This window comes from Heterodontus francisci, chromosome 3 (assembly GCF_036365525.1).
Source record: "Heterodontus francisci isolate sHetFra1 chromosome 3, sHetFra1.hap1, whole genome shotgun sequence".
NCBI lineage: Eukaryota > Metazoa > Chordata > Chondrichthyes > Heterodontiformes > Heterodontidae > Heterodontus > Heterodontus francisci.
In genome coordinates this window covers 100,290,914-101,413,370 of record NC_090373.1, presented here as the reverse complement: position 1 = coordinate 101,413,370, position 1,122,457 = coordinate 100,290,914, and the positions used below count along the sequence as shown (strand labels likewise).

The following is a 1,122,457-nucleotide window of genomic DNA, read 5'->3' as shown; positions in this document are numbered from 1 at the left end:
CTGTTTCCCTTATGTTTTGTGAAACCCACTAGAATGTTTCTCTTTGTTAAAAGCACTATACAATTGGAAACCATTGTTATTGTTTTGTTCCAATGAGTCCTCACTCATGTGACTGACACACTGCACCTATTTTGAAATTGCTGCTGGTTTACTTGCAATATCCACCAATTGACTCCTGACCCAACATTTTTTTTTATTATGAAGAACAGTACAGCACAGGAACAGGCCATTCGGCCCTCCAAGCCTGTGCCGATCTTGATGCCTGCCTAAACTAAAAACTTCTGCACTTCCGGGACCGTATCCCTCTATTCCCATCCTATTCATGTATTTGTCAAGATGCCTCTTAAACATCACTATCGTACCGGCTTCCACCACCTCCCCTGGCAGCAAGTTCCAGGCACTCACCACCCTCTGTGTAAAGAACTTGCCTCACACATCCCCTCTAAACTTTGCCCCTCTCACCTTAAACCGATGTCCCCGAGTAACTGACTCTTCCACCCTGGGAAAAAGTTTCTGACTATCCACTCTGTCCATGCTGCTTACAACTTTGTAAACCTCTATCATGTCGCCCCTCCACCTCCGTCGCTCCAGTGAAAACAATCCAAGTTTATCCAACCTCTCCTCATAGCTAATGCCCTCCAGGCCAGGCAACATCCTGGTAAACCTCTTCTGTACCCTCTCCAAAGCCTCCACGTCCTTCTGGTAGTGTGGTGACCAGAATTGCACGCAATATTCCAAGTGTGGCCTAACTAAGGTTCTGTACAGCTGCAGCATGACTTACCAATTTTTATACTCTATGCCCCACCGATGAAAACAAGCATGCCGTCTGCCTTCTTGACTACCTTATCCACCTGCGTTGCCACTTTCAGTGACCTGTGGACCTGTACACCCAGATCTCTCTGCCTGTCAATACTCCGAAGGGTTCTGCCATTTACTGCATACTTCCCACCTGCATTAGATCTTCCAAAATGCATTACCTCACATTTGTCTGGATTAAACTCCATCTGCCATTTCTCCGCCCAAGTTTCCAACTGATCTATATCCTGCTGTATCCTCTGAGAATCCTCATCACTATCTGCAACTCCACCAACCTTTGTGTCGTCCGCAAACTTACTAATTAGACCAGCTACATTTTCCTCCAAATCATTTATATATACTACAAACAGCAAAGGTCCCAGCAATGATCCCTGCGGAACACCACTAGTCACATCCCTCCTTTCAGAAAAGCACCCTTCCACTGCTACCCTCTGTCTTCTATGACAGGGCCAGTTCTGTATCCATCTTGCCAGCTCACCTCTGATCCCGTGTGACTTCACCTTTTGTACCAGTCTGCCATGAGGGACCTTGTCAAAGGCTTTACTGAAGTCCATATAGATAACATCCACTGCCCTTCCTTTATCAATCATCTTTGTCACTTCCTCAAAAAACACAATCAAATTAGTGAGACACGACCTCCCCTTCACAAAACCATGCTGCCTCTTTCTAATAGGTTCTTTTGTTTCCAAATGGGAGTAAATCCTGTCCCGAACAATCCTCTCCAATAATTTCCCTACCACTGACGTAAGGCTCACCGGCCTATAATTTCATGGATTATCCTTGCTACCCTTCTTAAACAAAGGAACATTGGCTATTCTCCAGTCCTCTGGGACCTCACCTGCAGCCAATGAGAATGTAAAGATTTCTGTCAAGGCCCCAGCAATTTCTTCCCTTACCTCCCTCAGTATTCTAGGGTAGATCCCATCAGGCCCTGGGGACTCATCTACCTTAATGCTTTGCAAGACACCCAACACCTCCTCCTTTTCAATAATGAGATGACCGAGACTATCTACACTCCCTTCCCTAGGCTCATCATCCACCAAGTCCTTCTCTTTGGTGAATACTGATGCAAAGTACTCATTTACTACCTTGCCCATTTCCTCTGGCTCCACACATAGATTCCCTTCTCTGTCCTTGAGTGGGCCAACCCTTTCCCTAGTTACCCTCTTGCTCTTTATATATGTATAAAAAGCCTTGGGATTCTCCTTAATCCTGTTCGCCAATGACTTTTCATGACCCCTTTTAGCCCTCCTGACTCCTTGCTCAAGTTCCTTCCTACTGTCTTTATATTCCTCAAGGGATTCGTCTGTTCCTAGCCTTCCAGCCCTTATGAATGCTTCCTTTTTCTTTTTGACTAGGTTCACAATATCCCGCGTTATCCAAGGTTCCCGAAACTTGCCAAACTTATCCTTCTTCCTCACCGGAACATGCTGGTCCTGGATTCTAATCAACTGACATTTGAAAGACTCCCACATGTCAGATGTTGATTTACCCTCAAACAGCTGCCCCCAATCTAAATTCTACAGTTCCTGCCTAATATTGTTATAATTTAGCCTTCCTCCAATTTAGCACCTTCACCCGAAGACTACTCTTATCCACAAGTACCTTAAAACTTATGGAATTACGGTCACTGTTCCCGAAATGCTCCCTACTGAAACTTCGACCACCTGGCCGGGCTCATTCCCCAATGCCAAGTCCAGTACAGCCCCATCCCTAGGTGGACTATCTATATATTGTTTCAAGAAGCCCTCCTGGATGCTCCTTACAAATTCTGCCCCATCCAAGCGCCTAGCACTGAGTCAGTCCCAGTCAATATAGGGGAAGTTAAAATCACCCACCACTACAACCCTGTTACCTTTACATCTTTCCAAAATCTGTCTACATATTTGCTCCTCTAACTCCCACTGGCTGTTGGGAGGCCTGTAGAAAACCCCCAACATCGTGACTGCACTCTTCCTATTCCTAAGCTTCACCCATATTGCCTCGCTGCACGATCCCTCTGAGGTGTCCTCCCACAGTACAGCTGTGATATTCTCCTTAACAAGTAATGCAACTCCCCCACCCCTTTTACATCCCCCTCTATCCCGCCTGAAGCTTCTAAATCCTGGAACATTTTGCTGCCAATCTTGTCCTTCCCTCAACCAAGTCTCTGTAATAGCAACATCATAGTTCAAAGTACTAATCCAAGCTCTAAGTTCATCTGCCTTACCTGTTATACTTCTCGCATTGAAACAAATGCACTTCAGACCACCAGTCCCGCTGTGCTCCGCAACATCTCCCTGCCTGCTCTTCCTCTTAGTCTTACTGGCCTTATTTACTAGTTCACCCTCATTTATTTCACTTGCTGTCCTACTCCTCTGGTTCCTACCCCCCTGCCACACTAGTTTAAACCCTCCCAAGTGACGCGAGCAAACCTCGCAGCCAGGATATTGGTGCCCCTCCAGTTTAGATGCAACCCGTCCTTCTTGTACAGGTCCCATCTGTCCCTGAAGAGATCCCAATGGTCCAGATATCTGAAACCCTCCCTTCTACACCAGCTGTTCAGCCACGTGTTTAGCTGCACTATCTTCATATTTCTAGCCTCGTGGCTAGATCTGGAGGTCCTGTCTTTTAACTTTCTACCTAACTCCCTCTGCAGGACCTCGTCACTCTTCCTGCCTATGTCATTGGTACCAATGTGTACCACAACCACTGGCTGTTTACCCTCCCCCTTCAGAATGCCCCCTGTCCGTTTAGAGACATCCTTGACCCTGACACCAGGGAGGCAACATACCATCCTGGAGTCTCTTTCACGTCCACAGAAGCGCCTATCTGTGCCCCTGACTACACAGAGTCCCCTATAACTATTGCTCTTCTGCGCTTTGTCCCTCCCTGCTGAACAACTGTGCCAGCCGTGGTGCCACTGCTCTGGCTGCTGCTATTTTCCCCTGATAGGCCATCCCCCCCCCAACAGTATCCAAAACGGTATACCTGTTGGAGAGGGAGATAGCCACAGGGGATTCCTACACTGACTGCCTGCCCCTTCTATCTAGCGGTCACCCATCTATCTGCCTGCACCTTGGGTGTAACCACTTCTCTAAAACTCCTGTCTATGACACTCTCTGCCACCTGCATGCTCCTAAGTACATCCAGTTGCCGCTCCAACCGATCCTGTGAGGAGCTGCAACTGGGTACACTTCCTGCAGATGTAGTAGTCCGGAACGCTGGAAGCGTCACGGACCTCCCACATCTCACAAGTGAAGCACTTCACCCCTCTAACTGAGATTTCTAGCACTAATTAATAAATTAATTTAAGATAAATACTGATTAAATCCTTACTAAATTGTTATAATAACTATATGGTCCCTATAACTGCATGGCAATTCATAATTTCTTTGGAGCACACTAGGATAAATGACGAGTAAACTATAACACTGATTTATAGGATCAGGATATTAGGTTATGGTTCAAACTTTCACTTTGCCACAGTCTGACATCAATTCACAAAAGTCAATTTATTGGACAGTTATTTGCAAGGAATGCTCAATCATATTAAAACACATAACCTGCAACTGGACCCAAAGTAACTTCTTCATAATCCCCTGGCCATGCACATCATACACATAACAATGTGGGCAGCTCCAAGTTTTTGCCAACTGTGCTTTGGGACAGCTTCTCAAAGATGTGAGACAGCAGCCCAGGATTTACCCCTTCCCCACAAGGAAGTGGGTCTACCTCCACCTGGCATCCCCACAGCAGTAATTGGGAACTGTTTTCCCCTTTTCGAATGCTGCAGGTAGTCTACTGCAGATATGTAGCATTTAACTGGCAATTCAAGATTTCGCTGTTATTTGTAACAGGATTAACTGGATTGTGACATGACAAATTTATTTCCATGGAAACTGCAGAAGATCCTGAGCATCATTGCTTGGCAATGTGTGAACTGTTCGCAATTAAAATCCAAGTTAAAAAAAAACACTCCACGTTCAATCTCCAGATCTGCACAAAGTTTATTTGTTTGGTTCGATGAATCAGATAGGGTGCTACATTCGGTCTCGGCATCCTTCAGCCAGGAAGGGAGAAAAGCAAGTGTTCCCACTTGGAAAATGTACGTGTGGATGCCAAGTTAGGCCAACAATAAAATAAAAACAAAGTGCTGGAAAAACTCAGGTCTGGCAGCATCTGTGGAGAGAGAAGCAGAGGTAACCTTTCAGGTCAGTGACCCTTCTTCAGAACTGGCAGATATAAGAAATGGAGAAGATTTCAAGAAATTAAAGTGGGGGTGGAGCAAGAGATAACAAAAGAGGTGTAAATAGGACAAGGTCACAGAATAGGTGACCAGAAGGTCATGGGGCAAAGGCAAACAATATGTTAATGGTGTGCTGAAAGACAAAGCATTAGTACAGATAGGGTGTTAATGGACTGAAAAACTGAACAGCCACAAGCACAAACATGAAAAAACAGTGGGTAGGCACAGTGTAAACAAACAGAACTAAAATAAAATAAACACAAAAAATAACCAAAAATAAAAGTAAAGCTCTGAAATTATTGAACTCAAATGTTCAGTCCGGCAGGCTGCAGAGTGCCTAATCGGTAAATGAGATGCTGTTCCTCGAGCTTGCGTTGATGTTCACTGGAACACTGCAGCAATCCCAGGACAGAGATGTGAGCATGAGAGCAGGGGGTTGGGGGGTGGGGTGGGGGGGGGGGGGGGGGGGAGCGTTGCTGAAGTGGCCAGCAACCAGAAGCTCAAGGTCATGCTTTCGGACTGAGCAGAGGTGTTCCGCAAAACGGCCACCCAATCTGCGTTTGGTCACTCCAATGTAGAGGAGACCACATTGCGAGCAGCAAATACAATATACTACACTGAAAGTACAGGACCCTCTACTGTGTCCAGGCCCATTTCCCACACCTCTACCCTCACCCCTTCCCCTCCTCACTTTCCACCCCATCAGCCTCCATATCCAAAAGGATCATCCTCTGCCATTTCAGCCACCTCCAGCATGATGCCACAAGCAAAGGCATCTTCCCGTCCCTTCCCCCGTCAGCATTCTGAAGGGATCGTTTCCTCCGCGACACCCTGGTCCATTCCTCCATTACCCCCACCACCTCGTCCCCTCCCCATGGCACCTTCTCCTGCAAGCGCAGGAGGTGTAATACCTGCCCATTCACCTCCTCTCTCCTCACTATCCAAGGCCCAAAACACTCCTTTCAGGTGAAGCAGCGATTTATTTGTACTTCTTTCAATGTAGTATACTGTATTCGCTGCTCACAATGTGGTCTCCTCTGCATTGCGGAGACCAAACGGAGACTGGGTGACCGCTTTGCGTAATACCTCTGCTCAGTCCGAAAGCTTGACCCCGAGCTTCCGGTTGCTGGCCACTTCAACACACACACCCCCCGCTCTCATGCTCACATTTCTGTCCTGGGATTGCTGCAGTGTTCCAGTGAACATCAACGCAATCTCGAAGAACAGCATCTCATTTACCGATCAGGCACGCTACAGCCTGCCGGACTGAACATCGAGTTCAATAATTTCAGAGCATGACCGGGCCCCCCATTTTACTTTTATCGTTCATTTTCTTTTGTGTTTATTTTATTTTAGTTTGTTCAGTTTGTTTCTACTGTGCCAACCCACTCTTTTTTTTCATGTTTGTACTTGTGGCTGTTAAGTTTTCAGTCCATTAACACCATATCTGCACTAATGCTTTGTCTTTCAGCACCCATTAGCATATTGTTTGCCTTTGCTCCATGACCTTCTAGTCAGCTACTCTGTGACCTTTTCCCATCAATTCCTTCTTTTGTTATCTCTTGCCCCACCCCCGTTTTACTTGCTTAAAATCTTTTTACAGTTCCAAAATCTGCCAGTTCTAAAGAAGGGTCACTGACCTGAAACGTTAACTCTGCTTCTCTCTCTCTACAGATGTTGCCAGACCTGCTGAGTTTTTCCCCACACTGTTTTTATTTCAGATTTCCAGCATCTGCAGTATTTTGCTTTTATTTTAGGATAACAATGAGTTTTGGTGGTGATGCCCACTGCAGTTGAACAGTCTTCAATTTACAACTGAAATACTAGAGGGCTGCCAGTATCCGTGGAAGTACGCCTAGATTAAAAAGAATCAGCTCCTTCAAAGGGTGTGAAAACTTTTTTTAAAAAACAGGTACAAATATTAGAAGGGGTAGAAAGTCCTAGTACACAGTGTCAGGCAAACCCCACACCCACCATGACTGAGGCACACGATTTCACCACATGAACATTAAAACTTAAAATTGCAAGTCCGACTGGAAAGACATTTGAACAGTAACAGTATTGGAACAATGGGGACCCAGTCATTGCTTCCCCAATACACAGGAGTGGTCAGACCAGTTTTTGTCACATGACTTGACTGACTGTTGGAGGCTTTGAATTTGAACTTCCAACAGAGGTTTCTGAACTCAAAGCGGTGTGCTCCCTGTTGGAACAGAACCTCCTCTCCAGTCCTGCCTGCCTCCATCTCTCTCCCATGGAACTGAATCTTGTGAAGACACGTGAACCTCAAAAAGAGAAAAGTCTCCTATGTGAACAAGGTTTAAGAACAACACTGGGCCCCAACGAACAGCAAGACCACCTACAATCAAGTGAGCTCAAAGCACAATAAAAAACTCTTCTGATATTACCTCAAACCCCTCTCTAATTTCCTCTCCTCTTTTCTGTCCCAATTTGCATGTGTATATCGCGTGTGCATGCTAGTGTGGGCACGTCGTATATCCATAGGCGTCAACCGTATTAGAGTTTCAGTCTAAGTTTTAATAAATTTCACTTTTCTCCTTTAAACCGGAGAAAACCAGGTGTATTGGTTTCTTTGCCTTATAATTGGAAAACTGTGAACAAGGATTCACAAAGGGGGAGCTCAAAACACAGTGTTTAAAAATTAAACCCCATTACAATAAGACCAGGTGAGGACAGCAAAAGACCACTTAGACACCTTTCTGGAAGAAAGTTAAATTTTTGGGGGAAAAAATTCAAAATCAACATGGACAGAGAAGCTTCACTTTGGTATAATGCAAGATAGTAGTGTGCTACTAGAGTTGTAATATATTTAACAAAGTCTGAATAAAGATTTGTTGGTCAATTTTCTCAGATGCAGGGCAAACATTGTTATAGCTCAAGAGAAACTGTACTGAAGTAAACCAGTCATTTTCCTTCCAAAGAAAATCAATTGTGGAATCAGGTTTTTTTCCATTTAGCAGAAACTATTGTCTGATATCGTAACTATGCAATTTAACACAGCACTGCAATTTGCTTGCGTGGCAGCTTATTCTACATCCGTGAATTTACAGCTGCCTGGCATAACTCATCATCTGCATAACTGAACCATTATAATATTTACTGAGGGAACAAAATTATATGTTACTCGAAATTTCTTGAAAGCTCAGTCATGAAAAAAATTAAACTTAAACCTAGTTAACAAATCTCTCAATGGTGTGCTATATACTTAGAAAGAAACCATCTTGCCTTATCACTTCAGGTTTCTCTCGCCTGGCATTGCACATCATATTTTTCCATCTAATTCAATACTGTCTTTCAATACAATAACAAATATCAGCAAAATCAAATATACTGATAAATCACGAAAGATGTTGAAAAAAGAAAATTCTAAATCAAATACTCAAATTAGTTTTAAAATTCTGATGCAACATTGTTATGTTCAATGTAATTTGCAATTATCAAATAAAAAAGGTCACTGTTCCACAGAGAAGAAAAACAACCAAAACTCCTGCACAATAGCAACACCAAAGGCCAAAGCTAGGTTACTGCATTTGCAATTTATTGCATGTTTAACAAATGAAGTACTGAGAGCTTCTTGGCATTGCTAGTTGGAACTTTGAATTTGGGAATTTATGATCGGAATTCCTCAGTGAAGGGTCTCAGGAGTCGAGTAGCATTAGCAATTTTCTTTGAAGCCATTTTCCAATTTACCTAGTTCAAGAAAGCTCTCTGCAAAGACAATGCGATCAGACTGATCCATTTATAAGGATTTTGAAAAGTGACTTTTTTTGCTCTGCATTTGCTGACCTTTTTGAATTTGCTGTTCTCTTATGAATACAATCAGGTTCTGCAATTTAAATATACCTGTGATTAAATTGCAGTGAAAGCAGTTCCCACCACTGCCCTACCCATGCTGACATGAAATACATTCATATACAATCTTCAACATGGAAACATACCCCCCAAAGACACTTCACAGAGTAATAAGGAAATAGACACAGCCACAGAAAGAGAAATTAGATTTTTTTTTTGGGGGGGGGGGGGGGGGGCGCAGCACGGGGTGTGAGGGTGACTACTAAATGTTTACTTAAATTGGTGGCTTTTGAGAACTTAAAATGGAGGAGATAGCTGCAGAGAACAAAGAACAAAGCAGCACAGGAACAGGCCATTCGGCCCTCCAAGCCTACGCCGATCTTGATGCCTGCCTAAACTAACACCTTCTGCACTTCCGGGGCCCATATCCCTTTATTCCCTTCCTATTCATGTATTTGTCAAGATGTCTCTTAAACGTCGCTATCGTATCTGCTTCCGCCACCTCCCCTGGCAGCAAGTTCCAGGCACTCACCACCCTCTGTGTAAAGAACTTGCCTCACACATCCCCTCTAAACTTTGCCCCTCGCACCTTAAACCGATGTTCCCTAGTAACTGACTCTTCCACCCTGGGAAAAAGCTTCTGACTATCCACTCTGTCCATGCCGCTCATAACTTTGTAAACCTCTATCAAGTCGCCCCTCCACCTCCGTCGTTCCAGTGAAAACAATCCAACCTCTCCTCATAGCTAATGCCCTCCAGACCAGGCAACATCCTGGTAAACCTCCTCTGTACCCTCTCCAAAGCCTCCACGTCCTTTTGGTAGTGCGGCGACCAGAATTGCACGCAATATTCTAAGTGTGGCCTAACTAAGGTTCTGTACAGCTGCAACACGACTTGCCAACTTTTATACTCTATGCCCCGACCGATGAAGGCAAGCATGCCATATGCCTTCTTGACTATCTTATCCACCTGCGTTGCCACTTTCAGTGAATTGTGGACCTGTACACCCAGATCTCTCTGCCTGTCAATACTCGTAAGGGTTCTGCCATTTAATGTATACTTCCCACCTGCATTAGACCACCCAAAATGCATTACCTCACATTTGTCCGGATTAAACTCCATCTGCCATTTCTCCAACCGATCTATATCAGAGGGTGACCTAAGACAACTGAAGTGGTGGAGCAAAGGCATATGAGAACTCAGACAGAGGTAGTGGGTTTATCAACAACTTGCGTTTACATAAATTAATTAAAAGTTGACACCAAGCTGAATGCTGATATTTGGAAGGGGCTGGACTAAAAGTTTAGTAAAGATCTGGATTTAAGCAATGTCCTGAGAGGTGGAGAAGTTTATGGAGGGATTCCCACAGTGTACAGCAAGACAAATAAAGGTCACCAATAGTGCAGCAAAGGGAATGGGGTCTACATAAGAGGGCAGAGTAGAGGAATGCAAAATTCTTGGAGGGTTGTAGGGCTGGAGGAGAGTTTAAGAGATAGGAAGAGGAAAGGGCATGGATGGATTTAAACACAAAAATGAGTGTTTTAAATTGAGGTATGGAGAGACCTGAAGTCAAAATATAGCTGTGAGCACATGGGTGTTGATATGGGACTTGATGCAAATTGGGATATGGGCAGCAACGCATGATCTGAATTTTATGGAGGGTAGTGGTTGGTCAGCTCGGAGAACATTAGAATAGTTAAGTCTAGAGGTGACAAAAGGCAAGGATTACAGATGGATAGTTTCACTTGAGGTCAAAGGACATAGCAATACCGAGAATACAGCTTCTTTGGATTGGAAGCTGGCATAGAAAATAGATCAAGTAGAAAGAAAACTTTGGGATTCAGTCAAATGCAATAGATGGAATAATAAGTGCAGTTTAACAATGGCGTGAATCCCTCAGCAGCATTGAACTCAATCAGAAGACCAGAATGAAGCACGTCTGAACTTGCAACAAACCAAGCTATCCTCACTGAATTCACCATTTGACAGGATGCTTGTTGGGACAGCTTCAGGATAACAAAGCAACCCATCTCAGGCAGAACAAAAAATTGAGATCAGCCCTCTGAGCTTGAATAGAAATTCAGCTTTTATTGGACATCTATTAAATAGCTAAATACATTAATACTCTTAGGATCTGAGCACCAAGCAGTTAAGATTAAAGGATTATTTTTATTTTCAGTTTTGATGATGCTTTCTCTTCATCCCAAACCCCATTACAAGTTCAGAATGTGCCTTAGATATTCTCTTGGATAACAGTGCTCGTCCCTCCCATAAGCAGTCTTGGTGTCTTATGGTCAAAGGAGTGTTCAATATTTATCTATATGCTAGCATAACCTCGAAATGAAAACAGTATCCCCGTGATACAAACTGAACATTCATGTCATTCACATGTGCTTCTCCAATCCTGGAAGACAGACCCAGAAAACAATTAAGATCAGACTAGATACAAATCACAGAATCACCGTTATGCATGCTTAACTTCACACATATATCAAATAGGAGAAACAATGCAATATTTAAGCATTTTAATTTTGCTTTCTTTCTGTGCCGCAGTCTTGTTGAATCATTTATGTTGATTGTGTTCCAATTCAGACTGACAACACAAAGAACTCATTATAACAGCAAAGCTCGCTTACAAATGTTGGCTCAGTTACCTACACCAGCAGCTTGTTCAGCTATTACTGCTAAGGAGAATCTAGCTGCAAGGTAAAAATTGATGCCAAACAGTAATTTGCAATTTAACATTACTGTAAGACTGCAACTTCTGACAAAGCATTTTATACGTTTATGATTTCAAAATCCCACGGCGGGTTTTCAATTTCTTCTCCATAGGGGTAGAGATCAGCACATGGAAATTTTTCAACTTGCAGTTGTTCAAGCAGTAAAAATTATTTTCACCCTGCTTCAATAACTATTAATTCATTCACTAATCATAACAGTTAAAATGTGCTAGTTTCTGTAATTAGGAAAGTCAATGTGTTATCAGTTAAACAATGATGACCATCAGCAAAGTCTAATTGAATTCATTGAACTGCTCTGACAAAATGCACAGCTTAAGCAAATAATATTTGCACACCAAGCCCCCCACCACCTCCCACAATGCCCATCATAAAAATGGTTAGCAGTCAATTATTGTACCAAACAGCCAATACTTATGCAGAATAGAACAGGCATAATTTGATCTCAATGAGAATCTCCTGCTGCCTCGAATACATGTCAAAACTTTACTTAAGTATGCCTACTTCGATACAAGATGTTACTTGTACCTTTAAGTTTAAAATTTCTGTATTCAGTTTTTTTTAAAATATCTTTCTTCAACCAAAGACACATCTTTATTTCTGTTATTGTGCTTTTGACTTTAGTTCGTAACCTTCTAAATTGGAGTTAGTTCAGCATGTCTGCATCTTTATATAAAAAGATACTGAATGACACAATAGACCATTTTACCAGGTGTTTGTCCTGAGCCTCTGCAATATATTGTACTTTCCTGCTACACTATTTCAATAATGCCATACCTACTTAACAACTTAATACCAGGTGCTTCACAAACAAGTATTTCAAGAAATGGATACAACCATTGAAAGTTGAGGTGAGAAAAGCTGACCAAATGTTTGGTCAGAAATGTTCGCTTTGAAAAGATTTTTAAAGGAGATACAAGTGGAAAAGTGGAAGGGTTTAGGGAGGAGGTTCTGGAGAATAGGTCTAAGACAGTACCCCCATTTCGGAGAAGCAAGAGATGCACAAAAGGCCAGACTCAGAGAACTTAAACATGTGGGAGGGAATATAAGGCTATAAAGGTAAAGTGGGGCCAAGTCATGCAGGAATTTGAAGACTAGGATGAAAGGTTTGAAATTTAACATTGATGGACTCTGAGCCAATACAGATCACAAGTAGTGTATGGGTGGCTGCGTTTTGGATAGGTCAGCGCTTATGGAGAGTGGCGGTCAGGATGTCAGCAAATATACAACTGGAATAAATCAATTCCAAAAATTACAAGAGATTCAGTGATTGAGATGGAAAATGTTATGAAGGTGGAAGTAAGTGGACTTTGTGATGGATAGGAATTGGGGTTTGGAGCTCAATCTTGGGTTGAACAGATTGCCACAGTTTTGCAAGGTCAGATACAGCTTGAGCAAATGGCTGTGGAGGGAGAATGGAGCCAGTGGAAACGTTTCTGGTGGGGTCCAAAAGTACAACTTTGATCTTCCTGGTGTTCAATTGTTGGAAGTTGTGACTTACCCAGACTTGATGTTGGGCAAAAAACTAGGACAGCATGGAACTGGTTGTGGAGTCAAGAAAAGTGGTTGAAAAGCTAAGTTGAATGCCATCAACAAGCTTGTAAAAATTAACTCATGCATGTTTTAATCAAGTCCTCCAGCCATCATGTCCAAGGTCAGTGGGATTGTGGTATATTTACCTCTGGGACCTCACAGTTCCGTTTCAAACACAGGTGATACTGGTAGTCATATACTATTTTCCTTGGGAAAAGAATGGCCCAATGCTCCATGTCCTCACACTGCTACTCCCTCTCATGTTTTCTTTCACACCACCACCACCCCCCACCACCATTAGCAACCAGACTCCTAGCCTTGGCTCAGATGTCCTCACCCCATATCCACACTGTGTTTGCCACCTAGACCATGAATGGATTGGAAGTACATTTAAGTTTTATTAAGGACAGTTTGCATTTTTCACAGTGGGGAATTTGGGAAGATGGAATTCCGAACAGAATTTTCATAGGAATCGTCTGCTTCAAATATACACTCAACAGTATCTATTTAAATAATAGATGTTTCCCCACATCACTGCAACATAAACCCGTTTCTATATTAATGGGTAATGAAGGAAATTAATTCTCCAGTGAGCCATTAATCGAAGTTGATTTCAGTCTGGTTCCTTGGGTCTTAGGTTGTTAAATCTTTTCAAAATTTGTTTTAAATTTCATTCATGAGATTTTTGAGTGAAGCTAAAGTTTGACACAGGGATTAATTTTGTCTCAAAGCGCTTGATTGAAAAGATTGTTGTACTTTGAACTTCTGTTGTTATCTAAATTCGTGAACCTGGTTAACTGCAGTTATGTAGGCTCAATTCGACACAGGTCACTTTTAGGCTGATGGAGATTTCTCCACAGCATGGCATATGAATCTTTGATTCTGTTGTATTTTCCTTGATAGTATTTTTATCAGTCATGTTGCAACAACAGAATGCACAGAGACCACTGTACTTAAATTTCTTTCATATCTATTCTACGTAGTAACAGTGATGCTGCACACCTGTTTTCATCATACCTGCACTAAGGAAGCAAATGCAGTGTTGACAACAAAATTTTAATAATGTGCAATGGTGAATATGTAGAGTTTTTTTTTTTAACACTGTATCCACTTGAAATCTGGAAAGCATCCTGCAGCACAATTATGATTATAGATTTTGTCTGGAGACAGTACTTTGAGGATTGCAACACAAACCAAGGTGAAGCATTTTTCGTTGGATGTCTACCATTTTGGTGCGGAAAATCTGAAATGCTGAACAGAAAGCATCACACAAGTACAGTAACTTTATAGCGTTTTTCCTAAAATACACAAATAAAATTTGTGACAAAACTGATGGTAGACAACTCCCCACATTAAAAAAATGGAGTCCATTCACTCAAGCACATGGTTTAGCAGAACCAGAATATTTGGATCTCAAGGTAGAATGGCAAACATTAACAATACTGGTCACAACGGAAAGAATCTCTAGACCTGGTATACACTCCTGTTACACCGAAAAGTCACTGTGCTAAACACATTCAATTTATAATATCTAAAGACAAATCCAGTCCCCAACAGCTAATGTAAAAATATCTGAATTAGATAATTGTTCCTACTTGAAATCTCTTTAGTTTGTCCCCAATAATCGGCACACATCAGTTAGCAATTTAAATGAATTCCTCAATTTGTAATAATGTCCCAGCTCCTATAATACTTCAACAATCACCGTCTAATGAAAAGTTTTTTTTTCATAAATATTCGCTGTATTTGGGACACCCAATTTTTCCAAATACGATCAAATACATTACGAGCACAACAGTCATTTTTTTTTCTTTCTACTGCGAATAATGGAAACTGATGACTTACTTGAAGTGCACTCCAGCTCTAGGTGACCAACACTTGGCAACAATTTGTTTCATGGAAATACCATATTATCCAACTGAATGAATAAATTGGAAAATGCCCATTTATAGCAGAACCAAAATCAAATTTTCCCAAATTGTAAGGAACTTAGCCAGTGGCTCCTCATGTTTGGGTGAGCTGTTATAGCCTACAAGCAACAGCAAGGAGAGAGAAAAAGGATCATAGTCTAAAAATCTGAGAGGTTGGAAATGGCAAAAAATTCGAGTTTGTGGATTTTTAAATAAGATTGCACTTCCATTGCAACTTTGATGGGTTGCATGCCCTCTATGTGCTATTTTAACACAGTGCTTAATTACATTTCCATAAAATCCAACTTAAAACATTTTATACCAATCCAGTGGGCAGAGAAACTGAACTTGCTTAAACTGCAGAAAATTTATTCAACTAGTTGCTGGTTCATCAAAAAAGTTAAACACAAAGCAGATTAGAAAGTAGGAAACCAAATCTGTTTATTTTAATCGTGATTAATAGGCTAAGTAGGAGCCCAGTAAAGCCAAAACATTGATCATTTGGGAAAACTTGCGTTGCATTGGAGTAAACATTTTCCAGAGCATTTTCTTTTTACATATTCAGTTATTTGAAATATGTACACTGTATGGTAAATATATGATAAAATTACACCCTTTATTAACTAGTTAAATGGCTTACTGAGCAGTTGAATAAACAATGCCCTTTCAGCCCGACAGTTTCACAGATAGTTCATAATCAGGAGGAGGCATTTAGAGCTTCTCATTGCTGCAGGGAAAGGAAGTTGTCTGTTTCACTGCAATAAAGCAAGCAAATAGCATAGAACATTAACTTGCATTAATTTAATATTTCCATGCCATCATGTGCCCCCAGTTCCTTCATCTCCCAGTCCTCCCCCATGCCTGTCAATTCAGTTATGAAAGAACACTGAAGACCAAAATCAACTTTTCACTATTTGTATTTTCTGCTTGCACCAATGTGGCAGTATTGCGAAGCTCTTCAGAGACTCTAAGGAAAAAGATATGACAATTTTACTAGCTCACCTTTGTGCAGTAGAGCAAGCTGTCATCATGAGAAACAGGAAACATCAATCAAGAAAATAAAATAATGGAGCAATATAGTTGAGCCAATCGTGGCAAAACCAACAGTAGGATCAGTTTTAGCACATCAATAAAGTTTGTGAATAGGTATTCTGACCCCTCCGTTACAAACTCCCTAACCACAGTCCAATTTTGTTCAGTAAAAATATATGCTTGCAGCATACAGTATAGTTTCTATATCAATTAGATCAGAAGATATCTTATTGTTTCTTGCAGATAATTTTACTAGCCAAAAATGCAGTCATGAAGACCCACACCTGCCAAGAATAAGGCATATTAATTTTGTCATGAATATTAATTTTATACTGTTGCTAGAGTGAAGAAATAACTTGGTTAAAGAGATCACCAGACATTTGGCTGGAGGACACCTGCATACGAAGACGATCGCCTAGGAAAAAGGACACTGGGAATGCTCACTGATTCAATTGACAGAGATTGGTCTGGCCAATGGTGATCCACATCTTGTAAGAGACAGCACGACACCTCCCCCCAAGAACTCCGAAATCCACAAACCGCAGGTGCAGTTGTTCCCAAATAAGGGGTTAGTCCTTCTGGCCAACATGGTGTTTTGAAGGCAGACTGCAAATTGCAACTGAATCTGGAACAAGACAGCCTCTCTCCTGGCTGGCGCGCTCTCGCTTTCTGACAAGCCTCCGGACCCCACTGAAGTCACTTAAACCTCAAGAGAGAAAACACTCCTACATCGAAACAAATTAAATCGTGCACTGGGGACCAAAAACGGCAAGACTTACTGGCAACCAAAGACTCTACATTGAACTTAAAGGACTGAAAATATTTACCAGATATTGCCTCAAAATTTTCCCCTTTATTCTTTCTACTTTTTCTGTCTCTATCTCTGTGTGTTTATTGTGTATGCATGCTAGCGTGGTCGCGTCATGTACTCATAGTCGTTAACCGAATTAAAGTTCAAGGTTAATAAACTTCCACCTTTCTTGTTTAAATCTAAAACCTGTCTAATTGATTTCTCTGCCTTACAATTGGAAAGCAGTGAACAATGATTCACCGAGGGTCAGCTAAAACCATGGTGTTTTTAAAATTAAACCCGGTTACGGCTAAACCAGGAAAAGGCTGAGAGGGAACCCCTAGACCCCTTTCTCACCTGGTCATAACAATACAAACTGTAATAGGTTCGACTATTTTTCTTTTACACAAATGAATCTATCACATTTTAAAGAAGTGTTTTAAAGCAAAATGCAATGAAGTCTAAACATATTTAATTTCAGATTTCTGTTTATCAATTAAAATACAAGATTTCAAACTAATACTATTAAATAACAATGGTCAATTATTCCAAGCTGTGACCATCAAAGGAATAGAGGCCCAAATGATGTTCGTTATACTAATCAAACAAGCCCTCAGATGAAGAGGAGCACAGCTTCAGGAATCAATTTCAAAACATCAACTTGCAAAATCCCTCACACAGTGATTCAGTGGTTAGCACCGCAGCCTCACAGCTCCAGTGACCCGGGTTCAATTCTGGGTACTGCCTGTGTGGAGTTTGCAAGTTCTCCTTGTGTCTGCGTGGGTTTCCTCCGGGTGCTCCGGTTTCCTCCCACATGTCAAAGACTTGCAGGTTGATAGGTAAATTGGCCATTAGCAATTGCCCCTAGTGTAGGTAGGTGGTAGGGAAATATAGGGACAGGTGGGGATGTGGTAGGAATATGGGATTAGTGTAGCATTAGTATAAATGGGTGGTTGATGGTCGGCACAGACTCGGTGGGCCGAAGGGCCTGTTTCAATGCTGTATCTCTAAACTAAACTAAAAGTTGTGCAGTGCATTCTTCAAGTTACTGTTTGGCCACTATATTCAAACTTGCTACAGCTTGTAACTACATAGTGTCTTACAACTTTTCTTCTTTAAAATAAAAAAAATTGAAGATTTCAAGCCAATACATTAAACCTTCCTGCTGAAGGTATCAACCCCCTTGGGGGTGCACAACTTAACTGATAATGTTCAATCTTTTGTAATTTATCTAAATGGTAATTGTTCATTTGTGTACAAGCTTCACAGAATCACAGAACAGCACAGCGCAGAAGAGGCCCTTCGGCCCATCGAGTCTGCACCGATGCATTAAAGACACCTGACCTGTCTACCTAATTCCATTTGCCAGCACTTGGCCCATAGCCTTGAATTTATGAGGTGCCAAGAGCTCATCCAGGTACTTTTTAAAAGATGTGAGGCAGCCCGCCTCGACCACCCTGCCAGGCAGTGCATTCCAGACCGTCACCACCCTCTGGGTAAAAAAGCTCTTCCTCAAATCCCCCTTAAACCTCCCGCCCCTCACATTAAACTAGTGTCCCCTCGTAACTGACCCTTCAACTAAGGGGAACAGCTGCTCCCTATCCACCCTGTCCATGCCCCTCATAATCTTGTACACCTCGATCAGGTCACCCCTCAGTCTTCTCTGCTCCAGCGAAAACAACCCAAGCCTATCCAGCCTCTCTTCATAGCTTAAATGGTCCATCCCAGGCAACATCCTTGTGAATCGCCTCTGCACCCCCTCCAGCGCAATCACATCCTTCCTATAATGTGGCGACCAGAATTGCACACAGTACTCCAGCTGTGGCCTTACCAATGTTCGTACAACTCCAACATGACCTCCCTCCTTTTGTAATCTATGCCTCGATTGATAAAGGCAAGTGTCCCATATGCCTTTTTAACCACCCTATTAACCTGCCCTTCTGCCTTCAGGGATCTATGAACAAACACGCCAAGGTCCCTTTGTTCCTCGGAACTTCCCAGTGTCAGGCCATTCATTGAATACTTCAGTGTCACATTACTCCTTCCAAAGTGTATCACCTCTCACTTTTCAGAGTTAAATTCCAACTGCCACTTTTCTGCTCATTTGACCATCCCGTCTATATCTTCCTGTAACCCAAGACACTCCACCTCACTGTTAACCACTCGGCCAATCTTTGTGTCATCCGCAAACTTACTAATCCTACCCCCCCACCCCCAGATAGTCATCTATGTCGTTTATATAAATGACAAACAATAGGGGACCCAGCACAGATCCCTGTGGTACGCCACTGGACACTGGCTTCCAGTCACTAAAACAGCCGTCTGTCATCACTCTGTCTCCTACAGCTAAGCCAATTTTGAATCCACCTCATCAAGTTACCCTGTATCCCATGTGCATTTGCCTTCTTGATAAGTCTCCCATGTGGGACCTTGTCAAAAGTTTTGCTGAAATCCATGTAAACTACATCAACTGCACTACCCTCATCTACACACCTGGTCACATGATCAAAAAATTCAATCAAATTTGTTAGGCATGACCTCCCTCTGACAAAGCTATGCTGACTATTCCTGATCAAATTTTGCCTCTCCAAGTGGAGATAGATTTTCTCTTTCAGAATCTTCTCCAATAGTTTCCCTACCACTGACGTGAGACTCACTGGTCTGTAGTTTCCTGGCTTATCTCGACAACCTTTCTTAAATAGTGGGACCAGATTAGCTGTTCTCCAGTCCTCTGGCACCTCCCCCGTGGCCATAGAGGAATTAAAAATTAGGGTCAGAGCCCCTGCAATCTCCACCCTCGCTTCCCACAGCATCCTGGGACACAAATCGTCCGGACCTGGAGATGTGTCCACTTTTAAGCCTGCCAAAACCTCTAATACCTTGTCACTCCCTATGACAATTTGCTCAAGAAATTCACAGTCTCTCTCTCCGAGTTCCATATATACATCCTCATTCTCTTGGGTGAAGACAGATGTGAAGAATTCATTCAACACCCTACCAATGTCCTCTGGCTCCACCCACAGATTTCCCCCTTGGTCCCTAATGGGTCCTACTCTTTCCCTGGTTATCCTCTTCCCATTGATATACTTATAGAATATCTTGGGATTTTCCCTACTTTTACCAGCCAGAGCTTTCTCATGTCCCCTCTTTGCTCTCCTAATTGCTTTCTTCAGCTCCATCCTACATTTTCTGTACTCCACTAATGCTTCCATTGATTTTCTCTCCTTGTATTTGCTAAAAGCCTCTCTTTTCCTACTCATCATACCCTGAATGTTTCTGGTCATCCATGGTTCTCTGGGCTTGTTGCTCCTACCTAATACCCTGGAGGGAACATGGTGGGCCTGTACCCTCCCCATTTCCTTTTCGAATGCCCCCCACTGCTCTTCTGTAGATTTCCCGACAAGTAACTCTTTCCAGTCTACCTTGGCCAGATCCTGCCTTATTTTACTAAAATTCACTCTCCCCCAATCCAAAACCTTTTTTTGCAACTTGTCTATTTATTTCTCCATAACATGCTTAAATTGTACCATGTTGTGGTCGCTATCACCAAAATGCACCCCCACCAACACATCAACCACCTGTCCGGCTTCATTCCGCAGAATTAGGTCCAGCACTGCACCCTCCCTTGTTGGATCCTCTACATAGAGCTAAAAAGTTCTCCTGTATACATTTTAAGAACTCCACTCCATCTAAGCCCTTAACATGATGACTATCCCAATTAATGTTGGGAAGGTTCAAATCACCCAATATAATTACCCTATTATTATTTTTACACACCTCTGCGAATTGCGCACATATTTGCTCCTCAATTTCCCGCTGACTATCTGGGGGTCTATAATAAACACCTCGCAATGTGGCTGTCCCTTTTTTATTCCTAAACTCTACCCATAAAGCTTCATTTGATGCCCCCTCCAAGATATCATCTCTCCTTACTGGAGTAACTGATTCCTTAACTAATATTGCAATGCCCCCTCCTCTTTTACCCCCTCCTCTGTCTCACCTGAAGATTCTATATCACGGGATTTTGAGCTGCCAACCCTGCACCTCCCTCAACCATGTCTCCGTGATGGCTACTATATCACAATTCCACGTGTCAATCATTGCCCTTAACTCATCCGTTTTACCTGTAATACTCCTGGCATTAAAGTAGAGGCCATCCATTCTGGTTTTACTCCCTTGAAACTTACTTCCACTGTATTCCCTCTGACTTGTTTGCTTTCCTGTGTTCAGCTGTGTCCCTATTCTGCTGGGAGTCTGCGTCCCTCCCCTTGCCAAATTAGTTTCAACTCCTCCCAACAGCACTAGCAAACCCGCTAGCAAGGATGTTAGTCCCCCTCTGGTTCAGATGTAGACCGTCCCCCGCTTGTACAGGTCCCAACTTCCCCAGAAACGGTCCCAGTGATTCAGGAATCTAAAACCCTCCCTTCCTGCACCAACTCTTAAGCCACGCATTCATCTGTGCTATTCTCCTATTTCTATATTTGCTAGCACGTGGCACTGGGAGTAATCCAGAGATTACAACCAGAGAGGTCCTGCTTTTTAGTCTACTGCCTAACTCCCCGAATTCTTGATGCAAGACCGCATCCCTCTTTCTACCTATGTCATTGGTACTAACATGTACCATAACCTCTGCCTTATCCCTCCCCCTTCAGGATGCCCTGCAGCCGTTCAGTGACATCCCGGACTCTGGCACCAGGGAGGCAACACACCATCCTGGAGTCACGTTGTTCCCCTGACTATAGAATCCCCTATTACTATTGCTCTTCCTCTCTTTCCCCCTTCCTGTGCAGACAGGCTGCTTGTGGTGCCAGAAGCTTGGCTCTGTCCGCACTCCCTGGAGGAACCAGCCTCAGTCTCCAAAATGGAATACCGATTTGCAAGCAGGACCCCAGGACACTCCTGAAAGACCTGCCTGGTGGTCACCCATTCCCTTCAGCTGCGGTGTGACCACCTCTCCATACGTGCTATCCACGATGCTCTCAGACCCGCGGATGCTCCAGAGTGTTTCCAGCCGCCGTTCCAGCTCTGAAACCCGAGCTTCCAGGAGCTGCAGCTGGACACACTTCCTGCACACATGCTGGTCCCGGGAACTGGAAATGTTCCCGGATTCCCACATGCAGCAAGAGGAGCAAACCACGGCTTTAAGCTCTCCTGCCATGACTAAACCCTTTAAATTTAAAATTTTAGAAGACGATTATAATTTTTAAAAAATCAACTAAGTCTTGCTAAAACAATGACTTACAATTCAATCCAGTTTGAAAAATATCCACCAGGACTTACTCACCAGTCAGCTGTGCTCTTTGGAAACTCTTGACTCCCCTCATGCTCTTTGAGGACAGGTAGGAAATGAAAGGTGCTCCTTACTCCCTCCTCACCGAACTCTGTCACAAAACTCCCACTTTCGCACTCTAATGCAACCCAAGTCAGCACTCCAGTGCAAGCAAAGCCAGCACTGTAAGATGGCCCACTTTTATACTGTCTGACACGAGCCCCTGAAAACTGGTTTAAGACAATTATCTAATTAAAAAGGTGCAGCTGCAAGCAGAGCCTGAGTGAACTCTGTTTAAAGCTGGTCTAAAACTCACCTTCTCCAATCCAAACAGCAACTGTTAAGTTAATTTGCTACTTAAAAAACTAGACTTTAGATACAACTAACGCTTAATTACCCTCAGTCACAAAACTCACACTTCAGCACTCTAATGCAACAGTGGCACAGTGGTTAGCACTGCAGCCTCACAGCTCCAGGGACCCGGGTTCAATTCTGGGTACTGCCTGTGCGCAGTTTGCAAGTTCGCCCTCTGACCGCGTGGGTTTTCACCGGGTGCTCCGGTTTCCTCCCACCACCAAAGACTTGCAGGTGATAGGTAAATTGGCCATTGTAGATTGCCCCTAGTGTAGGTAGGTGGTAGGGAATATGGGATTACTGTCGGGTTAGTATAAATGGGTGGTTGTTGGTTGGCACAGACTTGGTGGGCCGAAGGGCCTGTTTCAGTGCTGTATCGCTAAATAAAATTTTAAAAACCCATGTCAGTACTCCAGTGCAAACAAAGTCAGCACTTTTGTACTGTCTGACTCGAGCTTGGAAGATGAATGTTAACAAAATTACCAGGAAGGACATACAAGTTGAGCTCAACTCTATCCTCATTCAGCATCAATACATAGACGCTTCCAGTAGGAGTTTTTAAACAATCAGGAGCAGACTTATTTTACTTTTCATAACCCAGGAATCTAAATCCACATGTTGTGCTCCTGTTGTTTCAGCTAATTCAGCACAAATTGGGAACCAAATCTGGGATGTTTCAGTTTTCTAATTCTCATCAGCCATCAGAAGTGTACAGTAGCTCTCAGAATGATCAATGAGATTTCTCATCTTGCTCAAAAAGTACCAGCGATTTTTATTGAAGTTGTAAACAGACATGCACTCCACCTAATGGAGATATTCTCGCTCGGTATGGACATGAAGCAACATGTTTAAAAATCAGTTCAATCACTCTTACTTCGAATCGGCAGCATTAACACTAAACTTTACAATAGCATGCCTTATTTACACTGCCATCTATTAAAATTTCAAAAGCAATACATCTTTTCCCGATTATGTCCCTGGTACAGGGAGGTCACTACTTTTGTAATAGGTTCTAGGTTTTCAGGCTATATTTATTGATAAATTGTAATTGAGGATTGTTTTAATCAATGGATTTTGCCCAAACACAGATGCTTATCATTCTACTCAATGTCACTTTCAACTGCCTCTCCACACATTGAGTGTAATTTAATAAAAATAAAAGCTATACAACCAGAGAGCAAGTGATAAACACAGTAAAGTTTCAGCAGTTCTGTTTCTCCCCCACCAACCCACCCCTTCATTTCAACTTATTTTGATGCAAATCTTTCTGAATGCCAAATTTCTATTTTTTTTTAAACTGGGAAAGCAAAAGAAAAATCTGTAAGTTCCTTGATATGAAATAGAGTGAAAATCTACATTTATAGGTTCCTGATATTAATATGGACGAGCACAATGGTCAGAACACTCCCTGCAAATTTCGAATGCCACAGTCTTACATTTTCAGTAAAGGCACAATTATATCTAAAATGGCCAAATGCATGCATATTCCCATCAGGATACTACTTTTCAAGTTCATTATTCTTGGACTGAACAATATTTCCCTCCTGTAACATACCAGTTAAGTGCATTTTTCAGTCAAATGCTCTTTCACTCCATTCTAATACTAGATTGAAAATATGTAACAAGAGTTGAAGAAAGAAGTAATAATGGAGACTTTGGAACTTTTATTAATCACCACACCTTTTTCAGCAGTCAGTATCCATGGCAACATCATGCACAAGTCCATATGAATTTGCCAAGTAATGGGTGAGACAGGATACAAACAGATTCGTCAAACACTACAAGAATCAGAGAAAGACAAAGAAAATTTAGAGTAAATTAGTATCCAGAGAGGAAATCCAGCATAATTTAGCTGTCAATATCATCTTGATGTCCAGATCTCTGGATAACCCTGAGGGCCACAGGGCAGGAAAGCAGGGGATTATAAAGACCAATGTGAGTAGGACTGATAACAATCCGACAATGAACACCAAAAGTAAAACTGCCATGTGATTTCAAACCTTAAGGTACAGCTGTCCGACACCAAAGAGCAATTTTATAAATCAATTTCACCTGCCCTGGGGAAAAGAATGAAAGTTACACATTTTTTGATTGGAATGATATGTCCACTTCTTCACCCAATTAACAGCCCCGATACAGGGAACATTTCTTTCATGTTCGAAAGGAATTATCAATCATTTACTGATCTAATACAGAAGGGGCAATTTTCTGACTCCTGTGCTTCGGGCAAGGAGCCTCAGTACTTAACTTTCCAATCATTTCAAGTAAAACTGTTGGAAAAAATCTCACAGCACATGCCAGATGTTGTGCTATGCACTTCCAGTAGGAGGACAAAGTTACTAAGTTTTCCAGAGTGCATTCTTCTCCATTATAGTTCCAGCTGTGACTTCCAACCCTCATACACTTAACCATTGGCTCAGGTGGTAGCATTCTTCTCTGGGTCAGAAGGAGGAGGGTTTGAGCCTCACACTTGGTCACTGACCAATTGTCCAGTGTCCTCAGAGGGAAATATGAGTGAGCCATGTCCCAAAGGAATACTATATGCATGGTGATTTTTGCAAGATGAGATGTAAAAACCAGCACAGGTCATTCCCCTCTAATGTAGGATTATAAACTGCCTGAAGTGGCATAACTGTGAAGTGGAGATGGCAAAGGCAGGTTTCTGACACATCCAAATATAGGCCCAAAAGCAGTGACAGGGATAGTGAAGATGCCTTGGGGGTTGCTGCATTTGAACATCTTAGACTCTTCGAACTCATCCTCATCTCAAGTATGCAGCACATTCAGAACCCCCAGAAGTACAATTCCTCATCACATTGCAAGGTACAATGACAAAGCTAGAAAAATAATAATGAAAGAACAGTATTGGCTGGGAGAAGGGAAAAAAACTACCCAGCAAAACTAATTTGCGCATGGAGTAAAATGCAGGGTAATAAAAGGTACACAAACACCATAGACAATATATTCCAAAAAAAAAAACACTTCACTTGATTCACCCTGTGAATCCGCAGGAACAGTCACATCTTATTTTTTTCTAATGAGTGAAGCTCATAGTCTGGGAAATGGCAAGTTAAAACTTTTGTATTGCATCTTGATATTTAAATGGTGCAGCACATTTTCCAAAAAAAAAAAATGTCAAAAGGAACATGGTTAGGTTCTCTCACTGGAGACAGTGATTGAATGGCACTTGTGTGGTGCAAATGTTACTGGCCACTCACCAGCCAGTGCAATTTATATTAGTGAGATTATAGTACCTTCCCAGCTTGTTTGCAGAAAGTTTCCAAACAGTACAGCTGCTCTCAAATTTATAGGAAATAAGGCTAAAAATATTGAAGTCACCAACAAAGATAACACGTGTGCCCAACAGAAAACACAGTTGTAATTCCCCACACCAATTTTCTACTGCATGATGTTCTGTCAGATATAACGCAGTTTTGCTGGAAGCTATGAAACACTCAATCCACATGGCCAGCAGTACTCACTCTTCTTCCAGTTCAAAATGGTCTCCCCAGACACACCCCAAGTCTGCAGGAACAAAATTTATAACTGAGTGCAATACAAAGCTCAAGTGTATATATTTCAGGTTGTCCAGGAGGCTCCAGGAATGGAAAGTTAATTAAGTTAAAGCAAAATACTGCAGATGCTGGAAATCTGAAATAAAAAGAGAAAGTGCTGGAAATACTCAGCAGATCAGGCAGCATCTGTGGAGAGAGAAGCAGAGTTAAGGTTTCAGGTCAGTGACCCTTCTTCAGAACTTGCATGGTAAGTTAATTACCTGGGAAGAGCTGCAAGCAACCTGGGGTAGAGTTTGCAATTCACATCATCATTGGTTGTACTTGTGGTTTGCAGGACTTCTCACATGACTGCTTCAAGTTCTGACTATGACAGCCAGTGTATTGAAGGAGAACTCACAAAAAGCTGTGACTAGCAATGTGCAGTCAATGCCATGGAACTGGCATGAGCAGCACAAGTGGTGCTGTGAAGTTTGGGCAAAATCCAAAGCTTCACAAGAGATGAAGTCACAAAATATATTTAATAAATACAGGACTGGTTTAAACAAATTTTTAAAAACAGAATTAAATGAAACTATATTCATCAATATGCTGTACATCTTCTTTGGCATCCTTATCTCGAGAGACAATGGGTAAGTGCCTGGAGGTGGTCAGTGGTGTGTGGAGCAGCGCCTGGAGTGGCTATAAAGGCCAATTCTAGAGTGACAGGCTCTTCCACAGGTGCTGCAGAAGAAATTGTTTGTCGGGGCTGTTACACAGTTGGCTCCCCCCTTGCGCTTCTGTCTTTTTTCCTGCCAACTGCTAAGTCTCTTCGACTCGCCACACTTTAGCCCCGCCTTTATGGCTGCCCGCCAGCTCTGGCGAACGCTGGCAACTGACTCCCACGACTTGTGATCAATGTCACAGGACTTCATGTCGCGTTTGCAGATGTCTTTAAAGCAGAGACATGGACAGCCGGCGGGTATGGTACCAGTGGCGAGCTCGCTGTACAATGTGTCTTTGGGGATCCTGCCATCTTCCATGCGGCTCACATGGCCAAGCCATCTCAAGCGCCGCTGACTCAGTAGTGTGCATAAGCTGGGGATGTTGGCCGTCTCCAGGACTTCTGTGTTGGAGATACTGTCCTGCCACCTGATGCCAAGTATTTTCCGGAGGCAGCGAAGATGGAATGAATTGAGACGTCGCTCTTGGCTGACATACATTGTCCAGGCCTCGCTGCCTTAGAACAAGGTACTGAGGACACAGGCCTGATACTCTCGGACTTTTGTGTTCCGTGTAAGTGCACCATTTTCCCGCACTCTCTTGGCCGGTCTGGACATAGCAGTGGAAGCCTTTCGCACGTGCTTGTTGATTTCTGCATCTAGAGACAGGTTACTGGTGATAGTTGAGCCTAGGTAGGTGAACTCTTGAACCACTTCCAGAGCGTGGTCGCCAATATTGATGGATGGAGCATTTCTGATGTCCTGCCTCATGATGTTCGTTTTCTTGAGGCTGATGGTTAGGCCAAATTCATTGCAGGCAGCCGCAAGCCTGTCGATGAGACTCTGCAGGCACTCTTCAGTGTGAGATGTTAAAGCAGCATCGTCAGCAAAGAGGAGTTCCCTGATGAGGACTTTCCGTACTTTGGACTTCGCTCTTAGACGGGCAAGGTTGAACAACCTGCCCCCTGATCTTGAGTGGAGGAAAATTCCTTCTTCAGAAGACTTGAACGCATGTGAAAGCAGCAGGGAGAAGAAAATCCCAAAAATTGTGGGTTCGACAACACCGCCCCCTGTTTCACGCCACTCAGGATAGGAAAGGGGTCTGATGAGGTGTCGCCATGTTGAATTGTGCCTTTCATATTGTCATGGAATGAGGTGATGATACTTAGTAGCTTTGGTGGACATCCAATCTTTTCTAGTAGTCTAAAGAGACCACGTCTGCTGACGAGGTCAAAGGCTTTGGTGAGATCAATGAAAGCAATGCAGAGGGGCATCTGTTGTTCGCGGAATTTCTCCTGTATCTGATCTCTCTGCATGAAAGCCACACTGTGCCTCAGGGTAGACGTGCTCGGCCAGCTTCTGGAGCCTGTTTAGAGCGACTCGAGCAAAGACTTTCCCCACTATGCTGAGCAGGGAGATTCCACGGTAGTTGTTGCAGTCAACGCGGTCACCTTTGTTTTTATAGAGGGTGATGATATTGGCATCGCACATGTCCTGAGGTACTGCTCCCTCGTCCCAGCACAGGCATAGCAGTTCATGTAGTGCTGAGTGTATAGCAGGCTTGGCACTCTTGATCATTTCAGGGGTAATGCTGCCCTTCCCAGGGGCTTTTCCGCTGGCTAGAGAATCAATGGCATCACTGAGTTCCGATTTTGTTGGCTGCATGTCCAACTCATCCATGACTGGTAGAGGCTGGACTGCATTGAGGGCAGTCTCAGTGACAACATTCTCCCTGGAGTACAGTTCTAGGTAGTGCTCAACCCAGCAGTCCGTTTGTTTGCATTGGTCGGTGATTATGTCCCCTGATTTAGATTTGAGGGGGGCGATCTTCTTGATGGTTGGCACAAAAGCTTTCTTCATGCCATCATACATTCCTCTGATGTTTCCGGTGTCTAAGGCCAGCTGAATATGACCGCATAGGTGTCGCCAGTAGTCATTTGCGCAGCATCTGGCTGTTCTTTGTGCAGTACTTCTGGCTGCTTTAAGTGCTACGGATATTAACTCGCTGGGGGCTTTCTTGTAGTTCAACAGTGCAATACGCTTAGCGGCTATGACAGGTTCCAGCTCTTCATTATGAGAGTGAAGCCAGTCTGCATTTCTCTTCGCACGTTTGCCGTAGGTGGTCAAAGCTGACTCATAGATGGCGTCTCTGATGTGATGTGGGCCCACTTGGTCTCAGCATCCCCTGTGGGAGTGTTTTGAAGGGCTGTTACAAGTGAATTTAGAAATTTTTGTAACAGCTGTGGATGAGAAGTTCTGCTCGTGTTGATGCGCAGGTGGCCCTTCTGCTTGGAATGATGCAACTTCTTTGGTCTGAGTCTAACCTTGCTGCACACCAGGGAGCGGTCGGTGTCGCAGTCCGCACTGTGGAAGCTGCGTGTGATTTGAACACTGTTTAAGGAGGCTCGCCTTGTGACAATGAGGTCAAGCTGGTGCCAATGACGCGATCTTGGGTGCCTCCATGAAACCTGGTGACAAGGTTTAGTGCGAAAGAACGAGTTGGTGATGCAGAGGTTATGATAGGTACACAACTCAAGCAGTCTCTGCCCGTTCTCATTCATCCTTCCAACGCCATAGCGCCCAAGGCAGGAGGGCCATGCGTCATGGTCGGCCCCAACCCTGGCATTAAAGTCCCCCAGCAGGAACAGGTGTTCGGTGTTGGGGATGCTGCTAATGATGTTATGGAGTTCCTCGTAGAACTGATCTTTAGCTTCAGGTGGGAAGCAGAGTGTTGGAGCATAGATGCTGAGTAGGTGTATTGGACCAGAGGTGGCGAGCAGTCGGATGGACAGCGTGCGTTCCGAGCCATTTGAGGGAGGCTCCATCATGCTGAGCAAGGAGTTTCTGATGGCGAAGCCCACTGCATGCTGTCTTGGTTCTTCAGGATCCCTGCCCTGCCAGAAAAAGGTGTAGACTTGCTCTGCTAGAGATCCACTCGCGGGGAGGCGTGTCTCCTGAAATGCTGCAATGTCTACATTGAGTCTACTGAGCTCGTTGTTAATGATGGCGGTCTTCCGAGAATCGTTGATTTGTGTAAGGTCTTCCGACAGGCCAGGACACATACTTCTGACGTTCCAGCATGCTAAGCGAAGGGCTGGTACCTAGTTTCCTTTTTTCATGTTGTTTGGTGCGGTGTTGCAGTCCACCTTTCCGGCAATGACCCTGAGCTCCAAGCGCCCATTGAAGCAAGTGAACTGTCTCGGGACAGAACCTAATTGACCGGGGGCTGCCCGGTTTGAGGCGGGCAGTAGCTGTCCAGTGAGGTGCGATCACTTCTCCCACCAACAAGGCAACCCGTGGCGCCCAATCTCTCCGCCAATTGAGCTGGACTTATAACCCATAACTGCTGCCTTCCGTGTTGTTTCAGTCGCTGTGAGGCAACTGTGGAGTGACCTCTCCATGGCGCATGCCTGGGCGAATTTCTGGAGGTTGAGAGTTGCCCAATTGTCAAAACCCCCCTCTCGGCCTTTCTGGTGGGGTCCAAAGGAGTGCAGAGCACGACATTTGGCACCGGTATGGCTGCAGGAACTGCCAGAAACATGCCAAAGGTGACACATGACTGCCTACGGGGTTCCGCTCCGGATTTTCTGTTCGGGTTTACTCCCTTAGCCTTGGTCTCTCCCGAGACGCCCACAAGGCAGTGGGGTTGTTAGGGCCCCTACACAGGTGTAGGATGATGCCGGTGGGATGGGGGGGGTGCAGGGGAAGGGGGTGTGAGGTGTGAGGGGGGAGGGGGAAGGGAAGGGGAAGGGTGGGGGGAAAGGGGGTGCAGGTAATAAGCCATTTCCTCAGTTCCCACCATCGACGCCTGGAAATCTCGTCTGCGTCCTTCGGGAGGTGAGCAACATCCTCGGGCGCCGGTACCAGCATTGCCGACAGTGCGCTGCATATGCTCTCCGAGCCATCTCCCGTAGGCGCTTTGAAGTTGCTGCCGAGGAGCCGTTCGTGGCTTTTTGGGTGTTCAGGGCACCTTTTCGCAAGGCTTCCCTAGGGTCCCACTGCTCCTTCTTCTCTTCAATGGACTTACTGCACGCCGTGGCCGCGGACACTCTGGACGGTGAAGACAGCAGGATCGGAGATCAAAGTATCACCAGCTGTACATATATGCTCTACATATACAAAATTAAAGCACTTGTCTGACCACTGCACTGTATTAAATTTTATTTTCTATTTAAAGTGCTTGATAAAACTCGGAATCTTCAACAAATACAAAAGCAAAATACTGTGGATGCTTGAAACCTGAAATATAAACAGAAAATGCTGGAAATAACTCATCAGGTTGTGCAGCATCGCTGGAGAGAAAGATAGAACTAAAGTTTTAGGTTTATGATCTTACATCTTCAACACATATTTGGTTCACAAAAAAAATTCCATGAGACATAAAATTCAGTTGACATCACAGCTCTGTATTTCAATAATACAAGTACAAAAATAAATCCAAAGTGCACAGGAGATAAAGCTGGAAATTAGTTAAGTAATCAGCAATAAAATCTGGAACACAATTTATATCTTCTAAATTTAGGAAAATGACTTGGATTGGTCTAACTAAGTTTTCCAAAATAACCAGCCTTCAGGTACATCTTACAAATCTTGACCATGTATTAGACAGAATATTACAACAAACTGATAGCGGTAATTGTAATTACTGGATTAGAATAAGCAATGAGAGATTTGAAACGTTGAATGTAATATTCTTTGATTCACTAACTGGAGCTGCTTCAAAAGGATGAGGTCAAATATCAAAAGATCTCCCTTGAATGACAGCTCTCTAATTAGAAGCTTCTTAGTTTGAGATATGTTCTATTCGCTATTTCTTATTTTTTCAGTTCCGTTCCAGTAGGAACATTTGCTGTACACAGATGTAAACATCATACGAAGAAATCTTGTAGTTTTTGAGACTGTTTAAGAAACATAATCGGGGAGAAAATACCTCTAAATTCTTGTGCACCGATCCAAAAATATTTCACCAAGCATTGGTACTGCTTGTTTCTTGCTGTTATCTTTTGTTTATGAATATTTAATGTTTGCAATAAATTCAAATCCTACTGTTAGCATAAACAATAAGGTCTGATATGTTTTCCACCGATTGAAGAGAATGGATGTGCATGATGAGCAATTTATCCAATTTCCACTGTTAAATACTCTCACTGATATAGTTAATTGTTGGTCAAGTCACCCTAGTCACAGCAATCCTAATATTGCAGAATCTCGATCATAATAGATTCTAGTCACTTCTGGAAACTGAAATTTGCACTCAATATGAATAAAAAGTAGGGGAAAAAATCCCTGAAAAAACAACTAGCACCAAGGAACCTCTGAAGATGCAAAGGTGATAGGGTAGACAGAGCCAAAGTTGTGGTGACTGCATGGAGACAGGTAGGGATGGAACTGCAAGAGAGCAGTGTCATGGATCAAATGGTGAAGAAAAATGAATGGTCAGCAATGCTGAAGGCAGCAAGTGATTGACCAAGAAAACTGAAATGTGGCTGCAGTTACACGGGATGTCATTAGTCAGTTTGACCAGGGTGGTTTCAGTGTTGTGCATAGTTCAGAAACAAATTCAAGGGACAAAGCAAAAGGTAAGCATGTCGCTGCATGACAATGAGGTATTAAAGCATGCTGAATTTGCAGACAGGAAAGTAATTCAAGACAAGGGTGAGGGTGTATTTCTTTCTCAAAATGGAGGTAATGGAAGTTACGAAAGGCATTGGGGAGAAGTCTGAGGAAAGGGAGCAATTGACAATGTCGGCAAGCATGGACCTGTGGAGGGAAAGCTGGGTGATCAAAATCTGAACTGTAAAAGCTCACTAGTGAAAGAAATTAAATGATTCTTTAGTCATACAAGTGCACAATTCATGTATACGAGACTGTATAGTTCTACATAAAATCTAGTTAAGCATATAGTTATGCAAATTGAATGCGAACTACTGAATAGGTCACAGAGTTTAGTCTTCGAATGTGTAAATTCAAAAGCCACTGGGGTTCTGCTCTAGGCATGGGAAGTGCAACGTAGCCAGAATATTGTACAAACTGTAACAGTACAATTCTCAGAATATTAAAGCAGGTTTAATAAAAAATAAAAACAAATTTAACTGCTGCTGTATGAAAGAACTTGCATTTGATATAGTGATCATAATCTGAGGATGTCCCAAAGTCCTTTACAGCCAATTAAATACTTTCAATGAGTAGACACTGCTGTATTACACAGGGTGGAATTTTATGCTCTCCCCCGCGGTGGGTTTGGAGGCAGGGAAAGCAGAAAATCGGGTGGGATGTTGGCGCGGGGGCCCTGCCACCATTCCGCCTCCACAAAAATTTAGTCCAGGATGGGATGGTCTTTGAACGGCCTTCCTGTCCCACTCCCAATTGAGGCCCTTAACTGAGTAATTAACCCCTAATTTAGGACCTCTTCCCACTGCAGCTGCAATTACCTGTGCCAACCCCCTGCCTTTGCTGCCGATCCCCACCCCCCACCAACCACCGCCGCGAGACACTTCCTGCACTAACCTACCTTAAGCCTGGTTCCAGTGCTGCCTCTCCGTGGTGGCACTGCAGCTGCTGGTCTGATTGTCCAGCAACTCTCCAAATCCGGGACTTCTGGCGGTGGTGTCCTAAATCGTACGGAAGGCCCGCCACTATGCATTTAAGTGCCTGATTGGCACTAAATTCAGCGGGCCTTCCATACAAGAGCCAAAGCAGGGATCTTGGCATCAGTGTCCCCCATCGACAACTCCGCTGCCAGCACAAAATTACTCCCATACAGTCCACAGCGCAGTAACTTGTTATTTGGCCCAAGTGATCTATTCCAGCATTTATGCTCCATATGAACCTCCTGCCACTCCTCTTCATCTAATCCTATCAGAATACATTTCTATTCATTTCTCAATCATGTGCTTATGTATGCTATCTGTCCAAACTGCTCCTTGTGGTAGCGCACTCCACATTCTTACCACTCTTTGGGTAAAGAGGTTTCTCCTGAATTCCCTCTTGACTATCTTATATTTATGCAGTCTAGTTTTAAACTACCCCACAAGTGGAAACATTTTCTCTATGTCTATCTAATTCAACCCTTTTGTTATCTGGAAGACCTCCATGAGGTTACCCCTCAGACTTTGCTTTATTAGAGAAAAAAACCTGATAAGCATACCCTCTCAGTTCTGGTATCATCCTTGTAAATCCTTTTTTTTCAGTGCCTCCATATAGTTTTCAAAATATGGAGACCAGAGGTGTGCACAGTACTGCAAGTACAGTCTAACCAAGATTTGGTACATATTTAACATGACTTCTCTGCTTCTCAATTCTATCCCTTCAGAAAGCAACAGTGCTGAGTTTGTTTTTTTTAAAGGCCTTATTACCTGTGTCGTTACTTAGTGATTTGTGTACCTGTACCTTTGTTCCTCCAGCCCATTTAGACTCCTATTATCCAAGCAGTATGTGGCCTCCTTATTCATCCTACCAAAACGCACATCACATTTACCTGAAGTAAAATTAATTTTTCAATTATACACCCATTCTGCAACTTTCTTCCAGTATTTTGTCGCATTCTTCTTTTGTTTTAAACACATCCCCAAATTTTTTTTTTTTAAAAAACACGGTACATCAGATTCCAAACCATTAATGTAAAATTGCGAACAACAGTGATACCAGCACCAATCCCTGTGGTACACTACTTCCCATCTTTTGTCAAACTTGAGCAGCTACCCTTAACCAATACTCAGTTTTCTGTTTTGTAGTCAGTGTGCTGTCCATTCTGCTACCCACCCCATGACTCCACATCCTGTGATTTTGGTTATGGGTCTATGTGGTACCTTATCCAAGGCCCTTTTAAAATCCAAATATATTACATCTAATGCATTAGCCTTCTCTACTCTTTGTTATTTCTTCAAATAATTCAATTACGTTGGTCAAGCATTACCTTCCCATTTGAAATCTGTGCTGAATACTTTAGATTTTGTTTGGTTTCTTTCTGTTTTTCTATTAGATCTGACTAGAGATTTTATCTCTCCTAGCACCAATGCTGAGCGAACTGGTCTGCAACTCCCTCGACTTGTTGCGTCTCCCTTTTTAAATAAAGTAGTAATGTCAGCTGTCTGCCAGTCCACTGGCACAGTTCCCTTCTAATGACATTTTATACATGTTATAGATGTGTAATCGTGCCGCTGCTATCTCTTCTCGAACTTCATTTAATATGCATAGAAATAATGTAGGGGAAAATGGCAGCCTATTAGCATACAGCCAGGTTCTACAAACAGCAATGAGAAAAGTGACCAGACAATCTCAAACAGTGTTGTCAGATGAGGGAAAAATATTAGCCATGACTGCATTGAGTGCTGCTTAGTGCATAGAGTGTGAAGAAGGGAGTTTGGCAAGTGAGGGAGTTGGAAAGGGGGGGAACTTGAATTTTTTTTTTAAATCATTTTAATTTAATTGAGAGCGAGCACGCAAGTGGGAAAGTTCACCTGGAATCAGCAAGACAGGAGTGGGGCTAGCTCCTGCTGTCACCGGTCTACCAGCGTTCGGATAGATAAATCGAGGTGTGACATCACAGGAAAGCAGGTAGGTGGCTGGCTGGGTGAGACGTCAGAGCTACAAACGACGCAAAAGTGGAGAGAGAGCAGTGAGACAGAGGGAGCTAGTCGATGACTATCTGGTGGTTATTTTCTTACTTATTTTCTTTTTCTGCTGATCTTTATTTTTTTTTCTCTAACATTTACCTCTATGTACTAAGCAGAAGCTAAAATACCAGTAGTCAGTAGGTGGTTTGTCATATGCTTGTTCCATTTATAACTATTTTATTGTGTTTATTTAACTTCCAATTTTAGTGCAGTAAACAAATAATTCGAGGCATGACAGGGCTGCTCACACCCATCAAATGCACATTCTGTCCCATGTGGGGACTCCAGGACCCTACCCATGTCCTGGACAACTACATGTGGAGAAAGTGCCACCAAATGCAAAAACCTGAGTGCCAAATCTTGGAACTCGAGGAGCAGCTGGTGTCACTGAGGTGTATTTGCGAGGATGAGAGATATGTGGATAGCAGGAGGTCGTCACCCCGCAGCTTCAGAGAGTGCAGGCAGATGGGGACCGGGTGGCTGCCAGACAAACAAGGAGGACAAGACAGATAGTGCAGGAAACCCTGGGGAGCATCCCACTTTCTAACCAGTATTCAGTTCTGAGTACCGATGGGAGAGAGGGTTCTTCTGGAGAGTTTTGTTCATTCATTCATGGGATGTGCCCTTCACTGGCTAGGCCAGTATTTATTGTCCATTCCTAATTGCCCTGGAGAAGGTGGTGGTGAGCTGCCTTCTTGAAGCACTGCAGTCCATGTGCAGTGAGAGTCGTGATCAGAGCACCATGCGTGGTTCAGCTGTGCAGGGAGGGAGGAGAAAAGACAGGAGAGCAATAGCAGTCAGGGATTCGATACTTAGGGGAACAGACAGGCATTTCTGTGCTCACAAACATGATTCCACGTTGGTATGCTGCCTCCCTGGTGCAAGGATCATGGATATCACCGAGCAGCTACACAGCATTCTGGAGGGCAAGGGTGCACAGCCAGAGGTCATAGAACATAGAACAGTACAGCACAGTACAGGCTCTTCGGCCCACGATGTTGAGCCCACGATGTTGTACCGAACCTTTAACCTACTCTAAGATCAAACTATCTACATACCCTTCATTCTACTATCATCCATGTACTTACCCAAGAGTCGCTTAAATGTCCCTAATGTATCTGCTTCTACTACCACCGCTGGCAGTGCATTCCACGCACCCACCACTCTCTGTGTAAAGAGCCTACCTCTGACATCTCCCCGAAACCTTCCTCCAATCACCTTAAAATTATGCCCCCTGGTGATAGCCCTTTCTGCCCAGGGAAAAAGTCTCTGGCTATCCACTCTATCTATGCCTCTCATCATCTTGTACCCCTCTATCAAGTCACCTCTCATCCTTCTTCGCTCCAATGAGAAAAGCCCGAGCTCCCTCAATCTTTCTTCCTAAGACATGCCCTCCAGTCCAGGCAGCATCCTGGTAAATCTCCTCTGCACCCTTTCTAAAGCTTCCATATCCTTCCTATAATGAGGCGACCAGAACTGAACACAATATTCCAAGTGTGGTCGAACAAGGGCCTTATAGAGCTGCAGCATAACCTTGCCGCTCTTGAACTCAATCCCCCTGTTAATGAAAGCCAACACGCCTTCTTAACAACCCTATCAACTTGGGTGGCAACTTTGAGCGATCTATGGACATGGACCCCAAGATCCCTCTGTTCCTCCACACTACCAAGAATCCTGTCTTTAAGCCTGTATTCCGCATTCAAATTCGACCTTCCAAAATGAATCACTTCACACTTTTCCAGGTTGAACTCCATCTGCCACTTCTCAGCCCAGCTCTGCATCCTGTCAATGTCCCGTTGCAACCTACAACAGCCTTCAACACTATCCACAACTCCAGCAATCTTCGTGTCATCAGCAAACTTGCTAACCCAGCCTTCCACTTCCTCATCCAAGTCATTATAAAAATCACAAAGAGCAGAGGTCCCAGAACAGATCCCCGCAGAACACCACTGGTCACCGAGCTCCATGCTGAATACTTTCCATCTACTACCACCCTCTGTCTTCTATGGGCCAGCCAATTCTGTATCCAGACAGTCAACATTCCCTGTATCCCATGCCTCCTTACTTTCTGAATGAGCCTACCATGGGGAACCTTATCAAACGCCTTCCTAAAATCCATATACACCACATCCACTGCTCTTCCTTCATCAATGCGTTTTGTCACATCTTCAAAGAATTCAATAAGGCTTGTGAGGCATGACCAGCCGCTCACAAAGCCATGCTGTCTCTAATCAAACTATGCTTTTCCAAATAATCATAAATCTTGTCTCTCAGAATCCTCTCCAATAATTTGCCCACATTGGTACTAACGATAGGTAGAAAGAGAGATGAGGTCCTGCAGGCTGAGTTTAGGTAGTTAGAAACGACATTAGCAAGCAGGTCCTCAAAGGTAGTAATCTCCAGATTACTCGCAAGGCTACATGCTGGTGAGTACAGAAATAGGAGAAGACACCAAATGAATACACAGCTGGAAAGATGGTGCAAGAGAGAGGGCTTCAGATTTCTGGGGCATTGGGCCTGGTTCTGGGGAAGGTGGGACCTACACAAGCCAGACGGTCTACACGAACAGGACAGGGACAAATATCCTTGCAGGAAGGTTTGCTCATGCTGTAGGGCTTGGTTTAAACTAGATTGGCAGGAGGATGGGAGCCTGAAGGCAGTTTCAAATAGGTCAAATTCAGAGCAGGGAACAGGAGGCAGAAAATTAGCGAGTGACTGAAAGACAGTGGAAGCAAAGGTTAATAAGTGTTCAGCACAAGAATTTGCCAGTGTTAAAAGGTATTTATTTAAATGCAGGGAGTAGAGCAAATAAAGGTCGATGAATGGAGGGCACAAATAGACACATGGCAGCATGATATCGTTGCTATAACGGAAACTTGGCTTAAGGAGGGGATGGAATGGCAACTCAATATCCTTGGATATAGAGTTTCAGGCGGGATAGAGGGAGATTTTAAAAAAAAAAGAAGAGGAGCTGTAGCATTATTAGTTAAGGAATCCATAACAGCTTTGAGGAGGGATTTGAATCATCAAATGAGGCCATAAGGGTGGAGCTCAAATAAAAAAAAAGGGGCAGCCACACTACTAGGAGTGTAGTATAGACCCTCAAATAGTGAGAGAGAGAGATAGAAGAACAAATATGCAGGCAAATGTCTGAGTGCAAAAACAATAGGGCAATAATAGCTGTGGATTTCAACTACCCTAATATCAACTGGGATACAAACAGTGTGAAGGGCACAGAGGGGACAAAATTCTTGAACTGTGTTCAAGAGAACCTTTTTTAACCAGCACGTAACAAGCCCAACGAGAGGGGCACAACTCTAGATTTAGTCTTAGGAAATGAAGCTGGGCAAGTGGAGGAAGTAACCGTGGGTGACCATTTTGGAGATAGTGACCATAATATAGTTAGATTTAGCATTATTATGGAAAAGGACAAAGATAAAACAGGAGTAAAGGTTCTAAATTGGGGAGGGGCAAATTTTATAAAGCTGAGGTGTGATTTGGCAAGAGTGGACTGGATACAGCTACTTGAAGAAAAATCAGTGGCAAACCAGTGGGAGGCATTCAAAAGCGAGATTCTACAGGCACAGTGTAGCCACAAAGAAAAAGGGTGGTACTGCCAAATCTAGAGGCCCCGGTTATCAAGAAGCAGAGTAAGATAAAGCAGAAAAAGAAAGCTTATGACAGTCACAAAAAACTTAATACTTTGGAAAGCCTTGAGGAGTACAGAAAGGGCAGGAGTGAAGTAAAAAGGGAAATTAGGAAAGCAAAGAGACGACATGAGAAAATATTGGCAGATAAAAAATCAAGGAAAACCCACAGAATGCGATCAATGATTTGGTTGAGTGGGTGGAAAAATGGTAAATGGAATTCAATCCAGAGAAGTGTGACTTAATGCAAACAAAGCAAGGGACTACACAGAGATACATTACATGCCATTACAGAGATACGGTTGCAAGGTGACCGAAGCAGAGAACAAAACATTCAAGGGTATTCGACATTTCGGAAGGATCGGAAGAAAGGAAAAGGAGGCAAGGTAGCTCTGTTAATAAAAGTTTGAGATCAGTACAACAGTGAAAAATGATCTTGGCTCAGACGATCAAGATGTAGAATCAGTTTCTGATTGAGCCTAGGGAAGGGAGTGCAGATAGTCTCAGTCATCTCATTATCAAAAAGGAGGTGGTGTTGGGTGTCTTGCAACGCATTAAGGTAGATAAGTCCCCAGGGCCTGATGGGATCTACCCGAGAATACTGAGGGAGGCAAGGGAAGAAATTGCTGAGGCCTTGACAGAAATCTTTGCATCCTCATTGGCGACAGGTGAGGTCCCAGAGGACTGGAGAATAGCCAATGTTGTTCCTTTGTTTAAGAAGGGTAGCAAGGATAATCCAGGAAATTATAGGCCGGTGAGCCTTACGTCAGTGGTAGGTAAACTATTAGAGAGGATTCTTTGGGACAGGATTTACTCCCATTTGGAAACAAAACAAACTTATTAGCGAGAGACAGCATGGTTTTGTGACGGGGAGGTCGTGTCTTACTAATTTGATTGAGTTTTTTGATGAAGTGACGAAGATGATTGATGAGGGAAGGGTGGTGGATGTTGTCTATATGGACTTTAGTAAAGCCTTTGACAAGGACCCGCATGGCATACTGGTGCAAAAGGTGAAGTCACACGGGATCAGAGGTGAGCTGGCAAGATGGATACAGAACTGGCTCAGTCACAGAAGACAGAGGGTATCTGTGGATGGGTGTTTTCTGAATGGAGGGATGTGACTAGTGGTGTTCCGCAGGGATCAGGGCTGGGACCTTTGCTGTATGTAGTATATATAAATGATTTGGAGGAAAATGTAGCTGGTCTGATTAGTAAGTTTGCGGACGACACAAAGGTTGATGGAGTTGCGGATAGTGATGAGGATTGTCAGAGGATACAGCAGGATATAGATCGGTTGGAGACTTGGGCAGAGAAATGGCAGATGGAGTTTAATCCAGACAAATGTGAGGTAATGCATTTTGGAAGGTCTAATGCAGGTGGGAAGTATGCAGTAAATGGCAGAACCCTTAAGAGTATTGACAGGCAGAGAGATCTGGGCGCACAGGTCCACAGGTCACTGAAAGTGGCAACGCAGGTGGATAAGGTAGTCAAGAAGGCATACGGCATGCTTGCCTTCATCGGTCGGGGCATAGAGTAGAAAAATTGGCAAGTCATGTTGCAGCTGTACAGAACCTTAGTTAGGCCACACTTAGAATATTGCGTGCAATTCTGGTCGCCACACTACCAGAAGGACGTGGAGGCTTTGGAGAGGGTACAGAGGAGGTTTACCAGGATGTTGCCTGGTCTGGAGGACATTAGCTATGAGGAGAGGTTGGATAAACTTGGATAGTTTTCACTGGAACGACGGAGGTGGAGGGGCGACATGATAGAGGTGAGAAAGTTATGAGCGGCGTGGATAGTCAGAAGCTTTTTCCCAGGGTGGAAGAGTCAGTTACTAGGTGACATAGATTTAAGGTGCGAGGGGCAAAGTTTAGAGGGGATGTGCGAGGCAAGTTTTTTTTTTTTTTACACAGAGGGTGGTGAATGCCTGGAACTTGCTGCAAGGGTAGGTGGTGGAAGCAGATACGATAGCGACGTTTAAGAGACATCTCGACAAATATATGACTGGGAAGGGAATAAAGGGATATGGGCCCCAGAAGTGCAGAAGGTGTTAGTTTCGGCAGGCATCAAGATCAGCGCAGGCTTGGAGGGCCGAATGGCCCGTTCCTGTGCTGTACTGTTCTTTGACAGGTTCCAGCTCTTCATTATGAGATTGAAGCTAGTCTGCATTTCTCTTCACACTTTTGCAGTAGGTGGTCAAAGCTGACTCACAGATGGAGTCTCTGATGTGATGTGGGCCCACTTGGTCTCAGCATCCCCTGTGGGAGTGTTTTGAAGGGCTGTTACAAGTGAATTTAGAAATTTTTGTAACAGCTGTGGGTGAGAAATTCTGCTCGTGTTGATGCGCAGGTGGCCCTTCTGCTTGGAATGATGCAACTTCTTTGGTCGGAGTCTAACCTTGCTGCACACCAGGGAGTGGTCGGTGTCGCAGTCCGCACTGTGGAAGCTGCGTGTGATTTGAACACTGTTTAAGGAGGCTCGCCTTGTGACAATGAGATCTAGCTGGTGCCAACGACGCGATCTTGGGTGCCTCCATGAAACCTGGTGACAAGGTTTAGTGCGAAAGAACGAGTTGGTGATGCAGAGGTTATGATAGGTACACAACTCAAGCAGTCTCTGCCCGTTCTCATTCATCCTTCCAACGCCATAGCGCCCAAGGCAGGAGGGCCATGAGTCATGGTCGGCCCCAACCCTGGCATTAAAGTCCCCCAGCAGGAATAGGTGTTCGGTGTTGGGGATGCTGCTAATGATGTTATGGAGTTCCTCATAGAACTGATCTTTAGCTTCAGGTGTTGTTGCAGAGTGTTGGAGCATAGATGCTGAGTAGGTGTACTGGACCAGAGGTGGTGAGCAGTCGGATGGACAGCGTGCGTTCCGAGCCATTTGAGGGAGGCTCCATCATGCTGAGCAAGGAGTTTCTGATGGCGAAGCCCATTGCATGCTGTCTTGGTTCTTCAGGATCCCTGCCCTGCCAGAAGAAGGTGTAGTCTTGCTCTGCTAGAGATCCACTCGCGGGGAGGCGTGTCTCCTGAAGTGCTGCAATGTCTACATTGAGTCTACTGAGCTCGTTGTTAATGATGGCGGTCTTCAGAGAATCGTTGATTTGTGTAAGGTCTTCGGACAGGCCAGGACACATAGTTCTGACGTTCCAGCTTGCAAAGCGAAGGGCTGGTACCTTCTTTCCTTTTTTCGTGTTGTTTGGTCCGGTGTTTCAGTCCACCTTTCGAGCAATGACCCTGAGCTCCAAGCACCCATTGAAGCAGGTAGGCTGTGGCGGGACAGAACCTTATTGACCGGGGGCTGCCCGATTTGAGGCTGTCCAGTGAGGTGCGATCACCTCTCCCACCAACAAAGGCAACCCGTGGCGCCCAGTTTCTGCGCCAATTTAGCTGGACTTATAACCCGTAACTGCTGCCTTCCGTGTTGTTTCAGTCGCTGTGAGGCAACTATGGAGTGACCTCTCCATGGCGCATGCCTGGGCGAATTTCTGGAGGTTGAGAGTTGCCCAGTCGTCAAAACCCCCCTCTCGGCCTTTCTGGTGGGGTCCAAAGGAGTGCAGAGCACGACATTTGGCACCGGTATGGCTGCAGGAACTGCCGGAAACATGCCAAAGGTGACACATGACTGCCTACGGGGTTCCGCTCCGGATTTTCTGTTCGGGTTTACTCCCTTAGCCTTGGTCTCTCCTGAGACGCCCACAAGGCAGTGGGGTTGTTAGGGTCCCTGCACAGGTGTAGGATGATTTGACAGACAAGAATTTTTAAGTTAGCTGATTTTTTTTATGTTTCTGCATTGGGAGCACATTGGGAACAGTTATTTGAAAACTCATTGCAGTCAATGTTTGTATTTGTTTGGGAGACACACATTGGACCCAAGAGCTGCAGGGTGCCAATCCCAGCACTGGACGGAGACACAACTCTGAGTTGCTTATTGATAGCGCATTGTAAGCCCTCCACTCCTTTGTGATGCTCGCAGGACTAATTTTGTTTCAACTCTGCTCCCACTGTTGGTTATCTGCTGTCTGTGTAGAGTATTTATAGGGCTTTTAGAATTGTCTTTTTTGACAGACATGATTAGGTTATGTCCTGTGCCACCAACTGCATCATTGTCGCTGAGACACCAATGAATGGTGCACAGAAGGCAAGAGGCAAGATGCCTCCTGGCTGTAAGCTCCCTGGGAAGCTCCCTTGCTGTTCAACTCTATCCATGGCCATCTGCTCCCATTCTTAGTGTTTTCTCCCCCAATCTACCCTCTTAAACTGTTTAAACTCTCCTGGCTCTTTAATCAGTTCATTTTAGCCCAAACTACAAGCTAACAGCTAATTTATGTTACCTGGGCCCACTGCCCTTCCCCAGCCATACCTACTCTTTGTTTTCTCAACGAAATTGATCCGGACGAAATTGAAAAGTACAGCTGGTGATACTTTGATCTCCGATCCTGCTGTCTTCACTGTCCAGAGTGTCTGCGGCCACGGCGTGCGGTAAGTCCATTGAAGAGCAGGAGCAGCAGGACCCTCGGGAAGCCTTGCGAAAAGGTGCCCCGAACACCCAAAAATCCACGAACGGCTCCTCGGCCGCAACTTCAAAGCACCCGCAGGAGATGGCTCGGAGAGCATCTGCAGCGCACTGTCGGCAATGCTGTATGCCTTTATATAAACCACATCAAAAAACCCTTAGTGAATATAATCACCTTTGTAAGTCTGCCAAAAGATGCTTCACCTCCCGAAGGACGTGGATGAGCTTTTCGGACGTCGATGGTGGGAATTGAGGAAATGGCTTATTACCTTCACCCGCTTTCCACCCCCCTTCCCCTTCCCTGTTCCACTCTCTCAGCTCACCCCCTCACAAGCCCGTCCCAGCACCCCCCTTGCACCATCTTCCCCCTGTACCCCCCCACCCGCTGACAGCCCCTTTCCCAGCTCCCCCTCGCACCCCCTTCCCTCCACCCCTCCCCCTCGCACCACATCCTCCCACCAGCATCATCCTACACCTGTGTAGGGGCCCGAACAAAAGTTTCTACAAATATATAAAAAGGAAGAGAGTAGCAAAAGTAAGCATTGGTTCCTTAGAAGATGAGACTGGGGAATTACTAATGGGAATCAAGGATATGGCAGAGACTTTGAACTAGTATTTTGTATCTTCTTCACAGTAGAAGACAGAAAAAGCTTCCCAAGAATAGCAGAAAATCAAGAAGCAAAAGGGAGGGAGAAACATAAAACAATCACTATCACTAGAGAAAAAGTACTAGGAAAACGAATGGGACTAATGGCTGACAAGTCCCCAGAACCTAATGGCCTGCATCATAGGTTCTGAAAAGAAACAGCTGCAGAAATAGTGGATGCATTGGTTGTAATCTTCCAAAATTCCCTAGATTCTGGAAAGGTCCCAGCAAATTAGAAAACCACAAATACAACACCTCTGTTCAAGAAAGGAGGGAGATAGAAAGCATGAAACTATAGGCCAGTTAGCCTAACATCGGCCATTGGGAAAATGCCAGAATCCATCATTAAGGAAGTAGTAGCAGGATATTTAGAAAATCATAATACAATCAAGTAGAGTCAACGTGGTTTCATGAAAGGGAAATTGTGTTGGGCAAATTTATTAGAGTTCTTTGAGGATGGAACAAGCAGGGCGAATAAAGGGGAACATGAAGATGTAGTGTATGTGGATTTCCAAAAGGCATTCGATAAGGTGTCATATAAAAGGTAATCACACAAGATAAGACCTCATGGTATTGGGGGTATTAGCATATATCGAGGACTGGCTAACTAACAGGAAACAGAGTAGGGATAAATGGGGCATTTTCAGGTTGGCAAACTGTAACCAGTGGGGTGCCACAGGGATCAGTGCCGGGGCCTCAACTATTTCTGATCTACATTAACGAATTGATGAAGGGACAGAGTTGTATTGTAGCCAAATTTGTGGACGATACAAAGATAGGTAGGAAAGCAAGTTGTGAGGAGGACACTAAGTGTCTGCAATGAAATATAGATTAGGTTAAGTGAATGGGCAAAAATTTGGCAGATGGAGTATGAAGTGGGAAAATGGGAGGTTGTCCACTTTGGCTGAAAGAATAGAAAAGCAGAATATTAACATGGAGAGAGACTGCAATATTCTGCAGTACAGAGGGATCTGGGCATCCTTGAATCTCAAGAAGTTAGCATGCATGTACAGCAAGTAATTAGGAAGGTAAATGGAATGTTAGCCTGTATTGCAAGGAGAATGGAGCATAAAAGTAGTGAAGTCTTGCTACAACTGTACAGGGCATTGGTGAGACCGCACCGAGAGCACTGTGTACAGTTTTGGTCTCCTTATTTGAGGGATATACTTGCATTGGAAGCAGTTCAGAGAAGGTTCACGAGGCTGATTCCTCGTATGAAGGGGTTGTCTTATGAGGAAAGGTCGAGCAGGTTGGGCCCATACTCATTGGAGTTTAGAAGAAAGAGAGGGGATCTTATTGAAACATAAAAGATTCTGAGGGCACCTGACAGGGTAGATGCTGATAGGATGCTTCCCCTCATGGGGGAATCTAGAACTGGAGGGCTCAGTTTCAAAATAAGGGGTCTCTCTTTTAAGATGGAGATGAGGAGGAATTTTGTTGCTCAGAGGGTCATGAATCTTTGAAATTCTCTTCCCAGAGAGAAATGAAGGCTGGGTCATTGAATATATTCAAGGCTGAGTTAGACAGATTTTTGATCTACAAGGGAGCCAAGAGTTATGAGGGGCAGGCATGAAAGTGGAGATGAGGCCAGAATCAGATCAGCCATGATTATATTGAATGGCAGCGCAGGCTCGAGGGGCCGAATGGCATCCACCTGCTCCTATTTCTTATGATCTTATTTTTTCAGTAATTAGAATCACTTGATATATTAAATGCAAACTGTTGAGTCATGTCCATACTTTGTCATCATTGTCCTAAATCACTAGTTAATTTCCCATGGCATTGTCCATGACCAAAAATGATCAAACTTAGAAGGGATGAAGATGGAAGGGGTCGGTGGTAGTGGAATAAGAGAACCTGTGATTAACCTTGCCCTCTGGGATAATTCCAGGATAGTCGGTAATTTTATCAGAGTGTATTGAGGCCTGGTATACCTAATGATGAATAGCTAAGCCAGTTGTAGACCAGGTACATTCAAGTTTGCACCCAGCAGACCTGAGGGAGCAAAAACAGAGGCCATCTGAAGGGAAACAGCAGGGATAGGAGAAAATAAAAGTTTTAATGGGGACAAGGGTAACAGTGGTGGAAACAAGGAAATGGTTCAGTAAATCAACAGCTGTAGAAACATACTGAATGCACAGGAAAAGGCTAGACAGTTAGGAGTTTGACAGTGCTGTTCATAGAATCATAGAAAGTTTAAGGCACAGAAAGAGGCCACTTGGCTCATTGTGTCCGTGCCAGCTGAAAATCGATCCGCATGTTCTAATCCCACCTTCCAGCAATTGGTCCGTAGCTCTGCCACTGAGCCAATTTTGTATCCACCTTGCTGCATTTCCCTGGATCCCATGGGATTTTTTTTTTTTTTTTTAAACCAGTCTGCCATGTGGGACCTTGTCAATAGCCTTGCTAAAATCCATGTAAACTACATCAACTGCACTATCCTCATCTACCTTCCTTGTTACTTCTTCAAAAAATTCGATCAAGTTGGTCAAACAAAATCTTCCCTTAACAAATCCACACTGACTAGCTTTGATTAACCTGTGCCTAAGTGACAGTTTATCCTTTCTCTCCGAATAGATTCCAATATTTTGCCCACTACTGAAGTTAGACTGACTGGCCTCTAATTATTCAGTCTATCCTTAGCTCCCTTTTTAAATAGAGGTACAATGTTAGCAGTCCTCCAAGCTTCCGGCATTACATCTGTATCCAGTGATGACAGGAAAATGATGGTCAGACCCTCTGCTATTTCCTCTCTTGCTTCTTTCAACAGCCTAGGATACATTTCATCTGGCCCTGGTGATTTATCAATTTTCAAGGATGCTAATCCCATTAATACTTCCTCTCTCCCGATGTTTATCACATCCAATATTTCATACTCCTCCTCCTCAACTACAATATCTGCATTGTCCCCCTCTTTTGTGAAGACAGACGCAAAGTATTCATTAAGAACCAGATCAATATCTTCCGCTCCGACACATAGGTTACCTTTTTGGTCTTCTATGGGCCCTACTCTCTCCTTAGTTATCCTCTTACTCTTAATGTATTGATAAAACACCTTTGGGTTCAACTTGATTTTGCTTGCCAATATTTTCATACCCTCTCTGCTTTTCTAATTTCCTTTTTGATTTCAGCCCTCAACTTTCCACACTCCTCTCGGCTTTCTGTAGTATTGAGTTCTTGGTGTCCTGTAATATTGAGGTCTCAGTGTCGGACATAAGTTTGCCGTTTCTGCCTTATCTTACCCTGTAGGCCTCTTGACATCCATGGGGCTCTAGATTTGGCCACCTCACCCTTTTTCTTTGTGGGAACATGTTTACCCTGAACCCCGTGAATCTCCCTCTGCTCTGACACGGATGTACCTTCAAGTAGCTGTTTCCAGTCAACTTTCGTGAAATCAATCCTCGGTTTAGTAAAGTTGGCCTTGCCTCAATTGAGTACTAACTCCTGTTCTATCTCTGTCCTTTTCTATGATTAGGTTAAAACTGATTGAATTATGATCACTACCACTAAAATGCTCTCCCACCGTCACTCCTTTCACCTGCCCATCTTCATTTCCTAAAACTAAGTCTAAAACTGCACCCTCTTTTGTTGGACTTGCTACATACTGGGCAAAAAAAGTTCTCCTGAATGCATCTCAAGAATTCTGCTCCCTCAATTCCTTTCACACTAAAACTATCCCAAATAATATTGGGGTAATAAAATCCCCTATTACTGCCCTATTGTTCTAGCACTTCAGAGATTTGCCTACATATCTGCTCTTCTACCTCCCTCTGACTGTTTGGGGGTCCAAAGTACACTCCCAGCCGTGTGATTGTCCCTTTTTTGTTCCTTAGCTCAATCCATATGGCCTCATTTGATGAACCTTCCAATATATCTTCGCTCCTCACAGCTGTAATAGTTCCCTTGACCAAAAATTCCACTCCCCCTCCTTTCTTATCCTCCTCCCTATCGCATCTGAAAACCCTGTAACCAGGAACGTTGAGCTGCCATTCCTGTCTCTCCTTTAAGCCATTCTTCTGTAATAGCTATATCATATTGCCATGTGTCTGTGCCCTCAGCTCATCTGCTTCATTTTCTATACTCATTGCATTGAACTAGATGCCCTTGAGCACTGCCAAACTCTTTTTTATTTTCTAACCTTTGTTTCCTCTGTCCTCCAGACTCATCCATTAATTTTCCTCCTTTCATTTTAATTTCTGATATTGTGTTAGCTGAGTCTACCCTCAGGTCTCCATCCCCCTGCCAAACTAGTTTAAACCCTCCCCAACACCACTAGCAAAACGTCCCACAGGAACTCAGTCCCTGCTCTGTTCAGGTGCAACCCATCCAGTCTGTAAAGGTCCCATCTCCCCCAAAGCCAGTCCCAACATCCCAGGAATCTGAAGCCCTCCCTCCTGCACCATCTTTCCAACCACACATTCATCTGTCTTATCCTTCTATCCCTATACTCACTTGCACATGGCACTGGGAGTAATCCCGAGATTACTACTTTCGAGGTCCTGCTTGCTAATTTCTTACCTAGCTCCCTAAATTCTGACTGCAAGACCACAGCCCTCTTTCTACCTATGCCGCTAGTTCCGATATGGACCACGACTGCTGGCTGTTCACCCTGCCCCTTCAGGTTGCTCTGCAACTGCTCAACGACATCCTTGACCCTGGCACCAGGAGGCAACACAATCCTGGATTCATGTCTGCGACCACAGAAACGCATGTCTGTTCCCTTGACTATTGAATCATCTATCACTATGGCTCTTCCAATCTTCCCTGTATCCCGCTGTGCAGCTGAGCCACCCGTAGTGCCATGGACTTGGCTCTGGCTGCGCTCCCCAGGTAAAGTATCACTTTCCTCAGTATTCAGAACTAAATACCTGTTGGAGAGTGAGATGCACTCAGGGGTCTTCTGCACTACCTGCCTGATTCTTTTTAACTGTCTGGTGGTCACCCATTCGCTCTCTCCCTGCATACTCTTAAGCTGTGGGGTAACCACATCTATAAACGTGCTATCCACATAGCTCTCATTCTCCTGAATGCACCAGTGTCGCCAGTTGCCGCTCAAGTTCCAAAACCCAGAGCACAAGCTGCTTCAATTGATGACACTTCTTGCACAAATGGTTCTCCAGGATACAGGAAGCATCCTGGAGTTCCCACATAGCACAGGAGGTACACTTTCGAAGTTGAAGTAACCCTGCCATTCCTTTATTCATTAGTTGACCTTTTGCTACTGCTAAAAAAAACCCTTACCAATAATACAACAGCTTAGAATTAATAAAGCCTTGCGAGTACTGATAAATCCTACTAAAAATCAATGCAGTTCACTAGTTGAAATAAACCTTACTCAAAATAAAATACCAGCTACTCACTTGTTCCTTATTAAGCTATTTACACACACACCCTAACTGTAGTGTACTAACCCAGCTATTTAGAATTAGAGTTATTCCCTAACAGCAGCTACTCACCAACCAATCACCTTGCAGCTTTCCTGTGAGGTCACTGCTCACTTGTTTTCAAACTCTGGCGCACCTGGACTCCTCTCCGCTGCTCTCCTGGAAGGCAAGTGCTCTAGGCCGTGATCCTCGGGCTCTATTTATCTACTCCTCGCTCAGTGTTCTTGCCACAGTTCCGCTCCTCTCTGCTGCTCTCCCGGAAGGCAAGTGCAAGGTCTAAGCTGCTTGAGATTTTTCCAGTGGCAGCTGCAGAAGGAGGTGGGGCTGAAAGAGGGTTGTAGGATGTGGGTGTCGAGTGATATAAGGAAGTGGTGAGAGATGGCCTCTTGGTGCTCAAGTTCACGGGGGATAGTGAGGTCAAGGTGATGACCAAGAATATGGGTAGAGGAGTACACAAGGAAGGAGAGGATCAAGGATGTCAGGTGGATAATACAAGTGAAAACCAGGCTGAATACAGAAAGTTCAGAAGGGAAGTGAAAGAAGAAATAAGAGAAGAAAAGAGAAAGTATGAGAAGAGACTGGCAGCTAACATAAAAGGGAATCCAAAAGTCTTCTATAGGCCTATAAATAGTAGACAGGTACTAAGTAGAGGGATGGACCAATTAGGGACCAAAAAGACGACCTGCACACAGAGACAGTGGATGTGGCTGAGGCACTAAATGAGTACCTTGCATCTGTCTTTACCGAGGAAGAAGATGCTGCCAAAGTCACAGTAAAAGATGAGGTAGTTGAAATACTGGATAGGCTAAAAACTGATAAAAGAGGAAGGAATGAAAAGGTTGACTGGACTTAAGGTAGATGAGTCACCAGGTCTGGATGAGATGCAACCTAGGTTGCTGAGAGAAGGAAGGGTAGAAATTCCAGAGCTATTGGACATAATCTTCCAATCCTCCTTAGATACAGTGGTGGTGCCAGAGGACTGAAGAATTGCAAATGTTACACCCTTGTTCAAAAAAAGGGGTGCAGATAAGCCCAGCATCGACAAGCCAGTCAGTTTAACCTTGCTGGTGGGGAAGCTTTTAGAAACAATAATCTGGGAAAAAACATTAAAAGCCATTTGGACAAGTGTGCATTAATTAAGGAAAGCCAGAATGGATTTATTCAAGGTGAATCATGTTAAACTAATCTGATTGAGGTAAGAGAGAGGGTTGATGAGGGCAATGCTTTTGATATGGCGTACATGAACTTCCAAAAGGTGTTTAATAAAGTGCCAAACAGGCTTGCCAGCAAGGCCAGCTTGAAGCTCATGAAATAAAAGGGATAGTGGCAGCATGGATCTGAAGTTGGGTAAGTGACCAGAAACAGAGAGTAATGGTGAACAGTTGTTTTTCAGACTGAAGGAAGGGATACAGTGGTATTCTCCAGGGTCCGCTACTTTTCTTGATCTATATTAATGACCTAGTCTTGGGTGCAAATGGCAAAATTTCAAAATTTGCCAATGATATATAATTTAGAAGCATGGTGGACGGTGAGAGACTTCAAGAGGATACAGACAGGTTGCTGGAATGGGCGGACATGCGGCAAATGAAATTGAATGCAGAGAAATATGAAGTGATACATTTTGGTCGGAAAAATGATGAGAGGCAATATAAAAGAAAGGGTACAATTCTTAAGGAGGTGCAAGAAGAGAGAGACCTGGGCTATATATGCACAAACCGTTGAACATGGCAGGGCAGGTTGAGAAAGCAATTAAAGCATACAGGATCCTGGGCTTTATAAACATGGCCATAGAGTACAAAAGCAAGGAAGTTATGAACATCTATAAAACAAATGTTCTGACACAACTGGAGCACTGTTTCCAATTCTGTGCACTGCACTTTAGAAAGGATGTGAAGGCTTTAGAGAGGGTGCAGAAAAGTTTTATGAGAATGGTTCCAAGGATGAGAGACTTCAGTTACGTGGATAGGTTGGAGAAGATGGGGTTGTTCTCCTTCGAGAAGAGAACGTTGGGGGAGATCTGATAGAGGTGTTCAAAATCATGAGTGGTCTTGAAGAGTAGATAGGGAGAAACTGCCCATTTGCGCAAGAGTGGAGAACGATTGGCAAAAGAACCAACAGCAACATGGTGTAAATCTTTTTACCCAGCGAGTGGTTATGATCTGAAATGCATTGCTTGAGACGATACTGGCGGCAGAATAAATCAGGGCTTAAGGGAATTTGATAATTATCTGAAGAGGGAAAAAAATTGCAAAGCTATGGGGAAAAGGCAGAAGTGGAACTCGCTGGATTGCTCTTGCAAACAGCCAGCACAGGCTCAACAGGCCAAATGATCTCCTTCAGTGCTATCACCATTCTATCATTCTATGCAACATTTATACACGCTTTCACTCAACTACTCCAATGCCCCCTTGCTGGCCTCCCTTTCTTCAACCTCCACAAACTCAAACTTGTTTAAAGCTCTCCAACATGCATTCTGTCCTACACTAAGTCGCATCCACTCATTATCCTTGTCTTTACTGACGTACATTGGCTCCCCATTTCCCAACACAACAAAACTTTAAACCCTAGCCCTCAACTTTAAATCCCTCCATGGTGCTTGCACACTATCTCTGCAATTCTCTCAGGCCCTAGATTTCTCCCCACCCACTGAATACTCCATTTGTTCTTTGGTGTGGTTCTGCCCTCCCTCCACCTGCCATTGGGATGAAGTTTTCAGCCACCTTTATTCTCCTCTCAACAGAATTCCCTCCACCTCATTTTACTTCTTTAAATAACTTCCTCAAAATTCATCTCTTCAGCAATGTTTCAGTCAACCTTTCTAACCTATTTTTTTCCTGGTTCCACATCCATTTTCCTACCACCCATTTGTGAAGTTTGGGAAATTTGTCTCGTTTGTTTATTACATTAAAGACTCTCTATGCAAGCGATTATTTTCGCTTATGGAGCACAATTAAATCGATGAATTTCAAATGGAGCTAATTCTCGGGTAACTAACACAGCAGCCCACCCCAGTCTACAGCAAGACCAGAATAACATCCAGGCTTTGGCGAACAAATGGCCCACTTAACCCAAAATGGACTGTGATCACCAGACATTGAAGGTGAGGAAGCTCACATTCTAGGATGGCTGCTAAGATGGCAGAATCCACAAACAGAAGTGATCAAACCAGCTAGTCGCATGACTAACCTGGTAGGCAACATGTGATTTTTTGAATTGTGCCACGGAGAAAGGCAGAAGGCAGTTTGAACTGGAAGCTGGAACAAGGAAGCCACTCTCTCCCAAGCCACCGGACCCACGGAAGACACATAAACCTCAAGAGCGAAAAGACTTCGACATCGTAACAAGTTGAAGTGTGAACTGGGTCCCAACGAATTGCAAGACTTACCGGCAACCAAAGACTCCGCATTGAACTTAAAAGGACTGTAACTACCAGATATTGCCTCAAACTTTTCCCCTTCATTCCTTCTACTGTTTCTGTCTCTATCTGTGTGTGTTTTTAAATCGCATATGCATGCTAGCGTGGTCGCATCGCATATTCGTAGTCGGTAACAGGATTAGAGTTGAAGATTAATAAACTACCTTTCTTGTTCAAAATCCAAGAAAACCTGTTGAATTGATTTTTTTGCTTTACAATTGGAAAGCGGTGAACAAGGATTCACTAAGAGGGAGCTAAAACACGGTGTTTTTAGTTAAACCAGGCAAAGGCTGAGAGGGAACCCTTCGACCCCACTCACCTGGTCACAACAGCATGCACAAAATTGGAGCTGATCTTTTGACTTACTTTGGAAATTGGTTGGGAGGTTGCCGACAGAGAGTAGGGATAAAGATTACATACTGTGATCCACAGGATGCGACAGCTGCTATCCCCCAGGGATCAGTTCTGGGGCCTCAATTTGTCATATTTATTAATGTCTTGAATGAAAGGAGAAAGAGTTGTATGTCCAACTTTGCAGCTGACACAAAGTTAGGAGGGATAGCAAGTAGTGCAGATGCAAACAGGAAGTTGCAACAAGACAGATGGATTAAACAAGTGAGCAAAACTATGATAAATGGGAGTTCAGTGAGGGCAAGTATGATGTCACCCACTTTAAACTAACTGCAGAGGAGCAGAGAGTTTCCAAGTGCACAAACCATTAATAGCTAGTGGACAGGTACCAAAAGCAAACAAAGGAAAATGAAATGTTTATCTCAAGGGGGCTGAAATACAAAGGGGAGTATTTTAGGCTTCAGTTGTACACAGCCTTAGTCAGACCCAATGTGGAAGTAATGCATACTGTTTTGGACACCAAACCTCAGAAAAAAATATTTTCACCTTGGAGGGGCTGCAGTGCAGATTCACCAGAATAATACCAGGTCTTAAAAGGAATTGTTAAATTATGAGGACAGATTGCATAAATTTGGCTTATATTCCATTGAGTATAGAAAATTGAACAGTGATCTGATTGAGGAGTTTAAAATGTTAGATAGATTCAATACAGTAAATATAGAGAAACTATTTCAGCTGGTGGAAATCAAGAATAAGGGGACATAATCTTAAAATTAGAACTAGGTCATTCAGGAGTGAAACCAGGAAGCACGTTTGTACAAAGTGTAGTAGAAATCTGGAACTCTCTTCCCCCAAAAGGCTGTGGATGTTAGCATAATGGGAGCTTTCAAGAACTGAGGTAGATATATATATATAGGTAAGGGTATCAAGGAGGAGGGATCATAGTTGGGTAAATAGATAGAGACACAGATCAGCCATTGGTGGGGCTGAATGACTTCCTCACATGTTCCCATCTTACACTGCAAAAGTACATTGGCAACTCAAATCCAATGTTACAATACATAAGTACCGAAGATAAGTAAATAATTTACGTTAGGAGTTTAGAAGCTGTAACAACTCTGAACAAAATAAATGTTTAAATTTCTCCAATTAAATGCTTTTAAAAAACATAAATATCTGACAGGATCCAAAACAGAATGAATGAGTCAAGTATATGTAACCCAGTTGATTAAAATCATTACCAATCCACTCTTCAGCTTATTAGATCAGTACATCCTGTACGAGACAGGCAATATGAAAGAGCAATTTACACGTTCCAGGTTACAGTGAAGACAACCATTAACATGAAGGAAGACACATATGAAGCAACAGATACAATAAGCATCTGAAATAGATTAAACAGACTTCAAAATAACTGAAGCCCAGTAATTTGCTTTACAAAAAAGTTACATTCAATCTAATGAAGATAATACTTGTAAAAAAAAATCAAATCAAGTGACTATTAAACACCTTTTAATTCTGTAGAGCAAATGTATAATTTCTAACTATATATAAAATATACCTTGAATCACACAGCCAAGTCTATAATCCAACATCTAATAATTTTCACATCACAGGCAGCCGGGACTAATTATATATTTACAGCATTTACCTGAACTCAAAAATTACTTAAGATTTTTTGCCACTTTAACAAACAAACAAGGAGAGAATACTTTCCAAGTTTTGAGGAAGGGAAGGAAATATATATATCAATGCAGTGTGACTGTGTCTATTAAATCAGACATTAAATTTATATTAAGCACGCATATGAGAAAAAGTCATTCCACCAATCAGACTTACATCCTCCCAACATCACAACCTGTTTATCCAGTGTGTAGGACATCAAGCAGATCAGGAAGGTTCCAGGTTCAATCCCTGATCTATGTTCAATTAGCAGATTTCTGTTCGGATGATAAGGGAAGGACGCTACCAGCAGCCCCAGTGACACAGGCTAGAAAGGGGAAGTGCTATGCTTCCTACTCTGATCAACCTCTGCTTGAAGTGCATGCATAGTCATCAGATGTTCGTCTTAACCCAGAAGACAACGTTTTTTTTAAAAACAATTATATTTACACGCAAGTGAAAATGCCAAAACACTCAAATGAGTAGCTGGACACCAACACTAAGTGCATCTGTAGTTTAATTTAAAACTGCTGTAAAGGTAACAACATAATCACCAGCTACAAGATATGTCTCATTAGCCTTACCTCAAACAGTATTCCACTCTCTGTATGCCATTGCCAGAACCGTTGGAGAGATAGAAAAACTCCAGTAAGATTCTTGCACTGAGACTGTTTATATAATCTATACTTGCAAATTCAAGAATAGTCTAAAATGTTAGAGTGAATAAAAAAATGTAAACATAACATGGAATTGATCTTTCATATTGTGTGCGGTTTGCATAAAATTGCTTTACTATTTAAGGGAAGTAGAGGCTTACAGCAAATGAGTTTGGATTTATGTACTTGAATAATTTGACCTTATTAAGTTTCTTCTTAAAAACGCCATCACAGGCAATTCTGAAAACATGTTTCACTTAACTCGAAGTTGAATTCTACAGGAATATACATTTCTAAATGTTTTAGTCATTCAGCATTTTCACTTGTATATAAATTAGGGAGCTTCTGCTGAGAATAATGTACAATTGGAAGGGACTCATTGGTACAGTGGTGGCTCCCTACTTTTCACCTCAAGAACCTGGGTTCAAGCCAAGCCCAGACTGATGGAATACAAGTCTCCTTTATCAAATGCAATGGTCAGATGTAAAATAAGCTTGAGCAGTATCAATCTGGACTTGCACCTACAGCAAAAAAAAACTGCTAATTCAGCATTGGTTAGCAACTTCACTGAGATGCTAGAAGCGACAAGATGGTTGGTGAGGAATGGGGAAAAAAAAACCATGCTGCTCCAGAGCAGTAAGGGTGCTTTTCACAGTGACAGACAGAAGAGAGATTATCCAGCATCTAGCTGTACAATATCTGATCTGGAGCACTTGATGCTGAAACTGGATGCTTGAAGTGGAAAGGTCCCACTCGTATCCTTTATTGTGATTGGCACAAAAAAAATGTCACAGCTTCTTCAATGGTAACAATAAAAATGAGAAAATAGGTGAATGCATACATAGAAAATAGAAGGCCATTCAGCCCTTTGAGCCTGCTCCGCCATTCAAATGATCATGGTTGATCATCCAACTCAGTAACCTGTTCCCGCTTTCCCCCCTATTCCTTTGATCCCTTTCGCCCCAAGAGCTATATCTAACCGCTTCACGAAAACATACATTTTGGCCTCAACTGCTTTCTGTGGTAGCGAATTCCACAGGCTCACCACTCTCTGGGTAAAGAAATTCCTCCTTATCTCAGGCCTGAAAAGGTTTACCCCGTATCCTTAGACTATGAACCTGGTTCTGGACTCCCCCACCATCGGGAACATCCTTCCTGCATCTACCCTGTCAAGTCCTGTTAGAATTTTATAGGTTTCTAGGAGATGCCCCCTCACTCTTCTGAACTCCAGCGAATATAATCCTAACCGACTCAATCTCTCCTCATGCATCAGCCCCACCATCCCAGGAATCAGTCTGGTAAACCTTCGCTGCATTCTTTCTATAGCAAGAGCATCCTTCCTCAGATAAGGAGACCAAAACTGCACACAATATCCCAAGTGTGGCCCATTCTTTCTATAGCAAGAGCATCCTTCCTCAGATAAGGAGACCAAAACTGCACACAATATCCCAAGTGTGGCCTCACCAAGGCCCTGAATAATTGCAGCAAGACATCCCTGCTCCTGTACTCGAATCCTCTCACTATGAAGGCCAACATACCATTTGCCTTTTTTACCGCCTGTTGCCTCTGCATGCTTAGCTTCAGCGACTGGTGTATGAGAACACCCAGGTCTCGTTGCATATTCCCCCCCACCCTCTCAGTTTATAGCTGTTCCGATAATAATCTGCCTTCTTGTTTTTGCTACCACAGTGGATAACCTCATATTTATCCACATTATACTGCATCTACCATGCATTTGCCCACTCACTCAACTTGTCCAAATCACCCTGAAGCCTCTCTGCATCCTCCTCACAACTCACCCTCCCACCCAGTTTTGTGTCATCTGCAAATTTAGAGATATTACATTTAGTTCCCTCATCTAAAATCATTAATATATATTGTGAATAGCTGGGGTCATAGCACTGATCCCTGTGGTACCCCACTAGTCACTGCCTGCCATTCGGAAAAAGACCCGTTTATTCCTACTCTTTGTTCCCTGTCTACCAACCAATTTTCTATCCATCACAATACACTACCCCCAATCTCATGCGCTTTAATTTTACACGCTAACCTCTTATGTGGGACTTTGTCGAAAGCCTTCTGAAAGTCCAAATAAACCACATCCACTGGCTCCCCCTCATCAACTCTGCTAGGTACATCCTCGAAGAATTCTAGTAGATTTGTCAAGCATGATTTCCCTTTCGTAAATTCATGCTGACCCTGTCTAATTCTACCACTGTTCTCCAAGTGCTCTGCTATAAAATCTTTGATAATGGACTCTAGAATTTTCCCCACTACTGACGTCAGGCTGACTGATCTATAATTCTCTGTTTTCTCTCTACCTCCCTTTTTAAATAGTGGAGTTACATTGGCTACCCTGCAATCTGTAAGAACTGTTCCAGAGTCTATAGAATCTTGAAAGATGACCACCAATGCATCCACTATTTCTACAGTGTTGTAGTATGGTTTATCCTGGTCACATTGTATAAACAATCAGTTGTTCACACATTTTTCCTCTTGGATCAAGAAAATGTATTTTGACAAGAAATGTTTTCCATTTAAAATCTGACATCCTCATACATTGGACCCATGTTACGACAAAATACCTGCAACAAAGATCATAGCACACATTTCTACAATCCATACCTAAAATTTCTCAGTGGCTCACAACAGGCACACATGCAGCAGTAATTAAATGCAACTCAATCAGTACCACTCATTTTCTATCACCGTGGAACTAACGACCGAAGACCTTACACCAGCAGCAATACATTTCTGAAATCAACTTCGAGCAAAGGGATAGAAAGCACATTTCCTTAGGTCAGTTTATGATATACACCCATTTCAGTTTGAAGTACGATCCTTCTAAAGTGTCTCTTTCCTGAAACTTTCAGCTCTTTGGTGGATGAGATGGGTAAAGAGGTCAAAGCACTCCAATACTCCAAGTAGCCATTCTCCACTGCGAGCCTAGAAAATAGTGTCAATGGGCTACTTAACCACAGGTTCATCACCACCAATCTCAATACTGTTCATGTACAATTGCACATTTCCCAATGGGACTCACTGGGCTGTAATTCTATTTCCTAGCCTGGGGATACTGAAATCAATAGTAGCAGCAACACAGCTATTCCAGCTGAGAGTAGGCCATTTAGCCCCTTGAATCTGTCATGCCATTCAATGACATTATGGCCGATTTGTGACAGAACTTCAAACCTTTGCCCCTTATCCCTTAATACTTTTGGCTAACAAAAATCTATCAATCTCAGATTTAAAATTAACTATTGGCCCGGCATCAATTGCCAAACTTCCACCACCCTCCATGTAGAAGTGTTTCCTACTTCACTCCTGAAAAGTCTGGCTCTAATTTTTAGACTATATCCCCTAATCGTAGACTCCGTAACCAGCAGAAATAGTTTTGTTCTATCTACCCTTTCAGCTCCCCTTAATATCTTGAAAACTTTGATCAAATACCCTGAACCTTCTAAATTTCAGGGAATACAACCCTAGTTTGTGTAATCTATTATAATTTAACCCTTGGAGTCCTGCTATCATTCTGCTAAATCGACACTGCACTCCCTCCAAGTCCAATATATTGTTCCTAAGCTGTAGAGCCCAGAACTGCTCACAGAACTCCAGGTATGATCTAATGAGGGCAACGTCAACCCTCTTGTATCTTTTCCTCTTGATAGAAGACCAGCATTCAATTAGCCTTTTTGATTACTTTCTGTACCTGTCCATGATATTTAAATGATCTATATACATGGACCTACGCTGTTTCTAGTCATTCGTCATTTAGAAAGTATGCTGATCTAACCTTTTCAGGTCCAAAGTGATCTCACATTTTCCTACATAAAAGTCCAATTGTTACAAGTTTGACCATTCACTAAACTTAATATCTTTGTAATGTTATGCTTCCATCTACACCACTTTTAACGTCATATACTTTTGTGCCTTCAGCAAACTGGGATATGTGGCTTTCTATCCCATCATCCAAGTCGGGGAATAGTTGAGACACCACAGATCCTTACGAGGCACTAGTCATATTCTGCCAATTAGAGTACCTGCCCATTGTTTAATCATATTTAGGTGGAGGGTGTTAATTAGGGTCTTACTTGAGTATATATAAAAAAGGAGTCACTTACTGAAACTGGGTGAAGCTTTCAGTGTGAAGCTGCACATTTGTAATATTTTTGCTTTGTAAAATAAATGCAAGTCGGAGTAAAGATTGGCTCCAGCATTTTCATGAACAACTGGCTTTCTGGAGTATAACACTCAGCCAATTTCCTAACCATGTCAATAATTGGCCTTCAATTTCACGAGCTTCAACTTGAGCAAACAGTCTCTGATAAGACTAACTCTTAGAGCAGAAGGACAGGTTAGGAGTGTATGGCCCAAGTAAATATTCTTTATACAAACACACACAGCACAAGAAACAAATTTAATGAACTGCATGCACAAATTAAATTTGGAGGGCATGACATGGCTGTCAAATTCCCTCTGGAGGTCCATATGAACATCATCCACAGACATTCCCCTGTCCACAACTTTAGTCACCTCTGCAAAAAATTCAATCCGGCTCGTCATACCTGACCTACTCTTTAAAAATCCCTGCTGACTCTCTCTAATCAGCTGAAACCTTCCAAGGCGTTCAGTCACTGCATCCTTAATCATAGACTAGTAATTTCCCTGACAACAGATACTAGGCTAACTGGACCAAAATTCACTGGTTTCCATCTGCCATCTTTAATAGCAGAGTGATGTGTGCAATTTTCTAATCAAAACAAACTGATCCCAAATTGAGGGAACTTTGGAAGATCAGTTAGGGCATCAACAATGTTTTCACCTACTTCCTTTAAAACTCTGGGATGGAAACCATCTGGTCCTGGAGATTCGTCACCCTTCGGTCCCATTTCATTACTGTTATTTTACTTACATTAATATCAGTAAGTCCCCACCCCTGTTTCAATATTAGTTTCTTCAGGATGGCTGGCAATACCCTATGGTAAATACTGATGCAAAGTATTACTTTCTCATGCCTGCCATTTTCCTATTCATATCACTGTCAGTTTTCAAGGAACCTATCCTTTAAACTAAATGGTAAAAATTGTGTTGATTTTGACATCCCTTGCAAGTTTCATTTCATCCTCTATTTTTGAAGCTCTTACTATCTGTTTTGTCACTTTTTATTGTTTTTGTATCTCTCCCAGTCATCAGGATCTGTGCTAGTATTTGCATTTTTGTATGTTTTTTCTTGTAGTTTTATTTTGTCCCTATCTGTTTAATCATCCATGGCTATTTTGGCATTTTCATCCATCAACAGATTTGCACAGTTTACTGTGCAGTCTCCATCTCATCATATTACAAGTCAGACTTACCCAAATCTAGAATCTTAGTAGCTGTTTCACATTTCTACCATTCAAAAGCTGCAATGAACTTAATCAAATTATGCTCACTGTTAGATAAACACTCATGTATTATTACACTGTTGACCAAATCTATCTCATTACCACATCCAATATGGCCTGCCTCCTTGTTGCAGAAAACGATCCTGAACACACTGAAGAAATTCACTATCTTTCTTACAAAGGCTAATCTGCTTCTCCCAACCTATATGCAAGCTAAAATCCTACATTAAAATCACTCACCTTTTGCTGAACGCCTGGCTAATCTCTGCATTTATACAGCAAGACATACAGTGCAACATTCAGGTTTGGACTGTTAAGTGGCAAGTAACACTCAAGCCACAGGTGCCAGACAATAACAATCTCCAACAAGAGAGAATCTAACCACCTCCCTTGACGTTCAAAGGCATTGCCATTGCTGAATCTCCCATCAACATCCTGGGGGCTACCATTGATCAGAAACTGAACTGGACCAGCCTTGTAAACACTGTGGCTACAAGAGCCAGTCAGAGGCTGGGAATTCTGAGGCGAGTAATTCGCCTCCTGACTCCCCAAAACCTGTCCACCACCTACAAGGCACAAATCATGAATACTCGCCACCTGCTTGGATGGGTGCAGCTCCAACAATACTCTAGAAACTAGACACCATCCAGGACAATGCAGCCAATTTAATTGACACCCCATCCACCACCTTCAACATTCACCCTCTCCACCTATAGTGCACAGAGGTAGCAGTGTGTACCATCTATAATACGCACTGCAGCACATCGTCAAGGCTCCTTTGACATGACCTTCTAAACGAGTGACTTCTACCACCAGAAGGCCAAGGGCAGCAGACATATGAGACCACCACCTGCCAGTTCCCCTGCAAGCCACACAACATCCTAACTTGGAACTATAGCGCCATTCTTTCACTGTCACTGGGACAAAAACCTGGAACTCCCTCCCTAATAACATTGTGTGCATACCGACACCAGATGGACTGCAGTGGTTCAAGAAGGCAACTCACCACTAACTTCTCAAGGGCAATTAGCAATAAAATGCTGGCCTTGCCAGAAATGCTCACATCCCAGGAACAAATAAAAATGTTTTCACATATAGTGAAATACTATTAGGGGCTGTAAAATTCAAGAACTGATGCATTCCAGGAGACACTGAGACTGGGCAATGCTAGGAAAAAATGCACAATCTACCGAATGATGTTTTCATTCTATATTCTACTGTAATTCAAATATTTATATACTTCATTCATTGTTAACAAAACAAACATTGTAACCCGACTCCATTGTTAAGAAAATACTGAAACGCGACACATTTGTTGCATTTTGTTACCATTCACCCATAATCTTGAACACTAATGGACAAAAGAGCTTTTGCACAAACATGCAGAGGACAGAATTCAGCACAATAGTCACTGAATTATACACACACACAAACAAGATAAAAATCTTTATCTCCAACAACAATTTGAGAGTTAAGGTTGTAATAGATTTTTATTGTTTTCATTTAGGAGACAATGCATATCAAGTATTCAACATACAACATATACCTTTTTGTGATTATTCCCCTATTGAAACTGTACTTAAAAATGGTATGTATACAGAAAATATATGAAACATCCCCTCCTCTTGCTTATACCCTGCTGTGCAAATGTGAACACTGTGGCCATTATGATGGTTCCTAAATGTGTCTGCAGTTGAAATCATACACAGGAATTGTCGAGTTATTTGTAATCTGACAGCATTCTGAATGACAATATAAAGCACAATATATCACTGAACAAATGGGAATGTTCATTGTATAGAAATGCAATACATTGCATGTTTGTCAGTTTGTTGGCACAAGTCCTTGATGTGTATGGAGAACGTCATCAATTTCAAAATTTAAAACCTGTTTCACAGTCATTATTTTTAAAATGGTTGTTAAAAGTAGTTGTGATTGGGGCATCCAACACCCCTCTGTGTAAAAGCACTCCGAAAGCAAAATAAATTGTATTACACATACTGTACCATTAATTAACCCACTCAGTAGCAGTAAGGAGGGATTTCGAGCATCACTCTGGATATTGTAAAAAAAAAATTCAAGTACACTTCAAACACGGGTAGTCTTACCTCCCACTCTTCCACCAAAATACTAATTGTTGGTTGCGGCAGTTAGAAACACAAGTTTAGACATTGTGTGCGAACTAGGAGGAGATGGATGCTCCTTTCCCATTGGCTAACTATAAGATTACAATGAAAGCACTATATTATTGCTGGACAGAAACACATCAACTTTCCCTGGGTGTAAAATTACCAGGAAATCAATGAGTACCTTCCTGTACTTTTTCATGACTAAGGTACTCCATTTTAAATTACACACCACTGGGACTTACCTATTGTCCTTAAAGACGCCACCTTCCCCCTGGTTTAAATAGTTTTTTTCAATGCAGATTTACTTTACCAAAGAATTACGATCGGCTAAATTACAATATGATTCGAAAGTAACCAGTTACTTTCTACCCTATTTAACTCTAAATGAAGTTATTTCTGAAAGTGGGAAGCTTATCGGACAAGTTGAGGAAGAATTAAACCTCTATATCGTGCAATCTGGAGACAATACCTGGCCGGCAAACAAAAGAACGGTCAGGACTTGGTGGCCGTTTCTAACACCGAAACCGACCGAGCTAAAACCCGAGTCGAAGTCCCGAGCCACGGCCCATCACCTCTCACAAACTGGCCACTGTTCCCCCACACAAACATCAAATACACAAAGCATTCCTCCACTGCAAAAAACAAACACATACAAATAAATAGCCGTTTAAACAAAAAAAAAGTGTTCCCTCATTCTGCCCGACTGGAAAGAGAATTTTAAAACAAACTTCGAAGCCAATCCACCGACTGCAACTGCTCCTCGCCGAAACACTCATCAAACTGTTTACATGCAACAAGCCGCGCTTCGCACGCTCACCGGCACTTTAAACAAACTACTAGAGCTGTGTAAAGCTTTTCTTTTATAAAAAAAAACAAAAATATTGTTAGTTGGTTAAGGAGTAGCTGCTTCTTTTTTTAAAAAAACTCCAATTTCAAACAGAATTCCAGCAGCAAATGGCCGGGAGCCCGGGGGGGGGGGGCGCGCGCTCACACACACATACACCTTGGGAGAATCAGGGTGAAAAAGTTGCTGCTCCCTGGAACACCGAGACTCACCCGAGGAGAATTCCACAGCTACACTGCCACAAGTTTCATAAAACAGCAGCAAAAGCACAAAGGGTGCTGCATTCATAATGTTGGAGTCGTACTTCTGGTTGTTTTGCTTTTGCCTCGTTACTTCAGCTCGGTGCTCCTTCAGCCTGGGCGATACATTCCCCTCCACATCAATACTTTGTAACACCGATGGGAGTGAACCACCCCCCCGGCCCGTGACGTCACTGAGCCCCCCTCCCTCCCAGTCAGTTAGTGGAGGAGTGCAGTGCGTCCTCTGCTGGTTACTGTGCAGTGAGTGCTCAATGTATTTCCCCTTTCTCCGAGGGCAGAATCTTTCCTCTGTAATGTGTAATGTGCACACGGACGTTGGAAAAATATCCGACTGAATCTTCATACAAGGTGCTGTTATGCATTTTTTTTTAAATAAATACGGCGCGTTATCGTACCAGGATGGTCCTTTATTTAATCCCTGGAGTGTGAAACTATATACAATTTGCATGTGTGGCTGCAATCTTGTCGCCCTCTCTCGAGACTGAAGGAGGAGTTGGAGTTCACCCCAAACTGATGCAATATTCATACTAGCGTCTGGGAAAGGGTATCAAGTCAGCGTTGATGATTTGCTGGCAACTTTTCTGACCCCTATCGCTACAACGTTAACGTTCTCTTCAGTTAATATTTTCTAATTATTGTCAAACGCAAAATTCTATGAAATTTATGAAGTAGGAAATTAGTTGTAATATCAGTATGTTAGTGTATTAGCTATGCACTAAAACTGAAAGAAAATGAATTTGTTGCTATTGCAGGAGATCAGAGAGTAGTGGATTGTTGAGCGTTTTTTGCTAGTTTGATTGACACTCAGGGACACAACTGTCGACTGTACACTAGGCAATGTACGGTGGGTTTGTTGACTTTGAAAATTATTATAAGACTGTTGGTCGAGAATTTAAAGGTGGATCGCAGAGTGCCCAAAATAATTAAATTCCCTTTTACACTTTCTAAAGACCAGAGTCACTTAATTTTTACAAACTAGTCTAATAACACAAATTTTGTAATATTCACAAGCTGCTAATCCCTCAACTAAACCGGGGATGGGTGAAACTCAAAAGTGTTTCAAGACGCTATCAAGTGGGTTTCATGGTAGTTGTGCGCTTGATAATCGGAATTATAATCTTTTAATTCATATTGCCACTTCTGTATCAATGTTCCATCCAAACTGTTTTATGTTACGTCGAAGTGGCAGACAGCCGCACCTCGATTGACATTATACATCACTTTGTCCCATTTGTGCAGCTAACAAGCATAAAGAAAAACTTCCTGTCAATCCACTTTTTACCTTCCCTATTTGCCTTTCTGCATTTCAATTTAAAATGAAAATCTAAAAGAGCATTATTGTATTGAAAATCTATGCATGTGTAGGCTTTTTAAAGCTGCTTTGGGCATTGACTTGAAATATTTCTCACTGGTAGAGAAGCAGTAGAACAGACAGGTAATGGAAAGTGCTGTGCAGTAGCACACAAAGCAAATGAGTAGGGCAAGTGATTTGTTGCAGCAGATAATTTGTAATCATTAAGATCCATTGGGGAACTGCCAACTTCACTTGGGGACAGAAGCACATCGAGGAAGCCCAACGTCAGGTTTTTGCTGTGTTTGAAACCTGACTATTCAACTTACAGTCTGCATCTTTATGATGGGCACTGCACTGCACCAAAGGCCCTGAAAAATAATTATTATTTATAAATAACAAGGCAGTTCCTTGTTTCCCTCAAATATATCACTGGCCTTGATGTAACCTTGGGTGAATGTATGTTGATTCACAAACCCTTGCATCAGCACAGTATTGTATTTAACCATGGTTAAATAGAACACAAGGCAAGATCTGAACATTAAGCTAAAAAGTACCCTTCAGTCTGAACAATTACAATCACATAAAACATACATAATCACTTCTGTGCAATTTAATACACATCAGTAAATATCTCATGAATTATAGTGCAGGAAAACCAAAAAATCAAAGATGGAAAAAAACAATGTTTGAAGCACATGCATTATAATTTTATTTCATGCTAATAAACACAATCAGCTGGAATTTCCTGTTAAACTTGCAGCCTGCTTGACCGCAACATCTTTTGGCTTGTACATAAGAGCTATTGGCAATTCGTCAAATTTGAAACACCAGTATTTCGTAACCATACCAAGTAAAATTTTAAATTCAGAACAGTATGCCTAAATACTCATTGGTGCAATTGTTTTTTTTATCATTTGTGAGATTTAGAATCATCTGTTCATTGAGATATATTAGGCAGGCTGAGTGGGCAACTCCTAAAGGCATACTCAAACCACTAGACTGTATGCAATAATTATTACTGGTGCTTTTCACCTTGGCAAAATATAACTAACTTCTCTCCTATATGAGAAGCAAATGAAAAATTGAACTTGCACTCAGTTCATTTGTGATCCTCCCCCACAAGTAAAGCTACTGGACTAAGGCAGGGTGTTATCTGATATTGAAATGATGTGTGTGCTTGTTGGGGGGTGGGGGGGAGAGGGTGTGGGGGCGGTAGAGAGGTGTTATACACCCATGTTATTTAAATCTTGCTAAAATGTTGCTATTGCTCAGAAAACTAGTCCCTTGAAGATGAAATGAACTAAAACTCAGCAGCACTTCAATTCAAATCATTTGATCATACTTATCCATTGTTCACAATATTTGTCAGTACTACAACAACAACTTATATTTACATAGCACTTTTAAAGCATTAAAACATCCCAAGGTGCTTCACAGGAGCATTATAAAACAAAGTATAACACCAAGCCACATAAGGAGATATTAGGTCAATTGATCAAAAGCCCGGTCAAAGAGGTAGGTTTTAAGGAGTGCCTTAAAGAAGGAAAACAAGATGGAGAGGTGTAGGGAGGGTATTCCAGAGTTTGCAGCTTTGGCAACTGAAGGCATGGCCACCAATGGTGGGGCAATTAAAATCAGGGATGCACAAGAGGCCAGAATTAGAGAAGCGCAGATATTTTGGAGGATTGCGGGGCATGAGGAGATTACAAAGATAGGGATGGAGTTGAAAACAAGGATGAGAATTTTAAAATCAAGATGTTACTTGACTGGAAGCCAATGTAGGTCACCGAGCACAGGGGTGATAGGGAAACGGGACTTAGTGTGAGTTAAGACACGAACAGCAAAGTTTTGGATGACTTCAAGTTCACGTACCATAGAATGGAGGAGACCAGCCAAGATTGGAATAGTCAAATCTAGTGTATTGAATGCATGAATGAGGGTTTCAGCAACAGATGAGCTGAGACAGGGGTGAAGTCAGATGATGCTATGGAGGTGGAAATAGGCGGTCTTAGTGATGGCAAGAATATGAAGTCAGAAGTTCAACTCTGGGTCAAATGTGACACCAAGGATGTGAACAGACTAGCTTAATCTCAGACTGTTGCCAAGGAGAGGGATGGAGTCAGTAGCCAGGGAACAGAGTTTGGGCAGGGACTGAAAACAATGGCTTTACTCTTCCCGATATTTAATTGGAGGAAATTTCTGCTCATCCAATATTGGATGTCAGATAAGCAGTCTGATAATTTAACAACAGTGGAGGAATCGAGGGGTGGTGATGAGGTAGAGCTGAGTGTCGTCAGCATACATGTGAAAACTAATGCTGTGCTTTTGGCTGATGTCGCTGAGGGGCAACATATAGATGAGAAATAGGAGGGAGACAGGGATAGATCCTTGGGAGACATCAGAGGTAACAGTGCAGGAACAGGAAGAGAAGCCATTGCAAGGGATTCTCTGGCTACAATTAGATAAGAATGGAACCAGGTGAGAGCAGTCCCACCCAGCTGGATGACAGCAAAGGAGGATGGTGCGGTCAACCGTGTCATAGGCTGTAGACAGGTTGAGAAGGACAAGCAGGGAATACTTACCTTTGTCATAGTCACATAGGATATCATTTATGACGTTGATAAGAGCTGTTTCGGTACTGTGGCAGGGACAGAAACCTGATTGGAGGGATTCAAACATGGAGTTCCTGGAAAAATGGAAACAGATTTGGAGGGCGACGGCACGTTCAAGGACTTTGGAAAGCCAGGGGTGGTTGGAGATGGGAGAGTAGTTTGCAAGGACGATGGGGGACAAAGGTGGTTTTTTTGAAGAGAGCGGTGATGACGGTGGATTTAAAGGAGAGAGGGACAAAACCCGAAGAGAGAAAACTGTTTACAATATCAGCTAACATGGGGACCAGGAGAGGAAGTTGGATGCTCAGCAGTTTAGTGGGAATAAGATGGAACAGGAAGTGGGTCCCATGGACAAGATAAGCTTGGAGAGGGCATGAGGGGAGATAGGAGTGAAACTAGAGAAAGATGTGAGTTCAGAGCTAGGGTAGGGGGTAGGATTATAGGACGTTTGGCTAGGTGGGATAATGGAAGGGAAGGACGCAGCAGAGGCAGCTGATCGGATGGTCTCGATCTTAGTGACAAAAAAGTCCATGAGCTCCTCACACTTATTGTTGGAAGTGAGGGTGAAGGGGATAGAGATTTAAGAAGATGGTTTGCAATAGAGAAGCTGGGGGTTATCTTTGTATTTCAAGATGATCCTGGAATAGTGGCAGCTTTAGCAGACGAGAGCAGGATGAGAGCAATAGCAAAAAAAAAGTTGATAAAATGAAATAAAACCATTCTCCCCAACAAACAGCAACAGCATATGAATAACCTGGATTTAACTGTGTTAAGCTCAAAGACAACAAAAAGTTGAGATGATAAACCTCTCATGCTTCACTCTCATAGTTTGTCATTTTCCCACCATTTCATTTGTTGCTGTCAAAATCATATGCTTTATTGATGCTTATTATTTTTCATAACATTTCATTTTTAAATGTGTTCAAAGTAGGAATATCCTTGTAATTTCTCAGAATACACTGACTACCTGGATCCTTGTGCTATGAAAGGAACTAAACAAATCAGTTCTGTTTGCAAACATTATGAAACAAGTACAAAAACTTGCATTTATATATCACCTTTAATGCAAAGAAATGTGTAAAGGTGCTTCCCAATAAGCATAAAGAAATGGATGTTGTGTCAAGAAGGGTGCAATTAGGAGGGTTGGCAGAAAGCTTAGAAATTGGCAAGAGAAGTGACCATATTTAGGATAAAGCCTGGCTTGGGTATAAAATTAAAACCTGACCCGGGCCCAACCCGACAACAGCTAACCCGAACCCGACCCAGGCCCGAGTCCTTTAATTTTTTGAAATGCCCGTCCTGACCAGAAAATAACATATTATTGAAACAGAAAAAAATCATAGATTATAATGAAAACAATACGAAACAAAACAGTACAGTCCAGCCCGACCCGAGCCCGAATGCTAGATGCAGAATACAGACTTGATCCGGACCCGACACATGTCGTCGGGTTTGATCGGGTTCAGGTTGGGTAGCCAGGCTTTAATTTAGGAGGCGAGTTGCAGAGACTAGGACCAAGACAACTGAAAATTCTGCCATGAAGGTTGTGCAAAGAATGCAATCGCTTATTATAAGGTTGGTTTTAAAAACGAAATGTCTGTCTGGTCAGCTGTGCTCATAGAAATAGTTCTTTTGCTTAAAAGTTTTTCCAAGTAATTTGTAGAAAAAAAATGAGGACAAATCTCAAAATCTTTAGTCAGGTAAAAATTATGTCAATAGATATATTTTTAAAACAGACTATGTGTGTGTGTGGGAGAGGGTAAGAAAAAGACCACTGATTAGAAACAAGAAAGTGTATTAAACTCAGACAGTATCTTTTCTCTTTGTAACAGACCTAATTTTTTTTTAAATGTTGAATTTTGAAGCAGATAGCCGCTAATTATTACACCTGATGATTACATCTGTTCACATTTAGAACAGAGTGATTATCAGATGTGGGTTGACAGATCAGGAAATCTAAACATTCCCATTGCTGACAGCTGCCAGAGAGAGACAATGACCCTAATATTTACAGGGAGGTCAGGATGGCAAATGTTTGCGGCCGGAAAACCCAGAAATGTAGAGACAGGATCTCATTAGCATTTTTAAAGTCCGTGTGCTGTTCAGCAGCTGGTCAGATTGACAAACTGGGCAGCTGTATTGTGGGAGAGCCTGCAGAAGAAGGCCTGTGCTGGTGTGGCTCGGGCCACGATAGCAAGAGGGGAGGGAGAAATCATGGGACAATACTGCGGGGAGGGGGCGGGGGGTGTCGGAAGATGACAAGGAGGGAGAGATTGCTGCAGGGGTGTTTGTGGTTGGGGAGAGACTTGTTTGAGGGGCCGGGAGAAACCATTGCTGCTCCTCCTAGCTCACATACATTGTTGGATTCGCACTGACATGCTGGATCTGGCAGTACCCCCCTCCTTTTAGTTGCTGGGTTTCCCTAGCCCGCAGCTGGTAAATACAAATAGCTCCCAAAACCTGAGGATCAGAGCCTTATTTAAATATTATAAATACAGACTCGCCTCTCCAGAGCGGGTTACTCAGATGCCCCGAAACTGGCCATGGTAAAACTGTATGTGGGCAAGTTGGGGACGGGTTTCACATTTTGCCGATTTAAACACCCCCCCAGTGATCCTCCCCCTCCTCTCATGAGGGTGGTGATGGGGTGGTTAAAATTTCCCACAATGTCTTTCCTCAACTTAATTTCATTTTTAAAAACACAAATCGAAGCTCTAATTACCTGTGTTTTGTGGTAGCTAATGACCAGAATGTTTATCTTTTCTTAGAGCCAAGAAAGAGACACACACGATCATAAAGGCACACATCAAAAACCAATCACAAAATACTGAATTTATTGTTTATGGTGAAAGTCACAAAGCATTACTGCTACACATGAGATCCGCCCATGTGGCACTGTCAGGTTCATGTTCTGCCCATCCACTCACTGCCATTAAGACACCAGCAACTGCAATCTTCATGGGGGCCTCTACTGATCTCTTGCCTTATCTGCAAAAGAAACCCTGGAGAAACAGCTATTTACACTATTTCTTCAGAGTTTCTGCCAAAGTTCTGGTGGGAGATCAGGAGAACTCCATGGATATTATTCTCTCAAGACTCCATTAGTGAGCCTAATCTCAAATTTAACACTGAGTTGTATCAATCTTCATGTTCACCTTTCAAAGTTCTCCTGAATCCCAGGCTCCCTTTCCACAGTGTTGTCAGATCAAAAGACCCTATCCCGCCCAGCCATGCTGCCAAACTTCAGCAGGTTGCTCCAGTACTGCCAGACCCCAGGACACCCACCCCAGTTCTGCTAAATGATAGCACCATCCCCCAGTGATAACAAAACATAGGATTGTCCAAAGTGCAGCTAAACCCCATCCCACCTCCAAATTACTGCCAGATACTAGGGCAGAATTTTTGCAGGTGTCCCACTACAATTTCAGTGGTAGGTCATCAAAATCATGGAGAAACTACATAAATGGCAACTTACAGTTTTTGTTCTGGATTTCTGCAAATCTACCACCAAAAAGAATCTTTAAAATGAGAAAGAAAGCCAGTCATTGGCTTGAAGCCTGAAATTTACCAACATAGGAACAGGAGTAGAGCATTTAGCCCGTCAAGCCTGTTCTGCCATTCAATGAATTCATGGCTGATATGTCTTTTGTCCCAGATCTCTTAATACTTCTGGTTAACAAAAATCTATCAATCTCAGATTTAAAATCTAGAATCAATTGCTACTTACGGAAGAGAGTTCCAAATTTCTGCTGCCCATTGTCTGGAAGTGTTTCCTAATTTCATTCCCGACGTCTGGCTCTAATTACGAGACTATGTCCCCAAATTCCAGATTCCCCAAAAAGCGGAAATAGTTTGTCTCTAACTAACCCTATGAGTTCCCCTTAATATTTTGGAAACTTTGATTGTATCACCCCTTAACATTCCAAATTCTAGAGAATACAACCAGGGGGTTTGTGTGATCCCTCCTCTAAATTTAACCCTTGGAGTCCAGGTGGCATTCTGGTTAAAGGCCTGCTCAAGTCAGGAAAAAAAAACCTGACCCAAACCCGACAGAACCACATTAGCCCGACCCGGCCTAGGTCCCTCCATTTTTTCCCACACCCAACACAACCCGAGCCCAACCCGACCACCAGAATGTTCACTTTACCTACCTTCCGATTTTGAATCCGTTTCTTTTTAAACAACCTTTCAAGCCCAGTTAATATCGTGTGTGTCCGACCCGGACCCAGCCCGACCCAGACCCAGCCCAACCCGACCCAAGCCCAAAAGCCCACCCGGAAGTGCAACCTGATCCGAACCCAACACATGTTGTCAGGTCCCGTCGGGTTCGGGTCGGGTAGCAGGCCTTTAATTCTGGTAAATTGATGCTGCACTCCCTCTAAGGCTAATATATCCTTCCAAAGGTGTGGTGCCCAGAACTGCTCATAGACTCCAGGTGTAGTCTAACCAGGGCTTTGTATAGCTGAAACATGAAATCTGTTAGCAATTAGAATATGCATAGAATCATAGATGCTATTTAGCTTGGAATTAGGTAGGGGATTAGATTGATGCCTTAAGTGTTGTTTCACTAGAAACAAGTGGAATGCCTAGTTTGATATATGACAATTGCCCCAGATGCAGAGGGAACCAGTAACCCCGGTGATGGGGCATGGCCCAATGATGCCTCTGCAATAGTGGAAAAGTAATTGGGTAGATGTCAAAATAAACAACCATATTATAAAGATGTGTTAGGATTGTCTTTTAACCTTGTTTAACAAAGCTGCTTGATAAAATGTGCAAGTTAACAAGCATGTGAGAATAAAACAGGAGGTGTTTTTGTAAACATAGTTTTTTATTCTTTCATGCAATGTGGGCATCACTGGCACATGAGCATTTGTTGCCCATCCCTAGTTTCTCTTGAACTGAGTGGCTTGCTAGGCCATTTCAAAGGGAAGTTAATTTATTTATTCATTTATAGATACAGCACTGAAACAGGCCCTTCGGCCCACCAAGTCTGTGCCAACCAACAACCACCCATTTATACTAACCCTACAGTAATCCCATATTCCCTACCACCTACCTACACTAGGGGCAATTTACAATGGCCAATTTACCTATCACCTGCAAGTCTTTGGCGGTGGGAGGAAACCGGAGCACCCGGCGAAAACCCACACGGTCACAGGGAGAACTTGCAAACTCCACACAGGCAGTACCCAGAATTGAACCCAGGTCCCTGGTGCTGTGAGGCTGCAGTGCTAACCACTGCGCCACTGTGCCACCCATATTGCTGTGGGTCTGGAGTCACATGTAGGTCAGACTAGGTAAAGATGGCAGATTTTCTTCCCTGAAGGTGGGTTTTTATGATAATTGATCATAGTTTTCATGGTACTATTACTGAAACTAGCTTTTAATTTCAGATTTTTAAAATTAATTAAACTTAAAATTCCACCAACTGCTATGGTGGGATTTGAACCTGTGTTCCAGTATAGCTACAACACTGGCATCTACCCGGCAATGTGGAAAATTGCCCAGTAAAATAAAAGCAAAATACTGCAGATGCTGGAAATCTGAAATAAAAACAAGAAATGCTGGAACCACTCAGCAGGTCTGGCAGCATCTGTGGAAAGAGAAGCAGAGTTAACTAGTTAGTTCCGAAGAAGGGTCACTGACCCGAAACGTTAACTCTGCTTCTCTTTCCACAGATGCTGCCAGACCTGCTGAGTGGTTCCAGTATTTCTTGTTTTTATTATGGAAAATTGCCCAGGTATGTCCTGTTCACAAAAAGCAGGATAAGTCCAACCCGGCCAATTACCGCCCCATCAGTCTACTCTCAATCATCAGTAAAGTGATGGAAGGTGTCATCAACAGTGCCATCAAGCAGCTCTTGCTTAGCAATAACCTGCTCAGTGACGTTCAGTTTAGGTTCTGGCAGGGCCACTCAGCTCCTGACCTCATTACAGCCTTGGTCCAAACATGGACAAAAGAGCTGAACTGAAGAGGTGAGGTGAGACCTCACCTCAAGGCAGCATTTGACCGAGTATGGCATCAAGGAGCCCTAGCAAAACTGGAGTCAATGGGAAACAGAGGGAAAACTCTCCGCTGGTTAGAGTCATACCTATCGCAAAGGAAGATGGCTGTGGTTGTTGGAGGTCAATCATCTCAGCTCCAGGACATCACTGCAGGAGTTCCTCAGACACTATCCTAGGCCCAACCATCTTCAGCTGCTTCATCAATGACCTTCCTTCAATCACAAGGTCAGAAGTGGGGATATTCGCTGATGATTGCACAATGTTCAGCACCGTTCGCGACTCCTCAAATACTGAAGCAGTCCATGTAGAAATGCAGCAAGACCTGGACAATATCCAGGTTTGGGCTGATAAGTGGCAAGTAACATTCGCGCCACACAAGTGCCAGGCAATGACCATCTCCAACAAAAGAGAATCTAACCATCTCCCCTTGACATTCAACGGAATTACCATCGCTGAATCCCCCACTATCAACATCCTAGGGGCTACCATTGACCAGAAACTGAACTGGAGTAGCCACATAAATACCGTGGCTACAAGAGCAGGTCAGAGGCTAGGAATCCTACGATGAGTAACTCACCTCCTGACTCCCCAAAGCCTGTCCACTATCTACAAGGCACAAATCAGGAGTGTGATGGAATACTCTCCACTTGCCTGGATGGTTGCAGCTCCAGCAACACTCGAGAAGCTCGACACCATCCAGGACAAAGCAGACCACTTGATTGGCACACCATCCACAAACATTCACTCCCTCCACCACCGACGCACAGTAGCAGCAGTGTGTACCATCTACAAGATGCACTGCAGCAATGCACCAAGGCTCCTTAGACAGCACCTTCCAAACCCGCGTTCTCCACCACCTCAAAGGACAAGAGCAGCAGATGCATGGGAACATCACCACCTGCAAGTTCCCATCCAAGTCACATGCCATACTGACTTGGAACTATATCGCCGTTTCTTCACTGTCGCTGGGTCAAAATCCTGGAAATTCCCTTCCTAACAGCACTGTGGGTGTACCTACCTCACATGGACTGCAGTGGTTCAAGAAGGCAGTTCACCACCACCTTCTCAAGGGCAATTAGGGATGGGCAATAAATGCTGGCATAACCAGTGATGCCCACATCCCATGAATGAATAATAAAAAAAAAATTAACCTGGGCTTCTGGATTACTAGTCCAGTGACATTACCAGTACACCACCATCTCCCCAACACATAGGGCCTCATACTATATGACAAGCAAGTAGAACAGTCAGACTGATGACTGGTCAATGTGCAGCTCTAAGCATAAACAACTGATAACAGACGGAAAACAAACAATGGGGTTGTTGACTGAATAAATTTGAAGTCTGGTACATCACAAGAGAACTGTGGAACTCATTAGGGAAATGGCACAGAATTGATCATGGGGAGCAAGCCTTGTTTGAACAAAGAACTTGATTTACTATTGAGCACCTTGTATTAAAATGAACCTCTGTAAGCCAATGAGGTCTTGTCATTAATGAACTGCAGGTCCACCCCTGAAAAAAGGGTATAAAGCATACGGTTTGGTAGGTGGTGAAGAGGAGGACTTTCACGAGCGCATCCATGCTCTTGAGTGATTGGGAGGAGTTCGAGAAGAAATAAGGCACCAAGTCGAAAAGAGAAAGGACGAGAAGAGCTGTTCACACATGACAGCCATCCTGCCCAACCTTGTCATGGTCATATGTTTTTACTGTATAACTAATGTGTTATATCCCATCTTAAATTCTGATTAAATTCAACATACCCACCATATTGGTTGCAGTCAATCCTGTGTTTTAAAGAGTTAAACGATAACACGTCTACCTCCTTGTATTTTTGTCCTCTACATATAAAGGTCAGCATTCCATTAGACTTTTTGATTAATTTCTGTACATTTTCATGGCATTTTAATGATCAATGTACCTGGACCCCAAGGTCTCTTTGGATCGCCACTGTTTCTAGCTTTTCGCCATTTAGAAAATACGCTGTCCACTATTTCTGTCACCTCTTTAAAAAAATTCAGTCAGGTTCATCAGGTATGAACGACCTTTTGCAAATCCATGCTGGTTCTCTGATCAGCTGAAAATTTTCAAGGTGTTCAGTCACCCTTTCCTTAATTATAGATTCTAGTAATTTCTCAATAACAGATGACAGGCTAACTGGTCTATAATCCCCTTGTTTCCCTCTGTCACGTTTCTTAAATAGCACAGTGACATGCGCCATTTTCCAACCTAAAGGAACGGTTCCCAAATCAAGAGAATGTTGAAAGATTACAGTTTGGGGCTCTGCAACATTCTCAAGTACTTCTTTTAAAGCCATGGGATGGAGACCATGGGGATTTGTTACTCCTCAGTGCCATTATTTTCTTCATCACTGAATTAGTGTAAGCAAAATAACAGTGAGTCCCTGACCCTGATTCAATATTATTTTCCTTGAGAAGTCCAACAAACTAACCACTTCATCTACTGTAAATACTGACGCAAAATAATTATTCAACATGTTTGCCATTTCTTATTTTCATTGACAATATCGTGTTATCAGTTTTCAAGGGGCTCCCATTGTTCTCGACTACCCTTTTTTGCCAAATGTAAAATTATTTTGTGTTGATTTTGATATCCTTTGCAAGTTTCTTTTCATAGTCCCTTTTTCCAGCTCTTACTATCTGTTTTGTCACCTTGTGCTGTTCAAGCTAGTACAATTAACCTCTGACCTCAGCAGTTTATAACTAGTTACAATTACCTGTATTTGCTGATTGGGGGCAGTTGTCTTAAAGTCACAGTTAGTAGCAAATTATTGCAACCATGTTTGAAGACTGGGATACCAAGAGCTATGCCATGCGTGCCTAAAGCCACACTGAGAGATGTCAAGAATGATTCACTAATGTTTGTGTGCGAGCGTGTTTATGTATATCCAGACACATTAACTGCATCTGTGCATATTCTGCCCAAATGCTTTAGGAGAATTAATGCCCAACATATGTATTTAATAAAATTGTAAATATTGATTCAGTGGGATAGAATTCCATGCCATACATCCAAATAAACTGCTTGTAGTATCACAACATCGTAAATCTAGTTCAATTTTTAGATTAGCAAAGGAAAACATAGCAAAAAATTAATCCTGCCCATGTCAATGTTTATGGTTTTGATGAAATCATTGATTGAAACAATAGAAATCAGCCTGGCAAGCCCTTTTATGGAATTGAATAGCATTATCAAAGACTAAATAAGCAGTTCCAAATCCAAGAATATATTTCTTGAAGTAAAAGGGAAATTTGACTATTAGTTAAGGGCAAAGGAAAATTTTCACGTGTCTGCACCAGGTGCGCTGATTCGACTGGGATAGCAAATGGGGTGTGTTGGAGTGTGCCCCTATTAAGGAACTCGCCTGATTTTTCTCCATTAATTTAAATACGCACTGACTTGCTTGATTTTACAATATTCGCGGTGTCCAAGTAAGCCAGCAGACAGAGCAAGGAAATTTCATCTTCGATATTTTCATATGTTTAGTTTATTAGTTTAGTCACACCCAGCTGTTTCATCTATAACTTAAAATGAAACAACCGATCTTTATTAATTGACAAATATGAAATATATTAGGGGCACAAATATCCTGGCTGTGAGGTTTGCGAGCATCACTCGGGATGGTTTAAACTAGTGTGGCAGAGGGGTGGGAACCAGAGCAGTAGGACAGCAGGTGAAATAAATGAGGGGGAACTAGTAAATAAGGCCAGTAAGACTAAGAGGAAGAGCAGGTAGGGAGATGTTGCGGAGCACAGCGGGACTGGTGGTCTGAAGTGCATTTGTTTCAATGTGAGAAGTATAGCAGGTAAGGCAGATGAACTTAGAGCTTGGATTAGTACTTGGAACTATGATGTTGTTGCTATTACAGAGACTTGGTTGAGGGAAGGACAGGATTGGCAACTAAATGTTCCGGGATTTAGAAGCTTCAGGCGGGATAGAGGGGGATGTAAAAGGGGTGGGGGAGTTGCATTACTTGTTGAGAATATCTCAGCTACACTGCAGTAGGACACCTCGGAGGGGTCATGCAGCGAGGCAATATGGGTGGAGCTCAGGAATAGGAAGGGTGCAGTCACGATGTTGGGGGTTGACTACAGGCCTCCCAACAGCCAGCGGGAGGTAAAGGAGCAGATATGTAGACAGATTTTGGCAAGATGTAAAGGTAACAGAGTTGTAGTGGTGGGTGATTTTAACTTTCCCTATATTGACTGGGACTCACTTAATGCTAGGGGCTTGGATGGGACAGAATTTGTAAGGAGCATCCAGGAGGGCATCTTGAAACAATATGTAGATAGTCCAACTAGGGATGGGGTCATACTGGACCTGGTATTGGGGAATGAGCCCGTCCAGATAGTCGAAGTTTCAGTAGGGGAGCATTTCGGGAACAGTGACCATAATTCCATAAGTTTTAAGGTACCTGTGGATAAGGATAAGAGTAGTCCTCGGGTGAAGGTACTAAATTGGGGGAAGGCTAATCAAAACAATATTAGGCAGGAACTGAAGAATTTAGATTGGGGGCGGCTGTTTGAGGGTAAATCAACATCTGACATGTGGGAGTCTTTCAAACGTCAGTTGATTAGAATCCAGGACCAGCATGTTCCTGTGAGGAAGAAGGATAAGTTTGGCAAGTTTCGGGAACCTTGTGGGAACCACGGGATATAGTGAGCCTAGTCAAAAAGAAAAAGGAAGCATTCATAAGGGCTGGAAGGCTGGGAACAGACAAAACCCTTGAGGAATATAAAGACAGTAGGAAGGAACTTAAGCAAGGAGTCAGGAGGGCTAAAAAGTCATTGGCAAACAGGATTAAGGAAAATCCCAAGGCTTTTTATACGTATATAAAGAGCAAGAGGGTAACCAGGGAAAGGGTTGGCCCACTCAAGGACAGAGGAGGGAATCTATGTGTGGAGCCAGAGGAAATGGGCGAGGTACTAAATGAGTACTTTGCATCAGTATTCACCAAAGAGAAGGACTTGGTGGATGATGAGTCTAGGGAAGGGAGTGTAGATAGTCTCGGTCATGTCATTATCAAAAAGGAGGAGGTGTTGGGCGTCTTGCAAAGCATTAAGGTAGATAAGTCCCCAGGGCCTGATGGGATCTACCCCAGAATACTGAGGGAGGCAAGGGAAGAAATTGCTGGGGCATTGACAGAAATCTTTGCATCCTCATTGGCTACAGGTGAGGTCCCAGAGGACTGGAGAATAGCCAATGTTGTTCCTTTGTTTAAGAAAGGTAGCAAGGATAATCCATGAAATTATAGGCCGGTGAGCCTTACGTCAGTGGTAGGGAAATTATTAGAGAGGATTCTTCAGGACAGGATTTACTCCCACTTAGAAACAAACGAACATATTAGCGAGTGGCAGCATGGTTTTGTGAAGGGGAGGTCGTGTCTCACTAACTTGATTGAGTTTTTTGAGGAAGTGACGAAGATGATTGATGAAGGAAGGGCAGTGGATGTTATCTATATGGACTTTAGTAAAGCCTTTGGCAAGGTCCCTCATGGCAGACTGGTGCAAAAGGTGAAGTCACATGGGATCAGAGGTGATCTGGCAAGATGGATACAGAACTGGCTCAGTCATAGAAGACAGAGGGTAGCAGTGGAAGGGTGCTTTTCTGAATGGAGGGCTGTGACTAGTGGTGTTCCGCAGGGGTCAGTGCTGGGATCTTTGCTGCTTGTAGTATATATAAATGATTTGGAGGAAAATGTAGCTGGTCTGATTAGTAAGTTTGCGGACGACACAAAGGTTGGTGGAGTTGCGGATAGTGATGAGGATTGTCAGAGGATACAGCAGGATATAGATCGGTTGGAGACTTGGGCGGAGAAATGACAGATGGAGTTTAATCCGGATAAATGTGAGGTAATGCACTTTGGAAGGTCTAATGCAGGTGGGAAGTACATGGAAGAACCCTTAGGAATATTGACAGGCAGAGGGATCTGGGCGTACAGGTCCACAGGTCACTGAAAGTGGCAACGCAGGTGGATAAGGTAGTCAAGAAGGCATACGGCATGCTTGCCTTCATCGGTCAGGGCATAGTGTATAAAAATTGGCAAGTCATGCTGCAGCTGTACAGAACCTTAGTTAGGCCACACTTAGAATATTGCGTGCAATTCTGGTCGCCATACTACCAGAAGGACGTGGAGGCTTTGGAGAGGGTACAGAAGAGGTTTACCAGGATGTTGCCTGGTCTGGAGGGCATTAGCTATGCGGAGAGGTTGGATAAACCCGGATTGTTTTCACTGGAACGACGGAGGTGGAGGGGCAACATGATAGAGGTTTACAAAGTTATGAGCGGCATGGACAGAGTGGATAGTCAGAAGCTTTTTCCCAGGGTGGAAGAGTCAGTTACTAGGGGACATAGGTTTAAGATGCGAGGAGCAAAGTTTAGAGGGGATGTGCGAGGCAAGTTCTTTACACAGAGGGTGGTGAGTGCCTGGAACTTGCTGCCGGGGTATGTGGCGGAAGCAGGTACGATAATGACGTTTAAGAGGCATCTTGACAAATACATGAATAGGATGGAAATAGAGGGATACAGTCCCCGGAAGTGCAGAAGGTGTTAGTTTAGGCAGGCATCAAGATCGGCGCACGCTTGGAGGGCCGAATGGCCTGTTCCTGTGCTGTACTGTTCTTTGTTCGTTGACAGGTGTATACAGACAAAATATGTTATGGGATATTAATATGTTATTAGTGATTACATCAAGATGGAGCTTGTTGCTTTTTTCAAAGGCAAGGTAGCATAATTGTTAACCATTGCTTCACATTATGCATACTAATACTTTGAAGGGGATTACAACATTTATGTACCTCAAAAGGAAGAGACATGCAAGAAAACATGCAAGAAGGGGCGGCACAGTGGCGCAGTGGTTAGCACCGCAGCCTCACAGCTCCAGCGACCCGGGTTCAATTCTGGGTACTGCCTGTGTGGAGTTTGCAAGTTCTCCCTGTGTCTGCGTGGGTTTTCTCCGGGTGCTCCGGTTTCCTCCCACAAGCCAAAAGACTTGCAGGTTGGTAGGTAAATTGGCCATTATGAATTGCCACTAGTATAGGTAGGTGGTAGGGAAATATAGGGACAGGTGGGGATGTGGTAGGAATATGGGATTAGTGTAGGATTAGTATATATGGGTGGTTGATGGTCGGCACAGACTCGGTGGGCTGAAGGGCCTGTTTCAGTGCTGTATCTCTAAACTAAAACACTGTCCAAACGACTGCTCTAGGTATTTAAGACTTTTTTTGCATGTTCATAGTTTTTTAAACAATATGTTCAATTTCAGCATTTCAAATTTACAGAAAATCACTTTTCAGCTGTTCAATGACAGTTAATACTTAGGTTTTTCGTCTACAAAATGGTCTTAAATTTAAATAATTCACATTGGTTTCACATTTCTATTTCATACCAAAGCAAAGCATCTAGCAATTCAAAGAACAAAGAACAGTACAGCACAGGAACAGGCCATTCGGCCCTCCAAGCGTGCGCCGATCTTGATGCCTGCCTAAACTAAAACCTTCTGCACTTCCGGGGACCGTACCCCTCTATTCCCATCCTATTCAAGTATTTGTCAAGATGCCTCTTAAACGTTGCTATCGTACCTGCTTCAATATCTGTTCATTCAATATCTGTTACAGAGTATTATTTTAAAAAGCAGATCTCTCATGATGTTGTTGATGGTGAGTCAGAAGTTTTATAAGAACAGGGGTGTTATGATAAGTAAAATTGCCAGGGACACATTTATTGGCACTGGAAGTGGCTATTGGATCGAGGAGGAATTTGAAAGATCTACCAGGACTGTAATGAGGTCTGAATGTGCAGCTGCATTTCAAAGGGATGCCAGTCTGGTTGCAGGGCTGGAGGAACACTGGAGAGTGAGGTTCTAGGAGCACTAGCTCATGACTGCAATGCCAAAAAAATGTTCAATGATTCAGAATGCTAGCTAAGGTAAGCCTCCTAACTCATTTTGCTCTTTACTCTCTGCTTAGTCCTCTGTAGCCCCAACTTTCAAAACCCTTCCTTCACCTGATTACCAGCACTCTCCTCCAGTCACTGCAGCACACTTCACTCCACTTCCTTCTATTCTTACTGGAGCACTCTACTCTTGCCACTGTCCTCACTATTACTTCCCTCATATCTCTTACAGCTTTCACACCTCAGCAACACTACTAAACACTGACACGCATATCCTCAAAACATCTCACTACACTAATATTACTACACTTGCTTCTTTCTTGTAGGGCAATTGGCATGCAGTAACATGAAGCAGCAAGAAATTTCTCGTTGTATATCACGCATACCGGGCCTAAGGCCATCATTTCGGCCCTGAAACATCTACCTCAGATTACCCTGGAAGAGTAGTGTATCCCAAAGAATATGAGCAACAGGTGAAGCTAGCTGTTTCAAGCTGCTACTATGCAGTAGCAACAATGCTCGCCACTAACAGGATGCTATCGTCAAGCCAAAAAGATGGCCTGCCTATCACACAAATGAGTAATATGATATATGAATTTCAATGCCAGTGTGATGCTAGGTATATAGGCAGAACTGTCCCAAGGATGGGCAGATCATCTGATGTGATTCCGTGATTGGACAGCATTTGCTAAATAATCCTCAGTGTACTAAGAATTACACTGACAACCAATCTAAGATTGTCAGTCAAGCTCGCAGTATGGCGCATTTGCACATACTGGAAGCTACATATATTTATACACAGGGCCCTGTTTGTTACAGACAGAAAGAACATATACACACATTGCGCCTGTTTCAGCAAAACGAAATAAGAGACAGCTATTCGCTGATTCATTCCTCAGGGCAATGCCTTGACCAATCAGAGTCAAGCTGCCTAGTTTAAAATTTCAAAGTTTGGCAGTTAACTGTCAGTCACTATAAACTGGTGCATTCTCCATGGCAACACCTCTACCAATCAGAGTCCACTTGCCAACTAATCAGCACTCACTTCTCATACAGTATAAAGTTGTTACTTTTCCTTAGATTGGTATTCTTGCGAATTGTTCTGATGAGTGCAAGACGTAAAGCTTCGACAATAAGTCTCTACTTTTAGCAGTATTCAAGTTGTAAAATTATTGCAGATAGATAAAAAGAGCTATTTGACTGGAAGGAGCATTGAAAGCAAGAGATCACATGATGAGCCTCCAGGAATACATCCAACTAAAGTTGACAATCCTAAGACACACACTGGATAAAACCACCATAAACGTGGCCCGAAAGCACCCAAGAAGTCTAAAATGAGTAATTAGCTACTTACCTTAATAGGTTTGGATCCCTTTAAATTCCTGCTTGTGAAGGCTGCTTGCCAGCTACTTCCACAATAATTTTCTGAGCGGATTTGGGAAGCAACGTTTCAGGTGCGCACAGACACCAATTTCACAAAAAAGCTCCTCATTCAAGCAGCATTTTAATGATACCTACATTTGGCACCTATCCAGTGCCCAAACCATTCTGGCCATGGGTGCGCTTCCAGTGCCATTCCTGCAAAATCCCACTTTATGGAGCCTGGTAACTATGCAAAATAGAAACCCATTTTTATTTCCTTTTCTATTTGCTAACCAATTTATTTCCTTATATAGAAGGTTTGTATCAGTGAAAATTAACAGTTTGCTGTTCAAAATGAGGCATTTAATTTTGAAACAAATGTAAATGAAATTTAAGATTATAAAATTTGTGTTCATACATTGTTAAGGCTTAAAAGTTTAAATTTTCCAAGAACACGCTTGATGCAAGAAACATTGGCTGCTGCCAACGCATCTGGGAAAATCATGGGCAAAGTAGGTGCACAATGTTGCTTCGCAATTTTTCCCAGGACAGAAATTACTGGCCCCAATGCATCTGTCTCAACCTTACCGAGCAAAATTCCACCTGAGACTGTTGCTGTTCCATGGTGCAGGTTCTGAGTTATAACACCTGCTCCATCCACAACTGCAGGGTTCTCTATCATTGCACTTGTCAATTGAAGTCAGAGTAACAACAGCATTGAACTATTCAGCTACTAATTTCTTAAGGCAGCAATTACCCAACATCACAGGGGCGAGTCACTAGCAGTGAACTGCTGCATTCAGGAATTCCTGTTGCCTTTGGTGAAAGGTTCATTACATTCAGCAGGGAACAGGAGCAGAAGCAAACTGCAATTTGTAGAGTTGCCAGAATCCCAATGTGACGAAGGTGATTGATTGTACACACATTGTAACTCATGTTTCCAGTCACAATCTAGATGTGTGTGTGAATTGCAAAGGATTTCATTCCATCAATGTGCAAATTGTGTGTGATAGCTGTTGCAAGATACTACATGTTAATGCATGTTTCCATTGAAATACGGATGTTCTTTCTTTGTGAGGCAATTAAATTTGAGCAGTGCATTTGAGAGGAAGAAAGTATTGAAGAGTGGCTCCTGGGATATATGGGCCATTAGGTTCTAACTTAGCTCTGCTCTGTATAAACTCTGCATTGAGCAGGAACAAGGACAGAGATATGTCTATGGGAGAATCAGAGTGGTCCCAGAATAAACCTTTGGACTTTTAAAGCAATGATTCAAATATTAGGATGAGCAACGAAGAGGAGAGAGATCCTTATTATACTCACCTGTCAAAGTTGGAAAAATTGGACTTGCTTGCTACATTTTATGCAACACCCAATAAATATGTTGGAACTGCTTTAGGAAAACACAAATGACAAAGAAAATGTCAATAAGCAACAGCTACCACTTTCAGCTCTGAAAAGCAGCCAAGGAGATAAGTTCATGTCATTCTAATTGTACTGTGCTTTTAATGAGGCCTATTATCTGCTATAATGACCATATGTATCAAAGGTCCTGGGGGTGCACCAATTTAGATCTAACTGCTACACTGAGATATTACTGTTCAATATATTCTAGAAAATGGTGAAATTATGTATGCAGAATAAATATGTTTCTCACAATCCCTATGCAGAGGGAAGATTTTATTGTTATTTGTTAGATTTATAGTGCAGTTCTAAAGTGCAGGTGATCATTTTTTGCACACACATAACTTACTATTTAAGATGTTTGACTATTGTGTTTACCCCATAAGATTCTCAAACTATGGCATGTGCTATCTCTCTACCTTTCCTCTTCCCTTTCTGAGGGAGAAGGGCTGGTAGTCAATTTTGGTTCAACCCAATAGTGTCCAATGACATGTGATGTTCATTGGTTGCAGAAGTGACTAACCATGATATTTCAGCATCACTGCTAGGATGATTCTTTGCAATAGTTTCTAACATCTCATTTAAATTCACTTGTGTATATCTTTGTGTTGGCACAAAACTGCTCCTGTCTGCACTGTCACTTAGCTCTTCTTGTCTGTTACATCTTGAAGGCTTACTCCAATCTTCAACTTCTGTTCTCCCTTACTGCAGTACAGTGGAGCAATCTTTGACCTTCCACGCAAAATGAGTGCAAAGCTGAAGGAGCAGCTGCATGCTGCCCTGCCGAAAGTCGGCATTTGGAAGCCTGAACCTCGTTTAAATGCTGCAAGAAAGCTACAGGCACTGCAGCTTAGCAGAGGTGGGAGGATAGGAAATCGGCCAGCTCCCACAATGACTTGGAATGTAGGCCAGACCAGGCCTGGGGCTGGGGGCAACGTTTGGGCTAAGCTGCACAGCCACCCAGCAACCTAAATTCACCAGGCAGGCCATGCACAAGTTGGCTCCTTTAAATTACTGCATGTGTGTGGCTGCACATAAATTTTTTTTAAGGAATCTTAACATCATCAAATCACCCGCGCACTCTCAAAAGAATTAGAGGGAATGTGGGTTGGTTGGAGGGAGGGGGTGCTTGTGGAGGCTTTTTGGCTCCAGAACAAAAGAAAAATTAAAAATGGCTTTGCTTTTTGAGAAGCTTCCAGCAGTCCCTTTTTAGCACATTACTCTGCTCAATGCATCGTACGAATGGATGGAATGCAGGTGCTACATATACCGCGCACTTGTCACTGAAATATGCACTCGGGATTCTACCATCAGCACAGAGCCATGATCTGTATATTTAAACACCTTCTTCATGGAAATGGATGAGAATGGCAGTCAGCAGTTGAAAATCACCCCCAGTGGGTTTGAATGAGGACTTGAAATCCCTCCCTGTTGCTTGCCTGTATGTGATCAGCCATGGGTTTCCATCCGAGTATGCCACCATGGAGAGGTAGTACATATAATTATATAAATCGAGCAATTGGGAGCCCAATTTGAAATTGACTGTTGCTGTGCAGGTTTCCCAGGTTTTGGAGAACTCAGCAGTGAAAGGGAGACATGCTTCACAAAATGAGTGCATTTTTCAGCACTCCTTGTGGACCAGGTGGAGCAGGAGCATTCCTCCACCACCCCCACTGACCCCACAAGCAAGTTACCTCTCACCTGGCATTTGCAGTATCTCTCTTCCTGCTTCCCAATCAGCAGCCTCCTACCCTCCATCCCCTGCAATTGCAGCCAGTCTATTCCCTCTCCCAATCACTGACCTCCCCCACCCCTGCCAACCTCAGTCTCTCACTTCAGCCCAGCCTCGTTTGCAGAACTCCCCGTTCCCAACACTACATCGCACGTCCCCCACAACCACCCACCCCCACCCCCCATCCAGCTCTCCCAGCACTGAATGGCGACCTTTCCCCCAATTGCCAGGGACTGTCTCCAAGGGTTTAGCTGCCACTGCCTCCTGCCACTGGATTTCTGTCTCAATTACCGGCCATGCTGTCTATTTGATCAGCTGCTGGGCAGCAAACTGAACAAAAAGAAAAATGAAGTCCTGCCTTTGAGTTTGTCAGAGCTTCCTCACCTTGCAGATTCTTTGGAAGTCTTCAGCCTCACTGCATCCTTCTTGCCTCCCTGTAAATAGCAGGGCATCTGTAATTGAAGGCTGGCATTATTATCCGATTGCGCCACCTCATTACACTATTGTATGTCAATTTTGCCCATGAACAAATTGACCTGCATGAGTTGACAGTTATGCAATCATATCCATTCAGGGTTATGTTATTCTTGTACTCCTTTTGTGGTGTATGAAATGGAATTGGTATGACTTTGCTATTTCTGTTCATGAACAATTTGTCACTCTATCCATAACTAAATCAATGAATCTTAAATGAATTTAGTTACTTGAGAAATGTAAAAGCAGCATAATCTTAGGTTAATCATGATTGGCGAATTTTCTGCCGTTACTAGTATTGAATTTGTGTTTTCTGAATTAATGAGCGGAAACTGGTCAGCATTCATATTTTGACACCCATTAATCAAAATATCACATTCAAATTTCATCCGGCAAGCACAATATTGCAGTGTTGTAGTTTCAATTCAATACAGTAACAGATTGACAGTACGGTCATGAGATCTTTTAGATTTTACTACTATTAAAAAAAATCTCCCCTAGACACATGATAATGTACACTAGTTATTTTGCTTTATGTTTTAAAACATTTCCAGTTTGAATGTTGTATGTAATAACTAGAAACAGTTAAAGAAAAGAAAAAACTGCATATTTACAATATTACTGTCATTCATAGTTGATTCCAATCACTAGCTGCTAAAAAGCTCAATATTCTGTCTCAGAATATACAATCCATTTTTGATAAATGAAAAATACCATCATTATTTGAGGTCAGCAGTGTCGTTCTAAGTTGACAGGTTTACCTGGATACCTTCGCAGCATCCTCAAGATCCGCTAGCAGACCTGCATCACAAACATTGAAATCTTGGAAACAGCCAGCATCGAGGCCATCCTCCTGCAAAGTCAACTGCGTTGCGCGGGTCACACTGCCCAGATGGACGACAGTCGATTGCCCAAGATCGTGTTGTCTGGAGAGCTGACCACGGGTAAACGGAAAAGAGAGGCCCCATGCAAACGTTTCAAAGACTCCCTGAAGAAGTCCCTCTCTGTGTGCCACGTCGACCATCACCAGTGGGAAATGCAGGCCATAGATCGTGATGCCTGGAGATGCTACATCAGGAGTGCTACTGACACCTTTGAGACTGAGCGAAGAACCAGCATGAAAGAGAAAAGGAGGAGACTGATAGATCCAATTGCCCCCACCAGTGACTACACCTCCACTTGCACCCACTGTGGGAGAATCTGCCAGTCACAGATAGGCCTGACTAGCCACCAGTGCACCTGCAACCGATGAGTACAACTTGTCCAAAATCTTTGTCTGCGACGAAATGACGAGAGACCTGGATGTGTATCGGCACAGAATATATATTGCAAAAGGTGCTACCAATTGGAATTGTTTAGAAGTGTTAGCATTATGAGAGTGAATCGCTGCAGAGACTTTCCACGAAAACCCTGGAAAAATGGTGTGAATGCTGATCTGAGCAAGGTAAGAGGGGATTTTGTCTCAGTACGTCTCAAGTATACAGGAGAAAACACAACATGTTTCCTATTCCTGAACGTTAACCAGTGATACTAAAACTAATAACTCCATATTAACTCTCTAATCCATGTTCACAGCCACCCCGTCAACTTTGCCAACTCACGTGCCCCCTCTGTTCCAATCGTCTTGATTATAGACAAGGCCATCTATGACTGCTTCCTTTTATTCCTCAGCACCTATACTCTGCTTCCAACCTCACCTCTTTCAGCATCCATCCCTTATACAGGTGCCCTTTGAAACTCCTAATTGTCTAGCCTTTGGCATTCCATTGGTCATGTTACATTTGGAGCAGTTGATGTACTCAACCTCTCCCTCACCTCCATTTTTGATACCAACATCCCCAGTAAAACCCTTACCCTATCCCGCAAATAGTACCAATCTTCGCTCCCTGTAGTCCAGGTGGCACAGACTGGAACATATTTGGCATACAACGGATTTCGCCAGATGTGTCTGGGCCTCATCAAGCACTATTGTGCCCTGCCATCCTCTGCCAGAACTGCCCACTACTCCAACATCATCCTGGAGCTTCTTTTCTCCACCAGTAAACACCTGCTTACCTCATTTTCCCTGTCCCCTCTACCATCACTTTGAACAAGTACTTAGAACTCATGAACTTATTTTTACAAAATATTGAGACCACCTGTACAGCTACCTCTGTCATATCCTCCAATCCCCTTGGCCTCCAAGTCAAACTTCTCCCAAGGTTTCTATTTGCCCTGAAATTACACCTGCCTGTTGTTTCTCTGTTCTCTCCCCTCATGTACACTTTGTCCATGAAAAATACCTCCTACTCACGACACAATTCCCATTAAACTACTAACCATCCAACTTTTCTTCTGGGCTCTCATGATGTTGTAAATTGTTCCCTTGCTTCGAATTCTGTCCCCCTCCTGACGACTGTTTTCATTACCCTTCTCTTCAAAAAAAAACCACTCTTGACTCCTCTATTCTTTCAAACTCATCCATCTCTAAACTTTTTTTCTCTCCAAAGTCTTTTAATTTGTTGTTCTACAGGCACTAGTTGCTTGCCAGCACTTTAACCAAATATCGACTCCTCATCCATGAGCCTGGAAGGAGAGTGCCAACAGGCTTTTCAACCACAGGGCCATTATGGCCAAACACAATTTGATCCTTGCCCAACACCAGCAGCAGCTACTGGCTAGTAATCAGCTTGTTATCTCTAGTCCATTTTCCCCTTCCTAAACCAGGCCAATCGTGATGCTCCTGCTACCACCTGCTGAGATCAGCTAACTCAAGAATTACCATGATTTAAACTTAGGCAGGGAGACATTGGTCTCATGAGCGCTTTTTTTTTGGGAGCTATGAGTGCCCTTAGAGTTCCAAAAAAGCCATATTTATGCAGGCATTATTTATGCAGTGGATATGCGCCAGACACGTATATAGCAGCACTGATTTTATGCCAGTGTTGCCATTTTGGAGTTCAGTGCTCCAAACAATGCCCTCTCTTAACCGCACGCAGCTGAACATGTGTTCAGCAAAAGGAAGGATTCCCCCACCCCACCCCCACCAACCAGCTCTATTTCAAAGGATCATCAACTACTTACAGGTTAGTTGCTAATTGATTTCCTCTGGCTTTTGCTATGATTCTACAAGTGTGTGGTGCTTTATATAGTTGTTTCAAGTTGCAAAAGTCTACAGGGAATGGTGTGGCAGGTGCTGAAGGAATTTTTGCTGATTTTAAGGCTTCTGCATAAACTTCCAGCTCTCAATTATGGGTGCATTAGTAGACCTTGGAATAGTGCATGGCTTGGAGAAGGAGTTGAGAACAGAGCAAGCTGCTGGAAGTGGGGTGGGGGCAGGAAGAATGGGGAGAAGGTCTCTCAGCAGGAGACCATATCCATCCAGGGTGTTAAGGGAGCAATTCACCTAATTGAAACACAATGAGGAATAATGTGTGAAACGTCTGACCTCAGTAAGGGGTCTTCACTGAAATGTGTTACCTGCCGCAGCTACAATTCCAACCTCAGAATAGGGGGTGGACCTCATTGCCAGTGGCTGTAGAGACCATGGTGATGAACATCTATGCATCTGGCTCCTTCCAGGCTGGAGCTGGCTATATTTGCAACATCTAGCAGTTTGTCATCCACTGTTGCACAAGGGTGGTCACTGAGGCACTGTATTCAAAGAGACCTAATTACATTCATTCTCAGCATATCTGACAGCATCTGTCATCGACCTGAAACATTAGCTCTTTTTCTCTCTCCGCAGATGCTGTCAGATTTGCTGAGCATTTCCAGCATTTTCTGTTTTTATTTCAGATTTCCAGCATCTGCAGCGTTTTACATGTCATTCTCACTTGCCAGAGACAAACATGGGAAGCAAGCGTGCAGCTTCATGAGGATTGCAAGTATCCCCATGATGTAGGGTGCTATTGACAGCACATCACTTTGCGGATGCCTCTTGTTAACTCTGTTGTATACTGGAGTCTGTGACCATATGCAGTAAACCTTGCAAGTCAATGCCCATTATCCTGGAAGTAGTCATCATGCCTTCATCCTATGGCAGTCTGCTGTGACATCTGCATTTGAGCCACCACAGCAAACCAAAGGGTGGCTACTTAATGGCAAGGGCTATTCACTGTCCACAAGGCTCATGACTCTGGTGCACAACCCACACACACATGGGCAGCATGCACAGAACGAAAGCCATACCGCCACCCAAAATGTGATAGAGCAGGCCATTGGTATGCTGAAATAACAATTTGGCTGCCTGGACCACTCTGGAGGAGCTCTGCTGTATTTGGTGGAGCAAGTGTCAAGAAAGCGGGCGGCACAGTGGTTGGCACCGCAACCTCACAGCTCCAGGGACCCGGGTTCAATTCTGGGTACTGTATGTGCGGAGTTTGCAAGTTCTCCCTGTGACCGTGTGGGTTTTTGCCGGGTGCTTCGGTTTCCTCCCACAGCCAAAGACTTGCAGGTGATAGGTAAATTGGCCATTGAAAATTGCCCCTAGTGTAGGTAGGTGGTAGGGAATATGGGATTACTGTAGGGTTAGTATAAATAGGTGGTTGTTGGTCGGCACAGACTCGGTGGGCCGAAGGGCCTGTTTCAGTGCTGTATCTCTAAATAAATAAATTATGGTCCTCTGCTGCACAACCTCACCATTATGAAGGGGCAGCCCTTGCCATCTGCTGTACAGCCACCAGCTGAGGACCATGAGGAGGAAGAGGAAGTGGACGGAAGAAGGCAACCTAGACAGCCTCTTTCTGGCAGGGTTCTCTGTGAAGAACTCAACAGGGTGCGATACCAGTAAACAAAACCCCAATTCTCCATTTACTAACAGTCCCTCATTCTTTACCTTCCTTCTGTCACTGAGGATCACAATGTCTGCTTGGCCACAATATAAAAATAAAAGCCATCATAAAATAAACATTTCAAACCAAACTTATAAATTAAATCATGTCACATTGCATACAAAAGTCAAAAGTCACCTTTCTGCAATCCCTTAGTGCCTGAGTTCTGTGTGCTTTTGCCTGGCCAGGTGCTCCTATGCTGTGCTACCCCAGTGATTGCAGCATGGCTGGTGCAAGGCTGCTGAATTTCGGGGGGTGGGTGGGGGTGAAGACTGCAGATGGCCTTGTAGGATGACCTCTAACAACACTGAGCCCGGAAGGCCTGGCTGTGGATTGCACAATCTCTGCAAGCCATAGAGTCATTTATGGCACAGAAGGAGACCACTCGACCCATCGAGTCCATGCCAGCTCTCCACGGAGTAAACCAGTCAGTCCCTCTCCCCCTCTCAATCGCCGTAACCTTGCAAGTTTATTTCCTTCAAGTGCCCATCCAATTTCCTTTTGAAATCATTGATTGTTTCATTGCCTAACTTATCAAAACCCGTCATAATCTTGTACACCTCTATCAAATCTCCTCTCCTATCTTGACTCTATTTTTCTGCCCTGATCCAGTCTCTTTCTGTCTACATCCATGACTCTTCTGATGCCGTACGTCATTTCGATAATTTCCAGTTTCCTGGCTCTAACTACCTCCTCTTCACTATGGATGTCCAATTTCTCTACACTTCCATCCTCCACCTCTCGTCATGGGCAGCAGCAGTCTGGGGTGGCTGACAGTAACAGCAAGAGCATAGCTGGAGTGGCAGTAGTGGAAGGATGAAAATGTCATCCTGAAAGAGGACAGCAATTTTGCACTCCATGGAGCCACTGTTACTCCACCAGGGCGGCACTTCAATAATCCTAGTCATCCATTGGAGGACAGATTGCTGAATTGCAGTGAGATCCTGCAAGCTCCTTGGCACACTGTAATCCACAGCCATGATGGTAGCAAGCAGAGCTTCCACTGCAGCACTTAGATGTTGGATGGCTTCTGCTTGTGCTGCAATGGAAGCTACAACATCAGCCATCAAAAGCTGCATCATGGTTGAGTGCACAATTGTGTGAACATAGTTGGCCACCACTTCCATGCTGGAAAGGATGATCTCCAAGCTCTGTGTAAATCCCTGTGACAAGTTTGTACTGGATTCTCCATGCTCCTCGACATTGACCACAGGCTTTCTAGCAGGCTGCCCAACGCACCAAGCAATTCATTTTACATACCCATCAGTATCCTTCTGTAGGCTGCCCCATCAATGTCCTCATCTGAGCCTTCTGCAGCAGAGCCCATGTGTTACCTCACCCTCTGACAAGCTAGCACCTGCATTATCCTGGTCCCCTGCCTTGGCTGCAGGTTTTGTACCTGGTGTCCACCACGTGCAGATCCCCTCTCTAATCTATCCTCTAAGATATACTCAGTCTCCGTATCTGAGCTGGTGGCTGTGAGTGTGAAATCAAATGATGGTACTGTATCTTCATCATCACTCTCTTCCTGCTGTTCCTCCAGTGTCTGGCCAGCTTGCACCTCTTGGTTACCTGAAAGGAAAAAGACACAAGGGTAAAGTTGTGGTGGGGGAGGGGGGAAAGTCAGAGGTACATGCTTACACCACCTGCAGCTTGTAAATTAGAAAAGCGTGTGGGATATGGGGGACGTGGAATGCTAGTAGCTGGATTTGGTATGAGCATATTGTCATCTTCGATGATTTCAGTCCCAACACTGGCCATGGCCGTCCTATTAATGGTCAGCACAGTCTCTCTATTAGGGCTTAGGACATGTTGGCATGACTGTGCCCTCCAGTTAGCTTCCGCTGTCTCCAGTTATGCACCACCATGTCCTGCAAGGGATAGGGAAGTGTTTTAGTGAATGTCATGCAGTTAGTTTGGCTGTTGTGGCTGTCATCATTGAATAGCTGGCAGTGTGTGTAACCTGTGAGATGTGAGTGTGAGGCTTGCAGCAGTGTTAAGTCTGTGAAGTGAGGTGAAGCTTATGAACGTTAGGTATGAGGCCTGATTTTTAGAGGTTGTTATAGGTGAGTGATGGGGGTGTGGTGAATTGAGCAGTGTTTGAGGCTAGTGGTTCAGTTGGTAGGAAATGGCATTTGAAGATGCATTCACTGACCTTGACTACTCTTGTGAGCTCATTGAACTTCTTGCAGCACTGCTTCCAGGTCCTCGGGGCTTGACTCCTAACATTGACCTCCATGGCTATCTACTCCCAATACCTTTTGGCCATGTATCTGAAGGGCCTCCTTCCCCCTGTGAATACAGTACTTCTCTCTTTGTTTCCACCTCCACCACCAAGAACTCTCGTGCAGCGTCCAAAAATCTTGGAGCCTGCTCTCTCCCCTGCTGTGTCATTCCTTACTCTTTCCCATGTCAGATTCTCTTTAACCAAAACTCACAACACATGCTCCAGCCACGATGCATCTCTCCTTTAAGCAGTGCAGGCTAGCTTTAAGTGGTGCTAGCCACTCATGAAACTGGCCCTCTGCTGATGCATCCAGCCAATGAACAACATGGTTAGTGCTGGCTGGACACAGAAGTCAGTCAAATGAAAAGGCAGCACAAAGTTTGAGAGTTAATTGCTCATCACAATCTCCACACCCCTTTTCAGGGGCTATCCAGTTTAGCCCCCCGGATCTTCTAAACCAACTGGGCCATCAGCAGAATCAGCAATATTTTTAATCAGATGAACTGCAAAGCACTTTACTAAACTTGAATGGTACATACATGAATGTGTCCTGATAGAAATCTGGCTGCCAGCAATATTCTGGCAAATGAAAATTTTTAAAAACTTACATTTATTCAGCATCGCATTGGATCATCAGGTCATCCCAAAGTGTTTCACAATGAATGAATTATGCTTTTCTGAAGTGCAAATTCAGCAGCAACTTCCCACAAAGAGCAAATCAATTACATAATCAATCTTTAGTGGAAGAAGTTGAACAGAACAGTGCCCTGTCTGTCTTCAAGTACTGCAATGAGATCTTTTATGTCTACCTGAACAGTCAGATAGGTTTTACATCAGATTCAACAACACATCACTCTCTTGGTACAGTGCAGATTATGTACTCAAGTCTGTAATGGGGTTTGAATCCATAAACTTTTAACTCAGAAGCACGGAAGCTTTCAACTGAGCCAAGCTGACACTTTTCAATAAGAGTAAATTATGGTTACTCTTCAAATGCCACAATCAAAAGATGCATAAAAATGGCACACACCAATATAGCACACACAAGCTGCAGTACCTAAACTCATGTAGGAGAAAAGAAGGCAAATGTAGAGCAGATGACAATACACCAGGAATTGTTAGTAAGAAAGTTTACACTCTGATTTCCTGTTGTGGTTACTGTATTTTTTAAATCTTTGCTGAGCTGTTGGGGTTGACAGAAAAGGCAGGTGGAATTTTTTCCCACAATGAGAGAGGGAAAATTGAAGAGTGAAACTCCAGCAACTGATTACACAGCACAATTGGGCTAGACATTGGGATTGGGGAATGGGGCAGGAGTGGTGTAAAAAAGGAGAAATTTCATAAAAACAAGGAAAAAAAAAAGTACCATTTCCATTTTCAAATTTGCATAGCTATTCAGAGTAGATGATTTATATATGCACACACACAATGAAACATGAAATACATCACACAAGCCATTTTTTGTGGCCCAAGCCATTTTGCTGTGTCATGATGCTTGAAAGTGAAAATATCCAAGCTCACATTTGACAATGTAACTGTATTCGCCACTGGAATGAGAATAGGAATCAGTCATTGATCCTTTCATTTGTAACTGTATTGTTAGTACAGCTAAGTCAAGTTGAAAGTTTTGTTGATCTATTAACGATTTAGCTTTTTTCCCTTATTTTGCTTTGATCTTACAGTGGTTAATTCAACTCAAAGCTACTTCCACAGCAAAATCAACAGGAAAAGTGAAAATTGTTTCAGTTCCAAATGTTTTATTTGGTTTGGATTTGCTATATAATACACAAATCTGACATTTTAAATGAATAGAAGTTAGTTTTAGTCTTATCAAATTGGTCAATTCCTATTATCTTGGATTTGCAGTTCAAAGTTATACAAGAGATATCCTGAAAGAAATTGTGACAATTCCCAGCTCATAAAATGCCATAATGTAAAGTGTTGCCTAGCTTAGCAACTGACCTTGTAACAAGAAAGAGAGACAGATTTGTATTTTTCTTTAGTAAACAGACTGCTTGTGAAGGTTTTCTTCTTTGATTCACTCAGTTAAGTAAATGTTGGGTTATAAGTTCAGTGCCTGCTGCCTTTGGTTACCATGGTTACTATAGGTACTGTGAAGAACATTCATTTTAAGGTGTTAAGTTGTTTTAAGGTGCAAGGTTGCCTGGTACAAAAAAAGGAATTTCATTGCCAGAAATTGTTTATCATTCGAAGAAAAGAGAAAAAAATTACTTCTAAGCAGCTGAAGTATTTAATTATTATTTTCCCTCTAACTACATGAGAGAAGGTACATAACATCAAAGGGACTTTGGCTAAATTAAGGTGAAATATACTGTATTAAAAATAAACCTTGAGAGAAGAGCCACATAAAACAAATTCCTTTTTGCTTGACATCTAACCTATCTAATATATTTTTGTACAATATAATAATAGTTGTCACCTTTTGCAAGTATTTTCATCAGGGATTCTGAGGAAATTCATCTGTATCTTGTTAGAATTAATTTATATTCATTTTATGTGAACTGCCAGTTCCTTACACCAAAGAAGGAGTTGATTTGGTCCAATGTGTTTGTGCTGACTTTTTGCTGCAGCAACCAAGTACTACTTCCATTATTCTGAGCTCTCCCCATCAGCCTTCCACTGCTTAAAATATCATAATTAATAAAAGCTGTATTAATTTCAAAACTATGCATCTATGAAGCTGTCTCTGGCAGACAATTGCAAATTTTAGAATTAATTGATTAAAATGTTTATTTTGACAATGCTTGTGCTGTTTAAATTGACTTTTGGTCATCGAGTCAAATGAAGTGTCATCACAAACATGAAGGTATAGCTGTATCAGTGAGTTCATCAAGTCCTCTGAAGTCAGCCACCTTTCATCCACAGAATAAATTGTGAATAAAATGACTAGCAGAGTACAAATGAAATACTGCAAGGGCTAAGAAGAAGAAAGTGGATGACGGCTTACAGTGATGCCACTGTGAAGTATTGAAGGTTACATTACCTTTGAAGACATTACTGACAAATAAAGCTTTGATCTTTTGTCCTAGCCAAAAAGGAGAGCTTCCTGGATTTTATTTACATTTTATTTGATTTTTTGGCTAGGCATCGGCTGTCTTTTACAATAAATTGCACATGAAACCTGCATTATTTCCTCATCAACATTTTCCATCTTGTTACAAAATGTGTGTTATTTGTAATGCAAACTGAAAATGATTGATAATTAGTTTTACAAAGCACAGAACAAATAACTGCAGGGAATTGTGTGGGCAAAGAAAATCTGACACAAAGAATGAGGAACAAGTAAAATAATGTTCAAAACAGAATGAAAGCTGTACTTTAATTTTAAGCTTAAATATGTGAATGCATCTGTGTATAAAATGATTTGATTGTATTACACAGACAGAAAGCATGCAGGCAATGAAGATGAAGATGAACAGAAGATTGTAATCAACTTACGTTTAATATTTCAAAACATACTACTATTCTTAGAAACAAGTGTGCTTTTTTGAAATATTTTTGCATGCATGTGCAATATCTATTGGATATTAGTATCGGTGCAGTTTTAGAAGATAAAATTTGGCACATTTGAAAATTACCTTCAGATATTAAACCAAACGTTTGCATCCTGAGCCATTGTTTGAGTTGAGTTCAACAGTATCAGGAGTTATCTAGTAATTAGCAAGTCTCCCATAGTATTATTCATGGTAAGTGAGTGAGTTCATACAGAGGCCAATTAAGAGGCTGCAGACATTCTCGCTCTGGTATGATGTGTTCTGGGAAGTTCCTTTTTTTAATGTGATAGCTGAAGTATGTGGACATTTAAAATGTGATGCATAGAAAATATGTGAACTTGGAATGTTGTGCGCCTGGCGAGTTCCTTTTGTTTCTTTACACTTTGTTTTGAAGTGTGGTACGGAATTTTGAATGCGACACTTAGAATCATAGAATGATACAGCAAAGAAGGAGGCCATTCGGCCCATCATGCCTGTGTGAGAAAGCAGTATGACAGATAGGAAATTCGCACCATATCTATCATTTCATATTTCATATATCTATATATAAAAATGGTCTATTTTTATAAATTAGCACTGCTACACCTAGCTTTGGGGACAGGATAGCTCAGTTGGTGAGATGGCTTTTGTGTTATTCAGAACAATGTCAACAGTGTGGATTCAATTCCTGTTAAGGTCTGAGAAAGGCAATGGGAAACCACATCATATATCCTCTTCCCTAATCATGCTCATCTCTCCTGGTGGCGAAAAAAATGCAGAGGGGCTGCCTATTGAAAATTTGTACATGGGCATGTACGCCTGCGTCGTGTCAGGGGCTGTCTCTGTCACAGGGCCCTAGCACACAGATGGTTCCCGAGTCGGAAGCGGCGAGAGGCCGAAGGGTGAAGCCGGAGGCCCCTGAGGAGTTTCCACATCATCTGTTGCTAGGACTCTTAGTCCTTTCCTGGTGCCCATGGATGCTGGAAGGAGCTATCGACAGGCATCCACTCTGAGCACCTCTCCGCTATCAGTGACACTGAGCGGTCTACGCTGCAGAGTTTCACTCCTTCTGAGTACATCAGCATGCTGCTCCTGCACCCACTGAGAGTGGTGCTGCATTCGGCTCTCCAAGGTGTTGCCCAGTCTCTCAATGGAGGAGCTCATGCAATCGAAGTCCTGGAAGTCCTGGGTCATAAGGGAGCACAAGAGCTGTATGAACTCCTCTATTGCCTGACCTTGGCTCCCCAAAGCCTCAGGATACTCCAACAAAATATCTGCCTCTGGTTCTCAAGGATGGCCCTCCCTATCTGTGACATCCGAGCCCCAGCATCTTTGCTTACCGGGGCATTGCTGTGTCTATGCTCCATCTTATGAGGGGCTGCCTAACGCAGCACTGGGTCAGGACCCGGAACTGCTTTGGGCGTCAAGTTTCTGGCCCCAAAACAAAAGTCCAGCCCAAAATTTCAGGTTGATGACCACTGCTTTCCCTTTTGTTATTTCCCTGCCTCTTGTTTCCCTGGGTCTGTACTTGCTTAAAAGCTGTTTATCTCTAACATCTTCTAGTTTTGATGAAAGGTCAACAACCTGAAACATGGAGCTGAAATTTACCATGGGTTTTGGACCTTAACGTTGGGATCAAAAGACCCCACTTGCTGACAGTGGGACCGCTCAGCAGTTTTACTGCCGACTTCCTCCTAATTGACTGCCCGTAGTGTTTGAGGCTTTGCATGATGAGAACATGATTGAATGATACTCCTCCACCAATGAGGAGGACGTGGAGGAGGGCGATTAGCAACCAGCACTCGTTACTGAAGCCCTTGCACCGGAGGCCAGGTAGACTGAGCAAAGGGCCAAGGAGGCAAGAGACAATCTCATACTTACCCACTTCCAGACACCATGATCTTTCAGAGTAAAAACAATAAAGACTCACCTCAATGTATACAAAATTTTGAGGGGCCTGGGTAGAGTGGAGGTGAAGGGCTTATTCACCTTAGCTGAGAGGTCAGTGACGAGGGGGCATAGATTTAAAGTGACTGGTAGAAAAATTAGATGGAAGATGAGGAAAAACCTTTTCACCCAGAGAGTGGTGATGGTCTGGAACTCACTACTTGAAAGGGTAGTTGAGGCAGAAACCCTCAACTCATTCAAAAGGAGTCTGGATATGCACCTCAAGTGCCATAATCTGCAGGGCTATAGACCAAATGCTGGAAGGTGGGATTAGAATAGGTGGATCGTTTTTCGGCACAGACACGATGAGCAAAGTGGCTTCTTTCTGTGCATTAAAATTTCTATGATTCTATGATTCTAATCTGTTGCCTCCTTTCTATTTGTCTTCCATGCCTAGTGCCCAGCTGAACCACGTGCTACGACCCATGGGAGATCATATTCAAATGAGGGCTTTACCAACATTGGCATTCACCAAGAGGGAAGGGTGAAATCAGCAGCTCACAATTCATGCATGATAGAATAACCATTTTTACACGATGACGGTTAATTGCAAGAACAAAAGAACTTTATATGATGAAGCCGATGCCAAATTTCAAAGATCCGTCAAACTCCTCTAGGTGACTTTCTTTGTACGAGTGCTTCTACGTGGTGTGATCCCTCTGGGCTGGAGGCAGGCTGCTGATCAGGTTGCCCCTTGGCCTGGGATGACATCGGCGGGCGTCCTCTGGCTGCCTGAGTCCTGGTGCAGGACTCTTCCCACTTGTAGCTGCTACTGGAGCTGGTCTCAATGGTGGAGTAGCTGAGGAGCTGCTGCCCACACTCAGAGTACCCTGAGGGGAGCCCCCAGCTGTGGAGGTCAGCCTCTGCTCCTCCTTTGCAAGGCTCACTTGAAACTCCCTGCTCACCAGAGAAGGACAAGGAGCTGGAGAAGACTCCAGGTGCCTCATCCTTCTCTTGCCTTGCCGCTGCTGCATTGAGGTCATGGCCAAGGCGATGGTGTGCAGGTCTGCGCACACCTACGGGATCTGGCTCTCCATGAGGGCCACCAACCTCTCGATGGAGGAAGCCATGCACTCACATGCCTGAGACAGTTCTCATGGCATAGATGGACCTCTCCATTGTCCGCTCATGGCTGTGCATGGCTTCTGGCATCTCCGCCGGATGTTGTCTTACCTCTCGCTGCAACTCCAGCATGCCCTGTGCTGTTAACACCAGAGGCTCGCCATCAGCCTGGGACTCAGCATGGGCCTGGCCACCCACAGTCCTCCGAATGTCAGTGGCGTTTGCTCTCACCAGCTTGTGACCCTGATTCCACAGCGGAGTGGAAACCCAATGAGGTGGAAGTATCTGCAATGGTGGAGGGTGCAAGAGAGTTATTTGTTGCTGCATCCTCTGACTGCAGTTTCTCCTCAGAGATTGACAGCTGTCCCCTTCAGCTGGACCCTCCTCCGGATGCTAACTTGCATGAAAGAAGACAAACATATGTGGGTTAGGCTGTGCAGATCTTGTCATGCCAACCATACATTATGTAGGTCTCCAGAAATGATGTGTATGTCGATGGAGCACAATGCTCATTCTCTTGCGCAGAGACTTCAGTCTCTCCATCAGCTGTTGAGCGGCCGCCCTGGGTCCCCACTATTTCTAGTGGCTCTTCCTCTGATATGGAGAGAGGCCGACGATCTGGGATGCCTCAGCCAGTCCAGGATGTCTCCCTCCTCTTATAGGCCCTCGTGTCCTGCAAGTGGAAAGAGGGAGAGATCAACTTCACAGAGAGATCAACATGACAGGTCTGCTAGTGGCAGCCCCTTGTCCCCTACTGCGGTATTACATATAACTCATGCTCCCGTCTGCTCTCAGGGGAGTTAATGGGGGTGGGCTGTGAAGGTGGCCTGTGGCTGAGATGCAGTCATGCATCTGTCAGAATGAGGTGATGCCTAACCCTCTCTGCCAGTGTAGTTGTAGTGCCTCCCTCCCCATGTCCCACTGCCGCCTGCATGGCCACTTGCATTCATTAAAAAGGAGGGAGTTATGGAACAGCCACCTTAGCAGAACAAAGGAAGTCATTGATTCTCTTGTGGCACTGTACCCAGTTCCAGCTGGGTGGGGGGTGGGGGTGACCTCATGACTGCTGACCTCCTCAGCGATCTCCATCCAGACTTGCTTAGTCAGGTGGGAGGACCTCCTTGCCATCAATGGGGAAGAGAACTTCACATCTTTCCCTTGCAGCCTGGAGGAGAATCGTGAGGGAGGCATCGCTAAACTGTAGGGCCACCCTGTGTCTTGCCTCTGCCATACTGCGGAGTCTGTCTCTGGGTTGTGGGGGTCCAGGAGTCACTCCAATATCAGTCTTAACAGTGAACAGCAAACAACAAATCAGTCCAAGGCAGCAATGAAAGCAGGGCTGGCAATACTTTAACAATGGCGCCAGCACCAGCTTCGGAGTCATCCGACGCCATATTCAGCATCTTGCATCCCGCCTCCGCCATATGATTGGCTGGGCCCCATGCCTCCATTATGTAAAGAGGCCACCCACTGTGTGATCTTGCTGGGCTGGCTGCCAACATGACTAGTGGGAATGGTGCACATTTCCTGGTCTTCTGCCAAGACCTGCAACGGGCTTACTAAATCCAGCTCACTGTGTGCAGTTTTGGGCTTTACACTGCAGAAGGATGTGAGGCAATGGAGAGGCTACAAGCAAATCTTTGAGTACTGTTACGACCTCAGTGAGACCCTTAATGTTAAAACACGAGAAATGAATTCCCCAGACCAATTTAAAGTAGTACACAACAAGATTTAATGTTTTAAGACATTTACTATTGCAACTAAACTAAAAATATATTAACTAAACAGTACTTTGTGAGCAGTTAATACACTGAATTACAGAGAAAAGCATTTCCTTCGAACTTACTAAAACACTTGAAAACCCTACACCACATTTATACATGATGCAATGTGCTCATTGAAGTGATATCTTTGCGGTTAAAACTCCGAAACTGCTCCCAGTTGCATTGTCGGTTGAATTTCCCAGAAATAAAAACAAGAAATGCTGGAAATACTCAGCAGGTCTAGCAGCATCTGTGGAGAGAGAAGCAGAGTTAATGTTTCAGGTCAGTGACCCTTCTTCAGAACTGGCAAATATTAGAAATGTAAAAGATTTTAAGCAAGTAAAGCGGGGGTTGGGCAAGAAATAACAAAGGAGAAGGTGTAGATAGGACAAGGTCACAGAATAGCTGACCAGAAGGTCATGGAGCAAAGGCAAACAATATGTCAATGCAGTGTTGAAAGACAAAGCATTGGTACAGATAGGGTGTTAACGGACTGAAAATTCAACAGCGGCAAATACAAACATAAAAAAAAAGTGGGTAAGCAAACTGAACAAACTAAGATGAAATAAAATAAAATAAACACAAAAAAAAATTTTTTTTAAAGAAAAAGAAAAAAATAACTAAAAATAAAAGTAAAATAGGGGGCCCGTCATGCACTGAAATTATTTAACTCAATGTTCTGTCCGGCAGGCTGTAGTGTGCCTAATCGGTAAATGAGATGCTGTTCCTCGAGCTTGCGTTGATGTTCACTGGAACACTGCAGCAATCCCAGGACAGAGATGTGAGCATGAGAGCAGGGGGTAGTGTTAAAATGGCAAGCAACCAGAAGCTCGGGATCCTGCTTTCGGACTGAGCGGAGGTGTTCCGCAAAGCGGTCACCCAGTCTGGGTTTGGTCTCCCCAGTGGGGAGGAGACCACATTGTGAGCAGCAAATACAGTATACTACATTGAAAGAAGTACAAGTAAGTCACTGCTTCACCTGAAAGGAGTGTTTGGGGCCTGGGATAGTGAGGAGAGAGGAGGTAAATGGGCAGGTATTACACCTCCTGCGATTGCAGGGGAAGGTGCCATGGAAAGGGGGCGAGGTGGTGGGGGTGATGGAGGAGTGGACCAGGGTGTCACGGAGGGAACGATCTTTTCGGAATGCTGACAGGGGAAGAAAGGGGAAGATGCGTTTGGTAGTGGCATCACACTGGAGGTGGCGGAATGGCGGAGGATGATCCTTTGGATATAGAGGCTGATGGGGTGGAAAGTGAGGACAAGGGGAACCCTGTCGCGGTTCTGGGAGGGAGGGGAAGGGTGAGGGTAGAGGTGCGGGAAATGGGCCCGACACAGTTGAGGGCCCTGTCAACCACAGTGGTGGGGGGGGGGGAGGAATCCTCGGTTGAGGAAAAAGGAAGACATATCAGAAGCGTTGACATGGAAGATAGCATCATCAGAGCAGATGCGTCGGAGATGGAGAAACTGGGAGAATGGAATGGAGTCCTTAAAGGAGGCAGGGTGTGAAGAAGTGTAGTCGAGGTAGCTCTGGGAGTCGGTGGGCTTACCATGAATATTAGTGGACAGCCTATCCCCAGAGATGGAGATAGAGAAGTCGAGGACGGGAAGGGAAGTGTCGGAGATGGACCATGTAAAGGTGAAAGAAGGGTGGAAATTAGAAGCAAAGTTGATAAAGTTTTCCAGTTCGGGGCGGGAGCAGGAAATGGCACCGATACAGTCATCCATGTACTGGCAAAAGAGTTGGGGGAGGGGCCCTGAGTAAGACTGGAACAAGGAATGTTCGACATATCCCACAAAAAGACCCGCATAACTAGGACCCATGCGGGTACTCATAGCAACACCTTTTACTTGAAGGAAGTGAGTAGAGTTGAAGGAGAAGTTGTTCAATGTGAGAACAGGTTAAGCCAGGCAGAGGAGGGTGGTGGTGGATGGGGACTGGTCGGGCCTCTGTACAAGGAAGAAGTGGAGAGCCCTCAAACCATCCAGGTTGGGGATGGAAGTGCAGAGAGATTGGACGTCCATAGTGAAGAGGAGGCAGTTGGAGCCAGGAAACTGGAAATTGTCAAAATGACGTAGGGCATTAGAAGAGTCACAGATGTAGGTGGGAAGAGACTGGACCAGCGGAGAAAAGATAGTCAAGATAGGAATAAATAAGTTCAGTGGGGCAGGAGCAGGCTGACACAATGGGTCTGCCGGGACAGTCCGATTTGTGGATTTTGGGAAGGAGGTAGAAGCGGGCTGTCCGGGGTTGTGGGACTATGAGGTTGGAAGCTGTAGAGGGAAGATCTCCAGAGGAGATGAGGTCAATGACAGTCCTGTGGACAGTAGCTTGATGTTCAGTGGTGGGGTAATGGTCCAGAGGGAGGTAGGAAGAAATGTCTGAGAGTTGGCGCTGAGCCTCTGCAAGGTAGAGGTCAGTATGCCATACAACATCAGCACCACCCTTGTGTGCAGGTTTGATGACCATGTCGGGGTTAGACCTGAGAGAACGGAGTGCCTCGAGTTCAGAGGGGGACAGGTTAGAGTGAGTGAGGGGGGCAGAGAAATTGCGATGACCAATGGCTCGCCGACAGTTTTCAATGAAAAGATCAAGAGTGGGTAAGAGGCCAGGGGGAGGGGTCCAGGTAGAGGGAGAATGCTGGAGGCCGATGAATGGGTCTACTGATCGGGGGAAGGACTCCTGGTCAAAGAAGTGAACCTGGAGGTGGAGGCGACGGAAGAAGAGCTCAACATCATGCTGAGCGCAAAATTCATTGAGGTGGGGGCGTAAGGGGATAAAACTGAGACCTTTGCTGAGTACAGAACGTTCAGCATCAGAGAGGGGGAGGTCAGAGGGTATAGTGAATACACGGCAAGAGGTCAGATCAGAAGGGGTGGGGTCAAAGGGAAGTGAAGGGGAAGAAGGATCTGGAGGGGCATTAGTCCCCACCAGCTGCTGGAGCTTGCGTTCCTTGAAACCTGAAAGGAAGAAAAAACGTTTTTTGTTAATGCGTCGGATGAGACGAGGGAGGAAATGAAACTGCGGAGTAGAACAGCTCTGAGATAAGGTGAGGCGGTGCTGCTGGAGAGAGAGGTTCAGTGTGTGCATGTGGCGACGCATAGCACTGAGTGTGGATCTCAGGATGTGGCGAGAATAGCAGTCCGAGGAATGTTGTATTTCTCGGAGATACCTGTAATCCTGGGTGGATTCAAAACATGATGGGTGAAACTGCAGTTAGAATCCACGTGGAATAAGTCGGAGCCGGAAACAGTCACTAAGGAAGGAGATGTGGCTGTTGAATTTCCAAGTCCTTCTCAAAGTCAATGTCCTTGTTGTTCACTTCTTCTGAGCAATTTTGACCTGGCCTTCCTTGAATAAGGAAATTTCTGGTGACCCTGTTGATTTTTTCCCCCCCTCTGCAAACCTTATCGTTCCCATTGTCTTAGTAGCCTTTCGCTGTATCAGTGTTCTGAGAGCAAGTGTTTTCTCTCTCTCTCTCTTCTGAGGCTGCCACTGATGGTCTCTGTCTTCTGGTCTTCCTTACAGCCTCCAGACATCTGAAAGTCTATTGAATTTATCCATAGGAATATAGGAGCCGGTGTAGGCCATTCAGCCCATCGAGCCTTCCCCACCATTCAATATGATCATGGATGATCTTCCACTTCAATGCCTTTTTCCCACACTATCCTTGTATCCCCTTATGTCATTTATATATAGAAATCTGTCAATCTCTGCTTTAACCATACTCAATGACTGAGCTTCCACAACCCTCTAAAGTAGAGAATTCCAAAGATTCACGACCCCCTGAGTAAAGAAATTTCTCCTCATCTCTGTCCTAGTGATCAAAACTTGATAGTCATTTGCCTTTTCCAATATGCAGAGTCTACAAGTCTGGTCATAGCAGCAACACCCGGGCCTTCCTTTGTTTCCAGGTGTTAAAAAAATTTCAACTCATGTTTGCACCTTCAGACCCATGGCACCCTGTTTATGATCTGAGAATCTGAGAGAGCAAAACCCATTTTTCTTCAAGTGTTAAAACCTTGCCTTCTGCTTTCAAAAGGGTCTTTGATGTCGGTTCCTTGTTCTCATGGTAACCAGGATCTCTGTCTTGTCTCTAAACAGATTTAGTGTGAAGTCACTGCACTAAAGATCACAGTTTTTAAAAACTTTTTATTGAAAAAGTTCTGTCTGTCGGATTACTAAGCTAACAAGTTTTGACTTTTTTTGGGGGGTTTTTCAGTAGATTTGTTGGGAATTTAGAATAGTGGGAATGGAGGTTAAGGCAGTTGTATGTTCCTCCTGCAGAATGTGGGAGGTAAGGGTCGCCAAGAGTGTCCCTGCTGACTGCATCTGCGGGAAGTGCACCCAACTCCAGCTCCTCGTGAACCGCGTTAGGGAACTGGAGCTGGAGCTGGATGAACTTCGGATCATTCGGGAGGCGGAGGGGGTTATTGAGAGGAGTTATGGGGAGGTAGTCACACCTCAGGTAAAAGAAGTAGGTAGATGGGTTACCGTCAGGGGAAGGAGAGGGAACCAGCAGGCAGTGCAGGGATCCCCTGTGGCCGTTTCCCTCAACAACAGGTATACCGTTTTGGATACTGTTGCGGGGGACGACTTACCAGGGGTAAGCAATGGGGTACAGGTCTCTGGCACAGAGTCTGTCCCTGTTGCTCAGAAGGGATGGGGGAAGAGGAGCAGAGCATTAGTCATTGGGGACTCCATAGTTAGGGGAACAGATAGGAGGTTCTGTGGGAACGAGAGAGACTCACGGTTGGTGTGTTGCCTCCCAGGTGCCAGGGTTCGTGATGTCTCGGATCATGTTTTTGGGATCCTTAAGGGGGAGGGGGAGCAGCAACGACATAGGTAGAAAGAGAGATGGGGATTTAAGGCAGAAATTCAGGGAGCTAGGGTGGAAGCTTAGAGCGAGAACAAACAGAGTTGTTATCTCTGGGTTGTTGCCCGTGCCATGTGATAGCGAAACGGGAATAGGGAGAGAGAGGAGTTGAACACGTGGCTGCAAGGATGGTGTTGGAGGGAGGGTTTTGGTTTCCTGGATAATTGGGGCTCTTTCTGGGGTAGGTGGGACCTCTACAAACAGGATGGTCTTCACCTGAACCAGTTGGGTACCAATATCCTGGGGGGGAGATTTGCTAGTGCTCTTCGGGGGGGTTTAAACTAATTCAGCAGGGGAATGGGAACCTAAATTGTAGTTCCAGTGTACAGGATGTTGAGAGTAGTGAGGTCAGGGATAAGGTTACAAGGACGCAAGAGGGCACTGGCAAGCAAGAACTTGGTTTAAAGTGTGTCTACTTCAACGCCAGGAGCATCCGGAATAAGGTGGGTGAGCTTGCAGCATGGGTTGGTACCTGGGATCTCGATGTTGTGGCCATTTCGGAGACATGGGTAGAGCAGGGGCAGGAATGGATGTTGCAGGTTCTGGGATTTAGATGTTTCAGTAAGAACAGAGAAGATGGTAAAAGAGGAGGGGGTGTGGCATTGTTAATCAAGGAGAGTATTACAGCGGTAGAAAGGACGTTTGAGGACTTGTCTACTGAGGTAGTATGGGCCGAGGTTAGAAACAGGAGAGGAGAGGTCACCCTGTTAGGAGTCTTCTATAGACCTCCGAATAGTTCCAGGGATGTAGAGGAAAGGATAGCGAAGATGATTCTCGACAGGGGCGAGAGTAACAGGGTAGTTGTTATGGGGGACTTTAACTTTCCAAATATTGACTGGAAATACTATAGTTCGAGTACTTTAGATGGGTCAGTTTTTGTCCAGTGTGTGCAGGAGGGTTTTCTGACACAGTATGTAGACAGGGGCGATGCCACATTGGATTTGGTACTGGGTAATGAACCCGGCCAGGTGTTAGATTTAGATGTAGGTGAGCACTTTGGTGATAGTGATCACAATTCGGTTAGGTTTACCTTAGCGATGGGCAGGGACAGGTATATAGCGCAGGGCAAGAATTATAGCTGGGGGAAAGGAAATTATGATGCGATTAGGCAAGATTTAGGATGCGTAGGATGGGGAAGGAAACTGCAGGGGATGGGCACAATCGAAATGTGGAGCTTATTCAAGGAGCAGCTACTGCGTGTCCTTGTTAAGTATGTACCTGTCAGGCAGGGAGGAAGTTGTCGAGCGAGGGAGCCGTGGTTTACTAAAGAAGTTGAAGCGCTTGTCAAAAGGAAGAAGAAGGCTTATGTTAGGATGAGACGTGAAGGCTCAGTTAGGGCGCTTGAGAGTTACAAGCTAGTCAGGAAGGATCTAAAGGGAGAGCTAAGAAGAGCAAGGAGAGGACACGAGAAGTCATTGGCGGATAGGATCAGGGATCCTATAGGTATATCAGGAATAAAAGAATGACTAGAGTTAGATTAGGGCCAATCAAGGATAGTAGTGGGAAGTTGTGTGTGGAATCAGAGGAGATAGGGGAAGCGTTAAATGAATATTTTTCGTCAGTATTTACAGTAGAGAAAGAAAATGTTGTCGAGGAGAATACTGAGATTCAGACTACTAGGCTAGATGGGATTGAGGTTCACAAGGAGGAGGTGTTAGCAATTTTGGAAAGTGTGAAAATAGATAAGTCCCCTGGGCCAGATGGGATTTATCCTAGGATTCTCTGGGAAGCCAGGGAGGAGATTGCAGAGCCTTTGTCCTTGATCTTTATGTCGTCATTGTCGACAGGAATAGTGCCGGAAGACTGGAGGATAGCAAATGTTGTCCCCTTGTTCAAGAAGGGGAGTAGAGACAGCCCTGGTAATTATAGACCTATGAGCCTTACTTCGGTTGTGGGTAAAATGTTGGAAAAGATTATAAGAGATAGGATTTATAATCATCTTGAAAAGAATAAGTTCATTAGCGATAGTCAGCACAGTTTTGTGAAGGGTAGGTCGTGCCTCACAAACCTTATTGAGTTTTTCGAGAAGGTGACCAAACAGGTGGATAAGGGTAAAGCAGTGGATGTGGTGTATATGGATTTCAGTAAGGCGTTTGATAAGGTTCCCCACGGTAGGCTATTGCAGAAAATACGGAAGTATGGGGTTGAAGGTGATTTAGAGCTTTGGATCAGAAATTGGCTTGCTGAAAGAAGACAGAGGGTGGTGGTTGATGGCAAATGTTCATCCTGGAGTTTAGTTACTAGTGGTGTACCGCAAGGATCTGTTTTGGGGCCACTGCTGTTTGTCATTTTTATAAATGACCTGGAAGAGGGTGTAGAAGGGTGGGTTAGTAAATTTGCGGATGACACGAAGGTCGGTGGAGTTGTGGATAGTGCCGAAGGATGTTGTAGGGTACAGAGGGACATAGATAGGCTGCAGAGCTGGGCTGAGAGATGGCAAATGGAGTTTAATGCGGAAAAGTGTGAGGTGATTCACTTTGGAAGGAGTAACAGGAATGCAGAGTACTGGGCTAATGGGAAGATTCTTGGTAGTGTCGATGAACAGAGAGATCTTGGTGTCCAGGTACATAAATACCTGAAAGTTGCTACCCAGGTTAATAGGGCTGTTAAGAAGGCATATGGTGTGTTAGCTTTTATTAGTAGGGGGATCGAGTTTCGGAGCCACGAGGTCATTCTGCAGCTGTACAACACTCTGGTGAGACCGCACCTGGAGTATTGCGTGCAGTTCTGGTCACCGTATTATAGGAAGGATGTGGAAGCTTTGGAAAGGGTGCAGAGGAGATTTACTAGGATGTTGCCTGGTATGGAGGGAAGGTCTTACGAGGAAAGGCTGAGGGACTTGAGGTTGTTTTCGTTGGAGAGAAGGAGGAGGAGAGGTGACTTAATAGAGACATATAAGATAATAAGAGGGTTAGATAGGGTGGATAGTGAGAGTCTTTTTCCTCGGATGGTGATGGCAAACACGAGGGGACATAGCTTTAAGTTGAGGGGTGATAGATATAGGACAGATGTCAGAGGTAGTTTCTTTACTCAGAGAGTAGTAGGGGCGTGGAACGCCCTGCCTGCAGCAGTAGTAGACTCGCCAACTTTAAGGGCATTTAAGTGGTCATTGGATAGATGTATGGATGAAAATGGAATAGTGTAGGTCAGATGGTTTCACAGGTCGGCGCAAAATCGAGGGCCGAAGGGCCTGTACTGCGCTGTAATGTTCGATGTTCTATGTTCTATAATCATGCCACAAAGTCCAGCATTCACAATAGTACCCAAAATGCACAAACAGGACTGCCCTGGTAAGCCCATCATTTCAGCCTGTTCCTGCCCCACTGAACTGATGTCTTCCTAGCTTGACTTTTTTTTCTCCCCTTGTCCAGTCTCTTCCCACCTACTTCTGTCACTCTTCCATTGCCCTCTGTCACTTTAACATTCTCCAGCTTCCTGGCCCTAACCATCTCCTTTTCACCACATTGAAGAGACCAAACGCAGAATGGGTGACCGCGATGTAGGACACCTCTGTTCAGTCCGCCAGCGTGACCCTGAGCTTCCAGTTGCCTGTCATTTTAATTATCCACCTTGCTCCCACTCAACCTTTCTGTCCTTGGCCTGCTGCAGTGTTTCAATGAAACTCAACACAAGCTCGTCTTTCGACGGGTCCCTTTACAGCCTTATGGACTCAACATTGAGTTCAACAATTTTAGATTGTAACCTCTGCAACCATTTTGTTTCATTTTTCTTTCCTGGCTTGTTTTTTTCTCTCTTGTTTCTCTCTTATTTCCTTTTACTTTGCTTTCAGACAGCAGCTATTCATGATCCTGCCATTCACACCTCCTCTAGACATTTTTGTCTTTACTTGTCCCATTACCACTCCCTTTGGCCTTGCACCATTAAACCTTTTGTCATTTAATCTCTCCTGCCCTCCACCCTATCACAGACCTTCCCCTTTGTTCTTCCCACTTCGCCCTGCCCATTTCACTTGTTCAAAACTTTATACCTTTCTAACTTTTCCCAGTTCTGAGGAAGTCACTGACCGGAAATGTTAACTCTGTTTCTCTCTCCACAGATGCTGCCAGAGCTGCTGAATATTTCCAGCATTTTCTGTTTTTATGTCAAATTTGTTAAGATGCTGCCTAACATGAAATTATGAAGTGATTTGTCTGAGCTACAAGTTTAAAGCTGCCTCTGCAAAGCCCATGCTTCAACCTTGCCTGTTCTGTATTTTTATTATGCTCTTTTCAAATTTTATTCCATCAGGATCATGCTGCTATGATGGATTACATTATAATACCTGACTGTCATGTTTCTGCTTTGCTTCTCAACCACTTCAAGTTTTAAGGTAACCTTTTCTAGCCTAAAGCCTATCCTACATCTGCTGATGTTACCTGCTGAGTTTCTGACTGTACTTCTATGCACTGCTGATTTCTCAGCTCTACTTTGCTGCTAGTTGGATCCTGGACAGAAATCTACTTTGTCATGGGCCAAAGTCCATTTCTCCATTGGCTTCTGAACCTTATAGTGCCACCCCGGGCTGGATTTTATCTAGCCAGCAGGAGCTGGAGTGGAGGGGTGGGGAGCTGAAAATTTGGGAGTGGAGGCATTCGCCTGGAAACCCGACATTGTGACGTCAGTTCCAGATTTTGTCAGTGGCGGAAAAGGTTTCAGGCGGCGTTGCCGCTATGTCACAGCAGGTCTACAATTATAATTGCTGAAAAGATATTTACCATGTATTTGCATCGGCTTGACTCAGATTTAATGGAGGGGGTTCCTATTTAGTAAAAGGCGTAGATTGATCGCGTGCCTTCAGATCCCTGGCTGTTTAAAGGTGGTCGCACCGAAACAAGGAAGGCAGCCATGGGATTGTTGAATGAATCCAGGAAGTGGAACGGAGGGGGGGTGGGGTGCGGCGACCATTGCCCAACTGTGGCACAGACCTCGAGGCAAGGGTGGGTGCAGGGTGGGTGAAGCCCTCATGGCAAAGGAGCATTAACCAGTGACCAGAGGGGAGTGGCAATGGGAAGGCTCCAAAGGCAAGCTCATCTCTTCAGGGACAGCGCACAGGAGGGGGAGTGACCAGCTGGAATGGGTCTCATACACCCAGTCTTTGTAAATCTCCACGCCGTGCAGCAGAGACTCAGAAGGAGGCAGGGCCAGGCGACAGTTGGGCTACCTGGTGAAGATCAACTAGGAGAGCCACAGCAGCCGGCTGCACTTCGAAGGGCTTATCTGCGGCAGAGAGTGTAACGGACTCGCCTCGGTTATCTCCAGATGTTCAAGTGGCAGTGTCAGCGAAGACTACGGCTCTGCAGGAAGGCCATCACCGACTTATGCAGCATGCTGCGTGATGAGCTGTGACCCATGGGCTTTGGTGGACATCCTATCCCCATGGCCCTCAAGATCACCCTGGCACTCAACTTTTACACCTCCAGCTCTTTCCAAGAATCCACTCGGTCCATGTGTGGGGTCTCCCAGGCAGCAGTCCAACACTGTATCAAGGAGGTGGTCAATGCCCTGTTCAAGAGGACTGGCAACTATGTGTGCTACTGGACCGACCCTGACAGTCAGTCAGAGAGAGCCATCAGATTTGGGGCCTTCGCCGGATTCCCCCAGATGCAAGGTGTCATCGATTATATGCATGTGGCCATCAAGATTCCTACGGTGTTGTACCTCTCCACTGCTGCAGTACGAGGGTTCCTCACAGGCATATATTGCTAAAGGAATAGAGTATAAAAGTAGGGAGGTGTTGCTGCAATTATACAAGGCATTTGTGAAACAGTTTTGGTCCCCTTACTAGAGGAGGGATGTAGTTGCATTGGAGGCAGTTCAGAGGAGGTTCACTAGATTGATTCCAGAGATGAGGAGTTTGTCTTATGAAGAGAGATTGATCAGTTTAGGCCTTTACTCTCTGGAGTTTCGAAGAATGAGAGGAGATCTAATTGAGGTATATAAGATGATTAAAGGGATTGACAAAGTAGACGGAGAGAGGATGTTTCCTCTGGTGGGGCAATCTAGAACGAGAGGTCATAGTTTTAGGATAAGGGATCGCAGATTTAAAACAGAGTTGAGAAGAAATGACTTCTCTCAAAGGGTTGTGAGTCTGTGGAATTCACTACCCCAGAGTGTGGTGGATGCAGGGACATTGAGTAAATTTAAGGAGGAGATAGACAGATTTTTAATTTGTAATGGGTTGAAAGGTTATGGAGAACGGGCAGGAAAGTGGAGTTGAGGCCGAGATAAGATCAGCCATGATCATATTGAATGGCAGAGCAGGCTCGAGGGGCTGAATTGCCTACTCCTGCTCCTAGTTCTTATGTTCTTATGTTACACAGCATGTCGTTTGTGACTTTGATAAGAGGGGTAGAAACCTGTTTGGAAGAATTAAAGCATGGAGTTGCAGGAAAGATATACACAGATTTGGGAGGTGACAACACATTCAAGGACTTGGAAATGAAAGGGAGATGGAGATGGGGCAGTAGTTTGCAAGGCCAGAGGGGTCAAGTGTAGTTTGTTTTGAGGAGATGGATAATGATGCCAGATTTGAAGGACCGGCAGTATCCAGAGAAAGGGAACCTTTACCAATATCATCTAACTTGGGAGCCAGGAAGGAAAGTTGGTCAGCAGTTTGGTGGGAAGAGGGCTGAGGGAGTGGGAGGTGGGTCTCAGGGATAAGGTGGGCTTGGAGAGCGCACAAGGGCAGATAGGACAGAAACTGGAGAAAGATGTGAGTTCAGGGCTCGGGCAGAGGAAATCTTTTGGGGAAGTTTGGCCCAGTGGGATAGGTGAAGGGAGGAAAGTGGCTGATGCAGCTGAACAGATGGTTTCAATCTTATTCACAAAGAAGTCCATGTGCTCCTCGCACCTATTGTTGGAAATGAGGGTGGCAAAGGCGAGGAGAGAGGTTTAAGGAGATAGTTTCTAGTGAAGAGAAAAGCCGTGGTTTATCTTTGCGTTTCAGAATGATGGTACAAATTTGGACAGGGTTTTAGGGAGGCAGTAGATGACCAGTATTTTATGGAGAATCATGAAGGAGGGAAATTGTGGGAGGGGCCAAGGTGATATTTGGCGATTAGGGCCATTCTACCACATGGCAGTTTTCAGCAGGACAGGGTAGCTAGCTAGGAAGGTTTCAGTGAGGGGCAAGGAGTTGCCATCCATCTGACATGTTTTGGTCACAACCAAAATATGAGCATTCACAAGGAAATTGTGCATGGTAAAGGTTTTGTTTGCAATTGAGTAGACATTCTGGAAGGAAATATCAAGGGGTGATGAATGTTGATCTAATGGCAAAGACTGAGGAATGGTAGTGGGTCAATGAATGGGACAGAAAGGAGGTTGGTGAGAGGTAAGAAGATCAATAAGAGTGAAGGAATGGGTCGGTGGGGTTGCTGCCCTTAAGGGGTCAGCAATGGATGCCATAATGTTGGTGTTAGAAAATGTCAAGCCAGGCCTAGACAGTAACTGTGAATTGTTCAAAGGGAATGGCAGCAGGAAGGAAGGTAGGCTGAAGGTGAATATTGGGTGGGTAGGGATCGGGGTTGACGGGGAGACAAAATACCTGTGAGGGGAAGGATGAAAGATGACATAACTCGATGAGGGCAAGAGGAGGAGAGAATGGAGTGATCAAGTGAAGTGCTGAAAAAGGTAGATAGAAATAGTGGGTTTGGGTCTGGAGTCAGCCAAAATATACACACAAATGGACACAACTGAATTCTGGAGCACATTGGCATGGCAAAGATTTGGCTAGACATGTCGTAGTCTACAGGTATCCTTATACCATTCAATTCCATTCTATAAAAAGTATTCATAAATCAAAGTAGCATTAACTGCTTTTTCCCATACTGGGTCTTTCTAGATGCCAGCCTTAGCAAATCTGTCAGATTTACATTAATATTCCAGTAGCTGAACGACACTTGAATTTCAGTAACTGGTGATGCAAACACCTCATTGGCAACAACCTAAAAGCAGCTTTAATGTCTTACTAGTACCCTGTTTCAAATTATGATCAAATACCCTCAAGATAAATCTCAATGCTTGTTTTAGCCTTGTTGCTAAAAGCTTCCCATTGATCCAATTCTTTAAATGAATGCTCAATAATCACATTGTATCTCTTTCCTTTTACTTCCTACGAATAATACTCCGTGTTTCCTTTGAAATGTGCATGACTTTATATTTACTCATATGAAAATACTTCTGTTGTTCCTTTATGTAGCCACTGAATTGGTCTAATTCTCTTTGAATGATAATTCTCGCCCTTTCATTTACAATCAGAGAATCATAGAAAGTTTACGGTACAGAAAGAGGCCACTTGGCCCTTCGTGTCTGTGCCAGCCGAAAAACGAGCCACCCAGTCTAATCCTACCTTCCAGCATTTGGTCTGTAGCCCTGCAGGTGGGTGGCTCGTGTTACAAGGCACTCTCTCTGCATGGCAGAGGCTCCCCCCACCCCTCCCGTTGCCCCAGCGAGGTCCTTAATTGACCCTCAGAGGCCAATTGAGGTCTTTAAGTGGTCTATTGAGGGGGATGGCAATTGTCAGCCTATCCTGCCCCTGGGAAGATTGCTTGGCGATGAGCTCTCTGCCCTTCCACCTCCCCCCACCACCCGTCGTGATACTCTGTGCCTCCCCCGCCTCTGATCCCACCTCAAGGAGCCATACAAAATCCAGCCCAAAGTATTTAATTCTGGCTGGTTGTATGTTTTTGTTTCTGACCTTTTTACTGTGAAGACACACTTGTTGAACTTGCTTTGGTTGATTTTAGACCTAAACAGAATAAATAAGCATGATATTAGATTGAAACAAAGATATTTTCTTTGGCTATCAGGAGATTTTATGTGAAACATATGGAAGTACTTAAATTAGTCTGGCTGTGTTTCCTTTATTGCTTTTGCAAGTCTTGGGAGGCAATTTTCTACAATTCAAGGGGAAATTTCCCACCAGTCTATTTTCAAATAAAGTGTTAATCATTAGAGATCAAAAGAACCTCTTCTTCCTGCTAACTTTATTAGAATTTATTGCTGAGGCAACAGAATAATTGCATGAATATGAAGAAAAATGAATGCATCGAACTAGATAAAGCAGCAAATACCGTTACATTTTGCACAGTATTACTTAACCATTTGTTGCACAGTACCTAGCCTCCATTCTGCACGTAGTCACGTTACTGATATGATTGGTCCAGTTCAGCTTCTGGTCAGTGATGATCCCCAGGATGTAGATGGTGCAGGCCATAGTGACAGTGGTGCTGTTGAAGGTAAAATTCCCTCTGTAGTTTTAATGGGCTATATGCATTGCTTTAGTGTAGCTGGGAACAGGGATCTACCCATTACTACTATCAAAGTTGAATAATTTTGGCCAGATGTTGGTCCGAATCATGAATACACATACAGAAACAATAGCAAAATACTGCAGACATTGGAAATTTGGAATAAAAACAGAAAAAGCTGTAAACACTCAGTAGGTCAGGCTGTAACTGTGGAGAGAGAGAGACAGAGTTAACATTTCAGGTCAAGTTACCTTTCATCAGAATGAGAAGATGTTGACGATAAACAGTTAGAAGCAAGTACACAGCCAGGGAAAAGGAAGGCAGGGAAAGAACAAAAGGGAAAGGTCTGTGATAGGTTCAAGGGCGGGAGTGATTAAGTAACAAAAGTGATAATGGGGCGAGGCAACTGAAGATGATAATAGGAGAAGTATAAAAAAGAAGATGGATCCAGGAGGTGAAAATGAATACAGCAGAATAGCAGAGGGTAGGAAAGAATGGAAAATCTAGCAAAGCGAGATGGTTAGTGAAAGAACAAAGTGATTCCTGACAACGCAGCCTGCCACTGACGTCATCAGGCTGCGCCGCGGTGCGCACATGCGCAGACGGTCTCCTGCTCTCTGCGCATGCACTGCGTTCCGGCTTGCCAGGACTGGTTAGCACATGCGCCGATGACATCATCGCGTGACGTGTGCTTCTTCGGGCAACACGCTTGGTCGGTCTCTGCGCATGCGCTTTATGCAACGCCAACGGGTATTCACGCATGCGTCAACCTTCTGATATTCACGCATGCGTCAAAGCTTCGGCGCAAGTTTCTGAAAGTGGAAGGAGGAGAGGTTTCGTCGGGCATTTTATCACAATTATTTAGTCGTTTTGGAGATTTCATTCTGCTTCATTTTTATTAGAAAGAGGAGATTGCTCCAAGGTAAGTTGCTCTGAAAATATTTCCATTGTTTGGGGCACTGCATGTGCTCCAATCCCTGTTGTAAATTGCTCTGACAATATTTCCATTGTCTGGGGCACTGCATGTGCTCCAGTCCCTGTTGTAAGCTGCTCTGAAAACATTTCCATTGTCTGGGGCACTGCAGGTGCTCCAGTCCCTGTTGTAAATTGCTCTGAAAACATTTCCATTGTCTGGGGCACTGCATGTGCTCCAGTCCACTGCACTGCACTAAAATCCTTTCCATTGTCTGGGGCTGTGTGCAGGCAGTACATGTGCTCCAGTCCCTGTTGTAAGTTGCTCTGTTCCTGCACCCATTAGAGCCATGCACATGGACACACAGCGCCATCTTTAGTCCTGGCAGCTGCCTAAAGTTGCAGTCTGTGACGTTTTAGTGGCACATGCTGCATTTGCGCATGTGCCACAACAGCGCCCCCTAGCGGTAGCGTTGTCAGCAAATGCAGTCGTGAAAGAAAGGTAGGTAGACCCTGAGGGTGTGGACCAGCTCATTGCACCCAAGACTCAAGCCATACCTCCTCCACATCCTCCATTATCTGCAATTGCTGTCTGGGAGTAGTGGTTAACATCAAAATTTGTTCAACTCAATGGTAAGGCTGTAAGTCAGTAAAGTGCCTAGTAGAAAGATGAGGTGCTTTCAGCTTAATTGGAATAGTGCAGGAGTCCAAAGACAGGAGGACAAAACGGGAGTGTGATGAAGATTTATAGTGGCAAGCGACCAGAAGCTCAGGGTCACGCTTGCGCACTAAATGGTGGAGTTAGATTGCCCAATCTGTTTTTGATCTCACCAATGTAGAGAAGACCTCATCTTGAGCAAAAACAGGTTACTAAGTTAGAAGTAGTACAAGTAAATCGCTATTTCACCCAGAATGAGTGTTTGGAGTCCTGGAAGGTGGCAAGGATGTGAATGGGTAGGACTTGCTTCTCCTGAGCTTGTATGGGAAGGTGCCATAGGAAGGGGTGTTGAGGGTGTTTGAGGAATGTAAATGTTGGAAGAGGAGGGGAGGGGAAGATATTTTTGGCAGTTACATTGCATTGGAAATGGCAGAGGATGATCCATTGAATGTGGAGGCTGCTGGAAGGTGAAGACTAGGGGAACCCTAACGTGAATCTAGGAGGGAGCAGAAAGGGTGAGAGTGGAAATACAGGAAATAGGATGGACATAGTCAAGGGCCCTGTCAACCACAGTGGACACAAATCTTTGGCTGAGGAAAAAGGAGGACACTTGTAAGCACTGGTGCAGTAGATGGTATCATTGGAACAGATGTGATGGAGACAGAGAAACTCAGGAATAGCATAGATACTTTCTTATAAGTAAAGTGGAGGATTTATAATTAAGGTATTTGTGAGAGCAGGTGGGCTCGTAGTAGACATTGGTGGATAACCTATCCTCAGAAATGGAGAAAGACAATTTGAGGAAGGAAACGCAAGGCATGGGGATGGACTATATAAAGGCAAGGGAGTGCTGAAAGTTTCAAGCAAAGTTAATGAAATTTTCCAGTTCAGGGTGAGAGCAAGAAATGGCACTAATACAGTCACTTGTGATAAGAATGGAATCCTGCTGACATTCAAGGAAATTATTTTAGAAATGCAAGTGTGTAGTTCTTCAAGAAAGAAGTTTGTGCTATTCCAAAGCAAATTGTTTATTTTTTTAGGGGCACAATTTGGAGTATTATGTAAAATCATTCATCCCTTTGTCTGTAGCAATCTGGTATAATTATGGCATGACCACTCTCTGGAAACAGATTCAGTTGCAATAATAACACGCTGGTACAAAGCCACACTTTTCAAAAGCTAAATGAAATAGATTCTTAGTGTTGTGACAGTTGGACTGCACTTAGCATTGACACAAATAGCAAAATAAAAAACTTGCCTGTAGAAAAAGAATCAATTTTTTGCCTATTCAATACTAAAAGTATTCAATAGCTGGATTGTAAAGGTCAAATCGCAAACTGAATTGTTGTTTTATTGACAATGACTATATGCGAGACAATTCTATTTATAGTATATGTTTAGGTTATTTTCTTTATAGCTCTTAAATTGTTCTCTAATTTGTGTATTTTTTTAATCTCTCTGGCTAGTCCTGGAGAAATTGTGATAAACAAGGAGCAAAGTTGCAAGGTATGACTGAGAGGGTTTTGTGGAATTAGAATTGTGAAATTCTCAATAAAGACTTTGTAAGTCCAAGAGCAGATGAAACCACTAATTGTTAGATGTGATAGGAGAAAGAACTTGCATTTATATAGTGCCTTTTACAACTTCAGGATGTCCAAAAGTACTTTATAGCCAATGAAGTATCTGGTGACAGATGCAACAAAGCGCATTTTTAATATTGGGGTGGAAGAACTGAACTCTATCTGGAATCAATGAGAACAAACTGTTTTGGAGGTGCTTCCATTGTTAATATTTTTTAAATACTGTGGAGAATATTTGAGGAGATGCTGGACTTGTTTTTTTTTTAAAAAAAAGGGGTCACTGGAAGGACACTTGAACTTTGTTTAAAAACACACACTTACTGGAAGTCACATGCCGTAAGCTAAGTAAACAGCAGGAGCCTTGCTGCCTATTGGAGTTGTTTACAGAGATGTGACATGTCTGCATTTATGGTGGGCAAGGATTAGTTTCGTTTTTGGATATTGTTTAGAGTTCAGTTGGGGTGTAAGCCTGCTAAGAGAGTGAGGCTACCAGCTCACCCTGTTCCACTTCTTTGAAAAATCTTGAGAATCCAGCATGAAAACTGGAGAAACTGAAGCAGCATTTCTCCTGAGAAGCTTCTGCAAGACTTTCTCTCGCCATCCTTTGAACGAACTGCTTCCGACAAGATCCCAGTGACCACTGCATGTAACTAGTGACACCCGTCTATGGGTACCTGGATGCCAGACCAATTATCCATTTGGAACAATCCATACCTTATCCTTTTTCTTCAAGAATTAATAAGTATTTGGTCAAAGTACTTTTTTTTTGTAAAGTTAATCTCTGCAGAGAAAGCTTTTTTTTAAACTGGTGTGTGTGCGTTGGGCTATTTAGAAGGGAATATGTTTATACTTCCATATTTCAACCTGTGTGTTAATAAGCTTTACATCGTTATTGAATGAGTCTTATTTTATAATTTAATAATTTTGTTGTTTATTAAAGAAACCTGGTTGGCGGAGTTTTATTCTGAAACTAAAATAAAGTATATAATTGGCTGTATCGGTAACGGGGTAAAACATTTAAATATATGTTGTGACCCGTGGGGAAATGGAATTAGAAAAAGACAGTGTTCTCCATCCTCGGTCATAACAAAACTTTTAGTTCCAAGTTGGAAAGCTGAAAGGGCCTTGTAATGAATGAACTGGAGTATGAATCCACAGGACTAATTCAGTGGAAAGACTTTGTGCCATTAAGGAAAGGTTTGGTGTGAGGTTCCACTCCCACACCCCTCACCCCAACTGGGCGAGTTTTAGTCTGGGCCTTTCTCACCCTTGCTGAGCACAAAGCCAGGTCTGCCCTTTGCCGCCTTCCCCATCCACTTGGCAAACTTTCATCCCCCAAACAAGATTTCCCCCCAACTAGTACAAAACGAGGGGGAAATTTCATCAAAAGTACCTGGTAAACAATAACTGGAAGACAGTGAGCTCAAGTGGTCAGTGATTGTGTTCGATGCTGAAACCCTAAAGGATCAGTGAAGTCTCCAGCATCTGATTGAAACGAGCGACAAAGAAAACCCCCTACTCTTTTTTACCACACCTGCCCCTCAGACCTAGAAACCCTTCTGAGAAGGAATCTTGGATGTCTTCACTTGAATGAGCAATAAGTTGTAGCTTCTATTCAAACCCTTCACTGGCTCAAATTCCTATTTGTTCACTGCTGGCTGCATCTCCCCTACCAACCCCCTTCCTCTCCATTGCTACCCACCTACAGATTACCAATTTCTTTCTCCATAAACCATCTCCCCACAAAACAGGTGCAATTCCACCCACCCTTTTACAGATATCCCCTGACTTTCTGATCAATCGCACCCCAACCCCACTGGTTTTCCCACACCCTTCTCACCAAACTGCACCCCACCTGTTCCCTTCTCCTCCCTCCTGTTCCATCTCCCCTTCTTCCTTACTCATCCCTATTTTCCCTTCACCTCCTGTCCCCTCGTCTTCCATTCTCTTCCTATTACTTTTTTCCTTCTCCTGTTCCCATTCCTCCATTTGCTCTCCCCACCTCTCCCACCCTCTCCTGATCCCTTCCCTCCTCCTTCTCCTTCCCCCTCTGTCCTCACTTTCCTATCCACTCTCTACTCCCTTTCCTCCCTGCCCATTATCCTTATCCTTATCCCCTCTCTGTTTACCCTCCCACCTCATTCCTCCTTCCTTTCCCTTTTTTACTTAATTCCCTCTACCTTCCTCTTTTCCCTACTCTCTCCCCCTTCCCTCCACACTGTCCCATCGACTCCACCAACTTCTTTCTCCTCCCATGGCTCCTATTCCATCTCATCCTTCTTCTTCTATTTGATTTTTCTCCCTCGCTTCCTTTTCCTCCTTCTCCTCCTCCTCATTCATCCATATTATCCCTACCCTCTAACCCTGATTGACCTGATAAATTCAAATTAGCCATGGAAGATTAATTAGCAATCCAAACTTTGGAATCAACAATGCACTGTGCCTGCAAAGGCTTGCTTCTAATACCATATACACAAAATATACATTGGGTTCTTCTTGTATCTACTATTGTTAGATAGCTATTCATAGAAAATATACTGAACATAGCATAATGGCAGAAGTTTAATGTTTGTAACAAAACAAACTACCAAGATTTTAATGAACATATATTCTGCACATATATGTTTGTGCTTTATTACATCACTATAAAATAGTAACATGGTTTTGTCTAAATTCCTGCTCCCAAACATCTAAGTTTGAGTTTTGGAATAATTTAAACATATAAATAATAATAGCAGATAAATTTTCATCTTCAACGGCCAGGCTGTATGCTAGCAGAATGAATTGCCTGCCTGTTGTACCACCCACTCAATTTTCATTCCGTTAAGGATGGATAACGGACAGGTTCTATAACGGGTGGGCAACCTGCTCTGCCAGATTTGCTCCCAAGCAATGAAGATGAAAATATACCCACATGATCTAAATGTATCATAACAAAGAATTATACAAATGTAAGTACCTACTTTTAATGCCAATCTATAACTAGCTCACAAATAACTTTCAATATTATTCAGAATTTCTTATCTTAACTATTATGATGATGCAAGATTTTCACAAAAGTAACATACTGATGTGTTTAACAGTACTCTAAAACAGCAAGACTTTATAGTATGTGGCACCTCTCACTTACTTGCTTGTGGTCCCAACTAAGCTGCTAGGTTAGGGGCTGAGCAAGTGAGAGGTGCTTAACAGCAGAGAGGATCGAACAGTTTCAGGAATGGCAGGTCAAAAGCAAATATGAAGCACAGAAAACAGTATATATAATCAATATAAGCTTTTGCTTCCAATTACTTGTGGTGCAGATGCAGCTTTTAGGAAATTACAAGTAGGATTCAAATCGTGCTTTGTAAGAAATGTTTGGGATTCCAGCCAGTTATGCAGGACAACTTCACCATAACTGGAGAATGCTCACTGATAGAAAATGATAGACTAATGAGAATTAGCTTCTTACGCTCTCCACATCTCAAGTAATGTAAGAGAACAAAGACTGATTTATCTGTATTCATTACCATTAAATCAAAGAATTACTTCAATTCAATGAACATTACATTACACTGCATTTCACAGAGACTACATTGAGAATTTACTATTCAACAACAGAATATTTACTAACCCTTTGCGTGCTGAGTATTATTTAAAACTTGAAAATATTTTATTCCTATTATGTAGTATGTTTAAATATTATTTCCTGTAAGTACATGGGACAGCTGTTTTTTTGAGGAGAAAATGGGAGGAGCGGGAAAGGTATGGTATTCAAAAGAGGCGATCTAACAAATCAAATCAATTTGAGCAGTTTTGGTTAATTTTTGGAAAAGAATAATTTAGTTTGAGGTTGGTAAGTAAAAGGGCATCCTTTCAACTGTAGGGATGTAACTGAACTATAGGGGAAAATGTAACTCCCTCAAACTGGCAGAAACGAGATCCTGCAGCTGTCTTAATGCCGCCCTTTCTTTGTGCTTCTTTGAGTGGTTGAGGCACCTGCCTGCCTCATATCTATATGCAAATCGGACTCCTATCATGATGCAATTTTAACTGCCTGATGAATGGAATGGATACTCTGCTCGTAAAAATTGACATACACCCAGCAGAGGCCCAGTCAGGTGTAGGGTCAGGAAGAGCAGAAGTACTCCTCTAGGCCCCACAAAAGAAAATTTGGCCGCTGCCACCTGTGAATGCCTCCCATCCCACCCATAAAACATTCCCACACTCCCCATCAATGCCGCCACCCCCACCGCAACTTGTATGAATGCAGCTCTCATGGCCTCTGGGCCAATCAATCTCTGGCCTAAAGTTGGCAAGCTCTCTCTGGGTGCTTGTTTAAGGCAGGCAACTGGCTGGCAAGGTGGTAATGAAGTCCAGTCATTAAAATGGACTTTACCTCCCCACTGCACCTTTCAGATATGTGGCCTGTGCATCCCACCCAGGAATTAAAATCTCCCTTATATATATGTTAATAAGAACAAGAAACTATGATAAGGACGTGACCCAGACCGAAGAAGAACAAGTAACACTAATTAAATGCCAGGTTTTGTATTTGTTTACAGAGAATAGATATGCAATTTCAGCAGTCAAAGGGTTGAGAGGCAAATTTAACTTCTTCTGAAAGCATCAACTAGTCCCCTCACTGAACAGAATATCCCAGAAAGACCACAAAGTGATCCTAGGAAGATAATGGAAATGTCCAGGAATCTTTCCAGATTACCTAATTTATACCAGAGCAGCCTCAAGTGAAAAAGTGAAGGAAGAAGAAAAGTCATAACAGCTCCTGTAACACTACCTGTTAACCCCATTAGAAGGGCAAAATGAGGCATAAAGATGGCCATTACGAGGGTTAATATCAATAAACAGCCTCGCAAAACAAGTGCCCAGACTGGAGCCTTCACATCCACTGAGCTTTGATTCAAAATACTGCTTTGTAAAACTTCAGCAGCTGCATAAAAGGGCAGTGGATAGGAAAGGAGAGCCTTGGCCACCAAGCACACATTCACCAACATCCGCAGGGTGATTGGCAGATTATCTGTGATTACTTCCTTCATTTCATTCCCCCAGGTTAAAAATGTGACAAGGACAAAGACTATTTTAAAGATACATGCAGACAAATGAGTCCAGGTCAACATGCACACAAAGTTACCCCTGTTTTTCATGCTGCCTTCCAGAGTTGGCAGGAAAATCTGTGAAGTGTAGCTGAAAATGATAACCCCAACAGAAACCAAAAACTTTTCAAAATCCACTGAAAACCTGACCTTTTTCCATGACCATTTCGGCACTTGTGTCAGACAATAGGTAATCACAATAAATGTCACCACAAGATGGACTACAGAACAAAGAAGACTCAGCTTCGATACAAGTCGAAGATTTTGTATGAAAAGACATGGGACCAACATAACAACTGCTATTACAAACCAGGTTTCCTCTGACATTTGCATATGTGGGAAACTGTGGAACATGAGATTCCCACTTACAACCAGATATAAAATACAGGTCATAATTAGTTCAACCACCTGGGCAAAATTAACAATTTTGCCTCCTAGTTTAGGGAATAGTTGCTTGCAGCAGGCATTGGCAATATCTTCATATGATGTCCTCACTCTGACATGCTGTCCTTCTTCATTTTCTTCATACAAGCAAGCAATGAGAATTTTGCCAGTATAGCAGCAGATAACAGCAGCTAACATGATGAGAAACAACCCAGTATATCCACTGTGCAGAACAGCGTATGGCAAACCCAGGACAAAAATACCCTGAAGAAAATAAAAAAAAAAGCTTTCAGGCAAAATTATCTGTTATAGGAAGGTAATAAGTAAAACCATGTGTTACTATTAACAATATATTCATTTATTGGCGACTATTACATGGAATGAAACAAAAAAGCAATGGACCAAATCTCTGAAAGCTAAGGTGTTTGCTAGTCTTTGCAATGTAAAAGAAATGAGCCTAGCTCTTATTGTTCATAATATTATTGTAAGAATGTCTCTCCCCTGTCCCCTTGACGTTCAATGGCATTACCATCGCTGAATCCCCCACTATCAACATCCTGGGGGGTTACCATTGACCAGAACCTGAACTGGACCAGCAACATAAATGCTGTGGCTACTAGAGCTGGTCAGAGGCTGGGAATTCTGTGGTGAGTAACTCACCTCCTGTCTCCCCAGAGCCTATCCACCATCTACAAGGCACAAGTCAGGAGTGTGATGGAATACTCTCCACTTGCCTGGATGTGTGTAGCTCCAATAACACTCAAGAAACTCAACACCATCCAGATCAAAGCAACCCACTTGATTGGCACCCTATCCACCACCTTCAGCATTCACTCCCTGCACCACTGACGCATAATGGCAGCAGTGTGTGCCATCTACAAGATCCACTGCAGCAACTTACCAAGGCTTCTTCGACAGCAAACGACTCCAAACCTGCAACCTTTACCACCTAGAAGGACAAGGCAGCAGATGCATGGGAACACCACCACCTGCAAGTTCCCCTCCAAGCCACACACCATCCTGACTTGGAACTATATCACTGTTCCTTCACTGTAGCTGGGTTAAAATCCTGGAATTCCCTTCCTAACAGCACTGTGGGTGTACCTACACCCCAAGGACTGCAGCGGTTCAAGAAGGAAGCTCACCACCACCTTCTCAAGGGCAATTAGGGATGGGCAACAAAAGCTGGCCTAGCCAACGATGCCCACATCCCACAAACAAATAAAAAAAAGCTGAAATATTGTGTGGCATTCCTTGATATGCTATTTGTATGGAGTGAATAACCTGTTTCTTTCAAATGGATTAACACTTCCATTAAAACAACAGCTAGGAATGTTGCACAAATACTGAGCATGCTTGTATACTAATATTGCAAACAGAAATTTCCAGGCTATTATTCTATTATATTTATTAGGAGACTGTAAATTTTTCTAAGAAATATTCAAATCCAATGAATTATACAAAATTTTAAATGAAAATGTTCCTTTGTCATTTTGCTTCAACTTATAAATAGTTGTTAATACTGTAATTCAAACCTAATGAGGACAGCCAAAGAAGATGTATGTTCAAGACTCATTCATTAACTTAACTTACACAGTGTTCTTGCATTCATCCTTTATTCATATGCCCACAAAGAAGCTGTGCATTAAATGCATGAAATATTAATAAATCACATCAGTGGTGAAAATAATTATTAAACTTCATACTAAAAGTCTTCCTTTTGAATCTGATATTGAGAAGTTGTTTACATTTCTCCGGATTATTGGAGACCTGAGTATTACTTCTACAATAGCTTTGTAAACCATCTGAAGTCACTGCAACAAAACCATGCACTAATCTTCGAGGTCTCAGTTAGAGGCAAAGACTGAAGAACCATAAAGGGGGAATTTTATGCTGAGGGTGGGGGTCTTGACATCGGGAGAAACCGACAACAAGATCCTCCTGTTGCATCTTTTCCAGAAGGCCTGCCGAATTCAGTGTCAATCAGGCACTTAACTGGAAAGCGGTGAGCCTTCCATAGGATTTAGGATCCCATCGCCATAAGTCCCGGCCTTGCTGAGCTGCCGGCCAATCAGAGGCTGGCAGCTGCAGCACCACGGCGGAGGCAGTGACTGCTGCTGTACCTGCAGTGACCCGACACTGAGGAGCAATGCTGGAACCAGGCTTAAGGTAGGTTGGGGTGGGAGGGGTCTCGCGGGGTGGGGGTCACTGGGCAGGGGTGAAGGGGTCAGCAGCAAGGGCAGGGTTTGGCCCTCAGCGGGCCCTTCCCTTCCCAATGCCGGGACCTTTGTTCAGGCACTAAATGCCTTTGAACGAGTGAACCCGCCCCGTCCCCAGAGCCGGGAAGCAGCGCATATGTGCCGTGCTTCCTGTGCAGCGACAGGGCCGCCTGCTGCAGGGCTAATTGTGGCTATGGCAGGAAGAGGCCCTTAATTGGGGTTAATTGCCCAGATAAGGGCCTCCGTTAGTGGCGGGTGGGAAGGCTGTTCACAGGCCTTTCCGCCCTGGAGTAAATTTTGGCGGTGGCTCACAGACTCACTGCAGCTCCCAGAGTCACTGCCCCACGCAGTGCCCGCCTCCAAAGCCGCTGTGGGGTGAGAGTATAAAATATCACCCGAAAGGAGGGACTTTCAAAGTGAAAATAAAACAAGGGTTCACAGATTCAAGACAAATGTAACAGAATTGCTGAGAATTGATGGCCGGAATTTTACTGGGCCATTTAGTGAGATTGGAGGCATGGGGGGGTGGAGGGGGGCGGTGTGCGGTAAAATGGTGTGAGAAGGTGAGGAGTGGTCTTCCCATTGTCTTCTGACTGCCATGCCATCTTGCCAGTGGTGGGGAAGGAGGCGAATGGCTCTCCTGTCCAGAGCGCAATTGAGCCACTTAAGTGGCCAACTATGGGCCTCTTCCTGCCTCCACTGGCATTTAACCAGCCTCTGCCACGCGAGGAGACCGCCAGGTAAATCTTGGTGGCCTCCTAGTGGGCTCCGGGAGGTGCCCTCCTATTTGGGCACTCTTTGGCCCACAGAGGAGCCCTCTGGCGGCAGTGGCCACGCCTAAGACGACACCGTCACCTGCCCCCATGGCAACAGCGTCACCTGCCCTCACTATGAACACTGTCCCCGGCATGTCCAGCCGCCACTTATTTGGTTGTGAGGACGCACGTCCATTCATGTGTGCTCTTCCTCAAAGTGCAGTCACAGCAGTGGCCACCACATTTGTGTTACCAATACCATGATTGGCTGGCAACTCTTGAGGGCGGGCACGGCAGCTGCTGCTGGCAAGATGCGGCCCTGTGTCCCGCTGACTGCCAAAGCTGGGTCACCCCCACCACTCCCTGCTTTGGGGCCCAGCTGCTAGCGCTAAATTCAGCTCTTTGTTTCTCTATACAATGTGAAAATAAATTGCAGAATCTATATTTAAAATGTTTTTTTGATAAAGTTTTGAATTTAAACTATTTCCAGGTGCTTGTTTTTTTTACTCCAGAGAGAGACAAAGATTCTTTCATTTAGACAGAAATTTAAAAAAAAATTGATGATAGAAAATGTATGTACTGACTACAACTATTTGAGGTAATTTCTCCAAATGATTTGAATGCAAGCTGGTCGATAGCTGTCAGAAGCTTTTTGAGTAAAATGTCATTGCTTCTGAGGGTCTAGTACAGAAGGAAAGACAAAATGGGTGATTACAGAACCAGCACTTTATTTTGTTTATACTTGAGAATTTGAAATTAATAATTGTTTACAGGAGGTTTTAATTAAGCAGCTGTACTAGATATTCCTTTATGCAGTGCAATGGATAAAATAAATACAAATTAAAAACACATGCTTCATCTTCCCTGGGGAGAAATCTTAGATTTCTTCTTTCACTGGAGGTTGGTGGCCCCCTATATCTTGCATTAGTGTTACCAACACCATGTGAGATCTGTTAGGAATATAAGATCTTTCATCTGTGTGCATTTCCAGCTGCCACTGTTCAGATGTTACACTACGGTGTCACAGCTAGAATTCTCCTACCAGTGTTCCAGCAGGGTGGAACTTCTGTCTTTCTCTCCAACACTCCTGGAACACCAACCCTGCTATGTATGATGGACTTCTGGGGGATTTCCACTGCCAAAAGGATAGTTCCTCACTGCCCACCTGAAAATCATGGCAGTGGCTCAGTAAGAAGCCAGAAGAGGCAACTTAAAAGGGCAAAGTACCCAAAAAATTGTAAGTGATGTCTCAATAAAGACCTTGGCCAAGACTGGAAGGTGTAGCAGATATGCACTGAAGTGGAGGCTGCTACAAGCCCCCATTCTTCCATGGGGAGGATCTCGGCTATAACTGAGATTTCCTGGGCCTACTGCCCACCTTCCCCATGTGACCCTGGGAAGTGGCAGTAACAAAGGAAGGTGGGACAGAAATCGCAATCAGACTGAACGTCCCATGCGGTAGTGAGGGAATGAATAATTGGTCGTGATTGTGGCAGGGGCCGGGCAGGAAATACAGGTGACACGGTGAGGAAGCAGTAGATCTTGCCACCTGAAATCGTCTTCATTTTCCACCACATTTTAGGCATGAATGTGGAGGAAACTCAAGGCCCATATTTGATGTGCTGCACTTTATTTATTGGCCTAAAAATAGCAACAAATGAGACCTAAAGAGTGATGAAACATGAATGCAAAATCACACAACACAAAACAACAAAAGTGGCTGCAAAACAACCAGTGAGAAATTACTAAGGACATGGGGAAACAAGCAATCCTGACTGACCAGTAAGGAGAATCTGTATTGAAAAAGGCATCACTTCAATCTCAAAAACTCTCACTAGCCAAGAAGTCTCTTTATAAATGTTGCACTGTCTGAATGACTTGCTGCTTTTTTTGATATGTCTTACCTTAACTATATCTCAGCAATGTAAGGTCAGGAAATGATCCCACCACTTATATAGATTACACTGTAGCTGAAAGAAAAACTTTTTTTCAACCCATGGGTGCTGAGAAAGAAGCTGCAAGTTGCTAAGGAACAAACATGCAGCAATGATACAGACATTTTGTATTTCTTCTGGATTCAGACACAGGTCTATATATTTTGAGATGTGAGGCAATACTTACAATCATTGTTCTTGCAGGCCAGGATTAACATTATGATTGGCAAAATAAATCAAAGGTTCTCTGTTAGCTTATTGTAAACTATTCCAAATCTGCCTTATCAATCATCATTTTAAACCATCTAGAGTGTCAAGAAAATGACAGTCCTATCCTTTTAGGTCTAATTGTAAATTTGTAACCTATCTTGACCAACTTTATTCCAAATAAATTGAACATTCCTGCAAAGTGGAAGCAAGAGCAAATATTCTACTGTCACTAATTTTTTTGATTTAGATTTTAAATCACTTAAATGATTCTGTCCTTGTATTTGTTGTATTAAATAAATAAATATGAGCAGCAATAGTGGCTTATTTTCATGCATAGTTTACCCATGTAAAAGTCAGGTTTGAGTGACTCATGAGGTTATTTCACCGGCAAAACTTATTGAAGTACCACTATTGGTGCCGTCTGTTGATATTTCTGTACATATCAGTCTCACCACATAAAAAGATTGTGTGAGCCAATTTGTGTATTTCTGTTACTTTTTAATTTTGCTACTCTCTGTTTAAGTCTCCCTGAATGATATCCTCTCAGACCTTTGCTACTCTCAAATTGCATCTATTAGTTAATAGCTTTGCAATAGCCTACTTTGCTGACTTGTTCTCCAATTTTCCCACTTCCCGAGGGAAGTAACTCCCGCATGATATGGTCAAGATGGGCTACTCAACATGGAAAAGATTTTCTCTGTGCCATGTTCAGCAAATCATAAAAGAGTTTTTTGTATATATATATATATATATATATATATGTGTATTTATAAATTCTCCAACACAAGGAAATTAGAGGGGTATCTAGTTATGAGATAAGCTTGTAAATCAATTAGGTGAATTATAAAAGGCCAGAGTGGAGTGCTGCATGAGTGTAGGTAGAGGAAGAGCCAGTGTAGGCTAGCAGGAACTGATAGAGGAAGAACACATTAGGCTGGGGAGACAGGATGATAGCAGGTTGTGAAGTACCTCAGAATGAATTACTACATCTGAGTCTATTCTAAAATAACCCGAATATAGCAGACGTTTTTGGTCTTAATGTATTTTTTCATGTGCAGAGGAAGCTTAGATTAAAAGCATAGGCACAACCAATAGCACCATGATAGTAGGGAGGGTGAAGGCTTGCCACATGCATGCCCTTGCTTAAGGCTCATTGAAGCCAACCAGCATTCAATAAATTAGAACAAATTTCTGTGAATCAGTGGTTCTCAAATGTTTTTGGGCTAGACACTGCTAATATATTCTTAGCCTTTCACATTCCTCCAGGAAAATGGTAGTGGTAAATTTGCAAAAAAAATCTGTCATTCGCTACTTCTATTTCTCCCTTTCTCCTCTATGTTTTTCTGCTCTCTTTCTCTTTCTTCATTTCTGTTTCTCTTACCTTCCTGCTTTTTCCCTCTTTATCTTTCTTTCTACTTCCTCACTTCTGTTTGTCTTTCTTTTACTTCTGTCTGTCTCTTTTTTTGCACCTGCACTTCTATTTCTCTCATTCTCCTCCTTTAATTTTGTTACTTTCCTGGAAGCAGCAACTCAGGGTGAGGTCTGGTTTTATGGCCAGTGTCAGCCCACTGGTACCTTGCCCAAGTTGCTTGTGTTCATGTGAGCCTGGCTGGTGTGTATGAGCAGGCTATTTATTTGACTACAGCAGACAGTCATCAAGTTGAAGATCCAAGAAGGATCAATCCCCCTCCTATGTCGTGTTCTGACAGGGCCTACTGCATCACCAGCATGCTCTCCTTGCTGCTCCTGTTGCTGTTCCTCTTGCCCTTCTTTCTCTTCTACTGACAATTTGGTTCCGAGAATCATTCCCATTCCTCCTCTCCTCACTCAACCTTTCTGAAGGCAAAGAATAAATTCAGCCAGGAATTGACCAAAAGCCTCTGTATGATTAGCATATTGTGTTCAATATTGTTGTGCTCAGTCTGCTTAACTTGAAGTCCCTGGGAAAATGGCATTGGCAGCACCATTGACGGGGTGCTAAGTCTTTCCCTGCGATTTTTCGGGTCCTGCCATCCTGTTTCCACTGGGTGGGAGGCTTCAACATTCAACCCAGTGTTTCTATTGCACAGAAAGACTTGAAACCAAGCACAGTCCATTCAACTTTTGGCAAAGGATGACAGAAAGTATAAAGATCCTGCAATATTAAGGAACAAGTTATTGATGTGAAATGCATCAAAGTCTAACACAATAACAGTAGAAGTGTACTGTCTCAAACACATTTTGAAAATTATGAATATTGTTCTATAATGTCTCAGGAGAGTTCTGCACCTGAAAGAATTTTGATGAAGTAACCTCTAAGTTACCTAATTCGTCAGTGTAAAAGATACCTAGAATACCAATTTACTGTGAAACAAAAGCAACTCTTCAGTATGCACAGTTTTATAAAAGTTACAACAATTACTAATTTACATATTTTAAAAAGGTTTGTTAAAAATATTGCAGCTGTCAAAACTTTACACAAAGGTTAATTTGAATTGTTTATTTGGAATTCTGATTAATTTCTCAAGTAAATGCTGCAATTATATATCAAAAAGAAGATTGTTTTCTGTTGATTTGAAAGCTAGTATATTGGGCTATTATGGTCATCTTGTAAAAAGAACACATGATTCTTAATGAATGCTCTAGGCTATGAAATCAATTGCTGAATAAGGCTAACCAAATTCAACATCAATCTTATGCCACTACTCATAAATTGACAATGGCCATTTTTAATGCTATTCAGCCATTATAGTTTACCTCTTCTATATTTAAAAGATGTCCAGCAAGCTCATAATCATTTCCTCTTTTCTTTCTGTTTAACATAGAGGCGCAGATGTAATTTACTATATTCAAGTTTTCATTATTTAAAAGAGTAGTAAATTCTACTGAATTGCCCTATATAAAAGAAAGTATTTTTACTGATGTTCCTTTTGTCACATTGGACCAGATTCTCTAGCAATGGCGAGATTGGTGAATGTAAATCGAGCCATCTATGTTCGATATATTCCTTTGTATTTTCCAGCATTTGGGGTTATAATATGCTCTAGTGAGTGTTGTATGATTGCCTTTAGAAGTGATATCCCTGTAAGATCTTAGTATGCTCATGAGCTAAGTACCAGGATGTAGTCATGTGACTCAAAGCCAGAGTCACTCTGCAACTCTAACACCCAGAGTAAGGTTCTGTAAATAGTTAGCTCTGTACTGTACATAATAGCTCAGCTGTTTGAGATCTTCAACCAACTGGATTCTACACATCTCATTTATGTTGCATCAGATAACATAAAGAACTCATTACAGTGAGCATGGCGTCGAAACAGAAGCAGTGCGCCCGTTTTTTTCCCCAGCATTCTACAAAAACATACACTGGCTGGCATTTTAATTTTTAAAATCATCTTCCAATGCAAATTCCAAATACGGCACTCATACAAAGTTCTACTTCACCAGGCTGATCTCTTCTTGGTGGAACCAGTCAGCCTGCTACCATTTAGAACTCATCATGAGTTTGAGCACAGAGGCTCCACAGATGTACTGAGCCTGTCCTCTAGCCTCAGACTGACCCATTATTATCTGACTTAAAAAAAAATATTGATTAGCTATAAAACACGCTACAATAATAGTAGAAGTGTGGTGTCTCAAACACATTTTGAAAATTATGAATATTGTTCTGTAATATCTCAGGAGAGATCTGCACCTGCAAGAATTTTGATGAAGAATCCTGTAAGTTACCTAATTTGTCAGTGTAAAAGATACCGAACATACAAGCCACCTGCGCCATTAATTTTAACTCTAAGTACAGTGACATGAATAATGCTGAGAATCCATTGTTTTCAGTGGGGGGAGTTGGGCAGAGCTATGAAAATTAGTTGTTATCTTTTTTTGATGTTGGCTAACAGCAAAGTGGCGCAAAAATCTCTGGAAAATATGGAGCACCATAATTGATAAAGTAAGTCACTTAATCCATTATTTCTTCTTTCTTTTGCACTGTTTAGGGATCTCAGTGACATAGATATGCCAATATTACACAGAATTACACAGAATAGACAGCACAGAAACAGGCCATTTGGCCCAATCAGTCCATGCCTGCCCATTTTTCTCCACCTGAGCCTCCTCCCGTCCTTCATCATCTAACACTATCAACATAACCATTTATTCTCTTCTCCCTTATATGCTTATCTAGCTTACCCTTAAACACATCTATACTATTTGCCTCAGTCATTCCCGGTGGCAGTGAGTTCCAAATTCTCACCACTCTTTGAATAAAGAAGTTTCTTCTGAATTTACGATTTGATTTCTTGGTGACTGTCTTATATTGATATCCTACAGTTTTGCTCTTTCTCACAAGTGGAAACACACTCTCTGTATATACTCTATCAAAACCCTTCATAATTTTAAAGACCTCTATTCAGTCACTCCTCAGTTTTTCAAGAGAAAAGAGACCCAGCCTGTTCATCCTTTCCTGATAGATTTAAACTCATAGTTCTGGTACGATCATTGTAAATTTTTATTGCATGCACTTGGGGGATGCCATATCCTTTTTATAATAATATAACAGTATTCCAAGTATGGTCTTACCAAGGTGTGATACAAATCTTGCAGAACTTCTCTATTTTTCAATCCTATCCCTCTAGAAATAAACCCTAGTGTTTAGTTTGTTTTTTATGGCCTTATTAATCCATATCGGTATTTTTAATGATTTATGCATTTGTACTCCCAGATCCCTTTGCCCCTCTACTCCATTTGATTCCTATTTTGCAATTACAAAATTACCTCCTTATTTTTCTTACCAAAATGTACTACCTCTCACTTACCTATGTTGAAATGCATTTGGCGATTATATGCCCATTCTGCAAGTTTATTACTGTCTTCTTAGAAATTGTTGCAGTCCTCTGCATTATTGACTCCCCTCTCAATTTGGCAGTATCAGCATATTTAGAAATGTTTGATTCCAAAGTCTAAATTGTTGATATAAATTGTAAACAACAATGATCCCAGCAGTGACCTTTGTTGAGCACCACTTCCCTCCTTCTGCCACTCTGAATAGTTACCCTTTACCCCTGCTCTCTGCTTTCTGCCTTGCACTCAGGTAGCTATTTGATGGAACTGTATTTTGTTTCTCTTCTGATTAAAAACAGTGTGCCTTTAAAAACTATGAGGCACAGTGTGCTGGCTGCACCTGCTCCTAGGCCACAGCAGGAGAGGTCACATGGTGTACTATAACAATTTGAGTGTAAAAACTGGCTGAAACCAGTTTTTTGAGAAACTCACCAGTGAAGCGTGCTACTGAAGAAAAGAGCTGCTTATTTCTCTCAGCAAAAATTTTACAAGGAGCTATAGGCCTAATTAATTGCCTAAGGAGGAAAAAATCCTTTGAAGAGACCATTTGTATTGCTGAAGTAAAGTTTTGACTAAGAGACTTTTGGTTTTAAAAATTCAAGTTGACCTATTGCTGTGCTCGTCGTTGAAAGAACTGTTTGATGCCTGATGCAGCCGAAGTGTTTTGAATGACTATCTACTAAGAGACTGTTTCATCAAATCTGGTTGAAGACTTCGAGTGGCATTTAATTATTTTTGCATTGGATACCTCACCCATCAGGAACGTAACCCACAAAAACTAACAACTCAGTTATTCATTTCTTCTTAAGAAACAGCTAATTTTTAAAACATAATTTTTTTAAAGAAATCAGTTAACCATAATTTTTGAGTATATGTGTGTGAATGGGGGAGTTAGTTTAAAATAAGAAATTATAAAGTCTTTAGACATAGATTTATCTTAATAGTGTTTAAGATTTAGTTTTAATAAATAGTTAATTTGTTGTTGTCTAAAGATACCTGGTTAGGTCTGTTTTATTCTGTGGGTAACTAGAGTTTTTAATTTGGCTGTTTTCCAGTTGGGTGGGAAAAATGTAATAATATGCTGCGACCTGTGGAGTGATGGGACTGAATTGACAGTGCATTGCTTCCGCCTCAGTCGTAACACTATGCATTCCGCCACTTGTCCCCTGGTTCCTCATGCACTGACCTTATTCATTAGTCTATTTTGTGGTGCCTTATTGAAGGCCTTTTGGAAATCAAGATATATTACATCTACTACATGACCTTTGTCTACTGTCATGATCCTGTTTTTTTTCAGGAAATATGCAGTGTGTCTTTAAGACAGCAAAAGATCAGCACTGCTTTAAGGCAGCCTCAGAAGTTACAAGTGAAAGTGCTTGGCTGCCCCGGATACAGCCATTCAGAGACCAAGGACAGGACATACAATGTTGCGACTGACTTTTGAAAAACTGGCTTTTGCAGAGACACTTGAGAGACAGACACAGACACAGCTGGGCCAGAATGAACTGAAGAAGAGATCTCTGTCAATTCAATCTGAGGAAGCGAATTTAAACAGATTATTGTTATCCCTCAAAATTTTAACAGTTAAGCCAGATTGATTCTTTTGAAAGTGGTTGCGAGTTGTTGATCTGCTGTGATAATCACTGGAAGGAAGAGGAGTTTGAAGATTCGGATGTTATACTGGATTCCCGAATTTCTCATTGGACCCTGGAAGATTACGAGTGGACTTTGAATCAGAGGACTGTTTTGTCAGGAAATGTAAATCTGAAAGGACTTTATTATTATTCCTATTTTATAAACGTTGTTTTATCTCAGTAGTGTTTAAGATTTTAGTTTTTTTCTAATAAACAGTTAATTTGTTGATATCTAAAGATACCTGGTTCAGTTCTCCTCATATGGGGGTTAATAGATTATTCAACTTGGCTGTGGCTTTCTTTGATTTGGGAAAGCTTAAAGTTATGTTATGCGATCTGTGGAGTGACAGGACTGAATTGACAGTGGGTTGCTCCCACCACAATCAGAATCATATATTTTGATTGGGGGCTTTGTCCTGAGTGGCTGTGTCATAACACTACTCTCTCTGTTACCTCTTTAAAAAAAATTCAATGAGGTTGATCAAGCAAAGCTTTCCCTTTTGAAATGCATGGTGACTATTCATTTTTTTGGTTTCTAGACTTTTTTCAATTTCTCCTTTAGAAGAGGTTATACTATCTTCCCTACCACTGAGGTTAAGCTGACTGGTCTACAGTTCATTGGACATGTTCTATTTCCCTTCCTAAATAGGGTGCCGCAAGTCTCTAGGAAAATTTTGGCCCTTATTTCATATATTATTACTGCGCATGAAAGCAGCCATGGAGCAAGCATTTTATATAAATTCCTCTTGAAGTGACATCACAACAGTTCATTCCACACTGAGCACAATTACTGGTTAACACCTTGTTATTTATCAAGAACATCTTGTAGCAAAACTGGAGTCAATGGGAATCAGAGGAAAACTCTCTGCTGGTTGGAGTCATACCTAGCACAAAGGAAGATGGTTGTGGTTGTTGGAGGTCAATCATCTCAATCCCAGGACATTACTGCAGGAGTTCCTCAGGGTAGTGTCCTCGGCCAACCACCTTAGCTGCTTCATCAATGACCTTCCCTCTATCATAAGGTCAGAAATAGGAATGTTTGCTTCTGATCGCACAATGCTCAGCACCATTTGCGACTCTTCAGATACAGAAGCAGCCATGCCCATATGCAGCAAGACCTGGACAACATCCAGGCTTGGTCTGATAAGTGGCAAGTAACATCACGCCGCACAAATGCCAGACAATGACCATCTCAAACAAGAGAGAATCTAATCATTTCCCCTTGACGTTCAATGGCATTACCATCGCTGAATGCTGGAACTCCTGTCCTAACAGCACTGTGGGTGTACCTACCCCACATGGACTGCAGTGGTTTAAGAAGGCAGCTCACCACCACCTTCTCAAGGGCAATTAGGGATGGACAATAAATGGTGGCTTAGCCAAGGACGCCCACATCCCCAAACGAATTTTTTTTTAAAATCAGGTCTAACCTGCTGAACATGCAGCATTTAGGTGATCAGAACACTGATCAAACAGGTTGAAGTCCTAATCACTAATAATTGACATGACAACAAGAAAGTGATATTTAATTTAACAGCCTTTATTACTGATCATCTCATACTATAAAAGTTTTTTTTAATCCTATAACAATCTTCTCAGTTACAAACAATAATTGGTAGAAACAATAATTCAAAGATAAATTAACAATGTTTGAACAGTCTGAAAAAGTAACTGCAGGATCCTCATCATTGACAAATTTAAAGCTTTAAAAAGGGATGCTTTTATTTAAGATCCAACCTAAATGTTGTAAGCGAGTAAGTATCCAAATCATATGCCTTTTCCTTTTCAACCGGAAGTCTCTTTTAGAATTAGCAGCAGTGTGATTAAACAGAAAACTCAGAGTAATGAATGCTGAATCAAAATTTCATGTTCAAATCACAGCCTTGATTGGTATTAATGCTTACATTACTGGATTTTATATTGGAACCCTGACAGTAGGACAAACTGTCAGCTGTAATGTTAATCTATGGAAGTTGTAGGAACAATTTCTTAAGAATTGTTTTAAATGTGTCCTCAGAATGGAATCAGTAATCACACTGAATGCTGGGAAAAGACTAATGCTAATTAAAACACAAAAGCTTATACAAACAAAACATTCCTTATCAGGTTAGAAAACAAGCTATCAAGATCACATGACCATAGATGGCTTGTTAAGAGGGACATAAAAATGCACTGTCTTAGATGGACTTGTGTGCGCAAAAACCTGAGAAACTAAGGAGTGAACAAGTGACCTGGCAGGTCCAGGTGCCGGTGCTTCATTGATGTGAGGATCACCAGGGATAATAACATGACTGTGAGGTGATTGACGCTAGAAGGGCTGAACTCTTCTAACACATGTCACTCAAATCAGACTATAGAATTGGAGAGATTTCTTAGCAAATTAAGGATATGTTGGCAAGATGTAGCTTGGTTGGTGGTGAGAAGGGCCCTCCCCATTCAGATCCTTCATGCACGCCCGAAGTCTCGTCCCCTCCGCACAATGCCCCCACGGTGGCTGTGGTGGGGAAGAGACAGTTGCCCACCTCCTCCTGGAATGTGTCTTTGCAAAGCAGGTGTGGAAACAGATGCAGTGGTTTTTGTCGAGGTTCATCCCAAGCAGCTCCATAACACAGGAGTCTGTGCTCTACGGGCTGTTCCCAGGGACACACACCGAGACAAACATCAACTGCTGCTGGAGGACTATCAATTCGGTGAAAGACGCCCTTTGGTCTGCCCGAAACCTGCTGGTCTTCCAGCGCAAAGAGTTGTCCACCACCGAATGTTGCAGACTGGCACATTCCAAGGTCCAGGACTACGTGCTGAGGGACGCACTAAAGCTTGGGGCAGCTGCTGCAAAGGCTCAATGGGGAAAGACCACAGTGTAAGGTCCCCCCACCAAGCTGAACTGAGGGGCTGGATCCATGGGAAACCCCTTGAACTGTATCGGAAAAATTTTCATTTGCTATAAGATGTAAAAATGTTAATGGCATGACAAATGAAATGGAAGGGTTGTGAGGCAACTCATGATTGTAATGAAGCAAACGGACCGCCTTTGCACTGTTTGTATTTTTGACTTGGTGCTGTTTGAAACTGTTTGGCAATGTATTTTTCACAGATTTTTATGAATAAAGTATATTTTGGAAATAAAAAAAAATTAAGGATATGTTGGGTTGTGTTTTTGACATTAAAACTCAGTCCTCAGTTCTTAGTTCAATTCGAGTCCTTTTAATAGTTCTTGCAGTAATCTTTGTCTAATACATGTAGCCAAGGTGCCTCTATAAAATCAGAAAATGTATTTCCAATAGGGAGAAAGATTAGAGAGGTTAAGATCCCAGTCAGATATAGGCAAATAAAAGTGTATTACTGAGATGCTCAAGTTTCCCTGAGATCAGGTGAGTTAAGATTTAAGCCAGCTCGTTAAAATACAGCTATCCAGGATATATCCAGGAGCAGAGGATCCAGGAGGAATGGATAGCACCTCTACAAATGGAGGTTCATTTCTGTGATATCTGAGAAGGCTAGCACCAACCCTCCTGAGCAACCAGTTCATCCACGCGAGCTCACCAGAATAAGGTTAGTTAAATTTCTGGAAATTCTGTTAATTATAAGAATCTATTCAATAGTCTGGTTCAAGGTGGGGGGAATGGGGAGAAATTTGTTCACTTAATGATATCGTAGTATCCATGGAGAATGCTATGCAAGCTGTGCAGGACTTTCTCCCCCTTGCTCTCTAATTCTGCTAACTTCTCAGTTATCTAAGGAGTCTAATCCTAAACTAACCCCATCAATTTGTATCACACTCAGACACTGATTTCAATTGTAAATTTATAATCAGAAAGTAGTTATTCTGAATTATTGTGTTATAATTGAACTGGTTGATGGAAGATAGTTTTACGAGCCAAATTTACATAATTCATTCCTAGGCATAAACTGGGTGGTAAACCTCAGATGTTTCCTTGACAGGTTAAGGTGAAGAGTTAAAGATTTGTCTGGTATATTTGGTGAATATTCTTGTCAGTTTATTAATCCCAATATTCTTACAAAGTGGATTCTGCTATTTTAAGAAACAGATATTAAGAAGTCAACAGTCCAGCTTTTCCTGATCTTCGGACCTACAGCCTGCAAAGTTCAGCTGGGTAGCACCCGTATTTTGTGCGCTAGGGGTGCTATTTTAAATCCAAAGTGGCATCCGTGCCGTGCACGCACATTTCTGGTGCGGGCCGTGCCAGAAACCATTTTTGGTAGGTTGTTAATGTAGGTGCTGGGAGTGTGTGCAGGAAGTATGCAGAGTAGTCATGACGTCAGTCAGCGTGTAATGCTGATTTGACTCTAGTGGTGCCATTTTCGACCTCTGTGCTCCAGCTAAAGTCCTTTCTTAATCTCGCACAGCCAAACATGTGTTCAGCAGCAGAAAGGACCCCACCCCCAAACCCAACCCACTCTATTTAAAGGGATTATCAACCACTTTCAGATTAAGTTGCTGTGAGGGTGAGGTGAAGCTATGAATGTAAGGTATAAGTTGTAATTGATGGAGATTTTTGGTAGGTGAGTGATGGAAGTATGGAGCTTTGCACAAACTGTGAGATAGTAGTACAGTTGGTGGGATATGACATTTGAAGATACATTCACTGATCTTGACTACTTGTGTGAGGTTGTTGAACTTCTTGCAGCACTGGATCAAGGTCCTCAGGGCTACACTGCTGGCAGTGACCACAATGGCTATTTGCTCTTACTGTGAGTGTGTCTGGAGGGCCCCCGGTCCCCTGTCTATACAGAACCTCTCTCCTCCTGTCCACTTCGTGCAGCAAGGGCTCCAGTGCTGTTCCAGAGAACCTCGAAGCCTGCTCTCTGCCCTGTTGCACCATAGGCACTATTCTAGTAAGTCAGTCTTCCCCTGCCACTTCCAGCACCTGCTGCAGCCAAAATGCACCTTCCCTTTAAAAGGTGCAGGCTGGGTTTAGGAAGTGCAGGCTAGCTTGAACTCGTGCTAGCCTTTCACAATTTTGCACCCACCTGCTCAGGCATGCAACCACTCAACAGCACATTTAGTGCTGGCAGCATGCTGCAATCTTGTAGATGAGTAGGCATCATGAAGTTTGTGTGCTGCTTGCATCAGAAACAATGGCCCTGTTTAATTGCATATCACGATCCCCATGCCTGTTTTGGGTTTTTCACAGCCAATGAATCATAGACCTGGAAAGCTACTGACTGAAACATCAGGGTGAAAAATATACACTATGATATGTTGATATTTCTATTTATTTTCTATGACATGTAATTTTAATTCATCATTGATCTTTCATAATCAATTTGATTGACTGAGGTCTTGTTTCATTTTTGCTATGCAAGCAAAGAAAAAGAAATATGTGCTTGGAACATAATTTTTCTTCAGAATTTCTTTGGAAAGAGCCTAAAATTTCTCCTATCGTCAGTCTCACTGATTGATATGTCAAAATGATACTTTTCATATGTAGTTGAGTAGCCTGCCAGTCTCTGTCATATACTGACAAAAAGGAAATGCTATTTGAGAGTTCCTACTTATTAACTGATAGTTTCTTCAATTTCAGTTTTAAGCATTTAAAGTAATGGTTCTACGAAAATGTGCTCAAAATAGCATGCTAATTGCATTAGAAATTTTCCCCTATTTGACTGGGACAAGTTGAGATTTTATTCATCCCAATCAACCATTTATAGTTAATGTCTGGAAATTGCTGCCAACATAAAACATTGCACTGAAGGCAGTTGATGGAAGGGGACAAGGTGTCAGGAGTATGGTGCAGCACTCACAACCCCAACAAAATTGCTGCAAGATAAAAATCATATGAGAATGCTTACGCACTCAAATAATCAGATAGGCCAATTAAGAGGCCAGATTGATTTGTTCACATTTTCCAGGTTTTTGCCACAACTGGGGTTCCATTCATGGCTCCTGTACACTGGAATTGACACAGAAGGAACAGTCAGTGCAGGGATGGTTTGTCTGTGAAATCAACTGCCATGTATATGGGCTGAAATTTACTGGCCCCAGGGTGACATGATTGGAGGCAGAGGGACTGGTAAACATTGAGTGGGGTGGGGAGGGAAACGTGTTAGAACGGGATCCCGACATGTTCCTGCCACTGGTCAATATTTCTGGAGGCGGCTGGGTGGTGGGGTCGGGAGTGCGCATCGTGGCAGTGGGCCCTCGGCAACATCATCTGAAAACATGTCATGCTCCACATGTATGATGACATCTAATTCGACATTACCACCACTTCTCTTGCTTTCTCCACTGCCTCTCATGCTGCTTGTCTGATACCCTGTAGTGGATGAACAGAAATTTTTTCCAAACAAATGCTGGGAAGATTGAAACCATTGTCATTTGGGCCCCGTGTCACAGTCTGTTCACTAGTCCCTGACATCAACCCTCTCCCTTGCCACTGCCTGAGGCTAAACCAGATTGTTCACAAGCTCAACTGTCATATTTGACACTGAGATGAGCCTCCCACTAAAGGCCTGCTTAGGTCGGGAAAAAGAACCCGACTGATCCACAGTAGACCTGAGCCCGACCTGGCCCGAATCCCTCCAATTTCGCCTTGAGCCCGACCCGACCTGAGCCCGACCCCACTCGACCCGACCCGACCATCCCTTTACTTACTTTCCAACTCGGAACCTCCAGGAAGTTGCAGCGCATGCGTGATGACCTCACAGTGATGTCACTCGCTCACTGCGCAGTCTCAGTTCTGTCCCGGACCCCCAGCTCAGGTAAGTCTTTTATTTTTAATACTTACCGGCATAGCACTTACCATGTGTGTCCGGCCCAACCTGACCTGAGCACGACCTGGACTTGGCCTGACGCAACCCGAGCCCGAAAGCTGGACTTGGAAGAGGGGCCTGACCTGACTTGAACCTGACACATGTCTTTACCTCCCACCCCATATCTTCTCCATCACCAAGACCTCCTACTTCCACATCCATAACAATGCCTGTCTCTGCCTCTGCCTCAGCACATATGCTGCTGAAACCCTCATCCATTCCTTTGTGACTGCTAAACTTGATGATTCGAATGCTCTCCTGGTCAGCTCTCCTACCTTGTACCCTCTGAAAATTTGTGCTGGTCCAAAACTCTGTTGCCCGTATCCTAACTCAAATCAAATGCCATTCACCTATCATCCCAGCCCTTGCTGACCTACATTGGTAAAGGGATGTATCTGTCTTTCACCCTGATTTCTTCTAGAATGGTTTGCAGATCCTGGCCAATTAGGGTGGCTTTTCAAAGTAACTAAGTTATACAGCATTTTATTTACCTCATGTCATCCCAAAGCACTTCATGGGCAATGACGTACTCTTGAAGTGTAATCATGTTGTAATATAGTGAAACATAGCAGTTAATTTACACACCGCAAGATCCTATAAACAGCAATGATATAAATGACCAGATAATCTACTTTAGTGATACTGGTTGAGCTGCTCACTTCTCACAGAAGTCAGCCATTCAGACCCTCATGTATATTCCATCATTCAATTAGATGGAATAACTGTTGTGTACCTCAACTTCATTAATCCACCTTGTTCCAGTTCCCTTGATACCATAATCTAACAAAAATATTATCAATCTCAGTCTTGAAAATTTCAATTGACCCAGCACCCACTGCCTACTGGGGGAGCAAGATCCAGATTTCCACAACCCTTTGAAGGAAAAAAGTGCTTCTTGATTTCACTCCTAAATTACCAAGGCATAATTTTCAAATTATGCCCTCTTATTTTGGATTTGCCATCAGATGAAATAGCTTTTATGTAAGTACCCTATTGAATCCCTTTATTAATTCACATATCTCAATTAGAACACCCATCACTCTTCTAAACAGAAGGGGATACAAGCCACATTTATGCAACCTGCTCTCATAATTTAACCCTTTAAGCCCTGGTATCATTCTGCTGAATTTGTGCTCTGTTTTGCCATCAACTGGCTCAACGTATGGAGTTAAAATCGCCCTGTTTTGTGGACCATAGACTGATAAGGGCAGGGTGAATAAACTCCTTGAAAAATATATTCTAGAAACAGTTCGCCATCCAACACTCACACTTTTGTTGGTAACTGCATTTCTGAAACTCTCCGGCTGAGGTACCTGTTGAAGAAATACTGACCAAAATATATAATATATTTAAGATATTTATATATAAGATAATATATTTTGAAATAAGAACGGAAAATATTGCAGGTCGGTCCGAGATAGAAATGAAGAATGTCCCAGAAATGTGGGTTGAGCAGCGGAATTGAACCTGGTTCCATCCAAACCTCACCCGTCATTCTCTTCTTTTATAACGGCTTTCTGGCAGTTCCTGTTTTGCTTTTCAATTCCACTTATTCTTATTTGCTGGACTGCAGAATTGTTGAATCTACAGGATTAATTGTACTAAATGACATTATAATACAAAATATACACAATTGTGAGGCAGACTGCTTCGCCTCCAGATAATGCGTGAGTTCTCAGTCCCAAGCATTGTGTTTGACCAGTTTATTAGTTACTTTCAGGATGACTTTAGAATTGCCCATTGACCTCCAAAACTGGAGACAATTCTCTGCGACAATCTTGATAATTCTCGCACCTGCTTTTCTTTTCAAACATTTTATGTCATCTCACTTATGAATTTTAAATGAAATTGTTCAGTATTTTCAAGGTGTACTGTTGAAAAAAGCGACTGTGCACGCATGTTTAATGAATATACATTAATAGGCAGAGTGGAACTTGCCTGGATCGCGTTGGTAACATTCCAACCGGCTTCCCATGTGGTGATGTGAGGAGTGTGGCGGGGGCCAGTTTGTAGTTGGGCAGTTTCCGAGCGCTGTGCCCAATTCTCAGCTTCACTCGGGGGCTCCCGTTCTAGTTCTTTCTCCTGATCCGTATTCAGTTCCTCCCGCTTTGCAAAGCTTACGTTTTCTTCGTCCACTTGAAATCCATAACGGTGCTTTTTGAGCAAGTTAATTATCACGCGTTGGAAGTTGATCATAATCTTGGTTTATTCTCTTTTGAAATGAGATGTAACGAAATACTAATATTGGTTCTATCTGAGGAGCAGAACCTTCAAAGGTGTTTAATGGTCACCTCCTCCAAAAAAGCAGTACAAATACATATAAAAGATAAACAATGAGAACTTACTCTTGATTTTTAGTTACATAAATTGCAAAATAAAACCGACTCTGTCCGATTTAGTCCTCAATTTCTAGAACCATCAAGAGAAGTAAGCTCCAGTGAAGGAAAACTAAACAATCTCTATCTACCACTGGACTCCTCAAGAATCTGTGGATCATACACAATCAGTGAGGCTCACAGTATTCAAATAAAAATTTGAAATTATAATTTTTTGAATATCCCTAACAGCAGCTACAATATTTTCACACCATAGCATTGGAGCACCAAGTGCCTAATATATGAATTTTTGAATCCATCCTGCATCAATCATCTGCGTCAAACGAAGTGAGCACTAGCTGGAGCCAAACCTTTTGTCCATATTATTGTGGCCAAACAACAGCATTGTTTTTAAGAATGTGACAGGACACACCTAGTTGCATTATTCCTTCCCCTCTTTGATTTGTATAATGATTCCCTGATCATTCCAGTTTCCTGATGCCTCCTTACTAGGCCATTCTACTAATCAATGTTCCTGCAGTGAGCAGATATTATAACTATTTGAGTTATGATAAATTCTTCGATCTAACTTTGTAGTTAAATTACGAGGACTGAATGCAAATGTTTACAAATCTAGTGAAAGATTGTACTTTTCAACATGTCTCAGCAAACATTAGACAGAACAGTGCCAATGACTAAGTAATAATATCGCCCATCTCCACCCCACCTCTGTCCATCCATGCCTTAGTTACCTCCAGACTCGACTACTCCAATGCCCTCCTGGTCAACATCACATCCTGCAAGCTCCATGAACTTCAGCAAATCCAAAACTCTGCTGCCTGTATCCTAACTCACACCAAGCCCCATTCACCCATCATCCCTCTACTCACTAACCTACATTAGTTCTCAGTGCAGTAATGCATCAAATTTAAAATTCTAATTCTCATGTTCTCATCCCTCGCTGTTCTGGTAACCTTCTCCAGCCAAACAAACCTCTGAGATCTCTGAATTCAATTCTGGCATTTTGTGCATCCTTGATTTCCTTTGCCACACCATTGGTGGCCATGCCTTCAACTAGGCCCTAACCTCTGGAATTTCTTCCCTAAACCTTTTCACCTGTAACACACTCTCATGAATTAAGATGCTCCTTAAAATCAACGACTTTGTTCAAGATTTTGGTCACCTGTCCGAATATCTAACTGGTTATAATATTACAATGTTAAAGTTGCTATATAAATACAAGCTGTTGTTTTTGGGATGTGCAAAATAGGATTGGTATTTTCACAAACAAACATTTACAGCAAAACCAGTTAAGAAAGCTATAACTCTCAACAGCGAGCAAGTGATCATAAACAGGGACATTAAAACTTGATGTACAAATAACATTGCTTCACAAATGCCATTGTTCAATAAACTTGAAATATCTGAACCCGTTTTGGAACAGTGCATTTTTTTGCCATAGGGCATATTTAAGGAAAGTGAAAATTCAATCTAAGGGATACGGACTATGACATAACACATCTGCTGTGTGTATTTGAGGCACATTTTCATTTCCAAAATCTTTATTCACTTTTCCATGTGGGAAAGTAATACAGAATCATCACATTATTTCTGTATATAGACAACTCAGTTTCCTCTTTTGATTAAACATACCCACAAAGAATCATAGAATGGTTACAGCACAGAAATAGGCCATTGGACACATCATGTCCTTGAAGGCTCTCTGTAAGAGCAACTCAGCTAGTCCCATTCCTTGCCCTGTTCCCGTGCAAGTTTTTTCTCTTCACGTGCTTATCCAATTCTCTTTTCAAAGCCATGATTGAATTTGCCTCTACAACACTCTCTGCCAGTGCATTTCAGATCCTAACCACTTGCTGTGCAAAAAAGATTTTCCTCATGTTGTCTTCGCCTCTTTTACCAATCACCTTAAATCGGTGTTCTCTGGTTCTCCACACTTCTGCCAATGGGTACAGCTTCTCTCTATCTACTATAACATAAGAACATAAGAAATAGGAGCAGGAGTAGCCCATGTATCCCGTTGAGCCTGCTCTGCCATTCAATATGATCATGGCTGATCTTCTGCCCCAACTTCATTTTCCCGCCCGCTCCTCATATGCCTTGATTCCCTGAGATAACAAAATTCTGTCTATCTCAACCTTAAATATATTTAATATTGGAGCATTCACAGTCCTCTGGGGTAGAGATTCCAATGACACACAACCCTTTGAGTGAAGAAATTTATCCTCATCTCACTCCTAAATGATCACCCCCTTATCCTGAGACAGTGCACCCGCATTCTAGATTCCCTAGCCAGAGAAACACCCTCTCGGTGTCTACCCTATCAAGCCTCTTCAGAATCTTGTATGTTTCAATGAGATCACCTCTCATTCTTCTAAACTCCAGGGAATATAGGCCCAATTTACTCAACCTCTCATCATAGGTCAATACTCTCAACCCAGGAACCAGCCTAGTGAACCTTGGCTGTGCCGCCTCCAAGGCACATTTATGATCCTTAAATACGGAGAGCAAAATTGCTCACAGTACTCCCACCAAAGTCCTGCATAATTGTAGCATGACTTCCTTATTCTTGTACTCCAATCTTCTTGCAACATGCCATTTGCCTTCTGAATTGCTTGCTGTACTTGCATGCTAACTTTCTTTGTTCCTCGTATGAGTACACTCAATTCCCTCTGAACATCAACATTTAAAAGTTTCACACCTTTGAAAAAATATTCTGCTCTTCTGTTTTCACTGCCAACAGTGAATAACCTCATATTTCCCCACATTATACTCCATCTGCCAGCTTGTTTCCCACTCACTTAACCTGTCTATAAATCTTTGCAGCCTTTGTGTGTCCTCCTCAGAGCTTACATTCCCACCTAGCTTTGTATTGTCAGCAAACTTTGATAGATTACCCTCGGTCTCTTCATCTAAGTCATTAACATAGATTGTAAATGGTTGAGGCCCCAGAGCTGATTTTTGTGGCACTCCTCTAGTTATAGCCTGCCAATTTGAAAATGCCCCGCATATCCCTACTCTTTGCTTCTTGTCCGTTAATCAATCATGTATGCATGCTAATGTATTGCCCCAACTCCATGAGCCCTTATCTTACGTATTAACCTTTGGTGCCTTATTGAATGCCTTTAGGAAATACAAGTTTATTACATCTACTAGTTCCCTTTTATCTACCTACTAGTTACATCCTCAAAAAACTCTAATAAATTTGTCAAAGATGATTTCTCTTTCATAAAACCATATTGACTTTGTCTGATTATACTATGATTTTCTTAGTGCATTGTTAAGACTTCCTTAATAAAGATTCCAGCATTTTTCTGGCAACTGATGACAAGCTAACCATCCTTTCTTGAATAGCAGTGTTACATTTGCTAACTTCTAAACTACTGAGACTCTTCTAGAATCTAGGGAATTTTGGAAAATCATTACTAGCGCATCCAATATCTCAGCAGCTACCACAACTAGAACCTTGGATAAAGGCCATCAGGTCCTAGAGATTAGTCACTCTTTAGTCCCTTAAGTTTCTTCAATACTTTTTCTCTTTTTCTTATTCATTACATGAAGTTACAATCAACAGAGAATGCAGGGAAACAGAAAGCCGGCTGCGTGAGTATACCAGTAATCTTTTAATTTAATCTAAATTAATCAGATATAAAATAAGACTTGATTGATTCATTAGTATAAAAACTAAGGCGTATTTTATAATCTATCATATATATAGAGGGAGAGCGAGACCAGTGGGGAGTTTAAAAGAGCGGTGGCGACAGAGAGTGAGAGAGAGCGCGAAACCAGCAGGGAAATTATGGGTTCAAATTAGGAGCTGGGAAATTAAAAATATTCACTTGGGGTAGTGTAACAGTCAGTGTTGCAATAAGAATATAAGCACAGAGCAGGACTAGAGGTATTAATTAAAATTGATAATTTAAACAGGGTACTAATTAGATTGTTAAAAAATGGAACTCAGAATGGTATTTTTAAGTCATGCATGGGCTGCTGAGACCTTTTGCTTGCAATTCATGTGGGAACTTCATGTGTGTCTTGGCTGACCATGTGTGTAGGAAATACCTCCAGTTGCTTCAGCTCGAGCTCAGGATTTCTGAGTTTCTGGGGCAACTGGAAATACTGTGGAGCATCAAGGAGCAGGAGAGTTTCCTGGATCGTATGTTCCAGGACTGGGACCAATGTCTACGCGGGGAGATTCATTCGTGTGGTTGGGGAGAGTTTAAACTAAATTAGCATGGGGGATGGGCACCAGCATATAGAAGTAGAAAAGTGGAATAAGATGCATAATTTGAGAGTGTTAAACAGTACTAGAGAAGAGAGTAGTTCTGTATTAGATGGGAGCAGTAGGACCAGGAGGAACGCAAAGACAGGATTACAATGCATGTGTGTAAATGCACTGTGTGGTGAATAAGGTTGGTGAGCTACAAGCACAAATAGCAGTTTGGAAATGTGATGTAGTGGCAATAATGGAAACGCGGCTTAAAAATGGCAAGGACTGGGTGCTTAATATGCGAGGATATAATGTGTTCAGAAAAGAAAAAGAAGGAAAAAAGTGAGGTGGGGGGAGGGGGGGTTGCGGGTGGCGGTACTGATTAGGGAAGACATTGCAGTGTTGGAAAGGGAGGATGTCCTTGAGGGGGCAAGGACAGAATCCATTTGGTTAAAGCTGAGAAGCAAAAAGAGTATGATCATGTTAGTAGGGGTATTCTATAGACATCCAAATAGTGAGAGAGAGATCGAGGAGCAAATCTGCAGGGAAATCGCAAAGATGTGCAAGAACTATAGAATGGTGATATTGGGGGGACGTTAATTGCCCAAATATCGATTGGAATAATTTTAGAGTAAAGGGTAAGAAGGGAGAGGAATTTCTGGATTGTGTTCAGGAGAACTTCCTTGATCAGTATGTTCTCTAACCAACTAGAAAGGATCTGGTGGATCTGGTGCTGGGAAATGAAGTGGGCCAAGTGGACCAAGTGTCTGTCAGGGAGCACTTGGGTAAGAGTGATCATTGTATCATAGGTTTAGACTAGAAATGCAGAAAAGCAAGAAACAAAAAAAGGTAGAATGTCTGGATTGGAAGAGGGCTAATTTCAACGCTATGAGAAGGGGTCTAGCAAGGGTACAATGGAACCAAAGAGTGGCAGGAAGAGCTGTTTCAGAACAATGAGTTATCTTTAAGATGTTTCAGATACAGGCTAGGTACATTCCAACAAGGATGAAAGGCAGGGGAACCAATAACAGGGCTCCTTGGATGATGAGGGAGATAGAGATTATGATGAAACAAAAAAAGAGGGTGTATAATGCATGTCAGATGAACTCTTCAAGTAAGAATCAGGCCATATACAACAATTTGAGAGGGGAAATGAAGAGGAAAATAAGACAGGCAAAGACAGAATATGACAATAGAATGGCAGTCAACGTAAAAGTAAACCCAAAAATCATCTACCGGCATGAAAATAGTAAGCGAGTAGTGTAATGAGAGTCCATATGTTTTTGTCAAAACTTGGGAATCTATATTTAAAAAAAATTGAACAGGATTTCAGTAGACATTGAGACAGCTGGAGATAGTTGAACTTTATGGATGCTTTTGGAAGGAAGGCAGGGTCAACGAGAGGTTCCTGGTTTTGACCAGTAAACAAATATTGGAAACCAGGGAATTTCAAGGAAACCAGAAAGGGGTTCGACCTCAGAGCTACTCTTTGAGTGACAAGGGAGAATTTATGACTTGGCATGTGACTTGTTTCTGGAAGGTTTTGGTTTCATTTTGAACTGTTTAAAAGCCAGTGGATTTAGACTAAAGCAGGCAATTGGAATTTGATTTGGACCTGCCAGGAGAGCAGAAGAAAAACCAGATAAGTATTATGTCTCTTTAAAGAATCATTGCTCTTGAAAGGAAAAAGCTTGTATGAAGTGGTACTGTTGCCTCCTGCATTTTTGAAGAAACCCTGAATTTACAGAAACCTTGTATCTTTAAAAGGACTTTTGCATTGAATGTGTGAACTGACACCGTTGCTACACTCCTGATGGAAGACCTATATGAAATCTTCTACAGTTGAATTTCTTTGAACGCTGCCCAATACAGGCTGTTAGTCAGCCTCACCTGGAAAGACTTTGAGTGGCATCCAACTATTTGACTTTGAGACACCTCGCCAAACCAAAGAACTTCCTTCCAGATCATTGCAGTCTAAGTTTTTTAAATTCCTTTTATTCCTTTGAAACAGCTGTAAACTAAAAATCCCCTTTTTTTCCCCAGTTAGCCATTTTTTGGAAGTATGTGTGTGTGCATGAGGGCTAGGGAAAAAATAAGGAGCTTTAATATCTCAATTCATATATATATTTACTTCATTATTGGTTAAGACTTGGTTTTATAATAAAGAGTTCATTTTGTTGTTTATTAAAGAAACCTGGTTGATGTGCTTTATTCTGGGGACAAATAGAGTATCTAATTGGCTGTTTCAGTAAGTGGGAAAATTTATTGATAAGCAGTGGCCTGTGGAGAGGTGGGACTGCATTAACAGTGCACTCCTCCTGCCTCAGTCATAACAGTAGCAAGAGATGGAGTGGGGCCTAATAGGGACAAAGAGGATAATATATGCTTAGAGGTGCAGGGCAAGGCTAATATACTTAATGAGTACTTTGTATCAGTGTTCACTAAGGAAGTGGAATCTGACAAAATATTGGTAGAAGCAGAGAGAGTAGAGGCAATGGATAGGGTAAAAACTGAGAGGGGGAACTACTAAAAAGGCTTGCTATGCTTAGGGTTGGTAAGTCACCTAGTCCGGATGGCTTGCATTCCAGGTTGCTAAAGGAAATAGGGATGGAGATAGCGGAAGGGCTTGCCATACTCTTCCAATCTTCCCTAGATACGGGGGAGGTGCCAGAGGATTGGAGAACAGCAAATGTGACACCCTTATTCAAGAAAGGGGGTACAGACAGTCATAGCACCTACAGGTCAGCTAGTTTAACATCAGTGGTTGGTAAGGCTTTATAAACAATAATGAGGGGGAGAAATCAACAGATACTTGGAGAGGTTCGAGTTAATTAAGGATAGCCAGCACGGATCGGATTTTTAAAAGGCAGATCATGCTTGACTAATTGAATTTTTTGATGAAGTAACAGAGAAGGTTGATGAAAGGAATGCAGTGGATGTTGTTTACATGAATTTTCAGAAAGCATTTGATCAGGTTCTACATAAAAGACTGATTAACAAAATTGAGGATCATGAAATCGGAGGGCCAGTGTCCAAATGGGTAATCAATTGTCTTAAGGACAGAGAATAGCATGTCATAGTTAATAGCTGTTTTTCAGACTGGAGGACAGTAGACTGTAGTGTTCCCAAGGCTCAGTGCTGGGACTACTGCTTTTTTCCTATATATAAATTACTTTGATCTTGGAATACAGAGTAGAATTTCACAATTTGCCAAGGACACCAAACATGGAGGTATGGCAAACAGTGAGGATGATGTGAACTGCCTGCAGCAGGACATAGATAGCCTAGCAGAATGATCAGAGAGGTGGCAGATGGAATTTAATACTGACTAGTGTGAGGTGATGCATTTTGGCAGAAGGAACAGGTAGAGGCAATATATACTTCATGGCACAGCTTCAAAGAGTGTGTCGGAACAGAGAGACCTTGGGTTGCATGGGCATAGATCTTTGAAGGTGGCAGGACATATCAAGAGAGTGGTTGGTAAAACATATGGGATCTTGGGCTCCATACATAGAGGCATTGAGTACAAAAGCAGGAAAGTTATGCTGAACATTCATAAAGGTCTGGTTAGGCCCCAACTATAGTATTGTGTCCTGTTCTGGTCACCACATTTTAGGAAGGATGTGAGGGTCCTTGACAGGGTGTAGAGGAGATTTACCAGAATGGTTCCAGGGAATGGGGGATTTTAGATACAACATTAGGGTGGAAAAGCTGGGGTAGCTCTCCTTAGAACAAAGGAGATTGAGGGAAAATGGGAAGATTTAATAAAAGTGGAAAGATGATGACAGCCTGAGATAACTTAGACAAGGAAAAACTAATTCCATTAACTAATAGTACAAGTACTAGAAGACACAGATTGAAGATTTTGGGCAAGAGATGCAGGGGGAATATGAGGAAGAACTTTTTATGCAGCAGGTATTAATGACCAGGAACTCGCTGCCCACAAGGGTGGGGGAAGTGGAAACAATTAATGACTTTCAAGAGGAAATTGGATGGCCACTTGAAGGAAATAAACTTGCAGGGCTACAGAAATTGAGCAGGGGTGTGGGACTGACTGGATAGCTCAGTGGAGAGTCCGCATGCACATGATGGGCCGACTGGCCTCCTTCTGTGTCGTAAAGGACTCTAAGTGACTCTAAGTTCCTCACTTTTATTAGCCCCTTGGTTACCCTCTACTCCTGATATGTAATTTGTGTTGTCTACTGTGAAGACAGACACAAAGTATTTGTTCAAAATCTCTGTCATTTCCTCAATCCCATGATAATTTCTCCTGTGTTTGCCTCAAGGGACCACATTTACTTGAGCTACTCTCCTTTTTATATACTTGTAAAAGGTCTTACAGTCTGTTTATTTATTCCTGGCTAGTTTACTCTCATTCTATTTTGTCCCTTTTTATCAACTCTTTGGTCACCCTTTGCTGGCTTCCAAAACACTCCCAATCCTCAGGTTTACTACTAATCTTTGCAACATTATAAACCTTTTCCTTTAGTCTAATACTGCCCTTAACTTCCCTAGTCAGCCACGGATGGATCTTTCTTGCTAAACTTTTGTTTTTTTAATGGAATGTGTTTTTGTTGCAGATTTTGAATTGTTTCTTTACCCAATTTACCCAATCAACCTCAGCCAGCTCTCCCCTCATACCTATGTAATTGGCCTTGTTTAAGTTTAATATTCTTGTCTGGGACTGGAGTATGTCGTTTCAAACTTTTGGGAATTCATTTGTATTATGATCACTTTTTCCCAGTGGATGTTTTACTATGAGATTACTAATTAACTATGCCTCATTTCACAATACTAGATCTAAAATAGCTTTATCCCTAGTTGGTTCCACAATGTATTGTTCTGGGAAACTGTCATGAAAGTATTCTACAAACTTACCTTTCAGACTACCTTGGCCAATTTCATTTGTCCAGTCTATATGAAGATTAAAGCCCCTACAATTATTCCATTGCCTTTGGTACAAGCTTCAATTATTTCTTGCTTAATGCTCTGTCCAATTGTATATCTACTGTTAGGGGGCCTATAAATTACTCCCACCAGTGTTTTCTGATCCTTGTCATTCTTAATCTCCACCCATACTGATTCTACTTCCTTGTCTTCTGAGCCAAGATCCTTTCTCTCTACTGTCCTTATGCCATCCTTTACTATGAAAGCTACTCCCCTGCCTTTTCCATTTTGTCTTTCTTTTCAAAATGTTATGAACTCTGGAATATTTATTTCCCAATCTTGGTCGCCTTGTAACCATGTCTCTGTAATGGTGATTAGATCTAAACCATTTATTTCAAATTGTGCCTCTAGTTCCTCGATCTTATTGTGAATGCTTTGTGCACTCAGTTAAAGAACCGCAATTTTATTTTTTTACTACTACTCTGTCTAGACACCTCATGATTTTGAACACCTCTATCAAATCTCCTCTCAGTCTTCTCTTCTCTGAAGAAAACAACCCCAGCTTCTCTAGTCCCTCAACCCCGGAAGCATTCTCATAAATCTTTTCTGCACTGTCTCTATAACTTTTATATCCTTCCTAAAGTACGATGCCAAAAATTGGACACATACTCCAGTTGAGGTAGAACAAGTGTTTTATAAAGGTTCATCATAACATCCTTGCTTTTGTACTTGATGACTCTGTTTATAAAGCCCAGGATCCCGCATCTCTTTTTAACCACTTTCTCAACCTGCCCGGCCACCTTCAACAATTTGTGCACTTATACCCCCACCACAGTCTCACTGTTCCTGCATTGCCTTTAGAATTGTACCCTTTAGTTTACATTGCTTCTCCTCATTCTTTGTACCAAAATGTATCACTTCACATTTTGCTGCATTAAATTTCATCTGCAAGTGTCCGCCCATTCCACCAACCTGTCTATGTCCTCTTGAAGTCTGTCACTATCCTCCTCACAGTTCACAATACTTCCAAGTTTTGTGTCATCTGCAAATTTTAAAATTGTGCCCTGTACACCCAAGTCTAATCAAGAAAAGCAGAGATTCTAGTACTGAGCCCCGGGGAACCACACATTTTCCTTTCCTCCAGTCAGAAAAACAACAGTTCACAACTGCTCTCTGTTTCCTGTCAGTCAGCCAACTTTGTATCCATCCTGCCACTGTCCCTTTTATTCAATGAGCTTGAACTTTGCTGGTAAGCCTATTATGAGACACTTTATCAAATGCCTTTTGGAAGCCCATGGATACCACATCAACTGCATTACCCTCATAAACCCTCTGTTACCTCATCAACAAACTCAAGCAAGTTAGTAAAACACAATTTTCCTTTAATAAATCCATGCTGGCTTTCCTTAATTAATCCACACTTGTCCAAGTAACTGTTAATTTTGTCCCAGATTATCATCTCTAAAAACTTTCCCACCAATGAGATTAAACTCACAGGGCTGTAGTTGCTGGGCTTATCCTTGCACTCTTTTTTGAACAAGGGTATAACATTTGCAATTCTCCAGTCCTCTGGCACCATCCCAGTAGCTAAGGATGATTGGAAAATTATAGCCAGTGCCTCTGCAATTTCCACCCTTACTTCCTTCAGTATTCTCAGATGCATTCCATTTAGTCCTGGTGACTTATCAATTTTAAGTACAGCCAACCTTTCTAATAACTACTCTTTATTTTTAGCCCATCCAGTATCTCAGCTACCTCCTCTTTCACTATGACTTTGGCAGCATCTTCTGCCTTGGTAAAGGCAAATGTAAAGTTAGGGTTAGCTGTGGTTCAGTTGGTAATGTCCCCACCTTTAAATTATAAGCTTTTGGGTTCAAGTCCCACTCCAGGCTTGAGCCCAAAAATCAATGCTGATATTCCAGTGCAGTACTGAGGGAATGCTGCACTGTTGGAAATGCTGTCTTGCAGGTGAGATGTTAAACTGAGGCCCATCTGTTTTCTTGGGTGGATATAAAAGATCTCAAGGCACTATTTCGAAAAAGAACATGGGAGTTATCCCCAGTATCCTGGCAAATATTTATCCCTCAATCAATGCCACAAAAACAGATTATCTAGTCATTATTACATTGCTGTTTGTGGGAGCTTTCTGTGCACAAATTGCCTGATACATTTCCTACATTACAACAGCAACTACATTTCAAAAGAAGTTAATTGGCTATAAAGCACTCTGAGATGTCCTTGAAGTTGTGAAAGACACTGTGTAAATGCAAGTCTTTCATTTTCTTTTTCTGAAATTTGCTGCTCATTCTGTCTGCCAAACTTGTCATCCAGGTTTTATGCTTTCTCCAGTGTTGCTATTGCCCCTTGAATCAGCAGTAGGGTTTATATTGTGCTGCTGCACCAGTTCTCTGCCTCTCCTCCGTGTAATTTCCTGCCAACCACGCCCCTCCTCCCATCCCCTCGAATAGGGAAAATTACTATCAATGGCTGCATGCCTTATTTGTGGTGGGGATCCAGGGAAAATGTGGCCCTCGCATTTACTGTTCCATTTCCTCCTCCAATTGTGCATTCCTTCATCCCAATATGTCCCTGAGCAATTCTCCTTCTTATGACTCCTTCTCCTTCCTACACACTTCACCTCCATCATAGCAACTTGCAGTTATATAGTGCCTTAAATATCATGAAACATCCTAAGGCACTTCATAGGAGCATTATCAGACAAAACCTGGCACTGAGCCACATATGCAAATATTAGGAAAGGTGTCCAAAAGCTTGGTCAAAGAAGTCGGTTTTAAGGAGTTCCGTAAAGAAGGAGAGAGAGGTAGAGAAGCTATGAGATCCAGGGAGGAAATTGCAGAGCTTATGGCCAATTCCTACATCCTCTTTGAACTACCTATTCAACCCGTTCCGCTTGCTCTGTTGTCACTTTTAGCCTTAACCCTCCATGAGTTCCTCACTCACTCAATTCTGCCAAAATAATATTCTTTTTACTCAAATCAAAGCAAAACAGCACTTAATATGTTGTTACGATCAGGTGACAAGGAGGCGAAGGGCTCCTCTCTTTTTTCTCTCTTTGTTTGACTGCAACAGGATTTATTTCTTTTTTTTTAAAGTGGATGTACTTACCTATTCAGTGAGTGTTTAACTATTTACATGCTATGATCATAAAAGAACCAATCGTTTTTCTTGAGTTTAACAAAGAAAGAGGTTAGCTTTATTGTACTTAACTGATCTAAGTAAAATAATAAATTATGCTCCAACACACACACACACACACACACACACAAATAGGTTACAGAGTGGTGAAGGTTGGATTAGATTCCGTAGCAATACAATTGGGTATATAGTTATTCTGGAGGGGACTGGCCAGACATTCAGCTCCATCTTGATACATTGGAATGTAGGGGATTTTGATGCAAATTTCGGTGACCATTTTAGCTGCGAGCAGTCACCCTTTTTAAAATTTTAATTCAGGTTTCCAGCCGATGGCTTAGAAAAATCATCACTCGGCATAGCAAGTGTTCATGACAATGCTTTATACAAGTGAAAAATGTAACAAAATATATACCCTTATCTCACATTGAAATAGTACATATTTTCATGATTGGAGTGTTGCAACCAAAAGAAAATACTGTTAATAATATGAAAAGAAGTGTGCAGTGATGTAGATAAGTGAGCAGCAGTGCTCACAAAGTGCTCCATAATAATGCTGACAACAACAGTTTTGGAAATCAGCCAAAAAATAATGCCGTGATGAGAATAACAATACCGTCATGCAGATTTGATTTGAAACGTGACATTTTGATTTATTGTGCTAAGCTTCATTAATGCATAGTTTTCAGCATCATTCTTTTTGGTGTAAAGGAAAAATGTGTAAACCTAAAGAGGAACAATAAGGATATATGCAGCACTGAATTTACTCTCACTTCGGTTTTGTTTTTGCATTGAGTTTTTTTAATATTATAAAATCTGTTACGGCATTGCTCATTATAAGTTGGAAGATACAATATCAAAAGCATCAAACCATATACTTCACAATCTATTATTATAAAATAATTTGAGGAGTATTTATGCCTTTATAACCTTTTCCTGATTGGCATAAAGAGACTGCCTTGATGGAAACATTTTTCTACTAAGGTGGATCTGTACTTAACTTTGCCAGCTTCTCTGTGGCCACGCAGTCTAGGACCAGAGAAGAAATCTGATCAGCTATCAATTTCCACCCTTCCTTCACCTTCACATGGTCTATCTCTGACTCTTCCCAGCCCTTCCTCAACTTTTCTGTCTCCATTTCTGTGGATAGGCTATCAACTAATATCCACTATAAGACCACCTACTCCCACAGCTACCTTGACTACACTTCCTCCCACCATGCTTCCTGTAAGGACTTTATTCCATTCTCCCAGTTTCTCCATCACCTCTGTTCTGACCATGCCTCTTTGCATACCAACGGTATCGATATGTCTTTCTTTCTCCTCAACCGATGATTCCCCTCTACCATGTTGGCAGGGCTCTCAACTGTGCCCATTCCATTTCCAGCAATTCTGATCTCACCCCTTTCCCTCCCTCCCAGAATCACAATAGGGTTTGCCTTGTCCTCACCTTTCAGCCCAATAATCTTCACATTCAATGGATCCATTTTCACCACCTCCAGTGCGGTGCCACCACCAAATACATCTTCCCATCCCCTTTCCGAAGGGTCTGTTCTCTCTGCGACACCTGATCCATTCCTCAATCACCCCCAACAAACCTTCCCCTTCTCACACATCATCCCTTTATTATGGATTTATTTTTGACTCTCATATTAGTTTTGGACTCCTCCACAACTGAATACTTTTTCTCTATATCTACCCGATCATAACCCTTCTTGGTAAGTTTCCTACCTGTTTGGAAATGTCTTGTTTCTACTAATTGAATGCAAGTGTGACATATAGTTTGCACATGTGACACTTTCAAGTGTGATAAATGTCACACTTTGACAGTGCTGGAGGTAAGATTTTTGTTGCATGTCTTAGCACATCTGCTGTTGTGGCACATGGTGAGCTGGAGGTTATGCTGTTACAAGGAGGGAAGAGGGTCCCCAGACATTTAAGCCTTCGCCTGTGTGAAAAAACTAAATAATATTCCTGAGGGAAGGTGAAGTAAATGATGATGATAATGGAGGAATCTGTCTCTGGAACAGTAAATAGGAATATCAAAACAGGAGTAGGCCATTCAACACTTAGAGTCCGTTCCACCATTGAATTAGATTATGGCTGATCTGTACCTCAATTCCATTTACCTACCTTTGTTTTATTTCCCTTGATGCTCTTATCGAACAAAAATCTAACGATTCGATAACTTGGAATACTTTGTTCCCAGTCATGCTTAAGTCTCTGGAATGGCTACTACATCATACACTTTAAGTTGCTTGATTCCTTTTTAATCCAAAAATAAACTCAATTATAGCTTACTTTCAAAAGACCAAGAATGAATTCTAGGCTTTGTGGTGCCAGTCCTGCTCCATTACTGGACAGAAGGATAGATAGCAGAATTTCACCGAAAGCAAATTCAGGCATGGCTTGACAGACCAGATGAAGTTTTCCTGCTCATCATTTTCACATGTTCGTATGCTTTTATGAATAGCCAGTCTGCTGTCAATCAAAAAAAACTCTGGGAGATGTAGACCCAGATGCGCGTCTTCTTGTAATCTGTTACATGATGATCCTCTGCAAATAACAGTGAACAGTGAAGCTGCTTTAGCACAATAAAATTGAATTATCTAGTCATTTGAATTAGGAAACCTAAAGAATGAAGAAAAGTAGAAGAAAATCAGTGGCAAACCAGTGGGAGGCATTCAAAAGTGAGATACTACAGTGAAGGTATGCCCTGAGTAAGATAAAGGGTGGTACTGCCAAATCTAGAGCCCCCTGGTTATCTAGAAGCTTACAGGGTAAGTTAAAGCAGAAAAAGAAAGCTTATGATGATCACAAAAATCTTAATACTTTCGAAAGCCGAGAGGAGTATCGAAAGTGCAGCAGTGAAATAAAAAAAGAAATTAGAAAAACAAAGAGAGGACATGAAAAATTATTGGCAGGTAAAATCAAGGAAAACCCGAAGATGTTTTATCAGTACATTAACAGCAAGAGGACAACTAAGGAAAGGGTAGGGCCTATCAGAGATGTACAAGGGAACTTATGCATGGATGCAGAAGATGTGGGCAGGGCTCTTAATGAGTTGTTTGCCTCTGTATTCATAAAGGAGATGGATGATGCAGACATTGTAGCAAAAGAGGAGGAGTGTGAAATATTTGATATGATAAGCATAATGAGAGAGGAAGTACTAGACGGTCTGACATCCTTGAAAGTGGATAAATCGCCAGGGCCGGATGGATTGCATCCCAGGTTGTTAAAGGAAGCCAGGGAGGAAATAGTGGATCTGCTGAGATTATCTTCAAGTCCTCACTAGATACAGGAGAGGGACCAGACAATTGGAATGTTGTACCATTGTTTAAAAAGGGTGTGAGGGGTAGGCCAAATAATTCTAGGCTGGTCAGTCTGACCTCGGTGGTGGGTAAATTGTTAGAATCTCTTCTGAGGGTCGGGATAAACTGCCACTTTGAAAGGCACGGATTTATCAGAGATAAATACAGCCCGAGGATCGCGGCCTAGAGCACTTACCTTCTGGGAGAGCAGCGGACCTGCGGGGAGAACACGGAGCGAGGAGCTGATAAATAGAGCCTGAAGATCGCGGCCTAGAGCACTTACCTTCCGGGAGAGCAGTGGAGAGGAGTCCAGGCGCACCGGAGTTTGAAAACAAAGTGAGCAGTGACGTCACAGGAAAGCTGCAAGGTGATTGGTTGGTGAGTAACTGCTATGAGGGAATAACTGTAAATAGCTGGGTTAGGACACTACTGTTATGGTGTGTGTGTAAATAGCTTAATAATAAGGAACAAGTGAGGAGCTGGTATTTTTATTTTGAGTAAGATTTATTTTAACTAGTGAACTGTATTGATCTTTAGTAGGATTTATCAGTACAAGTAAGGTTTTATTAATAATTATAAGCTGTTGTAATATTGGTAAGTTTTTTATAGTAGTAGCAAAGGGTCAACGAATAAATAAAGGAATGACAGGGTTGCTTCAACCTCGAGAGTGCAACTCCTGTGCTATGTGGGAGCTCCAGGATGCTTCCTGTATCCTGGAGAACCATTTGTGTAGGAAGTATCATTAATTGAAGCAGTTGAACTCTGGGCTTTGGAACTTGAGCGGCAGCTGGCAACACTGTGGTGCATTCAGGAGGATGAGAACTACGTGGATAGCATGTTTATAGATGTGGTTACCCCACAGCTTAAGAGTATGCAAGGCAAGAGGGAATGGGTGACCTCCCGGCCAATCAAATAGATTCAGGCCGGTAGCGCAGGAGACCCCTGAGTGCAACTCATTCTCCAACATTCAGTTCTGAATACTGAGGAAAGTGATGCTTCATCTGGGGAGTGCAGCCAGAGCCAAGTCCATGGCACCACGGGTGGCTCAACTACACAGTAGGGTACAGGGAAGACTGGAAAAGCCATAATGATAGGTGATACAATAGTCAGAACAGACAGGCGTTTCTGTGGCTGCAGATGTTAATCCAGGATGGTGTGTTGCCTCCCTGGTGCCAGGGTCAAGGATGTCACTGAGCAGCTGCAGAACATTCTGAAGGGGGAGGGTGAACAACCAGCAGTCGTGGTCCACATCGGAACCAACAACATAGGTAGAAAGAGGGATGTGGTGTTGCAGTCAGAATTTAGGGAGCTAGGTAAGAAATTAGCAAGCAAGACTTCAAGTAGTAATCACTAGATTACTCCCAGTGCCACATGCAAGTGAGTATAAAAATAGAAGGATAAGACAGATGAATGCGTGGCTGGAAAGATGGTGCAGGAGGGAGGGCTTTAGATTTCTGGGACATTGAGACCAGCTCTGGGGGAGATGGGACCTGTATAGGCTGCACAAGTTGCACCTGAACAGAACTGAGACTGAGTTCCTTGAGGGACATTTTGTTAGTGCTGTTGGGGAGGCTTTAAACTAGTTTGGCAGGGGAATGGGGACCTGAAGGTAGACTCAGCTGGGAGAAAATTAGAAATTAAAATGGAAGGAGCAAAATTAATGGATGAGTCTGGAAGACAGAGGAAACAAGGGATGAAAAAAAAGAGTTTGGCAGTGCTCAAGGGTATCAATTTCAATGCAAGGTGTATCGCAAATAAAGCAGATGAGCTGAGGGCACAGATAGACACGTGGCAGTATGATATTATAGCTATTACGGAAGCATGGCTTAAGGAGGGACAGGAATGGCAGCTCAACGTTCCTGCTTATGGGGGTTTCAGACGCGATAGGGAGGGGGATAAGAAAGGAGGGGAAGTGGCAATTTTGGTAAAAGAAACTACTACAGCTCCGAGAAGGGATGATATGTTGGAAGGTTCATCAAATGAGGCCATATGGATCGAGCTAAGGAACAAGAAGGAAGGGGCAATCACACTGCTGGGAGTGTAACATAGACTCCCAGACAGTCAGAGGGAGATATAAGAGCAGATATGTGGGCAAATCTCTGAGAAGTGTAAAAACAATAGGTAAGTAATAGTAGGGGATTTTAAACTATCCCAATATTAACTGGGATAGTTTTAGTGTGAAAGGAATTAAGGGAGCAAAATTCCTGAGGTACATTCAGGAGAACGTTTTTGCCAGTATGTTGCAAGTCCAACAAGAGAGGGTTCAGTTTTAGACTTAGTTTTAGGAAATGAAGATGGGCAGGTGGAAGGGGTGGCAGTGGGAGAGCATTTTGGTGGTAGTGATCTTAATTCAGTCAGTTTTAACATAATTATAGAAAAGGACAGAGATAGAACAGTAGTTAAAGTTCTCAATTGAGGCACAGCCAATTCTATTAAACCAAGGAGTGATTTAGTGAAAGTTGACTGGAAACAGCTACTTGAAGGTAAATCAGTGTCAGAACAGTGGAGGCATTCAAAGGGGAGATTCAACGGGTTAAGGATAAACATGTTCCCAAAAAGAAAATGGTTGAGATGGCCAAATCTAGAGCCCCATGGATGTCAAGGAGCCTACTGAGTAAGATAAGGCAGAAAAGGAAAGCTTATGTCCGACACCGAGAACTAAATATTACGGAAAGCTGAGAAGAGTATAAAAAAGTGGAAGGGTGAAATCAAAAAAGAAATTAGGAAAGCAAAGAGAGGGCATAAAAGAATATTGGCAAGCAAACTCAAGGTGAACCCAAAGATGTTTTATCAATACATTAAGAGTAAGAGGATAACTAAGGAGAGAGTAGGGCCCATAGAAGACCAAAAAGGTAACCTATGTGTAGGAGTGGAAGATGTTGATATGGTTCTTAATGAATACTTTGCATTTGTCTTCACAAAAGAGGGGGATGATGTAGTTAAGGAGGAAGAGTGTGCAGTATTAGATGTGATAAACATAGGGAGAGAGTAAGTATTAATAGGATTAGCATCCTTGAAAATTGATAAATCACCAGGGCCAGATGAAATATATCCTAGGTTGTTGAAAGAAGCAAGAGAGAAAATAGCAGTGGGTCTGACCATCATTTTCCAGTCCTCACTGGATACAGGTGTAATGCCGGAAGATTGGAGAATTGCTAATATTCCACCTCTGTTTAAAAAGGGAGCGAAGGATAGACCGAATAATAACAGACCAGTCAGTCTAACCTCAGTAGTGGGCAAATTATTGGAATCTATTATGAGACACAGGATAAACTGTCACTTAGAAAGGTACAGGTTAATCAAGGATAGCCAGCATGGATTTGTTCAGGGAAGATCTTGTTTGACCAACTTGTTCAAATTTTTTGAAGAAGTTACTAGCAAGATAGATGAGGGTAGTGCAGTTGATGCGGTCTACATGGATTTTAGCAAGGCTTTTGCCCAGGTCCCACATGGTAGACAGGTTAAAAAAATAAAATCCCATGGGATCCAGGGAAATGCAGCAAGTTAGATACAAAATTGGCTCGGTGGCAGGAAACAAAGGGTAATTGTTGATGGCTTTTTAGCGACTGGAGGGCTGTTCCCAGTGGCATTCCGCAGGGCTCAGTACTGGGCCCCCTGCTTTTTGTGGTGTATATTAATGATTTGGACGTAAATATAGGGGGCATGATCAAGACGTTTGCGGACGACACAAAGATTGGCCGTGTGGTAGATAGCGAGGAGGATATCTGTAGGCTGCAGGAAGATATTGATGGTCTGGTCAGATGGGCAGAAAAGTGGTAAATGGAATTCAACTTGAATTCTCACAGGAGAAGTGTGAGGTAATGCATTTGGGGAGAGCAAATAAAGTGAGGGAATACACAATAAACAGGAGGATGTTGAGAGGGGTAGAAGAAACCTTGGAGTTTATGTCCACAGGTCCCTGAAGATGACAGGACAGGTAGATAGAGTGGAGAAGAAGGCCTATGGAATGCTTTCCTTTATTGGCCGAGGTATAGAATTCAAAAGCAGGGATGTAATGCTGGAAGTGTATAAAACGCTGGTTAGGCCACAGCTGGAGTATTGCATACAGTTCTGGTCACCACATTACAGAAAGGACATAATTGCTCTGGAGACAGTACAGAGGAGATTTACAAAAATGTTGCCAGTGCTTGAAAGTTGCAGCTATGAGGAAAGATTGGATCGGCTAGGGTTGTTTTCCTTAAAATAGAGAAGGCTGAGGGGTGACTTAATTGAGGTGTACAAAATTATGAGGGGCCGAGATGGAGTAGACAGAAAGGACCTGTTTCCCCTCGCAGAGAGGCCAATTACCAGGGGACACAGATTTAATGTGATTGGTAGAAGGATTAGAGGGGACATGAGGAAAGACTTTTTCACCCAGAGTGTGGTAGGTGTCTGGAATTCAGTGCAAGGAATGGTGGTGGAGGCAAAAACCTTCAATTCTTTTAAAAGTATCTGGATATGCACCTGAGGTGCTGCAAGGCTATGGACCAGGTGCTTGAAGGTGGGATTAGATTGGACGGCTATTTTTTTCAGCTGGCACAGACATGAGGAGCTGAATGGCCTCCTTCTGTGCCATAATTTTTCTGCAGTTCTTTGGTTCCACCTTGTCTGTTTTGTAGCCCTAGTGCAAAATACTGTGGTGAGGCAAATTGTTCTTTATACACTAATCTTTTAACTGCATCTGTAAATACTCAATTGAGTCAAAAGGGCTTTTTCAATTTAGATGATAAATCTTCTTCTTCTTTGGCTTCCGTGTCTCGAGAGACAATGGGTAAGTGCCTGGAGGTGGTCAGTGGTTTGTGAAGCAGCACCTTGAGTGGCTATAAAGGCCAATTCTAGAGTGACAGGCTCTTCCACTGGTGCTGCAGATAAAATTGGTTGTCGGGGCTGTTACACAGTTGGATCTCCCCTTATGCTTCTGTCTTTTTTCCTGCCAACTGCTAAGTCTCTTCGACTCACCACACTTTAGCCCCGCCTTTATGGCTGCCCACCAGCTCTGGTGATCACTGGCAACTGACTCCCACGACTTGTGATCAATGTCACAGGACTTCATGTCGCGTTTGCAGATGTTTTTAAAACGGAGACATGGACGGCCGGTAGGTCTGATACCAGTGGCGAGCTCGCTGTACGATGTGTCCTTGGGGATCCTGCCTACTTCCATGCAACTCACATGGCCAAGCCATCTCAAGCGCCATTGGCTCAGTAGGATGTATATGCTGGTTATGTTGGCCACTTCGAGGACTTCTGTGTTGGAGGTACGGTCCTGCCACCTGATGCCAAGGATTCTCCAGAGGCAGCGAAGATGGAATGAATTGAGACGTTGCTCTTGGCTGACATACGTTGTCCAGGCCTTGCTGCCGTAGAGCAAGGTACTGAGGACACAGGCTTGATACACTCGGGCTTTTGTGTTCTGTGTCAGTGCGCCATTTTCCCACACTCTCTTGGCCAGTCTGGACATAGCAGTGGAAGCCTTTCACATGCGCTTGTTGATTTCTGCATCGAGAGACAGGTTACTGGTGATAGTTGAGCCTAGGTAGGTGAACACTTGAACCACTTCCAGAGCGTGGTCGCCGATATTGATGGATGGAGCAATTCTGACGTCCTGTCCCATGATGTTAGTTTTCTTGAGGCTGATGGTTAGGCCAAATTCATTGCAGGCAGCCGCAATCCTGTCGATGAGTCTCTGCAGACACTCTTCAGTGTGAGATGTTAATGCAGCATCGTCAGCCAAGAGGAGTTCCCTGATGAGGACTTTCTGTACTTTGGTCTTCGCCCTTAGACGGGCAAGGTTGAACAACCTGCCCCCTGATCTTGTGTGGAGGACTGTCTCTGCCAGTCATCGATGAGCTGGAAACACAGCCAACCAAATCGGAACTAAGTGATGCCATTGATTCTCTAGCCAGTGACAATATGAAAGACACAATTCAGCATAGCGGCACCTCATCACACCCCTTTCCTATCCTGAGTGGCGTGAAACAGGGCTGTGTTCTCTCACCTACACTGTTTGGGATCTTCTTCTCCCATCTGCTCTCACATGCGCTCAAGTCTTCAGAAGAAGGAATTTTCCTCCACATAAGATGATAAATAGATTTGTGTATATCAACTATTCAGCAAATGCCAACTGGAAGTGTCTGAAAAGTGACAACAATCCACCTGTTGTTTCATAAATAAAAACAAGAAATGCTGGAATCACTCAGCAGGTCTGGCAGCATCTGTGGAATGAGAAGCAGAGTTAACGTTTCGGGTCAGTGACCCGATTGGTTTCAGATTGGTATAAATTATTTTCAGTGTTTGATTTATTAGCTCTGAGGTGAGCTATGATTTGCTTTGAGGTCATGGACAGCTACTTTTAGTATTTTTTCCTTCTGGATACAAATTGTTTAAATATTTTGGCAAATTTTGGTTTTGGTTTAAGCTCATGTTTTCAATATGAACTCAAGTTCAGAATCTGTAAGGGTTAATTTTTAAGTGTGCAACCTCCTGACACCTTGACAGAAGAAGACAGGCTGGACTCATTGAAACAAGGGAAAGGATTGGAATGCTAATGAGCTTTCCCAAAAGTTAATAAATGAGCCATTGAAATTGTTACCCTTACAACCTGATGATTGATGGAGTTAGATGAGGAAGGATGGGAGTAGGCTCGAGTGGAGCATAAACAGCAGCATAGACCTTTGACCTAAATGGCCTGATTCTATGAATAATTTGGAACATTTTGTAATCTGGGGTGATCGGTTAATTGCTCCCACTTTTCAGTCACTTCCAGAAATGTCAGGACGGCCTGTATTCAAACACAAGCAGCATAAGAACGTTTGTCTGGGCTTCCCATCCAGGATGCTGGTTTGAGTGGCAGGCCAACAGGCTAATCCACAGGCAAAGAGAGGGTCAGAGTTTAAACTGCCAATTTCCTGTCTAGCAAGAAGACACAATAGGCAGATGTCCAGGTGTTATGGATCAGTTTGAAAATAGACTGCTGACAGAAATCCAGGCTGGAGTTGTCTGGGCCGAAAAACAGTTGCTCAGATTTGATAAGAAGGCTCATCAGCTACAAGTTGTTAGTCTGCAAGCAGGGGTAATGTAGCATGCTATGATTTATCTGTTATAGGAATTGTCATGGAAGAAGTTATAAGTCTGAAATTATTACTCTGGTCAGTTATAATCTACAAAATAAACCAGATTTTTGAGTTTTCACTGGATTCTTAGGAACATAGGAACAGGAGTGGTCCATTCAGTCCCTTGAACCTGTCTGCCATTCCACTAGAACATGGCTGATCTGTATTTCAACTCCATTTACCCACCTTTAAACTATCTTTTGATACCTTTAGCTAACAAAATACTATTAATCCCAGTGTTGAAAATTCAATTTGACCAAGCACCCTCAGCCTTTTCTGGGAGTGAGTTTCTGATTTCCACTACTTAGTGTGAAAAAGTGATTCTTGCTTTCACTCCTAAATGGCCTATCTCTAATTTTAAGATGAAGCCCCTTATTCTCGTTCCAGTAGAGGAAATAGTTTCTTTGTATCTACCCTATCGAATCCTTGAATTGATCGAATTAATAGTTTAGAGATCTCCATTACATCACATCTCAACCTTCTAAACTCAAGGAAGTACAAACCAGGTTTATGCAACCTGTCCTTATAATTTAACCATTTAATGTCTGTTATCATTCAGGTACATCTGCACTGAATCCCCTCCAATGCTAATATATCCTTGTGTTAACTTTTCATCAGAACTTCATCAATCTGAAACATTGGGCCCAATTTTATCTCTGTGCAAGTGGGTGGGTTTTGAATGAGTTAAAATTTCTCCCATTAACCCTCTCTACGGATGCTGCCTGACCTGCTGAGTATTTTCCAGCATTTTCTCTTTTTTAATGTCCTCCTGGAGGTTTGGTTCCCAAAACAGTACATAGTAATCCAGTTGGTGTCTAACCAAGGCTCTCTACAACTGAAACATCACTTCCAACCCTCTTGAGATAAAGGCCAGCATTCCTTTAGGCTTTTTGTACCTCTGCACCAGGCTTTAGTGACTTGTGCACCAAAATCGCTTTGCTCTTTCACAGCTTCTTCTCTGAAGAATGTTGATCAGTTCATGCTTTCAGCAGATTGGAGGTTGACACATGATCGTGCATGTGAATGTGCAATAAACAATTTACATAGTAGGAGTATTCTATTGTCATTCTCCCTTTTTTTTATTTGTTTGTGGGATGTGGACATCATTGGCTAGGCCAGCATTTATTACTCATCCCTAACTGTCCTTGAACTGAACATTGGCAACCACATTGCTGTGGGTCTGGAGTCACATGTAGACCAGACCAGGTAAGGAGAGCAAATTTCCTTCCCTAAAGGGCATTAGTGAACCAGATGGGTTTTTACAACAATCAGTTATGGTTTCATGGTCACCATCAGACTAGCTTTTTAATTCCGGATTTATTAATTGAATTTAAATTTCATCATCTGCCAGAGCATTAGCCTGGGTTTCTGGATTACTAATCCAGTGGCATTACACTGTGCCATCATGCTATCATCGGACGAGATGTTAGGCTGTAAAGGTAAAGTGTTGATTGCAACAGACATTGGACCTAAGAAAGTTAAGATCAGGTGAGGAGGGGTTGAAAGGTTCCCCTCTTGTCATTCTCCTTGTTTGACTACAACAGCCTTTCTTCCTTTTTAAACAGTGGATGTGCTTACCAATTCACAGAATCACAGAATTGTTACGGCGCAGAAGGAGGCCATTCGGCTCATCATGTCCGCACCGGCTCTCTGAAAAAGCAACTCCCTCAGTTCCATTCCCCTGCCTTCTCCCTGTAACTCTGCTCATTCTTCCTTTTCATATAAATGTCTAATTCCCTTTTGAATGCTTCAGTTGAACCTGCCTCCACCATATTCTCAGGCAGCGCATTCCAGACCTTAACCAGTCGCTGCTTGAAAACATTTTTTCTCATGTCACTTTTGCTTCTCTTACCAAATACTTTAAATCTGTGCCCTCGCGTTCTCGACCCTTTTACGTGTAGGAACAGTTTCTCTCTAACTACTCTATCCTCATGATTTTGAATACCTCTATCAAATCACCTGCAGCCTTCTCTTCTCCAAGGAAAACAGTCCTAACTTATCCAATCTACCTTCATAACTGAAATTCCTCATCCCTGGAATCATTCTTATGAATCTTTTCTGTCCTCTCTCCAGTGCCCTCAGGTCTTTCCTCAAGTGCGGCACCCAGAATTGGATGTAATACTCCAGCTGAGGCTGAACTAGTACCTTACACAAGTTCAACATAAATTCCTTGCTCTTGTACTCTATGCCCCTATTAATAAAGCCCAGGATACTGTATGCTTTATTAACCTCTCTCTCAACCTGTCTTGCCACCTTCAATGACTTATGCACATTTACACCTAGGTCCCTCTGCTGCTGCAGCCCCTTTAGAATTGTACCCTTTATTTCATATTGTCTCTCCATGTTCTTCCTATCAAAATGAATCACTTCACATTTCTCTGCATTGAACTTCATCTGCCACCTGTCTGTCCTTTTGAAGTTTTACACTATCCTCCTCACAGTTTACAATGCTGCCAAGTTTCGTATCATCTGCAAACTTTAAAATTGTGCCCTGTACACCAAGGTCTATATATATGTGTGTGTGTGTATATATATATATATATATATATATATATACACACACATAGTGATGGAAACCCCACCTGCCAAGAATGAGGCATATTAATTTTGTCATATGGAACATTAATTTTTAAACTCTTACTGAACTGAAAAATGGCTGTACCTGCATTTTAAAAGGGCAGTGGCTGGAAACATTTGCATTCTAAGAGATAGTTGCCTGGAGAAGACAATGGAATTGCTCCCTGATTCATTTAATCCAAATGGATTTTGATCACCAGACATTGAATGTGTAAAAAGCTAGCATCCCATTTCCCCGCCCCCCCCCCCACTGAGGGTGTCTGCTAAGATGGACAATCCACAAACCGCAGGAGCGGTTGTTCCCAAATAAGGGGTTAGTTACATGACGAACCTGCTGGCCAACTTGGAGTTTTGAATTGTGCTCACAGAACAGTTTGAGTCAGACTGCAACTGAACTTGAAGGACGATAGCATCTCCCTGTCTCGTTCACTCTCCCTCTCATGCAAAGACAGAGACCCACAGAAGGAAACTAAGTCTCAAGACAGAAAACTATCAAAACAGGTTTGAAAGTGCACTGGGCCCCAATGAAACGGCAAGATTGAACTGCAATCAAAGACTTTACATCAAACTCAAAAGACAGTTAATGAACTCCAGCTATTGCTTCAAGCTTTTCCCCTTGATTCTTTCTATTCTTCCATCTTTTCTGCGTGTGTGTTTATCGCATATGCATGCTAGTGGTTGCGTAGCGTATTAGTAGTAGTTATAGCTGAATTAGAGTATTAAGGTTAATAAACTTACACCTTTCTTGTTTATATCTAAGAAAGCCTGCCTAGTTGATTTCTTTGCCACTATAATTGGAGAGCAAGGATTCACTGAGGTTTATTTTAAAATTTAAATCCTGTTACAGTCAAAACAGGAAAAGGCTGAGAGGGAAACCCTAGACCCCTTTTTCACCTGGTCATTGCTCCATCTCTCTCTCTCTCTCTCTCTCTCTATATATATATATAAATAAAGCAAGGGTCCCAACGCTGGTCCCTAGGGAACTCCAGTACAAATCGTCCTCCAGCCTGAAAAACATCCATTAACCATTAGTTTTTGTTTCCTGTCACTCAGCCAATTTTGTATCCATGTTGCTACCATTCCTTTTATTCCATGAGCTACAAGTTTGCTCACAAGTCTGTTGTGTGGCACTGTATCAAATGCCTTTTGAAAGTCCATGTACGCCACATTAACAGCATTGCCCTCATCAACCCTCTCTGTTACCTCCTCAAAAAACTCCAGCAAGTTAGTTAAACATAATTTTCCCTTAAGAAATCCAAGCTGCCTTTCCTTAATTAACTTGCATTTCTGCATGTGACTATTGATTTTGTCCCGAATTATTTCTTCTAGAAGTTTTCCCACCACCAACGTTAAACTGACTGGCCTGTAGTTGCTGGGCTTATTTTACACCCTTTTTTGAACAAGGATGTAACGTTTGCAATTCTCCTGTCTTGTGGCACCACCCCTGAGTCTAAGGAAGACCTCAGCTATGCCCTCTGCCTCCATGTGTAAATCCCCTTTCTGGTCCCTAATCAGCCCCACTCCTCCTTTTACCACCCTTTTATGATTTATATATCTATAGAAAACTTTGGAATTTCCTTTTAATGCTAGCTGCCAGTCTCTTTTCATGCTCTCTCTTGGCTTCTCCTACTTGCTTTTTCACTTCTCATCTGGACCTTCTATATTCAGCTTGTTCTCAATAGTATTTTCTACCTGGCATCTGTCATAAGCACACTTTATCTTAATCTCTATCTCTTTTGTCATCCAGGGAGCTCTAGATTTGTTTGCTGTACCTTTCCCCTTCGAGGGAGCATACCTTGACTGTGCCCAAACCATCTCTTCTTTGAAGGTAGCCCATTGTTCATCTACTGGTTTTCCTGCCAGCTTTTGACTCTAAGTTATTCGTCCCATTTCCATTCTTATCCCATTGAAGATGGCCTTCCCCCAGTCATTGTCCTTTATACTACTACTATCCCAGTCTTTGTTTGGATAATTAAAGTCCCCCATTATAACTACCCTATAAGTTTTGCACCTCTTTGTAATTTCCTTGCAAATGTGTTCCTCCATGTCTTTCCCATTAGCTGGTGGCCTATAGACAACACCGAACAATGTAACTGTACCGTTTTTCTTCCTTAGCTCTAGCCAAATTGATTCTGTCCTTGACCCCTCTGGGACATCCTTTTTCTCCAGCACTGCGATGTAATCCTTAATCAATACTGCCACCCTTCCCCCTTTTTCCCTTTCCTATCTTTCCTGAACACCTTGTGTATAGGAATATTTAACACTCACTCCTGCCCTTCTTTGAGCCAGGTCTCTATTATAGCCACAACATTATATTTCCACATGGCAATCTGTGCCTGTACCTCACCAGTCTTATTAACCACATTCTGTGCATTCACATACATGCATTTTCAGACTTTATTACTTTCTCCCTTACTCTGACCCCACCTAATAACTTACTATTCCCTGCTCTTGTGCTATCCATCTCCCCCAGTATTCTGTGCACCTTGGTATTCCTCTCTATTACTTGCTCCTGGTTCCCACACCTCAGACAATTTACCAGTTTTGTTTCCCCCCCCCAATCTAAGCTCCCTCTCAGGTTCCCATCCCCCTGATAATTTAGTTTAAACCCTCCCCAACAGCACTAGCAAATCTCCCTGCAAGGATATTCGTCCCAGTCCTGCTAAAATACAACCCATCCATCTTGTACAGGTCCCACCTGCCCCAGGACCGGTCCCAATATCTCAGAAATCTGATACCCTTCCTCCTACACCAGTTCTCCAGCCACGTGTTCAATTGCTTAATTCTTCTATTCCTATGCTCACTTGCATGTGGGACTGGGAGTAATTCTGAGATTACTGCTTTTGAGGTCCTGCTTTTTAATCTCCTTCCGAACTCCCTAAAATCTGCTTTCAGGACCTCATTCCCATTCTTACTTATGCCATTGGTACCAATGTGGACTATGACCTCTGGCTGTTCACCTCCCCCCGAAGAATATCCTGCAGCCTCTCTGTGACATCCTTGACCCTGGCACCAGGGAGGCAACACACCATCCTGGAGTCACATTTACTGCCACAGAAACGCCTGTCTGTTCCCCTAACTAACGAATCCCCTATCACTACTGCTCTTCCACTCTTCTTCCTCCCATGCTGTGCAGCTGAGCCACCTGTGGTGCCACTAACTTAGCTCTGACTGCAGTCCTCTGAGGAACCATCACCCTCACCAGTATCCAAAATGGAAAACCTATTAGCGAGTGAGATCATATCAGTGGTCTCCTGCACTACCTGCCTGGTTCTCTTAGGCTGCCCGGTGGTCACCCATTCCCTATCTGCCTGCATGCTCCTAACCTGTGGTGTGATACCTCCCTAAATGTGCTATCCACGTAGTCCTCTGCCTCGAGATGCACAACAGTTACTCCAGCCACTGCACGAGTTCCAAAACCCGGAGTTCAAGCTTCTGCAGCTGGTGACCCTTCCTGCAGACGCGTTTGTCTTGGACACATGGTACGTCCATGACTTCACATATGCCACAGGCTGTACATTCCACTCGGAGTGGAATTCAATGAGTATATAACCCTTTATGTGCTATGATCATAAAAGAACCAATTGGATCAGTTTTCTTGAGTTTAAACAAGAAAGAGGTTATTTTATTGCACTTCAAATCAAAATCCAATTTAAGTAAAAATAATAAACTACGTTCCAACTTTCTCACACACGCACGCACACATATATGAGAACCACACACACGCATACACACATGAGAAACATACACACCCATAGATTACAGTGATGAAGAATTTGGTTGGATTAGAGTCCAGAACAAATAAAAATAATATAAAGTCTGTGGGGTCTGGCAATTCAGTTGTCTTCCGGCTGAATTTGTGATTCTGAAGTTCCTGGCTGGTAGAAGTGCACTTGCAGCTAGTCCACCTGGTTCAGGCTTTTCTTGGAGACAGTAATGTAGGTGGCTTTCTCCCCTCTGGGGTCTCTGTCTGTAGCGATGATAAACTTGGACAGGATTTGAAGCTTGCAGTATAGGTAGAAAGAGAAAGAGAGAGAGAGAGAGAGTGAGACAGCCCCACTGGGTCCTGCGCTGATTAGCTCTCAAAGCTTGTTTTCCGTATGTAAAAGAAACTCCAAGTTTTCACACAGGCTGGGGAGAATATCACATCACTCTCAGTGTATTCTTTTTTTCAACATTAATGAGATGCCATTCTAAGAATCCCAAATCTCTCTCAGGTCTTATTGTTGCAATATTTATCCCCTGAAGGTTCGTCTCCGCTAGTGAATGCTCCAAGATGGCTTTGAATGTCTTGCTAACGAGAGCGATACCAGATAATTTACTCAACTGTTCAAGCCACTGTTCTGGATGATAGCTACTAAGATATGTGCCTCCACTTCAATGGCTTAGAATGTGAGGTATTTCAATACAAATTGTGGTGGTCACCTTAGCTGCCAGTTTTTAAACAGTTGAATATAGGATTCCAGCTTTCCTTTTGAAAAGTTTAATGTAGGTTTCCAATCAATGAATTAAAAATCCTCATTCAGCATAACATGTTTTCCTGACAAAGTATAGAGTAAATTTGACATTTCTAAGAGTAGGAATCAGTTTACTTTATAGTCCAGACCAGTATCATTAGGAGAGGAAGTGAAATGCCACCATTTCAATTATTTTTGTATTCCAGATGCAAGTTAAAAGTTTTGTAATCAAATGAAATCATCCGTATTTATTTTCTTTTACTGTTTAATTTTTACTTTCAATAATCCCAGTTCATGGTTTATAACCTAAGTTGTAATGGTCTGATTGAATTATATTTTTCTGCTATCTAAGGGTTAGAGGAAGGTGGGAGGGCTTGTGCCAATTCCAGTGAGTGAAGTACCGTGAAATAAGTGTTCTGTTTTAGCTACATTACCAGATATCTGTCATTGTGCTACGTTGTCAAAGCCCCTTCCCTCTCTTGCTCCTCTTCTTCTTCCATTATTATGCAGAACAGGGGTCTGCTGATTGGGAGGCCCATTCCAGCTACTTAGTTCTTCTGAATGTGTGTGGAGTTGGGGTGCGGTTGGATGGGCAGGGATCCAATAAATTTCAGTGAATGAGCCTGACAGCACTTCAATATAAATAAATATAGTGCAAGCCTCAACAAGAAAAAATCAGAAACAAATTGCAAAGAAAATTGCTATTAAATACTCGGGGTTGGATTTTCATTACAGAGGCAAGAAACTGAAGCCTGGTCTGGTTTTGAGTCAGAGACCCGACTCAAGTGGGAAACAGATTCAGATTTCAATTTTTAAATGGGTAAGCCCTTAATTGATATGGAGACGGGTTTCCTGTCCACTTACAGCCAGTGGGGTGGGAATGGAGGCCGGTCAGATGAAGTGTGGGACAGAGTTAGACCCCCCCCACAACAGCCATCACTGAGGCTGCTGGTTGTCCTGAGGGAGAGATCTGGGTTTTGTGCCAAAACCTTCCACTGTACTAGAAGGAAGTGAGATATCACAGGGTAACTGGAGGCTTGGCACGAAGGGAAGGGCAGACCCTCGCTTCATCAATGCCAATGCTGGAGGCCGTGAGGGAGAGAAGGGAGGTCCTCTTCCCAGAGGGCGGCAGGAGGAGGCCACTTCGTCGTGCAGCAGGGGTACCTCTCTGTTCAGTGTTATCCCCTTCTGCCTCCTCTTTCTCCTCCTCTCTTACATCCTGCTCCTCCCCTGATGAGCTGTCTCCTTCCAGGGCCTCACTGTCCTCAAGATCCACACCTCTCTGGAAAGATATGTTAAACAGAGTGCAGCAGACCCCCACAATGACAGAGACCCTTACAGGAGGGTATTGGAGGTCAGCAGCCCGATGGCCCGCTCAGTGGTTGGCTTGCTGAGCAGGCGGCATTGGTTGTATCGTCTCTATGCCTCTGTCGGGTTCCCGTATGTGGGTCAGTAGCTATTGCTTCAAAGGATTTCCCTTGTCCCCTTGGATTCACCCACTGGCGGAGTCATGGCACCTGCCAGGAAAGCGAGTGCACACATAGAGAAAGTTCTTGTTGTGGTTGCAGACCAGTTGGACTTAGAGTGAGTGGAAGCCCTTCCTGTTGATGAATTTCACAGGCCGGTTACTGGGTGCCTTGATGGCCACAAGGGCGCAATCGATGATGCCCTGCACCTGGGGGAATCCAGCGATGGTGGCAAAACCCAATGCCCTCTGTGCCTGCGCAGGCCCATCTGCGTCAGAGTAGATGTCGTCCCCACCTTCCGGAATACGGCATCTGTAAACTGTCTGATGGCATGACGAGCTGCCGACTGCGAGATGCCACCTAGGTCCACAGCTGATCTCTGGAATGACCAGTTACATAGAAAGTCAGAGCGACAATGACCTTGATGGCTGCAGGTAAGGGACTGCCTTGGGGGGTGCGAATTCTCAGCTCATTGTGGATCAGAGTGCACAGGTCTGAGACTATCTGCTTGGGTAGGCGCAGCCGCCTATGGCACTGGCGCTCTGTCGCTTGCAGGTGGCTGACTCTTGGGTGGTAGACCCGATGTTTTGGGCAGCGCCTTCTTCCCCTTGCAGCCTCCTGCTGTGCTCCTCCGGCCTCCTGTTGTCCAGGAGGTTGCATCTGCTGAAGCTCATACTGCCTGCTCTGTCCAATGTCAGAGTAATCTGTTCCCATCTGAACTCCCTCACCTGAGCATTTTGCATTCACCAGGCCTTACCCTGCCAACCCCAGCTGCCCCACTGATTGCCAGCAGCCTCACGTCACTCTTTGGATTCCAGCCACTCACCACTGAGAAAAGCAAGTCTTACAGCTCTAGCAATAGCTGCTCTGTGGCACTTTTGTGGCAGCTGAGCTTTATTTTAGGCCTCTGCATTATGTAAATCAGCCCTTCCCATAGCCCTCACGGCCCCCTGCAGTATTCACAACTTCTACACGATGCCATGTTCCAGACATGGCGTTTTACCTGCTCCCTTCCTTTGAAGATTGTAAACAGCTGCTGAAAAGCTTGTTAATGAGCTCCACAATGAGCTCAACAGGCACTAAATTGGAGGCATGTAGGGTTGTTGTTCTCTCCCTCCTGACGTCCCTTTAAAAATGTTTCTCATTCTGGAGGTGGGGGTCTCAGTCCTGAGCTCCGAGATGTGATCTTTAAATCGCATGCACACCCTCTCCCATCCCCCATCAGCATTAAAAATCTGGCACTAGAAATCTCAGTAATGCTGCTATCAACAAACTTCGGATTATGCTGCGTGTAAAGATTTTGGCCAAAGTTCTATGCCAGCTCTTTCTTTGCGTAAATCCAGAAAACTCTTGAGAAGCTTTTTGAATTGGTGATTTTTGAATTGGTGCTTTGTAAATAAGTGGCAGAAGGTTGTGGCATAAATCTTTCAGAAATGGCACAAACGATCAAGCAAATTAGCGTGTAGCAATGTTTGAATGCAAAACTGGTATAAATCAGTTTTGTACAAATTTCCTTGAAAGATGCCAGTGCAATACAGTCCTCACACCATAACTGCATCAAAACTTTCTAGGAAATTACACACCTTTGCACATATATGGTTACATTTTTGTTCATAGGATGCGATGGCTTGCTTATGGACTGATCCTTCATGGCGCAGTATGAAAAAAAACCCTAAAAGTTATAACAATATTTTAAATACCCAAATGCTGGTCTATATGCAATTATGTATTTTTAAATTTTGTGATTTTCAATGTCATAAAGTTATATATAACCTTGCTGAGGGTCTTCCACTTCTGCACTTGCAACTTAAGATAAACACATGAGCAGAAAAGTCCAACACTTATTTCCAGGGTCCTCAGTTTAGTGCAGAAAGCAAGATGGCACGGAAAGGATTTTGAAAAAATATTTGGAATCATTTGGTTGATTTCCCTTCCGTTTTCTTTGTTGGTGAGTTTTGCTGCTTGTACTTGTTTTGGTTTACATTTTTAACAATTTCTTCCACCTGCTTTCCTTATATTTGACTTGCGTGTTTCCTATCTCCTCAGTTAAGATTTGTTGAGGTTTTATGAATACGAATTCTGAGCCAATCTTCTTTCTTTTTTCTTTCTTTTTTTCTTTCTTTTGGGCCTCCTTATCTCGAGAGACAATGGATACGCGCCTGGAGGTGGTCAGTGGTTTGTGAAGCAGCGCCTGGAGTGGCTATAAAGGCCAATTCTGGAGTGACAGGCTCTTCCACAGGTGCTGCAGAGAAATTTGTTTGTTGGGGCTGTTGCACAGTTGGCTCTCCCCTTGCGCCTCTGTCTTTTTTCCTGCCAACTACTAAGTCTCTTCGACTCGCCACAATTTAGCCCTGTCTTTATGGCTGCCCGCCAGCTCTGGCGAATGCTGGCAACTGACTCCCACGACTTGTGATCAATGTCACACGATTTCATGTCGCGTTTGCAGACGTCTTTATAACGGAGACATGGACGGCCGGTGGGTCTGATACCAGTGGCGAGCTCGCTGTACAATGTGTCTTTGGGGATCCTGCCATCTTCCATGCGGCTCACATGGCCAAGCCATCTCAAGCGCCGCTGACTCAGTAGTGTGTATAAGCTGGGGGTGTTGGCCGCTTCAAGGACTTCTGTGTTGGAGATATAGTCCTGCCACCTGATGCCAAGTATTCTCCGAAGGCAGCGAAGATGGAATGAATTGAGACGTCGCTCTTGGCTGGCATACGTTGTCCAGGTCTCGCTGCCGTAGAGCAAGGTACTGAGGACACAGGCCTGATACACTCGGACTTTTGTGTTCCGTGTCAGTGCGCCATTTTCCCACACTCTCTTGGCCAGTCTGGACATAGCAGTGGAAGCCTTACCCATGCGCTTGTTGATTTCTGCATCTAGAGACAGGTTACTGGTGATAGTTGAGCCTAGGTAGGTGAACTCTTGAACCACTTCCAGAGCGTGGTCGCCAATATTGATGGATGGAGCATTTCTGACATCCTGCCCCATGATGTTCGTTTTCTTGAGGCTGATGGTTAGGCCAAATTCATTGCAGGCAGACGCAAACCTGTCGATGAGACTCTGCAGGCATTCTTCAGTGTGAGATGTTAAAGCAGCATCGTCAGCAAAGAGGAGTTCTCTGATGAGGACTTTCCGTACTTTGGACTTCGCTCTTAGACGGGCAAGGTTGAACAACCTGCCCCCTGATCTTGTGTGGAGGAAAATTCCTTCTTCAGAGGATTTGAACGCATGTGAAAGCAGCAGGGAGAAGAAAATCCCAAAAAGTGTGGGTGCGAGAACACAGCCCTGTTTCACACCACTCAGGATAGGAAAGGGCTCTGATGAGGAGCCACCATGTTGAATTGTGCCTTTCATATTGTCATGGAATGAGGTGATGATACTTAGTAGCTTTGGTGGACATCCGATCTTTTCTAGTAGTCTGAAGAGACCACGTCTGCTGACGAGGTCAAAGGCTTTGGTGAGATCAATGAAAGCAATGTAGAGGGGCATCTGTTGTTTCTGCAACAGTTGCAGCAATTTGCATAGACACCTGACATTTGATGAATAAACCGTGCATTTTACACAAGACTTTAATATATGTCCTCGCAGATCTCCTGTTCCTTTGCTCATGACATCTCAGAGGTAACATTCTATTAACGTGAGTGGGCAGGGAAGAATGAACAATTGTGGGAAGGAGTGGATATTGTTACCAAAGATACTTTTGTGAAGACATTTGTGAAAAATGTGTTCAAAAACAGTGCAGTCAGTTTTTTTTTTGCTTTCTGAAGCAAACTGCATAAATAAATTAATTTTGCAGGGAGACAAATAAATTTGTTCTGTTTGCATGCCATAGTTACATAAATAAATAAGTGTATTTATGTAAGGCAGGGAGAGCATTAGCTGGTTAAGAGAGAGGGCAACTTTTTTTTGGGATGTGAGTGCCACTGGCAAGGCCAGAATTTATTGCCCTTCCCTAATTGCTGTGGAGCAGGTCGTGGTGAACCACCTTCTTGAACTGTGCAGACCGTGTGGTGTCGGTACACCAACAGTGCTGTTAAGGAGGGAATTCCGAGATTTTGACCCAGTGACCTTGCAGATGCAGAGTGCTTTTATGCAGTAGAGAGATGCTCAGGATGGAAAAATTGTGATGTGTTAAATTGCTGATCAGGTTTAGAGAGATTGCAGTGTGTTTTGGTTAAACTGAAGTGTGACAACTAAAATCTGATATCACAGTATAATAGAGGAAGTGTGATGACTGAAAATGCATGAGATGCAAGACATATATAAAATCTTCCATGGACGTCTGTTAAGCTTACAGAGTTGTGGAGTGCTGGGGTATGGAAGTAGGGAAGGGGCCCAGAGAGTTTGCAAAATGTTTTTGATAAATCACAGGGAAAATTCATGGTTTGTTTCTGGAAAATTACAGAGTCATATTTCCTTGTTCAGTACAAATAGAATAATAAATACATTTGTTCCCAAACATATCACAATTACATAGGGGGAGAAAATAAAAATAAAATAAATAATAAAAGTTCAGCCTATGGTGTTGAGAGCAATGTCAGAAATGTAAAGCTGGGTGTCAAATGAATACATGATAAACTGCTTTCTTGTTTACATATTGAAGGGAAGAACACAGGAAGACAAAGGCTCTTTGGCATCCATGGAATCTAGTCCCCCCAAAAAAGGATGTGCAGGCCATCTGGAAGGAGATGGTTCTGGTGTTCAGTGCCAAATCTATTACCCAATGAATGACTGTTCAATGCTGGAATAGTTTTAACGACCTCGCTAGATTGTTCAAGGTAGTTTGAAGGCACAAATGACCATTCAGATGCTGAGATACTGCTGGAAACATAGTATACCTTGACATCATTGAGGGTCACATAGTGTAAAACAATAAATACATTCTTAGTAAGCACAACATACATTCACCAGCCCCCTTTCAGGTACATCTCCTCTCCTTTCATTCCACTGTCCAATATCACAGTACCTTCAATGTTTGAATGAGAAGCAAAGAGGCTACTGCATTAACTGCACCTTATAGCATGTTTACCAGGGTATGTCTGCTGACACCCATGGAGAAAAGACATGAAGAGTTTCTTTGAAAAGGAGAAACAAAGGCAAAGGGTGGAAGAATGGAAAACATCAGGAAATTTGGCCCCTCAAAAGGCATGAGGAGGAAGTTCTGCAATTCCTGGGCAGACACACTGGAGAGCCTGTGGGATGGTTTGAGAGCTCTCCACTTCTTCCTTGAACAGAGGCCCAACCAGTCCCCATCCACCACCACCCTCCTCCGCCTGGCTGAACTTGTTCTCACATTGAACAACTTCTCCTTCAACTCCACTCACTTCCTTCAGGAAAAAGGTGTTGCTATGGGTACCCACATGGGTCCTAGTTATGCCTGTCTTTTTGTGGGATATGTCGAACATCCCTTGTTCCAGTCCTACTCAGGCCCCCTCCCCCAACTCTTTTCCGGTACATTGATGACTGTATCGGTGCCGTTTCCTGCTCCCACCCGGAACTAGAAAACTTTATCAACTTTGCTTCTAATTTCCACCCTTCTCTTACCTTCGCATGGTCCATCTCCAGCACTTCCCTTTCGTTCCTCGACTTCTCTATATCCATCTCCGAGGATAGGCTGTCTACTAATATTCATTATAAACCCACCGACTCCCACAGCTACCTCGACTACACTTCTTCACACCCTGCCTCCTGTAAGGACTCCATTCCATTCTCCCAGTTTCTCCGTCTCCAATGCATCTACTCTGATGATGCTACCTTCCATGACAGTGCTTCTGATATGTCTTCCTTTCTCCTCAACAGAGGATTCCCCCTCACTGTGGTTGACAGGGTCCTCAACCGTGTCCGGCTCATTTCCCGCACCTCTACCCTCACCCCTTCCCCTCCCTCCCAGAACTGCGACAGGGTTCCCCTTTCCCTCACCTTCCACCCCACCAGCCTCCAGATCCAAAGGATCATCCTCCGCCACTTACGCCACATCCAGCGTGATGCCACTACCAAACGCATCTTCCCCTCCCTTCCCCTGTCAGCATTCCGAAGAGATCATTCCCTCTATCACACCCTCATCCACTCCTCCATTACCCCCACCACCTCGTCCCCTTCCCACAGCACCTTCCCCTGCAATTGCTGGAGGTGTAATACCTGCCCATTTACCTCCTGTCTCCTCACAATTCAAGGCCCCAAACACTCCTTTCAGGTGAAGCAGCAATTTATTTGTTCTTCTTTCAATGTAGTATACTGTATTCACTGCTCACAATGTGGTCTCCTCTACATTGGGGAGACCAAACGCAGATTGGGTGACCGCTTTGCGGAACACATCTGCTCAGTCCGTAAGCATGACCCTGAGCTTCCAGTTGCTGGCCATTTCAACACCCCTCCTCCCCCTCCCCTGCTTTTCTGCTCACATATCTGTCCTGGGATTGCTGCAGTGTTCCAGCGAACATCAACGCAAGCTCGAGGAACAGCATCTCATTTAACTATTAGGCACGCTACAGCCTGTCAGACTGAGCACTGAATTAAATAATTTCAGAGCATAACGGGCACCCCCTTTTTTATGTTTAGTTATTTTTTCATTTTTTTTTTCTTTGGTTATTTTATTTTATTTTTTTAGTTTGGTTAGTTTGTTTCTACTGTGCCTACCCACTGTTACTGTTTTTTAAAAACATTTTTTAATATTTGGGCTTGGAGTGCTTTGTGCTTTACAGTCAATTCACACCCTCTCTGTACTAATGCCTTGCCTTTCTGCACACCATTAATATACCGTTTGCCCTTGTTCCATGACCTTCTGGTCAGTTATTCGCTGTGACCTTGTCCTGTCAACAGCTCTTTTGTTATCTCTTGCCCTCCCCTCCCCCCCCCGCCCACCCCTTCTTTACTTGCTTAAAACCTTTTAATTTCTAATATTTGTCAGTTCTGAAGAAGGGTCACTGACCTGAAACATTAACTCTGCTTCTCTCTCTGCAGATGCTGCCAGACCTGCTAAGTATTTCCAGCATTTCTTGTTTTTATTTCAGATGTATAGCATGATGTGAGGAACACTTTGGTGACTGTGGTAGTCCACGAGAGCAATTTAGCCTCAAAAGTCAGAAGCAGACCCTAAGGCCAGTTGTTGCTTCTGGAGTGGCATCAATGACAACTTCCATAGATGCTCTGAACAGCACAACAGTTCAGACTTTCTGAACTTATTTGAGACTACTCAGCCTGCTCTGATGTAAACCATTAGTTCAACTGAGCCTGTACCCAGCACTGATGGGCTTAAAGAAGTGGTTATAGATGTTGCTGCTTCTCATGGCCATGGAAATGCCAGCACAGGAAGAAGCTTGTGTTTAGGGTCCCATAGCATTGTATGTACAAGTGACATGATACTGAAAGCAGATCTTTCAAGGACAACAGTGTTATTGAGATGAGTGCCTGAAATCTTTGTCAGTACAGTCCCAGCCACACATGGAAGCATTTGAATGTATAAAAGTTAAATGCTGTTGTCACCTTCACAGCCACAGACCAGGTAACATCTTTGGGTAAAACGCTGTTGGTATGTTCCAACTAGTCCTTCTCTCAAGTGCAGGGAGGTTCAAACATTCCTTGCAAGGGAGGAGTAGAGGATGCATCCACATCTGGGGGTCTCCCCTCAGGGGTTTCGAGTGTGGACATAGGCTCCTCAGCCCTTCCGCCAATGAGTCCAGCTCCAACAGCAACGATGCCTGAGGACAGTTCTGCACCAGTGCAGGAAACCCTCAGGCACCCAGAGAATGATAACCAACGTCATCCTAGGCCAAGGGGCGTCCTGATCAGCAGCCTGTCTCCAGTGAAACTGCTAGTGAAGGGGTTACACTGCGCAGGAGCATCTGCAAATGTATTAAAAAGATACCTACACACACAAGTATTCACAAGTGATACAACTATGTGATGTTTACTTTAATTAAATGTTCTTTAGTGCCAATCATCAGCCTTCATTGTTTGTAAATCACATTCCAACATGCCTTAAATGTGACTCTCACAATGTGAACATGAGCCTTGCAGCACTACCAATGTGACCACTGACATCATTATCATGGCAATGTATGTGAGGTTTTATTGCACAAATGATGTCCCATAGGCACTAGTGCACATTGTTGCTGGCCTTCATTCAGGAGAGACAGATGCTGCGGAAGTGAGAGACTACTTGCATGATGGTCAGTATATTGGGCATTCATATTGAGTTGACATTAGGGTTGTTGAAAACGTGTCATTATGAGGTTGTCTCTTGCCTCCCTTGCATGTTGCTCACATGTCTGGCTTCCATCCCCATGTTGTGATCTTCCACTGCTGCTTGGCCATGTCTGTCCTCCGGGTTCTCTTTGTCAGAGGATGTTTGATGCTCATGCATGTTTTTCTCATGCACAGCCTCCCCCCTCTGCAGTGTAGAACGCAACAGACCACCACAATATGTGCAACCTTCTCTGGGGCATACTTCAGGGCTCCACCAGATCTATTGAGGTATTGGAATTTCATCTACAGCAGCCCAATGGTCTGCCCGATGGTTGCTTGGGAGGAGCCATGGCGAGCATTGTATTTCTCCCCCACATCATTGCGAGTGTTGCTCACTGCGTCAGAAGCCATGTCTTCAAGATGTAGCCCTTGTCCCCGAGAATCAACCCCTGAAGGTGAGCAGGGGAGGTGAAAATCTGTGGTGCCTGGGACTGTCGAAGTATGTAGGAGTCATGGCACCTTCCTGGGAAGTGGGCAGATAGTTGGACAAAACGCATTTGGTGATCGCAAACCAGTTGAATGTTGATTGAATGGAAGCCCTTCCTGTTGATGAAGACAGTTGGTTGGTCTGTGGGAACCTTGATGGCCACACACATAGTCAATTACACCTGTGGAAATCTTGCTATGGCCCCAAATCTGACAGCCCTCTTGGCCTGACTGTCAGGGTCTGTTCAGTAGTGCACATAGTCTTTGGCCCTCTTGTGCAGGGCATTGGTCACATCCTTGATCCAGCAGTGCACTGTGGCTGGGGAGATCCCACACATGTTCCCTGGATCCCTAGAATGATCCTGATGCATGAATGTTTAGGGATATAGTAATACCTGGGCACTGGAAATGACAATGGTAAACCCAGACCTGTCGCCCCTGCAAAGCCCTCCTTACTAACATCTGGGGGCTTGTGCTAAAGTTGGGAGAGCTGTCTCACAGACTAGTCAAGTAGCAGCCTGACATAGTCATACTCATGGAATCATATCTTACAGACAATGACCCAGACACCACCATCACCATCCCTGTGTATGTCCTGCCCTGCTGGCAGGACAGACCCAGCAGAGGTGGCGGCACAGTGGTATACAGTCGGCAGGGAGTTGCTGTGGGAGTCCTCAACATTGACTCCAGACCCCATAAGGTCTCATGGCATCAGGTCAAGCATTGGCAAGGAAACCTCCTGCTGATTACCACCTACCACCCCCCTTCAACTGATGAATCAGTACTCCTCCATGTTGATCACCACTTGGAGGAAGCACTGAGGGTGGCAAGGGTGCACAATGTACTCTAGGGTGGAGGACTTCAATGCCCTTCACCAAGAGTGGCTCTGTAGCACCATTACTGACCGAGCTGGCCGAGTCCTAAAGGACATAGCTGCTAGACTGGGTCTGCGACAGGTGGTGAGGGAACCAACACGAGGGAAAAACATACTTGACCTTGTCGTCACCAATCTGCCTGTTGCAGATGCATCTGTCCATGACAGTATTGGTAGGAGTGACCACCTCGTGGAGATGAAATCCCATCTTCACATTGAGGGTACCCTCCATCGTATTGTGTGGCACTACCACCGTGCTAAATGGAATAGACTTTGGCAATCAGCAGCAGCAGAATTGCACTCAACCACAATCTGTGACCTCATGGCTCAGCATATCCCCCACTCCACCATTACCATCAAGTCAGGGGATCAACACTGATTCAATGAAGAGTGCAGGAGGGCTTGCCAGGAGCAGCACCAGGCATACCTCAAAATGAGGTGTCAACCTGGTGAAGCTACAACACAGGACTGCTTGTGTGCCAAACAGCGTAAGCAGCATGCGATAGACAGAGCTAAGTGATCCCACAACCAATAGATCAGATCTAAGCTCTGCTGTCCTGCCACATCCAGTCGTGAATGGTGGTGGACAATTAAACAACTAACTGGAGGAGGTGGCTCCACAAATATCCCCATCCTCAATGATGGGGGAGCCCAGCACAGCAGTGCAAAACATAAGGCAGAAGCATTTACAACAATCTTCAGCCAAACGTGCCGAGTGGATGTTGCATCTCGGCCTCCTCTTGAAGTCCCCAGCATCACAGATGCCAGTCTTCAGGCAATTCAATTCACTCCACATGATATCAAGAAATGACAGAAAGCAGTGGATACTGCAAAGGCTGTGGGCCCTGACAATATTCTGGCAATAGTACTGAAGAACTGTGCTCAGAACTTGCCACGCCCCTAGCCAAGCTGTTCCTGTACAGCTACAACACTGGCATCTACCCAGCAATGTGTAAAATTGTCCAGGTATGTCCTGTCCACAAAAAGCATGACAAATCTGACCCGGCCAATTACCGCCCCATCAGTCTACTCTCAATCATCAGTAATGTGATGGAAGATGTCGTCAACAGCGCTATCAAGTGGCACTTGTTTAGCAATAACCTGCTCAGTTTGGGATCCGCCAGGGCCAGCTTCTGACCTCATTACAGCCTTGGTTCAAACAGAGACAAAAGAGCTGAACTCAGGAGGTGAGGTGAGAGTGACTGCCCTTGACATCAAGGCAGCATTTGACCGAGTATGGCCTCAAACAGCCCTAGCAAAATTGGAGTCAATGGGAATCAGGGGGAAAACTTTCCACTGGTTGGAGCCATACCTGGTGCAAAGGAAGATAGTTGTGGTTGTTGGAGGTCAATCATCTCAGTTCCAGGACATTTCTGCAGGAGTTACTCAGGGTAGTGTCCTAGGCCCAACCATCTTCAGCTGCTTCATCAAAGACCTTCTTTCAATCATAAGGTCAAAAGTGGGGATGTTCGCTGATGTTTGCACAATGTTCAGCACCATTTGCGACTCCTCAGATACTGAAGCAGTCTGTGTAGAAATGAAGCAAGACCTGGACAATATCCAGGCTTGGGCTGATAAGTGGAAGTAACATTTGCACCACACAAGTGCCAGGCAATGACCATCTCAAACAAGAGAGAATCTAACCATCTCCCCTTGAGATTCAATGGCATTACGATCACTGAATCCCCCACTATCAACATCCTGGGGGTTACCATTGACCAGAAACTGAATTGGAGTAGCCATATAAATACTATGGTTACAAGAGCAGGTCAGAGGCCAGGAATCCTGTGGCGAGTAACTCACCTCCTGTCTTCCCAAAGCCTGTCCACTATCTACAAGGCACAAGTCAGGAGTGTGATGGAATACTCTCCACTTGCCTGGATGGGTGCAGCTCCAATAACACTCATGAAGCTCGACACCATCCAGGACAAAGCAGCCCGCTTGATTGGCACCCCATCCACAAATATTCACTCCCTCCACCACCAACACACAGTAGTAGCTGTGTGTACCATCTATAAGATGCACTGTAGCAACTAACCAAGGCTCCTTAGACAGCACCTTCCAAACCCGCGACCTCTACCACTTAGAAGGACAAGGGCAGCAGATGCATGGGAGCACCACCACCTGTAAGTTCCCCTCCAAGCCACACACTATCCTGACTTGGAACTACACCGCCGTTCCTTCACTGTTGCTGGGTCAAAATCCTGGAACTCCCTTCCTAACAGCACTGTGGGTGTACCTACCCCACATGGACTGCAGCCGTTCAAGAAGGTGGCTCACCACTACCTTCTCAAGGGCAATTATGGATGGGCAATAAATGCTCTCCTAGCCAGCGATGCCCACATCCCATGAATGATTTTTTAAAAATCTTGAGGGCCACAGGCCAAGGGTGACTACCAAATCCCATTGATTGCAATTCATCGTCCAGAACACTGCGTAGGTCAGTGAAGGCTTCCCTGGACAGCGTAACCCTTGCTGGCAGTTTTGTTCCGACATTGGCAGGTAGGTTATGAGAGTCCTGTTGACGCGCTGGACTACTTGGGTTCTTCTTGGCCTTGCCAGCTGCTTCTGTTCGCGTCTAGGAGCTTCTGGCTGAACCACAGCTGCCTTGGGTGGAAGCACCTCAATACGCTAAGGGGATCCAGAAAAACAGTGTGAATCAGACCCATGTCTACTTCTCTGTGACCTTCAGTTTCCTTCCAAAGCAAAAATGAACCTGTCTGGCCAAAAATGTTTGTTAATAGTTGCTCCGCCGGATGCCTGATGTGGCTCTAGAGTTACGATTACTGTTAGTCTCACATCTTTTCCAGAATGGTGAGCCTTCACACCCATAACAACATCATGTAGAGTACCCTCGAATGGCACCCCCTCAACGCACACAATGTATATACTTTCAGAGTTCCCCTATTCACACACAAGCCCCTTGCAGAGTCCACCCCCATTCACAAACAAGCCCCTTGCAGACTCAACATAGCAGTAATGGCCATTGTAAACACCACTGCCCCCATGCCAATGAACCGGCCTCTGACAAGAGAACAAAATTCAGCCCCATATTTATACGTTACAGTTTTATCAGTGTAAATGTATCCTTGCAGTTTAAATTCCCAAACTCCTCCCTGTTGCAGTGGGTTGGATCTCCCAGTGTCCTTCTCTTTGCCAACATCCTCTTCGCTCACTTCTTCCATCTCAATCGACTGGACATCTGTAAAATAAGGCAATCTCTGGTGACCCATTTGGTCTTTTCTCCTCTGCAAACCTTGAGTCTTTGAACTTGATTCAAATCTTAGCAGCCTTTCCCCAGAAAACAGCCCGTTGGTCTCTTGGTCTCTCTCTCTCGACTGCGCAGCTGACTGTTGATCTTCGTTTCTTCCTTTTCAGCCCCCAGACCTAGGAAAGCCTTTTGGATTTATTCAGCTCAAAAGTCATTTGCCTTTGACAATTCTCAAAAGCCATAATTCTGACCCTAGCAAAGCCTGAGCCTTCCTTTGTTTCCAGGTGTAAACAATAGCAACTCAAATCTGCATTTTAGAGCCCCTGGCTCCCAGTTTACAATCTGTGAATCTGGGAGAGCGAAATCCATTGTCCTTCAGGTGTTACAACCTTGCACCCTGCTTTCGAAAGGATCTTTGATCTGGGTTCCTTGTTCTCATGGTAACCAAGGTCCCTGGATTGTCTCTGGGCAGATTTTATTTATGAGGTCACATGTTTTCTCTGAATATCTATTTTACACTGCATTAAAGATCACAGTTTTTAAAAAAAACACAACCATACTCCAAAGTCCAACATTCATAACACCTATTTATACTATGCCCACTGACAATTTAAATTACTTCAGTTAAATCTATTCCAGTGTTTCACACCAAGTCAGTAGAAATCAGGAGACAATCAGGGGTTGATTACATTGTAAATCTTCATGCTTGTCTCTGTGCTCTTCATGTATATTCTTCCCCTCTCACATGGCAGCCGTGCTCCATTCACACCTTGTAAAATGCCACCTCCGACCACCGCTCATTGGCTTGGACCACTTCCTGTTGTTATTCATTATAGTTCACTCTAAAATTAAGTAATCTGAGTTCCTTCCCCACTCAAAGTTTTCAATTCTTGCTTCTCAGAATATTTTCTGGGCCCTCGGGATGGCCTGGCACAGTCGCAATGCAGCTCCAGGCTTGGATGAATAGCTCCCGTGGGCCATTCTCTGTCCATCCCTTGTTTAGCGTTCACGTGCGCAAATACAGGGAGTTTGCGAAAATAAGGTTGGTGAGTTGCAGGCACAATATGGGATTATGATATAGTGGCAATAATGAAGACCTGGCTCACAGAAGAAGAGAAATGGGCAATTAATATTCCTGGCTACAATGTATCCAGGCAAGATAGGGAAGGAGATGTGTGGCAGTATTGATCAAAGATACTGCTCCAGCACTAGAAAGTAATGATGGGGGTTCAAAGACAGAATCTATTTGGTTAAAGTTAAGGAACAAAAGAGAAGCTATTACAGGACTGCATACACTGATGGACACCCAATAGCAGGAGGAAATAGAAGAACAAATTTGCAGGCAAATTACAAAACAATGCAAGAGCTTAAGAGTTGTGCTAATGGGCACTTCAGTTCTCCTAATATAGACTGGTAAAGTAACAGTCTAAAGGGCAAAGAGAGGGAGGAAATACTGAAATGTATACGAGATTTCTTTGTTAATATCTTTCCAGCCCAGTGAGAGAGAAAGCAGTGCTAGATCTAGTTCTGGGGAATGAAGTGGGGCAAATGGAGCATGTTTCAGTGGGAGACCATTTGGGAAACAGCGATCACAAAATCATTAGAGTACTTATAGAAAAGGACAAGGAAAAATCAAATGTGAAAAGACTCAAATAGAGGAGGGCTAGTTTCAGTGAGTTGAAAAGGGATCTGGGCCAGGTGGATTGCAATTGAAGATTAAAGGGAAAAACAGTGAATGAGCAATAGGAGGTCTTCAAAGAGGAAGTAATTTCCAGGGCATGTTTGCACAAAGCTAGAGCTCCATGGAAGATTACAGGTACAGAGGTGAAAACAAAACAGAAAAAGGAAGCTTACGATAAATGCTGTGTTCGTAATTCAGTAGAGAACCAAACTGAATATCAAAATTATAGGTGAGAGCTGATAAAAGAAATAAGAAGAGCAAGGAGAGTTTATGAGAATAGATTGGCAGGTAACATAAAAGGGAACCCAAAAATATTTTATAGACATATAAATTGTAAGAGCATAGGCAAAGGAAAGGTGGAACAGATGAGGGACAAAAAAGATCTTCTGGAGGCAGAGGACATGGGTGAAGTATTGAATGAGTACTTTGCATCTGTCATCTCTAAAGACGTTGCTGCCAATATCACAGTAAAGGAGGAGGTAGTAGAGAAATCAGATTGGACTAAAATAAAGAGGAGGCTGTAAAAAAGATTGGCATCGCTTGAAGTGTGAAGTCACCTGGTCAGGATGGAAGGCATCCTAGGTGCTGAAAGAAGTGAGGGTGAAAATTATGGAGGCTCTGGACACAATCTTCCAATCCTCTTTAGATATCAATGTGGTGCCAGAGGACTGAAGTATTGCAAATGTTGCACTCTTGTTCAAAAAGGGGAGAGATCTAAACCCAACAACTACAGACCAGTCAGCCTGACACCAGTGGTGGGGAAACTTTTAGAGGCATTAATCTGTGAAAAAATAAACTGACACTTGGAAAAATATGGATTAGAAAATGAAAGCCAGAATAGATTTGTTAAAGGTAAATTGTGTTTGGCTATCTTGATTGATAAGGTCCTGCATGGGAGATTGGTTAAGAAGGTAAGAGCCCATGGGATCCAGGGCAATTTGGCAATTTGGATCCAAAATTGGCCTAGTGGCAGAGGGTGATGGTCGAGGGTCGTTTTTGTGAGTGGAAGTCTGTGACCAGTGGTGTGCCACAGGGATCGGTGCTGGGACCCTTGCTGTTTGGAGTGTATATTCATGATTTAGACGTCAATATAGGAGGTATGATCAGTAAGTTCGCAGATGACATGAAAATTGGTGGTGTCGTAAATAATGAGGAGGAAAGCCTTAGATTACAGGGACATATAGATGGGCTGGTAAGATGGGCGGAGCAGTGGCAAATGGAATTTAATCCTGAGAAGTGTGAGGCGATGCATTTTGGGAGGACTAACAAGGCAAGGGAATATACAATGGATGGTAGGACCCTAGGAAGTACAGAGGGTCAGAGGGACCTTGATGTACTTGTCCATAGATCACTGAAGGCAGCAGCACAGGTAGATAAGTTAGTTAGGAAGGCATATGGGATACTTGCCTTTATTAGCCGAGGCATAGAATATAAGAGCAGGGAGGTTATAATGGAGCTGTATAAAATGCTAGTTAGGCCACAGCTGGAGTACTGTGTACAGTGCTGGGCACCACACTATAGGAAGGATGTGATTGCACTGGAGAGGGTGCAGAGGCGATTCATCAGAATGTTAAAATAAAAGCAAAATACTGCAGATGCTGGAAATCTGAAACAAAAACAAGAAATGCTGGAATCACTCAGCAGGTCTGGCAGCATCCGAAGAAGGGTCACTGACCCGAAACGTTAACTCTGCTTCTCTTTCCACAGATGCTGCCAGACCTGCTGAGTGATTCCAGCATTTCTTGTTTTTGTTTCATCAGAATGTTGCCTGGGCTGGAGCATTTCAGCTATGAAGAGAGACTGAAAAGGCTAGGTTTGTTTTCCTTGGAGCAGAGAAGGCTGAGGAGAGATATGATTGAGGTATACAAAATTATGAGGGGCATTGATAGGTTAGATAGGAAGAAACTTTTTCTCTTAGTGGAGGGGTCAATAACCGGGGGCATAGATTTAAGGTAAGGGGCTAGAGGTTTAGAGCGGATTTGAGGAAAAAAAATTACTCCCAGAGGGTGGTTGGAATCTGGATTACACTGCCTAAAGAGGTGGTAGAGACAGGAACCCTCACAACATTTAAGAAGTATTTAGATGAGCGCTTGAAACGCCATAGCATGCAAGGCTACGGGCCAAGTGTTGGAAAATGGGATTAGAATAGTTAGGTGCTTGATGGCTGGCACAGACACGATGGGCTGAAGGGCCTGTTTCTCTGCTGTATAACTCTATGACTCTATGAGTTCATTGATGTCGTAACAGACAGGGTTGATGAGGATAATGTGCTTGATATGTATAGCGAGGGCTATTTTGGTCAAACACAGGTGCTAAATGGATGCTGTTCTAATAAGCAATGCCTGTTTAAAAGTCTGAATTTAGCATGAAAGTTTAGGGCTAACTGATGATTATGATGACTTAAATGTGCCTGCAGGCACTGAAATTGATAATAGTAGATTTAGCACTCAAGCGCTGATTAGATGCAATTTTCAATGAGCTATATATATAGCCTGCACTTAGCCATTTCCTCTGAAGGTGTGGAGTGCATTGGCTGGGAGTGGAAGGGTGTCTCAAGTAGCAAGAAAGAGGGTTACCATGTTCTCTGATGTGTTACTGGAAGTCCTGGTGGAGGAAGAAGAGAATGTCATCTATCCGCAGGGGGAAGGAGGCCACGGAGGCAGATAACATGCCAGATGTGGGACAAAATCAGTTGGGAGGTTACAGCCAGGAGCCAAGGTTCACAGGGCATAGCCCTAGTTCTGCATGAAATTTGATGACTTGATATGAGTGGTCAAGGTAAGATCCTATCTCAAACACACTTCTCAATAACTGTACCATCAGTTGCATCACAACCTCAACACACTCCATTCACCATCTAACTATGTACTGACATTCACACATCCCACACTACTGCATCCATCACAGGCACGATGCACACCTCAGACACATCCCACAGCTCTTCAACCATGTGAGGCATCACACATACGCAAATACACCTGCAAATACACTCACTCACAATTACCACTCTTTCTCTTCCAGAAGAAATTAGCACAGCAGCAGGACCTGATTGGGAAAGGGGAGCAGACTTCATGATATCATATCCCTTGAGCAGGCAGTGCTGGCTGTGATCAGGAGGGGAGTGGGAGCCACTGTGGCCACAGGCAGAATGTGGGTGGTGGGTGGTGGCATCACGCTGAGTTTTGTGGCAGCTGCAGCTTCCTGATCCAAATCACCCAAAACTATCCTCACTCCCAAGCTCCATATAGTTTCATCACACACATTCTCCTATAGTGGCCACTGGACCCTAACCCTTCCAGCTTTATCATTGCAGGCTCCCAGAAGCAAGATGCACCTCTCCCTGTGGAGCATGTTCAGGAAGGGCAATAGCCATTTCACCACTCCTAGAGAAAGAAGAGGAGAAGGAGGAGTGCAAGAGCGAGTACACTGCATCAATGGCTACCATTGTTGCAGACACCAGCTCAGAGATCAGCACCATGTGAAACTTGTAGGCTAGCTTAGTGGTAAGATTGTCACTGTGGGACGCACTGGACACTATTGGGAATTAACCATGCAGGATGGAAGGGGCGTCGCAGGTGCCATGTCATATTGCAAAGGAATCAGGTGAGGACCTCATAGAGCCAAGCTTCAAAAGAAAGTTGATGGGTGGAACAAACCAAATGCTTTGTGCAATGGCGAGCCTTCCTGAAAGCACATGGGCCATGTCTAGAACAATGGAGGAGACCGCCTCCATCTTGGTCTGTGGCTGGATACAGACTCTGGAACCCATCTTCTCCTGTGTGGTGGGACTGGTGGCTTCCAGCCTGTGACCTGTGCAGGCTCAACATCATGCAAAATTTGCTGAATGAGGCCACAGCTGCCACTACAGTCATTGCACTTTGCAATGGTTGCTCAGGCAGCTGCCGTGGTGACTCTGGGCTTTTCAGATGAAAGGGACTTGCAGAATGCCTCCGATGCCCACAGATCTGTCTTTCAGCAGATCATTGGGTGTGCTGAATAGAGATTTTGAAGTAGTGCTATGGGAGTCTTAGAGCAGGAACCTACTGGTCTCTTTCCAGATGCCACCACCGATGCTCCCTCCTCTTGAAGGCAGACAAGTCCCCAGGGCTTGATGGCCTACATCCTAGGGTCTTAAAGGAAGTGGCAGCGGAGATAGTGGATCCACTGGTTATAATATTCCAAAATTGCTTGGGTGCAGGGAAGGTTCCAGTGGATTGGATAAAAGCTAATATAGCGCCCTTATTCAAAAAGGGAGGGGGGAGGCAGAAAGTAGGAAACTACAGACCAGTTAGTCTAACATCTGTCGTTGGGAAATTGTTAGAATCCATTGTTAAGGAAGTAATAACAGGACATTTAGAAAGTCAAAACGCAATCCACCAGTCAGCATGGTTTTATGAAGGGTAAATCGTATTTGACTAATTTGCTAGAGTTCTTCAAAGCTGTAACAAGCAAAGTGGGTAACGGGGATCCTGTAGATGTAGTATATCTGGACTTCCAGAAGGCATTTGATGAGGTGCTGCACAAAAGGTTAATACACAAGATAAGATCACATGGGGTAAGGGGCAATTTATTAGCTTGGGTAGAGGATTGGCTAACCAACAGAAAACAGAGAGTCGGAATAAATGGGTCCTTTTCTGGTTGGCAAGATGTAATTAGTGGGGTGCCACAGGGTTCGGTCCTCGGGCTCCAACTATTTACAATCTATATTAATGACTTGGATGCAGGGATAGAAGGTATTATAGCCAGATTTGCAGATGACACAAAAATAGGTGGGATAGTAAGTTGCAATTAAGAAATTTACAAATGGATATGGATAGGTTAGGTGAATGGGCCAACATTTGGCAAATGGAGTTTAACGTGGATAAGTGTGAAGTTATTCATTTTGATCGGAAGAATAGAAAGGCAAATTATTATCTAAATGGAGAGAAACTTGAGTGCTTCGGTGCAGAGGGATCTGGGTGTCCTCGTGCATGAATCACAGAAAACTAGTATGCAGGTAATAAGGAAGGCAAATGGAATTTTGGCATTTATTGCTAAAGGAATAAAATATAAAAGTAGGGAAGTGTTGCTGCAACTGTGCAAGGCATTAGTGAGACCGCACCTGGAGTATTGAGTACAGTTTTGGCCCCCTTACTTGAGGAGGGTTGTAGTTGCATTGGAGGCAGTTCAGAAGAGGTTCACTAGATTGATTCTAGCGATGAGGGGTTTGTCTTATGAAGAGAGATTGAGCAGTTTAGGCCTTTACTCTCTGGAGTTTAGAAGAATGAGAGGAGATCTAATTGAGGTATATAAGATGATTAAGGGGATTGATAAAATAGACAGAGAGGATGTTTCCTCTTGTGGGGCAATCTAGAACGAGAGGTCATAGTTTTAGGATAAGGGGTAGCAGATTTAAAACAGAGATGAGGAGAAATTACTTCTCTCAAAGGGTTGAGTCTGTGGGATTCACTACCCCAGAGTGCGGTGGATGCTGGGACATTGAGTAAATTTAAGGAGGAGATAGGGTTGAAGGGTTATGGAGAACGAGCAGCAAAGTGGAGTTGAGGCCGAGATGAGATCAGCCATGATTGTATTGAATGGCGGAGCAGGCTCGAGGGGCAGAATTGCCTACTCCTGCTCCTTTTTCTTATGACCTTATGACCTCTGCCACTCCACCCATGCTCTTGCAGTTGCCTGTCATCCAGGTGGTCCAGACTGCTCAAGCTCATGCTCAGAATGTGCAGTCACCTGACTGCTTTCTTCAGATTCTTAGCCACTCAGGTTGTACTTCACAGAAGCACTAGATTACACAAGAGCACTTGTAGATAGCCACTATGAATATTTAATATTTGTAAGTGATGTTGCTTCTGTCATGTTTACATAGTTTGCTTTTGATGTATATAAATAGTGATTTGGGTTGTTGTGGAATTGGTAGTCTTTTTCATTGTGATTTTCATGGGGAGGATGCTGAAAGGATTGAGTACAGATGATGGACTGCCTGATAGATCCTAAGTTTTAGAAGCTACATCATGTGGCAACACTGCTCCAGAGTCTGATGGTGGAGCACGTCTCTCAAAAGCACTGTTTAATTAGAAGGCAGCAAGCGTCCCTCCCAGGCATTGAATAATGAAAGCTGAACATAGCTTTAAGTGGACCTCGAAATACTCAGCAAGGACTTGCTCACTCCTGTGCAGATGGTCACTGTTAGAGAGGTTGTTAAATGAAGTGTTATCCGCCAAAATGCCATGCAGTTTCTTTAATGAGCATTTGCAAGCAATTTAATTGTCAATCAGCCCCTTAAAGGTTCTCCAGGCAACTATTTATATCCTCCTTTATCAAGGTGGCATCTTGTGCTCGATGCAGGCTGAAATGGCGTTGCAACTTAAGACCACATCTTGGCCACCTCTTTATGTCTTTAGCACCTAAAGTGCTCAGCCAAAATCGTTCCCATCCAAGGTGTCTGATAAAGTCCCACATAATAGACTTGTTCGTAAAATTGAAGCCCATGAGATTAAAGGGGAAGTTACTGCATGGCTACGAAATTGGCTAAGGGACATAAAGCAAAGAGGTGTGGCTTTTCAGACTGGAGGGAAGTGTGCTGTGGTGTCCCTCAGGGATCAGTGTTGGGACCACTGCTCTTTTTGATATATATGAATGACCTGAACCTGTTCAGGGCATGATTTCAATGTTTGCAGCTGACATGAAACTCGGAAATGTTATAATGGAGATTCGATTGTCTGGGGTCAGACGGGCAATTCAGCTGCCATTGGCGTGAGACTCTTGTCATATGTTGCTTCCCTGATGCTAGGGTAAGGAACATCACGGACAGGGTTCAGAACATTCTGCTGGGGGTGGGGCGGGGGGTAAAGGAAATGTCAGAAGTTGTGGTCCATGTTGGAACCCACGACATAGGGACGAAGAGGGTTGAGGTCCTGCAGTCAGAGTGTAAGGAGCTAGGGAGGAAGTTTAAAAAGCAGGACCTCAAAGATAGTCATCTCCTGATTACTCCCAGTGCGAGTGAGAGCAGAAATAAGAGGGTATGGCAGGTTAATGTGTGGCTAGAGATATAGTGCAGGAGGGAGAGCTTCAGATTCCTGGGACAGTGAGATCAGTTCTTTGGCAGAAAGGACTTGGGACCTGTTCAAGATGGGATGGGTTGCAGCTGAACAGAGTTGGGACCTATATCCTTGGGGGCAAGTTAAATAATGCTGTGAGGAAGGGTTTAAAAAAATTTGACAGGGGGTTGAGAACCAATGTGTGGTATTAAAAAGTAGAAACAAGATGCAGAGAGGACTGTAGAGACAGTTGAAGTTGGAAATAATGTAGAGTTCGGTGGGTTCATAGAAAATAATAAGAGGTTTAGATTAGGTTTGGAGTGCATGTGTGTGAATGTAAGAATGTAAAGCAGGCAATTCAACCCCTCGAGCCTGCTCCGCCATTCAATACGATCATGGCTGATCTCATCTTGGCCTCAACTCCACTTTCCTGCCCGTTCTCCATAACCCTTCAACCCATTTCTAATTAAAAATCTGTCTATCTCCTCCTCAAATTTACCCAGTGTCCTGGCATCCACTGCACTCTGGGGTAGTGAATTCCACAGATTCATAACCCTTTGAGAGAAGTCATTTCTCCTCATCTCTGTTTTAAATCTGCAGTGTGATTAATAAGGTTGTTGAGCTGCTGGCAAAATTAGCCATGTAGGAATATAATGTAGTGGCAAGAACTGAGACCTGGCTCAAAGAAGGAGAGGATTGGATGCTCCAGGGTACAAGGTTTTCAGAAAAGATAGGGAGGGGAAATTGAGGAGGAGTAGCATCTTTGATTAAGGAGTATGTTAGTGCTAGAAAGAGAGCAGGTTCTGGAGGGGTCAAAGACAGAATCTATTTGGTAGGAGTGAAGAAACAATAAGGGAGTTATTATGCTATTTAATATATTTTATAGGCCACCAAACAATGGGAAGAGGATAAAGGAGCTGATTTGCAAAGAGTAGTGATAATGATCTTGGGAGACTTTATTCCCTCCAATATGGAATAGGACAGTGATTGTGTTAAGGGCAGAGAAGGAGAGGAATTTCTGACTTATTTACAGGAGAATTTTCTTGATCAGTATGTTTCTTGCCAAACGAAGAAAGAGACATTGCTGGATCTAATCCTGTGGAATTAAATGGCTTAAGTGGGGAATATCACAGTCAGGCAGCATCTTGGGAATGGTGATCACAGTATCGTTAGTCCTGCGGCTGCTGGCAATCTGAAATAGCCACAGAAAATGCTGGAAATACTCAGCAGGTTTGGCAGCATCTGTGGAGAGAGAAATAGTTAACATTTCAGGTTGGTGACCCTTTGTTAGAAGCTGTGAGAGTGAGGTGACACACTTTCTGTGGAAGAATGAGGAGAAAAAATTAAAGCTAAATGGTATAATTTTAACGGTGGTGTAAGAACAGAGAAGCCTGGGGGTGTTTGTGCACAAATCTTTGGAGGGGCCATGGTGGGCTAACAAACCTGTTAATGAAGCATATGGAATCCTGAGCTTTATAAATAGAAGCATAGAGTACGATAGCCAGGAAATTATGCTAAACTTATATAAAAAAAATACTAGTTCGGCCCCAGCGGAGTATTGTGTCCAATTCTGGTCACCATACTTTAGGAAGGATGTAAAGACTTTGGAGAGGGTGCAGAAGAGATTTGCTCGAATGGTACCAGGGATGAGGGAATACAGTTGTATGGGTGGACTGGAGCTGCAGGAATTGTTCTCTTTAGAGCAGAGAAGGCTAAAAGAAGATTTGATAGAGTTGTTCAAAATAATGGAAGGTTTTGATAGAGTAAATGGAGTAAAACAGTTTCCAGTGGCTGAAGGGTTGATAGCCAAAGGGCACAAAGAACCATTAGGATCTGGAATGCATTGCCTGATCGGGTGGTAGATACAAATTCAACAGAATCTTTCAAAAGGGAATTGGACAAGGAGAAAACATTGCAGGGTTAGGGGAAAGTTTGGAGGAGTGAGGCTAACTGGATTACTCTTTGAAAGAGCTTTTGCAGACTCGGGCCAAATGGTGCCTCTGCTGTACTGTGATAATGAGGAGGATAATAACAGACCTTAGGAGGATATGGACAGACTAGTGAACTGGGAAGACGCATGACAGATGCAATCTGTTGCAGAGAAGTGTGAACTGATTCACTTTTTAAGGAGTAATGAGGAGAGGCAATATAACAGAATTTTAAAGGGGATGTAGGAAAAGACAGACTCGTGGGTGGAAGTAAACATGTCTTTTGAAGATAGCAGGACAAGTTGATACAGCTGTTAAAAAGGCATACAGGATTCTTGGCTTTGTCCATAGAGACAGAGTACAAAACCAGGGAAGCTATGCTAAACCTTTATAAAACAAGGATTAGTGTATTGTGTCCAATTCTGGATACTCTGCTTCAGGAAAGATGTCAGGTCATGGGGTTTGTACAGAGGAGATTTACAAGAATGCTACCAGGGATGAAAGACATTGGTTACATGCAGAAACTAGAGAAATTGGGGTTGTTCTCCTTCGAGTAGAGCAGGTTCAAGAGAGATTTGATAGAGATGTTCAAAATTATGAAGGGTTTTGATAGAGTGAGTATTTAAAAACTGTTTCCAGTGGCATTGGTACCAGAGGACACAGTTTTAAGGCAATTGGCAGAAAAAACAGAGGCAACATGAAGAACCATTTTTTTTGCACAGCGAGTTGTTATGATCTGGAATGCACTGCCTGAAAGGATGGTGGAAACCGATTCAATAGTAACCTTCAAAAGGGAATTGGTAAATAGCTGAAGTGGAAAGATTTACAGGTCTATAGGGAGGAGCACAGGAATGGGAGTAATTGGATAGCTCTTTCAAAGAAACGGCACAGGCATGATGAGTTCTTCTGTACCGTTCTATGATAATCTTGGCATATAAATAAAACACGCAATATAATAAACCAAAAACATAAACAATTTTCATCTAAAAGTTTCAATTGGGAGCTATGCCAATTTATTCACTTGGTCTCAAAATCAACATTTGTGAAAAAATCACTGTTAGGTGAGACAGAAATTATTTATGTGTTACCAGTGAGTAATGTGATCTATTGACAGCCACACGACTGAAACTGCTGAAGCTTCTTTTGTCACATTTGTGCTGTTTTCATTATTAGATGCCTGTACAAATACCAGTTAAGTGGATTACTTGCCAAATTTAGCAGCTCCACACTGGTTACATTTTAAAATGTTTCTCTTCTAAGAGTTAACTCTTGAAAATATAAATGATCATTAGCAGCTTAATTTCAAAAATAGGTTTTTAATTTAAATTGGCCACATCAGCATGGGGTAATAGTCAGCACCAACAGTAATGAGTATTGGAAAAGCAAGAGAGTTTTTCAGCTTCAGACGGGAGAAGGCATTGGAAAACACTCAGAATACATCCCTATCACTATTATCGAGTGTAATGCTCCTGGATCAGTTATCTTGAGCTATCAGAGAAGTAGTACCCAAGAAGGCTCAAAGTAAGTTTAAAAAAAAAACGTTGGTGATATGTGCCACCTTTTAGAATAAGACCTACAGATACATTCATCTAGAGGATCAATGGCAATCAAAGTAACTACTGCACTGAAACTCTTGCCCACCAAGGTCTCTCTAGTGACCGTCTGTGGATATAGTAGAACTAAGACAAGTTGCAGTGCCAATTCTTCCAACAACCTCCACCCAATCTCCTTTACAGCATGTAAATACTGTAATACACCCAATGTCCACGCGGGAAGGTTCACTTGTGTGGTTGGGGAGGGATTAAACCAAATTGGCGGGGGATGGGCACCAGCTCATTGAAGTAGAAAAGAGTAATAAGGTACATAATGGAGGAGAGTGTTGGATAGTACTAGAGAAAGAAGTTTTATTATATTAGAAAGGAGCAGACTAAGAAGGATTACAAGGAATACAAAGACAGGTTTACAAGGCATTTATGTAAATGCATGATGGGGGAATTTTATGCTCTACCCTGTGATGAGTTGGGAGGCGGGGAGAACATGTAATTGGGTGGGATGGTGACAGGGGTCCCAGCCACCTTCCCACCTCTGCCGAAATTAAGTCCAGAGTGGGAAGGCCTGTGAAGGGCCTTCCTGCCCTGCTGCCAATTGCTTAAGTGGGCAATAATGCCTAATTATGGGCCTCGTCCTGCCACTGCTGCAATTAGCCCAGTGGCGGGCGGGCCTGTCGCCACACGGGGACCATGGCAAGAAAAGCAGTAAGGGTTGCTTGTCAGCTCCTTGGAGGGATCCCTTGTTAAAAGGTACTTAGTGCCTAAATGAGGGACCCGACATCGGGAAAGGGGTGGGGCCCTTGCTGCTGACCCCTCCAACACCCCCTGCCATGACCCCCACACTGCGAGATCCCTCCAGCCCTGACCTAGATGTAGCTTGGGTCCAGCAATGTTCCTGGGCCTCAGGTGGGCACTTCACTGGAAGCAGGCACTGCCTCCGTGGTGGTGCTGTTCAGTTAAAGAGCTGTTGGCCTCTGATTGGCCAGCAGCTCTCAGAAGGCAGCACTTCTGTTGCCAGGGTCCTTGATCCTGTGGAATGCCTGCCTCTGTCCAGTTAAGTGTCTAATTGGCACTTGATTCAGCAGGCCTCCCACATAAGGGCCAACATAGGGTTCTCAGTGGCACTTTTGCTGGAGCATGAGACCCTTGTAGCCCAGAGAAAATCCTGGCCAAAGTGTAGTGAGAAAGGTTGGTGAGCTACAATCCCAAAGAGCCGTGTGGGAATATGATGTAGTGGTAATAACAGAAATGTGGCTTAAAAAGGATTGGGAGCTTAATATTCAAGGAAACAAAGTATTCAGGAAAGATAGGGAAGGAAGAAGGGGAGGTGGGGTGGATTTACTGATTAGGGAAGACATTGTAGTATTGGAAAGGGAGGATGTCCTTAGCGGGGCAAAAACAGAATCCATTTGGTTTGAGTTGAGAAGCAAAAATGGTATGATCACACTACTATGGATATTCTATAGACTTCCAAATAGTGAGCGAGAGATGGAGGAGTAAATCTGCAGAGAAACCACAGAGGTCTGCAAAAACTATACAGTGGTGATATTGGGGGGCTTTAATTACCCAAATATCGATTGGGATAGTGTTAGAGCAAAGGGTAAAGGGAAGGATGAATTTCTGAAGTATGTTCAGGAGAACTTCCTTGACCAGTATATTCTCTGTCCAATTAGGAAGGAGATATTGCTGGATCTGTTAGGGAGTGAGATGGGCCAAGTGTACCAAGTGTCTTTGGGGGGAACACCTTTTAGTAAGAGTGATCATTGTATCATAAGATTTAGATTAGTAATGGAGAAGAGCAAAGAACAATCTAAAGTAGCATTTCTAAATTGGAAGAGGGCTAACATCAATGGGATGAGAGGGGATCTAGCCAGGGTACAATGGAACCAAAGACTGATGGGGGGAAAAAACTGTAATGAAACAATGGGTGATCTTTAAGGAGGAGATGTTTCAGCTACAGGCTAGGTACATTTGAACAGGTGAAATGCAGGAGAACCAAAGCCAGGGCTCCTTGGACGATGAGGGAGATAGAGAATATGTTAAAGCAAAAAAAAGTGCATGATGTATGTCAGTTGAATTCTTCAAGTGAGAAGCAGGTTAAATACAATACGTTGAGAGGGGAAGTGAGGAGGAAAATAAGACCGGCAAAGACAGAATTTGAGAATGGAATGGCAGTTAACATAAAATGAACCCAATAATCTTCTACTGGCATGTAAATAGTAAGCGGTTAGGAAGAGGTAGGGTGGGGTCTATTAGGGACAAAAGGGTGATATACGCCTAGAGGCGCAGGGCAAGACTAGAATACTTAATAAGTACTTTGTATCGGTGTTTACTACGGAAGAGTAATCTGACAAAATATCAATAGAAGTGGAGATGTTATAGGTAATGGATGGGGTGAAAATTGATTGGAAAGCTGTATTGGAAAGGCTGGCTGTGCTTCGAGTGGATAAGTCGCCTGGTCCAGGTGGTTTGTATCGCAGGTTGCTAAAGGAAATGGGGATGAAGATAATGGTAGGGCTTGCCATAATCTTCCAATCTACACTAGATATGGGGGGAGGTGCCAGAGGATTGGAGACTGACAAATGTGACACCCATATTCACAAACGGGTGGAAGGTCATTCCCAGTAACTACAGGGCGCTCAGTTTAACATCAGTGGTGGGTTCTAGAAACAATAGTGTTATGGACAGGTGAGAGATGATAGGGATGGTTCCCTTTTTTTCACCTCTTGACTGACCGAAGACGGTGTTTTTTTTTTAAATGGTGTTTTTTAACCCAAGTGCTTTAAATGTCAAGAACAGACAGGTGAAAAGTTTTCTCATAAGTCTAAAAGAAAGATAAATGTTTATTATAAAGCACCCGAAATATAAGCAATAACACCCACGATCACACTCCTACAGATACACACATTCAAGAAAAGTTAGAGATTATAAAGGTAACATGCATTAGGTCTGATGATTTAAATGTGTCCTCTGTTAAACTTGCTTTTCCCTGGGGTGAAGACTTGAAATGATGCAGGCCTGTAATCTTTTCCTTTCTTCACTGAAGAAAGACTTGGGAGGTTCAGAAAGACAGATGTGCTTTTGAAGACTGCTCTTGTTATATTCCAGCCAAAGGTCAATGGCAAAGACCTGGAATGATTTCTCAGGTAGGGAGTTCAAGGCCAAACCCCAGTTGCTGCCTACATGTAGTTTAAAGCTAGTCTTATTAGGCAGGGACCCTTCTCTTTGATGGCATAGATGGATCTCTTTTGTCTGCCCAGAATACACCTTTATTAAAACTCCTTACCAGAAACCTAGTTTCTGTCATGTGACTGTCATTTCTCTTTTCATTGTCCTCATAAATGTTTCTGATTGGTGAGGCCATTTGTTAGACAATGGAGTCTGGGTGTTAGTCATCCACATCTCACCTTGATTAAGTTTTTTTTCACATTTTTTGGAATTTGAGTTTGGAGTCAAAAAGTCTGCAACATCAACATCATTGTTAACCCAATCAGTTGGAGAGAAGCAACCATTTCCATAGAAAATATTGTTTGTATTTCAATTACTTCTCCAGGACTTGTCCAGACATGAAAATTAGCTCAGGGTTCTTGTAGTTCTATGTGTCTTGGCAGGCAAGGAAAGGTCAGTGCAACTGGGGTCCTGACCTCCTACTCCATTTTGTTTGCAAGAAAAGTGTCCATTTTGAGTTTACTACCTTTAGTTAATTTTATTGTTCATAAATTTGGATTGCATAGCTGTGACAATAATCAGAGAATTTTGGAATACAGAGTAAAATTTCAAAATTTGCTAAGGATACCAAAATAGGGGGTACGGCAGACTGGGAGGATGATACCAATCGACTGCAACAGGACATAAATAGGCTAGCAGAATGGGCAGACAGGTGGCAGACTGAATTTAATACAGAGAAGTGTGAGGTGGTGCACTTTGGCAGAAGGGATAGGGAGAGGCAACATAGATAACATGGCACAGTTCTAAAGAATCTACAGGGACAGAGGAATCTGGAATTTCATGTGCATAAATCTTTGAATGCGGCAGGATTTATTGAGAGAATAGTTAAAAAAAAACTTTTTTTTATTCATTCATGGGATGTGGGTATCGCTGGCTGGGCCAGCATTTATTGCCCATCCCTAATTGCCCTAGGGAAGGTAGTGGTGAGCTGCCTTCTTGAACCGCTGCAGTCCATGTGAGGTAGGTACACCTACAGCGCTGTTCGGAAGGAAGTTCCAGGATTTTGTGCGACAGTGACAAAGTTCCAGCGACAGTGAAGGAATGGCGATGTAGTTCCAAGTCAGGATGGTGTGATTTGTAGGGGAACTTGCAGGTGGTGGTGGTACCATGCATTTGCTGCTCTTGTCCTTCTAGTTGGTAGAGGTCACTGGTTTGGAAGGTGCTGTCTAAGGTGCCTTGGTGTGTTGCTACAGTGCATCTTATAGATGGTACACACTGCTGCCACTGTGCGTCGGTGGTGGAGGGAGTGAATGTTTGTTTGTGGATGGGGTGCCAATCAAGTGGGCTGCTTTGTCCTGGATGGTGTCGAGCTTCTTCATTGTTTTTGGAGCCTCTGCCATCTAGGCAAGTGGAAAGTATTCCATCACACTCCTGACTTGTGCCTTGTAGGGAGGTGGACAGGCTTTGGGGAGTCAGGAGATGAGTTACTTACTGCAGGATTCCTAGCCTCTGACCTGCTCTTGGAGCCATGGTGTTTAAATGGCTACTCCAGTTCAGTTTCTGGTCAATAGTAGCCCCTAGGATGTTGATAATGGGGGATTCAGCGATCGTAATGCCATTGAATGTCAAGGGGAGATTCTCTCTTGTTGGAGATGGTCATTGCCTGGCACTTGTGTGGTGTGAATGTTACTTGCCACTTATCAGCCCAAGCCTGGATATTGTCCAGGTCTTGCTGCATTTCTACATGGACTGCTTCAGTATCTGAGGAGTCATGAATGGTGCTGAACATTGTGCAATCATCAGTGAACATCCCTATTTCTGACCTTATGATTGAAAGAAGGTCATTGATGAAGTAGCTGAAGATGGTTGGGCCTAGGACACTACCCTGAGGAACTCCTGCAGTAATGTCCTGGAGCTCAGATGATTGACCTCCAACCATCTTCCTTTGCATTAGGTATGACTCCAATCAGCGGAGAGTTTTCCCCCTGATTTCCATTGACTTCAGTTTTGCTGGGGCTCTGATACCATATTTGGTCAAATGCTGCTTTCATGTCAAGGGCAGTCACTTTCACTTCACCTCTGGAGTTCAGCTGTTTTGTCCATGTTTTAACCAAGGCTGTAATGAGGTCAGGAGCTGATTGACCCTGGTGGAACCCTGACTGAGTGTCACTGAGCAAGTTATTGCTAAGCAAGTGCTGCTTGATGATTGAGATTAGAATGATGGGGTGGTAATTGGCCTTATCCTGCTTTTTTTGTACAGGACATATCTGGGCAATTTTCCACATTGGAGGGTGGATGGTAGTGTTGGAGCTGTACTGGAACAGCTTGGCGAGGGGCGGCACAGATTGTCTGTACTATTGCTGGAATATTGTCAGGGCCCGTAGCCATTGCAGTATCCAGTGCCTTCAGTCATTTCTTGATATCACGCAGAGTGAATCGAATTGGCTGAAGACTGGCATCTGTGATGCTGGGGACTTCAAGAGGAGACCAAGATGAATCATCAACTTGACACTTCTGACTGAAGATTGTTGCAAATGCTTCTGCCTTATCTTTTGCACTGATGCAGTGGGCTCCCCATCATTGAGGATGGGGATCTTGTGGAGCCACCTCCTTCAGTTAGTTGTTTAATTGTCCACCACCATTAACGGTTGGATGTGGCAGGACTGAGATCTGAATCCTTGGTTATAGGATCGCTTAGCTCTGTCTGTCACATGCTGCTTATGCAGTTTGGCACGCAAGTAGTCCTCTATTGCAGCTTCATCAGGTTGACACCTCATTTTGAGGTATGCCTGGTGCTGCTCTTGGCATGCCCTCCCACACTCTTCATTGAACCAGGGTTGGTCTCCTGGCAATGGTAGTCAGGGATATGCCAGGCCATGAGCTTGTAGTTGAGTTCAATTCTGCTGCTGCCGCCCCACAGTGCCTCCTGGATGCCCAGTTTTGCATTGCTAGATCTGTACGGAATCTATCCCATTTAGCGGGGTGATAGTGCCACACAACATGATGGACAGTATCCTCAATGTGAAGGCAGGACTTCGTCTCCACAAGGACTGTGTGGTGGTCACTCCTACCACTACTGTCATGGACAGATTCATATGTGGCAGGTAGATTGGTTACGGCGAGGTCAAGTATGTTTTGCCCTCTTGTTGGTTCCCTCACCACCTGCCGCAGACTCAGTCTAGCAGCTATGTCCTCTAGGACTCGGCCAGTAGTGGCACTACCAAGCCATTCTTGGTGATGGACATTGAAGTCCCCCACCCAGAGTATATTCTGTGTCCTTGCCACCCTCAGTGCTTCTTCCAAGTGGTGTTCAACATGGGGTCCTGACTCATCAGGAGGTTTTGTTGCCCATGTTTGACCTGATGCCATCAGACCTCATGGGGTTCAGAGTCAATGTTGAGGACTCTCAGGGTAACTCCCTCCCTACTGTATATCACTGTGCTGCCAAAGGACATATTTGGGGATAATGCTGGCAGTGTCTGTAAGGTAAGATTCTGCGACTATGACTCTGTCGGGCTATTGCTTGACTAGTCTCTGGGACAGCTCTCCCAACTTTGGCACAAGCCCCCAGATAGTAAGGAGGACTTTGTAGGGTCAACAGGGCTGGGTTTTCCGTTGTCATTTCCAGTGCCTAGGTCGATGCCAGATGGCCTGTACAGTTTCTTTTTTTTTTATTGACTTCGTAGCAGTTCGATACAACTGAGTGAGGCCAGTTCAGAAAGCATGTAAGAGTCAACCACATTGCTGTGGGTCTGGAGTCACATGTAGGCCAGACCAGGTTAGGACAGCACATTTCCCTCCCTAAAGGGCATTCGTGAACCAGGTAGATTTTTAACAACAAGAAACAATGGTTCGTGGTCATTATTAGACGAGCTTTTAATTGCAGATTTATTAATTGAATTCAAGTTCCACTTTCTGCTGTGGTGGGATTTGAACCCATGTCCTCAGAGCAATATTCTGGGTTATTAGCCCAGTGACAATACTACTATGCCACCACCTCTCCTTATGGGAGCTTGGGCTTCATTAAATAGAGGTTTTTTTTAGATTAGAGATACAGCACTGAAACAGGCCCTTCGGCCCACCGCGTCTGTGCCGACCATCAACCACCCATTTATACTAATCCTACACTAATCCCATATTCCTACCAAACATCCCCACCTGTCCCTATATTTCCCTACCACCTACCTATACTAGTGACAATTTATAATGGCCAATTTACCTATCAACCTGCAAGTCTTTTGGCTTGTGGGAGGAAACCGGAGCACCCGGAGAAAACCCACGCAGACACAGGGAGAACTTGCAAACTCCACACAGGCAGTACCCGGAATCGAACCCGGGTCCCTGGAGCTGTGAGGCTGCGGTGCTAACCACTGCGCCACTGTGCCACCCTATTTTGCTGAGTACAAAAACAGAAAGTTACGCTGAACCTTTATAAAGCTTTGGTTAGGCCACAGCAAGATTCTGAGGGCCCTTGAGAGGGTGCAGAAGCGACTTAACCAGAATGGTTCCAGAGTGAGGGATTTTAGTTGCGAAGTTTGGTTGGAGAAGCTGGGGTTGTTCTCCTTGGAGCAAAGGAGAATAAGGGGAGATTTCCCAGAGGTTTATTTTAGGTAGACAAAGAAAAGCTGTTCCCCTTGATGGTACAAGGAATTGAGGACACAGATTTAAGGTTTTGGGCAAGGGATACAGGGGGGGATGTAAGGAAGAACGTTTTTACGCAGAAAGTGTTAATGCCCTGGAACTCATTGCCTATGAATGTGGTGGAAGCAGAGAAGATGAATGATTTCAAAAGGAAATTGGTTGGGCACTTGAGGGAAAGAAACCTGCAGGGCTACAGAGATAGTGAGGGAATGGGACTCATTGGATTGCTCTACAGACAGCCAGCAAGGACTTGATGGGCCAAATGGCATCCTTCTGTGCCGTAATGACTCTTATTACTTTATGAACTGCAAGAAAGACAAAGGCAGTTTTTTTTTCTCAATGGCAGCTTTTGCAAGGTAGAAGGTGTGATATTACTATGTAGTGACCATAGTGTTGAAGAAACAAAAGGCAAAGAACTATTTTGTTCAGCTCAGGGTACCTGTGAACCATGCTGTGGAATACGTGAACAGAAGGAATACTTTTCATGAATGGTTGAATGGTCTTTTGAGGGCTTGGGAATGCAGGGGCACCAGACATTGTGGGTTTCCACCTCCAGCCTTTCCTATTCCATTTGGTGCTTCATGTCCTTGATAACTTTCCCATTGGATAGGCATAAAATGGCCTGACCAGGGACACTGCTTTCTTTCAAATTTTGTATCATCCATTCCACCTAAGGCCTCAGCACTTAATGTCTAATATAAACTCCTGATAGGAACTAATGAATGCTGTTGTCCATGAGCGCCTTCAGTCCATATGTACTATGAAAAACCAGCTTCTGTAAAGAAAGGAAGAGCATATATTTATTATGTATACTCTTTGTGTCGTGATAGATGGCTTAAGCCTTTTATGCGCTTGTGCACTTATTGATTACACTACCTTCTTCATTAGCATTAGTATCCTGTCTAGTTTTCCCTGTTAGTTCCACAGTATTGTGAAAATAATTTATGCATCTCATCCCATGCAAGAATTATACAGTTAATGAATATAATTACAGTGGCGCAGTGGTTAGCACCGCAGCCTCACAGCTCCAGCGACCCGGGTTCAATTCTAGGTACTGCCTGTGTGGAGTTTGCAAGTTCTCCTTGTGTCTGCGTGGGTTTTCTCCGGGTGCTCCAGTTTCCTCCCACAGCCAAAAGACTTGCAGGTTGATAGGTAAATTGGCCATTATAAATTGCCCCTAGTATAGGTAGGTGGTAGGGAAATATAGGGACAGGTGGAGATGTGGTAGGGATATAGGATTAGTGTAGGAATAGTATAAATGGGTGGTTGATGGTTGGCACAGACTCGGTGGGCCGAAGGGCCTGTTTCAGTGCTCTCTCTCTCAACAGTAGGTTTTAGATAAAACACTTGAGCTCTCCTGGACATATTATCTGCTGTGGTGGGATTTGAATCCAAGTCCTCAGAGCAATACTCTGGGTTATTAGTCCAGTGACAATACTATTATGCCACCACCTCTTCTTACGGGATATTGGGCTGAACATTGTGCAATCATCAGCGAACATCCCTACTTCTGACCTTATGCTTGAAGGAAGGTCATTGATGAAGCAACTGAAGATGGTTGGGCCTAGGACACTACCCGGAGGAACTCCTGCAGCTCAGATGATTGACCTCCAACAACCACAACCATCTTCTTTTGCACTAGGTATGACTCCAGCCAGCGGAGGGTTTTCCCCCTGATTCCCATTGACCTCAGTTTTGCTAGGGCTCCTTGATGCCATACTCGGTCAAATGCTGCCTTGATGTCAAGGGCAGTCACTCTCAACTCACCTCTGGAGTTCAGCTCTTTTGTCCATGTTTGAACCAAGGCTGTAATGAGGTCAGGAGCTGAGTGGCCCTGGTGGAATCCGAACTGAGCGTCACTGAGCAGGTTATTGCTAAGCAAGTGCCGCTTGATGGCACTGTTGATGACATATTCTGTCAATTTACTGATGATTGAGAGTAGACTGATGGGGCGGTAATTGGCCGGGTTGGACTTGTCCTGCTTTTTGTGTACAGGACATACCTGGGCAATTTTCCACATTGCAGGGTAGATGCCAGTGTTGTAGCTGTCCTGGAACAGCTTGGCTAGAGGTGCAGCAAGTTCTGGAGAACAGGTATTCAGTACTATTGCCAGAATTTTGTCAGGGCCCATAGCTTTTGCAGTATCCAGTGCCTTCAGTCGCTTCTTGATATCACGCGGAGTGAATCGAATTGGCTGAAGTCTGGCATCTGTGATGCTGGGGACTTCAGGAGGAGGCCGAGATGGATCATCAACTCAGCACTTCTAGCTGAAGATTGTTGCAAATGCTTCAGACTTATCTTTCGCACTGATGTGCTGGGCTCCCCATCATTGAGGATGGGGATATTTGTGGAGCCACCTCCTCCAGTTAGTTGTTTAATTGTCCACCACCATTCACGGCAGGACTGCAGAGTTTGGATCTGATCTGTTGGTTATGGGATCGCTTAGCTCTGTCTATTGCTTAGCTTGGCACACAGATAGTCCTGTGTTGTAGCTTCACCAGGTTGACACCTCATTTTGAGGTATGCCTGGTGTTGCTCCTGGCATGCCCTCCTGCACTCTTCATTGAACCAGGGTTGGTCTCCTGGTAATGGTAATGGTAGAGTGGGGGATATGCTGGGCCATGAGGTCAGATATTGTAGATGAGTACAATTCTGTTGCTGCTGATGGCCCACAGTGCCTCATGGAGGCCCAGTTTTGCATTTCTCGATCTGTTTGAAATCTATCCCATTTAGCATGGTGATAGTGCCACACAACACGATGGACGGTATCCTCAATGTGAAGGCGGGACTTTGTCTCCACAAGGACTGTGCGGTGGTCACTCCTACCAATACAGTCATGGACAGAAGCCTCCATGGCAGGCAGATTGGTGAGGACGAGGGCAAGTATGTTTTTCCCTCGTGTTGGTTCCCCCACCACCTGCCGCAGACCCAGTCTAGCAGCTATGACCTTTACGACTCGGCCAGTAGTGGTGCTACCCAGCCATTCTTGGTGATGAACATTGAAGTCCCCCACCCAGAGTACATTTTGTGCCCTTGCCACCCTCAGTGCTTCCTCCAAGTGGTGTTCAACATGGAAGAGTACTGAGCCATCAGCTGAGGGAGGGCGGTAGGTGGTAATCAGTAGGAGGTTACGTTGCCCATGTTTGACCTGATGCCATGAGACTTCATGGGGTCCAGAGTCAATGTTGAGGACTCCCAGGGCATACCTTCCTACTGTATACCACTGTGTCACCACCTCTGGTGGGTCTGTCCTGCTCGTGGGACAGGACATACCTGGGGATGGTGATGGCAGTGTCTGGGACATTGTCTGTAAGGTATGATTCCGTGAGTATGACTATGTCAGGCTGTTGCTTGACTAGATTGTGGGACAGCTCTCCCAACTTTGGCACAAGCCCCCAGATGTTAGTAAGGAGGACTTTGCAGGGTCAACAGGGCTGGGTTTGCCGTTGTCATTTCCGGTGCCTAGGTCGATGCCGGGTGGTCCGTCCGGTGTCATTCTTTTTTATTGACTTCGTAGCAGTTAGGTACAACTGAGTGGCTTGCTAGGCCATTTCAAAGGACATGTAAGAGTTAACCACATTGCTGTGGGTCTGGAGTCACATGTAGGCCAGACCAGGTTAAGGACATTAGTGAACCAGATGGGTTTTTACAACAATGGTTTCATAGCCATCATTAGACTAGCTTTTTTCTTTATTTATAGATATAGCACTGAAACAGGCCCTTTGGCCCACCGAGTCTGTGCCGACCAACAACCACCCATTTATACTAACCCTACATTAATCTCATATTCCCTACCACCGACCTACACGAGGGGCAATTTACAATGGCCAATTTACCTATCAACCTGCAAGTCTTTGGCTGTGGCAGGAAACCAGAGCACCCCGCGAAAACCCACACGGTCACAGGGAGAACTTGCAAACTCCACACAGGCAGTACCCAGAATCGAACCTAGGTCCCTGGAGCTGTGAGGCTGCAGTGCTAACCACTGCGCCACCCAGATTTATTAATTGAATTCAAATTTCACCTTTTGCTGTGGTGGGATTCGAACCCATGTCCCCAGAGAAATACCCTGGGTCTCTGGGTTACTAGTCCAACAATAATACCACTACGCCACCGCCCACGCCTACAGTCCATGTCAAAATGCAGCAAGACCTTGACAATATCCAGGCTTGGGCTGATAAGTGGCAAGTAACATTCGCGCCACACAAGTGCCAGGCAATGACGATTTCCAACAAGAGAGAATCTAACCATCTCCCCATGACATTCAATGGCATTACCATCGCTGAATCCCTCACTATCAACATCCTAGGGGCTACTATTGACCAGCAACTGAGCTGGAGTAGCCATATAAATACTGTGGCTACAAGAGCAGGTCTGAAGCTAGGAATCCTGAGGTAGCTAACTCACCTGTCTCCCCAAAGCCTGTCTACCATCTACAAGGCACAAGTCAGGAGTGTGATGGAATACTCTCCACTTGCCTGGATGGGTGCAGCTCCAACAACACTGAAGAAGCTCGACAGCATCCAGGACAAAGCAGCCCGCTTGATTGGCACCCCATCTACAAACACTCACTCCCTCCACCACCGACGCACAGTGGCAGCAGTGTACCATCTACAAGATGCACTGCAGCAACGCACCAAGGCTCCTTAGACAGCAGTTTCCAAACCCACGATCTCTACCAACTCGAAGGACAAGGGCAGCAAATGCATGGGAACACCACCACCTGCAAGTTCCCCTCCAAGTCACACACCATCCTGACTTGGAACTATATCGCCGTTCCTTCACTGTCACTGGCTCAAAATCCTGGAACTCCCTTCCTAACAGCATTGTGGGTGTACCTACCCCAAATGGATTGCAGCGGTTCAAGAAGGCAGCTCAACACCACCTTCTCAAGGGCAATTACGGATGGGCAATATATGCTGGCTTGGCCAGTGACGCCCACATCCCATGAATGAATTAAAAAAAAAATTATTATAACATTTGAAAAGTGATCTATCTAAGGTTATTTAAAAGTTTCGTATGCTGGATATTTGCAAAACTCGAATGAGCTACTAAATCATTACTATATGAAGCAATTTAAGTTAGAAATTGATTCTGCAATTTTTTCACAGGCTAAGAGCAATTTTCAAGCAATTATTTTCAGAAAGGAAATATTTGAGAACTAAGTACTTTGTATTTCATCCTTCTCATCATGCAGGGGGCCCTGAAACCCCGTAGGCCTTTGATCCTGCAATGTGCTGAGATCCATCATCTGGGAACTTCTGCCTGTGACTGTGCCAAATGATGCATGATCAGGGGGAGCTTCCTTCATTAGCATGAACCTGGCAGGCATGTGCGCCACTATGAGCATTTCTCAGGTGGCTGTCATTGCACAGGAGCTGGAAATCTGGAAACCTGCCCTGGAGGCAGCCAGTGGCACTGGGATAAAAGGATAAAGATTGCAGCATATTATATTTCTTTATAAGGGAACTGTACAATACAAAAAAAAAGTTCTAAATCTGTAGACATCGTGACCAGGTTTCTCTGGTGGTCTCTTTTTTTGTGTGTCTGAAAGGTAATGGCTTTTTTCTTTGTGAATCGTGCTTTCTGTGTGCATAGGACACTGGAGAAGAGAAGATTGAGAAGTGATGTGATTGCTGTTTTAAAAAAACTTAGTGATTAGATAATGTAGATCATGACCGGTTGTTTCATCATGCCTAGTATAGTTTAACTTAAAGACCAGGCCTGCACTTGAAGTAAGTTCAAAACTGATTCCTGGAAATAGTGTCCTCAATTTTAACTACCCCCAAAGGCCAGGAAAGGGTCAGTCGATTGGTTAAAATCCTAAAAATCAGAATACTGCCTCCAAGCAGCCGTGTTCCCATCTGCTGTGATATTTACGGCGATGATTCAGGCCCTAGACGAGGCTAAAAGCAGGCAGGGGCCTACTTAAGTTTTAAAAGTCATAGTCCCATGTCATTGGAATGGCAGCATCATTTTAATATCCACGCAGGGGTTTTTGTAAGTTTTTTTGCAATTTTGCTTGCCTTTGAACTTCTTGTGGACCAAGAGGATCAGAAGTCCTCCTCGCAGGTCTTTTAAAGAGTATTTGGACCTCCCTGATTTTTGTGGAATTTCCAGCTCTGACAGACCCCCTTGTACATTGAAAGGAAACCCTGGCGCTCTCTGATCGATCATAAGAGGAAACTGTGGCCTACCCCTTCAACCACTGATTGCCGCAGACCATTCCCATATGTCTCTGGTTGCAGCCTCCTGCCACCAAATTCCCACTCCTGCCTGTCAGCCAAGTAGCCAATCTAGCCAGGTGGCCAGCAGGACTCCGCATTTATTCAAAAGAAGCCCTGCCATTTATATCAGCATGGTCTCCATGTCACTGACCTTGCCAGGTTGGTCACCCAGTATGGGGCTGTCCTGCACCCCCATCACTGTAAAGATGAATGCTATTATTTCAGTAAGCACGTGGTGAATCCATGGAACAGGTTTCCTTTGGAGGCAAGGGCAGCCGGAAGCATTGCTTATTTAAAATGTAAATTAGATAGACTGCTGTCACAAAAAATATTTTGCAGTCGAACAACTGTGTAATTTGAGACATGAAATGTGATAAATTTAGTATGTTTGAGGGAAACAGGAGGTTTTGAACCTACACTTCCCAAAGACCCCCTGTCTGTGTCTGCTGCAGACTAATTGATGGAGATTGATTAACATGATTAGTCATCAACTCCATTATTGTAGCATGCAACTACCTGAATGGTCGAAGGCAAACCAGATGCATCTTCGTCTTATTTTTGTTTTGCAATTCCAATATTCCTATGAATCCCTGTTAGAGTAGGAGATACAAGGCTGTTTGGTTCAGCATCGTGCTAAGGAAACTGATGGATGATTTGGAATGGTCAGCTAGTTGAACCAATGATCTTCTGCCAAAAACAATATCAAGTTCTACTATCTTAATATGTACATCCAACATTCCTTCACCTTAACTGCATGAAAGCCTGAAAGGGAATACACATTTGCAGCCAATAAATAACCAAATTTTGGGTACGATTTTCAATTAAATGATTTCAAGAAATTGTCTGACATCTGTTGGAAGTGTGGGTCTTTCAAAATGTATTCATTGTTTTCAAGGAGGTCTGGTCATGTGTCTCAACAGCCCAAAGTTTTGACTTCTGACAGTTTAATGCATTTTCCAGTATTTTGGAACCTGCACAGATTGAACTTTTTTCAACTGAAAGAATTCTAAATTTTATTGATGACTATTCTCTGCCATCTTTGGGAATTAATTATATTTTTGTAAATTTTAAAACATTTTCTTCAAGTAGAAGCAGATGATCTATTACTGGGAGAAAATGTTTAAATTAATGTTCCTCTTTTAAAGAGAAATTGCCATTGCCAATTATGGAAATCTTAATTAACTATTTTATATAATACAGGATTCCCAGTTCTTGCTTGGGCAACTATTTTAAGAAATCTCACTTGGTAGCCAACCTTCTTGGTGCAACCGGACAACCCTCTGCATCTGTCACCTCCTCCTCTAACTCTACTACCTTGTCTGATTACCCATACCATTCTCTTTCTTCCTGCCGCCCCTCACTAATCCTACTTCCCCACTTTGAGTGCCCGTGAATTTAGCTCCATTGCAGACCTGCCAAAATACCTTGAGCACTGTAGATTTTTCAGCTGCACTCCTTGCCCCCTTCCATCACCCAGCACTTCCCCTCTCCAAAGCTCCTAAACTCAACCACTGGTTGCAGTGCTGCTATCCCCCAAATACACCCACAATTCTGCTATACATGACCAAGACCCTTTTCCCAGTGCTTCCATCTGTCTTCACCTTTTTCTCCCAATTCCCACAGAGCACCTAAAACTGAGATGTAAGTGAAAATCAAAAATCTTTTTTTTAAATAAAAAAAAAAAGCACAGAATTCGGCACAAATAAACACTGGAAACAGGAAATTCAACCAATAGGAAGTACACATGATTTTGATGCGTGTGGAGCTTGGTTTTATGATCAAAGCCAAGCATCATGAGCAGCTGTTGTGCCCAGAGTGGATAATATGGTTTAAAGTTGGCGGGAGGTCTCAAGCCCCTGCCCCGGGCGCGAGGGGGCGTTCTGTCCCTGTCTCTGCTGTCGGAGGTGGAAACCAGCGAAGGCAGCAGCATCTCAGTGCAGACAGAGAGGAAAGTTTGCAGCTGAAGTGAGTGAAAGCGCTGGTAATGAAGTAACTGTTGCACAAAACAGCAACAAAATGAAAACTTCACGTTTACTCCTGTTTACGGTCACTGCACTGTTATGTTGGCATTGCAACTGCGGTCAGCAGAGAGGTAAGTGAAAGGTGACAGCTGAATTAGTGAACCGTTATTGCTGAGCACTTCTTCAGCAGCTGCATAATCAAACTTTTCAAATTTGTAGCTGTCCCAACTTCAGAAATGTTGGAGTGCTATATGTTATATTACAGGCACGGAAACCTTATGGTTTACGTGTAATTAATTATTTTTGGAGTTGAACTTTGTGGATAATACATACTTAGTCACAACTTTGAAGGTACTTGAAAAAGTCCACAGTAACAATGGAACTGTAGTCATTCACTGTCTGTGTAACATGGTGATATTCGAGTTGGAACTTGAATATAACAGAAGTTGAGTTTTAATACGGTGTTTATTGCAATTAAAATAATATACATTGTGGGGATATTTAAGATAAAGCTTTTCTAAACAAATTGTGTCGTGCGTTTACCAATCTGTTCTGGCTCTGATAAAACATATGAGAATTATGTAGTTTGTTTATGTAATCATCACTGAATTCGGCGATACCGACTTTCCCTTGTAAAAGTTTGCGGCTTGCTGTTCCCCACTCCCTTTTGATCTCGGGAGGGAAATACTAACGTTACAATACTTCATTGGCTGCCAATTTGTAGGAAAATGCGGCGCTCAAAATCTATAGTGAATCCTGTAGTTTAACAAAATGCGAACGAACTGGACGCAATACATTGTGATGTTCTGAACAATTGAAAGTTTCATATATGTTGGCTATTTCATGTTTTTATTATGGGAGAACTTACAGAATGTTGCAAATCAATGGAGATTTACATGGAACAGAATTACAAGCAAACCTATAGAAGAACAAAAGTATTCATACTGAATTTATGAACAATGTTGATAGTTCTTGCAATTAATGGAAAACGTAGTTAAAGCGACAGATCACATGCATACTGTAGCATGTAAGTTATTCTAAAGTTTGGTATGATTTACTTTTGTGGTCAGGAGAAACTTTTGGAGAGACTAAATTGGGCGGATTTAGTAGAGAAAACACTATATTTGAAGGTTACAATGTTTGTTACATCTTTCCTTAGGGAAGTTTTGTTTTAGCATGTATGGTCAAGAAGTAATTGTTACTGGGCTAGTAATCCAGAAAATGTGACTTCAAATTCTACCAGGGCAGTTTGAGAACTTCAATTTAACAAAAATGTTGGGATTCGTAACCAGGACCATGAAGTTGTTGGATTGTTGGCAAATCCCAACTAGTTCATTCATGTCCTTTTTTAGGGAATGAAACCTGGCATCCAGTATGACCTATATGTGACTCCAGTCCCAGATTAATCTGATTAACTCTGAACTGTCCTCTGAAGTGTGTCAAACCACTACAAAGAATCCACGTGGGCTGCAATGGTTCAAGAACCTTCTCCGTACAAATGCTGGCCTTGCCATTATGTCGACATCCTGAGAACAAATTAAAAAAAAAGAATTTTGACCACAGTCTGCACTGTTTTTCTTTGCAAGAATTTGCAACATACTAATGGTTTCAGATTGTATATGCATTTTGCATCAAGTATTTCTAATTACTGTTAAGTTCAACCATAAATGCACAGTTGAACTAAAGATGGCCTAAAATCAAACTGATGTTTACAGATGAATGTATCAATGTCTTAAATATCATAAGTTAACATTACTATATAAAATATACATATAGTCCTCTTGTTTCCTCCCTGTATATGTTAATTATCAATGTATATTAAACATATTTAATTACTATCTTAAATATAGTGTCATGCAGACCCCCCCCCAAAACCTGCCAAGAATGAGGCACATTAATTTTGTCACGTGAACATTGATTTGAAAACTGTTGCTGAAGTGAAGAAAGGACTTGTTTAAAAAAAAATCACCAAGCCCTTGGCTGGAAATACATTTGCATATTAACAGACAGCACTTGTGGAGACAAAGGGGTTACTTCCCTTATCCAATTTAACCCATAATGGACTTTCAGCACCAGACATTGAAGGTGAGGGAGCTCAAATTTCAGGATGACTGCTGGGATGGCCGAATCCGCAAGCAGATGTGGTCAGACCAGCTAGTCATGTGACTAGCCTGCTTGGCAACCTGATTTTTCCGAATTGTACAAAGAGTTTTGAACAGAGAGACTGCAGTATGATCCTGGAGTGAAGAAGACTCTCTTGTCTGGCTCTCCCTCTTGTCATGCAGGTCGCCACCTGCCAAGAATGAGGCACATTAATTTCACCACATGGACATTAAATTTCAAATTGTTGCTGGGAAGAAGAGAAGGCCTGTGACCAGGGGTTGCCAGGCCCCTGGCTGGAAAGACATTTTCGCATATTAACAGACAGTGCTTGTAGACAAAGGAGCTATTCCCTGCTCCAATTCAATCCACAAACAGACATAGTCAGATCAGTTAGTCACATGACTAACTGGCTGTTGCAGAGTTTTGAACTGAGAGCTGGCAGAAAGCGGTTTGCTCCTGGATTGCAAAGACCTCTCCTGGCTGTCTCGCCACAGCCTCTTCTGTCTGCTCCCATCTCTTTCTCACGGAACTCCAAAACCCACTGAAGGCACATGAACCCCAAGAGAGAAAAGTCTCCAACAGTGAACAAGGTTTAAGAAGAATACTGGGCCCAAATGAAAAGCAATATCTACCTACAATCAAGGACACTACAGTGAGCTCAAAAAACCGTAACACAAAAAACCTCCTCAGATATTGCCTCAAACTTTTCCACTTTATTTCTTCTGTTTTCTTTCTGTTTCTATCTGCATGTGTGTATCGCATATGCATGCTAGCATGGGTGCCTTGTGTAGCTGTAGACGTTAACCGAATTAGAGTTTAAGTGTAATAAATTCCAACCTTTCTTCTTTAAACCTAAGAAAACCAGTTTGTGCTGGTTTCTTTGCCTTATAATTGGAAAGCGGTAAACAAGGATGCACCAAGGGGGAGCTAAAAACATGGTATGTTTAAAATTAAACTCTGTTACGGTAAGACCGGGTGAAGGCTGAGAGGAACCTTAGACCCCTTTCTCACCGGGTCATAACATATAGTAAAATAGAGTTGAAAGAAAATGATTTTTGTATTAATAATTTGACATTTTTGCAGTTTGGCTGAGGACATTTTTATAGTATATGGCCAACCTCGCAATGGAAATGACCTCATATATGCACATACACAACATGTGTGTATACAGATGCAATTATTTAAATTTTGTATGTTAAATTGGTAACTTCCAGAAATTTGGCCAGTAAGCAAATATTTTAAGCCCTATGAGATTTAGAAGTGTGAGACTCTGTGCCTGCATCTGTATCTCTGAACAGGAATCCAAGAAAAGTGTTTGAGTTTTGAGAGACAAGGAGCGATTGCAGGAATCTGTGCAAATACACATGCCTGTTGTGCATATGGCGTTAGTGGAACTGAAATGAAGTTATACTAAAGTTCATAACACCAATGCATGGTACTTTTGATTTGAGTCAAAAGTAGTAGTCTAAAAAGTGCATCAATGTAAGACCCTCTGTGCAACTTATCAGACAGGTCATTGATCTGACTTTTAAGTTCACTGAAGCCTGGGGCTGAGTTTTACCCTCGACGGACAGGAGCCGCCCACCGACTGAAAAGTCGGTGGCGACCCTGCCTCTGCCTGGCCGGGGGATCCGGACCGCATTTTGCAGTCCCCAGCCTTTTAATTGGTCTGAGATGGGACTTCCACCTCATTGAGGCAGGAAGTCCCGCCTAATGGAGATGTTGGCCAATCAGCGGTCAGCAGCTCTTAGTCCTAGCAGCGCCACCAGGAGTGGTGGCCACTGTTGGGTCTGCAACTCAGCTTCGAGAACAAGAAGGACGATCCTGGAAAAAGTAAGTTTTTTTTTTTTGGTGCCTCGCAGGGGGTGATCGGTTGGGCCCTTGGCGAGGCAAGGGTGGTCAATTGGGGGAGCGTGTTGGGGCGGTTGGGGCATTGGAGGTGGCCCTTCGTCAGGCAGAGGATGCCTGATCATGAGGGCTTCCCTCCAGGCCATCAGAAAGCCACCTGCCTTTGTCAGGCAGCTTTTGTCAGGCTGGGGCCAAAGGTAAGATCTCCGTGGCAGCCACTTGAGGGCCTTGATTGGCCTGGGCCAGGCGAGCCAGTTATCACTGCCACTGCCTTGCGTAAAATGTGCCCCCCCACCCACCCCGCCTCTAACCAGCTCTTTGGGGGTGCCTAAAATTCCGGCCCAGGGTTCGTGAAGCTGAATTTAAGTAACAAGTTTCGCAGGATAATGGCAGATGGGGACTGACATTCGGCCCATCTTAATTCATCCATTCAGAGAGATCCTAACATTCTCCATTATAATATCTCGTTTCAAAAATCAATAGAGAACTTTTGACCCCACTATTCATGAGCTGAAAGTTTATTCCACACTTTGATCACTTTGTGTGAAAAAAAATCCTAAAACTACCTTTTTATTAGTTCAAAGTCGTGCATGCTAGCTGTACCCCGCAGTTCTATTTAGAAGAGTTATTTTGTGTTAACTTTTTCATAATTTTTAACAGTCTTGTATATACAAGATCACCTCGTGGATGTATTTATAAGTTGAAAAGCCCATGTTTTTGCTGTCTTTCCTCATGGTGCAATAATTGTGACAGACTAGGCTGTGCGTTCAATCCCATCATGGCAAGTTATGAAATTGAATTCAACAAATCATTTTAAACCCATTTTAGATGTATATTGATCTGTGAATGACACTATGATTTGGAAGTCAGGTCAATGATTTGAGTTCAGAGTATCCTGAAGTCAGGAGATATAAGACTGGTCTGAAAGGATTTTACACTGGGTGTAGTAGAACTCCCTATAATTTTAGAATGTGTTAATTGGACCTTCTGGGAAGTTTTCAAACTTATTTTTTAATAGTGAGAGAGTGCATACTCTTGCTCCTTATCTGACAGCATTAAAGGCTAGCGTTCTGGAAGAGCTCTGCACATATGCATGGAAACACAAATATGCAAAATTTCTTTGTCGATGTGTTCAATGCAACACACAGCAACATACCCCTTTCATTATAATTTGTGTCTGTTGACTGCATTATCCCATACAATGCCAATCCTAATGGCAACTTTTGTGCAATGGAGTCGGAGAAAGGTAACAAAAATAAAATAAGCCTGTTCAAGTGGCATAGGAGGCTAGAACTTCACTGTACAAGCTTACAGGAGAGGAATAAAGAAAATTGTCCATTTAAGTTAATAAAAACAGAAAATGCTGGAAATGCTTAGCAGGTCTGGCATCATTTGTGGAGAGAGAATCGTTAATGTTTCAGGTCGATGACCTTTCATTGGAACTCATTTAAGGATTGTGTTTGTGAAGTATTTCAGGTTTTTCCCCTTTAATAAATGACAGGGCAAAAGAGCTGGTAACACAGTTAGGGATTATTTCAAAGTAATTGGTGAAATGTAGTTGTAATGTCGACATATAGGTGGCTTAAGGTACGGTTATTAAAACAAACAATTTTAAGCTTGTGTTGAACAAATAAATTCATTCTCCTTGTAGCATTTGGAGATTGCACACTTAGGTGATTTAACTTTTCACCATTTTTGCAGGACAAGTTGTTCTGCATTAGCTTTGGTTTTGATCAAAATGCCTATCAGGTATTTTTAGTATTCTAGTATATATTTATACTTTTCTGTTCGCATTAATTTTGATTAGTACTGATAGGATTGCAAGTAGGTGCTCAATGTAGGTTTAAAAGGATTGCTCTTCAGCCCAGTGAATATTTCTGTTATTCCAACAAAGAGCAGGCAAAAGGCCATCAGAATTAAAGATCCTTTAGGTCTCTGACAAGGTAAGGGAAAACTTGCCTTTAGTAGTCACTTCAACATGTTGCTGGGCCCCCTCAGACCCTCTGATTTGAGGGAATCCTGTTGTAGTTCCCTGTGCCAGATTCATGAGGCCACTGGAAGTGGGCACCCTTTGGTCATTATGAGACGAAAATGGGGTTGGAGGGCCAAGAACATTCTTTGTTACCCATGCTGAAAATCTGGACTGCATCTATTATAGGTGCAAGCTCCCCTCATTTAGGTAAGGATTCTAGGACTACAACAAGGGGACAAAGACTTGATGTTACAGACCTCTGTCCTCTTAAACTTTTCTCATGCTTGGGAAATGAGGATTTACCAGGCACTGCAGAGAGTAAAATTGGGAACATAATTATAACTATAAACTTATTTTGTGCAGCATTATCTGTAAATGGTGCACTTTCTGGGAATGCAGATTAATACAGCAACAGGAGATGTCCTGTGAGTGCAGCCATATTTGGGATTGCTGAGGCCATGTGGTGAAAATGCCATGTTTTTGTGTTCTAGAAATGCTAGTCAGAGCCTGATCACAGAATCACTGAGCAAGCTTCCACAGGATAATGTCTCTGACTGAGGGACATGTGACTTAAACTTACCGTTCAGAGGAACCTAATGAACATTGAGACACACAGCACTGGTGAAGATGGTCAAGTGACTTTGGCAATGGAAGGCCAAGCTATCGCTGCAAAAATGTTCAACTTTGTTATTGCCGTTTCAGGATTCAGGCCTAATAGCATTTTTATGAGGCCCCTGATGTGCTGAAGCTTTCAGATTTAATAAAAATACCTCCATTCAGAAAGCAATTGATGGCTGTGGGATTGATTACCTTTCTCTCCTTTTTCTTTTTGGGACTTTGGGAAGGGCTCCTATGGAATCTATGCCAGCTTTCAGTAATGGGCTGAACTCCTGGCCCAGGCTGAGATGTGTCCCTATAATCTGTTCTAAGGGGTGGGGGCAGAAGACACGCCCGCTGATCGAGATTTGTAAGTGGATTATCAATGGGGCAGAAACCTGATGGATCCTGGTTCAAACCAAGCTACTGGCTTCCAGTGGATGATGCACCTCAGTTTCACCCTTTCTACTCAATGAATTTTTAGGCCATTGGAGTATTGCAAGAGTAAAACATTTGACCCCCTTCATAATTTTGAGTAATGTGTTCTTTCATTGTGCTCTTTAGGAAGGTAGGCAGCAATACTGGGAATAGTCAGACATTATATCAGCATTAGAGCAAAAGAAACTTAGAGAATGAAATAGAGGGATGAATTTTGGGTCTGGGCCGCAGGTCCCAACGTTGGTACTGGTAAAGAGTGCTGCTTCTGCTTGGGATTGGCCGGCCACAAGAGATCTTCCAGTGGCTGGCCAATTAAATGTGGGATGGGGGCGGTGGAGATGGTGTCATATTTAAAGAGCTGCCAGCACTACATGTAATGGGGACTGCCTGGAAACCTGACAAGTTTAAGGAAACCTGCAGCCAGAATGGCAGAAGGAAGACCTCACAATGCCTCCCTGCAGGTCCCCCTCCAGGCTGCAAGGGTAAGGCGGGAGGTCTTCTTTCCCAGGGACGCGAGGAGGAGACCAGCCGGCATGACTAAGCAAACTTGGATTGAGATCACAGAGAAGGTCAGCAGGCTGCTTCCACTCAAACCTGGATCTAGTGATGCAAGCATGTTAGTGTTCTTATTTGGTCTGCCAAGGTGAATACTCCATACTTTTCCCTTTGGGGCTTGCATGTGGTAAAGGGAGAGGGTGTGTTTGGTGGAGAAGGAATGACTGTCTCGTGAGTGGCATATGTTGTCAGAGGCATAGCTGCATCTTGGTGAGAGGCACCCATCTGTCATTGGTGCCCCCCCCTCCCACCACAGGGTCCCTCGCGAGTGGCCACATGCAGGAGGCATTTGTGTGTCCCCGTCGTGGACCACTGGGCTCCAACCAGCATAGGCGTTGTGCTCGTCTATGTGGGGAGACTAAGTGTTCATCTTTGAACTTGCAGGAGTAGACAGCCCATAATTTATAGGAATGGGCCAAGACCAGGAGAGGTGTACCATACCTGTCCATCCTGACCCCCATGGAGGGGGAGGCCTTGGAACTGGCAGGGCAGTATGGCGGCTGCTCCATCACTGATGGTGAAACAGAAGTGTCAACCCAGGAGAGTGAGTGGTTGGGTGCATCTGGCACGCACAAGGCATAGTTCTCATATGTCCACCACTGGAAACCTGGACCTCAACAGTGGGGATAGTTGGAATGACATGATGAGAAACCCATAACCCGTCAATCTCTCCGTGTTCTCATGTAGGTCAGGCCGAACCGCAGAGTGCTGGAGAGACCAGGGCATAGTCAGCCACCTCTGAGGAGGAGGCGGGATCCTCAGAAGTTGCACTGTTGCATCATTCCCCCACATCCACCACCATCACCACAGATACATTGGTGGGTATCCATTAACGCTTTGATTCAGGGACACAATTTGTGAGCATAGCACAGATGCGTCCAACCAGCTGACAAAGGCTGTGGCAACTGAGGATATTGACAGTCGGAGGACTGTGGGAGGCCAGGGCATTGCTGAGCAACATGGAAAATGCTGCAGCTTGAGGTAAGGGAACATCTGGCAGAGCTTCCAGAGGTTGTGTGCACCCAAGCACAGATAGTGGAAGAGTCCATCCAGACTTTGAGTACTGCCATATGTGTGCTTGGCTTTCTCTAGCAAGAGATTGGCGACTCTCGGACAGCCAAATCCAGAATACTGCTCAGTGGATGCCAGAGATGTGTGCAGACCTGCATGCTATTGCCTTGTCCATGAACTCTATGAAACAGTGGCAAGGCAAGAGGGGGATGAGGCACCAGGTGCTTGTACTGCTCAGGTCAGCAGGAGGTGCAAGTGTGCCTTGCAAGGGAGGAGGAGAGGCTGCCTTCCACATCTAGGAGATCCTCTCGGCGCTGTTGGTGTAGACAGTAGCTCCTCAGCACCTCTGCCAGTGGCACTCGTGCCCCAAGTATCTATGCTGACAATGGAGGGTCCTGCACCTGTGCAGGAGCCACTCAGCATGCCGGGACCCACCAGTCTTCAGGCAGCCAGAGGACGACTGCCAAGGTCATCCCAAGCGACAGGACAGCAAGGTCAGAAGTCTGCTTCCACCTTCATTGCAAGATCAGAGGGAGCACCACATAGCACACACAAAATAATTTAAGAGCAGCACCAAGCTGCATTTGGCGTTCATGGGTGAATAGAGTATCAAAATGTTAAGTGTTGTATATCTTGTGCCTCTTAATAAAGGATTAATGTTACTCTTTCTACATCTCTTTCCAATTCTTGCTGCCCTTTACAATGTCAGTTATACCCTTGCTCCCTCAGGGGTCTGGTCACGAGGCACCATGCCAAGTGTGGTCAATGTTTCATCCTTGCCCCAGGGCGCTGGAATGGTAAATGATGATGGCGACAGCAGGGCTGCAGAATGGTGATGCTTTATTGGTATGGTTCCAGCTGGTAGTAAACGTTATATGAAATGCTTGTGTATTAGTGCCTCTCTGGAGCATATCTCATTGCGCCTTGCCTGTGCTCCCTCAGGACCCTTATCATTCATTGCCTGCTCAGTAGCCTTCTCCGTATCTTCATCGTTGGTGGAGGCCTCGCGATCCACGAGATTTTGATTGTTCAACGCCTCCCTTCTCTGCAGCGCCAGGTTGTGCAGAGCACAGCAGATCACCATGATGTGAGACCCTCGGTGGGGCGTACTGAAGGGTTCCACCAGATCGATCAAGGCACCTGAATTACATCTTCAACAGAACTATGGCCTGCTCAATGGTTGCTCGGGTTGCCCTGTGGCAGGTGCTGTCCTCTCCTCTGCATTCATAATATCACAAGAAATAGGAACAGGAGTAGGCCATTCAGTCCCTCGAGGCTGATCTGATTGTGATTTTAATTCCACTTTCCTGCCTGTCCCCCATAACCCTTGACTCCCTTATAGATCAAAAATCTGTCCAACTCAGCCTTGAATATATTCAATGACACAGCTTCCACTGCTCTCTGGGAAAGAGAATTCCAAAGATTAATGACCTGATGAAAGAAGAAATTCCTCCTCATCTCTATTTAAAAGGGAGACCCCTTATTTTGAAACTCTGGTCCCTAGTCCTAGATTCCCCCACGAGGGGAAAGATCTTCTCAGCATCTACCCTGTCAAGTGCCCTCAGAATCTTTTATGTTTCATTTCTTCTAAACTCCAATGAGTATAAGCCCAACCTGCTCAACCTTTCCTCAATAGACAACCCCTTCATCCCAGGAATCAACCTCGTGAACCTTCTGCGAACTGTTTCCAATGTAAATATATCCCTCCTTAAGTAAGAATACCAAAACTATATGCAGTGCTCTAGGTGCGGTCTCACCAATGCCCTGTACAATTGGAGGAAGACTTCCCTCCTTTTATGCTTCATCCCCCTTGCAATAAAGGCCAAAATTCAGTTTGCATTCTTCATTACTTGTTGTACCTGCATGTTCATGGTTTGTGACTCATGTACGAGGACACCCATATCCCTCTGTACTGCAGAATTCTGTAGTCCCAATCCATGTAAATACTATTCTACTTTTCTATTCTTCCTGCCAAAGTGGACAACCTCACATTTTCCCACATTATACTCCATCTGTGTGGGTTCCTCACATGTGTAAGTAGCCATGTCCTCAGTGGGTAGCCCGTGTCTCCTAGTATCCATCCCTCAAGGTGGGGGTGTTGCGGGGGTGGGGAGGGGGTGCGGAAAAGCTGTGGCATCTGGGACTGCCTTAGTATGTCAGTTTTGTGGCTACTTCCTGGAAACCTTGCACACATCTGAAGGATCCTCTGCGGTGGTCATAGACCAGTTTCACATTAGATGAGTGGAAGCCCTTCTTGTTGAAGGTTACTGGCTCACTTGTGGGAATCTTGATGGCCACATGCATGCAGTTGATCAGACCTTGTAGCTGGGAGAATCCAGAAGTTGGCCGCGAATCCAATGGCTCTCTCAGCTTGACTGTCTGGATTGGTGCGGAAATGCACACAATAGCAGGCCTGCTTGAAAAGGGCATTGGTCATCACCATGATGCATGGATACGCTGCAGACTGTGAGATCCCACACATACCTTCAGTGGATCCATGGCAAGAGCCCAAGGCATAGAAGATCAATGCCATGGTGATCTTCAGCGCCACTGGCTTTGGGTTGCCGCCAATTCCCATGGGGCTGAGCTCCTGCAGCATGGCACACAGCTGAACAGTCTTCAGAGATGCTGCTGCCCGGACATTTGCAGGTAGTTGAACCTCGGATGGTCAACCATTTCATGAGGGTAGTCTCTTCTGTGCACAGGAGGCTGTTTGCATGCTTCCCTGCCCCCTTCTATGTCCTCAGCTCGAGGCTGACCCTCCTGTTGGCCCTGTTGCTGATCTCTTGCTGCCTGTGGCTGGACCTCCGTCCCCCTTTGTTGCTGCTGCTCCTCAATGGGGGCCCCGAAGTCTGGATGAATGAGGACCATGGCAGCTGGCCTTTCTGTGTGCAAGGTCTATTATGCAAATAACTTGCCTCCCCCCACTTCCCTCACATGTTTTTTTTCTGCTCATGTGCCACTGCCTTGATGGGACTCTGGCAGCACACCCTGCAGTGCTGACACCTTATCCCCCCCGCTGCTGTCTTTGTTTGCTAGTGCGCTTGCTGCTCCACCCTCCCTGACACACCACGATGGTTCTCTTGATGGCTGCCAGAGAGAGCCAGAACTGAGCGCCTACTTGCTTGTCGGCTCCTTTTACCAGGCAAGACACTGAAGCCCTGTGGTTCCCATGTGCCATTTGCAAAATTCAAGCCACGCCCCCCTTAAAATTCCTCTTAATTGGCCAGTTAATTACCTTAATTACCTTCCTGGCACATCCATGCATAATGTCCTTCTGACGTGTTGGCTGCCGTCCAGAAAATACGGAAACGACATGAAGGCATCAGACTTCTGGTCTGGTGTCTTCTGTCCCAATTTTACACCCTATTCCGCCCCCTGCCTCCTGGCACGTCCCCAAAGGACTTGGAAAATTCTGGTGAGAAGGTCCAAATTAGGAAATGGGTTTTGTTCATCTGTTGTCTGGAACATGGATTGTGTAGGGAATCTGACATCTTTACAGGCTGCATCATTAAATTATTATTTTATTGCACATTCGAATTTCATCAAAAATTCCAGTTCACCACAGCTGGTTTAACAAACGTTTTGACATCTAAGATAGTTTTTTAAAATTCAGTTTTGTGATGCGTGTGTTGCTGACAAGGTTGTTGTTTATTGCATGTCCCAAATTGCCCTTGAGAAGGTCGTGGTGGGCTGCCGCCTTGAACTGCCGCAATCTGTGTGGTGAAGGTGCTCGCTGATGCTGTTACGTCATGAGTTCCAGGATTTTGACCCAGCGACAATGGAAGAATGGTGATCTATTTCCAAGTCAGATGGTGTGTGAGTTGGAGGGAAACTTGCAGGTGGTGGTGTTCCCATGAGCCTGCTGTCCTTGTCCTTCCAGGTGGTGGAGGCTGCAGGTTTCGAAGGTGCTGTCAAAGGAGCCTTGGGAGTTGCTGCAGTGCATCGTGTAGATGGTACTCACTAAAGCCACTCTGTGCCAGTGGTGGAGGGAGTGAATGTTGAAGGTGGTGGATGGGGTGCCAATCAAGTGGGCTGCTTTGTCCTGGATGGTGTCGAGCTTCCTGCGTGTTGTTGGAGCTGTGCTCATCCAGGCAAGTGGAGAGCATTCCATACACTCCTGACTTGTGCTTTGTAGATGGTGGACAGGTATTGGGGAGTCAGGAGGTGAGTTACCCGCTGCAGAATTCCCTGCCTCTGACGTTCAGTTGATTAATTATATTGTAAAACAGGCCTTTGTATGACCTTACCTCATTTCTTAGTTTAACTGTTATTGACTCATTAAAAAAAAAAATTTAAATTGTTTTTTAAAGTGGATTAATGGCTCTGTTAAAATAGCATACCAAATTCATATAAAGTGCCCATATGCTAATACCACATCACATCATTTCCAGGCCTGTATCTGATCAAAACTGTATTATTTACTTCAAGTATGGTTCCACTGAAGAGGTTTAGGAAAACAATATTCACAGCCTCAGATTTTTTTTCATTTCAAAACTTGCGCATAAAATTTTGCATTTGAGTGCTTCTGCAAGGGTGCTTGAGAGTTAACAACACTTTTGTTACAGTTGTATTGAATACTATTTTTTAATTGTGATTATTTTTGAAACATATCTGCACTCACCTATGAGATGCCACAGTGCTGCTTCTCATATTAAGCACAGATCAGATCTGCATAAGGCAGATGCATAATAAAACTCATTTTTATTTATCCCGAAGAATGTACCTTAGCTTCAGCTTACTGCAGCAGTACAAATTGTTCATTCCCTACACCAGCTATCCTTGTATTTCTTGGAATGAGACTGGGCTGAATTATGAGCGGTTTTGCATAGTAAACTGACACCCACTGAGAACTAGATTGAAACCTCTAAACTCATTCACTTCAGACCCTTACAGTAAATGGGATTAAAGTCTTCTCCCTCTGTCAGTTGAAATCCATCACAGAAATGAAAGGAATATTGTTGCAACCCACTAGAGTCTCAAATCACCTCTACTGATTTATGCTTCTATAATTTTTAATCAGTCTTAACATCTGTCCAGTTCTGTGGTAGCACCCTTGCCTCTATATCAAAAGGTTGTGGGTTCAAGTCCATGACAGAATTTGAACATGCAATCTAGGCTGACTCTTAAATGCATTGTTGAGGATAGGTTGCCTTTTGAATGAGGTGCACAATGCTAAATGATCCTATTGGAAATTTTTGCAGAACAGCAGGGATATCTGCCATTGTTCTGGACTGCCTTCATCCCTCAACTAACAGCACAAAAACAAATTAGCTGGTCATTCATCTCATTGCTGTTTGTGTGATCTATGTATACATTGGCTGTTGTGCTTGCCTACAAAACAGCAATGACTATGGCTGGAATTGCATGCCCCCCAAACGAGCAGGCTAGTGGTGGGGGGAGCGCAGAATTGAGTGGGGTGGGGAACTGTTCCTGACCCCATTGCAAATTTACACGGGGTGGTGGCGGCGAGAAACTGACCACCCTCCCCAGGCCAATCAAGGCCCTGAAGTGACCAATTAACTGAAGGGCCTCTGCCCGCCACCACGGGTATTTTACCCTTGTCTTACAGGTGGCTGAGGCCTCAAAAGGTCCGCCTGATAAAACCAGGTGACCTTTTTGTGAGCTGGTGGGGGGCGGGTGGGGGGGGTGCCCTCCTGATCGGGCACACTATGTCCCATAGAGGGCTGCTCCCCCCAACCGATTTCACCTCCCTCCGCCTGCCTCGCTGGGGCCCGACTGATTGTCCCTGACAAGGCCCTAAAAACTTAACTTATTTACAGGGTTTTCCTTCATCTTCTTGCGATGGCGGGGTGTAGTCTCAGCAGTGGCCACCGCTCCCAGTGGTACTGCTGGGACTAAGAGCTGCTTTCCCATTGATGGCCCGGCAGTTCCAGTAGGAAGAACTTCCTGCCTCGAAGTAGAAGTCCCGCCCAAGATCAATTAAAGGTCAGGGGAGTGGAAAATCCCAGTCTGGCACCCCAGGCTCGGTGGAGGCGGACTCGCCAACAACTTTTCGGCAGGTAACAGGGCCTCCCGCCTGCCCAACGAAAAATTCTGGCCTATGCTTTAAAAGTGTGTGGCACTTGGGGCATTCAGAGGGCATGTAAAATGCAAGTCATTCTTTGTTGCATGAAGTTACATTACTTTTCTGCATCAATTTCTTAAATAGGAAGGCATATGTAAGTTGTTTTTATCTTTTTGCTTCTAAGCCAGATAAATGTTTTAGAATGAAGTGAAAAAGGAGACACTGATCTCCACCACTTAGAAGGAAAAGAGCAGCAGTATTATGGCAATATCATCTGCTCCCAGTTCCCATTCAAGTCCTGACTTGGATGTCTGTCACGGTTCCTTAGTCATCGCCAGGACAATATTGTTGAATTATGGAAGTGGTTCAAGGAGAAACTGAATCACTACCCCCTCAGACACAAGAGATGAGCAATAAGTCCAACCTTCTTGGCATCACCCAGATCCCAATCCCACTTTTTCAAAAAAAAATCTTCAAAACTAGAGAACACGAAAGTTGGTAAACTTAGTTTCTGACAGATTGCAAAACTGCACATGCAGTGGGCCCAGAAATGGCGCCGTTCCTGTCCATCACTTATGTTGTATGTTGGAGAAGTGGGCCACGCATATCACGTGGCGGGGGGAGGATGTGAGTCACCGCTTATGGCATTGGGTGACTCCGGCGCAGGTGCTGGCACCATATTCAAAACCTTGCATTCACTCCTGCCTAAGATTCACCGGCAGTTTGGTGCAGCTTGAAACCTCGTGTGAGTGGTTCCTGGAGACTCCAACACCCCAAGAAGGGCAGAAAGTTATGGCTGAAGCAAGACAACTCTACAGTGATGCCTTCCTGCAGATTCTCCTCCAGGCTGCAAGGGAAAGGCGGGAGGTTCTCTTCCTCTGCGATGGCAAGAGGAGGTCCTCCCGCCTGACCAAGCAAGCCAGGGTGGAGATCGCAGAGGAGGTCAGCAGCTGTTGGGTCACCCAATGTAATTGGGACCAGTGCAGGAAGAAAGTCAATGACCTCCTTCGTTCTGCCAAGGTGAGTGCTGCATACTGTTCGTCTTTTTGGGGGTTGCCTGTGACTACGCAGGTGAATGCATGACATGGGGAGGGTGACACTATTACGGCGATGGCAGAGGGTCGAGGTTAGGACCTCATCCTGACAGATGCATAGCTGCATTTCAGCCACAGGATACCCTCCTTCAGAGCTCACCCCCATTAACTCCTCTGACAGCATGTGTTAGCATGAGAGATATCAGGTCCTCCAGGAGGGGTCGAGGGGCTGACACTAGCAGGAATGTCACGTTGATTTTGCGCCAATCTCTACTATCTCCATTCTTCCTCTTGCAGGACAAAAGGGCCCACAATAGAAGGGAGACGGCCCGGACTGGCAGAGGAGTTTGAGATCTGCGTCCCCTCACCAACGCCGAGGAAGAGGTTTTGGAGCAGGCGTGCACCCTGGGCGGCCGTGCAATTTCAAACAGGGAGACTGGAGTCCTTGTGCAAGAGAGTGAGGACTGGCTTCCATCAACATACTAATTAATTATGACAAACCACATCATGCATGGTTGACATGATGACATCTGCGCTGCCTTAACCACACATGTTTGTGTTCTCTCATGCAACACAACGGGCACAGGAGACTGCAGCCACAGGAGGACAGTTGTTCACCTCTGAGGAGGAGAACCTGTCTGAGGATGCACAGTCCCATGACTCTCCTGCCACCTTCCACCAGCGCAGATACTTTCATCTTGGTGGGTAACCACTTGACTTTAGAATCGGGGTCACAAACTGGTTGACAGTACCATACGCACGCACGAGCAGCTGGCTGAGCCAGCCGAGGATGGTGGGTGGCCAGGCCCATGCTGAGCCTCAGGCTGATGATGAACCTCTGGTGTCGACAGCACAGGGCATGCTGGAGTTGCAGAGAGAAGTAAGGCAACATCTGGCGGAGATCTCAGGAGCCATGCACAGCCATGAGGGGACGATGGAGGAGTCCATCCATGCCATGAATGCTGCTATGTCTCAGCCGTGTGAGCACCTGGCTTCCTCCATTGAGAGGTTGGAGACCCTCCTGCAGAGCCGTATCCCACAGATGTGCACAGACCTGCACACCATCACCTTTGCCATGAGCTTGACACAGTCGTGGCAAGGCAAGAAACTTCTCCTGCTCCTCATCCTTCTCTGGTCAGCAGGGAGGTTCAAGTGAACCTTCAAAGGGAGGAGGAGAGGCTGACCTCCACAGCTGGGAGCCCCCTCAGTGAGCCCAGCGCTAGTAGCCATGACACCTGAGGAGAGTCCTGCAGCTTTGCAGGAAACTGTCGGGCAGCCGGGGCCCTCCTGGCCTCAGACAACCAGAGGACAGCTGCCAAAGTCATCACAGGCCAAAAGGCAGCCTGATCAGTAGCCTGCCTCCAGCCCAGCTGCTTATGCAGGGGTCACAACAAATAGGAGCACCCACAAACGTTTTTTTAAAAAAAACCTAGTCACACTTTGACACTCACTGGTGTAGATAATATGTAATGCCATCATCAATTAAAAGTTCTTTTGTGCAAATCATCACCATCATTTTCTGAATGCCATTCTCCACTATGCCTTAATTGTAAGTTGCTGACTTCCCCTGAGTGCAATGCTACTGTGATCACAGCCCTCATTAACATAAGTTCTCCCATGGGCACTAGCACACATTGTAACTGGTCGCAGGTCAGGAACACAACTGGAAAGGAGGCAACAGAATTCATGCCTGAATGTGAGTCTTTATTACATTCTCAGTGAGTGGACATCAGGGTGGCTGGAAACGGGTAATTATGAGGTTGTCTCTTGCCTGTTTTGTGCATCGCTCAACCTGTTTGGCCTCTAGTGATGTATCTTCATTATCCAGTGCTGCTTTCCCCTCTCTGTCCTCTGCGTCCTCCTCGTCGCTGGATGTGTGTCGCTCAGGCATCTCATTGTCATGTAAGGCCTCTCCCCTTTGCAGTACTAGATTGTGCAGAGCACAGCAGATCACCACAATATGCAAGACTCTCGCTGGAGCATATTGCAGGGCTCCACTGGATTGATCAAGACAGCAGAACCTCATCTTCAGTAGCCCAATGGCCTGCTCGATGGTCGCTCGGATGGAGCCCAAGCAATTATTGTACCTCTCCGTTGCTGCATTGCGAGGATTCCTGACAAGCGTAAGAAGCCAAGTCTTCAATGGATACTCCTTGTCCCCGACAATCCATCCCTGAAGGTGAGCTGGGGGCCTGAAAAGCTGTGGCACCTGGGACTGTTAAAGTATGTAGGTGTTGTAGCTGCTTCCCAGGAAATGGGCATGTATCTGCAGGAAACGCGTTTGGTGGTTGTGGACCAGTTGAACATTGAATGGAAGCCCTTCCTGTTGATGAAAGCGGCTGGCTGCTCTATGAGAGCCTTGATGCCCACATGCATGCAATCTGTCACACTTTGCACCTGTGGGAATCTAGCGATGGCCCTCTTTGCTGACTGTGAGGGTCGGTCTGGTACCGCATGTAGTTGCAGCCCTTCTTGAACAACGCCTTGATGCATTAGTGGGCTGCTGCCTGGGAGACCCCACAAATGTCCCTGGTAGATCCCTGGAAAGAGCCGGATGCATAAAAGTTGAGTGCCACTGTGATCTTCAAGGCCACTGGCATAAGGTGATCCCCAAATTTCCATGGGTTGCAACTTGTCCTGCAGCAGGGCACTTAAGTCTGTGATGGTCTCCCTGGAGTACTGTAATCTTCACTGATAGTGGCGCTCCGACATTTGGAGGTAACTGATCTGGGTCTGGTACACTCTCTGGCGTACTTAGGCCCTTCTTGGCCTGGCTGGCTGCTGTTGCTGTCATCGTGGCGCTTCACAGGCAGGCACGGCAGCCTCTTGGCAGTCCCTCCATCAGAGGCGCTGCATCATGCCACAGGGGTCCAGAAATACAGGGTGTATGAGGCCCATGTCAGGTAACCTGTGTGCCTGCAGATCGCTGTCGGTGTGAGAGGACCCTAGCTTGGCAGCTGGGATTTTCACAAATCTCTTGGCGGAGTCCCTGATGGACCTCAGAGGCCAACCACACTGATGGCCCACCCTGTGTTCCAGCAGAGTGACTGAACAACCACGTCACATGGCACCTGCCCACACACATTATGTCCTTGCAGAGACCCGAAGACCCCAACTTCCTCTTGCAGAGTCCACAGCAATACAGTCCGACAATGGCCTCCAAAGCCCACTCCCCCCTTCTCCTATGCAGCAAAACTCAGGACTGCTTCCCCGTCGCAGCAGTATGGCCTTTCGCCACAGTGACACCAGATTTTAACGATTGTGAACCCAAAGCCACATGATTGCCACCCGCTATTCACAAAATGTCATTAAATTTAAATGTATTTCCATATAATTAATTACAAAGAGCATTTCAGCAATTTAAAGTAGGTCCTCATCGTGTCGGGGTGTCAGTGCCGCCACTGACAAAATCTGGAACTGACATTACAACATTAGATTTACAGGCAGACTGCAGCAGTGAAATTCTCCGTCCCCCACGCCATCATACCCACCTTAAAGACCTGCATTAAATTCTGCCCACAATGTGCTAAATGCCAACTAAAAACTCTTTTGGTGGTCGCAGACCACTTGAACATTGAATGGAAGCCCTTCCTGTTGATGAAGGCGGCTGGCTGCTCTGTGAGAGGCAGTGAGGGGACGTAGTGAGAGGAGACATCTGCCTGAGTGAGACATTGCTCAAGTGAAGTTGGAAATTTGGTGCATGTAGTGAGTTCTGGTAAGTTTTTGTCCAGTTTCAATTTTAGATGAAGAGTCAGGCTTTAAATCTCCTGGTTAGTTAAATAGTCTTGTTAAACAGGAAGAAGCCAGCAGTGGTAGTTATCTATCAATCAGTTGAAAATAGTTAGGTTCAATAGGTGTTAATTATTGTAGCTTAAAGCTGAGCTAGTGAGTCATCAGAATCTCTATATAAAGCAGATCAGTTTCTTAGCCAAACGCAGTGAGGGGGATGCAGTGAGCGGATACATCTGCCTGAGTGAGACATTGCCAATGTGAAAGTGGAAATTTGGTGCACGTGGTAATTTGGTGTGGAGGAGGAGAAAGGGGCTCCTTTTCCTATCATTTTAAACCTCTAGCAGTTGGTTAGTCTTCTTCCTTTGACTCCTAGGTAGGTGTGTGCAACTTTCTATTACTTCAGCTGTGTGAATTATTAACTAATTGAAGAATTGAAATAAATAAAGTTGCAGAGCGATGGCAGGGCCAGTGGTGTGCTGCAACTGCAGCATATGGGAATCTGTGGAATGCACTGCAATCCCTGACAACCATGTCTGCAGTAAGTGTTTGCAGCATGCACAACTTCAGCTCAGAATTGCTGAGCTGGAGACTGAGTTGCAGACATTGTGGAGATCAGGGAGGGGGAGAGTTATCTGGACACTTTGTTCCAGGAGGCAGTCATAGCCCTTGGATTAGGGAGACCATTAGAGATGGCCAATGGTCAGGGACAGGAGAGTGTGACTGTGAGTGAGGCAGGTAGGGGGCATCAGCATGTAGTGATGGAGTAGCCTCAGCCCCTGAACTTGTCCAATAGGTATAACATCCTTGCTACCTGTGTGGATGAAGAGAAGGACTGCAAGGTAGATGAGTGGACCGACCATAGCACCATGTGAAAGATACCATTCCAGTGGGGGGGGGGAGTAAAGAGGAATGTGGTAGTTATAGGAGACCGTATAGTCAGGGGGATTGATACTGTTTTCTGCAGCCACGACCGGGAGCTCCAGTTTCCTTGCCAATCGCATAACAAGGGCTGTGGACAGGGCCTTAAATTAACAGGGGTGGCGGGGAGGGTTTGGGTAAAGGGAAATTTAGAAATCCAAAGAGAGAGGTCACGGTATCGGAGTGGGATAGTGATGTGGGTAAATGCCAACAGAATGGGACAGGAAGGAACAGAGAGTTGAACAAAAATTGTACATCGACAAATAAGGTCATTGCAGGGAATGAGGTAAAAAAATGAAATTAAAGTTCCTTTATCTCAATGCACGAAGCATCTGTAATAAGATAGATGAACTAATGGCATGAATAGAGATAAATGATCTCGATCTAATTGCCATTACCGAGACATGATTACAAGGAGATCAAGTTTGGGAAATGAATATTCCAGGGTAAGCAATATTTTGGAGAGACAGACAGAATGGCAAAGGAGGAGCAGTAGTCCTGATAGTAAAGGATGACATAAGGACATTAGTGGGGAGGAATCTGGCCTCAGAAGATCATGAAGTAACATCAGTTTGGGTGGAAGTTAGGAATGGCAGGAGTCAGAAAACACAGGTGGGAGTAGTTTACAGGCCCCCTAACAGTATTTATATTATTGGACAGAACATTAAATGAGAAATTATTGGAGCGTGTAAAAAAAAAAGTAATGTATTAATTGTGGGGGGCATTAATCTACATACAGACTGAGACAATCAAATTGGCAACAGTGGTCTAGAAGATGAGTTTGTAGAATGTTTTCATGACAGTTTCTTGGAGCAATACATTGTAGAGCCAATAAGAGATAAAGCTATCTTAGATCTCGTATTGTGTAATGAAGCAGGGTTAAAAAGCAATGTCATAGTAAAAGATCCACTGGGAAATAGTGATCATAATGCCATTAAATTTCATGTTAAGTTTGAAAGTGACACATTTCAACCACAAACAATAATCTTAAACTTAAAGCCAATTACAAAGGTATGAGGGGAGAACTGGCTAAGGTTAATTGGGTAAATAGACTGGAAGGTATGGCAATAAATGAACAGTCGGAAACTTTTAAAGAAACTATTAAAAGGATTCAACAAAAGTACATTCCATTCAAAAACAAAAACTCGTAAAGAAAGACCCATCTGTGGCTCACTCAGGACGTTAAGGAGCGTATTAGACGAAAAGAAGAGGCTTCCAATGTTGCCAAAAAGTAGTAGCAAGTCGGATGATTGGGAGTGTTTTAGAAACCAGCAAAGGCCCACCAAAAAGTCGATTAAAAAGGGAAAAATTAGAATATGAGAGTAAACAAGCCTGCAACATTAAAACAGATTGTAAGAGCTGTTATAGATACATAAAAATGAAGAGAGTAGCTGAAATAGATGTTGGTCCTTTAGAGGCAGAGACAGGAGAAATCATCATGGTGAATGAGGAAATGGCAGCGGCTTTGAACAAATATTTTGTGTCTGTCTTCACAGTAGAAGGCACAAGTTCCATATCAGAAATAGGCAGTAACCTAGGGGCTAAAAAGAGTGAGGAAATTGATATCAGCCAAGAAAATGTATTGGAGAAACTTGAGGGACTAAAATCTGACTAGTCCCCTGGGACCAGATAGCCTACACCCTAGGGTTCTAAAAGAGATAGCTGCAGAGATAGTGGATGTGCTAGCTATGATTTTCCAGAATTCTGGATTCAGGAATGGTCCCATCAGATTAGAAGTTGGCAAATATTACACCGTTTTTCAAGAAAGGAGGTAGAGAGAAAATAGGGAACTACAGGCCAGTTAGCCTAACATCAGTCGTTGGGAAGATGCTGGAAACTATTATTAAAGAAGTCTTAACATTGCACTTGGAAAAGCATAGTATGATTAGAACAAGTCAGCATGGTTTTTACTAAAGAGAGATCCTGGTTGACAAATTTATGAGAGTTTTTAGAAGATGTAACTAGTAGAGTAGATAAAGGGGAACCAGTAGATGTCGAACACCTGGATTTCCAAAAGGCATTCAATAAAGTGCTACATAAAGGATTGATAGACAAGGTAGGGGCTTATGGTGTTGGGGGTAATATATTAGCGTGGATAGAGGATTGGTTAACAAACAGGAAGCAGAGAGTGAGTATAAGTGGGGCACTTCCAAGTTGGCAGGCAGTGAATAGTGTGGTGCTGCAAGAATCAATGCCGGGGCCTCAGCTATTTACACTCTATATTAATGACTTGGATGAAGAGACAGAGAATAATGTATCTAAGTTTTCTGATGGTATAAAGCTCGGTGGAAAGGTTAACTGCGAGGAGGACATAGAGAGACTGCAAAGAGATATAGACAGGTTAAGTGAGTGATCAACAAGATGGCAAATGGAGTAAATTGTAGAGAAGTGTGAAGTTGTGCACTTTGGTCATAAAAATAGAAAAGCAGAATATTTTTAAAAGATGTGAAACTGATAACTGTTTATGTTCAGAGAGACTTGGGGGTACTCGTACAAGGAATACACAAAGATAACATGCAGGTGCAGCAGACTATTAGGAAGGCAAATGGCATGTTGGCCTTTATTGCAAGGGGATTGGAGAACAGGAATAAAGAAGTCTTACTAAAATTGTACAGGGCTTTGGTGAGATCACTCCTGGAATACTGTGTGCAGTTTTGGTCTCCACATTTAAGAAAAGATATGCTTGCATTGCGGGCAGTGCAGCCAAGATTTACTAAATTGGTCCCTGGGATGAAGGGTCCTATGATGAGAGGCTGAGTAAATTGGGCCTATATTCTCTGGAGTTTAGAAAAATGAGAGGCGATCTAATTGAGACATACAAGATTCTGAAAGGGCTTGATAGGGTAGAAGCTGAGAGATTGTTTCTGCTGGTCGTGGAACCTAGAATGCGGGGGCACAGTCTCATGATAAGGGGTCAATCATTCAGGACTGAGACAAGGACAAATTTCTACACTCAAAGGGTTGTGAATCTTTGGAATTCTCTACCTCAGAGGGTTGTGGATGATCCATCATTGAATACAATTAGGCTGGGATAGATAGAATTTTGGTCTCGCAGGGAATCAAGGGATATGGGGAGCTGGCAGGGAAATGGAATTGAAGCCCAAGATCAGCCATGACTGTATTGAATGGCAGAGCAGGCTCATTGGGTCTACTTCTGCTTCTATTTCTTGTGTTCTTGTAAAATAGATGCCCTTTTTTGTGAATTAGCAGAAATGCACAACTTGACTTTGTGTGCTTTCTGTTTAGCTGAGTGCATCAGGTCCCCTAAAAGTGACACACAACTGAGTAAGCGATCGGAAACCATATGAAAAACCTGCTCACCTAACTAAACAGCCACTTTATATGGAACTTACAATTTCTGTGGAAAAACAGGAAGATCACAAGAAGTATAAACCCAAATTTCAGAGCAAGGCAGTTTATAGTAGATAATGTGAAGTGGCAATAAGTTGCAATTTACAGAGCAGAGGAGAAAAATGTTAGTAGGACAATACAACACAGGTGATCAACGCAGGAAACACTAAAAAACTATTGGAAAAGATGTAAAATTTGGAAGAAAGGCCAAGTTGAGAAACAGGAATGAACAGAGTATTAGTATCCTGTCATATTTTGACCCTGTCATCAAAACAAGCCACGGGTGTCAGATGAGTTTGTTTTATAACTTTAGTAAAGTTAAACCAAATGCAATACAACGTAATGAATATACGTTGGGAAAAAATTTGAACCGCAGGGAACAAGCAGACCGTGCACTAACAACATTCCATTTAAGATGTGCAGCTGCGCATCAAATTTTAAAGGGGCCAAGCACAGCAAACAGAAGTTCAAGGGAACATTGCTGTGTGAGTTCCTAAAATGCATGGCAAAAATATTTGTTCACCCATTACATATTCGTTCTCTGTTGAAGATACCTTTTTTTCTTTTAAGAAGTCACAAAGTGTAGATTGAATGAGATTGAACAGCTCATGTTTCTCACCCCTTTGAAGGCACTATCATTTGAGGTCATGGTCTGGGAGGCTGAATGTGAAATGGTTATCTACAATTTGCTGGTTTGCATAATTATAATTGCATACTGTGTACAAATGTAATAAAAACAGAACATGCTGGAAATGGTCAGCAGGTTGGGCAGCATCTATGGATAGAGAAACAGAGTTATCATTTCAGGTTGATGATCTTGCGTCAGAGCTGGGAAATGTTCGGAATGTAACAGTTTTTAAGCAAGTACAGAGGCTGAGAAAGGGGGAGGGGAGGAAAGTAGGAAAATGTTGCAGCTGGTGTAAAATAATGACTGGTCTGCACTGTGAAATGTGTCTGTTGTGCACTCTGGAATTAGGTATTTGCTGCACACATTGACTTTCTAAAAATTCATTCGTGGGATATGGGTGTTGCTGGCAAGGCTGGCCTTTATTGACCATCCTTATATAACTGACTGGCTTGCTAGGCCACTTCAGAGGGCAGTTAAAAGTTAACCACGTTAGTGTGGAACTGGAATTGCATATACTAGGTCTAGGTCAGGACAACCAGTTTCCTTCCCTAAAGGATGTTGGTGTACTGTTTTGGCTTTTAGGATAATTTGGCAGTTTCTCGGCTACTTTTGCTCATACCAACAATTTTTAACAGTTTTATTTTAAACTGAATTCAGTTTCCCAAACTGTCATAGGATTTGAATTCTCATTCATTGAATTTTTTTTATTCGTTTGTGGAATGTGGGCATCGCTGGCTAGGCTAGCATTTATTGCCCATCCCTAATTGCCCTGAGAAAGTGGTGGTGAGCTGCCTTCTTGAACCGCTGCAGTTCTTGGAGTGTAGGCACATTGACAGTGCTGTTAGGAAGGGAGTTCCAGGGTTTTGACCCAGCGATTATTATACTACGCCTCTGGATTATTAGTCTACTATCATACCAACTGCATTTTGTATCAAGATAAGTGGTTAGTTGACCTTAAAGCAGATTTGAAGTGCATTCTCAGGATGCCTCCATGCTTTCTCCTTCCTTTTAGTAGAGTAAAACAATACAACCTCACACTAATTTAGGCACCACTGGGATAGCACAGATGCATGACACACTAGATGCATAACGCACCTTCACCACAAATCATCCCAGACTTCATAGTTAATGTATCACCTAAAGAATGTCTGGTTATATAAAAATATCCAATTGAAGGTAAAAGCAGAACTGGCGGAACAATCTGCTCAGTGAGTGCTTCCTACAATGGTGACTGAGCTTTCAATTAGCTCCTCATCATTTTCCTCTTCCTCCTCGTCGTCCTTTTATGCCACAACTTCTGGTTGCTCATCTTCCAGGAAAATGGATGGCTCTTTTGATGGCTATGTTATCCATCATGTGGGAGATGACTATTCTGTGAACCTTGGAAATGGTATAGAACACTGAGGGGTTATCTGATGTAGGCACAGCTTGTATTGAAGTGGGATCTGCCTAGAAAGTGGTAAAGTAGCATATTTTATTATAGTATGGCAAAAGGAGTGGTAGGAAACTGATGTATCTCAGTGTAAAACTCCATTCTGTTCATTCATGTATTCCATATAAAATGAAACAGTATTCTGGTTTACAATTAGCCTTGTCTTGGAGTGCTTTTCAGTCCCTTTTCCAAAAGGAAAGGGCAACACATTTGGTGGCACTTGCAAGATCTCAGTACCTAGCACACATGAGGAGGACTCCATTGTTATGATCCCTAGATTACACGACTGTTTAACAAGAGATTATCAGTAATGCGATTAACCTTTTTAAAAGTTTTCTGTCTCACAGTGAATTCTTTATATTCATCCAATTTTGTGTTCTATTATGGAAACTGATGAACTTGTCTGAAAAATGATGCCATGTGCATAGTACTTGATTTAACAATGTACTCTAGCAATTTAAAGTAAAGCTTATTAAGAGGCAGATCTCCTTATTGCTGCACAAAAATTAAAAGGTATAAATATAAACTGCATATACATATATATCCTACTAGTGCTACAACCTTTGTTATTGTAGGACTAGCATTTATTGTGTGATGTGCATGAGAACATCACGATAACTTAATAAACTGATTGGAGTTCCATTTTCTACCTTTGGTGGTTGGTTATAAGGTTCAGGAAAGGGATCGATTTTGACGAAAACAAGAGCACTTCACTGCAGGGATATTTAACCAGAAAATTTCACTTTGGAGCTGTAATACACTTTTGTATAAATTGTTCTGCTACGTTCAATTTTTTGAGGAGTTGAATAACTCACTGTCATAATTCTGTGTATTTCTTCGAACTGGGTGGATGAATGTGATGAGAATTAATTATTTGTGTGGCGAGTAAATACTGCCATTGGTAGGGCCAAATGGCGTTTTTCTGTGTTGTAACTTCTATGTATTTATAAATGTAGTTGCAAAGACTAAATTGTCTCCATATGTGGGCTACAGACTGGGTGGGCAGACAGACAAATATGTTGATGTAATAGTTGTGTGAATATTTCCTACTTCCGTTTCTTCAAATCTCAATTTGCTAAATTAGACTTTTTGCACCAGCATTCCTCAATGCTCGTCACATCTGTAAATTCAGCAAGAGGTAATTTTACAGTTTCAGATACAGCCAAATAGCACAAAGATTGCATCTGAGCCAACTCATTATTGCTGTTCAAGAGGAAGTTTGTTCAGCTGATAACATTTCTTGATTGGAATTGACTGATCTTTTGCTGTTCTCTGTCTTGTTAAGATCTCCTGTTAGGTTATACTGAAACTTTTGCTCTTCCAATTATTTGTCACAATTTACAATTTGATGTTTTGTTAAGTCGTGGAGGATCTGGTCTCATTCCTGCTGACAAGACAAAACAATTAGAAAAAAAACCTCTATCACTGTATGTTCCTTACAGTTCCTTAAGAAAGTATTGCCAATGAAATTGTGCAAACAATTTTACACTTTATTATTAAATATCTGCAAGTACATTCTATCCTCTTCTAACCAAATCCAAGTCTCACCCTGACGTGTTAAATATGTATTGTAAACTGTGAGGAGGATAGTAATAAACTTGTAGAGTACATAGACAGGCAGACGGAGTGGGTGGATAAGTAGCAGATAAAATTTAATGCAGAAAAGTATGAAGTGATTCATTTTAGTAGGAAGAATGGGGAGAAGCAATATAAAGGGTACAATTCTAAAGGGAGTGCAGGAGCAGAGGGACCTGGAGGTCTATGTTCACAAATCATTGAAGTTCGCAGGGCAGGTTGAGAAAGTGGTTCATAAAGTATATGGGGTCCTGGGCTTTATAAATAGGGACATAGAGTACAAAAACAAGGAAGTTATGATAAACCTGTATAAAACACTGGTTTGACCTCAACTGGAGTGTTGTGTCCGGTTCTGGGCACAACACTTTTGGAAGGATGTTAAGACATTAGTGAGGGTGCAGAAAAGATTCATGAGAATGGTTTCAAGGATGAGGAATTTCAGTTAGGTCAATAGGTTGGAGAAGCTGAGTTTGTTCTTGGAGAAGAGAAGGCTGAGAGGTGATTTGATAGAGGTATTCAAAATTATGAGGGGTCTGGACAGAATAGGTGGGGACAAACTGTTCCCATTGGTGGAAGGATCCAGAACCTGAGGACATGGATTTAAGGTGATTGGCAAATGAAGCAACAGTGACATGAGGAAAATCACTTTTGCACAGCAAGTGGTTACAATCTGGAATGCACTGCCCGTGAGTGTGGTGGAGGCAAATTCAATCAAGGCCTTCAAAAGGGAACTGCATAATTACCTGAAAGAAAAAATTAGTTGGGCTGCAGGGAATAGGTAGGGGAGTGGAACTATGTGAGTTGCATTTGCAGAGAGCTGGTGTGCACACGATGGGCCAAATGGCCTCCTTCTGTGCTGTAACTATTCTATGATTCTATGAAATATACAACATTGCTTTTAATATTATGTCATGCAGGGTCTTGGTGGTCTTGGGTGACGAGAACTCCTGCTCGATAAGCATACCTCACACACATCCAGATTAAATCGCAATAAGCATACAATATTGCCAAGATATATGATCACAATGTCATGACAACTGGCTTTGTTGAATGATTTTCTTTAATCTACTGAATGGAGATCTGACTTAGTTTTTCTTTTGAAGAAATTTAAAAGGAACAAGCTGGCAGCTTAGGATGGTCACTAACTTGCAACACTGTATCCTACAGTCTTGTGAAGTGGAGACGAAATGGCTGCTCATATCCCAGCAAGAGCCAAGACCTAGGAAGTTTAAGGGAACTACCTGTTCTTTTTAGCAAGGGACAAATACTGCAAACTGCATGTTTGAATCACGGAGTGACTGTCATGTGACAAGCCCCTCCCCATCTGTGGTTTTAAGCTTGTGTCTTTCTGCAGCAAAAAAAGAGAAGCTTCTGGACTCTGACACATGCAGACCCAAGTGGGGGTCTCTGTCTGTCTCAGTGTGAGTCTCTCCATTCCAACTTGAAAGCTTTCAAATCCTGCTTATGAATTGACCAGCTTTACATACTCCAGCTACAATAAAAAAACTCGTTGGAGGAAATCATCTACGTTGTTGTCTCCAAGAGACCCACTGAACCAGTCACCTACCTCTTCAAACTAAAAGCCACAGGACCACCGAATTCAGCTAGAAGCCAGCTGAATCACCAAATGCCACAGACTGTATACCCCTTTTTTCTATGAACTCTAACTCAACAAATGTACCTTTTTCCACTCTGTAACCTATTTCTGTGTATGTAAACCCCATGTGTGTGTGTATGAGTGTAAGTTGGTGCATTGTTTATTATTTTCATTAGTTCGGTTTAGTTAAAGACTCAACTCAAGGAAACCTGTTCAATTGGTTCTTGTTATGATCAGAGCAAGTAAGTAATCAAACAGTTACTGAATTTGCCAGTACATCCATTTTAAGAAATAGTTAAAACTGTTGTGGTCAAACAAGGGGAGGGAAAAGAAGCAAGTCCTTTGAGCCCTCCTCACTTGACCGTAATAGAAATTTGGGGGCTGATGTCTGAGATCAAACCCAAAGACAAATGGGAAATTAGAAGTGGGAAACCAAATTGATCCCTAGCAATAATTTTAAAACTTCATTATAGGTTTTCTTGTGGTTTTCAATGCTAGAGTACTAAAATTTCCACATTCAAGGCCAGTACCTTCCTAGAACAGAGTGAAGTAACTTGGACCAGGTTAAGAGCCCTATCTGTTGAAGAGTTGAGGAATGCAGCTGGGCAGTTAGAGATTACTATCTGTCCAAAAGCTAGGAAACCTGAAATCCTAAAACTTGTGTCCAACCATTTTAAAATTGACATTGAAGAACCAGAGACAGGCATAGAATCTGAAACAGACAAAGTAACATTAGCTAAGGTACAACTAGAACAGAGGAGAGTAGAATTAGAATTCCAGGAAAGGGAGAAAGAATGAGCTTTCCAAAGGGAGTTGAGGCAGCTCGAAATGAATATGGGAAGACCCAATGTATCCAGTGAAGGCACTGCGCGTGAGGGAGTGACCACTAGCTGAGTTTGTAAAGTTCTTCCAGTTGATAGCAAAGTTCATTGAGGGGGATGTGGAAGCATTTTTCGTCTCTTTTGAAAAGCTTGCAAAACAGTTGAAGTGGCTGGTAGAGAGCTGGACACTGTTATTGCAAAGCAAACGGACAGGAAAAGCTCATGAGGTTTTTATTCACTGTTTCCTGATGAGAGTTCATCAGACTGAGATGACTAAAAATGATATCCTGAGCACATATGAGCTAGTGCAGGAGGTGTACCACCAAAAGTTCCAAACTCTCCTAAAGCAGCCTGATCAAACTTGCCTCGAGTTTGAAAGGGTTAAGCAGCTTGCTTTTGACCAGTGAATATGGGCACTTAAGGTAGAGTCCAATTATGAAAACCTGAAAGAGATGATCCTCCTCGGAGTTCAAAAACTCCTTTCCATAAGAAACCATATGAAGGAACAAAAAGTTCCAAGAGGCTGGCAGACAGCAATCCTGGCTGATGATTATGCACATATTCACAAGCCCTTGCCCCGAGGGAAATCCTTCCCTAGTCACCTCCAAAAACCTGAAAAGGATAGAAGATCGGTGGGTGATGGGAGGATGAACAATATGGGTGAGAAGGGAGAGCTGGAAACACAGGGGGCCCTCCTCAGGCCAAAAAGGAAGGTGTTGAGAACAGGAGTGACGCCTGGAAGCCTGTATGTTTCCTTTGTTACAAGGTAGGTCACCTTGGAGCTGACTGCTGGAAGTTATGGAGAAAACCCATAGGTTTAGTCAGAGTACACCAGACCAGTGCAGGAAAAGGGGCCCTGATGGAAAGTACAGCAGACCAGGCTGTGGCATTAACTGCGGCAATAAAACCCAGTAAACCTACCGCTGAGACTGTGGGAAAACTTAACAAAATCCCTGAGTTACCAGGATTTTGTGTCCAGAGGAAAAGTGATCCCATACCCCTTGAGTGAGGCAAGTAAGCCAATAGTCATACTTAGGGATACAGGGGCCACCCAATCCCTTCTGCTTGTCAAAGGCATGACCTTTCCCCCAGAGAGTGCATTGAATGCTAGAGTGCTAGTAAGTGCTATCAGAGGAAAGCGTCTGCCCATACCTTTATACTGGATGCACCTGGAGTGCAAGCTTGTTTCAGGACTGGTAACCATGGGGATTGTCCCGAGTTTACCTGTGGACAGGATCGACCTGCTCCTGGGTAATGATCTGGTGGGGGAGAAGGTGGTAACTTTTCCACTGGTTTTAGAGAGACAGAAAGAGGGCAGGGAGACAGAGCAGTTACAGGAAAAGGTCCATGGCCAAACAAGCTCCATCAGAGGAGGCTGAACTGGCACTGCAGATAGATGACCCTACTGTCTGGTTATCTGAAAATTTCTTTGGGAAGTTAATGGACTCAAAGGATGGGTTAAAAGGCTCAGCAAGCCGACCCAGGGCTAAAAAAGTTAGCACAGATTGTCCAAACTGAAGCTGAAGGATAGGGAGTTCAAGAGTGCTCCTTTTTAAAGGATGAGGTGCTGCTAAGGATGTGGAGACCTCCTCACAGAGTTGCAGACAGTGGTTCATCAGGTAGTGGTGTCGCTGAGGTACTGTAGGGAAATATTGAGAATAATCACGAGATTTCAATGGCTGGACATAACGGATTCAGAAAAACCCAAGCCCGCAGCAGACAACGTTTTCACTGGCCACAACTCCACAAGGATGTGGTAGAATTCTGTAAGACTTGCCATACTTGCGAGGTTGTGGGGAAGCCTCAACCTGCACCCCTAATTCCCATACCGGCTGTTGGGGAGCAGAGTGCTGGTGAGATTGTGTGGGGTCCCTGCCGAAAAAAAAGTGGGCTACCAGTATCTTCTCACCATTATGGATGTGGCTACTCGATTCCCAGAAGCTATCCCTCTAAGAACTATCTCTGCCAAGGTAGTGATGGAGGGGCTAACCCAATTCTTCACCCGATATGGGCTGCCTGCTGAGATCCAGTCAGATGCGGGAACAAATTTTATGTCCAGTATTTTTCAAGAAGTCGTGGGTAATCTGGCATAATCCAGCTAAAGTCCTCAGCCTATCACCCACAGTGGTAAGGGGCTGTGCAGTGATACCACCAGACCCTAAAGACAATGATCAGGGCATACTGCTATGAGTGCCCCCATGACTGGGACAAAGGGCTGGGATTTCTTCTGATGGCTACCAGGGACTCACCCAATGAGTCCACTGGCTTTAGTCCCTTTGAGTTAGTTTATGGAAACGAGGTGAGAAGTCCTCTAAAACGAATCAAGGAGAGTTTCTTGGGACACAGGGACAAACTTCCCTGTTGGACTACATCTCCATGTTCTGAGAAGGCTCATGAGAGCCTTTGCGGTGGCTCAGGAACACCTAAAAACCTCCCAGACAGCTAAGCAAAGGCAGGTGGATAAACATATCAAGGCCAGAACATTTCAGCCCAGAGACCATGTGTTAATGCTATGACCAATACAGGGAGAACCATTGAAAGCCTGGTTCAGTGGCCTGTACAGAGTAATAAAGAGAATTAGTCAGGTGAATTATATAATTGACACCCCAGATCATAGGAAAATGTAAAGGCTGTGCCACATCAATATGTTAAAATGGTATCACAGCCAGGAAGCACAAACAAGCACAGGTTTGTCAGGCCATCAGGAAAGAGGAGGGCAAAAGGGACAATGAGGATGAGTTAGAGGGAGGCCTGAAGGATTCCCAAATTGAACCCCCGACCATCCAGTTGGCTAACACTGAAATGCTAGGGAAATTAGACACCGTACTCTCCTATTTAAATGCAGAACAGAGAGGAGACCTGACAAGGCTGCTCACTGCATTTAAATGGATCTGCAGGGACAAACAAGGGTGCACAACCCTAACACTACACAATGAGAGACCCCTCTCATAAATCAAAATCCCTATCTTGGGGATCAAGATCTTGGGAAACTGACCCAGGTTCGGGAGGAAATTCAATAGAGACTGGAGCACAAACTGATTGAGCCCAGTCAGAGCAGTTGGAGTTCCCTAGTTGTGCTGTACCAGGACCTGATGGCTCAACAAGGCTTTTCATTGATTACCGAAAGATTAATGCAATGACCAGAGCTGATTCCTATCCAATTCCCTGCCTGGAAGACCGTATAGAGTAGGAAACTTCACCCACATAACCAAAATAGACTTGTTTAAAGGGTCCTGGTAGGTTCGCTTAACCCCCCCGAGCTAAAGAGATCTCTGCTTTTGTCACCCCAAACGGCTTAATCCAGTGCGGTGTTATGCCCTTTGGATTAAGGAATTCCCCAGCCACCTTCCAAAGGCTGATGAACCAGGTAGTTGCTAGCCTACCCAACTGTGTAGTGTACCTGGATGATCTGTTAGTGTACAATGACACCTGGGGGGACCACCTAGACCAGTTAGAAGCCCTCTTCCAAAGTTTACAATCAGCTGACCTCGTGGTAAATCTTGCAAAGAGTGAGCTTGCTAAAGCTCAAGTAACCTTCCTAGGGCATATTGTCGGTCAAGGGTGAGTGTTCACCCTTGATCATATGATCATAGCAAGTAAATTATCAGACAAGTTTGCTTGAGTTTAACAAAGAAAGAGGTTAACTTTATTGTACTTAAAGGGAACTAAGTAAAATGGTAAACTATGCTCCAGCTTTCTCACACACACACAAGACGTTCACACACACAAACACAAATAGGTTACAGAGTGGTGTAAGATTTGATAAGATAGGGGTGTTTTATACCCCCTTCTAAGGTGGGAACAGACTTGGCAGCACAACAGCTTGTTGTGAATCGACTTTATTGAGATAAAGGTAAGGACAAGTTTGTTAAGTTTTCAGATAAACCATAGCCACAGACTGTTAATTACTGCCTGAGTTTAACAGAGATACTACCTGTATTAGTGACCGGACGGCAGAGTGCACGACTCTCTCTCGTCTCTTGTTGCCGCACGGTGTCAAAGACAGGACTCCTTTTATCATGGCAGCTTTCCAGTTAACCCATCCCTCTCCCAATCAGTGCTTAGTCTTGTATTAAAGGATGCCTTTCTTAACCAACCAAGGATCGTTCTGTGATGGTTGCTAACCTTTCAGATTTGCACAAGTAGTACCCCTTTGTGTTGACTATTTATCTCAATGCTTTTACATTTCGAGGATGCCTTTCTCATTACAAGGCAAATCTATGCAGAAGCTGTTTTCACTGTCTGCTCTCAGGGTCTCACCCTTTTGCTGCAAGTAAGCATTTTAAAACTTGGTATAATCTCCCAGAATCCCTCTGCCTTGACATCTTGTCCATACTGGGCCTTATTTTCTTATTTCCTAAGTTTTTCCACTTTACCATACTACAAAGAAGGGTTCTAATAAAGCTAAATGTTAGTTTACGATAATTAGTTGTTAGTTTGTAATAGCTGGATTTTAATAATTAGTACACTGGTTAGTAACTTTTAGTAACCTAATAAGCCTGCAGTGGGGAAGGATAGATTGGTCGAGTTAGAGTCCATGGAAAAAAAGAGGCATCCAGTTTGGTGTTTTGGCTGGTTTCTGACTGAATTTAGTGGTCCTGAGGCTTCCGGTTTGAAGAGATAGACGGCTGATTCAGTGGGTCTCTTGGAGACGGCGATGCAGATGATTTCCTCCAAGGGTTTTCTGGTTGTAGCCGTGATTTGCAGAGGTGGTCTGTCAGCAGGCAGGGTTTGAATTTTGCAAGCTGGAATGGAGAGAGAGAGACAGAAAAGAGGGACCCCCACTTGGGTCTGCACTTGTCAGAGTCCAGAATGCTTCTCAGCCTGCTGCAGAGAAACACCAGCTTAAAATGCAATTTTAGGGGCTGGGAGCTTGTCACATGACAGTCACCCAGTGATTCAAGCATGGTAGTTAGCAGTGTATTTCTCCTTGCAACTAAAACAGCCCATGCCTGGGGGTTTGTTTCTCACAACCAGGGTCCATTTGTTCAAGTAATAGTCTTGACACCTTGTTAATGGGAACAGGCAGTTCCCTTAAATTTCCCAGGTCTTGGTTCTTGCTGGGACTGGGCAGACTGTCCATCTCCAACCTCACAGGTTTTGCAATGTAGGTTGCAGTGTTGTAAATTAGGTGTCCATCTTCAGCTACTAGCAAAGTCACCCTTCATCTGTTGCGGGTAAAGGAGGGAGAGAGGGAGGGGTGTGGGTTAAGGAGGGAGAGAGGGAGGGGTGCGGGTTAAGGAGGAGAGAGGAAGGGGTGCGGGTGAAGGAGCCAGTGGACTTAAAAAAAATTATCATTTTGCATAACATGTTGGCGTGACACCTCCACACCACGTGAAATGAAATGAGACAACAGGAGCATTTCATTATAAGTTCGCAAATAAAAAAAAAACAGTACACACGCATTCATCCTCAAACACTCATTTATCAGTCTCACACTGTCATAGACATGCTCTGGTTTAATTTTTTGCATCGGGGATGATTCTGTGCTTAGTTAGACTCTAGATAAAGCCTCAGCTTTCGCATTATTTTTCCCTGAAATGTGGATAATCTTTAAATGGTAAGATTGCAAAACCAGGCTCCATTGAAAAAGCCTTACATTCTGGGTTTTGAATTTCTCCGCAAAGCGTCACAGTGTATGCATTGTCCAGTTAGCGTGTAAACTTTTGGGAGAGGAATAAAGCATTAAAACTCAAGCCAATTAGAGCATTTTGGGGCGGGGGAGTGCGGGGAGATGGAGGAACTGGAAAATTCCTCTTAAACTCTCTCAGGCAGTTGAAACTATTTCAAGAGATCTCATTATCAATGATTTACGTTACAGGCTACCTACCTCTTGTATGAGATGATCTTTGATCCAGCCAAAAACAGGTCCTGCTCTGGCAAGAAGGAATGTAATGAATCAGCATTCACCGCAGAAGCCAGCAACCTGTTCCACAGAGCCACTATTCTCTGGGAAGGAGGAACCACCTAACATCCAACCTTGTTTTGTCCTCACATAAGTTGCAAGTGTTACCCTGGTTCTCCCTGTTTGCACATCAGCCTAGTCTTTGTCCGTTCTTATTGGCCCTCGATTGGTGGGACTCTCACCCTGGACCCACCAGCATTATTTCATTTAGTGGACCCAGGGATTTATGACAGGATCAGCCTCCTCCAATTTTGCTGGGTGTAATTGCCACCTTGTCGCACTTGCACTGTTGCATCTGGGACCCAGGAATTACCATGCCTATGGTTCACTGCTAGATTTTATACATTTAACAAAAAATATGCACAGCAGAATTTCTTTGTTCTTGGATTTGGAAATTGGGGGTGCATGTGAGGGTTGACAAGGCCACATTTATTGTCCATCCCTAGCTGTCCTGAGAAGGTATGAGAAGGAAACAGTTGATCTTGGCATGGAACCACTGAAGTCTTGTGGTGATGAATGTTCCCCCAATCTTACTTTTACTTATAAGTACATTTTTTTAAATGCAGTTTGAAAATGCTTTTGAAAGTTTGATTTTTTTTCGAATGTAGCACGCTTGTGCTGGAGTCTTCACAGAATGAGCAGGAGTAATGAACAAGTAGGGCTGGATTTTACCAAGCCCATGACTTCGGGCTCCATGGGAGGGGTGGGGAGGTATGAGGGGGCGCGGAATTGTTCTGTTCTGGCAGAGTACCGCCATGGAAGCCGATGCCGGGAGGGCCCGGCCTGATCCTCCCGGCGGCAGCGAGGCTCCGTGGCAGCCCCCCCCCCCCCCCCGCCACTGCTGGGCAACAGGACCTGGATTTAAATATTTAAATTTTAACATGCATAAATTCAAATCATCTTGCCTTAAATCTTCCGGGTGCGGTGGCCGGCACTCCTGCACTTTCAATTCCCTGTCTGGGGAAAGCCAGCGTGACACTGGTGGAAAGTGGGGAGAAGTTAAGCTTTTCAGTGCAGTGGGGGGTGGTTGTGGGAAATTGGGTCAAAAAAGTGTAATGGGTGTAGGGGATGGTGGGGAGGGGTTAACTTTAAACTTTGTGTAGTCTTGGGTGGAAGGTCAGATTTAAAAGGTAAGTGTTTTTGCAGGGGGAAAGGACAAATATTTAATGTAATTGTTCTTGGGGGTGGGAAAAGGGCGTTAGAAATTTATTGTATAAATTTTGGGGGGATACAGCTTTAAAATTTCAAATTGACTGGCAGGGCTGGCTGGCTGCCATTTAAAAATGGCACCAATGCCTGCGCACAGGCAGCTGATGCCATTGCCTGGGATGGACACCTGCCCCCTCCACGTGATTGGGGGGGTGGGTTGCCCCGGCTATTTAAATGAGCCGCTGCTAGTAGATCACTGTGGCTCTTTGGTGCGGACTACCATTTTTTTGAGCTTGCTGCTGAGATCTGCAGCAGGCTCTTAAAATCCAGCCCGTAGTATGCGCATTGCTATTTCTCTTTTGGTGCATACTTTTTGTTACAACCAGGTGAGAAAGATGTCTAGGGTTCCCTTTCAGCCTTCACCTGGTCTTACTGTAACAGGGTTTTATTTTAAACACACCGTGTTTTTAGCTCCCCCTTTGTGAATCCTAGTTCACCGCGTTCCAATTATTAAGCAACGAAACCGGCACAAACAGGCTTTCTTAGGTTTAAAGAAGAAAAGTTGAAATTTATTAAACTTGGACTTAAACTCTAATTCGGGTAACGCTTTTGGATACACAACGCGCCCATGATAGCATGCATACGCGAAACACACGTGCAAATAGAGACAGAAAAGAACAGAAGAAAATTAAGTGGAAAAGTTTGAGGCAATATCTGAAGAGTTGTTGTTAACGATTCTTCGAGCTCACTGTAGAGTCCTTGATTGTAGGTGGATCTTGCTTTTCACTGGGGCTCAGTATTCTTCTTAAACCTTGTTTGCTGCAGGAGACTTTTCTCTCTTGGGGTTCATGTGTCTTCAGTGGATTCAGAGGCTTGTGAGAAAGAGATGGGAGCAGACAGGAGAGAGCTTCACAGTCCAGGAGCAAACAGACTTTCTGCATTCAAACTCTCTGTGACCAGTTCAAAAGAAAACCCTGAAACAGCTAGGTAGTCATGTAACCAGCTGGTCGAACCAGTCCTGACCCTTGTGGATTGTATCCGCCTTAGCAGGCCTTCCTCACCTTCGATGTCTGTTAGTATGTAAATTCTTTTCCAGCCATGGCTGATCTGTTTAGCAAGCCGCTCCAACAACAGTTAAAAATCAGTCTTAATTACAAAATTGATGTGCTTCATTCTTGCAGTTGGGGGCCTAGCATGACATTGTACAAACATTAAAATAAGGAATATTTGTGTGAATTTTGCATGATTTTGAATTTAAGGGGTGATTGTATTATTTTGGCTGCTTAAATCAGAAATGTTGGTGGGAAGTTTCATTTTCAAAACGTATGCCATTTTGGATTTCTCACTGAAACAGTTGTTAGCAGTTCAAAGTAAATATCCATATTTGTCCTAGATTGTTAATTAAATGTGGAAATATATCTGAAAACTATTGCTAACTGGATTTGTTGAGGTTGCATTCGAGTTGAACATGCATTTCCTCAATCCTGATTTTAATAACTTGTGTCAATTATTTTATTTAGAGATACAGCACTGAAACAGGCCCTTCGGCCTACCGAGTCTGTACCGATCAAGAACCACCCATTTATGCTAACCCTACAGTAATCCCATATTCCCTACCACCTACCTACACTAGGGGCAATTTACAATGGCCAATTTACCTATCACCTGCAAGTCTTTGGCGGTGGGAGGAAACCGGAGCACCCGGCGAAAACCCACGCGGTTACAGGGAGAATTTGCAAACTCCGCACAGGCAATACCCAGAACCGAACCCGGGTCCCTGCGGTGCTAACCACTGTGCCGCCCAAGAAGAAATGAGTGCCAAAGTATATGGTCTGGATGTTTGTACTTGATATTAATCTGCATTGCAGCTGTCAAAATTAGTGTAGTCAGTAAATGAAGTCTTATATAGAGAATTAATCTGTGGAACAATTATTGCAAAATAAAGCACAAGTGTAACATTAGACATGGAAAATGTAATTCAACTTTAGTGAGTAGAGTGACTTAACAGTTGGCTAATTTAAAAATTGGATTGTACTTTATAGTGCAAGTCCTGGAACAACCAATCCACCAGATGACAATGGGACAGTAGGCTTTTCAGTATGTTTAAATGATTTTCCAGATGTTGCTGGAGTTTTTGTATATGTGGCAAAAGTATAATTTTGTTGTTATACTTCCCTTATTCCTTAAGGTCCTGATGGACCTGTTTAGCTTTCCAAATATTGATATCTGTTTTTCATATGACATCTGCAAAATGCACGTGCATTTCTAATGGTAAATATTACAAAGTGGAATGTGAGAAGTTAAAACCCTTTTTTCGCTGAGGGTTATGAACTGACTTCCTCAAAAAGCAGTGGAAGCAGAGTCTTTCAATATTTTTAAGGCAGAGGTAGATTCTTGATAAGCAAGGGGGTGAAAGGTTATCGGGGGTAGGCGGGAATGTGGAGTCGAAGTTACAATCAGATCAGCCGTGATCTTGTTGAAGGGCGGAGCAGGGCCGAGTGGCCTACTCCTGCTCCTAATTCATATGTTCGTATATAGATATTCTTGAATAAACAAAGACAATCCTATTTTAAATATGGAAAAGCAGAACATTTTGGAACTACGCAACATCAGTGGGGAGAGAGAATTTCCAGCATTTTCTGTTTTTATTCCAGATTTCCACAGTATGTTGCTTTTTTAATGTTTTGGTACTATTAACATTTAAGTTACATCAACATTACAATGGAAATTTTCGTAGAAGTTAAAGTTTTCACTTCTTAGAAATATACCAACATTTTTTTTCTCTAACAGAAAGTGCTGAAAATGCTCAGCAGGTTTGGCAGTATCTGTGGAGAGAGAAACAGTTCTGATGAAAGGTCACAGCCCTGAAACGTTAACGCTGTTTCTCTCTCCACAGATGCTGCCAGACCTGCTGAGTATTTCCAGCACTTTCTGTTTTTACTTCAGATTTTCAGCATCCGCAATATTTTTTTCCCCTAATCCTGAGTATTTGTGCATAATTAAATGGTCATTATGCACTCGACTATCGTATTTCAAGAAGTTCCAGCATACAACTTTGTAATACAGAGTTAATTCTGACCAAACTGTAATTAACAGATGTTAACTGTTCTGTTTTCAGCTGTGTTAAATTAAAATTAATATTCCAATGGCAAACATAATTATGATAGCACACATATTTTTCTGATAAGTACTTGTACTGACAGTTAATATAAATACATAAAGGGTACAATATTAATGTGAACAAGCTTTTGGGATGTTGCCAATGGAATCTGTACTTTGAAATCCTTTTTTTTATCTTTAATCACAATAGGGCACTGCGCTTAAGTTATATGTGTTACAAGTTACACTTATTTTGGCAATATAATTTATAGTTGACTTGTTTATCACTGGCTTAGCACACCCGCTGTACATTAATGACTTGCAATATTCCTTATTGCCAGATTATTTAGCTGATGGTGAGGGTGCAGAATGGCAGAAAATGCAAACTTGAGATTTTCAGTCACACATTTTCGCATCAAACATTTAATCCTAGTTGTAATTGGGTTTAGTGTATGCTGTAACATTTCACTAGCATATAATCCACATAACTTGCTTGTGACCCTGTAACTGAACACAGCAAGATGATGATGATGAATATATGAGTAGGAAGAAGTGCCAGTGCATGTGACCCCTACAGATTTCTTTGCTGTGAATGGAAAGCAGTTACTGAGGCTCAGCAGCGAATTTACTGTAGTGTTGTATTCCATTATGTTCAACAGCCTGCTTCTCTGGCTCATCATGCTGTCTCAGTCTAAGCCTCATATCTTATACTAAACTCAGTCAGACCTCACTAAAGTCCAGAGGGACATCACATTTACCAATAAGTGCTAATGTTGATACCATTTCTTCAAGAGGCCAGACGTCTTAAAGTGACAACACCCACAACCTTAAGGTGCTGGCTGTTTCTGGATGCCTTCAACAATTAAACTGATTTTAAAATGATACATTATGGGTGCAGTTTGCAGAGTAAATACAGACAGCAGGGAGCCTTGCCTACTGGCAATGCATATTGGAAAATCCTGGATGTGCTGTTTGTGATTTTTCATCCATTAAAATCTATATGTGCCAGATCACACTGGGCTAACTGGATCCGAGGGCCCTGAAAGGGTAGCTAAGTTGGTCCTGAACTTATCATATTTCTGTATTTTTGTATATTCTATGAGTTTATCTCCAGTGATGTTATAGCACCATGACTAGTGAAAAGATGTGATAACAGCTGGATGGGTTTACATTGACCATTCCATTCTAAATGTGGATGCATTTGTTTTTAATGGAAATGTTGATGGGAAGTGTGTGCAGCATAAGGGGCTGGATTTTTCCTAAGTGGGTGGGAACCAGAGGTCAGGACTTTCAGGTCTGGAACCCATGTCTGGGGGTGGGGGGTATCAGTCATTCATTGGGATTTTGACAGAGGCACTCCCTTAACTGGTCAGCAGACAGGTTCCCTGTCCAACTAAAGCAGCGGGCGGGTTCTCAGCTGGAGGGCCAATCTGAAGCCTTCCAGTTTTAAAGGAGCAATAGGCTGTGATGGCAGGGAAGTAACAGAGAGCGCATTTCAACATGGAGGCGCCCTCTCTCTAACTTTTTTAAATGTTTAATTAAAAAGTAGTTCCGGGAGCCAGGCCATCACGCAGCTCTCCAAAGTGGCATGTGGCTGCCCTTGCACCCAGACAGGCAGGGAGGACCTGTAGGCCTGCAGCTGGGTGGCCATCTCCAGGCACTAAAGTGGCCCCTGCCAGTGCAGGAAACTGGAGGCTGACTGAAAAATCCCAGTTGGCCTCCTTTAAGTGGGCTTAACAAGGCTCTTAATGAGCCTAATTGGCTACCTGCCACTTGGGGGTGGGTAGACCTGCCAGCTCCAACCCCACCTCAACAAAAATGGCTGATGCTGGGAGCAGTGTCTGAAAATTGGCACACCTGTCGCACTGGTATTTTCTGGCCTGCTCACCTCTGTTCTAGCCCCCATTCTGCCCCTAATTTACATATTTGCTGACTTAGCACATTTATTTCTGTTTCTGCATAATGATAAAGCCATTTTGTCTCATGATAATCTTTTGTATTTTGGGATGACAGCTGACACTGTCTTTTGAAAAATGGAATCAATATTGGGAGGGATCCATGGGACTAATTCATTATTTCCAGAAAGATTCCCCCCACCACCCCCATGGAAAAATTGGATTGGAAGATTGCAAATGTCAGTCTATTATATAAGGGAGGAAAAAGAAACCAGCTAACTACAGACCTACCAATATAACAGAGTCCAGTACCTTCCGTCCAAATTATCTTTAGGTACAGAGTAATCAGATGATTATCTGAGTTGGATGAGTTGATCAGGGAGTCAGCACAGATTTGTGAAAGGCACGTCATGTCTGACTATGTAGTTGAATTTTTGAGGAGGCCAATAACATGGGAGATAGAGGAGGTCTATGGATGTTGCCTATATGGACTTCTAAAAGGCATTTGATATGGCTCTGTGTAAAAGATTATTAGCAATAATGCGAGTGCATGGAAATAGAGGTGACCTTGTGACATGGGTTGGTAATTGTTTGGGAGGTGGGAGACAATGTTTCTTTAATTCATGGGATATAGACAGTGCTGGCAAGGCCAGCATTTGTTACCCATCCTCAATTGCCCTTGAGAAGGTGGTGCGGAGCTTTCTTCTTAAACCTACAGTCCATGTGGTGCAGGTACACCTATGATGGTGCTGGTTAGAGAGTTCCTGGATTTTGATCCAGCAATGATGAAGGAAAAACAAAATATTTCCAAGTCCGATGGTGTGAGACTTGGAGGGGAACTTGCTTGTTCCCATGCATCTCCTGCCCTTGTTCTTCCAAGTGGTAGACATCGTGGGTCTGCAAGGTGCCATTGAAGAGGCCTTGGCAAATTGCTGCACTGCATCTTTGTAGATGGGACACACTGCAGCAACTATGATTGAGGAAGTGAATGTTTAAGGGGCTACATGGGATTCAGATCAAGTGGGCTACTTTGTCCTGGATGCTGTTATACCTCTTGAGAGTTGTTGCAGCTGAATTCATCCATCACACCCCTGACTTGTGCCTTGTAGATCATAGGCTTTGGGAAATCGGTAAGTGAGTTACATGCTGAAAAATTACCAGCCTCTGACCTGTTTTTGGTATAAAGAATAGGGATAAAGGGAAAGTTCTCTGGTTGGTGCGATGTGACAAGTGGGCTTCTCCACAGATCTGTACTGGGGCCTCTGCTTTTCACCATCCATATAAATGAGTTGGAGGAAGGAATAGAGAGTTTTATATCCAAGCTTATCTTAGGATCATGTACATGAGGCACAGTATGATGCATGGATAGGAGCAGGAAATTAAAAATGGGCATAGGTAGACTAAGTGAGTGGACAAAACTATGGTAGATTGATTTTTATGAGGGAAGAGTGAGTTCACCCACTTTGGATTTGAAAAGGATAAATCCAAATAATTTCTTAATGTTGAGAGACTAAGAGCTGTGGAGAAGGAAAGGGATCTGAGCACTTGTTACGAAAAGTTAATGCATAGGAACAAAAAGTAATCAAAAAGGTAATGAGTTGGAATACAAAAACAAGGAAGTAATTCTTCAGTTGTAAAGAGCCTTGGTCAGATACTATCTGGAGGACTGCATTCGGTTTTGGGCACTGCACCTCGGGAACAATATACTGGCCTTAGAAGGGGTGTGGGGGGGGGAGATTCATAGAGAGATACAGCACTGAAACAGGCCCTTCAGCCCACTGAGTCTGTGCTGACCAACAACCACCCATTTATACTAATCCTACATTAATCCTATATTCCCTACCACATCCCTACCATTCTCCTACCACGTACTGACACTATGGGCAATTTACAATGGCCAATTTACCTATCAACCTGCAAGTCTTTGGCTGTGGGAGGCAACCGGAGCACCCAGTGGAAACCCACGCGGTCACAGGGAGAACTTGCAAACTCCGCACAGGCAATACCCAGAACCAAACCCAGGTCTCTGGAGTTGTGAGGCTGCGGTGCTAACCACTGCACCACTGTGCCAATCCAATTCATGGGAATTAAATCATGAATGCAGGTTACATAACCTTGGTTTGTATTCTCTTGAGTTCAGAAGGTTGATGGCTGATCTAACTGAGGTCTTTAAAATGATAAAGGGACTCAATGTAGTAGATACAGTGACGCTATTGGCTCTGATTGAGGGATCCAGAACAAGGGAGCATAATCTCGAAATTAGATCCAGGCTATTTAGGAGTGAAATCGTGAAACACTTTTCTTTCAGTGTAATGGAAATCTGGAACTTGCTCCCCCAAAATATCGGTGCTGGATCAATTGAAATTTTCAAGACTGAGATTTTGTTTGGTAAAGATATCGGAATATGGAGCAAAGACAGGTAAATATAGTTGACTTACTTATCAACCATGATCTAATTGAATGGCAGTACACGCTTGAAGGACTGAATGGCCTACTCCAGTTCCTATGTTCCTTAAAGCAATGCTTCAAATTGAATTGATAGCAACTGTATTGTTTTTATTGAGCATGCCAAATTGTGAAATATTCCATTGAGTATAGAATATTTTAGATGGCAGGGAATGAAGTGAATAAGTGGCGGCACAGTGGCGCAGTGGTTAGCACTGCAGCCTCACAGCTCCAGCGACCCGGGTTCAATTCTGGGTACTGCCTGTGTGGAGTTTGCAAGTTCTCCCTGTGTCTGCGTGGGTTTCCTCCGGGTGCTCCGGTTTCCTCCCACATGCCAAAGACTTGCAGGCTGATAGGTAAATTGGCCATTAGCAATTGACCCTAGTATAGGTAGGTGATAGGGAACTATAGGGACAGGTGGGGATGTGGTAGGAATATGGAATTAGTGTAGGATTAGTAGAAATTGGTGATTGATGTTCGGCACAGACTTGGTGGGCCGAAGGGCCTGTTTCAGTGCTGTATAACTAAATTAAAAGACTTTGAGAAAATTAATTTATTTGCAATATGAATAAAGGCAAACAAATTTTTACAATGCTTCAGTGAAGTAGTTTGCTTTATCTACTTTCTTATAAACTCTAGAGCTGACTGTACTTCTGTAATGTTGCGAGTGTAAAGATCGACTAAAATGTCAGTAGGCGAATGGCCTAGACAAACTGGAAACATTTACATTTTAACTGCTAGCTGACGAGCTCTACATGCCTGCACCGCACTCTCTCCTGTAGGAAAAGTCTATTAGAAGCTGGATAATATAAATAAGATTCTGACTGGCTGGACCAATACTGCAACTCCCAGTCTTAGAACTTATGGCCGAAGAACTGACTTGCCTGCAAACTGTTGGGCATAACCTGGAAACAGGATACTTACCAGCATCTCATATGCAAGTTGCATAGTGAGGGAGCAACTAGGCTTTGGGAGAAGATATCTACAAAAATGAACAGAGAAAACAAACAAGAATTTATTCTCGAACAAAGACTTGGTACTATCTTTTTAAAGTTCAAAATTGTTTTTGGAACTCATTTGTTCACGAATAATTTAAAGAATAGATGTTTCCATTTTTATGATGAGTTATTTAACATTGAGTATCGGTCAACTCTGGAAATCCTGCTTAATCATGTTTAATATCCTCCAGATTTTGAGTGAGAATGTAGGTTCAGCATAGATTTACAGCTGTTACCAGCCCCCATATGAAATAAATCATTTTTTCATTTCCACCTTCTTACTGGTTTTCTTTCCTTAATCCAGCTGAATGTTAGATCATGTCGCAGTACAATTCCATGGCCATTAGCTCTGCGACATCTCAACAAAAAGGACATTCTTACAATGTGAACTTAAAATGTTACCATTTTACTCTGGGTCATCATAGCTGTGCCAGAAGCTGTCATTATCAACTGTCCAATCATCTTTTGCACATAAATAAGTTACAGAGTGGGGAAAGGTCGATTGGTTAAGATCATTAAAAACTGTATACAGTCTGTGGAGATTGGTGATCCGGCTGGCTGCTAGCTGAATTCGGTGGTCCTAAGGCTTTTAGTTTGAAGAGGTAGATGACTCAGTCAGTCTCTTTGAGATAGCGATGCAGATGATTTTCTCCAACGGGGTTTTGGAATGTAGTTGGATTATGCAAAGGTGATCAGTCAACGAGCAGGATTTGAAAGCTTTCAAGCTGGAATGGAGAGAGAACATAGAAGAACAGCACAGTACAGGCCCTTCGGCCCACGATGTTGTGCCGATCCTTTAACTTACTCTAAGATCAAACTAACTACCTACCCTTCATTCTACTATCATCCATGTACCTATCCAAGAGTCGCTTAAATGTCCCTAATGTATCTGCTTCTACTACCACCGCTGGCAGCGCATTCCACGCACCCACCACTCTCTGTGTAAAGAACCTACCTCTGACATCTCCCCGAAACCTTCCTCCAATCACCCTAAAATTATGCCCCATGGTGATGGCCCTTTCCACCCTGGGAAAAAGTCTCTGGCTAACCACTCTATCTATGCCTCTCATCATCTTGTACCCCTCTATCAAGTCACCTCTCATCCTTCTTCGTTCCAATGAGAAAAGCCCTAGCTCCCTCAATCTTTTTTCCTAAGACATGCCCTCCAGTCCAGGCAGCATCCTGGTAAATCTCCTCTGCACCCTCTCTAAAACTTCCACATCCTTCCTATAATGAGGCGACCAGAACTGAACACAAGTGTGGTCGAACCAGGGCCTTACAGAGCTGCAGCATAACCTCGCCGCTCTTAAACTCAATCCCCCTGTTAATGAAAGCCAACACGCCTTCTTAACAACCCTATCAACTTGGGTGGCAACTTTGAGCGATCTATGGACATGGACCCCAAGATCCCTCTGTTCCTCCACACTACCAAGAATCCTGTCTTTAAGCCTGTATTCCGCATTCAAATTCGACCTTCCAAAATGAATCACTTCACACTTTTCCAGGTTGAACTCCATCTGCCACTTCTCAGCCCAGCTCTACATCCTGTCAATGTCCCGTTGCAACCTACAACAGCCTTCCACACTATCCACAACACCAGCAACCTTCGTGTCATCGGCAAACTTGCTAACCCAGCCTTCCACTTCCTCATCCAAGTCATTTATAAAAATCACAAAGAGCAGAGGTCCCAGAACAGATCCCTGCGGAACACCACTGGTCACCGAGCTCCATGCTGAATACTTTCTATCTACTACCACCCTCTGTCTTCTATGGGCCAGCCAATTTTGTATCCAGACAGCCAACTTCCCCTGTATCCCATGCCTCCTCACTTTCTGAATGAGCCTACCATGGGGAACCTTATCAAACGCCTTGCTAAAATCCATATACACCACATCCACTGCTCTTCCTTCATCAATATGTTTTGTCACATCTTCAAAGAATTCAATAAGGCTTGTGAGGCATGACCTGCCCCTCACAAAGCCATGCTGACTGTCGCTAATCAAACCATGCTTTTCCAAATAATCATAAATCCTGTCTCTCAGAATCCTCTCCAATAATTTGCCCACTACCGACGTTAGACTGACTGGTCTATAATTCCCAGGGTTATCCCTATTCCCTTTCTTGAACAAGGGAACAACATTTGCCACCCTTCAATCATCCGGTACTACTCCAGTGGACAGTGAGGACGCAAAGATCATCGTCAAAGGCGCAGCAATGTCTTCCCTCGCTTCCTGTAATATGCTTGGGTATATCCCGTCTGGCCCCAGGGACTTATCTGTCCTCATATCATTCAAAATTTCCAGCACATCCTCCCTCTTAACCTCAACCTGTTTGAGCATATCAGCCTGTTCCACGCTGTCCTCACAAACGACCAGGTCTCTCTCACTAGTGAATACTGAAGCAAAGTATTCATTTAGGACCTCCCCTACCTCCTCCGACTCCAGGCACAAGTTCCCTCCACTATCCCTGATCGGCCCTACCCTCACTCTGTCCATCCTCTTGTTCCTCACATAAGTGTAGAACGCCTTGGGATTTTCCTTAAACCTACCCGCCAAGACTTTTTTTATGTCCCCTTCTAGCTCTCCTAAGTCCATTCTTCAGTTCCTTCCTGGCTACCTTGTAACCCTCTAGAGCCCTGTCTGATCCTTGCTTCCTCAACCTTAAGTAAGCTTCCTTCTTCCTCTTGACTAGCTGTTCCACATCTCTTGTCATCCAAGGTTCCTTCACCCTACCATCTCTTCCTTGCCTCATTGGGACAAACCTATCCAGCAGTCGCAGCAAGTGCTCCCTAAACAACCTCCACATTTCTGTCGTGCATTTCCCTGAGAACATCTGTCCCCAGTTTATGCTCCCCAGTTCCTGCCTAATAGCATTGTAATTCCCCCTCCCCCAATTAAATATTTTCCCATCCCGTCTGCTCCTGTCCCTCACCATGACTATAGTAAAGGTCAGGGAGTTGTGATCACTATCACCGAAATGCACTCCCACCGAGAGATCTGCCACCTGGCCTGGCTCGTTGCCAAGCACCAAGTCCAACATAGTCTCCCCTCTAGTCGGCCTATCTACATATTGAGTCAGAAAACCTTCCTGGACATGCCTGACAAAAACTGCTCCATCCAAACTATTTGCAATACGGAGGTTCCAATCAATAGTAGGGAAGTTGAAATCACCCATGACAACAACCCTGTTACTTCTGCACCTTTCCAAAATCTGCCTCCCAATCTGTTCCTCCTGTCTCTGCTGCTATTGGGGGGTCAATAGAAAAGTCCCAACAAAGAGACTGCTCCTTTCCTGTTTCTAACTTCCACCCATAATGACTCAGTAGACAAACCCTCCTCGACGACCTCCCTTTCTGCAGCTGTGATACTATCCCTGATTAGCAATGCCACTCCCCCACCTCTTTTACCTCCCTCCCTATTCCTTTTGAAACATCTAAACCCCGGAACATCCAACATCCATTCCTGCCCCTGTGATATCCACGTCTCCGCAATGGCCACAACATCGTAGCTCCAAGTACTGATCCATGCTCTAAGTTCATCACCCTTATTTCTGACACTTCTTGCGTTAAAATAGACACACTTCAACCCATCATACTGGCTGCAACTTTGTCGTGTCAATTGTCTAACCTTCCTCACAGACTCTCTGCACTGTTCAACAGCTACCCCATCCACTGATCCGTAGCTCCAGTTCCCATCCCCCTGCCAAACTAGTTTAAACCCTCCTGAAGAGCTCTAGCAAACCTCCCGCCCAGGATATTGGTGCCCCTCCAGTTCAGATGCAACCCGTCCTTCTTGTACAGGTCCCACATTCCCCAGAAGGTATCCCAATGATCCCCACTTAGGGTCTGCTCATGTCAGAGTCCAGTTACTTCTCCTCTGCTGCAGAGAAAACACCAGCTTAAAACCATAGATGGGGAGGGGCTTTGTCACATGATAGTCACGCTCATTCGAACACAGCAGATAGCAGTATTTTTCTGCTTGCTGAGACAACAGGTAGTTTCTTGAAACTTCCTGGGTTTTGGTTCTGTTACGACCAAGATGGGAGTAATGCACTGTTAATTCAGTCCCACTACTCCACAGGTCATAGCATATCAAATAAAGTTTCCCACCTATTGAAGAATAGCCAAATTAAACACTCTATTTTTCCCTCAGAATAAAGCACACCAAACCAGGTTTCTTTAAACAACAACAACATTAACTATTTATTGAAAAAAATAGATCTTAACTGCTAACGAGATAAATCTAAATATATGAGAAAATCCCTGAATCCCTTAACCCTCATGTGCACACATTCAAAAAGAAATGGTTAACCACTTGCAAAAGGGTGCTTTGCAATACAACTGTTTCTTAGGAATAGAAGGAATAATAAATAATTGAGGTTCACATTCTGGTAGGATGTTTTCGATATAGAAACATAGAAAATAGGAGCAGAAGTAGGCCATTCGGCCCTTCGAGCCTGCTCCGCCATTCATTATGATCATGACTGATCATCCAACTCAGTAGCCTGTTCCCACTTTCGCTGCATACCCTTTGATCCCTTTAGACCCAACAGCTATGTCTAACTCCTTCTTGAAAACATAGAATGTTTTGGCCTCAACTGCTTTCTGTGCTAGCGAATTCCACAGACTCACCACTCTCTGGGTGAAGAAATTTCTCCTCATCTCAGTCCTGAAAGGTTTACCCCATATCCTTAGACTATGACCCCTGGTTCTGGACTCCACCACCATCGGGAACATCCTTCCTGCATCTACCCTGTCAAGTCCTGTTAGAATTTTATAGGTTTCTATGAGATTCCCCCCTCTTCTGAACTCCAGCGAATATAATCCTAACCGACTCAATCTCTCCTCATATGTCAGTCCCATCATCCCAGGAATCAGTCTGGTGAGGTGTCCCAGAGTCGAATAGTCAGATGCCATTCGAAGGCTCTCCAGTTGAGGTTGATGAACAGTCTGTGATTGGTAGGTGTTCACAGCAACTTAACTGCAGCAGACGTCACATATGTCTTCCATCAGGGGTGCAGCAGCAAATCTGCTTTGAAGGGTTTTGAAGCAGCAGTCTAGCAGTAGAAGAATTCTTCAAATTTCAGTATTTCTTAAAACACAGGAGGCAGCAGAAATTTCATTGGATGCAGAAATTCTTCAGAGACTGGAGGCAACAGGAACCTTTCAAATGCAGGATTCCTTTTCAAGAGATGCGAGTCACCTTTTCAGAGAAAGGTAACATTTTTCTGGGTCTTTTTTCTCTCTTTTCCCAAACAGATCAAGCAAAGATTTCAAATACTTGCCCTTTGTCCAATTCACAGACTTTTTTTTTAAAGGGTCCAAAGTGGAAAAAAAATCTTCCTGAACATGGTCACAGTGGGCGGACGGGAGCCAGACTCCGACGTAAATGTTGGTGCCGAACCTGCTTCTGCCCAACCTGGGGATCCGTCCCGTAATTGGCCCAAGGCTGATCTTCCACCCACTTGAGGAAGGAGGTCCCGCCTTAGTGAGCTGGCCAATCATTGGGCTGGCAGCTCTTAGTCTCAGCAGCGTCACTGGGAGCAGTGGCCACTGCTGGGACTGCAGCCCAGCCGACCGAGGAGGATACCAAGGAACAGATAGTGAAGGTAAGTTTGGGTTAGGGAGGGGGGGGCGTCTTAGATCCCGGGGTTGGGTTGGGAGGCGGGGGCAGCCCTCAGTTGGGCACCCTGTGCTCGATTGCCAGCCCCCGCCCCCACCACCCCCAGGGTGCGGAAAGGCCGGCAGCTATAGCTGGGCGGCATTTCACATCCCCAGCACACCGGCTTGCCACAGGTAAAATACCCATGGAGGCAGGCGAGGGCCCTTAAGTAGCCATTAAGTGGCCACTTAAGGGTCTTGATTGGCCTTGGGCGGGCAGACCATTTCTCACCCCCCGCCCCCCCCCCCCCCCCCCCCCCCCCCACCACCGGACCTCCGTAAACTTTGTCAGAGGCGGAATCGGGGCGGTTAGGCCTCCCGAAGCCTGCCGCTCAATTTTATACCACCCCCACGCCACCATCTGACCCGCTGGGGCGGCGTAAAATTCCGGCCAGTGTCTCTCCCTTGCTGCTCTGAAGAAAGGTCAAACCTCTGTGATTTCCTTGAAACTGCTGACCTTCCTGTCCTTTTACAAGTTTAACTTCCTTTCAAAACACCCATAAAGTTCATTCTTGTTCTGAACTTCCTTTCGAAACATTGCAGGAATTCCATTTATTTCTGCAGGTGTCTTTAACTGAGCAAAATCGTTTTTTCATTTTTTTTTGGAACACAAGTCCAAGATTTTCGTAGGAAAATAAAACCTTTTGTGACAGTTCTTGCTCGGAAATACAGCCATTTTGTCTCCCTCTTCACCATCCTTTGCAATGCACAGTGTTGCAAATCAGGTGATCATCTTGAGCTGTCAGCTGTCATCCTGTTTCAAATGTTCTGAATGAGACCAGTAGGGAGTGTATTAGTTCAAATTGGGACAACTTAATACATAAGCTGTATTAAGTATTATTCAGGTTTATCAGTATTTATAAGGTTCACGAATAGTAGTCGTATTAGTATTTGTGCAGAAGTCATTAAAGATGGCAGGACAGGTTGAGAGAGCAGTTAATAAAGCATACAGTATCCTGGGCTTTGTTAATAGAGGCGTAGAGTACAAGAGCAAGGAAGTTATGTTTAAGTTGTATAAGACACTAGTTCAGCCTCAGCTGGAGTATTCTGTCCAATTCTGGGCACTGCCCTTGAGGAAATACGTGAGGGCATTGAAGAGAGTACAGAAGAGAATGATTGCAGGGATGTGGAATTTCAGTTATTAAGATAGATGGGAGAAGTTCGGACTATTTTCCTTGGAGAAGAGAAGGCTGAGAGGTGATTTGATAGAGGTATTCAAAATCATGAGGGGTCTGGACAGAGTGGATAGAAAGAAACTGTTCCCACTCATGAAAGGATCAAGAACGAGAGGGCGCAGATTTTAAAGTATTTGGTAAGAGAAGCAAAAATGACATGAGGAAAAACGTTTTCACGCAGTGAGTTGTTAAGGTCTGGAACGTGCTGCCTGAGAACGTGGTGGAGGCAGGTTCAATTGAAGCATTCAAAAGGGAATTAGACAGTTACATGAAAAGGAAGAATGTGCAGGGTTATGGGGAGAAGGCAGGGGAATGGGACTGAGGGAATTGCTGTTTCGGAGAACCAGTGCGGACATGATGGGCCAAATGGCCTCCTTCTGCACTGTAACAATTCTGTTAATCTGTGATTCTTTTTAAATGTTCGTTTTAAATTTCTTCAAATAAAATAAATTTTGCTCTCCATTCAGTGAACCAAAGAAAATTATCATTCAACAAAACACATTGGCGTAACAGTATTACTGAATTTTAGCCAAATGAATTGGAATAGTAGTATCTCTTAAATTCAGTATCTAGTGCAACCAGTCGTGCCAGGAGTACAGGCTGTTAACAGTTGCTAATGTGGTCTTGGATAAAGATAATGCAGAGAAGGGACAGTAATAGATACAGCATCATTGACAAACTTTTAAGAAATTGAAGGAGATCTTTGACTTCTTTCACCCATTATTTGAGAATCTGGTTGGTATTTAGATGATACTGTTTAGAAACTTAGAATGATACAGTACAGAAGGCCATTTGGCCCATCATGCCTGTACTGGCTATTTGAACAAGATATCCAGTTAGTCCCAGTCCTGGGCAATTTCCTCATAGCTCTGTAACTTTTTTTCCTTCAAATATTTATCCAATTATTTAATCTGCTTCCATGAGCTTGCAGGCAATGCACACTAGATCATCATCACTGTGTAAAAAAGAAAGCTTCCTTATGTTGCCTCTGGTTCTTCTGCCAATTACTTTAAATCTGGGCCCTCTGGTTACCCTTACTTCCAACACTATTAACAGTTTGTACTTAATTACTCTATCAAAACCCTTCTTGATTTTGTACACCTCCATCAAATCTCCTCTTAACCTTCTCTACTTTATGGAGAACAACCTCAGTTTCTCTTGTTTCTCCACATGACTGAAGTCTTTAATTCCTGATACCATTTTGTTAACTCTCCTCTGCAGTACCTGGAGCCATACCGAGCACAAAGGAAGATGGCTGTGGTTGTTGGAGGCCAATCATCTCAGCTCCAGGACATTGCTACAGGAGTTCCTCAGGGTGGTGTCCTCGGCCCAACCATCCTTAGCTGCTTCATCAATGACCTTCCCTCCATCATAAGATCAGAACTGGGAATGTTCATTCATGTTTGCAGAGTTCAGTTCCATTTGCAACTCCTCAGATAATGGAGCAGTCCATGCCTGCATGTAGCAAGGGCTGATAAGTGGCAACTACCATTCAAGCCACACAACTGATCAAGTGTAGAAAGTGTAGATGTACAAAGGCACCTGGGTGTTCTTGTCAATAAGTCACTGAAGGCTAACATGCAGGTGCAGCAAGCAATTAGGAGGCTAATGGTATGTTAGTCTTAATCGCAAGACAATTTGAGTAGAGGAGTAGTGAAGTCTTGCTTCAATTGCATAGATCCTTGGTTAGACCGCACCTGGAGTAATGTGTGCAGTTTTGGTCCCCTTACCTTAGGAAGGATATTATTGCCATAGAGGGAGTGCAACAAAGATTCACTAGATTTGTTCCCGGATGGCGGGACTGTCCTATGAAGAGAGATTGGGGAAACTGGGCCTGTATTTTCTAGCGTTTTGAAGAATGAGAGGTGATTTCATTGAAACAAAATACTTAAAGGGATTGACAGGGTAGATGCAGCTAAGATGTTTCCATCTAGACTCCCATCTAGAGCCAGGGGACACAATTTCAAAATAAGGGAAAAGCCACTTTGGACAGAGATGAGGAGAAATTTCTTTACTCAGCGGGTTGTGAATCTTTGGAATTCTCTACCCCAGAGGGCTGTGGAAGCTCAGTCATTGAGTATATTTCAAGCAGAGATTGACAGATTTCTAAATACAAATGACATAAGGGGATATGGGGATAGTGTGGGAAAAAGGCATTGAAGTGGATGATCAGCCATAATCATGTTGAATGGCGGGGCAGGCTTGATGAGCTGAATGACCTATTCCTGTTCCTATTTTCCTACAACTGTTTTGTAATAACCATCTCCAACAAGAGCTAAGCATTGCCTGTTAGCATTCAACAGGATTCCCATTTCTGAATGCCCCATCATCAACATACTGTGGGTCACCATTGACCAGAAACCTAACTGGATGAGCTGTATAAACACTGTGGCTAAAAGAGTAGGTCAGAGACTGGGTATTTTGCGGCGAGTAACTCACTTAAACTCTGTCCACCATCTCCATGGGACAAGTCAGCAGTGTAATGGAATACTCTGCACTTGCCTGGATGACTGCAGCTTCAACAGTACTCAAGAAACTCGACCCCATCCAGGACAAAGCAAATGCTTGATGGCAGACCATCCACCACCGGCACCCAGTGGCTACAGTATGTCCCATCTACAAACTGCACTGCAGCAATTTGCCAAGGCTTCTTGGGTAGTATCTTCCAATCCCGCAAACTCTACCACCTAGAAGAACGGGGGCAGGAGATACATGGGTATACCACCACCTGCAAGTTCCCCTCCAAGTCACACACTATCTTGACTTGGAACAAAATGCCATTCCTTCACTGCTGCTGGTTCAAAATCCTGGAACTCCCTTTCTAACAGCACTGTTGGTGTACCTCCACCCTAAGGATTGCAGCAATTCAAGAAGGCAGCTCACCACCACTTTCTCAAGGTAAATTCCAAGTGATGGAAGGGGTCGTTAACAGTGCTATCAAGCGGCACTTGCTCAGCAATAACCTGCTCATTGACGCTCAGTCTGGATTCCGCCAGGGCCGCTCAGCTCCTGACCTTATTACAGCTTTGGTCCAAACATGGACAAAGGAGCTGAACTCCAGAGGTGAGGTGAGAGTGACTGCCCTTGACGTCAAGGCAGCATTTGACCGAGTATGGCAACAAGGAGCCCTTGCAAAACTGGAGTCAATGTGAATCAGGGAAAAACTCTCCGCTGGTTGGATTCATACTTCGCACAAAGGAAGATGGTTGTGGTTGTTGGAGGTCAATCATCTCAGTCCCAGGACATTACTTCAGGAGTTCCTCAGGGTAGTGTCCTAGGCCCAACCATCTTCAGCTGCTTCATCAGAAGGTCATAAGTGGGGATGTTCGCTGATGTTTGCACAATGTTCAGCAGCCTCCGCAATTCCTCAGATACTGAAGCAGCCCATGTCCATATGCAGAAAGTTCTTGATAACATCCAGGCTTGGCTAATAAGTCCAAGTAAAATTCGCACACACAAGTGCCAGACAATGACCATCTCAAACAAGAGAGAATCTAACCATCTCCCCTTGACATTCAATGACATTACCATCGCTGAATTCCCCACTGTCAACATCCTGGGGCTCACTATTGACCAGAAATTGAACTAGACCAGCCACGTAAATGCTGTGTCTACAAGAGCAGGCCAGAGGCTGTGGATTCTGCAGTGAGTAACTCACCTCCTGACTCCCCAAAGCCTGTCCACCATCTACAAGGCACAAGTCAGAAATGTGATGGAATACTCTCCATTTGCCTGGATGGGTGCAGCTCCAGCAACTCTCAAGAAGCTCGACACCATCCAGTACAAAGCAGCCAGCTTGATTGACACCCCATCAATTCACATTCACTCCCTCCACCACCGACTCACAGTGGCAGCAGTGTGTACCATCTACAAGATGCAATGCAGCAACTCACCAAGGCTCCTTCGACAGCACCTTCCAAACCTGTGACCTCTACCATCTAGAAGGACAAGGGCAGCAGATGCATGGGAAAACCACCATCTTCAAGTTCTGACTTGCAACTATATCATTGTTCCTTCACTGTCGCTGGGTCAAAATCCTGGAACTCTCAGTACTGTTTGTGTTCCTACACCCGAAGGACTGCGGCGGTTCAAGAAGGCTGGCCTAGCCAGTGATGCCCATATCCCCTGAATGAATAAAAAAAAAGGAATGGGCGATAAATGCTGGCCTAGCCAGCTACACCGACAACCCATGAATGAATTGAAAAAAAGACTCTCTCAGGCCTTGATATCCTTCCTAAAGTGTGATGCCCAGAATTAAACACAATAGTTCTGCTGGGGCCTAAGTATTTTATAAAGGTTCAGCCAAACTTCCTTGCTTTTGTACTTTCTACCTCTATTTTATAATGCAAGGATTCTGTATGCCTTTTGAACAGCATTCTCAATCTTGCTGGCACATTTAAAATTAGGACCCAACTTCCGGATGGCTAGTGAGAGCAAATCTTCATCCTACTGTTCCATGGGGGAGTGGGTTTATATTCCAATGTGTTGTGCCAACACTGCTTTGTAAAAATTACTTTCAACTTAGAGAGATGAGAGTCTGTAAATATATTGCAGAGGTGCTAAACGAATGACCAAATGCCTCATCAGATTGCTCTGATCCAGTCCTTCTTGCTGACTTCTCAGATTTATGGTCCCACATTGTGAGGTTAATGTGATGCAAGATATGGCAAATAATCTTGTTGCTCTTTATTTTTGTTCTCAGAAATGGCATAATCTGTTTTTATTTTCTCTGTCAGATGGTGGCTAATCCAGGTTTTTGTATAGTTGTCATAGAAAAAAGGTCTTAATTTCTGAGTTCCAGGATACAACAGGGCTGATTTTGATTTGCTGCAGTCATTGGCCAGGCAGTTGGCATTGTACTTGTGCTGCTTGTCTAACCACAACAATGAGAGGCCCATGCCACCTAATGGTCAGGCCTCATGAGCGTATGGCTGGCAAGTTGCGAGCACTGAAGAGTGGCTCTGAAATTGCTTGCCCATTGGGGAGGGCAGGAAATTGAACAGGTCCTACACCATGTCAGCTGTCTGTGCAAACTCGAAGGGTCCTTCAGGAACTAGCAGCGGGCTGATGTATTTTGTGGACCTATAAATAAAAAAAAAACATTTGGAATAGCCTGCAGTGGTTCCTTTAGGGCCCGCTGGTTAGGTGGAGAGTGCACAGTAGACACTCCACCTATCAGGCCACAGAACTCATGTTGAGGTCCTACAAATGTAGGACTCCGATTTAAATATCTGGATAAGGCTGCAGCTTGTTTCAGGCAGGAGCGCTGGTTGTACATTTTGAAGCCTGCTTGAAAATCAAGCCAGGCAGCCAGTGGGCTGGACTTTATCTCCCCAAATGCTTGTTTACCTTGTGCCCTGTTTTCCAGCGTAAATGGGGTGGTATACATGAGAAATGATGGCAGTGTTTCCTGCAGCTTTTTTGTTAAAATTAGTTCATGGGATATGAGCAGAACTGACAAGACCAGCATTTATTGCTCATCCCTAATTGCCATTGAGAAGGTGGTAGTGAGCCACCTTCTTGCACTGCTGCAGTCTGTATGGTGTCGGTACACCCACAGTGCTGTTAGGGAGTGAGCTCCAGGTTTTTGATCCAGCTAGTAGAAGATGGCTGAATTGAGTGGCTTGCTTGCATCTACATGATCTGTTCCCTCTAGCATTTAAAAAAAATTGCATCATTCCTCTCCCAATCCTTTTCTTCGATAATGAAAACAAATTTTTCTGTGGATCTTTATTCATAACTGCAGCAGTAAGACCAAGAACCAGTAGTTGAGGGGTGAAGAATGAGGGATCATAGATATAAAATTAAGTGCAGGAGTTTTAGAACTGAAGACAAGAGAAACTTCTTCACTCAGCTGTGAGGCTGTGTAATTCATTTCCAGGGTTAGATTGAAGCAGAATCTCAGCCATATCAACATTAAAGATTAGACTGGATGAAGGAAAGGGCGTTGAAGGGATATGGGAGCAGGGTGGGTGAAAGTGACTAGAAATGTTGGCTTGTTTGGAGGCTAAACACTGGCACAAATTAGTTGGACTGAATGGCTTAACTCAATGTTGTAATTTTTATATATTTCTATGTATTTAGTTACCATCGCTGTTCTGTACTGAAATTGACGTTATTTCTTAAAACTAAATTGTTTCCTTTTTTTGAAGAAGCTAACTCTTGCTCGGGTATAGCTGTGCAGATTCTTCAATCATCTGGTGACTCATCAAGTAGTCAATTTTGATGTTTATATACAGTACAGACAGTAAACTTTGTCAAACTATGCCATAGGGCATCACAGCTATGGTAAATCCTGATATCCATATATGCAGGCACAGTATAACATGGGTAATTAAATTGTGATTGTTGTTGTGAACCCAGGCTGTGTTGTGTATTCAGAGTAAAGCGAATATGAGGTCTTTACTGGGAGCAGCCATGTTGGAAACTTTATTTATACCTCCCAACAGAGAAGGCAGCAGAGAGGCAGTATACAAAAGATATTACAGAACAATAAGCCAGTTTCATACCATATACTACAGGCTAATTCTTTTCTTCCCTCGCCCAGGGTAGTGACCAACTGTGGTATATTCACTGTTCTCCTGGCTGAGATCAGTTTACTCAACATAGACCATGGATTAAACATGGAGACCTGCCGTACCTGTTACATCGTTTATATACTCATTGAATCATCATATCCATGCTTTTAAATGCCAGTGATTTATGAAACTCCACTTTAATTTTATGACACTGGAAAATGGTCTTTTTAAAAGATTTTGCTGCAATAAAATGTGACTGTTAAAATCCAGAAAATTCAGTTAAAAATGTAGTCAGTAATATATATGGGTTATTGAGTTGCTCAAATCTGACACAATCCCAGGTATTATAAATTATCAAATTATTCATGAGAATGAAATTGTGTCAATTAAATTGAAGAGTAATTTTCCAAATGTAGCAATATATAGTGAAAATTCATTGCAAAGAATTTCAAACCCTTGCCCTGAAGCTCATAGATGAATTATAAAATAGGTTGTATTGACTGAATGGCTTCTTATTGTGTCTGTATCACCTTGCTTAAAGTTCTTGAGAGAAAAAAGTTACATGAGAAAATGAAGAGTGATGCAAATGGAAGTACTCGTTCAATCTATAATAAATTTCATTCTAAGTTTCAAATTTGTGGTTCAGATTAGATCTTTGTTAGCCATGGCTAAAATATAGTACTCTCACCTCAGAAGGTCATAGATTTTTAGATAGTTGTTTTGCAAAATCCAAAATTAGGCTGATATTCTACTGCAGTACTGAATAGGTGCTACACTTTTGGAGGTGCCATGTTTTGGATGAGACATCAAACCAACACCCTGTTTGCCTTCACAGGTGGATGTAACATTGATGAAGGAAGAGCAGTGGATGTGGTGTATATGGATTTTAGCAAGGCATTTGAAAAGGTTCCCCATGGTAGGCTCATTCAGAAAGTAAGGAGGCATGGGATTCAGGGAAAGTTGGCTGTGTGGATACAAAATTGGCTGGCCCATAGAAGTCAGAGGGTGGTAGTAGATGGAAAGTATTCAGCATGGAGCTCGGTGACCAGTGGTGTTCCACAAGGATCTGTTCTGGGACCTCTGCTCTTTGTGTGATTTTTATAAATGACTTGGATGAAGAAGTGGAAGGCTGGGTTAGCAAGTTTGCCGATGACACGAAGGTTGCTGGAGTTGTGGATAGTGTGGAAGGCTGTTGTAGGTTGCAACGGGACATTGACAGGATGCAGAGCTGGGCTGAGAAGTGGCAGATGGAGTTCAACCTGGAAAAGTGTGAAGTGATTCATTTTGGAAGGTCGAATTTGAATGCGGAATACAGGCTTAAAGACAGGATTCTTGGTAGTGTGGAGGAACAGAGGGATCTTGGGGTCCATGTCCATAGATCGCTCAAAGTTGCCACCCCAGTTGATAGGGTTGTTAAGAAGGTGTATGGTGTGTTGGCTTTCATTAACAGGGGGATTGAGTTTAAGAGCGGCGAGGTTATGCTGCAGCTCCATAAGGCCCTGGTTCGACCACACTTGGAATATTGTGTTCAGTTCTGGTCGCCTCATTATAGGAAGGATGTGGAAGCTTTAGAGAGGGTGCAGAGGAGATTTACCAGGATGCTGCCTGGACTGGAGGGCATGTCCTACGAAGAAAGATTGAGGGAGCTAGGACTTTTCTCATTGGAGCGAAGAAGGATGAGAGGTGACTTGATAGAGGGGTACAAGATGATGAGAGGCATAGATAGAGTGGTTAGCCAGAGACTTTTTCCCAGGGTGGAAAGGGCTATCATCAGGGGGTATAATTTTAAGGTGATTGGAGGAAGGTTTCGGGGAGATGTCAGAGGTAGGTTCTTTACACAAAGATTGGTGGGTGCGTGGAATGCGCTGCCAGCGGTGGTAGTAGAAGCAGATACATTAGGGGCAGTTAAGCGACTCTTGGATAGGTACATGGATGATGGCAGAATGAAGGGTAGGTAGTTAGTTTAATCTTAGAGTAGGTTAAAGGTTCGGCACAACATCGTGGGCCGAAGGGCCTGTACTGTGCTGTACTGTTCTATGTTCTATGTAACGGATCTTGCGGCATATTCGAAGAAGAGCAGGACAGCTCTCCCCGGTGTGCTGGCCAATATTTAGTCCTCAATCAAAACCTAAAACAGATCATTTGGTTATTCTCATATTGCTGTTTGTGGGATTTTGCTGGGGACGAATTGGCTGCCATAATTCTTACAACAGTGACAGCACTTCAAAAATATACTTGATTGGCTATAAGGCACTTTTGGATGACCTGATAACATGGAAGCTGTTATATAAATGCAAGTTCTTTGTTCTGAAAATGTTCGCATGTAATGTTATGAAAAGTAATTCATACTTCCCTGAATTTCGAGGAGACTCAGCTTCGCACTGGAAGTGCACCATCAAAGATAATTGAATATCCTCAATTTGACTAAGTTGAGTGCTTGTATTTTATTTAATTACTAATGTTATTTTACGACATACATTTTATTTTGGAAATTTCAGCTTAACAGATGCTGCGTATTGTCATGCAGGCCCCCATCTGCCAGGAATGAGGCACATTCGTTTTGTCATATGAACATTGATTTTGAACTGTTGCTGGACCGAGGAAACAATTTGTTGAACATATCAGCCATAGCTGGAAAAAACATTTTTGCATGCTAACAGATGGTGCTTGTGTAGACAAAGGACCATTCCCTGACACATTCAACCCACAATGGATGTTGATCACCGGACAGTGAGGAGGTAGGGAAGCGCATTCCAGGGCCTGCTGGGGTGAGGCAATCCACAGGGGCCAGGACTCGTTGGACCAGCTGGTCACATGACTAACTGTCTGATCCAGGGTTTTAAGAACTGGCCACAGAGAGTTTGAACTAAAAAAAATATGTTTTCTCATAGACTGAGAAGATCTGTCCTGTCTGCTCTCATTTCTTTCTCACAAGCCTCTGAATCCACTGAAGCCACATGAATCTCAAGAGAGAAAAGTCTTCTACAGTGAACAAGGTTAAGAAGAATACTGGGCCCCAACGAAAAGCAAGAACCACCTGCAATCAAGAACTCTACAGTGAGCTTGAAGAACCATAACAAAAACTCTTCAGATATTGCCTCAAACCTTTTCACTTTATTTTTATCTTCTCTTTTCTGTGTCTATTTGCATGTGTGTATTGTGTATGCATGCTAGCATGGGTGCACTATGTATATGTAGGCATCAACCGAATTAGAGTTTAAGTTTAATAAATTTCAACCTTCTTTAAACCTAAGAAAACCTGTTTGTGCTGGTTTCTTTGCCTTATAATTGGAAAGCAGTGAACAAGGATTCACCAAGCGGGAAGCTAAAAACACAGTGTGTTTAAAATTAAACCCTGTCACAGTAAGACCAGGTGAAGGCTGAGTGACACCTTTCTCACCTGGTTGTATCAATATCTATATGACAACATACTACTTGGTGATTCTCTTTGGCCTCCTTATCTCGAGAGACAATGGGTAAGCACCTGGAGGTGGTCAGTGGTGTGTGGAGCAGCGTCTGGAGTGGCTATAAAGGCCAATTCTAGAGTGACAGGCTCTTCCACAGGTGCTGCAGAAAAATTTGATTGTCGGGGCTGTTACACAGTTGGCTCTTCCCTTGCACCTCTGTCTTTTTTCCTGCCAACTGCTAAGTCTCTTCGACTCGCCACACTTTAGCCCCGCCTTTATGGCTGTCCGCCAGCTCTGGTGAACACTGGCAACTGACTCCCATGACTTGTGATCAATGTCACAGGATTTCATGTCGTGTTTGCAGACGTCTTTAAAGCGGAGACATGGACGGCCGATGGGTCTGATACCAGTGGCGAGCTCGCTGTACAATGTGTCTTTGGGGATCCTGCCATCTTCCATGCGGCTCACATGGCCAAGCCATCTCAAGCGCCGCTGACTCAGTCGTGTGTACAAGCTGGGGCTGTTGGCCGCCTCGAGGACTTCTGTGTTGGAGATACGGTCCTGCCACCTGATGCCAAGTATTCTCCGGAGGCAGCGAAGATGGAATGAATTGAGACGTTGCTATTGGCTGACATACGTTGTCCAGGCCTCGCTGCCGTAGAGCAAGGTACTGAGGACACAGGCTTGATACACTCGGACTTTTGTGTTCCATGTCAGTGCGCCATTTTCCCACACTCTCTTGGCCAGTCTGGACATAGCAGTGGAAGCCTTTCCCATGCGCTTGTTGATTTCTGCATCTAGAGACAGGTTACTGTTGATAGTTGAGCCTAGGTAGATGAACTCTTGAACCACTTCCAGAGCGTAGTCGCCAATATTGATGGATGGAGCATTTCTGATGTCCTGCCCCATGATGTTCGTTTTCTTGAGGCTGATGGTTAGGCCAAATTCATTGCAGGCAGCCGCAAGCCTGTCGATGAGACTCTGCAGACACTCTTCAGTGTGAGATGTTAAAGCAGCACCGTCAGCAAAGAGGAGTTCCCTGATGAGGACTTTCCGTACTTTGGACTTCGCTCTTAGACGGGCAAGGTTGAACAACCTGCCCCCTGATCTTGTGTGGAGGAAAATTCCTTCTTCCGAGGACTTGAACGCGTGTGAAAGCAGTAGGGAGAAGAAAATCCCAAAAAGTGTGGGTGCGAGAACACAGCCCTGTTTCATGCCACTCAGGATAGGAAAGGGGTCTGATGAGGAGCCACCATGTTGAATTGTGCCTTTCATATTGTCATGGAATGAGGTGATGATACTTAGTAGCTTTGGTGGGCATCCAATCTTTTCTAATAGTCTGAAGAGACCACGTCTGCTGACGAGGTCAAAGGCTTTGGTGAGATCAATGAAAGCAATATAGAGGGGCAACTGTTGTTCGCGGCATTTCTCCTGTATCTGACGAAGGGAGAACAGCATGTCAACGGTCGATCTCTCTGCACGAAAGCCACACTGTGCCTCAGTGTGGACGCGCTCGGCCAGCTTCTGGAGCCTGTTCAGAGCGAATTGAGCAAAGACTTTCCCCACTATGCTGAGCAGGGAGATTCCACGGTAGTTGTTGCAGTCACCGCGGTCACCTTTGTTTTTATAGAGGGTGATGATATTGGCATCGCGCATGTCCTGAGGTACTGCTCCCTCGTCCCAGCACAGGCATAGCAGTTCATGTAGTGCTGAGAGTATAGCAGGCTTGGCACTCTTGATTATTTCAGGGGTAATGCTGTCCTTCCCAGGGGCTTTTCCGCTGGCTAGAGAATCAATGGCATCACTGAGTTCCGATTTGGTTGGCTGGATGTCCAGCTCATCCATGACTGGTAGAGGCTGGGCTGCATTGAGGGCAGTCTCAATGACACCATTCTCCCTGGAATGTTCTAGGTAGTGCTCAACCCAGCGGTCCATTTGTTTGCGTTGGTCAGTGATTATGTCCCCTGATTTAGATTTGAGGGGGGCGATCTTCTTGATGGTTGGCCCAAGAGCTCTCTGAATGCCATCATACATTCCTCTGATGTTTCCGGTGTCTGAGGCCAGCTGAATATGACTGCATAAGTGTTGCCAGTAGTCGTTTGCGCAGCGCCTGGCTGTTCTTTGTGCAGTGCTTCTGGCTGCTTTAAGTGCTACGGATGTTAACTCGCTGGGGGCTTTCTTGTAGTTCAACAGTGCAATGCGCTTAGCGGCTATGACAGGTTCCAGCTCTTCATTATGAGGTTGAAACCAGTCTGCATTTCTCCTCGCACTTTTGCCGAAGGTGGTCAAAGCTGACTCATAGATGGCGTCTCTGATGTGGGCCCACTTGGTCTCAGCATCCCCTGTGGGAGTGTTTTGAAGGGCTGACACAAGTGAATTTAGAAATTTTTGTAACAGCTGTGGATGAGAAATTCTGCTCGTGTTGATGCGCAGGTGGCCCTTCTGCTTGGAATGATGCAACTTCTTTGGTCTGAGTCTAACCTTGCTGCACACCAGGGAGTGGTCGGTGTCGCAGTCTGCACTGTGGAAGCTGCGTGTGATTTGAACACTGTTTAAGGCGGCTCGCCTTGTGACAATGAGGTCTAGCTGGTGCCAACGACGCGATCTTGGGTGCCTCCATGAAACCTGGTGACAGGGTTTAGTGTGAAAGAACGAGTTGGTGATGCAGAGGTTATGATAGGTACACAACTCAAGCAGTCTCTGCCCGTTCTCATTCATCCTTCCAACGCCATAGCACCCAAGGCAGGAGGGCCATGAGTCATGGTCGGCCCCAACCCTGGCATTAAAGTCCCCCAGCAGGAATAGGTGTTCGGTGTTGGGGATGCTGCTAATGATGTTATGGAGTTCCTCGTAGAACTGATCTTTAGCTTCAGGTGGGGAGCAGAGTGTTGGAGCATAGATGCTGAGTAGGTGTACTGGACCAGAGGTGGTGAGCAGTCGGATGGACAGTATGCGTTCCGAGCCTTTTGAGGGATTATGGCTGTAGAAACAGTAAGCAGAACATGCTTTGCAAACTACAACATTACCACCGGGGAACCCAGCACTGTAGGAGATTGCTTAGAACACACTTGCCTCTTAAGAATCCATGAAAGAACATGAAGGTTGACGCCACTGCCTTATCCACTATATAATTTGGCCTTGTTGGAAGCACCTGATTGAATTCAATGGACCATCATTGCAGCTGCCCTCATAGAGTGGAGGGATGCCTGCAGGTGGATAAATCTGCATGTTCAGTTTCCTCCTGTATTGTGCAACAGTAAACTCCCAGAGGCCCAGGTCTTGTACAAATTTAAAAAAATTGCCACACATCTGCTCCACTTAGTACAGCCTCAGACTATTTCAAGAATTTGTGAACAGCTTGGCCAATAGGACATATTTTGTTAAATTTCACTCGATATATTTGGAACCTTGATATACATCACAAACTTTGTGGAAACACAGCTCTCTAGAACGATACTTCTGACTCCACATATTAAAAAAAAATCCTGTGCCTATGTCTACTTTCTGCACCATGTTCTTCTTCTTAGAGAACACAAACAGCCTAAAGAGAATACAATCTGGGCTTCTCCTTCTATGGATATGACAATGCAGTTGAGGGCGGCACAGTGGCGCAGTGGTTAGCACCGCAGCCTCACAGCTCCAACAACCTGGGTTCAATTCTGGGTACTGCCTGTGTGGGGTTTGCAAGTTCTCCCTGTGTCTGCGTGGGTTTCCTCCGGGTGCTCCGGTTTCCTCCCACATGCCAAAGACTTGCAGGTTGATAGGTTAATTGGCCATTATAAATTGCCCCTAGTATAGGTAGGTGGTAGGGAAATATAGGGACAGGTGGGGATGTGGTAGGGATATGGGATTAGTGTAGGATTAGTATAAATGGGTGGTTGATGGTCGGCACAGACTCGGAGGGCTGAAGGGCCTGTTTCAGTGCTGTCTCTCTAAACTAAACTAAACTAAATTGAAAATAATACACTAAACATACCACATCTTGCACAGACTTCACCAGCTTCATCCCCTCCATTTCAAGTTGGTGTAGAAGGGGCTACACATCAGCCATGTTCTGATTGAGTGGTGGAACAGACTCAAGTGGCTGAACAACCAATTTGTGTTTCTATGTTATTCCTATGTTCCTATGCCACATGTAAACCTTGGACACATTCTAATTATGTCTATTCCTTCAGTTCTTCTGAAAGTCAAGAGGACTGTGACTGAGTCTCCCAGAAATATAGAATCCCCTTGTGGTTCTGCAGGTGAACATAGTTTTTGCAACACAGAATTAAAAAGTACAAACTGTTCGTATGGTGCAGCTCTATTTCTCTGTTTTCCCTTCCCCCAAACACCTCGGTGATTATGTGAGAGAAGTACATTAGGAAATTTCAATCTGAACAGCAAACATATGGATTATCCCAGGAGCTGAACGTGCAACCAGCTGTCTTGATCCCTTTTTCTAATTGTGTATCATCCTTGTCCAATGTGTCCAGGGACTCCACCTCCTACTTAAATACTCTAAGGCCAGATGTTTACCCATCCCTTTCCAGCCTCATTACCTCAATAACCATTTGATGCCATGTTACAGGAACAATAGTCCCTTGAGTACTCGCCTGTACAACAACTCCATGAGCACAGCCTGTTACTCACTCTTTGACCAGTTCCCTTGGTAATCGTACAGTATCCTCTGATTACACACAGTTGTGTCAATAACTCAGCATAACTACATGCACTTGCAAACCATTGTATGATTTGTGTTACTGGTGAGGGACTTCAAAGGCTGAATTTTCGCCCGCATATGGGGGTGCGTACAGAGGTAGATGGGCACAGAAATTCGGCCTGCCACCTGGTTAATAGCACCATCCCACCCCCAGCTTATTTTCCTGGAGGTGGGATGGGGGTTGGAAGGGCTACCGGCCTGCAAGTTAAGTTAATGGCCTATTAAGGACTATGTTCTTAATTGGATGATAAGCCTGCCCGCTGGCCGCTAATTTGTCAATTCGAGGAAAATCACTGCCAGGTGACTGTTTCCCACACAGTGCGGGGTCATGACCCCCATTTGATCCAGATGTCGGGGTCCTGCCCCAACTGTTGAAAGTGCATAGTGGAAATTATATACATGCTGTCCATGATTTTCTCATCAACATTTTAAATGATCAGAAAATTGTCTACAGCATGTGCTGGAGTTTCCAATATCTGTTCTTGAGTGCACTTTTGAAAATTATACTTACCAATGTGTATTACCTGTTCCTTTGATATGGGAACTATTGTAAGACTCGCAGGACTAGAAGTAATAGCCAAAGAAAATGTATGTTTTATTCTAGCTTAACTAGAACACATATGTTTAATACACAAACTGTTACTGCAGGAGCCACATCTGAACACATCTCACTCTGTCAGGCTGCATCTGGAACTCCCCCGGTCATGTGGAAAACAATATCACTTCCTTTGGTGACCTTCACTGACAGCTTCTTAAGGTGGTCTACTCTTAAGGTCATCCCACAACATGCCCCCACTTTTTTCCAAAATTAAAACATGTGTACAGTATAGAATGATTTTGCACTTCAGACTGACTATACATAAAACAAAATATTATTTACAAGTAAATAAGTTTAACACACTTTAAAACGTCAAGGAGGTTTGCTTATTCATCCCGATCTTGTTATTGTAAACCTCTTCTCAGGGCTGAGCTCAGTTTGATGACTCCTCTGAGATTCTCGTGACTCAGAACTGTGCTCGTAGCCTCTGTATGTTCATCTTCTGACTTTGTGTTTGAACGTATCCGTACACTTCTCTGAATTGACTTTAGTTCTGTCTGGGAATGGCACCATTGGGTGTCTGGACCTCATACAATCTGGGCTAGTCGCATATTCTCGTAACCTTAGCAGGGTACCACATTCCCCAATCATGATTGAGGACTTTGACCTTCTGTCCTACTTGCAATCAAGCAGATTCTGGTCCTGCTTGCCTGTCATACGATGTCTTCATCTTCCCTTATTTAGAAAGCTTAGAAAAATGATGACTGGCAAATTCAGTAATCACCGGCAATCCTTCCGGTCTCCAGGTACTTGCTGCAATGAACTGAAGCCTGAGAAGAGACTCCCAGTCCTATCGCCTCTTTGTGTCAAGCCTTTGTGTCGTCCTTTACATGGACTGACCCAATATGCTCGACCTGGGTATTTCCCACCATCTTTGATGCGTTACTGAATTCATATATTGTGACAATTCGTAAATTTCAGCTTACTGGAAGTCCTGTGACAGCTGGTCCAGTTGTGTCTACAATATAAAACATTTGTGGTAGCCATTCGGAGCTCCCATAGTTGCAATGTAAGGTTATTGTTCCAATGCACTTGATTGAAGCAGTCACCCTAGCTGTGTTGGGTTGCACCATAGACTTCCATTTCTTTAGATACATGTCCTTCAGTTTATGGATGGGAAGAATATTTGCGCTTATTCTGGTTTTGATTTTTACCCTGAGCTGATACTTGCCACTCTTCTGCAGGCATATAATCCTGAGCGTAGCGAATGCCTCAGATTGTGTGATAGCATTGACACGTTGATCCATGTGGAATGCTTGCTCGCTGTTCACATGAGTCTATTCTGCATCAGTATTCTCTTGACAATCTGTCTCTCTGCTGTCCTGATGTGCTTGCTTGGGCTTTTGTTTTGTGTTGACAAACCTTTTGTTGCATTTGCCATCCTGTCTTGCAGATGTTCTCTCTGCAAATGATCTGACACCATTCCTGTCTGCAGTATCTGAGCTCAGCCTTTTGCACTGCCTTTCCCAATGTATTCGCATGCCACAAGCTTTGCACTGGTCCTGGTACGCCAGACAACTGCAGATTAGGTGAGTCAGGCCATATTTGTCACCAGGCTTAGCAGACTTCTGACCCTTGATTACCATACCAATTGTAGCAGCTGCTCCCAATGCTTGTAACTGTTGGCACCCAGCCATGATGGTTTCAAAGTTCCTTCCATCATTGAGTAGTACATCTATGGTCTGCCCTTCCCTCTTTTTGAAAGGCCTCTAGTGGGGTAGACTCGATTACTGGTGCTATAATCCATTCCGGCAATTTGATATCTTCAAAGTCGCATTCTTGAGCTTTGTCTCTGCACCTTGCAACAAATGCCAATGGATTCAGCTTGCCTTTGCCGGTAGGTCATAAGTTCCCTTCACCTTGAGTTGCTGCTCCAAGAAGGTCCATAGCTTGCTAGGGTCCTTCTGATCCTCAGCTGACAATCCTGATGTATTGATCCATTGCAGCCCCTAATTGTCCAGTACGATCTTAATCTTGATAGCTTGTTTCTCTGGTGCACTCACTTCTTGATCCAGGAAACACAGTTCCATTTGCTGTCGGAACAGTTTAAATTCAGATGCTATGTCCGACTCCTTCCAATTTATAACTGGATATCTGAAAGTCATTGTCTTAATGATCCTGCTTTTTTTTTTAACAAGTATAGGACATTTTACAGGTTTTCTTTTTCACAGGTACACTTTTTTCTTCTTTGGACAGATTTGTTTTCTACAAGCCTGCCCCTTTAACAGTGAGTATACATTTTTTTAAAACAAAGAGCAGCTCTTTGTTTACACAGCTTGCCTGTTCTTTTTAACTGTGAGCTATGGTTTTTTAAAATGAGAGAGTTTTTTTTTAAGAGGGCTGCAGCTTGCCGTACTGGCAATTGCTGCAACCAGCCTTTCTGTTTGTGCGGGACATCCAGTGGAGCTGTTGAATCCTTCCATCTCTTTTCAGCTTAGATTCTGCCCACGAAGCAAAAAAAAGGAAAATTAAAACAGTAATGGCTTCAGTTACTGCTTTTCAAATTTGATTCGTAAATGCTGCTTTTCAAATTGTTCGGCCCACAGCCAAATTAGCTGAGAGTTCCGATCTCCTGGAAAATTCTCCAGACTGTGGGAAAGCTTCATTAAATTTAGGACAATGTGCTGCTAGGATGTAGCCCAGTTAGCTTGGCATTTCCATAGCTCCAGCTGAAGCCCATATTAATGCACATTAGGGTTGGCAACTGCCCCATATCTACCTGTCTGGGAGAGGGGCTCTGTAATAGATCCAGGCTTCTTGTTTATTGCAGCAAAAGCTGTACTAAACAGTGAACTGCAAAGCTTCTCTGATTCTAGAGTACCTGGACAGGAGGTTGTGAAAGCAAAGGCAGACTTTGCAAGTCTCACCATAGTGCTGAAATATCTGTGCAACAGGACTGAAGATCGAGGCAGGACCAGAAAAACTGTAGTTGCACAGCTCTGGAGGTCGTGGCCACTTCAATATTTGTCTGAATTGTTTGGGAAGGAGGTGATACATCGTGCACAGAAAGATAGTCTGGTTTAAGATTTCAAGAATGTGTGCCATTTATTGTGTCATAACATGCCAAGTGACCATTATGGCCAGAAATTTACGGGGCTTTTGGAGATGGGCTCAGAGGCAGGAAGGCTGGCAAAATGGCATGGGAAGCATCGAGAGGTGTGCCATTTTGCCAGTGGCGGGAAAGTGGCAGATGGCCTGCCTGACTGGAGCCCAATTGAGCCATTTAAGTGGCCAATTAGGGGCCACTTCCCGCCTCCGCTGGCATTTTGCCAGGGGTGAGGGGGCCCTTCGCTGCATGGGGAGACCGACAGGTAAACCCTGGCGGCCTCCTAGAAGTCTCTGGGAATGTGGGTGGGTGCCTTTTTGGGCACTCTTTGGCCCACAAAAGACCCACCCCAGTGGCAATGGCCGCCCCCTGGCATCAGTGCTGCCTCCCTCTGCGACCCCTTTGCCCACTCACCAGGGCCTGCCTTACTGGCCCTGGCACCCCCACTTACTTTGAGGGCACACATCCATCAAAGCCCCCTCATCCTCTAGGTGCAGCCCCAGGAGTGTCCACTGCTCCTGGTGGCACTGCTGAGCTGCCAGCCCCCTGATTGGGCTTCCAGCTCTCGGGGGGGCAGGCCACCATCCTTAATTGGACAGCAGTCCTGGCAGCAGTCACTTAATTGGCTGCCACCTGTAAAATGCAGCCTCGGGTCCCACTGCCCACCGAAGTGGGGTCATCCCTAGCTTTCGGTCTTGGTGGCAGGACGCCGCCACCTCTGGAACATCCCGGCCTATGTCTCACTTCAACTGCTAATGAAAACATAGTTTTCTGAATTTTTCTAGGAATCTAGAAATTGAATCCTAAAAAGCAAATCATCAAGTAACTTGCTACAAGTATAATTTGCAGTCAACTGAGCAATTTGAATAAATAGCTCGCATTTGTTTATCTAATTTTTTATTTGTTTCTGGCAGTTAGTTAAAGCACAAGACTATATAAGCTCGAATTTTCAGACTCGAGTAAGAATAGGGTTGTGGCGACCCAATTCACAGGCTTTTTTGCACCTGTAGTGCAGTGGACTGACCTGGTCAAATTTCCACTGAGTCCTTTCCCCCAATGTGAATAGGCCAGAGACACTGGAAGACTTGTCCATCGAGCTTAACCTACAGTGTCCTTGGCTGGGGATTAGAAAGCCTGGCCTGGATGGGGCAGAGCTAGTCATTAATTGGCAAGTGGTGGTGAGTACAAAAAGTGCAGTATGGAACTGTGGAGATGAGTATTCCAATTCCTCCTGAAAAATCAGAGTTCCTGCTTCAGGCGGTGTACCAAAGGAGATTGGTCCCATATGAGACTGAAGACCATGGTCCAGTAAAAGTTGCCTCTAAAGAGGTCATCACCAGAGTCCCTGCAGTCACCTTAGATACAGAAGAATCTGGTAGAGGACATGAGTAGCTGAGTTCCCAACAACAAGGAAGTATTTAACAATATCTGCACCTTCTGTGTGCTGCACAACTTTGCTATTCATGGCCTGAACCTGATGCAGAACTTAGCAGACTCGTACATCAAGGAGTGATTGACGGGAATTTCAGTTAAAAGCAGCCCTTGACCCTTTCCAGGAAGCAATCTTATGGTTCATGCTGTACTAAGTGGCCCCACTCCAATGTGATCATCAAAGATTAGTGTGCTGTGCTGGGAAAGGGGCAAAGTTCAGCAAGATAAGAAATCTGGTTCAAATTAACTAGGTCATTGCAAATTCTGATGAAAGGACATTGAGCTGAAATGTTGGACAGGATTTTCTTTCCTGGGGGGGAAATGGAAGTTAGGACTGTTTGAGTCCTGAACCTGCCGCTGGGGGTTTGAGGGGTGGGGGTAGGTGAAAACTGTCACTGGCCCCAATTTTCACTGGAGTGCCCCCTTAATTGATATGGAGAAGGGTTTGGTGGCTAATTAGCGGCCGTGGGGCAGGAACAGAGGTGGGACTGCTTAAGCGTGGACCCGATTTAAGCAGACCACAGCAGCCATTGCTGTGGCTGCCATTTCATTGCTTTACCTGCCGTTGGAAAGATGTCTCAGGAGAGGCAAAGGCCTGGAACCTGGGGCAGGGCAGCCCCTCGATTCGCAGATGCGGACATGGAGGACCTTCTTGAGGCCGTGAGGGAGAGTAGGGAGGTCCTTTTCGCAGAGGGAGACAGGAAGAGTTCAGCCACACAGACTAAGCAGACCTGGATGGAGATAGCTGACACAGTCAGAAGTCAGAGTGTGGTGTGCAGAAACTGAGCCCAGTGTAGGAAGAGATCCAATGACCTGATTCACTCTGACAAGGTGAGTGCAATGGCGAACTCACAGGACAGGCCTCTGGATATTCACCCTCCAGCAGACACACGAGCTGAGGACCCTCAGGGTAAATGCTGCTTCTGAACATGGGAGGAGTGTGTGCCCAAGGCACTTACTGACCCTTCAGAATGGCTCAGAGCCATAGTGCTGCTGAGGACCTACCAAGACTGATACATGCAGCTTCGAATGAATAGCAGCAGCTGGTATTGGCCATAGAGGCCAACAATGCCTTCTCTCACTCTCTCTGTCTCTCTCCCTCTCTCTCTTTTACCATTGCAGGAGAAACAGGCTCATAATACGCAGGAGAGGGCCCAGACAGTGGAGGGGTTCACTACCTGCACATGATCACATCGATGGAGGAGGGAGCCATGGCCTTAACGAGGGTCACGGACCTCGAAGAAGTCAGGCAAGGCGAAATGGGCATCCGTGGTGGAGATGGTGATAAGAGAGTGCAATGCGTTCATTAAAGGGGAATATTGCACTCCATCCCGTCCGACAGAATACTGAACACTGAGTTGTATTGGGAAGCCTCAGCACTGCAGAGGCTTCTGCTCTCCAAAGTTAGTTTGCATGATCTCTTCTTGTGTCTCCCACAGGAGCAGACATTGAGGCAATCAAACCAACTCCCTCACCATCACCGGGTTAAGTGCAGCAACAGCAGAGCTCAGACCAAGCACTGTCATACCTTCCACTAGTGCAGACACAGTCACCTTGGTGGTCCTTGCGTTTGATTAAATAGTGTGGCACTGATTGATGAGCATGGCATTATGTGCTGGAGGAGGTGACAGAGGCAGAGGTAGCTGTGGGCAGTTTCCCTTCGGAGGACAGACACAGCCCTGCTCAGCTGGGCACAGATGCAGGGCCTCAGGAGTCACTGGAAAAGAGGCTCTACCTAGACCAGCAGCAACAGATGTACTCGCACATATCAGTGTTCCCTGAGGCAGTGCGTGGTCATGGGCTGAGAATAGAGGAGTCCATCCAACACAGATGTTCCACAATCGCTCAGGCCTTTGAGTGCATGAGCTCCTCCACTGAGTTGCCAACCTCATGGAGAGCCAGATGTGGCAGCACTTTGAATGCATGCAGGAACTGCACACTGATGTACACAGGATGCATGCATGCATGCCACACTTTGTAGTGTGGACCAGTCAGTGGCAATGATGGCACATGGATGTTTGGAGGGGATGCCAGTTGCACCCCAGCTGGTGCTGCCCTCCAGTGATCTGGAGTGCCAGACAAGGGCTGAGGATGCCATCGAGGAGGCGCCAACGTCATCTTTGGCCTCCATGGCCCTCTTGACAGAGGGAGCACCGGTGATGGAGGCTGCCCCTGCATTGATGCCAGTGCAGTAGCCTCTAGAGGTGCTCCCATGGGCATCTCCACAATGAGGACGACTGCCACGTGCATCTCAGCTGCAGACAGAGACAAATGAGCAGGCTGCCTCCACCTCCTCCGAGACAACGAGAGGAGCATTGCGTAGAAGTGGCCGAGCGCAGAGGCTCCCGCATCGGGCAGAGCACAAAGCAGGTCATTAGGTGTCTTCTACCTGTAACTGTTCACTGTTTTCCTTCATGAGAACCATGTAAATATTGAGACATGAAGCCGAATGTGTGAGCCTTCTTTTATTAATGGCGGGACAAGAAAAGAGATATGAAGTAGTGAAGGGGAGCAAGGGTCTGTCTGTGGTGATGGTGAAACCTCTGGGCAGATGTGTATTCTTCATTGGCATTAAGAGTTTACATGTTCCAGCCTGCTTCTTCAAAGGAAGGGTTCGCACAGCAGCTCAGAGTGAGTTCCAGGCCATGCCAATCCTCCTGAGTCAGAAGGGCTCCGTCGAAATGAGCTTAAATCAGATGATCCCTGATGTTAATGGCATCCGGACGAGACCCTCGAGTCCCACTCCGGGCCTGGGCACCTCTGTGTTCTGCATCTTCCCCCTCCACTACCTCCTGCTCCTCTTCTACCTCCTGTTCCTCCTCCTTTTCCACTTCCTGCTCCTGCTTTCCCTCTGATGAGCTGGATCCTTCCAAGGCCTCACCCTCTTCAAGATCCACACCTCTCTGGAGGGCCATGTTATGTAGACTTCAGACCACCACAATAAGCGAGACCCTTGCAGGAGGGTATTGCAGGGCACCACCCAACTGGTCCAGGCACTGGAATCGCATCTTCAGAAGCTGATGGCCTACTCAATGGTTGTCCTAGCGACCAGATGGCTTTGGCTTTGGTTATAGAGCTTCTGTGCGTGTGTCTTGGGCTCTTGTGGAAGAAAGAGTTGCCATTTCTACAAGGGATATCCCTTGTCCCTTAAAATCCATCCATGGGGTTTGGGGGTGGAATGAAGAGTTCCTACAGCCTGGAGGATAAAGGAGTCACAGCAGCTACCGGGAAAGTGAGCGCACACTCGGAGGAAGCTCATGTTGAAGTGATTTATGACTTTAACGCTTTATTGGGACTAAACCAAATCAGGCGTACATCCCTATGAATCTCCTTTAATTAAGTTCAAACCAGACAAATTCTTAACTACACTTATTTGGGTCCAAAGAATTGAACTAATTTTCCCTCAAAGAAAACTAACAGAGAATATTACCATCTTTCAGATGCCCTATTGTTAAAATAATTATGGCTAAGTCATAAATATCCCAGATATTATAAAGGTCTGGGAAACTCTCTCCAATACGTATCTCTCCACTTAAAGAGACACAGAGTGAGGGTTCTTGTATACAGAGTACTACATGGGACGATTTATTAACTTTTATATATTTATTAAAGAATTTAACATGCAATACACCTTTAAGTGGATAAGTATATCACAATATCAAATATTACTGAGAGATGTAACACATAATCTTATTACTAAAATAGAATCCAAAAATTTAACCTTGCTAATGTTACAACAAAATATCTTAGAATATCCATCAAAATTTAAAGCAAACTTTTACCTTAAATTCCTCAAGTAAGCCATAGGGTCAAATGTATTAGAGTCATAGAGAGATACAGCACTGAAACAGGCCCTTCGGCCATTGATGTGGAATTCAACACTTCTATTTTTTGCTTCAGAAACCCTCATGTCTATACAGTTTCTAAGGTATCACCTGACCTTTTAGCATATAGGTGTTACCTTTCTGTGTGTGTTTTTCCTGCTTTTAAGATCCATGTTTGGTAGTATCATTAACTAATATCTCCACTTACTGTTCCCTTGCTCTTGAAGTTGAGAGCATTTATCTGATCAAAATGTTTATAATTGTGTTTACTTGACCTCCGTTCCTGTAAGTACAATTCATTTTATTGTTTTATTATCTATAATTGTCTTTTTAGGGTACCTTTTGAGTCGATCTGTCTACATTACCAACCCCATCAACTAATTAAGTTTATTGCTACCTCTTACTGATGTCACACAGGATATTTCAGTGTGTGTTTATCCTTGAAGTCCCTGGCAACAGAGACACTGAAATTGATTTCCCAACTTAAAAGATGTTTCTGGTTCACATTCTATTGTAACAGGGACCTTGAAAGACCTTGAAATTTTTAACTCTACCTTCTTAAAGGGGAATTTCAGTGAGTCTCTAATTCGAAAAGGTATAATATATTAATTATATCTAAATTCTACCTAATTAAGCCTATTATACTTATGTTTCATCACAATGTGATGGCAGGCAAGCTGAACATTGAGAGAGTGTTGATGAATTTCACTGGCCTCCCACTGGGTGCCTTGATGGCCACATGGGTGCAATTGATGCCCTGCACCTAGGGAAATCCACTATTGAATGCACAACTCACCGCCCTCTGTGCCTGCAAGGCCGCGTCTGTCTGGAACTGATGTACTGTCCAGCTTTGGCAAATAGGCCATCAGTGACCTGCGAGATACAGTGGTTTTGCTGCCATTTGTGAGATGCCACTCAGGTTCAGAGTCGGTTCTTGGAAGGAGCCAGAAGCAAAGAAGTTCAAGGCCACAGTGACTTTGACAGCTGCTGGCAAGGCATGGTGCTGCGAGGTGTGAAATTTTCGACGGCACAGATCTCTGTGACCATCTGCCTGGAGACTCTCAGTTTCCTGTGGCACTGGTTCTCGGTCACCTCCAGGTAGTTCTGTCTTCGGCGGAAGATCCTTTGCGAGGTTACGGCCTCCGTGTCCTTCCTGCCCCTCTTTCCTCTCCTCTGCCCTTTTGATGCCTGGGGCTCTGCCCTTCCTGTGGATGGTGTTGCTCTCATCACCATTGGACTCAAAATTTGAGAGTGATGCTCCCATTGTCAGCTGCAGCCTTCCTTGTGCTCAGTTGGCCTCCCAATTCTGTTTGGCAGTCTTGTCCTCTCCTCTTATGAACCTGTGATGCCAGGAGGATGACGACCCCCTGCACTGCCCCATCGCTTATTGATCACTCTCCCCACAACCTGCACTTAGCCGATGGCACCTGTTTGCTAATGGCCGAGTTCCCCTCTGCACAATTCTCCCTTTCATCGGGCCTACCTAATTCCCTGGGGTGGCCATGGCTCTCCATTGTGTGTTGGCTTCCATTCATCTGGTCCTCCCCAGACATCATGTGCAGCCCATGCGCCCCCATCGAGGTCAGAACACATCCCTTAATGAGCTCTCAATGAAATTTTTAACTATCTTAATTGACATTGTTAATGGATTGAGGGGGATCTCAGGCCACCCTTCCTCCACCCTGGTGAAGGGATTGACATTGGGAAAACGGCATGTCAGCTGGCACTGGTATTTTCATCCCCTGCCTTCCTCCATTCCTGCCCCCAGTGGGACATGAAAATTTAGCCCATTATTTCTGCTTCTGTCTTCACAGATGTTGCCTCACCTGCTGAATGTTTTTGGCATTTCTATTTTTATTTCAGATTTCCATCATCTGCAATATTTGTTAGTTAGAAGTTAGAATTAGTTAGAATATTACAGCGCAGTACAGGCCCTTCGGCCCTCGATGTTGCGCCGAGCTGTGAAACCATCTGACCTACACTATTCCATTTTCATCCATGTGTCTATCCAATGTCCACTTAAATGCCCTTAAAGTTGGCGAATCTACTACTGCTGCAGGCAGGGCATTCCACGCCCTTACTACTCTCTGAGTAAAGAAACTACCTCTCACATCTGTCCTATATCTATCACCCCTCAACTTGAAGCTATGTCCCCTCGTGTTTGCCATCACCATCCGAGGAAAAAGACGCTCACTATCCGCCCTATCTAACCCTCTGATTATCTTATATGTCTCTATTAAGTCACCTCTCCTCCTCCTTCTCTCCAACGAAAACAACCTCAAGTCCCTCAGCCTTTCCTCGTAAGACCTTCCCTCCATACCAGGCAACATCCTAGTAAATCTCCTCTGCACCCTTTCCATAGCTTCCACATCCTTTCTATAATGCGGTGACCAGAACTGCACGCAATACTCCAGGTGCGGTCTCACCAGAGTCTTGTACAGCTGCAGCATGACCTCGTGGCTCCGAAACTCGACCCCCCTACTAATAAAAGCTAACACACCATATGCCTTCTTGACAGCCCTATTAACCTGGTTAGCAACCTTCAGGGATTTATGCACCTGGACACCAAGATCTCTCTGCTCATCTACACTAACAAGAATCTTCCCATTAGCCCAGTACTCTGCATTCCTGTTACTCCTTCCAAAGTGAATCACCTCACACTTTTCCGCATTAAACTCCATTTGCCATCTCTCAGCCCAGCTCTGCAGCCTATCTATGTCTCTCTGTACCCTACAACATCCTTCGGCACTATCCACAACTCCACCGACCTTAGTGTCATCTGCAAATTTACTAACCCACCCTTCTACACCCTCTTCCAGGTCATTTATAAAAATGACAAACAGCAATGGCCCCAAAACAGATCCTTGCGGTACACCACTAGTAACTAAACTCCAGGATGAACATTTGCCATCAACCACCACCCTCTGTCTTCTTTCAGCTAGCCAATTTCTGATCCAAAGCTCTAAATCACCTTCAACCCCATACTTCCGTATTTTCTGCAATAGCCTACCGTGGGGAACCTTATCAAACGCCTTACTGAAATCCATATACACCACATCCACTGCTTTACCCTCATCCACCTGTTTGGTCACCTTCTCGAAAAACTCAATAAGGTTTGTGAGGCACGACCTACCCGTCACAAAACCGTGCTGACTATCTCTAATGTACTTATTCTTTTCAAGATGATTATAAATCCTGTCTCTTATAACCTTTTCCAACATTTTACCCACAACCGAAGTAAGGCTCACAGGTCTATAATTACCAGGGCTGTCTCTACTCCCCTTCTTGAACAAGGGGACAACATTTGCAATCCTCCAGTCTTCCGGCACTATTCCTGTCGACAATGACGACATAAAGATCAAGGACAAAGGCTCTGCAATCTCCTCCCTAGCTTCCCAGAGAATCCTAGGATAAATCCCATCTGGCCCAGGGGACTTATCTATTTTCACACTTTCCAAAATTGCTAACACCTCCTCCTTGTGAACCTCAATCCCATCTAGCCTCGTAGCCTGAATCTCAGTATTCTCAACAACATTTTCTTTCTCTACTGTAAATACTGACGCAAAATATTCATTTAACACTTCCCCTATCTCCTCTGATTCCACACACAACTTCCCACTACTATCCTTGATTGGCCCTAATCTAACTCTAGTCATTCTTTTATTCCTGATATACCTATAGAAAGCCTTAGGGTTTTCCCTGATCCGATCCACCAATGACTTCTCGTGTCCTCTCCTTGCTCTTCTTAGCTCTCCCTTTAGATCCTTCCTGGCTAGCTTGTAGCTCTCAAGCGCCCTAACTGAGCCTTCACGTCTCATCCTAACATAAGCCTTCTTCTTCCTCTTGACAAGCGCTTCAACTTCTTTAGTAAACCACGGCTCCCTCACACGACAACTTCCTCCCTGCCTCACAGGTACATACTTATCAAGGACACGCAGTAGCTGCTCCTTGAATAAGCTCCACATTTCGATTGTTCCCATCCCCTGCAGTTTCCTTCCCCATCCTACGCATCCTAAATCTTGCCTAATCGCATCATAATTTCCTTTCCCCCAGCTATAATTCTTGCCCTGCGGTATATACCTGTCCCTGCCCATCGCTAAGGTAAACCTAACCGAATTGTGATCACTGTCACCAAAGTGCTCACCTACATCTAAATCTAACACCTGGCCGGGTTCATTTCCCAGTACCAAATCCAATGTGGGCATCGCCCCTGGTTGGCCTGTCTACATACTGTGTCAGAAAACCCTCCTGCACACACTGGACAAAAACTGCTTTTGATATAGTTGGAGACTCATCTTGGTAATGCCAGAAATAAGAAACTATAGTTATAGGGAAAGACTTGAGAGACATAGACTCTTCCCACTGGAGCATAAAAGATTTAAAGCATAATCAATCATAGTTTTTAAAATGCTAAGTCCGATAGGGTAATTAGGAAAAGATGATTTCCTTTTCTTGTGGTATCAGTGATGAGTTACTAAATTAAAATTATTCTGAGTGAAGAATATCAGGAGAAATTGTTAAAGCATGAAAATAATCACAGGGACTAGTTGAGGCAGGGGTAACTGAATCATAAGGGAGAAATATTTAAACATTTGAAGCAGAGGAAGATACAGGGCTTTGGAGGGAGATCAGGGCAATGGGGTTAGTCTTTTGATTGGTCCAGTAGAGAGCGGGCACAGACACAATGGGCCAACTTGAACTCCTTTAGTAAACTGCAATGAATTTGTGTTCACATGAAGAGACTGGTCCATGGCTGTGTGCACAGTAGCAAGGCCTCAATAGTTCCTTGCAGCAGAGCTGCAGATGTGGTAGCCTGTTTGTCCCCTGATTTGAGTGTAAGATGCTTGCAAGAAGTGGAAATTGAATTGAAGCTACACCTCATTCGGCTGGCATGAAAACACCAAGCTCTCCTTGGCCACATTCTCCATGACCTTCATGCCAGTTCTTTGAAGGGCCTGCTACTCACATTGGTTGAGTTGACACAGATTTTGTAAAAGTCATGACAAGCCGCCTCTTACAACAGAGCAAATGGAGAATTTTTAGATGAGCATTGAGGTGCAACCCTATGCTGAACCCTGCATAAAATGAAGAGTAAAGAATATGCCATTAGTTTGAGGACTCAGAGTGAGTGGGTGAAAAAAAGCTGTAGCTCTTGCCTGCCACCCTGTTGGATCTGTAGATTCGCTGAGATGGTAGTAAACGGGTTTAAGATTGCAGGGTTGAGGCTCGTGCTTTGGAGGTTTTTTTTCTATTTTCAGGATGTGCGCATCATTATCAGGACCTGAATTTATTGCCCAGCCCTGGTTGTTCTGAAAAGGTGGTGGGCCACCTTCTGATGCCACTGGTAGGAGTTTTATATAAATTAGTGGCTTGCTAGGCCACTTCGGAGGGCAGATATGAATCAGGCACATCAGTATGGGACTGGAGTTGCATAGGCCAGACTGGATAAGGTCAACAGGTTTTTTCCCCCCGAAAAGACATTAGTGAACTAGTTAGGTTTTTTACGAGAATCCAACAGCTTCATGGTTACAATTGCTGATACCAACTTTTTATTTCCAGATTTTTTTTAGATTGAATTAAATTTCTCAAACTGCCATGGTTGGATTTTGAACTCTCATTCCCTGGATTATTTGTCCAGGCATCTGGATTACTAGTCCAACAACATACTACTAGGCTGCCATAATCTGTATTGCTGACATGGCTACTATTCTGTAGGCTGAGTACCTGGAACATGCATAGTGCAGACATTGTCTTCCTTTCAGTTGACATCATTTCTTCAAGCCCAGCTTGATGTGCTTCCTCAGTCTTGAGAACTTGTTGTGCATTTGCCCCCACAACCTATGGATGTGGGAAACTGCATTTCTACTATGCCTGCTATACAATAGCTGTTATGTGGATTACACTCTGCTTCAAAAATGGCCACATTTCCTGAATTCCCCTTTTTCTATTTCTTGAGTTCCACCTCCTCCATAGAACTCCCAGACTCTCTTCAGTGAAGGGGACTGTTCTTACGGTTCCTCCATCCACCTTGAGCAGACATCCTGCAACAAATTTAGTACAGCAGTCCTTTGAGAGCTGCTGGATGCAACATTCCCTACTCCCTCCATTGAATCATTGCTCCTTACACAAATGGAAAAACTCACATGGAACTTAGACATATTGATCCTGAATTTCTATGGCGTTCTTCCAATCTTCTGCTGCTACTTGATGGAAGATCAGCAGAACACCTAAGAAATGGCATAAACAGCCTTATTTAGTCATTTCCATTGGCAGAACCCTTGGAGAAACAATTTTCTGCTGGAGAAACTGCACTGAAATCCCAGGTGCTTATTTAAATGATGCAACTGTCCAGAATCTAGCATTATCAGGTGTCCACGCAACCATCAGGAGCATGTCTGTGAGCAAGGATAGTTTTTTGTCGGTAGTGGAATCAGTCCTTTGTCTGACACCAGGTACATGAGATTGGCAAATCCTGTTCTTAGTTTTCAATGTTACAAAATTATACATTCTAACAAAATGTCATTCTTTTTCAATGTTTTGTTGTAACTTAGGTGTTGTGTATTGAAGTCAAATGTACATATATTTATTGCCTCAAATATATGAATGGTATAACTGTCCTTGGAGAGAAAAAAAACAAAACAGAAGATTAAGGAAGTAGAACAGAATGTACTGAACTATCCCTGGAGGGGATTTGCTTTAGCCTCTTCAACCCTTTGCATCTGTGCATTAACTCTTGATGTAACTTTGACTCGTGACTGTAAAAGTTGTGCTGGATTTTTGTTTTGGTGCTTTAGCTTTGTTTTTAATTTTGTTACAATTTTTATTCAACTTTCGGTCTATAATTGGGGGGCAGAGAGCACATAGAAATGAAGTTTGATTTTAAAATAGGGAAGAGAAAACAAATCTATGCTGCAGAGAAAGAATATTCTGATGTGGGTTAATGTAAAGAATGTTATTGCAATGAAGCAAAAAATTGGCAGAGCTCACCAAACTCACCACAGTTTAAATGTGACATTTAACCTGCACATCCGCTGAGCCATTGTCATTAAACATTGATTCATCTGAAATTATCTTGTGGACAATAATTTATTGATTAGTGGAAAGTGACTTTATTTTAATTCTTCGCCCCTTACCACACATCCTGATTATTTTTCATGATCTGGATTAGAAATATGTGTTACGTGGTTGCCAATGTTTTTCTACTTTGGATTTCACAAAATGTCCACTGGGACAATAAGAAAATAAATCATTTTTAAAGTTATGGTGTAGCTCAGCTGTTCCGGCTGACCCAAAAGTTCCCAGTGGACCCAAAAGTTACCAGTGGAAGTCTCCATGACAGTCAGGCTGCTTCCAGGCTGCATGCATCCAAAGGAGATTTTAATACAGAGACAGGTCAAGAACAGTTAAGTGTAGGAAGTCTATGTTTGTACAACTTGCTGTATATCCTGTGGGAGTAGCCACTTCATGAAATGAACACAACTGGAATGAAGAAATAATTGCAAGACTGTGCAATATATTGAGCAAATGTTGCACAGGTTTATGGCTAATTTAATGAAAGTATAGGACCAAAATATTGCTTGGACTCAAGGGTTGAGATTGGGATACATCTCAGTTCTGCAAGGATGTTGCCTCACTTCATAGCTACAGCCATTTTCCTTTTTGGGGGCCACATGGGTAGCTCTTCCATGTATGTCCTTGCATCAACAATATGTCTGGGATAATTTGCAGGCTGTTTTGGGAATTTTACTCATTAGGTGCTGTCATATAAGAATATAAAGGGTTAATACCAAAGACAGTGACTGAGACCCCTCCCACTGTATGAGCGATGATGTAACAGTCACATGAGATAGGTTTGAGAAGAAGAAGGTGCAGCAGCACAAAGGATGTTAGCTTAGGTGGCTTGCCGAGAGTAGATATAGCAACTGTAAATAACAGAGTTGTTTGTTAACCTTTACCGGAGTCCTAAGACTCTCTCTGGAATGCTCTGCAATGCTACTAATATAAATTCAACAACGCAACATGGTGGCAATGGTGAAAGCATCCAGTAGAATTTGAAGATCTTCTTCCCTTTGGCAGAAACACCAGGGGAACAACAGAGAAATTTCAAGATAAATACTGGCCCAGTACAGTATGAAAACCACTAATTGGCAGAAGAGGCTGTGAAGAGCTCTGCAGCCTTTCAGACCACACCACAGCATTGTGGGGCTCTGCGTCGGTATTTCCAGCACATCCAGCTGTCGGGTGCGAGCCTTCATGTAGGGCGACGATCCAGGAACGGCGAGACAGTGAAACTGGCCATTTATTTAAACGGCACACTGGGAAAACAAAAAATCAGGTGCAGAACGTGATCTCTGTTAAATCGGTGACTAGGGAGGCAAATACAGTCGGCAGCTATTGCTCAGCCTCGCCAAGGAGAAAAAGTGTGGTAGTGGTCGGGGAGCACAGGAAAGCCCTGAACAGAATGCGAATACCTCAAGACAAGCCTGAAAAATTTAAAATTAAGGGAGAACAGCCTAGCAAAGCCGAGCATACAAAAGAAAGCAATATGGATCCAAAATTGGGAACGCCTGAGTTTCTAGAATCAAGAAGGTCCAAAATTGGCTACTTTGGAGAAAATGGTTCCTAAGATTCAGAATTGCTTCTCAGCTCCAGGCCAAATCTGAAGTGGAGCAAGTGAACACCCTCCTGTATTCAATAGGAGCGAAAGCAGATGACAGTAGTTGTCCGACAAGGGATCAACGAGGCTACCAATAAATTCGAAGAGGCAGAAGGTGGCGAATTAAGAACTAAGAAGAGACCGGATAGTCGTTGGCATAGCGGATGAATCCTTGTCAGACCTGTTGCAATCCAAGGAAGACCTTGCACTGGAAAAGGCCATTCAAATTGTAAGTCAGGGAAACAGAATAGCGACATCCTACAAGTTGAAGACAAGCCGCAGATGAGAAGGAGTCCAATGCACGTCCAACTGGTTAAGCCAAAGCCAGGGAAACTCTTTGAGGAACAGGAAAAATATACAGGTGAGAAGGTGCATGACACAGGAAAACTATGCCAACATGTGGAGCCCAGAAGACCACAGATGAGAGCAGTGCCCAGCAAGTAAAGCTGAGTGTTTTAAGTGTGGAAAAACTGGATACTATTGGAAGATGTACTACAGCATTTCTTTGCTTAACAGTGAACATAATTCCATAAGTTTTAAGGTACTTGTGGATAAGGATAAGAGTAGTCCTCGGGTGAAGGTGCTAAATTGGGGGAAGGCTAATTATGACAATATTAGGCAGGAACTGAAGAATTTAGATTGGGGGCGGCTATTTGAGGATAAATCAACATCTGACATGTGGGAGTCTTTCAAACGTCAGTTGATTAGAATCCAGGACCAGCATGTTCCTGTGAGGAAGAAGGATAAGTTTGGCAAGTTTCAGGAACCTTGGATCACGCGGGATATAGTGAGCCTAGTCAAAAGGAAAAAGGAAGCATTCGTAAGGGCTGGAAGACTAGGAACAGACGAATCCTTGAGGAATATAAAGACAGTAGGAAGGAACTTAAGCAAGGAGTCAGGAGGGCTAAAAGGGGTTATGAGAAGTCATTGGCAAGCAGGATTAAGGAAAATCCCAAGGCTTTTTATACGTATATAAAGAGCAAGAGGGTAACCAGGGAAAGGGTTGGCCCACTCAAGGACAGAGAAGGGAATCTATGGGTGGAGCCAGAGGAAATGGGCGAGGTAGTAAATGAGTACTTTGCATCAGTATTCACCAAGGAGAAGGACTTGATGGGTGATGAGCCTAGGGAAGGGAGTGTAGATAGTCTCAGTCATCTCATTATCGAAAGACCGCATTTGTTGACAACGGGAACGGTAGGTGGCGCTGTTTTGGCACATGCGCAAATACACTAAAACGTCACAGCTTGCGACTGCAGCAGCTGCCAGGACTAAAGATGGCGCTGCTCAAAGAATCACACAGAGGAAACTTAACAAACACGTGGCAGCATACAATGGCCGGAGTGAGAGAGTAGAGCGGGCTGGGGAGAGCAGCGTGGGGGGCGGGGAGACCAGCGCGGGGAGAGCAGCGGTGGCGGTGACGGGGGGGGGAAAGAGGGAAGGAGGGAGGGGAGAAAGAGGGAAGGAGGGAGGGGAGAAAGAGGGAAGGAGGGAGGGAGGGGAGAGGGAGGGAGGGGAGAAAGAGGGAAGGAGGGAGGGAGGGGAGAGGGAGGGAGGGGAGAAAGAGGGAGGGAGGGAGGGGAGAGGGAGGGAGGGGAGAAAGAGGGAGGGAGGGAGGGGAGAGGGAGGGAGGGGAGAAGGAGGGAGGGAGGGAGGGGAGAGAGAGGGAGGGAGGGAGGGGAGAAGGAGGGAGGGAGGGGAGAGAGAGAGAGAGGGAGGGAGGGGAGAGGGAGGGAGGGGAGAAAGAGGGAGGGGAGAAAGAGGGAAGGAGGGAGGGGAGGAAGAGGGAAGGAGGGAGGGGAGAAAGAGGGAGGGGGAGAGGGAGGGGAGAGAGGTGGGGGAAAGGGAGGGGGAGAGGGAGGGGAGAGAGGTGGGGGAAAGGGAGGGGGTGGGGGGGAGGGGAGAAAGGTGGGGGAGGAGGAGAGTGGGGGGGGGGGAGCAGCGGAGCGGAAGAGGAGTGCCTTTTTCTGTGCATGCGCCAGAAATACAACAGCAAAAGACTTACCGGCCAGTCCCTGGACCCGGCGACACCAAGGTCTTCACACACTCGCTCCCCGTGGCTCTCTACGACCTCTCGCTTCCGGCCCTCTCCATTCAGCCATTCCCTCTAGCTGCGGATGCCCAATCCAGTTGCTTCTCCACAGTACTTCAGGCATTGCAACTGTCTGGTCCCTGCATTTTGCATGCTCCCCCTCCCCTCCCCTCCCCTCCCCTCCCCTCCCCCCTCTCCATCTTCACCTCCCCCTCTTCACCCACCCCTCCATCCCCCTCTTCACTCACCCCTCTTCACCCACCCCTCCTCTACCCCGCTACCTCCACCCCTCCCTCTACCCCCTACCTCCACCCCTCCCTCTACCCCCTACCTCCACCCTTCCAGCACAGTTGAATATCTGAAGTGCAGTTGCAAAGTCGGGGAAATAGCATGCAAAACAAAGCCTCAACAATTCTGGGGTTAATTATTAAGAAGTTTTATTAAGTTCATTAAGCATCCGAGGAACTGCTGTGCATGGATACATGAGTGTTGTGTCCAGCATTCCCGTTAGACAGACAAGCCGAGTCTCTGCTATGCACAGCTAAAGAGATTGTTCCTGGAGAGCCTTGTGGTGAATGAACGCTTGGCTCTCTATTCCACTACTGTATTGCTCATGTGAAGAAGGCAAAGTCACAAGAGTCTGAGCTCAGTCTATTCTTGGTCAATGTGCATTCCCAATTCATCCATAAATGCAGTGTTCCTTTCCACATCGTGACAAGCTCCGCAGCATGATCCAGTTGCCTTCGTTGCTTGAATGCTGACCTTAAGTCTCAAGGATTGTTTTCTCGACGGCATGTTTTACATGAAAAGAAATAAAGCAAATCAGAGTCAGAGCTTGCCTCCCTCCATCCACTGAAATTACTGTTGTGCACACCTTTTTAAGTTCTGCAGTGAAGGCACCAATTGATAACATCGCCAATGAAGCACTTATTACCCACCTCAGATGCAGGAATCAGCACATCCTTGCGTCCTCTCCTGCACTGCCTCCTTTGCTTGAATGCCGTCCTTAAGTCTCAAGGATTGTTTTCTCAAGGGCACGTTTTACATGAAAGGAAATAAGGAAAGAACATCAGTGTCAGAGCTTCCCTCCCTCCAATGAAATTACTGTTGCACATGCTTTATGCTCTGCAGTATAGGCATGTACTGATAACACCGCCAATGAATCACTTAGTACCCACCTCAGCTGTCGGAGTCAGGATGATGTTACTGCCCCTATCTCGTGATGATTCAATGCTGCTCTCGGAAAACATGAATGATGTGAGGGTGTAGGAAAAAGAAGCACATTTCTTTTGGACTATGAACATAAAGCTGGCCATTTAGCCCAGCTGTTCCCTGCTAGTGGTTATGCTACTCGTGCGTCTTCCCATCCATTCCCATTTAATCCTGCCTACTACTATCAGCATCACCTTCCATTTCTTTCACTCTTACCTACCTTTGCCTTAATGCAACATTGAGGATGGAGAACGGTGTGGCTGCACTCCCACCTCACCAGTTGTGAACGCAGCAAGAGCATTCACATTTGTGCTGCCACTGGACACGGCATGCTTGTTTCTTTTAGTGCTCAGTCTCTTCTTGCTGAATGTTCCCCAAGTGCTTGACCCCTTTGGACACCCTCTCTGCTTGACAGGCAGCAGCTGGCAATTGCGGAGTCTCAAGGCTCTGCATGGTTGTTTCAAAGGCGGATGGGGAAACAGGTGGCTGTGTGTCCATGTGCACTGCTTGGATGGGTGTAGGAACAGGTGGCTGTGTAACTGAGCAGCAAGGAGAGGGTACCGCAGGTGGGGGAAGTGGAGCTTTGAACAGGCAGGCGTATGTATGGTCCATCAGATCGTTAGGCCAGGGGGTGAAACGCTCAGGATCCAGGGATTGTGGCACGCGACTGATGTCCAGCGCGTGGCCACCTCCATCCGAAGGTGCTTCCGGGCAATTGTTGGGCATAATAAATGGCTCCATCTCATCAGCCAGTCCTTGCTGCCAGCGGAGAATCTGTCACCGCAGCCAGTCCAGTTTCCTCATGAATGATGCCGTTCCACTCTGCAGAACGGCCTGTTCTCAAGTTTACTGCTGAAGTCGTCAGAACTCTCGAACTCCTGGGTTGTGAAGGTGGCAAGGAACTGCTCTGTGGAATCTACTGACATTGCCATGATCGAAGTTTGAAGTTCAGGAAGGCTATTAAGGGACCAAATGGGAAACATGAGATGAGATAAGAAATACAGAATGCACTCCATTGAAACGTTACAAAAACGAAAGTGACCGTTTAGATGGAAGGTTGTTCGCTGGACTGCAGCACATGTACTGCCTGCACACAGCAACTCACAACAGGGACTGGAGCACATGCGGTGCCCCAGACAATGGAAATATTTTCAAAGCAACTTACAACAGCAGAGCAACTTACCTTGGAACAATCTCCTCTGTCTAACAAAAATGAAGCAAATCTCCAAAACGACTAAATAATTCAGAGAAAATGCCCGACGAAACCTCTCCTCCTTCCACTTTCAAAAACTCGCGCCGAAGCTTTGACGTATGCGCAGAGGCCAACCTGGCGCGTTGCCCGAGGAAGACGACGTTACGCGATGACGTCATCTGCGCATGCGCAAAGCGGTCCTGGCAAACCGGACCGCAGCGCATGCGCAGAGAGCAGGAGACCGTGTGCGCATGTGCGCACCGCGGCGCAGCCTGATGACGTCAGCGCTGCCAAGCGTTGTCATGAATCACTTTGTTATCGAAAAGGAGGAGGTGTTGGGTGTCTTGCAAAGCATTAAAGTAGATAAGTCCCCAGGCCCTGATGGGATCTACCCCAGAATACTGAGGGAGGCAAGGGAAGAAATTGCTGGGGCCTTGACAGAAATCTTTGCATCCTCATTAGCTACAGGTGAGGTCCCAGAGGACTGGAGAATAGCCAATGTTGTTCCTATGTTTAAGAAGGGTAGCAAGGATAATCCAGGAAATTATAGGCCGGTGAGCCTTACATCAGTGGGAGGGAAATTATTAGAGAGGATTTTTCAGGACAGGATTTACTACCATTTGGAAACAAATGGACTTATTAGCGAGAGGCAGCATGGTTTTGTGAAGGGGAGGTCGTGTCTCATTAATTTGATTGTGTTTTTTGAGGAAGTGACGAAGATGATTGATGAAGGAAGGGCAGTGGATGTTCTCTATATGGACTTCAGTAAAGCCTTTGACAAGGTCCCTCATGGCAGACTGGTTCAAAAGGTGAAGTCACACGGGATCAGAGGTGAGCTGGCAAGATGGATACAGAACTGGTTGCAGTGGAAGGGTGCTTTTCTGAATGGAAGGATGTGACTAGTGGTGTTCCGCAGGGATCAGTGCTGGGACCTTTGCTGTTTGTAGTATATATAAATGATTTGGAGGAAAATGTAGCTGGTCTGATTAGTAAGTTTGCGGATGACACAAAGGTTGGTGGAGTTGCGGACAGTGATGAGGATTGTCAGAGGATACAGCAGGATATAGATCAGTTGGAGACTTGGGCGGAGAAATGGCAGATGGAGTTTAATCTGGACAAATGTGAGGTAATGCATTTTGGAAGATCTAATGCAGGTGGGAAGTATACAGTAAATGGCAGAACCCTTAGGAGTATTGACAGGCAGAGAGATCTGGGCGTACAGGTCCACAGGTCACTGAAAGTGGCAACGCAGGTGGATAAGGTAGTCAAGAAGGCGTCCGGCATGCTTGCCTTCATCGGTCGGGGCATAGAGTATAAAAATTGGCAAGTCATGCTGCAGCTGTACAGAACTTGAGATAAGCCACACTTAGATTATTGTGTACAATTCTGGTCGCCACACTACCAGAAGGACGTGGAGGCTTTGGAGAGGGTACAGAAGAGGTTTACCAGGATGTTGCTTGGTCTGGAGGGCATTAGCTATGAGGAGAGGTTGGATGGACTCGAATTGTTTTCACTGGAATGATGGAGGTGGAGGGGCGACATGATAGAGGTTTACAAAGTTATAAGCGGCATGGACAGAGTGGATAGTCAGAAGCTTTTTCCCAGGGTGGAAGAGTCAGTTACTAGGGGACATATGTTTAAGGTGAAAGGGGCAAAGTTTAGAGGGGATGTGCGAGGCGAGTTCTTTACACAGAGGGTGGTGAGTGCCTGGAACTTGTTGCCGGGGGAGGTGGTGGAAGTAGGTACCATAGAGACGTTTAAGAGGCATCTTGACAAATACATGAATAGGATGGGAATAGAGGGATACGGATCCCGGAAGTGCAGAAGGTTTTAGTTTAGGCAGGCATCGAGATCGGCGCAGGCTTGGAGGGCCGAATGGCCTGTTCCTGTACTGCACTGTTCTTTGTTCTTTGTTGTTGTTAAAGTTACAAAGCAGAAGACCTTCATGCAAAGAGCAGTGAATCAAGTACAGTAATTTCTGCAAGAGAAAGAACCAGGAGAGTTCTTGGGAGAAATCAGTAATCCAGACCAAGTTTTCTGGATGGCAGACATCTACGTGAATGGGCACTTCACGAATTTTAAGCTTGACACAGGGGCTAGCGTCACAATATTATCTGACCAAGAGCCTTGGGTGAAGAGACATTACCTGCAACCGACAGATGTACAGTTGCATGGTCCAGGTGGGACACAACTGCAAGTAAAAGGCAAACTCCAAGCAACTCTTCAGCTTAGAGGCAGACAACTGGTAGAGACCTTAATAAAAGCAAAATACTGCGGATACTGGAAATCTGAAATAAAAACAGGAAGTGCTGGAAATACTCTGCATCTGTGGAGAGAGAAGCAGAGTCGACGTTTCAGGTCTGTGACCATTCATCAGGACTGGCAAAGGTAAGAAATGTAATAGGTTTTAAGCAAGTGAAGTGTGGGGGGGGGGGGGGGGGGTGGGGTGGTGGCAGGTGGAAGAGCACAAAAAGGAAGGTATGTGATAGGGCACTGGGCCAGAGAGTTTAAATGACAAAGATGTCACGGGACAAAGGCAAAAGGTGTGCGAATGGTGTGGTGAAAGACAAAGCATTAGTCCAGAGAGAGTGTTAATGGCAGAATAATGAACAGCTATGTCCAAAAGCACAAACCTGAAAAAAAAAAACAGTTTGAGGCAGGCACATGGTTGAACAAGAAAATAAGATAAAAGGCCAGTTGTGCTCTGAAATTGTTGAACTCAATGATTAATCCGGAAGGCTGTAGTGTGCCTAATCAGAAGATGAGATGGTGCTCCTCGAGCTTGCGTTGATGTTCACTGGAACACTGCAGCGGGCCCAGGACAGAAATGTGGGCATGAGAGCAGGGGGGAGTGTTGAAATGACCAGCAACCGGAAGCTCAGGGTCATGCTTGCGGACTGAGCAGAGGTGTTCTGCAAAGCAGTCACCCAATCTGTGTTTGGTCACCCCAATGTAAAGACGACCGTATTGTGAGCAGCGAATACAGTATACTAAATTGAAAGAAGTACAAGTAAACCGCTGCTTCACCTGGAAGGTGCTTCCCTGGTGATTGTAATTTCACTAAGTTCCTCTCTTCCTTCCACTTCCTGATTTACATCTATTACTGGAATGTTTTTTGTACACTCTATAGTGAAGACCAGAGTAAAATATTTGTTCATTTCATCCGCCATTTTCTTATTATCTACTATTAACTCCCCATTCTCACTCTCTGGAGGACCAACACTCACTTTACTAACTCTTTTCCTTTTTAAATACCCTTAGAAACTCTTGCTATCCATTTTTATATTTCTAGCTAGCTTCCTCTCATACTCTTATTTCTTTCTCCTGTTATGACTGGGTGAGGAAGGGATCTCAGGCTCCCCTCTGGCCCCTTTCCTGGTTTGGCCTAACAGTGTTTAATTACAAAACACAGTGTTTTTAGTTTAACACCTCAGTGAGTCCTGACTCACTGCTCCCTAATTGTAATTGCAAAGGAACCACTCAGACAGGTTTTCTTAGGTTTAAAGAAGAAAGATGTAAGTTTATTCGCCTTATCACTCCAACTAACTCAGTTAAAATTACTAAAATACGCGACACCACCATGCTAGCATGCATATGAGATAAACACACACATAAATCGATCCAGAGGGGGAGAAAGAATTAAAGGAGGAGGTTTATGTCGGGTTGGCAATAAATAGAATTCAGATACTGTCTTTTGGTTTGGATGTAAAGTCCTTGGTTGGTGATGAGGTCTTGCAGTTCTCGCTGGGGCCCAGTGCACTTTCAAACTTGCTTCTCTGGTACCAGAAGCTGAAGCGGTCCTCTGTTTTGAGGCTTACGCTGCTTCCGTGAGTCCCTGGGACTTTGCTTGAGAGAGAGAGACAGGGAGAGAGAACTTCCTTCTCTTTGGTCTATAAATTGCAGTCTACTCAAACCCAAATTGTGAGGCACAATTCAAACAGTTCCCAGTCTGATCAGCAGGTAAATCATGTGACCAGCTCTTTGTTTGAAACAGCATCTTCTCCGAGGGTTGTTGATTCTCAAAGTTCTCCAGTCACACTCGGGGTGTGGAGCTCTGGCTCTTACACAGACAAAGAAGGTTGATTATGATTGCACAGATCAATCTTGTTTATTGAATCAGTGAGCTCTCCCATTGCCTCTCTTGTCAGTAGTCTCTCAGAATGCAAATGTGCAACCATGTTTCTGCTGTCCAACTCTGGTGTTTTTTTAAACATGTTCTGTGCAATGTCCAACAAAAGGGTTCAAGTAGTGTTCCATCTGACCAAATTCATATGTTTCCATTTGGCAGGTGCGGTTTCCATCACATTCCTGATTAACCTTTTAGTCATTCTCTGCTGTTCTTTATATTCTGACCAATCATCTGACCTGCCACTCATCTTTGCGCAATTATTTGCTTTTTCCTTAATTTCTTTAGTTAACCACGGATGGCGGGTCCTCCCCTTAGAATTTTTCTTCATAGTCAGAATAAACCTCTCCTGAGTATATTGAAATATCCCCTTAAATGTCTGCCATTGCTTCTCTATTGATCTATCTCCTAGCCTAGCTCAGCTTTCATGTCTACATAGTTGCCCTTATTTAGGTTTAAAATACTAGTCTTAAACTCACTCTTCTCTCTTTCAAACTGGATGTAAAATTCAATGTCTTACACAATCAAACATTTTCTTTACTGAGCAGGAATGCATACTTGGAACTGCAGTTAATTAAAAAGGTAGCCAAATTCAAGCAAACAAAGGTAAACAATTCCTTATCACCAGCAGAATTAATATTGGGAAGGAAGTGAAGAACACAGCTTCCAGTATTGCTTCAACAATTAGTGCCTGGATTGAAGACTCAAGATTGTGAGAAAATTCGAGAAAGAGAAAACTCCTACAGAAGGAAACAAACACGGAATTCCAATAGAAGATTTTGAGTGAAAAGCTTACCCAAATTAAACAATGGTCAAAAAGTTTGGATACATCACCTGGAACAGGAAGGTTCAATAATCCATCAACATGAGGACTATCAGCGATCGTATGCAAGATGAACAAATGAAGGGTACATATGAAAGAATCGGAGGAATATCATTCCTATTCCACAAACGTACCAGCCACTAATCCATCTGCAAGATCCAGGTGAAGATGAACAAACCCAAACCAAACGAAATACTACAACCCGTAGAAACGAAAAACCAAGTCAGTAACCCAGACTTCCTACAACGACTACTGATCATCCCAGGCAGATTACAACCAGATCGGGGAGAGTTGTCAAACCTCCGATGAAACTGAATCTGTAAAGTCAGAGACTTGGGGGGAGAAAGAGTAGTAGAGAAGTCACAAATATATACATGTTTTGAGAGAGACCCCTCCCACTGTGCGAGCGATAATGTAACAGTCACATGAGATAGGCTTGAGAAGAAGTTATCGCAACTAGACAGCATAGCTAGCTTAGGTGGCTTGCAGAGAGTGTATGTAGTAACTGTAAATAATAGAGTTGTTAGTTCACCTTTACTGGAGTCTAAGACTTTCTCTAGAATGCCCTACAATGCTCGGAATACAAACCCAACAACGCACCAGGTGCATATAAGACCTCAGCAGAATTGACACCTGCTGATGTAAATCCCATTGAGGCCTTGTGAAAGGACCAAAACCTTCACCAAGCAAAGGTAGAGAGGACTGATAAACTGAAAGCGAAGCTCCATGCGACACAGTGGCGCAGTGGTTAGCAACGCAGCCTCAGAGCTCCAGCGACCCGGGTTCAATTCTGGGTACTGCCTGTGCGGAGTTTGCAACTTCTCCCTGTGTCTGCGTGGGTTTTCGCCGGGTGCTCTGGTTTCCTCCCACAGCTGAAGACTTGCAGGTTGATAGGTAAATTGGCCATTGTAAAATTGCCCCTAGTGTAGGTAGGTGGCAGGGGAATATAGGGAAGGTGGGGATGTGGTAGGAATATGGGATTAGTGTAGGATTAGTATAAAAATGGGTGGTTGATGGTCGTCACAGACTCGGTGGGCCGAAGGGCCTGTTTCAGTGCTGTATCTTTAAATAAATAGATAAATAAAACATTTTCCTTTTGCACTATTTCTAGCACCTCGCCCACCCTCCAAGCAGCAGCACAAGGCCTCGATTGGTGCTGGTGCTGCAAATGCACCCTTCCCAGTACTGGTAGCCTATCTTGATCATGCATATAACCTTGTCCCTTTGATTTGGGGTGGTCTGCATTGTTTCAGCTGGGTGGCTGGAATTTCTCTTCTATTCAAGTTTCAACAGCAGACTCTTGGAATTTTGTCTGTGGTGTGTTTTTGTTCATTACTCCTAAGAATATTGTTTGTGTCTTGTTTATTATATATTCCCATATTGGTGATAATTGCCCTGAGTGCCTGACTAGCAATGTTCCCTCTAAGGTGTGTGTGTGCATGGCGGCACAGCTATCTGGAATGTCCCGTGGCTTGTAATGAACAGGCCACGCATAACAGCGAGCTTGAGTGGGGCTGAGCAATAAACTTCAAATACAAAAGTATGAGCAGCTGAAGAGAGAGAGGGAAGAAGTGCAGCTGTGATTGAAGCAGCTTCCAATAGAACCATAGAAAAATTACAGCACAGAAGGAGGCCATTCAGCCGGTTGAGTCCATGCTGGCCAAAAAAACTAGCCACCCAATCTAATCCCACCTTCCAGCACCTGGTCCATAGCCTTGACAGCTACAGCACTTCAGGTACATGTCTTTTAAAAGAATTGAGGGTTTCTGCCTCCACCACCATTCCTGGCAGTGAATTCCAGACACCCGCCACCCTCTGGGTGGAAAAGTCTTTCATCATGTCCCCTCTAATTCTTCTACCAATCACATTAAATCTGTGCCCCCTGGTAATTGACATCTCCGCTAGGGGAAACAGGTCCTTCCTGTCTACTCTATCTCGGCCCCTTATAATTTTGTACACCTCAATTAAGTCACCCCTCAGCCTCCTTTGTTCTAAGGAAAACCAATCCTAGCCGATCCAATCTTTCCTCATAGCTGCAACTTTCGAGCCCTGGCAACATTCTTGTAAATCTCCTCTGTACTCTGTCCAGAGCAACTATGTCCTTTCTGTAATGTGGTGACCAGAAGTGTACGCAATACTCCAACTGTGGCCTAACCAGCGATTTATACAGTTCCAGCATTACATCCCTGCTTTTGAATTCTATACCTCGGCCAGTAAAGGAAAGCATTCCATATGCCTTCTTCACCACTCAATCTACTTGTCCTGCCACGTTCAGGGACCTGTGGACATGCACTCCAAAGTCTCTCACTTCTTCTACCTCTCTCAATATCTGCCTAATCATTGTGTATTCCCTCGCTTTATTTGCCCTCCCCAAATGTATTACCTCACACTTCTCTGGATTGAATTCCATTTGCCATTTTTCCACGCACTCAACCAAACCATTGATATCTTTCTGGAGTCTACGGCTATCCTCTTCGCTATCAACTACACGGCCAATTTTTGTGTCATCAGCAAATTTCCTCATCATGCCTCCCACATTTAAGTCCAAATCATTAATATATACCACAAACAGCAAGGGACCCAACACAGCCCTGTGGAACGCCACTGGAGACAGCTTTCCATTCGCAAAAACATCTGTTGACTCCTATTGTTTGTTTCCTGGCCCTGAGCCAATTCTGGATCCAATCTGTCGCATTCCCCTGTATCTCATGGCCTTTCATTTTACTGATGATCTGCCATGTTGGACCTTGTCAAATGCCTTACTAAAATCCATGCAGGAGAAAGGGAATCTGTAATTGTAGGAGAAGTGAAAGCACGAAGAAGTGCAGCTTTGATTGGAGGAGTGAGCTTGAGTGGAGGGAGGGGAGGTGTGTCCTGAATTGTGTGGAGAGAAGGGCGGGAAGTGAGGAGCCGACAAGGCCTCAGACTGAGCTTCAGAAGGTGAGAGTGCTGCAGATTCATCGGTCAGGGGTTATGGGAAGGGCAGAGACTTGGAAAAATTCCGTTAGTCGGTTGGCCTGTGAGGGGAGGGGAGGGCTTGAACCTCATGAAAGTGAGGGGCCTGCGGAGCGTCTGACTGCCAGCCCTATGTTAGAGTGAGATTCAGGAGTGCTCTACATGCAGAAGGTCTCAGTGGCCCAGAACTCAGTCTGGTACTGAATGGTCCAGAACGACCCACAGCAACGAAGGAAAATAAACCCAGTGGGCATGGCCCATCGTGGCCAGATAAACACACACAGCATGGGGTCAAGATGATCACTTGATTTAGTCTCAATGAATACCTAATGCTTTCTGATAGGCAGCTTTATGATGCAGTTTTGGTAATTGATCATATATAGGGAGCATAGTCAATGAACACCTACCTTTAATGTTGACTGACCCATATATACCAGTCTGGAAACTGCAGGTTAATTGAAGCTGGTCTAGGTTAACGAATAAGAGTCCAGGTTCACTCTTTACCATGGCGAATGGATTTTTAAGTTTCTTTCTGATCAAAGCCCAGACTTCTGAGCCATGTTTTGCATTTCATCTACTCTTCTGAAAGTGTGTACTGTTGTGTCGAGAAAGGCAAGCTACCAATGTGTGAGGGCATGTAGAATGGAATGGATATGAGGAAGGGGGAATGGGATGTGTGAGGAGAAGAAGAATACAACCAGTGAGTGGAGAGTTAGAATGGGACGTGTGAGGAGAGCTGGAATGGGGCGCATGAGAGAGGAGGTAGAATGGGAAAAGGTGCCTGCAGCATCAGGTGGGGGCATTGATGTCCAGGCGTTATGGTTGGTAGGACCACAGTACCCAAATTAGTCTTTAAAAAAAATTGAAAGTGGCCTCCCTTAGTGCCGATACCAAATGGGAGCTGTTTGGCTGGAACACTGATAAGGCACCCCAAATGCTTCATGGAGCATGCATCTCAGTTAAAAAAAAACATGTTGGCCTAATGACCCTTATTTACTTAAATATTGGTTCCCAGCCCGCTTTATGCTTGTTGTCTGCATTGGGATGTCCTGAGTACCTTGCATTGTAGGCCTCATGCCTCCTCACCTGATTTTCTGGAACATCTACCAGTGTGTTTGCATATATAGTGAATTTATTGATGTTTTCCACAGTAGCAAAATCTATGAAACCTATGAAACCCTGTTGATGTATTCAGGTGACATGGTACTTTAGGTGGAATGAAAATTTGCAACTTTATTGAGAATCTGCATAATTGCTTAATTTATTGCTGATGGCCTGATCCTAACATTGAATGTGATCACGGTCTTGGTCAATTGTTTTATACCCAGTGAAAATGTGCTAACTTTAAAGTAAAATTGATATAGCCTTCAGAATGTTTTGACATGTTTTTCTTGTGTTTTGTAACACATTTCAGGACAATTTTGGGATGTTGTGAATAGTTATTGTGCAGTGTAAATTTATAATTCCACCATATGAACTCATCTGAAATCAAATCTAAACAATTTCTGACCCTTGTCTGTCTGTGTGTGTGCATATATGTACATATATATATATTAATGTAGGAATCCCTTTCCCGTACCCAAACACCACTGAAACCTCATTTGTTTGTATTTTTTCAGTGTCAACCTTGGCTTAGTGCGAGCAGTTTCCATGCTGAGTCAGATGGCCATGGGATCTAATCCCATGTCAGACACTCGACATAATTTCGGCTGATGTTTCAGTGTAGTACTGAGGCAGTGCTGCATTATTGGATGAGGTGTTAAACTGTGATGCTCTTTGCCCTCTTAGGATGTAAAGATCCATGACTTGTTCAAAGAGAAGGGAAGTTCTCCCAGTGTCCTGGGCAACATTTATCTCTCTTCAAACAATAAGAACAAATAATCTGGTCATTGTCTCATTGCTGTTTGAGACCTTGCTGTGCACAAATGGGCTGCTGTGCTTCCCTATGTTAGAACAGTGATAACATGTGAAGAATGCTTAATTTGTTGTAGAGCACTTGGAAGCCCTGAGATTATGAAAGTTGCTATATGTAGTGAAGGTGGGTAAATGGAGTTGGGTGACAGATCACCCATGATCTAACTTGTGGGAAGGCGGTGGCATAGTGGTGATGCCACTAGACTAGTAATCTGGAGCCCAGGCTAATGCTCTGGGGACATGGGTTCGAATCCCACCATGTCAGATGGTGAAATTTGAATACAATCAATAAATCTGGAATTAGAAGCTAGTCTAATGGTGACCATGAAGCCATTGTCGATTGTTGCAAAAAATCATCTGGTTCACTAATCCCCTTTAGGGAAGGAAATCTGCCCTGTTTGCCTGTTTGACTCTTAAAATGGCCTAGCACTCAGTTCAAAGGATGGTCAATAAATGCTGGCCTAGCACCCCACAAAAAAACGAATAAAAAAAAAACTGAATGGCAAAACAGGTTTGACAGATGAGTGGCTATTCTTGTTGCTTTTTTCTGTGATAGATAGTTTGCTTCCTACAAGGAGGTCACACATACCTAATTGAGCTGCATGAATGACAATGGACCAGAATTTGCTGAAGAAGTAATGACGTGCGAATGATACCCACCATTATTAATTTGTAAATCGACCAGCAACTTGTGGCAAGGAAGAGATACCCCGTGAATTGCGAATCAACACAAGTTGCTGGACGTTTTGTGCTGCTCTGCTTAGCTTTGTGAAAATGGCATCTTGCACTTACCTTCCCTGTCAGTTTCATGAGGTTGCTGCATTTGCACGTTAATTGTTCCTTAAACTCGCCACAGGAAGTTAAGTCTAATAATTAATAGTGTAAGTACCCTTTTTACAATGTGATTGTTAACAGCAGCATTGTGAGGGAGGACTGCAATTTTATGGAATTGCCCTTTCCCAGATTACTGCTTGCAGTCATGTTGTCATTTAGGCCCTTCTGCATCATGCTGTACTGTACTTGATTAGAAAGGGATTTAAAAATAAGATTGTGACATTTTCTGACAACCATTCACATGTATGGCAAATTCTGCTTTCTCAGCAGCTCTCACAATACTTTGTATTTATGTCACTCGTATCTGAAGGGCAATGAAGTATTGAAAGATGATGAAGGATACCTTGTATGATACTGATGGACCAACTGTGAAAGAGGTAGAGCCAATTCTGTGATCTGTGATCCTGCCTGAAATGGAAAAGGATAGTTACGGAGAATGTGGCTAAATCTGGCGGTCATGCCTGTTGCCATCTCACTTCCCTGATCTGTTTAATCTCTCCCTGCACATGCCGTTGACCACTTCGCCCCATGCACTGCATGCAAATAATGGTGCATATATGCCCTCCACTGAATTTATCTGTCATGAATGAAAGAATGGTTTGCATTTATTCAGCAATAAGCGTTTATGTAGCAATTACCAAAGTCATTGTATAAATCAAAAACTCTAGGGATGATCAGCACAGATCTGCTAATGCAGTTTCAAGTATTTATAAAGGCTTAAATGAGCTGGCAAGTGTGACAAAAGGATTACAATTTATTGCCAATGTGTTATGAATTCTACACACTTTTTCTCAACAGTTTACCTGTACTTATTATAATAGACTTTTTTGAAAGAAATTCTCCAGAGCACAATTCTTTTGAAAAAAACTTCACAGTCTAGATGTTGAAGAAAATCCTGTGTGTTCATTAGTAGAAGTGTGATCCTCCCTGTCAGATTATCCTTTCTATGTTCTGCCCATGCAATGCTGGTGGTAAAGATGAAAATCTTACCCTAAACAATTCTTGTGCTCTACTTTCCTTAATTGCAAAGGAATGATAGTAATCTGGTGAAACATCTGTCAGGCTTGTAAGTTGTATTATCATATGGTAAGCATGCATGATAAATTGAAACACATGGTGCAAACTATGCACAACTATGATGCAATTTACATAGTTCGTAGTCACTGAGCAGCATTACAGCAGACCAGATGGAACAATGTGGGGTCAATGAAGCCATGCCACAAATGATCACTAAGCCATTGTCTTGCAGGTGTATTTGGAATTTGCACACACTCCATGGTGGATTGCAGTGTTGCAAATCTATCGTGGAAGGCTTCGCACATGTTACTAGTGAACTCCTCAGTCTAAGCCATCACCTTCAACATGCCTGTTGGCATTGATGCTCAGAAAGTTACCTTCTTTTAAAAATAGGCCTGGCCATGTCCAGATCTCCAGGCTGAGCTGCTGCCGATGTGGGATTCAAGCTATCTCTCTGGACAGCAGCTTATCTCGTTCAGCCAGACTGTCTGCCTCTCTTCTGCTGCCACGTCTGCGCCTGGGCATCCCTGGAGAGGGAGCGTGCCGTATCCACTGGTATGCTTGAGGCTTTCTGTGACCGGTGGGCACCGGATGGACTGGAGTGCATCATCACCCTTCGGAATGACATTTTAGTTTGATTTAGCTAAGTTTCCTTTATAGTTTTCATTACCATATATTACTGGTAGCCCTTCAATAGGAGTATTTAGTCCCTCCCTTTAATTTACCATTTGTTTTCTGTCACGCAGTCCCCCACCTGCCAAGAATGAGGCATATTAATTTTGCCACATGGACATTAAATTTCAAATTGTTGCTGGGAAGAAGGGAAGGCCTATTACAAGGGTTGCCATACTGGCTGGAAAGACATTTATGAATAATCTCAGACTGTACTTGAAAGGACAAAGGGGCTATTCCCTGATCCAATTTAACCCACAAAGGACTGTTGATCTCCAGGTATTGTGTGTAGAGGAGACATTCCAAGGTCTGCTGGGACAAGACAATCCACAAGGGCCAGGACTAATTAGGCCAGCTAGTCACATGATTAATTGGCTGTTGCATGGTTTTTTTAAACTTGCCACAGAGAATTTGAACTCAGAAGGCAGTTTTTCTCCTGTTGGCTCCCATCTCTTTTGTCACCAGCTTCGGAATCTATTGAAGACCTATTAACCCCAAGAGAGAAAAGTAACCTACAATGAACAAGGTTTAAGAAGAATACTGGGCCCCAACGAAAAGCAAGATCTACCTACAAGCAAGGATTACAGCAAACTCGAAGCACAGTAATAAAAAAACCCTTTTCAGAGATTGCCTCAAACCGTTCCACTTTATTTTTCTTCTGCTCTTTCCTGTCTCTATTTGCATGTGCGTATAGCATATGCTTGCTAGCATGGGGCTCTCATCCAATTGTCCTCTCGCCAGACCTCACAGTTACCTTCAACAAATAATGTCCTTCCCTCCTCTTCAAACAAGCCATTTCTAACACTCCGAACTCTCTACTTTCTCTCCTTGCAGAAGAAAGCACACAACTTTAGGAAGAGGCAGAGACTTGCGGGGAGTGCAGTGTGGTGGCCCATCCATTGAGAGCCACCTTGATGGCCACTGGCAATGCATGCCCACCTGGCCCGCTAGGAAAGAAGTCTCAGCAGCGACCTGCCATGAGAGCCTGAGCATCCTGAGACACTGGTGCTTGGACATGTCGAAAGAGCTGACCCTGTGTTAGGGTTTCACCTCCAAGGAGCAGAATGTGTCCATCCCCTCTGCCCTGTGGAGCAGCATGTGGCTGAGGAGAAGGCAGCTGGGGTGCTTCTGGTGTTGCTACTGCTGTTGGGTGCTACACGTATTGGTATTGCGACTCTTATTCTTCTTTAGAGGTCCAAGGTAGAGCTGCATAAGCTGCTGTCATGCTGTGGTGTAGGCTGACAGCAGGGAAGTGGAGATGAAGGTGAGTAAAGTGCAAGATCTGTGAACTGACTTTCAAGAAGTTGACAATGACCTGTCAAACACTGAAAACACTCTGAGAAAGAGTACTGTGAGCACCAGCCTCTCAGCTGACCGTGGCTGCAGCTTTTCAGTTTCAAAGCCTTCCCAGTCTGTCTGTTTCACTGAAGAACCACTCTCCACGGTACATTCACCTGTTTGACCCTGGCGAGTTGCTGACAGCTCAGGAAATAGGTATGATGGCTATTAAAACCAGAATGGTTGGTTAATACAGCAATTAATGACCTATTTGCATATGACAATTACTTACCAAAACGCTCTAAGGGGGTTCCTCGCTCACCTGCAAATCTGCCCGGGTGAAAGCTGGAAATGGGCGGGATGATTTTGGGATCCCAACCCGATGCCATTTTTAGGAGATTTAACTCTCCATGCATTTGAACCCTCCTCCCCTTGCCTGTTAAAATTCATACCCACCCATGCCTTCAGTCCTAAACTCTGGAATTCCTTTTCTAAACCTCTCCAACCTTCCATATCTCCCCTCATTTATGATGCTCCTTAAAATCTGCCTCTGACCAACTCATTAATCACGCATCCTAATATCCTCATCTTTGGCTTGATGCCAATTATTTTGTTTGATTATGCTTCTGTAAAACTCCTTGTTAAATGTACTATATAATGCAAGATGATGTAAACAGTGAAAGGAAGTAGACCCTAGACAATAAAACTCTTAAGAGTAGAGACTGAAAGTTACAGTTACATGGATCTTTAAAGGTGGAACTGCACATAGAAAGGCCACAAGAAAGGCAAATGGAAGGGCAGTGTCATACAAGTAGTGCCAGGAAACTCTGGACACATTTATAACATGTAGGGGGTTCTCCTATTTTGAATTATTGTTTCACGTGAATTCTCATCAAATTGGGTCCTGATCAGTGGATTCTGCAGCCTGCCACTAGATGACTCCTGACTCATCAGAGGTCACATGCTTCTATGGAATATAAACACCAGCATCTATAGGTTATGCTGAACAGTCTATTTTCTATGTTATAATTTCAATGTACTTCTAGGTAACACCATCTTTTGTGTAGTTCTGGAACTGTAGAAAATGCCAGTTAAAATCTGACAGACCAAAGCAATCTACAATGGTATATTCCGGTCAATATCAGTGCTGGGAACATCAGGCAAATGTTTGAAATGAGATTTATGGTAAGTTTACAGGTTGTAAACTCATTTCAGCAGATGAAGCTGTGTTGGTTTTTCAGAGTGAAGCATCTCAAAAGAAATCATATTAAATCAGAAAGAATGAGTCTCACTACAAATCATTATTATTTTTCAATTATGGGATTATTTTTCAGTTGGGTTTTTTCATTCACCCCTTTTAAAAAAAAAACTGTTGATGATTTCCAGCTAACATTTTAAAAAAAGAGTACCTCCCATGAAGGCTTTATGGCTTTTGCAGCACCGGCCCATGAAGAAGGTCCTAGATCTGCTCCTTGGCCGTTATTGAGTTAAATGATTTGCAAAAAGTTCGTGAGGAGAGGGGGTTGCTACAGTTGGCTTCAGTTTCTAATAGTCCAGAACACTATAAGTTTTGCAATGATGCAAATAACTTTAACTTCATGTTGCTGTAAAATATGTCACATAATTCCAGTGCAAATTGACCAAATCAAATTTGCACAAGGTGTGAGAGGATTTGAATGTAAAGTACTTTCCAGTGCTATGCGGTAGTATGATAAACTATATAATATTTTAAGTACAATCTCTTATTAAAATAAAAAAATTGTAACAAGTATATTAACAAAAAGGATGCGGGCATGTTTCTGTTCTGCCCAGAAAGTATTAATCATATTTTTAACATCCAATAATCAAAACGGGGGCTGTTCATTATTTTCCTGTACTGATTTCCTGAAGAACAAATAACTAATCACTGCAGGCCCATATTAATGTTTATTTTACATGCCTGAAGCAGCTAAATTGCCATTTAGTTGGTATAACTAATGAAAAGTTCAGTAACAGTGGCGCAGTGGTTAGCACCGCAGCCTCACAGCTCCAGCGACCTGGGTTCAATTCTGGGTACTGCCTGTGTGGAGATTGCAAGTTCTCCCTGTGTCTGCGTGGGTTTCCTCCGGGTGCTCCGGTTTCCTCCCACATGCCAAAGACTTGCAGGTTGATAGGTTAATTGGCCATTATAAATTTCCCCTAGTATAGGTAGGTGGTAGGGAAATATAGGGACAGGTGGGGATGTGGTAGGAATGTGGGATTAGTGTAGGATTAGTATAAATGGGTGGTTGATGGTCGGCACAGACTCGGTGGGCCGAAGGGCCTGTTTCAGTACTGTATCTCTAAAAAAAAAACTAATACATAAAATTGTTCCATGGATATAGAGAAGATTCCAATTTATCAACAAGATCTTACAATAAGTATTCATCTCGATCATAAATGTTTCCCTTCTGCACTAACTTCACGACTACATATCATAGATGAAATGATCCATACAGTTCCTCTAAATAGTTAAGGAAGAGGGATGTGAAATATTGGATGTGATAAACATAGGGAGAGAGGAAGTATTAATGGGATTGGCATCCTTGAATGTTGATAAATCATCAGGGCCGGATGAAATGCACCCCAGGCTGTTCAAAAAAGCAAGAGAGGAAAGAGGGGAAGGTCTGACCATCATTTTCCAGTCCTCCATGGTTACAGGTGTGGTGCCGAAGGATTGGAGGACTGCTACCATTGTATCTCTGTTTAAAAAGGGAGCGAGGGATAGACCGAATAATTACAGGCCAGTCAGTCTCAGCAGTGGGCAAATTATTGGAATCAATTCTAAGGGACAGGATAAACTGTCATTTAGAAAGGCCCGGATTAATTAAGGATAGTCAGCATGGATTTGTTACGGGAAGATCTTGTCTGACCAACTTGATCGAATTTTTTAAAGAAGTAACAAGGAAGATAGATGAGGGTTGTGCAGTTGATGTGGTCTACATGGATTTTAGCAAGGCTTTTGACAAGTTCCCACATGGCAGACTGGTTAAAAAAAATGAAATCCCATGGGATTAAGGGAAATGCAGCAAGGTGGATACAAAATTGGCTCAGTGGCAAGAAACAAAGGGTAATTGCTGACGGGTGTTTTTGCGACTGGAGGGCTGTTTCCAGTGGTGTTCCACAGGGCTCAGTACTGGGTCCCCTGCTTTTTGTGGTATATATTAATGACTTGGACGTAAATGTAGGGGGCATGATCAAAATATTTGCCGACAGCACAAAGATTGGCCATGCGGTAGATAGCGAGGAGGACAGCTGTTGGCTGCAGGAAGATATTGATGGTCTGGTCAGATGGGCAGAGAAGTAACAAATGGAATTCAACCCGGAGAAGTGTGTGCTGATGCATTTGGGGAGGTCAAACAAGGCAAAGGAATACATGATTAATTGGAGAATATTGAGAGATGTAGAGGAAGTGGGGGACCTTGGAATAAGTGTCCACAGATCCCTGAAGGTAGCAGGACAAGTCGATAAGCTGGTTCAGAAGGCTTATGGAATCCTTTCCGTTATTAGCCGAGGTGCAGAATATAAGAGCAGGGAGGTTATGTTGGAACTGTATAAATCATTGGTTAGGCCACAACTTGAGTACTATGTGCAGTTCTGGTCACCTCATTACAGAAAGGATGGAATTGCACTAGAGAGGGTACAGAGGAGATTTACGAGGATATTGCCGGAACTGCAAAAATGCAGCTATGAGGAAAGATTGGATAGGCTGGGGTTGTTTTCCTTGGAACAGAGAAGGCTGAGGGGAGATCTGATTGAAATATACTAAATTTTGAGGGGCCTGGATAAAGTGGAAGTGAAGGGCCTATTTATCTTAGCAGAGAGGTCAGGTGACTGGGGGGCATAGATTTAAAGTGATTGGTAGAAAGATTAGAAGGGAGATGAGGAAAGGTTTTTTCACCCAGAGGCTGGTGGGAGTCTGGAACTCACTGCCTGAAAGGGTAGTTGAGGTAGAAAGCCTCAACTCATTAAAAAAGTGTCTAGATATGCACCTCAAGTGCTGTAATCTGCAGGGCCACGGACCAAATGCTGGAAGGTGGGATGAGACTGGGTGGATTGTTTTTCAGCTGGCACAGACACAATGGGCCAGGTGACATCTTTTTGAGTCATAAACCTTCTATGATTCGATATTATTTGAAGGTTATTTCACCTCTAGGCATCAAAGCCAAGACTGATTCTGAAGTCCTCACACAGGTGTTTCAGTAAAAATTGCTGCACAGCGGACAAGAACCCTGGCTCCACCCTATCCTTTGCTAATCCTGATGAAACTAATTGTTCCAGTTTGAGCTGAGCTACTTAAACGACGGATTGAACTTGCAACTGTTTATCTGTATGGCTCAGGTACAATTGCATTAACCAGCTGAGCAGTCGAGTGAGCAAAGAATTATAAAAAGAACAGAAATAATCGAGGAATTGCATTGGCTTCATTGTAATTTATGAAGAATAGAAAGATATGAGACTAATTTGGGGTTGGGAGGATGAGGGTAGTGGTGGGGATGTTGGGTGGAGGGGTGTGATGGTGTGTGGGAGGGAAGACCAGTCTACTGGAATAATGTTTTTATTGATGGACCAAGGTCTGCTTCTGTGTTTGAAATATGTATGGTTCTGTGGTGGTACTACAAATATAAACAGATACCAAGACCCTGGTATTTGCCCCTGCCTTTCAGCCAATGCCCCAGACTCTTATATCATCATCCCTGTGTATGTCCCACCAGCAGGATAGATCCACCAGAGGTGGCGACAGAGTGTAATACAGTTGGCAGGGAGTGGCCCAAGGAGACCTCAACATTGACTTCAGACCTATAAAATCAGGTATCAGGTCAAACATGGGCAAGGAAACCTGTGACTGATTACCACCTACCATCCTCCATCAACTAATGAATCAGTAATTCTCCATATTGAACACCACTTGGAAAAAGCACTGAGGAAAACAGGGCACAGAATGTACTCTGGGGATTTTTTTTTTATTAGTTCACGGGATGTGGGCATCACTGCAAAGCCAGCATTTATTGCCCATCCCTAATTGCCATTGAGAAGGTTGTGCTGAGCTGGTTTCTTGAACCTCTGCAGTGCATGTGGTGTAGGGACACCCACAGTGCTGTTAAGTAGGAAGTTCCAGGATTTTGACCTAGTGATGATGAAGAAACGACACTATATTTCTAAGTCAGGATGGTGTGTGGAATCAAGCAGCCCTGGTAAATTGAAGTCAATGGGAATCGGGGAAATCTCTCTATTGGCTTGTGTCATATCTAGCACAAAGAAAGTGGTTATTTGAGGCCAATCATCCCAGCCCCAGGACATTGCTACAGGTGTTAATCAGGGCAGTGTCCTAAGCCCAATCATCTTCAGCTTCTTCATCAATGACTTTCCCTCCATCATAAGGTCAGTAGTGGGGATGCTCGCTGATGACTGCACAATGTTCACAGACATTCAGTTGTATAGGGCTTTGGTGAGACCACACCTGGAGAACTGTGTAGAGTTTGGCTCCCATATATAAGAGACATTATACTTGCTGTCGAGATGGCACGATGGATGTTCATGAGATTGCCTCCTGGTATAAGAGGGTTGTCCGATTATCAGAGTCTGAGGAAATGGAGTCCATATTCTCTGGAGTTTAGAAGAATGAGAGGTGATCTCATTGAAATTTTTATGATTCTGAAGGGGCTTGACCAGAATAGGCACTGAAAGGTTGTTTGCCCTGGCTGGGGAATCTAAAACATGAAAGCACAGTCTCAGGAAAGGTTGTTTGATCATTTAGGACTGAGATGAGGGGAAATTTCTTCTCTGAGGTTTGTGAATCTTTGTATTTGTCTACCCTAGAAGGTTGTGGATGCTCCATCGTTGAGTGAGTATATTCAAGACTGAGATAGGCAGATTTTAGGGCTGGAAATTTACGCCACCCCAGTGAGCCGGATGGTGGTGCGGGGGTGTGTAAAATGGAGCCAGAGGCTCCGGGAGGCCTTCCCAACCCGCTCCCACCTCCGCCACACTTTACTTAGGGCAGGGGCGAAAAACAGGCCGCCCACCCCCAGGCCAATCAAGGCCCTTAAGTTGCCAATTAATGGCCTTTAAGGGCCTTTGCCCGCCTCCATGGGGAGTTTACCCATGGCAAACGGGTGTCCTGGAGCCAGGAAAGGCCGCCCAATGAAAGCTGGCGGCCTCTCAGTGCCCTGGGGGTAGGCCCTGGCAAACGGGCACAGGGTGCTCGGTTGAGGGCCGCTCCTGCTTCCCCAAACACCCCCAGGACCCAAGTTGCCCCCAAACGACCACCCATGCCTTGCCGGGGCCTGACCGATTACCCCCAGCGAGGCAAACCAAACCTACCTGCACTCCTGGCTCCATGTCCTCAGCTGGGCTGCAGTCCCAACAGTGGCTACCGCACCGGATGGCGTTGCTTGGACTAAGAGCTGCTGGCCCGATGATTGGCTGGCAGCTCAATAAGGCGGGACCTCCTCCATCAAGTGGGTGGAAGTCCCGCCTCAGAACGATTAAAGCCTGGGGACCCGTAAAATGCGGAATGGATCCCCAGGCTAGGCAGAAGCGGGGTTGCCACCTGCTTTTACGTCGGTGGTCAGCTCCCATCTACCCGACGTAAAATCCAGCCCTTGGTCTCTTGGGGAATCAAGGCATATGGGCAGCGGGAAAGTGGAGTTGAGGCAGAACATCAGACATAATCGTATTGAATGGCAGAGCAGGCCTGAGGGTCCGTATAGTCTACTCCTGCTCCTATTTCTCATGTGCTATTCACAACTTCTCAGATAATGAAGCAGTCTGCGCCCTCATGCAGCACATTCAGACTTGGGCTGACAAATGGCAAATAACATTCATACCACACAATGACCATCTACAAAGGGAGAAGGTCCAACCACCTTTCTTTGGCATCCAATGCATTACCATTGCTGAAACCCCCATCGTCAAGAGTCTTGGGGTCACCATTGACCAGAAATTTAAACAGGACCAACCACATAAATACTGTGGCTACAATAGCAGGTCAGAGGCTGTGGCAAGTGACTCACCACGTGACCAGCCAAAACCTACTTACAGGGCACAATTCAGGAGTGTGATGGAATACTTTCCATTTGCCTGCATGAGTGCAGCTCTAACAACAATTAAGAAGCTCAAGACCATCCAGGACAAAGCAACCTGCTTGATTGGCATCCCATCAACCACCTTAAACATTAACTCGCTCCACCATAGTACACTGTGGCAGTGGTGTGTAGTGTAGACAAAATGTACTGCAGCGACCTGCCAAAGCTTCTTCAACAGCACTTTCCAACCCTTAACCCCTACTGCCTAGATGAACAAGGTCAACAGACGCATGGCAGTACTACTACCTGTAAATTCCTTTCCAAGTTACACACCATTCTGATTTGGAAATATATTGCTGTTCCTTCGTCACGGGGTCAAACTCCTTGAGCTACCAACCTAAGGGCAATTCAAGGGCAATTCTTCTTTGGCCTCCTGGTCTCGAGAGACAATGGGTAAGTGCCGAGAGGTGGTCAGTGGTTTGTGAAGCAGTGCCTGGAGTGGCTATAAAGGCCAATTCTAGAGTGACAGACTCTTCTACAGGTGCTGCAGATAAAATTGGTTGTCGGGGCTGTTACACAGTTGGCTCTCCCCTTGCGCTTCTGTCTTTTTTCCTGCCAACTGCTAAGTCTCTTCGACTCGCCGCTCTTTAGCCCCGCCTTTATGGCTGTCCGCCAGCTCTGGCGATCACTGGTAACTGACTCCCACGACTTATGATCAATGTCACAGGACTTCATGTCGCGTTTACTGATGTCTTTAAAGTGGAGACATGGACGGCCGGTGGGTCTGATACCAGTGACAAGCTCGCTGTACAATGTGTCCTTGGGGATCCTGCCATCTTCCATGCGGCTCACATGGCCAAGCCATCTCAAGCACTGCTGGCTCAGAAGGGTGTATATGCTGGGGATATTGGTCGCCTTGAGGACTTCTGAGTTGGACATACAGTCCTGCCACCTGATGCCAAGGATTCTCCGGAGGCAGCGAAGATGGAATGAATTGAGTTGTTGCTCTTGGCTGACATACGTTGTCCAGGCCTCGCTGCCATAGAGCAAGGTACTGAGGACACAGACTTGATACACTCGGACTTTTGTGTTCCGTGTCATTGTGCCATTTTCCCACACTCTCTTTGTCAGTCTGGACATAGCAGCGGACACCTTTCCTATGCACTTGTTGATTTCTGCATCAAGAGACAGGTTACTGGTGATAGTTGAGCCTAGGTAGGTGAACTCTTGAACCACTTCCAGAGTGTGGTCGCCGTTATTGATGGATGGAGCATTTCTGACGTCCTGTCCCATGATGTTCGTTTTCTTGAGGCTGATGGTTAGGCCAAATTCGTTGCAGGCAGCCGCAAGCCTGTCGATGAGACTCTGCAGACACTCCTCTGTGTGGGATGTTAAAGCAACATCGTCAGCAAAGAGGAGTTCCCTGATGAGGACCTTCCGTACTTTGGTCTTCGCTCTTAGACGGGCAAGGTTGAACAATCTGCCATCTGATCTTGTGTGGAGGATAATTCCGTCTTCTGAAGACTTGAACGCATGTGAGAGCAGCAGGGAGAAGAAGATCACAAGCAGTGTGGGTGCGAGAACACAGCTCTGTTTCACGCCACTCAAGATAGGAAAGGGGTCTGAGGAGGCACCGCTATGCTGAATTGTGCCTTTCATATTGTCATGGAATGAGGTGATGATACTTAGCAGCTTTGGTGGAAATCCGATCTTTGCTAGTAGTCTGAAGAGACCACATCTGCTAACGAGGTCAAAGGCTTTGGTGACATCAATTAAAGCAATGTAGAGGGGCATCTGTTGTTCGTGGCATTTCTCCTGTAGCTGGCGAAGGGAGAACAGCATGTCAATGGTGCATCTCTGCTCAAAAGCCACACTGTGCCTCAGGGTAGACACGCTCAGCCAGCTTCTGGAGCCTGTTTAAATGACTTGAGCAAAGACTTTCCCCACTATGCTGAGCAGGGAGATTCCACGGTAGTTGTTGCAGTCACCGCGGACACCCTTGTTCTTATAGAGGGTGATGATATTGGCATCGCGCATGTCCTGTGGTACTGCTCCCTCATCCCAGCACAGGCAAAGCAGTTCGTGGAGTGCTGAAAGTATAGCAGGCTTAGTACTCTTGATTATTTCAGGCGGAATACCGTCCTTCCCAGGGGCTTTTCCACTGCCTAGAGAATCGATGGCATCACTGAGTTCCGATTTTGTTGGCTGTTCATCCAGCTCATCCATGACTGGCGGAGACTGGATTGCATTGAGGGGCGGTCTCAGTGACCACATTTTCCCTGGAGTACAGTTCTTGGTAGTGCTCAACCCCGCAGTCCACTTGCTTGCGTTGGTCAGTGATCGTGTCCCCTGATTTAGACTTGGGGTGGGGGTGGGGGCAATCTTCCTGATGGTTGGCCCAAAAGCTCTCTTAATACCATCATACATTCCTCTGATGTTTCCGGTGTTGGAGGCCCAGCTGAATACGACTGCATAGGTGTTGCCAGTAGTCATTTGCACTGCGCCTGGCTGTTCTTTGTGCAGCGCTTCTGGCTACTTTAAGTGCTACGGATGTTAACTCGCTGGCGCCATCTATGACTCAGCAAAGACCACCTATGGCAAACGTGTGAAGCAGAATGCAGACTGGTTTCAATCTCAGTTTGAAGAGCTGGAAGCTGTCATAGCCACCTAAGCGAATTGCACTGCTGGACTACAAGAAATCCCCCAGCGAGTTAACATCCATAGCACTTAAAGTAGCCAGAAGGGCAATTATGGAAGGACAAAAAATGCAGGCATTGCTAGTGATGCCCACATCCCACGAATGAATGAAAAAAAATTCCGTACTGGGCAGGGGGTTGGGGTGGGAAGGATTTTAGGACAGGAAATGCGTTTCCCCATGCGTCCCGCTGAAATTAACGCAGGATATCATTTAAACTTTTTCAATAGGTTTTTTGCCTAATAGCTAGCCAGACTTACAGTTTGCTTGCCTATTGGGCGGGTAAGTAGCTGGAAAGCAGATATTGGATAAGTCTGACCACAGTTTGGTGGAGGTGAATCGGATATCGGGTGGGGTTCTGGGGTCAGCCGATCGTGGGCATTTGATCGTGTGGCAATAAGCTTGTTGGGCCCAGAGGTCTCCCCAAGTCTGTTACTTGAAGTTGTATTCGGGTTCCTAATGCTGATTTCGGAATTGATTGCCGGGCACTGACTGTGAAATCCAAAAACAAAATGTGTTCAGAGAAAAGACCGCACCGAAACTGAATTCAAAGAAAAATTTATATGTGGATAAATTTCCACAGGAGTTTCATATGACCTTTCTACTTATCTTAAGTCACAACACTGTCTGGAATGTATTGTCAACGGAAGCATTAAATTATTATATAAACCAAAATTACAACCTGATGACTCAGAATAACATCTATGCCAAAATTGAAGGAAACATTATTACTGATTGTAGACAGATGTAATCTTAGAATCCTTAATGGTTTTCCAGATAGTATCTTAAAAACATGGTGGATTTTAACTCGCCCTCACTAACATTCCCAAATGAACTTTCCTCCTCCAGAATAAAAAAGCTGTAATTCCTACAAGGGAATTATTATTTTTTGTACCTTCATTAGTTTAAAAAAGTTGGACGGTATTTGTTTTCCTTTTTTCTCTGATCTTTTATTTTGTCAGTTCAATTTAAGTTTGTTGGCTGCATTATTTACAGATCCATATGAGGCGGCCTAAAGAAAATATTTCTTTTTGCAGTACATCAAGAAATGCAGACATGTGACTCAGTGAATTGACAAGAGCATATTTGTATTTGATATTACCGAACCTATAATTACAAGTTTGTAAAAGTAATGACTTAGGCACATTTTCCTACATTCGCTAATATTAGTGAAAATGTACTATAGAGTTTCAAGTAAGAAATACCCTTTCACTAAAATTAGAGAATGGATGAAACTTACATTGCGAGAGAACTTTCCATACTATTTTCAGAATATATTTAGCATAGAATTGGTACATGTAACTTTTCATAGCATCGTGGGATTGAAGCCCTTTCTGCAGGTTTTCCACTGCAATATCAATTTTCTCCTCCAACAACTTCATCCTCCATTCTCTCTCCCCACACCACCCCCCCACCCCAACCATTTCACCATTCCTTTTGACCCTGAGCCTGAATTGTCCCAAGGGCCAGATTTTGCTCAAGCAGCGCATAATGGCACTTTCCATTGCACATTTTCGATAAAAAACTTTTGCCCACAAAGTTGCTGAAAGTGCAAGCTGATAACGGCACAGTGAGGGAAATGACATTTTGGACCTTAGTGAACAGGGTAGCCAATGAAATAAAAACAAGAAATGCTGGAAATACTCAGCAGGTCTGGCAGCATCAGTGGAGAGAGAAGCAGAGTTAATGTTTCGGGTCAGTGAGCCTTCATCAGAACTGGCAAATATTAGAAATATAATAGGTTTTAAGCAACTAAAGCGGGGATGGGGCAAGAGATAACCAAAGAGAAGGTGTTGATAGGTCAAGGTCACAGTGAATTACTAACCAGAAGGTCATGGAGCAAAGGCAAACGGTATGTAATTGGTGTGTTGAAAGACAAAGCGTTAGTGCAGAGAGGGTGTTAATTGACCAAAAAATGAACAGCCTGGCCCCAAGAACAAACATGAAAAAAAGTGGGTAGGCACAGTAGAAACAAACTAAAATAAAAAAAAATAAAAAAAATTAACCAAAAATAAAAGGGGGCCCATCATGCTCTGAAATAATTGAACTCATTGTTCAGTCTGGCAGGCTGTAGCATGCCTACTTACACACTACAGCCCGCCAGACTGAACATTGAGTTCAATAATTTCAGAGCATGATGGGCCCCCCTTTTTATTTTTAATTATTTTTAAAATTTTTTTATTTGTTTATTTTATTTTAGTTTGTTTAGTTTGTTTCCACATTGCCTACCCACTGTTTTTTTCATATTTGTTCTTGGGGCCAGTTTGTTCATTTTTCAGTCAATTAATACCCTCTCTGCACTAATGCTTTATCTTCCAACACACCAATTACATACCATTTGCCTTTGCTCCATGACCTTCTGGTCAGTAATTCTCTGTGACCTTGTCCTATTAACACCTCTTTGGTTATCTCTTGCCCCATCCCCACTTTAGTTGCTTAAAACCTATTATATTTCTAATATTTGCCAGTTCTGATCAAGAGTCACTGACCTGAAATGTTACCTCTGCTTCACGTTCCACAGAATGCTGCCAGACCTGCTGAGTATTTCCAGCATTTCTTGTTTTTATTTCAGATTTCCAGCATCTGCAGTATTTTGCCTTTTTTAGCCAACAAAATATCTCCTTAACGTATGAGATGTAAGGATTGGGAAATAAACAGCAGGGAGGACATAGGGATGTTAATTAAAGGGAGTGATTCAATGTCAAACCAGGTACAGGTAGAGAAATAGAGAGCGAAAGATGGGATTGAGAGAGACAAAAAAAGCAAAGGAAAATTTATAATTTTTTAAATTTAAAATTTGAGGTTCTTTAAAATTTCCCTGAAAAATTCAAAACCTGAAGGAATAAGATACCATAAGTGTCATAGATAACTTTCAGTGCCAGAAATCAAGTTGATTTGCTGTAATTCACAATTATCACATATGTCATGGTCCTGTAGTTCTTTTTTCTCTCCGGGAAATATGTGGTGTGTCTTTAAAGCTTGCAAAGAATCAGTACTGCTTTAAGAACAAGCAAGTCTCAGGAATTAGAGAAATGCATTTTTGGATGCCGTTGGAGACAACCATTTGGAGACTGCGATTCAAAGGGTGCATTCTCGTTACCTTGGATACAGCCACTGGGACTGAGCACCAAGCGATACATTTGTTACAATTCAATTTTGAACTGGCTTTTTAGTTGAAGATAGTCGGTTCTAAGAGAGAACACAGATAGACAGCTGGTGTTAGCATCTGAAATAAAAGCTCTCAGCCATTTAAACTGAAGGAAGGGAAGTTAGACTGTGACAATCTTTTTTCCCTCAAAAACTCTAAAGTCAGATTTATTCATTGCAAGTTGTTAATTGTTGAAATCCATTACTGGAAGGAAAGCATCACTTACTGCTGGAATCAAACCAAGGACGGTTTTACTGTTGAAGAACCTTTTTTCCCATCAGACGGCTGTGAGGACTTCAAGCAACATTGGACTGTAAATTTGCAAGGACTCCAATTTTTCTATTTTAAATATTGTCTATATCTTCATAGTGTTTAAGAATTTAGTTTTTTTTAATTTAACAGTTAATTTGTTGATTTAAAGACACCTGGTTTGGTTAGCCTCATCTTGGGGTTAATAGATGGTGCAATTTGGCTGGGTCTTTCTTTAATTTGGAAAGTTTAAAATTATATGTGAGGCGATCTGTGGAGGGACGGGATTGAATTAACAGTACGTTTCTCCCACCACAATCTGAATCATATATTTTGATTGGGGGCTTCGATTGGAGCAGTCGGTCATAGCACATTGTTGAAAGGACAGTTCTGCTCCTAATTACTCACCCTAACTATCTGTGGCAGGCTTAGTTTCTATCTATCTCGCAAATACATCAATTTCACGGTATTCACTTGTGAGGCAGACTGAAATGCTACTCAACAACTTTGAAGATTGGCATTTAGCTGCATATCTGTGCCTCGCCTGAAGTTGCTGTACCATTTATGCAGAAATAATCTGAGCACCTGTAGCCTCACTGTTAGTTTTCTAATAAGTTCTCTCCCACTGAGTGATTCAATTTGAATATATGAGAACCAGTGGCACAGCAGCTTTGAGTTTCCAGCCTTTAAATTTACAAATCACTTGATGTAAGTTAGTCTGACATGGAATAGGAGGGTCTGTGTCCAGTTGGATTAAAAATTAGCTTAAGGACAGAAAATAGCAAAATATGGGAAATGGTTGTTTTTCAGACTGGTGCATGGTAGACACTGATGTTTCCCAAGGGTCAGTGTGAGAACCACTGCTTTTTTAAAATATATATAAATGACTTGGATATTGGAATACAGAGTAGAATTTCAAAATTTGCTGATGACACCAAACCTGGAGGAGTGACAAACAGTGAGCATGATATGAATCGCCTGCAACATGACATAGATAGGCTAGCAGAATTGGGAGACAAGTGGCAGATGCAATTTAATGCAGACATGTCTGAGGTGATGCATTTTGGCAGAAGGGATAGGGTGAGGCAATATAGACTTAATGGTACTGTTCTGATTAGTAAGTTTGCGGATGACATAAAGGTTGGTGGAGTTGCAGATAGTGATGAGGATTGTCAGAGGATACTGCAGGATATAGATCGGTTGGAGACTTGGGCGGAGAAATGGCAGATGGAGTTTAATCTGGACAAATGTGAGGTAATGCATTTGAAAAGTCTAATGCAGATGGGAAGTATACAGTAAATGGCAGAACCCTTAGGAGTATTGACAGGCAGAGAGATCTGGGCGTACAGGTCCACAGGTCACTGAAAGTGGCAACGCAGGTGGATAAGGTAGTCAAGAAAGCATACGGCATGCTTGCCTTCATCGGTCGGGGCATAGAGTATAAAAATTGGCAAGTCATGCTGCAGCTGTACAGAACTTTAGTTAGGCCACACTTAGAATATTGCGTGCAATTCTGGCCGCCACGCTATCAGAAGGACGTGGAGGCTTTGGAGAGGGTACAGAGGAGGTTTACCAGGATGTTGCCTGGTCTGGAGGGCATTAGCTATGAGGAGAGGTTGGATAAACTTGGATTGTTTTCACTGGAACGACGGAGGTGGAGGGGCGACATGATAGAGGTTTACAAAGTTATGAGCGGCATGGACAGAGTGGATAGTCAGAAGCTTTTTCCCAGGGTGGAAGAGTCAGTTACTAGGGGACATAGGTTTAAGGTGAGAGGGGAAAAGTTTAGAGGGGATGTGCGAGGCAAGTTCTTTACACAGAGGGTGGTGAGTGCCTGGAACTTGCTGCCGGGACAGGTGGTGGAAGCAGATACGATAGCGATGTTTAAGAGGCATCTTGACAAATACATGAATAGGATGGGAATAGAGGGATACGGACCCCGGAAGTGCAGAAGGTTTTAGTTTAGGCAGGCATCAAGATCGGCACAGGCTTGGAGGGCCGAATGGCCTGTTCCTGTGCTGTACTGTTCTTTGTTCTTTGTTCTAAAGAGTGTGCAGAAACAGAGGGACCTGTGGGGGTATGTGCATCGATCTTTGAAGGTGGCAGGACATATTGAGAGAGTTGTTAGTAAAGCATATGGGATCTTGGGCTTCATAATTAGAGGCATTGAGTATAAAAGCAGGGAAGTTAAAACTGATGATACAAGGACTAAGGGACACAAATTGAAGGTTTTGGGCAAGAAATGCAGGGGGGATGTGCTTGTAGGTGCTGTTGTCCAGCTACAATGGCTTTGTACTTCCTGCTGTTTTCCAGTAGTGCGTCAATGCTGTGACCTTTCTTTTTCCCCGATAGGACTTTCTGAAATGCATCAATGGGTGTTGATACAATTACCAGCTCCATTATTCGGTCTGCCAGCTCAGCTTCTGAAAACTTGCATTTGTTGCCCTTACTTCGGCTTCTACTGATGAACTGGTCTGTTGATTCCTGTGGCTGTTGCCTGTAGGGCATCCGTTCCAGGCGGTGAATTCAAAGATTCACTCTCAATCTGAGTTGATCTTCCAGCACTTTCCATATCTTTGTGGGATCTTTCTGATCCCGTTCAGATAATACAGAGGTACTGATTCTCTGCAATCGATCATTTCCAATTGCAATCATTATTTTTACAGCATGCTTTTCTGGTTCTGTAATTACTAGGTCTATAAAGCATAACTGCATTCTCTGCTGAAACAGTTTGAACTCGGATAGAATATCCAAGGATTGCCAATTCCTGCTGGGAAATAATTTGGTATCCATTTTTTTTGCTGATCTTTTTGCTTTAAAGCTTGCTTTAAGACTTGGTTCTGTGACTGTGCACTTGTTTCCCCTTTAACAAACTCTCTTGCCTGATTTGATTGATGGGAGCAGCTTGTCTGTTTATCTAGCTTTTTGTTTATACAGCTGAGCAATGGGTATTTCAAGTTTTTTTCTTTCTCTGCTCTTTTATGCAGCCCAATAGGCAATTCTTCACACGTCACTGATTTTATGAGTTTTTTAAAACTCTGGTTGAGTGAATGAAATCTCTTCAGCATTCAAGTAATTCAATAGTTTCTATTTATAGCTCTAGCTGCGAGCTGCGTGAGTGGATGATTCCTGTGCTTTTCACTGTTGGGTGCTTCCTGTAATGGCGCCTACTATAATTTGCCTCCGAAAGGGATTGGGTCTTCCCCGTATTTTGTACTTTCCTGGGAAGCCTTTGAGAGACAAAAGAAATCAATCTTTTCAGGACTTCAAGGCTTCTCTCTTCTTTTAAAAATGGGGGTTCCTCAACCAGTCAGACGGCAGACTGACTCACCGGATCACAGTGATTGATCTGCAGCCTGTCATTCAGAGCTCTGTTTTCTGCAGCTGGAAGTGAGCTTTTTTTCTTTACACTGTTTGGGCCAGTGTTTCTCTTAAATTTCTCTCTTCTAGCTGTGGGTATTTTTAAAGCTGTTTTCCTGTAGTCTTCAAACCTGGAATTTTATTATTCCACGACTGCCACCATGCAATGAGAAGCTTTTTTATGTTGTCTGGTGCAACATAAATGAGATGCGTGGAGTTCGGGTAGTTGAAGATCTCAAACAGGTTTATTAAACAGCTAACAACAATATATAGTACAGAGCTATCTATTTGCAGGTCTTGCCTCTTAGTGTTACAGTTACAGAGGCATGTAATCACATGATTACATCCTGGTACTTGGCTCCTTAGCATACTAAGATCTTAAAGGTACATTACCCTTAAAGGCACATTACTCTGTAAGGCAGTCACACAGCAGTAAATAATGGCTCTCTTTAGAAGAAGCAGTATGGAATACGCCAGTAGTCGGTGCGACTGATATTCAATACCCAGACAAAGATTTGATTTGTTTTCCTCCTAATTATTTCTCAGCATAGAAAATATACCACTCAGGATGTTAATTTTGTAATTAACCTCCTCTGACCATGATTTCAAACATACTGATGCACTTAGTTGATGAATTTACTCACAAGGGTCTAATCAGATCAGGTTGACAAGCCAAAGTTCAGTGAGCAGGGTTTATTCGGCAGAGGTTCTGCAAAGGCAGCTTACAATTCCCTTTATATTGAATTATGATCGTGCATCAAGTCCAAATGCGGGGTGAAAAGTGTATGGGATCTTTTTTTTTAATTTACATTACTTCACAAACAAATAGAAACATTTAAGTAGATATTGAAATTTTGCCTTGATCACTACACAGAGTTAGACCTCATCCTACTGATTAATTTTGTTACATACATCAGACTGTAACTGTGATGCTGTTCCCATAAATCTGTGTTTTATGACCGCATTAGTACCACATTAACAGTGTGCCTTGTGGAATTGAATTAATAAACGTGGCTTCTACATCTATCATGTCTGCTGGCAACTTTCAATCTACAATTTTTTAAAATTCTATTTCTGCTATGGAGCTAAAATATTTATGCTTCATGTTGAATTAACTGGCATGTGTCTACGAGCTGGATTTTATTCTATTGGTGGGGAGTCTCAGCAACGGGCCGAAAAGCAGGGGGCAGCCCTGCTTCGGCAATTTGTTGGACCTCTGGCCGTTCTCAACAGTGGGCAGGCAATTAACTGCCTGCTGTCAGGGCTGCTGTCCTCTTTAAGGACAGCTGCCCACCCTCCTCCAGGAGCTGCTGGCCAATCAGAGGGCCAGCAGCTCCTCAGTCCCAGGAGTGCCACTGGGAGCGGTGACCACTGCTGGGACTGCAGATGGCGTTGATGGATGCTGAGCTGCACACAACGTGAATGGTGTTGTACCTCGCCAGGGCCAATTGGGTAGGCAGGTCCTGGCAATTTGGTTCGGGGGTGGTGTTGGTGAGGGTGGGGTGTTGCACTGCAGAGGCAGTTGTTGCTGCCGGGTAACCCTTCTGTGGGCCACAAACTGGCCAGGTAAGAGGCAGCCCCCTGCCTGTCAAGCCCCTCCAACATTGGCTAAATGCTTAATGGGCCACTTAAGTGGTGCAATTGGCCTCTCAGTGGACTTTCTGTCTGCCACAGTGCCCACCGCAGACAAAGTGGCGTGGGGGTAGGATAACATTGGGCATGCTGCCTGACGCCACCCCACACCATTTTGTCGACTCCCTACCTCCAAGCCTATCGCCACAGGCCCCTTAAAATCTGGCCCTATTATAGCGTTCAGGAGGTTACCTTTTTGCGAGAGGTCCTATGGTGGAATGGTTAAGCTTTATTTTGAAGCAAAGGGGGACTGGCATGAAAGTAACCTCAGTTTATACAACTGAATAATTATTGTGACAGCGGTGTACAGTAGGACAAATATTTGTTTATTTGGTATTTTTTTTAAAAAAGCAGAGTTACAAGTATTGTGCATGAAATCTCAGCATGTGCCTATTAGATATAATGCCCAAGAATTTCTGCTTTGGGTGCATTTAGAAATCCAGACGCAAATTGAGCTTAAAATGCACTAGTTTTGAGGGGGGGTTTTCCCATCAAGTTTCCGCTCAAATTTATTTGCATATCACTGAAATCTGCTGTGAACCAGCACAATCGGGCAGCATTTTAGAACGTATTTTAAAAAAAATAATTTTGCTTTAAAAATAGTTTTCAATATTTTTAAGAGTGGTAATCTGGTGCAGCTTTACTAATACAACTGAAAATAGGTTTATCATTAATAATAAGCATTTGTTTCGCCCACTACCTGTGAGTAACCCAATTTTAAATAATTGAAAATGATTTTTAAAACTATATAGTTTCTAGTTACATTGGGGTACTACAGTCAGTTTCTTAGTAAATTTAAAAAAACATAAAAGCTTTTAAAATACATTCGTGTCTTGCACCTAAAACAAAACCTTACATTTTCTATGACCCTCCATGTAGGTCTGCAAACGGGTGCAATTAGTGGCAACTCGCAATGGTGATTACTTAGATGTGGGGGCATAACCACTAGCACAATGTTTTTAAAACTAACACAAAAGATCGCATAAACTTGATTTGCGCTGAGTGTAATTGGCGCTTAAAATTCTATGATACTTTGTTTGCTAGTTTGGCTGATTTCGGGTGAATAGTGTTGGATAAAAACAGCACAACCAAGCAGAAACTCCTGTCCAGTATATCTTCGGATGCTTCTGTTGATATATTAATTTTAATAGCAAGAATTCTTGATGCTGGGAGTTAATTGCTGCTTTGTGATAATGAGATCTTGAAAGTTAAAATAATCCCAGAGAGCTGTATGCTGACAAAATACAAAGTATGAATGATAAGAATGGCAAAGCGTAGCTAATCACTAATGCATATTCATTTTTGTGCATATGATATCACAATATTGCTTTAGTGAATTTGAAATGTGTTCTCATTTGGAATGTCTTTATTCTCTCAATAATGTAAGCTTTATACACAGATTGAGTATCACTTGATTGCAGAAGAATGAGATATGCAGAGAAACTGCTGGGTGTTTTTGTTGGTTGCAGTTTGTGTTAGACTCATCAACTCAGTGTGGACTTGGTTGCACAGACAACATTACCATTGAAGCTTCAGGGAAAAGAACAATTGGATAAGCTTCTCTTCTACGCAGATTTACATAATAGCATGAGGAAGTATCGTTCAGTGCAGTGAAACATTTTTCATCTTAAATGGATAGTATAGATGTTTAAATTTGTTATATTGGTATATACCGTAGAGGAAATTCCGAAAGGTGTGACAATACCTTCTGGTGTGATTTGGGCATGCAAGATTCAGGAAATTGGGTGCCCATGTGATCTCGCCATGTTAAAAAATTCCCCCAGGCTTTCTTTTCCAGTTGGACTTGTGACAAACTGAATTTTTTTGTTCTTGACAAATTTTTGCCGTCTTTTTTTTTACAGTCTATTTGATATAAAGGGAATAATCCAATTTAGGAGCTGTGAATTTTATTATGCTAGTGTCCACACTCCCACAGTTAAGAGGGCCATTTTTCCTTTTGGTCCCACAACCATATAGTCAGACATAACATATTCGAGGTGCACTGTGCCTACTCAGGGAGCAATGCAACAAAATTCCTTCAGCCAGACAGCTGGCTGCTGACTCTCCTATTCCACTTCCTTTCCTTCTGCTATGGGAATATTCAAAACAGCCCTCTTGGTCTGTATTGTGTGGTGAGTGAGGGTCTGTGTATCGGGAAGAGGTGATTCTGGTGATGCTTAACATAAAGAGCCTCCAACCTAGCTTCTTCCATGTTTTCATCTTCTTCCTCTAGTGATGAAAGTGCATATTATTAGTGTGCTCCAAAGCTATGTAATCAGTGCATAAGTGACTGCACACACAGGGCTGAATTTAGTGAGCCCGCATCGAGTCCTGGCAGCGGACCCAGAATTGGGCACCATTCGCGTTTGTCACGTAGGTGGCCGCCCTACTGCAGTCACGCAGCGGGCGGCCATTTAGCATAATGGAGGCACAGGGCCCACCAAGTCACATGGTGAGGGCAGGATACGAGATGCTGGATATGGCATCAGGTGACTCCAGAGCAGGTGCTGGCGCCATATTTAAAGTCCTGCCAGCCCTGCTTGCACTCTTTTGCTGATAGCTGCTCAAAACTGAGACCCTTTTTACAGTGACTATGGATCCCCCAATCTCTCAAGGCAGACTCTGCAGGATGGCACAGGCAAGACACAGGGTAGCCCCATGGTTTAGTGATGCCTCCCTTGAGATTCTCCTCCAGGCTGCAAGGGAAAGGTGTGAAGTCCTCTTACCCAGCGATGGCAAGAAGAGGTCCACCTGCCTGACCAAGTAAGCCTAGATGGAGATCGCTGAGGAGGTCAGGAGCCGTGGGGTCACTGTCATGAGTTTCTTTGTGTTATCTTAAGCAACACAATGAGGTACGTGGATTCCAGTTCCTTAAAGATCTCTAAAAGGTTTATTTTCAGCTAAACTAGTACATACAATACAGAGCAAACCATATACAGAACCTTTGTCCAGGGTGTTGCTATGCAAAGTGACAACGGCTTCTAGTCACATGACTACATTCTGGTACTTAGCTCATTCGCATACTGAGTTCTTAAAGGGACATCACTCTGAAAGCGATCATACAACATCCCCTTTCCACTATAAGTAAAAACACATAAAATTGGATAATATCAAAATTAGTTATTCAGGGATAAAGGTTATAAAATTTACAAGTATAATGATGGAGATTGTGAAATTTATGAATGCAGAAGCTTAAGAGTCCATATATCATTTCAAAGGTTTGATAACTCTTCCAGATCTTGTTATGGTATAACCTTCTGGGATGTGGATTTCACCCTTGGCTGTTTTTGGTTTGCAGACATGTTGTCAATGTGTTAGTTGTTGACCTGTTGTTTCGTCACTGCATGTCAGTCATGCACCATCTTCATTCTGCCTTGTGTTTCGAGCAGTGTCTCCTGCATCTCGGAGAATTTGCGTCTAAACTGTTGCTTTTTTTCCTGCAGTTTCTGACTCTTTGCATTCAGTTTCTGTTGCTCTGACTTCACCTGACTAAGATACTCTGTTGCTTTTCTCAGGTTGACCACTTTTGGGGTCTTGTCATTCTTGGAAAGTTCTGTCATCTCATCTCAAAGAGCCATCAGACAATGCTTCAACTCATTCCTCCTCATTCTCTGCATCTGAAAGCCTGGGGCTCAAGTTCAAGGACTTGTTGGGGGAGGAGTGCCTGTTCTTGCTCGTTTTCATGCTGGCGGTTCGCTAGAGAACAGAGGTGAGGGCACAGCATAGTTGTGCTGTTGCTGGATTTCCAGTCTGCACCATTTGATGCTGACCAGATTCTGTGAGCCGGTTCCGGTCCTTGGAGATTTCCCCTTGGCAATGCTCCCCACTGCCAGCCTTTGCTTCTCAATGGTTGCAACGTCAATCTTTTCTTCTGAGTCACTGGAGCGTGAAGAAACACTGCCTGTTGACAATGGACTTTCACCATCTGAATTTGGATCTTCATTCTTTTGGGGTGGCTTCTCTGAGAAGGGGCTGCTACTCTCCAAACCAGAACCACTGATATCCTGGAAGAACTGTGATTCAATCTCAGACATCAGGGGGCTGGACACAGGAAGTGCATCCTCTCTGAGGTGCAGTACGGCATTGCCTTTGAAATCTCCTATGGCATTGAACCTGTCCGGGTACATTTGTTGTAAGTCCTGGACTGACTCAATGTGGATCTCTTTGTCTCTTCTGCTGTAATGGGTACCTTGGTGGCCCGTGCTAGCCACAATGTTGAGGTCCTTACACGCTCGTAGTCCTGCCACTGCTGGTCTAATATATTATAATATATAATAATAAATTAATACGTACAATGCAGAGCAAACTATATAGAACCTTTGTCCAGGGTGTTACAGAGCTGAGAGATTATGGCTTCTAGTCACATGACTGCATCCTGGTACTTAGCTCATTAGCATACTGAGTTCTTAAAGGGACATCATTGTTAAAGTGATCATACAACAGTCACTCAACAGCTGATGGAGAGACTGGAGTCTCTGCGCAAGAGAGTGAGGGTTGTCTTCCATCGGCTTACAGTCACTTTTGGAGATCCACACCACGCGTGGTTGGCATAGAGATCTGCACAGACTAACCCACACGTTTATGTTCTCTCATGCAGGCCGCAGGAGACTCCATCAGAAGGAGGACAGAAGTCCATCTCTGAGGACGAGCAGTCAGAGGAGGCACCTTCACATGACTCTCCTACACCTTCCACCAGCGAAGATACTTTCACCTCGGTGGGCTTCTGCTTAGCTGGTGAGAGCACTGCACACAGGCCCGAGCAGCTGGTTGACACTGAGACAGCCAAGGCCTCTGACAGTCAGAGGACTATGGGTGGCCAGGCCCATGCTGAGCCCCAGGCTGATAACGAGTCTCTGGTGTTAACAGCACAGGGCATGCTGGAGTTGCCGTGAGAGGTAAGGCAGCATCTGGTGGAGATGCCAAAGGCCTTGCACAGCCATGAGCAGATGATGGAGGAGTCCATAGAAGCATAGTAAAATTACAGCACAGAAGGAGGCCATTCAGCCCGTTGTGTCTGTGCCGGCTGAAAACTAGCCACCCAATCAAATTCCACCTTCCAGCACCTGGTCCATAGCCTTGCTGGTTACAGCACTTCAGGTGCAGGTACAGGTACATTTTAAAAGAATTGAGGGTTTCTGCCTCCACCACCATTCCTGGCAGTGAATTCCAGACACCCACCACCCTCTGGGTGAAAAAGATTTTCCTCATGTCCCCTCTAATACTTCTACCAATCACCTTAAATCTGTGCCCACTAGTAATTGACCTTTCTGCTCGGGCAAACAGGTCCTTCCTGTCTACTCTATCTAGGCCCCTCAATTTTGTACACCTCAATTAAGTCACCCCTCAGCCTCCTCTGTTCTAAGGAAAACAACCCTAGCCAATCCAATCTTTCCTCATAGCTGCAAATTTCAAGCCCTAGCATCATTCTTGTAAATCTCCTCTGCATTCTCTCCAGAGCAACTATGTCCTTCCTGTAATGTGGCGACCAGAACTGTACACAATACTCCAGCTGTGGCCGAACCAGCATTTTATACAGTTCCAGCATTACATCCTGCTTTTATATTCTATACCTCAGCCAATAAAGGAAAGCATTCTATATGCCTTCTTCACGATTTTATCTACCTGTCCTGCCACCTTTAGGGACCTGTGGATATGCACTCCAAGGTCTCTCACTTCTTCTACCCCTCTTAATATCTGCCTACTTATTGTGTATTCCCTCACTTTATTTGCCCTCCCGAAGTGCATTACCTCATACTTCTCTGGATTGAATTCCATTTGCCACATTTCTGCCCACTCAACCTAACCATTGATATCATTTGGGAGTCAACAGCCATCCTCTTCACTATCAACTACACGGCCAATTTTTGTGTCATCAGCAAATTTCTTAATCATGCCTCCCACATTTAAGTCCAAATCATTAATATATATTACAAACAGCAAGGGACCCAGCACTGAACCCTGTGGAACGCCACTGGAAACAGCTTTCCATTCACAAAAATATCTGTCGACTACTACCCTTTGCTTCCTGTCACTGAGCCAATTTTGGATCCAACCTGCCACAGTCCCCTGTATCCCATGGGCTTTCATTTTACTGACCAGTCTGCCATGTTGGACCTTGTCGAATGCCTTATTAAAATCCCTTGAGACCACATCCACTGCACTACCCTCATCAATCCTCCTTGTTATTTCCTCAAAGAATTCAATTAAGTTCGTAAGATATGGCCTTCCCTTAACAAATCCATGCTGACTATCCCTGATCAGTCCATGCCTTTCTAAGTGGCAGTTTATCCTGCCCCTCAGAATTGATTCTAATAATTTACCCACCACTGAGGTCAGACTGACCGGCCTATAATTATTTGGCCTATTCCTCACACCCTTTTTAAACAATGGTACAATGTTCGCAGACCTCCAATCCTCTGGCACCTCGCCTGTATCCATTGAGGATTTGAAGATGATCCTCAGCGCATCTGCTATTTCCTCCCTGGCTTCCTTTAACAACCTGGGATGCAATCCATCCTGCCCTGGCGATTTATCCACTTTCAGATCCTCTAGTACTTCCTCTATCATTATGCTAATCATAAGTAATATTTCACACTCCTCCTCTTTTACTACAATGTCTGCATCATCCCTCTCCTTTGTGAAGACAGAGACAAAAAACTCATTAAGAACCCTGCCCACATCATCTACATCCATGTGTAAGTTCCCTTGTACATCTCTGATAGGCCCTACCCTTTCCTTAGTTATCCTCTTGCTCTTAATGCACTGATAAAACATCTTTGATTTTTTTCCCTTGATTTTACCTGCCTATGTTTTTTCCTCTCTTTTTCTTTTCTAATTTCCTTTTTTACTTCACCCCTGCACTGTCTATACTCCTCTCGGCTTTCTAAAGTATTAATTTTTTTGTGATCAGCATAAGCATTCTTTTTCTGCTTCAACTTACCCTCTAAGCCTCTAGAGTCCATCCATGCCATGACTGCTGCCATGTCTCAGGCATATCAGCGCATACCTTCCTCCATTAAGGGGATGTTGACCTTCATGGAGAGCCAGATCCCGAAGGAGCACACAGACCTGGACATCATCACCTTGACCATGAGCTCGACACAGCAGTGGCAAGGCAAGAGAAGGACGAGGCATCTGGAGTCTTCTCCAGCACCTCATTCTTATCTGGTGAGCAGGGAGGTTCAATGAGCTTTGAAAGGGAGGAGGAGAATCTGACCTCCACAGCTGGGGCTCCCCTCAGGGCGCTCCGAGTGTGGACAATGGCTCCTCAGTCCCTCTACCAGTGAGCCCAGCTCCAGTAGCTGCGATGCCTGAGTAGAGTCCTGCACCAGTACAGGAAACCCTCAGGCAGCTGGGGCCCTCCAGGCCTCAGACAGCCAAAGAATCCCTGTCAAAGACATCCCAGGTCAAGGGGCAGCATGATCAGCAGCCTGCATCCAGCCCAGCTGCTAGCGCTGGGGTCACACCACGTTGAAGCACTTGTAAACATATAAAGAAAACTACGTCGACACACTTGTGGTTTCATGGGTGTTTGACATCTGACATTTACTTCTTTATATACATTTCTTTTGTTTTTGAAAGTAACCTTCATTGTATAAAAGTGATTGTTCTGTCATGCATTAATTGTGAGCTGCTGACATCACCCTTCCCTCTTTGTCGATGCAAAGAGGCACAGCTCTCTTTTTAATAGGTTCTCCAGTGGGCCATAGTGCATACTTTAGCTGGGTGCGAGGCACAGAAGACAAATAGAAAGGAGGTGACAGACTGCATGCATTGAGATGAGTCTTTATTGTTCTTACTCTGAGATGGCATCATGGTGGCTGGAAGTGGGTAAGTATGAGATTGTCTCTTGCCTCCTTGACCCGTTGCTCAATCTGCCTGGCCTCTGGTGCAAGGGAATCAACATAACATCCAGTGCTGCTTGCTCATCTCCCTCCTCTGCATCCTCCTTGTTGGTGGAGGAGTGTTGTTCAATCATGGCCTCATCATTCAAGGCCTCCCCCTTCTACAATGCTAGATTGTGCACAGCAGACCACAGCGATACGTGAAACCCTCGCTGGAACATACTGCAGGGCTCCACGGGATCAATCTAGGGATTGGAAGGCCATCTTCAGCAGCCAAATAGCCTGCTCAATGGTCACTCGCTGGAGCAGTGGCAAGTGCTGTACCTCTCCTCAACTGCATTGCAAGGGTTCCTCACAGGCGTCAATAGCCGTTTCTTCAATGGGTAGCCATTGTCCCCAAGAATCCATCCCTCAAGGCGAGCAGGAGGCCTGAAAAGCTGTGGCACCTGGGAATGTTGAAGTATGTAGGCGGTCGCAAACCACCTGCAGGAAACTCTTTCGGCGGTCGCAAACCAATTGCAAATTGATGGACTGAAAGCCCTTCCTGTTGATGAAGGCACCTGGCTGGTCTGTTGGAGCCTTGATAGCCACATGCGTGCAATCTATCACACCTTGCACCCGGGGGAATCCAGCGATTGCCCTCTTAGCCTGACTGTCACTGTCGGTCCAGTAGCGCACATAGTCGCTGGCCTTCTTGAACAGGGCATTGGTCACCTCCTTGATGCAGTGTTGGGCTGCTGCCTGCGAGACCCACACATGTCCCTGGTGTATACTTGGAATGATCTAGATGTGTAAAAGTTGAGTGTCACTGTGATCTTCAGGGCCATGGGCATAGGGTGACCATGGGGAGATGGTGGTGTTGTGGTAATGTCACTGAACTGGTAGTCCAGAGGCCCAAGCTAATGCCATTGGGGAATTTAAATTTAATTCATTCATAAACTCTGGAATTGAAAGCTAGTTTCAGTGATGGTATCATGACACCATCATGGATTGTTGTAAAAATCAATTTGGTTCACTCATGTTCTTTAGATAAGGAAATCTGATGTCCTTACCTGGTCTCGCCTACATATGACTTCAGACCCACAGCGAGGTGGTTGACTCTTAACTGCGCTCTGAAATGGCCTCACAAACCACTGAGTTGTCAAGGGCAGTTCGGGATGAGCAACAAATGCTGGCTTTTCCAGCGACGCCCACATCCCGTGAATGAATAAACAAAACCCCGAAGGCCGCAACTTATCCTGCAACAGGGTACATAAGTCGATGACTGCCTCCCTGGAGAGCAATTGTCTTTATTGACAATACTACTCAGACATTTGGAAGTAGCTGATTCGAGTCTGGTGCACTGTCTGGCGCAGATGGGCATTTCTTGGCATGGCTGGCTGCTGCTGCTCTCGTCATGGAGCTTCAGGAGCAGGGTCAGCTGCCTCCTGACCCTCCCTCCGTCGCAGGCACTGCATCGTGCCATGGAGGTCCAAAAAGACAGGGTGTAAGATAACCATCTAGGTGATCAGTGGGCCTCCAGAGCGCTGTTGATGCAGAGCTGACCCTACCTTGAGGCGGTGCCTTTGCTGCTTTTCCCAGCAGACTCCCTGATTCCCTCAGTGCCCGCCCTTGCTGATAGCCAACCCTCTCAGTTAGCAGTATGGGCACCCATTCCTCTCACCCAACGGTTCGGACACCCAATACAGCCACCCAAACCCGAGACCTTCCTCAGCCGGCACTCCCACCTGAGACCAAGCCTCACCGCCAATCCCCCCTCCCCACCTGTAGCGCACACAGCACTGTAGGCCGACAATGACCTCCACTCCCCCTCTTCCCCTATGCAGTGCTGTACATGGCTGCCTGCCCGCCACAGTACTGAGGCCTCGCCTTGGTGCTGCCTGCTCTCAGTGGCCAGGAATTCAAAGGCATGCGAGTTCCGCCCATTGTCCACTTACTTCCAAGCCCCCCCTTCCCCCGCCACATTGAATCATGATGAATTAGATGCAAATGTATTAAAACTAAATGTTCAGCAATTAAAATTGCATTCCCATCGTGTCAGGGTGGCGATTCCGTCTAGGTGCTTTGCTGCCGCTGACTAAATCTGGAACTGATGTCACAATGTCGGATTTCTGGGTGGACACGTCTGACCCGATACTCTAGCCTCCCACGCCACCATTCCTGCTTCAAATGTCCACACTAAATTGAGCCCATCCTCTCAGCATCTACCCTTTCAAGCCCCCTCAGAATCTTATGTTTCAGTAAAACAACCTCTCATTCTTCTAAACTCCAATGAGCATAGGCCCAACTTGTTCAATCTTTCTTCATAAAAGAACCCTTCATCCAGGAATCAGCTTAGTGAATCTTATCTGTGCAGTGAGAAACTTTTTATGTTGTCTGATGCAACATCAATGATACACATGGAGTTCAGTTGATTGAAGATCTCAAACAGGTTTATTAACAGCTAACAAGGATATGCATTGCAGAGCTATCTCCTTGCTGCAGGTCTTGCCTCTTGGTGTTACAGTTACAGAGTGAGACTGACACGTCATCACATGACTGCCTGGTATGTAGCTCAATACTTAGCATAAGATCTTAAAGAGATATCACTCTTAAAGGCGATCACACAACTCTCTGAACTGCCTCCAATGCAAGTATATTCCTCCTTAAGTAAGGAGATCAAAACTGCAGTACTCGAGGTGTGGTCTCACCAATGCCCTGTACAGTTATAGCAAGACTTCCCTATTTTTATACTCTATCCCCTTTGCAATAAAGGCCAACATTCCATTTGCCTTCCTAATTACTTAATGTACTTGCATGTCAACTTTTTGTGGTTCATGTACAAGGATACCCAAATCTCTCTGTACCACAGCATTCTGCAGTGTCTCTCCATTTATAAATTATTCTGCTTCTCTGTTCTTCTCACCAAAATGTACCACCTCACATTTTCCCACATTTATACTCCATCTGCCAAATTTTTGCCCACTCACTTAACCTATCTGTATCTCTTTACAGACACTTTCAGCTGGATTTTTCCAGCTTGCCATTGATCTCAGCAGCGAGCTTTTGAGGCGATAGGGTGCGTGCGCGGGATTCGTCCTGCTAAGCCGTCACGCTAATTAGCATGGCCGCTCATTTACATGGAAGGGGCTGAGGACCCGCTCCCGATGCCGTAGAGGACATGGGGGGGGGGGGTGGCTCTGTCCTCAGCAACAGCGTCCGGTGCCACCACGCGGGCGCCGGTGCCACCACGTGGGCGCCGGTGCCATTTTTAAAGGGCTTCAAGCTCTTCAGGGCCATTTAAATTTTTATAGGTCCAGGTCTGCAAAAAATTAGACTAAAACTTTAATAGCAGTTTGAATCCCCTCTCCCACCGCCCCCCCCAATGTCTAATCAATCTGTAAATTGCCCTCTTACCCAAATATAACTTTTATTCTGATCGCGAACTTCCCCACCCGAACATTATTAATTTTGACCCTCAGCCCCTTCCCACCATCGCCTCAACCAATAGCAGTTTTCCTTGCTGCTCCCGCCCCCCCCCCCCCCACTGCCGCCTCCGGCCCTGAAATCTGCTCCTTCCCCACCAGTGTTCCACCTCGGATCTCTGAATGGAGATCCGAAGGTGGGGGAGATCCAGCAATCGGCCGGAATATTGGTGTGGGACGGCCGTTGCGATGAGGTAAGTAATTATGCTATCTTTTAAAATAATTAGCATATGTTAATAATGTCCCTGGCGCCGAGGGGCGGGGTGGACCGCCACGAAGCCTCACTGCCGGCAGTAATATGGGCAGGCCTTCCTGGCGTTGAGGTCTGTGATGGGACTCTCCCGGTGGTTTTTTCCGGTCACCCCCTGCCACGATTCTCGATGTCAGGGGGCTGGTAAAAATCCAGCCCTTTATGTCCTCCTCACAACATGCAAATCCTGTATTCATGCAAGTATATTACCCTCACCACACTGTGCATTCTTGTCTTGTGCAGTAACCTTTTATGTGGCACCTTTTCAAATGCCTTTTAGAAATCCAAATACACTACCTCTCCTAATTCCCCTTTAGCCACCCTGCTTCTTACATCCGCAAAGAACTCTAATAAAAATGTCAAACATGATTTTCCTTTCACAAAAATATGTTGACTCTGTTTGATTGCATTATGATTTTCTAAATGTCCTGCTACTACTTACTTAATAAAGGATTCCAGCATTTTCCCAATGACAGATGTTCAGCTAGCTGGCCTATAGTTTCCTGCTTTCTGTCTCCCTTCTAACTTGAATAGAGGTGTTATATTTGTGGTTTTCCAATCCACTGGACCTTTCCAGGATCAAGGGAATTTTGTAAGATTACAAACAATACATCCACTATTTCTGCAGCTACTTCCTTTAAGACCCTAAGATGCAGGCCATCAGGTCCAGGGGATTGTCGGACTTTAGTCCCATTAGTTTTCCTAGTATTTTTTCTCTAATGATAGTGATTGTTTTAAGTTCCTCCCTTCCTTTTGCCCTTGATTTTCGACTATTCTTGGGATATTTTTGTGTTGCCTTCCATGAAGACAGATACAAAATACTTGTTCAAAGTCTCTGAGATTTCCTTGTTTCCCATTATTAATTTCCCAGGCCCATTCTCTAAGGGAGCATCATTTAATTTAGCTACTCATTTCCTTTTTATATACTTGTAGAAGCCCTTACTGTCTGTTTTTATATTTCTTGTTAGTTTACTCTCTTATTCTAATTTTCCCAATCTTCTGGCCTACCACTAATCTTCCCACATCTTTTTTCCTTTCAAGAGATGTGAATGTCCCTGACAAGGCCAGCATTTGTTTTAACCCAAACCTTATTGCCGTTGACAGCTGAGTGGCTTGCTAGGCTATTGCAGAGGGCAGTTAAAAGTCAACCACGTTGCATGTAGGCCAGACCAGGTAAGGATGGCAAATTTCCTTTCCTAAAGGACATTAGCGAACCAGGTGTGTTTTCACGACAATTGATAGTTTAGTGGCATCATGACTGAGACTAGCTTTAAATTCCAGATTTTTATTAATTGACTTCAAATTCCACTAGCTTCCATAGTGGGATTTGAACCTGTGTCCCCAGGACATTAGCCTGGACCTCTGGATTAATAGTGCAATGACATTGCCATTCGCCACCATCTCCCCCTCCATCTGCCAGATGTTTGCCCACTCACTTAACCCATCTATATCCCTGTGCAGACTCTTTGTGTCCTCCTCACAACTTGCTTTCCCACCTATCTTTATAAAGTCAGAAAAGTTGGCTGCAGTGCACTCAGCCCCTTCATCCTAGCCATTAATATAAATTTTAAATAGTTGAGGCCCCAGCACCGATCCCTGCAGCACCTTAGACGCTAGTATATATTTGGGATCTGTATGTGATAAGTCACTGGGCACAAGTGGGCTGCTGCCAGGCTGCGGGAAAGGACAGTTCATGTGTCAGCTCACCAGAGGGCGAGGTTACAGATGGGTTTGCTATAGGGCACTCAGACGAGGACTTCAATCGGGCAGCATAGAGGAGAATGCAGATGAGGATGCACATAGAGATGTTGGGTGCATTGGCTGGCCTGGCAGACAGTCTCCTGTTGCTGATGAGGAGCATGTCGGAATCTGGCTCTAACTTGGGAAAGGGCATCAGGCAGAGCTTCCCCTCTCCACTTCCTTTGCTGCATCTCCCTGTTGTGCTGCAGTCCCAACTGCAGCCCCAGTACTTTATGGATAGGTCATCAAATCCTTTGCCCTCCCTGTGAGGATGCAGTAACACTTCATACCAAATCCCGGAACTCACCACAACACCTCCGGAAACACTCCACAGAACTTCCAGAGACTTTGCAATTGCGTAAGTTATTCTAAATCACTTTACCTGCAAGTCGGGTGCCGAATCCTTTAAATAATGCTGCTGCTGGGGCCCTCTTGCAGATGTTCTTTGGTGAGCAACAAGTGAAAATGTTGAATGGAGCTGCGTGGTCCAAGTTTGCAATTAGAGTGTCAAGTCAGCAGGTATGGCTGTTTGACGTCATGGCAGCACAAGTTGGGAGGCCTCCGGCGCATGCAGGGGACGCCCCATATGTGTCCTTCCCAGCATGTAGCCCCATGTCAGAAGTGGTTGGCGGTGCAGTACACCTGCCTTGGAGAGCTTCCAGCTTCCGTAGTAACATCTCCAGTGATGCTATGGATCCGACTTTTGCACCCTGAAAATTTCAGTTCTGAAGAATAAACGTCAGATGACTTTTTTCTTCCAAAACCATTTTGAGTGATTTAAAACTATAGCGTTTTTCTTTTATTCATTTATTTTATTTTATTCGTGAGATTTCTTGATTACATCTTCAGGATTAGTAGATTCTCATTGGCATTTGGATTTGTATGTTTCTTATCTTTTCAATTCTGGTATGCTGCTATTTTATTTTGAGCCATTGAAAACAAAGTATGATGACGAAGGTCCAATGGTAAAAATGCGATCGTGAATCAGCATTGCAGGGAATCTGCGTCATACGCCTGACTTTTAATATATAATGTAGATTGCTTACACTGGACAATAGTTTCTTGCGATTAATTTCCACAAGCAATTGAAAATGGCGTGTGAGGGGATATGAAAGTGGACAGGCTTTTTTTTTTAAATGTTCAAGGATATTGGAAAACAAATGTTAACTGCAGTCTTGGAGCTGCAGGGTAAACCTTTGCCTTCTGTTGCAGCTAATGTTTATATGCAGTGGCTGTATGTTATTGCTTTACAATCATTAAAAAAATTACATACCAGTTTTCAGTAATTGAAAGCTGTAAAGCTGTACCTGTTCCATTTCTTTTAACTCTACTATACCTCGTCAAATTTTATTTTTACATATGTTGAAGTTGTTTTGAAAATTTATTAAGTTGTTTAACATTTTTTTGACATCTGGAGCTGAATAACAGAGCCCTCAGTGCACAGCTGGGAAAGATTTCCGGCACAACATTTTATTTTCTTTATGTTCTTTAGCCATGATCTTCCCACACTTCATGCTACTAAAATTTAAAACAGGTCTTGATCAAAGAATATTCTTCATTTTTCTTTAACCACTTCTAAAGGAAATACTTGCATCAGCTGAAAACCAGAAAAAGCTTTTTCTAAATTAAATGGGTGTGCAGACTGGCTTGCCTAAATACTATAATTTCTAAAGCATTAAAGGGTGCTCACATGATGTGCTATTTTTCTCTGTATTATTTTTTCAAATATTATTCTGGTGATGTTTTTGAGTATTTATCTTGAGTATATAAAGATATAAATGTTCATTTAGTTTTAATCAATCAAAATATAGAATTTGAAGGATGCTTCAGAAGATTTTTCAGAAAATAAGTAACTATCTACATGACCAGCTGTCCATGATACTGTTGCACCAAAATGCAACCTCTCATCACTCAATTCTTAATCTCAGTTACATTGCGATGGGTAGATGCAGTCTGGAGCTCAGTCACTTCTCCAGTAGGGGCAGAGAAAAAACAAAGACCAATTCATGGCATGGCTACTCAGAGCAGCTGCTTACTTTGCAGCACCACACTTTAGGAAGGATGTGCAGGTTTTAGAGAGGGTGCAGAAAAGATTTAGAAGAATGGTTCCAGCGATGAGGGACTTCAGTTAAGTGAACAGATTGGAGAGGCTGGGGTTCTCCTTGAAGAAGAAAAAGTTGAGAGGAGATTTGATAGAGGTGTTCAACATCATGAGGGATCTAGAGAAAGTAGCTCGAGAGAAACTGTTCGCATTGGTGGGAGGTTGAGAACCAGAGGACACAGATTTAAAGAGATTGGCAAAGGAAGCAAAGCAAAGACAACATAAGGGAAAACCTTTTTATGAAAGAATGGTTAGGATCTGGAATACACTGCCTGAGAGGGTGGTGGAGGCAGATTCAGTCGTGACTTTCAAAAGGGTAAGTACCTGAAGGAAGCAAAATTGCAGGGCTACAGGGAAAGAGTGGAGGTTTGGGACTAGCTAAATTGCTCTTGCAGGGAGCTGGCATTGGCTCGATGGGCCAAATGGCCTCCTTCTGTGCTGTAAGCATTCTATGATTCTATTCTATGATTCCATTTTTGTGTCATCGGCATATTTTGATATTGTGCCCTATACTCAAATTGAGATCGTTTATGTATACTCAGAAGAGCAATGTATGATTCTATGAACTTCTGCTGCTTTTCTAGATTCCCCATTGAATCAGTATTGGTTTGATGGTGATAGTGTGGATATGTCGGGCCATGAGGTTAAAAATTGTCATGATATACAACGCTGATGGACCACAGAACCCTATGGTTGCCTAATTTTGAGCTGCTAGATCTGTTAGAATTAGAATTAGAACATTACAGCGCAGTACAGGCCCTTCGGCCCTCGATTTTGCGCCGACCTGTGAAACCATCTGACCTACACTATTCCATTTTCATCCATACATCTATCCAATGACCACTTAAATGCCCTTAAAGTTGGCGAGTCTACTACTGCTGCAGGCAGGGCGTTCCACGCCCCTACTACTCTCTGAGTAAAGAAACTACCTCTGACATCTGTCCTATATCTATCACCCCTCAACTTAAAGCTATGTCCCCTCGTGTTTGCCATCATCATCCGAGGAAAAAAACTCTCACTATCCACCCTAACTAACCCTCTGATTATCTTATATGTCTCTATTAAGTCACCTCTCCTCCTCCTTCTCTCCAACGAAAACAACCTCAAGTCCCTCAGCCTTTCCTCGTAAGACCTTCCCTCCATACCAGGCAACATCCTAGTAAATCTCCTCTGCACCCTTTCCATAGCTTCCACATCCTTCCTATAATACGGTGACCAGAATTGCACGCAATACTCCAGGTGCGGTCTCACCAGAGTTTTGTACAGCTGCAGCATGACCTCGTGGCTCCGAAACTCGATCCCCCTACTAATAAAAGCTAACACACCATATGCCTTCTTAACAGCCCTATTAACCTGGGTAGCAACCTTCAGGGATTTATGCACCTGGACACCAAGATCTCTCTTAACCTATGCCACTTAGCACAGTGGTATTGCCACACATGATGGAGAGTGTTCTCCGTGTTAAGACGGGATTTGGCCTCCACAAAGGTTTAGTTTAGTTTAGAGATACAGCACTGAAACAGACCATTCGGCCCACCGAGTCTGTGCCGACCATCAACCACCCATTTATACTAATCCTACACTAATTCCATATTCCTACCACATCCCCACCTGTCCCTATATTTTCCCTACCACCTACCAAAACTAGGGGCAATTGCTAATGGCTAATTTACCTATCAACCTGATTTTGGTGAGGATGACTTTGCTGTTTTTACTGGACTGGGTGACATCGGGTAAGTGCTACGTACCATAGGCTTCAGGTGTTGACGCTTCCTCCGCTTGTAAAGCAGTGCCTTTTTATGGTTGTTGCTTCCCCACAACACAGTGGGAGATTAAACCCCTCTTGCACCATTCCCTGGCCCCACATTGTTCCAACAGGCGGTGTTAGCCTTAGTGTCATTACATTTTGTGCTACAGCATTATAAAGATAATGGAAAACTTTATTTTGTCCACCTTTAAAAGTGCATATAACAATTCTTTGTGGCTCTTTCACTGAATTATGAAGAAAACCACATTATAGCTCTGAATCTCCCAGCGTGGAACATGGATGTGTAAGTGGTGAGATGCGGCTGCACCCAAACCTTTGCTTCTGACCTCACCAAAGTTCAAAAGGTCAGGGGAGTTCTCCTTGCTTGACGACCGTTACTAGGCATCTGAACCACAAGGAGTGCATCAATGGTCTTTGCAATTTATAGGAACTGTGGGTACCTTGTATTTTTCGGCATTGAGTCAGTACATGACTGTATCTGGGTCCCATACTGCTTTCCAACTGTTTTGTGTATTCTGGCCAGACTTAAAACTTAAAATGTAGCTTACGTAAATTGACAATGTAGCTGAACTCGAAAGGGAAAAATCCTTGGTCAACTATTTGTAAAAGTAATAGTTTTGTCATTTTGCTCGATTTTAAATTTATTCAAAGATTGTAATGAGTAAATAAATATATTTTAGGAAGAAAATTGTGTGGTTTAATTTTAGCATAACAATCAGCAAGATATTTTGCACAATGTTTTATGAACTTTTTTTGATAAAAGCTGCAACAAAAATAGATAATTTACTATTAAGGATTTGAGTTTATTTTCAATATGTCAGCTTGGTTCAGTATCAGTAGTAGCACTTTCACCTCTACCAGAAGGCTGTGGGTTTGAACCCCACTCCAGGAGTTTGAGAACATAATCTTGGCTGACACTTCAGTGTACTACTGTGGGAATACTGCATTGGTATTATCTTTTGGCTAAAATGTTAAACTAAGGCCCTGCCCACCTGTTAAAGTGGACGTAAAAGAGCCCATAAGACCAGTGTTTCCTCAAAGCTGTGCAGCTGCGTGGCTGTGAGCATCCCGAAAGTTCCCGCACAGACCAAGCCCTTTACGTTACAGTGAATGCATGGCCACGCAAAACAATTTAAAGTGTCCGCACACTTAAATGAATTGCCATGTGCAACAAAAAAAAAATAGAGGGAACATTGTTTGGACTGTTTGAAAAATAACGGGAGGTGTCCTAGCATTTATCCCTCAATCAACACCTCCAAAAACAGAGTAACTTTTCATCTATCTTATTGTTAATGGGATCTTGTGTGCAAGTTAGCTGTTGTGTCTGCTTATATTCTAACAGTGGCCATACTTCAAAAGCACTGCATTGTTTGTGAAATGCCTTGGAACATCCCAAAAATGTGAAAGGTGCTATGTAAATGCAAATTCTTTCTTTCCATGTACAGTTCTGTTTTGAACTAAGGGGACAGAATACTAACGTGCACTTTTCCAAGAACTTCCCATCAATTACATCCTCCCCCACTGATATGTAACAAATACATTATGCCTTTGCTGATCTGTAATTCCCAAGTAGTTGTAAAATTATTTTCAAATTTGCAAAGGTCAGTAGTTTTGAGTAAATTTACTAATGTGCTAATTTTTCAATTTTAGTCTTTACTGAAAGCCAAGAGCACGGGGATTATATCTGTTAGTGCCGTAAGCTCTGTGTAATCATGTTTTGCATGTCTGAGACACAGTGCATGCAGCTGTCAATGGATTGCAAAACTGTTAAAGACATATTGGCCAAAATTTTCGACTTGCTACACCAATAGAAACAACATCTGTTACATTTGAGATGATGCCATTATTCCTGGCACGAGCACAAACAGCCATAGTACCAACATTACATTCTATCTCAATTCTCATTGAGTGCTGCCAGATAAGACTTGGCTCTCCAAGCAACAAAGTCACTTTTTTTCCCCCTTCAAAGCATGAAACAGTCGTCCTCACATAATGCGGAGTATTTATTTTAGTTAGATGATACAAATTGATTGCAAAAAAAATGCAATAATCTATTTTACTTCTATACTTAAAATATCAATGCAATTGGGCAGGGATTAGTTACTAAAGCAAGCAAAGGGGTGATGGTTTTGCATATTCTTCGTAATTTTTCAGAAAATGATGTTAGCATGAAATATTACACAACAGATTGTGCCAATCAACTAATCCAAGTGTCATCAAGAAAAAAGGAAACAATATATTAAAATATAGCTTTTAAATATAGCACTTCTTAATTGTATAAGATTTTATAGGAATGTGCTGAATAATTTCCTGCATATTATATGTAATCAGAATTTTCTTTTGAAACAAAGCTATATTGCAAGAAAATGTGTAATGTTTCAAAAAATGTGTTGCTTATTGAAATTGTTCTTCGGTTGAAGTAAATGAAAAGTTATTACATTTCTGTCTTTTAATGCAACTTATTTTGTTCTTTTCAGGCTTGTTTCCAGCTGTGCTAAATCTTGCCAGCATGGCTGAAATCAGTACCAATGCCACATGTGGTCAAAATGGCCCCGAAATGTATTGTAAACTGGTGGAACACGTTCCTGGACGGCCATTTAGGAACCCACAATGCAGAGTCTGTGACTTTAGCAGTAGAAATCCAAAGGGTTAGTGACTTATTCTTTATGGAGACAGACTTCAAGGAATTGTTTATTTTTAAATTATTTCTGTCTGGGATTTTTCCTGTTTCATGCACTTGCGGTGTCCTCTATCATTATTTGGAAGGGAGGGAGACTATGCTTGCTCTTGAACTTTTACATGGGGATTTGGCTTGAGAGTCGGAAGTAAGTTTTTTTTTGCTTCATTCAGTACTGTGAAACTGATCAACTTTAATTACTTAGTTTGGATATTTGAACTATAATTTTATAACTATTTTAGAGTTCAAAATCTAAAATTTATCTATTTCACAAAACTGGATCCGCACGTGAATCACAGATGTACCAATTCATTATATCAGATGTTTTAATATTTATTATAATTTTTTGGATCTAGTAACATGATTTTCCTCACTGTAATACAAGCTTTTGCGTTTCCATTTTTCTTACTTCTCTGTTTTAAAGAGCCTCTGGCTGCACTATCACCTTCCTTTGGAGGCTTGCTACTACCTGACAAGGTATCAGCAAACAAATTCTTTTCCATTCAGTTCCTGAACATTCTCCTTCTGGTGGTCACCAGCACATTTAAATGTTGTCATCAGTTTACCCAACTTGTAGACATGATGATGTCCCTTTCTACCCGTACACAGATCTCTGATAATTCTGATCCAATTCTACAGATACCAATTTGCAAATTTACTAGAGTTCATTGTAACAACTCACTGTTGGAATCAGGATTCCACCTGACACAAAATGGCCCATCAAAAGTCATGAATGATATTCTCTGTGACTGTGGACATACAACATTGGCCTCCTCCTCCTCAATCTCTCTGCAGTCTGCAAACATGCAACACTCCTCTAACACCTGTCTTCCATTCAGTTCCATGGGACTGCCCTTGGTTGGTTTCAACTTTGTCTATCTAATAGTAGCCAGAGCATCTCCAGCAATGGCTTCTCTTACCAACTCCACACCATCACCTCTGGAGTCTCTCAAGGATTCTTCCTCTTTCTCATCTACATGTTAGGAACATAGGAACAGGAGTAGGCCATTTAGCCCCTTGAGCCTGTTCTGCCATTCAATGAGATCATAGCTGATCTGCAACCTAATCCCATATACCTGCCTTTGCCCCATGTCCCTTAATACCTTTAGTTAACAAAGATCTATCAATCTCGCATTTAAAATTAACAATTGACCCAGCATCAATTCCTGTTTGCGGAAGACAGTTCCAAACTTCTGCCACCCTTTTGCGTGCAGAAGTGTTTTCTAATTTCACTCCACAAGGTCTGGCTCTAATTTTTAGATGTGCCTCTTAGTCCTATACTCCCCAACCACCAGAAATAGTTTCTCTCTATCTACCCTGTTCCCCTTAATATATTGAAAACTTCGATCAAATCACCCTTAACCTTCTAAATTCCAGGAAATATAATCCTATTTTGAGTAATCTTGCCTTGTAATTTAACCCTTGAAGTCCAGGTATTATTCTGGCAAATTTATGCTGCATTCCCTCTGGCTCAGAGCTGCTCACAGTACTGCAGATGTAGTCTAACCAGGGTTTTGTATAGCTGTAGCATTACTTAAACTCACTCTAGATATAAATGCAGCATTCTATTAGCTTTAATTATTTTCTGTACCTGTTCATGACATTTTAATTATCTATATACCTGGACCCCCAAGTCTCTTCAAAAATAAGATCATATTTTACACAACTTTTGAGTGCCACCCCAATTTCTTTTACAGAACGACATCCAATAACAAATGCAATTGATGGCACTAACAGATGGTGGCAAAGCCCCAGCATTCAAAATGGAATGGATTACCATTATGTGACTATCACTCTAGATCTTCAACAGGTAAATAACTTAATCATCAGTTATTTATTTGTGTTGAGAACCTAGATAAAATGTCAGGGCAAATAACAGAGGACATGAAAATTGCAAGAGTATGAGAGACGATAAAGTAAATCAATAAGCATACCTATAATTACAAATCTGTTTTTGTTAAAATTTGCCAAAAATACAGCTTTTATGCAGTTGACTTGTTGAATGTACTGTTACTTGCTCTGACTTCAGGATTCAAAGCTTGTATTTTTTTCTGGGAGTCATTTACTAGAAAAGTAAACTGAAAGCTTCAAAGTTCTGGGGAAGACAGGACTGGTTAGAACCAGTTAAAACATCAGTCCTGTGATTAGAGGTGTGACCAGAGACATGTGACTGGAGCTCAGGTTTCAGTTTACAGATCACTATGCAGTGTGGAAACAAAACAGCAAGCTGGTGTTTAAAAAAGAGACAAGCTACTGTAATTAGAACCTGTTTTCTGGGAGCTGACCCTCAGAAAATCAAGTTGCTACAACTATTTTTGGTGACTTAAAGAGTTACTTAAGGCGACACCAGTGGACTGTTGTGAGCAAAACCACGGAAGTTCTGGCAGGATGTGCCGTTTTGGTGGAGACAGTATCGATGAAGTTCAGATTGCGGAGGAACTGCTATTGAATGGAAATCAGTGTTTGTGTCTTGGAATATGGGATTTGAACATCTATCTAAAGAAGTTCATGGTTTTCTTTAACTTTGGGACTGTTCAGTGCTATCTTTGCTGAGAGGACTGCCCAGAAGAGTTGAGAGATCTATCTTTGTTAATTAACACATAAACTTTAAGCTGTATATATATCGACTATAATTTAACTGTTAGTTCATGTTTAATTCATGATGGTTTTGGTTTGAGTGTTAAAGTAATATTTATAAAAGTGAAATCTTGTCCGTTTTCTTATCTAAATTGGGGTTGGTCGGTGGATTGGATTCTTTTGGTTTGATCTCCACGGGGATCATGACAACATCCCCAATTTTAACTAATTGGTCATTGGTGCCCATGTATTCACCTGCCTTTGCCTAAGCCCTGGAATTGCCTCCCTAAATCTCTCCACCTCTCTACCTCCTCCTTTAGAACGCTACTTAAAACCTACCTCTTTGACCATTTTTTTGGTCATTTTTCCTGATGTGTCCTTCTGTGCTCAGTGTCAAAGATGTTTTAATTGGCATTGCCCTTAATAAACATCTTGGAACATTTTGTTACGCTAAAGGCACTATATAAATACAAGTTGTTTATTCATAATTAAGTGATTTAGTGATCATTGCGCAAGGACTGCATAATACAGAGAAATGGCTGACTTATGTAAATTAGGTGAATTCATTCTTTTCCCCAAAAATTGGCTCAATTGTTGTTTTTATTCAGTTGTGGTTTGTGCTCATCACTGAGTTAAACCCCAGGTTGGAAAGTGCATTGTGGCATTAAAACAGCTGAAGCAAGTGCAAATGAGATGCTGGTAAGTATCTTGTTTCCAGGTTATGCCCAACAGTTTGCAGGCAAGTCAGTTCTTCGGCCATAAGTTCTAAGACTGGGAGTTGCAGTATTGGTCCAGCCAGTCAGAATCTTATTTCTCTTATCCAGCTTCTAATAGACTTTTCCTGCAGGAGAGAGTGCGGTGCAGGCATACTTGCATGTAGAGCTCGTCACCTAGTAGTTAAAACATAACTGTTTCCAGTTTGTCTAGGCCACTTGCCCACTGACATTTTAGTAGATCTTTACACTCGCAACATTACAGAAGTACAGTCAGCTTAGAGTTTATAAGAAAGTAGATAAAGCAAACTACTTCACTGAAGCATTGTAAAAATTTGTTTGCCTTTATTCATATTGCAAATAAATTAATTATTTCAAAGTCTTTTATTCAGTTCATTCCCTGCCATCTAAAATATTCTATACTCAATGGAATATTTCACAATTTGGCATGCTCAATCAAAACAATACAGTTGCTATCAATTCAATTTGAAGCATTGCTTTAAGGAACATAGGAACTGGAGTAGGCCATTCAGTCCTTCAAGCGTGTACTGCCATTCAATTAGATCATGGTTGATAAGTAGGTCAACTATATTTACCTGTCTTTGCTCCATATTCCGATATCTTTACCAAACAAAACTCTATCAATCTCAGTCTTGAAAATTTCAATTGATCCAGCACCGATATTTTGGGGGAGCAAGTTCCAGATTTCCATTACACTGAAAGAAAAGTGTTAGACGATTTCACTCCTAAATAGCCTGGATCTAATTTCGAGATTATGCTCCCTTGTTCTGGCTCCCTCAATCAGAGCCAATAGCGTCACTGTATCTACTCCATTGAGTCCCTTTATCATTTTAAAGACCTCAATTAGATCAGCCATCAACCTTCTGAACTCAAGAGAATACAAACCAAGGTTATGTAACCTGCATTCATGATTTAATTCCCATGAATTGGGGCGGCACAGTGGCGCAGTGGTTAGCACCGCAGCCTCACAACTCCAGAGACCTGGGTTTGGTTCTGGGTATTGCCTGTGCGGAGTTTGCATGTTCTCCCTGTGACCGCGTGGGTTTCCACTGGGTGCTCCGGTTTCCTCCCACAGCCAAAGACTTGCAGGTTGATAGGTAAATTGGCCAATGTAAATTGCCCCTCGTGTAGGTAGGTGATAGGAGAATGGTGGGGATGTGGTAGGGAATATGGGATTAATGTAGGATTAGTATAAATGGGTGGTTGTTGGTCGGCACAGTCTCAGTGGGATGAAGGGCCTGTTTCAGTGCTGTATCACTCGATGACTATGACTTGCACCTGTACCTACTCACATGCTGCTGTGGGAACCACCTTGTGCAGACCCCTCTAAGTTGTTATCTATACCACTGGGGTACTGGTCTCTGTGCAGGTGCTTGGGCAGGTATGAGCAAATGATGGGGCATCCTCAGGACGGTGGACCCCTCTCCATCTGCACAGCTGGAGGGCCCAAGTCATAAGAAGAAGAACAAAGGTTAAGACCTTCTGCCAAGGATAAACAGTAGGAGATGAGCATCAATGCAGTGCAGCACCAAGTTTCCAAAGTGTGTGGGTTAGAGTGTTAAGTGGAAAGGAAAATGGTAAAACACTTTGCTGCATGTGGCTTCCAGCCTCACCATCTCCATTGCATCCTGCCCACCTTCTACCAAGAGCGGTAGTCATCTTTTGGAGAGTGAGTTTGCAATGTGGCTGCACTTTCCCCAAATTCCTGCAGTCAGCCTTCTGTTGTGTGCCAGCTTGTCCTGGAAGAAGACTGGGGTGTGGGCGATATGTGCCCTGTGAAATAGTCATGAAGATGTATGAGGCATCTTAGCATTGACTGGAAGAAGCTGCTGGAGGGAGAAGTCGTTGGATGAAAGAAAGTGAATGTAGTGTGTAATATTAACCAATTAACCTAATTCAAGTCCAGATGAAATAAAAGGAGAATGTTGTTTGTGCCAGTTTTGAGGCATCGCCAGTATTGAGTGTGTGAGTTTGAACAGAAGTATGAAGTGTTTTGTTGTGATTTGGAGACAGACTTGTGCAGTAGGGAGGTAAGGATTGGCAGATCTCGGGCAAAAGTGTGATCTTGCAGACCTGTATTCACAGTAAGAGAACTGTGAAGTGGGGGGCTATCTTGGCAGTCCTGGTAAGGTCATTAATTTTTTGCAGCAATTCAACTGAGAATGATGTTTTTGGCATGACCTGCTCAGCAACTTCTCTCTATGAAACAGAACATCCTTCCCGCCCCTGACTCGTTCACTAAGCATTTACCATGGATATTGTGCCTAGTGCTCCAGAAAAGCAGTGCCACACACCATCAATGCAAATGTCACCTTCCCTTTAGAAGAAGCAGTAGGCCTGTGGCTTTTCCACACTCCCAAACATTGAACTGCCTATCATCACCTTCTAGAATTTTGAAATCTTTTAAAAGGTGAGTAATCTCATTAGTTGCCTCTTTATGACAGTAGTTCCCTTCCTGGCTCCCATGTTAGTTGATATTGTTAATGGTTCTCTCTCCTCACGTATAGTCCCTTTACCCTTCAGATCTGCCATCATCGCCCTCTCCTTAAAAAGAAAACACTCCTTGACCCCTCAGACCTTGCAAAATAATGCACCATCACCAACCTCCCTTTCCTCTCCAAAGGCCTTGAACGGGGTGTCACCTCCCTTGATGTATATTTCCACCATGTCTGTTTTTATTCCTTAACAGCAGTACCAATTTGCTGTAAGAAATTTTCTGGTTATGTTTTCTTTGGTATCTTCTATGAGAGAAAATCAAACTTCTCCTAGCTAAAAGATTTTCAGAATGCCCTTGGGCTGATGGTGTGGAAAACATTTCTAGAAACTAAATATAAGTCAACAACAAAATATAGGGACTTGACAAATTGCACAAAAAAAGAAAGACTACTTTTCAAGTTAAACCTGCTCCCCTACAATGCAACCTCTTGGTTTGCCTCATGCATTGAGTTCACTGAGGAAGATGTAAAGCAGAAAGAGAAATACTCATTCAGAGTGAAAAATACAGTAGTAGTGGCTCCTACCAGATAATTTCTGCTTGAAAAAGAGGGTTAAGAATATATAGGCTATTCTGCAGCTATTAGCCTTAGACAGTTAGCTTTGGAGTCTAATGGGAGTCAGTGAATTAAATTTATACTGTCAACTGAACCTGCTTACAAGCTACATTGAAGTAAGCCATTAAAGAGCTCATGCATACACATGCATGCTTAGACTCTGTTATGATTTAGGTTTTTCCCTAAGTACCAAATCTGTTTCAGTAGAATTACCATGTATCATGAATCAGATGTCTGCCTTTTTTGCATGTATTGTTTCTGATCTGCCCTCACGGATTGAACTGACACCCTTGAGTTTAGACTTAGTTTGAATTGTTAACTTGCTTGATTCAATCGATACAACGTATCTTCATCAATATTAAAAGTAATGAACACTAAACCACCCCACTTCAATGGATTGCCTTGCTTGACAGACTAATTTCTCGGTGTCCTGACTCATCGGGCTGGAATTTCCTGGCCTTGTGGAGACATGGTTGGAAGTGGGAGCCTGTGAGAAAAGTGGGAAGCAGTGTTGGGACGGCACCCCGATGCATTCCTGCCGCCAGGGAAGTTTCCCAAGGGTGGGCAGGGAACCAGATTGGCTCCCTGCACCACAGAAATGGGCAGCCAATTAAGATGATTATGGCCCCAATTAGAGGTAAATTTGTGGCTTCGTGGCATTTTGCCTCCACCCGAGTGCCTCCACCCCGGGGACAGAAGCCACCAGATCAATGGAGGCGGCATCCATGCGGCAGGCCAGAAGGCAGGAAAAGCTGCAGATGAGGCCAGACGATTTCTCCAGAGGGGATTCCCCTCTGCTCCGAGAGGCTGACCGGTTTCAGCCATCATCACTTTTAATCTTCACGACTGCTTCCATGTTGAGGTGCCCTCACAGTTCCCGACCTGTCTCAGCAATGCCCACCAGTGTGGCTGCCGAGGCTCCAGAGCCGCCGGCCCCCAGTCGCATCGGGAGCCCACTCACCGTCCATATTTGGATGCCAAATTTGAAGGTGGCCAATCAGGAGGACATCGCCAGGAAGATTGCGCTGTCGGGAGCTCTTCAGGAAAGTGCAGGCTCATGATCTCCATATGGTCTGGAAGTTGGGGTCCCGAATCCTGTGGTAAAATCCAGCCCCTTGAAGTCTATCTTTTCAGTGGCAAAATACTGTGGGTGCTGGAAATCTGGAATAAAAGCAGAAAATGATGGAAACACTCAGCAGGTCTGGCAGCATCTGTGGAGAGAGAAACAAAGTTAACAGGCAGAATCTTCCTAGCATTTGGATGGTGGGCTTGGAGGCCGGAGGCCGGGAAAATAGTGGGGAGCCTCGTCGGGATGGGCCATGGAAACTGGCAGCAATTTAAATAATTAAGACCCCAATTGGGGTGATTTAGAGGGCCCACAGACATTTTGCCGGCGGCGGGGCGGCCCCCTGCTGTGTGCAGAGGCCAACAACTCAATGGAGGTGGCCTCCTTGCGGCAGGCTGGAGGCTCCATCACCCAAAGAGGGGGCCGCAAGGAGCAAAGGCTGCAGCCATGGCCCAAACACCGCCACCGATGGGGTTTCTCCTCCACTCCAAGGGGCCTGTGTGCTTGGTCCCTCTGAAGTTTTACTTTAAAGTTATGCCTCCGAGTGGCTGCCTCTATTTTGAGGCACCCTCATATTGTCCCACCTGCCTCAGTAGGGCCCTCCCAGTAAGATTGCCAAGACTCGAGAGTTGCCGATCCTCTGATTGGGCCAGCAGTGTTGGAAGCTCCCCTGCCGTCCTCAATATGACAGCGAGTGTGAAGGCAGCCAATTAGGAGGCTGCCTCTGGGAAAATAGTTCACCTGGTCTGGCTCCTGGAAAGTGTGGGCTCAGGTCCCCCATTTGGTCCTGACATTGGGGTCTTGAAGCCCGCAGGAAAATCCTGCCCAGCATTTCAGTTCACTGACCTTTCATCAGCATCCATGTCGCATCTGCACCTGGTGCCCAGCACAATTTTTGACGAGCAGTCCAATTAGTGGCTAGGGTACATGCTCACAGTCCAATTAAAGACAGCGGGTGTGCTCCTGAGGCTGGAGGACCAATAGAAGGCCCTCCAACAGTGACAGATCAGCAGCCCCACCATCAGAGTTGGGAGCTGTTGACGCAGGTAGGAGAGAAAGGGCTTGTCAAAATGGAAGTGCCCTCTGAACACTTGTAACAAAACTTGAAAAAAAGGCCATGCTGCCAGGCTGTCATCGTGGTGGGATACACCCTCAACTGGGCAGCCCTTGGCTGTAGATGTGGCCATATTGCACTCATTGCCATCGCAGAGGTGGGAGGTGGTGGTTGGGAGGTGTTTAAAAATGATAGATGGCACCCCAGTGTGCTGCTGGAAGGCTGCCTCCATTCATCGACTGGAATTTGGCCTCAACGGGGGGGCCCGACTGCCAACTGGAAAACTCCAGTCACTGTATGCACAGTGGCCTTAATAGGTCCATTAAGGGGCACAAGGGACACAGTGGGCCCATGCCTCCAGTCTCACTTTAAAAAATTTGGCCCATTAACTCTGTTTCACTCTCCAAGGATGCTGTCAGATCTGCTGAGTATTTCCAGCATTTTCTATTTTTACTTCCTTTTCAGGTTCTGTTTGCCCTAGCCGTTTCCCTGCAGCAACAGCTAGACTGCCTTTTAGGTGTCTCTGGCTAGGATTTTATCCAGGCGACAAGGGTCTCAACTACCGGCAAAAGCGCCGGTGAAAGCCCGCGTCGCCTCCTCTGGGGAAGGCCTGCTGGATCAAGTGCTAATTAGCCACTTAACCGGACAGCGGTGGAAGTTCCACCTTCTGAGAGCTGTCAGCCAATCAGAGGTTGGCAAGATGTTTTCTGATACCGAGATAAGCTGATAAATAGTTTATTATTTAGTCTCTGGGGGAGAAAACACTTCTGTTTCGCATATTGATCATCCTTCATGGGCTGGCCTTTTCTTAAATTTAAGAACTTTCATTATTGAAAAAGAAGAAGTGTTTTTCAAAGATTTCTGAAATGTTACAGAACTGCACTCCCAGGCAGCTAATTTTAATATTTGGAGAAAGTGAGCAACAACATCCATTCTTTTACATAGAAACATAGAAAATAGGAGCAGGAGTAGGCCATTCGGCCCTTTAAGCCTCTTCCGCCATTCATTATGATCATGGCTGATCATCCAACTCAGTAGCCTAAATTACTAGGATTTATGGTGTTTGGAAGTCAGATTGGGAGCTGACTCCTGAGTTATAATGCAATTTTTGTGTTGATTTGCACTTGAAAGCACTTCAACTAGATGTGTAAGTGGCAGCATAACTGTGACCAAAAGTACTGTGTTGGAAAATGTGGTTCGGAAAAGAGAAAATGAGATATAAATACAGCTTAGATGAGAATTCAGAAGTTAGATGAAACAACAGAAGAGCAGCAAGAATGGAAGTGATGAATACATGAATTGACAACAAGGAATTGCTTGTGATTTTAATTGAGCTTGTGGGAAGAGATGAAAAGTTCCTGGATTGGAACTTGTAAGGGATAAATAGAAAAATAGAATAGAAGAACATGAGAAGGAAGCCACCTGGCAAGCCTGGCAGCAGTGATTTCAGGAGTCCTTGAACAGGGATATGTCTGATGGTACTCAGATGACAACTCAAATTATTATTCTTCAGCTGATGTGTTTGAAAAAAACACTCATTTATTATTTCTGCAAACATGGAAACTCCCGTACTTTAGAATAAGACCGTTTATTACTAATGGTGCAAAGTTATAGGCTATAAATTGTATTTATCCCCAAGAACGCTTGAGACATATTTGAAAAATTGATGTGTTGCGTGCTGCGTAGCTATTCTAGATGGTTTTCATTTAATATGGACACAAACATGAATTAAACACAGGTCAAAATTTATTTTTTTTATAATTTCCCTTCCAAATTTCCTACTGCTTTTTTTTCTTTGCTGCTCCTCTTCTGAAGGCAGTGATTCATTCTTAGGTACAGGTCCATGATTACTGCAGCTCCTGACACTTTGCCCAAGGGGCCATTCTTCAAATCTGAGCCTTTGCAGTGAGTGCTGGTGTATAATTGACTTGACTATTATTTAGGTGCCTGCTGAGAATAAAAGTTAATATGCTTAAAAAAATTGAAGTGTCAATTTAAAAAAGACTGAAAAGCTGACAGCAACTGCTTTGCTGCTAAGCTGCTGCAAAGATAATGGCCAGGAATTTCATCAGGACTGCGATCACTATCTCGCCGTAACTTGGTTGGTAAAACAACAACAACTACTGATATAAAATAAAAGCAAAATACTGCAGATGCTGGAAATCTGAAATGAAAACAAAAAATTCTGGAATCTGGCAGCATCTGTGGAGAGAGAAGCAGAGTTAAAGTTTCAGGTCAGTGACCTTTCATCAGAACAACGGCTTATATTTCTAATTGCACCTTTAATGTAATAAAACGTCCCAAGGCGCTTTACAGGAGCATTCGAAAACAAAATATGACCCCAAGCCTCATAAGGAGATATTACGTCAGATGACCAAAATCTTGGACAAAGAAGTAGGTCTTATGAGTGTCTTAAAGGAGGAAAGCATGGAAGAGAGGTGGAGAGGCTGAGGGAGGGTTTTCTAGATCTTAGAGCCGAGGCAACTGAAGGCACGGCCACCAGTGGTGGAGTGACTAAAATTGGGGATGCTTAAGAGGCCAGAATTACAGGAGTGCAGATATCTTGGAGGAGATTACAGAGATAGGGGAGGAGTGAGGCCATGGAAGGATTTAAAAATAAGGATGAGAATTTTAAAATCAAGATGTTTCTTGATCGGGAGCCAATGTAGGTCAGCAAGCACAGGGGTGATAGGTGAACGGGACTTGTTGTGAATTGAGACATGGGCAGCAAAGCTTTGGATGACCTCAAGTTTATGGAGAGCAGGATTTTGGAGACCAGCCAGGAGTCCGTTGGAATAGTCAAGTCTATAGATAATGAAGGCATGCATAAGGGTTTCAGCAGTAGATGAGCTGAGACGGGTGAAGTCAGCAATGTTACGGAGGTGGAAATAGTGTTGCAGACGGGTGAGAGAAGATTGGGATGGCTCCCCCTTTCCAACCCCTCGACTGACTGAAGACAGCGTGTTATTTTTTAAAGTGTTTTAATCCCTCTGTACTTTAATTGTAAAGAACAGACTCATGCAGGTTTTCTCGTAAGTTTTAAAAAGATAAATGTTTATTATTCAACACCTGAAATATACACAACTACACCCACTCTCACACTCATGAAGAGATAGAGATTATGAAGTAACATGTTTAGGTCTCATAAATTTTTAGGAGTTCCCTGTTGCACTTGCTTTTCTCCTGGTTTTTTTTTATTCGTTCAAGGGATGTGGGCATCGCTGGCTAGGCCAGCATTTATTGCCCATCCTAATTGCCCTTGAGAAGGTGGTGGTGAGCTGCCTTCTTGAACCGCTGCAGTCCATGTGGGGTAGGTACACCCACAGTGCTGTAAGGAAGGGAGTTCCAGGATTTTGATCCAGCGACAGTGAAAGAACGGCAATATAGTTCCAAGTCAGGATGGTGTGTGGCTTGGAGGGGAACTTGCAGGTGGTGGTGTTCCCATGCATCTGCTGCCCTTGTCCTGCTAGGTGATAGAGGTGGTGGCATTTGGAAGATGCTGTCTAAGGAGCCTTGGTGTGTCGCTGCAGTGCATCTTATAGATGGTACACACACTGCTACCACTGCGTTGGTGGTGGAGGGAGTGAATATTTGTGGATGGGGTGCCAATCAAGCGGGCTGCTTTGTCCTGGATGGTGTCGAGCTTCTTGAGTGTTGTTGGAGCTGCACCCATCCAGGCAAGTGGAGAGTATTCCATCACACTCCTGACTTGTGCCTTGTAGATGGTAGACTGGCTTTGGGGAGTCAAGAGGTGAGTTACACAAGAGGTGAAGACTTGAAACGGTGAAGGCCTATAATATTTTCATTGTCCACTGAAGAAATAACTTGGGAGGTTTAGGACGACAGATGCACTGTTGCAGATTTCTCTTGTTATATTCCACTCAAATTTCCGCGCCGAAACCCTGGTATGATTGCTCAGGTGGGGTGTTCAAGGCCAACTCCAGTCTCTACCTGCATGTAGCTTAAAAGGTGGTGTTGTTAGACAGGGTCTTTTCTCTTCGATGGCACAGATGTTCCTCTCTCTCCCTTTTTCTGCCCAGAATATACCATTTTAAAAACACCTTATCAGAAAATTAGTGAGGAGTTTTATGCTTGCGGCAGGGGTCTCGATGTTGGGGGTAGCCGATGCCGAGATCCCTGCGTCACCACTTTTCTGGAAGGCCCACTGAATTTAGTGCCAATCAGGCACTTAAGTGGACAGCGGCGGGCCTCCCACAGGATTTAGGAACCTGTCGCCGGAAGTCCCAGCCTTGCAGAGTTGCCAGCCAATGAGATCCGGCAACTGCAGTGCCACCACTGAGGCAGTGACTGCTGTAGCTGCACCTACTGGAGGCTGAGGAGTGTCGCTGGAGCCAGGCCTCAGGTAGGTCAGGGCAGGAAGGGTCTTGCAGGGTGGGGGTCGCGGGAGTAGGGTTCAGCAGCAAGGGCAGGAGGTGGCCCTTAATGGGCTCCACCCTTCCTGAGTGCCTTGAAACGAGGGATCCCCCGGAGCCGGGAAACAGTGCACAGGGTATTTCGTGCCGTTCTTCCCGTGCGCCAACAGGGCTGCCCGCTATAACAGGAAGAGGCCCTTAATTGGGGATTAATTACCCAGTTAAGGGCCTCAATTGGTGGTGGGGTAGGCAGACTATTCACAGTCCTTCCCGCCCCGACTAAATTTCAGCGGAGGCGGGATGGTAGTGTGGTTCCCCTCCCCCCGCTCCGATGCCACCATCCCACCCGATTTTATGCTCTCCCCACGTCCAAACTCGTCGCAGGGGAGAGAATAAAATTCCGCCCCTAGTTTCTGTCATGTGACAAGAGTTTCTCTCCCATTAAATTGATAAATAGTTTCTGATGGTTAGGCCATTGTCAGACAATGGAGTTCAGGTGTCACTCAATCACATAGCATCTTGATAAAGTAGGGCTTTGTGCAACCATTCTCTGGAGTTCAAGCTTGGAGTCTGCAAAAGTATTGTTAACCCAATCAGTTAGAGAAATGCAGCTATTACCACAAAAAGGGTCATTTGCATTTTTAAGATTTCTCAAAGATTTGTCCAGACATCAAGATTAGCTCAGGGTTCCTCTGTGTGTATTGGCAGAAAAGAAAAGAAAAGGTCACCTGAGCTCTCAACTCCAATTTCTTTTACAGGAAAAATGCCCATTTTGGGTTTATTTCATAAGTTCATTTTATAGTTCATAAGTTTGTATTATGTGAGCGTGCTAATAGGCAATTTTAGTGATGCCATGCATATGAGGTTGGAAGCTCATCTCGGGGTCACAAGTGACACCAAGGTTGTGAACAGACTGGCTTAATTTCATGCTGTTGCCAAGAAGAAGGATAGAGTCAGTGGCTAGGAAATGAAGTTTGGAGTGGGGACTAAAAACGATTGTGTCAGTTTTCCCAGTATTTGATTGGAAGAAATTTCTGCTCATCCAGTACTGGATGTCAGGTAAGCAGTCTGAGAAATTAGTAACAATGGAGGAGTCAAGAGAGGTGGCGGTGAGGTAGATCTGTGTGTTGTCAGCGTATGTGTGAAAATGAACTCTGTACTTTCGGATGATGTCACTGAGGGGCAACATGTAGATGAAAAATAGGAGGGGTCCAAGGATAGATCCTTGGGGAACACCAGAGGTAAATTGGGTTTCCAACGCACTTCTGGCAATATTTTGGTGTAGTGGGAACAGCTTTGAGGAAATATCGGGCCAATAATTTTAGCAGTGTAAATAAAAGTTAGATTATCTAAACTATGATCATAAACATGCTCATATTTTTATTCCTTTTATTTATCTATTTTGAAGGCACTGACCCATTCTAGATTATGGGGGCCAGCAGCCCTTGATTTGTCTAAGTAGCCATTCCTTTCGCATGTCCTGGACAGTGAATGCAGGTTGCTTAATTAATTGCACACATTGAGCTGGATTTTGTGTGGGAGGTAGGGCTCTATGCACCAGGCTGAAAAGCCAGGGGGATCCCTGCCTCTGCAGTTTTGCAGCCTCCCGGAGCGATCCTCTGGTGTTTTTCAATTAAAGATTCACGAGATGGGATCCCCGTCCTTTTAAAGGTGGGGAACCTGCCTCCATGAGCGTCAGCTCAGCAGTATCAGCAGCATCACCGGGAGTGGTGGCCACTGCCGGTACGGTAGAGGCCTCAGACCCAGTTCCAGTGCTGGGTACGTTTACTGAACAAACTTGGATGATTTTAAAAAATTATTATTGTGCTTACTTTTATACATTAACCATCTGCTAATGAAACACAACCAGCTGCTGAGTGATAGAATTTCAGATTTCATTTTCAAGTATGATTCTAAAGACATAATGGAAAATAAAGCATAGTGTATAAAACTGAATGCACTCATCACACCTCACTTGGTTTTAAGACAGAAGCTGAAAATATATACAGTAAGCATTTGGAAATTGATGGGCAACTGACAGATTTTTCCAGCTGACAAGATATAATAGAGGGGAAGGTTAAGAAAATTGCTTGTCAACTTAAGAATAAATCACTTTTGTATTGACAGCATATGCCAACTTTTACTGTCATTTGCTCTTTACACCTCAGAATCTTTTATGCTTTTTGCAACTTTAGAAGAGTACTTTTAACTTAAACTTCTTTCAGTGCCAGGTGCCACTAAAACAATGTTTTAAGAATTAAAACTAAACAATTGTGGTACAATGTAATCAGATGAAAATCATTGATGTCATGGTAATGTATGAAACTTGGTTTAATAATTTTAATCGTTTTTAAAGGCAGCAAGGTATGTGCATAATAATTTGCTTGGAAATTATGCCTATTATGTGTCAGAAACCCTGAATTGTGTTCTTGGAAGTTGGAAAATTTCCCTTTTTTGTGTTTAAAAGCAATTTCCACTCGGAAACCATGCCTGAAACAAATCTGGCAAGTGATTTGCTGCCAGTCCTCAGGCAGGGTTTTTCTGTTATTGGTCATTAGAAGCTTGATAAAGTTGGTTTGCACTTTGAACTTCCTTTCTTCCAGCTGGCAAGAGTTTTCTCTTCCTAGGGGTTTCTCCCTCATTGATAAACCAAAGACTGGAAAGTTGCCATATGGGAAATCACAGATGCTAACATATTAGTACTACTTGAAAGTTGGGCATTTTGGTGCATCAGTGTGTTGCACACATGCCACTTGCTTAAATGAGCAACTGTGTAAATGTTACATTTGCAACATTTGGATAAACAAAATTCTGGCTCAAGAAGTCATATAATACATGCCCTTTGTCTGTGAATCAATGATGGTAAGAAATCACAATTACCACCAAGCAGTAAATGGAAATAGCTTATTTACCATCATGGAATTACTGTAGGGGAAAGTTCCATTATGATGAACGTGCACAAAAGCCCCAAAATATTAATTTGTTTCTTGGCATGAGGAGAGGGTTAGAAGACTATTAAATACTAGAAACCTACTTTTTCTTAGAATTAATTAACATAGAAGCAAATACCTCATTTAGGATAATTGTTACCAAAACCCAATTTTTCCAGGATATGGAGCTGTATTTTTAAAATAATCAATATGAAACATTAATTGATAATACCTTAAATAGGCGACAAAGATCCATTCTCCCTCAGGACTACAGTTATGGTGCTTGGATTGTTGTACCTCATAGAAGATCATTTAAATTCAGATCGTTTTCCAAATATGCACTGGGCATCTTGCCCACTGCGTGCACATAGGAGAAATTCAGGCATACACTGCATATAATTTTCTGAGCATTATTTAATGCGCATTGGAATTTCTGATATGTGGTCTCACTGCCAGGAATGCAAAGTTCAAACATTACCCGTCCTGTGCTAGCATGATATATTGTCCTTTGTTGAAAGAAATACTGTTGTAATGCCCATTTTAAGTTCAAATCTACGACATGCTAATAATAGCATCGGAACACACGGATCCAGAATTTTCATGATGTGAGTTGCACCTCTGTTGTACCTTTGTTTTAAAAAAAAATCATAATATGTGCCACTGGCCATAATGGGAATCTGGTGCAAGCAACTGAACTGGCAAAAAACTGTGCTGCCTTTTAAATGCACTTTACAGTCTGTGGTGCTCTGCAGAACAGTGTGAGCCAAGAAGATACGGCAGAAGCATTGTTTTGCTCTTTCAATTCTCTCTCAAATTAATTCCCTGCATGTCTTACCAATATTATTACTACATTTGAACAGAATTTTGAATATTCCAGTGGCATCTGTGCCCAGAGGGCAGTTGGACATGGCACCTGCGAGAGTAGAAGAATGCATAATGCCACTCATTCATAGTTCCAAACATATCTGGGGGACATTGAACTCCAGAGTGTGGGTGCCCCCAAGTCCATCACTGTTTCCTGGAGGGAGGTGGCTCTGGCACTGGCTGCAACTCGGTCAGCCCCAGGACTACAGACCAGTGTCATAAGAAATTCAATACCCATCGCAGGGCAGTTGAGGCAACACACCATACATCTCTCCCTTTCCTTCCTTTCCCACCACAACACTCTTCATCCTCTTAAAATGACACTTGTGCAACTAATCCTTCACAATGCAGTCTGACTAAGGGCACCTCCAAGTCGCTATCTTGCAATAACTGATTCCCGAGTACAGAACAACTGGTGATGAAAAGAGTGATGAGGGTATAGTCATACAGGAGTCTCAAGTGCATGTTAGTACCATCACTCAGGACAGCACATGGCAAGCCTCCATCCATTCCTCTCTGTGCACTACAACAGTTGAGGCCAGGCTGCCCATCACCCTCCAAGGATGCATTCAGCAGTGGCCAGTTACCAAGGGCTTCTGACAAGCATGAGGTACCAGCCATCTTCCGTGATGTTGGTCCTCAGCTGGCATCTCGCAAAAGCATGAGAAAAGGCCATGGGAAATGCCATACAAACTCCTTAGTACCCATGATATTGGTGGGGTGGGGAAGAAGGTGTTTGAAAATTTGCTGGTGCTCTGAACCTCTGCAAAGTGCAGGGGATAAATTTATGTTCTGGGGTCAGAACCTTGATGTCAGGTGAATTTCTGGCTCCCGATCCCATGTTGTAATAAATGTGACTCCAGAATGGAGTAGCCTCCGTGGTACGAGGGTCAAGGATGTCACAGAGCAGGACATCCTTTTGGGGGAGGGTGAACAGCCAGAGGTGGTGGTCCACATTGGTACCAATGACATAGTTAGGAAGAGGGATGAGGTTCTGAAAGCAGATTTTAGGGAGTTAGGAAGGAAATTAAAAAGCAGGACCTCCAAAGCAGTAATCTCAGGATTACTCCCAGTGCCACATGCTAGTGAGGATAGGAATAGGAGGATTGATTGATTGAACACATGGCTGGAGAATTGGTGTACGAGGGAGGGCATCAGACTTCTGAGGCATTGGGACCGGATCTGGGGCAGGTGGGACCTGTACAAGATGGATGGGCTACACGTTAACAGGACCGGAACTAATATCCTTGCAGGGAGATTTGCTAGTGCTGTTGGGGAAGGTTTAATCTAACTTTTCAGGGGGGTGGGAATCTGAGGGGTAGCTCAAATTGGAAGGAAGTAAAGCTGGTAACAGGAGGTCGAAAAGTAGCAAGTGAAATTTGAAGGCAGGCGAAACAAAGGCGAGCATCAACTAGGCTTAGAATGCAGACTGTCAAGAAGACAAGATTAAGGACACTCTAACTGAATGCACACTGCATTCGCAACAAAGTAGATGATTTAAAGGCCCAAATAGAGATAAATGGGTATGATCTAATTACCATAACAGAAATGTGGCTACAGGGTGACCAAGACTGGGAACTGAATATTCAAGGATATTCGACATTTAGGAAGGATAGCAAAAAGGAAAAGGAGGTGGTGTTGCGCTGATAATAAGGGATGGGATCAGTACATTAGTAAGGGAGGATCTCAGATCGGAAGAACAAAATGTGGAATCTGTTTGGGTGGAGCTAAGAAACAGCAAGGGGCAACAAACATTGGTAGGAGTTGTTTATAGGTCACCAAACAATATTGGTAGTGTGGGCAATGATATTAATCAGGAGATTAGAGAAGCATGTTGCATGGGTAATACAGTAATCATGGGTGAATTAAATCTGCATATAGACTGGGTAAACCTAATAAGCAGTAATGCTGTGGAGGACAAGTTTCTGGAGTGTGTTAGGGATGGTTTTCTAGAACAGTATGTTGAGGAACCTACCAGAGAACCGGCTATTTTAGATCTAGTATTATGTAATGGGAAAAGGCTAGTTAATCTGCTGTAAAAGAACCTTCAGGGATAAGTGATGATAATTTTAGATTATGTTTGAATGTGAGATAGTTCAATCTGAAGCCAGGGTGTTAAATTTGAACAAAGGAAATTATGAAGGTATGAGGGGCAAATTGGCTGAGGTGGATTGGGAAAATCCATTAAAAGGTCTGAAAGTACACAGGCAATGGATAGTCTTTAAAGAAATATTACATAGTTTACAGCAACTATACATTCCTTCAAGGCACACAACCCCCAAAAGTAAAGGCAGTCAACTGTGGATAACAAAAGAAGTTAAGGATTGTATAAGATTAAAAAGAAAAGGTCTAGAAAGTTGCCAGAAATAGTAATAAACCTGAGGATTGGGAGAATTTTAGAATAATACAAAAGAGGACAAGAAACTGATAAAAGGAGAATAGTATATGAATGTAAGCTAGCAAAAAATATAAAAACGGACTGTAAAAGCTTCTATAGGTACGTAGAAAGGAAATGTTTGGCAAAGGCAAATGTGGGCCCATTATAGGCAGAGTCAGGAGAATTTATAATGGAGACTAGAGAAATGGCAGAGAGGCTAAATGGTTACTTTGTGTCTGTCTTCACTGAGGAAGATACAAGAAATCTCCCAAAATTAGAGATCCAAGGGATTAGGGTGAATGAGGAATTGAAGGAAATTAGTATTAGTAAGAAGGTTGTATTGGAGAAATTAATGGAGCTGAAGGTTGATAAGTCCCCAGGACCTGATATTCTACATCCCAGAGTGTTGAAAGAGGTAGCTATGGAGATAGTGGATTCATTGGTGATCATCTTCCAAAATTCTATGGATTTTGGAGCGGTTCCTGCAGATTGGAAGGTAGCAAATGTCACCCCACCATTTAAGAAGGAAAGGAGAGAGAAAACAGGGAAATACAGACCAGTTAGCTTTACATCAGATGTTGGGAAAATGCTAGAAACTATTCTAAAGGATGTGATAAATGGACACTTGCATAATAATGATCTGATTGGACATAGTCAACATGGATTTATGAATGGGAAATCATGTTTGATGAACCTGTTGGGAGTTTCTTGAGGATGTTACTAACAGAATTGATAAAGGGGAGTCGGTGGACGTGGTATACTGGGATTTTCAATAGGCCCTTGATAAAGTCCCCCACAGGAGGTTGGTTAGCAAAATTAAAGCACATGGGATAGGAGGTAATATACTGGCATGGATTAAGGATTGGTTAACAGGCAGAAAGCAGAGAGTAGGATTAAACGGGTTGTTGGGAGACTGTGACTAGTGGGGTACTGCAGGAATCAATGTTTGGGCCCCAGCTGTTCACTATATATCAATTATTTGGATGTGGGGACCAAATGTAGGATTTCCAAGTTCACAGAATAGAAACAGGGGATATAATTTCAAAATAAGGAGGAAGCCATTTAGGACAGAGATGAGGAGCAATTTTTTTACTCAAAGAGTTGTGAATCTTTGGAATTCTCTACCCCAGAGGGCTGTAGAAGCTCAGTCATTGAGTATGTTTCAAGCAGAGATTTACAGATTTCTAAATACCACTGACATAAGGGAATATAAGGATAGTGTGGGAAAAAGGCATTGAACTGAAAGATCAGCCATGATTGTATTGAATGCTGGGGCAGGCTCGATGGGCTGAATGGCCTACTGCTGCTCCTATGTTCCTATGTTGCATCAGTGCCTGACGCCCGACACGATTTGTGACAAGGAGGCCAATTTGTGGCAAGGGTGCACGCTTACCCTCCAATTAAGTACATAGGGTGGGTCCAGTAGCTGGAGGGTCAATAGGAAGCCCTCTAGCTCTGACACATTGACAGCCCCACTGTTAGAGGTGGTAGCTGCTGATGTAACTATGAGAGAGGGAGGGTGTGCCTCAGGATCGAGGCGCCCCTGAAAATATTTTAAAAAAATTTTAACATTAAAAAGGCCACAGCTGCCAGGCCGTCAACCCTTCCACTAGACAGCCAGTGGCCCGATGGCTATAGCAGGTGTGAGAGGGTCTCTAGCTGGATGGAGCATTGGCCGCCCTACCCCCAACCCTCAGTCTGCCACCGGGAGGTTACCTCCATCCCTCGGCCAGGTTTCGGCCTCAGTGGGGGGGGGGTCACATGCGAAGAGTGGCCTTAATAGGCCCTTTAATTGGCCTAATAGACTACCTGCTTATGGGTCAGACAACATCACTCTTTCCAACCACCTCCCTCATCCCACCCTGCACCCGATCCTTCTGGAACGGAATAGCCCAGAGGCCCAAAGGAGCAACTCCCTTCCTAACAGTACTGTGGGTGTACCTACCCCGCAAGGACTGCAACAGTTCAGGAAGGCAGTTCACCACCACCTTCTCAAGGGTGATTAGGGATGGGCAATAAATGCTAGCCTAGCCAGTGACACCCACATCCCATGAACGAATTAAAAAAAGGTGGCACCATGGCGGGAGACTGGCATGCCGGCCAGTGGTGGGAAATGGTTGGCCTACTTGCTTCCAGTCCCGCCTCCACGGCTGTTTGAAAATTCAGCTCCAGGTGTCTGTAGACAGAAAGCAAAAAAAAAGCCAATTTTTAAAAATATTTCCTGTTTTCAACCTCATCGCTGTCCTTACTTCGGCCTTTAACAGATGATCTCTACAATTGCTGCACTACGTAAATGGTTGTAATTTACCCTGAGTGCAATAAGGACCTAAGTCCAAAATGGGCAGCTGTATGTAAATGTGGCTAATGGCAATTTGTTGGGCACTTCATGGATTGCCTCCAGAAGCACCGGAAAGCTGATGAAGCTGTCTATAGGCGCATAAATGCCGGAAATGGCTTCTCCGAGGGACTGCTCACAGGAAATATTTTCCCACACTTTTCTAGCACCACTGATCTGCCAGAAACAGCAAAGAAATTCACTGCCATGACTCCTAAGACGCAAGTTCATTAGTGGAAATGAGAAAATGCAATCAATTCAACACATCTGTAATAATAATCCTTCAACATTTCTCAAGGTGCAAATTAGCCACTTAACTAATATAAATGTGGAAAAGTTTCTCGAGCCAGCTGTGGAAAGTATCATATTTATGTGGAGCCTTTAGTGCAGTAAAACATCCCAAGACACTTCAAAGGAACATTATCAGACAAAAATTGATACTGACCCAAAGAAGGAGATATTGGGAGAGTGAATAAAAGCATGGTCACAGAGGTAGGTTTGAAGGACAGTCTTAAAGGAGTGGAGATGTTTAGAGAGAGAATTCCAGAAAGAGTCAGATGACTAAAGGCATGGCTGCCAATGAAGGAGCGAAGGGAGTGGGGATGCACAAGAGGTCAAAAGAGAAGTCAGGGGATTATGTTAAATTCAAGGTGGATAGCGGTACTCAAGCTCAAAGGGCTGTGGGATTTGCCTCCTTCGCTGGATTCCCTCAGGTGCAGGGGATCATTTGCACCCATGTAGCCATCAAGGCCAGGGAGATTCCTCAATAGGAAGGTATTCCACTCCCTAACCATTCAGCTGGTATGCAATCACAGCAAGTGTTTTATGCAGGTGTGTCCATGCTATCCTGGAAGCTGATGTGATGCCTTCATCCTCCAGCAATCGCAGGTGCCACAGCTCTTCAGTTTGAGGGTGAGAAATTGGGTCTGAAATGAGTGTCTTCAACTTAAATAAAGGCCGTTACAAGGGTATGAAGACATAGTTGGCTAAAGTGGACGGGAAAAATAAGTTAAAAGGTAAGACAGCAGAAAAACAGTGGCAGACATTTAAGGAGATGTTTTATAACTCTCAACAAAAATACATTCCATTGAGAAAGAAAAAGTTTATGAGAAGGATGCACCATCCGTGGATAACTAAGGAGGTTAAGGATCAAATTGAAAGAAAAGGTATACAATACTGCATAATTAGTGGTAGAGAAACCAGCAGAGGATGTCTAAAAATAAAGAGGGAGAAATTAGAGTATGAGAGTAAATGAGCAAGAAATATAAAAACAGACAGTAAAAGCTTCTGCAAATATATAAAAAGCGAGTAACTAAAGTTCTGATGAAAGGTCACAGACCTGAAATGTTAACTCTGCTTCTGGAGCGAGCAGCTGAGGGCGGGTGGGGAGGAGGGGGAGAAAGCGAATTGCCGAGTGGGGAGAGCAGCCAGTGGGGTGGGAGGTAGTAGCTACGTTCGGGTGAAATCAGTCCTGATCAGTCATATAGACAAATCACAATAACGAATTGGCAGCACATTTTATATTCTACCCGATTTTCGATTGGGGTGACAATTCACTATCTTCCAATGGAAATTCAATCATAAAATTCCTTTTGTATTTAATAGGATTACTGGAATATTAAATGGATCTGAGGATTACAGTTAGTATCCTATAACTACATAGCATATTACTGGGCTTCCATCCAACTTAATGTAAGGTTAATTTGCCAGAACAATCTAGACACAAGCATTTCCTGTGATAAATTGAGCAGTGCCATCTTTGATCCTGGCAGCTGCCTGAATGTCGCAGACACTGTCGTTCCAGTTGAAGAGCCTGCATTTGCGCATGTGCAAGTACTGCGCCACTAGTGGTTGTGTTGTCAGCAAACGCAACCATTTTGAAATTGTGACCCCTGGTTCCAGAATCCCCAACCAGGGGAAACATCTTAGCTGCATCTACCCTGTCTATCCCTTTAAGTATTTTGTAGGTTTCAATCAGATCACTTTTCATTCTTCGAAACTCTAGAGAATAGAGTGGTTAGCACCGCAGCCTCACAGCTCCAGCGACCTGGGTTCGGTTCTGGGTACTGCCTGTGTGGAGTTTGCAAGTTCTCTCTGTGACCGCGTGGGTTTCCGCCGGGTGCTCCGGTTTCCTCCCACAGCCAAAGACTTGCAGGTTGATAGGTAAATTGGCCATTGTAAATTGCCCTGAGTGTAGGTAGGTGGTAGGAGAATGGTGGGGATGTGGTAGGGAATATGAGGTTAATGTAGGATTAGTATAAATGGGTGGTTGTTGGTCAGCACAGACTCCTTGGGCCGAAGGGCCTGTTTCAGTGCTGTATCTCTCTGACTCTAATATAGGCCCAGTTTCCCCAATCCCTCTTTATAAGACCATCCCACCTTCCCGGGAACAAGTCTGGTGAACCTTTGTTGCACTCCCTCTATGGCAATAATATCCTTCCAAAGGTAAGGGGAACAAAACTGCATGCAGTACTCCAAGTGCGGTCTAGCCAAGGTTCTATACAATTGAAGCAAGACTTCACTACTCCTGTACTCAAATCCTCTTGCGATAAAGGCTAACATACCAGTAGCCTTCTTAATTGCTTGCTGCACCTGCATGCTTTCTGTGACTTATACACAAGGACACCCAGGTCCCTTTGTACATCTACACTTTCTTATCTCTTACCATTTAAGAAATACTCTGTATATCTGTTCCTCCTACCAAAATGGATAACCTTGCATTTTTCCACATTATATGCCATTTGCCAAGTTCTTGCCCACTCACCAAGTCTGTCCAAATCCCCTTGAAGCCACTTTGCATTTTCCTCACAACAGACATTTCCATCGAGTTTTGTGTTATCTGCGAACTTGGAAATCCTACATTTGGTCCCCACATCCAAATAATTGATATATATTGTGAACAGCTGGGGCGCAAACACTGATCCCTGCGGTAACCCACTAGTCACAGCCTGCCGATGTGAGAATGAGTTTATTCCTACTCTCTGCTTTCTGCCTATTAACCAATCCTTAATCCATGCCAGTATATTACCTCCTATCCCATGTGCTTTAATTTTGCTAACCAATCCTCTGTGGGGCACTTTATCAAAAGCCTGCTGCAAATCCAAGTATACCACGTCCAATGACTCCCCTCTATCAATTCTGTTAGTAACATCCTCAAAAAAACTCCAAAGGTTCGTCAAACATAATTTCCCATTCATAAATCTATGTTGACTATGCCCAATCAGATCATTATTATCCAAGTATCCATTTATCACATCCTTTAGAATAGATTCCAGCATTTTCCCAATGACTGATGTAAAGCTAACTGGTCTGTATTTCCCTGTTTTCTCTCTCCCTCCCTTCTTAAATAGTGGGCTGACATTTGTGACTTTTCAATCCGCACGAACCTCTACAGAATCCAAAGAATTTTGGAAGATGATCACTAATGCATCCACTATCTCCATAGCTACCTCTTTCAACACTCTGGGATGTAGAATATCAGGTGCTGGGGACTTATTAACCTTCAGCCCCATTAATTTCTCCAATACAGCCTTCTTACTAAGACTAATTTCCTTCAATTAATCATTCTCCCTAATCGCCTGGATCTCTAATTCTGGGAGATTTCTTATATCTTCCTCAGTGAAGACAGACACAAAATAATCATTTAGCTTCTCTGCCATTTCTCTATTCCCCATTATAAATTCTCCTGACTCTGCCTATAATGGACCCACATTTGTCTTTGCCAAACGTTTCCTTTTTACGTACCAATAGAAGCTTTTACAGTCCGTTTTTATATTTTTTGCTAGCTGGCTTACATTTATATTCTATTCTCCCTTTCTTTATCAGTTTATTTTCCTCCTTTGCTGTATTCTAAAATCCTTCCAATCCCCACCACTTCGGTGCCTCACGGCCACTTCTATGAGTTGCCCGCCCTGTGGCTGAGGATGAGGTGGAGGCAGACTGTTCGCTAGTGCCTGTTTGTGATGCCTGTGGCGGTCGACCTCATTGTGGAGATGCTGGATGTGGGGGTTCGGGGGCACCGGCAAAGACTGCTTCACTGGCATCACTGCAGGGGCAGCCTCTCCCACAGGGCGCCACTCTAGAGCTGCTTCCTCTGTTAGATGGACCATTGAGGCAGATGATGATGTTGGAGCCCCTTCAGGGTGGCCTCCCCTCATTACCATCTGTCGCCTCCTCAGCCCTTTCATGGTGCCTTTGATTGCTAGAGGCAACCACCAGCTGGGGCACAGCTGGCATCCATTCTGTGCTTCTTTGTGCCATTTCTGCCACGGACTTTTGACAGCCTTTGACAAGGTCCCACATAGGAGACTTATCAAGAAAGCAAATGCACATGGGATACAAGGTAACTTGATAAGGTGGATTCAAAATTGGCTTAGCTGTAGGAGACAGAGAGTGATGACAGACGGCTGTTTTAGTGACTGGAAGCCAGTGTCCAGTGGCGTACCACAGGGATCTGTGCTGGGTCCCTTATTGTTTGTCATTTATATAAACGACATAGATGACTATGTGGGGGTTAGGATCAGTAAGTTCGCGGATGACACAAAGATTGGCTGAGTGGTTAACAGTGAGGTTGAGTGTCTTGGGTTACAGCAAGATATAGACGGGATGGTCAAATGGGCAGACAAGTGGCAGATGGAATTTAACGCTGAAAAGTGTGAGGTGATACACTTTGGAAGGAGTAATGTGACACGGAAGTATTCAATGAATGGCCTGACACTGGGAAGTTCCGAGGAACAAAGGGACCTTGGCGTGTTTGTCCATAGATCTCTGAAGGCAGAAGGGCAGGTTAATAGGGTGGTGAAAAAGGCATATGGGACACTTGCCTTTATCAATCGAGGCATAGATTATAAAAACAGGGAGGTCATGTTGGAGTTGTACAGAACTTTGGTAAGGCCACAGCTGGAGTACTGTGTGCAATTCTGGTCACCACATTATAGGAAGGATGTGATTGCACTGGAGGGGGTGCAGAGGCAATTCACCCGGATGTTGCCTGGGATGGAACATTTAAGCTATGAAGAGAGGTTGGATAGGCTTGGTTTGTTTTTGCTGGAGCAGAGAAGACTGAGGGGTGACCTGATCGAGGTGTACAAGATTATGAGGGGCATGGACAGGGTGGATAGGGAGCAGCTGTTCCCCTTAGTTGAAGGGTCAGTTACGAGGGGTCACAAGTTTAAGGTGAGGAGCGGGAGGTTTAAGGGGGATTTGAGGAAGAACTTTTTTACCCAGAGGGTGGTGACGGTCTGGAATGCCCTGCCTGGGAGGGTGGTAGAGGCGGGTTGCCTCACATCCTTTAAAAAGTACCTGGATGAGCACTTGGCACGTCATAACATTCAAGGCTATGGGCCAAGTGCTGGCAAATGGGATTAGGTAGACAGGTCAGGTGTTTTAATGCATCGGTGCAGACTCGATGAGCCGAAGGGCCTCTTCTGCACTGTATTATTCTGTGAGTCTGTGACTTCTCAATGCTGCAGACTGCAGCATGCATTCCTTGCATGTCAGTATGCTGTTCTTGCATCCACTCTGACTGATGCTTCTTATGGCTCTCCATAAAGTTGTCCACTGTCTCAATGAAGGAGCTTGTGTGCTCAAAGCACTGAGATATTGTGGAACACATGAGATGAATGGACTCCTCACTTCTCATCCCATGACTCCGCAGTGCCTTAGATCATTCCGACATGTGGTCACACATCTCACACTAGTTCTCCAGGTAGAGCCACCTATTTCATGACTCCTGAGGCTCTGCACCTCCCCTGCTAAACAGGGCTGCACCTGTTCTCCATCCTCTGAGGTGGACTGGCTGCAGCCAACTCTGCCTCTCCTGTATCCTCCTGCTTTAATGTGATGTGTGCTTCACCCTGTGCCACCCTGTCCAATAATGTATGTGGACCCACTGAGGTCTGAGTGTCTGCGCTGGTGGAGGGTGCACAAGAAAGATTTTACGGTGCAGACTCCGATGTGTCTTCCTCTTCTGACTCCTCCAGGACATGTTGGCGATGTCTTAATACCACCACCCCCCCCCCCCCCCCTCACAGCCAGCTTTGTGGGAGACGTAACAGAAGGTGGTCATGAGAAATCAGCACAATCAACAGATGCTTCACTTGCATGAAATAATGAGATGACAGCTTATGCATGGACAGCTCATTGCAGGGGGTGGGTATGGATTGCCATGCACTCCTGAACCTGGGGATGTTGAGATCTGTTCACCCTGTCTATATGTTGGATTCCTGTTTCTCCATCTCCAATATCCTGGTGGCTTGCCACTCTGGCCAGACAAAGGGCTTGCTCCTTGAAATGCATTAGTGGCGTGAGGTGGAGCGGCCCACTGTCCAAAAATGGCTTCACGCTCTCCCTAGCATTGTTCTCCCATTTGGCCGGTTAGGACAAAGCCTCTCTCCCTCACCACTTGCAGCTTTTCATTTTCATAAGATGTTGCACACTTTCTTCTAGCTTACTGTCCGATAGCACTAGGCTTCTGACCTGTGCTTATCGGTCATCAATGATGCTGAGTACACATCTCTCCTATGGTCAGGAGAACTCTATGTGCCCTCAGGATGCCTCTCACTTTTGCACTCTGATGACTGCTGACCAGGAGGCATGCAATCTGAGTCTATCAGTGTACTCACCTTGTCAAAGCTAAGTAGGTCATTGAAATGTTTCCTGCACTGGACCCAGTTCCTCCTTGCCACTCCTCCGCTGCTGACCTCATGAGCCACCTCCAGCCAAGCCTACTTGGTTAGCCTTGCAGGCCTTCTCATGCTACTGGCAGGGAATAGGATGCCTCTCCGTGCTGTCACCGCCTCCAGCAGCACCTCAAGTGAGCTGTCTGAGAAACAGGGGTGCTGTAAGCCCTGGCACCTACTCATGGCCCTCTGCTCAGGTTATCCTTTCATTATTGAAACAAATGGCAACCCAGCAATGGCTTCAGCTTGCCGTTTAACTTGGGTCCGCTGCTCCCTGTGTCCTGCCTCCTTCCAGAGCCCACTGCCACTAATTTCGACGACGAACACAACTCTGGGCCAATTATGTGCTTTTTCAATTGAAATCGCAATATGCGCACACTGCAAACAGTAGTGGTGCCTTTGGTGTGGGGGGTGGTCATTATTGCTGGGGAGCCCTTCCATGTTCCAAGGAACACCCATTAAAGAGGGTGTCCTGGAATCAGCTGGGAGGCAGCTAAAGTTTGCCTGGCAACCCCACGTGGAGGTGACCCCTCCCAACGCCACTGAAATGCCCACTTGGGTGGGAGAGAGCCCTGATTTGGGCCATTAAATGACTCAATTGGCTGCCTGGTGGGTGGCCGTGTCCCCACCTCTGTTATGGTGGCGTGAAGAGGCGGGCACCCCTCCTGCCACCTTCCCCTGCCATATTGCCAGCCCTCCCGCCTCCTTGCCCGGTTCCAGTGGGCCAGGAAATTTCAGCCCTTTGACTCTATGTAATTGGTTTCATTTGGACCATCCCACAATATTCCCACCCATCACCTTCCTGTCCTAACCAGTCTGCAACTGCTTCTAAACTCTCCTGTGCCCCACATCAGTTCTTGCCTTTAAGCATTTATGGATAAATTATCTACTACTGCAATCCCATCACACATTCTGAGCACATATTGTGCAATTGCACCCTCTGGCCTATGATTTTCCCTTTGCTAAATTTATTGCACTCCTGGCAAGCATAGAGGTGGAAAAATTACCCTTTAGTGCAATATTAAGGAGCTTGCCAACTTGTGTGGTCTTTCATTAACACAGATTTTCATCAGCAAATTAACTGAGAGAACTTTCAAATCTTAATCATTCGGGCAGTTTACAGGTTTTTATATTAAATAAGTTCCTTAAGACTCAAAAAATGAAGAGTAATTTTTAAATGAAGTTTCTAAGGAAATAAATGAGAGAGAATAAAAAAAATCACACTCGACAAGCAATCTGAGTTTTCTTTTACAAACTAACAAATTGCAGTTGCTACTAATCACAGATGTCTGTGACAGTGCATAACAGAAAAGCACAATTGCTAATCAACACAAATAAATGTCATCACTTATACAAAAGCAAAATTTTGCACATGCTGGAAATCGGAAATAAAAAAATGCTGGTAATGCTCAGCAGGTCAGGCAGCTTCTGGAGAGAGAGAAACAGCATTAACATTTCATGCCAATGACCTTTCAACAGAACTTGCCTGAAATAAAAGTGAATATTCAATATACATTTTGTTCAGTCTTTTGGAAAGAGCAAAGAAACTATCAAACCCTCACAGGATGATTGGCCATTCATTGCACAGATAGTATGCTGGGAAATTCTACAGAATGCACATCCTCAAAATGCATATAATTGTAATTTCTTTCCAAATACTGTGAAGTAAAAATATCTAGTTGAAATCCCGGCTTATGAGTCAAGCTGAGGGTTTGAAGAAAAGAAATTGGTAAAGCTTTTGAAAAACACAAAAGCAAGGCAATTTGGTGAGCAACTTTATTATTATTATTGTGATTTTAATATAATTGATTAACATTTGAATTCCTGGACAAAAAATTTGAAAAAGCATTTTGAAAATTTTGATTGGTTCGAGACCAAACTGTGATGGTGAAATATTTACATGCTAAGTAGGGTTTGCGGAGTATAAATGTTTACATGCAGATTTTCATTATAAATTTGTATGTATGGCTTTTAATGTTTAGTATTAGCATCAGAAGTGTGATTGAATCATGACACAGGATACATGGTTTGTGGACAGGAAGTCCATGCTATATTGGAAGATTGCTGATGTATGGATGTAATTGAAAAACAGGGGAGATTTTACAATGTAAGTTATTGGGAATCAAAGATTTTGGAAAGGCAACAATAAAGTTTTTTGAAATAAAAACAAGAAATGCTGGAACCACTCAGCAGGTCTGCCAGACCTGCTGAGTGGTTCCAGCATTTCTTATTTTTATTTCAGATTTCCAGCATCCGCAGTATTTTGCTTTTATAATAAAGTTTTTTGCAAGTTTTATAAACCATTGGGTGAATCGAACTACAATTATACTGTGAGACCAGTATCCTTCAATAATGTTGGGTTATTATTTCAACAAACTCATTGTATTATGGTGAAGGGCGAACCACTGGGCTACAGTGGAACCTAAAGCAACTTCTACAACTGCACTGGCAACCTCTGAACTTTGTTGGTGGGATATAAAGTTGAAACAAGGTCTATGAACTAAAGTAGTGAGATGCAAAGCATCATATGTCAGAGAATAGACTTTTTTTTCCAGAGCAGTAGAGTCCTCAGCTGGAATTTTACCCTTGGCGGACGGGAGCCGTCCGTCAACTGAATAGGCAGTGGCGAACCCGCCTCCACCTGGCCTGGAGATCCGGACTGCATTTTGTGGTCACCATGCCTTTAATTGGTCCGAGGCGGGACTTCCACCTCATTGAGGCAGGAAGTCCCACCTAATGGAGCTGCTGGCCAATCAGCGGAAGGGGTGGCCACTGCTGGGATTGCAACCTGCTTGAAAATGGATGGTGTTGGGAAGCCCTGGAGAACGGGTAAGTTTTTGGGACCTCACCGGGGGCAATCGGTCGGGCCCCGGCGAGGCAAGGGGAGTCGATTGGGGATTGCGGGGGGCGGGGCATGTTGGGCATTGGAGGAGGTTGGGGCATCGGGGACAGCCCTCCGTCAGGCACAGAGTCTACTTTTAACAGGCGGCTTTTTTCAGGCCTGGGCCACCTGCCAGCGAAGGGTAAAATCCCGTGGCAGAGGGCAGAGGCCCTTAAGTGGCGGTCAACTGACCAGTTAAGGGCCTTGATTGGCCTGGGACGGTGGGGGGGGGGGGGGGTCATTTTTTGCCGCCGCTGTCCTGTGTAAAGTGGCGGCGGAGCCTGGAGCAGGTCGGAAAGGGCCCCCCGAGTCTCCCACTTCATTTTATACCCACCACCTTCCTGCTCTTTGGGGAGGATGTAAAATTCTGGCCCTCTTCATTTAAAAGGTCCATGTTTCAGAGTAAATTCAATAATTTTTAATATTTGAAACCTTTTAAATGGTGCCTTAAGATGCCATTGCACCTTAAAAGAAAGGTTAATTTTCAGAGCCTCCGTGAAGAGTTGCTGACAGACACAATTGTTTTATTTTAAAACCACTTCCAGGATCTTGGCCACCAATTACACTAGTCATTGCATGTGGTGAGTAAATTATGCTTGCACGGACACGCCCACCATAAGTGGTGAGGACTACGAGGATTTTCTCTAACCTTGTACATATTATACTTACATGCTTATTTGGTAACTACAGTATGTAGTAATATTTTGGTTTTAAGTTGCATTATCATATCTGAATCCCCCACTATCAACATCCTGGGGATTACCATTGACCAGAAACTTAACTGGACCAGCCATATAAATACAAGAGCAGGTCAGAGACCAGGAATTCTGTGGCAAGTAACTGATTTCCTGGCTCCCCAAAGCCTGTCCACCATCTACAAGGCACAAGTCAGAAGTGTGATGGAATACTCTCCACTTGCCTTGTTGAGAGCGGCTCCAACAACACTCAAGGAGCTCAACACCATCCAGGACAAAGCAGCCGCTTGATCAGCACCCCATCTACCAACTTAAGCATTCGACCCCTCCACCACCTGCACACGGTGGCAGCAATGTGTACTGGCTACCCGACCCGAACCCGACTGGACCTGACTACATGGGATGAATTTTACGCTGCCCCAGTGGGTTGGATGGTGGCGTGGGGGTGGATGGGGGCGGTGTAAAATTGAGCGGGAGGCTCCGGGAGGCCTACCTGCCCCGCTCCCGCCTCCGGTCAACTTTACTGCGGTCGGGTGGGGGGAAAATGATCCACCCGCCCCAGGCCAATCAAGGCCCTTAAGGGTCCACTTAACGGCCATTTAAGGGCCCTCGCATGCTTCCACGGGTATTCTACTTGTGGCAAGCAGGCGTGCTGGGGACGTGAAAGATCGCCCAGCGATAGCCACTGGCCTTTCTGCACGCCGGGAAGGGGGGCCATGGCAGTTGGGCACAGGGTGCCCGAATGAGGGCCACCACACCTGGTGGCGATGCTGGGACTAAGAGCTGCCGGCCCGCTGATTGGCTTGCAGCTCACTGAGGCGGGACTTCCTCCTCAAGCGGGTGGAAGTCGTGCCTCGGGACGATTAAAGCCTGGGGATCTGTAAAATACGGGACGGATCCCTGGGCTAGGCGGAAGCGGTTTTGCCACCGACTTTTTCGTCCATGGTGAATTCCTGTCCACCTAAGGTAAAATCCAGCCCCATTTGTTGGGTACGATCGGGTCGAAATTCCAACTCCAGCGTTCGAGCTTGGGTCAGGTCGGGCTGGAGACTGCTTCTGGGAAGTCATGGGATCAGCCTTACCCATGATTCCCCAGAACTCCAGATGCGGGAATAGCCTGCTGCAGGAACAGATGAAGGAGATTCGTGCCGGATCAGGTCGGTTCGGGCGTGCAAAAATATTAAAGGGCTTGGGCTCGGGTCGGGTTCGGGTTGGCTGTGATCGGGTTGGGTTTTAATTTGATACCCAAGCCAGGCTTCAGTGTGTACCGTATACAAGATGCACTGCAGCAACTCACCAAGCCTCCTTCAACAGCACCTTCCAAACTCGCGACCTCTTCCACTGAGAAGGTCAAGGGCAGCAATGCCTGCAAGTTCCCCTCCAAGCCACACAACAGTCTGACTTGGAACTACATCACTGTTCCTCCAATGTCGCTGGGTCAATACCCTGGAACTCCCTTCCTAATATCACTGTGGGAGTACCCACACCAGGTGGACTGCAGCAGGTTCAATTATCGAGGGCAATTAGGGAGGAGCAACAAATGTTGGCCTTGCTAGTGACGCCCACATCCCAAAAAAGAATTTTTTTAAAATCCAAGTGATTTCAATTGTAGGTTATCACTTTGTTTTTGTTTTATTTATTCACACGATGTTAGCGTCACTGTTGTTGTGTGCAGGATGTTTGTGTGACAATCTTTAGGTTAACGTTTGGCAATTGACTTGCTCTCTGTGCAGTTTCCGAATGCTACTTTTTTTTTATCTCAGACGATATAGCAATCAGCAGTCAAGATTCATGGAATGCCCAATATTAGTGATGAACAATAAAGCTGTAGTGCACAGTAATATAAAGCTGAAATTGCCAAACAGTTAGTGAAAATCAGAACAAAGACAATGTGAGCACTGGAAGTCTATCTGGTGAAGCTGTAGAATGAATATTTATGGAGAGTGACTTTGCATGGAAAAACTTTAACTGCAGACAGGCACCAGAATTTGTCACATATTTGTGATTATGCTACACACCTTTTTAAATTTCTGTGTAAACATTTCAGTATAGAGAAGTGTTGAAACGTACGTTAAAAATTATTCCAAACAAACACCATTTGAAAAGTATATTCAGTGTTAGTTTTAAAGAAAATTGCATGAATATGTTCAGTTTTACAAATGAGCCACAATTTTAAAATTTTATTTACTGATATGTATTTCTAACTGGGAATTTGATACTAAATTAACCATGCATATTTTATAGGTGTTCCAGATTGCATATGTTATAATAAAGGCTGCCAATTCTCCACGCCCTGGGAATTGGATTTTAGAACGTTCAATTGACGGAATCACATACAAACCATGGCAGTACTACGCTCTAACAGATACAGAATGTCTTACTCGCTACAACATTGTGCCTCGGTCAGGCAATCCAACGTATACATCAGACGATGAAATTATTTGCACCTCATTCTACTCAAAAATCCATCCTCTGGAAAATGGTGAGGTAAGGCTGGAATTTGAGCTAATTTACAAATAATTTTTATGAAGTTATCATGGGAACATATTGTCATTTGGGGCAATGTGAGGGACAGAGGTGTGTACAATCTTTTTGTTGAGTTTTCTTTGATTTTAATCTTTCAATCAGGATTGACTGCAACCAATATGGTGGGCATGTTGAGTTTAATCAGCGTTTAATTTATACAGCAGAAGCATATGACTGCGACAAGCAGTGAGTACAGGTCCAGATGGGGCGGAACAGCTGGCATGCGCAAACAACTCTTTCTTCTTCTTCCACTTCTCTTCTTGGTGCCCCAAGTCTTCTTGACTTCTCGAACCACTCAGGAGTGTTGGACCAGAGTCTTCCTTGACAGTTCTTCTCCAGTGCCTAACTACACTGAGGTCTCCCAAAGTCTCTTACTTTGTACCCTTTTTAGAGGAGGACACATGGATAGGTTATTGATGAGGTATCTTAGCCCCATAAGAATTTACCTTATTTTGAAATACCCTATAAAACATTGAGTTCTTTGTCTAAATCTTGGGTTGAAAAGCCCACCTTTAATGTCATTCATCTTCCATTAACTTTTGAGCCTGCACTTGTACCTTCTGTCCTTGATCAGTCACTCATTTCCTTATCACATCTCCACCTGTTCTCCCTAATTAGGTCCATTCTCTCAAAAAATATTCCACCTCCAACTTTCAAAGCTAACTTTGAGAAGTTTCATTAATTCTTTTCTATCTTTTCTATCACTATTTATTTATTTCTAAGGCTGTTCATAAGGTCTGTTAACAAGCTGTTTTAATGGCCATTCAGTCCAGTATCCATGTGCCTTATTAGACTTTTGAACCATGTTGATTACTAAAGTAACTCCTATTCTATTCCTACAAACCCATTAACCTTTTCATTCCAACATATGTCCTAATTAAGCACGGTTAAATGAGAAGCTCAACACAGTTTTACAGTATGGTTGTTTGTTTTAAGTATCTATCAGTTGCTGTCTCAATAGGCCTCGACTGACCATGGCCCCTTTCCAGGATAGCTACAGCTGTCATCATCTCAGAATAATCATTCCAGTGATTTGTTTCTGGAGAAATGAAACCTTCAGCAGTTTCCAGTAAAATGAACCTTACAGCACTAATCTATTTCTTTACCTATTCCAGGTTGATTTTACTAATTACTAACAGTTTGAAGTCAGGTTGTCAGTCGCACGTTAAAACACAGTACTGTTGCTTGTATTGTAATCAATGTTATGTAAAATATTGTAATCAAAAGTAAAAGTAAACAGAATGGATAAAGACTACTGCGGTGACAGACTTGCACGTAACATTGCATCTGTGCAATGTGACCTGATGTCACCAATGGGTGTGCTAAATAATTTATAATAAATAATAAATAATTCATGTTGTGTTGAACAATGACATTACGGACTCGATTCACGGGTGAAGGGAAAGAGAGCATAAACATTAAAATGTGCTACAGGGAAACTCAGGATACATTACCCAGAAAATCCTTGGGGGGGGGTGGGGGAGCGGGTGAAGGTGCTAGGATACATCCTAAGTGGCAGGATGTATCCACCTGCATATCGTACTGCTGACCCTCTTGAAATTTACTAGGTCCGGGGACAGGGCCAACAGAAGTGAGTTTTGATGAATTGTGCAGTGCCGCCAGTACAAGAGGCCACATACTTGGCATAAGTGTTCAGCTGAGAGAATGCTGGGGCCATTGCAAGAAACTAATAGAAACTGCAACCCCAGCTACTTTTAAATTTAATTTTTTTTGGCCCAAAACCGGCAGGGCCATTAGGTGAAGCCCACTTCCTACGACGCTCACACACCAGGTTCTAAGTAAGGGCCGGAAATAGAAATTCCAGTCTTCTGGAATCCCTACCAAATGGAGGCCATGATTTTCCTTGCAAGTTCAGAATCCAGTCTATCCTGAGCTTGGCCAAATCTAGCAGCTATACTGGTGGCCCTTTGAATATCTTCAAAGTCTTTTTGAATGTAAAACTGGTAGGACTCTGCCTCATAGTTGGATCAGTGTAATTAACATAGAAACATAGAAAATAGATGCAGGAGTAGGCCATTTGGCCCTTCGAGCCTACTCTGCCATTCATTATGATCATGGCTGATCATCCGACTCAGTAGCCTGTTCCTGCTTTCGGCCCATACCCTTTGATTCCTTTAGACCCAAGAGCTATATCTAACTTCTTTCTGAAAACATACAATGTTTTGGCCTCAACTGCTTTCTGTGATAGTGAATTCCACAGGCTCACCACTCTCTGGGTGAAGAAATTTCTCCTCATCTCAGTTCTCAAAGGTTTGCCCCGTATCCTTAGACTATGACCCCTAGTTCTGGACTCCCCCACCATCGGGAACATCCTTCCTGCATCTACCCTGTCATCCTATTAGAATTTTATAGGTTTCTAGGAGATGCCCCCTCACTCTTCTGAACTCCAGCGAATATAATCCTAACCGACTCAATCTCTCCTCATATGTCAGTCCCGCCATCCCAGGAATCAGTCTGCTAAACCTTCGCTGCACTCCCTCTATAGCAAGAACATCCTTCCTCAGATAAGGAGACCAAAACTACACACAATATTCCGGGTGTGGCCTCACCAAGGCCCTGTATAATTGCAGCAAGACATCCCTGCTTCTGTATTCGAATCCTCTCGCTATGAATGCCAACATAGCATTTGTTTTTTTTGCCACGTGTTGCACCTGCGTGCTTGCCTTCAGCGACTGGTGTATGAGAACACCCAGGTCTCGCTGCATATTCCCCTCTCTCAGTTTATGGCCGTTCAGATAATAATCTGCCTTTCTGTTTTTGCTACCAAAGTGGATAACCTCACATTTATCCACATTATACTGTATCTGCCATGCATTAGTCCACTCACTCAACTTTTCCAAATCACCCTGAAACCTCTCTGCATCCTCCTCACAACTCACCCTCCCACCCAGTTTTGTGTCATCTGCAAATTTGGAGATATTACATTTAGTTCCCTCATCTAAATCATTAATATATATTGTGAATAGCTGGGGTCCTAGCACTGATCCCTGTGGTACCCCACTAGTCACTGCCTGCCATTCGGAAAAAGACCCATTTATCCCTATGCTTTGTTTCCTGTCCGCCAACCAATTTTCTATCCATTGCAATACACTGCCCCCAATCCCATGCGCTTTAATTTTACACGCTAATCTCTTATGTGGGACTTTGTCGAAAGCCTTCTGAAAGTCCAAATAAACCACATCCACTGGCTCACCCTCATCAACTCTACTAGTTACATCCTCGAAGAATTCTAGTAGATTTGTCAAGCATGATTTCCCTTTCGTAAATCCATGCTAACTCTGTCAGATTCTATCACTGTTCTCCAAGTGCTCTGCTATAAAATCTTTGATAATGGACGCTAGAATTTTCCCCACTACTGATGTCAGGCTGACTGGTCTCTAATTCCCTGCTTTCTCTCTACCTCCCTTTTTTTTTCTATGTGTTTCATATTTTAATGGAACAGCTATTGAAGAGTGGTGTCCTTTATCATGAAAAATTGAATAAAGAGCTTTGAAAGAAAGGGTAAAAATATGAGAAGTTATAACTCATGAACCGTTAAAATACGAGGGGATATTTTTCTGAATCTGTGCCCATGTGTACAGAATAATCTACTCCACAGTAGATAATGGAAAATGGAATGGGTTGCAGTGCATACTTGCAAAGGAACCTGCCCGATTTTATGATATTCAATGCACCCTTGGCAATCTACTACATATGGATGTAGACCCAAGGAAAATAGCTCCTGGAAAATTTTTAAACCATCCTTGCGAGTCATCTGAAAGACCATTGAGGGAGCCTTTCATGTGACAGCGAAGTCAGCTCAGTTAGATGAGGATGAACAAAGGTTTCCATGCTCATGTGTAATGATCTCTTATTCTAGCTGTTTTCAAGGATTTTGAAATGGACAGATTTATTGCATTTCTGCCACAATCCTAAAATATCAATAATTCCTTTGAGCCTCACATCCTTTCCTTTTGAAAGTTGGTCTGACAGGAAAATATGTCAGCAAGCTGATTTGCGCTGTTTTTGATCACTGAAAATTAGTTTTCAGTATAAGTGAAGGGAGAAATTTGTTTCACTGCTGCTCCTTCATTCTGTTGATCAGGGAGTAGTGCTAAGAACAGATATTTTCAAACTTTCCCTCCTGTCAGATTCAAAAGGGAAACTCAGTGGGATAAGAGCTATAAGCACAAATTGAAACCGAGTAGCAAATTCAATCAGGCTGCCAGCCCATCCTGAACAAGGCAATCAGCTGTTCCCCTGCTTCTCCTAAGTTGCCACTTACCAATATGGTAATTGACCAGCTGTGTTGCCTGCATAACTGCCAGCTATTGAATAACCATATGAAAACAACATCTGGAAGCATATTATGTTGACATAGTGGTTGTAATGTGAAAATGTCTGTAGTAGCGAGGAAACAAAGACATTTGTAACTGGATCAAATCCTTTGTTTTGCATTTGTAAATTGCAACTGTTTCTGGTTGCTCACATTATACTGGAAAATATTTGCTGAAGCTTCATTACTTTAAAATTAACTCCCTTGTTCAATATAAGTGAAAGAAGTAATCCAAATAAATAATGTCTTCAGTTCCAGATATGTAATTACTTCAACCATCTGTGAACCACTGCAATGGTTTGTGTATTATAGAGCTCTTATTATAACACAGTGGTCAAATGTGATTTGTGAATTAATATTTTGAAAAATGCCAGTTACACACAGAATTTAATAAGTGAAATGTTTCTATGGCGCTGTGGTGTAGGATGTTTTTCGGGTCGAAACGTTAACTCTGCTTCTCTTTCCACAGATGCTGCCAGACCTGCTGAGTGGTTCCAGCATTTCTTGTTTTTATTTCTTTTAAGTGTGGATTGTTTTGCATGGTCATTTTAGATTTCAACTAGCAGCATATTACAGTCCTTACTGTGATGTTCTAATTCAGTAATGTTATATTAATAGATGTTTAGAGAATAAAGGACATTAAATCATATAATCATAACATGGTTACAGCACAGAAAGAGGCCATTTGGCCCATCCTGTCCATGCCAGGTCTCTGCATGAGCAACTCACCTAGTCCCACTCCCAGCAAATATTTTCTCTTCAGATAATTATCCAATTCTCCTTTGACTTCCTCGATTGAATCTGCCTCCACCACATTCTCAGGCAGTGCATTCCAGATCCTAACCACTTACTGTGTAAAAAAGCTTTTCCTCATGTTGCTGTTGCCTCTTTTGCCAATCACCTTAAATCGGTGTCCTCTGGTTTTGGAGCCTTCGGCCAATGGGAACAGTTTCTCCCTACCTACTCTGTCTAGACCCCTCATGATATTGAACACCTCTATCAAATATCCTTTTAATCTTTTCTTCAGAATATTTGTGAACAAGAAGTTGAAGTTTTTCTTATGAATATTAAGATTGCCCTATTTTGTGTTCAGATTCATACTTCCCTTATTAATGGGAGGCCCAGTGCTGAAGATCCATCTGCAACTTTGCTGGAGTTCACCTCGACTCGCTACATTCGTCTGCGGCTTGAGAGAATTAGGACACTTAATGCTGATCTTATGACATTAGCATACAATGATGCGAAGGATATTGACCCTATTGTTACAAGAAGGGTAAGACTTTTTGTCTTATAAAAATTCGATGTAAATTTTGAGTCATATTATATTCAGTAATTTCTCTGTTCTAGACTGTCTTCTTGATTGAGCTCTAAATGATTTTAAAATCCTTTGGCTTTATGAAATCTCACATGGAAATGATGTTTAATTAAACTTTTCTTCTGTTTTATTAAATATGCAAGCCATTTCATATCTTAAGTTGTTAGTTTAGTTAATCCAAATTATGCACAATAATATGGATATTAATAAACAAAATGTAGCTATTCCACCTTCATGTTATTTTTATACTTATATTATCAACTTGAGATCACTGTGTGTACAAAGTGATACAAAGCCAGCAGACTTGAGTGATGCTGCTGGTGCCACATCACTCTTTGGATAGGCAAATTTAAAAAGTGATTTTGGAGGATTGGGTGTGGTAGTGTAGTGATTATGATAGCAAATTAATAATCCAGAAGTTGAGTTTAAATCCTACAAATTGTGAAACCGAGTTCAATAAACCTGGCTAGCATAAGAAAATGACCATGAAAACTGTTGGATTTGTTGTAAAACCCCAACTGATTCACTAATATCTTGCATTCCTATCTGCATGGAATTCTGATTGCCCTCAGGAAACTATGAATGGGCAAGAAATATATATATTTGTATGGCTGGGAAAGCAGTTATAGTTCCATGTCGAGGTTAACAATCCATTCAACAGCTTCAGGTGATGCAGTGTGAATGGTTGTGATGCCACCAGGAATGGATCTCTTAGGACAAGAGTTCAATATGTGGGCAATGGTCTGACTTGGATGGCCACAGTCACAGTTTGAGCTGGTCCTCTTGTTCCACTTGTGGAGCATGTGGCCACACTTTCACTGGCTCATCCGCAAGTGGTAAGGGTTGTCCAGATTTTCTGTGGGAGGTTGAAACTGGCGACTTCACCACTCGGGACTGTTACCAGGTTGTGGTTGATGATGTTAGCAGCAACCAGGAGGTGCGCTATTGAGACATTGGGCTGTTGTCAGTTTGTTGGGTGTGGAGTGTGTTCCAGTAGGGGCTACGAGATTTCAGGCGAGTGCATGGAGTTTTTTTGATGCCCTATATCTATGGGAGTGCTTCGTTAGCTGTCAGCTGGTGGTGTTCTTAGAGGAAAATGTTTTTCCTGCGGACGTTAGGAGGCTCAATGTGTGCTAGCACAGGAAGCCACTTGAGTTGTGTTGGTTCCAACGTTTCAGAAATAATCCTCAAGATTTCCCAGAGGTGGATATCTACCATGTTTGTGTAGGCGGTTCCTGAGCCAGGTTGTGCCGCCCACACATAACCAACAACGGGTTTCTACAGGTATGAGTTCTCGCACAGACGCTCTTCAAAATATATACCAGTGACCTCCCTCACACAAAGTTACAGCTGTTCATATATGCTGACAACTCGGCCCTGACCTTCCAGGTTAAAGAGCTTCAGGACATTGAGAAAACATTCACTGAAGATCTAAGTTCACTGGAAGCCTACTTCAGAAAATGGAGACTCTGACCAAATGCCGCCAAGGCTGTTGTTTCAGCCTTTCACCTGAACAACTTGAAGGCCAGGGAAGAACTTCACGTCCAGTTCTGTGGCCGACCACTCACCGATGACCCAATGCCAGAATAGCTTGGCATCATTCTCGACCGTACATTAACCTACCAGCAACGCCTCCAGAACACCAGAGCTTAGGTGAAGACAAGAGTGAATCTCATAAGGAAACTACCAGGCATCACCTGGGGCAGCAGAGCCAATGCGTTTCACACTGCTTCACTTGCCATGGTCTACCCAACAGCAGAGTACTGCTGCTCAGCCTGGCTGAGGAGCCACCATACAAACATGGGCAAGAAATGCAGAAATGCAGCCATGCCATATTATAAGAACAAATTTTAAAAAATGATTCAAGTTATGCTGCAATCGGTGCAGAACTAAAATGATGTGAAACAAATGCTCAAGCTTGCAAAAATGTAGTTTTGTTTGATGATGTACAAAATTATAGGGAAACTGGGCTATATATTTGTTAAAATCTGCATATAGCTATGTTTGATGCAAATAAAAGATATTAATTTGACTAAAACTATTTCAATTTGGACTATATTCACATTGCCAACAGTATATATCAATAAAGCGGGTATCATTATTGAAACACCAAAAAAGATTTTCATTGAAAGTGTTAATCTTGGATGATAGTTTTAATAATATAATATTTTTAGTTCAAGACATTTTAATGTTGATTATATCGTTAAAAATTGTTATTTCATAATTATAATGATAATAGCTGTAGTATCAATCATTTAAATTGTGCAAAATCAGATGCCACGAGCATGATTATTGGTATTACAAATATCACTATATAAATGGCTACTGATATTAGAAAGGCTTATTCCATCATCACCAAATAGTAGCATAAGGCAATGCTAATCTGTTTGCTTTTTCATTGTCAACAACCAGCAGTGTTTGGGGATGGTATTTTTGATAGCATGTGAAGCACTGGATCCCGTTTGTGGCTCCCTCTTACTTCATCCTAAAATGTGTTTTCATTTTACTCAACTGAACATGATTTAAGATGGAATGAGACCTACCAGCATTTGAAGCTAGGATCCTTTGGTTCCGCCGGAGCTTAACTAACTGTACTACCTGGTCCTGATTTGGATTATCAATTGTATTCAAGATAAAGCTGCCCTTATGTTTGAGGTTCTAATTTCAATGGTAACATCTAGAGTATGTAAGGTAGAACAATATCATACCCTTATTGAAGTTTATAATGCTTTTCATTTTCTCCTTTTAGTATTACTACTCTCTGAAAGACATTTCTGTTGGTGGGATGTGCATCTGCTATGGACATGCAAATGCTTGCCCTCTTGATTTTGTAACCAATGTACGTATATTCCTTTTTTTTAAGAAGTAACTTAGAAAGTTATCATGCACTTCTTTCCTTGTTTGGAAAGATAAAACAAATGTTTGTAAAGCCCACTCATAGGGAACCAGCCAAAAGGCCTACGCAACTCATACACCTCCCCTAACTAGCATGCATTCGGTCCTCCAATAAACCAATTGGATGCATTGATTTTGATCTTCCACAAATCCCTACATTTAGGATGGTCCACGGAATGGAAGGTAGCGAGCATAACTCTGCTATTTAAGAAAGAAAGGAAAGAGAACGGGGAATTATTGTCCACTTGGCCTGATATCAGTACATGGGTAAATGCTACAATCTATTATTAGGAACATAGTAACAGGACATTTATAAAATCATATGATTGAATAGAGTCAGTGTGCATTTATGAAAGGTAAATCATGCTTGGTAAATCGGTTAACAGATTTTTGAGGTTGTAACTAGCAGGGTAGATAAATGAATGTAGTGTATTTGCATTTTCAACAAGCTTTCAATAAGGCACCCCATAAGAGGATATTACACAAAATTAGCACCCATGGCATCAGGGCTAATATGTTAATAGACATAGGACAGAGAATAGGAATAAAATAGTTATTTTTGGGTGGGCAGACTGTGGGCTACCACAAAGAACAGTGGCTAGGCTCAGTTATTTACAATCTATATCAATGACTCAGATGAGGGGACTGAGTGTAATGTATCTAAGTTTGATGATAATACTAAGCTAGGTGGGGAAGTAAGCTGTGAGCAGGATACAAAGAGGCTGCAAATGGATAAAAGCAGGTTAAGTGCGTGGTCAAGAATGTGGCAGATAGACGATAATGTCGAGAAATGTGAAGTTATCCACTTCAGTAGGAAGAATAGAAAATCAGAATATTTTTTTAAAAGGTGACAGACTGGGAAATGTTGATGATCATATCCCAAGAATGAATTTTTAAAAAATCCGAGGGACCTGGGTGTCCTTGTACAAGAATCACAGAAAGCTAACATGCAGGTACAGCAAGCAATAAGGCAAGTAAATGGTATGTTTGCCTTTATTACAAAGGGATTGGTGAATATGAGTAAAGAATTCTTACTGCAATTATTTAGGGTCTTGGTGAGACCACAGCTGGAGTACTGTGTACAGTATTGGTAGTCTTACGAAGGGTAGGATACAGTTGCCTTGGGGGGAATGCAACAAAGGTTCATCAGACTAGTTCCTGGAATGAGGGAATTGTTCTATGAGGAGAGATTGAGTAGATTAGGCCTATATTCCCTAGAGTTTAGAAGAATGAGAGGTGATCTCATGAAACATATTTGCCACAAAATTTGGTTTTGTAGTCCTTGTGTTTTTGGCACAATGTTTATTATTTTGATACCAAATAGCATACGTGCCACTTTGCTGGGACCGTGTATTGGAAGCATGTAGAGTAAGCAGTTAGTGATGCCAGTCAGTGTGTCATGCTGATTTGATGCCAATGCTGCCATTTTTGACTTGAATGCTCCAGCTAACGTCCTCTCTTAATCCCGCACAACTGACCATGCATTCAGCAGCAGTAAGGACCCCCCACCAGTGCTATTTAAAGGAATTATCAACTACTTTCAGATTGATTCTGCTGGCTGCTGTTGAGTTAGTAGACATGTTTGTGGTTTGTACTGTTACTTAAAGTTGCTAAGGTCTACAGGGAGTGTTATGGCGCATGTGAAGGCCTTGCATCTGACAACAAGAGCTCTGCTCAGCCCACTTGCTTCCACTCATGCTGTAGTTTCAATTCCCTTGGCCTGCAGCATGACAGAGAGAATGAGCAGAGGTCATAGAGAGAATGACAAGTTGCTTGAGGAGGGAGGAGGAAGTATATCTTTTATCAGTTTGATTCCTGGGATGAGAGGGTTGTCCGATGAAGAGCCATTGAGTAGATTGGGCCTATATTCTCTTGAGTTTAGAAAAATGAGGGATGATCTCATTGAAACATACAAGATTCTGAGAGGGCTTCACAGGGTAGATACTGAGAGGTTGTGCCCCCTAGCTGGAGATTTTAGGACTGGGGGCATAGTCTCAGGGTAAGAGGGTGAGATGAGGAGAAATTTCTGCACTCAGGGTTGTGATTCTTTGAAATTCTCTACTCCAGAGGGCTGTGTATGCTCAGTTTTTGAGTCTTTTCAAGGCTGAGATAGATAGATTTTTGGACTCTAAGGAAATCAAGGACTATGGGAATTGAGCGGGAAAGTGGATTTGAAGTCAGAAGATCAATCATGATCTTATTGCATGTGGAGCAGGCTCAAGCGACTGCATGGCCGAATCCTGCTCCTATTTCTTAATACATTCTTATCATGTTAGCAGGAAATGGATAACAAAGCAGCAAGCACTGGCGGTGTTCATGACATAATTGTTCCTATTTAAGTTAACAAAAAGATCTAGTTTATTTCATTTTAATGTGCTCTGTTCATCTGGAAGAAATTTAGCTGCAAATGTGAACACAACACCTGTGGAGAAAGTTGTGATCGTTGCTGTCCTGGATTCCATCAGAAACCATGGGAAGCTGGAACCTTTTACAGCAGCAAGTTATGTGAACGTAAGTAAATAAACAAAAGGATCATTCTGCAAATGGATATCTATCATCTGGAAAGTCTATCACATTCAGTTAAATATAACATTTGATCTGAGGTTTGGTGAATACCAAATGAATGCCAAAGTTAGTTTATGTTGATTAATCCTCCTGCATAGTTTGTTAACAGTATTGTTTTTGCTGCCTTAAGCTGTATTTCTTGTACATGCTACATCAAAGCAAGTTATCAAAAGGGTGATAAGCCACATGCCAACAATTTATTATTATTCCAAAACGACAGACCAACTGGGGGAGAAATTCATTCGGCGAAGATTTATGTTGATTCCCCAGTGGCAGGCAGTGCTGCGGGTTGTGCAGGTAGTGGGCCATGGCACCGCCTGTCCCTGAGGAATCGACTCAAGTTTGCATAGCGAGCAAATTTAACCCCCACCTCTTTTAAAAGTGCTGTCACACAGTATTCATTTAAAAGAAGTATCAATTGATAAACGAAAATTAAAAATCATTCCACATGTAGGTGACATGGTAGTTGTTCTATTGTGGAGAACATTAAAGAAGGAAAAATCTTGACCCAGCTTTTGCTGGATCAGGGCATCGAACAGGTCTTCCATTAGCTAGACTTGTCCTGGTTCATTTAGGTTTTCAATTTTTTTGCATGATAATTTTCTGAAATTGCAAGCTGATAACATCTCAGTGAGGGAAACAGGGCACCTGGGATCTGAGTGAACAGAGCAACCAATCAGATTGAAGGAGTGAGAAATAACCAGAGGAACAACAGAGAAGGATGATTAAATTAGAGTCGGTGAATGCAGTGTCACTTAAGGTACAGGAAGATAAATGAGAGAGGGAAAGAAAGATTGGATTAAGAGAGAGAGAAAAGAGACAGAAAGGAAAAGCACACTTTTAAAGTTAAAAAAGCAAAATTAGTATTTTAAGAATAAAAAATAAAACCTGAAGCAATGAGACTCCACATATTTAATAGTTAATTTTCAGTGCAAGAAAGGTTTACTGGGAGTAATTAACAGTTATCATGTCATTAAAAGGGTACTTGCACTCGAGCTTAACTCATATCCACCAAGCAAATGTAGCAATGTCACACTGTTCAATGCATTTCAACGGTGAGGCAGACATTGAGATGCCATATCGTATAGCTAACGGCACAACTCGGCAGCAACTCTTGGATATTTGAATTTAACCCTGTACCTGCTCCTCACATAAAGTTTACACATGAAGAACACTGAGCACCATTAGCCCTCACTGTTATTTGACAGTAAAATTTAGGCTATAAACAGCTGTGATAACAGCAATTTCTGCTAAGCAAGACACAAGAGAGACATTCAAATGCTGGAGGCACTGCAGGGGTGAACCATGAGGCTGAAGTAAGATGAAAGGGTTTTCAGCCTCAAAAGGAGATATTTGAGAACTGATCTTATAGAAATATATCAGCTAGTTAAGGTAATGGAAGCAGTAAATCCAGAATACCTGTAAAAATTACATTTTGAGAGTAGGTCAAAGGGACATGGTTTCAAACTCATAAAAGGTAAACTTAGAACTGATATCAGGAAAATCTTTATACAAAGGGTGACCAACACATTGAATAGATTTCTAGATTGAGTAGAGGAGGTAAAAGCTAAAAATCATTTAAGAAACAGTTGGATCCTATTTTGACTTCTGGATGGATGAATTAAAATGGGTCAAAAGGTCTTCCTCATCTTATCTATATTGTAATATTTGCAACGAAATGTATATTTTGTTGGGTTTTTATTTTCTTCCAATGAAAAGACCCGGCGATTCTCTTTCACAATTACTTATGCAGTGGGTTTCAGTTTAATAAAGTCCTGTGCTGAACAAAGTTACATTGTTCTCAAGATGGAGGGAAGGAGCACCAGGAGATAAGTTACCCGATGACACCTTTTTGCACATTCCAGTGACGGAACCAATAGCACAACTAGCAAAGCCCAGCGAATAGGTAGTCTTTCTGCTCTCTTTCTGTGGTTAGTGCTTTTTGTAAAGGGAATTAATGATCTAAGAGAAAATAACTTACAAAAAGGAGGAAGCAAAATTATATTTAATAATAACATCTCACTTGAATGAACAACTATTTTAAGTGGAATTTTGTGGCATTATTTTGTCTTATCACAGCAACCTTTATCATTACAGAATGCAATTGCCATGGAAAAGCTAAAGATTGCTACTATGACCAGAATGTAGCAAACAGGAGCCAGAGTTTAAACATAAAAGGAGAGTACGTTGGTGGTGGTGTATGTATTGACTGTGCTAACAATACAACTGGGATAAATTGTGAGACCTGCATTGATGAATACTTCAGACCAGAATGGGTACAGTAAAGAAATACGTTTTTCTGTTTATTTGTTTTACCTCAAGTCTGACAATTCCTACATGGTTAATGTTTAAGAATGCATTACAAAGGCTTTTGTTCCAGAACGATATATTCAAAAATGCAATACCTACAAATGCTGTGCAAAACCAACTTGGAAATAGATATGTGGTCATCCATTTGTGATCATCTTTCATTTTATGTAATGAAATATATAGATAGATATGGATATAGTTATAAAAATTATGGTGTGTATAGATTGAAATTAGTAACATTAAAAGAATTGTAATGGAGAGGAAAAATAGTTTGTTTATTGCAATAGAATTTCGTATTTAGAATTTAAACAGTCAGTTATACGTTTCAGAAAATATAAGTATTATGTTTATTTTATGCATTCATGTGTTTCATATCTTGACAAAAATATGTGATTTGGTTAAATAACATTTATTTATTTTAACTTTTCTGTATTCTTTAAGTGAAAGTAATATGTACAAGACCTTGTGTAATCCAGTGGGCTTGCATGCATTCAGTGCATATCAGGAAATCATGGGCACACTACTCACAATTTTTTTGTTCTTTGAAATCAATGTGCAGCCATGTGAGGCTATGCAAAGTTTACCCATTTAAGTTCATGACACAAAATTTCCATTCCTTCTTTCTCCATACCCCTCCCTTGCACCAGGTGCTAGTTAGGTACAGAGCACCTGAAGTTGAATGTGAACCTGGATTTGTGTAACCAGGTCATTAGTGTGGGTCCAATGGACCCTGCACAGTCTTATCCCATTGGAGGGGTTTGAATCAAGAACTGGAGGTGGAAATCCAGTCCTTTGAGAAGTGAAGACTGTGCAGGCACTGCTGCTTCATCAGCTGAGAGCATGGGAACTTTTGTCTGGATACTCCTGTGTCAGATATCAGTAAATGGGTGCCATAAAGCTGCCATGCATACGAGCATCCCTCTATGGTTCTTCGAACAAAAATAACACAGGTAATAAAGTTTTACAGAACTTCTAAGTGCACATAATAGTTCCTTTAAATTTACTTATGCCTTCAAGGTGATATCCAGCAACCTTGGGCATTCATTTTATAATTCATAAAAAGACTGTGAGTAGAGTAGCATATTGGTTATGCTACTAGACTAGTAATCCAGAGGCCCGGACTAATGATCCAGCGACATGAGTTCGAATCCCACCATGCAGCTAAGGAATTTTAATTCAGTTAATTAAATAAACCTAGAATAGAAAGCTAGTAATCCGTAATGATGACTATGAAATTATCAAATTGATGTAAAAACCCACCTAGTTCGTTAATGACCTTTCGAGAAGGAAATCACCCTTTATGTGACTCCAGACCCAAAACAATCTGGCTGTCTCTTAATTGTCCTCAGAGCAGAAAACAGGGTGCATAAAAGTCAAAGGCGATATGGCAGAACAGGTATCTGCCTCATTTCCCACCTCTGCCCAACTGATTAACACCACAAAATTACTGAGATGCCAGGCTGTCACCTCTTCCATTGTATCCAAGAGGATCAAGAATAAAATGAGGCAGCTACCAATTCCAGCCCATTACAAGGAAATAAAACTTGCTCCAAAACCCTTTTTTCAGCTAATGAGTGCTGGAACTGTTGAGCACTTGTTCACAGAATAGGAAGAGTTCATTTTATCTACTGAAGTGCATCATAATGCACTTAATACAAAGGAAAAATCATGATATTCCATAATATAGAAAAACGAATGTGTACTTCATTTTTTTGTAAATGTGCTTTCACATTTTTTCCAGGTTTCTCCTTATGAACCAAATCCATGTTTACCTTGCTGGTGTAATCGAATTGGATCTTTGCATAATAAGTGTATTAAGGATATCAAACACATTGAAGAAGGTAATGTGCTTAAAAAACAGATATCATATTTCTGCTTAGCAACTATGCAGAGTGTTTGGCATTTTACTACATCAAGTTCTTCTCATCATTCCAGGTCTGCTTCCTGGGTCCTGCCACTGCAAGACTGGTTATGGTGGAGATAAATGTGACAAATGTGCATTTGGTTTCACTGGCTATCCTAATTGCGTTCAATGTAACTGTAGTATTGATGGAAGCTTGAATGTTGATCCATGCACTGGGCCATGCATTTGCAAGGTAACATCCTGTTTATCCATAGCTAAAGTTGTAAATTAAGAGGGGAAAAACATAAATGCCCAGTTTACTTTATCCAAATGTTTTCTTCAGTTAAACATGATACAAGTATATAGTCTATCTGCCATATCATTCAGAGTTGAATATTCATAAAACGTAAGGATTAGTGAGTAGCATGGAGTCAAGCTCGATGGAGTACTGCTTTGACAGAGGACTTAACTCGGGGAATTTGGTGAGTGAGGGAAGAGGTGCCATTCTGGTCTTTTGCAAAACAAGGGTTGGAATTTTACCTGCTCAAATCGGGCGTTCTCCAAGGCGGGCGATGACGTTGAGTTAGGTCCCTGACGTCATGACGTCCAATCCCCATCTTACACAGGTTGGACGGCAGGCGAGATGGAGGCACACTCGCTGCCCGATTTACATCAATTAGGGGCCAGTTGAAATAGTTGAAAAGCCAATTGACAGCCATTTTCTGTCACAGTTAAATTTTACATTTGGCAAATGGGTCAAAGGGGGGGCTGGGAACCCATCAACTTTAAAAGAACAGCAACCAATGTGCCTGTGAAAGAGTTGGAGGTACTGGATTTTTCATTTCTTTCTGTTTGATTTCTGAGTTAATTGAAAGATCAGGGCTGATATTGCTGGCTCTCCAGTGTTCACCTGAGCGAGTTAAACTCCTGGTAGGGCCACAGCGTCAATGACTTATTCTGTGTAGGGGAGGGGTTTGTGTGTGCCTGTCCTGCAGCAGGCAGCAAATATCTGTCCTCATTACATCTTTGGGACACTGCAGCCATGGGCATTGTCCACTCTGGAGGAGGTTCCTCCAGCGAGGAAGAGAACAGCACAAGACGGGACAGGAGGCCAGGGAAATCAGCAGGCCAACTGCAGCCTGGTAATGGGGGAGGGGCAGAAGGCCACAGAGTGCACTGGGAGCAAACACCTGTGAGGAGATGAGTCTACTCAGTAGGCAAGGTCTACCGCCCACGGTTGAGATTTCTGCAGATATCGGAGTGCCAGTGACGTAGAAGACTGTGCCTGTCCAGAGAGACTGTCACATCTCTGTGTGAGATGCTGGCAGCAGAGGTCACATCCAACTGCGCGGGTGGCCATCCAATGCCGGTTGCATGAAAGGTCACAGTCGCTCTGAAGTTCTATGCATCAGGCTCCTTCCAGGCTTCCACAGGAGACATGTGCGGAATCTCTCAGTCATTAGCGCAGCACTGTATTAAGGTGGTAACTAATGCCATATTCAGGCGTGCCAACCAGTTCATCAAGTTCCAGACACCGCCAGTCAGACCGAAAGAGCCAGAGGCTTCAGTGCCATCGCTGGGTTCCCTATGGTCCAAAGTGTAATTGACTGTACACATGTGGCCATTAGAGCACCTGTAGGTCTGTCAGGGGCCTTCATTAGTTGAAAGAGGTTTCACTCAATGAATGTGCAACTTGTCTGTGACCACCAAAAAAGTATATTGCAGGTGTGTGCTCGAATTTCCAGGAAACAGTCATGATATACTCATTCTCTGGAACTCCCAGGTGCCAGCGCTTTTCAACCCCCCTGAGTGAGTGCAAGGATGTATACTTGGCGACAGGGGCTACCTGCTGAAGACATGGCTGATGACACCTGTAAGGAACCCACGGAATGACGCAGGGGAATTGTACAATGTGAGCCATGCGACCACCAGAGTCACCATAGAGCAGACCATAGATCTTCTGAAGTTGAGATTTAGATGCCTGGATCGCTCAGGTGGTGCCCTTCAGTACTCGCTAGCAAGGGTATTTCGCATTGCTGTCGTCTGTTGCGCTTAACCTACCTAGGGAAGAGTGAAAGGGTTGAGGAGGAGGAGCAGGAGGGGGCACAGCCACCTGAATGTCGGGGGGAGAGAGTTGGAGGTTTGCAGGTGTTGAGTGCAAGGGAGGCTTGGGAGGCTCTGATACTCAGGCGTTTCTCCTGATCGGAGGCTCTTGATCCATGTAGTATGCCAGCAACTGACATATCAATCTGAATTCAGGCATGCACATCAGCTGGAAGCACAAAAGCATCCACCTACAGGCACTAACCTCAGCTGCAATGGTTCACCTTTCCCTGTAACACACCATGGCCCAATGTGGCATCTCCCCCAAGTCCCAATCTCATGCGGAAGAAAAAGATCGCTTATACATCATTATTGACTTGAAACAGATAAAAAAAGCCAAGTGAGAAATTTAGTAAGTTTTGTGTACAGTTGAACAGCAAATAAATAATTCAAAATCACACGAGTGACCCTCAGTGCAGTTAATGTGATTTCTTAAAACGTTTGCGAGTGCTCACACGTATTGACGACCCCTCGCCACCAGCCACGGCAGAGGCAGGTGTCTGTTCAGGATGCCCCATGGCTTGGGATGACCTTGGTGGGCATTCTCTGCCTGCCCAAGGCCGAGAGGGCCCCGGCATGTTGAGGTGACCCTGAGCAGTCTCAGGACCACCTTCTGTCACGCTGGGATTCTGATGGGCTGATGTCACTGGCAGAGGGGACAGGATCCGCCGTACGCATCTGGAGCACCCTGAGAGGAGCCCCCAGACGCATGCTCCTCTTGCTCCTGTGCCCTCACGGGACTTGATTGGGCCTCCCTGCTGACCTTAGAGGGATGAGCAGCTGTTGGATATTGCAGGAGCCTCGTTGACAGCTCGCTGAGGCACTGCTGCATTGAGCTCACTGTCTCTGTGAAGGTTTGCAGGTCTCTGCGTGTCTCCGGCAGGCTTTGGGGCCTGCTGGAGTGGGCCCTCTACTGCAGCTGCCAAACTGTCAATGGAGGAAGCCAGATGCACAGAGGACAGGGACTGTGCGTTACTCATGGCTTGGAGGGAAACCTCTAAAGTCCTAGCCAGAGCATGAATCGTCTCTGGTAACTCCTCCAGATCGCCACACGCCTCACGCTGCATCTGAAGCAATTCCCGCCGAATGGATGTCATCAGAAGCTCATTGTCAGCCTGGGGCTCAGCACTGGCCTGGCCTCCCACAGTCCCCTGAGTGTCAGAGGCTTCGGCCGATACTGCCTCTGGCATCTGGTCTGGCACTTGTGCGGTGCTGGCGCCAGGTTGTGAGCATGAATCTAAGGATGCAGCTAGCCCAACCAAGGTGACTGTATCTGGGTTTGTGTGTGGTGCTGGTAAAGGATGTGATGCTGTACCCTCTGCACCCCTTCTCCTCCTCAGAGGTGGATGGATGTGCCCCGGAGACGTTGTCTGCAGGGGAAATCAGAATGATCAAGTGTGAGCGACACTTTGGACTGAAGGATATCAAAGACTGCAGTGTGGCCACATGTCGTTGAGTTTGAACTTGCGAGCAACCTTCATTGCTTGAACCAGCTCACCCCAATCCCTCCCCTGACCACACTCTGGGGAACTCACTCTCCTGGCCAGGTGCTCTGGCCTCACTATCGGCAACTGAGCGGCTTCCATCCTCCCCAGCAAGCAACAATGCCTCCTCCTACACACTAGTGAGAATTGCAATATTGGCAACATTGCCACCAGTCTGTACCCTCGCTTGGGCATTCTGTGCCCTCTTCTGCTGTGGAAACACATGACAGTCAGTTCAGTTACTTGACTTGAAGGAGCACCTGCTCATCCCTTGTGCTGCTTGCTGCATCTGGAACCAATGCCATTGAAGTATACGGTTGGCACACTTCTGGACCATTGTGCATCTCAGATGTGCCCAGCATATGGCCCATGACAGGGCTGCAGCCATTTACTCCAGATGAATGGGTTCGACTTTGCAGCAACAACACCTGGTAGCCCTCCCATATAAGTACAAAGCAACGATGAGTGAGATATGCTCCTTACCCTGCCAGAGAGGAGAAGGTCGTTGACCCGCTTGCGGCACGCGAGTCATCTCCTCCTCATAACCCCGTGGTTGACCTCCTCCACAACCTCCAACCATGCCTTCTTGGTGACCTGGGAAAGCCTCCTCCTTCTGTCTGCTGGGAATATGACCTCCCGCCTTGCCTCAGCCGCCTGGAGGGGCAATACAGTTGCCTCTCTCCGACATTGCCACAAGTGGGTTCTGGTCCTCCAAGGTCTCTGGTAGATTTCTGGAAATTGACAGGCTTGCTCCTTTAATTGAAATGACAACTCCTTTCCCCCTCAGCCAGGCATATGCCTAGTGTTCAGCTCTTCCTCCTCCCACCACCTCTGTGATGAAAGCAGCCCTTTCAGAGCCACTGAAGGTGCTGAATGCTCTTTGAAATGGCTTTCAACACCTTCTTCCGGATCCCACCAGTGCTTCCCTTCCCACCCGCATGCACCTTTTTCAAACAGTAATTTGCCACAGAGACACTAATTGGACAGTTTGCGCTCGATTGGGGCAGAAGCTGGGCACGGAGTTGGAGCAACTTAGGCACTTGTTTCTGCCTCCCAGACCACAGACCTGCCAGGACAGGTAAAATTCCAGCCTGGGAGTGGTCCAAGTGAGGCATTGGGAGACAGCGAGACCTGAGAGCTGAATGTCTGGAGGCATTAATTAGGTGAGCAAGAAGGTGTTTATCTATATTACAGAGACAATCATCAGCAGCAGTGGCAGCAATGGACCTGGGTGGAGACTAAACGTAGTAACCGAGGAGTTAAAGTTGGGGAGACAGCCTCCAGCGAAATCTCAGACAGCAAAAGCATCATCTGCAAAACAGTTATAGTGATGTCCCAACCAGGGAAGGAGCCGACTGGTGAGTAACTGGTAAGTGTTTCCAGGTAATTTTATGGAAATGAAAGGCATGCCAGGGCACCTCAGCCCCATGAAGTGCACATCCTGTGCCATGTGGGAAATCCTGGGTGCTTTTCGTGGCCGAGACAACCACATTTGCAGGAAATATCGCGAGATTGAGCAGCTTGAGCTCTGGGTTTCGGAGCTTGAGTGGCGGCTGGAGTCACTAAGGGACATCCGTGAGGCTAAGAGCTTCGTGCATAGTAAATTTCTGGAGGTGGTCACCCTGCAGTCTAAAGATGTGCAGGCAGAGAGTGACCGCCAGTAGGACAAGGCGGATCAGGAAGGCAGAGCAAAGATCCCATGAATGCATCTTGCTCTCCAACTGGTGTTCAGTTTTGAATACTGGAGAAGGTGATGATTCCTCTTGCGAATGCAGGCAAAGCCAAGTACATGGCACTATGGGTGGCTCAGCTGTACAGAGAGGGGAGGATGAAGAGTGGAAGCGCAATAATGATAGGGGTTCGAATGGAGGGGAACAGACAGGCACTTCTGTGGCTGCAGACATGATTCCAGGATGGTATGTTACCTCCCTGGTGCCAGGGCCGAGGATGTCACTGAGCGGCTGCAGGACATTCTGAGAGAGGAGGGTGAACAGCCAGAGGTCGTGGTCCATATCGGCACCAATGGCTTAGGCAGAAAGAAGGATGAGGTCCTCAAGGCAGAGTTTAGGGAGTTAGGGGAGAGATTGAAAAGCAGGACCCTAAAGGTAGTAATTTCTGGATTACTCCTGGTACCATGTGCCAGTGAGTACAGCAATAGGAAGATAGAGCTGATGAATATGTAACTGGAGAGATGCTACAGGAGGGAGGGCTTTAGATTCCTGAGGCATTGGGACCTCCTCGGGGAGGTGGAACCTGTACAAAGTGGTTTGCATCTCAACAGGACCAGGATCAATATCCTCACAGGTCGGAGCCGGGGGGGGAATTTGCTGGTGCTGCTGGGGAGAGTTTAAAGTAGCTTGGCAAGGGGATGGGATCCTGAGAGTAAAATCAGAAGGGGGAGAAGAAAAGTTGAAAATGGAAGGAAGAAAATTAGCAAGCATGTTTGGAAGGCAGACAGAACAAAGACTACAAAATAGACAACAAGGAAGTTTGGCAGTGCTAAATGTCATATACTTCACAGAATCACAGAATTGTTACAGCACAGAAGGAGGCCATTCGGTCCTTCGTGTCTGCACCAGCTCTCCAAAAGAGCAATTCCCTCAGTTCCATTCCCCTGCCTTCTCCCCGTAACCCTGCACATTCTTCCTTTTCATATAACTGTCTAATTCCGTTTTGAATGCTTCAATTGAACCTGCCTCCACCATATTCTCAGGCAGCGCATTCCAGACCTGAACCACTTGCTGCGTGAAAATGTTTTTCCTCATGTCACTTCTGCTTCTCTTACTAAATACTTTAAATCTGTGCCATCTCGTTCTCAATCCTTGCATGAGTGGGAACAGTTTCTCTCTATCTACTCTGTCCAGACCCCTCATGATTTTGAATACCTCTATCAAATTATTTCTCAGCTTTCTCTTCAAGGAAAACAGTCCGAACTTCTCAAATCTATCTTCATAACTGAAGTTCCTCATCCATGGAACCATTCTCGTGAATCTTTTCTGTACTGATGCCAAACTAGTGTCTTATACAAGTTCAACATAACCTCCTTGATCTTGTACTCAATACCCCTATTAATAAAGGCCAGGATACTGTATGCTTTATCAACTGCTCTCTAAACCTGTCCTGCCATGTTCAATGACTGATGCACATGCACACTCAGGTTCCTCTGCTCCTGCACCTCCTTTAGAAACGTAACCTTTATTCTATATTGTCTCTTCATGTTCTTCCAACCAAAATGAATCACTTCACATTTGTCTGCATTGAACTTCATCTGCCACCTGTCCGCCCATTCCACCAGCTTGTCTATGTCCTTACTTCAATGCAAGAAGTTTAAGGAATAAGGCAGATAATCTGAGAGCACAGATTGACACATGTGAGTATGATAATATAGCTATTATTGAGACATAGCTGAAAGAAGGGCAGGAATGCAGCTCAATATTCCTGGTTACAAGGTTTTCAGACAAGATAGGGATGGAGATTAAAAAAAAGGAGCGAGGGATTGCAATATTGATTAAAGATACAATTATAGCTGAGGAGGGATGATGTGGTAGAAGGATCATCAAATGAGGCCATATGGGTTGAACTGAAGGCCAAAAATGGGCAATCACATGAGAGTGCACTGTAGACCTCCAAACAGTCAGAGGGAGATAGAAGAGCTGATATGTCGGCAAATCTGAGAAGTGCAAAAAAAAATAGGGCTGTAATATTTCAACTACCCTATTATTAACTGGGATAGAATTAGTGCAAAAGGCACAGAGGGAGCATAATCCTTAAAATGCTTTTTTTGCCAGAATGTAGCAAGCCCAACAAGAGAGGGTGCAGTTCTGGACTTAGTTTTAGGGAATGAAGTTGGGCAGGTGGAAGGGGTATCGGTTGGGGAGCACTTTGGTAGAAGTTATCATAATTCAGTCAGATTTAGGATAGCTCTGGAAAAGGGCAAAGATAGACCAGGAATAAAAGTTCTCTAAAAGTTCTCAGTTGGCTACAACCAAGGACTACTTGTGTGCCAAACTGCGGAAGCAGCATGCGATCGACAGAGCTAAGCGATCCCATAACCAACAGATCAGATCTAAGCTCTGCAGTCCTGCCACATCCGATCATGGTGGTGGACAATTAAACAATTAACTGGAGGAGGTGGGTCCACAAATATCCCTATCCTCAATGATGGGGGAGCCCAGCACATCAGTGCAAAAGGTAAGGCTGAAGCATTTGCAACAATCTTCAGCCAGATGTGCTGAGTTGATGATCCAACTTGGCTTCCTCCTGAAGTCCCCAGCATCACAGATGCCAGTCTTCAGCTAAATCGATTCACTCCGCGTGATATCAAGAAACGACTGAAGGCACTGGATATTGCAAAGGCTATGAGCCCTGACAATATTCCGGCAATAGTACTGAAGACCTGTGCTTCAGAACTAGCCGTGCCCCTAGCTAAGCTGTTCTAGTACAGCTACAACACTGACATCAACCCGGCAATGTGGAAAATTTCCCAGTTATGTCCTGTACACAAAAAGCAGGACAAGACCAACCTGGCCAATTACCGCCCCATCAGTCTACTCTCAATCATCAGTAAAGTGATGGAAGGTGTCGTCTACAGGGCTATCAAGCGGCACTTGCTTAGCAAAAACCTGTTCAGTGATGTTCAGTTTGGGTTCCGCCAGGGTCACTTAGCTCCTGACCTCATTACAGCCTTGGTTCAAACATGGACAAAAGAGCTGAACTGCAGAGGTGAGAGTGACTGCCCTTGACATGAAGGCAGCATTTGACTGAGTATGGCATCAAGGAGCCCTAGCAATACTGGAGTCAATGGGAATCAGGGGGAAAACTTTCCGCTGGTTGGAGTCATACCTAGCGCAAAGGAAGATGGTTGTGGTTGTTGGAGGTCAATCATCTGAGCTCCAGGACATAGAAACATAGAAAATAGGAGCAAGAATAGGCCATTTGGCCCTTCGTGCCTGCTCCGCCATTCATTATGATCATGGCTGATCATCCAACTCAGTAACCTGTTCCTGCTTTCCCCCAATATCCTTTGATCCCTTTCACACCAAGAGCTATATCTAACTCCTTCTCGAAAACATACAATGTTTTGGCCTCAACTGCTTTCTGTGGTAGTGAATTCCACAGGCTCACCACTCTCTGGGTGAAGAAATCCCCCCTCACTCTTCTGAACTCCAGCGAATGTAATCCTAACCGACTCAATCTCTCCTCATGCGTCAGACCTGCCATCCCAGGAATCAGTCTGGTAAACCTTCACTGCACTCCCTCGATAGCAAGAACATCCTTCCTCAGATAAGGAAACCAAAACTGCACACAATATTCCAGGTGTGGCCTCACCAAGGCCCTGTATAATTGCAGCAAGACATCCCTGCTCCTGTACTCGAATCCTCTCGCTATGAAGGCTGACATACCATTTCCCTTTTTTACCACCTTTTGCACCTGCATGCTTACCTTCAGCGACTGGTGTACGAGAACACCCAGGTCTCACTGCATATTCCCGTCTCTCAGTTTATAGCCATTCAGATAATAATCTGCCTTCCTGTTTCTGCTACCAAAGTGGATAACCTCACATTTATCCACATTATACTGCATCTGCCATGCATTAGCCCACTCACTCAACTTGCCCAAATCACCCTGAAGCCTCTCTGCAACCTCCTCACAACTCACCCTCCCACCCAGTTTTGTGTCATTTGCGAATTTGGAGATATTACATTTAGTTCCTTCATCTAAATCATTAATATATATTGTGGATAGCTGGGGTCCTAGCACCGATCCCTGCAGTACCCCACCAATCACTGCCTGCCATTCGGAAAAAGACCTGTTTATTCGTACTCTTTGTTTCCTGTCTGCCAACCAATTTACTATCCATCGCAATACAATACTCCCAATCCCATGTGCTTTAATTTTACACGCTAATCTCTTATGTGGGACTTTGTCAAAAGCCTTCTGAAAATCCAAATAAACCACATCCACCGGCTCCCCCTCAACTCTTATTAGTTACATCCTCGAAGAATTCTCATAGATTTGTCAAGCATGGTTTCCCATTTGTAAATTCATGCTGATTCTGTTCAATTCTACCACTATTCTCTAAGTGCTCTGCTATAAAATCTTTGATAATGGACTCTGGAATTTTCCCCACAACCGACGTCAGGCTGACTGGTCTAAATTCCCTGTTTTCTCTCTAGCTCCCTTTTTTAAATAGTGGGGTTACATTAGTTTAGTTTTAGTTTAGTTTAGAGATACAGCACTGAAACAGGCCCTTCGGCCCACCGAGTCTGTGCCGACCATCAACCACCCATTTACACTAATTCCATATTCCTACCACATCCCCACCTGTCCCTATATTTCCCTACCACCTACCTGTACTAGGGGCAATTGCTAATGGCCAATTTACCTATCAACCTGCAAGTCTTTGGTATGTGGTAGGAAACCGGAGCACCCGGAGGAAACCCATGCAGACACAGGGAGAACTTGCAAACTCCACACAGGCAGTACCCGGAATTGAACCCGGGTCACTGGAGCTGTGAGGCTGCGGTGCTAACCACTGTGCCACTGTGCCGCCCACAATTAGCTACCCTCCAATCTGTAGGAACTGTTCCAGAGTCTACAGAATCTTGGAAGATGGCCACCAATGCATCCACTATTTCTAGGGCCACTTCCTTATGTACTCTGGGATGCATACCATCAGGCCCTGGGGATTTATCGGCCTTCAATCCCATCAATTTCCCCAACACCATTTCTCTACTAATACTGATTTCCTTCAGTTCCTCTCTCTCACTAAACCCTGTGTTCCCCAATATTTCTGGTGTGATATTTGTGTCCTCATTTGTGAAGACAGAACCAAAGTATGCATTTAGTTGGTCAGCTACGTCTTTGTTCCCCATAATAAATTCCCCTGTTTCTGACTGTAAGGGACCTACATTTGTCTTCACCAATCTTTTTCTCTTCACATACCTATAGAAACTTTTTGTTCCCCGCATGCTTACTCTCGTACTCTATTTCCTCCTTCTTAATCAATCCCTTGGTCCTCCTTTGCTGAATTCTAAACTGCACCCAATCCTCAGGTCTGTTGCTTTTTCTGGTGAATTTGTATGCCTCTTCCTTGGATCTAATGCTATCTCTAATTGCCCTTGTAAGCTATGGTTTGGCTACCTTTCCCGTTTTACTTTTGCGCCAGACAGGAATAAACATTTGTTGCAGTTCATCCATGTGCTCTTTGAATGTTTGCCATTGCCTAATCACCATCCTCCTTTAAGTAACGTTTCCCAATCCATCATAGCCAACTCGCGCCTCATACCTTCGTAGTTTCCTTTATTAAGATTCAGGACCCTAGTCTCAGAATCAACTACATCACTCTCCATCTTGATGAAGAATTCTATCATATTATGGTCGCTCATCCCCAAGGGATCTCGAACAACTATATTCTCAATTATTCCTCTCTCATTACACAATACCCAGTCTAGGATGGCCTGTTCTCTAGTTGGTTCCTCAAAGTTTGGTCCAGAAAACCATCCCGTATTCACTCCATGAATTCCTCCTCTACGGTATTTTGACTAATTTGATTTGCCCAATCTATATGCAGATGAAAGTCACCCATAATTACAGATGTTCCTTTATCGCATGCATCTCTAATTTCATGTTTAATGCCATTCCCAACATCACCATTACAGTGTGGGGGTCTATATGCAACCCCTCCATGAATGTTTTTTGCCCCTTAGTGTTTCTCAGCTCTACCCGTACAGATTCCACATCCTCACATCACTGTGGGAGTTCCTCAGGGTAGTGTCCAAGGCCCAACTATCTTCAGCTGCTTCAACGATGACCTTTCTTCAATCATACGGTCAGAGGTGGGGATGTTTGCTGATGATTGCACAATGTTTTGCACCATTTGCAACTCCTCAGATACTGAAGCAGTCCGTATAGAAATGCAGCAAGACCTGGACAATATCCAGGCTTGGGTTGATAAGTGACAAGTAACATTCGAGCCACACAAGTGCCAGGTGATGACCATCTCCAACAAGAGAGAATCTAATTACCTCCCCTTGACATTCAATGGCATTACGATCGCTGAATCCTCCCACTATCAACATCCTCGGGGTTACCATTGACCAGAAACTGAACTGGAGTAGCCATATAAATACCGTGGCTACAAGAGCAGGTCAGAGGCTTGGAATCCTGAGCCGCTGCAGTCCATTTGGGGTAGGTATACCCACAGTGCTGTTAGGAAGGGAGTTCCAGGATTTTGACCCAGCGACAGTGAAGGAATGGCGATATAGTTCCAAGTCAGGATGGTGTGTGACTTGGAGGGGAACTTGCAGGTGGTGGTGTTCCCATGTATTTGCTGCCCTTGTCCTTCTAGTTGGTATAGGTCGTGGGTTTGGAAGGTGCTGTCTAAAGATTCTTGGTGCATTCCTGCAGTGCATCTTGTAGATGGTACACACTGCTGCCACTGTGCTTCGGTGGTGGAGGGAGTGAATGTTTGTGGATGGGGTGCCAATCAAGCAGGCTGTTTTGTCCTGGATGGTGTCGAGCTTCTTGAGTGTTGTTGGAGCTGCACCCATTCAGGCAAGTGGAGAGTATTCCATCACACTCCTGACTTGTGCCTTGTAGATGGTGGACTGGCTTTGGGGAGTCAGGAGGTGAGTTACTCGCCTCAGGATTCCTAGCCTCTGATCTGCTCTTGTAGCCACGGTATTTATATGGCTACTCCAGTTCAGTTTCTGGTCAATGGTAGCCCCTCGGATGTTGATAGTGAGGGATTCAGCGAATATAATGCCATTGAATGTCAAGGGGAGATGGTTAGATTCTCTCTTGTTGGAGATGGTCATTGCCTGGCACTTGTGTGGCACGAATGTTACTTGCCACTTATCAGCACAACCTTGGATATTGTGCTGGTCTTGCTGCATTTCTACACAGACTGCTTCAGTATCTGAGGAGTCACGAATGGTGCTGCACATTGTGCAATCATCAGCGAACATCCCCACTTCTGACCTTATGATTGAAGGAAGGTAATCGATGAAGCAGCTGAAGATGGTTGGGCCTAGGACACAACCCTGAGGACCTCCTTCAGTGATGTCCTGGAGCTCAGATGATTGACCTCCAACAACCACAACCATCTTCCTTTGTGCTAGGTATGACTCCAGCCAGCGGACGGTTTTCCCCCTGATTCCCATTGACCTCAGTTTTGCTAGGGCTTCTTGATGCCATACTCGGTCAAATGCTGCCTTGATGTCAAGGGCAGTCACTCTCACCTCACCTCTTGAGTTCAGCTCTTTTGTCCATGTTTGAACCAAGGCTGTAATGAGGTCAGGAGCTGAGTGGCCCTGGCGGAACCGAAACTGAGCGTCACTGAGCAGGTTATTGCTAAGCAAGGCTACAGACCAAGAGCCAGAAAATGGGATTGGGCTGGCTGGCTACATGTCAGCGTTGGGCCTACTAGCCTCCTTTCTTCCTGTAAATTTCTATGATTCTATGATATACTGAACAGAATGATATTTCTACTCTGGCAACTTAAAAGAAACTCATTCATATAAGTTGCTTGCTTAATTATTTTGGTCGTTCTATGTGTATATACATTGTATTGTGTTTGGGAGCATTGACCAGGATAATCCCAGGTTTCAGTTCTCATATAAACTAAATGAGGTAATCCCACCTTCTGTGGTGAGGTGGGTGCTCCAATTGGAAAAACCGGCCGGTGAGTTGCTTTGGAGAGTCCATTCAGTGCTTGCAGCATGTCAGTGTGTGCAGGCGAGGCCCCATCACCGAGATAGTTCAAGCTTCCCACGACTGCGATCAAGTTGATGACACGGTCACCAGGCCCGCTGGCCGGCCTCTCGATTAACACAGCAAACTAAAATCAGCTGGACTATTTTACTTCAAAATGATTTACAAAATATTAGCTTCTTAGATTTGCTATATTTTTATTAGTTTGTCTTCTCAAGATGTTGCATAGAAGGATATCTACTGTAAATATATAACTATTACATCACTGTTACTTATTTACTTGTTCATCTTTTGTTAAATAAATTTGCTTAATGGTTTTAAGCCTGAAACAAAATTTGAAGATGTGATGCTGTATTTTCCAAGATGGATCCTCTTAAGGCACAGTATAAGTTCAGTATATAACAAATAGAACTTGTTCTGTTATCCTAGGCATGTTAGCAAAAGATACCTACATCTCAAGGCTAAGATCATCTTGTAGATATGGGACGTTAGAACTTGCCCATGAGAGTAACTTAAGATACAAAAAATGAAAGTAATTTCAAATGAAAAAAGGTCGAAAAAAACAAAATGGAGGTTGTCAAGAGGGAAACCTGTCGGAAGGGAGGAATTTAGAAAGTTCAACCTTACAATAACAACTTGTATTTATCATGGCACCTTTAATGGAATAAATCATCCCAAGGCGCTTTACAGGAGCATGATAAAACACAGTATGACATTAAGTCACAAAAGGAGATATTAGGCTAGAAGCTTGGTCAAAGAGATAGATTTTAAGGAGTGTCTTAAAGGAGGAAAGCGAGGCTGAGAGATGTAGGGAGGGTGTTTCAGAGCTTAGGATCTAGGCGACTGAAGGTACAGCCACCAATGGTGGAGTGATTAAAATCAGGGATGCACAAGAGGCCAGAATTAGAAGAGTGCAGATATCTTGGAGGTTTGTGGGGCTTCAGGAGATTACAGAGATAGGAAGGGGCGAGGGCATCGAGGAATTTGAAAACAAGGATGAGAATTTTAAAATCAAGATGTTACTTGACTGGAAGCCAGTGTAGGTCAGTAAGTACAGGGGTGAAAGGTGAATGGGACTTGGTGTGAGTTAAGACATGGAAAGCAGAGTTTGGGTGACCTCAAGTTTACGGAGAGTAGAATGTGGGAGACCAGCCAGGAATGTATTGGAATAGTCAAGTCTAGATGCAACAAAGGCATGAATGAGGATTTCAGCAGTTGATGAGCTGAGACAGCGGCAAAGTCACATGATGCTACAAAGGTGGAAATAGGCAGTCTTCGGGACCACATGAATATGAGGTCACAAACTCATCTTGGGGTCAAATGTTATGAACAAGGTTATGAACAGACTGGCTTAATCTCAGACCATTGCCAGGGAGAGGGATCGAGTTGGTAGTTTGGAGTGGGGACTAAAAATGATGGCTTCAGTCTTCCCAATATTTAATTGGAGGATATTTCTGCTCATCCGGTACTGGATGTCGGATAAACAGTCTGATAATTTAGCAACAGTGGAGCAGTCGAGAGAAGTGGTGAGGTAGAGGTGAGTATCGTCAGGATACATGTGAAAACTAACGCCATGCTTTTGGATGATGTTTGGGTGATCTCAAGTTTACGGAGAGTAGAATGTGGGAGACCAGCCAGGAATGCATTGGAATAGTCAAGTCTAGATGCAACAAAGGCATGAATGGATGATGTTGCTGAGGGGCAGCATGTAGATGAGGAATAGGAGGGGGCCAAGGATAGATCCTTGGGGGTCACCAGCAGTAATGGTGCCCGAGTAGGAAGAGAAGCCATTGCTGATGATTCTCTGGCTACGATTGGCTAGCTAAGAACCAGGTCAGAGCAGTCCCACCCAGCTGGGTGACAGTGGAGAGACATTGGAGGAGGATGGTGTGGTCACCTGTGTCAAAGGCTGCAGTCAGGTCGAGAAGGATGAGGAGAGAAAGTTTACCATCATCACAGTTACATAGGATAGCATTTGCAACTTTGATAAGAGCAGTTTCAGTACTGTGGCAGGGATGGAAACCTCATTGAAGGGATTCAAACATGCAGTTTCGGGAAAGATGGGAATAGATTTAAAAGGCGACAGCACATTTTGGTGAGGAAAAGGAGGTTTGAGATGGAGCAATAGTTTGCAAGGACAGTGGGGCCAAGGGTTGGATTTTTGAGGAGAGTGGTGATAACGACAGATTTAAAGGAGAGAGGGACAACACCTGAAGACAGAGGACATAGGAATATAGGAGCAGGAATAGGCCATTCAGCCCATCGAGCCTGCCCCACCATTCAATCTGATCATGGCTGATCATGTACTTCAATGCCTTTTTCCTACACTATCCTTATATTCAATTATGTCATTTGTATTTGGAAATCTGTCAATCTCTGCTTTAAATATACTCAATGACTGAGCTTCCACAGCCTTCTGGGGTAGAGAATTCCAAAGATTCACAAACCTCTGAGTAAAGAAATTTCTCCTCACTCCTGTCCTAAGTGGCTTCCCCCAGATTTTGAAATTGTGTCCCCTGGTTCGAGACTCCCCAACGAGGGGAAATATCTTAGCCGCATCTACCCTGTCTATCCCTTTAAATATTTTGTAGGCTTCAATGAGATCACCTCTCATTCTTCGAAACTCCAGAGAATACAGGCCCAGTTTCCCCAATCTCTCTTCATAGGACCTTCCCACCATCCCAGGAACAAGTCTGGTGAACCTTCGTAGTGCTCCCTCCATGACAATAATATCCTTCCTAAGGTAAGGGGACCAACCTGCACATAGTACTCCAAGTGCCGTCTAACCAAGGTTCTATACAATTGAAGCAAGACTTCATTACTCCTTGTAATTATCTTGCGATAAAGGCTAACATACCATTAGCCTTCCTAATTGCTTGCATTTATTATATTTATTATATCAGCTAATATGGGGACCAGGAGGGGAAGTTTGATGATCAGCAGTGTAGTGGGAATAAAATCAAGGGAACAGGAGGTGGATCTCATGGTCAAGATGAGCTCCAACAGGGCATAAGGGGAAATAGGAGAGCAATTGAAGAAAGATGCAAGTTAAGGGCTAGTCCAGGGGGAACGTTTAGGTGAGGTGGGCGAATGGAAAAGAGGGACATGGAAAAGGCAGCTGATCAGATGGCCTTGATCATAGTGACAAAGAAATCCATGAATCCAGGAGCTCCTCGCGCTTATTGTTGGAGGCGAGGGAGCATCTCGCACATAGTGTTGGAGGTGAGGGAGTGCCTTGCACTTAGTGTTGGAGGTGAGGGATTTCCTTGCACATATTGTTGGAGGTGAGGGAGCTCCTTGCACTTATTGTTGGAGGTGAGGGAGTGCCTTGCACTTAGTGTTGGAGGTGAGGGATTTCCTTGCACTTATTGTTGGAGGTGAGGGATTTCCTTGCACATATTGTTGGAGGTGAGGGAGCTCCTAGAACTTATTGTTGGAGGTGAGGGATTTCCTTGCACTTAGTGTTGGAGGTGAGTGATCGCCATGCACTTATTGTCGGAGATGAGGGACCTCCTTGCACTTATTATTGGAGGTGAGGGAGCTCCTTGCACTTATTGTCGGAGATGAGGGACCTCCTTGCACATATTGTTGGAGGTGAGGGAGCTCGCCGCACTTATTGTCGGAGATGAGGGACCTCCTTGCACTTATTATTGGAGGTGAGGGAGCTCCTTGCACAGATTGTTGGACGTGAGGGATCTCCTTGCACAGATTGTTGGACGTGAGGGATCTCCTTGCACTTATTGTCGGAGATGAGGGACCTCCTTGCACTTATTGTTGGAGGTGAGGGATCTCCTTGCACTTATTGTTGGAGGTGAGGGAGCTCCTTTCACATATTGTCGGAGGTGAGGGATCTCCTTGCACTTATTGTCGGAGATGAGGGACCTCCTTGCACTTATTGTCGGAGATGAGGGACCTCCTTGCACTTATTGTTGGACGTGAGGGATCTCCTTGCACTTATTGTTGGAGGTGAGGGACCTCCTTGCACTTATTGTTGGACGTGAGGGATCTCCTTGCACTTATTGTTGGAGGTGAGGGACCTCCTTGCACTTATTGTTGGAGGTGAGGGATCTCCTTGCACTTATTGTTGGACGTGAGGGATCTCCTTGCACCTATTGTTGGAGGTGAGGGACCTCCTTGCACTTATTGTTGGAGGTGAGGGATCTCCTTGCACTTATTGTTGGAGGTGAGGGACCTCCTTGCACTTATTGTTGGACGTGAGGGATCTCCTTGCACTTATTGTTGGAGGTGAGGGACCTCCTTGCACTTATTGTTGGAGGTGAGGGACCTCCTTGCACTTATTGTTGGACGTGAGGGAGCTCCTTTCACATATTGTCGGAGGTGAGGGATCTCCTTGCACTTATTGTCGGAGATGAGGGACCTCCTTGCACTTATTGTTGGACGTGAGGGATCTCCTTTGACATATTGTCGGAGGTGAGGGATCTCCACACACTTATTGTTGGAGGTGAGGGAGCTCCTCGAACGTATTGTTGGAGGTGAGGGAGCTCCTCGAACCTATTGTTGGAGGTCAGGGAGCTCCTCGAACCTATTGTTGGAGGTGAGGGTTCTCCTTGCACATATTGTCGGAGGTGAGAGAGCTCCTTATACTAATTGTTGGAGGTGAGGGATCTCCTCGCACATATTGTTGGAGTTGAGTGAGCTTATTGCACATTGTTGGAGGTGAGGGAGCTCCTTGCACATATTGTTGGAGGTGAGAGAGCTCCTTATACTAATTGTTGGAGGTGAGGGATCTCCTTGCACTTATTGTCGGAGATGAGGGACCTCCTTGCACTTATTGTTGGAGGTGAGGGATCTCCTTGCACATATTGTTGGAGTTGAGTGAGCTTATTGCACATTGTTGGAGGTGAGGGAGCTCCTTGCACATATTGGAGGTGAGGGATCTCCTTGCACTTATTGGAGGTGAGGGATCTCCTTGCACTTATTGTTGGAGGTGAGGGATCTCCTTGCACTTATTGTTGGAGGAGAGGGAGCTCCTCGCACTTATTGTTGGAGGTGAGGGATCTCCTCGCACTTATTGTTGGAGGTGAGGGATCTCCTTACACTTATTACTGGAGGTGAGGGGTCTCCTTGCACATATTGTTGGAGGTGAGGGATCTCCTTGCGATTATTGTTGGAGGTGAGGGATCTCCTTACACTTATTACTGGAGGTGAGGGATCTCCTTGCACATATTGTTGGAGGTGAGGGATCTCCTTGCACATATTGTTGGAGGTGAGGGATCTCCTTGCACATATTGTTGGAGGTGAGGGATCTCCTTGCACATATTGTTGGAGGTGAGGGATCTCCTCGCACATTTTGTTGGAGGTGAGGGAGCTCCTTGCACATATTGTTGGAGGTGAGGTTGGAGGGGACAGGGGAGAAAGGTTTAAGAAGACTGTTTGCAGTAGAGAAAAGAAGCCAGGGGAATATCTTTGCATCCCAGGATGATCCTGGAATAGTGAGCAGTTTTAACAAACGAGTAGGACCCGCTAGTGTTTTAAATGGTCCAGCCAGAACTGGTGGTGGATGGCTAAACCAGTTGTCTGCTGTATCCTTCCAAGTCTGTGTCCCTTGGTCTTAAGGGAGCGGACGTTAGGGCTGTACCAGGGCCATAAAATAACTCTTAAATTTTGTTGTAGTAGCATAAATTTCTGCAAGTAACAAAAAGCTTGAGGAATCAGTCTCTTTTGTAATTTATAGTTTAGAATTTTAAATATGGAAAATATTTTACTCTTGTCGCAAAAAGGCTTCTTTTAGGCTTTCAAATTTCCAGAGGATTGAAATCTGTGATCTGTTTTTTGATGGTCCTCTCCTGCTGGAAATGTCAGCTGAAAAATGGAGTTTGTTGAGCTGTAGCACATCAGTGATTGCTTGAGGATTTAAGTAACTTGCTTGAGCAGGGGTGTCCGACCTTATTGCGTGAGGGGCCGCATTACTCCTACATAGGGGGCCGGTGAGAACATTTCGGAAAGATAAAGGCATTAGAAATAGGGCATACTGGGTAAAAAAAATTACTAACCTTTTTTTTTCCCCAACAATTCCTCCCTTTTCCCACCATGCACCTGAAGCAGAAACCCACTGCCACTCGGCGTGGCCCTGCACGCTGAATCACACATCACTTCCCTCCGCCAGCACCACCCCGTCTCTGCATGCTCACCCCCACTGTCTCTGCATGCTCACCACCTCCCTCTGCCCCCGACTGATGGCACCAGTCTTCCAACAAGTTCCGTCTCTCCGCACTCCTATTCGACGAAGGTCCACGCGCAGGCAAACTGTTTATGGTTTTGATTGGTGAACTTCCACGTCAATCACATAAGCATCATTCTGCACCCCCCCCCCACTTTACTGCCACTCACTGTAGGAAGCGAAGAATATCGACTGCTCAGGTACAGGCTGAACTGCACCAACTCTTCACTCATTTACTGCTAACAACTGGAGGGCACAAATGAAACAAAATCAATTTCGCCCCTTTCTGTTCACAAGTTATGAAGCATTGGCAGACCGGATTGAAAACTTTGCCGGGGGTGGGGGTGGGGGTGGGGGCAGGTGGTGGTGGAATCTGGCCCGGAGGCCGTATGTTGGATAAACTTGTGGCAGAGGCTTCTGGTGTTAGATCCTATTAGCTTTAAGCATGAGTAATTTAGTTACATTACACTAGCCAACATTTTGGGTATTTTTTTAAAGTTAGAGGAATATCCAAGAAGAAATCAAGTTCAATGGTATCTCACTATCAATTGACTATTTTTGATGTCTATATAAATAATGTTTTAAAGTGCTCCAGTGTCACTTATTAACATTGCTATACTGTGACTTTATTGGAAACAAACACAACAATGATCTTAGATGGAAAATGTCTCATGTTTTCTTTGGAATGATGTGCACCCTCCATTACCTTAGTAACTTTGTAAATTAATCATAACTGTTCATATAATTTATATTTGATGCAATTTGCAGGCCAATATTGAAGGAGAAAATTGTGACCAATGCAAAATAGGATTCTTCAACTTGCAGTCAGAGAACTACGATGGCTGTGACCAGTGTTTCTGTTCAGGGGTATCCAGTGAATGTGAATGTTCTCCATGGACCTATGATCATGTAAGAGTTATTAATTGGCAAAATAACTTTTGTTTAATGTTTATGTTTTACAGCTTGGGGGGGGGGGGTGGGTGATGTGGCGGGGTGGGGGGGGGTAATTTTTTGAGTTTACACGAAAGGCAGAGAGTTCATCCATGGCCATGCATTTTGGGAAGTAATGGTTGCACTTCTTTTAACTTTCCATCCATTAAACAAATGGAAAATTGTAGGTGGTGTGACCAAGGTTTCCTAACAGATGTGGCCGGCAGTAATCGATCTTGGAGAAAGACCACTTTAATCTTATCTCTCTAACTCATATCCAGAGAACAGGTTTGAGAGCCTTATCACTTTTCCAATTGGGTTTGTCCAATTAACTCCTGTAAATTGGGTGAAACCAATCGAAAACTCAGCATTTATCAGTGCTAATTCTTGGTCAGTCACCTGAAGGATATCATCTGTGGTAGTTTTCTTCCCTGTCCTCGGCTCCCAGCTCAGGCTGACAAACTCATTCTGCATGGGAAGCCTCAATGTAAATGTCAGTTGAAAACAGGATCTAAAAGTCACTAGTAAAAAAAAAGCAGTGTCGATGCAGTCAGTGTGCAATAAGACATGGGGCCCTGAAATTCCATGAGGATTCTTCCTCTTTGAAAAGGGGACTGACATAATCACACATGGACATAGGCAAACAGCTGTTTTCAGCAAATTATGCCATTTTCCTGGGGGCTGGGCTGCTGAAGTTATGATGAGAGACTCGAAAAACCCTCACAGAATTTCAGGGCTGAGATTTTTGGCGAGGCGCATTTGATCACCTGTAAAGAATTTACTTTCTTTGATATAGATAATTAATGCATTTTTTTCTTAAATGTTGCCTTTTAGATGACAGACGTGTTTGGTTGGTTCCTCACTGATTTGCAAGGTACTTCAAAAATTCTGCCCAGGCAGGAGGTGCAGTTGAGCATTATTGACTATGGAGACAGCAGGATTGTACCACAGCTGTATTATTGGAGTGCACCAAGTGCATATTTGGGCCAAAAGGTATCTAATTTTAAAAGGTGTTTCATATAATACATTAAAACTGTTGATTGGCTACAATATCTAAAAGGTATTGCTCCTGAAGGGATCATCATCATGAAGGTTATGTTATTTCATTCATGCAGTATGGAAGGGCTCAGCCAAGGGTATTGTTACAGTTTCACTGTACTAACTTTTATATCTCCCCTCGCTGGAACTTCTTAGTTATCTGTGCTTATCCAAGAAATCTTATATGATAATACACAGTTTCTGTCTGTCTGCATTTTCTGATTGGTTGGCGGGTTGTATTGGTGGGCGAAACCTTGGCCACTGGCTCCCAGATCTCGTTGCTCCCTGGTCTTGGATACTGGGCTGACACCCTGAGAGGAGTGAACCTCAGACACATATACAGCATAAAATGGCATAGTTAAGGGGATCCCAGAATGCTGTTCTAATAATACCTAATATATAGGAAAAAAACGGGATGAGGTCCTACAAGCAGAATTTAGGGAGTTAGGAGCCAAGTTAAAAAGTAGGACCTCAGAAGTAGTAATCTCAGGATTGCTACCAGTGCCACGTGCTAGTCAGAGTAGAAATGAAAGAATAGTCAGGATGAATGCGTGGCTTGAGAGATGGTGCAGGAGGGAGGGGTTCAGATTTTTGGGACATTGGGACAGGTTCTGGGGGAGGTGGGACTATTACAAATTGGACAGTCGACACCTGGGCCAGACTGGAACCAATGTCCTTGGGGGTGCTTTTGCTAACGCTGTTGGGGAGGGTTTAAACTAATGTGGCAGGGGGATGGGAACCAAATGAGGAGGTCAGTGGACAGTAAGGAGGTAGTAACTAAAGCCTGTAAGGAACTAGATAATGAAGTCAGTGTGACTAAGGGAAAGAGTAGACAGGGAGCAGATGATGAACGCAAAGGGACTGGTGGTCTGAGGTGCATTTGTTTTAATGCAAGAAGTGTAGTAGGTAAGGCAGATGAACTTAGGGCTCGGATTAGTACCTGGGAGTATGATGTTATTGCTATTACTGAGACTTGGTTGAGGGGAGGGCATGATTGGCAACTAAATATCCCAGGATATTGATGCTTCAGGCGGGATAGAGAGGGAGGTAAAAGGGGTGGAGGAGTTGCATTACTGGTCAAAGAGGATATCACAGCTGTGCTGAAGGAGGGCACTATGGAGGACTCGAGCAGTGAGGCAATATGGGCAGAACTCAGAAATAGGAAGGGTGCGGTAACAATGTTGGGGCTGTACTACAGGCCTCCCAACAGCAAGCGTGAGATAGAGGTACAAATATGTAAACAGATTATGGAAAAATGTAGGAGCAACAGGGTGGTGGTGATAGGAGATTTTAATTTTCCCAACATTGACTGGGATTCACTTCGTGTTAGAGGTCTAGATGGAGCAGAATTTGTAAGGAGCATCCAGGAGGGTTTTCTAGAGCAGTATGTAAATAGTCCAACTCTGGAAGGGGCCATACTGGACCTGGTGTTGGGGAATGAGCCCGGCCAGGTGGTTGAAGTTTCAGTAGGGGACTACTTTGGGAATAGTGATCACAATTCCGTAAGTTTTAGAATACTCATGGACAAAGACGAGAGTGGTCCTAAAGGAAGAGTGTTAAATTGGGGGAAGGCCAACTATACCAAAATTCGGCAGGAGCTGGGGAATGTAGATTGGGAGCAGCTGTTTGAAGGTAAATCCACATTTGATATGTGGGAGGCTTTTAAAGAGAGGTTGATTAGCGTGCAGGAGAGACATGTTCCTGTGAAAATGAGGGATAGAAATGGCAAGATTAGGGAACCATGGATGACAGGTGAAATTGTGAGACTAGCTAAGAGGAAAAAGGAAGCATACATAAGGTCTAGGAGGCTGAAGAAAGACGAAGCTTTGAAAGAATATCTGGAATGTAGGAGCAATCTGAAATGAGGAATTAAGAGGCCTAAAAGGGGTCATGAAATATCTTTAGCAAACAGGGTTAAGCAAAATCCCAAAGCCTTTTATTCATATATAAGGAGCAAGAGGGTAACTAGAGAAAGGATTGGCCCACTCGAGGACAAAGGAGGAAAGTTATGCGTGGAGTCAGAGAAAATGGGTGAGATTCTAAATGAGTACTTTGCATCGGTATTCACCGAGGAGAGGGACATGACGGATGTTGAGATTAGGGACAGATGTTTGATTACTCTGGGTCAAGTCGGCATAAGGAGGGAGGAAGTATTGGGTATTCTAAAAGGCATTAAGGTGGACAAGTCCCCATGTCCGGATGGGATCTATCCCAGGTTACTGAGGGAAGCGAGAGAGGAAATAGCTGGGGCCTTAACAGATATCTTTGCAGCATCCTTAAACACGAGTGAGGTCCCGGAGGACTGGAGAATTGCTAATGTTGTCCCCTTGTTTAAAAAGGGTAGCAGGGATAATCCAGGTAATTATAGACCGGTGAGCCTGACGTCAGTGGTAGGGAAGCTGCTGGAGAAGATACTGAGGGATAGGATCTATTCCCATTTGGAAGAAAATGAGCTTATCAGTGATAGGCAACATGGTTTTGTGCAGGGAAGGTCATGTCTTACCAACTTAATAGAATTCTTTGAGGAAGTGACAAAGTTGATTGATGAGGGAAGGGCTGTAGATGTCATATACATGGACTTCAGTAAGGCGTTTGATAAGGTTCCTCATGGTAGGCTGATGGGGAAAGTGAAGTTGCATGGGGTCCAGGGTGTACTAGCTAGATGGATAAAGAACTGGCTGGGCTACAGGAGACAGAGAGTAGCAGTGGAAGGGAGTTTCTCAAAATGGAGACGTGTGACCAGTGGTGTTCCACAGGGATCCGTGCTGGGACCACTGTTGTTTGTGGTATACATAAATGATTTGGAGGAAAGTATAGATGGTCTGATTAGCAAGTTTGCAGACGACACTAAGATTGGTGGAGTAGCAGATAGTGAAGGGGACTGTCAGAGAATACAGCAGAATATAGATAGATTGGAGAGTTGGGCAGAGAAATGGCATATGGAGTTCAATCAGGGCAAATGCGAGGTGATGCATTTTGGAAGATCCAATTCAAGAGTGAACTATACAGTAAATGGAAAAGTCCTGGGGAAAATTGATGTACAGAGAGATTTGGGTGTTCAGGTCCATTGTTCCCTGAAGGTGGCAACGCAGGTCAATAGAGTGGTCAAGAAGGCATACGGCATGCTTTCCTTCATCGGACGGGGTATTGAGTACAAGGGTTGGCAGGTCATGTTACAGTTGTATAAGACTTTGGTTTGGCCACATTTGGAATACTGCATGCAGTTCTGGTCGCCACATTACTAAAAGGATGTAGATGCTTTGGAGAGGGTGCAGAGGAGGTTCACCAGGATGTTGCCTGGTATGGAGGGCGCTAGCTATGAAGAGAGGTTGAGTAGATTAGGATTATTTTCATTAGAAAGACGGAGGTTGAGGGGGGACCTGATTGAGGTGTACAAAATCATGAGAGGTATAGACAGGGTGGATAGCAAGAAGCTTTTTCCCAGAGTGGGGGATTCAATTACTAGGGGTCACGAGTTCAAAGTGAGAGGGGAAAAGTTTAAGGGGGATATGCGTGGAAAGTTCTTTACGCAGAGGGTGGTGGGTGCCTGGAACGCGTTGCCAGCGGAGGTGGTAGACGCGGGCACGATAGCGTCTTTTAAGATGTATCTAGACAGATACATGAATGGGCAGGAAGCAAAGAGATACAGACGCTTAGAAAATAGGCGACATGTTTAGATAGAGGATCTGGATCGGCGCAGGCTTGGAGGGCCGAAGGGCCTGTTCCTGTGCTGTAATTTTCTTTGTTCTTTGTTCTTTGAGTTAGGTAAAGGATGAAGGTGCAAATTCCAGCCTTGGTTACAAGCTACTGGCCCCCAGCTCCTGCTGCTCTCCGGCATTTTTTACTGGCCCCCCCGGCACCCGCCGCTCCCTGAACTTGTTTACTCACCCCCAGCTCCCTGCCCCTGCTGCTCCCCAGCCTTTTCTACTAGCCTCTCGGCACCTGTCGCCACCCCCCCAGCCTTGCTTACTGGCTTCCAACATCTGCGGCTCCCCAGCCTTCCTTTCTGGCTTGCCAGCCCCTGTGCTCCTTGGTCTCACTTCCTGGGTGGGGAAATGGCATGGGGGTTTGTTAGATGTGGGTGGGAATGGAAAAGCATGGGGAGGGGAGAGGGTGGCATGGGGGAGCGGAGGGACAGCTTGTTGGGAGGAGGCAGCATGGGGAAGGGGAGATGGCATGGGATTGGGTGAAGGCGATGGCATGGAAGAGCGGTGATGGCTTGGGACAGAGGTGGGGAGAGGGCATGGAGAGGTGCAGATCGCATGGGATGAGGTGGGAGGGGATTTGGCATGTGTAATGAGGAGCTTTTTATGCGTCTTATGCAACATAAAAGAGATGCATGAAGTTCAGTTGATTGAAGATCTCAAACAGGTTAATTAACAGCTAACTAGTATATACATACAGAGCTATCCATTTACAGGACTTGCCTCTTGATACAGTTACAGAGTGAGTCTAGCATGCAGTCACATGACTACATACTGGTACTTGGCTCATTGGCAAACTAAGATCTTAAAGGGATAGCACTCTTAAAGATAATCGCACAACAGCCCCTTTCTTTCCAAAGATAACTCCTCTATGCTAAAAGTAAAATACATATAAAATTAGATAACATCAAAATTATTTACACATGGATAGAAATTGTGAAATTTACAAATATAGAAGCTTAGGAGTCCATATATCGTTTTGGTGGTTTGAAAACTCTTCCAGATCTGGTTGTGATATAACCTTCTGGAGATGTGGATTTCACCCTTGGCTCCTTGGTTTGCAGGCATGTTGTCAATGTGTTGGCTGCCCTCCTGTTGATCTGTCACACCACCACTGTCAGAACGTGCTCCCTCAAGTCCGCCGTGCACAATTGGCTCTCTCAGTTGGCTTCGGTTCCTTCTCAACACTGCCCCACTAGATGTTGTAATCTCGGAAGGACCCAGGCTCACTGCACATTCCAGACACCTCTGCAGGCAGTCATGTTTTCATTGTGGGGTGTGTGATCCTGACCTTTTGTCCTATATGTAGTTGAGGTAGTTCTGCCCCTGCCTGTCGGTCATGCACCACCTTCATTATCCCTTGTTTCTCGAGCAGTGTCTCCTGCACCTCAGAGAATATGGACAAATGATGGCTTGGCAGAATCATTCACACTTGTCTGCGAACCATGATCTCTGCTGGTGACAGTAAGCCCATATCCATAGGTCTAGCTCTGAGGTGGAGTATGGTAACATGAAAGTCTTGTTTCGTTGTCCTACACTTGAGGATATATGCTTTGTCTGTGACTTTGACCATTCACTCGGTGGGACCATTGGACCTAGGGTGATGTGGTGAAGACGTCACATGGTTTACACCCCATTTGACGCACAAATCCCTGAAAGGTTTGTCCATAAACTGTGGCCCATTGTCAGAAATGATTTTTTCAGGTGCACCGAATAGACTGGATATAGTTTTCAATGTGTCTGTGACGACTGTGCTTGAGGTGTCTTTTAGCTGTCTGACAATTGGAAATTTGGAAAAGTAATCAGTGACTAAGATAAAGTCATCTCCATTAACAGAAAATAGGTCAGTGGCGATTTTGGATGAAGGGACTGACGGAATCTCGTGAGGGTGTAGAGGTTCTTTGCATTGTTGTGGCTGGTGGCTCTGGCATGTCTCACACATCCTCACTAACCTTTCAATGTCAGTGTTGATCCCTGGCTAATAAACAGTGTCTTGTGCCAGTCATCTTGTCCGCTCTATGCCCATATGGCCTTAGTTAAATTGTGAAAAGATGTCCTCTCGGACAGCTTTAGGTACAATCACTTGTTTTCCCTTGAAGGTGATGCCTCTTGAGATATCGAGTTCTTCTCTGTAAGGCCAGAAGTACTTGGCCGATTAGCATACTAAGATCGTAAATGGATATAAGTCTTAAAGGCAAATGCACGCAGCATGGGAGGGCAAATAGAGGGACGGGAATGGCATGGGATAGAGGGAGCAGCATGGAAGGTGGGGGTGGAATGCCCGCATGAGGGTCGGGGGCTGGCCTGGGAGGAAGGTACGGTATGGAGGCGGGGAAGGGGGAACGATGGCATAGGAGATGTGGGGAATGGGATGGGGGTGGAATGGGAGGGGTGCGGGAATGGCTTGGAAGGGGAGAAGGGGAAACTGCATGGAAGGGAGGGAGTAGCAGAGAGGGATGCTATGGGATGGAGGGGAATGACATGGAAGGGGGTCTGGGACTGCCTGGGAACTGTGGGATGGGGTTGGGATTGTACAGGAGGAATGGAATGGGAGATGGGGATGGCACAGGAAGAAGGAGTGGGAAGGAGTGGGGATGATATTAGTGGGATGAAAGGAATGGAATAGGTACGTCCTGAGGGAATAGCAAGGGAAGGATGGATCGTCATGCAATGGGGATTTAATGAAGTACTGTCGCAATAAAGATACTAATTTCACCGCAAATATTTTGCGGGTCTCCACTAGTTCTAATATAACTCTCATTGTCCATAATCCCTCCACTTCTATTTTCCCTGTAAGTTGTGCAGCCATGCAGCAACCTTTAAATCCCTGCACAGGCGACACACAAGTTACCGCATGTGAGCAGCCGCGCAAACAATTTCAAGTGGCCATGCACTCAAATAAATCACCCGCGCAATCCAAAATAGGGGGTTATGTTGCTCCACTTATCAGTATATTAAATCCACATTTCCCAGAATTTCACCTCTCTGATTAGAGCTTTGGCCTATTTGAACAGTATATGCAATTCAGGCAAACAACTGGTTATACAGGATTACAGTTCTGCATCTGATTCTCTGCTGCCCGTGTTAAGGCAGTTCTCCAGAGTCCTTACCAGGTAAGGGTGACACTGCCTGCAGGTGTGGTTGGTGACAGTGCAGCAGATATGGCCAATCAGGCTATGCTGGCTGATGATTACCCTGGCACTGCTTCCATTATGCAATACCGCTGAAAGTGTGGCATACTGTGATTTGGATGTTTCTGAGAAAGCATCAACATCTTTTGTACGTTCGTGAGATGTGGGTGTTGTTGGAAAAGCCAGCATTTATTACCCATCTCTATTGCCCTTGAGAAGTGGTGGTGAGCTGCCTTCTTGAACCACTGCAGTCCATGTGGTGTCGGTGCACCCACAGTGCTGTTCGGAAGGGAGTTCCAGGATTTTGACCCCGTGACAATATAGAATGGCAATATATTTCCAAGTAAAGGATGGTGAGTGACTTGGTGGGGAACTTGCAGATGATGGTGCTCCCAAGCACCAGATGCCCTTGTTTATCTAAGCGGTAGAGCTGGCAGGTTTGGAAGGTGCTGTTGAAGGGGCCTTGATGAGTTACTGCAGAGCATCTTATAGATGGTGCACACTGCAGCCAAAGAGCGCTGGCGGTGGATGGAGTGAACTTTTAAAATGGTGGATGGGGTGCCAATCAAGCAGGCTGCATTGTCATGGATTGTGTCGAGCTTCCTGAGTCTTGTTGGACCAGCACTCATCCAGGCAAGTGGAGGGTATTCCATCACACTCCTGACATGTGCTTTGTACATGGCTTTGGGGAGTCAGGAGGTGAGTAACACGCTACAGAATACCCATCTTCTGACCTGCTCTTGCAGCCACAGTATTTATGTGGCTGGTCCAGTTAAGTTTCTGCTCAATGGTGATGCCTCCAGGATGTCAATGGTAGGGAATTCAGTGATGATAATGCCGTTGAATGTCAAGAGATGGTCATTAGACTGTCTCTTGTTTGAGGTAGCCACTGCCTGGTACTTGTGTGGTGTAAATGTTATTTGCCACTTATCAACCTAAATCTGAATGTTGTTCAGGTCTTGTTACCTGTGGGCCCAAACTGCTTCATTATCATTAGCCAGGATTTCACTTACCTTATTTATGCCACCTGGTCTGCTATCTTAGTTCTAATCATTTGCCAAATTGGATTATATGCACCTGCAGATGGAGGTGTGATCAGATGAGCGCAACAGCCTGATCTGCCCAGCATTCCTCTGTCCGTGTTCCTTTTCCTCCAAAAAAGCTCAATGTAATTCTCATTGAGAAACCCATTGCAGGCAAAAAAAGAGCATCGCAATTGGTATAAAAACTTGTTAAAACCCAAACTCCGGTCGAACACAAAGAAAAATGGTGATGTGCCTAAAATATATTTACTGTAACATTAGTGCTCTTTATCAATATAATTAATATTACCTTGCATCCCGAGTTGCTTAATTTACATGGGTTTAATTATAAGCAGAATGTTCTATGTGCACAAATCTGTGGTCTGTCGTGCAGGATAGTCCTGTTCATACTTCTATATTTAAATGAAATTCCTGCCTATAAAGGGGCACATATCATGCCCCTGTTGTTTTACATGCGAGAAAAAATGCGTGACATGAAGTGGGCAGATATCCTGTAAAAATGGGTTAATGTGATCATAAAGTCATAGAGTCATTTATGGCATAGAAGGAGGCCATTTGGCCCATTGAATCCATGCCAGCTCTCCATGGAGCAGTTCAGTCAGCCCCACTTCCCTGCTCAATCCCTGTAGCCCTGCAAGTTTATTTCCCTCAAGTGCCCATTCAATTTCCTTTTGAAATCATTCATCATCTCCACTTCCACCACCCTTGTAAGCAGCGAGTTCCAGGTCATTACCACTTGCTGCGTAAAAAAGTTAATCCTCTCATTCCCCCCTGCATCTCTTGCCCGAAACCTTAAATCTGTGTCCCCTAGTCCTTGCACCATCATTTAATGGGAACAGTTTTTCCTTATCTAACTTATAATTGTCATAATTTTATAGACCTCTATCTGTTCAATCTCCTTTGCTCTGGGGAGAACAACTCCAGCTTTTTCAAACTGACCTTATAACTAAAATCCTCCATCCCTGGAACCATTTTGGTAAATCTCCTCTGCACCCTCTCAAGGACACTCACATCCTTCCTGCAGTGTGGTGACTAGAATTGGATGCAATACTCCAGGTGGGCCCTAATCAGAGCTTTATAAAGTTTTAGCATAACTTCCTACTTTTGTACTCTATGCCTCTATTTATGAAGCCCAAGATCTCATATGCTTTGCGAATGACTCTCTCAATATATCCTGGCACATTCAAAGATTGATGCACATGCACCCACAGGTCCCTCTGTTTCTGAACACTCTTTAGGACTGCACCATTAAGTCTATATTGCTTCACCTCATCCCTTCTGCCAAAATGCACCACCTCACACTTGTTTGTATTAAATTCCATCTGCCACTAGTCTGCCCATTCTGCTAGCCTATCCATGTCCTATTGTAGGCGACTCGTCCTTAAGCCAATTTTTTTTATCCAGTTAGATACTGACACACCTATTCCAGGAGTCTCAGTTTTGTTAACAAGCCCTTTATGTGGTACTTTATCACTTTCTTAAAATCCATATAGACAATATCCACTGTATTCCTTTCATCAACCTTCTCTGTTACTTCATCAAAAAATTCAATTAGATTAGTCAAGTATGATCTGCCTTTTACAAATCTGTGCTGACTATCCTTAATTAATTCAAACCTCTCCATGTGCCTGCTGATTTTTGTCCCCTGATTACTGTTTCTAAAATCTTAACCACCACTGATGTTAAACTAACTGGCCTGTAGTTGCTAGGACTTCTTTATAGCCTTTCTTGAATAAGGGTGTCACATTTGCCACTCTCCAATCCTCTGGCACCTCCCCTGTATCGAAGGAAGGTTGGAAGATTATATCAAGCCTTTCCACTAACTCTACCCCTACTTCCTTTAGCAACCTGGAATGCAAGCCACCTGGACCACACGACTTATCCATTCTAAGCATAGCCAGCCTTTCCAGTACCTCCTCACTCTCAATTTTTCACCCAGTCAATTGCCTCTACCCTGTCCACTTCTACCAATATTTTGTCAGATTCCTCTTCTTTAGTGAACACTGATACAAAGTACGCATTAAGTATTCTAGACTTGCCCCGAGCCTCTAAGCATATATTGCCCTTTTTGTCACAAATAGGCACCATTCCACCTCTTGCTGCCCGCTTACTATTTACACACCAGTAGAAGATTTTTGGGTTCCCTTTTATGTTGACTGCCATTCTATTCTCATATTCTCTCTTTGTCAGTCTTATTTTCCTCTTCACCTCCCCTCTCAACTTATTGTATTGGCCTGATTCTCACTTGAGGAATTCACCTGGCATGCATCATACACCCTCTTTTTTTGTTTTTGTTTCATCAAAATCTCTATCTCCCTCGTCATACAAGGAGCCCTGTTTTATGGTTGCCTTACCTTCTGCCCTCATCGGAATGTACCTAGCCTGTACCTGACGCATCTCTTTCTTAAAGATAACCCATTGTTCCCTTACAGTTTTGCCTGTCAGTCTTTGGTTCCATTTTATCTTGGCTAGATCCCTTCTCATCGCATTGAAATTAGCCCTCTTCCAATCCAGACATTCAACCTTGTATCATTCCTTGCTTTTCTGCATGACCAGTCTAAATCTTGTGACACGATGTTCACTCTTACCCAAGTGCTCCGCGACAGACACTTGGTCCACTTGGCCCACCTCATTTCCCAGCACCAGATCTAGCAGTGCCTCCTTTCTGATTGGGCTGAGAACATACTGATTAAGGAAGTTCCCCTGAACACAATCCAGAAATTTCTCCCCTCTTTTCCCTTTACTCTAAAATTATTCCAATCGATTTTTGGGTAATTAAAAGACACCAATATCACCACTCTGTAGTTCTTGCTGATCTCTGTGGTTTCTCTGCAGATTTGCTCCTCTATCTCTCCCTTACTATTTGGAGGCCTATAGAATACCCTTTTTGCTTCTCAACTCAAACCAAATGGAATCTGCCCTTGCCCCCTCAAGGACATCCCCTCTTTCCAACACTACAATGTCTTCCCTAATCAGTACTGCCACCCCACCTCCCTTTTTTCCTTCTCTATCTTTTCTGAACACTTTATATCCTTGTATATTAAATGGTCAGACCTTACCATTTTTAAGCCATGTTTCCATTATTGCCTCTACATCATATTCCCATATTGCTATTTGTGCTTGTAGCTCACCAGCCTTATTCACTAAACTTTGTGCGTTTACTTACATGCATTATTATCCTGCCCTTCTCTGTCTGCTCCTATCTAATATAGAATACTTCTTTCTCTAGTACTGACCAACACTCTCACATTATGCACCTTGTTCCACTTTTCTACTTCTATATGCTGGTGCCCATCCCCCTGCCAATTTTGTTTAAACCTTCCCCAACCACACTAAGGAATCTCCCCATGAGGACATTGGTCCCAGTCCTGTTCAGGTGCAACCTGTCCATTGTGAATAGGTGCCTCCTGCCCCAAAACTGGTCCCAATGCCTCAAGAATCTGAAGCCCTCCATCCTGCACCATACTTCAAGCCACGCATTGATTCTCCCTATCTTCCTGTTTCTGTTCTCGCGAGTGCATGGCACTGGGAGTAATCCAGTGATAACTACCTTCGAGGTCCTACGCTTTAACTTCTTCACTAGCTCCTGAAAATCTGACCTGAAAGTCTATCCTATACATCCATAATAAGAAGACAATACTTAATCAATAATTTTAATTTCAATGTATCAGGTCATACAAAACTCTGCCGCCTGTGTCTCAACTTGCACCAAGTCTTCAGTCATCTATCACCCCTGCACTCGCTGATCTGTATTAGCTCCTGGACAAGCAACATCTTGATTTTAGAATTCTCATCCATGTTTTCAAATCCTTCCATGGCCTGCTCCCCTCCCTATCTCTGTAATCTCCTCCAGCCCCACAACCCTCCAATGTATCTGCAATCCTCCAATTCTGTACTCTTGAGCATCCCTGATTTTAATTACTGCACCATTGGTGGCCGTGCCTTCAGTTGCCTAGATCCCAAGCTCTGGAATTCCCTCCCGACACCTCTCTGCCTCTCTAACTCGCTTTCCTCCTTTAAGACACTCCTTAAAACCTACCTCTTTGACCAAGCTTTTGGTCATTTGATCTAATATCTCCTTTTGTGGCTCAGTGTCATACTTTGTTTTATACTGCTCCTGTGAAGCGCCTTGGGATGTTTTATTATGTTAAAGGTGCTATATAAATATGAGTTGTTTCTTGTCATTGGATCCATAAACCACTTAGCTGGAGAGAGATTTGATTATGTGGAAAACATTACAATAAATGTGGAAGATTTTCCAATGTAACTGAGCCAATAGAATTTTCATGTTCTAATGATTATAGAAATAACAACCAATTAGCCATGTATTGAATGTATTATGTCAATTTATGTCATCTAGTTTACAAGTCATTTACTTTTCCAAGTCACATCAATAATTTTAAATGCTTCTTTCTAGAAAAAGTATAATGTATTTTAGCATCTTTATTTTTACATCATTATATTAAAAAAATTTGATTTATTGGCTACTTAAATGCCTGTCATTAAATCATACAGCATGATAGTTTATAATCAGGAAGAAAAAATAACTCTTTTCGTGTGGGGATAGTACTGCAGTATTAATGATTGTACTTTGGAAGATACTTCCACAAAGGGGCAAGGAATTTGTTTGCAAGTATTGCTATTCTTTTCAGAAAGTAAGACATTTGTATGGCACACAAACTATTATTAATATTTTATAAATTAGCTTAAAATTGTTGGTGCACTGACTGAGAGCAAGCCAATTCATAGTGAAAGAGACCATAGCAATTAAATATATATACTGTCTCTTGGATGAGTGGTGACCTATTATCAGTAATAACCTATTATGATGATAAATAACCTATCTTTCAAGATTCCAGCTGAATGCACACTCCAGTAGTTTCACCCAAACCTAGAACATTAGCTATTATCTTTAGATTGAGAGAATGACAGCAGTGTGTGGTGTGTCTGCATGGATAGCTACAGACATTTACTTTCACCTGACTGAATATATTTAATGCAATCCACTTGAAAAGTGCAAAGTGTCTTTTTTTCAAAGCAACTCCCAACATATCATTTCACTAAATGTTGTTTGCGCAGAAACCTAAAAGATAGCTCACTGAGCTTCTGATTGGTTACTGAGTTGAAACTGAACTTAAAACCTTGAAAGGACATGTTGTTTATATACACAATCTCCACCACTTGTACCATTCACAGTTATCACAAGTAGCTGCTTATAGCATACAAATGGAGCTAACCATTTGACATTTCTACTGAAGTCAATTGCAATTACAAGATTCTGTTTATAACATATAAATCTGGCTATTTCTTTTATGGAATCTTTCCTTTAACAGACTTTTCTGCTTTCATAACTTCAGGATTTCATCCCTTATCCAGTTCTGGACGCAGCTTGAAAGTTTGTTTTTCTCCTTCTCATGCTTCCCTTAATTCTCCTGTTCAGGTGCATTGAAGGTCAGCCCATGACAGAGCATCTCATAGAAGCACAAAACTAGAGAGCAGAGACTGCTCCAAGGGCAAACAATGGGATGCAAAAACGTTGAAATGCAGCAATAGCTTCTCTTATGAATGCTCATACTGTTGCCATGCAGGCCCGGCATCATTACATGTGGTGACTGCGAGGCAGAGGAAAAAAGCAGGAAAAAAAAGCGGCTGCAAATACTCGATACTTCAGATGAAAGAAATGAAGAGATTATTGAAATAACACTGCAAAGCTGCATTTAAGAAATAAATACCTAGTCTAGCAGAAAGATTTCCCAAGGAAAGACGGTGACTGAAGCCGGAGCCAGTGCAAAGCTGAGCAGCATGACAAAACTTCCAATACTGGAGGGAAAATTTAAAACAGAAAGTTATCTACCTAGAAAGTTTAGAAAAGCAATGGATCTTAAATTTACGCTATCGGAGAGGGTTGGACACATGGAAGGACCAAACCAAAAGCAAAATAGGTCACTTTTGAGAAAAATATTTTGAAGGTACAGAATTGCTTCAAAATTAGACAACAAGTCTGAAGCAGAGCAAGTCAACACATTACTGTAATCCAATGGAGCAATAGCAGACGATGTTATTGCAAGACAAGGCAATAATGAGACGTCAGATAAATTTGAAGAAGTCTTAAAAGCCTTTGATTAGTTCAACCTGAGGAGCAACAAGATTCTAGAAAGACAGGGGAGTGGGACTAGGTGAATTGCTCTTGCAGAGTGCCGGCACAGACACGATGGGCTGAATTGCCTCCTTCTGTGCTGTAACCATTCTATAACTCTATGATTCTGATATTTGGGAAGACCAGGAGACACTATGGATAAGGGCTTCAATAATCTCAATGCTTTTATTAAGTCTTCCCCCATACAATTAGGGGCATGTTGAAAGAGGACCCAATGACAGCCGCTGGTGCAGCTGGGCATGGGTGTTGTCTTTATCTTTCTGGATGACAACATTTTTGTACCCTTGTGCAGTAATTGGATGGAGAAGAACAAGTGTCAAATGGCATGTAAGATCAGGTTGCTCCTGCACCTTCAAGAATGCAGCTGCAGCCAGTTTCTCTCAGGTCTGCGCTCACAGTGATTGATGAACACTGCCATCTTATGAGCCAACGATGGATACATAGCACACAGCCACAGCCCAATCTCCAATCACTGGGGTCAAACTTCACAGAAGAACAGTATTAGGGAGTAGAGAATCACTTTAGATACCAGGGCGATCTCCATTGTGTCAAACAGTACTAACACAGCAGTGTACGTCAGAGACTGTTCCCATAACAGTATTGTAGATTGGAACCTGCGCTAAGATGAATGACTTGCTTACCGCTTCAAGAATAACTCATAGCAGTGGTGGAGGCGTATATTTCCAGGAAATGGGTACAATGCTTGGGAGGGAGAAATTGTGTCAAGATGTAAAAAACTCATGAAGTGTTAGCCATGGCTGAGTTGGTAGCACTCTCATCTCTGAGTCACAAGGTTCTGGCTTCAAGTCCCGCTCCAGCACTTGAGCACAAATATCAAGATAGAAACATTGAAAAAAGGAGCAGGCGTAGGCCATTCAGCCCTTCGGCCTGCTCTGCCATTCAAAAAAGATCATGGCTGATCGTCTAATTCAGTACCCTGTTCTCACTTTCTCCCTTGATCCCTTTGGCATTAAGAAATATATCTATCTCCTTCTTGAATATATTTAATGACTTGGCCTCCACTGCCTTCTGCAGTAGAGAATTCCACAGGTTCACCACCCTCTGAGTTAAGAGATTTCTCCTCATCTCGGTTCTAAATGGCATACCCGTATCCTGAGACTGTGAGCCCTGGTTCTGGACACCCCAGCCATCGGGAACATCTAGCCTGTCTAGTCCTGCTAGAATTTTATAGGTTTACTCCGGTTGAAGAGTAGGGGAGTTATACCTGCATTCTTGGCCAATATTTATCCCTCAATCAACATCACAAAAACAGATGATCTGGTCATTATCACATTACTGTTGATGGGAACTTGCTGTGCTGCATTTCTTAAATTACAACAGTGACTGGACTTCAAAAGTACTTCATTGGCTGTAAAGCACTTGTAGACATTTGGTGGTCATGATATAAATGCAAGTCTTTTTGACACATTAATCATATCGGCACAGCTGCCGATACTTCAATCTCCGATCCTGCTGTCTTCACAGTCCAGAGTGTCTGCAGCCACGGCATGCGGTAAGTCCATTGAGGTGAAGAAGGAGCTGCGGGACCCGAGAGAAGTCCTGTGAAAAGGTGCCCCGAACACCCAAAACATCCACGAACGGCCCCCCCGGCCGCAACTTCAAAGCGCCCGCGGGAGATGGCTCGGAGAGCATCTGCAGCGCACTGTCGGCAATGCTGCATGCCTTTATTTAAACCACTGCAAAAAAAAAAAAACCCTTAGCAAATGTAATCACCTCTAAGTCTACCAAATGATGCTTCACCTCCCGAAGGACGTGGATGAGCTTTCCGGACGTCGATGGTGGGCACTGAGGAAATGGCTTATTACCTGCACCAGATTCCACCCCCCCTCCCCCTCCTTTACCCCCTTCCACCCCCCCCCACCCCCGTCCCCTTCCCTGCTCCACCCTCTCAGCTCACCCCCTCACAACCCCGTCCCAGCCCGCCCCCCCCTCGCACCATCTTCACCCCGCACCCCCTTCCCCTGCACCCCCCCCCACCCCCTCCCTCTACCCCTCCCCCTTGCATCCCCTCCTCCCACCGGCACCATCCTACACCTGTGTAGGGGCCCCAACAACCCCACTGCCTTGTGGGCGTCTCGGGAGAGACCAAGGCTAAGGGAGTAAACCCTAACAGAAAATCCGGAGCGGAACCCCGTAGGCGGTCATGTGTCACCTTTGGCATGTTTCCGGCAGTTCCTGCAGCCATACTGGTGCCAAACGTCGTGTCCTGCACTCCTTTGGACCCCACCAGAAAGGCCGAGAGGGGGGTTTTGACGACTGGGCAACTCTCAACCTCCATAAATTTGCCCAGGCATGCGCCATGGAGAGGTCACTCCATAGTTGCCTCACAGCGACTGAAACAACACGGAAGGCAGCAGTTACGGGTTATAAGTCCAGATAAATTGGCGTAGAAACTGGGCGCCACGGGTTGCCTTTGTCGGTGAGAGAGGTCATTGCACCTCACTGGACAGCTACCGCCCGCCTCAAACCGGGCAGCCCCCGGTCAATAAGGTTCTGTCCCGCCACAGTCTGCCTGCTTCAATGGGTGCTTGGAGCTCAGGGTCATTGCCCGAAAGGTGGACTGATACACCGCACCAAACAACATGAAAACAGGAAAGAAGGTACCAGCCCTTCGCTTTGCAAGCTGGAACGTCAGAACTATGTGTCCTGGCCTGTCGGAAGACCTTACACAAATCAACGATTCTCGGAAGACCGCCATCATTAACAACGAGCTCAGTAGACTCAATGTGGACATTGCAGCACTTCAGGAGACTCGCCTCCCCGCGAGTGGCTCTCTAGCAGAGCAAGACTACACCTTCTTCTGGCAGGGCAGGGATCCTGAAGAACCAAGACAGCATGGAGTGGGCTTCGCCATCAGAAACTCCTTGCTCAGCATGATGGAGCCTCCCTCAAATGGCTCGGAACGCATACTGTCCATCCGACTGCTCACCACCTCTGGTCCAGTACACCTACTCAGCATCTATGCTCCAACACTCTGTTCCGCACCTGAAGCTAAAGACCAGTTCTATGAACAACTCCATAACATCATTAGCAGCATCCCCAACACCGAACACCTATTCCTGCTGGGGGACTTTAATGCCAGGGTTGGGGCCGACCATGACTCATGGCCCTCCTGCCTTGGGCGCTATGGCGTTGGAAGGATGAATGAGAACGGGCAGAGACTGCTTGAGTTGTGTACCTATCATAACCTCTGCATCACCAACTCGTTCTTTCACACTAAACACTGTCACCAGGTTTCATGGAGGCACCCAAGATCACGTCGTTGGCATCAGCTAGACCTCATTGTCACAAGGCGAGCCGCCTTAAACAGTGTTCAAATCACACGCAGCTTCCACAGTGCGGACTGCGACACCGACCACTCCCTGGTGTGCAGCAAGGTTAGACTCAGACCAAAGAAGTTGCATCATTCCAAGCAGAAGGGCCACCCGCGCATCAACACGAGCAGAATTTCTCACCCACAGCTGTTACAAAAATTTCTAAATTCACTTGTAACAGCCCTTCAAAACACTCCCACAGGGGATGCTGAGACCAAGTGGGCCCACATCAGAGACGCCATCTATGAGTCAGCTTTGACCACCTACGGCAAAAGTGCGAAGAGAAATGCAGACTGGTTTCAATCTCATAATGAAGAGCTGGAACCTGTCATAGCCGCTAAGCGCATTGCACTTTTGAACTACAAGAAAGCCCCCAGCGATTTAACATCCGCAGCACTTAAAGCAGCCAGAAGTACTGCACAAAGAACGGCTAGGCGTTGCGCAAACGACTACTGGCAACACCTATGCAGTCATATTCAGCTGGCCTCAGACACCGGAAACATCAGAGGAATGTATGATGGCATGAAGAGAGCTCTTGGGCCAACCATCAAGAAGATCACCCCCCTCAAATCTAAATCGGGGGACATAATCACTGACCAACGCAAACAGATGGACCGCTGGGTTGAGCACTACCTAGAACTGTACTCCAGGGAGAATGCTGTCACTGAGACTGCCCTCAATGCAGCCCAGCCTCTACCAGTCATGGATGAGCTGGACATACAGCCAACCAAATCGGAACTCAGTGATGCCATTGATTCCCTAGCCAGCGGAAAAGCCCCTGGGAAGGACAGCATTACCCCTGAAATAATCAAGAGTGCCAAGCCTGCTATACTCTCAGCACTACATGAACTGCTATGCCTGTGCTGGGACGAGGGAGCAGTACCCCAGGACATGCGCGATGCCAACATCATCACCCTCTATAAAAACAAAGGTGACCGCGGTGACTGCAACAACTACCGTGGAATCTCCCTGCTCAGCATAGTGGGGAAAGTCTTTGCTCGAGTCGCTCTGAACAGGCTCCAGAAGCTGGCCGAGCGCGTCTACCCTGAGGCACAGTGTGGCTTTCGTGCAGAGAGATCGACTATTGACATGCTGTTCTCCCTTCGTCAGATACAGGAGAAATGCCGTGAACAACAGATGCCCCTCTACATTGCTTTCATTGATCTCACCAAAGCCTTTGACCTCGTCAGCAGACGTGGTCTCTTCAGACTACTAGAAAAGATCGGATGTCCACCAAAGCTACTAAGTATCATCACCTCATTCCATGACAATATGAAAGGCACAATTCAACATGGTGGCTCCTCATCAGAGCCCTTTCCTATCCTGAGTGGTGTGAAACAGGGCTGTGTTCTCGCACCCACACTTTTTGGGATTTTCTTCTCCCTGCTGCTTTCACATGCGTTCAAATCCTCTGAAGAAGGAATTTTCCTCCACACAAGATCAGGGGGCAGGTTGTTCAACCTTGCCCGTCTAAGAGCGAAGTCCAAAGTACGGAAAGTCCTCATCAGAGAACTCCTCTTTGCTGACGATGCTGCTTTAACATCTCACACTGAAGAATGCCTGCAGAGTCTCATCGACAGGTTTGCGTCTGCCTGCAATGAATTTGGCCTAACCATCAGCCTCAAGAAAACGAACATCATGGGGCAGGATGTCAGAAATGCTCCATCCATCAATATTGGCGACCACGCTCTGGAAGTGGTTCAAGAGTTCACCTACCTAGGCTCAACTATCACCAGTAACCTGTCTCTAGATGCAGAAATCAACAAGCGCATGGGTAAGGCTTCCACTGCTATGTCCAGACTGGCCAAGAGAGTGTGGGAAAATGGCGCACTGACACGGAACACAAAAGTCCGAGTGTATCAGGCCTGTGTCCTCAGTACCTTGCTCTACGGCAGCGAGGCCTGGACAACGTATGCCAGCCAAGAGCGACGTCTCAATTCATTCCATCTTCGCTGCCTTCGGAGAATACTTGGCATCAGGTGGCAGGACTATATCTCCAACACAGAAGTCCTTGAAGCGGCCAACACCCCCAGCTTATACACACTACTGAGTCAGCGGCGCTTGAGATGGCTTGGCCATGTGAGCCGCATGGAAGATGGCAGGATCCCCAAAGACACATTGTACAGCGAGCTCGCCACTGGTATCAGACCCACCGGCCGTCCATGTCTCCGTTATAAAGACGTCTGCAAACGCGACATGAAATGGTGTGACATTGATCACAAGTCGTGGGAGTCAGTTGCCAGCATTCGCCAGAGCTGGCGGGCAGCCATAAAGATAGGGCTAAATTGTGGCGAGTCGAAGAGACTTAGTAGTTGGCAGGAAAAAAGACAGAGGCGCAAGGGGAGAGCCAACTGTGCAACAGCCCCAACAAACAAATTTCTCTGCAGCACCTGTGGAAGAGCCTGTCACTCCAGAATTGGCCTTTATAGCCAATCCAGGCGCTGCTTCACAAACCACTGACCACCTCCAGGCGCGTATCCATTGTCTCTCGAGATAAGGAGGCCCAAAAGAAATCATATTTTAATAGATGCTTTGGTTGCTCACAGTTCTTGTTCAGCAATGCAATGCTCAGCATCTTCAATGTCAAATGCTTGTACCATCCTGCTGACAGCTCAATATATGTTCCATCTTGCACAGCAAAGTTGAGCAGCATACGGCAAATCACAGTAATGCATAACATTCTGGCTGGGCTGTATTGGAGAAAACCCCCTACACCAGCGAAGGCATCAGAATTGTTGTTTCAACATTCTTATGGTATGTTTGTTGACTGTTGTCGTAGGTGCATGGACTTTATTAAACCTATGCTCAGCAGGTGTTCATGGGTATCACAAAGGCATCATAACACAAGCCTGCATTGGATAGCCTTCATCTTCAAACAACCCGCCTTGTACTTTTTATCTGGAACAAATAATGGAAGAATAATGGAAAATGAAAGAATCATGGCAGATTCCTGGAACGTATATCTTGACCTACATGATCCTGTGCAGATGTTCACAGACCAACAGCATATTGATGGAAGGGAAGTCTTTGTGATTCCTGAAATGACACTATTGGTGCAGGAGCAAGCAGCTCAAAAGGTGGGCTTTCTATGATGCTTTTTTGGGGGGAAATTCTGCTATCTGGGCAAAACCCACTGCTCCACCATGCATGACTGTTGTTTTTTTTTTTGATGAACACATTACCACATCTGATGTGCAAGATAAAGTCACAGGAATACATCGAACTTACCACTTGAAAACAGGCCAGTTGGCCCAGTCAGTCCATGACGGCATTTGCCCTTTACACAAGCAAGTAGTTCTAATCACATTTGCCCGCCCTGCTTCCATATCCCTTTCAACCCCATCTCCTTCATCCACTTATCCAATCCAATTTTGAATATTGACATAGTTTCTGTCTCAACCACTATCTCTGGAATTCCACTTCCTTGTGTAAAGACGTTTCTTCTGTCTTCAGTTCTAAATCACTTACAAGTAATCTTGTACCTATAGCCCCTCATCCTTGCCCCCATAACCACTGGAAACAGTCAGCTTCTATCCTTCCACAATTTTAAACACTTCTATCATATTGGCCCATAAAAAGCATTTTCTAATGAAAAAAAGACCCTATTTTTCAAGTCTTTCTCTGTATTTGTAATTCCTCATACCTGGCAGCCTTCCATTGAATGCACATTGTCCTATTTCTAAAGCCACAATATCCTTTCTATAGTGTGGAGTCCAATACCACACACAGTACTCTAACTGTGTTATTATATACCTCTTCTGAGATGAGGAGAAAGAGAAGGTTGAAAAGAGAGAAGGTTGAAAAGAGAGAAGATGGCTCACCTTAAGGGCAATTAGGGATGGGAAATAAATGCTGGCTTTGCCAGCAATGCTCACATCCCTAAAATGAATAGAATAAAAGTGTCACTGATAACAAGAAATGCAACCTGAGATATATAACATTGCTGTTTAACACAAAGGTCTGAAGGAACATACTTCTACAGGTCCATCTGATAAAAGAATTAACTCATCTCTACCTAAAAATGTCGAGTCATATAAGTTACCACTGTTCAGAACCCACACCTTGGGACTTTTAATTTACCCTGCCTGGCTGAAAATGGGTGAGCACAGTTAAACAGATGTCAGTCAATTATCCCCTCCATTCCAGCCCTACAGGGATTAAAGCCACTGGTTTTGGTGGTGGATGAAGCATCCTCCTGAATCAGGCGGGAGATGTAGAAATGTATGCAAATTGTATACAATATATTACATCAATAGGATCCCTATCTTCAGAGCAGAGTGCATGCTACCATCCTGTTCAGTGGAAGCTGCTTTGTAAAACTTTCCTTTGTGGGTCCGGATGAAGTAAGCGTGCTTCTATTAGCTTACAAAGAAAGTCATGGTCTCAGCTGTTTGGACTCTTCCCAACATTCTTATTTAATATTTGTTGATGCGATTTGTTCATGGCGACCCTGTCATGGCCAGCATTTATTGTCCATCCCTAATTGCACTTGCGAAAGTGGTGGTGAGCTGCCTTCTTGAACCGCTGCAGTCCGTGTAGGTGCACCCACAGTTATGACCCGCAAGACCCTACAAAAACCGCTCCCAGCCATTAACTTAGCTAACTGGTGGCCTGCAGGCTGTACGATTTTAAATGAACTGCTCCTGGTTAGTTGACTTATTCTGGCCTGCTTCAAGTGGCCCGCTGATTTGTGGATTATAAATGTGGCATGGGCATTAAAATAGCCCAGGCCTTAAATTTATGACAGTAGGTGTGTTTTGCAGTCGCCCTTGTCGAAAGTTGGAGGTGACGGAAGATCGGGTGTATCTCAAGATCTTGGGGAAAAGTGAATGAGGTGCTGTGCAGAATGGCTCAAACCAGCTGTAGATGGACACAATGGGGCTGCCCTTTTCTTTCTGTGACGGAGTGCAAGGTGCACATCACTTGTTTGGACTTTAGCTCACCTGTAGTTCTGGATTCAGGAGCTGGACACATCTCCAGCACAGGAATGGCTCTTGGAATGGGCATGCACCCATAATTGGGTGAGAAGAGTGAAGTGCTGCTGTAGGCTGAGAGGCATACTATAGCAGTAATGATCTCTCTCTTCAGGTTCTTCTGGGTGCTGTATAAAAGATAGTAAAAACCCAGATTTAAAAAAGAATTAAGCTGCAAGGCACATACGCTTCCATCTTGTTAACATTCTGCTTGATTGCTTCCAAGCTGAGGTGAGAACTCACCATCTCTGTTTGGGTATACCCCTGAAAATGTGCATGAAGTGCCAAGTATTATTGACCGGTACCAGCTACCCACGTTCATGTAGCTCCGGATTTCAGACTCAGATTGAACCCTCTTGCCTAGAAATTTGATGGCTCTGCACAGCTTTTTCTGGCCCTAAATGAGTGCGTAAGCCTCCAGTATGACAGGCAGGAGGTGCACACTCGTTATGAGTCAGAAGTGTGCCGGCAGCCAGATTGCCATAGGCAAAAAAAATTGCCAACCAGGATACACACCTGAAACAGACATTAATGTGGAAATAAAGGGCCTAGTGCATTTGAGGCTGTCTCTGCAAAATTGGTTTGCCCTGAGGCAGCCAGCACTGATGCTCGCTTGCAATTTATTCATAGAAATCACAGAAATCTATAGCAAGGGAGGAGGCCATTTGGTCAATTGTGTCCGTGCCGAACGACAAAGAGCCTTCAAGCCTAATCCCAGATTCCGGCTCTTTGTCTTTGGCCTTGTAGGTTACAGCACTTCATGTGCATATCCAAGTACTTTTTAAATATAATGAGTGGTTCTGCCTCTACTATCATTGCAGGCAGTGTGTTCCACCGGCATCTGGGTGAAAAAAATGTCCCCTTGAATCCCCTCTAAACCTCCTACCTCTTACCCTAAATCTATGCCCCCTGGTTATGGACTTCTCGAACTAAGGGAACAGGGCCTTCCTATTGTCTCTATCTAGACTGCTCATAGTTTTATACACTTCAGTTAGTCTCCCCTCAGCCTTCGCTGTTCCAAAAAAGACGTCACGAGCCTCTCCAAACTTTCCTCATAATGAAAATTCTCCAGTGCAAGCAACATCCACATAAATGTCTGTACTCTCTCGAGGGCAATCATATCTTTCCTATATTGAAGCACAGAATCGTTAAAATGCAGAAGGAGACCATTTGGCCCATCGTGTCCGCACCGGCTCTCTGAAAGAGCAATTCCCTCAGTTCCATTTCTCTGCTTTCTCCCCATAACCCTGCAGATTCTTCCTTTTCATATAACTGTCTAATTCCTTTTTGAACGCTTCAATTGAACCTGCCTCCACCACGTCCTCAGGCAATGCATTCCAGACCCTAACCACTCGCTGCGTGAAAACGTTTTTCCTTATGTCACTTTTGCTTCTCTTACCAAATACTTTAAATCTACGCCCTTCATCCTCGATCCTTTCACGAGCGGGAACAGATTCTCTCTATCTACTCTGTCCAGACCCCTCATGATTTTGAATACCTCTATCAAATCACCCCTCAGCCTTCTCTTCCCCGAGGAAAACAGTCCTAACTTCTCCAATCTATCTTCATAACTGAAATTCCTCATCCCTGGAACCAGTTTTGTGAATCTTTTCTGTATTCTCTCCAACGCCCTCAGGTCTTTCCTCAAGTGCGGCACCCAGAACTGGATGCAATACTCCAGCTGAGGCCGAACTAGTGTCTTATACAAGTTCAACATAACTTCCTTGCTCTTGTACTCTATGTCCCTATTAATAAAGGCCAGGATGCTGTATGCTTTATTAACCACTCCCTCAACTTGTCCTGACACCTTCAATGACTTATGCACATATACACCTAGGTCCCTCTGCTCCTGTGCCCCCTTTAGAATTGTACCCTTTATTCTATATTGTCTCTCCATGTTCTTCCTACCAAAATAAATCACTTCACATTTCTGTGCGTTGAACTTCATCTGGAACCTGTCTGCCCAATCCACCAACATGTCTATGTCCTTTTGAAGTTCTACACTATCCTCCTCACAGTTCACAATGCTTCCAAGTTTCGTATCATCTGCAAACTTTGAAATTGTGCCCTGTACACCAAGGGCTAGGTCATTAATACATATCAGGAAAAGCAAGAGTCCCAACACTGATCCCTGGGGAACTCCACGACAAACCTTCCTCCAGCCTGAAAAACATCCATTAACCACTACTGTTTGTTTCCTGTCATTCAGTCAATTTTGTATCCATGTTGCTACCGTCCCTTTTATTCCATGAGCTACACGTTTGCTCACAAATCTGTTGTGTGGCACTGTATCAAATGCCTTTTGGAAGTCCATATACACTACATCAACTGCATTGCCCTCATCAACCCTCTCTGTTACCTCCTCAAAAAAACTCCAGCAAGTTAGTTAAACATGATTTTCCCTTAAGAGATCCATGCTGGCTTTCCTTAATTAACTCGCATTTGTCCATGTGACTATTGATTTTGTCCCAAATTATTTTTTATAGAAGTTTTCCCACCACTGAAGTTAAACTGACTGGCCTGTAGTTGCTGGGCTTATCTTTACACCCTTTTTTGAACAAGGGTGTAACATTTGCAGTTTTCCAGTCCTCTGGCACCACCCCCGAGTCTAAGGAAGACTGAAAAATTATGGTCAGTGCCTCTGCGATTTCCACCCTCACTTCCCTCAGTATCCTTGGATGCATCTCATCTGGTCCTGGTGCTTTATCCACTTTAAGTACAGACAGCCTATCTAATACTTCCTCTTCATCAATTTTAAACCCCCCAAATGTCTGACTTACCTCCTCTTTCAACATTGCCTGGGTTGCATTTTCTTCCTTGGGAAAGCCAGATGCAAAGTATTCATTTAATACCTCTGCCTCCATGTGTAAATCCCCTTTCTGGTCCCTAATCGGCCCCATTCCTCCTTTTACCACCCTTTTATATTTATATGCCTTTATAAAATTTTGGAATTTCCTTTAATGCTAGCTGCCAGCCTCTTTTCATGCTTTGTCTTTGTTTCTCTTATTAGCTTTTTCACTTCTTCTCTGGACCTTCTGTATTCAGCCTGGTTCTCAATAGTATTTTCTACCTGGCATCTGTCATGAGCACGCACTTTCTTCTTTATCTTAATCTCTACCTCTTTTGTCATTCACGGAGTTCTGGATTTGTTTGCCCTACTTTTCCCCTTCGAGGGAACATACCTTGACTGTGCACGAACTATTTCTTCCTTGAAGGTCACCCATTTTTCATCTACCGGTTTTCCTGCCAGCTTTTGACTCTAATTTATTCGCCCCAGCTCCATTCTTACCCCATTTCAGTTGGCCTTCTCCCAGTTAATTATTCTTTCCCTGGATTGCTCTTTGTCCTTTTCCATAGTCAGTCTAAACCTTATGATACGATGATCACTATCCCCAAAATGCTCTCCTACTGATACTTGATCCACTTGGCCCACCTCATTCCCAAGAACCAGGTCTAGCAGTGCCTCCTTTCGCATTGGACTAGCAACATACTGTTGCAGAAAACTTTCCTGAACTCGTGCCCCTCACTGCCCTTTACACTACTATTATCCCAGTCTATGTTTGGATAATTAAAGTCCCCCATTATAACTACCCTATAATTTTTACACCTCTCTGTAATTTCCTTGCAAATTTGTTCTTGCACGTCCTTCCCACGAGCTGGTGGCCTATAGACAACACTGACCAATGTAACTGCACTTTTTTTGTTCCGTAGCTCTATCCAAATTGATTCTGTCTTCGACCTCTCTAGGACATCCTTTTTTTCCAGCAATGCAATGCTCTCATTAATCAATACTGCCACCGCTCCCCCTTCTTTCCCTTTCCTATCTTACCTGAGCACCTTGTATCCAGGAATATTTAACATCCAGTCCTGCCCTTCTTTGAGCCAGGTCGCTGCTATAGCCACAACATCATATTTCCACATGGCAATCTGCACCTGTACCTCACCAGTCTTATTAACCATTCACATACATGTACGTTAACCCTGATTCAAACTCTATTACTTTCTCCCTTATTCTGACCCCACCGAATAACGTACTATTCCCTGCTCTTGCGCTATCTCCCCAAGTATTATGTGCTCCTTGGTATTCCTCTCTAATACTTGCTCCTGGTTCCCACACCTCTGACAAGTTACACGTTTTGCTTCCCTTCAATCTGAGCTCCCTCTCAGGTTCTCATCCGCCTGACAATTTAGTGACCTGAACTGCATGCACTACTCCAGCTGTGGCCTAACTAGTGTTTTATACAGTTCCAGCATAATCTCCCAGCTCTTATACTCTATGCCTCAGCTAATCAAGGCAAGTATCCCATATGCCTTTTGTTTCATTCATTCGTGGGATGTGGGCATCACTGGTGAGGCCAGCATTTATTGCCCATCCCTAATTGCCCTTGAGAAGGTGGTGGTGGTGAGCTGCCTTTTTGAACTGCTGCAGTCCATGTGGTGTAGGTACACCCACTGTGCTGTCAGGAAGGGAGTTCCAGGATTTTGACCCAACGACAATGAAGGATCGGCGATATAGTTCCAAGTCAGTATGGTGTGTGGCTTGGAGGGGAACTTGCAGGTGGTGGTGTTCGCATTCATCTGTTGCCCTTGTCCTTCTATGTGGTAGAGGTTGCAGGTTTGGAAGATGCTGTTGATGGAGCCTTGGTGAGTTGCTGCTGTGCATCTTGTAGATGGTGCACACTGCTGCCACTGTACATTGGTGGTGGAGGGAGTGAATATTGAAGGTAGTGGATGATGTGGCAATTAAGCAGACTGCTTTATCCTGGATGGTGTCGAGCTTCTTGAGTGTTGCTGGAGCTGCACTCATCCAGGCAGGTGGAGAGTATTCCATCACACTTCTGACTTGTGCCTTGTAGATGGTGGGCAGGCATTGGGGAGACAGGAGGTGAGCTACCCACCACAAAATTCCTAGCCACTGACCTGCTTTTGCAGCCACAGCATTTTTGTAGTTGTTCCAGTTCAGTTTCTGGTCAATGGTAGCCCCTAGGATGTTGATAGTGGGGGATTCAGCCATGCTGATGCAATTGAAAATCAAGGGGAGATGGTTAGATTCTCTCTTGTTTGGGATGGTCATTGCCTGGCACCTGTGTGGTGCGAATGTTATTTCCCACTTATCATCCCAAGACTGGATGTTGTCCAGGTCTTGCTGCATATGGACAAGGGCTGCTTTAGTTTCAGAGGAGTTGCGAATGGTGCTGAACGTTGTGCAGTCATCAGCGAGCATCCCCACTTCTGACCTGATGATGGAGGGAAGGTCGTCGCTGAGGCAGCTGAAGATGTTTGGGCCTAGGACACTACCCTGGGGAACTCCTGCAATGATGTCTTGGGACTGAGATGATTGACTTCCAACAACCACAACTATCTTCCTTTGTGCTGGGTATGACTCCAACCAGTGGAGATTTTTCCCCCGATTCCCGTTGACTCCAGTTTTGCTAGGGCTTCTTGATGCCACACTCAGTCAAACTCTGCCTTGATGTCAAGGGCAGTCACTCTCATTTCACCTCTTGAGTTTAGCTCTTTTGTCTCTGTTTGGACCAAGGCTGGAATGAGGACAGAAGCTGAGTGGCCCTGGTGGAACACAAACTGAGCATCAGTGAGCAGGTTATTGCTGAATAAGGGCTGCTTGATAGCACCATTGATGACACCTTCCATCACTTTGCTGATGATCGAGAGTGGACTGATAGGGTGGTAATTGGCCGGGTTGGATTTGTCCTGTTTTTTGTGAACAAGACATACCTGGGCAGTTTTCCACATTGCCGAGTAGATGCCAGTGTTGCAGCTGTACTGGTACAGCTTGGCTAGAGGCGCGGCTAGTTCTGGAGCACAGGTCTTCAGTACTATTGTCAGAATATTGTCCGTGTTATATATGTATATATTGTTATACTATCTGTAAAGTGTTAGGAACTAATTAGCTCGGAAATAGCTGTTATTTGTAAGTGTTTCAGTTGGGGGCCACATTCAAGGCTGCCCTGGGGAGTCATATGTAACACAAGAACCAGTTGAAACAGATTCTACAGCCAGAGCATGGTGCTGAAATAAACAAGACTGACTCCAGCCTTTTCCAAGTATTAAAGTGTGATTCTTTCCAACATCTGGGAACCAGAAAAAACATAAAGTTGAAACATGGTGGCAGTGAGTGTCTGTGAGTAAACCTGCAACATTTTTAAAAGCATCAGATTGAGAAAAGTGACCCAAATTAGTGCCAGAGAGAGAGACAAAAAAACTGAGTGACTTGTGCGCAAACTCTTAAAAAAAAAAGATCGAAATGTCAGCTGGGACAGGAATGAATGCACTGCTATAGCCCATCATGAATTGGGGAGCTGATGATGTCATAGAGGCATTTGAAAAGTTTAAACAAAAGTGCAATTTGGCATTCAGTAGTTTCCTAAAAGGCACAGGTAAGAGGAGAGCAACACTTCAACAAATATGCCAAATCCTTACCCGAGCTGTTGAAAGGACAAACTGTACATGTACAGGATCCAATCAGGAAAACCTGGAGCCCAGCAAAAGTTGTTAGTGAAGCTGATACTCCAAGGTCATTTATCATTGAGACTGAAATCGGTAACCAAATGAGAAGGAACAGAATCCAAATTTGACCTACACCTGAGCTGGAACAACAGAAAAGACCATCAACAACACTGGAAACATCACGATCCAGCGAGGCAACATTAACAACATCACGAGCAAGTGAAACGACATCGCCTGTACAGCATGCCAACTCACCACTGAGAGCAACAAATGCCAAATCTACAAGATGGAGGCACAACATCTTACCACCCAAGCGATACCGTTAATAATATTTTTTTAAAAAGAATATATGCTATAAAAGACTCTAAAAAGGGGTTCAGATTATTTCCATAAATCGAATGATCTTTTTTATTTATATTGACAGTTATATTGATATAGGGGAATTATGTTTTCAAGAAAGAGGGATGTTATATATGTATATATTATTATACTATCTGAAAAGTGTGAGGAACCAATTAGCTGGGAATTAGTTGTTATTTGTAAGTGTTCCAGTAGGGGGCCACATTCATGGCTGCAATGGGGAGTCATGTTATATGTAACACAAGAACCATTTCAACCAGGTTCTACAGCTGTTCAGGTTCTGGTGCTGAAATAAACAGACTGACTCCAGCCTTTTCCAAGTTTTAAAGTGTGATTCTTTCCAACATCTGGGAACCAGAAACAACATAAAGACGAAATAGTCAGGGCCCATAGTGTTTGCAGCATCCAGTGCCTTCAGCCATTTCTTGATATCACGTGAAGTGACTCGGATTGGCTGAAGACTGGTATCTGTGATGCTGGGGACCTCAGGAAGAGGCTAATATGGATCATACATTCGGAACTTCTGGCTGAAGATGGATGCAAATGCTTCAGCCTTATCTTTTGCACTAATGTGCTGGGCTCCCCCATCGTTGAGAATGGGGATATTTGTGGAACCTCCTCCTCCAGTTAGTTGTTTAATTGCTGGAGGACAGCAAATATGGTACCATAATTCAAGAAGGATAGCAGGGATAAACCAGGTAATTACAGGCCGGTGAGTCTAACATCAGTGGTAGGGAAACTATTGGAAAAAATTATGAGGGACAGGATTAATCGCCACTTCGAGAGGCAGGGATTAATCAAGGATAGTCAGCATGGCTTTGTCAGGGGGAGAGCATGTCTAACAAACGTGATTGAATTTGTTGAGGAGATGGTGAGATGTGTAGATGAGGGTAAAGCAGTTGATGTAGTCTATATGGACTTCAGTAAGGCATTTGATAAGGTCCCGCATGGGAGATTGGTTAAGCAGGTAAGAGCCCATTGGATCCCAGGACAATTTGACAAATTGGATCCAAAATTGGCTTAGTGGCAGGAGGCAGAGGGTGATGGTCGGGGATTGGTTTTGCGAGTGGAAGCCTGTGACCAGTGGTGTACTGCAGGGATGGGTGCTGGGACCCTTCCTGTTTGTAGTGTACATTAATGATTTAGACGTGAATATAGGAGGTATGATCAGTAAGTTCGCAGATGACACAAAAATTGGTGGTGTTGTAAATACTGAGGAGGAAAGCCTTAGATTACAGGACAATATAGATGGGCTGGTAAGATGGGCAGAGCAGTGGCAAATTTAATCCTGAGAAGTGTGAGGTGATGCACTTTGGGAGGACTAACAAGGCAAGGGAATATACAATGGATGGTAGGACCCTAGGAAGTACAGAGGGTCAGGTGGACCTTGGTGTACTTGTCCATAGATCACTGAAGGCAGCAGCATAGGTAGATAAGGTGGTTAGGAAAACATATGGGATACTTGCCTTTATTAGCCGAGGCATAGAATATAAGAGCAGGGAGGTTATGATGTAGCTGTATAAAACACTAGTTAGGCCACAGCTGGGATACTGTTTACAGTTCTGGTCACCACACTGTATGAAGGATATGATTGCATTGGAGAGGGTGCAGAGGAGATTCACCAGGATGTTGCCTTGGTTGGAGCATTTCAGCTATGAAGAGAGACTTGATAGGCTAGGGTTGTTTTCCTGAGAGCAGAGAAGGCTGAGGGGGGGAACCTGATTGAGGTATACAAAATTGTGAGGGGCATTGATAGGATAGATAGGAAGAAACTTTTTCCCTTAGCGGAGGTATCAATAACCAGGATGCATAGATTTAAGGCAAGGGGCAGGAGGTTTAGAGGGAATTGAGGAAAATTTTTTCACCCAGAGAGTGGTTGGAATCTGGAACACACTGCCTGAAGGGGTGGTAGAGGCAGGAACCCTCACAACATTTAAGAAGCATTTAGATGAGCACTTGAAATGAAATAGCATCCAAGGCTACTGGCCAAGTGCTGGAAAATGGGATTACAATAGATTGATGCTTGATGGCCGGCACAGACGCGATGGGCCGAAGGGCCTGTTTCTGTGCTGTGTAACTCGATTACTCTAATTGTCCACCACCATTCACAACTGGATGTGTCAGGACTGCAGAGCTTAGATCTGATCCGTTGGTTGTGGGATCGCTTAGCCCTGTCTGTTGCATGCTGCTTATGCTGTTTGGCACACAACTAGTCCTGTGTTGTAGCTTTACCAGGTTGACACCTCATTTTTTGGTATTCCTGGTCCTGCTCCTGGCATGCCCTCCTGCATTCTTCGTGAAACCAGGGTTGGTAATAGTAGAGTGGGAGATATGCTGGGCCATGAGGTTACAGATTGTGGTTGAATTCAATTCTGCTGCTGCTGATGCCCCACAGTGCCTCTTGGATGCCCATTTTTGAGTTGCGAGATCTGTTCAAAATCTATCCCATTTAGCATGGTGGTAGTGGCACACAACACGATGGTGGGTATCCTCAATGTGAAGATGGGACTTTGTCTCCACAGGTCTATGCCGTGGTCACTCCTACCAATGCTGTCATGGACAGATGTATCTGTGACAGGTAGATTGGTGAGGTAGAGGTCAAGTAGATTTTTCCCTCACCACCTGCCGCAGACCCTGTCGACCAGCTATATCCTTTAGGACTCGGCCAGCTCGGTCAGTAGTGGTGCTACTGAGCCACTCTTGGTGGTGAACATTGAAATCCCCCACCCAGAGTACATACTGTGCCCTTGCCACCCTCAGTGCTTCTTCCAATTAGTGTTGAACATGGAGAAGCACTGATGCATCAGCCGAGGGCGGGTGGTAGTGGTAATCAGCAGGAGGTTTCACAAGAACACAACACAAGAAATAGGAGCAGAAGTAGACCATATGACCCATCGAGCCTGCTTTGCCATTCAATACAATCATGGCTGATCTTGGGCTTCAATTCCACTTTCCTGCCCGCTCCCCATATCCCTTCAATCCCTGCCAGGCCAAAAATCTATCTATCCCAGCTTAAATGTATTCAATGATGGAGCATCCACAACCCTCTGCGGTGGAGAATTTCAAAGATTCACAACCTTTTGAGTGTAATAATTTCTCCTCATCTCAGTCCTGAATGATTGATTCCCTGACCAGTGGGAACAATCTCTCAGCTTCTACCCTATCAAGCCCTTTCAGAATCTTGTATGTCTCAATTAGATTGCGCCTCATTCTCCTAAACTCCAGAGAATATAGGCCCAATTTACTCAGCCTCTCATCATAGGATAACCCCTCGTCCCAGGGACCAATTTAGTAAATCTTGGCTGCACTGCCTCCAGTGCAAGTATATCCTTTCTTAAATGTGGAGACCAAAACTGCACACAGTATTACAGGTGCGGTCTCACCAAAGTCCTGTACAATTTTAGTAAGATTTCTTTATTCCTGTTCTCCTATCCCCTTGCAATAAAGGCCAACATGCCATTTGCCTTCCTAATAGCCTACTGCACCTGCATTTTAACTTTGTGCATTCCTTGTACAAGTACCTCCAAGTCTCTCTGAACGTCAACAGTTACCAGTTTCACACCTTTAAAAAATATTCTGCTTTTCTATTTTTACGACCAAAGAGAACAACTTCACACTTCTCGACATTATACTCCATTTACCATCTTGTTGCCCACTAACTTAACCTGTTTATATCTCTTTGTAGCCTCTCTATGTCATCCCTGCAGCTTACCTTTCCACTGAGTTTAGTATCATCAGCAAACTTAGATACATTACTCTCTGTCGCTTTCTACAAGTCATTAATATAGAGTGTTAATAGCTGAGGCCCCAGCACTGATCCTTGCGGCACACCACTATCCACTGCCTGCCAACTTGAAAATGCCCCATTTATGTTCACTCTCTGCTTCCTATCTGTTAACTAATCCTCTATCCATGCTAATATATTACCCCCAAAAGCATGAGCCCTTATCTTGCCTACTAATCTTTTATGTGGCACTTTATTGAATGCCTTTTGGAAATCCAGGTGTTCGACATCTACTGGTTCCTCTTTATCTACCCTATTGAGGTTACATCCTCAAAAAACTCTCATAAATTTGTCAAACAGGATCTCTCTTTCGTAGAACCGTGCTGACAACTTTTAATCATACTGTGCTTTTCCAAGTGCAATGTCAAGACTTCTTTAATAATAGTTTCTAGCATCTTTCCAATGACTGATGTTAGGCTAACTGGCCTGCAGTTCCCTGTTTTCTTTCTACCTCCTTTCTTCAAAAGCGGCATAACATTTGCCAACTTCTAATCTGACGAAACCTTTCCTGAATCTAAGGAATTCTGGAAAATCATAGCCAGTGCATCCATTATCTCTGCAGCTATCTCTTTTAGAACCCTAGGATGCAAACCATTGGTCCCGGGGACTTGTTGGATTTTAGTCCATCAAGTTTTTCCAATACTTTTTCTCGGCTGATATCAATATTCTTAATTTCCTCACTCTTTTAGCCCCAAGGTTACTGCCTATTTCAGGTATGGAACTTGTGTCTTCTACTGTGAAGACAGACATAAAATATTTGTTCAATGCCTTGCCATTTCCTCATTCCCTATGATGATTTCTCCTGTCTGTGCCTCGAAGGGACCAACGTCTACTTTAGCTACTCTCTTCCTTTTTATGTACTTATAAAAGCTCTTGCAATCTGTTTTTATATTGCTGGCTAGTTTACTCTCATATTCTATTTTTTCCCTATTTATCAACTTTTTTTTGAATGATGGAGCAGGCCCTAAGGGCCGAATGGCCTACTCCTGCTCCTATTTTCTATGTTTTCTACGTTTTGTATGTTTTTGGTGGCACTTTGCTGGTTTCTAAAACACTCCCAATCCTCAGACCTGCTTCTATTTTTTGCAACATTGTAAGCCTCTTCTTTTAGTTTAATACTCTCCTTAACTTCCTGAGTGAGCCATGGATGGGTCTTTCTTGATGAGTTTTTGTTTTTGAATGGAATGTACTTTTGTTGAACCCTTTGAATTGTTTCTTTAAATGTTTCCCACTGTTGATTTACGACCATACCTTCCCGTCTATTTACCCAATTAACCTTAGTCAGTTCTTCCCTCATAGCTTCGTAATTGGTTTTGTTCAAGTTTAAGATTCTTGTTCGTGATTGAAATGTGTCACTTTCAAACTTAACATGAAATTCAATGGTATTATGATTGCTTATTAACCCTGCTTCATTACACAATATGAAATCTAAGATAACTTTATTCCTAGACAGTTCTATAACGTATTGCTCCAAGAAACTGTCACGAAAGCATTCTACAAATTCTTCATCTAGACCACTATTGCCAATTTGATTGTCCCAGTCTATATGCAGGTTAAAGGCCCCCACAATTAATACATTACCTTTTTACATGCTCCAATAATTTCCCTTTTAATGTTCTGTCCAGGAATATAACTACTGTTAGGGGGTCTGTAAACTACTCTCAAGATTGCCCCTCTCAAGACTAAATCAGGGGACACAATCACTGACCAACGCAAGCAAATGGACTGCTGGGTGAAGCACTACCTAGAACTGTACTCCAGGAAAAATGTTGTCACTGAGACTGCCCTCAATATATCCCAGTCTCTGCCAGTCATGGATGAGCTGGATGAACAGCCAACAAAATCGGAACTGAGTAATGCCATCAATTCTCTAGTCAGTGGAAAAGCCCCTTGGAAGGACGGCATTACCCCTGAAATTATCAAGAGTACTAAGTCTGATATACTTTCAGCACTCCACGAACTGCTTTGCCTGTGCTGGGATGAGGGAGCAGTACCTCAGGACATGCGTGATGCCAATATCATCACCCTCTATAAGAACAAGGGTGACCACGGTGACTGCAACAACTGCCGTGGAATCTTCCTGCTCAGCATAGTGGGGAAAGTCTTTGCTCGAGTCGCTTTAAACGGGCTCCAGAAGCTGGCTGAGCATGTCTACCCTGAGGTACAGAGTGGCTTTCGAGCAGAGAGATCGACCATTGACGTGCTGTTCTCCCTTTGCCAGCGACAGGAGAAATGACGCGAACACCAGATGCCCCTCTACATTGCTTTCATTGATCTCACCAAAGCCTTTGACCTCGTCAGCAGACGTGGTCTCTTCAGACTACTAGAAAAGATCGGATGTCCACCAAAGCTACTAAATATCATCACCTCATTCCATGACAATATGAAAGGCAAAATTCAGCATAGCGGCGCCTCATCAGACCCCTTTCCTATCCTGAATGGTGTGAAACAGGGCTGTGTTCTCACACCTACACTGGGATCTTCTTCTCCCTGCTGCTCTCACATGCATTCAATTCTTCAGAAGAAGGAATTTTCCTCCACTCAAGATCAGATGGCAGGTTGTTCAACCTTGCCCGTCTAAAAGCGAAGACCAAAGTACGGAAAGTCCTCATCAGGGAACTCCTCTTTGCTGACGATGCTGCATTAACATCCCACACGGAAGAGTGTCTGCAGAGACTCATCGACAGGATTGCGGCTGCCTGCATCGAATTTGGCCTAACCATCAGCCTCAAGAAAGTGAACATCATGGGACAGGACATCAGAAATGCTCCATCCATCAATATTGGCGACCACGCTCTGGAAGTGGTTCAAGAGTTCAGCTACCTAGGCTCAACTATCACCGGTAACCTGTCTCTCGATGCAGAAATCAACAAGCGCATGGGAAAGGCTTCCACTGCTATGCCCAGACTAGCCAAGAGAGTGTGGGAAAATGGCACACTGACACGGAACACAAAAGTCCGAGTGTATCAAGCGTGTGTCCTCAGTACCTTGCTCTACGGCAGCGAGGCCTGGACAACATATGTCAGCCAAGAGCGACGTCTCAATTCATTCCATTTTCGCTGCCTCCGGAGAATCCTTGGCATCAGGTGGCAGGACCGCATCTCCAACACAGAAGTCCTCGAGGTGGCCATGAAGCTATGAAGATGGACTGGATAGGCTAGGGTTGTTTTCCTTTGAGTAGTGAAAGCTGAGGTGGGACCTGATTGAGGTATACAAAATTATGAGGGGCATAGATAGGGTAGATAGGAAGAAACTTTTTTCCCTTAGCAGAGGGGTCAATAACCAGGGGGCATAGGTTTAAGTTAAGGGGCAGAAGGTTTAGAGGGGATTTGAGGAAAATCTTTTTTACCCAGAGGGTGTTTGGAATCTGGAACATATTGCCTGAAGGGCTGGTAGAGGCAGGAACCCTCACAACATTTAAGAAGTATTTAGATGATCACTTGAAACATACAGGTGGGGATGTGGTAGGAATATGGAATTAGTGTAGGATTAGTATAAATGGGTGGTTGATGGTCAGCACAGACTCGGTGGGCCGAAGGGCCTGTTTCAGTGTTGTATCTCTAAAACTAAAACTAAAAACTAAAACAAGGCTGCAGGCCAAGTGCTGGAAAATGGGATTATAATAGGTACTTGATGGCTGGCATGGACATGATGGGCCAAAGGGCCTGTTTCTGTACTGTATTTTTTTTTGGGGCGGCACAGTGGCGCAGTGGTTAGCACCGCAGCCTCACAGCTCCAGGGACCCGGGTTCGATTCTGGGTACTGCCTGTGCGGAGTTTGCAAGTTCTCCCTGTGACCGCGTGGGTTTTCGCCAGGTGCTCCGGTTTCCTCCCACAGCCAAAGACTTGCAGGTGATAGGTAAAATGGCCGTTGTAAATTGCCCCTAGTGTAGGTAGGTGTTATGGAATATGGGATTACTGTAGGGTTAGTATAAATGGGTGGTTGTTGGTCTGCACAGACTTGGTGGGCCGAAGGGCCTGTTTCAGTGCTGTATCAATAAATAAATAAATAAATAAACATCCGCAGCATATACACCCTACTGAGCCAGTGGCGCTTGAGATGGCTTGGTCATGTGAGCCACATGGAAGATGGCAGGTTCCCCAAGGACACATTGTACAGCGAGCTCGTCACTGGTATCAGACCCACCGGCCGTCCATGTCTCCGCTTTAAAGACGTCTGCAAACGCGACATGAAGTCCTGTGACATTGATCACAAATCGTGGGAGTCAGTTGCCAGTGATCGCCAGAGCTGACGGACAGCCATAAAGGCGGGGCTAAATAGTGGCCAGTTAAAGAGACTTAGCAGTTAGCAGGAAAACAAACAGTAGCGCAAGGGGAGAACCAACTGTGTAACAGCCCCGACAACCAATTTTATCTGCAGCACCTGTGGAAGAGTCTGTCACTCTGGAATTGGCCTTTATAGCCACTCCGGGCACTGCTTCACAAACCACTGACCACCTCCAGGCGCTTACCCATTGTCTCTCGAGACAAGGAGGCCAAAGAACAAGAAGAAAATTACTCCCACCAGTGTTTTCTGACTCCTGCTATTCCTAATTTCCACCCAAACTGATTCTACTTCATGACCTTCTGAGGCCAGATCCTTTCTTATTAAAGTCCTTCTGCCATCCTTTACTATCAGGGTTACCCCTCTTTGCCATTCTATCTGTCTCTTCAAAATATTGTGTACCCTGGAATATTCATTTCCCAACCTTGATCTCCTTGTAACCATACTTCGGTAATGGCAATTAGATCTCGATCTCGATCATTTACCTCTATTTGTGCCACTAGTTCATCTATCTTATTACAGATGTTTTGTGTATTCAGATAAAGGAACTTTCATTCATTTATTTTTACCTCCATTCCCTGCAATGACCTTATTTGCCAATGTACAATTTTTGTTAAACTCTCTGTCCCTTTCTGTTGGGAGTTACCCACATCACTATCCTGCTCCGATGCCCTGACCTCTCTCTTTGGATTTCTAAATTTCCAGTTCAAGTGAAGCCCATCCCAACAGAATAGCTCCCTCTTCCCTGAGTACTGATGCCAGTGCCCCAAGAATCGAAACCTCTTCTCCCACGCCATCTTTGAACCACACATTTAGTTCTCTAATCTGCTTGACCCTGTGCCAGTTTGTGCGTGGCTCAGGTAACAATCCGGAGATCATTACCTTTGATGGTCTGTGTTTTATTTTGGACCCTAACTCCTCAGACTCTCTAAAGTCAAAGTTGAGGACTCCCAGGGCAATCCTTCCCGACTGTATGCCACTATGCAGCCATCTCTGGTGGATCTGTCCTGCCGGTGGGACAGGACATACCTAGGGATGGTGATGGCGGTGTCTGGGACACTGTTTATAAGGTATGATTCGGTGAGTCTGACTATGTCAGGATGTTGCTTGACTAGTCCGTGGGACAGCTGTCTGACTTTTGGCACATACCTCCAGATGTTAGTAAGGAGGACTTTGCAGGGTCGACAGGGCTGGGTTTTTCATTGTCGTTTCCGGTGCCTAGGTCAATGCCAGATGGTCCGTTTGGGTTCATTCCTTTTCTTAGACTTTGTAGTGGTTTGATACAACTGAGTGGCTTGCTAGGCCATTTCAGAGGCAAGTTTAGAGTGAACTACATTGTTGTGGATCTGGAGTCACATGTAGGCCAGACCAGGTAAGAACAGCAGATTTTTTTCTCGAAAGGACATTAGTGAACCAGATGGGTTTTTACAACAATCGACAATGGTTTCATGGTCACCTTTTGACTAGCTTTTGATTACAGACTTATTAATCAAATTCAAATTTCACCATCTGCCCTGGTGGGATTTGAACCCATGTCCCCAAAGCAATCGCCTTGGCCTCTGGATTACTAGTCTAGTGACATTACCACTATGCTACTGCCTTCTTCGCCTTTTCTACCCGTCCAGCCACCTTTAGGGATCTGCGGACATGCACTCCAAGGTCCCTCTGTTCCTCTACACTTCTCAGTATCCTATCATTTATTGTGTATTCCTATGCCGTGTTAGCCTTCTCCAAATGCATTCCCTCACACCTCTCCGCATTGAACTCCATTTGCCACTGCTTCGCCCACCTGACATTGATATCTTCTTGCAGTCTATGGCTTTCTTCTTCATTATCAACCACATGGCCAATTTTTGTATCATCTTCTAACTTCTTAATCAGATCACCTACATTCAAGTTCAAATCATTGATATATCCCACAAAAAGCAAGGGACTTAATGTTGAGCCCTGTAGAACTCCACTGGAAACAGTCACAAAAACGCCCATCAACAAATCCCCTTTGCTTCTTGCCTCTGAACCAATTTTGGATCCAACTTGCCTTTCTAAAATCCATATAGACTACGTTAAACCCTCATCGACCCTCCTTGTTACTGCCTCAAAAAAATTCAGTCTTGTTAGTCAGACATGAGATCCCTTAACAAATCCTTGCTAACTGTCTTTGATTAATCCGTGTCTTTTTAAATGATGATTTATCCTGTTCTGCAGAATTTTTTTCCATTAACTTTTCCACCACTGAGATTAGGCTGACTGGCCTGTAATTACTCGGTCTATCCCTTTCTCCTTTTTTAAACTTTGTTCGAATGTTAGCTGTCTTCTGGCACTGCACCCACAGCCAGAGAGGATTGGAAAATGATGGTCAGAGCCTCCGCTATCTCATTTCTGCTTTCCTTAATGGCTTAGGATACATTTCATTCAGGCCTGGGGATTTATTCACTTTCAAAAATGTTAATCGCCTTAATCCTTACTCTCACTATGTTCATTTCATCTACTATTTCACACTCCTCTTCTCTGATTGCAATGTCTGTATCGTCCCACTCTTTTGTGAAAACAGTCGCAAAGTATTCAGTAAGAACACCAATGTTGTCCGCCTCCACAGCCAGGTTACCCTCATGGTCCCTATGAGGACTTACTCTTTCTTTAGTTATCCTCTTGTGCTATATGTATTTATAAAAAAATCTTCGAGTTTTACTTGATTTTACTTGCTAATATTTTTTCATACCCTCTCTTTGCTTTCCTAGTTGTCTTTTTTTAATTCCGCCCCTACACTTTTCATACTCCTCTCGCTTTTCTGCAGTGTTGAGCCCTTGGTAACTGTTATAAGCTTTCTTTTTTTACTTTATCCTCTCCTTTAAGCCCCTTGACATCCAGGGGAATCTGTTAGTCTCACCCCTTTTTTTTAACAGAATATGCTTGCTCTGAACCCTCAGTATTTCATCCTTGAAGCTCCCACTGATTTAGCACTGACTTATCTTCAAGTAGCTGTTTCAGTCCACTTTAACTAAATCACATCTCCTCTTAATAAAATTAGCTTTTCCCCAATTGAGAACTTTTATTCCAGGTCAATCTTTGTCCTTTTCCATAACTACCGTAAATTTAACTGAAGTACGTTCATTTCCACCAAAATGCTCCTTCCGCCTAGCCAGCTCCATTCCCTGAAATTAAGCCCAGAACTGCCCCCCTCTTGTTGGGCTTGCTATATACTGTTTTCCTGAATGCACTTTAAGAATTTTGTTCCCTCTGTGCCTTTCACACTAATTCTATCCGAGTTAATATTAGGCTCGTTGAAATCCCCAGTATTACTGCCCTGTGGTTTTTGCACTTCTCAGATCTGCCTATATATTAGCTCTTTTATCTCGCTCTGACTGTTTGGGGGACTAGAGTGCACTTCCAGATGTGTGATTGCCCTGTTTTTGTTCTTCAGTTCAACCCATATGCCCTCATTTGATGATCCTTTTATAATATCATCCCTTCTCACAGCTCTAATTGTTTCTTTAATCAACATTGTGACTGCCCCCCCCCCCTCCTCCATCTCTTATATCCCCATCTCTATCTCATTTGAAAATTATGGTCTGAATTTTACCAGCCCTCTGGTAAATGGCAGCAGAAGGTGTCAGGAGGGGAGCCCGCTGTCTTCCTGCCATCATGGGATTTTGTCAATGGTGGGAACACAGACTAGAGGCAGGTGACCAATTAAGCCAATTAATGGCCACTTCCCACCCCCTCTGGCATTTTGTTGGCATTGTGATGTACCCTGCCGCATGGAGAGACTGCCAGGTAAACCTTGGTGGCCTCCCAGTGGGTTCCTGTGTTGGGGGGCTGGTGGGCGGCCTTCCTTTCTGGCCGCTCCATGGCCCACAAAACCATGTCGACTCTGTCTGATCCCATGATGATTTTCGAAGTATCCTGCGATAACTTCCTTAATAATAGATTCTCGCATTTTCCCTATGACAGATGTTAGGCTAACTGGCCTATAGTTTTCTGCTCTCTGTCTCTCTCCTTTATTGAATAAGGTGTTACATTTGCTACTTTCCAATCTGCTGGGACCCTTCCAGAATCCAAGGAATTTTAGAAGATTATAACCAATTCTTCTGCTATCCCTGCAGCTACTTCTTTTAAGACCCTAGGATGCAGACCATTTGGTCCTTTAGGTCTAATGGTTTTCCTAGTACACTTTCCCTGGTGATGGTGATTGTTTTAAGTTCCTCCCTCCCTTTCACCTCTTGATTTTCAAGTATCTTAAGAAAGTTTTCCAAGTCTTTTACAGTGAAGACCAACACAAAATACCTGTGTCAATTCAATATATAAATATATTATCATGTGTAACCCCATTGTCAATGCATTATTTTTAATGAATATGTTTAAAATTAAGCCAATAAAAAGGAATACTTTTTAGATAAAAACAGAAAATGTTGAAAATACTCAGCAAGTCTGTCAGCATCTGTGGTGAGAGAAACAGAGTTAACGGGCTGGATTTTGTGGAGGAGGCAGGGCACTCGCGCCAGGCCGAAAAGGCAGGGGTACCCCACCTCATCCTTTACATGCCCCCCAGAGTGATCCTCCATTATTTTCAAGCCTAAGTGCCCTGCGCCAGGATCTCCGTCCCTTAAAGACGGCAAAACCTACAGCTCCACAGCCCTCTCATCACAGTGCCGGTAGCTCAGCAGTATTGGCTCCGCCACTGGGAGCGGTGCCACTGCCGGTATGGCAGATGCCTTGGACCCAGGCCCAGCGCTGGAAACCTGGACCTCAGGTAAGTGAGGCGGGGTCCCCGGGGCCAGTCCAGAAGGCCCTGGCAAGGGGGGCTGGGTGTGAAGTCCTGGGGGAGGGTAGACCATCAAGCTGTAGGTTTTGCCGGCGGGTGTCCTCCATGGGCCACAAATTGCCCACAAAGGAGGGACTGTCCCCCCACCAAGCTCACTGGGAGGGTGCCTCATTCTGTAAGAGGTCTTTCCTGCGTAGCGAAAGCATCCCTCTGCGGCTGGTTAGATCCCAGCAGCGGTGGAAAGAGGTGCTTAAGTGGCTGTTAATAGGCCACTTAAGGGCCTCAAATGGCCTTTAGGTGGGAAGGCTGTTGTCGGCCAATCCCACCCCAACAAAATCCCTTGGCGACAGGGTGGCGACAGGTCCTCCACCCCCTTGCCAGCCACCACGATTGTATGTGCCCCCTGCCCTGCCTCTGACCCCACCTCATGGGGGCCCATAAAATCCAGCCCAACGTTTTAGGTTAATGACCCTTCATCAGAACTGATCCTTGACCTGAAACGGTGGGCAGGATTTTGTGCTGCCCTTGGAGGCTGGCACAGAGGCTGGAGAGTTCAAACAAAACTGATGTTGCTCGGGCCCCCTGCCATTTTTCTGGGGCGGAGAAGGGTGAGGACAATACTTCTGCCGCAGGTCAATTGAGGCCCTTAATGGCCACTTAAGGGCCTCTTCCTGCCTCCACCTCAATTTTGTAGAAGGTGGATGGGCCTGCCACCGTGGGGAAACGCTGCCAGGAAAAGCCTGGCAGCCTCCTAGTGGGTTCGGTGCAGATGTCCCTCCTTTGGGGGCAATCCAGGGCCCACGAAGGACCCCCACCCCCCCCCCCCCAACGCACCCGGCGGCAATCGCTGCCCCCGTGGGAAGATTCCTCCCTCCCTCCCGCCTTCCGGCCCACAGCCAGAATAAAATCCATTCCATTAACTCTGTTTCTCTCTCCACAGATGCTGTCAGATCGGCTGATTATTTCAGCATTTTCTGTTCTTATTTCAGATTTCCAGCATCTTCAATATTTTACGTTTGTAACACTTTATAGATTAAGGATCTAAGGAATTTCAGTGCTTCCTGTCTAGATTGATGGAAATGCTTGGAATTTATTTGCTTTTCACAACAATAAATAGTAAAGACTAAACAACTAATTGAATTGTCAACCATGCTCGTTTCACACAGATATTAATAGATGCATGTCTGCATCCTGTTTGTGGAAGTTTCTAAAGCTTGCAAAAGCATTTATTAAGATTTAATTTCCAGTTTACTTTGTAATTTTCAGTCCTGCGGGATCAGTATCCTGAGGAATTCTTGCTGTCATCTCCAAACTAGGAATGCGTAGACTTTTGAAAATAATGTTTACATTGTAGAATTATGTGAGTAAAATTGGTGGTCTGATGGTCCACTTTGACATGTCCTATTTAGAATAAGTACAGAGCAATTTTTTGACTCATGATTAATGGATCTAATGCATTTCAAGTAGCAGTGCATCATAATGTAATTTTTACAGAGGAGATACTCTGCAAGAATGGTATTAAGATAATTTTTCTTATGCATTCAGTATCGCAAGTGTAAACTGTTTTATTTACAAGTGTTATTGAAATCGACTTTGTGGCATTTGATCTCTCTAATTTTTTACCGCCTCTTTAAGACATTCTCACTTCAATCTGACTTTTCAGGTGCCAAGTGCTTTCTGCTACCTTGTCCAAGTGGTCAGATTTCATAATAAAAGCAAAATACTGCGGATGCTGGAAATCTGAAATAAAAACAAGAAATGCTGGAACCACTCAGCAGGTCTGGCAGGTCCGAAGAAGGGTCACTGACCCGAAACGTTAACTCTGCTTCTCTTTTCACAGATGCTGCCAGACCTGCAGAGTGGTTCCAGCATTTCTTGTTTTTATTTGGTCAGATTTCATGTCTGACCCTTTATTATGATTGTTAACAGGCTACTGACTACATAGGGCATTACAGCTGATGCTCATGCCATCCTCATGATGTTTGCACACATACACCTCCAGCAGAGAGTCACTGGAGTAGGAATCTTGCTTAATTTCCTTGCCTATCCAAGGTTATTGATGCAAGTTGTAGCAGCTCCGTTCATCACTTTGGCTAAAATCTGCCAACTCAGCACTCCAAGAATCGGACCGAGGACTGGCACTTATTTTTTGATCATGAAGAACTAGAAGAAAGTGATATCATTTGCAATCAAATTATTCTGTTGTTGATTTTCATTCAGTTAACTTAGCTATTTCTGAAAAATAAGAATTCAATTACTCTCCTTTACCAAAACTGCTCAAGACTCCAAAATCATCCTGGAGCAAAAAGTTAACTTCAGCCTCTTTTCCCCACTATCAAAGGTCTCACCTGCCCCCTCCATCATCACTTTCTACTAATGTAAGAAACTCATAGATTTCTTTGTCACTAAGACTGAAACCAGCCAATCATCTGCTTGTGGTGTTTCCCCACTTCCCCTAGCTCACCAAGTCAAACCTCCCTCCAGGCCTCTCTTTACCCCAGCCTTGATCCTGTGGATTTTTCTCGTTGCTTTCCTCTCATAATACCTTCTCTGAGTTCACCTTGTCCACGAGACCCACTTCCTAATTCCTGGACTCTATTCCCACTAAACTGCTCATAACTCAACTTCCTTTCCATACCCCATGCTGGCTGACCTTGTAAATTCTTCCATCCCTGTAGGCGGTCTTATCCTTCTTTTCAAAACTACAGTCGTCATCCCCTCCTCAAAAAAAAACACCCTCAGCCCGTTTGTGTTTGGAATCAACTAATGCATCTCAACTTTTGTTTCCTCTCCAAAGTACTTGAACATGTTGTCGCCTCCCAAATCTGTGTCTATCCTTCCAAATCTGTGTCTATCCTTCCTGTATCTCCACATTTGAACCTCTTCAACAAGGTTTCCACCCATGCCTCAACATTAAAATTGCCCTAATTCAAGTTGTAAATGACGTTCTCTTTGACTGTAACCATGGGACACTATCTTTCCTCATGACCTTCGACCTCTTTGCAGCCTCTGACACAATCAACCACATCATCTTCCTCCAATGCATTTCCTTCATTGTCCAGCTCAGTGCGATGCCCTCTCTTTGTTCTGCTCCTACTCATCCAATTGTAGCCAGAGCATCTCCAGCAAAGACTTTTTACCCCAGGAGTTCCTGAAGGATCTATCCTCATCTACATGCTGTGCTTCGATGACATCATTCAAAGGCTTGGGATTGGCTTACACATGTACACCTAGCTCTACCCATTCACTGCTTCTGTGTTGTCAGATTGATTGTCTGACATCCAGTCTTGGATGTGCCGCAATTTCCTCCAGTTAAACATTGGGAAGACTGAAATAAAAACAAGAAATGCTGGAATCACTCAGCAGGTCTGGCAGCATCTGTGGAAAGAGAAGCAGAGTTAACGTTTCGGGTCAGTGACCCTTGAAGGGTCACTGACCCGAAACGTTAACTCTGCTTCTCTTTCCACAGATGCTGCCAGACCTGCTGAGTGATTCCAGCATTTCTTGTTTTTATTTCAGATTTCCAGCATCCGCAGTATTTTGCTTTTATTTTATTGGGAAGACTGAACCCATCATCTTGACCTTTGCTGCAAACTCTGTACAATTCCCATTGATCCCAATCCCATCCCTAGCTACTGCTTCAGATTGAACCAAGCTGCTCACAAATTTGGCATCACGTTTCATCCTGAACTAAACTTCTGACCTTATCACGAAGACTGCCTACTTTCACCTCCACCTCAGCCCACATGCTGCTGAAACCCTCATACGTGTCTACCACCTCCTATTGCAATGCTCTCCAGAATGCCCTACCATCCTGCACCCAGCAGAATCTTTAGCTCATCCAAAACACTGCTGACTACATCCTGACCCTCACAAAGTTTCGCTCATCCGTCATCCTTGATCTTACTGAGCTACGTTGGCTCCCAGGCCATCAACACCCTAAATTTAAAATTCTCAACCTTGTCCACATTGTCATCTTGTCTTATTAGCTTCTCCATCTCTAAATTCCTCCAGAACACTCTGTTCCTCCAACTCTTGCTTCTTCTGCAAATCTCCCTGCCCATTCTACCACTGTTACAATTGTGTTGTCAATTGTCCGGGCCTCGTTCTCTAAATATCTCTGCTGCTCTACCTCTATCTCCATCTAGCCACAACGAAGGAAAGGTGATATATGTCCAAGTTACGAGGGCATTTCAGTGCACTTTTTCTTCTAGTGCTCAAGTCTTTTTTATCATACAATTAACCAGCTTTTTTTTAAATAAAAGGTAGTATGTAGCACAGTAATAAGCATGTGTGGGTCAGTGGTCTGGATTTTGTTGTCCCGCTGCTGAAAGTGGTGGCGAGTGCAGAAAATGGCAGCCGCCCTGCACGGGAGCTGTGCCACCGCGATTATGCAGCAGTCGCCACTTAACATATTGACAACGGCCAACCCCACCCACAAGCATGTGGCAGGGGTAGCATTGGTGACGTCGTTCATGGCTGGTGCCGTTTTTCAAAGGCTATCAGCCCTGCAAACAGCCAAAAACAATGCAGTGTTGACCCCGCCCTCCCCCCATATCCATAAAATATTGCAGAGTTGCCCCTTTCCCCCTTATCCTTACAGACAATGCAGAGATGTCCCTTCTCCCCACCCCCGTCTGTCCTCAGATTGCAGCGGAGACCCCCTTCCCCTTCTCGGTGGCGCCAGCTTCTCCTGGACAGAAAAGTGAAGGTGCGAATGTTCCACACATCGCACTGAAGATTGGGAATGGACGGAAAGGTCGTGGCTGATGACATGGTAATGTATGCAGATAGATATTTTAAATATTTAAACCAAGGTACTGTTGCAGAGTGGTAGAGGGGCCACCACGGAGCTTCCTCGCCATCGGGAAGATCGGGCCTGGCAATCCCGACATCAGGTTCCGTGGTGGCAGCTGCCGCTCCGATTCTCCGGCTCCCCTGCCACAGAACCAGATGTCGGGCTGGGAACAAAATCCAGCCCATTGTGTGTGTGTGTGTGTGTGTGTGTGTGTGTGTGTGGTTGAGCAGGGGAGGGGGGTATCATCTTTCTTATTTCAAGTTTGAGGTTTGTTAATTTATACTTCCCCATCCTGAGGTTCTTGATTCAGCCCAAGTTAAATGAGTTTTTTTGTCAGTTTGGCATGATGAAATGATTATGCACATTCACTCAAATCATCAACTGAACAATTATTATGAAAAAGGTTATTAGCAATCGTTAAGTGTCTAACTATTCCAGTAAAACACTACTTCCCAGTTTAAAAAAATAATTCAGAAATTGTAATGGTCCAGTGACGTCTTGTTAATGGAAACTAAATTGTGGTGGTGTACAAGTTATAGTGTGAAATAGGAATCATAAGGCACATTTGTGCACAAAGTTCAGTTCAAGACCTTTATATTGTTTCATTTATTACAATATGATGAGTTATCATTATATTACACATGATTTAGCAAAGTTATGACTTTACATTAAAATGCGTTAGTGGACTGACAAAAATATGAAAAATGATAGCAATTTAAAGGTTAATGTGGGTTTTATTCTTTGATTTTGAATGCCCTAGGAGAACATCTCAAGTGCATGTTTTAATCAGTATAAGAGAGAACTTTATAAAAACATACTATTGTGCTTCTCTGACTGCAGCTGACGGTATATGGAGGGAAATTGATTTTCACCATCTCTGCTGACTCCACAGGACATCTGTCACACGATCAAAAGCCTCAAATCTTTTTAGAGGTTGGTGTTTATAATTCACTTTGTTTTGAGTTTTCCAAATTAGAGGCCAGTAACTTTTTCACCTTTTTATTTATTGTTAAATCACATGAAGAACAAGTGCATCAGTTATTATCAAGCAATTATTCCTATCCCTGCAGGATATCCATCTTAAAAATATGTCCATGAAACAAGGATTACTCAGAAGCATAAAGGAATTGTTACTAATGACCCATTCTGGTCATTTGGAAGCTATAATTTGAAGTTAATTTTGTTAGTAGTGAATGATGCATGTAAAAAGTCCTTTAATTTTTTTTCCTGTCATAAATACATTGTTCAATGAGTGGTGCTCATTTATACTTTCCACAGCCTTGGATCAATGTTCAGGCATTGGACTGCATGTTATGTATTGATCTGTTCTCACTGAGGCATATTTTCCTCTCTTCATTAACTTTAATGAAAACTAAATGTGAATTTAGCACTCTCATCTCTGAGTCAGAAGGCTCATTTTAGAGACTTGAGCAAATAAATTATGCTGATACTTCAATGCAGTATTGAGGGAGTGTTGCATTGTTGGAGGTGCCATCTTTTGGATGAGATAATAACTGAGCCTATGTTAGCCCTCTAAGATGCCATGGCACTATGCAAAGAAGACAGGGGAGCTCTCCCAATGCCCCAACCAATGTTTATCCCTCAACAAGCACGACTAAAACAATTACCTGGACATTCATTGAATTGTGCTTCAATGTGAAACGCTTTGGGATGTCCCAAGATGTGAAAGGTGCTATATAAATGCAAGCTATTTGTCCTTGCTTTCTTTAAACAATGGTATGATTATTTCATGTTTTATATTGTGAGGACAATTCATATTTCTTTAAAAGAGTAATTAAAATACAAAGTCTAGAGTAAGCTGATTTTCCCATGTTTAATTAATTAGTAAATTAATTATTGATGAATTCATCCAGAATTTTGCAGGCAAATTAAAATTGCTCCTTTTTGTGATGGGAGTATGGCAGGAAAGCTGGAAGATCAGCATCGATCTGGTTTTGCTGAACACTGGAAGTTTCCACAGGACCTTTTAAGGAGTGCAGCCTCTTTCTTTCACCCAACCTTCTAAGGTCAACTTGGGATGGGCAATAAATGCTGGCCTTGCCAACCACATTTACAGCCAGGAAATGAATTTTTAAAAAATTTTTCTGCTACTCAACTAGATTTTAGTGAATGCTTACAAATTTATCCTCAAACTTGTTATTGGTTAAGTATAAACTAGTAAATTATATGCCTTGGCCTAAACCCAGTAGACACCAGATAGCGTGGAGGGAGAACAGAGTGTAGGAAAAAGTGGCCAAATGGAGTATGGGGTTGTGTGATTGCCATGCTCAGGAAAAGTTGCTCGGCTGGATGGCTGAGTGTGAAGGGCTTTGGGTTCTGCTCCCCAGTGTCTATCCTCCATAAATTACTGTACATCTAAAACTCTGTTGCCTGTATCCTATCTCACAAAAAGTCCCGCTCACCCATGTCTCCTGTCCTTGCTGACTTACGTTAGCTCCTGGTCCCTCAATGCCTCAGATTTAAAATTCTCATCCTCATGTTCGAACTCTTTATGGCCATACTACAGTATATCTTGACAAACACCTCCAGCCCTGCAACATCCAGAACTTTCCGTTTCTCTGACTCTTCCCTTCTGTACACCCTTCCCTTCACCCTATAATGGGCTACTCTGCCTTTGAGGCTTCACACTCCGGAATTCCCACCCAAATCCTCTCGACCTCTTCAGTTCCCTCTCCTTTAATGCCTCCTTAAAACACATCTTTGATGAAGTACTTTCCAAATATTCACTCTTTATCTCGGCATCCGTTTTTGTCTGATTACACCTGTGTGAAGCACCTTGGGACATTTTTCTACATTAATGATGCTATATAAACACAAGTTGTTGTTGTTGTTTTACCAAAGCAGGTTTCGGATTGCCAACCCCATTTATTGTAAGCTGTGATATACAACTCTCAGGCAGATAGCAAAAATATTTAGAGAAAAGTTTTTCTTGAACATTTCGTGACATGTTAACTCTGTCCTTCCTTTTTTTTGTTAGGGTAATGGTATCCGCATAAGCAGTGCTGTTGAAGGAATTGAGCTTGATCCATTGACAGAGTACACCAAAGTGCTAGTTCTACGACCAGAGAACTTTGTGATTCATTCCACTATGTCACCTGTGAATAGAAAGGACTTCATGACAGTTCTGGCAAATATTACCCGTCTTTTGATAAGGGCCACCTATAACTACGACCAGACTGCCATCTATAGGTAGAAATTATTACAATACATTTTCCTTTCATTTACAGCCAATAACAAATGTTTATTGAAATTAAAAACTTCAGCCTGCTTGCTGTACTTGGGCCCATTAACCCTGACACCTTTAATGGTTGAATTTTACGCTGGCATGGGGGAATAGGAACAGCAAAGACTTAACTGCCAATGGAAATAGTTAAATTAACACTGCCCTTTCACTCGATATTTAAATATCCTGTAGAAAGGTATGGACAAGGGAGGTTTGCCCCTGTGCAAACTGCTAGCCAAGTGCATTAAAATAAAATATTTTGCTTCAACCCCTCCCTTTGACTGGTTGTAAGAATATGCATGAGTCCTGGCATACTGAACGCAGTGACGTACATGAGAGACAGCCCATCACACCTTCCCATTGTGCCTTGGCAAACAGAACAACTGGTTCAGGAGATAGAACTTACCAAAACTGAAATGACAGGAGAGCTCGTCTGTTTTTCATTTCTTTTCTTGCCTGTTACAAATAGAATCACAATATTCATCTTCTACAGTTATTGGCCCAAAGAAGACGTACTGGATTACATTTTCTCCTTACAAAGGAGTTATGTATTATTTTCTTGTTCCAAAGTGAGGAGTGCTGTGAAATATGCTGCTGCTAATTTACCATCATTGCTGTTATGTCATTTAAATAAGTTTGTTTTATGTAAATAACCAACAAGTAGTTGTGCTGTGCAGTAGATTCTTAGCCATGCATTTCATTATGGATGGTTTATTAAAAAGAAAGGAGAGTCTAGAAAGAGTATGTGTTACTTAAACTACTACCTCTTCAAAAACAAGAGTGCTATTTATCTTAAATTTATTTTATATTTTTCTGTAATTTCCCTATTGACATGGTGAATTTCAAATAGGGTCTTCCCCTGTACTCAGCTCATCTGTTGATGTCAAATATAGGGAGTGCCTCCATTATAAACAATGGGTGCTGTGCATTCACACTGGACAGTGTGTCTCTCTGGAGTTATTGTACTGCAGCCTGTAATACAAGTTTCCCAGGTTGCAGTGTAGATTCCTGGGCTGAGGTGCTTTAAAGTCACCTTTCCCACTATTCACAGTGAAACTGCTCCAGGATGCACAGGGAATTCTCTGTAAGTGATACCACCAAAGGGAGGCAGCTCCGACTTAAATGTTTCAATTTTGGTAACAAAATAGGCATTCAATTCCTGAGCAAATCCAGCCAAAGGTGTCAGTCGCTTAGCCCTACTTGAATGCAAGCTTATAATTTTTTAGTAAAATTTTCTTCTTTGGCAATGCCAGAGGAAATAAAAATAGCCTATAAAAATTTTTGAGACAGCCAGTCTGTTGTTTTGATCCAATCAAAGTATAGTACTAAAAGATAAGTGTGCAAACAATAGATTACTGAAGCTATTGCTGAATATCTTGGATTTTCCGTGTCCATTCACATGTCTATTTTGGCTGCCACTCCAGTCCCGAGCCCAACACTTCTATTTACACTTTTTCTCACTTTGTTTTAGCTTCTTTTCTCTTTACCTCTCCTAGACCCCCTCTTCTATTGTCATGCCTCCTTTCACTTCTCCACTCTCAGGTACTCCAGTTCCCTACCCCAACCCTTCAGTATACCTTGACCTTCCTACCCTCTTTCTGCTGTCCCAGTTTTGACTACCTCTTAGCTACGCCTACACTTTCCCTCTGTGCCTCTCTTGGCATCCTCTGAAGGGCTCATCGAGGCACTCGACAGTGGTCCATTATCAGCAGCAACTCAAGTTTCCCCATACTAAATCTCGCCGAACCTCCCACCTAGCATGTCTACTGGAAGTTAATCTTGCCAATCTCCTTCCCATCCAACTTACCCCTCCCAATGCTGACGTTGTGGACTCTGCCAGCATATCATCTCTTATTGCTCCTCTCCATATCTCCCTTCAGAATGTCTTTTCACTTGTGAAAAAGACCCTGACCATCTATGAACTTATTGTGGATGATTGCATCGACATCAATGCTTTAACAGAAACCTAGTTGAGGGGTGATGACACCTTCCCCTTAAATAAAGCTCCCCACCTGGCTATATCTTCCACCACCTACCCCTCCCAGACTGTTATAGTGGCGGTGTGGGTCTTGTCACCAAATTACATCTTGGTCTAACCCCCTACTCATCTAGCACGTTGTCCTCCTTTGAGCATCTCACCTTGTTCCACCCCTTTCACTTCTCATTTGAAATTCTCATTTGCTAGCGCCCAATCAAGTACGATTTAAAAAAAAAATTCATGGATATATCTTCACTGCTTTCCTCTCTGTCTCTGCACTGACTTCTCATCCTCGTTGAGTTCAATCTCCATCTCAACTCATCATGCTCTCTCTCCTCTGAGTTCATTGTCCTCCCTTAATCTCTTCCTCTATGCAAACTCTTCAACATATATTCACAGCCATCCCCCCTTGACCTTGCCATCTCACGTGGCCTCACTACTCCCATAGTATCAATCACAGATAAGGACATCGTTGATAACCTCCTTGTCTCACTCTCCACCCACATTGCCCGTCCATGTCCCAACCCTACCTGCTGGAAAAATTTAATCCCCTATTCAATTACAACTACACTTTGAAAATCCCAACTCTCTAGGCTTTGTCCCTCCATTCACCATGACATTTCTGCAGCTACTGATTTGCTTAACCCTGACCTCCACCTTTGATGCCTCAGAACCCAATAAAACCATTTCTCTCATTCACCCTGGCCATTTCCCCTAGTATGGCCCTTATCTCTGCTCCCTGAAATCCAAGGGATGCAGACTTGAACAGATATGGCAGACAACTGGTTCAGCCATTCACTGCCAGATCTGGCACAATCAGGCCCTGTCTCTGCTTCTTCCTGCCCTTCCACTAGCCCACCAGCCAAACTTCCTCCAAAGATCCCCCGCCCTAGCCCTGACATCGCATCTTTCTCTAGTTTCTCTCCTATCTCCTCTCATTGCCTTTCTGAACTCTTCTTGTTTGTGAGATCCACCTCTTGCTCCCTCAACCCTATTCCTACTAAACTGCTGATCACACAACTTCCCCTCCTGGTCCCCATGTTAGTGAATATTATTAATGGTTCTCTCTCTTCCAGTGTTGTTCCTCTCTCCTTTAAATCTGCCATCATCACACCCATCATTAAACCAATCCTTGCCTCTACCATGATTGCAAACTACCACCCTATCCCCAACCTCTCTTTCCTCTCCAAGGTGCTTGAATGTGTTGTTGACTCCCAAATCCATGCCCATCTTTTCCAGAACTCCATGTTTGAATTCCTCCGATCAGGTTTCTGCCCCTTCCATAATACTAAAACTGCTCTGATCAAAGTCACAAATGACATCCTATGTGACAGTGACAAAGATAAGCTATCCCTTCTCATCCTTCTCGACCTGTCTGCAGCCTTTGACATGGTTGACCACACTCTCCTCCTCTAATGCCTTTCCACTGTTGTCCAGCTGGGAAGGGCTGCTCTCATCTGGTTCCATTCTTATTTATCTAACCATAGCAAAAGTATCACTAAAACTGGCTTCTATTCCTGCCCCTGTGTGGTTACCTCTGGTGTCCCCAAGGATCTGTCCTTGGCCCCTTGCTATTTCTCATCTTCATGCTGCCCCTCGGTGACATCACTGACTTTAATTGCTCCATCATTGGCGGCTGTCCCTTCAGCTGCCTAGGCCCTAAGCTCTTAATTTCTTTCCCTAAACCTCTCCACCTCTCTACCTTCCTACCTTCCTTTCCTCCTTAAATCCTACATCTTTGATCAAGCTTTTGACCATTTGCCCTAATATCGCCTTATATGGCTTAGTGTCAAATTTTGCTTTGTAATGCTCCTGTGAAATGCCTTGGTTTTTTTTTTACATTTGATGCACTATATAGGTAAAATTTGTTGTTATCTTGGGCTTTTGATAGTTGCATTTTGTATTTTCCTGAATTTAGATACTAATTGCCTGAAATAAGCTGTGATCAATTAGATACCTTTATGAGGGAAAGTATAAAACAAGGGTGGGAAAGAAGCCGAGAGAGCAGCTGGCCTGTCTTATACTGACAGCGAAAGGCCTAGCCAATTTTAACAGCCCACACTTACTAGCAGCTAAAATGGTCTGGAAGTTGGGCCCAAGATAAGGAACCAATGACTGGAAGGGTGGGGTGGGGGAGCACTCCTGCTTCTTCTGGCCCCATAGTTGGAAGTTTTAAACTTGCCTTACAGAGCTTCTTCAGTGGTATGGCTGCTGCAGACTTCCGCTGACTTCCTAATTAAGATGGTATCATAGTCCTAAGATGTAATATGACCCTGGTTTGCCTATACGTATGAGACTCCCTCATTCTAATAATGTTATTTTAATGTTATATTATGTCAGTTCCTGTGTGCAATACTTTACATTGGTCAGTTTTCAATTTCATTCACTATTTTTCTGCCCCCTTACCTAATTTTACCCATTTCATTCATTAGCTGTGAATTGCTTTTGGATTTCCTGAGGATGTGAGAGGAGCTATAAAAATGGAAGTTCATTTTACTAGTCCAACAAATTTCATTAGAATTTCCACTTCAATCCTGCATACTATATGCCATGATATGTGCTCTGTAGGAATTGTTAGCTGGAAATTAAATTTATTTTAATTATTATAACCTGCAAATACAAATATTGACAAAATTGCAAAGTTCCATGAAATTATAATTGAATTCATAACACACCGTATGTTGAAATGCTTTAAAAGATCTTAACATGTTTGGATCATTTTGAGACAATTTTAAAAGGGAGTTGGACAGGTACTTGAGGATAAGAAACTTTCAGGGTTCCAGGTCAAAGGTGGGGAGGAGGGGCGCGATGTCGCTAAGCATGATTGCTCTTTCAAAACCTAGCAGAAGCACTGCAGGCCAAATGGCCTCATTCTGTGCTGTATTTTTCTATGATTCCATGATCTCGACATGTTGTATGGATTAATTACACCAAGAACAGCAGTTCTCAGTAAATGGTGAGACACATCCTCATGGACATGTCACTATTTTTAATTAAAACAGAAGTTGCTGGAAGACCCAGTTTCTAAACTGTTTTATGACAATTAACTCAAATCCACTGGGCAGAAATGTAATTAGAGCTGTTCTTTTCTGATTATTCGAATGATTTTAAATTTAATTATGTTTTATGAAGAGGATATATTTTTGTTCTGTTCTTGTCTGAACAGGTTGAGCTCTGTTATACTCCAGACAGCTAATCCAAATTCATTAAGCCAACACAGAGCTACAAGCGTTGAGATTTGTCACTGTCCCCCTGAGTACTTTGGCACATCTTGTGAAGTAAGTAACAATTATAGAATCTAGATATTGTTGTCAGTAAATTTCCAATATCTCATCTTTTATCATCAATATGGCAGAATGACAAGCAACTATATTAGTTTAGAACTTAGCATCCATAATCAGCAAAGGCAAATTGAGGCCACTGAACAGGCAGGCTTTTGTATCCATTGAAATGAATGGTTGGAAAGTCCTGCAGGGCTTACTTACCTCGTCAGCCAAATTCCCATTGAGTACGGTGTGTGGGGGAATCCTGACTTCTGAGTTTCCCATGCCTTTTCAACCCCTCTGCTGCTAGTGGGTCAGGTAAGTAAAAATTCAGGCCTTGGGGTGCAATCAGAAATTACTTTGGGAGATAATATATGACTGATTAAAGAACTGTTTTTATGAGTTTATTTTTCTTAATTGGGAATACGTCAGTAAAAATAAGAGAGAGAAGAACTTGACAGCAGCTCAGTATCTCACGCTGCCTTAAGGGATAAATGTGGCCAAGAATCTTGTTGTCTTAGGTCAATAGATGACTCTGGAATTATAGTTACCACAGCAACTGTGTAGGCCTGTATGATTCTTAATATATCTGTAGTCATTTGAGCAGTTGTGTGTTACAAATGTGGAATCACTCAGAGACTTTTCCATCATCCATGCCAGCTTACATAGTATTACAAAGAATTTACAGCGCAGAATCAGGTTTTTTAGCTCAACAGGTCCATGTCGGTATTTATGTTCCACACGAGCCTCCTCCCACCCTTCTTCATCCAATCCCACCAACATCTGTTTCTATTCTTTTCTTCCTCGCGTGTTTATCTAGCTTTCCCTTAAATGCATCTATGCTCGTCCCTCAACTACTCCTTGTGATAGCAAGTTCCGCATTCTAACCATTCTCTCGCTGAAGAGGCTTCTCCTGAATTCCCTTTTGGATTTATTAGTGACTATCTTATATTTATGGCACGTGAATCTAATCTCAATCTGATTCCCCAACATGATGAATCCAGACAAGATAGAGCCCTATAGGTTAGAACCCAAAGTCTGTGGAGTACCAGTCATAGCATTTGATGTGGTTTATATGCCTGCCCATTGGGGGCTCCATTGCAGAGGGCCCTGAAGTGCCCACACTTTTTGTGATGGTCTCTTATTGTAGATCTGACCATTCCAGTGCTTTTCTTGCCAGCCTCCCACCTTTCACCCTCTATAAGCTTCAGCTCATTCAAAACTCTGCTACCCATGTCTTAATTCGCACCAAGTACCATTCACCCATTCCCCCAAGCTTGCTGACCTACATTGGCTCCTGGTTTGGCAAAGCTTAAATTTTAAAATTCTCATCCTTATTTTCAAGTTTCTCAATGGCCTCACCCTTCCCTATCTTGTAACCTCCTCCAGCCCCACAACCCTACAAAATATCTGCACTTCTCCAATTCTCGCTTCTTGTACTTCCACCATTAGTGGCCTTGCCTTCTGTTGCCTAGGCCCTAAGCTCTGGAATTCCTCCCTAAACCCCTCCACCTCTCTACCTCGCTCAGTCCTCCTTTAAGACACTCCTTAAAACCTACCTCTTTGACCAAGCTTTCAGCATCGGTCCGCATATCTCCTATGTAGCTCAGTGTCCAATTTTGTTTGATAACATTCCTGTGAAGAGTGTTGGGACACTTTACTACATTAAAGGCATTGTATAAATTGAGGTGGTTGTTGTTGCAGACTGATCAGTAACTCATGCAGCAAATCCACAGCAGATCCCAAACTGTAAATGCTGCTAATTGGTTCAATGAAGTACTGGTGCTGAGCCACTAAAGTCTCTTTGTAGACGGGCCCTGTGAGGTCTGAATCCCTGAGCTCAATAGGCCTAGGCAGCCTCAAGCTGCCCCTCTCCTCTAGTTACGTGGTTACATCTCCTGCAAATCCACCTGCACTGTCTCCTTTTTGCTCCTGTTCTGTGTTACACCAAATGCTCCCACCTGTCCCTCACTAATTCAAACAGGATTCATCTGTGATGATGCTCTGGGAGTAGGTGGTGCAAGAAGGCTATATATTGACTCTGTCAGTTCCTCTTTTTGAGCAGAAGAAAAACATAGTTCTGCAACAGCTTCACATGACAAAACATGGACAGGATTTTATCCTGCCCTTGGAGATGGGGTGGGAGGCGGTGGCATCAGGCAGTGTGCCCAATGTCTTGCTTCCATGTCATTTTGTCTGTGACGGGCATTGTGGTGGACGGGAAGTCCATTGGAAAGCCAATTAAGCCACTTACGTGTCCCATTAAGGGCCATTTAAGGGCTGCCTCTTACCTCTGCTGGCAAATAGCCAGCATCGGAGAGGCCAGCTGCTATAGAGACACGGCCAGGTGAAACCAGGCAGTCTGCTAGTGAGTTCGGGCGGCGATAGCCATCCCCATGGCAAGACGCCATCCCACCCTCACCAGCCAGCCCCAACCGCCACCCCCCAAACAGCCCATCCCACTTACTTGGATGCCAGGGTCGTCTCCATCGGTGTTGCTCTGGGCCTCCTGCAGTACTGGCAGTGGCCACCACTGCCAGTGGTGCTGCTAGTACTGCTGAGCTGCCAGCCCTCCGTTTGGTTGGCAGCTCTTGGAGGCAGCATTTTGTCCCTTAAAGGGATGGATCCTTGACAGTGGGCAGTTAATTGCCTGCCCGCTGCTGAATCCGGCCAGGGGTTCGACAGAGGGCTGAGGCAAGGTCACACCCCACTACCCACAATCTTACAGCCTGTCGCAACTATAAAATCCTGCCCATTGTGGTGTGTTAAGTTGCAATGCTGTAATGTCTACCTAATCAATTTTTTTCTCTCTTCCTGCCTTCCATTGATTAGAATGCTGAATGTTGAATCTCCTTAGATTACATTTGGCCAATTTTTTAGCTGTTTCAGCACCATTCCTCTGGACCAGAACAGCTATATCCCAGAGTGTTAAACAAGGTGGCTATAGAGATAGTGGATGGCTATTAAGGACTGCTTTTTTACGTGAATCGTCTTCTGCGGACTGTAGTATTTCTTTATTATCCTAGTAGCAGTTAACTATGTTACTACACACCAAAGAATCTCTTTATTCCATTTGAGATGTGCTAGGTCAGGGCAGCTATAACAGTAGTACATTTTCAGTCAAGTTGAATCATCAGGCATTGCCTTAGCAGCATTATTGGAGAAAATTATAAAAGGTAATCAAGTTTATATAGTAATAAACATTTTACATCTTTCAATATGGCTGCAAGATTGCTACAATGAGCTCATCTGGCAAAACAGCTCACCAAGCACTGGTACTTCGAATCTTGCAAGCGCCTGGGTCCCTTAGACATTATCTAGAAATGTTTCTAGAAATCTTTCTAGCAACGGTCATTGTAGATAGGTTTTATTGTATAGGACCTTGAAAGAAATTGCTACTTTTTGATCAATTTTTAAAGGAGGATGAGTTGATGCAATTTGGAATGCTACCCATTCCTCGCTGGACTTAAGTTCAAATCCATACTGATCTCTTAAGAAGCACTGGTTTGAACCTTGATTCAGACACAATTGGCCTGAATTTTGCAGTAAAAATAACAATGAGGCTATCACTGCTCACTGTTATTAAAGAACAAGTTAAATAGCAACTTCCAGTGACTGCACATGCACGGTTAATCGTTAAAGTGAGGAAGTTGCTGTCTGAGTTGTTCTGCTCCTCCAGAAACTGTTATAATAGCATCTTGCCAGCGTGCTTATATGATAGATACCTGTTAAACATGCTAGATAAAGTAAGGACTTGTCCATTCGGTTGAAACTTTAGCAGCTGTTAAGTCTTAAATACTTCCATACAACCTCTCTGACACTGAAAGTTAACTTTTACAAATGTGGAGTCTCATTCCTTCAGATTTTAAATTATTGTTGGAGATATAAAAAGTATTTTCTTTCTGTCTCTTTTATCTCTCTCAATCCCATCTTTCTTTCCCTCTTTATTTTGCTTTCTGTACAGGATTTTACAGTAAATTAAATGGTCTAATTTATACTTCCTGGCTTTGACTCTGTAGGCTAACTTTTTCTGGCCCCATGGTGGTAGGCTTGATGGTGGTGGGGTCCGGGAAAATAGCGGGGAGCCATGTTGTGATGGCTCCCTGACACATTCCTACCACTGGAGAACTTTCCCAGGTGAAGCGGATCATTTGCCCACTCCATAGAGGCAGGCAGCCAATTAAAATAGTTAAGATCCCAATTAGGAGCAATTTTGCAGCCTTGCCAGCATCTTGCTGGCAGCGAAGTGACATCCTGCTGTGTGCAGAGACCGCCAGTTCAATGGAGACGGCCTCCTTGTAACAGACTGGGGGACCATCAGAGCCGGAGGCTCCATGCCCCAATGATGGGGCCGCAGGCAGGAAAGGCCGTAACCGTGGCCCAAATGATTCCACTGGATGGCTTTCCCCTCTGCTCCAAGGGGCCTACTGTCATTGCCCATCTAAATTTTTCATTTAAATCTACCTCTCCAAGGTTGCCTCCAAATTGAATTGCCCTCGCAGACTCCGACCTGCCTTAACATTGTCCACCTGTCCCAGTGTGGCTGCCGAGGCTCTAGAGCTGCCAGCCTTCTGATTAGACATCCAACAACTCACCCATCATCCTTAATAGGATGATGAGTGCAGAGGCAGCCAGTTAGCAGGCTGCCTTGCGAAGATTGTGATGCTGGTCTTGCTGCCGCAAGTGCAGGGTCCAGAAACTCGCAGGAACATCCAGCCCTGTCTCAGTGAGAAATCGTCAATCTGATCGGTTAGAGAATATCACTTGCCGTGGTCACACAGGTCCCAGATTCCTTGTAGAGGGTACCGCATTGTTTTGGATTTCTATTTACTGCAAGTTCTATTGCAAAAATCTCTGGAAAGTCTCTGGGCAAGCTGAAGTGTGGTGAATGGCTAACACCTCGTTGCTGACCACAATATCCGAGCCATTGATATCAAAGCAACACAGAGGGAGTTTTATCCTGTATTTACCTATTGGTGTATCTGACCTTGGAGTGCTTGATGCTTACACCAATTGCAAATAGTGGCAATGTGTTCAACTCTTCATCAATAGCATTCATCACCTTAATTAACACAAAATGCAGATTCCTCTCTTTTATATTTCTGTATTGTATAACCATAAATTAAAGTGGACAAGCTAAAATCTTCAGATTGTTTGTTTATGATATACCAATAGTAAAAATCTAACACCACATATGAAATCTATTAAAATATTAGGAGCACATTTTGTACTAAAGAAGATATTACAGTCAATAAATAACAAAGGTATTTTCCTTTTCATAGTCCTGTGCACCTGGATATAGACGAGTAAATGGGACCCTCTATGGAGGAATCTGTGCACCATGTATTTGCTATGGCCATTCAGACTACTGTGATGACATTACTGGAGAATGTTTGGTAAGTATGAATTAATGCGACGTATTTATCCAACTTGAATTTCGATTCTGAAATATAGCAGCACTACCCACATCCCCACTCTGTTAGTAACGTTGATCGCATCATCTGTTTTCATAATATTTGTTTTTGATTTCAGTTAATGCCTCATGTTACAAAAGACATAATTTACTGACTGGGAAATCTCGGCTTATGCGAAACTTTAAAATTATTTTCAATGTTGATGTTTAAAACATGTGCTTTTAACTCTGAGAATGTTGCAGTAGAATATTAAATGCAGTCAAGCAACAAATAACTAGGGAGTTTTTTTTTCTCTCTTTTATTCAGTATATGCAGTCAATGAAGTTTTTGGTTTTGTATACATCTCTAAATTTGCATAATAATCAGTATCTTAATAAATCTGTTCTGCAGTTTTCACTGGTGGATTGACCTGATAATTCACAGAACACAATAAAGTAATGGCCCCCAAAATTTGCAAATGTTCTGGAGGTCTACCGCTGTAGCTTTGTCAGGATTCCACCAGCTGGATAGTTTCTGCATGGCCAGAAACAATCCAGCCAACCTAGCATCAAGACTTCTGGTGGCAGACCCTCTGCCTGGTTTTACAAAGGAAAAGGGTGGTGTTGGACGGGGTGCTGTAGGAACTCTATGTCAGGGTTCCTCTGCTCCAACCTCTTTAGGGTCTTGGCCTATTGTTGTTGCTGGTATGTTTGGTGAGATCAGGCATCTGGCTGACAAACTGGTGGTGTTGGGGTCCACCAGAAAGTCCAGGCTAGAATTGTTGCCTGGATCCCCAAGAAATTGGGCAGATAATTTTCATCAATCTTTGCAGTGTCCCCGCCAAACAACCGGTTCCCCCACTCGCCAACGTTATATTAGGGCAGAAGAGGCAGCTTAAGTTTTCTTCTGGCGACGGAGATCGGGAACCCGGCACTGCGGCCCAATGACCCTGCACTTGAGCTGACATATCCCACCCCATAGATTTGTAGGGTCGTGTTTCTAACAAAGGTGTACCATTTTAACCTGGGGCGTATTTGCATGTAAAGAATTTAACAAGTTTAAGGTCATGATTCTTAATGGTGCCAAACGTTCAATTCCAATTCCAGATCTGTGTCTCAATGGCCAGGATTTTATCGGGGCAATGGGGGTCTTGGCCAAAGGCTAAAGTACCGGCAAGAGTTCCATGTCGCCTGCTCTGGGGAAGGCCGACCGCATTACGTGCTAATTAGGCAATTAAGTGGACAGTGGCAGGCCTTCCCTAGAATCAAGGACCCTGGCGATGGCTGTCCCGCCTGCTGAGAGCTGTCAGCCAATCAGAGGCCAGCAGCTTTTTAACTGAGCAGCGCCACCATGGAGGTGGTGGCTGCTGCCAGTACTGAACTCATTGGAGGCACTGGACACAGGCCGTAGGTGAGTCAGGGGAGGAAGGGTTTTGAGGTGCAGGGGTGTGTAGGGAGGAGTTGACAGCAAGGGCTGGGGGGGTGGCTTTCAGCAGCCCCCTCCTTCCCAATGCCGGTTCCCTTGATCTGACAGTGTGCCTTTTAATGAAGGACCCTCAACCCCTTCCCTCCAGAGCTGGCAAGCAACCTGCACGAGTCTGCTTGGCAAGCTCCCCGTGCATTGACAGGCCCACCCACCACTGGGCTAATAGCGGTGGCGGGATGAGTCCCTTAATTGGGAATTAATTGCCCACTTAAGGGCCACAATTCTGATTGTGGTGGGAGAAACGCACCGTTGATTCAGTCCCGTCCCTCCACAGTTCACCTAACATATCATTTTAAGCTTTCCAAATTAAAGAAGGACCCAGCCAACTTGTACCATCTATTAATTCCTGAATGAGGCTAACCAAACTTGTGTTCTTTAGATCAACAAATTAACTGTTTAATTAGAAAATCTAAATTCTTAAACACTACTAAGATATAAACAACATTTAAAATAGAAAAATTAGTGTCCTTGCATATTTGCGCTCGTGCTGAAGTCAAATCTTCCAATGTGGAATAGTCCAAGGTTGCTTGAAGTCCTCATAGCTGTCCGATGAGAAAAAAAAGGTTCTCCAACAGTAGAACAGTCTGTTGTCTAGTTCAGCAGCTCTTCTTTTCCAGTGATGAATTTCAACATTTACAGTTTAGTAGTTAAAAGAATTGGTTATTTTCTTTTAAGAAATGAATCTGGCTTGACATCAGAATTCTGAGAGTATAATAAATAGGGTTTAGACAAACCAAGAGAGAGCTCTCTTTTCCTTCAAGATATGCTGGTTAACAGTCTGTGTCTGTCTCTGTTAACTGTGTCTCAAAAACCAGTTTTTCAACTTGTGTCACATGTCAATTAGAATTAGAACATTACAGCGCAGTACAGGCCCTTCAGCCCTCGATGTTGCGCCGACCTGTGAAACCATCTGACCTACACTATTCCATTTTCATCCATATGTCTATCCAATGACCACTTAAATGCCCTTAAAGTTGGTGAGTCTACTACTGCTGCAGGCAGGGCGTTCCATGCCCCTACTACTCTCTGAGTAAAGAAACTACCTCTGACATCTGTCCTATATCTATCACCCCTCAACTTAAAGCTATGTCCCCTCATGTTTGCCATCACCATCCAAGGAAAAAGACTCTCACTATCCACCCTATCTAACCCTCTGATTATCTTATATGTCTCTATTAAGTCACCTCTCCTCCTCCTTCTCTCCAACGAAAACAACCTCAAGTCCCTCAGCCTTTCCTCGTAAGACCTTCCCTCCATACCAGGCAACATCCTAGTAAATCTCCTCTGCACCCTTTCCATAGCTTCCACATCCTGCCTATAATGCGGTGACCAGAACTGCACGCAATACTCCAGGTGCGGTCTCACCAGAGTTTTGTACAGCTGCAGCATGACCTCGTGGCTCCGAAACTCGATCCCCCTACTAATAAAAGCTAACACACCATATGCCTTCTTAACAGCCCTATTAACCTGCGTAGCAACCTTCAGGGATTTATGCACCTGGACACCAAGATCTCTCTGTTCATCTACACTACCAAGAATCTTCCCATTAGACCAGTACTCTGCATTCCTGTTACTCCTTCCAAAGTGAATCACCTCGCACTTTTCTGCATTAAACTCCATTTGCCATCTCTCAGCCCAGCTCTGCAGCCTATCTATGTCCCTCTGTACCCTACAACATCCTTCGGCACTATCCACAACTCCACCGACCTTAGTGTCATCCGCAAATTTACTAACCCACCCTTCTACACCCTCTTCCAGGTCATTTATAAAAATGACAAACAGCAGTGGCCCCAAAACAGATCCTTGCGGTACACCACTAGTAACTAAACTCCAGGATGAACATTTGCCATCAACCACCACCCTCTGTCTTCTTTCAGCTAGCCAATTTCTGATCCAAAGCTCTAAATCACCTTCAACCCCATACTTCCGTATTTTCTGCAATAGCCTACTGTGGGGAACCTTATCAAACGCCTTACTGAAATCCATATACACCACATCCACTGCTTTACCCTCATCCACCTGTTTGGTCACCTTCTCGAAAAACTCAATAAGGTTTGTGAGGCACGACCTACCCGTCACAAAACCATGCTGACTATCGCTAATGAACTTATTCTTTTCAAGATGATTATAAATCCTGTCCCTGATAACCTTTTCCAACATTTTACCCACAACCGAAGTAAGGCTCACAGGTCTATAATTACCAGGGCTGTCTCTACTCCCCTTCTTGAACAAGGGGACAACATTTGCTATCCTCCAGTCTTCCGGCACTATTCCTGTCGACAATGACGACATAAAGATCAAGGACAAAGGCTCTGTAATCTCCTCCCTAGCTTCCCAGAGAATCCTAGGATAAATCCCATCTGGCCCAGGGGACTTATCTATTTTCACACTTTCCAAAATTGATAACACCTCCTCCTTGTGAACCTCAATCCCATCTAGCCTAGTAGCCTGAATCTCAGTATTCTCCTCGACAACATTTTCTTTCTCTACTGTAAATACTGACGCAAAATATTCATTTAACACTTCCCCTATCTCCTCTGATTCCACACACAATTGGCAACAATGTATCTCTCGATCCTCAGTCACTGAGTGGTTGTATCCCGGGGCAACCAGAATACACACTTTGTATCACAGTCTCCAAGTGGCTGTATCCTGGGGCAACGAGAATGCATTTTTTTAACTCGGTCTCTGGAGCTTGTTGCCTTAAAGCAGTACTGCTCCTTTTCCCGGAAAAAAAAACTACAGGATCATAACAGTCAGTGGCTCTTTATTTCCTAAAGAACTGACATCAGGTCCATAGCACTGAGGGTGGACTTGCATTAAACATTTTTTTTCTTTTATTCAAAATGATTCTTTGATCTGCATACCATGCATCAAGTTGACTATTCTCATTAACTCAAGGACAGTTTGTTTTTATCCAGTCTGACAAGGCATGAAGCTTAAAGCAACTTTTATCATTTTATTATTTAAATAGTGCTAGATGCATTGCTATTCGTGTGTTAGGATACTGAAACTAGCTTTATACTGTGGTGATTTCTTATTGTAATTGGTTTTACGATTTGTTTCTCTGAAGAGAGTGTTCTATCTTTACACCACAGGTTAACTCTAATTAATGAATTACATTCCACATAAAAGTCGTTTTAGAAATGCAATATTTATTGCTAAGCACTGCACATAGTTCATATATTGGAAGATTTTCCTAATATATATGAATTGACACAATGCATGATGGTATGCAGAATATCCTGATGCTAAATCAAAAGATGTAAAATGCAATACAATTTACAGGAATAGCAAAATGTACTTTTCAGAAATTTGAGAAGAAATGTTAAATATTTCTAATTTCACTGCAATTTTAAAGTTGCTATGTTTGTTACAATATTTTTATTACTTTCTATTGCAAAATAAATTGCTATGTATTTTGAACTAATTATCACTTAAGTGTTCTAAAGCATGCACAAAATAAACAGGACTCTCTTCATATGATGGTGGATTGAACATTGGTTTCTCTGCTTTGCTGAGTTCCAAATCTCAGCTTTGCTGCAGTTTCAGCGTAGGCCTGGATGCCTTTCCAGAAGCAGCATGATGACTGGAAGGCTTTTGCATGCTTGCATGGAGCTGGCTTAGAATAGAACTGTGGAAATCAGGGAAGAATTGCCCAATGAGAAGAGAGGTACTGGAGAGCAAAGAGTCAGACTTCCTATTCTGAAAACAGTATTTAATAAGTATAACCATGGTATCAGGTAATCATTGCAGCTTTCTGAGGATCAAAAGATGCTGATGTCAAATTCTTTCTCTGCTATTTTGACAGAGATATTAATGTAGTTATTTTAAATGGATTAATACCTCCATGAAAATAGCATACAGAGTAATTACTGAAAATGTGTTAAACATTTGTACAATTACATTGTTCACTGTAATTTCCAGGCTTCTATGTTAGATTATAACTGACTCAGTCATGGTGTCTACTTGTGATCTTTGGAGAGGGACATTGAAATTGTTTATAAATAACCTAATGAAACTGGGATGTCAGAATTAATTTGTTCTTTCAAAATACATGTAATTTAGCAGCAAAGGAAACCATGGAGTGATATTTAGTTCTGCTGGCAGCACTTCTATGTATTCAGTAAAGTGGTTTCCAATTTAAAATAATTGATTGAAACAAAGAAATAATTTGTCTTTTATCAAAAAGGTTCTTAAAGGAAATATTTATTTTAGGATTGCCAACATGACACCACTGGCTCGTTTTGTGATAGATGTCGACCCGGCTTTTATGGAGACCCAACTCGGGGAACACCCAGTGATTGTCAACCTTGCAGTTGCCCATTACTAATTTCGACAAATAAGTAAGTAAGATATGAATTCATTTATATCTGCAGCATCAGGAAATTAACTTCTCAAATTATTGTCCTGGCTCTACCTGTTGGCATGCATTGTCGGAGCAAGTATCATTGTCAGAACCTGGGTTGTGAAATAAACAGACATCAATAAAGAAACTAACTTCACCCTTTTCCCAAAAGCAAAATACTGCAGATGATGGAAATATTAAATTAAAACAGAAAATTCTGGGAATTCTCAGCAGGTCAGGCAGCATCTGTGGAGGAAGAAACAGAGGGCTGGATTTTACCAGCCTTCTGGAGATGGGCTGGGAGGTTGGAGGCCTTGTTAAAAGGCAGCTTAGGGTGCTGGGAGGAAAGCCCAATGAAGTCCTGCTGCCATGGCATATTCCCAGTGGCAGGAACTTCAGCGGCACGGTCACCCACCAGGCGGCCAAGTGCCCAATTAAGGACCACTTCCCTCTCCCGCCAGCATTTTACAGGCATCAGGATGCACTGCTGCCATGTGGGGAAACTGCCAGGTAAACCCTGTCAACCTCCCAGCGGGTTCCAGGATGTGGGGGTCCCTCCTTTATGGCTGCTCCATGGCCCATGGAGGGGCCCCCTGGTCGCAATTGCTGCCCTCATGACTATGGTGCCGCCGCTGGAAAGTGCACCCATTCACCGAGGTATGCCTTCCTAGCCCTGTAAAAAAAAAACTTATCTTGTCTTCGAGGGCACCCTCTTCTTCCTGCAGCCTCAGCAGTGGCCACCTCTATTATGGTGCTGCCGAGCTGTCATCCTCTGATTGGATGGCACTCCCAGAGGCCCAGGGTCACATTGCCGGCCTGTTTGTCCTGCTTTTGGTCCCAGCGGTAGGGCTACTTACCTTCAATAAAATCCAGCCCAGAGTTAACATTTCAGGTCAATGACCTTTCATCAGAACCAGTTAGATCGGAAACGTTAACCCTGTTTCTCTCTCCACAGATGCTGCCTGACCTGTTGAGTATTTCTAGCACTTTCTGTTTTTATTTCAGATTTCCCGCATCTGCAGTATTTTGCTTTTGTATTAGTGCTTAACTCACGTCCACTTCTCTTCGAGAAATGCTCACCTTAAAGAAGATCTGCTCTTCTCTCCAATGAGATTTCCGTTTCCCTCTTTTACCTTGCTCATCTTCATAGTTTTCCATTCATCTTTTCCTGTCTCTATTCAGTTGAAGATTTTTACATCTGAGAAGCAGCAACTGATACAGTCTTTGTAACATAGCTCAGCAGCTTGATACATAGCATATCTTTTTCATACAAGAATTCAGGCAAGTATACACTAATAACAGTATCAAGTGCCAGAAAAACATAATTAAACTATGTATATTAAAATAATCTGCTAAAGTACCACATAATCTAATTGTGCTGAAATCATTAAAGATACAAAATAAAAAAAAAAGTATATTGCCTGGGTATTACACTGTGCCCTACTGTGTAAATATTGTAACTACTTTTATGGGGATTTTTTTAAAATCACTTTTCAATGATGATTAAAATTCACAGAGGATGGTTTAAGGCTTTCTTTGCTGTAGCCTGATTCATTGTTCCCTACCCCGACCTTAATGCCATTCATTTTCTTAATCTGACAGCCACATAGACAGTGAATCACTTATTTATTAAGCAAGTACATGAAGTCTTAATTTTTAAAAAAGTCAAAATGGTATTCCTATTAAACAGACCCTAAAAAAAGTCATGATTCATGGCTCCAGTTTCAACATCTACCTAATTTTGTTTTACAGAGAAAGTAAAGCAGTAAGTTTTATTTGACAACTTAAAGGAGCACTTCAGTGGATGCTCATTCATGTTTTGCACATAATACTGGACATAGTTCTGGAATTTGATCCCCAAAGCACCAGAAAAATTTCCAGAATATGATTTAATAAAGATAGACTTAGATTGTAAATCAGTGGCCCTTATTGCTCACAATTATATGGCATAAACATCCCTCTTGTTAAAAAACAATGGGGTAAGTTTTCAGCCTGAGCGTGAAATCAATATAACTGAAAATTGAGTAGTTTTTATAATGGGAGGCTGAGTTGCAACACTACTAGGTGACAAGTTAATAAATCTATCTCAGTGTATCATCTGACTCACCATAAACAACACCGGAGAAGACTTGCTATGACAACTGCTTCACTAACTGCTGTAGATCTACACACCATGACTGAATTTTACCAGCCCCTTGATGTCATGGGTCGTGGCGGGGGAGGCCTGTAAAATACTTGTGGGAGCGGCCCAGCACGACCCACGACTCACGACTCCGAGAAGGCGCTGCTGCATTTTACTGGCAGCGGCGAGGCCTCAGTGCGCCCCTCCCCACTGCCAAGCGGTGGGGCCTTCATTTACATATTAAAATTAATTAAAACAAAATGCAAATTAACTTACCTGGTCCTGGAAGTCGTCCCACGCTGATTTTACAGCTGCCAGCTCGGAGTTCTGAGGTGAGGCACTGGTGGGGAGGGGGTATGACTGAAATTATCAGGGCGGGGGGAGCAGGGAAAACCTTTTTTATTGGCTGTGGGGATGGTGGGAAGGGGTTGAAGGGCAAATGTGACAAGGTTGGGGGGGCAAAGTTCGGGTTGGGAATAAAATAGGTTTTCTGCACATTGGCCAATAAAAAAAACCATTGTGGGGTTGCTTGGGAAAGTGCCTCCAGCCTTTTAATTTTTTTAGGAAATGAACAATAATGTAACTTTAAAAACTCAAATTTTTGCTAAGGGCTTAAAGCCTCCTCCATTTTAATGAGCTCCCACGCATAATATCGCGAAGGCTCAGTGGCAGTCGATGCGCAAGTGCGCAGCGCCGACATCAGAGTGCACCACCACGATCTGTGATGCACTTATAAAATTCAGCCTCATGTCTTTCCAGCCTGAGAAACTTCCCACCCTTGCCTTCTTTCCAACCAGTTCTCTGTCTTTGCCCCCACATTTTCTTTAATTCCATACACCATTACCTTTGTAGTTCCTTATCAAATACTTTTTTGGAAAATTCATATAATCCACATTCAGTCCAATCCTTTATCATTTCTCCCATTTAGTTTTGTCAAAGAATTTAATGGGTTGGCCAAGCATGACCTGGCCTTCAGAATCCATTCTGATTGAGCCTGATTAACATTCTGTAATTTCAACCTGTAATATAGAGTCCACGGCTCTTTCACCAAAGTTATGGTGGTCAAGTCAAGAACCGCTTGCGTAAATTCACTTCTGTGTCATTTACCAACTGCTAACGTAAGACTTCTTCCTATCCTGCGAAGGAGTGTCACAGTCCTTTGGCACTATTTTCCTTTCCATAGAATTTTGAAATATTATAGTCAATGTTTTGCCTTTTTTCTGGCTTCTCTAAGGATGTGAATCATCAGGCATCTTTAACTTTTCTATCTTAAGTTTGAGTAACTTATTTAGCCCGAATTCTCTTTGAATAACCTCCAATCTGGTGGTGCTAGAATCCCAATATGCCAATACTTCCTCCTCTGAAAGCTGAGACAATGCACACATTTAGTATTTCTGCCATTCTCACACTTTCTACTACCAGCTTATTGCCTTCATCTTTCAGCCTACTTTGACTACCCCTACTGTGCCTTTACAAAGTCTATTAATTGTGATTCAGATTTATTGCTTTTTTTTCATACTCAATCCTATGCTTTTTGTACTTTTCTACTATGTATTCCTCCATTTCTCCAGGCTTTCATATTTATTACCTATTCTGTAAGTGCATTTGAAGATAGTTAAGACCAATTATTTTGGGGGGTTTTATGTTCGGCATTGCAATAATTAGGCCCCCTTTAGCCTGTTAAATTTACTGCACTGGTTCAATATATCAGAGAGCTTGCATTATAATGCAAAATACCTCGTAAATTGAGCACTTAACATGTGATATTGGTTCAATGTCAATTCCCAGATCTAACATAATATACTCAGGACCCCCAAAGTATTTTGTTTAAAAAAACCTCTGAACAATTCAAGATGAGGATAAATCTTTTATATTGTGATCTGCTACTGCTTTCCTATAGGTCTGTTGACATACACAGAAGACGGGTCTCTCTTCTGTCAACTGATATAGGAGAGCAGAGACAAATGGCAATATATATAAAGAACAGTACACATAAATTATTTAGGTATCACTCTCTCACAATACCAGTTGCACAGAATCTTATTCATAGATTTTAACAGGCATGATCAATGCCTTTTTGGAAAATTCTTAATCTTGGTAGTTGATTAAGCTGCAGTTTTGTGCTTACAGTCAGATACAATGCTTTTCCAAACCCTCAGGGACACAGGCAAGCAGCTGTACATTCTTTTTTTATATAGTACAGAGGTGTAGGCTACAGGGAATTTCAGACTGAAATGCCATTGAGATGCTGCCATCCTTTTACTCTACTCAGTGTCAGCCAAAATACCCAATAGTCATTCCCGAAACTGTTAGTTGGAATGAGATCCCTGTTCTATCTTTGGTATCGGAAAGGAAAAGTAGTCCTTGTCTGTTTCACAGTGATGATATCAGTAAAGATACCTCGGCTATGCAGCTAATACAATTTTCTTTGTTTTATCTTTTTGTGGTTGTGACTGTGTCTGCACAACATGAACAACATAGTTTTAGTCCAACCTGTCACCTGGATTCTAGGGGAGAGATAATTTGTGATCGGTGCCCTCCTGGATATGCAGGATCCCGATGTGACAGGTAAGAAATCCATGGTCTTTAGTTTTGATCCCACGAGTACTAGGAACTTTTAAAAGCTTCACTGATTGAAAAAGTTCAAAGGAAAGTTTGTTACTGAAAAGTTGTTTGTGGCTTAATTTATTGGCTCAGAAGCATTCTTCCACTTTGCTCACAACTAAAATTTATTTATATCTTCATTTCTTTATGGAGCATATTTTAAATAGACAATATTCCATATTCTATGGTTCTGTACTTTGTTTTTCTCATGCTTTGTAATAATAATAATTTCTTCAATTATAGTAATAGCACATCATTTTCTAAACAGTGTTGTATATAATGGCAGTCATATTAATCGCATGGAAAGTTAGGAAAAAATTCCTTCAAGTCTTGAAGTATTTCTATTGGCATCTGACACACAAATATGCATTTTATCTGAAAATGTTCAAACATCACGGTGATTGAGAACAGATTTTTAAATAAACCTGGCAATTTACAGTGTATATCGTTGAACTTTCAAAATATCCTCAGATAGGATTATGTTACTTTGAGATTAACTTTTTGAATACTTAAGTCTGACACATTAAGAAAATTTAACGGCTAGTACCTTCAATTCTCTCTCAAGGTGGACTTACAATTTCATAAAATTGAGTTGACATAGGCTGATCTATGAAGTGTTCTACCAAAGAAAAAATTCAGGGCTTTCTGCTCCTGTTGAAAATTAATATTTTGAAATGCTGATGTTTTCAGTTCACTGGCTTTTTGATCTTAGTAAAAATAAAATGGTGATTCCACAATAGTTAGAGCGCAATAATTTTTTGATGTTCTAGTATTTCTGAATATAAGATTTTAGTTTCCCAGAAATGCAAAAAACACAATATACGTGATTACAGAATCAGAAAGTGCACACCATATTAGGAGATGATTCACTTGAAGGGCAGTCTTTGATATACTGTTGGTCGTGTTAAGAAAAACATGTTATATTGGGAGTGTCTGCAAGTTTTACAGTTGAAGGAGACACCTGTCATTTTGTGTCACTGCAGCAGAGGCCTATTTCTGTCGGACTAATCACACTAGTCAGTGGGGGATCTACAGTAAGTAACATATGCTGCAGTTTATATTGTTTTAGAAGCAATGGAGCAATGATGCTGCAAGTGAGAGCTTACATGTGCCAAGAGCAATAAAAATAGAGACAAATAAAAGTAGCAAAAATGAAAATTAGTAGAAAAAAATAATTGAGTTTTTGAAGGTTATTGAAAATAGCTGGTATGAAATGTGATAAGCTAGTTGAAACTTATCAGGGTCTATTCATAGTTGAAATATATTTTGGTCTGTTGGTAGTTATAGATAAGCTTAATTTGAGACCAGAGTCCATCTTGCCCTGTTCCAAAATGAGGAAAAATGTTGAATTTGCAATATAGATTTGGATTCTGTTTCTTGTAAATCTTTTATTTTCCTTGAAATTAAGGGTCTTTATTATATAAGTTAATCAAAATGTATTGCTTAATAGTGTTACGACCGACCACTCCAGTCAAAGCCCCCAATCAAAATATACGATTCTGATTGTGGTGGGAGAAACGCACTGTTAATTCAATCCCGTACCTCCACAGATCGCCGAACATCATTTTTTAAACTTTGCAAATTAAAGAAAGACCCAGCCAAATTGTACCATCTATTAACCCCTGAATGAGGCTAACCAAACCAAGTGTCTTTAAATCAACAAATTAACTGTTTAATTAAAAAAACTAAATTCTTAAACACTACTACGATATAAACAACATTTAAAATAGAAAAAATTAGAGTCCTTGCAGATTTACGCTCATGCCGGATATGGAACAGTCCAAGCTTGCTTTAAGTCCTCACAGCTGTCCGATGGGGGAAAAAAGATTCTTCAACAGTAGAATAGTCCACAGTCTAATCCAGAAGTTGAAATTGTTGCTTTCCTTCTCCAGCAATGAATTTCAACAATTAACAACTTGCAAACACTTTTTAATGAATCAATTTGGCTTTAGGATTTTTGAGGGATAAAAGATTGTCACTGTCTAACTTCCCTTCCTTCAGTTTAAATTATCAGAGATCTTTGTCCTGCCTTGACCTTTTAGAACTTTGAGAGAGAATAATAAATAAACAGACTGAATTCTCTTCCTTCAGTTCAAATGGTCTGAGAGCCCTCCTTTCAGGTGCTAACACACAGCTGTCTGTCTGTTTTTCCATTAGAACAGTCTGTCTCAACTAAAAAGCCAATTCAAATGATAACTGCAACATTGTATATCTGGTCCTTGGTCTCCGAATGGCTGTTGATGGGCAACCAGGATGCATCCTTTGAAGCTGGTTGGTTCCCTCTCCGTATAGGGTTGTATCCAAAGGCAACCAAAATGCACTTTCTCTAACTCCTGAGGCTTGCTGGCTCTTAAAGCAGTATGGCTCCTTTTCCAGCCTTAAAGGCACACCGCATTCTTCGTGAAAAAAAAACTACAGGGTTATAACAATATTAATCAAAGTATTATAGCATCAAAATACAGTTCCAATATTTTATTCAGCTGAAAATGGTAACCTTTAAATCCCCTGCAGCAGTATCCTCAACCGTCAGTACATTTATCAGCAGTCAGTAAATGCAATAATCATTTCAAAACCTCAGTTTCAAAAAAACAAGCCTATGATATTCAATTATATAACTGCACAAATTAAATAGGTTATATTTAATTTTTATATTTAAAAAGAATGGCCTATGTTGTATTTGAGGTAGTTACTGTGACAATGATTTTGAGATCACTGCAAAAATTGATTTGACAGCAAATAAGTTAACTTATCTGTTGATCTGCAGCCTATGATATGGCTGGCAGTCCAGTGTTCAGTTGTTTTAACTGGAAACTGTTGAATTCCCATTCCTAATTGCCCATAAATGGGTGTTGTTGAGCCACCTTCTTGAGCCACTACAGTCTATGTGGTGTGGGTGCGCCCATGGTGGGGGGAATTCCAGGATTTTGACCCAGCGACAGTGAAGGAATGGGACTATATTTCCAAGACAGGATGGTGTGTGACTTGGAGGGAGCTTGCAAGTGGGGATGTTCCCTTGCGCCTGCTGTCCTTGTCCTTCTAGATGGTAGAGGTCACAGGTTTGGAAGGTGCTGTCGAAGGAGCCTTGGTGAATTGCGCAGTGCATCTTGGTAGCCACAGTATTTATGTGGCTGGTTCACTCGACCCTGGGGAGGTGGGGTTATCTTATGAGCAAAGGTTGGACAGGTTGGGTCCGTATCCATTTGAGTTTAGAAGAATGAGAGGTAATCTTATTGAAACATATAAGATCTTGATGGGACTTGACAGGGGTGGATGCTGAAAGGATGTTTCCCCTTGTGGGAGAGACTAGAACTAGGGGACACTGTTTAAAAAAAGGGGTTGCCGATTCAGGACGGAGATGAGGAGAAATTTTTTTCTGAGAGGGTTGTGAGCCTTTGGAACTCTTTTCCCCAGACAGTGGTGGAGGCAGGGTCATTGAATATTTTTAAGGCAGAGGTAGATGAATTCTTGACTAACAAGGGAGTAAAAGGGTATCAGGGGTAGGCAGGAAAGTGGAGTTGAGGTTACAATCAGATCAGCCCTGATCTTATTAAATGGTGGAGCAGGCATGAAGGGGCCGAATGGCCTACTTCTGCTCCTAATTTGTATGTTCCTATGCAATTGCTGGTCAACGTTGACTCTCCCCTGTATGTTGACGCTGGGGGTTTCAGCGATGGTAATGCCATGATAATGTCAAAGGGAGATAGATTTTCATTGCTGGCGATGGTCATTGCCTGGCACTTGTGTGGTGTGAAATGTTACTTCCACTTATCAGCCCAAGCCTGAATGCTGTCCAGGTCTTGTTGCATGCCTAGATATCCTTGCTAAGGTGTGGTGCCCAGAACTGAACATAGTCCTCCAGGTAAGGTCTAACCAGGACTTTATATAGCTGAAACATGACTTCTAACTGCTTGTATTTTAATCCTTTTTTACGTCCAAAGTGAATGACCTCACAGTTGCCTACATTGAAATCTATTTACCATGTGCCTGTCGTTGTGTCATATGTGAACCTGGATATGTGTGTCTCTATCCTGCCATCTAAGTTGGTAAAAAATACAGTGAATTGCTGAGGCCCCAACCCAGGTCCCTGTGAGACACCACGGGTCACATACTGCCAATTAGAGTACCTGCCCATTGGATGGGATTTTTGAGGGCAGGAAAGGGTGTGGGTGGTTGCTTAAACCTGCCCCTCAGTTCGGTGTGCCAGTTTCCTGTCACAAAACCAGTACATTCTGAGTTCAAAAGGTCACGTCTGGAGTGGGAGGATGCAACCCGCTCACTATACAGATGGCCACTTAGCCCATTAACAAGCTTGTTCTCAGCTTGTTAAAGGGCCAGTTTTGAATTTTCTTTCTGAGATGCAGGTTCAATGCACCGTCAGAGCCATGGTAGGGAGGAGGAGGTGGTGACAAAAAGTGGAGTGAGCTGGAACAGTGGGACTCAACAAGAGGCAGCATTGAAATTGGGAAGGCCTAGAGAAGACCCTCATTCACAGGAAGCTAGTTGTGCTCAGTGAGAAAAATTATCTTTCGCATCTCTGCATTCTGACATGGGCATTTTGTGTGGAGGGGGGGCAGGATTTGGGGAGGAGGAGAAGGTGGGGGGGACAGTTCCTTCAGCTAATGGGTCTCATGGACTCATGACGGGGAAGGGAGGAGTTCAGGAAGACTCCACATTCCATTGTCAGCGAAGGAAGGACATTAGAGGAAGTGGGGTCAAGCTTCTCCGAGCTTGCTCCGACCAGCCATGAGGAGCAGCATGTTCCGGAGCAGAGACAGACCCCTGGGCAATGGGGGAAATGGGTGAGGAAGGGGCAGGAAGGCTCCAGACAATCCATTTTACACAATCTTCAGCAGCACACTCCATTGCTCTGCCAACCCTCACTTCCCATTCTCCTGTGTCTTGCCAACATGAAATGGAAACACACAAGTCAGCCTTAGTGCAACAACTTTCTCCGTGATTTATTGCTTAACAGTTCACTATTATTTGTATCAGAAACATCCAAATGACCCACAAAGTGGCATTACCAATGTGGTGATCTGTGCTCATAGCCACACATACGAGGTGCTCTCCCTGTGTCTCGGGATGAAGAGGAGGCAGATTGCTCGCTATAGTGCATTTCTGGGCCTGAGATGCCTGTAGCAGTAGACCTCAGCATGGAGGTGCCAGGGAGAGAGCATCTCCAAAGGCTGCTGCACCTTCAATGCTACAGAGGCAGCCTCTGTGACAGTGTGTGACTCCAGAGGTGCTTTGCCCATCTGAGGGACCATGAAGGCAGATGATGAAGACAGAGCCCCATGAGGGGTGGCACCCCCTCATCACCATCTGATGCCTCTTCGGTCCTTTTATGGCACCCTTGGTCACTGGAGGTGAACACCAGCTGGGGCACAACTGGCACCCACTCCATGTTTTGTTTCACCATTTGCAGCATTGACCATCAGTGTACTGTTCCTGCATCCATTCTGAGTGTTGCTTCATATAGCTGTCCATAAGGCTGGCCACTGTCTCAATGGAGGAACTCGTGTGCTCAAACCACAGAGACATTGTGGAACTCGTGAGATGAATGGACTCCTCCGTTCTCATCCCATGACTCTGCTGGTTCTCCAGGTAGAGCCACCTGTTTCATGATTGCTGAGGCTCTGCATCTCTGCTCTGCTGAGCAGGGCTGCACCTGTCCTCCATACTCCACGGGGGACTGGCCACAGCTGTCTCTGTCTCCCCCGTATCCACCTGCTCTGATGTGTGGTGCACTTCACCCTTTCTATCGTTTCTAATAATGTGCGAGGACCCACTGAGGTGCAAGTGTCTGTGCTGGTGGAGGGTTCGCTTGTAAGATGTGATGGTGTAGGCTCAGAATATCTTCCTCCTCCGTCTCCTTGGGAACTTGTCTTTATGTGGGCTTCTGCCCTTCTGTGGCTAGCCTGTGGGAGACATAAGAGAAGGTGGTGAAGAGAGATTGGGACAGTGAACAGATGCTTCTGCTGCCTCCAATGATGTGATGCCAGCTTGTTGTACAGGGAGCATTGCCATTCATCCCTTGAACCTGCAGGTGTTGAAATGTTTTCACACTTTCTATGGCAGATTCCTGTTTCTCCATCCCCAGCATCCCTGTGGCTTGACACTCTAGCCACATCAAGGGCCAGCTCCTTAAAGAGTGTCAGCACTGCGAGCTGGGGCACCCCACTGTCCAGACATGCCCACTCGTTCTCTCTGGCATTCAAATCCCATTTGTCCTGAAAGGTGAATCAAGATACAGTTAATATAGTGCCTCTCTTCCTCACCACTTGTAGTTCTTCACTCGCACTCCGGTCTCCTGTCCAACAGCACTAGGGTTCTGACCTATGCTTATGTGTCATCAAGGCTTCTGAGCACACATCTCTCCCATGGTCAGGAGAACTCTAGGTGCCCTCAGGATGCCCCTTTCTTTTGCACTCTGGTGACTGCTGACCAGGAGACATGCCATCTGGGTCTATCTTTAAACTCACCTTTCCAGACCTGAGAAGGTCATTGAAGCATTTCCAGCATTGCACTCAATTCCTCCCTATCACTCCTCTGCTGCAGACCTTGTGTGCCACCTCCAACAGTGCCCTCTTGGTTAGCCTTGCAGGCTTTCTGTTGCCACTGGCAGGGAACAATATGTTTGGTGCTCAGTCACTGCCTCCAGCAGCACCTCCAGTGAGAGGTCAGAAAAATGGGCACTGCTCTTGCACGTGGGTCCTCCCTACCCCCTGGCCTATGCACAGGTTCTCTTTCCATTTTTTGGATGAATTGCAACCTTAGCTATGGCTGTGGCTGCCGTTTATATCGGGCCCACTGCTGCTCGAGTCCCACTTCTATACCTCATCTGCTGCTGTTAATGGGATGGAAAACGTGACTCTTGGCCAATTAAATCATTTACGAATTAAAAGTGTAACGTATGCATGTTGCCGCAGCGGCTTAGGGTTGGGACCTGGAATTGAAATTCCACCAATTGTTCCTACTCTCTGTCTTCTGCTGCTCAGCCAATCTCCTAACCAGGTCAATAATTTGCCTTTAATTTTATGAGCTTCAACTTTAGCTAACAATCTCTTATGAGGGGCTTTATTGAATATGAATAACATCCATTGGTATTCCTTGTCCAATCAGGTTCGTCATCATGACATACCCTTCACTAATCTATGCTGGTTGTCTTTGATCAGCTGAAACTTTTCAAGGTGATCAGTTACTCTATCCTTAATAATAGACTGTAGGAATTTCCAGACAACAAATGTTAGGCTAACTGGTCTATTCCCCAGTTTCTTTCTCTGACCTTTCCTAAATAGTGGATCATCATGTGCAATTTTCCAAAGGTACAGTTCTTGAATCAAAAGAACTTTGGAAGATCACAGTTAGGACATCTGCAATGTTCTTCACTTCAGTTATGTGGATAGATTGGAGAAGTTAGAACTGTTTTCCTTGAAGAAGAGAAGGCTGAGAGGTGTTTTGATAGAGGTATTCAAAATCATGAGGGGTCTGGACAGAGTAGATAGAGAGAAATTGTTTCCACTCATGAAAGGATCGAGAACGAGATGGCACAGATTTAAAATAATTGGTAAAAGAAGCAAAAGCAACATGAAGAAAAACTGTTTCACGCAGTGAGTGGTTAAGGTCTGGAACGCACAGCCTGAGAGTGTGGTGGAGATAGGTTCAATTGAATCATTCAAAAGGGAATTGGACTGTTATATGAGAAGGGAGAATGTGCAGGATTACGGGGAGAAGGTGGGGGAATGACACTACGTGAATTGCTCTTTTGGAGAGCCGGTGCAGACACGATGGGCCGAATGGCCTCGTTCTGCGCTGTAACAATTCTGTGATTCTGCATTTCTTACCTACTTCCTTTCAAACCTTAGGATGAAAAGGAACAGAAAATAACATGCAACCAGTTGAAAGTGTAAAGCCTAAAGTTTTTTTCTTCAAATTTTATTTCTGGTTGAAATGTACAGAAGGAAAATTACTCAAACCTAAAACATGACTAATAATGCAATCCCATTCCTGTGGCCTTGGGAGTGTTACTTTTTGACTGCTGTGTTTTTCTGTAGTCCTGTGAAATGATATTATGCTATTCTGTGAGGTCATCTGCTTTGCATAATATTACAACATTGTTTTCACTGGAACGACGGAGGTGGAGGGGCGACATGATAGAGGTTTACAAAGTTATAGGCGGCATGGACAGAGTGGATAGTCAGAAGCTTTTTCCCAGGCTGGAAGAGTCAGCTACTATGGAACATAGGTTTAAGGTGAGAGGTGCAAAGTTTAGAGGGGATGTGTGAGGCAAATTCTTTACACAGAGGGTGGTAAGTGCCTGGAACATGTTGCCGGGGGAGGTGGTGGAAGCAGGTACCATAGAGACGTTTAAGAGGCATCTTGACAAATACATGAATAGGATGGGAATAGAGGGATACGGACCCCGGAAGTGCAGAAGGTTTTAGTTTAGGCAGGCATCAAGATCGGCGCAGGCTTGGAGGGCTGAATGGCCTGTTCCTGTGCTGTACTGTTCTTTGTTCCCAGTGTAGAGCACATGATGCAAAGGGCTGTAATACAGCAGCTCTTAAAGGCTACTTCTAGCTAATGCTACTGAGGGATAGAAATGGCTGCAGCAAGACCAGGATAGTCAATGACATCCAACCAAGATGCAATTATCAAGTGACTCTCCTTTAGGGAACAGGAACCAACAAAGCCAACCATGCAGCATCCATTTCATTATGAGGGTTAAGCTTCATTTCAGGATCTGAAACTCCACTATGGGCCATGAACCCACTGACAATTGTTTGACTGTTAATAGTCGACAACATGACTGGAACCCAATGCCACTTCCCCCACACCACCCCCCGCCCCCCCCCCCCACTCTGAATTATTCTGATTTCAGCACCTGATAATGCAGAGAAATAGCAACATGAAAACAGGCTGTTCGGCCAGCTAGTCCTTGTTTGTGCTTATGCTCCACACAAGCAGTAATTCTAATCCTATGTGTATATCCTGTTCCCTTATCCCTTAAACTTCATGGCGGTGGGTCAAATGAAGTGTGGAGCTCATGTAGATACCCATGGCAGCCATCACTGAGACTGTTGGTTGTCTTGAGGGAGAGATCTACCTTCCACAGCACCAGAGGGAAGTGAGATGTCACAGGGGAGCTGGAGGCCTGGCACTAGGGGCAGGGCAGATCCTTGCTTCATCGATGGTTACTGGGATCTAATGCTGCAGGCCATGAGGGAGAAGAGGGAGATCCTCTTCCTGGAGAGTGGCAGGAGGAGGCCACCTCGTCGTGCAACAGAGGCTCCTCTCTGTTCAGTGTTATCCCTCTCCACCCCCTTTTCCTCCACCTCTCTTACCTCCTGCTCCTTCCCCAATGAGCTGTCTCCTTCCAGGGCCTCACTGTCCTCAAGGTCCACGCACCTCTGGAGGGCCATGTTATGGAGAGTGCAGCAGTCCACCACAATGACCGAGACCATTGCAGGAGGGTATTGGAGGGTGCCACCCGATGATCCAGGCACCAGAATCACATCTTCAGAAACCTGATGGTCTTCTCACTGGTTGGCCTGCTGTGCAGGTGGCATTGGTTGTTTCCCTTCTGTGCCTCTGTCTAGCGCTTCTGTAGAGGGGTCAGTAGCTATCTCTTCAAGAGATTTCCATTGGTCCCCTTGCTGCCATCACTGCACTTTGGGGGCCAGAGTAGAGTACTGAGGCAGCCTGGACTGATGGAAGATGAAGGAGTCATGGCAGCTGCCAGAAAATCAAGTGCACACATAGAAGAAGCTCTGTTGTGGTCGCATACCAGTTGGATGTTGAGGGAGTGGAAGCCCTTCCTGCTGATGGATCTCACTGGCCAGTCATTGGGTGCCTTGATGGCCACATGGGTACAATCAATGATGCCTTGCACCTGAAGGCATCCATTTGATGTCTTTATTTGCTGCCTCTGCTTTAATTTAATCAGCCCATTCCCTTAACTGTCATGTCCCTTCACAATGCGCCTGTCTTCACAACCCTATCATGTTTCCCCTATGGCGTTTTCCCTGTTCAAAGAATTTAAAAATAGCTCACAGCTCCTGACAAGCTTGTTAATGAGCTCTTTAATGGGCTCAACAGGCCAGTAATTGGATTCAGGAACGCAACCCATTTCCTCCCAGCCAGCTGAAGTTTAAAAATAACATTGCGTTCCGGAGGCGGCGTTACCCAGTGCTGACCTCCCTGAACGTAATCTTCAAATCGCGCTCGCTGCCATTTCTGCTCTTAGCAGGGTTTGGAAATTTGACCCACTGTTTTCTTTTTTCTCTCCCCACTTCAATTATGCTAGTAGTTTGTTAGGTGGAGTAGAATAGACTAAGTGTCAATACTTTTCTTTTGTTTTTTTCTAAACCTATCAAAGTATGCTATTCAGCAACAGCATTAATTTAGCAACTTTGATTTATATAGCACCATTAACAAAGTAAAACATCCCAAGGCATTTCACACAAGCATAAGGAAAAATGGATGCTCAGCCAAAGAAAGAGATTTTAGGAGGGGTAACCAAAAGCTTAGTTAAAGTGTTGGGTTTTAAGGAGGGCATTAAAGGAGAAGAGCAAGGCAGAGAGTTGCAGGGCTTTGAAGAGGTAATTCCATAGAGTTGGCCTTAGGCAGCCCAGAGCAAGGCCAACAATGTGAGGGAGGAGGGGCCAGAGGAACAGAGAGTATGGGGGCTGAAGGAAGTTACAGAGACATGGAAGGATAAAGTCATGGAAGCATTAAATGACAAGGATGATAATTTTAAACATGAGACATTGGGTCAGGGAGCCGTTATAGATCAGTGAGAACGGGGTGATAAGCTGACATGATTTTGGTGTTCGATAGTGTATAGGCAGGATAAACTACCATTTACAGAAGGTGGAAGATGATAGGCCAGCCAAATGAGCAATATAATAGTCGAGTTTAGACTTGATAAAAGAATTGATGACACTTCAGCAGCAGGTAGGCTGAGGAAGCAGGCAGTTTTACAAAGGTGAAGTAGATGGTCTTTGTTGAATTTATTGCCCATCCCCAATTGCCCTTGAGAAGGTGGTGGTGAGCTGCCTTCTTAAACCGCTTAGTCTGAGTGGGGAAAGTACACCCACAGTGCTGTTAGGGAGAGAGTTCCAGGATTTTGACCAAGCAACAATGAAGGAACACGATATAGTTCTAATTCAGGATCGTGTGCACCTTGGAGAGAACTTGGAGGTGGTGGTGTTCCCATGAACCTGCTGTCCTTGTCCTTCCAGTTGAAAGAGGTCATGGATTTGGGAGGTGCTGCTGAAGAAGCCTTGGGAAATCGCTGCAGTGCATCAAGTAGATATACACAGTATAGCCACGGTGTGCCACTGATGGAGGGAGGGAGTTTTTAAGGTGCTGGATGGATGCCCGTCAAGCAGACTGCATTGTCCTGGATTATGTTAAGCTTCTTAGAATAACTAACCATAGAAAAAAATGATTCACTGCTCAATTTCCTTCTGAAAATTAAATATTTTACATGTATCAGTACTTGTTATGCAAGCCACAGCTCTGCACAATTTAGCAAAACACTTCTAAAATGAGAACTAAATATATAATTAGTGATGGTATGTCAGCCTCTAATTACCTATTTCATTATTGATGAAATTATTTGTTAATTTTTATTTAACTGGGGCACATCTAACCATCTGTGGCAGTGACAATTTACAAATATGTGATGTGACAAATACTTGCCATCATTCTGTGTGGGAGCCCAAAACTGTTGCTATAAGTAATAGTGTTTGCTTTGTACAGAATAGTTTTTTTTTAAAATACATATAATTTTGGTAAATTGGTGTTCATCAAGTTGAGGGTATCCCCTGCTGCAGAATGGAATATTTGTGCATTAGATACTTCGACAACTGATGTAACATGGGTCAGATATAAACCCTGATTTTGCCAGACCAGCAAAATCAGATTTGGACTGGCTGTAGTAGTTCACAGTTGGGAGGACTGGCTTCACCAAATTGTGTGATGCAAATCTATCTTTTTATTTTAATTAGCTCCCCGTGTATGAAAAACCCTACACAGAGATCCTGAGCTGAAAGCTTGTTGGTTGCAAGTCACACAATTGGACAAGTCAAAAGCTCATAAAGGGCTGCTGCTTGACGTTAAAGGTTATTTGCCAGTCATTGTTCTGCTGGAGGCTGAAGGGAGGAACAAAGTTTGCAGCATCAATGAGGGAAACAGCAAACATTTTCTTGTTAAATAATGAATTGTTGGAGATGTTGCTGCAGGAAGTCCTGCAAAGGAAGATTTAAAATTCCAGGTGAAAGTTGAGTAGCTGACTGGATGAATGCAGTCTTCCAGGTCCACAGTAACCTTCATACAAAGCATGGACTCCAGCTAAATGGTCATTTGCTACACCATCTGGTAAATAACCTATAAAGCATTCGCAGAGTATTTACTCCTTTTTCATAGAAACATACAACACAGAAAGAAGCCATTCAGACCATTGTGCTGGCTCTTTAAAGTGCGATCCAATTAGTATCACTCCTCTGCACTTTTCCTGTTGTTCTGCATTTTTTTCTTTTCCAAGTGTATATCCAATTCCCTTTTGTAAGTTACTATTAAATCTGTTTCCATCACTCTACATGGAGCACAATCCAGATCATCATAACTCGCTGAGTAAAAAAGATTCTTCTCATCTGCCCCCTGGCATTTTTGCCAGTCACCTGAAATCTGTGTCCTCTGGTTACTGACCCTCCTGCCAATGGGAGCAGTTTCTCCCTACCTACTCTATTAAATCCCCTCATAATTCTAAGCACCTTTATTAATTCTCCCCTTAACCTTCTCTGTCCTATGGAGAACAATTACAGTTTCTCTAGTCTTTCCAGATAAATGAAATCGCTCTCCCCTGGTAAATCTCCTGTGCAGCATCTCCAAGGCCTTGACATCCTTTCTAAAGTGCAGTCGTCGGAATTGAACACCATACTCTAGTTGAAGCCTAACCAGTAATTTATAACAGTTTAACATGACTTCCTTTCTTTATATATATATATAAAGTAAGAAACCCATTTTTTCACAGCCTTCTCAACTTGTCCAAGCACCTTGATAGATTTGTGTATGTGAACACCCAGTTCTCTTTGTTCCTACACTCCTTTTAAAATTGTACCATTTACAATGGTGTTTCATTTAGCAGAAGCTGCATGACACAATTGCAGCATGAGACAAAAATACTTTACATATTGCACTGAAATATTAACTTTCAAAAGAGCACCTGCAAACTAATATGAAAAGGCCTGGTGCAGGGAGATGTTCAGGCACAGGGATGCTGCTTGGTGTGCTCAAACACTTGTTGACATCTGATTAAATATGCTCTGCTTTTTGACTTCAGCCTATCATCGTTGGGAGAGAACCAGGACAGATGGTGGGCTAGTGCAATTTGAGCAGTTGACCCTTGCTCTTTTTGGCTGAGAATTTGTCAAGGGAATGTTGTGTCAGGCATGTCACCTGCCTCAAGCACTCCATCTACCTCAAACACTAGCAACCTGGAGAATGTAGCCACTATGCTTTTAGACATGATTCCAGCATTGCAAGCACAGTAACTCCAGTGGTGGGCTGGTCCTTGAGATGCTGTCCTGTTACAAAGAGGTTCTCTTCATCCTATGCAAGTAGCCCAATGTGACTAATCTAGGGATATTGCCAACTTCCCAACATTGTTCACTGCAACTTGTTTTTAGTAGCAACAATTGAAAATAATGAAGAAACATGTTGGTAATTAAACTAAAGGCTTTAATAGGGCATAAATAAATAGGAAATTCAAAGTATGCAAGTTGTCCAATTAGGAGTAGATAAGTGCTCACAGCCAAAAATAAACAAAAATTCAATATTGACTCAGACTCTTTTCCTCTTGCTTTACCAATTACTGTAAATCTGGTCACGCAACCATTTTATGTGGGTGCAATGTGCATTGGGGCATAGCCTCACCCAAAGTCTTAAAAGTAAACTTTATCTATGTATTCAGTTTCAATGAGATACATGCATGCCTGCAGCCTGACCTATCAGCACCAAAAACCTCACATCACAAAATGTGGCATGCAGCGAGTCAGATGAGTGAGAATGGGGTCTGATATCCTGATTCACTCCTACCCCCAGTGGAGCCTTGTACAATTTACTCTAAAGTAAAACGACCTCTACCTTGCTTGAACAATCTATTTTAACTTCAACTACAGTGACCAGCATTTACTTAACAATGTTCCTATCCCAATAGCTGCTTTTCGTGATGGCCTTGTAATATGAAATGTTGTACTATGATAAACATCCCTTAAGTAGTTTCTCTCAGTTGCAATGGCCAGATTATTTTGGCTGCACACAATTGATGTAACCTCTCACTACCATCACATATGCACATTATATGCTGCATCCAAGCAAGGGCATGCCCAGTGGTGCACGAGATGTTAGAGAACTGAAGATAAAGAATGTGCAGGCAGTAGACCTTGCTTGCACACTTCAGACTTAACTTATCAATGAATTGTCTAAATCAAGGAGTCAGATTCATTAGTAACTGAATATGAAAGGCTGTTTCAACATCATGACGGAAACAGATTACATGGCATGTGTCAATATTTCTGTAACTGGATAAAAGGAAAGTTTCTCTTGTGTCCAGTTCATAACAATTTTATTGTAACTGGGCCTCAAACTATTAAATTACTCCTTGAACCAAATATCCTGACTAGTTTCATCAAGCCCTTATATACTGACTTAAATGCTATCATCTGTTAGCTATTTTTTGTAGGTGTACAGAATACATTTTGTGTTGCAGCTATTTCAGCAATGAACTGCGAACTTGTTTCAGCTTGGGAAGGTCTGAATAGCATTAATTTAAATCAGAAATAAAAACAAAAATCCTGGAAACACTCAGCATATCAGGCTGCATCTGTGCACAGGAACAATTGGTGTCTGACCTCCTGAGTCTTTCCAGTATTTTCTGTTTTTATTTCAGACTTCCAGCATCTGCAGTAGTTTGCTTTTGTTTTAATTTAAATCGGAGCCATTTTGGATTCAATTATTCCATGATTTTGTAGTGCATTATGTTACAAAAGCACACCACAAATGCTCAAGAAGGAACACAAGAGCATGAGTTTGCGTAAGTGGTACAAATTAATGTTGTACGCTCACATCCACTGAGATCTGTTTGGAAAGCTTCCATTCTTGTTGCAGTTAACATGTTAATAACGATTAAAGAGAAGACTTTCATCCTAGTGAAAAGAGAGCTTTGGCTCTTGATCCAGCCAAGTCCCCTGTAGGTTGCATTTCTTCTACTGTTCATCCACTTAAGTCTCCAGCTGCTCTGATGGCTGATGAGATGTAAGAATTTATATGTATTCAGTACAAGAATGTAATAAAGCTTAAAATGACAAATTCATGCACTGCCAAAGAATCTAATTTCTTGATCTTGATACTGTTAATCTCATAAAACACCAAGGCCTGAATTTTAGGCGGCGCGCTTTGAACGCGGCCCGCATTTAGCGGCCGCCGCTGAGCCCCTGCGATATTATGCAAGGGGGCTCATTAACATCACTGTGACACACTGCCCCCCCCCCCCCCATATTACGTGGGGGGAGGTGGGACATTTGGTGTAGTGAGGATCCTTTTGACAACTGTGTAGCAAGTGCTGGGGCCCTATTTAAAGCGTCCCAGCACCTGCTTCCTGACAGCTGTCAAAGAAATACTTACCTCACTGTTGAAGAGTGGGGCTGCTGTCAATTTGGCACCAAAGCACAAAGTGCTGGAGAAACTCAGCAGGTCAGGCAGCATCTGTGGAGAGAGAAGCAGAGTTAACTTGTACAAGTTCACAGACCTGAAAGTTAACTCTTCTTCTCTCCGCACAGCTGCTGCCTGACCTGCTGAGTTACCCCAGCACTTTTTGCTTTGCTGTCACATACTTACCCTGCTGTGACCCAGTGTCTTGTGAAGTTGCGATCCTTTTCTTCCACTAAAATGTAACATTCCTTCTTGTAGGCATGCCGCACCTAGGTGAATAATCTTAACGCGCACATTCCAGGACAGGAGACTTAAATATACCATAAAAGGCAAATACACAACAGAAATAAAACCATAATTGAAGAATATCGACATACTATGGACTTCTAATCATCTGACTGTGAAAAGCCGCAGACTAATATGCATTTGGAATCTGTATTCATTTGTCTGCTAACAGTTATGTGAAAATACATGTAACGGCAATTAAGCGATCTCTGTAAAAAGCCAGGAAAATAAGTTCATATTCCAGCTGCATTGCCAACTAGAAATATTACACCAATAACTATGATCAGCTGCTGCAGAAGCAAAGTGTTCGTAAGCATGTGTAATAGATAAAAAATTGTGACACCAGCACAGATTTCCTCACCAGTCATGCATTGGTTTCCAAACATGTGCAAGACAAACCTTGCAGCCAGAAGTTAGAGCAGTTACACGGTGGAGTCACCTTTACATTTAAAGGACCACACCAAAAGCCGAGGATGGCAGAGGGGTGCTCTAGGATGGCCCCATAGTTCAGCGATGCCTCCCTGCTCACTCTCCTCCAGGCTGTGCGGGCAAGGCCGGAGGTCCTTTTCCCCAGCGATGCTAAGAAGAGGTCTTTCCGCCTGAACAAGGCAGTCTGGCTGGAGATGGCAGAGGAGGTGAGTAGCCAAAGGGCCATCTGCCATCAAAGGGTCCAATGCCGGAAGAGGATGAATGAGCACTCCCCTAGCCAGCCGGGGCCCTCTAGGCCTCGTGCGCACAGGGTACGAGTGCCAAAGTCATCCACAGCCAAAGGGCAATCAGATCAGTAGCCTTCCTCCAGTCAGGCTGCGAACGCAGAGGTTGCACTGAGAAGGGCCACCGCAAGCGTTTACAGAGAACACACTGACACAAATGGGAATGCACGGGTGTCACAGCAATGTTAATACAACTTTCACTAAATGTTCCTCACCAAAATGTGTGTCCTTCTCTCTGTGTGAAGGATGTGTGCCAGCATGTAGTGCCAATGTCACGTCCCTTTGCATCATTGGCCCTTCAGGAAAGCCTATGTATGCAATAACATCATTGCCATGCCACCATTACTCAGGAGCATCTCCACGGATGCAGTGACATGGACATTGGCTCAGTCAGCTGCTGCCTCTAATGGTTTACACAGGGATGCTGTAGATGTGGACTGGTGCACAGCAGGTGAGCGAGGGTGTTGTGTGGCTTGCAGAGCTCATGTCGGTTCCTATGGAGCAGACAGCCTTTGTCTGATAAGCCACTTCCGTACCTCCCCAGTTCACTGCTAGCCCTCCATGCAGAGCCTGGGTGCCATCTGCCCTTCCATGCATCTTTCCTGTTGTAGGTCCTCATAGTCCGAGGAGGAATCCTGTTGCCGTCTCTCCTCATCATGGGAGGCCTGCCCCCTACTGGGTGCATAGTTGTGCAAATCACATCATCCTATCATCCAGGCATTGGAAGCGCTTTTTCAGCATGCCGGTTGCCTGTTCAATGGTGGCTCTTGTAGCTCAGTGGCTGGCATTGTATCTCTCCTCTGCAGCAATGGTGGGGTCTCTCACTGGTGTCAGGAGCCATGTCTGCAAGGGATAGCTCTTATCTCCAAGAAGCCACTCCTCCATCTGAGCCAGTTCAGTGAACAGCAATGGCAGCCGGGACTGGTGCAAGACCCAGGTGTCATGGCAGCTGCCTGAGAAGTGGACAAAAATTTGCAAGAAGCATCTCCAGTGATCACATACCAGCTTCACCTAGATTGAGAGGATTCCTTTAATGGTGATGTCTGCAGGTGGTAGCCTGGTGGAGGCCTGATGGCCACATGAGTGCAGTCTATGAACATTACAACCTATGGTTCTCTGGCAATGCTGCTGTAACCGATGGCCTTGCTGTGACAGTCAGCCCTGAAGCGGACATACTCACTGGCCCTCCGATGCAGGGCACCAGTGACCTCCCTGATGCAGCAGTGCACTGCTGACTGTGTGACCCCACAAAGGTCTCTGATGGGCCCCTGAAATGCTGCATAGGCGTCAAATTTAAGAACCGCTGCCACTATGAGGACCGCAGGCATAGGATGTCCACCGAAGCCCATGGGCTGCAGGTCATCGTTGAGTAGGGCACAGAAACGTGTCACCATCCCACCATCCTCTCTACATGCACAATCGCCTCTGAAATGGGTGCTCTGACATCCGATGACATGTCCTGTGGGGCCTGTAGATGTAAGGCAACCGTAATGGCGAGCTCCCCTTGGGGGCTGTTGCTCACGATCGGGGGCCTCTACTTGGATTGCACCTGCCTGTTGATTTTGCCTCTGGCGCATTCGGATCCTCAGGAGAAGTGGATCACAAAATGTAGGATGAGCCATACCCATTTCCATGTGATAAATAAATTTGAACCCTTCATTTATTCAAAGTTTCCTAACAGAGCAGAGATTGGTGTTGACGGGTACATCAGGTGCTTTCATGGATCAACTATGTGTCGTGGCATGGCATTACCCATCTTGGGTAACACTCAGCGTGGCACTACATTACCACATCAAGCTGTATCGATTGCCCCCACCATCCATATAACCTTAGCACTCCGACCCTTTTTGGCACCCTTCCCACACATAGGGTGACTAGAGTGCCCTTCACACACACAAACAAACACAGAGAATACACTGTTTATGGAGCGAGGGTGCACAGTACCTCCCTTCATGCCCGCAGAGATTTCCTCCCAGTAATCCCAGACCCCCTCCCTCCTCCCTTTCCGGAATGCAGAGTGAGACCCCTGTAATCCCCCCACTTCAGCCTCCCTTTAAGAATGCAGAGCTGAGACCCCTGTTTATCTGGACTTACCTTCACTGTCCAGTACTCCTGTTTCTGATGTCCTGTCTGGTTTTCTGTTCTTAACCTTGCCCAGCTGAACATGGGTTCAGCAGCAGGAAGGATCCACTACCAATCCTTTATAAAGGGTTCAGCAACTACTTCCAGTTTAGTTGTTGATTGATTTCTACTGGCTGCTGCTGTGTTAGTAGAAGTGCTATTTAACGTTGCTGAAGTCTACAGGGAGTGGTGTGGCAGATGATAAAGGCCTTGGTTCTTGACTTCAAGTCAAGAAGTCATGATTGGAATAGTTTCTATCCCCCTGACCAACAGCATGACAGGGAGAATGAACAGAGGTGGCAAGAGGAGGACATGCTGCTCAAAGAGGGAGGAGCAGGAGAAGGGCTGTTAGCAGGAGGCCACGTCCTGAAGGTCAGGAGAGCGAATGTGGCTGGCTGCAAACTATGACAAAACGTCTTTTCGGACTCAGCTGGCCCTCCTCTCGGGGCAGCTGAATCTGGGATGACCATGCTGGAAGTTACATTTCTGCTACTGCAATCTGGGCAGCCTGGCCCTGATTCCTTCAAACTACATGAGTGGCATCTGAGCAGGAAGGTTGGAGGGCCCATATATGTTATATTCATGAAGGATAACAACATTGTGTGACATTGAGGGGCGGATTTAACATGAATGTTATGTTCTTACGTTCTTAAAATGGTGACCCCACCCACTGGTTGAGAAGTCAGGGGAGAGCCCGCCTCTGCTGGGCCTGGAGGCCATGCTGCTATTTTGCGTAGCCCAGGCCCTTAATTGGCCTCGGTCAGGGCTTCTGCCCCTCTGAGGCAGGAAGTCCCAGCTCCAAGTGCTGCTGGCTAATCAAACAGCTGGCAGCTCTTCAGTTCCGGCAGTGGCCAAACTCCCGACTAAACCCAGCTAGAAGAGGACAAAGGACATCACGCTTCAAAGAGGTAAGTGGGGGTCAGGCCTCGCCGGGGACAATTGTTTAGGCCCCAGCAAGGGGGGCAGGGTGGGTTGGGTCAAAGAGCAGGGCAAGGTGACTAGTTTTAGCGGAGGCGGCCCATGCTGCTGGGGGAGCCCTCCGTGGGGCACAGGGTGCCCAATCAGGAGGCCCCTCCCCAGCTGCAAGGAGGCCACCAGGTATTACCACCAGGTGTTGAAGTGCCGACCGCTGCTGTTAAAATAGAGGCGGGAGTGGATAGGCAACGGGCATGGCACCTCTGCCTCGCTCACGATTTTACGACCCTCCCCTCCCACCCATCGCCGCGCCTCGATAATTCCATAAAATTCAATACTTCTTCAGTTCTTGAGTACCAAGCTATATCATTAAAACCACACAGTTTGAGTTTCTATGAATATCTGTATTCTCAAAGGTGTTACAAGATAAAGAAATACAATTGTTCAGAATTTTAATTTTGAACTTTGCTTTTGTTACCTAGATGTTCTGAAGGCTTCTTTGGGCGCCCGAGTAAACCAGGTGGATTATGCCAGCCCTGCCAGTGCAATGGTAACCTTGATCTGTCAGTACCTGGCAGCTGCAATACATTGACAGGAGAGTGTCTGCGATGTTTTCAGGGGATTTCTGGTCAGTTCTGTGATCAATGTGCTGAAGGATTCTTTGGAGATGCTGTTGCAGTGAGGAATTGCCGACGTAAGTGTGTTGCATTCTTGAGTTAGTATTTGATCCTTAAATGTGACAAACTAAAAACTTTAGAACTTTGTTTTTTGGTACAGTCAATAAATATTGAAATGATTGATGATGCTTTGGGCAGATCCTAAATGGAAATAATTTTGAATGTAGAATCTTGAGCAAAAGAACTCCTGATAGCATAAAGTTACAATAGAACTATATATCCTTCACCTTGATGTTGTTGCAATGGTAAATCTTATGGTCTGAGTGCCGGAGCGGAACCCCGTAGGCGGTCATGTGTCACCTTTGGCATGTTTCCGGCAGTTCCTGCAGCCATACTGGTGCCAAACGTCGTGCCCTGCACTCCTTTGGACCCCACCAGAAAGGCCAAGAGGGGGGTTTTGATGACTGGGCAACTCTCAACCTCCATAAACTTGCCCAGGCATGCACCATGGAGAGGTCACTCCATAGTTGCCTCACAGCGACTGGCACAACACGGAAGGCAGCAGTTTCGGGTTATAAGTCCAGATAAATTGGCGTAGAAACTGGGCGCCACGGGTTGCCTTTGTCGGTGGGAGAGGTCATCGCACCTCACTGGACAGCTACCGCCCGCCTCAAACCGGGCAGCCCCCGGTCAATAAGGTTCTGTCCCGCCACAGCCTACCTGCTTCAATGGGTGCTTGGAGCTCAGGGTCATTGCCCGAAAGGTGGACTGATACACCGCACCAAACAACATGAAAAAACGAAAGAAGGTACCAGCCCTTCGCTTTGCAAGCTGGAACGTCAGAACTATGTGTCCTGGCCTGTCGGAAGACCTTACACAAATCAACGATTCTCGGAAGACCGCCATCATTAACAACGAGCTCAGTAGACTCAATGTAGACATTGCAGCACTTCAGGAGACTCGCCTCCCCGCGAGTGGATCTCCAGCAGAGCAAGACTACACCTTCTTCTGGCAGGGCAGGGATCCTGAAGAACCAAGACAGTATGCAGTGGGCTTTGCCATCAGAAACTCCTTGCTCAGCATGATAGAGCCTCCCTCAAATGGCTCGGAACGCAGACTGTCCATCCGACTGCTCACCACCTCTGGTCCAGTACACCTACTCAGCATCTATGCTCCAACACTCTGCTCCTCACCTGAAGCTAAAGACCAGTTCTACGAGCAACTCCATAACATCATTAGCAGCATCCCCAACACCGAACACCTATTCCTGCTGGGGGACTTTAATGCCAGGGTTGGGGCCGACCATGACTCATGACCCTCCTACCTTGGGCGCTATGGCGTTGGAAGGATGAATGAGAACGGGCAGAGACTGCTTGAGTTGTGTACCTATCATAACCTCTGCATCACCAACTCGTTCTTTCACAATAAACCCTGTCACCAGGTTTCATGGAGGCACCCAAGATCGCGTCGTTGGCACCAGCTAGGTGCGTCGTTGTCACAAGGCGTGCCGCCTTAAACAGTGTTCAAATCACACGCAGCTTCCACAGTGCGGACTGTGACACCGACCACTCCCTGGTGTGCAGCAAGGTTAGACTCAGACCAAAGAAGTTGCATCATTCCAAGCAGAAGGGCCACCTGTGCACCAACACGAGCAGAATTTCTCACCCACAGCTGTGACAAAAATTTCTAAATTCACTTGTAACAGCCCTTCAAAACACTCCCACAGGGGATGCTGAGACCAAGTGGGCCCACATCACATCAGAGACGCCATCTATGAGTCAGCTTTGACCACCTACGGCAAAAGTGCGAAGAGAAATGCAGACTGGTTTCAATCTCATAATGAAGAGCTGGAACCTGTCATAGCCGCTAAGCGCATTGCACTGTTGAACTACAAGAAAGCCCCCAGTGATTTAACATCCACAGCACTTAAAGCAGCCAGAAGCACTGCACAAAGGACAGCCAGGCGCTATGCAAATGACTACTGGCAACACCTATGCAGTCATATTCAGCTGGCTTCAGACACCGGAAATATCAGAGGAATGTATGATGGCATGAAGAGAGCTCTTGGGCCAACCATCAAGAAGATGGCCCCCCTCAAATCTAAATCAGGGGACATAATCACTGACCAACACAAACAAATGGACCGCTGGGTTGAGCACTACCTAGAACTGTACTCCAGGGAGAATGCTGTCACTGAGACTGCCGTCAATGCAGCCCAGCCTCTACCAGTCATGGATGAGCTGGACATACAGCCAACCAAATCGGAACTCAGTGATGCCATTGATTCCCTAGCCAGCGGAAAAGCCCCTGGGAAGGACAGCATTACCCCTGAAATAATCAAGAGTGCCAAGCCTGCTATACTCTCAGCACTACATGAACTGCTTTGCCTGTGCTGGGACGAGGGAGCAGTACCACAAGACACGCGCGATGCCAATATCATCACCCTCTATAAAAACAAAGGTGACCACGGTGACTGCAACAACTACCGTGGAATCTCCCTGCTCAGCATAGTGGGGAAAGTCTTTGCTCGAGTCGCGCTGAACAGGCTCCAGAAGCTGGCCGAGCGCGTCTACCCTGAGGCACAGTGTGGCTTTCGTGCAGAGAGATCGACCGTTGACATGCTGTTCTCCCTTCGTCAGATACAGGAGAAATGCCGTGAACAACAGATGCCCCTCTACATTGCTTTCATTGATCTCACCAAAGCCTTTGACCTCGTCAGCAGACGTGGTCTCTTCGGAATACGAGAAAAGATCGGATGCCCACCAAAGCTACTAAGTATCATCACCTCATTCCATGACAATATGAAAGGCACAATTCAACATGGTGGCTCCTCATCAGAGCCCTTTCCTACCCTGAGTGGCGTGAAACAGGGCTGTGTTCTCGCACCCACACTTTTTGGGATTTTCTTCTCCCTGCTGCTTTCACATGCGTTCAAGTCCTCTGAAGAAGGAATTTTCCTCCACACAAGATCAGGGGGCAGGTTGTTCAACCTTGCCCGTCTAAGAGCGAAGTCCAAAGTACGGAAAGTCCTCATCAGGGAACTCCTCTTTGCTGACGATGCTGCTTTAACATCTCACACTGAAGAGTGCCTGGAGAGTCTCATTGACAGGTTTGCGGCTGCCTGCAATGAATTTGGCCTAACCATCAGCCTCAAGAAAACGAACATCATGGGGCAGGACGTCAGAAATGCTCCATCCATCAATATTGGTGACCACGCTCTGGAAGTAGTTCAAGAGTTCTCCTACCTAGGCTCAACTATCACCAGTAACCTGTCTCTAGATGCAGAAATCAACAAGCGCATGGGAAAGGCTTCCACTGCTATGTCCAGACTGGCCAAGAGAGTGTGGGAAAATGGCGCACTGACACGGAACAGAAAAGTCTGAGTGTATCAGGCCTGTGTCCTCAGTACCTTGCTCTATGGCAGCGAGGCCTGGACAACGTATGCCAGCCAAGAGCGACGTCTCAATTCATTCCATCTTCGCTGCCTCCGGAGAATACTTGGCATCAGGTGGCAGGACCGCATCTCCAACACAGAAGTCCTCGAGGTGGCCAACATCCCCAGCTTGTACACACTACTGAGTCAGCGGCGCTTGAGATGGCTTGGCCATGTGAGCTGCATGGAAGATGGCAGGATCCCCAAATACACATTGTACAGCGAGCTCGCCACTGGTATCAGACCCACCGGCTGTCCACGTCTCCGCTTTAAAGACGTCTGCAAACGCGACATGAAATCCTGTGACATTGATCACAAGTCGTGGGAGTCAGTTGCCAGCGTTCGCCAGAGCTGGCGGGCAGCCATAAAGACAGGGCTAAAAGTGGCGAGTCGAAGAGACTTAGTAGTTGGCAGGAAAAAAGACAGAGGCGCAAGGGGAGAGCCAACTGTGCAACAGCCCCGACAAACAAATTTCTCTGCCGCACCTGTGGAAGAGCCTGTCACTCCAGAATTGGCCTTTATAGCCACTCCAGGTGCTGCTTCACAAACCACTGACCACCTCCAGCTGCGTATCCATTGTCTCTCAAGATAAGGAGGCCCAAAAGAAGAAAGAAAGAGTGTGGACAAGGAGGGATTTGGATATGGTGGGCTGTTAGCTTGGAGCAGGACAACCCAATTATTTTAACCCATTATAGGTTTGCCTGCCAATGTGAACTTGTGGTTTGTGGGGTGGAAAAACTGTCAGTGGTAGGGGATTTAAAAAGCCTGTAGCAGTAACTTATAGGGGTGTGGTGTATTTTAAATTTTAATTGATGTAGCCATAAGAACCAATAACCAAAAGAGGTTACTAAAAAAAGCACCCAAAAATAACCTTCAGTCATTACGCTCGTTGTAATTTAATGACTTTATGCTTGCAATCGGGAACTTTGCTGCTGAAATTGCATATCAGAATTATCGGAACTGCGTTTGCTGCAGGTAAGGCTCCCAACCAGGAGCACAAATTTGGAAAATCACTCCCAGAGTCTTTGAGGACAGATTCTAGTTCAACCAAGATAAAGGTCAAGAATTGATTATTAAATGCTGAATTCTGTCAGCACAGAACAGGTAAAGCATCTGGCTGTATTTTAAAAGAGCCCTGTCATTGAATGTCGAAAGTGCTTGCTTATTTTAGCAAATTGCTTATTTGTCCACATCTTATGATAGAAAGAGGACCCTGCTACCTTTGATAAATACTTACCAGTTTTGAAAGGCCTCCCAGATCCAGTTAGTGTTTTTAGTTTAAAAGTAAAATAATCACAATTATAATGTACCTTATCATGTTTCTCAAACACTTTCTCCAATCACTTCATCGACCAAAAATTTATTTTGAAGTTAAATGAGTTTTATTATGTGGGAAACTGAAAATCGACTTTTTATTGACTGGAAAAGGGATCCAAGGAACTTCAAAGAATAATTGACATGATATTTGTGTGAATGGATTTTATGAGATTATAGAGAAATACTGCGAATAAAGCTTACATACGGACAATAGGAGCAGGAGTAGGCCATTCGGCACATTGAGCCTGCTCCCGTCTAACCCCGATACCCTTTCACTCCCTTACTTATCAAGAATCTATCTACCTCTGCCTTAAAAATATTTGAAGACTCTGCTTCGACTGCTTTAGAGGAAGAGAGTTCCAAAGACTCATGACTCTCTGAGAGAAAAAAATTCTCCTCCTCTCTGTCTTAAATGGATGACACTTATTTTTAAACATTGACCCCGAGTTTGAGATTCTCCCACAAGGGGAAACATCCTTTCCACATCCACCCTGTCAAGACCCCTCAGGTTCTTGTATGTTTCAATCAAGTCGCCTCTTACTCTTCTAAATTCCAGTGTATACAAGCCTAGCTTGTCCAGTCTTTCCTCATAAGACAATCCGTCCATTCCAGGTATTAGTCCAGTAAACATTCTCTGAACTGCTTCCAATGCATTTACATCCTTCCTTAAATAAGGAGATCAATACTGTACACAGTATTCCAGATGTCATCTCAACAATGCCCTGTATAACTGAAGCATAACCTCCCTACTTTTGTATTCAATTCCCCTCACGATAAACAATAACATTCTATTAGCTTTCCTAATTACTTGCTGAGAGGAGGCAGTGGCGTTGTGGTACTGTCACTGGGCTAGTAACCCAGAGACCCAGGGTATTTGAAATAAAAACAAGAAATGCTAGAAATACTCAGCAGGTCTGGCAGCATCCGTGGAGAGAGAAGCAGAGTTAACGTTTCAGGTCAGTGACCCTTCATTAGAACTGGCAGATATTAGAAATGTAAAAGGTTTTAAGCAAGTAAAGTGGGGGGGCAAGAGATAACAAACGAGAAGGTGTTGAAAGGACAGAGGGTCACAGAGAATAACTGACCAGAATGTCATGGAACAAAGGCAAACGGTATGTTAATGGTGTGCTGAAAGACAAATCATTCGTACAGAGAGGATGTGAATAGACTGTAAAGCACAAGGCACTCCAAGCACTAACATTTAAAAAAAAACAGTGGGTAGGCACAGTAGAAACAAACTAAACAAACTCAAAAAAAACTAAAATAAAATAACCGAAGAAAAAGAAAAAAAGAAAAAATAACTAAATATAAAAAGGGTGGCCTGTCATGCTCTGAAATTCTTCAACTGAATGTTCTGTCCGGCATGCTGTAGCATGCCTAATTGGTGAATGTATCCAGGGTATTTCTCTGGGGACATGGGTTCGAATCCCACCACAGCAGAAAGTGGAATTTGAATTCAATTAATAAATATGGAATTTAAAAAAGCTAGTTTAATGATGGCCATGAAACCGTTGTCGATTGTTGTAAAAATCCATCTGGTTCACTAATGTCCTTTGGGAAGGAAATCTGCTGTCCTCACCTGGTCTGGCCTACATGTGACTCCAGACCCACAGCAATGTGGTTGACTCTTACATGCCCTCTGAAATGGCCTAGCAGGCCACTCAGTTGTATCTAACCGCTGCAAAGTCAATAAAACAAAATGAAACAGGACGGACCACCCGGCGTCAACCGGGGCACTGGAAATGACAAAGGCAAACCTAGCCCTGTCGACCCTGCAAGGTTCTCCTTACTAACATCTGGGGGCTTGTGCCAAAGTTGGGAGAGCTGTCCCACAGACTAGTCAAGCAACAGCCTGACATAGTCATACTCACTGAATCATGCATTACAATGTTCCAGACACCATCATCACCATCCCTGGGTATGTCCTGTCCCACCGGCAGGACAGACCCAGCACAGTGGTATACCGCCAGGAGGGAGTTGCCCTGGGAGTCCAAGACATTGACTCTGGACCCCATGAAGTTTCATGGCAGCAGGTCAAACATTGGCAAGGAAACCTCCTGCTGATTACCACCTACCGCCCTCCTTCAGCTGATGAATCAGTACTCCTCCATGTTGATCATCACTTGGAGGAAGCACTGAGGGTGGCAAGGGCGCAGAATGTACTCTGGGTGGGGGACTTCAATGTCCATCACCAAGAGTGGCTCAGTAGCAGCACTGCTGGCCGAGTCCTAAAGGACATAGCTGCTAGACTGGGTATGCGGCAGGTGGTGAGGGAACCAACAAGAGGGAAAAACATACTTGACCTCGTCCTCACCAATCTGCCTGCCGCAGATGCATCTGTCCATGACATTATTAGTAGGAGTGACCGCCGCACAGTCCTTGTGGAGACAAAGTCTTGCCTTCACATTGAGGATACCCTGCATGGTGTTGTGTGGCACTATCACTGTGCTAAAATAGATAGGTTTCGAACAGATCTAGCAATGCAAAACTGGGCATCCATGTGGTGCTGTGGGCCATCAGCAGAAGCAGAATTGTACTCAACCACAATCTGTAACTTTATAGCCCTGCATATTCCCCACTCTACCATTACCATCAAGCCGGTTGACCAACCCTGGTTCAATGAAGAGTGCAGGAGGGCATGCCAGGAGCAGCACCAGCCACACCTCAAAATGAGGTGTCAACCTGGTAAAGTTCCAACCGAGGACTACTTGCGTGCCAAACTGCGTAAGCAGCATGCGATAGACAGAGCTAAGCGGTCCCATAATCAACGGATCAGATCTAAGCTCTGCAATCCTGCCACATCCAGCCATCAATGGTGTGAACAATTAAACAACTCACTGAAGGAGGTGGCTCCATAAATATTCCCATCCTCAATGATGGGGGAGCCCAGCAAATCAGTGCGAAAGATAAGGCTGAAGCATTTGCAACAATCTTCAGCCAGAAGTTGATGATCCATCTCGGCCTCCTCCTGAAGTCCCGACATCACAGATCCCAGTCTTCAGCCAATTTGATTCACTCTCACGATATCAAGAAACTACTGAAGGCACTGGATACTGCAAAGGCTATGGGCCCTGACAATATTCCAGCAAAAGTACTGAAGACCTGTACTGCAAAACTTGCTGCACCCCTAGCCAAGCTATTCCAGTACAGTTACAACACTGACATTTATCCGGCAATGTGGAAAATTGCCCAGGTATGTCCTGTGCACAAAACGCAGGACAAGTCCAACCCGGCCAATTACCGCCCCATCAGACGAGTCTCAATCATCAGTAAATTGATGGAATGTGTCATCGACAGAACCATCAAGTGGCACTTGCTTAGGAATAACCTGCTAATTTTGGATTCCACCAGGGTCAATCAGCGCCTGACCTCATTACAGCCTTGGTTCAAACATGGACAAAAGAGCTGAACTCAAGCAGTGAAGTGAGAGTGATTGCCCTCGACATCAATGCAGCATTTGACTGAGTATGGCATCAAGGAGCTCTAGCAAAACTAATGCCAATGGGAATCAGGGAGAAAAGTCTGCGCTGGATGGAGGTCAATCATCTCAGCTCCAGGACATCACTGCAGGAGTTCCTCAGGATAGTGTCCTAGGCCCAACCATCTTCAGCTGCTTCATCAATGACCGTCCTTCAATCATAAGGTCAGAAGTGGATGTTCGCTGATGATTGCACAATGGTCAGCACCATTCGCGACTCCTCAGATACTGAAGCAGTTCTTGTAGAAATGCAGCAAGACGAGGACAATATCCAGGCTTGGGCTGATAAGTGGCAAGTAACATTCGTGCCACACAAGTGCCAGGCAATGACCATCTCCAACAAGAGAGAATCCAACCATCTCCCTTTGACATTCAACGGCATTACCATCGCTGAATCCCCCAACCAACAACATCCTAGGGGCTACCATTGACCAGAAACTGAACTGGAGTAGCCATATAAATACCATGGCTATGAGAGAAGGTCAGAGGCTAGGAATCCTGTGGGAAGTAACTCACCTCCTGACTTCCCAAAGCCTGTGCGCCATCTACAAGGCACAAGTCAGGAGTGTGATGGAATACTCTCCACTTGCCTGGATGGGTGCAGCTCCAACACCACTCAAGAAGCTTGACACCATCCAGGACAAAGCAGCCCGCTTGACAGGCACCCCATCCGCAAACATGCATTCACTACATCACCGACGCACAGTGGCAGCAGTGTACCATCTACAAGAAGCACTAAGGCTCCTTAGACGGCACCTTCCAAACCCACAACCTCTATCAACTAGAAGGACAAGGGCAGCAAATGCATGGGAATACCACCACCTGCAAGTTCCCCTCCAAGTCACACACCATCCTGACTTGGAACTATATCGCCATTCTTCATTGTCACTAGGTCAAAATCCTGGAACTCCCTTCCTAACAGCATTGTGGGTGTACCTACCTCATGTGGACTGCAGCAGTTCAAAAAGGCAGCTCACCACCACCTTCTCAAGGGCAATTAGTGATGGGCAATAAATGCTGGCCTAGCCAGCGATGCCCACATCCCTGGAATAAATAAAAAAACCCTGCATACTAACCTTTTGCGATTCATGCACTAGGCACACCCAGATCCCTCTGCATCTTGGAGCTCTGCATTCTCTCACCATTTAGATAATATGCTTCTTTTTTATTCTTCCTGCCAAAGTGGATAATTTCCCACCTTCCCACATTATACTCCATTTGCCAGATCTTTCCCCACTCACTTAACCTATCTATACCCCTTTGTAGCCTCCTTATGTCCTCTTCACAACTTACTTTCCTACCTCTCTTTCAGTCATCAGCAAATTTAAGAACCATACCTTTGGTGCCTTCATCCAAGTCATTTATATTAGTTGTAAAAAGTTGAGGCCTGTGACGGAAACCACACCTACCAAATGGAAACATATTAATTTCGTCATATAGAACATTATTTGAACATTTCTGGACATTGAAATAACTTGTTTAAAAAGACCATAGAGCAGTGGCTGAAAACATGACTGCACATTTGCATTCTGAGAGACAGTTGCCCAGAGAGACAATGGAAGTACTCCCTGATTCAATTAGCCAGATGGGTTTTGACAATTGTGATGATCAAGAGACATTGAGAGTCATTGAATGTGTAAGAGCCAGCATTCCACCCCTCCACTGAGTGTGTCTGGTAAACTTTGAAGAATTAACAAACTTTGCAGACGATGCTGTTTCAAACAAAAAGCTAGTCACATGACTAACCTGCTGGTCAACCTTGGAGTTGATTGAATTGTGCTCACAGCACTGTTTTGAGACAGACAGCTTTTGAAGATCAAAGAGAGGCAAGGTCTCTCTCTCTCTCTCTCCTTCTCACGCAAAGTTCCAGGGACCCACGGAAGTAACTTAAGCCTCAAGACAGAAGACCCTGCAGCCTTCTGGTACCACGAACCAAGTTTGAATGTGTGCACTGGGCCCCAATGAGAACTGCAAGACTTAACTTCAATCAACGACTTTACATCCAACCCAAAACCATGTAACGGAATGTCATCTACTACTTCAAACCTTCCCCCTTTCATTCTTTCTCCTCTTCTGTATCTATTTGTGTGTGTATTTATCGCATATGCATGCTAGCATGGTTGTGTCGTGTATTTTTAATAGTTTTAACTGAGTGAGAGTTTTAAGGTTAATAAACTTACACCTTTCTTGATTCAACCTGAGAAAACCTGACTGGTTGATTCCTTTACAATTATATTTAGAGAGCAGTGATCAAGGACTCACTGAAGGGAAGCGAAAAAACACTGTTTTAAATAGTTAAACATTGTTATGGCCAAACCAGGAAAAGGCAGAGATGGGAGCCTTAGACCCCTTCCTCAGCTGGTTGTAACAGGACCCAGAACTGATCCCTGCGGCACACCACTCATTGCATCTTGCCAACCAGAAAATGACCCATTTATGCCTACTCTGTTTTCTGTTAGCTAGCCAATCTTCTGCCCGTACCAATATGTTACCCCCTACACCATGAGCTTTTATTTGTTGCAATAACCTTTGATGTGCCACCTTATCAAATGCCTTTTGGAAATCTAAGTACAGTACATCCACTGGTTCCCCTTTATCCACAGCACATGTAACTCCCTCAAAGAACTCCAATAAATTGGTTAAACATGATTTTCCTTTCACAAAACCAAGTCGATGCTGCCTGATTACCTTGAATATTTCTAAGTGCCCTGCTATAATGCCTTTAATAATAGCTTCTAACATTTTCCCTATGACAGATGATAAGCTAACTGGCCTGTAGTTTCCTGCTTTCTGTCTCTTTCATTTTTTGAAAATATGATTTACATTTGCTATTTTTCAATCTAATGTAACTTTCCCTGAATGCAAGGAATTTTGGAAAATTAAAACCAATGCATCAACTATCTCACTAGCCACGTCTTTTAGAATTCTAAGGTGAAGTCCAACAGGACCTGGGGGCTTGTCAGAAACAATTTGCTCAGTACCACTCCCTGGTGATTGTAATTTTCTTCAGTTCCTCCCTTCCATTTTCTGATTTACAACTATTTCTGGGATGTTACTTGTATTCTCTATAGTGAAGACTGTTCAAAACCTGATCAATTCATCTACCATTTCCTAATTTTTCCTTATTAATTCCTCAGACTCACTTTCTATAAGACCAATGCTCACTTTGTTAACTCTTTTCTTTTTTAAATATCTGTAGAAACTCTTAGTATTTCTCGCTAGCTTTCTCTTGTACTCTAATTTTTCCCTCCTTATTCTGTCCAATCATCTGACCTGCAACCCATCTTTGCACAATTGTATGCTTTTTCTTCAATTTTGATATTATCTTTAACCTTTTAGTTAACCATGGAGAGTGGGTCCTCCCCTTGGAATTTTTCTTTCTTGTTGGCATGTATCTATTCTGTGTATTCTGAAATATCCCCTTAAATCTCTGCCACTGCATCTCTATTGACCTATCCCTTAACGTAATTTGCCAGTTCACTTTAGCTAGCTCTGCTTTCATGCCCTCATAATTGCCCTTATTTAAGTTTAAAATACTAGTCTTGGGCCCATTGTTCTCTCCCTCAAACTGAATGTAAAATTCAATTATATTATGATCGCAGTTACCTGGGGTGCCTTCACTATTATGCCATCAATTAATCCTATCTCATTGCGCAATACCAGGTCTATTATAGCCTGCTCTCTGGTTGGCTCCAGAATGTGCTGTTCTAAGAAGCTATCCCAAAAACATTCCATGAACTCCTCATCTAGGCTACCTTTGCCCATCTGATTTTTCCAGTCTATATGTAGATTAAAATCCCCCATGATTATCACCATACCTTTCTGACAAGCTCCTATTATTCCTTTATACTCTGTCCTACCATGTGGTTACTGTTAGGCGGCCTGTACTCCACTCCCACAAGTGACTTCTTGCCTTTATCATTTCTCATCTTTACCCAAACCGCTTCTACATTCTGGTTTCCTGAGTTTAGGTCATCTGTCTCTAATGTGCTAATACCATCATAAACTAACAGAGCTACCCTTCCACCTTTTCCTAGCTTCCTGTCCTTCCTAAATATCATGTAGTCTTCAATATTCAGGTCCCAATCTAAGATATCTTGCAGCCATGTCTCTGTAATGACTATCATATCGTACTTATTTATTTCTATTTGCATTATCAGTTCATCTGTTTTGTTTTGCATGTTATGTGCATTCAGGTACAGAGTTGTGTCCTTTTATTATTTTTGTAATGTCTAGCCTTGACTGCTGATTTTCTCTTAGATTTGTACTCTCTATCCCTTCCTGTCACAGTCTGTTTATCATTTCCCACATTAATATTTGCGTTGTCTCTACTATTTGATACATGTTCCCAAACTTGATCCCTTGCCCCCACTATTTAGTTTAAAATCCTCTCTACTTTCCTAAGTGGCTCGATAGAACACCAGCCCCAAGGCGGTTCAAGTGTAGACCGTCCCAAAGGTACAGCCTCCACTTTCCCCAGTACGGGTGCCAATGTCCCATGAACTGGAACCCACTTCTACAACACCACTCTTAGAGCCATGCATTCATTTCTCTTATCTTATTTGCCCTATGCCAATTTGCAAGTGGCTCAGGTAATAAGCCAGTGATTATTATCTTTGAGGTTCTGCTTCTTGATTTGGTGCCTGGTTCCTCATACTGACTATGCAGAACCTCCTTCCTTCTCCTGCCTATGTTATTGGTACCTACTTGGACTACGACAACTGGATCCTCCCCCTTTCACTGTAAGTTCCTCTCCAGCCTTGAGCATATATGCGGAACCCAGGCAGGCAACACAGCCGTCTGGACTCAAAAGTTCTTTGCTGCAGAGAACAGTGTCCATCCTCCTCATTATACTGTCCCCTACCACCACTGCATTCCTTTTTTGTTCCCCCCCCACCTGAATGGCTTCCTCTACCATGGTGCCATGTCAGTTAGCTCATCCATCCTGCAGACCCCACTCTCATCCAAACAAGCTGAAAGAACCTCAAACCTGTTGAACAATCGCAAAGGCTGAGGCTCCTGCACTCTTGCGCTCTGGGTCCCCTAACCTGCCTCAGCTGCAGCCATACTCTTCTGTCCCTAACCACTGACCAAATCAGAAGACTCTATCCTAAGGGTTGTGACCGCTTCCTGGTGCAAAGTGTCCAGGTAACTTTCCCCCTCACTGATGTGTCGCAGTGTCTGCAGCTCAGCCTCAGCTCAATGACTCTGAGCCGAAGCTCCTGGAGCCACAAACACTTACTGCAGATGTGTTTGCCCTGGATCACACTGGCATCCAGGAGCTCCCAATTGCTGCAGCTGTGACACATCACCTGTCCTACCATCCTTAATATGTTTTAATTAACTACTTAGTTATTTTATTCAATTATTTATTTTCCTTTTTTATATATTTTATTAATCTTACCACCAGTTCCTGTACTATTTTAAACCTTAGGAATAGAATAGATCTTAACCATTTACAGATACTCACTAAACAGCTAGCTTCTTCCCCTGTACTAGAGTAAGAACAAATCCTACAGGGTGAAAAAGTTAGAAAAAGCAAAGGAACACCTCCTTTCCTTCCTCACCCAACTCCCTCAGCTCACTGACCTCCCAGCACTCTGTTCAAGTCGCACTTAGCTTGGACCTAATTCAAGTCATGCTCACCCTGGGCTGCTCACAACAAGTAGGCTAATTTTTGAAATTATTTCAGCATCAAAACTTGCAGGAGCAGGACTGGCTATTAGTACCATTAATGGGCTTGCACCTGGATTAGATAATTTCCCTGTGGCACAGTGAGAAAAAAATCAAAATAATTTGTTTGTGGGCATCACTGGCTAGGCCAGCATTTATTGTCCATGAACCAAGTGGCTTGCTAGGCCATTTCAGAGTCAACCACATTGCTGTGAGTCTGGAATCCCATGTAGGCCAGACCAGGTAAGGACAGCAGATTTCTTTTCCTAAAGGACATTAGTGAACCAGATGGGTTTTTACAACAATGGACAGTGGTTTCATAATCACCATTCGGCTAGCTTTTTTAAATTCCAGATTTATTAATTGAATTTAAATTTCACATCTGCTGTAATGGGATTTGAACCCATGTCCCCAGAGCACTAGCCTGGGCCTTTGACTTAGTAGTCCAATGACATTACCACTATGCCACAGCCTCCCCTCAGTATTATTGCATATTAATAAATCAGTATGCTTTAATACTTTGAGTGGGATTCATGTGTTCTTTCAACATTGTTTGTGTTATATTTTCAAAGCTATCTTTAAGTCAGTGCACACAGCCATTCTAAATTATTGTATGTGCCCTTCCTTCTATTGTTGGAAAATTTAAAGAGCTGTCAATTGGAAAAAAATCACAAAAAACTAAACAACAGCAACTAAATTGCTAATTTTATGCCCTTTTACTACACTTCTACTGTCTAGTGCTCCATTGTATTCAAAACTCAGCAGGATCCACAGCTGTTTGAAAAAAAAGTCTCATTATATTTTTAATTACAGTACCAATATGAACATTAAAACGCAATGAAAATTGCCTCATGTCTTCTTTTGATTATATTTTTCTGTCAAGTGTAGGAAACATGAGCTGGAAGAAATTCATGTTATTAGAATAGAGATAAAATGAGTCCGAACGCATAGCATTCACTTGTTACTTTGCTTACAACATGCCATACTTCCCTTTGAATAAACAAGTTAGGATTTTCAGATACTCAGGTAAAGACTTGACAGCAATGGAGCAAGCAATGTTCATTTGGTATTGTATTTTTCACTAGTTCACAATGATGTTTGATTAAAAATAGTTATGACAACTCAAGATAAAACATTTTACGTATTTGCTGACATAACAATAATGTATGCATTTCAAAAGTAATTAATTGGTTACAAAGTGCTTTGGGACATTCTGAGCACATAATAAGATGTTCTGTAAATACAAGTTCATTTTCAACGTTTTGAAAATCTTATAACTATTACCTAGAATATACCATTATAAATATTTAAAAAATGAGCTTGACAAGCACCCAACTACATTGTCAAATAAGAGTACACATGGAAATAACTTGCTGTTTGCTGTGAGAAAACTTGGAAAGTATTTAAGTCTGAATATGCATCCAGGTTGATGTATAGGGACAGTGTGAAGAAAAGGTTTTTGCATTGTGCACAGTTACTGTGCTGTGTAAATGGTTATGACCGAGGCAAAAGGACTGCAATGTCTTTCTCGAGTTCCACTTCTCCACAGGTCACAACATATATGTAAATGTTTACCCAGTTACCGCTACAGCCAATTATATACTCTATTTCAGAATAAAATACACCAACCAGGTTTCTTTAATAAACAACAAAATAATGAATTCATTATAAAATGAGACTTATTCAGTCAGGATGCAAAGCATTAACACACACTTTGAAATATAAAAGTTCCCTTCTAACTTAGCCCAACACATACAGACTGGTTAAAGGAAAATACAGATCTGCAAAAAGATCAAAAAAAAAATTTGGCCAAATGCTTGCTAATTCTTGAAGAAAAAGGAGAAGATATGGAATGATAGCCATTGTTCCTTTATTCTGGCATCCCAAATATGAATAGATGACTGTCACTATGATCTTTTTAGAGCAGTTCTCGTCAGGCGATGTCGAGGATTAGTCTGGCAGGCTTTCTGGGAGAAATGCAGCATCAGGCATTTTAGCTATCACACGCTGAATTTTGCAGGGTTTTTCAGAGAGGTGGAGAAAAGATGAGCTGGGTGTTTCTCTCAGCAGGCTACAAACCGAACTGCCTCAAAATAATATTCCAAAACGAAACCAACTCTTGAACACCATAAATCTTGGCATGTCATTTCTCTGTAAACACCTCCAAGGCTTCTGTTGTTTATTTAGCTTAAGGCATGTGACATCCAGTAAATGTTGTTTTTAAACTGAAAGCTCAAGTCCTTCCAGTGACTTTTTAAAATAAAAACAAAGTCCAGCACCTATGGAAGCACTTCAGTCCCAAATGATTCCATCTCCACAATCTTCAACCACGAGTCCTCAAAAAATATTAAAAAATAGAAGCACTTTTATAACAAAATTTTTTCAAAGAGCCTTATATTCACCAGCTTGTTAAAACTATCTTTTCTGTCCATTTTAGCCAAAACTAATTTAGTAAGTATGATGCATGGTCATGGAAGTTTAACATTCATATCCTGCAAGTAGAAAAATATTTAAAGGTCGAACAGCATCTCCTAGTATCTTGTAACTGAATGGAAACTGAGCACGACTTTGAAATATGTTTAACTCTAATTGTATTGAGACCCTCATACCACAGCTGTTAATTTTCCATACGTTGTTGTAGATGTTTGTTTTGAATAGAGAGAAGTATTAAAAAATGACTAATTGTAGGTAACACATTTGTATTACAGCTCTGCTATCTAAATTTTCCCATAAATCCAGTGTTAGCACTGTAATATTAACCAGGGAGCATTAATGGGCTTCAACTAAATGAAAGTATGCCTTATCAGGTGTTTTTTTATTCTCAATACCACTAATGGTACAGTGTCATTAATGGCAAATAGAAATGACTGTATTAGGTACCCCATAGGCCACCATTTGGTCTCCAAACAGAACAGCCTGACCTCTCGTTTCGCATATACAGGACACCAGTGCAGTTTTGGAATCACTGGCTTCTGCAGGCCTTCCCTGGAATGAGAAGGCCTTTGGCCAAAAAATGAGTCATGATCATGACTTTTCAACTACTTCAATCTTAACCAGTGGAGGTTCAATGTAACTGCACTTCTAAAATCTGGCTTTCCACAACTGCAGTGATGTTCCCACTGTGAGGCTCAGACAATTTGAAACTATTTATTGGGTTTCAGGCAGCAAATTTAAAATTGTGCAGATTCCTTCTGAACAGCACATTTACAGCCACCTCTTTCCATGCCCATTGACTTCACACCTGTCTCCCACCAGAGGGAGAGCATCTCCCTCCTTCCTGTTACTTGTTCATTCAGCATCTCCATTGCTGCATCAAAGAACCCGAGTGCCCTATTCAAAGTAATTTTTCTCACTGCTGTGCAATCTCACTGGCTAAACGTCATTATATAAAGCACCTCTCTTTAGGTGCTGCTCAATAGCTTTACGTAGTAATTATCCCATTGGATCTCCCACCTTCCCAACTGGTTTCGCTCTGCAGCTTGGCAAATTAATTTAAATCAGGCTTGGCCACAAAAATGGCATGGGCGCCACTCTGATTCCTTCAGGCTGGCCCAGTGCTACCCCACCCACCACCTGCCCGAAATGCACTTGACACAAAAATCATCTCGATATTTTCAGCCAGATTTTCATTCAGTTTCAAAAATGCAGATCATATCCCTGCAAAACAATTGTGTGGAATTGCATATGTATTATACACCTGCCTATGCACATGCTTTCAACTAGAGGTGGTCTCACAATTATTGCTTTTGAGTTCATAGAAATCAGCCAACTGAACTAATTCTTGAGTTATACCATACACCCAAAGTCACTTTGCATTGACACAAAAGTTGTAACACAAGGTTGTCAGGGATGCTGCTTGTTTTATCATTTGTAATTTTGTTATGACCTTCCCTTTATTACATTGGTGACACAGACTGCATAATTAGAATTCTCTGTGCAATAACACTTGAACTTTGATATGTTAATGGGCATATTAAATGTGAATTTATCCCACTTCAACATAATTGCTAGAAAAGAATGTTTAGTTCATTTTGTATCAATGCTGATCTTGTTTATCTCCAGCCTGTGAATGCCATGTCAATGGATCCATTGCTGAACTTTGTGACAAGCAGACTGGACAATGCCAGTGCAAACACAATGTTGCAGGAAGACAGTGCGACCATTGTTTGGTAGGTATTGCTAAATAAACTCTCAAAATTCAAACATTTTTCAAGAGAGTTTCTTTGACAGCTTCTCATAACCATGGTTCTGTGTACTGAGAATGAATCAAGAAGTATGTTTTCCTCTGAGGGCAAAGTTAAAGAAGCAGGAACAAAATCCTCAGTTATTCCTGGCATACACCTACAGATTTATCAGAATGACAGAAAATTCTGTCAGGACCCAAATATGCCAGGTTCCAGCCTTACATGTGGGTATTCCATGGGCCTTGTAAGGAACAGATCTTGCACTTGCCCCTTCCAAAATCAGTGACATGGAGAGGATGGGGACTCCTCAGGCTAGGAGTTCCTGCAGTGCTAACCTAACCTGGATCATACTACATCATGGATTGGTGGCCAGCTCTCCCAGAATGCATACTGACTTCATGGATGGTGGAACTGGAGCCCACGTTCATAGGACTTCCAATGAGCAAGTCAGGGTTATTTTCAATTTTTATTTGCTTTACAGCTTCAAAGGCAAGCTTGGGCACTGTCTCACATTTCTGGGTGGCCAACAAACCATTCCCCCCTCCCGCCAGGCCAGATGGGAACCTAAGATGTGCTCACAGTCACCCTATCTAATCCTGCATACGCCAGTTGGGTGAGTGCAGAATGATACCAATGGGCACAATCCTGGTTTAAGTGCCAGGATTAAACCCAATGGAATATTAGCGTTTGAATTTTCAACAGCTTGATTCAAATTCCTCATTGTGGTATTTTAATAGAATTCAAATAAACGGTTAACATTCCCATTAAAGTATGAGCAAGCAGAATTTGATGAGTGCATTAAGCATTTGTATAATAACATTGCTCATGGTGATTTCCAGGGTATTATAACTGTTCAACTGGAGCAATACTTACTGACTACTTAGCAAGATCATATACATTTACGATTACCCTGCAGCACATAATTTGAATAGTCCAGGAACCTTCTGTTTGTATGACATAATTGACTTTTCATTTCTGATCAGTACATAAGTGCTGAGACTGCAGAGACGCTATGTAATGATTACTCTGCTATAATTCTGGACTATGCTCCATTTTATACTCAACAACATCATGCATTCAAATGATTTCTGCACTACCACAAATAAATGTTGCAGGATTCACTGTAAGTACAAATGAACTTAACATGGCAATAATCATGGGTGATTTTAATATGTATATAGACTGGATTAATCAACTTGGCAAAGGTAGCTTCGAGGGAGAGTTCATTGAATGTATTAGAGATTTTCTTGGAGCAATATGTTGTGGAACCAACCAGGGAGCAGGCTATTCTAGATTTGGTATTGTGTAATGAGGTGGGATTAATTAATGATCTCATAGTTAAGGATCCTCCAGGGAAGAGTGATCATAGCATGCTAGAATTTCAAATTCAGTTTGAGGGCGAGAAACTGGAGTCCCACACGAGCATTCTGGAGTAAAACAAAGGTAATTACATAGGCATGAGGACAGATTTGGCCTTAGTGAACTGGGCAGGAAGACTAAAAGGTAGGACAGTTGATGAGCAGTGGCAGATGTTTTAGGAGATATTCAATTTCTCCCAACTAAAATATATTCCAGAGAGGAAGAAAGATTCTAAGAAGGGGAGAAAACATCCATGGCTAAGCAAGGAAGTTAAGGATAACAAAGACAAAAACTAAGGCATACCATATTGCAAAGGCCAGTGGCAGGCTGGAAGATTGGGAAACTTTTAAAGATCAACAAAGGGTTACTAAAAAAGTGATAAAAAGAGCAAAGGTAAATTATGAAAGAAAACTAGCGCCAATTATAAAAACAAATAGCAAAAGCTTCTATAAGTATATAAAAGGTAAGAGAGTAGCTAAAGTGAATGTTGGTCCCTTGGAGGATGAGACTGGAGAGTTAATAGAGGGGAACACAGAAATGGCGGAGACACTAAATCAGTATTTTGCTTCAGTTTTCACGGTGGAGGACACTCATACCATCCCAATAGTAACAGGCAATGCAAAGGTTATAGAAAGGGAGGAATTTAGAACAATCATCATCACTAGGGAAAAAGTACTGAGCAAACTATTGGGATTGAAGGCAGACAAGTCCCCAGGGCCTGATGGCCTACATCCTAGGGTCTTAAAGGAAGTGACAGCGGAGTTAGTGGATCCATTGGTTATAATATTCCAAAATTCCCTGGATGTGGGAAAGGTTCCAGTGGATTGGAAAAAAACTAATATAATGCCCTTATTCAAAAAGCGAGGGAGGCAGAAAGTAGGAAACAATAGACCAGTTAGTTTAACATCTGTCGTTGGGAAATTGTTAGAATCCATTATTAAGAAAGTAATAACAGGACATTTAGAAAGTCAAAATGCAATCCATCAGAGTCAGCATGGTTTTATGAAGGGTAAATCATGTTTGACTAATTTGCTAGAGTTCTTCGAAGCTGTGACAAGCAAAGTGGATTTTAGGGATCCTATAGATGTAGTTTATCTGGACTTCCAGAAGGCATTTGATAAGGTGCAGCACAAAAGGTTAGTACACAAGGTAAGATCACATGGGGTTAGGGGCAATTTATTAATTTGGATAGAGGATTGGCTAACCAACAGAAAACAGAGAGTGGGGATAAATGGGTCCTTTTTTGGTTGGCAAGATGTAACTAGTGGGGTGCCACAGGGTTCGGTCCTCGGGCCCCAAATATTTACAATCTATATTAATGACTTAGATGCAGGGATAGAAGGTACAATAGCCAAATTTGCAGATGACACAAAAATAGGTGGGATAGTAAGCTGAAATAAAGAAATAAGAAATTTACAAATGGATATGGATAGTTTAGGTGAATGGGCCAAAATTTGGCAGATGGAGTTTAACATGGATAAATGGTCGGAAGAATAGAAAGGCAAATTATTATTTAAATGGAGAGAAACTTCAGAGTGCTTCAGTACAGAGGGACCTGGGTGTCCTCATGCATGAATCGCAGAAAGCTCTAATTGAGGTATATAAGATGATTAAGGGGATTGACAAAGTAGACATAGAGAGGATGTTTCCTCTTGTGGGGCAATCTAGAACAAGAGGTCATAGTTTTAGGATAAGGGGTAGCAGATTTAAAACAGAGATGACGAGAATTTACTTCTCTCAAAGGGTCGTGAGTCGGTGGAATTCACTACCCCAGAGTGCGGTGGATGCTGCGACATTGAGTAAATTTAAGGAGGAGATAGACAGATTTTTAATTAGTAATGGGTTGAAGGGTTATGGAGAACGGGCAGGAAAGTGGAGTTGAGGCCGAGATGCGACCAGCCATGATTGTATCGAATGGCGAAGCAGGCTCGAGGGGCTGAATTGCCTACTCCTGCTCCTAGTTCTTATGTTCTTATGTTCTAACTTGTTAAGCAATCCGTTCCTTTGTTCCAATCCTATATTAGAACATCATTTACTTGACTTAGATATGCTTAATGAATCATTTTTGATTTTTCCTACATTGCCTTTAATTTTAATAACTTGTAAATCAATATTTTGTTGATGAGTGCCGTATGTTAAGTGTTATGAATTTGAAAAAGAAATACTGCGAATTAAATACACAGCAGGAAAGGCAGCTTTTCAAAAATTCAATTTACTGATATTTCCCTGATAGCTGGTTATGAACTGGAGACTGAAATGACAAGTGCATGAATAAAATTTGACTTTTGGAAAAAGAATTCGTAGTTTTGCTTTATAAGTGAAAACAGTGACATAAATTTAGCGACATCACACTCCCACTGGGGAAGTCATGTTTGAAGGGAGCCAGCTCAGTGTTAAGACAACAGCATTGTAATCCCAAATGTCCTTTGGTCTCTTTGAGCACTCCTCCCCACCAGGAGTATGGGACCACTGAATTACCCTCTAACATGCAAGTCAAACTTCATATTAATGATTTGGGAGACTCGTCTTCAAGATTACTTCTAAAAATCAAATTGTTCCAAATGGTAGAGTTCCCTGTTGTGCTCTTACCAGACCAAGTGACTCAAGCAGCCAAGATGGCAGATGGACAACTTGTCCCAGGTTTCTGACAATGTTTCTCTTCGGCCTGCATCCATGAGGTGCATAATTGCAGCTTTATGATGATTATATTCCCCTCATTTTCCCACATTCTTATGGAAAGTTGACTGACCTCAGCTTTGCAACACTCTGGCTGAAATGAGGAGTTAATTAGAGGAAGCCTCACCAGCTCAGCTTGTGTACCCTTCGTAGCTGAACTTACACAATAAAGCAAGAAGAGCATATTACCATGTTTAGTGGGTGGCTCCAGTCTGTCGTACATGGCATGTTGAGACAGCCGCAAGGTTGTGGATGGATTATCTGTTATGAATGCTCGACTTTGTAACATGATTATGTTTTAAAAATTGTGAGTTTTAAAAGTTTAAGATGGAGTCCAGAAGGTCAAGTGACCTCACATCCATTCTACTAAATGACAAGACAGAAATCTTAGTTACCAGGACAACAAAGAACACAGATCAAAGACCTTTTTTTTGGACAGAACAGAGTCTGCAGGGGTAACGCTTGCAGAACAATAGGTTTCACCCTCCCAGACCTTCGGGTCATAAACAAGGAGTCAGTGATTTTGAAGAAGCAGATGTACCTGGCAGCTCTTAATACCTGAGCACAATGGAAAGCCCAGGTAGCTCTATGAAACCAGACTTATGGACTTTGCATATTGGAACAAGGCAATAAGCTATTGATTTATGAGTCCAGATACATTTCATAGATTTTCTGAAGATAGACAGGCTATAAGAAGGGAATCCAGCAGTTGCAGGCTTAGATCAGGCTCTAAGGAAGACAACCAGTGGCAGAAGCCTTGAGAGGGAGAGAGGGACACCTCCTATTGGAAGCCTGAGACAGCGAAAGGCGGCAAAGAGTTGAAGCTGATTTGAAAGTTGAAGCTTGCGGAGAAGTAGAAGACCAGCAGGATCACCAGGAATTGCCTTATTCATGGACGCCCAGGTCGGAAGTGCTCAAAGAAGTGAGTGAAGAGGACATTGATTTTTGAAAAGGTCTGGGAGATCCAACCCATTGCAACTGGGAGGAGTTTGGGACTTTTAACCACAAAGATTTTGCCATCAAAGAGGATAATGTAATGTATAAGTGTGGTGTGAGGTTTTCAAGTATTTTAATAAGTAAGGAAAATATGTTTCTTTGTAATTTGGGGTATCAGCTACTTACAAAATACTATTCAGTTACTGGGGATTTCTTTTAGTTTAGTTATTGTAATAAAAGTCTTAAAATGTGAAATCTTGTTTTGTAATTCTTTAAATTGGCCTGGGCGTTCATATTTTGTATTTTAATGTTAATGGTCTCACTGAGGTTATATCAAATTGAGGGCATGGGTCCAGGATTTGAATTCAGAGGCTATAAAATGGGTTCACTGGAATTTTTCAGAGTTTTAAATGAACAAGATTTCACAATTACATTTGCTATACTTTTAAGGAAAAGTCAGCACGTCTACTTTTAAGGCTCAAACCTTTGCAGAGAGAAAAGATTTGACTCTTGATTAAACACAGTTAGCAGTGGATGTGTTAATGGCTGTAGCAGAGCAAGTGGGGGTTAGTTTGAAATCAAAAGCTAAAAAGAGAGAAATTGTTAAGTGTTAGCTCTGCGTTTTAACCTTGAGGAAGAAAAGGATAATCCTGGTAGCTCTCAGACTGAGTTTGCGAGAATTCAGTTACAAATGAGGCAACTGGAACCCAAAAAAGAAGAAAGAGGAAAGAGAAGGAAGGAACAGACCATTATAACTTGAACTGAGAAAGCTTGAATACAAAGGGGGGAAAAGGCAGACAATTACAACTGGCAATGAGAAAGCTTAAATTTGAAGAGAAAGAAAAAAAGAGTTACAAAAAGAAAGAGAAAACAGGAAATTTACACTGGACAGGGAAAAACTTGGTTTCTGCGAACAGGGAGTGGCAGGAAGGTTAGAGAATGAATACGAATTAACTCCTGATTTTGATTCGGCAAGGAATATTTGTTTAGTGCCTAAATTCAGTGAGGAAGGAGTTGAAATGTACTTTGTGTTGTTTGAAAAATTGCTATGAAGTTGCAATGGCTAAAGGAAAGTTGGACAATTTTGTTGTGAAGTGTAATAGGGGGGAAAGTATTTTAGGTATGTTTAACACTTTCGAAGGAACAGTCAAGTCATAGATTCATACAGCATAGAAACAGGCCCTTCGGCCCATCGTGTCTGTGCCGGCCATACAGCACCCAACTATTCTAATCCCATATTCCTGCACTTGGCCCGTAGTCTTGTATGCTATGGCATTTCAAGTGCTCATCTAAATACTTTTTACATGTTGTGAGGGTTCCTGCCTCCACCAACTCTTCAAGCAGTGCGTTCCAGATTCCAACCACCCTCTGGGTGATAAAATGCTTCCTCAAATCCCCCCTAAACCTCCTGCCCCTTACCCTAAATCTATGCCCCCTGGTTCTTGACACCTCCGCCAAGGGAAAAAGTTTCTTCCTATCTAACCTATCAATGCCCCTCATAATCTTGTACACCTCAATCATGTCCCCCCTCAGCCTTCTCTGCTCCAAGGAAAACAACACTAGCCTTTTCAGTCTCTCTTCATAGCTGAAATGCTCCAGCCCAGGCAACATCTTAGTGAATCTCCTCTGCACCCTCTCCAGTGCAATCACATCCTTCCTATAGTGTGGTGACCAGAGCCGTACACAGTACTCCAGCTGTGGCCTAACTAGCATTTTATATAGCTCCATCATAACCTCCTTGCTCTTATATTCTATGCCTCGGCTAATAAAGGCAAGTATCCCATATGCCTTCCTAACCACCTTATCTACCTGTGCTGCTGCCTTCAGTGATCTGTGGACAAGTATACCAAGGTCCTTCTGACTTTATGTACTTCCTACGGTTCTGCCATCCATTGTATATTCCCTTGCCGTGTTTGTCCTCCCAAAATGTATTACCTCACACATTTCAGGATTAAATTCCATTTGCCACTGCTCCGTCCATCTTACCAGCCCATCTATATGTCCCTGTGATCTAAGGAGTTCCTCCTCACTATTTACAACGCTGCCAATTTTTGTGTTATCTGTGAACTTACTGATCATACCTCCTATATTCATGCCTAAATCATTAATGTACACTATAAACAGCAAGGGTCCCAGCACCGATCCCTGTGGTACACCACTGGTCACAGGCTTCCAATCGCAAAAACAGCCCTCGACCATTACCCTCTGCCTCCTGCCACTAAGCCAATTTTGGATCCAATTTGCCAAATTGCCCTGGATCCCATGGGCTCTTACCTTCTTAACCAATCTCCCATGCGGGACCTTATCAAAAGCCTTACTGAAATCCATGTACACTCCATCTACTGCTTTACCCTTGTCGACACATCTAGTTACCTCCTCGAAAAATTCAATCAAGTTAGTTAGACACGACTCCCTCCAACAAAGCCATGCTGACTATCCCTGATTAATCCCTGCCTCTCCAAGTGGAGATTAATCCTGTCCCTCAGAATTTTTTCCAATATTTTCCCTACCACTGATGTCAGACTCACCGGCCTGTAATTACCTGGTTTATCCCTACTACCCTTCTTGAGTAATGGTACCACATTCGCTGTCTTCCAGTCCTCTGGTACATCTCCTGTGGCCAGAGAGGATTTGAAAATTTGTGTCAAAGCCCCTGCTATCTCCTCCTTTGCCTCACATAACAGCTTGGGATACATCTCATCTCGGCCTGAGGATTTATCCACTTTTAAGCCCCCTAAAACAGCTAATATTTCCTCCCTTTCAATGTTAATATGTTCAAGTATATCAGAATCCCCCTCCCTGATCTCTGCACCTACATTGTCCTTCTCCATAGTGAACACAGATGAAAAGTAATCATTTAAAACCTCACCTTTGTCCTCCGGCTCCACACAAAGATTGCCATATTGGTCCCTAATGGGCCCTACTCTTTCCCTGGTTATTCTCTTACCCTTAATATACTTATAAAACGCCTTGGGATTTTCCTTTATCTTGCCCGCCAGTGTTTTTACATGTCCCCTCTTTGCTCTCCTAATTACTTTTTTAAGTGCCACCCTATACTTTCAATACTCCTCCAGGGCCTGTGCTGTTTTCAGTGCTTGGGATCTGCCATAAGCCTCCTTTTTTTTTTCTGATCCAATCCTCTATATCCCTTGACATCCAGAGTTCCCTGGACTTGTTGGTCCTGCCCTTCACCTTAATGGGTACATGTTGGCTCTGAACTCTCACAATTTCCTCTTTGAATGACTCCCACTGATGTGGTGTAGACTTTCCTACAAGTAGCTGCTCCCAGTCCACTTTGGCCAGATTCTGTTTTATCATATTGAAATCGGTCTTCCCCCAATTTAGTACCTTTATTTCTGGTCCATCTTTGTCCTTTTCCATAACTACCTTAAATCTTACAGAGTTATGGTCACTATCCCCCGAAATGCTCCTCCACTGACACTTCTACCACTTGACTGGCTTCATTCCCGAGGATTAGTTTAGTTTAGTTCAGTTTAATTTAGAGATACAGCACTGAAACAGGCCCTTCGGCCCACCAAGTCTGTGCCGACCTTCAACCACCCATTTATATACTAATCCTACATTAATTCCATATTCCTACCACATCCCCACCTGTCCCTATATTTCCCTATCACCTACCTATACTAGGGACAATTTATAATGGCCAATTTACCTATCAACCCGCAAGTCTTTGGCATGTGGGAGGAAACCGGAGCACCCGGAGGAAACCCACGCAGACACAGGGAGAACTTGCAAACTCCACACAGGCAGTACCCAGAATTGAACCCGGGTCGCTGGAGCTGTGAGGCTGCGGTGCTAACCACTGCGCCACTGTGCCGCCCCAAAGTACTGCCCCTTCTCTTATAGGACTTTCTCCGTACTGGCTCAAAAAGCTCTCCTGTACGCCTTTTAAGAATTCCGTCCCTTTTAAGCCTTTTGCACTAAGACTATCCCAGTTAATATTGGGGAAGTTGAAATCCCCTACTATTATTACTCTATTATTTTTACACCTCTCAGAGATTTGCCTACATATCTGTTCCTTTATCTCTCCCTGAGTGTTTGGAGACCTGCAGTACACGCCCAGCCAAGTGATTGCCCCTTTTTTGTTTTTAAGTTCTACCCAAATGGCCTCATTTGAGGAACCTTCTAAGATGTCATCCCTCCTTACTGCAGTAATTGACTCCTTGATCAATAGTGCAATGCCACCTCCTCTTTTATCCTTCCCCTGTCGTGCCTGAAGATTCTATACCCTGGAATATTGAGCTGCCAGTCCTGTCTCTCCCTCAACCATGTCTCTGTGGCCGCAATAATATCATAATCCCATGTGCTAATCAACGTCCTCAACTCATCTGCCTTACTAGTTAGACTCCTTGCATTGAAATAGATGCAATCCAACCTTGCATTTTCCCTTGTGCCTTACCAGGTCTATATTTGCTCTGCCTTCCAGGCAGACTCACTTTCTGTTCTATATTACCCCCTACTGTACCTCCAGTCTGTATCCCATCCCCCTGCCAAATTAGTTTAAACCCCCCCAACAGAACTAGCAAATCTCCCAGCAAGGATGCTTGTCCCATTCCAGTTCAGGTGCTATCCATCCAACTTGTGCAGGTCCCACCTTTGCCAGAAACAGATCCAGTGATCCAGGAAACAAAAGCCCTCCCTCCTGCATCATCTCCTCAGCCACACATTCATCTGCTCTATCCTCCTATTTCTAAACTCACCAGCACGTGGCACTGGGAGTAATCCAGAGATTACAACCTTAGAGGTCCTGCTTTTTAATCTGCTACCTAGCTCCCTAAATTCTTGTTGCAGGACCTCATCCCTTTTTCTACCTATGTCATTGGTACCAATGTGTACCACGACCTCTGACTGCTCCCCCTTCAAAATGTCCTGCAGCCACTCCGTGACATCCTTGACCCTAGCACCAGGGAGGCAACATACCATCATGGAGTCATGTTTGCGGCCACAGAAACACCTATCTGTACCCCTTACGATAGAATCCCCTATCACTATAGCTCTTCCACTCCTTTTTCTTCCCTGCTGTGCAGCAGAGCCATCCTTGATGCCACGGACCTGGCTGTTGCTGCTTTCCCCTAGGAAGTCATCCCCCCCCCCAACAGTATCCAAAGCGGTATATCTGTTTGAGAGGGGGATGGCCTCAGGGGACTCCTGTACTACCTGCCTGCGCCTACTACCCTGCCTGGTGGTCACCCATCCCTTTTCTGCCTGTGCTACCATTCCCTGCGGTGTGACCACCTCTCTAAATGTGCTATCCACGACGTCCTCACCATCACGGATGCTCCACAGTGAATCCACCCGCAGCTCTAGCTCCATAATGCGGGTAGCTGCAGATGGATACACCTCCTGCACACATGGTTGTCAGGGACACTGGAAGCATCCCTGATTTCCCACATAGCGCAGGAGGAGCATACCACGGGTGTGAGCTGTCCTGCCATGACTTAGCTTTAAATTAATTTAGTTACTCCCTTTAAAAAATACTAATTACATTAGGGGTTATGATTATGAAGTGGTTAAAAATTCAGTTTTCAATGCTCCTGAGTTAGTACCAGAGGCCTACAGGCAAAAACTCAGGAAATTAAAAAGGAACAGGGCCAGACATTTATGGAACTTGTTAGAGAGAAGGAAATGGTGTTTCATTGTTGGTATCGGTCCATGGAGATCAAACAAGACTTTGAAAGCCTTAGGGAAGTAATCCTAATGGAGGAATTAAAAAATAGAATCCTTGCAGGAATATGATCCCACCTGGAAGAACATAAAGTTGGTAAAATAAGGAATGCCACAGTGTTGGCGGATGATTATGAATTGACCCACAAATGCAGTAGTTACAGTTCTCAGTTTGGGAACTTCCAGAGGAGTTGAAAAGATAGGAGGGGGGATAATGAGAAGAGATTTGGTTTTCGTGAGAGAAAGGATACAGGCAACCCTCAGAGTGGTAAAAAAAGATAGTCAGGAGACTAGGATTGAGCCAAAAGGAACAACATGTGATTTTTGTAATAAAAGAGGGCACACAAAATCAGAATTCTGGAAGTTAAAGTGCAAGCCCATAGCTCTGGTCAGTTGATCAAAAGCCAGTCCTGAAAAGGATGCACAAATAGGTGGCGCTGGTGACAGGTCAGTGATTTTGGCGATGTTAGACAGTGAACAGAAATGTGCTCCCCTGTGTGCTAATGACTTAAGTCAGGTCCCTGAAAGGTACAGAAGTTTTGTGTTGAGGGGTACGGTGTCCCCATATTTGGCAGGCAAGCCAATTGTGCTGCTTAGAGATACAGGGGCAGCTCAGTCATTAGTGATAGCAAAGGATCTAGATCTCCTCCAATAGTGCTATGTATGTGAAAATCATGGTACGGGGCATTGAGAGAGGTTATTTATCTGTTCCATTTCCTGGAATATTCCCAGATTGTGGAGTGAAAAAAATCCCAGGCTCATAAAATTAAACAAGTTCAGAAGGATTCAGCTGGGTGAGGACAGCTGAGGACAATCTGGGTGTTTGGTTGGCTGAAACTATTTTTCAAGGACTTAAATGAGGATACTGGTGGAAAAGGCTCCATGGCTAGCAGTGGTGAATTGTTTAGCAGATGTTCTTTGATTGAAGCCCAACAGACAGACCCTGAGTTAAGTTTGTCTCAAATGGCATGTTCTGCGGCAGAGGCGGAACAGGTCCCTGAGTGCTATTATATTAAGAATGGCATTTTAGTGATAAAGTAGAAACCTCAGAGAGATCCGCTGAGGAGGTTTAGGGTATAGTTCATCAAGTTGTTGTTCCCCTGGGATACCGTAGTGAAATTTTGAGAGTTGCCCATGAGGTCCCAGTAGCAGGTCATGTGGGTAGCACAATTTTATTGGCAAAGCTTGCATTAGGATGCGGTTGAAATTTGAATAACTTGCCTTACATGTCAGGTAGTTGGGAAGCCGTAGTCTTCAATTAAACCAGCCCCTTTTGACGAACCTTTGAGTCGGGTTTTCTTGGATTTTGTCGGACCTTTACCCACAGCTTAGTCAGGTCACAAGTTTGTCCTAACCATCATGGATTTGTCCACTATGTTTCCAGAGGCAATACCTTTGAGAAAGATGACAAACAAAGATCTGTTTGAAGGTTTAATTCACTCTTTTGCTAGATATGGATTGCCAAAAGAAATTCAGTCAGAACAGGGATTAAATGTCATGTCAGGGGTGTTTAAAGAGGTCATGAGTAATTTGAGAGTGGAACAGCTCAAATTGTCCACTTATACTCTGCAGTCAGAAGGTGCTTTGGAAAGATAACACCAAATACTAAAGAGTACAATAAAGGCTTATTGTTTTGAGTATCCTTATGATTGGAATAAGGGGATATCATTTTTATTATTTGCCACCAGAGACACACCAAATGAGTCCACTGGTTTCAGTCTATTTGAATTGGTCTGTGGGCATGAGATTAGGGGTCCCCTTAAATTCATTAAGGAGAGATTTTTAGCACTGGAAGACGAAACTACCGTCTTAGATTATGTGTCAGAGTTTCAAGAGAGACGCACAAAAGTTTGTGAGATGGCCAGACAACATCTCAAGGTTTCTCAGCAAGTGATGAAACCCAGGCAAATAGAACAGCTAAAGTACGCAGTTTCCAGCCTGGAGACAAGGGACTGGATTTTGTCTCGCCAAATGGGCAGCCAGTGCTGGGCCAAAAAGATGAGGGGAATGACACCTTGACCTTTTGGCAGCCTCCCGGTGCGATTCTATGACACTCAGAGAATTAACTGCCTGGTGCGGTGATCCCTGCCCATTTAAGGATGGGGAGCCCACCTCCAAGACCCTGCTAGCCAATCAACGGGTTGGCAGCTCAGTAGTATTGGCAGTACCACCGGGAGCAGTGGCCACTGCCATTACTACAGAAGGCCTGGTAGCAGGCCCAGAGCTGGAGACTTGGAGAGTAGGTAAGTGAGGGCAGAGGTTGGTGGGGGGGGGTCACTGGGGCCAGTCCAGCAGGACCCACTGATGGCAGAGGGAAGGCAGGCGATGAGTGCAGGTGGGAGTGTTACGGGAGGTGGGGTCTATGCCGGTGGGGGCCCTCCGTAGGCCACAATTGCCCACTGAGCCCGCAGGGAGCTCGCCTCATTTCACCAGGCCACCTTCCCCTTCCCCCTACCCACCCCGCACTATTAATAGGCCACTTAAGGGCCTAAATTGGCCTCTGGGTGGGAAGGCCATCTTCGGCCTTTCCCACCCGACTTTATTGTGGTGCGACAGGAAGGCAATGGGCACTCGCCTGCCACCTCCCATCACAATTCTGTGGGTCCCCCTATCCTGTCTCCGGGGGCCCATTAAATCCAGCCCAAGGTGTTAATTTTGTTACCTTTGCCTGGGGAACCATTGAAATCTAGGTCCAGTGGACAGAATCCTTTCAAATGTCATTGGAAAGGTTATAGGCCATTTTAATAAACAAACCCATTCGAGCGGCGCTAAATTTTAGAAAGACCTTTAAGGTAGCTATTGATGTTAGTAATGTAGGAGTAGTATTACTGGAACGGAATCACCAATCAATTATTTTTCTAGAAAACTCTAAGTACCAGAAGTGGTACTCCCCTATTGAAAAGGAGGCTTTAGGTCTCGGATTGGCCCTTCAACATTTTGAAGTATACGTCAATATTGGCCAAAGGGAAATTACACCAATCATAATCTTTTACGTTTTCGAGAAAAGTTCAAAACCAAGAATGCTAGATTATTTTGGTGGAGTTTAATGTTACAAACATTTACCCTCAAGATTGTAATGTAATGCAAGCTCTAACCAGAATTTAAAGAAAGGGTATCATGGAGGCAAACAACTCAGAAATGTAAAATACTGAAGTTACCTGTGTAAGATGTAAAATGCTAATAATGAAAGTGTTACAATGTTATATGTGATTATATTATATGTGATTACGTTGTAAGAAAAATCATTCCTATGGTAATGAATTTTCTATTTTTAGTGGGAAGGTGTTATAACCGCTAAACTTTGTAACATGATTATGTTTAAAAATTGGGATTTTTAAAAGTTTAAGTGGATTCCAGAAATCTTGGTTACTAGGACAACAGAGAACACAGATAAAATACTTTTTTTTAAAAGAAAACCACAGAGACTGCAGGGGTTACAAATGAAAAACAATGGGTTTTCACCCTCCTCGGCTTTCGGGTGATAAACAAGGAGTCAGTGATTTTGCAGATGCAAGTGTACCAACCAGCTCTTAATACGTGGGAACAATGCAAGGCCCAGGTAGCTGTGTGAAACCAGACTTCTGAACAGGACAATAAGCTATTGCCTTTGAGTCCAGATGAATTTAACAGATTTTCTGAAGGCAAACAGGCTGTAAGATGGGAATCCAACAGTTGCAGCCTTCGAGTAGGCTGTAGGGAAGACAACCAGTGGTTACAGCCTCAAAAGTGAGGGAGAGAGGGGACACCTGTTCCTTAAAGCCTGAGACAGTGAAAGGCTGCAAAGACTTGAAGCTGTTTTGAAAGTTGAAGCTTGGAGAGAAGTAGAAGACTAGCAGGATCACCAGGAATCGCCTTATTCACAGATGTCCGAGTCAAAAGTGCCTGGAGAAGTGAGCAAAGAGGACATTGGTTTTTGAAAAGGTCTGGAAGATCTAACCCATTGCAACTGGGAGGAGTTTGGGATTTTTAACTGCAAAGATTTCACCATCAAAAAGGACTGTGTAATGTAAAAGTGTGTGCGAGGATCCTGTGTACTTTAATAAGAAAATACCTTTCTTTGTAATTTGGGGTATCAGCTACTTACAAAATACTGTTCAGTTAATGGGTGTTTCTTTTAGTTTAGTTGTTATAATAAAAGTCTTAATATGTGATATCTTGTTTTGTAATTCTTTAAATTGTTCTGGGGGTCCATATTTCGTATTTTCATGTTCATGGTCTCACTGCAGTTGTAACATATTAAACTCTAGCAACTGCCACATAGTAATCTCCACAGCTGTGAGCAAAGAGGTACTTGAGCAAAGGGTGACTAGAGAGGGAACTCAGCAAGGCAGAACATAATCCTTACTTGCAGGCTTCCCTTGAAGTGCCTACTCCAAACTAGAAAGTGGGAAGAATGACAAAGCTGTATACATCAAAATCATAGGGTCAGTAATGTGACCCATAGTGTCACAACTCAGATAGCCAGGCAGTGAAGGATAGGACTGGAGCTTAGTCTTTATACACTTACAAGCTTTTATTTACACAGAAACACATTACATATCATGCACCTCCAACCAGCAACACATCTTTCAATCTGTTCCTAAAAAATGAGCATAGGTGGGTCCCCAAATATTGCCCACCACCTGAATACAGTTGAACACTCAATTCATATTAACACATGGCACCAAAGCAAATTATGCACATCAGGTAGACATATATCACAAAATGGATGCTAAGGCCTATTCAATGCCAATGTCCTCAGTGCCTCCTATTGGAATACCCAAGTGTTCTTAGCACTTGAAACTTGTGAACACACTGGTGCGATCCTCATTAAGACCCCAGCAGTTATTCAACTTAGTCGCACCCCCCATAATGCTGGAGTACCTAACCAGTGCTTCAGATATTCACTATTCAGTCATGCAAAGTACCCATATCCGCTGCGCCTAAGTGCTTTAGCACTGTAGGCCACATTATTGGCTCATGTTCTTATTGCATCATAGATTTGTCATTCTTGCTACATATATTTCAGTTAGAAACTTTGTTGACACCTATTGCATTTAGATATAAGCCTTAAAAGCCTGGTTTTAGTTGAAATTCCTTGGATATCAGTTCATTCATGCTTTGTGAAATACAAGTGATTCAAGGTCTCCCCAGTCATTCTTACCTGGGTAATCCCCTGATCTCACTGGACCACCTAGGAGGTGCTGAATGGAGGTGAGATGCATCCCCTAGGGAGGTTATGGGAGATGGTATATCAGAGGAAGTGCTAACTCATGTTACACTCACACAGCACTTAGTATCCATTTCAAAGCAACTTTCCCAAATGACTGGAAAGTTGGTTCATACATTTTTATCAAGGATGGGGTGTGGTACGTTTCCTACATTACAAATGTGACTACACTTCATTGCCTGTAAAGTGTTTTGGTATGTCCTGAGGTTGTGAAAAGTGCTACAGAAATGCAAATTCTTTCTTTATGTGTGAAACGAAAACAAATAAGGAAATAAGAAGGAAAAAGGTCAGGGCCCAGGTTTTACTTTAATTATATAGTTCTTAAGTTTTGAATAACTTGAAGTCTGTTTAAAGTTCTGTTCAATCTATTCCTTTTGTTACTATGAGAGCTTATCATGTCTTTGCTCATCTCACAGTAGCTTGGGTCAGCATTGAAAATTATTCATCTCTGTTTGGTCTTACGTTCTTGCTTTGATTTTTGTGTTTTTTTATATTCTATTCGATGGACTTTAAAGCCTAACTGCTGGTGGGATCATGAAAAGAAGGTCTGCATGCCATGTCTGTGCAGTCCCATCGGTTCCATGTCACTCCGGTGTGACAAAACAGGGAACTGTATCTGTAAGCCAGGCTTCTTGGGGAAACGCTGTGCTCTCAGCAGGCAGCTCTTTGAACAGCAGTACGATGAGGGTTCACAGATGGCAAAACCCGTTCAAAGCCAACGTCGACGGTGGTGGGCAACTGGCATTGGTGGCTGTCCACGTGGTGCATACAAGCCTGCCATAACCTCTGCCAGAGGGGTAAAAATGCATTATGCTTGTGTGCGGTGTCTTCCTTCATAATGTTGTGTGGATTAAGAAAAAATATGAGTCATTTTTGAAATATAAGTGTCATTGCACATTTTTATAGAGCTATACAATGTTAAAGATTTTAAATCTGGATTTGAATTCAATCTAAACTGATGCAGTGAATGTTTTCTATCTTCTACTGGCTACATGGTACTACATTAAACAAATTGGGATAGGCTTAACCTAATTTGTATTGGGCAAAGGGCCAAGCATAAAACTGCACAGTATTTGGCACAAATTTGTAGCACTTAGGGTACAAGGAGGATACTATGATAGATGGAAAATATTATTGTGGTGCTTGAGGGCATCTCTTTCTGAATTTGTGTGCAAGTCCATGATTGGACACAGGAGATTGAGGTTTATTCTGTACTCAACCTGATCAGTGTGTTTGATGCTGGCTCTGGGTGAAAAAATAAAACAGCTCCTTTTCATGCACCAGTGAGCATAACAACAGATCACATAAAATAGACATTTTATGAAAACGTTAGATGATTTTGTTTTAAAATATGTTTGCATTGTAAGTTCCCCTGCATCACTAAATATAAAGCAACAGTGGAGTATGAAATAATTGCCTACATGTGATTTATTTCCATTTTTCAGTAATTCCCTACTTATTAGCAATATTTTGGATTGAGGGTCTGAATGAAAAGAAGACTCTTGCAAATAATCACTAAAATGATTTTTGATAGTACCATTATCAATCATCGGACAATGAAACCTCAAGTGGAAAATAGTGGTATTCAGTTAAAAAAAATTGTTTTCAGTATCAGCTCACAGAATAAATACAATCATTTGTAAAAGACATCATTCTGAATCCAATAATATTTATAAATAAATTTCTGCTACTTGTGAGAGAAATTCCAAATTTTTGGGGTCAAAGCAGCCAGCGAGTGATGAGCTAATCATGATATCCAGTCAAATAATAGCTGATGTACAGAGAGGTGTATTGACCAGAGATTGGACCATTCCTAATTATGGATGACATTGTTCCACAACGGAACTGATCTTTACAGCCTCTGCCAGGCATAAATGGGCTGATAACGGCCTGAAAAATTGTGTTAGGTCACTTGCCACTGTGTTTATGATTGCGCTCCAGTTGCCACCAGCTTGGGTAAGGTCCTTAAAGAGACCGCTTGAGATACTTCAGAAAGTGGTTCAAGAATTTTTTTCCTTTTTTTCTTGGTGGGGCCAGAAGGAGCAGGACAAATCCTGCCTTCCCAGAATCACTTCCTGCTCTTCCGTGCTCTGACCATCAGCCGGCTCAATCTGGGAGCCTGGCTGACTTCCTTCCCACTTATAACTAGTAAGCTGCAACAGGGTGCCCACTTTTCACCCTGAGCTTGCAGGCTGCATGCAAATGAGGGCCAGGCCTCAAAATGCCTTTTAGGTTACAACAGGCGTGCCATGGGTGTGTTCAGCTCACCTGTTGTGTGCCTTCAGTTAAAATCACCACTAAGAATTATAGTACCAGCTGTGACTTGAGTTAGGCTACTTTATTTTCCTTTACATTGATTAGGGGATAATACATTAATTTGAAAATGCTTCACCTGCCACAATCTATCTTTTCCAGTATTCTTATTTAGCATCACCGAATTGAATAACTAACTAAGCAATGGATTATAGATGCACTTTACAATCAAAACTCAGCTGACATGGAGACCTTTGTCATAGTGATAAAGAATTTTATGAGTTTTAAGTGTGTTGCTCAGAACACTTCTTTCTTTTTGCATTGGACAATATCTGGAGTGGGATGCATAGGTCCTGATCCAGAATTTACTGCTCTTAATGATATAAGAACCACTTAAGATATTATTTCCTCAGTAAAAGTGATGTTAAAAGCTACATATGATCTATCCATTCCCATGTTTTGTATTACTCTATAAAAAGGTGCATAAGTATTGAAATGTGTATATTTTTGGATCATTGGTGCATTTTATTTGCTTGACGAAGCAACTGAACAAATTTGAATATTTCAAGTTTTTGTTGACTGCAAGCTTGAAAACTAATAATTTTGCATGTTGTGAATTAAATAAGCATGCAGAGTCTTAATACAGAGTTGAAAATGACTATAATGAAATGCTAATTAAATTACTTCATTTTATTTATTTATTGATCCTATTAGGTTAAATTCTAGAATGTCTTGCAGGTACTAATATGCATATTTCAAGTATAATGTAAAGATATGTGTAATACCGTGTGTGTCAAAAGATATTCCACTATCTCCCCTAAAGTGTACAAATGCAAGAACTTATTGCATCAAACGTGCCACATATATTTCCAGAATTATGATATAAGTAACATCAGCATTATTCCATTAATTTGTAAGATTAATCATGCTTTTCCCTAAATCTATTTAACCTAAGCAGCAAATATATGGGCTGAATTTTGTGCCCACAGCGGGGCTCCCAGCGCTAGGCCAAAAAAATAGGGAGAATCCCACCTTGGCCAGCTGGAGCCCCCTGGAGCAATTCTACGGTGCCGGGCCAATTAACAGCCTGGCACCGGGATCTCTGTCATTTTAAAGACGGGGATCCTGCCTCCAAAAGCTGCTGGCCAAACAGAAGGCCAGCAGTTCAGCAGTATCGGCGCATCACTGGGAACGGCGTCACAGCTGGTATTGCAAGAGGCCTTGGACCCAGGCCCAGCGCTGGAGCCCGGATCCAAGGTGAGTGAGGCAGGGTTGCCAGGGTGAGGAGTGGGGTGGGTGGGCATTTAGTACAGGGGTGGTTCAAGGAGGTGCTGGTTTTCCCGGCTGGGGCCTCTTTTTATTGGGCAACCTCCCTGCATGGTGGAGGGCCCCCACCCCGCCTTCCCCACCGCGGGTAAAATTGCAGTGGCAGCAGGAAGAGGCCCTTAAGTGGCCCTTAATAGGCCACTTGAGAGCCTCAATTGTCCTCTGGGTAGGAAGACCATCTTCAGCATGTCGCGTCACGCCATTATTGAATTGCAACGGCGAGGTGATGGGCCCTCTGGCCTCCGAACCCATCAAGGAGGCTCATAAAATTCAGCCTTATGTCTAAAATATAAATCCAACATTACAATTTAGACAATGATCAATTTGTTGATTGTTAAAATAAGAAAACTCAAAGAATCAAATATAATTAGCTGGGACAGTGAATGATACAAGTAGTATACTGAACATTCTTGAGATTATAACAAAATATAATAGTAGAAATTATCACAGCAGCATAGCATGTACATTTTACTTAAACTGCATTCAGCTCAGTACTCAGCACAATAATGCATAATAATTTAACTTCATCATATTTCTTTTCATCTGACATTGCGATGCTGTTGTGTTTTGACAGTTTTCTCTTTGTTGCTTTTATAAAGTCATTTATAGAGACATAGGGCTGGATTTTACCAAGCCCTCAACGTCGGGCTCCGTGGCAAGGGGGAGGGACGGAAGATTGTTCTGGCAGAGGCCCTCCGTGGAGCACGACACTAGGAGGGCCTGGCCCGATCCGCCCGGTTGCGGCAGCAGCAAGGCCCTGTGACGGCCCCCCCCCCATGCCCCCCGCTGCTGGGCGACGGGACCTGCATCTACATATTTAAATCAATAAAATGAATACATTAACATAAACTTACCTTCAATCTTCCAGACCCACTGCGATCTTCAGTGCAGCGGCCAGCACTCCCGTTCCTTCACTACCTTGTCTGGGTAAAACAGGTGTGACACTGGTGGGGTGGGGAGGGAGTAAAGATTTTTAGTGTGGTGGGGACGGCAACGGGGTCAAATAAACATAATGAGTATAGGGGATGGGTACAGTCTGGGGCTGGGGGAAGGTCAGATTTCAAAGGTAAGTGTTTTTGGGGCAGTAAAGGAAAATACTTAATGTAATTGTTATTGGGGGGTGGGGAAAGGGCATTATAATTTTATTTTGGGGGTGGTGTGTTTTTAAAAAATTAAATTTGCCTGCAGGACTGGCTGCCCTTTAAAAATGGCACCAGCAGTTCTGCACAGGCAGCTGCGTCATTGCTGGCAGTGGACAGACCGCCCCCTTCACAAGATTGGGGGGGGACGGGCCATCCTGGCTATGTAAATGAGCCGCCTGTGGGAGCTGCCATTTTATCGCCTGCCGCTGAGAATGGCGACAGGATCTTAAAATCCAGCCCATAGAGTCATTTATGGCACAGGAGTAGGCCATTTGGCCTATCAACTCCAAGCAAGTTGCAAGTAATTTTTGGATGATTTCCAATCATTGTTTTCAATTTTTAGAAAATTGTACACAGCTTACACCAAAAATTCTAATTTCACTACCAACACTGAGATTCCCCACTAAAAGCATAAAGTTGGAAGATTACACTTTAAATTCTATTCACTCATTTCTCCAGCTAGCTGCTAATATATAAAGTTAGAGATTTTTTTTAAAAAAGCTCTAAAATGGAAATAAAAACAGAAACTACTGGAAATGTACAGCAGGATTGTGACTTTTCTTTCAGATGAAGAATGATCTGTTGCATATTTTCAACTTTTTCTATATTTATGTATCTATATGAATAATGTGGTTTAAAAAATCCTTGGGCTGAATTTTATTTGCGTGCCGCACATGGAGGCGGTCTGCTTTGAGGTCGGCGGCCTTCAGGCACAGATGCGCCATCGCTGAGCCCTCGCGATATTTCATGCAGGGCTCAATTTAAATGGAGCGGCTGCTCCTGCTGATGTAGAGGGGACGGCCGCTCCGTCCCCGGCAACGGCATCCGGCGCCACTGTGCACATGCTGGCGCTATTTTTAAAGGGCCTCAAGCCCCGCATTTTAATTACTAGTTTTAAAGGGACAGGTGTTAAAACATTAAAGTTTAAGCTTCATTATCAGTGCAAATCCCCTCCCCTATCCTCCCCCGCCCCACCAATGAGGCTGAAAAAATGCAGAGGCAGGGTTCTCCCTGACCTTTCGGCCCGGTGCTGGGAGTCCTGCCTCTTGCATAAAATCCTAGCCCATCATTGAAGTGTTAGATACAAATGCATTAACACTTTGGTTAAAGCACTGGGAAAACAATTGTCAAGCAAACACCTTAAATGTTCATCTGCTCATATCACCAATAGTAAATTCTAGCTTTATATGTTTTGATTTCTCCCTGTAGTGTAAACAAATATATAATTCTAAAGAAAAGTAGGATTACTGGCTCATTGCATTTTGGATTCAGATATTTGCTAGATTGTGATTTATTCCATATTTATGTTGATTGTTGATAACTATTTACTTACATTTTTATAGAGTGGAACTTATCATCTGCATTCTTCAAGAGGCTGCATTCCCTGTAATTGCAATTCCTTTGGATCAAAATCATTTGACTGTGATGATAGAGGCCAATGCCGTTGCCAGCCTGGAGTGGCAGGGCAGAAATGTGATAGATGTGCGCTCGGCTTCTACAACTTCCAAGAAGGAGGATGTGCCCGTATGTAAATGCATTTAATTTCTTTTTTAAGAGATGCACAAACTAATTAACATGGTAATAAATTTGGATGTCACACACTTTAATAATGGATTTAGTTATTAAGACTAAATACTATTTAAAGAAACCCAAATGCTTCATAAATGCATGCATTGTGTTTAATAATGTATTACTGGAGTTAGTGATTGAAGCAGAGACCATGTCAATATTTAAAAGTAGGCTGGATAGGTAAAAGTGAATGTTGGGATCTGGGAATACCCCATGCACATGGCATTAAGACTAATGCTCATGTGGAGGATAAGTACCTGCATTGAATGGTCTGTTTCTATGTAATTCTCATGGGTTTGCTCTTGATCTCAGACTGTTGCTTTGCGAGTGATTTTGAAAGAGGGAGATTATGAAAGGTGAGTCAACGTGTCCAACACCAAGGGATAGCTCAACAGTTCAAGATCAGATCTCTGATGTGTCCTCTAGACTGGGGAATAATGATGAAATGGGAACCCAATAAGTGAAAAGAGCTACTGTTTTTTTAAAAATATAGGGATTCAATACAATAAACACATTAACATCTGATCTCTCATAGCCTCATGGCATCAGATATTCAGTTCTATTTCTTGAAAGTCCCATGGTCTAGACTATGTTAAACTGTAAAATAAAAATCATAATGGAATACATTGTCCAGATTGTCTTTGTTAATGGACTGACTGCATTGTCATGTTATGATGTTTTACTAACAGAAATGTTTGTCTTGCTTGTCAGATAACTTTACTAGTTCGGGCTTTAATGGATACATCATAGATATATTTTAGATGTTTTCCCACTAATTTCTGAGCTGGGTGTCTGTGCTGTCAGTTCATGGAACCATAGAACACTCCAGTGATATATTTATAGGACTTTGATGACGTTATTGTGTTGTTTATGTGCTGCAATTTAGAATATTAATTTTTTCATTCATTATAATGGAACATTGAAGTGATCAGTTGTAAATACAGTCACTATTAGTAAAGCAAAGTTCCCAGACTCTGCCTGGCAATAGCCATTCTCCTGAAATTATTCACAGTGCAGCTCCTAGTCCAAATAAAATCAAAGGTGAAAACTGTGCCTTTAAACTAGTAAAGACAAGGCTTAACTACATTCCCGCTCACTGTAAATTTCTAAAGTGAAGAATCAAATAGTGAAACAGTTTAGCATTTAGGCCTGGTAAGAAAAATGGAATTAATTCTTTCTCCATTCTATAGTTCTCCAAATCACTGAAATTAGGTTACTTTAAGGACATTAGACCTATAGGAAATACATTCACCAGCTGTTGTAACAGGTCAAGCTGTCAGCGAGCTTTTCCGCCTTGAGCGTCTCAGCAGCGCTAGTGCATTCTCCATTTGAGTCCACTCAGTATTCTGAATACTACAAAACATAGGGAATTAGGGAATCCATTTGTACACATTAAGCAAAATGACAGACAATCTCGGAATGAACTAGAGATACATGTGATCTTCCTCCTGTTACTTAATTTTGTTCAGAAATACATATACTATTATCTGTGTGTAAAATATTTAAGTAATATTTACTAAATAGATTCTACAATTCCTCCAATTATAGTACTTACAGTTGAACCAATTATGATATCACAATATCACATTATTGCCTGGAATATTGGTGGGGTTTCTTCTGATCTCCTGCCACATCTTTAGCAGATCATCTGCTGAAACAATAGTGGAAACTGAGAGAATAATGGTTTCACTTGACTTATATCAGGACGGAATTAAGTACAGCATACTACTAAAAACCTTGTCCTGTGGTTTCATCCTTTAGACCTCTCCATCTCCAGTCTATCTCCAGTTTTGAAGGGAAACAGCCAGGTGCACTGTTTTTCCAAGGTTCCTGAAAATTTCCGTGGATTATCTAACTTGATTGAGTTTTTTGATGAAGTAATAGACAGGGCTGATGAGGGTAATGCTGATGTGGTGTATATGGACTTCAAAAGGCACTTGATAAAGTGCCATAAAATAGGCTTGCCAGCAAAGTTGAAGCCCATGGAATAAAAAGGACAGTGGTAGCATGGATACAAAATTGGCTGAGTGACAGGAAATACAGAGTAGTGGTGAATTATTATTTTTCAGACTGGAGGATGGTATACAGTAGGGTTACCAATGGGTCAGTATGAGGACTACTGCTTTTATTGGTGTATATTAATATTGGGTGTTAAAGAACAAAGAACAAAGATAATTACAGCACAGGAACAGGCCCTTCGGCCCTCCAAGCCTGCGCCGATCCAGATCCTCTCTCTAAACATGTCGCCTATTTTCTAAGGTTCTGTATCTCTTTTCTTCCTGCCCATTCATGTATCTGTCTAGATACATCTTAAAAGACTCCATCGTGCCCGCATCTACCACCTCCGCTGGCAACGCGTTCCAGGCACCCACCACCCTCTGCGTAAAGAACTTTCCACGCATATCCCCCCTAAACTTTTCCCCTTTCACTTTGAACTCGTGTCCTCTAGTAATTGAATCCCCCACTCTGGGAAAAAGCCTCTTGCTATCCACCCTGTCTATACCTCTCATGATTTTGTACACCTCAATCAGGTCCCCCCTCAACCTCCGTCTTTCTAATGAAAATAATCCTAATCTACTCAACCTCTCTTCATAGCTAGCGCCCTCCATACTAGGCAACATCCTGGTGAACCTCCTCTGCACCCTCTCCAAAGCATCCACATCCTTTTGATAATGTGGCGACCAGAACTATACGCAGTATTCCAAATGTGGCCGAACCAAAGTCCTATACAACTGTAACATGACCTGCCAACTCTTGTACTCAATACCCCGTCCGATGAAGGAAAGCATGCCGTATGCATTCTTGACCACTCTATTTACCTGCGTTGCCACCTTCAGGGAACAATGGACCTGAACACCCAAATCTCTTTGGACATCAATTTTCCCCAGGACTTTTCCATTTACTGTATAGTTCACTCTTGAATTGGATCTTCCAAAATGCATCACCTCGCATTTGCCCTGATTGAACTCCATCTGTCATTTCTCTGCCCAACTCTCCAATCTATCTATTTTCTGCTGTATTCTCTGACAGTCCCCTTCACTATCTGCTACTCCACCAATCTTAGTGTCGTCTGCAAACTTGCTAATCAGTCCACCTATACTTTCCTCCAAATCATTAATGTATATCACAAACAACAGTGGTCCCAGCACAGATCCCTGTGGAACACCACTGGTCACACGTCTCCATTTTGAGAAACTCCCTTCTACTGCTACTCTCTGTCTCCTGTTGCCCAGCCAGTTCTTTATCCATCTAGCTAGTACACCTTGGACCCCAAGCGCCTTCACTTTCTCCATCAGCCTGCCATGGGGAACCTTATCAAACGCCTTACTGAAGTCCATGTATATGACATCGACAGCCCTTCCCTCATCAATCAACTTTGTCACTTCCTCAAAGAATTCTATTAAGTTGGTAAGACATGACCTTCCCTGCACAAAACCATGTTGCCTATCACTGATAAGCCCATTTTCTTCCAAATGGGAATAGATCCTATCCCTCAGTATCTTCTCCAGCAGCTTCCCTGCCACTGACGTCAGGCTCACCGGTCTATACTTACCTGGATTATTCCTGCTACCCTTCTTAAACAAGGGGACAACATTAGCAATTCTCCAGTCCTCCGGGACCTCACCCGTGTTTAAGGATGCTGCAAAGATATCTGTTAAGGCCCCAGCTATTTCCTCTCTCGCTTCCCTCAGTAACCTGGGATAGATCCCATCCGGACCTGGGGACTTGTCCACCTTAATGCCCTTTAGAATACCCAACACTTCCTCCCTCCTATGTTCAGGACATAGTTTCAACATTTGCAGATAACAAAACTTGGAAATATTGTGAAGTGTGAGGAGGATAGTGATAAGACTTCATAAGGACCATAGGCTGGTGGAATGGATGGATGCATGGCAGGTGATATTTAAGTATGAAGTGGTATATTTTGCTAGGAAGAAAGAGGAGAGACAATATAAAATGAAGGGCACAATTTGAAAGGGGATGCAGGAATAGAAAGACCAAGGGCTACATGTATACAAATTGTTGAAGGTGGCAGGACAGGTTGCGAAAGTGGTTAAAAAGGCATATGGGATCCTGGGCTTTATAAAAAGAGGCAGAGTGTACAAAAGCATGGAAGTTGTGATGAATCTTTATAAAACTCTGTTTCGGCCTCAACTGACGTATTGTGAAGGCTTCAGAGAGGGTGCAGAAAAGATTTAAAAGAATCGTTCCGGGCATGAGGGACTTCAGTTAAGTGGATAGATTGGAGAAACTGGGCTTGTTTTCCTTAGAGAAGTGAGGTTGAGAGGAGATTTGAAAGAGGTGTCCAAAATCATGAGGGGTCTGGACAGAGTTGATAGAGAGAAACTGTTTGCTTTGGCTGAAGGGTTGAAAACCATAAGACACTGATTTAAGGTATAATAAAGCAGAAAATGCTGGAAGTACTCAGCGGGTCAGGTAACATCTGTTGGGGAGACAGAAACAGAGTTAGTGTTTCAGATCTGTGACCTTTCAACAGAGCTGTCCTGATGAAAGGTCACAGACCTGAAACGTTAACTCTTGTTTTTCTTTCTCTCCACAGATGCTGCCCGACCTGCTGAGTGTTTGCAATAGTTTCTGTTTTTGCTTCAGATTTCCAGCAACCTCAATATTTTACTTACTGATTTAAAGTGATTGGCAAAGAACCAATGGCAACACGATGAAAAACTTTTTTTATGAAGTGAGCAATTAGGATCTGGAATGCAATATCTGAGAGTGTGGTGGAGGCAGATACAATCGAGGCTTTCAAAAGGAAGTTGGATAAGCATTTTTTTAAAAATTCATTCATGGGATGTGGGCGTCACTGGCCAGGCCAGCATTTATTGCCCATCCCTAATTGCCCTTGAGAAGGTAGTGGTGAGCTGCCTTCATGAACCGCTGCAGTCCATATGGGGTAGGTAGACCCACAGTGCTGTTCGGAAGGGAGTTCCAGGATTTTGACCCAGCGACAGTGAAGGAACGGCAATATAGTTCCAAGTCAGGATGGTGTGTGACTTGGAGAGGAACCTGCAGGTGGTGGTGTTCCCATGTATTTGCTGCCCTTGTCCTTCTAGTTGGTAGAGGTCGCGGGTTTGGAAGGTGCTGTCGAATGAGCCTTGGTGCATTGCTGCAGTGAATCTTGTAGATGGTACACACTGCTGCCACTGTGCGTCGGTGGTGGAGGGAGTGAATGTTTGTAGATGGGGTGCCAATCAAGCGGGCTGCTTTGTCCTGGGTGGTGTCGAGCTTCTTGAGTGTTGTTGGAGCTGCACCGATCCAGGCAAGTGGAGAGTATTCCATCACACTCCTGACTTGTGCCTTGTAGACGGTGGACAGGCTTTGGGGAGTCAGGAGGTGAGTTACTCGCCTCTGGGATCCTAGCTTCTGACCTGCTCTTGTAGCCACGTTATTTATATGGCTACTCCAGTTCAGTTTCTGGTCAATGGTAGCCCCTAGGATGTTGATAGTTGGGGATTCAGCAATGGTAATGCCATTGAATGTCAAGGGGAGATGGTTAGATTCTCTCTTGTTGGAGATGGTCATTGCCTGGCACTTGTGTGGCGCGAATGTTACTTGCCACTTATCAGCCCAAGCCTGGATATTGTCCAGGTCTTGCTGCATTTCTACACGGACTGCTTCAGTATCTGAGGAGTCACGAATGGTGCTGAACATTGTGCAATCATCAGCGAGCATCCCCACTTCTGACCGAATGATTGAAGGAAGGTCATTGATGAAGCAGCTGAAGATGGTTGGGCCTAGGACACTACCCTGAGGAACACCTGCAGTGATGTCCTGGAGCTCAGATGATTGACCTCCAACAACCACAACCATCTTCCTTTGCGCTAGGTATGACTCCAGCCAGCGGAGGGTTTTCCCCTTGATTCCCATTGACCTCAGTTTTGCTAGGGCTCCTTGATGCCATACTCGGTCAAATGCTGCCTTGATGTCAAGGGCAGTCACTCTCACCTCACCTCTTGAACTCAGCTCTTTTGTCCATGTTTGAACCAAGGCTGTGATGAGGTCAGGAGCTGAGTGGCCCTGGTGAAACCCAACTGAGCGTCACTGAGCAGGTTATTGCTAATCAAGTGCCGCTTGTTGGCACTGTTGATGACACCTTCCATCACTTTACTGATGATTGAGAGTAGGCTGATGGGGCGGTAATTGGCCAGGTTGGACTTGCCCTGTTTTTTGTGTACAGGACATACCTGGGCAATTTTCCACATTGCAGGGTAGATGCCAGTGTTGTAGCTGTACTGGAACAGCTTGGCTAGGGGTGCGGCAAGTTCTGGAGCACAGGTCTTCAGTACTATTGCTGGAATATTGTCAGGGCCCATAGCTTTTGCAGTATCCAGTGCCTTCAGTCATTTCTTGATATCACGCAGAGTGAATCGAATTGGCTGAAGTCTGGTTTCTGTGATGCTGGGGACGTCAGGAGGAGGCCGAGATGGATCATCAACTCGGCACTTCTGGCTGAAGATTGTTGCAAATGCTTCAGCCTTATCTTTCGCACTGATGTGCTGGGCTCCCCCATCATTGAGGATGGGGATATTTGTGGAGCCACCTCCTCCAGTTAGTTGTTTAATTGTCCACCACCATTCATGGCTGGATGTGGCAGGACGGCAGAGCTTAGATCTGATCCGTTGTTTATGGGATCGCTTGGCTCTGTCTATCGCATGGTGCTTACGCTGTTTGGCATGCAAGTAGTCCTGGGTTGTAGCTTTACCAGGTTGACACCTCATTTTGAGGTATGGCTGGTGATGCTCCTGGCATGCCCTCCTGCACTCTTCATTGAACCAGGGTTGGTCAACCGGCTTGATGATAATGGTAGAGTGGGGAATATGCAGGGCTATAAAGTTACAGATTGTGGTTGAGTACAATTCTGCTTCTGCTGATGGCCCACAGCACCTCATGGATGCCCAGTTTTGCATTGCTAGATCTGTTCGAAACCTATCCATTTTAGCACAGTGATAGTGCCACACAACACCATGCAGGGTATCCTCAATATGAAGGCAAGACTTCATCTCCACAAGTACTGTGTGGTGGTCACTCCTACCAATACTGTCACGGACAGAAGCATCTGCGGCAGGCAGATTGGTGAGGATGAGGTCAAGTATGTTTTTCCCTCGTGTTGGTTCCCCCACCTGCCACAGACCCAGTCTAGCAGCTATGTCCTTTAGGACTCGGCCAGCTCGGTCAGTAGTGGTGCTACCGAGCCACTCTTGGTGATGGACATTGAAGTCCCCCACCCAGAGTACATTTTGTGCCCTTGCCACCCTCAGAGCTTCCTCCAAGCATCTGAAGAGAGAAAATTTGCTGGGCTATGGGGAAAGGGCAGGGGAGAGTCGACACGGACACAACAGGCCAAATGGCCGCCTTCTGTGTTGTAACCATTCTAGGAGTCTATGGTCTGAAATTTATCAACCCTCGAGGGATGGGCAGGGAGGCGGGGGTGGCCTATAAAATGGCAAGGGAAGGTGGGGGAGGGGGCAGGAGTGGAGTGCCTATCACCTGCCTGATGCCGTTGAATTTTGAAGTAGGGCGGAAAGGCTGAGGACCGTCTTCTCATCCAGAGGCCAAGTGAGGCTCTTAAGTGGCAAAATAATGGCCATGTAAGGGCCTTTTCCTGCCAATGCTGGTATTTTATCAGTGGCTGGTGGAAACCCCGCCACGTGGGGAGACCATCCATGTAGAACCAGACTTCCTCCCAATGGGCTGGGGAGTGCGGCCCTCCTGCTTGGGTAATCTGTGGCTCACAGAGGGCCCCCCAGTAGCAAAATCCACCCTCGTGCCAACAGCTCCCCCCCCCCCGCCACACCCTCACCAATCAACCCCCCTCCCCCACCCAGTACTGCTTGCTGAGGCCTGTGTGAATGGCCCTGGCGAACCCACCCCCACTTACCTGCTTCCAAGTCCGGGTTTCATGTTGCCTCTTCTGGCTGGATGCAGTCACAAAAATGGCCACCGCTCCTGGTGACGCAGCTGAGACTGCTGAGCTGCCGACCCTCTGCTTGGCCAGCAGCTCTTGGAGGAGGGATCCCTGTACTTAAAGGGATGGGAATCCCGGTGCCAGGCAGTTAACTGTCTGAGTGCCATAAAATGCTGCCAGGGGTCCGCCAAACAGCCAAGGCAAGGTTCTCCCTGCCTTTGTGGCCCACCATCAGGGCTCCCACCACCTCCATAAAATTCAGCCAAAGATGTGGCAGGAGATCAGAAACCCCGCTGATATTCCAGGCAATAATATGACATTGTGATGTCATGATTGGTTCCACTGTAAGTACTATATTAAAAGGAATTGTAAAATCAACTTAGTATTTCGGAAATATTATTTAAATAATTTGCGCTGGTGTTAATTTTTCAAAATTCACTAGGTTCTGGAAAGTTTCCAACAGACTGGAAAGTAGCTAATATAACCCCTGTATTCAAGAAGTGGGGGAAGCAGAAAACAGGTAACCATAGGCCAGTTAGCTTGATATCTGTCATGGGGAAGGTGTTAGAATCAATCATTAAGGAGGTTGTAGCTGGGCACTTAAAAAAACTCAGGGTAATCGGGAATAGTCAGCATGTTTTTGTGAAAGGGAAATTATGTTTAACCAATTTGTTGGAGTTCTTTGAAGGAGTGACATGTGCTGTGGATAAAGGGGAGCATGTTGATGTACTGTACTTGGATTTCCAGAAGGCAGTTGACAAGGTGCTACATAAAAGGTTATTACGCAAAGTAAGAGCTCATGGTTTAGGGGGTAATATATTAGCATGGATATTGGCTGGCTGGCAGAAAGCAGAGAGTATGCATAAATGGGTCCTTTTCTGATTGGTGGGATGTGATGAGTAGAGTTCTGCAGGGGTATGTGCTCGGGTCTCAACTTTTTACAATTTATATCAATCTCTTAGATGAGGGGAGCGATGGCATGGTAGCTAAATTTGTAGATGGCGCAGAGATAAGTAGGAAAGTATGTTGGGAAGAGGAATAAGGAGGTTGCAGACTGATATAGATAGGTTGAGTGAGTGGGCAAAAATCTGGCAGATAGAGTATCATGTGGGAAAATGTGAAGTTGTTTACTTTTGCAGGAAGAATAAAAAAGCAGAGTATTAAATGGAGAATGACTGCAAAATTCCAAAGTGCAGAGGCATCTAGGTGTTCTAGTGCATGAGTCACAAAAACTTAATATGCAAGTACAGCAGGTAATAATGAAGGTTAATGGAATGCTATCCTTTATTCCAAGAGAAATTGAAAATTATGCTTCAGTTATACAGGGCATTGGTGAGACATCTCAAATACTGTGTGCCATTTTGGTCTCCTTATTTAAGGAAGGATGTAAATGCGTTGGAGGCAGTTCAGAGGTTTACTCGATTGATTCCTGGAATGAGTGGGTTGTTTTGTGAGGAAAGGTTGGACAGACTGGGCTTGTTTTTACTGGAGTTTGGAAGAGTGAGGGGAGACTTGATTGAAGTTTATAAGATCCCGAACGGTCTGGACAAGGGGGATGTGGAGAGGATGTTTCCTCTTGTGGGTGAGTCCAGAACTAGGGGGCACTATTTAAAATTAGGGGACACTCTTTTAGGACAGAGATGAGGGGAAATGTTTTCTGTCAGAGGCGTTGTGCGACTTTGGAACTCTCTGCCTCAGAAGGTGGTAGAGGCGGGGACATTGAATATTTTTAAGGCGGAGGTAGATAGATTCTTATTAGGCAAGGGAATCAAGGGGTATCGGAGGTAAATGGAAGTGTGGAAATTGAAACACAAACAGATCAGCCATGATCTTATTGAATAACAGAGCAGGCTCGAGGGGCTGAATGGCCTACTTCTGCTCCAAATTTGTATGTTCATATGTTTGTATGTTCACACAGGTAATAGTGTATGTATTTCTGAACTAAAGTCATCGGAAGAACATGATATGCATTTATAGTTCATTCCCAGATTATATGTTATGTTGCTTAATTGGTACAAGTAGTTTTCTTCCTTGTTTCAATTCATTAAAAAATGTCTATCAAGCATAGAAATAAATGGAGGGAGTGCACAGATTAGGAAAAAGTTAGTAGTAAAGGATAATTGCCTTGAAATTAAGCTGCGGGATAATGGAGTATAAATGCTTCATGTGCTTCTCTGAAATTCATTGTTCTACTATTTTAGCAGAGGCATAACTCCTTTATTTTAAGTGGGTTAATGCCTTTGCTAAAATAATGAAGAGAGGAATTTTAAATGGAAGTGTTAAGCATTTGAACTCAATTAGCGCACAATATCATTTCAAGATCAATGACTCTATGGCATTGCAGATACCAAAGCGAAGGCATTTGATACAAAATTACATCAAAAATTTGCATCCACTGTTGCACTTTATGGGAAATATAGGGTGATTGAAAATCTTTATGTATGATATAGAGAGATTAATGTGTGCCTGCCCCAGTAATGGAAGGTCTCAGATGACATGGTAAATCTTAACAGTACAGTGTGGTTTATAACTGAATTGTCGACCCCAAGAATAGATTATTGCATCAAATTAATTCTCTGTATCTGCTATCAATATACTATTTCAATGTTGTGTTGAAGGATTTATTCTGCCTTTGGTCTGTGTTTGTTCTGGTTGTAGCTATTAATACAGATGCAACCATGCTTCATATTTTTGGTGTGATAACATCATTACTGCAAGGATATTGTGAAAAAAATCCATGAATTATTGCAAATAAATTCCAAATCCATTATATTTTCCATTTTATTGCTTTTCATTATTTCCTTCTCATAAATTTGAGTTATAACCAAACAATTATTGTCTCAAAAATTTGAAATGTGAGCTATTTCATTTATACGTAAATGTTGATGTGTAAAAATGGTTCTTAAAATGCTTGGCAGCGGAGATGTCAATGGAGGGAGGAAAGCTAATTTATGTTTTTTAAAACAATGTCAGTTTGCTTATTTATTTTTCATTTCTCTACAAAGCATGTGAATGTTCCCATGTTGGCAATCATTGTGATGCAGAAACCGGCCAATGTGTCTGCCCTCCAAATACAGTGGGTGAAAAATGTGACAAATGTGCTGCAAATTTCTGGGGTCATAATTTTATCAGTGGATGTAAAGTAAGTTTATCAATAAATATATTTTACTTAACTGCCAGAAAGGTTTTTTTACTAATAAATGCTTGAGAACTGTGCCTATTTATACATTAGCATCCCTTACTTTGTTTACTTAGAAAGCATTATCTTATCTTTGGCCTCCTTATCTCGAGAGACAATGGGTAAGCGCCTGGAGGTCGTCAGTGGTGTGTGGAGCAGTGCCTGGAGTGGCTAGAAAGGCCAATTCTAGAGTGACAGGCTCTTCCACAGGTGCTGCAGAAAAATTTGTTTGTCGGGGCTGTTTCACAGTTGGCTGTTTCACAGAAAGCATAGATTATGAAATACATGTGTATAGTAAGCAGAAAACTAGGAAGATTTTGATTGTAAAGTATTGAAGTATTTATTTCTCCTTTCTTGGGATTCTGTATGTCACGCACTGTTCCCAGCTGGCAGCATGGGCAGCAGACTCGCTCCCAGGCTTCTCCAGTTCAACTGATAAACTGATTGCTCTCAAATATTTTGAGTTCCTGGGTGAATCTCCCTTTCTTGTGTATTCAGTTTCTGCTTGATATTTGCCTACTGTGGACAGGCATATTTGGTACTCAGTATGTGGAGGATTGTGGCCATGAATCTGTGTCCTACAACTCCTTGACAAAGCTCTTCTCAGTTTTGCCATTAAACTGTTCCCTGGTGTATCATCTTTATCAGGCAGAAGTAATGTACTATTAATAGCCTCCAGCGTTTAAAAATCATAAGGAAACTTGATCATACACATGCCAAATTGTGTTACATCAAAGGGCTGAAACAATATTGTAAAGTACAAGATCAATGTTTCAACAAATTATTTATTAATATAAATCTGAGTGTGATAATGCCTTAAAACGTAACCGAGACTGTGATCTATATAAATCGAAACATGGCTCACCAATTATTGCATTCGAGGATCTATCACTGTACTGAAGTGATGTAGTAGAGCCAAAACTAGAGGAGCTTGAAGTGGCTTGATGATTACATTTTTATTATTTATTTTTCGCTCTAAGATCCTAAGAACTTTTTAATAGTTAGTTATTAAATTCTGTACAAAATAATTAGAAAGTTGGAATTGTATAATAAGAAAAAGGAGCAGAAGTAGGCCATACAACCCATTGAGCTTGCTCTGCTATTAAAGTCATGGCTGAATGAATAGAATTTTCAAATTATGTATTGTGCACTGAGGAAAATATCGGTATGCCTATGGTGCCTAGCGGTCGAACATTGGCATGTTGTTATGTAGAGATTAACTGTTTTAACATTCTAATTTCATTTGAAACCCTTTGAAGAGTCTTCTTTTCAATTGAATTTTATTTGTAATCATGACTGTGCGCAGATGTCTCCTCAGCCTACTAGAGGGTGCTGATCTGATTTGTTATTACCAGAGGTGACATGAATCTTTTTAGAAGGGGTGTCCACACTGAAACCAATGGGCCACATGCAACTCTGACTCCTGGAATCAGGCCCTGGGAGCTCAGGCAACTTGGTGTATCTCTACTTATACTTGTTGTTTGCTAGTTTGGCCTATTTGAATTTCGTAGCCCTCGAGGTTTGGAGGGGGTTATTCTATGTGATGATGCCAGTTGGCAAATTAACCCTAAATCAGTATGGCAATATCTGTTAGCAACTTGAAATCCATGCAATGAGAATATTATTTGAAAGTGTTGTGGCAATTTTTGATGAAAGGACAAAGTCAGTTTCAAATAAGAACAAAGAACAAAGAAAATTAAAGAACACGAACAGGCCCTTTGGCCCTCCAAGCCTGCGCCAATCCAGATCCTCTATCTAAACATGTCGCCTATTTTCTAAGGGTCGGTATCTCTTTGCTTCCTGCCCATTCATGTATCTGTCTAGATACATCTTAAAAGACGCTATCGTGCCCGCGTCTACCACCTCCGCTGGCAACGCGTTCCAGGCACCCACCACCCTCTGCGTAAAGAACTTTCCACGCATCTCCCCCCTAAGCTTTTCCCCTCTCACTTTGAACTCGTGACCCCCAGTAATTGAATCCCCCACTCTGGGAAAAAGCTTCTTGCTATCCACCCTATCTATACCTCTCATGATTTTGTACACCTCAATCAGGTCCCCCCTCAACCTCCGTCTTTCTAATGAAAATAATCCTAATCTACTCAACCTCTCCTCACAGCTAGCACCCTCCATACCAGGCAACATCCTGGTGAACCTCCTCTGCACACTCTCCAAAGCATCTACATCCTTTTGGTAATGTGGCCACCATAACTGCATGCAGTATTCCAAATGTGGCCGAACCAAAGTTTTATACAACTGTAACATGACCTGCCAACTCTTGAACTCAATACCCCGTCCGATGAAGGAAAGCATGCCTTATGCCTTCTTGACCAATCTATTGACCTGCGTTGCCACCTTCAGGGAACAATGGACCTGAACACCCAAATCTCTCTGTGCATCAATTTTCCCCAGGACTTTTCCATTTATTGTATAGTTCACTCTTGAATTGGATCTTCCAAAATGCATCACCTCGCATTTGCTCGGATTGAACTCCATATGCCACTTCTCTGCCCAACTCTCCAATCTATCTATATTCTGCTGTATTCTCTGACAGTCCCCTTCACTATCTGCTACTCCACCAATCTTAGTGTCGTCTGCAAACTTGCTAATCAGACCACCTATACTTTCCTCCAAATCATTTATGTATATCACAAACAACAGTGGTCCCAGCACGGATCCCTGTGGAACACCACTGGTCACACGCCTCCATTTTGAGAAACTCCCTCCACTGCTACTCTCTGTCTCCTGTTGCCCAGCCAGTTCTTTATCCATCTAGCTAGTACACCCTGGACCCCATGCGACTTCACTTTCTCCATCAACCTACCATGGGGAACCTTATCAAACGCCTTACTGAAGTCCATGTATATGACATCTACAGCCCTTCCCTCATCAATCAACTTTGTCACTTCCTCAAAGAATTCTATTAAGTTGGTAAGACATGACCTTCCCTGCACAAAACCATGTTGCCTATCACTGATAAGCCCATTTTCTTCCAAATGGAAATAGATCCTATCCCTCAGTATCTTCTCCAGCAGCTTCCCTGCCACTGACATCAGGCTCACTGGTCTATAATTACCTGGATTATCCCTGCTACCCTTCTTAAACAAGGGGACAACATTAGCAATTCTCCAGTCCTCCGGGACCTCACCCGTGTTTAAGGATGCTGCAAAGATATCTGTTAAGGTCCCAGCTATTTCCTCTCTCGCTTCCCTCAGAAACCTGGGATAGATCCCATCCGGACCTGGGGACTTGTCCACCTTAATGCCTTTTAGAATACCCAACACTTCCTCCCTCCTTATGCCGACTTGACCTAGAGTAATCAAACATCTGTCCCTAACCTCAACATCCGTCATGTCCCTCTCCTCGGTGAATACCGATGCAAAGTACTCGTTTAGAATCTCACCCATTTTCTCTGACTCCACGCATAATTTTCCTCCTTTGTCCTTGAGTGGGCCAATCCTTTCTCTAGTTACCCTCTTGCTCCTTATATATGAATAAAAGGCTTTGGGATTTTCCTTAACCCTGTTTGCTAAAGATATTTCATGACCCCTTTTAGCCCTCTTACTTCCTCATTTCAGATTGGTCCTACATTTCCAATATTCTTCCAAAGCTTCGTCTTTCTTCAGCCGCCTAGACCTTATGTACGCTTCCTTTTTCCTCTTAGCTAGTTTCACAATTTCACCTGTCATCCATGGTTCCCGAATCTTGCCATTTCTATCCCTCATTTTCACAGGAACATGTCTCTCCTGCACGCTAATCAACCTCTCTTTAAAAGCCTCCCACATATCAAATGTGGATTTATCTTCAAACAGCTGCTCCCAATCTACATTCCCCAGCTCCTGCCGAATTTTGGGAGAGTTGGCCTTCCCCCAATTTAGCACTCTTCCTTTAGGACCACTCTCGTCTTTGTCCATGAGTATTCTAAAACTTACGGAATTATGATCACTATTCCCAAAGTAGTCCCCTACTGAAACTTCAACCACCTGGCCGGGCTCATTCCCCAACACCAGGTCCAGTATGGCCCCTTCCCGAGTTGGACTATTTACATACTGCTCTAGAAAACCCTCCTGGATGATCCATACAAATTCTGCTCCATCTAGACCTCTAACACTAAGTGAATCCCAGTCAGTGTTGGGAAAATTAAAATCTCCTATCACCACCACCCTGTTGCTCCTACATCTTTCCATAATCTGTTTTCATATTTGTACCTCTATCTCACGCTCGCTGTTGGGAGGCCTGTAGTACAGCCCCAACATTGTTACCACACCCTTCCTATTTCTGAGTTCTGCCCATATTGCCTCACTGCTCGAGTCCTCCATAGTGCCCTCCTTCAGCACAGCTGTGATATCCTCTTTGACCAGTAATGCAACTCCTCCACCCCTTTTACCTCCCTCTCTATCCCGCTTGAAGCATCGATATCCTGGGATATTTAGTTGCCAATCGTGCCCTTCCCTCAACCAAGTCTCAGTAGTAGCAATAACATCATACTCCCAGGTACTAATCCAAGCCCTAAGTTCATCTGCCTTACCTACTACACTTCTTGCATTAAAACAAATGCACCTCAGACCACCAGCCCCTTTGCGTTCATCATCTGCTCCCTGCCTACTCTTGCCCTTAGTCACGCTGACTTCATTATCTAGTTCCTTACAGGCTTTAGTTACTACCTCCTTACTGTCCACTGACCTCCTAATTTTGTTCCTAACCTCCTGCCACATTAGTTTAAACCCTCCGCAACAGCATTAGCAAAAGCACCCCAAAGGACATTGGTTCCAGTCCGGCCCAGGTGTAGACCGTGCAATTTGTAATAGTCCCACCTCCCCGAGAACCTGTCCCAATGTCCCAAAAATCTGAACCCCTCCCTCCTGCACCATCTCTCAAGCCACGCATTCATCCTGACTATTCTTTCATTTCTACTCTGACTAGCACGTGGCACTGGTAGCAATCCTGAGATTACTACCTCTGAGGTCCTACTTTTTAACTTGGCTCCTAACTCCCTAAATTCTGCTTGTAGGACCTCATCCCATTTTTTACCTATATCATTGGTGCCTATGTGCACAACGACAACTGGCTGTTCACCCTCCCCCTTCAGAATGTTCTGCAGTCGATCTGAGACATCCCTGACCCATGCACCTGGGAGGCAACATACCATTCGGGAGTCTCGTTTTCGACCACAGAACCGCCTATCTACTCCCCTTACAATCGAATCCCCTATGACTATAGCCCTTCCACTCTTTTTCCTGCCCTTCTGAACTGCAGAGCCAGCCACGGTGCCATGTACCTGGCTCCTGCTGCCTTCCCCTGGTGAGCCATCTCCCCCCATCAGTATCCAAAACGGTATGCCTGTTTTGGAGGGAGATGACCGTAGGGGATACCTGTGCTGCCTTGCTGCTCTTTCTCTACCTTTTGGTCACCCATTTCCTTTCTCCCTCAGCAATCCTAATCTGCGGTGTGACCAATTCGCTAAACGTGCTATCCACGACCTCCTCAGCATCGCGGATGCTCCAAAGTGAGTCCATCCGCAGCTCCAGAGCCGTCATGCGGTCTAACAAGAGCTGCAGCTGGATACACTTCCAGCACGTGAAGGAGTCAGGGACATCAGCCGTGTCCCTGAGCTCCCACATTGAGCTAGAGGAGCATAACACAGGTCTGAGATCTCCTGCCATTTTTAATCTTAAGCTTAACTGAGTCTTAACTTAGATAAATGAAAAAGGAACGAAAATTTTTTCCAATCACACGAAAAAAAAATAGAAAAAGCTTTACCTTATCTACACACCACCGAGTCCTTTTTTTTTGGTTAGAGGAGGGCGGGTGGGAGACACTACAGGTGTAGTGTCTCGGGTTCAGCCTCTGCCCAAATATTTCGGACTTACTTACCCAGCTGCCACCTCGCTCTCCCTGTCGCCGCTGCAAAAAGAAATAGTTTGGAACTTAAGTAGCACTCATTTTTCCTTAGTCTAAGCTAATTTTAATCATTTTTAAAAACTCCTGATCTCGAATAGACTCTAATAATGGGAAAACTTGAACAGATAAGGACAATTAGCAGGGAACATCGCAATTTATATTTTGATCTGTCAGCAGTCATTGTCCAGGGTTAAAGGGCAGGGATTAAGATGCAAAAATGAAGGGAAAGAGAATCCTAAATGGAGACATAAAGCTGCAAGTTGATCCAATTGTCTTCCCTGCTGTCCTGAAAATTCTGACACAGGATGATGTTTGGTTCATCACCAGCAGTATTTTCAGAGTAATATCAGTGTGAACGTAGCTCCCAGTTGTCCCCTCAGTGCCGCTACTGGTTCCTCTGTCCTGCAGCTCTAAATGACTGAACAGCTGTGTATACCATGGGTGGGAATTTTCACAAGACTACAAATTCCCAGCCATAGAATGTAATGGTATTTAATCACTTGGAGAAACTACAACTGGAGATGGGAACTGGAAATGCTGCTCATGGGGAGGGAGTTTTGTTAAAGGAGAGATGGGAGATGAATGGGGATGATAGCTTGATGGGGGAAGGAAGGAGAGTGTTAACAATATTTGTTGCGGAAAGAGAGTGGCAACATAAGAATGGGAAGTAGAATGCCAGCTTGGATGTGTGATGAAAGAAGATTGCTGATAGAACTGGAATGGAGGGGGGGTGGAAAGAGCGCTGGCTTGAACTGGGGGCATTGGAAGGGGAAAAAGTGTCACCTTTTAGTGTGGGGAGGAATGAAATGTGCCAGGTCACACTCGAGGGAAGGTGAGAAAAGTGTATGTATAAACTGGAGGCTTGAAAAGGATATCAGTCATAGCTTGAACTAGAGAAGGAGTCATAGAGTCATTACAGCACCAAAGGAGGCCGTTTGGTGCATTGAGTCCATGCCGGCTCTCTGCAGAACAATCCCATTCTGCTGCTCGATCCCTGTAGCCCTGCAAGTTTATTTCCCTCAAGTGACGATCGAATTTCTGCTCAATATCTCTATTTATGAAGCCCAAGATTCCATATGCTTTGTTAACTATTCTCTCAATATGTCCTGCCACCTTTAAGGATCTGTGCACATGGACCCCAAGTTTCCTCGTTCTCTGCACTCCCTTTTGAATTTTACTATTAAGTCTATATTGCCTTTCCCTATTTCTTCTGTAAAAATTCATCACCTCACACTTTTCTGTATTAAATTTCATCTGCCTACTGTCTGCCCATTCTGTGAGCCTATCTATGGCCTGTTGCAGTCGATTTGTCTCATCCTTACTGTTTGCCACATCTCCAAGTTTGGTATCATCGGCAAATTTTGAAATTTTACTCTGTATTCCAATATCTAAGTCATTTATATATGTATATCTCTCTCCACAGATGCTGCCAGACCGGCTGAGTATTTCCAGCATTTCTTGTTTTTATATCAAAAAAAGCAGCCGTCCTAACACTGACACTTGAGGAACACCACTGTATGCCATCCTCCATTCTGAAAAACAGCCATTTACCATGATTTGCTGTTTTTTATCCTTAAACCAACCTTTTATCCAAGTTGACACTGACCCTCCTATTCCATGAGCTTCAATTTGTTAACCAAACTTTTATGTAGTACTTTGTCAAACACTTACTTAAAATTCATATAGACAACATCCATGCATTCCCTTCATCAATCTTCTCTGTTACGACATCAAAATATTCAATCCGATTAGTCAAGCACGATCTGCCTTTTACAAATCTGTGCTGGCTCTCCTTAATTAACTCAAACCTCTCCAAGTGCCTGTTGATTTTTCCCTGATTATTGTTTCTACAACCTTACCCATCACTGATGTTAAACTGACTGGGCTGCAGTTACGAGGACTATCCTTTTACCCTATCTTTGAATAAGGGTGTTACATTTGCCAGTTTCCAATTCTCTGGCACTTCACCCATATCTAGGGAAGAATGAAAGATTATGGCAGGCCCTTCCGCTATCTCCATTCCCACTTCCTTTCGCAATCTGGGATGTAAGCCAGCCGGACCAGGCAACTTATCCACTCTAAGCATAGCCAGCCTTTCCATTACATCCTGCCGATCAATTTTCACCCCGTCCATTATCTCTACCATCTCCGCTTCTATTGATATTTTATCAGATTCCGCTTCCTTAGTAAACACCAATACAAAGTACTCATTAAGTTATCTAGCCTTGCCCTGCGCCTCTCGGCATGTATCACTTTCTTTGTCCTTAATAGTCACCACCCCACCTCTCACTACTCACTTACTATTTACATGCTGGTAGAAGATATTTGGATTCCCTTTTATGGTAACTACAATTCTATTCTTTTATTCTCTTTTTGTCAGTCTTATTTTCCTCTTCACCTCCCCTGTCAACTGATTGTTTTTGGCCTGGTTCTCGCTTGAAGAATTCACCTGACATGCATCATCCACCTTTTTTTGTTTCATCCTATTCTCTATATCTCCCTTGTCATTCAAGGAGCCCTGGCTTTGGTTCCCTAGGAATGTACCTAGCCTGTACCTGAAGCATCTCCTCCTTAAAGGAGGAGAAATAGTTCCATTACTATTTTTCCTGTCAGTTTTTGGTTCCATTTTACACTGGCTAGATCCCCTCTCATTGCACTGAAATTAGCCCTGTCCCAATTTAGAAGTTCTACCTTAGATTGTTCCTTGCTTTTCTCCATTACTAATTTTATGGTACTATAATCACTCTTACCTAAGTGTTGGTACTATGATCACTCTTACCTAAGTGTTCTCCCACAGTCACTTGGTCCATATGGTCCACCTCATTCCCCAGCACCAGATACAGCAATGCCCTTTTTCTAGTTGGACTGAGAACATACTGTCATGCAGGCCCCCACCTGCCAAGAATGAGGCACATTAATTTTGCCACATGGACATTAAACTTCAAATTGTTGCTGGGAAGAAAAGAGGGCCTATTACAAGGAATTGCCTGGCCCCTAGACAGAAAGACATTTTTGCATTCTAGCGTACTGTGTTGGAACAAAGGAACCACTCCCTGCTCCCAATAAACAGAAGACGTGGTCAGACTAGTTTAGTCACTTGATTCAAAAACAAGAAATGCTGGAAATACTCAGGTCCGGCAGCATCTGTGGAGAGAGAAGCAGAGTGAACGTTTCAGGTCAGTGACCCTTCATCAGTCACATGACTAACTGGCTGTTGCAGGAATTTGAACCTGCCTCTCATTCCATTGAAGTTAGCCCTCTCCCAATTTAGAAGTTCTGCCTTAGATTGTTCCTTGCTCTTCTCCACAACTAATTTTATGATACAATGATAACTATTACCTAAGTGTTCTCCCACAGTCACTTGGTCCACATGACCCACCTCATTCCCCAGCACCAGATACAGCAATGTCTCCTTTCTAGTTGGAACGAGAACATACTGTCATGCAGACCCCCACCTGCCAAGAAGAAGCACAGTAGTTTTGAACTGGCAGAAAGCTGTTTGCTCCTGGACTGAAAAGACCTCTCGTGGCTTGCTCGCCGCAACCTCTCCTGTCTGCTTTCATCTCTTTCTCACCAGCTTTGGCATCCATTGAAGATACATGAGCCACAAGAGAGAAAAGTCTCCTACATTGAACAAGGTTTAAAAAGAATACTGGGCCCCAATTACCTACAAGCAAGGGCTCCACAGTGAGCTCAAAGCACAGTAACAAGAAACTCTTCAGATATTGCCTCAAACCTCTCCACTTTATTTTTCTCCTGCTCTTTTCTGTCCCTATCTGCGTGTGTGTATCTTGTATGCAAGATAGCATGGGGCGCGGCGCACATCTGTAAGCGTCAACCAAATTAGAGTTTAAGTTTTAATAAATTTCACTTTTCTTCTTTAAACCTAAGAAAGCCTGTTTGTGCTCATTTCTTTGCCTTGTAATTGGAAAGCGGTGAACAGGGATTCACCAAAAGGGAGCTCAAAACATGATGTATTTAAAATTAAACCCTGTTACAGTGAGACCAGATGAAGGCTGAAAGGGACCCCTAGACACCTTTCTCACCTGGTCGTAATAATACTGATTAAGGAAGTTCTCCTGAACAAAGAACAGTAAAGCACAGGAACAGGCCATTCGGCCCTCCAGGCCTGCGCCGATCTTGATGCCTACCTAAACTAACACCTTCTGCACATCCGGGGCACATATCCCTCTATTCCCTTCCTATTCATATATTTGTCAAGATGTCTCTTAAACGTCACTATTGTATCTGCTTCCACCACCTCCCCTGGCAGCATGTTCCAGGCACTCACCACCCTCTGTGTAAAAAACTTGCCTCGCACATCCCCTCTAAACTTTGCCCCTCGCAGCTTAAACCTATGTCCCCTAGTAACTGACTCTTCCACCCTGGGAAAAAGCTTCTGACTATCCACTCTGTCCATGCCGCTCATAACTTTGTAAACCTCTATCATGTCGCCCCTCCACCTCTCCTCATAGCTAATGCCCTCCAGACCAGGCAACATCCTGGTAAACCTCCTCTGTACCCTCTCCAAAGCCTCCACGTCCTTCTGGTAGTGTGGCGACCAGAATTGCACGCAATATTCTAAGTGTGGCCTATCTGAAGTTCTGTACAGCTGCAACATGACTTGCCAATTTTTATACTCTATGTCCCGACCGATGAAGGCAAGCATGCCGTATGCCTTCTTGACTACCTTATCCACCTGCGTTGCCACTTTCAGTGACTTGTGGACCTCTACACCCAGATTTCTCTGCCTGTCAATACTCCTAAGGGTTCTGCCATTTACTGTATACCTCCCACCTGCGTTAGACCTTCCAAAATGCATTACCTCACATTTGTCCGGATTAAACTCCATCTGCCATTTCTCCGCCCAAGTCTCCAACCGATCTATATCCTGCTGTATCCTCTGACAATCCACATCATTATCCGCAACTCCACCAACCTTTGTGTCGTCCGCAAACTTACTAATCAGACCAGCTACATTTTCCTCCAAATCATTTATATATACTACAAACAGCAAAGGTCCCAGCACTGATCCCTGCGGAACACCACTAGTCACATCCCTCCATTCAGAAAAACACCCATCCACTGATACCCTCTGTATCCATCTTGCCAGCTCACCTCTGATCCCGTGTGACTTCATCCTTTGCACCAGTCTGCCATGTGGGATCTTGTCAAAGGCTTTACTAAAGTCCATATAGATAACATCCACTGCCCTTCCTTCATCAATCATCTTCGTCACTTCCTCAAAAAACTCAATCAACTTAGTAAGACACGACCTTCCCTTCACAAAACCATGCTGCCTCTCGCTAATAAGTTCGTTTGTTTCCAAATGGGAGTAAATCCCGTCCCGAATAATCCTCTCTAATAGTTTCCCTACCACTGACGTAAGGCTCACCGGCCTATAATTTCCTGGATTATCCTTGCCACCTTTCTCAAACAAAGGCACAACATTGGCTATTCTCCAGTCCTCTGGGACCTCACCTGTAGCCGTTGAGGATGCAAAGATTTCTGTCAAGGCCCCAGCAATTTCTTCCCTTGCTTCCCTCAGTATTCTAGGGTAGATCCCATCAGGCCCTGGGGACTTATCTACATTAATGCTTTGCAAGACACCCAACACCTCCTCCTTTTTGATAATGAGATGACTGAGACTATCTGCACTCCCTTCCCTCGGCTCATCATCCACCAAGTCCTTCTCTTTGATGAATACTGATGCAAAGTACTTATTTAGCACCTCACCCATTTCCTCTGGCTCCACACATAGATTCCCATCTCTGTCCTTGAGTGGGCCAACCCTTTCCCTGGTTACCCTCTTGTTCTTTATATATGTATAAAAAGCCTTTTATAAAAAACACATTTCAGAAATTCCTCCCATCCCTTACCCTTTACTCTAACATTATCCCTATCGATATATGGGTAATTAGGGTCCCCCAATATCACCATTTTATAGTTCTTGCACATCTCTGTGGTTTCCCGGAGGATTTCAGCATGAACATTTGGGGGTGAGAGTGCAAGGAGGAAAGTAAACGCTTGCACCGATATGGACAGCAACAAAGAGCAAGCCAATGTGAATTGGTGGGAGGAGCAGGATGGAGAGTGTAATCATGAACTGGTGAGGGTGTGGAGAGCAGGATGGAGAGTGCATGCATGAACTGATGGGGCAGCAGCAAGGAGCGTGCTGACATGAACATATAGGTTAAAGAGATTCAGCTTGAACCGGGAGAGGAAGAGAAGAATCTGCTCACCGAGGATGGAAGTAAATGCCAAATTGAACAGGAAGGGGAGGAGGGAGATTGTACATTCTGCATCTGCTTCCTAAAGCCCTCACTAGAATAGACTTTGAATCTCTTGTTCATTGTTTGGCTTTTTTTAAAAAGCAGTAAGTTAATTAAAACTTTCTTCTACTGCTCTTGTGAGAAAGAAGTTACTATAAAGACATATAATTAATTCTTGACTGTCAAATAAAAAGCTGTTTTCAATAAAATTGAAGAAATGTCACATCTTTTCAGATGAAATATTAAACTTCAATCTCCTTGTTCATTACAGATTCCAAAATACTGGAAAACACCAAATAAAGTGTCAAAAGTCCAATAATTGAGGGTCCATGCACTTAAACCCCCTTGAGTAAGACTTGAAACTGAAATTGCTTGGGCTTTGCATTGGGCACCTGCAGTAACTCTGCAGACTTTTCTGGGACTCAGAAATGGAGATTCCTATTGCTTTGATTGGAGGCAGAGCCTTGACCCACCCCCAAACAAAGCAAAGAAGGACTATACAATGCTGGAGGTTATTGCATCTTCCGGACTCTGGTATATGTACAAGGCTGCTATGGTGAGTGAGAAGAGGCATACTGACCTCCTGAAAGTGAAGATGCCCTTAACGGAGTAAGGAAGAGAGAGGAGCAGACTGAACTTGTGGTCTGAATCCCTGAAGAGAATTTTTTAGAGCAGTCCCATGTTGGGCTTTCATGGTGGAGGGGACGGCTGCACTGCTTGTCCATCAACACTGCACTTCAAACCCAATCAACACTACACTTCACACTCTCCTGGGACAGGTGAACATCTCAGATACACCCTACTGGAGCAAATACCTGCCAGCCCCATGCAAATAGGGTGAACTTCGAATGACACCCAGGTTAAGAATAGGGATCACCGCTGAGTGTGATCCTGGTGTAATCACAAGGCAATTGCATTCATTCCTTCCCTGCCTTTCATCTTTCTCATCAACCGGTACTGTCGTCTAGTGGTTATGGTACGCTATTAGCAACTCAGAGGTTATAAGTTCAGGTACCATCATGGTAAATTATATAAATCATGTAGTCTGGCTAGCATTGGAAAATGACTATAAATTACTAATGTCCTTCGGGAAAGGGAACTTACTACCCTTAACTGGTCTCGCTTCTGTGTGATGCCAGTCCTACACTATGTGGTTGATTCAAACCCCTTCAGGTAACTAAGGATTTCCCCAGAACCATTAGAGGCATTCGTGGGTTTTTAATTAAAATTCCACTTAAAGGAAGTTTGAATAAGTTGACGAGATTGATAGCTTCTTGGAATCTAAGGGCATCAAGGGATATGGGATTGGGTGGGAAAGAGGAGTTGTGATCGAAGATCAGCCATGATATTGAATGGTGGAGCTGGCTCGATGGCCTACCCCAACTCTTGTTTATTCTGTTCATATGTTCTTAAGTAGAGGAGGATCACTGAAGGGCTGCCAGGCATGAGAGATGCTTGTAATCCCGTACCTTAATCTGCAGGTCGAGATTATCAGACCACACTTTGTCAGAAGACTAGTTTTGATGCACGTTGCACAATTTTCAAATTATTGGATTGTTCCCATCCCACCCCATCTTTTGGGTTTCCTCAGGCCATCCACAATCCTCAGATGAGAGGATTAACATATAACTTGTACCCAGGTCTCATGTTGGTGTCATTGTTGAGGTGGGCTGTTTGGAGGAGCACAGAATTGACCCTTGGAAGCTCATCCTCTGATTTTCCCTCTTATTCTTATAATGAAGTAACCTGGTGTGCATTTCCCATCTCTCACAATGGCATGAACAAGCATATGAACTAATATCCTTCCACCTCATGGCTCAGCATACTGTACTACCATGGTGACATGTGAAATTTAGCAATTGAGACAGCCATTTTGATTCAGTTCTTTTGTTTCATTCTTAAACTGGGTATTGCATAATGTTTTAGATTTTAAATATGATAAGCATTTGGTCGACATTTTGCAAATATATACTTCTTTTATTGTCTTCCCTTGTTTTCTTTTAGCCCTGTAACTGTACTACTGTGGGATCTTTAAACCTTCAGTGTGACGATGTAACAGGCTGCTGCTTCTGCCGTCCAGAGTTCATAGGGGAAAAATGTAACCGATGCAGAGCAGGTTACTGGGATTATCCACAGTGTAGGCACTGTGACTGTGGTCTGGCAGGGACAGAGAGTCAAACCTGTGATGAAGCGGGAATTTGTTCATGTGCAGACTACAATGGACAATGTAACTGTAAGGTGAGTCCATTTTTCGTAATGGATGGGATCTTTTACTGCCCAATAAATACTTAACAGCTGTTGCATAGATTGCCTGTATGAAACTCATTGATAGGTTTATTTGAATTGTTTTAAGTCCACTTATTTTCAGCGCAAAGTAAAAATAAGTATGTAAAAAGGGAGTAAAGGAAAAAACACATTTAATACCATAGATTCAAAATTTATAATAACTGCTCGGTTTCAGGAGGCATGTGAGACATTTGCCACAGGCCTCCTAAATATGCATATGTCAGGGTCCGATAATGCCAGTTGGACCCCAATGTGATTTAAACCCCAGCATGCACAGGTTGCATATGGTGCCAAATCTGCCGACCTTACCTGGTCTGGCCTGCATGTGAATCCAGACCCACAGCGATGTGGTTGACTCTTAAGTGCCCTCTGAAATGGCCTTGCAAGCCACTCAGTTCAAGGGCAATTAGGGATGGGCGATAAATGCTGGCCTAGACAGCCACGCCCACATCCCACAAGCGAATTTTAAAAAAAAGAATGCACCTGGGAAAACTGCTGTCTGATGTATTCAAGGCCAGAAGAGGCCCAGTAAGTTGAGTTTTTCTACAGTTTTAATGGTTTCCTTGAGTGTCAGGGGAAGCAGGTTCTCTGGGCTCCCTCCTCAGGTGACTTTGTTTCGTGCTCGGGACTGCTCCATCAGGTCCCCGCTGGTGGCCTCCTGCTGTCTAAAATTTGATTCCCAACTGCCAGCCTCCTCATCATTACTGCCACGTTTGGGCAGAGGTCCATCTTCTAATATGGTCATGAGGCTCAGGGATTAAAATGTTTGAACTTCTCACTCACCTGGATCAGCATGCTGCACATTTTAGGAGCTAAGGAAAAGGAGGTGACCAATTGACTCATGGAGCTGGTTCCACCATTTTATTAGTTATGACAGTTCTCTCTATGCAATACTGATTTCTTGCCTTTTCTCTATAAACACACTATGCAAAATGTGAATCTATTTGGTTAGAGTTAAAAAATAAGTAAACTGTTGTTCTATTGGGGGTCCATTATAGACCATCAAACAACAGAGAGGCATATAGACAAATTGGGGAAAAATGCAGAAAAACAACAGGGCTGTAATAATGAGTGATTTCAATTATCCTTAGACTGAAATAGTAACTTAAGTAGCAATAAAGCTATTTTTAAACAATGTCTTTACAGTATAGGACAGCTTTCTATATAAGTAAGTTATCTGTCCAACCAGTAAAGAAGTGGTATTGCATCTAATTCTAAGAATAAACTAAGGCAAGTAGGTAATGTAAAGGAAACAATAATTTGCATTTATTTGAACTTGAGACAGTGAAGATGTGAGCATTACCAAATGGAATAATCAGGTTGAGATAAGATATAAGGGATTTTCTGGTGCAAGGCATTAAAGGTGCATCAAAGAGGGAGACAGTGGCGTAGTGATAATGTCACTGAACTAGTATTCCAGAGACCAAGGCAATGCCCTGGAGACATGCGTTCAAATCCCACCATGCCAACTGGTGGAATTTAAATTCAATTAATTAATAATAAAAATCTGGAATTGAAAGGTAGCCTCAGTCATGATGCCATTTAAACTATCATCTATTGTTGTAAAACCCCATCTGGTTCACTAATGTCACTTAGGGAAGGAAATCTGCCATCCTTACCTGGTCAGGCCTATATGGGACTTCAGACCCACAGCAACGCTGTGACTCATAACTGCTCTCTCAAATGGCCTAGCAAGTCACTCAGTTGTCAAGGGAAATTAGGGATAGGCAACAAATGCTGGCTTGGCCAGCAAAAGCGCTCACCCCCTGAGAGAATATTTAAAAAAAAATCAGAACATGACTGATCAATAACTGCAGAAGTACCATGGTACTTGGAGAGCCAAAGGCTAGACAGTTAGGATTTGAAAGTGCAATTGTAATTGACCTGGGGACAAGTTTATTTCAGCTGGACACAAATGGAAGTTGGTTTGGAAGGCAGGTAGAGAGATGTGGCTGGTGAAGGATACAAAGAAATTGTCAGACATGGCTTTGTGGGCCATATGATGGGAGTAGAGTGCTCATATGGATGCATGGTCAAGGCGGTGCATGTAAATATGGATAAGAGAATTTATATGGAGGCAAAGGTTGAAATAAGACAGGAAGACAGACAGCTACCTGTCAATGAAGAGAAAGCTTGATGTAGAGTTATGCCAGCGATTGTAAGAACATCTGCCGCTAACATGCATTATATTGTGTGATGATATCAAGCCTAATTCTTCTTCCTTCTAGGTACGTTACAGTGCAGACTTATGGGGATGCTCTTGTGAAATGGCACAGAAGTTGTCCCTCTTCATAACTACCTCAGCACACCTTACACTTCAGTTGCAATCGAACAGTGCTAGACTGCTCTGTCATTTCCCCACAGACTCACGCCTGACCAGTTACAGAGTGATGCCATCTGTTGGAAGGACATCTTTTGCGAACATGCACCACAGACGGGCATTGCTCTAAGACTATACATTGGGCTTCTTTTCCTTATATTTTTGTCTGTCTCTGCTTAATCTTCTGCTAGTTCAGAGTTTTTAGATACTGCTATTGTATTCAAATGTTTCTGACATCAACGTCAAAATGCTGACAACGGCCTGCCCGCCCAGAGGCCAATTGAGGACTTTAAGAGGCCTATTAGTAGCTGATTAAGGGCCTGGTCCCCTCACCACTGGGATTTTACCAGTGGCAGGGGAGGTCTCGGCCATGTGGGGAGGATGCCTTACAACACGAGGCACCCTCCTCGCAGGCCTGTTGGGGGGGATGGGGGCCTCCTACGTGAGCAATATCTGGCCCACGGGGGGCACCCACCATAAACAACTTTACCCACAGGGACTCCCCTCCCCCGGACCACGCCCACGCACTTTTCCATAGGTTTTCATAATTTTGTCACCTTATCGTGACACTTTCCTTTTGATGGTCCCTTCGCCTTAAATTTCACGAATGCATAGTTTTGCACTTCCACCATTAGTGTGTTATTTACGCCTTCCCCAATCTGAACCTGGTTTTGTGAATAATTATGCGAATGGCTGACCAAGGAAATCTGACTGCCATTAACACTTTATGACTTTGACCAGATTAGCACTAGTTCTTAAAGAACATAACAACATAAGAAATAGGAGCAGGAGTTGGCCATTCAGCCCCTCAAGCCCGCCCGCCATTCAATAAAATCATGGCTGATCTGTCGCAGGCCTCAACTCCTTTTTCAGGCCTGCTCCGCATACTCCTCGATTCCCCGAGATTTCAAAAATCTATCTACCTCCTCCTTAAATGCATTTAGTAACCCAGCTTCCACAACTCTCTGAGGCAGAGAATTCCAGAGATTCACCACCCTCTGAGAGAAGAAATTCCTTCACATCTCAGTTTTAAACGTGTGACCCCTTATTCTGTAACTATGTCCCCTAGTTCGAGATTCCCCAACCAGTGGAAACATATTCTCAACATTTACCCTGTCAAGCCCCCTTAGAATCTTATATGTTTCTACAGAATCACCTCTCATTCTTCTAAACTCCAATGAATAAAGGCCTAACCTGTTTAGCTGTTCTTGATAAGATAACTCTTCATCCCAGGAATCAGCCTAGTGAACCTTTTCTGAACTGCCTCCAATGCTAGTATATCATTCCTTAAATACGGGGACCAAAACTGTACACAGTACTCCAGGTGTGGCCTCACCAACACCCTGTACAGTTGTAACAAGACTGCCCTATTTTTAAAGTTAAAGTTTTGGAATTGATTTATACAATAGACACTAATTGGGCCACTCTTTATCAAATACCATCCTTAATCTGTAATATATGAAGATCTGAACGGAAAACATGGCTGGGATTTTACAGGTCCCCTTAGGGTGCGCAAGGAGGTGGGGTAGCAGGGAGTACTGTGACGGGTGGCGGGGAGTGCATCGGGGCAGAGGGCCCATCATCTCCCCATTGCCAAGCGATCTTCCCAGGGGCGGGATAGGCTGACAACGGCCTGCCTACCCAGAGGCCAATTGAGGCCCTTAAGTGGCCTATTAATAGCTGACTAAGGGCCTGGTCCCACTGCCACTGGGATCTTACCAGTGGCAGGAGAGGTCTCCACCATGTGGGGAGGATGCCTTACAACACAAGGCACTCTCCTCATGGGCTGGAGGGGGGGGGGGGCCTCCTACGTGGGCAATTTCTGGCTCATGGGGACACCTACCGTAAACAACTTTACCCACAGGGACTCCCCTCCCCTTGAACCACGCTCACGCACCCAAACCCTCCTCCCCACCTCACCGGGGCCTTATGGACTGGCCCAGGCGATCCCGTCTCACCTACTTCTTTTCAGGGGTTCCAGTGCTGGGCCTGGTTCCGAAGCCCCTGATTGGCCGGCAGCTCATGGAGGCAGGATGCCCATCTTTAAAGGGACTGGGATCCCAACTCGTGAATGCTTAATTGAAAAACACCGAAGGATCGCGAAAATGCAGAGGCGGGGTTCCCCCCGCCTTTTCAGTCCGGCACCCATGTCTGTGACTGTTGCATTGATGCTTGATAACCAATTGACAGGAAATTAATTTCAAGTGGGAGAGACAAACATTAATTGTCTACCTGCTCATTGAGATACCAATGACAAACAGGGGATGATTTTTCCCTTCACCGCTTGGTAGTAAGCTGGCGGAGTGGATTCCATACCTGTTGTGATCAATTGATCCAATTTTCATTCCATTGAAATCAATGGAAATTCAGACAGTTTCTATAATGGGCAAGAGTTGCTGCAACACGTTTTTCTGACAGATCAATGCTTTCAAGCTTCTGCATGGTAAAGTGATCTTTTTAAACTCAAAAAGGCTAACATTTTGACCTTCTGTTTGTGGCTTGGAACCTTGGATGCTGAGAGCACAGATCGGAAATTCGACTTTGGGCTGAGCACAGCATTCTCATCATTGTTTTAGATAGTTAGAAAATTATGCAAACAACATGCCTGAATTTCCAATATGTGCTTTTGATTGACGGGGCTTTCCTCTGGTAGTGTAAGGTCAGAAAATTATCTCTATCGAGTATATGTCAGTATCATACCTACATCATTACTAATCTCTATCCATTTAAATTGGTTTCCTAAAATCAAAACATGCAGTAGTGTTTTCTAAAATAAAGCATTTTAATAACAAGTACATTAATATGAACTGTTATTGTCAATATCTTAAGCAACTAATTGTGCTTGTTGTGCAGGTGAATGTGGAGGGGATTAGTTGTGACAGGTGCAAGACTGGTGCTTTTGCACTCTATTCAAACAATCCCTATGGATGCAGTAGCTGTTACTGCTCAGGTGTGACTTCACAATGTACCGAGGCAAAAGGACTGATCCGCAGGAGAGTAAGTGAACTGCTAATTATTTTCACATTTGATGAAATACTTCTGAGCACCATTGTATCTCAGTAAGGACTAAAGTAGTTGTTTTCAGTGACTGTAGTTCTCTCCTGTGTATTGCTGTTCATTTTGTATTAATCTATCAGCATCCAAAAGAATCCCAGGGCAATTTCAAAGATTGCTACCACAATTGTAGCTGAGCGATTGAAACTTAGGTTAGCATATTTAATTTGAATGGAAATATATATGCAGCTAAAGTCCTTTAAGTTGGTTTCAACTTTTTTCAGGAACATTATTGATTTTAGTATTATAACCATGCTTTATCAATTGAAGTGCCATGCTTAATTTTGTATATCTCTGCTTATGGTTCAAAATTGTGAAAAGAGGCTTGTCTTTTTAAAAAAATTTGGTTGTTTCCCACTTCTTGGGTTCTTCTATCCACCATTCCCCTCCACATGCTGTAATTGGTTATTAGAGATATGTAAGAACATTTGAACAAACGAATTAGGAGCAGGAGTAGGCTACTCTGCCCTTCGAGCCTGCTCCGCCATTCAACAAGTTCATGGATGAACTGATTACTCCACGTTTCCACCTAACCCCGATAACCTTTCACCCCCTTGCTTATCAAGAATCTATCTACCTGTGCCTTAAAAATATTCAAATACTCTGCTTCCACTGCCTTTTGAGGAAGAGAATTCCAAAGACTCATGACCCTCTGAGAGAAAAAATTTCTCCTCATTTCTGTCTTAAATGGGCGACCCCTTATTTTTAAATAGTGACCCATAGTTCTAGATTCTCCCACAAGGGGAAACATCCTTTTCAGATCCAACCTGTCAAGACGCCTCAGGATCTTATATGTTTCAATCAAGTCGCCGCTTACTGTTCTAAATTCCAGCGGATACAAGCCTAGCCTGTCCAATCTTTCCTCGTAAGACAGCCTGCCCATTCCAGGTATTCGTCTAGTAAACATTCTCTGTACTGCTTTCAACGCATTTACATCCTTCCTTAATAAGGAGACCAGTACTGTACACATTACTCCAGATGTTGTCTCACCAATGCCCTTTATAGCTGAAGCATAACCTCCCTCCTTTTGTATTCAATTCCCCTCGTGATAAACGATAATGTTCTATTAGCTTTCCTAATTATGTGCTGTACCTGCATACTAATCTTTTGCAATTTATGCACGAGGACAGCCAGATCCCTCTGCATCTCAGAGCTGTGCTATCTCTCACCATTTAGATAATATGCTTCTTTTTTATTCTTCCTGCCAAATTTTACATTTTCCCACATTATACTCCATTTGCCAGGTCTTTGCCCACTCACTTAACCTATCTATTTCCCTTTGTAGCCCCCTTATGTCCTCTTCACAAGTTACTTTCCTACTATCTTTGTGTCATCAGCAAATTTGGTAACCATACCTTTGGTTCCTTCATCTAAGTCATTTATTTTAATGGTAAAAAGTTGAGGCCACAGCATAGATCCCTTTGGCACACCACTCGTTACAGCTTGTCAACCAGAAAATGACCCATTTATGCCTACTCTCTGTTTTCTGTTAGCAGCCAGTCTTCTATCCATGTCAATATATTACCCCCTACACCATGAGCTTTTATTTTCTGCAATAAACTTTGATATGGTACCTTATCAAATGCCTTCTGGAAATCTAAGTACAATACATCTAGCAGTTCCCTTTATCCACAACACATGTAACTCCCTCAAACAGCAGATGATGATTGCAATCTTCTAATTTCCCTTCGATGTGGGGAAATATTTTGAATTTGTTCACCCATCTACCCTTGGTTGAGGTTGTGAATGCTCCATCGTTGAACGTATTCAAGGCTGGGATAAATAGATTTTTTTGATCTCTCAGGGAATCAAGGGATATGGGGAGCGGGTGGTAAAGTGGAATTGAGGCAGAAGATCAGCCCTGATCATATTAAATGGCAGAGCAGGCTCGAGGGGCCATATGGTCTAATCCTGCTCCTATTATGTTCTAACTGACTGTATTGGGAACTGTGACCACAGTGTGACATCTCGGGTGCACGTGCTGTGCCAACATAATATAGTGTTTTGTTGTTTTAACTGTTATGAAACTATCCTTCATTTTTCATTTAATGGCAAAAAGGTCCACCAAGATTTACAGCCATACTGTAAGCTTTGTTTGAGTAAAATGTTGTTATGAATCATTAAACTAGCATTGTTCAGTTAATGTTGGCAGCATTTGTTTTGCTGTATGCTTGCAAATTCTTACAAAGTTTGTCTGAAATCACAGTAAGGATTCAGCTGGAATTTTTCATTATTGCTACATCTGATGACTTTTGTCTTTCTCTCAAAGCTGATACTTCATCCTGACCAGACTGTACTGGAAATAGTAAATAAATTCAACGACCGAAAAACAACCAATGGTGTCTTTCATCAGCATCCAGAGATAGTAGCTAATGTAGACACAGTGATCAAACATCTTCTTTATGAGCCTTTTTACTGGAAACTTCCAGAGCAGTTTGAAGGGGAAAAGGTAATTATCTGCTGAGCTTCATATTGAACAAATATAGATTACAATTACTGACCAAAGTGATTGATGAAAACCATCGACTTACTTAATAAATGTGGAAGTGAGGTTGGATTAATGGAGACCCGATAGTCTTCATGATATATTACATGGTGGTAAGAGATGCACTTCAAGTTATGTGAAATGTCTGCTGTAAAGCTGTGTAAGTTGAATGCACTATTTACATGCTATAATGAAGGAGCAGCTGACATCACTTTGGTCCAAAGGCAATGGGTTGAATTTTAACTGCTAAAAGCAGGTGGGTTGGTGTGGAATAAGAGGTTAAAATGCAAAAATCTGGAACAAGAACCCCCCTAATACACCTCAAAGCCACTTGCAGTTTTAATAGAGGCAGGACGAGGGGTGGGTGATGAATCTGCTTGTGGGAGGCAGGTTTGTCATTTAGATATTATAACGAGGCTGAATGCCTTCATTTTAACAGTCCTATTTTTAACCACAGGCAGCTGGGTTTCCCAGGCCTCCAGAAACTTGGCAGCTTAAAGGATGTGAGAAGGGCAGAATGCATGAAGTTCGTGCCTTTACAACACTGCTCATGGGCCAGGAGGAGCAGCAGCATTTCTTCCAGGCCCAACAAGCTACCCAGTAAACGCTCTCCCCAGCCCCCCCATCCCTGCCATGATCTGTCTTCCTTCCTTTCCAGACCACCATCTGCTCAAACCACCTGCTTATCCCAACCATCATTGGACCCTGCCACCACAATCGAGAGCCCCACCTCCCATGATCTCTTTCATTCCCCCAATACTCTGCTCTTGTAGGCTTCAGCCTTGTGGGCAGGAAAAACAGTTTAAGCAGCTCTGCACACTGCAGTTAAATTCTGAAGGACATTCGAGCAACCCATTCTTCCAGGTTTCCTGACCTCACAACAGATGCCTCACATAGAACTTACTTCCAGGTGAAAATCCACGCCAGTATTTCTATACACTTGCACTATTGTGCCCTCATAGGTTGCAAATTACTATTGTAGTCTCTACCAGAGTGACATGTTTGGATGGAAATTGTTTTGTGTTTTGTTCAGAGAGCACCATTGAATAACTTTGGTCACTGACATTTATAACTGCATTTTATTACATGTGATTTCCATGTATTGAAATGTGAGCATTGTGACTTCAACCAACTAAATATTCTGGCACACTAATAACTGACTGTCATTTTAAGATTGCTAATTAATTTTTTAAACAAAATTCAATAGTTTTGTAGAGCAGATTTGGGACTGATGCAATGAAAGTGTCAAACGATCTTAAAAAGGATGTTCAAAATACTAATGGAAAATTTCAGTGAATTAGTGAATTACTCCATTACCTTTCATGTGCCTCTCAATGTGAACTTTGTGATTGAACTCCACGCTTGCTCTGGGTGGCTATTCAAAAATCTAAAATGTTCACTGCCAAAACATCAGCAAAGTGGGGAATTTTTAAAAATGTCGTCTTTTTCTCAACACGTAGTATTTGTCCAAAATATAGCCAATTCAGATTCAGCCAAAGGACGAATAATTTTCGTTATCAAAATTATCAGTCAGACTACAGAAAGATTAAAATCGTTAAAGCAAACCTTATCTGTTTGGGTTCTTCTGTCCCCGGGTCCTCTTACTGCTAGTTTTACCTGGCGAGAAAGCTACAATGCCTTCCTTGCTTAAAATAGAAGTTGGTCCCCAATTACATCATCGTAATCCAATCTGCATATTTAAAGACGGACCCTGCCACTTTCAGGAGAACAGGTTAAAATTCCAGAGTGCAGGCTTCCTCATGATACCCCATCCCACCACACCCCAGCGACTTACAGGAGTGCCGAGAACTAGTACCTTGGTCCTGACAGATGGATTTGAGCCGCTTGACATTTCACTCCTGCCCATAAGCCAGCTGTCGTTTCCAGCCAGTTTTGGGCAACTAAACAGAGGAACAGCATGCCAATTAAAATCACCCAGGCCTCATTCCACCAAGGTCGGGAGTGTTTGACACTTGCTTCAGTCTCTACTCTCCCAATTTCCTCTCCAGGCTTTAACCAGCTTTAAGGTAACATACACTTATTTTCTGTGAATAAGTCAGTTAACTGCCGAGCATCAGTTGTGGCAAAGCCTACTCCCACATTATTTACTACAGATCATGTTTTTAATTGCTATTTTAGTTTTGATGATTATGTCATCACATCTTATCGCTTAGACTGGATTTTGGAGGCCAATCATCTCAGCCCCAGGATATCGCTGCAAGAGTTCCTCAGGGCAGTGTGCTAGGCACATCCATCTTCATCAATGACCTTCCTTCCATCATTAGATCAGAAGTGGGGATATTCACTGATGATTGCACAGTGTTCAGTTCCTTTCGCAACTCCTTAGATAATGAAGCAGTTGGTGCCTGCATGCAGCAAGACCTGGACAACATCCAGGCTTGGGCTGATAAGTGGCAAGTAACATTTGCACCACACAAGTGCCAGTCAATGATCACCTCCAACAAAATAATGTCTAACCACCTCCCCTTGATATCCAAAGGCATTACCATCACCAAATCCCCCACCATCAACAAGTTGAGGGTCACCATTGATCAGAAATTTAACTGGACCAGCCACATAGATACCATAACTAGAAGAGCAGAAAGAAAGACTTAAATACTGCCTTTCATGGCCACTGGGTGTCCCAAAGCACTTTTGAAGTGCAGTAATGTAGGGAGTGCAGCAACCAATTTACACACAGCAAACTCCCACAAACAGCAAGGTGATAATGACCATAAAATCTATTCCTTGGTGGTGTTGATTGAGGGATAAATATTGGCGAGGACACCAGGGATAACTCCACTACTCTTCTTTGAAATAGTGCTATGGGTTCTTTTACATCCAGCAAGAGAGCAGACCAAGTTTCAGTTTATCCTCTCATCCAAAAGACAGTGCAGCATTCTCTCAGTACTGTGCTGGAGCACCAGCCTTGATTTTTGTGCTCAGGGTCTGGAGTGGGTTTTAAACCTACCACCTACTGACTCAGGAACAAGAGTGCAACCAATAGAGCCACAGCTGACACCATCAGGCAGAAGCTTGGAATTCTTCAATGAGTGACTCACCTCCTGAGTCCCCGAAGCCTGTCCACCATCTACAAGTCAGTGTGATGAAATACTGTCCACTTGCCTGGACGAGTACAGCTCCAACAATACTCAAGAAGCTCAATACCATCCAGGACAAAGCCTCCTGCTTGATCGACACCCCAACCATCACCTTAAACAGTCACTCCCTCCCACCATCGGCACACTGCAGCAACATGCCAAGGCTTCTTCAACAGTACCTTCCAAACCTGCAGCCTCTACCATTTAAAATATCAGCTGTGGCTTAGTTAGTATCACTCTTGCCTCTGCCTCACAAGGTTCTGGGTTCAAACCCCAGTCCTGAGCTTGAACCCCCAAGTCAAAGCTGGCACTCCAGTGCAGTACTTGAGGGAGTGCTGCACCTTTGGAGCTGCTGACTTTCAGATGAGGTATTAACCTGAGGGTCCCATGGCACTATTTTGAAGAAGAGCAGGGGAGTTATCCCTGGTGTCCTCGCCAATATTTATCCCTCAATCAACATCACAGAACAGATTATCTGGTCATTATCACATTGTTGTTTGTGGGAGCTTGCTGTGCGCTGATTGGCTGCTGAGTTTTTACATTACAACAGTGACTACGCTTCAAAAGTTCTTCATTGGCTATAAAGTGCTTTGAGACGTCTGATGGACATGAAAAGCACAATATAAATGCAAGATTTTCTTCTTTCCTTTAAAAGGACTATTTCAGCAAGCACAAAGGAAGACCACAACCTGAAAGTTCCCTCCAAGTCGCACACCATTCTGACTTGGAAATATATCGTCATTGCTGGGTCAAAATCCTGGAGCTCCCTACCTAACAGGTGTGGGTGTACCTGCACCATGCAGACTGCAGCAGTTTAAGAAAGCAGCTCCCCACCACTTTCTCAAAGATAATTAGGGATAGACATTAAATGCTGGTCTTGCCAGTGACACTGACATCCCATAAATTAATTAAAGAAAAGTCTGTTGCTGCTCCAGAAAATTCTCTGCTGCACAAACTAACAATTTTCTTCTGCAAAGTTTCAGCTCATGAGCTATGGTGCCGAAACAAGCTTTAATATTAAAGTAATAAAAATACCCAGTTGTCAAGAATAGTCTTTTCATATAATATATATCTTATAATACAAAAATGAAGAAAATAATTTTAAACACAATTGTAACATTTTAAAGCCTTAGGCTTAACATTATTTCTTATTCGACCTTTCAATTCTTTACTCTTTATTGATCATTTAACATTATTTTTACTTTATCCCTAAATAATAAAGCTTACTCTAACATTGGTATCATTTTTTCCCTGAAACATGATCTTAAAATCATTTATTTACCTGTTTTTACTGAGCCCATATAGGAATCACAGAATTGTTACAGTGCAGAAGGAGGCCATTCAGCCCATTGTGTCTGCACCGGCTTTCCGAATGAGCAATTCACTAAGTGCCATTCCCCCACCTTCTCCCTGTAACCCTGCACAAGAGGATCTGTATCCTCCTTATTAAAAAATTAATTTTGAATTTGCTCCAAAGACCTTTACCTTGCTAGAGGAGGCACAGAGTTATAAGGATAGACATTGTTCCACTATAAGGATGACTATGTCAGCTTCAGACGTCATTTTCCATCATTAAACAGGAAGTACTATCACTTGCCAAGCTATCTCTATGTAGCCTCAGTAGTCAGTGAGGGGAAATTAATGTATCCCAGTGAGGGGAAATCTCTACCGTTATTCTAAAGATAAAACAATTTTAAGATAGGTCACATAGATTATGTAAAAACAAGTACATTGTTTTCAAAAAAAAAATTAGGCCTGAAATTCCTGGCGACCTACTCTGGCAGCAGAAATGCCTTAAGAGCAGACCTCCCATCTGCCTGAGCTCGAAGATGGAGACCCCATCCTGACGCTGTGGGGTAGGGTTATTTACATGACCAGGGTAGATGTATCACACCTGTGAGAGTTCTTCAGTAGTACCCAGCTTAATTTGCCTGCGGGTATGAAGAGTGCTGGTTCCTCCAAGCTGCAGAAGGAAAGGCTGAGGAAATCTTGGCTCACAGCAGAGCCATAAGATAACAGTTTACTCCAAAATTGATTGTCCAGTGAACGTTGGAAGCCTTTCTAAAGACAGGGTTTATTCCAGCTCTGTTGGTGTGAGTTCCACTGAGGCCTACAGGGACATAATAAACAGAATTCCTAGCAAGCTAATGAACTCCCCCAAATTTCCTACTTGGCATAGGGGCTCGGATGGAAGATCCTACCATGGCCCCTCCAACAGGGTTTAATGGGGCTCTGCAAATGGGACAGAATTCTGGCAGAACCAGGTTCCACCTCAAATTCCTGGCCCCTCTAGATGGGTGTCTTGCTTTCTGCCCTTTTGGGTATATTACAAATTTAAATAGTTAAATGTATTTAAATGGTTGTTTGGTAGTATAGGACTTGAGTATTGCTGAAAATAGAGACATGTTGTCAAGGCTTTTCATCTTGCACTTATCAGGACAATCCGCAAGAATACCAGTGGTATCTATTTTCAGCAAAATTGTATTTAGTTCTCAAGGTTCCACACAATATATTCAATTTACCAGTCATTATGCTTTGTTTCATTTCATAGCTCATGGCCTATGGTGGCAAGCTGAGGTATGCCATTTACTTTGAAGCTCGAGAAGAAGTGGGTCAATCCACCTATGAGCCACAGATTATTATCAGAGGTGGGCCCACAAGAGAGCTGACTATCCTGCGACATGTATCTGCTCCTCAAATTGGTCAGCTAACCAGACATGAGGTAGAGCTCACTGAGGTATGCATTTTTAATCTCAAGTAATGCAAATGGAAAAATAATAGATACTAATTATTTTTTTCAGTTGTTGATAAGTAATTATTGTCTATACCATTGTTTTGGCCTGAATATTAAAGGAACAGGTTGCATAGGTAGGGGCAGGTGATGGATGGAGTTTCTGAGTGGAAGCATACAGTGGAGTTTTAACTCCACAATGTGCACTTTTTACCCTTGACAAATTCCCTGCCTGGAACTCAGCCCAATTGGCAGGCCTGGCTTCCAGTCAGGCAGGCAAGAATCCGGGATAGGCTGCAGGAGCAGGTATGTCCAATCCCTGAATGATTGGGATTGCAGGAGCTTGGGATAGCGGCTGGGGGGATGCACGTCTGCTCCTCTTGGCCCACAAGCAATGCTGTAAAGGCACTTACCTTCTTCCCAAGACCGTCCTCACCTGACTTCAGTTGCCAGGTTTCCTGAGGTCTGGGAGATTAAATCAGAGGTTGCCAGCCTCTGGGATCATGTTGGCTGCCCACCCCTTTACCTCTGTTAAACACAGAGGTGGGTGGGTTGGGATCAGGTTTGAGTTTTAAAATTTTAACATCTACCCCTGCATGTCTGTAAGAATGTATACTTGTAGGTATATATAATAATTGTATCCCTTGAACCAATCATTTTCCAAATAATAGGCTAATCAAAGCCTGTTGTATTGTTTCTGAAGGAGTCATTCATAGAAACAGTCAATCATATTCTACCCAAAATAATCTATAGGTTACCACTGCCATCAACATATCCTCTAATGGACGCTCTGGCAGTTCTTTGTTGTGAAGTTAACTAGTAAATAGAATCATCAAACAATGTATATTTGATACCAGTAACTTGGTCACTGTAACTGTTCATAAATTGTCCAATATTTATGTTGGTAAGAAAGTTCCAAGAGTCATGTTTAGCTGACTGCTTTTGTAAACAGTGCATAGATGATGCTCAGTTATCATCTCTATGTGTTCCCATTACATCTCGCACCACACCACCTGAAATCAGTCTGAGCATCCAACTTCAAATCTCTGTCTGTGTTCAGTGCCACATCTGTGCCATCCTCACATCCAGCCGTACCAGATATACAATTTACTTTAATCCTCACTACAATCCTGCCATTCTCACAGTGCAGGCTCCAATCCAGAATATAACCTTACCATAACATTTAATCCCTCCCTCTGGACCAGTCATCTCCTTATCCAACCATACCAGATGCAGAGCACCCCCCTCATTCTCAACTATCAGCAACAAACATCATCATGCTTGAGATGTTTAAAGTAAAGGTTCATATGAGAGACAGTAGCAGTAAGGGACTATTGAACTAATTATTCCATAGGAATATAAAATTTTAGTATCAGAGTGCATCCTGTTGCTACCCAGAATTATCCAGATCTTGACAGACATAAATACAAAGGGGTAAATATTATCTTCATTGCCTCTGTGCCAATCTGGTGGTGCAGAGCACCTGCTCATTGTCGGACCGTCAGGCTCCAAGTCAGACAGGTGATTCGCTCAGCCATGTTACGCCCAGGTGATGATTAAAATCTACTCAGATAGTTCAAAACTATTCTTCCATTCAGTCCATTTAAGTACAGCACATGTGCCATAATTAGCTTCAAGGACACAAGAAAAATTTACTGCTTGCATAGGCCATTAGAAGTTCCAACTGTTTCAATACTAAACACATCGTCATTATAAAAAAAAAACTAATGCTTGCCTTTATACAATGTCATATTACATTGAATCATCTCAAAGCACTTCACACAATTATTTGGAGTGCAGTGGCAGCAGTTATGTAAGAAAGCACACAAACAAAGTACCACCAATGTTACATAGTCATGAAATAAATGATCAGTTAATTTGTTTTAGATTATTAATGGTTGAGGGATGGATATTGATCAGATCACCTGGAGAACTCCACATTCTTCATCAAATAGTAGCTAGGGATCATTCATCTGCACCCCAACCCACCAGAAACAGCAGACAGGATCTTGGTTTAAGGGTCCTGAAATTGCAAGGCACCACTCCCGTCTCGATGGCGGGAATGCAGATTGGTGAATCAGGCACAAAGGTTAGCATGTCTCATTCTTGCCTTCCTGGTTTTCTGGCCATTAAAATCAATTATTGACGGACATGTTTGATTCACTAACTATGATCCTATCAAACACAACTCGTGCCACAAGCGGAATCTTACATTTTCAGGGCTAACATCTCATCTGAAAGATAGCACCTCCAACAGTGCAGCATACCCTCAATATTGTAATGCATTTTCAAACCTATGTTTCATATGCAATATCTGTTGGCTCTTACCCCAACACTTGTTGAATTTGAAATTCACAATTCAATCAGGCCATGAATGGCTAATTTGCTACAACAAATTGGTATCATTTTTAATTTCTCTGTAGATTATTTCACTGGGCTATGAAATTACTCTTCATACCTGTGGAATAATATAATTTAATAAAAGTTTATAGGGTAAATTTACTGATGCTGTGTTCCTGGTGGGAACCATGGAGAATAGAACTACAATGTTGTACCTTTATCCCTGATACCCTCTCCTTACAAGTACCATTCATCACCAGGAGTGCAAGGTTAATGAATTTACCATTATTTACATTTTAATGTGGATTTTTAATTCTTAGAAATGCCAATTAGAATTTTTACTTTAAGAATTGATCACTCGTTCAAATATCTAATAACTATTGGCAGTCAGGGGTGAGGGTGGCCGAACCAAATGATTTTCTGTAAGTAATCTTCAAAATACTTTTTCTTTAGCATGATTGGAAATATGACAATTCACCAGATGGCAGACCTGTGTCTCGCAAAGATTTCATGGATGTGCTGTATGACATTGATTCTATCATCATCAAGGCATCTTATGGGACGTTCATGAGACAAACCAGGTATAAATAGAAGCCTGCATATGAAAATAGAATGCTGGTTTTGGAAATCCAAATCCTGGAGGTCCTCATGTTGCAATTGATTTTCAAGAACTCCTGCTCCTGGGTTTAAAAATCTCCTGAATCTGAACATTTACCAGAACTGACCAGTCAACACACATTTACTGAAGGTTGAAGTAATTAGCAAAGATCCAAATTCAGAAAATTTGAGTTGTTTGGGATATTAAGGGGTGCAAGAAATCTCAGCCAAAAACATGCATTGTAAAATAGGATTTTAAAACAAAAAAGAAAAAAAAAGCTTGCATTTATATAGCCCTTTTCAGGACCACCAGATGTCTCATAGCACTTTACAGCCACTGAAGTACTTTCGAAGTGTAGTCACTGTTGCGATGTAGGAAACACAGCAGACAATTTGCGCACAGCAAGCACCCACAAGCAGCAATGTGATAATGACGAGATAATCTGTTTTTGTGATGTTGATTGAGGGATAAATATTGGCTAGGACGCAAGGGATAATTCCTCTGCTCTTCTTCAAAACAGTGCGAAGGGATATTTTACAGTCACCCAAGCAGGCTGATGGGGCCTCGGCTTAACATCTCATCTGAAAGACGGCACTTCTGGCAGTGCAGTACTTCAAGGGAGTGTCAGTCTTGCTTTTTGTGCTTAAGCCCGGGAGTGGGGCTTGAACCTGGAACCTTGTGACTCAGAGGCAAAACTTATGCCAACTGAGTCACAGTTGACGTACACAGTAAACGACAAAGCAAAAAAGCTTAAATGTAGTTTGGTTGTCAATCAGCCATGATCTCATTGAATGGTGGAACAGGTTCAAGGGACCAAATGGCCTCCTCCAGTTCCTATCTTCCTATGGCTGCCTGTATAGCTGCAGTGGGGGCTTTAGCTATCTGATATTTGACTGTAGCACTCTGGTGATATTAATGTTTCAGCAACTGTTTCACTTGATTAGATTCCTTCATGCGCTTCATTTATTGGGAGTTTTGATTTGTTAAGGCTCGAAGTAATTGTCCATGTGATGCAAAGTTTTAGTGGAATCTATCAGATTAAGGAAGCATTTCATTTGTCACAGATGTTTACCCATTAAGAGGGCCCAACTGTTTTAATAAATCATTATACCAAGTCATAGCAATTGGGAATGACATTTATCTGTGCAAGAAGAACTTATGGAATTATTAATATGTAATGGTATTCAATTAACTAACAAAGTAGCTTTTTTCTCCCATTGACTATGAATTTCAGGAGTAGAATTTCACCTGGGGAAGCAATGTTTGTAAAACATTACAGCTGAAGTTCAGCATGACTGATTTGATGCAGACTGATGTAACTGCAGCTCCAAGAGCTCATGTAGTTGCCATAAATGTGCAATTTGGCTAAATATGCAAAGATTAATGGCTGTAAAAACAAAATAGAGGAATTTTTGATTTACAGGCACAACTGTTGTTTCAAAAAGTTTGTCTAATTTCATTTTTTCTTTCATTATCAATCCAGAATCTCTGAGATATCTATGGAAGTGGCTGAAGCCAGTGATAGCTATTTCCTGGCTGAACATGCCCAACAGATTGAACAATGTTTTTGTCCAGAAGGTTATTCCGGCCTGTCATGCCAGGTAATATCAGTAGTTCTTGGAGCCCATGATGCAATGAAATACAGGGTGAAGAAAAATCAAATAAAACCTTTATAGAGATAAAAGCAACAGAAACTAAAATAAATACTTAAAATATATAAACAAATATTGATGTGATAATACTCTGGAGAGAATACATTGCTGGGGTGAAGAGCTTTTTATGTCAGGAGTAGGTTCAAGGATCTTGTTCATTTGTTAACATCATGGTAATGCGTCTTTTATGGGGAAATTAGTCTGAAACTTTCATGCAATACTCAGAGGCTAAGGGAGTTCATCTGAAATTTAAAAATCCTGGCTTTTCTACTTCTTTATAAGAAATATGAAAGCCTATCCCTTTCCTATCCTGAGTGGTGTGAAACAGGGCTGTGTTCTCGCACCCACACTTTTTGGGATTTTCTTCTCCCTGCTGCTTTCACATGCGTTCAAGTCTTCTGAAGAAGGAATTTTCCTCCACACAAGATCAGGGGGCAGGTTGTTCAACCTTGCCCGTATAAGAGCGAAGTCCAAAGTACGGAAAGTCCTCATCAGGGAACTCCTCTTTGCTGACGATGCTGCTTTAACATCTCACACTGAAGAGTGCCTGCAGAGTCTCATTGACCGGTTTGCGGCTGCCTGCAATGAATTTGGCCTAACCATCAGCCTCAAGAAAACGAACATCATGGGGCAGGATGTCAGAAATGCTCCATCCATCAATATTGGCGATCACGCTCTGGAATTGGTTCAAGAGTTCACCTACCTAGGCTCAACTATCACCAGTAACCTGTCTCTAGATGCAGAAATCAACAAGCGCATGGGAAAGGCTTCCACTGCTATGTCCAGACTGGCCAAGGGAGTGTGGGAAAATGGCGCACTGACACGGAACACAAAAGTCCGAGTGTATCAAGCCTGTGTCCTCAGTATCTTGCTCTACGGCAGCGAGGCCTGGACAACGTATGTCAGCCAAGAGCGACGTCTCAATTCATTCCATCTTCGCTGCCTCCGGAGAATCCTTGGCATCAGGTGGCAGGACCGTATCTCCAACACAGAAGTCCTCGAGGCGGCCAACATCCCCAGCTTATACACATTACTGAGTCAGCGGCGCTTGAGATGGCTTGGCCATGTGAGCCACATGGAAGATGGCAGGATCCCCAAAGACACATTGTACAGCGAGCTCACCACTGGTATCAGACCCACCGGCCGTCCATGTCTCCGCTCTAAAGACGTCTGCAAACGCGACATGAAGTCCTGTGACATTGATCACAAGTCATGGGAGTCAGTTGCCAGCGTTCGGCAGAGCTGGCGGGCAGCCATAAAGGCGGGGCTAAAGCGTGGCGAGTCGAAGAGACTTAGCAGTTGGCAGGAAAAAAGACAAAAGCGCAAGGGGAGAGCCAACTGTGTAACAGCCCCGACAAACAAATTTTTCTGCAGCACCTGTGAAAGAGCCTGTCACTCTAGAATTGGCCTTTATAGCCACTCCAGGCGCTGCTCCACACACCACTGACCACCTGCAGGCGCTTACCCATTGTCTCTCGAGATAAGGAGGCCAAAGAAAAAGAAAAAAAGAAGAAATCCAATATTCTGTCAGTCTTAGAAGCAGTATTATATTCTTCAATCTTAGTTTTAAGACATGTGCAGCTAGATGCAAGCACCAGTGCAATGACATACCCTCAAAACAGTTTACCAAATAAGATTGGCTCTTTAATTACAGACCAAACCAATTGTGTACAAAGTTGGATGATGAGGGGCATACACAATATAGCACTGTGTTCATTGTTATTCATTCAGTGTGCTGAAAATTTGTTCGAACAAATAATAATTTCAAGAAGAATTGATAACATTAGTTTAGAACATTGATTTAATTTATAAAAGCAAAATACTGTGGATGCTGGAAATCTGAAATAAAAACAAGAAGTTCCGAAGAAGGGTCACTGACCCGAAACGTTAACTCTGCTTCTCTTTTCACAGATGCTGCCAGTCCTGCTGATTGATTTAATTTATACCTGCTACAAAAAAAAAATTGTAAAATGAGGAAAAGTTACTTCATTTATTTGATAACCACGTCATATTCTTCAGAATTTGTTTTGGAAAAGGCAGTTGTGAGACACCGCATAATTACTGACTTAGACAGCTGTTTGATGCTCAAATTGATACACTCTTATTGAAGTTTAATGGAATGAAAAATTAAAGCTGGTGATACTAACCAGCTTTAAAATTATTAGTTATTTTTCCTCGAGCACATTTTCCTAATATAACTTTTTATTAGCAGACTGATACATGAGAAATGTACTACATTTTTAAAAATTACTGAGCATCAATTTGTTTTGTCAATAGTGAAGCCACGTACACATTTACACTGATCAACTATCAAATGCAGAAGTTACTTCATTTTCAACTCTGGACTTGACTTTTTCCAAGTCACAAAACTCCTTAATTTATGTTTTACTATTTTTATGTTATCCTAATTCCAATTCCAGGAACTAATTAAGCAATAAGCATCAGAGGGAAAACAGAACAGATACCTCTCGCCACTGGCATGAAAAATCTAACAAGTCTGATAGAGAGTTTAGAAATGTTTGTTTCTCTTTTCCAATATGGAATGGAATTATAACAGAAGGCGTTGTGATGCAGAAAGCAAAAAGACAAAGGCCAGGCATTTTCTTGGAGCTGCTCTTTCACCACTATAATTTTACCTCATAAAGGATGTTTCCAATGCACTTCCGGCAAGATTATGTCAACGACGTAGAAGCAGCTCCAAGGAAATCCCCAGCCGAAAATGCATATGAAAGAAGAAGGATCTGTTGTGTAGCCATGGAACCGAGTCTGTGCCAACTATCAATTACCCATTTATACTAATCCTACATTAATCCCATTACCCTCTCACATCCCCACCTTCTCTCAATTCCCTTACCACCTACCTATATTAGGGGCAATTTATAATGGCCAATTTACCTATCAACCTACAAGTCTTTGGCTGTGGGAGGAAACCGGAGCACCCGGCAAAAACCCATGCAGTCACAGGGAGAACTTGCAAAGTCCACACAGGTGGTACCCAGAATCGAACCCAGGTCACTGGAGCTGTGAGGCTGCGGTGCTAACCACTGCGCCACTGTGCTGCCCCAATTCAGAATTCTGTTGGGAACATACCATACCTCCCAAATGAGCCCCAATTCATCCTAGACTGATATAATCATTGTCTCCTTGTACGGTAAAATAAGCTTGACTAGCCTTAATCCAGTAAGTAAGAGTGTGGGTCTGTCCTGCATAATCAGTGCTAACTTAATAATCTGAGCGAGACTATGGGCAGGATCCTATTCTCAGTGGGGTACCATTGGGGTAGAGTTGTACCTGTAGCAATGATCCTGCCTTCACATCAGACCATTATGATGGATTGGGGCTCATTTGGGAGGTATGGTATGTTCCCAACAGGATTCTGCCCACCAAGACGGAGAAATTATGCTGGTGCTACAGCAGACTGCCACTGCAGCACCAGTTGAAGTGGCTGCACATTTAAAGGGGCCAAAACTGTCTTGAGAACTACAGCAATGATTCCCTCAGGCCTCAACTAAGATCAAGGTTGAAAAAAAAAGAGTACATTTGGCCATGATTTGATTTGATTTTGATATATAGCACTGAAACAGGCCCTTCGGCCCACCGAGTCTGTGCCGACCATTAACCACCCCTTTATACTAATCCTATATTCCTACCACATCCTCACCTGTTCCTATATTCCCCTACCACCTACCTATACTAGGGGCAATTTATAATGGCCAATTTACCTATCAACCTGCAAGTCTTTTGGCTGTGGGAGGAAACCAGAGCACCCGGAGGAAACCCACACAGACACAGGGAGAACTTGCAAACTCCACACAGGCAGTACCCAGAATTGAACCTGGGTCGCTGGAGCTGTGAGGCTGCGGTGCTAACCATTGCGCCACTGTGCTGCCCGATGCAGAGAAAGGAGTCCATTTCTAAGCCCTTTCCCTCAATGCTTAGGGCTTTGCTGTCACTGCCCTAGGGCATATTGCCATCTTTCTCCTGGTATTCCTGAAGTTAGCAGATTTGGAGGTGGTAAGGAGAAAATCAGCTGGGAACCCAGTGCCTGCTTACCTGCCCAGCATTTCCATATCGTGGGAAGGCCAGGAGTGGCCAGTAGCCTAGCCACAAGGTTTGCATTGGGAGAGTGGAAATTGAGGCTGAGCTAGGAATGCAGGTCTCGGCATTACCGTCCAGTTTTGTTCCATTTTCCATCCAATTTTGGCTGGGAGAATGGAGGAAAATCCAGTTCCATATGCATAACTGAAATGGCCAATGGAAAGATTGCAGTGGTACAGTAGATAGAATGTAGGCAAGGTTTGAAAGAATTTTACTTTGCATCAGCTTATGCTACTCCTTGCTGTAAGTGTTACTTGCTGATACTAGGTATCAAAGGTAGAAAATTGTTCAGTTTCCCAGCACTGATATCTCTTACCATAGTAAGCACAATGTCCATCAAAAAATTGGAAGAGAAACAAAAGAGAGAAAAGATGAAAAGAGAGAACTAACCATAAAAGTGATAAAAACTAACAAGTCACTTCTGTTTTTCTTATATTTCAGGATTGCATCCTAGGTTATTACAGAGCACCATTGAGATCAACAATCAGGGAGCCCAGACCAGTGGTGTGGAGCTGTGTACAATGTCAGTGCAATAGCCATAGTGACATCTGTGACCGTAAGACCTCCATATGTCAGGTATTGAATAATCTCTTATTATTTTATCAAAATAGCTAAAGAAGTTAATTTCTAGCAAGGAGTTTTTTTTAACGTACATTGTCACTGTTGTAATATAGGCAAACAGCCTACATTATTCGAGATGCAACACCAGATTTTGTGCTTCTTTTTTCAAAATCAGAGCTCAAAAGTGAAAGAGCCCTATTTTTATACTACTCAAGTTGTTTTTAAAATCGTACTGGATTTAGCACAAGTAGTACTCTTCATGTCACAGAAGTGCCAGGTCGCAACCATCTCCGACAAGGTTACTACACAAAATGAGCTCATGGTTTTGGGGGAATATATTAGCATGCATAGAGAATTGGCTAACTGACAGGAAACAGAGAGTCGGCATTTTCAGTTTGGCAAACTGTAACCAATGGAGTGTCACATGGATCTGTACTGGGACTTCAACAATTTACGATCTATATTAATAACCTCGATGAAGGAACTGAGTGTATTGTAGCCAAATATGAGAACAATACAAAGATAGGTAGGAAAGCAAGTTGGGAAGAGGACACAAAGTGTCTGCAGAGATATAGATAGATTAAGTGAGTGGGCAAAAATTTGGCAGATGTAGTCTTATGTGGGAAAATGTGAGGTTGTCCACTTTAGCAGGGAGAATAGAAAAGCAAAATATTATTTACATGGAGAGAGACTGCAGAATGCTGGGGTACAGAGGGATCTGGGTGTGCTTGTACATGAATCACAACCAGTTAGCAAGCAGATATAGTAAGTAATTATTTATTTAGAGATACAGCACTGAAACAGGCCCTTTGGCCGCCCGAGTCTGTGCTGACCATCAACCACCCATTTTCTACTAATCCTACATTAATCCCATATTCTCTACCACATCCCCACAATTCTCCTACCACCGACCTACACTAGGGGCAATTTGCAATGGCCAATTTACCTATCAATATGCAAGTCTTTGGCTGTGGGAGGAAACCAGGGCACCCGGCGGAAACCCACACGGTCACAGGGAGAACTTGCAAACTCTGCACAGGCAGTACCCAGAATCGAACCCAGGTCGCTGGAGCTATGAGGCTGCGGTGCTAACTACTGCGCCACTGTGCCACCCACAAAGGAAGGCAAATGGAATGTTGACATTTATTACATGGAGGATGAAGTATAAAAGTAGGGAAGTCTTGCTACAGCTGCACAGAGCATTGGTGAGACTGCACCTAGAGTGCTGTGTACAGTTTTGGTTTCCTTAGTTATGGAGGGATATACTTGCATTGGAAGCAGTTCACAGATGGTTCACTGAGCTGATTCCTGGGATGAAGGGGTTGTGTTTTGAGGAAAGGTTGAGGAGGTTGGGCCTATACTGATTGGAGTTTAGAAGAATGAGAAGTGATCTTATTGAAGCATATAAGATTCTGAGGGGGCTTGACAGGGTAGATGCTGACAGGATGTTTCTCCTCATAGGGGAATCTAGAACTAGGGGGCACAGTTTCAAAATAATGGGTCTCCCTTTTAAGATGGAGATGAGGAGGAATTTCTTCTTTCAGAGGGTCATTAATATTTCGAATTCTGTTCCCCAGAGAACAGTGGAGGCTGGGTTATTGAATATATTCAAGGCTAAGTTAGACAGATTTTTGATTTACAAGGGAGTCGAGGATTATGGGGGGCAGGCAGGAACGTGGAGTTCATGTCACACTCAAATCCACGATGATCTTAATGAATGGCGAAGCAGGCCTGAGGTGCTGAATGACCTACTCCTGCTTCTATTTCTTATGTTATTTTCAATCGCAGGTGGTGCACTGTTGCTGCAGTACGTATTGTCGATATGATGCACTGCAGCAACTGACCAAATTTTGTTTGACAGCAGCTCCGCATCCTGTGATCTCTCCCACTGAGAAGGACAAGAGCTGCAATATAATGGGAACGTCATCTCCCCGAGTTCACTTCAAAATCACACACCTTCCTGACTTGGACATATATTGTCGTTCTTTCACTGTCATTGATGCAAAATCTTGCAATTCCTTAGCTCACATCATTATGGAAGTACTGTCCCTGTAAGGGCTGCAGCAGTTCACAAAGAAACTGCCTTCTCATAGCACCTAGGGTAAGATAATTCAGCAAGTCTATCCAGAATCACCCATATCTCCTGAACAAATTCAGTTCCCATTTCTTTGCCGCTTATAAAGTTCCTTTTCTTTGAATGTTGATAGTCATCTGTAGCACAAAGGAAGATGGTTGCAGCAGTTCAAGAAGGCAGATCACCACCACCTTCTCAAGGGCAATTTGGGATGGGCAACAAATGCTGGCCTTGCCAACAACACCCACAACCCACGAAACTAATTAAAAAAAAAGAATTGTAAGTCATTCAATCAACAGTATAGAGATCCTATGTAAGAGGTGAGGGAAGGGCAAAAATAAAGTAGGAGCCAAGTTACTTCAAAATCATATGATGCTCCATATATTATTTATGGCGAGCTCTCAGCTTGTAAATGATGTAAGGTCTGGAGAAAACCTAAATGGAGAATAAAAGTACAAAACATTTATTCACACAACACATTTCATGAAATTAAACATCTCAAGGCATTTTACTAAGGGAATCAGTGAAGAATGAGCAGGAAATAGAGTAGAAGTGACCAAAAACATGGACAAAGTTGTAAATTTTGAAGAGAGTTATGAAGCTGAAAAAAAAGATAGCAAGCTGAAAAGGTTTAGATAAAATGTTTGAGTTTGTGGGTATGGTGGCTAAAGACTTTTCACTTGATAATGGCTGCTAATCAAACTCTGTGGTACCTGATGTGACCTTGAATTCATCCACTCTAATTCACTTTCCTTCTTGTTTATTTCTCAATCCTTTAATCTTGTTTAAGGAGTTACACTGTTTGTCCCATTGTTTACCAAAGTCCCAGATGCCCTGTTGCCCTCACTTTGCCATTAAACAGCTGGCAATTCCAGCAACTTCATTGGCAAAAAGATTTAAAACTTACATGTGCACAAACGCATCTATCAGGGCACACTCCAGCAAAACCTGGACTATATCGAATAATATTTGTGTGGGAAGAGGTTATTGACACACTGCCAACAGAGAAATTATATTTTTTCTAACCAACAATCTTTATATAAAAAGCAATTTTTCAACAATGGAAATAGTTTTTTTTCCAGAAAGAAGAATGACTGTTCTTAGAGCTCAGCTGTTTCTGCAGTAGCGCTCAAATGAAAGACCACATAACTTTGATTTCAAAACAGTCATTTTTCAAAAATTCACTCTGTCTTTGTTGGTGTAACTTTTGAAGTTAGTAAACCAGATTTTGAGTACTTGGCTGCTGACAGTCCTTCTCTTCAAAGCAATAAGTCATTGTTTAGCTAATGTGATTATGGACGGGAACATTGTTGTGTGCTGAGCTAATAATACAGCCTTGATTTTGGCTGCTCTGAGCAATTCAGGATTTTTTCCATCTCAGAATAAAAGGAACTTTCTCATATATCTTCATAGAATTTTCCTGTGAACTGCTTGGACATATTTGTTCAAAGTGTCAGAATAATTTGCTTTCCCAAGTATTGCCTTGTTGATTGACAATGATGTGTGAACATTTCCTGACTTAACGTGCTTGGATTTATAAGTAACAACTGAGGCAGTTTATAATGAAGACAGAAATTTTTACTAAACAGGATTCTTTTCCCCCAGAATTGTCGTGACAACACAGCTGGTGGGCATTGTGAAGTGTGTGCTCCTGGGTACTATGGGATAGTAAGAGGATCTCCAAATGACTGCCGTCCTTGTGCTTGTCCTCTTCAAATTTCCAGCAACAAGTAAGATTCTGGCATTGCAGCATTTCAGATGCCAATGGCAACATATGCTAAACAAAGTGGACATGAATGTTCATAGGGTTCTCATGACCATTTGCCGTAATTTCAGGAGATCAGAACACCCAGACAAGCAGCCATGTTTAGAAATTTACACCATTCCTTTGGGGGTGGGTGGGGGGTGTTCTGCTCATCTCCAGTCCATGCAAATACTTAATTTAATAATTTTTAAGAATCTATCGAATTATGAACATAAAATATAGGAACTTATCCAAGTTATTCTGTGACCTTCAGAAGCTATTCTTATCACTTTTAGAAAATCTTTTTCTTATGCAAAACTTCACATTTTGCATGTCAATAATTTTTTCCCCCATTTTCTCCCCTCTATACCTCTCCTCAAGGTGCTGATGTTTTGCTGCCATGCATTTCACTCTAGTTGGTCACTCTCCAGTACCTCTCCGAAATGACCTGTCTTCACATTACTTCCTAGATAACAGGCTGTTCAGTCACAAGGGGTACTGTGGCTGAGTTTGATTGGTCCTCACCAAAGTTCACTTGTTCAATTGCAGCAGTAAATGCTAAATAACAATTGGCAACCACAACCTGGCCAATTTTCACTCCTTGACCCATGGGTAATAAGCTCACTTGTTTGTAGTGCCTCTCCAGTAGCCCGAGCTGAAATCAGGTCACCCAGCATTGACCAGAGAATGAACCTAGGATCTGCTTACCTTTTATGGCTGAGTTAATCATAGGCTTAACTAACTGAGCCACCAGGCGATCCTTTACTTGAGATTTGTTGAACAATGATTCACTGATTATCACAAAGAAAATGAGGCAGAAAGTCAGGAACACTCCCACCTCATCTGCATTTTAATGATGGAGTTGTGCAGGCCTAGCTTTGCCACCACCCCTTCCCTTACCCCTCTGCCCACCACCCACCCCCGACCCCAACCCCAACCCCAAACTCAAGAAACACATGTTTCCTTTTTTCCTGAATTTTGTTTTTGGGCAAATGGGCATTCCTTAGGAGCATAGGTTAGGAAATTCTATTATATCTTTTTTGCTTTTCCATTATGGTGCTTTAATTTTCCAGTTATCTGTGGTTAAAGCTATTCAATGTTTCACTGAGGACCAAGAATTTAACAAAACTGTTGAGACAGTCCTGGTGGCAGTGTCACTTCAGACTTTTCAATGTGTCAGTCTGGCATGCCGCTTATCTGATCACTTGTTTTCTGGATGAGTTGAATGTTGACCCTTGCTGCGATTTAGATGTGCTACCACAGAGGTAAGATTCTTCCTGCAGTGTGATGAAATAATTTCATAGTTCAGCCAGCCCTCCAAGGAAATCCATGCTCTTGCATTAAGCATTATGTTGATATGTCTGTGGTCTGACATTTATTTGTTGTTATTGCCATTATTGAAATTGAGAGCACAATATCTTTAGATTAATTTGTTCGCCATTTAGCTGGAGTTGAACATTTGTATTTAATTATTTTTAGCTTTAGTCCAACCTGTGTCATAGAAGGACTTAATGCTTATCGCTGTGACGCATGTCAAGTAGGATATGAGGGGCAATACTGTGACAGGTAAAGTGTCATTTTGTTCATCTGCATGCAGTATAATAATTCAAGGGTTAATTAGCAAAATAGTTAAATAATTATAGTACAGTAAATAATTTCAAGGTGTACACATATTTTGTTAAACATTGTAATGCTTAAAAACCTTTAAAAAAAATCAATATATATGGTGGCCCTGAAATTATGGGAGCCTGAAGGCAAAAGGGTTGCATAGTTTGGGCAAGAGCAGTTGGGAATTCAGTGAGCACAGTATGATGCCATAAAAAATTGGGGTCTTATGTCATACAACCTATTTTCCATTGTGTGCACCTAGCAATGTTGGAGTGAGTGCATCTCTTTAATCTAGTGTTCCTTAAGGACCTTGGGGATTTACAATTTAACAGGCTGGTTTCCTGAAATCATTCAGTCACAGCGTTCATTTGTTTTGGAGAAACTGACCCAATAAGAACAGCAACACTGAAACATTTTTTGAACTTGTTGGGCTGGGAATGCAGGCACACTTATGCTGCGTGTGGATCCGCAGGTACGTGAGCAGGCATGTATCAGCACTATGGTGGGGTAGCCGTGTGCTATAAGTAAATACCTCTGATCCCAGGATATGGGACTGGATCAGAAACATATCCATCATGTGAGGTTAAATTCCAAGATCCAATCCTAAAAGTCCTCTCCCAGAATGTCTAGGTTTACAGTTTATGTTCACCAGTGCATTTAAAAATACTGTTTTCAAATACTGATTTTGTCATTTTTAGGTGTGCACCTGGTTACTATGGTAATCCTAGAATTGAAGGAAGCTCTTGTGTACAATGTGAGTGTGATCCTATTGGTTCATTACCTGTACCATGTGACAAAGCCACTGGTCAGTGTAATTGCAAACCTGGAATGAAGGGCTGGACCTGTGATAGATGCATGGAGTGGCATGTTCGTGAGGGCACTGAATGCATTTGTACGTATCCTAACATCAAATATTATTAAAATCATGTGTGCTGCCTTGTCTCCATGTACATTTTTTCCAACGTGACAGATTCAGATGGCTGGACTTCTTAAACCATACAGTTATTGACTTGGCATTTTAGGAAGGCTTGCAACAAATACAGGTAGCTGATTTTGCAGAGTGCTATCCAAATGGCCTCCAAGCTCCATCTTTTATGGTTTAATACTGATGCTGTTGAAACCATTCACAGCAAAGTGCAGCTATAGGTTCCTTCACAGATTCTCAATACTTCAGGCTTTGGGATAGTCCAGTAATTTTAAGTGTGGCAAATTTGCATCCTTTGATAACCAAATTAAGATGTTGAATTTAATGCTGATATATTTACAAATAAGAAACTTCTTGTATCCAGAAATCTGTTTTTTAAGATTTGCAACAATCTTTCAAGCCTACCATTATAGTTTTGTTTATCTAGTGCAATTCTATACTGAGAAGATTGCATGGCTTTAAATCTTAGCTGGTTTCCTCATGGATTTCTACACTGTATTCAAATCTGGTTTTCATCAGGCTAAAGATTGAAGTATCTATAGTTTTACCAGAAATGGAAATGGTAGCAGATTCATAAGCCTTCAGTACGAAAGGATAGTGTCAGCTCTTAGAAGCCCTTCATTTATATTCTGTATAACAAATAAAGGTAACTGAATTTTCAGAATTCTATACAAATGACCACTAATCTCAGTCTTTTATGGTTTAATACGGAAGCTGATGAAATTATTTACATTGGACTTGATTTTCCTGTTGCCATCATTGCTATTACTCATAAATTACATTCTAAGGAGTTAAGTAAGATTTCATTTTCTAGGTAGTTGTGAAGCTGAGTTAGTCAATTGTGAGGTAGGCAATTTCTTTTTAAATCATAGTAAGTTTTTTTCCCCTTGAGAAATCTAGGTGAAAGTTGAGGCCTCTCCAGATAGTACTAGAAAGGCTTAAAATGAAACCGGCTGTAAAGCTTAGTGGTCATGATGAGCCTTGAAGCCATGAAATTGGAAGTTATTGTTTTCAATAATAGTTGATAAATGATTAACACATTGGTAAGCATTACTCTATCTATTATTTTAACAGAGGTTGTAGCTTGTAGTTAACTTCCCTTTGGATTAATGGAAAGACTTATGAATAACACATTTCCTTAAAAAGGACGCACTTTTAATCTGTGGTTGATGTCTGTTAAAATAGCAGAAAGAGGAACATGTTAATTGTTCATCCACTAACATTGCCATAACTTCTAGCCTATCATCATTTCAGTATAAATATCGGTACCTCTTTCTGTGAATGTGTCCTTTACTTTCAAAGTTAATGACAGACTTCGTACAGAAATCATGATTATTTCAAGAACCTACCACCTCAAGCAGATCTAGATTTTATTATTATGGCAGGCATACTGATTTCTACATGGTGAGCTAATTACCTATTTGAACAAGATTTTAACCATGTAACCAATTGAATAATCAATTCTCAGTCCCACTCATGATCTCTACATAGTAAAACATAAGAAAAACTTGCCAATGCTTGAAATAATGGTCTGACTTATGCTTTCAGTGGCTTATTCGTAATTATCTTTGTAAGAAAATTGCTGATGGTATGAGCACGTTATGTTTACAAACTAAGTGACAAAATTAAATTTCCTGAATATATTTTACCATGTAGATATAAAAATAAATTTACTGATCCTGCACCTCCAGAAGGAAGCCATTTTTCAAAGGCAGCAAGGGTTGGACATAGAGCTATATTGCCATAATGACGATTTTATGAATCAGACTGGAATTCTGGGATCGCGAGTTTACATTATAACATTTCCCAACAAATTGCTTAACTGAAATTCAATTATTTTGATAAAATGGGATGAGGTAGAAGAGAGAGGTTACACAACTTAGAAATATGTGCATGAATTGAGGCCTTTGATTTGGGCTATGTGTCTGAAATTGTGGCTTTTGATTGGTTTTGAAATGTCTTTTGTGTTTTAACGGAAGATTTAAGTTTCATATTTTCACACTAACAAATGTCAGTTGCTAGCCTTGGAAAGTACTAAAGTTCTCACTATAACAGCAATTATTTCTAGGTTGTTTATATCAAGAGACATTTGGTATTCAGTTTATCTAAAATAACATTTTTTTGTAAAATCAGCATGTTTAGTTTAGAGATACAGCACTGAAATAGGCCCTTCAGCCCACCGAGTCTGTGTCGACCATCAACCACCCATTTATACTAATCCTACACTAATCCCATGTTCCTACCACATCCCCACCTGTCCCTATATATCCCTACCACCTACCTATACTAGGGGCAATTTATAATGGCCAATTTACCTACCAACCTGCAAGTCTTTTGGCTTGTGGGAGGAAACCGGAGCACCCGGAGAAAACCCACGCAGACACAGGGAGAACTTGCAAACTCCGCACAGGCAGTACCCAGAATTGAACCCGGGTCGCTGGAGCTGTGAGGCTGCGGTGCTAACCACTGCGCCGCATGATTTTGATTAAGAAAGTTTGTAATTATGGGAATGTTCTCATATGTATTTGGGAGGAGGAAAGGTTCCCAGAATACATTGTCTAAGGGTAGTCACACTACAAGTTGAGAGGAAGAGAAGCAGAGCAACAGGTAACCAAGGGAGGCAGAACGATGCAGGGAAAAAGACAAGGAGAGAGACCCATTGGGAGGAGTAACAAACAAATTGCCAGGAGGAATCCATGAGATTTCAAAGGGCACAACAGAAATAGGCGAATGGGCAGATAAGTGGAAGATGTAGTTTAATGCAGAATGTATGCGAGTTAATGCATTTTGAGAGATAAATCAAAGACAAGAGGTTATGATCTCAGGCTATTGGCTTTTATTGGCCTTTATTGCTAGGGGGTTAGAGTTTAAGAATAGGGAAGTCTTGTTACAACTGTACAGGATGTTGGTGAGGCCATAGCTGGAGTACTGTGTACAGTTTAGGTCCCCTTATTTAAAGAAGGATAGGCAGTTCAGAAAAGGTTCACTAGGCTGATTCCTGCGATGAATGGGTTGTCTTATTAAGAACGGCTAAACAGGTTAGGCCTTTATTCATTGGAGTTTAGAAGAATGGGAGGTGATCTTATTGAAACATATAAGATTCTAAGGGGGCTTGACAGGGTAGATGTTGAGAATATGTTTCCACTGGTGAGGGAATCTCGAACTAGGGGACATAGTTACAGAATAAGTGGACACCCATTTAAAACTGAGATGCGAAGGAATTTCTTCTCTCAGAGGGTGGTGAATCTCTGGAATTCTCTGCCTCGGAGAGTTGTGGAGGCTAGGTCACTAAATATATTTAAGGAGGAGATAGATAGATTTTTGAAATCTCGGGGAGTCGAGGATTATGCGGAGCAGGCCCGAGAAAGGAGTTGAGGCCTGCGACAGATCAGCCATAATCTTATTGAATGGTGGGACAGGCTTGAGGGGCTGAATGGCCTACTCCTGCTCCTATTTCTTATGTTCTTCTGTTTTTGTAAACACTAAATAGGGAGATTAAAAGAAATATTTTCATACAAAGAGTTATTAGAATGTAAAATGGCACAAGTAGGGCTGAATTTTATGTGCCTGGTGCCAAAAAAAACGGTGGCCCAGCCATGCAGGCCACATGTCGTGGAGCTGCTGAATCTTCCGATTGTGTGGAAGGGGCAGGCTGTCTGTCCCCAGCAATGGTATTGGCTGCCTGTGCGCAGGCAATGACGCCATTTTTAAAGGGCTGTCAGCCCTATCGGCTAATTTAAATATTTAAAGCTAAAGTGAATTTAAAAAAATACATTTATTTTGATCCTCTCCCAGCCCCCCAATAACAATTAACTTAATTATTTGCCCTTTCCCTCTAAAAACACTTACCTTTACCATCTGACCTTCTCCTCCACCCCCCAAACTTTCAACTACAACCCTTTCCACCATCCTCTGCACCCACGACGTTAATTTGACCCTGTTTCCACCCACCCCCCCTCCCCTCCCCCCCGCCCCCCACACCGCTCCTGCACTGATAAACTTTCCTCCTTCCCCTCCCCACCAGTGTGGCGCCTCATTTCCCCGGACGGGGAACCGAAGGTTTGGGAATGGCCGTCACTAGGCCGAAGATCGCAGCGGGACATCAGGGACATGAGGTTCATTATTTAATTCATTTTAATTTGTTTAAATATTCAAATTGGGTCCCGTTGCCAAGCGGTGGGGGGGCTGCCATGAGGCTTTGCCGCCTCCGGTAATATCAGACCGCATCCTCCCATCGTTGGGGTACGTGGCGGCCCTCTCCTGGAGGACCCCCGCACCCCCCCTCCCCCACCAAGGAACCCGACGCCTGGAGAGAACAAAATCCAGCCCGTAGTGTTTACTACTAATTACAAGAAAATTAAAGGGTATGGGGACAAAGCAAGAAGAAAAGATTAGTTTGCAGAAAAGTTGGAATTAATTTAAATTTAATGCCAACAAGGTGTGCTAAAATTTCTGTATCTTAACCTTTAATTGTTCAGTTTTATGAAAAAATTTTCATATTGCTTTAATCCACACACATCTGCAGGACTGATAATGTTCATATTTCAGTGGATAAAGAATTGAAAATGGTCTTTTAATGGATGCGAATGAAGCATTATATTGTTATGTTGCATAAAATGTGGAAAGGGTAGGACATTTAGTCAGCAAAGTTCATTTATAAACACTTAATATTCTTGTATTTCATTGTCATGTGCACTATTGTAACACACTACATTGATATATATACAATAAAGTAACCAAATGAGTTAATACCTAGATTAACATAGTAGTTTGAGATATGTCATATAGCATTGTCTTCAGTGGCTACAATGACCAACAGTAATTTCTAGCCGAATGCTTTAAAATATTTTCAAGGATGAAATCTATATTATCAGTGAGACTTTATTGCAATCATATCGTTCCTTGAAATGTTGTAAACATTTGCTGTGGAAACATTTCAATGTGTTAAAGACAGATTGCATTTAACTTTTATACTGAAATTCTACTACATATTTATTTATTTATTATTGTTTACTTGTGGTCTAACTAGTTTTATATTGATGTTGAATAAATCTTACACCAGCTTGTGATGACGAATGCACTGGACTTCTGCTGAGTGACCTCGAGCACTTTAATCAACTGATTACAAGGCTGAATCTCTCTGGACCCCTACCTCCTCCTTATAAGGTGCTTTATAGATATGAAAATGTATCTCAAGAATTGAAGGCAAGTACATATTTCTGTTTCAAACTAGTCTTTCAAGATATGCTAACTAAACTAGTTGAAAAAAAATATCGCCTCCCACTTTGGGTTCCGAAGAAGGGTCACTGACCCGAAACGTTAACTCTGCTTCTCTTTCCACAGATGCTGCCAGACCTGCTGAGTGAATCCAGCATTTCTTGTTTTGGTTCGCCTCCCACTTTGCCTGCCATTGTCACCAGGGGTGATGAAGGCTCGTTGTTTCCCTAATCTCCCTATAAATCCCAGATTTTAAGTTGGCATTGGGAGTGGTCAGCCTCCTTGGCCGGGATTTTACTGAGCTCCTGATGTCGGGCTCCATGGCGGGGTGGGTGGGGCCAGAAGATGGTTCCAGCAGCGGCCCACCACGGAGCCTGACGCCAGTAGTACTGTGCCCAATCTTCCCAGCAGCAGTGAGGCTCTGTGGCGCCCCCCCCCCCCCCCCCCCCACTGCTGAGCGACAGGACCTGGATTAACATATTTAAATTAATGAAATGAATACATTTAAATAAAATCAACAGCAATCTTACCTTCGGGCTGTGATCTTCCGAGTGGCAGCTGGCACTTGTGCCTTCACTTTCCTGTCCAGGGAAAGCAGGTGTCACCATGATCGGGAAGAGGGGAACATGATTTTTAGTGCAGTGGAGGAGGGGAGTGGTGGATAATGGGCTCTAATGCAAACTAGTAGTGTAGGGGAGGGTGGGAAGGAGAGATCTCTGCACTTTGATTAGTTTGGGTGGGTGGGGGGTGGGAAGGTAAGTGTTTTTGGGCGGGGGTATGGGTCAATATTGAATGTAATTGTTATGGGGGGGTGGGGTATGAGATGATAGATTTACCAGTGGTACATTGGTGGGGGGGGGGGGCTGGCCTTTTTAAAATTTAAATGACCCAGCAGGGCTGGCTGTCCTTTAATAAGAGCGCCAGCGCCTGCGCACAGGCAGCTGATGCCATTGCTGGCGTTGGAGAGCCCACCCCCTTCACGTGATTGGGAAGGGGTGGCCTGACCGGTTCGTTATCCTGGACTGCCACAAGGAAGATCATGGCGGCGCGCAGGCTGCCATTTCTTTCAGTGGGAGAAGAAAATCCAGTCCCTTGTGTGGCTGTCTGACAGCTTCCCTTAGGGCAACCCGAGTGTCTTCTAGTTCCTGTTTAAGTTCTACATTCTCCTTAGTACAAATATTCAATTCCTCCTGTTGTTGCTGACATTTAGCCAGTAGTGAATTAACCTGTAAACATGTAAAGCTTGTTGCTGTAACGTTTTTCCATTTCTAAATTTGAATTGTTTTACCAATCGTTTAATCCCCTGATCTTTCTGTGCTTGCAACTCTTGTAATTGTTTCAAACTCTCTGCTTCAGTTTGTTTTTGTTGTGTCCAATCATCACTTTTATTAGTGCAGTGATATGCGCCATAAGCAAGTAGGACCCTTGTTTTGTTGACTTTCAACTTTTTACTGTATTCTTTCTTGACTAAACACAACTACTTTGTTGAAGGAAACTCTTTCTCTCTTTGTTAGACATTCCATCAACAAAATCTGGACCTCGCTGTCTGATACTTTATCTAACTTTTTGCAGGTTGAATGACTTTATTATCTTTTTCTGACATCTTTTCACTTGCATTTAACCGACTGATGGGTTCTATTGATCCCTCAACCCAATGGCTTTCCTTCCATGGGATGGATGATAGATACAGCACTGAAACAGGCCCTTCAGCCCACCGAGTCTGTGCTGACCATCAACCATCCATTTATACTAATCCTACATTAATCCCATATCCTCTACCACATCCCCACCTTCCCTCAATTCTCCTACTACCTACCTATACTAGGGGCAATTTACAATAGCCAATTTATCTATCAACCTGCAAGTCTTTGGCTGTGGGAGGAAACTGGAGCACCCAGCAGAAACCCACGCAGTCACAGGGAAAATTTGCAAACTCCACACAGGCAGTACCCAGAACTGAACCTGGGTCGCTGGAGCTGTGAGGCTGCAGTGCTAACCACTGCACCGCTGTGGCCAGCCAAACACAACCAAGGTCCATAACCACCAACACCACACGATCCTTGTCTTATTCCAGTTCTGCCATGGCCGCCCCTGACAGGAGTTCGGGGACAAGACAATAAATTCGGACAAGGAGATGCTTGATGCAGTGATATTAGGACAATTTATTAAGTGACAGAAGTTATACTTAACAAACCAAGGCAATCAATGTCCTAGATCAGATGGTTCTTGCTTCCCACTGATGCTAATGGCGCAGATGGCTCACGACTCCTCTTCTCTTGTCTCTCCCTTTCTTCAAATCTGTGCAGCGCACCTCTTTGGATCTGTTCCTTTTATCCTTCTCTCAACTCCTGTCTCAGCATTTCCTTTACCTTATTCGGTAAAAGTCCATCAGTCAGTCCCTGATTGTGAATTGTTCAAGTTTGAGCAATCAGTAGGCTGTTACAGTTTAATCAAAACTTGCTACATAGTCTTGATATTTGTTTCATAATCGACAAGCCATTAAAATTTAATCACAGCTTGCTAATCTCGATATCCGTACTTTTCTTCCCTTTTATCTGTTCCTGTTATCAATCTGCCTAACAATGTGATTTTGACTGACTCGAGCCATACTTTTGACACCTGTGCTTTCTTCTTGCCACTTCCCCAATTATCTCTATAATCTCTTTCATAGCATGTTATCTCCAGTCATCGTGTGATATCTTCAGTTACGCCTAACTTAATCAATGCAAGCATTATTTTCCTTTTAGAACACATACCAGCAATCAACTCTTCTTTTACCAAAAGCTTATACAAAACATATATGTTTTTAATGTATTTTGATGGCATTACAGCAGTTGTGAAAGTCAGCATTTTTCTTCTGTTTATGCAACCAACAAATTATAAATATTGTTTGTTATGTCATAAATAGTAAATGCAATTAAACAACAATTTACATTTTGTAGGGCAGAGAGTGATAGGATGAAAAAATTATCAAAAACTGAAGGAAACATATAAGAATTCAGATGCCCACCTGGTTTGCATGTGGTTTGAATTTCCAAGATGTGCTGCCGACGGTTGATGTTACTTACCAGAAACACAGACTTGTAAAAACACTCCTCTCTTTCTAAGGATATTTTACACAGATTGTTGCAAGTTTACAGTCTTGCCTTAGATATCCTCTCAGGCATAATGGTTCTGGTCACTTTCATAAGCAATCTGAGCATTTTATGTTCAAGGGTGTGTCCATCCTGTCTAATATCTAATGGTACAATAGCACATCCCAAGGTGTAACAATAGTAGCCCCTTATCATCATAATGAATATTAATTTATTTTGCATTGCCCATCTTCAATCTCTTTGATCGTTAGCCGTCAAAACACCTGTTAAGTCAAGGCCAAATATGAATCATATACAGCAATGTGCATTTATAGAGCACCTTTAACATAGGTCAAGCATCCCACTGTGCTTCAAAGAAGTATAATCCAACAAAAAAATGGATGCTGAGCCAGAAGGAGAAGATATTAGGAGGGGTGACCAAAAGTTCAGTCGAAGATGTGAGTGTTAAGAAGGGCCTTAAAAGTGGAGAAAGAGTTAAAAAGGCTGACTGGTTTAGGGAAGAAATTCCAGAGTACGGGACCTAAGCAGCTAAAGGTACGAGTGCCAATGGTGGGGTGAAGGGAAGAGGAGATGCACAAGAGGCCAGAGTCGAGAGGAACAGACAGTTTTGCATAAGGATTATAGGGCTAGAGGAGTTTACAGAGATAGAGCGAAGTGAAGCCATGAAGGGATTTAAACACAAGGATCATAATTTTGAGGAACTGGGTGATGGAAAGCCAGTATGGGTCTGTGAGGACAGAGGTGTTGGATAAACAAGACTTGACATGGGATAGCATACAGACAGTAGAGTTTTAGATGAACTGAAATCAATGGAGGATGAAGTTTAGGAGGCCAACTAGCTAAAGAGCATTGGAGTAGTTGAGTGTGAGCTACTTGTGTACATAGATGTCATTATAGTACTGATATTAATGTAAATTGCTTTAAATACGTAATACAATGAATTCCTGATGTTTTATCATCATTTAACACTAGGTGCACTGTGCACCAGTTATAATGGGCACTTGAAACTTCACATGATTAACTTAAAGTCAGGATTAAGTGGTTTTTAGAATGCTGCTTTCTGCTGCTATTAGTGACATTTATCTTTCTCCGTTATTAAATGTGCAGTCATTTTTTTCCTGCTGTTTAGCACTATTTTTGCAATATCCTTTTGCACATTCCTCTATCCACAGTATTGTTTCTACAAAACTGCCAACCTCAACTCTATCCAGACTGCTCAGATATTGTACTGGGGCTTACCAATGACTGTCATAACTGGAGAAGAAAGAAGAAATCTGGTAGAGGGAACAAAAAGGCAGCTTCACTTGTGCCTCAGCAATCTGGTGCCCACTGAGAATTTTGTCCCAGGTTCTATATTTTAGCCCTGCCATATCTACTTATTCATGTCTGAGAAGATATGCCATCATCTGATTCATGATAATCATGGCATCTACAGAAGTCTAACCTATAGACAAGGGCTCTAAATTTCCAAGAGATTCTCCCAATCTCCTGTCATTACTTCAATGGGAGATTGGCAGAACACCCAGAGAAACAGAGTAAATGGCTGCACCTTTTTGGGGTGCAAATCTCCCGTGAGAGAATCCCACAGAAGTTTCAGGGTGCAGGCTGTGGGGAAAATTGAGGGTACTGGCCAGCAGAAGGAACAGTCACTGTCAATGAGAGCAAATGGATTCTGTAGGGGGAAAGGTCAAGATTAATGGGTGGGTATTCGACAGCTTCATATGGAGCGAAACAGAACTCAGCAACAATATGAGGAGGTTCAAGGGTAAAAGTTGGCGTGCTGATAGTAACGGGAGTAGGAACAGTGGGGAGGGATGGCATGAATACATTGATGATTACACAGTATTGGGGGGAGGCTCCATGGTAACAGAGAGAAGGGTAACGGTAACCTTGGGTGGGTCAAGGGTGATGGGTTCAAGCTGGAAGGTTGCAGGAGGAGGTTGGAAAGTGGTGAGACTTGTCCTGAATTTCACACAACATGGGTCTCCAACAATATTATTCCAACAATAATGGAAACCACATGGACACTCAAGCATTGCGAGAAGAGTGGGAGGCGGCAAACGACAGTGGGTGTGTCTTCTACCTGGCTGCAATTTGAAGGCAGCTAGCAACAGATTGCTGAATCACCAAACTCTGCTTATTTATTGTTCAGAAAAGCCACAGCGACATGGGTCTCATACACCCAAATTGTCTAGTACCACGGGAAGAAGATCAAAAAGAGAGACTAAGGAGGGTTCTATCCCCTCAACTCATGATGCCTGAGCACCAGCAACAGGCAGGAGGAAGGTGAGGATGCTCTGAATGGTAACATCGAGGAACAGCCATATCAAAGACAGGCATTGGCACGTCATCACATTCTCTGGACAAGGACAAAGTATCTTCAAATGTCAGAGAGGCCTAAGGATGTCATGAGAAATGGTTGCAGAAATTTGTAGGATCCTGCAGCATAACTTGCAGCCACTGGGCTTCAGTGGGAATCCCATGCCAGTTGCCCACAAGGTGACTGCTGCATTCAATTTTTTCTCCAGTGGCTCCTTCCAGGAATCCACAAGCGACAAATGTGGCATCTCGCAGTCTGTGAACCATATGTGCATCAAAGAGGTGACCTCTTTTTCGACGTGCCAATGATTTCATCTACATACCTGTAGAAGAGGACAGCCAGGCAGCAAGATCTGCAGCCTTCATCACCATCACTGGATTCCCTAGAGTGCAAGGTGGGATTGACTGTACTCATGTGGCCATTAGAGCTCCCTGGGACTAGCCTGCTTCCACTGTTTAAATGCGCAATTGGTTTACAACCACACGAGGAGAATCATGCAGGTTTGTGCATGTTTCCCAGGGAGCTGTCATGACTCCTACATTTTGAGGAGCTCTCAGCTGCCAGCAGTTTTTGAGGAACCAGCTGAAGTGGACGTCTGGATCCTGGGTGACAATGATTATTTTGTACATGGTTGAGAGACCAGTACGTCATCCCCAAAGCACTGCTGACGAGAGGTGCAATGCTGCTCACGCATCCACCAAAGCCATCATTGAACATATCATTGGCATGCTGAAAATGTGATTCTGTTGCCTTGACCGGTCTGGAGGGGCTCTTCAGTATGCGCCACAGAGACTGTCACAAATAATCATTGGCTGCTGTGCCTTGCACAACCTTGCAATTAGACATGGCAACATTCTGCAACTGGAGGAACAGGAGGGACACCAGTCCTCCTCAGATGATGATGACAATGAAGAGGGTAAGGAGGAGGAGGACAACGATGTCATCATCGATGTGAGGGCCATGGAGAGACATGCAAGGAACGTCAGGGAGAACCTCATTTATCCGCGTTTCAATCAACAATAAGCCACATCATCAAGGAATGTTGGGAGGAGAAACATAACAATTCCCTATAGAAATTCCCTTTTGCATGAGGTCTTATTCATCTCTGCAATCTTAACAAAGTGTTGCTGCACTTTCATGTGATTGCAATATGAAATCATCTATGAGCTACGATGAATGCGGCTACACACCACTGCAAGCAGTGTTGTTATGACCGGAGAAAACAAAAGTAAGGCAAGACCGTATTGGAAAAAGTTATTAATCATCAATAGGAAAACAGCCATCATTGCAGAGTGAAGTCTCAAATTCCAATGAGATATGGACACTAGAATTTCCTGAGATGCGTTGCAAACATCATTGCATTCCTGCCACAGGCCTCCAAAAAACATCTTTGTATCCATCTATAACCAAGCACAACATTACGGAGAGTGGACCAAAGTTTGTATGAAATAAAAATGTATTAATAAATCTTTCAATTGTGACAATTTGTACGGCACCCGTGCCACCGTCATGATCAAAACTCTCTCAATTTTCTTTTTGTCCCACAACGTCTTGGTGCTACCCTGACATTAGCAGCTAAGGTGGAGGCAGTCTGCTCAGTGCGCTGCCCTGTTGCTGTGGATGACCGTGGCAGGCGTCCTCTGGAGGAACGGGGCTTTGATGGCTCCATCCTACTGGGGATTTGCAGCAATGGTGCTCGAGTATTCCCCGTGGGTTCTGTTGGGGAATTACCCCTGTTGGGGTAAGGGGTCATTGTCAGGGGCGGGGACGATGAGACGCCTCTTACCCTGGGGGTGTCCTGAGAGGAAGGCCCTTGGGCAGCTGTCGTGCGCTTCTCTTCTACCTGTGTGCTCGATGGCACCTGCCTGTCTCCCTGAGTGGAAGGAGCACCTGGAGGGAGGTCCAGATTCCTCCTGCCCCTCATGCTTAGACTTTACTGCATAGTGCTAACGGCGACAGTGATGGAGTGCAGGTCAGATCGCATATGGCTCAAGTGCTCAACCAGACTCACCACGGAGCTCACCAAACTCTCGACTGAGGAAGTCATGCGCTCAAATGCCTGGAACATGGCAGATGTCATGGCTTGCATGGACTCCTCCATGGCATGTGCAAAATCACGCTTGGCTCAGGCATTTCCGGCATATTTTCCACATGGCTTTGCTGCACATCCAGCAGACTCCAGCAACAAACAAGATTATTATGAGCGTGGGGCTGAGCAGGGGCCTGGTCCCCAGCAGTCCTCTGATTGTCAGGGGTCCCAGGTGGCACATGCTCCCTCAGCTGCTGGAATGTATCTGTGTTGTGCACACCAGCTTGATACCCAGATTCTAATATTAAACCCCTCTGCGGACCATGTGGATGTATCTGCACTGGTGGAGGAAGAAGCAGCTAATGTTGCACCCTCAGGGACATTGGCTTCTTCTTCCTCCCCAGAGGAGGATTCTTGGACCACGCTGCGTTCTGCGACTTGAGTGCGGGCACCTGCACGGGAGACACAAACAGACACATTTTAAGCATGTGATTCACATGAGTTCACATCATTTCCGTCAGTTTCCACATATGGCTGCAAGAGCAGAGATGACACCTCATCCTTAGGCCTTGTGGCTCCTGCCTCGCCCTCTCCAGTCACCCTGCCTCCCTCCTGTCTCACGTTCTCTGACTACTCCTCTGCTGTGGTCAGCAGCCTTATGTCAGAGACCCTTCCTCCTGTTCTAGCATGCTCACACTGGTTGTGGCTTCATTTATCCTGCAGCAGACAGTGCAGGTTTAATGTCATGGCAAATGATGCATCACAACCATTGCATACATATATCAACATCACTCATTTTTCGCACGACACATCCAGTCACATAAACAATGACAATCTTCATCTTGGTGCAACATCATTTAGTGAATGGCACCAAGTCTGCTCACACATTCGACTGCATTCCTTGCATCCCCTTTCCCTTAAAGACACGGAGCCATGGAAGAAAATCATGCAGCAGCTTTGCCAGGACCATTTACCCTGCTGGTCTGAGCAAGTCATTGATGTGCTTGCGGCACTGCACCATGTTCTACGAGTGACCCCATGATTCGAGACCTCTTCCGCTACCTCCATCCATGCCGCCTTGGTGAGGCGGGAAGGTCTTCACACTCCATCTGCAGGAAAGAAGACCTCCCACCTTTCCCTCATGGCCTGGAGGAGAACCTGCAGGGAGGCATCACTGAACTGTGGGGCGGGACACTGCCTGCTGGTTGCCATGTCATTCACTTCGGCTCTAGGGAAAATAAATGATATGAGGTTCGTGGTAACTTTCACAAAATAAGGAAGGCAAAAACATTTTGATTTGGGTAAAAGCTTCAATTTAATTTAGAATTAAGATACTTACATGAAAGGAAGGCTGCTGCTCCTTGACGCTGCAAGCACAGAATGTTTTATATCTATGGCGATCATGGTGCTTGGGGCAGTGACAGCGGGTTTCACCAATGAAAGGCCGCTCCCGCCGCATGATCCCACATGTCCCCTGTGCCTGTTGCCGCATGGCTAATTTACATGCAAAATCATGTGGGAAATGAGATTTGCGGCAGAAGTAGATGTTACAACAATGTCCGGTACCACTGTCGGGAACACCGCAACACTTATAAGATTCCACCCATTGTGTTTCAAATGAATAAAGCTGCAGACACATAAGTTATATTGTTTCAGTGCTATATGTGCTTACTGTAAATGTTTCCTCTAATTATGAACTTGTTCATATATCTGCAGTACCTAATGTCACCTCAGAGAGCGCCAGAGAGACTTCTACAGCTGGCTGATAGTAACCTGGACACCTTAATCACAGAGATGGATGAGTTGCTGAACAGGGTAAAGGACAAATACAGTAGTGTGCGGACTTAACATCAAGGGACAATGGTGGTGTGGTGGGAATGAACTAGTAATTTCAAGACCCAGGCTAATGTCCTGGGGACAAAGGTTCAAATCCCACTGTGGCAGCTGGTGAAATTTAAATTCAATTAATTAATCAATTCAATTAATTAATAAAAATCCTGAATTGAATGCTAGTCTCTTGAATGGTGCCATGAACCTATTATTGATTGTTGTCCTTTAGAGAAGGAAATCTGCCATCCTTACCTGGTTTGGCTTACATGTGACTCCAGACCCACGGCAATTGGTTGACTCTTAACTATCCTCTGAAATGGCCGAGCACGCCACTCAATTGTCAAGGGCAATTAGGGATAGGAAACACATGCTGGCCTTGCCAGCAACGCCCACATCCCATGAAAGAATAAAAAAATGAATAGTTAAAATATTTCTTTGGTAATATCTCATTTCAGCACATACAATGCACTGTAACTAGGATATAGAGCTAGTTTACATAATATTTTTACCTTTTATGATAAAACCTTTGTGAAATAAATGTTTCTTTGCTGCATTCATGAACTTTTTATGATAGATTCCAAAATCCTTTAATAAATACGAACAAGGATTAAATGTACTGTAAATAGACTAAAATATTACTGTTGTAATATTCTCAAGAGTTTAAAAGAAGGCAGTTCACCACCACCTACTCAAGGGCAATTAGGGATGGACAATAAATGCTGGCCTAGCCAGCGACACCTACATCCCATGAATGAATAAAAAAAGTGAACTAAACACCTTTGCTTCTAATTGATATAAAATTCTGAATACGTTCTAAATTTAGCCACAAGTATGTTTATAAATTAATGTAAAAATCATATTAATTCAAACTGTTCTTAGTTAGCCAAATCATTTTTTTAACTAAACTATTTTTATGTTAAAATTAGGCAACAAAAGTTTCAGCAGATGGTGAGCAAACTGATAAGGACACCGCGAAGACTCACAATCGAGCAATGGAGTTAGAAAAATCCATCAGATATATCACATTGGCTTCTCAAGGTAGATGTCAACTCATTTATATAAATCTCATCAGGATGCTTTTTTCATGGTCATGCTCTGGACATCACTTTCTGTGACTATTGACTTTTGATGGTGTTATAGGTTCACATGTCATGTTGGGCATTCACATGGCCAAAAATTTCAGACCATGACACTGACATATTTATTGGCGTCTTCCAAGCCTTATTGACACTCCAAGCTGTTGTTCACAAAAACAAACCTATTTATTTATGTAAAGTTGATTGATTGGTAAGTTTTTTTTTACATTTATGACCATCACCACCAGTTTTTTTTTTCATGCCTATTGACCATTGTGCATTTCACTTTCTGCCCCACATCTACCTCGCCATGCTCATTTTCGAGAAAGTAGAGGTTGTGTGAGATAGGATTCTATTTATACCTCTTTTCCACTAGCCAGAACTAATGTGCAAGATCCTGACCTAAGTCTGAAGTATCTATATAGAGGAATGACAAGTGTAGGTACAGGTATCCACAGAGGTGGCACTTTTCCAACTGATATCACTGCATTTTGTACAGCAAGTGACACAATTATGTGGTTGCATTGTAAGACAGGCAGCTAACAATTAGGAATAAGCAATTCATTCCAATTTTAATTGTGAGAATTCTATAAAGTCTCCGACAGCATTTCTACATGAGGATTGTTGAAATTTTGCATTATTAAAGCTGCAGGTTCGAGTTTCACACAGCCCTCGGATTAAAAAGTAAAATCATTAAATATTCACTTCAGTGCTTTTATTATCAAATCAGATTGTAATCAGTAAGTTTGAACTTGGCACCACCGTGTTTAGAATTAGTCATAAACAAAAATATTAAGGCCAAATGTACAAAATTATGCTCCCTGTGGGAATATTGGCTCACTGGAGGTGAAATCAGGAATTTTGACATGTGTGCCCCAAGATTTTCTATCCAATAAAATTGATCAACAAATCATCATGGGAGTATGCATGCAGATTTCTGGTATGTGCTCTTGGCATGCAAGGCTGTGATTGCAATTTTGTGAAATTATTCTTGTTGTGTCAACTTGGTTCAGTTGATAACTCATTTTAGTTAGAAGATTGTGGGTTCAAACAAACAATCAAGGGCAACCTAGTACTGCAGATACTGAGGGAGTGTTTCATTGTTGGAGGGGCTGCCTTTCTGATGAGCTGTTAAACCAAGGCCCAGTTTTTTATTCTGGTGGTACAGGCAAATGATAAAGATTCCATGGCATGAGTCAAGAAGAGCAGGGAGTTCTATATTTCCCTTTCAGCCGATGTCAAAAGCAAATAAACTGATTATTCATGCTTTTTTTTTGTGACGTGTGCCAAATGGTACCTGTGTATACTGGTATAATGATTACTGCTTTCCAAAGTAATTTACTTATGTGGAACACTTTGACACGTTACTGAGAGACATTATAATGAAGTGTATAAATTTATGTCTTGCAGTGTATTGGAATTTTATATTTTCTAATTGGTTCCTTTTGATTAATTTTTCCAGATTTAAAAGAAAAAACTAAAAAAATAAATGAAACCCTTAGAATCAGAGATGGGGTTACAGAGAAAAGTCTACAGCACATGCAAAAGGATGTTGAAAAGATGATGGCAGAGATGCGTGAGCGATCATTTGATAAACATGAGGAAATGGCTGAAGATGAACTGGAGTACGTAGTTTGAGTCTTTGTATTCTTTACATACTATAATCTCAGTTCAAAGCTTAGTACTTAGTTCAATAAAAATTAAAAGCATGAATTGTAGATTAAGATTTTAACCAGCAGTGCAATGAGCATTTATTGCAGAAGACTATAAGAAATAGGAGTAGGAATAGGCCATTTGGCCCCTCGAGCCTGCTCTGCCATTCAATAAGATCATGCGTCCACTTTCCTGTTTATCCCTTATAACCCTTGAGAAGATGGTGTTGAGCTGCCTTCTTGAACTGCTGCAACAATCTTCCTTTGTGCGAGGTATGACTATCAACATTCAAAGAAAAGGAGCTATATGAGCAGCAAAGAAATGGGAACTGAATCTGTTCATGAGATATGGGTGATCCTGGATGGAGTTGCTGAATTGTCCGACCTGAGATGCCATGAGCAGGCAGTTTCTTTGTGATCTAATGCAGCCCTTACAGTGACAGTACTTCTATGATGATGCTAGCTAGGGAATTGCAAGATTTTGTATCAATGTCCAAGTCAGGAAGATGTGTGATTTGGAGGTGAGCTCAGGGTAGAGATCACAGGACTAGGAGCTGTTGTCAAAGAAAATGTGGTCAGTCACTGCAGTGCATCCTATAGGTACTGCGTACTGCAGTAACAGTGCACCAGCTGCGATTGAAAATAAGAACGTAAGCAATAGGAGCAGGAATAAGCCATTCAGCCCCTGAAGCCTGCTTAACCATTCAATACGATCATGGTGGCTTTGATTGTGGCCTTAACTCCACGATCCTGCCTGCTCCCCCCCCCCTCCATAATCCTTGATTCCCTTTGTCAACAAAAATCTGTCTAACTTAGCCTTGAATATATTCAATGACCCAGCCTCCACTGTTCTCTGGGGAACAGAATTTCAAACATTAACGGCCCTCTGAAAGAAGAAATTCCTCCTCATCTCCTTCTTAAAAGGGAGACTGCTTATTTTGAAACTGTGCCCCCTAGTTCTAGATTCCCCTATGAGGAGAAACATCCTCTCAGCATCTACCCTGTCAAGGCCCCTCAGAATCTTATATGCTTCAATAAGATAATTTCTCATTCTATAAACTCCGATGAGTAAAAACCCAACCTCCTCAACCTTTTCTCAAAGCACAACCCATTCATCCCAGAAATCAGCCAAGTGAACCTTCTCTGAATTGCTTCCAATGCAAGTATATCCCTCCTTAAGTAAGGAAACCAAAACTGTATGCAGTACTCTAGGTGCAGTCTCACAAATGCCCTATCCAGTTGCAGCAAGGCTTCCCTACTTTTATACTCCATCCACCTTGCAATAAATTCCAACATTCCATTTGCCTTCCTAATTATTTACTGCACCTGCTTGCTAATTTTTTGTGATTTATGTACAAGCACACCCAGATCCCTCTGTACTGCAGCATTCTGCAGTCGCTCCATGTAAATGATATTCTGCTTTTCTATTCTTCCCGCCAAAGTGGACAATGTCACATTTTCCTACATTATACTCCATCTGCCAAATTTTTGCTCACTCATTTCACCTATATCTCTTTGCAGACACTCTTTGTCTTCTTCACAACTTGCTTTCTTACCTATCTTTGCATCATCTGCAAATTTGGCTGCAATACATTTGGTTCCTTTGTCCAAGTCATTAATATAGATCACAAATAATTGAGGCCCCAGCACTGATCCCTGTAGCACTCCACTAGTTACAGTTTTCCAACCTGAAAATGCCCCATTTATCCCGACACTCTGTTTCCTGTTAGTTAGCCAATCCTCAATCCATGCTAATATTTTACCCCAACATCATGAGCTACACCTTGTGTAGTAATCTTATCGAATGCCTTTTGGAAATCCAAATACACCACATCTACTGGTTCATCCATTTAAGTAAAATGATGATAGCAAATTAAAAATTTTGGAGGGAAAAGAGGAAGGGACTCATTGGGGTGAATGCAAGCACAGGCAAAAACACATCAAACAAATGAACAGAGGGCCCTCAGGGACCTTGAAAAATTCAAAGCAGCTGAGGCAGAGTATAACAACAGAAAGAGGGCAGTCCGGAAGAACAGTAAACCATAAAATAAGCAAATGGGCTTGTAACTGAGGACAAGCACAAAATAATTAATATTCTGAATGATTCCTTCAAGTATTCAAAGTAGAAGACATGAGCAACATGCTACCTAAAACAGTGTTAACTGAGGTGAAATTTAAGTTTTTGATATATTAATAAGATGGAAGTCCAAGACAGGCTTAAATGGTTGAAAATAAATCCTCAAGAATAGATGGTATTTATCCCAGAGGGACACTCGGGAGGAATATGTGAATTACCAATAGATTGGAAATGGATAAATGTTCCAAAAAGGGTGACAAAGCAGATGCAGGCAACTACAAACCCATTATTTCAACTTCATTTCATTGTAAAATAATGGAATTAGTTATCAAGAGAAAATTTGAAGTTTATACAAGAATAATCTCATAAAAAGCAATCATCATGCCTTTAAGGCAAGGATTTGCAGTCTGTCAAATCTCCTAGACTTTTTGAGTGAGTGACAATAAACAGTGGGAAACCCTGTGATCTGTTGTATCTGAACTGTCAAAAAGTATTTGACAAAGTTTCACATGGAATTCTATGATTTAACCTCAAAGTTGTGAAGAATTCAGGGTGAATCTTGGGAATTAATAAGAAATTGGCTGAAGGATAAAAATCAATGTGTGCTTGTCAGAGGAGTTATGTCACAGTAAAGAGAGCTTTGGGTGTATTGCCCCACAGCTCACTGTTGGGACTACAACTATTTCTAATTTACATTAATGATGTAGATTCAGAAACTCAATGCAAAATAGTTAAATGTGTAGATGGGAGGTTATTGGAATTGAAGGAGATCTGGTTAGACAGCACTTAGGTACAGTGTTCAGTTTTTGGTTTGGAGAAACAAAGAAAGTAATTCAAACACTTGAAGCAGTTCATAGAAAAGCATTACAAGACTGGTTCCTAGGGCCTGATTTTAACTTGGCCAAATCAGGGTGAACTACACATTAATGGCCTCAAAATGGGATCTGTAGGTTTACTGCACTGTTAATGCTGGCACTCTGACTGCTGCCATTTTTAAAGATCCTACAGCTTGGTGCTTCAGCTTGCCTTTTTACTAGTCCTAAGTTGTGCATAGGTTCTGCAGCACCTGTGGAAGAGCCTGTCACTTCAGAATTGGCCTTTATAGCCACTCCAGGCGCTGCTTCACAAACCACTGACCACCTCCAGGCGCGTATCCATTGTCTCTCGAGATAAGGAGGCCCAAAAGAAAGAAAGAAGAAGTTGTGCATAGGATCCTGATTGCCATTTTAGGACAGAACTGAGTGGAACATGCAATGGACTCACTCTGACCAGTTTTACATGCATTACAGCTGAAACGGTATCGAGAAGTTAAGTTTTAAGTTATTTCTGTGATGTCAGGAGGAGTAGGAGTGCTGACACCCTGGGCTTCCCCTCTGGGACTGTGTATGCCTCTTTCCCCACCCGCACCCCCCCCCCCCTCCCACTCCACCACTGAATTACTCTGCTGCTGGCTGGGTTGCCTGCATCACTCCTTAGATACGTGCAGCTTGCCAGTTTTATTTAAATGCGGTCTCATCCTCAATATGGCCCTGGCCTCTTTGCTCCTGGCACAGGCAAGGGACTCCACCGCTCAGCCACATGAAAGTTAAAATCTCCCTCCAGTGTCAGAGGATAGAGTTTCACAGAATGTCTGGAAAAACTTGAACTTTTCAGCCAAGGAAGGCAGGCAATCAATTGGTAATCTTCTACAGGTGTGGAGGTTAGATAAAAAATGGGAGAAGTAAATTTGCAGTATTACTTTACATTAATTTTAAGACTGGGCAAGGGACACACATTCAATCTAGTAAAAAGTAAATTTAAGACTGTTATCAATAATTCTTCACCTGACAGTCAACACTTAGAATGAACTTCTACATAGAATAGTGGAATTAAAAACCTTGGAATCGTTTATGAAATTATTAGATGCAGTAGTTGGGGGATTGCCCAGTCCATTTGGTTGTATAAATTAAGGTCAGCCAAATGGTCTTCTGGTTTGTGAAGTTGATAATTGCTCTATAATGGGAAATTTCTGGGAACTGCAAAGATGTGGTTGGTACTGAGATACAATCCGACCAGCTAATTTTCCACCCCAGTGTTGTATAAAAGCAGCATACCCAATGTGCGCTGTTTCTATCCAAGCCCAGCAGTGCCAATATATTCCCATGGTCTGGGACTAACCCTGGTACTACCCTGCACTTCCTGACGTGGTGTACATTGACAGAAGGGTAAGGATTGGGGCCGTTTGGCTGCTGGTAGATAGATCAGCAACCAGAAAGCTCTCATTCCCTGAAAGCATCCTGAGAATGGGTGTTGTGAGAGTCATGGCTGGAGAACATCGAAAATGCCACTTACCTTCCTGTCTTTTACCTGGCCACAAGACAACCTCGGACGCTATGGTTAGAATCCAGGGACAGGCCATGTTTCACTGGGTGGCTGTGTTTGGATATCCAGGAAGAATTGCGGCAGGAAAAATGTGGTGGGAGGGCGGGAAGACCTCTTCCCATCTCATTTACATTTCAATCTGGGCCTGCATACATTGAAGTCAGAGATCTACCTCCCACCTCCATTGTGAAGCCCTGGAAACTCTGGAGCAATGTAAAATAGGCAGAGATCCAGCAAAATAGCCTTTGCAGCTGGGGAAAATGTGTATTCCTTGAGGCAAGGATCAGGAAAATCAATCCATATGTTTGTATCAAAAAGTACAAATGTTTTCATTGTATTTAATCTTAATGGTTTTGGACTTCAGTGCTGCCAGTACACTGTTGAAGAAGGTGAAAAAGATGTTTGGCAATCCCCATGAGACCACTCAAGGGCTGAAAGATGAGGTCATGAACAAAATAGCTGATTACAAAGACAAATTTGATGAAGCCCAAGAGCTGTTGAAAGAAGCACAAGAAAAAATCAAAGAGACTAATCGTCTGTCTGCTGTTAATCAAAAAAACATGACTGCATTGGAGGTAAACTATTATTTCAACCAGCTCGGTCCTACTCCCTTCCTAAACCCCTCCATGTGTGCAACTTTCTCTCACCCTTTAATAATCATCTCTAATCCCATCATTTTAACCAAGGTTTAGTCATTTATTGTAACTCTCCATAGCTTGGTATCCATATCTTTATCTATTTTTCTCCCCCCACTGTAAAGCATCTTTGGATAGTTTCTACATTAAAGGCAGTAAATAAATTTAGTTTCCGTTGTGACTATGTTGCTATGTATTGATTCATTTGGACTTCTATTTTTTTCCTCTGCAATGATCTCCCCTTCTTTCCTGGAGGTGTCAATCCTTTTACTTAATGACAGTTCCACAGTTGTCTCCAGTTCAGACCACCAACGTTTCCTTGCTGGCCACTGGTGGGCTCATGCTTGATTTGTGGGAATCCCTCCAGGAGTTTGCCATGCATATGTAATGAGTTCTGAACCTGGGAAATGGTTCAGCACGGAGGTGAATATGAAGGGGTGGCCAGAAGTCCAGTTCCACTGGAATCTCATTCCTTCAAGGAGAATCCATGTTTTGGATCTATTTGTAAGAACCAGAGTTTGGGCTACTTTAGATCACTTTGTTTTGAATGCATTGGCTCTTTAAAAAAAAAATGGTGCGGTGCATATATGATGTAATTTCTGTTGTCCTGTCATTAATATCCTGCATCATGGCAATCAGTATTTCTCAGTTTTGTGGAAAAAACATTATGTTTCTGAAAGTCTGGTCAGATAATAGGAAGGATGCCTTGGTAGTTCAGGAATGGGCACATGATCTTTGCAGATAAATGATGAGCAACATCTAGGTACTGGCTTTGCATCCACATGTATCCAGGAAGAATATGGTCCTATTTTGGGCTTTGCAAGAACTTAAGCATCTACTCTGAGCTATCTAGCACAGTGCTGTGGAACAGTTAAACAATTTGGTCTCCTTTTCAAAACTGAGAATGCAGGCAAATAATTTTAGAAGTATGTTCTTTCTTATACCTGTGGGAGGTTAAAAGTTAGATAAATTCTGACAATTCTAGTCAATCTCTCCGATTACTCACATCATTTATTTGTGTTGTTCTGAGACTCTGGAGAGTTTGGAGAATGGCACTGCTGCATTTTTGTGATTCTAGTGCTGTTTTCCAACTGCAGTAGTTACCGGTTCCACATATAACAGGTAATAGGACTTAGTGTACTAAAATTTATTTTTAAAAATGGAAGTATTTGCTCATATAGTAAGAGTTGAAACCTTCCTTTTTTATTATTTGAATTCAGAAAAGAAAACAGGCAGTTGAAGGTGGTAAAAAGGACACAGAAGACGTACTTAAGGAAGGTCATTATCTTGTAGCTGAAGCCAAACGGATTTTGGAAGAAGTCTCTTTGGGATTAGATGTAAGTAAAACAAAAAATATGATGAATTAATAATAAATGCAAATGAGCTGCATAATGGCAGTGCATGGTTATTCTGTGTGCATAATATAAGCAAGGTGGGAGAGAATATCCAGATATTTCTTACCATTATTCAGTTAGATATAAGATATATTACTTAATTTTCAGTACGATAGGAGATGATTTTACCCACTGACAATTATGGCTCATAACCCTGCATTGACATGAACCAATTTGTTTGTATATGACTTCATTCATGTCACATCATGGGTCACCCTACACAAAGGGCATGCTCCCTGTGTGGCGACAGGCTTGCCTGCCACTGGGCTAATACCAGCAGTGGCGGGATGAGGCCTTTAATTAGGCATTAGTTGCCCACTTAAGGGCCTCAATTGGCGGCAGGATGGGAAGGCCATCCATGGGCCTTCCAACCCCGGACTTAATTTGTGTGAAGGTAGGAAGGTGGCGGGGTCCCCCCAGGCCACCTCCTGCCTGATTATATGCTTTCCCCATCTCCAAAGTCACTGTAGGGGAACTGCAGTGATAGAGGTATATAAAATTATGAGAGGCATGGATAAGGTAGATAGCCAGAGTCTGTTTCCCATGGTAGGGGTGACTAAAACTAGAGGGCATAGATTTAAGGTGAGAGGGAGGAGGTTTAAAGGTGATCAAAGGGCACACAAAGAATGGTGGGTATCTGGAATGAGCTGTCTGAGGAGGTGGTGGAGGCAGGAACAGTAGCGACATATAAGCGGCATCTGGACAGGTACTTGAATGAGCAAGGCATAGAGGGATATGGAATTAATGCAGGCGGGTGGGATTAATATAGATAGGCATTATGGTCGGTATGGACGCAGTGGGCCGAAGGGCCTGTTTCTATGCTGTACAACTCTATGACTCCATGCATAAAGTTCTCTCCCAAGGAATTGTATTTCCACGTGAGAAACAAGAAGGGTATTTAGTGTATGGTTAGACTCTGCATAAAAGTGATTTATAAGTAGATACCAGAGATACAAAAGGTTTACTTTGACTCTTCTCATGCAGCTTTAGGGAAGCTGACAGAACAGACCTTCTAAAGCAGTAATGTATGCACATGCCTCCTGTATGCCTTATTTTATTTATTCGCAGGATGTGTACATTGCAAGCAAGGCCAGCATTCATTGCTCATTCATAATTGCCTTTTTTATTTTCCAAAAATATACTTTATTCATAAAAATCAGTGAAAAATATATTACAAAGCAGTTCAAATTTGACATTTCAGAAAGTGCAATAGAGATCAGGTTCCTTTGATGCAGAACGTGAGTTGCCTCACAACTCTTGCCATTTTATTTTACATGCAATGAACATTTGTATTGCACAGCAAAAACATATTTTGGTGCATACAGCCCGAGGGGCTTTACATGGGTGCCAGCCCCTCAGTATGCTATGGCGGGAGGACCTTAGTGGCCTTTCCCCATTGAGCCTTTGCGATGGCTGCCCCAAGCTTTAGTGCGTCCCTCAGCACGTAGTCCTGGACCTTGGAGTGTGCCAGTCTGCAGTGGACAACTCTGCGCTGGAAGACCAGCAAATTTTGGGCAGACCAAAGAGCGTCTTTCACCGAGTTGATGGTCCTCTAGCAGCAGTTGATGTTTATCTCGGTGTGCGTCCCTGGGAACAGCCTGTAGAGCACGGAGTCCTGTGTTACAGAGCTGCTTGGGATGAACCTCCACAAAAACCACTGCATTTCTTTCCACACCTGCTTTGCAAAGACACATTCCAGAAGGAGGTGGACGACGGTGTCTTCCCCACAACAGCCATTCATAATTGCCCTTGAGAAGGTGGTGGTGAGTCGCCTTCTTGAGAACTGATTGGCTTGTGAGGCTATTCCAGAGGAAAGTTATGGGTCAATACCACCTTACTATGGAACTGGAGTTACATATAAGCCTTAACAGTATTAGGACAGAAGATTTCCTTGTCTAAAGGCCATTACTGAACCAGATGGAATTTTATGACAATCCAGCAGTTACACAGTCACCATTACTGATACTAGATTTTTTATTCCAGTTTCATTTAATGAACTGAATTTAAATATCCCAACTGCTGTGGTCAGATTTGAACTCATGTGGCTGAATTTTATCAGCGCGCCGCCGTGGTGCGCTGTGAGAGCGGCGGCCTTCTGACATGGAAGTGCCGCCACACAGCCCCTGCAATATTATGCGCGGGGGCTGATTTAAATAGAGGGGGCGGAGCGGCCATCCCCAATGGCATAGAGGGGTTGACTGCCATGTCCTTGGCATCTGACGCCATTGAGCAGCCCTCAGCAAAGATTTAAATTTTTAAAGGTGTATTAGTATTAATTTTCATTGAATAAATGCTTATGTGATGGAGACCCTTCCCCAACCCTCCCCCCCACCAATGGTCTTTGCATTGCCCGATATTAACAGAACTTATTTTATGCCCAACCCAAACTTTCCCCCCCAATCTTCTCACATTTGCACTTCAAACCCTTCCCACCATCCCCACAGCCAATAAAAATTGATTTCCCCGCTCCCCCACCCCGCCCACCCTGAAAATGTTATTCTTGCCCCCCTCCCAGCAGGTTCTCGCCTTGGCACTCCGTATGGAGTTCTGAAGGCGCACGAGCTGCTTTCGGCGGCCGTAAAATAGGCATGGGACGGTTGCCACCTGCTGGTGAGTTAGTTTACATCTTATTATTGTTAATTTAAATATTTAGCAAAAGGCCCTGCCACCAAGCAGTGGGGCTGCACCGAGGTCCCCCCCATATTACCCCCGCCGATAATATGCAGTGGGCCCTTCTCAATGTTGGGGGTCGAGGCGGGCCTCACCCTGCAGTATTTTACGAGCCCCCCCCCACTCCCCCGCCGCGACCCACAGCATCGAAGGGCTGGTAAAATTCAAACCAAATTGCTGAATCATTAGTCCAGGCCTCTGGATTGCTAGTCCAGTAAAATAATCACTTTGCCACCGATTCTGTAAAGCTTCAAGTATTTTACTCATGTTGCAGCTGTTACTGTAGATTTTGACTTAATTTTCATGGTGAAATATGTCTGGTTTTCCTGCACATAAGAAAACAGTGAGTAAAAGTGACAACTCATTATGCTATTGTTTAATTGTTTTGTTGTATTGTTTATTGTTTTAAGCACATTTCTCTTTTGCTTTACAGGAACTAGAAGAGCAAAAACATCTGGAGCCATTAACTACAGAGCTAAAAGAAAAAATGGATGAACTAGCAGCTGGCATTCATGATGAGAAACTTCCAGAACTGGTCCGCAGTGCAGAATATCATGCTGCAGTACTTAATGACTCATCTGGAATCCTGGATGGGTAAGTTAACAACAGCAACTGATACTGGGAGAGGTGACTAACAGAGGGACGGAGAGGTTTAGGAATGAAATTTCACTGGTGGACTGAGAGGGAGGAGATGCACAAGAGGCAAGAGTGGGCGGAACAAAAGTCTCTTAATGAAATGAGTTTGGAAAGAACCTATCAGTTTGAAATTCCTGAGAGAAAGAAAAATCAGATTGTATTTCCAAGAAACCATATAAGTTCATCAAGTTCTCACCATCGTAAGAATTCAAGGAAAAGAACACAATAAAATGTAAAGGTTAATTGCAAAGAATAATGAGACTGCTTTAAACATATTAATAGATATTCAAATAAAACAGAAAATGCTGGAAATATATTGTTACGACCAGGTGAGGAAGGGGTCTGGGGCTACCCTTTCAGCCTTTTCCTGGTTTGGCCGTAACAGGGTTTAATTTTTAAAACACAATGTTTTTAGCTTCCCCTCAGTGAGTCCTTGCTCACTGTTCTCTAATTGTAATTGCAAAAGAAATCAACCAGACAGGCTTTCTCAGATTTAAACAAGAAAGGTGTAACTTTCTTAACCTTAATACTCGAATTCAGTTAAAACTGCTAAAAATACACGACACGACCACGTTAGCATGCATACACGATAAACACACATGCAAATAGAGACAGAGGAGGAGAAAGAATTAAAGGGGGGAAGGTCTGAAGTAATAGCTCGAGTTCAGTTACTAGTTTTGGATTGGATGTAAAGTCTTTGATTGGAGTTAAGTTTTACAGTTCTCGTTGGGGCCCAGTCCACACTTTCAAACTCATTTTGCTGGTCTTCTGTATTGAGGCTTAAGTTACTTCCATGGATCCCTGGAACTTTGCGTGAGAGAGGGTGAGAGACACAGAGAGAGGTGCTCTCTTGTAATTCACTTGCAGTCTCTACCAAAACTGTTGTGTGAGCACAATTCAATTAACTCCAGGTTGGCCAGCAGGTTAGTCATGTGACTAGTTCCTTGTTTAGAGCAGCCACACCTGTGAGATTTGTGGATTCCTTCAAGCTCACCAGATGCTCTCAGTGGGGGAGGGGGGTTGGTGGGATGCTGGCTCAATGACTCTCAATGTCTCTTGATCGTCACTATTGACAAAAATCCATCTGGAAAATTGAATCAGGAAATACTCCCATTGTCTTCTTCATGCAACTGTCTTTTAGAATGCAAATATGCAGCCGTGTTTTCAGCCACTCTTGTGGTCTTTTTAAACAAGTTATTTCAAGTCCATTAACAGTTCAAAAATAACGTTCCATTTGACAAAATGAATATGTCTAATTTTGGCAGGTGTGGTTTCCGTCACAGTATAATAGGTATCACCTTCTAACTTTGGGTATCATGGGAGCTTTACATACTGATAGCACAGAACAGAAATGCAGATAGGCATTATACATTACTTTCTAATCATTGGTTAAATGGTGGAAAGTTCTGCCCAGATTATACTCAAATTTAAGACAAGTGCTGCTAGCAGTCTTAGCCCAAAATGTTATCAATAACTTTCTTCTTTTCGGATAGACCTGTTGTGTATTTCCAGTATTTTCTGCATTTGACATTGGTGTACAGTACATGGAGTTACAGGGCTATTTATTGTTGCTCCCAATTTGCTGAACTCTTTATGATCGCTGAGCAGACTTGTCATCTTATTACAGAGCTGTCTCTACTAGAAAAGGTACTCAGTGGTAGCTGTTGAGGAGTGGTACAGATGGTGGCTTGGGAGCAGACCAACTACCTCATCATCTTCGATGTAGTCTTTCCTTACAAAGACCAAAAAACAAATCAAATCAGATACAATTAATTCATTGGAGGAAAGAACTCCCTTACAGAAGACAAAACATACACATTTTGTTAAAATTCTTGCAAGTATAAAAATGCTCAATGTTATTTGTTTTTGGTTACTGTTGTTTACAAATTTATTTTTCCAACGAAACAGCATCCTTGCTGAAGCCAAGAATCTGTCCTTTAATGCAACTGCAGCCTTCAAAGCTTATACAAATATCAAAGATAAAATTGACGAAGCTGAAAAAGTAGCAAAAGAAGCCAAGGTTACAGCCAATCAAGCTGTGAGACTGGTAAGGATGAAGGGGGTCTCATGACTCTGAAGGAGTGTTGTATGAATTCTGGTTATTACTGTATTGTACCAATATGTACCACTTTACAGTCACTCATTTCTTCGTTACTCCACTGCTTCATGCAAATAATCAAATACAAATTAAATATATTAGCCCACAGAAATGGAACCCACAAGTCTCAAGGACTGCAAAGTTTTAACAGTTGAAGTATAGATCAGTCATAATCTAATTTAATGGTGGAGCAGATTCAAGGGACTGAATAGCCCACTCCTGTTACTATGTTAAACCAATGGAATAACAAGTAAGCAGCACCCAGCAACATGAGACAGCCTGGGCTGCAGTAGAGAATAGAATAGCGACCAGAAGCAGTTGGTTTCAATCAAAGGCAAAGGGACAAAAAGCAGCTTGTTCAATTAAAGAGAGAATGGATGGTGGGATAGCAATGAGTAGCAGCCACTGGGAGAATAATTAACAGGAAAGCAACTGATAGATCACAGAATCATACAGGACAGAAAGACATCATTCACCCATCATACCTATGAGGGCTCTTTAAAAAAGCCCACAAATCATCCCAAAGCCCTGCAGAGTTTTCCTTTTCTAGTGCAGCAGTGGGTAAATCAATTGAAGCAACAAATCTGAGGTAACTGATGTAACTAAATAATGTGGTAAAGTAGCACACAATTTCATTGGAATGTACTAACTCAGTAGTTATAAATACCACTGGAAGCACGTTCATAAATGAGGAGAGAGAAGCAGAGTTAACGTTTCAGGTCAGTGACCCTTCTTCAGAACTGGCAAATATTAGAAATGTGAAAGGCTTTAAGCAAGTAAAGCGGGGTTGGGGTAAGAGATAACAAAGGAGAAGGTGTAGATAGGACAAGGTCACAGAATAGCTGACCAGAAGGTCGTGGAGCAAAGGCAAACAATATGTTAATGATGTGTTCAAAGACAAAGCATTAGTACAGATAGGGTGTTAACAGACTGAAAATTGAACAGCCGCAAGTACAAACATGAAAAAAAACAGCGGGTAAGCAAACTGAACAAACTAAGATGAAATAAAATAAAATAAACACAAAAAAAATTTTTAAAAGGAAAAAGAAAAAAAACTAAAAATAAAAGTAAAATGCGGGGCCCGTCATGCTCTGAAATTATTGAACTCAGTGTTTTCCATGATATGTCTTCTGATATGTCTTCCTTTTTCCTCAACCGAGGATTCCCCACCACTGTGGTTGACAGGGCCCTCAACCGTGTCCAGCCCATTTCCCACACCTCTACCCTCACCCCTTCCCCCCCCTCCCAGAACTGCGACAGGGTTCCCCTTGTCCTCACTTTCCACCCCATCAGCCTCCATATCCAAAGGATCACCCTCTGCGATTTCCGCCACCTCCAGCGTGATGCCACTACCAAACGCATCTTCCCCTCCCTTCCCCTGTCAGCATTCCGAAGGGATCGTTCCCTCTGTGACACCCTGGTCCACTCCTCTATTACCCCCACCACCTTGTCCCCTTCCCATGGCACCTTCCCCTGCAATCGCAGGAGGTGTAATACCTGCCCATTTACCTCCTCTCTCCTCACTACCCCAGGCCCCAAAAACTCCTTTCAGGTGAAGCAGCGATTTACTTGTACTTCTTTCAATGCAGTATACTGTATTCGCTGCTCACAATGTGGTCCCCTCTACATTGGGGAGACCAAATGGAGACTGGGTGACCGCTTTGCGGAGCACCTCAGCTCAGTCCGCAAGCAGGACCCCGAGCTTCCGGTCGCTTGCCATTTCAACACTCGCCCCTGCTTTCATGCTCACATCTGTGTCCTGGGAATGCTGCAGTGTTCCAGTGAACATCAGCGCAAACTCGAAGAACAGCATCTCATTTACTGATTAGGCACACTACAGCCTGCTGGTCTGAACATTGAGTTCAATAATTTCAGAGCATGACAGGCTCCCCCATTTTACTTTTATGTTTAGTTTTTTTTTCTTTTTCCTTTTTAAAAAAATTTTTTTGTGTTTATTTTATTTTATTTCATCTTAGTTTGTTCAGTTTGCTTACCCACTGTTTTTTTCATGTTTGTATTTGCAGCTGTTCAATTTTCAGTCCGTTAACACCCTATCTGTACTAATGCTTTGTCTTTCAACACATCATTAACATATTGTTTGCCTTTGCTCCACGACCTTCTGGTCAGCTATTCTGTGACCTTGTCCTGTCTACACCTTCTCCTTTGTTATCCCTTGCCCCACCCCTGCTTTACTTGCTTAAGCCTTTTCCATTTCTAATATTTGCCAGTTCCGAAGAAGGGTCACTGACCCAAAACGGTAACTCTGCTTCTCTTTCCACAGATGCTTCCAGACCTTTGTGGTTCCAGCATTTCTTGCTTTTATTATAGGAGAGATTTTGTTTGATTGGTAAATTGAGTTGGCTGAAGACCTGGTCCTGAGGGGTGGGGAACCCTCCAGCCTAGGCAATCTGTGGCCCACAGAAGGCCCCTGGTGGCAAAGGCTGCTCCTGTGCCAACAACCCCGCCCTCAATAACTGCTCTGTCCTAACACTTTGCCTGACGGGCCACTGTGAGCCCACCTCCACTTACCTGGCTGCTCCTGGTCCCGGGCCTACTGCAGTACAGCAGTGGCCATTGCTTCCAGTGGTGCTGCTAAGCTGCCAGCCCTCTGATTGCCCAGCAGCTCTTGGAGGCAGGAACCCCGTCCTTAAATTGACGGGAACCCCAGCACCGGGCAGTTAACTGCCTGAGCACCATGAAATGCAGCTGGGTGTCCCCCAGAGCAGTCGAGGCAGGGATGCCCTTGCCTTTTTAGCTTGGCGTCAGAACCCCTCCCCACCTCCCCCCATCCCCCACCCCCCCACACCCCCCAGCCTGCATAAAATCCAGCTCGGAAATTCCCATTCTTATTGGACATTTAATGCTATTCATCATTTTGGATTATATATGATTATAAGATGTGGATGAATTTCCATACTGATAAATTGTATTGGACAATATCATTAGTCCCCATAATCATTTACAGTCAGAATTGTGACCTTAAGCTCCAGTTCTTCTGCTCCTGCTGTTAACATCGTTCCTTTCCTATGCAGCTCACCTGAATCTACTTCTGAATGGAATTGTGCACAAAACCAAAGGTGTTCTACCAAACAAAGAGACGAGCAACCCAGACAACCTAGGAAAAAGAAGTTCGGAGAGAGAGCAACAGAAAAATAATCGAGAGTTCAGACAGAATTAAAGTTGTGTCTGGAGAGAAAGGTTTCGCCAGAAAGATGATCAAATGGACAGATCAGACACAGTTAGAGACTGAAAATTCAAATACACAGGGAGAGTCAGAAATTCAGACAGTGAGTGGTGTGTAGACGGAGGAGAGAGAAGAAAACAGATAGATGCAGTGATAGAGAACCACAGATATACACAAGCATGGAGAAAATAAACCACTAATACACATAGTGATAGAGGGAAGAGAACAAGAGATTTGTTAGAGAAAGAGAGGGAAAATGGAGCTGTAAGCACACATAGGAACAGATTGATTTTGGTTATGCACAGTCATGATAGACCTGTTGCTTGAGTTGCCCAAGGTATGCTTACAAGTAGTTGAAAATAGTTTTTTTTCCTGAGGCTCAGAAGTTTGCTCTGACAAAATCACCCTGAGACATTGCTAGACAATGGTTTCAATTTGATCATAATCTTGTGAATATTGTACTGTTTAAATAATGGTAGTTGTCCTGCTTTATGTTTCTTTAATCAGGCATCTGGTCCAGATGGATCTTTGAAGGAAACTGCCAAGACCTCACTGCAGAGAAGCTTTAGACAGTTGAATGAGGCCAAACGATTGGGGGCAGATGTAAAAGGTAAGCTAAGGATAGATCTGTACTCGTAAAGAGGCATATATAGTTAAAATTTAATTGTGTAGCTTAATAGTCCCAAAAGCTATGGCTCAGTAGCTAATCAAAATATAACATCACAAGATTGTTTAAAGTTGCAGTTACAAAATGTAATATTCATATTATTTTGTTGTGACTTTTTGTTGCAGTACTTGTGGGGTTAAAATCCCATTTGTTCAAAGAAATCCCTCAGTCTGGGAAGTGCACATTTTGTTATGTACTGTATTCCTTCACGCACAAGACAAACTGGCTGGCATTATATATTGATAGCAGTTAACTACCAAGCTGTGTGGATGATATTGCTAGAAGAACTTCCTGATATTTTAGTTCTGTGAATGGTCCATATATTTGAAAGAAATTTTCTGTCAGGTAAAAATTGGATTTGTAGCTGACACCTAATAGATGGGCACTACAGACACCCCAAGAAATCCCTGGAACTGGCTATGTACTAGAGTAGATTTTTGACCAGGAATAGCTGTTTCTTAGAGCACAAAACAAGAATTCCCAATCAGAAAATTGGGCGGAGATCTGTAATGCAAGATCTGTGCCCTGTTTGGCCCTGTTGCAATTTCCCGATCATAATATATTGTTTTGTTGTGACTTTTTGTTGCAGTACTTCTGGGGTTAAAATCCCGTTTGTTCAAAGAAATACCTCAGTCTGGGAAGTGCACATTTTGTTATGTACTGTATTCCTTCACGCACAAGACGTGATATTATTATGGCCTGGTGCAGAGTACACCTCCCAGTCTATACGTGAATGCATGCAAGTTAATATACAATGATGTGATAATACCATATGCTTGATTTCCTATAATTCCCAACCGTTTAATTATGTTTTATTTAACCACCCAGATAAACTGGTCATTCATTGTCAGCTGTGCTCCATATTGAGATGATTTAAAGAGACTAGGACTGAGATTGCAGCATTGTGAGGCCATTACTGAAGCTTTTTATGTTGTTTTTCTTTTACTACCAATCTGTTTGAAGAGCCTTTGTGGCTATTGTCTGTGGTTCTGCAACTTTTCTATGCTTGTCCTTATCCAGTGAGGTAGTTGTAGTGGCAAGGGTTTCTATTTAATCCCTAGTTTTGCTATATTACCATATATTGAGCATATAAGTGCACACTGTGCTTTGTAGGGAATGGGAGCTTACTTACAGGAGTGGGCTTCATAACTGAGAGAACTGTTTGAGTGAAAGTTAATGATTCATTGACACCACTTATTATTTCTTCTAGCAGTCTGTAATACAGAATTACTTATAGTGGTTGTTCTTGTCAGATGTGTGTTATTTTTAAGCATAGACCATGCCTAGATTAAATTTGTAGAATGTCTATAGCATTCTGATAAAATTTAACATCTGATATGACAGGCTGACTACCATTTCTGGAACTGAACATTACCCCATGTGATCAACAACCTTCTGCATGAATTATAGGCAGAAGCAAACTGATTAATTAATGAAGAGTATATTATCATAAAATCTAATATATCTAGCCGATAATCTTGAATACGTTTTTTTTTTAGTAAATATGCCTTTCAACTGATAAGTAATTTGAAATAAAAACAGAAAACACTGGAAATACTCAGCAGGTCAGGTGGCATCTGTGGAGAGAGAAACAGAGTTAAAATTTCAGATCAGAAATCTGTTCATCAGAACTGGGAAAAATTAGAAATATAATAGGTTTTAAGCAGATGAAAGGGGGGAGGATGGAAAAGGAACAAAAATAAAGGTCTTTGATAGGGTAGAAGACAGGAGGGATTAAATGACAAAGGCAAAGTGGGTGGTGATGGGACCAGTAAAGAAACAGAAGTTGTGTCTCGAGGAGGTGTGAATGGCAGAATGATGAACAGCTGCCAGCCGAAAGCAAAAACTAGAGAAAAACAAGAGTAAGACTGAAACAAACAATGAAATGGAAACAAAATGGAGATAGAAATATTGGATAAGTAATTTGTCATCTCTGTCAACTTTGCTTGCTAGTGAGTTACGTGCTTATTTTTCTACACCCTCCTAAATGTACTGATGTATTGGGGGGTATGGGTGCCAGCAGTCACCGTAATGCCTTTTTCAAGTGTCCATACCTAATTTGAGATTTGGTTCAGTATTTGTTGGTAGACTGACTATGCTGGGATTCACAGTCCAGCTGAATTCTGTCTTACTCAACCCCATCCTCACTCAATGTCTAGAATTGCACACTTTTCAGCATAAGTTTGTGAATGGTGATTAGAAGTGAGAACACTCTGATTTTTCAATTTCTTAGCTAAGTGGCAGTGAAGCCAATTGCATCACCTCCATTGCCAACCGCAGTTGAGGTAATCAAACTCAGCGTGGATCACACATCACATTGTGGCCTACCTGGTCCATATGGCATATCACCAAGTCACGTGGTGCATCACCCACTAAACCATAGCGTGAATAACTCAAGGTATAAAAGAAACTGCTGTTTTCAACACAGGCAGTTAGAAATGTACAAACAAATAATTTATTCACTTTGAGAAGTCTGTATCATTTACTTAGATGTCATCTCTTGAAATTTTGATTGTTGTATTTCAGAAAAAGGAGATAGCTTGAATAACTTGCAAAATAGGCTAAAGGATGGTACAACAAAAAACAAAAACTTGCTGAAAGCCTTAAATGAGACCCTTGCAAAACTCCATGCCATTCCCAACGGTAAGTATTTCTGATATGTGGCTTTTTATGTTGCTACAGTTTGACTTTTTTAGGATAATAATTGGTCACGTTTTATTATCATCATTTGTAAGTCTCATCTGCTATCAGAAATTATACAGAGCTTCTCCTTTGATTATATGTTATAACCTATTGAATGTACATAAAATCAATGGGCAATGTACTCCCAATTTCAGTTCTCTGTCTCCAGGGGGCAAGGCTCCCTGCTGGCAATGCAAACTCAGGAAATCAACCCTATAATACCTCCTTTCTGTTTAATGTTAATGAGATAGTCAAGTCAACAGCTATGTATTTTATACTGTCATGTAATGTGAATAATTGCAACTAAGTAATGTGTACATTTCTTTGAAACAATAGATACAAGCACCAAGATACAAGCAGCTAAAGATAAAGCTAAACAGGCAAATGACACTGCAAATTCAGTACTGGCAGAAATTAAAGATTTGAACCAGAATCTACTTGGACTGCAGGACAACTGCAGCAAGCTCAAAGATGATGTTGCCAAAGTAAATGCTGCCATCAACAAACCAGCTAAGACGAGTAGGTTTCAGTTATACTGTTGTCAGATCTTTGTGTGATCAAAAGGTGTACAATTGTACAATTAACACAGATACTCTTTCTCTGCTTCATCCTATTGACATCTTAAAACAATGTTATTTGTATTTTGTTATAACCAAAAATCAAAGTAATTTCCCCATATGCAGCTCTTATTCTAAAGGTCATAAGAGAAATGAATTTGAATAATCTCAACCTAATTCCCACTGAGCATAGTTCCACAATACAATTCCTGGGTGTATCCTATCCCACCAGCAGGACCCACCAGAGGTGGCGGCACAGTAGTGTACATTTGGGAGGGGGTGGCCCTGGGAGTCCTCAACATTGACTCCGGACACAATGAGGTCTCATGGCATCAGGACAAACATGGACAAGGAAACCTCCTGCTGATTACCATCAAATGCCCTGCCTCAGCTGATGAATCAATGCTGCTCCATGTTGAATATCAGTTAGAAGAAGTACTGAGGGTAGAAAAGGCATAGAATATACACTGGTAGGGGACTTCAATGTTATTAGAACATAAGAAATAGGGGCAGGAGAAGGCCATTCAGCCCTCTGAGCCTGCCCCGCCATTCAATGAGATCATGGCTGATCTTCTACTTCAACACTATTTTCCAGCACTATCCCCATATCCTTTGATGTTTCTAATATGTAGAAATCTATCGATCTCAGTCTTGAACATACTCAACGACTGAGCCTCCATAGCCCTTTGGGGAAGCAAATTCCAAAAATTCCCCACCCTCTGAGTGAAGAAATTCCTTCTCATCTGAGTCCTAAATGGCCTACTCCTTATTCTTAGACTGTGTACCCTGGTTCTAGACTCCCAGCCAGGGGAAACACCCTTCCTGCATCTACCCACATGAGCCCTGTAAGAATTTTGTATGTTTGAATGAGATCATGGGATCACGTCTCATTCTTCTAAACTCCAGAGAATAATCTTTCCTCAGAGGACAATCCCTCCATCCCAGGAATTAGTTTGGTGAACTAATGGCACGTATATATTTCCTTTGGGAAGGAGACCAAAACTGCACACAATACTCCAGGTGCAGTCTCACCAAGGCTCTATATAATTGCAGTAAGACATCTTTACTCCTGTATTCAAATCCTCTTTTAATAAAGGCCAACGTACCAATTGCCTTCTTAATCACTTCACCAACGGTGGCTTGGTAGCACCACTACTGACTAAGATGGTTGAGTCCTACAGGACATATCTGCCAGAGTGGGTCTACAGCAGATAGTAAGAGAACCAACAAGAGAGAAAAACCTACTTGACCTCATCCTCACAAATCTATCTGTTGCAGATGCATCTGTCCAAGACAGTATTGGTAGGTGGGATCACAATACAATGCTTGTGGAGACGAATTCCTTTCTGCACACTGAGGACACCCACCACTGTGTTGTGTGGCATTACCACCATACTAAATGGTATAGACTCAGAACAGATCTAGCAGCTCAAAATTGGGTATCCATGAGGTGGCAATGGGCCATCAGCAGCAGCAGAATTGTATTCAACCACAATCTGTAACCTCATGGTCTGGCATATCCCTCACTCGACCATGATCATCAAGCCAGGGAACCAACACTGATTCAATGAGGAGTGTAAAAGTGCATGCCAAGAGCAGCAGCAGCCATACCTAAAAATCATGTGCCAAGCTGGTGAAACTACAATGCATGCTAAACAGTGGGAGCAGTATGCTATAGGCAGAATGAAGCGATCCCACAACCAATGGATCAGATCAAAGCTCTACAGTCCGGCCACATCCAGTCGTGAATGGTGGTGGGTAATTAAACAATTAACAGGAGGAGGAGGCTCCAAAAACATCCCCATCCTCAATGAGGGGGAGCCCAGCACTTCTGTACAAAGGACAAGGCTGAAGCATTTGGAAATGTCTTCAGGCAGAAGTGCTGAGTGAATGATCCATCTTGGCCTCCTCCTGAGGTTCCCACATCATAGGTGCTTGTCTTCAGACAATTTGTTTCACTCCATGTGATATCAAGAAATGGCTGAAGGCACTGGATGCTGCAAAGGCTCTGGGCCCTGACAACATCTCAGTTGTAGTACTGAAAACTCGACCTCCAGAACTAGCTGCACCCCTAGCCAAGCTGTTCCAGTTCAGCTACAACACAGGCATTACCCAACAACGTGGAAAATTGCCCAGATATGTCCTATCCATTAAAAGCAGAACAAATTCAACTTGGCCAATTACTACCCTATCAGTCTACTCTCAAAGTGATGGAAGGGGTCATCGACAGTGCTATCAAGTCGCCCTTACTCACCAATAACCTGCTCACTGATGCTCTGTTTGTGTTCCACCAGGGGCACTCCACTCCTGGCCTCATTACAGCCTTGGTTCAAACATGGGCAAAAGGACTGAATTCCTGAGGTGAGAGTGATTGCCCTTGATATCAAGGCAGCATTTGCCTGTGGCATCAAGGAGTCCTAGCCAAATTGAAGTCAATGGGAATCAAGGGGAAAAATCTCCACTGGTTAGAGAGCACAAAGGAAGATGGTTGTGGTTGTTGGAGGCCAATGATCTCAGCCCCAGGACATCACTGCAGGAGTTCCTCAGGGGAGTGCTTCATCAATGATCTTCCCTCCAACATAAGGTCAGAAGTTGGGATGTTCGCTGATGATTGCACTGTCCAGTACCATTTGTAATGCCTCAGATACTAAAGCAGTCTGTGACTGCATGCAGTAAGACCTGGACAGTGTCAGTCAATGACCGTCTCCAACTAGTGAGAATCTAACCATCCCTTGACAGTTCAATGGCATTGCCATTGCTGAATCCCCCAAAGTCAATATCCTGAGGGTTATCATTGACCAGAAACTGAACTGGACCAGCCACATAAATACTGTGGCTACAAGAGCAGGTCAGAGGCTGGGAATTATGCAGTGAGTAACTCACTGCCTGACTCCCCAAAGCCTGTCAACCATCTACAAGGCACAAGTTAGGAATGTGATGGAATATTCTCCACTTGTAGGGATGAGTGCAGCTCCAACAATACTCAAGAAGCTTGACACCATCCAGGACAAAGCAGCCAGCTTGATTGGCACCCCATTTACAACCTTCAACATTCACTCTCTCTACCATTGATGCACAGTGACAGCAGTGTGTACCATCTACAAGATGCACTGCGGCAATTTGCCAAGGCTGCTTCGACAGCACCTTCCAGATCCATGACCTCTATCACCTAGAAGGACAAGGGCAGCAGATGTATGGGAACACCACCACCACAAGTTCCCCTCCCAGTCAATCACATTCCTGACTTGGAACTATATCGCTGTTCCTTCACTGTTGCTGGGTCAAAATGCTGGAGCTCCATCCCTAGTGGCACTGTGAGTCTACCTACACCAGATGAACTGTAGCAGTTCAAGAAGACAGCTCACCACTACCTTCTCAAGGGCAATTAGGGATGGGCAATAAATGTTGACCTTGCCAGCGACACCCACATTCCAAGAACAAATTTTTAAAAAGCAATTTTTTCCTTACATCTGCATTAAACTGACTGTTTCATTTAGAAAGGCAATATGGATGATTTGTTTGGAAACTACATATATTGTAAGAATGAAATAGATTTATTCTCTCAGATGTAGTTTTGGGACAGTCTGTTGCAGCAATATGGCAAAAGCTTTACCCAGAAGTTCACTTTAATTAGGAGTGCTTAATGGTACCACTGGGGACCAAAAGTGGAAAATGTTCCTTTTCCCTCTGTTATGACCAGGTGAGAAACAGGTCTAGGGTTCCCTTTCAGCCTTCACCTGGACTTACTGTAACAGGGTTTAATTTTAAACACATTTTATTTTGCTTCCCCTTAGTGAATCCTTATTCACTGCTTTCCAATTATAAGGCATAGAAACCAGCACAAACAGACTTTCTTAGGTTTAAAGAAGAAAAGTTGAAATTTATTAAACTTAAACTTACATTCAGTTAACGCCTATGGATACACAACGTGCCCACGCTATCATGCATACGTGATACACACATGCAAATAGAAAAGAGCAGAAGAAAAATAAAATGGAAAAGTTTGAGGCAATATCTGAAGAGTTGTTGTTACGATTCTTCGAGCTCACTGTAGAGTCCTTGATTGTAGATAGATCTTGCTTTTCGTTGGGGCCTAGTATTCTTCTTAAACCTTGTTCACTGTAGGAAACTTTTCTCTCTTGGGGGTCAAGTGTCTTCAGTGGATTGAGAGGCTTGTGAGAAAGATTTGGGAGCAGGCAGACAGGAGAGGCTGTGGCAAACCAGCCAGGAGAGATCTTCTCAGTCCAGGAGAATTCTGCTTTTGCCCAAACTCTCTCTTGCCAGTTCAAAAGAAAACCCTGGAACAGCCAGGTAGTCATGTGACCAGCTTCCTCACCTTCAATGTCTGTTAGTATGTAAATGGTTTTTTTTCAGCCACAGCTGATCTGTTTAACAAGTCATTTCCTTGCTCCAAAACAGTTAAAAATCAATGTTCATGATAAAATTGATGTGCCTCAATCTTAAAGTCATAGAGTTATACAGCACAGAAACATCCTTTGACCCATCGTGTCTGTGCCAGCCTAACTATTCTAATCCCATTTTCCAGCACTTGGCCTGTAGCCTTGTATGCAATGACGTTTCAAGTGCTCATCTAAATGCTTCTTAAATGTTGTGAGGGTTCCTGCTTCTACCACCTCTTCAGGCAGTGCGTTCCAGATTCCACCCACCCTCTGGGTGAAAACATTTCTTCCTCAAATTCCCTCTAAACCTCCTGCACCTTACCTTAAATATATGCCCCCTGGTTATTGACCCCTCCAGTAAGGGAAAATGTTTCTTCCTATCTCAGCTATCAATGTCCCTCATAATTTTGTATACCTCAATCATACCTCCCCTCAGCCTTCTCTGCTCTAAGGAAAACAACCCTAGCCTTTTCAGTCTCTCTTCTTAGCTGAAATGCTCCAGCCCAGGCAACATCCTGGTGAATCTCCTCTGCACCCTCTCCAGTGCAATCACATCCTTCCTATAGTGTGGTGCCCAGAACTGTACACAGTACTCGAGCTGTGGCCTAACTAGTGTTTTATACAGCTCCATCATAACCTCCCTGCTGTTATATTCTATGCCTCAGCTAATAAAGGCAAGTATCCCATAAGCCTTTCTCACCACCTTATCTACCTGTACTGCTGCCTTCAGTGATCTATGGACAAGTACACCAAGGTCGCTCTGACCCTCTGTACTCCCTAGGGTCCTACCAACCATTGTCTATTCCAGTGCCTTGTTAGTCCTCCCAAAATGCATCACCTCACACTTCTCAGGATTAAATTCCATTTGCCGCAGCTCTGTCCTTCTTACCAACCCCTCTATATCATCCTGTAATCTAAGGCTTTCCTCCTCACTATTTACGACACCACCAATTTTTTGTGTCATCTGCGAACTTACTGATCATACCTCTTATACTCACTTCTAATTCATTAATGTACACGACAAACAGCAAGGATCCCAGCACCAATCCCTGCGGTACACCAACGGTGACAGGCTTCTGCTTGCAAAAGCAACCCTCAACCATTACCCTCTGCCTCCTGCCACTAAGCCAATTTTGGATCCAAATTGCCAAATTTCCCTGGATTCCACGTGCCCATACCTTCTTAGGTGGGGGGTTGGAGCCTAGCATGACACCTCTCAACATCCTTGACCATGATTACTTCAAAAATTCACCAAAGTAATTCAGAAAGGAAGTGTAATAAGTGAACATGTGGAATATGTAAATCATTTTTATACAAGGATGGGGAATTTCCTTGAAGCTTTTCACATTCCATTGGTGAAAATGCAGCGGAAATTCCATTTATGTGTGCATACAGGGTTTCTGCCACACGACCGACAATTTTGCAGCAGTGGAATGGGAGAATCTCCAAGGAAATTACTGGCAGTAATATTTTTCTGAATTTTACCATAACGTTTTAACATTTCCATTTGTTGACCATTTTTCTGCCAGCAAACTTTCATCAATGGCCTGTGCAGGTACCTCAGTGCCCTGCACCATGTACGCTAAACAATGACAAAGGAGTGTTTTGATGGGTTTTAGCTAGGAATTAAAATATCAAGAAAGAGCAGAGATTTTATTTTGAACTTGTGAGTTTAAGTACCTTCACCTGCACTATTATTTTTCAGTTTAAGTGTATGGAGCGAGAGAACTGGTTGTAATTGCCATTGATTGAACTACGGACAGAGCTGTAATCAATTTTGCACCATTTCGGCGAGGGTATTGGCAGAGATGAGCAAAAGACCCAGGAAATTATGCTCAGTGTGAAAATGGTGTAACACATTTACTCCATAATTTCCTGGGACCTTTACAGAGTAAAATAAAATACTGTAGATGGTGCAAGTTCGAGGAAATTTAGGGCCAAGATAAATATGTACTTATCATGTAATTCAAACCAATGTAGTGAATTACCTTTTTATTTACATTCAGTTCTCTACAAATGTATGTTAGTAGCAGCAACTTCCAGGCCTAGATTGAGGAAATTGTCGATCCTGTTCTTTAAACTTTTATCATACAGCAACCCATTTGCCTCAGATGTATATTACCAGCTTCATTTTTTAAAAATTCTTTCACGGGATGTGGGCATCGCTGACAGGCTCAGCATTTATTGCCAATCCCGAATTGCCCTTGAACTGTTGGCTTGCTAGGCCATTTAAGAGTCAACCACATTGCTGTGGGTCTGGAATTACATGTAAGCCAGGCCAGTTAAGGACGGCAGATTTCCTTCCCTAAAGGTGTCAAGAAAGTATGGAGTAAGTGTGTTACACCATTTTCCACCTTGAGCATAATTTACTGGGTCTTTTGCTCAACCTTGCCAATAAGCATTAGGGAACCAGATGGGTTTTTACGACAATTGACAATGGTTTCATGGTCACCATTAGACTAGCTTTTTAATTCCAGGTTTATTAATTGAATTCAAATTTCACCATCTGCCATGGTGGGATTCAAACCCATGTCCCTAGAGCTTTAACCTGGGCTCTGGATTATTAGTCCAGCGACACCACCGCTATGCCACTACCTCCCCTTCCACACTCTGTATGATATCTGCAAATTATGTAATGTTTCATTTGTAGTTTCACATTTAATTTTCATAGTATTGTTTCAGTTTTCTCATATTGCCTAGTGTCAATCTAGTCTGCATGTTATTCTGGATCCCTGGTGAACATGTAGGCATCAAGAGTGTAATTTTGCAAATTCATGCAGCCAACACAGATTCTTGTCTGCCGGCAGAGCATCTTAGAAATTTGATTTTCTGCCCATTAAAATCAATAGATGGAAAAAATCTTGTGGCGCCTGTGCCCAAAATCCTGATCGGTGCTCCCAGTGGATGAAAATCAGTAAGTTCATAAAATTATATTTCACAACCAGAATTTCCTATTCTTCTAAACCTCTGCTCTGTCCAGAAATGCGTTCCAGACCAGCCATTTTAAAGAATGATTTATTCCTGGCTTGATCAGTTATGTTAAGGAGTACATAAACGTGCACAAAGAAAATCAAATGCACACAGCAAGTTTTCAGAGGCAATAAAAATCACCATTATTTGGTATGTTTCCTAGCATTAAAACTCAATGAACTGTTACTTTTAAATTACATAGCCAATCCAAAAAACAAACACACGAAAATACAAATTAGGAGCAGGAGTAGCCCACTCTGCCCCTCAAGCCTGCTCCACCATGCAACAAGATCCTGGCTGATCTGATTGTAACCTCAACTCCACATTCCCACCTACCCCCGTTTAAAGGCTTAGGTACTGGTATCCTTCAGCCTGCTAATTGGAGGTTGGTAAGATCCATGGATAAGTGTGTGGCATAAAATACAGTTTGAAAAGGTAAAGACTATTGTACTGAGTAATGTTTTTACAAAAGCTGGGAAGGATGTATCATAGTGACCTTGTAGGTTCTAAGTCCAATTGTGACAAAATAGTGAAACAGATCAATTTGTACATTTATTTTTTTCTTGTCGCATGAAGTTGCTGATGCTGATATGAAAGTTAAAGAATTAGAAAAAAAGACAGATAGGTTACTGGATAAACTGAAACCTATCAAAAATCTTCAAGACACTCTGGGGAGGAACATCTCGCACATCAAAGAGCTTATAAATCAAGCCCGTAAACATGCCAATTCCGTGAGTAACCTGATCAACAAGATAAATATAAGTTCAGTATTTTTGTTATTTTGCTACTTTCCATTTCATTATCTAATTTTTACTGCTTACTTTAGATCAAAGTATCAGTCTCATCTGGTGGTGACTGTATCCGCACTTACCGTCCTGACATAAAAAAGGGCACCTACAATTCCATTGTTCTGAATGTGAAGACGTCAGAGCTTGAGAATCTACTATTTTATCTTGGTAGTGCAAAATATGTGAGTATGCTTCTCTAGAGCTCAATCTGGATGTTTATGCCATTGTCTTGAAACTAAATTTTAATATTAAACAACATTTTGGGGTTGATAGTTGAGGTTCTGTGCAGTGCCTCCAGCACTGGTGCTATCTAAGTACCCCGCACACCTATGAGGAATGACTTGACTTAGCCTGATGACACTAGGCCAGCTTATTTGAATATTTATCTGACATTTTGGCCGTATCACTCATGATGTGATTGGATTGGAGGGGGCTGGTGAGGGTGGGGGTGGCAGGACCTGGGATTTTAGGCAGTCACTGACTGCCCATAGGGTGGAAGAGGATGGGCCAGAGATGGTTTGGGAATGGGAACACAGTTCAGAGCAATGGCAGAGGAGTAGAGGGGGCTGCAATTTCAGCACTGGTTCCAAATAGGGTCTGTATTGCCAGAGTGTTGTTCAGATGTTCCAGTCACATTATTGGGGAGGTTTATTTTTCAGGGCGTTAATGAGCTTGGACTGTTCTTAACATGCATTGGGATGTACTTAATGCCTCTGGCACATTGCAGCACAGTGGCGCAGTGGTTAGCACCGCAGCCTCACAGCTCCAGGGACCCGGGTTCGATTCCGGGTACTGCCTGTGTGGAGTTTGCAAGTTCTCCCTGTGTCTGCGTGGGTTTTCTCCGGGTGCTCCGGTTTCCTCCCACATGCCAAAGACTTGCAGGTTGGTAGGTAAATTGGCCATTATAAATTGTCACCAGTATAGGTAGGTGGTAGGGAAATATAGGGACAGGTGGGGATGTTTGGTGGGAATATGGGATTAGTGTAGGATTAGTATAAATGGGTGGTTGATGTTCGGCGCAGACTCGGTGGGCCAAAGGGCCTGTTTCAGTGCTGTATCTCTAATCTAATCTAAAAAATCACATTTCAAACCTAAGATTTCCATGCTAGTTTATACAGGTATATCTGCAATCAGATTATCAGCCAGTTTTTACCACTGGCTTTATCTGTTTTGTTGTGTGTCTCAAATGGGAGAGCTCGGCATTGGCACTAGTTATCGAAATCAGAAAGTGCTGAAGTTCTCAGCACTAATGTTTCATTTTCAAATATGAGATAATTAGAGTACAAAATAACTGTTTACTATAAGGTGAAAAGGGTTGCATTGAAGAAATTAAACAAATGAACTTAAATCCATTCTGCACTTCTTAAGATATCACAAAGTTCTCTACAGTCAATGAAGTAATTTTGTAATGAAATCACTATAGTAATATAGGAGACAGAACAGGAAATTTGCACATGCCAGATAACTTGTTTTAGTGATGCAAGTTGAGGGATAAATATTGGCCAAGATACTGGAGAGAACTCTTCTTTGAAATAGTGCCATGGGATCTTTTGCATTCACCTGAGAAGACAGAAAGGGCCTTGGTTTAACTTTTCATCCGAAAGGCAGAACAGCACTCCCTCAGTGCTGCAGCTGCACTGAAGGGTCAGCCAAGATTAGGGGCTAGATTTTAATGTGCAGAACCACATGGGTTTGGGTACAGGTGGGTGCTTAAAACGAGCTAAATTAGCAGCACATCAGGAAGCTGGCTGCAACTTGCCCACTTCCGTGTTTCACTGCAGCTTGTGCAGTATGCTGTACTACATGTCTACAATCCCTCACAAGAGACAGCTTGCCACTTCACATATGTTAATTGATCAATTAGAGTGATATTGACATGGATTTTCAACATTTAAGTTTGGGTCAGTGGGTTTTCTGAGCTTCCTGGAACTCGCCAGTGAAAACAAGGCAAGAACACAGCAGCAGTTGAGGGGGCTGAAGCCATGTCAGGGAAATATGTCAATAAGTACTCATTACTCACAGCTGCTTTCTTTAGAGGTGTCATCTACACTTTGGAGATCTGATCTGCAGTGATGCCTTTTGTGCTGCCTTAAGCTAGACCCCAGATGCGGACCAAGATGGCCAGCAGCAGCAGTATCGGCATCAGCTACAGCAACAGCCTGCTCTTAGAGAGCTATAGCTCCATAGGAGAGAGGGTAACAGCAGAGAGGTGCAGCTCACGGGAGGCCATGCCTGGCACACAGGGTCTACAGACAGTGGATAAGCTTCCTCCACATGTCAAATGCCAGTATCTCAGGAGACTCAGGATGCCATGTCAGATGGAAGCAAACTTTGCAGGCTGCTGCCAGCCTGGAGGTCTTGTTTTACCAGTGACATCACCACCCTCAACATCTTTGCCTCTGGCTCCTTCCAGGGCTCTGCCAGAGACATTTGCAAGATTTTGCATTTGGCTGCCCTCAAATGCATAAGACAGGTGGCTTGTTTGCACTTGATTCTCTTTGTCTTCAGTTCCTCCCACAGTGCTCTGCTGATGACATGACTGTCACTGCCTGAATCTACAATAATACTAACTTCAACATACCCAACAATTACTGGAACTTTCTCATAGTTGCTTCCATTGACAGAAAACATGTATCCACAATTACGATTCGTGTCCTCACTCACTGCATTTCTTCAACTCATCTCACAGTTGTAGTACTTCCATCTGTCTTTCTTTTACATGGTTTGCCAGGCTTGCCGCTCTGTTCAGCTTTGCTTCTGCACTTCTTGGCAAAACAGTCTCTGCCCCCACATTTTCTACATATCTTTCTCGTGGCAGGGCAGCAATCATCTCTTCCATAGTGCCCCAAATTGCCACATCTGAAACACTCTCAGACTTTTGCTGTTTACATTTATGCATACCTGGATTCTGTTGTGTCACTCGATTAACCTCAGATTTTTTCATGCTGTTGACGGAAGTGGGACTAGGTTTCATGCTGTGAACTTGTCCATCCACTGCTTCCAATGCAGCCTCTATTATCAAAGTGTCATCCAATGTTAAATCACCTCCTCTTTCCAGCAGCCTACACCTCAACTTATCCAACTTGCTGTGTTGGACCACCTGATCCATTACCTAGTTATTCAAATTTGTCGCATCTGTCCGATGCCTGCCTCAAACGAGTCAGGAATTGGGCGATTGTTATCCCCACTTCCTGTCTCATTTGATGGAAAACATACCTTTGGAATGTGGCATTTGCCGTCACCATATAATGGTCCTTCAAAGCTTTCACTGCATGTTCATAATCTGCCTTTTCTCCCATGTCAGGCAACATCTTGAAAGTCTCCCTCACCGACGTGCTCACATTGAACTGTAATAAGGCCCATTGCTATGCTTTTTGCACCTCCGTCGTCCCATCCAAAAACAAACTGCAACTGTCAGCATACGTTTAAACTCCTCCAGCCACACTTTGCATTTCACACTGACGGAACTGGCATCACCTGTTAAATGGCTCAATTCTCCGGACTGCAGACATGTCAGCTCCAGAAAATGTCATGACATAATCCTAAATATCTCTGAATTTATCTTGCCACCAACGCCACATCTCAGGCTGAAATGAATCACCACTTGAAATCACAGCTTTAACTTTAACAAAGATTTAACAAGTGTTTTATTAAAGTCTTCTGTAGAGTTCTGTTCACTGTTCTCACTAAAGCAGCATAAGCTTACCTGACCTCACAATAACCCCCAGGTCAGGTGTTTTCCCCAAAGTACAAAGCTATTTTCAGTTTCCCTACCAAGTACAATATATTCTCCAATATTCAACCCCACACATACAATCATGACAACCTTGCCCTCATCCTGATGGATATATGAAGGCCCTGTGGGAGGTAAAAAAATGAATGAGTAGTGTCAAGGTAGGACTGTTTGAAGGTATTATTATGCACATGATTACATTTCACTTGCTGTTCCCGTCAAGTTAACATGACTGAGTGTTGTATGCCATGTGGCTGTTTGATATTTAATTCTGTCACCAGGTAGTTAGCAGGCCCCCATCTCCGATGACTAAACAATTTGACGCTCCGTTAATCTGCAGCACCTCCTCCTCTATAGCTGTTAATTGTGAGATCTGTTGAGGGTCAGCTCAGGTTCTCCGCCTCACCCTTCTGTTCTATGCTTTCTTCTCCTGCAATGAGGGAAGGAAGAAATCTATGAGAGAGAATAATTCTATATGTTCACCCAATGGATGGAAAGCATTTGTTGAGGATGACTGAGGGATAGGCAAAATATTGCATAAGGATGAGGGTGAGTGTCAGTGGTGGATGGATAGATGGGGATTTGAGAAAGTGCATAAACTGAGGGGGATGGGTGCCCCTGCAAGGTAAGTTGGTGTAAGAAGTGCTCTGCTGGAGTAGGCTCGAGAAGGCAGAGTGAGGGGAATGGGATGATACGCATGTCAGGATGTAGGGCAATGTTCCATTGCTCTCGCCTTTCTTGTTCTGCTTAGGTCATTGAAGCACTTCCTGCATTGGTTTCAGGGGAGTAGCACCACTCCCCTGCTGCTGTCCTCCTCAGCAACCTCCAACCACACTTCCTTTGCCTCACCAGCAGGTTTCTTCCTCCCATTCCTCATAGTTCCCAGCAGCACATTTAGGGAGGCATCGGTGAAATGGGGTTGCAGCCTTTGCCCGTCTTGACTCCAGTCCACCACTTGTTTCTGTCTCCATGACGACTCCAACTGTTTCAACTTGCATGTTTGGAGTGTCCCTTTAAATATTGGAGTTGCGATCACATCATGTGGCTTGTCATCATGCCTGCTAATGCTAATGAGACAGGAATTGCAGAAATCAGATGTTACTGAAGTGCCTGGTTAAAAAGCACCTACAGACACGCTGAAGATATTTCTGGGTTTCCCATGTGCTATCAGGCCCTGCCACTCCCTGCACTTCTGCGCAGTAAAATCCAGCCCTAGGTGTCTAAAGTATAAATTGAGACTGCAATCTTCTGACTCAGAGGAGAGAGTGCTATTACTGAGCCAAGTCTAACACTTGGATTTATAAGAAATTGTGATACAAAATAGAGTTCTGTGAATAAATAGAGGGATAAACTTAAAAGGTGGTACATGATAAAATTAGGACTAAGAATAATGGGTATCAGTTATATTAGTGCAATGGGTAGACAAATGACAGATGTAACTGAACGTGGAGAAGGGTTAAGTAATATATTTTGTGAATGACAAAAGGGCCAAATTTAACGTTTCCCCACCCCAGCCCCCACCCCCAGGAGCGGGCTAGGTGGTGGCGGGCGCAAAATCAGGTGGGAGATGGGGGATGCTGTGCCTATCGCCTACCCACCCCGCTGCTGTTTTACCAGCGGTGGGGGATGTGGCAGATGCTCCGTCTGCCCTTAGGCCAATTGAGGCCCTTAAGTGGGCAAATTAATTGCCCACTTAAGGGCCTCTTCCTGCCGGCGCTGGTATTTTACCAGCAGTCAATGGGCATTTTGGCACCTGAAAGAGGCTGCTTAGTGATACCTGGCAGTCTCCTTGCGGGCTTGGGGGGTCCCCCCTGATCGGGCGCTTTGTGCCCCATGAAGAGACCCCCAGCAGCACAGGCTGCACCTCCCCCAAAACAACCCTCCCTCCCCTCTCTAGACTCCGACACACAACCACCACCCCCCCACAACCCTGGCGGGGTCTCACTGAATATCCCAGGCGAGGCCTGACCCCCCCACTTAACTTTCCTGGGGCCACCTCCATTGTTGTTAGTCCAGACAAGGAATAGGACAGTACATACAATGGAAAGACTCTGAAAAGTGTGGCGGAAAAGAGACCTCGAGGTTCAAATATTTAATTTCCTGAAAATGCGATTGCAAGTTGTAAAGGTCAACAGTGTATTGGGTTTTATAAATAAGGGCATAAAGTATAAGACTGAAGAATTACTGATGCATTTTTATAATGTATTATTTAGGGTAGGTGTTCTCGACCTTTTTGCTTCTGAGACTCCCCCTTCCCGGGTTATAAAAATTCCACAGACCCCCCTGTAGCTCAAGTATTTTTACTATTTAAATACTAGTTATACAATTAAACATATATATTTATTATTTTTGTTTTACTTATCTAAGGTGAAACATGTTGCTGCTGTTAAACAACAATTCTGTCAAGATGTGGAGGCATCTTCAACCAGCACACATGCACGTCATGCTCAATGTTTATCCTTGCTTTTTTTTTATTCATTCGGGGGATGTGGGTGTCGCTGGTTAGCCAGCATTTATTGTCCATCCCTAATTGCCCTGGAGAAGGTGGTGGTGAGCTGCCTTCTTGAACCGCTGCAGTTCTTGGGGTGTAGGTATATCAACAGTGCTATTAAGAATGGAGTTCCAGGTTTCTGACCTAGCGACAGTGAAGGAACAGCGATATAGTTCCAAGTCAGGATGGTGTGTGGCTTTGAGAAGAACTTGCAGGCGGCGATGTTCCCAGGCAACTGCTGTCCTTGTCATTCTAGGTGGTGGAGGTTGCAGGTTTGGAAGGTGCTGTCGAAGGAGCCTTGGTAAGTTACTGCAGTGTATCTTGTAGATGCTACATACTGTTGCCACTGTGCGTCGGTGGTGGAGGGAGTGAATGCTGAAGGTAGTGGATAGGGTGCCAATCAAGTGGGCTGCTTTGTCCTGGATGGTGTTGAGCTTCTTGAGTGTTGTTGGAGCTGCACCCGTCCAGGCAAGTGGAGAGTATTCCATCACACTCCTGACTTGTGCCTTGTAGATGCTGGACAGGCATTGGGGAGACAGGAGGTGAGTTACTTGCCGCAGAATTCCCAACCTCTGTCCTGCTCTTGTAGCCACAGTATTTATGTGGCTGGTCAATGATAAGCCCCCAGGATGTGATAGTGGGGGATTCAGTGATGGTAATGCTATTGAATATCAATGGGTGATGGTTAGTTTCTCTCTTGTTTGAGATGATCATTTCCTGGCACAAGCGTGGTGCAGATGTAACTTGCCATTTATCTGTCCAAGCCTGGATGTTGTCCAGGTTTGCAATGAAATTTAGACTTTGTCTTCTCACTACAACTGTCACTATGTAATGAGTTCCTTTTATGTTGTCTGATGCAACATAAATGTGATGTATGGAGTCCAGTTGGTTGAAGATCTCAAACAGGTTTATTAACAGCTAGCTATTATATACAGTACAGAGCCAACTATTTACAGAACCTTACTCTGGGTGTTACAGTTACAGAGTGACTCTGTTCCGAGTTTCAATACTGCATCCTGGTACTTGGTTCATTAGCATACTAAAATCTTAAAGGGACATCACTCTTAAAAGCAATCACACAACAAGGTCTTGGTGCATCTGGACATGGGCTACTTCATTATCTGAGGAGTCGCATATGGTGCTGAACATTGTGCAGTCATAAGCGAACATCCCCACTTCTGACCTTATGATGGAGGGAAAGTCATTGATGGAACAGCTGAAGATAGTTGGGCCTAGGACACTATGCTGAGGAACTCCTGCAGTGATGTCTTGGGACTGAGATGATTGACTTCCAACAACCACAACCATCTTCCTTTGTGCTCGGTAAGACTCCAACCACTGGCGAGTTTCCCCCCGATTCCCATTGACTCCAGTTTTGCTAGGGCTCCTTGCTTAAGTTAGTGGACTGTTCCTGAAGTTGGTAGACTGTCACTGTGAGGGTGGTAGACAGACACTCTGATGTTGGTAGAATGTCACAGTGAGGTTGGTAAACTGTCACTGTGAGGATGGTAGACAGTCAGTTGCACGGAAAATGATAGAATTTATTCTAAAGGATGTGATAAATGGACACTTGGATAATAATGGTCTGATTTGGCATAGTCAACATGGATTTCTGCATGGGAAATCATGTTTGACGAACCTGTTGGAGTTTTTTGAGGATGTTACTAACAGAATTGATAAAGAGGAGTCTGTGGATGCAGTATACTTGGATTTTCAGAAGGCTTTTGATAAAGTCCCCCACAGGAGGTTGGTTAGCAAAATTAAAGCACATGGGATAGGAGGTAATATACTAGCATGGATTAAGAATTGGTTAACAGGCAGAAAACAGAGAGTAGGAATAAACGAGTCATTTTCACATTGGCAGGCTGTGACTAGTGGGGTACCGCAAGGATCAGTATTTGGGCCCAGCTGTTCACAATATATATCAATGATTTGGATGTGGGAACCAAATGTAATATTTCCAAGTTTGCGGATGACACAAAACTAGGTGAGAATGTGTGTGGTGAGGAAGATGCAAAGTGGCTTCAAGGGGATTTGGACAGACTTAGTGAGTGGGCAAGAATGTGGCAGATGGAATTTAATGTGGAAAAATGTGAGGAATAGATGTGCAGAGTATTTCTTAAATGGTAAGAGATTAGAAAGTGTAGATGTGGAAAGGGACCTGGGTGTCCTCGTCAATAAGTTACTGAAAGCTAACATGTAGGTGCAGCAAGTAATTAAGCAGGCTAATGGTATGTTAGCCTTTATCGCAAGATGATTTGAGTACAGCAGTAGTGAGATCTTGTTTCAATTGTATCGAACCTAGGTTAGACCGCACCTGGAGTACTGTGTGCAGTTTTGGTCCCCTTACCTTAGGAAGGATATTATTGCCATAGACGGAGTGCAGCAAAGATTCACCAGACTTGATCCTGGGATGGCGGGACTGTCCTATGAAGAGAGATTGGGGAAACTGCGCCTGTATTCTATAGAGTTTTGAAGAATGAGAGGTGATCTCATTGAAACCTACAAAATACTTAAAAGGATAGACAGTAGATGCAGGTAAGATGTTTCCCCTGGTTGGGGAGTCTCGAACCAAGGGACACAATTTCAAAATAAGGGGGAAACCACTTAGGACAGAGATGAGGAGAAATTTCTTTACTCAGAAGGTTGTGAATCTTTGAAATTCTCTACCCCAGAGGGCTGTGGAAGCTCAGTCATTGAGTATGTTTAAAGTAGAGATTGACAATTTTTAAATACCAATGACATAAAGGGATAGTGTGGAAAAAAGGCATTGAAGTGAATGATTAGCCATGAGCGTATTGAATGGCGGAGCAGGCTTGATGGGCTGAATGGCCTACTCCTGTTCCCATGTTCCTATGTTCCTTTGTCACTCTGACATTGGTAGACTGTCACAGTGAGGTTGATAGATTGTCACAGTAAGGTTGATAGACTGTCAATAAGATTGGTAGACAGTCACTGTGAGGTTGGTAGACAGTCACTGTGAAGGTGGTAGACAGTCACTGAAGCTGATGGAATGTTGATGAGACTGATGATGTTGTTGAATGTACCAGCTGTCACTTTCCCTCTTGTCTATCACTAACAAGCTGAGTGGAACGTGCCTGTTAAGACTGGATGCTGTCGCCTTGACAACATGGCGATGGACCAATGACCCTGGATGGGAAAGTGGAGTTAAGGTGGAAGATCAAGATCAGCCATGATCGTATTGAATGGTGGAGCAAGCCCGAGGAGTCGGATGGTTTACTCCTGCTCCTATTTCTTATGTGGATGACTTGAGGCTGGAATGTAAAACTCTGTGCCCTAGACAGAGTAACCTTCAGGGATCGGCATTAAATTTACTTCCAATTTACTTCATGTGAAGACAGGGAGCCACAGGTGGTCTCCTTGAAAACTTCTTGCAGACCGTGGGTGACCGGGGGGGTGGGGGGGGCGGGGTGCATAGACCCCTGGATGAGAACCCTTGGGTTAGGCCATGGTTTTGTACAGTTTTTTGTTCGTTCATTCATGTCATCTTCTTCCCAGAAGGTTGACTGTCATGGATCTCCACCTCTGTCCACTCTTAGGTGCCCCATTATATCGAAGAAATTCAGATCATTGGGAGTACACTGCAGAGACTCACCAAGGTGAAACGAAGTGAAAACTATAGTTATGACCAGAGACATGTGATATTGGGACTTTTGCCACTGGAGCAGAGAGACCTAAGAAGAGATTTAATAGAGGTTTTTAAGATTATATAAGGTTCTGATAGGCTGAATGTGAAAGGATTATATCTTCTGGTTGTGCAGTCTGTCATGAGGGATCACCAATTGAAAATTGTCACTTTCAGCAGAGAGGAGAGGTTAGGAGACATTTCTTTACATAGGGTTGTTGGAACATGGAATGCTTTGCCAGGAGGGAATGATTGAGACAAAATTATTGCATCTTTAAATGGAAAGTTAGATAAAGATTTTCAAGAAAAAGAGCAAAGGGACAATTGCACAATTCTGCACAATTTTAAAACGGTTCAATTTGTAATAAATACATTTTTTGGGGAAACTGACTGTATACAATTTAACATGATCGCCTTAGAAATGAGTTTGTCGCCACCTTTTGACTGAACAATCAACTAGCAATGCCCAAGCAGGATTTTCATCGGCAGCTGGAATGAATGTGCTGTCCTTTGTTTGAAAGCCACACTGTTGTGTTTTCACAGTATTTAGATCATTGTGTTTATATCATTGAAGAAATTGTGTTTCAGGTCAATTATGGTCAGTACACAAGTACTAACCGTTGACCAGAAACTTAACTGAACCAGCCACGGTAAACGCCGTGGCTACAAGAACAGGTCAGAGGCTGGGAATTCTGTGGCAAGTAACTCATCTCCTGACTGCCCAAAGTCTGTCCACCATCTACAAGGCATAAGTCAGGAGTGTGATGGAATACTGTCTACTTGCCTGGATGAGTGCAACTCCAAAAACATTCAAGAAGCTCAATACCATCCAGGGCACAGCAGCCCACTTGATTGACGCCCGATTCACCAACTTAAACACTCACTCCCTCCACCACCAGCGCACAGTGGCTACAATGTATACCATATACAATATGCACTGCAGCAGTTCACTAAGGCTTCTTCAACAGCACCTCCCAAACCTGCAACTTCTACCACATAGAAGAACAAGGGCAGCAGACGTATGGGAACACCCCCACCTGCAAGTTCCCCTCCAAGTCACACACCATCCTGATTTGGATTATATATCGCCATTCCTTCATGTCACGGGGTCAAAATTCTAGAAATCTCTCCCTAGTACTGTGGGTGTACCTACACTAGATGGACTGCAGCGGTTCAAGAAGGCAGCCCACCACCTCCTTCTCAAGGGCAATTAGGGATGGGCAATAAATGTTGGCCTTGCCAGTGATGCTCAAATCCCATGAACAGATAAAAATAAAGTACTCTACATTTGCAAATCACTATTATATTGTGTTGATACACAAAAATTACAGACTGTTCTTGATGGGCGGAATGGACTCCTGTGTTTCAACCATTCTATCATTCTGTGATTATATTATACTTTTTCATATTTATGATTTAAGAAGCATTTTGCATGTTACGTTGCTCTGTTTGAAGATATTTTCATAATACTTACAGGTATTGTCTTCTTTGAAGTACAATTAATCAAAGTTTTAGTGTATTTCATCAATCAGCCTTCAACTTTGATTTTATTGTTATTCAACAGACTGATTTCTTAGCAATTGAGATGCGTAAAGGCAAAGTCAACTTCCTGTGGGATGTCGGATCTGGTGTTGGACGTGTTGAGTATCCAGATTTGGTCATTAATGATCAATACTGGTACAGAATTGAAGCCTCGAGGTAAGTTTACTGCTTCTGAACTTATTGCTTCTGACTGAGTCTTTTTTTTTATTCATTCGTGGGATGTGGGCGTCACTGGCTTCGCCAGCATTTATGGCCCATCCCTAATTGCCCTTGAACTAAGTGGCTTGCTAGGCCATTTCAGAGGGCATTTCAGAGTCAACCACATTGCTGTGGGTCTGGAGTCACATGTAGACCAGACCAGGTAAGGATGGCAGATTTCCTTCCCTGAAGAACATGAGTGAACCAGATGTTTTTTTTTACAACAATCGATAATGGTTTCATGGTTATCATTAGATTAGCTTTTAATTCCAGATTTTTCTTTATTAATTGAATTCAGATTTCACGATCTGCCCTGGTGGGATTCAAACCCCTGACTCCAGAGCTTTAGCCTGGGCCTCTGGATTGCTCGTCCAGTGACATTACCACTACCACTATGCCATCGCCTCAAACGGTTGGAATGTGACTGTGAATGGGCAATCATGACATTTCAAGACGGATATTTACAAAGTTTCCACTCCTGATGGGCAAGAACTCCCCTTTCTCGAGAGCACTTATTAATAAAATTGGCTCTTTAATTTATAGTGTTTTTTTTCTTTCACAGAGTTTTATATATGCAGGTGCTTGGTTTGTATAGTTATATGCTATGCTAATCATAGTATATGAGGACTTGAGAACATATCATCCACATGTCTCCTTGGATTGAAATTTTTGTTGAAAATAAATAGGTAAAACTCATAGGTACGTGTGAACCAGTCCATTAAAAATAGCAGAGAAATTTCAGTCCCTTGTTTGGAAAATTACGGCCTCAATTTTCATCCTTATTTTTGTGTGGGAACAACATCATGGTATGCTCAAAATCACACAGCAGAACTGACAGCCCTGTTCCGGCTGTCATTAAGCCCACTATCATTTTGATTGGGGCTTACAAATAGGAAGCCAAGGCTCCCGTAATTTTCAAGTACCAATGGTACTGCACATAGAGTGGCCTAACTAGCAGTCCTCAAAGAGACTTCTGGAGTCTGCTCCAAAAATGGAGCAAGTGTAATTATTAGCTTTGTTTGTGGGAGCAGGGGGAGCATTAATGTTTCTCTTGACCCATAAATCAAGACAATAAAAGCAAACAAAGTATTGAGGTTCGTTTCTAGAGGGATAGAATTGAAAAGTAGAGAAGCTATATACCACGCTTGGAGTACTGTGAACTGTTCTGGCCTCCATATTACAAGAAAGATATAGAGGCACTGGAGAAAGTAGAAAAAAAAGATTTACTAGAATGATACCACAACTGAGAGGTTATACCTATCAGATAAGATTGAACAAGCTTGGGATGTTTTCAGTAGAAAAGAGAAGACTGATAGATGGAATAGACTATGAAAGGGTTTGATAGGGTAGATGTAGCAAAAATGTTTCCACTTGCTGGGGAGACCAGAACGAGGAGCCATAAATATAAGATAGTTACCAATAAATCTAGTAGGAAATTCAAGAGAAACTTCTTTTAGCAGAGAATAGTTTGAAAGTGGAACTTGCTAACAGAAGAAGTAGTTGAGGCAAGTAGCAAAGATGCATTTAAAGGAAATCTAATTTAAACATGAGGGAGAAAGGAATAGAAAGATATAGTGATGGGGTTAAATGAAGAAGAGTTGGAGGAGGCTTAAGCAGAGCAAAATGCTGGCATGGACTGTTAGGCTGAATGGCCTGTTTTTTTGCTGTAGATTCTATGCAGCTACATAAGTGTTTTCTCATATAACTAAGCAAATTGGTTAATAGAACCACAAATTAAGGATTACAAAGGATCCCTTGTACTCATCTTGTTCAGAGAGCCGTGTTTTGGAGGAACTAAAAATCACACTAGAAATGTTACAAAGGAGATTTACAAGTGTTATGCAAGTGCTTCCATTTTTAAAAATAATTTGAGGACTTGTGTTTGAAGATTGTGGAGATGGATTCATTTGGAAGACTAAGGTGAATCCACAAAGGCTGGTCTTTGTTTTCTTTTTGAAGAAGGTCACTGGAAGGACTTGAGCTTTCTATTTAAAAACAACCCTTACTGGATGTCACTAGTCTTAAGCTAAGTAAATAACAGGGGTTTTGGTGACTAGGGGGAGTTGTTTACAGAGAAGTGACATGTCAAGATTTATGGTGGTCAATGGTTGGTTTCATTTTGCATATTGTTTTGAGTCAGTTGGTGGTCAGCCTGCTAAGAGAGAAGACACCAGCTCATCCTTTCTCCAGAATCCAGTGCGGTAGCTGAAACTCCTGATGCCACATTTTCTCCTGGAAAGCCTGCCAGACTACCCCACGAAGTCACCTGAAGAGAACTGCTCCATGAAGCTCCCAGTGACAGCCATCTATGCATATTTGGATACCAGAATAAAGGGATAACTGATATCTTTCCATATGTTATCCTTTTTCTTCAAGAATTAACAAGTATTTGACCAAAGTATTTTTTGTCTTTTTTTTTGTAAAGAGATCTCTGCAGAGAAACCTTTATCTTTTCTTTAACTGATGTGTGTGTGTACGTGTGTGTTGGGCTAATTTAAAAGGAAACTTTCATATTTCAATCTGTGTGTTAGTACTTTGCATCTTTACTGCATAAGTCTCGTTTTATAATAAATTAATAATTTTGCTGTTTATTAAACAGACCTGGTTGGTGGATTTTATTCTGAAATAAAAATAGAGTATATAATTGGCTGTATCGGTAACTGGGTAAACACTTAAATATATGTTGTGACTCCTGGAGAAGTGGAACTAGAGGAAGACAGTGCACTCCTCCTGCCTCGATCGAAGCATAAGGATGTTGCCAGAAATAGAGAATTTTAGCTATGAGGCAAAATTGGATAGGTTGGAATTTTTTTTCTTTGAAACTAAGAGAGGACATTTAATTGAGGTGTATTAAATTATGAAGAGCCGCGATAGACTGTATAGGCAGGATCTATTTTCCTTAGCAGAGAGGACAATAACCATGCGGCACAGATTTGAAGTAATTGCCAGGAGGATTGGAGGGGAGTTGAGGAAAAATAGTTTTCACCCAGAGTGTGGTGGGGGTGTAAGACTCTTAAACAGGGGGTCTCACTTCCCTCTAAGGTCCGGACCTCATACTGAGTATCAATCGCATGAAACAAACTTTGGATACAATTTCCACTTTACATGGAATACCTTTATAACCCACTAAGCAATAGTATATACTTACAACACCAGTTTCTTAGTTAGACCAGCGTACAGGAACTCATTCAAATCCGCTGCACAAATTCTTCCACACGACTTCCTGTGACTGACCAAGTCACACTTCCCAGCTGCAACAACAACATCCTTGTGAGCTGTAGCTTTAAATCCCTTTCTGACCCTGGTCCCTTGACATATAAGGTAATGTCTCAAATTGGGTCATCTGATTGTGTTTCAGTGCCTTATCAATCCCACCATGGCTATGCAAGATCACCTGCATGTGATAATATCCTGCTCTCAGAAGGGGTTGGGGGGGAATCTTAGGTGCATACCAGGAATATATGTGTTATCTCCATCTTGATAAGGCAAGGAGGAAACCATTCACACTTATTCCAAGAGGCCATTGTCCATGAGAATGGTAGTAGACAGAGTGTCTGATGTTGTAATAGCCTAGGGTTACCACCTTAGTGGCATGTCCTGACTTGTCTTTGGGGGTGTATGTATGAGTGTGTGTCCTTGTAGAGTTACACTGTCTTTATTTTTAAAAATCCAATATGAGCCCAAGCAATGATATCTTTGGTCAGAATTCTGCCCCCTTCGTCCTGATGTCCTTTGCCTCCATGTTCTTACCACCCAGTGAGCTCGACACACTGGTCCACACCACAACTAGTTACATTTTACTTATAAACAGAAATGCAGGAGATATTAAAAATGCCTTACAGCATAACAGAACTAGAAGAGATACTGAAATGCCTTACAGGGGTCTGGAGCTCACTGCCTGAAAGGGTGGTAGAGGACGGAACCCTCCTCACAGGGTTATAGACCAAAAGCTGTAAAGTGTGACTAGGCTGGATAACTCTTTTTTCAACTGGCACAGACATGAATAGTCGAAATGGCCTCCTTCAGTGCTGTAAATTTTCTATGTTTCTATATAAAAGCATAAGAAAATAAGTTACAAAATGGGATGATTTAAAAAAAATACTCACATTGTTCACTATTCTAATATACTGCTATTACTTCTTCATTTTTGCTAGCACAGTCATTATTTTTTCATCCCCATCTTACTATGATGGCAAGTGTATTGTACGTTGACCATGAAGCCTGCTTGTGAAAAATAAATTTCACTTGAACTGAATGTAATTTTGTTATGTATTGTTTAGCCTTCAGTTCTCTCTTAATTTGTAAACTACAGCAGTAATTGATCATCTCTTTTACAAAAAAGGTTTAGAAGAAATGGTACAGTTTCTGTGCGTGCACTAGATGGTCCAAGGGCAAGCATCATGCCAACGACTTACAGCGCAGTATCACCTGAAGGCTACACAATACTTGATGTAGATGCAAATGCTTACCTGTTTGTTGGTGGTCTAACAGGAGAAGTGAAGGTATGGTACAACATTTATTCAAGGATATGGTTCTTTGACTTACAATAATAATTCAGTTGAAATATCATCAAAGATTAATTTACAAAAATTATCTGTTCTACAAGTAGTAGATTTATTTATTTGAAAATTAATGTTTTTTTACAATTATATAACTAGATCATTATTATGAACAGAAAGAATTGCATTTATAAAGTATTTTTCCTGACATCAGGACATCCCAAAGCACTTTACAGCCAATGAAGTGCTATTTAAAGTGTAGTCACTGTTGTAATGTAGGAAACATGGCAGCCATTTTATACATAGCAATGTTCCAATAATAGCAATTTGTAATGGCCACATAATCTGTTGTAGTGATGTAGTTTGAGGAATAAATGTTAGCCAGGATGGTGGGGAAAATGCACATTCTTTTCAAAGTAGTACCATGAGATTACTTACATCCAGCTGAGAGTATAGTTGGAGCTTTAGTTTAACATCTGAAAGCAGCACTTCTGACAGTGCAATGCACTCTCAGTCTAACACTGGAGTATCAGCCAGAATTATGTACTCAGGTTTCTGGAGTAGGACTTGAACACACAGCCTTCTAATCCAGAGGTGAGAGTGTTATCCGTTGAGCCACTGTTGACACTATAGTGCAATAGGTCTTTAAGAATTAACACTCTGGACTGCTATGTGCTGTTTGATTGTATTGCCTGTTGGAGCACTGGTGTTCACATTGTTACAGACAGGTGGAAAGGGGTGTGGGTGGTTCCCACTGTTCACCTCCCAACTGACCGCAATCATATTTTGTTAAAAATGGTAAGGATTTGTTTTAGGGTCAAATAAACAGAGAAAAGATAGGTTTTCTCATAGGTTTAAAAAAAAATCTTTATTTTTACACAATTCCCAAAATGGTTGCAACCTCACACACACATACACATACACCGGAATAGATAAATAGAGAAAAAAGGGTAGGATGTAGTTCAAAGGGAGGTAGGTGTTCATGGTTTATGGTAAACCCGTTGAATCTTCTAAGGAGGACAGTCTCTTTTTAAAGGTGCAGGCCTGGGTATTTGCCATCTTGAACTTGTTGAGATTTTGTAGATTTCTGGTGATTAAGACTTCAGACTGGAGGTTGTGGTCACTTTCAGGTCTCTGCTGTGGCAAGATGAAGTGTAGAATTAGTAGTGGCGCTTCTTCTTGCTTGCATGGATCTCTTTCCACAACCTCTAGTTGGACTTCTTTCTGAAGGTGTTGGCTTGATCTCCACTATCTCTCCAGAGGGCTGCATTTTAAGGTCAAAATCTGTCATATTAGAGTTTCTGTTAGGAGACACATGGTCTTCTCCCCTGGTGTGACTACATAATGGACTAGGATGTGGAATCCATGGCTATCTGCTGATGTCTGTATGAGTACCCGTTATGGTGTGCCTACTTGACACCAATTCATTCTGGTTTGGCTGTGAGTCAGACTGTCTCCAGCATCCTTTGTTAGTGAATTCATGTAGCTAGAAGTCATCAATATGCAATAGTGCTCCTTTCAATCTCGATGGAGCTATTTCAGATGAGGTTAACAAGTTCCATCTTGACAGACAAGTTTGTAGATTCCAGTACAGGATGGGTCATGTGACCACTACTCTATTTTGACCTTTGTACAAGTGTCCATATTCTTGTGGTTTTGTTTAACAGTTGGCTTTTTAAATTCATAATTCTTCCATTTTATTGTTTATTTCATCATGGCTCCTTCCGTGCATGACAACATCATGGTGACAATGGGGTGTGGATTTGTGCACATTATTCCTATACTGCTGTGTATGATGCTGATTGGACACCAGGCATGTCTCCATTGGAAGGGAAAATTAGGGGGAAAAGATTGGAAAAATCCAAATTAATGTCACCCCTAGACCACTGTCATGCCGACTTTGCAAAGCTGCATTGATTGAGGGATGAATGGTTGTAGGTCTACTATCAATCAATAAATTGCATGGCAAAGGAGACAAGAGAAGATCAGAAAAATAATTGAAAATAAAGTGGAGCCTTTCTTACAATTCAGACTATTTTCCAACATTTGTTCTCAGATACTCAGAATGGAAGCAGTGTCCATAACCAGACAAATTATTCATTGCAGTGCCCAGGTTTATCAGTGAATGCCTAATTATGCTCAACTACTTGTTGGAGAAAATGTAGGATGCTCACCAAATTCTCCCATATACTTCATAGAAAAACATGAAAAATAACATTGTCAGAACAATGCACATGGTCTAAAACTACCTGCTCTAATGTATTTGTTTTAGTCTCTTTTTGTGCCTTTTTGCTTCTGTGTAGTATTTCAAGCAGCACAATACTTAAAATCAATAGAAATGATACAAGTCCACATGGAACTAATAGATTTCCGAGAATGTTTCTTACAGAGTTAAGGTGCAGATCAGGCATGATCTAATTGAATGGCAGGGGAGGCCCGAGGGGTTGATTGGCCTATTTCTGTTCCTATGTAAATCCACAGGTGAGAAAATACTTGAATGCGAAACTTCAGCTTATAAAATGCCCTATAAAAACTCCTGGATATTAATGATAAGCTCTTGAAGCACTTAAATATAATGCAAGATAGGTGATTGTAAGTAGCAAAATTTTGAGTACAGTCCATCTTGGAAGGTGTGGCTGACTCGTCCTATTTTGCCTGACTTATTAAGACTTGGGAAGGTCATCAAATGTCTTGTAGCCATTTGAGGATTAGGAGAAGGATCACTGACTGCCATAGTCACCTCTTTCCAGTCTGCCCGCATAGTTTCTTTGGATGACCTGCTCCCCTGTATCTCAAACAGGGCCTCCCTCCTCTAACTGATATGGATGAGCAGCATTTCTACTGATTCCTCTGAAAATTTAGGGATTCTGCGCCCTACAGGTGAACTTTCAGACATGTTTTCCTAATTAGTCATCCTGCTTGCCACAAAAATAAAATGGTTGGTAATGATGCTCGACCCTAGAAAGTGCTCCAGTGTTTAAATCTGGAGCATCATGCCATTTCACAGACCCCAGTGACAAGCTTCTATTTGGAGGCAGGAAAACTGCTGGGGCCTGTCTTCAATTCTCAAATTAAGTTGACCCCGAACACCTGCTTATAGAGCCACAGAGGAAAATATTAGCTTATGGATCAGCTGGCACATCGTTCCACTTCCAGTCAGAAAATCTCTGCTTGTGACTGGGAACACAAATTTACAGCCTTGCAAAAAAAAAGAGATGAAGTCAATTGTGTCAGTATTGTAATTGCAGTATTTCTCTTAAACCCTTTAAGAAATCAGATGTGGTCAAAACAATCACTTTCTCTGGCTGTATGGGAGAAACTTCCTTGGATCGTAAACCTATTGGACTGTGGAATTACAGAGACAGACAGGGAGAGTGCAAAGGCTGTGTTGTGAGGTATGTATGCTTACCTTTCCTAAGTAAAGGTTCCAGCCCCTCTTAAACCTATTCCATTTTGAATCAGGTTAAAAAAGGGGTAATTTTCTGACTTTTCATTCTTGTTGAGGAACCTCATCCATTAGCAGAACATACCAGAAATTCAGGCATGTAATTTTCAAACAATTAATTCACATTTGAATTTCTGATGTGCAGTCCAGGTGAACAAAACTTTCTGCCACGAGCACAAAGTTGCAAAATTACTACAAAGAAGTAATTCCACTCTCCCAGTGGAGAAATTGTATTTGCTTTGAGTACGACTATAATTGTAGCCCTGTTTTCCAACTCTGTATCAAATAGGCCATTCATCCCATTGTTTCTGTGCCAGCTCTATGAAGAGCTATCCAATTTGTCCCATGCCTTGCTCTTTCATTATAGTCCTACATTTTTTTTTCTTATATATATTCAATCACATTTTGAAAGTTACTATTGAATCTACTTCCAGCACCTTTCAGGCAGTGCATTCCAACTCTTAACAACTCACTGCGCAAAAACATTTCTACTCATCTCCCCTTTGGTTCTTTTGCCAATTATTTTACATCTGTGTCCATTGGTTGCTAACCCTCCTTCCAGTGGAAATAGTTTCTCCTTATTTACTATATCAACACCTCTCATAATTTTTAGCACCTCAATTAAATATCCTTTTAACCTTCTGTGCTGTAAAGAGAACAATCACAGCTTCTCTAGTCTCGCCACATTGCTGAAGTCTGTCATCCCTAGTGTTATTTTGGTAAACCTTTCTGCACCCAATCCAAGGCCTTGATATCTTTCCTGAAGTGTGATGTCTGGAATTAATACAAGATTCTACCTGAGGCCTAACCAGCGATTTATAAAGGTTTAGTATAATTTCCTTGCTTTTGTGATCTATCCTCTCTTATCATTTGATGGTGGAACAGATTTTGCAACAAAATAGCAAATGTTTAGAAGTTTTACCTTATTCAGAGACTACCCTATAGCATTTATTGTGTAATGTTGTGCATTTTTCCTATATTCATTTGAAATATTTAGAATTAGCTTCAATAATTCACAAATTGGGGGTTTTGCAGATCCTTGATGTTACTATTGGAGATGTAAACAAAAACTTGTTTGTATGATATTCTTGTGTCTGCTATTTAAGCCAAATGGGTTATCAGCAGCGGTTTGTATTTATATTGTACATTTAAGGAAACAAAAATTCCCAAAGCGCTTTATGCAGCCATAATCAAAAAAGAATGCCAAGCCAAAGAAGGAGATACTAGGAGAGGTGACCAAAAGCTTGGTTAAAGAGATGGATCATTACAATGTTCTTAAAGGATGTGAGAGAGCTGGAGAGATAGAGGAACATTAGCAGGAAATTGCAGAGCTTAGATCAAAGCAGCAGAAAGCACAGCCATGAATGATGGGCAAAGAGCAGTTGTCACATGCAAGAGTCCAGAGTCAGAGGAACAAAGAAGGGAGGGAATTGAAACATTGCAATAGGTTACAGAGCAAAGCCTTGAGGGATTGAAAATGAAAATGAGAATTTAAAATTTGAAGTATGGGGGAATTAGGAGCCAGTGTAATTTATTAAGGAGTGGGACTTAGTACGATAAGATAAATGAGGCCGAGTTATGGATGAGCTGAAGTTTGTGGAGGGTGCAGGATGGGATTAGAATAGTTGAGTCTGCAGGTGACAAAGACATGGATGAAGTTTTCAGTCGTAGATTTTTTTTAAATTCATTCATGAGATGTGGGCATCACTGGCAGGGCCAGCATTTGCCCTTGAGAAGGTGGTGCTGAGCTGCCTTCTTGACTACAACTGAAGGGTTTTCTAGGCTAGTTCAGAGGGCAGTTAAGAGTTGGCCACATTTCAATGGGTCTGAAGTCACATATAGGCCAGACCAGGAGAAGACAGCAGATTTCCTTCCCTAAAAGTCAGTATTGAACCTGATGAATTTTTGCAACAATCCAGTAGTTTCACTGTCATCATTATTGGGACTAGCTTTTTATTTCAAATTTATTCAATTAATTGAATTTAAATTCCCCTGTTGCCATGGTGGGATTTGAACTCATGTCTCTGGATCATTAGTTCAGGCCTCTGGATTACTAACACACAAACTGATAAAACTGGAAATGCTCAGCAGGTGAGGCAGCATCTATGGAAGAGAAAAGCAGTGTTAATGTTTTAGGTTGATGACCTTTCATCAGAATTACTAGTCTAGTAACATAGTCACTATGCTACCATAGCCCCCATTCACATTCTGGCAGCCGTGGGATTCAAATCTACATCACTGACTTCTGTTACGACCAGGTGAGAAGGGGTCTAGGGGATCCTTCTCAGCCTTTGTCTGGTTTAACGGTAACAGGGTTTAATTTTAAAACACAGTGTTTTTAGTTTACCCGATGCGACCACACTAGCATGCATATGCGATAAACATACACACAAATAGAGACAGAAAAAGTAGAAGGAAAAAAGGGGAAATGTTTGGTTGCCGGTAAGTCCTGCTATTCATTCAGGCCCAGTTCATGCTTCAACTTGTTTCGATGTAGGAGTCTTTTCTCTCTTGAGGTTTACGTATCTTTGGTGGGTCCGGTGGCTTGGGAGAAGGCGAGAGAGACAGCCAGGAGAGAGAGGTTTTCTTGTTCTAGGTTCCAGTTCAAAACTACCTTCTCCCTTTCTCTGTGGCACAATTCAAAAAAACCCAGGTTGCCTAGCAGGTTAAAAGCAAAATACTGCGGATGCTGGAAATCTGAAACAAAAACAAGAAATGCTGGAATCACTCAGCAGGTCTGGAAGCATCTGTGGAAAGAGAAGCAGAGTTAACGTTTCGGGGCAGTGACCCTTCTTCGGAACTGACAAATATTAGAAAAGTCACAGATTATAAACAAGTGAGGTGGGGGTGGGGCAAGAGATAACAAAGGAGAAGGTGCAGATTGGACCAGGCCACATAACACACCATTAACATATTGTTTGCCTTTTCTCCGTGACCTTTTGGTCAGCTATGTGGCCTGGTCCAATCTGCACCTTCTCCTTTGTTATCTCTTGCCCCACCCCCACCTCACTTGTTTATAATCTGTGACTTTTCTAATATTTGTCAGTTCCGAAGAAGGGTCACTGACCCGAAACGTTAACTCTGCTTCTCTTTCCACAGATGCTGCCAGACCTGCTGAGTGATTCCAGCATTTCTTGTTTTTGTTGCCTAGCAGGTTAGTCATGTGACGAGCTCCTTATTTGGAACAGTCTCTCTTGCGAGGTTTGTGGATTGTACCTTAGCAGTTTCTGCAATGCACTTCCTTACACCTTCAATATCTGGTGATCAAAATCCATTTGGGTTAATTGGAGCAGGGAATAGTCCTTTGTCTCCACAAGCAGAATCTCTTAGTAAGCACATGTCCTTCCAGCCCATTATCTGGTGATCTGTAAAAAAAAAAGTCATTTCTTCACTCCAGCAATGGTTTAAAATTCAATGTTCATATGACAAAATTAATATGCCTCATTCTTGGCAGGTGGGGGTCTAGACTCAAGCTTAAATAGAGCATTTGCCACACTACCACTTCAAATGGGCTATGATAAGGGTGGAACTGTCAGTGTTATGGAAATAGAAGTAGACACTCTTTGTGATGGAAAGCCAAGGAGAGATCTTGATGGGTTCTGGAGGTAATGATGTGGGGCAGGAAGAGAAACCATTACAGGAGATGCTGTGGTAACAGTTGGAAAGTTAAGAGTGGAGCCAAGCAAGTGCAGTTCCACAGAGCTGGACAATGGAGGACAGGCATTGGAGGCAAATGGTGCAATTGACTGTGTCAAAGCCTCCAGAGAGGTCAGGGAGAATAAGATGGAATAATGCATTGACAGATTTTGTGCATGACTTTGGTTAGGGCTGTTTCAGTGTCTTTGGAGAGGAAAGGGAGGTTGGAGATGGGGCAATAGTTTATCAGGACAGAGAGGTCAAGGGTGCGATTTCTGGCAGGGATGATGACAATGTTTTTGATAGGGAGAGGGACAGTGCTTGAGGATCAAAAAGCCTGAATCTAAATAGTGGATGAAGGAATGCCATTTGCATGTCTTAACATTAGTTTGCTCACTTAACCAACAACAATTTTAGGCTTATGTAACTATTGTAGATCTTTTGAAAGCTCCCAGGTGAATTCATCCCTGAAAGTTTTAAATGAAGTGATGTTATTAATAAAATTCTTTATGTTTCCCCCTTTTTATAGTCCTCAACCCACTGACACTGAAGGCACCGTACAGTTTGACGGAGAAGGCTATGCAGGTGTAGGTCGACCAACTCGCTGGAATCCAAATGTGTCAGCAATTGTATTCAAATTCAGGACTTTTACTTCAGATGCACTACTCATGTACCTTGCCACAAAGGATCTGGTAAATGCAGTGTCAATACATTAAAAGCAAACTATTTTTCAGTTCTCATGTCTGAGCAGAATTCCGCTGATTAATTTTTTGTCTATTTTTAAACGTTGCTAAATTTTAATAGAGAGATTTCATGAGTGTTGAACTGACTGATGGGCGGATAAAGGTTAGCTATGACCTTGGCTCAGGTGCAGCTAATGCCACCAGTAGAGGACGCCACAATGATGGAAAATGGAAATCTTTCACGTTGTCAAGAATTCTAAAACAAGGTGTGCTTTTTTAGTTGTAAACCTTCAATTTCACAAAAAAATTCTTGTTACACTTGATAGTTAATCTAATACTTTTTTATTTTGGCAGCAAATATTTCCATATGTGATACAATAAACAATAAAGAAGAAAACCTGGTTATAATTTCCCCAGGAACAAACTTTGGACTTAATCTGAAAGATAATGAGAAGATATATTTTGGTGGCTTGTCTATATTACAAAATTTAAGGTACATCTTTCTGCAATAATACATTTTTGATGATGGGTTGTACAGATTCTTGTTCCTTGAAGTAGCTGAAGATTGTGCTTGTTTAATTTGTGTCAACTATATGCATACCCAGTATATTAGAGGCCTGCTTTAGGTTGGGAAAAAGAACCCGACCCAAACCACAGCAGACCAGAGCCCAACCCAGTCCCAGTCCCTCCGATTTTGCCCCGAGCCCGACCCGACCCGAATCCCCCACTATTCGACCCGACTCGACCATCCCTTTACTTACCTCCTGACATCGAACCTGCAAGAAGCTGCAGCGCAAGCACCATAATGTCATAGTGACATCACTCGCTCACTGCGCAGACTCTGTTTAGTTCCGGACTCCCAGCTCAAGTGTTTTTTTTTTTATTTTTAATACTTACCAGCAGAGCACTTATCGTGCGTGGCCGGCTCGACCCGACCCGACTCAATCTGGACTCGGCCCGACCTGACCCGAGCCCGAAAGCCGGCCCCGGAAGATGGGCCCGACCCGACCCAAATCCGACACATGTCGTCGGGTCCCTCCGGGTTCGGGTCATGCAGCAGTCCTCTACAGTATATATACATTTAGTGTTATGGTAACCTCATGGCCTAATAACTCAGAGATTGTGAGTTTAAACACTACTGTGCCAAATCTGCTAATTTTTGGGAAATTTGACACATTTTGGAATCAGGAAAATAACCATGAAATGTGTTAGAAGGGCCAAATAGGCCCCCTCCCTCCATTCTGCCATGGGCTACTATCGCCATGGTGGGATTCAAGCCCATGTTCCCAGAACTTTAGCCTGGGCCTCTGGATTACTGTCCAGTGACATTACCACTACACCACTGCCTCCCCATTTTGTTTATGTGTAATTTGTACCCACTAGGGTAATTTTGAATGTGCACTCCTGGAAGTGAGTCTCACCATCTGCCTTACTCACTAGCAGTGCACATCGTAAATTTGAGTGTAAATTGCCGAAGATTTTCTGACTATACATTATAAGGAGTTTGTGGTAATTGCGCACTCATATTTCCAACATGCACTCCTGGCAGGTAAAGCTTCCCACTGACTTGTAAAATTACCTCATTGGGTTAAACTCCAAAATCTAGCAATTGAAATACTGGGCAGTCCAGGCACCATTTGTGGAGAGAGGAGCATAAGGTTAACATTTCAGGATGACAACCTTTTGTCAGAACCCTGTTCATCAGTTCTGATGAAAGATTATCGACCTGAATTGTTGACCTGACATTTCCCTCTCCACAGATGCTGCCTCAGCTGTTGAGCTGGATTTTAATAGCCCCCCGATGTCGGGGGTCATGGCAGGGGGAGCCCGGAAAATACCTCTGGGAGAGGACCGACATGGGCCTTGACTTCGGGAAGGCCCCACCCCATTGTACCGGCAGCGAGGCCTTGTTGTGGCCCCCTGCTGCTTGGCCATGGGAACTTCATTAAAATATTAAATCTGTTTAAATTAATGAATGAATACTCACCTTGTCACGATGGCCATCCCGCTGCGATATTCCAGCCGGTTGCCGGAACTCCTGTGCCTTCTGGAATACTGGTTGGGAGGGGAGAGCAGGTAAGTTTTCAAGGCGGTGGGGGTGTTGGGGGGGCGGGGGGTTGGTGAAATGGGGTAATCCATTGCGATTGGTGGACGGGCTGCTGGGAAGGGGTTGAAAGTTAAAGTGAAAAAAGTTCGGTGGGGAAAGGGCAGGATCGTAAAGTTAGTTTTTTTGGGTGGAGATGTTAATTAATAAAGTTTTTAGTCATTTCATTGGAGGGGCATTGGGAGAGGGGCTTGAAACTTTTAATGCATTTCTCACTTTTATTTTTAAACTACTGTAGCTATAAAAATTTAAATTAAAATAAAGGACTGATACCGGCGCCTGCGCAGTGGTGCCGCACGCCTTTGCCAGCAATGAAGCGCCCGCCCCTCCACATCATCAGGGGCGTGCATTACGCCCTGGACATGTGAGTGAGCCGCCGTGTGCGCCCCGCCATCTTTGAAGCTTGCCGCCGATATCAGCGGCAAGCTGGGAAAATTCCAGCCGTTGAGTGTTTCCTGCATTTTCTCCTCTTATTTCAGATTTTCAGCATCCGCAAGTACTTTGCTATTCCCAGCATCTAAATCACATTAGTACTTAGGCTCCCTCTAAGGTATAAATTCTAGCAATCTAGACTGTTGGAGAAATGAAGTTTCACAGAGCTTAACTGTGTAATTAGCAGGAAATTACATTGACAGACTTGTGGAATTGTAGGTTGGCAGGTAGCTGTTTCTTCTGAAACACTAGTGTATGATAGTGTGTTAAAGAGATAGGAAAGTAATCCAAAACATAAAGATAACCTGATTGCCTCATATTCTAATACTATGTGTAAAAACTTTAGTCTCTGAGTTACCTGTAATGAATCTTTGAAACAATGGTAACTTTATCTTGTTTATGGGAGTGCAATAGTGGAGGAGTCTTGTGGTTAGTGTCTTATGAAAGTCACTCAATTTAGGCAAAAACATTCCCCAAAAATCAAGAATAGGAAGTAAAGCAAAAGGATGTTGATTCCAAACTATTTTAATCTACTTGATTGCTAAGAGAGATACTAATGAAAAAAATCCTTGATTAATCCTGTGTAATAACAAGAATTATGAAAAGCTTTGCTTCCAAAGGTAGTATAGAATAAACTAATCATATTTCAGGATACAAAGGCAAAATATTACCGATACTGGAAATCTGAAATGTTGTGTGATTTTTGCCAGAGCCACCAGCCACAACAACGCAAAGAACATTTACGAGATACCGTCAGCCCCTTGGTCCAAAATCACACAAAACGAAATGAAAACAGAAAATGCTGGAAATACTCTGCAGGTCTGCTGCAACTGTGGAGAGACTTCTGATGAAAGGTCACAGATCTGAATTGTTATCTCTGTTTCTGTCTCCACAGAAGCTGCTAGACCTGCTGAATATTTCCAGAATTTTCTGTTTATATTTCAGGATATTCTGGTTTTCTAAGAACTATATGTGAACTATATTAACATAATCATGTTGTTTTCCTTTCGTATCTTTTTTTTAATCCAGTATGAAGGCCAGGTAAGGCGTGTTTCAGTGCATGTTTTTATAGTGCAAAATGTTAATATTGGCAATTAAAGTGCTCAATTCCATTGCAATTTGCTGATCTTTACCTCATGTGAAGCTCATATTTCACATGCTTTATGTCATATGTGCAAGCTTTACTTCTGCTTGCTGGTCAAGCTGCTTGCTGCTGTTGCACACTGGCAAACAACATGCATGAAATGTTGCAATACGCAGTATGCATGTGCAAAACAGTGAATTAGGAGCAGTAGGCTACTCGGTCCCTCGAGTCTGCTCCACCATTCAACAAGATCATGGCTGATCTGATTGTAACCTCAACTCCACATTCCCACCTACCGCTGATAACCTTTCACCCCCTTGCTTATCAAGAGTCTATCTACCTCTGCCTTAAAAATATTCAAAGACTCTGCTTCCACCGCCTTTTGAGGAAGACAATTCCAAAGACTCACAACCCTCTGAGAGGAAAAAATTCTCCTCATCTCTGTTTTAAACAGTGACCCCTAGTTCTAGATTCTTCCACAAGGGGAAACATTCTTTCCACATCCACCCTGTCAAGACTTCTCAGGATCTTATATGTTTCAATTTAAATGACTCTGCTATTCAGGCAGAAAGTTTAATCTGGTGATTGAATATTGCTAAAATCTCTTGACCCATTCTAGTAAAGTGCTTGCTATGTGTCAGGCACTGAGGATGTTTACAGATCACACAGGTATAAGTGCTACTTTCATTTTGTAATCTATAAGCTAGCAATTGAGGGAAGATTAGATGCAGTTGAATATGTGGTATATGGTTGTTTTGTGAGATATGATTCTACACTGTGTGTCATGAAAGAGAGGTGGGCATATTACTGACTTCTTATAGATTACTTCAGAAGTTTAAATGAATTGTACATTTATTGGTCCATTCAAAGATGTGAGTTTGATCTGATGAATGAATTTCTGATTCTGAGGTAAGATATAGGGTACATAATACAGTTCTGAGTGGTGAAATATTTACTCAGCAGACACAGGTGACTCGCAGTGTTGGACACTGAGGCTCTCTTTGTGCCCAGTGCACAACCCTCACAGCCACGTCAGTGATGCTCAGCAAACCTGGCATGAGCTAATCTCATTAGTGCCCCAAATTTAATATAAATTAACTGATGGTCCTATAACACACTTGCATTGCCAGAACTGTGCTGCGTCACTCAGTGCCCATATAAAACAGGCACTAGCTGTTTGGCTCCTTGATGCATATCAGGTCTTCCTTAACAAGGTGTCTGCTTAGTAGTTGTCTTGGCTCAGGAATTTATCTGCTGCTTTTGGTCCTTTTTAGCCTTCACTTCTGAAGTTTATTCAGACCTTTACAAACTGCACACCATCTCCCATCAGGGAGTCTTCTCAAAGGAAATTAATTATCCAGAATTCAATAGGATCTGTCACAATTGCACTGGGAATCCTTTCACATCTAAAGCAAGAGGTATAAGAAGACAGGTGCATTTAACCTTATAAAGAACCAAAATGCTGCTGCCTGCAGGCTAAAATATTCGTACCTTGATAGGCCGAAAGAGATCTGATTGAGAGACTACAGCCCCAATTTTAAAGGCATCCATGTGTGGAGGAACAACAACTACTTGCATTCATCTAGTGCCTTTAACATAGTCAAATGTTCCAAGGCACTTCGCAGGAGTGTCATCAAGAAAAATTTGATACCGAGCCACATAAGGAGATATTAGAATCATAGAATTGTTACAGCACAGAAGGAGGCCATTCGGCCTTTCGTGTCCAGGCCAGCTCTCTGCAAGAGCAACTCACCTAGGCCCACTCCCCTGCCCATTCCCTGTAGTCCTGCAATTTTTTTTCTCTTCAGATAATTATCTCATTCCCTTTAGAAAACTATGATTGAATCTGTCTCGACCACACTCTCTGGCAGTGCATTCCAGATCCTAACCACACACTGCGTAAAAAAAGTTTTTTCTCATGTTGCCTTTAGTTCTATTGCCATTCACCTTAAATCAGTGTCCTTTGGTTCTTGACCCTCCCATTAGTGAGAACTATTTCTCCCTATCCACTCTATCCAGTCCCCTCATGATTTTCAACACCTCTATCAAATCTCCTCTCAACCTTTTCTTCTCTAATGAGAACAGCCCCAGCTTCCCCAATCTAGCCATGTAATTGAAGTCATTCATCCCTGTAACCATTCTTGTTAATCTTTTCTGCACCCTCTCGAATGCCTTAAATCCTTCCTAAAGTGTGGCCCCCAAAATTGAACACAATACTCCAGAGGCCGAACCATAAATGTTTCATAAAGGTTCAGCATAACTTCTTGCTTTTGTAATCTAAGCCTTTATTTATAAAGCCCAAGACCCCATATGCCTTGCTAAAAAGTTTCTCAGCCTCCGCTACTACCTTCAATGATGTGTGCACATATACCCCAGGACCCTCTGCGTCTGTACCCCCTTTAGAATTGTATCCTTTATTTTATATTGCTTCTCCTTGTACTTCCTACGAAAGTATATCACTTCACTTTGTATTAGGGCAGATGACTATAAGCTAGGTCAAAGAGGTAGGTTTTAAGGATCATCTTAATGGAGGAGAGAGAGGCAGAGAGGTTTAAGGAGGGCTTTTGACAGCTTTAGGCCTAGGCAGCTGAAGGCGTGGTGGAGCTCCCCAACTCCTTTTATTTTTTATTTATTTAGAGATACAGCACTGAAACAGGCCCTTCGGCCCACCGAGTCTGTGCCGGCCATCAACCACCCATTTATACTAATCCTACACTAATCCCATATTCCTACCACATCCCACCTGTCCCTATATTCCCCGACCACCTACCTATACTAGGGGCAATTTATAATGGCTAATTCACCTATCAACCTGCAAGTCTTCTGGTGGTGGGAGGAAACCGGAGTACCCGGCGAAAACCCACGCAGACACAGAGAGAACTTGCAAACGCCACACAGGCAGTACCCAGAATTGAACCCGGGTCGCTGGAGCTGTGAGGCTGCGGTGCTAACCACTGCGCCGCCCTTTCTGGTTCACAAGGAATCCTAAAAATATGTTTTTACACTTGCCTTGCTGGGCCTCTTCTGGCTCATGGTCTGGCTCCTGGCAGGTTTGTCCTGACGAGGAACTGTCACAGCTCCTCCACACAAGCTTTCAACTAAAATTAGAGATTGGATCCCAATGACTTCATCAGATCTGATCTGTTAATTTAGAGAAAACCACTATGCCCTCTTGTTGGCCCATGTGCCTGCTCAAAAGAACAGGTTAAGATTGAGACAAGGCAGGAAAACAGTGGGATCAGAGGGAGTAAGTGACTTAACTCATTGTAACCAATCCCTGCCCAGTTTCTGCCAGGCAGGGGAGTTAAATTTGGAGTCTTCAGTTCATTAGGGAGGCTGTGATACACTGTACAGTCTTCTGCAGCCAGACCTCACAATCACTTCAAGGATAGCTCTGTCGGAGGCTGCCAAAGTGACTGCTGCCTTGAATTTTTGTGACTCAGTTCTTTCAAACAACAGCAGGAAGTATCTATCAGATCGCTCAGCTATCAGTGCTTGGCTGAGTCATTGTTTACCAGACTAGGGATTTCATTAACTTCCCCATGGAAACCAGCCTGCAGACAAAGCAGACATGTACTTTTATTGTTTGTCTTCCACCAGACCCTCTCCCAGCACCCATAACCACCCCACCCCACCAAAAAAATGCAGAATATTATTGATGGCACATATATGGTTATATAGTTCCTTATCCATTATGGTATATTCTTCATGAACATAAAGGGGTTCTACTCCCTGAACATGCTGTTATGACTGTAGATACAGAATCATGAAAGTTAATGCCCCCTACCCTGGTAGCTGCCATGATTCCTTTATACTGCAGAAACCCATGATGTCACCATTATTTCCAGGACAGGAAAAACTGGAACTAAATTAATATGTTTCCATTTGGCAGGCATTGGGTACCAAGACTGAGTTCATGACCCCGTTGCGATACTCCTGCACAAAATAGAAGAAAGATATAATGCAACTACTTGGGTCTTGGTAGAGCATATTATCAAGATATAAAGTAAACTATCTGATGCATTGACTAATCAGGGGATTCTTTGCAGGCATGCCTGGCCAGAGGATCTAAGAATATTGTAGCCTGCTGTGCGTTACACAGCTTCTGCTGATAAAGGAATATTGCCATAGAGCAGGTTGAAGAAGAGAGCCAGCCAAAACTGGTAGCAGAAGTGGAACATGAACAGGAGCTGGAAGAGATGGCTTCAGAAGGACCATTCATAGAAATACAGAGAATGTACAGCACAGAAACAGGCCATTCAGCCTAAGTGATATATATAGATGTCGATGCTCCATTGGAGCATCTTCTAACCCCTTTCCATCAAATCCTATCAGCATACCCTTCTATTCCTTTCTCTCGCGTGTTTATCAAGCTTCCCCTTAAAAGTACCCATGCACTTTGTCTCAACTACTGCTTGTGGTACTAAGTTCCACATTCTAACCACTCTCTGAATCTAGATGTTTCTCCTGAATTCCCTATTGGATTTGTGACAGAAGCCACACCTGCCAAATGGGAACATATTAATTTCATCATATGGAACACTATTTAAATGTTTACTGGACATTGAACCTAACTTGTTTAAAAGGGCCACATGTCTGAAAACATAGCTGTACATTTGCATTCTGAGAGACAGTTGAATAGAAAGACAATGGGAGTATTCCCTGATTCATTTAGCCAGATGGGTTTTGTCAATAGTGATGACCAAAAGACATTGAGAGTCATTGTCTGTGTAAGAGCCAGCATTCCACCCCCACCCCCACTGAGTGTGTCTAGTAAGCTTTGAAGTATCAACAACCTTCACAGGTGATGCTGTGTCAAACAAAGAGCTGATCACATGACTAACCTGCTGGCCAACCTGGGGATTGATTGAATTGTGCATCACAGAAAAGTTTTGAGACAGACTGCAATTTTGAAGACTAAAGAGAAGCAGGGTCTCTCTCTCTCTCTTACGCAAAGTTCCAGGGACTTACAGAAGAAACTTAAGCCTCAAGACAGAAGACCCCTGCAGCCTTTTGGTACCAGCAAAACAAGTTTGAAAGTGTGCACTGGGCCCCAACGAGGATTGCAAGACTTAATTTCAATCAAAGACTTCACAGCAAAACTGAAAAACAGTAACTGAATTCCATCTACTACTTCAAAACTTTCCCCTTTAATTCTTTCTGCTCCTCTGTATCTATGTGTGTGTGTGTTTATCGTGTATGCATGCTAGCGTGGTTGTGTCGTGCATTTTTAGCAGTTTTAACTGAGGTAGAGCGTTAAAGTTAATAAACTTAAACTTTTCTTGTTTAAACCTGAGAATGCCTGTCTGATTGATTCCTTTGCAATTACAATTAGAGAGCAGTGAGCAGGTCACACTGAGGTGAAGCTAAAAACACTGTTTTAAAAGTTAAACCCTGTTTCGGCCAAACCAGGAAAAGGGTGAGAGGGGAGCCTGAGACCCCTTCCTCACCTGGTCTGAACAGAAATTTAGGGGCTAGCATCTGAGAGTAGACCCACAGACAAATGAGGAATTGGAAGTGGGAAGCCAAATTGATCCCAATCAAAAGGAGAAAAGATTTCAATACAGGTTTTCTTGTGGTTGTGTGTGCTAGGACACCAACATGTCTGCGACTGAAGCCAGTAACTACCCAAGTCAGGGTGAAGTAACTTGCTATAAGTTAAAAGCACTGTCTATAGAAGAGTTGAAGAATATGGCTGAGCAGTGTGGGATCACTTTCTGTGCCAAGGCTAGGAAATCGGAACCCCCAAGACCAGTGACCAACTATTTTTCCCTCGAATCTGAAGAATCAGAGACAGGGTTAGAAATAGACTCCAACAGAATATTGCTAGCAAAGATACAATTGGAACAGAGGGAACTTCAATTAGAAGAGAGAGAGAGAGAGAGAAAGAACCTTCTAGAAGGAGCAGGAGGAAAGAGCGCTGAGGCAGCTTGAGTTAACTAGAGGGCGACAGAGTAACCACAGTGAAAGCATAGAAAATAAAAGCAGTGCGGGGCCGTGTACTGAATTTTTAAAATTTTCCCAACTGATTCCAAAATTCAATGAGGGAGACATGGAAGAATTTTTTGTATCTTTTAAGAAACTTGCGAGGCAGTTAAAATGGCCAGCTGAGAGTTGGACTCTTCTGTTGCAAAGTAAGCTAACAGGAAAAGCCCATGAGATGTAATCCCTGTTGCCAGATGAGAGTTCATCAAATAATGAACTGACAAAAAATGTATCCTCGGGGCATGTGAGCTAGTACTGGAAGCCTACTGCCAGAAGTTACAAACCCTCAGGAAACAGACTGTTCAAACTTATTTGGAGTTTAAGAGAAGTAAGCAGCTGGCTTTTGACCAGTGGTTGAGGGCTCTTAAAGTGCAGCCCAGCTATGAAAGCCTCAGAGAGGTGATTTTGCTAGAGGAATTTAAAAACTCTCTCCCCTCTCTCCATAAAGGCCCATGTGGAGGAACAAAAAGTACATTGAGCAAGGCAAGCCACAGTTCTGGCTGATGGGTTTGCATTAATATACTAGTCAGTTCCTCGTGAAAACCTTTTGTAATCACCCCCACAAATCCGAAAAGGACAAAGGGTGGGAAGGTGATAGAAGCCCTAGCCGTCCTGGGAGAGAAAGAAAAAAACAGGACACACAGGGGGCCTTCCTCCAGCCAAAAAGGGAGGTGCTGTAAGTAGGTGTGAGACCCGGAGACCTGTGTGCTTCCATTGTAATAAGGCAGGTCATCTAAGATCTGACTGCTGGAAACTACAGGGAAGCCTGTAGGGTTAATCAGAGCACACCGGCTCAGTGCAGGAGAAGGGACCCTGATGGAAAGCACAGCTGAACGAGCTGTGGCTTTAACTGCAGCAGTAGTAAGACCCAGGAAACACTGCTGCAAATACAGGAAAATTTAACAGGATTTCTGAAGGTTATCAGGATTTTGTGTCTAAAGGGAGAGTAACCCCATACTAGTGGGACAAGCAAGCCCATACTAATACTCAGGGATACAGGGGCCAACAGATCCTTTTACTGGGAAAAGGTCAGACTTTTCCCCCAGAGAGTGCAGTAAATACCAGACTGGTGGTGAATGGTATTGGAGGGCAGTGTATGCCTGTACCTTTACACCGGGTGCATTTGGAGTGTGACCTAGTTTCAGGACCAGTGACCATAGGGATTGTCCCTAGTTTGTCTGTGAACGGGGTTGACCTGCTCCTAGGTAATGATCTGGCGAGGGTGACGGTGGTAGCTTCCCCAGCAATGAAAGAAAGACTGCAGGAGGTCAGAGAGTCAGGGCAGTGGCAGGAGACAGACCCCTGCAGTTCCCCTGAATGTGTAGTGCATCAGGCCATGACCAAATCAGCTTCCCCAGAGGAGACTGAATTGGCACTGCAAACAGATGACCATGTGGTCTGTCTGCAACTTTCTTTGGAAAGTTAGAGGACCCAGGGAATGGATTAAATGGATCTTCCCTAGTTGAGGCTCAGCAAGCCGACCCAGTATTGAGAAAATTAGCACAGCCTACCCAGACTGAAATTGAAGCAGAGGGAGTCCCTGATTGCTACTATTTAAAGAATGAGTTGCTGATGAGGAAGTGGAGTTCTCCTCACAGAACTGAGAGCAAGGAGCAGACAGTGGTTCACCAGTTAGTGGTGCCGCAGAGATCATGGAGAGAAATATTAAGAATGGTCCATGAGATTACAGTGGCTGTACATGTCGGTATACAAAAAACCAAAGCCCGCCTAAGACAGCAGTTTGACTGGCCAAAACTCCACAAAGATGTGGTGGAGTACTGTCGGAGTTGTCATATGTGCCAGGTTGAGGGGAAACCCCAACCTGTAGTAAAATCTGCACCTCTAAGTCCTGTGTCGGCTTTTGGGAAATCCTCCAGCAGAGGGCTGGTGAATTGTAAGGGACCACTGCCAAGAATAAAAGGGGACAAACAGGCACGGGGCTCACAAAAAGTTAGAGAGGAAAGGGGAGAAAGGGACAAAGAGGACAGGTTAAAGGAAGTCCGGAAGGATTCCCAATTGAAAATCCCTACTGTCCAGTCAGCTAGCCCCGAAATGTTGGAAAAATTGGACCCCACATCCTCCTATGTAAATGCAGACACCAGAAGCACCCCACCAGAGTTGCTGAGAGCATTTACAGTAACCTACAGAGACAAAGAAAGTCCTCAAGAGGGCAGAGAAACAGTGAGGGTGATGCCTCACCTAGTCAAAGTGCCACAGGGGTGTGCAGTAGAATCTGGACAAACACCTACAAGCAGGAGTGTCTCAGAGGACAAAGGGACGATTAGCAAAGAATCCTCCCCCACAGTCAGGAGAAAAGGGAACCAACCATCCCCTGAAGTAAGCAGCACTTGAATGACTCACCAGAGTGAGGTCAGAGTGGATCCGCCCACTGCCGACTCCCATAATCAGAGCTCCAACCCTGAGCTAATTAAATCTAACCATCTCCCTGCAGACCCCAACAGGAACAAAGGCATCCTAGATAATCATGGAAATGTGAAAACTTCAAACCTCCCTAAAAATCACATGTTTATTGAGATGCCCATTGCCAAACTATTACAGGCTGATCGTGAAAAAACTTTAAACCCCATGGGAAACACAAAGCTAGCTCAGTTCCACCTCAAGGTCAATAGGGGCAGTCCAAAGCAGTACTGCTGCAAAGGAAAGATAGACTGTAACAATTTTAAGATTTCTAAATGAATGAGAATTAATGAGAGAAATGCATGAGTGTTTTCTTGTACTTTTCCTTCTAATTTATAATGAAACGCTCCCCCTGATGTCGCATTTCACTCGGCCAGAGGTGCAGATGCGACAGAAACCACACCTGCCAAATGGAAACATATTCGTCATATGGAACACGAGTTGAACATTTACTGGACATTGAACATTAAGATGACCTCAGAGCAGTGGCTGAAAACTGACTGCACATTTGCATTCTGAGAGACAGTTGAATGGAGAGACAATGGTAGTGCTCCCTGATTCAATTAGCCAGATGGGTTTTGTCAATAGTGATGATCAAAAGACATTGAGAGTCATTGTCTGTGTAAGAGCCAGCATTCCACCCTCACCCCCACTGACTGTGTCTCGTAAGCTTTGAAGTATCAACAACCTTCACAGGTGATGCTGTGTCAAACAAAGAGCTGATCACATGACTAACCTGCTGGCCAACCTGGGGATTGATTGAATTGTGCATCACAGAACTTAAGCCTCAAGACAGAAGACCCATGCAGCCTTCTGGTACCAACGAAACAAGTTTGAAAGTGTGCACTGGGCCCCAACGAGAACTGCAAGACTTAACTTCAATCAAAGACGTCACAGCAAAACTGAAAAACAGTAACTGAATTCAATCTACTACTTCAAACCTTTCCCCTTTAATTCTTTCTCCTCCTCTATCTATTTGTGTGTGTGTTTATCGTGTATGCATGCTAGCGTGGTTGTGTCATGTATTTCTAGTAGTTTTAACTGAGGTAGAGTGCTAAGTTTAATAAACTTACACCTTTCTTGTTTAAACCTGAGAAAGCCTGTCTGATTGATTCCTTCACAATTACAATTAGAGAGCAGTGAGCAAGGACTTACTGAGGTGAAGCCAAAAACATTGTGTTTTCAAAGTTATACCCTGTTATGGCCAAACCAGGAAAAGGGTGAGAGGGGAGCCTGAGACCCCTTCCTCACCTGGTCGTAACGGATTTATTAGTAACTATCTCAGCCAGATACTTACAACAGCATTTAATAGACTCAGTTAGTTCAGTGCTTGTACCATCCAAGGTAACAACAGTTATCTACACATGAGCGCAATATCCCATTTAAATGCGATTCCTGCCAAACATTTAGCTTTACATCAAGAATCATGCCTAACAACACATTTCTCCACAAGTATTGTAATTACCCAATCCCAAATGAACTCTCATGATATAGTTAATCCAAATTTCATTCATCCTCACAGTGTATCTTCTTTTTGTAACTATGTGCTCCTACTGAATATTTCCACAGTGGGTGAAAGGAGTGAGAAATTTTAGTACCACAAGTAATATCTATTTTAATGCCAGTGTTTTTATTTTATTTCTTTAATATTATTTCAGTAATGTGTCTATAATTTTAGCTAAACACTGACAAACTTACATTAATTAAATGCCTTTATCTATTGCAGGCCTGAAGTCAATTTAAAGAAATATAGTGGCTGTCTCAGAGATATAGAAATTTCACAGTCACCATATAATTTGTTGAGTGGCACAGATTACCTTGGGTTAACAAAAGGCTGTTTATTAGAGGTTTGTTGTCTAAAACCTTATGATATTATACATTTTATAGCAATTTTCTTTGTTTTCAAATATTGGATTATAACACTGTTCAATACATGCTCCTGTTAATGAAGTTGTCCCAGTACTTTGCATGATTTTCACTAATATACGCTTTCTTGACAGAATGTCTTCACTGTTAGCTTCCATAAACCTGGATTTGTTGAGCTTCAGCCACACTCATTGAATGTAGGCACAGAAATATCTCTTTCCTTCAGTACTAAAAACGAGACAGGAATGATACTTTATGGAAGTGGAAAGGCTCCAGCTCAACTCAGGAGAAAACGCCGCCAAACTGGACAGGTGTTGTTTACAATAAGTTATATTGTCTTATTTGTAACAATTAACATCTTTTAAGTATTTATTTATGTGCCGCTGAGCATGTAATATTTAGATTAGATTATTTTAGATTAGAGATACAGCACTGAAACAGGCCCTTCGGCCCACCGAGTCTGTGCCGAACATCAACCACCCATTTATACTAATCCTACACTAATCCCATATTCCCACCAAACATCCCCACCTGTCCCTATATTTCCCTACCACCTACCTATACTAGTGACAATTTATAATGGCCAATTTACCTATCAACCTGCAAGTCTTTTGGCTTGTGGGAGGAAACCGGAGCACCCAGAGAAAACCCACGCAGACACAGGGAGAACTTGCAAACTCCACACAGGCAGTACCCGGAATCGAACCCGGGTCCCTGGAGCTGTGAGGCTGCGGTGCTAACCACTGCGCCACTGTGCCGCCCATGAGCCAATGGAAATAATAGACATTTGAAATACTAAATACTTTTAAGTATTTGCTCTATTGTTTTTATTAAGTATATGCAATTTTAAAATAATGTCTTGCTCATCTTCTGTTTGATATTGGTTATTCAATATTTTCAAAGACAGCTATCATCCAAACTTACATTGACAAAATGCCTTTATCTGTTACAGGCCTGAAATCTATTTAAAGAAATATAGGGCTGAATTTAATGAGTGCGTTGTGGCAGCGCACGCTGATGTCGGCGACGTGCTAGCAAACATCGGTCGCCGCTGAGCCCCCGCGATATTACGCGTGGGGGTTCATTTAAATGGAGGGGGAGAAGCGGCTACCCCCTCTACGTCATCAGGGGTGGCCTTGCCATCCCTGGCAACGACGTCTGGTGCCACCACCCAGGCACGGTGCCATTTTTAAAGGGCCTTAAGCCCTTAGGAGACATTTGAATTTTGAAAGCAACAGCATTTTATTTTGGCCTTAAAAAATTAAATGAAAGCGGGAGGTCCTTTCCCACACCCCCAATGTTTTTTTACTTGGCCCATATGCCGAACATCAACTTTATTCCCAACCTGCACATCCCCTCCAACCTAGTCACATTTTCCCTTCGACCCCTTCCCACCATCCCCACAGCCAATAAAAAACATTTTCCCCGCTTCCCACCCTCGTCCTTATAATTTCACTCCTCCCTCCTCCCCACCAGTGTCTCGCCTCGGAACTCATTTCGGAGTTCTGAAGGCGCACGGGTTGCGGCCCATGCCCGTAATATTGGCATGGGATGGCTGCCTGGACCAGGTAGGTTTATTTGCATCTTGTTTTAATTGATTTTAATATTTAAATGAAGGCGGCACTGAGGCTTTGCCGCTGTGGGGCCTTCTTGGCGTTGTGGGGAGCCTCTCCAGCAAGTATTTTACTGACTGCCCCCCCAGCCCCCACATCGAGGGGCTGGTAAAATCCAGTCCATAGTGTTTGCTTCAGAGATATAGAAAAGTATTAAATAATTTGCAGTCGGAGGTTATCTTCTTCGATCATTTATTGTGAAATATTCTTTGTTGTAAGCAATAACTAATTGCCAATAATGTCCATGTGGTCTGTACAAGAAGTTTGTGTTTGAACTGTGTGTTTTATATAAACAGGTCTACTACGCAGTATTCCTAAACAGAGGGCGATTGGAAGTACATATCGCTACTGGAGCTCGAGAACCTCGGCGTGTTACAATCAAACCAGAATCTGGAGTGTTCAATGATGGAAAGGAACATAGTATTAGACTTCATAGATCTAAAGGGTATGATAGTTCCTAAATGATTTATCAATACCTCTGAATTTTTTTTTTATTCTACTGGCTCTTTGAATGTCTTCACTGAAAACAGGTGCCTTACTACTTCATATAAATAAATTACATGGTGAAATTTTCCAGTGGGCTTTTACCGCTTGGACCAGGAGCCCAGTAATCGGGATTTGGTTGCCCTCTTGACAGAATTAGTTTGCAGCATTTCAAGTTGGAAAACTTACTTTAACAGGAGAACCACATGAAGACTGCTGTCTCTCTCCCATCCACTTCAGACCATTGCACACATGTTGAACCCTAGCCCTGAGGCATCACAACCATTCACACTGCATCAGCTGAAGCTGTTGAATGGATTGTTAACCTCAACATCGAACAATAACTGTTTTGCCAGCCATACGAACACATATATATATATATATATATATATACACAAAGTGAAATTACTGTTGCATGTGGATAAAATGATCCTGCCCTCTCCCCTCATGTGCGTTTTACAGCATGGTCATTATATCATAATCAAGAACAGAAACCCTATTTGATTTCACATCCCCCGCCCCTCCCACCCCAATGTGAACCCTGACCGCTCTGATGCTCGAGATACCGAGGTCACTATGTGCTCCCAATGCTGTCCCAGCTGAGTACTATGTGTCCAAAGCTATCCTAGCTGACAGCTATGTACCTGCATTACTGTCCCAGCATACTCTGTATTCCCAAAGCTGTCCTGCTACTATGTTCCCCCAGTGCTGTCCCAGCTGAGTACCATGTGCCCAAAGCTGTCCTAGCTGACCACTGTGAACCCCATTGTTGTCCCAGCTCAAATGCTGTCCCAGCTGACTCCTAAGTATCTCCAGTGCTGTCCCAGCTGATTACTACTATGTTCCCCCAGTGCTATCCCAGCAGACTATGATATATATCTGCAATGCTGTCCTAGCTGACCTCTGTTTACCCCCAATACTGCTCTGGCTGATTACTATGTGCCCCCAGGTGCCTACACTGCAGCAACTAAAATTGAACTTGGCAGCTTTCTGGGAAGGACAATTTACTCTGGCTGCAAACAAATTCATAAACTTGAGGAAATCCTCCTCCCCATTTGCATCTAATAACATATTCCTCCAGATACAACTTTTGTTGGAATAAATGGTTTAGCATTAATTTAAATTAATCATTTCTACTGTCTTGTTTTTAAAAGCTCTAAATATGCAGCTAACACAAGATTCTTTTTTGCTGTCAGGTTGCTCATTGTGCAAGTGAATGAAGAAAGAGCTCAAAGACAACGATTACCCAATGATCTGCCTCTCAACATTAAAAGACTGTTTGTTGGAGGTGTTCCTGTCTCATTCCAAGTCAGTCAGTTAAAAAGTATCATGCCTTTTGAAGGCTGTATATGGAATTTAGTTGTTAACTCAGTGTAAGTAAGGCTTCATTACTGCTAAGAAAAAGACAAATTTTTAGGTAGGGAACAATTAACAGAGTAATTCCCCAAGCAGGCACTCCCAGAAAGTGCATGTTACAAAATAACATGGTTGAACATAAGACCATGATGAGAAATCAGGGCAACAACCCATACATTTGTGTTCTTTAAAATTGGAGGGTAAACCACAGCCCATGATTTCCTAACGTGCGATTTTTCAATGTGTTCAGTGGTAAATTACCCTTATAACAATATCCTTAAATTATTTGAATTGAGCACATTTTACTGTACAGAATGACTTAGAAATTCTTTGTGCATATTAGTATAATTATCCTCTTTGTAAAATGTTTACTTTCATGTTGAATTATATTACATATTGAATATATCTTCACCAATCTAGTCTCAATTATAGTCTGCCTTCATCACACACGATGTCATGCTGAAATTAATGCTAATATTACAACAATTAATTTCCTCAATTTCAACAGTAGGATTACCAGTGTAATGTTAATCCTGTAGAAAAATGTCAATCTTAAAACACTTTGGGGATGAATTTTCAGCATTGATTTTCTGATCACCTGCCATAAATCTGACAGAAGAACTGCAGAAATCCCACAAGAAGTGTAAACAGTGATTCCATGTTTTCCACAGCTATTCCATCAAATTTACAGCCAATGATCAGGAGAACCCTGAAGAACGTCATCCCCTTTGATTCTGCTCAAACTGCCACCCCTGTTTTCTTCTGTTCTTTAAAGACTATATCGAAGTTTTCTTCATTTCGACATAGCTTCTTATCTAATCCAATTCATTCCAACTTGTTTATTTTTCCCTTAAAAACCTTTGTGTATTTATTTTCTTTTCCCCTGAACCATCCAATTTATAATGAATGGGTTTTCTTTGTAAGTTTGCATCAGTTGAAAACTTTAACAGTTTACTCATCCAGTCAAAAGTTAAGATATTGCATGTTTTGAAGAAAACACTTGCTGTGTTTTAATGCTTATGAAGGTAACAGCTGAATATACCCATTGCTGGCCCCTGAAGTCCACAAATGCTCAGAGGAGAAATCTTCTCCACAATACTGGAAGATTAATTTCGATTATTTTTGTCAAGGTCACTATTCGTATCATAAGTAAAAATATTCGTCTAAAATGTTCATGTTACAAATAGCTTCTCTTTTCTCTTACTTTAGAAATTCATTGCTCTTAATTATTAGATTGCATCATAAAACTGTGCCTGATGTCAACTATGACACTTAATGATGACAGATTTGTGATAAATTTGTGCAATTAGATAACCTTTATAAATAGCTGGAAATACTCAGCAGGTCTGGCAGCATCTGTGGAGAGTTAACAGACTGGATTTTCAATCCGGGTTCAGGAACCTGATGCCTGGAACATTTCCGGGTCCTGACCCCATGCCATTTGACACTATTTTTAAATGCAAAGCCCCTAATTGGTCCAAAGGCGAGATTAACACCCAAGTAGTGGCGCTGGACGCTGCCTGGAGGTGAGAATTGGCTCTGGAGGGCAAATCGCAGAGGCAGACAGCAGCCATGACTGGCTTGCTGTTGCCTTGCAGAATGGAACAGAGGGCCAGCAGCCTCACAGACCAAGCAAGTGTCTAAACAGTCAGTCATTTTATTGATCTGCTCAGCTCCTGGCAACTTTGTCCCACCACTTGAGCACCTCAGTTAGAATTTCCCTTTCTTCTCTAAAGTTTAATAAATGAACAGTAATAATATATACCACTGTGCTCCCAATAGCTGTGTACTAACTTGACCCTGACCATTCAATCTTCCCTTTTCCAGCATTGAACATTTCTTCCTGTCTCTCCCCAGCCCCATAACAAGCTCTTCAAGGAGCTTACCAGGCAGTTAATTGCAGGTGTGCAGGTTGCTGGCTCCACACCACCCCTCACCCTCACTTTGAAAATCGCAAAATTCCAGATGTGTCGGAAGACTGACCTGCCATCGGGGAATGCTATTTTCAAAGTCGGCCGGCTCCCGACCTCACTCGCATGGGTGATTGAAAATCCAGCCCAACATTTCAGGTCGATGCACTATTCTGATGAAAGGTCATCAACCTGAAACAGTGGGCTGAATTTTTAAATGGCCACGAGGCGGGAACGGAGATGGATGGGCCGGCAATTACCTGCCACCAACTGGTGTGCAGGTTTTGCAAGCATGGTCCCATTTCGGGGCTGCTTTTGAAGAGCTGGGTAGCGGTGGAGTGGTGGGGGGAGATGGTTACCCACCTGCAAGGGGCAAGTAGCCAAAGAAGCCCCTTAATGGGCCTATTAAGGCCACCGTGCAGATACTACTGGAATTTTCCAGTCGGCAGCTGGGCCTCCCGCTAAGACTGAATCCTACCAGATGAATAGAGGTGGGCTCCCAGCAGCAGACTTGGAGACTAGCGATCCCTCTAGAATTTTCCAAACCCCCACCCCACCTCAACGTGGCCACAATTGCAAGATGGACACAGCTGCAACTACAGGTTCCCTCTCCACAATGATGGCCTGGCCACTGTGCCCTCTTTTTATTTTTGAATTTTTAAAAAAGCCTTCAGAGGGTGGCACCAACCTGAGGCGCCCTCTCTTTCACTTACCTATATCAGCAGCTCCCACCTCTGATGGTGCGGCTGCCGATGTGTCAGTGCTGGAAGGCCCCCTGTTGGCCTCCAGCCTCAGAAGCCCATGCTCCCTCTTTAATTGAATGGGGCTCCAACAGGTGGTCACTTAATTGGCCACCACCTCAAAAATTGCCCTCTGCGTCCCAACGCCGGGGCGTGGGTTCCTGACCCACATTTCCTCCTGACGGCAGAATCAGGACCTACAAACTAACATTCAGCCCACTCTGTTTCTCTCTCCACAGATGCTCCCAAACCTGCTGAGTATTTCCAGCAATTTCTGTTTTTAATTCAAATTTCCAGCACCTGCAGTACTTTATTCTTTTATAAATAGCTGTTCCTTTCTTGCAGTGCTCCTTATTATAGGATTAATTTTAGCTATACAATTATTCTTCTACATATTTGTTTTTTCTCTTAGACCGCTAGACTTTGCTCAACCAGTATCTTTTGAGAATGCAGACATTGGCAGGTGCCCAACCCTAAAACATTCAAAACCACTTCCTGATGAAGATGAGGAGATTGAGACAGCGACTGGAATCTCAGCTGAAATCACAGTCAAACCTATCTCAGAACTGAAAAGAATTCCTACACCTGCTCCTGTAAGTTTCTATTTCCAAATGAGCATAAATTGCATGATGCATTAATGGAAGTCATTCCCACTTCCAAATCAAAGAAAGTTGATTCATCTTTCTAGTATATAGCAGGTGATCTCATGTGTTCATGCTTTCTTGCCAGCAGTATTATTTGCAGATTCAGATGGACTCTGCCCACAGATTTCCAAAATTGAGTTGATGGGGTCAAGGCTAACCGCTGGTACCAGGAAACTTAAAGTTCTCCTGTAATGACGTCTCACTGGGAGGTCAAATTTGATAAATGCTTCTTTGGCTCTGGGAATAATTAATATAAATCATACAGTGATTGATAGCACAGAGCATCAAGTCACAATTATAATGACAAATATATTATGATTTACTTATTGACGCTAACTGAAAATTAACACAGATCAACAGACAAAATGCTATTTTTAAACAGATTATATAAATTGCTTACATCTTTGTGAATTGCCTCTTTATACTGTTATCACTTATAAATGGACAGCCAACATATTTATGTAGGTAAAAGACCACTTGCTATGTTTCTTTATCTGTGCAGCATTAGTGGCAAATGAAACCTTTATTTAACTGCATCAGTTAAATTACTTCACAAAAGTGATATAAAATGAGGGACATTTATTGCAAAACATTGGTAGCAATGGGATTGAGTTCCTAACGTTTTATTTTTTACAGTCAAATTGGCAACTACTGTCTCTCATCACCATCTCCATCGAGATTTGGTCTGGGATCATAAACACTTTGAAGAGACTGAAAAAATTGGGAATTCTACTCACTGGGCATATGAACTGCCCTTTGTTATTGGTTTTATCTGCTTATTTTTGAAAAATGTAGGGTAATTATAATTGCCAAAATTGGCTTGGTGATGCTTTCCTGACCTCACTCTCATGATCCTCTTGAACGGTTCAGTTGCCAGTGAAAATGTAACATTTGGAGTTATACTACCACCAGGAGTAGTTGAGGCGAACAGCGTAGATGCATTAAAGGGGAAATTAGATTAGCACATGCGAGAGAAAGGAATTGGAAGATCGTGCTAATGGAGTTAGATGAAGAGGGATGGGAGTAAGCTTGTGTGGAGCATACACACCAGCATGGACTGGTTGGGCTGAATGTCTTGTCTCTGTAATAAAAACAGGGAGCATTGGAAATACTCAGCAGGTCTAGCAGCATCTGTGGAGAGAGAAACAGAGTTAACATTTTAGGTCGATGGCCTTTTATCTGGCTTGTTTCTATGTTCTAAATTCTACATCGTTTAACATTGATGATCCATAATAACAACATGGATTATATAATTTAAAAATGTATTCACCTCATTGGGACCATTTTAATTTACCTTTTTAGCATGTGCAGATAGAAACTTGGTTACTAACACAAGTCTAGCATCAGAATTTCTTTCTAATGTAGCTCAGTTTAATTGTTTTTATTATCAATATACACAAGGCTTTTGATATGTGCATCATTAACAGCATTTTAAAATGCTTTACTAGAAATAGTTGACATGAGCATATTCTTTGCTTCAATCTCTAACTTTTTTTACTTACACTTACTGCTTCTTAGGATGTGCATCTCGCTGAACTGAGGAACAGCAAGCTTGCTACTGATCATGGCTCCATTCTGGTACCTTTTGTCATCTAATAATGGTGTTTGAACAGTTTTCATAATCCCCAGGAAATGCTAACATGACCTTCTATTCCCTATCCCCTAAAAATCCTTGTTCGAACACAAATTCCCTTTAATCATCTTACACAATGTTCAAAACGAAAGTCTTTTTAAAAAAAGGTTAGCTTGGACTTTGACTGTTTCTTTACAATAAGATCATTCTACGCAGGAAGGATGGCATTGTGAACTAACGAAAATGGGCTTTCACCATTTATTTCTTGCACTACATAGAGTAAAATGGAACTTTTATACATTTTGATATATGGTAATTGGCCATAGAATGATGGAGCACATAGGAGGGCATTTGGTCCATTGTGCCTGTGCCTGCCCTTTGAAACAGCTTTCCAATTAGCCCCACTCCCCTGCCCTTCGCCTTGCAAATTTTTCCTCTTCCTTTTTGAAAGTTACTATTTTTTCAGGCAGTGCATTCCACATCATAACAACCTGCTGTGTTAAAAAAAAAACTCCTCCTCTCTCCTTTGATTCTTTTGCCAATTACCTTAAATCTGTGACCTCTGGTTGCTGACTCTTCTGCCACTGAAACAGTAGGCGGAATCTTCCTGGCAGCTGGGAGGCGGGTTAAAGGCAGAATCGGGAGCAACCTTGTAGGTTAGGGTACGTTCCCGCTTCTGGGCAATCTTGCTGGAGGCAGGTGAATAATGGAATAATTAGCAATTAGACTAATAAGGGGGACAGGGAGGACTCTGCTGGGATCATCCTGGCATTGGAGCAGCCTCGTGCTGAGTTCTGAGCCCAGCAGCTCTATGGAGGCAGGCCAGGTGGCCATTGGAGCTGGAGGCACATCGCTATGACAGGGCTGCGGACAGGAGAGGCCACACTCATAGTCCAAACGAATCCACCGAAGGGGTTTGCCTTTTACTGTGAGGGGCCTACTGGCTTCGGCTCTCATCTTTCTGGAAAATGTTGCATGGCCCTGAGGGCACCTCTATGTTTATGCACCCTCATGCTCTCCTTGCTGCCTGAGCAGCAGCCACCTCAGCCTCAGGAACTCTGTCGTCATCCTTAATTGGGTGGGGCTCATGGAAGTGGCCTCTTATTTGGTCACCTCCGGAAGATTGCGCATGTGGGCAGGACTCACAGACAATCAGGGACGGGTTCCTCATTCGTCCCTGATGGAAGAATATTCTCAAAGGTGGTAAGATCCCATGTAGTTTCTCCTTATTTAATCTATCAAAACCCTTCATGATTTTGAAAATCTCTATTACATCTCCCCTTAACCTTCTCTGCTGTAAGGAGATCAACCACACTTTCTCTAGTTTCTCCACATGACTGAAGCACCGCATTCCTGCTACCATTGTCATTAATCTCTCTGCGCCATCTCCAAGGCTTTGAAATCCTGCCTAAAGTATGGTGCCCAGAATTGGACTCAGTACTCCAGCAATGGTCTAACCAGTGATTTATAATGGTTTAGCCAGAGGTGGCTTGGAAGCAGGCTAATGCGTTGCTCTTATTCGTAAAGGCTGACAAAACAAACATATAGGAAATTACAAACCGATTAGTCTTGCTTTTATTCCATAAGAACTAATGACATTATTATTAAAAATAGTTCTGGAAAGGAGAAGAACTCAAATCACGGATGCAAGATACTTCATTAAAATATTTTAAAATAACATCTGTAGGTGTACATTGAACCAAAATGCTCCTCCTAGCCTTTCCAATGCCTCTAACTGATGTGATCTTTTAGGGTTTTTGATTGTAAGGGCTATACATGATTTTATAATCTTTGTTCTTTTTACAGCTTAAATTAACTACATGATTTTGCAATAGTGAATCAAACTATTGATAGAAATGTAAGATGGTATTATAAAATAACCCAGGAACCACAAAATATACCTTATGCTAAGAGAGATCAAAATACTGGTTGAACTACAGCAGAATCTTTATTATGCAGGAGGATCTCTCCTTGTTAGATAAAGGAAATTGGTACATAATTGAGAGCCTCTAAACTTCAGACAATATATCAACACACTTGGCATAGAAATGAAAACAAGCACAATTTAAAAAAAAATCTGACATCGTTTTATTTACTAAGGAAATAGAATTGAATATAAATGAAAGAATCTATCCAATGTGGTGATGTCTCTGAAAGGTCTTGTCCTGTGAAAATTCCGGCAGAAAAATGGGTAGGTGGAAATTTGAGATGGATAATGGAGGTTTCACAGTAGTTGAATGTTGGAACTTGGTATTTTTTAATATTGATACATACTACTCATTTATAGCAGTGGATAACTTATGGAATTGACTGAACATGTTACTATACTCAACTGTTTTCCAGATTATGTCAATGGTCTGTTGATATTTTAGTGATGATCTATTTCTGTGGTCTGACTTTTGAATCTTCATGTTTGCTGATTTATATGTAGGATGCCTGTGCTGTGGACATTCCCCCAGTCGCACTGCTGAGAGCTAAGCGCTTTGGCCTCTCCAAAAATAGTCATGTTGCCATGGAGTTTGATGATACCAAAGTCAAAACTAGGTAACAGTTGAAATTTTACACAACATTATTACTGTGTGATACTCTATACTATTTCACACCCAAAAAATTTACATATATATATCTGCAGTGCTGAATGATAAGTCAGAGCACACCCTTCATTTTTCACTTTTTTTATTTTGTCCTGGCATAGAACATATATGTGCATATTACTGCTGGTAATAAACTGGTAAATACAACGAATACAAGAGAGTCATCTTTTATGAGAAGAAGCAGAGAACTGAACGTAATTGAGGAACACATCATAATGATGTTTTATAGCTTCTGATTTTTATTCGTTAAGCTTGGAAAATTAGCTTTAAAGTAAATAGGACTAGTTTCTGTACTGATATGTTAGATAAAGTAAGATGCCCCCTTGTTTAAATCTAATATTAAATTACTTGGCATATTTTGTTACAGGTATAGCTTTATCATGACAGCTTGATGACATGAGATGAATCACCACAATTTAAGTGTACCAAGTACCCATCTTCAGTGTTGTTTTGCAGGAGAAAAATTCAAAAGATTTTTGTGTACTGCTTTCACATTAATCATCATAGGGCAGATGCAGAAAGGGAAATCTGGCAGAAAATATCTGCTCCGTTAATAGAACTCACTTTCCATTGAAATTAACAGAGGTTAAATCTGATAGATTCTGGTAAGGGTGTGCGATCCTCCTGGACAGTTCTTCCTTTCTGCACTGTGCCCAGGTGATACTTAAAACTCATAAAGATGAAAGTCTACCCCCTTGTACATTGTAATGGCAGCCTGTATTTACCTGCTATTAATTCAATTCTGATCTGTATGATTTAAACTTTCTCATGGAGACTAGCTGTTTGAGGAGATGCCATTTTATACCTATGTTTGAAATGAAAACTTATTAAAGATTACATTGTAAATGTGTGATAATACCAGTCATGAAAATAAGTTCTTGTATGGCATTTAGTACTATGTTCAAGACAAGCTATTGGGTGTTGATTAAAAGTTTTGACTTGTTTGCAGGCTGATAATTGAATTTGAAATTCAAACAGAGGCGGACTCTGGTCTTGTATTTTATATGGCCAGAATTAACCATGCAGACTTTGCAACCATTCAGATAAAAGATGGAATGGCTCATTTCAGCTATGACCTCGGAAGTGGAAATGCAAGTACAGTTGTTCAAAGGAAGATAAATGATGGGGAATGGCATAAGGTAATAAAGGCAAAATAAATTTCATTACTAATTTAATTAAATGAAGTTATATCACAAGACATAAAATAATAATCTATTATATATTAAAAATGATCTTAGTTGCAATAGACCAAGGAACTGCACTGTAGATGATGCTGTGAGCACAATGTTATGTTACATCATCACATGACAGCCACCTAAAGCAAATATAAGGAACCAACATTTAGAGTCGTGCATGAGAGGAATGAGAATTAGAATTAGAATTAGAATATTACAGCGCAGTACAAGCCCTTCGGCCCTCGATGTTGCGCCGACCTGTGAAACCATCTGACCTACACTATTCCATTTTCATCCATATGTCTATCCAATGACCACTTAAATGCCCTTAAAGTTGGCGAGTCTACTACTGCTGCAGGCAGGGCGTTCCACGCCCCTACTACTCTCTGAGTAAAGAAACTACCTCTGACATCTGTCCTATATCTATCACCCCTCAACTTAAAGCTATGTCCCCTCGTGTTTGCCATCACCATCCGAGGAAAAAGACTCTCACTATCCACCCTATCTAACCCTCTGATTATCTTATATGTCTCTATTAAGTCACCTCTCCTCTTCCTTCTCTCCAACGAAAACAACCTCAAGTCCCTCAGCCTTTCCTCGTAAGACCTTCCCTCCATACCAGGCAACATCCCAGTAAATCTCCTCTGAACCCTTTCCAAAGCTTCCACATCCTTCCGATAATGCGGTGACCAGAACTGCACGCAATACTCCAGGTGCGGTCTCACCAGAGTTTTGTACAGCTGCAGCATGACCTCGTGGCTCCGAAACCCGATCCCCCTACTAATAAAAGCTAACACACCATATGCCTTCTTAACAGCCCTATTAACCTGGGTAGCAACCTTCAGGGATTTATGTACCTGGACACCAAGATCTCTCTGTTCATCTACACTACCAAGAATCTTCCCATTAGCCCAGTACTCTGCATTCCTGTTACTCCTTCCAAAGTGAATCACCTCACAATTTTCCGCATTAAACTCCATTTGCCATCTCTCAGCCCAGCTCTGCAGCCTATCTATGTCCCTCTGTACCCTACAACATCCTTCGGCACTATCCACAACTCCACCGACCTTAGTGTCATCCGCAAATTTACTAACCCACCCTTCTACACCCTCTTCCAGGTCATTTATAAAAATGACAAACAGCAGTGGCCCCAAAACAGATCCTTGCGGTACACCACTAGAAACTAAACTCCAGGATGAACATTTGCCATCAATCACCACCCTCTGTCTTCTTTCAGCTAGCCAATTTCTGATCCAAAGCTCTAAATCACCTTCAACTCCATACTTCTGTATTTTCTGCAATAGCCGACCATGGGGAACCTTATCAAACGCCTTACTGAAATCCATATACACCACTTCCACTGCTTTACCCTCATCCACCTGTTTGGTCACCTTCTCGAAAAACTCAATAAGGTTTGTGAGGCACGACCTACCCTTCACAAAACCGTGCTGACTATCGCTAATGAACTTATTCTTCTCTAGATGATTATAAATCCTGTCTCTTATAACCTTTTCCAACATTTTACCCACAACCAAAGTAAGGCTCACAGGTCTATAATTACCAGGGCTGTCTCTACTCCCCTTCTTGAACAAGGGGACAACATTTGCTATCCTCCAGTCTTCCGGCACTATTCCTGTCGACAATGACGACATAAAGATCAAGGACAAAGGCTCTGCAATCTCCTCCCTAGCTTCCCAGAGAATCCTAGGATAAATCCCATCTGGCCCAGGGGACTTATCTATTTTCACACTTTCCAAAATTGCTAACACCTCCTCCTTGTGAACCTCAATCCCATCTAGCCTAGTAGCCTGAATCTCAGTATTCTCCTCGACAACATTTTCTTTCTCTACTGTAAATACTGACGCAAAATATTCATTTAACGCTTCCCCTATCTCCTCTGATTCCACACACAACTTCCCACTACTATCCTTGATTGGCCCTAATCTAACTCTAGTCATTCTTTTATTCCTGATATACCTATAGAAAGCCTTAGGGTTTTCCCTGATCCTATCCGCCAATGACTTCTCGTGTCCTCTCCTTGCTCTTCTTAGCTCTCCCTTTAGATCCTTCCTGGCTAGCTTGTAACTCTCAAGCGCCCTAACTGAGCCTTCACGTCTCATCCAAACATAAGCCTTCTTCTTCCTCTTGACAAGCGCTTCAACTTCTTTAGTAAACCACGGCTCCCTCGCTCGACAACTTCCTCCCTGCCTGACAGGTACATACTTATCAAGGACACGCAGTAGCTGCTCCTTGAATAAGCTCCACATTTCGATTATGCCCATCCCCTGCAGTTTCCTTCCCCATCCTACGCATCCTAAATCTTGCCTAATCGCATCATAATTTCCTTTCCCCCAGCTATAATTCTTGCCCTGCGGTATATACCTGTCCCTGCCCATCGCTAAGGTAAACCTAACCGAATTGTGATCACTATCACCAAAGTGCTCACCTACATCTAAATCTAACACCTGGCCGGGTTCATTACCCAGTACCAAATCCAATGTGGCATCGCCCCTGGTTGGCCTGTCTACATACTGTGTCAGAAAACCCTCCTGCACACACTGGACAAAAACTGACCCATCTAAAGTACTCGAACTATAGTATTTCCAGTCAATATTTGGAAAGTTAAAGTCCCCCATAACAACTACCCTGTTACTCTCGCCCCTGTCGAGAATCATCTTAGCTATCCTTTCCTCTACATCTCTGGAACTATTCGGAGGTCTATAAAAGACTCCCAACAGGGTGACCTCACCTCTCCTATTTCTAACCTCGGCCCATACTACCTCAGTAGACGAGTCCTCAAATGTCCTTTCTGTCGCTGGAATACTCTCCTTGATTAACAATGCCACACCCCCCCCCCCCCCTCTTTTACCATCTTCTCTGTTCTTACTGAAACATCTAAATCCTGGAACCTGCAACATCCATTCCTGCCCCTGCTCTACCCATGTCTCCGAAATGGCCACTACATCGAGATCCCAGGTACCAACCCATGCTGCAAGCTCACCCACCTTATTCCAGATGCTCCTGGCATTGAAGTAGACACACTTTAAACCAGGTTCTTGCTTGCCAGTGCCCTCTTGCGTCCTTGTAACCTTATCCCTGACCTCACTACTCTCAACATCCTGTACACTGGCACTACAATTTAGGTTCCCATTCCCCTGCTGAATTAGTTTAAACTCCCCCAAAGAGCACTAGCAAATCTCCCCCCCAGGATATTGGTACCCCTCTGGTTCAGATGAAGACCATCCTGTTTGTAGAGGTCCCACCTACCCCAGAAAGAGCTCCAATTATCCAGGAAACCAAAACCCTCCCTCCTACACCATCCCTGCAGCCACGTGTTCAACTCCTCTCTCTCCCTATTCCTTGCTTCGCTATCACGTGGCACGGGCAACAACCCAGAGATAACAACTCTGTTCGTTCTCGCTCGAAGCTTCCACCCTAGCTCCCTGAATTTCTGTCTTAAATCCCCATCTCTCTTCCTACCTATGTCGTTGGTGCCTATGTGGACCACGACTTGGGGCTGCTCCCCCTCCCCCCTAAGGACCCCAAAAACACGATCCGAGACATCACGAACCCTGGCACCTGGGAGGCAACACACCAGCTGTGAGTCTCTCTCGTTCCCACAGAACCTCCTATCTGTTCCCCTAACTATGGAGTCCCCAATGACTAATGCTCTGCTCCTCTTCCCCCTTCCCTTCTGACAACAGGGACAGACTCTGAGCCAGATACCTGTGCCCCATTGCTTACCCCTGGTAAGACGTCCCCCGCAACAGGAGAAGTGTTACACCACCACAAACAGTCTGCCTGACTGACTAGACCTCTCTCTCTCTCTCTCTCTTGCCCACCCTCCCCCACTGATGTGAGATTCACCACCTGTCTCCTTCTGAATGAGGTCAAATCACATATCAAACCCTACTCTCCCTGAATGGAAAACCTCCACTAGCATCTCAGCCCCAATTGGAATAACATATATTAACCTTCAGCTGTACCCCCTCTGCTCTTTCTCTCTCCTTCCCCTCCCCCATTCTTCCTTTTCCTCGCCCCAACCCCTCATCTTCCTCTCTTTCTCACCACTCCTTTCCCATCTTTCCTTTCCCACTCCCTGTCCCCCTTTCCTCCTTCCCTTTCCTCTCTCCTTTCCCCATGTTCTCCATGTCCTCTCTGCCCTCTTCTTCCATTTTCTCCCCCTCTTCCTCTACTCTCCCCTCACATCCTTACTCTGTTCCCTCCCATCTTTCGCTCTCCGTTCTCTTTCTGCTCCCCTGTGTTCCTCTTCCCCTTGCTCTGACCCTAACATTCCCCTCTTTCTTCACCCTTCCCCACTCCTTTCTCTATCATTCCTCTCCGGTTCCCTTGATTCAGTTATTTTTCTGACTCTAACTCAGTTTGGCCTGAAACATCTTTGTCGTGGCTCCCCCTTTGTAAAGCCACAGGAAATTGTCTGGTGTTTTTATAAATCTACATACATTAATATGAACTGTTAACTTTTAATGATGAATTGTAGATTATGACTTGATATACTACATGTGATAACATCAAAATTGCATTCAAACTGTCAATCCTTCAGTGCTCACTATACTCCTAACCCGTTATTATCGTACTATTAAGCCACAATTATGGGTTAAATCCTCAACTACAATAATGCTAAATATTTTGTTATACCATGATCTTGATGTCAAATATTCTCTGAAAGTGAACTAAATGTGAAAATCACAGTATGCAGCAAGAAAATCTCACTTTGCTCCAGTTATGACTCCTGCGCTGACATCCATATATGGTGGTAATCTCAGAGTGCCATTAACTGTGCATAGATGCATACTTGAACACATATACAAACGCAAGTATGTTTATGCTGCAGTTTTACTCTGATATTTAGCTAAATTAACAGTATCTAGTGTATGTGTTTGTCAATCTAATATGACTAGTATAAATGAAGCCGATATTAATTAATGAACATTGGTTATAGCAGAAGCATTAAAATGCAATCAGAGCCTGCTGTATCTATTATTTACTTGTCATTCAGTATAAAAGACTCCTATCACTAATGTTATTCCCTGGTCCTAAACTTCCTACAAACTGTCTGAAGTGCTTTGTAGCCACATTGGTTTAAATAGAAATACCTGGAAAAAATGAAAACATTTTATACTTTCATTTTCAAAAATAAATAACTTTTAATTGTTTTTGAAGTAAAATAGAATTTCAACTTATTTTCAACTTGTATTTCAAAGCAAGATGAAGGCCATTGCGAAATCAAAGCTGCATTTTACTGCAGGACCTGCAAAACATTTGCAACACCAATGAAAATTACAATTCCCTACTGTCAGAAAAACTTTGCTTGCTGACTTGTCTCTCACTTCTATTCCTAACTCACTCATAGTTACAAGAGTTCTTTCATTTATTTGTGGGATATGTTGAGTATATATTGCCCACCTTGAGAAGGTGGTGGTGAACGGCTTTCTTAAACCACTGCAGACTGCAGTCTGGTGAAGGTACACCCACAGTGCTGTTCAGGGCGTTCCAGGATTTTGACCCAGCAATGATGAAGGAATGGCGATATATTTCCAAGTCAGGATGGTGTATGACTTGGAGGGAAACTTGCAGGTGGTGATGTTACCTTATGCCTTCTGCCCTTGTCTTTCTAGACAGTAGAGTTTGCAGGTTTAGGAGGTGCTGTTGAAGAAGCCTTAGCGAGTTGCTGCAGTGCAACTTGTAGATGGTACACACTGCAGCCATGGTATGCTGTGGTGGAGGGAGTGAATGTTTAAGGTGGTAGTTGGGGTCCCAATCAAGCAGTTGTCTTTGTCCTAAATGGTGTCAATTTTCTTGGAGCTGCACTCATCCAGACATACTCCGTCACACTCCTGACGTAAGCCTTGTAGGTGGTGGAAAGGCTTTGGGAAGTCAGGAGGTGAGTCACTTTCCACAGAATACCCAGACTCTGAGATGGTTATTGCCTGGCAGCTTTGTGGCGTGAATGTTACTCACACTTTATTAGCCCAAGTCTGAATGTTATCGAGGTCTTGCTGCATGCAGGCATGAGCTGCTTCATTATCGGAGGAGATGTGAATGGAACTGAATACTGTGCAATCATCAGCGAACATCCCCACTTCTGATCTTATGATGGAAGAAAGGTCATTGATGAAGCAGCTGAAGATGGTTGGACCTAGGCCACTACCCTGAGGAACTCCTGCAGTGATGTCCTGGGACTGAGATGAACAGCCTCCCCCAACCACAACATCTTCTTTAGTGCTAGGTATGACTCCAGTCACTGAGAGTTTTCCTCCTAATTCCCATTGACTTCAGTTTTACTAGGGCTCCTTTTTAACACACTCAGAAAAATGTTGCCTTGATGTCAAGGACAGTCACTGTTAGCTCATCTTTGGAATTCAGCTCTTTTGTTAATGTTTGGACCAAGGCTGTAATGACGTATGGAGCCAAGTACCCAAACTTCATCCAGAAATACAAAAGTCTTCACTTCAAACTGCTTGTGATGGGTTGGAAACTTCAAGCCAGAAAACACATCCACTGTGAGTAGGAGAGTCTGGTAGTCATCACCCACATAGGGGCACCCATCCACCAGTAGACTCCATTGCACCTCATGGTTTGGGGCTGGGACAGGAGTTTGGCAGTACCCAAACTCAACGTTAGTGAACATGTTATAGGTGAGTAAGTGCCACTTGATAGCACTGTCGACAACACCTCCTATCAGTTGGATGATTGAGAGTAGACTGATGGGGCAGCAATTGCCTGGATTAAATTTGTCTCCTTTTTGTTGACGGGACATACCTGGGCAATTTTCCACTTTGTCGGGTAGATATCAGTATTGTAGCTATACGAGAGACAGCTTGGCTAGAGGCACGGGTAGTTCTGGAGCACGTCCTCAGCAGTACACCCAGGATGATGTTGGGCCCCTAGCCTTTGCTGTATCTGGTGGGTTCAACCATTTCTTGCTATTATGTGGAGTAAATGGCTGAAGATTGGTTTCTGTAATGGATCTTCCACTCGGCACTTGCGGCTGAAAAAGGTTACAAACGCTTCTGCCTTGTCTTTTGCACTCACATGCTGGACTCCACCAGCATTGAGGATGAGGATGTTCATGGAGCCGCCTTCTCCTGTTAGTTGTTTAATTGTCCGCCACCATTCACGATGGGGTGTGACAGGACTGCAGAGCTTTGATCACATCCATTACTTGTGGGATCGCGTAACTTTGTCTATAGCATGCTGCTCTGTTATTTAACATGCATATAATCCTGTGTTGTAGCTTCACTATGTTGGCATCTCATTTTCAGGTACTCCTGGTGCTGCTCCTGGCATATCCTTCTACACTCTTCATTGAAATAAGACAGTAGTTCAGCGTCAGTTGGAGTATTGCATCCAGTTCTGGGCGCTGCACTTTAGGAAAGATGTGAGGGCATTGGAGAGGTTCAATTGAAGCATTTAAAAGGGAATTTGACTGTTACATGAAAAGGAAGAATGTGCAGGGTTATGGAGAGAAGTTGGGGAAATGGAACTGAGTGAATTGCTCTTTCAGAGAGCCAGTGCAGACACAATGGGCCGAATGGCCTCCTTCTGCACTGTAACAATTCTGTGATTCTGTGGTGCCCTGGCTAGATGGTAATGGTGGTGTGAGGGATATGTTGGGCTATGAGGTTACAGATTATGTCAGGATATCAGATTACAGATTGTGGTGGAATACAATTTTGCTGCTGCTGATGACCTACAGCGCCTCATGAATGCCCAGTTTTGAGCTGCTAAATCTGTTCTGAATCAGTCCCATTTAGTACAGTTCTAGTGGCCCATCACACGATGGAGGGTGTCCTCAGTGTGAAGACAGAACTTTGTCTCCATAAGGACTGGGTCACTCCTATTAATACTGCCTTCAAGGCACAAAAAACCCAAAAGTAAAGGCAGTCAACCGTGACTAACAAAGGAAGTTAAGGATTGTATAAGGTTAAAAGAAAAGGCCTATAAAGTTGCCAGAAATAGTAGTAAACCTGAGGTTTGGAAGGATTTTAGAATACAGCAAATGAGGGCCAAGAAACTGATAAAGAAAGGGAGAATAGAATATAATGTAAACTAGCAAAAAACAGAAAAACGGACTGTAAAAGCTTCTATAGGTTGTCATGAAGACCCCTACCTGCCAAGAATGACGCATATTAATTTTGTCATATGAACATTAATCTGAAACTGTTGCTGGAGTGAAGAAATGACTTGTTCAAAGAGTTTACCAGACATTTGGCTGGAGGATATTTACATACTAAGCGACAGTGGTTGGAGAGACAAAGCAACTACTTCCTGATCCAATTACCCCAAATGGATTTAGATCACCAGATACTGAAGGTGTAAGAAAGCTTGCATTCCAGTGTCTGCTAAGATGGAGAACCTGCAAATGCAGGAGTGGTTAAACCAGCTGGTCGCATGACTAACCTGCTGGCCCAGGCTTTTTTGTGAACTACACACAGGACAGTTTGAGGACAGACTGCAGATTGCAACTGAACCTGGAACAAGAGAGCCTCTCTCCTAGCTAGCTCTCTTTCGTTTTCTCACAACCTCTGGACCCACTGAAGTCACTTAAACCTCAAGAGAGAAAAGACTCCTACATTGAAACAAGTTGAAGCGTGCACTGGGCCCCAACAAACAGCAAGACTTACCGGCAACCAAAGACTCCACACTGAACTCAAAGGACTGTAAATACACCCAGCTATTGCCTCAAACTTTTCCCCTTTATTCTTTCTACTTTTTCTGTCTCTATCTGCATGTGTGTTTATCACGTATGCATGATAGCATGGTCACATTGCATAACCGAATTAGAGTTTTAAGATTAGTAAACTTCCACCTTTCTTGTTTAAATCTAAGAAAACCTGTCTGATTGATTTATTTGCTTTACAATTGGAAAGCAGTGAACAAAGATTCACTGAGGAGGAGCTAAAACCATAATGTTTTTAAAAATATAACCCAGTTACGGTTAAAGCAGGCAAAGGCTGAGAGGGAATCCCTAGACCCCTTTCTTACCTGGTTGTAACAGAAATTTGGGGCTAGCATCCTGGATTTGACCCACAGACAAATGAGATTGGATGTGGGAAGCCAAATTGATCCCAATCAAAAAGAGAAAAGATTTCAATATAGGTTTTCTTGTGGTTGTGTGTGCTAGAATGCTAACATGTCTGCAACTGAAGCTCGTAGCTCCCCAAGCCAGGGTGAAGTAACTTGGGATAAGTTAAAGCACTGTCTATGGAGGAGTTGAGGAAAATTGCTGAATAGTGTGGGATCACTGTCCGTGGCAAGGCTAGAAAGTCTGAACTCCTAAGGCTAGTGGCCAACCATTTTTCCCTTGAATCTGAAGAAGCAGAAACAGGGTTAGAAATAGACGCCGACAGAGTATTGCTAGCAAAGCTATAATTAGAACAGAGGAGACTTGAATTTGAGGAGAGAGAGAGGAGAGAGAGAAAGAAAGAGCCTTCCAGAAGAAATGCAAAGAGAGACAACTGAGGCGGCTTAAGTTAACTAAGGGGTGACAGAGTAACCCCAGTGAAAGCATGGCCAATATGGAGGGGCATAATTCAGGGCTGGGTACAGAATTGTTAAAACTTTCCCAGTTGTTCCCAAACTTCAATGAGGGAGATGTGGAAGCATTTTTTGTGTCTTTTGAAAAACCTACAAGACAGTTAAAGTGGCCAGCTGAGGGTTGGACTCTGCTAATACAAAGAAAGTTGATAGGAAAAGCCCATGAGGTTTATTCCATGTTGCCAGATGAGAGTTCATCAGATTATGAACTGACCAAAAATGCTATCCTCAGGGCATAAGTTAGTACCGGAAGCCTATCACCAAATATTTAGAGCCCTCAAGAAGCAAGCTGATCAAACTTACCTGGACCAGTGGCTGAGGGCTCTTAAAGTGCAGCTCAACTACGAAAATCTCAGAGAGGTAATTTTGCTAGAAGAATTTAAAAACTCTCTCCCACTTTTCATAAAGACACATGTAGAGGAACAGAAGGTTCATAGAGCCTGGCAGGCAGCAGTTCTGGCCAATGAGTTTGCTCTCATTTATAAGTCATCTCCCCAGGGAACTGCAGGGGACCATCTCCCACAATCCAAAAAGGGCAGAGGGTGGGAAGGTGGTAGAAGCCCAAGCAGTCCTGGAAGGGAAAGAAAAGCAGGAAACACAGGGGGCCCTCCTCCAGCCAAAAAGGAAGGTGCTGTAAGTAGGAGTGAGACCCGGAGACCTATGTGCTTCCATTGCAATAAAGCAGGGCATCTAAGAGCTGACTGCTGGAAACTAAAGGGAAAACCTGGAGGGTTAATCAGGGCACACCTGCTCAGTGAAGGAGAAGGGACCCTGATGGAAAGCACAGCAGAACAAGCTGTGGCTTTAACTGCAGTAAGAGTGAGACCCAGGAAGCTTATGGCTGCAAGTGCAGAAAAATTTAATAGGATTCCTGAAGGTTAGCAGGGTTTTGTGTCTGAAGGAAAAGTAACCCCATAACCCTTGGTTGAGCCAAGCAAGCCCATAGTAATTCTTAGGCACACAGGGGCCACCAGATCCCTTTTACTGGAAAAAGTCCTGACCTTTCCCCCAGAGAGCGCAGTAAACATCAGAATGGTGGTGAATGGTATTGGAGGGCAGTCTATGCCTCTGCCTTTATACTGGACGCTCTTGGAGTGCGACTTAGTTTCGGGACCAGTTACCGTAGGGATTGTCCCTAGTTTGGACGGGGTTGACTTGCTCCTAGGTAATGATCTGGCAGGGACGAAGGTGGTAGCTTCCCCAATAGTGAAAGACAGAGGTCAGGGAGACAGGGCAGTGGCAGGAGATGGTCCCCTGCAGTTTCCCTGAATGTGTAATGAATCAGGCCATGACCAAACCAGCTCTGCCAGAGGGGACTGAATTGGCACTGCAGGCAGATGACCATGAGGTCTATCTGTCTGAGACTTTCTTTGGAAAGTTAGAAGACCCAGTGAATGAATTAAATGAATCTTCCCTAGCTGAGGCTCAGCAAGCTGACCCAGTTTTGAGAGAGTTAGCACAGGCTGCAAGTCTGAAATTAAAGCAGGGGGTGTCCCTGACTGCTACTATTTAAAGAATGAGGTACTGATGAGGAAGTGGAGTTCTCCTCACAGACCTGAGAGCAAGGAGTGGACAGTGGTTCACCAGTTAGTGATGCCGCAGAGGTTCTGGAGAGAAATATTAAGAATGGCCCATGAGATTACAATGGCTGTACATGTCAGTATACAAAAAACCAAAGCCTGCATAAGGCAGCAATTTGACTGACCAAAACTTGACAAAGGTGTGGTGGAGTACTGCAGGAGTTGCCACATGTGCCAGGTTGAGGGGAAACCCCAACCTACAGTGAAATCTGCATCCCTAAGTCCTGTATCAGTGTTTAGAAGACCCTCCAGCAGAGGGCTGGTGAACTGTAAGAGACCCCTGCCGAGAACAAAAGGGGACAAGCAGACACAAGGCTGGCAAAAGGTTAGAAAGGAAAGGGAAAAAGGGACCAAGAGGGCAGGTTAAAGGAAATCCGGGAGGATTCCCAAATGGAAACCCCGACTGTCTGGTCAGCCATTAGAGTTTAAGGTTAATAAACTTCCACCTTGCTTGGTTAAATCTAATAAAATCTGTCTGATTGATTGATTTACCTTACAATTGGAAAGCAGTGAACAAGGATTCACTGAAGGGGAGCTAAAAACAGTATTTTTAAAAATAAAACCCTGTTACGGTTAAAGCAGGCAAAAGCTGAGAGGGAGCCCCTTTCTCACCTGGTCATAACAAGGTACGTAAAAGGGAAACATTTGACTAAGAGAAATGTGGGTCCATTACAGGCAGGGTCAGGAGAATTTATAATGGGGAATAGAAAAATGGCAGGAAAGCTAAATGATTACTTTGTGTCTGTCTTCACTGAGGAAGATACAAGAAATCGCCCAGAATTAGAGATCCAAGGGACTAGGGAGAATGAGGAATTGAAGGAAATTGGTATTCGTAAGAAGGTTGTATTGGAGAAATTAACGGGGCTGAAGGTTGATAAGTCCCCAGGACCTGATATTCTACATCCCAGAGTGTTGAAAGAGGTAGCTGTGGAGATTGTGGATGCATTGGTGATCATCTTCCAAAATTCTATAGGTTCTGGAATGCTTCCTGCAGATTGGAAGGGAGCAAATGTCACCCCATTATTTAAGAAGGGAGGGAGAGAGTAAACAGGGAACTACAGACCTGTTAGTCTTACATCAGAAATGGGAAGATGCTAGAATCTATTCTAAAGGATGTGATAAATGAACACTTGGATAATAATGATCTGATTGGGCATAGTCAACCTGGATTTATGAATGAGACATCATGTTTGATGAGCCTGTTGGTGTTCTTTGAGGATGTTAGTAACAGACTTGACATAGTGGACGTAGTATACTTGGATTTTCAGAAGGCTTTTGATAAAGTCCCCCACAGGAAGTTGGTTAGCAAAATTAAACCACATGGGATAGGAGGTAATATACTGGCATGGATTAAGGATTGGTTAACAGGCAGAAAATAGAGAGTAGGAATAAATGGGTCATTCTTGCATTGGTAGGCTGTGAAAAGTGGGGTACTGCAGGGATCAGTGCTTGGGCCCCAGCTGTTCACAATATATATCAATGATTTGGATGTGGGGACCAAATGTAGTATTTCCAAGTTCGCGGATGACACAAAACTAGGTGGGAATGTGTGTTGTGAGGAAAATGCAAAGCGGCTTCAAGGGGACTTGGACAGACGTAGTGAGTGGGCAAGAACATGGCAGATGGAATACAATGTGGAAAAATGTGAGGTTATCCACTTTGGTAGGAGGAATAGATGTGCAGAGTATTTCATAAATGGTAAGAGATTAGAAAGTGTGGATATACAAAGGGACCTGGGTGTCCTCGTCAGTAAGTCACTGAAAGCTAGCATGCAGGTGCAGCAAGCAATTAGAAAGGCTAATGGTATGTTGGCCTTTATCACAAGAGAATTTGAGTACAGGAGTAGTGAAGTCTTGCTTCAATTGTGTGGAACCTTGGTTAGACTGCACCTGGAGTACTGTGTGCAGTTTATGTCCCCTTACCTTAGGAAGGATATTATTGCCAAAGAGGAAGTGCAACAAAGGTTGACCAGACCTTTCCTGGGATGGCAGGACTTTCCTTTGAAGAGAGATTGGGGAAACTGGGCCTGTATTCTCTAGAGCTTCGAAGGACGAGAGGTGATCTCATTGAACCCGACAAAATACTTAAAGGGATAGTCAGGGTAGATGCAGGTAAGATGTTTCCCCTGCTTGGGGAGTCTTGAACCAGGGGACGCAATTTCAAAATAAGGAGGAAGCCACTTAGGACAGAGATGAGGAGAAATTTCTTTACTCAGACAGTTGTGAATCTTAGGAATTCTCTACCCCAGATGGCTATGGAAGCTTAGTCATTGAGTATGTTTAAAGTAGAGATTGATAGATTTCTAAATACCAATGACACAAAGGGATATGGGGATAGTGTGGGAAAAAGGCATTGAAGTGGATGATCAGCCATGATCATATTGATTGGCAGAACAGGCTTGATGGGCTGAATGGCCTACTCCTGTTCCTATGTTCCTATGAACAGATGCATCTGCTACAGGTAGTTTGGTGAGAAGAAGTTCACGTGGTTTTTCTCTTGTGTTGGTTCTCTGACTACCTACCACAGGCCCTGTCTGGTAGATATGTCCTTCAGGACTTATCCAGCTTCATCAGTGGTGGTGTGATTGAACCACTCTTGGTGATGGACATTGAAGTCCTCCACCCAGAGTGCATTCTGTACCCTTGCTACCTATCCTCAGTGCTGAGGGAGGGCAGTAGGTGATAATCAGCAGAAGGTTTTCTTGCCCATGTGTGATCTGATGCCCTGAGAATTGGTGGCATCCAGAGTCAGTGTTAAACATTCCCAAGGCTACTCCCTCCCAGTATACCACTGAGTCGCCACCTCTGGTGGGTCTGCCCTGCTGGTGGGTGATGGAGGAGTCTGGGACATTGCCTGAAAGGTATGATTCTGTCAGAATAATTATTTCAAGCTGTTGCTTGACTAGTCTGGGGGACAGCACTCTCAATTTTGGCATGGGTCCCCAGATGTAAGTAAGGAGGAGTTTGCAGGGTTGACTAGGCTGGTTGTGATGGTTCCTATGTTGATGCCGGGTGGTCTGTGGTTTTATTCTTATACTTTTTTTGTAGTGGCTTGGTAAACTGAGTGACTTGCTAGGCCATTTGAGGAGGCAGTTCACTGTCAACCACATTGCTATAGGTCTGGAATCACATATAGCCAGACAGGGTAAGGATGGCAGGTTTCCTTCCCTAAAGGGCATTAATGAACCAGATGGCTTTTTATGACAATCCGGTAGTTAAATGGTCCCCAATAAAGAGACTAACTTTTTGTTCCAGATTTATTTAACTAACTGACTTTAAATTTTGCAGCTGCCTTGGTGGGATTTGAACTTATGTCGTTTGGCCTCCGGATGACTAGTCCAGTAACTAACCAGTATGATGCTGTACCCAGGGAGTAGGCCATTCAACCTCTGGAACCTGTTCTGCTATTCAGTTAGATCATGGTTGATCTGTATCTATCTTTTCTTTCTGCACATATTTTTCCATAATGCTTAATACCCTTGCAAACAGAGATCTATCAGTCCTAGTTTTGAAATTTTCAATTGATCTCTTCAGCTTTTTGGGGGAAAGATTCCAGATTTCCACCATCCTTTGTGTGAGGAAGTGCTTCCTGTCCATCTGAACAGCCTAGCTCTAATTTTAAGGTTATATTCCTTTATTCTGGTGTCACCCACCCGAGGAAATAGTTTATCTCTACCTACCTTATTAAATCCTTTAATGATCTTAATATCCTCAATTAGATCACCCCTTAACCCTCCATATTCAAGAGAATTGTTATGGACAGGAGAGAGATGATAAGGATAGCTCCCCCTTTTTACCTCTCTACTGACTGAAGACATCTTGTTTGAAAAAAGTGTTTTAGCTCCTGAGTGCTTTAATTGTCAGGAACAAATGACAGGTTTTCTCATAAGTTTTAAAAGAAAGTTAAATGTTTATTGTTCAACACCTGAATATATACACAACTATACCACTCTCACACTCATACAGATACACACATACTCAAGAAAAGATTGTGATTATAAAAGTAGCATGCAAGTAGCCCTTATTATTTCAACCGTTCTCTGTTACTTGCTTTTCCCTGGGGTGAAGATTTGAAACGATGCAAGCCTGTAATCCTTTTTTTGTCCACGGAAGAAAATCTCTGGAGATTTAGGAGGATGGATTTCTTGTTTTATGTTCGCAGCAGCAGATTTCTCTTGTTATACTTCAGTCAAGGTTCACTGTCAAAGGCCTGGTACAGTTCCTCAGGTGGAGAGTTCAGGGCCAACTCGAGTTTCTGTCTAAATGTGGCTTAAAGCTGCTTGTCTTAGGCTGGGTATTTTCTCGTTGTTGGCATAGATGTTTTTCCTGTTCCCTATTGCTCAGAATGTACCATATTAAAACCCGTTATCAGAAACCTAGTTTCTGATGGATAGGCCATTGTCAGACAGTGGAGTCCGGGTATCACTCATCCATATACCATCTTGATAAAATAGAGCTTTTCACACCCATTTTCTGGATTTCAAGTTTGGAGTCAAAGAGTCTGCAACAGTATTGCAAGTCCAGGTTTTGTTTAAATTTGTTGGAGAAATGGAGCCATTACCAAAGGAAGGGTTGTTTGCATTTTAATGACTTTGCCAAGACTTGTCCAGACATGAAAATTAGCTTGAGGTTCTTGCAGTTCCATGTGTATTGTCAGGAAAGGAAAGGTCACCTGACCTCTCAACTCCATTTTGTTTTCTAGGAAAGTGTCTGTTTTGGGTTGATACTTCATAAGTTCATATTTATATTTCAAAAGTTCGTACTGCATGAGTGTGACAGAATACAAGCCTGCTCTATGCAATTTGTCTTCATAATTTAACCCTTTCACCCCAGTATCATTCTGGTGAATCTGTGCTTCATTCCCTCCAAGGTCAATATATTCTTCCTGAGATGTACGATCCAGAACTGAATGCAGTACTGCAGATGAGGTCTAACCAGAGCTTTGTACAACTATAACATGATTTTCCCCTCTTGTATAAAAACCCCTTCTGATAAAGGCTTCCATTAGCCTTTTATATTATTTTTTATACCTGTCTCCTAGCTTTTAGTGATTTCTGTACTTGGACATCTAAATTTCTTGTCTACAGTTCTGAGCTTCTCATCATTTAGAACATACTTTGATCTGTCTTTCTTAGGTCCAAAGCGGATGACCTCACAATTTTCCCGACTGAATTCCCACTTACTTAATCTATCAATGTTGCTTTGCATCTACCATCTACACTGTTTATTGTTATCAGTAAACTTAGATATGCAGCTCTCTCTTCCTTCATCTAAATTATTTATAAATATGGTGAAAAGCTCAGACAGCAGTACAGAACCCTGGAAAATACCATTCGTCACTTATCCATTATCCCTACACTTTGTCTCCTCCCTCTTAACAATTCCCTATTCAAACCAGTAGGATGCCTCCAATCCATGCACTCTCTGGCTCTGGATCTGGCTTTCGAGCTTGGGTCGGGTCGGGTCAGGTCGGGCCGAGTCCAGGTCAGGTTGGGTCGGTTCGGTAAGTGCTCTGCTGATAAGTATTGAAATTAAAAAAAACTTACCTGAGCTGGGAGTCCGAGCCGAAACTGAGTCTGCGCAGTGAGTGGGTGACATCACTGTGACGTCATCACGCATGCGCTGCAGATTCCTGGAGGCTTTGAGTCCGAAGGTAAGTAAAAGGTTGGTTGGGTCGGGCTCGGGTCGGGTCGAGTCTGGGTCAGGCTCAGGTCAGGTTTGGGGCAAAATTGGAGGGACTCGGACCAGATTGGGCTCGGGTCTGCTGTGGTTTGGTCGGGTTCGGGTCAGGTTCTTTTTCCCGACCTGAGCAGGCCTTTACCCTACACCCCCCCCCCCCTCTCCTGCGACCTCCATCCCACGAGACCCCTCCTGTTCTGACCTCCCTGTGATTTGGGTCCAGCTCCTGAGCCTCAGGTGGGTGCTCCACCATCAGCAATCACTGCCTCCGCGCTGGCGCTGCTCAGTTAAAGAGCTTTCGGTCTTTAATGGCCAGCAGCTCTCAGTGGGTGGGACTTCTGTCGTCGGGGTCCTTTTTCCTGTGGAAGGCCTGCCGCTGTCCAGTTAAGTGTCTAATTGGCACTTGATTCAGCAGGCCTCCAACAGAAGAGGCAATGCAGGGTTCTCAGTGTCACTTTTGCTGGACGTCGAAACCCCCATCGCCAGAATAAAATCCTAGCCAGAGTTCCAGCATAAACTGTGAGGGATAAGCAGGAAAATACAGTACCACCGTGAATTTGTGGAGAGGTCAAGAAGCGTGATTTCATAGACTAGGAGTGAATGGAAAGATTAATAAACAATTTCAAAGCCATTTAACATTCAACAATGCGATTTTTAAAATATTTAGCATTGGACTTAACAATAAAGATGAATAAAACATATCTGCAATAGCCTGTGGGAATGAAGGAAAATTCCTGGAAAATTAAATCAGCAGCCTAAATGCCTCAGTATTTGAAAACACTGGGTTGATGTATTATAACGGTTGACACTTCTGTGTAGCACTGAAGCTATGTCAGATGTGTTGAATTTCAGAAAACACATTTTAACGAGGCCCATCTCTTGGGCAGATATATAATATCTCATGGCACTCTTTCAAAGGATAACAGCGAGTTCTCCTGGTCTCTGGCCAATTTTTGTACCTCAACCAACACCACCAAATCAGGTTATCTGATCACTCATCTTATTGCTGTTTGTGGGACCTTGCAACATTCACAGTGGCCACCATGATGGTCTACAAAAGAACAGTGACCACATGTCAAAAGAACTTTGGGCTGCCCTGAGGATGTGAAAGGTGCTACAAAAATGCCAGTGTTTAATCTTTTTTCTTTTTTACCTGCAATTGTTTTTAGGTGGAATAGAACATATAATAATATTTCTAATAAATCTGCATTTATTTTTTGCAGGTCAGAATTGTCCGGGATAGGAAGCGAGTAACAGTTACAATTGGCCTCAACATGGCGACAACAGTTAGTCCTAAAAATGCAGATATTCTGGATGTTGTGGGCATGATTTATATCGGAGGATTGCCTAAGAACTACACAACAAGAAGAATTGGCCGTGTAAGATGTGAACAAGAGCAGTCATGTAGACCGTGCATGACATCAAACCCCTGAAGTTGTGAGAATATGTTCCCAGCACAGAGTCTCACTTGATATGAGCACATGTTGGCAAATCAGACAAGGAGGGTATAGTGCCAATTCATAGCACCTCTCATTGCCTGACCATTAAAATCTTTGCCATAAAATCAGGAGCACTCTAGGCTAGACAAACTGACCTCCACACTCAAGTGTCTGAACTGTGCTCCCATTGTGATCGTTTATGCTGGGAGCTTAACTCTTAGGGACTTTATTTATTTATTTAGAGATACAGCACTGAAACAGACCCTTTGGTCCACCGAGTCTGTGCCGACCAACAACCACCCATTTATATTAATCCTACATTAATCCCATATTCTCTACCACATCCCCACCATTCTCCTACCACCTATCTACACTAGGGGCAATTTTTAATGGCCAATTTACCTATCAACCTGCAAGTCTTTGGAGGTGGGAGGAAACCGGTGGAAACCCACGCAGACACAGGGAGAACTTGCAAACTCCGCACAGGCAGTACCCAGAACTGAACCCGGGTTGCTGGAGCTGTGAGGCTGCGGTGCTAACCACTGCGCCACTGTGCAGTACATCAGTCAGTACATCATGGTTCCTTTTTCAGCAACAGATTCTTTTCACTTGTCTCACTCAAAGCCATTTTTTCTTTACCTTCTTTGAAGGGGTAACATAGACATTTTACATACTTATTAATATAAGCCATTTCACTGCTTGAGATAGGAATATTTTTGTACTGGTGCTAATAGGTTGCAGCTCTTCTTTGCAACACTACCTTTCTATGTTACTACGAGCAGATCTGTTGATGCGATGTCTCATCAAAATAAGTAAACATCAATAGTTACATTTTTAATATGGTCAGAGGCCACGCAGTGGTAAATACTGCATGATTTTCTGCTTTACCATAGAATCATATAACTTTTCAGCAGAGAAAGAGGCCATTTTGTCCACTGTGTCTGACTAGCTCTTTGGTAGAATCATCTAAAACTAATCCCATGGCCTTTCTGACTCCTCTCTGCTTTAAATATTTGTCTAATTCTCTTAAAATATACTGAGGTCTCTGCCTCAACTTCTCCACATGGCAAGGTATTCCATTGCTCCAACAACCCTTTGTAAAGAAATTACTCCTAACCACTCTCCTCAATCTCTTAGCGACCGTTTTAAATTGATGCTTCGCCCATCATCAACCCCTAGCCAGAGAAAACTTGATTCCCTTTATCTTTCTAATCTATCACTTCTTTAAAAAAAACTCATATTAAGTTTGTTAAATATGCCCATGTTGGCTTTCCTTGATTATTCCACACATTTGTAAATCCACTCTCAAATTTGGATTCCAAGTGTTTGCCCACAACTGATATTAGACTAACTGGTCTATAAATACGTGGTATATCTCAAACAAAAGTGTGGTTTTATCTACCTTTTAATCTCAAAGTATAAGTTACATATTTAGGGAAGATTGAAAAATTGTGTGCTGAATCTATTTTATCTCCTTTCTGACTTTTTAAACAGCCTTTGGGCTTTTACTTTGTGTGTACATTTATATTTAATTGCACAGGTTTCATCTAGTTCCAATCAAAAATGGCAATCACAGCCCCATTTATGTCATAGGATACCAATTTTCATGTTAAGAAGGGCCTAAGTGCCTGAAACAAGCAGGCGCTTTGGACACCCAAAGACCGCAGACTTCATTTTGAGACTATTATCTCCCCGGTAATGCCAGATGAAGGCAGTGAGAATCAACCCTAGTTTTAATACAGTCATACTGCACTCTGACCTTTTCCATACTATTTCAACCTATTTAAAAGAGGAGTTAGCTATGAAGACTTTAAAGTATATGAAAGTTGGCCGTCCAAACTTAGTGATTATATTTGGGCTCATGTTAATCTGTTGTTCACTCTTTTTTATTACGTAGGTGCTCTACAGTATAAATGCTTGCATCCGTCACTTTAAATTGAACGATGAATCTTTTGATTTGGATAATCCGACCTCCAGTCTCGACGTTGGTGTCTGCTTTCTCAATAGTCAAAAAGGAAATTATTTTGATGGAACAGGTTTTGCTAAAGCAGGTAAAGGTATTTGATTGCTTTGACACTGAAATTGTTTGTAGTTACTTTAACTGTTAACAACCAGAGTCATTTTAAAACACTACTATTGCAAAGAAAGCTGCTTCATGCTACTTAAGGCTACTGTATATACTCCCACGTGAGTTTTGACCCATATATAAGACAACCTCCAAAGTTTCCCAAAAAAACCCTCAATACGCCACAATATAAGGGGTAGAATTAGAGTTTCTAGCAACCAAAATTCCTATTGGCCATTGCTCTGGCACGCTGCTAAATGGCTATTCTGCCTACCAATAACTGTCCTATCTCCAGCTTCTGATTTTAAATCTCTATTTGTATTTATCCTGCTATGCTGCTTTCAATTTACATGAGCAACAGGAGCATGTACTGACGTCAGGAAGGAATCTCATCATTGAAATGTTGCAGTGTTGCAGAACAGAGCAGCAGCTGACAGCAACACCTGATAGGAATGGTACTAGGTTCTCCATTACATTTAGAAAAACTGCTTTGCTGAGAGGGAAACTTGAGGGACGATATGACTTATTTAAAAAATAACCTGCTTTACTTCCAGATGCATAAATATCCAGTCTTATGAGTGAGTGTATACAGTAACAAATCTTTAACAGTTGTTTTCAAAATTACGCAAACATTTTTTTCCACACAATAAAGTGTAAGTATGTTTTTGACAGCTTATCATATTTTGCTAGTTGAGCAAGCAATGAAAATTATTGATAGCATCATATGCACATTTGTGAGATAACTTTTTTTAAATTACAAGATGGATATAAAAGATTTAATCTGTAAGAGGTAGATGAGAAAGCACTAAAAACAAGAAATGATGGAACTACTCAGTACGTCTGGCAGCATCTGTGGAGAGAGAAGCAGAGTTAATGTTTCAGGTCTGTGATCTTCCATCAGAGTTTCATCATGAGTTCTGATGAAGGGTCACTGACCTGAAGCGTTAACTCTGCTTCTCTCTCCACAGATGCTGCCAGACCTGCTGAGTATTTCCAGCATTTCTTGTTTTTATTTCAGATTTCCAGCATCTGCAGTATTTTGCATTTATTATAGATGAGAAAACAATGTGTTTTGGAGTTCTACTCGAACAGAAAATGTGGCCTTACACCAGACAATCAAGCATGGTCAGTGCTCTGCTACTTAAAGCTCACCGTTTTCTCCAGACTTGCCACATCATTAGCAGGTCTGGATAATCTACAACTAAAAAATAGAAAGAACCTGCATTTATATCGCACTTTTTATGACCTCAGGACATCCAAAAGCATGTTGCAGCCAATTAAGTACTTTTGAAGTGTAGTTACTGTTCTAATGTTGGACCTTCAGCAACCAACTTGCACATTAGCACAGTCCTACAAATAGCAATGAGATAATGTCCAAATAATCTGTTTTAATCATGGTGGTTGAGGGATAAATTAGATTAGATTAGAGATACAGCACTGAAACAGGCCCTTCGGCCCACCGAGTCTGTGCCGAACATCAACCACCCATTTATACTAATCCTACATTCCTACCAAACATCCCCACCTGTCCCTATATTTCCCTACCACCTACCTATACTAGTGACAATTTATAATGGCCAATTTACCTATCAACCTGCAAGTCTTTTGGGTAGGACACCAGAAATAGTCAAAGTCTAATGAATGCTTAACGGAAATTAACTCGTGAAATACAGTAAGAAGCCATTTACCTCTTTTGTCAATCCTTTATTTGTTCTTGGTTTAGAAACATATAAAATAGGAGCAGGAGTAGGCCATTCGGCCCTTCGAGCCTGCTCCGCCATTCATTATGATCATGGCTGATCATCCAACTCAGTAACCTGTTCCCACTTTCGCCCCATACCCTTTGATCCTTTTACACCCAAGAGCTATATCTAACTCCTTCTTGAAAACATACAATGTTTTGGCCTCAACTGCTGTCTGTGATAACAAATTCCACAGGCTCACCACTCACTGGGTGAAGAAATTTCTCCTCATCTCAGTCCTGAAAGGTTTACCCCATATCCTGAGACTATGACCCCTGGTTCTGGACTCCCCCACCATCGGGAACATCCTTCCTGCATCTACCCTGTCAAGGTTCTATGAGAATTTTATAGGTTTCTATGAGATCCCCCCTCACTCTTCTGAACTCCAGCGAATATAATCCTAACCAACTCAATCTCTCCTCATGCATCAGTCCTGCCATCCCAGGAATCAGTCTGGTTAACCACTGCACTGCGCTCCCTCTATAGCAAGAACATCCTTCCTCAGATAAGGACACCAAAACTGCACACAATATTCCAGGTGTGGCCTCACCAAGGCCCTGTATAATTGCAGCAAGACATCCCTGCTCCTGTACTTGAATCCTCTCGCTATGAAGGCCAACATACCATTTGCCTTTTTTACCGCCTGTTGCATCTGCATGCTTACTGTCAGCGACTGGTGTACGAGAACACCCAGGTCTCGCTGCATATTCCCCTCTTTCAGTTTATAGCCGTTCAGATAATAATCTTCCTTCTTGTTTTTGCTAGCAAAGTGGATAACCTCACATTTATCCACATTATACTGCATCTGCCATGCATTAGCCCACTCACTCAACTCGTCCAAATCATCCTGAAGCCTCTCTGCATCCTCCTCACAACTCACCCCTCCCACCCAGTTTTGTATCATCTGCAAATTTGGAGATATTACATTTAGTTCCCTCATCTAAATCATTAATATATATTGTGAATAGCTGGGGTCCCAGCACCGATCCCTGCGGTACCCCACTAGTCACTGCCTGCCATTCGGAAAAAGACCCATTTATCCCTACTCTTTGTTTCCTGTCTGCCAACCAATTTTCTATCCATCGCAATACACTACCCCTAATCCCATGCGCTCTAATTTTACACGCTAATCTCTTATGTGGGATTTTGTCGAAAGCCTTCTGAAAGTCCAAATAAACCACACCCACTGGCTCCTCCTCATCAATTCGACTAGTTACATCCTCAAAGAATTCTAGTAGATTTGTCAAGCATGACTTCCCTTTCGTAAATCCATGCTGACTCTGCACGATTCAACCACCGTTCTCTAAGTGCTCTGCCATAAAATCTTTGATAATGGACTCTAGAATTTTCCCCACTACCGACGTCAGACTGACTGGTCTATAATTCCTTGCTTTCTCTCTATCTCCCTTTTTAAATAGTGGGGTTACATTAGCTAACCTCCAATCTGTAGGAACTGTTCCAGACTCTATAGAATCTTGACCACCAATGCATCCACTATTTCTCGGGCCACTTCCTTAAGTACTCTGGGATGCATACCATCAGGCCCTGGGGATTTATCAGTCTTCAATCCCATCAATTTCGCCAACACCATTTCTCTACTAATACTGATTTCCTTCAGTTCCTTTGGCAGCTTCACATTATCATGCAGTAGATGCAATGTGACTATGATTCTTTGATTTCCTGAAGCATCTATTTCCTCTACAGTTCACTTCTTCAGGTAATGACCAGCTATGGCAGTTTCCTTTTGGAAAGCAATTTCGCTGCTCCGTACCTGTGAGTCCCACTACCACACCCAGAAACAGGGGCTTTGTTTCCTGTCAAAACTACCCATTCACGTGTGTCCATGCATCACCATAGAGATGCAACTAAGGTTAAACCCTGAGTAACCAGGGACAAACAAACAAAGAACAAAGAAAATTACAGCACAGGAACAGGCCCTTCGGCCCTCCAAGCCTGCGCCGATCCAGATCCTCTATCTAAACATGTCGCCTATTTTCTAAGCGTCTGTATCTCTTTTCTTACTGCCCATTCATGTATCTGTCTAGATACATCTTAAAAGACGCCATCGTGCCCGCATCTACCACCTCCGCTGGCAACGCGTTCCAGGCACCCACCACCCTCTGCGTAAAGAACTTTCCACGCATATCCCCCCTAAACTTTTCCCCTTTCACTTTGAACTCGTGTCCTCTAGTAATTGAATCCCCCACTCTGGGAAAAAGCCTCTTGCTATCCACCCTGTCTATACCTCTCATGATTTTGTACACCTCAATCAGGTCCCCCCTCAACCTCCGTCTTTCTAATGAAAATAATCCTAATCTACTCAACCTCTCTTCATAGACAGCGCCCTCCATACCAGGCAACATCCTGGTGAACCTCCTCTGCACCCTCTCCAAAGCATCCACATCCTTTTGGTAATGTGGCGACCAGAACTGCACGCAGTATTCCAAATGTGGCCGAACCAAAGTCCTATACAACTGTAACATGACCTGCCAACTCTTGTACTCAATACCCCGTCCGATGAAGGAAAGCATGCCGTATGCCTTCTTGACCACTCTATTGACCTGCGTTGCCACCTTCAGGGAACAGTGGACCTGAACACCCAAATCTCTCTGTACATCAATTTTCCCCAGGACTTTTCCATTTACTGTATAATTCACTCTTGAATTGGATCTTCCAAAATGCATCACCTCGCATTTTCCCTGATTGAACTCCATCTGCCATTTCTCTGCCCAACTCTCCAATCTATCTATATTCTGCTGTATTCTCTGACAGTCCCCTTCACTATCTGCTACTCCACCAATCTTAGTGTCGTCTGCAAACTTGCTAATCAGTCCACCTATACTTTCCTCCAAATCATTAATGTATATCACAAACAACAGTGGTCCCAGCACGGATCCCTGTGGAACACCACTGGTCACACGTCTCCATTTTGAGAAACTCCCTTCTACTGCTACTCTCTGTCTCAAATGTGACTCTTACAAGAGTAAAGTGAGAACAGTGGCACTGAAGGATAGTACCATCTCTTTGGGGAGGGAAGTGGAAGGATGTGGAGATCAACAGTCAACAGCTCCATTGGTAGCTTTCTTAGTGGTTGCATATCTATATGGGCTTCCATGTGATTTATATTTCAAATTTATGATTGAATTACTTATTTGAGTCACTGGGAAACACCCAAGGATAGCTGAAAAGGGCATGTAGCGAATAAAGTTTAATGAAGCAAAATGCTAAATTTCACTTAATTGCCTAAAATCCAAAGTATCTGATTATGTGTGATGCAGGTGTGCTCACACAGAGAAGCCATTCTTAACGCGAGTTTGTTCCCAGTACATCATGCTTTGTGCACCAGGAGTGCGGTAATAATATGTTAATATATTGACCTCAAATTATAAGTGCATGGTTACTGCTCTGTGCTGCAGGGACACATAGCACTCAAGGATACCACAACTGCGAGGATAGGATGAATAGTCTGGCTCTCTTTTCTCTTGAAAAGAGAAGGCTGAGGGGTGACCTAATAGAAGTCTTTAAAGATATAAAAGGTTTTGATAGTATAGACACAGAGAAAATATTTCCACTTGTGAGGAAGAGTAAAGCTACAGGCCATCAAGATAAGATAGTCATCACAAAAACACAGAATTCAGAAGAAACTTCTTTTCTCAGAGAGTGGTAAGAATGTGGAACTCGCTACTACATGGAGTAGTTGAGGCGAATAGTATGGATGTATTTAAGGGGAAGCTGGCTAAGCATATGAGGGAGAAGGGATTAGAGGATTATGCTGACAGAGTTAGTTGAGGAAGCATTGGAGGAGGCTCAGGTGGAGCTCAAACGATGTATTCATTGGGCTGAATTGCCTGTTTCTGTGCTGCATATTCAATGTAAGGATCACTGTTCTCAGTGCCTCTGTGCCAGAACCACGTGATCAACTCCATGAGCTGAAATTTTATAGCTCGCCGACGATCGGCAAGCTTCTGGATCGGCGCGGCGCACACATGAGATGTGCGATATTTCGCGCTGTGGCTCATTAACGTGGAGGGGATGGAATGCCCACCCCTAATGACATTTTTCAAGGGCTTCAAGCTCTTGAATTAAATTTAAATTTTTAAAGGTCCCGTTGTTCTAAAAATTTAAATAAAATGTTAATGTCACTTTGAATCCCCTCACTCACCCCCACTGAGTACTCATATAAATTGCCCTATCCCCCCCCCAAAAAATGTTTTTAGGATCCTGAACTGCCACCCCCTCGAACTTGTTTACGTTTGACCCTCAACCTCTTCGCACAATCCCTGCAACCAATAGGAACAGTTTTCCCTGCTCCCCCTCCCCCACCCTGAATACCTCACTCCTTCCCCCTCCCCACCAGTGTTGCACCTCGGCTCTCCAAACGGAGTTCTAGCAACCGGTCGAATATCAGAATGGCACGGCCATCGCAACAAGATAGGTAATTATTCTTTAATTATCATTTATTTAAATATATTAATTTTGTTACTGAGCAGCGGGGGAGGGGGGGGGGCTTCCAAGACCTCACCGCCGCCAGTAAAATAGGGTGGGACCTTCCCACGTTGAGGCCCGTGGCGGGGGGGCTGGTAAAATTCAGCCCGATGTGTCAGATTCAGGATCAAGCATTGAGGTAGAATTATGATAAAAAAAGAAGAACTCTAGTAGGGAGGAGGAGTTTGTAGTGGAAACTGGAGAGGTAGATTCGTCACTGGCAGTGGGGATTATTTCTGCTCAACTCCAAGCAATGCTACAAACCAAATCTGTAGCATTTATGATGGTCCTAGTTAGTGAAGCAGTGATTACATATTTGGAGGTCCCTAAGCTTTGTTTTTTTATCAACTTATACCTAAGCTTTCAAGATCTCTGCAAATGGGGTGGATCCTTACAGAGCAAGCTGCCTCTAAATACTTTTTCTATACTGAACATGAATTTAGTTTCTTCATAATACCTATAATCATGCTGTTGCTCTTTCCTGATTCCTTTCCAATGTACAACTGTTCTTTTGAAGTGCACTGCTGAAATATTTCTCATATATCACAAAATCATAGAATAATACAGTGACGAAGAGGCCCTTCGGCCCATTGAGTCTGCACCGATGCATTAAAGACACCTGACCTGTCTACCTAATCCCATTTGCCAGCACTTGACCCATAGCCTTGAATGTTATGACGTGCCAAGTGCTCATCCAGGTACTTTTTAAAGGATGTGAGGCAACCCGCCTCTACCACCCTCCCAGGCAGGGCATTCCAGACCGTCACCACCCTCTGGGTAAAAAAAGTTCTTCCTCAAATCCCTCTTAAACCTCACGCCCCTCACCTTAAACTTGTGAGCCCTCATAACTGACCCTTCAACTAAGGGGAACAGCTTCTCCCTATCCACCCTGTCCATGCCCCTCATAATCTTGTACACCTCGATCAGGTCACCCCTCAGTCTTCTCTGCTCCAGCGAAAACAACCCAAGCCTATCCAACCTCTCTTCATAGCTTAAATGTTCCATCCCAGGCAACATCGCATCTGCACCCCCTCCAGTGCAATCACATCCTTCCTATAATGTGGTGACCAGAATTGCACACAGTACTCCAACTGTGGCCTTACCAAAGTTCTGTATAACTCCAACATGACCTCCCTGCTTTTGTAATGTATGCCTCGATTGATAAAGGCAAGTGTCCCATATGCCTTTTTCACCACCCTATTAACCTACCCTTCTGCCTTCAGAGATCTATGGACAAACACGCCAAGGTCCCTTTGTTCCTCGGAACTTCCCAGTGTCAGGCCATTCATTGAATACTTCCGTGTCACATTACTCCTTCCAAAGTGTATCACCTCACACTTTTCAGGATTAAATTCCATCTGCCACTTTTCTGCCCATTTGACCATCCCGTCTCTACCTTCCTGTAACCTAAGACACTCCACCTCACTGTTAACCACTCGGCCAATCTTTGTGTCATCCGCGAACTTACTGATCCTAACCCCCACATAGTCATCTATGTCGTTTATATAAATGACAAACAATAGGGGACCCAGCACAGATCCCTGTGGTACGCCACTGGACACTGACTTCCAGTCACTAAAACAGCCGTCTGTCATCACTCTCTGTCTCCGACAGCTAAGCCAATCTTGAATCCACCTTATCAAGTTACCCTCTATCCCATGTACATATAGCCTTATTAATGATCTATCCAAGGTTAGAATAATTTATTTTGGCTTGACTCAAGTGTCTTTTAGATACATAGCAGTTCAGTGTGCAATCTACTGCCTGAGGACTATACACATTAGAGCAATTAATATTTGACTACAGTACACAAATCAGTAGCAAAAAACAAAATGCAAAAAACAAACTGCATGCTAATTTATAATGCATATGTTCTCTTGTGTCATTTCAGTTGCACGCTATAGGGTTGGAACAGATTTACGAATTGAGTTTGACTTCCGCACTTCTCAAAGAAACGCTGTCTTGCTGGGAATCAGCAGTCAGAGAGTGGATGGACTGGGCATTGAACTAGTCAATGGAAAAGTAAGTTATAATCATAAGTAAAAGTGAAGCACTTTGATTCATTGTCCTGTGCATGAGGGGCACTCTATGGGCTGAATTTTGTGTGGGAGGCAGGGCTCCCAATCCCGGGTCAAAAAGCCAGAGGGAACTCACCCATGCGTTTTTGTGGGCCCCCAGAGCAATCCTCTAGTGTTTTTCAATGTAAGTTTCAGGAGGCGATATTCCCATCCCTTTAAAGACAGGGATCCCGCCTCCATGAGCTGCCAGCCAACCAGAGTATCGGCAGCACCATTGGGAGCGGTGGCCACTGCCCAGCAGTGGAACCTTGGACAAGAGGTAGGTGAGGCGGGGTTGCCGGAGCCAGTCTGGAATGCCCTGGTGAGGGGGTGCTGGGTACGTGGTTTTGCGGTCCAGGCGGAGGGGGTGTTCTGGGTGGTGAATTGGTTCCCAATGGGAGTCCTCCGTGGACCACAAATTGCCCATGGAGGAGGGACCCCCCCCCATCAAGCCCGCAGGGAGGGCACCTCATTTTACAAGGCGCCCTCCTCGCATGGTGGAGGCCCCTCCCGCCGCTGGTAAGATCCAAGCGGTGGTGGGAAGAGGACCTTAATTGGCCATTAATCGGCCATTTAAGGGCCTCAATTGGCCTCTGGGCAGGAAGTCCGTCATCAGCCTATCCCGCCCCCAGGAAGATCACTGGGCGACTGGGAGGCAATGGGACCTCCACCCCCCACCACCTGTCGCGATACTCCTTACCCCCCCCCGCCTCAGGGGGAGCTTGTAAAATCCAGACTTCTCAATGTACTTCACAACCTATTCGGGTACATGGTGGGAAATGTTTATTTATTGCAACAAAAAAATGCTCAAATATCTTTTTGTTACATGCTGATGTCAATGGCTTTCACAAAGATCTCATCAATGCTTTGCTAATACCTTCCTTTCTATTTTATAATGCTAGATATTTGTTCATGTAGACAATGGAGCTGGCATATTTACAGCTGTCTATGAGCCACCACACTTCAATGGGTTGTGTCAAGGACAGTGGCACAATGTAGTAGTCAATAAAATTAAATACCGTTTGGAACTGACAGTTGATGGAGAGAAAGTAGAAAGCAGAAGCTCAAGTGTAACTTCCACTGCAACTGACACCAATGATCCAGTCTTTGTTGGAGGGTATCCAGGTACGCACTAACTGATTGCTCACTGTTCTCATCGTGGTATTTAATACATAACACATAATTGATTAAGAAAATTAAATTACAAGGGTAAGAAATGGGGACACAGCTTCACATTAGTAAAAACAAAGTTAGAACTTATTTCAGGACAATCTTCACAAAAATAGTCAACAATATATGGAATAGACTCTTTGATAGAGTAGCAGGGAAAAAGCCAGGAATCATTTAGGAAATATTGAATTCTGCACTTGGATGGATTGCAGGGGCTTTCTGGATAAATGAACTAAGATGGGCTGAAAAGCCTTTCTCATCCATAATTATCTTGAAAGTTAAAAGATTCTTCGATTCATACATATTGTTCTGTTTAAAACTAATCGAAATATATGTATGCTAACAGCTTTCTGTTACAAAATGCAGTGCCATTATGCTACATTCTCAATAATGTTATGTTGTAAGAGTTTGGGCTTTATACTGTCGCACCCAGAGTGAAGGAACTTACTATTCTTCAAAATTTGAAAGTGCTGTGATAATTACTTACCAATGCCGTTTATGAGAGATGGCTTGAATTCTTAAAATGCTTAGTGCTTATAATTTGACAACAGTCTCAATGCCCATGAACAACTGTTTAGGCCTTTAGGATTCTCTCCTCAAATTTTAATCAAGAGTAGACCCACCTCCTCAATTTTTGCCCCACTAACCGCAGATTAAAACATGCAAATCACCAATGGTTGTGTTTATACAGAAACACAACATTAAAAGCAATAAAGCGAGCCCAGTTGAGTAGCTAAATATTGTATCAAAGAAAATGCTTTTGCTACATAAACCCAGTTTGAAATGGTGTTTGCTCACATGACTATAATTCCACTCTGACTCCAGAAGGGATCCCAGCCATGTTGGAGAGAAGGCAGGCCATTTAAAACAGGAGCTTAGAAATTCAGAAATAAGGTCCACCTGTAGTTAACTTTATGTTCATCAATATTTAAATCTGAAAAACTGAGAGTCAGGTTTGTAATTCCACCATTCACTTCATTCAATCTCTTTGAACTATTGACTATGATAAAGTTAATTAGTAGATTCAAAAATCAAAAACAGTATCATCTACACAAGGATCTATAGGTGTTTTATGTAAGAGGAGTACAAAACAGTAGCACCTGGAGAGAAATAACAGCAGCATAATGCTGCCATCATATAAAGATTGCATGTTCTAACAGAGTAAATGATGCTGAAGAAAAATGAGAACTAATAAACACTGTTATAACTTAACTCAAAGTGTATCGGTGACTTTTAAGAGTTAAATGCTGAAATGTTCATTCACAACATGTCACGGAAAATTTACTTCTGGAATTTCCATGGGATTTCTCCCAATTGGTTGCTGCAACATCAGAAAAGATTGGCAGAAACCCTGGATAGAGGTGTAAACAGATTTCCGCTGATCTTCCAGCAAAGTTTTTTTAATTCGTTCATGGGATATTGGTGTCACTGACAAGGCCAGCATTTATTGCCCATCCCTAATTGCCCTTGAGAAGGTGGTGGTGAGCTGCTTTCTTGAACCGCTGCAGTCCATGTGGGACAGGTACACCCACAGCGCTGTTAGGAAGGGAGTTCCAGGATTTTGACCCAGCGACAATGAAGGAACGGTGATATAGTTCCAAGTCAGAATGGTGTGTTGCTTGGAGGGGAACTTGCAGGTGGTGGTGTTCCCATGCACCTGCTGCCCTTGTCCTTCAAGGTGGTAGAGGTTGCAGGTTTGGAAGGTGGTTATGGAGAAACCCAGGAAAATCTTGGAATGAATCTTTATACATTCTTGTCCCTTTGCACTTTGACCTAAATTTCAATTCCAATTTCACACAAAACTGTCTCACACACCTACGAGTCCAACGGTGTAAAATGTAGTCAACTTTGCAAAAGAACGGGTGCTAAGGAGAAGGGGAGAAAGCTGATGAAAATGTATGACATGATCAGATCTGTACCATATTTTTTCTGGATCTATTCAAGGATATTCAAGGATCAGAAGGAGTAAATTCATAATTATGCTGTAAGGATTCTCTGGGCACTGTTTTTTTGGGTGGCAGGTAATCAATCCTCCTGTATTTATCCCTAGATAAAGTAATCAGTCTTCCTCTTATACGTAACTAGAGGATGCATATTTTTTGTATGGCATCAAGTCGTACTGCCAAAATGGGATACCTCCTTCAAAGCCATTTCATTTTAGTGTATTGTTTATGAACCAGATTTTGCAATCAGCAGTGAAGCAATGGCAGTCACTTGTCACTGACCGTGAAGAAAACTGCGCTGAGAAATCTAGCAATCTCTGTGGCGAAAACTTTACCTCTCTCAACATGCAATTGATTAATAGATATTTCAGGCATTGAGCTGCAATGATGTCATCATGCTGTCCAAACAGCCAATCATATTAAAGAATTCTTACAGACAGCCAACCAGGAAATGAAAAGCACTAATAGTCAAGTCACTTTTCAAAACTTTTACCGAGAGCAAAATAAATATTGGGGCATGCACATGGCGTTAATCTCCAATTCTCTTTGGCCTCCTTGTCTCGAGAAACAATGGGTCAGCGCCTAGAGGTGGTCAGTGGTTTGTGGAGCAGTGCCTGGAGTGGCTATAAAGGCGCTGCAGATAAAATTGTTTGTCGGGGCTGTTACACAGTTGACTCTCTCCTTACACTTCTGTCTCTTTTCCTGCCAACTACTAAGTCTCTTCGACTCGCCTCTCTTTAGCCCTGCCTTTATAGTTGTCCGCCAGCTTTGGCGATCGCTGTCAACTGACTCCCACGACTTGTGGTCAATGTCGCAGGACTTCATGTCACGTTTGCAGACGTCTTTAAAGCGGAGACATGGACGGCCGGTGGGTCTGATACCAGTGACGAGCTCGCTGTACAATGCGTCCTTGGGGATCCTGCCATCTTTCATGCGGCTCAACTGGCCAAGCCAACTCAAGCGCCGCTGGTTCAGTAGGGTGTATATGCTGGGGATGTTGGCCGCCTTGAGGACTTCTGCATTGGAGATACCGTCCTGCCACCTGATGCCAAGGATTCTCTGGAGACAGCGAAGATGGAATGCATTGAGACATCGCTCATGGCTGACATACATTGTCCAGGCCTCGCACCATAGAGCAAGGTACTGAGGACACAGGCTTGATACACTCAAACTTTTGTGTTCCGTGTCAGTGTGCCATTTTCCCACACTCTCTTGGCCAGTCTGGACAGAGCAGCAGATGCCTTTCCCATGCACTTGTTGATTTCTGCATCGAGAGACAGGTTACTGATGATAGTTGAGCCTAGGCAGGTGAACTCTTGAACCACTTCCAGAGCGTGGTCACCGATATTGATGGATGGAGCATTTCTGATGTCCTGTCCCATGATCTTTGTTTTCTTGAGGCTGATGGTTAGGCCAAATTCGTTGCAGGCAGCCGAAATCCTGTTGATGAGTCTCTGCAGACACTCTTCAGTGTGGGATGTTAATGCAGCATCATCAGCAAAGAGGAGTTCCCTGATGAGGACTTTCCGTACTTCGTTCTTCGCTCTTAGACAGGCAAGGTTGAACAACTTGCCATCTGATCTTGGATGGAGGAAAATTCCTTCTTCTGAAGACTTAAACGCATGTGAGAGCAGCAGTGAGAAGAAGATCCCAAACAGTGTAGGTGCGAGAACACAGCCCTGTTTCACGCCACTCAAGACAGGAAAGGAGTCTGATGAGGCACCGCTATGCTGAATTGTGCCTTTCATATTGTCATGGAATGAGGTGATGATACTTAGTAGCTTTGGTGGACATCAGATCTTTGCTAGTAGTCTGAAGAGATCACGTCTGCTGATGAGGTCAAAGGCTTTGGTGAGTTCTATGAAGGCAATGTAGAGGGGCATCTGTTTGCGGCATTTCTCCTGTAGCTGGCAAAGGGAGAACAGCATGTCAATGGTGGATCTCTCTGCTTGAAAGCCGCACTGTGCCTCAGGGTAGACACGCTCAGCCAGCTTCTGGAATCTGTTGAAAATGACTCGAGCGACGACCTTCCCCACTATGCTGAGCCGGGAGATTCCACGGTAATTATTGCAGTCACCGCGGTTACCCTTGTTCTTATAGAGGGTGATGATACTGGTATCGCGCATGTCCTGTGGTACTGCTCCCTCATCCCAACACAGGCAAAGCAGTTCATGGAGTGCTGAGAGTATAGCAGGCTTGGCACTCTTGATTATTTCAGGGGTAATGCCATCCTTTCCAGGAGCTTTTCTATTGGCTAGAGAATCGATGGCATTAACTGAGTTCCGATTTTGTTGGCTGTTCGTCCAGCTCATCCATGACTGGCAGAGACTGGGCTGCATTGAGGGCGGTATCAGTGACATCATTTTCCCTGGAGTACAGTTCTAGGTAGTGCTTCACCCAGCGGTCCATTTGCTTGCATTGGTCAGTGATCATTTCCCCTGATTTCGACTTGAGGGGGGCGATCTTCCTGATGGCTGGCCCAAAAGCTCTATTCATGCCATCATACATTCCTCTGATGTTTCCAGTGTCAGAGGCCAGCTGAATACAGCTGAATACAGCTGCATAGGTGTTGCCAGTGGTCGTTTGCACAGCGCCTGGCTGTTCTTTGAGCGGTGCTTCTAGCAGCTTTAAGTGCTAAGGATGCACATGGCGTTAATCTCGAAGCTGAAATACGATGAACCAAAACCATGAGCCAGCATTATTTTTAAAATTATTTTAAAAATCTAGCTTAAAAATTCAAGTAATTTAACATTCCATATATATAAAATTTAAAACATAGTTCAACCCAGTTAAAAATCCAATTACACCTCATTGAACAAGGCTTAACTTTTTATGGGGTTTCTAACAGCGATATAGGAGTGGATTAAGGGAAATTCTTGCCAGATCAATGGACTTTACTGATTGCTGCCCCTGGGATGTGGGGTTGGTAATGTTCACAGTGCAACCTGTGACAAAGCAATGAATGACAGTCTGCAACTTAAGGATTTCCATGTTAATCTGCGCTTGGACAAGTTTCCCTGATTAATGAAGTGAGAAGGATTTCATGTCATGAAAATTAATAGCAGATTATATTAAAGATATTTGCATAATACATGGGGAATGACAATGTTATATACAGGGAGACAAATTGGTCAGTCAATCAAACATTGCTAGTGTTAATTTAGACATTGCATGACATAAAATAAAAGAGTAATACTAATACATTTTCACATGTGAAATATTAACTTTTCTGTTCTCTCCACAGATGCTGACTCACCTGCTGAGTACTTTCCATCATTTTCTGTGTTTATGTCAGATTTCCAGCATCTGCATTTTCTTTTTGTTTGCCTGTGGCAAGTCCTTTCCACAGTAACTTAATTACATAAATACCAAATAACATTTTTTTTAAATCTATTTCAGATGACATGAAACAGTTAGCATTGACCATCAATACTCCTTTCAAGGGCTGTATACGTAACCTGAAACTAATGAAGGGAACGCAGACTCTCGAAGTCGACTTCAGCAAAGCAGTCGAGCTCCAGGGAGTTCAGCCGCTTACCTGTCCCGCATAAGGGAATCTGCTGGTGTGTTTTAAGCAAAGGTTAAAGTATATGGTTCAAAATAAGCATCTATATCTTGTACATGGCAGAAATATTTTTGGAGATACAAATTAAACAGTACCTTCGTGTTAGTAAATGCTGTTTCTTTTTTCTCTCTGCTAAACATTATTAGTCTAAAAATATTTTCTCAGTTATTCATTAATTCATTAAAATTAAAATAAGTACTCTTTTGTCTTGCAGATGGCACTTATTTTTTATTTCCATTATGTGGAGTCCCCACTGAGTTTGCTTCTTTTGTGTGTTTAAGAATGTAGCACATGGAGTGAAATATAGTACAAAAATTTCAGTAAACACCTCTTTGAAGTGAAAGTATTAGTTCTTTTGTTTGGGCTAGAGTTGGCATTTTCATTAACTGTTATTAATTATGTTTAAAGAACCATGTCTATAACAAAGCTAAAAAGTTTCTCGAATGTAGCCATGTTAGAATCATCTCCATCTGACCTCATTATGAAATCTTAAAGAGGGAAAAAAGTGCTGTTTAGGTACTATCACCACCTATTCTTTGGAATCTGAAAGTTACTGCACTGATGGTATTCAATTAAATACCACTATAATTAGGGAGAAAATGCATACCTTCTAAATTTCAGTTGAATTTAATTTCACAAGGGATTACAACCAATATGTAGAACTCTCCTAATCATGTAAGTCAGCCTTCTCTTTTCTTTAGAGGTGTTTGGACACCATTTTAAAAAATCCTGTATGGGGCCTTCAGCAGGTGGTACAATGCCGGCAACAAAATAGTTTTCCAATCAGTCGTGGAACTAGTAAAATTTTGGTCATTGTTATTGTGTTTAGAAAATCGATATAAATATTAAAAATTCAATTTGCATATGGGTTCCTGTGGTTTGGAAAAGGGTCCTTAGGACATGAAATATGCTGATTGGTTAAAATGTCCCATTCACTAAATCAACTAATCAAAATTGACTACCTGTAAAACCAAATTAACCAACTCAAATTACCATCTCTTTATGTTAAAACATTCTGTTCACCGATAAACAAGCAATAAACAACTGGCAACAACCAGAAAAGCATCTGCTTTTGGAATTATTGGGAAGACAAGACTCCAGGGGTGGGGGAATAAAGTAGAGCACATTCAAGGTGTCAGCAGGAGATTGTGGTTGCAGCGCATAAGTGAGGAGGATCCATGATTGCAGCAACAGTGACAGAGCTGTAGTCTTCGAGAGGACATAAAGCAGCCTAGACCACTAGGTGCAGACAGAATAGCCATAGCTGCTGGCAAAAGAGAGCATCCATCGGCATATGAAACACACCAAATGGTGGAGGATTGCAGGAATGGCTGGCAGGAGGAGTTACTGGGATCATTTTGGAGATAGAGGAAGTAATCTAACCATCTCTCCTTGATATTCAATGGCATTACAATTGCTGAATCCCCCACTATCAACATCCTGGGGGTTCCCATTGACCAGAAACTGAACTGGAGTAGTGATATAAAAACCATGGCTACAAGAGCAGATCAGAGGCCGCCACCTGCAAGTTCCCCTCCAAAACACACAACATCCTGACTTGGAACTATATCACCATTCCTTCATTGTCGCTGGGTCAAAATCCTGGAACTCCCTTCCTAATAGCACTGTGGGTGTAGCTACTTCACATGGATTGCAGCAGTTCAAGAAGGCAGCTCACCACCACCTTCTCATGGGCAATTAGGGACGGGCAATAAATGCTGGCCTGGCCAGCGACGTCCACATCCCCATAAACGAATAAAAAAAATAGGAGCACTCGGAGCATATGCACCATGTACGTGCATCAGCCTCAAAGAGCCATGGAGGGACATTAACCTGGCACATGCATGAAACACCAAAAGTCATTGTAGGGAAAAGATTGAAGCAGTGCCTCTGATAACAGGAAAGATCTCTGAGTGACAGGAAGTCCATGTTGGCAAAAGGTGTTGGAGGAATTTATATGATGGAACTGGTAAGTTTAGTGATTTTCTTCTCCAAGATTGTTTAAAGTTTTATATTTTTCTAGGAATAAGAGACACTTCCAGCAGCCCCTTTAAGAATCACTGGTTTGCTCTCTTAATGCCTGGAGAAATTAGACTGGCAATGTGCCATGTATGTTTTGCTCATTTCTCCTTGAAAGTTGAAATCAGGATTCTACAAAATGCCTATTTAAACAGACCCGAGCCTGTTCTGGATGGGAATATTGGGCACCTATCTAAAGGCTTGCCTGAAAGCTAATTCAAACAGGCAAATGGGTGCACAAGGGCTCCTTCAAACGTCTGGCCTCCAATTTTCCAGACAAGGAGTCTCCCCCTTAATTTCTGCGTGCCGATGTCTTTGCACATATGCAGGAACAATCACCTTGGCCTTTGTACATGGCTGTTGACACTTTCTTGAGATTCTAAGGTGCAACTGCACCTGTCTTGCATAATCTCTTCTGATCCTGCTCTTCCTCCTCTAGAACCTACAGAATGAGATAAAAATAAACGCTTGCATTTCTGTAGTGCCTTTATCAGTCTCAAAACACTTTACAGCCAATGAAATGCTTTTGAAAGTGTTGTCAATGTTGTAATTTCGGAAACACAGCAGCAAATTTTCACACAGCAAGGTCCTGCAAGCAGCAATGTGATAATGACCAGATAATCTGTTTTTTGTGATTGAAGCATAAATATTGATTAGGACTCTAGGGATGACTCATTGCTCTTCTTCAGAATATTGCCATATGATTTTTACATCCACCTGAGAGGGAAATCTGGGCCTCAATTCAACATATCATGTGAGAGACAGCACCCCTTCAGTACTGCACTAGATTGTCAGCCTTAATTTTTGTACTCAAGTCCCAGAATGGACTTGAACTTACAGCCTTCTAACTTAGAAAGCAACAGTGCTACCAACTGAGCCACAGCTGACTCATGACAGCAAGCAAAATGCTTATACATACTTTTCAGACATGGGCAGTAACAGTTCTCTTGACAAGCACCACTTGATGGGAAAGGTCTAATTAGCTCCAGCGCTGAAAGCCAATAAAAGGAGTCAAATCTCCAGTGCAACATACAGCTACTTGTTACAACTATCAAGCAGACTTCACTGAAAGAAAAAAAGATTCAATATGTTTGAATGGCCTATCATTCAGCACTCATTTTACATGGACACTGAATGTCTGCCATGTCCTTCAGATGCCACAAAACATTCAGGTCATTCATATATTTTAAATTATTTTTGAATCTCGTTGTGCCCAACACACATCTAAGTGCACAGGCCCTCAGTGCTGAAGATGCTTAGGATTATGCTGTACAGCATTGTGGTAACAACACCATAGTCAACGGAGTGTTAACATTGTTCATTAGTGGTAAGGAATATGAACATTTAAAACAATTTTTTATAATGACTCCTTGTAAAAAGCAATTGAAAAAACGTTGTTTTGCATTCGAAACATCAGTTAGAAAATAGGCCAGATTTGTTTCATAAACCAATAAAAGACTATACGAGTTGTTCATTTTGCTTGGAGGCAAAACATAAGCTTGCATTCCTGTTGATCTTTATCACTGACACAATAGATGTATCTGCTTAATATGATGAACTCTGTTGTATTTGGCCTGTGGAATTTTTCTAAGAAATTACCAAGGGAGCTTGCATAAGATGCTGGGAAATGTTTTAATAGGTCGCTGTAGAAGGGAGACATCACAGAGCACGACAAGCTGCCAGAAGAGGGAAGAGGAGGAGAAAGGCACTCAGCAGGAGGTCGGATATACAGAGCATCTTCAGGGAGTACTTCTCCCATGTTAACTTGATGGAGTAGCAATGTTTAAGCTGCCTTCGTTTTACCAAGGAGGTTGTGATAGAGCTATGAGTGCTGCTGCAGTCTCAAACAAATGCATGAACAGCATTGCCTGTGGCTGTCAAGGTCACAGTCACACTCAACTTTTATGCCATCGGCTCCTTTCAGGCTACAACACCTGAAAAAGCAACAACTACTATTTCACAATGCACTTATGTATCAGGAGGGTCACCAAGGCTCTCTACAACAAGACAAACACTTGTATCTCCTTCCTGAATGACTGAGAGAAGGAGGAGGAGATAGCACAAGATTTTTCCTGTATGGTAAGCTTCCCTATTGTGTACGTTGCCGTGGACTGCACATCATTGCTTTGCATACTCCCCATCAGAACCCTGCAATGCTTGTCAATTAAAATGGATTCCACTGTCTCAATACACAATCAGTTTGCGACTACAGGCACATCATGCTAGCCAGACAGCAGCCAGTCTTCCGTGCTGCTTTTATTTCAACCAGACCTCAAGATAAAGGCTGGCTATTGACTTGGCTTTGGTCTTCCATTCACCATGACATTTCTACAACGCCAATCTGTTCAATCACACCCTTACCTCCACCTTTGATGCCTTAGTCCCGATTACAACAGGAAATACATTTCAAAGGTAAAAGCAAAATACTGCGGATGCTGGAAATCTGAAATAAAAACAAGAAATACTGGAACCACTCAGTAGGTCTGGCAGCATCTGTGAAAAGAGAAGCAGAGTTAACGTTTCTGGTCAGTGACCCTTCTTCCTGCCTCGGCAAAAACTAAGTCTGAGGCGGGAAGGCCTGTGAATGACCTGCCCACCCTGCTGCCAATTGAGGCACTTAACTGGACAATTAATGCCCAATTAAGGACCTAATCCCACTTCCGCCACAATTAGTGGAATGGTGGGCAGGCCTGTCGCCAGACGGGGAGCACATTATTCCGACCATGTGAGAAAGAGGGCTAGGGTTCCCTTTCAGCCTTCACCTGGTCTTACTGTAACAGGGTTTCGTTTTAAACACATCGTGTTTTTAGCTCCCCCTTGGTGAATCCTTGTTCATCGCTTTCCAAATATAAAGCAAAGAAATCAACACAAACAGGCTTTCTTAAGTTTAAGAAAGAAAAGTTGAGATTTATTAAACGTAAACTTAAACTCTAATTCAGTTAACGCCTACGGATACATGCCTCGACCCAGGCTAGCATGCATATGTGATATACACATGCAAATAGAGACTGAAAAGAGCAGAAAATAAATAAAGTGGAAAGGTTTGAGGCAATATCTGAAGAGTTGCTGTTATGGTTCTTTGTGCTCACTGTAGAGTCCTTGATTGTCAGTAGATCTTGCTTTTCGTTGGGGCCCAGTATTCTTCTTAAACCCTGTGCACTGTAGGAGACTTTTCTCTCTTGGGGTTCGTGTGTCTTCAGTGGATTCAGAGGCTTGTGAAAAAGAGATGGGAACAGACAGACAGGAGAGATCTCAGTCCAGGAGCAAACAGCTTTCTGCCCAAACTATGTACAAATTCAAAAAACTCAGGTTGCCCAGCAGGTTAGTCATGTGACTAGCTGGTTTGACCATGTTCGTTTGTGCACTCGGTCATCTTAGCAGCCAACCTGGAATGCGAGCTCCCCCACCTTCACCGCCTAGTGATCAAAAGTCAATTGTGGGTTGAATGGCAGCTTTGTCCTTCCAAACACTGTCTGTTAATATGCAAATATCTTTTCCAGCCACGGCTGATATGTTTAACTAGTCCTTTCTTAACTCCAATAACAGTTTAAAATCAATGTTCATGACAAAATTAATGTGCCTCATTCTTGGCAGGTGGGGCCTAGCATGACACCTCCACACCCAGCGGAATGAAATGCGATTTGAGAAAAGCACATTTCATTAAAAGGGTCAAGAGAAAAATGTAAGACACAGAAAAACCCATGCATTTCTCTCATTCATTCCCATTCACTTATAAATCCTAAAACTTGATGCAGCTTGTGCTCTCTTGGTGCCAGTGCTGTTTTAATTGCCCCATTTTGGCATCCCTTTGGAGAAGTTTCTCTTCCGTTTGCCCATTTCCATGGCTGCCTAGGGTCTTTGTTCCTGCTGAGGTAACTTTTTTTTAAAAGAGAGTCAGTAGTGTGTGGGTCTATCCTGAACTCTCAGTGCTTTGCTGAGTCATACAAAGGCTTTTGATTTCAGGGGATGGGTGGTTCGCTTTTTTTCTGACTGTGGGGGAGGATTCTTTGCTAATCTCCACTTTGTCCCACAGGACATTCCTGCCTGCAGGTATTTGTGCAGACTCTACTGCTCTCCCTGTGGCACTTTGACTAGGTGAGGCATCACCCTCATCGTTTCTCTGCCCCTTAGAGGTCTTTCTTTGGCTCTGCAGGTTCCTGTAAACGCTGTTAGCAACTCTGGTGGGGTGCATCTAGTGTCTGCAGGAGGATGTCAGGTCTAACTTTTCACTTTTTTCGGGGTTGGCTGACTGGACAGTAGGGGTTTTCATCCAGGATTCCTCCCGGACTTCCTTTCACCTGCCCACATGGTCATTTTTTCTTCTTCTCTGCCTAACCTTTTGCCAGCCTTGTGCCTGCCTATCCCTTTTTGTTCTCGGCGGGGATCCCTTACAGTTCAGCAGGTGGAGGTCCTCCTAACACAGGTACAGGACCTAGGGGTGCAGATTTCACTGTAAGTTGGGATTTCCCCTCAACCTGGCACATGTGGCAACACCTGCAGTATTCCACCACATCTTTGTGGAGTTTTGGCCAGTCAAACTATCTTATACGGGCTTTTGTTTTTCGTATACCGACATGTACAGCCACTGTAGTCTCGTGGGCCCTTCTTAAAATTATCTCCGGTACCTCTGCAGCACCACTAACTGGTGAACCACTGTCCACTCCTTGCTCTCAGGTCTGTGAGGAGAACTCCACTTCCTCATCAGTACCTTATTCTTTAAATAGTAGCAATCAGGGACACCAGCTGCTTCACTTTCAGATTGGGTAGCCTGTGCTAACTCTCACAATTCTGGGTCGGCTCGCTGAGCCTCAGCTCGGGAAAATCCATTTAATTCATTCCCTGGGTCTCCTATCTTTACAAAGAAAGTCTCAGACAGGCAGACCCTCATGGTCATCTGCCTGCAGTGCCAAAGCAGTCTCCTCTGGGGGAGTTAGTTTGATCATGGCCTGATCAACTACACATTCAGAGAAACTGCAGGGGTCTGTCTCCTGCCACTGCCTTGTCTCTCTGACCTCCTGCAGTCCTTGTTTCACTACTGGGGGGGCTACCACCTTCACCCCCGCCAGATCATTAACTAGGAGCAGGTCAACCCCATCCACAGGCAAACTAGGGACAATCCCTACGGTCACCGGTCCTGAAACTAGGTCACACTCCAGGTGCACCTGGTGTACAGGTACAGGCATACACTGCCCTCCAATACCAAACACCACCATTCTGGCGTTCACTGCACTCTGGGGGAAAGGTCAGGCCTCTTCCCAGTAAAAGGGATCTAATGGCCCCTGTATCCTGAGAATTACTATGGGCTTGTTTGCCCCACTCGAGGGGCATGGGGTTACTTTCCCTTCAGACACAAAACCCTGGTAGCCTTTAGGAATCCTCTTAAATTTTCCAGCACTTGCAGCCATAAGCTTCCTGGGTCTCAATCTTACTGCAGTTAAAGCCACAGCTTGTTCTGCTGTGCTTTCCATCATGTTCACTTCTTCACTGAGTGGGTGTGCCCTGATTAATCGAACAGGTTTTCCCTTTAGTTTCCAGCAGTCAGCTTTTCAATGCCCTGCTTTATTACAATGGAAGCACTCAGGTCTCCGGGTCTCACTCTAGCTCACTGCACCTTCCTTTTTGGCGAGAGGAGGGCCCCCTGTGTCTCCTGCTTTCCTTTCTCTCCCAGGACTGCTTGGGCTCCTGTCACCTTCCCAACATTTGTACTTTTCGGATTTGTGGGGGTGACTAGGAAAGGTTCTCCCCTGGGAAACTGACTTATAAATTAAAGCAAACTCATCCTCCAGAGCGGCCGCTTGCCGGGCTCTCTGGACCTGCTGCTCCTCTACATGGGTCTTTATGGAGAGTGGGAGACAGTGTTTAAATTCCTCTAACAGAATTACTTCTCTGAGATTCTCATAGCTGAGCTGTACTTTAAGAGCCCTCAGTCACTGGTCAAAAGCCAGCTGCTTACTTCTTTCAAACTCCAGCTAAGTTTGATTCGCTTGGTTTTTGAGGGTTCTAAACTTTTGGCGATAGGCTTCGGGTACTAATTCATATGCCCCGAGGATAGCATTTTTGATCAGTTCATAACTTGATGAACTCTCACCTGGCAACAGGAAATAATAATCATGGGATTTTCCAGTTAACTTGCTTTGCAGTAAAAGGGGCCAGGTCTCAGCTGGCCATTTTAGCTGCCTTGCCAGTTTCTCAATGGACACAAAAAATCCTTCTACATCCTCCTCATTAAATTTTGGAATTAGTTAAGCTATTTTTAACAATTTTGCCCCCAGCCCTGAATTATGCTCCTCCATTTTGGCCATGCTTTCACTGGGGTTACTCTGTCACCTCCTAGTTAACTCAAACCACTTCAACTCTCTCTCTTCGCATTCTTTCTGGAATATTCTTTCTCTCTCCCTCTCCTCAAATTCAAGTTTCCTCTGTTCCAATTATATATTTTCTCACAATACCCTGTCAGAGTCTGCTTCTAACCCTGTTTCTGCTTCTTCAGATTCAAGGGAAAAATGGTTGGCCGCTAGCCTCAAGAGTTCAGACTTCCTAGCCTTGCCACGTACAGTGATCCCACACTGCTCAGCCATTTTCCTCAACTCCTCCACAGACAGTGCTTTTAACTTATCCCAAGTTACTGCACCCTGGCTTGGGGAGTTACTAGCTTCAGTTGCAGACCTGTTAGTATTCAAGCACACACAACCAGAAGAAAACCTGTATTGAAATCTTGCTCTTTTTTGGCTTGGGAACAATTTGGCTTCCCACTTCCAGTTTCTCGTTTGTCTGTGGGTCAATTCCTGGATGCTGGCACCCAAATTTCTGTTACGACCAGTTGGGAAAGAGGTCTAGGGTTCCCTTTTAGCCTTCACCTGGTCTTACTGTAATAGGGTTTAATTTTAAACATACCGTGTTTTTAGCTCCCCCTTGGTGAATCCTTGTTCACCGCTTTCCAATGATAAGGCAAAGAAACCAGCACAAACAGGCTTTCTTAGGTTTAAAGAAGAAAAGTTGAAATTTATTAAACTTAAACTCTGATTCGATTAATGCCTATGGATTCATGCTGTGCCCCAGGCTAGCATGCATACACGATACACACATGCAAATAGAGACAGAAAAGAAGACCTGCGAGGAAGCTGATCCGGAGCGGCAGCTGTAAATAAAGAGTGGGGCTCGAGGCCCTCATTCGCTTACCTGGGAGTGGAGCGGAGCAGCGGCAGACTCCCTGTGTCTCTCGGCGCACGCTGAGACTCGAAAAGCAGGGAAAAAAAACTTGCAGTGACATCACAGGAATTCTGCAAGGTGATTGGTTGGGTAATTAATGCTGTTAGTGCATTTAAATTGCTTATAAAAACCTCAAGTGATAAGGTGAGTAGTACTGAAGGGTGCTTTTTTATTTATTTTTTTTATTTATTTTTTTTATTTATATTTTTTTAAATTAGTGTCATTTATTAAGGACTTTAAATTGTACTGGGCAGTATTTGGAGTAGAACAAGGCTCCAAGTGTAATTAGTATTTTTTAAATGGAGTAACTAATTAATTTAAAGGTAAGTTATGGCAGGAGAGCTCGCACCCATGGTATGCTCCTCCTGCAATATGTGTGAAATCAGGGATGCTTCCAGTGTCCCTGACGACCATGTGTGCAGGAAGTGTATCCATCTGCAGCTACTGACTACCCGCATTACGGAGGTAGAGCTGCGGGTGGATTTACTGTGGAGCATCAGCGATGCTGAGGACATCGTGGATAGCACGTTTAGAGAGGTGTTCACACCTCAAGGAATGGCAGCACAGGCAGAAAAGAGATGGGTGACCACCAGATGGAGTAGTAGGCTCAGGCAGGTAGACAGGAGTCCCCTATGGCCATTCCACTCTCAAACAGATCTACTGCTTTGGATACTGTTGGGGGGATGGCCTCCCAGGGGAAAGCAGCAACAGCCAGGTCTGTGGCACCAAGGATGGCTCTGCTGCACAGCAGGGGGGAAAGGGAGTGGAAGAGGTCCAGTGACAGGGGATTCTATTGTAAGGGGTACAGATAGGCGTTTCTGTGGCCGCAAATGTGACTCCAGGATGGTATGTTGCCTCCCTGGTGCTAGGGCCAAGGATGTCACAGAGCGGCTGCAGGACATTCTGAAGGGGGAGGGTGATCAGCCAGAGATGGTGGTACACATTGGTACCAATGACATAGGTAGAAAAAGGGATGAGGTCCTGCAACAAGAATTTAGGGAGCTCGGTAGCAGATTAAAAAGCAGGACCTCTAAGGTTGTAATCTCTGGATTACTCCCAGTGCCACGTGCTAGTGAGTTTAGAAATAGGAGGATAGAGCACATGAATGCGTGGCTGAGATGGTGCAGGAAAGAAAGAGGGCTTTAGTTTCCTGGGATCACTGGGTCTGTTTCTGGCAAAGGTGGAACCTGTACAAGTTGGACAGGTTGCACCTGAACCAGAATGGGACAAGCATCCTTGCTGGGAGGTTTGCTAGTGCTGTTGTTGGGGGGTGGGGTGGGGTGGGGGGGTGGTGCAGTTTAAACTAATTTGGCAGGGGGATGGGATACAGACTGGAGGTACAGTAGGGGTTAATATAGAACAGAAAGTGTGTCTGTCTGGAAGGCAGAGCAAATATAGATCTGTTAAGGCACAAGTGAAAAATGCAAGGCTGGATTGCATTTATTTTAATGCAAGGAGTCTTACTAGTAAGGCAGATGAATTGAAGGCGTTGATTAGCACATGGGATTATGAGATTATTGCTATCACAGAGACATGGTTGAGGGAAGGGCAGGACTGGCAGCTCAATATTCCAGGGTATAGAATCTTCAGGCGTGATAGAAGAGGGGATAAAAGAGGAGGTGGCATTGCACTGTTGATCAAGGAGTCAATTACTGCCATAAGGAGGGATGATATCTTAGAAGGTTCCTCAAATGAGGCCATTTGGGTAGAACTTAAAAACAAAAAAGGGGCAATAACTTGACTGGGTGTGAACTACAGGCCTCCAAACAGTTAGGAAGAGTTAGAGGAGCAGATATGTTGGCAAAACTCTGGGAGGTGTAAAAATAATAGGGTAATAATAGTAGGGGATTTCAACTTCCCCAATATTAACTGGGATAGTCTTAGTACAAAAGGCTTAAAGGGGGCGGAATTCTTAAAATGCATACAGGAGAGCTTTTTGAGCCAGTACATAGCAAGTTCCACAAGAGAAGGGGCAGTACTGGACCTAAACCTAGGGAATGAAGCCAGACAAGTGGTAGAAGTGTCAGAGGGGGAGCATTTTGGGGGTAGTGGACCGTAACTCTGTTAGATTTAAGGTAGTTATGGAAAAGGACAAAGATGGACCAGAAATAAAGGTACTGAACTGGGGGAAGGCCGATTTTAATATGATAAAACAGGATCTGGCCAGAGTGGACTGGGAGCAGCTACCTGTAGGAAAGTCTACATCACATCAGTGGGAGTCATTCAAAGAGCCCCTGAGAGTTCAGGGCCAACATGTACCCATTAAGGTGAAGGGTAGGACCAACAAGTCTCGGGAACCCCGGATGTCAAGGGATATAGAGGATTGGATCAGGAAAAAAAAGGAGGCTTACGGTAGACCCCAAGCGATGAAATCAGCCGAGGCCCTACAGCAGTATAGAAAGTGTAGGGTGGCACTTAAAAAAGTAATTAGGAGAGCGAAGAGGGAATGTGAAAAAACACTGGTGGGCAAGATAAAGGAAAATCCGAAGGTGTTTTATAAGTATATTAAGGGTAAGAAGATAACCAGGGAAAGAGTAGGGCCCATTAGGGACCAACGTGGAAATCTTTGTGTGGAGCCGGAGGACATAGGTAAGGTTTTAAATGATTACTTTTCATCGGTGTTCACTCTGGAGAAGGACGATGTAGGTGTAGAGATCAGGGAGGGGGATTGTGATATACCTAAACATATTAGCATTGAAAGGGAGGAGGTATTAGCTGTTTTAGCAGGCTTAAAAGTGGATAAATCCTCAGGCCAAGATGAGATGTATCCCAGGCTGTTATGTGATTCAAGGGAGGAGATAGCAGGGGCTTTGACACAAATTTTCAAATCCTCTCTGGCCACAGGAGAGGTACCAGAGGACTAGAGGACAGCGAATGTGGTACCATTATTCAAGAAGGGTAGCAGGGATAAACCAAGTAATTACAGGCCGGTGAGTCTGACATCAGTGGTTGGGAAAGTATTGGAAAAAATTCTGAGGGACAGGATTAATCTCCACTTAGAGAGGCAGGGATTAATCAGGGATAGTCAGCATAGCTTTGTCAGGGGGAGATCGTGTCTAACTAACTTGACTGAATTTTTCGAAATGACTAGATGTTTTGATGAGGGTAAAGCAGTAGATGGAGTGTGCATGGATTTCAGTAAGGCTTTTGATAAGGTCCCGCATGGGAGATTGGTTAAGAAGGTAAGAGCCCATGGGATCCAGGGCAATTTGGCAAATTGGATCCAAAATTGGTTTAGTGGCAGGAGGCAGAGAGTAATGGTTGAGGGCTGTTTTCGCGTTTGGAAGCCTGTGACCAATGGTGTACCACAGGAATCGGTGCTGGGACCCTTGCTGTTTGTAGTGTACATTAATGATTTAGATGTGACTATTGGAGGTATGATCAGTAAGTTTGCAGATGACACAAAAATTGGTGGTGTTGTAAATAGTGAGGAAGAAATCCTGAGATTACAGGGACATATAGATGGCTGGTAAGATGGGCAGAGCAGTGGCAAATGGAATTTAATCCTGAAAAGTGTGAGGTAATGCATTTTGGGAGGACTAACAAGGCAAGGGAATATACAATGGATGGTAGGACCCTAGGAAGTACAGAAGGTCAGAGAGACCTTGGTGTACTTGTCCATAGATCACTGAAGGCAGCAGCACAGGTAGATAAGGTGGTTAGGAAGGTATACTTGCCTTTATTAGCTGAAGCATAGAATATAAGAGCAGGGAGGTTATGATGGAGCTGTATAAAATGCTTTCTGCCCAAACTATTTGTGCAAATTCAACAAACTCAGGTTGTCCAGCAGGTTAGTCATGTGACTAGCTGGTTTGACCATGTCCATTGGTGTATTCAGCCATCTTAGCAGTCAACCTGGAATGCGAGCTCCCCCCACCTTCAACGTTTGATGATCAAAAATCCATTGTGGATTGGCTGTGTCAGGGAATGACTGCTTTGTCCTTCCAAACACTCTCTGTTAATATGCAAATGTCTTTTCCAGCCACGGCCGATCTGTTTAACAAGTCCTTTCTTAACTCCAGTAATAGTTTATAATCAATGTTCATGACAAAATTAATGTGCCTCATGCTTGGCAGGTGGGGTCCTAGCATGACAACATCAAGAAAAATCATGTCGGGGTGGGGGAGGGCGGAGGTTGTTTGCTGGCTCCGGGATGTCACCATTGACCAGAACCTGAACTGCACCAGCCACATGAATGCAGTGGCTACAAGAGCAAGTCAGAGGCTGGGAATTCTGCACAGAGTTACTCACCTACTGTCTCCCCAATGCCTGTCCACCATCTACAAGGCACAAGTCAGGAGAGTGATGTAATGCAAACAGAAAGTGCTGGAAATACTCAGTTGTCTGGCAGCATCTGAGGAGAGATGTGGACAGATGCTGTCACACCTGCTGAGTATTTCCAGCACTTGCTGTTTTTACTTCAAATTTCTTTCATCCACAGTATTTTGCTTTTATTTTAGTGTGATGGAATACTCTCCACTCGCCTAGACGGGTGCAGCTCCAACAACACTCAAGAAGCTCGACACCATCCAAGACAAAGCAGCTCACTTGATTGACACCCCATACACCACCTTCAGCATTCACTTCCTCCACCACTGACGCACAGTGGCAGCAGTGTGTACCATTTACAAGATGCACTGCAGCAACTCACCAAGGCTCCTTTGACAGCACCTTCCAAACACATGATCTCTACCACATGGAAAGACAAGGGCAGCAGATGCATGGGAACACCATCACCTGCAAGTTCCCCTCCAAGCCACACACTTTCCTACCTTGGATCTATATCGCTGTTCCTTTGCTGTCACTGGGTCAAAATCATGGAACTCCCTTCCTAACAGCACTCTGGGTGTACCTACACCCCAAGGACTGCAGCGGTTCAAGAAGGCAGCTCGCCACCACCTTCGTAAGGGCAATTAGGGATGGGCAATAAATGCTAGCCGAGCCAGCGATGCTGACATCCCCCAAATTTGAATTTAAAAATGGCTCTGATTTACTGGCAGCTCTCAGAAGGTAGGACATCCATCACTGGGGTCCTTGATCTCGTGGAATGCCTGCCGCTGTCCAGATAAGTGCCTAATTGGCACTTGATTCAGCAGGCCTCCCACAGAAGAGTCAACATCAGGTTCTCAGCATCACTTATGCCAGACTTCAAGACACCCATCGCCCAGATAAAATCCTGGCCATTGCCTTCCGTCCTAGCCACAAACTCCATTCTCAAGCCACTGACTCCATCCCTCTCCCTGGCAACTGAGCCTGCAACAGATCGATGTCCTATTTGACCCCAAGGTGAACTTCCAAACACATATCTGCTCCATCACAAGACAACCTAATCCCACCTCTATAACATCGCCCTGCCCTGGCCCTGTCTCAGCTCTTCTGTTGCTGTAATACACATCCATGCTTTTGTTACCTCTAGACTTGGCGATTCCAATGCACGCCTGGTCTGACTCCCATCTTCCATCCACCATGAAGTTGAATTTAATCAAAACTCTGCTGCATGAATCCTATTCACCCATCGTCCTTGGAATTGCAAACCTACATTGGCTCCCAGTCTGGCACTGTTTAATTTTAAAATTATCAACTTCTTTTTCGAATCCCTTGTTACAACCAGGTGAGAAAGGGGTGTAGGGGTTCCCTTTCAGCCTTTTCCTGGTTTGACCATAACAGGGTTTAGTTTTTAAAACACCGTGTTTTAAGCTTCCTCTCAGTGAATCCTTGTTCACTGCTCTCCAATTGTAATGGCAAAGAAATCAACCAGATTTAAACAAGAAAGGTGTAAGTTTATTCACCTTAAAACTCTAATTTGGTTAAAACTACTAAAAATACGTGAGGTGACCACGCTAGCTTGCATAAGCAATAAACACACATGCAAATAGAGACAGAAAAGGAGAAAGAATCAAGGGGAAAAGTTTGAAGCAACAGCTAGAGTTCATTTGCTGTCTTTTGAGATTGATGTAAAGTCTTTGGTTGCAGTTAAATCTTGCCGTCTCGTTGGGGCCCAGTACGTGCTTTCAAATTTGTTTTTCTGTCTTGGCTTAGTTTCTTCCGTGGATCCCGGTATTTGCATGAGAGGGAGAGAGAGGGAGCCAGGGAGAGATGTGCTTTCTTCAAGTGCAGTTGCAGTCACAAGAACACAAGAAGTAAGAGCAGGAGTAGGCCATTCAGTCCCTCAAGCCTGCCCCGCCATTCAATAAGATCATGGCCTCAACTCCTCTTTCAGGCCTGCTCTGCATAACCCTCGACTCCCCCGAGATTTTAAAAATCTATCTACCTCCTCCTTAAATACATTTAGTGACCTAGCCTCCACAACTCTCTGAGGTGGAAGATTCCAGAGATTCACCACCCTCTGAGAGAAGAAATTCCTTCGCATCTCAGTTTTAAATGTGTGACCCCTTATTCTGTAACTATGTCCCCTAGTTCGAGATTCCCACACCAGTGGAAACATATTCTCAACATCTACCCTGTCAAGCCCCCTTAGAATCTTATATGTTTCAATATGATCACCTCTCATTCTTCTAAGCTTCCATGAATAAAGGCTGAATTTGTTTAGCCGTTCTTGACAAGACAACCCTTTCATCCCAGGAATCAGCCTAATGAACCTTTTCTGAACTGCCTCCAATGCTAGTATATCCTTCCTTAAATATGGGGACCAAAACTGTACGCAATACTCCAGGTGTGGCCTCACCAACACCCTGTACAGTTGTAACAAGACTTCCCTATTTTTAAACTCTAACTCCCTAGCAATAAAGGCCAAAATTCCATTTGCCTTCCTAATTACTTGCTGCACCTGCATGCTAATTTTTGTGTTTCCTGCACAAGAACACCCAGATCCCTCTGTACTGCAGTATTTTGTAGTCTTTCTCCATCTAAATAATAATCTGCCTTTTTATTCTTCCTACCACACTTTCCCACATTGAACTCCATCTGCCACGTTTTTTCCCACTCAATTAACCTATCTATATCCCTTTGCAGATTCTTTGTGTCCTCATCACAACATGTCTTCCCACCTATTTTTGTATCGTCAGCAAATTCAGTCTGACTCAAACTGTTCTGTGAGCAATTCAAAACTCCAAGTTGGCCAGCAGGTTAGTCATGTGACTAACCCCTTATTTGGAACAACGGCTTGACCCATTATGTGAGCTGCATCCAAATTTGTACATTTCTTGGAAAAATCATTCAGAAACACAGCTTGTACTTTTTGATATAATTTTGTAACTTGAGTACCATTTAGTAATTTAGTCTATAGTAAAGTGTCTTGACATATTGATGATTGAGAGTAGGCGATTGGGGCGGTAATTGGCCGTGTTGGACTTGTCCTGCTTTTTGTGTACAGGACATACCCGGGCAATTTTCCACATTGCAGGGTAGATGCCAGTGTTGTAACTGTACTGGAACAGCTTGGCTAGGGGGCGCAGCAAGTTCTGGAGCACAGGTCTTCAGTACTATTGCCGGAATATTGTCAGGGCCCATAGCTTTTGCAGTATCCAGTGCCTTCAGTCGTTTCTTGATATCACGCGGAGTGAATCAAATTGGCTGAAGTCTGGCATCTGTGATGCTGGGACTTCAGGAGGAGGCCGAGATGGATCATCAACTCGGCACTTGTGGCTGAAGATTGTTGCAAATGCTTCAGCCTTATCTTTCGCACTGATGTTCTGGGCTCCCCCATCATTGAGGATGGGGATATTTGTGGAGCCACCTCCTCCAGTTAGTTGTTTAATTGTCCACCACCATTCACGGCTGGATGTGGCAGGACTGCAGAGCTTAGATCTGATCCGTTGGTTATGGGATCGCTTAGCTCTGTCTATCGCATGCTGCTTACACAGTTTGGCATGCAAGTAGCCCTGGGTTGTAGCTTCACCAGGTTGACACCTCATTTTGAGGTATGCCTGGTGCTGCTCCTGGCATGCCTTCCTGCACTCTTCACTGAACCAGGGTTGGACTGCTGGCTTGATGGTAATGGTAGAGTGGGGGATATGCCAGGCCATGAGGTTACAGATTGTGGATGAGTACAATTCTGCTGCTGCTGATGGCCCACAGCGCCTCATGGATGCCCAGTTTTGCATTGCTAGATCTGTTCAAAATCTATCCCATTTAGCACGGTGATAGTGCCACACAACATGATGGACGGTATCCTCAATGTGAAGGCGGGACTTCGTCTCCACAAGTACTGTGCGGTGGTCACTCCTACCAATACAGTCATGGACAGAAGCATCTGCGGCAGGCAGATTGGTGAGGACGAGGTCAAGTATGTTTTTCCCTCGTGTTGGTTCCCCCACCATCTGCCGCAGATCCAGTCTAGCAGCTATGTCCTTTAGGACCTGGCCAGCTCGGTCAGTAGTGGTGCTACCGAGCAACTCTTGGTGATGGACATTGAAGTCCCCCACCCAGAGTACATTTTGTGCCCTTGCCACCCTCAGTGCTTCCTCCAAGTGGTGTTCAACATGGAGGAGTACTGAGTCATCAGCTGAGGGAGGGCGGTAGGTGGTAATCAGTAGGAGGTTACCTTGCCCGTGTTTGACCTGATGCCATGAGACTTCATGGGGTCCGGAGTCGATGTTGAGGACTCCCAGGGCAACTCCCTCCCGACTGTATACCAGTGTGCCACCACCTCTGGTGGGTCTGTCCTGCCGGTGGGACAGGACATATCCGGGGATGGTGATGGCAGTGTCTGGGACATTGTCTGTAAGGTATGATTCCATGAGTATGACTATGTCAGGCTGTTGCTTGACTAGTCTGTGGGACAGCTCTCCCAACTTTGGCACAAGCCCCCAGATGTTAGTAAGGAGGACTTTGCAGGGTCGACAGGGCTGGGTTTGCCGTTGTCGTTTCCGGTGCCTAGGTCGATGCCGGGTGGTCCGTGCGGTTTCATTCCTTTTTATAGACTTTGTAGCGGTTAGATACAACTGAGTGGCTTGCTAGGTCATTTCAGAGGACATGTAAGGGTTAACCACATTGCTGTGGGTCTGGAGTCACATGTAGGCCTGACCAGGTAAGGACAGCAGATTTCCTTCCCTAAAGGACATTAGTGAACCAGATGGGTTTTTACAACAATTGACAATGGTTTCATGGCCATCATTAGACTAGTTTTTAATTCCAGATTTATTAATTAAATTCAAATTCCACCTTCTGCTGTGGTGGGATTTGAACCCATGTCCCCAGAGAAATACCCTGGGTTTCTGGGTTACTAGTCCAGTGATAATACCACTATGCCACCGCCTACCCATTAAACTTAGCTTAGTGGCAACCAATGGGCCACAATCATCAGTGCATATGCTCTTATTTTTGATTCTACTGACAAAACCAAATCTTTGTTGCTCGACAAATTCAAGAAAAATGTCTGAAACAACTCAAAAAGCTCTACATGGCCTTTATTGATCTGTCAAAGGCCTTTGACTCTATCAATTGCAAGCTGTTTGGAAAGTTCTCCAGAGACATGGATGTCCAACAAGATTTGTTACAATTCTGTGACTTCTGCATGACGGTATGACAGCAACTGTCCTTTGCAATGGATTAGAGATTGAGCCTTTTCATATCCAGACGGGCGCCAAGCAAGGCTCTGTGATTGCACCTTCTATCTTCACTATCTACCTCATTCTGGTCATGGAACTCATTCATGACCAACTTCTACAACGGGTAATGATTGAGTTTCAACTCAACGGGAAGCTTTTCAACCTCAACAGGTGACCCTGCAGCATATTCATGACTTACAATATGTCAACACTGTGAGTGACATTCAGACCACCCTTGAACTCTTCAACTTTGTATATAAAAGGGTTGGTCTCTCACTCAATATCAGCAAGACAAAAATCCTCCACTAGCCCTTCCCCAGAGAAACAACTAACCTCTAGCTATTAATATTGATTAGGAGACTTTAGAAGTTGTTGAACACTTCCACACTTCCATATCTGAGCAGCTGCCTTTCTCAAAATGTTACCATTGAAGTGGAGATCCAGCATGAATCAGCTGTGCCAGCGCAGACTTCCAAAATCTGAACAACTAGGTCTTTGACAACAGAGATCTCCAGAAGAGGTCAAAGGCTTTAGTTTAGAATGCTATTGTTGTCACCACCCTTCTATATGGCAGTGAGACTTGGGTCATCTATCAAAGGCACCTCCAATCGCTGGAGATTTTCCACCTCCGGTGTCTCTGCAGGATACTCAAAGTCAAGTGGGAAGACTGGTGAACAAACTCCAGCATCCTCACCAAAGCCAATTCTTCCAGCATTGAGACCATGATTATGCGAAATCAGCTCTGCTGGTCTGGACACTGCATCTGCATGCCAGATAATCGACTTCCGAAGCAGATCCTCTTCTCACAACTTACGGGTAGCACCTGATTTCAAGGAGGGCAGAGAAATATTTTAAGGACACTTTGGAGCCTCATTAAAAAGGGAACAAATTGACATTTGTGCATGGGAGGAACTTGCCACAAAATGTACCATGTGGCAGTGCTTCATCCAACAAATTGCAACACCATCGTAAACTGACTGCATAAATTCTGCTGTGGAGAAGCAATGAAAGAAGAAGTAGAGAAGAATCCAGCTTAAGAACTGCCCCTCCCCCCACCTTTCCTCAGGGCAACTCTTGTCCTCTCTGCCCAAAAACCTGTGGTTCCAGGATTGGCCTGCTGAGTCACCTGAGGACATGAAGCCTGGCAGACGCCATCCCTTGTTTTGAAGGACTGACAACAACAACAATAATGACTCATGTGCCATTGACTTTGTAATGCACATGCCAATAACGGTGTAATGATGCACATGACATTGACAGTGTAATGAGCCATGTGCCATTGACAGTGTAATAATCCACATGCCATTGACATTGTAATGATGGTGTAATGATCAATGTGCCTTGAAGGTGTAATGATGCATGCATCACTGACAGTGTAATGACCCACATGTCATTGGCATTTTAATAATAAATGTATCATTGGCGATGTAATGATTCACATGCCAGTAGCAGTTAAAAAAACATGTCATCAGCAGTGTAATGATGCATGTGAATGTTTACGTTTATAAATATGTAAAACATCCTGAAATTTGATTCCGATTGGAGTGGATAAAAGTAATAGTTTGCAGCAAAAGCATTTTACACTATTTGGAGAAAACATCTCTTTCCATGATGGACTTTTCATACACAGCTTCTGTTATCAGAACAAATTGCCAATTGCTGCTCTACACCTGAACTCATACGCTGCAGCAAAAGTGATATGAAAACATCTACTGGCTTTATTGCACTTGGAAATCAGTTCACCCTTCTGAACTAAATTTCCATTTTTTGTATTGATGTTTATGAATGCTTTGCATTGATGCAATTGTTGTTATATTGCTGCAGCACAGCAGCATAAGACACACAGGACCTAAAATTTCTGCTTGTCCGCTCTGCTGCCAGAATTGAAAGGCAAGATTTCAGCCGCTTGTCTGCCCTGGCCCTAACAACGTTCCAAATCACATAGATGGGATACTTTGCACAAAACGTTTGCGGTGGGAATTTACACCAAGTAAGATACCCTGGATACACAAACAGTAGAGGGTGAGGAGCCTGGAAGCAGCAACCTGCTACTCGCTTGGGGGGAAGGGGTTGTCCATTTTGACTTGAAGGTTGGTGCAATAAGTGTTCAGTAATGCTTTATCTTGACTGCTCTGAAAGCAAAATTGTTGTGATTTCTGTTGGGGTGGTGGGGGCATTGTCCAGCCAGTTCCATCTCTCTGAGTGGTGTCACAACAGAAGGGGGAATGGACATAAGGAGCCTACTTTCTCCTCCATCTGAAACTCAGATGGAAGCTCCTCCATCATTCCAGGTTAGATTTATATGTAGACCCCAGAGGTGAAAGGGCAATGCTGTGTTATTGCTCCATCCATTTCCCAATATAAAACAAGACTGATTTCATAGTTGGTGCTCCTGACATGAAATTGTGCTTGCAAGAAGTGCTGTCCTTCAGTGCTGAATTTTCCAAAATTAATTGAAAATAAATGTTTTGATATCCAGCAAAGAACAGCAGTCATGGACTGTACACTGCAGAAAATTTTGGGATTACAGCCCATAATTCTCCACTGGTTCTGCACAAGATGCACTCCCTTCTCCAACTGGGAATTCAATATCATGGAATCACCCCTGTTAACTTCTTGTTTTTAAACACATTTTTCACAAAATAAGATTTGGTGAAGCGCAATAGAGTCTTGAACCAGAGTCAGTATTTATGTTGCAGAACAGAGTTTAATCGTGCTAACTTCAATAAATCAATTGCTGAAGATTTGCTCTGAACGGATTGAACATAAATTTCAGTTTGTTTTAAAGTAATGAGGAGGCAAAGTGAAAAAGCCTTTGAGCCCTGTAAACTAACTTCTAGGAGAGTGTAAGGATGAGAAGCCCTTTTTGACACAATTTTCAAGCTGGACATTCAACCAGCATGCTTTGGGAAGCTGGAAACAGTGCTGATGAGGGAAAAGCTTGTTATAAAATTAAAACCTGCTGAACTGTTGCAAAGCAACAAAACCAATCTATTAAAAAGGGGAAAAGACATTGTGTAACTAGGGGAGACATCTGTGTAAATGAGGCCTTGACAAGATTACACAGAACTCAATGGGCCTCTTCAATAAGCAATCCTTATCAGAAAGTTTGTCAGCTGGAAGGTTGAGATTTGCGTGATCTACCAACCGATTAACTGTTACTGTGGCCTTCACATAATGGAATTTACTGGGAAAAAAGTTTCAGTAAGGTGGACAGTGTCATGTGGGCTTTAACCTTAAGGTTTAAACAAAAACTCAATATATTATTGATTATCATGATGTAAGACTATCATCAATAGGTCAATGAGGCCTTGGCGATGCTGTCCATCATTGAAAGGAAAAAGATATAAAAGAAGCTGTTTAGGTAATCGTATTACTGCAGACAGGAAGGAACCCGACCGATCATTGACGGACAGCTGCAGCCAAGGGAACTGATTGTCAGAAGGAGAATGGGAGTCAAAGAGGGAACTGGAATGATCTTCCGAAGAATATCTGTTTTGTCAAAAAGGAAACTCAACTTATCTTCGGACAAATATCTATTCTGTGCCCAGAAACTAGATAGTTAAAAGGAGCCCAAGCCATCGTTAGATGAATATTTAAGGGAGCCCGAATTGTCAGCGGAAGAATATTTAAGGAAAACTGACCAATTGTTAGAAGGATATCTACAATCAAGAGGCGTTTGCCACTACAGGGTGATTGTATGACCATTTACTTAAAACCTATTTGGGCCTTGTAGTGCTAGAGCATCTTTTTTGCTATGAGTAGACTAAGAAGCACATTGTATTGCCAGGTACACTAAGAAGGGATTGTACTCAGCTTCAAACATATAACTCTGTGTTTGTGTGTGCGTATGTGTGACTACCCTGAGGCACAGTGTGGCTTTCGTGCAGAGAGATCGACCATTGACATGCTGTTCTCCCTTAGTCAGATACAGGAGAAATGCCGCGAACAACAGATGCCCCTCTACATTGCTTTCATTGATCTCACCAAAGCGTTTGACCTCGTCAGCAGACGTGGTCTCTTCAGACTACTAGAAAAGATTGGATGCCCACCAAAGCTACTAAGTATCATCACCTCATTCCAAGACAATATGAAAGGCACAATTCAACATGGTGGCTCCTCATCAGACCCCTTTCCTATCCTGAGTGGTGTGAAACAGGGCTGTGTTCTCGCACCCACACTTTTTGGGATTTTCTTCTCCCTGCTGCTTTCACATGCGTTCAAGTCCTCTGAAGAAGGAATTTTCCTCCACACAAGATCAGGGGGCAGGTTGTTCAACCTTGCCCGTCTAAGAGCGAAGTCCAAAGTACGGAAAGTCCTCATCAGGGAATTCCTTTTTGCTGACGATGCTGCTTTAACATCTCACACTGAAGAGTGCCTGCAGAGTCTCATCGACAGGTTTGCGGTTGCCTGCAATGAATTTGGCCTAACCATCAGCCTCAAGAAAACGAACAACATGGGGCAGGACGTCAGAAATGCTCCATCCATCAATATTGGTGACCAAGCTCTGGAAGTGGTTCAAGAGTTCACCTACCTAGGCTCAACTATCACCAGTAACCTGTCTCTAGATGCAGAAATCAACAAGCACATGGGAAAGGCTTCCACTGCTATGTCCAGACTGGCCAAGAGAGTGTGGGAAAATGGCGCACAGACACGGAACACAAAAGTCCGAGTGTATCAAGCCTGTGTCCTCAGTACCTTGCTCTACGGCAGCGAGGCCTGGACAACGTATGTCAGCCAATAACGACGTCTCAATTCATTCCATCTTCGCTGCCTCCGGAGAATACTTGGCATCAGGTGGCAGGACCGTATCTCCAACACAGAAGTCCTGGAGGCGGCCAACATCCCCAGCTTATACACACTACTGAGTCAGCAGCGCTTGAGATGCCTTGGCCATGTGAGCCGCATGGAAGATGGCAGGATCCCCAAAGACACATTGTACAGCGAGCTCGCCACTGGTATCAGACCCACCGGCCGTCCATGTCTCCGCTTTAAAGACGTCTGCAAACGCAACATGAAGTCCTGCGACATTGATCACAAGTCGTGGGAGTCAGTTGCCAGCGTTCGCCAGAGCTGGCGGGCAGCCATAAAGGTGGGGCTAAAGTGTAGCGAGTCGAAGAGACTTAGCAGTTGGCAGGAAAAAAGACAGAGGCGCAAGGGGAGAGCCAACTGTGTAACAGCCCCGACAAACAAATTTTTCTGCAGCACCTGTGGAAGAGCCTGTCACTCTAGAATTGGCCTTTATAGCCACTCCAGGCACTGCTCCACACACCACTGACCACCTCCAGGCGCTTATCCATTGTCTCTCGAGATAAGGAGGCCAAAGAAGAAGATGTGTGACTATTGGTGTAAGCTCTGTGGGTTTTCTTTGAATCTGCTTAGAACATAAATTGTAGGTCCTGCGTAGTCCATAGTGTAATAGAATTTTGCATTGTATGTCTGATCTAATAAAGAAGCTGAATATTTAATTCAGATATTTGAGTATTCTCTCATTATTTCTCATAATTCTCGTATCCGAACCGTAGAGTAACTTATCAAAGATAGAAGGCTACATCGTACACAAGAGAAAGCTCGCTGCTTTTCTGCGCTCAGGAACCATCTATGACACACATTAGGCATGAAAGCTACTGTGAAATTATATTCATATCGTAAGCAAGTGCTTTCACATAGTTTTCCCTTCTTTCAATAAACAATGTTTTTATTTTGATAAACTGTTAAAAAGTGCTTTCAACCATATATACTCCCTAAATTATTGAATTGCATTAAATGGCACATTGTCTGGAAATCCCAGATAAGCATTGATTTTGTTTTGGAAACTGCCATTAATTTACTATTTTCTCTTTGTTTTCTGCTATAAAATATATATTTTTAAATGTGCCCTTTCCTTTTAAAACATTATAGCAAATCTTGAGACTAGAATATTTAATCATTCATAAATTTTGATCTCTCCCAACACCACATGGACTATAGTTTGAGAACTGTCCACAAATAGCTTACACACTGGTAGTTACAGAATTATTTGCTTCAAAACCATCCTGTAAATAGCAATGTATTACCTTCCTTTGACATCTCTCTAAACTTGAAAAATTGTTTTTTTTGAATATTTGGCTATTACACTAGTTTTTCTGTCAGATCTCATCTAATATTTTATTTCATTTCCTCATCGTAAATTTATCAAAGGTTACATAAAATTTTATATAACTATATATATATATTCTGTTACAACCAGGTGAACAACTCAGACTTCCCTCTCATTCTTTCTCTGGTTTGGCCGTAACAGAGTTTATAAAGAACAAAGAACAAAGAACAAAGAAAATTACAGCACAGGAACAGGCCCTTCGGCCTTCCAAGCCTGCGCCGATCCAGATCCTCTATCTAAACATGTCGCCTATTTTCTAAGGGTCTTTATCCTTTTAAACACAGTGATTTTAGCTTAACACCTCCTGCTCACAGTTCCTCGAATATGATTACAAATAAACCAATCAGACAGGTTTTCTTGAGTTTAAACAAAAAAGATGTGTTTATTAAGCTTATCACTCGAAACTCATTGAACTTTGGGATTAATTGGGAGAATTTTAAAAGCTCAGCACATGGCCCTGAGTTAAGTGTAATCTCCATATTGGCCATGATTTCACTGGGGTTACTCTGTCGCCCCCTAGCTAATTCAAGCCACTGTAATTCCCTTTTTTCATGCTCCTTCTGGAAAGTTCTTTCTCACTCTCTCTCCTGTCTCTCTCTCTTTATTTCTCCTCTCTTTCTCTTTCTCTTCTCTCTCTCTGTTTCTTTCTCTTCTCTCTGGAATTCCTATTCAAGTTTCCTCTGTTCGAATTGTATTTTGGCTACCATTACCCTGTCTAAATCTAACGCCAACCCTGCCTCTGACTGTTCAGGTTTGAGGGAAAAATGGTTGGCCACAAATCTTAGGAGTTCCGATTGCCTAGCTTTGGCATGGAAAGTGATCCCGAACAGCTCAGCCATAATCCTCACCTCTTCCGTTGATAGTGCCCTTAACTTATCCCAAGTTACTTCAGCCTGGCTTGGGGAGGTACTGGCTTCGGTCACAGACATGTTAGTATTCTAGAAATACAAACTGTATTGAAGTTTTTTCTCTTTTTGATTGGGATCAATTTGATTTCCCACTTCCAATTTCTCATTTGTCTATGGGTCCAATGTGGAACTAGAGCCCCCAAATTTCTGCTATGACCAAGTGAGGAAGGGGGTCTTAGGCTCCCCTCTCGCCCCTTCTCTGGTTTGGTTGTAACAGAGTTTATCTTTTTAAACACAGTGATTTTAGCTTTACACCTCAGTGAGCTCGTGCTCACTGTTCCTCGAATATGATCACAAATAAACCACTCAGACAGGTTTTCGTGAGTTTAAACAAGAAAGATGTAAGTTTATTAACCTTATCACTCTAAACCATTTACAAAAATACTAAAATATGCAACGCATCCACGCTCACATGCATACTAGAAGCACACGTACACACAAACAGATACAGAGGGGAAGAAAGAGGAGGGAGGTTGAAGTAAAGTTGGTAATAAATGGAATGCAAATACTGGGTTGTAATGTCCTTAATTGAAATTAAAGTCTTGGTGTCCTTGTTGGGGCCACATGCACAATTTTTCAGGCTTGCTTCTCTGGTTCCAGAAGGCCAAAGAGAGGTTTCATCTGTCTTATTGGTGGCCCCTGTAAAGTTCTGTAGTCTTGAGGCTTAGTAGCTTCTTGAGGCTTAGAAGCTGCCACCGTGATTTTCCTAGGAGTTTGCTGGAGAGAGACAGAGAGAGAGAGTTGCTTTTCTTTTTGAGTTCAGTTGTAGTCTCTTTACTTTCAATTCAAAAACCTTAGTTATGTCATGTGACCATCTCTGTTTGAAACAGCGGTTCTTGGAGGATTGTTTGAATTTCAGAGTCTTTCAGACATACTGGGTGGGTGGGTGGTGTTTGGCTCTTATAAAGTCAAAGGGTGTCGACGTCTTTTGATTATCACTATTGACAAAACCAATCTCGCTAATTGAATCAGGGAGCACACCCCTTCTTCCAGCTATACTGGGGTAACATACTTCTGTCTCTCAGCCAGCCTTTGTCTTCTCAAGATGTAAATGTGTGTGGCCATTTTTTAGCTGTTCAGTTCTGCTTTTTAAAAAAATTATTTGTAGTGGCGAGTAAAAAGTCCTCAAGCAGTGTTTCATACAACAAAATTAATATTTTCCCATTTGGCATGTATGATTTCCATCACAATTCAATGAAATCATTACTTTGATCGCTTGCGATTTTGTAACAAAAATGAGTTAATCTTGACATTTTCTTTCAATTATTATGCTTTTGAATAAAGTTTCAATATATTTTATTTTTAAGATGTAATACTTTCATCAAAAGTAATCCACTGTACTATAAAAGGTTGTTTTACTTTATATTTTGACGTTGCTCTGGGAGATGGTAAACAGCAGCAATGGGACGTGTTAGGACTGAGTATCACAAAGGAGTAACATTACATGGAAATGTTCAGCATCTGAACACATCACTTGAGTTCATCAGGTATTTCTCCACTCCTGTAACAAGAATTCATGTTTAGATTCCTAGTTAACCACAAACTAGTCCCCAGATCTGCCACAGATGAATATCTATGTATCATGTTTAAACAAAGTTGTAAGATCCTGTTTCTATTACGGAATCTAGCGTGACAGGAGCACAGAATAGAAAATCTTGTATTAAGATCAGTACATCTGATTTTTTTTCTGTTTCCATCCCTTTGGGGTAAACTTTCATTCTTCAGTACCTTGATGTAAAGCATTATTTGGACGCAAAGGGGCTAGGAAGATTGTGCAACAAAAATGGCACAGTCTTCCTGATTTACCATCCATTAGTTTTGTTTTGATCAGGTGAGGAGGGGTTGAAGGGCTCCCCTTTTGTCCATCGCCTTGTTTGACCACAACAAGTTTATTTTTTTTTAAGTGAATATACTTGCTAATTCTGTGAGTGTTTAACTATTTACATGCTATGGTCGTAAAAAGAACCATCGGACAGATTTTCTTGAGTTTAACAAAGAGATTAGCTTAATTGTACTTAAACCAATCTAAGTAATATAATAAACTATGCTCCAAATTTCACACACACACTCGAAGTTCACATACTCACACACACACAAATAGGTTACAGAATGGGAAAGGATAGATTGGTTGGATTAGAGGCTGGAGCAATAAAAGGGGTATACAGTCTTTGTAGGCTGGTGACTCAATGGCTTCAGGCTGACCTCGGTGGTCCTGAGGCTTCTGGTTTGCAGATGTGGCTAGCTGATTTTGTAGTTCTCCTGGAGACAGTGATGCAGATGATTCCCTTCACAGGGTTTCTGTCTGCAACAGTAATAGGCCTAGGTTATGGCCAGCAGGCAGGGTTCAAAGCTTGCAAGGTGGCCTGGGGAGAGAGAGGGAGGGGGGACCCCACTTGGGTCTTCTCTTATCGGTGTCTAGCTGCTTGTCTGGTTGCTGCAGAGAAAACACCAGCTTAAGCACATATAATATGCGGCACAGTGGCGCAGTGGTTAGCACCACAGCCTCACAGCTCCAGTGACCCGGGTTCAGTTCTGGGTACTGCCTATGCGGAGTTTGCAAGTTCTCCCTGTGTCTGCGTGGGTTTCCGCCGGGTGCTCCAGTTTTCTCCCACCTCCAAAGACTTGCAGGTTGATAGGTAAATTGGCCATTGTAAATTGCCCCCAGTGTAGGTAAGTGGTCGGAGAATGGTGGGGATGTGGCAGAGAATATGGGGTTAATGTAGGATTAGTATACATGGGTGGTTGTTGGTCAGCACAGACTCGGTGGGCCGAAGGGCCTGTTTCAGTGCTGTATCTCTAAAAAATATATATATAAAAGCAAAATATTGCAGATGCTGGAAATCTGAAATAAAAACAAGAAATGTTGGAAATACTCATCAGGTCTGGCAGCATCTGTGGAGAGACAAGCAGAGTTAACACTTCAGATCAGTGACCCTTCATCAGAACTCAAACACATATCTACATAGATGGTGGGCCTGTCACATGATCATCACCAAGTGATTCAATATGATGACTATCAGTGTGTATTCCCTCCTGCAACTTAATCAGTTCATATCTAGGAATTCCCTTCTCTCAACCAGGGTCCCATTGTTCAAATGATTAGCTTTAGTGGTTTCACCAGTTTAATGTCCCAAATGATTGCCTTAATGGGAGCCGGATAGCTGGTTCATTCTGATTCTCCAGGTTATTGTTCTTGAGGGGACTGTGCAGACAATTCGTCTCCACCTCAATGCATTGGAATGTGGAATTTAGTGATGCAAATTAGGGTGGCCATCTTAGCTGCTTGTAAAGTCACCTTTTATCTGTTTCTTTTCATCCTTTTAAAAATTTTAATTCAGGTTTCCAGCCGATGGATTAAAAAATCATCATTCGGCATAGCATGTTTCCGTGACAGTTTAAACAAACAAAAGTTTCAGTGAACTCCTTATGGATATGCAATCCCCTCTGACCAATTTTTCTCTCTGATATTTTCAACCACGTTCTAAAGATAAAAAAAACCACCCTCAGTCTTTCGGTTTCCACTCCATCTGTTGCCTCACAGGGAAGTAAGAAACCTCTCCTAGATCTCTGTTAATGGGAATTGCAATTAGCCACTATAAACTGTAAGAAAATAACTATGGATTGATTTTGAAGTGTTGGGTTCCTTTTAGTGTCTCAATACAATATGGTTGAAATTTTGGAAATGAGTAAATTAGGGGAAATACAACCCATCGCTCTATAGGGTAGATATTGAAATTTGAGTGACTGACTAGTGGTGATTGCTGGCAGATTGTCATACTGAAGAGGTCCCCATGATTTTGAGAGCTGGGCTTCATTTGAATCCCTTCGGCAAGCCAAGCAGGCGTCCCAAGGCAGCTTTCTAGTTTTGGCCCACAGGAATGTTGGCCAGGTGGAATGGCAGTAGAAGCTGCAGGTAGGTCCTGTGTGGTGGAAGCCTTGAACCTCTATGATTTCCAATCATGCAAGGCCCACCACCCATATCCAGTTGTGCATTAAACCATGTTCATCTGTCACCCCTGTCCTTGCTGACCTACACTGGCTCCCTGTACCCAAATAAATTGAACTCAAAAGGCACGCCCTCATCTTCAAATCCTTCCAAGGCCTCATCTGCAATTTCCTGCCACTTCATGTGCCCTTCAATCCTCTGGCCTTGACTTTTTGTATAGGTTCACCAAACTAATTCCAAGTTCACCAAACTAACTCCAGGTTCACCAAACCAATTCCTGGGATGGAGCAATTGTCCTATGAGGAAAGATTAAATCGACAGGGCCTTTATTCTCTGGAGTTTAGAAGAATGAGAAGTGATCTCATTCAAACATACAAAATTCTTACAGGGCTCAACAGGGTTGATAAAGGAAGGATGTTTGCCCTGGCTGGGGAGTCCAGAACCAGGGGACACAGTCTCAGAATAAGGGGAAGGCCTTTTAGAACTGAGATGAGGAGGAATTTTTTCACTCAGAGGGTGGCGAATCTTTGGAATTCTCTGCCCCAGAGGGCTGTGGAGGCTCAGTCATTGAGTATGTTGAAGATTGAGATCGATAGATTTTTATAGATTAAAAACATCAAGGGTTACAGGGATAGTGCAGGAAAATCAGCAATCATGTCTCATGCCTAACATTCATATGCTCCACACCCTCATACATTACCACTGCTGAAAGTCTCACTCACACCCCACATCTCGCAGACTCCACATAATTCAGCTGTGACAGGCAAAACATCCAAACACATTGCACAACACTCATTGACACTCTTTCCTCTCTCTTGCAGGACAAGGTGACACATAACAGGAGGGAGCAGTAAAGAACCGGTGGGTGACAGCTACTTATGGATGTCCTTAGACCCTTGGAGGAGATGGTCTGGCAGTCACTGAGGCCATGAAATCAGCATTGCTGAAACCATCCAGGATGATGGTATGTTCCTGTTTTACGCACCTTCTTAAATCCCAGTTCACACTCATCCTGTAATGTAGTATGAAGCACAAGCTGCACCTCTTTCATTCTACCCAACCCCCTTCCCTCAGCTCAACCTTCCCCTTCTGCATTTATGCTTTCAAATACACAAGACCTACTATGGCCAGTCAGTGTGGACTGACGATGAAGGGCAAGAACAAGAGTACACCTCATGAAAAGCACCATCACTTGGAACTGACACTTGCAGCCACCTGCTCAGATACTGACACTGTATGTACTTCAAAGGGAAGTATAGAGACGGGATCCTGCACATGGTGAGTGGGCTGCAGTCAGGCCAGGGAGAAAGGATAGTGCATGTGCCAACTCATTGGAGGGCAAGGTAACAGACAAGTTCTGCTTCAGAGGATTCAGATGAGGGCTTCGATGGGGACAGGAGGAGGCTGATGAGCATGCACATAGAAATGCTTGGTGCATTGGCAGACCTGACAGGGAGTCCATTGCCACTGCTAAGGAGCATGGAGGAGTCAGCTCCAACTTGGCACAGGGCTTCGCGTAGAGTTTGGAGCCCATCCATTCCAGCGTAGTGTTAAGCCAATGTGTTTTGTTGAATGCTAATTTTCTTTGGTCCACTGGCTGAAGATCTGAATTTATATTTTTTGAAAAAGACATTTTTTAAAAGACAAGCTGCCAGCAAAGTCATCCTTTCAGCTTAAGATGATCACCTAATGTGCAAAACCGTATCCGACACTGCAGTGCTTGTGAGGGGAGAGACAAAATGTCTGCTCAGTCCCCAGCAAGAACCAAGACCCAGGAACTACCTGTTTTCTCAGCAAGAAGAAGAAATAGTGCTAAATGCTATGTTTGAATAACCAAGTAACTGACGTGACAAGCCCCTCCCCATCTGTGGTTTTAAGCTGGTGTTTTCTCTGCAGCAAAGGAGAAGCAACTGGACTCTGACACTTGCAGACCCTAAGTGGGGGTCCCTCTCTATCTGTCTCTCCATTCCAGCTTGAAAACTTTCAAATCCTGCTGTTGACTGACCACCTTTGCATACTCCGGCTACAATCAGAAAACCCATTGGAGGAAATCATCCGCATCATTGTCTCCAAGAGACTCACCAGACCAGTCATCTACCTCTTCAAACTAAAAGCCTCAGGAGCACTGAATTCAGCTAGAAGCCAGCCGAATCACCAATCTCCACAGACTCTATGCCTTTTCTTATGGTCTCTAACTCAACCAATCTACACTTCCCTACTCTGTAACCTATTTGTGTGTGTGTAAACCTCTGGTGTGTGTGTGAGAGTGAAAGTTGGCGTGGTGTTTATTATTTTATTAGTTCAGTTTAGGTACAATAAAGTTAACCTCTTTCTTTGTTAACTCAAGAAAACCTGTCTGATTGGTTCTTGTTATGATCATAGCAAGTAAGTAATCAAACACCTACTGAATTGGCCAGTACATCCACTTTAAGAAAGAATTAAACCTGTTGTAATCAAACAATGAGGGAAAAGAGGAAAGCCTTTCAACCCCTCCTCGCTTGACTGTAACAGTAGAAATGATCAACTCCATGAGAGCACTTGCAGACCGAGCTGTGATGCAGTGTCTGATGGCCAATGTTTTAGTTTCCATTGCAGCACAGACAGAAGCCACGCAATGTCTGAATACTGTAGTGCAAGCTCAAGCTGAGACCATGGCTAGAATTTTAGTCCCCTCACCCCCCACAACTGGGAGCAGCCCAGAAACAGGGGGTGGGAGTGTGCAGGGGGGAGGCAGGTGGGTGCAATACCCAGCATTTTACCAGCATGGGTGGCCTGCCCACGCTTAGGCCAATTAATGACCACTTAAGGGCCTCTTCCCACCACTGCTGGTATTTTACCAGCAGCAGATGGGCACTTTGCCACTTGAGGAGGCTGCCCGATAAAACCTGGTGGCCTCCTTGCTGGCTGGGAGGGTACCTCCTGATCAGGTATCCTGTGTCCCATGGAGGGCCCCCTCAGTGACACAGGCTGTCCTCACTGGAAAAAAGCACCCTGCCCTCGCCATCAACCCACCTTCCCCTTGCTGGGGGATTGGCCCCAGCAAGACCCAACCCCACCTACCTGCATTCTGGGGTCTCCTCGATGGCTCCTGCTCTGGGGACTGCTGCAGTACCAGGAGTGGCCACGGCTCTTGATAGTGCTGCTGCGACTGCCAGTCCTCTAATTGGCCATCAGCTCTTGGAGGTGGGACATGCTGCCTGAGAGGGCCGGAAGCCACAAACTCAGGTAATTAATTGTCTGAGCCACCCAAAATAGTGTTGTGACTTCCAGGTCCAGAGGAGGCAGGCTTACCCCAAATTTCCAGCCGGTGGGTGGGGCGACTGCCTTCTCATTAATTCCTGGCCCATGAGAGCTTTGCTTGTTACCATGTCAACCTAGCTTGTTGCCATGCAGACTCAGACTGCTGCCATCATGGCTGCAGATATCAGTGCTCAAAGGGACTTGCAGGGTCTCACAGCATGTTCCTGTGAGGAAGAAGGATAAGTTTGGCAAGTTTCGGGAACCTTGGATAACGCGGGATATTGTGAGCCTAGTCAAAAGGAAAAAGGAAGCATTCGTAAGGGCTGGAAGGCTGGGAACAGACAAAGCCCTTGAGGAATATAAAGACAGTCGGAAGGAACTTAAGCAAGGAGTCAGGAGGGCTAAAAAGAGTCATGAAAAGTCATTGGCAAACAGGATTAAGGAGAATCACAAGGCTTTTTATACGTATATAAAGAGCAAGAGGGTAACCAGGGAAAGGGTTGACCCACTCAAGGACAGAGAAGGGAATCTATGTGTGGAGCCAGAGGAATTGGGCGAGGTACTAAATGAGAATTTTGACCAAGAGGACCCTGTGATGGTCCGTAACAGAGGGGTGGTAAGGTGGAGAAGTGTTGAGCAATGGTGATCTTGGGATTTTTCCATGGGAACCAGATTCTTATGAGATGCTCATGAACAGCCCACCTGGACTGATATTTCCCCAGATTCCTCCTCCTTTTCCTCCTTCTCCTGAGATGGTCACCGAAACTGTAGTGGTATGGGTTGCACCTTCATGATGGCCAGGTCAAGGACGAGGCAGCAGGTCACCACAAATCATGTGACTTGCTCCGGTGATTACTGTAGGGCTCACCCTGAGCAGTCAAAACAGTGGAACCATTGTTTGAGGACACCAATGGGCTGCTCCATGATGTTCCGAGTTGCATCATGGCTGTCGTTGCAGGAGCGCAGTCCACAAGTGGTGACATGGCAGAGGAGAGTCATTAGCCATGGTTGCACACTATCTGCATGTTCAGGGAGTGGAGCCCTTTGCAGTTCTGGTACATCTCCCCATTGAGATGCAGCACCTAAAGAATCACATGCATGCAGTTGAAGGCTCCCTGCACCTTTAGGAAGCCTGGAACTCGGGCAAAGGTGCATATCCACTCCTCTTGTTTCTCTCTGCTTAGAGTGCCCTCTCCTGGTATACAAGGCATCAGTAACCTCCCTGATGTAGTGATGCATGGGAAACTGAGAAATGTTGGCAATGTTGCCACCTCCAGCTTGGAAGGATCTTAAGACATAGAAATCGAGGGCCACCATGACCTTGATGGGCACTGGCAGTGTCATCCTCGGCCTGCTGTGTGGCTGCAGGTCTGTCTGGACCGGAAGATGATCTTGGAGGCCTCCTTGGCAAAGAGCGAGGCCTGCTGGCTCTTCACCTCTTGGAGGTCCTCTTTGACCTCGACCCCCATTGACTGCAACCGGAGTAGATTTTGCATAATTTTCTGGAGTCGGGACATTTCCCTCTGTCTCTCTCTCGCCCTCTGAACACCTTTGTGGATGAAGAACCTCTTGATGTTCTCCTTGATCGCTTCCCACCAGTGAACTGGAGACTCAAAGAGGGGTTTCATGGTCCTCCAACCTTTGTAATCCCTTTTGAGTTCCTCAACGTTCTCTGGGGTCAGCAGTGTAGCATTGAGCTTCCACGTCCCTCTGCCAACCCGCTGGTCACCCTGTAAGTGACATTCGGCCAGTAAGAGGCAGTGGTCGGAGAAGAACACTGGCTTGACGTCGGTGGATCCGACCGTGACAGCATGGGACACAAACAGGAAGTCAATCCTGGAATGGGCAGACCCGTCCGATCTTGACCATGTGTATCTGCGCTGCGCTCCGTCTGCAGGTTTGCTGAAGACGTCGTGCAGTTTGGCATCTTTAACTGTTTCCACTAGGAATCTGGACGTAGCGTCCAGTTTGCAGTCGTCACTGCCGGATCGTCCAGCTGCATCGATGATGCAGTTGAAGTCACCGCCTAGGATGACCGGCCTGGACGTCGCCAGCAGCAGTGGGAGCTGCTGGAAGACGGTCAGCCGCTCGCTGCGTTGTACCGGGGCGTACACGTTGATCAACCGGAGCGGAGCGTTGTTGTACATCACGTGCTTTCCAAAATGGGGTTTGGGGAGGGAATCTGCAATTGGATCCAACTGCTCTACACAAACATCAGTAGCGCAGTCTCAATCAACGGGTGGGAATCGGACAGGGCTGTCCTCTCTCCCCGGTCTTGTTTGTTTGCTGTATTGAACCCTATTAGGAAGGATGCGAGCATAAGAGGGGTGACAATCCCAGGCAGTGGAGGCACTCAGGTCAAAACCTCCCTGTCCATGGATGACGTCGCCGTTTTCTGCTCGGATCCGCTGTCCGTGCGCAGACTGATGAGCATCTGCGACCAGTTCGAACTGTCCTCGGGAGCCAAAGTTAACCACGGCAAGAGCGAGGCCATGTTCTTTGGGAACTGGGCTGACCGATCCTTTGTCCCCTTCACCGTCAGGTCAGATTACCTGAAGGTGCTAGGGATATGGTTCGGAAGGGCCGGGGCATGCACCAAAACATGGGAGGAGAGAGTAGCCAAGGTACGACAAAAGTTGGGCATGTGGGGGCAGCGATCTCTCTCCATTGTGGGTAAGAACATGGTCATCAGGTGCGAGGCGCTCACGTTGTTGCTCTACGTGGCGCAGGTCTGGCCCATACCCCACTCCTGCGCTGTGGCAGTCACCCGAGCCATTTTCCGCTTCGTCTGGGGATCTAAAATGGACCGGGTCCGGAGGGACACGATGTTCATATCTCTGGACAAGGGCGGGAAAAATGTACCCAACGTGGCCCTCATCCTGATGACCACCTTTGTGTGCGGCTGCATCAAGCTGTGTGTAGATCTCCAGTACGCAAACTCCAAGTGTCACTATGTGCTGAGGTTCTTTCTGTCCCCGGTGTTGCGAAGGATGGGCCTGGGCACATTGCCGCGGAACGCTCCATGCAGTTGGGCCGTGCCGTACCACCTATCTTTCGTGGAGCAGTTTCTGCGGGAAAACACCTTTGACCACCGGTCCATCAGGCAGTGGTCTGCACGGAATGTCCTCAAGGCCCTACGGGAAAAGGAGATGGGGGAATCCTGTCGGATGGTTCCCCGAGCAGACCGTCAAAGTCATTTGGCGGAATGCCTCATCACCAGAACTTTCAAACAAGCACCAAGACGTAGCTTGGCTGGTGGTGAGAAGGGCCCTCCCCGTCAGATCCTTCATGCACACCCGAAGTCTCGCCCCCTCCGCACAATGCCCCCGCGGTGGCTGTGGTGGGGAAGAGACGGTTGCCCACCTCCTCCTGGAATGTGTCTTTGCAAAGCAGGTGTGGAAAGAGATGCAGTGGTTTTTGTCGAGGTTCATCCCAAGCAGCTCTGTAGCACAGAAGTCTGTGCTCTACGGGCTGTTCCCAGGGACACACACCGAGACAAACATCAACTGCTGCTGGAGGACTATCAATTCGGTGAAAGACGCCCTTTGGTCTGCCCGAAACTTGCTGGTCTTCCAGCGCAAAGAGTTGTCCACCACCGAATGTTGCAGACTGGCACATTCCAAGGTCCAGGACTACGTGCTGAGGGACGCACTAAAGCTTGGGGCAGCCGCAGCAAAGGCTCAATGGGGAAAGACCACAGTGTAAGGTCCCCCCACCAAGCTGAACTGAGGGGCTGGATCCATGGGAAACCCCTCGAACTGTATCGTTAATATTTTCAATTGCTGTAAATGTAAAACTGTAATTGGCATGACAATTGTGAAACGGAAGGGTTGTGAAGAAACTCAGGATAGTATTGAAGGAAACTGATCTCCCTTGCAATGATTGTATTTTTTGGTGCTGTTTTGAAACTGTTTGGCAATGTAGTTTTTACAGATTTTTATGAATAAAGTATATTTTGGAAATAAAAAAAAAAGTAGCTGCCACAGACACAGTTCTTGGCTGTGGTACAGGTAAGAGAAGTTCTCTCTGAATAGCCTGGGTGGGTATGGCCGTCTGTTGAGAGCTGTCCTCCTTACTCTGTGAGTAGCTTGCCCTCTCTGTTGCCTGTACTCCATCTCCATGTCATGCTGCAGCCTATGAGGGACTGCAACTATAGCCCTATGATTGAGATGGGAATCTATGTGTGGAGCCAAAGGAAATGGGCGAGGTGCTAAATGAGTACTTTGCATCAGTATTCACCAAAGAGAAGGACTTGGTGGATGATGAGCCTAGGGAAGGGAGTGCAGATAGCTTGGAGGGCCAAATGGCCTGTTCCTGTGCGAGACTGTTCTTTGTTCTTTGAGAGCATGTTATTTTGCTCAGAGGCCTTTCAAATCTGCAGCACTCCTTCCAAAGGTCCAGCATCACTTCCTTCTAACTGAAAGAACTTGTGTGAGCTCCTCCAACAAGACGGTACACTGTACTTCCATTAACTTTGCAGCGGCAAAAGGAAGTCAATGCAACTGAACACATCTTTAGCTGTGTATAAGAGAGGATCTTAACAGGATATGCACTGTCCAAAATAGTAGGTCAGGAGCCAAATCAAAGTTAGACACCAACTCACATCATGATCTACCCACTCTGCATGCTTCTGGCATATGCATGGCACGCCCATGCTTCCTAATATAATGATTAGTGCAAGTTGTGCCAAACGTCAGCAGGGGGGGCAGAAGGCAAGCCAATTTTTTTCAGCTTTGGGCTCCCATGGCAACAAAACCAGCGGCACTCTGGAGCCAATTTTTGTGGCCTTAATTCTTCATGTGGCAGCATACCTCATACAGTATAATCCCTCCATTTCATCCCCTCACATTACTGCAACCTTTATTGTTTTAAGGTTAGGGAGTTTTGAAGGAAGATTTATTTTAGGATAGTGCAGATGATAAAGATTTGCATTCTGGGCAATATCATAGGGCTCAGAGGTCATATGGGGGCATGTTTCTGATGATATCAGGAAAAAGAACATGGGCTAAAAACGTCCTCAGATCTCCACCAGGAGGTGCAACAGGAGCGGAATTTGTGAGTGATGTTGTGTATTGAAGAACGCTGGTGACCATACAGGGTAGCCAATATGCTCTATAACACTAAAAGCCTATGTACTTAAAATAGCATTTGACCGTTCAGTCACCATGAACCATGTCACCCCGGTAACGAGATTTAATGTATGACAAATATTGCATGGATCATCAACATGAATGTGACTGATTGTAATTTGTATTCACTGTTATTCAGCTGCAATATTTTGCCTTTTCAGAAGTTCACCCGGCACCAGCCCTTCCCTCCTCAATGCTGAGAAATCTACTACAGACTGTGAATTTCTACTAAATACACATGCTCAGAATGGTTGGTAACACTCTTCAACTGCTTAGAGGTCTTGAAATAGAAACTTTAATAGATAGTATTCAAAGGCACAAAGGGAAATAATGACTGCGATTTAATGAGGAGGTGGCAGTGGCCCCGCCTACTGGCGAGAAATTTGGGGGCGAGCCCATCTCCGCCGGCCCTGGAAGCTATGACAGTGTTTTGCGTGGCTCAGGCAATTAATTGCCTGAGGTTGTGTTTTCCGCCCCTCTGAGGCAGGATGTCCCATCTCCAAAAGCTCTCAGCCAATCAGAGAGCCGGAAGCTCTTCAGTTTCAGCAGTGCCACCGGAGCGGCTCCCGACTCAGCCAGTGGCCAGAGAAAGTAAGTGGGTTTGTGGCTTGCCGGGGTCAATCTGCCAGGTCCTGGCGAGGGTCGGGGTGGTGGGGCACAATCGTAAGGGTAGAAGGAATCTTCACGGGGAAAGCCTGTGCTGCTGGGGGGCCCTCTGTGGGGCACAGGGTGCCTGATCAGGAGGGAACCACCCTAGCCCCAAGGGAGGCAACCAGGTTTTACTGTAGCAATGGGCACACCCCATCATCCCACCCAATTATACACCCCCCTCCCAGCCAATTCCTGGGGGAGGCATCAAATTCCAGCCAATAGATAAACTTAATTGTTATTGTGAAGTATGTACTTTTTGATGGTTTAATATCAAAACCTTGTTTTGGACATTAAAAATTTCAGTTGCTGGGGAAAAAATGGATGCACAGCCTATAATTTTCAGTCCATCAACAAAGATGGATGGAAAGCCATGGGCCCTGCATCTGGTATGTACTTCCTGTGAGTGCTGGAGCTTGGAATCAGCTCCATAAAGTTTAACTAAGAAATCATTTGTAGTTTGAAAATTCTATGACCAGTACCTCATGAGGGGAAATACTTTGATATGTGCTTCTGGGAAGCAAGGCTCCCCCACCACCAGTATGTACGCAGAAAATTATTGCCTATAGACATCACTTAATGATGTTGTACTTTGATAGAAATCTATTCACAATTTCTTTCTTGTTTCATTTTGTAGTGTATTATAGGCTCAATTGATAGCATTGTTGCCTTGGAATCATAATGTTGTGGGTTCAAGCCCCACTATTGATACAAGAACATAATCTAGTGTAAAAATTCAGTGCAATACTGAGCAACTGCTTCACTGTCATTTAAGATGAGAAATTAAACTGAGGCTCCACGTAGCTGCTCAGTTGGTTGCAAATGATCCCATGGCACTAGCTTAAAAACAGCAAACTAGGGGACATCCAAAGGATGTGATAAGGTGCTTCCTAAATGCAAATGCTTTATTTATTATACTATAATGATATTAAAAAAAGACACAAGGAGAAAGATTTCCTTGGTTTACCAACAGAGACAAGTAAAGTATAAAGAACAAGGTGAGGATTTTACTACAGTGGACAGGGAAACTTTCTGCCCTGAGTTAACACAGACTGTAATTCTGAGTTTTAAAATGATGTTGTAAACTGGAAGTACAAAATCAGATACTTCATGAATAATACTAATTCCCAGAGACTAAATACTGAGTTGGATAGTTTGTATACTATATATTGTATACATTTATCCAGATATGCACAGTACATGTAGCTAGGATGATGCACTCTACGATGTAACCATGTGTATTATTGTTTACTATGTTGTTCAAACTGAAAGATAATGACGCTGTGTGACAAACCATTGCATTTGTTTGTGTCAGTGATGATTATATTATAATCAATATAAATATTCTCCACATACAAGGCTTCCTTACTAAAAACTTTAAATGATAAATGAAGCAGTGTCATTGCAACAAACAGATCATATATACTGTAATAAAAGCAAAATACTGCGGATGCTGGAAATCTGAAACAAAAACAAGAAATGCTGGAGTCACTCAGCAGGTCTGGCAGCATCTGTGGAAAGAGAAGCAGAGTTAACGTTTCGGGTCAGTGACCCTTCATCGGAACTGGCAAATATTAGAAAAGTCACAGATTATAAACAAGTGAGGTGGGGGTTGGGGCAAGAGATAACAAAGCAGAAGGTGCAGATTGGACCAGGCCACATAGCTGACCAAAAGGTCACGGAGCAAAGGCAAACAATATGTTAATGGTGTGTTGAAAGACAAAGCATTAGTACAGATTAGGTATGAATACACTGAATATTGAACAGCAGCAAGTGCAAACCTGAAGAAAAACAACCTGAAAAAGATCATATATACTTTTTATCTACAGGACTAGAAAATGTAACTGTACAGATTAAAAACTGCAAATGTATTAAAACAGTATAGATATTTATATATTCAAAAGCCATTTAAGTTTGAACATATTCAACATAAGAAAATCTAAAAATTGGATAACATGCTTTAAAAAAAAACACATACAAATCCTTTTAAAAGCAGAACCATTGAATCAATATGATGGAGCCTCTTTAAAGCATTCTAATTTTTGTGACAAATATCCTGTAAGACTTTGAGAATGAATTGAAGAATATTTACTAAATGTCACATGGCATTGATATTTCAGCACAGGAGACTGTTTGGACAAATTCATCCCTATTTAATACATCTCCCTTAGTCTTTTCTAAAACTTCCATCTCATTTATTTTTGCTGTGAGTTTTTTTTTTATCATAACATTGATGACTTTAGGTTGTATGGAATACACAACATATTCGTATGAAATTTCTTTACTACTTTAAAATAGACATTAACCTGCTTATTTTAAGTGGATTAATGCTTTTGCATGGAAAGTGTCAGAAGTAAGTAAAGTGCCATATTGGGGCAGGTGATATTTAGGCATGTCTTGCGGCTGCCTAAAATCAGGCACAGAAACAGGTTATTCGACCAAACCAGATCACGTTAGCGTTATGCTCCATTTGAACATAATCGAGCATAAAGTTAGGCCCAATGCATCTGTTAATTGGAGACCAGGAACAGCAAGCGTCCTTCCCCTGGCTCCACAGTAACACTGCCAGCCCCAGAGTGCCCCCATCCGGCCGTTGCTGTCAGCATGATTGACAACCACAGATGCTGGGTTTATGGTGATAAGGCCCAGTTTAGGAAGTGCCTTGGACCTCTGGCTTCCAGTGTGCATACTGAACACGTCACTGATCTCATGCCTATTAATAGGCATAAACCGATTTCTCTCCTTACTTCATCAAAAGAATTTCCTTTTATTTGGGATAATTATTTGCTTAATTACTCCTAATTTGTCTGTGATATAACTTGTAAGTATTTTCAAGCTTGCTCTTAAAGAGCTTGGTGTTAATTTGTTTTGTGGTGACGTGCTGCATGATTGACAGATAGTGTTGCTGAATTTTTCTACTATTAGTAGTCTATCTTCCATCAAAGCTTTGATTTTGTTGATAAGAATGCTTCTTTTTAAAGTCATCCTTACTAAAATATGCTTTTTTAATTTCATATAATTAAAAGTATACAAATCCACATACTGTATAAATCTGATTTTAAAAATCTGTCTCTGTTGCAAGTGGAATTTTGCTCTTTATTTAGACATTGCTGATTATAAGCAACATTGCTTTTCTCTTCTGGTCTGCTGCGTATCACAAAATTCCAGAACAGGTTAAATCAGCCTCTCTGACTGGTGTCATTTCCTTTGCTGTCCAGGGCCATTCATATCCAGTACTTCCTAATCACGCTGCCCTCTATTTTTAGAACAACTTCCTTGACACCGAGGCTTTATAACCCACTCTGCGTTTGGGTTAAGTTGGTACAGGTCTTTCATATATGTGTCATCATCCAGACAGCGTTCTCCTGAAAGCAAAACATTCATAAAAAAGCTAAATGAATGCTGATATTTCATACATTTAACCTTAATTACATTTTGAACCCACAGATCCTTCTGGTCTACTTCTCGTATGAAAAAGGCAGTAGCTTTGATGTTTACCCCATGATCTCAAATTGTTCCTGAAAAAGAATTCTCTTTAGGTAAGCACTGGCATGGCAATTTTCAATATTTCTTTTCTTTATCTATACAATAGTTTCCCCCATAGCAGAGGCCTCCCCCTGAGATCAATGTCTGCCTCACTTGGTAAATAGGTCAGTGCTGCTAAACCCAACTATTTACATCAGCTGCTTTTAATGGAAAACCTCAATTGACTTTGTTCTTTATCACTCCACTCTGGCTACACCACAACAATGAGATTTCACCTATGTTGTGTATTATACCAAGGAGATTGGTTTAGAAACTACGAAAACAAGACTGCGTGTCCAGATTTCAATTCAAGGCTGCCTCTTAAACTACTACAGTCAAGGGTAACTATAATGCTTCTTCACAATGAGTGACACAACACTCCGTTATTGAAACTAATTCTTCTTGAGCAGAAATAAAAGCAGAAAATACTGGAAACAAACACCAGATCAGTCAGCATCTGTGAGGGTTTTTTGGATGGCCTTTCTACCCTTAATGATGCCACTGAGTAGTTTGTCCATTCAGCCTGATGAGTTTTGATTATTCAAGAAAAATCAGTTAACCTACAGTTGTAGAATAATACACAAAGAATTACGTTAGACAACACACACTCCTGTCACCTTTTGGGTGTCTATCTGAACCTAATTCAGAACAATCAAGTTAAAGATAGCAATGACAGATATAAATTCCTTGAGCACAATCGTAAATCAACTCTCTCAGTGGGTACAAGTCAGATGAACAAAAAGCAATGAAACAAAAAAAAATAGTTGTTCAACCTATTAAACCTGTATTCAGAACATATATATTCATAATTTTCAACAATAATTGGCGTTCTTACTCAGAGACAGCTGTTGTGAGAAATCAAAATATCACACAGGTCGTGGAGGTAATGCACATTTGGCTGAGGTTGGGACAGTGTAGAGGACGATTTAACATGAATCTAACACATTGCTGTCAGGACCTGAAGCTAACACTGGCTCCAAAAAGACTGTTCCCCAAAACTGATATCGCTCATTTAGGGTTGGATTTTGCGTTTCCCCCGCAGTGAGTTTGAAGGTGGGGAGAGCACTTAATCAGGCAGGATGCTGGCAGGTGGAGACCCCGCCACCTTCCCACCTCCACCCCAATTAAGTCAACACCCTTCCACCAATTCAGGCCCTTAAGGGCCTCATCCTGCCGCGGTGGTTGGGCCTGTCGCCACATGGGGGGCACGACAAGCAAATCCATGCAAGTTGCTTGCTGGCTTCCAGGGGTAGGGGTTCTCTTGTTCAAAGGCACTCAGTGCCTGATTGATGGACCCGGCATTGGTAAGGGGTGGGGGGAGTGAATGGCCTGCTGAGGGCCATCCCCTGCCCTTGCTGCCAACGGCCCCTACAGCTCCCTCCCCCATGACACCCACCCCACAAAACCCCTCTATCCATGACTCACCTGTGGCCTACACCCTCGATGATCCTAGGCCTCAGGTGGGTGCTTTACCATCAGCAGCCACCTCCTCCACTGTGGCATTGCTCAGTAAAAGAGCTGCTGGCCAATCAGAGGCGAGACTTTCATTGCCGGGGTCCTTAAAGCTGGGGAAGGTCCACTGCTGCCCAGTTAAGTACCTGATTACCTGATAATGTGGCGGGCCTTCCGGAAAATAGGCGGCACCGGGCTCTCGACGGCTCTTTAGCCGGTCGCTGAGAGCCCCGTTGCCTAAATAAAATACTGCCCTTAATGAAAAACAAAAGAAATTTGTCCCTGCAATTTAATGATAGATTTCTAATGCTACATATAATTGATAGTTAATGCTTACCAATGTTTCCTCCAATTTCATATAAGCAAACTTCCTCTTTGTTAGCAGATTCAGTAATCCTGTTGTTGTGAACAAAGTGCATTGTTACTTCGCAGATACCACGATTGTTATTTTTTTCAGCACAGAGTGAATAATATTAAGCATGAAAATACTGTCTTAACTACAACCTGCTAGCAAATGGTTAATTTTAGTGTAGAATGATGAGTAAATAATAGAGATAACTTCAGAGAAAGTAAATCTGAGGATTCAGCCTACCTGCTCTGACTAAGACATTGTTGGAAACGTGCCAGTATATCACCAGCTTTGAGCTCTTCTGTTAGTTGAATTGCCATGGAAACTTTGGAAAGAGATGGTGCCTGAACTCGTATTACACCCTGAAGAGTCACTGACTGTAACACATTGACAGAAGATAATTGCATGTACTCTTTTGTCCCAGGGATAGCAAAATTAATCAAAATGATAAGCTCAGTATGAATGACCACAGGAGATAATCTTTATGCGGAGAATAACTGGAATGTATTCCTTTCTACATAAAAGCTGAAGTGTGCCCACTGACTAGCTAATGTTACTGCAGTGAGGCCTGAGCCATTTTGAGGCCCAGGCCTCATTTGCATACAATCTGTCAGCTGCAGATGCGTAACTGCTACTCCGAGGCAGTTCGCTGGTGGGGGAGGACAGGAAATCTGTTGGCTTCTATGCGAGCCAGGTGACAATCGGAGCTGAGGGGAGAGGAAGAGATCCCGGAGTGCTTGTGTGGTCAGGCTGGGCTTAACTTGTGTGCCTAGAAGGAGCACAAAGGTAAAAGTTCAAAATATCTTTAGCCATTTTTGAAGTGGCTTCCAGTGATTCGTCCCAATTAGATTTCTTTGGCCCTATTAACCAATTTTAGTCTAATTAATGTGATATAATATTGTTTTACAAATTGCCTCTGGGAAAATATGCTTCTTTTGGCACATTTGTTATTCATTCAAGGGCACAATACAATAATTAGTTACATTTTTAAACTATTTTAAAGTAAATCTAAATGTTGCTGCGGCTTACTCACATCTGTTAGATTCCTTTCAGTTTGGTTCCGATCATGCTTATCTTTATCATATGCCATCTTTTTCAGTAGTTTTTTCACAGCCCGTTCCTTGGACAGTTTTTTATGGTTTGCAATGTTTTGTTGTCGCACTTGATTCATAATAAACTTTGGAATCTGGAAGATGTTGAAGAAAATGGTCAGTGACAGTTGTCAATATGATGAGAGCAGGACTGTTGGTTAAAAAGTATTACAAAGTATTTACAGCACAGAAACAGGCTTTTCATCCCACCCTATTTCATCTAACTCCATCAACATATCCTTCTATTCCTTTCTCCCTCATGTACTTATCTGGTTGGAAAGTCTTTTTTGACATTATATTACTTTAGCTGCATTTTGATTGGTGCATTTTGTTTTGCTGTATAGGTTTAACCTTCTACATTGCAAGACTTACTTCCAGCCATGTTTCTTGCTTCCAACTGCTATTCCCCTCAAAGAAACCATGAGCAGGATGGGAGCTTTTGGTGCACATTGCTTTCATGGAGGAAGATGGCACAAGGATGGCAGAAGTGACTATGCTTTATATATGCCATCTATCCAGTGGCTGAGAAAGTGGCAGATGGCCCTCCTTCCTAGAGCCCACTTATGTGTTCAAAATAAGGGCCTCTTCCCACCTCTTCTGGCAATTTATCAGCAGCGGGCGGCCCTCAGCTGTATGGAGACACCACGAGGTAAACCCTGGTGGCTTTGCAATTGACATTGGAGGGGGGGGGGCCTCCTTCTAGGACACGCTTTGGCCCAGGGAGGGTGCCCCCCGACAACAATGGCCATCCCGTGGCAACAATGCCGCCTGCCCTCAACAACAGCCCCCCCACCACCACCCTCACTGGGGCCTGCTTGATTTGGTGTGGTGCTCCCCGACCCCACTTAACTGGTTGTGAGGGTGCATGTCCATTGAGGCGTGCTTTTTCTCCAGGTGCAGCCCCAGCAATGACCACCACTCCCAATGGCACTGCTGAGCTGCTGGCCCTCTGACTGGCCAGCAACTCTTGGGGGTGGGTGGTCGTTCTTAATAGGGAATTAATTGGTTGTCGCTGAACAGATGCGGCCCCGGGTCCCATTGACTGCCGAAATGGGACGCACCCCCCTCCCCCCGCTTTGAACCCTGTGGCTGAACCCCTGCAACCATCACTGAATTCAGCCCCCTGAATTGGAGTTTTAGAGTGAATGCACAGAAATTTCAAACGGTCATGAAGACCCACCTGCCAAGAATGAGGCATATTAATCTCATCATATGAACATTAATTTTAAACTTTTACTGGAATGAAGAAATGACTTGTTTATAAAGAAATCAGCAGTGGTTGGAAAACATTTGCATACTAAGAAACAATGCCTGGAGACAATAGAACAGCTCCCTGATCCAATTAACCCAAATGGATTTTGATCATCAGACATTGAATGTGTAAGAAAGCCAGCATTCCAGGGTGTCTGCTAAGATGGAGAATCCACAAATGCAGGAGTTTGTTAAAACAGCTCGTCACATGACTAATTTGCTGGCCCAGGTTTTGTCTGAACTACTCACAGGACAGTTTGGGTCAGCTTGCAAATGAACTTGGACGAAGAGAGCCTCTCTCCTGGCCATCTCTCTCTCTCTCACACACACACGAATCTCCAGAGCCACTGAAGTCACTTAAAACTCGAGAGAAAAGACTCCTACATCGAAATACGTTTTAAAGCGTGCACTGGGCCCCAACGAAATAGCAAGACTTATCAGCAATCAAAGACTCTACATCGAACTCAAAGGACCATAAATAAATCCGAGCTATTGCCTCAAACCTTTCCCCTTTATTCTTTCTACTTTTATGTCTCTATCTGCGTGTGTGTTTATCGCATATGCATGCTAGTGTGGTCGTGTCGCGTATTCGTAGTCGTTAACCGAATTAGAGTTTAAGGTTAATAAACTTCCACCTTTCTTTAGATCTAAGAAAACCTGTCTGGTTGATTTCTTTGCCTTACAATTGGAGAGCAGTGGACAAGGATTCACTGAGGGGGAGGTAAAAACAGTGTTTTTAAAAATTAAATCCTGTTACGGCCAAACCAGGTGAGGGCTGAGAGGGAACTCCTAGACCCCTTTCTCATCTGGTCGTAATAAAACTCTCACTTTTTTATTGGCCAATGCAAGATGTCATTGTCACTTCTACATGCAAAATTACACAAGCATAAGAGGAATGATTTTCTAACTTTGTTCTACCATGTGCTATGCACGATCTTCTGAATATTTGGATACTTTGTATAAGGTGTGTCGGAGTCCTCAATATGCACTCTTGGGGTGAGGCCCCATGCCAGGACAGCCAAGTCGTAACATTACCCCCAAAAAAACTTAGTTTCAAAAGACATGCTTTACAAACCTGAGATTGTTCTTACCGTCCAAAGCAGCTCTTGGTATTTAATCAAGTAGCGCATTATGTTGCTTGTCCCAGCAGCCATTGCTAACTGTGTTTTTGCATTTGTCTTTGAACAATATCCTTTAAACATAAACAGGTTGGGTGCCATGACAACGGAAATATTGTTTAGTGTCATTTTGTTGCTCTCCCTGTTGTCTTTTAATCTCTGAAGAAATTCAAGCAATGCCTGGAAAAGGAGATTAATTACATGATCAAGGCCACTGGGTATTTCTGACCTTAAAAAGAAACAGGTACCTAAGGAATCAAAAACATATGACTGCATAATTTTGCACAAATTCTGCATTGTTTCCTTTCAGCAAATTTAAAGGATCTTTGTTCTCAGGATTTTCTGCCTTGTATCGTACAATCTGTTTTGTAAATAAGCAATCTGTTCAGTACAATCAAATATTTTCCTCTAGATAATAGTTAATGAATTTACTGCCAGTTTTGTTGATGGTAAATCTGATTTAGTCACAAACTCCAAATTTCTTCAGTGCAAATGTGGTGGTAGATTTTTAACAGACTTTGAGGGGCTGATTTTATTCTGCTTCAGTTGTGGCTCAGTGGGTAGCATTCTCACGTCTGAGTCAGAAGGTTCTGGGTTCAAGTCCCACTCCAGGGACTTGAGCATAAAAATCTAGGCTGACACTCCAATGCAGTACTGAGAGAGTGCTGCACTGTCAGAGGTGCCGTCTTTTGGATGAGACATTAAATTAAGGACCCATCTCCTCTATCAGGTGAGCGCAAATCATTCGATTATTTCGAAGAAGAGCGGAGGAGTTATCTTGGATGTCTTGACCAATATATATCCCTCAGCCAACGCACTAAAAACAGATTATCTGGCCATTATCACATTGCTGGTAGAAGGGGCTTGCTGTGTGCAAACTGTCTGCAGCATTTCCTACATTATAACAATGAATACACTTCAAAAATACTTCATTCCCTGTAAAGCACTTTGGGATGTCCTGAGGTCAGCCATCAAACAGAGGGTTTTGGTGTTGCTCTCTTCTAACTTTAAACCCACAGAATCAATTTCCTGCCTAAATATATATTATGCAGCCTTTTTATTTGAATATGCATTGCAAATTCTTAACAGCTTTTTTAAAAAGCTAAAGCATATTTTGCCCCCATAAAAGGCCAGTTGTTCCCATTATTCTTTGGCAGAAGTCCTTTATTAAAATTTCCATTTACCTAGGAAGTTCTGGTTACGTCAGCATCACTAAATCAGACAATTGCCAATCCCACCATGCCCACATATCACTGGGTCTGTGGCAGACTAGAAATTCAGGGCCAATAACTTCAGGAACATGTCTGACAAGCCTTTTCTACTTCAAAGTGATTATTGACAACGCAACGGGCAGGTAACGTCATCAGACGGCACCAATCTGCGCACATTGGCTCCTGCTCTGTGCATGCGCTGCTTTGCACTTTGCCTGGACTAGTTGGCGCATGCGCAGCTGAGGTCATCACGTAACGTGGGCAGAGAGAGGGGGTGGGTGAAGCGGGGAGAGAGCGGGGGTGGGGGGGAATGGGGACAGAGCATGGCCGAAGACCTTTGTGGTGGCGGGTGTGCTCTCCTCCTTCGCCCCCCACCCGCTCTCTCCCTTCTCCCAGCCCTCTCCCTCCGGCTATTGTCTGCTGCCATGGATTTACGTTGCCTATGTATGATTATTTGAGTGGCGCCATCTTTAGTCCTGGCAGCTGCCTGATGTCGCAGACTGTGACGTTTTAGTGGCATAGGCTGCATTTGCGCATATGCCATTGCACTGTCACCTAGTGGTTGCATTGTCAGCAAATGCAGCCTTTCTACTTTGTTTCTGAATACACAATGCAATGGTATAACATTTTGGCTTTGTGCAATTGTGTAAAATGAGAGGTAGTGAGTCGACAGCTTCACTAGGTGGCCCATAGCCTCATTAGCCCACGAAATTGGGTCTTAGGACTTATAAGTCGCAGGCAAGAGTGCTACTTCTGAGCAACAGCTAACCCTAAGCTTTATCCAGTGGCGCAGTGGTTAGCATCGCAGCCTCACAGCTCCAGCGACCTGGGTTTAAATCCAGGTCCTGCCTGTGTGGAGTTTGCAAGTTCTCCCTGTGTCTGCGTGGGTTTCCTCCGGGTGCTCCAGTTTCCTCCCACATGCCAAAGACTTGCAGGTTGGTAGGTAAATTGGCCATTAATAATTGCCCTTAGTATAGGTAGGTGGTAGGGAAATATAGGGACAGGTGGGGATGTGGTAGGAATATGGAATTAGTGTAGAATTAGTATAAATGGGTGGTTGATGGTCGGCACAGACTCGGTGGGCTGAAGGGCCTGTTTCAGTGCTGTATCACTGAACTAAACTAAACAAACTAAACACACACCCCCCCCAAATTGAGCACGAAACATAACCAAGTAAAACACTGCACAGCTTCATTGACTAAACCTAAAATTTTTGCTTAATTGCAATCTTAGGCAAACAGCCCAAATGCACTTGGGGTTTTTCTTTTGCTGACATTCTATGGCCTTGTTACGCCAATGTGCCTTGTTGAATGATAATTTTCTTTAATCCACTGACTGAAGATCTGAATTTATATTTTTTAAAAAGACATTTTAAAAAGACCAGCTGAAAGTTTGACTTTGCTGCCAGCTTAAGATGGTTACATAATTTGCAATAGAGTATCCTACACTGCAATGCTTGTGAGGAGGAACACAAAATGTCTGCTCATGCCCCAGCAAGAGCCAAGACCCAGGAAGTTTAAAGGAACTACCTGTTCATTTTAGCAGAGAGAAATACTGCTAACTGCTATGTTTGAATGACTGAGAGACTGTCATGTGACAAGCCCCTCCCCATCTGTGGTTTTAAGCTGGTGTCTTTCTGCAGCAGAGTGAGGAGAAGCAACTGGACTCTGGCACATGCAGACCCAAGTAGGAGTCTCTCTTTCTCTCCCTTCCAGCTCAAATGCTTTCAAATCCTGCCTGTTGACTGACCACCTTTGCATACTCTGTCTAAAATCAGAAACCCCGTTGGAGGAATTAATCTGTTTCACCGGCTCCAAGAAACCCACCGAACCAGAGCCAGTCATCTTCAAACTACAAGCCTCAGGACCTCCGATTTCAGCTAGAAGTCAGCCAAACCCCACAGATTGTATACCCGTTTATTTCTAAAGACTCTAACTCAACCAATCTACCTTTGCCCACTCTGTAACCTATTTGTGCTTGCGTAAACCTCTGGCGTTTGAGTGTGGGTGAAAGTTGGCGCATAGTTACGATCAAGGATGGAGGAGTGCACTGTCTTTCTAGCGGGTCACAACATATATTTAAATGTTTTACCTAGTTACCGATACATCTAATTATATACTTTAACTATTTTAGTTTCAGAATAAAATCTGTCAACCAGGTTTCTTTAGTAAACAACAAAATTATTAATTTATTATAAAACAAGACTTGTTTAATAATGATGCATAGCTTTAACACAGTTTGAAATATGCAAGTATAAATATATAGCCTTCTGACTAACTCCACACACACACACACACACACACACACACACACACACACACACACACACGTTAAAAGAAAAATAAAGAAGCTTTTTCTGCAGAGATCAACTTTACAAAAAACAAAAATACTTTAGCCAAATACTTTTTACTACTTGAAGGAGAAGACATGGAATGTTCCAGTTGGCCTGGTGTCTGGATACACATAGATGGGTCACTAAACACATGTGGTTGTCACTGGGATCTTTTCAGAAGCAGTTTGTTCAGGAGATGTCGAGAGAAAGTCTTGCAAAAGCTTCTCAGGAGAAATGTTGCATCAGCTTTTCCAGTTCTCATGCTGGATTCTCAGGATTTCTCAAAGATGTGGAACAGGATGAGATGGTGGACCCTCTCTTAGCAGGCTTACATCCCAACTGCCCAAACAATTCAAAAACGAAACAAACTCCTGATCACCATAAATCTAGACATATCAGTAAACAATTCCAACAGTCAGCAAGGCTCCTGCTGTTTACTTAGCTTAAGACATGTGACTTTCAGTAAGGGTTTGTTTTAAACAAAGTCCCAAGTGTCCTTCCAGTGCCTCTTTAAAAAAAAAAAGAGTCCAGCATCTCCTCAGGTATTTTCAGTCTTTTGAATGCAAATCCTCAAAAAATATTAACAATGGAAGCACTTTCATGACACCTCCACCCTTGGAGGAATGAAACACCATTTTTAAATGCGTTTCATTATAAAGTGTGGTCAAAAACAGCATATGAAAAAGAATCAAAACACATTTACAAACTCATTCTCATTAACTCTTTACTTGTAACTAACAGTTCTGCAATGTACCATCTTTGTACTCAAAGCAAAGTTAAATTCTGGACAAAACATCAGCAATTACATTGTTTTTCACCGCAATTAGAATTAGAATTAGAACATTACAGCGCAGTACAGGCCCTTCGGCCCTCGATGTTGCGCCGACCATCTGACCTACACTATTCCATTTTCATCCATATGTCTATCCAATGACCACTTAAATGCCCTTAAAGTTGGCGAGTCTACTACTGTTGCAGGCAGGGCGTTCCACGTCCCTACTACTCTCTGCGTAAAGAAACTACCTCTGACATCTGTCCTATATCTTTCACCCCTCAACTTAAAGCTATGTCCCCTCGTGTTTGCCATCATCATCCGAGGAAAAAGACTCTCACTATCCACCCTATCTAACCCTCTGATTATCTTGTATGTCTCTATTAAGTCTCCTCTCCTCCTCCTTCTCTCTAACGAAAACAACCCCAAGTCCCTCAGCCTTTCCTCGTAAGACCTTCTTTCCATACCAGGCAACATCCTAGTAAATCTCCTCTGCACCCTTTCCAAAGCTTCCACATCCTTCCTATAATGCGGTGAGCAGAACTGCACGCAATACTCAAGGTGCGGCCTCACCAGAGTTTTGTACAGCTGCATCATGACCTCGTGGCTCCGAAACTCGATCCCCCTACTAATAAAAGCTAACACACCATATGCCTTCTTGACAGCCCTATTAACCTGGGTAGCAACTTTCAGGGATTTATGTACCTGGACACCAAGATCTCTCTGCTCATCTACACTACCAAGAATCTTCCCATTAGCCCAGTACTCTGCATTGCTGTTACTCCTTCCAAAGTGAATCACCTCACACTTCTCCGCATTAAACTCCATTTGCCATCTCTCAGCCCAGCTCTGCAGCCTATCTATGTCCCTCTGTACCCTACAACACTCTTCGACACTATCCACAACTCCACCGACCTTCGTGTCATCGCAAATTTACTAACCCACCCTTCTACACCCTCATCCAGGTCATTTATAAAAATGACAAACAGCAGTGGCCCCAAAACAGAACCTTGCGGTACACCACTAGTAACTAAACTCCAGGATGAACATTTGCCATCAACCACCACCCTCTGTCTTCTTTCAGCTAGCCAATTTCTGATCCAAAGCTCTAAATCACCTTCAACCCCATACTTCCGTATTTTCTGCAATAGCCTACCGTGGGGAACCTTATCAAACGCCTTACTGAAATCCATATACACCACATCCACGGATTTACCCTCATCCACCTGTTTGGTCACCTTCTCGAAAAACTCAATAAGGTTTGTGAGGCACGACCTACCTTTCACAAAACCGTGCTGACTATCGCAAATGAACTTATTCTTTTCAAGATGCTTATAAATCCTATCTCTTATAACCTTTTCCAACATTTTACCCACAACCGAAGTAAGGCTCACAGGTCTATAATTACCAGGGCTGTCTCTACTCCCCTTCTTGAACAAGGGGACAACATTTGCTATCCTCCAGTCTTCCGGCACTACTCCTGTCGACAATGACGACATAAAGATCAACAACAACGGCTCTGCAATCTCCTCCCTGGCTTCCCAGAGAATCCTAGGATAAATCCCATCTGGCCCAGGGGACTTATCTATTTTCACTCTTTCCAAAATTGCTAACACCTCCTCCTTGTGAATCTCAATCCCATCTAGCCTAGTAGGCTGTATCTCAGTAATCTCCTCGGCAACATTTTCTTTCACTACTGTAAATACTGACGAAAAATATTCATTTAACGCTTCCCCTATCTCCTCTGATTCCGCACACAACTTCCCACTACTATCCTTGATTGGCCCTGTTCTAACTCTTCTCATTCTTTTCTTCCTGATATACCTATGGAAAGCCTTAGGGTTTTCTTTGATCCTATCCGCCAATGACTTCTCGTGTCCTCTCCTTGCTCTTCTTAGCCCTCCCTTTAGATCCTTCCTGGCTAGCTTGTAACTCTCAAGCGCCCTAACTGAGCCTTCACGTCTCATCCTAACATAAGCCGCCCTCTTCCTCTTGACAAGCGCTTCAACTTCTTGAGTAAACCACGGCTCCCTCACTCGACAACTTCCTCCCTGCCTGACAGGTACATACTTATCAAGGACACGCATTAGCTGCTCCTTGAATAAGCTCAACATTTCGTTTGTGCCCATCCCCTGCAGTTTCCTTCCCCATCCTACACATCCTAAATCTTGCCTAATCGCGTCATAATTTCCTTTCCCCCAGCTATAATTCTTGCCCTGCGGTATATACCTGTCCCTGCCCATCTCTAAGGTAAACCTAACCGAATTGTGATCACTATCGCCAAAGTGCTCACCTACATCTAAATCGAACACCTGGCCGGGTTCATTACCCAGTACCAAATCCAATGTGGCATCGCCCCTGGTTGGCCTGTCCACATACTGTGTCAGAAAACCCTCCTGCACACACTGGACAAAAACAGACCCATCTAAAGTACTCGAACTATAGTATTTCCAGTCAATATTTGGAAAGTTAAAGTCCCCCATAACAACTACCCTGTTACTCTCACTCCTGTCGAGAATCATCTTCGCTATCCTTTCCTCTACATCTCTGGAACTATTCGGAGGTCTATGGAAAACTCCCAACAGGGTGACCTCTCCTCTCCTGTTTCTAACCTCGGCCCATACTACCTCAGTAGACGAGTCCTCAAACGTCCTTTCTGCCGCTGTAATACTTTCCTTGATTAACAATGCCACACCCCCCCCTCTTTTACCCTCTTCTCTGTTCTTACTGAAACATCTAAATCCCGGAACCTGCAACATCCATTCCTGCCCCTGCTCTACCCATGTCTCTGAAATGGCCACAACATCAGGATCCCAGGTACCAACCCATGCTGCAAGCTCACCCACCTTATTCCGGATGCTCCTGGCGTTGAAGTAGACACACTTTAAACCAAGTTCTTGCTTGCCAGTGCCCTCTTGCGTCCCTGTAACCTTATCCCCTACCTCACTACTCTCAACAGCCTGTACACTGGAACTACAATTTAGGTTCCCATTCCCCTGCTGAATTAGTTTAAACCCCCCTTAGGGCGGCACAGTGGCGCAGTGGTTAGCACCGCAGCCTCACAGCTCCAGGGACCCGAGTTCGATTCCGGGTACTGCCTGTGTGGAGTTTGCAAGTTCTCCCTGTGTCTGCGTGGGTTTTCTCCGGGTGCTCCGGTTTCCTCCCACAAGCCAAAAGACTTGCAGGTTGATAGGTAAATTGGCCATTATAAATTGTCACTAGTATAGGTAGGTGGTAGGGAAATATAGGGACAGGTGGGGATGTTTGGTAGGAATATGGGATTAGTGTAGGATTAGTATAAATGGGTGGTTGATGTTCGGCACAGACTCGGTGGGCCGAAGGGCCTGTTTCAGTGCTGTATCTCTAATCTAATCTAATCTCCCTAACAATTCAGTATTAGCTAACCGGATAGTAGGAGGTTCAATTTGGGAATTGTCTAGGACTCCTTCTGCCTCATCCTCGCTATCCCTTTTGTCCTTCACTGTCGCTACTACCTGACATACCTGTGCTTGCTTATCCTCCTCCCAGTGGTGATATTGTTTCAACCTATTGATCTGACACAGCTGATTCTTTTTCTGGTGATCTGGGGTGTCGATCAAATCATTTACTTTACCAATCCTTTTGGCTGCTCTGTATGGACCACTGAACCGTGCTTTCAATGGTTCAGCCTGTATAGGCAGTAATACTAGCACCTTATCCCCTGGTTGAAATGTTCGGGCCTTGGCATGCTTGTCTGTCCATTTCTTCATGGTTGTTTAAGATTAAAAGGTGTTCCTGAGCCACTTTGCAGGTTCTTGTGTTCCACTCCCGGAACACGGATACATAATCTAACATGGAAGATTTGTCCCTCTGTTCTAAAAACTTTTCTTTGATTAGTTTTAGAGGACCCCTCACCTCATTTCAAAAAACTAATTTAAAAGGACTAAAACCAGTAGACTCATTAGGTGAATCCCTAGTGGCAAACAAAAGAAATTCCAGCCCTTTGTCCCAATCATGGGATATTCATGACAGTATGCCCCAATCAATGTTTGGGGGTCTGATGGTACTGTTCAAAAGCCCCTTGTGTCGGTGGGTAGTAATGCTGAGGACTTTACCTGTTTTATCCCCAGATTACTCATAACTTCATCAAAAATTTTAGACATAAAATTGGAACCTTGATCTGACTGGATCTCAAATCGGTAATCTATATCGAGTGAAGAACTGGGTTAACTTCTCTCCCACTACCTTAGCAGAAATTGTTCTCAAGGGAATGGCCTCTGGAAACAGAGTAGCCATATCCATAATAGCGAGTATATATTGGTGTACTGCTTTTGTTTTTAGTAAAGGTCCCACACACTCTACCAACACCCTACTAAATGGTTCCCCAAAAACTGGTATGGGAATTAGACATGCTGGTTTTATTGCAGGTTGGGGTTTTCCCATAATCTGGCATGTATTACAAAACTGAACCACGTCCTTGCAAAGACCTGGCCAGTAAAAATGTTGACTTACACATAATTGGGTCTTCCAGATCCCTACATGTCCCGCCATAGGAATTTCCTGGGCTCTCCTTAATATTTCCTGGCAATAATTGGGCGGTATCACTATCTGGTGAACAACCAGATCTTCATTCTTCATCCGCAGGTCTGTGAGGAGGTCTCCACTTCTTCATCAGAATCCCATTTTTAATTAGTAGCCTTCCGGAACTCCCTTTGCCTCAGCTTCAGTTAGAGCCAATTGTGCCACTTTACTTAACTCTAGATCAGCTTGCTGAGCCTTGATCAGAGAAGACTAACTGAACATTTCCTTCCAGTTATCCAAATCCCCAAAGATGCCAATTTGACATCAGACAATGGCACTTGTTTAGCCATTGCTTGGCTACACATGAAGGAAACATTCTTGGAAATTTTTTCTGCAACTACTCTGTCTCCTTAACTTCACTTGGTATTTCCGTGACTACTGAAGTTACTACCTTCACTCCAGCCAAATCATTCCCCAGGAGTAGGTCGACTCCATCTACAGGCAAACTGTGGACAACTCCTACAGTTACCGTTCCAGACATTAGGTCACATTCCAAGTGCAGCCGATACAAATATACGGGTATGTACTCCCTGACAATACCACTCACTAAAACCTTGACATTCAATGTGCTCTCTGGTGGAAAAGTCATGCCTTTCCCCAGTAAAAGAATTTGGGTGGCTTCTTTATAACTATAAAAGTATAACTATATTCAGTATAACTATAGGTTTATCTGCCTCACTTAAGTGATAGGGAGTTGCTTTCTCTTGACAAAAATTCCTTTAGCTCTCAGATTTCTTGTTCACCTTCCCCGCACTCACAGCGGTGTTTAGACTTGATCTTACAGCTGCAGTCAGAGGTACAGCCTGATCTGTCAGACTCTCAGTTAGGGCCCCTTTTTCTGCATTGGCCTTGCATACCCCAATAAGTCTCATGGGTTTACCCTGTAACATCCAGCATTCTTCACACCCTGTGGCAATGGAAACACAGGCTTTCGGACATCACCTCCACCCTCAGCACCTTCCTTTCCGGCCTGAGGAGATCTTGGGGCATTCCCAGCTGTCCCTTCTTGTCTTGCCTCTTTCACCCTCCCACCTTCTAAGGTTTGTGGGAGTGAAGGAAAAACGGTTTTGGCTTGTGGACAAGCTCGTAATCATCAGCAATCTCAGCTGTTTGCCTGGCTGTTGAACCTTCTAGTTCCCCATGTGGGTTCTTACCAACGGAGTGAGTAAGTTTTTTAAATTCTTCCAGCAGAATTATTTCCCAAAGGGTCTCATCAGTGTCCTCTACCTTTAGTACCTGCATCCAATGGTCAGAGTTAATTTGCTCTACCCTCTCAAATTCTATTCAAGTCTGCCCAGGCCATTTTCGGAGGTTCCAAAATTTCTGCTTGTAAGCTTCAGGGACCAACTCATAAGCAACGAAAATAGCCTGTTTTGCCATCTCATTACCTGCAGAAGCCTCCTCAGAAGGCATGGCATAAACTCAAGAGCTCTGCCCATCAACCTGCTTTGCATGAGCAGTGTCCAGTTTTCTTTCAGCTCCTTCATCTGTTTAGCTAGATTTTCAAAAGAAATGCAAAATGCCTCTGTGTCCCTTTCCTCAAACTTCTGGAGGGCTCGCACAAATTTAAACAGCTCCCCACTTGGTCCTGGATAGGAGTCAAGTTCTTCCTCATCAGAACTTTCCCTGGTGTCAAGACCACCCTTTTGTTTTAGTTCCAGTTTTTAAAAATTTCTTGCTCCCTTTCTCTCTCCTGCCCAACTTAGTTTACCTTTTCTCTTTCTCTTTGCCATTCTAGCTCCAACTTCCAAAATGCTCTTTCCTCTCTTACTCTTGCCCTTTCTTTTCTCTGAGGTGCTTCTCTTTCAAGCTCATTTTCATTTCTTTTTCCTGTTCAAACTGCTTCATCTGCAACTGAATTCCAGCTAATTCAACTGAATTACCATCTGGATTGCCTTTTTCTTTGTCCAATTTCAAACGCTGTGCTATTACCTCAATTATGTCTGTTTTCTTAGCCCCTGGTTTTAACTCTAACTCCAACTTTTCTGCCAATGCGATTAGCCTAACCTTGTTTAACTTTTGCAAATCACTCGGATAAATCCTCCCTCTCCAGAAAGGTCATAGCAACTGCCATAGCCATTTTTATTTTCAATACGTATAGCAAAATTCACTGTAAAAATCTTAATTAGCCTTAAACTCAGGATGTCACAGCACTCCGACCTGTCTGTGGATTTTGAATCCTGGACGAGCGCACAATTATATGTTACAATCTAGTCTGTCTTTCTCTAGTTCCATTTCTCCATGGGTCATAACATATATTTAAATGTTTTACCCAGTTACCGATACGGCCAATTATGTACTTTATTTTAGTTTCAGAATAAAATCTGCAAACCAGGTTTCTCTAATAAACAGAATTTTTTAATTATAAAACAAGACTTATTCAATAAAGATGCAAAGCATTAACATACAGTTTGAAATATGGAAGTATAAATATATACCCTTCTAAACAACCCAACGTACACTGACATACCGGTTAAAAGGAAAAATAAAAATAGACTTTCTTTTTAGAGATCAACTTTACAAAGAACAAATACATTGGCCAAATACTTGTTAATTCCTGAAGAAAATGGATAAGATATGGAATGTCCCAGTTGATCTGGTGACCAAATACACAGATGGGTCACTAAACACATGTGGTTGCCACTGGGATCTTTTCAGAAGCAGTTTGTTGAGATGATGTCGAGAGAAAGTCTTGCAAAAGCTTCTCAGGAGAAATGCTGCATCAGTTTCCCCAGTTCTCATGCTAGATTCTCAGGGTTTCTCAAAGAGGTGGAACAGGATGAACAGCCTTAGTCTCTCCCTTAGCAGGCTTACAGCCCAACTGCCCATTCAAACAATTCAAAAATGAAACCAACTCCTGACCACCATAAATCTAGACATGTCACTTCTCTGTAAACAACTCCAACAGTCAGCAAGGCTCCTGCTGTTTACTTGGTTTAAGACATGTGATCTCCAGTAAGGGTTTGTTTTTAAATAAAGTCCCAAGTGTCCTTCCAGTGACCCTTTTGTAAAAAAAAAACCAAGCCCAGCACCTCCTCAGGTTTTTCCACAGTCTTTTGAACACAAGTTCTCAAAAAATATTAACAATGGATGCAAGTTCATGACAGTTTATTATTTTCATTAGTTCAGTTTCGGTACAATAAAGTTAACCTCTTTCTTTGTTAACACAAAAAAATTTGTCCGATTAGTTCTTGTTATGATCATAGCAAGTATGTAATCAAACACCTACTGAATTGGCCAGTACATCCACTTTAAGAAAAAATTAAGCCTGTTGTGGTCAAACAGAGCGGGAAAAGAGGGAAGCCCATTGACCGCACCCCCCACCCCCCCAATTGACCGTAACATCCCCTTTGAATAAAATTGATACTTTGGGCATGTTATGGGCAATTCTGTGCTCTAGTCCTGCATTACAGAACGCACTCAGGCAGCAGTAAATGAAAACTTTCATCCCTGGGAAGGGTTCAAATCAAAATCCTAAAGGTGAAAGATAATATGCTACCCAACTCTGCTGGCTATTAAGTAAACTTTATTACTATTTTATTTTTCATAGAAAACGTGCAATCAGGGAAACAAAGATGACTCCAATATCTAACACTTCACTGGGTAGTGGCATTTACAGACAGAACATCTCAGGGAATCACAGAATGCACACCTGTGATTTCTTAAGATGTGGAGATCTGGATCAGAGAAACTGGAGTATTGTTTACAAGAGCTAGACTCAAAAATTCCACAATCCTCTAATGTGAACAAAGATTTGCCAAATTTATTTTGCTTAAAATAAGAAACTTGTGTGTCAAAATTATGCAAAATAAACATTTTTATTCACATTTTAAATGTAATTTGGAGGGAAAATATGTATGTATATTTGGGCGGCACAGTGGTTAGCACTGCAGCCTCACAGCTCCAGCGACCCGGGTTCAGTTCTGGGTACTGCCTGTGCGGAGTTTGCAAGTTCTCCCTGTGACTGTGTGGGTGTCTGCCAGGTGCTCCGGTTTCCTCCCACAGCCAAAGACTTGCAGGTTGATAGGTAAATTGGCAATTGTAAATTGCCCCTAGTGTAGGTAGGTGGTAGGATAATGGTGGGGATGTGGTAGGGAATATGGGATTAATGTAGGATTAGTATAAATGGGTGGCTGTTGGGCAGCACAGACTTGGTGGGCCGAAGGGCCCGTTTCAGTGCTGTATCTCGAAATAAAAAAGATAAACTGACAAGCATACCTTCAGTGTGTCCCTATTTTGGTCTGGAAGGAGAAGAACCAGCAAGTTAAGAGCCTGTAGCTGATGTTTTCTGCTTGATAGATCTGTCAAATAAATTAGTTGCATTGTATTAAAAAAGGACCATACTTATGAGTTCCCAAATTAAACTACAGTGAAATCCATACAAATGAAGGGGTAGAAATTTAATTTCCCCAACCGAGAGGACAGAGTCTGGCCCAAAAATTGGGCCTTGGGCTTCATTAACATTTTACATGTAAGCTGCTGCCTGCCACCTCTCCACATGCAGCTTGTGCAAGGCAGCAGATGGAAAGTCCTGAGAAGGGGCTGGAGAGACCAAGAGGTGGTGTGGATCTTATTACCATGACTGTGGAGCCGAGGCTTATCTTTCCTCCTTCTCCTGGAAACATAGGAAGGATTTTGGAAAAGTTTGCATTAAAATAACACATTTTTGCTTGGCAGCTACAGCAATCACTGAAAAATCCTGGTGCCATTTAAATGAGGCCTGGGAATTAAAATAGCCCAGCCCTCATTTCTTGGGCAGCAGGTGAATTTCCAGCTCAACACCCAATCCGCCTCCCCAAAACCTGCCTGGAGTTAAAATCAGGACTTACTGTTAGAACGACTAATGAGGGGCGATCCAAATAAAGAAGCAGGAAATGGAAGAAAAGCACAAGCAGGTACAGGAAGAAAGAGCAATTTTATGTTCTCCTCTTCATATTTAATTTTAGGGCCTATTATATACATATTTACAGTGAGCACATCCCCATACCAAGAGTGCATATTGTGTTTGATTCCCCAGTCAGATGCACCTGGTGAGGAGCAGTGCTTGATGGCAGTGTTAGTTGGGAAATTGTCGACCTGTAGACTACAATCTAGGCCCATTTACATGAATGAATAAATTATCAGGGACCTCAGGCCCAATTGTTTCGCACTAGTATCCCTGCAACTACTGTTCCATTCTAGATTGACATCTAGGAATTAGGCTTATTGAGAATTCAAGTAGAGAGATTCAGGGAGACTTGCAGAATTTCCTGTCCAAAATGCATGTCAGGAATTTACCTTATATTTTCTAGCTAGTATATCATTTGCATATATTACCACATATATATTCTTACAGGCCATAAATATTTGATAATATATCGATATTACCATCTTTCCAGATTTAGAGTATTTTACATTAAAATCTTGAATGACAGAAAATGTAATGATATTGCATGCACACGAGGAATTATGTTTCCATTTTTATTATGAATGCTAGCGTTAGAAATTGCTTGCGCCGCATCAAAGTTCATCACATCTCGATGTGATTGTCAGATAAGGATTTGTGTTAACATCGGAGATTAGTCAAAACAATGGAGGTAGCAACTAGCAGACAGGTTGGCTACATCCCAGGTGAGGTGCAAGCATTAGGTATTGGCTGTAACAATGAAACCTCCCAAGCAGTATCACATTAACTATCTTGGAATGTCTAGGTTGTCCTGTTCCTTTTGTAACGTTAAGGCTGCATGTCAGGTTGAACTGCTCAACAGTTAAACCATCAAGATTGCTATTACATCAAGTTTGGGGGGCTGAGTAATAACTTGTATTTGGACAATGCACTTGAGCCTGAATCACGAAGAATCATTGAATTGAGTTTGAGATTTCCTAACAGCTAGTAAGCTTATACACACTACTGAGTCAGCGGCGCTTGAGATGGCTTGGCCATGTGAGCCGCATGGAAGATGGCAGGATCCCCAAAGACACATTGTACAGCGAGCTCGCCACTGGTATCAGACCCACCGGCCGTCCATGTCTCCGTTATAAAGACGTCTGCAAACGCGACATGAAATCGTGTGACATTGATCACAAGTCGTGGGAGTCAGTTGCCAGCATTCGCCAGAGCTGGCGGGCAGCCATAAAGACAGGGCTAAATTGTGGCGAGTCGAAGAGACTTAGTAGTTGGCAGGAAAAAAGACAGAGGCGTAAGGGGAGAGCCAACTGTGCAACAGCCCCAACAAACAAATTTCTCTGCAGCACCTGTGGAAGAGCCTGTCACTCCAGAATTGGCCTTTATAGCCACTCCAGGCGCTGCTTCACAAACCACTGACCACCTCCAGGCGCGTATCCATTGTCTCTCGAGATAAGGAGGCCCAAAAGAAAAGAAGAAAAGAGTAAAACGGGAGATTAATAACTTACTTTGTACAGCTAGGAAAGCATCAAGGTACTCAAGGGTGACGAGTGGATGTGGCAGCTCTCTTATAAAGAGTTTCAGTATACTTGCTGCATCATGCTGACGTACATTTTCCCAGTTCAAGTTTCCTTCATAGAACTTTGCTTCTAGCTCCTCACGTAGACTCTTAAAACATATGGGGAAGATTAAAGCATCTCCTTCATCAACATCATAAGCACAACATTAGTTTATATTTGAGAGCAAAGCCCTGCATGCTCCCTTCACATAGAGAATGGTCACTCACTTCACATGTATACATCTTTAAGGGTCATGCAAGTAACCTGTGTTTGTACAAGTTAACAGTGCAATTTGATTCAATGAATTGCCGTCACACGGCTCACTCATTGTATCATTGACACTGAAATAAGAGTCCTAATTTCAATATGATTGACCAACTAATCACATTGAAAAATGGGCCCACTGAATTTCTCTGCACAATGAGGGGTATTTAAAGTTGGAGTACAACTCCTGAACAAAGGTTGTATTCCCTTCTGAAAGATTTTGTTGGAACAGTGTTGCTACAATTATCTGCACAGCCATTTCAGATACTTCCATGGAGGTCCTTGTGGAGAAAGTCAAGGCAAGGAGGGAGGTACTGTCCTCAAGGACCCGCAGGAGCAGAAGCAATTCAGGGCCACCATTCACCATCGGGACAGTGGTGGCTGAGAGGGTCAGTGTCCACAGCTTCACCCACAAGCTGGCTTCAATGCAGGAAATACATCAATATCCTCACAACACAAACCAGGGTGCATACTGCTCCTCACGAGAGACGGTGGCGTAGTGATAATGTCACTGGGCTAATAATCCAGAGACCCAGGCTAATGCCTTGGACACAGGTTTAAACCCCACCATGCCAGCTGGTGGAATTTTTTAAAAATAAATTGATAAAAATCTGGAATTGAAAGCTAGTCTCAGTAATGATGCCACAAATTATCAATTGCTGTAAAAACCCATCTGACTCACTAAAGTCCTTTAGGGAAGGAAATCTGCCCTCCTTACCTGTTCTGGTCTACATGTGACTCCAGACCCACACCAATGTGATTGACTCTGAACTGCCCTCTGAAATGGCCTAGCAAGCCACTCAGTTGTCAAGGGCAATTAGGGATGGGCAACAAATGCTGGCCATGCCAGCAATGGCCACATCCTTTGAAAGAATAAAAGAAAATCTCTCTCAACTCCATCCACCAACACTCCTGTCACCCCCTCCCCCATGACTCATAATTTGTTTCCCTCCATTGCAATCTTCAACATATAATCATAAGGGTACTCTATAACATCGCTCTTTCTCATTCCAAACATCTTTCTCACCATACCACCTTCAGGGACACTACAGTCGGGCCCTCACAAAAGAAGTCAGTGTCAGCAAAAAAAAAAAAATCGAGTGCAAGTATCTCAATCACAGTCTTGAAAGTTTCAATTACTATAGCCTTTTGAGGATGATTGCTCCAGATTTCCATAACCCTTTGTGTGAAGAAACGCTTCATAAATTCATTACTGCATAGCCTGGCTCTAATTTTATGATAATGCCCCCTTGCCAGGAGGCCCCAACATGACTGGCAGGCAACTTGCAGACTAAAACAGCCGCAGGTTAAAATGCTGTACAGTGATTTAAACCACCCACTGCCCTGTTCTCACCAAGCAGGTAATGTTAAAATTACCACAAGGGTTTTTAAACTTCTGATTTGTGCACAAATAGCATAGATAGCTCTATGGTGACAATTCAGGATCTCCTTGATTGAATGTGTGGTAGTTCTGTCATTTAATATATCTTTTCAGTTTGTGTGCCTACAGGTAGTCTCCTTCCATTTAAAAAAAATTTTTTCTACAAATACCTTAATTCTTGATGCAAGTCCAGGTATGCGTAGTATCCCTTCTGTGTTCAACCCCTCTTCTTCTATGTGGGAAACAAGCTGCAAAAATATTTGTAATCGCATATTAGCAAATCTGTCCCCCATCAACTAAAATATCTAAATCAGGGATAAGACAAATTGGCTGCAGTATATTGTAATATCTTTTGTCTACTGCCTCTTTGCTGCCATCTCTGTTGGGAGGTGTAAATAAAGTTATAACATGGCTGCTCCCAGTAAAGATGTCATGTTAGCTTTACTCTGTAGTATAAGGATGTAAAGGGTTAATACCGAAGTCAGTGACTACTGGATGAGCGATGAAGTAACAGTCACATGAGATAGGCTTGAGAGGAAGGTGGTATGGGAGCAGGAAGGATGCCAGCTGAGGTGGCTTGTGGATAGTGTATATAGTACAAATACAACTAAACATAAAATGGTGGCAGCGGTAAAACAACCAGCAGTTGGGTTGTGTCTTCATGCCGGGCGATGATCCAGGATCATCCAGGAGCAATGAAACTGGCCATTTATTTAAATGGCACACTGGGGGAAAAAAAAAAATCTAGTGCAGATCACAATCTCGGTCGAATCGGCGACGAGGGAAGAGAGTACAGTCGGCAGCCATTGCGCATGAAATAGGAAAACCTTGTCAACGTTGCAGAGCCAAGAAGACCCACAGATGAGAGCAGTGCCCAGCAAGTAAAGCTGAGTGTTTCAAGTGTGGGAAAACTGGACACTATGGAAAAATGAGCCACAGCAAATTTTTCTGCACGTAAAAAAACAAAGCAGAAGACCTTCACACAAAGAGCAGTGAATCAAGTACAGCAATTTCCAGAAAAGAGCCAGGAGAGTTGGGAGAAATCAGTTACCCAGACCAAGATTTCTGGACAGCAAACATCCACGTGAATGGACATGTCACAAGTTTTAAGCGCGACACAGAATCCAGCAACACGGTATTGTCTGATCCAGAGCCTTGGGTGAAGAGGCATTACCTGCAACCGATGGATATACAGTTGCATTATCCAGACGGGACACAACTGCAAGCAACACTTCAGCATAGAGGCAGGCAACTGGTAGAGACCTTATATGTCTTACACAATCAAGGATTTTCTTTATTGAGCAGGAATGCATACTTAAATCTGCAGCTGATTAAAAAGGTAGCCGAAGTCCAAACAAACAAACCAAACAATTCCTTTCAACAGAATTCCTGAAGTTGCTCACAGGGTTCGGAAAACTAAAGACAGAGTACTGGAGCACTCTGAAGGAAGGGGCCAGACTAGTGTGTATCTTCACACCAAGGGTACCTCTTCCCTTATTAGCCAAAGTCCAAGAACAATTGGAGGAGATGACAAGAATGGGTGTTATCTCTCTCGTAACACAACTAACGGATTGGTGGTGTTCAGCCATGGCTACTGTCCCAAAGCCAATGAATATGTGTGGACTTAACGCAGCTCAACAAAGCAGTTGTGCGTGTGGTTCACCCAATGTCTACGGTGGTTGACAGTTTATCAAAACTCTCTCAGAGCACCATGTTTACAAAACTCAATGCCAATAGTGGGTTTTGGCACATACCCCTGGATGAGACTTCAAGGTTATTGACTACATTCATAACACTTTTCGGGCGGTTTTATTTTAATAGGTTACCATTCGGGATAACCTCCGCACCAGAGATTTTTGAACAATGTCTAATATCTTAGAAGGGTTCACAGGAGTGATATGCCACATGGATGATATTCTGACACTTGGAAAGTCAGTGGAGGAACATAACCACAAAGTCAAAGAGCTTCTACAGAGATTTCAAGAAGCAGGACTGATTTTAAACGAGAAGTGTGAATTTTCCAAAGCTTTGATTTGTTTCTTGGACCACATTGTGAACAGAGAAGGAATAATGGCAGATCTTCAGAAAACAAAGACCATTAAGGAATTTCCTATCCTACAACAGTTCAGCAACTCCAGAGATTTCTCAGAATGATAAATCAACTAGCAAAGTTTTAACCTCACTTAGCACAAATAACTGATCCGCTGAGACACCAAGATGCTAATTTCTCCGGACATGTTGGAATACTATTGCCTATGATGATAGCAGCTGACACCTCTTCAGAGGTCTTGGGTGCTGTTCTTTTTCAGGAGCAACCTGATGGTTTCCGTTGACTCAATCTATGCATCAAGAGCACTGTCAGATACAGAGACACACCATGCAGTTATAGTAAAAGAAGCTCTAGCAGGGACATGGGCGTGTAACCTCTACCATCTAGAGGGACAAGGGCAGCAAATGCATGTGCAAGTTCCCCTCCAAAGAACAAAGAACAGTACAGCACAGGAACAGGCCATTCGGCCCTCCAAGCCTGCGCCGATCTTGATGCCAGTCTAAACTAAAACCTTCTGCACTTCCGGGGACCGTATCCCTCTATTCCCATCCTATTCATGTATTTGTCAAGATGCTTCTTAAACATCGCTGTCGTACCTGCTTCCACCACCTCCCCCGGCAGCAAGTTCTAGGCACTCACCACCCTCTGTGTAAAGAACTTGCCTCGCACATCCCCTCTAAACTTTGCCCCTCTCACCTTAAACCCATGTCCCCTAGTAACTGACTCTTCCACCCTGGGAAAAAGCTTCTGACTATCCACTCTGTCCATGCCACTCATAACTTCATGGTGGCCCTCAATTTCTATGTCTTAAGATCCTTCCAAGCTGGAGGTGGCAACATTGCCAACATTTCTCAGTTTCCCATGCATCACTACATCAGGGAGGTTACTGATGTCTTGTCTACCAGGAGAGGATACTTCATTATTTTCTCTAAGTAGAGAGAAGCAAGAGGAGTGGATAAGCAGCTTTGCCAGAGTTCCAGGCTTCCTAAAGGTGCAGGGAGCCTTCAACTGCATGCATGTGATTCTTTAGGTGCTGCATCTCAATGGGGAGATGTACCAGAACTGCAAAGGGTTCCACTCCCTGAACATGCAGATAGTGTGCAACCATGGCTAATGACTCTCCTCTGCCATGTCACCACTTGTGGACTGCGCTCCTACAACGACAGCCATGATGCAACTCGGAACATCATGGAGCAGCCCATTGGTGTCCTCAAACAATGGTTCCACTGTTTTGACTGCTCAGGGTGAGCCCTACAGTAATCACCGGAGCAAGTCACATGATTTGTGGTGACCTGCTGCCTCGCCCTTGACCTGGCCATCATGAAGGTGCAACCCATACCACTACGGTTTTGGTGACCATCTCAGGAGAAGGAGGAAAAGGAGGAGGAATCTGGGAAAATATCAGTCCAGGTGGGCTGTTCATGAGCATCTCATAAGAATCTGGTTCCCATGGAAAAATCCCAAGATCACCATTGCTCAACACTTCACCTTACCACCCCTCTGTTACGGACCATCACAGGGTCCTCTTGGTCAAAATTCTGAAATAAAAGACAACACAAATCAACCATTCCACAACAACTTTATCAAACAACACTCACAATAATGCATACAATACTCATCTAATTGCCCTTGTTCATTCTCATAGTGCCTATCTTGTGCTTTTGCCTAACCTATGCTCCTACACAGTGATACCCCAAGTAGCTGCAGCATGGCTTGTGGAAAGCTGCTGATTTTCACAGCTGGCCTTGCAGGACAACATTGAGAAGCTCTGGGCCTTGTGGGCATGGCTTCAGACTGTACCACCTTGGCATGGGTGTCAGTGGTCCAGGCTGGCTGATGGACAGGCACCAGTGAGGGCACTGGCAGAGTGGCATTGGTGGGAAGACGTATGCTGTCATCCTGAGAGAGGACAGTAGGTTTGTGCTCCACAGAGCCTCTGCTTCTCCCGTGGGCGGTACCTCAGTAATCTGCTGGAGGACAGATTGCTGAACAAAGAACAGTACAGCACAGGAACAGGCCATTCGGCCCTCCAAGCCTGCGCTGATCTTGATACCAGTCTAAACTAAAACCTTCTGCACTTCTGGGGACTGTATCCCTCTATTCCCATCCTATTCATGTATTTGTCAAGATGCCTCTTAAACGTCGCTATGATACCTGCTTCCACCACCTCCCCCGGCAGCAATTTCCAGACACTCACCACCCTCTGTGTAAAGAACATGCCTCGCACATCCCCTCTAAACTTTGCCCCTCTCACCTTAAACCTATGTCCCCTAGTAATTGACTCTTCCACCCTGGAAAAAAGCTTCTGACTATCCACTCTGTCCATGCCACTCAACTTTGTCAACCTCAATCATGTCGCCCTCCACCTCCGTCGTTCCAGGGAAAACAATCCGAGTTTATCCAACCTCTCCTCATAGCTAATGCCCTCCAGACCAGGCAACCTCTTCTGGTAAACCTCTTCTGTACCCTCTCCAAAGCCTCCATGTCCTTCTGGTAGTGTGGCGACCAGAATTGCACGCAATATTCTAAGTGTGGCCTAACTAAGGTTCTGTACAGCTGCAGCAGGACTTGCCAATTTTTATACTCTATGCCGCGACCGATGAAGGCAAGCATGCCGTATACCTTGACTACTTTATCCACCTGCGTTGCCGCTTTCAGTGACCTGTGGACCTGTACGCCCAGATCTCTCTGCCTGTCGAACACACCCAAGGGTTCTGCCATTTACTGTATACCTCCCACCTGTATTAGATCTTCCAAAATGCATTACCTCACATTTGTCCGGATTAAACTCCATCTGCCATTTCTCCGCCCAAGTCTCCAACCGATCTATATCCTGCTGTATCCTCTGACAATCCTCATCACTATCCGCAACTCCACCAACCTTTGTGTGGTCCACAAACTTAATCAGACCAGCTACATTTTCCTTCAAATCGTTTATATATACTACAAACCGCAAAGGTCCCAGCACTGATCCTTGCGGAACACCAATAGTCACAGCCCTCCATTCAGAAAAGCACCCTAGCACTGCTACCCTCTGTCTTCTATGACTGAGCCAGTTCTGTATCCATCTTGCCAGCTCACCTCTGATCCTGTGTGACTTCACCTTTTGTAGCAGTCTGCCATGAGGGACCTTGTCAAAGGCTGTACTGAAGTCCATATAGACAACATCCACTGCCCTTCCTTCATCAATCATCTTCATCACTTCCTCAAAAAACTCAATCAAGTTAGTGAGACATGACCTCCCCTTCACAAAACCATGCTGCCTCTCGCTAATAAGTTCATTTGTTTCCAAATGGAAGTGAATCCTGTCCCGAAGAATCCTCTCTAATAATTTCCCTACCACTGATGTGGCTCACCGGCCTATAATTTCCTGGATTATCCTTGCTACCCTTCTTAAACAAAGGAACAACACTGGCTATTCTCCAGTCCTCTGGGACCTCACCTGTAGCCAATGAGGATACAAAGATTTCTGTCAAGGCCCTAGCAATTTCTTCCCTTGCCTCCCTCAGTATTCTGGGGTAGATCCCATCAGGCCCTGGGGACTTATCTACCGTACTGCTTTGCAAGACGCCCAACACCACCTCCTTTTTGATAACTACATGACCCAGACTAACTACACTCCCTTCCCTAGACTCATCATCCACAAAGTCCTTCTCCTTGGTGAATACTGATGCAAAGTACTCATTTAGTACCTCGCCCATTTCCTCTGGCTCCACACGTAGATTCCCTTCTCTGTCCTTGGGCGGGCCAACCCTTTCCCTGGTTACCCTCTTGCTCTTTATTTACGTATAAAAAGCCTTGGGATTCTCCTTAATCCTGTTTGCCAATGACTTCTCATAACCCCTTTTAGCCCTCCTGACTCCTTGCTTAAGTTCCTTCCTACTTTCTTTATATTCCTCAAGGGCTTCATCTGTTCCCAGCCTTCTAGCCCTTACGAATGTCACACCATCCTGACTTGGAACTGTATCGCCGTTCCTTCACTGTTGCTGGGTCAAAATCCTGGAACTCCCTTCCTAACAGCATTGTGGGTGTACCTACCTCACAGACTGCAGCGGTTCAAGAAGGCAGCTCACCACCACCTTCACAAGGGCAATTAGGGATGGGCAAAAAAAAATGTTGGCCTAGCCAGCGGACGCCCACATCCCATGAATTAATAATTTAAAAAAAAAGAATATGTCTGTTAATTGAGACAGACCACAAGCCATTGGATTCCTTATTAGATGCAAAAGAAATAGCAAAAATGCCTCCACCTATACAAAGGTTTCGTCTGAAATTAATGAGGTACGCATATGTAACTGTCTACATCCAAGGCAAGTTCCAATCATCAGCTGATACGTATTGAGTGCAACGGTAGATAATCCATTACAGAAGATGCAAATTTCGTAGGTGACAGTCATAATTGCAACTCACAGCACCAAGTGTGCATTTGCATTAAACAATATTGTACACAAGGGTGACCACAAGAAAGTCCAGAATAGAGAACAATGAAGATGTTCCATGAGAATAGGAAATACTTTATCATAATTGATGACTTATTAGTTTATAATGACAGAATAGTTATTCCCACTTCAATGAGATCAGAGATCTTAGATCGATTAAACCAAGGCCATTTGGGTATAACCAAGCGCACAATCTTCAGTATGGTGGCCTAGGATATCTAAGAACATTGAGATCATGATCAACAACTATCAGACATGCGTGATAGAGTCCAGAACAGTGCAAATCACTGCTAACTATCCAATGTCCAACTAGTCCTTGGCAAAGGCGAGGCATGGATATTCATGTTCGGTGGGAAGTCATATTTCATCATTATTGACTACTTTTTCAGGTGGATAGAAGTCAGCTGATTATATTCTATGACCACTGGGGTAGTTAACAGAATCCTTATGGACATCTTCGCGACACGAGATTCCGGATGAAATATTATTAGACAGACAATGGCCCACAGTTAGAGAACAAATGTTTTACACAGTTTGCTGTGAACATGGGCTTTCAGCATCTTATGAGCTCGCCAATGTATCCATAGTCCAATGGTGAGGCACAACGAGGTGTGAGAACCATAAAATCTTTACTCAAGAAAAAAATGAAGATCTTCCTATCTCACTCAGTTTATATTTCAATGCCACTGCTGTGCGGATTGTCAGCAGAATTACTGATGGGAAGGAAGTTAAGAACACAGCTTCCAGTATTGCCTCAAAAATTAATGCCAGGATTGAAGACTCAAGACTACGAAAAAGTTCGAGAAAGAGAAAACTCCCACAGAAGGAAACAAACCCAGAATTACAATAGGAGATTGAGAGCGAGAAGCTTACCCAAATTAAACCATGGCCAAAAAGTTTGGCTACATGACCTGGAATGAGAAGGTACAATAATCCATAAATACGAGGACTATCAAAGATTGCATGTTATACGAACGAATGAAGGGAACATACAAAGGAATCAGAGGAATATCATTCAGATTCCACAAAAGCAACAGCCAATAATCCATCTGCAAGATCCAGATGAAGATGAACAGATCCAAACTGAATGGAATACGACAACCCGTAGAAACGAAAAACCAAGTCAGCAACTCAGACTTCCGACGAAGATTTTGCTTTTATTCCTTCGGATTGCCCCAGTTTTACGACCGAATTGGAGGAGTGTACTGTCTTCCTCCAGTTTCATTTCTCCATGGGTCACAGCATATTGTTAAATGTTTACCCAGTTACCAACATGTCCAGTTATATATTTGTATTTCAGAATAAATCCACCAATCAGGTTTCTTTACTGAATAAGTCTTGTTTTATAATAAATTAATAATTTTGTTGTTTATTAAAGATGCAAAGCATGAACACAGATTGAAATACGAAACTCCCCTTTTAAATTATTCTAACACATGCAAGCACACACATACATTGATTTAAGAAAAAAAGTTCTCTGCAGAGATCTCTTTACAAAAAGGACAATATACTTTGGTCAAATATTTGTTAATTCTTGAAGAAAAAGGAGAAGATATGGAATGATATTAGTTGTCCCTTTTCTAGCATCCCAAATACACGCAGACGGCTGTCAGTGACATCTTTTTGGAGCAGTTCTCTTCAGGCGACATCATGGATTAGTCGGGCAGGCTTTCCAAGAGAAATGCAATATCGGGGTTTCAGCTATCACATTGGATTCTCAGGGATTCTACACTGGGGAGACCAACCACAGATTGGGTGTTTGCAGAACACCTCCTCTCAGCCTGAAAGGATGACCCAGAGCTTCCAGTTGCTTGCCATTTCAACCTGCACCCCTGCTCCCATGCCCACATTTCTGTCCTTGGCCTGCTGCAGTGTTCCAGTGATCATCAAGCTCCAGGAGCAGCACCTGATCTTTTGATTTGGCACTCTACAGACTTGCAGACTGAACATTGAGTTCAATAATTTCAGAGCATGACTGGCCTTTTAAAAAATATATTTTTCTATTTTTATTTTTAACCATGTGCCTGTTTTTTCAAGTCGACAGACCTGCTCATTATTCTGCCATTAACAGTGTCTCTGGATTAATGCTTTGTCTTTCACCACAAGCATTAACACACTCATTGTCTTTGTCCCATGACAGCTTTGTTATTTAATCTCTCCTGCCCTATCACACACCTTCCTTTTTGTTCTCTTCCTCACCAGGCATGTCCCCCCACCCCCACACCCCCAATCCCCTTCACTTGCTTAAAACCCAATTCTTTTCTAACTTTTGCCAGTTCTGATGAAATGTTCAGACCTGAAACATTAACTCTGCTTCTCTCTCCACAGATGCTGCCTGACCTGCTGAGTCAGAAACAAAGTAAAGAAACAAAGCCCAGCATCTATGTAATCTTTTCAGACCTCCAAAGGAATCCATTTCCACAATTTTAAAACACAAATCCTCACAAAATATTAAAAAATGGAAGTACTTTCATAACACCAGATAGATTACAACCAGATCTGCGAGAGTTGTCAAACCTCCGATGAGACTGAATCTGTAAAGTGAGAGACTTGTGGGGTGGGGGGAAAGAGAGAGTGTAGTAGAGTAGTTATAAATGCATATATGTTTGGGAAAATTTTGGATAATGACTTGGGGGGGTGGGGGGTGGGGAAAGAGAGAGATGTAGTATAAGGATGTAAAGGGCTAATACCAAAGACATTGAGAGACGCCTCCCACTGTACAAGCGATGATGTATCAATCACATGAGATAGGCTTGAGAAGGAGCTTTAGCAGCACAAAGGAGGCTAGCTTAGGTGGCTTGTGGAGAGCGTAAAGAGAAACTGTAAATAAGAGAGTTGTTAGTTAACCTTTACCGGTGTCTAAGACTTTCTCTAGGACACCCTGCAATGCTACTAATACAAACCCAACAACGTATCACTCTGAATACACAACAGAAACATGGCGATGAAAGGATGGGTTTGATTTTTTTTTTTACATTTAATTCAAGAGATTACAGTCTGAAGAACATTCCGACAGTGTTTGGAACTCCCAAAGTCGATTGAGGAAATCTGAGCAATTTGAAAGATTGCTTCATATATCTGCAATTTGTGTTCAGCTGCAACTCAATGGGTATGTAATTTTTAAAATATGGCACTGAAGACACATTTTGGGATGATGGGGGATTTCCACCCTAACAAAAAGAGGATTGGTGTAATTACAAATGAAGGTTACACATTTGACTTAAATCTAACAAAATCAGAGATCAGGATAAAGTTAATGTTTTCCCCATCATGATGGGGCTGTAAGCGTTTAAAGTGGTGTTTAACCAATGCGGTCCACAAGATCCTAGTACCTTGGAATATTCTGAAATAAATGAGATTCTGGACTCATTATGGCTTGACTAAGAACAAAATTGCATGGAGTTGCATTTCATGGAAGGAAGCAGTTGCCAAATGAGTCTATTGCAGACTAAATTCTTGAATTAAAAGAAACTGTCTTGTCACTGTGGTTATGGTTCCAACTTAGAAGTCAACCTTAGAAACATGTTCCTTGGAGGTATAAAGAACAGTAAAATCTAGGCCAAGCTTTTGTGTAAAGGCAATAAGCTGATGTGGAAGGAGGCCTGCGATGAGGCCATTGCCATGGAAATGGCAGGAGGATATAATGGCGGATTGCAAGGAAGTTCTTTTCCTGAACAGGCAAGGGAGGTACACTGGATTTCAGCAGGAACCAGGCAGCCAGGTTCACAGACACACGGTCAGAAATTTAGATAATATCATTGTCATGGTAGCCACCAACCATCCAAATGCTCCCATTTCCAGTCAAAGTGCAATGCCTGTGGGAAAGTTGGTCATATTCAGAGAGCATGCAAAAGTAGAGGAAACAATAACACTCCAGGTCATGGAAAAGCACCAGGTCAAGGTCATGGTAGACCTAAATCTAGATCAGGCTCCTCAAAGTCCTCAAATGTGCACATGGTTGATATGGAAACAACAGTTGATGTTATTGAGCAGGAACATCAAAAGTTGTACTCCGAGCAAGAGAAACAGCAAGTGGTAGTTGAGAGAAAAAGGGCTGAAGATATAATTCCAGCACCCACAGTAAAAATGAAAGTCGGAGAGTCACAACTTGTGTTTGTTGTCGTTACAGTTGCAGCAGTGTCTGTTATCTTGGAAGGAGTACAAGCACATTCCCTATAGTCACATTCCCTAATGAAAAACTGGAGTGAAACTGACTAGTTATTCCAATAACAGTATTCCAATATTAGGTGGAATGAGTGTTAAAGTGGTATATAATGATGCATTCTATTACTTGCCATTGGTAGGTGTAGGAGGGAACAAAGTTCTGAGTTATTTACAGTACAAATCAGTAAGAGTAACAATAAGTCTGACATTGAGTAAGTGAAGACTGATTCAATTTTAGCAAATGAGTTACCTGTAAATCCCTTTACGTATACAAATGACATGCCAGTGTCTGCCAGAGAAATTTCCGAAGAAACTCGAAGGATGTGGTTCTCAGTAAAGTACTCAATTATGTCATGAATGGCTGGTCTAAAGAGTGTGATGAGAAATTGCAAAAAAGTATTTCACAAGTACAAATGAACTCAGTGTAGATCAATGTTCTCTCCTGTAGGGTTTAAGAATAATTTTTCCACCAAGGTTTACGGAGAGATTGTTAGAGGAACTTCATCAAGAGCACACCTGGACAGTCTGTATGAAAGCAGTAGTAAGATGATATTTTGGGGATTCAAAAGGTAGATAGAGATATTGAAGAGTTGGTGAAAAGTGATGTGGGTCTCAGAATGAGCAATGATCCAAAGCTCCTTTTATTCCATGGTCAAATACAAGAAAACCATGGGAATGAATACATGTCAATTCTTTGAAGGTAAAGAGTATCTTGTTTTGGTTGATAGCAATAACAAGTGGTTAAATGTTGAGTTTATGCCCAATACCATAAGTGCTATAACTATTGAGGTTTTGAGAAGTTGGATTGCAATTCATGGATTGCCAGAAGTATTGGTGTCAGATAATGGTACATAGAAATATTTCAAACTCTTCTGATGTAAACTGAGTAAGAAAGTTTAAAGGAACTAGCTGTTCTTTTTAGCAAGTGAAGTATTGCTAACTGCTAGGTTTGAATGACTTTCATGTGACAAGCCCCTCCCCATCTGTGGTTTTAAGCTTGTGTCTTTCTGTAGCAGAGAGAGAGAAGCAGCAACTGGACTTTGACACGTGCATGCCCAAGTGGGGGTCTCTCGCTCCCTTCCATCTTGAAAGCTTTCAAATCCTGCCTATTGACTGACCACCTTTGCATACTCCGGCTACAATCAGAAACCCCATTGGAGGAAATCATTCACATCATTGTCTCCAAGAGTCCCACCAAACCAATCTACCTCTTCAAACTAAAAGACTCAAGACCACCGAATTCAGCTAGAAGCCAGCCGAAATCACAAAAACGTCAGACTGTATATCTTTATTCCTATGGACTCTAACTCAACCAATCCACATTTCCCCGTGAGTGAGTGTTGGTGCACTGTTTATTTTTTTAATAGTTTAGTTTAGGTGCAATAACTCAAGAAAACCTGTCCAATTGGTTCTTGTTATGATCAGAGCAAGTAAGTAACCAAACACCAACTGAATTGGCCAGTACATCCACTTTAAGAAAGAATTAAACCTGTTGTGGTCAAACAAGGAGAAGGAAAAAGAGAGAAGCCCTTCAACCCTTCCTCACTTGACTAACAGTAGTTAAAGTTCAGGATCGACAGTCTGAGATGTTGAGAGAGCAGAGACAAGCTAATGAAAATGTAAGAAGATACCCAGATAGAAAGCAAAAGAAACCAGATAGGTTAATTGAAATTATGTAGGAAGGAAGAAGAAACAAGTTGTGCCTTTCATTACTTTGTGTCAATGATGATATTTTTGTTAAAGACACCAATTTTATTTAGTATATAAATTATTCTGGAAATACTGGTTATATATGTTTTCATTGTGATTACTGTAATAACAGGCACACAACCCAACCTGTTAAATTTCAGTGTATTATTGTATTCTGGGAAATTATGTACAAGTAACATTTTATATTTACTGTACAAGTTGTTTTTAAGTGGGGAGGGACTGTAGTCTCTGCTACTGTCTCTGCTGGGAGGTGTAAATAAAGTTCCAACATGGCTGCTCCCAGTAAAGACTTCAGGTTGGATTTTAAGAGCCCCCAGCCAATCTCAGCGGTGAACTCAAAAAGTGGTAGCCCACCCATGCAGGTCACACGTCAAAGAGCCGCCATGATCTTAAGCATGGAAGCTCATTTAAATATCTGGGGCTGTCCACCCCTCCCAATCTCATGGAGGGGGTGGGCTGTCCGTCCCCAGCAATGGCATCAGCTGCCTGTGCGCAGGCGCTGGCGCCATTTTTAAAGGGCAGCAAGTCCCGACGTCCAATTTAAATTTTTAAAGTCCTACCCCCAAAAGTCAATAAATTTCTAACACCCCTTTCCCATCCCCCAATAACAATTACAATAACTATTTGCCCTCCCTCCTCCCAAAACACACCTTTTACATCTGACCTTCTCCCGCCAAACTGCACAAAGTTTAAGGTTCAATCCTTTCCACCATCCCTATACCCATTTCGTGCATTTAACCCCATTTCTCCCCCCCCCCCACCACACTGATAAACTGACCTCTCCCCCCTCCCCTCCCCACCCAATGTGGCATCTCATTTCCCCAGACGGGGATCTGAAGGCACAGGAGTGCCGGCTGCTGCGATTTTCACAGGTACGTCTATTTAAATTTATTCATTTGAATATTTAAATTGTGGTCACGTCACCTAGCGGCAGGGGGTGGGGGGTGGTGGGGGAAGGTGGTGGTGGTGGTGGTGTGCGCCTGGAGGATCGGGCCAGGCCCTTCTGGGGTCGAGGTCCATGGCAAACCTCATCCGGAGCCCCCCCATCACGGAACCCAGCGCATGGGGAAGAACAAAATCCAGCCCCTTATGCTAGTTTTACTCTGACTGCACAACATTGGCAACTGCAGAGAAAGTTACAAACAAATTCTGAACAATTAGGTTGTTTAGAAAAGGGCTTATTTATATATAACTCAAACATTTACAACACCGCTAAGGATCCATTGAAGTATACCAAATTCAAATAGTAAGTTTAACTTTGTAGCAGTCTGAAGTAATATGGACACCCTAAGGAGCCCCCACGAGTACATCCTTCAAAAATTTAAAGGTTTAAGCTCTTAATGGTTGAGTCGCACTCATACTCTGCCTTCCCCCTCCATTGTAATGGATTACAAAATGGCTTTGTTTCATGTAGCATGGTGCGAACACAGATTAAAAATTTGAGAAGCTGTGCTATCAAATTGTCAAGTGTCCAATAATTTGAAGTTACCTGCAGTTGAATAAACATTGCATCCTGTACTTACTTTCTGAAATATGAGTGGGACCTTAGTTCCTGGTACTTTTTTCTGATCCTGTTCCAACAGCAATGAAAGCGGAACTCCAAACAATCCCATTTCTGAAAGCAAATATTGAAAATCCAGAGCTCACTGAACTTTGAAGAACATCCTGTGCTCCTTCTGTACAATACAACAGCAACAAAAACCTGATTCAGCTGTATTATTTTACATGCTAATTCTTTTAAAAAGTAGTTCTTTTTTTTAAACAGGTATGGAGTTAAGAGCTTAAGATCAGAAATAATAACTTCAGAAACAATAACTTCACATTACAAAATGATACTAACTTGAAATGAAAGAGAGAGAAAGGTTAGCTTTTAACATAAAAGGAGGAGTAGGGAGAGATGAATAATGAGTCTGTGGGATAGATTTCCTGATGAGGCTTCCAAATGAGCATCATGAGCACCTGGTAGACCATTAATCTGTTGACTCCAATTGATATTGCAAATTCAGACTCATTTACATATTGTGGGCCTACAATTGCACTCCTCGTGCTGAATTTAGTGAATTTAGGGAATTGTGGCAGGGCAGGATGGAGAATTACTTAGGAAATCTGGCGTCGTGATGTCGGTTCTAGATTTAGTCAGCGACAGGAAAGTTATAGCCATCCTGATGTGATGGGTTGGTATTTTAAATTGCTGAGCACTTACTTATAATACATTTGCATCTAATTCATTGCAATTCAGCGGGGGACTTGGGATTAAGCAGATGGCAGGTGGCACTCACATGCCTTCAGATTCCTGACCGTTAAAAGCGGGTGGCACAGAGGCGAGGCGTCACTGCCACGATGGGTAGGGAGCCATGACCAGCACTACATTGTGGAAGGCGGGTGGTGGAGGGGTGGTGCAGAGGCCATTGTCATCCTGCAGTTCTGTGCACTCTGCAAGGATGGTTGCGGTCTTGGGTGCTCTACAACAGTGGTCAGGGTTTTGGGTGCTCTGTAAGTGGGGGGTCTTGGGTTTGGGTGGCCGTATTGGGTGAGATGTTTCATTGACCATACTGCTGGATGAGAGGGTTAGCTATCAGCACGGGTGGGCACTGAGGGCCATCAGGGAGTCTGCAAAAGTAGCAAAAGTTCAGTTACCAAGGCAGGGTTTTCTCTGCATAGACAGTGCTCTGTAGGCCCACTGGTCACCTGGCATAGGCCTCATACACTTTATTTTTTTTGGAGGCCTGTGGCAGGATTGGTTGACTAACAGGAAGCAGAGAGTGGGGATAAATGAGTGCTATTCTGGTTCGCAGTCACTAGTGGTGTGCCTCAGGGATCGGTGTTGGGACTGCAATTATTTACAATTTATATTGATGATTTGGAGTTGGGGACGTGTAGGGTGTCAAAGTTTGCAGATGACACTAAGATGAGTGGCAGAGCAAAGTGTGCAGATGACTGTGAAACTTTGCAGAGGAACATAGATACATTGAGTGAGTGGGCAAAGGTCTGGCAGATGGAATGGTAAAAAGTTGCAGCATGCTACTATGCAGAGGGACCTGGGTGTCCTTGTGCATGAATCGCAGAAGGTTGGTCTGCAGGTGCAGCGGGTAATTAGGAAGGCAAATGGAATTTTGTCCTTCATTGCTAAAGGGATTGAGTTTAAAAGCAGAGAGGTTATGTTGCAGCTGTATAGGTACTGGTGAGGCCGCACCTGGAGTACTGTATGCAGTTTTGGTCTCCTTACTTGAGAAAGGATATACTGGCACTGGAGAGGGTGCAGAGGAGGTTCACTAGGTTGATTCCAGAGTTGAGCGGGTTGGCTTATGAGGTGAGACTGAGTAGATTGGGATTATATTCATTGGAATTCAGAAGAATGAGGGGGGATCTTATAGAAACATATAAAATTATGAAGGGAATAGATAAGATACAAGTAGAGAGGATGTTTCCATTGGCAGGTGAAGCTAGGACAAGAGGGCATAGCCTCAAGATTAGAGGGAGCAGATTTAGGACTGAATTAAGAAGGAACTTCTTCACCCAGAGGGTTGTTAATCTATGGAATTCCTTGCCCAGTGAAGTAGTTGACGCTTCTTCAGTAGACGTTTTTAAAGCCAAGGTAGATATCTTTTTGAACAATAAAGGAATTAAGGGATACTGTGAGAGTGCGGGTAAGTGGATCTGAGTCCACGAAAAGATCAGCCATGATCTTATTGAATGGCGGAGCAGGCTCAAGGGGCCGGACGGCCTACTCCTGCTCCTAGTTCTTATGATGCAGTGCCTCCTATGTAGGGAGGGCCAAGAGGCAGCTGTGCCTGCCCATGAAGCTCCACGACAAGAATGACAGCAGACGGCCATGCCAAGGAGAGCCCATCTGCGCCAGTGTGTGTACCGGACTCAAATCAGCTACCTCCAAATGTCCAAGTGGAATTGCCAGTAAAGACTGCGCTCTCTAGGGAGGTCATCACCGACTTGCATGTCTTGCTGCAGGACGAGTTGTGACCTATGGGATTCGGGGGTCACCCTAAGCTGGTGACCCTGAAGATCACAGCAGCACTAAACTTTTATGCATCTGGATCATTCCAAGGATTCATTGGGTACATGTGTGGGGTTTCCCAGGCAGCAGTCCACCACATCAAGGTGGTGACCAATGCCCAGTTCAAGAGGGCCAGCGACTGTGTGCACTACTGGACTGACCCTGACAGTCAGGCCGAGAAGGCCATCTGGTTCCGGGCCATTGCTGGATTCCCCCAGGTGTAAGGTGCAATAGATTGCACACATGTGGTCATCAAGGCTCCAATGGACCAGCCAGCCACCTTCAACAGGAAGGGCTTCCATTCATCAATGTTCAGTTGTTCTGCGACCACAGAAAGCATTTCCTGCAGGTGTGTGCCCACTTCCCAGGAAGCAGCCATGACTCCTACATACTTCGATAGTCCCAGGTGCCTCAGCTTTTCAGGTCCCCCAGTCACCCTCAGGGATGGATTCTCAGGGACAAGGACTATTGATTGAAGACATGGCTACTAATGCCTATGAGGAACCCTCAACGCAGTGGAGGAGAAGTACAATATTTACCACAGCTCCATCGAAGTAACCATCGAGCTGGTCATTGGGTTGCTGATGAGATTCTGTTCTCTAGATCGATCCGGTGGAGCCCTGCAGTATGTTCCAGTGAGGGTTTTGCATGTCATTGTGGTCTGCTGTTCAATGCACAATCTAGCATTGTAGAGGGGCCTTGCATGACGATGGCATGACTGAACAACACTCCTCCACCAACGAAGAGGACGTGGAAGAGGGAGATGAAGCCTTTGCACCAGAGGCCAGGCAGATTGAGCGATGGGCCAAGGAGGCAAGTGACAATCTCATACTTTGGGGCGGCACAGTGGCGCAGTGGTTAGCACCGCAGCCTCACAGCTCCGGGGACCCAGGTTCAATTCTGGGTACTGCTTGTGCGGAGTTTGCAAGTTCTCCCTGTGACCGCGTGGGTTTTTGCCAGGTGCTCCGGTTTCCTCCCACAGCCAAAGACTTGCAGGTGATAGGTAAAATTGGCCATTGTAAATTGCCCGTAGTGTAGGTAGGTGGTAGGGAATTCGGGATTACTATAGGGTTAGTATAAATGGGTAGCTGTTGGTCGGCACAGACTCGGTGGGCCGAAGGGCCTGTTTCAGTGCTTCATCGAAATAAAAAAAAATTATAAATTAACTGCTTTCATCCACCATGATGGACTCTGACAGAGAAAACAATAAAGACTCATCTCAATGCATGCAGTCTGTTGCCTTCTTTCTATTTGTGTTCTGTGCCGAGTGCCCATAAGAGATCACATTCAAATAAGGGTTATGCCTACATTAGCATCCACTAAAGGGCAGGGGTAAAGTCAGCACCTCACAATTAAGGAGTGATGGAATAATCACTTTTACACAATGAAAGTTAATGACTTGAACAAAAGAATTTTATATGGAGGTAGCATGTCAAATTTCAAACACCTGTGAACACCCAATTGCATCAAGGTGCTTTTCTTCACACATTTATGAATGCTTCTATGAGGTGTGATCCCATCGCTAGCAGCTGGATTGGAGGCAGGCTGCTGAGCAGGCTGCCCCTTGGCCTGGAGGGCCCCAACTGCCTGAGGATTTTCTGCACTGGTGCAGGACTCTCCTCAGGCATCGCAACTACTGGAGCTGGCTCATTGGCAAAGGGGCTGAGGAGTGCCCTGAGGGGGGCCCCCAGCAGTGGAGGTCAGCCTCTCCTCCTCCCTTTGTAAGTGCTGACCAGCAAAGGACAAGGAGCTGAAGACAACTCCAAGTACCTGGTCCTTCTCTTGTCTTGCCACTGCTGCATTGAAGTCATGGCCAAGGTGACAATGTGCAGGTCTGCACGCATTTGTGGGATCTGGCTCTCCATGAGGGTCGCCAGCCTTTCAATGGAGGAAGCCATGTGCTCACATGCCTGAGACATAGCAGCACTCATGGCATAGATGGACTCGTCCATCGTCCACTCATGGCTCCGCATGGCCTCTGGCATCTCTGCCAGATGTTGTCCTACCTCTCTGCAACTTTAGCATGCTCTGTGTTGTCAGCACCAGAGGCTCGTCATCACCCTGGGGCTCAGCATGGGCCTGGCCACCTTCAGTCCTCCGACTGTCAGCGGCCTCAGCTGTCCCAACCTCAGCCAGCTGCTCAGGTGTGTGGTGCTCTCATCAGCTTGTAACCCTGATTCTACAGCTGAGCAGAACCCACTAAAGGTGAAAGTTTATGCGCTGGTGGAAGGTGCAGGAGAGTCATGTGACGGTGCATCCTCTGCTTCTCCTCAGAGCAGGACGGCTGTCCCCCTTCTGGTTGAATCTCCTGCGGACACTGACCTGCAAGAGAGAACACAAACATGCGTGGTATAGGCTGTGCAGACCTCATCACGTCAACTGTATGTGATGTGGGTCTCCAGAAGTGAACTGTATATTGATGGAAGCCAATCCTCACTCTTGCGCGGTCTGATGTGATATGGAGCAGCTGCCTTGGGTCCCCGCTAATTCTAATGATTCTTCCTCTGCTGTGGAGATGCCGAAGATGCCTCTGCCAGTCTGGCTGTCTCCCTCCTGTTATGGGCCCTTTCGGTTTGCAAGTGGAAAGAGGTAGTCATACTTCAGAGGTATCAACATGACAGTTCTGCTAGTGTCAGCCCCATGTCCCCTACTGGGGTGTCACATATAGCTCATGCTCCCATCAGAAGTTAATGAGAGTGGGCTGTAAAAGAAGGTAGCCTGTAGCCGAGATGCAGCCATGCATCTGTCAGGATGACGTGATGCCCAACTCCTTCTGCCAGTGCAGTTGTGGTGCCTCCCTCCCAGTGTCCCACTTCCTCCTGAATGACCACTTGCAATCACTAAAAAGGAGAGGTCACCTTGGCAGAACAAAGGAGGTTGCTGACCCACTTGCGGCACTGTACCCAGTTCTGGGGGATGATCCCGTAACTGCTGACCTCCTCTGCGATCTCCATCCAGGCTTGTTTGGTCAGGCGAGAGGACCTCTTCCTGCCATCACTGGGGAAGAGGAGCTCCTGCCTTTGCCTTACAGCCTGGAGGAGAAGCTCGAGGGAAGCATCACTAAATCCTGGGGCAACCCAGTGTTTTGCCTCTACCATCCTGCCTCAGGGTGGGTTGAGGGGTCCCGAATCACTGCAACACAGGTCTCCGTTTTGCTGAGCTAGCAGCAAATGAGTACAAGGCAGCAATGCAAGCAGGGCTGGCAGGCCTTTAACAATGGTGCCAGCACCTGTTCCGGGTCAACCGATGCGGTATTTGGTGTCTGCATCCCGTCCCCACCGCATGATTAGATGGGCCCCACACCTCCATTATGCAAAATGGGCAGCCTCCCATGTGACTAGCAGGAACAGTGCCCATTTCCGGATCCACTGCTGGGACCTGAGACAGGCTCACTAAATTTAACCCCTTGTCACCAATCACAGCAACCAGAAGACCTAAAGATTATGCTCAGAATTGGAAAAAAAACACCTCATGCAATTATCTTTAAATTGCTCATGGGCTGAAGATGACAATTTGCTCATTGTGATGACAAGAGTTTATACATTTTGTTATGTTACCTAGAGTCAGTTGTACAGCATAGAAACAGGCCCTTCGGCTCACCGCGTCCATGCCAACCATAATGCCTATCTATACTAATCCCACCTGCCTGCATTAATTTCATATCCCTCTATGCTTTGCTCATTCAAGTACCTGTCCAGATGCCTCTTAAATGTTGCTACTGTTCCTGCCTCCACTACCTCCTCAGGCAGCTCATTCCAGATACCCACTATTCTGTGGGTAAAAGATTTACCCCTTTGATCCCCTTTAAACCTCTTCCCTCTCACCTTAAATCTATGCCCTCTAGTTTTAGTCATCCCTACCATAGGAAACAGACTCTGGCTATCCACCCTATCTATGTCTCTCAATTTTATATACCTCTCATGTCCCCTCTCAGCCTCCTTCGCTCCAGGGAAAAACAGGCCCAGCCTATCCAATCTCTCTTTATAACTCAAGGATGTTGTCTGGTTTGGAGGGCTTGTGAATCTTTTCTGCACCCTCTCTAGCTTAATCACATCTTTCCTGCAGTGCGGCGACCAGAACTGCACACAGTACTCCAAATGTGACCTAACCAACTGTAACATGACGTCCCAACACTTGTACTCAATGCCTTGGCCGATGAAGGCAAGCATGCCATATGCCTTCTTCATCGTCTACCTGTGTTGCCACTTTCAGGGAACTATGTACTTGCACCCCAAGGTGTCTCTGCTCAACAACACTCCCCAGGGCCCTGCCATTCACTGTATATGTTCTGTCCTGGTTTAACTTCCCAAAATGTATCACTTTGCACTTGTCTGCATTAAATTCCAATTGCCAATCCCTTGCCCACTTTCCCAGTTAATCGAAATCCTGTTGTAACCTTCGACAACCTTCTTCACTGTCCACTATACCACCAATTTTGGTGTCATCTGCAAACTTACTAATCATGCCCCTTACATTCACATCCAAGTCATTAATATATATGACAAAAAGTGGGTCCAGCACTGATCCCTGCCACTGGTCACCAGCCTCCAATCGGAAAAACAACCCTCCGCTACCACCCTCTGCCTCCTATAACCAAGTCAATTATGTATCCAATTTGCTAGCTCACCCTGGATCCCATGTGTTTGAACCTTCTGGTAGGGACCTATGCAAACTTTGGACTTTGCTCTAGATCAGCACACTCTCACCTATTGTTATCTATATCAAGCCCTTTACATTGTTGTGGAATGTTAAGAAATTCCAGATAGGGAGCACCATTATCCTTATTCTCCTCTCCCCACACAGCACAGGTGCTGCAAACCAGTGTTCGTTCAACCTGAGAGAAAATAATGCAATTAAGGCCACATGTAAACGGCAAAGCTTCAATTTGATGAATACTAAAATAAGTGGAAAGTTTATATACAAAGTTAAATATCTGAACTTCATATGAAACCAATGTTCCAAATTTGAATATTTTGTATTCTCATTACCTCGAATTTTGACTTTCATTGCTTTATGATGCTTGAAATCCACACCAAGTGTATCATACAGAGCAGTCATTTCAATCAGAGCCAACGAACGGACTTTCTTCATGTCCTGAGGTGCAAGATCTCCTGCTTTCGTGGTACCTGTCTTTTCTTTAGGCAGCCGGTAGTTCTAAAGAAACAAACAATGGTTTATTGTGCCTTTCACAGTCTCAGGACATCTCAGTGCTTCATAGACAATTAAATACTTTTACAGTGTGGTCACTATTGTAATATAGGAAGTTCCAACAACCAATTCATGCACAGCAAGATCCCACAAACAGCAATGAAATAAATGATTAGACTTTGTTTTTTTGGTGGTATTGCTTAATGGATAAATGCTGGCCAATATACTGGGTGAACTATCCAGATCTTTGAATTATGCCTGGAGCTCGCTTTAAGTATTTATAAGGAGATGTAACACTGATTGCAGGAATCCAGTTATTATATCATTGTGGAGATGTAACAATGATAGAGGTCTGGTTACTAGGTGGCATTAAGAATGTAACACTGATATACAGGTGCCTGGATATTAAGTATGGACAAGGAACAAAATATATACATTTAAGAAGGTTAGTTTCAAAGAAATGAGGAATCAACTCAAGCAAATTAACTGGGGAGGATTTTCCACAAAGTTTCAGTAGAAGACTAATGAAACATCTTTAAAGGAATTATTCTTCTTCTTTGGCCTCCTTGTCTCAGGAGACAATGGGTAAGTGCCTGGAGCTGGTCAGTGGTGTGTGGAGCAGTGGCTGGAGTGGCTATGAAGGCCAATACTAGAGTGACAGACTCTTCCACAGGTGCTGCAGAAAAAATTGTTTGTCGGGGCTGTTACACAGTTGACTCTCCCCTTGTGCTTGTCTTTTTTCCTGCCAACTGCTAAGTCTCTTCGAATCGCCACACTTTAGCCCCGCCTTTATGGCTGCCCGCCAGCTCTGGCGATCGCTGGCAACTGACTCCCACGACTTGGGATAAATGTCACAGGACTTCATGTCGCGTTTGCAGACGTCTTTAAAGCGGAGACATAGACGGCCGGTAGGTCTGATACCAGTGGCGAGCTCGCTGCACAATGTGTCCTTGGGGATCCTGCCATCTTCCATGCGGCTCACATGGCCAAGCCATCTCAAGTGCCACTGACTCTGTAGTGTGTATAAGCTGGGGATGTTGGCCGCCTCGAGGACTACTGTGTTGGAGATGAATAATGCTTAACATACAGGTTAAGTACATACAAACATAACCCTGAATTAAATAAATAAATGATCCATTTTCTTTGATTGCACATTTGAACTCTTACGTCTCTTGGGTCACCAGTGTCTTTCCATTAGATGTCTACTATCCCAAAATGTATTACTTCACACTTTCTCACGTTCAATTTTACTGTAGTCAAGTAAAATATTGGATGTGGGAAAGGAAAATGGGTGACACATGCTATGAACGGTGAAATAGCCAAGTGTTATGACCTGGAGAGAAAGGGGTCTATGGTTCCCTTTCAGCCTTCACCTGGCCTTACCGTAACAGTTTAATTTTAAACACACGGTGTTTTTAAGCTCCCCCTTGGTGAATCATTGTTCACAGCTTTCCAATTGCAAGGCAAAGAAACCAGCCAAACACATTTTTAGGTTTAAAGAAAAGTTGAAATTCATTTAACTTGAACTCTAATTCGGTTGACGTCTACATATATGCGACACGACTGTGCTAGCGTGCATGTATGCGTAAGTGATAAACACACATGCAGATAGAGACAGAAAAGAGAAGAAATAAAGTGGAAAAGTTTGAGGCACTATCTGAAGATAGTTTTGGTTACTGCTCTTTGCGCTCACTGTAGAGTCCTTGATTGTCGGTAGATCTTGCTTTTCGTTGGGGCCCAGTATTCTTATTAAACCTTATTCAATGCAGGAGACCTTTCCACTTGAGGTTCACCTCTTCAGTGGATTTGGAGTTCCATGAGAAAGAGATGGGAGCAGACAGGAGAGGTCTTCAGTCCAGGAATTAACAGTCTTTGAGTTCAAACTCTGGGTAGTTCAAAAAAAAACTCTGGACCAGCCAGTTAGTCGTGTGACCAGCTGGTTTAACCAGTCCTGGCTTTTGTGGATTGTATCACCTTAGCAGTCTCTGGAATGCTCTTCTTGATACCTTCAATGTCTGGTGATCAAAATCCATTGTGCGTTAAGTGGACCAGGGAATAGCCCTTTGTCTTCACAAGCACTGTTAGTATGCAAATGTCCTTTCAGCCAAGTGTCTGGTGATTTTTTTCAAACAGGTCCTTTATTCACTCCAGCAACAGTTTAAAATCAATGTTCATATGACAAACTTAATATGCCTCATTCTTGGCAGTTGGGGGCCTGCACGACACTAAGAATGAAATTGAAAGAGACCTAAAAGTCTGAGTCTCAATGCTAAATATGAGCAATCAATGCAGAGCAATAATCATCAAAACTAATAGACTGCTGAAACATAAACCTACAATAGTAGAATACAAATCCAGGGAAGTCATGATCAAATTGTATACTGCTCTTGTTAGATGAAATCCTGGATAAGCCAGGATGTACAAACTTAGCCACACAGGATATGGATAGAGGGAAATTGGTTCCTATTAAACAACATCCTTACCACTTAAGTCTGGAGAAAAGGCCCAGGTAAAAGCAGAAATCCAATACATGCTGGAGAACCACCTAATAGAACCCAGTCAAATCAGCTGGAGCTCACCAGTAGTACTAGTGCCTAAAGCTGATGGCTCAGACTTTGCATAGACTACAGAAAAGTTAATGCAGTAACAAAGGCAGAATCCTACCCAATCCCTCACTCGGCAGACTGTATTGACAGAGTGGGCAGTACCATGTTTCTTACAAAAATAGATTTGTTAAAGGGATATTGGCAAGTCCCTTTAACACCCTGAGCTAAAGAAATATCAGCTTTGTCACACCGGATGGTCTTTTCCAGTGCCGAGTGATGCCATGCGGGCTAAAAAATGCCCCAGCAACCTTTCAGAGACAAATGAACAAAGTGATAACCAATGTTCCTAACTCTAGTTTACTTTTATGTTGTGCTGGTCTATAGTGCCACTTGGAAGGACCACTTGGAACATCTAGAAACTGTTAAAAAAAAAAAAATTTTTACAATTGGCCAGTTTAGTAGACCTTGCCAAAAGCAAATTCGCAAAAACAAGAGTGACCTACCTTAGGCATGTAATAGGGCAAGAACAAGGGTTATCAAGAAATGCAAAAGTACAGGCATTGATGGAGTTCCCTACTCCTAATTCTTAGCAAGAAATCATGAGGTTTTTGGGGATCTGTGGTTTCTACCAAAAGTTTGTACCACATTTCAGTACTGTAGCTGATCCATTGACAGATTTACTGCAGTAAAAGAAAACCAAGGTAGTGTGGTCAAGGGAATGCAAAGCATCCTTGAGGCTGAAAGCCATTTTCAATAATGAACCAGCGTTGCTCCAAATTTCAGTCAGCACTTCAAGGTAGCAATTGATGCAAATGACCTGGGGGGTCCTGTTACAAGATGAAACGGGTAACGGGCATAGAAAGGCCAGTGGGATACTTTGCCAAAAAGCTAAATCGACAAAAAAAGATATTCCACAGAGGAAAAAGAAACTTCAGTCTATTATTGGCACTTAAACATTTTGAAGTCTATGGCTGCCATGACTACAGAGAGACAGTGGTATATAGTGATCATAACCCCATAATCTTCATTGAAAAATTAAAAATCAGAATGCCAGATATTCCAATGGAGTTTACTGTCACAACCTTATCACTTATAGATTATACACATTTCAGGTAAAAATAATGTTATTGCAGATGCTTTATCGAGAATCCAACATTGTTCAACTTATTTGAAAGGAGAGAGTGAATGAGAATGAGGGTGAAAATGTGTTTTCTATTTTTCCCAAAATTTGCAATGAAATGCATTTAAAAATGGTGTTTCCTTCCTCTGAGGGTGGAGGGGTCATGAAAGTGATTCTTCATAGTTAAAAAATATATTTAAAGGAATTTATGGTTAAGTTGAAAATATTGGACTAGTTTTTTTTTTAATGAAGCCATCAAGAGGACTAAGGGAGCCAGATTGGCAACAGTGTTGCTGGTTGTCACATGGCTCAGGTTGGAGATGAAGTGGAAACCCTGGTAACAGGGGCAGAAAAGTGACAAGTGCTCATTTGATTGGACAAGCCCCAGTCATAACAGAGCACCTGCATGAGCAGAAAAGAAACGGTCAAGTTTTCTGGTTGTGGGTCAGTGTGCGTGGTTTTATCTTCTGGAAGGAAATAAAGTCAACTCTGAAGAAAAAAGGTCAAGAAAGAACTGAAGACTACAACCCAGCTCACTTTCCCACAAATCTCAAAGATTGTGAAGTTCACTGTGTTGATTCATCTGGTTTCCTGTATTTCAATAAAGCCTGCTAAAAAATAATTCTCAATTCCTCCTGAAGACAACTGTTCTAAAGATCGGTGACCTGTCTGCGTGTGCTCGGAGGTTGGAATGTGTGCCAGTTTGGTGCAATGCTCTCATCTGCTACTGGGGAAAATTGATGGAGAGATTTGGGTGTTCAGGTCCATTGTTCCCTGAAGGTGGCAACGCAGGTCAATAGAGTGGTCAAGAAGGCATAAGGCATGCTTTCCTTCATTGGACGGGGTATTGAGTACAAGAGTTGGCAGGTCATGTTACAGTTGTATAAGACTTTGGTTCGGCCACATTTGGAATACTGCGTGCAGTTCTGGTCGCCACATTACCAAAAGGATGTAGATACTTTGGAGAGGGTGCAGAGGAGGTTCACCAGGATGTTGCCTGGTATGGAGGGCGCTAGCTATGAAGAGAGGTTGAGTAGATTAGGATTATTTTCATTAGAAAGACGGAGGTTGAGGGGGGACCTGATTGAGGTGTACAAAATCATGAGAGGTATAGATAGGGTGGATAGCAAGAAGCTTTTTCCCCCCCAGAGTGGGGCATTCAATTACTAGGGGTCACGAGTTCAAAGTGAGAGGGGAAAAGTTTAGAGGGGATATGCGTGGAAAGTTCTTTACGCAGAGGGTGGTGGGTGCCTGGAACGCGTTGCCAGCAGAGGTGGTAGACGCGGGCACGATATCGTCTTTTAAGATGTATCTAGACAGATACATGAATGGGCAGGAAGTAAAGAGATACAGACCCTTAGAAAATAGGAGACAGGTTTAGATAGAGGATCTGGATCGGCGCAGGCTTGGAGGGCCGAAGGGCCTGTTCCTGTGCTGTAATTTTCTTTGTTCTTTTCTTCAGGGCTGGACAAGTTATCTGCCCAGATGTGCTTTTCTGTCTGTAATAGAGATCTGATTAAAAAATCTTTAATTTTTTTTCGGTTAACTGGTATATGTGTGTGAGTGAGAGAGTGTGTGAAGCGACTCAGGTGAAAAGGGGACTTTAAAATTTGGTTACTATAAAAAGGGGACTTCTAAAAATTTAATGTTGGATTTTTAAAAATTTGATCTGTGTGATATTGTTTTGCTTCATTATTAGTGAAGACTTGTTTTATAATAAACTGTTAGGAACATTGGAGCAGGTGTAGGCCATTCAGCCCATCAAGCCTGCCCCACCATTCAATATGGCTGATCATCCATTTCAATGCCCTTTTTCCCCACACTATCCCCATATCCCCTTATATCATTTGTATTTAGAAATCAGTCAATCTCTGCTTTAATACTCAATGACTGAGCTTTCACAGCCCTCTCGGGTAGAGAATTCCAAAGATTCACAACCCTCTGAGTAAAGTAATTTCTCCTCATCTCTGTTCTAAGTGGCTTCCCCTTTATTCTGAAATTGTGTCCCCTGGTTCTAGACTCAGCCAGGGGAAACATCTTAGCTGCATCTACAATAAAAGCAAAATACTGCTGATGCTGGAAATCTGAAATAAAAACAGAAAGTGCTGGAAAAACTCAGCAGGTCTGGCAGCATCTGTGGAGAGTTTGTTTCTACTGCGCCTACCCACTTTTTTTTCATGTTTGCGCTTGTGACTGTTCAGTTTTCAGTCCATTAACACCCTATCTGTACTAATGCTTTGTCTTTCAGCACACTATTAACATATTGTTTGCCTTTGCTCCATGACCTTCTGGTCAGCTATTCTGTGACCTTGCCCTATCAATACCTTCTCTTGTTATCTCTTGCATTTCTTATATCTACCAGTTCTGAAGAAGGGTCACTGACCTGAAACATTAACTCTGCTTCTCTCTCCACAGATGCTGCCAGATCTGTGGAGTTTTTTCTAGCACTTTGTTTTTATTTTAGCTGCATCTACCCTGTCTATCCCTTTAAGTATTTTGTAGGTTTCAATGAGATCACCTCTCATTCTTCAAAACTCTAGAGAATACAGGCCCAGTTTCCCCAATCTCTCTTCATAGGACTATCTCGCCATCCCGATAACAAGACTGGTGAATCTTTGTTGCATACCCTCTATTGCTATAATATCCTTCCTAACGCAAGGGGACCAAAACTGCACACAGAACTCCAAGTGCGGTCTAACCAAGGTTCTATACAATCCTCCTGCGATAAAGGCTAACATACCATTAGCCTTCCCAATTGTTTGCTGCACCTGCATGTTAGCTTAGTGACTTATTGACAAGGACACCCAGGTCCCTTTGTACATCTACACTTTCTAATCTCTTACCATTTAAGAAATACTCTGTACATCTGTTCCTACTACCAAAGTGGATAACCTCATTTTTCCACATTATATTCCATCTGCCACATTCTTGCCCACCACCCAAGTCTGTCCAACTCCCCTTGAAGCCAATTTGCATCTTCCTCAAACACACATTTCACCTAGATTTGTGTCATCCGTGAACTTGGAAATACTACATTTTGTCCCCACATCCAAATCATTGATATATTATTAACAGCTGGGGCCCAAGCACTGATCCGTGCTGTACCCCATTAGTCACAGCCTGCCAACACAAGAATGACCCATTTATTCCTACTCTCTGCTTTCTGCCTGTTAACCAATCCTTAATCCATATCTGTATATTACCTCCTAATTTTGCTGACCCATCTCCTGTGGGGGACTTTATCAAAAGCTTTCTGAAAATCCAAGTATACCATGTCCACTGACTCCCCTTTATCAATTCTGTTAGTAACATCCTCAAAAAACTCCAACAAGTTCATCAAACATGATGTCTCATTCATAAATCAGTGTCGACTATGCCCAGATTATTATCCAAGTGTCCATTTATCACATCCTTTAGAATAGATTCTAGCATTTTCCCAATGACTGATGCAAGGCTAACAGGTCTTTAAAACCCTGTTTTCTCTCTCCCTCCCTTCTTAAATAGCTGGGTGACATTTGCGACCTTCCAATCTGCAGGAACCACTCCAGAATCTATAGAATTTTGGAAGATGATCACCAATGAATCCATTATCTCCATAGCGACCTCTTTCAACACTCTGGGATGTAGAATATCAGGTCCTGGGGACTTAACTTTCAGCCCCATTAATTTCTCTAATCCAACCTTCTTACTAATACTAATTTCCTTCAATTCCTCATTCCACCCCCCAATTCCTTGGATCTTTAATTCCGGGAGATTTCTTGTATCCTCCTCAGTGAAGACAGACAAAGTAATCATTTAGCTTTACTGCCATTTCTCTGCTCCTCCCCTCCCCCTGTTATAAATTCTCCTGACTGCCTGTAATGGACACACATTTGTCACAGCCAAACATTTCCTTTTTACGTACCTATAGAAGCTTTTACAGTCCATTTTTATATTTTTTGCTAGCTTACATTCATATGCTTTTCTCCCTTTCTTTATCAGTTTCTTCATCCTCCTTTGCTGTATTCTAAAATTCTCAGGTTTGCTACTATTTCTGGCAATTTAATAGGCCTTTTCCTTTAATCTTGTACAATCCTTAACTTCCTTGGTTATCCACAGTTGACTGCCTTTACTTTTGGGGTTTTTGTGCCTTGAAGAAATGTATAGTTGCTGTAAACTATGTAATAATTCTTTAAAGACTATCCATTACCTATGTACTGTCATGCCTTTTAATGTATTTTCAAAATCCATCTCGGCCATCCCTCATACCTTCAACATTTCCTTTGTTCAAATTTAACATCCTGGCTTCAGATTGAACTACCTCACTTTCAAACAATGTTAAATTCTATCATCTTATGGTCACTCATCCCTAAAGGTTCTTTTACAAGATTATTAATTAGCCCTTTCTCATTACATAATACTAGATCTAAAATAGCCTGTTCTCGTCTGTTTCTCAGCATACTGCTCTAGAAAACAATGCCTAACACTCCAGAAACTCATCCTCCACAGCATTCATGCTCATTAAGTTTATCCAGTCTATAGGCAGATTGCAGTCACCCATGATTACAGTATTACCCATGCTATGTGCTTATCTAATCTCCTGATTAATACCATGCCCCACACTACCACTACCGTTTGGTGGCCTATAAACAACTCCAACCAATGTTGGTTACCCCTTGCTGTTTCTTAGCTCCACCCAAACAGATTCCACATTTTGTTCTTCCAAACTAAGATCCTCCCTTAACAATGTACTGATCCAATCCCTCATCAGCACAACACTACCTCCTTTTCCTTTTTGCCTGTCCTTCCTAAATGTTGAATATCCTTGAATATTCAGTTCCCAGTTCACCCTGTAGCCACATTTCCATTATGGCAGTTAGATCACAACCATTTACCTCAATTTGGGCCTTTAAATCATCTACCTCGATGCAAATGCTGCTTGCATTCAGGTAGAGTGCCCTTAACCTTGTTTTCTTGACATTCTGCATTCTAAGCACAGTTGATGCTCACCTTTGTTTCACCTGCCTTCTAATGTCACTTGCTACTTTTCTACTTCTTGTTACCAGCCTTACTTCCTTCCAATTATAGCTACCCCTCAGGTTCCCATCCCCCTGACAAGCTGGTTTAAACCCTCCCCAACTGCAGTCAAATCTCCCTGTGAGGATATTAGTTCTGATCCTGTTAAGGTGTCACCCGTCCAACTTGTACAGGTCCCACCTGCCCCAGAATCAGTCCCAATGCCTCAAAAATCTGATTCCCTGCCCCCTGCACCAATTCTCCAGCCACATGTTCAAATCGATCAATTCTCCTATACCTATGCTCACTAGCATGTGATACTGGGAGTAATCCTGAGATTACTGTTTTGGAGGTCCTGCTTTTTAATTTCCTTCCTAATTCCATAAAGTCTGCTTTCAGGACCTCATCCCTCTTCCTACCTATGTAATTGGTGCCAATGTGGAACATGACCACTGGCTGTTCACCCTCCCCAGAAGGATATCCTGCAGCTACTCTGACATCCTTGACCCTGGCACCAGGGAGGCAACACCACCCTGGAGTCACATTTACTATCACAGAAATACCTGTCTGATCCCCTATCAAATCCCCTATTGCTCTTCCACTCTTCTTCCTGCCCTCCTGTGCAGTTGAGCCACCCATGATGACACAAACATTGCTCTGGCTGCACTCTTCTGAGGAACCATCACTCTCATTAGTATCCAAAATGGAAAATCAATTAGCAAGCTAGATAGACTCAGGGTACTCCTGGACTGCCTGCCTGGTTTTCAGACTGCCTGGTGATCACCCATTCCCTCTCTACCTGCAGGCTCCTAACCTGCAGTGTGACCACTTCCCTAAACATGCTAGCCACATAGCCCTCTGCCTCACAAATGCACATAAGTAAAACCAACCACCACTCAAGTTCAGGTTTCTGCAGCTAGTGATACTCCCTGCAGATGTGTTCATCTAGGACACATGGTGTGGCCATGACTTCCCACATACCACAGGACATACATGCCACTTAGCCAAGCTGACCTGCCATACCATAACTTTAAAAACCTTTTATTACAATGAGAAGTAAAATAACTTACCAGTTACTCACCAATCAACTTGTTCCCCTGTAGCAAAGAAAGAGGCAGCTACTGGAGGCTGAAAAAGGCAGAAGAAATAAAGAAAGGAGCCCCTCCCTCACACACCAAACACCCACTTTACACTTTGTGAATTAAATTTATTTTGCCCTCCTTACCAAACTCTGTACAGACCAGCAGCACTGAGAGTCCCCTGAATTTATACTCTGAAAACAATGCTGTGTCAACTCTGCTAGAGCTCTGCTACAGCGCAGAAACCAATTTAAGCTAGCTATCTAATTAACTAGCTACAGCCGTTCTCAGAGTGTTAGTATACCCCAGTTTAGAACTGCAAAAAACCTAACTTACTTAACTGAAACAGGAAATTCAATTAATTGCTAGATGTAAACAAAACAAAAACTACAGATTAACCCTTAAAATTCACTCACTTACCAAACTCCCTTCTTCATACTCAGTGCAGTTAATTTTTCTGTTCAGTAAAGAAACCCAGTACGTATGTTCTATTCTGGTGAAAATAGTGTACCTGATTGACTGTTTCAGTATGTGGGAAAATTAAAAAAATATGTTGTGACCTGTGGAAAACTGGGATTGAATTAACAGTGCACTCCTCCCACCTCGGTCCTAACAGTATGCAGAGGACACAAAATTCAGAAATGTAATAAACAATGAGAAAGATGGTATAAGATTTCAGGAGTACGTAGGAAGACTGGTGAAATAGGCAGGCACACGGCAGATGAAATATAATGCAGAGATGCGTGAAGTGAGCCATTTTGGTAAGGAGAATGAGGAGAGGCAATATAAACTAAAAATGGTACAATATTAAATGTAGTGTAGGAACAAAGAGACCGGGGAGTGTACACAAATCTTTGAAGTTGGTAGGACATGTTGAGAAGGCTGTTAAAAAGGTATATGGGATCTTTGGCTTTATAAATAGAGGCATAGAGTACAAAAATAAAGAAGTTTTACTAAACCATTATATATCACTGGTAGGTCCTCGTTAGAGTATTGTGTCCAACTCTGGACACCACACTTTAGGAAGGATATCATGATCTTGGAGAGGGTGCAGAAGAGATTTACTAGAATGGTACTTGGGATGCGGGACTTCAGTTATGTGGAGAGACTGGAGAAGTGGGGGTTGTTCTCCTTAGAGCAGAGAAAGTTAAGGGGAGATTTGATAGAGATGTTCAAAATCATGAAGAATTTTGATAGAATAAATAAGGAAAAATTGTTTCTAACGATGGAAAGGTTGGGAACTAAAGAACACAGATTTAAAGTAAATAACAGAGACCCGCAAAACATTTGTGTGAAATTAGGATCTTTATTGCAATAGAACTTTCTTAAATACAGGATTTCTGGTTATTCTTTCACCTAACGACTTTAACAGAATCAAAATGTCTCACTCTGGAAAGCTACATAAAGCTGCCCAGGTGTAAAAGCAGGTCTTGGCAAAAGATCAGAGGTGACGTGAAGAAAAAACCTTATGCAGCAACATATTATGAAATGGAATGCATTGCCTGAAAGGGTGGGGGAAGCAGATTTCAGAGTTACTGTCAAATTAAAATGGAATATATACTTAAAGGGGAAAATTGTGCAGGGTTTCAGGGAAAGAGCAGGAACTAATTGAATAGTTCTTTCAAAAAGCAGGCACAGACACAATGGGCCAAATGGCTCCCTTCTATGCTGTATCGTTCTACAATTCTACTTACGGGTAGGGATGCGTCCTCCTCTCCTTTAGGATTTATGTTGCTTGATTTTTCTTTCATGTTTGCAGCCTGCTCAGAGTAAGATATTTCTAAATTGATATCAGCTGTGTGTTGGATACCTTCATCCTTGGTAACCAGGTCGTTCAGTTGCCCTAGAAGGAAAAGAGATGCTTGTTACTGTCCTTCCAGCTGATGAACTCTAGCTGAGAACAGGACTTCCATACTTACTGCTCCTTTACATCCCTAACTGTATAACTCTACCTTATGAATATGGGACATAAACAGCATTGTAACCAAACAGCAATCTATTTTATATGTTACAAAAGGCTGCCACATCACAACATTTCATAGGAATTGTACCCAAAGGTGGCATCGTCTGCATAAATCGTCCATGACATAACATGTCACAGGTCTACCTAAAACAGTAACTCAACTTTGAAACCACGAAAGTTTTTTAAAAATTAACTGTTTTTTAAGAATTGCAGAGCACATTTTTAAAAACTGCTAAATGTTTGATCTCAAAACGCAATTCAAGAGTCATTAAGGAATTAACTTAAAAGCACCACTTATAGCCACAGCTGAACAGAGCCCATAGGGCTTTGGAAACTCTGCAGCTCAAAACACAAGTCAAGTACTCTTTCATCAAATTGAGCAATAGTAATTGGAAAACAAGAAGCAAAAACAGCCAAAATGGTAAATATAAGCACATTTGCTATTTTCTGTACTATTTTCATACCTTCCACTTTCTCAGTGGTATCTTCTTTTTCATGTTCATCAGTTTCAGCAGCTGAAGCTTCATTTGTACTTGAGGCCTGAAAGTTAACATAAAGACCCTGTATATGACTCTGTATATAACTCAGCTACTGTCAAGTAATCAGAGAGTGATATTGATGGTTGGTATGATGGTACTCATTGGCTCATATTATTCCCTTTCTAGCTGAAAGACTAAAGGAGGAAGTGGGGCAACTCAGGCAGCTGTATAGAAATAAAGAATAACGGAGGAAGGAGGAAATGCAAAATGAAGCATATTATAAACTTTTTCTATTGTCATGATCCTGTCTTTTTTTTTCTCTCCGGGAAATATGTGGTGTGTCTTTAAGACAGCAAAGTATCAGTACTGCATTAAGAACTAGCCAGCCTCAGGAGTTGGAGAAAGTGCATTTTGGTTGCCGTTGGGTACAAGCATATGGAGAGGTAATGCATTCAGGGGATCTTTTGTGGCCAGTATATATTTTTTTTAGAACATTACAGCGCAGTACAGGCCCTTCGGCCCTCGATGTTGCGCCGACCTGTGAAACCATCTGACCTACACTATTCCATTTTCATCCATATGTCTATCCAATGACCACTTAAATGCCCTTAAAGTTGGCGAGTCTACTACTGTTGCAGGCAGGGCATTCCACGCCCCTACTACTCTCTGAGTAAAGAAACTACCTCTGACATCTGTCCTATATCTATCACCCCTCAACTTAAAGCTATGTCCCCTCGTGTTTGCCATCACCATCCGAGGAAAAAGACTCTCACTATTCACCCTATCTAACCCTCTGATTATCTTATATGTCTCTATTAAGTCACCTCTCCTCCTCCTTCTCTCCAACGAAAACAACCTCAAGTCCCTCAGCCTTTCCTCGTAAGACCTTCCCTCCATACCAGGCAACATCCTAGTAAATCTCCTCTGCACCCTTTCCATAGCTTCCACATCCTTCCTATAATGCGGTGACCAGAACTGGACGCAATACTCCAGGTGCGGTCTCACCAGAGTTTTGTACAGCTGCAGCATGACCTCGTGGCTCCGAAACTCGATCCCCCTACTAATAAAAGCTAACACACCATATGCCTTCTTAGCAGCCCTATTAACCTGGGTAGCAACCTTCAGGGATTTATGCACCTGGACACCAAGATCTCTCTGTTCATCTACACTACCAAGAATCTTCCCATTAGCCCAGTACTCTGCATTCCTGTTACTCCTTCCAAAGTGAATCACCTCGCACTTTTCCGCATTAAACTCCATTTGCCATCTCTCAGCCCAGCTCTGCAGCCTATCTATGTCCCTCTGTACCCTACAACATCCTTCGGCACTATCCACAACTCCACCGACCTCAGTGTCAGCCGCAAATTTACTAACCCACCCTTCTACACCCTCTTCCAGGTCATTTATAAAAATGACAAACAGCAGTGGCCCCAAAACAGATCCTTGCGGTACACCATTAGTAACTAAACTCCAGGATGAACATTTGCCATCAACCGCCACCCTCTGTCTTCTTTCAGCTAGCCAATTTCTGATCCAAAGCTCTAAATCACCTTCAACCCCATACTTCCGTATTTTCTGCAATAGCCTACCATGGGGAACCTTATCAAACGCCTTACTGAAATCCATATACACCACATCCACTGCTTTACCCTCATCCACCTGTTTGGTCACCTTCTCGAAAAACTCAATAAGGTTTGTGAGGCACGACCTACCCGTCACAAAACCGTGCTGACTATCGCTAATGAACTTATTCTTTTCAAGATGATTATAAATCCTGTCTCTTATAACCTTTTCCAACATTTTACCCACAACCGAAGTAAGGCTCACAGGTCTATAATTACCAGGGCTGTCTCTACTCCCCTTCTTGAACAAGGGGACAACATTTGCTATCCTCCAGTCTTCCGGCACTATTCCTGTCGACAATGACAACATAAAGATCAAGGACAAAGGCTCTGCAATCTCCTCCCTAGCTTCCCAGAGAATCCTAGGATAAATCCCATCTGGCCCAGGGAACTTATCTATTTTCACACTTTCCAAAATTGATAACACATCCTCCTTGTGAACCTCAATCCCATCTAGCCTAGTAGCCTGAATCTCAGTATTCTCCTCTAAATAGCAAGTCCAACAAGAGAGGCTGCGGTTCTGGACTTGGTTTTAGGTAATGAAGCTGGGCAGGTGGAAGGAGTGGCAGTGGGACAGTATCTTGGTGGTAGTGATCATAATTCAGTCAACTTTAACATAATTATGGAAAAGGACAAGGATAGAAAAGGAGTTAAAGTTCTAAAGTGGGGCAAGGCCAATTTTACTAAACGGAGAAGTGATTTAGTGAAAGTGGACTGGAAACAGCTAGTTGAAGGTAAATCAGTGTCTGAGCAGTGGGAGGCATTCAAAGGGGAGATTTAAGGGATTCAGAAAGCAGAGAGGGCATGAAAGAATATTGGCAAGTAAAATCAAGGAGAACCCAAAGATGTTTAATCATTACATTACATTAAGAGTAAGAGGAAAACTAAGGAAAGAGTAGGACCCATAAAAGACCAAAAAGGTAACCTATGTGTGGAGGTGGAAGATGTTGGTATGGTTCTTAATGAATACTTTGCTTCTGTCTTCACAAAAGAGGGGGGTGATGCAGACATTGTAGTTAAGGAGGAGTAGTGTGAAGTATTGCATGTGATCAACTTAGGGATAGAGGAAGTATTAAGGGGAATAGTATCCTTGAAAGCGGATAAATCACCAAGGCTGGATGAAATGTACCCCAGGCTGTTAAAAGAAGCCAGAGAGGAAATAGTGGAAATTCTGACTATTAATCTTCACTGGATACAGGTGTGGTGCCAGAAGATTGGAGTTGTGCTAACGTTGTACCTTTGTTTAAAAAAGCAGGAGGAATAGACCATATAATAGGCCAGTCAGTATAACCTCAGTAGTGGACAAATTATTGGAATCAATTCTGAGACACAGGATAAACTGTCACTTAGAAAGGTACAGATTAATCAAGGATAGTCAGCATGGATTTGTTAAGGGAAGGTCACACCTGACTAACTTGATTGAATTTTTTGAGGAAGTAACAAGGATGATTGATGAGGGTAGTACGGTTGATGTGGTCTACATGGATTTTAGCAAGGTTTTTGACAAGATCCCACATGACAGACTGATTAAAAAAAAGCCCATGGGATCCAGGGGAATGTAGCAAGCTGGGTACAAAATTGGCTCAGTGGCAGGAAACAAAGGGTAATTGTTGATGGGTGTTTTTGCGACTGGAAGGCTGTTTCCAGTGGGGTTCTGCAGGGCTCAGTACTAGGTTCCCTGCTTTTTGTGTTATAGATTAACAATTTGGACGTAAATGTAGGGGAATGGTCAAGAAGTTTGCAGACGACACAAAAATTGGCTATGTGGTTGATAGCGAGCAGGGTAGCTGTAGACTGCAGGAAGAGGTCAATGGACTGGTCAAGTAGGCAGATAAGTGGCAAATGGAATTTAACCCAGAGAAGTGTGAGGTGATGCATTTGGGAAGTTCAAATAAGGCAAAGGAATACACAATAAATGGGAGGATAAGAAGAGGTGTAGAGGAAGTGAGGGACCATGAAGTGTATGTCCACAAATCCCTGAAGGTGGCAGGACAGGTTGATAAGCTGTTTCAGAAAGCATCTGGAATCCTTTCCTTTATTAGCTGAGGCGTAGAATATAACAGCAGGGAGGTTATGTGGAACTATATAAAACGTTAGTTAGGCCACAACTTGAGCACTGTGTGCAGTTCTGGTCACCTCATTACAGAAAGTATGTAATTGCACTAGAGAGGGTACAGAGGAGATTTATGAGGATGTTGCCAGGACAAGAAAATTGCAGCTATGAGGAAAAATTGAGTCGGCTGGTGTTGTTCTCCTTGGAACAGAGGAGGCTGAGGAGAGATTTGATTGTGATATACAAAATTATGAACAGCCTGGACAGAATGGCTGTGAAGGGCCTAATTACCTTAGCAGAGAGGTCAGTGACCAGAGGGCATAGATTTAAAGTAGAAGGATTAGAGGGGAGATGAGGAAAGTTTTTTTCAGCCCGAGGGTGGTGGGGGTCTGGAACTCACTACAGGAAAGGGCGGTAGGGGCAGAAAACCTCATCTCATTTAAAAGGTGCCCTGGATATGCACCTGAAGTGCCGTAACCTCCAAGGCTACAGACCAAATGCTGGAAAGTGGGATTAGACTGGGTGGCTCTTTTTTTTTCAACCAGCGCAGACATGATGGGCCAAGTGGCCTCTTTCTGTGCGATAAACCTTCTATGATTCTATGATATGCGTTCATAAATTGCAGCTTCATGGTGTGCACTGTTGCACAATAAATTATGAGGACACTTGGCTGGGGATAAAGAACCCTGCCTTTTTAAAATAACCCTTCTACTAGCATTTATTTTGAATACCACCGAATTCAGCTAGAAGTCAGCTGAATTACCAAATGCCACAGACTGTATCTCTCTTTTTTCTATGGACTCTAACTCAACCAATCTACCTTTCCCCACTATGTAACCTATTTGTGTGTGTGTGAACCTCTAGAGTGTGTGTGTGAGTGAAAGTGGCGCATTGTTTATTATTTTATTAGTTCGGTTTAGGTACAATAAGGTTAAACCACTTTCTCTGGTTCTTGTTATGATCCTCGCAAGTAAGTAATCAAACACCTACTGAATTGGCTAGTACATCCACTTTAAGAATGAATTAAACCTGTTGTTTTCAAACATGGAGAGGGAAAAGAGAGAAGCCCTTCGGCCCCTCCTCACTTGACTGTAACACCTTAATCAATAAAATTTAATGAAATAAAGACAGGAGGGATGGAGAAGGAGGGTGAATTAGAATGGCTGAATTGAATGTCAAATTGAATGTCAAATCAAGGAAGAGAAATAAAGAGAGGGAAAGAAAGTGGTTCAAGGGGAGAAAGAAAGAAGAAACAGCAAAGAAAAAAAAATTAAAAGTTTCCATTTTAAAAGTTTTCAACATTCCACTATCTTAAGGAATAAGACTCCACACCTCTAATTGTTCATTTTAAGTGCCAGTGAGGTTCATCGATAGTTATTAACAATTATCATGTTGCTAAAAGGGTTATGATAAGTAGACTTAACTTTCTGTAGCGAGTTTATTGGACAATTAATGTGCAAATGCATAAACTTCATATAAGCCAGGTAGAGGTTAGGTGTGAGATGCTGGTTTCACAAAGCTAACTGAGCAGCACAAAAGATGAGTCGTGCAAATCATCCAGCAATTTGTGATGAATTGCAATTCATGGGATATATCTCTTCCTCACCTCAAGTGGTTGGTCAACTTGCACATTAATAATGGATGCACCATTCACATGTATTTATTCCGCAAATTCTGGCCATTGTAGTGTCAAAAAAAAAACATTCTGGAAAAAAGTATTGAGTATTCAGCATTTGCAATGTCTTCCCACCACCATGCCATTTTGCCAGTGGCTGGCCTTCGGGGGTACATGGCTACTGATGCATCCTCATCCTGCAGGTGCAGCCCCAGCAATGGCCACCGCTAGCAGTGGTACTGCTGAGACTGGTGAGACTGCAAGCCCTCTGATTGGGTTGGCAGTTCTTGGGGGTGGGCCACCGTCCTCAATAGAGATGGCAGCCCTGGCACCTACTTAGTTGGCCACTCCCAGGAAAATGCCTTCCCGGGTCATGCCGCAAGCCAAAACAGGCTCGTCTCCCACTTTCAGCCTTGGCGGTGGAACTTTAGCCAGCCTCATAAAATTCAGCCGTGTTTGGCATTTATTGAATGTATAAGAAAAAGGACAGGTATTGTTTTCCTTTCCCCACTGGGGGTATTCTGGGTACTGCCTGTGTGGAGTTTGCAAGTTCTCCCTGTGTCTGCGTGGATTTCCTCCGGGTGCTCCGGTTTCCTCCCACATGCCAAAGACTTGCCGGTTGATAGGTTAATTGGCCATTATAAATTGCCCCTAGTATAGGTAGGTGGTAGGGAAATATAGGGACAGGTGGGGATGTGGTAGGAATATGGGTTTAATGTAGGATTAGTATAAATGGGTGGTTGATGGTCGGCACAGACTCGGTGGGCCGAAGGGCCTGTTTCAGTGCTGTATCTCTAAACTAAACACTGCCAAAAATAAAAAGAGATTATCTTGTTGTGTAGGTTGGCAATAAATGAAGAATGTCTGATTTTGTATTTGTGGCCTCTCGCTGGTCAACTTAAAATTACTGCAAATGAGTGGCGCTATTAAAAAGGGACACTGGTGGCAGGACGTCATTTCACAACAATAGCTTGTATTTATACAGTGCCTCTAACATATTAAAACATTCCAAGGCACTTCACAGAGCGTTATATAAAGCAGAATTTGACACTGAGCCAGAAAAGGCAATATTAATGCAGATGGCCAAATGTTGGGTCAAAGAGGGAGGTTTTAAGGGGCCTCTTAAAGGAGGAAAATAGCAGTAGCGAGGCAGAGAGATTTAGCAAGTGAATTCCAGAGCTTAGGGCCTAGGCAACTGAAGGCGCATCTACCAATGGTGGAGCAATTAAAATCAGGGATGCTCAAGAGGCTAGATTAGAGAAGCACAGTTATCTTGGAGGGTTGTAGAGATAGGGAGGGGGTGAGTCCATGGAGGGATTTGAAAACAAGGGTGAGAATATTAAAATCGAGATTTCTTTGACTGGGAGCCTTTGTAGGTCAGCGACACAGGGGTGATGAGTGAACGGGACATGGTATGAATAAGGACACATGCAGCAGCGTTTTGGAAGTCCTCAAGTTTACGGTGGGTAGAACGTGGGAGGCCAGCCAGGAGCGAATTGGAATAGTCAAGTTCAGAGGCAACAAAGGTATGGATAAGGGTTTCAGCAGCAGATGAGCTGAGGCAAGGGTACAGTTGGGCAATGTCACACAGGTGGAAATAGGTGGTCTTAGTGATAGCATGAATATGTGGTTGGAAGCTCATCTCAGGGTCAAATATGACACCCAGGTTGTGAACGTTCACTTGAAATGCAATGGCTTTTTTTGAGAAATTGCTAGAATTTTGCATGGGGTATTCTGGAATTAAGATTGACTACACATAGATGGACTAAGGTCTTGAATCATGGAGAGCCTTGGAAGGCAATGAGGGGAAAACACAGTTGGCATGTAGTGATATAATATGTGACATGGCATGAAGTACGATATGTGATGCAGGTAGGTTTTTCTACCTGAGCTAAAATCATGAGTCTAGAAATTATTTTTGGTGATATCAGCAAACAAACTATTAATGGTTTTGTATGGCATTTTTTTTTAGCAATTTAAGTAGGACAATTAACCCATTTTATTTTAAATGTGTTTAAATATAATACTTGACAGAGGAATGTCAGATGAACAAGTTTTCATCTGCTTTTATCACCATCAGTAATGTTGACACTTTGATGATTTGAGCCAGTCAGTAAAGCATGACTTTTTTGTGCTACAGATAGAAACATACTTAAAATACATATTTTTTAATTTTTTATATTATATATTTTTATATATCATAGAATAGTTACAGCACAGAAGGAGGCCATTCTGCCCATTGCATCCATGCCAGTTCTCTGCAACAGCAACTCACCTAGTCCCACTCCCCCACCTTTTCCCCATAACCTTACAACTTTTTTCTCTTCAGATATTATCCAATTCTCTTTAGAAAGCCATGATTGAATCTGCCTCCATCACACTCTCAAGCAGTGCATTCCAGATCCTAACCACTTGCTGCGTAAAAAGGTTTTTCCTCATGTTGCCGTTGCTCCTTTTGCCAATCACCTTAAATCGGTGTCCTCTGGTTCTCAGTCCATCTGTCATCAGGAACAATTTCTCTCTATCTACTCTGTCCAGACCCCTGATCATTTTGAACACCTCTACGAAATTTCCTCTTAACCTTCTCTTCTCCATGGAGAACAGACCCAGCTTCTCCAATCAATTTACGTAACTGAAGCTCCTCATCCCTGGAATCATTCCTGTGAATCTTTTGTCTACTGTCTCTAATTCTTCACATCCTTCCAAAGGTGTCCTGCCCAGAATTGAACACAATACTCCAGTTGAGGCCGAACCAGTGTTTCATACAGGTTCATCATAACGTCCTTGCTTTTGTACTCTATGCCCCTATTTATAAAGTCCAGGATCCCATATTCTTTATTAACTACTTTCTCAACCTGCCCTGCAACCTTCAATGATTTGTGCACATAGATCCCAGGTCTCTCTGCTCCTGCACCCCCTTTAGAATTGTATCTTTTATTTTATATTGCCTCTCCTCATTCATCCTAGCAAAGTGAATCACTTCACACTTCCCTGCATTAAATTTCATCTGCCACGTGCCTGCCCATTCCACCAGCCTGTCTATTTCCTTTTGAAGTTTATCACTATCCTCCTCATGGTTCACAATACTTCTAAATTTTGTGTCATTTGCAAATTTTGAAATTGGTATAGGTACAGATGTCCTTTGTGGATCCCATAAGTGATGTAGTAAAAATTGGGAACTTGCTGTATGGAAAAACAGGAGCTCAAAATCCAGTCTCATTGCTCTTTGGTACATTCCAATACATTGTGCCATTGCACCACCCATCATGGTCTTTAAGATATTGGACAGGAGAGATCACTTTTTATGGTCATTATTTAATTTATCACCTTGTAAATTGTTGTCCATCTTCAGTTTACTTACCTTTTACATGCTGCTAGACTACAATGAATGTTCACTGTAGAAAAAAAACAGGAGATAGATTGCACCAGCTGTGACTCTCTCCTCTGACTTTCCCTCCTCTTGCCTCCACTGTGCAGTTCTTAATGTTCACGGTTTAATATTCCATTTTCCTTGATTCTTTGAATGCTTGGGACAATTTTCCACATGAAAGGCACTAAATAAATGCAAACTGTTGTTGTCACTATGCCACTGTTACGACCAAGTGAGAAATGTGTCCAGGGGTCCCTCTCAGTCTTCACCTGGTCTTACCATAACAGGGTTTAATTTTAAACACACCATGCGATACCCACATGCAAATAGAGTCAGAAAAGAGCAGAAGAAAAATAAAGTGGAATGTTTGAGGCAATATCTGAAGAGTTTTTGTTACTGTTCTTTGAGCTCACTGTAGAGTCCTTGATTGTGGGTAGATCTTGCTTTTCATTGGGGCCCAGTATTCTTCTTAAACCTTGTTCGCTGTAGGAGACATTTCTCTCGAAAGGTTCATGTGTCTTCAGTGGATTCAGAGGTTTGTAAGAAAGAGATGGGAGCAGGCAGACAGGAGAGGCTGTGGCAAGCCAGCCAAGAGAGATCTTCTCAGTCCAGGAGCATTCTGCTTTATGCCCAAACTGTTTTTACAAATTCAAAAAACTCAGATTGCCCAGGAGATTAGTCATGTGACTAGCTGGTTTGACCATGTCCATTTGTGTATTCGGCCATCTTAGCAGTCAACCTGGAATGCGAGCTCCCCCACCTTCAACGTCTGGTGATCAAAAGTCCATTGTGGGTTAAATATGTCAGGGAATGGCTGCTTTGTCCTTCCAAACACTGTCTGTTAATACGCAAATGTCTTTTCCAGCCACAGCTGATCTGTTTAACAAGTCCTTTCTTCACTCCAGTAACAATTTAAAATAAATCTTCATGACAAAATTAATGTGCCTCATTCTTGGCAGGTGGGGGCCTAGCATGACACCAAATAATGATCCTGAAATTCTGTAGGTGTTCTCCCGATCTCCCTGTGCTGGGAGGTTGCCGGAACCCACAGAGAAATGGTGCAAATGGCTGATAACACTGTCCCTCTAGGAGTTCTGCTGCTTTCCCGCATACTTACTCTAAATTACAGCAGAAAATCAGGAGAACTCCATAAAGTTTCAGGCTGGCAACAAGAACCAGTATTGCTAATGCATATTTTGTGTCTTTGTGCCTTTAACTGTGATGTTCATTCTTTGCCTTTGCCCCTACAAGCCCTGCCAATTTCAGAGCTTGCTCCTCACTATACAGGGAGAACTGTCTTAACGTTGGCAATTCCTGTGATTAAACTCTCCATCACATGAGCCCTCTTTCTGTGATCTAAACTTCAAGAGAATGAGAGACCTGCTTCACCGATTTCTTTGAAACCAAATGTGCCCTCCTACCTGTGGACTAAAGATGTCCCTGACATCAGGGAAGTGTTGCTTGTTCTTTTTCTTCATTGTCATTGTAAATGTTTCCACTCTTCTCTGAACAGCTTCCGCTTGGGTGCGGGTTAGGGTGGACAGTAATGCTATGCTCTCTTGGGTGTCTCCACTAACTAGGCCTGAAAGGCCTGCATCCTTTAGCCACTCTGCCTCCACTTCTCCCTCTGCACAGGAAGCAAAAGAAAAAAAATGGAATGAAGGACAAATAGTAACAATAAAGAAAATTAAATAATCTTTCAGTAAAAAAAAATCTACTCCTTATAATCTGGTGTTAGATTTTGAAATGCAACTGGGAGTCATTTTCAAATCTTAATCTTTCAAGTCCTGTAAATAAGTTTACTTACCCAGGCACTGTAGGTTTTGGGCCTGCTAACAAGTTTATCTAATGTGTAGCCCTCTTCCTGGTTGAATAGTAAAATACATATCAAGAATTGGGCTGCTCTTCCCTCTAACCCAAACATTTCAATCTTCCAAATTTTGAGCTTTTGATTGGCTTAAAGGTGAAATCATAAACATCTAGTTCTTTTCAAAAAAGCAAATAAAAGACTTAGGCCGTAAATTTCGGAGGGGTTCTCCTGAATCACCTGCCATAACTTTGACAGGAGACTGGTGGAGCTCCCAGAGAAATGGCTGGAAATGGCAATGAATAGTGATCAGTTCAGGCTGGGTGGCAGAGGCATTGGCATCACCATTCAATTATACAAAACTGCTACACAAAAGTTGAAAAAGAATAACACCAGACGGAACACCTGGCATCGACCTAGGCACCAGAAACGACAATGGCAAACCCAACCCTGCCAACCCTGCAATGTCCTCCTCACAAACATCTGGGAGCTTGTGCCAAAATTGGGGGAATTGTCCCACAGGTAAGTCAAGCAATAGCCTGACAGGATCATACTCATGGAAACATATCTTACATCCAATGTCCCAGACACCACCACCGTCATTCCTGGGTATGTCCTGTCCAAAGGGCAGGACAGACTCGCCAGAGGTGGCAGCACAGTGGCATACATTTGGGGCGGAGTTGCCCTGGGAGTCCTCAACATTGACTCCAGAACCTGACTTGTAGGAAAGTCTACATCAGACCAGTGGGAGTCATTCAAAGAGGAAATAGTGAGAGTTCAGAGCCAACATATACCCGTTCAGGTGAAGGGTAGGACCAACAAGTCCAGGGAACCCTGGACGTCAAGGGATATAGAGGATTGGATCAGGAAAAAAAAGGAGGCCTATGGCAGATTCAGAGCGCTGAAAACAGCGGAGACCCCAGAGGAGTACAGAAAGTGTAGGGGGGTACTTAAAAAAGTAAGGAGAGCGAAGAGGGGACATGTAAAAACACTGGCGGGCAAGATAAAGGAAAATCCTGAGGCATTTTATGAGTATATTAAGGGCAAAAGGATAAACAGGGAAAGAATAGGGCCCATTAGGGACCAAAGTGGCAATCTGTGGAGCCGGAGGATATAGGTGAGGTTTTAAATGATTACTTTTCATCTGTGTTCACTATGGAGAAGAACGAAGTCGGTGTAGAGATCAGGGAGGGGGATTGTGATATATTTGAACATATTAGTATTGAAAGGGAGGAAGTATTAGCTGTTTTAGCGGGCTTAAAAACAGATAAATCCCCAGGCCCAGATGAAATGTATCCCAGGCTGTTATGTGAGGCAAGGGAGGAGATAGCAGGGGCTCTGAAACAAATTTTCAAATCCTCTCTGGCCACAGGAGAGGTACCAGAGGACTGGAGGATAGCAAATGTGGTACCATTATTCAAGAAGGATAGTAAGGATAAACCAGGTAATTACAGGTCAGTGAGTCTGACATCAGTGGTTGGGAAACTATTGGAAAAAATTCTGTGGGACAGGATTAATCTCCACTTGGAGAGGCAGGGATTAATCAGGGATAGTCAGCATGGCTTTGTCAGGGGGAGATCATGTCTAACTAACTTGATTGAGTTTTGCTGCAGGGATGATGTAGGAGGGAGGGTTTTGGTTTCCTGGATAATTGGGGCTCTTTCTGGGGTAGGTGGGACCTCTACAAACAGGATGGTCTTCACCTGAACCAGAGGGGTACCAATATCCTGGGGGGGAGATTTGCTAGTGCTCTTCGGGGGGGTTTAAACTAATTCAGCAGGGGAATGGGAACCTAAATTGTAGTTCCAGTGTTCAGGATGTTGAGAGTAGTGAGGTCAGGGATAAGGTTACAAGGACGCAAGAGGGCACTGGCAAGCAAGAACTTGGTTTAAAGTGTGTCTACTTCAACGCCAGGAGCATCCGGAATAAGGTGGGTGAGCTTGCAGCATGGGTTGGTACCTGGGATCTCGATGTAGTGGCCATTTCGGAGACATGGGTAGAGCAGGGGCAGGAATGGATGTTGCAAGTTCCGGGATTTAGATGTTTCAGTAAGAACAGAGAAGATGGTAAAAGGTGGGGGGGGGTGGCATTGTTAATCAAGGAGAGTATTACAGCGGCAGAAAGGACGTTTGAGGACTCGTCTACTGAGGTAGTATGGGCCGAGGTTAGAAACAGGAGAGGAGAGGTCACCCTATTGGGAGTCTTCTATAGACCTCCGAATAGTTCCAGAGATGTAGAGGAAAGGATAGCGAAGATGATTCTCGACAGGGGCGAGAGCAACAGGGTAGTTGTTATGGGGGACTTTAACTTTCCAAATATTGACTGGAAATACTATAGTTCGAGTACTTTAGATGGGTCAGTTTTTGTCCAGTGTGTGCAGGAGGGTTTTCTGACACAGTATGTAGACAGGCCAACCAGGGGTGATGCCACATTGGATTTGGTACTGGGTAATGAACCCGGCCAGGTGTTAGATTTAGATGTAGGTGAGCACTTTGGTGATAGTGATCACAATTCGGTTAGGTTTACCTTAGCGATGGGCAGGGACAGGTATATACCGCAGGGCAAGAATTATAGCTGGGGGAAAGGAAATTATGATGCGTAGGATGGGGAAGGAAACTGCAGGGGATGGGCACAATCGAAATGTGGAGCTTATTCAAGGAGCAGCTACTGCGTGTCCTTGATAAGTATGTACCTGTGAGGCAGGGAGGAAGTTGTCGAGCGAGGGAGCCGTGGTTTACTAAAGAAGTTGAAGCGCTTGTCAAGAGGAAGAAGAAGGCTTATGTTAGGATGAGACGTGAAGGCTCAGTTAGGGCGCTTGAGAGTTACAAGCTAGCCAGGAAGGATCTAAAGGGAGAGCTAAGAAGAGCAAGGAGAGGACACGAGAAGTCATTGGCGGATAGGATCAGGGAAAACCCTAAGGCTTTCTATAGGTATATCAGGAATAAAAGAATGACTAGAGTTAGATTAGGGCCAATCAAGGATAGTAGTGGGAAGTTGTGTGTGGAATCAGAGGAGATAGGGGAAGCGTTAAATGAATATTTTTCGTCAGTATTTACAGTAGAGAAAGAAAATGTTGTCGAGGAGAATATTGAGATACAGACGACTAGGCTAGATGGGATTGAGGTTCACAAGGAGGATGTGTTATCAATTTTGGAAAGTGTGAAAATAGATAGGTCCCCTGGGCCAGATGGGATTTATCCTAGGATTCTCTGGGAAGCTAGGGAGGAGATTGCAGAGCTTTTGTCCTTGATCTTTATGTCGTCATTGTCGACAGGAATAGTGCCGGAAGACTGGAGGATAGCAAATGTTGTCCCCTTGTTCAAGAAGGGGAGTAGAGACTGACTTGTAATTATAGACCTGTGAGCCTTACTTCGGTTGTGGATAAAATGTTGGAAAAGGTTATAAGAGACAGGATTTATAATCATCTTGAAAAGAATAAGTTCATTAGCGATAGTCAGCACGGTTTTGTGAAGGGTAGGTCGTGCCTCACAAACCTTATTGAATTTTTCGAGAAGGTGACCAAACAGGTGGATGAGGGTAAAGCAGTGGATGTGGTGTATATGGATTTCAGTAAGGCGTTTGATAAGGTTCCCCACGGTAGGCTATTGCAGAAAATACGGAAGTATGGTGTTGAAGGTGATTTAGAGCTTTGGATCAGAAATTGGCTAGCTGAAAGAAGACAGAGGGTGGTGGTTGATGGCAAATGTTCATCCTGGAGTTTAGTTACTAGTGGTGTACCGCAAGGATCTGTTTTGGGGCCACTGCTGTTTGTCATTTTTATAAATGACCTGGAAGAGGGTGTAGAAGGGTGGGTTAGTAAATTTGCAGATGACACTAAGGTCGGTGGAGTTGTGGATAGTGCCGAAGGATGTTGTAGGGTACAGAGGGACATAGATAGGCTGCAGAGCTGGGCTGAGAGATGGCAAATGGAGTTTAATGCGGAAAAGTGTGAGGTGATTCACTTTGGAAGGAGTAACAGGAATGCAGAGTACTGGGCTAATGGGAAGATTCTTGGTAGTGTAGATGAACAGAGAGATCTTGGTGTCCAGGTACATAAATCCCTGAAAGTTGCTACCCAGGTTAATAGGGCTGTTAAGAAGGCATATGGTGTGTTAGCTTTTATTAGTAGGGGGATCGAGTTTCGGAGCCACGAGGTCATGCTGCAGCTGTACAAAACTCTGGTGAGACCGCATCTGGAGTATTGCGTGCAGTTCTGGTCACCGCATTATAGGAAGGATGTGGAAGCTTTGGAAAGGGTGCAGAGGAGATTTACGAGGATGTTGCCTGGTATGGAGGGAAGGTCTTACGAGGAAAGGCTGAGGGACTTGAGGTTGTTTTCGTTGGACAGAAGGAGGAGGAGAGGTGACTTAATAGAGACATATAAGATAATCAGAGGGTTAGATAGGGTGGATAGTGAGAGTCTTTTTCCTCGGATGGTGATGGCAAACACGAGGGGACATAGCTTTAAGTTGAGGGGTGATAGATATAGGACAGATGTTAGAGGTAGTTTCTTTACTCAGAGAGTAGTAGGGACGTGGAACGCCCTGCCTGCAACAGTAGTAGACTCGCCAACTTTAAGGGCATTTAAGTGGTCATTGGATAGACATATGGATGAAAATGGAATAGTGTCGGTCAGATGGTTTCACAGGTCGGCGCAACATCGAGGGCCGAAGGGCCTGTACTGCGCTGTAATGTTCTAATTCTAATTCTAATTCAAGGAGGTGACTAGATGTGTAGATGAGGGTAAGGCAGTTGATGTAGTCTACATGGACTTCATTAAGGCTTTTGATAAGGTCCCATATGGGAGATTGGTTAAGAAGGTAAGAGCCCATGGGATCCAGGGCAATTTGGCAAATTGGATCCAAAATTGGCTTCGTGGCAGGAGGCAGAGGGTGATGGTCGAGAGTTGTTTTTGCGAGTGAAAGCCTGTGACCAGTGGTGTATCGCAAGGATCTGTGCTGGGACCCTTGCTGTTTGTAGTGTACATTAATGATTTAGATGTCAATAAAGGAGGTATGATCAGTAAGTTCACAGATCACACGAAAATTGGTGGTGTTGTAAATAGTGAGGAGGAAAGCCTTAGATTACAGGACAATACAGATGGGCTGGTAAGATGGGCGAAGCAGTAGCAAATGGAATTTAATCCTGAGCAGTGTGAGGTGATGCATTTTGGGAGGACTAACAAGGCAAGGGAATATGCAGTGGATGGTAGGACCCTAGGAAGTACAGAAGGTCATAGATCACTGAAGGCAGCAGCACAGGTGGATAAGGTGGCTAGAAAGGCATATGGGACACTTGCCTTTATTAGCCAAGTCATAGAATATAAGACCAGGGAGGTTATGATGGAGCTGTATAAAACACTAGTTAGGACACAGCTGGAGTACTGTGTACAGTTCTGGGCATCACACTGGAGAGGGTGCAGAGCAGATTCACCAGAATGTTGCCTGGGCTGGAGCATTTCAGCTATGAAGAGAAACTGGATAGGCTAGGGTTGTTTTCCTTAGAGCAGAGAAGGCCGAGGGGGAACATGATTGAGATATACAAAATTATGAGGGTCATTGTTAGGTTAGATAGGAAGAAACCTTTTCCCTTAGCGTAGCTGTTAATAACCAGGGGGCATAAATTTAAGGTAAGGGGCAGGAGGTTTAGAGGGGATTTGAGGAAATTATTTTTCACCCAGAACATGGTTGGAATTTGGAACACACTGCCTGAAGAGGTGGTAGAGGCAGGAACCCTTACAACATTTAAGAAGTATTTAGATGAGCACTTGAAATGCCATAGCATACAAGGCTACAGGCCAAGTGCTTGAAAATGGGATTAGAATAGATCACTGCATGATGGCCGGCATAGACACGATGGGCCGAAGGGCCTGTTTCTGTGCTGTATGACTCTATGACTATGACTCTAACCCATGAAGTCTCATGGCATCAGGTCAAACACGGGCAAGGAAACCTCCTGATTACCACCTAACACCCTCCCTCAGTTCGTGAATCAGTGCTCCTCCATGTTGAGCACCAATTGGATGCACTGACGGTGGCAAGAGCGTAGAATGTACTCTGGGTGGGGGACTTCAATGTCCACCAAGAGTGGCTCTGTAGCACCACTGCTGACAGAGCTGACCCAGTCCTGAAGGACATAACTGCTAGACTGGGTCTACAGCAGGTGGTGAGGGAACCAACAAGAGGAAAAAACCTACTAAACCTTGTTCTCACCAATCTACCAGTGCAGATGAATCTGTCCAAGACAGTATTGGTAGGAGTGACCTCCACACAATACTTGTGAAAACAAAGCTCCAGCTTCACACTGAGGATACACTTCATATGTTGTGTGGCACTACCACCGTGCTAAATGGGATAGATTCAGAACAGATCTGGCAGTTCAAAACTGGGCATCCATGAGGCGCTGTGGACCATCAACAGCAGCAGAATTGTACTCAACCACAATCTGTACCATCATGACCTGGCATATCCCCCCACTCTACCATTACCATAGAGCCAAGGGATCAACCCTGGTTCAATGAAGAGTGCAGGAAAGCATGCAATGAGCAGCACCAGGCATACCTCAAAGTGAGGTGTCAGCTGGTGAAGCTACAACACAGGACTACTTGTATGCCAAACAATGGAAGCAGCATACAAAACACAGGACTCAGCGTTCCCACAACCAACGGATCAGATCAAAGTTCTGCAATCCTGCCACATCCAGTCGCGAACGGTGGAGGATAACGAAACAACTAACAGGTTAAGATGGCTCCACAAATATCCCCATCCTCAATGATGTTGGAGCCCAGTACATCAGTGCAAAAGACAAGGCTGAAACATCTGCAACCATCTTCAGTCAGAAATCCTAAGTAGATTATCTATCTTGGTCTCCTCCCGAGGTCCCCAGCATCACAGATGTCAGTCTTCAGCCAACTGGATTCATTCTATGTGATATCAAAAAAGGGCTGAAGGTACTGGATACAGCAAAGGCTCTGGGCCTCTGACAAATTCCCAGCAGTAGTACTGAAGACATGTGCTCCAGAACTAGCCGTGCCCCTAGCCAAGCTGTTCCAGTACAGCGACAACACTGGCATCTACCCAACAAGGTGGAAAATTGCCCAGGTATATCCTGACAACTAAAAGCAGAACAAATCCAATCTGGCCAATTACCACCCCATCAGTCTATGTTTGATCAGCAGCAAAGTTTTTTTTATTCATTCATGGGATATGGGCATCACTGGCCAGGCCAGCATTTATTGCCCATCCGTAATTGCCCTCGAGAAGGTGGTGGTGAGCTGGCTTCTTGAACCACTGCAGTCCATGTGGAGTAGGTACACCCACAGTGCCGTTAGGAAGGGAGTTCCAGGATTTTGACCCAGCGACAGTGAAGGAATGGCGATATAGTTCTAAATCAGGATGGTGTGTGACTTGGAGGGGAACTTGCAGGTGGTGGTGTTCCCATGTATTTATTGCCCTTGTCCTTCTTGTTGGTAGAGGTCATGGGTTTGGAAGGTGCTGTCTCAGGAGCCTTGGTGCATTGCTGCAGTGCATCTTGTAGATGGTACACACTTCTGCCACTGTGCGTCGGTGGTGGAGGGAGTGAATGTTTGTAGATGGGGCATTAATCAAGCGGGCTGCTTTGTCCTGGATGGTGTCGAGCTTCTTGAGTGTTGTTGGAGCTGCACCCATCCAGGCAAGTGGAGAGTATTCCATCACACTCCTGACTTGTGCCTTGTAGATGGTGGACAGGCTTTCGGGAATCAGGAGGTGAGTTACTCGCCTCAGGATTCCTAGCCTCTGACCTGCTACGGTATTTATATGGCTACTCCAGTTCAGTTTCTGGTCAATGGTAGACCCTAGGATGTTGATAGTGGGGGATTCAGCGATGGTAACGCCGTTGAATGTCAAGGGGAGATGGTTAGATTCTCTCTTGTTGGAGATGGTCATTGCCTGGCACTTGTGTGGCGCGAATGTTACTTGCCACTTCTCAGCCCAAGCCTGGATATTGTCCAAGTTTGCTGCATTTCTACACGGACTGCTTCAGCATCTGAGGAGTCACGAATGGTGCTGAACATTGTGCAATCATCAGCGAACATCCCTGATGGAAGATGTCGTCAACAGTGCTATCAAACGTCACTTAAACGGCAACAACCTGCTCATTTATACTCAGTTTAGATTCCACCAGGGCCACTTGGGTTCCACCAGGGCCATCATCTCCCAAACTCATTTCAGCCTTGGTCCAAACTGGGACAAAAGAGCTGAACTCGAGAGGTGAGGTTAGAGTTACTGCCCTTGACATCAAGGCAGCATTTGACTGACTGTGGCATCAAGGAGCCCTTGCCAATTTGAAGTCAATGGAAATCGTGGGGAAACTCTCTACTGGTTGGAGTCATACCTAGCACAAAGAAAGATGGTTGTGGTTGTTGCAGACAATTCATCTCAGCTCCAGGATATCACTGCAGGAGTTCCTCAGGGTAGTGTCCTAGGCCCAACCATCTTCAGCTGCTTCATAAATGACCTTCCCTCCAATCAAAAGGACAGATGTGGGGATGTTCGCTGATCCCCCTTTCATAACTCCTCAGATACTGAAGCAATTGTGTCCAAATGCATTGAGACTTGGACAACATTCAGGCTTGGAATGTTGAGTGGCAAGTAACATTCACGCCACACAAGTGCCAGGCAATGACGATCTCAAACAAGAGAGAATCTAACCATCTCCCCTTGACTTTCAATGTCACTACCACTGCCATCAACATCTTGGGGGTTACCATTGACCAGAAACTGAACTGGACCAGCCACATAAATACTGTGGCTACAAGAGCAGGTAAGAGGCTGGGAATTCTGTGGCGAGTAACCCACCTTCTGACACCCGAAAGCCCGTCCACCATCTACAAGGCACAAGTCAGGAGTATGATACAATACTCTCCACTTGCCTGGATGAGTGCAGCTCCAATAACACTCAGGAAGCTCACCATCCAAGACAAAGCGGAGCGCTTGATCAGTACCCCACCCATCACCTTAAACATTCCCTCCCTCCACCACCAACACACAGTAGCAACAGTGTGTAACATATACAAGGTGCACTGCAGCAACTCACCATGCCTTCTTCAGCAGCACCTTCCAAACCTGTGACTTCTTCCACCTAGAAGGAGACACGTGGGAACACCACACCTGCAAGTTCCCCTCCAAGTCATACACCATCCTGACTCGGAAATATATTGCTGTTCCTTCATTGTTGCTGCATCCAAATCCTGGAACTCCCTCCCTAACAGCACTGTAAGTGTACCCGCACCAGATGGACTGCAGCGGTTCAAGAAGGCAACTCACCATCACCTTCTCAAGGGCAATTAGGGATGGGTAACAAATGCTGGTCTTGCCAGTGATACCCACATCCCATGAAATGAATTAAAAACAAAATCATGCTCTAGATATGCAAATAATCCTATCCCTGTTCTGCTGTGCTTACACTCGTGAAGTGGGCCCTCTCAGAATTTCATAGCCAAGTGTTCTTTAATTTGTTGTTAGAATTTTAAATATACATTTTAATTTTATAGTTATTACAGTAATAAAGCTATTTTTACCGTATCGTGTTATTTTCAGCATCATCCTGTGGGAATGAAGGAAGTCTTGTCTGAAATTATTAAACTAGCTTAAAAATGATATAGTAGTTTTGATTCAGTTGAGTTACATTATAGGAATTATCTAAATAGATTTCACATACCATCGGGCACTTTCATGGCCACCTCTTCTTGCTCTTCCTGGCCATTTTCCTGGGTCGTCTGGATGTGTTCCACTTCACTCCAGTAGTCATCCATGGAGAGTTCATCCAGAGAATCCTGGGAATATGACCGTTCATACTGAGGCTTCTCCATAGTGTCTCTGGAATGCACTTGGTTCATACTATACTGCCCATATCTTCGACTGTAAAGCAAAGAACACAGGTCTTTAAAAAGAGCTGCTTCATGTTACAACATTACCTAAAATAGAATAACCTTTGTTCATAGAACTTATCTTTACAGAAGCTTAGCTGAAACTGGATGAAGCTAATTTTATCAAAGGTTTGATAAATCTGTTACTAGTGTGTAGAAATAAAAACGTAAGAATTAGGAGCTGGAGTAGGCAATTCAGCCCCTCGAGCCTGCTCCGCCATTCAATACGATCATGGCTGATCTCATCTTGGCCTCAACTCCACTTTGCTGCCCGTTCTCCATAACGCTTCAACCCATTACTAATTAAAAATCTGTCTATCTCCTCCTTAAATTTACTCAATGTCCCAGCATCCACCGTCCTCTGGGGTAGTGAATTCCACAGACTCACGGTCTATAGTTTCCTACTTTCTGCCTTCCTCCTTTTTGAATAAGGGCATTATATGAGCATTTTTCCAATCCACTGGAACATTTCCCACATCCAGGGAATTTTGGAATATTATAACCAATGGATCCACTATCTCTGCTGCCACTTCCTTTAAGATCCTAGGATGTAGGCCATCAGGCCCTGGGGACTTGTCTGCCTTCAATCCCAATAGTTTGCTCAGTACTTTTTCCCTAGTAATGATAATTATTCTAAGTTCCTCCCTTTCTAAAACCTCTGCATTACCTGTTATTATTGGGATGGTACTAGTGTCCTCCACCGGGAAAACTGAGGCAAAATACTGATTTAGTGTCTCTGTCATTTCTGTGTTCCCCACTATTAACTCCCCAGTCACATCCTCCAAGGGACCAACATTCACCTTAGCTACTCTCTTCCCTTTTATATACTTATAGAAGCTTTTGCTATCCATTTTTATATTTTGCGCTAGTTTTCTTTCATAATTTATCTTTACTCTTATTCTTTTTAGTAACCCTTTGTTGATCTTTAAAAGTTTCCCAATCTTCCAGCCTGCCACTGGCCTTTGCAATATGGTATGCCTTAGTTTTTGTCTTTAGTCTTTATGTTATCCTTAACTTCCTTGCTTAGTCATGGATGTTTTTTCCCCCTCTTAGAATCTTTCTTCCTCTCTGGAATATATTTTAGTTGGGAGGAATTGAATATCTCCTTAAACATCTGCCACTGCTCATCAACTGTCCTACCTTTTAGTCTTCCTGCCCAGTCCACTAGGGCCAAATCTGTCCTCATGCCTATGTAATTACCTTTGTTTAACTCCAGAATGCTAGTGTGAGACTCCAGTTTCTCACCCTCAAACTGAATTTGAAATTCATGCATGCTATGATCACTCTTCCCTAGAGGATCCTTAACAATGAGATCATTAATTAATAAGTAGCTTTATGATACAGTTAGCAGTTACTGAATCTTATCGGAAACTCCAGAGTTTGATCTTTCATTTTATGACCTTTCTTGCAAGGAAGATTGTTGCACTGGATCTAAAAAAGTTAACACATTCAGGTCTTGCCTGTGCACATGAAGTTATTATTAAATGAAGTAAAGTAAAAATGACGTTTCTCTTTTCAAATACTGACATCAGCATTCTGTTTTCATTTTAAATTTGTATCATGCATTTTTTGTGAACAACTGTCACAACTGTTGATGAATGACAGATCTCCAATCTGTCTTTGCAACACCACACCATAACTGCATTAAACATGACAGTACTGTAAACTGAGGTAAATAGTGTGTTATTACATTGTTTTGTTGGATTCATGCTGAAGCCATTAGCTCCGGGTGATATTTCATAGTAGAAGACATATACTACAAGCATTAGTATGATATTGTCCTCTTATACTAAAGTAAAGCCCAGTCTTATGCCAACTTGAATTTATTGCAATTGACTTGTGACCACTGGAACAGGCGGAGAAGCAGAACAACAGAAGAAATAATAGAAAGGGAAATGTGCAAAATACAATAAAAAGAAATAATTAAAGTAAAATGATGGACTCTTCAGGGACCGAACAGTCTGCATGCAAGTAAACAACTTAAGGAGGGATTTGAGCAGTGTACGGTTTCGGGGGCAGCTGAAGAGTGGGGATCTTTTGTTTTTTAAAAAAAAATAAGTTTTAACATGACAAGCCTTAGGCAGTTGAACTGAACACCTTGCAATCAATTACAATCCTTGGAACTGTTAATATTTAATCCTTCCTTCCCCGTACCATAGCAACCACGAGCAACAGAAATGCTTAATGTTCCTAGTGGCCAGCATTGCTATGACTCAATCAACAGGCAATACATCATAAGACATTGCTTCTCATTTGGAATTTCTTTGCAATATACCTGTACATAGCTTCTTTATTTGTCTACTGGCATAATGCCAGCATGGTTTCAGAAGAAAACATACTCCTGTAACTTATAGTGAGGGATGGTTCCATAAGCTGCAGTAGTCCTTGAGAACCTCACCCAAATTCCATTTTTCCAGTATGAGCCTAAAGAGTGAGTACTGGTGGGATACCAGAAACACAACAGTCAAGCTGATCCTTTCTTCACCTGACGTTCAGAAGTGTACTTTCTACTACTAGATTGTTAATCCTTACTGATTTTCCCCTGCCTAATCTAAGGACACCGAGGCCAGTTCGCATCATCTCACAGCTAATTCATTATGGAGCAGAAAAGAACCTATGCCCTCCTGGTCTGAATGGCACAGTGCCACATCAGCTAGTGCATTGTGCAAAGATAACCTATCAGTCTCCATTAGCTGCTACAACCAACGCAGTGGGGTAGATTTTGACTTTGTTAGTATAAAATGGTTGATGGCGAATCTCCAGTCCGTTTCACATCTCTCTCAATTTTAATTTCCAGATTTCAAATGACAGCTGATTCACTCTCACCTGTTTTATACGATAACACAAAATCATCATTTTTTTTTTAGAACATTACAGCTCAGTACAGGCCCTTCGGCCCTCGATGTTGCGCCGACCTGTGAAACCATCTGACCTACACTATTCCATTTTCATCCATATGTCTATCCAATGACCACTTAAATGCCCTTAAAGTTGGCGAGTCTACTACTGTTGCAGGCAGGGCGTTCCACGCCCCTACTACTCTCTGAGTAAAGAAACTACCTCTAACATCTGTCCTATATCTATCACCCCTCAACTTAAAGCTATGTCCCCTCGTGTTTGCCATCACCATCCGAGGAAAAAGACTCTCACTATCCACCCTATCTAACCCTCTGATTATCTTATATGTCTCTATTAAGTCACCTCTCCTCCTCCTTCTCTCCAACGAAAACAACCTCAAGTCCCTCAGCCTTTCCTCATAAGACCTTCCCTCCATACCAGGCAACATCCTCGTAAATCTCCTCTGCACCCTTTCCAAAGCTTCCACATCCTTCCTATAATGCGGTGACCAGAACTGCACGCAATACTCCAGGTGCGGTCTCACCAGAGTTTTGTACAGCTGCAGCATGACCTCGTGGCTCCGAAACTCGATCCCCCTACTAATAAAAGCTAACACACTATATGCCTTCTTAACAGCCCTATTAACCTGGGTAGCAACTTTCAGGGATTTATGTACCTGAACACCAAGATCTCTCTGTTCATCTACACGACCAAGAATCATCCCATTAGACCAGTACTCTGCATTCCTGTTACTCCTTCCAAAGTGAATCACCTCACACTTTTCCGCATTAAACTCCATTTGCCATCTCTCAGCCCAGCTCTGCAGCCTATCTATGTCCCTCTGTACCCTACAACATCCTTCGGCACTATCCACAACTCCACCGACCTTAGTGTCATCTGCAGATTTACTAACCCACCCTTCTACACCCTCTTCCAGGTCATTTATAAAAATGACAAACAGCAGTGGCCCCAAAACAGATCCTTGCGGTACACCACTAGTAACTAAACTCCAGGATGAACATTTGCCATCAACCACCACCCTCTGTCTTCTTTCAGCTAGCCAATTTCTGATCCAAAGCTCTAAATCACCTTCAACCCCATACTTCCGTATTTTCTGCAATAGCCTACCGTGGGGAACCTTATCAAATGCCTTACTGAAATCCATATACACCACATCCACTGCTTTACCCTCATCCACCTGTTTGGTCACCTTCTCAAAAAATTCAATAAGGTTTGTGAGGCACGACCTACCCTTCACAAAACCGTGCTGACGATCGCTAATGAACTTATTCTTTTCAAGATGATTATAAATCCTGTCTCTTATAACCTTTTCCAACATTTTATCCACAACCGAAGTAAGGCTCACAGGTCTATAATTACAAGTCTGTCTCTACTCCCCTTCTTGAACAAGGGGACAACATTTGCTATCCTCCAGTCTTCCGGCACTATTCCTGTCGACAATGACGACATAAAGATCAAGGACAAAGGCTCTGCAATCTCCTCCCTAGCTTCCCAGAGAATCCTAGGATAAATCCCATCTGACCCAGGGGACTTATCTATTTTCACACTTTCCAAAATTGCTAACACCTCCTCCTTGTGAACCTCAATCCCATCTAGCCTAGTAGTCTGTATCTCAGTATTCTCCTCGACAACATTTTCTTTCTCTACTGTAAATACTGACGAAAAATATTCATTTAACGCTTCCCCTATCTCCTCTGATTCCACACAAAACTTCCCACTACTATCCTTGATTGGCCCTAATCTAACTCTAGTCATTCTTTTATTCCTGATATACCTATAGAAAGCCTTAGGGTTTTCCCTGATCCTATCCGCCAATGACTTCTCGTGTCCTCTCCTTGCTCTTCTTAGCTCTCCCTTTAGATCCTTCCTGGCTAGCTTGTAACTCTCAAGCGCCCTAACTGAGCCTTCACGTCTCATCCTAACATAAGCCTTCTTCTTCCTCTTGACAAGCGCTTCAACTTCTTTAGTAAACCACGGCTCCCTCGCTCGACAACTTCCTCCCTGCCTGACAGGTACATACTTATCAAGGACACGCAGTAGCTGCTCCTTGAACAAGCTCCACATTTCGATTGTGCCCATCCCCTGCAGTTTCCTTCCCCATCCTACGCATCCTAAATCTTGCCTAATCGCATCATAATTTCCTTTCCCCCAGCTATAATTCTTGCCCTGCGGTATATACCTGTCCCTGCCCATCGCTAAGGTAAACCTAACCGAATTGTGATCACTATCACCAAAGTGCTCACCTACATCTAAATCTAACACCTGGCCGGGTTCATTACCCAGTACCAAATCCAATGTGGCATCGCCCCTGGTTGGCCTGTCTACATACTATGTCAGAAAACCCTCCTGCACACACTGGACAAAAACTGACCCATCTAAAGTACTCATCTGCCCTAATGTGTTCATTTTCATTAAGCAACAAAAGTAGCCATCTGTGCTTAACAGAGTGAGTTACAGACAGTAATCCAAACAAGTAGTTCACATGATGCCAATAAAACCCACAAGAATGAAACACACAACAAAAAAATTAACTGGCCATTCATCTTTTTGCATTGCACGAGAACTTGCCCTGTGCCTGAGCCCCTTCTCAACCTCACCTCCTCCTGTCCATTGCTCCTCCCTCATTCCAGTCTTCTCTCCCATTCCCTTCTCTCCCTCGCCCTGTCCCTCCCCTTCCTTTCCTTGCCCCATTTCCCCTCCCCACCTTCTCCTCCCCTCCTCAGCCCTTCCCTCCTCTGTCTTCTTCTCTTCCCTCCTCTCATTTGTTTCCTCTTCTCTTCCTTGCTGGAAGCAATTATCTCCCTCTGTCTAACTCTGTTTGACCTAAACATCCCACTCAGGCTTGATTCCTCCATGCCCAGTGCTATGAGAGATTGACAATCTATTAAATTTAGTATTTAGGCACATGTTCCAGTGAAAACCTGTTGAATGGGAAGTCCTATTACCTACAAGTTTTGTTACACTTGTTAGTGGCGCTTTCAATATTACGAGTTGTCACATGTTCTGTCATATAACGGTTAGGGTCACGACGTTATTTCTCACACTAACGTGAGAGCATGGTAAAAAAACTGCTTTGAACCTGCACACAATTGCAGGCTCAGGCCACTGAGTGGCGCCTGGAAGCAGACATCTTTTTGTCAGGTCAAATGCCATGTTGATTTTCTTTGCTTCTGATTTGTCTCTCCCAGTTAATTTATGGTTTAAAATGTTACATTTTCTCAGATTTATTTATTTATTATTTCTTTATTTATTTATTATTTCTTCCTTTTATGTGCCGCTTTCATTCTTTGAGTCTGTTGCTGTTTCCACTGCATGCACTTTACTGTGAGTAGCAGGGTTCCTATTTAGGACAGCCTCTCCAGATCCCCCGTATGGTCTTTCATCCAACTGCTATGACTACTTAGACTCCAAGGCCCTCCCTCACAACCCCATTCTGTGTTTCCCTGCTGTGTCCATAGCCCATACTCAAGCACTACTCTTCGCCACTCCATTGGCTCCAGGTTATCGTCAGACTGAAGTGGTTATTGGGACTACAAAATTGGCATTAGGCTATTCATGGTCCTTTCTGCTTTCCAGTTCCACTGGTTAGCCAGTCTGTGGTCCTGTTTGGTACTGATGAGGTTTCCTTGGCCCTAGCCTCTTCCTCATCTATACACTGCCCCATGACAGATGAGTGATCAGTTTACACATGTACATTGATGACACCCAGTTCTATCTCCTTTAACCTCTCTCAAATTTTTCACTGCCTCTGTGCTTCCAGAATGTTTGGTTGTCCAATATCCAGCCTTGGATACGCAATAACTTCCTCCAGCTAAACATTGAGAATAACAAAGGCATTAGGTCCCCATCACTAACTCTGCTTAGCACTGGAGTATTTTTCTATGTTAAAAAGTGTGATTAAAAATGCAAGTTGTTGTTGTTGAGCCAACTGCACGCGCTAGCATTCACCTATTACCCTTGAGCTGCTTTTATGCCGACTTTAGATAGCTGTTAGTGCCAGTGGCTCTTCTTGCCTGGATCTCATGCAGACAGTGGAAACCCCAATATAAGTTTATTCGATTCATTGAATTCTGGTAGCTGGGAAGCCCTGGTAAAATTCAAGTCCCCCTGACAGCAATATTTAGTGAACACAGCCAGTTTACACTGGAGTCATCACAGCCTGTATGAAACTCAATTGTCAGATGTCAGCAACATTAATTACCCTCTAAGATCAGCATAACAACAATCAAAGCTTTTCTTGGTAGAGATGTTATTTTCCCCAAGAAGACAGCTAAAACCTCAAGTGCAACATTGCCCCCAGGAAAAAGACTTTATCTAAATGTAACCTACAGGTTAATGAAACAGTGAACATTGTTTGGCATGTGATGTTGTTGTTTTACTCCCTGTTCTGAAAGAGTTCAGAGGAGTAATATTTTCCACTAAATATTTAGCTCGGATAAATAAACAACATATCTGTGGATACTTCCAGGATTGCTATTGAGTACGGAAGATAATGAAAGGCGAAAGAAATAATGAAGTAGAGTTCCATCAAAACAATTTTTTTTTGCTTACATAATTTAGAAAGAAAAGTGAATGTCATCTAAAGATTGAGGTAACTATTTCTTTAAAAAGAGATCCTTTATCTTGATATGTGGGGCAGCAAAATCCATCCCTCTGCTGTTGCAGTTGCCCCAATTACAATAAAATGGTGCAGCCCCCTGCCCACAACTTGTCCATGATCTTGGCATTTCAGATAGGGTTGGGGCAGAAAGACGTTTGTCCCAACTCAGAACTGCCTCAACAGAAATCTCCAGCTTCAGGTATTTATTAAAACAAGGCAACAGGTAAAGTTGCACAACAGAGCGGCTTCACTCTACTTAAAGCAGTAGATCAGGGCTTACTTAGATAAACTGACTAAAGTGCATATTTTACAGTTCCATAGCATTGCAAGCAACCAAGTGATATTTGGCCCATACACAGCATAAGGACAGTGTCCCCAACAAGCAGGAATAAATCACACAAGCAGCCCATACTGAGCAAGTCTTAAGTAAGTCAAAACAATGAAAATCAGGGTGATAGTACATTTCATATGCAGCATCATTTCAGCACCAAAATATACATCTTAGGGAATGTATTCTTTATAGGACTGTATCCTTACAGTAACGCAATAGATTCAAACAGCTTCTCTTTTAGACAGTTACTATCTTCTTTGCTAAAAGTCACATCACTATCGCTGTTAATCATGAAAAAGGAGATTTTCTGCTTTGGCCTATAGGGATATTGCACACTCCACTTTGCACCCATTCATTTTAATGTGGAGTCAGCCCTTTATATAAGGTGGTACCTAGGGTAGGCATTGGGGTGCACCTCATACTCATAGCACTTTTTTGTTTTTAAAGTAGGAGCAACCCACAACCATCGAGACTGAACCAATAACCAGCTGAACCATGAAGTCCCCATTGAGGAGATACAGACTAGCACCACACATGTTCAGAGGTGACACTGCGAAAATGTATAAGACCAGGAAGTAAACAAGACACACCCTGCACTCTCACCAAGGGCAATCAGTGGAAGACTAAAAATTAAAGCAAAGACACAGAACTTGAATAGGGAAATAAATCGGTTGCATGTTCTTTGGGACCACAGGACTATTAATACAAACACACAAGTGCAGCTTCTAAGTGAAAATACCTGTTTTCCTAGCTGTGTAATGAGAAGTTTTTATGTTGTCTGATGCAGCATAAATGAGATGTATAGAGTTCAGTTGACTGAAGATCTCAAACAGGTTTATTTACAACTAACTATTATACAGTGCAAAGCTATCTATTTGCAGGTCTTACCACTAAATGTTACAGTTAAGAGTGAGACTGGCATATAGTCACATGACTGCATCCTGGTACTCAGCTCATTAGCATACTAAGATCTCAACAGACATCGCTCTTAAAGGCAATCACACAACAGCTGTACACCAGCTTCACACACTTCTCCTTTCTCCTCTCCCTCTTTCTCTACTTCCTTATTTTCTTCTGCCAACCTTCCTGGCCTTCTGGCTGGAGATGTTACCTTCTCTTTATTGGAAAATTATGCATGTTACAGTTGGTGGTGATCTTTTTTGATACTTCCTCTGGACTGAAGCTCAGTACCTTACCGTTAATGTCCAGACAGCAGAATCTCAGCACACCATCAGAGTTTGATGGAGCCATGAGCCTCACTGTATTTCCAAATGGCCTGTGTTTGTATTTTCTTCACCGGTGTTAATAACCAGGGTTCCAGAGGTAGTCATGGTCCTCTGGCAGGTAACTACAATACCATTGGGACAGTGAGCACCCTCTCTACGTTGATGGAAGGAAAGCATTTCCTATTATTATATGGCACAGGCTTGTTGTCAGGGGCCTCGTTGGCCATCGGTGAGGCCCTGCACTTTAAAGAAATCTGCCATTGGTAGAAATGCCATGAAAACATGGACAAAACAAAATTTCCCATGGCCTTCCGTGACCTCCTTGATGTGTTAGTGACTGAAGTTTGACTAAAGTAACAAATACCACAAGCAGTGACCTGAACAGATCCAAAGATATAAAAGACAATGCTGCAGTAACTTTCACAGTAAAGGCAAGGCTGACCTTGTCTGCAACTCAGGTTCCAATAAATGGCAAATCTACAGGCTCCCTTGTACGGCGGAGATAACAAAGACACGTCTGATAACATGGTCCATGATAACCAGTTCCGACGTTTAAAATACAAGAATGTGTGCTTTTCTTTTCTCTCAGTGAACTTCTCTTCCTGCTCCAAATCCATGACAGCCACTGGTTAGCCCAATGGAATGGCCATGCTAAACTATGAATATGGTTTGCAAAGGAAGTACTGGATTGTAAAAATTCAGTAGCAAATAATAGAAAAGAAATACTGCAAAGTGTATAATGTAGTCACCCACTTTAGAGTGATTAGTTACAGAATTTTAGGAGAGGCTTAGATGGAAGTCCTGTTCAGAAGATGTAAAATACTGCAGGGAGAATGAAATAAATGCAATTTATGAGGCACTGCCTTTATCACAGGGAAGGAGGCATTACATCCTCATTTCTCAGAGACCTCATAAGGATAATTTTCCAACTTTGTGCTGTCGGTTGAGAGTCTTGCTGGGAATAACATAGAAATTCGGCCCCGTGCTGCATGTAGTTTTCTAATCGTTAGGTCTTCCTGCTACTAGTACAAAGTCAGAAAGCTATCCCTCATGCTTACATTACAACACTTTAAAAGCATTTCATTGGCTGTAAAGCACTTTGGGATGTCTGGAGGACGTGAAAGGCGCGATACAAATGCAAATTCTTTCTTTCAGTAACACAAATGAGATTTTTGTGATATAGTGTCTAGTGTTTTGCGCTTGTACACTTGTCAACCCAGGAATGTGTACCTATTCACTTCAATAGTGGAAAATTGCAAGCCGGGAAATGCAGAAGCAGAAAACCGTAGCCTAATCTGTTCAATGTTTACGTGTTTCATGCTGCATTCCAATTCCTTTAATTTTCAGATATTTCTTTTCCAAGAGGATAATTAATAGTTACGCTCCAACATACAACCTATTGAGAAAAGGATCCTGCACTCTTTCAGACTGTTGCCAAGGTCACCTGGGAACACATAACACTGTCTCAATGTTCAGCTGCCAGAATAAAAGTATTGCTTATGCAGTACAAAGACTCATGTTGGGGGACAAAAATAAAAATAAAATCATCTGTGACTTTTAATTTCTTTCAAAAAGGAACAAAATGCCATCTGTTGGTATAGTGTTTTAACCTAACATATTTTGAAAATAAGAGAGGAAAAATAGATTTTATCAGCTAATGCCACACAATCAGTCAGGCAGCTAAATATTGAACCGCTTTGTGCCACCTGGAGCCTTATTTGCTGATACCTTGTGTTCCAGGCACCGGAACAAGTCCATTAAAGTACAAGCAAAGAGCAACAACTAATTTGGAAATCAAGGAGGTGAAATTAGTTTCCAATGGAAAAAAATAAGTCAGATTGTAAAACAGGCTGCTGATTTACTATCATCCATTTTGCACCCCACTCACGACCAATTTGACCACTCAGAAAAGAACAATTAGACCTCAAGACCAACACAGTTGGCCCTTCAGCAAACCCCCCTGCACACAAAGTGTACCAGGTACAGTGATGTAGTGATTTTCTTACTGGGCTAATAATCCAGAGGCCTGAAATCTGGACACGTGAGTTTAAATCCTACTGTGGCAGTTTGTGAATTTGAATTCAGCTTCAAACAAACAATTAAATAAATCTGGGCTTAAAAGGTAGTATCATGAAGCTATTAGATTATCATAGATAATCACTATTGCGCTTCAGGGAATGAAACCTGACATCCTTACCTGGTCTGGTCTATATGTGATTCCAGACCCACATCAACGTGGTTGACTTTTAACTGCCCTCTGAAATGGCCGAGCAAGCTTCTTGGTTGTATCAAACTGCTAAAGAAGTATACTGAAAATAAAACTGGATAGGCCATTCAGCTTTGAGCTAGGCATCGTATTCAGTTATGACAAAGCCAAGCACAGTTGACTCTCAAAGTCCTCCTCCCTAACAGACACTAGTCAAGCAACAGCCTGACAGAGTCACATGCATAGAATTGTACCTTTCAGCCATCACCATCCTTGTGTATATCCTGTCCCACTAGCAGGACAGACCCACCAGAGTCAATGGCACAGTAGTATACAGTTGGGGGGGAGTGGTCCTGGGAGTACTCAACATTGATGCCAAACCCCATGAAGCCTCACGCCATCAGGTCAAAAATGGGCAAGGAAACCTCCTGCTGATTACCATCCACTGCCCTGCCTCAGCTGATGAATCAGTACTCTTCCATGTTGAATACAAAAGCACAGAATGTAATTTGGCAGGGGGACTTCAATGCCCATCATCAAGAGTAGCTCAATAGTACCATCACTGACTGAACATTGCGGCCAGACTGGGCCTGCAGCAAGTGATGAGAGAACCAACACAAGAGAAAAACCTACTTGAATAGTGGGAGAGGGGGTTAATGTGAGGAGAAATTTAGAAAGTTAACGAAAATGGACAAGGCAATACTGCAGGGTAGCAATATGAGTAATGATAGCCAGAGTGTGACAGGAAGGGACAGAGTGTACAAACATAAGAATGCACCAGAAAATAAGGTCAGAGTAGGGAAAATGGTAAAAAGACTCTTTATCTGAATGCATGCAGTATTCGTAACAAGATGGATGAATTGATGGCACAAATAGAAATAAATGGGTATGATATGATAGCCATTACAGAGATGTGGTTGCAAGATGACCAAGGCTCGGAACTAAACATTCAAGGGTATTTGGCATTTAGGAAGAATGGAAAGGGAGGTGGGTAACTCTGTTAATAAAGGATGAGATCAGTACAGTAGCGTGAAATGATATTGGCTCGGAAGATCAAGATGAAGAATCAATTTCGGCGGAGATAAGAGATAGGAAAGGAAATAAGTCACTGATGGGAGTAGTTTATAGCCCTCCTAACAGTAGCTGCACTGTAGGACAGAATATAAATCAAGAAATAATGGGGGCTTGTAGGAAACGTACTGCAATAATTGTGGGCGATTTTAATCTTCATATAGATTGGACAAGTCAAATCACAGAATCGTTACAGTGCAGAAGGAGGCCATTCGGCCCATTGTGTCTTCACTGAGTCTCCGAAAGAGCAATTCCCTTAGTTCCATTCCCCTGCCTTCTCTCCATAACCTTGCACATTCTTCCTTTTCATATAATTGTCTAATTCCCTTTTGAATGCTTCAACTGAACAAATTGGCAAAGGTAGCCTGGAGCATGAGTTCATAAAGTGTATTAGGGACTGTTTCTTAGAACAATATGTTCTGAGAGCAGGCTATTTTAGATGTGTAATGAGACAGGATTAATAAATGACCTCATAGTAAAGGATCCTCTCAATAAGAGTGATCATAACATGATAGAATTTCACATTCAGTTTGAAGGTGAGAAGTTTGGGTGTGAAACTTACATTATGGCAAATACAAAGGTGTGAAGACAAAGTTGGCTAAAATGGACTGGGAAAATAAGTTATAAGGTAAGACAGTAGAGAAGCACTGGTAGACATTTAAGGAGATAGTTCATAACTCTCAAGGAAGATATATTCCATTGAGAAAGAACGACTCTATGAGAAGGATGCACCATCCGTGGCTAACTAAGGAAGTTAAGGATGGTATCAAATTAAAAGCAAAGACGTATAATGCCGCAAAGATTAATGGTAAGCTAGAAGATTAGGAAAATTTTAGAAACCAGCAGAGGATGACGAAAAAAAGGAAAAATTAGATTTTGAGAGTAAACTAGCAAGAAATATAAAAACAGACAGCAAAATCTTCTACAAATATATAAAAAGGAAGAGAGTAGCTAAAGTAAGTGTTGGTCCCTTAGAGGATGAGACTGGGGAATTAATAATGGGAAACAAGGAAATGGCAGAAACGTTGAACAAGTATTTTGTATCTTCTTCACAGTAGAAGATATAAAACACATTTCACGATTAGCAGAAAGTCAAGAAGCAAAAGGGAGGAACTTAAAACAATCACTATCACTAGAAAAAAGTACTCGGAAAACTAATGGGACTAATGGCTGACAAGTCCCCTGGACCTGATGGCCTGCATCCTAGAGTCTTAAAAGAAGTAGCTGCAGAAATAGTAGATGCATTGGTTGTAATCTTCCAAAATTCCCTAGATTCTGGAAAGCGCCCAGCAGATTGGAAAACTGCAAATGTAACACCTCAATTCAAGAAAGGGGTGGGGGAGACAGAAAGCAGGAAACTATAGGCCAGTTAGCCTAACATCTGTCATTGGGAAAATTCTAGAATCCATTACTAAGTAAATAGCAGGACATTTAGAAATTCATAATGCGATCAGGCAGAGTCAACATGGTTTTATGAAAGGGAAATCGCGTTTGACAAATTTATTTAAGTTCTTTGAGGATGTAACAAGCAAAGTGGATAAAGGGGAACCAGTAGCTGTAGTGTATTTGGATTTCCAAAAGGCATTCAATAAGGTGCCACATAAAAGGTTACTACAGGATAAGAGCTCATGGTGCTGGGGCGGGGGGGTGGGGGGGGCGTAATATATTAGCATGGACAGAGGATTGGCTAACAAGAAACAGAGAGTGGGGATAAATAGGGCATTTTCAGGCTGGCAAATTATAACTAGTGGAGTGCCACAGGGATCAGTGCTGGGGCCTCAACTATTTATGATCTATATTAATGACTTGGATGAAGGAACCAAATGTATTGTAGCCAAATTTGTTGGCAGTACAAAGATAGATTGGAAAGCAAGTTGTGAGGAGGACACAAAGTTTCTGCAAAGATATGTTAAGTGAGTGAGCAGAAATTTGGCAGCTAGAGTATAATGTAGGAAAATGTGATTTAGTCCATTTTGGCGGGAAGAATAGAAAATCAGAATATTATTTACACGGAGAGAGACTGCAGAATGCTGTTGTATTGAGGGATCTGGGTGTCCTCATACATGAATCACAAAAAGTTAGCAAGCAGGTACAGCAAGTAATTAGGAAGGCAAATGGAATGTTGGCATTTATTGCAAGGGGGGTTGGAATATAAAAGTAGGGAAGTCTTGCTAGAACTGTACCGGGCATTGGTAAAACTGTAGCTAGAGTACTACGTACAGTTTTGGTCTCCTTAAGTCTTACTTAAGGAGGGATATACTGGCATTGGAAGCAGTTCAAAGAAGACTTACTAGGCTGATTCCTGGGATGAAGGGGTTGCCTTAGGAGGAAAGATTGAGCAGGTTGGGCCTATACTTGTTGGAGTTTAGAAGAATGAGAGGTGATCCTAGTGAAACATGTAAGGTTCTGACAGAGTAGATGCTGACTGGATGTTTCCCCTCGTAGGGAACTAGAGGACACAGTTTCAGAATAAGGGGTCTCTCTTTTAAGACAGAGATGAGAAGAAATTTCTTTTTTCAGAGGGTCATTAATCTTTCGAATTCCCTTCCCCAGAACGTAGTGGTGTTAGGTCATTGAATATATTCAGGGCTGAGTTAGACAGATTTTTGATCTAAAGGGAGTCAAGGGTTATGGGGGGACGGCAGGAAAGTGGAGTTAAGGCCACAATCATAACAGCCTTGATCGTATTAAATGGTGGAGCAGGCTCGAGGGGCCAAATGGTCTACTCCTGCTCTTAATTCTTATGTTCTTATATTCGCCAATCTACCTATTGCAGATGCATTTATCCACGACAGTATTGATACAAGTGACCCCGCATAGTCCTTGTGGAAACTTCACACTGAGGACATCCTACATGATGTTGTGTGGCACTACCACCATGCTAATGGGACAGGTTATGATCCGATCTAGCAGCTCAAAACTGGGCATCCATGAGATTCTGTAGGTTATCAGCAGCAGCAGAATTGTATTCTATCACAATCTACAACCTCATGGCCCAGCACAGCCCTCACTCTACAATTACCATCAAGCCAGGTGACGAGATCAGGTAGGAGAGCATGCCAGAAGCAGCATCAGGCATATCTAAAAAAGAGGTTCCAACCTGGTGAAGTTACCACACAGCACTACATGCACACTAAGCAGCAGAAGCAGCATGCAGAAGGCTAAGCCATTTCACAATCAACAGACCAGATTAAAGCTCTGCAGTCCTGCCACATCCAGCTGTGAATGATGGTAGACAATTGAACAACTATTGGGAGGAGTGGCTCCATGAACATCCCTATCCTCAATAATGGTAGAGCCCAGCACATCAGTGCAAAAGACAAGGCTGAAACATTTGCAACATTCTTCAGCCAGAGGTGCTGAGTGGATGATCCATCTCAGCCTCTTCCTGAGGTTCCAGCATCACAGATGCCAGTCTTCAGCCAATTGAATTCACTCCATGTGATCTCAAGAAAAAGCTGAAGGCACTGGATACAGCAAAGGCTATTGACCCTGACAACATCCTGGCTGTAGTGCTGAAGAACTGTGCTCAAGCACTAGCTGCACCTCTTGCCAAACTGTTCCAGTACAGCAATAACACTGGCATCTACCTAACAAGCAGAACATTGCCCAGGTATGTCATGTCTACATAGAGCAAGACAAATCTAATCTGGTCAATTACAGCCCCTTCAGTCTATTCTCAATCACCAGCAAAATGAACAGTGCTATCAAGCGACAGTTACTCGCCAATGCTCAGTTTGGGTTCCACCAGGAGCACTCATCTCCAGAACTCATTACAGCCTTGGTCTAAACATGGACGAAAGAATAGAAATTTGGAGGTGAGGTGAGAGTGACGGCCCTTGACATTAAGACATCATTTGACCAAGTGGAGCACCAAGCAGCCCAAATAAAACTGAAGTCCATGGGAATCAGGGGAAAAACTCTGGAGTCATACTGAAAGATGGTTGTGGTTGTTGGAGGCCAACTCATCTCTGCCCCAGGACATCAGTGCAAGAGTTCCTCAGGGGAGTGTCCTAGGCCCAAAAATCTTCAGTTGCTGCACCAATGATCTTCCCTCCCTCATAAGTCAGAACTAGAGCTGTTCAGAGAATTGCACCTCTGTGTTCCACTCGCAATTCTTCAGATAGCAAAGCAATCCATGCCCACATGCAGCAAGATCTGGACAACATTTAGGCTTTGGCTTTTAAGTGTCAACTAGCATTCTCACCACACAAATGTCAAGCATCTCCAACAAGAGTTTAACAAAGTTGAACCCTTGACTTCAGTGGCATTACCATTTCTGGAAACCTAACTGGACCAATCACATAAATACCATGACTATAACAGCAGGTCAGAGGTGAGTGACTCTCCTCCTGATTCCCCAAAGTCTTTCCACCACGTACAAGGCACAAGTCAGGAGTGTAATGGAATACTTTCCACTTGCTTGGATCAGTTCACTCCCTCCACCACTGACACACCATGGCTGAGTGCATACCATCTACAAGGTTTACTGCAGCAACTTGCCAAGGGTCCTTTGAAAGCACCTCCAAAAACCTAAAGCTCTACCATATGGACAGACAAGGGCAGCAGATACATGGGAACACCACCAGCTGCAAGATCCCCTCCAAGCCACACACCATCCTGGCTTGGAAAAAGATCACCGTCGCTGGGTCAAAATCCTGAAACTCCCTCCCTAACAGCAGTATGAAAGTACCTGCATCACACAGGCTCCAGTGGTTCCAGAATGCAACTCACCACCACCTTCTTAAGGGGAACAAAGGGCAGGCAATAAATGCTGGCCTTGCAAGTGATGCCCACATCCCTGAATGAATAAGTTAAAAATGCTGGAGAGGTTTACTAGCCTTCTTATGAGACAATACAAAATGTCAATGTTACTGTCCAATTTAGTGACATTGGGGTGAATGGTGACATGACACTGGTGCACAATATCATCCAATGTGGTTGAACGCAGCTGGTAAAACTGCTTGGCTCTTGTGTATTCATAATAACAGGAAGGGAGCACAACAGTCAACCATGAAGAAAACAGACAGAAATGAAAAACTAGAATATCTCATAACAGCCAATGCGCAGTCAGCAAAAGCTGCCGATATAAAAAGGTGTCATGCAGACCCCCACCCGCCAAGAATGAGGCATATTAATTTTGTCAAATGAACATTGATTTTAACCTGTTGCTGGAATGAAGAAATGACTTGTTATAAAAATCACCAGACACTTGGCGTGAAAAACATATGAATACTAACAGACAGCGCTTGGAGAGACAATGGACTATTCCCTGGTCCACTTAACCCACCAGACATTGAAGGTGAGGAAGCTCACATTCCAGGATGACTGCTAAGATGGCAGAATCCACAAACAGAAGTGGTCAAACCAGCCAGTCACATGATTAACCTGCTGGGCAACCTGGGTTTTTTTTTGAATTGCGCCACAGAGAAAGAGGCAGAAGGCAATTTGAACTGGAACCTGGAACATGGAAGCCTCTCTCTCACTCTCTCACTTTCTCCAAGCCACCGGACCCACGGAAGACATATAAACCTCAAAAGAGAAAAGGCTGCTACATGGAAACAAGCTGAAGCGTGAACTGGGCCCTAACGAATTGCAAGACTTACCGGCAACCAAAGACTCCACATTGAATTTAAAGGACTGTAACTACCAGATATTGCCTCAAACATTTCCCCTTTATGCCTTCTACTTTTTCTGTCTCTATCTGCATGTGTGTTTATTGCATATGCATGCTAGCATGGTTGCGTCGCAAATTCGTAGTCGGTAACCGGATTAGAGTTTAAGATTAATAAACTTCTACCTTCCTTGTTTAAAATCTAAGAAAACCTGTCTGAATTGATTTTTTTGCCTTACATATGGAAAGCGGTGAACAAGGATTCACTAAAGGGGGAGCTAAAACACGGTGTTTTCTAAAAATTAAACTCGGTTACGGTTAAAGGCTGAGAGGGAATGCTTAAACTCTTCTCACCTGGTCGTAACAAAGGGAACATAATAAAATTGCTGAAATTTTCCCTTTCAAAAAACCTTTAACCATCATTTTTGTTTCTCCTCTGAGCTGAGGGCATATTATTGGAAATAGGTATATAATATAAAAGACATAAAGTTAAAAAAATTATAGGGAATTATTAAACTTATCTATACACCAGAAATGTCTCTGTCTGTAATACCTACAACAACATTTCGGATGCGTTGCAAAATCTGCAATGTTACTTAAAAACAAACATCACTGTTAATTCCCAAAACATCACTGAGGTTTATGTTCTTTTACTATTGGGAATATTTACTGTTATTTTAAGTCTACCAGCAGTACTGAATCTAGCTCACCCATCATTTATCATATAGCTCTAGTGGTGTGATGTGCCGGAAAAAAAATTACTGACATTAAGGTAATTTATCTCCTCAAAATGGACTTAGTTGATGCCTTTAGCCCGCTAGCCATAAATACTTATTGCTCAATTAAACCCATATTGGAAATTACAATTTGATGTTAAATGACAACACTTACTTTCACTTCAAGATAACTATCATGTGTCAGCTTGGTTCCATTGGTAGTCCTCCTGCCTCTAATCAGACAGTTGTGGATTCAAACGCCATTAAAAAGGCATAAAATTTAGAATGATGATTCAGTGCAGAAATGGGGGAGTATTGCATTGTTGGAGATGCTGTCTTTTGGATGAAATGTTAAACAGTTCCACCTGCCTGTTTGAGTAGACATAAAAATTCCCATTGCAGTATTTGAAAAAGAACAGAAAATTATCCAGACGAACAATTAACCCTTAAGCAAAATCAGATTAATTGGCCCTTGAAACAAAAACAGAAAGTGCTGGAAATACTCAGCAGGTCAGGCAGCATCTGTAGAGAGAAAAACAGAATTAACATTTCAGGTCCATGACCTTTCATCAGAACTCAATTGGCCCTTCATCTGATTTATTGATTGCAGAACCTGATGTGCTAAATGGTTTTCTACATCAGCCTGTATAACAATGATTGTACTTCTAAAAATATTTATTAGATGTGAAGAGCTTTAGGATGACCTGACAACATGATAAGGTCCAATATAAATTTAAGTCTTTCTTATTTTCCAGTTGGCATTAAGTCATTAATAATAATATTGACAATCTGAAGATAGGGCCCACAGGGTGTTATCAGGGACACTAAACAAATACATTTTGCAGATAAGTTGTGCTGTGCATATTTAATTCTTAAGCACATGGCACATGAAACCAGGTCACAATCTGAAAAGTTACCATTCATTCATTAAAGGACATACAAGAAACAATCATAGCGCCAGTTATCTGAGTGAGAAAGGTAGCACATATAACCTGATGTCATTGCAAAATAAAATGAAAAATTGAATATGTTGGAAATACAGAGCAGGTCGCAAGTATATGTAAAGAAAAAACAACAGGCTATCTGTAGGGTGTGCAACCTTCATCAGACTGAAGGCTAAGAAATAAACAGACATTTTAGTAATGTTGGAAAATAGAAGGGGGGAGGGGAGGGGGGCAACAGATACACCGAATACAGAGAGGGAATTAATGGCTCAAAGGACATACAAAATTGAAACAGGTGATCTAATAGATCTGTGAGATAATGGCGTTATAGAAAGGACAAAAGAATGTGTAAATAGGAGGGAGGGGATGAAACGACACAGAAGACTGCACAATAAAAAAAGGTTGTGTCTGCTGGGTTAAAAAAAATGAGAAATAAAGAAATGAAAAAGAGGGAAAAATGATGTGTATGCAGCAGAAGTGAAATGCAAGTGAAGCACAATAAATCCCCAGTCATTAGTGAATAAGAACACACCGACATAGATCTGCACCGCCAAGGGTCTCTAACTCAAATGTCAACCCACATCCCATCCACCCAGATACCAACAGACCTGTTCTAGAAAGGAGCCACTGCTGTGAAAAGAATTGAGGGTGTTGCTATAGTCTGAAGTTCGTAATGTGACTACAATATGCACAGCAGCAAGGTAAGGTATTGTATTTGAAGCTTGCATTGAGCTTCATTGGAACAATGTAAAAGATCAAAGACACAGAGGTTCGAGTGAGATGGATTAAAGTGAAGAGCCACAGACAGGTCAAGGCTGCACTACTGGACGCAGCAAATTCAACCTCTGTAGTGCAGCTCCATTCTTGTTGCTACTGTTCAAAGGGCATCCATAATTCCCAACTATTGCAGGTATCTGCAACATACAATGTGCATCCCTTCCTTGCTGAGATAGAAATTGGGACCACTGAAGGTCATCACGTTTCATACAGGTCCCCCTCATCTCTATCATTGTTAAGGTCGGAGGTGTAACTATATCCATCCCCCCCCACCCCCCGAGCATTGAAGGTTTAGGAAAAACTGGGCACTAGGAAAGGTGTTAGAGCTCTCCAGAACTTCTCCCCTCCCTCTTACTATGACAGAATTTGGGGTCTGATGGAAGGAATGGGTCTTCAGTGTTCCCTCTCCATCTGAAATGATATAAATGCCCGGTAGAGGGAAAACGATCTTTCCTACCACCACTACCATCAACACCACCCCACCCACCCCCCACAAAGAGGATTTGATGACCTTTTTCCAACTGACATTAGTTCTCCTGCCTTTGCTCCTCCCACCTCATCCCCTGCTTCATTTTCCTCTATTTTCTCCCCTCCCTCTGCTGTCTTATTCCCTCCTTCTGCCCTCCCTCTCCTCTCCTTATTCTCTCCCTCTGCCCTCCCCAAATCTCACCCTGTGCCCTCTCCATCTCCATTCCCCACTGTAATGTCCCTCCTTCCGTCCTAGCCTATGTTTCACCCCGTCTCCCTGCATTCTCCTGCCTTACTCTCCCATCTCTCCATTATGTCATCCCCTCTCCACCCACTTCCCCCTCCCACTTCTAGTCCTGTCCTAATCTCCTCTATCCCTCACCTCCCCACCTCTCCCTTATCATTATCTCCTCCTCTCCCCATCTCTCTCCTCCCACCCCATTCTCTCCTCTCCTCATCAGCCTCTTCCTTCTCTCCAACCTCTTTCCTCCTTCCCCTTCCCCTCCCCTCTGCATTCCCCTCCTTATCATACCTCTTTCCTCTCTGCCCTCCTCATCTCACCTTTCCTTTCTCTCTTTCCTTACAGTTCCCCTCACCCTCTTACAACCCCCCTTCTCCCCATTCCCTGCCCTCCCTTATGCACTGCTTTCCTCCCCTTACCACTTCCTTAGTCCAATTATTCCCTGCGATCTAACCCTGCTTGATCTGAATATAGCACTCAGTCTTGCTCCCCACATACAATGCCGTGCACAATTGATTAATATTTATCTAAAAGCAAACCTGACCAAGCAATGTTAAGTAATGATGTTAGACCAAGCTTTTGCATTAGTATAACCTCCAGTGGCTTCCCTTCTTCATGTTCTATTGATGCCTTTTTTCACAATTCGTTCATGGCATGTAAGTGTCACTTGCAAGACTAGCATTTATATTGCCCACCCTGATTGCCCTTGAGAAGTTGGTGATGAACCACCTTCTTGAACCACTGCCACCTATTCATTGAATTTGCAATATGGTTGCTATGGGAACACAGATTTCAGGTGATTTTCTTGCATTGTACAGATTAAAGAAAACAGCTGCTGCAGTTTAAACATTCAGTGAGTGCTGCTTATTTATGCACAAATAGCAGAAACAGTTCCATAAAAATTGTGCCAAATGCGTGCTGTCATGTAGGCTGAATGAAGCAATCTATGGCATAAATTCTCATTTTATGATCAAAAGGTGAAGGAAAACTATTTCAAAGAATTTATCTACATTTAGCCAATATGATATGACTTTTTTTTCACAGCAGGTGAACAGTATAGAATATTGGATCAATGAGGGATTGTGAGCTCCTACAGAACCCCTTCAACGATCTCAACAAGAAAGACTTGCATTTTCTGAAACTACAGATTATGTTGCCAATGTATGTAGGATCCTTCATGTCAACACAGGATGTGCTGGCGGAGTGCCACCTGGACAGGTTGGGATCAGCTCTGCAATATGCTCCAGCTCATGTGCCATCATGCATAGGTTCAGCCTGCTGTGCGCTACACAACTTCACCATACAAAATGGCCTAGTTTTGGAGACTGCAGGGGAGATAGCCCTAGCTGCTTTGGATGCAGAACTACATGGAGGAGAGTATCACAACCTGCACTCAGGACTGCTCAGTGACAGCTGCAAAGAACATCGGAGCACATCTCATCACTGACAGCTTCTGTATCACACCCTTTAACCTTTGATACCAATGACTTACCTCGTCCTCTTCCCCACCCTCTTTCAAATAAAGGAGCACCTCTTCGTTTCAGTACCCATTCTACAACATGACAAAACATCACCTTACATGATCATGTCAATCATCATTTCATTTGATTGACTTAGTCAGTAGCAAATCAGTGCATCCTTTCCTCTATGACTCATATGAATAACAAAGTATGACAACAGTTAACATTCTATTTTATTACAACAAAGTCCTAAGTGAACACAAGCCAATCTACTCTTTCCAAACACTGTGCTTTCCCTGGGTGCCTACATGTGCCTTTCTTTCACCTATTCTAATGCTTCTTTTAGGTGTAATTTGAATGTTAGTATCGTGAAAGGTCATTGGCTGCTGATTTTCTACGAAAGGGACTGAGATGGCCTTCATTCTAAACCTTGAGTGACTTCGAATCTATAATTACCTGTTTTCTAAAATCAAAAGGGAAACCTCATAAGAATACCTCAAGATAATCTTTTGTCGTTATTCTTTCTATGTTGCAACAATAACTGGTTTACAGTAAGAAGCCGTTTTCCACCTTAAAATATAAATCCTCTAACTGAATCTGCTGCTGAGCCACCGTAGATTCGTACCTCTTCACCATGCAACTTCGATGGTTGTCACATACACAATCTGCAGAATTCTGCACATGTCTGAATCATGACAGTTTTATGTGCATACAGATTTGTGCATACATCTCATTGAATTGCAGAGCGCTCTTGGCTGACTTGAAACAAAAACATGCCTGGCTACAAACATGGCTGATTTGTGAGACCTGCCTCCAGTAGACTGATAGAAGTATCAGTAATGCTGACTGTCAGTGTGAAGTTCTGATGGTTGGCATGTATGTGAACCAGAGAGGATGATAACCTAAGATAATGTGCCATGCAGTAAAAGACAAAAACCTGGCTGCAAGTGGAATATCTTGTTTTTAACAGGGAATTTTGTGCTTGTAGCAGATGCCACAAGAATTGCCTTAAATGTGTCCTCAAAATTGAGTCAGTAGTCAAACTGAATGCTAAGAGAGGAAATGCTTAATGCAATTAAACTTTGAAGCCTTACACAAACACAACATTCCTTACTTTGGGTAGAAAACAAGTCATCAAGACCACAGGCCTGGAGAGAGCTTGTTAAAGAGACTCATTAAAATGCCCTGTCTTATTTGGACATGTGTGTGTTCCTTTATTAGCAAGATCTGAGAAGCTAAGGAGTGAACAAGAGACCTGGCATGTCTAAGATCCAGTGTTTCATTGATTTGGAGATCAATGGCTGTGTAAAATGATTGGCAACAGAATGACTGAACTATTCTAACATGTGCCACACAGATTGGTCACTAAAATTGAGGAAGTTTCTAGGTTTACTAGACTAATACCTGGAATGGGCGGGCAGTCTTACGAGGAAAGATTGGACAGGCCAGGCTTGTATCCTCTGGAATTTAGAAGAGTAAGAGGCGACTTGATTGAAACATATAAGATCCTGAGGGGTCTTGACAGGGTGGATGTGGAAAGGATGTTTTCCATTGTGGGAGAATCTAGAACTAGGGGTCACTGTTTAAAAATAAGAGATCACCCATTTAAGACAGAGATGAGGAGAAATTTTTCCTCTCAGAGGGTTGTGAGTCTTTGGAATTCTCTTCCTCAAAAGGTGGTGGAAGCAGAATCTTTGAATATTTTTAAGGCAGAGGTAGATAGATTCTAGATAAGCAAGGGGGTGAAAGGTTGTCGGGGGTAGGTGGAAATGTGGAATATTCAGTTCAGCCGAGTGCCCTACTCCTGCTGCTAATTTGTATGTTCATATAAATAAATTATATTTTGACAATAAAGACTTCTGTTCTCAGTCTCAGTTTAGTCCCAGTTCTTTTACTATTTCTTGTAGTAGTCTTCATGGTCGAAGATGTAGCAGTTCTGTGTTGAGTAGATGTAGTAGGGTACCTCTGTAAAATCAGAAACAGCATCTCCAACAGAGATGGAGAGAGGTTACAAAGGTTAAGATTGTATGGCTCTCCCAATCAGAGACAGACAGATACAAGTTTATCATTTAGTTGTACAAGTTACCCTGAGATCAAGTAAGTTGAGATTTAAGCCAGCTAGTCAAGATATAGGTACGAGTGCAGCATGTGAATATATCCATGAACAGTGGAGCCAGGAGGAATAAGTATCAGCTCCACAGATGGAGATTCATCAATCTGACATCTCTAAAGGCTAAAGCCATCCTCCCAAATGAAGTTAAGGCAACCAGTTCATCCATGCCAACACATAAGGCCAAGGTCATATGAGTGTACAAATAATTAGTAGAGAAGTTTCTCTACTAATTATTTGTATACTCAATGTTAAAGTGCTGATAACTACGATTCTATGGTTAAAAAATAATTGTTAATTTATGATTTCATTGTCCACAAAAAGCAGAACAAATTTAATCCGGCCAATTACCGCTCTATCAATCTATTCTCAATCATTAGCAAAGTGATGGAAGGTGTCGTCGACAATGCTATCAAACGACACTTAAATAGCAACAACCTGCTCAGTGATGCTCAGTTTGGGTTTTGCCAGGGCCACTCGGTTCCTGACCTCATTACAGCCTTGGTCCAAACATGGATAAAAGAGCTGAACTCAAGAGGTGAGGTGACAGTGATTGCCCGTGATATCAAGGCAGCAATTGACCAAGTATGGCATCAAGGAGCCCGAGCCAAAGTGAAGTCAATGGGAATCATTGGGAAAATTCTCCATTATTTGCAGTCATACCTGGCACAAAGGAAAATGGTTGTGGTTGTTGGAGGTCAATCATCTCAGCCCTAGGACATTGCTGCAGGAGATGTTCAGAGCAGTGTCCTGTGCCAACCATCTTTAGCTGCTTCATCAATGACTTTCCCCTCCATCATAAGGTCAGAAGTGGGGATGTTTGCTAATGATTGTACAATGTTCAGCACCATTCCCAACTCCGCAGATACTGAAGCAGTTCGTGTCCAGATGCAGCAAGACTTGGACAACATCCAGGCTTGGGCTGATAAGTGGCAAGTAACATTCACACCATACAATTGCCAGGCAAGGACCATCTCCAAAAAGAGAGAACCTAACCATCTCCACTTGACATTCAATGGCATTACCATAGCTGAATCTCCAAGTTACCATTGACCAGAAACTGAACTGGACCAGCCACATAAATACTATGGCTACAAGAACAGGTCAGAGGCTGGGAATTCTGTGGTGAGTAACCCACCTCCTGACTCCCCAAAGCTTGTCCACCATGTACTAGACACATGTCATGGAATATTCTTCATTCAGGAAGCTCAACACCATCCAGGACAAAGCAACCCATCCACAACCTTAAACTTTCACTCCCTTCACCACCGATACACAGTGGCAGCAGTGTGTTCCATCTACAAGATGCACTGCAATAACTCACCACGCCTCCTTCGACAGGAGCTTCCAAACCCACAAACTCTTCCAACTAGAAGGACAAGAGCAGCAGACATGTGGCAACACCACCATCTGCAAGTTCCCCTCCAAGCCACATGCCATCCTGACTTGGAAATATTTTGCCATTCCTTCACTTTTACTGGATCAAAATCCTGCAACTCCCTCCCTAACAGCACTGTAAGTATACCCGCTCCAGATGGGCTGCAGTGGTTCAAAAAGGCACCACCTTCTCAACGGCAATTAGGGATAGACAACAAATGCTGGCCTTGCCAGGCCCACATCCCATGAAATGATAATAAAAAAAGACCTTGTTGATAATAAGCAAGAAAGGGTTAACTCATTCCCTCAGTAGCTGTGCAAACTAATGAGAAGTTGGTCGTTGAATTACCAGTATAATATGAATATTTTTGATGTAAGACAGTTTGGTGAGCTAAATCTGGGCATTATTCACTCCTCAGCATAGACAGGAGGGTAAGCCTAAAGTGTAAAAATGCATAAGTGTTTACTAAAATAGAGGTAAACACCCCAAAGTGTATCAAACAGTTAATTTAATATCTCAATTTTCTAAGGAAGAGAGAGAGTACAACCAAAGAAATAAGTCAATGGTCACAAATGATGACTCACAACAGGTTTCACCTCAGAGATGTAACCCAAGAATGCCAACCTACTACAAAGAAGAGCGAGGAATATCTTATACTCACAAAATAAAGCGGCAGCATTGGAAACATACTAGTAATATGTTTAATAAGGTCTGTAAACTTAATCTTGTTTAGGCTGCACTATAATTTTCAACACAATGCTATGCTGTTACTAATGTTATGAAAGTACTTCCATTTTTTGTTAAATTTTGAGGACTTGTGTTTTAAAACTGAAAAAAGAATTCCATAAATGCTGGACTTTGTTTTTTTTAAAAAAAGACGTCATCAGAAGATCTTTTGGACTTGCTTTGCAAACAACATGTACTGGAAGTCTGAAATAAAAAGAAGAAATTCTGGAAGTACTCAGCAGGTCTGGCAGCATCTGTGGAGGGAGAAGCAGAGTTAACGTTTCAGGTCAGTGACCCTCTGATGAAAGGTCACTGACCTGAAACATTAGCTCTGCTTCTCCCTCCACAGATGCTGCCAGACCTGCTGAGCATTTCCAGCATTTCTTGTTTTATTTCAGACTTCCAGCATCTGCAGTATTTTGCTTTTATATTATTATTATGTACTGGAAGTCACCTGTCTTCAGATAAATACCCAGCATGGGTTTTTTGAATTGAGGGAGATGTTTATAGAGAAGTGACAAGTCAAGATTTATAGGGGTCAGGAGGCTTGACTGTTGAGATATTGTTTTGCTTTTGCTTTGGACAGGCAGTTGGGGTATGGACAGTGTTTTGAGTTGGAGTGTTAAAAACCAGCCAGGAAAGCAGTCATCCGGGCTCAGCCTTTTCCATCTCTTTGAGAAGCTCTTAGAAGCGAGTGTAAGAAATAGAGAAATTGATGCTACATTCGTCCTGAAAGGCCTGCTTGAAACTCCTGTTGCTGCATTTTTCCTGAAATGCTGGAAAAACCTGCTGGATAAATCCTTGATGCCGCCTGAACGAATTGCTGCAGAGAAGGATCCCATTGACCCGTCAAGTATACCCGGACAACAGACAAAAAAAGGGACAACTGATATCTTTCCATATCTTCTCTTCTTTTCTTCAAGAAGTAACAAGTATTTGGCCAAAGTATTCTTTTTTGCCTTTTTTTTAAACGGAGCTCTGAAAAAAAATCTATTTTTTTCAGTTAACCGGTGTGTGTTTATGTGTGTGTGTGAGGGGCTAAGGTAAAAGGGAACTTTAATATTTCACTCTATGTGTTAATGCTTTGCTTCATTACTGGTTAAGTCTTGTTTATAATAAACTGATAATTTATTTGTTTATTAAAGAAACCTGGTTGGTGTATTTTCTTCTGGGATAAAAATAGAGTCTATGATTGACCGTATTGGTAACTGGGTAAACATTTAAATATTTGTTGTGACCTGTGGAGAAGTGGAACTAGGAAAAACAGTGCACTCCTCCTGCCTCAGTTGTAACAATAAGCAAAATTCAGCTAATGCTGAGATATTGGAGGAGACTTTTCTTGGGACTCCTCCTGTTCCATGAACATAATTTTGGCAGAGGATTGCCAGAAATCCAATTTATATACATAAATGGGATTCAGCCAATGTTATGGCAGCAAAACAAGCGAGGCCCAATTGAAATACACCCCCAATGTGATGTACCTAAAACACTAAAATTGTTTGATTGATGTCAAATTTGCATTTATGTAATCCTCAATGTTTAAACATTCTGATGGTGCTAATTGCATTATCATTGACATTGCTAAATAAAGTAATATTAGTTAATCATATCTGTGTGCGGCTTAGTCATTGATGACTTCAGCAAATAGAGTTAAGCTATATTTCATTCAGCATTGTGTTGTGTCCTGATTTGGCCTTTTATGATCATCTGGATTGGGGTATGTGGGTTGTCCAAAGGTAAACAAATTTAGAAAGGTCATTGACCTAAAACATTAACTCTGTTTCTCTCTCCACAGGGGCTGCCAGATCTGCTGAGTATTTCCATCATTTTGTGTTTTTATTTCAGACTTCCAACATTCACAGTATTTTGCTTTTGTGTTAGAAGGAAAGGACCATTCTTTTTTTATTGGTTCATGGGATGTGGGTGTCGCTGGTTAGGCCAGTATTTATTGCCCATTCCTAATTGCCCTTGAGAAGGTGGTGGTGAGCTGCCTTCTTGAACAGCTGCAGTCCATGTGGGGTAGGTACACCCACAGTGCTGTGAGGAAGGGAGTTCCAGGATTTTGACCCAGCAACAGTGAAGGAACGGCGATATAGTTCCAAGTCAGGATGGTGTGTGGCTTGGAGGGGAACTTGCAAGTGGTGGTGTTCCTGTGCATTTGCTGCCCTTGTCCTTCTAGTTGGTAGAGGTCACAGGTTTGGAAGGTGCTGTTGAAGGAGTCTTGGTGCGTTGCTGCAGTGCATCTTGTAGATGGTACACACTGCTGCCACTGTGCGTTGGTGGTGGTGGGAGTGAATGTAGTGGATGGGGCATTAATCAAGCGGGCTGCTTTGTCCTGAATGGTGTCGAGCTTCTTGAGTGTTGTTGGAGCTGCGCCCATCCAGGCAAGTGGACAGGATTCCATGACACTCGTGACTTGTGCCTTATAGATGGTGGACAGGCTTTGGGGAGTCAGGAGCTGAGTTACTTGCTGCAGGATTCCTAGTCTCTGACCTGCCTTTGTAGCCGTGGTATTTATATGGCTACTCCAGTTCAGTTTCTGGTCAATGGTAACTCCCAAGATGTTGATACTGGGGGATTCAGCAATCATAATGCATTGAATGTCAAGGGGAGATGATTAGATCCTCTTTTGTTGGAGATGGTCATTGCCATTGTCATTGTCATGCAGGCCCCCACCTGCCAAGACTGAGGCACATGAACATTCAAACTTAAAATTGTGGCTGGGAAGCAAAGAGGGTCTATCACAAGAAATGGCCAAGCCCCTGACTGGAAAGACATTTGCGTGCTAGCAGACAGTGTTGGAACAAAGGACCCAGTCCCTGCTTCGCCAATACACAAAAGACCTGGTCAGGCCAGTTTAGTCACATGACTAACTGGCTGTTTGAATTTGAACTTGCCATAGAGTTTGAAAACATAGTAAGCTCTTTATTCCTGGACTGAAAAGACCTCTCTCCTGTCCGCTCCCATCTCTTTCTCATGCAGCTGAAGACCCATTGAAGACACATGAACCCCAAGAGAGAAAAATCTCCTTCAGTGAACAAGGTTTAAGAAGAATACTGGGCCCCGACAAAAAGCAAGACAGCAAGCTCGAATGACAGTTAAAACCCCTCTTCAGAGATTTTCTCAAACTTTTTAACTTTATTTTTTCTTCTCTTTACTTTCTCTTTTTGCAAGTGTGTATCGCGTATGCATGCTAGCGTAGGGCGCGGCGTGTATCCATAGGCGCTAACCGAGTTAGAGTTTAAGTTTTATTAAATGTCACTTTTCTTCTTTAGACCTAAGAAAACTTGGTGTGCTCATTTTTTTGCCTTATAATTGGAAATTGATGAACAAGGAGGAGCTCAAAACACAGTGTATTTAAAATTAAACCCTGTTACAACAAGACCAGGTGAAAACAGTAAAAGACCCCTAGACACCTTTCTCACCTGGTCGCAATGCTTGGCACTTGTATGGTGCAAATGTTACTTGCCACTTATCAGCCCAAGCCTGGATATTATCCATGTATTGCTGCATTTCTACACAGATTGCAACAGTATCTGAGGTGTCGCGAATGGTGCTGAACATTGTGCAATCATCAGCGAACATCCCCCCTTCTGACCTTATGATTGAAGAAAGGTCATTGAAGAAGTAGCTGAAGATGGTTGGGCCCAGGACACGACCCTGAAGAACTACTGTAGGATGTCCTGGGATTGAGATGATTGACCTCCAATAACCACAACCATCTTCCTTTGTGCTAAGTATGAATCCAACCAGTGGAGCGTTTTCCCCTTAATTCCCATTATCTTCAGTTTTTCTAGGGGCTCCTTGATGCCTTGATGTCAAGGGCAGTCACTCTCACCTCACCTTCATGTCCCAATGTGCTTCACAGGCAATGAAGTACTTTTGAAATGTAGATTGACTGGCAGTAATTAACACCTATCATGCTGTTAAAAGGGTATTTAGACTTGAAATAACAAGACTTACCTTTCTAATGTAAGTTTGGTGCATATCCACTGCACAAATGCAGCAACGTCATGTCATTCAATTCATTTCAATGATGAGGCAGACAACGAGACGCCGTTTTAGCGAGAGTGGCCCAACTTGGACAGCAACTTTTGGATTTTCAGATATAGCCGCACATCTGCCAATCACTTGAGGTTGCTGTAGCATTTGCGCATAAATAATAGTGAGCACCATTAGTCTGATGGTGATTTTTCTGGAAAATTCTGGCCCAATGTAAATTTAGTAGGCAGTGACTTTGGGACAGGTCTTGTTAATTTGATTTTTGATTTGATTTGATTTAGAGATACAGCACTGAAACAGGCCCTTCGGCCCACCGAGTCTGTGCCGACCATTAACCACCCATTTATACCAATCCTACACTAATCCCATATTCCTACCACATCCTCACCTGTCCCTATATTCCCCTACCACCTACCTATACTAGGGGCAATTTATAATGGCCAATTTACCTATCAACCTGCAAGTCTTTTGGCTGTGGGAGGAAACCGGAGCACCTGGAGGAAACCCACGCAGACACAGGGAGAACTTGCAAACTCCACACAGGCAGTACCCGGAATTGAACCCCGTTCGCTGGAGCTGTGAGGCTGCGGTGCTAACCACTGCGCCACTGTGCCGCCAAATCAAATAACTGTCAGTTTTTCCACTTTAAGTGGAAGTGGGCACAATCCTTACTATATAAAAATATAAATGAGGGAAGCATGTTATATTATGTAATTTCCCTCATTTAGCAATACCTATGTGAACGAGAAGAGATTTAAATTTAAAAGAACAGTTTCCCAAAGGCAATCAATCACAGAGCTTTCAAGAAACTGGCATATGGAACCTTAGAATCATAGAATCATCGAAGGTTTATAGCACAGAAAGAGGCCACTTGGCCCATCAAGTCCATTCCACCCATTCTAATCCCACCTTCCAGCATTTGGTCTGTAGCCGTGCAGATTGCAGCACTTGAGGTGCATATCCAGACTTCTTTTGAATGAGTTGAGGGTTTCTGCCTCAACTACCCTTTCACCCAGACACTCTCTGGGTGAAAAAACTTTTCCTCATCTCCCCTCTAACCTTTATACCAATCACTTTAAATCTATATCCCCTAGTCACTGACTTCTCTGCTAAGGTAAATAGGCCTTTCACATCTACTCTATCCAGGCCCCTCATAATTTTGTATATCTCAATCAAATCTCCCCTCAGCCTTCTCTGTTCCAAGCAGAACAACCCCAGCCAATCCAATCTCATAGCTGCATTTTTTCAGTCCCGGCAACATCCTTGTAAATCTCCTCTGTACCCTCTTTAGTGCAATTACATCCTTTCTGTAATGAGGTGACCAGAACTGCACACAGTACTCAAGTTGTGGCCTAATCAATGATTTATACAGTTCCAGCATAACCTCCCTGCTCTTATATTCTCTACCTTGGCTAATAAAGGAAAGGATTTCATATGCCTTCTGAACCAGCTTATTGACCTGTCATCCTTCAGGGATCTGTGGACATTTACTCCAAGGTCCCTCACTTCCTCTACACTTCTCAGTATTTTCCCATTAATCGTGTATTCCTTTGCCTTGTTTGACCTCCCCAAATGCATTACCTCACACTTCTCCAGGTTGAATTCCATTTGCCACTTTTCTGCCCATCTGACCAGACCATCAATATCTTCCTGCAGCCTCCAGCTATCCTCCTGACTATCTACCACACAGTCAATCTTTGTGTCGTCTGCAGACTTCTTGATCATGCCCCCACGTTTACGTCTAAATCGTTAATATATTACCACAAAATGCAGGGGAACCAGTACTGAGCCCTGCGGAACGCCACTGGAAGCAGTCCTCCAGTTGCAAAAACACCCATCAACAATTACCCTTTGTTTCCTGCCACTGAGTCAATTTTGTATCCACCTTGCTGCATTTCCCTGGATCCCATGGGATTTTATTTTTTTAACTTTGGGTTCTAAATTTTGTTTTAACTGCAGCAATTCACCACATTGGAATCGCACCTGAGCTGGACGCATTGTCAGCACTGCCCACAATTTATGTTTCTAACCTCCCCAGTTTGTCTTCTGAAACAGTACGAAGTTTGGATGACCCAAACAGTAAATATTTGCAGATGCAATAAGTTTCAGTTCAACCAATCAGGAAAAAAGATTCAGATTTTCATTTTTGTAGTGTTTTGCCATATTTTTCATATGTCTCAAAAGCTCTTCAATCATAATGAAGGAATACACTTTAGGAAGAATGTCAAGGCCTTGGAGAGGGTACAAGGGAGGTTTCTTAGAATGATACCAGGGATGAAAACTTCAGATGTGTGGAGAAGCTGGAATTGTATTCCTTAGAGTAGAGAAGGTTAAAGGGAGACCTAATAGAGGTATTCAAAATAATGAGGGGTTTTAATAGAGTAAATAGGGAGAAATTGTTTTCTCTGCCAAGTTGGTCAGTAATCAGAGGTTATAGATTTAAAATAATTGGCAAAAGACCTAAAGGGGAAATAAGCAAGATTTGTTTAGGTAGAGGTTTGCTTAGATCTGGAACGCATTACCTGTAGCAGATTCTATAGGAATTCTAACCTCGGGATATGGACTGGAATTAGGAATACAGTCACAAGGTGGACAGAAGTTCCATCCCACCCAAGGTATGTCCCCAAGGAATTTCAGGGCTGATAACTACACTCTGGAACACCAAGAGTATGCATGCTTCTGACCTCGGAAGGGTGAATTCAAATCGATTGTTGTTACACCCCAGCAATGAGAGCTAGGCATAAGGTGTATGTAGGCTTTAGGTATTGGGCCAATGCCTTGCTCCTGGATACTCCGATTATCTGGTGGAGGTAACAAATAACCTGCTCCAAATTACTGCCACAGATGTTGCACTATATGTTTTTGACTCTTCTTGCTACTTGTATTGCTCTATCCAGGGATGGTTCTAAGGGTCATTGCCAAGGGAATGATGCTCCACTGTGCAGTCTATGGAGTCACCCTTTGTCTTCAAGCCAGTTGTTCACTCTCTTATAAGGTAGCTCATTAGGATCATTAATGTCTTTTTGTTCTCACAAATGAATTTTCTGGCTCTTTCAATTAAGAATCCAAGAACGTGGTTGTCAAATACGCATATGAAAAAAATATCTTTCTTGACTTTGAATTATCAATGAACCGAAGGGCGGAGAAATTGGATAGCATCGGCCTGCAATCCCTGAGCGAGATTGGACCTCGAACCTCAAGTGAAATCTGACAGGCAACAGTCCTCAGAATTGTTGTGGAGATGGGAGCAGCTTTTCGGCTCCCAAAATGGGAACAGTGCCAATAAATGTTTACTCAAGCAGTTTTATAATAAAGATTCCCAGGAGACAGAACCGATAATTTGCGCATTTATTTCATGCAATGTAAATGATTATGAAGATTTTACTGGAGATTTTTAAGACTTTGGTAGAATACTACAGGTCGGAAATGTCATAACAATAGAAGTGCTGTAAACTCAGGGCATTACTTTATGTTTGTGAATGAACCACGAAACTGCCAACAAATAAAGGCTGGAATGTTCTTCTGAGGCACATCAAAATAAAGACGACTGAGATTTGAAGTAAATATGATCCACAATGTCACGTGCTTGTAGCAACAGCAAACGCAACTTGAACATCAACACCTGCTAAAAATACAGAAATATGTAATATATAATTTGTGATTTGAATGCAATATATAATTTGCCTGCAATAATTTTTTTTAGAAAATAATTACACCGAGTTTCTGCTTTATGAACTTAGATTCCTAATTTCCAAAATACATTTTCTACAAAAAAAAGTCCAACTAATTTTGATCTGCTCTGATGATGCTACCTTCCATGACGGTGCTTCTGATATGACCTCCTTTTTCCTCAACCGAGGATTTCCCCCCACTGTGGTTGACAGGGCCCTCAACCGTGTCCGGCCCATTCCCCGCACCTCTACCCTCACCCCTTCCCCTCCCTCCCAAAACCGTGACAGGGTTCCCCTTGTCCTCACTTTTCATCCCACCAGCCTCCATATCCAAAGGATCATCCTCCGCCATTTTCGCCACCTCCAGCGTGATGCCACGACCAGTCGCATCTTCCCCTCCCTTCCCCTGTCAGCATTCTGAAGGGATCGTTCCCTCCGCGACACCCTGGTCCACTCCTCCATTACCCCCACCACCTCGTCCCCGTCCTAGGGCACCTTCCCCTGCAATCGCAGGAGGTGTAATACCTGCCCATTTACCTCCTCTCTCCTCACTATCCCAGGCCCCAAACACTCCTTTCAGGTGAAGCAGCGATTTACTTGTACTTCTTTCAATGTAGTATACTGTATTCGCTGCTCACAGTGTGGTCTCCTCTACATTGGGGAGACCAAGCGCAGACTGGGTGATCGCTTTGCGGAACATCTCCGCTCAGTCCGCAAGCAGGACCCCGAGCTTCCGGTTGCTTGCCATTTCAACACTCCCCCCTGCTCTCATGCTCACATCTCTGTCCTGGGATTGCTGCAGTGTTCCAGTGAACATCAACGCAAGCTCGAGGAACAGCATCTCATCTACCGATTAGGCACACTACAGCCTGCCGGACTGAACATTGAGTTCAATAATTTCAGAGCATGACAGCCCCCCATTTTACTTTCATTTTTAGTTATTTTTTCTTCCTTTTTTCTACATTCTTTTTTACATTTTTTACAATCTTTTTTTGCATTTATTTCATTTCATCTTAGTTTGTTCAGTTTGCTTACCCACTGTTTTTTTCAGGTTTGCACTTGCTGCTGTTCAATATTCAGTGTATTAACACCTAATCTGTAATAATGCTTTGTCTTTCAACACACCATTAACATATTGTTTGCCTTTGCTCCGTGACCTTTTGGTCAGCTATGTGGCCTGGTCCAATCTACACCTTCTCCTTTGTTATCTCTTGCCCCAACCCCCACCTCACTTGCTTATAATCTGTGACTTTTGTTATATTTGTCAGTTCCGAAGAAGGGTCACTGACCCGAAACGTTAACTCTGCTTCTCTTTCCACAGATGCTGCCAGACCTGCTGAGTGATTCCAGCATTTCTTCTTTTTATTTCAGATTTCCAGCATCCGCAGTATTTTGCTTTAATTTTGATCTGGTACAGTTTTAATTCAGTTCAAAGACTTTATAGTGTATTTCAACAAACTAGCCCAGTAAAACAAGCTTGTGCATGTTTAACAGAGACTCAGTCTATGTCATAGTGAGTAAAACCAAATAGTAATCAGTTTTGGTACAACGTGCTGTTCCAGACTTTATGGACAGACAAATACTGAAATACTGGAAAAGGTTTTTCTAAAAAGCTTTGCATTATTAATCAACAGTAATTAACCACAACAACTGAAACCTTTGCACTGTACTGACAGATTGAAATATGACTAACGCACAGGCATGTTGCAAAGTCTGGAGATTCTTCGAAGCCATTCACAGATAATGTAATCCCTATTTATGAAGCATAAAATTCCTACCCTGGTGTAGAGAGTTCTGTCTCCTCCTTCGCGCTGTTCGCAACACCATTAGTGGAATCATCATTTAAATGGTATCCTGTTAAAACTACGCTCTGAGAAGTAGGCATTAGGTCCATGGTGTGTGAGGCATAATTTGCGCTGGTTATTGTTCAACTGGACACGGCATAAAGCAGAGCAGGGTAATAAAAATCCTTCCCTTGCTTGGCAACGTGGATCATTTCCATATTGAAACTCCACCTCTACAATTCTGAACAGTGGGTAGGGCTAGTGTCTGAAAAAGCTTCTGTTGTTCCAAACAAGGAACAGCAAAAATTATGGCACTGAACTTCGAGCGTGCGGCTGTAGTCCTGTCCTTCTTGAATCTCTTGGTAGAATCTAACACTGGTATACATTTTCTTATCTTTCATAAATAAAGACATTTATTGCTGTGAAGGAAACTAGTATTAAAGGGGCAATGTCAACATAAAAGTACACGATTTAAAAATAGGTTATCGGCAATAAACATTATTATTCTGCATTTTTATGTGTTTCAATGTTTTGTGATTTTTTAAAAATGCTGTGCTATCATTGAGTGAGCTAGCTTGGAAGTACTTCTGATGGAACAATGTGAATGGGATGTATTAACATACACAGTTGAAATCTCACAGTTACTGAAGAGCTCTGGGTTAGTGATGTGGCTTCGCTGATTGTCTTTTCATGAATGTTACAGTGAATGTGATGACATTTAGTATTTGGGAAGGGAACATCACTTTGGACACCATTGTCAGCATCAAGTACTCCTAAGTCAGATTCCAATTCCCATTGGTGAAATGGTCACGAACTGGAGGACACCAATTTAAGGTGATTGCCCAAAGAACCAAAGACGCCAGGAGGATTTTCTTTTCAGGCAGCAAGTGGTTACATTCTGGAATGCACTGCCTGAAGGTGAAGGCCTGCTCAGGTCATGGAAAAAAAAACCCGACCAGAACCCGACAGGACCACGTCGGACCCGAGCCCGACTCGGACTGAGTCCCTCCAATTTTTTTCATGCCCGACCCGATCTGAGCTCGACCCCGACCTGATCCGACCCGAGCCCCACCCGACCACCAGAATGTTCCCTTTACCTACCTTGCAACTCCCAATCTTCAGGAAGCTGCAGCATGAGCGTGATGACGTCAGAGAGACGCTCACTTGCTCCCTGCGCAGACTCAGAGTTTCCCTCTTTGATGTCCCGGACTCGCAGCTCAGGTAGTTTTTTTTTACTTTTAACACTTACCTGCAATTCATGCTGTGTATGTCCGACCCGGACCTGGCCCGACCCGGACCCAGCCCGACCCAACCCGAACCCGACACATGTCGTCGGGTCCCGTTGGGTTCGGGTCGGGTAGCAGGCCTTTACCTGAAAGGGTGGTGGAGACAGATTCGATTATGGTTTTCAAAAGGGAATTGGATAAGCTCCTGAAGGAAAAAAAAAATCAGGGCTACAGGGAAATGCAAGGGAGTGGGACTAGCTAAATTGTTCTTACAGAGTGCCAGCAAAGACTTAATGGGCCTAGTGATGTCCTTCTGTGCTGTAACCATTCTATGATTCCATTCTATAAAATACAGCATGAAAAATGTAGTGTAAACCTTTTTTACGTTGTCCAAAAATCTGCCAAAATCCTTACCCCAGAATCGAAATTATTCTTGTGACCTCGTTCTACATATAGCGCACCATGTTCAATTATGGACTCCACACCACAAAACTGATTTGTACAGGAAGAATTCTGCAAAGCTTCACTCTATTCTACCCTCCCCTCCATCCTCAAAAAAATCAAATCAAGCTAAAATCTAATCTAAACTTTTATCCCATGCTATAAATCTTGTTGCCTTCCTTGGCATTACTCAACAGTTCCTCATCTTCCACACATCACTTAATTATAAATAAAAACAAAAAATGCTGGAAATGCAGGTCAGGCAGCATCTGTGGTTCTGAGGAAAGGTCACTGACCTGAAACATGAACACTGTTTCTCTCTCCACAGATGCTGTTTGACCTGCTGAGTGTTTCCAGCATTCATAGCATTTTGCTTTGCATCATTTAATTATATCTGCCTGCACTTATCCTTAAAGGCCTCAGACTTGTATTTAACTGGATATTTGTCCAGTGTTTATGAAGGATAACTTATTAACTTACATGCCACAATGATAATGGTTTAATTATTAGTTCACTATTTTATCTGGGAAACTGTTCCATATATCCACACCTGTGTGAGGAAAAAGCAATCTCATGTTTTGCTATAGGATTGTTAATTTTTTACTGATATCCTCTAGTTATACAATTATAATCCAAGCTAAATTATCTATTTTTCTCAGAATTCTGGTGTTAAAACTGTACACATTATTTAACATTCTAACTGCAGACCTTTCATTGATATGTAAGATTAAAATATTGTTGAAATGCATTCCAGTATGCAATTAGCTTTTAAAATTTTTCACCTAATGCTCAATAATCTTCTGCAAATTAATTTTCATGTTTGTTAATTGATATCCCTTGAGCATGTACACAAGCCATGTTTCCCTTTTATGTACATGCCCTTCTATTTAATCTACATAAATCCACTTCCAGTTTCATAGGTGATTAGTTTAACTGCTCCAGATTCAGCTGAATGTTATCAATCTTTTTTGTCCTTGCCACCTATTCATGGAAAATCTTATCATATTGGTGGAATTTCCAATAGTTAGTCACAGATTACATTTTTCCAGGGGGAGGGGTGCTGTGTTGGAATGGAAAAGTAGGGAAGAGGTGATTATGGCTGCTGAAAGCATCTGGAAGGAGGTTGGCTCACTGATAGTGAAATAAGTGTTCTTTAATCCTTGGGAAGTTTGAGCCAATGAGAATCTTTTGGGTAACAGACACTTTGGGAGAATTGTAACCACAACCTCAACCCAGCAATTCCCCACCGCCCACCACCCCCCCCCCCCCCCCCCCACCCCACCCCAACAACCACCAGATCGGCAGAAGTGGGGGTGGGGTGGGGGCGGGTTGAGGGTGTTGAATAAAAATTTCAAAAATCTGAAACCCGACCCCAACCTGCCTCAAATGCACTTACGTCCAGCTTTAATGGAGATGAGTTGGGGGGGTGGGGGTGCGTGCAGGGTGACTGACCAGTTCTCCAAAGGCGTCAGATTTTAAATATCTGAATGAGGCTGCTTCCTCAAATTTGAATGAGAATTTAAACTTAGTGGCTGCAGGCCAGATTTCCCAGGGCTTCTCCTATGTAATTGGTCATGGATAGAAATGTTAAACATGATTGAGAAAAATGTTTTCAATGTCTATTGTAGAGATAAATATTTGTTACCCTATGTCATAGTTACCATACATGCCAACCTAAAGCAAAACTAGCAAAAGCTCATGAACAGCTTTAAAAATAAGCTGACAAAGTTTCTGAAAAGCTAAAAATGCAAAAGAAAGAATTGGCACCTCGAAATCAGTCCTCAATTGGAGGCCTATGATCAAGATTATTACTATACAGTGACTGAGTAAGTGAAATTCCAAATATAATAATCTGAGATTCCAGTATTTTGGGAATCATAAAAAAATCTGGTTGTGCTACACATTCATATCAGCTATAAAATAGGGGTTTCTGCTCCCATTTATTTCCTGGTCTTTGCCATCCATTTCCCCTCCCATACGCTCCCTTTCCGTTCCTTCTTGTTTCCCCTCCACTCTGAACTGTTCCTAGCTAACTGAAGTGATTCCTGCTATTATATATGTGAGTAGAATTTCTGATTTTTCAACAATCCCTACTGTTAGCACCAATTCAGCACTGGAGTGGTTCTTCCCTTGTCAGAATTATAGAGTCATTATGCCACAGAAGGAGCCCATTTGGTCCAACAAGTCCATTTGTAGACCAATCCTGTCAGTCCAATTTCCCCGCTCTATCCCCATAGCTCTACAAGTTCATTTCATTCAAATGCCCATCCAATTTCATTTTGGAATCATTAATCATCCGTCTTTTACCACCCTTCTAGGTAGTGAGTTCTAGCTCATTACCACTCACTGTATGAAAATGTTCTTCCAGAATTCCCCGGAGGGCGAGGTCACAGATAAGTTCTGCTACAGGGGACTCAGATAAGGACCTCATTGTGATGGAGAATAGGAGAGCAATGATGAACATGCACACCAAGATGCTTGGTGCATTGGCAGGCCCGCCAGACAGCCTCCAGTCACTGGCTAGATTCTGTGATCATATGATTGACACCTCATTTCCCAGGGAAAAACCTTCATTGGTTTGCCAGTAGAAAGGAGACACTATAACTGGAGAGGACGCAGAACTTTCACCATCTGGCAGGCTTACCAGCAGTGCAGGGCGTTACATCATAGAATCATACAGCACTGAAGGAGGCCATTTGACCCATTGTGCCTGTGCCTGTGCCTGTGCCAGCTCTTTGAAAGAGATATCCAATTAATCTCACTCCCCTGCTCTTTTAGTGTAGTCCTGTAAGAAATTTCCTTTTCAAACATATCTCGAATTCCCTCTCGAAAGTAATTATTGAATCTGCACCACCACTCTTTCAGGCATTGCATAACAACTCACACATAAAAAAATTCTCCTCATTTCCTCTCTGGTTCTTTTGCCAATTATTTTAAATCTGTGTCCTCTGGTTACTGATCCACTTGACAGTGGAAACAGTGGCCAAAATCTTTGGCTGTGCAGTGCCTGTATTTTCAACACAATGGGTGCTATTTCTGGTGCAGATTGCACTGGATACCATTTTGGGTAGGTCATTAGCACGAGCTCTGTGAGTGGCACTGGAAATATGCAGAGGAGACAGACCATGATATCTTTCAGCATGTAATGCTGATTTGGTGCCAGTAGTGCCATCTGGAGCTCAACATTCCAACTAAAGCCGTCTCTCAACCTTGCACAGCTGAACATGCACACAGCAGCAGGAAGGATCCCCCAACCACTGCAATTTAAAAGAATTATCAACTACTTTCAGGTTAGTTGCTGATTTATTTCTACTAATTTTTACTGGCTCTTGGTGAGTTTGTAGAAGTCTTTGCTGGTTTTTTCTCTTATTTGAATTTGCTGAAGTCTCCAGAGGCTGGAGTAGCAGGTGCTGAAGCCTTTTTGTTTACTTCAAGGTTTATGCTCAGACCAGACATGGGTGCAGTAGTTTGTGTACCCCTTGGCCTGCAGCATGACGGGGAAATTGAGCAGAAGTGACACAGAGGAGGGCAAGCTGCTTAAAGAGGGAGAAGGACGGGGAGGAGGGCTCTCACCAGGAAGCCATATCTACCCAGGGTCTTCAGGGAGCAATACACCTACCTGAACCTCAGTGAAAAACAGTAAGGAGGTCCTTTCTGAAATCTGCCACCTGTTGCATGCAGAACTGCAGGCTCTGAGCAGGGCAAGGTCAGCATTGCCAGTGGCCTTGAAGGTGACCGAGGTCACGAATTTTTATGCGTCAAGCTCCTTCCAGGCTGGAGCAGGTGATATTTGCAACATTTCCCAGTTCACCATCCACTGTTGCATAAGGGAGGTAACTGAGATTCTGTATGCACAGAGAAATGAAGTCACTTTATTCTCTCTCTTGCCAGAGAGAAGCAGCCAGAATGATCATGTGGCTTTGCCATGATACCAGGTTTCCTCATGGTACAGGGTGTCATTGACTGCACACTCCTTTTTTTGTGGGCACTGCATGTCAACTAGGCTGTGCAACTGAAAAGGATTGCACTCCCTCAACGTGGTGTGCGACCAGATTCAGCATGTCGTGCAGGTCAATGCCTGATATCCTGGCAGCAGTCATGATACATTCATTCTGCAGCAATCCACTGTACCATCTGCATTTGAGTCACCACAACAAACCAGAGAGGAGCTACTGGGAGGCACGGGCTATCCGCTGACCACCAGGCTCATGACTCTAGTGAGCACCCAGGCACACATGGACAACATGCATATAACTAAAGCCATGCTGCCGCACAGAATGCGACTGAGCAAACCATTAGGGTAGTTAAACAATGCTTCCACTGCCTGGACTGCTCTGGAGCAGCCCTGCAATAAACAGCAGGGTACATGTAAAGATTTGTGGTAGTCCGCTGCATGCTACACAGCCTCATCATATGAGGGCACAGCCTTTGCCACCAGCTGTGTGGCAAGCAGTTGAGCAGGACCAGAAAGAGGAGGAACAAACAACGCAGCAGAGTACAGTTACAATAGGGTAGATTTCATCTTCACTGCCCAGGTGATTAGTTGGCAGAATTTAAGGGAATGAAAATTGAATAGGTTCTATAAAGCGCTGACAATCCACTTCCCCAGATTAATGCCCAGGTGATGTAGATTAAAATCTACCCCAATGAGGGCCATCCCCAAGGTTTCTGTTGAGCACACCATAGAGATGCTGATGCGATGTTTGGATCACGCAGGCAGGGTGCTTCTGTACTGTCCAGTCAAAGTTTCTAACATTTATACTCACTGCTACACGATTCTTAATTTTAAAAAACCAAACAGCATGCAGTGAGACAAGGGGTAGGCCTAAAAAGAGCAGCATATAATATGAGTTGCATTCTTCTGAATGAGTTGTAAGTTCTGTAGGTGGAACTTGGAAAGCCAGTGAAGAGGGCTTGGAAAAGTTGAGGGTGAAGGTGACAATTCACGAACAAGACTGGTGGGATGAAGTAGAGAGGGCACTAGATAATATTTCGGAGAGGAAGTAGACAGTCTTTGTGATGGAGTGGATGTAAGTGTGGATAGTGAGATTGTGATTGGGTTAAGGTTGAAAGATCATTCTGGAAGGAGGATGGAATCAAGGACTAAGGAGCCGATTTTCTGTTGGGGCCAGAATAGGAAGTCTTCAGTGTTACTAATATAGAATTCCAAAAAGTTCTGTCAGGTGAGTGTTTGGGCAAAGACAATCATGACATAAAGGGTGATGGTGGGGAGGTCAAGCATGTTCTGTTGTCTTGACCAATTCTATTCATCATTCTCAAAATTCAAAATTTACAATATGTCACTATTTCCTGCTCCTTTCAGCTCAGAATATTGGCACATTACAGTGATGGTGGTCTTAAGGCACTGGGCTAATACTCCAGCACAAATCAGGTCCTACCTACTGCTCTAATGGTTTTCACTTGGGTTGGTTCCAGCTGCTTGAAGCAAGAACAGAGTCACCATGTAAACACTATCTCAATACTTGTCACAGACATAACTCATGTTACACTCAGTTGAACAGCAATCCTGTAATATTACCCACAAAAACAATAGCACTGCACCTAGTGCCGGATATAACTCAGCAGGAGGCCTTAGTATGACTGAAAAGTACCTCCATGGCCAACTTTTTCTTTGTGGACTCACAAACTGCGACTGTATTACAGTAATGTTGGATCCAATTTAAAATTCCATTTTGCAGCTACTGATCTGAAGATTATTCCATTTTGAATTCCACTTGAGCCCTGCATAAGCCAGGCAAGTTAATTTTTTGTGGAACAACATATTTATGCAGATGACAAAGTTATATAAATAGCAAACCGCAAATCAGTCCCTTTCATGATCAACCTGCCTTTTTATATTTGTGTTCCGTTATTATGAGTGTTCTATTATTCTTCTGTGGATGTAGCAGAGCTCAGCAATTTTTTTATTCGTTCATGGGCTACGGGTGTCACTGGCTAGGCCAGCATTTATCGCTCATCCCTAATTGCCCTTGAGCTGAGTGGCTTGCTAGGCCATTTCAGAGAGCATTTAAGAGTCAACCACATTGATGTGGGTCTGGAGTCACATGTAGGTCAGAACAGATCAGGACAGCAGATTTCCTTCCTTAAAGGGCTTCCCAGCCACTCCTTCCATGACTTTTATTTGTGCAAAGGTGTGCCTCCAACTTGAGCTCATTCGTTTTATAAGGAAGCAAAGGCTGAAAATACATGGCCCTTCTGACACATACCTACTATAACTCTAGCATGAATAGAGCAGAAGGGCTGCAAGTAAAGTACAGGTCTGCTAGGGGTGCTTACCTTTCTCAGGAGCTTCCAACTACCCCAAACAAGGCCATTCATGCAGGTGGGGATGGGAATTTTCAACATTAGGAATTCACAAGCTCCTGGTCTCTCATAGACCTTGGGGAGCATTGCTGGCGTACTGGGCCACTGAACAGTAGATGTGGGGCCTACCTTGATGTGGCCGAGAACCCCCAAAGAGGAGGGCCCATTATTTGGTACAGCAATTTTTAGGCAGTCCTTACAAAGGGGTGCATTGGACAGCTCCAACCTTTCTGGAGTCAGAATCCCACCCCTACCATCCCCCACTCTAGACCACCAGTCATTGCCTTGACTTTACAGCCTCCCCAGCATAGCAGCTTCATAAAATGTGCCCCCAGTAATGGGGAACCTCTGTTGAACTTGAAAATTCTGTTAATGTCAGCAGTGTAGGTGCTAGAATCACTGTTGTGTAGATTTTTGACCCAAAGGGGTAATTTTGACTTGGGTAATGGTGTAAAATGGCTGATGGTGAATTGGCAGCTGGTTTTACAATATTGCAGAAAGTCAAAATTATCCCCAATCTTTCTAACTGATAAACTCAGGAAATTTTATTGGCAAAAAGTTCTTTAATTTTTAAGCAAGAAAACATAATTCATGAAATATTAAATCAAAATGAAATGCTACACCTTTACACCTGGTATCAGCCTATGAGTGAATGGTTACTTCATTTCTCCCTGCAGACATTAAAAGGGAGAGCTAAGATGAGTTATGAAGGATCCATCTATTAGCTGTGAGGTTTTTACTGGATCGGGCTGTACTTTTTCAGTGGAAGTTTAATCTCTGTGTTGTTATCTCTGTAAAGTCCTGTGGCAATGACATTTGTTCGCTCAGAGCAGTCAGTTGAACATTCACTCATTATATATATATTCACAAATGCGGAACACTCTTTGCCTGGGTGAAAATGTTTTTCTAATTTCCATTCAGAAAATGATATAAATCTTTTGTGAAGTACTGTAAAGTTTTATTGCTTGGTACTTTTGGAAAGACCCAACAATATTCTGGCAGGAAAAGCAAGGGGACTCGGAGATTGGGGTGGTGAACTTCTACAGAGAGTTGGGGGGAAGGATTCTCCCATTTGCTCTCTGTAACTCCTCGTTATGACCTCCTGAGGTGCTGCCCAAAATGGCTGGATGCATGGATATGAATAGAACATACGTAGCACTGTGCCCTTTTGATCACATGCCCTTCAGTGAGTGGATTTTAGAGTTTCTATGTGGTGCAGTGGCCTTTCTTTGTCAAAGGCACTGCAGTACCTAAAGATACATAGTTATGTTACTATCATAGTTTAAATCTTCCTTTTTCACCAACAATTTTACTTTATTTCTACTGTAAACACGATGTCTGTGAAATTTGGCTCCTTAGTAAACTCCAAAAATGTCAGCCGTACTGCTTCCAGCACTTCTGGTTCACGCCCTAATTGTAAAGGCGGTAGCATGTGCACCAGAAGCATGCAGAATAGGCAGACCATGACATCAAACAGTGTCAAACACCGATTTCATGCATGACCTGCTATTATGGACCTACCACTCTCTCTTATTGCACCTGGTTGAACATGTGTTCAGCTACATGAGGGTCTTCTTTCCCACTAGTGCTATTTAAAGACATCACCATGGGACTTCCAGACGAGATGCTTTTGACTTTCTTTGCTACTGCAGAGTCAGTGGATGTACTGTGTTCAGTGTTGTTGGATGAGTTTGGAAAAGTTTTTGGATTCGCAACGGAATAGTGCTGGTCTTAGGTAAGGAGTTCAAATGTGTTGGAAGGCCTGTCAGCAGAAAGCCTGTTTCCAGTAATGATGGTTATAGTTGCAGTCCCTCTTGGTTTGCACCGACAGGGAGATGGAGCACAGGCAGCAGAGAGGGGAAGCTGTGCACAGAAGGAGGACGAGGAGGGCTCTCCAAAGAAGGCCCTATTGACCAAAAGTCTTCAGGGAGCACATCTCCTACCTCCACCTCAGCTAGGAGCAGTGTCTGAGGCAGCTGCATTTCACCAATGAAGTGGACACTGAACTGTGCCACTTCCTACAATCAGATTTACAGCCATACCAGCAGATCCTTCCAGTTGGGAGCAAACGACATCACCAACATTTCCCAGTTCACTGTGCAGTGCTGCATCAGGGAGGCGACAGAGGTCCTGGACACCAGGAAAGGGGACTCCATGGTCACCTCACTGACAGAGAGAAGCAAGAGGAGCGGGCATTCGGCTTTGCCATGGTAGCAGGATTCCCAATGGTGCAGGGTACCATCGACTGGATGCACATGATTCTATGGGTTCTAAATATTAATGGGGAGATGTAATGTAACCGCAAGGGCTACCGCACCCTGAACATGCAGTTGGTGTGCGACCACACACAGATCATCATGTTAGTGAATGCCCGCTATCTGGCAGCAGCCATAATGCTTAAATCCTGTGCCAATCAGCCATACCTGCCATCTTTGGACCACCATGATGAACCAGAGGTTGTCTGCTTGGTGACGAGGGATACCAATTCTGTACCTAGCTCATGACTCCCCTTGGTCACCTGGTCACAAGTGTACAACACGCCTATAATGAGAGCCATGCTGCAGCCAGGAATATCACAAAGCAAACCATCAGCATTCTGCGACAACGGTTCCGCTGCCTGTCTGGCTCAGGGGGTGTGCCTGCAGTATTCACTTGAGTGTGTCTCCAAGTTCATGGTGGCCTGTTGCATCCTCCACAACCTCGCTCTCCTGAGGGCACAGTACGTGCCCCCAGACCTTCAGAGAGCACTTCAGGAGGAGGAGGAAGAGGAAAGGAGGAGACCTCTGGGAGTACTTTGCTCTGGCTGGGCTGTGCCTTATAGGCTACTCAGACTCCAGTTCCCCTGAAATCACATCCCCAAACATCATTGCTCTGGAATTCCCCACATTTCCAACCCTCTGCTATAGACCATCACGTGTCCTCTTGACCAAAATCCTGAAATAAAAATCACCACTAATAATCATTCCATAACAACTTTATCTAATAACACGCACATTAATAAATACAAAACTGAATTATTCAACCTTATGCATTCCCTTAGTGCCTGTCTTGCAGATGCCTTTGCTTGGTCTAGTGCTCCTACATAGTGCTACCCTGGTGGCTGCAGCATGGCTAGTGGAAGGCTGCTGACTTGCACTGGGGAAACTGCAGATGGTCTTGCAGGATGCCCTGAGCAGTTCTCGGCCTTGAAGGCCCGGCATCAGAATGAACCACCACAGCATGGGCGGCAGCAGTCTGGATTGGCTGAAAGGCAACTGCAAGGACACTGGCTGACTGGCAGTGGTGGAAAGTTGAATGATGTCATCCTGAGACAGGACCATGAAGCTACTGCCACTCTCCCAGGACGGTGTCTTTACTGCAGCACAGATTACTGGACTGCTGTGAGACTCTCCAGGCCCCTTTGAGCACTGGTATCTGCAGTCATGATGGCAGCAGTCTGAGCCTGCATGGCACCAAGATGGGCTTACATAGCAAGAAGTATGGATCTCCTGACCTCAGTCTGAGCATTCACTGCAGAACTGAGGCATTGGATAGCTTCTGCTTGTTCTGCAATGGAAACTGAGACAAGGGCCACCAGACGCTGCATCATGGCTGGGTCCACAAGTGCTGTCATGGAATCGGCCACCAATTCCATATTGGAAAGGATGGCCTTCAAGCACTGCGTGAAGTCCTATGCCAAGTTAGATCTGAACGCATCGATGCTCTTTGACAGTGACAAGAGTCTCTGTGGCAGGCCTGTCAATGCACCAAGAACTTCTATGTTCATGCCCATTTACATTCTCCTCTATGCCACTCCATAGAAATTCACATCTGAGTCCTGCAGCAGAACTTATCTGCAATCTTGTCCTCAGGTGAGCTGGCTCAAGAGCTACATGTTCCCTTTGACCTGGCTGCAGTCTCCTTGTGCCCAGTGACTCACCACATGCTGATCCCAATTCTATACTACACTCTAACATATGTGCAGTGCCAGTATCTGAGCTGTTGACTGCAGTTGTCAGATCAAGTGGCTGTGCTTCTTCATCAGATATCTGCAGTTGCTTGCGCCTTTCAGGGTGAGGCTGCATCAACTGGCCAGGAGGCAGGCCTTGAGTATCTGAAAGTCAAAATTGGGGGCAGCGGGGGAGGAAGTGGGGGGTGAATTGGGGGGGGGGGGGGTGGGGTGGGGTTGTGGGGGGGATGGTTGGAGTGACGGAAGGGGGAGGGGTGGAAAACAAGAGGTTCATGTTTACACCATCTGCAACTTGCATTTCAAACCAGATAGCAGGATGGGTAAAATGGAATTTAAGGAGGTGCATAAGGCAGGGATATACCATCATCCTGAATTTTCTCTGTGATGCTGGATGCAATGGCCTCAGTTACTGCCAGCCCTGTAATGCAGAGCATTGCTTCCTCCAAAGGGCTCAGGAGATGCCGCTATACCCCACTGGTTCTTTGATGCTCCCTGCGGTTATGTGCAACCTTGTCCTGCAAGAGAGATTGAAGAATATTAGTGAGTGTGTTGCAATGTGTTTGGGTGATGTGCCTGCCATTGCTGAAAAGCTGGAGGTATATGGAACCTGAGAGAGGTGGATGTGAGACTGGCAGCAACGGTAAGTGTGTGAGGGTGAGGTGGCATGAATCCTGAATGCTGGTGGATGATTGATGAGAGTGTGGTGCATTGAGCAGTGTGACAGGTTGGTGGTGTGGTGGGTAGGAAATGGCATTTGAAGATGCATTCTCTGACCTGAACCACATGTGTGAGGTGATTGAATTTTTTGCGGCACTGCAGCCAGGTCCTTAGGGACAGACATTGGAAATTGACTTCTGTGGCAACCTGCTCCCGTTCCCTTGGGAGGGTATGCCTTGCGAGTCTCCTGGTTCCCTGCGGAAACAGCAAGGGCTGAATTTTATGGGCCTCCCTAGGATGGAAATGGAGGTGGGGGTGCCCATACAATTGTGTAGGAAGGTGGGGAGGGCGGAGTGCCACACCGCCCTGGAAGACCTCCCTCACACCCCTCTACAACCCTGTTGCCGGGGCCTGTCTGACTGACCCAGGCAACTGCAACCCCACTCATCTGTCTCGGGGTCCTCATCAGTCTTCTACTCTTTTCGTACTGCAGGGCCTCCCACAGTATTGGCCGTGGCCACCGCTCCCAGTGGCACTGCCAGTACTGCAGAGTTGCCAGCCTTTTGATTGGCCAGCAGGTCTGTAGGCGGGAGCTCATCCCTTAAAGGGACAGCCTGCCCATCGTGGAATTGGAATGTGGGATCTCATCGCCAGAATAAAATTCAGTCCCACCTCTCTCCTCCTTTCCACCTCAATTACTAATGTCTCCAGGTTCAGATCAGAGAACCTGGGAGCCCTCCCTCTGGCTTGTTGCCATTTGCAGTCATTTACTTTCAAGCAAAGCCTTTCCGACACTGTTCCAGCAGCTGCTGTGGCTTGAGTGCACCACCCCTCTAAGAGGGGCGGGCTGTCTTTAAGAAGTGCAGGCTAGTTGTATGTTGTGCAAGCCAAGCACATTCCTGGACCCCCTATTAATCGTGCAGCCATTCAACAGCACATTTTGCATTGGGTTGCTTGCTACAGTAATGTTGATGAACGGGCAACATGAAGTTTGTAAGGTGCCTGCCTCAACTTGACCAGGCACGAAGTAAGTCCGCATTGCAATCCTATTTCCAAAAACAGACCCTACTGAATGTTTCACCCAATGTTTTACAAAGTTATCATATTCCTAATATTCGTAAATATTTGTTACTTACTGGGCAGGCCATTTCTTTAACAAATACTTCCTTTACAGATCTTTTCATATTTGGCCCTGATACTCTGTCAAACGTCTTAGCTACTTCAGTTTCTATTGTTTAATAAAAGGTAATAAATTACCCTAAAAAGCAATCTTGATAGTGTATACATTAATAGACAACAATGAGACAAGCAGCTGACCTAATAAACTCTCCCTTTGCTGCATAGATTGTACTTTTATTGGCTTCTCAGTCTAATATAATTAAACTATGACACATTACTTTGCAAAGATAGGCTTTGATTTAAAATTAACAGTATTTAGTGAAAAGCCTAAGCAACTACTTTTTAATTTTGATAACATTGTAAGTTTTCCAGCGACTCATAGCACACAGTGGCGCGATGGTTAGCACCGCAGCTTCACAGCTCCAGCGACCTGGGTTCAATTCTGGGTACTGCCTGTGTGGAGTTTACAAGTTCTCCCTGTGACCGCATGGGTTTCCGCCAAGTGCTCCGGTTTCCTCCCACAGCCAAAGACTTGCAGGTTGATAGGTAAATTGGCCATTGTAAATTGCCCCGAGTATAGGTAGGTGGTAGGGGAATTGAGGGAAGGTGGGGATGTGGTAGGAATATGGGATGAATGTAAGATTCGCATAAATGGGTGGTTGATGGTCGGCACAGACTCGGTCGCCCGAAGGGCCTGTTTCAGTGCTGTATCTCTAAATAAAATAAATGACAAAGATGTATTTGTTCAGTTTAGTAAATGAAGTCCAAAAGAAAAAATAATGATTTGTTTAGATCTTCATAATTGTTGTTGTTCCATCATTACCATCCATAGTGGGGAAGAATTCAATTTGCAACAGCCTTTGACCTCAGAGCTCCAAAATTCCAATATTTTTGAAGCAGAATCTGAAGATCTTACCTGGGGACTGAGTTCGACCAGATCACCAAATGACTAGAATGCATCTTTATCTTACATTGCCAGGACAAACAAAATCTGTTGAGTGAATTCTTCTGAGAATATTTGCACCCAACACATCTAGTCTTCTTAATTGTCAATATTGTTGGAGGCAATGGGCAAATATGCCAGACATTAGTCTAATGGGGTCAAATTCTTCTCTCACTTGACCACCATTGGAATTTGCTGCACCTCGGGCTGTCCATAAGTGGATATCCCCAACTAGCCCCTGCCCCCAGACCAGGTCAATATCAAAAATTCTTAAATAAAAACCTCCAGCTTCAGACAGCAGCTGGTTCTGCATCACATCCAATGAGGGAAAATAATGTTCGACAGTGAAAACAGTATGTTGTTACAGGACACTGTCAATACCCTGACATCATTAAGATACTGCTAACTTTGCTACTCCTATAACAAAAACCAAGTGAGTGCCCACTAGTTCCGTGGCCTTCTCCTCATATGGGATGAGTGGTTTATAGGTAGGGACATTCTTTTGGTGGCCTGCCTTCGGCAGACATTGTGCACCAATTTGTCTTACAAGCAGACAGAATAAATCAGGGTATGGCTAACAGTTGAGGAGTGCGAGCCAAGTGACATGGGAGAGCTGAAGTAAGAGATGTGGAGTATAAGGCTGCTAATGTAGAGGAAGAGGTTTTGGATTTCGCAAGAAAATAATTGGTTAGGGGAACTGTGAAGCCATGGTACAGGTATTGTATTAGAGCCATTCTCTACCAGACTGCAGTATGAAGGGTTAGCTGTGCAAGTGTTGCTTTAAGAGGGTGTAGATTATACTGGTGTCCAGGGTGGAAAAGGAATAAAGGCAGAGAACATGGCCAATATGTTAACTTGCCAGCCATGATGAGGTCATTGATTTTTTTTGGAACTGGGCTGTAGCCCTGGGTGTGAGGGATTTGATATTTAGTGTCGGTGCCACCTCCAATGAATTACCTTCCTGGCAGCCTTGGTGTTACCAACACCCAGGGGTCTGTGCCACTTTCCTTCAACCTCCTCAAGGAGGCTTGGAGGTCTATATCAGTAAAGATTTGTGTTCTTTTCCTGGATGGGACCATGTCCTACTGCCCTCTGGGTACAGATATTGCTTAAGTGGGCATTATTCTGTAAAAGTATAATACAGATATTGCTGAGACATGCAGTGAAGTTATTAGAGATTGAAGTGAAAGAGATAAACATTGTTTCTCTCTTGACTGCTTGTCTACCAGTCTGCTGCTTAAGAGGGCAGGTTGGACTGTTTTTCCAAAGGCTGCACAGTAATTTCCATGTAGGTCAGCTCCTTACACCTGTTTTACACAGATTTTATGCCAACAACCGCACCAATCCAAATAGAGATGAGCAGATCCAGGAAACCCATGTCAAACTCCCTCTGCTAGCTACCTGTTGTGGAAATCTTTCTTAAAGATACAAGGATGCTATAACTTCCCAGCCAATTCTCAGTCCAGTTTTATACTAGTGCTATAAACAGTATATGTAAATATGCCATAAATTATAAAAATGGGTTGTATGATGTCATCACGTCATTGCTACCTGAGTTGAATTTGTACCAGAGTGATGGCTGAAACTGATGAGGGCATAAATGTCAATGGGAATCTAACATTATGGGATCCCCGCACCACTTCCAACAAAATTAGGTTTCCAGTGTCAGATATTGCAAGTCCAACTCTCCCATCATGCCATTTTAAATAATTTCCCTCTATTAATTTACTTGGCAGATTATCCCAAACATTGAGTATTCATTGAGTAAAGAAATATTTTCTTGATATTTTTCAAAATTTATTTTTCATTGATTTCCATTTTTTATCCTTTGATTGCACTTCCTTGCTGTTTTGTAAAGTAATAATCGGGCTTTATTTTATCTCTAATACTTAGCAGGAAAAATTAGATCGCCTGTGAAAACAAGTGTGGGGATTGCAATGTGTGATTAACCCATGCCCTTTCTTCCAGCGAAGGCAGCAAGCAAACCAGTGCAAAGTGTGCTGTTGAGTAGCTGTACATCTGAGTAATGGCTGCAAAATTGTGAGATGCGGCATGTGTTCAAGCCTGCACCATTGAAACCTCTTAAATGGGAGAAGCATTTTGGGTGGAGCAGGTGCTGGGATTAATTGGCTTGATCTGGGAAGGACACAAGAATGGCACAGCATGGCAGATAGCATGCTCCAAGGTTCTCCAAGACAGCACGGGAGGCTTGGTGCAGGAGTTGGACAGGAGGAGAGAGATTCTCTATCTGCAGGGGACCAGGGGTTCCTCCAGACAGACACTACGAAGGCAATGGGAGCAGCGAGTCATTGTGGTCAATGTCAGCAGTGTAGCCTTGAGGGCCTGGATGAAATGTCGCAAGAAGTTTAATGACCTCACATTAGTCAACATTAGTGACTGCATCGTCAAATGACATATTGTTACAACTGAGCCATTATCCTCACACACTGTTCAATGCCACACACCCCCCATCACTCACCTACCAAAAATCTTTAGCAACCACAGCTCATTCTTCAGATTCATGGCTTCACCTCACCCTTACACACTTAGCACTGCTGCGAGCCTCACACCTTTATCTCACAGCCTACGGACTGCCAGCTATTCAACCATGATGGCATATCACCCAAACACATTGCATTCCGTTGCAATTGTAGGACAAGATCATGCACAACTGCAGGTAGCAGCACCTAACCAGTGGAGGAGATAGAGCTGCATGTCCCCACCCTGTTGGATGAGATGGTGCTTGCCGTCATTGCAGCTGCCATGATTGAGGCTGTGGCCGGTGGCAGAGCTGAAACTATCAAAGATGATGGTATTCTCATACTTAATCCTCCTTCACACATTCCACTTCACTCTCATCCACAATCTCTTCTGATTTACAAGCTGCACAGGGTGTAAGCATGACCCTCTTGCTCTCCTCTGCTTTTCTAACCACAACCCTAACCTTGTGCCTTTCTCCTATCAGAGAACCACCAACTGGCCAGGCATTGGTACAGGAACAAGAATTGGAAGAGGGAGAAGAGACTGATGATGAAGAAACACTATCACTCGCTCTCTCACTCACATCAACCAGCTGAGATACTAACACTGCACACACTTTAGAGGGTAGCTTATAAGTCGGATCTGCACGTGGTGAGTGACCTGCAGGCAGGGGAGAGGGAACTGGCAGTACAGGTGTCATTTCACCGAAAGGCAAGGTTGCACACAAGTTCTGCTGCAGAGGAGTCAGATGAGGACTTTGATGGGGCAGTCTACAGAAAATGGCTGATGGATGATACACACAGAAATGTTTCGTCCATTAGCAGGTCTGTCTGAAAGTCTGCCGTCACTGTCAAGGAGCATGGAAGAGTCTGGTACCAACCTTGCACTGGCTTTATACAGGGGTTGGAAACCATCCTTGCCAGCATGGAAGTGGTGGCCAACTTTATTACAACACTTGTGGACCCAATCATGATGTAGCTTTTGATGACAGATGGCTTACTTCCCATTACAGCACAGTCAGAGGCCAACCAACATCTGGGTGCTGCAGTGGAAGCTCAGATTGAAATAAAAAAACTCAGTTTTATATCCTTACGCTCCCCATCTCAATGAATTTTATAACTCTGTTTCTCTCTACACTGATGCTGCCAGACCTGCTGTGTATTTCCGGCACTTTCTGTTCTCATTTCAGAGTTCCAGCATCTGCAATATTTTGCTCTTATCAAAAAAACAAGTTCATTGCCATGCAAGGACAGCTTGTTGCCATGCAGGCTCAGACTGCTGCCATCATGGTTGTGGATGCCAGTCCTCTTAGGGGTTTGCAGGATCTCACAGCAGTCCAGCAATCTGCCATCCAGCAGATTACTAGGATTGCTGAGGCACGTCCTCGGGGCAATGGTAATGGCACTGTGGAGCATGAACTTGCTGTCCTCTCTCAGGATAACAGCATATGTCCTCCCACCACTGTCACTCCTCCAGTGCCTTTGATGTAATCTTTCAGACCGCCAGCCCAGTCCGCTGTCGCCTTGCTGAGATGGTGCAGTCCGAAGCCGGGCCTTCTTGATCCAGAGCTGCTTGAGTTCATCCTGCAAGGCAATCTGCAGTCTCCCCCAGTGAAAGCCAGCTGCCTTCCACCGGCTGTACTGCAGCCATTGGGGTAGCACTGCGTAGGAGCACTAGGACAGGAAAAGGCACACGGAAGACAGGTACAAAGGAAATGTTCAAGGGTGATTAATTGACACTTGTAGGGAGAATTGGATGGCCTGATTTATAAAGTTGGCTTGAAATGTTTGTTTTGTGGTGGCTTTTATTTCAGCATTGTGGTCAAGAGGACTCTGTGATGGTCAGTAACAGAGGGAAGGTAAGGTGTGGAACTGTTGGTGAATGGACAGTTATGGTTGCATTCACTTATACTGCAGTCAGATGTGCCAGCATGGACAGCCCGGCCGAAAGGCCTGTGTTGGTTGCCACCTTCCTTCCTCCTACTCTTCGTCTTCCTTCCCCTTTTCCTCCTCCTCCTGTTCCGCCTCCTCCTCCTCAGCTGCTCGCCGTATCCCTTGTGGCAAAGGCTGTGCCTTCATGATGGCGGGGTTGTACAGCATGCAGCAGCCCACCACCAATCTTGAAACATGCTCTGGCGAGTGCTGCAAGGCTCCTTCAGAGCAGTTCAGGCAGAAGGAATGTTGCTTCAGCACCCCAATGGACTGCTTGATGACATTTCGTGAGGCAGCATGGCTTTCGTTATATGCACTCTGTGCACGTGTACACACTGGAGTCATGAGCCACGTGGTCAGTGGGCAGCCCTTACCTTCCAGTAGCCACTCTGTACTTTCTCATAGTGAGTCAAATGCAGATTGACTGATGCAAATTGAAGGCATCATGGCTGTTACAAGGATACTGAGCGTTGACTTGCCTGATGCACTGAGTATGGTAGTACACCAGCTGGATATTAGGGAGTGGAATCCTTTCTGGATGTGGTACATCACAGAATTTACATGCAGCACCCTCTACATGATGCGTGTGCAGTCAATGACATTGCACCATGGGGAAGCTTTTGATCTTGGCAAAGGTGCACACTAACTCTACTTGCTTCTCTCTGGCTCGTGACAATGAAATATATTCGGCTCTCCGTGCATATTGAGCCTCAATGATCTCCCTTCTGTAACAATGGATGGTGAATTGCATGATTTTGGAAATATTGCCTGCTCCAGCCTGAATGAAAACCAATGCATAAAAATTCATGGCTCAACTGCCACTGGCAATGCTATCCTCACCCTCCTCTGAGGCTGCAGCTCTGCCTGCAATAAGTGGCAGATTTCAGTGAGCACCTGCTGAGTGAAATGGAGACATCATATGCATTGTTCCTTGCTAAGGCTTAAGAAGGAGAAATGTTCCTTGAAGACACTGGGTGGAAATGGCCTCCTGCTGTGAGCCCTTTCTCCCCCTCTTTCTTCTCCTCCCTCTTCGAGTAACTTGTCCTCCTCTGTGTTGCCTTTGCTCATTCTCCCTGTCATTCTGCAGGCAAGGGGAATGGAAACTAAAGTAACAATGACTGAGAGCAAATGGCTTGAGAAGAACTTTAGAAGTGAAAACCAAGGCACTCACCATGTCCTCCAGGTATTTCCTGTTCCCTGTAGACTTTAGCAACTTTATGTAGCTGCACAAACCTCCAAACACTTCTAATAACTCAGAAATACTCAGTAGAAATCAATTAGCAACTAACCTGAAAGTGGTTGATTATCCATTTAAATTGTGCTGGGTGGTCCTTCCTGCTACTACTTCAGCTGCGCGAGATTGAGAGAGGGTGTTAGCTGGAGGCTTGACGTTAAAAATGGCCCTGCTACGGTAAAGTCAGTGTTGTATGCTGCCTGATGTCACAATCTGCCTACTCACGTTTGTAGCATCTGCACGAATGATCTATCCAAAATGGTATCGGCGCAGCCCAGATCAGAAATGTGCATGCGTGGCGTGGATGCCATTTTGAACCAGCAACGGTATCCATAGCACCGAAAATACAGGTGCTATGCATCTGAATTTTGCAGCCTTAATATTTTATATTCCTTGGTTTGAGATGGCATGGCCTAGGTATGCCAATTTGGAAAATCTCCTCAGTATTCTAAGTTTAATGAGCGCTCTGTAAACCCTAAGCTTAACTCTGCAGATTTATTAGAGCTGATTCATCAATATTAGGCTAAATAAATACTCTGACTGTTGTACAAGGTCCGAACTCTGTGCTGGCAGAGCAAAGAACTGGTTTCACCTGATGTTGTGAGGGCAGCTCATGCTTATTATTTAAGCACACTCCCTGCAGGAGTGAGATGAAAGGAAAATGTCACAAGGTGCTTTAAAATCAAACAATGCAACCATTAAAATTTAAATGGCTGCAAATGTGAACAAAGGATTGCAGCCTCTGTAATGGTGCAGGCAAGTTTTTTATTTTTTGCTAAAGCTATATGGGGCGAAGTGATGGCCAAGAATGAAAGAACATAAGACCCAATGTGGAAGCATGAACTGGAGCTTGTGCTGCCTCATGTTTCCCAGTCGATGATTGGCTAAGTGGAGGTCTGTCTGAATGAGTTTGGTACAATGTAGGTACAAAGCGGGCTGATGCATTGTTATGTTGCAGGATGGTGGTGGATTGAGAGATTATCCCTTTATTTGAAAGGAGGAGAGAAGGAAGTGAGGCTGTGGTGTCAATGGTAGATGTTGTGTTTTCTTGCTGAATATAAACACAACAATCACACAGACAAGATTGCTGAATCAAAAATGTGAGTTCTTTTATTGAAGATGCTAACTTATATACAGCAATACTAGGAAGGTCGGGTAACATGGAGCTCTGTTGTACAAGGTCTGTTGTATCTGCTTCCAACAACTGCCTAGAGATCACATCCTGTCTGGTGATGGACAGCAGTTTTAGATACACCCCTGAAAGGAGTACCACAACATCCTTCTTTTTTCTAAATTAAAATGTGTCTTAAAATAATTGGAACTATTTACAATACAGCGAGTGAAAAAGGTATTAAATGTTTAAAATATACAGCAGCAAATTTGCAAGTCTCTAAAGCGTATTGGAGGTCTAATGATACACCCTGACCTGGTCAATGTAGGTTCAGTTGGTGGTCGCTGTGCAGTCTCACAGTTTTGACGGCTGGTGGGAATGTTGGGCTTGGGTCATGTCTTCGAATATGTCCTGTTGGCAATGGGATTGATCAGCGCTCCTTGGTCTGGAACTTCTCGAATTTGACAGCGGTTCCTACGTAAGTCATGCCTTTGGATGTTCGGACCAGGTATGAACGTGGTTCTGGACAAGTACTGACAACTTCCGTTGGATTCCACGTTCCATCAGTCAGGTGTTGAACACGATCTTTTTGCCCAATACTGAGACTGGGCAATTCTTTGCCTGCAAGATGGTCATGAGTCTTTTATTTTTTCTTGCCGACTGAGCAATGCTTCCCTCACCTCTGCAAGTGCCGATAACTTGTGACTGGGTAGGTTTGTATGTACTGACATACCAAACAACAGCTCAGTTGGAGATGAGATTGTTGTACTAAGCTATGTGTTACGGCCAGCTGAGGGGTGGGGGGAGTGGTCACAGCCATCCCTCTTGCCCTTCTTCTTATTTGACTGCAACAAGGTTTATTCTTTTTTTTAGAACAGTGGTTGTGCTTACCACCTCTGTGAGTCTTTTACCTTTTACCTTTACTATGATGGCGAAAGAACCAATCAGACAGGTTTTCTTGAGTTTACACAAGAAAGAGGTAAGTTTATTATACTTAACAATCTAAACCCAATTTAAAAATAATTTTAAATACGCTACACATTCACACACTCATTTACACGAAGATCACACACACACACAGATAGATTCCAAAGTGGAAAGTAGGTTTTTTGGTTGGATTAAAGTCCAGAATAAATAAAAGTTAAATACACTATCGGTGGGGTTGGATGATTCGGTGGTCTTCCGGATGAAGTTGTATTCTTGAAATCCTTGGTTGGTCAAAGAGAACTTTGTAGCTGGCCTGCTTTTCTCAGGGTTTCCTTGAAGGCAAACTGGTAGGTGGCTCTCTTCCTCTTGTCTCTGGCTGTAGCGGTCTGTAGGCTTGGACGGTCCACGGTCACAGATGGTTTTCAAACTTAATGTTTTCTGGAGAGAGAGAGAGAAAGACAGAAAGAAAGAAAGAAAGAAAGAAAGAAAGAAAGACAGAAAGAAAGAAAGAAAGAAAGAAAGAAAGAAAGAAAGAAAGAAAGAAAGAAAGAAAGAAAGAAAGAAAGAAAGAAAGAAAGGAAGGAAGGAAGGAAGGGAAGCACACAGCTTTCTCTGATGCTGGAGTCTCAGCTACTGCTTGTCTCTTCTCTGTCGAACAAAACTCCCAGTTTTTTTCAGCGATGGACAGATAGTCACATGATTCTCACAATCCCCTTTGTTTTTAATAAGGTCCAAAGTTTAAAACCCAAAACCTCTCTCAGGTGGTGTTGTCAGTGTTTACCCTCTGGAGGGATGTCTCCACTTATGAATGCCTCGAGAAGGTTCCGCTAATAAGGGTGATCTGGATAATCTATTCAGTTAGTCAAAGCATTGTTCTGGCTGGGCATCTTGTTAGACTTTTCGCTTCAGTTGGGGCCTTGGAATGTGTAAAGGTGTTTCAGATCTAAATTGCAGTGGCCACCGTGGCTGCCAGTTTTTTTTTGAAGTTAACTGTAAGATTTTCTCCATTAAAAATCTAATGTAAGTTTCCAACCGATGAATTAATATTTCTCATTTGGCATATTGTGTTTTCTTGACGGATGTCGCTTGGCGATGTAACATAGCAACATGCAAATGATGTTTAGTTTGTCAGCATTTTGTGATCAACGAATTCACAGTGTGAGCTGTATGTTCAGCTATGCCATTAGAGTGAGGATAATGTCCTGACGAAGTGGTACGGCGAACTCCCCATTTGTTGCACATGGTCCTAAATGATTTTCCAGTGTACTGGGGTTCGTTGTCCAAGATGAGTTCCTGTGGTGCTCCAAAAAGATTGAAGATTGAATTTAAAGGTTCCCCAATGGTCGTACTAGACATGTCATGTAACTGATGAATGATAGGAAATTTGGAGAAATAATCTGTCATAACTAACCATGGATACTGAAGCGATCAGTTGCCATTCTGGTCCATGGATGTGCAAGAATTACATGAAGACTGGGGGCATGTGAGCTTGGCATGCCTCACAGTTCTGCATGGCTGTTTCAATGTCATGATGTATCCCAGGCCAATAACCTTTCTCTGGTCAACCATGTCTGCTTGATGTAACTGTTGCAAGATGTCCTGTCTGAGAGATTTTGGAACAAGTGCTTGTTTGCCTTTAAAGATGACACCCTGAGATATTCCAGGTTTAATGGCCAAAATGGTCATATAGCCTCTGGGATGTACTGGAAAAACTCTGGCCAGCCATCAATCAGGGTCTTCCAGAGCTGTTGCAAAGTAGGGTTATCAGACATTTCTTGTCAAAACTGTTGACGTGCCAAAATTCGTAAGGTCAACATGTAGTACATCTTTGATTTCAAATTCAATGAGGTCGACCTGGACATCCAATGAAATGTCACCAGTTTTGGACGGGTTGGGGAACCAACTCAACGTATCAGACGTGATCATAGTATTACTTGACTTATAGTGAATGTCACCATTGTAACTTTGAATTTTAGCAAGAAGACGTTGTAGTCGAGGTGGCACGCTTATCAGTGGTTTCTGCCAGATCATCTCAAGGAGATTGTGATCTGTTTCGACAATGAATCTTTTCCCTAAGAGATATATGTATGGAAACATTGAATCCTGAAAACTAGGGCTGTAGTTTCCCACTCAATGTTGGAGTAATTGGTTTGGGCATTTGAAAGAATCTCAGATGCAAATGCAATTGGCTTTCCTGTCTGAAGAATACACACTCCAAGTTCCTTTTGAGACAAACGACTTCTAACGGGGTCTCCTCTGCTGGGTCATAGAATTGGAGTATCGATGGACAGTGATTTTTTTGAGGTCATCAAATATGTGCTGATGATCTTTGTGCCACACAAGTGGAACTTCCTTCTTCAGGAGATCTTGTAGAGACAAAGGTTTTTGAGCAAAATTTGGAATATATTACAATCAGAAGTTAAATAAACCTAGGCAACATTGCAGATCCAGCTTGTCTTTCGGGTTTGGCATTACAGTAATGTCTTCTAGCTTGGACGTGTCAGGACGGATACCTGCATCTGAGTAGATGGACCCGAAGAAATTAATTTGCTTCACATTGATGTTGCACTTCTGGCTGTTAAAAATAAATCTCTCTTGGCATGCTGCTTCCATGAGAAGATGTAGGTTACGGTTGTGCTCCGTAGCTATGTCACCTGCTATACAGATGCACTTGGGAACTTGCATGTAATGTAGTCCATATGTTGCTGGAAGAGGTCCTGGCTAACGGACAGCCTGAATGGTAACCTTTGGAATCATATCTTTTGAATGGAGTGCGAAATGTAGTTAGTTCTTGAGATGACTTCACCAAATGAACTGACCAGTACCCGCTTTTGGCATCCAGTTTGGTAAAGAATTTAGCAGTCGCAAATTTAGGGTTTAATTCCTCTAGGGTTGGGATCTAATGTGACATCACTTCAGTGCTGCATTTAGATGACATGGGTCAAGACAGACTCGAATGGATCCATCTTTCTTTACCACACATGTGATGGAACTACACCAATTGATGCTGTTTTTCTCCATCTTATCCAGTTCAATCTTTAGTTTGGTTTGAACTTGGATGCTGCACTTCTGTGGAGGATTGATTGAAGGGATGGCATCAGTACGTCTGTATAAAACTGCATTGCCCTTAAGACTGCCAATCTTGTCGAACCTGTCTGGGTAGAGTGAGGTGAAGTCAGCCACAGAGGCGATTGGCTTATCCTTCTCGTTGGTAGGCTTAGCATTCGTGTTGATACTGCGGATTGTCACTAATGTGAGGTCTTTACATGCTGGTAGGCCTGCAATTTATGGACCGTGGTATCCATGACGTAAAAAATTTGGGGTGACCAGGTTGAGTTGTTATAACTGCACTCGAGCATTATGGATCCTAAAGATGGAATCACTGAACCATTGTACGCCGTGAGCTTGGCGGTGGTCGGTTAAGCCATAGTTTCCCATTTCTGTGGATACATATTGTTACGCTCATGTGAAGTGCAGTGATTGGAAATACCAAAACCTAAACTGAAGAGTTATAAACATCAACTTTTCCTTTAAAAAGTGGACAATGTGCTGGAAAAATGGCTGCCAGAGGTCAAACTGTCTTACTATCTGGTAAGAACAAAAGGATACATTTGAAGCTAAGAGGTTTCAATTACACCCATCCTGAACCCAACAAGAGACATTTTTGAATTGAATGGGTTCTTCTGAAACACAGAAGGTGTGAAGTAGCCACATCCTGGGCCGTTGTGGATTACCACAGGGAGGGAGATGTATGGCTCCAAAAGAGGCAAGATGTGAGACCATTTTGAAATGAAAAGTAGTTCTCTGGAGAGAGAGAAAAAGAATCAGGACACACATCACAAAGGCCTGTCCAGCTGAGAGCTTGGAAATTCAGCAAAAGCAAAAGAAGGTGCCTTGTTGCAAGTTCTACACTTCAACTTGTGCAGCAAGTGATCCTCTGTCTCCAGACTGAAATTTAAACCAACTTAGAAATCTCCAAAACCCAGGCCTGCAACTTTAAAAGAAAAATTGATCTCTGATAGGAATCAACAGGTTTACTGTGAACCCTGAAACTCTACCTCACATTAAACCACTTACCCCTTTTCCTCTCTATTTATCTCTTGTGCGTATGTGCAAGTGAATGCATGTGCGGGTGTAGTTGTGACCATTTCGGGAAGGAATATTGCTCAATAAATAGTCACTCTTCTGTTTTAACCCTACAAAAAAAAACACTGTCCCTGCTAGTTTATTTGACAAAATGAAACAACAGGGGTAAAAACCCTAGCAACAAAAACAGTTGCTGCGGTCAATTGGGAGTTGAACAGTGGGAGCCACTCACACCTTTCACCACTTGGCCGTAAGAATATTCTTCAGAATACGGAGCGGTAGCATATTAGCACTTGCACCTGTGTCAATCTTGGTCCAGAGCATATGTTTGCATGTTTTTGTGGCCAAATAATCTGGATGGTAGCAAATGCTTCCAAAGGTACCACCTTTTCACCTCTCAACAGACTGCAGATAGTTTTTTTTAAATAGTGTTTTAGTCCCTGAGTGTTTTAAGGGTCAAGTAAACAGACAAATGCCAGGTTTTATCGTAGGTTTAAAAAGGAAAGAAAACTATTTATTAAATAATACCTGAAAATGTTCTCAATCTCACCTACTCACACAGGCACACACATGCACACACAAAAAATAAAGATTAGAGGATAGCATGCATTTAAGTCCGATTGTTGTAAAAAGAGTTCACTTTGAAACATTCTTGGTTTTCCGGGAGGAATTTTTAACAATGCTGCAGTCCTCATGTTCCTTGTCTTGGTTCACTGAAGTGTTGCAGCATCTTTAGTTTAAGACTCAGTCAAAGTTGGTGGACAATCTTACTAAACGTTTCTCAGATGGGGAGTTTTCAAGATCACTGTTTCCAGTTTCTGCCTCGGTGGTTTTAAGATGTTACAGGCAGCATTTTATTCTTGGCTAGAAAGGATGTCTCAAGTTCCATACTGATTGGCTTTCTCTCTTTCTCTCTCTCTCTCGCTTTCTCAGAGAAATCTCTTTTATCAGGCTGGGTTTCAATCAGGTGACGATAGATGCTCTCCCCTTGTGTATTCATTCAATGTCTTTGAACGTGGGGCAATTGTTACACAATGGGGTTGAAATGTGGTTTATATTGATAAAGTGGTGTATTTCCCACCTATTATCTTGGTTTTGCATCCAGAGTCGCTCTGTCTGCTAAGGTCTTTGTCAACCCAATTCCTGGAGATAGGAGCCATTTAGCATTGAATGCCTATTTAACATTTTAATGTGTCTTCCTGAACCAGTCCAGACGTGATAATGTGTTTAGTCTCAAACAGTCATGATGTATAGTTGCAGTACAGGAGGGGTCACCTGAACTCTTACTCTATCTTGTCTGCAGCATAATGTGTCCATTTTTGGAATTTAATTCACCAGTTCATTTTTACAGTCCATAGTTGCTCCAGTTCACTTTAGTTCATAACTGTTCCTTTTGTGAGCATGACAGTGTCAATACACTCTGTGAGGCTGACAGTATGAAATACCTGCTCACCTTGTCTGGTCATGTTCCCCTTCCAACCTTTCGGTCTGGCTGGTCATCTTATGTATTTTTTTGTCTTTGAAATTTGGACTGTTCCCTCTGTCTGTTGGGATGCCGTACTTGTCGCGCAACTGCTTTTAAGCATGGCATTTAAACTGTAGCCTTTGGGTTGGTCAAGGAGGTCTTTTTGGAATGCTTCAATGTGGTGGGGGGTGGGGGGGGGGGCGTTGGATAGAAGCTATCACGAGCTCGATAATCCTGTCAGTTAGCTCAGCCCAGAAAAATTTGCCATCATGCCGCTTATTTCTAAATCGTCTCATGAATTAGTCTAATGTCTCTTTTGGCTGCTGCCGGACAATGTATTCTGAAGTTCAGTTTGACTTTCAACTGGTTTTCCAATGTGGTCCATATTTTACCCGGGTCTTTTAAGTCATCCTCCGAAAGACCAGACGTTTTTAACCTGTGGATGCCTTCATTCCTAATAGCAATCTTAACTTTAATTGCTTGCCTATCTGGCTCAGCTATGGCCAAGTTAAGAAAACACAGCTCCATTCTCTGTCTGAATAATTTAAGCTCAGTGAGGAGGTCTGCTGCCTTCCAGTTAAGGGCTGGAAACGTCATTGTCATTTTGTTTTGGCAGTGTTGGTGACAGGAATAAAATAAACTAGCACAGCTTCTCAGTGCTTGAAATCTGTGGTCACTGTCTTTGCAGTTCTTCATGTGGCCACACCCTATTGCCAGAGGAGGGATTGGTGGCACTGTTGCTGCCTTCCTGCCCTTCCAATAGGCCCTGCCCATGAAGCAGCATTTTGGTGTGAAAATGGCCTGACGCCCTCAAGAAAAAAAAATGGTGATGAAGGTGTTCTGGCCTCCTCAAATGTTTGGAGGCTGCCGCGCATGATGCTTCTGTCTGGTCATGATCAATCAAACCATTTTTACAGGGGCCTACTGCTGGGCAGCCAAAGTGCCTGCTGGTTACAGTTAATATGTAAATCGGGGTCGTATGAGGTGCACCGTAGACATTCCAACTAGTCTAGCCAAAAGACCTCAAAAAGATAAGTTTGAAAATATTATTGCGAGATCAGGAGGAGCAAGAATGCTTCTCTGGTCCCCACAGAAAGTGTCAGAGCTATTGCAGCCCTGGGCACCTTCATATCCTGTTATTGTAAATCCCTCCAGTCCATATCCTGCTGTTGTACTGATAGCTGCTCGTGTTGTACCGACCAAAACTTACAAGCTGCCCACAGTTCATTGGTTCTATTTAACTAAGTCTAGGGATTCAAAATAGCTACGTTTCTTCACTGCCAGTGTGGGAAGACGAGCGACTGGCATTTATTTCCAGTTGGCCACCCAAAAACTAAAACCTACCCCTGAGTGTCATGCACTTTATTAACTAGGAACAAACTCTATTTGGTCAGTCATGTGCTTAATCACTGCTGAAGAAATCAGTATTTAATACTGTAATATATTTCCTGGTGCCAAAATGCAAATATATTTGACCCAGGGTACTGAACCAAATGCTCAATATGTACCAGCACCTGGAACAGAAATATTTTCAGCCTCTCCCAATGGTAACACTAAGGAGGTCCTATTGTAGTTACATACAGACTGTTTAAGAGCGGGGCAGGGTGACCTCTCATGTCTAAGAAATTATGCTTCAAAGTGCTTATTTACAGAGTTATTTTCTCATTGAGTGTCAAAATTTTAACAGTGGGTTTTCTACATAATTTTTGGAGTTAAATGGAAACATTACAAACTTACTAACATTTATTGCGTAAATTGACAGCACAAATCTTATCACAGCTTAAGCATTATTAAATGGCAGCCATATAAAAGAAAAAATGGTGCTCTGATTAAAGAGACTTTGGACGGATAGGGCGATGTTATGCTCACGTAAAGTGCAGCAATTAAAATTATAAAAACTCAAACCTGAAGAGTTATAAAAATTGACTTTACTTTTTAAAAAGGGGACAATGTGCTTCAAAATGGCCACTGAAGGTCAAAAGACCTGGCCTTGTTTATTCAAACTGTCTACTGGCTGGCAGGATAAAAGGATACATTACAAAGCTCAGTGGTGTCAATTATACCCATCCTGAACTCATCAAGAGACATTTTTGAACTGAATGGGCTCTTCTCAAACAAAGAAAGTGTGAAGTAGCCACATCTTGGGCCATTGTCAGTCACCACAGGGAGGATGATCTGTGTCTCCCAACAGAGGCGAGATGTGAGAGACTTCTAGCTTCAAAGGTAGCTCTCTGGAGAGAGACAGAGAGAAAGTCGGAGAACCAAGAAAAAGCATCACCAAAGCTTGTCCAGCTGAGAACTAGGAGAAAATCCAGCAAACCAAAAAGGAAGGCACCCTGCTGTGAATTCTACATTTCAACTTGTGCAGCAGAGAATTGGAAGTGATTCTCTGTCTTCAGACTGAAATTTCAACCAACAGAGAGATCTACAAACACCACAGGCTTGCACCTAAAGAGAAGTTGACCTCTGAGAAGTTTCAACAGGTTTACAATGAACCCCAAAAGCCTACCTCACTTCAAACCACTTACTCCTTTTTCTCTCTATCTGATTTTTGTGTGTGTGTATGCACGCGCGCGCGCACATACGCGAGTGAATGCGTGAGTGGGTGCGGTTGTGACAATTTTGGGATAAGGCATATGCTCAATAAATAATTAATCTTCTATTTTAAACCTACAAGAAAACCTGTCGCTGTCTGTTTATTTGGCAAATAAAACAGAAAGGGTTCAACCCTAATAACAAAAAACACTTGCTGTGGTCAGGTGGGAGTTGATCAGTGGAGACCACCTATACCACTCACTACGTGGCCATAACAATGATGTGAAATGAGATGAAGCATTGGGAATACATCAGAACCTGTAAAGAGAGCAGATAATTTAATGGTTTGGATCTTCATCAAAACTTTTTTTTTTCATAAGATGTGGGTGTCACTGACAGGTCAGAATTTGTTGCCCATCACTAACTGCCTCTGAATGGAGCTGCTAGGCCATTTCAGAGGGCAGTTAAGAGTCAACCACATTGCTGTGGGTCTGGAGTCACGTTTAGGACAGATCAGGTAAGGACAGCAGATTTCCTTCCTTATAGGACATTAGTGAACCAGATGGGTTTTTACAACAAACGAAGATAGTTTCATGGCACCATTACTGAGACTAGCTTTCAATTTCAGATTTTTTTAACTAATTGAAATTAAATTCCACTGGCTGGCATGGTGGGATTTGAACACATGTCCCCAGGGCATTAGCCAGGGTCTCTGGATTAATAGACTAGTGACATGACCACTATACCACCATCTCCCCTAAATTAAACACTGAAAATAAGCGGGTATTTTAATATGAGATTTGAAAAAAGGGGGAAGAAGTGACTGATAATCTAGAAAGATGCCAATGGGTTGAAAAACCTGTAAACTGCTCAGCAGAAAAACATGAAATTGTTGTGTGACATAAAATATCCTGTCAGTTAGGCCAGGGAAAGATATTAATACAATGTTAAAGGAGTCAAAATAATAAGAGTTCCACACAAGGAAATGAACAAAATTGAGAAAAAGAAAGCAAGATGTAAATTCAGATAATTTGAAATGAAAATAGGAAATGCTAGAAACACACCAGATTGCCAGTCCCAAACAGATGGGAAAAAAGGTCAAGATCCTGATGGCAAATATCGTTCTCAACTGCCTGGACTGTAGGCTACATCCAAAATGTCAATCTGACTTTCCCACCCAGATGTTGACAGATCCATCACAAATTCCCAACACCACCTGATACAGAGAGAGAAAAAAATAGCTTTAGGTCTGATGTTATTAAAGTCAATATTCAAACGAGAGGGCTGTGGACCATCACGTCAACATGTGATGTTGAATGATATTATTTTTAATCCAACGGCTGGAGATCTGAATTTATATTTTTTAAAGAAATTATAAAAGGAACAGATGGAAGGTGACTTTACAAGCAGGTTAAGATGGCCACCTAATTTGCAACACCGTATCATACATTGCAAGGCCTGCGAGGTTGGAGATGAAGAGTCTGCCCCATCCCAGCAAGAACCAAGACCTGGGAAATTTAAGGGAACTGCCTGTCCCATTAGCAAGGCATCAAGACTATTACTTGAACAATGGAACAATGAGAAAGATATCCGCAGGCCTGGGCTGTTTTAGTTGCCAGAAGAAATACACTGATAACTACCGTGCTTGAATCACTGGGTAACTGTAATGTGACAAGCCCTCCCACCCCAATCGGTGTTTTAAGCTGGTGTTTCTCTGTGGCAGGCTAACAAGTATCTGGACTCTGACAATTGCAGATCCAAGTGGGCGTCCCTCCTCTCTCTCTCTCTCTCTCCATTCCAGCTTGCAAATTTCTCTGCCTGCTGACTGACCGCCACTACATACTCTGGCTACAGCCAGAAAACCCTTGGAAATAATCATCCACATCGCTGTCTCCAAGAGACCCATCGAATCAACCATCTATCTCTTCAAACCAGAAACCTCAGGACTACCGAATTCAGCTAGAAGCCAGCTGAAACACCAAACTCCACAGACTGAATACCCCTTTTTTCTATCGACTCTAACTCGACCGATCTACCCTTCCCCACACTGCAACCTATTTGTGTATGTGCGAACTTTTCATGCGTATACGTAAAAGATGGAACATTGTTTATTATTTTACTTAATTTGGTTTAAGTACAATAAAGTTAACCTTGGGCTGATAAGTGGCAAGTAACATTTGCGCAACACAAGTGCCAGGCAATGGCCATCTCCAACAAGAGAGAAACTAACCATCTCCCCTTGATAGTCAATGGCATTACCATTGCTGAATCCCCCACTATCAACATCATGGGGGTTACCATCGACCAGAAACTGAACTGCAGCAGCCATATAAATACCACAGCTACAAGAGCAGGTCAGAGGCTAGGACTCCCCAAAGCCTGTCCACCATCTACAAGGCACAAGTCAGAAGTATGATGGTATATTTATTCATAGATGCAGCACTGAAACAGGCCCTTTGGCCCACCGAGTCTGTGCTGACCAACAACGACCCATTTATACTAATCCTACATTAATCCCATATTCCCTACCACATCCCCTCCATCTACCTACACTAGGGGCAATTTACAATGGCCAATTTACCTAACAACCTGCAAGTCTTTGGCTGTGGGAGGAAACCAGAGCACCCAACGGAAACCCACATGGTCACAGGGAGAACTTGCAAACTCTGCACAGGCAGTGCCCAGAACTGAACCCAGGTTGCTGGAGCTGTGAGGCTGCGTTGCTAACCACTGCGCCACTCTAACATACTCTCCACTTGCCTGGATGGGTGCAGCTGCAACAACACTCAAGAAGCTCAACACCATCCAGGATAAAGCAGCCTGCTTGATTGGCACCCCATCTACAAACATTCACCCCCTCTACCACTGGCGCAGTGGCAACAGTGTGTACTATCTACAAGATGCACTGTTGCAATGCATCAAGTCTCCTTAGACAGCACCTTCCAAACCTGCAACCTCTACCACCTAGAAGGACAAGGGCAGCAGATGTGTGGAAACACCACCACCTACAAGTTCTCCTCAAAGCCACACACCATCCTGACTTGGAACTATATCACTGTTCCTTCACTGTCGCTGGGTCAAAATCCTGGAAGTCCCTTCCTAACAGCACTGTTGGTGTACCTACATCCTAAGGACTGCAGTGGTTCAAGAAGGCATCTCACCACCACCTTCTCAAGGGCAATTGGGGATGGGCAATAAATGCTAGCCTGGCCAGCGATGCCACATCACCATAAATGATTATGAAAAAAAACTCTTTCGTTGTTAAACTCAAGAAAACCTGTCCGGATTGGTTCTTGTTCACAGCAAGTAAATAATCAAACAGCAACTGAATTGGCAAGTACATCCACTTTAAAAAAGAATTAAACCTGTTGTGGTCAAACAAGGAGAAGGAAAAGATGGAAGCCCTTCGACCCCTCCTTACCTGACCGTAACAGAAATGTGGGGGCTAACATCTGGGATTAAACAAAAAGACAAACAAGAAATTGGAAACAGGAAACCAAATTGATCCCGAACAATAATTTTAAAACTTCAATACAGGATGACTTGTGATTTTCAGCGCCAGAGCACTAAAACATCGCATTCGAGACAAGTACTTTCCTAGAACAGAGTAAAGTAACTTTGGACAGTTTAAAAGCCCTATCCATTGAAGAGTTAAGGAGTATAGCTAGACACTTAGAGATAAATATCCATCAAAAAGCTAGTAAACCCAAAATCTTCAAACTTGTGGCCAACCATTTTAAAATTAACACTGACAAACCGGAGACAGGCATAGAATCCGAAATAGAGAGAATAACATTAGCCATGGTATAGTTGGAACAGTGAAGAGTAGAGCTAGAAATCAAAGAAAATGAAAGAGAGAAAGAAAGAGCTTTCCAGACGGAGAAGGAGGAGAGAAAATTTAAGGAAAGGAAGAAAGAAAGAGAATTCCAGGAACGGAACGAAGAGAGGAAATTCAAGTTAAGGCAGCTCGAACTGAGTAGGGGAAGACTCAGTGAAGGCACAGCTAGTGAGGGAACTAGCCTTAGCTCAGGACAGGGTGCTGAGCTCTTAAAGTTCTCCCAATTGATACCAGAGTTCAATGAGGGGAATGTGACAGCATTTTTCAACTCATTTGAAAAGATTGCAAAACAGTTAACATGGTCAGTAGAGGGCTTAACCCTGCTACTGCAACGCAAATTAACAGGAAAAGCCCATTTGGTCTTTTCATCAGACTATGAGATGACCAAAAATGCTATCCTGAGCGCATATGAGCTGATACCGGAGGTACCACCAAAAATTCCGAACTCTCCGAAAGCAGCCGGAACAAACTTTCAAGAACAAAGAACAGTACAGCACAGGAACAGGCCATTCGGCCCTCCAAGCCTGCGCCGATCTTGATGCCTGCCTAAACTAAAACCTTCTGCACTTCCGGGGACCGTATCCCTCTATTCCCATCCTACTCATGTATTTGTCAAGATGCCTCTTAAACGTCGCTATCGTACCTGCTTCCACCACCTCCCCCGGCAGCAAGTTCCAGGCACTCACCGCCCTCTGTGTAAAGAACTTGCCTCGCACATCCCCTCTAAACTTTGCCCCTCTCACCGTAAACCTATGTGCCCTAGTAACTGACTCTTTCACCCTGGGAAAAAGCTTCTGACTATCCACTCTGTCCATGCCGCTCATAACTTTGTAAACCTCTATCATGTCGCCCCTCCACCTCCGTCGTTCCAGTGAAAACAATCTGAGTTTATCCAACTCTCCTCATAGCTAATGCCCTCCAGACCAGGCAACATCCTGGTAAACCTCTTCGGAACCCTCTCCAAAGCCTCCACGTCCTTCTGGTAGTGTGGCAACCAGAATTGCACGCAATATTCTAAGTGCGGCCTAAATAAAGTTCTGTACAGCTGCAACATGACTTGCCAGTTTTTATACTCTATGCCCCGACCGATGAAGGCAAGCATGCCGTATGCCTTCTTGACTACCTTATCCACCTGCATTGCCACTTTCAGTGACCTGTGGACCTGTACGCCCAGATCTCTCTGCCTGTCAATACTCCTAAGGGTTCTGCCATTTACTGTGTACTTCCCACCTGCATTAGACCTTCCAAAATGCATTACCTCACATTTGTCCAGATTAAACTCCATCTGCCATTTCTCCGCCCAAGTCTCCAACCGATCTATCTCCTGCTGTATCCTCCAACAATCCTCATCACTATCCGCAACTCCACCAACCTTTGTGTCGTCCGCAAACTTACTAATCAGACCAGCTACATTTTCCTCCAAATCATTTATATATACTACAAAGAGCAAAGCTCCCAGCACTGATCCCTGCGGAACACCACTAGTCACATCCCTCCATTCAGAAAAGCACCCTTCCACTGCTACCCTCTGTCTTCTATGACTGAGCCAGTTCTGTATCCCATCTTGCCAGATCACCTCTGATCCCGTGTGACTTCACCTTTTGTACCAGTCTGCCATGAGGGACCTTGTCAAAAGCTTTACTGAAGTCCATATAGATAACATCCACTGCCCTTCCTTCATCAATCATCTTTGTCACTTCCTCAAAAAACTCAATCAAATTAGTGAGACACGACCTCCCCTTCACAAAACCATGCTGCCTCTCGCTAATAGGTTCGTTTGTTTCCAAATGGGAGTAAATCCTGTCCCGGAGAATCCTCTCTAATAATTTCCCTACCACTGACATAAGGCTCACCGGCCTATAATTTCCTGGATTATCCTTGCTTCCCTTCTGAAACAGAGGAACAACATTGGCTATTCTCCAGTCCTCTGGGACCTCACCTGTAGCCAATGAGGATGCAAAGATTTCTGTCAAGGCCCCAGCAATTTCTTCCCTTGCCTCCCTCAGTATTCTGTGGTAGATCCCATCAGGCCCTGGGGACTTATCTACCTTAATGCTTTGCAAGACACCCAACACCTCCTCCTTTTCAATAATGAGATGACTGAGATTATCTACACTCCCTTCCCTAGGTTCATCATCCACCAAGTCCTTCTCTTTGATGAATACTGATGCAAAGTACTTATTTAGTACCTCGCCCATTTCCTCTGCCTCCACACTTAGATTCCCTTCTCTGTCCTTGAGTGGGCCAACCCTTTCCCTAGTTACCCTCTTGCTCTTATATACGCTATGGCGTTGGAAGGATGAATGAGAACGGGCAGAGACTGCTTGAGTTGTGTACCTATCATAACCTCTGCATCACCAACTCGTTCTTTCACACTAAACCCTGTCACCAGGTTTCATGGAGGCACCCAAGATCACGTCGTTGGCACCAGCTAGACCTCATTGTCACAAGGCGAGCCGCCTTAAACAGTGTTCAAATCACACGCAGCTTCCACAGTGCGGACTGCGACACCGACCACTCCCTGGTGTGCAGCAAGGTTAGACTCAGACCAAAGAAGTTGCATCATTCCAAGCAGAAGGGCCACCCGCGCATCAACACGAGCAGAATTTCTCACCCACAGCTGTTACAAAAATTTCTAAATTCACTTGTAACAGCCCTTCAAAACACTCCCACAGGGGATGCTGAGACCAAGTGGGCCCACATCAGAGACGCCATCTATGAGTCAGCTTTGACCACCTACGGCAAAAGTGCGAAGAGAAATGCAGACTGGTTTCAATCTCATAATGAAGAGCTGGAACCTGTCATAGCCGCTAAGCGCATTGCACTTTTGAACTACAAGAAAGCCCCCAGCGATTTAACATCCGCAGCACTTAAAGCAGCCAGAAGTACTGCACAAAGAACAGCTAGGCGTTGCGCAAACGACTACTGGCAACACCTATGCAGTCATATTCAGCTGGCCTCAGACACCGGAAACATCAGAGGAATGTATGATGGCATGAAGAGAGCTCTTGGGCCAACCATCAAGAAGATCACCCCCCTCAAATCTAAATCGGGGGACATAATCACTGACCAACGCAAACAGATGGACCGCTGGGTTGAGCACTACCTAGAACTGTACTCCAGGGAGAATGCTGTCACTGAGACTGCCCTCAATGCAGCCCAGCCTCTACCAGTCATGGATGAGCTGGACATACAGCCAACCAAATCGGAACTCAGTGATGCCATTGATTCCCTAGCCAGCGGAAAAGCCCCTGGGAAGGACAGCATTACCCCTGAAATAATCAAGAGTGCCAAGCCTGCTATACTCTCAGCACTACATGAACTGCTATGCCTGTGCTGGGACGAGGGAGCAGTACCCCAGGACATGCGCGATGCCAACATCATCACCCTCTATAAAAACAAAGGTGACCGCGGTGACTGCAACAACTACCGTGGAATCTCCCTGCTCAGCATAGTGGGGAAAGTCTTTGCTCGAGTCGCTCTGAACAGGCTCCAGAAGCTGGCCGAGCGCGTCTACCCTGAGGCACAGTGTGGCTTTCGTGCAGAGAGATCGACTATTGACATGCTGTTCTCCCTTCGTCAGATACAGGAGAAATGCCGTGAACAACAGATGCCCCTCTACATTGCTTTCATTGATCTCACCAAAGCCTTTGACCTCGTCAGCAGACGTGGTCTCTTCAGACTACTAGAAAAGATCGGATGTCCACCAAAGCTACTAAGTATCATCACCTCATTCCATGACAATATGAAAGGCACAATTCAACATGGTGGCTCCTCATCAGAGCCCTTTCCTATCCTGAGTGGTGTGAAACAGGGCTGTGTTCTCGCACCCACACTTTTTGGGATTTTCTTCTCCCTGCTGCTTTCACATGCGTTCAAATCCTCTGAAGAAGGAATTTTCCTCCACACAAGATCAGGGGGCAGGTTGTTCAACCTTGCCCGTCTAAGAGCGAAGTCCAAAGTACGGAAAGTCCTCATCAGAGAACTCCTCTTTGCTGACGATGCTGCTTTAACATCTCACACTGAAGAATGCCTGCAGAGTCTCATCGACAGGTTTGCGTCTGCCTGCAATGAATTTGGCCTAACCATCAGCCTCAAGAAAACGAACATCATGGGGCAGGATGTCAGAAATGCTCCATCCATCAATATTGGCGACCACGCTCTGGAAGTGGTTCAAGAGTTCACCTACCTAGGCTCAACTATCACCAGTAACCTGTCTCTAGATGCAGAAATCAACAAGCGCATGGGTAAGGCTTCCACTGCTATGTTCAGACTGGCCAAGAGAGTGTGGGAAAATGGCGCACTGACACGGAACACAAAAGTCCGAGTGTATCAGGCCTGTGTCCTCAGTACCTTGCTCTACGGCAGCGAGGCCTGGACAACGTATGCCAGCCAAGAGCGACGTCTCAATTCATTCCATCTTCGCTGCCTTCGGAGAATACTTGGCATCAGGTGGCAGGACTATATCTCCAACACAGAAGTCCTTGAAGCGGCCAACATCCCCAGCTTATACACACTACTGAGTCAGCGGCGCTTGAGATGGCTTGGCCATGTGAGCCGCATGGAAGATGGCAGGATCCGCAAAGACACATTGTACAGCGAGCTCGCCACTGGTATCAGACCCACCGGCCGTCCATGTCTCCGTTATAAAGACGTCTGCAAACGCGACATGAAATCGTGTGACATTGATCACAAGTCGTGGGAGTCAGTTGCCAGCATTCGCCAGAGCTGGCGGGCAGCCATAAAGACAGGGCTAAATTGTGGCGAGTCGAAGAGACTTAGTAGTTGGCAGGAAAAAAGACAGAGGCGCAAGGGGAGAGCCAACTGTGCAACAGCCCCAACAAACAAATTTCTCTGCAGCACCTGTGGAAGAGCCTGTCACTCCAGAATTGGCCTTTATAGCCACTCCAGGCGCTGCTTCACAAACCACTGACCACCTCCAGGCGCGTATCCATTGTCTCTCGAGATAAGGAGGCCCAAAAGAAAAGAACATATAAAAAGCCTTGGGATTTTCCTTAATCCTGTTTGCCAATGACTTTTCATGACCCCTTTTAGCCCTCCTGACTCCTTGCTTAAGTTCCTTCCTACTGTCTTTATATTCCTCAAGGGATTCGTCTGTTCCTAGCCTTCCAGCCCCTACGAATGCTTCCTTTTTCCTTTTGACAAGGCTCACAATATCCCACGTTATCCAAGGTTCCCGAAACTTGCCAAACTTATCCTTCTTCCTCACAGGAACATGCTGGTCCTGGATTCTAATCAACTGACATTTGAAAGACTCCCACATGTCAGATGTTGATTTATCCTCATACAGCTGCCCCCAATCTAAATTCTTCAGTTCCTGCCTAATATTGTTATAATTAGCCTTCCCCCAATTTAGCACCTTCACCCGAGGACTACTCTTATCCTTATCCACAAGTACCAGAAAACTTATGGAATTATGGTCACTGTTCCCGAAATGCACCCCTACTGAGACTTCGACCACCTGGCCGGGCTCATTCCCCAAAACCAGGTCCAGTACGGCCTCATCCCTAGTTGGACTATCTACATATTGTTTCAAGAAGCCCCCCTGGATGCTCCTTACAAATTCTGCGCCATCCAAGCCCCTAGCACTATGTGAGTCCCAGTCAATATAGGGGAAGTTAAAATCACCCACCACTACAACCCTGTTACCTTTACATCTTTCCAAAATCTGTCTACATATCTGCTCCTCTACCTCCCGCTGGCTGTTGGGAGGCCTGTAGAAAACCCCCAATATTGTGACTGCACCCTTCCTATTCCTGAGCTCCACACATATTGCCTCACTGCATGACCACTCCGAGGTGTCCTCCCGCAGTACAGCTGTGATATTCTCCTTAACAAGTAATGCAGCTCCCCCACCCCTTTTACATCCCCCTCTATCCCGCCTGAAGCTTCTAAATCCTGGAACATTTAGCTGCCAATCTTGTCCTTCCCTCAACCAAGTCTCTGGAATAGCAACAACATCATAGTTCCAAGTACTAATCCAAGCTCTAAGTTTATCTGCCTTACCTGTTATACTTCTCGCATTGAAACAAATGCACTTCAGACCACCAGTCCTGCTGTGCTCCGCAACATCTCCCTGCCTGCTCTTCCTCTTAGTCTTACATCGAGTTAGAAAGAGTTAAGCAACACGGATTCGACCAATGGATACGAATGCTTAAGATGGAGTACACCTATGAAAACCTCAGGGGGGTGAGCTTTCTCGAGGAGTTCAAAAACTCGCTTCCCCTTTCCATAAAAACCCAAGTGGCGGAACAAAAGATACCAAGAGCCTGGTAGGCAGCAATCATGGCTGATGATTATACGCTTGTTCACAAGCTCTTACCTCAAGGGAAATCCTTCCCTAGTCACCTCGAAAAACCTGAAAAGGATAGACGGTGGGAGAGTGATAGGAGGACAAACAGCCATGGGCGAGAAGGGAGAACTGAAAACACCTCCTCATGCCAAAAAGGATGGTGTTGAGCATAGGAGTGACACCCAAAAGCCTGTATTTTTCCATTGCAACAAGGCAGGTCACCTTCGAGCTGACTGCTGGAAGTTGCGGGGAAAACCAGGGTTTAGTCGGGGTACACCAGATGAGAACAGGAAAAGGGGACCTGATGGAAATTACAGCAGACCAGGCTGTAGCTTTAACTGCAGCAGTAAAACCCAGTAAACCTACTGCTGAGACTGTGGGAAAACTTAACAAAATCTCTGAGAGTTACCAGGATTTTGCGTCCAGAGGAAAAGTAAACCCTTACCCCTCGAGTGAGGCAAGTAAGCCCAGAGTCATACTTAGGAATACAGGGGTCCCCCCATCCCTCTGCTGAGAAAAAGCATGGCCTTTCCCCCAGAGAGTGCTTTGAATGCTAAAGTTTTCGTAAACGATACCAGGAGAAGGTAAATGCCCATACCTTTATATCAGGTGCACCTGGAGTATGACCTCATTTCAGGACCGGTAACTGTGGGGATTGTCCCTAGTTTATCTGTGGATGGGGTCGACTTGCTCCTGTGTAATGATCGGGCAGGAGTGAAGGTGGTGGCTTCCCCAGTGGTTTTGGAGAGACCAAAAGAGGTCAGGGAGACAGAGCAGTTACAGGAGAAGGTCCCTGGCATTTTCTCTGACTGTGTGGTGACTCGGTCCATGGCCAAACAAGCTCCGTCAGAGGAGGCTGAACTGGCACTGCAGACCAATGACCCTACTGTCTGGTTATCTGAAACCTTCTCCGGGAATTTAGAGGAACCAAAGGAAGTGTTCAGCAGGTCTTCCTTGGTCAAGGCTCAGCAAGCCGACCCAGGGTTGAAAACATTAGCACAGACTGCCCAAACTGAAGCTGAACCAGAGGGAGTTCCAGAGTGCTGCAATTTAAAGACTATGGTGATGATGAGGAAGTGGTGACCTCATCACAGATTAAGAGTGGACAGTGGTCTACCAGGTCGTGGTGCCACCGAGGCACTGTGGAGAAATATTGAGAATAGCCCATGAAATTTCAGTGGCTGGTCATGTCGATATCTGAAAAACCCAAGCCCACATCAGACAGCATTTTCACTGGCCACAACTCCACAAGGATGTGGTGGAGTTCTGTAAGACTTGCCACATGTGCCAGGTTGTGCGAAGCCCCAACCTGCAATAAAACCTGCACCCATAATTCCCATACCGGCTTTTGGGGAACCATTTAGCAGAGTGCCGGTGGATTGTGTGGGACCCCTGCTGAAAACAAAAGGGGACAAACACGCACAGGTTTGTCAGGCAATCAGGAAAGAGAAGGGTGAAAGGAACAGTGAGGATGAGTTAGAGGGAGGCCTGAAGGATTGCTAAATCGAACCCCCTACCGTCTGGTTAACAAACACTGAAATGTTATAGAAATTAGACACCGTACTCTCCAATTTAAATGCAGAACAGAGAGGAAACCTAACAAGGCTGCTCACAGTGTTTAAAGAGATCTACAGGGACAAACCAGGTGCACAATCCTAACCCTACATGATGTGGATGTAGGAAAGACCCATCCCATAAAACAAAATCCCTATCGTATAGGTCCCAGGAAACTGAACCAGGTTCAGGAGGAAATTCAGTATAAACTGGAGCACAAGTTGATTGAGACCAGTCAGAGCAGCTGGAGTTCCCCAAGTCCAATGGCTCAACAAGGCTCTGCATTGATTACAGAAAAGTTAATGCAGTGACCAGAGCTGACTCCTACCCAATTCCCCACCTGGAAGGCAGTATTGATAGAGTAGGAAACACCACCTACATAACCAAAATAGACTTGTTTAAAGATCAAAAGAGATCTCTGCTTTTGTCACCCCAGATGGCTTATTCCAGTGCCGGGTTATGCTCTTTGGATTAAGAAATGCCCCAGCCACCTTCCAAAGGCTGATGAACCGGCTAGTCACTGGCCTACCCAACTGTGTAGTATACCTGGATGATCTGTTAGTGTACAGTGACACCTGGGGGGCCATATAGAACAGTTAGAAGCCCTCTTCCGAAGGTTACAGTCGGCTGACCTTGTGGTAAATCTTGCAAAGCGTGAGTTTGCTAAAACTCAAGTAACTTACCTCCGCATGTTGTGGGTCAAGGGCGACTGCTTCCCAGGGAAGCAAATGTACAGGCACTGATAGATCTTTCTGTTTCCAAACGGGAAATAATGCAATTTTTGGGGATGTGTGGGTTTTACTGCCAGTTCGTCCCAAACTTCAGCACTATAGCTGCCCCACTGACAGACTTGTTACAGAAAAAAGCAAAGGTAGTGTGGTCAGGGAGGTGCCAACAACTTTCGAGAGTCTGAAAGCCATCTTAACCAACAAACTGGTGCTGGCAGCTCCAAACTTTTACAAACCATTTCAAGTGGCAGTTGATGCCAGTGATCTAGGGATAGGTACTGTCCTGCTTCAAGATGATGAGTCAGGCATTGAGAGACCAGTTGGGAATTTCTCAAAAAAAATAAACAAACATCAAAGGAGATATTTCACTGTGGAGAAGGAAGCTCTGGGACTGTTGCTGGCTTTCAAGCACTTGGAGGTATATGTTCAAAATGGATATAGAGAGACTGTAGTTTATACTGACCATAATCCTTTGGCATTTATGCAGAAATTCAAAACACAGAATACAAGGATTTTTCAGTGGAGCCTGCTTTTGCAATCTTACCATTTAGAGATTATCCACATTGGAGGGAATAACAATGTGATAGCTGATGCTTTATCTAGAGTCTAAGTCAGCACAGAAGTATCCTGGATGAAAAAACTAAACTAAAGCATGGCTATGGCAGTGTGAGACTGACAAGTGAGTGCTTGATGATGAATGTGTGTGTACAGTTTTTTTTAAGTTGTGACCTGATAATGAAATGTTCCTGTTGTCACATTTCATTTCGTGTGGTATGGTGGTGTCACGCCTATGTGCTATGCTGAATAATAATTATTTTTAACCCACCGGCTGGAGATCTGAATTTATATTTTTAAAAGAAATTACAAAAGGAACAGATAAAAGGTGACTTTGCAAGCCGCTTAAGATGGCCACCTAATTTGCAACACTGTACCCTACATTGCAAGGCCTGTGAGGTTGGAGACGAAATGGCTGTCTCTTTCCAGCAAGAACCAAGACCTGGGAAATTTAAGGTCTTAATGCCTGTTCCTATCAGCAAGGCATCAAGACTATTACTTGAACAACATGACCCTGGTTGTGAGAAAGAAATCCCCAGGCATGGGCTGCTTTAGTTGCCAGAAGAAATACACTGCTAACTACCATGCTTGAATCACTGGGTGACTGTCATGTGACAAGCTCCCCTGCCCCATCTGTGTTTTAAGTTGGTGTTTCACTGCAGCAGGCTGAGAAGCATCTGGTGTCTGACAAGTGCAGACCCAAGTGGGGGTCCCTCCTCTCTCTTTCTCTCTCTCTCTCTCTCTCTCTCCATTCCAGCTTGCAAACTTCGAACCCTGCCTGCTGACTAACCACCTCTACATACTCCAGCTACAACCAGAAACCCCTTGGAGGAAATCATCCGCATCACTGTCTCTATGATACCCATTGAATCAGTCAGCTATCTCTTCAAACCGGCAGCCTCAGTGCCATTGAATTCAGCTGGAAGCCAGCCGACTCACCACACTCCACAGACTATATGCCCCTTTTTTCTATGGAGTCTAAATCAACCAATCTACCCTTCCCTACTCTGTCACCTATTTGTGTGTGTGTGTGAACCTCTAGTGTGCATTAATGTGTGAAAGTTGGAGTTGTCATGGTCCTGCAGTTTTTTTGGGGGGAATATGTGGTTTGCCTTTAAGGCTTGCAAAGGATCAGTATTGCTTTAAGAACCAGCAAGCTTCAGAAGTTATAGGAAGGTGCATTTTCGTTGCCTTAGAAATAGCCATTTGGAGACTGCGATTCAAAAGGTGCAGTCTCATTACCATAGATACAGCTACTAGGAGTGAGAATTAAGCAATATATTTATTATAATTCAATTTTGAACTGGCTTTTTAGTTGAAGACAGTTTGTTCTAACAGAACACTGACACAGAGACATACAGACACAGTTGGTGTTGGCACCTGAAGAAAGAGCTCTCAACCATTTAAACTGAAGGAATAGGATTTTAGTCTGTTTATTATTATCTCTCCAAATTCTAAAAGAAAAGTCAAGCCAAAACAGAGATCTCTGGTAATTTAAATTGAAGAAAGGGAAGTTAGACTGTGACAATCTTTTATCCCTCTAATACTCTAAAGTCAGCTTAATTCGATTGAAAATGTTTGCATGTCATTAATTGTTGAAATTCGCTGGAGAAGGAAAGCATCACCTACTGCTGAAGGTAGACTATGGACTGTTCTACTGTGGAAGAACCCTTTTTCCCACATTGGACGACTGTGAGTATTTCAAGCAACATTTTGTGAGGACTTCAAGCAACATTCGGTGAGAACTTCAAGCAACACTCTGTGAGGACTTCAAGCAATATTCAGTGAGGACTTCAAGCAACATTCTGTGAGAACTTCTAGCAACATTGGACTGTAAATTTGCAAGGACTCAAATTTTTTCTATTTTAAATGTTGTTTATATCTTCATAGTGTTTAAGAATTTAGTTCTTCTAATTAAAGAGTTAATTTGTTGATTTAAAGACACCTGGTTTGGTTAGCCTCATTTGGGGGGTTAATAGATGGTACAATTTGGCTGGGTCTTTCTTTAATTTGGAAAGTTTTAAATGATATGTTAGGCGATCTGTGGGGCGATGGGATTGAATTACCAGTGCGTTTCTCCCACCACAATCAGAATCGAAGATTTTGATTGGGGGCTTTGACTGAAGCGGTTGGTCATAACAGAGTGTAGTGTATTATTTTACATAGTTCGGTTTAAGTACAATAAAGTTAACCTCTTTCTTTGTTAAACTGAAGTAAACCTGTCCAATTAGTTCTTCTGATGATCATAGCAAGTAAATAATCAAACACCTACTGAATTGGCCAGTACATCCACTTTAAAAAAGAATTAAACCTGTCGTGGTCAAACAAGGAGGTAAAAGATGGAAGCCCTTCAACACTCCTCACCTGAGCGTAACAGGACACTAAAGAGAAATTCAGCACCTGAAATTTGCATTTGAGCTTGGTTGGAACATTGTTTAAAGCCAAAGTCAGCAAGACTGGAGTGGAAAAGGGGTCAAGAGTGGGTGGAGTGGTTTTCAAGTGAAAATCTATGGAGCTCAGATTCACACTAGTGGACACTGTGATCATCCAATATGCATTTGTTATACCCAATATAGAAGAGATTGAACTATGTGCATTGAGTAGAGAAAATGGAAGAAATACACATAAATTGCTGTCTCAGATGGAAAGTGTGTTTGTGGACTTGGACAATGGTGTGGAAAGAGGGCAATGGGCAGGTGCTGCAGCTGCTACAGTTGCATTGCAAAATGTCAGGGATGGAGAAGGTGGAAGTTTGGGCTGATGGAAGAATGAATAATCCCAATGTAAATAAGTAGTCTCTCTGGGAAGTGCAGACAGAAGGGAAAGATGTGCTGTTGTTGGGAGCAGTAACAGTAATGGAGTGGGTTAACATTAGAGCGTACTGATGTTTTGTTTTTGGGGCACAGGCTTAAATCAAACTCAGATTGCTGGTGAGAAACCTTTCTCCCTCTGCTGGCCATAATGTGAGTTTGGTCAGTTTCAAACCACTTCCTCATGATTATGAATCTCCAGCAGAAACCAGCCAATTTAGCAATAAATTCACATAAAATTCGCAATTTTTTGTAGATCAACTTTTCCAACTGGCTGCAGTCGATCGACCAGCTGTTATACACCCTACCCAATGTTTCATTCCATTGAAGACAGCTGTTAGTTCATAGCTCCCTTAAAAACTTGTGCCTTTAGCTCATCAATTTTCTGAACTATACTTTGTGCATTTAAGTATTTAAATATTCAAGTCTGCTTTTACCAGTTTGACAATCTTACACAGTTTAACCTATTACAAAAGCAAAGACTGTGGATGCTGGAAATATGAAACAAAAACATAATGCTGGAAGTGCTCAGCAGGTCTGGTAACATCTGTGGAGAGAGAAACAGAGGCGGGGAGTTTTCCAAAATAGGTAGTCCCACTGCTGGGACTGAAAGCTGGACCTAAGTCTGCGCGTGTGGGCAGCGCGATCCTTGGTGGTATTTTACAACAGACAGTCAATTAAGAGGCCACTGCTGGGACTACCATCCAATTGACGTTGGTAGCCCCATCCCAGAGCTGCCAGCTCAGTCAGAGGGTTGGAAGTTCAGTAGTGTCACCGATAGAGGTTGCTGCTGCTGACGGAGCAGGAAGAAGAGGGGACATACATGTTGAGGTGCTCTCTCAAGCCAGGTTTTTTTTTACTTACTGTGTCAGGGCCAGGCAGACAGGTCCCAGTAAAGGGGGTGGTGCAACCTGCTGCGATGGCGGTGGAGCCACAGGTGTGGTCATTGCCACTGTAGAGACCCTGGGCTGAATTTTATTGGGGCACCGTGCTCCGCAGCAGTGCCCTTTGAACTCGGCGGCGTGCCCGCATTCGACGGCTGCCATCGAGTCCCCGCGATATTAGTTGCAGGGACTCATTTCCATTGAGGCCATGAACCGCCCCACCCATATTACATAGGGAGAGGAGAGACATTCGGCGCAGCGAGAGTTTTGACAGTCGTGCAGCAGGTGCTGGGACCCTATTTTAAATGCCCCAGCACCTGCTTCCTGACAGCTGTCAAAGAATACTAACCTGACTGCTGAAGAGTGGGGCTGCTGTCAATCTAGCAGCAAAGCAGAAAGTGATGCAGAAATCCAGCAGGTCAGGCAGCATCTGTGGAGAGAGAAGCAACTCTGCTTCTCTCTCCACAGATGCTGCCTGACCTGCTGAGTGACCCCAGCACTTTATGCTTTGCCGCCATATATTTGCCCTGCTGTGTCCTGTGAAGTTGTGATCCTCTTCGCCCACTCAAGTGTAACATTCCTTCTTGTAGGTGTGCCGCACCTGGGTGAATAATCGTACATTTGCACATTCCAGGACGTGAGACTTAAATATACGATAAAAGGTATTACAGAGGTTTACAGAGAACACACTGAAACAAATAGAATTGCACGGGTGTCACAGCAATGTAAATATATCTTTCACTAAATGTTCCTCACCAACATGTGTGTCCTTTTCTCTGTGCGAATGATGTGTGCCAGCATGTAGCGCCAATGTCACATCCCTTTGCACCGTTGACCCTTTGGAGAGCCAACATGTGCAATAATATCATTGCCATGCCACCATTACTCATGAGCGTCTCCACAGATACAGTGACATGGACATTGGCTCAGTCAACTGCTGCCTCTAATGGTTTACACAGGGATGCTGCAGGTGTGGAAAGGTACACAGCAGGTGAGTGAGGGTGATGTGTGGCTTGCAGAGCTCATGTTGGTTCCTATTATAGAGAGAGCCTTCGTCTGATAAGCCACATCCGTACATCCCTACCTCACTGCTAGTCCTGCGTGCAGAGCCTGGGTGTCATCTGCCCTCCCATGCATCTTTCATGTTGTAGGTCCTCAGCGTCCTCATAGTCCAAGGAGGAATCCTGTTGATGTCTCCCCTCATCATGCCAGGCCTGTTCCATATTGGGTGCGTAGTTGTGCAGAACAGCAAAGAAAGGAGCTGGCCTTTTCGGCCCGTAGTACAGGGCATCACCCTATCCATACAGACATTGGAGGCGTTCTTTCAGCATGCCGATCTCCTGCTTAGTGGTGGCTCATGTAGCTCAGTGGCTGTCGTTGTATCTCTCCTCTGCAGCAGTGGTGGAGGCTCTCACTGGTGTTGGGTTCCATGACTGCAAAGGATAGCTCTTATCTCCAAGAAGCCACCCCTCCATCTGAGCCAGTTCAGTGAACAGCAGTGGCAGCCGGGACTGGTGCAAGATGCAGGTGTCATGTCAGCAGCCTGAGAAGCGGTCACACATGAGCTGCAAGCATCTGTGTTGTTCACATACCATCTTCACCTAGATTGAGAGGGCTCCTTTAATGGTGATGTCTGCAGGTGGTAGCCTGGCAGTAGGCCTGATGGCCACATGAGTGCAGTTTATGATCATTGCAATCTATGGTTCTCCGCCAATGGTGCCAGAACCAATGGCCCTCTGGGCCTGGCTGTGAGAGTCCGTCCTGAAGCAGACATACTCACTGGCCTGCCGATGCAGAATAATGGTGACCTCCCTGATGCAGCGGTGCACTGCTGACGGTGTACCCCCACAAAGGTCTCTGGTGGGCCCCTAAAAGGCTGCAGAGGCATCAGGCTTGAGAACCACTGCCACTGTGAGGAACAAAGGCATGGGACGTCCACCGGAGCCCATGGGCTGCAGGTCATCCTTGAGCAGGGCACAGAGACATGTCACCACTCTCTCTATATGTGCAATCTCCTCTGACACTGGTGCTCTGACATCCGATGGCATGTCATGTGGGGCCTGTAGATATACAGCAATCGTAATGGTGAGCTCCCCTTGAGGGCTGCTGCTCTATGTGGCCTCTATGTGGATTGTACCTGCCTGTTGGCATTGCCTCGGGCGCATACAGATCCCCAGGAGCAGAGGATCACACAACATAAGATGAGCCATTCCTATTTCCATGTGATAAAGTTGAACCCTGCCTGCATTCGAAGGTTCCTAACAGGGCATGGATTGGTGTTGACGGGTACATCAGCTGCTTTCCGGGATCAACTATGTGGCATGCCACGGCATTGCCCATCTTGGCCAACACTCAGAGTGGCACAGCATGACCACATCAAGATTCTACCAGCTAAATCGATTGCTCCCAGCATCCATATAACCTTAATGCTCCTGCCCTTTCTGGCACCTGCCCCACACACAGGGTGCCTAGTGTGCCATTGCCCCCTCACAAACACAGAGCGTACACTGTTAACAGAGGGATGGTACACGGTACCTCCCTTCATGCCAGCACAGCTTTCCCTCCGGTAATCCCAGACTTCGTCCCTTTAAGAATGCAGAGTGAGACCCCTGTGTATCCCCCTCCTCCCTCCTCCCTTTAAGAATGCAGAGTGAGACCCCTGTGTATCCCCCTCCTCCCTCCCCCCTTCCAGAGTGCAGAGTGAGACCCCTGAATATCCCTCCCCCTTCCTCCCTTTAGGAATGCAGAGTGAGACCCCTCAATAACAGAACTTACCTTCGCTGATGATAACTTCTGCCTCTGAGGACCCTCCGGCTTTTCAATTCGTGAACAGGATGGCACGTGACGGCCGCCCGTTCAGCGAAAAATCCGGAAGTGTCAGTGGAGAGGCAGCGGGCTGCATAATCAGCAGAGGTAAGTACGCTTTACCATATGTTGATTGTGGTGCTGCCGCCGTGTGGCGGGGGAGGGGCGCACTGAGGTCCCACCGCCTCTGGTAATTTGCAGCGGGCCCTTCTCGAAATCGCGGGTCATGGCTGGCCTTTGGGGACAGGCTGGGAGGTGGGAAGGCTGGCAAATGGTGTGGGGAGGCAGCAGGTGGCGTGTCTGTTGTCTTCCTGCCACCATGCCATCTTGCCAGTGGCTGGGACAGTGGCAGACAGCCGCCGACCTGCTCGGGCCCCAATTAAGCCACTTAAATGGCCAGTTAAAGACCTTCTTCTGCCTTTGCTGGCATTTTACCAGCACTTGGGAGTCCTCTGCCATGTGGGGCGGCCTCCCAGAGGGCTCTGGGGGTGGGGAGGATCCTCCTTTTCAGGCACTTTTGGCCATGGGAGTGGTCCCTGTCAGCAATGGCCATCCCCACAATAACTGCGCCGCCCACCCTCAGCGACCACCCCTGCCATCCTGCCAGGGCCTGCCTGACTGGCCCCAGTGACATCAGACACCACTTACCTGCCTTTGAGGGCACACAGTTCTTGATGCACCCTCATCCTGCAGGTCCATCCCAGCAGTGGTCACCACGAGTGGTGGTGCTGCTGAGTTGTTGGCCCTGTAATTGGACCGGCAGCTTGGTCAGGCAGTCTGCCGTCCTTAACTGGTCAGCAGTCCCGGCGGCAGCCTCTTAATTGACCACCGTCGGTAAAGTTGCCACCGTAGTCCCGTCATCCACCCATGCAAACTTGGGACCCGCATTTCATCCCGACCTTGGGACTCATGGCATGTCAGTAAGATTCCGACTATTAACTCTCTTTCTCACCCCACAGATGCTGCCAGACATAGTAAGCATTTCCAGTATTTTCTGTTTTTATTTCATTTTTATCTATGCTCCTTTTGATCGGTTCTTTAAAACTTTCCTGGATTTATCTTTCATTTTTCCTACACTCCTTGTTCTTTCTGCTTCTCTATTTTGTTTTTTTTACCTCCACCACCTCACAACTATCCCAATGAAGCTCAATGGAAGCTCAAGAAACAGCACCACATCTTTCAATTAAGCATATTATAACCTTTCAACTCAACATTGAGTTTCAACAATTCAGATCATAACCCCTGCTCCCAATTTTTTCGACAGTGGGTGCTGATAACTGTTGCCATTTACTTCCCCTCTCGACCCACCTTTTGTTTAATAAAAACAGAAAGTGCTGGAAATACTCAGCATGTCTGGCAGCATCTGTGGAAAGAGAAACAGAGTTAATGTTTCATGGTGATAACCATTCATCAGAACTCCTTTTGTATTTTTACTTGTCCCATTACCGCCCACTTTTGCCTTGCACCATCATCCCTTTTGCCATTTAATCTCACTTGCCTTCCACCCTCTCACAGATCTTCCCTTTTGTTCTTTCTCCCTTCCCCCTTTTCCTTGCCTCTGTTCTTGCTTGCAAACTCCAATGTCTCTAACCATTTCCAGTTCTGATAAAAGGTTATCAACCTGAAATGCTAAATGTGTCAAATATTTTCCCTTATCAGCGGTTGACTGGTAGAGAACTGTTAATCAAACCTGATCAAAGGCACAATGTTAAATGTTCATATTCATTGTTAATGACTATTGACCCTCCCCATCATCTGAATTAACTAGGAAATGCTAAATGCTGCACACAATGTGCACAGAGACTTCTTTTGTATGACAAAACCTATTTTTGATGGTTTGGGGTAAAAAGATTTCTTCTGTCACACATGCACCTGAAGTTTCATAGTTGGGAAACAATTTCTGTCGCAATCAACTCGTAATGAAATTAGTCAGCATTTAATGTATTTGGCTGTGTCTCCCCCAGCTAACCACACCCTTGATGGCACTAGGAGTCCAACAACTGGCCTCAATGTGATTTACATTATCATGCTGTGCAAATAAATAACAAAACACATATTGCCACACACTTTTCCATGAATATAGCAACTCAATAAAGAAAATGAAAACAGTTCAGCAGCAGATTGTGTCTATTAAGTAGTTAAATATCTTAAGAACTATGAAGGGTACTGTGGCTTTAATCATTATTTGAGATATAAACTGTAGGAGTTTACATGCAAATACCTGTTCCAACCTTATTAATCATAACTTGACACAGTTTAAAACACATGAATCTATTTGCATACTTTTCTCCTCACCTATGTAGACATACTGCCATGAAGGAACTTCTGAAGATTTCTTGTCCCATTGTTTGCCCAAGTGAAAACAAATATAAAACCTTACAATTTCTTTTTCTTTCAGTCTATGAATTGCTATATTTTACATTTCACTATCAAAGAAATAGCAGATGACCAACTACCAACCATTTCTTCAGTCTATCTATAATGCATTATTATTGCAGTAATTAAAAATCATTCCCTGCAGTATTCAGCTGAGACACAGCAGCTGATGTTTCTGTTCTTGGTGAGCACTGCATTTCTCTAGCTGGGGCTCACACACTAAAGGTCGGCTTGGGTCTGCAAATGAAACCCGACCCGAGCCCAACAGAACCACATCCAACCCGAGCCCGACCTGGCATGAGTCCTTTCATTTTTTCCCGCGCCCGACCTGACCTGACCGGACCATCAGTTAACCTAGCTTCCATTTTTCACTTTGTTGCTTATCTGCACAAGCTTTAAAAAACTGTAACTAAACAACCTTTCAAGTCCACAAAGTACATTAACATTGGAGCCACTTATCAGAGGTGGTGATGGAGTGTGTCCGACCTGGCCAGATATGACCCGAGCCCAAATGCCAGACCCAGAAGAGTGACCCGACCCAATACATGTTGTCGGGTCCCATCAGGTTTGGGTTGGGTAGCCATGCTCTATCACACACCTTATCTGTCTCTCAATTGGTAAAGATACATTTAACGTTACCTATTGGTCACATTAGTATTTCTTACATTTCAGAAATAAAACACGCAAAACTTAAGTTTGAGTTAATTATTTGGGCATCTATATAACATACAGCACTTTTCAGTATCTTATTAATATCTGTGGTTGATTGTCCAGAGAGGAAGTATTTAGATTCAATCCTGTAAACCATACAGTATCAGATTAAACAGCAAAACTTTTCTTTTCACATAGATAACTCTGTTTCATATCATGATTCATGAAGCTGGAGAACAACATACTTTTACTGTCAACCTTTGGATCAAATTAGTAGAAGCATTTGTTCACATCCCAAAATATGCCTGCTGAGGTGAAGCAAATTTATTTGTAATCAGTAGCTATATTTATGGAGCGCAGAGTAATATAAGCTAAAAAAAAAAGTAGAATTACTAGAATATAGCGGCAAAGATCACAACATGCACCAATTTCTTCTGTAATTAATTATTAAGCTGCATTAATGCTTATAAATTAATACTGGCTCCGTCATAAAAATAACAGTATAACAGCAATCTGTGTCCACTGCTGTCTCTTACCTCTTAATGAGTATCCTCCTCATAAACAATTTGAGTTGCATTAGAAAACAATAAAACTGTCTAACACTGATTTATTTTACAGGAGCTTCCATGCCTGACTGTCATGAGATGGAATATGGAAATGATAGATTTTACTAGAAAAACAAGGTGAATTCAGACTTTGCTTTCAAAGACACCTCAAATTTAGATTTTCTGGGAGAGATTCTAACTTTTGGATGGTTGACCAGCGCATGCCCACACCGGAAGTAGAGAGCAAAACCATTGTGAGGTGCAGGCCTTATTTAATTAGAACTGATGAGCTGTTGGTGCCCTGCTGTACTTAGCCATATTTCATATGCTGCAATATCGTGAGGCCCAAAAGACACCTGGCCAGCAGTATGGTTATGTCCTGGCAGGGCGGTGGGAGAGTTGCATGGGTCATGATGGTCGGAGCTTCAGGTGGCAGCAACCTAGATTGTTTTTGTTCCTGCTTCTCCTGACCTTGCAAAAATAATTTAAAACTTACTTTTCTTGGACCCCTTCTGCTGTACTGCCAATAAAACTAGTCAAAGAGTGCACGGCGCAGTTTCATTCAGTTCTGTTCTGTCAAAAAGGCCTGATACATGATGTTGCTTTGAGTGCTATGTGGTTGATGTGGTGTACATGAACTTCCAAAAGGCATTTGATAAAGTGCCACATAATAGGCTTGCCAGCAAAGTTAAAGCCCTTTGAATAAAAGGGATAGTGGCAGCATGGATACAAAGTTGGCTGACTGACAGGAAGCAGAGAGTAATGGTGAATGGTTGATTTTAGGACTGGAAGAAGGCATGTAGTGGGGAGACCCCAGGGGTCAGTACTAGGACCACCTCTTTTCTTGATATATATTAGTGTCCTAGACTTTGGTGTGTATGGCACAATTTGAAAATTTGCTGATGTATTGTGAACTGTGAGAGATTTCAAGAGGTCATAGATAGACTGGTGAAATGGGTGGGCATGTAGCAGATGAAATTGAATGCAGAGAAGTGTGAAGTGATACATTTTGCCAGGAAGAATGAGGAGAAGCAATACAAAATAAAGGATACAATTTGAAAGGGGAAGCAGGAGCAGAGGGACCTGGGGGTATATGTGCACAAATCATTGAAGGTGGAAGAGCAGGTGGAGAAAGTGGTTACAAAGACATACAGGATCCTGGGCTTTATAAACAGAGGCATAGAGTACAAAAGCAAGGATGTTATGATAAATCTTTATAAAATTCTGTTTTGGCCTCAGCTGGAGTATTGTGCCCAAATCTGGATGTCGCACTTTAGGAAGGATGTGAAGACTTTGAGAGAGTGCAGAAAAGATTTGTAAGAATCATTTTTGGGATGAGGGACTTCAGTTACTTGAATAGATTGGAGAAGATGGGGTTGTTCTCCCTAAAGAAGAGAAGGTTGAGAGGAGATTTGATAGGAGTTTTCAAAATTATGAGGGGTCTAGACAGAGTAGATAGAGAGAAACTGTTCCCATTGGCAGAAGTGTCAAGAATCAGAGGACACCAGTTTAAGGTGAATAGCAAAAGAACCAATGGTGACATGAGGAAAAGATTTTCTACACAGCGAGTGGTTAGGATCTGCAACGCAGTACCTGAGAGTGTGGTGGAGGCAGACACAATCAGGGCTTTCAAAAGGGTGTTGGATAAGCACCTGAAGAGATAAAATTTGCAGGATTACAGGGAAAATGCAGGGGACTGGGACAGGGGAGCGGCACAGTGGCACAGTGGCTAGCACCACAGCTCCAGCGACCTGGGTTCAGTTCTGGGTACTGCCTGTGTGGAGTTTACAAGTTCTCCCTGTGACGGTGTGGGTTTCCTCCGGGTGCTCCAGTTTCCTCCCACATGCCAAAGACTTGCAGGTTGATAGGTAAATTGGCCATTGTAAAAAAAAAAATTTGCTCCTAGTGTAGCTAGGTGATAGGAGAATTGCGGGAAGGTGGGGATGTGAGAAGGAAAACTGGGATTAATATAGGATTAGTATAAATGGGTGGTTGATGGTGGGCATGGACTCAGTGGGCCAAAGAGCCTGTTTCAGTGCTGTATATCTCTATAGCTCTATGAGCTGTGTTGCTCTTGCAAAGAGCCAGCATGGACACAATGGGCCAAATGTCCTCCTCCTGTGCTGTGACGATACTATGATTCTGAGATAATCTTGGTAATGCTGTTTAATAAGAATTGGGGAGATGGATGTGTTGTCTGGCAAAATTGCACAGACTGATCAAATATATTCCAGTTAAAACCATGTTAGAATTGTTGTTTCAAATGTTTTAAAAAAGTAAGCTGGATGCTGCAGTGGGTAACAATGCTTTCTAGGATCTGGGTTAAATCCAGGCCAGAATGGTGTGATAAAATGGCTCAAGACTTTTGACTTTGTGGGCTGCCTGCTAAAAAGGAAGTTTCAAAGGTCTTATACAAGACTTTGCATATTCATATCAAAGGCCATGCATGACCATCTGAGCTTCATAAATGCATCAAAGGCCATGCGTCAGTATTTACAGTAGAGCAAGAGGTCAGCATACCAGAAATCCCAAGGGAACTAATATTGAATTGGGGCAGAAATGCATCAAAATTAAAATAAGGAAAATAAAAGTAATGATCTTCAAAGGTTCTCTGGATTTGAGAAACGTTTCTTTAGATTGGAAAAGTGTGCTTGTTACTCCATTATTTAAGAAAAGCGAGAGAGAGAAAACAGGGAGTTATAGACCAGAACAACGGAGGTGGATGGGCGACATGATAGAGGTTTACAAAGTTATGAGTGGCATGGACAGAGTGGATAGTCAGAAGTTTTTTTCCAGGCTGGAAGAGTCAGTTACTAGGGGACATAGGTTTAAGGTGCAAGGCGCAAAGTTTAGAGGGGATGTGCGAGGCAAGTTTTTTACACAGAGGGTGGTGAGTGCCTGGAACTTGCTGCCGGGGGAGGTGGTGGAAACAGGTACGATAGCGACGTTTAAGAGGCATCTTGACAAATAGATGAATAGGATGGGAATAGAGGGATACGGACCACGGAAGTGCAGAAGGTTTTAGTTTAGGCAGGCATCAAGATCGGTGCAGGCTTGGAGGGCCGAATGGCCTGTTCCCATGCTGTACTGTTCTTTGTTCTTTGTTAGTTAGCCTAACATCTGTTGTTGGGAACTGATTAGTGTCTATAAGTAAAGATAGAGTGACTGAACACTTGAAAATTTTCAGCCGACCAGAGAAAGCCGGCATGGATTTGTTAAGGGGAGGTCATGCCTGATGAGCCTGGTTGAATTTTTTGTATAGTTGACTATATTCGTGGACAGGGGAATGTTTATGGATGTTATTTATATGGACTTCCAGAAGATATTTGATAAAATCCCTCATAAGAGACTGTGGGCTAAAGTAGGCGGCACAGTGGCGCAGTGGTTAGCACCGCAGCCTCACAGCTCCAGCGACCCAAGTTCAATTCTGGGTACTGCCTGTGTGGAGTTTGCAAGTTCTCCCTGTGTCTGCGTGGGTTTCCTCCGGGTGCTCCGGTTTCCTCCCACAGCCAAAAGACTTGCAGGTTGATAGGTAAATTGGCCATTATAAATTGCCCCTCGTATAGATAGGTGGTAGGGAAATATAGGGACAGGTGGGGATGTGGTAGGAATATGGGATTAGTGTAGGATTAGTATAAATGGGTGGTTAATGGTCGGCACAGACTCGGTGGGCCGAAGGGCCTGTTTCAGTGCTGTATCTCTAAATCAAAAAAAAAATCAAATCTCATGGAATTGAAGGCAAATTATGACCTGGTTAGGAAATTGGCTGAGTGGCAGGAGACAGTAAGCATCATCGGCAGATACTCTAATTAGCAGATGTGACTACTGGTGTCCTGCAAGGGTTTGTGTCGGGGCCCCAACAATTCACTGTATTTATTAACAACTTAGATGATGGAATAGAAAGCTGCATATCCATATTTGCTGATGACACAAAGATAGGCAGCATTGTAAGCAATGCAGATGGAAGAATAACATTCCAGAGATATGGATAAAGAGAATGGGCAAAGCTGTAGCAAATGGATTTCAATGTAGGCAAATGTGAGATCATCCACTATGGACCAAAAAAAGATAGAACAGGGGACTTTCGAAATGGTGAAAAGCTAGAAACAGTGGAGGTGCAAAGAGACTTGCGGGTCCAAGTATTAATTTATTTTTTTATTCATTCATGGGATGTGGGCGTCACTGGCTATGCCAGCATTTATTGCTCATCCCTAATTGCCCTTGAGAAGGTGGTGGTGAGCTGCCTTCTTGAACCGCTGCAGTCCATGTGAGGTAGGTACACCCACAGTGCTGTTAGGAAGGGAGTTCCAGGATTCTGACCCAGCGACAGTGAAGGAATGGCGATATAGTTCCAAGTCAGGATGGTGTGTGACTTGGACAGGAAGTTTCAGGTGGTGATGTTCCCATGTATCTGCTGCTCTTGTCCTTCGAGGTGGTAGAGGTCGCGGGTTTGGAAGGTGCTGTCGAAGGAGCCTTGGTGCGTTGCTGCAGTGCATCTTGTAGATGGTACACACTGCTGCCACTGTGCGTCGGTGGTGGAGGGAGTGAATGTTTGTGGATGGAGTGCCAATCAAGCGGGGTGCTTTGTTCTGGATGGTTTCAAGCTTCTTGAGTGTTGTTGGAGCTGCACCTATCCAGGCAAGTGGAGAATATTCCATCACATTCCTGACTTGTGCCTTGTAGATGTTGGACAGGCTTTGGGGAGTCAGGAGGTGAGTTACTTGCTGCAGGATTCCTAGCCTCTGACCTGCTCTTGTAGCCACGGTATTTATATGACGACTCCAGTTCAGTTTCTGGTCAATGGTAGCCCCTAGGCTTTTGATAGTGGGGGATACAGCGATTGTAATGCCATTGAATGTCAAGGGGAGATGGTTAGATTCTCTCTTGTTGGAGATGGTCATTGCCTGGCACTTGTGTGGCATGAATGTTACTTGCCACTTATCAGCCCTAGTCTGGATATTGTCCAGGTCTTGCTGCATTTCTACACGGACTGCTTCAGTATTTGACGAATTGCAAATGGTGCGGAACATTATGCAATCATCAACGAACATCCCCACTTCTGACCTTGTGATTGAAGGAAGGTCATTGATGAAGCAGCTGAAGATGGTTGGGCCGAGGACACTACCCTGAGGAACTCCTGCAGTGATGTCCTGGAGCTCAGATGATTGACCTCCAACAACCACAGCCATCTTCCTTTGCGCTAGGTATGAGTCCAACCAGCAGAGAGTTTTCCCCCTGATTCCCATTGACTCCAGTTTTGCTCGGGCTCCTTGATGCTATACTTGGTCAAATGGTGCCTTGATGTCAAGGGCAGTCACTCTCAACTCACCTCTTGAGTTCAGCTCTTTTGTCCATGTTTGAACCAAGGCTGTAATGAGGTCAGGAGATGAGTGGCCCTGGCGGAAACCAAACTGAGCACCACTGAGCAGGTTATTGCTAAGCAAGTGCTGCTTGATGGCACTGTTGATGACACCTTCCATCACTTTACTGATGATTGAGAGTAGACTGATGGGGAGGTAATTGGCCGGGTTGGACTTGTCCTGCCTTTTCTGTACAGGACATACCTGGGCAATTTTCCACATTGCGGGGTAGATGCCAGCGTTGTAGCTATACTGGAGCAGCTTGGCTAGGGATGCAGCAAGTTCTGGAGCACAGGTCTTCAGTACTATTGCCGGAATATTGTCAGGATCCATAGCCTTTGCAGTATCCAGTGTCTTCAGTCGTTTCTTGATATCACGCATGGTGAGTCGAATTGGCTGAAGTCTGGCATCTGTAATGCTGGGGACTTCAGGAAGGGGTCGAGATGGATCATCAACACGGCACTTCTGGCTGAAGATTGTTGCAAATGCTTCTGCCTTATCTTTCGCACTAATCTCCAACACAGAGGTCCTTGAAGCGGCCAACACCCCCAGCTTATACACACGACTGAGTCAGCGGCGCTTGAGATGGCTTGGCCATGTGAGCCGCATGGAAGATGGCAGGATCCCCAAAGACACATTGTACAGCGAGCTCGCCACTGGTATCAGACCCACCGGCCGTCCATGTCTCCGCTATAAAGACGTTTGCAAACGCGACATGAAATCGTGTGACATTGATCACAAGTCGTGGGAGTCAGTTGCCAACATTCGCAAGAGCTGGCGGGCAGCCATAAAGACAGGGCTAAATTGTGGCGAGTCGAAGAGACTTAGTAGTTGGCAGGAAAAAAGACAGAGGCGCAAGGGGAGAGCCAACTGTGCAACAGCCCCGACAAACAAATTTCTCTGCAGCACCTGTGGAAGAGCCTGTCACTCCAGAATTGGCCTTTATAGCCACTCCAGGCGCTGCTTCACAAACCACTGACCACCTCCAGGCGCGTATCCATTGTCTCTCGAGATAAGGAGGCCCAAAAGAAAGAAAAGAAATGTGCTGGGCTCCCCCCAAAATGTCATGAACAGGTATAAAAAATAATCTAAAAGGACTTTATATCTGGACTCGAATACAAGGGGGTAGAAATCATGGTTCAGCTATGTAAAGCCTGGGTTAGACTACACCTGGAGAACTGTGAGCAGTTCTGGATACCACACCTTAGGAAGGATATATTAGCCTTGGTTTACCAGAATGATGTCTGGACTCCAAGGCTTAAATTATGAGAAGAGATTACACAAACTAGGGTTGTATTCCCTGGAATTTAGCAAATTAAGGGGCGATTTGATCAAAGTTTGCATGACATGACAGCGAACAAAGAGGGTAGAGAGAAGAAAACTATTTGCTCTATTTAGGGAGTCTAAAACTAGAGGGCACTGTCTAAAAGTTGGATCAAATTAGGAAATACTTCTACACACAAACAGTGGTAGAAGTTTGGAACTCTCTTCTGTAAACAGTACTTGATGCTAGATCAATTGTCAATTTTAAATCTAAGATTGATAAATTTATGTTAGCCAAAGGTATTAAGGGATAGGGGGCAAAGCCAGGTGTGTGGAGTTAGATCACAGATCAGCCATGATCTCATTGAATGGTGGAACGGGCTCGAGGGGCTAAATGGCCTACTGCAGTTCCTCTGTTCCTACTGCCGTTTGAACCTTACATGCCTATCAAATGCCATTCACCAACAACTGCAGCTCACATATCAAAGGATTCCTCATTAAATAACAATTTTTAGACATTAGGCACAATTAAAAGAAGCTTCGATTTTAGACTTCAAGTCAATTGCACTTAAGGAAATTGACAACAAAATGACTGAAGTACATCTCGTTTTTTTCTCACGTAACTTGCAGTGGGTCGGTTAAAATAGATTTTAGATCCAGATTATCTTGCTTGAGTAGTTAAAGTAGTTCAATCTGTTCTTTAGTATAGCATCTCTCAGGGCCATCTTAATTACTTGCTGCAGCACTTTGTGCTGAGTAATCATTGATTCTTTCAGCAGCAATTCAAACATATGGAAAGAATGTGGGGCTTATGCAATCTGTATTCTTATCATTGGTTTGCTTTATTTCATTAACTTAGATTAACAAGAAATCTTTGTCATACAACCACTTTGAAAATATAGAAGATGTAAGGAGCTATAGAATATGATTTACACCTCGTAAGGTGGCTGATCTGTTAGCAAATGCCTGTCAGTATCATTAGTGAAATATAGACCAGGATTTGTTCAGCGACTTCGAGACTGGCTTGGAGGTGAGAGGGGTGGTAAAATGGCAGCGAAAGGGGTTGGGAGGGAAGCCCAATGTGTTTACCAGAGGCAACCGGGCTGGCAGGAGGTGGTCATGCTGGAATGCGATGGGAAGGTACTGATTTTACCAGTTTTTTTTCCATTTTATGAGGGACTCCTAGAAAAAAACGGAGCTTCAGAGCCTTTTTTAGCTGTAACGCGGGAGAAGCTCAGCATAATATTATTCTTGGCTACAGTCAGCAGCCATTGCGAGAGGTGGCGTGGCTTGGTAGGGTGTGCGATACTGAGTAGATACTGGCAGTAGCAATCTGGAGCAAAGAATCTTGGCTGGTACAGTGGAGGCATTCTGGTTGAGTGTTCTCTCTGACTTGGCACTTGTATGTACAGTGTAAGTGGAGTGGGAGGCTCAGAGAACTAAGTGCAGCTATTTGCTATGGGCCTCATTCACTCAGGTTTTGAGACCTCCAATGAGGAGGAGCATCAGAGAGGGAGGGAGCTCCAGACACCGGGTGCAGGGCAACAAAACCAGAGGGGCAACAGGATAATGAGCCTGGAAGGGGGCACAGAGGAGGAGGGTGCAGAAGGGCACGCAACCAGCCTCTTGCAGGCAGACGATGCTATCCACTAGAGAGGGTATGCTGTCAGAAGTTCAGCTTCCTGAAAATGTTGGACAGCAGCATCACTGAAGACTGTACCTCTCCAGGGAGGCAGTCACTGAGCTGTACGCCATGATGGAGGAGGAGTTGAGCCCCCTGGGAAAGGGTGGGCACCCAATGCTCATGGTGTTGAAGGTCACCATGCTGCTAAATTTCTATGCCTCAGGATCATTCCAGAAACATTCTGGAGAAATCTGTGGGATCTCACAGTCTGCGACTCATCACTGCATCAAGATGGTCACCAATGCCTTATTCAAGAGGGCTGGCCAATACGAGAGCTTTTGTACTGATTTGGACAGTCAGGCAGAGAGGACTATAGGATTTGGGCCATCGCTGGATTCCCCCAGGTGCAGGGTGTCATTAACTACACGCATGTGGCCATGTGGCCATCAAGGCTCTCATAGACCAGGGAGCAGCTTCGATCAACAGGAAGGGCTTCAACTCGCTCAATGTACTAACTGGTCTGTGACCACTGTGGATCCTTCAGGTCTGTGCAAGATTCCCAGGAAGCTGCCATGACGCCTACATACTAAGGCTGTCCCAGGTGTCTGACTTTTTCCAGCCCTCTGCTTGACTTCAAGGATGCATACTGGCTGACAAGTGCAATCCACTGAAAAGATGGCTGCTTAGCCTGTGAAGAACCCAAGCACAAGTGCAGAGAAGAGATACAACAGTTGCAATGGGACAACTTAAGCAATCATCGAGCAGGCCTTAGGCCTTCTGAAGATGCAGTTCTGATGCCTGGATAGATCTAGTGGAGCCCTTCATTAAGCCCCAGTCAGGGTCCCGCATATCATTGTGGTGTGCTGTGCTCTGCACAACCTGGCGCTACAGAGGGGAGAGGTTTTGAACAATGAGGACATCCCGGAGCGCGATACCTCCTCCGGCAATGAGTATATGGAGGGGGATGGTGACCAGGCACAACAGGATGAAGACCCCGAGAGACAGCAGGCAAGGCGCGAGGAGAGATGCAAGGGAGGCTCGGGGCTCACTAATACAAGCACACTTCACAAGATACTTACTTACACACCCAGTCAATCCAATAAATCTTCCACCTTCAGCAGCCCTGTTACCATTTCCTTGAATCGCCTTACCGTTTTCCTGGAGGGGTCATCACATGAAGCAACAGCATGTGAAATGCATTAACCTCATTCAGTGTGGTCCTTCCCATCATACCCTTTGTGGGAGCCAGCAAACTGTTAATGGGCTGGTAGTGTTTAAAAAAGTAAAGGATTCTTTTTGTGCTCCACCATTTCAGAATTCATTGAAGATACATACAGATCAAGGTGGAATGTAATAACAAAATATAACCCCATGAAAGCCAAGTGCAGCTAGGTGGACTTTTTCACATGCTTGCGGGTACTGTTACATGGTGCTCCCACTGTGCTGTCAGCTGAGGCGGAGGCAGGCTGCTGATTTTTCTGCTCCGTGGCTTTCAATGACTGTAGTGGATGTCCTCTGGTTGCCTGAGGCCTGGAGGGTCCCAGCATATTAAGGGCCTCCTCCACAGGTGCAGGAGCCCCCTCTGTCTCCACAGTTTTGTGAGGTGCTAGTGTTACCATCAGAGGGGCCGAGATTCCACTGACCACACCAGGAGCACCCTGAGAGGAGCCCCCAGAAGCTACAGACAGCTGCTCCTCTTCCCTTTCAGGGCTCACTTGGCCCTTCCTGCTTAGCTGAGGAGTTCAAGGACCTGACGATAACTCCAGGCATCTTGGTCACTTCTCACCCAGCCATTGCTCCAAAAGCTCATGGAGGTGGTGATGGCATGCCAGTCTACGCACATCTCCAGCATCCACTTCTGTATATGGCTGTCCATGAAGGTCACCAATCTCTCAATGGAGGAGGTCAGGCACACTCACTCCAGAGTCATGGCTGCACACATGGTCTAGTTGGACTCCTCCATTGTCCTTGCATGGCTGCTGTCATGCACACCAGAAGTGCATGATACCACAATCATGGACTAACTTGGAAGAATTATGAAAAATAGACTTCTTTTATTCTTTCACAGGATGTGGGCATCGCTGGCTCAGCCAGCACTTATTCCTCATCTGTAATTGCCTTTGAAAAGGTGGTGGTGAGCCACCTCTTGAACTGCTGCAGTCCATGTGGGGTAGGTACACCACAGTGCTGTTAGGAAGGGAGTTCCAGGATTTTGACCCGGCAACAGTGAAGGAACGACAATATAGTTCCAAGTCAGGATGGTGTGTGGCTTGGAAGGAAACTTGCAGGTGCTGGTGTTCCCATGCTTCTGCTGCTCTTTCCCTTCTAGGTGATAGAGGTCGTGGTTTGGCAGATGCTGTCTAAGGAGCCTTGGTGCGTTGCTGCAGTGCATCTTGTAGATTGTACACACTGCTGCCATTGTGCGTCAATGGTGGAGGGAGTGAATGTTGATGATTGTGGATGGAGTGCCAATTAAGCAGGCTGCTTTGTCCTGAATGTCGAGCTTCTTGAGTGTTGGAGCTTCACCCATCCAGGCAAATGGAGAGTATTCCATCACACTCCTGACTTGTGCCTTGGTGGACAGGTGGTGAGTTAGTCACCGTAGGATTCCTAGCCTCTGACCTGCTCTTGTAGCCACAGTATTTCTATGGTTACTCCAGTTTAGTTTCTGGTCAATGGCAACGCCCAGGATGTTGATAGTGGGGGATTCAGCGATCGTAATGCCATTGAACGTCAAGGGGAGATAGTTATTGTCTTTTGTTTGTGATAGTCATTGCCTGCTACTTGTGTGGCATGAATGTTACTTGCCACTTATCAGCCCAAGCCTGGATATTGTCCAGGTCACACTATATGTGGACAGGGGCTGCTTCAGTATCTGAGGAGTCGTGAATGCGCTGAACATTGTTCAATCATCAGCGAACATCCCCACTTCTGACCTTATGATTGAAGGAAGGTCATTGATGAAGCAGCTGAAGATGGTTGATCCTAGGACATTACCCTGAGGAACTCCTGCAGTGATGTCCTGGAGCTGAGATAATTGACGTCCAACAACCACAACCATCTTCCTTTGCGCTAGGTATGATTCCAACCAGCGGAGGGTTTTCCCCTGATTCCCAGTGACTCCAGTTTTGCTAGGGCTACTTGATGCCATACTCGGTCAAATGGTGCCTTGATGTCAAGGGCAGTCACTCTCACCTCACTTCTTGAATTCAGCTCTTTTGTCCATGTTTGAACCAAGGCTAGAATGAGGTCAGGAGCTCAGTGCTCCTGGCGGAGCCCAAACTGAGTGTCACTGAGCAGGTTATTGCTAAGCAAATGCCGCTTGATCGCACTGTTGATGACACCTTCCATCACTTTACTGATGATTGAGCGTAGACTGATGTGGCGGTAATTGGCCAGGTAGGATTTTGTCCTGCTTTTTGTGTACAGGACATACCTGGGCAATTTTTTGCCGGGTAGATGCTAGTGTTGTAGCTGTACTGGAACAACTTGGCTAGGGGTGCGGCAGGTTCTGAAGCACAGGTCTTCAGTACTATTGCTGGAATGTTGTCAGGGCTCATAGCCTTTGCAGTATCCAGTGCCTTCAGTAGTTTCTTGATATCACGTGAAGTGAACTTAGTCTTTAAAAAATGAACCTTTATTTTTAAAACTGAACAATGGTCCAAAATGGCCACCTAAGAATGTGTATTCAAACAGTCTGACACAGCCAAAGGACAAATCTCCAAAGTCAAAGATGATAATGAAACCCATCGCAAACCTATCCTAAAAACATTCCAGAATTGAATGTCTTCTTCTGAAACAAAGCAGGTGTGAAGGATTTACATCCTGGGCCATTGTGCAATCACCATGGAGAACAGAGGAGAATGTCTCCTACCAGGAGGTGACAGGTTTTACCTTAAATAAAGACAGCCAGAGAGAGAGAGAGACAGAGACCAACCCAGAAGGGGAAGCTACTTGTAACAGCTGGCATTCCAGCAAGACAGAAAGCCCTGCTGAAAAAATCTGACATCTACATTATATAGCAGAGAGAGCTGAAAGTGACCCACCATCTTCAAAAGAACTTTCAATCTAGGGAGAAATCTACAATCATCTCAGGCCTGCGTCCATCTAGAACTTGATTCTCAAGAGAATTCAACAGGTTTATCACAACCCTTCCCTCCTCTATCTGTCTCTTCTTGTGTTTTTTGTGTGTGTGAGCAAATGTGCGGGTAGATCACGTAGGGTGAGGCGGTGGGATTGTGATACTTTCACTGGAGAGTAACCCAGACCCAGGGTATTGCTCTTGAGGCATGAGTTTGAATCCCACCACGGCAGAAGGTGGAATTTGAATGCAATTAATAAATCGGGAATTAAAAGCTAGACCAATGATGGCCATTGTCAATTGTTGTAAAAACCCATTGGGTTCACAAATGTCCTTTAGGGAAGGAAATCTGTTGTCCTTACCTTGTCTGACTTATATATGACTCCAGATACACAGCAATGTGGTTCACTCTTAAGTGGGCTCGCAAGCCAGTCAGTTGTATCTAACTGCTACAAAGTCAATAAGGAATGAAACCGGATGGACCACCCAGCATCGACCTAGACACTAGAAACGACAATGGCAAACCCAGCCCTGTCGACCCTGCAAAGCCCTCCTTACTAACATCTGGGGGCTTGTGCCAAAGTTGGGAGAGCTGTCTCACAGACTAGTCAAGGAACAGCCTGCCATAGTCATACTCACAGAATCATACCTTACAAACAATGTCCCAGACACTGCCATCACCATCCTCGGGTATGTCCTGTCCCACCAGCAGAACAGAACCAGCAGAGGTGGCGGTACAGCGGTATACAGTTGGGAGGGAGTTTCCCTGGAAATCCTCAACATTGGCTCCAGATCCCATGATGTCTCATGGCATCAGGTCAAACATGGGCAAAGAAACCTCCTGCTGATTACCACCTACTGCCCTCCCTCAGCTGATGAATCAGTACTCCTCCATGTTGAACAGCACTTGGAGGAAGCACTGAGGGTGGTAGGGACACAGAATGTACTCAGGGTGGGAGACGTCAATGTTCATCACCAAGAGTGCCTCAGTAGCACCACTACTGGCCGAGTCTTAAAACAACTAGACTGGGTCTGCGGCAGGCGGTGAGGGAAACAACAAGAGGGAAAAATATACTTAACCTCGCCCTCACCAATCTGCCTGCCGCAGATGCATCTTTCCATGACAGTATTGGTAGGAGTAACCACCGCACAGTCCTTGTGGAGGCGAAGTCCCGTCTTCACATTGAGAATACCCTCCATCGTGTTGTGTGGCACTATCACCATGCTAAATGGGATAGATTTCAAACAGATCTAGCAATGCAAAACTGGGCCTCCATGAGGCGCTGTGGGACAGCAGCAGAATTGCACTCAACCACAATCTGTAACCTCATGGCCCAGCATATCCTCCACTCTACAATTACCATCAAGCCGGGGGTCCAACCCTGGTTCAATGAAGAGTGCAGGGGGGGCATGCCAGGAGCAGCACCAGGCATACCTCAAAATGAGGTGTCATCAACCTGGTGAAGCTACAACCCAGCACTACTTGCATGTGAAGCAGAATGTGATAGACAGAGCTAAGCGATCCCGCAACCAACGGATCAGATCTAAGCTCTGCAGTCCTGCCATATCTAGTTGTGAATGGTGATAGACAATTACATAACTAACTGGAGGAGGCGGCTCCACAAATATCCCCACCCTCAATGATGGAGGAGCTCAGCACATCAGTGCAAAAGATAAGGCTGAAGCATTTGCAACAAAAGAGCTGAACTCAAGAGGTGAGATGAGAGTGACTGCCTTTGACATCAAGGCACCATTTGACCGAGTAGGGCATCAAGGAGCCCTAGCAAAACTGGAGTCAATAGGAATCAGGGGGAAAACTATCCCCAGGTTGGAATCATACCTAGCGCAAAAAAAGATGATTGTGGTTGTTGGACGCCAATCACCTCAGTTCCAGGATACCACTGCAGGAGTTCCTCGGGATAGTGTCCTAGGCCCAACCATCTTCAGCTGCTTCATCAATGACCTTCCTTCTATCATAAGGTCAGAAGTGGGGATGATCGCTGATGATTGCTCAATGTTCTGCACCATTCCCAACTCCTTAGAAGCAGCCCCTGTCCATGTAGAAGTGCAGCATGACCTGGGCTTGGGCTGATAAGTGGCAAGTAACATTCGCACCACACAAGTGCCAGGCAATGACCATCTCCAACAAGAGAGAATCTAACTATCTCCCTTTGACATTCAATGGCATTAGGATTGCTGAATCCCCCACTATCAACATCCTAGGGGCTACCATGGACCAGAAACCAAATTGGAGTTGCCATATGAATACTGTGGCTACAAAAGCAGGTCAAAGGCTAGGAATCCTGCGGCGGATAACTCACCTCCTGACTCCCCAAAGCCTGTCCACCATCTACAAGGCACAAGTCAGGAGTGTGATGGAATACTTTCCGCTTGCCTGGATGGGTGCAACTCCAACACTCAACAAGTTCGACAGCATCCAGTACAAAGCAGCCTGCTTGATTGGCACCCCATCCATAAATGTTCACACCCTCCACCACCGACGCACAGTGGCAGCAGTATGCACAATCTACAAGATGCACTGCAGCAACACACCAAGGCTCCTTCGACAGCACCTTCCAAACCCACAACCTCTACCACCTAGAAGGACAAGGGGAGCAGATGCATGGCACCTGCAAGTTCCCCTCCAAGCCACACACCATCCTGACTTGGAATTATATTGCCATTCCTTCGCTGTCGCTGGGTCAAAATCCTGGAACTCCCTTCCTAACAGCATGCTGGTGGACCTACCCCACATGGGCTGCAGCGGTTCAATAAGGCAGCTCACCATCACCTTGTCAAGGGCAATTAGGGATGGGCAATAAATGCTGGCCTCGCCAGTGATGCCCACATCCCATGACCGAATAAAAGAAAACGTGGAGTGAATTGAATTGGCCGAAGACTGGTATTTGTGATGCTGGGGATTTCAGGAGGTGACCCAGATGGATCATCAACTCGGCACTTCTGGCTGAAGATTGTTGCAAATGCTTCAACCTTATCTTTTGCACCGATGTCCTGGGCTCCCCCATCATTGAGGATGGGGATATTTGTGGAGTCACCTCCTCCAGTTGGTTATTTAATTGTCTACCACCATTCACAACTTGATGTTGCAGGATTGCAGAGCTTAGACCTGATCTGTTGGTTGTGGGATCGCTTAGCTCTGTCTATTCCATGCTGCTTACGCAGTTTGGCACGCAAGTAGTCCTTGTAGCTTCATCTGGTCGACACCTCATTTTGAGGTATGCCCCGTGCGGCTCCTGGCATGTCCTCCTACATTCTTCATTGAACCAGGGCTGGTCCCCCCATCTTGATGGTAGTGGTAGAGTGGGGGATATGCCGGGCCATGACATTACAGATTGTGTTTGAATACAATTCTGCTACTGCTCATGGCGCCTCCTGGAGGCCCAGTTTTGCATTGCTAGATCTGTTCGAAATCTATCCCATCTAGCACAGTGGTGGTGTCACACAACATGATGGAGGTTATCCTCAATGGGAAGATGGGACTATCAATACTGTTATGGACAGATGCTTTTGTGACAGGCAGATTGGTGAGGACGAGGTGAGGTATGTTCTTTCATCTTGTTGGTTCCCTCCCCACCTGCCGCAGACCCAGTCTAGCAGCTATGTCCTTTAGGACTCGGCCAGCTTGGTCAGTCATGGTGCTACCAAGCCACTCTTTATGATGGACAGTGAAGTCCCCCACTCTGAGTACATTCTGTGCCCTATTGGGAATACCCCTGGAGTGATATTATTTGGGTAAATAGAAATAGAACAACAGAGGGATATCAGCCTTGCCAGGCATCATCTGACAATACCTGCATATCTGCATCTCCAAACAGACCAGGTGTGCAGTCCAAGTTTTGATAGAGGATGCGGTGGGTCCTATTCCCAAAGGAAGTTAGGGCAGCAGATCTGATAGCACAAATGTTTGACTATCTGTAACATTAGAAGATTTCTTGGAAGGACCCCCAATCATTTTTATTTTTTATTTAAAGATACAGCACTAAAACAGGCCCTTCGGCCCACCGAGTCTGTGCCAACCATCAACCACCCATTTATACTAATCCTATACTCCTACCACATCCCCACCTTCCCTATATTCCCTTACCACCTACCTATACTAGGGGCAATTTATAATGGCCAATTTATCTATTAACCTACAAGTCTTTGGCTGTGGGAGGAAACCAGAGCACCTGGCGAAAACCCACACGGTCACAGGGAGAACTTGCAAACTCCACACAGGCAGTCCCCAGAATTGAACCTGGGCCGCTGGAGCTATGAGGCTGCAGTGCTAACCACTGCACCACTGTGCCACCCTACAAATTTCACCAACAACCATGGTAGGATTTGAACACATATCACCAGAGCATTAGCCTAGAGCTGTGGATTACTAGTCCAGTGACATTACCACTACACCACCACCTCCACCACCTCAGGCATTACATGATGCTACATGAAAGAAGACATGTGGGGTGATCAAGAGCTGGCCTAGCCCATTAGCTGCTTCTGCCAAGAAACCACCAACAATTTCTGCAGGCCCTGGTACACTTACCCGGCAATGACCATAGGGAGTTTTTAGCACGAGGTCCAGGTCATCAGAGAGCCAGATGTAGAGCTTCACCACACAATTATCATTTAGCATAGAGATGGTACAGCTGACAGTACAGGCCAGCTTTGGCCTTAAGCCTGCCTTTACCTCCTTACAAGCAGGTTGCAGACATTGTGCCATGGAGTGGCAAGGAGGGCCACCTTCCTCATAATGTCTCATACTATATCGGTGATGTACTTGTGACGCCTTCCCCACGCAGCAGGCGGGAGTCCTGAATCACCTTCAGTTTGGCCTGATTAACACTTTGTCAATGAGCTATGGGCACCAAACAGTGGAAACTGGGCTATACCACACAGCGACTGGTAGGTAAGGCCTGTCAGGTGTTGGAAGGTGGGGTGGATGTTGGGCGGGGGAAGGGGATGCAAAATAGCAACCTCAAAGGAGCACTGCTATTCTTTCTGACCCCACTGAAATTTTAAAGAAACATAAAATGTAAATTTTAGGAGAGACCTCCAGCAGACCTTTAAGGACCACCAATTAGGCCTCTAAACACATGGGATTGGCATGCACCATGCATGCATTGTCAACATTTCTCTTTGGAGCTGGAACAGATGTAGGACCCCGATTTGCATAACTCAACAGCCTCCTGCCTGGTTTGGGAATGTGTGCTGGATGCCATTTAAAAGCCTGCCAAAACATTGATTCAGTCAAGCAAATAGGTGCACACGGTCCCTACCAGAACTTCAAATGTCGATTGGCTGTTTTCAAGTGAGCAACAGGTAGCCAGCCCTGAACTGTCTTTAATTCTTATTACCAGTAACGCAGCTGCAACATAATTCTGACATGATGTTACTCTCAGTGAACTACAGGTGGCAGACTTTGCTTGTCACTGCTCTTACCTGAGCTGGATGAGTGTGCTTTGAGGTCTGGTTTGACTGCTTGCATCATTTTCTCAGCTAAGTTTGTAAGATATAGAGGGCTGGATTATATAGGGTCCCCGATGCCAGGAACAGTGGTGGTAGGGGCATGAAGTTTGCACTGGTTGAGGCCCGCCACCGACCTTACGCCAGCAGGGCCCATCCCGATCTTGGCGGCGGTGCGAAGCCTCGTGTTGGCCCCCCTGTCGCTCGGCACCAGGACTCTCATTACAATATACAGATGGGCACTTACCATTCGTTAATATGCAGGCTGCAGCAATTCAGGCAGCAGGTTGTGATCTTCATTTGGACGTGTGGCACTCTTGTGCCTTCAGTTTCACGTCCGTGAAAAGCTGGCGGCACCGAAGCATCAGTTCTCGGAGCAGGCAAAGGTGGGTGCAGGTCTGCAGTGACCGGGACATAACTCTGCATGAAAGATGGGAGGTACCCCGTGCCCTTCTACTGTAAAGGGGGTCACTCTGTGCCCGCTAAAATTTGGCAGGGTGTGGGGTGAAGGGGGCTGACCCTGCAATCGGCCAATGCTGTTTGAGGAGGGGGGAGCAATAGCACTCCATGACCCCTTTGTGTGGGGTAGGTGCCAAAAATGGTATGGGGTCGAAGGTCATGTGGCAGATGGTTGCATCCTCATAACATGACCATGCCCTGATTTTATGCAAAACTAAGATGGGCAATGTCATGTCATACCATATAAGTGATGACGGAATGCAGCTGAAGCACCAATGTACATCTGTCTGCCCTGATAGGTGCCATTGACCTACTGAAGGCACCAAGTTCACCTGCAGCATTCAGATGAGGCTGGTCCATTCTATCTTTCTTGATCCAAGTGCCGTGAGGAGCCATATCCACCAGAGGCCGAACCAACAGGCAGGCACAGCCCACGTGGAAGCTCATAGAAGTGAGCAGCAGAAGCCACCAAGGCACATTCGATGTCAGAGAAGACAGCGGGTCTACAGACCCCGCATGACATACCTGCACGTGTCAGAGTGCCAGTGTCAAATGTGACTGCGGATGTCCAGAGAGGTGGTGACGCATCTCTGTGCACTGCTGAATGATGACCTATAGCCGATGGGGTTTGCTGGACACCATATGCCTGTGACTCTCAAAGTCACTGTGGCTCTTATCTTCTACACCTCCGCATCATTCCAGGGATCCACCGGTGACCTGTATGGGGTTTCACAGTCAGCAGTGCACCGCTGTATCAGGGAGATCACCGGTGCCTTGTACAGGAGGGCCAGTGACTATGTGTACTTTGGTGCAGACCCTGAGAGTCGGGCCCAAAGGGCCATCGAATTTGGGGCCATCGCGGGGGTAGAAGGGGTCATGAACTGCATGCATGTGGCCATCAAGGCTCTAGTTGGACAACCAGCTGCATTCCTGAATGGAAAAGTCTACTCACGCAACGTACAGCTAGTCTGTGACCACAGGAACCACTTCATGCAACTGTGTGCCCACTTTCCAGGCAGCTGCCATGACTCATTCATCCTGTGCCGGTCCCACCTGCCAATGCTCTTCACTGCACTAGCTCAGATCCAGGGGTGGCTTCTTGGGCACAAGGACTACCCCTTGCAGACATTGCTCCTGACGCTGATGAGAAACCCCACCAGCAATGCAGAGGAGAGATAAAACGCCTGCCAAGGCTCGACATGAGCTACCATCGAACAAGCCATCGGCATGCTCAAGGTGCACTTTGGTTGCCTGGTCAGATCGGGTGGGGCCCTGCACTACTCACCAGAAAGGGTAGCGCGCATCGTTGCTGTGTGATGTGCTCTGCACAACTTTGCAATACAGAGGGGGGAGGCCTTGCAGGATGATGAGAGACAGGAGCAGGAGACATCCTCGGACAATGAGGGCACAGAGGAGGTGCAACAGCACACGCGCATGGGAGGATGAAGATCATGGAGGCATCGCAGACATAGCGAGCAGAGAGCAAGGGATGCTCGACAACGCCTTATTGCCGAGAGCTTCCACAATCCCTGAGGTGCACAATATGCTCCCCATGTCACACATCACCGTGCTTCATCTGGTTGGCAGTGTTCTGCATCTGTGACATCTGTGTCTCCACCATTACTGGCAGCAGATGACTGAGCCATTGCCTATGTGACTGCAGCTGTGCAGTGCCACATCATGCAAACTGGCATGGTGATGATGTTTTTCCATACATTGGAATTTCTCTCAGGTCAATGATGTAATGGGAGGAGACATAGTCAGCACATGCTGGCATTCATCATTCACACAGTAACGAGGAGACACCTGTTCGGGAAACATATTTAATGAGAAGTGAACAATACATATACGTTTCACCCGTGATACCCATATGTGTCATGGTGACTTTTTGAAACATTTGCAGGTGCTCCTTCACAGTGCAACCTCTGCATTAGCAGCTTAACTGGAGGCAGGCTGATGATCAGAACGTCTTTTGGCTTTGGATAATTTGGGCAGCTGTCCTCTGGCTGCATGAGGCCTGGAGGGCCCCAGCTGCCCGAGGGCATTCTACACCAGTGTCGGGGTCTCCTCAGACATTGTGACTGCTGGAGCTGGACTCACCGGCAGAGGGGCTGAGGATCCGGTGTCAATATTGGATTTGACCTGAGGGGAGACCCATATGGACGGCTGGCTCGCCTCCTCCCTCTCAAGGCTCATGGGAATCTCGCTTTGTCCTGTGAAGGACCAGGTACAGAGACACTCTCCAGCCCTAGTCCCTCTCTCGCCTAGCCACTGCTGCATTCAGCTCATGGCCAATGTGAGGGTTTGCAGGTCAGTGCACATCTGTGGAATGTGGCTCTCCATGAGGTCCGGCACCTTTTCATGGAGGAAGCCACGCGCTCATTTGCATGGGACATGGCAGCTGTCATGGCCTGGATGGACTCCCCCATCATCCGCTTATAGCTGCCCATGGCCTGTGGCAGCTCCGCCAAATGTTGCCTTACCTCTCTCTGCAACTTCAGCATGCCCTGTACTGTCGACACCAGAGGGTCAGCATCAACCTGTGTCTCAGCATTGGCCTGGTCGCCCACAGTCCACCGGCTGTCAGAGGCCTCGACTATCTCAGCCTCAGCCAGCTGTTTGGGCGTGTGTGTGGTGCTCTCACCAGCTTGTGACCCAGATTCTAAAGCCAAAAGCATTCCCACCAAGTTAAGTGTCTCTTCACTAGTGGAAGGTGCAGGAGTGTCATGGGATGCTGCTTTCTCTGAGATCTTCTCCTCCTCAGAGGTGCTGGCACTCTCCAGGGCCTCTGGTGTCACCTCGGAGCATTGTCCTGCAAGATATAACATGAAGAACACAGTTTTAGGTTCACTGGTGTACATATCACAAATATGACAGCATTGTGCCCACAAAGGAAATGTTTCTAATAATCATTGCATTTGTCAAAGAGATGAATGTTCACCCCGGAACCCAAGCTGCACTTCTGAAATGGAATGTCCTCCCTGACCACCATGTAGTTCGAGGGCCTCCTCCTCAGCCTGGGATAGTAGTCAGATGTCCAGCACCCCTCCGCCAGTCCTGGAGGACTCCCTCGCATTGTGCGCACCCTTTGCCTGGAACAGTAAGGATGCAGATGTAAAACATTGCCATACAACAACATGACGCTTTGCACAACAAGGGCGCGACAACAAAAGGTGGGGGACAGTCAGTGTGTCAGACGGATTCAGCCTGTCATGTAGGTGCCATGATCTGGGGTGCAAATGAGGGATTGACTCTTTCACACATGCAGGCACCCATGTGGCATCAATCCTCCCTGCCCAGCCTCCCTGTGTTTGACATGGCAGTGACACCCATGTGTGGGCAAAACCCGGATCAGATCAGGCCCCAAAAAAAAGTGGCACTTATCTTTGCCGTGTGAATGAGATCGTTCATCCTCTAGTGGCACTGGACCCAGTCTCAGCAGGTGACCCCACGGCAGCTTACCTCCTCTGCAATCTTCATCCAGGCTTGCTTGGTCAGGTGGGAGGGTCTCTTCTTGCCATCGCTGGAAAAAAAGACCTCCTGCCTTGCCGGTGCAGTCTGGAGAAGAGTGAGTAGGGAGGCATCGCTGAACCATGGGGCCACCCTTTGTTGCACCTCTGCCATCTCCTGTTCCTTGCTGGTATCCTGGTTTCATAATGTCCTTCAACAGCTCCTGTGCTGGCTTCTCAGCTCCAGCACCAAGTCGATTCTGTCTAACTGCAGGGCTGGCTGCCATTTAAATCTGGCGGCAGCACCTGATGAGTCGTCAGCTGGCATCGTTTACGGCGTCATTCAGCCCACCCCCTCCACGTCATTGGGGGGCGGGGGGGGGGGGGGGGTGGGCAGCTGTCCCATGCCTGCTAATGAGCCGTCACGTTTGGAATCGCGGCAGCTCCGGAACGTCTGGCCCGTGTATGCGGTTCCGGCAGCAGGCCTATAGAATCCAGGCCTAGATTTTTTTTAGAAAAAATTTAGGACAATGAACAAAAAAGTCCTGTACTCCTTACATCATCCAGCTTTAAGGGGGACAGTAGCACAGCGGTAATGTTACTGGACTAGTTACACAGAGGCCTGGACTAATGCTCTGGAGACATAAGTTCAAATCCCACCACAGCAGCTGGGGGAATTTACATTCAATTAATTAATAAATCTAGAATTAAACGCTAGTCTCAGTAATGATGATCATGAAAATACCAGATTGTCATAAACACCATCTGGTTACCAGTGCCCTTTAGGGAAGGAAACCTGCTGTCCTTACCCAGTCTGGCCTACCTGTGACTCCAGACCCACAGCAATGTGGTTGACTCCTAGCTGGCCCCTGAAATGGCCTAACAAGCCATTCAGTTGTATCTAATCACGACAGAAAAGTCAAATAAGAAGAAAACTGGACAGACCACCCAGCATTGACCTAGGCACCAAACATGACAAAGGCACACCCTGCCCAGTCAACCCTGAAAAATCCTCCTCACTAACATCTGGGGACTTAATTGTGTCAAAAAGTGGAGAGCTATCCCACAGACTAGTCAAGCAACAGCCTGACATAATCATGCTCACCAAATCATGCCTAACAGCCAATGTCCCAGACTCCTCCATCACCATCCCAGGGTATGTCCTGTCCCACTGGCAGGACAGACCCAGCAGAGGTAGCAGCACAGTGGTATACAGTCAGGAGGGAGTGGCCCTGGGAATCCTCAACATTGACTCCGGACCCCATGAAGTCTCATGACATCAGGTCAAACACGGGCAAGGAAACCTCCTGCTGATTGCTACCTACTGCCTTCCCTCAGCTCATGAATCAATACTCCTCCATGTTGGAAGATGCACTGAGGGTAGCAAGGGTATAAAATGTACTTTGGGTGGGAGACTTCAATGTCCTTGACCAAGAGTGGCTCTGTAGCACCGCTACTGAAAAAGCTGGCCGAGTCCTGAAGGACATATCTGAATACCCCAGTATCAACATCCTGATGGTTACTATTGATCAGAAATGTAACAGGACCAGCCACATAAATACTGTGGCTACAAAAGCAGATCAGAGGCTGGGAATTCTGAGACAAATAATTTACCTCCTGACTCCCCAATGCCTGTCCATCATCTACAAGGCATAAGCCAGGAATGTGATGGCATACTGTCCACTTGCCTGAATGAGTGCAGCTCCAACAGCACTCAAGAAGCTTGACACCATCAAAGACAAAGCAGTTCACTTGATTGGCACCCCATTCACCACCTTCAACATTCACTCCCTTCACCATCGACACAGAGTGGCAGCAGTGTGTACTGTATACAAGATGCACTGCATCAACTCATCAAGGCTCCTTCGACAGCACCCTCCAAACCCATGACCTCTACTACCTAGAAGGACAAGGGCAGCAAACACACGGGGCTGGATTTTAACAGCCTTCCACCAATCTCGGCAGCGAGCTCAAGAAATGGTGACCTGCCCGTGCAGGCAACACACCAAAGAGCCAGCCCAATCCTCCTGGCGGCGGTGAAGCTCGATGGTGGCTCCCCAACTGCTGGGCGACGGGACCTCAATTAAAATATTCAAATCAATAATATGAATGAATGAATTAACATACACGTACATGCAATGAACTGGAGTAGCCTTATAAAAATCACGGCTATAAGAGCAGGTCAAAGGCTAGGAATCCTGCGGCGAGTAACTCACCTCCTGTCTCCCCAAAGCCTGTCCACCATCTACATGGCACAAGTCAGGAGTATGATGGAATACACTCCACTTGCCTGGATGGGTGCAGCTCCAATGACACTCAAGAAATTCGAGCACCCAGGACAAAGCAGCCCGCTTGATTGGCACCCCATCCACAAACATTCACTCCTTCCACCACCGACGCACAGTGGCAGCAGTGTGTACCATCTACAAGATGCACTGCAGCAACGCACCAAGGCTACTCAGGCAGCACCTTCCAAACACATGACCTCTAACACCTAGAAGGACAAGGGCAGCAGATGTGTGGGAACACCACCACCTGCAAGTTCCCCTCCAAGCCACACACCATCCTGACTTGGAACTATATCGCCGTTCCTTCACTGTCGCTGCGTCAAAATCCTGAAACTCCCTTCCATATAGCACTGTGGGTGTACCTACCCCACATGGACTACAGCGGTTCAATAAGGCAGCTCACCACTACCTTCTCCAGGGCAATTACGGATAGGCAATAAATGCTGGCCTGGCCACCAATACCCAACATGTCACAGCGAATAACTGACCGGAAGGTCATGGAGCAAAGGGGAATGGTATGTTAATGGTGTGTTGATAGACAAAGCGTTAGTGCAGAGAGGGTGTTAATGGACAGAAAAATGAACAGCCCTGGCCCAAAGCACAAACATGAAAAAAACAGTGGGCAGGTACATGGTAAGAAAAATGAATGATGAAACAAGCTAAGATAAAATATAAAGAAAAAATAAAAAAAATAACTGCAAATGAAAAGGGGCACCTGTCATGCTCTGAAATTATTGAACACAATGTTCAGTCCGGTAGGCTGTAGTGTGCCTAATCAGTAAATGAGATGCTGTTCTTCGAGCTTGCGTTGATGTTCACTGGATCAATGCAGCAATCCCAGGACAGAGATGTGGGCATGAGAGCAGGGGGGAGTGTTGAAATGGCAAGCAACCGGAAGCTCGGGGTCATGCTTTCGGACTGAGCGGAGGTATTCTGCAAAGCGGTCACCCAATCTGTGTTTGGTTTCCCCAATGTAGAGGAGACCACATTGTGAGCTGTGAATACAGTATGCTAAATTGAAAGAAGTACAAGTAAATCGCTGCTTCACCTGAAAGGAGTGGGATAGTGTGGAGACAGGAGGTAAAAGTGCAGGTATTACACCTCCTGCAATTGCATGGGAAGGTGCTGTGGGAAGGGGACGAGGTGTTGGGGTTAATGGAGGAGTGGACCAGGGTGTCACAGAGGGAATGGTCCCTTCGGAATGCTGACAGGGAAAGGGAGGAGAAGATGTGTTTGGTAGTGGCATCATGCTGGATGTGGCGTAAATGGCGGAGGATGATCCTTTGGATGTGGAGGCTGGTCGGGTGGAAAGTGAGGACAAGGGGAACCCTGTCATGGTTCTGGGAGGGAGGGGAAGGGGTGACGGTAGAGGTGCGGGAAATGGGCCGGACACGGTTGAGGGCTCTGTCAACCACAATGTGGGCAGTCCTCAGTTGAGGAAAAAGGAAGACATATCAGAAGCACTGTTGTGGAAGGTTGCATCATCAGAGCAAATGCAAAGGAGACAGGGAAACTGGAAGAATGGAATGGAGTCTATAAAGGAGGCAGGGTTTGAAGAAGTGTAGTCGAGGTAGTTGTGCGAGTCAGTAGGCTTCTAATGAATATTAGTAGACAGCCTATCTCCAAAGATGGAGACAGAGAAGTCAAGGAAGGGAAGGGAATTATCAGAGATGGACCATGTAAAGGTGAGAGAAGGGTGGAAATTGGAAGCAAAGTTGACAATGTTTTCCAGTTTGGGGCGGGAGCAGGAAACGGCACCAGTACAGTCTTCAATGTACCAGAAAACGAGTAGGGGGAGGGGGCCTGAGTAGGACTCGAACAAGGAATGTTCGACATATCCCACAGAAAGATAGGCATAACTAGGACCCATGCGGGTACCCATTGCAACACCTTTTACTTGAAGAAAGTGAGTGGAGTTTAAGGAAAGTTGTTCAATGTGAGAACAAGTTCAGCCAGGTGGAGGAGGGTGGTGATGGATAGGAACTGGTTGGGCCTCTGTTCAAGGAAGAAGTGGACAGCCCTCAAACTGTCCTGGTGGAGAATGGAGGTGTAGAGAGAGTGGACGACCATAGTAAAGAGGAGGTGGTGGCGGCCAGGAAACTGGAAATTGTTAAAAGGACATAGGGCGTCAGAAGAGTCACGGATGTAGGTGGGAAGAGACTGGACCGGGGGAGCAAAGATAGAGACAAGATAGGAAGAAATAAGTTCTGTGGGGCAGGAACAGGCTGAGACAATGGGTCTGCCAGGACAGTCCTGTTTGTGGATTTTAGGAAGGAGGTAGAAGCGGGCTGTCTGGGGTTGTGGGACTATGAGGTTGGAAGCTGTAGGGGGAAGATCACCAGAGCAGATGAGGTCACTGACAGTCCTGTAGACAGTAGCTTGATGTTCGGTAGTGGGGTCATGGTCCAGCAGGAGATAGGAAGAAGTGTCTGAGGGTTGGCGCTGAGCCCCTGCAAGGTAGAGATTGGTACGCCAGACAACAACAGTACCACCCTTGTCTGCAGGTTTGATGACAATATTGGGGTTAGACCTGAGAGAACTGAGTGCAGCAAGTTCAGAGGGAGACAGGTTAGAGTGAGTGAGGGGGGTAGAGAAATTGAGATGTCTGATGTCTCGCCGACAGTTTTCAATGAAAAGATCAAGAGTGGGTAATCGGTCAGAGGGACAGGTCCAGATGGAAGGAGAATGCAGGAGGCAGGTGAATGCATCTGCTGGTTGTGGAGAAGAATCCTGGTCAAAGAAGTGAGCCTGGAGGTGAATGCAACGGAAGAAGAGCTCAACATCATGTCGAGCGTAAAATTCATTGAGGTGGAAGCATAAGGGGTTACAACTGAGTCCTTTGCTGAGTACAGAACGTTCAGCGTCAGAGAGGAGGAGGTCAGAAGGTATCGTGAATACAACGCAAGGGGTCAGATCAGAAGGGGTGGGGTCAGAGGGAAGTGAAGGGGAAGAAGGATCTGGAGGGGCATTAGTCCCCATCAGCTGCTCAAGTTTGCGTTTCTTAGCACCTGAAAGGAAGTTTTTCTTTTTCTTTTTTTTTTAATTTTAGTTTAGTTTGTTTCATCATTCATTTTTCTTACCAGGTACCTGCCCACTGTTTTTTTTATGTTTGTGCTTTGAGCCAGGGCTGTTCAGTTTTCTGTCCAGTAACACCCTCTCTGCACTAACGCTTTGTCTTTCAGCACACCATTAACATACTGTTTGCCTTTGCTCCATAACCTTCTGGTCAGTTATTCTCTGTGTCCCTGTCCTATTAACACATTTACTTTTGTTATCTCTTGCCCCAACCCCACTTTATTTGCTTCAAACAGATTACATTCTAACCTTTGCTGATGAAGGGTCACTGACCTGAAACGTTAACTCTGCTTCTCTCTCCACAGATGCTACTAGACCTGCTGAGTATTTCCAGCATTTCTTGTTTTTAAAACAAAATCTTGAGGGATCACGGCGGCCGGCACTCCGTCGCCTTCAAATCCCCATCCAGGGAAAGGCAACACCACACTGGTGGGAAGGGGAAGGAGGTAATATTTTCAGTGCTGGGGGTGGGGGAGGGTCAAATAAGCATAATGGGTGTAGGGGATGGTGGGAAGGGTTGAACTTTAAGCTTTATGCAGGTTGCAGGAGGGGAAGTTCAAATGTGAAAGATAAATGTTTTGATGGGGGAAGAAGAATTGGGGGGATGGGAAGGGGTGTTAGAAATTTATTTATTTAATTTTGGGGTCTGTCTTTAAAATTTTAAATTAGGTGGCGGGGCTGGCTGCCCTTTAAAAATGGTGGTAGCGCCTGTGCACAGACAACTGACGCCATTACCGGTGACAGATAGCCCGTCCCCTCCACATGATTGGGGGAGTAGGCTGCCCTGGCTATTTAAATGAGCCGCTGCATGGAAGATTGTGGCAGCTTTTTGGCATGGCGGAGCCTCATCCTCTTCAGTCCCCTCACCACCACGTCCCCCCACTGCCATGGAACCCGACACCTGGGAAAGAACAAAATCCAGCCCATGCTGTGTGAAAGGAACAGCTTACATGTATTTAATAGAAGTTTCATTTTCCATGATTTCATATATAGATATAGAATAAACATGATAAACCCCACCTCTGTCAACAACCTAATGTTGCTGCATTCAGTCATACTGGTGGAATTTCTGTGGGGGCTCTCCCAATCTCCCATTGTTTCTTCAGCGGAAACCTCAGAGAAATGATATAAATTGTCAATTTCTTTGAGGTTTCTACCTTATTTATGTTATATATCTTATGACCCCTGGGCTTTAAAATGGGAATGGGCCAATGTGCTTTCTAGAGGTTGTAGTGCACCCATGCTGCTGCATTAAATCAGAGGCTGATTTTGAAAAAATTGGGGGCAAGAATGCTGAATTACTGCTGGAACTAGAACTATTCCGATTCCCAGGACAACCTTTATTTTTCTGGTCATTGCTCCGACTGGAAACAGGGAGAGACAGAATTAAAATATTCAAACAGTGGTCAACTGACCTTGTCAGGATCTCCAGAGCTATTTCCTTATCGATCAGCACTTCCACTGCAATGTCCTCAACCCCTGCCCCTCACCACCACCACCCCCCCACTCCCCACCCCGCCCACAAACCCTGGGCCTTGCTTTTCCTCCCAAAATGCTATACCTCACACTTCTCCACTTTAAATTTCATCTTCTACCTATCTGCACATTCTCCTAACCTGAGTCATCCTGATGCTTTTACAGCTCTGCTCACTGTTTGGCAACTGCCTACTCTTATGACATCAGTACACTTTGAAACTGTGCAATCCATAGAGTTAAGAGATCAGAAGGGAAATAGTACAAAGCTTGGTGTGCAGTATAGACCATCAAACGATTGTCGAAATCTGCAGACAGTTTATAGAGACGTACAAGGACAACAGGACAACAATAATGGGTAATGCTAATTATCCCAAGATAAATTGGAATAAAGGTAATCCATATCCTCAAAGTAGGGAACATTTTCAGAATGTATACAGGACAATATCCTAGTTCAGTATGTTTCCAATCCAAAAATGAAAAAGAAAAATGTGCATTTATATAACACCTTTCACGAGTTCAGTATGTCCCAAAATGCTTCACAGCCAATGAAGCACTTTTAAAGTGTATTCACAACTGTAATGGAGAAAACACAATAGTCAATATGCACACAGCAAAGTCCCACAAACAGCAATGAGATAAATGACAAATTAATCTTTTTTTTAGTGATGTTGATTAATATATGTTGGGCAGCGCACTGGGGGAATTCCCTTGCTCTTCTTCAAATAGTGCCATGGAATCTTCTTACATCCACCTGAGATTGTAAGGGCAACAAGAGCAGATAAGAAAAGGCTATCAGATAATGTAACAGGAAATATCAACAATCTTTATAAATGTCTAAAAACTTAAAAGTAAAGAAAGGGTCCGATGTTGCAGGAAAGGATTCCAGTTGTGCAGCATTAAGATATGGTGGAGATTTTAAGTAAATGATCGTGGAAATGAGAATGTAGGTGTACTGAAGAGGATAGGAACATAGGACGTGGAACAATTATTAGAATTAACTGTGGAAAACATTTGAGTTCTAAAATAAAATTAGTAGAACTGAAGGAGTGTAAGTCACCAGGATCTGATACCATGCACCTTAGATGGTTGAAAGAATTCAGAAATAATAGCAAATGTTCTGGCTGCAATTCTCAAACTCTGTTTAAGTATGCTGTTACAACCAGGTGAGAAGGGGTCTAGGGTTCCCTCTCAGTCTTCACCTGTTCTTACCGTAACAGGGTTTAATTTTAAATTGTTAAATTGTTAGCTCCCCCTTGGTGAATCCTTGTTCACTGCTTTCCAATTATAAGGCAAAGAAACAATCCAAACAGGTTATCTTAGGTTTAAAGGAGAAAGGTTGAACTTTATTAAACTTAAGCTCTAATTCGGTTAATGCCTACGGATACAAGACGTGCCCACGCTACCATGCAGACGCGATACACACATACAGATAGAGACAGAAAAGAGCAGAAGAAATAAAGTGGAAAAGTTTAAGGCTATATCTGAAGATGGTTTTGGTTACTGTTCTTCGAGCTCGCTGTAGAGTCCTTGATTGTAGGTAGGTCTTGCTTTTCGTTGGGGCCCAGTATTCTTTTTAAACCCTTGTTCAATGTAGGAGACTTTTCTCTCTTGTGGTTCACGTCTTCAGTGGATTTGGAGTTCCGTGAGAAAGAGATGGGAGCAGACAGGAGAGGTCTTCTCAGTCCAGGAGCAAACAGTCTCTCTGAGTTCAAAAACTGTTTCTTCACAATTCAAGACAACTCAGGTTGCCCAGCAGGTTAGTCATGTGACTAGCTGGTTTGACCACGTCTGTTTGTGGATTCGGTCATCTTAGCAATCATCCTGGAATGTGAGCTTCCTCACCTTCAATGTCTGGTGATCAAAGTCCATTGTGGGTTGAATGTGTCAGGGAATGGTCCTTTGTCTCCACAAGCACTGTCTGTTAGTATGTAAATGTTTTTTCCAGCCATGGCTGATCTGTTCTTCACTCCAGCAACAGTTTAAAATCAATGTTTATTTGACAAAATTAATGTGCCTCATTCTTGGCAGGTGGGGGTCTGCATGACAATGCAAATAATGTTGTAGAATTGGAGAGTAGCCAATGTCACATCTTTGTTCAGGAAGGTAGAGAAGGATAAATCCAGGTTTTGTCATTCTTTGACCATCTGCTCCATGTATGGTTTTGACAAGTTGCATTGAAGGGTTGTAGTTCAAAGGAAAGTGTATTCATACAAGTTTTGAAAAAAGATACTGAGGATGAGGTTAATCATGGGTGATAGCATGATGCAGTAGATAGAAAATCAGTATATAATAGCCCATTCTGCACTCCACCTGACTTTCTTTTCATTGAAGTCAAAGGAAAAGAGAATTGGGCTAGGTTCAAACCATGCTGCTGATTTGTTATTGCACATTTTATGCTACCACCCAAGACTAACTTTTCCCCTTTCAAGTCAAAAAGTACTTAATTGTTATTGAATTAAGCTTTGACCTTTTTTCCCAAAAGACAGTAAATATATTCGTTTTCATTCTTGGGATGTGGGAGGTGCTGGCAAGGCCAGCATTTATTGCCCATCCCTAGTTGCCTTTTAGAAGGTGGTGGTAAGCCTTCTTTTTGTACTGTTGCATTTCTTGTGGTGAAATACTCCTACAATGTTGGTAGATAGGGAGTTCCAGGATTTTGATCCAGTAGCAATGAAGGATGGTGGGGGGAATTTAATGCTCTCCCCAGCAGTGGGTTTGGAGGTGGGGAGAGCATGTAATCAGGTGGGATGGTGGCAGGGGGGAAACACGCCACCTTCCTGCCTCTGCCGAAATCAAGTTTGAGGCGGGAAGGCCTGTGAACGGTCTTACCGCCCCATTGCCAATTGAGGCTCTTAATTAAGGGCCTCATCCTGCCGCTGTCGCAATTAGCCCAGCGTGGGCAGGCCTGTCACTGCACAGGGAGCACGGCAAGAAAAACCATGAGGGTTGCTTATTGGCTTCAGCGGTGGTGGGGGGGGAGGTGGTGGGAGGGAGCCCCCACCCCGTAAGACCCCTCCCGCCCTGACCTACTAGTGGCCTGAGTCCAGTGCCGCTCCTGGGTCTTGTCTGGGTGCTCTACCGGCAGTAGCCACTGCCCCCGCAGTGACGCTACTCAGTTAAAAAGCTGGCAGCTCTCACAGGACAGGACATCCGCCGCTGGGGTCCTTGATCCCGTGGAAGGCCTGCTACCATCCACTTAAGTTCTTAATTGGCACTTGATTCAGTGCTTTTGCCGGAAGTCAAAACCCCCTTTGCCCGGATAAAATCTTGGCTGATGTGTGAATTGGAGATATAACAAGAACCGATTTTTCATGATTTATTAAAACTGCAATTCGCAAAGAAACAAACAAGGCCTAAGTTGCTTTGAGTTCTAGGAAAATAGTGCTAACTAAAGCAATTCTTGGTGTAGATGGGTGTGGGTTGGGAAGACAGGAAGCTCATTACTTTGTTTTAATAAATATACTTGTAGAAAAAATATTATGGTAACTTGCTGACTTGTCATTAGATATAGACCATCTCTGATTAGATTTTATCACTTCCAGAATCCATCTACTATATAAACTTAGAAGATCACAAGAAAGCAAACAAAACAGAACAGTACAAAATAACCAAATGGGTAAACTGGGCTGTGGCAGAATATTGCACTTCATGAGAGCAAAAAACATCAACTATTCACAAAATGCCTGAAACCTATATTTGCAATTCTCTCATCAGCTAGCAAAGTCCAGAAATAAAGACCATGGTTTTTTCCAAAACCTCACAGGTTGTACATTACTGAAGCTGACACTTGATTCAATAATTTTTGAGACTAATTTAGAAATCATTCTCAAAGTTCTTTCTAGAAAATGGACAGTTTCTGCTTTTTGGTTTCAAGGGTGAAATATTTACTTCTTCCTCAATTACTCTAGATTTGCCCAGTTTTCTTCCCACAGTGGAGAAAACCAGTTGTGGCACTGACACTCTGTGAGATGTACAGCATGATGCTCAGATTCCCAGATCCAAACATAGCAGTAGGCAATCGCCTATTAACACCAAAATATCAATTTCAGATATCATATACACACACATAGAAAAAATTGAAAATGTTGAAAACCAAAGCATAGTACTGGTGAAGAGTTACATCTGAAACATTGGGATAGATTTTAGTCTTTACTAGGCAGGTTGCAGAAAGCAAAACCTGGTGGGGAGTTTTACACAACAGTCTCATTGTCACGGCCTGAACTTTGTGGTGCCAATAATGGCAACTCATTCAGTATTTGCCGTTATTGGATGTCGAAGTGGCCCTGCAACTTCTGGAACATGCGCACTGTAGTGCTCAAATCCAAAAGTTGTGGTGGGCTAACCAATGCTACTCTCAAGGGCCCACAGCTTTTAATGGCAGGTATGGAAGCAACGTGAATTTGGGTTAATTGCCCACTACTTGCGAACTATGTACACTTAAAAATTTTAGTCCTGGTATTTCCAGGTGGAAAGGACCTCCTCTCAATTTGCAAATACTTAATGAAGAAGTCCACACCAGAAAGGATCTTTTAAATGTTAAGATGGATTGATTTTTTTAAGAACATTAGTCTGAATTTTTAAATATTTTAAAAAGAATTATCACACTTTTCATGGCTTTAATGTAAATCACCTTTTAAACAAATCAGATAAATCTTGTTAAAATGTCAGTATGAAATCTTTTAAAAGTCTGATAAATCTTATTAAAAGTAACATCTATGACCATGATTTATCAGTCTTTTTAAATGTTTCAATGTATATCACTTTTTAAAAATGATTTATCTGACTTCCTCAAAATATGTATGAAAATGGTTTTGAAAAATATGTTTAAATGTTTAATTTGTAAAATTTGTCATGTCTACTAAATCTGATTTCCCATTGCCTTTTTACTGCATTGCCCAGTTTTTGTTGCGCAGTCGTAGGCCTGAGGCCTGCAGCCGCTACTTTTTGTACTTTTATGTTTTTTGCATTTTACTTCTGCCTTTATTTTGCTTTGCTTTTGATTTTAAAAAAAACCTCTATTAAACCTGTAGTGAATTTTTAAAGGCTATTTTGTAGACTTTGATTTAAAACTAAGTGTGATTGTGCTCTGATTAAGTCAATTAATTAATCAATAATGTAATCAATGGCAATCAATAGTAATATTATTAACTGTGAAATAGTTTTTCCGAAGAACTCCTTCATTTTGTTTTCATGCTGGTCAAAACAAGCCATGTTCGCAACTGTTGTTTTGTCTAAACTACTGTTTTTCTCTTAAAAATAACAGTTGTTTCCCATTGTTTAAACAGAAGTCAGTTCTTAGGGTATTCGATGACCCTTGAACGACAAGCCAGGACAATGGATAATTTTGCACATGGGGTGGTCCACTATGGTGTGAAGTCAGAAGAGGGAGTTTAATTGATGGACAATGTAACTTAATTGATGGCAGGTGAGAGACACCATCAAAGGATGTGTCATGCCCCTGTGAGAAGAATTCGATAAGGACTCATAGTTGTCAGACTCTCGTTTTGAGAAAGTCTGATAGAGGCCTTGGAAAGTTGGAATGGAGCCAGAATTGTACTCAAAGGGGCACAGCATCCAACGTTCGGAGCTGCAGCCAGAGTTGGCTGGGCAAACACTGAAGACTACGGAGGAAAGGATGTCGACGGAGTGACTGACCGGAGTGTCTACCCCCGTGCAAGATTATTTGGAGACTTGGTGATGTATGTACCAAAGGGGAACAGTACCATTTTAGGGAGCTATATTGATCAGACTAACTTGGGGTTATGGCAGTTGTGCTCTAGGAACTATACCATTTTAGGCAGCTGTTGTGAACAGAATAATTTGGGGTTATAGCAGTTGAGCTATAAGATTGTTATTTTTCCGTACTATTTTCCTTACTTTTTTTAGTAAAGTTATCTTTCTTTCATATTTTTATTATTAATAACTGTTTAATATTTATTTAATAACAAATATTGCTTTAGCACTTTATTTGGTATTGAATCACTCATTCCTGTTACGTCCAGAGTATGGCTCCGAACCTAAGGGACTCTCACACCCTACACAGTGACTGTAGGCCATGTCCACAACTGCCTGCCATTTTCACTCACATGACACCACGCTGCTGGGCCTCGCTTCAGCCAACACCAGGAGGAATCCTCCCTTGAGGAATCCTCCCTTAAGGAAACCAAAACTCTCTCCAGAAGGACGTGGAGGCTTTGGAGAGGGTACAGAGGAGGTTTACCAGGATGTTGCCTGGTCTGGAGGGCATTAGCTATGAGGAGAGGTTGGAAAAACTCGGATTGTTTTCACTGGAACGACGGAGGTGGAGGGGCGACATGATAGAGGTTTACAAAGTTATGAGCGGCATGGACAGAGTGGATAGTCAGAAGCTTTTTCCCAGAGTGGAAGAGTCAGTTACTAGGGGACATAGGTTTAAGATGCGAGGGGCAAAGTTTAGAGGGGATGTGCGAGGCATGTTTTTTACACAGAGGGTGGTGAGTGCCTGGAACTTGCTGCCAGGGGAGGTGGTGGAAGCAGATACGATAGAGACGTTGAAGAGGCATCTTGACAAATACATGAATAGGAAGGGAATAGAGGGATATGGGCCCCGGAAGTGCAGAAGGTTAGTTTAGGCAGGCATCAAGATCGGTGCAGGCTTGGAGGGCCGAATGGCCTGTTCCTGTGCTGTACTGTTCTTTGTTCTTTGTTCTTATTAGGATTTCAGTAGGTTCGTGCGTCAATTGATTCGATGTCAACGACAAATGCCATTGTTGTGCTGCTAACTGCGAAATCCAGCCCACTGAGTGGAAGAGTTGCATAAGGTGTGTGCAATCCTCCCAACCAGTTTCCTTTCTGCGCTCCGCACAGGTGATATTTAACCCCCAGCCACAAGGATGGAAATCTACTCTGTTATCCTTCTCTTTCATTTACTGATTGATCTATTGAGCATTACTAGCAGTTTCTGTTTTTATTTTAAATTCCCAGCATTTGTGGTGTTCTTTTCACCTCTATTATATACAATCAGTTCAGAAGTTCTCATGTAGAAGGGCAATTCGACTTGTAGTAAGATGCATGCAGTCAAATTAAATCCTATCACAATTATGTGTTTACAATGGTATATTATTCAATCCCTACATTTTGATCCATTTTTATCAATCCCTCCTTCTACCAATTTATAGCCTACGGTAACTTCCATGCATTCAGTTTTGGTATGTCAACAGAGCTTACAAGAAAAACAATCAGCAAAGCACAGCCATGTTACTTCCAGGTAAACAATGGTAGAAAATGAAACAGTATTGCGTTGAAATTCCAAAGTGGACAGTATCCCTAAACACCATCTCTCATTGTCAGTAGACAATTCATGTTCCACAAAATGCCCAATGTCATTGCTTTACTCTGGTTACTGACCCAAGTTACAAACCACATTGAATTCTGCTCGGGTCCAAACATAGTAATGATAACAAGGCTGAAAATGAACAATTTTGCAAAAAAAATCAAACTGAGCTGTGCCATCATTTTAATAGCAATAAATCTTACCTCAGGTGCAGGTAATGTACCAATTTAGTACCCATCGTGACCATTTTTTGAATCTCTCTTCCGCCTTTTGGTAGCTCAGAACATTTGTCACTTTTCCGAAACAGTATTTATTTTCCTAAGGGAGCTGAACATAACAAACTGTAATCCCTCTGGAAAGCCTTTCTAAAAATAAAATAGGTAAACTAATTAAACAAATACAAGTTAAAGAATGGCAGTAACTACACATGCTGCCGCTGCTCAGAGTAAGTGCTCTCTTTCTCTCTCCTGATAAATACATGCAATTACAAGATTTGAAATGGCAGCCACAGAAGCCCAGCTTAGTTTTATTCCCATCTGTCAAACATTGAGCTCAAGTTCGAGTGCAGCCTCTCTCCAAGGTAAGGATACTTGTTTGCACACTGAACGAGAAATCAGAGCAGTGATTTATCGCTGACACTGGCGAGTCTGATAAAATGCCCCATAATCTCCAAGGAAAGAACCTTGGCACTTCCCCAACAGTGTTTCCTCCTCACACAGATACAGCAGTTTCCCTGGGATGGCCAACAAGAACCTACTGCAAAGATTATCCTCTGAAAAAAGCTTTTTGCTTGGAGTAAAATTAGAAGACCTTTGTATCTTTCTGTTACCATGAAATCCTTCATTGCATTGCATGCAAATCAAACTGAAAAACAGTCTCTTCAATATATTTTTTTAAATGAGGTATATCATTAGATGAATGTTTTATTTTTCGTCTCTGCTGTTAGTAGGGTATCTAATGTTCAAAATAAGAGTTTAAACTTTTTTTACAAAAACAAAAAAAATCACAAAAATCTAATTAAATGTGCCTTTTAAATTGCCTCTTGTGTCCTTAATGCCTCTATTAAGGTTTGTACTTGAAGAACTTAGCCTCTCCCAAAAGTCTAGGCTTGGGCCTGATGTCCCAGATTTTGCTGAAAGAATAACAGCAACTAAACGACACGCACCATTATTAGTGAGTAAATCAACTAACAAGTTGTGGTAAGGAAGAGATACCCATAAATTGTGAATTGCAAATGTTGCTGGCTGATATGCACTGTTGCACCACTAGCCTTAGTGAAAAACGCATCTCATGCTTAGCCTCCCCATCAGTTTCATGAAGTTGCTGCATTTGCACATTAATTGTTAATTGTCCATTAAACTTACCAAGAAAGTCAAGTCTAGTTATTAACAGCATAAGTACCCATTTAACGACAGGATAATTGTTAATGATTGCCAAGTAACCTCTCTTTACCCAGAAAGTAAACAATTAAAATTGTGGAGTCTCATTCCTTCAGGTGGTGAATTGTTTTAGGAAATTTTAAAAAGTCAAATTTTTAATTTAAATTTTTCTTGCATTTACTTTGTCCCTTTTTTCTCCCTTTTAATCTAACCTTTTTTTTATTCATTCATGTGATATGGGCACCACTGGATAAGCCAGCATTCATTGCCTACCCCTAACTGGCCTTGAGAAGGTGGTGGTGAGCTGCCCTCTTGAACCCCTGCAGCCCTTGCAGATGTACGACCTCTACCACCTAGAAGGACAAGGGCAGCAGATGCATGGGAACACCACCAAGCTCCCCTCCAAGCCACACAGAATCCTGATTTGGAACTATGGCCGGAATTTTACGCTGCCCAGGTTGGATGATCGCGTGGGGGCGGCCTACCCGCCCCGATTCTGCCTCCGAACAAGTTTACGGAAGTCAGGCGCGGGGTGGGGGGGGGGGCGCTGCGGGAGGTGGGAAATGGCCCACCCGCCCGAGGCCAATCAAGACCCTTAAGTGGCCTCTTAACGGCCACTTAAGGGCCCTCGCCCACCTCCACGGGTATTTTACCCGTGGGAAGCGAGTGTGCCGGGGACGTGAAAGGCCGCCCAGCCCCCACCTCCCAACTCACCCCCGGGATCCAAGACGTCCCCACCCTCCCCCCAAACGACCACCCTAGCCTCACTAGGGCACAACCATTCCCCCTGGGGAGGCATCCCAAACTTACCCACTCTTTCGGGTCCATGGCATTGGCTGGGCTGCAGTCCCAGAAGTGGCCACCACTCCCGGTGGGGGCTGCTGCGCCTAGCTCACTGAGGCGGGACCTCCTCCCTCAAGTGGGTTGAAGTCCCGCCTCGGGCCAATTAAAGCTTGGGGATCCGTAAAATATGGGATGGATCGCCAGGCTGGGCAGAAGCGGGCTCGTCACCGACATTTACGTCGGAGTCCGGCTCCCGTCCACCCACTGAAAAATTCCGGCCTATATCTCCGTTCCTTCACTGTTGCTGGGTCAAAATCCTGGAACTTCCTTCCTAACAGCACTTTTAGTGGTACTGACACCACATGGACTGCAGCGGTTCAAAAAGGCAGCTCACCACCGTCTTCTCAAGGGTGATTAGAGATGGGCAATAAATGCTGGCCTGGCCAGCAAAGCCCACTTTCCATGAAAGAATAAAAAAAGAAAGAAAATACAGCGTACTAATTAAAAACCAAACGGAACTTCTGTATTGTCTTCCGTAAACCTCAGAGTGAATTAAGCTGAGGGAGACAAAATGCATTTTCTGATCATAATTTGAGTTCATTTTTCAAAGAGAAATTTAATTTTGAAGCAAACAGCCTTTAGTTATCATTTGATTATCATCCAGCTTTTGTTGATGACTAACAAATAATTCTAATTACTACCAGCTGTCAGGCAGAGGTAGAGAGAGAGGAAAGGGAGAGAGAGAGGCACTTACATAAAAACCAAAAAACCTGTGGTGGGGCAGTCACAACCTGAGTAGACCACTCATGGGGAGTGAGGGATTTCGGGTGCCAACCAAATGTATTGGGTTCCCATTCTTTTTTTTTAATCATTCATTCGTTCATTTATTGCCCATCCCTAATTGCCCTTGAGAAGGTCGTGGTGAGCTGCCTTCTTTAACTGCTGCAGTCCATATGAGGTAGGTACACCCACAGTGCTGTTAAGAAGGGAGTTCCATGATTTTGACCCAACAGCAGCGACATAACGGCGATATAGTTCCAAGTCAGGATGGTGCATGGCTTGGAGGGGAACCTGCAGGTGGTGGTGTTTCCATGTGTCTGCTGCCCTTGTCCTTCTATGTGTTAGTGGTCGTGGGTTTGAAAGATTCTGTCGAAGGAGCCTTGGCGAGTTGCTGTGGTGCATCTTGTAGATGGTACACACTGCAGCCACTGTGCGACAATGGTGGAAGGAGTGAAAGTTTAAGTTAATGGTTGGGGTGGTGATCAAGTGGCTGCTTTGTCTTGAATGGTGTTGAGCTTCTTGAGTGTTGTTGGTTTAAGGCACAGATTTGTAAATTTTGGACGAGGCAGGTTTTTGCTATGGCGCATATGCATGTTTGTCAATCAAGAGTGGATTTACTGCAAATGAAAATAAGTTTGCTATGTATGTGAATGATGTGCATGCTGTGTCGCAGGCTGAAAAGTAAGAAGATACTCCAGAATTGGGAATATACAATATTCATTCACCTCATGCACTTCAGAATCATAGGCTGGAATTTTTCACTGCGCAGGAGGCCCTGTCCACCAGCCGAAAAGTCGGTAGCGAGCCCACGTCCACCGGGCCTATGGAGCCAGACTGGGATTTTTCACTCCCCAGTCCCTTAATTGGTCTTGGGCAGGATTTCCACCTCCTTGAGGCAGGAAGTCCTGCCTAATGGAGCTGCTGGCCAATCAGCGGGCCGGCAGCTCTTAGTCCCAGCAGCGCCACTGGGAGTGGTGGCCACTGCTGGGACTACACCCAGCCATCGGAAGCAGGATGAATGACGGCCCTGGAACTGAGGTAAGTTTTTAGTGTTTCGTCGGGGACAATCGGTCGGGCCCCGGCGAGGCAAGGGGGGTTGGTTAGGGGGGGCAGGGGGAGTGTTGTGCGTTGGGGGCAGTTGGAGCTTCGGGGGTGGCCCTCCATGGGGCATGGGGTGCCCGATCAGGAGGGCTCCCCACCAGCCTGCAAGAAGGCCATCTGGTTTCACCAGGCAAGCTTTTTGAGGTTTCTACCATCCGGCCGCCAAGGGTAAAATACCCACGGCAGCGGGCAGAGGCCCTTATGTGCCAGTTAATTGGCCACTTAAGGGTCTTGATTGGCCTGTGGTGGGCAGGCCATATCTCCTACCACCACCCCACACAACATTGCCCCTCCTTCTCCCACTCAATTTTATGCCCCCTCCCCCTCACCCCCGCCATTAGACTGTTCGTTTGGGAAGCATAAAATTCCAGCCATAGAGTCATAATGTCACATTGAGTCATATTGAGTTCTTGCAGCTCTCTGCAGAGCAATCCAATCAGTCCCATTCCCCGGCTCTATCCCCACAGACATGTAAGTTTATTTCCCTCAAGTGTCAATACAATTTCCTTTTGAAATCATTCATCGTCACAGCTTCCACCACCTTGGTAGGCAGCGAGTTGCAGGTCATTAACACTCGCTGTGTAAAAAAGTTCTTCCTCACATCCTCCCTGCATCTCTTGCCCAAAACCTTAAATCTGCGTCCCCTGGACCTTGTACCATTAGCTAATGGGAATAGCTTTTCTTTGTCTACCCTATCCAAATTTGTCAGAATCTTGTACACCTCTATCAAATCTCCCATCAATCTTATTTGCTCCATGGAGAACAACCCCAGCCTTTCCAACCTAATCTTGAAGCTAAAATCCGTCATCCCTGGAACCATTCTGGTAAATCTCCTCTGCACCCTCTCAAGGACCCGCACATCCTTCCTAAAGTGTGGTGATGAGAACTGAACGCAATACTCAAATTGTGGCCTAACCAGAGCTTTTTGAGGGAACAGCATAACCTCCAAACTTTTGTACTCAATCCCTCTATTTTTGAAGCCCAAGATCCCATATGCTTTGCTAACTATTCTCTCAATAACTATTCTCTCCTGCCACCTTTCAAGATCTATGTACATGAGCCCTCAGGTTCTTCTGTCCCTGTACACACCTCAGGACTGTACCATTTAGTCAATATTGCCTCTCCCTATCCCTTTTGCCAAAATGCATCAACTCACATTTCTCTGTATTAAATTCCATCGGCCACTTGTCTGCCCTTTCTGCGAGCCTATCTATGTCCTGTTGCAGTTTATTGGTATCACCCTCACTGGATGCTGCACCTCCAAGTTTGGTATCTTCAGCTGAGTGCACCTTCTCTGTGAAATACTGAGCTTTCATCTCAAAGAGGCAACTGTCTTGTACAGTAGTTGTTCGGGATTACAGCCAGGGAACAAACTTTCACGATGTCTGAGTCTCAAAAGCTGAGCAAAAAAGTGGATTTTTGCATCCCAATGTAATAGGTGACAAAGAACTGGCATGTTCACACAATAGTCATCCTGTTGTTATCCATTAATTTTAAGGAAAAAAAGCAAGCAATACAAATCTCAAATAATTGGCTTGATTAAGTTTAATACCATTCAGACTACAATTCATCAGTCAGATTTATTTTTCACACTGGTATTACAATATTACTCACTTTAGATATGTATATAACAATACATGATTCACTGTCATTATTTCTCAAGCTTGATTTTCCTTCTGAACTTTGAGAGTATTTTGGCTTGGTTATAAACATTAGCTTTCAAATAATTAGTTTGCAGTAACATTTCAATTGGTCTTGAAGCTCTGGAGCAAAACTCAAATATTATTAAATTCAACACTATTCACTTCTGTTCAATGGTTCCTTGTGATACTTGTAAAGCAAAACAGCATAAACAGACTACTGTAGCTGTTTTACATGTGAGCTATACAGTTCCTTTAGGTTTATAATGTGAAATATGTGCTGTAAAGTATAGCGTCACCCAACATATTAAAATAAAACTCTTTGGGGATATCTAACGACCAAACGCTGTCAAGGGAGGGCCAGTGTTATTATTACAATTAGAGACCAACCAGCTTGCAGTGTGTAATTACATCAGCATTTTCCTGGCAATATTGCAAAATACTTAGTGGAAAGGAAAATTGCGAGGGGAGTATCAAAGAGAGTCAATCAGCAATAGTCAGTTTTCTATCCATGCCCAAAGTGAAAATTTCTGTCAATATTTGTTGAATGTCAATACATTTTCTGTCTCTTCATCTGATGTGACATCCTTTGAAGTTCACTATCTCTAAAATAATTTTTCTCATCAATTGCCTGCTTAAGCTACTGTCACTCATTCGATGTAACATAAACTGGCAAGTGTTTGGGTTTTGATCTCCTGTAGGTAAAGTCAGTTATGACATAAAGTTGTAGTGCAAGACACAGCCTAAGCACTGCCCTGTCTATTGCCTTTACATAAGAAAGAAAAACAAGGTTAAAGGATATGATCCAACTTTTTAAAATATTAAAGGCAGCTGATAAGATGTAGAAAGGTATTTTGTGCACAACCTTCACACACAAAATCAGAGGATATGATTGTAAACTGAGAAAACTATGTGATCAACCCAGGATAAATAATAACTTTTTTTTTTACAGTTTGTCAATTTGTGGAATAAACTGCCACCTAGTGCAGCAATACTCACTACACAGCATTAGCTCCTGATTCAGCAAAGGGTACAGAGATATTGTGATAGATTTTCAATTTACCACCCAGCAATTATGGATCAATTGCTTGTTATAGGAACTGTCCATATTAATTCCATTGGTCGGTTTTTATAACAGACAGGAGTCTCCAGGACCAGTTCATGCTCAGGTGATAAGTTGTTAAATACATCTCAATAGGTCTGGATAGGAAGGTTTTTTTAATGTTTTGACCTGGATCTTAAACAGAACCCAGAGTGCAGACTGATCTGTCTCATTTAAATGGCCTTTTTTCATTCCTAGATTTTTATGTTAGAGGAAGAGTCCCAAATACACCAAATGTGATGCACAGAGAAATTACAATCCAGTCCGAACATGGAGGAAACGCACAGCAACTGGACACAATTTAACCAGTGCAGCTCTTGCTGAAGGTTCTCTGTTTAAAAGTCATCCAGAAGTGGATAAATGAGGTTGTCTTGGAATGCAAAATGCACAAGAAGGTGTCCACTACTGATCATTAGTAACAAAGCACAACCTAGATGGAAAAAATAGAAGATTTAGAACAAGTGCACCGAAATCAGATTTTGATTCCAGCATTCAGACATCCTTACTTCTCAATTCAAAACAATGATAGAGATTGTTCTTCTTTCGATTCCGGCAGTCTGGATGTAGAAGCTATTATCTTTGTGTACATGGTGCAGAAATCATAAGATGGTTCTTTGTAAGTTTGTTCCAACTTTGTTAGGAAAATCACACAGAGGAAATCTTTTTCCTTGATCAAATGCATAATTCCAAGTTACCCAGCCAAATGATCAGACTTTCACAAAGCTGCTGTCAGGTTAAGTTATAGAATGGTATAAGCAGGAACAAAATTCTAATTACTTAATAACTCAGGAAACCGATGGACATTTTAAACTAATGCTAATTAAAATAATGTTAGTTACATTTCCTAGAGCACTTCACAACATACCTTCTAATTGAAATTCTTCAGATTATAATTGGATGTATTAAGATAGAGGTTTGGTGCGTTTTTTAATTATTTGCTGCAATGATTTTAGTTATGGCATCCCAAGGCTCAAACCTTACATTGTGAATACTCATTGTACGTGAAACAGTTTGACACCAGGATGTGGTTGAGGGTGCTCTATGGATGTCTCTTTCAACTTGTGCAACCGAGGGATTTTTTTTTGATTGCACAGATTGTTTCTCATCCTTTCTTCCTCTCCCTTAGTTAGTGAACTAGTTATCTTGTCAACCATATTTCTGCTTTGACTTTTGTAATTGTGTGGTCAGTATTAATAGCATCTATTATCAGTTGTGAAATATAACAGAAATATTACAACTAGCACATCTGTATAAGAGACAGCAACAAAAGTTTCTCCATATCTCTCATTACATTTTCTCAACAGAAAGAGTTGCAATTCCTGCCATTGTGCATGTTTACATTTATCTTAACATCCAGCAACAAAACACATCAGCACACAAATGTCACCATTTTAAAATCATTCATTCTGACCTACTTTCTATACTCCCATTGAAAATCCATAGGTGCTCCTTTATAATGGGAACTGCCTATGTCAACCTACTTTGCTGTAATTACACCCTGCTGCCAGTAGTGGCGCAGCAACATTAGATATGGGGATAAAATTGGAATGGAAATTAAAACCTGGGCTTGAATTTTACACCCAATTCCCCCTTGCGCCACCGCCCCCCCCCCCCCCCCACCACCCAACACAGGAGTGGGCTGGTGATGGGGTGGACTGTAAAATTGAGTGGGAGGTAGGGGTGCCATTCCGGACGCCTTCCCACCCCCGCTGCAATTTTATGAGGGGCGGTGGCGGCAAGGAATGGCCTACCCGCCCCAGGCCAATCAAGACCCTTAAGTAGCCAATTAACTGCCATTTAAGGGCCTCCTCCCACCGCTGCTGGTATTTTACCAGCGGTGGGTGGGCTGTTCATGCCCCCAGCAGGCCGCCAGGTCTCCTTGCGGACTGATAGGGAAACCTGTGGCCCACAGAGGCCCTCCCCCCTCAAAGCCCCAACCGCCTCCGCTGAAATAAAGTCTACCCCGCTCCCAACCGACCCCCACCCCCGCCCTTGCCTTGCCGGGAACCGGCCGATTATCCCTGGCGAGGCCCCAAAAAACTTACCTTGTTTCCGGGGTTGTCATTCCCTCTTGCTTCTGAGGCTGGATGCAGTACCAGCAGTGGCCATTGCCCCTAGTGGCACTGCTGGGACTGACAGCTGCTGGTCCGCTGATTGGCCAGCAGCTCCATTAGGCGAGACGTCCTACCTCAGAAAGGCCAGTTAAGGTCCTGGGGAGCGTAAAATCCCAGTGTGGCTTCCCAGGCCCGATGGATCGGGCCCACCCTCGACTTTTTGGCCACTGGGCGGGGCCTCCTGCCCAATGTAAAATTCCGGTCCTGGTGTTTTCCATAAATGGCCAGCAAACTGCAATACCAGTTTTATACCCAGGCAGCAACTTGAAAATGAGCCCAGTATCTGTGTATATATTGATCAAAAAAACCTTGTAGAACATTTTCTATAGTGTGTATAAAGCACTGAATATAATTTGTACATCATATTTTATACAAAATTGGTAATGTAAAATTTGTAGATTAGCTTCCCTGTTATACAGAGTGCAAATCTCGAGTTGGAAATGTGATGGTTTAAGGTGTGGGTTTGGGAGTAGCACTTAAGTAATGGGGAGGTACAACATATTAGGAGAGGAATCAGATGAGCTGTACAGAGATTGGTGGTAGCTAGTGTGAAAAAGGTTATGGTGGTAAATGGGTGCTAAAGGCTGAGTGACAGGAAGTGTTGAAAATACTCAGAAGGAAATTTAGGGGATTTCACAGAATTTGGGGTTGGTAAACGCAAAGCACAGAAGATGGTGCTGGGTTGTGGTTCAAGCAGTAAAAAGGGAGTTAGGGTGATTACGATGAAGAGACTGGTGAGTGAAAATGTAGTGAGGAAAAATAAAAATTGAATGTACAATTATAAGAATTGAGGACAGGAAATCTCAGGAAATGTTATGGTGTGGGAAATATATAAAACAAGCTAGAAATAGGGTCAAAAAGAACAGGAGTAGCAATTAAAAAGAAACACCATGAGTGGAATTGGAAGATTGCATACACTCAGGGCTGAATTCTATAAGGCCGCCGCTGAAGTTGCTGGCGGTCAAAAAAATGGCGGCTCGCACGTGCAAGCTGCACGCCAAAGAGCCGCCACGATTCCAAGCAGGCGGCTGATTTAAATAGCCGGGGCAGCCCCACTCCGCCGATCAGGTGGAGGGGGCAAGCTGTCCATCCCCCGCAATGGCATCAGCTGCCTGTGCGCAGGAGCAGACGCCATTTTTAAAGGGCTGTTAGCCCTACCGGTAAATTTAAATATTTAAATTATTTAAATTTAAATATTTAAATTTACATGGCATTAAAACAAACCTCTCTTTTGCCCCTCTCCCACCCCCGAATAACAATTAAATTCATTATTTGCCCTTCTCCCACAAAATACTTACCTTTACCATTTGACCTACCCCCCAACACTGCACAAACTTTAAACTATAACGCTTCCTACCATCCCCTACACCCATGACGTTAACTTGTTGACCCTGTTCCCCCCCCACCCCTCAATGAGAAACTTACCTCCTCCTCCCCTCCCCGTCAGTGTGGCGCCTCGTTTCCCCGAATGGCTCGGCAGTGCCGGCTGCCGGGGTGAAGATTGCAGCGGGACATCAGGAGGCGATGCCATAGTAATTAATGCAGGTATTTTAATTTATTTAAATATTTAAATTGTAGTCCCATTTCTGAGCGGCTTGGGGGCCACCACGAGGCCTCACCATTGCCGGCAATATCGGGCCAGGCCCTGCCGGCCTCAAGGTCTGTGGCGGGCCTCATCCGGGGCCATCTTCAGGCCCCCCCCCCACCGCCACGGATCCCGACGTCGAGGGCTCTATAGAATCCAGCCTTGAGAGTGGGAGTGCCAGACAGCGAAGGGGGGGGGGGGGCGGTGGGGGGCGGCAAAATAAAAAAAAACAGAAATACAGACAGCAGAACTTCAAAGGAAATAGCAGTGATGTGGTTAAGAACAGAGACACTTAGAGTGGCACTAAAAATCAAAATCCAAAAGTATTGGGAATAAGTAGTAATACAATAATTAGACCATCAGCTAAAGAAACCCACAAACAGAGAGAGTGGGGCTAAAAGTGAACAGCAGGAGTTAAAAAGAACCAGCCCAGGATATAAGTAGAAACAGAAAGACAAGATAAGAAAATACATAAAAGCTAGGGGTAGAGTTTAATTTAAAAAATAAAAACACCAGAAGAAAGACAAAAAATGGAAAAAAAAAGAGCCGGAGCAGAACTTAGAAGCAAATACAAAAAAGACAGGGAATAGGAGTAAAGCGTTATTGTGTCATGTTGTGATAGGTGTGGATTATTTTCAATCTGATGGAGTGAAGGTCATAACTGACATACGCAAAACATGTTATTAAATTCAAAGCCAAGAACAAAGTCACATATGGCTCGAATATATTTACGCTGCAGAAGTAGTTTGTAAATTTGACCTACACACAGCTGAAAGTTGGCCCACCATTGCATATATTTTTCAAAAGTATAAAACATTAGCAGTTCTGAACAATACAATAATGTGGGTCCATTACAGGCAGAGTCAGGAGAATTTAAAAATGGGGAAGAGAGAAATGGCAGAGAAGCTAAATGATTACTTTGTGTCTGCCTTCACTGGGGAAGATACAAGACATCTCCCAGAATTAGAGAGCCAAGGGATGAGGGAGAATGAGGAAATGAAGGAAACTAGTATTAGTAAGAAGGTTGTATTGGAGAAATTAATGGGGCTGAAGGTTGATAAGACCCCAGCACCTGATATTCTACATCCCAGAGTGTTGAAAGAGGTAGCTATGGAGATAGTGGATGCATTGGTGATCATCTTCCAAAATTCTATAGATTCTGGAAGGTTCCTGCAGATTGGAAGGTTGCAAATGTCAGCCCACTATTTAAGAAGGGAGGGAGAGAGAAAACAGGGAATTACAGACCTGTTAGCCTTACATCAGTCATTCGGAAGATGCTAGAATCTATTCTAAAGGATGTGATAAATGGACACTTGGATAATAATGATCTGATTGGGCATAGTCAACATGGATTTATGAATGGGAAATCATGTTTGTCGAACCTGTTGGAGTTTTTTGAGGATGTTACTAAAAGAATTGATAAAGGGGAGTCGGTGGATGTGGTATACTTGGATTTTCAGAGGGCCTTTGATTAAGTCCCCCACAGGAGGTCGGTTAGCAGAATTCAAGCACATGGGATAGGAGGTAATATACTGGCATGGATTAAGGGTTGGTTAACAGGCAGAAAACAGAGAGTAGGAATAAACGGGTCATTCTTGCATTGGCTGACTGTGACTAGTGGGGTACTACAAAGATCAGTACTTGGGCCCCAACTGTTCACAACATATATCAATGATTTGGATGTGAGGACCAAATGTAATATTTCCAAGTTCGCAGATGATACAAAACTAGGTGAGAATATGTTGTGAGGAAGATGCAAAGTGGCTTCAAGGGGATTTGGATAGACTTAGTGAGTGGGCAAGAACATGGCAGATGGAATATAATGTGGAAAAATGTGAGGTTATCCATGTTGGTAGGAGGAACAGTTGTGCAGAGTATTTCTTAAATGGTAAGAGATTAGAAAGTGTAGATTTGGAAAGGGACCTGGGTGTCCTTGTCAATAAGTCACTGAAAGCTAACATGCAGGTGCAGCAAGCAATTAAGAAGGCTAATGGTATGTTTCGCCTATATCGCAAGAGGATTTGAATACGGGAGTAGTGAAATCTTGCTTCAATTGTATGGAACCTTGGTTAGACCGCACCTGGAGTACTGTGTGCAGTTTTCGTCCCCTTACCTTAGGAAGGATATTATTGCCATAGAGGGAGTGCAATGAAGGTTCACCAGACTTGTTCCCAGGATGGCAGGACTGTCCTATGAAGAAAGATTGGGGGAACTGGACCAGTATTCTCTGGAGTTTTGAAGAATAAGAGGTGATTTCATTGAAACCTATAAAATACTTAAAGGGATAGACAGGGTAGATACAGGTAAGATGTATCCCCTTGTTGGGGAGTCTAGAACCAGGGGACATCATTTCAAAATAAGAGGGAAGCCACTTAGGACAGAGATGAGGAGAAATTTCTTTACTCAGAGGGTTGTGAATCTTTGGAATTCTCTACCCCAGAAGTCTGTGGAAGCTCAGTCATTGAGTATATTTAAAGTAGCGATTGACAGATTTCTAAATACCAGTGGCATAAAGGGATGTGAGGATACTATGGGGAAAAAGGTATTGAAGTGGATAATCAGCCATGATCATATTGAATGGCGAAGCAGGCTCGATGGGCTGAATGGCCTACTCTGCTCCTATGTTCCTTTGTTCCTATGTTCCCATCAGGGACCTCCCTTATACAACAGTAGATGGCAAACTGTAAGTTCAAGGTGAGAGAATTGTTCCCTGAACAATCTGGATGGAGATGTCCTCCTGCTGAGAGCCATTCTTCCCCTCCTCCTCCTACTCCTCTCTCTTTCAGCAGCTTAACTTGTTCTATGTAACATCTACTCATTCTCCCTGTCATGCTACATTGCAAGCGGGATGAAAACTACTGCACCCATGTCTAGGAGCAAATGGTTTGGGCAGAACCCTTGACGTCAGGACAATATCTTTCAGCACGTGTTCCATGACTGCCTGTAGACTTCAGCAGCTCTACACAACCCTGGGAACCACCAAACATTCGCAGCAACAACCAGTAGAAATCAATCAGCACCTAACCTGCAAGTAGTTGATGATCCTTTTAAATAGTAGTGGTGGGGATCCTTCCTGCTGCTGAACATGCATTCAGCTGTGTGTGTTTAAGAGAGGGCATTGACTTGAGCGCTGAGCTCCAAAATGGCAGTAATGGCATCACTTCATCATTACACAATGATTGATGTCATTGTTAATATCAGGTGAGGAGAGGTCACAAGGCTCCCATCTCGTCCTTCCTCTTATTAACCACAATAGGGTTTATTCCTTTTTGAACAGTGCTTACCACTTCAGTGAGTGTTTTACCTTTTACCTTTGTTGTGATCCTAAAAGAACCAATCGGACATGTTTTCTTGAGTTTAAACAAGAAAGAGGTGAGTTTATTAGACTTAGAAATCTAAACTTGATCTAAATAAAAATAATAAAATTACACTACACTTTCACACACACACACACAAACAACAATCACACACACACACACAAATTGATTACAGAGTGATAAGGAATAGATTTCTGTTGGATTAGAGTCCAGAACAAATAAAAATACTACACAGTCTGTGATGACTGGTAGCTTTAGTGGTCTTTCAGTTGAAATTGTGGTCCTGAAGTTTTTGCGTTGATAGTTGTTCTTGGAGGCAGTTGAGCAAAGGGCTTTCTTCTCAGTGTCTTTGTCTTGGATCGAGCTGCTGGCAGCTAGGCTTCACAAGCCCCGCCAGGCCTTCTGGAGAGAGAGAGAGAGAGAGAGAGACAGTCCTTCTGGCTTCTGCACAGATTGAGTCTCTGGCTTGCCTGCTTGTCCAAGGGAAACTCCGAGCTTTCATAGAGATGGGCAACATGACTGTCTAAGTGTATTCTCTGGTGCCTTCTAATGAGATTCAAGTTTAGGAATTTCAATCTCTCAAGCCTCATGGAGGGGTTTGCCCTTTCAATGTTAATGTCCCAGAATGGCTTTGAATGTCTTGCGAATTAAAGCAATCACAGATAGTACAATAAATAGGGCAAGCCATTGTTTTGGGTACAGGGTAATCAGACATGTGTCTCCATTTTGATGTCTTGGAATGTGCAAGGTTTTCAAATGCAAATAGTGGTGGCCATTTTTAAATGTGGCTCAGTCTTTGTAAAAGTTATCTGTAATATTCCAGTTTGCCTTTTTATTTAAGTTTAATGTAAGTTGCCAACCGATTAATTAAAAATCCTCATTTGGCATAGTATTCTTTCTTGACATAGAAACATAGAAAATAGGATCAGGAGTAGGCCATTCGGACCTTCGAGCCTGCTCCGCCATTCATTATGATCATTGCTGATCATCCAACTCAGTAGCCTGTTCCTGTTTTCGCCCCATACCCTTTGATCCCCTTAACCCAAGAGCTATATCTAACTCCTTCTTGAAAACATACAATGTTTTGGCCTCAACTGCTTTCTATGGTAGCGAATTCCACAGGCTCACCACTCTCTGGGTGAAGACATTTCTCCTTATCTCAGTCCTGAAAGGTTTACCTCATATCCTTAGACTATGACCCCTGGTTCTGGACTCCCCCACCATCGGGAACATCCTTCCTGCATCTACCCTGTCAACTCCTGTTAGAATTTTATAGGTTTCTATGAGATTCCCCCTCACTCTTCTGAACTCCAGCGAATATAATCCTAACTGACTCAATCTCTCCTCATACGTCAGTCCCACCATCCCAGGAATTAGTCTGGTAAACCTTCGCTGCACTCCCTCGATAGCAAGAACATCCTTCCTCAGATAAGGAGACCAAAACTGCATACAATATTCCAGGCGTAGCCTCACCAAGGCCCTGTATAATTGCAGCAAGACATCCCTGCTCCTATACTCGAATCCTCTTGGTATGAAAGCCAACATACCATTTGCCTTTTTTACCGCCTGTTGCACCTGCATGCTTGCCTTCAGCGACTGGTGCACAAGAACACCCAGGTCTCGCTGCATATTCCCCTCTCTCAGTTTATAGCCATTCAGATAATAATCTGCCTTCCCATTTTTGCTACCAAAGTGGATAACCTCACATTTATCCACATTATACTGCATCTGCCATGCATTAGCCCATTCACTCAACTTGTCCAAATCACCCTGAAGCCTCTCTGCATCCTCCTCATAACTCACCCTCCCACCCAGTTTTGTGTCATCTGCAAATTTGGTGATACTACATTTAGTTCCCTCATCTAAATCATTAGTATATATTGTGAATAGCTGGGGTCCTAGCACCGATCCCTGCAGTACCCCACTAGTCACTGCCTGCCATTCGGAAAAAGACCCATTTATCCCTACTCTTTGTTTCCTGTCCGCCAACCAATTTTCTATCCATCGCAATACACTACCCCCAATCCCTTGCGCTTTAATTTTACACGCTAATCTCTTATGTGGGACTTTGTCGAAAGCCTTCTGAAAGTCCAAATAAACCACATCCACTGCCTCCCCCTCATCAACTCTACTAATTATATCCTTGAAGAGTTCTAGTAGATTTGTCAAGCATGATTTCCCTTTCGTAAATCCATGCTGACTCTGCCCGATTCTTCCACTGTTTTCCAAGTGCTCTGCTATAAAATCTTTGATAATGGACTCTAGAATTTTTCCCATCATGATCTGCCTACTCTGCTTACTTCTGACACACTCACTGCGTGCGTGCTAAGGCCCTCACCAAAATGGCATCTGATGTGGTTCACAACAGAAGTGTGCACACATGTGCTGAAGACACCATTTTGGAACCAAAACAGCACTGGTAGTGCTGAAAAAAAAGGGAACAACGGAGCCAAATTTTGCAGCTACCATGTTTTCTTAGCACATGGTTTTAATTCTTTTGTTACATCTCCCATCCCATACAGTCATCGACTTGTACACACCAGTGTGTGTGCCTCTTCTGATGCCTATTAGAATGGTTAGGCTGTCATGCTATTTTAGCTCAGAGATGTAAATTCTAAAATGAAGGCACTTAGAGTTAAAGGTTAGATTCTTCCCCTGAGAATTGAACAATTCAGTCAACCATATCTTTGTCTGACTCAGGATGTTTAAAAGCTATGTTAACCCAAATGAAACATTATCTAACAAGCATAAACAAATTCTTTCCAAAGGTCACAAGATTATTTCACAGAAAGTGATCTGTGTTCCGATCTCTTGTGTACAGTTACAAAAATTACAGTCAACTACGTGAAAAGATAATGAGTTAGAGATGCTTCATTATACCATGCCTCACCACTGGTTCTTGCGTTCTGCCGAGGTGTCATAAGCCACAGTTGTAATACATGGCCCATATCATCCAGCATCCAACTGTTGAACCACCCCTCCTTTGGAACAGTTCAGTAACATTGGGTTGGCACTGAATTTATGAATCATGCGTAAACCCAGGGAGGTGGGCATTAATATGCCAGCTGCACATGACAACAAAAGAACCTTCAACAGTGTACCCCACATACTGCCAAATAGTGTTCAAGTGATCACGTGGCTACCATCAATTATTACCTCCGTTCTTCGGGAATTGTTCAACTTGGTGGAGGCAGTGTTTCCTTCAGGATTGCGGGCACTGCTCCACCTCGAAGTTAATAAGCAGATGGGCATTTCCAAACAGTGACTCTGCTACCTGTTATAAGTCTCTCTGAACCAAACAGCAACTCATTTCTGCAGTATCCCCGGTTCGAGGTATTGAAGGTACCAGTGGTATAACAATTGAGGGCAGTTGTGGCTTTCAGAGCCATCGAAGGTCAGTGTTTAATGAAATCTTTGCAGCTTGTCCTATAAGAGGCAGCACATTCTGATAACCACCTGCCTGGATTGCTTCAATCTGACAAGGCATTCCTTCTCTATCCGAGACTGGCAACTGTTCCCAAGGCTGTACAACATCCGAATCTCTCCAGCGCCCCAACCCCCTCCAGATTGTGCGCGTGACAGTCAATGCTCTTTTGCCTCCACTCTGCCCATCTGGAAATGCAGTAGGTTAGAAATTGCAACAGCAACACTACAGTAGTATTGTTCCCTTCTGCAGAAGTAAAATTGCTTGAACCCAGTTCCGACATTCCAATTGACACAGCAAAATTTATTTCCCAGCAGAAGACAGAAAAGAAAATGCGTTGGGTGTTTTTATTTATTGGAAATAGTAAGTATTGCAATATAAACTAATGCCAATGGATCAGTATTATATTGTTGGAACTGGCGGAAGGTCATCGACCTGAAGCATTGGGCTCGATTTTAATTCTGTGCAGGTGGATGAATTTTGAGTGAGTTAAAATCGAGCCCATTAACTCTGTTTCTCTCTCCACTGACGCTGCCTGACCTGTTGAACCTTTTCATCATTTTTTTTTTCAGTTGCTCCCTATTTCCCTAATCAGTTCACTTAATTTTATTGAACACCTTAATCTGCTCACCATTAACGTCCTCATCTCCAGGGAATATAACACAAGTCACTCAGGGCAGGATTTTCCCTTCCGGGATGGGAAACTGACATCGGGACCATTTCCGGGGCCCGATCCCACCCCAGGCAGAGAAGTAGTCACAGCCTGTGACTTTCACGGAGGCAAGCAGCTAATTGGCTGGGGGGCAGGTTGGGTGGACAATTACTGCCCACAGGGGTAGAAATGGAGGTGGGACTGAAGTAGTGCAAGCCCCATTTAAACTCACCATGGCAGCATTACTGTGGCTTCCATTTGCTAGAGAAAATGGAAGGATCAGGGATCGTGGAAGAGAGACAGAGGGCTGGCATCCAGGGAAGGGCTGCCCTTCCCTTCTCTAACACAGAGCTGGAGGTCCTCCTTGAGGCACTGAGGGACAGGAGGGAGGTCCTCTTTCTGGAGGGTGGAAGGAGAAGGTCACGCTCCCAAAAAAAGCCGGCATGGCTGCAAATGGCTGAGACCATCAACTGCCGGAGTGTGGTCTGGAGGAACTGGGTCCAATGCTGGGAAATCTTCAATGACCTTCTTCACTCTGACAAGGTGAGTGCAACGCCAGATCCTGATGACAGGCCGCGGGGTATTCAACCTCCAACTGAGAGCCTAGGAGCACTGTTGCTCCTGAACATGGGAGAAATGTGTGCCCAGGGTACTGATCTCTCAGCAAGGATCATAGCCAAAGTGCTGGTAAGGACTTGCCAGCACTGATATATTCTGCCTGTTATGTTGGTAAGCCACTGGAATTGGCTATAGAACCTAGCAGTGCCTTATATCTCTCTCTTTAGTCCTTGCAGGCGAAATGGGCTCACAATGCTCAAGAAAGGGCTCTGACAGCAGGAGTGCCCCAACTCCACTTCATGACTGTCATGGAGGAGGGAGCCGTGGAGAAGGGAGCCATGGAGGAAGGAGCCATGGGGATCCCAAGGGTGGCCACCAAAGAGCAAACTGGGGAAGAAAAGATGGGCATTCCTGGTGGAGAGGATGAAAATATATTGCAATCTCTCGATGAAGAGAATGGAGTTCACTCTTCCCCATCTGACAGCAAAAGACTCAGCTGAATTGGGAAGCCTCAGCAGTGCAGAGGGTTCTGCTGTCGAAGACTAGATCTCATGATCACTTCTTGTGTCTCCCTCAGGTTCCAACCTGGAGGGGGAAGGACAGAGTCCTGCAATGGCACTGGGGCAGTCGCAGGCAACAGAAGCAGCACAGCAGGCACCATCCTCCACCATTGCAGGTACACTCACATCGGTGGGTCCTCGCTCACGATTAGATAGGGAGGCACTGGGGAATGAGCACATCACGAGTGAGCAGGAGGAGGTGAGAGAGGCAGAGGCAGCTGTGGACAGTCCCCCTCAGAGGATTGGGACTACAGACACAGTCATGCTCAGCTGGGCACAGATGAAGGGCCTCAGAAGTCAGAATAAAGGAGGTTCTGCCTGGACCAACAGCAACAGATGTATTCCCACATGCCAGAATTCCCTGAGGCAGGGCCATGGGCTGAGAATGGAGAAGTCCATTCAGCTCATCACTTGTGCACCATGGCTCAGGGCTTTGAGCGCATGTGCTCCTCCATTGAGAGAGTGGCCAACCTCATAGAGAGCCAAATGTGGCAGCACTTGGAGTGCATGTGGGAATTGTGCACTGAAGTTCACAGAATGCATTCCACTATCTAGCTTGGACTGTTCGGTGGTGCTTATGGTGCAGAGATGCTTAGAGCGGATGCCAGTTGTGCACCAGCTGGTGGTCCCTGCCAGCCATCTGGAGCACCAGCCTAGTGCTGAGGCAGTCACCGAGGAGGATGAGAGTGCCGCCCCTCATGGGGAGCCATCATCATCATCGGCCTCCTTGGTTCCTCTGACTGAGGGGTCATCTGTGCAGCTGGGCCCAGTGACTGAGGCTGCCCCTGCGATGAAGCCAGTGTAGCAGCCACTGGAGGTTCCCCACAGAAATATCCATGATGAGAATGACCACAACATGCATAACAGCCGCAAGCAGAGACAACTGAGCAGGCTGCCTTCACCTGCTCCAAGGCCACAAGGGAAGCACCGCATGGAGGTGGCCAAGAGCAGAGGCCACCACGTTAGGCAAAGCACTGAGTATGGGGTTTGCCTCACCTGAAAATGTGCACTTTTTCACTTTTGGAAGACACTGTAAATGTTGACACATGATGCCAGACATGTGAGCTTCCATTCTTTAATGCAAAACTTGAAAAGGTGGTGAATGGAAACAAGGGTCTTTGAAGGGGGGCAGATCTGCATCATTCATCGGTGGTAAGGCTGTGTCTTCAATGTAAGTGTTCTCACAGGGAGTTCCAGACCATGTCATCCTCCTGGGTTAGAAGGGCACAGCTGAAATGTGCTTGGATCAGATGATCCCTGATATTGACAGCATTCTGACAAGACCCAGAAGTCCTGTGCTGGGCCTGGCCACCTCGCTGTGCAGCTAAGTCACCTCTGTGTTCTGCACCTTCCTCCTCCTCTCCTCGTCTTCCTCCTCCAATAAGCAGTGTCAATCTATTGATTCACCTTCTTCAAGGTCAACTATCATCTGGAGAACCATGTTATGAGAGTGCAGCAGACCACCATAATGCGCGAGACCCATGGAGGAGTGCACTGCAGGGTGCCACCTGACTAGTCCAGGCACAGGAATCACATCTTCAGAAGCCCAATGGCCTGTTCAATGGTGGTCCTAGTGAGCAGATGGCTTTGGCTGTAGCATTTCTGTGTGTCTATCTTGGGTTCAAGTAATGGGGTGAATAGCCATCTCTTCGAGTGACATCCCTTGTCCCCTAGAATCCATCCATGAAGTTTGGGGTTGAAACGAACAGCTGCGGCAGCCCGGCTGGCAGAGGATGAAGGTGTCATGGCAGCTGCCAGGAAAGCAAGCACACATGCAGGAAGCTCTTGTTGTGGTCACGGACCAGCTGAACATTGAGGGAGTGGAACCCCTTCCTGTTGATAAATCTCACTGCCAATCACTTGGCATCTTGATGGCCAGTTGGATGCAATCGATAATGCCCTGCATGCAAGAGAATCCAGCAATGGAGGTGAAACCCAGTGCCCTCTTTGCCTGCGAGGCCCCACCTGCCTGAAATTGGATGTACTTTCCAGTTCTCGCAAATAAAGCATCAGTGATCTGTGAGATGCAATGGTCTGCTGTTGTTTGAGAGATGCTACCAAGGTACATTGCTGATCTTGGAAGGAGCCAGGGTGAGATGTTCAAGGCTACAGTGACTTTGATGGCGACTGGCAAGGCATGCAAGCAGTGCTGCGAGGTGTGAGGTCTTCCACGACAAGGGCACAAATCTCAGTGACCATTTGCCTGGATAGGCTCTGTCTCCTGCGGCACTACTTCTTCCACATGTCCAGATAGCTCCATCATCGGCAGTAGACCCTATGCCTCCGTTGCCTTCCTGCCCCATGTCCCTCTCCTCTGCCCTCCTCATGCCCAGGGCTCTGCCTCTGCTGCTGAGAATGTTGATCCCATTCCCCACTATATCCAAGATCTGAGAACCATGTTCCCATTACCAGCTGCTGCCTTCCTTGTGCTCAACTGGACTCCCAATAATGTCTGGAAGCCTAACCCTCTCTTCTTATGCCCCTGCAATACCAGGAGGGACATAACCCCCTGCTTTGCCCAAGGGCATACAGACCACTCTCCCCGCAATCTCAACATACCCAATGGCGCCTGTGTGCCAATGGCTGAGTGCCCCTTTCAGACATGTGCCCTAAGTTAATGGTGTGGCCATGACTAACTCCCCGCTGTGTTGCTGCCTCCATGCACCTGGTCTGCTGCTGATCCAGCGTGCAACCTGTGCCCTCAGCAAAATCACAAACTGGCCCTCAATGAGCTGACAATAAGCTTGTTAAATACATTAATTGGCTTTATTCCTGAATCAGGCAGGTTTCCAGGGCCTGCCTTCTCCCGTCCTCGTGAAACTCGACAGCGGCAGGAATAGCGAAGGGAAACCAGCATACCTGCTGGCAGTGCTATATTTAGTGCCCACCCACTTCTGTTCCCGTTCCCATTGGAACCTTTAAGAATCCTGCTTCCAGTGCTTCAACATAGATCAGTTTCCAAGACCAGTGCATACTTCCTAAGGTGGGGCACCCAAAAATAAACACAATAGGGAGTGCATGGAACAGAGTTCTCCCCTAATACTCCAAACAGGAGTATTTTGTTGCTTTTATATTCTAAACACTAAAATTATGAAGCCTGACAACTGTTTGATTATTTTTTTCCAACTGTGTATTAGCTTTTCTCAGGTATCTAACTCTAAAATCTCTTTATTTATCTATTCCTTAACACTCCATGTTTTCAATTATCTCAATTTCAGACATGGATTTGGTGAATTACTGCAGTGCATCCTGTATATAGTGAGTCTGTGATAAAGAGGTTGATGTTGAATCTGCTGGCTGAGGCTTTGATCAAATGCATTGCTTTGACCTTAATGACATTGAGCCTCTTGAGTGTTATTGTAGCTACACCCATCCCAGTGAGGGGTGAACATTCCATCACACTCCTAACTTGAACTTGTAAATGACAGATAAGCTTTGGTCAGTCAGGGGGTGAGCCATTCAACATAAGAGTACCCATTACCTATCTGGTCTTGTAGCCATAGTGTTGCCATGGCTGCAACAGTTATTTTTCTAGTCATTGTTAGCCCACAATGGTGGGGAACTTTGAAATATTGATGTTGCTGAATGTCGAAGGAAGTATTTGGGCTTTCTCTTGTTTGAGATAGTCATTCCCCAGCTCTTATATGATGCCAGTTATGGCTCACTCAGACACACTCTTGTCTGAGTCAGTAAGTTGTGGGTTCAAGCCCCCCTCTAGAAACATGAGCACACAAATCAGGCTGAAACTCCAGTCTAATACTGTGGGAGATACTGTCTTTCAGATGAGACATTAAACTGAAGTCCCCATCTGCCCTTTCAGATAGACATAAAAGATTCCGTGGCATTATTTCAAAGAGCAAGGGAGTTATCCCTGGTTCCTTGGCCAATATTTATTCCTCAATCAACATCACAAAAACAGATTATCTGTGGGAGCGTGCTGTGCACAAATTGTCTGCTGTGTTTCCTACATTGTAACTGTGACTACACTTTAAATGTACTTTATTGGCTGTAAAGCACTTTGGGCCATCCTGTGGTTGTGAAAGGTGCTATATAAATGCACACCTTTCTTTTCTTTGAATGTTGCCTACCAGTCATCAGCCAAAGCCTACATGTTGTCCAAGTTCTTCTATAGGCTATCATGAGCTACTCTGTTATCAGAGTAGTTGTGAATGGAGTTGAGTACTATGGAAATGTCATTGAGTAGCCTTAGTCCTGAATTTATTACCAAAGTTCACTACCTTGCATTTTATTAAAGATTGCAGTTGCCATAAATCTGCCTACTCGTATAATCTATCTATGTTCATTAGGAATTTTCTGCTCTCTTTTTCACAATTCAGTATAGTGTGATGGAAATCACACATGCCAAATGGAAAAATATTAATTTCATTGTATGAAACTCTGTTTGAGAACTTTTTACTGGATATCACAAATAACTTTTTAAAAAAGCAGAACTGAACAGCTAAAAATAGCCATGCACATTTTCATTTGAGAAGACAAAGGCTGGCTGAGAGACAGAAGTAAATTACCTCATCTAGCTGGAACAATAGAGGTGCTCCCTAATTCAATTAATGATTGATTTTGTCAATAATGATGATCAAAAGACATCGCCACCCTTTGACTTTGAAAGAGCCAACTCACACCTCCCCCCCCGCACCAAGTATGTCTGAACAGCCTTGAATTTCAAAGATCCTTCCAGAAGTTGCTATTTCAAACAAAGAGATGGTCACATGACATACCTGCTGGTGTAAGACTGAGGTTTTTGAATTGTGCCTCAGGAAAGGAACTGAACTCCAAGAGAAAGTATCTCTATCTCTCTGTGTCTTTCTCTCCAGCAAAGTCCCAGGGAAACCACAGTGGCAGCTACTATACCTCAACACTACAGAACTTTACCGGCAACCACCAAGAAGACAGATAAAACCTATTTTCGGTCTCCTGGAAGCAAAGAAGCAAGCCTGAAATTGTGCATGTGGCTCCAGCAAGGACTCCAAGACTTTAACTTCAATTAAGGACATTACAACCCAGTATCTGAATTCCATTTATTACAAACTTTACTTCAACTTCCCAACTCTTTCTTTCCCTCTGTATCTATTTTAGTGTGTGTGTGCCTCTTGTATGCATGTGAGCTTGGATGTGTCATGTATTTTAATAATTTTAAACGGTTTAGAGTAATAAGGTTAATAAACTTACATTTTTCTGGTTTAAACTCAAGAAAACCTGCTTGATTGGTTCATTTGTAATTATATTCAAAGAACAGTGAGCAAGGACTCACTGAGATTTGTAAGCTAAAATCACTGTGTTTAAAAAGATAAACTCTGTTACAGCCAAACTAGAGAAGGGGCGAGAGGGGAGCCTGAGACCCCTTCCTCACCTGGTCGTAACAATTACTAACAAGAAGATAATGTGAATATATTACTCTTTATTCCCTAATCCAGATCATGGGCTAAGTTTTATGGCCCCCCACAGGGACAGGAACGGAGGTGGAGGGTTGGCATAAAATTGCGTGGGAAGGCACGGGGAGAAGTTCCCGTCGCTTACCCGATGCCTTCCAATTTCAGTCACTTAAGGACCTCTTCCCACCTCCACCTTAATTTAATTGAAGGCAGAGGGGTCTGTCACAGCATGGAGACACCACCAGGTTTTACCTATCAGGGTCCGGGGGTCCCTCCTTTGGGGTCAATCCAGGGCCTCCATAAGGCCTCCACCCCCGACACCAGGTAGACCCTCATTAACCCCCCCCCCCCTACATGAACGGTTCCGGCAACCCCGATCCCATTTACCTGTCCCGGGTTCTCCATCACTCTTGTCCTGTGCAAGGCCTCATGTAGTACTGGCAGTGGCCACCACTCCCGGTAGCACCAACGGTACCACAGAGTTTCTGGCCTTCTGATTAGCCGGCAGCTTTGAAGGCGAGAGCTTGTCCCTTAAAGGGATGGCGTCCCTGATGGTGGGCAGTTAATTGGTTGCCCGCCATTAAATACACCCAGAGGTCCGATGGAGAGCCCCGAGGTGTGGTCTCCCCCACCTTCCGGCCGACTGCCGGGACCCTGTCGCTAAAATAAAATCAGGTCTCATATGTTTGAGAGAGACAGAGAGAGACAATAGTACCTCAGATCTAATTAATGGGGACTCCACTTGTCACTGCACCCAATCTATGAATGTCCTTTTATTCCAACTCTCTGTCTCTATCTCCTAACTAATTTTCTATCCATCCTACGAGGTTAGGTACAATTTCATGTATTTCAATTTTAGCTCGCAATTTCTTCAGCAGAAATGTACGGCGGAGCACTAAGCCATACCATGAAAGCCCTAGAATCAATCCCTGGTACTTGCTCAGTTAGTTAATACTGCCCCAGGAAATGGTACACGTGGCTTTTGTTTCTCTAGTCTGGGAGGTGGGGGAGAATTAGCCGAGACTTCTCTTCTTGATCACTATCTGGTGACCCCTGGTGTATATGTGTGGATGCTGAAGATGGCATTGAACTGGGCTGTGATATTCCCTGCAGTTGAATTGTCTGCCAGCACCTGCTATTTGGGTCATACAAGAAGAATAGCCACTTGGCCGAGTAACTGGGTGGCTGTCGATGCCCAGGGAAATGTACCATAATACAAGTTAGTGTCTTCAAGGAAGGAGGAGGGGAGAAAATCATAAATAAATGTAATAGTTTCTGTAGCGTTGCAATATATACTTTTGTTGATGAAGAAATGATCCTGCTTTTCTGAAGATGGAGATAAGACTATGTGTATTACCAACATTATGAACTGAGCTGTTCCTTGTGGTGATTCATCCCAGGATGTGATTGTAAATCTGCTTTATTGGCAGAAATATTCTTTAATGAACATTTTGAACATCTCAGCTGCAAAACTCCTAAAAATGTTGATGCTACCGTGATAGTATTTCAAAACATACAAAAAGGCACAGAAATAAAATGAATTGCAAAAATAAATATGTCCACAATTCATATATTGAAAACAACAACCACAGCCTTACAATAAAAGTTACATAACTGCACCACAAGATGGTACTATTCAACTTTTCTCCATTCATTTAATGAAATCGTAAATGAATGTCCTATTGAACATATTCTGCTTTAACAAAAGGTATACAGATTTCATTTTTAGCACTTCCCTCACTCTTTGTATATGTATTATTTTAAGGGACTGATTTTGATGTTGATGTTCCGAGGGGTGGGGGGAGGTGGTGTGGTGGACCAGCAGTAAGTGATGGCCAAAGGGACATGGACAGACATGGCACACTTCCAGCACGTTCCACATGTCCAGTGTCTCTAGAGGGGGGAGGCCAGGAAAAGCATCTTGCGTAAGCACCGTTTTATGTCACATTTTTTAAGCCAATATTTAAAATAGAAATTTGCTATGTCAACATGCTGTCATATTGAGCTGAAATTTACGCCGCCCCCAGCGGGTCGGATGGTGGCATGGGGGCGGCATAAAATTGAGCGGGAGGCTCCGGGAGGCCTACCCGCCCTGCTTCCGCCTCCAGCCAAGTTTACGGTGATGGGCGGGGGGTGGGAAACAGCCCGCCCGCCCGAGGCCAATCAAGGCCCTTAAGTGGCCATTTAATGGCCACTTAAGGGCCTTCGCCCGCCTCCACAGGTATTTTACCCGTGGAAAGCGGGTGTGCTGGGGACGTGAAAGGCCGCCCAGCAATAGCTGCCGGCCCTTCCGCGCCCCGGGGGTGCCTTGGCAATCAGGCACAGGGTGCCCGATTGAGGGCTGCCCCCACCTCCCAACCCACCCCTGGGACCCAAGACGCACCCCTCCCCACAAACGACCACTCCAGCCTCACCAGGGAAGGACCGATCCTCCTGCTGAGGCAACCTTAACCTAACTTCCTTCTAGGCTCCTTGGTGTCAGCTGGGCAGCAGTCCCAGCAGTGGCCACCGTTCCCGATGGCGCTGCTGGGACTAAGAGCTGCCAGCCCGCTGATTGGCCGGCAGCTCACTGAGGCAGGATCTCCTCCCTCAAGTGGGTGGAAGTTCCGCCTCGGGACAATTAAAGCCCCGGGGTCCGTAAAATATGGGACGGATCCCCAGGCTAGGCGGAAGCGGATTCGCCACCGGCTTTCATGTCGTGGCAAATTCCCGTCCGCCTAAGGTAAATTTCAGCCCATTGTTGTTGCAGACTTGGGCTCATAGGTGCAGCTGCTGCAGTTTCCTTAACCGCTCTTAAACTGAAGATCTCATCTCCAGGGTGCAGAATTTGGGGCAGGAAATCAGCTTACAGAAAGTATAATAAACAAACTTAAATTTTAAAATTTTAGTTGCAAATTTAAGAAAAAATGCTTTTCTGCTGCAAACTTAAAAATGTTAAAAATGTGACCCGGCTGCCTGCCTCGTCCCCACTCTTCCTGAATCAATTCCTGGGTTGTTTTATATTACTTACTGTTATATATCCACTGAGTAAGTCTAGCATGAGTCTTACTGTAGGTAGCCATTGTGGAACTATTTTTTTACACCTCCCCAGCTGACAGGCAGTATTCAATATACAAAATCTTCAGGCAGTTCAATACATTACACTTACTGGGCTGAATTTTATTGGGGCCCCGCGGCAGCGCCTTTTGAACTTGGCGGCATGCCCGCATTCGCCGGCCACAGCCCAGCGCGGGGGCTCATTTCCATAGAGGTCGCATGCCACCCTCACCGCCCCCCACCAACCTCCATATTACATGGGGATAGGTGGGACATTTGGCGCAGTGAGGTTTTTGACAGCTGTGCAGCAGGTGCCGGGGCCCGATTTTAAATGCCCCAGCACCTGCTTCCTGACAGCTGTCAAAGAATACTAACCTGACTGCTGAAGAGTGGGGCTGCTGTCAATCTGGCAGCAAAGCAGAAAGTGCAGGAGAAATCCAGAAGGTCAGGCAGCATCTGTGGAGAGAGAAGCAGAGTTAACTTGTCCAAGTTCACAAACCTGAAAGTTAATTCTGCTTCTCTCTCCACAGATGCTGCCTGACCTGCTGAGTGACCCCAGCACTTTCCGCTTTGCCGCCACATACTTACCCTGCTGTATCCCAGTGTCCTGTGAAGTTGTGATCCTCTTCTCCCACTCAAGTGTAACATTCCTTCTTGTAGGTGTGCTGCACCTGGGTGAATAATCATAAATTTGCACATTCCAGGACGTGAGACTTAAATAGACCATAAAAGGTATTACAGAGGTTTACAGAGAACACACTGACACAAATGGGAATGCACGGGTGTCACAGCAATGTAAATACGTCTTTCACTAAATGTTCCTCCCCAACATGTATGTCCTTTTCTCTGTGCGAATGATGTGTGCCAGCATTTTGCACCAATGTCACATCCCTTTGCACCGTTGGCCCATCAGGAGAGCCAATATATGCAATAACATCATTGCCATGTCACCATTACTCATGAGCGTCTCCACGGATGCAGTGACATGAACATTGGCGTAGTCAGCTGCTGCCTCTAATGGTTTATACAGGGATGCTGCAGATGTGGACTGGTGCACAGCAGGTGAGCGAGGGTGATGTGTGGCTTGCACATGCAGAGCTCATGTTGGTTCCTATGGAGCAGACAGCCGTTTGTCTGATAAGCCACTTCCGTACATCCCTAGCTCACTGCTAGCCCTATGAGCAGAGCCTGGGTGCCATCTGCCTTCCCATGCGTCTTTCATGTTGTAGGTGCTCAGCGTCCTCATAGTCCGAGGAGGAATCCTGTTGACCTCTCTCCTCATCATGCCATGCCTTTGTTCCTCATAGTGGCAATGGTTCTCAAGCCTGACACCTCTGCCATGGCATTGCCCATCTTGGCCAACACTCAGAGTGGCACAGCATGACCACATCAAGACCAGCTGAATTGATTGCCCCCATCATCCTTACAACCTTAATGCTCCTGACCTTTCTGGCACCCTCCCCACACACAGGGTGCCTAGTGTGCCATTGCCCCCTCACAAATACGAACAAACACAGAGTGTACACTGTTAACAGAGGGGTGGTTCACAGTACCTCCCTTCATGCCAGCAGAGCTTTCCCACCAGTAATCCAAGACCCCTTCCCTTTAAGAATGCAGAGTGAGACCTCTGTAATGCCCCCCTGCCTCCTTCCTTTAGGTATGCAGAGTGAGACTCCTGAAAAGAAATTTATCTTCTGCTGCAAAACCTTCTGCCTCTGTGGACCTGCCGGCTTTTCCAATCGTGAATGGCTGCCCATTCATCAAAAAATCAGAAAGTGTCACTGGCGAGACGGAAGGTTGCATAATCAGCAAAGGTAAGTACTGTTTACCATATGCTAATTGTGGTGCCGCCGTCGTGCGGCAGTGGGGCCCCGCCGCCACCCGTAATATGCGGCGGGCTCTTCTCAATGTCGCAGGTCGAATAGGCCTCTCCCCGTGGCATTTTACCGGCCCGCACCCCGCGACTCACGGCATCGAGAGCCGGTAAAATTCAGCCCACTATGTACAACGCCAAGTGAAATTTTCTAGCTTCAATACAATAATCCTAAAAGTCTTACATTTACTACACATTCTCTTTTGTTACACTTGCTTCTTGTAACACCATCCCTATCACTCTTTCTCTGTCACACTCTTCTAACTCATGCTGATGTTGCAAGAGATCTGCTAGTACATAATAATCATTGCCTTTTTTATCCAGCTGCCAAATAATAGACCTTATGATGTCTATCCATCTCTTTTAATAGCTGCTGAATGATTGAAGGCTGTTTTTCGATCCCACTTTCCCCACCCCCAACACACTACAAAAAAATTATCAACATGTCTAAACATTACACAAGCAATAACAAGCAGAGTCCAATAGTTCATGTTGTGTGTGTGTGTGTGTGTGTGTGTGTGTGTGTGTGTGTGTGTGTGTACATATATTTGACTAGTTTTGCTGCGAAGCTATTTTGCACATTTCTTTTAAATTGCATTCTACTTTCTTGTTTAAATGTTACATTTCAATGCCTTCGGCTTTTTTTTATTTTCTTAAATATCCTTTCATAACATGCTTTTTTTGTATGTCTGCAAATTATACTTTTTTTAAATGATCCTGGGAGATGCTAAGACTAGACTTACATTACATTGTTACTTTTAAATTAAGGTTAACTTTATATATTTAGAAGCTTTGACTTGTTTACTCTATTGTTATGGCTGTTATAAACTAAGTGCTTTTGCCATTCTAATAAATTAACAATCTGATTTTTAATTTCCGTTAATTAAGATATCACAACTGCAGAATTTATCTTCAGTCAGATTATCAAATGATAACTCTGCAGGATTTTTTGTCTATTTTTCAAGTGTTGGCAGTGATTTTTATTTTTCAAATTAGAATTTTTTTACTGGAAGAAAGTAGATACCTATGAAGGGTGCTATCCTTGCTTTCCCTGTATGATCCAACAGAAGATATTTTCCAGTCAATGCATTGCCCATGGGTGCTTGATGCATTGATCAGCATGAACAGCACTTTCATCTCCTTTTGCATTGAACACTAACTGCAGCATGACATGGCTGTCCAACTTTAACTCACTGCTACATTTCTAAAGTAGAGGGGTTGTTGACAGCAGCTATGTGGCCCTCGTGCAAACCATCTTGCATGTTACCACCACTTCGTTAGGTTGCGTTAGAACAGTTTATTTGGCGATGTGACTGTGCCAAACATTTTAGTTGTAAGGTCTTCTTTGGCCTCCTTGTCTCGAGAGACAATGGGTAAGTGCCTAGAGGTGGTCAGTGGTTTGTGAAGCAGCGCCTGGAGTGGCTATAAAGGCCAATTCTAGAGTGTAAGGTACAGCTTAAATATGTGCACTGCTGGGGTATGAGTGTGGCAGATAAGCAATGAAAGAGTTGTAAGGTTCTTTTACCACTGGCCCATGCCAACCTGCAATGTGAAACAGGTTAGCAGGCAAGACTTTGTGATATATAATCTGATAAATGGTTCTAATGGATATTCATATCTTGGTAGCTTCCTTAAGATGCTTTCTTCCATATTTTTTCTCAAGTGTATGCAGTATTTGGCCTGGCTGCCTGGCTGCCGCACCCTGCCAGGCATGTTGCTGTCCTCTGAGAAGGGATGCAAGATTGCCAAGCAGAGCAACTTTCTTCACATCCAACTCATGCAGCAGAACACCTGCTTTATCACCCATCAAACAGGGGTTCAGGCACCGTGCTCCTCCTTCTCCTGCCTCCATTTTTTTAACAGACCCTTTTTTGTCTCTTGGAAAGATTGAAATATGCTTTTGAAATATTTACAACCTTTATAAAAGCTCTTCCCTCTGCATATGGTCACTTACCTATAAGTGATGAAATCCCTTTAAATTTTAGCAGCTATTATGCCCTCCCCTTTATTAGGTTCCAGCACCAGGCTGACTGTGGGCTGAGAACTCACAAGGTACTTATTCATTAGAGTCAACCCAGAAACTTTCAGGAGTTCAGCCCAACGAGAAATTGCCATTTTAGTGCTGGGGCTGGAAAATATCTTAATGTTTGTGTGTGGGTAGTATACTCCTGAATTAAATAGTCAAAGAAGAACCCGAGAAGAAGAACCCAATGTGTGCAGTTTCAGTCATGGAAGGCAAAGAAAATTGATAGAATTAGTAATTTCATATGATGCTCGTAACAATATTTGTACATAAAGTTAAAAGTCTTACCTAGAGCCAACCACCAATGCCATACTAGTGGAAACTCAGCCATAACTGAAAAGAAAATGACATATATGAAAGTTTCTTTCTTCTTTAGTGATGCACTTACAAACTGCCCACTCGCAAAATAGTGCATTAATGTTAGCTCTACATAAACTTCAATAAAACCTTAATGTATTTTCAGTCATTGCTTTGAACATACTAATAATGAAGTTTACTTTCATTAGATATTATGTTTCATTAACATCATAAATATTTAAGTCACTAATTTACTTAGTAGAATTATAGAAATGAGAAACACAACATATATGATCATTTACATACAAACACATGTATGTAAAGGGATACATTAGTAATTAGATAGATCCTGATATTCAACAGGGGACGTTCTGATCTCTGGCTGTAACTTTGGCGGGGGATCAGCAGAACTCCATGAACAGGGCTGCTAAAAGGTAGTTTATCCTGCTTTTTTCTGGGGGTCCTGCTGATCTTGCACCAAAGTTTTGGCAGGAGATCAAGATAAAATCTGTAGAAATTCAGTCAAACTCCATTACAGTATACAATTAGGTATAATGAATGCAAGTCATATACCTAAAAGTCAATGATTACTGCTCATTTGGAGAAAGATTTAGGTAAAGTCCTTTAAATATTGCTATAATTAGTTTATTATCATCCTATCGTCCTATGCAATATCTCTGATTGAACCCATGATAATATTGCACCAATGTCTGTACAAATACTAATGCACACATAAAAAACAATTTATTTTTGTTTCCCAGTGTATACAGTGTATACACTAGTTTTAATGAATATACAGAACAGCTAATCAGGTAAAATGCCTTACCTTAGGTAAATCAATGAAGAAATCCAAGGTCATAGGCATGGCCCAGATATGGTGATGAACATATAGGCAGAGGCACTGAATGTGTCAGTTACATAAAAGGAACTGCCAGAATTGTTTCATTAAGTCAAGTTCTGTGCACTGTCCCACTGCAGCAGTGAATTAATACAGTGAATAACTGAGCCATTCAGATCTGTAAGTGCCAGGTAAATCTATGGCCTATACAGAATTACCTGATCTCAGGTAGGTTGAAAGCAGGAGCATGAAAATTGGCCCCTTTACCCCCAGATTAGGGAGGGGAGAGTTGGCCAGTGTCAGCCCATCAGGGCAGAAAATTTGCTTGAGGGACCAGAGGTCACACTCCTGCTCCTCCTGGGCCACAAGTAGGGCTATAAAAAATCACTTACCTGTGGATTCAGCTGCTCCTGTCTGCCTTTAGCTGCTGTGTTTCCCAAGCCCTGGGAAGCCTCACCAACTAGCATTAATTTTAAATCGCTGCCAAGATATCAGGAACTAGATTCTCATTTACAGATTATTTTTACAGATTTCCTTTTCCAGAACCGGTTACTCAAATGACCTCAAACCCCAACCGTAATTAAAACAGAAGCTGGCACATTTATGGTGAGTTTTTAAAATTTGCAGATTTAAACCTCCCACACCACATTCTTTGGGCTCTTGCTATGCCTGTCATGGAGGATTTAAAATTTGGTTATTGCACAGCTCAGGAATTTAGGTGTCTATGAGAGCCTGGCATATGATTCTTCAATATCAGGAGCAAACCCTCACCCGAATTCTCAATATATGATTACGAGTTCTTGGAAATGTTCTATCGTGCACACACTCCTCAGTTGTCCTGAAGGAAATTATTGATGCTGATATTCAATTGTAAATCATGACCAACAACAATATTGCTGTTATTTCTGTTTACAAATAATTGCAAATTCATACTTTAATATTTGTAGATCACAGCCCGATTCAGTGGATGTGTGAGTATGTTTTATTGAAACAAGCATTTTCTGAACAGTGTGAATAAATTGTCTCCAAGTAGTCAGATCTAATCAGAAGCAGTAAGGAAACTTATCAGTGAGAGAGAGAGTGTGTTTGTACAAATTGGCAATCAAACATCACAAATGTGCATGGAACTAGCAGACTGACACCAAGTAGTTTAGTGCGTTTTTGTCTATATGTACAGCACAGGACAATTGATTCCATTGAAGACATTCCTGCCACTTTGAAACATGCACACACAGGCAAGGCAGTTCGAGATGCACTGCAGAATAATTTGGTGGTCTGCCAGTTCTGAACTGTATCATCATTATTGTCATCTTCATGTCATCTGAAGATCAGGAAAGTTACTTATCCTCAGAATAGCCCATACAGTTTAACAACAAAGAACTGGCTGATCTCTTGATCCAGCAATGCAGAGCAGCATTCTCAAGGAGTGCATCTTAGGAAGTCACTGATGTGAGTGTTTTGCTCTTTTCCCACAACCCTGCAAATTATTCCTTTTAAAGTATGTATTTAATTCCCTTATGAAAGTTATTATTGGATCTGCTTCCATCACCCTTTTCAGGCAGTGCATTCCAGATCATAACAACTCGTTGCCTAAAAAACTTCTCAGCTCCCCTCTAGTTCTTTTGCCAATTAGCTTCACTCTGTATCCTTTGTTTATTGACTTTCCTGTCAGCGGAAAGAGTTTCTTCTTATTTACTCCATCAAACCCCTCATAATTTTTACACATTAATGCAATCTCCACTTAATCTTCTCTGCTCTAAGCCCAACTTCTCCAGTCTCTTCACATAACTGAAGTCCCTTATCTCTGGCATCATTCTGGTAAATGCCTCTGCACCCGCTGCAAGGTCTTGACATCCTTCATAAATTGTGGTTCCCAGAAATTAATGCAATACTCCAGCAGAAGCCTAACCTGTGATTCATAAAGGTTTAGTATAACTCCCATGCTTTTGTATTCTATGCCTCTACTTACGAAGCCAAGGTTCCCTTATGCTTTTGAAGTTCTGGATCAAGTTCCATGACTTCAGGTAAGTTCCACTCCAAGAGTAGAATTTTATTTCAACTGACTCACTTGCAGCGGGGATGGAAAACAGGGGGTGGGGGTGGCGTGATTTGTCGTCAGCTGGTCAGGAACCCATTTGTTTCAGCAGCAGGCTTTGCCATGGTTGTTTAACTCAGCCATGACATTAGCATCCCTCTTCCAGATTTTCCAAGCAGAGAGATATGACTGTGAGAAGTGGGATGTGTAGAAAGGCTGGAATGCTATTTCTGATGGCTGACCATGAGGATGGAAACCACACCTGCCAAAGGGAAACATATTAATTTTGTCATATGGAACCCTATTTTGAACTGTTACTGGACATTGAACATAACTTGTTTAAAAAAGACCACAAAGCAGTGGCTGAAAACATGGGTGCACATTTGCATTCTGAGATACAGTTGCCTAGAGAGACAATGGAAGTGCTCCCTGATTCAATTAGCAAGATGGGTTTTATCAATAGTAGTGATCAATATCCTTTGACTGTGTAAGAGCCAGAACTCCACCCTCCACCGAGTGTGTCTGGAAAGCTTTGAAATCCATCAACCCTCAAGAATCTGCTGTTGCAAACAAAGAGATGGTCACATGACTGACCTGCTGTTAAGACTGGGGCTTTTTGAATTGTGCCTGACATAGAAGGGAGCAGACTGCTTTTTGAAGACCAAAGAGAAGCAAAGCCTCTCTCTCTCTCTCTCTCTCTCTCTCTGTCTCTCATGCAAAGTTCCAGGGACCCAAGGAATTAACTTAAGCCTCAAGCCAGAAGACCCTGCAGCCTACTGGTACCAGCGAAATAAGTTTGAAAGTGTGCACTGGGCCCCAACGAGAACTGCAAGACTTAACTTCAATCAAAGATTTTGTATCCAACCCAAAACCAGTAACTGAATTCCATCTAATACTTCAAACCTTCTTTCTCCTCCTCTGTATCTATTTGTGCGTGTGTTTATTGCGTATGCTTGCTAGCATGGTTGTGTCACATATTTTTAATAGTTTTAACTGAGTTAGAATTTTAAGGTGTATAAACTTACATCTTTCTGGTTTAAACCTAAGAAAACCTGTCTGGTTGATTCCTTTACAATTACAATTAAAGAGCAGCAAGTAAGGACTCACTGAGGGAAAGCTAAAAACACTGTGTTTTAAAAGTTAAAACCTATTACGGCCAAACCAGAAAAAGGCCATGAGGGGAGCCCTAGACCCCTTCCTCACCTGGTCGTAACACAACAAATCATAGAATGCAGGTGTGATGATGACCTGCACCTGTCAATGGAAGACTCTCTATCTAAAGGGACCCCAGCAGATAGCAGAAAGGCTTCATCCAACATTCTCTGTGAAAGCTGCAGGAAAAAGAATGATGGAAGGCAGATATGGGAAGGCTACCCACTGTTCTCTGACTCTTCCCTGGAGGTCATGCTGGAGGCAGTGAGGCCAGAAGAGAAAACCTGTTTCTGCAGATGGGAAGAATAGGCCAGCCTCACAAACCAAACAGGGGTGTCTGGAGGGCTCAGAAGTAGTGAGCAGCAAGAGTGTGGTCTCTCTCAGCTGGATACATTGCTGCAAGAGGAGTAATGACCTAATAAGGGCCAGAAAGGTGAGTGGCATAACACTTGCAGATGCCAACACTCAGCCTCTGACTTCCACAATATTCTCCTGCACAGCGCTCCTCAGACAAACACATCTTGTAGCTCCACTCATTCCTCTTTCTCAAGGCAGCTCATCACATCCCCAGCTGAGCAGCCAAAACTCACAATTCCCCTCACCGTATTGCTAACTCACACCCATCCCTCATGGTTAGCCGTCACAAATATCATTCCAGCCTTTCCACACATCCCACTTCTCACAGTAATAACTCTCTGCTTTCTCTCATTGCAGGAGAAGAGAGTGCACAACTCCAGGGAGAGGCACAGAACAGCTGGTGGACCTGCAGTCACAACCACATTCACCACTACGGAGAACAGGTGTTAGAGATCCACAGGGTGGCACAGTCCATGGACATAGGCAATGGAGAGATGGGGGTCTCCCAAAGGCCAGGTGATAGCATTGGATGCCACAGTGACACTTGGCACATAACAGTCACTCATGCTGTATTGGTGTCACCATTAACTGAAATGACATGATTTGCACAATGTAGAGTTTGAACGCTTTCCCATGTCAGCAATACTTCATGTATTTCATCTCCCACAGGTCCTTCAAGGGCAGTCAAGGAGCTGCAGCAGGAGAAGACCAAGGTGTCCGCAGAGGAGAGCGAGCACTCTGAGGATGCATTGTTGCATGACTCATGCACACCCTTCACCAGCACAGATATACACACCTCAGTGGTACTGTATTAGAGATAGCTATGGTGAGGTGCACATCACATGTGATCAGGAGCAGATGCTGGAGACAAGGACAGCAGTGGGGAGCCCTTGTCAGAGAGCACATGCTATTCCAAGCAGTGCTCAGCTCGACACAGATGCCGAGCCTCGGGGGTCATCCAAGAAAAGGGAACTTTCAGGGCAGCATTGTGAAGCTTATGTTCTTCTGTCAGTACTTCCAGAGGCAATGACACCCTTAGAGAGAGACTGGAGGAGTGCAACTCTAGCATGAGTGCCATGATGTCTCAGCTATTTGCATAGATGTCCACATCCATGGAAAGAGTGTCGATCTGCATGCAGTATCAGTCACAGCGGATCACCGAGTACATGCTGTCCCTGACCAATAGCCTGCACACAGACTGTCACTTTACGCAGGATGGACGAAAGCCTCTTCTTAAGGTGTTCCCACTTCTCATCCCTTGCTCTGCCGCACCCCCCCCCCCCCACTACCCCCCACCCCCAGTCAGAGCCACACATTCTGCCTCCTGCCCCGATGACCAAGTCTGCACAAGTTCAGGTGAACAGTCTTTGATAGGGCCCTCATGGGCTCCAAAACCCAAAAGACAGATGCCACGGGCATCTGAGCTGTCAAACAAGAGAACGAGCAGCCTGCCTCCAGCTCTGCAGAAGCCGCAGGGGTTGTAGCACGCAGGAGTAACAGGAAGCGGATGAGAAAGACTGATTAGTTGCACAAGGGGATTCAGTTGGTTGTGTATAACAAGATTCATGTTGTTATGTATATGTTTATTCCAATTAATCAAAGACTTTAATTGAACTCTTCATTCTCCTGCCATCTGCTTTGTTGCATCCTGAATTCCAAATGCACAGTAGCATTCAGGAGAATGGTCTGACCATGTTGGAAAGCGAGCAAAGGGTGAATGTGATGACTGGAATTTTGACTATGGGAATGATTTCTGTTGGGGTGGGGGGCAGGCGGGTGCAGAGCTTTTATCCTTGCAGTCAGATTAGCTGAAGTGGGGTATGAGGTCAACACAGGCTTCTCTGGTAACCTGATGAGTTGTGGCAGACACCATGGCCACATCTGGCTCTTCTTCTTCTTCCTCCTCCAACTCCTTGGAGGATGCCAAGTCATCAGCACTTTCCTCTTCCTGCAGCTCCATTCCTCTGGGCAGTGCCATATTGTACAAGGCACAGCAGACCACAAATATTCTGGGCACCCTTGCTTGTACATACTGAAGGGCGCTCACGTATTTGTTCAGGTACCTGAATCACATTTTCAGCAACCTAATGGCTTGCTCAATGATCACCCTTGTGGTTTTTTGGCTCCTGTTGTACCTTCTGATTGGGTTCCACACAGGAGCCAGTGGTCAGGTCCTCTGAGAGGAGCCCTCGTCTCCAAGAAGCCACCCATTCACTCTGCATGCAGAAGTGAAAACCTATGGGAGATGTGATTGTCAGAGAATGAAGAAAACATGGCAGTTTCCAGGATATCTTGCAGAGACATGCATGATAGCCTTCTTGTAGTCACAAACCAGCTGAACATTGAGGGACTGGAATCCATAGCAATCGATGAAGACTCCAGGTTGATCTGAGAGGGCCTTGATTATCGTGTACATGCAGTCAATGACTCCCTCCACCTGTGGGAATCCAGTAATTGCAGTGAAATCGATTACTTTCTGTGTTTGACTGGTCTCATCAGTGTCAAAGTGGACATAAGTGGCAGCCTTGGCAAACATGGCATCAGTCAACTAGGAGATATACTTGTGGACAGCAGATTATGACACCAGGAAGATGTCACCAACAGATCCCGGAAGGAGCCAGAGGCGACAAAATTCAGGGCTGTGGTGACTGTGATGGCCACTGGCAATGCATATCCACCTGGCCGTCTGGGAAGGTGATCTTGTTCCAGGAGGCTGCAGATGTCAGCAATGACCTGCCATGAAAACCAGAGCCTCCTGAGGCATTGTTGCTCCGTCATGTCGAGGAAGCTCACTGTCTGCCTGTATACCCTGTATCACCTCCTTCGAGCTAGAGCTCTGTGTCCATCCCTTCTGTCCTATGGCGAAGGCAGCTCTGTTCGTGTTGTTGCTGCTCCTGCTGCTGATGCTGCAGCTGTTTTTCTGGCTCCTGCTGCCTCTGGTGTTGGTGTGGCTGCTCCTGTTGTTTCTCATCGGAGGTCCATGCTATAGCTGCATATGTTGTTCCCATGCTGCAGTGATGTCTAACAGCAGGGAAGTTCAGATTAAGGCGAGTAAAATCCAAGGTAGGTGAAATTACTTCCAAAAGTTTTAAAGTGGTGGAATCAGGGTCTCAGAACAAGTGCTGGGAGCACATGCCTTTCACATAGGCAGGCCAGCAGATGTGCAGTTTCACTGTTTAAAGGTTCTCCAGCCTATCAGTTTTATTGAACGATGCCTCTCCGCTGTGCTCTTGCCATGTTTGCCCTGGTGAGTTCCACAAAGCTCGACAAGCCCGTGTGCTGGCAGCTAAAGCCAGAATCCTGGGTTAAAGCCACAATTAATTACTTGTTTGAATATTTAAATCATTGACTGACAACTCCACGGGGGTTTCTACTCACCTTGGAACACGTTACAGTAAAACTCAGAAGTGAGTGTGATTATATCAGGTTTTCGACATGTTGCATATTTCAGCCATTTAGCCCACTGCCCACTTGGCAGTTAAAATTCTGCCCCAGGTGTTCATCTTGCCACTAAAGAATAACAGCAAAATCAGCCTGTTTAGCTTGGGTATGATTCTTAAAGCAAAGTTGCCAATGTTTTTGTTGCTGTCAAAGTGCACTTTTTTGGATGGAAGAATTTGTGCACTGCACACTGAACTTCTTGCAGACTTTCATTTCTGTCTATATCTCTTTTTTTGCTGAAATATTCAATTTGCAAAATTGTACTTTTTGAAGTCTCCTTAATTATTACAACAGCACTAGTTACACCGAGAAAGGTTAGGAAGATGGATATTGTTCTGGTTATTTCTATAAAACTGCATGATCTAGATAAGAAGAACCAATTCATGAGGGGCAACGCCTAAAGTGTAAAGACATTTTAAGAGGCATATTCACTCTTGTCAATACCAATGTCACTCCTACCTGTTTATGAGAAGACCTGTTCCCCTTTTAGTTTATAGATAGTGACTGAGTCATGCCATCTGCTGCATGCCGACTTCCAGGAAACCTCAAGAATTGATGCAGCTCTTAGTGAAGCTGTGAAGATCACAATGGCATCAAACTATGCAGTGGAAACATTCCAGGTCACTTCAAGATACATCTGCCAGATATGTCAGTTTGCAGTTGTCTCCTATAGCATATGATTGACTGGGGAAACATGGTTATCACTTTTCCAGTGGAAAAGAGACACCAACTGCAGTAACAGAACCATTTCCCAAGAATCCAACGTATCACAGGACCCAAGTAGGCATGAGGGGTCTACATATAACTGAATAAATTCATGAACAGGCATGTTCAGGTTGCTGATCATAGAAATGTGATTCTGCACATTAAAGCCCTTTACCTAGGGAATAATATTTTAATTCTACAGAGGTTCCCTGTGCCTGCATTGTTGTCAATGGCTCTAGGGAGACCAGGACTATCCTTTGCATTCAAGACTCCTCACCCACATAATCTGCTCCACCTCCACCGTCTCAGTGTGGTGCTAGGGATTAAGTGATTAGACTTCCAGAAAAGGCTATTTGTCCCCCTGCGTGGCCACCAAACACAGACCTCCGTTGGTCATAAAATTAGTCATTATCAGATTGCTTCCTATCCCTTCTCCCCACATATTAGATATACATGTTCTGCTGAAAGTGAATCCTCTTCCCCTCCCTTATGTGGATCGATTGGAGAAGTTGGGACTGTTTTCTTTGGAGAATAGAAGATTGAGAGGAGATTTGTTAAAGGTATTCAAAATCACGAGGGGTCTACACAGGGTAGATAGGGAGAAATTGTTCCTATTGGTGGAGGATTGAGAACAAGAAGGCATAGATTTAAAGTAATTGGCAAAATAAGCTATAGTGACATGAGGAAAAACTTTCTCACACAGCAAGTGGTTAGGATCTGGAATGCCCTGTGTGAGAGTGTGGTGGAGGCAGGTTCAATTGAGGCATTCAAGAGGGAATTGAATTTTTATCTGAAAAGGAAAAGTGTGCAGGACTACAGGGAGAAGGCTGGGGAGTGGCAGTAGATAAACTGCTCTTTCAGCGAGCCAGTGCAGACACAACGGGCCAAATGGCCTCCTTCTGTGTTGTAACAATTCTCTGATTCTCTTCAAATGTGGTACAATATAGCTTTTGTGTTCAGGCTTAGGGCCGTATCCTGAATGTAAGAGGCATGTGGTTTTGTTTACATCAATATTAGATATCTCCTTAGGAAATATGATTATATTTTGAGCATGTAAATAGCACAGAATAATATTTACTGCGATTTATTTGGGTTAAAGCATCACATACCTGTTGAGGTGATTGCAATGTGAATAAGAGTAACTGTAATGGCATAATCCCATAACCATTCTTTAACCACTCCAGCATACAGCAACCCACAGACAAAGTAGGTCAACTCCATTGACATCAGGTTGACTGAAAATAAAAGAAAGAAAAATGACGCAATCATTTAAGTAGCATTGAAAGCAAATCTTACCTACTCTACAATTTTATAATCAGGCAATGCAGCAGCAAAAATGTATTTATTTCCCAGAGTGTAATGAAATAAAATCAAGGAAAGTTTGAAAACCCACAGTCCATTTCCTGACTAACATTTGTAAAAAAATGACAAATTGGAGATTTCAGACTGTGACCTTAATAAGTATCACGTCATGTACTACACATGGAAGTTATTCAGCGGTTTAAATGCAAGACAGGCGTAATCCAGTTATCAGTCCTGGAGAGACCTAACTGCTCAGCTGTCAAGCAACTAACCATATTGATGAACATGACTTCTATATTTGTGCAGTGGTTTTTGTATAGTTTGTTTTTCAAATACATTTCTCACATGAAGCCATGTGAGGTAGAGAATTATCATGGGTGCTCTGAAACAATGATACTGGGAAATATACATTTTAAAGATTATGTTAAGTTTGGTTTACCGATCTGCCAAATCTGTCAAATGATATGCAGTACTTTTCTCTCTGCTCTTCTGACCTCCGTTAACCCCAAACTTAAAATAAAAATAGAAAGTACATAAAGGAGCATTCGGAAATGTTAACTCTTTTGTCCCCAATATCCGTCCTAGGTTCAGGTCATTTGCATGTAGGTGTAGGCCCAGATTTCTGTCTATTTTCAATCTGTTATGTACCCATAAACAGATACAGCAGAGGGAAATCAGATTTGTTTTTCTCTTTGTGATGCTAATGGTTGAAGAAGCCCTTTTCAAATGGATTAGTAATCATGGACCCTCAAAAATTACAATACTATATAATGCTTATAATACAAAAGTGTTGCTTGTGAAGAATGTTTTAATAAAACATTTACAAAAACAAGTAAATACTTAGAGTAACATTTTGAAGACTATTTCATCGATGTCGAATCTGATGAAACAGATCAGACAAACCAGAGATTAGGGATACGTGTGACTCCAATAACATTCTAGTGCATGCTAACTGCACTGCTTTTACTGTGGTTAAAGATTGACTGTTAATGGCTTACATACCCAGTCAGTTTGCAGATCACATCCAATACAAACAGTTATTGGTCAAAACAGTGTTAACAGCAGTTGTACCCTATTTCGATGTTTAACAGGCTCAAAGCAGGTTGCAATTTTAATTGTAAAAAACTTTGAATAAACAAACGAGTTTCCTTCCCTTCAATTCTATTATAGAGTACTCATTTGAACATTACTTTTTTGGGAATATTTTACAGACCTGTGAAAACACAACCCAGTTTCTCAGTGTTAATTAATCAACAACAACAACATATTTATATGGTGCTCTTAGCATAATAAAACGTCGCAAGGCGCTTCACAGGAGCTTTCTAAAACAAAATATGATACTGAGCAACATAAGGAGATATTAGGAGAGATGACCAAAGACTTGGTCAAAGAGGAAGGTTTGAAGGAGTGTCTTAAAGGAGGATTGAGAGATGGAAAGGCAGAGAGGGGTAGGGAGGGAATTCCGGAGCTTAGGTCCTGGGAAACTGAAGGCATGGCCAACAATCGTGGAGCGATTAAAATTAAGGAGGCTCAAGAGGCCAGAATTAGATGAGCGCAGATATCTCAGAGGTTTGTGGGGCTGGAGGAGATTCCAAGATAGGGAGAAGCAAGGCCATGGAGGGATTTGAAAACAAGGATGAGAACTGTAAAATCAAATTGTTGCTTTACCAGGAACTAATGTAGATCAGCTGGCGCATGTGTGATAGCTATTCAAGGAATTAACATTATTGCAACATGATGGAAGAATTAAATAAAATGAACTGACAGCTTTTCCATGATTTCAAGAATCAAACCAACAAGAGATTATTATAAACGGAAAGTCCTGGAAATACTCAGCAGGCCAGGCAGCATTATAATGGCACTTGCTCACTGCATGAGTTCAAATTGAATACACCTGACTATCAGAGTAGTAGCTGGCATCCCACTTTCCCCTCCCTTCCTGATGAAAGTAAATGCGAAACTTACTGCTGGACTACTTGTGTGTGACTAACACTAACTACCATTAATTTGCATAAAGCAGGAGGGGTGCCTCTTTGTTCTGTCTTCCCTTTTCCCCTTGTGTTTTTCTCTCCCTCGCTGGCGAGGGAGATTATTTTGCAGACCCCTTGGAAAGTTGCTATGGGCCCCCATTTGAGAACCACTGCGCTTATGGATTGCTGTCCATTTTCGACATCTATCTATTTTGGTTCTGTATTTCAAGTAGTTACATTTTTTTAAGTCAGTATTGATTGTTTAATTTGACTCTTATGGGTGTGCTTTGAATCAAAGTAATTTTACATTGATGGATGATAATAGATCAGATTTTCTAGGTCATACAATCCCTGACAACATCCTGCCGTAATGCTGAAGACCTAGGTACCAGAACTGGCTGCATCCTAGCTGCTAGTCAAGTTATTCAGGTGTATCTATGACGCTAGTCCCTACTTGACTGTTGTGTGTTTGGTTAGTCTAGCTAGGAGAGATTACTGAGTCTTTGGTAACTTTTAACAATAACTAGTTTATTACATATTAGAGAACTATATACAGCTTACACAAGTATGTCTAACTCCACTGATGCCATGCTGCTTCTCCTTCTTCAAGTCTTTCTTTCATGTGATCTCTTACATCATCATAGTAAGAGGTATTACTTACATTCCCAAACATTAACCCTTTCAAACCCTTATACTACTTTGACAGCTTGAGAGATTGCTCACATACATTCTTCTGAAAAAAACAGGATAAATCTATCCAGGCCAATTACTGCCCTATTAGTCTCCTCCAAATCAGCAAGAAAGTGGTGGAAGGAATCATCAGTAGTGTCATGAAGTGACTTGGCAATAACCTGCTCTCCAATAGTTAGTTCAGGTTCTGCCAGAATCACTCAGCTCCAGACCTTATTACAGCCTTGGCCCAAATATGAGCCCATTTGCTAATGCTTAAGAAGTGAGAGTAGCTGCCCTTGATATCAAGGCAACATTCTACTGCACATGACACCGAAGAGTCCAAACACAACTGAGTGCAATGAAGGTCAAAGGGAAAATCCTCCAGTAGCTTAAGTCATATCAAGCCATTACTATAGGAGTTCCTTCAGGAATTGTCCTTGGTTCGACCATCTTCAGTTGCTTCATCAATAGCCTTCTCTCTGTAATTTCACTTGATCAGTGCCACTGCCACTGGACGGAATATCCACCTCTCTATCACTGGTGGACTGTGGCTGTCATTTGTACAATTTACAGAATACAACGTCGCAATTCAGCAAGGTGACTTCACCAGCACCTCCATCCTCTGCAAGTTGTAACTGAGATAGACAAGAGCAGAAATATCATGGGAAACCAATCAATTACAAATTTCCCTCCATAAGCTTCATTACCATCCTGACTTTGACAGATATTATTGTTCCTTCATTGCAGCTAAGTCAGAATCCTGAGTACCATCACCATGAGGGTTGCATTGGTTCAAGATCATTATCCTGGACAGGGATAAGCTGGCAGTGGTCCTGGTACAGATGATGCAAGGAAAATGCAGATCTGGCAATGAGCTGGTAGTTGTCCCAATTTTCCCTCATTCTCTGCTGTTATTCTACTGAATCTATTTGGCTTAAGCTAAGGAACAGAGGGAGAGCTGTTACATTGCTGGTGGTTTTTTATCGAACTCCGAACAGTGAGAAGGAGATAGATGAGCAAATATGTTGGCAAGTTTCAAAGGTGAATAACAAAAATAGAGTGGTGATATTAGGAGACTTTAATAACCCTAATATAGACTGGAGAAAAAGACATACTGCTAAGAGTAATGAAGGAGAGGATCTTTCTCAATCAATGGGGAAATTTTAACATGGGTGAGCAGGTGGGATTTGGTGTAGGTGGGGGATTAAATGGTCAAAAAATGGAAGCGTGTTGGAAAGCCAGCTCAAACCCGATAACTTCCGACTTTTACTTAGTTGGGACAAGGGGCAGGCAGCCAACTTGCTCCCAGGAGGTGAGTTGGCATTTTAAAAATGTTGATGCGGCTGAAAGCTTCAGAGTTAACCTGTTTTGCAGGTTTAACTGCAGTCAGCCAGATATCCTGGGCCTTGGAAAACCTGGCAGCAAGGTGAGGACAGCCTCTGGGAGCACTCCCGGGACCCAATCTCCCCTCACCATTAGGACATTCCCCCCCACCCCCATCCCACCCTCCACCAGCAACCTACTATCCCTCCATGCAAACCCAGCCAGGATTGGATCTATCCCTGGATTGGACCCCACCCCTCCAGGTCTGGGTTTGGAAACCACAATCCCCCACCTCCAGAGTCAGGAATTGGAGCCCAGGGTCAGGGATCAGACCTATCTATTCTTGCGGCCTCCTCCGGACCAATCCCCACTGTCCAACTGGAAGCAAAACCTGACAATCAGGCTGACTTCTGGGCGTGGAACCTGTCAATGATGTAAGATGCACTCTGTGGAGGTTTAACTCTACAGCATGTGGGGAAACCCACACTTCTGATTTCCTGCATACTACTGTACACTACCCCCACCACCAACACCACCCCCCCCTCCCATCACCATCACCACCCCCAATGCATCAAAAAGTTAAAATTCCCCCAAATATGTCTCCAGTCCTACAAGGAGGGAAGAAGTGTGGATCTGGTTCTTGGAAATGAAATAGGGCAAATGGAGTACATTAGTGCAAGAGATTATTCAGTTAAAAGTGATCACCGCATTATGAAAAGAAAAGAAAAAATATTGAAGGTAAAATGCTCAACTGGGGAAGAGCTAATTTCAGTGATTTAAGAAAGAACCCAGCACAAGTAGATTCGAAAAGGTAATTGCAGGGTAAAACAGTAACAGAGCAACGAAAGGCATTCAGGGAAGAGACAGGGAAGAGGCTGTGAGAGACCAGGGACAGAGCGAGACCGAGTGGACCTGCGAAGAGACAGGCGCATGCGAGCGGGAGTTCCAGCAGCTTAAAAAAGGTTGCGAGAGACCAGGGACAGAGCGAGACCGAACGGACCTGCGAGGAGACAGGCACCGGTGAGCGGGAGTTCCAGCAGCTTAAAAAAGGTTGCGAGAGACCAGGGACAGAGCGAGACCGAGTGGACCTGCGAGGAGACAGGCACCATCGAGCGGGAGTTCCAGCAGCTTAAAAGAGGCGTAATCTCACACACTCACAGGGACAGCAAGAGAGTTTCAGGACTGACATCACAGTTCAGAAAGTGACGCGTTGCAAGGGGAGGCAGCTGATTGGTAAGTAGGAACAGATGAGCATTTCTATCCTTTTTTACTACTTTCAATAGCCGAGGTAAAAGCAAAGATAGGGATTTTAGATTGTAGTACGTGGTGTTTGGAGTAGAATAAGGTCCCTATCGTAATTAGTACTCTAAATTAAAGGGAGTAACTAAGGAGCTTAATCTAAGAATAAGTCATGGCAGGAGAGCTCAGCCCCATGGCATGCTCCTTCTGCGCTATGGGGGAAATCAGGGACCCTTCCAGTGTCCCTGGCGACCGTGTGTGCAGGAGGTGTGTCCAGCTGCAGCTACTAGCTGACCGCATTGCGCAGCTGGAGCTGCGGATGGACTCACTGTGGAGCATCCGCGATGCTGAGGATGTCGTGGATAGCACGTTTAGTGAGTGGTCACACCACAGGTAATGGCTGCAGAGGCAGAAAAGGGATGGGTGATCACCAGGAGTAGTAGGCGCAGGCAGGTAGTGCAGGGGTCCCTGTGGCCATCCCTCTCTCAAACAGATATACCGCTTTGGATACTGTTTGGGGGGGATGGCCTCCCAAGGGAAAGCAGCAACAGCCTAGTTCGTGGCACCATGGATGGCTCTGCTGCTAAGGAGGGGGTGAAAAAGAGTGGGAAAGCCATACTGATAGCGGATTCAATCGTAAGTGGAACAGACAGTCATTTCTGTGGCCGTAAATGAGACTCCAGGATGGTTCATCTTAGTTTGTTCAGTTTGCTCACCCACTGTTTTTTTCAGGTTGTTTTTCTTCAGGTTTGCACTTGCTGATGTTCAATATTCAGTATATTCACACCTAATCTGTACTAATGCTTTGTCTTTCAACACACCATTAACATATTGTTTGCCTTTGCTCCATAACCTTTTGGTCAGCTATGTGGCCTGGTCCAATCTGCACCTTCTCCTTTGTTATCTCTTGCCCAACCCCCACCTCACTTGTTTATAATCTGTGACTTTTCTAATATTTGTCAGTTCCGAAGAAGGGTCACTGACCCGAAACGTTAACTCTGCTTCTCTTTCCACAGATGCTGCCAGACCTGCTGAGTGAATCCAGCATTTCTTGTTTTTGCTCCAGGATGGTATGTTGCCTCCCTGGTGCTAGGGTCAAGGATGTCTCGGAGCGGCTGCAGGATGTTCTGAAGGGAGAGGGTGAACAGTCAGAGGTCGTGGTACACATTGGAACCAACAACATAGGTAGAAAGAGGGATGAGGTCCTGCAACAAGAATTTAGGGAGCTAGATAGCAGATTAAAAAGCAGGACTTCAAAGATTGTAATCTCTGGATTACTCCCAGTGCCACGTGCTAGTGAGTATAGGAACAGGAGGATAGAGCAGATGCATGTGTGGCTGAGGAGGTGATGCAGGATGGAAGGCTTCAGTTTCCTGGATCACTGGGTCTGTTATTGGCAAAGGTGGGACCTGTACAAGTTGGACGGATTGCACCTGAACCAGAATGGGACCAATATCCTTGCTGGGAGGTTTGCTAGCGCTGTTGGGGGGCGCGGTTAAACTAATTTAGCAGGGGGATGGGATACAGAGTGGAGTTACAGTTGGGGGTGATGCACAGTCAAATATAGAAAAGAAAATGAGTCAGTCTGGAAGGCAGAACAAATATAGACCTGTTAAGGCACAAGTGAAAAATGCAAGGCTGGATTGCATCTATTTTAATGCAAGGAGTCTTACTAGTAAGGCAGATGACTTGAGGGCATTGATTAGCACATGGCATTATGATATTATTGCCATCACAGAGACATGGTTGAGGGATGGGCAGAACTGGCAGCTCAATATTCCAGGGTATAGAATCTTCAGGCATGACAAGGGAGGGGGATAAAAGAGGAGGTGGAATTGCACTGTTGATCAAGGAATCAATTACTGCAGTAAGGAGGGATGATATCTTAGAAGGTTCCTCAAATGAGGCCATATGGGTCGAACTTAAAAACAAAAAGAGGGCAATCACTTGCTGGGAGTGTACTACAGGCCGCCAAACAGTCAGGGAGAGACAGAGGAGCAGATATGTAGGTAAATCTCAGAAAGGTGTAAAAATGATAGGGTAATGATAGTAGGGGATTTCAACTTCCCCAATATCAATTGGGATAGTCTTAGTGTAAAAGGCTTAAAGGGGGCGGAATTCTTAAAATGCATACAGGAGAGCTTTTTGAGCCAGTACGTAGAAAGTCCTACAAGAGAAGGGGCAATACTGGACTTAATCCTAGGGAATGAAGCTGGATAAGTGGTAGAAGTGTCAGTGGGGGAACATTTCGGGGATAGTAACCATAACTCTGTAGAATTTAAGATAGTTATGGAAAAGGACAAAGATGGACCAAAAATAAAGGTATTGAATTGGGGGAAGGCCAATTTTAAAATGATAAAACAGGATCTGGCCAAAGTGGACTGGGAGCAGCTACTTGTAGGAAAGTCGACATCAGATCAGTGGGAGTCATTCAAAGAGGAAATAGTGAGAGTTCAGAGCCAACATGTACCTATTAAGGTGAAGGGTAGGACCAACAAGTCCAGGGAACCCTGGATGTCAAGTGAGATAGAGGATTGGATCAGTAAAAAAAAAGGAGTCTTATGGCAGATTCAGAGTGCTGAAAACAGTGGAGGCACTAGAGGAGTATAGAAAGTGTAGGGGGGGTACTTAAAAAAGTAATTAGGAGAGCGAAGAGGGGACATGAAAAAACACTGGCAGGCAAGATAAAGGAAAATCCTAAGGTGTTTTATAAGTATATTAAGGGCAAGAGGATAAGCAGGGAAAGAGTAGGGCCCATTAGGGACCAAAGTGGCAATCTGTGTGTGGAGCCGGAGGACATAGGTGAGGTTTTAAATGATTACTTTTCATCTGTGTTCACTATGGAGAAGGACGATGTAGGTGTAAAGATCAGGGAGGGGGATTGTGATATACTTGAACAAATTAGCATTGAAAGGGAGGAAGTATTAGCAGTTTTAGCAGACTTAAAAGTGGATAAATCCCCAGGCCCAGATGAGATGTATCCCAGGCTGTTATGTGAGGCAAAGGAGGAGATTGCAGGGCCTCTGACACAAATTTTCAAATCCTTTCTGGCCACAGGACAGGTACCAGAGGACTGGAGGACAGCGAATGTGGTACCATTATTTAAGAAAGGTAGCAGGGATAAACCAGGTAATTACAGGCCGGTGAGTCTAACATCAGTGGTAGGGAAAATATTTTAAAAAATTCTGAGGAACAGGATTAATCTCCACTTGGAGAGGCAGGGATTAATCAGGGATAGTCAGCATGGCTTTGTCAGGGGGAGATCGTGTCTGACTAACTTGATTGAACTTTTTTAGGCGGTGACAAAATGTATAGATGAGGGTAAAGCAATTGATGTAGTCTATATGGACTTCAGTAAGGCTTTTGATAAGGTCCCGCATGGTAGATTGGTTAAGAAGGTAAGAGCCCATGGGATCCAGGGTAATTTGGCAAATTGAATCCAAAATTGGCTTAGTGGCAGGAGGCAGAGGGTAATGGTCGTGGGTTGTTTTTGCGAATGGAAGCCTGTGACCAGTGGTGTACCACAGGGATCTGTGCTGGGACCCTTGCTGTTTATAGTGTACATTAATGATTTAGATGTGAATGTAGGAGGTATGATCAGTAAGGTCGCAGATGACACAAAAATTGGTGGTGTTGTAAATAGTGAGGAGGAACTCCTTAGATCACAGGGACATATAGATCGGCTGGTAAGATGGACAGAGCACTGGCAAATGGAATTTAATCCTGAGAAGTGTGAGGTGATGCAATTTGGGAATGCTAACAAGGCGTAGGAATATACAATGGATGGTAGGAATCTAGGAAGTACAGAGGGTCAGGGGGACCTTGGTGTACTTGTCCGTAGATCACTGAAGGCAGCAGCATAGGTAGATAAGGTAGTTAGGAAAACATATGGGATACTTGCCTTTATTAGCCGAGGCATAGAATATAAGAGCAGGGCAGTTATGATGTAGCTGTATAAAAAGCTAGTTAGGCCACAGCTGGAGTACTGTGTACAGTTCTAGGCACCACACTATAGGAAGGGTGTGATTGCACTGGATAGGGTGCAGAGGAGATTCACTAGGATGTTGCCTGGGCTGGAGCATTTCAGCTATGAAGAGAGACTGAAAAGGCTGGGGTTGCTTTCCTTAGAGCAGAGAAGGCTGAGGGGAGATATGATTGAGGTATACAAAATTATGAGGGGCATTGATAGGTTAGATAGGAAGAAACTTTTGCCCTTAGCGGAGGGGTCAATAACTAAGGGGCATAGATTTAAGGTAAGGTGCAGGAAATTTAGAGGGGATTTGAGGAAAAAATTTTTCACCCAGAGGGTGGTTGGAATCTGGAACGCACTGCCTGAAGGGGTGGTCGAGGCAGGAACCCTCACAACATTTAAGAAGTATTTAGATGAACACTTGAAACACCATAGCATACAAGGCTATGGGCCAAGTGCTGGAAAATGGGATTAGAATAGTTAGGTGCTTGATGGCCGGCACAGACACGATGGGCCGAAGGCCCTGTTTCTGTGCTGTATAATGCTATGACTCTATGAGAACGAATTAGGGATATTCCATGGAAGGGAAAAGGTAGAAAATATAAAGGTAATGTGCCTGGATGACAAAGAAAATAAAAGTTAAAATAAAACAGAAAATGGTAACTATCAGGAACAAGATTCATTTAATAACCAGCAAGATTATGGAAAGTCCAGGAGGGAAGTACAGAGGGTCTTCTCAAAAAGTGAATACAGGAGGCAAAGAGATGTTATGAGAAATGATCATCAAGCAATATTGAATTGAACCCTAAAACATTTTTAAATATTTGGGGAGAGAAATTCTTTGGTGCAGACATGTTGATTCCCCATGGGCAGGCAGCACCACAGGCTGCTACCTGCAATGGCCATGCAGCGTTCTTCGTTAATATCATTAAAGAAACCCATAAAGGCCACTCTGCCTGCCCCCAGGGAATTGATATAGTCTGCATAGTGCAATGAATTTCTCCCCCATAAACTGTAAGCAATTAGTTAGGGGGAAAGTTGGGTCTATTAAGGACACAAAGGGAAATCGTCATATCAAGGCAGAGAACATGGCTAAAGTATTAAATGAGTACTTTGCATCTGCCTTTACAAAGGAAGCAGATGATGTGAAGGTTACACTAAAAGAGGAGAGGAAAGAAATGGACAGAATAGTAACAGATAGAGATGTAATAAACTGGTTAGCTTTGTTGAAAGTTAGTAACTCACTTGGTCTGTATGGAATAAATCTTAGGTTGCTGAAAGAAACAAAGGTAGAAATAGCAAGGGCTTTGGATACAACCTTTCAATCCTCATTGGATACAGTTGATCATAAGAAATAGGAACGGGAGCAGGCCCTTCGGCCCTTGAGCCTGCTATGCCATTCAATAAGATCATGGCTGATCTGATTGTGGCCTCAACTCCACTTTCCTGCCAGACCCCCCATAACCCTTGACTTCCTGGTGGATCAAAAATCTGTCTAAATCACTTTGAACATATTCAAAGACCGATCCTCCACTGCTCTCTGGGGAAGAGAATTCCAAAGATTAACGACCCTCTGAGAGAAGAAATTCCTCCTCATCTCCATCTTAAAGAGGAAACCCCTTATTTTTTAAACTGTACCCCTTGTTCTAGATTTCCCCATGAGTAGTACTGGAGGACTAGAGAACAAGTAATTTTACCCCATTATTCAAGAAACAGGAGAGGGATTAATCAGGAAACTACAGGCCAGTCAGCATAACATTGATAGTGGAGAAGTTATTGGAAACTATTATCAGGGACAAAATAAACTTTCATTTGTAAATACATGGGTTAATCAAGTAGTCAGCAAGGATTTGTTAAAGGCAAATCATGCTTGACTTATTCGATTGAATTCTTTGATGAGGTAACAGCGAAGGCTGATAAAGTTGGGCAGTAGATATTATGGACTTTCAGAAGGCATTCAATGAAAGGCTTGTTAAGAAGATGGAAGCCCATCGATTTAAGGGGGAAATGGCAGTATGGATACGGAATTGATTCAGTAACAGGAAGAAGAGGGTGGTGGTGGATGGTTGCTTTTCAGACTGGGAGGTGGTTTGCAGTCAGGATCAGTGTTGGGTCCATTATTCTTTCCAATTTTTATAAATGACTGAGACTCAGGTGAAGGGAGCAGCTTTATAAAGTTTACTGATGAAATGAAACTTGGCAATATAGAAGAGAGTGAGGAAACTTGGCAATATAGGAGAGAGTGAGGAGGATAGTTGTAGACTTCAGCATGACACAGACAGGATGGTGAAATGGGCAGAAACATGGCAGTTGGAGTTCAATGCAGAGAAGCGCGAAGTGATGCACTTTCAGAGGACTAATAGGGAAAGACAGTATACCATAAATGGCCTGATTTTGCAAAGTGTAAATGAGCAGAAACCTTGATATTTATCTATAAAAATCCTTAAAAGTGACAGGACATGTTGATAAGGTGGTTAAAAAGTATATGGGTTATTTGAATTTGTAAACACAGGCACAAAAATTAAAGCAAGGAGATCATACTAGAAGTTTGTAAATCACTGATTAGGGCTCAGCTGAAGAATTGTGGACGATTCTGGGCTTCACACTTCAGGAAATATGTGAAGGCATCAAGGCAAACAGGTACAGTGCACAGTCATCAGGATGTTACCAGAGATGAAGGACTTCAGTTTTGAGGCAAGAATGGAAAAGTGAGGACTGTTCTCCTTGAATCAGGGAAGGCTAAGAGGGGCCTAATGTAGGTTTTCAAGATGATGAGATATTTTGCTAGAGTAGAGAAAAACTTTTCCTCTGATGAGTGGATCAGTAACCAGAGGTCATAAATTTAAAAGCATTGGTAAAAGATCCAGAGGGAGCTAAGTATTTTGTCACTCAGAGTTGTTGAAATCTGAAACACTTTACCTGAAAAAGTGGTGGCACCAGAAACTTAGCTTAAAAAAGCAACTTGGGCACACATCTTCAAGCTTCCCACCTGTGGTACTATGGTAGCAGTGGGCTTGCACTGCTCATTTAAGGTCCAAAAATAGGGGATTATGCCTCCCAGCCCTGGTTTTTCAGTTGCTTTATACAGCTGTGATCATCCTGAGCAGCAATAATACCACCAGACGGGTATCATCTTTTTCCACTGACAACCCAGGTGCAATGACAATCCCTACACCTGTTGCCTGGAGCAAAAAAAAAACAAAATAGCGAATTGAAATTGGTGAAGTTTCAAGGATTCTGTAAAGCTTTCAAATATCTGTACTTAATTCTTTTAAAATACCATTTACATTTTCCCCAATAATGAGCAACCTGATTGATTTGGCCATGACCACCCAGAGCACAAATGAGAGGGAAATTCCATTTATGACATTTTCATATTATTGCTGCCCCAGTAAAATGTCCACCCATTTAATATAGAAAATGTGAAAGTCACAGGGATCCAGCCTCCCAAAATCCCACCCAAAAATCAGCCAGTACTCAAAAGAAAATACAGGATTAAGAGTGGTTGAAGAGCAACCTGGGTAACTGTCCCCTTGACTTTGCACAAATTGCTGCCATGTTTGCTTACAAAACAACATTAACAACACATTAAAAGTAATTCATTGGCGAGAAGGGATTTGAAATATCCTAAGGACATGGTCAGGCATACATAAAAGGTAATTTCTTTTGTACTATATGGCCTTTGCTCAATGACAAGATCAGAAACTCACGAGGGGTAATTTTAACGTTTAGCCCCCGACTAAAACAGTGCCCAATTTTGCTTTTAATTTAAAGTCAGAGCTGTCTAAGGAATGGCCGATCCAATATTGCTCATTTTACTCTATCAGCAAAAGTTAAAATTACCTCAGTATGAGTGGAAATTCAGATGCAAATGAGCATCCTACTATTCTGTACTAAAATATTGTGCAAATATTACCACCATTAATATCTCCTTAACTCACAATCAAAAGAGCAGCCATTATTTGCAGCACTATTATGTATAGTACGACATTAATTTTATACTTGCTTACCGATATATTTTGAACTTGGGCATGATGGTTCTGTTTTGAAGTCGAATGGTATCAGAACATCGTATGTTTCAAGCCTGAAAACGTAATCAGCATTTTCATAGCAGAATTTCAAAAGCACTTGTTGAAATATATACAAATACTGTAATATAACAGGGACAGTATAATCTGACTGCAGATTAGGGACACTATCCTGCACAACAATATTCCTGTAAAGGGAGGGAGACACAGAAAGCAGGAAACTACAGGCCAGTTAGCTTAACATCTGTCATAGGGAAAATGTTAGAAGCTATTATTAAAGACGTTATAGCAGGGCATTTAGAAAATTTCAAGATAATCAGCATGGTTTTGTGAAAGGGAAATCATGTTTAACCAATTTATTGGAGTTCTTTGAGGGAATTACATGTGCTGTGGATGTATTGTACTTAGTTTTCTAGAAGGCATTTAATAAGGTGCCACATCAAAGGTTATTTCAGAAAATAAAAGCTCATCGTGTAGGGGATAACATATTGGCATGGATAGAAGATTGGCTAGCTAACAGGAAACAGAGAGTAGGCATAAATGGGTCATTTTCCGGTTGGCAAGATGTAACGAGTGGTATGCCACAGGGATCTGTGCTGGGCCTCAACTTTTTACAATTTATATAAATGACTTAGGTGAAGGGACCGAAGGTATGGTTGCTAAATTTGCTGATGACAAAAAGATAGGTAGGAAAGTAACTTGTGAAGAGGATGTAAGGGGACTACAAAAGGATATAGATAGGTTAAGTGAGTGGGCAAATACCTGGCAAATGGAGTATAATGTGGGAAAGTGTGAAATTGTCCACTTTGGCAGGAAGGATAAAAAAGAAGCATATTATCTAAATGGTGAGAGATTGCAGAGCTCTGAGATGCAGAGGGTCTGGATGTTCTAGTGCATGAATTGCAAAAGGTTAGTATGCAAGTACAGCATGTAATAAGGAAAGCTAATAGAATGTTATTATTTATCGTGAGGGGAACTGAATATAAAAGTAGGGAGGTTATGCTTCAGCTAAACAGGGCATTAGTGAGACCACATCTGGAGTACTATGTAGAGTACTGGTCTCCTTATTTAAGGAAGGATGTAAATGCATTGGAGGCAGTACAGAGAAGGTTTACTAGACTAATACTTGGAATGGGTTAGCTGCCTTACAAGGAAAAATTGGACAGGCTAGGCTTGTATCCGCTGGAATTTAGAAGAGTAAGAGGCAACTTGATTGAAACATATAAGATCCTGAGGAGTCTTGACAGTGTGGATGTGGAAAGGGTTTTTCCCCTTGTGGGAGAATCTAGAACTAGGGGTCACTGTTTAAAAATAAGGGGTCACCCATTTAAGGCAGAGATGAGGAGAAATTTTTTCTCTCAGAGGGTCGTGAGTCTTTGGAATTCTCTTCCTCAAAAGGCGGTGGAAGCAGAGTCTTTGAATATTTTTAAGGCAGAGGTAGATAGATTCTTGATAAGCAAGGGAGTGAAAGGTTATTGCGGGTAGGTAGAAATGTGGAGTAATCAGTTCAGCCATGAACTAATTGAATGGCGGAGCAGGCACGAAGGGCCGAGTGGCCTACTCCTGCTCCTAATTTGTATGTTCGTATATAGCTCTATATCTCCTCTATTATGTTTTTTGCCTTTTTTTTCAGATTTAACTTTACATTATGGCCCACTTATGGCCCAACCGTCATCATGGAAGAGCCTTTACAGCTTTTATGGCCATCCATTTAAATTTGACAATCAGTTTGATTCATTTGATTTCAAATGGAGTCTGTTCAGTGCTCTGTATAATTGCAGTAGTGCTTCTTTACTTTTATATTCTTGTGATGAAATTCAGTATCCCATCAGCATTTTTGGTCAGTTTTTACATCTGTGAACTAGCTTTTATTGATTTCTATATCTGGATGTCAAAATTCATTTGTACATCTACCCTGTCCCCCATTGTTTCCCCATTTAGATTGTTATCTCATATTACATCCTAAATTTACTACCATAGAACTATAAAATTAACAACATAGAAGGTGGTAATTTGGCCATTGTGGCTGTGCAAACTCTGTGCTAGAGAAACACAAAGTGAATTGAACTGTCTGACCTTTTCCCTGCTCTGTATCCTCCTCTTTTTCAAATATTTATCTAATTTTCCCTAATTCTTTGTTTTTATAAACTGCAGCTGCCATAATTTCAAACTTTTGCTTAATTTATTCAATTTTGCAATTTCCTGTTCTCTGTTCACTCTATTTCCAAGATTAGTATTGTAATATCCTGCTTACTGTTAAACTGGAACAGAATACCTGAAGAGTCAAATGGGTTAAAAGAAACGGGAGCTTTATTAAACACATCTTACTACGATGGTTTACATCTTCCAAGCCTATACACGAGGGTTCCACACACGTGGTATTACGTCATTTCCCGTGATGAGCATAATTAGCATATTTAACCCAGTAACAACCAAATGTGCAGTATACCACATTATACTACATCTCCCCCCAAGTCTCTGACTTCCATTTTTTACATAGACAATCGCTATGGCGCTTTTGCAGCTTACTATAATGCTTTACCATAACGAGTCCTCTTTTCCTTTGAAGGGGATTGAGTCCTTTGAGCAGTCTCTCTGACTCTGTTGCACAAGAATGGAATCAGTCGATGACTCAGTTTCATCATTCTGTTTATTTAGGTTCATCTTCTGGATTGGTGGATGAATGCAGCATCTCTGGTCCATTAGATTTTGGAGACAATTGATTTCACTGGATAGGAGGCTGCTTCTGTATTGCCACCAACGCACATCTATTTTGTCTCACCATAACATGCTCTGTCTGGACTATGTAGGACCTCGAATGTGGTGTCTGCTCTACCACTTCCCCGTACCAATTTTGGTCTCAGATCCAAACTGGCTCTCCTGGTTGGATGTCTGGTAGATTTTGTGCTTTGTATCATCTGTCTTGATTCCATCACTGATTGGATCTCTATCCTCTCTCTCCCTCATTTTTTCCAAGTTATCCTCCCTTACTTGTGGTATGAGTGTATGTGTGAGAGTAGGTAGTTGAGTTTTCAGTCTTCTTCCTATTTGTAGTGGGGTTGAACGATAACTCAAAAGTGCAATTTGAACATCCTCGTTCTTCTTCAGCAATGCTTTTACCGAACGCACTCCTCTTTCAGCTTCACCATTAGTTTAGTTTAAAGTTTAGTTTAGTTTAGAGATACAGCACTGAAACAGGCCCTTTGGCCCACCGAGTCTGTGCCGACCACCAACCACCCATTTATACTAATCCTACACTAATCCCATATTCCTACCACATCCCCACCTGTCCCTATATTTCCCTTGAGGTTATCTTGGTGAGCTAGTGGTTGGAATGAATCCATATGACACTGTGAACTCTTTGAAGTATTTGTTGCAAACTGCGGTCCATTGTATTAAATTACAAGGTCTGGGATTCCATGTTTTGCGAATATCTCCTTCAACAATGTAATTACTGCTTCAGAATTATGACCCTGCAGTTGCTTGACTTATATACTTATATCCATCTTGAGTAGTAATCTACTAAATCAAGAACGTTTTATTCCTCTGTTCAAAAAGATCCATCACATGACATTCCCATGGTCTTGATGGAAAAGAAGATGACAGCATTGGTTCTCTTGTCTCGTGGCGATGAATAGCACAAGTGATACATCTTGATATCATCTCTTCCAATGATTTTGAAAGACCTGGCCACCCAAATAGAATTTCTTTAATATAATATAAAAGCAAAATACTGCGGATGCTGGAAATCTGAAATAAAAACAAGAAATGCTGGAAATAATCAGCAGGTCTGGCAGCATCTGTGGAGAGAGAAGCAGAGTTAACGTTTTGGGTCAGTGACCCTTCTTCGGAACTGCATTTTGTGATGCCCAAATGTCCTTGGTGCAATTGTTGTAGTATGTATAGTCTTAGAACTCTCGGAATGACCAATCTCTCATCACAAATGAGTAAATCATCAACTACACTGAGATGTCCTCTCTGCTTATAGTACTCTCTGTTCATAGTACTGTCATAGGATTGTGTGGCAGGTATGCTGACCATCCTTTTGTGCAGTATTCTCTGACCTGAATGCATTCTTCATCAGATTTTTGTGCATCTCTGATTTCGTTCAGTCTCTAAGTTGTTGCTAGTAGAGTGGTGGTTGTTGTTGATGTAAAGGTTTCTACCTCTTCAATAGGGGATATATCACCTTGTTCAGGTCTTGCAATTGGGATACAAGATAACACATCTGCTGTGGTCTGCTGCTTTCTTGGAATATACTCTCTCTTTTCATCAAACCTCATCATCCTCAGTCTGAATCTTTGTACTTGTGGAGGCATATTTGCTAATTCCTTTGCATTTAGAAGAGTTACCAATGGTTTGTGGTCTGCCTTTATCTTGAAGATAAGACCGACAACATAGTCTGCAAACTTTTCACAAGCCCATGTAGCCGCTAATGCTTCTTTCTCAATCACTGCATATCTCTGTTCAGTCTCTATCAGTGAACGGGATGCATAGTAAACTGGTCTGCATTTTATATCCATCTGAATCGGAAACAGTACAGCTCCCAGTCCTGCAGAGGATGTATCTGCATCAATGATAGTGGATAGCTCAGTGTCATAGTGAGCTAACATATCAGTGATATCAGCATTTCTTTGATTCTCTTGAAAGCACTCTGTTGAACTTCCTCCCAACACTAATGTATTGTTTTGACTTAACAATTGATGTAATGGCTCATTGACTACAACTAGGTTGGGCAAAAACTTTCCCACTTGATTCACCAGATGCATAAATCTCTGTAGCTTGGTCATGTTCCGAGGATCTGGAAACTCCTTAATTGCTCTTGTTTTCCATCTAGTCCTTCTAGAATGCTTGATGTTGTCCTTTGAAACATGTCAGGCGTTGACCTGATACCGAAGGGTTGTCTGTTGCAACAAAACCTTCCAAATGGGGTGATGAAGATTGTGAGCAACTTAGACTCTTCATCTAGGGGGAGTTGCCAAAAACCACTATTTGCATCCACCTTTGTGAAGATTGAACTCTTTCCCAATTTAGCCAAGCTCTCATCTACAGATGACATTGAATGAATGTCACATTCCACTGCTTTGTTTAGCTGTGTGAAATCAACACAGTTTCTAATAGATCCATTTGGTTCTTGTACTGGGACCATAGAACCATAGGAGCAGGAGTAGGTCATTCAACCCATCGAGCCTGCTCTGCCATTCAATACGATTATGGCTGATCATCCACTTCAATGTCTTTTTCCCACACTATCCTCATATCCCCTTATGTCATTTGTATTTAGAAATCTGTCAATCTCTGCTTTAAACATACTCAATGACTGTGCTTCCACTGACTTCTGGGTTAGAGAATTCCAAAGATTCACAACCCGCTGAGTAAAGAAATTTCTCCTCATCTCTGTCCGAAGTGGCTTCCCCCTTATTTTGAAATTGTGTCACCTGGTTCTAGACTCTCCAACCAGGAGAAACATCTTACCTGTACCTACCCTGTCTATCCCTTTAAGTATTTTGTAGATTTCAATGAAATCACCTCTTATTCTTCAAAACTCGAGAGAATACAGGCCCAGTTTCCCCAATCTCTCTTCATAGGACAGTCCCGCCATCCTGGGAACCAGTCTGGTGTACCTTCGTTTCACTCCCTCTATGGCAATAATATCCTTCCTAAGGTAAGGGGAACAAAACTGCACACAGTACTCCAGGTGCGATCTAACTAAGGTTCTATACAATTGAAGCAAGACTTCATTACTCTTGTACTCAAATCCTCTTGTGATAAAGACTAACATACCATTAGCCTTCTTAATTGCTTGCTGCACCTGCATGTTAGCTTTCAGTGACTTATTGACAAGGACACCCAGGTCCCTTTGTACATCAACACTTTTTAATCTCTTACCATTTAAGAAATACTCTGCACAACTGTTCCTCCTACCAACATGGATAACCTCACATTTTTCCACATTATATTCCATCTGCCACATTCTTGCCCACTCACTAAGTCTTTCCAAATCCCCTTGAGGCCGCTTTGCATCTTCTTCACAACATACATTCCCACCTAGTTTTGTGTCATCCGCAAACTTGGAAATACTACATTTGGTCCCCACATCCAATCATTGATATATATTGTGAACAGCTGGGGCCCAAGCACTGATTCCTGTGATACCCCACTAGTCACAGCCTGCCAATGTGAGAGAGACCCGTTTATTCCTACTCTCTGTTTTCTGCCTGTTAACCAATCCTTAATCCATGTCAGTATATTACCTCCCATGTGCTTTAATTTTGCGAACCAACCTCCTGTGGGGGACTTTATCAAAGGCCTTTTGGAAATTCAAGTTTCCCACATCCACCAACTCCCCTTTATCAATTCTGTTAGTAACATCCTCAAAAACCTCCAACAGGTTCATCAAACATGATTTCCCATTCATAAATCTATGTTGACTATCCCCAACCAGATCATTATTATCCAAGTGTCCATTTATCACATCCTTTAGAATAGATTCTAGCATTTTCCCAACAACTGATGCAAGGCTAACAGGTCTGTAATTCCCTGATTTCTCTCTCCCTCCCTTCTTAAATAGTGGGGTGACATTTGCAACCTTCCAATCTGCAGGAACTGCTCCAGAATCTATAGAATTTTGGAAGATGATCACCAATGTATCCACTATCTCCATAGCTACCTCTTTCAACACTCTGGGATGTAGAATATCAGGTGCTGGGGTCTTATCAACCTTCAGCCCCATTAATTTCTCCAATACAACCTTCTTACTGATTCTAATGTCTTTCAATTCCTCATTCGCCCTAATCCCTTGGATCTCTAATTCTGGGAGATATCTTGCATCTTCCTTAGTGAAGACAGACACAAAGTAATCATTTAGCTTCTCTGCCATTTCTCTATTCCCCATTATAAATTCTCCTGACTCTGCTTTGCTTCTACCCATAGGATTATATGGTATGCTGTCTTCAGCTTCTCCAGTTCTGTGAACAGCTTTGGGAATTCAGCTCTAAAATTTCTAGGCTAATCTTCTCTGCTTTCCAATACCTCCACTTTGCAGATTAAATGCAAGTTGGTGCAAACTTTCCTGCTCAATAGTGAACAATTTTCATTGTGAATCACATACAATGTTTCTGTGATTGCTTTTTCTGATATTTGAGGGTTGTCTTTAATTTCTATTCCTCCTGGCCCATATACTTTCTTGCCTGATGTTTGAAGAATGTTCTTCTCTAACCATGGTTGAGCGTCAAAAGAAGCGAAACTGCTGCTCCAGTATCCATTTAAAGTGTGTCTTGTTTCCCTCTACAAGAATTTCTGCACTCCAGCAGGTTTCACTTGGTTCCTGGATCTTTCCCAGAAAAGGTATTTCAACATCATGACTATCTTCTACTTTGTGTATTTTTTCATTTTTCAAATGTTTCCCTTTTCGTATGTTCTGTACAGACTTTTTGCTATGGCACACAGCTTGGAGGTGGCTCCTCTTCCTTCATGAATGGCATTCGGCCTCTTTGGCAGGACAGTTTTCCTGCCTGTGTCTCTCTCAGCCACACCTACTGCAGTTAACCTGGGCTGCCGCTAGACGCTCCTCCTTTCTCCCTTGCTTTTTTCCACCATCTCTCCCTTTCTTATGCCTAACAAATTCAACAAATTTGCTGCTCTTGCGATGGGACTCTCTCTGTCACCTTGGACCACAGATGCATTCTGTTTCCTGCCCTCCACTTGTCTGCTCAGCTGGATTGTCTTTGCTAGGGTTCCTTCATCTCTTGACTTCAAGTGGTCTGACAAGGCATCATCAAACACTCCATCAATTCTCTCCCAGATCAGCTTGTCCTTCAAGCCGTCACAATCACAGTCTTCTGCCAGTTTGTGTAAGTTGGTTATAAATGCATCCACACTTTCCCCTTGACACTGTGTGCATTTGTTAAATTTGGCACGCTGCACGATGATATTTTTTCTCAGATTAAAATATGAATTGAGTGCTTTGATCACTTCATCATTGGAGGCTTTCTCCTCGTCGATACTTTGCGTTAGAAGAATATCATCCGCACAGTCACTCATCGCAACAACAGCGTACTGACCTGTTCACTGCTAGACCAGAGGTGGTGCAATACCTAGCAAATCTTCGATACCACTTCAGCCATGCCTTAGCTTGATTCAGGCCCACAACTTTTTCGAAGTTTTCTGGTAAAGGTAGGGATTTTTCCATGATTCTTGTTTACCTTTGCCACCATATTTACAACAAATTTACATTCCTTTGAGGCACAAAAAACCAGCAGAAAAGGTGATCCAACCATGGCTAACAAGCAAAGTTCAAGATTGTATTAGATCAAAGGAAGAGGCTTATAAAGTTGCCAAAAAAATTGTAAGCCTGAGGATTGGGAGCATTTTAAAATTCAGGAGGACCAAGAAACTGATTAAGAGAAAATTGAATATGAAAGTAAACTAGCAAGAAACATAGAAACGGACTGTAAAAGCTTCTACAGGTAGGTAAGAAGGAAAAGATTAGCAAAGACAAATGTGGGCCCATTACAGGCAGAGACAGGGGACTTTATAATGGGGAATAAGGAAATGGCAGGGAAACTAAACAAATACTTTGTGGCTGTCTTCATGGAGGAAGATACAAAAAACCTTCAAGAAATACTTTCTTTCAAGAAAAGAACCAAGGGACTGGTGAGAATGAGGAACTGAAAGAAATTAGTATTAGCAAAAAAGTAGTACTGGAGAAATTAATGGGTCTGAAAGTTGATAAATCCCCTGGACCTGATGATCTACATCCCGGAGTTTTGAAAGAGGTGGCTGTAGAGATAGTGGATGCATTGGTGATCATCTTCCTAAACTCTATAAATTGGAAGATTGGAAGGTAGCAAATGTAGCCACAGTATTTAAGAAAGGAGGGAGAGAGAAAATGGGGAACTACAGACCTGTTAGCCTGACATCAGTAGTAGGGAAAATGCTAGAAACTATTATAAAGGATGTGATAAGTGGACAGTTAGAAAATAATGGTAGGATTGGGCAGAGTCAACATAGATTTCTGAAAGAGAAATCATGCTTGACAAACATGTCAGAGTGTTTTGAGGTTGTAACTAGCAGAATGGATAAGGGGGAACCAATGAATGTGGTGTATTTGGATTTTCAGAAGGCTTTCAGTAAGGTCCCACACAGGAAGTTAATAATCAAAATTAGAACACATGGGATTGGGGGTAATATACTGGTATGGATTAAGAATTGGTTAATGGATAGAAAACAGACAGTAGGAATAAACGGGTCATTCTCAGGTTGGCAGGCTATGACTAGTGGGGTACTGCAAGGATCATTTTTTTTTACTCTTTCATGGGGTTGTGGGCATCACTGGCAAGGCCAGCATTTGTTGCCCAACTTAATTTCCCTTGACAGGCTTGCTAGGCCATTTCAGAGGGCAGTTAAGAGTCAACCACATTCCTGTGGGTCTGGAGTCACATGTAGGCCAGACCAGATAAGTACAGCAGATTTCCTTTCCTAAAGGACAGTAGTGAACCAGATGGGTTTTTACAACAATTAATAGTTTCATGGCAGCATTACTGAGAATAGCTTGCAATTCCAGATTTTTAATTAATTGAATTTAAATTCCACCAGCTGCCATGGTGGGGTTTGAACCCATGTCCCCAAGGCATTAGCCTGGGTCTCTGGATTACTAGTCCAGTGATATTATCACTATACCACCATTTCCCCCAATGCTTGGGCCCCAGCTATTAACAATCTGTATCAATGATTTGGATGGGGGGACCAAATGTAATATTTCCAAGTTTCCAAAACTGGGTGGGAATGTGAGTTGTGAGGAGGATGCAAAGAGACTTCAGGGGGATTTGGACAGGCTAAGTGAGTGGGCAAGAACATAGCAGATGGAATATAATGTGGAAAAATGTGAAGTTATCCAGTTTGGTAGCAAAAACAGAAATGCAGAGCATTTCTCAAATGTTGAGAGTTTGAGAAGTGTTGATGTCCAAAGGGACCTGGGTATCCTTGTTCGTAAGTCACTGAAAGCCAACTGGCAGGTGCAGCAAGCAATTAGGAAGGCGAATGGTATTTTGGGCTTTATTGTAAAAGGATTTGAATACAGGAGTAAAGAAGTCTTGTTGCAATTGTATAAAGCCTTGGTGAGACCGCACCTGGAGTATTGTGTACAGCTTTGGTCTCCTCATCTAAAGAAGGATATACTTGCCAAAGAGGGAGTGCAACTGCAGTTCACCAGACTAATCCCTGAGATTGTTTTATGAGGAGAGATTGAGGAAACTGGACCTGTATTCTCTAGAATTTACAGTTAGAATGAGAGGTGATCTCATTGGAACTTACAAAATTCTTACAGGGCTTGACAGGGTAGATGCAGGAAGGTTGTTTCCCATGGCTGGGGGGTCTAGAACCAGGGGACAGAGTCTCAGAATAAGAGGTAGGCCATTTAGAACTGAAATGAGGAGGAATTTCATCACTCAGAAGGTGGTGAATCTATGGAATTCTCTACCCTAGAGGGCTGTGGAGGCTCAGTCATTGCTTATGTTCAAGACAGACATTGACAGATTGATAGATTTCTAGATATTAAAGATATCAAGCGATAGGGGGATAATGCGAGAAAATGGCATTGAGGTAGATCAGTCATGATCTAGCTGAATGGCAGAGCAGGCTCGAAGGGCCGAATGGCCTACTCCTGCTCCTATTTCCTTTGTTCCTGTATAATATTCTGCTTACTGTTAAACCAGCACAGAATATCTGGAGTCAGATGCTTTAAAAGAAACAGGAGCTTAATTAAACACGTCTTACAACTGTGGTTTATATCTTCCAAGCCTGGACACGAGGGTTCCACACATGTGGTGTTGCATCACTTCCTGTGATGAGGTATACAGCATTATTAGCATACTTAACCCAGTAGCCCAATGTCCAGTATACCACATTATACTACAAGTTTCATCTGCAAATTTGGAAATAATGCCCTGTATTCCCAAATGCAGATATATTACATATAGAGTGAAATGTTGGTGGCCCCAGCAGTTGGGAGAACAAGTCTTGTCATTGCTCAGCAAACCAAGAACATTCCTTTTATTCCAACTCTCTGCTTCATACCTTCCAACTAATTTCCTGTTCATACCATGAAGTTGCCTCCAGTTTGTGAAAGCTCTGTTCCTGTTAGTAATGTCCTGTGTGGAAGCTTATCATGCTCTGGCTGCAAATCCATATATATGACATATATGGTTCTCCACCTACCACCTCAGTGAAACTATCAAAAAGCTCTGTTAGATTAATTAGACAGGACCTATCTTTCTCAAATTCATACCGACACTCCATAACCTGCTTATACATTTCCAAGTTCTTCCCTATCCCTGTCATTAACATATTCTAACAATTTTCCTACATATTAAATACAGTGGAGGCAATTTTCAACTGCCAGCTACATGTTTCTTGTCTAGAGAATAGGCGGCCACCAATTGCATATTGGTGCGTGGGGACTTCAGCTGCTCCATTGATGCCTAAGGCCTGCCTGATGCAATTATCAATTGGGCCTGTAAATGATTGAGTAGCCTGCCCACGTGAAACAGGCAGCTTACATAGGTAAATTTGGGCCTAATGATGGTGTAGAAGCCTGATTGTAACTTTCAGGTAAAATGGGCAGAATGTTTGTTAGGCATGCTCATTTGGTTTGAATGACCTGAATAGTGGTCCCAAAATTGCTGAAGCCTGCTCAAAAAAACATCCCAAGAATTTTTTTGGTGCTTCTGGTGTCCACAAAAACTCCAGCCCGCTGCTTACGTGCTCAAGACCCCCCCAAGTATTGCCTCCCATTGCGCCAAGCCCAACCTGCTGGCTAGCTCAGTTTCACACTCCCAGAACTGGTGAGTTGCTGTGGGGCATCCATTTGGCACCCAAGATTGGCAGGTGGCATGCTATTTGAGATCTGGGCCTCAAAATGGCTCAAGCCTCAGGCTGGTACAAGCAGACAGGCACAGAGTTCAATCTGCTGACTTCACATCAGTTTTGAGCACTATTTGAAAACTGCTCCACAGCCTTATAGGTTCACGACTCTCGGCCAATCGTTATTTAATGCTGTTAATTTAAAAAGATATAGAGAAAACACTGCAGCAACATGCACAAAGGCTATTCCAATCACAATTGTACAATTCTGTTGGAGGGACTAGTGGAATTGTATCCATGGCGATCTGCACCCATCTCCTCACAGAAATTTGCAGGTATAGATATAATTCATAAGGACTGATTTTAAGAAACAAGGGGGTTTTCCAAGGGGACAGTATATCAGGAAATCTTGGATGTACTCTCTCCAATTTCTAATTTTTAACTTGAGTCCTCTTTTATTGGCCCAGATTTTGTGGTCAGTGGCAAAGAAAGGGGGATTCCTAGTGTCAAGTTGCAAGTGATATTATCAAGCTGTCCAAACAGCCAATCACATTAAAGACCAATAATCAAATCACTTCTTTAAAAGTTTACAAAGAGCATAATAAAGATTGGGACATACACATGGAGTTAAAGCAGAAACTGAAATATCTTTTTTAATTATTTAAAATATCTAGTTCAAGAAAATCTAGTAATTAGACACTTAGCACAGAAGGAGGCCATTCTGCCCATCATGTCCATGTAGGCATTAATCATAATGGAGACATTTAACAACACTCCACAAACATAAAATTATTTTTTCAGGGCCAGATCAGCAAGTTATTACTCAGATCGAGGTTAAAAACTCATTAAACCTCATTGAACAAGGCTTAACTTTTTATGGGGTTTCTAACAGCTATATGAGAGTGGAAAAAAGAACGTTTTCATCAGATCAATTAATTTCCCTGATTGCTGGCTGTGGGATGGTGTCTGCATGCAGCCTGTGGCGGAACAGTAAGTGTCAGACCACAACTTCAAGACTTCTGTGTTAATCTGCACTTGTGTTAATTCTTGAAGTTGTGGGTAGATACAGAGAGGTAATAATAGTGAACGCTGACAGTCCACCTTCAAAAACCCTACAAATTCCAGGCCATAATAATTAACGTTAGTCACGTTAAATCCTTAATAAAATAGTGTCCCTTGTTTGAGGCTGTTTTTATCCAGAACATCTGATAATCAGGAACCAGGGAAAATTTACAACAAAACAGCTGGTTTAAATATCAGATAGTTGTGCAATCAGTCTAATTACCTACCAGGTGCCAATTTAATATTTTGGGCTGGCTTTCAAGCACTCACCGCCGTTCTTGGCGGTCATTCCTTACAGCTGCCGCGATCTCCCGCGTGGCGGCTCATTTAAATAACCGGGGCGCCCGCTCCCCAATCACATGGAGGGGACGGGCTGTCCAACACTGACAATGGTGTCAGCTGCCTGTGCGCAGGCGCTGGCGCATTTTAAAGGGCAGCCAGCCCTGCCGGCATATTTAAATTTTTAAAAATACACCCCCACCAAAATTTATCAAATAAAATTCTAATGCCCCTTTCCCACCCTCCAATAACAATTACATTAACTATTTGCCTTTTCCCCCTTTCCCCCAAAAAACACTTACCTTTTAAATCTGACCTTCCCCCCACCCCCACCCAGACTGCACAAAGTTTAAAGTTCACCCCTTCCCATCCCCTACATTCATTACGTTTATTTGAAGCTGACACCGCCCACCTCCCCCCCATCATACTGGAAATCTTAACTCCTCCTCCCTCCCCATCAGTGGCACGCTGGTTTTCCCCAGACAGGGAATTGAAGGCACGGGAGAGCCAGCCGCCGCACTGAGGATCATGGTGGGCCCAGAAGATTGCGAGTAAGTTCATTTAAATTTATTCATGTCATTGATTTAAATATTGAAATTGAGGTCCCGTCGCCCAGAGGTGGAGGATCGGGCCAGCCCTCCTGGTGCGGCCTCCGTGGCAGGCCTCTGCCACAGACGATCTTCTGGCTCCCACTGCCACGGAACCTGATGTCATGGGCTTGGTAAAATTTAGCCCTTTGTTTCTAAGTACTTGACATCGAAGGGCCAATTTTAAAAATTTACCCTCCAACCAGGGAGGCTTTCCCACTGGGAGTACATAAGAGGAAAATTAATGGATGGAAAACTATGGGGAATGATAAGCACTTCTGGAATAAAGAGCTCCTCAGAAATATTGTGGATTTGAAAAGTAAACCCTCTGCAACAAATATTGAAAGCCTCATGAGTTATGTGGTTAATTACATCCAAAAAATCCAGACAGTGTCAGTTTGCTGAATATGCAGTCATCCTCATTGACCATGGGTCATGCAGATAAATATGAAAAATAGGGTCTGATCCATATACGGTAACCCTGTGAAACCTTTAACTTCACTGTATAAATGGGGCAGATGCTCAGCAAACAAAAGCAGTTGAGGTCTGTCTTACTCAGGCAGTTATTGTGATTAGTATTAATAGGAACAATATGCAATGCACACCTTGTAATACCTTTAGGATTAATGCACATAATTTAATTCATTACACCTATAATAATAATCATGTACAGTGAAAAGCAGTATTTTTACAATAACAGCTCTATACAACGAACATGCCATATGGGAATCAAGTGTAGAATGGACTGTTGTTTGTTCTAAATGATCCATTGTGTATAATGAGAAAGTTACCATCAGATACAACAGATGATTTTTTTGTTTGCTCCATGTTTCCCACTGATTTTTGCATAACCAAAAGTGTTATTATTAAAATCAGAAAGGCTTCACTGCTGCTGTGCCCCTGACTGTCTGTGGGTGCACCTGTGTGTGTAATTATGTCTGGTGTTGAGGCTGATGACAGGTGTCATATCGCCCCTTCAGGGCTGAAATTTGTTGAAGTGTTCAGGGAATTGAAACAAGGAGACAATTATAATTCAGACAGATATAATTTCAGAGTTTTCTAACTACAGATACATTGAAATTCAAAATTTGCAGCCCTGACTTTCCTTTCTCAGTGCACGTAACTGAGAATAAACACAAAATTCAATGCTCATGTCTACACAGATGCTAATTTATCACCTAGGTCTTTGTGTTTTAATGAGATCTAGCATTGTACTGCAATTCTCAGAACCTACCTTGAAAGAAGTGGATGTGTACAATTAGCCATCTCAATGATTACTTCATTTTTGAATTTAGAAAAAAAGTGGTGGGTTAAAAAGAAACATGAGCTGCAAAACTCAGCTCAATAGGGTCACTGGTGCCAGCGCTATTGAAGCCTGAAACTCTAAAAATATCAACTTGAACACTTCCGGCTACCTCTGGCATGGCCCACACAGTATTTAATTGTTTTTAATAAAATTGCACTCACTTTGTCTTTAAAAATGCAAATGAAATGTAAAGGCTCAAAGCCCTTTAAAAATGTGTTGGTGCCTGCGCAATGGCGCCAGATGCCATTGCTCGGGATGCACCATCCGCCCCTCCACATTATCGGGGAGAGGGGTGGGGGGGGGTGGACCGCCCCAGCCATTTAAATGAGTCGCCGTGTTTAATATTGTGGTGGCTCCACGGAGTAAAACCCGCATATGCGGGCCGCCATTTTTTATAGCCACCACCGTAAATAATTCAGCCACCATCTTCCGCTTTCACTTCATGCCAGATAGCAGTGGGATTTGAGAAAGGGAATAAGGAAGGAATGTACCATCATCCTGGATGTTTCTGGCAAAGCCAGGTGTAACATGCAATTATAGTTGGTCCCATGATGCCAAGCTCCGTCAACTCCAAAAGGGTCAGGAGATGCAGGCGTGCCTGTACCCCACCAATTCTCTGCTGCTCCTTGTAGTTTTGTATAACCTTGCCCTGCAACAGAGAGGGAGGAATATCAGTGAGTGTGTTGGAATGTGGATGTTGTGCCTGCCATAGCTGAATAGCTCGGCATGTGGAAAGCTGCCACAGGTAGTTGTGAGGCTGGCAGCATTACTAAGTATGTGAGGGTGAGGTGGAGAATCTGAATATTAGGTATGAGTCTTGATTGCTGATGGGTGAGTGATGGGGTGATGCAGAGGTTGCTGGTCACTGGGTAGAGAGTGTCCTTTAAAGATGGATTCCCTGACCTTGACTAGATGTGTGAGGTAATTTACCTTTTTCTGGCACTCCAGCAAAGTCCTCAGGACTTCCCTAGCTACCTATTTCCATTCCCTTCATATTGAGAGCCTCCTGACAAAGCATGGCCTTTCTCCTCCTTTCCACCTCTGTAGTGTATTGATTATCTGAGGCCACCATACATGTTTGGTGGAGCATGCACAATGTACCAGTTGGGGGAGTAGAATATAAAGGTTCAGTTTTCAGCAGCAGTGGAAAAGGTGGTGTGATGTGTTTTCTTCCAGAGATCTACAAACAGAATTCTCACAATGTGGATGAGGAAGGGATGTGTATTTACTTTATATCCAGTTATAATTCACTGTGCTTTCAGTTGTGAACTCCACGTAATGCAGATTGTTAAATACAGTGTTGGGATTTGTGCACAGCAGGCCTTGTATATTTGTGCAGCTAATGCAAGACAACCATTTTGTCTCATCTACCAATGCAAGGGTAGTTTGGTCTGCTTAAACCTTAGAGAATAATTTATTGCAGGATTGTAGCACCCCACAAAATGTGCATTTGTTTCTTCCACCTACCATTATTACTTTTGACAATATATGTGTGATTGTGCCTGCAGAATGCTATACTCGATCCTTGATCACACACTATCGGTGTCATGACGATCAAGATGGCAACGGCTATGCCCAATCTATCACATTTTGACAGGCACTCTGAACCCTCATCTGTGTTTCCACATTGGCAGCAGTGGCTGCAACGATCTGAGGATGCAATGATGGGCTTTGAAATCACTGATAATAAGAAAAAAAGGGCTTTACTTCTCCACTATGGGGCTGAAGAATAGTAAAATATTTTTGAGACACTTGCACAAGATGACTACAACTCGGAACAAAATGCACCATCAATTTATTTCTCACCCAGGAAGAATGCAATATATGAAAAAAATATTTTCCAATGAACCAAGCAAGAGGCAAATGAAATAATTGATCAATATTACACACGATTGAGACAACTGGCAACCAAATTTGACTTTGGTGACGTTGTACATATTAAACAGGAAATCAAAACACAAATAATTGAAGGTTGCCTCTCTAGTTAGATATGCAGAAAAGCACGCAAGAAAGACAGAAAGCTGTCAGAGCTTCTGGAGTTAGCTAGATCACTATCCCTTTCAGAGGCCAGAGCTGCTGAAGCTGAGGCTGCCAACAGCAACTGCCATACTTCAAGCTCAATTCCTGTGAACTGTGTTTATTACTCATGTGCCAGGCAACCACCTGCAAAGCAACAACAGCAATCTCGCAAACAGGATCATGACTTTTCCAAGCAATGCTTCCACTGTGATGGTACTTATCCACACCAGACAGTATTCCCTGCTGCTGGTAAAGCTTGTGGGAAACTCAACCATTTTGCTCGCATTTGCCACTCATCAGCAAAATTAACTGTTAAGATCAATTGTAACAAAAGGGTGCCATGGATGTGCCACACCAATAGGGCAAGAGAATGTAGCCAATATACAGACCCTGAATATACTTTTGTTCTCTCCTCCAGACACAGCAACAGCCACATGTGACAGTGACTATTATCGAAAGTCGATGATCTCATAGATACAGGAGCATCTGTCAATGCCATGGGAGATAAAACATTCAACAAACTTCAGGACAGCCACATCCTTTGCAAATCAGGGAATACAAAATCTTCCCCTACAACAGTAACAAATTACTGTAAGTTCTTGGGACTTTTGAAACTTCAGTTACATTTGAAGGCACCAGAACAAATGTTGTATTCTATGTCATATCTGGAGAAAGTGACAAGCTCATCAATTTCCACACTGCAATAGATCTGTGCACATTTGCAGTCACATATGCCATTCTTACACGTACCAACAATATTCTTGAACTGTATGCTGACCGATTCGCGGGTATTGACAAACTGAAGTGTGCTACATGCAAGCTGCATGTAGATCCCAAGGTGTGTCCAGTCATGCGTCAACATAGACAAACACCATTCCATGTCAGAAAGCAGGCAGAGAAGGAACTTCAGTGCTTGCTGGACCTAGTCATCATTGAGAATGTTAGGGATGAACCCACCCCTTGGGTCTCACCCATACAAGTTGTCAAGAAACCCAAGAGCAAGAATAAGATCAGAATTTGCAGCAATATGCGGTCAGCAAACCAAGCAATACAACAAGAGAGACATTTGACACCGACAATGATGATATTATAAAGTGAATGGTGCCAAGCATTTTGCTAAACTTGACCTCTATGCAGGCTACCATTAAATCAAGCTTGCAGAAGAATCAAGGTTATCTTAGTGTTCTCCATTCATATCGAGTTCTTTTGATACAAGAGGCTCAACTTTGGAGTCAAATCAGCAGCTGAGGTATTTCAGCACATGGTTCAGTCTGCACTGCAAGGTCTTGAGGGCAGGCTGGCTATCAGCATTGATGTTCTTATCTACGGTTGCACTGAAAGTGACTCAAGACACACCAACATGAATGTCTCAGAGAATGCAACCTCACCCTGAACAAAGACAAGTGCTGTTCAATGAAAGCAGTATCAAATTCTCCAGTCATGTGATTCAGCGGTGAAGGAGTATCACCTGATCCACAGAAAGTCAAAGCCATTGCAAAAGCTGCAGATCTTATGAACGTGCATGAAGTCCATACTGAGCTGGTAGACTTCAATTTCCATCATCAAGATAGTATCGGTAGTGCTAACACTGACTGAAACATCAAGTGCTAAAGGACATAGTTGCTGACTGCAGTTGTGTGAGGGAACTAACACAAGGGAATACCTATGTGACTTTGTCCTCACCACTGTGCCTGCCACAGATATGTCTGTCTGTGATGGCATTCGCACAGTCTTTGTGGACATAACGTCCCATCGTTGGCACTACTACCGTGCTAAGTGCAATAGATTAAGAACATATCTAGCAACACAAAACTGAGTATCCATGAGGCTCTATAGGCCATCAGCAGCAGCAGGACTGTCAATCACCACAATCTGCACCCTCATGGCCTGGCATGTCCTTTGCTCTTCCATCACCATCGGATTACCAGCCTTGGTTCAAAGAGGAGTGCAGAAGTAGCCAGGAGTGCCAGGAGTAGCACCAAAAATACCTTAAAATCAGATGCTAACCTGGTGAAGCTATAACACAAGACTATAAAGAACAGAAGCAGCAGAGCTAATTGGTCCCACAACCAACGGATCAGATCAAAGCTCTTCAGTCCTGCCCATGAATGGTGGTTAACAATTAAATAACTAACAGGAGGAGGAAGTTCCATGAACATCCCCATCCTCATTGATGGCAGGGCAGAGCACATGGGTACAAAAGACACGATTAAAGTGTTTGACATCACCTTCAGCCAGAAGTGCAGAATGTAGCGAGACCTGGACAATATGCAGGCTTGGGCTGATAAGTGGCAAATAACATTCATGCCACACAAGTGCCAGGCAATGACGATCTCCAATAGGAGAGAATCTAACCATCTCCCCTTGACATTCAATGGCATTACAGTTGCTGAATCCCCCACTATCAACATCCTCAGGGTTACCATTGACCAGAAACTGAACTGGAGTAGCCATATAAATACCACGGCTACAAGAGCAGGTCAGAGGCATACAGCACCTTACAAACCCACGACCTCTACCACCTAGAAGGACAAGGGCAGCAGATGCATAGAAACACCACCACCTGCAAGTTCCCCTCCAACCCACACACCATCCTGACTTGGAACTATATCGCCGTTCCTTTACTGTTGCTGGATCAAAATCCTGGAACTCCTTTCTTAACAGCACTGTGGGTGTACCTGCCCCACATGGACTTCAGCAGTTCAAGAAGGCAGCTCACCATCGCCTTCTCAAGGGCAATTAAAGTTGGGCAATAAATGCTGGCTTAGCCAGCGATGCCACATCCCATGAATGAATAAAAAAAAATGGATGATTCTTCTTGGCCTTCCCTTGAGATTCCCACCATTGCAGGTGAAATCTTCCAGTTTGATTCATGAAGCATCAAGAAACAGCCAAATTCATTGGACATAGCAAAGGCTACAAACCCCAACAATATATGACTGTAATGCTGAAGGACTGTATTCCTGAAATGTTCCACTACAACTACAACACTGGTATTTGCTTGACAGCATGGGAAAGTGCCCAGGTATGTCCTGTTCACAAAAAGTAAAACAAGTACAACATGGCGAATTGCTGCCCTATCAGTCTACTGCCAATCATCAGCAAAGTTATGGAAGGTGTTGTGGACAGTGCTATCAAGTGATAATTACTCACCAATAACCTGCTCACCAATGCTCAGTTTGGGTTCTGCTGGTACCACTTGGATCCAGACCTTTTTACAGCCTTGGTCCCAGCATGGATACAAGAGTTGAATTCCAGAAGTGAGGTGAGAGTCATTGCCCTTGACATCAAGCAGCATTTGACTGAATGTGGCACTAAGGAGCACTCGTAAAATTGAAGTCAATGTGAATCAGTGGGAAAACTCTTCAATGGCTGCAGTCATATCACAAAGGTAAATGGTCACAAAGGTCATTGGAGGCAAATCATCTTAGCCCCAGGACATTGTTGCAGGAATTCCTCAGGTCAGTGTCCTAAACCCAACTACTTTATCAATGATCTTTCCCCCATCTTAAGGTCAGACCTTGGGCTGTTTGCTGATGATTACACAGTGTTCAACTCCATTTAAAATTCCTCAAATAATGAGATAGTTCATGACGTTCAAATATTCAACACCGCCATCAGCATCCTGAGTTCACTATTGAGCAGAAACTTAACTGAACGAGCTATATAAATGCCATGGTTGCTGCAGCAAGTCAGAAGCTGGGTTTCTGTGGAAAAAAGCTTATTTCCTGACTCCCCAAACCCTCTCCACCACCTAGAAGGCACAAGCCAGGAGTGTGATGGAATAATCTTCACTTGCCTGGATACATGCAGTTACACCATTCAGGACAAAGCAGTATTCTTGCTCCACACCCCATCCACCACCTCAGCACCTATTCCCTCCCCCCGCCAGCATAACATGGCTGCAGTGTGTATTATCAACAGAATGCACTGCAGCAACTCACCAAAGCTTATTCATCAGCACTTCCCAAACCCAAAACCTCTACCACCTAAAAGGACTAGGGCAGCGGGCGCATGGGAAAACCATCACCTTCAAATTCCCCTCCAAGTCACACACCAGTCTGATTTGAACATATTTCACTGTATCTTCATCACCATTGAGTCAAAATCCTGGAACATCCTGCCTAATGGCATTGTGGGAGTAATTTCACATATAAGATTGCAGCAGTTCAAGAAGAAGAGCTTACTACATAACTCCTTTTCCCACATTGTCACATATCACTCTTTAACTGAGACAGCAGGCTGGGTTTGTTCCTGGGCTGTGTCACTCTTAAATCATTCAATGAGAATGTGACGTAGGCTAACTTATTTTCGAAGTTTGCCTCCTCCAGATGAAGCTGGGTTAATACTAAGTGAGAGAAATCAAGATTGAATCTATTTCCCACCATTCCGTATCACAAATGGGCATACCCATCTTGAAGAACAGGGCAGCAGATGCATAGGAACACCACCATCTGCAAGTTCCCCTCCGAATCACACACCATCCTGACTTGGAACTATATCACCATGACTTCACTGTCACTGGATCAAAATCCTGGAACTCCCTTCCAAACAGCACTGTGGGCATACCTATATTAGATGGACTGCAGTGGTTCAAGAAAGCAGCTCACCACCACCTTCTCAAGGGCAATTAGGGATGGGCAATAAATGCTCGCCTAGCCAAGGACGCCCACATCCCATGAAATGAATTTTAAAAAAACATGTGTTGCACAACTGGATTATCCTGGTGGTGTTTTACCCAAAGATGCAGAAACCATTGAAATAATAAACCTGTTGCATGAAGTGCCAGTGAAGCAGTTTTAGATTTGAACTGATTACTCATTTTGTTGTACCTCATCACAATATGTCTAGACACCTTTCTCTCCTTTCAAGGAATACAGTTGCCATGGTAAAAGTCATTGGAATTGTTTATTGTGGTATTATACAGAAGAGTGTGCAATAATGCAATGGTTGAATGATACACTAACAGAACTGTGTCTGCCACCACAAATTACCTTTGTTCTAGTTTCAGAAAAAAGTAAAAATGTGAAAACCATATCACAAAATTTCACTCTATATTAAACAACATCTACTGCAGCCTAAATTCTTCCTAGTAGCCTACACAACAGCAGCTGAGATAGGTTTTGAATGTGGCAATCTCTGGATCTTCCTCAACTAGTGACTCGGGGGGGAAGGGAAAGGGAAAACGACAGGGAGTATGATGATAAATAAAAAGGTAAGCAGCAGGCTAACATGTGTGCAGGAGGGTTTAAGTTCAAGGCAGACTATGAAAGAAGCAGAAAGGAAGGATAACTCAGGAGTTATTATTAGAGATGTTGGAAATCATGAGGGTAAGAAAGCTAGCATAAAGGCACTTTACCTGAATGCTCATAGCATTCGTAACAAGGTTGATGAGTTAACGGCACAAATCATCGCGAATAAATATGATTTGGTAGCCATTACGGAGACATGGTTACAGGTTGGTCACGACTGGGAGTTAAATATCCAGGGGTACCAGACTATTTGGAAGGACAGACAGGAAGGTAAGGGAGGTGGTGTAGCTCTGATACTCAAGGACGACATCAGGGCGGTGCTGAGAGATGATATAGGTTCTATGGAGAATGAGGTTGAATGCATTTGGGTGGAAATTAGAAACTCTAAGAAGAAAAAGTCATTGATAGGTGTAGTCTATAGGCCACCAAATAATAACATCACATTGGGGCGGGCAATAAACAAAGAAATAACTAATGCCTGTAAAAATGGCACGGCAAGTATCATGGGGGATTTTAATCTACATGTAGATTGGTCGAACCAGCTCAGTCAGGGTAGCCTTGAGGAGGAATTCGTTGAGTGTATCCGTGATAGTTTTCTTGAACAGTATGTAATGGAACCGACGAGGGAGCAAGCTATCCTCGATCTAGTCCTGTGTAATGAGACAGGAATAATTAATGACCTCATAGTTAGGGATCCTCTTGGAAGGAGTGATCACAGTACGGTTGAATTTAGAATACAAATGGAGAGTGTGAAGATAAAATCCAATACCAGGGTCCTGTGCTTGAACAAGGGGGACTACAATAGAATGAGGGAGGACTTGGCTAAAGTAGACTGGAAGCAAAGATTTTATGGTGGGACAGTTGATGAGCAGTGGAGGACTTTCAAAGCAATTTTTCAAAGTGCTCAGCAAAAGTATATTCCAGTGAAAAGGAAGGACTGGAAGAAAAGGGGTAATCTGCCGTGGGTGTCTAAGGAAATAAGGGAGGCTATCAAATTGAAAGAGAAGGCATACAAAGTGGCCAAAAGCAGCATGAAACTAGAAGATTGGGAAAACTTTAAAGGTCAACAGAAAGCTACAAAAAGAGCTATAAAGAAAAGTAAGATAGAACATGAGAAAAAACTAGCACAGAATAAAAAGACAGGTAGCAAACGTTTCTATAAATATATAAAACGAAAAAGAGTGGCTAAAGTAAACGTTGGTCCTTTAGAGGATGAGAAGGGGAATTTAGTTATGGGATATGATGAAATGGCCGAGGCATTGAACAGGTATTTTGTATCAGACTTCACAGTGGAGGACATTAATAACATGCCAGTAATTGACAAAGAGACGAACGTAGGTGAGGACCTGGAAACAATCATTATTACGGAAGAGGTAGTGTTGGGCAAGCTAATGGAGCTAAGGATTGATAAGTCTCCTGGCCCTGATCGAATGCATCCCAGGGTACTAAAAGAGATGGCGGGAGAAATTGCAGGTGCACTGACGGTAATTTTCCAAAATTCGCTGGACTCTGGGGTAGTCCCAGCTGATTGGAAAACAGCAGATGTGACGCCACTGTTTAAAAAGGGAGGTAGACAAAAGATGGAGAATTATAGACCGGTTAGCTTAACCTCTGTAGTGGGGAAGATGCTTGAGTCTATTATCAAGAAAGAAATAGCAGGGCATCTCGATAGAAATTGTCCCGTTGGGCAGACGCAGCATGGGTTCATGAAGGGCAGGTCATGCTTGACAAATCTTTTGGAATTCTATGATGACATTACGAGCAAGCTGGACAATGGGGACCCAGTGGATGTGGTGTACCTAGATTTCCAAAAGGCCTTCGACAAGGTGCCGCACAAGAGGCTACTGCATAAGATAAGGATGCATGGCGTTAGGGGTAAAGTATTAGCATGGATAGAGGATTGGTTGACTAACAGGAAGCAGAGAGTGGGGATAAATGAGTCCTATTCTGGGTGGCAATCAGTCACTAGTGGTGTGCCTCAGGGATCGGTGTTGGGACCGCAATTATTTACAATTTATATAGATGATTTGGAGTTGGGGACCATGTGTAGGGTTTCAAAATTTACAGATGACACTAAGATGAGTAGCAGAGCAAAGTGTGCAGATGACTGTGAAACTTTGCAGAGGAACATAGATACATTGAGTGAGTGGGCAAAGGTCTGGCAGATGGAATACAATGTTAATAAATGTGAAGTCATTCATTTCGGTAGGAATAACAGTAAAAAGGATTATTACTTGAATGGTAAATAGTTGCAGCATGCTGCTATGCAGAGGGACCTGGGTGTCCTTGTGCATGAATCGCAGAAGGTTGGTCTGCAGGTACAGCAAGTAATTAGGAAGGCAAATGGAATTTTGTCCTTCATTGCTAAAGGGATTGAGTTTAAAAGCAGAGAGGTTATGTTGCAGCTGTATAAGGTACTGGTGAGGCCGCACCTGGAGTACTGTGTGCAATTTTGGTCTCCTTACTTGAGAAAGGATATACTGGCACTGGAGAGGGTGCAGAGGAGGTTCACTAGGTTGATTCCAGAGTTGAGGGGGTTGGCTTATGAGGAGAGACTGAGTAGATTGGGATTATATTCATTGGAGTTCAGAAGAATGAGGGGGGATCTTATAGAAACATATAAAATCATGAAGGAAATAGATAAGATACAAGTAGAGAGGATGTTTCCACTGGCAGGTGAAGCTAGGACAAGAGGGCATAGCCTCAAGATTAGAGGGAGCAGATTTAGGACTGAATTAAGAAGGAACTTTTCACCCAGAGGGTTGTTAATCTATGGAATTCCTTGCCCAGTGAAGTAGTTGATGCTTCTTCAGTAAACGTCTTTAAAGCCAAGGTAGATATCTTTTTGAACAATAAAGGAATTAAGGGATACAGTGGGAGCGCGGGTAAGTGGATCTGAGTCCACGAAAAGATCAGCCATGATCTTATTGAATGGCGGAACAGGCTCGAGGGGCCGGACGGCCTACTCCTGCTCCTAGTTCTTATGATCTTATGATCTATGGGTTCAATTACAGTGACAGTCATAAAAAAAACTAAAGATGAAGCACCTACAGCAGTATACACAAGTTTGCACAGTAAATATTCAATACGAATTCTGAGTTTTCTTTTAGTTTCATAAAGATCATACAGAAAATCTGATTAGCCTGAAATGTGATTCAGAAACCTTGAAAGGAGTGTTAAAACTCATTCATTTGTGTAATGCCAGCATGTTGGCTACTTCTATATTACTGACAGTGAGATGTTTGCACCACCAGTTCCTGAACCACAGACCTCCAGCAGCTGGGGGGCACCCAAATGTAAATCTGCCAGAGTCCTACTGACTGTCAACGGCAATCGGCTAAAAATCGTAGAAGATAGTGTTGCCACAGGTGCAGCGTTCTTTGTAGCCAGAGTTAAACCACCAACAGGCACTAAGATAAGGAAAAGATAGATTTTCCGGGTGCTGATCTAACATATTCCTGCAGTTTTACCTTCATTTGATTGCTGGCTGTGGCAGACCAGGTTATAGGCAACCATGTAGGATTTCACTCTCTCAGTGATCAGCTGATGCGCAACTAGGCTCCACGGTGCCACTGCCACTCCCCTGGGACGACACTTCAGCAATGTCTTGGATGACAGAGTGCTGGACTGCTAGGAGACCCTGCAAGCCCCTTTAAAAACTGGTATTCGCAGCCATGTTGGCAGCAGTCTAAGCTTGCATGGCAACAAGCTGAGCTTACATAACTTCAGTCTGAGCTTCCACTGCAGCACACAGATGTTGGGTGGCTTCTACTTGTGTTGTAATAGAAGCTGAGACATCAGCCATCAGACGCTGCATCATGGCTGGATCCACAAGTGTGGTAATGGAGTTGGCCACCATTTTCACACTAGAAAGGATGATTTCGAGGATCTGCACAAAGTCATGTGCAAGGTTGGCACTGGACTCCTCCGTGCTCCTTGGCAGTGTCTGCAGGCTTTCTGGAAGTCCTGCTAATGCATCAAGCATTTCTGTGTGAATACCCATCAGCCTGTTCCTGTGCACCACCCCATCGAATTCCTCATCTGGGTCCTCTACAGCAGAACTTGTGTGTGACCTCACCCTTCAGCGAGCTGATACCTGCGTTACCCTTGCCTCCTACCCTGGCTGCATCCCACTCATGCTTGATGTCTCACCTCATGCAGATCCCGCCTCTAAGCGTCTCCCCAAAGTATGTGCAGTGTCAGTATCTGAGTTGGTGGGTGCGAGTGTGAGAGCGAGTGACAGTGTTTCTTCAACATCAATCTCTTCTTCCTCTTCCATTGGCTGGCCAGATGGCAATTTTTGAGTATCTGAAAGGAGAAAAGTACAAGTTTAGAGTTACTGTGAGTGGTGAGCAGGAGAGCACGAGGTGCATCCCTGAACCATCTGTTGCTTGTAAATCATAAGAGTTTGTGAGACGAGTGGGAAGTTGGATTTGAGAAGGAAGATTAGGTATGAGCGTGCCATCATCTTCATTGTTTTCAACCCCACTGCTGGCCACAGCCTCAGTCATTGTTGCTCCAATGATGGCGAGCACTGAGCACTGAGCACTGCCCCTCCATCGAGGTGAGGACTTGCATCTGTGCCTGTCCCCCGCCAGTTAGCTGTTGCTGTCTGTGGTCGTGCCTCATCTTGTCCTGCAAGAGGGAGGGAACTGTGTCAGTGAATATGGTGCAATCTGTTTGGGTGATGTGGTTGTCATAATTGAATAGCTGGCAGTGTGTGCAAGCTGTGAGATGTGGATATGAGACTCACAGCAGTGCTAGGTATGTGAGGGTGAATTGAAACTATGAATGTGAAGTATGAGTCATGGTTGATGTGAATTGAGTGGTGTGTGAGGCTAGTGATGCAGTTGGTAGGATATAACATTTGAATATGCATTCATTGACCTTGACCACTTGGATGAAGTCATTGAACTTCTTGCAGCACTACATCCAGTTCCACTGCTGGCATTGACTGCCAAGGCTGTCTGTTCCCATTGCCTTTGCAGCATCTGTCTGGAGGATCCCCTGGTTCCCCTATGGATAGAGAACCTCTCTCCTCTTGTCCCACTCCTGCACCAAGGCCTCCACTGCTGCATCGAAGAACATTGGAGCATGCTTTCTGCCCTGCTGCACTGTTATTCTGAGTTCTTTCTGCTCGGGCACTCTTCCCCAGCCTCCTGCTGCCACCAGAATGCACCTTCCTTTAAGAAATGCAGGCTGGCTTTAAATAGTGCCGGCTAGCTATAAGTGGTGCTCGCCTTACATGAACTTGGGCCCCCCTGCTGAGGTGTGCAGACACTCAACAGTTCACTTAGTGCTAGCTGCACGCTACGATGATAGTAATTGGCAGGTAGCATGAAGTTTGAGTGCTGCCTGCATCAGAAGGAACATGCATGTTAATTGGACATCATGATTCCTGGGCCCACTTTCGGGTGTTATCCAATTTTGTTCCCTCGATAGTTCCCTAACAAGAGTAAATACATTACACTTATATTACACTTCTCTTGTATTCATTGGTGGGAATGTTTTAAAAAGGGCTTTAAATAAAAGTAGTTGTGAGTAATGATATAGGTGTAATAAATCGTGATGTAGAATCAGTTTGAGTGGAAATGAGGAATAGCAAGGGAAAGAAATCACGGGTGGGAATGGTCTCTTGGCCTCCGAGGAGTTGCCTCTCTGTAGGACAAAATATTAATTAGTAAATAATGAAGGCATGTAAGAAGGGCACTGCAATTATCATGGGTGATTTTAATCTGCATCTAGACTGGACAAATCAAATCGGCAAGGGTAGCATGGAAGATGAATTTGTAGAGTGCATCAGGGATTGTTTCTTCGAACAATACATTGCAGAACCTACCCGGGAACAGGCTAGTTTAGATTTGGTAATGTGTAATGAGGTAGGATTAATAAGAGATCTCGTAGTTAAGGATCCTCTAGGGGGAAGCGATTATAACATGGTAGAACTTCAAATTCAGTTTGAGGGTGAGCAACTCGGGTCTCAAACCAGTGTCTTCAACTTAAACAAGGGCAATTACAGAGGTAGGAAGAAAGAGTTGTCTAAAGCAGGCTGGGAATATAGACTAAAGGGAAAGTCAGTAGATGAGCAGTGGCAGACTTTTAAGCTGATATTTCATAACACTCAGCAAACATTTATTCTATTCAGAAGGAAGGACTCGATGAGAACGATGTCCCACCCATGGATAACAAAGGAAGTTAAGGAGAGTATCAAATCAAAAACAAAGACGTACAACGTGGTAAAAGCTAGTGGTAGGCCAGAGGATTGGGAATTTTTTAGAAACCAGCGTATGACTAAAAAACTAATAAAGAGGGAGTAAGTTGATTATGAGAGTAAATTGGCAAGAAATATAAAAACAAACAGTAAGAGCTTCTACGGGTATATAAAAAGGAAGACAGTAGCTAAAGTAAGTGTGGGACCCTTAGAGGATGAGACTGGGGAATTAATAACAGGGAACAGGGAAATGGCAGATAATTTAAACCAATATTTTGCATCGGTCTTCATGGTGGAGGACACTATAAACATCCCAACAATAATAGATGAGCAAGGTGTAAATGGGAGGGAGGAACTTGTAACAATCTCTATCATGAGGGAAAAGGTGCTTGACAAACTGATGGGACTAAAGGCAGAGAAGTCGCCAGGACCTGATGGCCTATATCCAAGGGTTTTAAAAGAAGTGGCTGCAGGGATGGTCGAGGCATTGGTCATAATATACTAAAACTCACTGGATTCTGGTAGGGTACCAGCGGATTGGAAAACCATTAATGTGTCGCCCCTATTCAAGAAAGGAGGGAGACAGAAAGCAAAAAACTATAGGCCACTTAGCTTAACATCTGTCATTGGGAAAATGCTACAGTCCATTATTAAGGAAGAAATAGCAGGGCATTTAGAAAAACATAATGCAATCAAACAGAGTCAATGTGCTTTTATGAAAGGGAAATCATGTTTGACAAATTTGTTAGAGTTCTTTGAGGATATAACAAGCAGAGTGGATAAAGGGGAACCAGTAGATGTAGTGTATTTGGATTTTCAGAAGGCGTTCGATAAGATGCCACATAAAAGGTTATTGCACAAAATAAGAGCTCAGGGTATTGGGGGTAATGTGTTAGCATGGATTGAGGATTGGCTAACACACAGAAGGCAGAGAGTTGGGATCAGTGGGTCTTTTTCAGGTTGGAAAGCCATAACTAGTGGGGTGCCACAAGGATCGGTCCTAGGGCCTCAACGATTTACTATCTATATTAATGACTTGGAGGAAGGGACAGTGTGTAGTGTATCCAAATTTGCTGATAATACAAAAATAGGTGGGAAGGCATGTTGTGATGATGACACAAAGAATCTGCAAAGGGATATAGATAGGTTAAGTGAGTGGGCAAAAACTTGGCAGATGGAGTTCAATGTGGGAAAATCTGAGATCATCCACTTTGGTAGGAAGAATAAAAAGGCAAATTATTAGTTAGATGGAGAAAGACTACAAAATACTGCAGTACAGAGAGATCTGGGTGTTCTTGTACATGAACCACAATAAGTTAGCATGCAGGTGCAGCAAGTCATTTGGAAGGCAAATGGAATTTTGGCCTTTATTGCTAGGGGGTTAGAGTTTAAAGATAGGGAAGTCTTGTTACAACTGTACAGGGTGTTAGTGAGGCCACACTTGGAGTACTGCGTACAGTTTTGGTCCCCGTATTTAAGGAAGGATATACTAACATTGGAGGCAGTTCAGAAAAGGTTCACTAGGCTGATTCCTGGGATGAAGGGGTTGTCTTATCAAGAACAGCTAAACAGGTTAGGCCTTTATTCATTGGAGTTTAGAAGAATGAGAGGTGATCTTATTGAAACATATAAGATTCTAAGGGGGCTTGACAGGGTAGATGTTGAGAATATGTTTCCATGGGTGGGGGAATCTCGAACTAGGGGACATAGTTACAGAATAAGGGGATGCAAAGGAATTTCTTGTCTCATAGGGTGGTGAATCTCTGAAATTCTCTACCTCGGAGAGTTGTGGAGGCTGGGTCACTAAATGTATTTAAGGAGGAGGTAGATAGATTTTTTAAATCTCGGGGAGTCGCGGGTTTTGCGGAGCAGGCCCAAAAGAGGAGTTGAGGCCTGGGACAAATCAGCCATGATCTTATTGAATGGCGTGGCATGGTTGAGGGGCTGAATGGCCTACTCCTGCTCCTACTTCTTGTGTTCTTATGTTAATTATTACCATGACAATTTGAGTGTTTATTTGTGCATAATATTCGCAAGATTTAAAAAGCCAAGGTAAAGCCATCAGTGCCCATTTCCAGCAAAGGTTGCTGATTGGTCTTTATGGATGTCAAGTGAAGGCGAAGTTTGGGTGTGATATCCCTTGTGATTAAATCGCCTATCAGACTCTCTACATCAAACTCATACACCTAAAATGGTTGCTTGGGTGAAATATCAGGAATGTTATTAATGCAGAACTGAGGAACAAAAATACTCTTCAAGATATTTAAATTTTAATGTTAATATCTAGGATTTCCTATAGCAGCAGGAATTCTCACCTGAATGCTCCAAAGAATATGCTGCCGGTAATGTAATATACAGCATAGAAGGTTGTCAAACATATTAGTAATTGTAGGAGAACTGTCTGCCAAAAAAAATCACAAAGTATGAACTGTTAGAATCAATAAAAAAATTACATCACTGTGATTAATTAGTTTTGACATAAATTCTAAATCAAATAGAATAGACTTGCGATGCAGAGCAAACCAATTGAATGTTACGGCTTCACCGCTCAGGCTAATAACGGTAAAGCTGAAACAGCCTTTGTACCGTCTTTGTCCTAATACCGAAACCCAGATTATTCAATATATACAAAAAGTTGTGTGCACTTGATACCTTTGTATCGGTGACCTCGAATTTCAGTGCCATGTAAACATTTAGGCCTACATACTATGTTGAGGAAAGATCCCTTCAAAGGTGGCAGACAAGGTCAACAGCATCCAATTCCCTTTTTCTTTCAGTGCATTTCTAAAGGTAATCATTTCAGAATGACAGGATTATGTGATCAAGGAAAGCTGTGTGAGCCATGTGTCAAATTCAATAAGGCAATTACATGGGAGAGATGTGTGAGTCTATATTAGTGCTCTGTATCTATCGCCAAAATAGCAGCTAGCATATTTCACTGAAGTATGTTCCAGCATTTCTCTTCCAAAAGTCTTATTTATCCAAGTAGCTCTTGTAATAGCATTAACCTGGACCCTAAAGCAAAGTAGTTGCTCCTACCTCACTATCTAAGTGCTACTCTGCATGTATAGAGGGAATATATTTGAACTAAACTGGTATATATTGAAGCCACCCTATCAGAAATGTTATTCTGGTATGAAATCAGTCCCAAATCCCCATCAGTTTTGAGTTCAAATGGGAACAATGCACAGTATTGGTGGATTGCAGCACAGTTATTTATTCACCTTGGGTGTTCAAAATCTTGAAATGCCGTACCAGTTAAGTGTTAGTTTACATATAGAAATTTTAGATTTAAAAATAAATATCGTATATACATACTACATATTTTAAAAATCTGCAAAACTTGTTTTGAGAGATTAAATGCCCAGACTTACCAAAGAACCAAAGCACAAAAAGGTGGCAAGCACTAAAATAAAGTCCAAATGTACATTACTGATTATAGAAAACAAAATGTTCTCTGTGACTAAATAAACGTGTGAATCCATGTCATAGGTAATACTATGACTGAAGGTTATTATTGACAGAAGTTTAAATTATACACCACTGCATTTAGAAATGATCATTTATCTATGTTACTCTAAAATATAATAGACATTATAAAAATTTAGTGAGGTCTAGAAAGGTCTTAATTACCACACTTGTGTTGTCCATTTTCTTATATAGTTACATGTCTGAAAACTCTAATAATGTGTTTAATGTCAAAGTTATGGTATATCATGGTGTTATAGAGAGTATGTCTTACACGGATACTTAATTGGAAAGAAAGCACTAGCTCTATATTAAATTGTGGTATATTAGAATGCATTCTGTCAGCCTACATGGAGCAATATACACCAAAATTAGTTTTCTTTCTTTCTTTTTTTCTTTTGGGCCTCCTTATCTCGAGAGACAATGGATACGCGCCTGGAGGTGGTCAGTGGTTTGTGAAGCAGCGCCTGGAGTGGCTATAAAGGCCAATTCTGGAGTGACAGGCTCTTCCACAGGTGCTGCAGAGAATTTTGTTTGTTGGGGCTGTTGCACAGTTGGCTCTCCCCTTGCGCCTCTGTCTTTTTTCCTGCCAACTACTAAGTCTCTTCGACTCGCCACAATTTAGCCCTGTCTTTATGGCTGCCCGCCAGCTCTGGCGAATGCTGGCAACTGACTCCCACGACTTGTGATCAATGTCACACGATTTCATGTCGCGTTTGCAGACGTCTTTATAACGGAGACATGGACGGCCGGTGGGTCTGATACCAGTGGCGAGCTCGCTGTACAATGTGTCTTTGGGGATCCTGCCATCTTCCATGCGGCTCACATGGCCAAGCCATCTCAAGCGCCGCTGACTCAGTAGTGTGTATAAGCTGGGGGTGTTGGCCGCTTCAAGGACTTCTGTGTTGGAGATATAGTCCTGCCACCTGATGCCAAGTATTCTCCGAAGGCAGCGAAGATGGAATGAATTGAGACGTCGCTCTTGGCTGGCATACGTTGTCCAGGCCTCGCTGCCGTAGAGCAAGGTACTGAGGACACAGGCCTGATACACTCGGACTTTTGTGTTCCGTGTCAGTGCGCCATTTTCCCACACTCTCTTGGCCAGTCTGGACATAGCAGTGGAAGCCTTACCCATGCGCTTGTTGATTTCTGCATCTAGAGACAGGTTACTGGTGATAGTTGAGCCTAGGTAGGTGAACTCTTGAACCACTTCCAGAGCGTGGTCGCCAATATTGATGGATGGAGCATTTCTGACATCCTGCCCCATGATGTTCGTTTTCTTGAGGCTGATGGTTAGGCCAAATTCATTGCAGGCAGACGCAAACCTGTCGATGAGACTCTGCAGGCATTCTTCAGTGTGAGATGTTAAAGCAGCATCGTCAGCAAAGAGGAGTTCTCTGATGAGGACTTTCCGTACTTTGGACTTCGCTCTTAGACGGGCAAGGTTGAACAACCTGCCCCCTGATCTTGTGTGGAGGAAAATTCCTTCTTCAGAGGATTTGAACGCATGTGAAAGCAGCAGGGAGAAGAAAATCCCAAAAAGTGTGGGTGCGAGAACACAGCCCTGTACCAAAATTAGTATATTAAGACTAATCAACCCAAATCATTAAATTAGCTTTTTAGTACGTAGTGGTTACTCTAAAAACCATAGCATACCAAAGCAAATCTTTAAAGGCTGGCTTCTGTGCTCCTAGAGAAAATGGGAGAAGAGTAATGAGCCTTAAGTGTCTTTTGCTCACCTTTTAGGAGTTTGTATAGTATAACAATGATGGAAATTGATATGCCCCCAATTGAACAAATAACCTTCTGGTCACAAACCTGTAGGAAATGAGAGAGTATCCATGATTCCCGTACACTGAGTTCCCGTTCTCAGCTATACAGTTGGGGAAGGTAACAATTGGAGGCCAGATAATCCCCTACAAAGGGAGAGAAAAGCCATGAAGATTAAATCATCCTATGCCTCTCCAGAACACCCCCTCATGCCAAAGTTATTCCAGACACAGGAACATCAGCATGGATTTACAGGTTGAGTTAATTGTACTGTTAATAGTTAACACTGAGAGATATAGCTAGTGATAAGTCCTTCAATCACCATTGGACTGATTTTCCTCCCTCTATCTCCTACTCACCCCAGATTAAGTTGGGTGGTAGCTATTTAAACCCCTTATGACCTGAGCTCAGAGGAAAGTGGCTGCGTTACTTGTATCACACTCATGGAGGAAACGCTGATGAAATGAACTGGAGGAATTATGAAATGAAAGTCAACTGTTGAACTGAACTACAAAAAAGTGGACACATTTAAGTCGCAGACAAAAATGAAGTAGAGGTCATGTGACCCCATTTGTGCTGTCAATAAAAATGTTTGTCTGTTGAAGATGAAACCCATTATTCACATCTGAATTAGCTTTGGGGAAAACAAATTGAAATGGAAAAACAGCTCATTCCATGCTAAGAACTGGAGCTAACAAAGACTTTTGCAGACAGACTGACTCCGAAGCCAAGGTCAAAGTAATAGGTGTGAAACAACACCTAATTTATCAAAATGGACCATATTCAGACACCATCATGTAACAATGGTTCCCATATCCTGGAACAATGTATAAATCACCCCTGGGGAGAGAGCCCTTAGTCACCTAACCGACACCCCAACCTGATAAGCCTCTGCCTTAAAAGGTACTGGAGAGAGAGAGAGAGAGAGAGAGAGAAAGTACAGCCAGAAAAGGTCTTTTCCAGCCAGAACAGCTGTGAGACAGTTCTAGCTAAGCAGGAGTCCTGCTGATTACATCTTTTAACTACTGCAGCAGAGAAATTGCACGGTGGCTTTGGAACTCCCCATCTGCAAAAGTCAAACAGGATTTCCACCATTGACATCGGATTGAGGCTTAACTACAAGGAGCTGGTGACACTTCATCCTTTTCAAGACAATGAACATTTAGGCCTTCAGTGCTGAAGGATTTCCTCCTGAACAGATTCTACAGGTTTTTTAAAACACTGAACAATTGGACTGTAATCACATGCTGCACTCTACTCTCTATCTTTTCTTGTGTGTATATATGTGTGAGTGGGTGAAGTTGCAAATATTTTTCAGTTATTGTGTAAAAATAACTATTTATCTTTCTTTTCTAACCTATGCGGAAACCTGTCATTTGTTTATTTATTTGACCTTTAAAACACTCAGGGACTGAAACACTGGGCTGAATTTTACGAATGCGCCACAGTTTGCGGCGGTGCACTCTAAAAGCGGTGTACATCCCGCGTGGATGCGCTGTCCCTGAGCCCCTGCGATATTACACATGGGGGCTCATTTAAATAGTGGGGGTGGAGCTGGCGCCCCCAATGATGTAAAGGGGTGGTCCCCGGCAATGGCAACCGGCAGTACCACACAGGCGCCGGCGCCATTTTGAAAGGATTTTAAGCCCTTCAGTTGCATTTTAAAATTTAAAGGTCCAGTACTCTGGGATGTAACTGTAAAATGTCATCTCAAATATAAATCACTTCTCCCACAACCGCCCCCGCCCCCCCCCCCCGCAATGGGTAAATTATACATCAATCGCACTCTTCCCCCATAATAAACCTTTAATAGTATTCCAAACTTTCCCCCCCAAAATTTGTTCCCTCTGACTCTCAACCCCTTCCCACTATCCCATTAGCCAGTAAAGATTGTTTATCCTGCTCCTCCACCCCTCCTGCCCTGAAAATTCGATTCCTCCTCCCTCCCACCAGGTTCGTGCCCGGAACTCCATAAGGAGTTCTGAAGAAGCGCTGAGTACAAACGACAGCTGTAAAATCGGCTTGGGACATCCACCGCCTGCAGGTAGGTTCATTTACATCTGGTTATTGTCAATTTGAATATTAAAATGAAGGGCGTGCCGCCAGGTGGGGGGGGGCCGCACTGAGGATCCCCCCCCCGCCGTCGGTATTATGCATGTGCTCTTCTCGATGTCGCGGGTCAAGGCGGGCCGCTCCCCGTTGCATTTTACTGGCCCCCGTGCCACGACCCGCAGCGTCGAAGGGCCAGTAAAATTCAGTCGACTATTTTTAAAACACTATCTGCGGTCATTTGAGAGGTGAAAAATAGAAGTCACTCACACCACTTCCCATCTGTCCATAACCCTTGGTTTGGGTCATTTGCACGGAACAGACAGGAGCACCATTTGATCAGACAGAAGAAATCACTTGGCCAGACGGTAGCACTGTTTGACCAGACAAAGAACCATTTGGCCAGATGGGAGCACTACTTGACCAGTGCAATTTGCTCAAGGGTTCTGAGACCTCTAGCAGCTGGCACAGACAGCAGTCAGATGGCCTTGGATCCCACTATTCTTCCCTGCTAGCTCCAAAAAATTTGAAGATTTCTTCTGAGAGGTTGAAGGAGTTAGCAACTCCTTTTGAGAACCTCTGATCTGAAAAAAACTTGCAGCAACCATTAAAACTCCCTTTCTCTGGCTGCTCCTCTTTATTGGATACCAGGTGGAAAACCTGGCAAATAACATAGAATGCCAAATGGCCTTAATGCTGCACCACCCACATTAATCTTGCCAGTTGCAGGTGGAACCTACTTGTTCTTGCCTGGGATGCCCCTAAAATGGCCAACAAATGAAAAGGGTGTAGCTGCTCCAATTATTTCATTTTAATACCCCAAGAAATATACACAAAGTGTTCAGAGGAGGAAAAACAGCTCCAATTCTCTCCACATCTCCAAGTGTGTTGCAACAAAAATTATTTTTTTCTAAAATGAACATCAGCATAACAGGCAGGGTACAGTATATCAAAGTTCTTGTTTCCGATGTATACAGAATATCCACCTGGCAAAATAAAAGAAAGGAGAGGTCAATAAGAAGATGCCATTCCAGTAATCTAGGAATAATTCAGCATCTTCTTTGAGGATGGCATGAATTGATTGTGTTATTCTGGTGCTAAGATGTAATAAGACCACAAAATCTAAATGCTGTAGAGTAAACATAGGGGTAATTAGATTTAATTACAGATTGAAGTGTGCAAGTTAATTTCTGGTTGCAAATCAATAACTGGCTTTCTTTCTAAAAAGATATTATTTTGTAATTCTAACACATGTGATACTTCGAAATGTAATATCTGGAATGCATCTTCTGAAGTGTGACAGATTACAACATGGAAACAATTTGTACCAATCCCGCTGTGTTAGTCTTAATTCTCCATGAGTGGTAGTCCTAATCTCATGTGCCCACCATGTTTCTATATTCTTCATCAACTCTAATAGGAACGTAGAAACTGCAGTAGGCCATTTCATCCCTCGATATCCAAAGATACACATATACACACAATTAAGCCATTTATTAAACTGTTAAATTTTTGAACTTCCAGTTATACTATGTAATTTAGCCTTAAAATTGCTAATCAAACTCTTAGAAGACCTGTAAAGATACCCTATCACAATGACAATGAAGGCAGTTTTGGGATTGGCCAATTTACAGCCCTCAAATATCTTGGATAAGGTCACAGAATAGCTGACCCAAATGCAGACTTAGTGACCGCTTTGCAGAACACCTCCGCTCAGTCCGAAAGCATGACCCCCAAGCTTCCTATTGCTGGCCATTTCAACACCACCCACTGCCCCCCACCCCCTGCTCTCATGCTCACATTTCTATCCTGGGATTGCTGCAGTGTTCCAGTGAACATCAACACAAGCTCGAGGAACAGCATCTCATTTACCGCTTAGGCACGCTGCAGCCTGCCGGACTGAACATTGAGTTCAATAATTTCAGAGCATGACGGGCCCCCCATTTTACTTTTATTTTTAGTTATTTTTTCTTTTTTCTTTTTGTGTTTAATTTATTTTAGTTTGTTCAGTTTGTTTCTACTGTGCCTACCCATTGTGTTTTTTTCATGTTTGTGCTTGTGGCTGTTAAGTTTTCAGTCCATTAACACCCTATCTGTACTAATGCTTTGTCTTTCAACACACCATTAACATATTGTTTGCCTTTGCTCCATGACCTTCTGGTCAGCTATTCTGTGACCTTGTCCTATCAACACCTTCTCTTTTGTTATCTCTTGCTGCAGCCCCACTTTACTTGCTGAAAATCTTTTACATTTCTTATATCTGCCAGTTCTGAAGAAGGGTCACTGACCTAAAACATTAACTCTGCTTCTCTCTCCACAGATGCTGCCAGACCTGCTGAGTATTTCCAGCGTTTCTTGTTTTTATTTCAGATTTCCAGCATGAGCAGTATTTTGTTTTTATTTTAGTAAGGAATTTGGAAAGTTTGGGTAAATCCAGTTATCATGGTGCATGTTGGAATAAACAAGATAAGTAAGAATTACAGAATCACAAAATTTTTAAAGCGCAGAAGGAGGCTATTCAGCCCATCATGTCTGCACTGGCTCTCTGAATGAGCAATTCACCTACTGCCATTCCCCTGCCTTCTCCCTGTAACCCGACACATTCTTCCCTTTCAGATAAGGGTGCGGTAACAATGTTGGGGCTGTACTACAGGCCTCCCAACAGCGAGCGTGAGATAGAGGTACAAATATGTAAACAGATTATGGAAAGATGTAGGAGCAACAGGGTGGTGGTGATAGGAGATTTTAATTTTCCCAACATTGACTGGGATTCACTTAGTGTTAGAGGTCTAGATGGAGCAGAATTTGTAAGGAGCATCCAGGAGGGTTTTCTAGAGCAGTATGTAAATAGTCCAACTCGGGAAGGGGCCATACTGGACCTGGTGTTGGGGAATGAGCCAGGCCAGGTGGTTGACGTTTCAGTAGGGGACTACTTTGGGAATAGTGATCACAATTCCGTAAGTTTTAGAATACTCATGGACAAAGACGAGAGTGGTCCTGAAGGAAGAGTGCTAAATTGGGGGAAGGCCAACTATACCAAAATTCTGCAGGAGCTGGGGAATTTAGATTGGGAGCAGCAGTTTGAAGGTAAATCCACATTTGATATGTGGGAGTCTTTTAAAGAGAGGTTGATTAGCGTGCAGGAGAGACATGTTCCTGTGAAAATGAGGGGTAGAAATGGCAAGATTAGGGAACCATGGATGACAGGTGAAATTGTGAGACTAGCTAAGAGGAAAAAGGAAGCATACATAAGGTCTAGGCGGCTGAAAAAAGACGAAGCTTTAAAAGAATATCGGGATTGTAGGCGCAATCTGAAACGAGGAATTAAGAGGGCTAACAGGGGTCATGAAATATCTTTAGCAAACAGGGTTAAGGAAAATCCCAAAGCCTTTTATTCATATATAAGGAGCAAGAGGGTAACTAGAGAAAGGATTGGCCCACTCAAGGACAAAGGAGGAAAGTTATGCGTGGAGTCAGAGAAAATGGGTGAGATTCTAAACGAGTACTTTGCATCGGTATTCACCGAGGAGAGGGACATGACGGATGTTGAGGTTAGGGACAGATGTTTGATTACTCTCGGTCAAGTCGGCATAAGGAGGGAGGAAGTGTTGGGTATTCTAAAAGGCATTAAGGTGGACAAGTCCCCAGGTCCGGATGGGATCTATCCCAGGTTGCTGAGGGAAGCGAGAGAGGAAATAGCTGGGGCCTTAACAGATATCTTTGCAACATCCTTAAACACGGGTGAGGTCCCGGAGGACTGGAGAATTGCTCATGTTGTCCCCTTGTTTAAGAAGGGTAGCAGGGATAATCCAGGTAATTATAGACCGGTGAGCCTGACGTCAGTGGTTGGGAAGCTGCTGGAGAAGATACTGAGGGATAGGATCTATTCCCATTTGGAAGAAAATGGGCTTATCAGTGATAGGCAACATGGTTTTGTGCAGGGAAGGTCATGTCTTACCAACTTAATAGAATTCTTTGAGGAAGTGACAAAGTTGATTGATGAGGGAAGGGCTGTAGATGTCGTATACATGGACTTCAGTAAGGCGTTTGATAAGACTCGCCAACTTTAAGGGCATTTAAGTGGTCATTGGATAGACATATGGATGAAAATGGAATAGTGTAGGTCAGATGGTTTCACAGGTCGGCGCAACATCGAGGGCTGAAGGGCCTGTACTGCGCTGTAATGTTCTATGTTCTATGTTCTATGATAAGGTTCCCCATGGTAGGCTGATGGAGAAAGTGAAGGCGCATGGGGTCCAAGGTGTACTGGCTAGATGGATAAAAAACTGGCTGGGCAACAGGAGACAGAGAGTAACAGTGGAAGGGAGTTTCTCAAAATGGAGACGTGTGACCAGTGGTGTTCCACAGGGATCCGTGCTGGGACCACTGTTGTTTGTGATATACATAAATGATTTGGAGGAAAGTATAGGTGGTCTGATTAGCAAGTTTGCAGACGACACTAAGATTGGTGGAGTAGCAGATAGTGAAGGGGACTGTCAGAGAATACAGCAGAATATAGATAGACTGGAGAGTTGGGCAGAGAAATGGCAGATGGAGTTCAATCCGGGCAAATGCGAGGTGATGCATTTTGGAAGATCCAATTCAAGAGTACAATACAGTAAATGGAAAAGTCCTGGGGAAAATTGATGTACAGAGAGATTTGGGTGTTTGGGTCCATTGTTCCCTGAAGGTGGCAACGCAGGTCAATAGAGTGGTCAAGAAGGCATACGGCATGCTTTCCTTCATCGGACGGGGTATTGAGTACAAGGGTTGGCAGGTCATGTTACAGTTGTATAAGACTTTGGTTCGGCCACATTTGGAATACTGCGTGCAGTTCTGGTCGCCACATTACCAAAAGGATGTGGATGCTTTGGAGAGGGTGCAGAGGAGGTTCACCAGGACGTTGCCTGGTATGGAGGGCGCTAGCTACGAAGAGAGGTTGAGTAGGTTAGGATTATTTTCATTAGAAAGACGGAGGTTGAGGGGGGACCTGATTGAGGTGTACAAAATCATGAGAGGTATAGACAGGGTGGATAGTAAGAGGCTTTTTCCAAGAGTGGGGGATTCAATTACAAGGGGACACGAGTTCAAAGTGAAAGGGGAAAAGTTTGGGGGGATATGCGTGGAAAGTTCTTTACGCAGAGGGTGGTGGGTGCCTGGAACGCATTGCCAGCGGAGGTGGTAGAAGCGGGCATGATAGCGTCTTTTAAGATGTATCTAGACAGTTACATGAATGGACAGGAAGTAAAGAGATACAGACCCTTAGAAAATAGGCGACAGGTTTAGATAGAGGATTTGGATCGGCGTAGGCTTGGAGGGCCGAAGGGCCTGTTCCTGTGCTGTAATTTTCTTTGTTCTTTGTTCTTTGTTCTATAACAGTCTAATTCTCTTTTGAATGCCTCGATTGAACCTGCCTCCACCACCCTCTCAAGCAGTGCATTCCAAATCCTAGCCACTCGCTGTGTGAAGAAGTGCAGGGAGGAGGTCCCGCTGAGGGAATATCAGGAGTGTTATGATCAGGTGAGGAGGGGTCACAAGGTTCCCTTCTTGTCCTTCTCCTTGTATGACCACAACAGGATTTATTCCTTTTAAAACAGTGGACGTGCTTACCACATCAGTGAGTGTTTAACCTTTTGCCTTTGTTGTGATTGTAAAAGAACTAATCAAACAGGTTTTCTTGAGTTTAAACAGGAAAAAGTTGAGTTTATTGTACTTAAAAAAACTAAACCTGATCTAGATAATAGAATAAAACTACACTACACTTTCACTCGCACACACACATGCACACGTGAATCACACACACAGGTAGAATACAGAGTGAAAAGAAATAGTCTGCTTTGGGTTAGAGTTCAGAACAAGTAAAAAATAGTATACAGTCTGTGGGGTCGGGTAATTCCGTTGTCTTCTGGCTGAAGTTGTGATCTTGAAGTCTCTGGCTGGTAGGAGTGCACTTTGTGGCTGGCCCACCTGGTCCATGTTTTTCTTGGAGACAGATTGTAGGTGGCTTTCTTCCCTCGGGTCTCTGTCTGTTGTAATGATAGACTTTGGTGTTCCACAGTCTCAGATAAATTTCAAACTTGCAATGTTATCTGTAAGAGTATTTATAAGTACATAAAAAGGAAGAGAGTAGCTAAAGTAGATGTTGGTCCCTTAAAGGCAGAGACAGGAGAAAATGGCTGAGGCATTGAACAAATTTTTTTGTGTCTGTCTTCACAGTAGAAGACACAAGTTCCATACCAGAAATAGGCAGTAACCTGGGAGCAAAAATGAGTGCGGAAATTAAGGATATTGATATCAGTCGAGAAAAAGTATTGGAGAAACCTGAGGGACTAAATTCTGACAAGTCCCTGGGACCAAATGGCCTACATCATAGAGTTCTAAAAAAGATAGCTGCAGAGATAGTGGAGGCGCTGGCTATGATTTTCCAGAATTCCTTAGATTCAGGAATGGTCCTGTCAGATTGGAAGTTGGCAAATGTTACGCCACTTTTCAAGAAAGGAGGTAGAGAGAAAGCAGGGAACTACAGGCCAGTTAGCCTAACATCAGTCGTTGGGAAGATGCTGGAAAATATTATTCAGGAAGTCTTAACATTGCACTTGGAAAAGCACAGTATGATTAGAAAAGTCAGCATGGTTTTACTAAAGGGAAATCCAGTTTGACAAATTTATCAACGTTTTTTGAGGATGTAACTAGTAGGGTAGATAAAGGGGAACCAGTAGATATAGGATTTTCAAAAGGCATTCAATAAGGTGCCACATAAAAGATTAATAGGCAAGATAAAGGCTCATGGTGTTGGGGGTAACATATTAGCGTGGATAGAGGATTGGTTAACAGACAGGAAGCAGAGAGTGGGCATAAATGGGGCATTTTCAAGTTGGCAGGCAGTGAATAGTGGGGTGCGCAAGGATCAGTGCTGGGGCCTCAGTTATTTACACTCTATATTAATGACTTGTATAAAGAGACAGAGAATAATGTATCTACGTTTGCTGATGATACAAAGCTCGGTGGAAAGGTAAGCTGTCGGGAGGATGTAAGGAGCTTGCAAAGAGATGTAGGCAGGTTAAGTGAGTGGGAAACAAGATGGAAAATGGAGTATAAATGTAGGGAAGTGTGAAGTTGTTCACTTTGGTCGTAAAAATAGAAAAGCAGAATATTTTTTAAAAGGTGTGAAACTGGAAAGTGTTGATGTTCAGAAAGACTTGGGGGTGCTCGTACAAGGAATGCACAAAGTTAATATGCAGGTGCAGCAGGCTATTAGGAAGGCAAATGGCATGTGAGCCTTTATTGCAAGGGGATTGGAGTAATGGAATAAAGAAGTCTTATTAAAATTGTACAGGGCTTTGGTGAGATCGGACTGGAATACTGTGTGCAGTTTTGGTATCCACATTTAGGAATTCCAACGAAGATTTATTAAATTGGTCTCTGGGATGACGGGGTTGTCCTATGATGAGAGGCTGAGTAAATAGGGCCTATATTCTCTGGTGTTTAGAAGAATGAGAGGCGTACTAAGATATAAGATCCTGAAAGGGCTTGATAGGGTAGAAGCTGAGAGATTGTTCCCACTGATCAGAGAATCTAGAATATGGGGTCACAGTCTCAGGATAAGGGGTCAATCATTCAGGACTGAGATGAGGAGAAATTACTTCACTCAAAGGGTTGTGAAACTTTGGAATACTCTACCCCAGAGGGTTGTGGATGCTCCATCATTGAATACATTTAAGCCTGGGACCATTTTGGTCTTGCAGGGAATCAAGGGTTATGGGGAGTGGGCAGGCAAGTAGAATTGAAGCCAAGATCAGCCATGATTGTATTGAATGGTGGAGCAGACTCGATGGGACATATGGTCTACTTCTGCTCCTATTTCTTGTGTTCTTGTGTTCTTATGAGAGAGAGAGAGAGAGAGACACACACACAGCCCCACTGGGGCCTTGTCTGGTTTGCATTCGAAGCTTGTCTGCTTCAAAGTCTCAGGAGCTTGTCTTTTGGAAAAAACTGCTAGTTTTTCCACAGATGTGGAGGCAATCACATGATTGTCCAATGTTCTTGTTTGTAATTTAATTAGACTCGAGTCCAGGTATTTTCAATCTCTCTTGAGTCTCGTTGTTTCAATGTTCAGCCCCTGGAGGTATGACTCCACTGTTAATGTTTCAAGATGGCTTTGAATGTTTTGCCATTAGAAGTGAAGCTGTTAGTTGATTCCAATTTATGAGGCCTTGTCCTGTATGCCATCTTGCTAGACATGCATCTCCAATTCAATGTCTTGGAATGTGAGGTATTTCAATGCAAATTGTGGTGCTCATCTTGGTTGCCAGCTTTTTATAAGTTAACTGCAGGATTCCAGCTCCTTTTTAAAAGTTTAATGTAGGTTTCCAACCGATGAACTAAAAATCCTCATTTGGTGTCGGTAATAAAAGGGGAACTGGAGGCAATAATACATTGCAAAGAACCAGATATAATTAGGAGAGATCTGGGCGTACAGGTCCACAGGTCACTGAAAGTGGCAACGCAGGTGGATAAGGTAGTCAAGAAGGCATACGGCATGCTTGCCTTCATCGGTCGGGGCATAGAGTAGAAAAATTGGCAAGTCATGTTGCAGCTGTACAGAACCTTAGTTAGGCCACACTTAGAATATTGCGTGCAATTCTGGTCGCCACACTACCAGAAGGACGTGGAGGCTTTGGAGAGGGTACAGAGGAGGTTTACCAGGATGTTGCCTGGTCTGGAGGGCATTAGCTATGAGGAGAGGTTGGAAAAACTCGGATTGTTTTCACTGGAACGACGGAGGTGGAGGGGCGACATGATAGAGGTTTACAAAGTTATAAGCGGCATGGACAGAGTGGATAGTCAGAAGCTTTTTCCCAGGGTGGAAGAGACAGTTACTAGGGGACATAGGTTTAAGGTGCGAGGGGCAAAGTTTAGAGGGGATGTGCGAGGCAAGTTTTTTACACAGAGGGTGGTGAGTGCCTGGAGCTTGCTGCCAGGGGAGGTGGTGGAAGCAGATACGATAGCAACGTTTAAGAGACATCTTGACAAATACATGAATAGGAAGGGAATAGAGGGATATGGGCCCCGGAAGTGCAGAAGGTGTTAGTTTAGGCAGGCATCAAGATCGGCGCAGGCTTGGAGGGCCGAATGGCCTGTTCCTGTGCTGTACTGTTCTTTGTTCTTTGTTCTTTGATGAGACATGGAGCAGGATTTTGGCTTTTGGGTCAGGACCCCAATGTGGGGTTCAAATGGGGGTCACAAACCTGCACTGCATGGGGAACTAGGCAGAGATTTTTCCTGAATTGGCCAAATAGTGGCCAGAGGGTGGGTGTACTGTCCAATTAAGGATGACGGGTGGGCTCTCAAAGGTGGCAGGCCAATAGAAGGTCCTCCCTCTTGGAAGAAGTCGCAGGCCGCCTTTTCAGATAAGAGAGAGAGGGGGTGCCTCAAGATGGAGGTGCTCTCTCTCCAACTCGTTAAAATTTTAAATTAAAAATGCCCACAGTAGCGGGCACAACGCTGTGGAGAGGCGGCCTGCGGCTGCAGCTAAATTAAAGCCAGGCAGGTGGGGAGGGCCTCAAAGACTGCCGAGAGAGCTGTCCCCACACCATCCCCCCCACCCCCGGTCTGCCTTTGGGGGGGCCGCCTCTAGGCAGCCGGCCTAGTCCCTGACACCTTGGGGGGCCTGGGGGCCGACTGGGAAATTCCAGTCAGCCTCTGACAATAGGTCTTATATACCCATTTGTATACCCTTACTGCCAACACCCCCTACCCTGCCCACCCCCCCGTCTGGGCTCCAGAAATTTCATGCCCACCCACCTCCACTGGGGCCTAAAAATCCTTCCCACAGCTACAGAAAAAATCATGGAATTAAATATTGCAACATATAAAATATTTAGAAAGGGTAGAGAGTTTAAAAGGGGAGATGGAGTAGTTGTATTCATTGGAGATATCATAATGGCTGTAGAAAAAAATAATGCAGCCATCAGTCAGACAGAAATAGAATCTATGTTGGTAGTGATAAAAAAAAAAGAATCAATTGCACCACTAGGGTACACAGACCACCTAATAGTGGAATGGAAATGGAGGAAGAAACATGCCAACAAATTGAAATGATTAAAACATAGAATAATAATCATGGGGGATTTCAACTATCCCAAAATTGATTTGTCAGAAGAGGTTGGTAAAGGGAAGGGAATGGAGTTCCTACAATGTGTACAAGATTCCTTTCTAACCCAATATGTTAGAAGCCCAACAAGGGAAAATTTGCTACTGGATCTCGTGATGGGGAATGAACCAGACAAGATAAGACAAGTAAAAGTAAAGGAACATCTAGGCAGTAGTGACTATACTATAGTGGGATAATAAGTGAGAAAGACAGAAGCATAACAAAGACCAGGAAAAAGAGATTGGAGAAAGGCTGATTTTGAGGGGCTGGTAAAATAAAATGGACAGCAATATTGGTAAACAATGATGTAGAACAGCAATGGGAAATATTTGAAACTGTGTTCAACAGAGTCCATGAAAAATATATAAAATATATTCCAAAAGAAGCAAGAACAAACTAAAATAAAAACAGAAAGAGATGAAAATATTCAGCAGGTCAGGCAGCATCTGTGGAGAGAGAAGCAGAGTTAACGTTTCAGGTCTGTGGCCTTTCATCAGAACTGGCAGAGGTTAGAAAATAATCAGGTTTTTAGCAAGTGAAGGGGGTGGTGAGGAAGAGAACAAAAGGGGAGGTCTGTGGTAGGGCAGACGGCAAGCGAGATTAAATAACAAAGCTGTCCTGGGACAAAAGCAAACAGTATGTTAATACTTGTGGTGAAAGACAAAGCATTAGTCCAGAGAGAGTGTTAATAGCAGAATAATGGTCTACATTTTTTAAATTAAATTTTATTTTATTTTTTAACCATGTTTCTCATGTAGACAGAGCTGCTCATTGTTCTGCTATTAACACTCTCCCTAGAAAGAGAAGTAATATAAACAGGGACAGACTGAAACTGACAGTTGTTGCATTAGGAGGTGCATGTATCCCATGCTTATCTCTGTAAATAAATGCTTATAAAAGTGTGTAACAATTGGCTCCAGTCTATCCTTCACCACCTGGCTTTCTAGAGTAGAACAGAGAGTTAAATGTTGGCATGTAAGTCAGATATGCCAGTCTTACACCATTTCAAAATATAGGGGGATAGAATTTCCATCTAAGTTCCCAATCTCGAGCAGTAACAAACAGAAACACTGGAGAAACGGCATAAAGAAGATGTTTACGCTATTTTCCTGAAACTTCCGCTGATCTTCTGCTGAAATTATGACAGATGATCAGAAGAACCTCTGTGGCAGTTCCAGGTGTTGCTAAATTCTGGTAGAGATGTGGATGAGGCTGCCACAATGAGACAAATGACTGGATAATACTATATTACACCAGAATTGCACTCCGCTTTAATTAAGCCTGTAGGAAAAAGGGGTAAGTAACTGCACGACTTGTACCAGAAGTGATTGAGTTCACAGGGTTTGACAGTCCCCAAACTTTTGTCTGAAATATTAGCTTTGACTGAAGTGGTTAGGAATATCTTTTTTTCTCAGCTGTGTAACTAAGAAAGGATTCTGAAAACTGGGTGTCAGCCATTTCAAGCTTCCCATCCCCTTCATAGAGTTTACTACAGGCACTTCCATGTATGTTTGTTAAAGGAGGCAGAAAATGAGCAAGAGAAAATGGAAATGACAGAGTTGTGTAGGATAAGGGTACACTTCCATCAGAGTCTATAGACCATTTCATTCCCTTAATGGTGTTTTAGAAGACATCAGCTCATGGAGGTAACATTGCAGTAAGGAAGCTCAGAAGGACCCCTGTCTCCAATTGTAAACTGATTTCCAAACATCCTCTTGAATATAAAAAAGAACAGACTTGCCCTCACAGCTTTCTGTTTAAAATCTGACTGCCTACATTTCTGCCTGCATTTTTAATTTCCCTTTGTTTACAGTAAGATAGAAACAGGGACTTCCCAATACAGTGGGTAAGAGGTGTTTATTGATTGCTGAGAATGGATAATGAGCTGCTTATTAATTACAATCCATGGGGGAAGCAACATCAGATCTTAGGTCATTGGTATCATAGCTACCCTGGCACCTCAGTGCCTTCTTAAACTCATGTGAATACACTTTGATTTAAAACCGCAACATTTAAAAGTAATTTCCCCCCCCAAATCCTTTCTATGGAAAAATGGTTAAAAAAAAGTCCCAAAATATGACCAATGACATCAAAGAGAATGTTTCCCCTGCTCCATTAGGAGTATGTGCCGATTTTACATCCTGTTGCAGAAACGGGTCACTGCCTCTCCTTCACTTTTCTGCCTCTCTTCCAGATATTTTCAGGACTCCAGCTCTCCCAATGTATTTTCCTCTTCTCCCTTTTCTTCTTTCTCTGCTAACCATTCTGAGCCAATCTGCAGCTTAATTCCCACCTCGGCAGAGAATTTACTGCAGTTATTCCTCCCTTTGGTATATTTGAACTGTTGGAGCCTGTATTTAGACATGCCTCTACATATTTAAATAAATTGACTGGCAATTTACTGCAAGGTTAACACCACAACCTCAAAGCATGGAGCATGTGGGAACCTCTGCTCTTTTTCATCTCCTGCATCACAATGGCATCATGAAGATTCTCTGAAATAGGTAGACATCTGTTATGCAGCATGTGCAGATTTCCCAGGGTGAAGCAAAGGGGACGGGAAGCGACTGCCTGAATAAACAGGTCACTATGTTAAAATATCAATGCAATTTCCTGATGGGCTGAATTTTACCTGCCCTTTGGGGACAGGCAGGAAAGTGGGAAGGCTGGCAAAATGGCGCGGGAAGGTGGTGTGCCCATCATCTTCCCAGCGCCATGCCATATTGCCAGCAGTGGGAAAGATGGTAGATGGTCTGCCTGCCCAGAGCCTAATTGAACTACTTAAGTGGCCAATTTAGGGCCTCTTCCCACCTCTGCTGGCATTTTATCAGCTCCTGGGGGCCCTCTGCCGAGTAGGGAGACTGCCAGGTAAACCCTGGCCCACTGAGGAGCCCCCCAGCAGCAATCGTCACCCCCCCCCCCCCACCCCATGACCCCCCACTCCACCTCAGGAGCCTACCTGACTCACTCCAGTGCCCCTGAACCCCACTTACCTACGTTTGAGGGCGCACAGCTATCGATGCACCCTCATCCTCCAGGTGCAGCCCCAGCAGTGGCCACTTCTAGTGGTGGCGCTACTGAGGCTGCTGAGTTGCCAGCCCTCTGATTGGGCCGGCAGATCTTGGGGGCGGGCCACCAACCTTAATAAGGACGGCAGCCACAGCATGCGGCCCCGGGTCCTGCTGCCTGCCAAAGTGGGGTAACCCTGTTTTCTGCCCCAACTGTGGAACCACTGCCACCTATGTAAAATCCAGCCCCATGTTCATCACTGTAGTTCATCGAAAGTGTATTGTGAGAAGATTCATTCAACAGATTTATAGCATGTCTGCAGCAATTTCCTTTCTTATTTTCTTCTGCTGCCAATTCAGATTTTACAAGCCTTTGTGCTAATTCTCTTGTCACTTTTTTCCCACCAGCACCAGTCATGCCATCGATGGGAGCTCCCCAACATCTGTGCTTTTTCAAAAAAGGAGAGGGCTAACAGAGAGATGCCCTCCAAATCAGGCTGCAGCAATGCTGTTTTGAGCCCAATTACCTGTACCTACACATCAGCATCTACAGACAAGAACCAGACATACCTTTCTTTGGCAGAATCTTAGTTCACGCAGAAGATTCAATTCGCAAGGGAGGCTGTGACAGTAGATCCGATGACATAAAATCAAAATTTGAAGGCCTGCATAAATGTAATGCTGAATGATTCTTCAGGAGGATCCCGAGCACAGTACATGATGTGGCACAGAAACCACAAAGAAAATTCAGAATTAAAGAAACTACAACCAAAGCGCATTCACTTTTTATTGCAGTTATGCTGATACAACAACAAACACACAACAGCTTGCATTTATGTAGTACCTTTAACATAGTAAAACATCCCATGGCTCTTCACAGGAACACTATCAAACAAAATTGGACACCAAGCTACTTAAGGAGATATTAGGAGGGATTATCAAAGAGATGTCTGACAGGAGGAAAGAGGGGAAGAAAGGTGGAAAGATTTAGAGAGGGAATTGCAGAGCTTAGAGCTTCAGCAGCTGAAGGGATGGCTACAAATGATGAAGTGATTAAAATCAGGGACTCACAAGAGGCCAGAATTGGAGGCGTTCAGATATATCGGAGGGTGTAGGGCTGGAGGAGATTTCAGAGATTGGGAAGGGTGAAGCGATGGAGGGAGTTGAAAACAAGGCTGAGAATTTTTTAATCGAGGTGTTGATTAACTGGGAGCTAATGTAGGTCAATGAGCACAGGAGAATGAGACTTATTGTGAGTTGGGATAAACATTTTGAATGAGCTTAAGTTTCTGGAGGGTGAAAGATGAAAAGGATACCTTTGCTCTGTGGTGCAACAAAGTGAAAACAGTTCGGCATGTTTCCAACATAAGTTAACCCATTGGTTGGAAGTTCACAACCTCATAAAAGCCAAGAGATGGGATGTATGCTAGAGTGGTACAATCTCTCATTCTCCTCAGTCCAGCACATGTCCCTTTACTTTCCTGCTGCAGAAGAAGGCTATGCATGAAAGGTATCTGCAACTACAGACAGGAGGGAGTACAGTAGACACATGGGGCTGCATTTTGAAAGCCCGCTGCTGAAATAGACAGCGGGCGAAAAACATGGCAGCCTGCACACATGGAGTGTATGTCGTGGAGCTGTCACGATTCCAAACGCGGCGGCTCATTAGAATGGCCAAGCGGCCACCACACCGCCCCCACCCCACCCCCCCAACCACTGATGACATGAAGGGGGCAGGTAAGCCATCCCCGGCAATGGCATCCAACGCCATTGCTCATGCGCCAGCGCCATTTCTAAGGTGCTTGCAGCCATAACTTACCATTTACATTTTTAAAAGTGACTGTCATTTTACAGTTAATACAAATAAATGAAAACATCTTTCTATGCCCTTTCCCACCCCCCAATGACATTACACATAATTTCTGCCCTTCCCCCCCCCACCCACCTGGAATATTGACTGTGGATATATGACCTTTCCCCCCCACTAAAGTTCAGAATCTTTGCCCTTTACCCCTTCCCATCACTCCCCCAACCAATCCAAAGAGTTTGACCCCGCTCTCCCACTCCCGCACTGAGAAAGGTACCTCCCTCCCCCTCTCTACAGGAGTCACACCTCATTTCCCCAGACGGGGATTCGAAGGCACGGCATTGCCGGCTGCCAGAATGAAGATCGCTGCGGCAAATAAGAAGGCGATGGGACCTTCATTAATTCAGGTAGATTCATTTATTTACATATGGAAATCGTAGTCCCGTTGTTGAGTGGCAGGGGGTGGGGCCACCATGAGGCCTCTCCACCTCCATTGAGATCGGGCCGGGCCCTCTGGCATCGGGGCCGTTAGCAGGCCTCATCCGTAGTGATCTTCATCCCCCACCCCCTGTCTGCCACTGTTCCCGGCCTCAGGCACCCTTTAAAATCCAGCCCATGGTTCTGACACCGAATGAGGAAGAGTCACTGTAGATTTTTAGACATGAGACAATTGACAAAGTGGGGAGTAGAAAAGTCAGAGGCCTCCTCCCTGCTTAAGTTTAGGAGCACAAATAATTTGTCATTCTTTCTCTCCCTGCTTGTTCATTTGATAATTCAACATTCAATGAAACACAGGCATACAGTGGCCTACAGATATAGCTACAGAAAACATAGGCCTGGATGTTGGATTGCACTCAAAAATGGGTACACAGAAGTTGGCGTGGGCACTGCCCATGTCAATTAAAGTCAATGCAGGCAGCTTGTGCTACTCATTGGCTGCACTTCTTTCAGGGGTGGGGTGTGGGGGTGGAGATATCAGCATCCATAATGCTACTAAAAGACAGGGAAGGTGCATTCTGGCTGCAGAAACCCAGGAACAACTTAGGGCGGCACAGTGGCGCACTGGTTAGCACCGCAGCCTCACAGCTCCAGGGACCCAGGTTCAATTCTGGGTACTGCCTGTGCAGAGTTTGCAAGTTCTCTCTGTGAATGCGTGGGTTTTCGCCGGGTACTCCGGTTTCCTCCCACCGCCAAAGACTTGCAGGTGATCGGTAAATTGGCCATTGTAAATTGCCCCTAGTGTAGGTAGGTGGGAAGGAATATGGGATTACTGTAGGGTTAGTATAAATGGGTGGTTCTTGGTCGGCACAGACTCGGTGGGCCGAAGGGCCTGTTTCAGTGCTCTTTCTCTAAATACAAAAATAAAAAAAAAACAAATGTCTCAATAAGGGAGTGAGTGAGACCAACATTCTCTAATGTTGCACTAGAGGCCTTGGTGCAGGTAGTGGCGAGAAGTAGGGACATCCTTATTTCTCCAGGGGGCAGAAAGCCATCAGGCAGGTGATTTGGGGAAGAAATTACTATGTAATCGTCAGGTGCATTGCACCAAGAAAATGACTAAAATTCTGGAAAAAATTCCATGGCTTAACTAGTGTTGTTAAGGTAAAAAGACAATGCTCATACTTTCTGATCCCCTTTTCACCACTAACATCTTCATAACTTACAACACAGACAGCACTCACAACATTTCCCTCCCCTACTACCCTTCACACTCTTAGAATCACTGAACCACACTTCATTTCACTAAACCTCCTTCTCTTCATGCTCACACATTATAGATTTAAGGTGAGAGGGAGGAGGTTTAAAGGGGATCAAAGGGGTAAATTTTAAAAAATGGGCGGCACAGTGGCGCAATGGTTAGCACCGCAGCCTCACAGCTCCAGAAACCCAGGTTCAGTTCTGGGTACTGCCTGTGTGGAGTTTGCAAGTTCTCCCTGTGACTGCGTGGGTTTCCGCCAGGTGCTCTGGTTTCCTCCCACAGCCAAAGACTTGCGAGTTAATAGGTAAATTGGCCATTGTAAATTGCCCCTAGTGTGGGTAGGTGGTAGGAGAATAGTGGTGATGTGGTAGGGGATATGGGGTTAATGTAGGATTAGTATAAATGGGTGGTTGTTGGTCAGCATAGACTCAGTGGGCCGAAGGGCCTGTTTCAGTGCTGTATCTCTAAATAAAATAAATTCACCACAATTACAATCCTCACTTACTCATATCTCACACACAGACTTTTACACATGAACATACGTATTAGGAGCAGGAGTAGGCCACTCGACCCCTCGGGCCTGCTCCGCCATTCAATAAGTTCGTGGCTGAACTGATTATTCCATATTTCCATCTACCCCCGATAACCTTTCACCCCCTTGCTTATCAAGAATCTATCTACCTCTGCCTTAAACATATTCAAAGACTCTGCTTCCACTGCCTTTTGAGGAAGAGAATTCCAAAGACTCACGACCCTCTGAGAGAAAAAAATTCTCCTCATCTCTGTCTTAAATGGGGCGACCCCTTATTTTTAAACAGTGACCCCTAGTTCTAGATTCTCCCAGAAGGGGAAACATTCTTTCCACATCCACCCTGTCCAGACCCCTCAGGATCTTATATGTTTCAATCAAGTCGCCCCTGACTCTTCTAAATTCCAGCGGATACAAGCCTAGCCTGTCCAATCTTTCCTCGTAGGATAGCCCGCCCATTCCAGGTATTAGTCTAGTAAACCTTCTCTGTACTGCCTCCAACACATTTACATCCTTCCTTAAATAAGGAGACCAGTACTGTGCACAGTACTCCGGATGTGGTCTCACCAATGTCCTGTATAGCTGAAGCCTAACCTCCCTACTTTTGTATTCAATTCCCCACGTGATAAACAATAACATTCTATTAGCTTTCCTAATTATGTGCTGTACCTGCATACTAACCTTTTGCACTAGGACATCCAGATCCCTCTGCATCTCAGAGCTCTGCAATTTCTCACCATTTAGATAATATGCTTCTTTTTTATTCTTCCAATTTCCCACTTTCCCACATTATACTCCATTTTCCAGGTCTTTGCCCACTCACTTAACCTATCTATATCCCTTTGTAGCCCCCTTATGTCCTCTTCACAAGTTACTTTCTTACTTATCTTTATGTCATCAGCAAATTTAGTAACCATACCTTCGCTCCCTTCATCTAAGTCATTTATATAAATTGTAAAAAGTTGAGGCCCCTGTTGGCCAGGGATTGCCAGAAATACAGAGTCTGTTACAAACTGTTGCATAGCTCATGAACTAAAGTACTCAGCGCTCAGACACTGTTGGATTGTTTGTGAACTATAGTAACCTGTGCTCAGACACTGGTCTGTGCTGGTAAAAACCAGTTTGAACTAATTAATTTATGTGACAAGACAAAGGAGAGATCACAGGAATAGAGCCTTATTTGGACACGGTGTGATACCGGGATCTTTGGGCCTGGGCCAATAAGGAGAAGATACGAACGAGATGAGCAAGCCTAAACCAACCGGAAAGAGACAGCATAGTTTTGAAGAGATAAGAAAGAGAATAAGTATAGAGATTCTCGGGCATAGAGCCAGCAAGAAACTCTGGAGACCAACCATCGCGGAAGTGGAAGACCCTGCGTGAGCAACGCGGCGACGACATAAACGAGAGAGAGAACGGAATGCCTGGCCAGTGTCAGCTCTTCCCTTTTTCGGGTATTATCCTTTGTTTTCTGTGACTAGGTCAGGGGAAGGTCAGAGGAAGCTAGCGGGTGTGCTTATCAATTCTCGCTAGCTTTGTTATTAACTGTATAACCCAGTTTGAGTTGCATGCTTTTGTCTAACCAAGTGTATAAGCCTTATTCTTACATTGTACAACAATGTGAATAAAGTAAAGTGATAGTTAAAGAAAGGACTGAGTTTCCTCCTCTTTGTACTAAGCCATTAACTGTAGCCGGTGGATTAGGTGGAGGATGACTCTCCTGTAACCCGATATCCCAAACACCCAGCCTGAGCCTGAATTAAGAGGACTTAGTCCCACGTGACAGCCAGGATCAAGTGGGTGAAGGGAATAAAGGGGCCAAGGGGGAGTTGACACCGTGCCACGGTTTACACCCCTGTGGCACACCACTCGTTACATCTTGCCAACCAGAAAATTATCCATTTATGCCTACTCTCTGTTTCCTGTTAGCTAACCAATCTTCTATCTATGCCAATATGTTACCCCCTACAACATGAGCTTTTATTTTCTGTAATAACCTTTGATATAGCACCTTATCAAATGCCTTCTGGAAATCTAAGTACAATGCATCCACCAGTTCCCCCTTATCCACATGTAACTCCCTCAAAGAACCATGATAGCCACATTCTCCAAACACCTTACAGGACTCTAACACCATCCTCTCTTTTGTACAGGAGAAGGTCATGCACAACGGTAAGCAAAGACTGCCTCTAGAGGATATAGAGCATGCCCTTACACCCTCACCTCATTTGATGAGAGCATGCTGGCCATCAGAAGAAAGGCTGAGCGTAGCAGCTAGCCATCACACTTCCTCCTCTTACCAGGAAATCACTAAAATAGAGCACTAGATTACACTTTCACATCTAATACACTTTCATAAAGGGAAAATATCTGGCTAAGACACGTGAGTCTAGCTTTTCCTCAATGGTGGACTACTTGTATTAGATTGGTGGCACAGGACTCATGCCTGCCTGAAGAAAGTACTGCTGACTCAATTGTAAATGTCCTCTTTCTACATCGCAGCAATATATGGGATGGGTTTTCAACAGTTTATTTCAGCCTGGAGGTGCATCAATCTGCAGCAGACTGTCCCATCACCCTAAGTGTAGATTGCACTTCCACCATGGATATGTTGTGGTAGAGATCTGAGATGTCAAATTGAGAAGGGTTATAACTTCTAACTTCCAAGGGACAGGGGTTTGAATGCACACAAGTAATTCACAGGGCTATAATGATCTCATTGGTACCATTCAGTTTTGCTTTCTTGTCACCAGGGGCCAACAGAGTCAATGCCCACTACCAGTGGCAGGACAGGAAGGTGCACACATTGGGCTGAATTTTGAAAGCTCTGCGGAGGTGTTTTTGGAAGTTGGGGAGTGGGGGTGTGTGAGGAAAATTTGATGAACTTGCATTGGGCTGACTCCACAATACGCTTTTCCCAGAAGCAGGCTGCCAGCAGCAACAACTACCTGCCCGGCAGTGCCGAGTAGCCAATTAAGGCATTTATTGGACAATAAGTCCCTATTGTGGAAACGGATTACAATTTTTCTGATGGCACATGAGCCACCCAGTGTGTCAGGAGCCCAGAAATTGAGAGGAGGCGGCTTCACAGCAGGATGTCCAATCCGCAAACCATGTGATGCCTTTTATTAAGTCGGTGGCATTAAATTGTAGTGCCTGGGTCTCCCCAAGCAGAAGGGATGCCATTGCAGCCACTTCATGGAGATTGATGTCTCTGCTAATATAGCTCTTGTTGCAATGGCAGCTGCTGCCCTCCTACTGAAGGTGTCCCCATGGCGATGCTGACACTCCTGCTGCTGGTCCCTCAGTAGCACCCACACTGTGAAGGCCCTACCCATGGGCTGCACTGAATGGATCTCCCAAAGTTGGAACCTGGTTGCTATTCCTAATTGGACGGCTTCTTAATTGGCTGCCTCCAGGGTCACGTCCAAAGTCCCGCCATGACAACTTCTGGGTTCCCAACCTGGATTTGAGGCCAATGTCGGGCTGGTGACCCACCCGTCAAAATTCAACCATTATGTTTCCGTCTTTCAGCAAAGCAGCATATAAATGATCACTTATCAGCTCCCTCAGATTCTTGTATATGTGATGGAAAGAAAGGAAGATCAGGTTGCTGTCGAGTAACAAATAAGAAGGATGGAGGAGGCATGGGAACATGGTTTAAGAAGACAGTTTGAGATGGAGAAAATGAACCTGGAGGTTATTTTACATTCAAGAATGACCTTTGAATTGTGAGCAGATTGAGCAAAGGAGAGTGGGATCTGTCCTTTATGTGGCCCAACCAGATTTGACAATCAATGGTTAAACCAGATGTCCATCATAGACAGATAAGTCTGCCTTGGACTTAAAGGTAATGACTAGAGTGAGAGATGATATTTGTTTTAATGGGGACAATGGCAACTGAGGTGGAGGAGAGGGTATCATTTAGCAGTTTGGTAGTTGCAAAAATGTCCTGATGAATGGAGGTCCAAAGACTAGACAGTTGAGCATTTGAAAGTGCAATGGTAAGTGACTTGAGGGAGAATTTTTTTCCAGGGGCAGATACAGAAGGAAATAAGGTTGGGAAGGTGAAGGGGAAGGGGTGAAGAACAATACAAGGAAGTGATCACAGATATCTGTCATGGCATGAGTAGTGAGGTCACGTGAAATGGCGAGGTCGAGAGGATGACTGTCAATATGGGTAGGAGACTTTATATGGAGGGAGAGATTTCGGGAGGAGAGGATTTTTCACTTGTTTTTATGTCTGTGCATGACTAATGTTAGTGATGCCCCTAGATGCGTAGAGGCATCTGGAATAACACAGTAGCATAAAAATGCAGGGCAGTGGCATCTTCACAATCACTGGCAATGTTCTGCGTATGGTGGTGATGGCTAATAAATCAGGTATAACTTATTGATGGCATCCCTTGTGCAGCACAATGGCTGGAAGCCCTGCTCCTGAGCCAGCTGGAGGTAACAGTGCCTTGGTCTGTATATTCTAGAGGATGGGTAATAGCAGGAGGGCAACATATGCCTCTTATGGTGCTAGTTTAGCCTTGGTCCTCTTCATCTTCTTCCCCCAAAATGCACAGAGAACTGACAGCCTGCTGTGATCCTTTAAATTCACTTTCACCTTTACCAGTGCCTGGCAAGTCTGGATATCTTGTTTTATACAAATATTATTTATGACAAGTGTAAATTAAGTCGTAACAACGTACAATGAGATGCATGTGGCCACCATATCATTACTGCTTCATTGCAATAAAGCCACCCATAGTTAGATGTGCATTAAGCTCGTCCTTGCTATATTTCCTGCCTCCACTTGCCCTATTTATTGTAACACTTAACAGGAGGAAAATTTAGACTATTGAGCACACGTGCACCTCATAGTATTAGGATGAGTAAAATAAATAAAACAGATTATTTTACTTCCACTGTGTCATGAGAATTCACTTGAATGGGGCAAAATATAATAGCAGCAGAAGAATGGAAGTGTGGAAGTAAGGTACAGGGTAATGGTGGGGATAATGTGCCAGTCCACGTTACTGAGCACATGTGTGTGGAGTTCTACTAATTTTAGGAAGAAAACACATGGAAACTATTTTACATATAAAACGCAGTCTTTTAAACTGATGTATTTGATTATATTTCAGGCGTGCAGTGATCCCTTTACATTGTAGTGTTGTTTCTCTAATGTAACAGATACTTCAGTGAGTGCCTGGTAAGGAATGTCATATGTTAGTATTTTGTTACACGCTAACTGAGAGGCAAGGTGATACCTACTGACACTGACTTTTCTAGACAAGGTGGTAGATATGGTTTGCCCCGATGCTGATTGCAGGACTCTGTGTGGAGCAGCTTTTATGATTATAGAACATCTAAGATGACAGGTCTCCACAAGACGAGAAATAATAATACAATTAGCTATACGGGCCAGTTTTACAAACACACACTTCCAGTCTGAAGCCCTGTTTACCAGGAACATATATTGAGAAATTGTGCACATACTCTCCATGAAATTTGAATGGAAAATTATTGGGGGGGCTACGTCAATCGAAAATTTCAAAATTGATATTGATAGATTTTTGTTATGCAAGTGTATTAAGAGTTAGGGAATCGAGTGAATAGATGGAGTTAAGATACAGATCAACTATGATCAAATTGAATGGTGGAATTGAATGGGGCTGAATGGCCTACTCCTGTTCCTATGTTCCAACGAGTGTGAGTGAATTCTTAAAAATAGGGACTGGAGGATGGTTTGAATTATATTTCAGTATTACATAGAAGAAATATCTTATATCAATCTAATGGTGCTTTGCCAGATTGACTCAGTTAGTAGCACTCTTATCTCTGATAGTTGTGAATGGTTGTGGGTTTCAGATCCCCTCCTGGACTTGAACATAAAATCTAGGCTGACAGTACAGGGGAATTTTAACTGGGAGCTGGTTGCGGGCAGACAAGGTGTGGGGCGAGTGTCAAGCTCTCCCGACATCATCCATTTAAGCACAGGTTATTTGTATCTGATTAGTGGGCTGAATTGTGAACAAACAGTCTGTCCACATTCTGGCAAGATCTCCCATGGGCGTCCAGAGTAGAGCATGGCTACCCGACACAAACCCGACGGGACCCGATGACTTGTGTTGGGTTGGGTCGCTCTTCCCGGTCTGGTATTCGGGCTCGGGTTGGGTCGGGTCAGGTCGGACACAGTGACAGCCAGGACGTCAAGGCAGGAAACACTCTGCACTAGTCTGCAGTGAGCGATTCCATCCAAGGTAGAGCACGACCTCTTCCATAAAGTTGATTGTATTCCGGTGGTCGGGTCGGGTTGCGTCGGGTCGGGCGCGGGAAAAAATGAAAGGATTCGGGCCGGGTCAGGCTCGGGTCTGATGTGGTTCTGTCAGGCTTGGGTCAGGTTTCATTTGCAGACCCGAGCAGGCCTTTACTCCAGAAGCCTATTTAAAGTGAGACTGAAAGTTGCATTTACTTCTGATTGGTTGCAAATGAAGAAATATATTGCAAAGCTGTCCCCAAGTTTGCTGAGACCTCTCTGGTAATATTAATGGAAGAGTTGAGGTAAATGGGGTTGTTTTGCTGGCTACAAATGTATAGAAGATTCCCAAGATGGATACAGTAGCCTAGTGATTATGATATTGGACGAGTAATCCAAAGGTCTGGACTAATAATCCAGAGACAGGAGTTGAAATCCCACCATAGCGGATGGGAATTTAAATTAATAGTTGATTAAATAAAGCTGGAATCAAAAGCTAGTATCAATATTTTGTTGCATGCTGAGAGACAAGGTGATACCTACTGATATGGACTTTTCCAGACAAGGTGGTATATATGGTTTGCCTCGATGCTGATTGCAGGACTATAAAGCTATTGGATTGTCATTAAAATAACCCAACTGGTTCACTAATGTTCTTTCGGGAAGGAAACTTGCTGTCCTTACCAATCTGGCTTATATTTAACTCCAGACCCACAGCAATGTGGTTGACTGTTACCTGCCCTCCGAAATGGCTTTGCAAACCACTCAGTTGTCACCACCACCTTCACAAGAGCAATTAGGGATGGGCAATAAATGCTGGCCTTTCCAGCAAGTCCCATATCCTGGCAATGCATAAAGGAAAACACAAATGCCCAAGACATATGTACACCATGCATGGAGATGCAGCAGAGATGGTCAGTTCCGGAAGCATCTCTCCCAGGACCTGTATTCAATGTGGGAAATGCTTCAATGACCATACAAGAGCAGCGATTGTGAGTGCATCTCCTTATTTTTCCATCTCTCTTAATAACACCTGGCAACAATCCTACCCCTTTCTCTCACAGCACTCTGAACAATTCCCTCCACTGCAACACATCCTCCACCACCAATCACAAGGGTACACTATACCACCCCTCATTCCCATTTCAAGTACACTCCTCCAAATGTAGTCCTCTCTAGATTGCACATTTTACAATGGGCAACACCGTGGAATGATGCAGGACACTTTCTCTGGTGCATATTGTAAGGACCCCATTGGATCATTCAGGATGCTGAAGGGGTGATAGAGAGCAGTTATAGGGAAGTAGTGACACCTAAGTTACAGGATAAAGGTAGCTGGGTGACCGTCAGGGGAGGGAAAGGGAATAGGCGCACAGTGCAGGGATCCCCTGTGGCCGTTTCCCTCAATAATACGTATGCCGTTTTGTATACGGTTGGGGGGAACGACTTACCAGGGGAAAGCCACAGTGGCCAGGTCTCTGGCACTGAGCCTGGCTCAGTGGCTCAGAAGGGAAGGGGGGAGAATAGGAGAGCGATACTGATAGGAGATTCAATGATTAGAGGAACAGACAGGAGATTCTGTGGTCGCGAACGAGACTCCCGGATGGTACGTTGCCTCCCGGATGCCAGGGTCAGGGATGTCTCGGATCAAGTCTACAGGATTCTTAAGGGGGAGGGGGAGCAGCCAGAGGTCGTGGTACATATCGGTACCAATGACATAGCTAGGAAAAGGGATGAGGACCTGAAAAGCAAATATAGGGAGTTAGGTTGGAAGCTAAAAGGCAGGACGAGCAGAGTAGTAATCTCAGGATTGATACTGGTGCCACGTGCTAGTGAGGCGAGAAACAGAGAGCGAGTGCAGCTGAACACGTGGCTACAGAGCTGGTGTAGGAGGGAGGGCTTCAGATATGTAGATCATTGGGATACCTTCTGGGGAAGGTGGGACCTGTACAAGAAGGACGGGTTGCATCTGAACTGGAGGGGTACCAATACCCTGGGCGGGAGGTTTGCTAGAGCTCTTCGAGAGGGTTTAAACTAGTTTGGCAGGGAGATGGGAACCAGAGCTACGGATCAGTGGATGGGGTAGCTGTTGAACAGGCAGATACCGAGTGCAGAGAGTCTGTGAGGAAGGTTAGACAGTTGACAGGGCAAAGTTGCAGCCAGTATGATGGGTTGAAGTGTGTCTATTTTAATGCAAGAAGTGTCAGGAATAAGGGTGATGAACTTAGAGCATGGATCAGTACTTGGAGCTACGATGTTGTGGCCATTACGGAGACGTGGATATCACAGGGGCAGGAATGGATGTTGGATGTTCCGGGGTTTAGATGTTTCAAAAGGAATAGGGAGGGAGGTAAAAGAGGTGGGGGAGTGGCATTGCTAATCAGGGATAGTATCACAGCTGCAGAAAGGGAGGTCGTCGAGGAGGGTTTGTCTACTGAGTCATTATGGGTGGAAGTTAGAAACAAGAAATGAGCAGTCACTTTGTTGGGAGTTTTCTATAGATCCCCCAATAGCAACAGAGACACGGAGGAAGAGACTGGGAGGCAGATTTTGGAAAGGTGCAGAAGTAACAGGGTTGTTGTCATGGGTGACTTCAACTTCCCTAATATTGATTGGAACCTCCTTAGTGCAAATAGTTTGGATGGAGCAGTTTTTGTCAGGTGTGTCCAGGAAGGTTTCCTGACTCAATATGCAGATAGGCCGACTAGAGGGGAAACTATGTTGGACTTGGTGCTTGGCAACGAACCAGGCCAGGTGGCAGGTCTCTCGGTGGGTGAACATTTCGGTGATAGTGATCACAACTCCCTGACCTTTACTATAGTCATAGAGAGGGGCAGGAGCAGACGGGAAGGGAAAATATTTAATTGGGGGAGGGGGAATTACAATGTTATTAGGCAGGAACTGGGGAGCATTAATTGGGAACAGATGTTCTCAGGGAAATGCACGACAGAAATGTGGAGGTTGTTTAGGGAGCACTTGCTGCGACTGCTGGATAGGTTTGTCCCGATGAGGCAAGGAAGGGATGGTAGGGTGAAGGAACCTTGGATGACAAGAGATGTGGAACAGCTAGTCAAGAGGAAGAAGGAAGCTTACTTAAGGTTGAGGAAGCAAGGATCAGACAGGGCTCTAGAGGGTTACAAGGTAGCCAGGAAGGAACTGAAGAATGGACTTAGGAGAGCTAGAAGGGGACATGAAAAAGTCTTGGCGGGTAGGATTAAGGAAAATCCCAAGGCGTTCTACACTTATGTGAGGAACAAGAGGATGGCCAGAGTGAGGGTAGGGCCGATCAGGGATAGTGGAGGGAACTTGTGCCTGGAGTCGGAGGAGGTAGGGGAGGTCCTAAATGAATACTTTGCTTCAGTATTCACTAGTGAGAGGGACCTGGTCGTTTGTGAGGACAGCGTGGAACAGGCTGATATGCTTGAACAGGTTGAGGTTAAGAGGGAGGATGTGGTGGAAATTTTGAATGATATGAGGACAGATAAGTCCCTGGGGCCAGACGGGATATACCCAAGGATATTACGGGAAGCGAGGGAAGAGATTGCCGCGCCTTTGGCGATGATCTTTGCGTCCTCACTATCCACTGGAGTCGTGCCGGATGATTGGAGGGTGGCAAATGTTATTCCCTTGTTCAAGAAAGGGAATAGGGATAACCCTGGGAATTATAGACCAGTCAGTCTAACGTCGGTAGTGGGCAAATTATTGGAGAGGATTCTGAGAGACAGGATTTATGATTATTTGGAAAAGCATGGTTTGATTAGAGACAGTCAGCATGGCTTTGTGAGGGGCAGGTCATGCCTCACAAGCCTTATTGAATTCTTTGAAGATGTGACAAAACACATTGATGAAGGAAGAGCAGTGGATGTGGTGTATATGGATTTTAGCAAGGCGTTTGATAAGGTTCCCCATGGTCGGCTCAATCAGAAAGTAAGGAGGCATGGGATACAGGGAAAGTTGGCTGTCTGGATACAAAATTGGCTGGCCCTTAGAAGACAGAGGGTGGTAGTAGATGGAAAGTATTCAGCCTGGAGCTCGACCAGTGGTGTTCCGCAGGGATCTGTTCTGGGACCTCTGCTCTTTGTGATTTTTATAAATGACTTGGATGAGGAAGTGGAAGGCTGGGTTAGCAAGTTTGCCGATGACACGAAGATTGCTGGAGTTGTGGATTGCGTGGAAGGCTGTTGTAGATTGCAACGGGACATTGACAGGATGCAGAGCTGGGCTGAGAAGTGGCAGATGGAGTTCAACCTGGAAAAGTGTGAAGTGATTCATTTTGGAAGGTCGAATTTGAATGCAGAATACAGGCTTAAAGACAGGATTCTTGCCAGTGTGGAGGAACAGAAGGACCTTGGGGTCCATGTCCATAGATCGCTCAAAGTTGCCACCCAAGTTGATAGTGTTGTTAAGAAGGCGTATGGTGTGTTGGCTTTCATTAACAGGGGGATTGAGTTTAAGAGCCGCGAGGTTATGCTGCAGCTCTATAAGGCCCTGGTTTGACCACACTTGGAATATTGTGTTCAGTTCTGGTCGCCTCATTATAGGAAGGATGTGGAAGCTTTACAGAGGGTGCAGAGGAGATTTACCAGGATGCTGCCTGTACTGGAGGGCATGTCTTACGAAGAAAGATTGAGGGAGCTAGGGCTATTCTCATTGGAGCGAAGAAGGATGAGAGGTGACTTGATAGAGGGGTACAAAATGATGAGAGGCATAGATAGAGTGGATAGCCAGAGACTTTTTCCCAAGGCGGAAAGGGCTATCACCAGGGGGCATAATTTTAAGGTGATTGGAGGAAGGTTTCTGGGAGATGTCAGAGGTAGGTTCTTTACACAGAGAGTGGTGGGTGCGTGGAATGCGCTGCCAGTGGTGGTAGTAGAAGCAGATACATTAGGGGCATTTAAGCGACTCTTGGATAGGTACATGGATGATAGTAGAATGAAGGTAGGTAGGTAGTTTGATCTTAGAATAGGTTAAAGGTTCGGCACAACATCGTGGGCCGAAGGGCCTATACTGTGCTGTACTGTTCTATGTTCTATGTTCTATGATATATCCAAGCACCTGTACCCTTGCTGCAAGAACCTGAGAGTGTGCTTAATGATGTTTCTGGTGGTCACATGGCTCTGGTTGTACCTGAGTTGTTCAGGTGTGGTGAAGTTATGGGGAGATGTCTTCTGTCATATATGGAAGGGGTAGCCCATGTCCCCAAGCACTCATCCTCGAACAATCGTGAAAGAATCAAATAGTGGAGGTACTGTTGACTGTTGCAAAATAAGGAGTTGTGACATTGCCTGCGAAACTGGCATAGACTTGCAGAATTATGTGTTGATCATAGACCAGCTGGACATTAATAGAGTTAAAGTCTTTCCGATTGACCAAACCTGCTGGCTGGTCTTCTGGTGCCTTTCTGGCAGACAGTTGGAACACCTAAAAAATAGTGTGCAGCTGAAATGGCACCAGGCACAAATCAAGTAGCAGATTATTGGTCATCTATGTCATTCTTGTTTGTGGGACCTTACTATGTGCAAATTGGTCCTGCATGTCCCTACATTTTAACAGTGGCTCCATTTCAAAAGTACTTCATTGCTTGTTAAGTGCTTTGAGCATCCTGAGGTCATGAAAGACTCTACAAGCTATTTCTATCATTCTTAAAATGAATGTATCATGAATGCTAAGAGGGAAGTGGGCATTTACATGGATAACATTTGTGCACTTTATCACAGAGCAGCTGACATTAATGGAGTGGAATGCCTTCCTCATCATGAAAGATGTGAGATTGAAGGCAGGGCCTCCAGCTGCCAAATGTAGGCCATCAATAATGCCTTGCTCTTTGGAGAAATCGGCCAAGAGAAAAAGCCCAATGCTTTTTTGAGCTGCTGGCTACTTTCTATGGGGAAAGTGGTGAAGAAGTCAACACTGATGAATAAGGTACTCAGCACCTACTTTATGCACTGATGCACTGCTACTTGTGAAGTTCGGTATATATTCCCAGCTGTTGCTTCAGAGGATCCAGTAGTATAAGGAATTCAAGTTTATGGACACGTAAACAGTTATTAAAAAGAAAGATAGGCATTTCTATAGCACCGTTCATGACTTTCGGATGGTCCAAAATGCTTTAAAGGAAACTTAGTTACTTTTGATATGAACAATGTGGGATTGTTGAACTGTTGTAATGTAGCAAACATTGCAGCCAATTTTGCACACAGCAAACTCTCCCAAACAGCAATGAGATAAATAACCAGATACTCTCTTTTTTATTGATGTTTGTTAAGGGATAAATAATGACCAGGACAACAAAGCAAATTTCCCTGCTCTAGTTCTATTTTTTGTGTTTCACATCTCATTCGAAAGACACCACCTTTGACAATACAGCACTCCCTCAGTACTGCACTGAAGTGGCAGCCTAGATTATGTGCTCAATTTTGTGGGTGGGACTTGAACCCATAACCTTCTCATGCAGTGCCAAGAGTGTTACCACTGAGCCCAGGCTGACACCAAAAGAACCATACCTGTTTAAAATGGGTGCTCAATAACTTAAGCGCATTTTCAGCATTTACCATGGGGACTGAAACCACCAGATAATCATAATCACAGAATCACAGAAGCACAAAATAATACAATGCAGAAGAGGCCCTTCAGCCCATCGAGTCTGCACCGATGCATTAAAGACACCTGACCTGGTCTACCTAATCCCATTTGCCAGCACTTGGCCCATAGCCTTGAATGTTATGACATGCCAAGTGCTCATCCAGGTACTTTTTAAAGGATGTGAGGCAGCCCGCCTCTACCACCCTGCCAGGCAGTGCATTCCAGACCGTCACCACCCTCTGGGTAAAAAGGTTCTTCCTCAAATCCCCCTTAAACCTCCCGCCCCTCACCTTAAACTTGTGTCCCCTCATAACTGACCCTTCAACTAAGGGGAACAGCTGCTCCCTATCCACCCTGTCCATGCCCCTTATAATCTTGTACACCTCGATCAGGTCACCCCTCAGTCTTCTCTGCTCCAGCGAAAACAACCCAAGCTTATCCAACCTCTCTTCATAGCATAAATGTTCCAACCCAGGCAACATCCTGGTGAATCGCCTCTGCACCCCCTCCAATGCAATCACATCCTTCCTATAATGTGGCGCCCAGAATTGCACACAGTACTCCAGCTGTGGCCTTACCAAAGTTCAATACAATTCCAACATGACCTCCCTGCTTTTGTAATCTATGCCTCGATTGATAAAGGCAAGTGTCCCATATGCCTTTTTCACCACCCTATTAACCTGCCCTTCTGCCTTCAGTGATCTATGGACAAACACGCCAAGGTCCCTTTGTTCCTCGGAACTTCCCAGTGTCAGGCCATTCATTGAATACTTCCGTGTCACATTACTCCTTCCAAAGTGGATCACCTCACACTTTTCAGCGTTAAATTCCATCTGCCACTTTTCTGCCCATTTGACCATCCCGTTTATATCTTCCTGTAACCCACAACACTCAACTCACTGTTAAGCACTCAGCCAATCTTTGTGTCATCCGCGAACTTACTGATCCTACCCCCCACATAGTCATCTATGTCGTTTATATAAATGACAAACAATAGGGGACCCAGCACAGATCACTGTGGTACGCCACTGCACACTGGCTTCCAGTCACTAAAACAGCCGTCTGTCATCACTCTCTGTCTCCTACAGCTAAGCCAATTTTAAATCCACCTTATCAAGTTACCCTGTATCCCATGTGCATTTACTTGCTTGACAAGTCTTCAATGTGGGACCTTGTCAAAGGCTTTGCTGAAATCCATGTAAACTACATCAACTGCACTACCCTCATCTACACACCTGGTCACATGCTCAAAAAATTCAATCAAATTTGTTAGGCATGACCTCCCTCTGACAAAGCCATGCTAACTATTCCTAATCAAATTTGCCTCTCCAAGTGGAGATAGATTCTCTCCTTCAGAATTTTCTCCAATAGTTTCCATACCACTGACGTGAGACTCACTGGTCTGTAGTTCCCTGGCATATCTCTACAACCTTTCTTAAATAGTGGGACCACATTAGCTGTTCTCCAGTCCTCTGGCACCTCCCCCGTGGCCAGAGAGGAATTAAAAATTTGTGTCAGCGCCCCTGCAATCTCCACCCTCGCCTCCCACAGCATCCTGGGTCACAAATCGTCCGGACGTGGAGATTTGTCTACTTTTAAGCCTGCCAAAACCTCCAATACCTTGTCACTCCCTATGACAATTTGCTCAAGAACCTGACAGTCTCTCTCTCTGAGTTCCATATCAACATCCTCATTCTCTTGGGTGAAGACAGATGTGAGGTATTCGTTCAACACTCTACCAATGTCCTCTGGCTCCACCCACAGATTTCCCCCTTGGTCCCTAATGGGTCCTACTCTTTACCTGGTTATCCTCTTCCCATTGATATACTTATAGAATATCTTGGGATTTTCCCTACTTTTACCAGCCAGAACTTTCTCATATCCCCTCTTTGCTCTCCTAATTGCTTTCTTAAGCTCCATCCTACACTTTCTGTATTCCACTAATGCTTCCGTTGATTTGCTCTCCTTGCATTTGCTAAAAGCCTCTCTTTTCCTTCTCATCGTACCCTAAATGTTTCTGGTCATCCGTGGTTCTCTGGGCTTGTTGCTCCTACCTATTACCCTGGAGGGAACATGTTGGGCCTGTACCCTCCCCATTTCCTTTTTGAATGCCCCCCACTGCTCTTCTGTAGATTTCCCGACAAGTTACTCTTTCCAATCTACCTTGGCCAGATCCTGCCTTATTTTACTAAAATTCACTCTCCCCCAATCCAAAACCTTTTTTTGCAACTTGTCTATTTCTTTCTCCATAACAAACTTAAATTGTGCCATGTTGTGGTCGCTATCACCAAAATGATCCCCCACCAACACATCAACCACCTCTCCGGCTTCATTCCCTAGAATTCGGTCCAGCACTGCACCCTCCCTTGTTGGATCCTCTACATATTGAGCTAAAAAGTTCTCCTGTATATATTTTAAGAACTCCACTCCATCTAAGCCCTTAACACGATGACTATCCCAATTAATGTTGGGAAAGTTGAAATCACCTAATATAATAACCCTATTATTATTTTTACACACCTCTGCGAATTGCGCACATATTTGCTCCTCAATTTCCCGCTGACTATCTGGGGGTCTATAATAAACACCTAGCAATGTGGCTGTCCCTTTTTTATTGCTAAACTCTATCCATAAAGCTTCATTTGATGCCCCCTCCAAGATATCATCTCTCCTTACTGCAGTAACTGACTCCTTAACTAATATTGCAATGCCCCCTCCTCTTTTACCCCCTCCTCTGTCTCGCCTGAAGATTCTATATCCCGGGATATTGAGCTGCCAATCCTGCACCTCCCTCAACCATGTCTCCGCGATGGCTACTATATCACAATTCCACGTGTCAATCATTGCCCTTAACTCATCCGTTTTACCTGTAATACTCCTGGCATTAAAGTAGAGGCCATCCATCCTGGTCTTACTCCCTTGAAACTTACTTCCACTGTATTCCCTCTGACTTGTTTGCTTTCCTGTGTTTAGCTGTGTTCCTATTCTGCTCGGAGTCTGCATCCCCTCCCCCTGCCAAATTAGTTTAAACTCCTCCCAACATCACTAGCAAATCCGCCAGTAAGATGTTAGTCCCCCTCTGGTTCAGATGTAGACCATCCCGCTTGTACAGGTCCCACCTTCCCAGAAACGGTCCCAGTGGTCCAGGAATCTAAAACCCTCCCTCCTGCACCAACTCTTAAGCCAGGCATTCATCTGTGCTATTCTCCTATTTCTATACTCGCTAGCACGTGGCACTGGGAGTAATCCAGAGATTACAACCCGAGAGGTCCTGCTTTTTAGTCTACTGCCTAACTCCCTGAATTCTTGATGCAAGACCTCATCCCTCTTTCTACCTCTGTCATTGGTACCAACATGTACCATGACCTCTGCCTTATCACCCTCCCCCTTCAGGATGCCCTGCAGCCATTCAGTGACATCCTGGACCCTGGCACCAGGGAGGCAACACACCATCCTGGAGTCACGTTGATGGCCACAGTGGCACCTATCTTTTCCCCTGACTATAGAATCCCCTATTACTATTGCTCTTCCTCTCTTTCCCCCTTCCTGTGCAGACAGCTTGCTTGTGGTGCCAGAAGCTTGGCTCTGTCCGCACTCCCTGGAGGAACCAGCCTCATCAGCCTCCAAAATGGAATACCGATTTGCAAATGGGACCCCAGGGGACTCCTGAACTACCTGCCTGTTTCTCTTGGACTGCCTGGTGGTCACCCATTCCCTTTTTTCCTCAAGACCCTTCAGCTGCGGTGTGACCACCTCTCTATACGTGGTATCCACAATGCTCTCAGACTCGCGGATGCTGCACAGTGCTTCTAGCCGCTGTGCCAGCTCTGAAACCCGAGCTTCCAGGAGCTGCAGCTGGACACACTTCCTGCACACATGCTGGTCCCGGGGACTGGAAATGTTCCCAGATTCCCACATGCAGCAAGAGGAGCAAACCACGGCTTTAAGCCCTCCTGCCATGACTAAACCCTTTAAATTTAAAACTTTAGAAGACCATTATAATAAAAAAATAAATCAACTAAGTCTTGCTAAAACAATGACTTACAATTCAATCCAGTTTGAAAAGTACCCACCAGGACTTACTCACCAGTCAGTTATGCTGTTTGGAAACTCTTGGCTCCCCTCACGCTCTTTGAGGACAGGTAGGAAATGAAAGGAGCTCCTCGCTCCCTCCACACCGAACTCCCTCAGTCACAAAACTCCCACTTTAGCACTCTAATGCAGCCCCAAGTCAGCACTCCAGTGGAATATTGGAAGCTTTAATGTTCGTATCACACCACGTGTTGCAATCATTTCCAGTGCAGAATCTATGCACATTGAGAAACCGATCTGAGGAATGCTTGCCTAATTTTCCCACCCCTCTTCCTTAATTACCACCAGTGTTATAACTGCATCCACTACATTGTCAACCCAATTTCATTTAGCCTTTGCCCTCTATCTTAGGAAGGGAATATCGGTCACTGAGGAAGTTCTGCAAATTCACCAGGATGAAGCTACGTTGAGAAAAACTGGTTAAATTTGGATTATAATGCCTTGAGATGAGGAGGTTAGTGGGTAATTTGGTTGAAATGTTTGAAAATGAAGGGAATTGATAGGGTAAATAGGGAAGGATTCTTCATTCAAGTAAGGGAATCCAGAACATGGAGGCATTATCTTAAAACTTGAAGTAAGAAAAATTTCTTTACATAAAGGGCCATGAAAATGTATGAATGCGCTGTGCCAGAATGCCACAGATGCAGAATTGTCAAGGAGCTTAAAAGGGAAGTACATACTTGTTGGGGAAGTAATGGTATTCAGGATATGAATTAATGAAAAGGAAATGATGATTACAAAGATAGAGCTTTTTTGAGTGGAACAAAATGGCTGAGTGGACATTGTAGATGAATGTTTTTACTCCTGTTTTTATGCTCTTAAAAGAAGCACAAAGGTAGACAGCGTTAGCCGGGATCATTGTTGCATTTATATGGATATAATAGGTGGTTGCGGTGGTCATAAGGCTAGCTATGAATGTATGGGCATTACATATGTCATATAAAAATCTGGCATTGTCAAATTGCTGCTATAATATATGTAGATTTTGCAATTATAATTTCAGCTAGTAGTTAAAGAAAGGGGCAGCAAGTGAATGGAAGTCAAATCTTCTCAATCTTTATACTTACACTTTCTTCTTCTTCTTTGGCCTCCTTGTCTCGAGAGACAATGGGTAAGCGCCTGGAGGTGGTCAGTGGTTTGTGGAAGAGGTAATTGTGGATGTTATTGGTCATGAGACCTTTGAGGGTGTAGATGATTCCACCACAGGTGTAGAAGTCACATCTACTGGATACTATCCTTCGGAACATAGATTCTCATCTGGCCTAATAATTATACGTTCGGCATGACCCAGTAACAGTGATCCACCACTGCAGACTGCATGTGCTTTCAGTCCTATTACCAGATAGATAGCATGGCATATTAGGGATAAATAGCATGTGAACTCCTGAACCTGCTACTTTTCTTTTTAGAATATCCATAGAAGAATGGAAGCCAGGCACAGGGCCACCTTGCAGCCAGTATTGCCACAATGCAAGGACCATCCCTGATGCACTCATTGAGGAGGATTTAAGAAGTAAGAGGAGAAAGCACGAAGCGATGGAGAGGTGTCAAGAATAAAGGGTCGGGAAAGGGCAGCCACTGTGGGGTGGAGGACTCAAATGACCACAAGCTAAGCAGTGGCACTCAAGGATTCAGATCACTTTCTTTAAAAAGAACGGTGCTGCTTCTGCTCTCTGCACGACATAGTGTGTGAATCATGTGTTCAGTTCACTACCACCTGATCAACCTTATAAACTTTGTAATTGACTATGCGCCTGATTTTGAAGCTCATGCTGGGTAGAGTAGAACTTCAGAGTGAGAAGATGAGCAGGTCAATTGGCCTGCTGCTAATATTTAAGAAGAGTAAGGGCAGAACATACAGTAGTCATAGTTGGAAGAGTGAATTGTATGAGTGGGGATTTATGGATGAAGAGGTTACCAGGAGCATGGTCCCAGAGGACTGTAAGTGAGGATGAAGATATTGAAATTAATGTGATTGGGATGAAGGGACAATGAAGGTCAATAAATACCAAGATGATAAGTGCAAGGAGGTTATTGTAGGATAGGATACAGGTGTCATTGTAGGATAGGATACAGGTGTCAATGTTGGAGTTTATGAAGGGTGCAGAGTGGGAGGCCATTGAGAAGAGCTTTGGAGAAGTCAAGACTGGAGGAAGGATTCTGTGGCAGTGGAGATAATGTGAGGATGGAGGTGGTGAGGTTTTGGAGGTCAAGTAGGTAGTCTTGAAGATTAACTGTATGTGGATTATATAGGTATATGAAATACAACAACAGTTTCTATAGGCAAGGTAACTCATCTGTATAAATGCTATGGAAGCGACCTGTCGAAAAGGCCATGTCTGTTGTCAAGAAAATATGCTATGCCAAACGAGGATTTTTAATTTATCAGTGGGTAATCTACATTTAACTTTTAAAGAGGAAAACTGGAATCCTACATTTAACTTTTAAAAAGCTGGCAGCCAAGATGGCCACCAGAATTTGCACTGAAATACCTCTCATTCCAGGACATCAAATTGGAGACACATGTCTTACGAGGTCTCATCCAGGACAATGCCTCATGAATTTGGAATCAGCTAACAGCTTCACCTCTAACGGCAAATCATTCAGAGCCATTTGTAACATTAACAGCGGGGACGTACCTCCAGGGGGGTGAACATGGAAACAATGAGACCGAGAGAGATTGAGAATTCTTCGACTTGAATCTAATTAAATTGGAAACGTGGCCACTGGATATTCATGTGACCACCTCCCCATCTGTGAAAAATTAGTAACCTTTTCCAAAAGGAAAAGCTCCTGAGAATTTGAAGCAGACAAGCTTCGAGTGCTAACCAGACAAGACCCCAGTGGGGCTGTGTGTGTGTCTCTCTCTTCTCCAGATATACTGAAAGTTTTGAAACTTGTCTGCGACTGCGGAACATCCAAGTCTGCCATTGCTACAGCCAGAAACCCCGGGGAAGAAAGCCACCTACAACTCTGTCTCCAAGAAAAACCTGAACCAGGTGGGCCAGCCACAAAGTACACTTTTACCAGCCAGAGACTTCAAAATTACAACTTCAGCTGGAAGACAACGGAATTAACAGACCCCACTGACTGCATATTATTTTTATTTGTTCTGGACTCTAATCCAAACCAGACTATTCCTTATCATTCAGTAATCTATTTCTATGTGTGTGATTCTCATGTGTGTGTGTGAGTGAAAGTGTAACATAGATCATTATTTTATCTAGATCGGGGTTAGATGTTTTAAGTACAATAAACTCACCTCTTTCTTGTTTAAACTTAAGAAAACCTGTCCAATGGTAAAAGGTAAAAGGCTCACTGAAGTGGTAAGCACATCCATTGTTTTAAAAGGAATAAATCCTGTTGAGGTCAAACAAGGAGAATGACAAGATGGGAGCCCTGTGACCCCTCCTCACCTGATCGTAACACCGCGCATTAATTGCAGAACTCATTAATTAAAACCTGGCAAACAAATCTCCCTCTGTAGCTCTTATTTATGTTGGAGGTGCCGCCTGCACATTTTCATCTTCATCCTGTTGCATGGCTGCTGTGGCTTTTTTCGAATTTGTGACTATACCTTTTTTGATTGCATGCTGTGCACCATGCAGCACGCTATTAATATTCTGCAAACATATTCTTGGGTGTATAGCGAGCCCCTCCGTCCACCCCGAGTAGTCTAAGCAGCAGGACATTAACTTCAAGACCCTAAGGCTCCATTCAATGATCTATCACTTATTAGTCCTGTTTTAGGGGAATGAATAGATGCCATGAGACAGGTTTGCAATAAATAAATATGGACTCCTTGCAGTCAACTTTCCAACTATTCACTCCTTGGAAAATGTTATGACGTACTGTTTTGTCTTGAAACATAGTAACTACCAGGGAAGGGGTCTTCTCTATGCAAAATTTTGAGGTGATGGTCACAAAACATCTGTATATTCATGGAGTAGAATCCACTTGTATTCAAATCTGTGATGGGGCTCCGAGGTTCACATGGTAATATGTTATGGGCTTATGCTCAGATCACTACACGTGTATCGTCTATTAGGCCTTGTACTGCTAGGTCTATCAACTTTAATATGCCTCTTCTGCTCCTTCTGATGATCCTGCTAAGTTGATGAAAGTGGTGTTGGAAGAGACCATTTGTGACCTCTGTGATGTTATGAGGGCAGCATACTGACTCATATCCACTATATCCCTTTTAAGTGCTTGGAAAGAGCCAGAACATTAAAGGTCAATGGAACTGTCCTGTTAATTGGCACTATTAAAGCAGTCATATTGCTTGACTGCCTCTCTAGTGTTGGTTGGAGGAGAAAGCAGAGTTTGGCCATTGTCCCCCCTGCTCCAACTGGGTCTTTTGTAACAATGCTTTTCAAAGAGAGACATAAGTAACTGCGACTTATTGACATTCATGACAAAAAAGTACAGAGGGATCCTATGCCTTCTTCTATTAGTCCCCTTAGTTCTTGCCTTGCCCTCTCCTGCTGTTCCTCATCTATAAACAACATCAGATTAAGGTTTTCTAGAAAACTATTTTTTTTTATTGTATGCAAGCAGATCTCCTACAGTAATTGCTTTGTCACTGCATTTCTCATTTGTATTATAAAATCAACAGCTGCTCTACTAACGTCAACTTTTATTTGTCGAGAAACATGCAATAAAGGGGGCAGTCCAAATTTTGACAGATAAACTTAGTATTTTTCCCCATTTTGTCCCTGTATGTAAGACTGAGAGGCAGTCTTAATATGCATTTCATAGTCATTTAACAAACTTAACAAGGATGTAATGGCAAAATTTTGTAACAATAGGATACTAATTGCAGTAACTTAAATATCTGATAGATATTAGAAACCAGAAAGTTGTTAATCTTTCCCCAAATTGTGCAAGGAAACTCCTGGAATTAGGATTGAGCCTTTGGCTTAATGCAGCATTCCCCCTCTGAGTAAGAAGGCGGAACTCTTGAAGCCCACTATAGACAGCCTCGGTGAGTGGAATCTGGAACATTGGGGTAGAGCTTGGACTTCCGGCGCAATCGGAAAATAGCACCCAAATGCGCTCGAAGTTGCGCTGGGTAGGATACGATTGAACTTTCTGATAAAATTCATTTGCATAATTAAACAATAAAATTTGGCAGCATAATAGAATGTAAACATTTCTTTCCTTTCTTTCCATTAAAAGATATTCCTTGATGTGATAACCTGGAGCACTTTTATTAATACTGCTGAAAATGGATTTATCACCAAAAACAAGCATTTTTTAATTAGAGCATCCAGTCCACAATATATCAGATTTAAAATCATTAAAAATGACTTTAAAAAAACCTACAATGAACCATTTACTCGTTTCATTGCTGTACACCAGTCAGTTTCTTAGAAAAAATGATTTTTGATATGGATAAACGTTTAAAACATGCCTGCTAGTGTCAATGCGCCTAAGAAAATTAATGCAATTTTAAAAGCATTCCTTAAGCAGCGCAATCGGCAGAAACTTATAATTTTGACCAAGAGTGTGACCACTTTTATGGACAGGCCTTGATCTTGGTGAATTGAATCTTACAGCAGCAGAAAGGATTGTGGAAAAAATGAATATATGTGGTTCACTTACTACTGCACTTTCAAAATCTCAATGGTCTAGCCTTTGGCCCTTCGCTCACCATGACATTTCTGCAGCTACTGATCTGCTCAACCGTATTCTCACCTCCACTTTAATGCAATAGTCTCCACTAAAGCCATTACTCTTTCTGGCCCTAGCCATTCCCCTGGTACATTTCTCAACTCTACTCCATTAAGTTCAAGGGATGTAGATTTGAATGGATATGGCGGACAACTGATTGAGCCATTAACTGCCAAATCTTAGTCATAGAATCGTAGAATGATTCTATGAAATCTGGCTGGACCACATAAAGCAATATTGGGTCCTGCTCTCAGCTGCCAAAACTGGAATGCAAAGATAACCCTGGCTTCTTTTCTCTACTGCAAGCCATCTTAAACCCATCTCCTCTGTCTTTTCCACCTTCGCCTCGAATAAATGCAAGGAGCTCATGGACTTCTTTGTCTCTAAGAGTGAGACCATCTGATTCACTGTTTCTGCAGCTTCCTTCCTTTCCCCTAGCCCACCGGATCAATTTTGCTCTAAAATTCTCCTCTGCCCTAGCCCTGAACTTGCATTGTTCTCTAATTTCTCTCCTATTTTCTCTCCCGCCCTCTCTGAGCTCATCTTGTCCATGACACCCATCTCCCGCTCCCTTGACCCTACTACTAAACAACTGAACACCTAACTTCCCTTCCTGGTTCCCATGTTAGCTGATATTTTTAATGGCTCAGGTACTGTCCTTCAGTCCTTGAAATCTACCATCAGCACCTCCTTGCAACTACCGCCCCATCTGAAACCTCCCTTTCTTCCCTTTCCACTCCAAAGTCCTTGAACGTGTTGTTGCCTCCCAAATTTATGCCCATCTTGCTTGGAACTGTATGTTTGAATCCCTCCAACTTTCCGCCCTGCCACAATATCAAATCAGTTCTTATCAAAGTCACAAATGGCATCCTATGTTGCTGTGACAAAGGTAAACTATCCCGCCTTGTCCTTCTCAATCTGTCTGCAGTCTTTGACACAGTTAACCACACCATCCTCATCCAATGCCTCTCCACCATTGTCCAGCTGGGTGGGACTGCTCTCACCTGGTTCTACTCTTATCTATCTAATTGTAGCCATTACCTGCAATGGCTTCTATTCCCACTCCCACACTGTTACCTTTGGTGTCTCCCAAGAAACTATTCTTGGACCCCTCCTATTTCTCACCAACATGCTGCCCCTTGGCAACATTATCCAAAAACACAGCATCAGTTTTCACATGTACAATGACAATACCCAGCTCTCCCTCATCATCACCTGTCTTGATGCCTCCACTGTCTCCAAATTATCAGACTGTTTGTCCAATATCCACTATTGGATAAGCAGAAATATCCTCCAATTAAATATTGGGAAGACCAAAGCCATTGTCTTCAGTCCCCACTACAAACTCCAATCTCTAACTACCAAATCCATCTCCCTCCCTTGCAATTGTCTGAGGCTGAACCAGTTTGTTTGCAACCTTGGTGTCATATTTGACCCGGAGGTGAGCTTCCGACCACATAACTCACATATCTGCGGCATCACTAAGACCGCCTATTTCAATCTCCATAAGATTGCACAGTGGCGCAGTGGTTAGCACTGCAGCCTCACAGCTCCAGCGACCTGGGTTCAGTTCTGGGTACTGCCTGTGTGGAGTTTGCAAGTTCTCCCTGTGACCATGTGGATTTCTGCCAGGTGCTCTGGTTTCCTCCCACAGCCAAAGACTTGAGGGTTGATTGGTAAATTGGCCATTGTAAATTGCCCCTCTGGTAGATAGGTGGTAGGAGAATGGTGGGGATGTGGTAGGGAATATGGGGTTAATGTAGGATTAGTATAAATGGGTGGTTGTTGGTTGGCACAGACCTGGTGGGCTGAAGGGCCTGTTTCAGTGCTGTAGCTCTAAATAAAAAAAAACTCTGTTCCTGCCTCAGCTCATCTGTTGCTGAGACTCTCATTCATGCCTTTGTTATTGATACACTTGACTTTACCAATGCTCTCCTGGCCAGCTTCTCACATTTGACCCTCCATAAACTTAAGGTCATCCAGAACTCTGAGGCCCATGTTTTAATTTGCACAAAGTCCCATGCATCCATCACCCCTGTGTTGGCTGACCTACTTTGGCTCCTAGTTAAGCAATGCCTTGATTTTAAAATTTACGTCTTGTTTTCAAATCCTTTCATGTCCTTGTCACTCCCCGTCTCTGCAATCTCCTCCAGCCCCACAACCTTCTGAGATATTGGCTCTGTTCTAATTCTGGTCTCTTGAGCATCATCGATTTTTATTGCTCCACCAGCATGCCTTCAGCTGCCAAAGACCTAAGCTCTGGAATACTCTCTCTAAACCTCTCCACCTCGCTTTCCTCCTTTAAGATGGTCCTGAAAAACTCCCTCTTTGACCAAGCTTTTGGTCACCTGCCCTCATATCTCCTTATGTGGCTCAGTGTCAATTTTGCCTTATAATGCTCCTTTGAAGCACCTTGGGATGTTTTCTTACATTAGAGGCACGATAGAAATATAAGCTGTTGTTGCTTTAGGTTGTAACTCACTTATTTTTTTTAATTCCCCAACATTTTGCACTGGTTCTCGTGATTTTGTCCAGATTGTGCTGATATTACTAGTGTAAATGAGTGGAAATGTCTTTAAACAGTCAGTTGACTTCCAGCAGGGTACTCATGTCAAAATGGAGTAGCTACTGGTTCAGTGGTAATCTTCCCACGTTGGAGTCAGAAGGGTTGGGTTTAGGCCCACTTCTAGACAGCCTGGCAACTGGACACTGGAGCACCGGTTCTTAATACTCAATGGATATCGAACGGGGTACTTGCATCTGTTAGGTGTGGGTGAACCCTCCATCTTAAGGGGAGGTGGGCCTCTCTAGCTTTGATTGCAGCCCACCTTGTTGAAAGTATTCTGAGGATGAAAACTATGAGGAAAGCAAAGGAAAAACACTTTAGCCATTATTACCTAATTGTCTCAAGAATCTCATATCTAAAACTTGAGTTAGGACCTAACCTAGGGAAGAACACAAAGGATGGACTGCCCAAATTAATTGATCAGTTCTATTAACATCATCAAC

The 1,122,457-nt window shown here is 43.6% G+C and overlaps 4 protein-coding genes and 1 long non-coding RNA gene across 7 annotated transcripts; 2 read left to right on the top strand and 3 right to left on the bottom strand.

Moving 5' to 3' along the window:
• Positions 1-124,172: 124,172 nt before the first annotated feature.
• Positions 124,173-145,594, bottom strand: si:dkey-126h10.1 (vesicular inhibitory amino acid transporter). Its single transcript, XM_068028564.1, has 2 exons — positions 145,337-145,594; positions 124,173-125,324 (listed from the first exon to the last, which is right to left on the bottom strand). Exons 1-2 carry the CDS (start codon positions 145,592-145,594, stop codon positions 124,173-124,175), a joined length of 1,410 nt encoding a protein of 469 aa, XP_067884665.1.
• A 72,241-nt stretch (positions 145,595-217,835) lies between these two features.
• On the top strand, positions 217,836-745,353 carry lama2 (laminin, alpha 2). Of its 2 annotated transcripts, XM_068025160.1 has the most exons (64): positions 217,836-217,979; positions 357,822-357,992; positions 359,719-359,831; positions 391,882-392,124; positions 397,593-397,772; positions 400,564-400,653; positions 403,103-403,220; positions 405,372-405,550; positions 407,326-407,425; positions 407,520-407,680; positions 427,678-427,818; positions 428,674-428,832; positions 476,517-476,609; positions 478,675-478,886; positions 484,065-484,176; positions 489,444-489,557; positions 495,258-495,385; positions 499,991-500,077; positions 520,347-520,558; positions 538,445-538,551; positions 560,496-560,676; positions 571,651-571,787; positions 585,998-586,231; positions 591,453-591,596; positions 593,923-594,102; positions 599,791-599,976; positions 602,764-602,891; positions 604,392-604,509; positions 609,100-609,234; positions 612,899-613,023; positions 614,517-614,603; positions 615,344-615,537; positions 620,633-620,775; positions 629,948-630,046; positions 630,988-631,099; positions 632,600-632,762; positions 637,592-637,802; positions 639,083-639,199; positions 642,360-642,520; positions 644,471-644,609; positions 648,352-648,454; positions 651,038-651,154; positions 651,530-651,712; positions 659,697-659,851; positions 659,947-660,090; positions 671,343-671,476; positions 675,861-676,020; positions 679,288-679,412; positions 683,628-683,790; positions 683,903-684,047; positions 684,136-684,274; positions 697,531-697,651; positions 697,805-697,981; positions 699,580-699,728; positions 700,963-701,139; positions 704,185-704,365; positions 705,935-705,994; positions 708,421-708,533; positions 709,533-709,722; positions 727,801-727,956; positions 729,914-730,067; positions 738,200-738,330; positions 739,268-739,490; positions 744,878-745,353. In XM_068025160.1, the coding sequence occupies exons 1-64, from the start codon at positions 217,904-217,906 to the stop codon at positions 745,027-745,029; spliced, it is 9,342 nt and encodes a 3,113-aa protein (XP_067881261.1). In that variant the 5' UTR covers positions 217,836-217,903; the 3' UTR covers positions 745,030-745,353. The 2 variants fall into 2 exon arrangements, with proteins under 2 accessions (XP_067881261.1, XP_067881262.1); XM_068025161.1 differs by lacking the exon at positions 705,935-705,994.
• Positions 745,354-785,162: 39,809 nt separating this feature from the next.
• arhgap18 (Rho GTPase activating protein 18) lies at positions 785,163-899,993 on the bottom strand. Of its 2 annotated transcripts, none has more exons than XM_068025145.1 (15): positions 899,798-899,993; positions 863,412-863,611; positions 853,327-853,532; positions 843,231-843,306; positions 842,498-842,646; positions 830,904-831,069; positions 823,427-823,518; positions 809,711-809,788; positions 807,845-808,004; positions 805,670-805,752; positions 792,550-792,756; positions 790,150-790,302; positions 789,360-789,493; positions 789,105-789,163; positions 785,163-787,155 (listed from the first exon to the last, which is right to left on the bottom strand). In XM_068025145.1, the coding sequence occupies exons 1-15, from the start codon at positions 899,911-899,913 to the stop codon at positions 787,031-787,033; spliced, it is 2,004 nt and encodes a 667-aa protein (XP_067881246.1). In that variant the 5' UTR covers positions 899,914-899,993; the 3' UTR covers positions 785,163-787,030. The 2 variants fall into 2 exon arrangements, with proteins under 2 accessions (XP_067881246.1, XP_067881249.1); XM_068025148.1 differs by lacking the exon at positions 899,798-899,993 and adding an exon at positions 882,418-882,586.
• Positions 789,602-822,773, top strand: LOC137359016 (uncharacterized). The gene is made up of 3 exons (XR_010971391.1): positions 789,602-789,902; positions 819,017-819,138; positions 821,207-822,773. It is a non-coding gene; the product is annotated as an uncharacterized lncRNA (long non-coding RNA).
• A 118,764-nt stretch (positions 899,994-1,018,757) lies between the features above and the next one.
• On the bottom strand, positions 1,018,758-1,075,056 carry tmem244 (transmembrane protein 244). The gene is made up of 7 exons (XM_068028562.1): positions 1,075,024-1,075,056; positions 1,074,687-1,074,772; positions 1,043,776-1,043,849; positions 1,030,399-1,030,524; positions 1,020,753-1,020,797; positions 1,020,491-1,020,609; positions 1,018,758-1,018,865 (listed from the first exon to the last, which is right to left on the bottom strand). Exons 1-7 carry the CDS (start codon positions 1,075,054-1,075,056, stop codon positions 1,018,758-1,018,760), a joined length of 591 nt encoding a protein of 196 aa, XP_067884663.1.
• Between the last annotated feature and the right edge of the window lie 47,401 nt (positions 1,075,057-1,122,457).

What these genes read in the sequence shown, in the direction of transcription:
- si:dkey-126h10.1 (XM_068028564.1), bottom strand. Translation starts at nt 145,594, where the DNA reads ATGATCAACTTCCAACGCGTGATAATTAACTTGCTCAAAAAGCACCGT. An exon ending in ATGTTACCAACGCGATCCAG is followed by an intron (nt 125,325 to 145,336) that starts GCAAGTTCCACT and finishes TATTTTCTTCAG; the next exon opens with GGTATTTTTGTCCTGGGTTT.
- lama2 (XM_068025160.1), top strand. Translation starts at nt 217,904, where the DNA reads ATGAAAACTTCACGTTTACTCCTGTTTACGGTCACTGCACTGTTATGT. An exon ending in GAATTCCTACACCTGCTCCT is followed by an intron (nt 704,366 to 705,934) that starts GTAAGTTTCTAT and finishes ACTGCTTCTTAG; the next exon opens with GATGTGCATCTCGCTGAACT. An exon ending in ATGATGGGGAATGGCATAAG is followed by an intron (nt 709,723 to 727,800) that starts GTAATAAAGGCA and finishes TATTTTTTGCAG; the next exon opens with GTCAGAATTGTCCGGGATAG.
- arhgap18 (XM_068025145.1), bottom strand. Translation starts at nt 899,913, where the DNA reads ATGGACCTAATGCCTACTTCTCAGAGCGTAGTTTTAACAGGATACCAT. An exon ending in AGGAGGACGCATCCCTACCC is followed by an intron (nt 831,070 to 842,497) that starts GTAAGTAGAATT and finishes TTGTTTCTTTAG; the next exon opens with AACTACCGGCTGCCTAAAGA. An exon ending in ACCAAGAGCTGCTTTGGACG is followed by an intron (nt 790,303 to 792,549) that starts GTAAGAACAATC and finishes AACATCTTCCAG; the next exon opens with ATTCCAAAGTTTATTATGAA.
- tmem244 (XM_068028562.1), bottom strand. Translation starts at nt 1,075,056, where the DNA reads ATGGCACTGAAATTCGAGGTCACCGATACAAAG. An exon ending in TCGAGGTCACCGATACAAAG is followed by an intron (nt 1,074,773 to 1,075,023) that starts GTATCAAGTGCA and finishes TTTTTTTGGCAG; the next exon opens with ACAGTTCTCCTACAATTACT. An exon ending in CTCTAATGAATAAGTACCTT is followed by an intron (nt 1,018,866 to 1,020,490) that starts GTGAGTTCTCAG and finishes ATTTTTTTGTAG; the next exon opens with TGTGTTGGGGGTGGGGAAAG.